The sequence below is a fragment of the Aquarana catesbeiana genome, linkage group LG12 (genome assembly GCF_042186555.1).
Source record: "Aquarana catesbeiana isolate 2022-GZ linkage group LG12, ASM4218655v1, whole genome shotgun sequence".
Lineage (NCBI taxonomy): Eukaryota > Metazoa > Chordata > Amphibia > Anura > Ranidae > Aquarana > Aquarana catesbeiana.
The window spans coordinates 116,074,771-117,228,203 of record NC_133335.1 but is presented as its reverse complement, the minus strand read 5'-3'; the positions used below and the strand labels follow the sequence as shown (position 1 = coordinate 117,228,203).

General features: G+C 44.1%; 2 protein-coding genes across 3 annotated transcripts; one reads left to right on the top strand and one right to left on the bottom strand.

Moving 5' to 3' along the window:
• Positions 1 to 187,741: 187,741 nt before the first annotated feature.
• Positions 187,742 to 1,135,441, bottom strand: RETREG3 (reticulophagy regulator family member 3). Of its 2 annotated transcripts, none has more exons than XM_073608289.1 (10): positions 1,134,931 to 1,135,437; positions 1,042,232 to 1,042,338; positions 931,623 to 931,653; positions 732,548 to 732,674; positions 722,025 to 722,109; positions 652,870 to 653,007; positions 597,809 to 597,879; positions 565,963 to 566,095; positions 188,107 to 188,238; positions 187,742 to 188,017 (listed from the first exon to the last, which is right to left on the bottom strand). In XM_073608289.1, the coding sequence occupies exons 1-10, from the start codon at positions 1,135,161 to 1,135,163 to the stop codon at positions 187,854 to 187,856; spliced, it is 1,221 nt and encodes a 406-aa protein (XP_073464390.1). In that variant the 5' UTR covers positions 1,135,164 to 1,135,437; the 3' UTR covers positions 187,742 to 187,853. The 2 variants fall into 2 exon arrangements, with proteins under 2 accessions (XP_073464390.1, XP_073464388.1); XM_073608287.1 differs by lacking the exons at positions 187,742 to 188,017; positions 188,107 to 188,238 and adding an exon at positions 505,203 to 506,181 and having other exon boundaries at positions 1,134,931 to 1,135,198; positions 1,135,311 to 1,135,441.
• LOC141114538 (ras-GEF domain-containing family member 1B-like) lies at positions 354,352 to 358,704 on the top strand. The gene is given in 2 exon segments (XM_073608286.1): positions 354,352 to 355,650; positions 355,653 to 358,704. Coding segments are annotated over 2 exon segments (1,416 nt in total). The 5' UTR covers positions 354,352 to 354,635; the 3' UTR covers positions 356,054 to 358,704.
• Positions 1,135,442 to 1,153,433: the final 17,992 nt, after the last annotated feature.

Below are 1,153,433 nucleotides of genomic sequence, written 5' to 3'. Positions count from 1 at the left end.
TGTTGTCGGAAATTCCGACCGTGTGTGGGCTCCATTGGACATTTTCCATCGGATTTTCCGACACACAAAGTTGGAGAGCAGGAGATAAAATTTTCCGACAACAAAATCCGTTGTCGGAAATTCCGATCGTGTGTACACAAATCCGACGGACAAAGTGCCAGGCATGCTCAGAATAAATAAAGAGATAAAAGCTATTGGCCACTGCCCCGTTTATAGTCCCGACGTACGCGTTTTACGTCACCGCGTTCAGAACGATCGGATTTTCCGACAACTTTGTGTGACCGTGTGTATGCAAGACAAGTTTGAGGAAACATCCGTCGGAAAATATCCTAGGATTTTGTTGTCGGAATGTCCGAACAAAGTCCGACCGTGTGTACGGGGCATTAGTCTGGCTGGGAATAGCATAGCATATTTAAGGTGTAACACCTGCAGACGCTGTTTGACCTCTTGGAATTGGGATCGCTTTCGTTAGAGAAGTCAGGGAAAACCGCCACATGGCCGTTGCCCATTTGGATGTTGCCCTGGTCAGCCTTAGAATTTTAACTCTGTCCTTAACATTAAGGAACTTCGCAATAAAGGTGCAGGGGGGCTCTCCAGCTGGTGGGGGCTTTGCTGGAATGCGGTGTGCCCGCTCCGCCGCGAACATGACAGAAAAGGCCTCCCTGCCAAAAGTTTTGATCAGGAGGGATTCCATATATTCAGCTGGGTTGTTGCCTTCACTATTCTCCGGGAGCCCAATGAAATGGAAGTTGCAGCTTCTTAGCCGATTCTCCATGTCGTCTTGATGGGCATGTAGTTGGTACAGCTGCCTCTGTAAATCCTCCACAGTGTTTCGCAGGGGATTTAAAATGTCCTCCGCCGCTCTGATGCGAGTCTCTGCCTCAGTGACCCTGTCTTTGACTTTGGATAAGTCTTGGCGCAGTAGTGATATATCTATCTTTACCTCGTCTATTTTCGTGGTAAGTGTCCCTTGTAGAGTGGCTTTGGCTTCTAATACTTTAGCTGTATCCGCATGATGTTGCTCTGCCACTGAGCACATGTCGGCGCCATCTTGGGCCTGTTGTTCTTTCTCCTGATGACAATATTTTGCTAGTTTATCCATGGCATCCCTTGTCCGTTTAGGTGGGGACATGCTCTCGGTCTGTGCCCGAGCTCTATATGTGCCTGGTCGGTAAGTATTTCAGGCTGGTTCGCTTCCAGGATAGTAGCTAGGATTAGTCGGCAAGAGGAGCTCACTCTATCTGCGTCCTATTCCATTGCTGTTCAGGCCACGCCCGCCACTACAGTGCACTTTACAGACATCTGATGGGTTGATGCACAAGTGCCTGCTGAGTTTATTTGAAAGCATTTTTTCCAGTCTTTTGGAACAACTACTCTAATCTCCCAATGAATGTGGACTGTTAAGGGTCAGAGAGGCTTTTCTTGCTTCCTCCTTGATTATCCAGGATTTTTCAAGTTTTGCACTTTTCATCCCCTTCTTCCCCGGTGAATGATATACCTATATCTATGTACGTTATCAGGTATGTGGGCGGTGTATAACAATATTAAATCTATAATATGTGTCTATGGGATTTGTTCAATTCCTGGATACGTAATACAACTAATGTGTTGATCCTTACAGCCCACCCTCCGGCTATTGGTATTATTGAGAGTCCACCTCCTGTTATAAATGGTGATTTACTTCTGATCATCCGGGAGATTCCATGTGTAGACAACCGGTTATCTGTGGGGTAGCTATATGTGTGTATTATGCATAGGTCCTATGGATATAGCAAACAGCTCAAAAGTTTCATATTATGTGTTCTCTGTTTTGAAATGTCTGATCGATATGTTTTATCTTCATAGTGAGACCTGTTTTCTTTCAACCAAAACCCATGTGTCCTGAAGAAGCAGTAGCGAAATGCGTTGACGCACGGGGGCTCACTAGCATCTATTCGGTGTCAATTTTTTGTCAATATGTATTGTATGCTTTTAACTCTTTTCTATATATGACCTGTCTGTTGTAATCTTGTTGTTAATAAAATATTTGTTTTATTATACTTTTGTCCATTGCCTGAAAAGTCCGAACAAGGGCCTCTGCCCCTTTATTAATCTCCTCTTCTGAGTTAAACATTATACGGATGTGGCCTTAGGAGTGTTGTTTCAATCATTTACATAATATATTGTAACAATCGCCATTTTATTCCCTAGGGTCTCTGCTAAAACAAATATACTGTATATAATGTTTGGAGGTTCCAAGTAATTTTCTAGAAAAAATGCTGATTTTTAACTTTGTAAGAAACAAGTGTCAGAAAAAGGTTTAGTCTTTAAGTTTTTAAACTTCCCTCATCTTTCTCATCTCGTTCATTCCTTTGATCTAAGAACAAAAACAATGTTTATAGTTATCTACCAGCACGGACTAGGTTGTGATAAACTTGGCAGGCTGCCCCGTTTTTTTTCTTTTGACAACTGAGTGAGCAGAGAACTCTCTACCCTTGTTACTCTGTTTCCCCGAAAATAAGACCTAGCGTGATCGTCGCTGATGGCTGCAATATAAGCCCTAACCCCCAAATAAGCCCTACCCTGTTTCCCCAAAAATAAGCCCTACCCTGAAAATAAGACCTACAATGACTTTAACTAGGGGTTATTTGGGGGGTAGGGCTTATATTGCAGCCATCACCGACAATCATGCTAGGTCTTATTTTCGGGGAAACGGGGTACATGAAATAATCTGGAAATTCTGCATGGGGGGGGGGGTTGAATCGAGATCACTTTTTTTTTTTTTTAACAATTAATCGTGCAGCTCTACAGGGCAGTACAAAATCCCTCCAAATTACACCTTTTTTGGAAAGTAGACACCCCAAGGAATTTGCTGAGAGGCATGTTGAGCCTATTGAATATTGTATTTTTTGTCACAAGTGATTGAACATTGACAAAAAAATAAATAAAAATTTTTGACAAAAAAATGTATTTTCATTTTTAAATTTGTCACTGAAATGATATATTGCTCAGACATGCCATGGGTATATGTGGAATTACACCCCAAAATACATTCTGCTGCTTCTGAGTATGGGGCTACCATATGTGTTAGACTTTTTGGGAGCCTAGCCGTGTACAGGACCCCAAAAACCAATCACTTCAGGCTTTCCAAGGGCGTAAATTTTTGATTTCACTACTCACTATCTATCACAGTTTCGGAGGGCATGAAATGTCAAGATGGCACAAAACCTGCCCAAATGACCTCGTTTTGGAAAGTAGACACGTCAAGCTATTTGCTGAGAGGCAGGTTGAGTCCATGGAATATTTTATATTTTGCCACAAGTTTCGTAAAAATGACACGTTATTTATTTTGTTTGTTTGTTTTACACATAGTTGTCACTAAATTGCTCACACATGCCATTGAAATATGTGGAGTTACACCCCAAAATACATTCTGCTGCTCCTCCTGGGTATGGGGATACCACATGTGAGACTTTTTGGCAGTCTAGCCGCGTACAGGACCCCAAAAACCAATCACCGCCGTCAGGCTTTCTAAGGGCGTAAATTGTTGATTTAGGCCAAAAAGCAAACAAACAATGAGACTCTACACTCCCAACTGAGTTAACTACATATTACATGACTATACAAAATATGCTAGCAATAAGCGGATACCCCTACATTCCCCATAACCTCCCATAAAGACCCCCACCTAAACTCGCCCAAATACCTTGCCCTGAATGATGGGACAAAAATGCACCACCCCTCGTAGACCAAGTGAGGGGTGGAGGTTGCAGTCCCAACAGGTAGATGAGCACCCCCCCTAAAAATTAGCTCTAAGCCATGGGTGCAGTGCTCCACCTTAAAGCTACAATGGAAAAGATTGAAGAGGAGGAGGATGTGAGCAGCTGTGAGCACTCACAGCTGATTGAGCTCCGATGCCTGGCTGACTGATCATTGTTAGTGCTCCGTCCTCGTGTCTTACGCTGTGTTCCATCCCTGTAATACCTGCATAAAACGAGCATACCGAGTGCCATGTGCTGTCTGAGCCATACTAGGCCGTCTGAGGCATACTGAAGAGCAAAACCTAAAGGCTGACTGAGCTGCTGATCGAGCCGCTGTTTAAGCCGCTTATTTTGCTGCCTTGCCTACTGCACTGACGGAAAAGTAAAATTTTGGAAATGTGGCGCTCGCAAATGTTATTAACATGTGTGACGAAGTGTAGATGAGTGCATGAGTATATATAAAGCAAAAAACATATAAATAAAGTCCAAAAAAATGTGCTGAATGTTCTGATCCGCAATGGAAAAAAAACTTTTTAAGTGCAATGGACCACAGACGCTCCAGGACTTTTCAGGTGGAGAAACGCCACCCCCACATGTGTCCCTACTCACCAAATGGCGATGACCCCCAGCTTTGCAGTCTGGGGATTACTTCAAGCTTATGTGATGGTATCCAGAGAAGCTCAGGAGTGATGTTGTGCACATCAGATCAAAGAATTTCTTGTTGGAATTTCTCAGCAGAATCACCAGGCACCAAAAAAGGATAAAAAAATGGAACTAATAGTGAAAAGTACCATTTGGGAAAGAATTTATTCCATATACAAATGGGTACTTACAAAATGGCTGATAAAAACAGGCATGTAAAGGGATTAGAGATGGATCCGGACGCTGCTCACAGCGTGTGTTCAAGAAGCCAGGAAGTGCGTTCCAAGGAGTAGGAAATGACGTCAGTAGCAGCGGAATACGTCACCCAGTAGACCACAATTCATTTACACCAAGCCTTCTATGCTACGACTCAAGCTGGCACCTAATGTTGTTGACCCCCCAAAAAAGCTATGCACTTTTTCGGACCAGGTGGGTTTTTTCAGTTGTGGGAGATGTGTTATATGTAGACACAGGGTGAGGAAAACAACTGAGTTTACAGCACACTCCACTGGTCAATCCTTTAAAATAAAAAAATGTATTACATGTGGCACTACCCACGTTACCTACCGATTGTTCTGCCCATGTGGGTTACAATACGTAGGCAGGACTACTAGAGCATTGGGAGTGAGATTACATGAGCATGTTAATAGGATTAAAAAAGGTTACAAACACCACAGTTTATCCATTCATTTCAGACTATTTCACGGTAGGACCCCAATAGCCTCACCTTCTGTGGCATTGACAGAGTTGAGGGGCATTGGAGAGGAGGTAACCTCAAGCAAGCTATTTCTCATAATGAGACCCAGTGGATCCATCGTTTAAAAACAATGAGCCCCCGAGGATTAAACACTGAATTGGATCTGAACTGTTTCCTGTCAAATTTTTAGAATAAAATAGTGCTTTTTATCCATTGTATCTTACTTTTTTCTTTGTTTTCATTTTTTTTTATTTCTATTTTTCTTTATTTGTATTTTTAGTTTTATTTATTTTTATTCTTATTCTTATTTTTATATGTATTTTTATTTCATTTTCAATATTAGTTTTTCCTTTTTATATTTTAATTTTTTGGCTTATATGTACTGTATATTAATTTCATTTTGCATGTAAATTTGAGTGAGCTCCATGGTTTAGCCAGGACTGACGTCTCTAGTCCTTGGAATCGTTTTTGCAGATTGCTATTTGCACTTTTTTGGTCTCTCCCAGTGGCTGTGCTCTGCCTGTGGGGGTGACCTTTTTTCATTTCATCATCGGCATGGCTCCCATGTTGATGGTGATTAGTCCTCTGTGTGGGGGATGTTTCCTCCTTTCCTCTATTTAAGACGGTCGAGTGGGCCGGGAATTAGGTCTTTGATAACGCCCTGTAGGTTGGCGAAACATGTAAAATAAAAAGACCTATTTCATGGTGGCACTGACGTCATTTCCTGCTCCTTGGAACGCATTTCCTGGCTTCTTGAACGCACGCTGTGAGCAGCGTCCGGATCCATCTCTACTCCCTTTGCATGCCTGTTTTTATTATTATTATTATTATTTTTTATCAACCATGTTGTAAGTACCCATTTGTATATGGAATAAATCCCTTTCCAAACGGTACTTTTCACTATTAATTCCATTTTTTTTATCCTTTTTTGGTGCCTGGTGATTCTGCTGAGAAATTCCAACAAGAAATCCTTTGATTTGATGTGCACAACACGACTCCTGAGCTTCTCTGGATACCATCACATGAGCCTGAAGTGACCCCCAGACTGCAAAGCTGAGGTCCATCGCCATTTGGTGAGTGGGGACACATGTGGGGGTGGCATTTCTGCACCTGAAAAGTCCTGGAGCGTCTGTGGTCCATTGCACTTCAAAAGTTTTTTTCCATTGCGGATCAGAACATTCAGCACATTTATTTGGACTTTATTTATATGTTTTTTGCTTTATATATATTTGTTTTTTGCTTTATATATTCACATCTTGTCATGAAGATCCTGCCAGTAATCGGCGCTCCAGGCACACTGGAACACGGCCACAGGCACTACCATGCATGCGTGCGCGTTCACAGGTGCTGTCACGCACGGGCACGCGCGCGCACTCCCGCTGGCGTCAGGCGGGCTATTTAAACCTGGCTGTCACACTCAATCCCGCTGTCTGCTCTACAGCATTCCGTGTGCCAAACCTGATCTGGTCTGAACCCTTCTGTTATCTGACCCGGCTTCCTGTTGTGACTATCCAGCTATCTGCCTGCATCTGACTCCTTGGCTTGCTTGACCATTCTCCTGTTTGATCACTGGTACCTCTGCTGTCCGCCCAATATTGACCACCGGCTTGTTTGACCATTCCTCTGTCTAATACCAGTATCTAGTCTGTTACCTGCTACTTGTTCATGGTTCCAGTCCAGCACTCCAGTATCCAGTCTGTTACCTGCTGCTTGTCCCTGGTTCCAGTCCAGCGCTCCAGTATCCAGTCTGTTACCTGCTGCTTGTTCCTGGTTCCAGTCCAGCGCTCCAGTATCCAGTCTGTTACCTGCTGCTTGTTCCTGGTTCCAGTCCAGCGCTCCAGTATCCAGTCTGTTACCTGCTGCTTGTCCCTGGTTCCAGTCCAGCGCTCCAGTATCCAGTCTGTTACCTGCTGCTTGTTCCTGGTTCCAGTCCAGCGCTCCAGTATCCAGTCTGTTACCTGCTGTTTGTCCTGGTTCCAGTCTAGCACTCCAGTTCCTGCCTACTTACCTGCTGTGGTTCCTGGTTCAGTCTGCATTCCAGTCTCCAGTCTTCTCTTCAGTTCCTGGTTCCAGAGGTTTCCACCACTCCTGAACTTCTGGTGACTGTTGATCCTATCAGGCACCCATACCACTCCTTACTCCGGTGTCCTCTGTCTCCATTCCAGAGGAACGAGAGTGGGAGCCGTAGGGGAGGCGTCTCTCTGCACTTCAGGATCAAAACCTACCAGGTACGTGACAGTAGCAGACAGCCATGTCTGAGCCTGAGCAGGGAACCTCTCCCATGGAGGAACTATGTGCACACCTGGTAGGATTGACTGAAGCAGTCAAGAATCTGCAGCAAGGATACACCCGGCAGGAAGAATGGGTATTAACTCTGTCTAACCCTACCGGGGTCCAGGGAGTCCCTCCTGCTCCCGCTTCTTCAGTTGGGCCTTCCTCAACGGTGGTGATGCTCCCTCCAGATCCCAGAGTTCCGACACCTGAACGATTCTCCGGAGATCAACATAAATTCAGGTCCTTTCGCAATTCCTGTGAGCTATTCTTTGCTCTTCAGCCACGTACTTTTTCTCTGGAGGCCACCAAGGTGGGCTATGTGATTTCCCTACTTACAGGCGACCCCCAAACCTGGGCCCATCGCCTCTTGGAGCAAAAAGATTCATCCCTGATCAACCTCACCACCTTCTTCGACGCGTTGGCCCAGTTGTATGAAGACCCCCAGCTTTCTGTGACTGCAGAAACTGCTTTGCATACCCTTTAACAGGGTCGCAGGGCAGCAGAGGACTATGTGGCTGAATTCAGAAGGTGGAGTGCAGACACAAACTGGAATGATGCGGCTCTCCGCTATCGATTTCGAATGGGACTTTCCGATTCTTTAAAGGATGAGTTGGCCAGGGTTGGTATCCCACAGACTCTGAATGCTTTGATCGATCTAGCCATTCAGATCGATCAACGCTTAAGGGAACGTAGGGCAGAAAGAGCTATGGGACCTTCTCGCCCAACCTGGGTGCTTCCAAAAGTTTCTAACCATACTTCACCGACACCATCTACCTCCACGTTTAACCCACCTGAGCCTATGCAGTTGGGGGTCCTTCGGCCTTCTCTTACCCAAGAGGAGCGTCAATGTCATCGAATGAATAATTTGTGCCTGTACTGCGGGGAACCTGGACACTACGTCAGGAACTGCCCACTTAAGCACCGTAAGTGCCCATACCTGTCCACTGACTATGTTGCACCTCTGGCCAAGAACACTACTCACCTTGCTCTCTCTATCCTGTTACAGCTCCCAGCAGAGACTCTGCAAATAACTGCCATTATTGACTCTGGAGCTTGCAGCTGTTTCATGGACTCCCTTTTTGCTGCAAAACATCAGATTCCCTTGTTGCCTAAGGCCCATGGACTCTCCATTCATCTGGCTGATGGAACCGCCATCAAATCCGGACCTGTTACTCAAGAGACTGTTCCTATACCTGTTTCCATACTCAACTCTCATCAAGAGTTGCTACGCCTGGATATCATCGCTTCACCCTTGTTCCCCATAATCCTCGGCATGCCTTGGTTGCAAGCTCACAATCCTGACATCAACTGGGCCACAGGAGAGGTTACCTTTTCCTCTTCCTATTGTCAGCAGTTCTGCAGTTCTCAGGACGTTCTCAGGACGTTCAGGAGGCCTCTACCTTGCTCTGCCTAGACACCGATTCCAGCCTACATCAATCCATTCCCACAGCTTATCATGACTTCCTAGATGTGTTCAGTAAACAGGGGGCAGAGGCCTTACCTCCCCATCGGGCCTATGACTGTCCTATCGAATTACTTCCCGGAGCAGAGATTCCATTCGGAAGGATTTTTCCTTTGACTGAGGCAGAACAAGGGGCATTAAAGGAATATATCGATGAGAACTTAAAGAAGGGCTTCATTCGCCCGTCCACGCCTCCAGCATCTTCTTTGTACAGAAGAAGGATAATACTCTTAGGCCATGTGTGGATTACTGTGAACTAAATAAGATTATAGTAAAAAAACGTTATCCTCTCCCTCTGGTACCAGAATTATTCCAAAGACTTGGAACTGCCACTATATTTACTAAACTTGACCTCCGCGGAGCCTACAATTTGGTCCATATCAGGGGCGGAGACGAGTGGAAAACTGCTTTTCGTACCCGCTATGGGCATTTCGAATACCTGGTGATGCCCTTCAGACTGTGCAATGCCCCTGCTACGTTTCAATATTTCATCAATGATGTTTTGCGAGACTTTTTAGATCCGTTTGTTGTCGTCTATCTAGACGATATTAATCTTCTCTTTTTCCCTTGAATCTCATCGCAGGCATGTCAGAAGTGTGTTGGGCCGACTTCGTCAACATGGCTTATACGCAAAGGCAGAGAAGTGTGAATTTGAACAGGAAAGTATTCAATTTTTGGTGTTAATCATCTCTAGTAAGGGCATTAAGATGGACCCTCAAAAAATCGCTGCAATTCTAGATTGGCCAGTTCCAACAGACAAAAAGGGAATCCAACGATTCGTTGGAATTGCCAATTTTTACCGAAAATTTATTAAGGGGTTCTCAGCCATTATTACACCCATCACCCAGTTGACTAAACAGGGAACACGCTTCCACTGGTCTGCTGAAGCCCAAAAGGCTTTTGAGACCCTGAAGACCCTCTTTATTTCTGTTTTTATACTAAAACATCCAGATTCCTCCCTGCCGTTCGTACTTGAGGTAGACGCATCTGAAATTGCGATGGGGGCAGTGTTGTCCCAAAGACAGGGAACTAAGGCCCTGTTATATCCGGTGGCCTTCTTCTCTCGTAAGTTGTCCACGGCAGAGAGAAATTATGATGTGGGAGACAGAGGGCTATTGGCAATTAAGTCAGCGTTAGAGGAGTGGCGCTATCTTCTGGAAGGAGCCGCTCATCCAGTCTTAATTTTTACAGATCATAAGAACCTGGAGTATTTGAGATCTGCAAAGAGGTTGAAGCCATGACAGGCCAGGTGGGCTCTCTTTTTCTCCAGGTTCTCTTTTCATGTCACTTACCGCCCTGACTCCAAGAACACCAAACCCGATGCCCTATCCAGGATGTTCCACAAACCCCAAGAAGTTTCCCCTCCGGACACCATCCTGTCCCCGAGGAATTTTCTCCTGCTTCAGGGGAACCTGCTTTCTCAAATTAAGCCAGAACTCCAAGTTAAGGATGGGTTACTTTGGCACGAGAATAGGATTTTTATACCTGAAGCTCTACGAGTACCTATATTGGAGCTCTGTCATGATCATGCACTGGCTGGGCATTTTGGTGTAGCTAAGACCACTGATTTTGTACAGCGTACCTTCTGGTGGCCTCAGTTAAGTGAGGATTGTAAGAGATTTGTAGAATCCTGTACCACCTGTATTAGGAACAAAGGTTACAAAACCAAGGCATGGGGATTACTAAGACCATTGCCTGTCCCAGACAGGCCATGGAAAATGTTGTCTATAGACTTTATTGTTGAACTACCTCCGGCCGGGGGCTACACTACGATCTTTGTAATAGTGGATCGGCTATCAAAAATGGCCCACTTTGTCCCAATGAAGGGTACCCCCTCAGCTGCAGAAACAGCACAAATGTTCATTAAAGAAGTCATCAGACTCCACGGGGTGTCGGCCAATATTGTTTCAGATCGGGGGGTACAGTTTACCTCCTGATTCTGGAAGTCTCTATGCAAAACATTGAACATTGAACTTTCATTTTCATCTGCCTACCATCCCCAGACTAATGGGCAAACAGAGAGAACAAACCAAACTCTTGAACAATACTTACACTGTTTTTCTTCTTTTGCCCAAGATAATTGGATTTCTCTACTTCCATTGGCTGAATTTGCCTACAACAATTGTCAATCCATTTCCAGGTCGAAGTACGGATCCTCCTGATCCAGTTTTGGTAGATGGCGAGGAGGAATTCGAGGTGGAATCTATCTTGGACCATAGGAGAAGAGGTAATCGGAATCAATTCCTGATAAAATGGAAGGGGTTTGGTCCCGAAGAGAATTCTTGGGAACCTGAGGATAATATTCATGCTGAAGATCTGTTACAATCTTTTAAAAGGTCCCATCCAGAAAAATTCACTCGAAGGGGCTGCCCCTTGGGGGGGGGGGGGCAATGTCATGAAGATCCTGCCAGTAATCGGCGCTCCAGGCACACTGGAACACGGCCACGGGTACTACCGCGCATGCGCGCGCATTCACGGGTGCTGTCACGCACGGGCGCGCGCACTCCCGCTGGCGTCGGGCGGGCTATTTAAACCTGCCTGTCACACTCAATCCCCGCTGTCTGCTCTACAGCGTTCCATGTGCCAAACCTGATCTGATCTGAACCCTTCTGTTATCTGACCCGGCTTCCTGTTGTGACTATCCAGCTATCTGACCCCTTGGCTTGCTTGACCATTCTCCTGTTTGATCCCTGGTACCTCTGCTGTCCGCCCAATATTGACCACCAGCTTGTTTGACCATTCCTCTGCCTGATACCAGTATCCAGTCTGTTACCTGCTGCTTGTTCCTGGTTCCAGTCCAGCGCTTCAGTATCCAGTCTGTTACCTGCTGCTTGTTCCTGGTTCCAGTCCAGTGCTCCAGTATCCAGTCTGTTACCTGCTGCTTGTTCCTGGTTCCAGTCCAGCGCTCCAGTATCCAGTCTGTTACCTGCTGCTTGTTCCTGGTTCCAGTCCAGCGCTCCAGTATCCAGTCTGTTACCTGCTGTTTGTACTGGTTCCAGTCCAGCACTCCAGTTCCTGCCTACTTACCTGCTGTGGTTCCTGGTTCAGTCTGCATTCCAGTCTCCAGTCTTCTCTTCAGTTCCTGGTTCCAGAGGTTTCCACCACTCCTGAACTTCTGGTGACTGTTGATCCTGCCAGGCACCCATACCACTCCTTACTCCGGTGTCCTCTGTCTCCATTCCAGAGGAATGAGAGTGGGAGCCGTAGGGGAGGTCTCTCTCTGCACTTCAGGCTCAAAACCTACCAGGCACGTGACACATCTGCACTCATCTACACTTGTTAATAACTTTTGCGATCGCCACATTTCCATAATTTTACTTTTCTAGTGAGTAGCACTTTGTGTGTGGCAGCTGCTTTAGTTTTCTTTTTCACTGTTTTTTCACCATTCAGTGCGAGTTTAAATTTTATATTATTCACTACTGCACTGACTGGGCTGATGGGAGAAACAGGAGAGAGGCGTGGGGGGCTGTGATAAAGCTGTGACGAGGCAGTGTTCGTGTCCTCATTCTCATGTCCATCCCCACCGCATACCTGAACCTGCATGCCTGAACGGTTTGTCCTGGCTGTGTTTGCGCCACGCTGACTCCCTGTGCCTGCACTATCCCTGTGCCTCTTGTGCTGTTCTGGGGCTGCGAGTAATGGGCTGCTGGTTACTGGCTTTCTGCCTTATTGCTTGCCGGAGGGTCTCCAGAGGACTCGTGGATGATTATGACAGACGGTTCTCCCTCTTCAAACCATCTGCAGCCGTGAGGCTTGTGATTTTTGCTGAGAGATAGACATTGTGATAAATATCCTGCTGGACTGACTAGCTAGCTGGCTGGTTGGCTGGTCAGCTCTCACTTTTTCTCTCCCCCCCTTTTTTTTTTTTTCTCTCACCCCTTGTCTCCCCACCCCCAAGTTGTGGTTGCTAATTGGGTGCTGTGTTGGGGAGTCGGGTACTGTTCCATACTGAACCGATACCAAAGTCTATGAAGCAAAGTCGCAGAGAAACTGAGACCTAGAGATTGTATAAAATCCTTAAATTTTTTGGAGAGTAACTACCTGCTGGTGGGATATCTCCTATTCCTATCTCTGGTTCCTTTTTGTTTGTTTTTTTGTTTATTATGTCTTAAATTAAGGAGGGTCAAGGTATAACTATTACTACCTCTACTAAAGCTATGTCAAATTCTGGAGGACCAGCGAATGCTGGAGTGGTGTCTACCCCTGCTTCTCTTTCTAGAGCTACTACAAGAGCAGAAACTGTAAAAGGAATTACCACCCGCTATGATGGCACTAACGTAACGCCAGACCATCATGGACAACTAGAGGACTGCAGGGTGGTCACAGAAGCGCCCTCCTCACAAACCTCTAAGGTGGATACCCAGCATACATCGTATCCCTGTGGTGACATTGAATGGCCCCCCTTGAGTTAATTTTCTTCTACGCTCAAGGTGAGTATGAACACCAACTGTTTAACTGTTCAAACTGCTCAAACAGATTCCAGTCTGAAATCAATGGAAGGGGAGAGCACAGTTGGAAAGGCTTTTGAACCTAGACAAAGGGATGTTTATTCTTTGATTCTTTTGACAACACTGCTCTTCCTCCCTCTCTGTGCTCACTGGCCAGGTTCAGGCCATAAGGGAATATGTTGTTTTTATACGTGGGGACCTCCAAAAAGTACAAGAACACACTAAGATCCTAGAAAACATGGTTAGTGGCATAGAGGATACTTTATCTCCCATGGTAACAGAGATGAAGGAAGCTACCCGCAAGTTTAAATACCACTATCTCTAAAATTGAAGACATTGAGAATTGTTTACGCTCTAATAATGTCCGAGTGCTGGGCATACCAGAGAATGCTGAGGGTAATGACCCAGTTAGCTTTGCTGAACGAAGGCTCATTGAAATTTTTGGCAAGGAACGCTTCTCTTCACTACTTGTAATAGAACGTGCCCATCGGGTCCCTACCAATTTCCAGAAAATGGGAAAAACACCTCAACCTTTTTTAATACGTCTTCTAAATTATAGAGATAAAGAAAATATTCACGGATCCTAAATGATATTAAATATAATGGATCCAAAAGAGGTTCAGAAATGGAGGGCAAATTTTCAAGAAGTGAAGAAACGTTTGTTACTCCAAGGGCTTAAATATTCAACGCTATACCCTGCCATCTGCGAGTGAATTACGAAGGCAATGTACAAATATTCCAAACACCGCAGGATGCACAGGACTGGCTTGATGGTCAGGTTAAAACTTATTAGGCTAGGTTTACCCCGCTAGTAAATTTATATATGTATACAGTGGGAAATGACGGAGCATTGAGATATATATAGCCAGGCTGTCAGAGGCCTAATCAGCAATAGCCGCTGAATGTTTTTTTTTTTTTTCCCGCGAGGAACCGTGTGGTTTTTTTGGGTTCATTTTGGAGTATTTTCATGTTCAGCATTTATGTATCAGATTTTTTTGTACAGTACAGGTTGGTTGACTAGTGATGTTCTTATGCCATTGTACCTATGGTAAATCAATTAATTAGAATACTTTCTTGGAATGTTAGGGGTATGAATAATGCTTTAAAAAGACAATCTATATTTGACTATATTGCCTCTTTTCATCCTGCTCTTGTCTGTCTGCAGGAGACACATGCCACATCCAGCACGACCAGGTTTCTGAAGCGCCGATCGGTTAGAGAGGCATACCACTCATTATATACTTCTCATTCAAGGGGATTACAATCCTGGTCTATGCTGGTGTTGTATTCTCCTGCAGTAGGACTATGGTAGACAACAATGGCAAATATAATTTTTTACAATGCAAGCTGGATGATCTTGAACTGACTTTGCCGCTATATATATATATATGTCCCCCATATTATTCAGAAATAATTTGTCAGCTTATTTTCTTTGCAGGGGTCTCTCCTCAGATACCGTTATTGGTACTCTGAGATTTTAATAGTGTTGTCCATATGAGGTGGGACAGATGCCCAGCTTCAAGGTCAATGACCAGTGGGTGTCTCTCCCCCTTTGGACGACTGTCGGAAAGTAGGACTGTATGAAATGTGGAGGAAGTTACACCCTGAAGAAGGCCTATACATGCTATTCTAAAACACATAACACATTATCAAGAATAGATTTGAGAACCTTTTTTGGTCATGCTCATGCATGTTGATTCGAGTTGGTGAGGGTCTGCCAGATTAGATTCTGCTGGATGAACTCGGACATTCCCTGACTCCGAAACTGAAAGGTACAAGGAAGCCCGGGTTTTGTTTTATGATGCCCCTTAAGCTCCTCCCACTGTCAGAAGTTTGACCACACCCACATTTGCCGTGGCACGCTATGCAAGGTTACTTCCTTCCTCAAGTGTCCCTCATTCTGAAGTTCAAAAGTTGGGAGAATTATCCACCGTTAGCTGCTGTTCCGGTATTGTGCCTTTGGTTTTGGGGAGACTGATTTCCCTGAGTTGGGCGAGACTGCCCTAACAGCAGTCATCACCATCTGGTAAGCGGATTATAATGCTCACCTAGGGTGTGAAACTACACGGATGATTTCCTTTTCCTTTTTTCTGGTTTCTTACATCTTCACGGATGGGTGTTTTTTCCTTGTTCATTCATGGACTAATACTTTGATGGGACTTTTTCTTTTTGCATTTTTCACATTTTATATATGTCTTTTTATCATTGTTCATTAGATTATGCCTCATATGAATTTTTCACCATCGATCACATGCTGATATGCTTAAGAGACTCTGCCTTAGTTTTCTTCAGTCACAATTTTTTCACATATTTTTAGCGCTGCATCTTTTGTGTTTATATATGTACTTTTGGAGTTTGATACTAGACTTTCAGGTGCTGGCAGCTTTTATTTATTTATTTTGACACTTATTCACTATTTGTTACTTTTATTTTTTATTTCTAGCACAGCTTCAGCCTTTGGGCTTTTTGTTTTTTCTATTGGCTCAGATAGTAAGATCTCAATCTAACCCTTCGAATGTTTCAGCTTTAATGAGTGTAGAGGGGGAGGTTTGTAACCAGACCCATTCAATTATATCTATCTTTATATCTTATTATCAAGATTTATATACTTCCAGGGCGGATTTCACCCTTGCAGATCTATCTAGTTAATATTATAAAACGTGAGCAGCGCTAAAAATGAGTGCACAAGCATATAGAGTGATATATATGTAAACAAAAAAGCCCTGAAGAACTCGGAAATAGCATATATGAAACACAATTAAGGCGACAGAAAAAAAAAAAGGGGGAGGTAAAAATATGTTCAAATAGTGAAAAAATGTGAGTAAATGGATATTCAGTCCAGATAGAAGCCCTGAAGGACTCGGAAATAGCATATATGAAACACAATTAAGGTCACAGAAGAAAAACAAAAAAAGGGGGGGGGGGTAAAAATAAGTCCAAATAGTGAAAAAATGTGAGTAAATGGATATTCAATCCACCACCGTGTGTGTTATGCGCTTACCAGATGGCAAGCTTTAGTAAGCTTGTACAGCAACCTGATGGTCAATACAGGAACTTACTAAAGCTTGCCATCTGGTAAGCGCATAATACACATGGTGGTGGATCCCCTCACATGCTGGTGTTTTGTGATTGAATTATTTGTATCCGTACATCTTTGGTTGGACTCTTTTCCCCCTTCTATCTGGACTGAATATCCATTTACTCACATTTTTTCACTATTTGGACTTATTTTTACCCCCCTTTTTTTGTTTTTTTTTCTGTGACCTTAATTGTGTTTCATATATGCTATTTCCGAGTCCTTCAGGGCTTCTATCTGGACTGAATATCCATTTGCTCACATTTTTTCACTATTTGGACATGTTTTTACCGCCCTTTTTTTTCTGTGACCTTAATTGTGTTTTATATATGCTATTTCCAAGTTCTTCAGGGCTTTTTTGTTTACATATATATCACTCTATATGCTTGTTCACTTATTTTTAGCGCTGCTCACGTTTTATAATATTTACTGTTTTGTGTATATCCCACTTATTTTGAGCTGCTGCTTTATATTTCACCAGGTAGCGCGGTATAATATTTTTTATTTTCAGAGCTATCTAGTTACTTGGCCAGTATCGATCTCCTGACTATTTCAATAGAAGAGAGAGAAATTCTCAATGCTCCCATTTACTTTAACGGAAGTTGAAAATGCGGTGGCTAGTTTTCCCAATGCCAAGGCCCCAGGGACTGATGGTCTCCCTATCAAGACCTATAAAAAATATAATAAAGAATTGCTTCCCGCTCTTCTTAGCACACTAAATGAGGCTTTTCATATGGGTCGGCTCCCAGACTCTATAGGACAATCCGTAATAGTAGTCATACCCAAAAAGGATAAAAATTTGCTACACCCTGAATCTGTAGACCAATTCCTCTAATATCTACAGACGTTAACATTTTTGCAAAGATACTTGCAACTAGATTAAATAAGGTTATTAACAGTAGTATTCATCTAGATCAGGTACCCTGTTTCCCCGAAAATAAGACCTAGCGTGATTGTCAGTGATGGCTGCAATATAAGCCCTACCCTGTTTCCCCAAAAATAAGCCCTACCCTGAAAATAAGACCTACAAGGACTTTAAGTAGGGCTTATTTGGGGAGTAGGGCTTATATTGCAGCCATCACCGACAATCAAGCTAGGTCTTATTTTTGGGGAAACAGGGTAGGATTTGTCCAACAAATCAACTGCACTTAATATCAATCGTGCATATTTAAATATGCAGTTTACGGCCCCGGGCCATTCAAATCGTGCCTTTTTAGCATTAGACGCAATCAAGGTCTTTAAATGTGTCGAATGGCCATATCTGTGGGCCATTCTTCTTTTTTTTTTTTTACAAATAACATGGTTGGTGTTTTATTTGAAGAGTAAAGGCATACAAATTATATACAATAGCATTACAGTTGCGTTAAATTCAATAACAACGAAAGAGTCCGGATGAATGGCATGTTCGACAGGTCATGTGCATATAATACAATACAGAAGCTCAATTATTTGTGAACCACAGGAATATTAGAGGCCCAGACACCGGGTCTACAGTTAGGGGTATTCATGTCTATCATTTTGTAGAGAGAGAAAAGCAAAAACAAAAAAAAGAGGGGGAAAAAAAAGGGAGAAAATACATCGTTAGAGAGATCAATCGGGCATCACATTACATGTGGCTGCGTTTCCTAACCAGGTGTCCCAGATTTTGCCATATTTGGCTGGGCATCCCCTGTGGGCATAGATCTCCTTTTTGTGCGGTAAAACATTATTTATGGGGGGCGTGACTGGAAGCCGAGCTAGATGGCAGCCTAATCTCCTAGCTCCACGAGCCCGCAGCGTAAAAGGCGATTCTAGGGGCAATCCACCTTATCTTTATGGGCAAGTCCAGGACCACCCGCTCCTCTAAACCAAGGGGATCATCCCTACCCCCCCCAGGGGCGCCCACAGACCTCCGCTCGTTCTTTAAACAGCCCGGAATGTCTCAGGGCGAAGAGGCCAATATGGCGCCGGACACTCACGCGCCGCACAGCGGAGTCCCGCCTCCACGGCCAACTCCTGCCTGGCATCAGACCTCAGAGGGACCTCTGCAGGACGAAGCGGCCCCCCGAGAGCACATCCATGCCACAGAAGCGGTGAGTCCCCACCAACACTCGGACGCCCAGACCGAGCAGCCGCATGGATCCCCGCCCGCCTCCCCCTCGCACTATACGCAATGCTCGGCAGCATTTCCAAGGCTTTTGCGAACAGCCCCAGATCCTCTGTCACAGAACATGGAGCCTGCGTTCCCGGTCTCCTCGGATCTGTCTCAGGACTTTCCACCTCTGCCGTGCCCTGCAGGTCCCCATACTGAAACATATCGGTCCCTGGAGGGGATGAAAGAGGGGTCCTGGGCAATGAATGCTACATCTCCCCCTCCCAAAGCACAGAGATTGTCCCGCTCCAGAGACTCCGGTGCTTCTAGACAACACTCAGCATCTGTGCCCTCCTATGCATAGAAAGCAGGCACTCTATTCTCCCTCCCAGCAGAGCACTCCACTACAGGAACTCCCCTGCAGCCACAAACGGGGACATGGTCGGACTCATGGGACCCCCCAGCACCTGGAGTTCAATTACACCACGAAGAAGGCGCATTAACCCCACACACCCCACCACGTGGCCCAACCTCACCTCACCACCATTACCGTCCTGTGCAGGACCCACTCATGCCTCCTCAATGGCACTCTTATCTGCAAGCCATGCCCACAAAAGAGGACTTTAGACAATTAATCGAAGATGTTAAATCTACATGTCGCACAGAAACACCTGGCAGATAGAATGGAGATGGCTGAGGAGGAAATCCAGGAAACCAAACTGACGGTTCATAGGACACAACTCCAGGGCGCAGACCACAGAGTAATGTTGAGAGATATGCAAAGGCATATAGAAGATCTGGATAATAGGGGGTGCCGTAACAACATTCGGGTGAGAGGTATCCCGGAATCAGAGGGCACCGAGGATCTGCAAATGACTCTGCAATCCGTCTTCAACAATCTCATCGGGGAGCCATCTACAAAACACATAGAAATGGACAGAGCCCACCGGGCACTCCGCCCCAAAGGAGCTACCCCCAAACCCAGAGACATCATTTGCAGAATCAGCTCCTATCCTCTCAAAGCGGAAATCATGAGGCAGGCACACTTGGCACGCAAAGTAACTTTCGAGGACGTCCAGATACAACTGTATCCGGACCTTTTTATGGATCACTCTGCAAAAACGTAGACTCCTCCAACCTCTCCTGCAAAACCTACAGAAAGAAGCCATTACCTACCGATGGAGCTTTCCTTTTAGCCTCACCGCAAAGCACCAGGGCAAATCTGCTGTATTGCGGTACCCAGAGGATCTCCGCACGTTTTGCAACATTTTGGAAATCTCAGCTCCACAACTGCCAGACTGGGATATAGTTGCTACTCCCCCCGCCGCCACCCACTACCTGGCAGAGAGTGCCTGCCTTCAATCGGTCCAGGAACTCTGATACACAACGCAAGCCCACTAAGCACAAGGCCTGCTGAACCGCATATACTGCGATCTCAAGCAACTACAGGACTCGAGCACCTAGGCTCAGTAAATAGAACTGTCCAGACAGCAACGCTAGATTAGCATCCCTAAGCATGCCCCTACGCCACTCTTTAGCTTGCTATTACGGGCAAGTTCCGGATGAGCTCCGAGATGAAAGGCTTTGAATCCATCACCTACCACCCCCCCCCCTTTTTTCTAGTTAGATATACCCATATCTATACCATATCAGGCTGTGTATGGTTCACAGGTTATTGTTGATAGAATACAGACTCCCGGGGGTGCCTCTCTGCCCGTCCCACTTAGGATGGGGGTGGAGGCCCACGTGGGAATCCGTTCTGACCTCGGCCTGTTGGCCTTTCAAGGTTTGATAGGAAGGCTTATATTGTGTTATCATTGTGTATTAACTGAACTTTTCTCTCTCTCCCAGTCCCTCCTCTTTCTCTTTCTTTCTAGCCATCCTCCTGCATGCATAGATTTATGCACGGAACTTCCTGGTCTCCTCCCGGAGAGTGCCTACCCTGAACCTGAGATCTCAAAATTTAACAAGTCATAATTAGGTAAGCGCTTACCCCCGTACCCTCACCCGCCACCACTATGGCCAAGGTACTGTCACTAAACGTACATGGAATAAACTCCAATAGGAAAAGACATCTGGCACTGAGGGAGTTTAGACAGTCAGGAGCTGATATTATCATGGTCCAGGAGACCCATTATAATAAAGAGGGCTCATTCGCATTTGCATCCAGGTATTATTCCCAAATTTATATAGCATCGGGTGATCATAAAAAGGCTGGAGTGGCCATACTCATTAAGCACGGGGCTCCCTTTACCTGTGTGACCCAGCATTGTGATCCTCACGGCCACTTCATTATACTACGGGGACTGTGGCAAACACAAGAAGTGACGTTATGTGCACTATATGCCCCAAATACCAAACGACATAGTTTCTTATCCAGGGTATATGCCCGTATTTTTAGATCTACCCCTAAGGTCCTCATAGTGGAAGGCGATTTCAATCTCATTCAATCAGCTGCTGCGGATCGTCAGACGATAGCCCCCCAGGCTCCTTCACCTAGGGTCCATAGAGACTCGAGACTATTCCGACAAATCACTAGACGATATGCGCTCTTTGACGCATGGAGGGCTCTCTGTCCAGGCGATTGGCAGTACACATTTTATTCGGCCCCCCACCGCACCCACACACGTTTGACTACTTTGTCAAACACACGCAAGGCGCAATTACTTCCAATCTCATGGTCGGACCATGTTCGTAGACCTTATAACTGGAGGATGAATACCTTCCTCCTTCAACACCAACCGACCCTAGCAGAGTTAAATTCCACGCTTAAACTTTATTTTCTAGAGAACTCCAACCAGGAAGTCTCACTTCCCACGCTCTGGGAGGCCCACAAGGCGGTCCTTCGGGGTAAATGTATAGCGATCTCATCAGCGCTAAAAAAAGATGCCACAGCTGCAAAATTAACTGCGGAACGTGAACTTAGAGCTCTTGAACACAAGCTTCAAACCAGTCCCACAATACCTTTTCTAAGGAAAATAATTAACCTCCGCACAACCCTCCGTGATCTAGCCCTAGGACAGGTAGAAAAGGCCTTAACAAGACTGAAACAAATGTTTTATGACAAGGGAAATAAAGCGCATAGACATAGCCTGTACATTCGCAGACTTTTACAAAGAACTCTACAACAACCCTGACATACCCAGCAATCTGCCCTCTCCAGACCTGACCCATAAGATGCGACAATACCTGGAACAAAGTGAAATCCCCCATCTCCAACCATCAGATCTGATGACACTTAACGCGCAGATTACTGATGAGGAAATAGAACTCACTATCAAATCCCTGCCATCCCACAAAGCCCCGGGTCCAGACGGTTTCCCATATGAATATTATAAAACATTTCTCCCTCTTTTGCTCCCCTATCTCTGCAGATTGTTTACTGCTTTTCTTCAAGATACTCTCATCCCCCTGGAAATGCAGAAATCCTTTATCACCTTGATCCCCAAACCGGATAAAGGCCCCTCCCTTTGCGCGAATTATAAACCCATTGCATTACTAAACTCTGATTTAAAAATTTTTACTAAACTTCTATCCAATTGCCTGAACATGGTTCTTCCATCACTGATCCATAAAGACCAGGTAGGGTTTGTCTCCTTGCGGCAAGCAAGTGACAATACTAGGAGGGTGATTGATTTGGTGGAGGTGGCGAACAGGGAGTGCGCCCCCTCATTGCTACTTAGTTTAGATGCTGAGACAGCTTTTGATCGCTTGGGGTGGCCATTCCTGTTCGCCACGCTGGGCCACATGGGCTTCCAGGGTCCCTTTTTACGGGCGATCAAACACCTCTACTCCAGCCCTTCTTCTCAGGTCAGGACCCCCTTTGCACTCTCATCATCATTTACAGTATCGAACGGTAACAGACAGGGATGCCCGCTGTCACCCCTATTATTTGCAATATGTGTGGAACCCCTGGCGGCATCCATTAGGAATAACTCAGATATACGGGGGATTGCGGTTAGAGACAGAGAATTTAAAATTTCCCTCTTTGCCGATGATATTATTCTCACCCTGACTCGACCCCATATTACCCTCCCGAATCTACATGCATAATTAGACCAGTTCCGTGCCATCTCGGGATATAAAATCAATGCCTCAAAATCAGAAGCACTACCCATCAATATTCCTGTGGCTGAGATTACGCTTTTAAAATCTAACTTTCATTACCACTGGAAAACGACCGCTTTGAAGTACCTAGGGACCCATATTACCCCAAAATGTAACACATTATATCAAGAAAACTTCCCTCCCCTTTTTAGCACAATTAGATCCCTACTACTTCAGTGGAAAAAACATTGTATCTCCCTTCTAGGACGAATTGCCTCTATTAAAATGACCATCCTCCCGAAGCTCCTGTATCTTTTCCAAACACTCCCCATACCCATACCACTCAAACACCTGAAAAAGCTGCACAGGATCCCGAGATCGGTGCTGATGGCGTCACGCAGTGAGGGGGGCCTAGCTTTTCCGAATATCGTTAAATATTATCAAGCTGCACAACTAAGAGCTGTGGCTTCATGGTTTACTCAAAAATCATACAATAAGTGGACAGAGATCGAAAAATTATGGCTAGCTCCAATACACCCAAATATTCTGTTATGGAATGCGAATGCGGATGTGGCCCCCGACCGTCTGCTGGGCCCTATGTCCCTTCTACAGCGGACTTGGCGTATGCTGGCTCAATCCAATAAACTGATCTCGGAAAGATCGACCCTAACCTCCTTTGTTTGTAACCCTAAAGTGCCAGATAGCCTCACTCACCAGATGTCACACCCTTGGTCTTCTAAGAATTTATTTCACTTCGGGAGTATAGTAGATCCCAGAACCCGTAAATTATTGTCCTTCTCAGACTTACAGACCAAACAAGATTTGCCGAGACAAGCATTTTATGGGTACCTACAAATACGACGTTATGCATTAACCATAGCCCCGAACCTGCAATTCTCACCTCCATCCTCGTTTGAAACCATAATCCTAGCAGGCAACATCCAGAAGGGTCTCATATCAGGAATCTATAAGATTCTGAATGCCTTCCCAGGCGGCAAAGAGTTCAATGTGTACACTTTATAAAGAAAATTCATATAAAATTCTTTGCTTCTGGTACCTGACCCCAGATGTGCTTCACACAATCTTCCCTACTAGCTCAGATAAATGCTGGCGCTGCCAGGAAGCAAAAGGCACTTTTATACACACCTATTGGACTTGCCCATTACTTACCCCGTACTGGGAAATGGTTCGGGACCTCCTTTCTCGCATTTTGGAAGTTGAGGTTCAAGGGCTTATCACCACTAAAACTCTGCAAACCGTACAAGAAATTAGTGAGACATATACTCACTGCAGCACGCTGCCTCGTAGCCCTAAATTGGAAACGCCGTACTCCACCCTCTGCTGAAGATCTTTACTCTAGAATTAAAGATGTTGAACTGATGGAGAAAATGACGGCTAAAATACAGGACAGGCTGGAGGCTCACAACAGGGTCTGGGAGCTGTGGCACCTCCGGGAGGATCCACCATGACCAGGTAATAAACCTAACCAGATGGCTCACTTCCTCTTTTCTTCCCTTTCTCTTCTTTCCTCCTACCCCCCCCCCCAACCCATTATGCTACAGACTCTTATGACTTTTTCTTTTTTAGTCTGAGAGAATGTGATACAATTCAGTAACTGAATTAAGTTTCTATTTTCTTCTCTGTATACCAAAGGAACTATTAACAGCTAACCGTTTTGAATATAAGTTTAACACCACAAGTGGATATACTGGATAATGTTTGTGATTTTCCATGTTCCTTCATCTTGTATTACCAATACATGTAATAAAAATGTTATTTGAAAAAAAAAAAAAAAAAACATTATTTATTGCGGAAATCCACTCTGGGAGTGGCGGTGGTGCAACTTGTAGCCACTTTCTCGCTATTAGTAAACTAGCGATGAACAGTGTCTCTTGGAGGAATATTTTATGGAATTTATCCGAATCAGGATCTGGGAACACTCCCAGTAAGCATTGTTTAGGATATAGTGTCAGAGGAGATCCCATCTCATCATGGATGAATTTCACTACATGGGACCAGTAGTCTTGTATTGCTGGGCATGACACATGTACCTGCATTATCTCTAAACAGAATCTGGAAAGGGTGGGTGAGCTCGTGACTATGAGGGGAGCATGTCAGAGTCAAGTATCGGTCTTTGTCATGCTTGTCTAGATTAAAAAAGTGGGATAATTGCGCCGTCAGGTAGTAAAGATTAAAGTCAGGCAGTGCCACGCCCCCCAACTCAGTATGGTTTTTCAGCGTTTGCCAGAACAACTTATGCCGATTCGACCCCCAGACAAAAGAGGGCTTCAATAGATTTGAAGATTCTGAGAGGTAAGTAAACCGGGGCATGCCATAAAATATACAAAAATTTGGGGAGGAGAACCATCTTGATTAGGTTCACCCGGCCCATCACCCCGAGGGGTGGTTTAGCCCATGTCTGCGTTTTGGATTTTAAAGTCACTATCAGGGGTTCTATATTGAGTCTAGCAAGGTCTTCTGGCGAGCGGGTGATCACAATCCTGAGGTATGTCATGGAGCTAACTGTAAGGAGTGAGGAGGAGGCCTGTAGTTCTGTGGGGACACTTACGTCAATAGGGAGGATCTGGGATTTGTCCCAGTTATTCTTCAGGCCCGAATATCTACCGAAGTTTTGAATAACCTCAAGGGCTAGTTGTAGCGATAGGCCTGCATCTTCTAAATATAACAACATATCGTCTGCGTATAAACTGATTTTTTCCATCAAGTCCCTACGCCGCAGCCCAGAGATACCTGGATGTGTTCTGAGGGAGGAGGCAAGGGGTTCTACTGCTAGGGCATATAGTAGAGGGGATAGAGGACATCCCTGTCGCGTGCCCCTTGAAAGAGGGAAGTGGTCAGAGACTCTTCCATTGACCAAGATCTTGGCGCATGGACTCTGATACAGGAGTCAGATCCATTTGATGAAATTGGGTCCAAATCCAAATCGTGCAAGACATTCCCAGAGGTATTCTCACTCGACTGAGTCGAACGCCTTTGTGGCGTCAAGAGACACTACAACTCTAGAGCCCAGCTTGTCATGTTCAGCCTGTATATTCATGTGGAGTCTACGTAAATTGTATGCCGTATTTTGAGCTGGCATAAACCCAGTCTGGTCCGGGTGGATTAATGTGAGGATCACATTATTCAGGCGTATCGCCAGGACCTTGACCAGGATCTTAATATCTAATTGAAGGAGAGATATTGGGCGATAAGTTTCAGGGAGTTCTAGGTTTTAGCCAGGTTTGGGTATTAGTATGATATAGGCCTCGCTCATGGAGGAGGGTAAGGAGCCGGACTCAAATATATGGGAAAATAGCTCATGGAGTCTAGGGATCAGGGTCTCATTGTAGGTTGTGTAAAATTCAAGGGGAAGACCATTGGAGCCTGGCGCTTTAGATGGGTTGAGCAGGGATATTGCTTTTGTTACTTCGTCTTCAGTGATCGGAGCCATCTCAAACTGGGTTTGTGTAAGACTGGGTAATTCTATGCCCGCTAGAAGTGACCCTATCTCTTCCCTGGAATTGTTGGTAGCAGAGGAGTATAAAGATGTGAAAAAGGACCGAAACTCCCCGGCCACCTTATCGGGGTCGGTTAGCAGTGCACCGTCAGCGGTACGGAGGGAGACCACCGTAGGAGGTCTATGGTCCAGATGGGCTAGGTAGGCCAGGAGATGACCCGCCCGTTCTCCACACTCATATTGCCTCTGTTTGCTATAGTATATTTTACTCTTAGTGAAGGCTATTTACTACTCTTGCCTGTAATTTCAGCTGGTCTGCTGTAGATGGTGAAGGATTGTCAGTAAAATTTTTCTCTGCGTCCACAAGGGACTGTTCTGCTTGTCTAATCACTTGAGATGAGGTTTTCCGGTATCTAGATATACGCTGAGATAGGACCATACGGGCATGGGATTTAAAAGAATCCCATACAACATCAAATGGCGCAGTGTCCTTTTTAGTCTGTAAGAAGAAATCCCACTCAGTGCCAGCCTCTCCCAGTTTGGGGACAGCCGTCAACCACAAGGGGTTAAGTTTCCAGGTGTATGTCGTGGGGGGGGGAATCGAATCGAAGTTCAACCCAATATGGGGCATGATCAGATAGAACACGTGGGTTGAACCCTACCTCTCCTAGTATGGGAAGAAGCGTGCGGGATATTAGTATAAGGTCTATTCGTGACATAGTTATGTGTTGTTGAGAAGCATGAGAATGCCCTAGCTTGAGGATATCGGTGTCTCCATGTGTCTACAAGGGCGAGATCAGTAAGGAGTTTACCAAACCTGGTGTATGGGTGGGGGGGTTATCAGGGGGCATTAGTGACAGCCGGTCTAGGTCCCTATTCACAACATTGTTAAAATCTCCTAACCAAATCACGGGAACAGTGGGAAATTGGGACATAAATGCCAAATCTTCGGTTAAAACATTGAATTGGAAGGGGGGGGGGGTATATAGATTGCTAAGATCAGGAGCTCTAGGCCATTTATTTTAGCATGTAAAAATAAAAATCTGCCCTGGGGATCAGACCTGAGCGTCATTAGTACAAATTGCACTGTTTTGGCCACCAATATGGCAACACCTCTAGAGTTTGCAGAGTGGGGGGATTGATATAGCCATCCCACCCATGGCTTCTTAAGTGCCATCAGAAGTTGGCCTGTGAGATGCATTTCCACCAGCACTATAAGTTCTGCATGCTGTGCCTTAAGATATGACAAAACTGCATTTCGTTTAGACTTTGTTCTGAGGCCGCGTACATTCCATGTAATACATTTTACATTAAGCATGATAGCAAACGGTAGAATTCTATGTGCCTGACATCCAGGGCCTGCACTCCCGTGCCACTCCACAATTGGGAGGGTCCGTGGCACTGCCCGCAGAGCCCAGGGTGATCAGGACAGGACATCGTAATATAAGCCAATGCATTTCCAACAGTTTGTCAGCACATTAAGGACCCAATGCAATGTAGATTGACTGTGTCTTCAATTAAGCACCAGTGTCCAATAATCTTCTGCACATAATACATAAACTGAACATTAAGCCAACAATAACACTTTAAATAGAACTGAACCAACACACTAGCATGTCCTGGTAGGCAATGCACCAAGTATATATCAAGTGCAGCTTGCTGGGACCGGACAGGCCAGGGAAACCTTACTTGTGCTTTGCAGCAAACGTTACATTTGGTATGGAGAATAACGGGATCCCCGGGGACTCCCGCAACTAGGGAGGCAGTTATTTGCTGTAGAGTGAGCAGCAGCAGAAGGAGTGAGACTCATGGTTTGGAATCTCCAAGATGACATATGCGGGGGAAATTAAAGGATGTAGAGTTCTGAGTATTTGTTCCAGGTGTCATGGTGGGTGTTAGCTTGTTTTGAGAATCTAAAGTTCAGGGCTATAGTTCATGCCCACCCACAGGGAGCATGTGTAGGCCGGAGGGAGAAAGGTGGATGGGGGGCAGTGGGGGCATCATAAACATTTTACAGTCGGAGGGGTGAAAATCAGTCTAATCAGGGTGGGGAGTTCCCCCCATAGCAAAGCGAAAGGAGTTGTGGGCAAGGGAAAGGAAGAAGAAAAAAAAAAGACAGTACCTTCAAGAGGGATAGTCCCAGGTTCCTTGTAGATCGTGGAGTTGAGGTAGGACATGTCCCACGATGTGAGCCAGACGTCCATGAGCAGCAGTTTTAGGTCGGCTCCCGGCCTGGTGCCGCTTTGTTTTGCAGCCAGGCGAAGACAGCCTCCGGCGTGTCGAAGAAATGTGCCCTATCCTCTCCAGCGACACGCAGTCTGGCCGGGAAGAGCATAGTGGCGTAGTGGTAGATCCTTTAGCTTCCGTGAAGTGAGCTCTCTTCTTCTGGACCTCTGCCGAAAAGTCCGTGAATACCTTGACCTCGCTGTTTTGAAAGGGGATATTGCCCTTTAGTCTGGTAAGACGCAGGACAGCGTCTCGGTCACGAAAATTAAGCATTTTAGCAATGAATGTCTGAGGCGGTGCACCTTTGGGGGGAGGTTTGGCAGCCAGCCTGTGTGCCCTTTCCACCACAAAGGATGTGGAGAGCTCAGCCCTTCCAAAGGTAGTGACAAGTAGGTTCTCCAGGAATGAGGGGAGGTCAGAGCCCTCTGAGCCCTCAGGCAGGCCTACAAATTGCAAGTTACATCTCCTAAGGCGATTTTCCATATCATCCTGTTTAGCTAAAACCATGTTGAGCTGATGCTGTAGTCGTTCGGTATGAACTTGTAATGGCGGCACCTCATCCTCCACATGGCTGATGCGAGCTTCCGTCTCCGTGACCCGGTCTATACGTTTTTGCAGGTCCTGGCGGATTAATGAAACATCGATTTTCACCTCCTCAATCTTACTTGTCAGGGTACTTTTGCAGTCTGAAATAGCCTCCAGCACTCACGCAGTATCTTCTGCAGCTGAGTCTGTGGGGGAAGAGGAGCCAGCGCCATTTTCCTCCCGGGCCTCCTTGTCTGTGTGCCTGTATTTAGCCAGTTTTGTGGCCGAATCTGATGCTTTTTTCGGCGGCGACTTGGTCTCCGTGGGTAGGGGGTATCAGGGAATCCAGTAATGGGTGATTAAATGGCAAGTTTAGCCCCAGAATATGTAGGTTCGGATGTTAGGCAAGCGGAGCTCCCATTCTGCAATCCCTACACCATGCTGGTCCAGGCCATGCCCCCCATCTGTGGGCCATTCTTCATAAATTCAGACTTGGCTCTGGTTTTTGTAAGTGGGTCCGGTTGTTATATACTGCTCCGGGGGCATCGGTTAGGATGAATGGCTTTCAATCTCCTAGTTTTAGACTTTTCTGGGGCACTAGGCAGGGGTGTCCACTGTCACCCCTGCTTTTTGCCCTCGCCATAGAGCCTTTGGCATGTCTTATACGGGCCTCTCCTGATGTTACTGGTCTGATTAGGGGAGACATGGAGGAAAACATATAGCTATATGCGGATGATCTTCTCTTTTTCACGTCCAATGTCTGTTCATCCTTGCCGGTACTAATGGAATATGTTAAGGAGTTTGGAAGGCTTTCCGGTTTAGGCATAAACTGGGAAAAATCCATTTTGATGCCTTTTTAGACCCCTTTCCGGATCCATTGCCACCTATACGTTCTCATTTTAAGGTTGTATCTTCCATAAAATACTTGGGTATAACTATGTCGTACTCCCCACAGTCATATATTGTGGATAATATATTTCCATTACTTATTAGATTTTAAAACCAGAGTAAAACCTGGACTAAGCTCCCTTTATCGCTAATAGGTCATATCAATTTAATAAAAATGATATGGACGCCTCAGCTCCTCTATTTTTTATATAATGCCCTGATTGGGATACCTATCCGGATCTTTATTAAGATAAACACCATATTTAGGCGATTTAATATAGCGGAACAAAACCCCTCGTATCAAACTGGAGACTTTACAACATCCCACAAATGCCGGTGGGCTGGCAGTTCCTAATCCAAGGCTATATTTTCTCGCCTCCCAATTACAGCATCTTGCTGGATGGGAGTCTGAAAAGATATCCCTTCCTGCTCGACGATTATTCTCTTTTGCATTTAAGGGTCGGTTTCCCCACTTTTTTTCCTCCATGGTGCAAGAGGGGGTGTCTTGCTTGCTGATATGCCTACTTGTATGTTAATTTGTAAAGTATAGGATACAGTTAAAAAAATGCTGGGAGTCTCATATCCCACTCCCATACACTCCCATATGGGAAAATGATAGACTTTCTCAAATTTTGGCTCTCAGAGATGGGGAAAATTAGGAATAACTACTTTAGCTCAGCTATATCAGAATGGTTTACTTAAATCTTTTGAAGATCTGAGGGGAGAGTTCTCTGTAGAATCCAATTGGTTTTACCAATTCCTTCAATTAAGACATGCTCTACATGCCCAGTTTTCTTCTGCTAAGATATTTTTCCCCTCTATCCCTGTCTTAGATAAGGGTCTTACCTCGGTTACTTATAGGGTATTGTCAGATGGGTTCCTATTAAACTTCCCCATCCATTCTCGGGCTGGCTGGGAGAAAGATATTGGTCTCATCTCTGAGGAGATTTGGGACGATGTCCTCCGGTCCCTGTCCAGGGTGTCTCTTTCTCCATCACACAGACTGACCCAGATTTTTATTCTCCATAGGGTCTATAGAACTCCACAGTTTCTCTGTGCAATTGCACTGAAATTTGAGCCAGCCTGTGCTAGATGCGGTAACACAGGTACATTTATACATCTTTTGTGGCAATGTCCGAAACTCCAAAGATACTGGGTGGAGGTGATTGGTACCTTGAATAGGGTATTGGATATTAATATCCCGGTTGAACCGCTTATATGTATATTGGGTTACTGTGATATCTCTATCTACACCTCCCCTACTGGTAACACTATAAGGCGTGCACTTTTTGTTGCCTGTAGACAGATTGCTCTTAAGTGGACCTCTCCACATCCACCGACTGTGTCCGATTGGATTGTAGATCTCAATAGGATTATTCTCTTTGAAAAACATACATATTCCCTAAGGAACTCCCTGAATAAGTTTGATGTTATCTGGTCTAGATGGCTTTAATCTATGACTTAGGTATCATGTCAACCAATGGGTATTGTGTACTTTGTAATACTGGATATTGTTGTTTTTTTTTTTTTGTGTGTTATATTATTATTATATTATATTTTATATATATATATTCTGAGTGAGCTTGGGGTGGTCTGGGGTTTTTTGGGGGGGGGTTTTGGTTTGGTGTGATTTCTATTTTTAGGGTTTTGTCTGTATTGTGTTAATGTTGTTTTCATATAAAATAATAAAAAGGATTTGATTAAAAAAAAAAAAGCCACAATGGGCGTGTGATGCACTGCTCCATGATGGAACAAGGGTACAATGGCCCAGATGCACCGTACAACCTACTAAACATAAAGATACACACACAGTCATAGGTCAATGCAGAGCAAAGTAGTCGGTGGCTAAAATGAGCGCCCTGATATCCAAATAGACTCGCAAGTCCTCTGATGTCTGACTAATGAGCACTGGTAACACAGATGAGTAAATCAGACATATGAATAAACAGTCCCGACTGCTGTGACCTAATGCAGGCTGTCCATATGGGAATAAGGGAGAGATAGCGATGGTGCGGTGATATGTTAACTTGAGGATTGACTGTTGTGTGTAAATGGGATCTCTGTACACAACACCGAAAAGACTGCCACTCATACAATGTAGAGATATGTATCAGGACAGGGAGATTCCTGCAGCATGCAGGTAATCTCAACCTGTCACAAGTGTAACTGTGTACATTGAGTCTCCATTGTGATGATATCAGGTGTATCAGATGGTATTGGGTGTACTCACAGACCTCACAGGTCTCCGTTCACAATCCCCTCGCAAATAGTACTGATAAATACAGCTCTCCTGCAGGTGATATCCTCCGCTAGAGTGCACGTGTGTGTATGTGTGTGTGCTAATCAGCTGATGCAATCCTGTACAATCAGAGGTGGCTGATCTCCAGTCCAAATGAAAGGCAGATGGAATTAGAAGCCAAAAATGCAAACTTAGGGTTAGAGTCCCTGGAGCTCATGGTGGCTGGGCCAATGGGGGAGGCATGTGCCAGCATCTGCATGTTTCGTTCCTGTATACCAGAACTTCGGGAACTTCCTCAGGACACGTGGGATAGTCAGCTGTCACTCACTTAAATATAGGGGAGAAAGAAGGTTTTAGAGCTAGGTTGTTGAAAAATTAATTGTTATAGCGCCACATCCCTTGAACATGTATAGAATATAGAAAGGTTATTTTGGGATTTTTTAAGCGCATATGAGACAAAAATATAGAAAAAATATAAATTTAATAGATTAAAATTTTAGATTGAATACATAAATACATACATTCATATACGTATTGGATCAATGGAATATACAGACAAAGATGCACAAAGATGTTTCGCCTTTTGTTGCTTCTTCAGGAAGTCTTTTACAGCAGGCACTGTATATAAGATGATCACTACAATAGAAAATACATATTTCAAAAAATGACAATACAAGTAGAAAATACAAATTAATACAAAAATATTTATATGACATTGCAGACTTGAACAGAAAATAAAACACAATTAATGCACTGATCTGGACACTAACCTATGTATTCAATATATGAACTAACATCCTTAGTATGGATGGATATAATGGATCATTTGGGAGTATCATAGAGAGGGATAGAGAATGCTAGGAGGATATACCATGGGTCCATCTGTATAGATAAAGATGAAAATATCTGAAGAATAGTTCCTCTATGATTGGATGCGAGGGACATGGGTCTAGAAGGAATTGCCTACCTTAAACTGCCCAAACCGAATTCATGGAATAGAAGAATAACTTCAAATCCTTGTCAAAGAAAAGAGCCAACAGGAAGGAAGATATTCCCTGAAGGCCTTGGCACTGATATCCCGGGTTTTCTATAAATCAAATAAGCACAGATTCAAAAGTGTGTCTGAACAGAAAGCATAGGATAAAATTGATCGGTGATCCAAATACCTATTGGTCACACGAGCGCACCTCCAAGGTTCCTGTCCTCACGAGGACCAGACACTAAATGAGTGGTGAAAGCCTCCTTTTATTTCCCTCTCCAGTTCATCTGGCGTCAAAACGAACTGCGGACACCTTTTAAAGCTGAATGTCAGAACCCGCTGCACCAGAAGTGACGTCCGACGCCAGCAGGCGCACCAGAAGTGACGTGCGATGTCACCAGGCGCACCGGAAGTGACGTGGTGGCAGCCAATTGGCGCCGGAAATTAAGGAGAGATCTTACGATCATTCCCCTACACATTTCCTGCACGGATTTATAAACCTATGGTGGCCCATTGGTGGCAAAATTGTCACTCCGGTGCGGAGATGTGAAAATGATGGAGCAGAGGAATCTGCTCAAACACCTTTTACCTCTGTAGAGGAAATGGTTAGATAGAGGAACAGCTGGTATGGCACCACCTGTTGAAAGCCAACAAAGTAGGCGCCTTGGGTGTCCATATGATACATCCGATCCAAAACCATTCAATACAATGCTATATAAATCGTACAAAAATTGTTAGATTAAAAAATTCCTTTCACGAAAGAGAATCAATTTGATCATAACCAAAGGAATATACAGAAAATTAATGATGTATATTTACATTTTTTGTTGACCTAACACGGCTATGGTCCAGACCCTGGCACCAAGAGTATTAATAGAGTCCGTTAACAGTTATTATATTACAAATGTTTTAAAGTTTAGAAACACAATTTTAACTAGGAGAAAAAAGTCCCCATGAACAATGGCTGTATCACTATAGAAACGGCTTAAAGCTAAGAGATTCATTTAAGCCTGGATGGATAGTAGCAGATAAGGTATGTATCCATTTGGATTCACGTTGGAGGAGCATCAATATCTCCACCTCTATCAAAATCAGGTACATATTCTAGAGCAAAGAATTTCATTTTGGAAACATCAAAGGCATGAAACAGTCCCATATGCCTACTGATTGGTGTTTCCATTTTTTTTCTTGTTCAGAAGGGAGACATGATCTCTAATTCGGTGAAAAATGGGTCTTTCTGTTTTTTGTACATAAAATGCATCGCATTCACAATTCATATAGTAAACAGCACCCACTGTTTTGCACGTTGCATAAAAACTAGGTTTGTATACCTGACCATTAGGAAGAGCCACCGCTTGCAGTATTCATTAAGAGACTACAGAAGTCGCATCTTCCACACGGGTAAGTACCCTTGCGTGTTTGTTTTACTCTAGGACTTAGATGACTATGCACCAGTTGGTCTTTGAGGGACCTCGATTTACGGTAGGTAATCTGGGGGTAGGCCCCCATGTATCTAGACAGAACCTCATCTGTAGCAAGTAAATGCCAGTATTTTTGAACTATTCTATGAATCTTTTTATGTTCCTCTGCAAATCTTGTAATTAAACGCACATTTTGTTTGCTTTTGAAAGTTTTTTTTTGAGTGAATTAAGTTCCTTCTGTCTTTTTGTTTTGCTCTTTTGTAGGCTTTTTTAAGGCATGCCTTACTGTATCCTCTATTCAGGAGACGATTCTGGGGTGCTTTTTCCTCCTGTTTAAAATCTTCACCCCTGCTACAATTCCTCCTCAGTCGCAAGTATTGACTGTAGGGTGTGCTTTAAATCAGAGACTCAGGATGAGAGCTGGTTGCATGCAAGATTGTATTTCCTGCCAACGGTTTTCTGTAAAGAGATGAGCCAATAGTGCCATCTGAGTTTGCATATATTGTGATATCTAGGAAGTCAATTGACCTCTGATTAAAACAATAATGGCATAAAACAAGTAAAAATTTGCGCTGAACTGAAAAAAGCAAGCGGCCAGCAAAGTTCGTAGATAACAAACAAAAAGTCACATGCATAAAAGTTATTGCGGCGCTGAAAAGTTCAAAATGAAATTGAAGAGTGGGAGGAATCCAATCACCAAATATATTGTGCAGATGTAGAAAAAGTGACTCTTTCTACATCTGCACAATATATTTGGTGATTGGATTCCTCCCACTCTTCAATTTCATCTTGAACTTTTCAGCGCCGCAATCATTTTTATGCATGTGACCTCTGATTAAAAGCCAGAGTAAATTTTAAATTGTAGGAATTATTTTCCAATTTCTTAAAAAAGCAGTTAATTCATCCTTGGTTCCTATCCAGACAATAAAAATATCGTATATGAACTGTCTCCAGATTAGTACTTTATCAAAGCACTCAGCAAAACTATCTGAAGAAAAAATCTCACGCTCCCATCCCCCCAGGTACAGGTTGGCATACGATGGGGCACATTTAGTCCCCATCTCAACCCCCTGCATCTGGAGGTAGTGGGAGCGGTCAAAGGTAAAAATATTGTTGGTAAGAATAAAGAGCAGAAGCTCAGCAACAAAGTTGTTACATGCCCTTGCCTGGGGCCCCCGCTCAGATAGGAAGCCATCGACAACTCGAACCCCCAACTTGTGGGAAGTTGAGTTGTAGAGGGCCTCCACATCTATAGCGACCAACCAGGCTCCCTCCCGAATGGACAGCCCATCAAGAGATCGTAGAAGGTCCGCAGTGTCCTGAATATACAAACTCAAAGATTTTACATGTGGCCATAAATATTCATCAATTAGCTATATATAATATAATTAATATAATATATATATAGCCATGCAGCATTGACAAATTGCTGCGAGGTACACTCAATGAAAGACCTTACACATAAATCTTATTCCCAGAAAAAAAAGGAAAGGGGGTCAATCCAAGAATTGTAAAGAAAAAAAGACTATTTGAAAAATATATATAATGAACAGGGCAAAATATCTCTAGATAGATCACTACTTTATGCTAAGCCAGAGGGGATAAACGGAGGAGAGAAAAACAAATCTCATATTCAACCCCAATCAGCCAACAAAGAAAACAGAGAGACTTAATGAGAGAGACATCATAAAGAAAAGGTCATGCAAATACTGACCAAGTGCTCTGCTGGTGCAGCATGTCCCATGGAGAAATGGTGTGAACAGACACCCTACGGTTAGAGAGGGTGGATATCAAATGCAAGAAACAAACGGCTCCTTATATGTACCCGCAACTGGTTGGACAATCCCCGCATGGTGGCAAAGCGTGCGTTTCATCTGGACCCCGGGAGTGCGACGCGACCCTGTCTGAGAAGGGACGGGTCGACGTCCCGCATTAAATCCCCGCCAATTCATGGATGGGCGGAACCAGGACCAGGCGATCACGCACCACCAGGCTGACAGGCAGTCAAGGAGGGAAGAGATCAGGGTCGGGTATACAAGACCCAAGATGGAAAATAATGCCACCCTCTGCAGCCTTATGGGTGGCCTACGTGAACTGGGTGGGTATCAAGAAGACAAAGCACGGGCAAAAACGGAATGGCAAATGGGCACCACCAGATGGAGAAGGCTGGAATGTATAACATAATTATTAAACATCATTAATGACAGAAGTATGTACACAGAGGAATTGCCATATTACAGTACACAAAATAATTGCACGTCACATGTAAAATAAATATATTATCAGGGCCGATCCTGGGCGGGTGTTCTGGGTGCCCTGCACCCCGCCGCTGCAGAGGTGGGGGCGCCCAAGTGCCAGAATGCTCCCCTCCTTGTGTGTGACACACACACACACACACTGACCTGGACTGCGTCTGCTCTCCAACCCCACCAACTATGTCATCCTCAGTTGGTGAAGATGACGGAAAAGGAGGACAGAGGCGGAGATGTCCGTGTCCATCCACGGAGAGGAGGGGGAGGGGAGGGGACACACATGGTCATCAAATCATTCGGCTGGCTTGTGGAATATTTTTTCAACCTGGTGTTCTATCGATATCCCCTTGCTGACTGAACACTGAGGAGCGGTGGACGTCTGGAGAGGCACAAGCCCCGCCCCATGTATGTGATTGGAGCAGTCATCAGCCCCGCACCCTGTGTCTAATCACGGAGCGCTGAGTCTGATCCCAATATGCATTAAACACCAGTTTCCATGCTCGGGCGACATTTGATGAACAGGGGATTTGATTTAATGGGCAGGAGCTTACAGGGTCTGAGTTAGTCTGGAGGGACAGAAGTTGAGTGTAGGGGGCATTAGTATCTTGGGTAGTGTGGGTCTGTCAGTCTGGGGGGGTCAGTCTTGAATGGGGGTGGAGGGTCAGTCTGGGGTAGATGGGGTGGGGGGGTCATTCTGGGGTAGATGGGGTGGGGGGGTCAGTCTTGAGTGGATGGGCGTGGAGGGTCAGTCTGGGGTAGATGGGGGCGGGGGGGTCAGACTCGACATGCATGGCACACCTGTGTGTCCCATGTGCAGGTAACCACAGCCCTCCATGGGCATAGACTTTAGTATGCCCCTGTGAGCAAGGCCTAAGGCCTCCCAGCACACATCTTCCTGGAAGAAAAAGTTTGATCCGTATAGTGCATGTGTTTACTCCAATGTGTAGACATCCATGTTAGTATTAATGTGTCCAATTTCTCCACCTCCCATGTGGCTCTTTTGTATGAAAATCTTCAATTAATATTCTAATTGATAATCTTGTTGACTTTTCTTGCATTTTTTTTCAAGGTGGTTGTGCTTTGTGTGTACACATGTGTATGAGTAGTCATGAGTACCCATGAAAAATACTGACCAGGAATTATTTCATAAATTTTTTTACAGATCTGAATGCAGTGCTAGGAGCTAGAGATCTGCACACAGAGTATTTTCATATTAGCAAGCATGTAGTCACCCACTTGTTAATATCATCCAGATCTGCAGCTCCTCTCGCCCCTGCCCTGCTGATACGTCGGGGGGTTGAAAAGGACACACAGGCTGACTCCTTCCACTTCCACTGTGAGTAGAGAGAAATGGGGAGGGGGGGCATGACAGCAAGGGGCACTGTGATGGGGGGGTGGGTTGTGATTGCTAGGAGCACTGTACTGTAAAGGGGCACGTAATCATTACAGTGCAGTCCCCTTTTATAATACAGTGCAGAGGACTGATTCCACACTATCCCGTCACTAGCCATCCCCACAAACATCTGACCAACCCCCCTGGAAAAATTGGTTGCTCAATCTAAAATGCCCAGGCCCCAATTTTTGTCCCAGTCCGGACCTGCACACACCACCCAAGCTTTGGTCTGAAATGACTGGTGACGCTGTAACAAAGTCCTGCCTCCTAGACTAGCTCCTGTGAGATAGACAGACAGGACACTGATCCAATGCAGTGAAATTAGGAGCAGCGAGACGGTCTAGGAGGCGGGACTTTGTTACAATGGCTGCCCAGGTGATTCAAATCCAAGCTCCGTGGCAGTAGGAGATTATCGCCCCTCTGTGTGATCCAGGGGCACTGCAATTGGTGGGCCCTGGCAGGCTGCAGTTGGTGGGCCCTGGCAGGCTGCAGTTGGTGATCCCTGGCAGGCTGCAGTTGGTGATCCCTGGCAGGCTGCAGTTGGTGATCCCTGGCAGGCTGCAGTTGGGGATCCCTGGCAGGCTGCCGTTGGTGATCCCTGGCAGGCTGCCGTTGGTGGGAACTGGCAGGCTGCAGTTGGTGGGCACTGGTAGGCTGCAATTGGTGGGCACTGGTAGGCTGCAATTGGTGGGCACTGGTAGGCTGCATTTGGTGGGCACTGGTAGGCTGCATTTGGTGGGCACTGATAAGGCTGAATTTGATGCATTGATCTCTTATATCATTTCTGCAGTCTCTGACCATCTCTTGTATCATGTCTACAGTCTCTGACCATCTCTTTTAGCATGTCTGTAGTCTCTGACCAGCTCCTGTATTGTGTCTGTGGTCTCTGACCAGCTCCTGTATCATGTCTACAGTCTCTGACCATCTCCCGTAGCATGTCTACAGTCTCTGACCATCTCCCGTAGCATGTCTGCAGTCTCTGACCATCTCCCGTAGCATGTCTGCAGTCTCTGACCATCTCCTGTAGCATGTCTGCAGTCTCTGACCATCTATTGTAGCATGTCTGCAGTCTCTGACCAACTCCTGTATCATGTCTGCAGTCTCTGACCATCTCCTGTATCATGTCTGCAGTCTCTGACCAGCTCCTGTATTATGTCTGCAGTCTCTGACCAGCTCCTGTATCATGTCTGCAGTCTCTGACCAGCTCCTGTATCATGTCTGCAGTCTCTGTCCAGCTCCTGTATCATGTCTGCAGTCTCTGACCAGCTCTTGTAGTATGTCTGCAGTCTCTGACAATCTCCTGTAGTATGTCTGGGGGCTCCTTCTAACAGACTCTCTCTGTCCATTAGAGAAACTCCCCTCCAGGTCCCATTAGAGTACTCTGCTTCTCTTCCTGTATTTTGTTTATAGTTAAGAGATCATGGGAGGATCACGTGGTAACAAGAACTACTAAGGGGAGCATCTCTGTGTTTGAGTCGCTGCCATAGAAACATTTGTAAAGGGGAGGGGTTAGTAAGATGACCACGCCCACGTGTGGGCGCCAGAATTGTTTCTGCACCCAGGCTTCTGTGACCCTAGGATGGCCCCTGTATATTATCAAGGCTTAAAAACGTCCTAACAGATACTAAGGACATGATCAGTCAATAGGAACACTGGTTATTCACATAAGCACCCATTGTAGTTACATGTAGTGTAACCTGGCTGAAAAGGAGAAAGGATATTAAAAAAATCTAAAACGCCACAGAAGTAGAGATAGACTGAAAAAAGAGTGCCAGAAGGGAACAAAATTTGTATGCAGTGTATGTATATGCAATAAGGGGATTTGGTCTGACATTTTTTACTCATTTCTCCCACCCACCCGATGTGAAACCCTCTAGGAAGGGTTTAAAGTTGGTGGATTCATTTATCCCTGAGGGAGATGTGGCACCCAAGCAATAGATCCAACTTAATTCACATTGGGTTATCTTCTTATTCCAGCCACCTCCCTGGGGAGGGGGGTGTATTCTATCTAAAATAAATTGAATACGGGGTAAATGCCATTATGTACAGCTGTGACATGTCGTCCCCATGGCAAATCGGGATTACACGATTATAATAATTAGCATAAGCCCAACATGTGTCTGTATGCTCGTTTCCAAAATTCCTGAATCCTTTTACCCACATAAAAGCACCCACATTCACAGGTCAGAAGATTCACTACACCCACTGTTTTACAATTATCGAAATGGCGATGCTTGAAAATATTGCCATTAGGTAGGTGTACTCATTTTTCTGTCTGCATAAATTGAAAGTAGTTACAGCCACCGCAGCAGAAGGTGCCAGGATATTTATATGGATCCTTTTTTGCTCCCCCCTTCAATTCACTATGGACCAACTGGTCCTTTAGTGATTTTGCCCTCTTATATGTTTCTCTGAAACATGAGGGCCAATTTCAGGGTCCATGCCAATATTTATCCATAATCCCTCTGATCTGTGAATTTTAGCCACAGTAACTAGTTATGATGCGGGTGGTGGTATTAGCTTTCTGTTTCTTTGGGGCATAAAGTAGATTCTGTCTGGTAGGGGTTGTAGCATGTTTAAAAGCTCTTTAAGACAAGTTTTTGAATATCCTCTGGCTAAGAGTCTGTCACGTGAAGCAGCCGCTTCCGTTTTGAAGGAACTATCGCTAGAGCAGTTTCTACAGATCTGTAGATATTGACTATAGGGGATCGAGTTGACTAAGGCCCCTTTCACACTGGGGCGGTGGGGGCGTCGGCGGTACAACAGCGCTATTTTTAGCGCTGCTGTACCGTCGTTCTTGCAGCGGTCTTCGGCCGCTAGCGGTGCGGTTTTAACCCCCGCTGGCGGCCGAAAAAGGGTTAAAATCCCTCGTACAGCGCGGCTATAGCCGCGGTATAGCCGCGCTGTCCCATTGATTTCAATGGGCAGGAGCGGTTTAGGAGCGGTGAATACACAGCTCCTTCACCGCTCCAAAAAAGCGGTTTGCAGGACTTTTTTCACCGCCCTGCCTGCGCACCGCTTTAGTGTGAAAGCTCTCGGGCGTTCACACTGAACAAACAGCGGAGGCTGTTTAGGGGCGGTTTGCAGGCGGTATTTTTAGCGCAATACCGCCTGCAAACCGCCCCAGTGTGAAAGGGGTCTTAGGGTCTGAGATGAAAGCTGGAAAAATGTAAAATAGTGTTGCCTGCCGTGGGTTTCCGAAAGATGCTACTAGAAAGTGCCCCGTATGGCCCTTTTGTGATAGTAATGTCCAAAGAGGGTATAGAAGTTGGACTGAAATTCATTGTAAAAGACAAGTTGAATTAATTGGAGTTCATTGCTTGTAAGCAATGATGAAGGGTCTCTGCGGGTCCATCTCACACTAACAGGACATCATCAATATATCTGTACCATAAACTGATATAGCTGGAAAATTCCAGAAAATCATCAAAGAACAGAAAGTTACGCTCCCACTCCCCTAGGTAGAGGTTGGCATAAGAGGGGGCACAACATGTCCCCAGAGCCACACCCTGAACTAGAGGAAATACGAGCCTTGAAACGAGAAAACATTATTGGTGAGTATAAATTCAAGAGCTGACACTACAAACTCGTTAAGCTTCCACTCTGCTTGGTTTGTTGGAGCAGATGTCTGATGATAGGATGATGTCATGTGGGATGGAGCAGTAGGGACCCTCAACATCAACTGAAACCAATAAAGCAAGTTCAGATGTATGAAGACCATCAAGGATCTGGAGCAAATGAGGGGTGTTCCGAATGTAACTCGACTAATATTCTCTGTCAGAGAGCCATTGCCTGACACAATGGGTCTCCCTGGTAGATTATTTTTATTGTTATGCACTGTAGGAAGGGCATAAAAGGTGGGAACAACAGGAAAGGTGGTTCACACAAATTCCCAAATATGTTTGGGAATTATGTTATTGAGGTATGATAGATCAACCATCTCATAAAACCTAGTATTGCATTTGTTAATGAATGCTGCAGGGATTGGACGATACCAATCACGGTTACGAAGGATGTTCATACACATCCGTGTATATTGCTCGTTGTCCATAATTACTGTGTTTCCACCCTTATCAGATGGTTTCACAGTGATTTGCATCTGGTTTGTAAGGTCGATGAGGGCCTTTCTTTCCCCTGATGACAAATTGTCATTTTGAAAATTGTTGTAAAGTGCTGCATAAACTGTTGGCGTTATATAAATCCTGAATAATAATAATAATAATAATAATCTTGCGATTTTTGATTTTAAGGTTTTGAATGTCTCTACTTGTGAGTTTAAGAAAAGCCGCTAAATTGAAGTTGGAACTAGGGGCGGGATAGATATCTGACTTCCTTTTGAGAGATGATTTATGTACTGAAATTGCATGAGTTTCACAGAGGAGTGAGTCAAGGTCTATCCTATCAATGAGGTCAAGTGATTCACTGTCATCTACAAGACTTACAAGATTGTCGGGGGCCTCCTGCTCCACAGTAGAGGCTTGATTTTATCCAACAGTTTTGGAACCATACAAGGTTTTCAAAAGTAGCTTATGTCCAAATAATTGAAGATCCTTAATGGCTTCGAATTTTTCAATGTTATGTAGTCGACAAAAGTTCAACCCTCTTTGAAGGACCTTGACTTCCTCTGATGAAAGAACATGTTTTGATAAATTGATAACATTTAATTCCTGACCGGAAAGGGGTTCAATAGTAGAATTATCACAAGAAAGTTCATTATAGCTATCCAATGGGAGATTAGATACAGAAGAATGTCAAGAAAGGCCTATTGAATGTGAGAAGTGTCAGTAATAGTATTAGTGGACAGAGTGCGTGATTAAGTGTTGCTGACGCGAAGACCGCTGAAAGAAGGATTGTGATCACCCAGTGCATTACTTGAGGTTGAGTTAGCGAAAATCCCCAAAGGTGGTTTGACTTGAGATAGTGAAGTGAATGAAACCAGGTAAATCTACTGAATTTTTTTTGGTGACCGCGTGTAAGGCCCATCACCATGTGGACATTGTTTGTTTTTTCTGGATACTTTCTTTTTCCTAAAAGGTTGAGAAGAAACAGAAGCAGAAGACTTAGAGGAAACATCTGAAGTAGCAAAATCTTGATCATTATTAGGTTTCTGAAATTGTCGCCTTCTCATACTTGAAAAATCCTGGTTCTATCTATATGCTGTCCTTTCAAACCTACCTGATCCCGCAAATACTTTTTTCCCGGCACTTCCGGTCCCGGCCCTCGTTGAAGATGCCAGGACCAGGTAAATTAAAAAACCAGATGGCTTTGTCAGTACTTTGCTGCGTTCTCTGCTAAAGGAGGAGAGACCGACAGCCAAGGCGGAAGCAGGCGCCCCAAGCACCGGTCAGGCCCAGGCAAGAGGGGGACAGTGGTGCCTTTATTCTGATCCATATGGGCTTATGTTTTTACTGTTTGTTGATCCTCCCTGTGGGGAGCCTGTGGCTGCACAGTCAGAGGTTACTTCACTCAGACCCTGCAGCATGGACTGGGTATTTGCTGTTGAGATTACACTGCTCCTTTTTTGGTTTGGTGGTGCTTTAGCTGTGCACTAGGGGTTGGTAAATTACGTTAGGGGCCCTAGGTGAGTTTAATCTTTTCTCATTTCAGGAAAAAGAGTTAGGAAAGTCCAAGCATGCAAATCCACCAAGTCAAAGGAAATGTCCCTCCTGCAAGAACCGCCTTAGAGATTCATGGCAGAAGGCAATGTGCAGATCCTGTATTAAGGACCTGGTTGAAGAGGAAACGTCCCAGCAATACAAGGACTTGTTCTCTTCAGTATGGTAACTTACAAACTCACTGAGTTCTGTCAAGTCCATGCTGGTACAGAGCCCGGCAGTCCAAGTTGAGGCCCAGCATCCACCATCAAACCCGAGGGCATCCTATTCCAGAGCATTGGAGGCTGTGGACTCAGGTGATGAAGGGGGAAGTACTCTTCCCTCACTCAGGGATTCAGACGAGGAGGAAGACTATAGCCAAGCCTCTAGGTACAAGCTATCTTTGGAGGAAGTGAACGACCTTCTGAGAGCGATCTACACTACCCTCGAAATCCAGGAGGAGAAGGTGCAACTGTCAGTTCACGACAAAATGTACCAGGGGCTGGATGACACTAAACACAGAGTATTCCCAGTCCATAGAATCCTCTCGGAGACGGTAAAGAAGGAATGGAAGAACCCTGAGAGAGACCCTTTCTTTTCCAAGACCCTTAGGAGAAGGTTTCCCTTCGAAGATAAGGAGTCAGAGGTTTGGAATAAGAAACCACAGGTAGATGCTGCATTTTCGCAGGTTTCCAGACGCACAGGCCTAGCATTCGAGGACATGGGGGTGCTGAAGGATGCGATGGATAAAAGAGCAGACTCCCTCCTAGAAAAAAGCTTGGGATTCCATGTCAGTCAGCCTCAAACCCGCTATGGCTTCCACGGTTGTCGCAAGAAACCTTGAATGCTGGGTAGAGAAACTGAAAAGCCACGTAGAGGCAAGCACGTCATGGAAAGAACTTTTGGAGTCCTTTCCATTCATACTAAAAGCAGTAAAGTATATGGCTGATGCATCTGCTGAATCAGTTAAGTTGGCAGCAAGGTCGTCAGCGCTGGTGAATTCAGCCAGAAGTGCGGTATGGCTGAAAACCTGGTCTGGTGACACAGCTTCCAAGATCAAGCTGTGCGGCTTACCTTTCTCAGGTGATCTTCTTTTTGGTCCAGACCTTGAAACAGTCTTGGACAGGACAGCCGACAAGAAAAAGGCTTTCCCTTCCAAGAAAAAACAACCGATCAAAAATAATTTTTCGTGCTGTTCAACAGCCCCACAGAAATAGGGATCAAGACCACAAGAGCCGATGGGGTAAGGGAAGAGGAGGAGTTCTCTTCAGATCTCCCCCGGACCAGCCCCCTAAAAACAAATGACAGTCTAACCCCAGTAGGGGGAGGATTGTCTGCCTTTCACCTACAGTGGAACAAAACAACTACAAGCCTGTTTGTGAAAAGTGTAATCTCCCAGGGATACAGTCTGGAGTTTTCAGAGCCACCCCCGAGCAGATTCTATGTTACGGCCCTGCCAAGAGATCAGGAAAAAGCTTCTGCAATGATGAGCCTGCTGCAGGATCTGATTCAGCAAGTAGTGATTATCCAGGTCTCAAAAAGTCAGGAAGGCCAAGGCTTCTTATCCCATTTCTTCCTGGTGAAGAAGCCTTCGGGGAAGTATCGGTTGATTCTGAACTTAAAGATCCTGAACAGATCGATTCGCTACAAACATTTCAGGATGGTCACAATCTTTTCAATCATGAAATTACTGACTCCAGACTGTTTCATGGCATCCCTAGATCTAAGGGACGCCTATCTACATATCCCGATTACTCAGGCTTCTCAATGCTGTCTACGTCTGGCCCTAGATTTGGGGACCTCAGTCTGGCATCTCCAATTCAGAGCTCTGCCGTTTGGACTTTTATCCTCCCCCAGAATCTTTACAAAGATAATGGCAAAAGCTCTGGAACCTCTGAAGTTGAGAGGGATTTCAGTCATCCCTTATCTGGACGACCTGTTGTTTTTCACAGACTCCAAAGAACAAGTCTTGACAAATCTCCAGGTGTCTCAGGCTCACCTCAGGGGCTTAGGGTGGCTCTTGAATCTGGAAAAATCTAATCTGAAACCCTCGCAGGAGATGAGGTTCCTGGGCTATACTATAAACTCAGTGCTTCAAAAAGTTTTTCTGCCACAGGAGAAGAGCAAGAAGATCCAATCTGCGGTGAGACAGGTTCAGACCAACCTCTCAGTGTCAGTCAGATCAGCCATGGCAGTCTTAGGCCTTCTTACGGCATTGATTCCAAATATTCAGTGGGCCAGATTACATTACAGACCCCTCCAGATAAATATCTTACACAGTTGGTCACACCAGGAGCTGCTAGAGAAACAGATCCAACTTACCTCAAACATAAAGGGGGCACTCTGGTGGTGGAGGAATTTGACCAACCTGGCAAAAAGTCTTTCCTGGGTCTTTCCCCTACACAAACGTCTAACAGATGCGACTTCTTGGGGCTGGGGAGCCCATCTGGACGGTCAGACCTCTCAGGGGGCCTGGTCCAAAGCGAAAGCCCGAAAGTCCTCGAATTGACGGGAACTGAAGGTGATCTTTCTTGGTCTCCTAGCCTTTTAACAAGTAGTAAGGGGTCAACACGTTTAGGTTCTTTCAAACAATACAACTGCAGTAGCTTATGTGTTGAAACAAGGAGGAACCAGGAGCAGAGGGCTCCTAGAGGTGGCCAGTCAGCTACTTACCTGGCAGAACAGAATGTGGCCTCATTGTTAGCAATCCATTTGAAGGGATCCCAGAATCTGCTAGCAGACCAACTAAGCAGAAGAAGACTTAGGGCGCTTGCACGAAATAGGCCAGTAGCCCTCAAAGTTTTTCCCAGTTGGGATTTGTCTGTCGTTTCACAGGGTCTCACGGAAGCTTTGTTTGAACCCTTTCAAGAAGCATCCTTACAGAACTTAGTTCTTAAAACAAATTTTTCTGGTAGCCATCATGTCAGCAAGAAGAGTCAGCGAGCTCCAGGCCCTGGCAGTCACAGAACCTTTTCTGTTTGATCCTTTCAAACAGACCCAGCGTTCCTACCCAAGGTTTCTTTGACCTTTCACTGCTCACAGGAAATAGTCTTGCCCACTTTCTCTTCAGCTCCTGCCAATTCAGAAGAGGAAGCTTTTCACACACTGGATGTGAGGAGATATTTGAATATGAGTGACTCCCGCGCTGTCACAAAGGGCCTATACTAAGGGACACTGCTGCAACACCTCTGTAACTGATCCAAGCAGAAAAAAGTATAAACAAAAAGAAAGATGGTCGTTGCGCTGTGACACAAAGGGAAAGGGAAGTGGAATGTGGGAAGGACTAGGTGAAAAATAAATATAATGGAGAGGTGAAAGCACCCAAAGTGAATGCGACCACAGATACACTTAAAGGAAATACAATGTACAAAGTGATAAAACCAAGTGTGAAAAAATATGTAGCATATAACAAATGTGGCAAAAATATAAATGAATAGATAAAAAACAAACAGACATCAGTGAAAAACTCAACCAAGCGTCCAAATAAAAATGATCTAATCACAAAACTAGCACATAGTGACTGACATAAATCTGAAAGCTGAATGTAGTAAGTCCATATAGGTAAATATATAACAGTCCCACCACCAAGCAGCATAAAATTCCAGAAAAAAAGAGAGGGGGGGGAAGATCTTCAGTGTAAACACCTCCGTGTCTGTAAGCAGCTCACCTTACTGCTGTAAGGTATACAGCATATGCTTAGTTGCAGACCACGGGCAGACATGGATATCCCATCCGATGTCTGAAGCGGTTCCAATGATGGATATATAGAACGATATATGGAAAACAACATAAACAATAAATAAAGTATGATACCGTGACGACCAGAGTGAGAGGGGACGGACCAAAGGAAAGGGATGCACTCACTTTTTTAAATGAGTGTGAGCACCAATCCACGAACGCCGAGTTCGTATGCCTCAGTTGGTATCTTCAGTCAGTCCCGGCTCCACAATGCTCATCAAATATAGTGGGTGTATGTGGGGTATAAGGAGAGAATGTACATAGCATAATCCCATATGGTAAACTAATTTTATTGAAACAGTAAAGCAGACTCACATTTAAAAGCAGACTCACATTTAAAAAGCAGACTGCGGCACATAACATCCACGAGCGCCGAGCTTGTCTCCTGCCGTTAGATTGTGACAGTGTCCCGTGCTCCAATCCTGATGCGTATCGTCACGTCATGTGACTTTATCAGAGAATAACACAGGGTAAAGGTAAATGTCTTTAAATAGTCTGCACATGATGGACGCTTGGCGGCCATTTTCCCAAAGCCCATCATTATAATGAATGGCATCAGTATTGCACAGGTCCGTCGGCCATTTTGCTAGGGTCTCACACATAGACAGACAGTGTAAGGGAAGCTTATGGCCAATAGCATAATCCATGTGGAGCAAATTAGGAGGCACAGCAAAAGGCAATCACTAAAGAGCAATAAGACCCACTAGTGAGGAACATTGCCATGCACATTAAGGGTAAAAATGCACGAATTTGCATAGGGAAAAAGAGAGCATAGAAAACCATCTGAAATAACTATAAAAAAAAAATATAAATATATATATATATATATATATATATATATATATATATATATATATATATATATATATATATATATATATGGGGATAAAAATGAAAAAAATATATATAGGTAAAGATATACTGGGCATAGTCCACAGAAACGGGGGGGGGAGGGAACGGAGGGTCCCAGAGGGAAGAAGGAGCTCGGGGGACATCACAAACCAACTAGAAGGATATACAAATGCTCAAATAGATGCGTAAATACATGGAGACAGTAAGTGTCTGTGCAACAAGGCAAAACAAAAGGATAACACTATAAGTAAAAAAAACTCCAAAAAACAAACACACCTAGAGATAGACAAACTAAAGATGTGAATATTAGGGATGAGCCGAACACCCCCCGGTTCGGTTCGCACCAGAACCTGCGAACGGACCGAAAGTTCGCACGAACGTTAGAACCCCATTGACGTCTATGGGACTTGAACGTTCGAAATCAAAAGTGCTCATTTTAAAGGCTAATTTGCATGGTATTGTCCTAAAAAGGTTTTGGGGACCCGGGTCCTACCCCAGGGGACATGTATCAATGCAAAAAAAACTTTTAAAAACGGCCGTTTTTTCGGGAGCAGTGATTTTAATGATGCTTAAAGTAAAAAAAAAAAAGTGAAATATTCCTTTAAATATCGTACCTGGGGTGTGTCTATAGTAGGCCTGTAAAGTGGCTCGTGTTTCCCGTGTTTAGAACAGTCCCTGCACCAAATGTCATTTTTAAAGGAAAAAATCTCATTTAAAACTGCTTGCGGGTTTAATGTCATGTCGGGTCATGGCAATATGGATGAAAATCAGTGAGACAAACGGCATGGGTACCCCCCAGTCCATTACCAGGCCCTTTGGGTCTTGTATGGATATTAAGGGGAACCCCGCACCCAAATTAAAATAAGGAAAGGCCCTATATACTCTGAACAGCAGTATACAGGCGGTGCAAACAAGACAGGGACTGTAGGTTTGTTGTTAAGTAGAATCTCTTTGTAATTTTGAACGGGTAAATTTTTAAAGCGTTTAGCTCCAGCCAAAAAATCTTTTTTAAGCTTTTTGGAAAACATAGGGAAGGGTTATCACCCCTGTGACATTTGTTTTGCTGTCTTTCCTCCTCTTCAGAAGATTTCACCTCACTTTTTGTCCCAATGAAAAATGTTTTTTGAAAATTTGGGTTTTTTGTAGAACAAGGATTGGAAAGCATCAGTGGAAAGGAGAAATTGTTTTCCCATATTAACTCTTACAGGAGAGAATTTCCCTTCCTAGGGGTAGATTTCATCTCACTTCCTGTTGTCTCCTTCCGTTTGCAAGTAGGAGTCGTTTGTAAGTTAGATGTTTGAAAGTAGGGTCCTGCCCTATATACTCAGCAGAAATTTGGGCCTTAGGTGTTGCTGTGGCCACAACACTGTAAGCCCTCACAGGGCCCTGCTGTGAAATATTAGATCAAGAATTGTAATTACATGCCCCTGTTGAACAGGAGCTGAAAAATTAGGCCTTAGGCACTGGTGCTGGTGCCACAACACTGCAACCCCTTACAGACACTCTAGTTGGAACGCAGGAACGAGCCCTGCTGCAAAGTATTGCATCAAAAATTGTAATTACACGCCCCTGTTAGACAGGGGCAGAAAAATTGGGCCTTAGGCACTGGTGCTGGTGCCACAACACTGCAACCCCTCACAGACACTCTAGTTGGAATGCAGGAACGAGCCCTGCTGCAAAGTATTGCATCAAAAATTGTAATTACACGCCCCTGTTAGACAGGGGCAGAAAAATTGGGCCTTAGGCACTGGTGCTGGTGCCACAACACTGCAACCCCTCACAGACACTCTAGTTGGAATGCAGGAACGAGCCCTGCTGCAAAGTATTACATCAAAAATTGTAATTAACACGCCCCTGTTAAACAGGGGCTGAAAAATTGTGCCTTAGGCACTGGTGGTGGCGCCCAGAACCAAAAATGTTCTTACAAGCTATCAGCGTGATGATTGAGGAGGAAGAGGATAATTACTCAGGGATAGTCACTCAGCATCAGCATAGGCAGTCTTTGAAGGGATCTGAGATTTCAAAAAAAATTATTCGGTTACATCAGCATCAGGTGCTTGGTAGCTGGTGGTGATCCAAGACTCATTCATTTTTATGAAGGTCAGCCTATCGACCGAGTCGGTGGACAGACGCACCCTGTGATCGGTTACCACGCCTCCAGCAGCACTGAATGTGCGTTCCGAAAGAACGCTGGATGCAGGACAGGCCAGTAGCTCAATTGCATACTGTGCAAGCTCTGGCCAGTGATCCATCCTCAAGACCCAGTAACCCAGAGGATTTTCGGTGGGAAAGGTGTCCAAGTCTGATCTTGCCCCTAGGTATTCCTGCACCATGTAAAACAGACGCTGGCGATGGTTGCTGGAACCGATCATACCTTGGGGCTGCGGACCAAAAAATTGTCTGAACGCATCGGTCAGACGGCCACCTTCTCCACCGCTCCTTCTTTGACTGACCGAAGCCTCAGCAACACGTTGTCCAGAAACAGGAGTTTGTAACCTCCCAGTCTCTGGGAACGCATTGCACAGACCTTTCTGCAAGGCCTCCCGAAGATGTTTCATCCTCTGCTCCCTCTGCGATGGCAAGATAAGGTCCGCAACCTTACCCTTGTAACGTGGATCAAGGAGGGTTTCCAGCCAGTATTGGTCCTTCTCCTTGATACCACGAATACGAGGATCCTTACGCAGGCTTTGCAGGATCAGGGAGGCCATGCAGCGTAGGTTTGCTGAGGCATTCGGTCCGGAGTCCTCTGGGTCACTAAGGACGACAACGTCCGCAGCCACCTTCTCCCAGCCACGTACAAGTCCATGTGTTTCTTGGGACTGATCCCTTAAAGACTGCTGCTGATGCTGAGTGCCAGGCTCCACCTCCATACTGACAGAATCTTCCTCCTCCTCCTCGTCCTCTTCCTGTGTGATCGGCGGGCACGCAGGAATACTGTCTGGATAAAGGGGGCCTTGAGAGCTAAGGAAGTCCTCCTCTTCCTGCCTCTGTTCTGCCTCAAGTGCCCTGTCCATTATTCCACGCAGCGTGTGCTCCAACAGGTGGACAAGGGGGACAGTGTCACTGATGCATGCACTGTCACTGCTCACCATCCTCGTGGCCTCCTCGAATGGTGACAGGACAGTGCATGCATCCCTGATCATGGCCCACTGGCGTGGGGAAAAAAAACCAAGCTCCCCTGACCCTGTCCTGGTGCCATAGTCGCACAGGTACTCATTGATGGCCCTCTGCTGCGTGTGCAGCCGCTGCAGCATGGCCAATGTTGAGTTCCACCTGGTGGGCATGTCACAGATTAGGCGGTTCTTGGGCAGGTTAAACTCCTTTTGGAGGTCCGTCAGCCGAGCACTGGCATTATATGACCGGCGGAAATGCACACAGACTTTCCTGGCCTGCCTCAGGACATCCTGTAAGCCCGGGTACCTGCCCAAGAACCGCTGCACCACCAAGTTAAGGACGTGAGCCAAACAGGGCACATGGGTCATTTGTCCCTGTCGGAGGGCAGAGAGGAGGTTGGTGCCATTGTCGCAAACCACCATTCCTGCCTTAAGTTGGCGTGGCGTCAACCACCTCTGAACCTGCCCCTACAGAGCTGACAGAACCTCTGCCCCAGTCTGGCTCCTGTCCCCCAACCACACCAGCTCAAGCACCGCATGGCATCTTTTGGCCTGCGTACTTGCGTAGCCCCTTGAACGACTACGGAGCACCGCTGGTTCCGAGGAAGAGGCCATGGAGGAAGAAGAAGAGGAGGGGGTGGAGGAGAGAGGTGTGTCACAATCAGCATTTTGGAGGCGTGGTGGCGGAACAACCTCCAACACTACTGCACCTTGTCCTGCATCCTTCCCAGCTGCCAGCAGAGTCACCCAATGTGCCGTGAAACTTAGGTAACGTCCCTGTCCATGCCTGCTGGACCATGAGTCAGCGGTAATATGCACCTTACCGCTGACCGCCCTGTCCAGCGAGGCATGGACATTGCCTTCCACATGCTGGTAGAGAGCCGGAATCGCCTTCCGTGAGAAAAAGTGGCGTTTGGGTACCTGCCACTGAGGAACCGCACATTCCACAAACTCACGGAAGGGGGCAGAGTCTACCAACTGAAAAGGCAGCAGTTGAAGTGCTAGCAATTTTGCCAAGCTAGCATTCAACCGCTGGGCATGTAGATGGCTGGGAGCAAACTTCTTTCGGCGGTGCAGCAGCTGGGGCAGGGAAATTTGCCTGGTACAATCTGACGTCGGTGTACCAAAAGCAGATTGCCCACAAGTACTTGGCTGTGGCACACCTAATTCTACACCTTCATTCCTCTCACTGCAGGTCTCAGAGAGGACTGGAGGTCTAGTGGGGTTGGAAATCTCAGCTGATGAGGAGCAAGGAGAGATCCTCTTTGTTCTTTGGTGTGGGTCTTTTAGATACGCTTGCCAACGAACTGCATGGCAGGTCAACATATGTCTGGTCAAGCATGTGGTACCCAAGCGGGAGATGTTTTGGCCACGTGAGATACGCTTGAGACATATGTTGCAAATAGCAACGGTGCGATCTGATGCACTCGTCTCAAAAAAGGCCCACACCAAAGAACTTTTTGAATAACGCGCAGAGACTGCAGCGCCCTGCACATGTGGAGCTTTGGGGTGTGATGCAGTCAATGTGCTGCCCTTAGGCTGGCCCCTGGAGGGCATCCTGCCTCGTTGGTGATGTGCCGCCTCCTCCTCCTCCTCCTCCTCCTCCTCCTCTCTCCTATCAGGCACCCACGTTGAGTCAGTGACCTCATCATCCCCTCCCTCCTCATCACTGGAGCAAACCTGGCAGTATGCTGCAGCAGGGGGAGCATGACTGCCAGATTGCTGTCCTTCTTGGGCACCCCCTCTGTCCGTGCTCATGTTACTGCCTTCATCGAGCTCAGTATCATCATCAGAGCCTTCCAAACGCTGGGCATCCTCCTGGAGCATGTACCCAACACTGTGGTCAAACAGTTCGAGGGAATCCTCATGAGGACATGGTGGAGCTAGGGAAGGAGTCACTGATGACATTGAGCTGAGGGAAGAGGCCGCTGCTTTGCCAGACAAAGCACCCTGGGCATGGGTGAGAGAGGATGAGGAGGATGAGGACGGCTTGGTCATCCACTCGACCAAGTCTTCCGCATGTTGCGGCTCAACACGGCCAGCTGCCGAAAAAAAGGCCCAGCGTGTCCCATGGCCACGTGCTGATGAGGATGCACCGTCTCCACGACCAGCACTAGACACAGAGCCTGCTTGCCCTCTCTTATTGGCTTGTGACTGTCTGCCTCTCCTTCTTGGCCTTCCAGACATACTAATGGCCTGTAGCTGCACTAAGCTGGGATAGAACACCAGTAATTTTCTTCAGGTAGCTTTATATACTGTAACCAGACAAGCCTGCCTGTCAGTAGGAAGATAACAGGAACGGATCTAGCTGAACACTGTGAGCAGGACGCACTGTACTAAATGTAAATAGTCTAGCTGCCTGACCGTGGTACTAATAGGATCAAATAGAACACCAGTAATTTTCTTCAGGTAGCTTTATATACTGTAACCAGACAAGCCTGCCTGTCAGTAGGAAGATAACAGGAACGGATCTAGCTGAACACTGTGAGCAGGACGCACTGTACTAAATGTAAATAGTCTAGCTGCCTGACCGTGGTACTAATAGGATCAAATAGAACACCAGTAATTTTCTTCAGGTAGCTTTATATACTGTAACCAGACAAGCCTGCCTGTCAGTAGGAAGATAACAGGAACGGATCTAGCTGAACACTGTGAGCAGGACGCACTGTACTAAATGTAAATAGTCTAGCTGCCTGACCGTGGTACTAATAGGATCAAATAGAACACCAGTAATTTTCTTCAGGTAGCTTTATATACTGTAACCAGACAAGCCTGCCTGTCAGTAGGAAGATAACAGGAACGGATCTAGCTGAACACTGTGAGCAGGACGCACTGTACTAAATGTAAATAGTCTAGCTGCCTGACCGTGGTACTAATAGGATCAAATAGAACACCAGTAATTTTCTTCAGGTAGCTTTATATACTGTAACCAGACAAGCCTGCCTGTCAGTAGGAAGATAACAGGAACGGATCTAGCTGAACACTGTGAGCAGGACGCACTGCACTAAATGTAAATAGTCTAGAAGATAACAGGAACGGATCTAGCTAAACTGAATACAGTGTATATATATATATATATATATATATGCAACACCTGGGATACATATATATACACAATACACTGTAAGTGCAGCTAACTGACTGACTGTTCTGCCTAATCTATCTAACTCAAATCAAATGACACTGTCTGTCTCTCCCTCTCTCTCAATGAACGCCGGAACACACACTACACAGGGCCGCCGTGCAGGCGGCCTTATATAGTGTGGGGCGTGTACTAAATCCCCTGAGCCATAATTGGCCAAAGCCTCCTTGGCTTTGGCCAATTATGGCTCTCTGTTCAGGCGGCGCTGTGATTGGCCAAGCATGCGGGTCATAGTGCATGCTTGGCCAATCATCAGCAAGCAATGCACTGCCATGCCGCAGTGAATTATGGGCCGTGACGCGCCACTTGAATTTGGCGCGAACGGCCCATATCGTTCGCAATTCGGCGAACGGGCGAACACGACTCGAACACGAAGCTCATCCCTAGTGAATATATAGAATGTATGGAATATTAAAAATAGTATGGAATATAAAAATGTATGGAATTTAAAAATCACTGAGAAAGCAGTTTAAGTCGAACTCGATATTAAGCCCTTTAGGCGCAAGAGTGTCCATAGAGAATATCCATTTAGACTCAAGTTGGCTTAGAATCCTCACTTTGTCCCCCACGCCATGGTCTGGTATAGGGTACTATACCCCAAAACTTCAGATGGCTGGGGTTTTTATTATGATATTTCGCAAAATGCCTAGAGACACTGTGTTTGTCAAAGCCATTTTGAATGTTTTGGACATGCTCTTTAATCCGAATTCTTAGCAGCCTCTTTGTTCGGCCAATATATTGAAGGCCACAGCTGCACTCCAATACATAAACTGCTCCCTCAGTGTTACACCCAATGAACTCATTCATATCATATTTGGTGCCATTACTATTTGATTGAAAAGGGAACACTTTTTGGTCCGGACGTTTTGTGTGGGTACAGGCATAGCATCATCTGCAGGGGTAAAAGCCCTTGGGGGATCTATTACACTTTTAACTAGCCAGTCTCGAAGAGTGGGTGCTCTTTTATAAATAAATTGAGGTTTTTCTGGTAAAATTTCTTTGAGGCCTCTATCTGATTTAAGAATGTGCCAATGGCGGTATATGATACTTTCGATCTTTCTATATTGAATATTGTACTCCAAAACCAGAGGCACTTGATCCTGTTGACATATAGATTTTTTATCTTCAAGCAGCACTTGTCTTTGCATCCGTATAACTTCTACTTTTTCTTCAATAAAGTCTTAATTATAGCCTTTATCTATAAATCTTTTCCCAATCATATTGGCCTGCATACAGAAATCTTCTTTGTTGGTACAATTACATCTTAATCGCATAATCTGGCCTTTGGGGATGTTAAACAGCCAGTTTCTATGGTGGCAACTTCTAATGGGTAGATAACTATTACGATCGACAGTAGTAAATTGGTTGTTGATGTGTGAAATTTCTAAATCGAGGAACGGGATAGAGTGTTCCTCTATCTGCCAAGATAGTACGATGTTTTTATCATTGTTGTTCAATTTCACAAAAAATGAAGTTAAAAGATCACAATCGCCTTCCCAAATAATAAAAATGTCGTCAATTTATCTTTTAAACAAGAGTAGTTCTTTGGGTGAGTCCAAAAAAACCTCTTTCTCCTCCCATTGGGACATGAAAAGTCCTGCGACACTGGGGGCAAATTTAGCCGCCATAGCTACTCCTGTCTTCTGTTGATAAAATTGTTTGCAGTACCAAAAATGACTTTGTTTGAGGCAGAAATCAAGGCATTTGACAAGGAATTTCTTCTGTATGCAAGGGAGTTTGGTGTATTTCCTAAGGCCCCATATCATAGGCTCACATGCTGCATAATGGGGTATGATAGTATAAAGTGAGAACACGTCTGCTATTGCCATCAATACAGCCCCGGTGTCCAGGGCTGGACTGGGACAAAAATTTGGCCCTGGACTTCATCCAGACCGGCCCACTTTAATTTTGCAAACACACACAAAAACAGTATATAAACTATACGCAATTGCGCAAAAAAATAAGTAAAAACATTCCACTGTATGTATAAACAGCTTTTTTTTATTATCTAGAGAAAAAGATGCATTCCAACATTACAGACGCCTTTAGAATGAAATGTGTAAGTTACACTCCGTTCAATGGCAGGTGTCATAAATAAGGAAAACAGTTATAAATAACAACTTACGTTTGAATATAATATTAACAAGAAACAGTTCAAACAATAACTTGTGGGAATCACAAACATAAAAAGACAGGGAAAAATCCACTCTAACATACAATGCGAATTACCAAGGCAGTATAAACGGCTAACCATACAAAAAGGTCCAAAACCACTGTTAGGGCCTATAGAAGAAGCTTAGAAAACAATTCACTTTTCTCTGCAACTTTGTCAATGATCACTTCAGAGTCAAGAGAGCAGAGGATGTCCTTTTCTGTTGACATCAACATAAAAGCTTCCAGTTGCTCTTGTGACAGGTTGGTTCTGAGTCTGCTTTTGATGAACTTGAGTGTTGAAAATGTACGTTCACAAGCAACCTGAGTGATGGACAGGGTGAGTAGGAACTGGTATGCAAGACCTAGGAGGTGGTAGGCATTTGACATTAGATTGAACCTCCTGAGAATCTGGTAGCAACATAGCGGGCATTCTTTACATGAGGAACACTTTTTACACTGGATTTCAACCTGCTCATCTTCACTCTCATTCTCCAATGTTTTTACCTTGTATTCGTCCAGTGGAGACATTTTTAATCTTTCCCACTGAAGAGCAAAACTGCTTAATTCACACTGTATATTCTCAGGACTTGCTTCACTGTCAAACTTCAACAGACATTTGCTAAGTTCTTGGAACATCAGTGGTGAAAGAGACGAAGACCTTAACTGAGCGAAGTTTCTTGGGTCCAGAAATGCAAGGTCAGCATAGAGTGTGCCATGACTTAGGAACCTTCTGTGCAATGTCTCTGTAGCTGTGTCCATTATTTTATTATGAACTGTGACTTCATAAGCCTTTTCTGGACTTGTGATCGTTTCAGCATGAGCAATCTCTCCAGGCATGGTTTTTTTCTTCCTATTTCTTTGTGATGGCAATGTAGACTGAACTTCCAGTTCTATCTTTGTCCTGCTCCTGCAATTTTTCATTTGCCCACAGAACAAATTTCTCTGCAGCTGCGCTAACTGAGGCAAAATCTCTTGACATATTTTTAAGACTTTCATATGTTGCCAAAACCATTCTATGAGCAGACAGTATATCCATCCCCTGTGTTTGAAGGTATTTGGACAGTGGTGAAGTCTTCTCAAATATTCTAAGGAAGGTTTGTGCCGTCAGTATCATCTCATACTTCAGCAGAGCTTCAACAAATCCTCGTGCTTGAATGCGAGCAGTCGTTTTTAAGGTAATATCTTCTTGTATTGCTGTCAATGCAAGAATGACATCCACATAGAGACAATTGTCTGGATTTGCAAATGATCCAAACACTTTCCTGAGAGCGTTATCCTTGGCCCACCACCGTGTCTCTCCAATTAGTGAGAGTCGTCTCTGGTGCTTGTCTTGGAGCTCACTTTCCCACACATTCATCCTTTTATATGACTCACGAAAGAACACTGCGATGTCATTAAGCACTGCAAAAAGTGATCCACATTGAATTACTGTTTGGGTTGTGTCAGCCAAAACTAGGTTAAGAACATGGGCATAGCACCAAACATGCACTTGATTTGGTGAAAATTTGGACATGTGAGTAGAAAAGCCTTTGTAGCGGCCTTGCATGTTAGAGGCACCATCTGTAGCATGTCCAATGCACTTGCTCAAGTCCAAATTGATCTTCTCCGCAAGCTCAGAAACAATGTCCACAAAATATTGTCCAGTAGATTCTTTACACTTGACAATGCTAATAAGCCTTTCATGAATGGTGTCTGTAACATATCGCAAAACAATAGAACACTGGTCTTGTGAGGTGATGTCTTGTGTGGTGTCAATCTGCACAGAGAACATTACGGCATTCTTTATGTCTCTCACAATGGTCTCCTGTATAAGGTGCTGAATGGTGTCAATGACAGAATTGATGGTTCTTGCAGACAGAAACGTAACCAGGGAACCTCTGCCTTTTGCCCCAGTCTGATGTAACTTCGTAGATTTTTCAATGCATTCTTTTAAATGCTCTTTCAGACAGACATCATACTTGCTTAACAGGAGTATAATTTCTAAGAAGTTACCATGATCAATATTGCTGTCATCAAGCATGTATGCAGCCTCATTCTCTGACCTATAGCTAAGTCCTCTTTTGCCAATCAATTTTACAACATCAACTACACGCTCCAGTATTTGTCGCCTCTTTCTGATTTGTCCTCTGTGTGAGGACAGCTGACTTCCACTAAGTAAATGTTGAACATCTAATTTAGAGGCATTTAAGAAGTATGCTTCTGCACAGGTTTTGTGTGCCATGCTCTTTTTATGTTCCTCTATGCGCTGATGAACATGTTTCCAGTCTGTCATACCACTTATGAATGGAGATCTGTCAGCTAACTTGGCAAATGCTATGCAGACAGAGCAATGTAATGCATGGCGTTCTTGGCAGTAAGTAAGCCACCGTCTATTAGTGCCATCCTTGCACCAGAACACTCTCTGTACCAATGGATTTCTTGATGTTTGTTGCGGATGATAATTAAAAAATATCTTCAAGTTTTCCTGGTGGGGACGAATGTAATAATCAATGTTTTCCTCGGTGACTTCACTTTCCTCTGTGTATGCTGCCATTTCTACACTCTCTCCTTGGTTTACATCTCCTCTGTCATCTACTCTCTCATGCGTTATATCTTCTCCTCTCTCTAATCCTCTGTCTTTTTTCAAGCCTTCTCTCTCTTGTCTACACTCATGTTCCTGCTCATCTCCTCTATCGTCTTCACATTCATCGCCTGCCTTATGCTCTCTCTCCTCTCCACTCTCCTCTATTGTGGACCCAGCCTAAGAATGGACATATAGTAAGTCACAACTGTAGGCATAATATTATCCAAAAAGTCCACAAATCTTTATGTTTAAAAAGGAATAAAAAATTTATGTCTGACTTACCACAGCAGTCAGGCCAGCGCTGCTCTCAGCTTTTGCTGATGTTCCAGCAAATAATACGTCTAGTTTTACACATTTAGTGGCATCTGCCTCAAGTGCTTGCTTTTTTTTTTCTCTTAACTTCTCAGCTCCTCCTTTACGTTTAGTCTTGTGTTTTAACATGTTTGTTGTTGCACGTCACACCTAATGGGTTTAGTTAAAGTGTAATACAATATTTAAACATTTCTCTAGAATTTCAAAACTGCTTATATACTTCTGGAGTAAACTTCTATTAATCTTATGTTATTATCTATGGTATTAAGGTTTGAATAAGCAATACAGACACATAAATACCTGTCATGAATTGGCAAAAGAATTGCAAAATCTAGGACAGGGCAACTGATCTGGAAAAGATTGTTGCATTGCAGATTTTTGCATCTGCATTTTCCAAATACACCAATATGCCATTTGTAAAGTTTTCTTGGAAAAGTTTAATAGCGATTTTAATAGTCCAGCCTGAGCTCGTTTAGCTGGGCTTCTCCTGTGGATCACAGGAGTGTAATTCCTTTTACACTCCTGTGACCCATTTTCAGCAGAGAGTGGGCTGAAGTCTGCTCTCTACTGATGTCACCGAAATCAGTCCAGGCACCGCGTCATCATGACAATAAAGTCTGGACCTGCCAGGTGCTTGTCTTGATAGCCACCTCAGCCTCTCAGAGAGCCACTGAGAGTCTGAGACAGCCACTCCTCGCTCTTCCACAGCTCAGCACTCCAGTGAGCAAGGGGGGGGGGGCAGAGCAGAGAGCTGCTGATTGACAGGCAGCAGCTCTCTGCTCGGGGAGCTAAGAGAACCGACCCATCAGCGGTGTTTGATGGCTTGGTTCTCAGTGCATAGGCGCCGGGGGACAGATGCAGCATCCATCTAGGTAAGTATAAAACCGCAAAAATAAAAAAATAAAACATACTTCTCTTTTAATTAATAAAAACTTGGCTGATGGTTGTTGTCAGTTTATATTACGCAGAAACTAGCCTTTTACTCCATGATGCAGGAAGCTCCAAAGAGTGGCAGCAACAGCAATGGTAGCAGTGCCAGCTCCTTCTCCAGCCATACCCCAGCCAATATTAAAGAAGAGGACTGCAGCCCAGAGAAGGAGAGGCCTCCAGAAGTGTCCTGTTCACATATTTCTAGGGAGATATCAGCTCATTGGTGGATGAGCACTTCAGCAGAGCTCTCAGCCAACCCAGCAATGATTCCCCAAGCAGTGCTGCTGCCAAGAATGCCAGTACTGCCACTGGTCACTGATGAACTCATGTACTGCCACTGGTCACTGATTAATTGAATGTACTGCCACTGGTCACTGATGAATGAATGTACTGCCACTGGTCACTGATGAATTAATGTACTGCCACTGGTCACTGATGAATTAATGGCTGACCAGTGGTCAGTCATTATTTCATCAGTGACCAGTGGCAGTACATCCATTCATCATCAGTGATCATGACCAGCAGTGACAGTACATTAATTCATCAGTGACCATGACTACCAGTGGCAGTACATTAATTCATCAGTGACCATGACCAGTGGCCGCAAATTCATTCATCAGTGACCATGACCAGCAGTGGCAATAGTAAATTAATTCATCAGTGACCATGATCAGCAGTGGCACTAGTAAATTCATTCATCAGTTACCGTGACCAGTGGCAGTAAATTCATTCACCAGTGGCATTAAATTATTAATCATTTACCGAGACCAGTGGCATTAAATTAATCATTTACCGTGACCAGTGACATTAAATTATTAATCAGTTACCGTGACCAGTGACATTAAATTATTAATCAGTTACCATGACTAGTGATATTAAATTATTAATCAGTTACCATCACCAGTGACATAACATTACTAATCAGTTACCGCAGTTACCGTGACCAGTGGCATTAAATTATTCATCAATTACCATGACCAGTGACATTAAATTACTAATCAGTTATTTTGACCAGTGGCATTAAATTATTCATCAATTACCATGACCAGTGACAATAAATTATTCATCAATTACCGTGACCAGTGACATTAAATTATTCATCAATTACCATGACCAGTGACATTAAATTACTAATCAGTTATCGTGACCAATGGCATTAAATTATTCATCAATTACTGTGACCAGTGACATTAAATTATCCATCAATTACCATGACCAGTGACATTAAATTACTAATCAGTTATCGTGACCAGTGGCATTAAATTATTCATCAATTACCGTGACCAGTGACATTAAATTATCCATCAATTACCATGACCAGTGACATTAAATTACTAATCAGTTATCGTGACCAGTGGCATTAAATTATTCATCAATTACCGTGACATTAAATTATTCAGCAATTACCGTGACGTTAAATTATTCATCAATTACCATGACCAGTGGCATTAAATTATTCATCAATTACCGTGACCAGTGACATTAAATTATTCATCAATTACCATGACCAGTGACATTAAATTAATAATTGACCAGTGGCATTAAATTAATAATTGACCAGTGGCATTAAATTAATAATTGACCAGTGGCAATAAATTATTCATCAGTTACCGTGGTCAGCGGCATTAAATTAATAATTGACCAGTGGCATTAAATTAATATTAATGCCACTGTAGCATTAATATTAATTTAATGCCACTGGTCAATTATTAATTTAATGCCACTGGCCATGGTAACTGATGGATGAATAATTTAACCATGACTGGTGTCAGTACATTTACAGTACAGATTAACCCCTCCCCCCCTCCCCCCGCCATGCTGCATATTCAGTTACTTTATAATTTAACCATGACCAATGGCAGTACATTTACAATACAGATTTACCCCTCCCCCCTCCCCCCGCCATGCTGCATATTCAGTTACTTTACCAGCAGTGACCAGCAGTGGCAATAGTAAATTAATTCATCAGTGACCATGATCAGCAGTGGCACTAGTAAATTCATTCATCAGTTACCGTGACCAGTGGCAATAAATTAATTCACCAGTGGCATTAAATTATTATTAATTTACCGAGACCAGTGGCATTAAATTAATCATTTACCGTGACCAGTGACATTAAATTATTAATCAGTTACCGTGACCAGTGACATTAAATTATTATTAATGCCACTGTAGCATTAATATTAATTTAATGCCACTGGTCAATTATTAATTTAATGCCACTGGCCATGGTAACTGATGGATGAATAATTTAACCATGACCGGTGGCAGTACATTTACAGTACAGATTAACCCCTCCCCCCCTCCCCCCGCCATGCTGCATATTCAGTTACTTTATAATTTAACCATGACCAATGGCAGTACATTTACAATACAGATTTACCCCTCCCCCCCTCCCCCCGCCATGCTGCATATTCAGTTACTTTAAGTAACTGAATATGCAGCATGGCGGGGGGAGGGGGGAGGGGTAAATCTGTACTGTAAATGTACTGCCACTGGTCATGGTTAAATTATTCATCAGTTACCATGGCCAGTGGCATTAAATTAATAATTGACCAGTGGCATTAAATTAATATTAATGCCTCTGTGGCATTAATATTAATTTAATGCCACTGGTCAATTATTAATTTAATGCCACTGGCCATGGTAACTGATGAATAATTTAACCATGACCAGTGGCAGTACATTTATACAGTACAGATTTACCCCTCCCCCCCTCCATGCTGCATATTCAGTTACTTACTAATTACTATTATTATTAGAAAAGTTATTACTATAGTGCTGCACTGCTGCTTACTTGAATGATGACAGTGACACTATAGCCTTGGTCTCTCTGTCACTGTACTTGCTGGTGGTTCTGATCCGATTCCGAATTCTCCTCCTCGGCTTCGGCTCCTCTAGGTTGCAGACTTGCAGCCAGGCTTGCTTTGCTACGCCCTGGCTCCGCCTCCTATGTCCCTGGGCCGCCTCCGCCCTCCGTCCGTGAGTGACGTCACGGCGCCGGGACAAAGAGGCCGCCCAAATGGCTATATTGTTAGCTGTTAGGGGGCGTGCCTGGGGGAGTGTCAATGCCTGTTTTTTTGTGACGCCGGCGGCCGCCCCGCCTGCCGAGTGCAGGAGCGGAGCCGCCCGGCGACGCTCGGACGGAGAGAGACAGTGACACAGTCACTGTCTGACAGTCAGAGAGAGAGAGTCATTGGTGTAGTGGCCCGCTGCCAATCGGTCCACCGGGAATCTCCCGGTAGTCCCGATGGCCAGCACAGGCCTGCCGGTGTCCACTCTATTCTCAAGTATTTGAAGCATTTGTTTCGTGTCCCTCAGGTAAGCCTTAGTGCTTTGTACAGCAGGTTGAAAATATTTATCGATGTATTCGCCCATTTTTGCTGTAATTGATTCCTTTTTTTTTTTCAACAAATATAAATCAGCATAACAAAAGGTATAAGAAAAAATTATGACAGTTTAACATGGAAGCAATCAAAAGCTAAGTACAAACAGTGTAAATAAACTTGGTGGGGATATCTGTACAGATAGATGTCAGCTTCTTCCCGTATTGGGTCATACAAACAAAAAGGAAGTTCCATACAGTATCCATGCTTCTGTCTCAACTACATGTTCAAACATAAGGATGCTCAAGAAATAGTGCAAATTGGAATCAAAAAGGAGCAGAAATGAGAGAATCAGAAGAAAATATTGAATCATCCCAAGGTTTCCAGATTTTTTCAAATTGGGGAAGTTTACCTTCGATTTTTGCAGTTAAATGTTCCATTTTACGCATATCTGTGATAATGGAAAGAGCGTGGTGTAAAGTGGGAGCGGTGGTAGAGAGCCAAAGTCTAGGGATGGCTCTTTTTGCTGCCAGAAGTACAAAAGATCCTAGTCTCTGTAGTGATTTAGGAATACCCGGGAAAGGTAGGCCCAAAAGAAAGTGTATGGGGTTTAATGGGATAGATGTGGCAAAGAGTGATTGTAATAAATTTAGTATCTCGGTCCAATACGCACTTAAAATATTACAATCCCAGAAGATGTGAAGGTGCGTACCTACGGACTGTCCACACCTCCAGCACAGATCAGAGAGAGAGGGATTTTGGGCATGTAGCAACTCAGGAGTTTTGTACCAAAAAAATATTATCTTAATAGCGGTCTCCTTTTGTGCCACACATCTGGAAACTTTGAAAGCCGACTCCCAGATTTTACCTCAATCTAATAATGAGATTGATCTATTTAGCATTTTGGACCATTTTGTCATGTATTTATGTATGGAATCAGTTAAAGGGGGTATTGCCTGAAGTATTTTATATATGGATGAGATTAGTTTTGGTTCGTATGGGCCATTAGTACACAGTAGTTCAAAATCTGTGGGTTTTTCCAAGGATAATGAGGGGAAGTTGGATTGGGAAAAATGTTTAATTTGTAAGTAAAAGTATTCTGTAGAGTTCGGTAAAACGTGTTTTTCTTTGAGGACTGAGAAAGGTAAGAGCTTACGTGTTACTGGGTGAACCAAATGTCGCAGTTGAAATATACCTGCATGAGTCCACGGAATTGTTCGCAAATAAGATAGTCCATCCGAGATGTCTGGGTTGAAAAGGATATTCTGGAAAGGGGAGCAAGGTAAGGAAAGATGAAATTTATCCATACATCTTTTCCAGATAGATAGCGTAAAAAGCATCGGGGATAGACACAAAGACCTTAGTTGGGGTATGAATTTCTTTGAAGATGGCCATTAACATACAGCACGGGTGTACTGGGGCAGTAATCCGCATTTCAATTTCAGCCCATCTATTTGCAGCTTTTCTTGAGGTCCATGTAGTCAGTACCCTAAGATGAGAGGCATAATCGTATTTAATGAAATCGGGGGCGGCCAATCCGCCTTTAGCTCTAGGGAAAAGGACTACCGATTGAGCAATTCTATGGGATGCATTATTCCAAATAAAGTTAAGACACTTTCTCTGGAGATTTTTCAACTGCGACAAAGAGACTGAAACCGGGAGTGTTTCAAAGAGATACAATAATTTGGGCAGTACCGACATTTTAAGAACGTTAATCCTGCCAAGAAGGGAGATTGGGATGGAAGACCAATGTTGTAGGAGTTTTGCAATTTCTGCGAACAAAGGAGGGAAATTAGCTTGGTAAAGAGAGTGATATGAGGGGGTAAGATGAATTCCTAAATATTTTAGTGAGGTCTGGCACCATCTATACTTAAATCTGTTTTGTAAGGAGCTGAGCATATCTGAGGGTATATTGATGGGGAGAGCTTCTGTTTTGGTCTGATTAATACGAAAACCTGATAAGGACCCAAATGTGGAGAAAGTTTCATGTAAGGAGGGTAGAGAAGTATCGGGATGTGTGATGGTTAGTAAAATGTCGTCTGCGAAAAGAGAGAGTTTGTAGTCCTGGTGTCGCAGTGGGATTCCCCTGATATTAGGATGAGATCTAATAGCTGCTGCTAAAGGTTCTAGACTTAGTATAAATAATAGGGACGACAGAGGGCAGCCTTGTCTCGTGCCATTACTGAGAGTAAATCGTTGTGAGATATAGGAGGACAACTGGACTTGATACGTGGGGAGGGAATATAGGGTTTGTAGAGCTTGTATAAAGGGGCCTGAAAATCCGAATCGGGTTAAAACTGCGAACATGAAGGGCCAACGTAATCGATCGAAAGCTTTTTGAGCATCTAAGCTCAAGACTATGGTGGGACGTTTGGTTCTAGTTATTAGGTCTATCAAATGTATGGTTCTTCTTGTATTATCTCCAGCATGTCTCGTGGGCACAAATCCTACCTGGTCCCTATGGATCAGGGACGTTAATAGAGGGGATAATCTATTAGCTAATATCTTGGTAAAAATTTTGTAATCTGAATTTAATAGAGCGATTGGGCGGTAGTTGTCGGGCAATGCAGGGTCCTTACCTGGCTTAGGAATTACTGTTATGTTTGCATGTAAGAATTGTGAATGCGGGATGGATCTCCTGAAGAAAGAGGAGAATAGGGATTGTAGATAGGGGGTTAAAGTTTGTGCAAAAGTTTTATAATAAATGTAAGGGAGACCGTCAGGGCCCGGGGATTTGTGAATTGGAAGATTTTTAATCACCTCTCCTATTTCCTCCCCAGTAATCGGAGAGTTAAGAGAGGTTATATGATCGGCAGAGATTTTTGATAGCGGTAGGGAATCCATAAATTTATCAAACTCAGATTGTGAGAATTGAGGATGCGAATCAGGACCTAAGCAGTTATATAGCCGACTATAAAAGTCTCCAAAGACTTTTGACATAGCTTTCGGACAATATGTGGGGGTGCCATCCGATTGTATCAAGTGGTCGGGGATCGATAGAAAGGGCCGTGGTTTTAATTTGTTAACCAGCATCCTATGTGGTTTATTTGCGTAATCGTAAAATTTTTGCTTGGCCCACAACAAGGATTTGGAAATTTGGTTCATATCAAAAGATTTGATCTGATCCCGAATTGAGGTGACATTTCTCAATTTTTCCACCGTGGGGGAGGCCAGTAAGATTCTTTCAGCTATCTGCAGTTGAGTAATAAGGTCATTTTTGAGTTGTACAGAATCTTTTTTTAGGCGAGAGCCCATCGCTATGCATTCACCTCTAAAAAAGGCTTTGTGGGCCTCCCACAGGGTGGAAATCTCTGAAACAGAGCCATCATTAATCTGGAAAAATTCAGTTAGTTTCTGCTGTAGTTGGGTTTGAGATAAGGGGTTTTTAAGCAACGATTCATTGAGGCGCCAGTGGCAGGATTTAGTAAAAGACTTCGTCAACAGGACATTGAGTTCAATAGGTGCATGATCCGACCAGGTAATAGAATTTATTTCAGAAGAGACTACATAGGGAAGTAGAGGGCCTGTAACAAGGAAATAATCTAGTCTAGAATAAGACTTGTGAGGGTGAGAATAAAATGTATAATGTTTTTGGGTTGGGTGTTTTATCCTCCAGGAGTCAAAAAGATTATGGGATCTAACTAGTTTGCGAAAGGATGTTGATAATTTCTTGGAGGCAGATTGTGGAGTGGTTTGGAATAAAGTTTTCCTATCCCTGGTCGGGGACATGCACGCATTGAAGTCGCCTCCTATGATCATGAAAGGCTGGGAGAAGGGTTGTAATTTCTCAAAAACTTTTGCAAGGAAACCGATTTGTCCCACATTTGGTGCATAAATGTTTACCAAAGAAAAAGAGGTATTTAGGTGACTACATTTCAGGAATATGAACCTACCATGAGGGTCTAAGTAGGAAGAGAGAATCTTAATTGGGCATGAGCGTTTAATAAGAATTGCCACTCCCGCTTTTCCAGAGGGATCAGAAGCAGTATATGCTACGGGAAAGTGTCTAGAAGCAAATTTAAAGGAGCCCCCAGGTTTAAAATGGGTTTCCTGAACCATAATCTCCTCTGCTCTGGATGATTTAAATTCTTTTAAAGCCTGCCATCGTTTGCCTATAGAATTTAATCCTTTTACATTACAGGAATAAACCTTGAGGGCCATATTTGGTCATACAGAAAAATGCTAATATAGTATAAAAACTGAGAACATATAAATGAGCATCCTTAAAAAAGAACATTTGAAAACAAACATATCTTGCAGTTGGTATATTAATGTGAGTATAGCACTGAAAAAACATATAAAGGTCAAAAAAGAAAAAAAGACCTGCGCATGAAAACACCAAAGGAGGTAAAAAAAACAGGGAGAAAATGGAATGTGGAGAGAGCTGTAATTGATTCTATACCATTAACAATGGGTCTTAGAGGGGGATCCATTTTATCCCTATGGATTTTGGGTAATGCATAAATAATCGGGGTTCTGCAGGCTTCTGGAACCAGATATTTAGCTTCCTTTTTGTTCAATATACCTTTTTTAAGGCCCAGATGGACCACTTGTTCCAATTCTTTCTTCCATTTGAAGTATTATCCTTGGGTTTGGGATTAAAGGTTGATCTATTCCTAAGATTACTATGTATCACTAGGTCTTTTTGTGAAGTGCTGACATTGATAGGTTTTTCCAACAAGTATTTTTTAATATTTAATTTTCTTATATACTTTTGTATACTTATGTACGTGGCCCAGATGGACCACTTGTTCCAATTCTTTCTTCCATTTGAATATGGGATTACTAGATAGTGTGCAGTAAGTGTTATGACCTCCCAATAGCTTCATCATACCTTTTATGATATTGTTCGGTTGTTTGAATCACAATCCCGCCTCCTTTATCTGAAGGCCTATTGACAAGATTCTTTCTTTTAGTGACCTTCTGAATGCCAGTCTTGATAATTCTCGGTTCTTCTTTTTTCTTCACGATTACATTCTTGATTTCTTCTGTCACCAAGTTCTTGAAGACTTCGATATAAGTATTATCCTTGGGTTTGGGATTAAAGGTTGATCTATTCCTAAGATTACTATGTGTCACTAGGTCTTTTTGTGAAGTGCTGACATTGATAGGTTTTTCCAACAAGTATTTTTTAATATTTAATTTTCTTATATACTTTTGTATACTTATGTACGGCTCAAATGTATCTAAATTTTTACTGGTGCATATTTAAGTCCTTTGTCAAGCACTACTAATTCTTCTTGGGTGAGTGGTACATGTGTAAGGTTAAAGATACCTTCTCCTATGTCTCCCTTTTTCGTTTGTTTTCCCTTTCCTGCTCTGCAGCCTCTTTTCTTATAGGGCTTTTTCTCCTTGTTTCTCCTTTTCTCCTCGGGGGGTGGTATTCCGTTCCTCTCTCTAAAAAAGATCTGTTATGACCCTGTTCATGATGGTAATCGTATTGATATCTCGCGTCTCTATCGTTGTCATGGAGATCTCTCAAGGGAGCATAATAGTTGTATGTGTGAATGGGGCTACGTTCTCTTGGTCTATACGGTGCATTAGGTGGACCTCTTCCTTCTCTTGGTCCATAATGATGGTCCGGGCCAGGGCTTTTATCGCGTGGTCTGTAATAGTCATACTGTCCATTTGTGTTATCTCTCATCTCATAGTTAGTCTTGGGATAGGCTGGGTTTCTCTCTTGTCTGTATGGTTCATATGGTGGACCTCTTGCATCTCTTGGTGCATGGTTAGGTCGTTTCCAATACGGTCTTTTGTTATGGTTTCTCCAATGGTTGGCTTTTTTTGCACCCTTGTTGTGGAGTACGTTGTGGATAGGGGGGCTGTTTCCATGTGTTATATGGAGTATTATTATTAGGGTGTCTTTGTCTAGTGTCATTTTTCCAATATCTTGGGGAAACGTTCCTCGGTGTGTGATTACCCGGGTGTCTGCGAGGGACGTCGTCCCGGGGTGACCTGGGTATGGGTGATAATTCAGAATGGCAAGGATTAATCTTAACCGCCTTTTCCGGTGTGGAAAATGCGGAGATAGGGTCAATCTGCCCAATGTTATTCTGCCATTTAAATACCAGATCTTTCTTAAAATCATTGATATCCCTGGAGAATTTTTTACCGTTTCTCTGTTGGACTTCAGCGTCCTTTTTGGAAAGGTCTTCATTCAATTGTGCAATGAGGCGTTGAAACTCAGCTGTGTCTTTATGTGCCTCCAATTGCTCTTTCAATTCAACTATTATTTGATCAACTTTTCTGATTGTTTTCTGTTTCCTTTTTAGCAACAATTGTAATAATTCAATGTCTTTTTCATTAAAGAATCTAAACCACTCATCAATTGATTCTTGATCTATAAGGCCATCATTGAGAGGAACGTCCCACCTAAGACAGAGCAGCGCTACCCCCCAAAACTATGAGGATGATACAGTGAAGATCAAACAAAAATTATAAAAAATAATAATAATAAATGTGCCTGTCGTGCCCCAGACGATGTCATTATATGACGAAACGCGCGTCGGGAGGAGCTGACGTGCTGACATCTCGCGTGTTGTGTCCGAAGGGACGGGTGTTTGTACAAGCCGGCCGGCTGAACTGTTTTTATTGCTACAATACACTGTAAGTGGCTTTTCTTCTTTTAAAATAAATGATGCTTAAACTATGTTACGCTATGGTGATTCCTTTGTATTCTGGGAACATCTGATTATCACCATATCTGACCTGGTTACGGTCCTGGGCTGACGAGTTTGGCGATCCCCCCTGCTGACCTCCTAGATGGGCTCTCCCTGAGATTTTCTGTGTCCTGACTTTGGAGAAAGGCCCTGGCCGGGTATAGGCCGCAAGCATTATTTGCTTGCCATCTGGTAAGCGAGCATTCTTCTTATCACTGGAGGTGTGGTGGAGGTTGAATTCACTTACCGTGGACCACTATTTTTGTCATCCCTTTACACACAGTTATATTGCTTTTTTGTCATCAGTGACGCCTGTCACCTTGCTTTTTCACTGTGGAATTAAGAAGATGGACTTTTAGTGCTGATCTTGATCACAATTGATTTACTGAACGTTTAAATTTTTCATCATCATTTAATTTATTATTATTATTTTTTATAATTTTTGTTTGATCTTCACTGTATCATCCTCATAGTTTTGTGGGGTAGCGCTGCTCTGTATTGATTATTATTATTGTCGTGTGTATCTCACTTTAGCAGCTGCTTTTTGTTTTGGGTATTATTCTTTCTGGGTTTTTAATTTTAGCTATATCATTACAGCGCGGTAACTTCTTTATTTATTGTCCCACCTAAGATGCCTAGGCACAATGTTAGCTTTAATGTACCTATCAAAGGTGGTGACTAGGGATGAGCCGAACACCCCCCTGTTCGGTTTGCACCAGAACATGCGAACAGGAAAAAAGTTTGTTCGAACACGGTTAAAGTCTATGGGACACGAACATTAATAATCAAAAGTGCTAATTTTAAAGGCTTATATGCAAGTTATTGTCATAAAAAGTGTTTGGGGACCTGGGTCCTGCCTCAGGGGACATGGATCAATGCAAAAAAAGTTTTAAAAACGGCCGTTTTTTCGGGAGCAGTGATTTTAATAATGCTTAAAGTCAAACAATAAAAGTGTACCAATTTCTTGGCTAGGGGGTGTCTATAGTATACCTGTAAAGGGGCGCATGTTTCCCGTGTTTAGAACAGTCTGACAGCAAAATGACATTGCGAAGGAAAAAACCCATTTAAAACTACTCGCGGCTATTGCATTGCCGGTCCGACAATACACATAGAAGTTCATTAATAAAAACGGCATGGGAATTCCCCACAGGGGAACCCCGAACCAAAATTAAAAAAAAAAAAATGACGTGGGGGTCCCTCTAAATTCCATACCAGACCCTTCAGGTCTGGTACGGATTTTAAGGGAAACCCCGCGCCAAAAAAACCCAAAAACGGCGTGGGGTCCCCCCAAAGATCCATACCAGACCCTTATCCGAGCATGCAACCTGGCAGGCCGCAGGAAAAGAGGGGGGGACGAGAGAGCGCCCCCCCTGAACCGTACCAGGCCACATGCCCTCAACATTGGGAGGGTGCTTTGGGGTAGCCCCCCAAAACACCTTGTCCCCATGTTGATGAGGACAAGGGCCTCATCCCCACAACCCTGGCCGGTGGTTGTGGGGGTCTGCGGGCAGGGGGCTTATCGGAATCTGGAAGCCCCCTTTAACAAGGGGACCCCCAGATCCCAGCCCGCCGACCTGTGTGAAATGGTAAGGGGGTACTTACCCCTACCATTTCACTAAAAAACTGTCAAAAATGTTAAAAATGACAAGAGACAGTTTTTGACAATTCCTTTATTTAAATGCTTCTTCTTTCTTCTATCTTCCTTCATCTTCTTCTTCTTCTTCTGGTTCTTCTGGCTCTTCTGGTTCTTCCTCTGGTGTTCTCGTCCAGCATCTCCTCTGCGGCGTCTTCTATCTTCTTCTCCTCGGGCCGCTCCACACCCATGGCATGGGGGGAGGCTCCCGCTCTTCTCTTCATCTTCTTCATCTTCTTCTCTTCTTCTCTTCTTCTTTTCTTCTCTTCTTCTCTTCTTCATTTTCTTCTCCGGGCCGCTCTGCATCCATGCTGGCATGGAGGGAGGCTCCCGCTGTGTGACGGCGTCTCCTCGTCTGACGGTTCTTAAATAACGGGGGGGCGGGGCCACCCGGTGACCCCGCTGCCCTCTGACGCACGGTGACTTGACGGGACTTCCCTGTGACGTCACCGGGAATGCCACAGGGAAGTCCCATCATGTCCTGTGCATCAGAGGGGGGCGGGGTCACCGGGTGGCCCCTTCCCCCGTTATTTAAGAACCGTCAGACGAGGAGACGCCGTCACACAGCGGGAGCCTCCCTCCATGCCAGCATGGATGCGGAGCAGCCCGGAGAAGAAAATGAAGAAGAGAAGAAGAGAAGAAGATGAAGAGAAGAGCGGGAGCCTCCCCCCATGCCATGGGTGCGGAGCAGCCCGAGGAGAAGAAGATAGAAGACGCCGCGGAGGAGATGCTGGAGGAGAACGCCGGAGGAAGAACCAGAAGAAGAAGAAGATGAAAGAAGATAGAAGAAAGAAGAAGCATTTAAATAAAGGAATTGTCAAAAACTGTCTCTTGTCATTTTTAACATTTTTGACAGTTTTTTAGTGAAATGGTAGGGGTAAGTACCCCCTTACCATTTCACACGGGGGGGCCGGGATCTGGGGGTCCCCTTGTTAAAGGGGGCTTCCAGATTCCGATAAGCCCCCCACCCGCAGACCCCCACAACCACCGGCCAGGGTTGTGGGGATGAGACCCTTGTCCTCATCAACAAGGGGACAAGGTGTTTTGGGGGGCTACCCCAAAGTACCCTCCCAATGTTGAGGGCATGTAGCCTGGTACGGTTCAGGAGGGGGGCCGCACTCTCGTCCCCCCCTCTTTTCCTGCGGCCTGCCAGGTTGCGTGCTCGGATAAGGGTCTGGTATGGATTTTTGGGGGGACCCCACGCCGTTTTTTTTTTTTTTTTTGGCGCGGGGTTCCCCTTAAAATCCATACCAGACCTGAAGGGTCTGGTATGGAATTTAGGGGGACCCCCATGTCATTTTTTTTAAAATTTTGGCCGGGGTTCCCCTTAATATCCATACCAGACCTGAAGGGCCTGGTATGGAATTTAGGGGGACCCCCACGTCATTTTTTTTTTTCAATTTTGGTTCGGGGTTCCCCTGTGGGGAATTCCCATGCCATTTTTATCAATGAACTTCTATGTGTATTGTCGGAAAGGCAATGCAATAGCCGCGAGTAGTTTTAATTGGGTTTTTTCCTTCGAAATGTCATTTTGCTGTCAGACTGTTCTAAACACAAGAAACATGCACCGCTTCACAGGCATACTATAGACACTCCCCAGCTACGAAATTTAAAGGGATATTACACTTTTATTGTTTGACTTTAAGCATTATTAAAATCACTGCTCCCGAAAAAACGGCCGTTTTTAAAACTTTTTTTTGCATTGATACATGTCCCCTGGGGCAGGACCCAGGTCCCCAAACACTTTTTATGACAATAACTTGCATATAAGCCTTTAAAATTAGCACTTTTGATTTCTCCCATAGACTTTTAAAGAGTGTTCCGCGGCATTCGAATTTGCCGCGAACACCCCAAATTGTTCGCTGTTCGGCAAACTTGCGAACAGCCAATGTTCGAGTCGAACATGAGTTCGACTCGAACTCAAAGCTCATCCCTAGTGGTAACATCCCACCACATACTAATTTTTTTTTTTCTATGTTGTGGCCAAGCTTGCGTACTAGGCTCTCAATATTACTATCTGGTTTTTTATCTTCGCTGTTAAATACTGCATCTAGGTCAACCTCTCTACGTTCAATGAAAGTGAAAATATCCATGACTGCAGCAGGAGTAAAGGAAAGGATAAGTGAAAATACATAAATATGAGTGACTCCCGCGTTGTCACAAAGGGCCTATACTAAGGGACACTGCTGCAACACCTGTGTAACTGATCCAAGCAGAAAACAGTATAAACAAAAAGGAAAGATGGTGTTTGCGCTGTGACACAAAGGGAAAGGGAAGTGGAATGTGGGAGGGACTAGGTGAAAAATAAATATAATGGAGAGGTGAAAGTAGCCAAAGTGGATGCGACCACAGATACACTTAAAGGAGATACAATGTACAAAGTGATAAAACCAAGTGTGAAAAAATATGTAGCATATAACAAATGTGGCAAAAATTTAAATGAACACTTGGATAAAAACCAAACAGACATAAGTGAAAAACTCAACCAAGCGTCCAAATAAAAATGATCTAATCACAAAACTAGCACATAGTGACTGACATAAATCTGAAAGCTGAATGTAGTAAGTCCATATAGGTGAATATATAACAGTCCCACCACCAAGCAGCATAAAATTCCAGAAAAAAAGAGAGGGGGGGGAGATCTTCAGTGTAAACACCTCCGTGTCTGTAAGCAGCTCACCTTACTGCTGTAAGGTATACAGCATATGCTTAGTTGCAGACCACGGGCAGACATGGATATCCCATCCGATGTTTGAAGCGGTTCCAATGATGGATATATAGAACAATATATATGGAAAAGGACATAAACAATAAATAAAGTATGACACCATGATGACCAGAGTGAGAGGGGACGGACCAAAGGAAATGGATGCACTCACTTTTTTAAAATGCCTCAGTTGGTATCTTCAGTCAGTCCCGGCTCCACAATGCTCGTCAAATATAGTGGGTGTATGTGGGGTATAAGGAGAGAATGTACATAGCATAATCCCGTATGGTAAACTAATTTTATTGAAAAAGTAAAGCCGACTCATATTTAAAAGCAAACTGCGGCACATAACATCCACAAGCGCCAAGCTTGTCTTCTGCCGTTAGATTGTGACAGTGTCCCATGCTCCAATCCTGGCATGTATCGTCACGTGACTTCATCAGAGGATAACACAGGGTAAAGGTAAATGTCTTTAAATAGTCTGCACGTGAACGCCTGGAGGCCATTTTCCTGAAGCCCATCATTATAATGAATGGCATCAGTATTGCACAGGTCCGTCGGCCATTTTGCTGGGGTCTCACACATAGACAGACAGTGTAAGGGAAGCTGATGGGCAATAGCAAAACAGGAGGCACAGCAAAAGGTAATCACTAAAGAGCAATAAGACCCACTAGTGAGGAACATCGCCATGCATATTAAGGGTAAAAATGCACGAAAGTGCATAGGGAAAAAGAGAGCATAGAAAACCATCTGAAATAACTATAAAAAAAATATAAAAAAAAAAAAAAAAAAAAAAAATATATATATATATATAATAAAAAAAGGAGATAAAAAAGGATAAAAATGAAAAAAATATAGGTAAAAATATACTGGGCATAGTCTACCAAAACGGGGGGGGGGGGGGAGAAGGAGCTCGGGGGACATCACAAACCAACTAGAAGGATAAACCCAAAGAACTACTCTTGTTTAAAAGATATATCGACGACATTGTTATTATTTGGGAAGGCGATCGTGATCTTTTAACTTGATTTTTTGTGAAATTGAACAACAATGATAAAAACATCGTACTAGAGGAACACTCTATCCCGTTCCTCGATTTAGAAATTTCACGCATCAACAACCAATTTACTACTAAGACCTTTTTTAAAAATGTCGATCGTAATAGTTATCTACCCATGAGAAGTTGCCACCATAGAAACTGGCTATTTAACATCCCCAAAGGCCAGATTATGCGATTAAGACGTAATTGTACCAACGAAGAAGATTTCTGTATGCAGGCCATATGATTGGGAAAAGATTTATAGATAAAGGCTATAATCAAGACTTCATTGAAGAAAAAACCTTTAGGATATGTACATTCTCTCCTTATACCCCACATACACCCACTATATTTGAAGAGCATTGTGGAGCCAGGACTGACTGAAGATACCAACTGAGGTAGACGAACTCGGCGTTTGTGGATTGGTGCCCACACTCATTTTAAAAAAGTGAGTGCATCCATTTCCTTTGGTCCATCCCCTCTCACTCTGGTCGTCACGGTGTCATACTTTATTTATTGTTTATGTCCTTTTCCATATATCGTTCTATATATCCATCATTGGAACCACTTCAAACATCGGATGGGATATCCATGTCTGCCCGTGGTCTGCAACTAAGCATATGCTGTATACCTTACAGCAGTAAGGTGAGCTGCTTACAGACACGGAGGTGTTTACACTGAAGATCTTCCCCCCCTCTCTTTTTTTCTGGAATTTTATGCTGCTTGGTGGTGGGACTGTTATATATTCACCTATATGGACTTACTACATTCAGCTTTCAGATTTATGTCAGTCACTATGTGCTAGTTTTGTGATTAGATCATTTTTATTTGGACGCTTGGTTGAGTTTTTCACTTATGTCTGTCAACGTACTCTGCAACAAGGGTGGAAAAAAGCTAACCATCGCAGAAACCATAACAAAAGACCGTATTGGACATGGCCTAACCATGCACCAAGAGATGCAAGAGGTCCACCATATGAACTATACAGACAAGAGAGAAACCCAGCCTATCCCAAGACTAACTATGAGATGAGAGATAACAGAAATGGACAGTATGACTATTACAGACCACGCAATAGAAGCCCTGGCCCGGTCCATCATTATGGACCAAGAGAAGGAAGAGGTCCACCTAATGCACCGTATAGACCAAGAGAACGTAGCCCCATTCACACATACAACTATTATGCTCCCTTGAGAGATCTCCATGACAATGATAGAGACGCGAGATATCAATACGATTACCATCATGAACAGGGTCATAACAGATCTTTTTTAGAGAGAGGAACGGAACACCACCCCCCCCCGAGGAGAATAGGAGAAACAAGGAGAAAAAGCCCTATAAGAAAAGAGGCTGCAGAGCAGGAAAGTGAAAACAAACGAAAAAGGGAGACATAGGAGAAGGTATCTTTAACCTTATAGATGTACCACTCACCCAAGAAGAATTAGTAGTGCTTGACAAAGGATTTAAATATGCACCAGTAAAAAATTTAGATAAATTTGAGACGTACATAAGTATACAAAAGTATATAAGAAAATTAAATTTTAAAAAATACTTGTTGGAAAAACCTATCAATGTCAGCACTTCACAAAAAGACCTAATGACACATAGTAATCTTAGGAATAAATCAACCTTTAATCCCAAACCCAAGGATAATACTCATATCGAAGTCTTCAAGAACTTGGTGATGGAAGAAATCAAGAATGTAATCGTGAAGAAAAAAGAAGAACCGAGAATTATCAAGACTGGCATTCAGAAGCTCACTAAAAAGAAAGAATCCTGTCATTAGGCCTTCAGATAAAGGAGGCGGGATTGTGATTCAAACAACCGAACAATATCATAAAGGTATGATGAAGCTATTGGGAGATCATAACACTTACTGCACACTATCTAGTAATCCCATATTCAAATGGAAGAAAGAATTGGAAAAAGTGGTCCATCTGGGCCTTAAAAAAGGTATATTGAACAAAAAGGAAGCTAAATATCTGGTTCCAGAAGCCTGCAGAACCCCGATTATTTATGCATTACCCAAAATCCATAAGGATAAAACAGATCCCCCTCTAAGACCCATTGTTAATGGTATAGAATCAATTACAGCAAGAATGGGCGAATACATCGATAAATATCTTCAACCTGCTGTACAAAGCACTAAGGCCTACCTGAGGGACACGAAACAAATGTACTCGAGAATAGAGTGGACACCGGGGCTGTATTGATGGCAACAGCAGACGTGTCTTCACTTTATACAATCATACCCCATTATGCAGCATGTGAGGCTATGAAATGGGGCCTTAGGAAATACACCAAACTCCCTTGCATAAAGAAGAAGTTCCTTGTCAAATGCTTTGATTTCTGCCTCACAGTCATTTTTGGTACTGCAAACAATTTTATCAACAGAAAACAGGAGTAGCTATGGGGGCTAAATTTGCCCCCAGTGTCGCAGGACTTTTCATGTCCCAATGGGAGGAGAAAGAGGTTTTTTTGGACCCACCCAAAGAACTACTCTTGTTTAAAAGATATATCGACAACATTTTTTTTATTTGAGAAGGCGATCATGATCTTTTAACTTCATTTTTTGTGAAATTGAACAACAATGATAAAAACATCGTACTATCTTGGCAGATAGAGGAACACTCTATCCCGTTCCTCGATTTTAGAAATTTCACGCATCAACAACCAATTTACTACTAAGACCTTTTTTAAAAATGTCGATCGTAATAGTTGTCTACCCATGAGAAGTTGCCACCATAGAAACTGGCTATTTAACATCCCCAAAGGCCAGATTATGCGATTAAGATGTAATTGTACCAACAAAGAAGATTTCTGTATGCAGGCCAATTTGATTGGGAAAAGATTAATAGATAAAGGCTATAATCAAGACTTCATTGAAGAAAAAATAGAAGAAGTTAGACGGATGCAAAGACAAGTGCTGCTTGAAGATAAAAAATCTATATGTCAACAGGATCAAGTGCCTCTGGTTTTGGAGTACAATATTCAATATAGAAAGATCGAAAGTATCATATATCCCGCCATTGGCACATTCTTAAATCAGATAGAGGCCTCAAAGAAATTTTACCAGAAAAACCTAAATTTATTTATAAAAGAGCACCCACTCTTCGAGACCGGCTAGTTAAAAGTGCGATAGATCCCCCAAAAAAACAGTTTTCTTTCTTTACTGGCAAGGGCTTTTTTTTTTTTTTTAAATCTTGTATTTATTATTATTAAAAGGGCAAAAACACACGGAATACAGCATCCTTAATCATCAATAACGAAAGATACAATGGTGAAGGGTGAATTGAACAACTTAACATGGCGTAGACCTGGTGTCCAAGTACTCCTGGACCATAGAATATACCTATCTAAGGGATTATCATCTCCAGGCTTGAGAGATTTAGTAGATGCAACCACCCTCATCTTCTGCCAAAACAGAAAGTATCTTGCTTCTGCAATTCTTCCTTGGGATCCTGGATGGTTCCGTGAATCCCGCCCCATTTTCAATTGTAATAGAGGGGCAGAGTAGTGTAGGCCCACGGGGAAACCTATAAATCCCCTTATGCCTAGACATATAACAAAAGAATGAAAAAACGGGAGAAGGGAAAGATGAGAGAGGGGGGGAGAGAGATGAGAGAGGGGAGTAGGAGTGCAAAGGTGAGGGGGTATATCCTTCTAGTTGGTTTGTGATGTCCCCCAAGCTCCTTCTTCCCTCTGGGACCCTCCGTTACCTCCCCCCCCCCGTTTTGGTGGACTATGCCCAGTATAATTTTACATGTGTGTGTGTGTATATATATATATATATATATATATATATATATATATATATATATATATATAATTTATTTTTTTTTTTTTTCATTTTTATCCCCTTTTTTATATTATATGTTACATTTTTTTATATATATATTATAAAATATATATTTTTTATAGTTATTTCAGATGGTTTTCTATGCTCTCTTTTTCCCTATGCACTTTCGTGCATTTTTACCCTTAATATGCATGGCGATGTTCCTCACTAGTGGGTCTTATTGCTCTTTAGTGATTGCCTTTTGCTGTGCCTCCTATTTTGCTCCACATGGATCATGCTATTGGCCATCAGCTTCCCTTACACTGTCTGTCTATGTGTGAGACCCCAGCAAAATGGCCGACGGACCTGTGCAATACTGATGCCATTCATTATAATGATGGGCTTCACAGGAAAATGGCCGCCAGGCATCCATCATGTGCAGACTATTTAAAGACATTTACCTTTTACCCTGTGTTATCCTCTGATGAAGTCACATGATGTGACGATACGCGTCAGGATTTGCTGCACGGGACACTGTCACAATCTAACGGCAGGAGACGAGCTTGGCGCTCATGGATGTTATGTGCCGCAGTCTGCTTTTAAATGTGAGTCTGCTTTACTGTTTCAATAAAATTAGTTTACCATATGGGATTATGCTATGTACATTCTCTCCTTATACCCCACATACACCCACTATATTTGACGAGCATTGTGGAGCCGGGACTGACTGAAGATACCAACTGAGGCATACAAACTCGGCGTTCGTGGATTGGTGCCCACACTCATTTTAAAAAAGTGAGTGCATCCCATTCCTTTGGTCCGTCCCCTCTCACTCTGGTCATCACGGTGTCATACTTTATTTATTGTTTATGTTGTTTTCCATATATTGTTCTATATATCCATCATTGGAACCGCTTCAAACATCGGATGGGATATCCATGTCTTCCCGTGGTCTGCAACGAAGTATATGCTGTATACCTTATAGCAGTAAGGTGAGCTACTTACAGACACGGAAGATCTTCCCCCCTCTCTTTTTTTTCTTGAATTTTATGCTGCTTGGTGGTGGGACTGTTCTATTCACCTATATGGACTTACTACATTCAGCTTTCAGATTTATGTCAGTCACTATGTGCTAGTTTTGTGATTAGATCATTTTTATTTGGACACTTGGTTGAGTTTTTCACTTATGTCTGTTTGGTTTTTATCCATTGTTCATTTATATTTTTGCCATATTTGTTATATGCTACATATTTTTTCACACTTGGTTTTATCACTTTGTACATTGTATTTCCTTTAAGTGTATCTGTGGTCGCATCCAATTTGGCTGCTTTCACCTCTCCATTATATTTATTTTTCACCTAGTCCCTCCCACATTCCACTTCCCTTTCCTTTTGTGTCACAGCGCAACCACCATCTTTCTTTTTGTGAGGAGATATTTGTTACGCTTTCTTACAGTCACTATAGAATTCAGAAGGTCGAACGCTCTTTGTGATTTTCTCAGGCTCATGTAAAGGGGAGAAAGCTTCCAAAAGCCACCTGGGCAGATGGCTTAGATTGGCAATCACGGAGGCCTACAAGGCCAAAGGAAAAATACCTCCCTCAGGTATTGCTGCTCATTCTACTAGATCAAACTGCAGTTTCCTGGGCCAATAGGGCCGGTGCTACGGTTGAACAAATTTGCAAGACACTGTAGGTTGGAATTACTGTCCGCCACAGATCAAGCCTTCGGCAGGAAGGTACTGCAGGCAGTAGTTACACCCTAGGGTAAATTTCTTGGTTATCCTCTCCAAGGTTGTCCTGAAAGGCGAATTGAGAAATACTTGGTTAGACCTACCAGTGACGGTATTTCTAAGAGCCTTTCAGGACAACCACTACTTCCGTCCATTGTTTATTTTAGAAGTGGTTTTAAGTGTCTATCGTTGTTTGATGGCTTTCTGTGCTTTTGTAGTATGGGTCTATATTCATATATAACTTTAATTATTGAATTACAAGAAACTTAGTAATAGTTTTATAAGTAATCACTTCTATATTCTATCTATATACAACATGTTTAATGCATGAGACATTTGCTTCATTATGCTATGGGAAGTTGGGAACTGAGATATCTGCTTCATTATGCTATGGGAAGTTGGGAACCTTTGACCTTTTCTTTTCATCAGTTGTAGCTATTGTTTTCCCTACCATATAAATATGACTGAGAGATCAGTTCCAAGTTTGAGGTTTGATTCAGAACTAAAGAGAAGGTCTGAATCAAGTTGACTATCGTCTCCAGGTATCTCATTTCTGAGATTGTGACTCCCCTGGATTGAATATGCTGTATTTATCCTGTATCGTATCATCTGTAATACATCTTTAATCAAAGCTAAGTAAATTTCCTTTATTACATTCTTTGTGTGTGTTGGGTGTTTTAATCCTTGCATTTACTGACCACATATCTGAAAGGGTAAATATATGAATGAACCTATGAATAAATGTAACACAGAAGTTAACCCCTTGTTACAGCTTTGTTTTCCAGCATGTTGGAGACCACACAATAACTGAGGCCATGGTGGAAGAGGAGGGATTTAAAGGCTGCATGTGTTTCCTGAAAATGGGCGGAGCTGCGCCCTCCCCAAGGTTGTCCTGAAAGGCTCTTAGAAATACCATCACCGGTAAGTCTAACCAAGTCTTTTTCTTCCAGAAGGCAATTTGCAATGGTCCCCCGCTGGCCACCCGCATCGCGGGATGGCGGCGGTGCAAAGCTGAGCAGCCGCCATTGTTCTGGTGGCCAAGGAGTGTCCTCGGCCACGTTGTGTGCAGTGTAAAGGAAGAGGCAGCACTTCCGGGTCGTGCGCACAGGGTCATTTTTGGCCGCAAGTGCAAGGGAAGAGGGCAGGGTTACCTGGTGCCTTCTTAAACTTCCAGTTCTGGATCAGTGCGGCCGCGTTTTTGAATCCAGAAACCTGCTTCTCTGCAAACCACGTGACCACAGTGCACTCTGCTATGGAGGACAATGCAGTGGTTAAGGGGGCAAGCCAAGGCACCAGCAAGGCCAAGGTAAAGGACTGTGTCCTTTTATTACACTGGGCAGTTTTCTCCTGTGGGCTTTTTTTCACCCCACCCTTAGCCCCCACCCCCCCTCCAGTGAGAGCTCTCCCTGGGAATGTGTAGTGCAGTGGCTAGTGGGTTAGCATTTCTGCCTAGAAGTAGGGGACTCCACAAAAGGTGGTGGTGGTGGCTTGCTTGGGCACAAGAGAAGATTCCTGTTTGAGGAAAATCCTGACTCTATCTGGAACAAGGTTCCAAAACTGGACTCCGCTTTCTCACAGGTCTCAAAGTCAACTGACCCCACCTTTGAAGATATGGGCACACTAAAGGAGCCCTATGGATAAGAGGATGGACCTGCTTCTTAAAAGAGCCTGGCAATCAGTGATGAACAATCTGAAGCCAGCAATGGCAACAACATGCGTTGCTAGGAATTTAGAACACTGGATTAACCAGATGAAGGCCCGTGTTACTGCGGATTCCCCGAAACAGGAGATTTTTGGACTCCTTTACAGCTTTATCTGCAGCAGTATCGTATATTGCATATGTCTCAGCAGAATCTATACGCATTTCAGCCAGGTCCACAGCATTAAATAACTTTGCTAGGAGGGCCTTATGGCTAAAAACCTGGTACAGGGATGCTGCATCAAAAAACAGGCTGTGTAGCATTCCTTTTCTAGGGGATTTGCTGTTTGGTTCTGAACTAGAATCCCTAAGACCCCTAAGCATTTTTTTCATCCTCAAAAAGGACAGTAGGAAGGAAAAACGCAAAAGGAAGCCATGATCTTTTCAGAAGCCCAAAGGTAGGAGTGGAATGCTCTTCAATCCTTTTTTTTGCGACTTCCAGAAAGCCGCAGTGACTCCTCCCTCCCAGTCGGGGGAGGACTCCAGGAGTTTCTTCCACAGTGGAGAGGCATAACATCAAATCAGTTTATTGTAAGCATGCTCTCCCAGGGATACGTGATCGAATTCACGGAAGAACCCCCAAATGATTCTTGGTGACAAACGCCCCAAGGGATCCAGCCACGGCTCTCGCCATGAAGTCCCTAATCAAGGAACTGAAATTCCAGAGAGTCATTGTTCCGGTCTTTACAGGGGAGTTCTTCCAGCGTTTCTACTCACACATATTCCTTGTTCAGAAACCCTTAGGAAAGTTCCGTCTCATCCTAAATCTCAAGATGCTAAATCGATCAGTAGAGTACAGAAGATTTTGGATGGATTCCATTTTCTCAATAAAAAACCTCCTGAACCAAGGGTGCTACATGGCATCAATAGATTTACAGGATGCCTACCTCCACATACCCATTGGCGCCAGGTCCCAGAAATATCTGAGGTTGGCATTGAAAGTAGGGAAGAAGGTGGTACACCTGCAGTTCAGAGCACTCCAATTTGACCTGTCATCGTCCCCAAGAGTGTTCACAAAGGTAATGGCCGAAGCGTTGGCAGCTTTGCGTCTAGAAAGAATCTCAGTGATTCCTTATCTGGGCTACCTGCTGTTTTTCCAGAGAAAAAGAAACCAGAGAAGTGCTTCAGAAGAACTTGGTCAGAGCTCGTGCTCACCTAGAATCCATAAGATGGATCTTAAACCTCCAAAAGTCGAATCTGATTCCCTCGTAGGAGGTGTTATTCTTGGGTTTCCGTATCAACTCAGTGGAGCAAAAGTTTTTTTTTCCCAGAAGAAAAACAGAAAAAATTGGTGGAAGTGGTGTCATTGTTACAGTCCAGTCAGCTCCTGTCCATCAGGAAGATCATGTCAGCATTGGGAACCCTGACCTCTTCCATATGGGCAATTCAGTGGGCAATGCTCCACTTCAGACCTCTACAAAGTTTTTTGTTAAAAACCTGGGATCACCCCCAGCAAGATTCACTGGACTCGCTAGTGAAGGTCCCCACCACTGTGAAAAGGAGTGTAAGGTACCTGGTAGGAGAGCCTGACTGTAGGAGAAGACCTCTCATACAACGCTGGTTCGGGAGCCACTGGAGTGGGGACAGTGGTCTCCTGAGCGCAGTGGGGTAGGAGTGCCTGTATAGTCTCTGATGTGGAGGCAGAGATCCCTCCTGGGATGGCAGGGCTGCAGGTGAGTGGAGACTGGAACAGCAGTAGACTTGACACACTGGATGGCGGGGTTGCAGGTGAGAGGAGACTGGAACGGCAGCAGGCTTGACACACTGGATGGCTGGGTTGCAGGTGAGAGGAGGCTGGAACGGCAGCAGGCTTGACACACTGGAGGGAGAGATCGCTGAAGCTGAAGGTGCAACAGCAAGTGAACGGCAGGCACAAGCAGAATCAGACAGTCCGGGTCGGCAGGTAGCTGGCACAGATAATAACAGCAGGCAAGGCAGAGTCGGTGAACAGGCAAGGGTCGGCAACGGTAGTAGATACAGACAGAAGAGTAGTCAGGCAGGCCGGATCGGGGTTGGAGCAGGTCGGATGGTCAAACAAGCCGGGTCAAATCAGGTAGCAGACAATCAGGATACAGGTTCAAACAGGTTCACAGAGCTGAGACGAAGCAGCGATGTTCTCATGGAACAGGGGAACTTTTATGTGCTAAATGGCGCCAAACCGGCGCTAACGCGCCCGTGCGCGTGCACGCGTGAACGCGCGCACGCACCTGCGCGCGCCCGAGCGCCGCGCTGATGTACAGCAGCTTGATGCCGTGTCTGAACAGAAGCGCGCCGGCGCATAGGCGAATGCAAGTGCCCCGGTCTGCTGCTGGTAGATCCCTGACATTGCCCCCCCCCAAGGGGCAGCCTCCGGATGCCCAACAACCTCTTCTTCTCAGGATGAGTAGAAAAATAAGCGCGCACTAAACGCCTGGCATGCACATTACTGTCCTGTTCCCACGAGTTACTTTCTGGGCCATAGCCTTTCCACTTGATTAAGAATTGGTTTTGCCCTTGCCTTCTTCTACAATCAAGGATAGCCTCAACCTCAAATTCCTCGCTGCCATTAATTACAACAGGTTCAGGGGGTCTTGTGCCCCTAGCAGGAAAGGGATCAGGTACAGCAGGTTTGAGCAGAGATACCTGGAATACTGGATGAATTTTAAATGAATCAGGTAAAGTCAATTCATAAGATACTTCATTGATTTTCCTTCTGACTGGAAAGGGTCCCATGAATCTAGGTGCCAACTTCTTAGAAGGACATGCTAATTTGATATTAACAGTAGAAAGCCATACCTGGTCGCCAATTTGCAAGTTCAGCTCCCCCCTTCTTTTCCGGTCGAAGATTCTCTTACCATCTGCCTGAGCCTTGGACACCGTTTCCTGTAACAACCGGCTGTTGTGACTGAGGAACTCCACTGTACTTTGTACTGCTGGAACCGAAGACTCTGAAAGGAAATCAGGTAGAAAGGTTAGGTGAAAGCCATAATTGGCGAAAAAGGGAGATTGACCGGTGGCAGAATGTTTGGCATTATTGTAGGCAAATTCTGCTAAGGGTAGTAGAGATACCCAATCATCTTGTGTGAATGATGTGAAGCATCTGATGTATTGTTCCAGGGTCTGATTAGTCCTTTCTGTCTGACCGTTCGTTTGAGGATGATAGGCCGAGGATAAGGCCAATTCAATCTTTAGGGTTTCACACAGGGATCTCCAGAAACGTGAAGTGAATTGAACCCCTCTATCAGAAACTATGTTTACAGGTACTCCATGAAGTCTGATGATCTCCTTGATAAATATGCGAGCAGTTTCGGTGGCAGACGGGGTTCCCCTTAAAGGTAGAAAATTAGCCATTTTGGTTAGACGGTCCACAACTACAAAGATAGCTGAGCATCCTTCAGAACATGGAAGTTCCACAATAAAGTCCATAGAAATCATTTTCCATGGTCTGTCGGGTACAGGCAATGGTTTCAATAGGCCCCAAGCTCGATTCCTGGATGACTTATTCTGGATGCAGATGGGACAGGAACTAACATACTTTTCACAAAAGTCTTTCAGATTGGGCCACCAGAATGTACGCTGCACTAGTTCCAGGGTCTTGCGGACTCCAAAGTGGCCTGCCAATGGATGGTTGTGGAGAAGTGTTAAAACCTTGACCCGAATGTCTTCAGGAACAAAAATTTGGCTTCCTTTCCAGAACAGACCATCTCTACTTACTAAAGAAATTCCAGTAGGCCTGGCTGATTCAGAGGATGCTTCCTTAATCAGGGAAAATAAATCTTTTTGCAGCAGTAAAAAACTGTTTGCGGGTAAGATGGTGTCAGGAGTAGATAAGTCCTTAGGATTGTCATGCATACGTGATAATGCATCCGGTTTGATATTTTTAGAGCCTGGGCGGTACGTGATATGGAAGGAGAAACGTGAGAAAAACAGAGCCCAGCGGGCTTGTCGCGGCTTCAGTCGTTTGGCAGATCGTAAGTACTCTAGGTTTTTGTGGTCAGTATAAATTAGTACTGGATGCATAGCCCCTTCCAACAGGTACCTCCATTCTTCTAGAGCAGTTTTAATAGCGAGAAGCTCTCGGTCACCAACGTCATAATTCCTCTCCGCAGGGGAGAGTTTACGGGAGAAGAACCCTACAGGATGCATTATCTCTTTGCTACCTTTGCGCTGTGAAAGAATCGCACCTACCGCTATCTCGGAGGCATCAACCTCTAAAATAAACGGTAGGGATGGTTCAGGGTGACTGAGGATAGGTGCTGAAGTAAACATTCTTTTGAGATTTTCTAAGGCGTCTTGGGCAAGTTGGTTCCAGGAGAAACGGATATTCTGTTTGGTTAACTGCGTGATGGGTGCAATTATGGCTGAGAACCCCCTGATGAACTTTCTGTAGAAGTTTGCAAACCCCACAAACCGCTGAACTCCCTTCTTGTCCAAGGGTACCGGCCAGTCCAGAACAGCGGACACTTTTTGTGGGTCCATCTTGATGCCTGTTGCGGAGATGATTAACCCCAGGAATTGGATGCTCTGTTGTTCGAACTCACATTTCTCCGCTTTAGCGTACAGACTGTGTAAGCGGAGACGACCCAACACCCTGCGGACATGCTCCTGATGCAATTCACGGGATTCTGAAAAAATCAAGATATCGTCCAAGTATGCAATTACAAATACATCTAGAAAGTCCCTGAGGACGTCGTTAATCAGGTGTTGAAAGGTTGCAGGGGCGTTGCAGAGTCCAAAGGGCATGACCAGGTATTCATAATGCCCGAATCGGGTTCGGAATGCTGTCTTCCACTCATGTCCAGCCCGGATACGGATTAAATTATAAGCCCCTCTCAGGTCAAGTTTGGTGAAAATGACGGCAGTCCTTAATTTTTGAAAAAGTTCAGGTATCAAAGGTAGAGGATACCGATTTTTGACCGTGATCTTGTTTAGTTCACGATAGTCGATACACGGCCGGAGCGACTTGTCCTTTTTGGTGACAAAAAATACTCCGGCACCAGCTGGAGAGGTAGAGTGGCGTATAAAACCTTTGGCCAGGTTCTCATCTATATATGTTTTTAGTACTTCCTGTTCCTTCTCAGATAGTGGAAAAATGCGTCCGAATGGTATTTCGGATCCTGGCAGCAATTCAATGGGGCAATCGTAGGGGCGATGAGGTGGAAGAGAGTCTGCCCCCTTTTTTACTAAAAACATAGATGAATTCATGATATTGTTTAGGTATGACCTGGCAAAGTTTCTGGTCGGTGTCTAAACAAAGTAGGGTAGATGAGGAATCCGAATCTTTCTTAAAACAGTGTTCAAGACAGTAAGAAGATGAAAATTTCACTTCTCCAGATGTCCAATGAATGTATGGGTTGTGGGCCTGCAGCCAAGGAATGCCCAGGATGATGGGAAACATAGGGGAGGAGATGACATCAAGAACCAGTAGTTCCTTGTGTTGGGAGGAAGTAGAAGCAGGCAGAGGCAGGGTTTCTTGGGTTACCTGTCCCGATCTGATGCGGGAACCATCAGCTAGAAACACAGCGAGTCCATGGGTCTTGGTTCGTAATGGGATGTTATGCTGGCTGGCAAAGTTTGAGTCAATAAAGCAACTGCATGCTCCGGAATCAATGATGGCGTTGATCGGTATAGTCCCTTCTTGCAGCTGTAAAGACAGAGGAATGGCAATGTGGGTAGAGTTCGCAGACAGAGCAGAAAGACTGGTATACACAGAAGATGGGCACTTACTTAACTTGACTGGACAGTTCAGGACATAGTGCCCAGTCCCACCGCAGTAGAGGCACAGATTGAGTTGCCGGCGTCGGGCCCGTTCTTCAGGCGATAAGGCAGGTCGCATCAGTCCTAATTGCATAGGCTCTGCAGAGTCAGGCATAGCATTGGCTGGATTTGAACTGGATGGGGGTAAGTAGCGTGCTGTCGGGAGTGGTGCTCTGGCTGTCATCCACATCGGGCGGGATTGCAAAGCGGATCGTTCAGAACGACGTTCCCGGATTCGCCGGTCAATTTGAATAGTCAGATTAATTAATGCTTCAAGAGTGTTTGGTACACCCACTCGGGCAAGTTCGTCCTTTAAACCTTCAGACAGACCCAAGCGGAACTGATGACGCAGGGCCGCATCATTCCACTGAGTGTCCGCACTCCAACGTCTAAAGTCCATGATATAGTCTTCCGCAGGTCTGCGACCTTGCTGGAGCGTGAACAGTGCTGATTCAGCTGTTGCAGTCTGTTGAGGGTCCTCGTAAATTTGTGCCATGGCTTCAAAGAAAGATGATAAAGACTGGGTTAGTGCTGAGTCCCCCTCAAGTAGAAGATGAGCCCAGGTCTGAGGTTCCCCTTGTAAGAGGGAGATCACGAACCCCACTTTGGTGGCCTCCAGTGAAAAAGTTTGGGGCTGTAACGCGAAGAAGAGCTTGCAGGCGTTGCGAAAGGCCCGGAACTTGGACCGGTCTCCAGAGAATCTATCAGGAGTGGGAACCTTTGGTTCAGGTGGAAGCATTACAACAGAAGGACCAGGAGCCGTCTGAGCCGGGGTTGCGGCTGAAGAGGAGGCCAGGGGGTTAGGCCCTGCTAGGTTCTGGACTTGTCCCTCCAATCTGTTGTAGTTATCCTGGAGGGATTGTACGGCTTGAGTGAGGGCCGCAAGGTGGGTACATATTTCTTTCAAAGGAGAGGTATCTCCTGCAGGCTCAGTCATGGCTGCTTCGTACTGTAAGGTACCTGGTAGGAGAGCCTGACTGTAGGAGAAGACCTCTCATACAACGCTGGTTCGGGAGCCACTGGAGTGGGGACAGTGGTCTCCTGAGCGCAGTGGGGTAGGAGTGCCTGTATAGTCTCTGATGTGGAGGCAGAGATCCCTCCTGGGATGGCAGGGCTGCAGGTGAGTGGAGACTGGAACAGCAGTAGACTTGACACACTGGATGGCGGGGTTGCAGGTGAGAGGAGACTGGAACGGCAGCAGGCTTGACACACTGGATGGCTGGGTTGCAGGTGAGAGGAGGCTGGAACGGCAGCAGGCTTGACACACTGGAGGGAGAGATCGCTGAAGCTGAAGCTGAAGGTGCAACAGCAAGTGAACGGCAGGCACAAGCAGAGTCAGACAGTCCGGGTCGGCAGGTAGCTGGCACAGATAATAACAGCAGGCAAGGCAGAGTCGGTGAACAGGCAAGGGTCGGCAACGGTAGTAGATACAGACAGAAGAGTAGTCAGGCAGGCCGGATCGGGGTTGGAGCAGGTCGGATGGTCAAACAAGCCGGGTCAAATCAGGTAGCAGACAATCAGGATACAGGCTCAAACAGGTTCACAGAGCTGAGACGAAGCAGCGATGTTCTCATGGAACAGGGGAACTTTTATGTGCTAAATGGCGCCAAACCGGCGCTAACGCGAACGCGCGCCCGTGCGCGTGCACGCGCGCACGCACCCGCGCCGCGCGCCCGAGCGCCGCGCTGATGTACAGCAGCTTGATGCCGTGTCTGAACAGAAGCGCGCCGGCGCATAGGCGAATGCAAGTGCCCCGGTCTGGTGCTGGTAGATCCCTGACAAGGAGTCTTTGGTGGTGAAGGTATTCAGCAGGTCTATTATGGTCCTTCCCAATCCAAGTAAGATTAACGGATGCCAGCTCCTGGGGTTGGGGGGCTCACATAAGCGGTCGGTGGGCTCAGAGCTTGTGGTCCACAAGAGAAGTAGTAAGGTCCTCAAATTGGAAGGAACTAAAGGCAATAGAAATGGCCTTATGGACGTTTACCGAAGAAGTTCAGGGTCTGCATATACAGATCCTGTCTGATAACGAGGTGGCCTACATCAGGGGTCGCCAACCCCCGGGCTGTGGCCTTTCTGCAGCCGGGCCACGGGTGCGGGCGGCTGGCATGAGACACCCAGGCGGCCGGCATGACCGAGTCGGGAAGCCGACATATGAGAGCGATAGATGGGTGTATGGAAGAAGCAAGCGGGCAAGCAGAGATGACATCATCTCTCTCCTCCCTCTGCATCACCGCTATTCCGCCCTCACAGCCAGTGTCCTGTCAGCCTCAGTGTCGGAGGTATGGCAGGGAGCAGAGAGATGACATCCTCTCTCATTGCCCACCCCGTATCACCGCTCTCCTGCCTTCATTCGGAACCCACCCACTGCCTCTGTGCTAAATGGACCAGTACTGCCACTAATGCAATGGTGGCAGGCAGCGTGGCAAGTGACATTCCGCATCTGGTGACAGGCAACGTGGCAGGTGGTGTGGCAAGTGACATTCCGCATCTGGTGGCAGGCGGCGTGGCAAGTGACAGTCCGCATCTGGTGACGGATAATGTGGCAGGTGGTGTGGCAAGTAACATTCCGCATCTGGTGACAGGAACGTGGCAGGTGGCATGGCAAGTGACATTCGGCATCTGGTGACAGGCAACGTGGCAGGTAGCATGGCAAGTGACATTCGACATCTGGTGACAGGTAACATGGCAGGTGGCATGGCAAGTGACAATCCACATCTGGTGGCAGGCAGCGTGGCAAATGACATGTTCAGGGCTCCCACTGATTCTGCATTATGGTGAGTACTATTTCATTTATCACTACAATGTAATAATAGAAATAATGCGCTTCCATAACCTTGACACCATATCAAGCATGGTGCCATGATGATTGAAGCGCTAACACCAGCCATTGCCTACGAAAAATCGTTTACCACCGCGTGGTCCTTGGCACAATTTTCTTCCACGCAGCCAGTCTCCGTGCCAAAAAGGTTGGTGACCACTGGCCTACATAAACAGACGGGGCACCAGAAGCAGAGTTCTTCAGTGCCTAGCAGGAAGCATTCTATGATGGGCAGAGCTCAATATTTTATCCTTGTTCGTGGTCCACCTAAAGGGGACTCTAAACAGGGTAGCGGACTTCCTCAACAGAAACCAGGTATATGAAGCAGAGTTGCGATTTGAACCCAGATATCTTCCATGTGATCGTGAAGAAATGGGGGCGGCCAAGAGTGGATCTCTTTGCGACTCATAAAAATACACAGGTGTCTCTTCTCCCTGAACAGAAACAAATCTTCCGGGGGGGGTAGATGCTCTGGCGCACAGTTGGAAATTTCACCTCTCCTACACCTTTCCTCCTTTTCAGCTTATCCCTCAGGTCATAACAAAAATCCAGAAATGGGATTCGACAGTAATCCTCATGACTCCCTTCTGGCCCAAGAGGGCTTGGTTTTCATCGCTTCTACAGATGCAACTCGAACTGTATTGGCACCTTCCATTGAGACAAGACCTGATGATACAAGGTCCCCTGTTTCATCAAGAGGTAGCAAAGCTAAAACTTATGCCGCATACACACGGTCGGACTTTCTAGAAAGCTAGGTCCGACGTACTTGCCGCCAGACCCTGGCGGACTACCGCCGGACTTTCTGAACGGCCGGACTTGCCTACACACGGCCGGACTTTCCGGAATCCGGTCTTCCCGACGGACTTCCGCCGGACTTTCAGAATGAACGGACTTTCCCACACACGGACAAGTCCGTTCATTTTGAACGTGACTTGGGTACGACGGGACTAGAAAAGGAATTCAATCTCGCCGCTTTTTTTGGCGAGATTGAAACCTTGCGAGCCCCGTCGCAGGCCCTTAGGTCTGGTATGGAACTTTAAGGGGAACCCCCTACGCCGAAAAACCGGCGTGGGGGTCCCCCCAAAATCCATACCAGACCCCGATCCGAGTACGCAGCCCGGCCGGTCAGGAAAGAGGGTGGGGACGAGCGAGCGCCCCCCCCTCCTGAACCGTACCAGGCCGCATGCCCTCAACATGGGGGGGTGCTTTGGGGGAGGGGGCGCCTTGCGGTGCCCCCCCACCACAAAGCACCTTGTCCCCATGTTGATGAGGACAAGGGCCTCTTCCCGACAACCCTGGCCGTTGGTTGTCGGGGTCTGCGGGCGGGGGGCTTATCGGAATCCGGGAGCCCCCTATAATAAGAGGGCCCCCAGATCCCGGCCCCCCCACCCTATGTGAATGAGTATGGGGTACATGGTACCCCTACCCATTCACCTAGGTAAAAAGTGTCAAAAATAAAACACAACACAGGTTTTTAAAATAATTTATTAAACAGCTCCGGGGGGGTCTTCTTCCGTCTTCGGGGGTCCCTCTGGTTCATCTTCTCCCGGCGTCCGGTTGGTTCTTCTCCGCTCTCCGGCCTCTTCTCCCGGTGTCCCAGGTCTTCGGCCGGCCCCTCCGCTGTCTTCAGGTAGCTCTATTGCCAGCGGAGGTACGGACTTCTTGGCTTCTTGTGTTCTCTTCTCTTCTCTTCCCCCAGATGTTGACACGATGCTCTCTCCGGCTGGACTGGTCTCTGAGGGCTGCGTTGTGACTTATATAGGCGGAGACCCCGCCCCCATATGATGTCACAGTCCCTGGGCATGCTGGGACTGTGACGTTTTAGGGGGCGACCACGCCCCCTAAAACGTCACAGTCCCAGCATGCCCAGGGACTGTGACATCATATGGGGGCGGGGTCTCCGCCTATATAAGTCACAACGCAGCCCTCAGAGACCAGTCCAGCCGGAGAGAGCGTCGTGTCAACATCTGGGGGAAGAGAAGAGAAGAGAACACAAGAAGCCAAGAAGCCAAGAAGTCCGGACCTCCGCTGGCAATAGAGCTACCTGAAGACAGCGGAGGGGCCGGCCGAAGACCTGGGACACCGGGAGAAGAGGCCGGAGAGCGGAGAAGAACCAACCGGACGCCGGGAGAAGATGAACCAGAGGGACCCCCGAAGACGGAAGAAGACCCCCCCGGAGCTGTTTAATAAATTATTTTAAGAACCTGTGTTGTGTTTTATTATTGACACTTTTTACCTAGGTGAATGGGTAGGGGTACCATGTACCCCATACTCATTCACATAGGGTGGGGGGGCCGGGATCTGGGGGCCCTCTTATTATAGGGGGCTCCCGGATTCCGATAAGCCCCCCGCCCGCAGACCCCGACAACCAACGGCCAGGGTTGTCGGGAAGAGGCCCTTGTCCTCATCAACATGGGGACAAGGTGCTTTGTGGTGGGGGGGCACCGCAAGGCGCCCCCTCCCCCAAAGCACCCCCCCATGTTGAGGGCATGCGGCCTGGTACGGTTCAGGAGGGGGGGGCGCTCGCTCGTCCCCACCCCCTTTCCTGACCGGCCGGGCTGCGTGCTCGGATTGGGGTCTGGTATGGATTTTGGGGGGACCCCCACGCCGGTTTTTCGGCATAGGGGGTTCTCCTTAAAGTTCCATACCAGACCTAAGGGCCTGGGATGCCCCCCGCGCTCGCCGCAATGGGAAAATTAGTTTTTCCTATTGCAGCGAGCGCGAGATGCAGTAACCTGCTCCTCCGTCGTATCTGGTCCTTCGGACTAGCATACAGACGAATGGGCTTTCCGTCAGGAACTGAGTCCGGCGGAGGTACGACGTAAAGATTTGAAGCAGGCTTCAAATCTAAAGTACGTCGGATTTCCACCCGAAACGGTCCGTCGGAAGTCCGATGGAGACCACACACGGTCGGATTGTCCGTCGGACTTTTGCAGGTGAAAAGTCCGACCGTGTGTACGCGGCATTACAGCTTGGCTTCTGAGGAGCAACTTTTGAGGAGAAAGGGATTTTTGGATAGGAGGGTAGCAACCAACCTATCTAGCAGAAAGTGTTACCAGAGTAATTTATTCCAAAGTCTGGAAAGTTTTCAACTCCTGGTGCACAGCATCCTGGCAGATCCTTAAAAGAGATTTCTTCTATCCTGAAGTTCCTGCAAGAAGGAGCGGACAAGGGCCTAGCTGTCAGTACCCTCAAAGTTCAAGTTGCCACACTGGGGGTATTTTTGGAAAAATCTATCTCATCAGAAGCCTTAGTAATCAGATTCTTTAAAGCCCTCACCCGGTCCAGATCGGTAGTGATCTGTGTTGTAATATGTTCACCGATTTATGTGGGACATTATATTATTATATATATGTACACATACAGTACAATATTGACCTAGCAGAAACTCCCTCCCAGGGTACTAGTATATCAAAGGGGACTTGTTGATGTTAATATGCAAGAATACAGATTAGGAATGTAGGTGTTCAGGTGGTATATGTTAATCTAATTACACATATCAAAGGGGACTTGTTGATGTTGATATGCGGGAGTGCAAATTGGGGCGGTTTATGACTGCAGCTGTTCACGGCTGGGGGTTGTTGTCTGTCTGAAAGACTAAAGTATATCAAAGGCCTGAATGGAGACGGCCAATCAAATTGCCCAGCCATTCAATGTCTAGTGAATATAACATGGCGTTCAGTCTATAGTTTATATAGTCTTGTCTGTGTATGACTATGAAGGCGCAGACCTAGGAAAAAATAGGACTCTGAATTATATACTCTGTCAGATTTTTTGTCATCTGTGGACTTTGGACTTTGTTCTGTGTTGGAAGTCAATAAAGTCAATAAAGTGCATCTCTCTGGAAGAATTGGGTTGCTGCGGAAAAGTACTTACATCATCATTATAATAACTACTAATTAATGAATTATCCACCCTATATATTATAAATCACTACATGCTGATGGTGCTGTTCAAGTGACCAGAAGAGCATTTTCGGACTTAGTAACAGAAGTCGGTGGTGACAACAATCCTGTGAGGTGGACAGAAGTCTGATGAAGAACCAAGAGCTGTGCTGTGACTCTAATGTCTGGTTGTGACATAAGAGAGTCTGATTTACAAAATTAAACAGGTTGGGAACCCCAGAATTATTCTCTGGAGACTGGAAACAACAACAAAAAAAGGACTGTGTCGTGTACCAGAAGACCTGAACTGGAAGCTGAAGAGTAATTAATGTGGTGAGTAAAATATTTCCCTTTTTTTTAATTATTAGTAATATAGTCAAAATGCTTACTCAGTGTGAAGCTAGTGTCAGTTCTGATAAAGTTCACAGATGGGTATTAAAATGTATTAAGCGCCATGGCGGTCCTTATGAAATTCCAGAAAAATGTAAGCAGACGTTGACTATGATGAAGGAATTTTTAGAGAAAAATGTTTTTGATAGCAAAATTTCAGAAAGTAAAAGGAAAGGTTGTATTGTGCAGGGCTTGTTATCTTGCTGTTTAACAATGGAAAGTTCTTTAAAGGGTAAGGTTGAGGAAATTACCCAGTTACAGAAGGCAGTTGATAATAGCAACAATGTTTGTGAGAGGTTACAAAACCAATCAGACACCGAGACAGTAAATTTAAAATTGCATGCAGTTACCATTGGGGGAGCTTTGCTTGAGAAATCTAAACGTTGTGATGAATTATCAGAGGAAAATGAGAGATTAAAATTAAGAATTATGGAATTAGAGAAGAGATCTCTAGAATGTAGATATGCATCAAATCTTGGATTCTGCAATCTGCAGCAAAATACAGACACAAACTTTCTATCAAATGAAATAGAACCTCATATTAAATCTGATAATTCATTACCAGCTGCCCCCACTGTGACTACCACAGTTTATAACACTAATAATAATACAGGTGAAGTTCAGCTTGTAATGAAACCTTTGAAACCAAAAGAATTAGACGCAATTCTTAAAGAAATAGGAATGATTCCCTGCCATGATTTAAACAGATTTTTAAAATGGTTTTGTGATGTGCAGCAGGTCAGAGATATGTACAATCTCCACCCATCTGACTTAAAAGAGTTTTGCAACATTCTTTATGAAGTGGTCTTTGTATGAGAATTAAACAGATCTGTATTCAGTCTCTGTGGACAAGGGACATATTACTGGAATTATTATGTGTTTTGTATGGTGTACCTTCTGATGTTACTATTCATGGGAGGATCCAACAGATGCAAAATTAATCTCCCTATGAATTGTCACACAGGATAGCAACTATTATGGTCGGTAAAAATCTTGCATTTGAGCGTGGGGGCTTGATACATATGAGTATGTTTCTAGATGCGTTGCATGAAGATATCAAACAAAATATTTTATTAGTTACCCCAAATCCTCATGATTTAAAAGACATATTGTTGAGAGCAGACCATTTATGGAGAAAGTCAAATGAGCAGGCTGTCAAAATTGATTTAGCCACATTGTTTAGGACAAATACTGAACATAAAGATCAGAAGATAATATCCTATGATAACACCCAGAGAGGAGACACCGGGTCAAACATAGGTGATATTAATATGAAAAACAGAGCTGACCAAAATAATAATAAGAAAAGGTCCAAGAACTGGATACCATTTTCTCAGTTAAAACAGAAATATGACTACCTGAAGATTGAGTATGACAAGATGAGAGGGGAACGTGATAAATTATTAGAGCAGTTGAAGGGGGTACAAGATGTACATTCTCCAGATCTGTTTTTGAATGCAGATGACACTTCTCTAGCAGTGGGGGTAAATTAGCTTCAAACTGTAAATGTGTAAATAGTGCTTTGTTTTAACTTCAAACAACGTTTAAGGACCTTGCTAATGAGTTTTTGTTGGAGAGTTTTGTCTTTCAGGTACTGCCGGAGAAACTTGCTTGCATGTGAATAGCAGAAGCACAGTCTGAAATTGCTGGCTAGTGGGGGAGAATTAGGGGAGAAATGCTGAATAGACAACAAGGAATTATAAATGATTCATGGACTCTCTCAATATTCATCAAGCAATGGACCTTTTTTTCTTTTTTCTGCAACGCTCTAATTTTTAATTTTTCTCCCTTTTCCTGATATATTTTGCTTTTCATTTTTTATTTTCTTTGTTTTATTTCTTGAACTTTATCTTAAAACCAAAGAGAAGCATTTAAACCTAAAATAATTTTCAGAACATCTGTACATATTACATAATGCGTATTGATCAATATATTTGACATCTAAGGTGAGATGCTGCACAATGGCTTGGCATAGAATAAATTATAGTATGTTGGGTGGTTTTCCTAAATTTATAAGAGGGGTGAGTGAAATTCATCACTCTAGTCATGATTTGAAACTTTGTTGATTCAGTTGTTTATCATATGCTAAATGCTATGACATATATGAATGAAAAAGACCTTTCCACCTTTCATGGGGAGGATACTGGCAAGAATTTCCACTGCCGCTTTGTCTGGATAGAAGATCTGATAAACACTGATGTCAAGCTGATTCTATCTAAACCATCGTGTGGGGGTATATGTATATGTTGGTATACCATTTAGGTGTAATTATGGACTGCATGATCCAAGTAACTGCTCTATTGAAGGCAATGAGGGGTCGGCCTACAGCAAATTACAAAAGCAAATTGTGGCTGGCAATTGACAAATTCTGGTACTTGACAGGTACACAACCCATCATCATTGCTCAAATAGGAAATAAGCAGATGTGAATTGTAAAATGCTTGCAAGATGGACTCATGAATGTCAAGTGCAAGGAAATAGTTTGCAGTACAGTTTTTACTGCCATATCCAAACATTTTTGACCTTGAAAGTGAGTGCTGGTACATTGATCTTCTTACTATAAAGATGAAAGTAGAATGTTTGTGTAAAAGCATCTTTAAAAATGAAATGCTTGAGCCTAGAGATGAGAGAATCCTGGACTTATGTGGATTGGAGCTCCCAGAGCATACCAAGTTTACTTTCAGTGAGATGGTGAGAGATGTGATGAAGTCAGACCGAAGAATGGACTGTGACATCAGCTTGCGCAATATTCAAGATCTTGATGTGATATAAGGCCTAACAGCTATATGGGCCACTGATGTTTACCAAATCCTTTTCCAGTCATGGTCTAAAAGTTATATTATCTAATAACTGTTTCATGGGGATATTTTAGAGGCTGGTGAAGAGAGATGTAACCAGTTTCAAATTTATATGTTATATGAGCCATTGTAAAGCATCCAGTACCTCAAATCATAATGATATGTTGTTGCTTGATTTATGGGTCAGTTCTAGTAGTTATAACCGACCTGAGTGGGGGTATATGTTGTAATATGTTCACCGATTTATGTGGGACATTATATTATTATATATATGTACACATACAGTACAATATTGACCTAGCAGAAACTCCCTCCCAGGGTACTAGTATATCAAAGGGGACTTGTTGATGTTAATATGCAAGAATACAGATTAGGAATGTAGGTGTTCAGGTGGTATATGTTAATCTAATTACACATATCAAAGAGGACTTGTTGATGTTGATATGCGGGAGTGCAAATTGGGGCGGTTTATGACTGCAGCTGTTCACGGCTGGGGGTTGTCTGTCTGAAAGACTAAAGTATATCAAAGGCCTGAATGGAGACGGCCAATCAAATTGCTCAGCCATTCAATGTCTAGTGAATATAACATGGCGTTCGGTCTATAGTTTATATAGTCTTGTCTGTGTATGACTATGAAGGCGCAGACCTAGGAAAAAATAGGACTCTGACTTATATACTTTGTCAGATTTTTTGTCATCTGTGGACTTTGGACTTTGTTCTGTGTTGGAAGTCAATAAAGTGCATCTCTCTGGAAGAATTGGGTTGCTGCGGAAGAGTACTTACATCATCATTATAATAACCACTAATTAATTATCATACCCACGATACTACTATACTTCTCTATATCACTACAATCTAAAGCTGTCCAAAATGGGACTTATCAGTTGTTCTACAGGCCCCGACCAGGGAACCTTTCGAACCCATTAATTTAACCTCCCTGAAACTGATTACTTTGAAAACATTATTCTTTAGTGGCTATAACGACAGCTTGAAGAATTAGTAAACTGCAAGCCTTGTCAATCAAGGAGCCATTTTTTTTCTATTTTTTTTCAGACCAAACTGTTCTGAAGACAGATCCTAATTTTTTGCCGAAGGTCGCTTCGGTCCAAAATCAAGTTACCTGGAAGCCACTAAGGACTTTAGGCGTTCAGACGCATTATTTGTTTCATTTGCTGGTAGTAAAAAAGGAAGACAAGCTACCAGAGGAACCATTGCCAGATGTTTGAGAAGGCCTATTCCCTTACAGGCCAGGATAGTCCAGTTGGTATTAAGGCTGATTCTACAAGAGCTTTGGTGGTGAGTTGGGCAGAAAAAGCTGGTGCCACCCGAACAAATCTGTAAGGCAGCTACATGGACGAGTCTGACGACCTTTGCCCGTGATTATAGGTTAGACCTCCTGACGGCTGGGGACCAGGCTTTTGGAAGGAAAGTCTTACAGGCTGTTGTCCCACCCTAAATGGAGTAAGTCTTGATTATCCTCTTGGGTGCTGTCCTGAAAGACGTTTTGGGAAAATTCAAGTTACTTACTGGTAACTTGTTTTCCAAATAGCCCTTTTATTCTGTTGCTTATGTGTTGCAGCCGGGGCTGGAGGTTCTCTACAAACAACGTGGAGGCCTCCTGATAAGGATTTGATTGAGGTGTTGCCTGTGGGAGGAGGAGCCATGATCTCTCGGGTGCTGTCCTGAAAGACTATTGGAAAACAAGTTACCTGTAAGTCTAACTTCCATTATCCTTTTGAAGAAGAATGCCCTTGATGAATTTATCAAGATGTAATTTAAGGTTATTTTCTTGTTTGGTAAATGCTGAGGGCATCTGAAATCTCAGCAATTGGTTTTGTATTTTTTCAATTCCCTTATCTATTACAATCATGCGTTTATTATATTTGCCACTGAGGAGAGTGATCATGACTTTGGAGCATGCTTTTAAATTGTTCTCCCAGGGGCCATGTCTGGATGTGAGCCGAGGCGGACGTGCTAGAGAAGAGCTCCGTTCATCCTGCAGCAATCCATCGCTATCCTTCCTCCAGCGCACCCTGGTGAGCCTGCCTTGCAGCCCTGTTTGTCTCTGGACATCTCCTGCCTCTGCCCCAGCCTAAATTTCCGAGCCTGGCTGGCCGATTGTGCAGATATCCAGGCCACGGCCGGCTTCACACATCCGCGGCCCACCGCCATCTTGAGGTCTAGGGAGAGCCTATCTAGCAGCATTGTCTGTCCCCGGGCATCTCCTGCCATTCTTCCTCCAGCGCACTCTGGTGTGCCTGTCTTGCAGCCCTGTCTGTCCCCTGACATCTCCTGCCCCTGCCTAAATTTTCGAGCCCGGGAAGTGAGCCGCTGTGGACGTTTTGGCGAGGAGCTCTGGGCTATCCCGATTTTCACAAACATCCAAGTGCCTGCACACCTGGAGAGCAAACTACCTAGCCCAGCTTCTCCTATTCCCTTCCCTGCATCTTTCCCAGTGCTTATTTTCTGGCTGACCTGGCCCTCCGTTGTGCATCGCTGCTTTAGGCCTCATCCAGCGGCCTGCTGCCATCTTAGCAGAATCCGGAGCCATCCGCGAAAATAGACGACAAGCTCTCACACAATCCCCTCCTTCCCTGACGCCCTATCACCAGTTCGGGAAGAGTTGACTGTGCAGCGGCTTTGGCAGAGGCCGCTGCCTTCTTCCGTTGTGCATCGCTGCTTTAGGCCTCATCCAGCGGCCTGCTGCCATCTTAGCAGAATCCGGAGCCATCCGCGAAAATAGACGACAAGCTCTCACACAATCCCCTCCTTCCCTGACGCCCTACCACCAGTTCGGGAAGAGTTGACTGTGCAGCGGCTTTGGCAGAGGCCGCTGCCTTCTTCCGTTGTGCATCGCTGCTTTAGGCCTCATCCAGCGGCCTGCTGCCATCTTAGCAGAATCCGGAGCCATCCGCGAAAATAGACGACAAGCTCTCACACAATCCCCTCCTTCCCTGACGCCCTACCACCAGTTCGGGAAGAGTTGACTGTGCAGCAGCTTTGGCAGAGGCCGCTGCTTTCTTCATCCCCACAATTCGCCGCCATATTGTCCTCAAGGCTGGTCTTCCTTATGCGCTGCGGGACGGGGTGTGTGTGTTCTCTCCATCCTGCTGCTCTCCCAGCTTCCTCATTGACTCCCCACCTCCTGGGGATCTGAACTGCTCAGAAAGCCTTGCAAAGTATACAACCAGCACTCTCAGGCCTGCAGCCTGCCGTCCTCTTGGACCCCACAGCACCCTTGCAAGCGGCAGCTTTGGTAAGTGCGTCCCTCCGTGAGTGCATCCCCCTATTTGGCGATACTCCTGTCTGCTGTTTCCTGCTGTGTGGCCGCCCTGGGGTGCTCCTCAGTCCGGAAGGCTGCTAGTGACTGACGCTCACCAGCTATCTGACATTATCTGGACAGCACAGGTAATTACCTTTAGGTCTACAACCCTCAGACCAGCAGTATTTTATACACCCAGTTTCTGGCCCTGATGCCCTCTAAAGACTGTACTGCCAATGGGGGTGAGGCTTGGCGCATGGAGAGCTAAGGCATGTCTTGACACAGCCCCTGGTCCCTGAGACTCCCGCGGACTACTTCCCACCATTGGATTACCCCCTAATTTCACAGATAAAGAAAAAAGAGAAAGGTCTGGTGTCCCCAGTAACACACTTCCATCCCTATAACATATAGTAAAACGAAGGATTCGCCCTGGGACTTTAAATGAAGTGGGTACTATTTCCGCCAGTGAACATAATGCCCCATACACACGGTCGGATTTTCCGATGGAAAATGTCCGATCGGAACGTGTTGTAGGACATTCCGACCGTGTGTGGGCTCCATCGGACATTTTCCATCGGATTTTCCGACACACAAAGTTTGAGAGCAGTCTATAAAATTTTCCGACAACAAAATCCGATTGCGTCAATTCCAACCATGTGTGGCCAGTTCCGACGCACAAAGTGCCACGCATGCTCAGAAGAAATTCCGAGACGGAACAGCTCGGTCTGGTAAAATTAGCTTTCAGAATGGATAGAGCACTTTCGTCACGCTGCAATGTAAAAAATGGTTTAATACAGCGCACTCTCTTCTTCTTTATAATGTGAGAAGAATGAAGTAGTTTTGCTGCTTATATTCACACAGGCTTCTCACAAACTTCTTTCTTTATAATTTATTGTGATTCCCTCAATATATTTTTATTTGTCACATCTGACCAATTTTTTGTTTGTTTGTTTTTAATTGTAAAAAATTTTTTTTCAAGGCTGTTTTTTTTTTTTTTTTTGTAATTTTGTTTGCTTTTTAATCAAGAATATTTTTGTGTTTGTTTTGTGTGTCAAGTTACCACAACACCATTATTACCTTGTATTATTTAATCTCAATGAGATTGTTTGGTGTTGGTGTCTCTTGTTAATTTCACATTGTATTTTGAAATGTACCTGCCTCCTCACAAACAAACTGTTTTTTTTTTAAGGAAAACACACATAGGCGAGTATAATTGAAACACAAATTCCTTTATTAAGGGCTCGCAACCAAACAAAGAGGGAGGCAACACTGGAGAAACAGCTGAAATTGGCAAAGCCTTTGGCCCCCAGGGCACACATCAATTATTTTACTGGAAAATTGGTGGCCTGAGGAGTCCCTATCTAAGGGAGTGCAGTCTGGTCCAGAAGTAGCAGAGATCCTGAAAGCAGCAGATGACATCTGTGTCCCCAGGCTGTGGTCATACAAGAGGCTGCATCTTTTGTCAGACCAGACTGAACCCAGGTCATCACTCTCTGGTCTTCCTTCCACGCTTCCTTCCATGCTGTGACTGTGGTGGTGGAGTTGTGGCAGCAGGAGGAGGAGGAGGAGGAGGAGGATGGTCCAACTCAATCACGTCGTCTTGGGTGTGATTTCACCACTCACCCCCTTAGTTAGGACTTTATAAATAAGTTTCTCACACATGAGGCGTTGGCCCTCCTGCATGCCCTTCAGTTTGGTGGCAGCCATGCAGGCAAAGGCCTCTTCAGGAGTGGGTAAGGCTCTGAGTGATGCAGAAGCCTCCTGAATGAGCCTGAGCGCTGAATCCTGCACGTTACTCCCCTTCCTGGGTCTTTTGTATGGAAGGCGGAGGGGAGGAACCTGCGATTCGGTCAGGCTCCGACTGGTCCCAGGCTTCTCCTGGCTGCAACTTAGCCCCGCCTCCTCCTGGCTGCCACTAACCCCCCCTCCTCCTGGCTGCCACATTCCACAGCCTCCTCCTGTGTGCCACATTCCAGAGCCTCTTCCTGGCTGAGGTCTTCCTGTGTATGAAAAAGGGACATAGTTTGAGTTTTGATTCATCAATCACACACAATTGTCACCTCATGACTGTTGTAAATTGAATGTTAAGAAATATAACTGATGATCATTCTGAGCCCAGCATTTTTCATTCTTGTCCCAAATATTTTTGCCCACTACTGTCTATTGATATGTAAAACACTTTAATAAATCAGCAATTAGTGATCAATAATAACATCTTGTAAAGATCATTTATTTCTTGACCAGAAATCTGTAGAACAATGCTATACCTGACTCAAGCTGGGCTCCTCCACTTCTTCCTGGCTGGAAGTCCCAGGTTGGACATCGGAAGCCTCAGCTGGGGTGGAAGGAAGAGTGGAAGGAAGAGTGGAGAGGGATTCCCTGACTCCAGAGTGGTCTGACAGATATCGCAGTCTCTCATAGTACCACAGCCTGGGGACATAAACGCAGCTCCGGATCTCTGGGAATCCGTGACCTTCTTGCGCTCCCTAAGATAAGTGCTTCTCAGGCCACCAATTTTGGCTTTTAAATAGGGCATGGTTGCTGTGGGGACCACCGGCTTCACCAACTCCAGCAGTTTCTCCAGCGCTGCCTGTCTCTTTTGTTTATTATTATAATGTGGATGTTTCACCTGCCACAGACAGGGCAGCTCCCTGTACTTGTCTATGAACAGGGGGAGGAAGTTGTGGTCATTGAAGCCATCCATTTTATCTGCAAGACACAACACAAGACAAACCCTAATATCAGGCAAAACTCTCCTAATCTTGTTACAATATAGGCCTCAATCTAGAAGCAGTATAGGCCCAAGTTTAGATCTTACCTTTGTTATCACGATCTGCGCCTCTGATACTCCTTCCTCCGCTCACAGATCGTACGTACTACGCACGCGTGTTACGCTTTATACACACTGTGCATGCGTGTAACTCCGCCCGCCCCTGACGTTCTTTCTAGTCTATTCTCCACCCCTTTTCATTCGGGGCAGTCGGGGAAGAGCACATGGCGGAGACACAGCAGGTGCGTGCTAATTACAGCAACGAGGAGGAGGAAAGCCCGGAGCCGGAAACGTCTGGATCCAGAAGGAGAAGATTTAAGGCCTCAAATATGTCCTTTGGGGAGATGTTGGAGATGGTCGACATCCTGAAGAGGGCCGACTATGATGGAAAGTATGGACCTTACCCCAACCCCAATGTCAGAAAGGCCAAGATAATGGCGAAAGTGGTCAAAAGTCTGCACCAGAATTTCGGGGTACGACGATCGAAAGATCAGCTCAGGAAGCGGTGGTCGGACCTCAAATTAAGAGAACACAAGCAGTACAGAAACATCCGGAGAGTACTGCGAAAATGTAAGTAGTTGTGCTGTGTTCCTATTCTTTTTGTGTTTATTACGTTCGTGCTGCTCCATGTGCTTTTCTTAACTGTTGTACAGTTTAAAATGGCAACTTTCATGTTCATGGGCACATTATTCGTTCATATCAAACATTTTTCTTTCGGCCTATAAAACACCATTGTTCTGGCCATATGCATTTGACCACGTTTTTTAGGGCCTACTTGTATGAAAATAATTTGGTTGTGTAGATGGGTTTGTTACTAGAATGAAATGCAAACTCGATTCTGTGTAAGGAGAGGACACTCAGCAGCAGTTTTCACATCTGGACGCTGGAGCACTAGTGTGGGACACAAGAACACCCTTTTTATTGGGGGTCCCACACAGGTGCTCCAGTGTATACTATAGGGGTGTCTCCATCTGTGAAGCTTGGACAAAACAGGTAAAGTCAATACTTGTCAATATAAGCTTGACAAAGGACACTAAAAATTCTACATCTTGGAACTCTGCCAAAATAGACAATTGTACCCCATTTCCAAGCAATGTTTCATATTTATAGTTCTGCCATCAAATATCTGTGTGCTAAGTATACCATTTTTTTTTTACATAGGGGAGAAAAGACTTGGAGGATACCCCTCATCCGAGGAGACCACAGACCCCCCACCTCTGGAAGAAGGGGAAATCCCCCAAAGACAAGAAGAGGAAGAAGACGTGGTGGAACTAGTCACCAGAACAGGTGAGTGTCTGCGACCACAGGCTCAGGTAAGAGATGGATGCCGGCATATTTATAATACATGTTTTTTTTTTTGGTTTCTATCTTTTTAGGTGATCGTGATGTTGTGGATCCAGGGCATTTCACCTCAGAAAGTGCTCAGATCCTGATTGGGGAGATCATGGGGTGTAATGTTGCATTGGAAAACATCAAGAAAAACATCAATGATGTTATTCAAAAAAATAAGAAAACAAGAGTTTAAAACTCCAAATCCCTTTGTTTTATGGTGTGCTACAATTTTTACATTTTTTGTCGAATTGTAGAAAAGCCAAATTTTGAAGAGGCACACAGTGTGTCAACATGTGCTATCTGCCATCATGGGAGATCAATGGACGCATTTTGGGGGTGCAACCCCTTCCTCAATAAAGTAGCTGAGAGGAAGGGGTTGCTCCCCCAAAACACGTCCCTTAATCCCCCGTGATGGCAGGTAGCACATGTTGACATTCGTAAATTTGTGTGCATCTTCAAAATTTGGCTTTTCCTGGGGTGACTTTACCCCATCTGAATGCAATATCAAACACAGTTCCTAAATACTCATGTCTGATATTGCCTTCAAGTTCTACCAAATGTGAACTTTGTAAGTTCAAGATTTGTGTCTTTCTTGTTGGTTTGAAACATGCCTGTTTTATCTTAAATGGACATTTCTACTTTTTCTAAAGCCACCCCAAAAATTGTTATACAACAAACATGTTGGTTTGTTTTAAAAACCTTTTCTAAATGCACATGTGATTGTGCAGGTATTAAAAAGATTGTTAATCAAGAATGTATGGATAATTGTCTCAACGCTCCAACACTTTTGTGGTGCTCTAATTGCTGCTTTCTGTGGCAATGAGGGTTATTTCCTAAGGGCAAATCCACTTTGCACTACAAGTTCAGTTTCAAGTGCACTTGTAGTGCAAAGTGTCTTTGTCTTTAGTAAATAACACCCAACTTTGCTTTGTAATGTTACACAATCACGCCATTTTCAGGACTCCACACATTTATGTCAGGGTCAGCTAAAACAAACACAAGCAGTAAATGTCACCAAAGATTTGCTTAATGTTTTTTTTATTTGATAAAGGTTTCACACATTGTCTGGCATATTGATAGCCCCCCTACCCGCAAAGAATTCAAGGTATCTTAGCCGGACATCACGGGCACTCAGGGAGGGCAAGCCAGGACGGCCACTTTCAAGCGCCATCAGGGTTGGTTCATTTTTAATTCCGGCTTCAGGCCCAACTGAGCCAGCATAGTTGGCAAAATTTTGCCGAAAAAAGTTGTGTAGAACATAGCACGCCAGGATAATGTGATTCAGTTTGTACTCCGCCATATGTATGGGTGTAAGAAACAGGCGGAACCGGCTGGCCATGATTCCAAACGTGTTTTCCACCACTCTTCTGGCTCTGGCCAGCCGGTAATTAAAAACCCTCTGGTCCGGGGTGAGGGTCCTCATCGGGAATGGCCGCATAAGATGATCCCCCAGCGCAGAAGCTTCATCCGCAATGAAGACGAATGGGAGTCCTTCCACATTGTCTTCTGGAGGTGGCAAGTCCAAACTGCCATTCTGGAGACGCCTGTAGAACTCGGTCTGGGCGATGACTCCACCATCGGACATCCGGCCATTCTTCCCCACGTCCACATACAGGAACTCATAAGTAGCCGACACCACCGCCAACATCACAATACTATTGAACCCCTTATAATTATAATAGTACGACCCCGAGTTGGGTGGTGGGACGATGTGGACGTGTTTCCCATCAATTGCCCCTCTGCAGTTAGGAAAGTCCCACCGCTGGGCAAAGTGGGAGGCCACAGTCTGCCATTCCTGTGGCATGGAAGGAAACTGTTGAGGAAAACAAAAAAAATTAGGCTTTTTGCACATAAACATGGAAAGCAGATTAGACACAAACATTCTTGGCCAACATCAAGATAACATTGATTTATGGGAATTTTTAAAGACCAAAGTATAAGGTACACCTATCATCTCCCCCCCCCCCTCTCATGGGCCATTTCTAACATTATAGGGGGGGGGAGCTCTTGGACAGGTAACCCTCTCCACTTCATTGAGAGATGAATGCCTATATAATGTGTATTACTTGGAACAGCCCCTCCTTAGTTACACTATTGGCAGCCCACTGGACAGGTAAGAAGTGTCATAATACAAAGATATAAATACACACTGTACACATTTGAGCACATTTGGACATTCTGCTATTACCTATCAAGATAATAATAGGATACAAAAACTTAAAACAGTACCATTTGAAAGCATGCAGGCAGGCCCTTGCACTACATGCTTTGGGGAATTCATCCATACATCTGACCACAAAATAGATGGGTATAGTGTGTATGGGTTTGGCAAAGTCAGCAGATAGATAATTGAGGATAGATAGAGAATTGGTATCAGCTGACTTAGCAGTTGGGGGAGGGAGGGTTCCAAATGATTTGATTAGCGGCAGGAGACTATGCTGGGGAAGTAAGTGAAGGCAAATAAGTATGACGGACCAAAAAAAATTACATAAAAATCCAGAATGCATGAGGACAAAGGGGACATTCACAGCATATTACAATCATGGTAATTAGGGAATGAGGAAAGAAATACAATATATTAGTAAACATTATATACAATAAAATGTGATATTAAAGGATAAAAATCTTACCTTAATATACTCCTTCTGCAGGACCTGGATGATGGCAGGTCTCTGGGATAATGATCCCCAGAGCCTGGGGGGAGATGCCTGTTGAGAACTTCAAGTCCTGCAGGCTTCTCCCCGTTGCCAAGTACCGCAGGGTGGCAACGAGCCTCTGCTCCGGAGTGATGGCTTGCCTCATGCAGGTATCCTGCCTGCTGATATAGGGGGTCAGCAAAGCCAACAAACGGTGAAATACGGGGTCCGTCATCCGGAGAAAGTTCCTGAAATCATCAGGATTATTCTCACGGATCTCACGAAGCAAAGGCATATGACAGAACTGGTCACGCTGGAGCAACCAATTCTTGGTCCATGAACTCCTCCCCACCCTGTTCATGGACTGGACTTGTGTCAAGGTCAGGACCCCAACACCAAGCCCCCACACAGCACGAACTCTACGAGGAGTACGTATACACAACATGGCTAGAACACGGTCGGCTGCTCAGAACGATGTAACAGAACGCACTGAAGAACAGCAAGGCCTGTGAAGAGCGACCTGAAAAACAGTAACGAACGAACAAGAACACAATGACAAAGTCACGCGGAGTTTGCTTGCACGCACTGAAGAGCAGATACAAACCCACAAGCACAAACTGAACAGCAAAAAACGATCTGAAAACCACAAGTCTGAAAAAGCGCGAATCGTCTCTCACCAAACTTTTACTAACACGAGATTAGCAAAAGGAGCCCAAAGGGTGCCGCACTTGGTTCTGAACTGGCCTTTTCTAGTCTCGTCGTACGTGGTTTACGTCACTGCGTTCTTGGCGATCGGAAATTCTGACAACTTTGTGCGACCGTGTGTACGCAAAACAAGTTTGAGCCAACATCCGTCGGAAAAAAACCTAGGATTTTGTTGTCGCAATGTCCGATCAATGTCCGACCGTGTGTACGGGGCATTACAGTAATAAATACAGTATATTGTTTATTCAAGTAAAATTGTTTACATGCATAGATAACACCAACAGTTGCCAAAAAAAAGATATATAAACAAGAAATATTGGTACATGGATGTAATAGCAGTCATAGTACACGGGCATCATACTACCCGACTAGTTTCGTGAGATCCAGCTCGCTCTTCAGGGGTGGATGTGTGTAACATTGTACCTAAGATAAAAAAGTATATAGTTGGCAAAATGGCACTGTATTGGTTATAAAGGCACAGGGTAGGAGGGATTATGGGTCCCCATACTCACCACTGAGCTTGACCATGGCTTCAGGTGTGCAGGTCCAAGATAGCGGCAGCAGGTGCCTCACCAGGGAGCTGAGGGGGCAAAGTCAGATGGGGCCCCACCAGGGGCCAAACGGCGAGCAGGCATGGCATAGGTGTAGTAATGTAACCCTAGAGACCTCGTTAGTTCATAAAGAGTGTAGGCTGTAAACATAAGTATGTTTGTCAGGCATCTAAAGTCGTAAAGTAGAATGAATAAGTATTAGCATAAAGATATATATGCATGAAATGAGAGGCCTGGACCCAAAGATGGTAGGGAACATGGAGATGGTAAGAAACATAGGATAACAGAGGGATACTAACAGGTGAACAGATAGAAAAGAAAAAGAAGTGAAAGAGGTGGATTGTGATTGGGCAGCACAGTGGTGTAGTGGTTAGCACTCTCGCCTCGCAGCAATAGGCTCGCTGGTTCAAATCCCAACCACGACACTATCTGCCTGGAGTTTGCATGTTCTCCCTGTGCCTGTGTGGGTTTCCTCAGGGTACTCCGGTTTCCTCCCCCACTCCAAAGACATGCTGTTAGGTTTATTGGCTGCTGTCTAAAAATTGGCCCTGGTGTAAGGGTGTGAGTTGGGGACCTTGGATTGCAGACCCCTTGCGGGTGGGGACCGGTGTGGGTGCGGTGGAGCGCTGTGTAGATTGATGGCACTACATGGGTCCCTTAAATATATAAAAAATAATAATATAGTGGATGGGCAACTTGATGGAATGCAGTGTGCGGGGATGGGGACAATTGTGGGTGCTCACTCAGGTTGAACTGGATGGACTGGTGTCTTTATTCAACCTTACTAACTATGTAATAATAGTAGGGTAGTGATGTATCCCTAGAAACTTTGAGTTTCTATAAAGAGTATAGTTTGAGTATGTTTGTCAGGCATCTAAAGTAGTAAAGTAAAATCAATGAGTATTGGCATACAGATATGCATATATAAGTAAAAGGCCTTTGTCAAGGATGTTTCGTTACAACCAAATATTTGTTAGTAGTCTCATGTATGATGATACTATTCTATCACTCTGAAATTTATATTACAGATAAAGATTTGATCACCCAACTGTAAATCCCTTGATGAAGGAATAATACATACTCATTTCCGAAACATGTCGGGTCATGTGCTGTAAACTTCATCCGTTTGACCTTTTACCATTTAGGCTGCGGGTTGTAAGCACTGGGTTGTTATATCTATCTTGTATAATTGGATGTGTATTGTCACGGAACGTCCCACACTCCGCTTGAGTGCTTCCGTCATATACCACTTCCTCCCAGTCTGTATACAGATATCAGATATCCCAACCTCTCTGAGCACAAACAAGGCGACACTTGCTTGTTGCTACCAAGAACTGACTTTATTCAGAACCAGAATACAGTCTTATATACACAGGAGAAGATTACTCTAACAATACAAACGTAACCTAATTAACATGAGCTAATTATCTAATCCTTTATACAGCCTAGGTGACTGAGACATGACCTTTCGCCCAGACTTGTGGTCACCGAGCTTCACACAGCTATATCAACACAATGGCAGTCGTCCCGTCTCCTACATTGTATAGAGGACAATGTCATTAGCTCATTCAATTAACATAAACACAGGTTGATGACACCAGCATCTCCTCACAGGATGTGTCCCAACAGAATGAATCCATTGAAAATCCAGGGCCCATAATCAAAAGGCAACAGGCTTGCATACAGTCCTCTCCAACAGCCTCTGTCCCGGCTAGGTCTGTGACATTTCTCCCCTTTCGGCAGGAGACTAACACAGGAGGAGACCCCAGACGGGTTGACTCCGAAGTTAGTTCATAGTTCCAGTCCTCTACTGCCTGTACCCACACAGTACCCCAAACAAATTGTTCCAAACAGAGTATTACTCACCCAGCCAACCTCTGCCTCTCTCAGAGAACATATCTGCCGCTGGGGAGAGGCCTGGACTGGCTCTTCTCCCTGGAATCCTTTCTGCCGCTGGAGAGAAGACAGGGTGTCTGGGCTCACTCTGTCATGCTGTTGGGGATCGGGGCCCACTGCCCAGCATCCCTGGGGTATACAGGTGGAGACTGAAGTCCCATCCACCTTCACAGGAAATCCATCCTCTGTTAGTTGAGGGCAGAGTCCAGCAGTCCTCGGCCCTGTTGCCAGCCCTTCTGCTGGAAACCCCACACCATCTGTTCCGGCTAACTGTTGGAGAGGGAGGCCGACTGCCCCGCCTCCCTGGAACTCTGTAGTTGTTGCCGGTGCTGGGCAGAGGTTGGTAGCACTCTGCCCTGTTGCCAGCACTTCTGCTGGGGACTCCGCATCCTCTGCTCCGGCTAACTGTTGGGGCAGGAGGCTGGCTTCCGCCACTCCCAAACTGTGTAGCTGCCATTGGGGAGGTGAGCCGGCTGCTTCCTTTTCCATTCCCTCATCTGGCTGCTGGGACGACATGTCGATGGTACTGTCTCCCAGGTACACGGATCTTTGCTGGGGAGGAAAGCCCACTTCCTCCACCCTGGCCAACTGTTGGGGAGGGACAACACACACCTCCTCTCCCTTCTCCCCCTGTATCTGCTGCTGGGAAGTGATTGCCATCTTCTCAGCCTGAGCCTCCACAATTGCTGCAAGTGTGGGACAGAGGTCTTGGACCCTCTGTTCAGTTACCAGATCTTCAGCTGGAGAAGTTTGTTTTAACTCCATAGATGCTGCTGGCAGAAAATCACATGTCCCTGTCAGTGTTGTGGGAGAAAGGCCGACTACCTCTTCTCTCAGGAAGGCTGAAGCCACTGTTGGTGCTGGGCAGAACACAGTGAACTTTGGCCCTGATAGCAGCTCTTCTGCTGGAGGCTCATCAGGTTGTTCTTCCTCAGCAGAAAAGTCTATCAAATCCCATGTCTCTGCAACTGGTGTCTGGGGATGGAGGTTCACCATCTCCTGTCCATGGAACCCAGAAGATGTTATCAGTGCTGGGCAGAGGTTAGCAGAGCTCTGCCCTGTTGTCAGCACTTCAGCTTTGGGGATGGCAATCTCCAGATTTTCCACTGCAGATTCTCTGGCATGCTGCTGGACAGGCACATTCCTCCATCCAAGATCATCCCATGCAGAAACAGGATCATCAAGGTCAGTCAGCACTTGCTGCATCCACCATAAGACCTCCGCCTCCATAGCTGTGGAGGCAGGTTGGCAAAGCACACTATTGCTCTGCCACATTGCCGACTCTTCAGCCAGGATTTCAGGGTTGTCAGCTGGTATTTCCTGATAGTCCCAGGCAAAGGGAGCCCAGCCCTGGCACTGAGCAATGTCTAGCAGCCGTCTGTAGGCGATCTCTAGCTCCCATTCCTGAACGGCCAGAAACTCCAAATCTTCCTGTGCCCAGTGCACTTCCGAAATGTTCAGTAGCCCTTCTCTGAAATCCATGATTTCGTCCACCCGCCGCTCCAAATCACTCCCAAAGTTAGGGTCCCCTGTCAGCTTCACAAACAACAGTCCCAAGCCGCCGTAGCTTAAGCCTTCCGTTGGGCTGTCATCCGCTATCCAGGGACATGCTTGGGATACATGCCACCGGAGGGCTCTGTAGCTCTCATCCAGCTTTATCTCTGCCCAGACCAGCTTGCTTAATTCAGCTGTCTGCTTCTTGTGTGGTTTTTCTCCCAAAAACCGCATCCGCAGTCCGTACTGCGACCAGTACCTTTCCTCGATGGAGGGGAGAACTTTTCCCTGGTGTCGCTGCTCACGGGCTAGCGCTTCCTTCCAGAGTTTGCAGCGAATAGAATCACACCATCCCAGCAGGACCTGCTCCGATACTGGTCCTCTGTGCTGTATCTGCATCTCTCGCAACCTCCTTCTGAATTCCTCATCCATGGCGGCTGGTATCTGTACCTCTCCTCTCCTGCTATCTGGACCTTGGATCCAGATGGAAGTTTGGATGTCCCAGACTTCAGGAAGCTTTCCCGCTGCTTGCCACCAATGTCACGGAACGTCCCACACTCCGCTTGAGTGCTTCCGTCATATACCACTTCCTCCCAGTCTGTATACAGATATCAGATATCCCAACCTCTCTGAGCACAAACAAGGCGACACTTGCTTGTTGCTACCAAGAACTGACTTTATTCAGAACCAGAATACAGTCTTATATACACAGGAGAAGATTACTCTAACAATACAAACGTAACCTAATTAACATGAGCTAATTATCTAATCCTTTATACAGCCTAGGTGACTGAGACATGACCTTTTGCCCAGACTTGTGGTCACCGAGCTTCACACAGTTATATCAACACAATGGCAGTCATCCCGTCTCCTACATTGTATAGAGGACAATGTCATTAGCTCATTCAATTAACATAAACACAGGTTGATGACACCAGCATCTCCTCACAGGATGTGTCCCAACAGAATGAATCCATTGAAAATCCAGGGCCCATAATCAAAAGGCAACAGGCTTGCATACAGTCCTCTCCAACAGCCTCTGTCCCGGCTAGGTCTGTGACATGTATATTTTAAATGAACCTATATTTTGTATGATCATATTTGTATTGATATTTTTTCTACATTTTTTCTACAAATTAAATAAAATTGGCACTTATGTGCATTTTTTTTGCCAGTAAAATCCTAAGGGGTGACCCCTGTGTACCTACAGTGCACAGTCTTTTCTGTTCTATTTTGATTAACCACTTGAGCCCCGGACCATTATGCTGCCTAAGGACCAGAGGTCTTTTTCCAATTTGGCACTGCGTCGCTTTAACTGCTAATTGCGCGGTCATGCAATGCTGTACCTAAACGAAATTTGCGTCCTTTTCTTCCCATAAATAGAGCTTTCTTTTGATGGTATTTGATCACCTCTGCAGTTTTTATTTTTTGCGCTATAAACGGAAAAAGACCGAAAATTTTGAAAAAAAATGATATTTTCTACTTTTTGTTATAAAAAAAATCCAATAAACTAAATTTTAGTCATACATTTAGGCCAAAATGTATTCGGCCACATGTCTTTGGTAAAAAAAATGTCAATAAGCATATATTTATTGGTTTGCGCAAAAGTTATAGCGTCTACAAACTAGGGTACATTTTCTGTAATTTACACAGCTTTTAGTTTATGACTGCCTATGTCATTTCTTGAGGTGCTAAAATGGCAGGGCAGTACAAACCCCCCCCAAATGACCCCATTTTGGAAAGTAGACACCCCAAGGAAATTGCTGAGAGGCATGTTGAACCCATTGAATATTTATTTTTTTTGTCCCAAGTGATTGAATAATGACAAAAAAAAAATATTTACAAAAAGTTGTCACTAAATGATATATTGCTCACACAGGCCATGGGCCTATGTGGAATTGCACCCCAAAATACATTCAGCTGCTTCTCCTGAGTATGGGGTTACCACATGTGTGGGACTTTTTGGGAGCTTAGCCGCGTACGGGGCCCCGAAAACCAAGCACCGCCTTCAGGATTTCTAAGGGTGTAAATTTTTGATTTCACTCTTCACTGCCTATCACAGTTTCAGAGGCCATGGAATGCCCAGGTGGCACAAAACCCCCCCCAAATGACCCCATTTTGGAAAGTAGACACCCCATGCTATTTGCTGAGAGGCATATTGAGTCCATGGAATATTTTATATTTTGACACAAGTTGCGGGAAAGTGACACTTTTTTTTTTGCACAAAGTTGTCACTAAATGATATATTGCTCACACAGGGCATGGGCATATGTGGAATTGCACCCCAAAATACATTTAGCTGCTTCTCCTGAGTATGGGGATACCACATGTGTGGGACTTTTTGGGAGCCTAGCCGCGTACGGGGCCCCGAAAACCAAGCACCGCCTTCAGGATTTCCAAGGGTGAAAATTTTTGATTTCACTCTTCACTGCCTATCACAGTTTCGGAGGCCATGGAATGCCCAGGTGGCACAAACCCCCCCCCAAATGACCCCATTTTGGAAAGTAGACACCCCAAGCTATTTGCTGAGAGGCATGGTGAGTATTTTGCAGCTCTCATTTGTTTTTGAAAATGAAGAAAGACAAGAAAAAACTTTTTTTTTTTTTCTTTTTTCAATTTTCAAAACTTTGTGACAAAAAGTGAGGTCTGCAAAATACTCACTATACCTCTCAGCAAATAGCTTTGGGTGTCTACTTTCCAAAATGGGGTCATTTGGGGGGGTTTTGTGCCACCTGGGCTTTCCATGGCCTCCGAAACTGTGATAGGCAGTGAAGAGTGAAATCAAAAATTCACGCCCTTAGAAAGCCTGAAGGCGGTGCTTGGTTTTCGGGGTCCCGTACGCGGCTAGGCTCCCAAAAAGTCTCACACATGTGGTATCCCCGTACTCAGGAGAAGCAGCAGAATGTATTTTGGGGTGTAATTTCACATATTCCCATGGCATGTTTGAGCAATATATCATTTAGTGACAACTTTGTGCAAAAAAAAAAAAAAAAAATTTGTCTCTTTCCCGCAACTTGTGTCGCAATATAAAATATTCCATGGACTCGACATGCCTCTCAGCAAATAGCTTGGGGTGTCTACTTTCCAAAATGGGGTAATTTGGGGGGGTTTTGAACTGTCCTGGCATTTTATGCACAACATTTAGAAGCTTATGTCACACATCACCAACTCTTCTAACCACTTGAAGACAAAGCCCTTTCTGACACTCATTGTTTACATGAAAAAGTTATTTTTTTTTGCAAAAAAATTACTTTGAACCCCCAAACATTATATATTTTTTTAAAGCAAATGCCCTACAGATTAAAATGGTGGGTGTTTCATTTTTTTTTTTCACACAGTATTTGCGCAGCGATTTTTCAAACGCATTTTTTGGGGAAAAAACACACTTTTTTAAATTTTAATGCACTAAAACACACTATATTGCCCAAATGTTTGAAGAAATAAAAAAGATGATCTTAGGCCGAGTACATGGATACCAAACATGACATGCTTTAAAATTGCGCACAAACGTGCAGTGGCAACAAAATAAATGCATTTTTAAAAGCCTTTAAAAGCCTTTACAGGTTACCACTTTAGATTTACAGAGGAGGTCTACTGCAAAAATTACTGCCCTCGATCTGACCTTCGCGGCGATACCTCACATGCATGGTGCAATTGCTGTTTACATTTGACGACAGACCGCCGTTTGCGTTCGCCTTAGCGCGAGAGCAGGGGGCGACAGGGGTGCTTTTTTTTTTTTTTTTTTTTTTCTTTATTATTTTTTTGCTTTTTTATCTTATTTTTAAACTGTTCCTTTCATTTTTTTTTTTTTTTAATCATTTTTATTGTTATCTCGGGGAATGCAAATATCCCCTATGATAGCAATAGGTAGTGACAGGTACTCTTTTTTGAAAAAATTGGGGTCTATTAGACCCTAGATCTCTCCATTGCCCTCAAAGCATCTGATGACACCAAGATCGGTGTGATAAAATGCTTTCCCAATTTCCCAATGGTGCTATTTACATCCGGCAAAATCTAAGTCATAAAATGATCGTAGCTTCCGGTTTCTTAGGCCATAGAGATGTTTGGAGCCACTCTGGTCTCTTATCAGCTCTATGGTCAGCTGGCTGAATCACCGGCTGCATTCTCAGGTTCCCTGTTGAGACAAGAGAGCCAGAGAAAAACACGGAAGACGGTGTGGGGGGGGGGGGGCATTCCCTCCCACGGCTTGTAAAAGCAGTCTAGAGGCTAATTAGCCACTAGGATTGCTTTTACATGAAAGCCGACCGCTGGCTGAAAAGAATGATACCAAGATGATACCTAAACCTGCAGGCATCATTCTGGTATAACCATTCAAAGTCGTGAATGGCGTACCTGAAGACAAAAAAATGGTTAACAATGGTTAACAATAAAGCACAGTAAACAGTAAAGTATAAATAATTACATACCTGAAAAACAAACATGATAAAACATAATAATAACAATAACAATAAAACATTGCAGAATAGAATACAGTAAAAAAAGAGCAGAACAATAGAGAGAGAGAATAGAGAGAGAGAACAATAAAACAACAACTATTTTTTTTTATTTTATATATATATATATATATTTTTTTACACTTTTTTTGTAACTAACTTTTATAACTGTAACCGGTTCCAGGTTCGGGTCTCTCAAAATGCGATGGCATCTTGGGAGACCCTGTGAAAGTGTGCCTAGTCTGTGCAATGCTGTACCCTACGCTAATAACTAGTGCATGGTAGCGTTCAAAACATTCACCAATGCAAAGACCAGGATTGTCAGGACAGGAGGGACAATAATAGCGGGTGTCACGCCTATATCCGCGCTTGCTGCAGACACGACATCTTTTTGGGGGGGTTCGTTGGGTAGGGGTACTCGGGAGGACATAAAAATGCCTCTCATGCAGCCGACTGCATTTGGTTGGGGATGTGAATGGGGGAAGTACGGGCGCTGCAGAAGCGGTGTGTTCCCAATTAGGATTGGCGAATGCAGCAGGAAGGGCACTATAGGCATGACGGGCCTGTGTTTGTCTTTTTGGTGGCAGCGGGACACTACTTGTGCTTGCCACCTCACCAGCTTGAACTGCACTTATGGGACTCGCCAAGTCACCAAGTGTTACTGCAGCGCTGGTTTGACTACGACCGGGGTGTACTAGGCCGCTGGTGCTTGCCAGTTCAATAAAAAGCTTCCAAAAAAACTGTTAGCGATCGCAGGGATCAGGCCTGACTCTGCAAACGCTGCAGTTATGCGTTTAGTGTTTTGTAAGTGACAGTGATCGATCGATACTGCACTTGGGTGGGCTGGGCTGGGCCGGGCGGAGGGGCAAAACGCAGGTGCTAGCAGGTATCTGGGCTGATCCCGCTAACACTGCGTTTTTGGGAACCCTAAACTGCTGGGGACGCTAGTATAGATCTGATCGGATCAGATATTGATCCGTTCAGATACTATACCACTAAAGGAGGCGTATGCTGCATGCGTGGGTGTTAGCGGTACTGGCGCTAACCTGACGCTGCCTGGGGCCGGTGCTTGCTAGTTCACCAAAATGCTACCAAAAAAACTGTTAGCGATCGCAGGGATCAGGCCTGACTCTGCGAATGCTGCAGTTATGCGTTTAGTGCCTTGTAAGTGACAGTGATCGATCGATACTGCACTTGGGTGGACTGGGCTGGGCTGGGCCGGGCGGAGGGGCACAAGGCACAACGCAGGTGCTAGCAGGTATCTGGGCTGATCCCGCTAACACTGCGTTTTTGGGAACCCTAAACTGCTGGGGACGCTAGTATAGATCTGATCGGACCAGATATTGATCCGTTCAGATACTATACCACTAAGGGAGGTGTATGGTACGTGCGTGGGTGTCAGTGGTACTGGCGCTAATCTGGCGCAGCCTGGGGCTGGTGCTTGCCAGCTCACCAAAATGCTACCAAAAAAACTGTTAGCGATCGCAGGGATCAGGCCTGACTCTGCGAACGCTGCAGTTATGCGTTTAGTGTTTTGTAAGTGACAGTGATCGATCGATACTGCACTTGGGTGGGCCGGGCGGAGGGACAAAACGCAGGTGCTAGCAGGTATCTGGGCTGATCCCACTAACACTGCGTTTTTGGGAACCCTAAACTGCTGGGGACGCTAGTATAGATCTGATCAGATCAGATATTGATCCGTTCAGATACTATACCACTAAGGGAGGCGTATGCTGCGTGCGTGGGTGTTAGCGGTACTGGCGCTAATCTGACGCTGCCTGGGGCGACGCATATCACCGCCGGGCGACCGGTGGGCTAAACCTTTATTCGGTAATAAACGGCGGGTGCCCTGACACTATAAAAAATAAACAAACTAACCAGCGTCACCCGTAACAGTTATACGGTGATCAGTGGTGAAAGGGTTAACTAGGGGGCAATCAAGGGGTTAAAACATTTATTAGATAGTATATGGGGGTCCCTGTCGCTATAAAACGCTGACGGCGAACCTAAATATTTACCTCACTAACTAGCGTCACCAGCGACACTAATACAGCGATCAGAAAAATGATCGCTTAGCGACACTGGTGACGGGGGGGTGATCAAGGGGTTAAAACTTTATTAGGGGGGGTTAGGGGGGTATCCTAGACCTAAAGGGGGGTAACAGTAACTGTCCCAACACTGTAACTGTCACAAACTGACACCAATACAGTAATCAGAAAAAAAAACAAAAAAAACAAAATAACTGCTGGTGTCAGTTTGTGACAGGGGGGGGGGTGATTGGGGGGGGATCAGGGGGCGATCGGGGGGGGGATCGGGGTGTTTTGTGTGCCTGGCATGTTCTACTGTGTGTGTGTGTGTTGTGCACTCACTCACTTGTCTTCTCTCCTCGGGCCGGAACGGAAATTACCGAGCCGAGGAGAGATGACATCATTTCCTTTGCTGCTGTTTAGCATACAGCAGCAAAGGAATGTTCTCATTGGCCGGCGGCGATCGCGAGGGGGGCGGCCACGAACGGATGGCCTCCCCCTCATCTCCGATCGCCGTGGGAGAAAAGACGACCGCCTCGGGCACCAGGGGGGGTCCGATCGGACCCCCCACCCGCGGAAGGCAAATCACGTACATGTACGTGATTTTGCCTGTCCGTGCCACCTTGCCGACGTAAATCGGCGTGAGGCGGTCGTCAAGTGGTTAAGGATGTTGGCACCATTCTATACATACTCTAACTCTCATTTTACCTCTTATCTTTTAAGATTAGGTAGAAAATACCGGTGTAAGTCCCTCCTTTATAAGACTTGACGTATGTATATATATCCTAGGTTGTACTTCACTTTCTGGTTCATTCTTCTCCCTTTCCCCCTTCCCCAACTCCTCATGGCATCCTATCAGGGTAGTCACTGGACAGACTTTATGTCCAAACTACATGACCATTTTGAAAAGAAAGAATCTCTTGACTTTGAATTATCATCAACCTTCTCTAATTTAATTTAAGTCAAATGTTAGAGAAAAAATCTCTTTTGTATTGGCACATTAAGTCCTTTGAAGACTATATTACAGCAAATTTGAACCCTTTTGGACTTAGGGTACAAATTTTTCCCACATTTGATAACATAGATCCCAGGTTTAAAACTGCATGGGAAGACAATCTAAAAGAATGTTCAAAAAAGATGATGTTGTTATTAATTGATGAGTATCGTAAACGTATTACTGATATAGATGGAAAACTGGAAAAACTACAAAACCAAATGTCACTCTTAAGAACTCATGTGTCCTTTGCTGAGTCAGAAGATAGGCTAAAACGTCATTTAGAACAATTCAATAAAAATATCCTAATTAAAAAGGATAAAAAACTACAAAGAGACAGGAAGGCCTTTGAAGACGGCAGGGCTTATAAATGGCAATCTAATGCAAGTAACAATTTTTCTAAAATATCACAAAAAATCAAACATACAAATGCACATAAACCAACTGTACGTTCATCTATCTCCTCTTCCTTACAGCCTTCTGCCCAAAGCAAGGGTCAGCAACAATCCAAACGCCGTCGTCAGGGCAATTAATCATATGACGAGTCTCTACACAAGGAGAGTTCCCCCTCACAGGCAGGTAATGATATCCATCCACGTTACCATGCTAACAGTAACATATCAGATGTACAGACTCCGGTCAGTTGTTCCGGATCATCTCTAAATACGTCATCTAATACATCTATTACTCCACAATCACAATCTTTGCCCCTCTGAACTTTTTTAGATCAAATGAGGGGCCGTATACAGACCCATTAGAAGCAAGCAAAAATACACTCTTCCAAAACTCACAAGATCAGTCAACACCAACCACGCTAAATGTGGTCAATTTATCTTCATACTCACTTAATCAACATGAGATGGCTGTCCTAGGACGTGGCCTCACTTGCTGCCCAGACAGCCGTCTGGACAGATTAGGAGCCATTAAGGACATTCATCTATTTATCCGTAAGGTCTTACTCAAGAGTCTCTATGCCAAAAAACCCAATATAGAACCTGGGTTTACAAGTCAAGAAATTCAAGCTTTGGATAATCTTATTGCCCTATTAGAAGAGAATGAACCTGAGAGCCCCCCGGACTCCACTGACATTGAGGGCCCTGTTGTGGCCACGGATGATGCATCCACCTCGCATGCACATGTACACATCTCTGATCCCTCAATCAGAAACAAGTCCACCCTTTACCCCTCGCCCAGCTCCAACCCCAATGCATCAGCTTTTCTGAAATTGGTGTCAGCTGACATCAACAAGATGAAAAGCTTCTCCAACCCTCACACAAACCTCAATCGAGATGAGCGAACTGCATTGGAGGCGCTGTCTCATAACCACGGCATTGTCATTATTATTATTATTGTCATGGTTATGGACATCGCTCAATACACCGAGATGTGCATGGACATACTGCATAATTTAGAGTGGTATCGACCAATCTCTAAATCATTACTGGACAAGTTCACTTAAGATTTCTACTCGTTGGTTGATACTGCATTTCACCATAATGCAATACCAAGACAACTGTGGGACTTTATTAGGACCAGTCACCCCAGGGAGGCAACCTTCTATGCGCTACCGAAGCTGCATAAACAAAAGAAGAAACCACCAGGCAGACCCATCATCTCGGGTTCTGGTAGCTTAACGGAGAATCTCAGTCATGTAGTAGACGACCACCTTAAACCTCTAGTCACCTGTTTATCATCTTATGTACGTGATACCATTCACTTTTTACAGATCATCCAGGACCTACACATTGAGGATGGCACTCAATTGGTAGCCATTGATGTGGAATCTCTCTACTGTACCATCCCTGATGCCAAAGGCCTAGCGGCAACACGGCATGTTTTGTCACAATATAGTGAATCTGAACCCAAATATACCAAATTCATCCTGACTTCCCTTGAATTTATACTTCATCACAACTTTTTTTGCTTTGATGGTTCCCACTACCTCCAGGTACAGGGCGTTGCGATGGGGACATGTTGTGCCCCATCGTACGCCAACCTGTACCTGGGGGGAGTGGGAACATTCACTTCTTGTTCATGAATCACTATCTATGTATATGTGCCATGTTTTAACATGGCGACGATACACAGATGACATATTTCTTATTTGGGATGGGTCAATTGACCTATTACATCAATTCTTGGACTCAATTAATAGGAATGAGTTTAACTTAAAGTTTACGATGACTCATAGCCCTAGTGAAATCACGTTCCTAGATGTGCTTATAAAGAAATTACCCAGTGGGAACCTGTCTAGTGAACTTTATCGTAAGCCCACAGCAGGCAATTCCTTGCTCCATGCAACCAGCTTCCACCCTAGGCCTCTCCTTGCCTCCATACCTTATAGCCAGTATTTGAGAGCTCGCCATAACTGCTCTGATGACATTGGATTCAAAATTGAAGCCAACACCTTAAAAAATAGACTCCTCGAAAGAGGATACTCAAATACTTGCTTGAAAAAAGCATACAAACAAGCCCTCAATCAATCACGTCGTGACCTGCTAAACACACAAAAACAACCTTCCAATGATGAAACAACAAGAATTATTACAACATATTCATCACAACATAAGCAGGTCAAACGTATTCTAAACAAATACTGGCACCTATTAACAATGGACCAAACCTTGGCCCCTTTTGGTCCTAGTGCTCCAGCTGTCACCTTTAGGAGAGCACCATCTGTAGGTGACAAGCTGGTTAACAGTGAGTATGGACCCTTTAAAGGTGACCCATGTAAAACATTGGGGACTTTTATGTGTGGGGGGGTGTCAGTATTGCCAGTATATGGACAGACGAAAGAACATCATTTTACCCAATGGCCAACACTTCTCCCTGAAGCATTATGTAAATTGCAAAACTTCTGCAATAGTGTATTTGTTGACATGTGAATGTGGGTGCTATTATGTTGGCAAAACAATGAGTTCTGGAAAAGAATATACCAACATCTTGGCACTATACGCAAACGCGACCCTGATTTACCTATTGGTCGTCATATGGTCACAGTTCATCCTATATCTATCCCCAAAATTTATTTTCTAGTCCTTGACCGTATCCACTTCAGCCCTAGAGGCGGTGATTTCAACAAGCGCCTCTTCCAGTGTGAACTGAGGTGGATACATAATTTACGGGCCAACCATCCACCTGGCCTCAACGGGGCTTTCAACTTTAGACCATTTCTCCCCGGTTTTACATCAGGGGTGTGTGGGCTGAATCTATAGGGGCTCCTCTTTATGTCTATTTGCCTGTCCCTCTCTCCTTATATGTTACATGTGATGTGTAATTTATATACTAACTGTTTTAGGACAGGTATATTAATCCAAAGACTTTATTATTTTTGTACACTTATGGTATTCTCTCTGTATCTGTCAGACCCAAAATTGTAAATTACTGCCTTATATTTTGTATAATATTCAGTGTCACCATGATGTATAATGCCTTTCTTCTCTTTCTCCCCTCTATTTGTATACAACTTTGTACAACAGGCTAGCTATAACCCCTTTGTCCACTGGATGGCGCAATTCACGGTGTGTGGGCCGCTCGTCTGCTCACAGACACCCGGCGGGTAAGCTCCACTCGCACACGGCTGATGGGCAGTGCTTTGCTACCTGTCCTCTGTGCCCCTTGTGCGTGGAGGAGCTCCTTTTGTGACCCCGCATTTGCTTTGCTGTGTACGCGGGGATCTCATGCCCGCCGGTGACACATGACGTCATCACGCCCTTCGGGGCGTGACTGCGCCGCGCGCCTTGGTGTCAGGGAGACGCTCTGAGCTCCATTCACAGCTGCTCTACATGCAGCTGATTTATTGGAGAAGACGCTGATTGGCTGATGCCAAATCAGCTGTGCTATTTGAGATGCGGACACTCACAGAGCATCTGTCAGTTGTGGAACTGCTGCCTGGAGGTCTGCATCTCAAGAGATTATGTGAAAATTAAAAGGTAACTTAATTACTATTTATACTGAAGCAATGGGATATCTATATCCCTATATCCCTACACTGCAGTCTGGCAGTTTCTCTCTAGCTGCTAGGGATGAGCTTTGCGTTCGAGTCGAACTCATGTTCGACTCGAACATCGGCTGTTCGATCGTTCGCCGATATGCGAACGTTATGGGCCAGAGAAAACAGATTGTGTATAGCACACAGCAGCAATTCTTCAAAGAGGACAAACCGGTTATATAGCCATTAATCAATTTATTGATTATCCTAGTAACAGATCTTACCAAGTAAACTAATGAGTTCACAAAGTGTATCAGTACAAAAATATAAACGTACAAAACAAAATACCTCTAAATCCAAACCATATTAAAAAGACCTAATGTCTGAAGAGGAATAGCGGTGGCCACCTTTAAACATATTCACCTTGCATACCTCATTCTCACATGCACATATATGCACCAATCACAGTCGATCGATTGATCAAATGTGATTGCTGATCTAAATATCCTGGGATACCTGGAAAGACAAGTATGGGTAGTTGTTGTGTAGACTAGTACAGTCCATGTTGATTATTCAAGGTGATACTTGTCCTTAGTATTTGTAAATAGGGATGTTTAGTAATATTGTAGCAATGTGGAATGTTCCTCTTTTAATCCCTCTTAAACATCCTGTTGCAGAAACAGCTTCCGTTTTATAAAATATAGGTTGCTCAATGACACATATTATCTGTGTGGAGTGTAGCATAGAGTTGATTTAGTTGCTTATAACACAATGCATTTAAACCGCAAATGAGGAATTTGAAACTTCTCACCGTCTCTTATGCTTGTTAGATAATTCCCTCTGTTGGCATCTAGACAGGATCGCTGTGATCAGCTGTTTTCCGTCACCGCCGCTGCAGGGAATCCACACTTAATAGATGTGAGAGTCCACCATTCTGGGAGATATGCTTCTCTCTGTAGTGCTGTGTTTCCGCTGTTTGTTGCTACAGTGTCCGGTCTCCAAGTGGAGTTTAGGAGGGCAGAGGGATTGGAGGAGCAGAGGGAAGGGAAAAAGGGAAGCCGTATATGGCTGTGTAGACAGTCGGTGGTCCCGCTATCCCTCTTACGGCTACTACATAAACCTGATGCTTACATGTTTCGCTTTGGCAAGCTTCTTCAGAGCATGCGCATTGGTCTATCCTCATTATTTAAATAACTGATTTCATTAGTTCCTAATCGATTTCATCTGAGAGGTCTCTCCGTGCGCTATGGTTCCCTAGTAGTAACATTCATCACCCGTGCACAGACAAACAGACAACATTAAGGGGCAAACATGATTCCATTGAATGTGATTACTCACAAAAAGGATTTTTATATAATGAAAATAGTTTTTATATGTCCTAGTAAAGTAACCCTATAGTAAATTCAAAGAATATATTAGATAGATCTTTTAGTAAAGTAAACAAAGTTGAATCAAATTTGAAAAACAGATACAATTAAGCAACTTTGGCAGATAATGACAGTTTGGGGGGGGGGGGGGCGACCACCCCACCAAATAATTTTCCTTCCAGAGCTCCTCCCTCTTGTCCACAAAAACATAATTAAATTAAAATCCCGAGATGACAATAGTCTGGAATGTATTTACCAACTTGCAACAAATGGTGTAATTTCTCATGCATCTGTGGACAGGGCAGCTAGCAATTTGATACTGGGAACAGCTATTGTTCTAAAAAGATGGATAGATTGCATTCATTGTTGAGGCCTTTCGGCTGCATACAATTAAGTGTAAATATCCACATCTTTTCTTTTTGGTATAGTACCTTATCAAAATCTCCCCTGCGTGGGGGTAAATTTAACTTATAAATACCTTTACATTTGAGTCCACTTGGGTCTCCTCTATGTTTTTCCAAAAAGTGCAGTGATAGTGGCCTATCATCTTCCTTGTTCAATATACTCTGGACATGTTCACCAACTCTGATTTTGAGCTGTCTCTTGGTTTTACCCACATACATTAGTCCACAGGGACATGTTAGCATGTATATAACACGTGTGGATCTGCAGTTTATAAAATGATAGATTTTGAATCGTTTTGTACCATCAGAGTTGGTGAACATGTCCGTCTTGTCAACATATTTGCAGACATGACATCTACCGCATTGATACATGCCCTTCAAAGGGGGTAAGCTGGTGAGCCAGTTCCGTCCTATAGGTCTCGTGTATTCTGAGTGGACTAAATTATCTCTGAGATTGGTGGCTCTTCTCGCAGTTAGAAGGGGTCTGTTGCCCACTATCTTCCCCAAAACCGGGGATTCAGCTAGAATATGCCAGTGACGGTCTAGTATTCTTTTAACTTGTCCCCACTGTGCCCCGAATTTGGTAATAATTCTTATTGGGGCAACTGTGGTTCTCTCCAGTTGTTGTCCCATTTCACTACTGGCCAATAGAGTCTGTCTGTCTGTCTGTCTGTTAGGAGGGCCCGTTTTTTGGCCTTCCTAATGCACCCATGTGAATACCCTCGTTCTCGGAACCTACGGTACATTTCATGGATCTCCATTTGAAAGTCCTTGTCGTCTGAGCAGTTTCTCCTGGTGCGCAAGAACTGCCCAACAGGGATTCCGTGAATGAGCGATTTGGGGTGGTGACTTGAGGCCAAGAGTAGGGTGTTAGCTGCCGTCTCTTTCCTAAAGGTTTTGGTGGATATCTGGCCATCTCGGATCTCAATGGTGAGGTCTAGAAATGGCAGAGTCATCGGATCGGAGGAGAATGTGAGTTTGATATTCCTATTGTTCGTGTTGAGTTCATCAATAAAGGAGTTTAGTTCGAGGGGTGTACCCCCCCAAATCATGATCACATCATCAATGTACCTCAGCCACGTGCGACAGTGGCTGAGGTACAACGGTGAGGGAAACACACCCCTCGAACTAAACTCCTTTATTGATGAACTCAACACGAACAATAGGAATATCAAACTCACATTCTCCTCCGATCCGATGACTCTGCCATTTCTAGACCTCACCATTGAGATCCGAGATGGCCAGATATCCACCAAAACCTTTAGGAAAGAGACGGCAGCTAACACCCTACTCTTGGCCTCAAGTCACCACCCCAAATCGCTCATTCACGGAATCCCTGTTGGGCAGTTCTTGCGCACCAGGAGAAACTGCTCAGACGACAAGGACTTTCAAATGGAGATCCATGAAATGTACCGTAGGTTCCGAGAACGAGGGTATTCACATGGGTGCATTAGGAAGGCCAAAAAACGGGCCCTCCTAACAGACAGACAGACAGACAGACTCTATTGGCCAGTAGTGAAATGGGACAACAACTGGAGAGAACCACAGTTGCCCCAATAAGAATTATTACCAAATTCGGGGCACAGTGGGGACAAGTTAAAAGAATACTAGACCGTCACTGGCATATTCTAGCTGAATCCCCGGTTTTGGGGAAGATAGTGGGCAACAGACCCCTTCTAACTGCGAGAAGAGCCACCAATCTCAGAGATAATTTAGTCCACTCAGAATACACGAGACCTATAGGACGGAACTGGCTCACCAGCTTACCCCCTTTTGAAGGGCATGTATCAATGCGGTAGATGTCATGTCTGCAAATATGTTGACAAGACGGACATGTTCACCAACTCTGATGGTACAAAACGATTCAAAATCTATCATTTTATAAACTGCAGATCCACACGTGTTATATACATGCTAACATGTCCCTGTGGACTAATGTATGTGGGTAAAACCAAGAGACAGCTCAAAATCAGAGTTGGTGAACATGTCCAGAGTATATTGAACAAGGAAGATGATAGGCCACTATCACTGCACTTTTTGGAAAAACATAGAGGAGACCCAAGTGGACTCAAATGTAAAGGGATTTATAAGTTAAATTTACCCCCACGCAGGGGAGATTTTGATAAGGTACTATACCAAAAAGAAAAGATGTGGATATTTACACTTAATTGTATGCAGCCGAAAGGCCTCAACAATGAATGCAATCTATCCGTCTTTTTAGAACAATAGCTGTTCCCAGTATCAAATTGCTAGCTGCCCTGTCCACAGATGCATGAGAAATTACACCATTTGTTGCAAGTTGGTAAATACATTCCAGACTATTGTCATCTCGGGATTTTAATTTAATTATGTTTTTGTGGACAAGAGGGAGGAGCTCTGGAAGGAAAATTATTTGGTGGGGTGGTCGCCCCCCCCCCCCCCCCAAACTGTCATTATCTGCCAAAGTTGCTTAATTGTATCTGTTTTTCAAATTTGATTCAACTTTGTTTACTTTACTAAAAGATCTATCTAATATATTCTTTGAATTTACTATAGGGTTACTTTACTAGGACATATAAAAACTATTTTCATTATATAAAAATCCTTTTTGTGAGTAATCACATTCAATGGAATCATGTTTGCCCCTTAATGTTGTCTGTTTGTCTGTGCACAGGTGATGAATGTTACTACTAGGGAACCATAGCGCACGGAGAGACCTCTCAGATGAAATCGATTAGGAACTAATGAAATCAGTTATTTAAATAATGAGGATAGACCAATGCGCATGCTCTGAAGAAGCTTGCCAAAGCGAAACATGTAAGCATCAGGTTTATGTAGTAGCCGTAAGAGGGATAGCGGGACCACCGACTGTCTACACAGCCATATACGGCTTCCCTTTTTCCCTTCCCTCTGCTCCTCCAATCCCTCTGCCCTCCTAAACTCCACTTGGAGACCGGACACTGTAGCAACAAACAGCGGAAACACAGCACTACAGAGAGAAGCATATCTCCCAGAATGGTGGACTCTCACATCTATTAAGTGTGGATTCCCTGCAGCGGCGGTGACGGAAAACAGCTGATCACAGCGATCCTGTCTAGATGCCAACAGAGGGAATTATCTAACAAGCATAAGAGACGGTGAGAAGTTTCAAATTCCTCATTTGCGGTTTAAATGCATTGTGTTATAAGCAACTAAATCAACTCTATGCTACACTCCACACAGATAATATGTGTCATTGAGCAACCTATATTTTATAAAACGGAAGCTGTTTCTGCAACAGGATGTTTAAGAGGGATTAAAAGAGGAACATTCCACATTGCTACAATATTACTAAACATCCCTATTTACAAATACTAAGGACAAGTATCACCTTGAATAATCAACATGGACTGTACTAGTCTACACAACAACTACCCATACTTGTCTTTCCAGGTATCCCAGGATATTTAGATCAGCAATCACATTTGATCAATCGATCGACTGTGATTGGTGCATATATGTGCATGTGAGAATGAGGTATGCAAGGTGAATATGTTTAAAGGTGGCCACCGCTATTCCTCTTCAGACATTAGGTCTTTTTAATATGGTTTGGATTTAGAGGTATTTTGTTTTGTACGTTTATATTTTTGTACTGATACACTTTGTGAACTCATTAGTTTACTTGGTAAGATCTGTTACTAGGATAATCAATAAATTGATTAATGGCTATATAACCGGTTTGTCCTCTTTGAAGAATTGCTGCTGTGTGCTATACACAATCTGTTTTCTCTAGATTATAATTAATTCAGAGGACAATTAAAATTTGGGGGTCTCCAATAAGAATTCAGTTTTGGAAACACCCCAAACATACGGTGGAACTGGGTGAATCTCAGAAAGGCGGGACTGCAATACGGTCAATCTATGCCTAATTGAGAACACCAGGTGCTATTAAGAAAAAATTGCAAACCCTCTCCATTTTTTGTTTTCTATTGAACGTTATGGGCCGTTTGCACCAAATTCGCGTGGCGCGTCACGGCCCATAATTCACTGCGGCATCGCAGTGCATTGCTGGCTGATGATTGGCCAAGCATGCACTATGACCCGCATGCTTGGCCAATCACAGCGCCGTCAGTAGAGAGAGCTGTAATTGGCCAAAGCCAGGGTGGCTTTGGCCAATTATGGCTCAGGGGTTTTAGAACACGCCCCACACTATATAAAGCCACCTGCACGGTGGCCCTGTGTAGTGTGTTCCAGCGTGCTTAGATAGACAGAGAGACAATGTCATTTCATTTGAGTTAGCTTGATTAGGCAGGACAGTCAGTGAGTTAGCTGCACTTACACGCATCCCAGGTGTTGTGTGTGTGTGTGTGTGTGTGTGTGTGTGTGTATATATATGTGTATATATATATATATATATATATATATATATATATACACACACTGTATTCAGTTTAGCTAGATCCGTTCCTGTTATCTTCCTACTGACAGGCAGGCTTGTCTTGTTACAGTATTTACAGCTACCTGACGAAAATTGCTGGTGTTCTTTTGATCCTATTAGTACCACAGTCAGGCAGCTAGACTATTTACAGTTAGTGTAGTGCGTCCTCCTCACAGTGTTCAGTTAAAGCTACAAGTTAGTTTAGTGTGACCTCTGCACAGTGTTCAGCTAAAGCTACAAGTTAAGGTAGTGCATCCTCCTCACAGTGTTCAGCTAAAGCTATAAGTTGGTGTAGTGTGTCCTCCTCACAGTGTTCAGCTAAAACTACATGTTAGTGTAGTGCGACCTCTGCACAGTGTCCAGCTAAAGCTACAAGTTAATGTAGTGCGTCCTCCTCAGTGTTCAGCTAAAACTACAAGTTAGTGTAGTGCGACCTCTGCACAGTGTTCAGCTAAAGCTACAAGTTAGTGTAGTGCAACCTCTGCACAGTGTTCAGCTAAAGCTACAAGTTAGTGTAGTGCATCCTCCTCACAGTGTTCAGCTAAAACTACAAGTTAGTGTAGTGCGACCTCTGCACAGTGTTCAGCTAAAGCTACAAGTTGGTGTAGTGCGTCCTCCTCACAGTGTTCAGCTAAAGCTACAAGTTAGTTTAGTGTGACCTCTGCACAGTGTCCAGCTAAAGCTACAAGTTAGGGTGGTGCGTCCTCCTCACAGTGTTCAGCTAAAGCTACAAGTTAGTGTAGTGCGACCTGTGCACAATGTTCAGCTAAAGCTACAAGTTAGTGTAGTGCGTCATCCTCACAGTGTTTAGCTAAAACTACAAGTTAGTGTAGTGCGAGCTCTGCACAGTGTTCAGCTAAAGCTACCTGTAGAAGGTTGGTGGTGTTTTACTGATCCTATCACTACCGCAGGCAGCTAAATAAGTTACAAGTTTAGTTTTTTGCGAGCTCTGCACAGTGTTCACCTAAAGCTACCTGTAGAAGGTTGGTGGTGTTTTCCTGATCCTATCACTACCGCAGGCAGCTAAATAAGCGACAAGTTAGTTTTTTGCGAGCTCTGCAGAGTGTTCAGCTAAAGATACCTGTAGAAGGTTGGTGGTGTTCTCTTACTACAGGCAGGCAGTTGATTTTGCTAGCTGCAGTATCAGTATATATATTTATATATATATATATATATATATCCCAGCTACAGGCCATTAGTATGTCTGGAAGGCCAACAAGGGGAGGCAGACAGTCACAAGCCAATAAAAGAGGGCAAGCAGGCTCTGTGTCTAGAGGCAACAGTGCTGGTAGTGGAGACGGTGCATCCTCAGCATGTGGCCGTGGGACACGCTTGGCCTTTTTTTCCGCAGCTGGCCGTGTTGAGCCGCAACATGCGGAAGACTTGGTCGAGTGGATGACCAAGCTGTCCTCATCCTCCTCATCCTCTCTCACTCATGCTCAGGGTACTTTGGCAAAGCAGCTGCAAACGCGGCCTCTTCCCTCGGCTCAATGGCATCAGTGACTCCTTCCCTAGCCCCACCATGTCCTCCTGAGGAGTCCCTCAAACTGTTTGACCACAGTGTTGGGTACATGTTCCAGGAGGATGCCCAGCGTTTAGAAGGCTCTGATGATGATAGTGAGCTAGATGAAGGCAGTAACTTGAGCACAGACAGAGGGGGTGCCCAAGAAGGCCAGCAATCTGGCAGTCATGCTCCCTCTGCTGCAGCATACTGCCAGGTTTGCTCCAGTGATGAGGAGGGAGGGGATGATGAGGTTACTGACTCAATGTGGGTGCCTGATAGGAGAGAGGAGGAGGAGGCACATCACCAACGAGGCAGGATGCCCTCCAGGGGCCAGCCTAAGGGCAGCACACTGCATCACACCCCAAAGCTCTGCATGTGCAGGGCGCTGCTGTCTCTGCACATTATTCCAAAAGTTCTTTGGTGTGGGCCTTTTTTGAGACGAGTGCATCAGATCGCACTGCTGCTATTTGCAACATATGTCTCAAGCGTATCTCACGTGCCTAAGGCCCAATTTTTCAGCCCCTGTCTAACAGGGGCGTGTAATTACAATTTTTGATGCAATACTTTGCAGCAGGGCTCGTTCCTGCATTCCAACTAGAGTATCTGTGAGGGGTTGCAGTGTTGTGGCAGCAGCACCAGTGCCTAAGGCCCAATTTTTCAGCCCCTGTCTAAAAGGGGTGAGTAATTACAATTTTTGATGCAATACTTTGCAGCAGGGCTCGTTCCTGCGTTCCAACTAGAGTATCTGTGAGGGGTTGCAGTGTTGTGGCACCAGCACCAGTGCCCAAGGCCCAATTTTTCAGCCCCTGTTCAACAGGGGCATGTCATTACAATTCTTGATCTAATATTTCACAGCAGGGCCCGTTTCTGCGCCCACCAAGAGCGAGTGAGGACTTAGTGTTGTGGCACCAGCACCACCACCACCAAAGGCCCAATTTTTCTGTAATTACAATTCTTGATCTAATATTTCACAGCAGGGCTCTGTGAGGGCTTACAGTGTTGTGGCCACAACAACACCTAAGCCCCAAATTTCTGCTGAGTATATAGGACAGGCCCCTACTTTCAAACTTCCAACTTACAAACGACTCCTACTTGCAAACAGAAGGAGACAACAGGAAGTGAGATGAAATCTACCCCTAGGAAGGGAAATTCTCTCCTGTAAGAGTAAATATGGGAAAAACATTTCTCCTTTCCACTGATGCTTTATCACCAATCCTTGTTTCACAAAAAAACCCAAATTTTCAAAAAACATTTGTCATTGGGACAAAAAGTGGTGAAATCTTCTGAAGAGGAGCACAGGCAGCAAAACAAATGTCACAGGGGTGATAACCCTTCCCTATGTTTTCCAAAAAGCTTAAAATAGATTTTTTGGCTGGAGCTAAACATGTTAAAATGTACCAGTTCAAAATTACAAACAGATTCTACTTAACAACAAACCTACAGTCCCTATCTTGTTTGCACCGCCTGTATACTGCTGTTCAGAGTACAGAGCCTGTATACTGCTGTTTCCTTTTTTAATTTGGGTGCGGGGTTCCCCTTAATATCCATACAAGACCCAAAGGGCCTGGTAATGGACTGGGAGGTACCCATGCCGTTTGTCTCACTGATTTTCATCCATATTGCCAGGACCCGACATTACATTAAAGTCCCAAGCAGTTTTAAATGACTTTTTTTCCTTTAAAAATGACATTTTGTGCAGAGACTGTTCTAAGCATGGGAAACGCGTGCCACTTTACAGGCATACTATAGACACCCCCCAGGTACAATATTTAAAGGAATATTTCACTTTTTTTTTTTACTTTAAGCATCATTAAAATCACTGCTCCCGAAAAAACAGCCGTTTTTAAAAGTTTTTTTTGCATTGATACATGTCCCCTAGGGCAGGACCTGGGTCCCCAAACCCTTTTTGGGACAATTCCAAATCAAAAAAATTTATACTGCGCTATCCCTCAAATTAACCTTCAAAACAGTATGTCTGTGAAAAACAAAAACATATTTGTGCTGCTGCAACCACAAATATGAGACAACCCCCACCTCAAATAGCTAATATGGAATAGGCTGCGCTGCTTAATAAGTGAACGTGATCATGATAGACCAAACCAAGAACATTCCTAGTGATGAACAACACTAAAAATAAATTAATTTTTTTTTTTTTTTTAAACAAAACAGATAAGTGAATGCTATTAGAACAGTGTAGACTTGAGTCCACAGACAGCACGGTTCAAATATTGGATAAATGAACAAAAATAAAAAATGGAAGCTCAGAATCAAGGACCAAATATTGGTAGTAAGTCCATATGATCAACAAACAGTCCTTATGGGAAAATCAACTATTCTGGTGAAGGGAGAAAGCACCAATCTTGAAACAAAGTGAGGCATGCACAGAAATGTCTCCCTGGGGAGCGTGATGGTATAAGAAGTTCCTCCACCTCAGACAAAAACGCCCCTTACCGGATAGTTAGATCTCCTGTCACAGAGATCGTGCAAGCGAGTGGCTGTATCCCCCAGCCACTGGGTCTCTGTTGAGAAGTATCTCAAGGTCCCCGCTCAGGAGTTCCCCACTCAGGAGTTCCACAGGATTATGGTATTAATGCTCAGATCCCAAAAAATAGATGAAAACAGAGATGCTCCATAGCGTAATACAGTTGTGGTTTCCCTTTCATGACTAAGCCTATTTTTGAAATTTGGTGTTTACAAGTTAAAATCCGTATTTTTTGCTAGAAAATTACTTAGAACCCCCAAACATTATATATATTTTTTTAGAAGAGAGTCTAAAGAATAAAATGGCGATTGTTGCAATATTTTTTATCACACGGTATTTGTGCAGCGGTGTTTTAAACGCAAATTTTTGGAAAAGTGACACTTTCATGAATTTTAAAAAATCCAAACAGTAAAGTTACCCCAATTTTTTTGTATAATGTGAAAGATGATGTTACGCCGAGTAAATAGATACCAAACATGTCACCCTTTATAATTGCACGCACTCGTGGAATGGCGACGAACTACGGTACCTATGAATTTCCATAGGCGACGCTTTAAAATTTTTTTACGGTTACCAGGTTTGAGCTACAGAGGAGGTCTAGGGCTAGAATTATTGCTCTCGCTCTGACGATCGCGGCGATACCTCACATGTGTGGTTTGAACACCGTTTACATATGCGGGCGCGACTTCCGTATGCGTTTTCTTCGCTGCGCGAGCTCGCGGGGACGGGGGCGCTTTAAAAAAATTTTTATTTATTTATTTATTTATTTTATTTATTTTTGTACTTTTATAAATTGTGTTTAAATTTTTTTTTTTTTTTTTTTTACTTTTATTGCTGTCACAAGCAATGTAAACATCCCTTGTGACAGTAATATGTGGTGACAGGTACTCTTTATGGAGGGATGGGGGGTCTAAAAGACCCCCCATCCCTCCTTTACACTTCAAAGTATTCAGATCGCCGAAAACGGCGATTCTGAATACTGTGTACTTTTTTAAATTCGGCGACATTGGCAGCCGAGTAAACGGGAAGTGACGTCATGACGTCGCTTCCGCGTTTACAATTAGAAGGCTGGAACGAAGCCGCTCACAGCTTCGTTCCAGCCCGCCCCCAGCCGCCGGAGATTCCCGAATGGACACCGGGCCTCCCGATCGCACGGGAGGCCCGGTAACAGCGGCGGGAGGCGGCGGGAGGGGGGGGGATGTCCCCTCCCGCTCCTCCGGTATAACAGCCGAGCGGCTTTTAGCCGCATCGGTTGTTATATTCGGGTAGCCGATCGCCCGCTGAAAACAACGGTACCGGGATGATGCCTGCAGCTGCGGGCATCATCCCGGTATAACCCCGGAAAGCCGAGGACGCATATGTGCGTTCGGTCGGCGGGAAGGGGTTAAATTAAAAGATATAAGAAATGCACTTACAGTATAACAGGTAAGAAACGCCTTTAAAAACAATGTAAGCCGGCCGGCTCGCAGCTGCTGCCCGTGTCTTCCGGGATCAGCGTGGTGTGGTGGTGAGGTCAGCACGCCACTCCTCCCTACGCCGTTTTGACAAATCTGTCGTCTTCCTGGGGTACGGGCGGCGTGCTGACACACCACCTAAATAGGTCCAATACAAGGCAAAGGAGACGCCCCCTTCTGAGATCAAGACATCCGAAGCCGTCGCCGCCATATTTGAGTTGGGCGACCGGGACTTTTACTCAGTGATTGAGAATAGAAATTTCAGCCCGGATAAGGAGAATGTCTGTCTCATGACCCGAGCAGGAAAATCAATACTGCCATCCGCTTAGAAACTGGTATATCTGTCTTAAAAATCAATGATATTAAAAAACGGCCAGTCTTAATATGCCGCAGCTGGACATGCTGACAGCTTATATATCAAAGATATACACAAGTCTACAGATCAGATTTAAAGTCCATAAGAGTACCCTAATGACATATGGTGTCTCTAAAATGGAAAAGAAAAAAGTATTCATAGATGCTATGAGATTAGCAACCCTTTTTACATTAAAATAACCGGGTTTTATGGAGGGAAAAAAAAAAAAAAAACAATATGAGCACGGGGGTCACAGCACCCCTGCTGTCATTTCATAATGGATAGCTACCTGACTGGACAAAAAATACTAGATGCTGATATATAAAACAGTCAAAATGCATTATATATCAGCATCTAGTATTTTTTGTCCAGTCAGGTAGCTATCCATTATGAAATGACAGCAGGGGTGGTGTGACCCCGTGCTCATATTGTTTTTTTTTTTTTTTCCCTCCATAAAACCCGGTTATTTTAATGTAAAAAGGGTTGCTAATCTCATAGCATCTATGAATACTTTTTTCTTTTCCATTTTAGAGACACCATATGTCATTAGGGTACTCTTATGGACTTTAAATCTGATCTGTAGACTTGTGTATATCTTTGATATATAAGCTGTCATCATGTCCAGCTGCGGCATATTAAGACTGGCCGTTTTTTAATATCATTGATTTTTAAGACAGATATACCAGTTTCTAAGCAGATGGCAGTATTGATTTTCCTGCTCGGGTCATGAGACAGACATTCTCCTTATCCGGGCTGAAATTTCTATTCTCAATCACTGAGTAAAAGTCCCGGTCGCCCAACTCAAATATGGCGGCGACGGCTTCGGATGTCTTGATCTCAGAAGGGGGCGTCTCCTTTGCCTTGTATTGGACCTATTTAGGTGGTGTGTCAGCACGCCGCCCGTACCCCAGGAAGACGGCAGATTTGTCGAAACGGCGTAGGGAGGAGCAGCGTGCTGACGTCACCACCAACACCGATCCCGGAAGACACGGGCAGCAGCTGCGAGCCAGCCGGCTTACATTGTTTTTAAAGGTGTTTCTTACCTGTTATACTGTAAGTGCATTTCTTATATCTTTTAATTTAAATAAACCACAACTGTATTACGCTATGGAGCATCTCTGTTTTCATCTATTTTTGGGATCTGAGCATTAATACCATAATCCTGTGGAACTCCTGAGTGGGGAACTCCTGAGCGGGGACCTTGAGATACTTCTCAACAGAGACCCAGTGGCTGGGGGATACAGCCACTCGCTTGCACGATCTCTGTGACAGGAGATCTAACTATCTGGTAAGGGGCGTTTTTGTCTGAGTTGGAGGAACTTCTTATACCATCACGCTCCCCAGGGAGACATTTCTGTGCATGCCTCACTTTGTTTCAAGATTGGTGCTTTCTCCCTTCACCAGAATAGTTGATTTTCCCATAAGGACTGTTTGTTGATCATATGGACTTACTACCAATATTTGGTCCTTGATTCTGAGCTTCCGTTTTTTATTTTTGTTCATTTATCTAATATTTGAACCGTGCTGTCTGTGGACTCAAGTCTACACTGTTCTAATAGCATTCACTTATCTGTTTTGTTTAAAAAAAAAAAAAAAAATTTTTATTTATTTTTAGTGTTGTTCATCACTAGGAATGTTCTTGGCTTGGTCAAACTAATCTATCATAATCACGTTCATTTATTAAGCAGCGCAGCTTATTCCATATTAGCTTTTTAAGACAATACCATGCAAATTAGCCTTTAAAATGAGCACTTTTGATTTCGAACGTTCGAGTCCCATAGACCTCAATGGGGTTCTAACGTTCGTGCAAATGTTTTGTCCGTTCGCAGATTCTGGTGCGAACCGAACAGGGGGGTGTTCGGCTCATCCCTACTAGCTGCATATGGGATTAATTTACATGTTCATTTTTCTATTTACTATTTTTTGATCATACAGACTTTAATCAGGCGCCTCTTGTGAAAGTGCTGCAGCGTTCAGTCCCACACCTGGAGCTGCCTATCCTACATCTCTGTGGACTTTTTAGCCAGCCTGCTTTGTTTCTGGTTCCTGTTTTCGTTTTGTCATATTTTGTTTTTATGAATCTGATTGATGTAAGTATAACCAGTTTAAACACCTTATATCACTTTCGTTATAACCAAATATTTGTTAGTAGTCTCATGTATGGTGATACTATTCTATCACTCTGAAATTTATATTACAGATAAAGATTTGGTCACCCAACTGTAAATCCCTTGATGAAGCAATAATACATACTAATTTCCGAAACATGTCGGGTCATGTGCTGTAAACTTCATCCGTTTGACCTTTTACCATTTAGGCTGCGGTTTGTAAGCACTGGGTTGTTATATCTATCTTGTATAATTGGATGTGTATATTTTAAATGAACCTATATTTTGTATGATCGTATTTGTATTGATATTTTTTCTACAAATTAAATAAAATTGGCACTAATGTGCATTCTACATAATCTACTCTCTATACTCTCTCTCTCTCTCTCTCTCTCTCTCTCTCTATATAATATATATATATTTTTTTTTTTTGCCAGTAAAATCCTAAAGGGCGACCCCTGTGTACCTACAGTGCACAGTCTTTTCTGTTCTATTTTGATTAAGGATGTTGGCACCATTCTATACATACTCTAACTCTCATTTTACCCCTTATCTAATAGCAATCATAGTACACGGGCATCATACTACCTGACTAGTTTTGCGAGATCCAGCTCGCTCTACAGGGGTGGATGTGTGTAACATTGTACCTAAGATAAAAAAGTATATAGTTGGCAAAATGGCACAGTATTAGTTATAAAGGCACAGGGTAGGAGGGGTTATGGGTCCCTATACTCACCACTGAGCTTGACCATGGCTACAGGTGTGCGGCTCCAAGATAGCGGCAGCAGGTGCCTCACCAGGGAGCTGAGGGGGCGAAGTCAGATGGGGCCCCACCAGGGGCCAAACGGCGAGCAGGCATGGCATAGTTGTAGTGATGTAACCCTAGAGACCTCGTTAGTTCATAAAGAGTGTAGGCTGTAAACATACGTATGTTTGTCAGGTTTCTAGGGATACATCACTACCCTACTATTACACAATCACAGTCCACCTCTTTCAGTTCTTTTTCTTTTCTATCTTTTCACCTGTTAGTATCTTTCTGTTATCCTATGTTTCTTACCATCTCCATGTTCCCTACCATCTTTGGGTCCAGGCCTCTCATTTCATGCATATATATCTTTATGCTAATACTTATTCATTCTACTTTACTACTTTAGATGCCTGACAAACATACTTATGTTTACAGCCTACACTCTTTATGAACTAACGAGGTCTCTAGGGTTATATCACTACACCTATGCCATGCCTGCTCGCTGTTTGGCCCCTGGTGGGGCCCCATCTGACTTCGCCCCCTCAGCTCCCTGGTGAGGCACCTGCTGCTGCTATCTTGGAGCCGCACACCTGTAGCCATGGTCAAGCTCAGTGGTGAGTATGGGGACCCATAACCCCTCCTACCCTGTGCCTTTATAACTAATACTGTCCCATTTTGCCAACTATATACTTTTTTATCTTAGGTACAATGTTACACACATCCAACCCTGAAGAGCGAGCTGGATCTCGCGAAACTAGTCGGGTAGTATGTGTGATATCAAAAATCAAAAATAAATAAAAATAAGTGCTCAAAGAATAAATAAATAAAAAATAAATAAAATAAGATATCACACACGGCAGTGTACTACGACTGCTATTACATCCATGTACCAATATTTCTTGTTTATATATCTTTTTTTTGGCAACTGTTGGTGTTATCTATGCATGTAAACAATTTTACTTGAATAAACCATATACTGTATTTACTACTGTTATGTTCACTGGTGGAAACGGTACCCACTTCATTTAAAGTCCCAGGGCGAATCCTTCATTTTACTATATGTTATAGGGATGGAAGTGTGTTACTGGGGACACCAGACCTTTCTCTTTTTTTTCTTTATATTGAACCCGGGTGGAAGACACCCACTAGCCCAAACCTGGTCTGTTGTCCCCCCGCCAGTATATACATGTATAAACAACTTTTACACTTTGATGCTATACTAGCTACTCATCCTCCAACATATTTTTTATCCCAGTATTGTTCTATACCCTGGCTCCTTGTTGTGCGATTCTTTGGTTGGCGTTGGCATTTTTTGTCTAGCATTGGGGGCTGCGATGTGTACAAAGGGGGGCTTTTCCGTGCCTCCTGCCGTCCCCATCTGCTTTCGTGCGGATGGGGACACCTACACATAGGCACCATGTTCAGGCTCCGGAGGCGTGTCGTCTGCGATTTTGCGGACGTCAGCGCAGCTGGACGCACTATACCATCTGATGACTGGGGGATGTGTCTGCATTTGCGTGCCTCCCTATGACAGTGGGCGCCTCCTGTGCTCACATGTCAGCCATCCACATATGGTGTTGGGGGAGGAGCCTCCTGGGCTCTTCCGGGGTTAAATTTAAGGTCAGGCATGGCTTGCATTTCAATTTCACTCTTCATTGAGGACACACACAGCTGTGGAGGTTGCCTGCTGTGTCTCAGTACTCTTGTATTCAAGATATTCACCACACTCAGGTATTTACCATTTTCACCTTTTGATACTTGTTACATTTAGGCATACTTGCATACCTCATACATAGCTTTATTTATTTTATTTATTCATTTTTATTTATTTTTTATTTATTTATTCTTTGAGCACTTATTTTTATTTATTTTTGATTTTTGATATCACACATCTCACTACACCATAACAATCCACCCCTCTTTCCTCTCCATCTTTTTCATCTTGTCACTTGTTAGTATCCCTCTGCTATCCCATGTTTTCCACCATCTCCATGTCCTTGGCCCAGGCCTTTTACTTATATATACATATCTGTATGCCAATACTCATTGATTTTACTTTACTACTTTAGATGCCTGACAAACATACTCATGTTTATAGCTTATACTCTTTATGGACTAACGAGGTTTCTAGGGATACATCACTACCCTACTATTACACAATCACAGTCCACCTCTTTCACTTCTTTTTCTTTTCTATCTTTTCACCTGTTAGTATCCCTCTGTTATTCTATGTTTCTTACCATCTCCATGTTCCCTACCATCTTTGGGTCCAGGCCTCTCATTTCATGCATATATATCTTTATGCTAATACTTATTGATTCTACTTTACTACTTTAGATGCCTGACAAACATACTTATGTTTACAGCCTACACTCTTTATGAACTAACGAGGTCTCTAGGGTTACATCACTACACCTATGCCATGCCTGCTCGCTGTTTGGCCCCTGGTGGGGCCCCATCTGACTTCGCCCCCTCAGCTCCCTGGTGAGGCACCTGCTGCCGTTATCTTGGAGCCGCACACCTGTAGCCATGGTCAAGCTCAGTAGTGAGTATGGTGACCCATAACCCCTCCTACCCTGTGCCTTTATAACTAATACTGTGCCATTTTGCCAGCTATATACTTTTTCATCTTAGGTACAATGTTACACACATCCACCCCTGAAGAGAGAGCTGGATCTCGCGAAACTAGTCGGGTAGTATGATGCCCATGTACTATGACTGCTATTACATCGATGTACCAATATTTCTTGTTTATATATCTTTTTTTTTGGCAACTGTTGGTGTTATCTATGCATGTAAACAATTGTACTTGAATAAACCATATACTGTATTTACTACTGTTATGTTCACTGGTGGAAACGGTACCCACTTCATTTAAAGTCCCAGGGCGAGTCCTTTTACTAATTTCACAGATGGGTGGCAATAAGAACAAGGCTGCCACGAAGACCGGAGACGACCGCCAGCAGGGTGACCTGGGACAATTATTTACCTGTTCTTTGGCCGCCTTGCAGCACCAGCAGGCTTCCAAGATGGCGCCAGTGACACCTTCCCCAGCCAGGTCTGACTCAGGAATCCCCACACAGCTGAGCTCCCAAGTCACCAGGGGGCTCTGATCGCTTCGACAGATGCTCCCACAGTGCCTCACAAGCCTCCGTCTGCTCTGGGGATGGATGGGACATGGAGGTGCAAATGAGATAATTACATATTTACATCAGATCACTACCTACTAAAACTGACTTTGAACACTGTGTACCTCGCATTAAAAAAGACCTATGACTCAGAAATCAATGAGCTGGGCATCCGTATGGAGGACATTGAGCACACCACCAACCAACGGCCTTTGCAATGCTTTACAATCTCATGATGAAACCCTGAATTCCCATACAGTGCTGATTCAGCAACTTATGTATCAACAAGATGACATGGAAAATAGAAACAGACGTAAGGGGCAAAAAAAGGAAATCCTACGAGCCACAATGAACCTAGTGCTAAAAATAAGCACTACACAGCCGCATGCATGTATCACGCCTTGTACTGCGTGTGAAATATCAAATAAATAAAAATATGATGCGCTAGAGTGTGCTGAACGTGCCCCTATCACGGCAAAAAAAGATACAGTACATATACACCAAAGTGCAAAGGTATCTACCACACTATGTACTACACTATGTACTACATCCCATAAAGTAAACGAACATAATGTGCACAAATAAACCGTGCAATTAGCATATAAAATGATAATGGTAATATTAAAGTGGAGTTCCACCCAAAAGTGGAACTTCCACTCATCGGATTCCTCCCCCCCTCCTGTGTCACAGTTGGCACCTTTCATGGGGGAGGGGGGTGCAGATACCTGTATATTACAGGTATCTATACCCACTTCCGGCATAGATAGCCGCAGAATCTGCGGTTATTTACGCCACTTCCTGCTCCCTCCCCGCTGCCTGCTGGGAAACACATGGGTCTCAGAGACAGCAGGGACCATCTGTATTGCGCTGCGCGACTCGCGCATGCGCAGTAGGGAACCGGGAAGTGAAGCCGCACGGCTTCACTTCCTGATTCCCTTACCGAAGATGGAGGCGGCAGCACCCGAGGACCGAGAGACGGTTTGGCCTCGGGTGCCGACATCGCAGGCACCCCCTGGACAGGTAAGTGTCCATGTTTTAAAAGTCAGCAGCTGCAGTATTTGTAGCTGCTGACTTTAAAAAAAAAAAAAAAATTCGGCGGAGCTCCGCTTTAATAAATAAATTTGCTCCAAAATAAGTGCAAAACAGGTGCTAAAAAAGTGCAATTAACAAATAAAATAATGTTAGTATTAATAATAAATATTAAATAAATATAATTGCTTCAAAAATAATCCATACATGCAAACAAATACGGAAAAGTGACATGTGCCAATCAAAAAGTGTAAATTACATTCCCCCTGATGATGACACGTATGCCCTGTGTCGAAGACACGTAGGGGAGAGACCACGACGGAGTGTTAGGCAGCAGCAGCTGTTGGTGCTGGAACGGTCTCCATACCTCACTGTTACATCCATTACCTCACTGTTACATCCAGAATATATGCCTTTCAGAGCGGTGCACTGACGCACCCTCACAATGTGAGTTACCCCCTTTGGGGGAGAGCTTTTTGTCAGACCTTGGAATAAATATTTTAAACATTATCACACTATATGGTTCCTTTTCTTTTCTCCTTGCTTATTGTTTGAGCCTATGCTGGAGCCTGTTTTCCTGTGATCCATATAGAGCCCTGGGTGGCTCAAAAGCGTTTCCTGACTCTGTCTAGCGACTTAGTCACATTCTCTATAAGGTGAGCGCTTTACCTTGGGGGGGTCACCATTTAATTCACCATCGTGTGATCTGTGGCACATGGAATTTTAGCACGTTTGAATACATCACTACTGAAGATCATCTGTCATCACTTCTGTGAAGGACTTTTTATGTTCAATATATATCTAGTTCATGATGGACTATTAAGTATATGCATTGCGTGACACTTTGCACTTTTTGGTTGGCACATGTCACTTTTCAGTATTTGCATGTATGGATTATTTTTTAAGCAATTATATTTATTTAATATTTATTATTATTACTATCATTATTTTATTTTTTAATTGCACTTTTTTAGCACCTGTTTTGCACTTATTTATTTTATAGCAAATTTATTTATTAACATTACCATTATCATTTTCTATGCTCATTGCACGGTTTATTTGTGCACATTATGTTCGTTTACTTTATGGGATATAGTACATAGTGTTGTAGATACCTTTGCACTTTGGTGTATATGTACTGTATCTTTTTGTGCCATGATAGGGGCACGTTCAGTACACTCTAGCGCATCATATTTTTATTTATTAGACGTAAGGGGCATTCCTGAAACTGTTGAACATAAGGACCTTGCTGCGGCGGCCACCGCCATTTTCAACCAATCATTGCAGCAGCCAAAAGATGCACCCCTGGAACTGGACAGAGTACATAGGACCTAAGGTCCCTGATGCTCTGACTCCTCTTTCATCCGTGATACCTTATGCAGAGTGCACATTTACAAGATCAAGTAAAATATTATACAGGCTGACACCATCCTATTCAATGACACCCCTGTCATGCTTTTTATACTGTCAGACGGTTAGAAAGGGGCATATCTTGGAGATGTTTCGGAGGTGAAGTCTGGACGATTTGGACACTGATTGGATTTGGGGCTGAAAGGACAGGTCACCTACACCTAGTACCTTGGCATGAGGGGAGGGACTGATGGTTGTATTATTGATCTTCATGGAGAAGTCAGGGGGAGGGGCCTGGGCTGGAGGAAAAATTATGAGCTCAGTTTTAGAAAGATTGAGTTTGAGGAATTGGTGTGACATCCATGTTGATATGTCAGTTAGTAATGCAAGAGAAGACTGAAGGAGTGAGGTAAGGTGTAGAGAGAGATTTGTGTGTCACCAGCATAGAGGTGATACTGGAAGTCATGGGAGTTTATTAGCAGACCAAGGGAGGAGGTGTAAATGGAGAAGAGAAGGGTTCCTGAGGACAGAACCTTAAGGTACCTCTACAGAAAGAGGAAGTGGAGAGGAGGAAACAAAGTTATAGGTCACATTGAAGGAGCGCTGTGATAGGTAGGAGGAGACCCAGGAGAGAGCAGAGTCTTGAAAGCCAAGAGTGGAGATTTTTTGAGGAAGAGGGGATGGTCAACAGTATCAAAGGCTGCAGAGAGATCGAGTAGTATGAGTATGGAGTAGGGGCCATTGGTTTTAGCAGTTAGTAGGTCATTAGTGAGTTTCAGTAGAGCAGTTTCAGTGGAGTGTAGCATGCGGAAGCGGAAGGTTGTTGTTAGTGAGGTAGGAGCTAAGACGGTTGTAGACTAAGTGGTCCAAAAGTTTTGATGCAAACGGGAGCAAGGAGATGGGTCTTAAGTTGTTCAGGCTGGTGGGATCCAGTGAGGGCTTTTTAAGTACTGCCACCTAGTGGCCTGACATGTTTATATACCTGGTTGCTTTCCTCCCTGCCACATTCATAGGTTACATCTTATCATGCCTCCCCGCTTTCTCCTTTTCTTTCTCTTTTTCCTTTTTTTCTCCTGTCCCACTACTCTCCTCTTCCCTCTCTATTTTCTTGAGCTCTCTTGTGACCTTACTGACCATTTTGCTATGGTATTCCATTTTATGGTGGCTGCTCACCCCCACCCCCTTCCTCCAAGTGTTATGGCGGTTCCCAGTGGCGGCTGGTGCTCAAAAATTTTTGGGGGGCGCAAACAAACTGAAAACTTCTGAAAAATACTTAAAAAAACCCCATAAATTGCAACCTCACTGTGCCTATCAAATGCAGCCACTGTGCCTATCAAATGCAGCCACTGTGCCTATCAAATGCAGCCACTGTGCCATCAAATGCAGCCACTGTGCCCATCAAGTGCAGCCACTGTGCCCAGCATATTCAGCCATTGTGCCCAGCAAATACAGTCAATGTGCTCATCAAATGCAGCCCCTGTGCCCATCATATGCAGCCACTGTGCCCACCGACCCCCCCCCCCCCACTTGCAGCTCTGGCAGCACCCTCCACCCCCCCCCCCTGTGTATGGCTCTATCAACTTTATTTATTCTCTTTATTGTGTACAAATCCTACAAATCCATTATCCATGTATGTACATTAATTTTAATAAACATTTATACTGCTATTACTCTTGTTACTCAGTGGCTAACTGTGACTACCTTATTTAAAGTCCCAGGGCGACGCTCTTTTTTTGTATATGTATATTGATTGAGGTGTATTACTGGTGATTGCAGACCTTATATTTTATTTACTTCTACTGAACCCAGGTGGAAGACACCCATTTAGCCCAAAAACTGTCCTGCTGTCACCACCAGCCACTGTGTTTCACAAATACATTTCATATACATGTTTTTGCCTTTGACCTTGCCTCCAACAGTGGTGGTGTTCTCTGACCTTTGTGTCCTTTGCTGTCTCCTCTGGCGGTTGGCGGTTTTTTGTCTGGCATGGGAGCTGCGATTTGCTAAGGGAGATTCTTGTCTCCTGCTGTCCCCCCCCCCTCGTCCTATCGACTTTGTTGAGGGGCCACCGGCATATCAGTGCTATGCTCCTACACCCATTGGGTGGCATCTGCGGTTGTGCTGTCACCCAGAGGCAGTTCAGTTTGTCATCTTGGATGGATGGGAGTCCACTGCGCATGCGTACTCCCATTGGCAGCTGACGCCCCGGCGTCGGCGCACCAATCCATCCTCGCATGGCGTTGGGGGCGGAGCGGACCGGACCCTTTGGGGATATAAGTCAGGGGTGAGACATGGCTGAGATCACTTCCTTCACTCACCAATACTACCCTGTTGCCCCGAAAATAAGACCTAGCGTGATTGTCGGTGATGGCTGCAATAAAACCCCTACCACCCAAATAAGCCCTAGTTAAAGTCCTTGTAGGTCTTATTTTCAGGGTAGGGCTTATTTTCGGGGAAACAGGATAGGGCTTATTTGGGAGGTAGGGCTTATATTGCAGCCAACACCGATAATCATGCTAGGTCTTATTTTCGGGGAAACGGGGTATGCACACCACAGAGATTTCCATTGCTGTTCAGCTGTTTGTATATCAAGGTAAATACACTCTCCCCACCCTAGCACTCACCTGGTGCTTCATCTGCATTCCCTGCACTTTTTTGTTTAATTTTATAACACCGCTTTTCATACAATCTTTTCCTTTTTTCTTTCCCAGACAAACAAATTTTTTCAGGATTTACTTTCTTACCCATGGTCTCTATGTCTGCTCCATTATTGGATCAGGTTAGTCCACATATGTTTCTATACAAAATAATTGTACAACTTTTGTCTACTCTGCTTTTTTAGTAAGGCTTGACATATATACTTATACTAGAGTATACATGCTCTCATACAAAAATACTATTACATTATATAACTTGATGTTCATCGTACTAAATTTGGCAAATCGTTGAGACATATACATCTATGTTTACAGCTGATATCTATCAAGCTACATACTGAGACAATTAGGACCATTCACCTTCACCTATGCCATGCCTGCCGCCTGGCATTCCCCCTGGGGGTACCCGTGTCCGTCTTCTCCCCCTCAGCTCCTGTGCTATACTCTGGCTGCTGCCATCCATTTGGGGGTTCAGCAATGGAAATTCTGGTTTCGTTCATTGGTAAGTATTGGGCCGTTTTGCTCTAGCCCATTCTGCCATTGTTCATACATTTACCACTGTGACACATCTTTTTGTCTATTTAGATACATCTCATCCGCATCCACCCCTGATGAGCGAGCAATGATCTTGCGAAACGCGCGTTGGGTTTTCTGATGCGTGCATTGTATAACTTTTGTATCAACTTTATTTATTCTCTTTATTATGTGCAAATCCATTGGCTGAGCTAATATGCTATATTATCCATGTATGTACATTAATTTTAATAAACGTTGTTACTCAGTGGCTGTGACCACCTCATTTAAAGTCCCAGGGCGACTCTCTTTTTTTGTATATGCTTTCATAACTAAGGCTAATTTTCATAACTTTCATAACTTTCATTGTACTCCCAGCCCTCAGCCTCCGTGTTAGTTAATGGCTCCTCTTCTGAACCTTTTAATATCTCCAACGGAACGAGACAGGGCTGCCCCCTCTCCCCCCTGCTTTTTGTCATAGTGATAGGACCCCTAGCCACCGCTATTAGGCAAAATTACTCGATTGTAGGCGTTCAGACTCCGTCCTTACATCATAAACCTGTATGCTGACGACTTATTAGTGTATGTACAACAGCTCCACATATTCCTTCTGTCCTTTGCTACATGAATTCTGCCGATTTGGGGAACTTAGTAATTTTAAATTGAATATATTTAAAACAGAGGCCCTTAATATATCACTACCCGCTGCCACTATTTCCCAGCTCCGTTCTAATTTCTCTTTTCAATGGTCCACTAAAGGAAACTCATACTTAGGCTTCACCATTCCATCTAATCTCTCCAATCTAACTCGGATACGGAATGACTTGGATTCCTGGCGGTCTTCTTCCCTGCCTTGGTTTGGAAGCATAAACACCTTGAAAATGGACATGCTGCCAAAGCTGCTCTACCTCTTCCAGACCATTCCCATACTCCTCTATAGGGATGAGCTTCGAGTTCGAGTCGAACTCATGTTCGACTCGAACATTGGCTGTTCGCAAGTTCACCGAACAGCGAACAATTTGGGGTGTTCGCGGCAAATTCGAATGCCGCGGAACACCCTTTAAAAGTCTATGGGAGAAATCAAAAGTGCTAATTTTAAAGGCTAATATGCAAGTTATTGTCATAAAAAGTGTTTGGGGACCTGGGTCCTGCCCCAGGGGACATGGATCAATGCAAAAAAAAGTTTTAAAAACGGCCGTTTTTTCAGGAGCAGTGATTTTAATAATGCTTAAAGTCAATCAATAAAAGTGTAATATCCCTTTAAATTTCGTACCTGGGGGGTGTCTATAGTGTGCCTGTAAAGGGGCGCATGTTTCCTGTGTTTAGAACAGTCTGACAGCAAAATGACATTTTGAAGGAAAAAACTCATTTAAAACTACTCGCGGCTATTGCATTGCCGACAATACACATAGAAGTTCATTGATAAAAACGGTATGGGAATTCCCCAAAGGGGAACCCCGAACCAAAATTAAAAAAAAAAAATGACGTGGGAGTCCCCCTAAATTTCATACCAGGCCCTTCAGGTCTGGTATGGATATTAAGGGGAACCCCGGCCAAAATTAAAAAAAAAAAATGACGTGGGGTTCCCCCTAAATTCCATACCAGACCCTTCAGGTCTGGTATGGATTTTAAGGGGAACCCCGCGCCAAAAAAAAAAAAAAAAACGGCGTGGGGTCCCCCCAAAAATCCATACCAGACCCTTATCCGAGCACGCAACCTGGCAGGCCGCAGGAAAAGAGGGGGGGACGAGAGTGCGGCCCCCCCTCCCTCCTGAACCGTACCAGGCCACATGCCCTCAACATTGGGAGGGTGCTTTGGGGTAGCCCCCCAAAACACCTTGTCCCCATGTTGATGAGGACAAGGGCCTCATCCCCACAACCCTGGCCGGTGGTTGTGGGGGTCTGCGGGCGGAGGGCTTATCGGAATCTGGAAGCCCCCTTTAACAAGGTGACTCCCAGATCCCGGCCCCCCCCCTGTGTGAAATGGTAAGGGGGTACATAAGTACCCCTACCATTTCACGAAAAAAGTGTCAAAAATGTTAAAAATGACAAGAGACAGTTTTTGACAATTCCTTTATTTAAATGCTTCTTCTTTCTTCTATCTTCCTTCATCTTCTGGTTCTTCTGGCTCTTCTGGTTCTTCCTCCGGCGTTCTCGTCCAGCATCTCCTCCGCGGCGTCTTCTATCTTCTTCTCCTCGGGCCGCTCCGCACCCATGGCATGGGGGGGAGGCTCCCGCTCTTCTCTTCTTCTTTTCTTCTCTTCTTCTCTTCTTCTTTTCTTCTCCGGGCCGCTCCGCAATCCATGCTGGCATGGAGGGAGGCTCCCGCTGTGTGACGGCGCTCCTCGTCTGACAGTTCTTAAATAACGGGGGGGGCGGGGCCACCCGGTGACCCCGCCCCCCTCTGACGCACGGTGACTTGACGGGACTTCCCTGTGACGTCACGGGGAATGCCACAGGGAAGTCCCGTCAAGTCACCGTGCGTCAGAGGGGGGCGGGGTCACCGGGTGGCCCCCCCCCCCCGTTATTTAAGAACTGTCAGACGAGGAGCGCCGTCACACAGCGGGAGCCTCCCTCCATGCCAGCATGGATTGCGGAGCGGCCCGGAGAAGAAAAGAAGAAAAGAAGAAGAGAAGAAGAGAAGAAAAGAAGAAGAGAAGAGCGGGAGCCTCCCCCCCATGCCATGGGTGTGGAGCGGCCCGAGGAGAAGAAGATAGAAGACGCCGCGGAGGAGATGCTGGACGAGAACGCCGGAGGAAGAACCAGAAGAGCCAGAAGAACCAGAAGAACCAGAAGATGAAGGAAGATAGAAGAAAGAAGAAGCATTTAAATAAAGGAATTGTCAAAAACTGTCTCTTGTCATTTTTAACATTTTTGACACTTTCTTCGTGAAATGGTAGGGGTACCCCCTTACCATTTCACACAGGGGGGGGGCCGGGATCTGGGGGTCACCTTGTTAAAGGGGGCTTCCAGATTCCGATAAGCCCCCCGCCCGCAGACCCCCACAACCACCGGCCAGGGTTGTGGGGATGAGGCCCTTGTCCTCATCAACATGGGGACAAGGTGTTTTGGGGGGCTACCCCAAAGCACCCTCCCAATGTTGAGGGCATGTGGCCTGGTACGGTTCAGGAGGGAGGGGGGGCCGCACTCTCGTCCCCCCCTCTTTTCCTGCGGCCTGCCAGGTTGCGTGCTCGGATAAGGGTCTGGTATGGATTTTTGGGGGGACCCCACGCCGTTTTTTTTTTTTTTTTTTGGCGCGGGGTTCCCCTTAAAATCCATACCAGACCTGAAGGGTCTGGTATGGAATTTAGGGGGAACCCCACGTCATTTTTTTTTTTTAATTTTGGCCGGGGTTCCCCTTAATATCCATACCAGACCTGAAGGGCCTGGTATGGAATTTAGGAGGACTCCCACGTCATTTTTTTTTTAAAATTTTGGTACGGAGTTCCCCTTTGGGGAATTCCCATGCCGTTTTTATCAATGAACTTCTATGTGTATTGTCGGCAATGCAATAGCCGCGAGTAGTTTTAAATGAGTTTTTTCCTTCAAAATGTCATTTTGCTGTCAGACTGTTCTAAACACAGGAAACATGCGCCCCTTTACAGGCATACTATAGACACCCCCCAGCTACGAAATTTAAAGGGATATTACACTTTTATTGTTTGACTTTAAGCATTATTAAAATCACTGCTCCTGAAAAAACGTCCGTTTTTAAAACTTTTTTTTGCATTGATCCATGTTCCCTGGGGCAGGACCCAGGTCCCCAAACACTTTTTATGACAATAACTTTCATATAAGCCTTTAAAATTAGCACTTTTGATTATTCATGTTCGTGTCCCATAGACTTTAACGGTGTTCGCATGTTCGAACGAACTTTTTTCCTGTTCGCATGTTCTGGTGCGAACCGAACAGGGGGGTGTTCGGCTCATCCCTACTCCTCTAAACAGTTCGTCCTCTCTTTATGATCAATGCCTATTCGATTTATCTGGAATAGGTGTTTCTCTCCTATTCGCTACAGACTGCTTACCTTCCCCAGGCTACAGGGTGGAGTGGGACTTATGATTATGAACTATACCACAAATCTGCTATCTTGGCCAGGGTGCTTGAATGGTTCCCTCGCCCTTCACTAAATCATCCATCATGGTGGAACAAGATCTTTCTCCTCTGGATCTCAGATTGTGCACCAGACTACCGGGCAGCCTGTTATCCCAGGTTGTGCTGGCAATTGGATCACTGCCCTCCATCTCTCTACTTTCTGTGCGGGACTATTCCGCTCTACACAGGTTCACCGCCCCCCTTACTAAATATGAGCGACTGTGCTCCCTTTCTGAAACGCCCAGACATCTTTTATCAACTACTCCACGCATTGAGCAATAATGAGCTCCCTACTTACACAAGGATGTGGTCCGAGGACTTGGAAAGGGAGCTCACGACAGCCAACTTGAAGACCTTCTTCAACTTCACCCACAAATCCACTATTTCCTGCTATGCTCAGGTAAAAATCTTTAAGCTTATGTCTAGATGGTACAGAGATCCCTCTTCCTTACATAGAACATTCCCATTCACACCTGCCAACTATTGGAGATGTAGATCGGCAGAAGGGACCTACGTACACATCTGGTGGGAGTGCAGCAGGATACAACCCTTTTGGTCTCAAGTTTTCACTGTATATAATACAATATACAATGCTTCCCTACTGCCTTCACCTGAAATGGCATTGTTATTTGTACTCCCTGGCTCGATTGCCTCACAAAAGAAGAGCCTGCTTAGATTCTTCCTTTCAGCCGCAATACAATTGATTCCTTTACTCTTTTTTATTTTGGTAGTCAGACGTGCCTCCTTCTTTGGCTCTGTGGGTCTCCACAGTGAGTGGTATGATGCGGATGGAGGAGATGCTGGCAATGGATAATAACTACTTTGAGAAGTTCAAAGCTTTGTGGTATGTCTGGATTGATTTTTCCACTTCCGACGCCCTTAAAGCTCTGTTGTAAAATATAAATTATAACGGCTCTCCTTTTTTTTTTTTTTGCCCCCTAGCACAAATGTACACCTGCATGGCCACGAGAGATGCTCAAGACTTCTTTCTCTCCTTTTCTCTATTCTTCCCCCGGACTCATTCGGGGATGCTCTTCTCTCTTTATTTTCTTTCCTTTCCCTACCTCTTCTTTACTCCCTGCTGATTTACTAACACATGACTACCATTCGCTTTCTTTTGACCCTCTTATCTTACGAGCCTACATGCTGATTTGCTTTGAACTATGCGAGTGGAAATCACCCTTGAAGCACACCCGAGTCGGACAAGGGTGCAGGACTGCCACCTGAGAAAGAAAGTCCAGCCCGAGAGGGAGAGGCAACGGATCCCAAAAGCTGAGCTGGCACAGGAGGGGAAATCAAGGTTTGCTTCGGCCAGTAAGGAGCTACTGCCACCATTTTGACCGCTTCCACATGAGGTCTTCGAAAGAACATGAGGATTATTGGGAGCAGTGGAAAGGTGTATGCCCTCTTGAAACTCAATCGATCTGTCAGGGCATCCATTCTGGAGGCCTAGCTGCAACGACCCCGAGTGTAATACCTCACCAGCTTGAAGTTGCCTGGGAAGAGAATAGATCCACTTCGGGATTGACTCCCAGGGACAGAATCCACTTGAATGTCTACACATGAAGAGACCACTCGTTAATGTCTTAACCAAATGAGAAATCTGCCCGGACGTTCTGTACTCTGGGGAAGTAGGCCGATGAAATGTTGTCTGGGCCCAAGACATGATGGGCTCGACCTCCCGGAATAGTGTGGAGCTTTTGAGTGCCTCTATGACTCTTCACATAGGAGATCACCATTGCGTCGTCCATTCTTTTTTTTTTTTTTTGAAAATCTCTTTTGAGTATAAGACAAATACATACCTGCCACAGCATTGGGGTGTTGCCCATTCTTAATACTGACTCTCCCTTCTGGAGGTGGGAGAAGGACTGAAGGGCACACCAGGCTGCCCGAAATTCCAGGATGTTCTAGCCCGGATTGTGAAGACGCGTACCCTTTGAGCAAGATCTGATCTGCAGAGGGCTCCCCAACCGGTACCGCTGGCATCGGTTGTGACCTTGACCCATGAGATGGATGGGGCAATGAAGTGCAATTGGGCAGGTTTTGTACTGAAGCCACCAGAAGAGGCTGCTCCTCGTCGTTGATGACATGTGAATAGGTTGACTGTTGCCCCTTGATTTCCTTTGCTGCAGAAAACCTGACTGGAAAGGGTATAACCTCCTGGAGGGACCACTTGACCATAGGGGACACAGAGACCGACAAGCCGACAGTTTTAAGCACTATAAGGCCCTTAGCCGTGAAGAGATTAGAGACCACGAAATTCTCTCCTGGATGACCGTGATCTTCCCCACTGGGAGAGAGATGGTGCCTGTAATGAACTGGGCCCCAACGAACATCAGGCGCTGGACTAGTTCTAGTTGGCTTTTACCCAGATTTAGGAGCCACCCGAAGCTGGTCAAGGTGGAGATTACCTGTTCCCTGTGAACCAACAGCTGGACTTTGTCTTAGGACAGCAACAGGAGGTTGTTGAAATAGTGATAAAGACATACCCATCTCATTCTGATGAGGGCCATTGTGGCCAGAGGAATTTTTGCGAAGACTCGGGTGAGGTTGTCAGCCCGAAAGGGAGGTAGAAGAACTGTAGATGGTCTTGCCCAACTTGAAACCAGAGGTATTTGAGAAACTCCTTCGCCACCTGAACACGGGGGGAAAGCATCTTTAAGTCAATTGAGATTAGCCAATCGCCTGGCCGTACAGATGGCCGACAGAGCCTTCATTTGGATCTTTTCCGAATTTTATATACTTGTTTAGGTAAGCTAGATCCATCACTGGTTGCCATAAACCATTTTCTATTGTGCTAAGAAGAGGGGGAAGTATACCCCCTGGAATTTTTCGTCCCTCGGGAAATGTACCACTGCTCCCTGAGACTACAGCGAGTCCATGTAGGACAGTAACGTCTGCTTCTTCCCTTCCGACTGAGTTAGCAGAGTGGAATAGATCTGGGTGGAGGAGTATCAGCGAAGGACCATGTGTGGCTCGATCAACCATCTTGACGGCTCAGTAATCCATGATTGAGGCCACCCAGACGTGTCGGAAGAGGAGCAGACGAGCCTCCCCGCCGAACTGTCTGGGCGGGTGTAACCCAAAAGATTTAGCCGGTTCACAACCACCGGACACCTGGTCTTAGCAGGTTTTCATAAGTCCCGGCAGGCCTTTAAGAGCAAGCTTCTCTCGAGCGTTCAGCACCTTCTGTACTGGGGACTCTTCCGACTGAGCAGACGCCTATCCTGGGGAAGGCGTAACTATAAGGCCCGTTGAACCGCGACCGAGGACCATTTAGTCCAAGCCAACAGGAAGATCGGATTGATGCCAGCTCCAGCTCCTTAACTGCTGAACTTTTGGAGAACTCTTCCGAAACTCCCCTGAGTACAAAACGATGTTCTCTGTCCAGGCTTCCATAGCCCTAGACATGGCTACTAGAGCCAGGGCAGGTTTACAAGCCATGTCGGCAAACCCGTACGTTTCTCTTGAGGTCTTGATTTATTGTCTCTCAAGCCCGTCCAAAACGACACAGCATCTTTTAAAGATAGAGTAACCTGTTTTGCCAGACGCAACAATGCTGTATCAATGAGGGGAGTGTTTCCCAGACACTTCACTTCTTCTGCCTTGAAGGGATACAATCTGGAGGTTTTGCTTGACATAGACGTTTTCTTGTCCACCTTGCTCCACTCCTCATCCTTTAAATCCATAAGGAGCAAAAAGAGAGAGAGTGTTCTTTCCCCAGGTGCTTGAAGAACTACTTTGCTTAGCCGGGGGGATGGAAGGGTCTACCCACTTAAGGGCTTCCATAATCGCTTTGACTCGTGGAGGAACCCGAGAGATGTCAAGGCTTCCGACATATTCATCATCCTCAAACTCACTGACCGAGGAATCCAGAGAAGCAGCGTAGGGCTGGGAAGGACCCGAATTCTTTGGGCCACGTCAGCCAAGGAGCCAGGTAGGATATAAAACTGGCTCCATGTGTGGAATGTATCCCATTTCCTTAGGGATTGCTGCATCACACATTTCACGAGAAACTCCACATCCTTGTTATCCGTCTCTTTTTTCCCCAACCGCCCGGGCATAACACTGGTCACATAAAGACTTGTCCTCAGGGACTCGTGTCCTACATCTCCAGCAGGCTCTGCGATCCGAGCGACTGTCATGGCGGTGGGTGTGGTGACTGGAGGAGGAATGGAAACATCTCCTCTAGATGGAGGAGGAATGGTAACATCTCCTCTAGTTGGAGGAGGAATGGAAACATCTCCTCCTAGATGGAGGAGGAATGGTAACATCTCCTCTAGTTGGAGGAGGAATGGAAACATCTCCTCTTGTAAATGTTGTGGCCTGGCAAGGTCTCTGTCGTCCTGGACCACGACTTGCGGGTCCGATCTGGAAGGGCTGAAAAAGATGGGGGGAGGGGTGACATCAAACGCAATCTCAAACCTTTGAAACTGCAAACCTCGGCCCCTCCCCTCGCCTGCACGTACCTTGTGCATGAGGGCTGGCCGTATGAAGGCAGTGACCTGTCCATAACATCTGGACAGAACGTCAACAAACACGGACGGTCTGCAGATGACCCGAGCCGACCAGAAAGATTATATAATTATTAAATATATTATATTTTTTTTTTTGCATCATCAAATGGAGTATAGATATTATTAATATTTCTGTTGAATTACAGCATGATAAATCCAAATAATAAAAATGTATAGATATACTTGTTTATTTCTCTCTATATTATCATTATTTTATTTATTTCATTTTTGACTGTCTCCTTTAAGGGGAGAAGATTCAATCAGTCCCAGGACAAATGCAGAGCAGGCCGGGTGAGGCTGCCGCTCACCGTCTGCGGGAATTCCCGTTCCGACAGGAGATGGCAGACCTTCAAATCGCCCGCCTGAGTGACGTCACCGCCCCCCCACCTCGTGCCTGCACCGTGGGAGACAGCCATACGGTGCCTGTGCGGCCGCCTGACCATCCGACCCTCCGCGCACGAGCGAATCAGGCCTCGCGCATGCGCAGAATGACAGCGGCGGCCGCAAACGCAGAAGCGTTCCAAACGCCATGAGGGGGAACGGAGGTACCGGAGAGTACCGAGGAGTACCGGAAGGGACAAACAGATAATAGAGTGAAAAAACATGAACAAAGAGACGACTGCAATGGGAAGAAACAGAAAATTGCAGACCTTGCCAGCCATTGATGCGTCCACCTTCGGGCATACCGAAGCAACCTTCCCTCTACCACTGGGGTATCTAGTGCCATAATAAGCTACTCGCCCGCTTGTAGCTGGGCCCTGAGCTACAACGCATGAATGGTATGCTAGATTCTGGAAACATTCCGACCGGACGCCAACAGGAACAATCGTGATGTAGGTCCATGGAGGAGGACAAAAAAAGGAACGCAGTACCTAGCGGTGAGCTCTCATTTATGGGAATGGGATCCTATAGCATTGGAGAGGAGGCGGGGTTAACCCACACGTAGGCTGCCATGGAGTCTGTCAGGAAAGAGAAGATTTCCTTTCTAAACATTTTTTTTTTTTTTAAATGAAAAAAAGAGGGTAGTTCAGCATAAGGTTCTCCCATTCCTCACCCAAATAATTGGTCATGGTAATGTCTCTAAAAGGTGATAATAGGTGTGAAAACAATAATGTGCACTATAAAGACAATGATACTGAAACATACAGCAAAAAGATGTACAAAATGAAATAGACAATAAAAAACATTCAACCCCTCAACCAGGGCGGGAGAGGGGTATTTCCTACCCAAAATGTATAGATACGGAAAGGTTGAGGTAGGGTTGAACTAGGGCGGGCCCACATCCCAATGACATAAATCAAATGGAGAATTTGTTCCCCCTTTATGGGACTTAAATGGCCCTAGTGACTGAGAAATCAATCACAAATGTAATACACAAGGTATACAAGACGATTGGGGAAACAGAGGGGGGAAATTTAGGGACTTTTAGGAAGCCATGATCTGGTAAGATCAAGTATTTCCATCCCTAGGGACTTTATATGATGTCATGACCTGGTAAGGACATAGACATCCATCCCATCTATATTTAAAGAAAAAAGGGGGTATATAACCATATACCAGGAATGTGGGACTTTGTGTGAAGCATATGACAGCCCAAAGAATAATAGAGTGAATTTAAAGGAATTTTATTACACATTGCATAGTACATACATGATCAAAAATAGCAGAGGTAGATTAACATACATAGATGATAAGACTGTTGAACACAGTTCAAAGTATATATGCTGGTAGCAATAAAAATATGCATGACTCACATTAAATTGGTAAAACATGATAACATAAAATAAACATATTTGTATAGAAATATTTAAAAATTCCCAGGTTCACCACAGACTAAAGGTGTGTACTATTGATAAGAAAGAATATAACCTGCAGGACCTATGGCCTCGTTGGCCTGAGAAAGTACAGAACACATCATGACTTGAAGTTCTAATGACATTCGTGAAGACACGGCACATCAAGAGCTCTACGCGTTTCGTGGCTGAAGCCACTCATCAGGAGCAGGCACGTGTGATATCTATGGATTAGGAAAAAATTAAAAAATGAAAAACAAAAAGAATTGCAGGAACAAGGTTAGGGGTAAGATATCAAACCACCGTAACCAAGACTTACTTGCTCAAATTGGGCATGCTGAAGGTGCGATGACAAGGCCCCACAGACAGTCCGGGAAATAACTCCACACCGGGAGCTGAGGTGGGCAGCCCCACGGGTATGGGGAGGGCGACACTCACGACAGGCACGGCAGCCGAGGACATTCTGATAGTGAAGGGAAAATGGTGAACAAGGAGATGTGACAGACACAGGAGAGGAAAAAGGGAAAGAGAGAAAGGGGGGGGGGGAGGGAAGCAAGGAAAGAGGAAAAAGGGAGGGGGGGGGGAAAGAAAGGGAGGGGGAAAGAGGAAAAGGATGGGAGAGAAAAGAAGGGAGGAGAAACAGGGAGGGGGAAGAAGGGATTAGTAAGGGAGACAAAGAAAAAGAAAGAGAGGAAAAACAGGGGGAAAAGAACAGGAAAAGAGGGGGAAGGGAACTAAAAGAAGAGAAAAGAAAAAGAAAAAAAGGAAGGGAAAAGGGGGGGAAAAAAGGGAATTATGAAAGATAGGGGAAGGGAAGGAGGAAAAAGGGGGGGGGGGGAAAGGAAGAGGGGGGAGAGAGGGGGAAGGGGAATAAAGTGAGGACGAAAAAACAAGAAGGAAGGTACATGGGTGGGCGGGAGGGGGTATTGTGGATGAGTGAGAGGTAGACAAGTGAAGCCAGATAGATGTATACACAAGGTATAATGGAAGTTTTTTTTCTTAGAAAAATTATAATTTTATTAAATACATATATTATATTCTAAAAGCAGCAGGCAGAAGCAGAGTCCAATGGGAAGCCAGGATCAGAAACCGGTAGTCAGAGCAGGAACAGGATCCAGAAGCAGGGTCAAGGCAAGCCAGGTTCATCAACAGGTATCAAGCAGGATAATAGCAGGATTCAGATATCAGGGAATAGCTGAAGACCAGTCAGCAAAGGTCTGGGGTCAGAGCACTTCTTTAAATAGGTCGTCTGGCGCCAATTGGCGTTATGGGCGTGCTCCTGCACGTGCACGCAGTCTGCCGCGCATGTGCATTGATACGCACAGGCCAGCGTGACCAGGTAATGGAACTTTACCAAAAGAAGCAGGGACACAAAATTTGTGTTCTATGCGAAAAAAAGAGAAGGGGAATTGTATGAAGAAACAGAGGAAGTACAAAAAAAGTTCAAACTGTAGATAAATATATGTACTGTGTATGTGTAAATATATATATATATTTATAAATGAAATATATATTAGTCAGAGCCAAGCAGCATTGACAAATTGCTGCTAGGTACACTCAATGAAAGACCTTACACATAAATCTTATTCCCATGAAAAATAAAGAAAGGGGGTCAATCCCAAGAACTGTATAAAGAAGAAGAAAAAAAAAACATTTGAAAAATATATAATAATGAACAGGGCAACATATCGCTCGATAGATGCTAAGCCAGAGGGGATAAACGGGGGGAGAGAAAAAAATCTCATATTCAACCTCAATCAGCCAACAAAGAAAACAGAGACTTAATGAGAGGGACATCATAAAGAAAAGGTCATGCAAATACTGACCAAGTGCTCTGCTGGTGCGGGATGTCCCATGGAGAAGCGGTGTGAACAGACAAGCGTTTGTTCTACTTGGACCCTGGGAGTGCGGCGCGGCACGACCCCATCTGGGAAGGGGCAGGGCGACAACCAGCGTTTATCGGGCGGGTGGGAGAAATGAGTAAAAATTGTCAGACCAAATCCCCTTATTGCATATGTATGTACACTGCATACAAATTTTGTTCCGCTCTAACACTTTCTTTTCCGTCAGTCTATCTCTACTTCTGTGGTGGTATAGAAAAATCTAAATCTTTTCTCCTTTTTAGGTTACACTACATGTAACTACAATGGGCGTTTATGTGAATCACCAGTGTTCCTATTGACTGATCATGTCCTTTAGTATCTGTTAGGACGTTTCTAAGCCTTGATAATATATGTATTTTACATGTGATGTGCAATTATTTTGTGTACTGCAATTAAGGTTGCCACCTTTTCTTCAAGTCAAACCTGAACACTTTAGCGGCGTACAACAATTTTTTTTATAGTATAAACTATACATATATTTTGCTATTAAATAACATTTCTAATCATATGAAGTTAATAACAAGAGTTCCCCTTTTACATCAGAGTCCACAGAGTTCCCCTTCATAAGGGATGCTCTGGGAACCCTGAATTAAGGGGGAACACTGAGAACTCTGATGTACAGAGAGGACTTTGATGTAAGGGGAACACTGTGCCCTTTGGTGTAAAGGGGAACTCTGATCCAAGGGGTGCTCTGAGAACCCTGATTTACCTTATTGTACTCTGTCAGAGGCAGGAGAGAGAAGGGGGGAGACTTCTGTCAGAGACAGGGATAGATGGTGAGCTCACTCGCCCCTTGGCAGTCAGCACCTCTCATCCAGATGTATCTGAGGCTGCTGGACTTCAAATTTCCAGCCCCCCCCCGCTGAGGCACAGTGCCGGGGAATGGAGTGTGGGCAGAGACAGAGGGGTAGGGGCGGGAGTAAGAGGTGAAGATCGAGCCCTGTCTCCTCTCCCGTCTGTGTGTGTGTGTTTGGGGGGAATTGTTAGTGCTGGCTTTGGGCAGTGTGAAAGAGAGTGTAATGCCGTGTACACACAAGCGGACTTTACGGCAGACTTTGCCCGGCGGATGGGATTTCGTCAGACAATTCGATCGTGTGTGGGCTCCAGCGGACTTTGTTTGCTCAAAAGTTGGATGGACTTAGATTTGAAACATGTTTTAAATCTATCCGTCGAACTCGAGTCCGGTCGAAAAGTCCGCTCGTCTGTATGCTAGTTTGACGGACAAAAAGCCACGCTAGGGCAGCTATTGGCTACTGGCTATGAACTTCCTTGTTTTAGTCCGGTCGTACGTCATCACGTACGAATTCGACGGACTTTGGTGGATTGTGTGTAGGCAAGTCCGTTCATTCGGAAAGTCCGTCATAAAGTCAGTCGAAAAGTCCACCGGGCAAAGTCTGACGTAAAATCCGCTCGTGTGTACGCAGCATTACAGACACTCTCAGCTTGGACAACTGCAGCCAGCAACCCTGCTGGGAAGCCATAGTCCAATCTGAATAATGTGTCCAGATTTCAGGCAGTCTGAAACCCGGACGCATGGTTTCAAACCCGAACTGTCCAGGTGAATCCTGAACAGATGGCAACCCTAACTGCAATATGCAAATTCCTCTGTGTACATACTTCTGTCATTAATGATGTTTAATAATTATGTTGTTATACATTCCAGCATTCTCCATCAAGTGGTGCCTGTTTGCCATTCCGTTTTTGTCCGTCCTTTGTCTCCTTGATACCCACCCGGCACACGTAGGCCACCCATGCGGCTGCAGAGGGTGGCATTATTTTCCATCTTGGGCGTTGTATACCCGACCCTGATCTCTTCCCTCCTTGGCTGCCTGTCAGCCTGGTAGTGTGTGATCACCTGGTCGTGGTTCCGCCCATCCAATGCATCAGCGGAGATGTGATGCGGCCCGTCGCCCCGCCCCTTCCCAGATGGGGCCACGCCGCACTCCCGGGGTCCAGCACGCCGCCATGTGGGGATTGTTCATCCGGTTGTGGGTACATATCTAAGGAGCTGTTTCTTTCTTGTAGTTGATATCCATCCTTCCTAACCATAGGGTGTCTGTTCACACTGCTTCTCCATGCGACATGCAGCACCAGCAGAGCACTTGGTCGGTATTTGCATTACCTTTTCTTTACGATGTCTCTCTCATTAAGTTTCTCTGTTTTCTTTGTTGGCTGATTGGGGTTGAATATGAGATTTTTTCTCTCTCCCCTGTTTATCCCCTCTGGCTGAGCATAAAGTAGTGATCTAGCTAGAGATATATAGCCCTGTTCATGATGATATATTTATGAAATAGGTTTTTTTCTCCTTTCATCTTCCAGGACAGCCTCTGAGACATAGGGCTCCCCCCTCCGGGACAGGAAACACGTATACCAATTGGCTTAAAAGGTGGTCCTCCAGGCCTCCCGCTTCAGTTATTGTGTTTCCTGCCGGACGGGAAGGAGCACGCTAAAGAACCAAAGAAGCTCCATGTCTCAGGACTGTCCTGTGAAGAGCCCCTGGCGTTGACTCTCCTCTGCCTGGGCACCCCTCTGGCCTGCTGGGGAAGAGTAAGGTGCTAGTTCCACCGCAGCCGTTAGCTCGGAGAGAGCTGGACCTCTGGTGACCGCAGTCACGTCCACCTACAAGTGCTGTACCTGCCTGTGTTTCAGGTGATTCCGGGCCGGCGAGCGAGAGACGTCCACTCGGCCATACCGCTCTTCCGTTCGAAGGGTGAGGAGGAATCTCAGCGTGCGGTGTAGGGGGGCGGGGCTTCTGCGTTCCAACGATCGGAAGTGACAAAGAGTACTTCCGGCGGAACCGCGTCATCAGGGGGCGCTGTGAGACGTGGTTCTGGTCTCAAAAGCACAGCGGTGGATACACAGGCATCCAGAGTGGTGTGTAAGGCTCAGCAAGGCTGCGCAAGGCATCAGGAACATGGAGACAGTTGTTCAAGCAATAGACTCTGGTTCAGTTGGCTCCGGCACCTCTCAGGTAAGGTGGTGAGGGGGGACCATTTCTTACACTGGGGGGGCCAGGGTTCTTGGGACCCAAGTAACTAAAAGCCCTCCCTAGGTGGGTAACCTAAGGTGATGGGCTGGGCACTTCCTAGGCTGACCCTAGCACAGTGGTGGTGTGGGTCAGGGAGGCATTCTAACAGTAGTCTGTCCTCTTGTCTTTTTCTGTTTGGTTTCCAGGTTAAAGCCCAGGACAGATCGCAGACACAGCTACCTAGGAAGAAGTGTGCCGTATGTGGGACTAAGTTAGGTCCCAATTGGGAGAAACCACTTTGCCCCGAGTGTGTCAGTAGTCTCGTCAGGGATGATTCTGTGGCATCTTGTCATAACATTTTATCCTCAGTTAAAGACAAGCTTGCGTCCACCTTTCAATCATTCAAAGGAATGATGGATAGGATGCAGGGTCCCTCTCCATCCCTAGTCAGGGCAGCCAGTGTACCTTCCCTATCTGAGCCCAGTCAGGAGGCTGAGGAGGATAGGGTGAGGCCTAGATCTCTAGCCTCCTCGCAAGTGGATTCAGCATCCGACTCGGAGGGGGAGGATGATTTATCTAGAGTTTCCAGATACAGACTGTCTCTGGACGATGTGGGGGACTTGTTGAAAGCCATCTATGACACGCTAGAAATCCGGGAGGAGCAGGTTCAACTCTCAAGGCACGACCTGATGTACCAAGGGTCTAGTGTTCATAAAGCCAGGGTTTTTCCCGTGTACAAATCCTTGATTGAATCGATTTTGCTGGAGTGGGAACAGCCGGAAAAGAGGCCTTTTCTTTTCTGGTAGCCTCAAACTGAGGTTCCCTTTTGAAGCAGATGCTTCCCATCCATGGAATAAAATTCCTAAATTGGATGCTCCCTTAGCCAAGGTCTCAAAAAAGACAGACTTGGCTTTTGACGACTTGGGATGACTCAAGGATCCTATGGTTAAGAGGGGGGACATGCTGCTGAAGAGGGCTTGGGATGCCTCATCAATTGGGTTGAAACCAGACCTTGCAGCTACTTGTGTAGCCAGAAATCTGGAGTGCTGGCTATCACAATTACAGTCCCACATTTCAGCGGGTACCTCTAGGCAACAGCTCTTGAAATCTTTTCCCTTATTATTTAAGGCGGTTGGCTTTTTGGCAGACGCTTCCGTGGAATCGGTAAAGCTAGCCGCTAGGTCAGCCGCACTAGTAAATGCTGCTAGATGAGCTGTATGGTTAAAAGTCTGTACAGGCGATGTCGCTTCAAAGCTTAAGCTTTGTGGGTTACCTTTTTCAGGTGACCATCTGTTTGGGCCCGGCCTCCAGGAGGCGCTGGAACGTACTCAGGACAGAAAGAAAGCATTTCCTGAGAGAAAGAAGAAAAGTGAGGGCAAACGCTTTTTTCGAGGCCCCAGACAGGGCCAGCAAGAAAGAGATGGCCGCCCCAAGAAACATTGAACAGGCCATAAAGGACGTGGAAGAGGAGGAATCCTATTCAATCCTCCTCAAACCACCTCAAAACCTCAGTGACTCCTGTGTCCCAGTGGGAGGGAGACTGGGGGAGTTCCTCCCACAATGGACCAGCTCAACAATAAGTCCATTCATTTTAGACATCATAAGAAATGGTTACAGACTGGAGTTCAAATCTTTTCCCCCCTCAAGTTATCAGGTCACCCAATTACCCAAAGACCGGGAAAAAGCGAATGCTCTGGGCCTATTATTAGGGGACCTAGTGGATCAAAGAGTCCTTATACAGGTACCCAAGAAGGAGCAGGGTCAGGGTGTATACTCCCATGTGTTTGTGGTGAGAAAGCCCACAGGGAAGTTCAGGTTAATCCTGAACCTCCGTCCTCTGAACCAATTTGTAAAGTACAAGCGATTCAGGATGGAGTCGATATTTACCATAACCATCCTCCTCTTTCCAGGCTGATTTATGGCCACTGTAGACCTCAGGGATGCCTACCTGCATATTCCTATACATCAGGAATTTTAACAATATCTCAGGTTAGCAGTCAGAATAAATTCAGAGGTTCTGCACTTCCAGTTCCGGGCACTACCTTTCGGCCTGTCCTCTTCACCGAGGATCTTCACAAAGGTGCTAGCAGAGGCTTTAGCTCCGCTAAGAGTCAGGGCCATTACAGTGATCCCCTACCTGGATGATCTCCTGTTTGCGGCCCCCTCTTTCATCAGCTAGAGAAGGATCTGCAGGAGGCCCAGAGTTTCCTCCTATCTCTCGGGTGCTAGTCAACAGAGAAAAGTCCCAGCTAACCCCAGCACAGGAGGTCCTGTATTTGGGGTACAGGATATCTTCAGTGGAGACGAAAGTGTTCCTCCCCCAGGAGAAAATCCTGAAGGTGGATCAGGCAGTAGCCCAGCTTCAATCCAATCAGGTAGTCCCGGTCAGGGAGGTTATGAGAATTCTGGGTCTGATGACGTCTTGTTTCCCTGTGGTTCCTTGGGCAAGACTTCATCAGCGGCCTCTGCAGAATCTCATGCTGCGTTTCTGGGACGGCAGAAGACAAAGCCTAGATCTTCCCATACGCCTACCAGGTCAAAAGGTCAAAAGGACATTATGGTGGTGGCGGCGGACACATCACAATCTGGCAGTTGGTCTGTCATTGGCCCGTCCTGTAGCCATAGTGATGACTACCGACGCCAGTGCATGGGGATGGGGCGCCCACCTGGAGGGGTCCTTAGCCCAGGGATCTGGTTGCCAGTGGAGGCGATCCTCAAATCAGAGAGAGCTTCTGGCAATCCTAAAGGCTATAGAGGCCTTCCAGTCCCGGATAAGGGGATTGCACCTGCAAGTTCGGACGGACAATGCGGCAGCTGTCGCATACGTGAACAAGCAGGGAGGCACAAGGAGTCCTGCCCTACAGGACATAGCCAACAAAATTCTGTGTTGGGCCAAGATGAATCTGGCCTCATTGTCGGCCATTCACCTGAAAGGCTCTCAAAATTTGCTGGCGGATTTTCTCAGCCGCCAGCATGTGTATCAGGACAAATGGTCCCTCAACAAAGATGTTTTCAGGGAGATTGAACAGTGTTGGGGGCAACCGGAGGTGAACCTCTTTGCCTCGGAGACCAACAAGAAGGTTGCACAGTTCTTTTCGGTCCACCCACGGGATCAGGCCACAGGGATAGACGCCTTTGCCAACCCTTGGCAGTTCAACCTGTGTTATGCCTTTCCTCCAGTTTGGCTGATAGCTGCGGTCCTTCAAAGATTTCTGGTAGAATCGACGGATCTCATCCTAGTGGCGCCATTTTGGCCAAAAAAAGGCGCTGGTTTGCCATCCTGAAGAGACTGGCCATTTGTCCTCCTTTACCCCTTCCAGTCAGAGAGGATTTGATTTCCCAGGGACCGATTCTACATCCTCAGATAGAAAGTCTCAGACTATCAGCCTGGTATCTGAGGAACAGTTGTTGAGAGAGCAGGGGTTTTCAGAGAAAGTAGTTAGAACTCTTCTCGAGTGCCGTAAACCGATAACTAGGGCAATCTATGCCAAGGTATGGAAAAGATTTAATTCCTGGTTGGTAGAGCAAGGTCTGAGTCATCCTGGGATTCCGGCAGTCCTGGATTTTCTTGGGTAGAACTGGGCCTTTCGGTCAGTACACTGAAGGTTCAGACTGCGGCCTTGAGTATTTTCTTGCAGACCTCGCTTCAACAGAATCGATTCATTAAAAATTTCTTCAAAGCACTTTCGAGGTCCAGGCCAGTGAGGATTACAGCCTGCCCCACTTGGGATCTAGCATTGGTCCTCAGAGCACTTACTGGTAGTCCCTTTGAACGCTTGGGGAAATCTGGACCAAAATGGGTGGTACTCAAAACCGTTTTTCCGATAGCTATCACATCAGCCAGAAGGGTGAGTGATTTGCAGGCTCTCTCTATTAGAGAGCCATTTTTGTTGATTCGGGAGGACAGGGTCATTATGAAGACAGATCCCAGTTTTCTTCCCAAGGTAGCATCTACGTTCCATAGATCCCAGGACATTGTCCTGCCGACTTTTCGTTCCACCTCAGAGGCAGATGAGGAGGAATCTTTTAAGTTTATTAGACGTTAAGAGAAGCCTTTTAGTTTATTTAGAAGTCACTAGAGGTTTTAGGAACTCGGACTCTCTTTTTGTTAATTTTTCGGGGGCCTGCAAGGGTTGCAAGGCCTCTAAATCTTCCATCGCTAGATGGATAAGAATGGCAATAATAGAAGCCTATAAGTTGGAAGATAGACAAGCACCATTAGTTAAGGCACATTCCACCAGGGCAGTCTCGGTGTCATGGGCAAAGAGGGCCGGAGCCTCTCTGGAGGCCATCTGCAAGGCAGCAACATGGTCCAGCTACTCAACGTTTGCTAGGCACTACCGGCTGGATTTATTGTCTGACAAGGAGCAGACATTTGGACGAAAGGTCATCCAGGCAGTGGTCCCGCCCTGACAAAGTAAGTTTCTTGCTTATCATCTCAGAGGCTGTCCTGGAAGACGAAAGGAGAAAACCGGAATTAGACTTACCGGTAACTCTTTTTCTAGGAGTCTTCCAGGACAGCCTGGTTCCCACCTGGTGTTTATATTTAACTGTTGCAGTTATGTACTGACATGGTGTTAGTGTATTATGTTTTTCAGAGCCTTTCGGTAGTTCTTTGGTAAACTGAAGAGGGAGGCCTGGAGGACCACCTTTTAAAACAATTGGTATACGTGTTTCCTGTCCCGGAGGGAGGAGCCCTATGTCTCAGAGGCTGTCCTGGAAGACTCCTAGAAAAAGAGTTACCGGTAAGTCTAGACTCCGTTTTTTTTTCTTTATATAATTCTTGGATTGACCCCCTTTCCTTATTTTTCCTGGGAAAAAGATTTATGTGTAAGGTCTTTCATTGAGTGTACCTCGTAGCCATTTTGTCAATGCTGCTTGGCTCTGACTAGTGTGTGTGTGTGTGTGTGTGTGTGTGTGTGTGTGTGTGTGTGTGTGTGTAGAGAAAGAAAGTCTAGAGGGTGAGGTGCACGTCTGTCATTGTAACATGTGCAAAAGCAATCAAGCCTTCCCAAGGGCTTATAACTTATAACTACCACTATGGCTGCCTGTATACTTTGGCTGTTTTCATTTTTTCATTATAACACTTTTTTATGCAGCAATCCCTCTTGATTTTTTTCTATGTGTGTGTGTATGTATGTATGTATGTATATACTTACCCCCTGTCCGTATTTATTTATCTACAGTTTGAACTTTTTATGTACTTCCTCTGTTTGTTCATACAATTCTCCTTCTCTTTTTTTCGCATAAAACATAAACCGGGCATAATATATTCCTCCCTCCTTTTGTGTCCCTGCTTCTTTTGGTAAAGTTCCATTACCTGGTCATGTAGGTTCTTGAGGTGACTCCTTGGCTGCGGTAGGCGATCTTGGCTTCAGGGACCCCCGGATGGACTTGGTTGGTTGTTTTTGGCTCTATAAACTATTGTCAACATGTAAGTCTGCACAATAAGCAATGGTTGTTCCATATGTCTATGTGGCATATACTCTGTACTATTTTAATTTCTATTCATTTACATTATAGTGATATATACTCCTTCTACAATACACCCATGAAAGAAGGGATTGTGAAACGCGTTGACTGTGGTCCATGGACTCTGTCATCTATTACGGCAGTCTGGGACATTTTTGAGTATCCAAACAACACAAAACAATCTCCTGCGCTCAGGAGCTTAGTCCATATATAAGTGGTGTAGCCAACCCTTTGGATAGAATATGGAAAGTCAAAGGTCTTGCTGCCCTCCTCAGAACAATGGGTGTCCTGACTGGGGCAAGGCTTGAACATGGTTGACCTAGCCAAAAGGCCTGGTTTTTTGGTTTCTGTGGGCTGCCACTCTGGCTCTATAAACTATTGTCAACATATAAGTCTGCAAAATAAGCAATGGTTGTTCCATATGTCTATATGGCATATACTCTATACTATTTTAATTTCTATTCATTTACATTATAGTGATATATATACTCCTTATCCACGATACACCCCTGAAGAAAGAGGGGTTTCTGTAATGCGTTGGGTGTGGTCCCTGGACTCTGTCATTTCATCTATTTTGGCAGTCTAGAACTTTTTGAGTATAACATAGCCATTGCCATGCCATGTTGACTTGTATTTTGTTCAGCCACTTCTCTTGTACAAATATACAGATCTTGCTTTTAGAATGTAATATATGGATTTAATAAAAAAAAAAAAAAAAAAATCAATTTTACCTTGTGTATTACTGTCAGGGCTGGGCTCAGCCCTTCCTTCTCTGAGCTGGCCACTCAGCTGTCAGCTAATTGCCAGTTCCCATCTCTCTCCACAGTTACCCAGCTGTTCATTCTACTCATCAGTCCTGCCTACTTAAAGCTGTCCAGCTCACTTGATCTCTGCCTTCGCCTTGGCCACATCTCAAGAAACCATCTCCTGCGTTCCTGTTTAAAGATTGGCTTTGCTGACATCCCTTCTGGTTCTTTATCCTGCTTGCTGTTCCTCTACTTGGATCCCTGACTTCTGGCTGGGTAATTACCCGATCTGGTTACTGAACTCTGGCTTGGCTGATTACCTGATCTGGTTACTGAACTCTGGCTTGGCTGACTACCCAATCTGGTTACTGGACTCTGACTATGCTTTGACTACATTTACTCTATTTAACTTTTTGTTTTTTTTAATAAACAAGTGTGATTTTACTGTACTTCTGTCTCGGTCTGGTTCATGGTTTCTGACAGTAGGTGAAGGCGATGAATTCAGAAGATACAGTCAATCCACTTGTTGGTAATATTTTTTCCAGATTGGATGAGCAAGATCACCGCATGGATCAGTTTGCCATGGCGTTACAAACACTCCTGAGTCGCACGGCCCACCTGGAATCCCCCACTGTGGCTGCTCCGGTACAACCTGAGTTGCAGGCCGTCCCTGCTGCTGCGCCAGTCTCTGTGCAGGCACCCGCCTTGAGTATAACTTCTATAAGAGGTATGTCTGGTTCCGCCCCGCTTCTCCAGTGATTTGGGGGTGATCCAGTTCAATGCAGAGGGTTTCTCAACCAAGTTGAGATATACTTTGAGATGCTGCCCCAGGCGTTTCCCACTGACAGAAGGAAAGTAGGGTTCATGATATCTTTGCTTTCTGAGAGAGCCTTGGCCTGGGCTAAGCCTCTATGGGAGACGTAAAAACCTGTTGTCTTGAGTTACCCTGAGTTTGTGGCCTCCTTTAAAAGGGTATTTGACGTTCCCACACGCTCCGCTTCTGCTGCCAAGTGCCTCATGTCCATCAAACAGAGTACGAAAACTGTTGCTGACTGTGCCATTGAGTTCTGTACTCTGGCAGCAGAGGTTGCTTTGAACAATGAGGCCCTCGTGGCTGCTTTTTCTCATGGCCTCTCGGATTCCATCAAGGATGAGATAGCAGCCCGAGATATACCCACTGAGCTGGAGAGCTTGATCTTGTTTGCCATCCTCATTGACTCCAGACTCAGAGAAAAACTTTCTTTTAAGGAGCGCTTGAAAGGTTATGCTAGGCATCCATTTTGTTCTGTCAGCCATCTTAAATAATATGTACAGTTAGAATACCTCTTTAACTTCTCAAATATCTGTCTTAGCATGAGAGTCTTGTAAAATGAATTAGAAGGGGATATTTGCGCTAACCAATCAATATATACAAAAAATATGTGCACAAGTGATATAACTAAATAAAGTGTGATTAAATGCTGCACCTCTATAGGTCAAATACCACACCTAAAACCAATATTAAAAAAGAAAAAGATGCGCAAAGAAACCGCTACAAATAGCAATAAATATTGCTGTGAACAAATTCTCTAAAACATGATAATATGAAAAATTGAGTGGTGTATCAAAAAACAAATAGTCCATGTGACATAAAAAATAAATGAATAAAACCAAAAGTGAATTTATCAAAAACAGAATATCCCAAAATTAACCTTCAAAATGTAGGAGATGCAAAAGTTCGAAAAGCAGGACACATATTCATTCGAATCATCTGGAATAGGGAGCATAAAATGTATATATAAACTGCTTACCAGATCCGTTGGATCTCAAATGATAGAGATCAGAAGCGCTTGTGCATTAGCCTGCCGGCAGGTGAACTCGCAGTGATTGAAAGCAGAGAGGAATCCACCTGTTTATCCAGGAATCAGCAAGGACAAAGCTTCACTCTCTGGGATACTCTCATAAAAGCCAGGATCTGGGTATTCTCATGTAAGGAGGAATACAAGAATACGGAGATCATGCCTCATCCACTTTCAACGGTGCAAGATCATTAATCATATGTATAGAGTCTTTCAAAAAAGCTGGAGTTTTGGTGACTAATGGCTGTAGAAAAAAAGTCTATAAACTTGCTTATTCTAGAAGTGAGGGAATCAATCCCACTCACTATGGGCCTACCAGGTGGCATATGTGGTTTTTTGTGTACTTTGGGCAAGTAGTAAATAATAGGCATTTTTGGTGCTAGAGGGATTAAAAATTCTGCTTCTTTTTGAGTAATAATATTTTTCCTTCGTCCTTCCCCAACAAGTTCTTCCAACTTCTTATAACTGGCAGTAGGATCTTTTTTCAGAGTAGCATAAGTCTCTTTATCTGATAAGAGACGGTTCATCTCTGTCAGATAATGTATCTCTTTCCTAATTTTAGATATATTACAATCAGAGGAAAATATATATGTATATTTTTTATATGTGTACGTATGTATATATATGTTTTTCTATATATTCATATTTTTTCTAAATATTCATAATTTTAAAATTTGTTTTAGTTTTCTTCTGTGTTTAAGGTTTAAAATACCTATTATTAGTCCTAAGAATAGTTTCTATATTATTTTATATAAAATTTGCCTAATTTTTAATGATTAAACCAGTGACACAGGTTGTATCAGGCTAAATGCTTACTTCCTGTGTCTCTCCTGCCTGAACGGTATTTAAGTGTGGTGTGCTGATGTCCAGGCATGATCTCCGTTCCCAGTGGATGCCTGTTAAGGGGAAACATGTTGGGTGGAGCATGAGCCTGTGACATCACCACGCTGAACAGCTGACTGTTAGACACTGCGGCTGATTTAAAACGGCTTTTCTTACCTGCTTGAATTTATGGACTTTGTATGATTTGTTTTTTAAATAAATACCTTTGCTGGAACATACTGCACCATGAAGCCCTCTTGTATTCCTACTTACATGAGAATACCCAGATCCTGGCTTTTATGAGAGTATCCCAGAGAGTGAAGTTTTGTCCTTGCTGATTCCTGGATAAACAGGTGGATTCCTCTCTGCTTTCAAACACTGTGAGTTCACCTGCCGGCAGGCTAATGCACAAGCGCTTCTGATCTCTATCATTTGAGATCCAACGGATCTGGTAAGCAGTTTGTATTTGCATTTTATGCTCCGTATTCCAGATGATTCGAATGAATATGTGTTCTGCTTTTCGAGATTAAGTGAAGAACTTTTGCATCTCCTAAATTTTGAAGGATCATTTTGGGATATTCTGTTTTTGATAAATTCACTTTTGGTTTTATTCATTTATTTTTTATGTCACATGGACTATTTGTTTTTTGATACACCACTCAATTTTTCATATTATCATGTTTTAGAGAATTTGTTCACAGCAATATTTATTGTTATTAGTAGAGGTTTCTTTGCGCATCTTTTTCTTTTTTAATATTGTAAAATGAATTGTCTCAAGCTTTGTTATCTTGTTCTCACATTCCCTTGTATCTAGCAGCTGAGAAACAAAGAACAATGAGTATTTGTTTTAACTAGTTGGAACTGCATATGAAATTTAACATCTACTGCGCATGTTTCTTTTTAGTATTCTGTGTGAACTGTAATTTGCTATAAAGACACTGGGATGCAAATCAAATACAGCCATTTCCCAAGACATAATACCGTGTACGTCTCGTTTGTAATTTGGGACTTGGCTCTGGATATATCTGAAATGCATAATACATCGATCCGAGGTCTGAGAGGTTAAAAGGGACTCCCATAGACACAGGATTACTGGGGGGCTCAGTCTGGGATTGGAAGTCTACCCTTAACGGATTAACCCTTCGGTAAGTTAATCTTATTCTTATTGAGTGAAATTAACTTGCCAGGGGTCGGTGTGGCTGGGTTATAGAACCTCTCATAAGTATAGATAAAATTTGACCGGTCATATTAATAGTGTTTTGGGGACACTTGAAAAGGTTTTAGTGACCTTTGAAAAGGTTTGGTGACCTTAAGAGAATTTACAGAATACTCTAGAGTTTTTTCTGTTTGGTACAGAACAAGAGACTGACGATCGATGTATTGTGTAAACTGTGTATGATTGTATAACTGCTTTAACTGCTTTTAATTGCTTTAAAAGTATCATGCTGTCTGCATTGCACTGAGTGTATATGTGGACTGCTATTTTCTTTCAAGAACCACAGGGCATATTTGGTGAGTAATGTCCCGGGGGTTATATGAAGCAAGACAGCAGGTCCGTGAGCAAGGTTGTATATTTATTGTATGTCCAAAAACTTTTGAATTTGTTCCAAATTTATTCTGCTAAGGAAAATAAATTGGCGTAGTTGGCAAGATACTCTGAGGCTAACTTTTGATCAAAACATGCTATTTGAATAATTCTTTTTGCTACTGACATCTCTTGCACAAAAGTCAGGTGCAAAATTTGGATATTTGAGTTTCTGCCAACAGGGTTCAAGTGATAATATCTCCCTAACCATAATAGATAGTGGGGACTTGTTTGCGGCATTAGTACTACCGCAATTGAAGGCACTGTTTGAACCTGTTGGCAGTCTGCCAAAAAATTTGAAATATAAATAAAAATTGTTTGGTTATAAAGATAAGAAAAGTAATAACGTACAAAGCTTGCTTGTGATCAGGGGAACCTCTGACCATAAGGAGTGCTTATTGGAATTTTGCCAAAAAATAAAAAAATAAAAAAAAAGACTCAGAGTATCTACAAGAACCTAATCAGAAGTGTTTAGAAAGAAAAATAAAGACATAAATCCACCACTCTCGCCTACCTGAAAAGAGCTTGTAAAGGCAGAAACTACACACAGGAAGATATAAGGTTAATTATTGAGGGTGTTGTAGGGACAGGTACAGGTTGGGACTGGATCAAGGTCGGAACTATATCTACTGTAGAACCGGCGGGTACAGCTGCAACCGATTACAAGCTTAACACAGAACAAGGGAGAGATGTTATGTGGACTGAATTAACAATTCACATGTTAGAGGTTTTTAAACCAAAATCTTCATTGCCCACCGCCATAGCATGCAAACAAAAGACAGGAGAATCAGTTCTTGAATTTTGGAAAAGATTCAATGATGTGTGGACACAGGAAGCCGGTTTGGGTATTCAGCCAGATATGGATCCATTATTGATCCAGACTTTCCTGAGTAATCTCAAACCCCATTTAGTGGTCCCAGTCAAACAGATGGTTACTGAAGTTCCCTTTCTAGAACTGACTTTGGCAAAGCACTTTCACAGAAAGATGCAGCAGGTTGTTTTGATATACCAAAGCCATCACCTGTCTCCACACAATATTTCCAAGGAAATATGAAGGGAAACTTTAAAGGAAGCGGTAGAGGCGGTGTCAAGTCTGTAGTGTGAGGTCGGGTTGCTGAGAGGGCGCCCCTTGCGGCTGAGTGCAGCGTGTCCCTGGATTTGGGTACAGGGAATGCGATGCACAGAGGTGCACGGGTTGCCAGGAAAACTGCAAGCTGGCTGGTTGGCTGTAAGTAGCTAGAGTGCGTTGTGGCAGCCGTGCGGAGAGAAGTCTTGAACAGTAACAGCAGGGTAAACCAGGAACAGGGTCCGCAGCCAGGCCAGGGGTCAGATACCAAAAGACAGTCCGAGAGAGGTACAGGAACAAGCCGGGTCATACACAGAGAGTAGAAGATCGGAGAGTAGACAGCCAAGCCGGGGTCAGAGCGAGAAGATAAACAGGAACACAGGTCAAGCCGAGCAGAGTTCAAGCAGGGGTCTTCAGAGTATACAAGGCACAGGAACACAGGAGCTGTTTGATAATCCAGCAAACTGCAAGTGTCAGTGGCAGGTTTAAATAGGCAGGGGGGGTGTGCCCACAAGATCAGGGCGTGCTCACTAGAATCGCCTGCCACCATGACGGTTACTGGCGGAATTGCCCACAACACGGCCATTTCCCTGACAGTGCCCCCCCCCCAAGGGGCAACCTCTGCATGCCCAACCGGGCCCATCTTTCGGGGTAACAAACTCGGAATCTCTGCAAAAGTCTAGGAGCATGTATATTGGCTGCAGGTTCCCAAGAACTCTCTTCTGCTGGGTAACCCTTCCATTTTATAAGAAATTGAATGATCCTACCTCTCCGACGGCAGTCCAGGATGGCCTCAACTTCATACTCTGTTTCATCTCCCACAGAAACTGGAGGCGGAGGATTTTCTTTCCTTCCTGCAAAAGGACTAGAGATAACAGCTTTAAGTAAGGAGACATGAAACACAGGGTGCACTTTATAAGAACTCGGGAGTGACAGTTCAAAAGCTACTGGATTAATCTCCCGTCTAATCTTGAATGGGCCAATAAATCTTGGTCCCAATTTCCGGGAGGGACAAGGAAGTTTAAGATTTGCCGAGGAGAGCCAAACCTCATCTCCAACCTTAAAGCTAGGGCTCTCCCTCCTCTTTTTGTCATATTGTTCCTTGTAGTCCTCTTGTTAGTCTGAATGGATTTTATCCTGTCTTGAACTGCTGGAACTGAGGTTTCTGGAATGACATTAGGTAGAAATGACGGATGGAACCCATAGTTGGCCCAAAACGGTGATTGATCGGTGGTTGAGTGTACTGAGTTATTGTATGCAAACTCCGCACAGGGGAGTAACAAGGACCAGTCATCCTGGGAAGTGGAGCAAAAACAGCGTAAATATTGTTCTAAGGTCTGATTAGTCCTTTCAGTCTGACCGTTGCTCTGGGGGTGATAAGCAGAGGATAGGCAAACTTCAATAGACAAAACTTTGCAGAGCTCTTTCCAAAATCGGGAAGTAAATTGGACTCCTCTATCAGACACAATGCTGTCAGGAAGGCCGTGAAGTCTGACTATCTCTCTTATGAAGGCCTTTGCTGTGTCTGCAGTGGAAGGAGTACCTATCATAGGCACGAAGTGTGACATCTTAGACAGTCTACAACAACTAGAATCGTTGTGAATCTTTCAGAGGGAGCTCTACTATGAAGTCCATAGATATATTCCTCCATGGTTGTTCTGGTACCGGCAAAGGACGTAGCAGACCCCAAGACTTAATGTTGGACCCCTTGTTTCGCTGGCAGGTAGTGCAGGAGCTTACATACTTTTTTGCAACCAGTTTTCAAGGTAGGCCACCAAAAGGATCGCTGAGTAAGATCCATAGTTTTCCATACACCGAAGTGGCCAGCAAGTTGATGATCATGTAACATTTGTAAGACCTGGATTCTGGCTTGTTGTGGGACAAAGATCTTGTCCTGATACCAGAGATACCCCCCCTGGCTTCTTAAAGAGGAAGTCTCTGGTTCCTGGCATTGGAGGGAGGCCTGTTCAAGAGAAGACCTTAGATCAGGTTGAATCAAAAGAAAGTTCTGTGGAGACAAGATCGTACTGGATGTTGTTTCTTCTGGTGTATCAGGAAACATTCGGGATAAAGCATCTGCCTTGCCGTTCTTGGAGCCAGGGCGGTAGGTGATGTGAAAGTTGAATCGTGAAAAGAACAGAGCCCAGCGAGCTTGACGGGGTCTCAGGCGTTTGGCAGTGCGGAGGTACTCGAGGTTTCTGTGATCGGTGAATATCATTATTGGGTGCGTGGCTCCCTCAAGAAGGTATCTCCACTCTTCTAAGGCTGTCTTAATGGCCAGAAGCTCACGATCACCTACGTCTTAATTCCTCTCGGGCTGGCTCATTTTCCGGGAGGAGAAGGCCACAGGGTGAAGCAGAGACTTGAGTCCCAGGCGCTGTGAAAGTACTGCTCCTGTAGCTACCTCTGAGGCATCGACCTCTAAAATATAGGGCAGGGCAGTATCAGGGTGTCGAAGAATTGGTGCAGAAGTAAACAAAGACTTCAGTTTCTCAAAGGCAGATTGGGCTTCGGAGGTTACTTGGGTTATGGGCGAGATGATGGAAGAAAAGTTCCTTATAAACCTTCTATAGAAGTTTGCAAATCCTACAAACCTTTGTACACCCTTCTTGTCTGACGGAGTTGGCCAGTCTAGGATTGCCTGCACTTTCTGTGGATCCATAGCTACACCACCGGTAGAGATGATGAGCCCTAGGAATTGTATGGATTTCTTTTCAAAGTCACACTTTTCTGCTTTCGCGTAAAGTCCGTGTTTTCTTAGTGTGAGTAATACTGTCTTTACGTGAGTCAAATGGAGCTCCAAGGTGGTTGAGAAGATAAGGATGTCATCCAGATAGATGATGATGAAGTAGTCAAGATATTCCCGGAAGATGTTGTTTACGAAGTGCTGGAAGGTAGCCGGGGCATTACAGAGCCCAAACGGCATCACCAAATACTCAAAGTGCCCGAACCTCGTTCTGAATGCCGTCTTCCACTCATCGCCCTCACGGATGCGAACGAGGTTGTAGGCACCCCGGAGGTCGAATTTGGTGAACACTTGGGCTGAACGAAGTCTCTGGAAGAGTTTGGGGACCAGTGGGAGTGGATATCGGTTCTTTATGGTGATTTTATTTAATTCCCTATAGTCCACACATGGTCTTAGAGTCTTATCTTTTTTTTCAACAAAGAAAATGCCGGCACGGGCAGGAGAAGAAGAAGGACGGATGAAGCCCTTTGCCAAATTTTCATCTATGTACTGTCGTAGTGTCCCCAATTCCACTTCAGAGAGGGGGAATATACGTCCAAATGGAACTTCGGCCCCTGGAAGCAGCTCGATAGGACAATCATATGGCCGATGTGGTGGTAGAACATCGGCCTTTTTCTTATCAAAAACGTCCAGGAATTCATGGTACGCCCGGGGTACATCCTGGTTAGTGGAGGATACCGACTGGACTGTCGGACAACTGGTGGTATCTCTGGATTCAGGGATGAGGCAATGTTGTTGGCAATAGGGGGAAGTGAACAGGACTTCCTTCTTGATCCAATCGATCTGGGGGTTATGGGCTTGGAGCCAAGGGATACCCAAGATAATTGGAGACATAGGTGAACTCAAAACGTCAAAACGTATTAATTCCCGATAGCCATCGGGAGAGGTAATAAGGAGAGGAGAAGTCTCTTGAGTAACAAGGCCGGAGTTAGGTAGGGTGCCATCTGCTAAACGGATATCCAGGCCCCGTTTCTTGTAGAGGAGGGGCAACCTAAGGTTCCTTGCCAGGTTCAAGTCCATGAAGAAACTGCATGCTCCAGAGTCGATTATAGCCTGGAGCTGGATCTCTTCTTCTCCCAACTACAGTGAAATGGGAAGAACGAGTTGTGAGGGAGAAGTGCCGGAAACCTGGAAATATGCTGGAGAGTAGGTAGGTGGCTTCTTGTACTTCCTGGGACAGTTGCATAGAAAATGTCCATTTCCTCCACAATAGAGGCAAAGATTGGCTAGGATACGATGACGTCTTTCATCAGGAGGTAGTGCGGAACATAACAGGCCAATCTGCTTGGGAACTGATCCAAAGGTGGGTGTACTGGCGGGTCTGCAGGTTCGTGATCGTTCGGACTGTCTCTCCCGCAAACGTCAATCCAGTTGGATGGATAATTGGATGAGACCCTCGAGTTTAGTGGGAATCTCAATCCTGGCCAACTCGTCCTTGAGGGATTTGGAGAGTCCTAGGCGGAACTGGTGTAGTAAAGCTGCCTCATTCCAGGCTGTGTCTGCGGACCACCACCGGAAGTCCAGGATATAGTCCTCTACTGGTCGCCTACTCTGCTGCAGAGAGTGCAGAGCGGCTTAGGTGGTGGCAGTACGCTGGGGATCCTCGTAAAGTTGTGCCATAGCTGCCAGGAATGCGTCCACCGTGCAAATGACTGGACTCTTTTGTTCCCATAAGTTATGGGCCCAGGCCTGAGGTTCATCGGACAGCAAAGAGATGAGGAACCCGACTTTAACAGTCTCTAAAGCAAAAGTCCGGGGTTGCAGAGCTAGGTACAATAGGCAGGCAGTCTTGAAGGATCTGAACTTTTTCCGGTCTCCGGAGAATCGCTCCGGAACGGGAACTCGGGGTTCTGGAGGCGGGAACATCATCAAGGGAGCCGCAGAGGATTGTTTATGAGCAGATGACTCTGACAGGTGTTGCAACTTATGCGTTAGTTGCAGATAACCTTCCTGTAATTTCTGAACTGCTTGGGTCAGAGTGGTGGCTTGTTGGCACAAAGTCTCTAATGGGGACGCACCTCCGCCGGCCTCAGTCATGGCTGGATTATACTGTCAAGTCTGTAGTGTGGGGCTGGGTTGCTGAGAGGGCGCCCCTTGCGGCTGAGTGCAGCGTGTCCCTGGATTTGGGTACAGAGAATGCGATGCACAGAGGTAGGAATGCGATGCCAGGGATACTGCAAGCTGGCTGGTTGGCTGTAAGTAGCTAGCGTGCATTGTGGCAGCCGTGCGGAGAGAAGTCTTGAACGGTAACAGCAGGGTAAACCAGGAACAGGGTCCGCAGCCAGGCCAGGGGTCAGATACCAAAAGACAGTCCAAGAGGGGTACAGGAACAAGCCGGGTCATACACAGAGAGCAGAAGATCGGAGAGTAGACAGCCAAGCCAGGGTCAGAGCGAGAAGATAAACAGGAACACAGGTCAAGCCGAGCAGAGGTCAAGCAGGGGTCTTCAGATTATACAAGGCACAGGAACACAGGAGCTGCTTGATAATCCAGCAAACTGCAAGTGTCAGTGGCAGGTTTAAATAGGCCGGGGGGTGTGCCCACAAGATCAGGGCGTGCTCACTAGAATCGCCTGCCACCATGACGGTTACTGGCGGAATTGCCCACAACACGGCCATTTCCCTGACAGGCAAGTTTAGAGGCAGACATGGAAGAGGGATGAGTCGCCCTAGGAACAATGGATGTTTCAACTACGGTGCCGAGGATCACTGGGTGAATCAGTGTCCTCACCCCACCTCTTCTCAGACTTCCGACTCCAGCTCTGCCCCTAACCAGACACAACAACCACAGGCATCCACCCAACAAGATCCAACATTTCCAATCAAATGGGGAAATCAACAACAGTGATCGGGCCCGGAGGGTAGTGTCCCAGCTTTTCCTTTTGTCTAAAATGATTTCACTGACAGTCCAATGGTTGTTATTTCAGTAAATGGGAGACCCCTTCCCTATCTCGTTGATAGCAGGGCCACTAGGAGTACTATTTGTGAAGATCATTTCAAAGGCAAATGGGAACCAGCAGAACCCTCTTTGGGAATTAATGGGGTACTAACAAAAACATATAGGACCCCACCCCTACCAATAGAAGATGATGAAGGTTACACCATATGCACACGCTCTTTTAGGATAATACCAAGGTGCCCTGTAAATTTGATGGGAAGAGACTTGTTTGGGCCACTAGGAATCACAATTAATATCAACTCAGAAGGAGGTCTAGACATTTCCTCAGATAAAATCACTATAATAGCATGTAAATCATGTTTATTGATGCTGTCACAACAAAGTAGTGAAGATTTTGAAGATATAGACCCCCAGGTCTGGTCTACATCAGATCTGGATGTAGGACTTATTTCATGCACACCATACAAAGCCACTCTCAAAGAAGGTGTATTTCCTATCTGTCACAAACAATATCCACTCTCTAAGGAAAAGATGGATGTCATAGTGCCAATGGTGAAAAGGTTTCTTCATGGGATCCTGGAAGAAATTATTTCTCCATACAACATACCTGTTAACCCTATAAAGAAGCCGGATGGCTCCTTCAGGTTTGTACAGGACTTGAGGGCCATAAATGACCTCATAGTCCCAATAGCACCCATTGTACCTGATGTTCCATAACTCCTGTCCTCCATTCCAGCAACAGCCAAATGTTTTACTGTGATTGATTTAAAGAATGTTTTTTTTCTCCGTCCCTGTAGACGAAGAGACACGGCCACTCTTTGCTTTTACTGTGTCGATTGACCAACACAATCGCCAGTTTACCTGGTGTAGAATGCCCCAGGGTTACATAGACTCACCTGTGGTCTATTCTATAGTACTCCAAGCTACCCTTAGGCCTTGGACTGCCTCTCATGGTTCTGTACTGTTGCAATATGTTGATGATCTTTTGATTTGTAGTTCTTCAGAGGAGGGCTGCTGAGATGATAGCCTATCCTTATTGAAATGGTTACATGTATGTAGTCACAAAGTGTCTAAGAAAAAGTTACAATGGTGTAAACAGGAGGTTGAATACCTAGGGTTTGTGCTGTCTCCGGGAGTTAGGAAAGTCAGTCACAAAAGAGCTGCCGCTCTTGTGGGTCTGCCCCACCCACTTACCAAGAAGGACATGCTTACCTTTCTTGGAATGATTGGTTACTGCCGTCAATGGATACCTGACGGTTCTTTCTATGACAACATATTGAGACAAGGGACCCTCTCTGAAATGTATGATATTGTATAATGGTCTGATGAAATGTTAAATGCTTTTTGCCATGTTGAAATGTGCAATGGTTACCAGCGTGAGCCTTGACCTCCCCGAATTTGGCAAAATGTTTCACTTGTTTGCCAGGAAAAATTGCAGAACCATGGTGGGAGTACTGGCCCAGGAACATGGTGGGGGACTACGCCCTGTAGCTTTTTTCTCATAGGTGGTTTCAGTACAGGTGCAAGGCATGCCCGCGTGTCTCAGAGCGCTGGCTTCTTGTGCAATGGCTGTAGAGATGGCAACACCTTTTACCTTGGGTCATGACACTACCTTACATACTACACACAATGTCACCACACTCCTCAAAACTTTACATACTCAGCATATGTCAGCAAAAAGATTGAGTGGGTATGAAGTCATCCTCCTGTCCAATCCAAACCTGAAAATAAAAAGTTCAAACATAAACTCTGGCCCAGCTCCAATTTTGAATGCCTTATTAGGTCTTAAAGGAGAACAGGATAACTTACCACCACCTCATGACTGTACACAATCAATACATCAGGACACTTCACCTAGAGCAGATATGCTTTCAGGACCAATTCCTACTGCACAAACAGTCTTTGTTGATGGATCTTGCAGCAGACCAAGTGATAATGTCTATCATGCGGGATATGCTGTGGTCCAACTGCCGGATACTGTCCTCTATATTGCCCAAATGTTTGATGAAATAAAAAAGATGATCTTAGGCTGAGTACATGGATACCAAACATGACATGCTTTAAAATTGCGCATAAACGTGCGGTGGAGACAAACTAAATACATTTTTAAAAGCCTTTACAGGTTACCATTTACAGAGGAGGTCTACTGCTAAAATTACTGCCCTCGATATGACCTTTGCGGTAATACCTCACATGCATGGTGCAATTGTTGTTTACATTTGATGTCAGACCGATGCTTGCATTCGCCTTTGCGCGAGAGCAGGGGTGCTTTTTTTTTTTTTTTTTTTGCTTTTTTATCTTATTTTTAAACTGTTCATTTTTTTTTTTTTTTAATCATTTTTATTGTTGTCTTAGGGAATGTAAATATCCCCTATGATAGCAATAGGTAGTGACAGGTACTCTTTTTTGAAAAAAATGGGGTCTATTAGACCCTAGATCTCTCCTCTGCCCTCAAAGCATCTGACCACACCACGATCGGTCTAATAAAATGCTTTCCCAATTTCCCAATGGCGCTGTTTACATCCGGCGAAATCTAAGTCATGAAATGCTCGTAGCTTCCGGTTTCTTAGGCCATTGAGATGTTTGGAGCCATTCTGGTCTCTGATCAGCTCTTTGGTCAGCTGGCTGAATCACCGGCTGCATTCTCAGGTTCCCTGTAGGGACAGGAGAGCCAGAGAAAAACATGGAAGACGGCGGGGGGGCATTCCCTCCCACTGCTTGTAAAAGCAGTCTAGAGGCTAATTAGCCGCTAGGATTGCTTTTACATGAAAGCTGACCGCTGGCTGAAAAGAATAATACCAAGATGATACCTAAACCTGCAGGCATCATTCTGGTATAACCACTCAAATTCCAGCAACATACCAGGACGTTGCTGGTCCTTGTTGGGCATATATTGTAAACTTTTTTTTTCAGCTTGTGGGCTGAACGAAAAAAAGAGATTGATCGGTGGGTATGCCCACCATTAGAATACCTCCCTTCATCCACCCACTTCTAATGATGGGCATACATGCACCGTTTATATATGCCGAAGCATGGGGGCATCCGCCCCAAAAGGTAGGAGCAAATCACTCCTCCGCCCCTGCTGCCCCCATGCTTCGGCATATATGCTCTTTTTTTAACTGTGGTGGTGAAATCACCTCCTACAGCGCTAGAGTCATGGCTTTATGTATCGTGGGAGTAAACTCTGTTGATGTCAAGATAAATAAATCTGCGCTGCAACTGAATGGCGTACCTGCTAAGCAAATGATGGTTAACAATAAAACAAAGTAACATTACAGTATAACAGTAAGACTTACCATACCTGCAAAGCAAATACAAAAAAAATATAGAAAAAATAAAACATTTTTTAACGCAACCTGTGCCTAAAATATATATATGCCGAAGCATGGGGGCATCCATCCGCAAAAGGTAGGAGCAAATCGCTCCTCCGCCCCTGCTGCCCCCAAAAAGAGCAGAACAATAGAGAGAGAATAGAGCGGGAGCAATAAAATGACAACTATTTTTGTTTTTTTATTTTATATATTTTTTTGTGTGTGTTTTTTTTTTTTTTTTTTTTTTACCCTTTTTTTTGTAACTGTAACTTTTGTAACTGTAACCAGTTCCAGGTTCGGGTCTCTCAAAATGCGATGGCATCTTGGGAGACCCTGTGAATGTGTGCCTAGTCTGTGCAGTGCTGTACCCTACGCTAATACTCAACTAGTGTATGGTAGCATTAAAAACATTCACCAATGCAAAGACCAGGATTGTCAGGACAGGAGGGACAATAATAGCGGGTGTCACGCCTATATCCGCGCTTGCTGCAGACAGGATCTTTTTTGGGGGGCTCGTTGGGTAGGGGTACTCGGGAGGACATAAAGAAAATGCCTCTCATGCAGCCGGCTTACTGCATTTGGTTGGGGAAGGTGAGGTGGAGCACCGTCTGGAAACAGAAGGGCTCTGACGATCTCCTCCTGGAATTTAAGGAAGGATCCAGTCCATCCTGAAGCTCTGTATAGCACATAAGCGTTCAGCAAAGCCAATTGAAATAAATAAACAGACACTTTCTTGTACCAGGGCAATTAGGTACGGCGCCAACAACTGGTCGTTGAGGTCCACCCCTCCCATATTTTGGTTATATTCGTGGACACAGAGGGGTTTCTCCACAACACCAGTCGCCGTATTAATTTGGACCATCGTGTCTGCATGAAGGGAGGTAAGAACGAAAACATTCTTATTATCCCTCCACTTCATAGCAAGCAAATTATTACACTGCAAGCAGGCTCTCTCCCCCAGCCTAAGACGGGAATCTACAAGCCGCTGGGGAAAGCCCCGGCGATTAGGTCGCACGGTGCCACATGCTCCAATCTGCTGATCAAACAAGTGACTAAAAAGTGGCACGCTCGTGTAATAATTGTCCACATATAAGTGGTACCCCTTTCCAAATAAGGGTGATACCAAGTCCCACACAATCTTGCCAGCGTTTCCTATGTAGTCAGGGCAGTTTGTCGGCTCTATGTGGCTATCTTTTCCCTTGTAAACCATAAAACTACATGTATAGCCTGTGGCACTGTCACAGAGCTTATCCATCTTGACACCATATCTGGCACGCTTGCTGGGGAGGTACTGTTTGAATGACAAGCGGCCAGAAAACTTAATCAGGGACTCATCAACGCAGACAACTTGATGGAGAATAAACAAGTCTGCAAAACGTTGGTTGAAGTGGTTTACAAGGGCCAAATTTTGTAGAGCCGATCGTATCCAGGGTCTCCACGAGGACAACAGAGTTCATTGTCATTGAAGTGCATGAACCGCAAGATCTGCAGTTCGTACCCTGGTCATGGGGGCAGAGAACAAGGGCATATGGTGAATTGGGTCAGTGGACCAATATGACCACAACTCACTCTTTTTAGTTATGCCCATGTTGAGGGAAAGGCCCAGAAAGAGCTTAAATTCGGAGACCGTAATTGGTCTACAATCTCTGGCAAGGGAGGACTGGGGAATAGTGGCGATGTGTTGACCAGCATACAAATTGCTTTGGTCCACAATAGATCTATAGAGATCTTCAGTGAAAAACAGCGAATAAAAATCAAGTGACGTAAAATCAACGGTTTCCACCTGAATGCTGGGTTGGCCAGTGAATGGGGGAAGTACGGGTGCTGCAGAAGTGGTGGGTTCCCAATTCGGATTGGCGAATGCAGCAGGAAGGGCACTATGGGCACGACAGGCATGTGTTCATCTTCTTGGTGGCAGCGGGACACTACTTGTGCGCTTGCCACCTCACCAGCTTGAACTGCACTTATGGGACTCGCCACGTCACCAAGTGTTACTGCAGTGCTGGATTGACTACGACCAGGGTGTACTAGGCCGCTGGTGATTGCCAGTTCACCAGAAGGAATAGCGGCGCTAGCACTGCTCTGCTCCATACGAGGGACCTGCGGTTCTTGCACATCACTGACATAAGAAGAAGTTCGGGGTCTGGTACGCCTGACTTTGGCAGGGACCACAACTCCGTCGTCAGAGCCATCTGTCATGGAGCCGCTGTCTACAGGATCGTATTCTGAGCCTGAATCTGACAGATGAGTGACTTCCTCTTCACTATCTGTCATGCTCAGAAACGTGTAGGCCTCTTCACTAGTGTACCTACGATTTGCCATTTTGAGCTCTAAATTTAGTGGTACACTAGTGAGACTCGCAGGTAAAAAAGCTCCTGACTGTTAGCGACGGTATCAAAATGCTACCAAAAAAACTGTTATAGGGCGTACACACGGTCGGACTTTGTTCGGACATTCCGACAACAAAATCCTAGGATTTTTTCCGACGGATGTTGGCTCAAACTTGTTTTGCCTACACACGGTCGCACAAAGTTGTCGGAATTTCCGATCGACAACCACGCAGTCACGTACACCACGTACGACGAGACTAGAAAAGGCCGGTTCAGAACCAAGCGTGGCACCCTTTGGGCTCCTTTTGCTAATCTCGTGTTAGTAAAAATTTGGTGAGAGACGATTCGCGCGTTTTCAGACTCGTGGCTTTCAGATCGTTTTCTGCCGTTCAGTTTGTGCTTGTGGGTTTGTATCTGCTCTTCAGTGCGTGCAGTCAGTTCGTATCAGAGTTTTCTGTGTGATCTTGCCTGCTCGTTGCTGTTTTTCAGGTCGCTCTTCACAGGCCTTGCTGTTCTTCAGTGCGTTCTGTTACTTCGTTCTGAGCAGCCGACCGTTTTCTAGCCATGTTTCGTATGCGTACTCCTCGTAGAGTTCGTGCTGTGCGGGGGCTTGGTGTTGGGGTCCTGACCTTGACACAAGTCCAGTCCATGAACAGGGTGGGGAGGAGTTCATGGACCAAGAATTGGTTGCTTCAGCGTGACCAGTTCTCTCATATGCCTTTGCTCTGTGAGATCCGTGAGAATAATCCTGATGATTTCAGGAACTTTCTCAGGATGACGGACCCCGTGTTTCACAGTTTTTTGGCTTCGCTGACCCCCTATATCAGCAGGCAGGATACCTGCATGAGGCAAGCCATCACTCCGGAGCAGAGGTTGGTCGCTACCCTGCGGTATTTGGCCACAGGGAGAAGCCTGCAGGACCTCAAGTTCTCGACAGGCATCTCCCCCCAGGCTCTTCTTTGTGGACATTTACTGCTTGTGTTTGTTTGAGCTGACCCTGACAGAAATGTGTGGAGTGCAGAAAATATCGTGATTGTGTAACCTTATACAAAGCACTGTTGGCTGTTATTTACTAAATGCAAAGACACTTTTCACTACAAGTGCACTTGCAACTGCACTGAAACTGCACTTGTAGTGCAAAGTGGATTTGCCCTTAGGAAATAACCCTCATTTTCTCATAAAACAACAATTACATCACCCCAAAAGTGTTGTAGTGTTGAGACAATAATCCACACATTCTTGATGAACAATCTTTTTAATACCAGCACAATCACATGTGCATTTACCCAAGGTTTTTCTGACAAACCAACATGTTTGTTGTATACCAATTTTTGTGGTGTCATTATCCAAAATCAAAATGTGCATTTTATAGAAAACAGGCCTGTGTAAAACCCACAAGAAAGACACAAATCTTGATCTTACAAAGTTCACATTTGGTAGAACGTGAAGGCAATATCAGACATGAGTATTTAGGAACTGTGTTTGATATTGCGTTCAGATGGGGTGAAGTCACCCCAGGAAAAGCCAAATTTGGAAGATGCACACAAATTTCACAATGTCAACATGTGCTATCTGCCATCACGGGGGATCAAGGGACGTGTTTTGGGGGAGAAAGCCCTTCCTCACCGCTACTTTATTATTGAGGAAGGGGTTGCACCCCCAAAACGCGTCCATTGATCTCCCGTGATGGTAGATAGCACATGTTGACACACTGTGTGCATCCTCCAAATTTGGCTTTGGGAAAAAATCACAAAAACATTTAGCACATTGTAGCACACAAAAGAAGAAAGTGATTTGGAGGGATTTTAAACTCGCCCCAAAACATCAATGATGTTTTTATATTTTGGAATAACATCATTGATGTTTTGCTTGATGTTTTCCAATTGTAAATTACACCCCATGATCTCCCCGATCAGGATCTGGGCACTTTCGCATGTGAAAGGATCTTCATCCACAACCTCACGATCACCTAAAAAGAGAGGAAACCCAAAATAAATTAGGTCTAAAAAATATGCCGGCATCCATCTCTTATCTGAGCCTGTGGTCGCAGACACTCACCTGTTGTGACTAGTTCCACCACGTCTTCTTCCTCCTGCTCATCTTGTATTGGTGGGATTTCCCCTTCTTCCAGAGGGGGGGGGGGGGCTCTGGTCTCCTCAGATGAGGGGTGTCCTCCGAGTCTTTTCTCCCCTATGTAAAACAAAAATGGTATAATTAGCACACAGATATTTAATGTCAGAACTATAAAGATGAAACATTGCTTGGAAGTGGGGTACAATTGTCTATTTTAGCCGAGTTCCAAGATATAGCTTTTTTAGTGTCCTTTGTCAACCTGCAATACTTTACCTGTTTAGTACAAGCTTCACAGATGTAGCCCCCCCTATAGTATACACTGGAGCACCTGTGTGCCCCCCCCTAATAAAAATGGTGTTCTGGGGTCCCACACTAGTGCTCCAGTGTCCAGATGTGAAAACAGTTGCTGAGTGTCCTCTCCTTACACACAATCTAGTTTGCATTTCATTCTAGTAACAAAGCCATCTACACAACCCAATTCTTTGAAGACAAGTATAGGGCGTCAAAATGGTGGCCAAATGCATATGGCCTAAACAATGGTATTTTATCGTCCGAAATAAAAATGTGTGATCCGAACGAATAATGTGCCTTTGAACATGAAAGTTGACATTTTAAACTGTACAACAGTTCCTAAAAGCACATGGAGCAGCACGAACGTAATAAACACAAAAAAAATAGGAACACAGCACAACTACTTACTTTTTTGCAGCACTCTCCGGATCTTTCTGTACTGCTCATGTTCTCGTAATTTGAGGTCCGACCACCGCTTCCTGAGCTGATCTTTCGATCGTCGTAACCCGAATTTCCGGTGCAGACTCCTGACCACTTTCGCCATGATCTTGGCCTTTCGGACATTGGGGTTGGGGTAAGGCCCATACTTTCCATCATAGTCGGCCTTCTTCAGGATGTCCACCATCTCCAACATCTCCCCAAAGGACATATTTGAGTCCTTTAATCTCCTTCTGGATCGGGACGTTTCAGGCTCCGGCCTTTCCTCCTCCTCCTCCTCCTCGTTGCTGTAATTAGCACGATCCTGCTGTCTATCCGCCATGTACTCTTCCTCCACTGCGCCGAACGAAAAGGGGCGGGGAAAAGAAAGAACGTCAGGGGCGGGCGGAGTTATACGCATGTGCAGTGTGTATAAATCGTAACGCGCGCGTCTTACGTACGATCTGTGAGCGGAGGAAGGAGCATCGGAGACGCCGATCGTGCTAACGAAGGTAGGATCTAAACTTGGGCCTATACTGCTTCAAAATGGAAGCCTATATTGTAACAAGATTAGGGGAGTTTGGCCTGACATTAGGGTTTGTCTTGCAGAGAAAATGGATGGGTTCAACGATCACAATTTCCTGCCCCTGTTCATTGACAAGTACAGGGAGCTGCCCTGTCTGTGGCAAGTGAGACACCCCCACTATAATCACAAACAGAAGAGGCAGGCAGCGCTGGAGAAACTGCTGGAGTTGGTGACGCCGGTGGTTCCCACAGCAACCATCCCCTATTTAAAAGCCAAAATTGGTGGCCTGAGGAGCACTTATCTTAGGGAGCGCAAGAAAGTCACAGATTCCCAGAGGTCCGGAGCTGCAGCAGATGACGTTTATGTCCCCAGGCTGTGGTACTACGAGAGACTGCGATTTCTGTCAGACCACACTGAAGTCAGGGAATCACTCTCTACTCTTCCTTCCACTCTTCCTTCCACCCCAGCTGAGGCTTCCGATGTCCAACATGGGCCTTCCAGCCAGGAAGAAATGGAGGAGCCCAGCTGGAGTCAGGTATAGCATTCTTCTACAGATTTCTGGGCAATAAATAAATGATGTTTACTAGATGTTATTATTGATCATTAATTGCTGATTAAAAAAAGTGTTTTACATATCAATAGACAGTAGTGGGCACCCAAAATTGGGACAAGAATGCAAAATGCTGGGCTCAGAATGATAGTCTGTTATATTTGTTAACATTCAATTTGCAACAGTCAGGAGGTGAAAATTGTGTGTGATTGATGTAAAAAATACTAAAACTATGTCCCTTTTTCATACACAGGAAGACCTCAGCCAGGAGGAGGCTGTGGAATGTGGCAGTCAGGAGGAGGCGGGGATTAGTGTCAGCCAGGAGGAGGCGGGGCTAAGTGCCAGCCAAGAGAAGCCTGGGACAAGTCGCAGCCTGACTGGGTCTCAGGTCCCTCCCCTCCGCCTGCCACATAAACGAGCCAGGAAGATGACTCCCAGTCCTGTGCAGGATTCAGCATACAGGCTGATCCAGGAGGCTTCGGCGTCCCTCAGAGCCTTCCCCAGTCCTGAAGAGGCCTTTGCCTGCATGGCTGCCACCAAATTGCAGGGCATGCAGGAGGGCCAACGCAAGATCTCTGAGGACCTGATTTATAAAGTCCTACGTAAGGGGGAGACTGACACACAAGCGGATGTCATTGAGATCGACGATCCTCCTCCTCCTCCTGCTGCCACAACTCCACCACCACAGCCAAAGGCTGGAAGGAAGCGTGGAAGGAAGACCAAAGAGTGATTGCCCTGGGTTCAGTCTGGTCTAACAGAAGATGCAGTCTCTCGTATGACCACAGCCTGGGGACACAGATGTCATCTGCTGCTTTCCGGATCTCTGGGACTTCTGGACCAGACTGCCCTCCCTTAGATATGGACTCATCAGGCCACCAATTTTGCTTTTAAATAATTGATGTCTGCCCTGGGGGTCCAAGGCTTCACCCACTTCTGCAGTTTCTCCAGCGTTGCCTCCCTCTTTGTTTATAGTTGTGACCCCTTAATAAAATTTTTTAAGGTAAATTCTACTCTCCTGTGTGTGTTTTCATCCAAAAGGACAGTTTGTTGGTGACGATTCAGGTACATTTCTAAAGTACAATGTGAAATTAACAAGGGACAACAACACCAAACAATCTCCTACAGATTAAATAGAACAACATATCAATGGTGTTGTGGGAACTTGTCACAAAAAACACACAAACATTTTCGGGAGTACAAATCAAAATCTCCAAAAAACAAAATTAAAAAAGAGAAACACAAAAAAAGAATCTACATTAAAGTAAAAAAAAAAAAAAAAAAAATATGTTGTCAGATGTGAGAAATCAAAATATATTGAGGGAATCCCGATAAATAGTAACGAAATAAGTTTCTGAGAAGTGTGTGTGAATATGAGCATCAAAACTACTTAATTCTTGTCACATTATAAAGAAGAAGAGAGTGCGCTGTATTAAACCATTTTGAACATTGCAGCGTGACGAAAGTGCTGTATCCATTGCGAACGCTAAGTTTACCAGAACGAGCTGTCCCGTGTCGGAATTTCTTCTGAGCATGCGTGGCACTTTGTGCGTCGGAACAGGCCACACACGGTCGGAATTGACGCGATCGGATTTTGTTGGAAAATTTTATCTCCTGCTGTCCAACTTTGTGTGTCGGAAAATCCGATGGAAAATGTCCGATGGAGCCCACACACGGTCGGAATTTCCGACAACACGCTCCGATCGGACATTGTCCATCGGAAAATCCGACCATGTGTACGGGGCATTAGTGATCACAGGGATCAGGCCTGACTCTGCGAACGCTGCAGTTATGTGTGTTTAGTGTTTTGTAAGTGACAGTGATTGATCGATACTGCACTTGGGTGGGCTGGGCAGGGCTGGGCCGAGGGGCAAAATGCAGGTACTAGCAGGTATCTGGGCTGATCCCGCTAACACTGCATTTTTGGGAACCCTAAACTGCTGGGGACGCTAGTAGATATTGATCTGTTCAGATACTATACCACTAAGGGAGGTGTATGCTGCGTGCGTGGGTGTTAGCGGTACTGGCGCTAACCTGACGCTGCCTGGGGCGACGCAGACCTTATCTGACCCTAAAACCCAACTTATATCACCGCCGGGCGATCAGGGGGTTAAACCTTTATTAGGTAATAAACGGCGGGTGCCCTGAAACTATAAAAAACTAACCAGCGTCACCCGTAACAGTTATACGGCGATCACTGGTGAAAGGGTTAACTAGGGGGCAATCAGGGGGTTAAAACCTTTATTAGGTAGTATATGGGGGTCCCTGACGCTATAAAACGCTAACGGCAAACCTAAATACTTACCTCCCTAACTAGCGTCACCTGTGACACTAATACAGTGATCAGAAAAACGATCGCTTAGTGACACTGGCGACACGGGGTGATCAAGGGGTTAAAACTTTATTAGGGGGGGTATCCTAGACCTAAAGGGGGCTAACACTAACTGCCCTACCACTTATAACTGTCGCAAACTGACACCAATGCAATAATCAGTAAAAAAAAAAAAAAAATGCTATTGGTCACTGTGACGGGGGGGGGGGGGGGTACAGGGGAGTGATCGGGGAGTGATCGGGGGTGAAAAGTGTGCCTAGAGTGTTTTACTGTAAGTGTAGTGTTGGTGCACTTACTTGGATGTCTTCTCTCCTTGGCGGCGGAACGAAAAAGACCGACTCGAGGAGAGATGACATCACTTCCTCTGCCGCTGTTTACATTACAGAGGCAGAGGAAGATTGTCATTCGTTGGGAGCGATCGCGAGGGGGTGGCCACGAATGAGTGGCCTCCCCATCAGCATTGATCTCTCCCCTAACGATGCCGACCGCCAGGTACGTGATTTTGCCTGCCCGTGCCATTCTGCCGCAGTATCTGCGTTAGGCAGTCGGCAAGTGGTTAAGAATGTCTCAGAAGGATACTGCAATCAGAGTATTATGTTTTACACTTTAGGAAGGACACATGAACCCGAGTGTTGTATTCAGTTAGGCAATACATCTAAAGAACTAGGTATGTGTTCCAAGTCAGTATTCAACATTTCAAAGGGTATTCCCATCCACACTAGTAATTTTATACATACAGGTCAGTTGTGTAGTTACAAAAATCAATCCCTTAACAACACCGTTAGTAAACTTACTACATACAAGAATACAACCTCTGGGATACTTGTGGGTAGGGATGAGCCGAACACCCCCCGGTTCGGTTCGCACCAGAACCTGCGAACGGACCGAAAGTTCGCACGAACGTTAGAACCCCATTGACGTCTATGGGACTCGAACGTTTGAAATCAAAAGTGCTCATTTTAAAGGCTAATTTGCATGGTATTGTCCTAAAAAGGTTTTGGGGACCCGGGTCCTACCCCAGGGGACATGTATCAATGCAAAAAAAACTTTTAAAATTGGCCGTTTTTTCAGGAGCAGTGATTTTAATGATGCTTAAAGTAAAAAAAAAAAAAGTGAAATATTCCTTTAAATATCGTACCTGGGGTGTGTCTATAGTAGGCCTGTAAAGTGGCTCGTGTTTCCCGTGTTTAGAACAGTCCCTGCACCAAATGTCATTTTTAAAGGAAAAAATCTCATTTAAAACTGCTTGCGGGTTTAATGTCATGTCGGGTCATGGCAATATGGATGAAAATCAGTGAGACAAACAGCATGGGTACCCCCCAGTCCATTACCAGGCCCTTTGGGTCTTGTATGGATATTAAGGGGAACCCCGCACCCAAATTAAAATAAGGAAAGGCCCTATATACTCTGAACAGCAGTATACAGGCGGTGCAAACAAGACAGGGACTGTAGGTTTGTTGTTAAGTAGAATCTCTTTGTAATTTTGAACGGGTAAATTTTTAAAGCGTTTAGCTCCAGCCAAAAAATCTTTTTTAAGCTTTTTGGAAAACATAGGGAAGGATTATCACCCCTGTGACATTTGTTTTGCTGTCTTTCCTCCTCTTCAGAAAATTTCACCTCACTTTTTGTCCCAATGAAAAATGTTTTTTGAAAATTTGGGTTTTTTGTGGAACAAGGATTGGAAAGCATCAGTGGAAAGGAGAAATTGTTTTCCCATATTAACTCTTACAGGAGAGAATTTCCCTTCCTAGGGGTAGATTTCATCTCACTTCCTGTTGTCTCCTTCCGTTTGCAAGTAGGAGTCGTTTGTAAGTTAGATGTTTGAAAGTAGGGTCCTGCCCTATATACTCAGCAGAAATTTGGGCCTTAGGTGTTGCTGTGGCCACAACACTGTAAGCCCTCACAGGGCCCTGCTGTGAAATATTAGATCAAGAATTGTAATTACATGCCCCTGTTGAACAGGAGCTGAAAAATTAGGCCTTAGGCACTGGTGCTGGTGCCACAACACTGCAACCCCTTACAGACACTCTAGTTGGAACGCAGGAACGAGCCCTGCTGCAAAGTATTGCATCAAAAATTGTAATTACACGCCCCTGTTAGACAGGGGCAGAAAAATTGGGCCTTAGGCACTGGTGCTGGTGCCACAACACTGCAACCCCTCACAGACACTCTAGTTGGAACGCAGGAACGAGCCCTGCTGCAAAGTATTGCATCAAAAATTGTAATTACACGCCCCTGTTAGACAGGGGCAGAAAAATTGGGCCTTAGGCACTGGTGCTGGTGCCACAACACTGCAACCCCTCACAGACACTCTAGTTGGAACGCAGGAACGAGCCCTGCTGCAAAGTATTGCATCAAAAATTGTAATTACACGCCCCTGTTAGACAGGGGCAGAAAAATTGGGCCTTAGGCACTGGTGCTGGTGCCACAACACTGCAACCCCTCACAGACACTCTAGTTGGAATGCAGGAACGAGCCCTGCTGCAAAGTATTACATCAAAAATTGTAATTAACACGCCCCTGTTAAACAGGGGCTGAAAAATTGTGCCTTAGGCACTGGTGGTGGCGCCCAGAACCAAAAATGTTCTTACAAGCTATCAGCGTGATGATTGAGGAGGAAGAGGATAATTACTCAGGGATAGTCACTCAGCATCAGCATAGGCAGTCTTTGAAGGGATCTGAGATTTCAAAAAAAATTATTCGGTTACATCAGCATCAGGTGCTTGGTAGCTGGTGGTGATCCAAGACTCATTCATTTTTATGAAGGTCAGCCGATCGACCGAGTCGGTGGACAGACGCACCCTGTGATCGGTTACCACGCCTCCAGCAGCACTGAAAGTGCGTTCCGAAAGAACGCTGGATGCAGGACAGGCCAGTAGCTCAATTGCATACTGTGCAAGCTCTGGCCAGTGATCCATCCTCAAGACCCAGTAACCCAGAGGATTTTCGGTGGGAAAGGTGTCCAAGTCTGATCTTGCCCCTAGGTATTCTTGCACCATGTAAAACAGACGCTGGCGATGGTTGCTGGAACCGATCATACCTTGGGGCTGCGGACCAAAAAATTGTCTGAACGCATCGGTCAGACGGCCACCTTCTCCACCGCTCCTTCTTTGACTGACCGAAGCCTCAGCAACACGTTGTCCAGAAACAGGAGTTTGTAACCTCCCAGTCTCTGGGAACACATTGCACAGACCTTTCTGCAAGGCCTCCCGAAGATGTTTCATCCTCTGCTCCCTCTGCGATGGCAAGATAAGGTCCGCAACCTTACTCTTGTAACGTGGATCAAGGAGGGTTGCCAGCCAGTATTGGTCCTTCTCCTTGATACCACGAATACGAGGATCCTTACGCAGGCTTTGCAGGATCAGGGAGGCCATGCAGCGTAGGTTTGCTGAGGCATTCGGTCCGGAGTCCTCTGGGTCACTAAGGACGACAACGTCCGCAGCCACCTCCTCCCAGCCACGTACAAGTCCATGTGTTTCTGGGACTGATCCCTTAAAGACTGCTGCTGATGCTGAGTGCCAGGCTCCACCTCCATACTGACACAATCTTCCTCCTCCTCCTCGTCCTCTTCCTGTGTGATCGGCGGGCACGCAGGAACACTGTCTGGATAAAGGGGGCCTTGAGAGCTAAGGAAGTCCTCCTCTTCCTGCCTCTGTTCTGCCTCAAGTGCCCTGTCCATTATTCCACGCAGCGTGTGCTCCAACAGGTGGACAAGGGGGACAGTGTCACTGATGCATGCACTGTCACTGCTCACCATCTTCGTGGCCTCCTCGAATGGTGACAGGACAGTGCATGCATCCCTGATCATGGCCCACTGGCGTGGGGAAAAAAAAACAAGCTCCCCTGACCCTGTCCTGGTGCCATAGTCGCACAGGTACTCATTGATGGCCCTCTGCTGCGTGTGCAGCCGCTGCAGCATGGCCAACGTTGAGTTCCACCTGGTGGGCATGTCACAGATTAGGCGGTTCTTGGGCAGGTTAAACTCCTTTTGGAGGTCCGTCAGCCGAGCACTGGCATTATATGACCGGCGGAAATGCACACAGACTTTTCCTGGCCTGCCTCAGGACATCCTGTAAGCCCAGGTACCTGCCCAAGAACCGCTGCACCACCAAGTTAAGGACGTGAGCCAAACAGGGCACATGGGTCATTTGTCCCTGTCGGAGGGCAGAGAGGAGGTTGGTGCCATTGTCGCAAACCACCATTCCTGCCTTAAGTTGGCGTGGCGTCAACCACCTCTGAACCTGCCCCTGCAGAGCTGACAGAACCTCTGCCCCAGTGTGGCTCCTGTCCCCCAAGCACACCAGCTCAAGCACCGCATGGCATCTTTTGGCCTGCGTACTTGCGTAGCCCCTTGAACGACTACGGAGCACCGCTGGTTCCGAGGAAGAGGCCATGGAGGAAGAAGAAGAGGAGGGGGTGGAGGAGAGAGGTGTGTCACAATCAGCATTTTGGAGGCGTGGTGGCGGAACAACCTCCAACACTACTGCACCTTGTCCTGCATCCTTCCCAGCTGCCAGCAGAGTCACCCAATGTGCCATTAAACTTAGGTAACGTCCCTGTCCATGCCTGCTGGACCATGAGTCAGCGGTAATATGCACCTTACCGCTGACCGCCCTGTCCAGCGAGGCATGGACATTGCCTTCCACATGCCGGTAGAGAGCCGGAATCGCCTTCCGTGAGAAAAAGTGGCGTTTGGGTACCTGCCACTGAGGAACCGCACATTCCACAAACTCACGGAAGGGGGCAGAGTCTACCAACTGAAAAGGCAGCAGTTGAAGTGCTAGCAATTTTGCCAAGCTAGCATTCAACCGCTGGGCATGTGGATGGCTGGGAGCAAACTTCTTTCGGCGGTGCAGCAGCTGGGGCAGGGAAATTTGCCTGGTACAATCTGACGTCGGTGTACCAAAAGCAGATTGCCCACAAGTACTTGGCTGTGACACACCTAATTCTACACCTTCATTCCTCTCACTGCAGGTCTCAGAGAGGACTGGAGGTCTAGTGGGGTTGGAAATCTCAGCTGATGAGGAGCAAGGAGAGATCCTCTTTGTTCTTTGGTGTGGGTCTTTTAGATACGCTTGCCAACGAACTGCATGGCAGGTCAACATATGTCTGGTCAAGCATGTGGTACCCAAGCGGGAGATGTTTTGGCCACGTGAGATACGCTTGAGACATATGTTGCAAATAGCAGCGGTGCGATCTGATGCACTCGTCTCAAAAAAGGCCCACACCAAAGAACTTTTTGAATAACGCGCAGAGACTGCAGCGCCCTGCACATGTGGAGCTTTGGGGTGTGATGCAGTCAATGTGCTGCCCTTAAGCTGGCCCCTGGAGGGCATCCTGCCTCGTTGGTGATGTGCCGCCTCCTCCTCCTCCTCCTCCTCCTCTCTCCTATCAGGCACCCACGTTGAGTCAGTGACCTCATCATCCCCTCCCTCCTCATCACTGGAGCAAACCTGGCAGTATGCTGCAGCAGGGGGAGCATGACTGCCAGATTGCTGTCCTTCTTGGGCACCCCCTCTGTCCGTGCTCATGTTACTGCCTTCATCGAGCTCAGTATCATCATCAGAGCCTTCCAAACGCTGGGCATCCTCCTGGAGCATGTACCCAACACTGTGGTCAAACAGTTCGAGGGAATCCTCATGAGGACATGGTGGAGCTAGGGAAGGAGTCACTGATGACATTGAGCTGAGGGAAGAGGTCGCTGCTTTGCCAGACAAAGCACCCTGGGCATGGGTGAGAGAGGATGAGGAGGATGAGGACGGCTTGGTCATCCACTCGACCAAGTCTTCCGCATGTTGCGGCTCAACACGGCCAGCTGCCGAAAAAAAGGCCCAGCGTGTCCCATGGCCACGTGCTGATGAGGATGCACCGTCTCCACGACCAGCACTAGACACAGAGCCTGCTTGCCCTCTCTTATTGGCTTGTGACTGTCTGCCTCTCCTTCTTGGCCTTCCAGACATACTAATGGCCTGTAGCTGCACTAAGCTGGGATAGAACACCAGTAATTTTCTTCAGGTAGCTTTATATACTGTAACCAGACAAGCCTGCCTGTCAGTAGGAAGATAACAGGAACGGATCTAGCTGAACACTGTGAGCAGGACGCACTGTACTAAATGTAAATAGTCTAGCTGCCTGACCGTGGTACTAATAGGATCAAATAGAACACCAGTAATTTTCTTCAGGTAGCTTTATATACTGTAACCAGACAAGCCTGCCTGTCAGTAGGAAGATAACAGGAACGGATCTAGCTGAACACTGTGAGCAGGACGCACTGTACTAAATGTAAATAGTCTAGCTGCCTGACCGTGGTACTAATAGGATCAAATAGAACACCAGTAATTTTCTTCAGGTAGCTTTATATACTGTAACCAGACAAGCCTGCCTGTCAGTAGGAAGATAACAGGAAAGGATCTAGCTGAACACTGTGAGCAGGACGCACTGTACTAAATGTAAATAGTCTAGCTGCCTGACCGTGGTACTAATAGGATCAAATAGAACACCAGTAATTTTCTTCAGGTAGCTTTATATACTGTAACCAGACAAGCCTGCCTGTCAGTAGGAAGATAACAGGAACGGATCTAGCTGAACACTGTGAGCAGGACGCACTGTACTAAATGTAAATAGTCTAGCTGCCTGACCGTGGTACTAATAGGATCAAATAGAACACCAGTAATTTTCTTCAGGTAGCTTTATATACTGTAACCAGACAAGCCTGCCTGTCAGTAGGAAGATAACAGGAATGGATCTAGCTGAACACTGTGAGCAGGACGCACTGTACTAAATGTAAATAGTCTAGCTGCCTGACCGTGGTACTAATAGGATCAAATAGAACACCAGTAATTTTCTTCAGGTAGCTTTATATACTGTAACCAGACAAGCCTGCCTGTCAGTAGGAAGATAACAGGAACGGATCTAGCTGAACACTGTGAGCAGGACGCACTGTACTAAATGTAAATCGTCTAGAAGATAACAGGAACGGATCTAGCTAAACTGAATACAGTGTATATATATATATGCAACACCTGGGATGCATATATATACACAATACACTGTAAGTGCAGCTAACTGACTGACTGTTCTGCCTAATCTATCTAACTCAAATCAAATGACACTGTCTGTCTCTCTCCCTCTCTCAATGAACGCCGGAACACACACTACACAGGGCCGCCGTGCAGGCGGCCTTATATAGTGTGGGGCGTGTACTAAATCCCCTGAGCCATAATTGGCCAAAGCCTCCTTGGCTTTGGCCAATTATGGCTCTCTGTTCAGGCGGCGCTGTGATTGGCCAAGCATGCGGGTCATAGTGCATGCTTGGCCAATCATCAGCAAGCAATGCACTGCCATGCCGCAGTGAATTATGGGCCGTGACGCGCCACACGAATTTGGCGCGAACGGCCCATATCGTTCGCAATTCGGCGAACGGGCGAACAGCCGATGTTCGAGTCGAACATGGGTTCGACTCGAACACGAAGCTCATCCCTACTTGTGGGTAAACTTGTTGGTGCTGCGCTTGAGGCTGGAGCTGAACCCCAACGTAGTTCTCTAAGAAGTTTTTCATTGAGAAACAATACATACATATGCTGTAGTAAAATTTGTTACCCATGGATCCCCGCAGGAGTGAAAGGATGGTGTTATTTAGCACAGTTAGTCAGTGGTGTATCTAGGTTTTGTGCTGCCCTAGGCCTGACTAAGCTTGCGCACCCCCTAATTTAACTATGACCCACCCCTTCCTGTCAAGGCCACACCCCTTCCTTTTTAAGATCCGCCCTGTCATCTTCATGGGAGGACAGAGGGATGCCGCGGGAAGAGGACAAAGGGACACCACGGGAGGAGGACAGTGAGCGATACAGCATCTTTTCATTTGGGGGTAAGGGGATATGTGCTGGGTGCTTTGGGAGGCTCTTGCATTGAAGTAGTGTCCCTCCTCTGTGGCTCCTCCTCCTCCTGGCTGTGTACTGAGTGTGTGGCTGACAGTGGGGAGAGAGGTGTCGGCTGCTATGGAAAGCCCATTGCCGCTTGTGGGACTCCGGGCGGCAGATGTCCTGGGTGCCCACGCAACTCAGTGCCGTAACTTGTTGTGGGCTCCGGGACAGTGGCGTCACTAGGGTTGGCCTAGAGCAGGTGGCCTCAAACTGGTGGCCCTCCAGCTGTTGTGAAACTACAAGTCCCATGAGGCATTGCAAGGCTGACAGTTACAAGCATGACTCCCACAGGCAGAGGCATGATGGGACTTGTAGTTTCGCAACAGCTGGAGGGCCGCCAGTTTGAGACTCCTGGCCTAGAGGATATCAGGTTAGGCACTTCCTAATGGCTCAGTTCCTGGGAACAGTAATGGATAATGGCCAACAGGCTATCTTACCAGACCCGGTGAAACTGCAACAGTGATCCCTCCGGCTGGACGTTCGCTCACTCTGGGTTGCCCAGGCCAACTCTAGTCAGTAGTGTAGCATGTCTCTACCCTGGCAGTGGCTTCATCTTGACAAACAAGGATGCGCTGCGCTCAAGTATATATCATATAAACTATCCAGCGTGATTATAATACCAAAAAAAATGTATAAGAGAGAGAAACATATATATGTTTACACACAATTCCTCATAAGTGCAATGTGCATATAAATAATAAAAGAATATAAAAAATATATATTCCAACATGTAAATCAAGAAGTCAACACATACATATATTGTGCCTACAATGCATGTATAAATTGATAAAAAACGTGCAATAATTCATATAAAGTGCAACATGCATATACTCTGTTGTAATCAGGAAGTAAATACATTAAAGTGCCAAGTGAACCTTAAATAAACCAATTGAATCTGCAGAGGTCTCGCCCCAAACAAAGTGCATATAACAGTGTTCAAAATATCCAAAAGGTAATGTGTATATTAGTGTATATTAAATATCCAAATCATCCAGCGTGCTCAGTCCAAGTGTCACAAAACATGCCTCGGTGACCCCCCCCCCACAGTGATTGCGCTCACCTTAGAGCGTGTGACACAGTTTTTAGCTGCGTCAAAACACGCTGTGGAGCCACCCCCGGGCTCTGTATAGCAAGCTAGATGCAGTCTCTTCAAGTCCAGTACATTAGGTAATTATGGATGGAACCCCTTTTCTAGTTTAGGTTTAGGTGAAATGTTTTCATGGTTAAAGGACATAGTGATTATTGTTATCGTAGGATTGATAGGCTACCTGATTTTCAAACATATTTTGCTTTGTATTAGCAAATGTACTACACCAGACCAACCTTCTCACGCATATACACAATATCTACAGCTTTATGTAACTGAATACAACAAACGTAGAAAGAATCGTAGATTTCAGGAGGCTGCAGATCTGCAGAAAGTCATATTCATGACTTAAGAGGGGGTTGAAAGGTTATGCTAGGCATCCATTTTGTTCTGTCAGCTATTTTAAATAATATGTACAGTTAGAATACCTCTTTAACTTCTCAAATATCTGTCTGAGCATGAGAGTCTTGTAAAATGAATTGTCTCACGCTTTGTTATCTTGTTCTCACATTCCCTTGTATCTAGCAGCTGAGAAACAAAGAACAATGAGTATTTGTTTTAACTAGTTGGAACTGCATATGAAATTTAACATCTACTACGCATGTTTCTTTTTAGTATTCTGTGTGAACTGTAATTTGCTATAAAGACACTAGGATCCAAATCAAATACAGCCATTTCCCAAGACATAATACCGTGTGCATCTCGTTTGTAATTTGGGACTTGGCTCTGGATATATCTGAAATGTATAATACATCGTTCCGAGGTCTGAGAGGTTAAAAGGGACCCCCCCCGACACAGGATTAACCCTTTCAGCGCTTGTGGAAGCCTCCTGTACATTTGCCTCTGAGCTTTGCAGTCCCACCCATGCCTCCCTCACCTCCCATGCCTCCTGGTACCGAGTCGGTCAGTGAAGATAAACCCATGCACTTGGGCTTCATGCGTCTCTCTGCGGATGAGAGAGCCTTTAGGAGGAGGGAGAGATTGTGCCTTTATTGTGGCTAGGCGGGTCACTTTTGAAGTCTTGTCCTACCCGTCCTGGGAACACCCGAACCTTGAGGTCCTGTCATGGACAGACCTTAGGTGGCGTTGTGTCATCCCCAGTTATCCAGTAGGATAAGCCCCTGGTTTTGGTAACCCTTTCTTGGGCTAAGTCATCTATCGAGATACAGGCTCTAATCGACTCTGGGGCTGTAGGCCTGTTCATTGATGCTGGCTTTGTATCAAAGCACTCGATTCCACTGCAGCTGCGTGACACTCCACTTGCCATTGAGGCTCTTGATGGGAGACCTCTACAGCCTGCCCATGTGACTCATGAGACGGTTCCATTGTCCATGGCCGTAGGGGCTCTTCACCATGAGATAATCCAATACCAAGTGATTTCCTCTCCTAAGTTTCCGCTGGTTATTGGTTATCTTTGGTTACAGAGGCACAACCCTTCTTTTGATTGGCTCCGTGCTGAGGTTCTCTCCTGGTCACCACAATGCAGTGAAACATGCTTCCGGAAGGTAGCCAAGGTCCTGTGTATCTCTTCATTCTCCTCCCTGCCAGAGGAGTACCATGATTTTAGCGTCTTTTAGTGTCTTTGACTAAGGTCAAGCCGGTAGTTTGCCTCCACACTGGCCGTATGATTGCGCAATTGACCTTCAACCTGGTGCCACTCCCCTCGTGGCCAGGTTTACCCTTTGTCGGTCTTGGAGGATAAAGCCATGGATGAGTATGTTGCAGACGCACTTTCTCAGGGTTTCATCCGCAAATCCTCATCTCCTGCTGGTGCTGGTTTTTTCTTTGTGAAGAAGAAGAGCGGTGAACTGAGACCTTGTATTGATTATAGGGGTCTCAATCATTTCATGATTAAGAATGCCTATCCGATCCCGTTGATTACAGAGTTATTTGACCGCCTCAAGGGAGCAACGGTTTTCACTAAGCTTGATCTGAGAGGGGCTTACAATCTCGTGAGGACGAGTGGAAAACTGCATTTAATACCAGAACAGGCCATTATGAGTATCTCGTAATGCCTTTTGGCCTTTGTAACGCCCCGGCAGTTTTCCAGGAATTTATTAACGATGTCCTCCGAGATTTGTTGCAGTTATGCGTGGTGGTTTATCTCGATGATATCCTCATATTTTCCAAGTCCCTGATGAGCCACCACACAGATGTCTGACGTGTGCTTCAGAAATTAAGAGAAAACAATCTCTATTGTAAACTGGAGAAGTGTGAGTTCCATCGGGAACAGGTTAAATTCCTGGGCCATGTAATTTCCACTGCTGGTTTTTAGATGGTCCCAGTGAAACTTTTGGCAGTCCTACAGTGGCCTCGACCCATGGGGTTACATCCTCTGCAGCGTTTCCTGGGTTTTGCCAACTATTATCAGAAGTTTATTCGTAACTTCTCGTCTCTGGTCAAGCCCCTGACTGATATGACCAGAAAGAACGGTAACCCACAGAGTTGGTCTCCGGAGTCCATTAAGGCCTTTGAAAGTCTCAAGGCTGCCATTGTTTCTGCTCCTGTGTTGGGGCATCCTGATCCTACGTTACCTTTTATCCTTGAGGTTGATGCTTCTGAGACTGGTGTTGGCGCCCTTCTGTCTCAACGTCCTACCTGTGAGTGTGCTATGCATCCTTGTAGCTACTTTCCCAAGAAATTGTCACCTGCCGAGTGCAATTACGAGATTAGTGAGAGAGAGCTGTTGGCAATCATTTTAGCCCTGTACCTCCTTGAAGGTACCACTGTACCGGTTCTCATTCTTACCAACCATAAGAATCTCACATTCTTGCCTGAGGCTAAACGCCTCTCTCCCAGAAGCGCGCAATGGGCTCTTTTCTTGTCAAGTTTCAATTACATTGTCTCATTCTTACTCGGTACTAAGAATGTAAGGGCTGATGCCTTGTCACGACAATTTTCCTCCACTTCCAAGTTGGAGTCGGTTCTGGGACCTATGATTCCTCCTGATCGTATTCTGGCTACGGTTAGCACCAGTCTAACTTCTCCTTTGGGTGACAAAATTTTTGTTGCTCAGGTCGATACTCCTCCTGAGAAACCTTGTGACCGCTGCTTTGTCCCAGAGTGTCTCTATACTGCTGTGCTCCAGGCTTACCATTCTCCCAAGGCGGCTGGCCACCCTGGTAAGAATCAACTCATTTGGGTCATTTCCCAACAATTCTGGTGGCCTAGTCTAAGTGCTGATGTAGATACTAGAACAACTATGAAATCGACTTTATAGGCACACAGGCAGATTTTCTAAAAATGATAAAGTTGATTTATTTAGTACAAAATTCGTATAATAGAAACAACAAATACATGTAAAGGCATATAAAATTCAGTAAGATTAATAATATATATCCTGCACGCAACCTTAGCCCCACTTCATACAATACATAGAGCTGGAAGTATAATCAGCAGTATGGAAATTAAATTCCCGTAGTGGTGATTCTGTTGAAGGTGTGAGCAAGCAAACTTGCGGGTCAGGTTGTGAGTCCGGGTATACATGAACTTTTAGTTGCTCAACATATTGCGCGTAGGAGCATGCTTCCTCAGGAGCACATGAAATTCTAATACATGTATTTGAAAAAACAAAAACAAACATGAGTATACACAATTTAGCACCTTATAAAAGAGCATAAAAATATTACAGTTGATAGATATAGAACAGATTGGCCCAAACAGATCAGTTGGCCAAGTGCAAAACCACCCATGGGGGGGGGGGAGGGAGAGGGAAAAGGGGGGCCGGGGGAGGGGGGGGAAGGAAAGGGGAGAGGGGCAACCGCTAGACACCTGATGGCAGAAAGCAAAGCGGGGTAGTTGGGGCGTATATTGTAACACAAAGGTGGACACAGAGTATATGACAGTGTATATATAGTCAATAGAGCCTGGCAATAGCACCAGTCAACCCCCAGTGTATATACAACAGATAGTAGTGGGGTATTCTCAAAAATATATAAAAGATGACCATATGACATCTAAAGGGTCAGCGGCTTGAACAGAAAATAAAATTAAACATAGAATGGTATTGAGGATATATAAACCCAATAATTATCTAGGATATAAAAGGTTGGAAAATGGTATAAAAAGTACTATGAGTAGGGTGTATATATATATATATATATATATATATATATATATATCTATATATATAGATATATAGATATATCTATATATATAGATATATAGATATATAGATATATCTATATATATATCTTGTGACATTGGGGATTGTACAGCTCAAGTGGATAGATGCGTTTTGGTGCAGTGAGTCCACATCAGAGAGGCATTTATAGTTAAGGGCCTGGTAGCCCACGTTTATTAAAGGGAAAAACAAAACAAAAGTCCATTCAGGAATCCCACGCAGGGGTCCAAGCTTCAATTAAATATACACATTCCAAATGAAAATGCTAGCCCACCTGGCTACTCTTCAGCAGTAATGCTGCTATAGGTACAGGCCCCTCAAACGAGCTGCTTGGATGCACACAGTCTTAGGCTCCTTGGCTGCACACAGCTTCAAGCCCTTCAACGCACACAGCTTCGGGCTCTTTGGACGCACACAGCTTCAAGCCCTTCAAGTTCCTGCCAAACCCTGCTAACCAGTGTCACCAGCGAGGATCTCAGATGTGACGCACGCCCAGAAAAGGTCTAAAAGTGTAAGTAATATATAAAATTATATGCATAATGTAAATAAAAAACGTGTATCAAATGGGTAGCCATAGTAAAATGAGGACATATAAATGCACCTACCACATAGTGAAAGGGGATATAGGAGACAACAGGGAAGAAGTTAAGTAAGCTGCCATATGGGAAAAGGGGGATTCAATGAGGGCCCCTTATCCACAGAGTATGCCTGTAAATATAGCAGATGGAAGGTGAAGTTAGTGTATAGCAATCCAATGAGGGCCGATCATGTCCCCGGTAAAGCCATAAGTTACCTGTTTGTCTCCCAGGCCAAGCCGGCCGTATATAGCCCCTACAGTCACCACAGCTATAATGAGCGTGGCTCACCATCCTTGTGGCCTCCTCAAATGGTGACAGTACAGCGAATGCATCCCCTGAGCCTGTCCTTATGCCATGCTCACACAGGTACTCATTGATGGCCCTCTGCTGTGTGTGTAGCCGCTGCAGCATTTTGCAGCGTGTTGAGTGGGCAGGTTGAATTGCCGCTGAATGTCAGCCAGTTGAACACTGGTATTGTATGACCGCCAGAAATGGCCACAGACTTTTCTGGCCTGCCTCAGAAGATCTTGTAAGCCTGGGTACCTGTTCAAGAAATGCTCCACCACCAAATTCAGGACAGGTGCAAACCATGGAACATGTGTCAAGTGTCCCTGTCAGAGGGCGGAGAGAAGGTTGGTGCCATTGTCACATACAACCATTCTTGGCTCAAGCTGCCATGGCGTCAACCACCTCTGAGCCTGCCCCTGCAGAGCTGACAGAATTTCTGTCCTGGTGTGGCTCCTGTTCCCTAGACTGAAGCACCACATGGCATCTTTTAGCCTAACACCTTGCGTAACCCTTTGACCACTTGGGGAGCACTGCTGGTTCAGAGGACAATTCAGCAGAAGAGGCCATAGAGGAAGAAGAAGAGGAGAGGTGGAGCAGACAGATGTGGGAGAATCACCACCAGATTTTTGAAGATGTGGTGGCAGAACAAACTCCATCACTGAACCCTGCCCTGCATCCTTCCCAGCAGAGTTACCCAGTGTGCTGTGAAGGAAAGGTAACGTCCCTGACCATGCCTGCTGGACCATGAGTCAACAGTATTGTAAACCTTGCTGCTGACCACCTTGTCCAACAAGGCCAAAACATTGCCTTGCACAGGGCCGATCCTAGGGTCACCGGCGCCTGGGTGCAGAAATATTTTTGGCGCCCCCACATGGGCGTGGTCATCTTACCAACTCCTCCCCTTTACAAATGTTTCTATGGCAACGACTCAAACACAGAGATGCTCCCCTAAGAAGTCTTTGTTACCCTGGGATCCTCCTGTGATCTTTTAATAAAGAAAATACAGGAAGAGAGTACACTAATGAGACCTGGAGGGGGGTCTCTCTGATGCACACAGAGAGGGCTTCTGTTAGAGAGTCTGTTAGAAAGAGCCCCCAGACATAGTACAGGAGATGGTCAGAGACTGCAGACATAGTACAGGAGATGATCAGAGACTGCAGATATAATACAGGAGATGGTCAGAGACTGCAGACATAGTACAGGAGATGGTCAGAGACTGCAGACAAAGAACAGGAGATGATCAGAGACTGCAGACGGGATATAAGAGATGATCAGAGACTGCAGACATGGTACAGGAGATGGTCAGAGACTGCAGACATAATACAGGAGATGATCAGAGACTGGGGACATAGTACAGGAGATGATCAGAGACTGCAGACATAGTACAGGAGATGATCAGAGACTGCAGACATACTACAGGAGATGATCAGAGACTGCAGACATAGTACAGGAGATGGTCAGAGACTGCAGACAGGATATAAGAGATGATCAGAGACTGCAGACATAGTACAGGAGATGATCAGAGACTGCAGACATAGTACAGGAGATGATCAGAGACTGCAGACAGGATATAAGAGATGATCAGAGACTGCAGACATAGTACAGGAGATGGTCAGAGACTGCAGACATAGTACAGGAGATGATCAGAGACTGCAGACAGGATATAAGAGATGATCAGAGACTGCAGACATAATACAGGAGATGATCAGAGACTGCAGACATAGTACAGGAGATGATCAGAGACTGCAGACATAGTACAGGAGATGGTCAGAGACTGCAGACATAATACAGGAGATGATCAGAGACTGCAGACATAATACAGGAGATGATCAGAGACTGCAGACATAGTACAGGAGATGATCAGAGACTGCAGACATAGTACAGGAGATGATCAGAGACTGCAGACATAGTACAGGAGATGATCAGAGACTGCAGACATACTACAGGAGATGATCAGAGACTGCAGACATACTACAGGAGATGATCAGCGACTGCAGACATACTACAGGAGATGATCAGAGACTGCAGACAGGATATAAGAGATGATCAGAGACTGCAGACATAGTACAGGAGATGGTCAGAGACTGCAGACATAATACAAGAGATGATCAGAGGCTGCAGACATAGTACAGGAGATGATCAGAGACTGCAGACATAGTACAGGAGATGATCAGAGACTGCAGACATAGTACAGGAGATGATCAGAGACTGCAGACATAGTATAGGAGATGATCAGAGACTGCAGACATAGTACAGGAGATGATCAGAGACTGCAGACATAGTACAGGAGATGATCAGAGACTGCAGACATAGTACAGGAGATGATCAGAGACTGCAGACAGGATATAAGAGATGATCAAAGACTTCAGACATAGTACAGGAGATGATCAGAGACTGCAGACATAGTACAGGAGATGATCAGAGACTGCAGACATAATACAGGAGATGATCAGAGACTGCAGACATACTACAGGAGATGATCAGAGACTGCAGACATAGTACAGGAGATGGTCAGAGACTGCAGACAGGATATAAGAGATGATCAGAGACTGCAGACATAGTACAGGAGATGATCAGAGACTGCAGACATAGTACAGGAGATGATCAGAGACTGCAGACAGGATATAAGAGATGATCAGAGACTGCAGACATAGTACAGGAGATGGTCAGAGACTGCAGACATAGTACAGGAGATGATCAGAGACTGCAGACAGGATATAAGAGATGATCAGAGACTGCAGACATAATACAGGAGATGATCAGAGACTGCAGACATAGTACAGGAGATGATCAGAGACTGCAGACATAGTACAGGAGATGGTCAGAGACTGCAGACATAATACAGGAGATGATCAGAGACTGCAGACATAATACAGGAGATGATCAGAGACTGCAGACATAGTACAGGAGATGATCAGAGACTGCAGACATAGTACAGGAGATGATCAGAGACTGCAGACATAGTACAGGAGATGATCAGAGACTGCAGACATACTACAGGAGATGATCAGAGACTGCAGACATACTACAGGAGATGATCAGCGACTGCAGACATACTACAGGAGATGATCAGAGACTGCAGACAGGATATAAGAGATGATCAGAGACTGCAGACATAGTACAGGAGATGATCAGAGACTGCAGACATAGTACAGGAGGTGATCAGAGACTGCAGACATAATACAGGAGATGATCAGAGACTGCAGACACAGTACAGGAGATGATCAGAGACTGCAGACATACTGCAGGAGATGATCAGAGACTGCAGACATACTACAGGAGATGATCAGAGACTGCAGACATACTACAGGAGATGATCAGAGACTGCAGACAGGATATAAGAGATGATCAGAGACTGCAGATATAGTACAGGAGATGGTCAGAGACTGCATACATAATACAGGAGATGATCAGAGACTGCAGACATAGTACAGGAGATGGTCAGAGACTGCAGACATAGTACAGGAGATGATCAGAGACTGCAGACATAGTACATGAGATGATCAGAGACTGCAGACATAGTATAGGAGATGATCAGAGACTGCAGACATAGTACATGAGATGATCAGAGACTGCAGACATAGTTCATGAGATGATCAGAGACTGCAGACATAGTACATGAGATGATCAGAGACTGCAGACATAGTATAGGAGATGATCAGAGACTGCAGACATAGTACAGGAGATGATCAGAGACTGCAGACATAGTACAGGAGATGATCAGAGACTGCAGACATAGTACAGGAGATGATCAGAGACTGCAGACAGGATATAAGAGATGATCAAAGACTTCAGACATAGTACAGGAGATGATCAGAGACTGCAGACATAGTACAGGAGATGATCAGAGACTGCAGACATAATACAGGAGATGATCAGAGACTGCAGACAGAGTACAGGAGATGATCAGAGACTGCAGACAGGATATAAGAGATGATCAAAGACTTCAGACATAGTACAGGAGATGATCAGAGACTGCAGACATAATACAGGAGATGATCAGAGACTGCAGACATAGTACAGGAGATGATCAGAGACTGCAGACATAGTACAGGAGATGATCAGAGACTGCAGACATAATACAGGAGATGATCAGAGACTGCAGACATAGTACAGGAGATGATCAGAGACAGCAGACATACTACAGTAGATGATCAGAGACTGCAGACATAGTACAGGAGATGATCAGAGACTGCAGACATAGTACAGGAGATGGTCAGAGACTGCAGACAGGATATAAGAGATGATCAGAGACTGCAGACATAGTACAGGAGATGATCAGAGACTGTAGACATAGTACAGGAGATGATCAGAGACTGTAGACATAGTACAGGAGATGGTCAGAGACTGCAGACATAGTACAGGAGATGGTCAGAGACTGCAGACATAGTACAGGAGATGATCAGAGACTGCAGACATAGTACAGGAGATGATCAGAGACTGCAGACATAGTACAGGAGATGATCAGCGACTGCAGACATAGTACAGGAGATGGTCAGAGACTGCAGACAGGATATAAGAGATGATCAGAGACTGCAGACATAGTACAGGAGATGATCAGAGACTGCAGACATAGTACAGGAGATGATCAGAGACTGCAGACATAGTACAGGAGATGATCAGAGACTGCAGACATAGTACAGGAGATGGTCAGAGACTGCAGACATAGTACAGGAGATGATCAGAGACTGCAGACATACTACAGGAGATGATCAGAGACTGCAGACATACTACAGGAGATGATCAGAGACTGCAGACAGGATATAAGAGATGATCAGAGACTGCAGACACAGTACAGGAGATGATCAGAGACTGCAGACATAGTACAGGAGATGATCAGAGACTGCAGACATAATACAGGAGATGATCAGAGACTGCAGAAATAATACAGGAGATGATCAGAGACTGCAGACATACTACAGGAGATGATCAGAGACTGCAGACATAGTACAGGAGATGATCAGCGACTGCAGACATACTACAGGAGATGATCAGAGACTGCAGACAGGATATAAGAGATGATCAGAGACTGCAGACATAGTACAGGAGATGATCAGAGACTGCAGACATAGTACAGGAGATGGTCAGAGACTGCAGACATAGTACAGGAGATGATCAGAGACTGCAGACATAGCACAGGAGATGATCAGAGACTGCAGACATAATACAGGAGATGATCAGAGACTGCAGACATAGTACAGGAGATGATCAGAGACTGCAGACATAGTACAGGAGATGATCAGAGACTGCAGACATAGTACAGGAGATGATCAGAGACTGCAGACAGGATATAAGAGATGATCAAAGACTTCAGACATAGTACAGGAGATGATCAGAGACTGCAGACATAATACAGGAGATGATCAGAGACTGCAGACATAGTACAGGAGATGATCAGAGACTGCAGACATAGTACAGGAGGTGATCAGAGACTGCAGACATAATACAGGAGATGATCAGAGACTGCAGACACAGTACAGGAGATGATCAGAGACTGCAGACATACTGCAGGAGATGATCAGAGACTGCAGACATACTACAGGAGATGATCAGAGACTGCAGACATACTACAGGAGATGATCAGAGACTGCAGACATACTACAGGAGATGATCAGAGACTGCAGACATAGTACAGGAGGTGATCAGAGACTGCAGACATAATACAGGAGATGATCAGAGACTGCAGACACAGTACAGGAGATGATCAGAGACTGCAGACATACTGCAGGAGATGATCAGAGACTGCAGACATACTACAGGAGATGATCAGAGACTGCAGACATACTACAGGAGATGATCAGAGACTGCAGACAGGATATAAGAGATGATCAGAGACTGCAGATATAGTACAGGAGATGGTCAGAGACTGCATACATAATACAGGAGATGATCAGAGACTGCAGACATAGTACAGGAGATGGTCAGAGACTGCAGACATAGTACAGGAGATGATCAGAGACTGCAGACATAGTACATGAGATGATCAGAGACTGCAGACATAGTATAGGAGATGATCAGAGACTGCAGACATAGTACATGAGATGATCAGAGACTGCAGACATAGTTCATGAGATGATCAGAGACTGCAGACATAGTACATGAGATGATCAGAGACTGCAGACATAGTATAGGAGATGATCAGAGACTGCAGACATAGTACAGGAGATGATCAGAGACTGCAGACATAGTACATGAGATGATCAGAGACTGCAGACATAGTACAGGAGATGATCAGAGACTGCAGACATAGTACAGGAGATGGTCAGAGACTGCAGACAGGATATAAGAGATGATCAGAGACTGCAGACATAGTACAGGAGATGATCAGAGACTGCAGACATAGTACAGGAGATGATCAGAGACTGTAGACATAGTACAGGAGATGGTCAGAGACTGCAGACATAGTACAGGAGATGATCAGAGACTGCAGACATAGTACAGGAGATGATCAGAGACTGCAGACATAGTACAGGAGATGATCAGAGACTGCAGACAGGATATAAGAGATGATCAGAGACTGCAGACATAGTACAGGAGATGATCAGAGACTGTAGACATAGTACAGGAGATGGTCAGAGACTGCAGACATAGTACAGGAGATGATCAGAGACTGCAGACATAGTACAGGAGATGATCAGAGACTGCAGACATAGAACAGGAGATGATCAGAGACTGCAGACATAATACAGGTGATGGTCAGAGACTGCAGACATAGTACAGGAGATGGTCAGAGACTGCATTTCCTATGGACGTTGGTAAATAATGGCCAATCGACCCTCTCACCTGACCCAGCGATACAGCAACGGTTCCTCTGATCAGGAGTCAGCTCACTCTGAATTGCCCGTGGTGACTCCGCTGGATAGCACCCAGATCTGTATTCTGACAATGACTCCATTCCTTTCTCCACCAGGGATGGTGCTAGGTAGGGATGAGCTTCGTGTTCGAGTCGAACCCATGTTCGACTTGAACATCGGCTGTTCGATCGTTCGCCGAATTGCGAACGATATGGGCCGTTCGCGCCAAATTCGTGTGGCGCGTCACGGCCCATAATTCACTGCGGCATTGCAGTGCATTGCTTGCTGATGATTGGCCAAGCATGCACTATGACCCGCATGCTTGGCCAATCACAGCGCCGCCTTAACAGAGAGCCATAATTGGCCAAAGCCAAGGAGGCTTTGGCCAATTATGGCTCAGGGGATTTAGTACACGCCCCACACTATATAAGGCCGCCTGCACGGCGGCCCTGTGCAGTGTGTTCCGGTGTGCTTAGAGAGAAAGAGAGAGACAGTGTCATTTCATTTGAGTTAGCTAGATTAGGCAGGACAGTCAGTCAGTTAGCTGCACTTAAAGTGTATTGTGTATATATATGCATCCCAGGTGTTGCATATATATATATATATATACACTGTATTCAGTTTAGTTAGATCCGTTCCTGTTATCTTCTAGACTATTTACATTTAGTGCAGTGCGTCCTGCTCACAGTGTTCAGCTAGATCCGTTCCTGTTATATTCCTACTGACAGGCAGGCTTGTCTTGTTACAGTATTTTGAAGAAAATTACTGGTGTTCTTTTGATCCTATTAGTACCACAGTCAGGCAGCTAGACTATTTACATTTAGTGCAGTGCGTCCTGCTCACAGTGTTCAGCTAGATCCGTTCCTGTTATATTCCTACTGACAGGCAGGCTTGTCTTGTTACAGTATTTTAAAGAAAATTACTGGTGTTCTTTTGATCCTATTAGTACCACAGTCAGGCAGCTAGACTATTTACAGTTAGTGCAGTGCGTCCTGCCCACAGTGTTCTGCTAAACCTACAAGTAAGTGGGGTGCGTCCTGCTCACAGTGTTCAGCTAAACCTACAAGTTAGTGGGGTGCGTCCACCTCACAGTGTTCAGCTAAACCTACAAGCTAGTGGGGTGCGTCCTGCTCACAGTGTTCAGCTAGATCCGTTTCTGTTATCTTCTTACTAACAGGCAGGCTTGTCTTGTTACAGTAAATACAGCTACCTGAAGAAAATTGCTGGTGTTCTTTTGATCCTATTAGTACCACAGTCAGGCAGCTAGACTATTTACAGTTAGTGCAGTGCGTCCTGCTCACAGTGTTCTGCTAAACCTACAAGTTAGTGGGGTGCGTCCTGCTCACAGTGTTCAGCTAAACCTACAAGTTAGTGGGGTGCGTCCACCTCACAGTGTTCAGCTAAACCTACAAGCTAGTGGGGTGCGTCCTGCTCACAGTGTTCAGCTAGATCCGTTTCTGTTATCTTCTTACTGACAGGCAGGCTTGTCTTGTTACAGTAAATACAGCTACCTGAAGAAAATTGCTGGTGTCTTTTGATCCTATTAGTACCACAGTCAGGCAGCTAGACTATTTACAGTTAGTGCAGTGCGTCCTGCTCACAGTGTTCTGCTAAACCTACAAGTTAGTGGGGTGCGTCCTGCTCACAGTGTTCAGCTAAACCTACAAGTTAGTGGGGTGCGTCCACCTCACAGTGTTCAGCTAAACCTACAAGCTAGTGGGGTGCGTCCTGCTCACAGTGTTCAGCTAGATCCGTTCCTGTTATCTTCTTACTGACAGGCAGGCTTGTCTTGTTACAGTAAATACAGCTACCTGAAGAAAATTGCTGGTGTTCTTTTGATCCTATTAGTACCACAGTCAGGCAGCTAGACTATTTACAGTTAGTGCAGTGCGTCCTGCTCACAGTGTTCTGCTAAACCTACAAGTTAGTGGGGTGCGTCCACCTCACAGTGTTCAGCTAAACCTACAAGCTAGTGGGGTGCGTCCTGCTCACAGTGTTCAGCTAGATCCGTTTCTGTTATCTTCTTACTGACAGGCAGGCTTGTCTTGTTACAGTAAATACAGCTACCTGAAGAAAATTGCTGGTGTCTTTTGATCCTATTAGTACCACAGTCAGGCAGCTAGACTATTTACAGTTAGTGCAGTGCGTCCTGCTCACAGTGTTCTGCTAAACCTACAAGTTAGTGGGGTGCGTCCTGCTCACAGTGTTCAGCTAAACCTACAAGTTAGTGGGGTGCGTCCACCTCACAGTGTTCAGCTAAACCTACAAGCTAGTGGGGTGCGTCCTGCTCACAGTGTTCAGCTAGATCCGTTCCTGTTATCTTCTTACTGACAGGCAGGCTTGTCTTGTTACAGTAAATACAGCTACCTGAAGAAAATTGCTGGTGTTCTTTTGATCCTATTAGTACCACAGTCAGGCAGCTAGACTATTTACAGTTAGTGCAGTGCGTCCTGCTCACAGTGTTCTGCTAAACCTACAAGTTAGTGGGGTGCGCCCTGCTCACAGTGTTCAGCTAAACCTACAAGTTAGTGGGGTGCGTCCACCTCACAGTGTTCAGCTAAAGCTACCTGTAGAAGGTTGGTGGTGTTCTCATACTACAGGCAGGCAGTTGATTTTGCTAGCTGCAGTATCAGTACATATATATATATATATATATATATATATATATATATATATCCCAGCTTAGTGCAGCTACAGGCCATTAGTATGTCTGGAAGGCCAAGAAGGAGAGGCAGACAGTCACAAGCCAATAAGAGAGGGCAAGCAGGCTCTGTGTCTAGTGCTGGTCGTGGAGACGGTGCATCCTCATCAGCACGTGGCCATGGGACACGCTTGGCCTTTTTTTCGGCAGCTGGCCATGTTGAGCCGCAACATGCGGAAGACTTGGTCGAGTGGATGACCAAGCCGTGTCATCCTCCTCATCCTCTCTCACCCATGCCCAGGGTACTTTGTCTGGCAAAGCAGCGGCCTCTTCCCTTGGCTCAATGTCATCAGTGACTCCTTCCCTAGCCCCACCATGTCCTCCTGAGGAGTCCCTCGAACTGTTTGACCACAGTGTTGGGTACATGCTCCAGGAGGATGCCCAGCGTTTGGAAGGCTCTGATGATGATACTGAGCTCGATGAAGGCAGTAACACGAGCACGGACAGAGGGGGTGCCCAAGAAGGACAGCAATCTGGCAGTCATGCTCCCCCTGCTGCAGCATACTGCCAGGTTTGCTCCAGTGATGAGGAGGGAGGGGATGATGAGGTCACTGACTCAACGTGGGTGCCTGATAGGAGAGAGGAGGAGGAGGAGGAGGAGGAGGAGGCGGCACATCACCAACGAGGCAGGATGCCCTCCAGGGGCCAGCCTAAGGGCAGCACATTGACTGCATCACACCCCAAAGCTCCACATGTGCAGGGCGCTGCAGTCTCTGTGCGTTATTCAAAAAGTTCTTTGGTGTGGGCCTTTTTTGAGACGAGTGCATCAGATCGCACCGCTGCTATTTGCAACATATGTCTCAAGCGTATCTCGCGTGGCCAAAACATCTCCCGCTTGGGTACCACATGCTTGACCAGACATATGTTGACCTGCCATGCAGTTCGTTGGCAAGCGTATCTAAAAGACCCACACCAAAGAACAAAGAGGACCTCTGCTTGCTCCTCATCAGCTGAGATTTCCAACCCCACTAGACCTTCAGTCCTCTCTGAGACCTGCACTGAGAGGAATGAAGGTGTAGAATTAGGTGTGTCACAGCCACGTACTTGTGGGCAATCTGATTTTGGTACACCGACGTCAGATTGTACCAGGCAAATTTCCCTGCCCCAGCTGCTGCACCGCCGAAAGAAGTTTGCTCCCAGCCATCCACATGCCCAACGGTTGAATGCTAGCTTGGCAAAATTGCTAGCACTTCAACTGCTGCCTTTTCAGTTGGTAGACTCTGCCCCCTTCCGTGAGTTTGTGGAATGTGCGGTTCTTCAGTGGCAGGTACCCATACGCCACTTTTTCTCACGGAAGGCAATTCCGGCTCTCTACCAGCATGTGGAAGGCAATGTCCATGCCTCGCTGGACAGGGCGGTCAGCGGTAAGGTGCATATTACCGCTGACTCATGGTCCAGCAGGCATGGACAGGGACGTTACCTAAGTTTCACGGCGCATTGGGTGACTCTGCTGGCAGCTGGGAAGGATGCAGGACAAGGTGCAGTAGTGTTGGAGGTTGTTCCGCCACCACGCCTCCAAAATGCTAATGATTGTGACACACCTCTCTCCTCCACCCCCTCCTCTTCTTCTTCCTCCATGGCCTCTTCCTCGGAACCAGCGGTGCTCCGTAGTCGTTCAAGGGGCTACGCAAGTACGCAGGCCAAAAGATGCCATGCGGTGCTTGAGCTGGTGTGCTTGGGGGACAGGAGCCACACTGGGGCAGAGGTTCTGTCAGCTCTGCAGGGGCAGGTTCAGAGGTGGTTGACGCCACGCCAACTTAAGGCAGGAATGGTGGTTTGCGACAATATCACCAACCTCCTCTCTGCCCTCCGACAGGGACAAATGACCCATGTGCCCTGTTTGGCTCACGTCCTTAACTTGGTGGTGCAGCGGTTCTTGGGCAGGTACCCGGGCTTACAGGATGTCCTGAGGCAGGCCAGGAAAGTCTGTGTGCATTTCCGCCGGTCATATAATGCCAGTGCTCGGCTGACGGACCTCCAAAAGGAGTTTAACCTGCCCAAGAACCGCCTAATCTGTGACATGCCCACCAGGTGGAACTCAACGTTGGCCATGCTGCAGCGGCTGCACACGCAGCAGAGGGCCATCAATGAGTACCTGTGCGACTATGGCACCAGGACAGGGTCAGGGGAGCTTGGTTTTTTTTTCCCCACGCCAGTGGGCCATGATCAGGGATGCATGCACTGTCCTGTCACCATTTGAGGAGGCCACGAGGATGGTGAGCAGTGACAGTGCATGCATCAGTGACACTGTCCCCCTTGTCCACCTGTTGGAGCACACGCTGCGTGGAATAATGGACAGGGCACTTGAGGCAGAACAGAGGCAGGAAGAGGAGGACTTCCTTAGCTCTCAAGGCCCCCTTTATCCAGACAGTGTTCCTGCGTGCCCGCCGATCACACAGGAAGAGGACGAGGAGGAAGAGGAGGGGGAGGAGGAAGATTGTGTCAGTATGGAGGTGGAGCCTGGCACTCAGCATCAGCAGCAGTCTTTAAGGGATCAGTCCCAAAAAACACATGGACTTGTACGTGGCTGGGAGGAGGTGGCTGCGGACCATGTCGTCCTTAGTGACCCAGAGGACTCCGGACCGAATGCCTCAGCAAACCTACGCTGCATGGCCTCCCTGATCCTGCAAAGCCTGCGTAAGGATCCTCGTATTCGTGGTATCAAGGAGAAGGACCAATACTGGCTGGCAACCCTCCTTGATCCACGTTACAAGGGTAAGGTTGCGGACCTTATCTTGCCATCGCAGAGGGAGCAGAGGATGAAACATCTTCGGGAGGCCTTGCGGAAAGGTCTGTGCAACGCGTTCCCAGAGACTGGGAGGTTACAAACTCCTGTTTCTGGACAACGTGTTGCTGAGGCTTCGGTCAGTCAAAGAAGGAGCGGTGGAGAAGGTGGCCGTCTGACCGATGCGTTCAGACAATTTTTTGGTCCGCAGCCCCAAGGTATGATCGGTTCCAGCAACCATCGCCAGCGTCTGTTTTACATGGTGCAGGAATACCTAGGGGCAAGATCAGACTTGGACACCTTTCCCACCGAAAATCCTCTGGGTTACTGGGTCTTGAGGATGGATCACTGGCCAGAGCTTGCACAGTATGCAATTGAGCTACTGGCCTGTTCTGCATCCAGCGTTCTTTCGGAACGCACATTCAGTGCTGCTGGAGGCGTGGTAACCGATCACAGGGTGCGTCTGTCCACTGACTCGGTCGATCGACTGACCTTCATAAAAATGAATGAGTCTTGGATCACCACCAGCTACCAAGCACCTGATGCTGATGTAACCGAATAATTTTTTTTGAAATCTCAGATCCCTTCAAAGACTGCCTATGCTGATGCTGAGTGACTATCCCTGAGTAATTATCCTCTTCCTCCTCAATCATCACGCTGATAGCTTGTAAGAACATTTTTGGTTCTGGGTGCCACCACCAGTGCCTAAGGCACAATTTTTCAGCCCCTGTTTAACAGGGGCGTGTAATTACGATTTTTGATGTAATACTTTGCAGCAGGGCTCGTTCCTGCATTCCAACTAGAGTGTCTGTGAGGGGTTGCAGTGTTGTGGCACCAGCACCAGTGCCTAAGGCCCAATTTTTCAGCCCTTGTTTAACAGGGGGGTGTAATTACAATTTTTGATGCAATACTTTGCAGCAGGGCTCGTTCCTGCATTCCAACTAGAGTGTCTGTGAGGGGTTGCAGTGTTGTGGCACCAGCACCAGTGCCTAAGGCCTAATTTTTCAGCTCCTGTTCAACAGGGGCATGTAATTACAATTCTTGATCTAATATTTCACAGCAGAGCCCTGTGAGGGCTTACAGTGTTGTGGCCACAGCAACACCTAAGGCCCAAATTTCTGCTGAGTATATAGGGCAGGACCCTACTTTCAAACAACTAACTTACAAACGACTCCTACTTGCAAACGGAAGGAGACAACAGGAAGTGAAATAAATCTACCCCTAGGAAGGGAAATTCTCTCCTGTAAGAGTTAATATGGGAAAAACATTTCTCCTTTCCACTGATGCTTTCCAATCCATTGGGACAAAAAGTGAGGTGAAATCTTCTGAAGAGGAGGAAAGACAGCAAAACAAATGTCACAGGGGTGATAACCCTTCCCTATGTTTTCCAAAAAGCTTAAAAAAGATTTTTTGGCTGGAGCTAAACACGTTAAAAATGTACCCGTTCAAAATTACAAAGAGATTCTACTTAACAACAAACCTACAGCCTGTATACTGCTGTTCAGAGTATATAGGGCCTGGTGGCCCCACACCTTTCCTTATTTTAATTTGGGTGCGGGGTTCCCCTTAATATCCATACAAGACCCAAAGGGCCTGGTAATGGACTGGGGGGTACCCATGCCGTTTGTCTCACTGATTTTCATCCATATTGCCAGGACCCGACATTACATTAAACCCGCAAGCAGTTTTAAATGAGATTTTTTCCTTTAAAAATGACATTTGGTGCAGGGACTGTTCTAAACACGGGAAACACGCGTCACTTTACAGGCATACTATAGACACCCCTCAGGTACGATATTTAAAGGAATATTTCACTTTTTTTTTTTTTACTTTAAGCGTCATTAAAATCACTGCTCCCGAAAAAACGGCCGTTTTTAAAAGTTTTTTTTGCATTGATACATGTCCCCTGGGGTAGGACCCGGGTCCCCAAACCCTTTTTAGGACAATACCATGCAAATTAGCCTTTAAAATGAGCACTTTTGATTTCGAACGTTCAAGTCCCATAGACGTCAATGGGGTTCTAACGTTCGTGCGAACTTTCGGTCCGTTCGCAGGTTCTGGTGCGAACCGAACCGGGGGGTGTTCGGCTCATCCCTAGTGCTAGGCTGTGTGGCTTTCCCTCTGGTGGCGCAGGGCAGCGGGGTTCTCTCTCTGATGGGGTTCCCTCAGCAATGTCCTCTCCCTCTGGAGTCCTGGGTGTACTTCCCTGAAAACTTTCCCGGACTCCTGGCTCTCTCTCTCCCATTCAGCTGAGCATGCTAAGTGAGCTCCAGTTTCCGTGTTACAGTGGGGCTGCCAGTCCTCGGGACTACATGTCCCACAATCCTCTTCTCTGCTCCTTTTTCTATTCTGTTTCTTCCCTGGGCATATGAAGGCGGGGGAAGATACATAGTGGGCAGCTGTGCTGGCAAGCGCTGCTCACTAGTACAGCAGCGTGCGCGAGAGGGAGAGGGAGGGGGGAGAGGGAGGAGGGAGAGGGGAGAAAGAAGAGCCCGCAGCTGCATTGGCATCACTAGGGTTGGGGTCACTCCCCCTTCCACCAACTATAGTCGCCCCTCAGTACAGACCCCCCTCCACTAAGTATAGACCCCCTCCATCAGTGAAGAACCCGCACTAAGTATAAACCCCTCCCTCAGTACAGACCTTCCTCAGTACAGACCCCCCCCAGGAAACCCCCCCTCCATTAGTACAGACCCCCCCAGGACAGACCCCCCTGCATTAGTACAGACCCCCCCAGGACAGACCCCCCTCCATTAGTACAGACCCCCCTCCATTAGTACAGACCCCCCAGGACAGACCCCCCTCTATTAGTACAGACCCCCCATTAGTACAGACCCCCCAGGACAGACCCCCCTCAATTAGTACAGACCCCCCAGGACAGACCCCCCTCCATTAGTACAGACCCCCCTCCATTAGTACAGACCCCCCATTAGTACAGACCCCCCAAGACAGACCCCCCTCAATTAGTATAGACCCCCCAGGACAGACCCCCCTCCATTAGTACAGACCCCCCAGGACAGACCCCGCCTCCATTACTACAGACCCCCCAGGACAGACCCCCCTCCATTAGTATAGACCCCCCCAGGACAGACCCCCCTCCATTAGTACAGACCCCCCAGGACAGACCCCCCTCCATTAGTATAGACCCCCCCAGGACAGACACCCCTCCATTAGTACAGACCCCCCCTCCATTAGTACAGACCCCCCAGGACAGACCCCCCCTCCATTACTACAGACCCCCCAGGACAGACCCCCTCTCCATTACTACAGACCCCCCAGGACAGACCCCCTCTCCATTACTACAGACCCCCCAGGACAGACCCCCCTCCATTACTACAGACCCCCCAGGACAGACCCCCCCTCCATTACTACAGACCCCCAGGACAGACCCCCCCTCCATTACTACAGACCCCCCAGGACAGACCCTCCCTCCATTACTACAGACCCCCCAGGACAGACCCCCCCTCCATTACTACAGACCCCCCAGGACAGACCCTCCCTCCATTACTACAGACCCCCCAGGACAGACCCTCCCTCCATTAGTACAGACCCCCCTCTATTAGTAATGACCCCCCAGGGCAGACCCCCCTTCTCCATTAGTACAGACCCCCCCCCTCCATTAGGGTACAGTACATAAAAACACCCGGGCGGCAGCTGGAGAGGAGAGGACAGTGTGCAGCCGCGCCGCCCGGGTGGAGAACAAAAGTGTACACAGCAGGCAGCAGGAGTGAGAGACACAGAGAGGAGGAGAATGTGTCAGCACGGACCGCTCCTCCCCCCCTCCCCCCGCGCGCGACATCACTCACGGCTGGTCTCTCTCCACACAGAGACCAGCCGCTCTGCCTCCCTTCTCATCTCCGGCTTGAGCAGTTAATACAGCGGCGCCTTTCTTCTTAGAACACCGGCAGAGAGGCGCCGCTGGACACAAACAAGAGGAGGAGGGAGGGGAGCACTCTGGCGCTTCAGCGCCCCCACCTCTCTGGCGCTCGGGTGCACTGCACCCCATGCACCCCGTCTAGGACCGGCCCTGGCCTTGCATGTGATGGTACAGAGCTGGAATGACCTTACGTGAAAAGAAATTTCTTTTTGGAACCTGCCACTGTGATACAGCACATTCTTCAAATTCACAAAAGGGGGCAGAGTCTACCAGATGAAAAGGCAGCAGTTGTAGTGCTAGCAATTTTGCCAAGCTAGCGTTTAGAAGCTGAGCATGTGGATGGTTGGGACAGTATTTTTTTTTTACAGTTCAGCAACTAGGGTAGCGAAATTTGCCTGGTGAAATTAACAGCAGATTCCGTGCAAGTACCTGTGGCACCTATTCCTACCATCATTCCTCTCAGTGGAGGTTTTTGAGAAGAATTGAGGTATAGTAGGGGTAGAGATCCCAGATGAGGAGCAAGGAGAAGTCTGGATATTTTTTTCAATGATGTGGGTCATTCAGGTGCTGTTGCCAATGGACTGCATGGCAGGTCATTATATGTCTTGTCAAGCATGTGGTGCCCAAGCGGCTGGTGTTCTGGCCACGCTTGATCCGCTTTAGACAACGCTGTGGTGTGCTGCACATGTGTTGAAAAAAGCCCACACCAATGAAATTTTGGAAGTCAGTGGGGAGTCAGCAGCGCCTGTGGAGCTCTGTGGTGTGATGCAATAGAGTGGCTGCCCTTAAGCTGGCCCCTGGAGGACATCCTGCCTTGTTGGAGCTGTGCCTCCTCCTCTTAACTTTCCTCCTCTGTTCTCTCAGGCACCCAAGTACAGTCAATGACCTCCTCATCCTCTCCCTCCTCGTCACTGGAGCAAACTTGGCAGTATGCTGCAGCTGGGGGAACATGACTGCTAGTTTCTTGTCCGTCATTGGCATCCCCTCTCTCAGGGCTCACGTTACTCCCTTCCTAAACTTTGGAACCAACATTGGAGCATTCAAATTGCTGCACATCCTCCAGCAGCATGTAACTGACACTATGATCGAATAATTCAGGTGACTCCTCCGTGCATGATGGTGGGGCTACAGAAGGAGTAGCTGTGGACAAGGAGCATGTGGAATAGGCTGCTTTGGCAGCTGCGGTGAAAGGCAAACTAGTATGAGCCTGGGTGACAGAGGATGAGGAGGCTTGGTTATCCACTCCACCAATTCTTCTGCATGTTGTGACTCAATACCACGGGCCAGCATAGGAAAAAAAGGACAGGCGTGCCCCACCTGCAGAGGATGCACCATGTCCATAACCACCACTTTTCACTGTGCACACAGAGGCTACTTGCCCTCTTTTAGTGGCATGTGAGCTTCTGCCTCTCCTTGTTGGCCTTTTGGACATGATGGGGATTTTTTGGGGGGATATTTATAACTTTTTATTATAGAGTGTGGGATGGGAAAATGGTGCTTGGGTGCACTATAAACCATATATTTTAGTTTTTTGTTTGTTGTTTAATAAAGAAAATAAGGTTGCAGCAATTGTGGAGATTTTTTTTTTTTTACTGCTGCTGCAAAAAAAACCTAAAATAAAATAAATGTAAAAAGAAATTAACAAAGGCCCAAAAAAACCAAAAAACCTGTGGTGACACAGAAAGAAGACCACCTGCGACTCAAAAGAAGGAACAGCAATTATGGGGAAATTTTTTTCTTGCTGCTGGGTAAAAAAAAAATTCAAAAAGCCAAAAAAATAAGTAAAAAGGAAACCACTGCTGACGCTTAAAAAGGAACACCTGTGACGCAGAAGGGGGGACAGCAATTATGCCCTAAAGATTCTTAGTGTTGCTGCGCCAAAAATAAAATAAAAAAACAAAAAGGAAACCACTGCTGACGCAGAAAGAGGAACACCTGCGATGCAGAAAGAGGGACATATTCTTAGTGCTGCTGCGCCAAAAATAAAAAAATAAAAAACCCCACCCACCCCCAAAAAAAGGAAACCACTGTTGACACAATGCACTCACTGGCATAGTTGACGCAAAAAATTACAGCGATATTCCCGTGGCCATGTGGGGACCCCCCAAGGAACCAACAAAGGCTCATTTGTCAAGATGTGGGGACACACAGATGTTACTATAGGGGTTGTGAGAATGCGCCCACCAGCCGCGCATGCACACTGGGCTTCCGCAGGTCCTAGTGCTGAGTGCGGGCATCAGCAGTGGAGTATAGGGGCATCGAGGAAACCCTGGATAACCCCTGGCATGCCGAGGACAGCCAAGCTTAACTCCCCCACACAGGTGGTGTGAGCTGCCATGGTGGGCATAGGACGCAGCCTCCACGGCCTGGGCGGCTGCACATATGGCTATGCCCATTAGGGATACCCAGAGGAAGTACTCCAAATGGCCAGAGGAGGCACTGAAGCGCCCACTGATCCTGCAAGTGTGCTCCGGGGGTATTAAGCCATTGCCATTACACAATGTAAATTAGTATCGTACACAATAGAAATACACAAAATAGTAGCATAGGATAATTTCGTATATTATAATAGTTTCCTCCATATTGTTGAATGCAAATGAAACCACAAAAGAAAAGTGCATTACATTATCACAGTATTATCTCCAAATAGACCTAGCAAAGTATTGCCGTTAGACAACATACATACATACATATATATATATATATATATATATATACACTTTGTCGCCCAGTGGGGATATATCTCCTTTTTTTGTATTTTATTTTAAAGGAATGGTTTGTAAGATTGGATTTAGTTAATCCTTAAACTTTTAATCTCTCTGGGTCCCTGCAGTTTCTTTATGGCTCCAATACCTGTATAGGTCAGAGATTTGTTACTAAGGTATGTTCCTTCTCTATTTCAAGGTAGTTGGAGTTTATGTTGGCTTTAATATTCTAGTTACTGAGGTATATTACATATTTTACCCTGTTGGTCATGGCGGTTTCCCAGAGAAACAAATTTATCTGTACTGGTGGAATCCACAGTCTGTCCAAGAAGTGTTTTTAAGAATTCCTTCTACTTTTATGATTGTATTTTCTATACAATATTTTTAATGTAGATCAATAAATTGTTTACATTTTACATATCTATGTGCCTATAAGGTCCATTATTTATCCATTTGAGTTTCAAAATGCAGAAGGGGGGACAGCAATTATGCCCTAAATATTCTTAGCGCTGCTGTGCCAAAAAAAAAAATAAATAAAAATATATAAAAAAAGGAAACCACTGCTGATGCAGGAAGAGGAACACCTCCAACGCAGACGGGGGGACAGTAGTTATGCCCTAAATACTCTGCGACACAGAAGGGGGAGTACTAATAATGCAGCGACAGAACCTGATGCTGCAAAAAAAAAGTATATATTAATGAAACAAAAATGGGATCAGTGGTGATTAAGAACATCATGGGCCTGGTGCTGAGGATTATGGTGGGGCTTTTTATAAAAAATAAAAAAATAATAATAATAAAAAATGCAAACAATTTGTTGTTATAACAAATTAAATGAAATAGAGAGAGGGAGGATTAGAGAGAGAGGGGATGAGAAAGGGGTGAGGAGTAAGGGAGGGAGGATGAGAGAGAGAGAGAGAGAGAGAGGATGCGCACGCAAAATGTGCAGGGCTCAAAATTTCAAGTCCTGAGCTACTAGCATGTCCTCAAGGTTTACTCGTCACCAGTGCCCCACTCAATCCCTACCTTGCCCGGCCCAACCCTGCCCCACCCCTAAACATGCCCTCATAAGTTATCTCATGAAATGACACTTAAATGTTTTATGCAAAAAAAGTTACAAAAATAAATATTAACAAAAACTTTATCAGTGCAGCCTCACCTGTGCCCCTCAATGCAGCCTCACCTATACTCATCAATGCAGCCTCACCTGTGCTCATCAATGCAGCCACACTGTGCCCATTGCAGCCACACTGTGCCCCTTGCAGCCTCACTGTGCCCGTTGCAGCCTCACTGTGCCCGTTGCAGCCTCACTGTGCCCGTTGCAGCCTCACTGTGCCCGTTGCAGCCTCACTGTGCCCGTTGCAGCCTCACTGTGCCCGTTGCAGCCACACTGTGCCCATTGCAGCCACACTGTGCCCATTGCAGCCAGACTGTGCCCATATCAGCCTCACTGTGCCCACTTTTGCAGACACACTGTGCCCACTATTGCAGACACACTGTGCCCACCATTGCAGCCTCACTGTGCCCGTTGCAGCCTCACTGTGCCCATTGCAGCCACACTGTGCCCATTGCAGCCTCACTGTGCCCATATCAGCCTCACTGTGCCCATATCAGTCTCACTGTGCCCATTGCAACCACACTGTGCCCATTGCAGCCTCACTGTGCCCATTGCAGCCTCACTGTGCCCATTGCAGCCTCACTGAGCCCATTGCAGCCTCACTGTGCCCAATGCAGTCTTACGGTGCCCATTGCAGCCTCACTGTGCCCATTGCAGCCTCGCCTGGGCAGAGGAATGCATGGCTGGAGGAAGAGGAGAGCCGCGGGATAGCATGCTGTTACCGGCGCTTACATTATAATTGTCTCTGCTCTGCTTCGACACAGCCCCTGCCTCCTGACCTGTGCTTGTGATAGATAGAATGTATCCCAGCATTGGACCGGCATTCTGTCTATCACAGGCGCAGGTCAGGAGGAGGCAGGGCTGTGTCTAGCAGAGCGGAGACAATTATAATGTAAGCGCTGGTAACAGCATGCTATCCTGCGGCTCTCCTCTTCCTCCCCGGGGCGATCGTTGGGAGAATGGCGGTGCTCTCCCCCCCTCTCCCAGGCAGACAGCCCAGCTCGCAAGACCTCATTTTCCACTCACAAAATGCGAGTAGGCAAGTGGAAAATTTGAGGGCTGCGCATGTGCATGCGTGGAAGTGACAGCAACACAGCTCGGCCAAGGCAAGTGACTGAAGGCACAGAACCCGGAAGGAAGCCTGGGTGACAATGGAAGCGCCCGGGACCCACCGGATTGATCACAGTGCAGCACTGGAGGGCTCAGTCTGACAGGTAAGTGTACCCTAATGTGCTAATATGCTATGCATACTTGTACATTATGGCATAACCTACCTCAGGGCCTCTAAAAAGTAGTAATGTTAGCGAAGTTTACTACCGCTTTAATATCACAGGATCCCAGGAGCCTCTCATGGGGCCGCCTACTGACCCGGTGGCCCTTGGGCAGTGCCAACATTTCAAAAATATTTTCAGGGACACTTTGTTTTTCCAGTGGTATATTTAGAGTAGCATCAATGATATCCCCTATGTTCCTCTATACGTCACAGTAGTACCGGTAATCACAAAATTAAATGAGTACTAATAATGGGCAGAACAAATTTGAGGACTGTGAAGATTTCCTTTAGTTGAACTAACAAAAGTGTGCCCATTCTAGAGCTGGTAACATTGAGGATATTCAATATAATTTTAAAGAACTGTTTTTGTGGGTAAGAGGCATAGGGGAGGCGTATGGATGGTATAAAAGTGGGAAGTATGTGCATGTGAAGGAGAGGAATGTGGAGGGTATAACAGTGGGCACTGGGCACTGGGCACTATGTACAGGAGAGCAGTGGGGGGGGTATGACAGTGGGCAGTATGCACAGCAGAGGAGTGTGGGGGTTATGACAGTGGGCAGTATGCACAGCAGAGGAGTGTGGAGGGTATGGCAGTGGGCACTATGTACAGGAGAGGAGTGTGGGGGGTATGACAGTGGGGAGTATGCACAGCAGAGGAGTGTGGAGGGTTGACAGTGGACATTATGTACAGGAGAGGAGTGTGGAGGGTTTGCCAGTGGGCAGTATGTACAGGAGAGGAGTGTGGAGGGTATGATAGGGGCAGTATGTACAGGAGAGGAGTGTGGAAGGTATTATGAGGGCAGTATGTACAGGAGAAGAGTGTGGAGAGAAAGATAGTTGGCAGTATGTACAGGAGAGAAGTGTGGAGGGTATCACAGTGGAAGGTATGTACAGGAGAGGAGTGTGGACGGTATGATACTGAGCGGTATGTACAGGAGACGAGTGAGGAGGGTAAGACAGTGGGCAGTATGTACAGGAGAGGAGTGTGGAGGGTATGACAGTGGGCAGTATGTACAGGAGAGGAGTGTGGAGGGTATGACAGTGGGCACTATGTACAGGTGAGGAGGATGAAGGAATCTGGGAAGGAAAAATGTAAAGATTTGTGGGAGGATGTTTAGGGACTGCGTAGTGGTTAAGCGGGCCATATATGAATTGAAATTAGGCCAATTAAGCAGAGACCAGCCATAGTCGATCAATGTATGGGCTAGCTGGTTGTACACAAGTCAATCTATTAATCAACTTGAGTACAACCAGCCTGTCATGTTTTTCCCAAAACAATCAGTGCTGCCAGGTATCAGGTTAGGTTAGCAACACTAATCATTGTATTGTGTGGGTAGGGAAGGCTCCCCACTGGTAGAACACAATAACACTGCGGGAGTGATTCCGCCATCCACAGGTCAGCAGGTGAGAGGGTGTGTGGGGACAGGCTGGGGAGGGAGGTCTGGCAGCAGGGGGGTGTTAGGTGGTCATGGAGGGATATCAATCAGTGGGTGGGGGGAAAAACTGGGAGTGATATCTTTTGGAGCAGGGTCTGTCATCTGCAGGTTAGGAAATGGTCACCTGTGATATAAGTTGAAGGGAGATGGCTAACATGGGAGTGACTGGGGAGTGACCTGGTTGATGGGGAGTGTGAAATGGATGATGTGTTTCACGTTTCTTTCACATTTGCAAAAATGCTTACTGCCCTCTTAAGGCTATGTTTCCACTAGTGCGTCCCCAAAGTCGCGCGATTTTGCCGCGATTTTTTACCGCGATTTTACCGCGACTTTTTACCGCGATTTGAAGCAATGCCTGTATCTATGGACCTCAAGTCGCATCAAAGTGGGACCAAAGTAGTGCAGGGACTACTTTGAAGTCGCTGCGACTTGAAGTCGCACATATATGAACGGTACTCATTGGAAATCATTGGAAACAATTTGTCATGCGACTTTTCAGTCCCAAGTCGCATGAAAAGTCGCACTAGTGGAAACAGAGCCTAAAAGTGATCAGTGGTGTATTGCTTTTCAATGAGTGGCATAACAGCAGCTGACAGGCATTCATGAGATGCTACTGCCACCTCTTTTTTTCTTTACATTGCTGAATGGTAATTTTACATTGTTGGACTATGCTGCTACCGCGAGCGAGTTTGGCTTGCAGTTGCAGAGTGGTCCCATTGAAATCAATAGGCGAGTTTGACAGGCGGTGCTGCCTGTCAAACTCTGCAGGCTCCAAGCTGTCCATTGAGCTCAGTGCCTCTGACAAGAAGTGAGGAGAGGCACTGTGAGCTCATCATCTCAATCTACTGCAAACAGAGTGTGCCAGCTTGTATTTAAACTGGCCGCTCTGTATGTAGCTTCTGACAGGCTGCGCAAGGAGCCTCGTATCTCAAGGACCATAGGTGATAGGAGCCCCAAATTTTAATCAGTTGTGGGGTGGACCTTCAGCTACCTACCCCTCAAATTTCTCTATGTGGCCTCTGGTCGCTGAGCCACGACCCTCAAAGTCGATCTTTTTTTTTTTAATGGGCCTATCTTAAGGTAAGGGGCCTGGAGCTGCAGCTCCAATAGCCCCTATGTTAATATGGCCCTGCTGGTGACACAGAAGTGTTGTACACACACCAACTCTTTAATGGCACCACTACACTATGTTATTCACAACACTACACTACACTGTGTTATTAACTATACTACACTGACTACACTAAACTGACTGAACACACTATCCACTAGCTACCCTGCCTAATCTCCACTAACATGCTACACAAGGCTGCCATGTAAACAGCCTTATATAGTGTGGGGCGTGGACTTAGCCCCTGAGGCACCCTGCCTTTGGCCAATCATGGCTCTCACAGTACATTGTGCTGTGATTAGCCAAAGCACTCAGGTCAGGTGCATGCTTTGGCCAATCATCAACAATCAATGCACTGCGAGAGCGCAGTGCATTATGGGGTGCTCGGCAGCGGGCCAACTTCCCGCCAAACGCCCCATTTGTTGGTGTGTTCAGCACAAACCAGTGATGGGAGTAAGTCACACATGTGCAAGTCACAACCAAGTCTCAAGTCTTAACCTTCAAGTCACAAGCAAGTCCCAAGTTACTGTGGTGAAAAGCAAGCAAGTCAAGTCGAGTCCCTGCTAGAAGTCAAGCAAGTCAAGTCAAGTCATTTATTTTGGTCAAGTCACAAATTAAGTCAAAATACTGATCTACCCCGAAGCCGGGACTTGGGGGGAGCTTTCTTTTGTGGGGGGGGGGCGGCTTTTGCCTAGGCCAAGACACAGCACTGGTGGTGCCAAGTCATTGCAAGTCAAATAGCCCAAGTCAAAGTCAAGTCGCAAGTCATTAGTGACAAGTCAAAGTCAAGTCGAGTAATTTATTTAATTTTGTCAAGCAAGTCGCAAGTCCTCAAACAGGTGACTCGAGTCTGACTCGAGTCAAGTCATGTGACTCGAGTCCCCCACTTCTGGCACAAACACCTGATGTTCGAGTCAAACTTATGTTCAGTTTTACAGTTATGTACAGTCACAACCCTGTGTGATATAATATGACAAAATAGTAAAGGTCTTGCAAGCTACCAAATCAAAGTTCCCCTATCTTATATGATGACAGCTGCTAGCACTAATCACATCCCATACTAACGTGTGAGATTCAAAGATAAATAGATACCATAAATCATGTGCTGCGCTATCCCCTTAATGATCTGCTGAACATACACACACACACATCATAATATATAAATATTGATAGAAAAGTGGTCCATAAAGTGCTCAAGTGCATATAACTCTGTGATACTCTGACAACCCAGGGTCAGTTTTCAGTGTCCTTAATACAGAGATAATAAACGTGACTTGATAGGTGACTGCAGCAGTGATTACACTCAGGTGCTCCCCACCCCAAGGTAATGGCCGCTCACCTCAGAGCGTGTGACCTCGCAATTAAGTTTGGTCAGTACACGCTTTTGAATCATCAAAACGGATTGCAGGTCAGGTTGCAAGGTCCAAACACTGTTCAAAGATGTAGCATCCTCATATATAAATATAAAAAAGAAACTTCCATAGTGTGATACCGTTTTAAAAGATTTTATTTAATGCTAACAAAGCCCTATTATAGGGTACTCACATGGGTCTGGTGCGTTAGTGCACCGCTCTATAGCATGCCTTAATAGCACCAAGCCGTGGATGAGATTGTGTGCTCCAATAAACGATTGCCCTACCCATATAACAAAAATTTAATAATTCCTTTTAGGCATGTTAGGTACATATTCGTTATAGAATGTCCATATACTTGTGACTGGTGTCATTCTGGTGTATAATTAACCTCGCATCTCTGCCATTATCTGGGGAAAAGCTCAGTCAAAATTGGGTTCTTACTAGGGAGACGATTTTACCCTTCGAAACAATGGGGTTATTTACTCTGGCTTTCCTTTAACCACTTCAGCCCCGGAAGGATTTACCCCCTTCCTGACCAGAGCACTTTTTACAATTTGGCACTGCGTCGCTTTAACTGCTAATTGCGCGGTCATGCAATGCTGTACCCAAACAAAATTTGCGTCCTTTTCTTCCCACAAATAGAGCTTTCTTTTGATGGTATTTGATCACCTCTGCCGTTTTTATTTTTTGCGCTATACACGGAAAAAGACCGAAAATTTTGAAAAAAAATGATATTTTCTACTTTTTGTTATAAATAAAATCCAATAAACTCAATTTTAGTCATACATTTAGGCCAAAATGTATTCGGCCACATGTCTTTGGTAAAAAAAATGTCAATAAGTGTATATTTATTGGTTTGCGCAAAAGTTATAGTGCTTACAAACTAGGGTACATTTTCTGGAATTTACACAGCCTTTAATTCATGACTGCCTATGTCATTTCTTGAGGTGCTAAAATGGCAGGGCAGTACAAAACCCCCACAAATGACCCCATTTTGGAAAGTAGACACCCCAAGGAAATTGCTGAGAGGCATGTTGAGCCCATTGAATATTCATTTTTTTTGTCCCAAGTGATTGAATGACAAAAAAAAAAAATTACAAAAAGTCGTCACTAAATGATATATTGCTCACACGGCTAGGCTCCCAAAAAGTCCCACACATGTGGTATCCCCATACTCAGAAGCAACAGAATGTATTTTGGGGTGTAATTTCACATATTCCCATGGCATGTTTGAGCAATATATCATTTAGTGACAACTTTGTGCAAAAAAAAAAAAAAAAAATGTGTCTCTTTCCCGCAACTTGTGTCACAATATAAAATATTCCATGGACTCGACATGCCTCTCAGCAAATAGCTTGGGGTGTCTACTTTCCAAAATAGGGTACATTTTCTGGAATTTACACAGCCTTTAATTTATGACTGCCTATGTCATTTCTTGAGGTGCTAAAATGGCAGGGCAGTACAAAACCCCCACAAATGACCCCATTTTGGAAAGTAGACACCCCAAGGAAATTGCTGAGAGGCATGTTGAGCCCATTGAATATTCATTTTTTTTGTCCCAAGTGATTGAATAATGACAAAAAAAAAAAAATTTACAAAAAGTTGTCACTAAATGATATATTGCTCACACAGGGCATATGTGGAATTGCACCCCAAAATATATTCAGCTGCTTCTCCTGAGTATGGGGATACCATATGTGTGGGACTTTTTGGGAGCCTAGCCGCGTACGGGGCCCCGAAAACCAATCACTGCCTTCAGGATTTCTAAGGGTGTAAATTTTTGATTTTACTCCTCACTACCTATCACAGTTTTGAAGGCCATAAAATGCCCAGATTGCATAAACCCCCCCCCCCCAAATGACCCCATTTTGGAAAGTAGACACCCCAAGCTATTTGCTTTGAGGCATGTTGAGTCTATGGAATATTTTATATTTTGACACAAGTTGCGGGAAAGTGACAATTTTTTTTTTTTTTTTTCACAAAGTTGTCACTAAATGATATATTGCTCACACAGGCCATGGGCATATGTGGAATTGCACCCCAAAATACATTTAGCTGCTTCTCCTGAGTATGGGGATACCACATGTGTGGGACTTTTTAGGAGCCTAGCCACGTACGGGGCCCCGAAAACCAATCACCGCCTTCAGGATTTCTAAGGGTGTACATTTTTGATTTCACTCCTCACTGCCTATCACAGTTTCAGAGGCCATGGAATGCCCAGATGGCACAAACCCCCCCAAATGACCCCATTTTGGAAAGTAGACACCCCAAGATATTTGCTGAGAGGCATGGTGAGTATTTTGCAGCTCTCATTTGTTTTTGAAAATGAAGAAAGACAAGAAAAAAAATGTGTTCTTCTTTTTTCAATTTTCAAAACTTTATGACAAAAAGTGAGGTCTGCAAAATACTCACTATACCTCTCAGCAAATAGCTTGGGGTGTCTACTTTCCAAAATGGGGTCATTTGGGGGGGGGTTGCCACCTGGGCATTCCATGGCCTCCGAAACTGTAATAGGCAGTGAAGAGTGAAATCAAAAATTTACGCCCTTAGAAAGCCTGAAGGCGGTGCTTGGTTTTTGGGGTCCCGTGCGCGGCTAGGCTCCCAAAAAGTCCCACACATGTGGTATCCCCATACTCAGAAGCAACAGAATGTATTTTGGGATGTAATTTCACATATTCCCATGGCATGTTTGAGCAATATATCATTTAGTGACAACTTTGTGCAAAAAAAAAAAAAAAAAAATTTGTCTCTTTCCTGCAACTTGTGTCACAATATAAAATATTCCATGGACTCGACATGCCTCTCAGCAAATAGCTTGGGGTGTCTACTTTCCAAAATGGGGTCATTTGGGGGGGGTTTTGAACTGTCCTGGCATTTTATGCACAACATTTAGAAGCTTATGTCACACATCACCCACTCTTCTAACCACTTGAAGACAAAGCCCTTTCTGACACTTTTTGATTACATGAAAAAATTTTTTTTTTTTGCAAGAAAATTACTTTGAACCCCCAAACATTATATATTTTTTTAAAGCAAATGCCCTACAGATTAAAATGGTGGGTGTTTCATTTTTTTTTCACACAGTATTTGCGCAGCGATTTTTCAAATGCATTTTTTGGGGAAAAAACAAACTTTTTAAAATTTTAATGCACTAAAACACACTATATTGCCCAAATGTTTGATACCAAACATGACATGCTTTAAAATTGCGCACAAACGTGCAGTGGCCTTTAAAGGTTACCACTTTAGATTTACAGAGGAGGTTTACTGCTAAAATGACTGCCCTCGATCTGACCTTCGCGGTGATACCTCACATGCATGGTGCAATTGCTGTTTACATTTGACGCCAGACCTACGCTTACGTTCGCCTTAGCGCGAGAGCAGGGGGGACAGGGGTGCTTTTTTTTTTTTCTTTATTATTTTTTTGCTTTTTTATCTTATTTTTAAACTGTTCCTTTCATTTTTTTTTAATCATTTTTATTGTTATCTCAGGGAATGTAAATATCCCCTATGATAGCAATAGGTAGTGACAGGTACTCTTTATTGAAAAAATTGGGGTCTATTATTCCCTAGATTTCTCCTCTGCCCTCAAAGCATCTGACCACACCAAGATCGGTGTGATAAAATGCTTCCCCAATTTCCCAATGGCGTTGCTTACATCCGGTGAAATCTAAGTCATAAAATGCTCGTAGCTTCCGGTTTCTTAGGCCATAGAGATGTTTGGAGCCACTCTGGTCTCTGATCAGCTCTATGGTCAGCTGGCCTAATCACCGGCTGCATTCTCAGGTTCCCTGTTGAGACAGGAGAGCCAGAGAAAAACACGGAAGACGGTGGGGGGCATTCCCTCCCACTGCTTGTAAAAGCAATCTAGAGGCTAATTAGCCGGTAGGATTGCTTTTACATGAAAGCCGACCGCTGGCTGAAAAGAATGATACCAAGATGATACCTAAACCTGCAGGCATCATTCTGGTATAACCACTCAAAGTCGTGAATGGCGTACCTGAAGACAAAAAAATGGTTAACAATAAAGCACAGTAAACGGTAAAGTATAAAAAATTGCATAACTGAAAAGCAAACATGATAAAACATAATAACAATAAAACATTGCAGAATAGAATACAGTAAAAAAGAGCAGAACAATAGAGAGAGAATAGAGAGAGAGAGAACAATAAAACGACAACTATTTATTTTTTTTTAATATTTTTGTTTGTGTTTTTTTTTTTTTTTTTTTTTTACACTTTAACTAACTGTAACCAGTTCCAGGTTCGGGTCTCTTAAAATGCGATGGCATCTTGGGAGACCCTGTGAAAGTGTGCCTAGCCTGTGCAATGCTGTACCCTACGCTAATACGCAACTAGTGAATGGTAGCGTTCAAAACATTCACCAATGCAAAGACCAGGATTGTCAGGACAGGAGGGACAATAATAGCGGGTGTCACGCCTATATCCGCGCTTGCTGCAGACACAACATCTTTTTTGGGGGGGTTCGTTGGGTAGGGGTACTCGGGAGGACATAAAGAAAATGCCTCTCATGCAGCCGACTGCATTTGGTTGGGGATGTGAATGGGGGAAGTACGGGCGCTGCAGAAACGGTGGGTTTCCAATTAGGATTGGCGAATGCAGCAGGTAGGGCATTATGGGCACAACGGGCCTGTGTTTGTCTTTTTGGCGGCAGCGGGACACTACTTGTGCTTGCCACCCCACCAGCTTGAACTGCACCTATGGGACTCACCACGTCACCAAGTGTTACTGCAGTGCTGGTTTGACTAGGACCGGGGTGTACTAGGCCGCTGGCGCTTGCCAGTTCACCAAAACGCTACCAAAAAAACTGTTAGCGATCGCAGGGATCAGGCCTGACTCTGCGAACGTTGCAGTTATGCGTTTAGTGTTTTGTAAGTGACAGTGATCGATCGATACTGCACTTGGGTGGGCTGGGCTGGGCCGGGCGGAGGGGCAAAACGCAGGTGCTAGCAGGTATCTGGGCTGATCCCGCTAACACTGCGTTTTTGGGAACCCTAAACTGCTGGGGACACTAGTATAGATCTGATCGGATCAGATATTGATCGGTTCAGATACTATACCACTAAGGGAGGTGTATGCTGCGTGCGTGGGTGTTAGCGGTACTGGCGCTAATCTGACGCTGCCTGGGGCGACGCATATCACCGCCGGGCGATCAGGGGGCTAAACCTTTACTCGGTAATAAACGGCGGGTGCCCTGACACTATAAAAAATAAACGAACTAACCAGCGTCACCCATAGCAGTTATACGGAGATCAGTGGTGAAAGGGTTAACTAGGGGGCAATCAAGGGGTTAAAACCTTTATTAGGTAGTATATAGGGGTCCCTGATGGTAAGGAAAAAGTTTGCCATACTGACACCCCCCCGCCTTATACCCGGACATCCGCCGAGTTCTCCGCCCCTAGCGTCATGCGTCAGGCGGAGCAAAGGAGACCGCGACGCACCCGCCCTAAAAAGGCAGGCACTCGCGATCCCCAGCCACCGCCTGGATGACACATCCCGCCCAGCCTGAAGGGGGATACCGCTAAATTGCAGGCATCCCCAGGTGGGCGTGGAAAGGCATGACGCCAATGCACTGGTGGCCCCGCCCCTCCGGAGAAACCAGAGAGACGGGGACAGCTGGGGAAATGAATCCCCATTTATGCATCGCAGCTCCCGGAGGATAAACAGACCGCTAAACCCAAGCATGGGCGCAGTGAAGGAGCTGGGTCTGCAAGTACATAGTCAATTTCAAACGTAATGAAAGTAAGGGTATAATGACATCATCATTGAGGTTCGGTAACGGCCGAACCAGTGTAACCCATAAGATCTAGGATCAGCATCAGACGGGGCATTAGGTGTCTTCCACCTGGGTACAAATTACAAAGAAAATGTCTGGGAGCTGACCCCTAACATAAACCACCTCCATCCCTAATAACAGATACAGAAAAATACGAATGTCGCCCATGGGACTTTAAATGAGGTGTAAATGGTGATCAGAGGGTAAACAGATATAGAGGTACAAATGCATAAATGGGGATTCATTTCCCCAGCTGTCCCCGTCTCTCTGGTTTCACCGGAGGGGCGGGGCCACCAGTGCATCGGCGTCATGCCTTTCCACGCCCACCTGGGGATGCCTGCAATTTAGCGGTATCCCCCTTCAGGCTGGGCGGGATGTGTCATCCAGGTGGTGGCTGGGGATCGCGAGTGCCTGCCTTTTTAGGGCGGGTGCGTCGCGGTCTCCTTTGCTCCGCCTGACGCATGACGCTAGGGGCGGAGAACTCGGCGGATGTCCGGGTATAAGGCGGGGGGGTGTCAGTATGGCAAACTTTTTCCTTACCATCCTTCACCAACACCTAGTCGGGACGCTTCACTAGACTGGTAGGTATTTTATCTACATACTTCAACATTTATACTTGCATCCCACAGTGTACTTATCCGCACTTGCCATGTCTTATTGACTCTTCCCATTACACACTTTTCACTTCCTCCTTCCTTTCACATGTAAGTTCTTTTCCAGTTCATCACATCTTCTATATGTTTGTCCTTCCTCTCACTGCGCTCCATTTCCCCCCACTTTTCCCACTTTCTTTCTTTTCCCTTTCCCCTGGTCCTGCTCCCTTTTCCTTTCTTCTTCTTTTTCTTTTCCTCATTTCTGTCACTTTTCACTTCACCTCCCCTTGCTTTCTCCTTTTCTTCTCCCCCTTTTTCCTTCCCTTCTTTTTCATTCCTTCACTCTGTACCCTTCTTCTTCTCTCTGTTCTGCGGGACACCCTATGCATACTATGCAAGTAGCATATACTTTATACTTTTATGACAATACCATTGTTATTATCTTTGACCCTATTTACTAGCATACCTTGCATTTGATGCCATTATGTATATCCCATGCTTCCAAACCCTTTCATCTTATACTACTCTATATTTATATTTTTATTTTTATACAGTGAGTTGCCCTGCAGTACACTTGGGAACAATTGGGGTTCTTGTTCTCCTCTTTCTTTCTCCCACTTGCCTTGCTGCCCCCCCATGCCTGGCCTCGGTCCTCTGGTTGGGTCCTCGGCCTCTTCAGCTCCCGGGGGAGATGCCCTCCGCCGACCCCTGCCTGGGTTCTGTGTCAGTAGTCTTGGTCTCATTAGTAAGTATGGGATGATCGGTTCTGGCTTCTTGCTTTTAACCAATCATAACCGATACTCTAATTACTTTTATCTGTTTTTACAGACAGCAGTTATGCACATCAGCCCCTGATGAAGCGAGGAAAGCTCGCGAAACGCGTCGGGTTAGAGATGTACTATGCATACCTGTATTACATGTATTACTATTATATTATGGCTATGTTTTAAGATTACTATGCAATGTTGCTGTTTTATGAACCGGTTCACCCATGCTCATGTCCTATTATGGATTATACTGTTGTTTTCAATAAAATATTTGTACCTCTATATCTGTTTACCCTCTGATCACCATTTACACCTCATTTAAAGTCCCATGGGCGACATTTGTATTTTTCCACATTGACCAAATTATGGTACAAAAGGTGGTGCGGTACAAAAGGGTGACATTTTCGTGACCGTATTCGGTTTTGCCCTTAAAGGCAATCAGGACTAAGGGAAGCTTTACATCCCAGTCCTTGCCTCCAAAATTTCTTGGAGTATGTTTACAATTGTCTGATTGTACCGTTCTACTCCACCACTAGAGGCGGGCCGATAGACGATGTGTAATTTCCTTTTTACGCCCAATATTTTCCACAGTTTAGTCATTACTTCACTAGTGAAATGTGTACCCCTATAAGATTCTATTCTCTGGGGAAGGCCGAAGTGTGAAAAGATATTATTGATCAATAGAGCGGCACATGTGTCGGACCTGTTATTTGGTGCTGGAATACACTCAACATACTTGGTAAATAAACATGTCACGGTTAACATATATCGATTCCCTCGTGAAGATTTAGTTACAGGTCCAATGAAATCCATTTGAAGGCCTGACCAAGGCATGCAGATCCCCCTTTTCTGAAGGAGTGCCCTATTGGTGGGTGAAGCTGGTTGAAATTGAGGACATATTAACCACTTCAATACCAGGCACTTAGACACCTTCCCGCCCAGACCAATTTTCAGCTTTCAGCGCTGTCACAATTTAAAGGACAATTGCGCTGTCATACATCACTGTACCCAAACAAATTTTTTATCATTTTCTTCACACAAATAGAGCTTTCTTTTGGTGGTATTTAATCACCTCTGCGGTTTTTATTTTTTGCGCAACAAATAAAAAAAGACCGAAAATTTTGAAAAAAACCACGTTTTTCTTTGTTTCTGTTAAAAATTTTTGGAAATAAGTATGTTTTCTTCTTCAATGACGGGCACTGTTTTGGCTGCACTGACGGGCACTGATACGGCGGCACTGATGGGCACCGATGAGGTGGCACCAATGAGGTGGCACTGATGAGGTGGCACTGACGGGCACTGATGATGAGCACTGATAGGTGGCACTGATATGCAGCACCGATGGGCATTCATAGGCGGCACTGATGGGCATTTGTAGGTGGCATTGATGGGTACTTATGGGTGGCACTGATGGGTACTTATTGGTGGCACTGATAGGTGGCACGGATGGGCACTGACAGGTGGCACCGATGGACACTGATGGGTGGCACTGATGACACTGACTGATGGCACTGATGCCCCTAAGGGTGGCATTGCTGGGCATCAGTGCTATATAATGGTGCCAATCAGTGCCCATTTGTGGGCACTGATTGGCACAGATTGGGCACAGGTGGATGGCCATGGGGTACATACCTGGCCATCCACATGTTGCCCCTTCCCTGGTGGTCCTAGTGGCGATCCCTGGTGGTTCAGTGTGGTGATCTGAGGGGGGGTTGCGCTGATAAACAATCAGCGCAGGAGAGCCGCCGATCGGCTCTCCTATACTCACGTCTGTCAGACGCGAGTGAGGAAGAGCCGACCAATGGCTCTTCCTATTGACATCGAGATCAGCCGTGATTGGACACGGCTGATCACGTGGTAAAGAGCCTCCGCCGGAGGTTCTTTACCAAGATCGGTGTAGCGGTGTGTCAGACTGACACACCGATCCACTGATCGCCGTGATGCGCTCCCCCCCCGGGCACACGGCGGCATGTTATCCTGCTGGACGTCATATGACTGCTATGGGCCGGGCGGGAAGTGGTTAAGCAGCCTTGGCAGTATGCCTTCACATCACGCATCATATGAGGCCAGTAGGCATAATCCTTTGGGATCTCATAGGTGTTTTTTTTCTCTGCGGTGCCTGGACGTGGGGGGCATCATGGGCATGCTGTAGCATTAAAACCTCTGAATTTAAGTGGGACTACCCATTGTTGGATACCCCTTTTGAGTACGACGCTACCTCGTTCTGGACGCGTTGCGTCCCAGTGGGCGGGGACTTCATCAGCAGATGAAGTCCCTGCCCACTGGGACGCAACGCGTCCGAACGAGGTAGCGTCGTGACGTCACCCGCGGCCACTGCACATCTGCTCTGCTGTTCGGATGAACGGGAGATCGTTACCACTGCTTGTCTGTCTGTACCAAGCACATCTTTTGTGAGTGTTTTTATGATCTTTTACATTTAAATAAAGATTATTGCATACGGAAAGCACTATTTTTCGCCGCTTTTATTTCTTATATGGTCCTGTTGGAGTGTCCTGCACTGGGTCCTTGATGACGATTCATTTAAGCTGCATACCATTTGATTACATACCAAAGGCGCTTTCTGACCCTCTGTAATTAAAGGGTCCACAACATCAGGTGAGAGGCCATTTGTTACCGTGGTGGTGGGCTCCTGGAATCACCTTTTGCAAACATGCAGTCCTTTTCGTGTTGAAGATCTATTTGGACCTGATTTCATGGACTGTTTTGCCTACACACTGTGGTGGATTGTATTGTGTTCTACCTTGCTTCTTATATTTTTATTTAGCGCTGCACTGTCTTTTTATTGATGTTTATTGAGGGATTTGAATTTTGACCCTAGTGTCCAGCTGCTTCTCTTGTTGTACACCACTTCGCGCTGATTAATTTTTTTATTTGTATTTCAGTCATCCATAACAAAGGCCTTTGATAACGTCGATGACGAAACGCGTAAGCGGGGCTACGCACTTACGTCATTTCCGGGTACGGAGCGAGTGAGCTTGGAACGCAGCTGGACCGCACGCTGCGAGAAAACTCTTCCTGGTTTCGGCTTCACCCATGGTGTAGTGTTTGCGGTTTTTATTCTTGTTCCCAGTCGGGGATCAGTATATTTTAATAAAGCCTTTTAAATTATACTACACTATGAAGTGACATCTTTTCTTATGAGGATTTCTATGGCGATTCCCCTTCTTGGACGTGGTGGTGTAAGGTGTTATGGATGACTGACCTGGGAACTCTGGGACAGAGGATAAGCATATTTCAGCAACCACGGGATACCAACCAAGAGGACGGCATTGGAATCTTATAGTGTCTGTCACCCCTGCAGGGGTATTGGGAGCCGGTGAGTGGGGAGCCAAAAGGGGGAGCACAGAAGTCACGGATATCCTTCTCTGTGGGCACCACAGTCACCAATGCAGTTGGAACTTTGTTATCATATATATATTTTTGAATATATCACCTTTGATTAGACTTTGTGTATTTTACCCCATTTGGATTTTTTATCTCATTTTTTCCTTTTATATTTATTTCTCCTATTGGCTTGTATTTGTCATTTACTTTTGGGACACGTTGGAATAATACAGAGTCGCACATGCACTATATATATATTATTAGCACCTATAGGTTAGCACCTGCAACTGATTAATACTTTACACTTGCCCATTACATGTGAATGGGATGTTTTCATCATTTTTCATTTTTTCACTTTTTTCAATTTTTTTGATGGTATTAATCAATATATGAGCATCAAGATTTATTGCACTAATTTACTCTTTGTGTATGGTATTTACTATTCATTATAATATCTTTATTAGTAATCACTGTATTCACTTATATACCCCCCATAAGGGAGCGCCATAACCCCTATCTACACTCTGTTACATTCGTTAGCCCTTTGAGGACCTAACTAGGGGAGGCAGCACACCTTTTCCTTAGCCCTTCCTCCCTTTTCTTTAATATTTCTCCTCGCTGTCCTCTTCTCTTTATAGAGGGTTCTACTTTCCCTTCGCCTTGTTCCCTTCATCCCCACCATCCCCCCTCTCTTCTTTCCTTTTCTCTCTCTTTTTCTCTGTCCTAAGCGCAGAGATTTTGTGTTTTTTATGATAGCCTCCCATGGCTTCTAATACCCATGGCTTCCAATTTGACAACACCCAAATCTATTTCTCTACCCCTCAGCTCACTCCCTTTGTCTCCTCACGTATCACTAATTTACTATCAGATATATCGGTCTGGATGTCACACCACTTCCTCAAACTCAATCTATCCAAAACCGAACTTATCATTTTTCCTCCCCCATATGCCCCTTCCCCTGATCTCTCTGTCAAAATCGATGGCACTACTATAAGCCCATCCACACATGCCAAGGCTCTAGGTGTAGTCCTAGACTCTGAACTCTCCTTCAAGCAACACATCCAATCACTGTCCAAATCCTGCCGCCTCAACCTCCGCAACATCTCCAAAATCCGCCCCTTTCTAACCAATGACAACAAAACTCTTAATTCACTCGCTGGTCATTGTAATGGATGTGAATAAGGTGTTACTGGGTGAGGCATATTAAAATGGCTATTTCAAATGTAATATTGCAATCAGAGGTTTGAAATGTTAAAAACCTTAAGAATTTTCAGATATTTGCTAGTTCCTCTTTTTCAGTCTGAAGCCAAACCGCAATGACTTATTAAAAGACTGTTGCTTCCTGTCTCTTCCGAGAAATCGCACCGACAGTAGACACGACGTCAACATATAATAATAGTTATGATTTAATGCTGAAATCAGTGCTAAAACTGCTGACACCGTTAGAATCTTATGTATTGTCATAACAACATGTTTTGCATATACTCTATTCTTTGTTTAACAGCAAGGGTATAAAACTAATTAGGAAAGTGGAAATAAACTCAGAAGTCTTTCATTCTGAACTGAGTGTCAGAGCGTGATTACTTCATTGCATGCATGCTTTTTGATTTGGCAAAAGGGGTAGATATAATAATATCAGATTTTGTTCTGAATCCAAAACAGTCATCTCTCGCCTCGACTACTGCAACTCCCTTCTCATTGGCTTACCTCTACATAGTCTATCACCTCTTCAATCCATCATGAATGCCGCTGCCCAACTCATCCACCTTACCAATCATTCTGTGTCTGCCACTCCTCTCTGTTAATCCCTCCACTGGCTTCCGCTCGGTCAAAGAATTAAATTCAAAATTCTAACAACTACGTACAAAGCCATCCACAATTTCGCTCCCAGCTACATCACTAGCTTAGTCTCTAAATACCAACCTACTCGTTCTCTTTGTTCCTCTCAAGACCTCCTGCTCTCTAGCTCCCTCATCACCTCCCACGCTCGCCTCCAGGACTTTTCCAAAGCCTCTCCAATCCTATGGAATGCCCTACCCAAATCTGTCCGCTTATCTCCTACTCTATAAGATTTTAGACGATCCCTGAAAGCCCTTCTCTTCAGAGAAGCCTACCCTACCCACACCTAACAACTGTATTTTCATTTTTTCCATCAGCTCATCCCCCACAGTTATTACCTTTTGTTTCCACTTGACCACTTCTAGATTGTAAGCTCTAACAAGAAGGGCCCTCTGATCCCTCCTGTATTGGTTTGTACAGCGCAAACTGTTGGCGCTATATAAATCCTGTATAATAATAATAAAAATCGGTGATGATGGTGAATTCTTTAAGGCGGTAATCTATGGCCATCTCAACGGCTTTCAGGATTGCAGTGAGTTCAGCAACTTGGCTGCTTCTTGGCCCAAGCTTGTATCCCACCTTGGGTCCATATAATCCCGATACCAGCCACTAGTTTGAGCTGTTCTTTGTCCTTATGATGATAGGCACAGCCATCTACATATATACACGGCAACTGTTTACAGTATTCATAATCATAAACTTTGTAGGGAAACAACAGTTGTTCTTCTAAAAAAAGTCAGTGTCTGTGGTCCCTGCGCAGGGATCGAGGGCGGAACAATCATGCAGCTCAGCAAGGCCCTGGGCCACTGGACTCTTCTTGTTCTGTTTGTATCGACTTTCCAGGGGCCACCCTTGCAAGGACAAAGTCCAAGCAGTGGTGTGGCTATTAGATACATTTCCGTCCCTGATGCGTTCACTTTGTAAATACTGTAAAGGCTGGTGTGCGGTCTCAACAATAATTCTTTCACCTTGAATATAACTGCGGAAATTCTGTAATGCCCAGACAGTGGAAAATAAAGCTTTTTCACAGTCAGAAAACGTAATCTCTACTGAGGACAATGTTTTACTGGCGTAGGCGATAATCTTACTGACATTCTCTTGTTTTTGGTAAAGAACGGAACTCATACTCACCTGCGTGTACCCTGTCTCAAGAAAATAAGGTTTACCTCCTTCTGCATATGCAAGGCAGGGGGCTTGGGTGAGTAGTACCTTCAGTTCCTTCACAGCGTCTGCTTGTTCCTTGCCCCATTCAGTGTCTTTCTTCAGCAGATGAAGTAACGGTTTTCTAATCTTTGCGTAATTGTCGATTTAAACTTATGCGAATAATTAATAATTCCTAGAAACGATCTTAATTCTTTAAGATTAGTAGGGACCTTACAGTTGAGTACTGCCTCAATCTTTTTCTTCTGGGGATTTAAACCTTCTGAGGTAACATCATGGCCTAAGAATATTACCCGGGTGCGACACCACTGTGCTTTATGAATGGATAACTTCACTCCGGCCGTCCTTAACTGGCCCAAGATATGTTGGAGTTCTGTAAGGTGCTTGGTCATATCAGTACTTTTGATGATGATGTCATCGACATATGCCAATGTTCCTCGCTCTAAGGCATCTGGCATAGCCTTGTGCATGAAGACAGCAAATTCATGGCCGAAGGGCATACGCACCCAGCAGTACTGTTGATTCCCAAAACTGAAGGCTAGTTTATACTGATCTTCACTGACTTTTATGGTCCAGTACCCCTAGGCACATTCGTGGGCCGAGAATACCTGGGACCCTTGGAGTTGGGCAAGGCACTGGTCTATGTAGGGTACATACCATCCTGACCTGTAGACACGCCTGTAGAGTTGTCGGAGATCAGCGCACGAGCGCCACTGTCCATTGGCTTTCAAATTCCCCATGATGGGGTGATTGTACGAGCTGTGAATGGGCCTAAACCCTGTTCGTGTAACTTCCTAATGATCTCGGCAAGAGACTCATAGAAGGCTAGTGGAAGTCTATACTGCTTTACAAATACTGGTGGAGCCTGAGGGTCGGTCTGGATTCTGGCGATGTGGAGTTCAGTACTCCCACAATCGTAAGCAAAGATTTCCTGGAATTCAAAGAGAAGTTCGCGGAGCAATTGTCACTCGAGATCATTGGTGCATGCATCGGCTAGGGCTATGATCTCCTCAACTATCTCTAAATCTAGTAAAGCTCTCAGGTTGCCCTATCTCATAGGCCTCTTCAAGCCTGGTGGTCAGGTCACTGGTTATGAGATGCGTACATCTCTCCCAGTCAGGTCCCTTGGGGTACTCTTGTTCTTTGATTGGTACCATCCTTAGAATCAAAGGAGTAAATGGACTCTATGGTGAACATACTCTCAGGTAAAGAATTGAATGATTGTTCAATTAGTTTCTCCTCAGATCTGGTATGAGTCCAATCACCTGGTTGGTGACTCCAAAAGTATAATACACCATCTCTATCGCAAGGCCGATAACCTTGGTTAGGTTAAGGTCCTGATTCGAGAGGTTGTGGACGTAGATGGATATTATAGACTGATGTGTATTGATCAAAGGTGCGTGGGTAATTTTTATTCCCTCCTCCTGTATTCTCTGGGACAGGCATACTAATGCATCTGACCCCTTCAGTTTTTGTCCCTTTTTTACATTTATAGGGAGTAGGAAATTTTTTATGCCCCTGGGGATGATAATTTCTTGAGCTACCTGAATTTCGACAGCATACGGCATCTGTTGCTGGAATTTTAGGGCTGAGGTCATATCTTGGTATTCCTCGGGGCCCCCCCTTTAGTCGACGCCATAAGCAGTCATTTATCAGGTCAGTTTGGGTGGCAAAACAATGCAGTAATTCGTTGCTGAGGTATATTTGGGATTGGGGATTATCCAGCACTAAAACACGTGGGTGGTTGTCTTATTACCTAATAGTGATATTTAAAAGGCATCTAGCAATTGAGTTATGGTCCTCAAAGTCATCAAGGGCATCTGACATCCAATGTCACTGAGGAGAGGAAAAACGGATCATTTCCCTTTCCGAAAGGCGGCTAACAAGGCCATGGCTCACAAAGCTATGGTCTTGCTTTAAATCAATTTTGGCATATTTTGATCTATTAAGACCATTTATCTGGATAGGGATAAATAGGTTGTTGCTAACCCTTTCCACTTCTGTCAGGAACTGGGCGTGGTCTCCCCCTTTCTTAGTTTTATTTTCCTGATGGAAGGATATGGTCAGTACCTTATCCTGGAGGAGGATCTCTTTTATTTTATCATAGGGAATTTTAAAAATATGGTCTTCATCTCCTACTCCCAGGCCATGATTGTCAGGTTGGATAACCGCAACATCGAGGAACTGACTATTCCTGAAGTGGATTTCTAGGGAACCAGGTCTTTCTTCCACCAAGTGGCAGTGTCATCGAGAATGAGGAGTTTTAAGTCTTTCATATTTAATCTGGGAGTTGACTTGTGACAACATTACTTGATTCACGCAGTCAACAATTGTGTTGAGCCTTTTAAGGAGATCCATTCCAATAATCATGTGATGGTGTGGGAGATTTGCAATAATGGGTGCCTAATTTCCTTATTACCTAATTTGAGTTTAAGCCAGGCAGTATCCATGACTTCCAGTGGCTCTCCCCCCACCCCGATTAGTGAGCAATCAAAGCTCCTGTCAGGTCACCTTGAGGCTAGGTGACAGATGCACACCGTTGGGATCAGGAGTGCACCGCAAGGCAGTGGACCCTACGGCTGACTGCTGCGGATGGGAGTCCGGGTGTAAGGAAGGCAGGGCCACTGGAACACCAACACGGATCCCACCGGGGTTAGAGCATAGGATTCCCTGGGGCGCGGAGTCTAAGAGCCAGCAGGTGTTCACTAGAGCCTCTAGTGGTGAGAATGGACTGGGCTGCAACTGGCTCCAGGTCGCGACCCTCAGGGTCCCCCAGCTCACACCCACAGTAGGCAACAGGAGGATAGGAATAGTAAAGGAATAAGCCAAGGTCAGGGCCACAAGCAGACAAGGACAACAGAGTACACGCCAAGGTTCAGGGTCACAAGCAAACAGGGATAGTCGGGGACACGCCAAAGGCCAGGGTCACAAGCAGACAGGAATAGTAGAGAACACGCCAAGGTCGGTAACAGAAACAAACGTAGAGCACACGGCAGGCAGGAACAGGAAGCCAAACACACAAAGGTTGATCAGCAGGGCTGGTCTGCAGTGCAGAGGTTAATATAGAGTTCTCTGATAGGAGCTGGGGTGGAGCCATGCTAGAGAAGAGTTAATAAAAGCAGTCAGGTGAGAGACAGCTGGTCTTTAGAGATGAACACATGAAGACAGGTAAGTTGCAGACAAACTCTATTGCATAACCATGACAGTACCCCCCCTCTTACGAGGCCTCCCCCTTCCCCGCCTGGGACCAGGTTTAGAGGGGAACTTCAAATGAAACTTCCTCAACAGACGAGGTGCAAAGACCTCAGAAGCCTTGATCCATGATCTCTCCTCAGGACCAAACCCCTTCCAATGCACGAGGTACTGGAGAATGCCTACAGAGTCGGGAATCCAAAATTTGGCTAACCTCGTACTCCTGATTATCCTCAGAGACCGGCGCTGCGGTAGAGAGAGGATGAGAGAACTTATTGAGGACTAAAGGCTTCAGAAGGGCAACATGGAAGGAGTTAGAGATTTTGAGGCTTTTGGGAATCTGGAGCTTGAAACAAACCGGATTCAGTTTAGAAGTTATGGTGTACGGACGAATGAATCTTGGGGCAAATTTGAGAGAAGGAACCCGGAGTTTGATGTTCCTGGTGGAGAGCCAGACTTTGTCTCCTGGCTGAAGAGAAGACGGCTTACGCCTGCGACGGTCAGCAAAACTCTTGAATTTGTTGGCAGCTTTCTGGAGGGAATCATGATCGTCAGCCCACATGGAATTGAATGATTCCTGAACAGTAGCCAAGGCTGGAATGTCGGAAGAACAGGTCATAGGAAGAGGGAGTTGAGGATGTCTTCCATAAACAGTGATAAAGGGTGTTTTCTGAGAACTGATGTTGACATGATTATTGTGGGAGAACTCTGCCCACGGGAGTAGTGATGCCCAATCATCGTGATGAGCTGAGACCAAGGTACGGAGAAAGACCTCAAACTCCTGATTAACCCTCTAAGTCTGGCCATTGGATTGGGAATGGTAAGAAGAGGTAAAATCCAAGATAATGTTGAGGGATTTGCAAAAGGCTCTCCAAAAACGGGACGTAAACCCCTGTCCGAAACGACATGGGAAGGAACACCATGAAGGCGGAAAATCTCTCGTACAAAAATGGGAACCAAGGCAGAGGCAGAAGGGAGGCCAGGAAGAGGAACAAAACGAGCCATCTTGGAGAACCGATCGATTACCACCCAAATGGCTGTATTATTCTCCGACAGTGAAAGATCGGTGATAAAATCCATGGCGATGTGAGACCAGGGCTCCTTAGGAATGGGCAAGGGCATGAGAAAAAGCAGGGGCTTGTGTGGAAGATTTAGCCTGAGCACAGACATGACAAGCCTTAACGTAATCTTTAACATCCGAGCGGAGGTTAGGCCACCAGTAGAGACGACTGATGAGCAGGAAGGATCGGAGGAACCCAGCATGACCTGCCACCTTGGAATCATGTCCCCAACGAAGGATCTTAGCTCTTAGCTCCGTGGGAACAAAGGTCTTGCCAGGAGGAATTTTTGATTCCAGGGTGGTAGAATGGGCAACAATGCATGAGGTCGGAATGATCGGCTCAGGATCAGGGGTGGACTCCTCCTCCAAAGTGTCAAATGACCTAGAGAGCGCATCAGCCCGACCGTTGCAAGAACCAGGTTTGTACGTAATCGTGAATTTAAAACGAGAAAAGAAGAGACTCCACCTGGCCTGTCTGGGGTTCAGACGTTTAGCATTCTGTAGGTATTGTAGATTCTTGTGATCAGTAAAGATCGTAATGGAGTGAGGGGAACCCTCCAAGAGATGACGCCACTCTTCCAACTTCAATTTAATTGCGAGAAGTTTCCCGATCACCAATGGCATAATTTCTCTCTGCCTGAGAAATTTTTTTGGAGAAGAACGCACATGGTTGAGGTCTCTTCTCAAAGAACTGAAGAAGCACAGCTCCTACCTCCATCGAAGAAGCATCTACTTCAATAAAAAATGGTTCCCCAGGATTTTGTCTCCTCAAGAGAGGTCCAGAAATGAAGGCCTGTTTCAGATCGTGAAACGCAGAGACAGCCTCGGAAGGCCAGTCTTTGGCATTTGCACCCGTCTTGTTTAAAGCGATAATAGACGCGGCAATGGAAGAGTAATTCCTTATGAACTGCCTATAATAATTTGTGAAGCCAAGAAAGCATTGTGTGGCCTTGAGGCTAGCAGGAAGGGGCCAGTTGGTAATGGCTGAGACCTTTCCGGGATCCATGCGAAGACCCAAAATAGAAACAAAACATCCCAGAAACAGGACCTCAGGACATTCAAAGGAACATTTCTCCAGCTTGGCATAGAGATTATTCTAAGGCGCTGAAAACGGTGTGGACATGGTTTCTGTGAGCAAGCAGATTTTCGGAAAAGATGAGAATGTCATCCAGATAGATGACAACAAACTGATACAGTAGATCCCTGAATATTTAATTGACAAAGTTCTGGAACACAGCTGAAGCATTACACAAACCAAAAGGCATAACCAGGTATTCGTAATGCCCGTCCCTAGTGTTAAACGCAGTCTTCCATTCGTCACCTTCCCGTATTCTAATGAGATTGTATGCACCTCTGAGATCCAACTTGGTGAAAATGGAAGCCCCCTTCAACCTGTCGAATAGCTCAGATATTAGAGGTAAGGGGTATCGGTTTTTGATGGTCACTGCATTTAACCCTCGATAGTCGATGCAGGGTCTGAGGGTACCATCCTTTTTAGCAATGAAAAAGAACCCTGCTCCTGCAGGCGACGAGGATTTCCGGATAAAACCTCTCTCCAAATTCTCAGCGACATACTCAGACATGGCCTGGGTCTCTGGAATGGACAGAGGGTAGGTACGACCCCTGGGCAGAGTTGCTCCAGGGACAAGGTCAATGGCACGGTCAAAAGATCTGTAGGGAGGAAGCACCTCAGCAGACTTCTTACAGAACACATCCCGGTAATCGCTGTATGCCACGGGAAGAGCAGAAGATACAGATGTGGTAGCAATGGTAAGTCTCTCCTTGGGGACCACCTTGAGAAGACAGGATGAGAAACAAGGACCCCAAGCCAGGATCTGCCCAGAGACCCAGTCCACATGTGGAGAGTGGAGCTGTAGCCAAGGAAGGCCCAATACAATGGGGGTAGAGACCTTGGATAGAATGAGGAAGGAAATCCACTCCTGGTGGAGTATCCCTACCGAGATCCTAATAGGTAGCATCTGGAAACATATAGGGCCCCCTGGGAGCACAGTGCCATCAATTGCCGAGACTACCAGTGGTGTAGCGAGAGGAGAAAGGGTAAGCTTCATAAAAGAAGCAGTTCTCCAGTCCATAAAATTGCCGGCAGCCCCGGAGTCCAGATATGCTAGGACCGATTGGGGAGAAGGGCCTACATGGAGGAACACCGGAAGAAGAAGATGAGAAGGTGATGTTTCTGGGTCCAATACTCCACCTTCCAAATGTATTAGACCCGAGCGTTTCCCAGACGAAGCGAGCAGGAGTCACGAAAATGACCCTTGCCCCCACAATAAAGACACAAGCCCAGAGTTCTGCATCTAGCACGTTCTTCGAGGGTTAGTCTGGTCCGGCCCAGCTGAATAGGTTCCTCAGCAGGCAGAGGATGCTCCACAGAGCGACGAGGGAAGAATTCTGGCTGACTAAGACCTAGGGGGTGCTGGCGTCTTTTTTTCTAGGGACCTCTCCTGGAAACGAATGTCAATCTGATTGCACAACGAAATTACATCGTCCAGACCAGCGGGGATGGCTCTTCCTGCTAATTCGTCCTTCACTCGGTCAGAGAGGCCATGTAAAAAGGTTGCAACCAGGGCCTCATTGTTCCAGCTCAATTCAGCTGTGAGGATATGGAACTGAAGCGCATATTGTCCCACTGAACAAGATTCTTGGCAAAGGCATAAAAGTGCACTAGCCGCTGAAGAAACCCAAGCTGGCTCCTCGAAGATATTACGAAAAAGCTTCAAGAAGTCGGACAGGCTGGAAACCACCGGGTCATTCTTCTCCCACAGGGGGGCAGCCCAAGCTAAAACTTTGAGATAAGATAATCTGGTAAGAGTTTTTTACACACCACTTTCATCAAGATTCATACAGCCGTTGGATGTGGTTTTCCTGGGAGATTTAAGGATTTGCCTGTGTTTGAACATCTGCCGCTGTATACACTCATTCACCTTTATCAGTGGGACACTTTTCATACTTTTGTTGTCCATTTATTGGACTTTATTTATCTAAGTTGAGAGACTTATGAGTAAATTTGTTGATGTGGATATTATTTATCAATAATTCCCCCCCCCCTTTTTTTATGGTTTCTTCACAATTTATGCGCTACATTTCTTCTCACAGTATTTTTATGGTTCTTGTCACTCCTGTATGTAGCTGCTTCATTTTTTGTTATTAATCCACATTCTGTATAGCGCAGTGTATATATGTAATTTTTTTTGGCAAGCTAAAACTTCACCAGAGAGGAGGGAAATGATATAGGCTACCTTAGCCTGATCAGACAGAAAGTTTTGAGGCTGGAGCTCAAAATGAATGGTGCATTGGCTGAGGAAGCCCGTGCAGGCCTTGGAGTCCCCAGAGAAACGGGATGGAGCTGGCAGTAAATATGAATGTGTGGCTGCGACTGGTGCGATAGGTGCAGCTGCTGATTGTACTTGAGGCTGCAGGTTCGGGTTTCCCAAGGAGGCCTGGAGCTGCTCGAAGCGGGAAGCCAGATCCTTAAGGAATAGCATCACCTGAGTCTGATTAGATTCCTGGGTCTCGAGTCTGCGAACTATGCCCTGCAATGGATCAGCTGCCGGGTCCATGGCTGATCAAACTGTCAGGTCACCTTGAGGCTAGGTGACAGATGCACACCGTTGGGATCAGGAGTGCACCGCAAGGTAGTGGACCCTACGGCTGACTGCTGCGGATGGGAGTCCGGGTGTAAGGAAGGCAGGGCCGCTGGAACACCAACACGGATCCCACCGGGGTTAGAGGGTAGGATTCCCTGAGCGCGGAATCTAAGAGCCAGCAGGTGTTCACCAGAGCCTCTAGTGGTGAGAATGGACTGGGCTGCAACTGGCTCCAGGTCGCGACCCCCAGGGTCCCCCAGCTCACACCCACAGTAGGCAACAGGAGGATAGGGATAGTAAAGGAATAAGCCAAGGTCAGGGCCACAAGCAGACAAGGACAACAGAGTACACGCCAAGGTTCAGGGTCACAGGCAAACAGGGATAGTCGGGGACACGCCAAAGGTCAGGGTCATGAGCAGACAGGAATAGTAGAGAACACGCCAAGGTTGGAAACAGAAACAAACGTAGAGCACACGGCAGGCAGGAACAGGAAGCCAAACACACAAAGGTTGATCAGCAGGGCTGGCCTGCAGTGCAGAGGTTAATATAGAGTTCTCTGATAGGAGCTGGGGGGGAGCCATACTAGAGGAGAGTTAATAAAAGCAGTCAGGTGAGAGACAGCTGGTCTTTAGAGATGAACACATGGAGACAGGAAAGCTGCAGACAAACTCTATTGCATAACCATGACAGCTCCTAAGTTTTGGTTTGAATTTATTACTTCATTTAATTGGTCCTGCGACAGGATGGTGGCTTGGGCTCCCGTGTCAATTAAACCTGAAATGGGATGATTACCGGCCTCATGTACCTTTACTGTAGTTTTTGATTCCTGCGGGGCCTACTCGAGACGGAAGTACATGGAGTAGGAGGTATCCCGCTCCATTGGTCATTTACGACTCCCAGTGGCTCAGCTACATTAGAGGGGTTAGAAGGATACTGAAAAACAGGAGCAGAATTAACAATCCAACACTGATCCCCCCTGTTTAGGGGCATGTCAGGGGTATGGTGTGTGTCTCCTGTCATCGCACCCAGGGTTGTCCCCTGCTGAAGGACTGTCTGGGGTTTTACGCATTCTGTGACCCTGGGTCGGTCACAGGAGCGACCCCTAAAAAAGACGGGTTATCATATTGGCAGTTAATTAGGTGTGTCATTTGTTGGCACATTCGATTAATCTGGGTCTCTACCTGTTCAATCCGCCGTCCCTTTAGTGATTTGCCCTATTTAGCACTTTAGTGATTTGCCCTATTTCGCCTGACCCGGTTGCTTTCAGGACGGGACTGTAGAGATGCATCAGACTCATCACCACTCCTCTGGTCTTGATGCTGCGGCCTCTCGGTGGTTCCTGTGGTTCCCTTTGATTTTGGGGAATTAGGGGAGCTACACCAGGTTATTGATGTGTGCCTGATTGGGAGGTGACCTGCGATTATCAGGATTTTCATTAAAATTAGGGTCTCTTATGAAGTTGGGGTCTCGGTTAAAGCTGGGGTTTCTGTAATAACCAGGGTGCCCATGGAAGTTGGGGTTTCTGTTAAAGTGGGGGTACCCCTGAAAGTTGGGGTCTCTGTTAAAGCGTGGGTACCCTTGAAAGTTGGGGTCCCTGTTAAAATTAGGGTTTCTGTCAAAGTTAGGGTTCCTGTTAAAGTTAGGGTTCCTTTTAAAGTAGGGGTACCTATTAAAATTGGGATCTCTATTTAAATTTGAATGTTGGTTGTTCTGGGACCCCTGCAGATATCTCCTCTGGCTATTTTTGTGCCCAGGGCCCCTTTCACCCTCACTACTGTAACCTTGCAATCTTTGTCTGTCCTCCATCATCTGCTGTGGCTGGGGCGAAACTCCGGGAGGTCCCGTGGGTTTCCCATCTCGGACTGCCTCAGCATATGATTTTCTCTCTGTTTGCAGACCAAGAGGTTGAGGGGTCACAGTGGTGGCTGCTACGGTTTTAGGGTTGGGTTTGGCTTCTCTTTTCACCCCACCTTCGCTAAATTGCTGGATTGAGTACAGGTGATCACTCTCTCTGACTAACCAATCCAGGGAACGTCCTTTTTTAAAATCCCTTGCCAGCCCCAATTTTATACAAGCAGGTAATGCTTCATAAAATAGAGTCTGGAATTCTGTCTGGTCTGAATTGGGGTCCTTTTCAGCCAGAAAGTAAGCGCTGCTCAGTACAGCCAGAAATTCTGTGGGACTCTGATTAGGGCCACATTTTAAATTGTTTAAATCTCCCTCCATGACCGACCATACAGGGCCTATAATGAATCAAAGAATTGTCTGTATTTTTCTTCAAATACTCAAATTTGGTACAATCGTCCTGAATGTCTAAGATTTTTAAGGTACGTTCCTGATGGTCAGTGATGGTTGGGGATCCCTTCTTGGAAAAAACGGGAACAGTTTCTTTTAAGAATTTTATCATTTTGGGGGTGTCATACCTTTTAACTGGGGTCCTAGACTTCCTTTTCTGCCCATATGAAGCTCTTTCTACTTCCTCCTCTGTACACTCTGGGAATATTTTTGCATCTTAGGGGGTGACCTGTATTCTGACCCTGTCTCATTGTGATTCACCTGTGTCCCCTGGAAATATGAATATTTCCGTCTTTCTATTTCCAGTTCCTTTAAGCGGCTTCGGCTCATGGATTCATAGTCTAACTGGTACATTAATGTTTCTATCTGTCCTTCCATTGCTCTCTGCTCGGATTTGAGTCTCTCAATTTCTGCTTCACTCTCTTTATCTCCAGCAGCAGGGTTTGCTTCAATGGGGCCTTTTCTCTCTTGTTTGTAATGTTCTATTTCTTGTTTACTTTTTTGATATTTCTCTTGTAGTTTTTTAATAGGTGACAGGATTCTTCATATAAGGCCTGAGCATTTTGGATCTGGCCCACTAACTCTTCCTGACCTTCTCTAGATTGTCTGAGTCTACTCTCAGCCTGTTGGATCTCGATTGACAGGGATTCTATCCTCTCTGTTTTGTTATTTAAGGTGGTACGGGTTTCCAGCAATTCTTTCTTTAAGGCTGGCATTTTGGCAACTTCAATACACAAAAACCACAAGATCGTCCGGTCTTGGTTTTTTGTGTCTTTTGTGCTAGCAAAGCCATAATCAGTTGGTAAACCTGACCACCTTCAATAAAAAAATTATCACTTAACCTCTGGGCCTGTTCTTTCTCTTCTTTGATAAACTTCTCTAAATTGCCTCCTAGGTCTAATCTCTTATGAATGTATTGGGTTACACCATAGTCAAGGACTCCATTTAAGTTTTCCTGAGGCCCAGTAGCCTTTTCAGGTGTGAGGTAGCTACAGCTGGGGCGGTATTACCATCCCAGCTGTTTCTAGATGAATTTGATTCATTATCACTTCCTGCCATTTTACTATACAACAGATATCCTTCACAATGTATATGCAAATACAATCACCAGTATGTTCTGTAATGTGGTAAGATTTACCTCTTACAAAATATCTCAGCAGTGCTTGCCAATTTGGTGTCATGAGTGTGGTATGGAATCTTAATGACTTATGTTAAAATGTTGACTTATGTTGAAAATGTTAAAAATATTTGCGGTAATCGCGCCTTAAGTTTAAAAACACAATATCCCTTGTCGCTCGGGGAAACAATCCTCTGAATTTCTTGGCTGGAAGGAATACAAAGTATGTCTCGCGAAGTCAACAGATAGATATTGTCAATTTGAAGGAAATATTAATTTCCTAGATTGAATGAGCTACTAGATTGAATGGGGCGATAAATAATTTTCCTGGGACCACAGTAGCCAAATTTGTTGTAATACAGGTCTATACCTATATTCACCCAGGCACGGCTTCAACACACAGCCTAGTCAATTAATGTGGGAAAATGATTAATTATAAAACTACCCTACACACTGTACATAAGGTTAAAACATAAACCGTAAAATATAATCCCTACAATTTTGAGAGGAAAAGGTTCATTAATATCCGTATGGTCTGTATCTTACCACAGTTTAAAAGGGGAGATATCCGACAAATTACAAGTACATTCAAATAGTTCCAGTAGCAAAGTCCAGCGAGATGGGGAGTGGTCAATTATCAGCAGGCTTCTTGTTCATCTAGGCGTCTGGCGTGTGGATCTGTGGTCTTCTCTCTATGGCCCTCACATACTTTATACCATATACAATAAGCTCATACAATTATAATAAGCTCAGCCCAGAAGGTATGGCTTATTCTCCATTGGTTGGAAAAATCTAATGATTTCCTTGGTGAGTTCAGGTAATATCACCTTCATCCACTAGGTGTGTCTGAGGGCAGAAAAATGTGTTCTGAACTATCTGTTCAAAAGACATATGTTCTCTTTCATAATGGGTATCTGCCTGTATATTGGGGCTGATGAATATATATCTATATTATTCAGGGACTCCGGCAACCGGCACAATATACAATACACTCAGTAATTTTGTGCGATATTGATTAATCAAAATTATACTATCTATATGGATAAATGCATAACTCCTGCACATCCTATGAATACCTTGGAACAACATATGCTATATGTGTATTTTTATGCAGATGTAGTCACGATTTATATGTCTTTTATAACAATGATTGGTATCTTAACACAATTCTTACTTCTAATTTGTTCTACATCAAAATATTAAATTTTTACCTTATGACAGAATACTCATTGGGTCAGTAGACACTAAAATCATAATTGTTTCTATGACCTGGAATCTACTATAGAATTTGAATGCCTTATAATCACAAACGATTTCCCTACCCATATAACAAAAATGTAATCACAGGCGTGCACAGGGGGTGTGCCTGGGCACACCCTAATCACTGTGTGTGGTGCTGATCCCTCCTTATGCCTGGGCTCCCCCACCCCCCCCACTGTGTTGCGCTCCCAGGATGAAAATCCTTTTCTAAATTAACACACTCACTCACTGTGTTCATTTACAACTGATGCATATGAAAATGTGTTTACTATGCTTTCGTTTGTGAATGAACAAGAAGCCGCTCAGCACAGAGCACTTCCAAATCATTCACTGTCCCGTGCACCTGAGGCCGCAGAGAAAGGTGTGTTTGAGCTTTGGGGTGCACACCCTAATGCAATAGGCTGCGCACACCTATGAATGTAATAATTCCTTTTAGGCATGTTAGGCACATATTTATTTTAGAATGTCTATACTTGTGAATGGTGTCATTCTCTGCCATTGTCAGGGGAAAAACTGAGTCAACATTGGGTTCTTACTAGGGAGATGATCTCACCCTTTGATTAAAGGAAAGCCAGGGTAAATAACCCCATTGTTTCAAAGGCTTTGTTATCTCAAAACACAAATTTGACCAGCTCAAAACACAAATTTGACCAGCTGGTTTCGTGTAAAGTGGCACCATTGTTCAGATTACTCTGTTTCAACATAAGTTTTGTATCTTGACCTCAACTCTCCACTGGAGAGGATAATTTAATCAGCCTTTTCTATTTGGGGGCGGCGCTCTCCTAGAATGACAACTCCTTAGCTGAGGGTTACATGAATTATGAAAGTTTTGCTGTACCTCTGCCACGACAATATATACATACACACAATTTGTTATTTTACAGCCTTATTCCAAAATTGATTAAATTAATTATTTTGTTAAAAATTCTACAAACAATACCCCATAATGAAAGAAGTTTGTTTGAAATCTTTGCAAATTTATTAAATATCAAAAATGAAAAAAATCACATGTATTTACAGCCTTTGCTCAATACTTTGTTGAAGCACCTTTGGCACCAATTACAGTCTTTTTGAGTAAGATGCTACAAGCCTGGCATACTTATTTTTGGGCAGTTTCTCCCATTTTTCTTTGCAGAACCTCTCAAGCTCCATCAGGTTGGATGCAGAGCGTCGGTGCACAGCCATTTTCAGAGATGTTCAATTAGGTTCAAGTTTGGGCTCTGACTGAGCCACTCAAGGACATTCACAGAGTTGTCCCATAGCCACTCCTTTGTTGTCTTGGCTGTGGGTCATTGTCCTGTTGGAAAATGAACCTTCGCCCCAGTCTGAGGTCGAGAGCACTCAGGAGCAGGTTTTCATCAAGGATGTCTGTGTACATCGCTGCATTCATCTTTCCCTCGATCCTGACTAGTTCCTGCCACTGAAAAACATCCCCACAGCATGATGCTGCCACCACCATGCTTCACTGTAGGGACGGTATAGGCCAGGTGATGAGCAATGCCTGATTTCCGCCAGACTTGACGCTTGCTATTCAGGCCAAGTAATTCTATATTTGTTTCATCAGACCAGAGGATTTTTTTTTCTTGTGGTCTGAGAGTCCTTCAGGTGCCTTTTAGCAAACTCCAGGCGGACTGTCATGTGCCTTTTACTGAGGAGTGCTTTCCATCTGAGAAATGCTGGAGCTCTGTCAGAGTGACCATCTGGTTCTTGGTCACCACCCTGTCTAAGGCCCTTCTCCCCCGATCGCTCAGTTTGGCTGGACAGCCTGCTCCAGGAAGAGTCCTGGTGGTTCCAAACTTTTTCCATTTATGATGATGGAGCTGTGCTCATTGGGCCCTTCAATGATGCAGAAGTTTTTCTGTACCCTTCCCCAGATCTGTGCCTCAATATAATACTGTTTCGGAGGTTTACAGACAATTCCTTGGGCTTTATGGCTTGGTTTGTGCTCTGACATGCACTGTTAACTGTGGGACCTTGTATACACAGGTGTGTGCCTTTCCAAATCATGTCCAATTTACCACAGGTGGACTCCAATCAAGTTGTAGAAACATCTCAAGGATGATCAGTGGAAACAGGATGCACCTGAGCTAAATTTTGAGTGTCATGGCAAAGGCCCGGTTCACACTGGTGTGACCTACGCTCCGACTTTGGGAGCACGTCACATGACGTGTATAAATCAATGGTTCCCTATGAGAGCCCTCTTGACTGGTCCAACACAAGTCGGTCCGACTTTGAAAAAGGTTCCTGCACTACTTTGGTCCGTTTTCAGCCCATTCAATATCATTGAAGTTTGATCAAAGTTGAATCCTCGTCCTAACCATCTGATTTATGACATCCGACATGGTGTTATTTCACATCCCCTGCTCCAGTAGCTCCTCCTGTGGTGTGTTGTGGTGAAGAGGAAGCCATTTCAAGTGACCGTGTGTTGCCTGTGTGACCTGTATAATGGCACCCAGGAGGAACAGAGGGACCAGATCCAGGCTGGATAATGAGGAGCCTATTTGGCTGGTGTGGGCACGTCCAATGTTGTATGACACTCAGGATGTGAACTACAAGGACATGTCCAAGAAGGAGAGGGCCTGGCAGGAGATATGTGAGCTGTACCATGAGGACATGAATTCATGACCAGACAGCGTGCGTGTTGATTAAATGTAATTTTTAAAAATCTTTGGTGTGTCTGTTGCTATGTAAATTTTTTTTACACAGTGTGGGGTCCCCTCCAAAACTCTAAGGTCTGGCATGGATTTTAAGAGGAACCCCCATGGCAAAATTTTAACAAAAAAATGTGTGGGCTCCCTCCCAAAATCCATACCAGACCCTTATCCGAGCACGCAGCCTGGCAGGCCAGGAGGGGGAAGGAACGAGCGAGCGCCTTCCCCCCTGTACCATACCAGGCCACATGCTCTCAACATGGGGGGTGATGTTTGGGGCAGGGGGGCCCTGTGCCCCCCACCAGAAAAGCACCTTGTCCCCACAACCCTGGCCAGTGGTTGTGGGGTCTGCAGGCAGGGGGCTTATTGGAATTTGGAAGCCCCTTTTAACCGGGGGGCATAGGTGTGCGCAGCCCATTGCATTAGGGTGTGCACCCCAAAGCTCAAATACACATGCCTTTCTCTGCAGTCTCAGCTGCACAGGGCAGCAAATGAATGGGAAATGCTGTGTGCTGAGCGGCTTCCCATTCATTCACAAACTGAAGCATAGTAAACACAATTTACTATTCCTCAGTCATGAATGGACACAGTGAGCGAGTGCGTTCAGTGTATTCATTTAGAAAAGGAAGGGTCTAGGCAAATTACATATTTACTAGCCCCTTCCTCCACTCTCCATCCTGAAACATCCCCCACAGCAGCCAGGGGGAGAAAGGAGGAGGGAAGCCAGCAGTACTTCCGGAGGGGGGGGGCAGGGGCAACACGGGGGAAGACCAGGCAGTAGGGAAAACTGCACTGCATGTAGTGATTAGAGTGTGCCCAGGCACACCTGGCACACCCCCTGCGTACACCTATGCGGGGGGGCCCCAAGATTCCACCCCCCTATGCGAATGAGTATAGGGTAGATTGTAAAAAAAAAAAAGTGTCAAACAGTAATAAAAACACAGACAGTTTTTTACAATTCCTTTAAAAAAACTGAAGAATGTCCCGCTGTTGTAGCTCCAACGTCAATCACAATGTCTTTTTTTCTCTGCCGATGTCTCCGGTTCTTCACGTTGTCTTCTGTTTTCAGTTCCTCAATTGATGTCTCTGGTCTTTGGTTGCTCCACCTTTATCTCCGATCTCTTCTTCCTCTGCCGCTGCCCTCCGCTGTCCCGAGTAAAATTTAAAAAATGCTCCTTCACTGATACTGGCTGCTGCCGTTTTGTCATCTCCGGCTTCTGACAGTTCTTATCCCAGGATGTGTCGTGACCTTGCATTGACGTCACCTGACATGGTGTCACCTTGCCCCTTGTTACATCACGGACCCGGCCATTCAAGGGTGGTGGTAAGGCCCCCATAGCTATAAAAGAACTGACCCAGACCCAGGAGCTCACAGAACGGCAGCAGCTAGCATCAGTGAAGGAGTGATTTTTTTTTTTTTTTTTTTTATTTTCCTCGGAACAGCAGCGGGGGCAACGGTGGAGCAAGAAGACAGAGGGAGTAGAGAAAGAAGATAGAGGGAGTGGAGAAAGAAGATAGTGGAAGCGGAGATAGAAGATAACGGTGAAGCAACTGAAAAGCGGAGACATCGGTGGAGGAGCAGGAAGACATTGTGATTGACGTGGAGCAACAGCGGGGGACATTATTCATATTTAATAAAAGACTTATCAAAAACTGCATCCTGTTTTTTATGTATTTATTTTTTTCAATAAAATAATTTTTATTTATTTTTTTCATTGTACAACAAAAAACACATAAAACATTTCCATTCAATATCCCACCCAACATCAATACAATAACAAAAAAACAAAAAAGAGTGAAAAACTTGAAATTTGTGCTCACCAAACTATATTTCAATCATTACTCAGACCCCTCCAACACATTTATTACACCTGGATAGTAAATATGTTTAGTTATTTCACTCCAAGATTCTATCTCATTAGTAACTTTCCATATTTAAATATACTCACTCAGCTGGCTACTCAGGCAAATTGGAGACTAACCACCATTGCCAAATTTTCACAATTTTTTAGTTTAGTTATTTCACTCCAAGATTCTATCTCATTAGTAACTTTCCATATTTAAATATACTCACTCAGCTGGCTACTCAGGCAAATTGGAGACTAACCACCATTGCCAAATTTTCACAATTTTTTTTAGAACACCTCCTATGTTTATATGTCACTGGGGGACACCTGGTGTAAGGGGGGATCCACTGGGGGACACCTGATGTAAGGGGGACAACACTGCTGGGACATCTTATGTAAAGGGGGGCTCCACTGGGGGGGACATCTGATGTAAGGGGGGCTCGATTGGGGGACACCTGATGTAAGGGGGCTCCACTGGGGGACACCTGATCTAAGGGGGACACCTGATGTAAGGGGGCTCCACTGGGGACACCTGATGTAAGGGGGACACCTGATATAAGGGGGACGCCACTGGGAGACACCTGATGTAGGGAGGGGCTCCACTGGGGACACCAGATGTAAGGAGGGGCTCCACTGGGAACACCTGATGTAAGAAGGGACTCAGCGGGGACACCTGATGTAAGGAGGGACCCCGCTGGGGACACCTAATGTAAATGAAGACTGCATTTTTCTTTCCCCACTACGTCACACCTACAAATGAATGTCCCGCCCCTAATGATAAGACTCCGCCTACAGACAAAAAAGTGTCCCTATAAATTTTTTTTACAATGTTGGCAACTATGGATTAGAGAATGGCCTCATCAGGTGTACTCCCATGACAAATGCCTCATCTCCTACAAACACATATGAGAGAGGAGGCCCATTTGTTCCAGGTAATGGTGAATTTTAGGGGAGGTCCAGCTCATTGTTGTGCAACATTTGCCCAAAGGATGAGTGCATAAAGATGCTTAAGTCTGAACTGCTCCCATATGAGCCAATGTCGACATATGTGAAGCAGTAGTTGGCATCCGCTACTGCCCTAAGAACAAAAGAAAAGCATTTCTTTTAATTAAGCCACTTTTTCAACTAGATTTTGTTATTTAAAAAAAACAAACAAACTTGCTATTCATGTTGTGTTTTTTTTTGGTAAATGTAAGGCCCCTTTCACACGAGGCGGACTCCGCTTCCATGGAGTCCGCCTCTGTCCGCGGGCTCAGCGGGAGATCAGTCTGTTGATCTTCACTGAGCCGGTGGATGACAGATCCCTCTCTGCTCATTGAGCGGGGAGGGGCTTGTCAGGCGCCGCTGCCGCCTATGGAGGGATCGGATGAAAACGGACAGCATGTCTGTTTTCATCAGATCTCACCCGATCCGATCCGATCCGCCAGCGACGGACCTGGACGTAGGGCCATCCACCTGTTTTAGCGGGTCGGATGTCAGCGGACATGTCTCCGCTGACATCCGTCGCTCCATAAGCTAACATGGAGCGTCCGTACAAGTCCACCGTCAAAACTGACAGGCGGACCTGAACGGTCCGATCGTGTGAAAGGGGCCGAAGTGAGTTGACTTTTCTTTGTTTACAGAGTAGAAAGGGATAACACCGCAAAAATGTGTTAATAGTGACTGCATCCCCATTAAGATTCACCTTTTCTATTTGTCATTTTTACTATTATCATTGAAGACTGAAGTGACCAAAAATTTGAAAATAGAGTGAAATTATTCTGATTTGGGACACTAGTTCTGGTGATCATGTGTTCACAAAAGAATTATCTGTATTTCCTCATGCCTAGTGTGGATAGGAAGTGAAGGTAACTCTCCACAATGGGAGACAGATGTTGAAAAAAAAAGTGACAGTGGTTCTAACCCTCCCTACTCTATCTTTTGCCCTAACAATTCACATTTCTTACACTATAGTAAAGAGAGTCTAGCAAGGGTGCAATTTTTCTCAAAATGTCACAAAATAATTAAGCGAATATATGACTAGGTTACCTCAAGGTTATCAGTAGTTATTCAATGGGCGGAATACTAGCAAGTAAGGTCATGTTCTGATGCTCTAGGAGACTAAACTCAGCAATTCATCAAAGCTGTCCAAAAAAAAAAAAAGGCCATTAATTACAGTTAAATTTGAGATGACAGACTGCAAGAGTGGAATACTGTTAGAATATTTACGTTTATTTGAATAGTTCAAAAAAAATTTTTGGATGGGTGGGGACAAGGGCCTTTTTCCAACAACCCTGGCTGGTGGTTGTGGGGGTCTGCGGGTGGAGGGCTTATCGGGATCTGGAAACCAGATACCGGCCCTCCTATTTGAATGAGTATGGGGTACATAATACCCCTACCAAATCAACAAAAATGTATAAAAATAAATAAAAAGAGGAGGCAGTTTTTGACAAGTCCTTTATTAAATATGATTAATGTCCTCCGATGTTGCTCCAACGTCAATGCACAGCCACAACCCATCGTTAGATGAGAACTGTCAGAAGCCGGAGATGACAGAATGGCAGCAGCCAGCATCGGTGAAGGAGTGTCTTTTTTATTTTCCTTGGGACAGTGGCGCGAAGGAAGAAGACAAAGAAAGCGGAAACAGAAGATAACAGTGGAGCAACCGAAGACCTGTTGGGGAAATTGCATATTACATATTTCCTTATTAATAATGTGGTTCACTAATGCATTTAAAGCCTCCAAATCTTGGTTAAGGAGGCCATATAAGGACATAAGCATGGCTTTACCTTCCTACCAAAGTTATGTTATTGTTAACTGATGACCAAGTCCTTGAGGGGTCATATTGCAAAGGGAGTTGGCCAGGGGTGGCCTTTTCCTTACACACAAGTTCTACATTACCACAGCCAAATCCTATAAGGTCTTTGTCTCACATCAGAGCTGCCTCCATGAGGCATGTATCTGTGGTCACCTGTGCCATGTAGCGTATCAGCAAACGGCACCCATGGCGGAAACAGCATCTTTAGTCAAGTATTCTTGTTATATTTACTAATATTATCTGTATCTGTCATTATCTTTAACAAATGTTATACTTGTAAGTTTTTGTGTGATCTCTCTTTGCACATATTGAATAGAAACCCTAAAAGAACCTAAACTGTCACATAACTGTGATACAACCAATGGCAATGAGGATGAGATTTGATTTGTGTAAACAGCAGATACAAGTAATGATGCAGAATCGTGCTAGATTGTTTGTGCTGGGTTTAATGTTGTGTTCTTGCATTGTAAGCCATAGCACATTCAGAAAGCGTAGGAAATGTATCAGATACTTAGCTGGTTTAATTGAGATGCCTTTACGTGATCAGGTGCAAGCCATTTTTGTTTTGTTGCCCACGACTGGACATCAGCTTGCAATTTTGTTTTTGTTTGATAAATTGGGTGGGAGACTGGTATATTCAGGAAGCCTTAATATATGATAAAAGCATTGGTCTCTGGACTGTAGAAGTTTCAGAGCATTGAGACTTTTTTGAATTTCGAAAATGATGAGCTTGACGCTGAGATGGTTACTGCAGTAATGTAGGATGTGTGTGTATGTTCAAATTGTTCGTAGCTAGCTAATGTTGAAGACATGGTACTTGTATGTCAAAAAATAAGAAACTAACAGTGAAAAAATATTAATGAACAAAATAACCGTGATATGAGTCCTGCTGCTAAACACTATAACCCCGATACAAGGCAAAGATTGAATAGATAAAAATCAGTGTAGCGCTGGACATAGATCAAGGTGAATAGAAATAACAAATAGTGATAATAATACAAATTATTGACAACAAAAAAATGTAAAGTACTAGGAACGATCCATAATAGTAATGAGCCACCAGTGTGTAGACTCTCATCAATAAAAATGTGCTCAAAGGCATAAATAGTGAAAAAAATGTGAATTTTTTTTTTTTTTTGTGAAAAATATATTTTTTGGACTATTAAGTGCTGAATCACAATCCAATGATCCAATCGATAGTGCTGCCCACCACCGGAGAAAATGAAGGCTTACCGGAAAGCCTGCGACTGCCCTTATTCAGGGGGGTCAAAACAGGCACAGCAGGTCACCGTTGATATCCTGTTGGAACCGCAACCGATGTCCCTCTGATCACCTTTGATGTTAGCTTCCCAGCAGTAGCAGGAGACATTCAGGGGAAAACCATTGGTTCCAGGAAAACTCAAGTGGCCAGTAATCCAGCAAGGATAAACCATAGAAGAGAAAAAAGGGGGACTCCAATAGTGCAGAGAGCCAAAAACGTTTATTAAAAATTCCAAATGCACTACACAGGATCGCATGTAAAGTGCCAGCATACAATAGCAGTGAGACTTTAGTTTAAAAGCGCGCATGCGCGATGCAAGTTCACGTTGTGACCCTACGGCCGTTTCGTCACAACTGACGTCATCAGGGGTGACTTTACATTTTTTTGTTGTCAATAATTTTTATTATTATTATCACTATTTGTTATTTCTATTCACTTAGATCTATGTCCAGCGCTACACTGATTTTTATCTTTTTATCTATGGTACTTGTATGAAAAGATATTGAATGCATATTGTGTTATCTGTTAAATGACAATGGGGGTTACTTACTAAAAGGCAAATTCACTACAAGTACACTTGGAAGTAAAGTCGCTGTAGATCTGAGGGGTACATGCAAAAATAAAAAAAAACAGCATTTTAGCTTGCACATGATTGGATTATAAAATCAGCAGAGCTTCCCCTCATTTCAGATCTTCCCCTCAGATCTACAGCGACTGCACTTCCAAGTGCACTTGCAGTGCAAAGTGGATTTGCCTTTAGTACATAACCCCCAATGTTACCTGAATTAGGACAGAAAGGTAATGCTAAGTATGGCTGATTTGTAACATAAGTTTTGGTGAGTTTAACAGTGGGAGAGTTAAGTAATCAAATTAAAGTGAAAGTTTTGGAAAGTAATACTGTCTAAAAAAGGCTTAAATCTTTTTCGTATAAAGTCTTTGTATGTTTAACTAACAAATCATTTGTAGCAGAGAGGGACTTTTACATGTCGTGTGTTACTGTGTAAAAAGGATGAGACAGAATTCCAGCATCCCCCATTGACCCCCCTTAATTCTCCTCCTTCGATGGACATATCCTGTCTCAGAAAGTCTGCTTGGGTGAGGGACTTTACCCCTCCCTTCACATGCCTGTGTGTCTGTGTAAGAGAGGGACATACAGTTTGATATTCCCTAAAAGATTGTGCCTGGGTAAAGCCAGACAGTTCTGAACATCTAAGAAATTAGTAATATACTGTTAAATGTGATGTTCAAATGTAGGTGACTTGAATAACTTTGTAAGGTAAAGGAAATGTTTAATTATGTTGTTGCTGTTGTCATAGGCGTGCGCACAGGGTGTGCCAGGTGTGCCTGGGCACACACTAATCGCCTTGTGTGGTGCATATTCCCCCCTGTTTAGACCACTGATATTTCATCCCCCAAAAAAATGTTACAATAGAAAATAATTTTTTTTTTAAATAAAATAAACAAAATTACACTGTCCACTGCCCTACTGACACCATCAGTACATATACACATGCATATGTATTTGAGCTTTGGGGTGCACACCCTAATGCAGTGGTGTATTTAGGTTTTGTGCTGCCCTAGGCCTGACTAAGCTCGCGCACCCCCCTAATTTAACTATGACCCACCCCTTCCTGTCAAGGCCACACCCCTTCCTTTTTAAGATCCGCCCTGTCATCTTCATGGGAGGACAGAGGGACGCCACGGGAAGAGGACAAAGGGACGCCGCGGGAGGAGAACAGTGAGCGATACAGCATCTTTTCATTTGGGGGTAAGGGGATATGTGCTGGGTGCTTTGGGAGGTTCTTGCACTGAAGTCGTGTCCCTCCTCTGTGGCTCCTCCTCCTCCTGGCTGTGTACTGAGTGTGTGTGGCTGACAGTGGGGAGAGAGGTGTCGGCTGCTACTGAAAGCCCATCGCCGCTTGTGGGACTCCGGGCGGCAGATGTCCTGGGTGCCCACGCTGGCACATCCCTGTCTGGCCAGTTACTGAAACTCAGTGCCGTAACTTGTTTTGGGCTCTGGGACAGTGGCGTCACTAGGGTTGGCCTAGAGGATATCAGGTTAGGTACTTCCTAATGGCTCAGTTCCTGAGAACAGTAATGAATAATGGCCAACAGGCTCTCTTACCAGATCCGGTGAAACTGCAACAGTGATCCCTCCAGCTGGACGTTCACTCACTCTGGGTTGCCCAGGCCAACTCTAGTCAGTAGTGTAGCATCTCTACCCTGGCAGTGGCTTCATCTTTCTCCCCCTCTGTTGGTGCGGGTACAGCGTGGCTCTCTGGTGGTGCGGGTACAGCGTGGCTCTCTGGTGGTGCGGGTACAGCATGGCTCTCTGGTGGTGCGGGTACAGCGTGGCTCTCTGGTGGTGCGGGTACAGCGTGGCTCTCTGGTGGTGCGGGTACAGCGTGGCTCTCTGGTGGTGCGGGTACAGCGTGGTTCTGGTGTTGCGGGAACAACGTCTCTCTGGTGGTGCGGGAACAACGTGGCTCTCTCTCTGGTGGTGCGTGGCTCCCTCTCTGGTGGTGCGGGTACAGCGTGGCTCTCTGGTGGTGCGGGTACAGCGTGGCTCTGGTGGTGCGGGTACAGCGTGGCTCTGGTGGTGCGGGTACAGCGTGGCTCTGGTGGTGCGGGTACAGCGTGGCTCCCTATCTGGCTTCCCCCAGCACAGTACTCTCTTTTTCTCCTCCTGTAACCCCCCCCCCCCCAGCAGAGTGCATGCATGCTGGGGGCTGTAGCATGATGTCTGTGGACACACACAGGGCTGCCATTCTTCAGGGATTACTCTTCCCATGATGCCCCCAAAGTCTTCTGATTATCCCTCTGCTGTGGCCAATTATGGGGTGAGAAACAGCATTCAGGAAGCTGGGCAGCGGCACAGGGAAACCAATTAGAGCCGCTCTCTCTCTTCTCTCTTCGGCTGACAGAAAGAGGAGGGGGGGCGAGCGGGGGAGATACACAGACAGCCCTCATCTCTCCTCTCCCTGTCACAGCACTGCTCCATTTACCAGAGAACTCCCCCGCTCGCCCCCCCTCCCCTTTCTGTCAGCTGAACAGAGAAGAGAGAAGAAAGAGAGAGAGCGGCTCTAATTGGTTTTGTCATGCCGCCGCCCAGCTTCCTCCCTGCTGTTTCTCTCCCCATGATTGGCCACATCAGAGAGAGAGAATCACAGCTTTACAGGGGTGGCTTGACAGCTCCTGATTTAACTGCTTCCTGGCCCCATCTGCAGCCGCGAGGCCACTGCACTCTCAAGCTGTACTCCTGATGTGCCCTGCTGTGCGGGAGGAGAGCGGGTGCCGTTTTGGGGGGGGGGGGCGGCTTTTTGCCGCCCCCCACAAAGTGCCGCCCTAGGCCTGGGCCTTGTTGGCCTAGGCCAAAACACAGCACTGCCCTAATGCAAGAGGCTGCGCACACCTATTGCTGTTGTAGAAATGAAATCCTGGTTGAAATTGTTAGTTTTTGCTATGTAACTTTTAAACAAATGAAAGAAAATGTCTGATTGTGGCCGACACCCTTTACATTAAGAAAAGCTGCAATGATTACTAATTATTTAAATGTTTAGTTCTCCATGCCAGCCTACTGGGCGTGGGAAGGGAGAAGGCTCCACCCACCGATAAAAACCTGGCTGTTTCCTTAAAGCGGACCTTCAGTAATTTTTTCAACTTTCCACCTATTAAAGCTTCTGCCCTTGTTGCTTTAACTTTGGATAGTAAAACATTTTTTTTTCTGCCAGTAAATACCTGATACCCACTTCCTGTTTCTTGTCTGGTCATTAGCCTAGACTTATGATGTCATGCACAGTTCTCTCTTCTCACTTTTGTGAGAGTTTGCCAGGAAAGGAGGGGGGAGAGTCATAAGAGGGCCAATAAAAGCTGCAGGGCTGCAGAGCTGGAGGTGTGCCTCTGTGTAAATCCAGGAAGTGAACAAGCAGCAGCTTCAGCTGCTCAGTTAAAATGGCTGCAACCAGACTTAGCGGAGGGAGATTTCTGCAGCATATTTGGCAAGTACAGAATAACAGTATAAATAAAATAATATGCAAAGTGGTTGGAGGGAAGTTTCAGAATGGCAGACATTTTTATCATAAATTATGTGAGCAGACTGCAGTTCCTCTTTATTGCAAGTTGAACAAAATAGCAGACTAGACGAGTTCTGTATAACATGTTAAATGTATTACCAAGCTAAGAGTAACAGTATAAAATAGGACAATAATGAATGATCACTGGAGATAAATATGTATCTACTTTGTATTGTCCTTATTGGTGATTGTATTGATTATTATTATTATTATTATTATTATTATTGATGGGCGAGCGGTGCGGCCCAAGCATAAGTTCGGGCCGAACTTTGGTTGTTCGGATGTTCTGCGAACACCAAACAATATGCAGTGTTTGGGGCAAATTCGAAAGCCGCCGGAACACCGTTAGTCTATGGGACACTAACATGAAAAATAAGAAGTGTTCATTTTAAAGGCTTATATGCAAGTTATTGTCATAAAAAGTGTTTGGGGACCTGGGTCCTGCCTCAGGGGACATGTATCAATTTAATTTTTTTTTTTTTTTAAACGGAGATTTTTCCGGGAGCAGTGATTTTTTTTAATGCTTAAAGTGAAACAATAAAAATTAAATATTCCTTTAAATATTGTGCCTGGGGGGTGTCTATAGTATGCCTGTAAAGTGGTGCATTTTCCCGTGTTTAGAACAGTACCACAGCAAAATGACATTTCTAAAGGAAAAAATGTCATTTAAAATTGATCGCGGCTGTAATGAATTGTCGGGTCTCGGCAATATAGATAAAACTCATTGAAAAAAAGAGCATGGGATCCCCCCAGTCCATTACCAGGCCCTTTGGGTCTGGCATGAATATTAAGGGGAACCCCGAACCAAAATTCCAAAAAAAAAAAATTGCGTGGGGGGGGCAAAATTTATACCTGGCCCTTCGGGTCTGATATGGAAATTAAGGGGAACCCTGCACCAAATGAAAAAAAAAAATGGTGTAGGGGTATCCCCCAAAATCCATACCAGACCCTTATCTAAGCACGCAGGAAAAGAGGGGGGATGAGAGAGCGCCCCCCCTCCTGAACCGTACCAGGCCACGTGCCCTCAACATGGGGAGGGTGCTTTGGGGTAGCCCCCCAAAGCACCTTGTCGACATGTTGATGGGGACAAGGGCCTCATCCTCACAACCCTTGCCCGGTGGTTGTGGGGGTTTGCGAGCGGAGGGCTTATTGGAATCTGGAAGCCCCCTTTAACAAGTGGACCCCCAGATCCCTGCCTCCCCCCTGTGGGAAATGGTAATGGGGTACAAATGTACCCCTACCATTTCACAAAAAAAAAGTGTCAAAATGTTAAAAACGACAAGACACAGCTTGGGGACAAGTCCTTTACTAACTGCTTGCTGATCGCCGCCTGTACATTTACGTCGACAGAATGGCACGGCTGCGCAAATGGGCGCACCTGTACGAGCCTTTGAATTTGCCACCGTGCCATCGCGTGCGCGCCGAAAGCTCCGTGAGTAGGATCGCGGGTCCTGTGGACTCAATGTCCGCAGGGATACCCGCGATTGTCTCACGGAGAGAAAGAACGGGGAGATGTTAATGTAAACAAGCATCTCCCTGTTCTGCCTAGTGACACTGTCACTGATCACAGCTCCCTGTGATTGGGAGCGGTGATCAGTGACATGTCACTTGTAGCCACGCCCCCCACAGTTAGAATCATCCCTAGGACACTTAACCCCTTCCTAGCCAGCTAGTGGTTAACTGCGTTCACTGCCAGTGTTATTTTTACAGTAATCAGTGCAACTGATAGCTGTAAAAATGACAATGGTCCCAAAAATGTGTCAAAATTGTCCGCTGTGTCCGCCATAATGTTGCAGTCACGATAAAAATCGCAGATCGCCGCCATTACCAGTAAAAAAAAAAATAATAAAAATGCCATAAAACTATTCCCTATTTTGTAGACACTATAACTTTTGCACAAACCAAGCAATAAACGCTTATTGTGATTTTTTTTTTACCAAAAATATGTTGAAGAATACGCATCAGCCTTCCAGGCCCATACATACAATCGAACTTTTTGACAACAAAAAAGCAAATTACCTGTTTTTTAAGGCAACATCCGATTGTGTGTACGCTCCATCGGACAAACTTTTTTCGGTTTTCATTAGACAAATGTTGGCTGTGCAAACAGACAAACTTTCCTGCAACAACAGTCCTACGTCGGCTAGTCTGATCGTGTGTACACAAATCCACCAGAATTTAGTCCAAAGTACAAACACGCATGCTCAGAACCAATGCAAAAGATCAGACAACAATACAGAAGTTGACCAAAGGGTGGCAGTAAAGAGCTGAAAAAACACGTGATTTGGTGAAAGTTGGCTGAAAAAGTCCTGCCGTGTGTATGCATACCAAGTTTACGGCCAACGCCCTTTGGACAGAAATCCACAGACAAGTTTGTTTGAAGTCCGATCGTGTGTACGAGGCTAAACTGAGGAAAAAAAATGTTTTTATATATATTGTTTGGGGATATTTATTATAGCAAAAAGTAAAAAAATTATGCATTTTTTCAAAATTGCCACTATTTTTTTGTTTATAGCGCAAAAAATAAAAACCACAGAGGCAATCAAATACCACCAAAAGAAAGCTCTATTTGTGGGAAAAAAAAGGATGTCGATTTCATTTGGGAGCCATGTCGCATGACCGCGCAATTGTCAGTTAAGGCGACGCAGTGCCGAATCGCAAAACCCGCTCTGGTCTTTGTAAACAAAAATCCGGGAAAGGGAAGAGAGCAGGAAAGAAGCCCAAAGGGCTGGAGAAGGATTCTTCAGAGAGGAACACCCATATAATATTATAAACAGAATTCTTTATTTAGAAAAAACAAAAAATTACACCCACAATAAATATAATAGAATATCTCAATACCTCCACCACAAATTAAAATTAATGATAATGTTATCAAAAACAGGTGATCACCACGGACAAACACCCCTCAATCATACAATCATTCACCCACTAGTAGCAGCTAATACTACAAACTGAAGAAAAATAATAATGCAATAATAAGCTATGATAAGCTGAACAGTTAGAGAAAAAAATCTTCAGATCATAGAGAGCAATTTTGGTTTGTACATCAAATAGTGCAGGGAATGCCCTGATACAGTACCTCAAGGGGAGCAGATGAAAATATGAGCAGGGGGCTATGGAAGCAATCCAAGATAATAAGGATAGCGGTCCCCTAATGTACAAACAGTTATAAAGGGCGGAAAAACATAGTGTTGCAGCACTATTGAACGAGTGAGTTTAACTGATGAGGACAGCAGGTGAATAGGGGGGTAATACTCCTTCCCTTGCAACAGTCTATGTGAGGCAGCTTGAATAGGAGATTATTTCATATCATGGCTGAAGCACATACTCACAGATACAAGGGTGAAGGATATGTTAAACACCCACAGTTGGATATCCCTTATAGAGGTTCCAGTTAAGTGTTAAGTGTTCCAGCCAAATGGTCCGGGGCTTAAGTGGTTAAAAAATCCACGATGTCCATTCATCTTCTTCTATCTTGCAGTGACGGACCGAAAAATAAAATAAAAAATCCGCAACCGACCCGCCTCAATGGGAGGCTCCCGCGGTGTGACACTTCTCTGCCTTTGACAGTTCTTATAAAGCTGAGGGTGGGGTCACTCGTTTACGTAACCGGGTGGCCCCGCCCCCTCTGACGCCACGGGGAAGTTCCTGTGGTGTCAGAGGAGGCGGGGTCATCCGGGTACATCACCGGGTGGCCCTGCCCTCAGTTATATAAGAACTGTCAAAGGTGGAGAAGCGTCACATGGCGGGAGCCTCCCATGGAGGCGGGTCTGTTGCAGATTTTTTTTTTCTTTTTCGGTCTGTCGCGGTGAGATAGAAGAAGATGATTGGACATCATGGGACATTTTTATTTTTTAATAAAGGACTTGTCCCCAAGCTGTGTCTTGTCGTTTTTAACATTTTGACACTTTTTTGGTGAAATGGTAGGGGTACATTTGTACCCTGTTACCATTTCACACAGGGGGGAGGCCGGGATCTGGGGGTCCCCTTGTTAAAGGGGGCTTCCAGATTCCGATAAGCCCCCCGCCCGCAGATCCCCACAACCACCGGGCAAGGGTTGTGGGAATGAGGCCCTTGTCCTCATCAACATGGGGACAAGGTGCTTTGGGGGGCTACCCCAAAGCACCCTCCCCATGTTGAGGGCATGTGGCCTGGTACGGTTCAGGAGGGGGGCGCTCTCTCGTCCCCCCCCCTTTTACTGTGGCCTGCCAGGTTGCATGCTCAGATAAGGGTCTGGAATGGATTTTGGGGGTCCCCTACGCCATTTTTTTTTTACATTTTGGTTCGGACTTCCCCTTAATATTCATACCAGACCCAAAGGGCCTGGTAATGGACTGGGGGGGCCCATGCTCTTTTTTTTCAATGAGTTTTATCTAGATTGCCGAGACCCGACAATTCATTACAGTCGCAATCAGTTTTAAACAACAATTTTTCCTTTAGAAATGTCATTTTGCTGTGGTACTGTTGTAAACACGGGAAACATGTACCACTTTACAGGCATACTATAGACACCCCCCCAGGCACAATATTTAAAGGAATATTTCATTTTTATTGTTTCACTTTAAGCATTAAAAAAAAATCACTGGTCCCGAAAAAATTTTTTTTGCATTGATACATGTCCCCTGAGGCAGGACCCGGGTCCCCAAACACTTTTTATGACAATAACTTGCATATAAGCCTTTAAAATAGAAAAAGGGAAATCTGACAGGGTAACCTAGATAGGGGTGTGCCACATCCCAGAAAAACTAGAACCAGAAAAAAACCCTAAATATGGGACTTTAAAGGCAATACCACAAAGCAAAAAATGTAAGTATAAATAATTTATTTAAACAAACAATAGTATCAAAAAATAGAAAAATATAAAATATATGGATGCATGTGAACATGAATACAAAATTGAAGAAACCAATGAGATGGTGAATCAACATGACTCCTTGAACCGACGCGTTTCAGAAAAAACAGTTCCTTTGTCAGGGTTCTTTATGGAGAGATTCATATCTGGGGATACGTAAAGTATCAATAATTAATAGTCAATATAAATACAAAATGATTTCTATCCCAGATCAATTACATCAAAAAAAAGATCACTTACATTGTATTCCTAAGCATCCACAAAGTTAAAATGAGAGATATGCAACCTCACATCCTGCTCCCCGCATGCAATGCCCTGCTGGTTTAGCCCATAATGTGTATCAGTGACAGACACGACATGCCAAGGGGGGACAGAGAGGAGTCCCCTACTAGCATCCAAAGGAAGCCGCGTCCTGGCCTGGGCGCTGCTCCTGTATGTGAGCTGGGGTCCAAAGTGCAAACCTAAGAAAAGACACAAAAGCACAGGGCTGGAGCAAGGACAAAAGCAGTCCAAAAATTACTATGCAAAGGATAGCAACCTACCTATCAATAAACAAATCCGCATATACCAGCAGGTGGGATGGTTAGAATCGCTGACATAAATGATGTGAAGGAAATTTACCCCGACAGCACTGTGATATTCCCATCATTACACAGGGAGGCAGCAAAAATGTATATAAAGGAAAAAGAGGGGAAGACAAAACCAAGATCAGTATTTTAGTACAACGGTCAAAGGGATGTCCATAATGATTTCAGTAAAAAAGAAAAAGAAAAAAATGTAATTAACTTACTTTCTATACTCCAGCCAGGATTCCCTTAGACCATCATCACCAAAACCATGCTGGATAATGAAAGAGCAGGGCTATTTAAAGCCCTGCTCATTCAGCCCTGGCTGATTTCACATTGAAATCAGCTGGAAAAAGATGCCTAAGTCAGAGGTCCGCGATGGGCTCCCTGAGACTTGGCCGCACCCCGCCTCCACACAGCGCAGAAGTCGGCAACGTCCCGCGAATGCGCGAAAACCAGGCTGGAATGCACAGGGTGGGAACGTCATCCAGTCGCACCGCAGAGAGGCGTGCCGCAGACAGGTCCCACCGGCACGGCAAACCTGCCCTGGAGACAGTTGTGAAAACCGATCCAGGGCTGAAAGGGAGTGGATGCCAGCTGGACATGACAGCCCCTCACCGACTATCCTGACGGATGTCTTTGCCATGCTGGGCGCACAGACATTAATGGATGCTCCATTAGCACGTCTGTGAGAATGGAGGGGGGAGGGGGAACAAATGATTCTACAACAAAGGCAAAGGGAAAATTTGTGCAATAAAGTAAAAACCTCAATGTCACACATCTGATACAGGTAAAAAGAAAGGGGGGATAAAACAATAAATGATATCCCCCACTTATAGATACCCCCTGCTGGATATATATGATAACAACATCCCAACCACAACATTTTGGAAAATTTAGTATCTCCGAAGCAGGACAGTGCATGTAGGGAACAAGCGCGAGGAAGCATGTACAGGGGCAAAACATGGCAACACACATATACATTAAACAATGAAGCCTATATATATATATATACACATACACATACACACACATATACACACACACAATCCTACTACCTCCGATTTAAGGTGAAAATCTGGAGGAGATAAACACAGCAGGATTAGAAAAAGAAAGACAAAATGGTGTAAATAGGTAAAAAAAAAAAAAAAAATACAAAAGATGATGGAAATCTAGCACTGACTACACCCAAAAGGGACAGAGGCAGGGGGAATAAATCTATTTCTCCATGCCTCCTGAATTGAAAAAATTCGGTTTTGTCTTCCCCTCTTTTTCCTTTATATACATCTTTGCTGCCTCCCTGTGTAATGATGGGAATATCACAGCCTGGTTTTCGCGCATGCGCGGGACGTTGCCGGCTCCTGCCCCGTGTGGAGGCAGGGCGTGGCCAGGTCTCAGGGGGCCCCTCGCGGATCTCTGACTTAGGCATCTTTTTCCAGGTGATTTCAATGTGAAATCAACCAGGGCTGAATGAGCAGGGCTTTAAACAGCCCTGCTCTTTCATTATGCAGCATGGCTTCGGTGATGATGGTCTAAGGGAATCCTGGCTGGAGTATAGATCAAAGTAAGTTAATTACATTTTTTCTTTTTCTTTTTTTACTGAAATCATTATGGACATCCCTGTGACCATTGTACTAACATACTGGTCTTGGTTTTGTCTTCCCCTCTTTTTCCTTTATATACATTTTTGCTGCCTCCCTGTGTAATGATGGGAATATCACAGTGCTGTTGGGGTAAATTTCCTTCACATCATTCATGTCAGCGATTCTAACCATCCCACCTGCCGGTATATGCGGATTTGTTTATTCATAGGTAGGTTGCTATCCTTTGCATAGTAATTTTTGGACTGCTTTTGTCCTTGCTCCAGCCCTGTGCTTTTGTGCCTTTTCTTAGGTTTGCACTTTGGACCCCAGCTCACATACAGGAGCAGCGCCCAGGCCAGGATGCGGCTTCCTTTGGATGCTAGTAGGGGACTCCTCTCAGTCTCCCCTTGGCATGTCGTGTCTGTCACTGATACACATTATGGTCTAAACCAGCAGGGCATTGCATGCGGGGAGCAGGACGTGAGGTTGCATATCTCTCATTTTAACTTTGTGGATGCTTAGGAATACAATGTAAGTGATCTTTTTTGATGTAATTGATCTGGGATAGAAATCATTTTGTATTTATATTGACTATTAATTATTGATACTTTACGTATCCCCAGATATGAATCTCTCCATAAAGCACCCTGACGAAGGAACTGTTTTCTCTGAAACGCATTGGTTCAAGGAGTTATGTTGATTCACCATCTCATTGGTTTCTTCAATTTTGTATTCATGTTCACATGCGTCCATATATTTTATATTTTTCTATATTTTTATACTATTGTTTAAATAAATGATTTATACTTACATTTTTTGCTTTGTATTAGTGCCTTTAAAGTCCCATATTTAGGGTTTTTTTTTTCTGGTTATAAGCCTTTAAAATGAGCATGTTTGATTATTCATGTTCGTGTCCCATAGACGTTAACAGTGTTCGTGTCTTCTGCCAAATTTTTTGCCTGTTCGCATGTTCTGCTGCGAACCGAAAATATTAATTAATATTATTATTATTATTATTATTATTATTATAATACAGGATTTATATAGCGCCAACAGTTTACACAGCACTTTACAATATAAAAGGGAGACAATACAGTTATGATACAATAAAATACAAGAAGATTATGAGGGCCCTCCTCAGAAGAGCTTACAATCTAATAGGGTGGGGCAGGTGGTACAAAAGGTTGTAACTGTGGGGAATGAGCTGATGGAAGTGGTAAAAGATTAGTTGGAGATGTGATAGGTTTTCCTGAAGAGATGAGTTTTCAGGGATTGCCTGAAGGTAGCAAGAGTAGGGGATAGCCAGACAGGTTGAGGTAGCAAGTTCCAGAGGATGGGAGAGGCTCTGGAGAAATCCTGGAGATGAGCATGGGAGGAGGAGACAAGAGAGCTTGAGAGTAGGAGGTCTTGAGAAAAGCGGAGAGGACGATTTGGGTGATATTTGGGGACAAGATTGGTGATGTAGCTCGGGGCAGAGTTGTGAATGGCTTTGCATCTTGTGGTTAGTATTTTGAATTTAATTCACTGGGTGATTGGGAGCCAGTGTAGGGATTGGAGGAGAGGGTTGGCAGACACTGAACAGTTGGTAAGGTGTATAAGTCTGGCAGCAGCATTCATGATAGACTGAAGAGGGGATAGCCTATGGAGAGGCAGGCCAATGAGAAGGGAGTTTCAATAGTCAAGGCGAGAGATAACAAGGGAGTGAATGAGGAGCTTGGTGATTTCATTTGTTAAAAAGGGGCAAATTTTAGAGGTGTTATGGGGGTGAATTCTACAAACTTTTGACAACGATTGGACTTGAGGCTGGAATGACAAGTCAGAGTCTAGGATTACACCCAGTACCCTGGTGTGAGGGGAGGGACTGATAGTTCCATTGTTGATTTTGATAGAAAAGTCATGGGAGGGGGCACGGGTGTGGGGGGGGGTATTAATAGCTCAGTTTTAGAAAGATTTAGTTTAACCACTTGACGACCGCCTCACGCTGCTATACGTCAGCAGAATGGCACGGGCAGGCAAAATCACGTACCTGGTACGTGATTGCCTTTCCGCGGGCGGGGGGTCCGATCGGTGCCAGAGGCGGTCGCAATTTGTTCCCGGGCGATGAGAGGTGAGGGGGAGGCCATCCATTCGTGGCTACCCCCTCCCGATCGCTCCCGGCGAATGAAAATGCTTCCTCTCCCTCTGTAATGTGAACAGAGGGAGAGGAAGTGATGTCATCCCTCCTCGAGCCGGTCTTTTCGATCCGGCGCCGAAGAGAGAAGACATCAAGTAAGTGCACCAATACTACACATTCAGTAGAACACGCAGGCACACTTTTCACCCCCCGATCACCCCCCGATCACCCCCCGATCACCCCCCTGTACCCCCTGTCACAGTGACACCAATAGCAGTTTTTTTTTTTGCATTGGTGTCAGTTTGTGACAGTTATAAGTGTTAGGGCAGTTAGGGTTAGCCCCCTTTAGGTCTAGGGTACCCCCCTTTAGGTCCAGGGTACCCCCCTAACAAAGGTTAACCCCTTGATCACCCCCCGTCGCCAGTGTCGCTAAGCGATCGTTTTTCTGATCGCTGTATTAGTGACACAGGTGACGCTAGTTAGGAAGGTAAGTATATAGGTTCGCTGTCAGTGTTTTATAGCGACAGGGACCCCCATATACTACCTACTAAAGGTTTTAACCCCCTGATTGCCCCCTAGCTAACCCTTTCACCAGCGATCACTGTATAAGTGTTACGGGTGACGCTGGTTAGTTAGTTTGTTTTTTATAGTTTATTATAGTTTTAGGGCACCTGCCGTTTATTACCTTATAAAGGTTTAACCCCCTAATTACCCGGCGGTGATATTAGTTACGTTTTTAGGATCAGATAAGGTCTGCGTTGCCCCAGGCAGCGTCAGATTAGCGCCAGTACCGCTAACACCCACGCACGCAGCATACACCTCCCTTAGTGCTATAGTATCTGAACGGATCGATATCTTATCCGATCAGATCTATACTAGCGTCCCCAGCAGTTTAGGGTTCCCAAAAATGCAGTGTTAGCGGGATCAGCCCAGATACCTGCTAGCACCTGCGTTTTGCCCCTCGGCCCAGCCCAGCCCAGCCCACCCAAGTGCAGTATCGATCAATCACTGACACTTTCAAAACACTAAGCACACAACTGCAGCGTTCGCAGAGTCATGCCTGATCCCTGCGATCGCTAACAGTTTTTTGGTAGCGTTTTGATACAGTCGCTAACAGTCAGGAGCTTTTTTGCCTGTGAGTCTCACTAGTGTACCCCTAAATTTAGAGCCCAAAATGGCAAATCGAAGGTACACTAGTGAAGAGGCCTACACGTTTCTGAGCATGACAGATAGTGAAGAGGAAGTCACTCATCTGTCAGATTCAGGCTCAGAATACGATCCTGTAGAGGACAGCGGCTCCATGACAGATAGCTCTGACGACGGAGTTGTGGTCCCTGCTAAGGTCAGGCGTACCAGACCCCAAACTTCTTCTTCTGTCCTTGAAGTGCAAGAACCGCAGGTCCCTCGTATGGAGCAGAGAAGTACTAGTGCCGCTATTCCTTCTGGTGAACTGGCAAGCACCAGCGGCCTAGTACACCCTGGTCGTATATCCAGCACTGCAGTTTCACGTGGTGACGTGGCGAGTCCCATAAGTGCAGTTCAAGCTGGTGAGGTGGCAAGCACTAGTAGTGTCCCGCTGCCACCAAAAGACGAACACAGGCCCATCGTGCCCATAGTGCCCTTCCTGCTGCATTCGCCAATCCGAATTGGGAACCCACCACTTCTGCAGCACCCGTACTTCCCCCATTCACTGGCCAACCTGGAATTGAGGTGGAAACAGTTGATTTTACACCACTGGATTTTTATTCGCTGTTTTTCACCGAAGATCTCTATAGATCTATTGTGGACCAAAGCAATTTATATGCTGGTCAACACATCGCCGCTAATCCCTAGTCCTCCCTTGTCAGAGATTGGAGACTTACGGTCTCCGAATTTAAGCTCTTTCTGGGCCTTTCCCTCAATATGGGCTTGAATAAAAAGAGTAAGTTGCGGTCATATTGGTCCACTGACCCAATTTACCATGCGCCTGTGTTCTCTGCCTCCATGGCCAGGGCACGATACGAGCAGATTTTGCGGTTCATGCACTTCAACGACAATGAACTCTGTCGTCCTCGTGGAGACCCTGAATACGATCGGCTCTACAAAATTCAGCCCCTCGTAAACCACTTCAACCAACGTTTTGCAGACTTGTTTACTCCCCATCAAGTTGTCTGCGTTGATGAGTCCCTGATTAAATTTTCTGTCCGCTTGTCATTCAAACAGTACCTTCCCAGCAAGCGTGCCAGATACGGGGTCAAGATGTATAAGCTCTGTGACAGGGCCACAGGCTATACATGTAGTTTTATGGTTTACGAGGGCAAAGATAGTCACGTAGAGCCGACAAACTGCCCTGACTACATAGGAAGCGCTGGCAAGATAGTGTGGGACTTGGTGTCACCCTTATTCGGAAAGGGGTACCACTTGTACGTGGACAAATATTACACGAGCGTGCCACTTTTTAGTCACCTTTTTGATCAACAGATTGGAGCATGTGGCACCGTGCGATCTAATCGCCGGGGCTTTCCCCAGCGGCTTGTAGATTCCCGTCTTAGGCTGGGGGAGAGAGCCTGCTTGAAGTGTAATAACTTGCTTGCTATGAAGTGGAGGGACAATAAGAATGTTTTCGTTCTTACCTCCCTTCATGCAGACACGACGGTCCAAATTCATACGGCGACTGGTGTTGTGGAGAAACCCCTCTGTGTCCACGAATATAACCAAAATATGGGAGGGTTGGACCTTAACGACCAGTTGTTGGCACCGTACCTAGTTGCCCGTAAGGCCAGACGCTGGTACAAAAAAGTGTCTGTTTATTTATTTCAATTGGCTTTGCTGAACGCTCATGTGCTATACAGAGCTTCAGGACGGACTGGATCCTTCCTTAAATTCCAGGAAGACATCGTCAGAGCCCTTCTGTTTCCAGACGGTGCTCCACCTCACCTTCCCCAACCAAATGCAGTAAGCTGGCTGCATGAGAAGCATTTTCAATATGTCCTCCCGAGTACCCCTACCCAACGAGCCCCCCAAAAAAGATGTTGTGTCTGCAGCAAGCGCTGATTTAGGCATGACACCCGGTATTATTGTCCCTCCTGTCCTGACAATCCTGGTCTTTGCATGGGTGAATGTTTTGAACGCTACCATACACTAGTGGAGTATTAGCGTAGGGTACAGCACTGCACAGACTAGGACACGCTTTCACAGGGTCTCCCAAGATGCCATCGCATTTTGAGAGACCCAAACCTGGTACCAGTTAAAAAAGTTAAAGTTACAAAAAAAAGTGTAAAAAAAACAAAACACAAAAAAAATATAAAATAAAAAAAACAAAAATAGTGGTTTTATTGTTCTCTCTCTATTGTTCTGCTCTTATTTATTGTATTCTATACTGCAATGTTTTATTGTTATGTTTTTATCATGTTTGCTTTATAGGTATGCAATTTTTTTATACTTTGTTTTTTTTATTGTTAACCACTTTTTTGTTTTCAGGTACGCCATTCAGCTGCAGAGCGGATTTATTTATCTTGACAGCAACAGCGCTGTCGGAGGTGATTTCACCACCACAGTTACATACTTCAGCATATATGCCGAAGCCTTTTGCGGGAGGATGCCCCCATGCTTCGTCATATATAAACGGTGCATGTATGCCCATCATTAGAAGTGGGTGGATGAAGGGAGGTATTCTAATGGTGGGCATACCCACCGATCAATATCTTTTTTTTCGTTCAGCCCACAGGCTGCATGAAAAAAAAGTTTACAATATATGCCCAACAAGGACCAGCAACGTACTGGTATGTTGCTGGACTTTGAGTGGTTATACCAGAATGATGCCTGCAGGTTTAGGTATCATCTTGGTATCATTCTTTTCAGCCAGCGGTCGGCTTTCATGTAAAAGCAATCCTAGCAGCTAATTAGCCTCTAGACTGCTTTTACAAGCAGTGGGAGGGAATGCCCCCCCCCCCCACCGTCTTCTATGTTTTTCTCTGGCTCCCCTGTCCCAACAGGGAACCTGAAAATGCAGCCGGTGATTCAGCCAGCTGACCATAGAGCTGATCAGAGACCAGAATGGCTCCAAACATCTCTATGGCCTAAGAAACAGGAAGCTACGAGCATTTCATGACTTAGATTTCGCCGGATGTAAACAGCGCCATTGGGAAATTGGGAAAGCATTTTATCACACCGATCTTGGTGTGGTCAGATGCTTTGAGGGCAGAGGAGAGATCTAGGTACTAATTGACCCCAATTTTTTCAAAAAAGAGTACCTGTCGCTACCTATTGCTATCATAGGGGATATTTACATTCCCTGAGATAACAATAAAAATGATTTTAAAAAAATAAATGAAAGGAACAGTTTAAAAATAAGATAAAAAAGCAAAAAAATAATAAAGAAAAAAAAAAAGCACCCCTGTCCCCCCCTGCTCTCGCGCAAAGGCGAACGCAAGCGTCGGTCTGGCGTCAAATGTAAACAGCAATTGCACCATGCATGTGAGGTATCACTGCGAAGGTCAGATCAAGGGCAGTAATTTTAGCAGTAGACCTCCTCTGTAAATCTAAAGTGGTAACCTGTAAAGGCTTTTAAAGGCTTTTAAAGGCTTTTAAAAATGTATTTAGTTTGTCGCCACTGCACGTTTGTGCGCAATTTTAAAGCATGACATGTTTGGTATCCATGTACTCGGCCTAAGATCATCTTTTTTATTTCATCAAACATTTGGGCAATATAGTGTGTTTTAGTGCATTAAAATTTTAAAAAGTGTGTTTTTTCCCCCAAAAAATGCGTTTGAAAAATCGCTGCGCAAATACTATGTGAAAAAAAAATGAAACACCCACCATTTTAATCTGTAGGGCATTTGCTTTAAAAAAATATATAATGTTTGGGGGTTCAAAGTAATTTTCTTGCAAAAAAAAATAATTTTTTTATGTAAACAAAAAGTGTCAGAAAGGGCTTTGTCTTCAAGTGGTTAGAAGAGTGGGTGATGTGTGACATAAGCTTCTAAATGTTGTGCATAAAATGCCAGGACAGTTCAAAACCCCCCCAAATGACCCCATTTTGGAAAGTAGACACCCCAAGCTATTTGCTGAGAGGCATGTCGAGTCCATGGAATATTTTATATTGTGACACAAGTTGCGGGAAAAAGACAATTTTTTTTTTTTTTTGCGCAAAGTTGTCACTAAATGATATATTGCTCAAACATGCCACGGGAATATGTGAAATTACACCCCAAAATAAATTCTGTTGCTTCTCCTGAGTACGGGGATACCACATGTGTGAGACTTTTTGGGAGCCTAGCCGCGTATGGGACCCCGAAAACCAAGCACTGCCTTCAGGCTTTCTAAGGGCGTAAATTTTTGATTTCACTCTTCACTGCCTATCACAGGTTCGGAGGCCATGGAATGCCCAGATGGCACAACCCCCCCCCCCCCCCCCATGACCCCATTTTGGAAAATAGACACCCAAAGCTATTTGCTGAGAGGTATAGTGAGTATTTTGTTACAAACTTTTGAAAATTGAAAAAAGAAAAAAAAAGTACATTTTTCTTGCCTTTCTTCATTTTCAAAAACAAATGAGAGCTGCAAAATACTCACCATGCTTCTCAGCAAATAGCTTGGGGTGTCTACTTTCCAAAATGGGGTCATTTTGGGGGGTTTTGTGCTATCTTGGCATTTTATGGCCTTCGAAACGGTGATAGGTAGTGAGGAGTGAAATCAAAAATTTACACCCTTAGAAATCATGAAGGCGGTGCTTGGTTTTCGGGGCCCCGTACGCGGCTAGGCTCCCAAAAAGTCCCACACATGTGGTATCCCCATACTCAGTAGAAGCAGCTAAATGTATTTTGGGGTGCAATTCCACATATGTCCATGGCCTGTGTGAGCAATATATCATTTAGTGACAACTTTGTGCAAAAAAAAAAAAAAAAATTGTCACTTTCCCGCAATTTGTGTCAAAAAATAAAATATTCCATGGACTCAACATGCCTCTCAGCAAATAGCTTGGGGTGTCTACTTTCCAAAATGGGGTCATTTGGGGGGGTTTTGTGCCATCTGGGCATTTTATGGCCTTCAAAACTGTGATAGGTAGTGAGGAGTGAAATCAAAAATTTATGCCCTTAGAAATCCTGAAGGCAGTGATTGGTTTTTGGGGCCCTGTACGCGGCTAGGCTCCCAAAAAGTCCCACACATGTGGTATCCCCGTACTCAGGAGTAGCAGCTGAATGTATTTTGGGGTGCAATTCCACATAGACCCATGGCCTGTGTGAGCAATATATCATTTAGTGACAACTTTTTGTAAATATTTTTTTTTTTCTGTCATTATTCAATCACTTGGGACAAAAAAATAAATATTCAATGGGTTCAACATGCCTCTCAGCAATTTCCTTGGGGTGTCTACTTTCCAAAATGGGGTCATTTGGGGGGGTTTTCTACTGCCCAGCCATTTTAGCACCTCAAGAAATGACATAGGCAGTCATAAACTAAAAGCTGTGTAAATTCCAGAAAATGTACCCTAGTTTGTAGACACTATAACTTTTGCGCAAACCAATAAATATACGCTTATTGACATTTTTTTTACCAAAGACATGTGGCCGAATACATTTTGGCCTAAATGTATGACTAAAATTGAGTTTATTGTATTTTTTTTTATAACAAACAGTAGAAAATATAATTTTTTTTCAAAATTTTCGGTCTTTTTCCGTTTATAGCGCAAAAAATAAAAACGGCAGAGGTGATCAAATACCATTAAAAGAAAGCTCTATTTGTGGGAAGAAAAGGACGCAAATTTCGTTTGGGTACAGCATTGCATGACCGCGCAATTAGCAGTTAAAGCGACGCAGTGCCAAATTGGAAAAAGTCCTCTGGTCCTTAAGCAGCATATTGTTCCGGTCCTTAAGTGGTTAAGGAAGTGGTGATATGTCAGTTAGTATGTTAGTAATGTGAGAGGAGACTGAAGGAGTGAGGTGAGGAGTAGACAGATAGATTTGGGTGTCATCGACATATAAGTGGTATTGGAAGCCGTGGGTGGTTATCAAGTGACCAAGAGAGAAGGTGTAGCTAGAGGAGAGAAGGGGTCCAGGAATAGAGCCTTGGGGGACCCCCACAGAAAGGGGCAATGGAGAGGAGGAGACAGAGTTGTATGTGACACTGAAGGAGTGCTGTGATATATAGGCAGAGAACCGGGATAGAGCATAATCTTGGAGGCCAGGGGAATGTAGTTTATTGAGAAGGAGTGGGTGGTCAACAGTATCAAAGGCCGCAGAGAGGTCAAGTAGTAGGATTATGGAGTACTGGCTGTTAGTATTAGCAGTTAGTAAATCGTTAGTGAGTTTTAGTAAAGCAGTTTCCGTGGAGTGCTGTAAGCGAAAGCCAGACTGTAAGGGGTCAAGAAGGTTATTTTCACTGAGATAGGAGCTAAGACGGTTGTAGACTAAGCGTTCTAGAAGTTTAGAGGTGAATGTGAGCAATGAGATGGGTCTTAAGTTGTTTGATTGGTGGGGTCCAGTGAGGGCTTTTTAAGTATGGGAGTGATCTGTGCATGTTTTAGAGGGGAGAGGAAGGTGCCACTAGAGAGGGAGAGATTGAAGATGTGAGTAAGGGAGCATAGGATAGAAGAAGAGGGTGACCGTAGTAGTTGTGAGGGAACAGGATCCAAAGGAACAATTGGTTAGGTGGGCATCTGAGAAAAGTTTTGTAACCTCTTTAGTAGTAGCCAATTCAAAAGAAGAGAATGTTGAATGTGCTGTTAGGCAAAGTATGTGGGGTGGGGATGATGTATGCACAGTGGAGGTGTCCTCATGATTTGCGTCAATCTTGTCTTTGAAGTGATTGGCAATCTTTTGGGCAGTAAGAGGAGCCATCGGGGACTGGATGAGATGGGTCTTAAGTTGTTTGATTGGTGGGGTCCAGTGAGGGCTTTTTAAGTATGGGAGTGATCTGTGCATGTTTTAGAGGGGAGAGGGAGGTGCCACTAGAGAGGGAGAGATTGAAGATGTGAGTAAGGGAGCATAGGATAGAAGAAGAGGGTGACCGTAGTAGTTGTGAGGGAACAGGATCCAAAGGAACAATTGGTTAGGTGGGCATCTGAGAAGAGTTTTGTAACCTCTTTAGTAGTAGCCAATTCAAAAGAAGAGAATGTTGAAGGTGCTGTTAGGCAAAGTATGTTGGGTGGGGATGATGTACGCACAGTGGAGGTGTCCTCATGATTTGCGTCAATCTTGTCTTTGAAGTGATTGGCAATCTTTTGGGCAGTAAGAGGAGCCATCGGGGACTGGATGACAAGGTATTAATAAGAGAGACAGAAGTAGGCTCGTTTGGCAGCATGGAGGCAGGAATTGTATTTTAGAAGGGCAGATTTATATAGGGTGAAGTCTTGCAGGCATTTGGTTTTTGGCCACAGTCGTTCAAGAGCATGGCAATTGGCTAGTGTTGTCAGTTTTTGCCATGGTTGTAACAGTCAGGACCCAATTCTGTGTGTGGTTAGAGGAACAAATGCATCTAGTGATGATGAGAGTGAGCTGTTGTAGACAGAGGTGGCCAGGTCAGGACAGGACAGGGGAGAGATTATGTCATATAGGTGGTCAGTAGCAGAATAGAGAAGAGAAGGGTTAAAGTGGTGAAGGTTCCTACAAGTAATTGTTTGCTGCTTGGAGGTGGTTGGAGGCAAGGATAAAGTTAAACTAATGAGGTTGTGATCAGAGAGAGGAAAGGGGGGCCAGGGTTGCAGAGATGGAAGAATACAAGGTCAAGGGTATTACCATTGGAGTGAGGGGAAGTATGTGTCCATTGGGTTAGGTCAAAAGATGAGGTTAAGTTGAGAAGTTGAGCTGTAGTTGGGCTGTTAACATTGACAGGAATGTTGAAGTCACTAGGAATGACAGTGGGTATTTCAGAGGAGAGAAAGTAGGGTAGCCAGGCAGCAAAGTCATCAAGAAAGCGCGATACCAATCCAGGAGGCCGATAAATTGCTGTAATCCTCAGAGAAATGGGAGAAAACAGACAAATACAGTGCATCTCGAAATAAGAGAGGGAGGGATAGGAAGGACTTGGAAGTCGCTTTGTGGGGGGTAGAAGGAATCCAACTCCACCTCATTTCTGTCTGTTGGGTCTGGGGGATTAAGTCCAATGGAGGCCACCATGGGAGAGGGCAGCAGGAGAAGCTGAGTCAAAATTTTGAAGCCAGGTTTCGGTTATGGCAAGTATGTCAAAGCCATGAGAGATGAAGAGGTCATGTACAGATGTTAGCTTGTTAGAGATGGAGCGGGCGTTCCAAAGGGCACATGAGATTGGTGGGCTGCTTTGAGGAAGCAGGGGGATAGAAATTAAACTGAGTGGATTGTGATGGTTGTCAGAGGAGGAGGGGTACTGGATATGTGGTGTGCAGTTGGAAAATGGGTGACCAGGATTAGGAGAAATGTCACCTGAGACTAGGAGAAGGAGGAGGGCGAGAAAGGCAAGATGGGAGTGGGATGTGCATGAGCGCACGTGTCTAGTGGCCCTGGTGTTTATGTCAGCATGTGGGTGCAGCAAATGCAGAAGATGATGGGTGCAGTAGTAGGGAGGGGGTAGGAGTGAGGGTGATATGTGCATGCTGCACGGTAGAGTAAGGATAATTTGAGGATAGAAGACACCAATGTTAAAAGGAATAGAATGAGGTTCATGTTAGTGGATAGAGAGTGGGAATCTGACTTCATATAAATTAATGTCAAAAGCTGGATTATAAAATAAAAAGAGCAATCAGCGCAAACAATTGTCAAATAAATGGATAATGCAAGCTGAACACTAAAGGATTCACCAACCCAAAACAATATATTATGGAAGATAAGTGCAGCGCAATAAGAGAGTATGATCAGCATAAAGACATAAATGAAAAAAGTCCTTAATAATTCATAAATGGATTAAACTTCAACCCTCGATCAAAGAAGGATGTGTATATTCTTCTCCAAAACTCTTGCACACTAAATCTGTGGGAAAATGCGCTTACCAGAACTGTTGGACCTCTAAGTTATAGGAGGTCATATGGGCATGGTAACCAGAAACCATCAACAGAACGACTTGGATCACCTGGATAATTGTCCTCATCCACCATAGCCTTTTACAAGCTGGAGACCATGTAAATCATATTGCAGCAATCAAATTTTCCTCAGTCAGATCCTCAGTAAGTGTATATAAACACCATAGGTGAAAAAAGCCAAGAAGATAAAAGAAACAAAGTCCTCTAAGTGTAGACTGAATGCTACTTTATTTAAAAAAAAACAAAGATGTATATCCATAAAAAGCGCTAAGGAGCGCAGTATAAAAGCACATAAAAGTTCTAAATGTTGTTCCAATCACACTTGCAACTTTACCGCTGCGGTGCAGGGTAAAACCAGTGACAATGTTTTCCAAGCGAGAAAGACGCTCAGCTGTTCGCGTCCGAACATGCTGGATTGCTTGTCGTCTTGCAGAGTGGAGCAGAGTTCTTGTTGTATCTTCATCCAGCTTTAGTTATCCTGCTTTTGTTAAACTGCGGCGGTGAAACTGCGCATCACTCATGACAGAGCCACTCAGGAAAGAGCCGCGGTGTCTGCGCCTTGCCCCTGTCTGCACCACCCCATAATGCATATGCATATACTTATGTTAATATTTTAATTCAACATTATTTAGTCTATGCTTGACCACCTTCACTCACGTTCATTGATGTAAATCTATACTAAGCACATTAGGTGCTTACTTTCACCGGTTGTTTGGGATATTATTTAGTATATCGAGGGTAGTTATCTACCTTTCAGCCACTCATTACTCTAGTTTATTTGCTTTTATGCACTGGTGTGCACATAAGGATTAGCGCAGCACCATTCCCATTTGCAAACTTACGCCTGCTTCTAGGGCCAGACTGGACCCTATTCGGTGCAAGCTGCTTCTCCCCTATTACCAGTTTTTCCGCATGGTAGCGCAGGAATAAAATACTTAACATTTTTTTACCTTACCACCCCATAGGCTGCTTTAAATTTATAGGGAGACTGAGCAGGATGCAACATATTGGTGTGTGATACTATAGAATACAACACTAATGATTTGTTTTAGAAGTTTTTTTTGGTAATACAGAAGGAATCAGATCTGTTCCTAGGAGTTTCCAAGATCTGTATAGATGGGATTGAAAATCAGGCTAAGATCTTTAATCAATGTGGATTTGGTGATGTATAATCTTTGTGCACAATGTGATGAACACACTATAAATGTTATCGTGAATGTAATTTTACCCATGGTGAATTATTGACAACTTTTGATGGATGTCCTTTAATGAAAATTCATGTGGTGATAACTAATTAATTAATATGAGCTCATTTAATATGGGTAGAAAAGAGTGCACTCGTTTAAACAACATGGCAGAGGCGTAACTATAACCTTCAGGGCCCCAGTGCAAGAAACAATGAAGGGCCCCTGACCAGTAATATGATAGGGGGGGGGTATTGTGAAAGGATGGGGGGCAGTGTGAGGGGGTATTTTGACAGGAGGGGGGCAGTGTGACCAAAGCAGGGTATCTGGAAAGTGTGACCAGAGGGGGGAGTTTGATGAGAGGGGGCACTGTGAAAGAAGGGGGCAGTGTGACAAGGGTCAGTTTGATGGGGGCAGTGTGATAGGAGGGGGCAGTATGACAGGGGGGCAGTGTAATGGTGGGATATTGTGACAAGAGGGGGCAGTGTGACAGCAAAAGGATACCTGGGAAGCATGACAAAAGGGGGGCAGTGTAATGAGGGAGCACTGTGAAAGGAGGGGGGTAGTGTGACAGGAGAGGGGTAAATATGACAGGAGAGGGGTAAATATGACAGGAGAGGGGTAAAGATGACAGGAGGGGGGTAAAGATGACAGGAGGGGGGTAAAGATGACAGGAGGGGGCAGTATGACGAAGGGGCAGTATGACAGGAGGGTATTGTGCCAAGGGGCAGTGTGACGGGGATAGTGAGACAGTTGGGGGGCAGTGTGATGGGAAAATAGTATGACGCTGGCAGTGTGATAAAAGAGGGGCTATGTGGCAGGTGGGGGGGCAGTGTGACAGGTGATAGGTGGGGGGGCCAGTGTCACAGGTGACAGGTGGGGGAGCCAGTGTCACAGGAGACAGGTGGGGGAGCCAGTGTCACAGGAGACAGGTGGGGGGTCCAGTGTCACATGTGGGGGGGCCTGTGTCACAGGAGACAGGTGGGGGGTCCAGTGTCACAGGTGGGGTGGCCAGTGCCACAGGAGACAGGTGCGGGGGCCAGTGTCACAGGAGACAGGTGGGGGGGCCAGTGTCACAGGAGACAGGTGGGGGGGCCAGTGTCACAGGTGACAGGTGGGGGGGCAGTGTCACATGTGGGGGGGCCTGTGTCACAGGAGACAGGTGGGGGGTCCAGTGTCACAGGAGACAGGTGGGGGGTCCAGTGTCACAGGTGGGGTGGCCAGTGCCACAGGAGACAGGTGCGGGGGCCAGTGTCACAGGAGACAGGTGGGGGGGCCAGTGTCACAGGAGACAGGTGGGGGGGCCAGTGTCACAGGAGACAGGTGGGGGGGCCAGTGTCACAGGTGGGGGGGCCAGTGTCACAGGAGACAGGTGCGGGGGCCAGTGTCACAGGAGGCAGGTGGGGGGGCAGTGTCACAGGAGACAGGTGGGGGGGCCAGTGTCACAGGAGACAGGTGGGGGGCCAGTGTCACAGGAGACAGGTGGGGGGCCAGTGTCACAGGAGACAGGTGGGGGGGCCAGTGTCACAGGTGGGGGGGCCAGTGTCACAGGAGACAGGTGGGGGGCAGTGTCACAGGTGGGGGGGCCAGTGTCACAGGAGACAGGCGGGGGGCCAGTGTCACAGGAGACAGGCGGGGGGGCCAGTGTCACAGGAGACAGGTGGGGGGGCGGCCAGTGTCACAGGAGACAGGTGGGGGGGCGGCCAGTGTCACAGGAGACAGGTGGGGGGGCGGCCAGTGTCACAGGAGACAGGTGGGGGGCCAGTGTCACAGGAGACAGGTGGGGGGCCAGTGTCACAGGAGACAGGGGGGGGCCAATGTCACAGGAGACAGGTGGGGGGGCCAGTGTCACAGGAGACAGGTGGGGGGCAGTGTCACAGGAGACAGGTTGGGGGGCCAGTGTCACAGGAGACAGGTTGGGGGGCCAGTGTCACAGGAGACAGGTTGGGGGGCAAGTGTCACAGGAGACAGGTGCGGGAGCCAGTGTCACAGGAGGCAGGTGGGGGGGCAGTGTCACAGGAGACAGGTGGGGGGGCCAGTGTCACAGGAGACAGGTGGGGGGCCAGTGTCACAGGAGACAGGTGGGGGGGCCAGTGTCACAGGTGGGGGGGCCAGTGTCACAGGAGACAGGTGGGGGGCAGTGTCACAGGTGGGGGGGCCAGTGTCACAGGAGACAGGCGGGGGGCCAGTGTCACAGGAGACAGGCGGGGGGGCCAGTGTCACAGGAGACAGGCGGGGGGGCCAGTGTCACAGGAGACAGGTGGGGGGGCGGCCAGTGTCACAGGAGACAGGTGGGGGGGCGGCCAGTGTCACAGGAGACAGGTGGGGGGCCAGTGTCACAGGAGACAGGTGGGGGGCCAGTGTCACAGGAGACAGGGGGGGGCCAATGTCACAGGAGACAGGTGGGGGGGCCAGTGTCACAGGAGACAGGTGGGGGGGCCAGTGTCACAGGAGACAGGTGGGGGGGCAGTGTCACAGGAGACAGGTTGGGGGGCCAGTGTCACAGGAGACAGGTTGGGGGGCCAGTGTCACAGGAGACAGGTTGGGGGGCAAGTGTCACAGGAGACAGGTTGGGGGGGCAGTGTCACAGGTGGGGGGGCAGTGTGACAGGAGACAGGTGGGGGACCAGTGTCACAGGAGACAGGTGGGGGACCAGTGTCACAGGAGACAGGTGGGGGACCAGTGTCACAGGAGACAGGTGGGGGACCAGTGTCACAGGAGACAGGTGGGGGGCCAGCGTCACAGGAGACAGGTGGGGGGCCAGCGTCACAGGAGACAGGTGGGGGGCCAGTGTTGGGCTTACCTTACATGAGAAGCCCAAATGTAAGAAGCAGCATGCTTCCTTGTGAATCTGGTGCCTGCTCGGGTCAGAGGCCCCTCTCCATTGTATACACTGACACTCGGGAAGGGATCTGTGCTGGCTGGAGGGACATCCCGCAGACATCACATAGCTGCCGATCGCCCCCTCCTGCCCCCCTCCCCTGTATAGTTAGATGCCAGCTGGAGGTACAGGGGGAGCTGCAGGGTCTTGGTCCCCTCCCACACTGGCGAAATGCCAGGGCCCAGTCGCAAGTGCGACTGTTGTGGCCCTGGTAATTCCGCAATTGCAACATGGCCATGTGTTTTGCATTGTGTGATTAATGTGTTTGTTGCTAACCATTTGTTTATTTCTAGGTGGGAAATGTAAAGATAACCCACTAAGACCTGTCTTTTTGTTTAATTTCTTGATAGTACTAAACAGGATCAATCCACCTGTCTGATATATTTTGATGTCTAAGAACTACAGACAAAGATCACAGCATCCATTGACAACTTGTGTCATCTTAATTGTTGAGATTTTGTTTGTTTATATAAATGTAATGGCAGTTTGTGTTAAAACCGATTGTAAACAGAGCAGCTAATAATTTTAAAGCTGTGTGATGGGTATTCAAGTTTTTTTCTCTGATTAAGTTGAATCTGAATCAATAGAGAAAAATATTAGTGTATGATCGACAGTAATATTGTATTGTCAGAACTATTGGGGTTAAAAGGAATTCATTTCTAAGGCCTATGCATATCAGATATATATGGATTCATGAGCATCTTAGAAGCCATCTTGTTCGTCTGTAAAAAGGATGAATTTAAGTTCATATATTTTAAACAAGGATTCTTACAGAAAACTTTCAGAGCCTTATCGCCTATTTTCTCAGGTTGTAAATTGTGAATTCCAGACAGAAAGTGAACTGGCCGGTGTTTATGTTATGAGACTGATGACTCATGTTTCAAGGGAACAATGAACTGAGAGATGTATAGATTTTTTTTTTTACAAGACTAAGAAAAGAAAAAGGGGCTTATTCAAAAGCTGTTTTACGAACAAAAATTATTCACTACAAGTAATTATATTAGCAATACATTTTTGTTATATTATTACATTATATTGGAGCAATTATATCCATGTTTAAATGGCACAATGACATCTATTTGTGTTTATATACATATTTTTTTATAATATTTTTTATATATAATATTCATTATATTATTGTTTGTTTACATTTATATTAGTATATATTTATTAATATGTGGGGTATATGGTTAAAATACCAGAAATTAGATCATATGTATAGGTGTTCTGTTGACGGTAATGCTTATGAATAGCCAGTGTGCTTTTCATAACAATGATCTCTCAAGGTATGTGACAGTTGAGTTAATTATGTTAGTTAGACTTTCTCAAAGCAATATATCTGAGAATTAGACTCAAAGTCTGGCATATATGCCATGAAATAGACTCATCATATTTTATAGTTTTCTTCAAAGCTTATGTCAAGGGTTATGTGAAATATTATTTTGACATGCTAATTTACATTCCAAAATCATTTCTAATCCAATACTGCCATCTTCCGGTAATCGTGCGTAAAGGTTCAACACTTACCCTTTAGGTAACTAAGGGAAATTACATGTATTTGATCTCATTAATTACGTGAAAAGCAAATACACACCCACTTGCTGGGGGTTAAAGGTTGGATACACATGGCAGTAGGAGAAGGACGGAAGGAAAGGAGAACGAAAGGAAGGACAAGAGAACGAAAAGATCAAGAAAGGTACACAGCTGACATATCTCAGACAAAAATAGTTTAAGATATAAGGTAAGGTATAGATTCTATTTACATGTATGCAATTGACTGTTTGAATATACATCTGACTGGGCCATTATCTCAATCATATGTTTGCTAATTAATTGTAGCAAACATAAGATTGAGATAATTTTAACTTCAGTATAAGTTGTTTCTTTTTCTAGTAAAGAGAAAAATACACATATTGGTATATCTCATAAGGCTATTCTCAGTTTCTGGTAAACGGCTTTAAACATAAAATTCATTAGAATTTACTTTACCCTAAACATAAGTCTTGGTTAAATTAAATTTTAATAATAATAATAATATTACCAAGTATATATACATGGTATACAAATTGTAGTAAAAAACGCAATGGGTGGGGTCCTGATGACCAGTATCGTTGGTCAATTCAGGTAACAGGTTACCGGCTCACCTAATAGGGTGGTGTTCCTTGTCAGAACAGGAGAAGTAGTCAAAATAAAAGGGGAGTGGGAATAGGACCCAAGGTGTCCTTACCTTCAGTGAAGGAAAAGAAACAAACTGCGGTTTAACCTGATATAACTTTATTAGAACAATTAGTAGAAAAATATTTTAATCATTGAAAGGAAATCATAAACAATAGGAGATTGCGTAAGGTAAAAACTGACAACGTTGTCACCTAAAAACGCATGCCCATGAGCTCAGCCATATCCCAGTCATCCACACATGTCAATCATCTCAAGTCATTAAGTGTGACTTAATAAATAATGCTTACATGTGTTAAGGCGAGGTGAGTTCCGGGAAACCTTGGTAGCACAAGTCGCACCCATATTGTGCTTAACCATGGACCTCCAGAATCCCTATATGCCTATAGAGCTGCTGCATTAAGTCTTTACAATGTTGAAGAAAGCATTGGTTATCTCAGACAAATAAATGCAATTCTGGCTAGAAAGTATCCCTGATAGTTAGTGAACAAGACAGGTTTGATTTCTGGATCTAGCACGGTCAATCATAGAGATAAAAAAAATGCAGCACGCTGTGATGCAAGCATGCGACTTGAGTCAAGGAGAAATAATAGATCCACAACAAGCCTGTCAGTCATTCAGCACCATGTTTCCATGAAACATTAAAGATAGCACCGCATATAGGTTGGATAGGAAAATATAGTCAGCTGAGTCAAAACCCAGAGCCTCAAAAAAAAAGTTCTTGCTGTGATTGCTTGCTGGATATACCAGTTGAAAAGAGACTCACTGATATTAGATTGGTCCTCAATTGCAGCGGCAAGGTGGTGAATCCAGGGTCCTTTGCAGGGGTCCACTGGTGTGCAGGATGCAAATCTCTGTACTCCTAGTTCTGGTGACATGCACAGGATGTTATCCACTCAAAACCAGCATGAGGCCAACTGGCCATTTACTTCCAGTTTTCGGTTGTTTGTGGATTTCCAGTTTGCGGAGATAGGATGAGGGCTAAAGAGTGATGAAAAGCCCAAGTTGGCTATTCGGCAGAGGGCATGTGTAGGCACACACATCGACATGCTTCACCCACTTGTGACGTGGGTTTCTTCAGGGTGAAGTGTTTGCATGGACAGAATCCTTTTGTAGGCAGAGTGACACTCAGTGAATTACTTCCTGTTACATCACTTCCTGCCTAGACATGGTCATGTTAACCCCATAGGGGAATTCAGATTGCTGTAAGGAAAAAGTGTTTTTACACCGCTGCCATCTTGTGGCAGTATATGACTATTGCAGTTCATAGTATATAATCATTGATGTATAAGGTAAAATCGCCATTCACAAGTTGACATTATATGCTTTTAATCACATCTATTAAATTCAATAGTAGTTGTATTAAGATGTGAATGCAAAGCTAAATACAGATAGATACATTCATACAAACTGAGGCTTAGTATATTTTGACAATTGATTAATTCGGTGGAGATCAACTTACGGAGTCAGGAATACCTGTAAATTCAGCTTAGTGTTTAATCCATTTGGCGCGAGCGTCCCCAGCCGAAAAATCCACTCCTTTTCTTTTTGAAGTATCAGGTCAAAGTCACCTCTTCTTACTGGGAGTTTTAAGGCATAGAACCCCTTAATTATGAGTCCGTTTGTTTCCCTATTGTGATATTTTGAAAAGTGTTCTCCTATGGGGGTATCGTCATCTGGGGAACAAATAATTGAGAGATGTTCCCGTATACGGACCTTTAAAGGATGCTTTGTTTTGCCTATATAGAGTTTATGACAGGGACATTCCAGCATATACAGTACTCGTGTAGTATTGCAGTTAATGAAATGTTTAATTTGATACACCTTTCTTCCTGTTGCATCTGTAAATGAGTCAGATCTATCTACAAATCTACAAATATGGCATTTTCCACACGCATACATCCCTCGCAATGGAGGCAGGTCCGTGAGCCAATTGTGTAGATTGGGTCTGGTATATTCAGATCTGACGAGTTCATCAGTCAGATTTTTGGCTCTTCTTGCTACCATGAAGGGTTTAGGGTCAACTATAGAAGCCATCTGGGGAGCTTGAGTCAGTATGTGCCAATGTTTAGTCAAGATCATTCGCACATCTTCCCACTGTGTACCAAACGTGGTGATGATTTTCACTTGATCAGAAAAGCTCTTGTTGGCATCTTGGTCATTCTTTGGTATTATCAGTTCTTTCCAGTCAATTGTGGATGCTCGTTTTCTTGAGTTCTTTAAAGATCTATGCGGGTAACCCCTTTTTCTAACTCTTTTATAGAGTTGCTTTGATTCAGCCTGATAGTCTTGATCCAGTGAGCAGTTGTGTCTAATTCTCAGAAACTGCCCTGTTGGTATACCTCTGACCAAGGACCTAGGATGATGGCTGGTTGCCTCAAGAAGGGTGTTTGCTGCTGTTGCTTTACGAAACTTTTTCGTGGACAGATGGTCTCCATCAATCCTTATTAGGAGGTCCAGAAAATAAATTTTGTTCAAGCCATAGGTAAATGTTAGATGTATATTACGGCTGTTTTCACTCAGTTCGCTCAAGCACTCTTCAAGGGATTTGACAGACCCCTGCCAAAGCAGCAGGACATCATCGATAAATCTTAGCCACAATTTGGCATGGTCTAGAGAAGATTCAGAGCAATAAACAACTTCCTCTTCCCAATAACCAAGATGTAAACATGCGTAGGAAGGTGCCCAAGGGGCCCCCATGGAGGTGCCTTGTATTTGTCTATAATAAACCCCTAGGAATTCAAAGCAGTTGTTAGTCAGGGCAAACTGCAGCATCTCAAGGATTAACTCATTCTGAGGTCCCATACGTGGAAATTTCTGGTCAAGAAAGTGTGCCACTGCTGCCAAGCCCCATGCATGGGGTATAGATCTATAAAGAGACTCTACATCAATGCATACCAGGAGAGTTCCAGGAGATACAGTTACCTCTTCAATTTTTGCTAATACGGTATCTCTAATGTATGAGGGTAACTCAAAGACCATTTCTTTCAGTAGGGCATCTAAGAATCTTCCAATTTTCTCCAGAGGACCCTTCACCACTGAAACGATTGGCCTGCCTGGTGTGTTCGTCAGGGATTTATGGACTTTAGGAATGATGTAGATTGTAGGGGTGTTAAACTCCTTCACTTTCAGATACTCATACTCATTCCGAGACGAGAAGAGGCCAGCTTCCTGTGCAAACATAAGTTTAAAATTCAGTTCATTGATTATAGAGGTAAAGGGGTTAGCAGGAAGTTTTTCATAGGTGGATCGGTCATTTAACTGTCTTTTTATCTCATTTTCATAGTATTCTGTTGAAAGCAATACCACATTGCCCCCTTTGTCGCTTTTCTTTATCACCAAATTTGGTGCCTCCTTCAGCTCTCATAAGGCCCGGCGTTGTTCAGGATCCAGGTTGTCTTTTCTTCCTCTTTACCAATTCACCTTAGTAAGGTCATCTTGAACCAGGTCTAAGAAGACCCCCATTTTTGTTGATTTTATAAGTAGGTTGGCGTCTCGTTTCAATCGGCTAGAGGGAGTAGGGATGAATTGGTCATCATCCTTACTTTCCATTAATAAGGAGGTAAGTATATCTAGATCTTCATCATCTTGGGATTCAGTTGGGGGGGTTTTCATCTTCGTCTTGGGTAGGTCTTTGATGTAACTGTCTCAGATAGACTTTTCGTAAAAACAAAGTGATGTCTTTATATACCTCAAACTCGTTCATTGACCCAGTAGGTGAGTAAGAGAGTCCTTTTTCAAGCAATTTTCTATGCCTTTCTTCTAATTTAAATTCTGAGAGGTTAATAATAGTCTTGGAGTGTTGAGCAGGATGAGGGTTTAAGGAAGTGATGTCCAATGATAGTGGGGAGATTATTTCTGTCATCTCTGCTGGCTCCGGGTATTGGCCCTGGTCGTTTCTCCTCGTATGGGACCTCAAAATGAGTTCATCCTTGAGATGCTGCAGTTTGCCCTGACTACCAACTTCCTAGGGAATTCCTAGGGGTTTATTATAGACAAATACAAGGCACCTCCATGGGGGCCCCTTGGGCACCTTCCTGCGCATGTTTACATCTTGGTTATTGGGAAGAGGAAGTTGTTTATTGCTCTGAATCTTATCTAGACCATGCCAAATTGTGACTAAGATTTATCGATGATGTCCTGCTGCTTTGGCAGGGGTCTGTCGAATCCCTTGAAGAGTTCTTGAGCAAACTGAACGAAAACAGCCGTAATATACGCCTAACATTTACCTACGACTTGAACGAAATTTCTTTTCTGGACCTCCTAATAAGGATTGATGGATACCATCTGTCCACGAAAACATTTCGTAAATCAACAGCAGCAAACACCCTTCTTGAGGCAACCATCCATCATCCTAAGTCCTTGGTCAGAGGTATACCAACAGGGCAGTTTCTGAGAATTAGACGCAACTGCTCAGGGGATCAATACTATCAGGCTGAATCAAAGCAGCTCTATAAAAGATTTAGAGAAAGGGGTTACCCGCATAGATCTTTAAAGAATTCAAGAAAACGAGCATCCGCAATTGACCGGAAAGAACTGCTAATACCAAAGAATGACCAAGATGCCAATAAGAGCTTTTCTGATCAAGTGAAAATCATCACCACGTTTGGTACACAGTGGAAAGATGTGCAAACGATCTTGACTAAACATTGGCACATACTGACTTGAGCTCCCCAGATGGCTTCTATAGTTGGCCCAAAACCCTTCATGGTAGCAAGAAGAGCCAAAAATCTGACTGATGAACTCGTCAGATCTGAATATACCAGACCCAATCCACGCAATTGGCTCAGGGACCTGCCTCCATTGCGAGGGATGTATGCGTGTGGAAAATGCCATATTTGTATATTTGTAGATAGATCTGACTCATTTACAGATGCAACAGGAAGAAAGGTGTATCAAAGTAAACATTTCATTAACTGCAATACTACACGAGTACTTATATGCTGGAATGTCCCTGTCATAAACTGTATATAGGAAAAACAAAGCATCCTTTAAAGGTCCGTATACGGGAACATCTCTTAAGTATTCGTTCCCCAGATGACGATACCCCCATAGGAGAACACTTTTCAAAATATCACAATAGGGAAACAAACTCATAATTAAGGGGTTCTATGCCTTAAAACTCCCAGTAAGAGGTGACTTCGACCTGATACTTCTTCAAAAAGAAAATGAGTGCATTTTTCAGCTGGGGACACTCGTGCCGAATGGATTAAACACTGAGCTGAATTTACAGGTATTCCTGACTCCGTAAGTTGATCTCCACCGAATTAATCGATTGTCAAAATATCATACTAAGCCTCAGTTTGTACAAATGTATCTATCTGTATTTAGCTTTACATTCACATCTTAATACAACTACTAATAAATTTAATAGATGTGATTAAAAGCATACAATGTCAACTTGTGAATGGCGATTTTACCTCATACATCAATGATTATATACTATGAACTGCAATAATCATATACTGCCACAAGATGGCAGCGGTGTAAAAACACTTTTTCCTTACAGCAGTCTGAATTCCCCTATGGGGTTAACATGACCATGTCTAGGCAGGAAGTGATGTAACAGGAAGTAATTCACTGAGTGTCACTCTGCCTACAAAAGGATTCTGTCCATGCAAACACTTCACCCTGAAGAAACCCACGTCACAAGTGGGTGAAACATGTCGGTGTGTGTGCCTACACATGCCCTCTGCCGAATAGCCAACTTGGGCTTTTCATCACTCTTTAGCCCTCATCCTATCTCCGCAAACTGGAAATCCACAAACAACCGAAAACTGGAAGTAAATGGCCAGGCGGCCCCATGCTGGTTTTGAGTGGATAACGTCATGTGCGTGTCACCAGAACTAGGAATACAGAGATTCGCATCCTGAACACCTGTGGACCCCTGCAAAGGACTCTGGATTCACCACCTTGTCGCTGCAATTGAGGACCTAATATCGTCTAAACAGTGAGTCTCTTTTCAACTGGTATATCCAGCAAGCAATCACAGCCTGAACATTTTTTTTTTGAGGCTCTGTGTTTTGACTCAGCTGACTATATTTTCCTATCCAACCTATATGTGGTGCTATCTTTAATGTTTCATGGAAACATGGTGCTGAATGACTAACAGGCTTGTTGTGGATCTATTGTTTCTCCTTGACTCAAGTCACATGCTTGTATCACAGCGTGCTGCATTTTTTAATTATCTCTATGATTGACAGTGCTACATCCAGAAATCAAACCTGTCTTGTTCATCAACTATCAGGGATACTTTCTAGCCAGAATTGCATTTATTTGTCTGAGATAACCAATGCTTTCTTCAACATTGTAAAGACTTAATGCAGCAGCTTATAGGCACATAGGGAGTCTGGAGGTCCATGGTTAAGCACAATACGGGTACCGACTTGTGCTACCAAGGTTTCCCAGAACTCACCTTGCCTAAACACATGTAAGCATTATATATTAAGTCACACTTAATGACTTGAGATGATTGACACATGTGGATGACTGGGATATGGCTGAGCGCATGGGCATGCGTTTTTAAGTGACAACGTTGTCAGTTTTTACCTTATGCAATCTCCTATTGTTTATGCTTTCCTTTCAATTATTAAAATGTTTTTCTACTAATTGTTCTAATAAAGTTATATCAGGTTAAACCGCAGTTTGTTCCTTTTCCTTCACTGAAGGTAAGGACACCTTGGGTCCTATTCTCACTCCCCTTTTATTTTTATATACATGGTATAACATTTTTGTCCATGTGTTTTTAAAGAGTGATCTTGCATAGATCGGTTATCTGAGAGCGAGGTCACGTGTTCAAATCAACACCTTCTTATTTTCACAGTCTTTTGAACCATTGAGAGGTTATTTACAAAACAGTTAAAAGCGTTGATACATTGGTATTTTTGTAACAAGAACTTGTGGTTATATTCTCATCATTGGTATTATCCATATTATTGAAATGTTCATCCATATTCTTTGTTAATCACCAGTTATATTTTGATATTATTTTGCACTGAAATTTTAATAAATATATATATTTTTGCACATTATTGTATTCCTTTCTGTCTTCAAGTTAGCACTGATAAACAAATTTGAGATATTTTGTTGATTTTTGGAAATATGTGGGAATCTCCTTAATCACAGATACTTGTTTATTTCCATAAATATAAAACTGTTTAATATTTCAGTATGAACATCCTGACATATTATGGAGGCACTGCTGAGATCCACCTAAGTTTGAAACAAAGAATATAATTGTGCAAAATATATCTATTTTGTTGCCATTTTTTTATTGGTTATTGCCATTGTTGGTTGCAATATTGAAAATGTCTGATACTAAAAGTAGTCCAGAAGGTGCTGCAGAAATTGAGTCTGATATGCATAACAAAAAAGCTAGAGAAGTAATTACATTTCAGGTGATGTCTTATGTTAAAGAAAGATTGAATATTAAAAAGGATATCAATAATTGGGTAAGTTAAATAAAGAGTAGGATTGCAGATTATGTAAATGATATCTGGTCTGAAGAATCACATGTTGCAACTTATCTTCTTCTCATGGGCCAAGCTACTATGAAGAAAGATAAATATTTGCTAGTATTGAAATCTTGGTCAGAATTCCTTTATGTAATTTGGGAATTGACAGAACAATTAAACAAAGCAAAAAATGAAATCAGGCTAGAGGTTGATAATTTTGAAAATTTACAGAAGGAATTTCGTGAAATTGACATTCACTCTGTAAAGATGTCTGCTGAGAGGGAAACATTGTCTGCCCAAATCTTGGAGTACCGTGAAAAAGATAACCAGAATCTAGAAGTGATCAATTCTCTTAAGAAGAGTCTAGATCAAATTTCTAGAGAATTATCGGATTGTAAAAAGTTAAAAGAGATTCCAGAGGGAGAATATGAAAGGATGTACAAGGCTAATACAAGACTTCAGCAGGAGTTGGTTGAGCAAAGTTCAGGACATCTGCAGTCTCTGCAGGAAAAACATGCCAGCAGTGAAAAGGTTAGACCTTCCATTTGGGATAGAACAGATGTTATTGAAACTGTTAGCAGCTTATGCCCAGATATGTGGTCCGGGGAACCTGCTATTGTAAAACGAGATATCAGAGAAAACGTTTCAGGGGTAGTAAGTGATTATAAGTCTCCCCTCAGAGGAAGAGGAACATATGTTCACTAAGAATCGTTCTCTTCTTAATTTTAAGCCAATCTCACATCAAAAGCACTCAAACTATGTCCCATAGTTGTGAGAAAAGAGACCATCCGCCTGTACATGATACCACAAAAGTGATAACGTTTTTAAAAGAAACTGTGGGTCTATTTACTAAGAAAGGATTGCCTTGTATAATTAATCGCATAGAAACCTAGGAGGTGATGAGGACCCTTAAAAATGTGACAAACATGAAACCGATTTAATTTCATGGGTATTTGAACCAAGGCACAAGTATTTCTTTAATTCCCTACGAGACATGGGTAAAGATACCTGGTCTGAAAAGTCCTCTCAGAAATAAAAACAGAATTTGGTCCTTATCGGCCAGCTAATGCTGCAAGAAGGGCCATTTTTACTTTGAAATGTAGGTTGAATCACAGTCCCAGGTAATTTTTGACAGTTCTCAAAAATGCCTATATCTTGGCAAGAGAAAGATAATCTGACTGTTTAATGATGCCTTGCCAAATAACCTAAAAATAGATTAGGATAGATTTAAAAAGTCCGCTCAGGAAACAGCTGAGACTCATAAAAAGGATCAGGGACTTTGCTGAAGTTGCTAAAAGCTCCAGTCCTCCCAATCAGAGGAAAGCTAAATTCAATCCAGATGATAAAAGGTACCAGTTGTTTCTGATAATCCAAATAAAAAGAAACAGTTTGTAAAAAGGCAGTTCACTCATTATGGGAAAAATGAGAGAAATGATTACAGGGATAACCAAATTGATAAGAAAAAGGTTCAAAATAGTTCTGAATCAATGGGGTCTGAAAAGTCCCAAACTTCTAAATTCCAAAATCCACCCGCAAGGGTTCATTGGAAAAATAGAAGTAATTTATATGATCGGATGGATCAGATGCAGAATCAATTTGGGGTGTTGGCTGAACAGATGGAAAAACTTTCAAATTTCCTCACTATTAAATCCAAAATTACTTTTTTAGGAGAAGCAACCCCTGTCCAGAACCCTGATTAATGACAAACGATAAGCAGGTGGAAATATCAGATTATGCAAATGCCTGTATTTTACCAATAAGCAAAAGTGAGCAAATTTACCCAAATGTCTGTATGCCTGAAAAGAAAAGAACCCATCCAATGGCAAATGGCAAGAAGTAAAGCGCTGCGTAAATTGACGGCGCTATATAAGTAACTGAAATAAATAAAAAAAATAAATAAGTGCGTGTGGTTTTATCTTGCAGCCAGAAACCTTAGCCGAGAAGAACCTGACAAGCAGTATCAGGAATGTTGCCTGTGGAAAAAAGGAAGGGGGGCATCGTCTTTGGTGGGTAAGATACACAACAAGCCAAAAGCTAGTTTCATGTGTCTTCCAAAATATCTATTTTCCTTTAAAGGAGATAGATTGCAGGTATTTCAAGGAAGTGGAATTGCATAATAATTTATCACACATTATGGCTTTATTGGAAACAGGTAGCCAAGCAACTATTTTGTCTCAGAAATATTTTCAACAAATCCAGGATTTATCTTCTGAAAAGTACAAGTTAAAAAGTTTCACAGCTGACTTTGCAAGTGCACCACCCTAAAAGTCATATGAAAGGCCTGGCTGAACTTCAACTTGGACAATAAAGTAATTTGCCATCCCACACTTATAGTTGACTTGCCCTATGATCGATTAACCATTTCAGCCCCAGAAGATTTTACCCCCTTCCTGACCAGAGCATTTTTTATAATTTGGCACTGCGTCACTTTAACTGACAATTGCGCCGTCGTTCCATGTTGTACCCAAACTAAATTGGTGTCCTTTTTTTCCCACAAATAGAGCTTTTTTTGGTGGTAGTTGATCACCCCTGTGGTTTTTATTTTTTGTGCTATAAACAAAAATAGAGCGACAATTTTGAAAAAATAAAACAACATTTTTTACTTTTTGCTATAATAAATATCCCCCAAATTAAAAAAAAAATTTTCTTCATCAGTTTGGGCCAATATATATTTTTTTACATATTTTTGGTAAAAAAAAAAAAATCGCAATAAGCGTATATTGATTGGTTTGCGCAAAAGTTATAGCATCTACAAACTATGGGAAAGATTTATGGCATTTTTATTTATTTATTTATTACTAGTAATGGCGGTGATCTGCTATTTTTAGTGGTACTGCGACATTGCAATGGACAGATCGGAGACTTTTGATACATTTTTGGGACCATTGACAATTATACAGCGATCAGTGCTATAAAAATAGTGAAAACAGAAAAAATACCACGCTAAAGTGCATAGAAGAATAAAAATTTAGCAAAGCAGCTGCTAAAACTATGAGATACACATAGAAAAGATACAATAAAACAATGTAGCAGCGCTAATAATTGTGAAAAAATATATATTGAATAACTCCAAAAAAACAATATAATGTGTCTAAATCAGGGGTCTCAAACTCAAATTGCCTGAGGGCCACATGACAAGTTTTCATATCCCATGGGGGCCGCATGCAAACTTTCAAACTTCAAAAACAATAAACTATATACAGTTGCAGTTACTGCTTGCTACCAGTCACTGCTTACATGCTCGACAGTTAGGGATGAGCTTGGTGTTCGAATCGAACCCATGTTCGACTCGAACGTAGTGTGTTCAGCCGTTCGCGAATTACGAACGATATGGGCCGTTCGCGCCAAATTCGAGTGGCGCGTCATGGCCCATAATTTACTGCGGCATCGCAGTGCATTGCTGGCTGGTGATTGCACTATGACCCGCATGCTTGGCCAATCACAGCGCCGTCTGTATAGAGAGCTGTAATTGGCCAAAGCCAGGGTGGCTTTGGCCAATTATTGCTCAGGGGGTTTAGTACATGCCCCACACCATGAGGCCGCCTGCACGGCGGCCCTGTGTGGTGTGTTCCGGCGTTGAGAGAGAGATAGAGAGACAGTGTCATTTGATTTAAGTTAGATAGAGAGTAGGCAGGCGAGTCAGTTAGCTGCACTTACAGTGTATTGTGTATATACACAATATATACACATCCTACACTGTATTCAGTTTAGCTAGATCCGATCTTGTTATTCTCTTCCTACTACTGACAGGCAGGCAGGTGTTTTTACAGTATTTACAGCTACCTGAAGAAAATTGCTGGTGTTCTTCTGATCCTATTAGCTACAGTATTTACAGTTAGTGTAGGGCGTCCTCTGCACAGTGTGCACCTAAAGCTACCTGAAGAAAATTAGTGGTGTTCTTCTGATCCTATTGATACAGTACCGCAGACAGCTGCAGTATTTACAAGTTTGTGTAGTGCATCCTCTGCACAGTGTGCACCTAAAGCTACCTGAAGAAAATTAGTGGTGTTCTTCTGATCCTATTAGTACAGTACCGCAGGCAGCTGTAGTATTTACAAGTTAGTGTAGTACGTCCTCTGCACAGTGTGCACCTAAAGCTACCTGAAGAAAATTAGTGGTGTTCTTCTGATCCTATTAGTACAGTACCGCAGGCAGCTGTAGTATTTACAAGTTAGTGTAGTGCGTCTTCTGCGCAGTATGCACCTAAAGCTACCTGAAGAAAATTGGTGGTGTTCTGATCCTATTAGTATCGCAGGCAGCTGTAGTATTTACATGTTAGTGTAGTGCGTCCTCTGCACAGTGTGCACCTAAAGCTACCTGAAGAAAATTAGTGGTGTTCTTCTAAACCTATTAATACCACAGGCAGGCAGCTACAGTATTTAGTTAGTGTAGTGCGTCTTCTGCACAGTGTGCACCTAAAGTTACCTGGAGACAATTGCTGTTGTTCTGCTCCTATTAATACCACAGGCAGGCAGCTACAGTATTTACAGTTAGTGTACTGTGTCCTCTGCACAATGTGCACCTAAAGCTACCTGAATAAAATTGGTGGTGTTCTTCTGATCTTATATTAATACCACAGCCAGGCAGCTACAGTATTTACAGTTGGTGTACTGTGTCCTCTGCACAGTGTGCACCTAAAGCTACCTGAAGACAATTGCTGTTGTTCTGCTCCTATTAATACCACAGGCAGGCAGTTACAGTATTTATAGTTAGTGTACTGCGTCCTCTGCACAGTGTGCACCTAAAGCTACCTGAAGACAATTGCTGGTGTTCTCATACTAATAATACTACAGGCAGGCAGTTGATTCTGCTAGCTGCAGTATCAGTATATATATTGTAATAGTCCCTGTCACTGGGAAAAGGGATGGGATCTCTAACCCTGTGTCCATGTCTTATGGAGAGCCAGCAGGTTGTGTGCCCAGGTGCACACAGCCCATATAACGAGGGGCTAGTGAGAGCAGAGGGTGGAGGAAGGTGGAGTGTGTGTAGCTTGTTGCTACTGCTGTGTGAAGACAGACCTGTGTCTGGAGAGTGGTCTGCCCTGTGGGAGTCTGCAGCCTATGTAAAGGGGATTCTTTGCCCAGGGACTGGGAAAGGCTGGCCAGCCTTGAGAGTCGGGGAGACTGAGGAAGCCAGTGAGTCCAGGGGGCTGTAAAGAATTGGCAAATCTGTTGAGAGCAAGCAGAGGAACTGCTGACAAGAGAGCCAGGTGGCTTGGTATGTTTTCCTTATTTTTTTGGAGTGCTTAATGAAGTTAAACCTCTGCGTGGGAATCCTGAATGGACCTTTTTGCTTTTGTTTTTTCGGTTTAATAAACGTGGGCTACCAGGCCCTTAACTATAATGCCTGTCTGAGGTGGACTCACTGCACTAAAAACGCATTTATCGCTTGAGCTAAATACCCCAAACATTACAATATACATCCCAGCTTTGTGCAGCTACATCTCATTGCAGGTCATTAGTATGTCTGGAAGGCCAACAAGGAGAGGCAGACAGTCACAAGTCAATAAAAGAGGGCAAGCAGGCTCTGTGTCTAGAGGCAACAGTGCTGGTCGTGGAGACGGTGCATCTTCATCAGCACGTGGCTGTAGGACACGCTTGTCCTTTTTTTTGGCAGCTGGCCGTGTTGAGCCGCAACATGCGGAAGACTTGGTAGAGTTGATGACCAAGCCGTCCTCATCCTCCTCATCCTCTCTCACCCAGGCACAGGGTACTTTGGCAAAGCAGCTGCCTCTTCCCTCGGCTCAATGGCATCAGTCACTCCTTCTCTAGCCCCACCATGTCCTCCTGAGGAGTCCCCCAAACTGTTTGACCACAGTGTTGGGTACATGCTCCAGGAGGATGCCCAGCATTTTGAAGGCTCCGATGATGGTACCCAGCTAGAGGAAGGCAGTAACGTGAGCCCAGAGAGAAGGGGTGCCCAAGAAGGACAGCAATCTGGCAGTCATGTTCCCCCAGCTGCAGCATACTGCTAACTTTGCTCTAGTGATGAGGAGGGAGGGGATGATCAGGTCACTGACTCCACATGGGTGCCTGATAGGAGAGAGGAGGAGGAGGCACATCACCAACGAGGCAGGATGCCAGCTTAAGGGCAGCACACCAACTGCATCACACCACAGAGCTCCGCATGTGCAGGGCGCTGCTGTCACTGCACGTTATTCCAAAAGTTCTTTGGTGTGGGCCTTTTTTGAGATGAGTGCATCAGATTCCACCGCTGCTATTTGCAACATATGTCTCAAGCGTATCTCGCCTGGCCAAAACATCTCCTGCTTGGGCACCACATGCTTGACCAGACATATGTTGACCTGCCATGCAGTTCGTTGGCAAGCGTACCTAAAAGACCCACACCAAAGAACAAAGAGGACCTCTCCTTGCTCCTCATCAGCTGGGATCTCCAACCCCACTATACCTTCAGTCCTCTCTGAGACCTGCACTGAGAGGAATGAAGGTGTAGAATTAGGTGTGTCACAGCCAGGTACTTGGGGTCAATCTGATATCGGTACACCGATGTCAGATTGTACCAGACAAATTTCCCTGCCCCAGCTGCTGCACCGCCAAAAGAAGTTCGCTCCCAGCCATCCACATGCCCAGCGGTTGAATGCTAGCTTGGCTAAATTGCTAGCACTGCAACTGCTGCCTTTTCAGTTGATAGACTCTGCCCCCTTCCGTGAGTTTGTGGAATGTGCGGTTCCTCAGTGGCAGGTTCCCAAACGCCACTTTTTCTCACGGAAGGCGATTCCGGCTCTCTACCGGCATGTGGAAGGCAATGTCTTGGCCTCGCTGGACAGGGCGGTCAGTGGTAAAGTGCATATTACCGCTGACTCATGGTCCAGCAGGCATAGACAGGGATGTTACCTACCTTTCATCGCGCACTGGGTGACTCTTCTGGCAGCTGGGAAGGATGCAGGACAGGGTGCAGAAGTGTTGGAGGTTGTCCTGCCACCACGCCTCCAAAATACTACTAGTGGTGATTCTGCCACAGCTCTCTCCTTCACTCCCTCTTCTTCTTCTTCCTCCATGGCCTCTTCCTGTGCTGATTTGTCTTTGGAACCAGCAGTGCTCCGTAGGCGTTCAAGGGGCTACGCAAGCACGCAGGCCAAAAGATGCCATGCGGTGCTTGAGCTGGTGTGCTTGGGGGACAGGAGCCACACTGGGGCAGATATTCTGTCAGCTCTGCAGGGGCAGGTTCAGAGGTGGTTGACGCCATGCCAGCTTAAGGCAGGTATGGTGGTTTGCGACAATGGCACCAACCCCCCTCTCCGCCCTCTGACAGTGACAACTGACCCATGTGCCCTGTTTGGCTCATGTCCTTAACTTGGTGGTGCAGCGGTTCTTGGGCAGGTACCCGGGCTTACAGGATGTCCTGAGGCAGGCCAGGAAAGTCTGTGTGCATTTCCGCAGGTCATATAATGCCAGTGCTCGGCTGGCTGACCTCCAAAAGGAATTTAACCTGCCCAAGAACTGCCTAATCTGTGACATGCCTACCAGGTGGAACTCAATGTTGGCCATGCTGCAGCGGCTGCACACGCAGCAGAGGGCCATCAATGAGTACTTGTGCGACTATGACACCAGGACAGGGTCAGGGCAGCTTGGTTTTTTCCCCGCCAGTGGGCCATGATCAGGGATGCATGCACTGTCCTGTCACCATTTGAGGAGGCCACGAGGATGGTGAGCAGTGACAGTGCATGCATCAGTAACACTGTCCCCCTTGTCCACCTTGGAGCACACGCTGTGTGGAATAATGGACAGGGCACTTGAGGCAGAACAGAGGCAGGAAGAGGAGGACTTCCTTAGCTCTCAAGGCCCCCTTTATCCAGACAGTGTTCCTGCGTGCCCTCCGATCACACAGGAAGAGGAGGAGGAGGAGGAAGAGGAGGATTGTGTCAGCATGGAGGTGGAGTCTGGCACTCGGCATCAGCAGCAGTCTTTAAGGGATCATTTACAGTCCCAAGAAACCCATGGACTTGTACGTGGCTGGGAGGAGGTGGCTGAGGATCATGTCGTCCTTAGTGACCCAGAGGACTCCGGACCGAATGCCTCAGCAAACCTACGCTGCATGGCCTCCCTGATCCTGCAAAGCCTGCGGAAGGATCCTCGTATTCACGGTATCAAGTAGAGGGATCAATACTGGCTGGCAACCCTCCTTGATCCACGTTACAAGGGTAAGGTTGCGGACCTTATCTTGCCATCGCAGAGGATGAAACATCTTCGGGAGGCCTTGCAGAAAGGTCTGTGCAACGCTTTCCCAGAGACTGGGAGGTTACAAACTCCTGTTCCTGGACAACGTGTTGCTGAGGCTTCGGTCAGTCAAAGAAGCGGTGGAGAAGGTGGCCGTCTGACCGATGCGTTCAGACAATTTTTAAGTCTGCAGTTCATTTTTGGTTCTGGGCGCCGCCACCAGTGGCTAAGGCCTAATTTTTCAGCCCCTGTTTAACAGGGGCGTGTAATTACAATTTTTGATGCAATATTTTGCAGGAGGGCTCATTCTTGTGCTCCAAATAGAGTATCAGTGAGGGGTTGCAGTGTTGTGGCACCAGTGCCTAAGGCCCAATTTTTCTGCCCCTGTTCAACAGGTGCATGTAATTACAATTCTTGATCTAATATTTCACAGCAGGGCCCGTTCCAGCGCCCACCAAGAGTAACTGTGATGACTTACAGTGTTGTGGCACCAGCACCACCACCACCAAAGGCCCAGTTTTTCTGACCCTGTTCAACAGGGGCATGTAATTACAACTCTTGATCTAATATTTCACAGCAGACCCCGTTCCTGCGCCCACCAAGAGTAACTGTGAGGGCTTACAGTGTTGTGGCAACACCTAAGGCCACAATTTCTGCAGAGTATATAGGGCAGGCCCCTACTTTCAAACATCCAACTTACAAACGACTCCTACTTGCACACGGAAGGAGACAACAGGAAGTTGAGATGAAATCTACCCCTAGGAAGGGAAATTCTCTCCTGTAAGAGTTAATATGGGAAAAACATGTCTCCTCTCCACTGATGCTTTATCACCAATTCTTGTTTCACTAAAACCCCCAAATTGTCAAAAATCATTTTGTCACTGGGACAGAAAGTGAGGTGAAATCTTCTGAAGAGGTGCACAGACAGCAAAACAAATGTCACAGGGGTGATAACCCTTCCCTATGTTTTCCAAAAAGCTTAAAAATAGATTTTTTGGCTGGAGCTACACTTTAAAAATGTACCAGTTCAAAATTACAAACAGATTCTACTTAACAACAAACCTACAGTCTTGTTTGCACCGCCTGTATACTGCTGTTCAGAGGGCCTGGGGCCCCACGCCTTTCCTTTTTTAATTTGGGTGCGGGGTTCCCCTTAATATCCATACAAGACCCAAAGGGCCTGGTAATGGACGGGGGGGTACCCATGCCCTTTGTCTCACTGATTTTCATCCATATTACCGGGACCGGACATTACATTAAAGCCGTAAGCAGTTTTAAATGACTTTTATTACTTTAACAATTTCATTTTGTGCAGGAACTGTCCTAAGCACGAGAAACACGCGCCACTTTACAGTCATACTATAGACACCCCCCAAGTACGATATTTAAAAGAATATTTCACCTTTTTTTCACTTTAAGCATCATTAAAATCACTGCTCCCGAAAAAACGTCCGTTTTTAAAACTTTTTTTTGCATTGATACATGTCCCCTGGGGCAGGACCCGGGTCCCCAAACCCTTTTTAGGACAATACCATGCAAATTAGCCTTTAAATTTAGCACTTTTGATTTTAGACTTCAATGGGGTTCTAAAGTTTGCGCAAATGTTCGGTCTGTTCGCAGGTTCTGGTGCGAACTGAGCCGGGGGGTGTTCGGCTCATCCCTATTGGCAGTGTTTGCAGCAGACGCATTATTAAACCCAGCACTGATGTCAGCAAAATGCATTATTAAACCCAGCACTGATGTCACCAAAATGCATTATTAAACCCAGCACTGATGTCAGCAAAACGCATTATTAAACCCACCCCAAACCCTTTCCACCCCCTTCCTTTTCTTTCTTCTCCTTCCTATTTCCCCCTTTTTCTGTTTTTTCTATTCTTCCCACTCTTTTCTCCTCTCCTTGCTTTCCTTCTTTTCCTTTCCTTTTCTCCTCCCCCCTTCCCTCCCCCCCCCCTTTGCTTCCTTGATTCCTTCACATTTCTCTTTTCATCACCATCCCATTCATATTATTCTTTTTACGGCAGACACGGTCCCACTGCCCCTTTTGGGCCCACCCAGGCCAAATTTTTCCAGTACAGCGCAATGTCTGTCCTCCTCCTATTCCTGGTTTCATCATTATAACAGGTAACTATTAATCAGTTGGCAGTCAAACAACATAGCTTTGGACAGTCACTAACATCTCTTTTTCCCTTTGATTATATATTTCTAGTTAATTCTTGATGGCTTCTAATTACATGTTCATTCTCTCCAGAGATATATCCAGCTTGGTCCCTCAACACATATCCCCTGAGGAAGCCCCAATGGGCAAAACATGTCGGGACTATAGTGCTGAGTGACCCCTTATTTTATATGTTGTCATATATCACTGTTAGTTCTATATTATGCATAACTAGCATCATTTTTTAAACTTTGTTTATGTTCAATAAAATGTCATTTATATTTTTTTACTGTGATGTCTGTTTAAAATTATTTATCTGGCACCTAAAAAATCCCACCAAATTCTCTCTCTGTTTGCATATATTAGTAAACCCAGCACTGATGTCAGCAAAATGCATTATTAAACCCAGCGCTGATGTCAGCAAAACGCATTATTAAACCCAGTATTGGTCTCAGCAAAACGCATTATTAAACCCAGAACTGATGTCAGCAAAACGCATTATTAAACCCAGCACTGAGGTCAGCAAAACGCATTATTAAACCCAGCACTGATGTCAGCAAAACACAATATTAAACCAAGCATTGGTCTCAGCAAAACGCATTTTTAAACCCAGCACTGATGTCAGCAAAATGCATTATTAAACCCAGCATTGGTCTCAGTAAAACGCATTATTAAACCCAGCCCTGATGTCAGCAAAACGCATTATTAAACCCAGCACTGATGTCAGCAAAACGCATTATTAAACCCAGCACTGATGTCAGCAAAACGCATTATTAAACCCAGCACTGATGTCAGCAAAACGCATTATTAAACCAAGCACTGATGTCAGCAAAACGCATTATTAAACCCAGCACTGATGTCAGCAAAACGCATTATTAAACCAAGCATTGGTCTCAGCAAAACGCATTATTAAACCCAGCACCGATGTCAGCAAAATGCATTATTAAACCCAGCACTGATGTCAGCAAAACGCATTATTAAACCCATAAAAATCAATTATTCCGCGCTTAGGAAGAAAAAAGGAACTGCAGCCCCCCCGACACAGAATATCACCTTGGTGAAATTCAAAAAACGAGATCCTATAATGGGGGAATTGGCGCTGTTCAAACAGGTGTACAATAAATATTAAATAATATGTGATGGAAAAAATGAATAAAATAAATGAAAATAGATGAATAAATAATATGAGAAGCATATAATCTGGGTGAGAATGTATCAAAATATTATACTGTACTGTGAAAGTACAAAGTGCTAAAAATATGTGATCTGGAATGTATCAATGGAATATAATACACAAAGAATTATTATTAATAAAGAATAAAATTTTAACTATCAGTGGTATAAAACACCAAATGACATGTTGTAAAAAAATCGTCTAAAACCACAATAAACCACTGTGAAAAAGTAACAAACACACCAAAATAATGAAAAAATACTAGGTGTAAAAAGTGATAATAAAAATGATAGTAAAAATTCAGTGTCCTGAAACAGATTTAATAAAGTCTAAGAAAAACTGTAATGTATCAATCCGATAAGAAAATTCTTGTTGTAGTGATATAGCAAGTGCTCCCCCTTTTCCGCTGCACCCCCAATCGTGCCCTCACTCACCAGAGCGCCTAACCCCTGCAGGGGTAATAGGCATGTAGGTTAGGATCCAGCAATGGTGTTCCTTGGGATTTAATGATCCTCAGCACGGGTGCCGTTTTCTCCTTTTTCCAATATGCCAATGATGTCCTCAGTTCTTAAATGTGATGGCTGTATTAGTTTCCTTTTTTTAGGATTTCTTTCTTCTTTTTACTGTAGCTAGTCGTTGTTCTTCATAGCACAAACTCTCCAGCAGAATGTATCAGTTTACTAAGATGAAAATGAACTGCCTTTTTTACTCATGTAAAACGTTTATCCTTAGTTCTCCTAGTACTCCAAACTCATTTGGCTGTTGCGACTCTCTCAGTCCTGTGGGTAAGGAATCTTTCCTCCAACATGGAGTGCTCAAAAAACGAGCTAACGGAAGTTATTTCAGTCAGAGGCACCATTGTACCCTGCACTGTCTCCTAATCTACCTTAGAACCATAGCTTGCTGCAGCCATCATTTACTTTTAAGGCTGCCTCTGGTTAACTACTTGTGGAGCTTGGAGCCATCCTGGTGCTTCTGACACATCCCAGATACAAAATCAGCCTCTGTTTGCAATCTGTTGATTGCCTGCTCTACTACCAACATCACTGCAAAAACAAATGCTTATTACCTAATTATAGATGAACCACCTCTAGCTCCTGAAGAAGCGTTCCATAACGTGAAACATGTTGAGCATATAGAGAGCACTCAAAGTGGACCACCATACTTGCAATCCAACCCAACTTAATTCTCACATTCATAATTACCACCTCTTGGGGAAGGTTCTTTTCCTTTTTCAATTGAATGTTGGATTATATGTACTATGAGCAAGGGTTCTTAATGTTAAATGCAGGATAGGATCCACTATATATATGTAATAAGGTTGTTACATGCAGTTGTATTGTTTTTAAACCAATATGTCTTTTTGTAAAATTAATAAAATTTTAAAAACAATTTTACTGTTTCATAGTTTAAATATCTATCTATCTATCTATCTATATCTAATTTAAATATCATACACAACTCCTAGCAGGGATTGAAAAGGTGAATGATAATGACCTGGAGAACTCTAAAAGGGCTAAACTGGATCTACGCCAGGAAAAGTATGAATCTACTAGAACAGTTGGTCAATTCTAAAGTAATTGGGTATCCAAACCCTCAAGATAACTGGATCCATGATCCAATAGCCATAATATATTTGCTAAATGCATGTTATCCACTTCTATTGGGGGGTAAAACGGACAATCATTTATTCCTGGTAATTAATGAGCCACCGTATCCTATTTACATTGGCAACGATATATTACATCGTTTTGCTATACATGTGGATCTGCTAAATTCCACATTGTGGTTTGGATTAAAAGGGAATCCATGTAAATGAACATAAAGCCCTCAAATCATCCCAGATACTGCCGTAAGTATATCAGTACAACGTGATATTATCATCCCTCCAGGTACCAATCATTTTCTGTTACCTATCCAGGTACCAAAAGGCCATAAATTAAAGAATCCTGATGCATTAATATGCCTCTCAGACAGGATGCAACAACTGGGGATTTCAGTAAATCATACACCCATGGTAAACATCCATCTATTCAAAATCCAAGTAATTTTTAATACTAGAACTCCAAATGAGGTCTTTGTCTAAAGACACCATAATTGGTCTGGCCTTAGATTCAGATTATTATACTTTTTGGGTTTCATAATGCAATTATTGGTGCCAAAATCTTTACTATGCTGGATTGTGCTCAAGGATATTGGACTGTTAAGGTAAGTCCTGAAGACCAATATAAACTGGCATTTACGTTTGGTTAAGGAACAGTACACCTGAAACAGAATGCCGTTTGGTTATATAAAGTCAGGTCATGAATTTGCCGTTTTTTTATAAAGCTATGCCTGATGCAACTGAAAGAGGAAATTTGACATTTGTGGATGATATTTTGATAAAAAGTACCTCGTTTGAAAAACATATCCAAGAGATTAGTGTGTGCTTAGTCAGTTAAGAGAGGCAGGTGTTAAAATCTCTTTACAGGAAAGCCCAATGGTGTCGTTCCAAAGTTAATTTCCTAGGACATGAGGTTACTTCCAAAGGCTTAAAGCCCCAAAAGAAGAAAGTGGAGGCTGTGATGCAGTCAAAGCACCTACCAATATCAGTGAACTGAGTTATTTTTTGGGTATGAATTATTCACAGAAGTTTATTGATAATTATGCAGAAATCAGTAAATCACTGTTAGCATTACTCAAGAAGGATGTACCATGGACATAGGGAGAAGATCAAGAACAGGCCATGATAGAGCTTAAAAGAAAACTCACCTAAGCCCTATATTTGATCTATCCAGAGGGGGGTAAACCCTTTTATCTGGAAACTGGATAAAAGGGTTTACCCTTTTGAACAAAGTCATCGCATATTCAAGTAAGTCCTTGTCACCTGTAGAGGTAAAATTTAGAAGAGTGAGAAGGCGTTATTGGCCACAGTCTGGGCCCTTCAAAACTTTAGAAGTTACATTCAGGGTGAGAAAATCATCATTGAAACGGCACATCAACCTCTACAATATTTACAAAGTGACAAAATCAGGGATGGTAATTTGTCAAACAGCAGAATAACTGCTTGGATGTTATTTCTACAAGGATGGCCATTGGAAGTCCGGTATAAATAAAATAAAAAGTGTCCAATAGCTCAAGGACTTGCCGAACTTCATGATTGTGCAGCTCATTCTCATAAAGAAGTGCTGTTAGATGATTTCTTAGAGGAACAAATCTCTTTCCCTTACAAAGCATATGATGAGGATTACTGTCCTCTACTCCCATGTGTATACGTTGATGGTTGTGCTTATCACACCATCGTAGGGGATGAGAAAGAACTAGTGGTAGGTATTGGAATCACTTGGACAAGTGAATTTCCAAATGTAACAGTAGGATACAGTATTGGTGCTTAGAGTAGCCAAGTGGCATTAGCAGCTGTATACAAGACTGTTCAAATTGTTATAGAGCATATTACCGAATATAAAATATATATATAAATTATAGTCACAGATTCCAATTATGTACGCAACAGTTTTGTCGAGTATCTGCCTACTTGGAAGAGAAACAACATGCTACGTTCTAATAACAAACCTGTTAAACATGCCAAATTGTTTTGCACCATAGATGAATTAGTCAGTAATAATGGATTAACCATTTATTGGAAGAAAGCAAAAGGTCATTCTAAAACATGGACAAGGAAGGTAATGATCTAGCTGGCCAACTTGCTAAACAAAACAAAATGTATACATAGATCATTTACACGGAATGATTCACATTGAAGCTGTCACTAGACACTGATCTAAATTACAGGCTGTAAATAATGTGGCACAATGGAGTCAAGAATCCACAAATGAGGATCTAATTAAAAGCCAAAAGGAAGATCTTATACTTGGGATCTTATATAAACACATTGAAGATTCTAGTAACAATCCCATTTCGGAGAATTATTATTCCCAAAAAGAAGACCTCCAATTATTAATAAAAACCAAATCTCAATTCAGCATTCAAGGTGGTTTACTAATGAGTACATCCAAGAATGGTATTCAACGGGGTAGTTCCTACTGTGTTTAGAGGCCTAATGTTAAAACATGCTCATGATGCACCTACAGCAGGTCACCGAGGTGAGATTACCTATGAATTACTACGCGATTATGCCTATTGGCCTCACATGTTGAAAGATGTCCAGATCTATTGTCAGGGTTGTCTAGTTTGTGCTCAATTCCAACCTCAAAGGTCCCACACATCAGAGAAAGGGGTTCTCATTTCCATGGTCCAACATACAGATTGACTTTACAGGTCCTGTCACAAAGTCATCCAGAGGAAACAAATACATGTTAACGATTGTGTATTTGTGTATACTTGTGTATTCACCAAGTGGCTAGAGTGTTTACCAGTTCATAATAACACTGTTGAAACATGTGCCCATTTGCTTATTAACCATGTATTTTTCAGATTTGGTCTGTCGTTAAGGATTGATTCGGATCAGGGTCAGCATTTTACAAGTGAGATAATGTCTAAAATGTGGAAAATCTTGGGTGTCAAATGGAAATTACATATTGCCTATTGTCCAGCATCCAGTGGATCAGTAGAGTGCTATAACCAGTCTATTGTCAACGTCCTAAAGAAGTTTGTTAAATAATCAGGTAAAGACTGGGACATGAAGTTGCTTTCAGTGCTCATGGCTATCAGAGCTACACCAAGTGCTGCCACTAAGATGTCACCCTTTGAGTTGATGACAGGTAGGAAAATAGTACTTCCACAACATCTGTTGTATCTCATCAGATCATAACCTGATCAATGCAGCCACGACACATAAGTACGTGGAAAACCTTCGTCAGCATCTTCAATACGCTTTTGCTTTTGCACAGAAGAATCTTGAGAAAGCAGCAATAAGTAATAAACTTTTTTACGATCTCAAAACCACCAAGAAAAAGGATGAAACAGGTGATAAAGTATATCTGTACAATTTTGCTCGGAACCAAGTAAAAGAAAAGAAGTTTCTTCCATCATGGAAAAGTCCATACAATATCATTGACAAGATCTCATCTGTGGTTTACAAAATAAGAATTATCAAAAATGATGGTTTTGTGGAAAAATGGGTTCATGTCAATCAAATATGTGATTGTCATCCTAGGTCCCAACTGAGAATGCTGGAATGTAATGTAGAGGAAGAGACTTAATAAGTATCTCAAGAGAATGTAAATGCAATGATTTGACATAATCAATTCTCTCTCAACTTACAGATCTTCATATCTTGAGCCTCTAACACATTATTATTTGGTCCTGCCAATCAGGGCAGAATACCAAAATCATAAATCATTGAATAATTTTAGCTATCTGAAGAATAATGAACCAGTCGCTATATCATATATATAGCATAGCTAGAAAATAGATGAAAATAGAGAAACGTCCTTCAATTAAAAAAAAAAAAAAATGGTCACATCTTTTTAGCAACTATGATATTTCTTATGACCCGTTTCCCTATATTGTTCACCTGAATGCCAGGGGAAACAAGGGGGGCATTTGTCAGATATAATTTCTAAGGCCTATGCATATCAGATATACTGTATATAGATTAATGAGCATCTTAGAAGTCATCTTGTTCATCTGTAAAAAGGGTGAATTTAAGTTCATATATTTTAAACAAGGATCCTTACAGAAAACTTTTAAAGCCTTATCGCCTATTTTATCAGGTTGTAAATTGTGAATTCTAGACAGATAAGGAACTGGCCATGGGACCAGTGTTTATGTTATAATGAGACTGATGACTCATGTTTCAAGGGAACAATAAACTGAGAGACGTATATTTTTTTTTTTCTTACATGACTAAGAAAAGAAAAAGGGGCTGATTCAAAAGATGTTTTACGAACAAAAATTATTCACTACAAGTAATTATATTAGCAATCATTTTTGTTATATTATTATTATATTATATTGGAGCAGTTATATGCATGTTTAATATATTTAAATATATTAATAATTAAAGTGGTGTTCCACCAAAAAAAAAAAAAAAATGCATGAAAATTCCTAAAAAAAAAAAATACAAAAAAACATTTGGAAATTTTCTTTTTTTTACTCACCTCTAAATGCCTGTTGCTAGGGGGTCCCTCATAGTCTGCCTCTTTCAGTGCCTGGGCTGGTGACATCACTTCCCCCTCAGCACAGGAAGGGCCCAGCTCTGCTCCCTCCCTCTTGTCAATCATCTGGGACCCATTACAGGTCCCAGGTGACTGAGCGGCCACAGTCGGGCACCCACAGCCGGGCACCCACAGTTGTAATGCCGGCGCCGCTGAACGGAGGGGGAGACGAGCGGGTCTTCGATCCCCCACATCGCTGGACCCTGGGACAGGTAAGTGTCCAATTAAAAGTCAGCAGCTGCAGTATTTGTTTATACCCATTCAAATATATTACTATATATTTAATAATATGAGGGGTATATGATTAAAATGAGATTAAAGGAGATTGTATGTATAGGAGTTCTGTTGATGTTAATACTTATGAATAGCCAGTGGGCTTTTCGTAACAATGATCTAACTCTCAAGTGAGAATTTAGTTAATTATGTTGGATAGACTTTCTCAAAGCAATATATCTGAGAATTAGACTCAAAGTCTGACATATATGCCATGAAATAGACTTTTTATCATATATTTTATAGTTTTCTTCAAAGCTTATGTGAAGGGTCATGTGAAGTGATATTTTGACATGTTAATTAACATTCCAAAATCATTTCTAATCCAATGCTGCCATCTTCTGGTAATTGTGCCTAAAGGAGGGGACATGGCTACGGCATGCTCCCTGAGCTCCGTGAGACCCGTGCCTTCACCAGCCTAAACGGCGGCTTCCCAGGGGGGACGGAGACCCGGAAAGAATGCCACCAAAGCGCAAGACTTCCCCACAGGCCCAGCGGACACCCCGGAACCGCTCGGAATCCCTGGATAATTTCTTTGGGGCCTGCGGGGACAAGGCAAGTACAGCCAAGATGGCCCCTGGAACACATGCGGCCAGAGCTGCTTCCCCCATCAGCTCACCACACATGCCAGTACTGACCCTGCCTCCCCCCTCCTCTCCCTCCGGTTCTGACAGCAATGAGGGGCGCATGAATGGAGGCGACCCTTGGGGGGACACAGATATCAGATCCCATATTCTATCTCTCCCCACCAAGCTGATCTAGAGCTGTTTGCTCACAGAGTGGAGTAGGCCCTGAGACAGGACATAGAAGATTTACAAACTGACACAGCACATTTAGGGGGCAGAGTGGAAACCCTGGAGGCACAATGGGATGAGACTACTCCTACCTTGCAGGCTTTAACAGACCACTGCAAAATGCAAGATCGCAGGATTGAGGCCCTGCTAGATCAAATGGACGATGTTGAAAATAGAAGCTGCAGGGTCAACATTCGTATTAGAGGCCTCCCTGAAGCCACAGGACCGAGAGATATTATACCCACCCTGCAAGGGGTATTTAAGCAAATACTGGGTCGACAGGCTCCTGAGTACATTGAAATTGATCGAGCTCACAGAGCTTTGCGGCCTCCTTCGGAAGACCCAGACAGGCCGAGAGACATTATTTGCAAGTTACATAAGTACTCGCTTAAGGAACGCATCCTGAATCAAGTCAGGGGACTCAAACATGTGGATTTTGATGGCGCCAAACTAACTTTCTTTCCGGACCTGTCTAGACGCACGTTGATACAGTGTCGTGCACTTAAACCATTGCTGGCGGCCTTGCAAGATGCTCAACTGCCCTACAGATGGGGCTTTCCGTTTAGCCTTTCTGCGACTAAAGATGGCAAACAATTTACCTTGCTGAACAAGGCTGATTTGCCCCACTTTCTACAATCCCTTGGACTGCCTCAGGTGGACATTCTGGATTGGAGGGCATCACTGGACATACCCCTTCCTGCACGTCCTGAACTGTGGCAATCAAGCCGTCGCAGATGCAGACATGGATCCAGGAGAGGTCCCCCTAGACATACGCCACCCCTTCAATCTCCACAAGAGGAGACCTGAATAACTGTCTTTTCTTCCACAGGCTCTTGAAATGCTAACAATCATTCTCTGATCCCCCCCTAGCAGCTGCCGTATTATTATTTCTCTGCTCATGTTTAGGAGTAGATTGAACACTTAACATTGGCCGCGGGTCCCTTAGCGGACTTGCTCCTGGTGCCTTCCACTTTCCCCCAATAGGACAACTCATTGGAGTTATGCTCCCTCTTTTGGGAATCGCCTCTGCTCGCTGGCCTTCGCCGTCTCCCCATTGTGGAGTCTCTCGACCAGTGGGGAAGTTACACTATGTTGTGCCCCTCGGGCCTTTTGTTTTCTTGTTTTTCTTTTCTGATTTTTTGCATCTGCTACAACTATGGTTTTTCTTTTAGGCTCCTATCCCTGCTCAGTGTGTTCCCTGTGCTCCTTATGGTGTGCTTGACGTGCTGCTGGTCCCCTCTCCACCATGCCACACTCAGGTGGCTCCAAAGAGTGATCTACTAATATGGCAGGCTTGAAGGTCGTATCCTATATCGTGCGTGGTCTGGGATCCCTGTTGAAATGCAGTAAGTTGTGGCTTGAGATGAAACGTCTGGGGGCACATGTTTTCTTGCAGAAAACGCACTTTCACACTGACTCAGTCCCCCGCCTCCCTACACATCTGTACACATCATGGTATCTCAGCAATTCCCCTCGCCCTAAGTCAGGAGGTGTGGCCATAGCGGTCCACAAGCACTGTCCACTTGTAATGACGGACCAAGTGCTTGACCCTGGGGGTCGCTTTGTTTTCATTAAAGGTACCATTTATGGTCATAGATTTACTTTTGCAGCTGTGTACGCCCCGAATAGTGGACAACTTACCTTCCTAGACTCAGTCTTAGAATCCCTATCTACCTTCCGAGAAGGCCTGCTCATCCTGGGTGGGGATTTTAATGTTTGCCCTGATCCACTCGTAGACACATCCTCAGGTGGCTCAACCCACTCATTTGCCTTCCTGAAGCATTTTAGGAAATCCCTATAGACGTACCATTTGGTCGACTTCTGGAGATTAATGCATCCTACGGATAGGGACTGCAGTTATTTCTCAGCCACTCATAATGTCTATACTCATATAGACCTTTTGATGATGGATCAATATTCCCTGGATTTACTAGTCAGCGCCTCCATTGGCTCGATCACTATTTCAGATCACGCTCCGGTCTGCATCTTCTTGCGACCCTTGTCTGTGGTGGCACGGACGTGGAGCTGGCGTTTAAATGATAACATCTTAGATGATGCAGTGGCTGTGAAACAGGTGTTGGATACTATTTCCCTGTATGTGGAGAATAAGCCGGGTGAAGTGAGCATGAGTTCCGTATGGGAAGGTCACAAAGCAGTGGTTCAGGGAGAGCTGATATCCCAGGGGGCGAGACTGAAAAAGGCCAGGGAAGGTGAACTGCAGACTCTCTTAACTAAAATACAAAAGGCAGAAGTCATTCATAAAAAATATGTAACTCCCGCAATGGCATGGAAATACATTCTCTTAGACGGGAATTAGCTACACTTCTAGATGCCAAAATTAAAGCTTGTTCACGTCACTTAGCACATAAGTTCTATGAGTTTTGTAATAAATGTGGGCGGTTGCTGGCAAGAGCTCTGAGACGTCAACGTGCCACGGGCCATGTGCATAACCTTATTTCCACTAAAGGTGAATCAGTGGTCCACTCTTCCAAAATAGCCGACATGTTCAGGGAATATTATGCACAGCTATATCACCTCCCCGATACCTTGCCAGACTCTTCGTTATCCCAACGGGTCGATCGAATTCTCCAATACCTTACAGGGGCCCAATTTCCACAGCTGGAAGCATCGATTGGTGAGCAACTGGATGCTCCCATCTCCGTGTCGGAGATACAGGCTGTGATAAAAGACCTCCCTAATGGGAAAAGTCCCGGCCCGGATGGTTATACTAATACATATTATAAGAAATACTCTGAGGTGCTTTCCAGCCCCCTGTGTACTTACTTTACGGCCTTGGCCTCCGGGACGGCAATGCCCTCTGAGGCACTCATGGCACATATTACAGTACTCCCTAAAGAGGGGAAAGATCATACTTTAACAGGAAACTACAGGCCTATATCGCTTTTAAATACTGACATTAAGATTTTGGCCAAAATATTGGCCAATAGGCTTAAGTCGATCCTCCCGACAGTGATTCACTACCGACCAATGCACTACTTGTGAGTACATCCACCAATATGCCTCACGCAAAGTCCCGCTTCTATCCTCTTACTTTTTTTTTTACCTATTGGGATGGAGGCATGTTGGTGCATCCCTTTAAAAGTGAGTGGACAGGTCACAACCCCATTTTTTGATATACAAATACTAGGGTGGCAGACACCCGTTTCCTGTGACCTGATCAATCCACCTATTAAGTCCACACATACCAACTGCAATCTACCCTTTATTTATTTCATGTAACCTAATTTCTATACTTTATTCTATTTTTCACTCTCTCATATATTTTTTATTCTTATTTTTTGTTTTTTTCTTTTTCTATAGTATTTTATACTCGATAGAGACCTACGGTCCTCCTCTTGTCCATTGATCAACTTCAATGCAAGGGTCGCATATTTATCTCATATTTTTTGTTTATTAAAAAACTGTTTTTGCATATTGATTCAATTCAGTGCAAAGAATTAGAACAACCTTCCATTCTCTAATTTTTCTATATTTTTTTCCCATATATTTTCTTTGTTACACACTGATTCAATTCAGTGCAAAGTAACTCTGTTTTCTTTTTAAACGCTATATAGGATTTTCATCACTATAGCCAATTTAATTTTATGTATACCAACTATATATAAAATCTCTCTAGCCTTTTCTGTTTCTGTTGTTTCCCTTTAGTCAAACAAACACTGATTCAATTCAGGGCTAAATCTTTTGTTTTTTTTGTTTCCCTTTAGTCAGACAAACAATTATTCAATTCAGGGCTAAAGTTTTTGTTTTTGTTTTTTCTTTTTTTGCTTCCCTTTAGTCAGACAAATACTGATTCAATTCAGGGCTAAAGTCTTTTACATTAATTAAATTCAATTTATATTGATTAAATTCAGTGCAGAGAGTGAGTGTGTATTCTGCTACTTTCTTTGCTAAATATTGGCAAATAATTTTTTCTTTCCTATCTCTTGTCTAGTTTTCTCTTTTCCCCTTTTCCTAAATTTCGCTCTCTTACGAATTTGTTTTTTCATTACAGTCCATACATCTTTACCCAATTACTCCCAAGATGCAGTTGGTGCTGGGATCAATCGAATCTATTTCCCGGGGTTGCGATGCGCCCAGTTTATGACCCGTCACCCGTCCTGTCACATGACGGGGGCGGGCGCTGACCATGGCGTATCGGCGTCATGGTTTCCACGCCCCACTTGCGGCGCCGTTGGGCGCCGCTTTACGGGATCCTTAGTGGTTTACCATCTCTGGGCTCAGGCGCTGCGGAGATGGGAAGTGGCCGCACACGTGTCTTGGCTGTCCCCCCCTCCCCGTCGCGTCATCACGCCCGTACATGACGTTGGCGTGAGCACGCCCCCGGCCCACGGCATATAACGGCGGTCTTTGGCCGGGTGCCTTGAGGTCTCGCCACGGTTTTGGAGCATCTGGCCTGGCCCGGCAATTTCACCATACAGGTAACTCTCCTGCACACCTCCACTCTGGTCTATTGACAACAGCAGTGGCCTCCAAGTCGCACATACACTCTATCTTACTCATACCTCAACACTCCTCTTATGTTTTCTGGCTCCTCTCTATACACTGACACCCACTCACCTCTTGATTTTCTGCTGAGGTTTTCACCCTTCCTATTCACTTTTAACCCTTCACATTCCGTCCCAAGCTCACATACCTCCTTTCATTTTCTCCACAGTCATCCCAGTTTTTTGTGGCCTCGCTGTCTGTCCCCGCCTGGCGGCCCCTTATGGGTTCTTTGGCCAATTTGGTAGCCGTGGCCGACGGTTTCTTGGGGCGAGCTCTCTGCCTCAACCCCGGGGGAGACTTTGTAGACCCAGACCAATGCAGAATTCTAGTATATAGGTCACTACCGACCAATGCACTACTTGTGAGTACCTTAGAAATTTACATTTCCATTGTATCTTTTCCCTACATATCTGTCCGTATACTAACAGGTGTTTCATTGTTTCAATGCAGCCAAATTGCATCGGACTCCTGATGATTGGTTATAAGCCAAGAAACGCGTTGAGTTAATAACTATTGATGCACACATTTATTTACTGTACAATGTATTCTCTCTTGCAACTGTACAATCAGCATTGAAATTATACCTTTCAATATACTGTCTATAACATGCTCAATTGTGGCCTAAGATGTGTCCATTCATGATTGTATTTGGCTCTATGATCTATGTTTATTAAACTTTTATACCATTATTATCTTACAAACTCTCTGTGGATATTATTATTATGTACAGGATCTACCCCAGATATCATATCGTAGCACATACTATTGAGCTGACACATCCATCAACATGCCTCACGCAAAGTCCCGCTTCTATCCTCTTACTTTTTTTTGTACCTATTGGGATGGAGGCATGTTGGTGCATCCCTTTAAAAGTGAGTGGACAGGTCAAAACCCCATTTTCTGATCAGATGGGGTTTATTACGGGCAGGGAGGCTATAGAAAATTCTAATAGGGCACTCCAGCTGAGAAGCCAAGAAGGCATTTGATAGGGTGGACTGGACATACATGTGAAGGGTCCTCACCAGGCTTGGTTTGGGCCCTAACATGTTAACCTGGATATCCTCCCTGTACAGCTCTCCGACGGCCAGAGTGAAGGTGAATGGACTATTGTCTGACATCTTCCCGATCAGTAACGGGACACGCCAGGGATGCCCACTGTCTCCTCTCCTCTTTGCCCTAACCCTCGAGCCACTGCTTAATAGAATTCGCCTTAATGATATTAGGGGCTCTAGGGTGGGTCCGATGGAACACAAGCTGTCTGCTTATGCAGATGACGTTTTGTTTTACGTCTCCGACCCCCTGATATCATTGCCTAATATCATGGCAGGGCTAAAGGAATTCAACTTGCTGTACAATTTTAAAATAAATTACAATAAGTCGGAGATCCTGTCACTGAATGTCCCCTTTGAGCTACGTACACAGCTGCAATCTGCCTTTTCATTTACTTGGTGCATGACCTACCTGAAATATTTAGGGGTATATCTACCCATGAGATGCTCCCTGCTATACCAGTGTAATTACACTCCTTTTCTCTCCGCGATTAGACTGGATTTGGGGTCAATAAGACCCAACATCTCACCTCTAGGCTGGGAAGCCTGAAATTATAAAAAAAATTTAAAAACGTTCTCGGCTTCCCAGCCAAGGCGGCGCCGTTTGTTTGAATGCAGAGGCTGGGCATGACAACATAACATTGCGCCCAGCCTCCGAACGATCATAGAGACTCTGGCGACCATCTGGTCCACCGGAAATCTCTATGGTAAATATTCGGGGCCGGCGGATCCTTTCTCCGACTCACTGATGGAAGCGGTGAGTCGGAAGAGAAGTATAAAAAAAAAAAGCGCTGAAATGGGTATAGGACAAATAGTGATACAAACAAATAATTGGTGGTTGAAATAAATAATATGTGATTGAAAAAATAAATTAAGCTGCTTAATCATAAGAATGGTCAGAATCCATACTAAAAGGTGTAAAAAATATATAAATATTGATCCTTGAGAAAGTCACGTGGTCTGTGACGTAACGCGTGGGAGGAGCCAGTGACGTTCACTGTTGTCTGACACATCAGGTTAACAGCAGCGGCTCTCTGAATGAGCCTCGTCCACAGCGGCTGACTGCAATCTGTATGCCTCTATGCCTTGACTAACCTGGCGCTCGTGAGTGTATCACTGTGCTGTTTTGCCTTTGTCCTTATCTCTTTAGTTCATTGCGCAATGATATGCTTTCTTGTTTGTTTTGCATAATCCATCACATGCTGAGACTACAAAGTGAAACTAAGAGCAAGTTACCAATATTGTTTCGTTTGGAATAAGAGCCTGTTGATGATAAAGCTATGAATAGGATTGACAATTAATATAGTAGTTAACCCTCCAACTTCAAATGATGGATAGGATAATTATACTATCATCCTTAATTTTTGGACTATTATTTTTCCTCTTTTTCTGTATTTCTACACCCTTTGAAGTGCACTGTCCATATGTATTAGCTGATTTTAGAACGGCACTTATTGTATTATCTCATTTTGTAATTTTATGCTTGACAGCTACACTTCATATTATTGATTACTACTGGGATTGGCTTTAATTAATTTATTAGCACTAGTGCACTAAGCAGATTATAGGGAATTTAGATGCATATATGCACTTTATTTATAGCATTTTCTATTTTATTTTTATTTATTGAGTGAACCCAAGCACAGAACATTTTTATTGATCAGATCCTGTATCTGCACATGGTGAGTCGGTAGAAGCACCAGAGGGCGGAGGGGGGAAACAGTGGAACAGCCGCTATGATCATTCTTATGGTGTAGGGAAAAGCCGGCTGAAAAAGCCGATATCTGAATGATGTCTGTAGCTGCAGGCGTCATTCAGATATACCTGCACATTGTCAAGGAGGTCATATAACTACCGGCGGGTGGGAAGTGGTTAAAGAGTAATTTGAGCTTGCATAGATCTGTTATCTGATAACACCTTGTTATTTTCAGTCTGTTGAACCATTGAGAGGTTAAAACAGTTAAAAGTGTTGATACATTTTTGTAACAAGAACTTATATTCTCATCAGTGGTATTATCCATATTATTGAAATGTTTATCCATATTCTTTGTTTATCACCAGTTATATTTTGATATTATTTTGCACTGAATTTTTAGTAAATAAATATATATATTTGCAAATTATTGTATTCCTTTCTGTCTTCAAGGTAGTGCGGATAAACAAATTTGAGATTTTTTTTGATTTGTGGAGATATGTGGGAATCTCCTTGATCACAGATACTTGCTAATTTCCATGAATATAAAACTGTTTAATATTTCAGAGTAAACATCCTGGCAGTATTACATTTGGGATGGTTTAGGTATTTCTAATGCTTCAAAAGGGTGTAAGAAAACCCAAAGAATTACACTAAATGTGGTTGTATATCTTCCTATGCTGTTCCGGTTTCTTGTGTTCAAGCTTGATTACAGTAGCATGTACTATCATTATTATTACTATTACAGTAGCATGTATATTCTGCCATAATCATTGTAGTGGCCTGTAAGGCATAACCATTGTTGGAGTGTGCATAAAACACAATGTACAGGATGTGCTCAGTACAGGAAGAAAAAAGGGTGATACTAAAAGTTAAAGGTTTTACTGGGGTTTTACTTACAACTGGTATCTGCTTTAAAGTATATTTTTCTACATGAATGACAGTTTTAATTGAAGCCAGTCATATCATTCATTATGGAAAAGGTAATTTTATGTCTACTCATAATTGTTGGTGTCAGTCAAAGATAATCATGATTACTGCATTGATTACAAATTTTAAAGCAATAAGTAATAAGTGATAAAACGCACTCTACCTACGCAAATGGTTAACAAACGAATAACACAAAATACAAGAAAAAAAGGAGCAGCTCGTTGTAAACAAGTGTAAATATGAAAGAAATGAAGAACAGTTATTAATCAAACCGCACTCTCTACAAATATTAAAGTACAAAATACATAAAAATTGTGCTAAAAAACAATGAAAAAAACGAGAAAAAAAAAACTAGATGATAAAACAGTAGAAATAAAGTTCATTCAATATTCAATAATCCTGTGCTGTATTCCGGGTCTTGGTTAAATTATTCCACCACCATCAACACCTGTCACACATCCTACTCACCGAAATCCCATGACACTCATTACAGGTAGTCATCTAGGCATAAAACAACAATCCAAACCGGCCTCACCAATGGTTATCGCAGTCAGGGTTCGATCGGCGAAAATCATCGGATGTTTAAAAGGGTAGGCTCCAATTGAAGTGATTTTCCATACCCACGGCAGCAATCCAAAATTTAGTGGGGACATGTCGCCTCCGTTCTTAAGACCATCACATCAATTAAGGATATCCCATCCAAATCAATCCTTGCTCGGAAAGCTAAAAATCAAAATTACACTATAATGTAATGAAGAAAAATGCCAAAAGTAAATTATCTAGAGGTAAATCTTTTAGAAAAATCATATATTATTTTAATATTAATTGTTGTTTCCATGTTAGTCCAAAAATGCTACCATCTTGTGGACAAAACCCAATATTACATTGTGTCAAAAATACTGCCATCTTATGGGCAAAGACCCAAAAATTAAGCTGTGCTGTGCTGTGCTGAAGGCACTGCCATCTTGTGGACAAAATGCAAAAAACATGAAATGAATTAAGAAATATAATAAATAATATAATGAATGAATGTTTTAAATTAAAAAATATAGTACATAATAAGGGGAGGGAAAGGAGGGAAAGTATTAATTTCAATTGGATGTTCCTTTTACAAAAAACAGTGCCGTAAAGCCCTAATAATTAGATAAATAACAGTTTAAGTCGATATCTACATTGATTCCTGCAGGTGTGAGTGTATGCAATTTATAAATCCATTTGGTTTCATTTTTTGAAATTCTGTGGATCATATCCATATCTATTTTATCGATACCAAAGAACCTAACCAAACTGGGGTCCTTATTGTGATAAATCCTGAAGTGTTTTGAAAGGCTATGCTTAGGGAATGCATTTTTAATGTTATTGAGGTGTTCATTAATGCGGGTTTGTTAAAATATTAAAAATAAAGAAACATTTTGCTGAAAAACCCACTGAAGAAGCCCAAGTCACGGAACATGTATACCAGCACAGCGGGTTGAGAAACCAGTCTGTATTTAATCCCAAGAAATCATCCAATCAATTCTTGGAGTCATTTAAAATCATGGTAGAACAAGATTATCAGACTTATTAAGAATAGAAGCGCTTGAGAAAAAGAAAAATAGTAATTCCTCTAGCTGACAAAAGGGGTATTGTGGTTTTAAGAAAAGAGGACTACACTAGAGAATTAAACAGGTTGGTAGGTGACACAAATACATATAAAAAGATAAAAGGTGACCCGACCAAAAAACTTAAAACTGTTCTAAAAGACATTGTGCAAAAAGGAAAAGAAATAGAGATTGTTACCAAAAAAGAAGCCAGATACCTTGTTACAGATGTCCCAAGACTTCCTGTCATCTATCAGTTACCAAAAATACATAAAAACCCTGAACACCCACCGGGTAGACCTATTAGTGGTATTAATTCCATCTTTTCCAGAATAGGTGAATATGTGGTCATTATTTACAACCGATTTTTCAAACCTACCCCTTGTATTTGAGGTATGGTAAGCATCTCAGGAACCTTCTCAAAGATGTCCCTATACTTGACAGTACATATATTGTGACCATGGACGTTGAATCACTTTATACAAATTTGATACAACAGGATGTTCTAGCAACCACTAAAAAAGCCCTAGATTCAAAATCATGGCTCAAAAAGGAAAAACAAAAGTTCCTGATTGAAGTCTTAGAAATTGCAATGTCTAATAATTAATTCTGGCACAAGGGATCATGCTATAAACAGTTCAGGGGAGTAGCCATGGGAGCCAAGTATGCTCCCAGTGTGGCAAATATACTCATGAGCCAATGGGAAGGGCATAGTATTTTTGGTGTCCCCATACCTGAAATATCTTTGTAAAAGAGGTACATTGATGATATTATTATCCTTTGGAATGGCACAATGGAAGCAATTGAAACCTTTCTAAATAACCTGAATAACAATATATATGGACTAAAATTCACAGGTAGTTGGGATCTACATCAAATCAGTTTTCTTGATCTGGTCCTGGAAAAGGCAAATGGTTGTATCCAGACAAAGACCTATTTCAAGGGAACTGATAGAAATAGTTATATCCCTACAGCCAGCTGTCACCACCCCAAGTGGCTGGGAGGGATCCCTAAGGGACAACTGATGAGGATCAGGTGAAATTGCCACAACCTATCTGACTATTTACAGCAATCAGATGTTGTGGTTGAGAAGTTCAAAGAGAAGGGCTACAGAGACCATGACCTCAGGCACATTCAAAATGAGGTTATGAAGATGGATAGGAATACTCTATTGGAGGATAAACCAAAAAAGAAATTGGATTCAGGATTTATACCTTTCTTGACTGATTTCAACAGAGACTACAAGAGTCTGGAGAAAATCATGAAACATTGGCCACTCTTGTTAAGAGACAGAACTTTATCAAAACTTCCGCCTAGTCGCCCTAAGTTTATATATCGACGGGCACCCAACCTTAGGAACAGACTGGCTCCCAACGTTCTGAACCCCTCCAAAAAAGTTGGAACATTTTTGGATCTGAAAGGGTTTTACTATTGCAAAAAGTGCTAAGCGTGTAAATTAACAAGAAAAAATGACAGGAAAGTACTAACATTCACATCGTTCAGCACAGGGAGCTAATTATAAAATTGAGAAGTTCATTACTTGCAAATCCATTTATGTTACTTACCTTATTATTTGTCCTTGCGGGCTTCAATATGTAGGGAGAACAAAAAGAAATGTATGCACCGCATTAATGAACACTTCAATAACATTAAAAATGGATTCCATAAGCATATAGTCTTTCAAATCACTTCAGGATTTATCACAATATTCATTTCATGTTTTTTGCATTTTGTCCACAAGATGGCAGTGCCTTCAGCACAGCCTAATTTTTGGGTCTTTGCCCATAAGATGGCAGTATTTTTGACACAATGTAATATTGGGTTTTGTCCACAAAATGGCAGCATTTTTGGACTAACATTGAAACAACAATTAATATTAAAATAATATATGATTTTTCTAAAAGATTTACCTCTAGATAATTTACTTTTGGCATTTTTCTTCATTACATTATAGTGTAATTTTGATTTTTAGCTTTCCGAGCAAGGATTGCTTTGGATTGGATATATTCTTAATTGATGTGATGGTCTTAATTAAGAATGGAGGCGACGTGTCCGATCACATGACCCCTGATGACATCGGAGCGTACTGATGAAACATGTTGGGTGTACTGAACGTGACACAACCCCTCCGTTTGATTGCTAATGCAGTCTGGAACGCTGACAGCATTTTTTCAAACACGTGTAAGCGTCAGCTGCAAGAGGAAAACTTTTTGGTTTTAAAACCTTCTTTTTACTTCTTTTTTACTTGGTTTTAATGAATTTTTTGGAATAAATTACAACTTACTTCACTATGGAAGTTCCATTTTTTCTTTTTTCCCCACTAAATTTTGGATTGCTGCTGTGGGTATGGAAAATCACTTCAATTTCAAACATCCAATGATTGGCGCCGATCGAACCCTGACTGCGATAACCATTGTCGAGGCCAGTTTGGATTGTCGTTTTATGCCTATATGACTACCTGTAATGGGTGTCATGGGATCTCGGTGAGAAGGATGTGTGGCAGGTGTTGATGGGGTGGAATAATTTAACCAAGACCCGGAATACAGCACAGGATTATTGAACACATATTATATATAGATATATAGATATATCTATATATAGATATAGATCTATATCTATATCTATAGATATAGATATAGATATATATATATATATATATATATATATATATATATATATATATATATATATATATATATAAATATATCTATATATATAGTTTGTTTTTTTTTTTATTTTATTTCTACTGTTTTATACTTGGTCAACATCACTATCTGTTTATCTATCTATCTACCTTCAATTTTTCACTCTTTGTTATATTGCACCCATTTTCTAAAATCATTTAAGTTCATTTTTTTCCTCATTAATGTACACACAGCACCCCATATTGACAGAAAAACACAGAATTGTTGACATTTTTGCAGATTTATTAAAAAAGAAAAAATGAAATATCACATGGTCCTAAGTATTCAGACCCTTTGCCCAGTATTTAGTAGAAGCACCCTTTTGATCTAATACAGCCATGAGTCTTTTTGAGGAAGATGCAACAAGTTTTTCACACCTGGATTTGGGGATACTCTGCCATTCCTCCTTGCAGATCCTCTCCAGTTCTGTCTGGTTTGGATGGTAAACATTGGTGGACAGCCATTTTTAGGTCTCTCCAGAAATGCTCAATTGGGTTTAAGTCAGGGCTCTGGCTGGGCCATTCAAGAACAGTCACGGAGTTGTTGTGAAGCCACTCCTTCGTTATTTTAGCTGTGTGCTTAGGGTCATTGTCTTTTTTCTGTGTTTTTCTGTCAATATGGGGTGCTGTGTGTACATTAATGAGGAAAAAAATGAACTTAAATGATTTTAGCAAATGGCTGCAATATAACAAAGAGTGAAAAATGTAAGGGGGTCTGAATACTTTCCATCCCCACTGTGTGTGTGTGTATATGTATATATGTGTGTGTGTGTGTGTGTGTGTGTGTGTATGTATGTATGTATATATATATATATATATATATATATATATACACACACACACAAGAGTTTACTTACACACTTTTCTCCATCTAGAGTTTTTTTTCACGTTTTTTTCATTGTTTTTTAGCACAATTTTTGTGCATTTTGTACGTTAATACTTGTAGAGAGCGCAGTTTGATTAATAACTATTATTAATTTCTTTCAAATTTGAAAGCAAGACCTTCCAAATAAGATGCTGTAAATATTGATATATAAATTGTTATATCTTGCACTAAGTAATCCTTTGGCCACCACGTTTAATAGACTTGATTTGAATTTTCTTTGTAAATGATTATAAAATAAGATAGGTTCCCAGGTTTGCTTCTCCTCAATCCTCCCCAATTGTGTGTGGGACTAGCATGTAGAGTATGGTGATAGATTATGTATGGGTAATATATATATATATATATACACATACTGGGGTCAGTGTAGACAAGAGCCAGTTAGCCTGCCAAAATATCTAGAGTGTGGGGGGAGACCGGAGTACACAGAGGAAAAGCACACATTAAGTAGGTTTGAAGTTGGGCCTATGGTTGGACATTGTTTAGTTTAGATATAAATGTAGAGTTCAGGTAGGAGATGGTTGGTGTTCCTGTACCACCCTTAAGGAAAAAGCTGAGTGTTTCTTTTAGTGTTAGACCAGGTCATTAAGGCTTGTGGATTTAAATGTTCAGAAATCTATGAGGGGCTATATAGGGATTGTTGTTAGTTATGGAAATGGTCGTCTTGGCGACACACCTACCTTGACGGCAACCACAAGCATTTTGGAGAAAGGAGACACACGCTTTTGACAGCAGAAAGATTCTATAAAGACTTTGCCACTGATCAGTAGCTGAATTGTTTTTGCAAGTTCCACCTGCTCTGGCAGTCAATTACCTGAACTGTTCTATCCACTATCATGGTCAATTGCCTGAACTGTCTGTAAAGTTCCACCTACCATGTGGTTATGTGCCTGCAAATCTATGACTTGTGAGGGAAGTGTTGCAGAAAGCCTATTCCCGTTATAAATGAGGTGTGGTTTAGAGATGGAAGCTGCCGTTCCTTTGAGAGAAGGATGTCCGGGTGCGGGATGCAGAGTTTCCTGATGGTTCTTCTACACTATATAAATGTGTTTTAAACGTTATCACGCTATGTGAGTTTCTTTAATCCTCGCATGGCATGTGAATTATTCGTTTGGCCTGTGTCGGATTGCCTATGCATGTGAAAGCTGTGATGTCACCTCCCCTTCCCACTGTATGCTGACGACATCTGACCAATTATATTGTTCTGACCAGGTGGTCAACAAGCCTTTTTTTTGACTTGTATGCCATATGTCATTTCAGGTCATTTATTTCCGGTAAGCCTCTTGCTGTTCTTGGTGATGGCCCCGGCACCGATCTAGATCTTCCGTTCACTTGTGGTTTCCCAGTATTGACTTACCGTTAGATCCTGGAACCAATCATCCACTCACCTGTGAACCTGGGAGTCACTTGTTCATCTTTTGCTACGTGCAACCTCCATAGACTTTTGGTGGTGTTTTCTCACAAATCTTTTTACAAAACTATATTATGGACTGTCACGTTTTAAGTTCTTTTTAATTAATTTAGGACTTTTTGGAGCTGTCACTGTTTCCATCTTCAGTCACTGTTTTTGCAAATCAGGTTTATTATTTATTGTTTCACTTATTTTTTTGCAGGTTAACACTGCACATTCATATTGTGTAATTCATATTTATGGTCATACTTAGTTCATTCTAGGTTTATTCATTGTGTGTATGCACTTAATTTTTATGTTTGTCAGTTTGTAGCGCTACACTTTTTAATATTTTTATGACTTGTGAGCTGCAATAGTCCGGAGGATATGGACTTTGTATTCTACAATTCTTTCAGTTCTACAGCGTTGCAATTGTTGTGCTGCAGCTGCGGTGTGATCACCGGATGTCTAAGACTCTGCTGTCAATCACTAGATATAAAGGACTTTGACAAGCTCCTATGCTTTTAAACTCTTGGAAAGGAAAGCTTGATGTTCATACCCGCTCCTGTGCATTCAAAAGGAATAGTTTGGTGTTCTTCTGTTAGTCCACCATATAGTCTTTTAAAATATTTTTTTAACTTTGGATATTTTTATATTTTTCCGCCCTAATATAGCTGAAAGAGATTTCCTGTGCAGATAAACCAGACAGGGAAAGGAAAAAAAGAAGGTATCTACACTTTAAATTAGATACAGTAGACTTTAGATCCCCCATTTTTCATATAAGGTAAACTGGGGGTGAGAGAATTATTCTTTTTGTTTACAATCATCAGGTGCTTTCCTTCCAATGCTGATATGTTGCCTTTATCAAAAGTTGGAGACATTATACGATTTGTGAGCCAGGGGGTGGAGTGTTGGGGAAATTGCATATTACATATTTCCTTATTAACAATGTGGCTCACTAATGCATTTAAAGCCTCCAAATCTTGGTTAAGGAGGCCATATAAGGACATAAGCATGGCGTTACATTCCTACCAAAGGAATTTTATTGTTAAGGGATGACCAAGTCCTTGAGGGGTCATATTGCAAAGGGAGTTGGTCTTTTCCTTACACACAAGTTCTATATTACCACAGCCAAATCCTATAAGGTCTTTGTCTCACATAAGAGCTGCCTCCATGAGGCATATGTCTGTGGTCACCTGTGCCATGTTGTGTAACAACAAATGGGACCTATGGCGGAAACAGCATCTTTAGTTAATCTCTTGTTACATTTTCTAATATTATCTGTAATAAATGTTATACTTGTAAGTATTTATGTGATCTCTCTTTGCACACATCAGATAAAAACCCTTAAAGAACTTAAACTATCACGTGACTGTGATACAACAAGACCAGAGACATAGGTTGAGGAACCGGAGAAAAAAGACAATGGCTGAAGAACCAGAAGACATTAGTGGAGAAAGAAGACATCGAGATTGACGTTGGGGGACATTCTTCAGTTTTATTAATAGTCAATTGTCAAAAACTGTCTGTGTTTTCATTACTGTTTGACACTTTTTTGGTGAATAGGTGGGGGTACAATTTACCCCATACTCATTCACATAAGGGGATCTGGGGGCCCCCTTGTTAAAGGGGGCTTCCAAATTCCAATAGGCCCCCTACCCGCAGAGCTCCAAAACCACTGGCCAGGGTTTTGGGGATGAGGCCCTTGCCCCCACCAACATGGGGACAAGGTGCTTTGGGGTGGGGGCGCAGAGCGCAAAGCGCCACCCCCCCATGTTGAGGGCATGTGGCCTGGTATTGTTCAGGGTGGGGGCGTTCGCTCGTCCCCCCCTTTCCTGACCTGCCGGGCTGCATGCTCGGATAAGGGTCTGGTATGGATTTTGGGGGACCCCACGCCATTTTTTTTTTTAAATTTTGGCTTGGGTTTCCCTTAAAATCCATACCAGACCTAAGGGCCTGGTATGGATTTGGGGGGGACCCCATGCCTTTTTTTATTTTGGCATGGGGTTCCCATCAATATCCGTACCAGGCCCTTTCAATCGGGGACCCCATGTCGTTTTTTTTTTTTTTAATTAAAACAAATGCTCTTGCCTAGCTATGGACATGTGTGCATAATTGAGGAACTTGTCCTCATGTGCACGGAGGTCCTCATAGATGACCCAGAACTGTCCTCTTTGTTCTTGGTTTGCACTCACGGGATGGAGCCAATATCGACGCCTCCTCTTCCCCCTTCGCTCTTCCTGCTGTTGCGCTTCCATCAATGCTGCCACACCTGATGTAACGAAAGCTGATACTGTAATTGCCAGAGAGGACATAATGGCTGACTAACACACATCAACACACAGGAAAGGAGAAGGGATTACAGCAGCAGGAAAACGGAAAATTGTATACTCACCTTTCCGTAATTTCCCTTTCCTGTCGTATCTTCATGGCAGCATACACTTCTCTTCTCACTTTGGGTTGTGACTCCGCCCCCACAACCTGATAGGACTACATAGCTATAAATTGTAGAGATGGCCCCTGCCCAGTATTCTCCGTATATATATCACCTTAGACGGGTGGGAGATTGTATGCTGCCATGAAGATACGACAGGAAAGGAAAATTACGGAAAGGTGAGTATACAATTTTCCGTTTTCCTGTCGCATCATGGCAGCATACACTTTGGGGAGTAACTCGCAAAGACTGGGTGGGAATTCAAACTAAGTTTATTAATCAAATAATAGAGGAATTGGCCTGGATAACGGATCTTCCGAAATCCACCGTGGATAAGCAGGCGGAATCCACCTTGTAATGAGACATGAAGGTGTTCCTGGAGGACCATGTAGCCGCTCTGCAAATCGTCTCTGCCGAGACTCTACAGTATGCCGCCCAGGAGGTTGCCACTGCCCTGGTGGAGTGTGCCCTTAAGCCCTCAGGTACTTGATGGTTACCCAGTGAGTAAGATCTCTTGATGGTCTTTACTAGCCATGAAGCAATGGTACGTGAGGATGCCGCTTGACCTCTCCTGAAACCATGTGGGATAATTAGGAGGCTCTCCGACTTTCTGATGGATTTTGTTGCCGAGAGACGGTACCTTTAACATCTAGTGGATGAGGATCTCCCTGATCCGTGCTGAGTGGTGGAAGATTAATCTCCTGGTTAAAATGGAAAGATGAGGATACCTTGGGGATGAATCGATCCGAAGGTCTTAGGACTAGCCTGTCTGGAAGAACAACCAAATATGGTTCGCTAACCATTAGAGCTTGCATCTCTGACACTCGCTTCGCCGATGTTATGGCTATCAAAAATGAAACTTTCAGCGTTAGATCCCAGAGGGATATGCTCTGCGTTGGAAAAAAGGGTTCCTTGGATAATGCCTCCAGAACAATTGAGAGATCCCAGACCGGGAATGACGGTTTCCTGGGGGGCCTCAGCTTCAGACAGGCCCTCTGAAACTGAATCACCAGAGGCTCTTGCGCCCATTTAACTCCTGTCAAGGCGGACAGGGCCGATACCTGGACCTTCAGGGTGCTTGACCTAAGGCCTTTTTCTAGGCCTAATTGAAGGAATTCCAAGATCTGAGACACCGACGGGGAGGACGAGTCCCAACCTTGCTGTTGGGAGAAGGAGACAAATTTTTCCCAAACTCTTCTGTACGTGATGTTGGTAGTAGGCCTTCTGGCCTGGAGTAAGGTATCCACCACCTTCTGGGAACAGCCCTGCCCTAGGTACCTAGCCCTTTCAGTCTCCAGGCCATCAAGTGTAGCTTCCCTGGGTCCGGGTGAAGAAGATGCCCCTGGGAGAGTAGGTCTGTCGTCAATGGGAGAGGCAGAGGCTCTGCCGTGTTCAGCTGCATGAGGGTAGTAAACCATGGCCTCCTCGGCCAGAAAGGGATCACTGCTACCACCAATGCTGTTGACTTCTTGAGCCTCAGGAGGAATCTCGCTATGAGAGGCGTCGGGGGGAAAATGTACCCCAAGTGAAAGTTCCAGGGGTGTTGGAGGCAGTCCGTCCCCTCTGCCGAAGAAAACGGTATCCTTGATAGGAATCTCTGGCATTTTGTGTTCTCCGGAGTTGCTGCTAGGTCTATCTCTGGGGAGCCCCAGGTTCGAGATATGAGAGCATAGGCTTGTGGACTCAGAGACCATTCGTTGTTGGAGGGAAAATTTCTGCTCAGCGAGTCGGCTAAGGTGTTCTGGACTCCCGGAACATAAACCGCCCTTAGGTCCAGTAGATTCAGCTGTGCCCATTCCAGAACAGGACGGACCTCCTGCAACATGGACCTGCTTCTGGTGCCCCCCTGCCTGTTGATGTAGGCAACAGCCACCTTGTTGTCCATCCTTAGGAGAACGTGCTTCCCCCTCAAGTGAAAACTGAAGGCCAGGAGAGCCTGGAACGCTGCTCTCATCTCCAGAATATTCGACACTGTATCCTGTGCCCTGAAAGGCCAACGACCCTGAGCCGCAAGGTCCTGATAGTGAGCTCCCCATCCCTGTAGACTGGCATCTGAGGTCACAATTTCTTGATAGGGAGTGATTATATGCCTGCATCTTCCCAAGTTGTGAGGTCGTACCCACCACTTCAATGATTGCTTTACCTCCTGGGAGATGAAGATTGGTTGGGACATTGATGTGCCCTTCCACTGACGCAGGAAGGAGATCTGGAGAGGCCTCGAGTTCCACTGTGCCCATTGGACCATGGGAATGGTGGAAGCTAGAGAGCCCAGGATACTGAGACATGTCCTGGCCGGGAGCATTGTAGCAGAGATTGCCCTTTTCACCTTTTGAATTAGAGGAGGGATTTTTTCCCCCGGAAGTTCCACTGTGTTCTCCCTTGTGTCCAGTTCAGCTCCCAGAAAGACCATTCTCTGTGTGGGATGGATGTTGCTCTTCTTCCAATTTATCAGCCACCCTAACGTGTAACGTGGAGACCAGGATTTCCCTGTGAAGGACGAGAGAGTCCTGGCTGTCTGAGGGAAGTAGGATGTCGTCCAGATAATGGTGGACCCTCAGCCCGCCTTCTCTCAGGTGGGCTATTACAGGTAATAGGACCCTTGTAAACGTCCTGGGTGCGGTAGAGATCCCGAACGGGAGGCTTCGGAATTGGAAGTGCCGATGGTCTAGGGTAAACCGGAGAAACTTTTGGAACTCGGAATGGATAGGGATATGCAAGTACGCGTCCTGGAGGTCGATTGACAGCATCCAATCTCCCAAGTTTATTGCTTGGAGGATTGATTGAAGGCTTTCCATCTTGAATGTTTCTATCTGTATCGACCGGTTGAGGTTTTTTAGATCCAAGACTGGACGAAGGTCCCCTGATTTCTTTTTCACTAAGAAAAGTGGGGAATAGAAGCCTTTGCCTCTTTGAGATAGCGGTATCTCCACTATTGCTTGTTTTTGGAGCAACTCCTGGATATACTGGACTAGGGATAGTCTTTTCTCTTGAGAAGGAGGAAGTCTGGTTGAGCAGAATTGGTCTCTTGGAGGACGACCTCTGAATGCCCACCTGTGTCCGAAATGAATGGTGGACACCGTCCATGGGTCCTTTATCATTCCCGCCCAGACCAACTTGAACTTTGTGAGTCTGGCACCCACTACCGCTGGTTGAGCGGGCGAACCTTCAAAAGGACTTCTGGTCATTGGAGGCAGGGGTCTTGGGTTTCGGAATTTGAGGAAGGACGTCTGGGGGTTCTTCCAGCTCCTTCTATATTCCTTCCCGGGTCTATAGGATTTTGCATCCCTGTATCTCTCCGGAAGATTACGTTTAAAGGGAGGTGGCCTTTGTTGTTTCGGCCTTCTGTCCGATGGTATGAGACCCGACTTCCCGCCTGTCACCTTAGAGATTGCGGTATCCAGCTTCGCCCCAAAGAGGTTCGCCCCGTCATACGGAATCCTGCACCAGTTTGATTTCGAGGCGGGGTCAGCCGACCAAGGTTTAGCGCCCTTCTGGCCATTACAGAGGCTAACATGGACCTTGATGTGGATCTGATAGTATCTACGGAAGCTTCCGCCACGAAATCTCCCGCAAGGCTAAGTTCTTGTAAGGCCTTGGTGATCTGCTCTTGATCTGCGCCCTCAGTGACGAGTCTCGCTGTAGCTGATGACCAGCTGGAGATAGCTTTTCCAACCGCCGCTAATGCCACCGCTGGCCTGCAGGCACCTCCTGCGAACAGGTAAGCTCTCTTAAGGTCTGTATCCACCTTCCTGTCAAGCACGTCTCTGAACGTTACTGCATCTTCGATGGGGAGCGTCACGTGCCTGGCTAGACGCATCAAAGATGCGTCCACCACTGGAGGAGAAAGTAAAGGGGATACTTTGGGTTCCTTGAGTGGGTACAGTTTGGTAAGTCTGTTGGACAGACTGAACTTCTTTTCTGGATTCTGCCACTCCTCCTTGATCAGCTCATCTAATTCGTCGATGAATGGGAAAGCCTCCGGAACCTTCTTGAGGTTTGGGAAATACTTTCTCTGTTTTGGCTGTATCTCCTCAAGCTCCTCCCAGTTAATCGCTTCCTTGACCGATCTGATGAACGGTTCTATGAGCGCAAAATCAAAGCCAGCTGATGCTTCCAGCTCCTCATCATCCGACGGGAGTTCTTGATCTCTTGATGCACTGGGAATGGTGGGTGAGGTGCTATAGGTCGTAAACTCCACATCAGGAGTTGAGACCTGGGGAGTAGAGACTCCAGTGGGTTCTATGGAATCCGGCTCTTTCTCCCTGGTGGCTTCATCTATGCACTTGCGGCAGGCTAGTTTGTCTGGGAGGGCCGTGGCCCCACATACCCAGCAAGCGTTCCCGGCTGGGCGGGAAGGGTGCGTAGAGGATTGGTGTCCTCGTGCAGGGGATCTTCTGTGGTAGGAACGGCTATGTCTTGAATGGGATCGACTCCGTCTACGACTCCCCTTGCGGCCTGAGCGACTTCTTCCGCGTGAGCGGCTGCGCCTATGGCCGGAGCGGCTTCTCCTGTGCGAAGATTCTCTTCGTCCTAACTTGGATGATCTTGCGGACCTGACAGGGCTGACCAATTAGGTAGCGTTAGTACGGTCCTGCTCTCTTTTTCAATCTTCTCTACTTACCACTGGAATCCCCCCCCCCTTACCTATTAGGCTGGTGGTGATCTGCTGGGGCAGCGGCCTCCATAGGAGAGGAAGATGAATACCTGAGAAGGGTATAGGAAGGTAAGATCATGCAACAGGCCCCAAAAAGACAGTGCATAAGTATTAGACACTTACCCAGAGGAGGGGGGTACTTTAAGAATGCAGTAAGTCAAAACACAGCAGTCAGAAGTCTTCCAGAAGCGAGGAGAGCTCAGAAATGACAAACAGGGCTTTTAAAATTGCCGCCATGGCCGCCGAGGTCACGACCCGCCTGCGCATGCGCAGTAGCGGCGCGAGGCGCCCGGCGCCATCTTGGAAGCTGGCAAAATCAAAAGGACGATTTAGTATTGGTTTGGGAGGGAGACCATTCTAGTCTGGCTACCTTTGTGAAAACTTTAGACGCTAACACCAAAAATATTAAACTAACTTGGAATTTTAGTGAGGACAAATTAGTGTTCCTTGATTTGGAGATTCGGAGGGAAGAGAATAAATTCACGTTATGTAATTATCGAAAACCCACCGACCGAAACTCTTTCATTCCATTAGAGAGTTGCCATCACAAATCCTGGCTATGTAACATCCCTAAGGGACAATTTGTGAGGCTCAGACGAAACTGTACAGATGTCAGTGAATATGTCTCTCAGTCCATGGCACTTTCTTCTAAATTTCAGGAAAAGGGCTATGACCAAATAGCCCTAAAGAGTGACATGGAAAAAGTTTTAGCCATGGATAGGCCAGAATTGATCTCCAATAAAGCTAGAGATACCAGCATCAATGCCCCTAATTTCAAAATGTTATTGAACTATAATGTTCAGTTTAAACAGTTTGAAAAGCTGGTTGCTAAAAACTGGCCAATTCTGAAACAAGATCGAGTGCTGGGTCCCCTACTGCCACCACGTCCGTCTTTCATTTACAAGAAAGCCCCGTCTTTAAGAGACCGTTTAGCACCTGGAGTGGTAGATCCCCCCATACATACAGAAAATAGATTATTCTCCTTCCTCTCTGGTTTCTATGCGTGCGGGCGTTGTACAGCCTGCAGACACTCTAAGTGTAACGACAAAAAACGCAAACAATTTGTTGCCACCTCTACTGGCAGGGAATATAAAATTGATCAATTGATCACCTGCAAGACAGTTGGAGTGGTGTATATGTTGGAATGTGGATGTGGCCTCCAATATATTGGAAGGACCTCCAGGCCCCTGCATGTGCGTTTAGGAGAGCACGTTAATAATATTAAAAAGGGATTAAAAACCCACAATGTTTCGAAACATTTTAAAATGGTGCATGCCCAAAACCCCAGAGGACTAAAATTCTGGGGGATTGAAAGAGTTAACAAGCACTGGAGGGGGGGTAACTTTCTTCGCCAGCTCAGCCGCAGGGAATCCCACTGGATACATGAAACCAAGGTTCTCCTGCCGAGAGGCTTAAACGTCGAGTTTGACGTAAATTGTTTTATTTCTGATCGGTAATTTCTTATGATGGTTTTTATATAATGTTTTATATGAATTTTTTACTGTTTTTGGAATATATGAATATCGTTCATGAACAGGATGTTCCACGAAATTGAGCAAACACATGGGTCGTCACATAAGTCTTATACCTTAAATAGGGGGCTCGTCACGTTTTTATTAGCTACACTTAGTAGCATTTTAGTTATCCTCTAGGGTTCAACCACATTGCTTTATTATTATTGCAGTGAATTTTTCCATGGCTCCAGCATGAGAGCTGATTCTTCCGTGTTTGGTAACCGTCGCCATGGCAATTTGTATACAAGTTGTTTCATTGGCTGCGGCGATCAGCTGAGTTATTTAAAAGCGGGTGCACCACGTCATGCCGTCGCCGCTGAAGAAGTCCCGCCCACCACAAGGGACGTAACGCGTACGGATCATCACCACGTGACTCGTGACGTCACCCGCATCTTGCTCATTCATTTTCGTGGAGTATCCTACATGCCTGCATCCTTCGCACTGGGGTACAGTGCCAGCTTTGTAAGTTGTTCTACGTTTTAATAAATACATTTTAGCTTGAGACAGAGAGCACTAGATTTTATTCATTCTATTACATGTGATCGTTCCTTGAGACTGCAAGCTACCTGGTTCCAGTTACCTGCCCCTATACATCTCCCACTGCGGGAAAGGCTGTTTTGAGACCTCATTGAGGTGAGAGGCTAGCGATACTGGTGGTGGATTGTTATCACTTTATCAGTCACTTATCATTATTGGATATCACTTGCACATTGGGATCTTCATCTGGAACTCCCCTTTCTCTTTATGGACATTATATTTATGGACATTTATGTTTATTGATTATCTTTAGGGACATTGTCAGCGCTGTACTGCTTTTTTCATTTGTCTGGTTGGATTTGATAGATTTTATCCTCAGTATTCAGCTGCTTTTAGTATTTTGCATTAGTGATCAGCGCTGGTTGATTTTTATTATTTCAAAATCAAAAGGACGCCCTGATGGTGCGCACTGCGCATGCGCGGAAGCGCCGAGACGCTCAGGAAGCCTGTAGGGAGGCACAGAGGGACCACAGAGCCCAGCAAGGGAGGAGAAAAAACACCAGTGAAGCAAAGTAGCATGGAGACCGCTGCACAACAACTAAGCCTGTTTAAGGCTTATAATGTAGCCACAACATACCCCCGAGATCACCAGAGCGGGGCTCCTTCCATCTAGCTCGTTTAGAGGCTGTACAGGTAAGGACTTCCACCCAGGAGAGGCTAGAACCTGGCTGGGGCGAATTCGGTAAGGGGGTGCTTCTGATATGTTCAGTCCTTCAGGTGAGGAAAAATAAGAGAATACTGGGCAGGGGCCATCTCTACAATTTATAGCTATGTAGTCCTATCAGGTTGTGGGGGCGGAGTCACAACCCAAAGTGAGAAGAGAAGTGTATGCTGCCATGATGCGACAGGAAAAGAAATTTATGTCATGCTGGGATTGTTTTGATTGGTCAAAGGACAAGTCGGACTATTACAAAGTCGGAGCAAAATCGTATTCCGTTCTTTCAAGTCGGATGGAAGTTGGACAGATGTCTGACCAAAGCCGCAGGGCAAAGTCGGATCGACAGTCGCGTCGTACCAGTGTGAACCAGGCCAAAGGCTGTGAATACTTATGTACCTGTGATTTTTCTGGTTTTTTTATTTTTAATAAATTTGCAAAGATTTCAAACAAACTTCTTTCAAGTTGGCATTATGGGGTATTGTTTGTAGAAGTTTGAGGAAAATAATGAATTTTATTCCATTTTGGAATAGGGCTGTAACATGACAAAATGGAAAAGTGGAAAAAGTGGAGTGCTGTGAATACTTTCTGGATGCTCTGTACCTGAAAAAATTACTATAAACATCAGGGACATATTCATATGATTGTAAATCATAACACAGTATTACAAAATACGTTGAAAATATGTTCCATCACTGGAAAAAGGGTGTTAATATGACCACAGTCCATTTATTTATGTAGAAATATGAACTACAACCGTAAAGTACAGTGATCATCTGGTATTTCCATGCATCGCATGTCACTCTAGTGATCAGTGTTCTCCAGTGACATCATATTTGTGAGTCAAACAAAAGGGATTGTGGGATGAGTAGTTCCGCAGACTGATAATTTCTTCACATGATTATGTGCCTGGACTACATATACCAGGGATCGTTTTCCAAGGACTACATGAAGAGGTCTGAAAATCAGAAAAAATAGCTGGGAGTAGCTATAAAAGATGCAAAAGCCCGCACGGAGCCCTCTTCCTCCTGGGCCTGACATGAGACGGACATGGAGAGAGGGGTCGCAGCCTACCACGCATTATCACACACTCCAACCCGGACTAGAGGGGCCCAGCTCTGCTGCTTGTCATCTGATGTCCATCCAGCACCACTCCGGTCACCTGCCAGTCAGTGTACCAAGGTTCACATCGGGAGATCAAGACGGCAGATCCGCTATACAAGATACTGTCCAGAAGACATCATATCGGCCTGGTCGTTGGTGAGAGGGCAAGCTTTACCTAACCTTTATCACGGTTTCACTGGGAAGTTTTGCATAGACATCTTTAACGTAGCAATACTTTACTGAACCTATTTTGAACACTGTGCTTAGACATATTTAGCCTTCGTCACTACAAGAAACCTATTGCTTCCCACTGCACCTTATAGGATTACAGTTAATGAGCTCCTACATATGGTGAAGACCATCAGGTCTGCAACTGGGACACTACTGCTATTCCCGATACTAGGGCCATTATACTATTACTTCTAAGCCTGATCTCTTATTAGGGTAACCGTTATGGGCCGGCCAGGTTCCATCTTCTACAGTGTATCAGTATAATATGTTAGCTGTATTTATCACTTCAGGGGCTACCATTATTTCTTTGAGGAAGTGTATATAACATACTGTTTATTTTCTAATATCTTGTCTTGTGTCATTCAGAGGAACTCCTTTGCTGAGTTGGCACTTTTGCCTAAAACTCAGCAGATCTATTACCTCCTCTTTGTGACAAGATCCCTTTTATTAGGTTCAAGTAAATATTAACAGAACACAAGTACACAGAGTTGTCTGATTTATTACTTTACAAGGATGTCGAAACCCAGAGTGTCAGGTGGGTTGGAATGTTCACCAGGTCATATCAGTGCAGATGAGCAGGTAATTTCAAGCAGTCCCTTAGGGGGTCGTGCTACTTTTGGGGATGCTATCTGCAGCTGGCCCTAGCCGACCTAGACAAGAGCCACAATCTGCTTGGGAGGCTGCCTCAATAGCCATGGTTGCTTGGGGCAGAAGTCATGGAGCTCTAAAAGAGAAAAGCACTGTTCTGGAGATCTTGGGAAATGAGCACACAGAGAGAGAGATCAGAAGGTGGCTGAGAGCCCTGGCACCAGGACACCGGGCCTATATTGTGGAAATAGAAGCCACAGAGTAGTTGGAGCAAGTTAGGGCACTAATAAAATGGCAGGAGGAGGTGCCTGGGTGTTTTCAGGAGGAAGAGCTATGTCTGATTGAATGAGTGACTGCAAGAGTGTTCCCACTCAAGATGGAAAGAAAACAGACCGAGAAGAAGCCCTCGACAAAAACTCAAGAGAAGGGTCCTGTACCTGTGGGAGCCAACTCACAAGGGGCCAGCGCCCCTCCCCTCTCTTTCTGCACTGATATGAGCCGATTAGTAGATAGCTTGGTGAAGAATGGATCTGGAAATGCCAATCAGAGCTATCGAAGAAGGTTTTTTTCAGAGCAATTGCCAACCTCCATGGGAGCAGATGAGTTTAACAAATGGATGATTCAGGCTCTGCAGGCCATGGAAGAGTGGAGTGTTCCAGAGGCTGTGCAACAACGGCTTAGCGAGAGCCTTCGAGGTCCAGCAGCTGATGTGATCCGTAATCTGAGGATGGGCAAGAAAACTTGCGTTGCCATGGACTACATAGATACCCTGTATGCTGTAGTTGGGAGGGTTGAAACTACTGCTGACCTGATGTATAAATTCAACCACAGTAACCAACAGAAGGGAGAGAGTCTGTCCGAATACATCTCCCGAGTAGACAGGATGCTGCATCAAATTATCCTCAAGAGGGGTATTGACCCTAAAGATGTTGACCAGGCTCGCTTGAACCGGGTTCTGCACAAATCACCCCATCGTATTGAAGTTATTGCTGAAGAGAACTCAAGTGGTACCCACATATCCTGAATTGATAAGGTAAGCACAAGAGGAGGAGGCTCTGTTAGAAGAGAAAAGCCCAAGATCGAGAGAATTGAACTCTATTGCTGGGAACAAAGAGAAAGTGGTGGCTCGAGCTGTTCATGGAGAAATGGATTTCTCCAACAGAGTCTGAACCAGTGGCGTTGCCCCTTCCTGACATCAATAAACCCATTGCGGAACTCGGACCCACCGAATTGATGGCCCAGGTAGCCCCGGCCCAAACTCAAATGTATCATCCTCTGATGCAGCAGAGGTCTGTCAACGAGTTTCTGTGCGAGTATGGCACGACAGGCTCAGGCCGGCTCGGCTGTTTTTCCTCACGCCAAAGGCTGCTCATAAAGGATGCATGCACTGTGTCACCATTTGAGGAGGCCACAAGGATGGTGAGCCATGACAATGCATGCATCAGTGACATTGTGTTCCTGCTGGAGCAGACTCTGCGTGGCATTATGGACAGGTCACTTGAGGCAGAGCAGCGGGACGAAGAGGACTTCCTTTCTTCTCAAGGCCCACTTTATGCAGACACCATTGTTCCTATGCCACAGAACACACAAGATGAGAGAGAGGAGGAGGATGATTCTGGCAGTTTCTGAGGCATTGAAGCAGAGGAAGACATACAGTGGGGACGGAAAGTATTCAGACCCCCTTAAATTTTTCACTCTTTGTTATATTGCAGCCATTTGCTAAAATCATTTAAGTTCATTTTTTTTCCTCATTACACACAGCACCCCATATTGACATAGAAACACAGAATTGTTGACATTTTTGCAGATTTATTAAAAAAGAAAAACTGAAGTATCACATGGTCCTAAGTATTCAGACCCTTTGCTGTGACACTCATATATTTAACTCAGGTGCTGTCAATTTCTTCTGATCATCCTTGAGATGGTTCTACACCTTCATTTGAGTCTAGCTGTGTTTGATTATACTGATTGGACTTTATTAGGAAAGCCACACACCTGTCAATATAAGACCTTTCAGCTCACAGTGCATGTCAGAGCAAATAAGAATCATGAGGTCAAAGGAACTGCCTGAAGAGCTCGGAGACAGAATTGTGGCAAGGAACAGATCTGGCCAAGGTTACCAAAAACTTTCTGTTGCACTTAAGGCTCCTAAGAGCACAGTGGCCTCCATAATCCTTAAATGGAAGACGTTTGGGATGACCAGAACCCTTCCTAGAGCTGGCCGTCCGGCCAACCTGAGCTATCGGGGGAGAAAAGCCTTAGCGAGAGAGGTAAAGAAGAACCCAAAGATCACTGTGGCTGAGCTCCAGAGATGCAGGCGGGAGATGGGAGAAAGTTGTAGAAAGTCAACCAATCACTGCAGCCCTCCACCAGTCGGGGCTTTATGGCAGAGTGGCCCAACAGAAGCCTCTCCTCAGTGCAAGACACATGAAAGCCCGCATGGAGTTTGTTAAAAAAAAAAACACCTGAAGGACTCCAAGATGGTGAGAAATAAGATTCTTTGGTCTGATGAGACCAAGATAGAACTTTTTGGCCGTAATTCTAAGCGGTATGTGTGGAGAAAACCAGGCACTGCTCATCACCTGTCCAATACAGTCCCAACAGTGAAGCATGGTGGTGGCAGCATCATGCTGTGGGGGAGTTTTTCCAGCTGAAGGGGACAAGACGACTGGTTGCAATAGAGGGAAAGATGAATATGGCCAAGTACAGGGATATCCTGGACAAAAATCTTCTTTAGAGTGCTCAGGACCTCAGACTGGGCCGAAGGTTTACCTTCCAACAAGATAATGACCCTAAGCTCACAGCTGAAATAACAAAGGAGTGGCTTCACAACATCTCTGTGACTGTTCTTGAATGGCCCAGCCAGAGCCCTGACCTAAACCCAATTGAGCATCTCTGGAGAGACCTAAAAATGGCTGTCCACCAACGTTTACCATCCAACCTGACAGAACTGTAGAGGATCTGCAAGGAGGAATGGCAGAGGATCCCCAAATCCAGGTGTGAAAAACTTATTGCATCTTTCCCAAAAAGACTCATGGCTGTATTAGATCAAAAGGGTGCTTCTACTAAATACTGAGCAAAGGTTCTGAATACTTAGGACCATGTGATATTTCAGTTTTTCTTTTTTAATAAATCTGCAAAAATGTCAACAATTCTGTGTTTTTCTGTCAATATGAAGGGGTGCTGTGTGTATATTAATGAGGAAAAAAATGAACTTAAATGATTTTAGCAAATGGCTGCAATATAACAAAGAATGAAAAATTTAAGGGGGTCTGAATACTTTCCGTCCCCACTGTACATCAAACAGTAAGAGATGGTTTTCCATCCGCAGAACCCTTGGGAGTAGTACGTGGCTGGGAGGAGGCAGTTCCAGATACTATAATCCTCTGCTTCTCATGCCGCCGCAAATTTGCAGTGCATGGGCTCCCTAAAGCTTCAAAGCCTGCAAAAGGACTCAAGAATACGTGGCATAAAGGATACGGATCACTAGTGGTTGGCAACCCTCCTTGACCACCGTTACAAGGGGAAAGTCTCAGAACTCTTTCTGTCAGAGAGTGCAAAAGATTAAATTTCTTGAGGACACCTTAAAGAGAAGTTTATCAAACACTTTTCCCTGACTCTGGTAGGTTACTACTTTTGAGGCTTCTGTTGGTCAAGAGAGGAGCGATGGAGAAGGAGGCCACCTAAATGATGCATTTCTGAATCTTTTTAGTCCTCGCCCCCTGGGCTGTCAGCTTCCACATCCCATCAGCAGTGTCTGCCTCACATGGTGGACAATTATCTAGGAGCGAAAACAGAGATGGAGAGCTTTCCAGTCGACGATCCACTGGCTTACTGAGTCATGAAAATAGACCACTGCCAGAACTTTTCCAAGTATGCTATAGAGCTGCTGGGCTGCCCTGCATCCAGCGTGATTTCCGAACGGAAAGTGCTGCTGTAGGTTTTGTTACTGATCATAGAACACGTCTGTCCACAGACTCCGTGTACCGTCTGACTTTTATCAAAATGAATCAATCCTGGATTACCAGCAGCTATGAAGTCCCTGATGACGATGTTGCCGTTTTTAAATGTTTTTGAGATGTCTGTAGGACTTCATAAAATGAATAAGAATTTTTTTTTTTTTTTTTAAAGTGCCCCATCCCTCTGTGCTCGCGCTCCAAAATAAACGCATACATAAGTCGCGCCCGCAAATGTAAACAGTGTTCAAACCACACTTGCGTTATTGTCGCAATCAGAGCCAGAGCAATAATTCTAGCACAAGACCTCCTCTGTAATGCTAAATGGGTAATCGTTAAAAATGTTTAAAGCTTATCCTATGGAGATTTTTAAGTACCGTAGTTTGTCGTGATTCCACGAGTGTGCGCTATATCAAAGCATGAAATGTTAGGTATCTATTTACTCTGCGTAACATCATCTTTCACATTATACAATTAGGCTAACTTTACTGTTTAGTTTTTTTTATTCATTGAAGTGGTATTTTTTCCCAAAAAAATGCGATGAAAGACTGCTGCGCAAATACAGTGTGACATAAAATATTGCAACAACCACCATTTTATTCTTTAGGGTTTTGAGAGGGGGGGATGGGGCGGAGCGTCACTACGTAGGAGCGCTCCGTAGACGGCCTGGTGCCGCTGTCCTCCCGCACGCTCGCTCAGCTCGCAGCAGTGAGGAGGAGGCGCTGGGGACGCTGGCGCCGTGAGGTGATGTCGGTGCGGCCTGGAGAGTGGTAAGAGATGAAGCCGCCTATCTCTAGCAGCTGCGGGGGTCGGCCCACACCTCTCCCACTGGCGCTCGGAGCCTGGAAAGCGTCAGGAGCCTGGAAGCATCGGACGGAGAAGTAGCCCAGAGCGGGTCCGTATGACGCAGGTCGGGGAATCCCAACAAGGTAAAGCTGCAGCTGGAGGGGGGTGAGTCGCTACAAGGCTCCATTGAAACAGGAGCAGGAAGAGGAGAGAGGAGGTGAGAGCGCCCGTATATGCCTGCATTCCCCCTGCATCCTTTCTGAACCTCCTCTGAAACGGGAGTAACAGGAAATCAGGGGAAAGACGGTAAATTATTTATGCATGTCCCTAGGAGAATGTCACTGTTGCTTGCTAATGAAATACCTGGATTTAAAATTTAAAGATTCAACTACATGTGTTACAGGATTGTAGAGACAATTCTCACAATAACAAATAATCAAAGGAGATGTGTTTGCCTGATTGCAGATGAACTGTGCAGATGAACTGTTTACATTTTTCCTCATAGTAACTTATCTTTTAGAATCCTCTCTGACTCCCATGATTTATATAGGCTTGGAGGCTCCAATTAATAGTTCTTTTTGGTCATACTATTGGGATAGAGGGGTAGAGAGGTAGGTGCGAGATAAGCCTAAGAAGAGCTGAGTACTCTAAGCTTGGGTTTGGTTGTTAACACGGGCTCAGTAATAGCCACCTATGAGGCATTTCCCTCTCAACAAACGACCAGTCAATATCTGGGCTTGCAAAGGTACATCTACTACCTCAAGACTCAGGGTGTAAAGGAACTAGGCAGCAGTCCTGCTGCAGTACTAAGTAGTAAGCAGTACTGATTAGACAGGCTCTCCCCGCGGACTTCCCCGAGTCCTTGGGGAGTCCCTGCGGAGCCGACACGGGAGCCCGCGCCTAGGTGGATACGGGTGGTGCAACCAGTTGCATACGAGTAAAAAGAGGGGGACCTGAAGGAGCTGGCTGTTATCCCTCCCACACATAATCTTTTTATGACCCTCAGGATACCCTCATAGGTTTGAATTAACACACCTGGGTAGTGTGGAGAGCCCCGAGGGCTGGACAGATGAGGGGAAAGGCAACTAAAGGCAATAAGGGAGCTACAGCCGCACCGAGCCCAGGCGGGATCCAGCGATACATGTCGGCTGAACCGAGCATACTGGAAGAATCACAGGGAAGCCCCAGATCAGGAGCATCTTCACGCCCAGGAACAAACAGACAGAAAGGGGTAGTAGAGGAGAATAAAGGTAAAACCGCAAGACCAAGGACCAGCGGAAGCCATCAGATGAACGGCTCTGAGGCCCAGGAATGGGGATGAAGAACATTCAGCAGGAAAAAGACCCCCACTGCAGCTTGCACAGGAGGAAGCCCCACACATCAAAGAAATGCTCGCTGAGATGCTACTGAAAATGGAGATCTCTTTGAAAAAAGATATTGCGGCTGTAAGAACAGATATCGGGCACGTGCTTAAAAGGGTGGAGGAGACGGAGGATAGATTAGGTGAACACGAGCAAAGGCTAGAGGGCATGAGTAAGCAAATAAGAGACCTACAAAAGGCCAACAGAAGTCTCCTTTATAAATTAAAAGACCAGGAGAATCGCAGCCGACGCAGAAATCTACGAATCAAGGGCCTTCCGGAGAAATACGGGAAGGAAGACTTGGTGCCAGTATTACAGCAGCTGCTAAACCCATTATTGGACAGAGAAACAACAGTCCCCCTGAACGATTTGAAACCAAGAAACAAGTGCACATGAAAACACAACAGCGTAGTCTATGCCAGATCTCAGCGTGCTTTTCGCTCTGCTCACCGGGAACTACATACGAGGATAATGATCGTATTTAAAGGACAGTCCTGCTAGACTTTCTCAGCTTTCCCATTCTAAATCGTATCCTCTGATCTGCGAAATTATCGGATGTGTGCCCTGATCGGACCCCCTACAACCCGGATCGTAACCTTGGAGGGGAGAAGTGCAGCATATCAGCATTGATTGACTGATCATCAAGCTGAATTTACAGGAGAGAATGCCACAAACCCCTTCTCTGGTAGCCATGTTTGACAGCAGTACTTATAACCGTAATGTGTATCAGTCCAAAGAAGAGAGTTCTGCTGACTTGTATTACCAAGAGAACAACTTGCTATCTGGCTCTCTTGAAGCACTCATCCAGCACTTGGTGCCCAGCGTTGATTACTATCCAGATCGAACGTACATCTTCACGTTCCTTCTCAGCTCTCGACTCTTCCTTCATCCCTTTGAATTAATGGCTAAAGTCTGCCATGTTTGTATTGAACAGCAGCGACTAAATGAGCCAGGCACTGATAAGAGCCACATCAGAAAAATTGCACCTAAAATCCTTCAGCTGCTGACAGAATGGACCGAGACCTTCCCTTACGACTTCAGAGATGAGAGAATGATGAGAAACTTAAAGGACACAGCTCACCGCATCACTCATGGAGATGAGATGTACAGAAAAACTGTTCAGCAAATTATTCAAAACCTTATACGGAAATTAGCTGCTTTGAGCCAGTATGAAGAACTTATTGCCAAAATTAATGCCCAGTCTGCTGATCGTATGGCCATCTTAAAGAGCAAACCACAGTCCATACAGAGGGATATCATCAGTGTCTGTAGCGACCCCTATACTTTAGCTCAGCAGCTAACTCATATAGAGCTTGAGAGGCTAAGTTACATTGGGCCAGAAGAGTTTGTTCAAGCTTTTGTGCAGAAGGACCCATTAGACAACAATGAGAGTTGTTACAGCGACCGAAAAAAGGCTCGGAATTTGGAAGCCTATGTAGAGTGGTTCAATCGGCTAAGTTACCTTGTTGCAACAGAAATCTGCATGCCTGTTAAGAAGAAGCACAGAGCCAGGATAATTGAGTTCTTCATTGATGTTGCTCGGGAATGTTTCAACATTGGAAATTTCAACTCTCTTATGGCAATAATTTCGGGCATGAACATGAGCCCTGTGTCTCGGCTAAAGAAAACTTGGGCAAAAGTCAAGACGGCAAAGTTTGATATTCTTGAGCATCAAATGGATCTTCCAGCAACTTTTACAATTACAGAACAGCTCTGCTTGGGGCAGCTCAAAGGTCTCTAACTGCCCACAGCAACAGGGAGAAGATTGTGATCCCATTCTTCAGCCTTCTGATTAAGGACATATACTTTCTGAATGAGGGCTGCACCAGCTGTCTCCCTAATGGACATGTCAATTTTGAGAAATTCTGGGAGTTGGCAAAGCAAGTCAGCGAGTTCATGGCTTGGAAACAAGTTGAATGTCCTTTTGAAAAAGATCGGAAGATCTTACATTATGTCCTGACTGCTCCAATATTCAGCGAAGATGGACTGTATCTGGCATCCTATGAGAATGAGAGTCCTGAGAATCACATTGAAAAGGACAGATGGAAAAGTTTGAGGTCAGCACTTTTGGGCAGAGTCTAATGTATGAAGTGGCTGCTGTAGAATGGCCATTATTTATGGACACATTTGCACTGAGTGGGATTTGACTGATTGGAGCATGTCAGGCAGCTGAGTCGTTTCTCCAGCACAGCAAACGTGAATCACTGCAGCTCGAGGGCAGACGGGCAAATGAAATGAATTTCCAGTGACTGGGCTCTGGTGCCTGTTTAGGACAAACAATTATGGCTATTTCACAGTCTTCCCTGTGCTCTGCTTTACATCTTCAGTTGCATATAGATGCTTTGCTGGATTTCACCTTCTGCTTATCAAACCAACCCAGCTGTCACCCAGTGTGCTGCAGAAGACCAGAGTACTTCAAGGAGAAAACAACAAAGAGAACCCAAGACAAAAAAAAAAAACAATCTCTCTCGCTGGCGTGAGTCCTCACCCATCAATGCTGAACAGATTTGTTTCTAAACTAGTTTACTGCTGGATAGTAAACTGTTAACTATTGGAAACTGTTAATAAATATTACATAAATACATTTGCCATCATTCCAGATCTAAAACCCAAATTTGGAATGTAAGCAAAAATATATAGCACAGTACATGTGTGATTAGACTGTTACCATGTTAATCTGTTTACAGTCTTATTTACCTTTTCTTTGTATTGTCGTTTATTTTTTTGTCATATCCATGCCTGTTGTGTTACTTATGACTATACATTTATTTATTACACCCCGCTCTGTCCAACAAAGCTCAGAGCAAACTGTGCACTGAACAGAATACTGAAGCAAACTTATCTTTCCCTGTCCTCCTTCACCTGGTATCAGTATACATTTAGAAGTACTGTAGGCCAAAATGCCCTTTCTTCATATTCTTCTACGTACAACCTATAGGTGTAAACCTTGTCCTGCAGATCAGTTGTATAGGAGCAGCAATGTGACACTGTGCGTTTTAAAAAAGAAAAAAAAAAATGCATATGCATAAATTCCTAAATAAGCGCCGGAGTCAAAACTGCTCAACCGCTTTAGATCATATTTATGATGAAGTTAAAGTCTATATTACTATAGACTGAAAAAGCTGTGAGAGAATAACAATGTTGCTCAGACCCATAATCTGTATTACTTCTTTTTTTTTTTTTTTTTTTTTTATATTATGTAATGGTCTTCCTCATCCTACTTTCACTAACTCAAGAGGAAAATAGAGCAATTTACCTCATGTTCTTCCCCTTGAGCTACAATTAACTGTACAGAGGAAAACTAGTGCTTGGCTTTGTTCAAAATCCATGCTAGATGTTCCAGTGGACTGATGGAGGGCTTATTTGTGCATGTACTGTATAGGAATATTTTGGAAGGTGAATGTGCTAGTGAAAATAGGCAGGTGTGATACGTACTCTACTGTATTTTCCATGGGTATTAAAGGTCACGCAGGTGTTTAAAGACTGTAAAGACATATAAATGTGTATGACACAGTAGGTGCTTACTTTTCCATATGAAATGTGGCAGCATTCCTAATAATTGCAGCTAACAGCTTTCTAAGCTTAATAAGGTAGGGTTAGGGGATTAAATATATGCTTAGAGACCCGATTAGGGAGAAATTTATTATTATTATTATTGGATCCTCCTAGTTTCAAATGATTGATTCAAAGTAGTTCGCCAATTCTGAGCATGGAAGGGAGCAGCCAAGCCCTAGAAAGGTATTGTTACACCCTTGTACAGATCAGTCACTCCCTAAAGTAGTGGGAAAATACTTCCAACTGACCTGCGTGATTTATATGTCAGATTTTTTTGTTTCTACTAAGTAGCCAGTCCATGAAATGATGGCTCGTGGTTCTTATTCATGTAGTAATCTTTTGCTCAGAAGTTTTTTTTTTTGATGGATTAAAATTTTGTGTCTCTGAAGCTACAGATGTTAATAAATACTAAAATTTTCAGGTGTTCTAAAATGAGCCAACATTATGCGAACAAAGACCAAATATAATTCTCTGTTCCTGTAAACCTCCTTATACGTAGAACAAAGGCAAACAACACAAAAAGTAATATATAAGCTTTGACATAATACTGAACAATTTGTGTATGCTCTGTTATATTACAATATTTCTTTATAGAATTAAACTAGACTGTTGTTATTTTTATTTTTTTTGATAGCCTATAATTTTATTTAAACATTGGTGTATATATGCAGGAAAAATAACATGATGGCCAATCACCCATGTAACATGTTTTTGTGAAGCATTTAAAAGGAGATTAACATACTCAATTAGTGCCAAATCCAGTGACTTCCATAGCTAGAAAATGATATGCTCATTGCTATTCCTAAGACATTTGTCAGAATTTCCATAATCAATTTTGGAGACATTTTCACACACATGAAAACTGCAGGGAAATGAATATTCTGACAAGCAGCTGTTCCGACAAGACATTAGACACCTCCCCACTACTTTGCATGAATACATTTAGCAGATCCCTTGAGGAGAAGGACATTCTGTGTCCTAAATTGAAGAGCAAAAGAGCATTCCATTTCTAGTATCACTCACTGTTGGTTGGTTATACAGTTGTGCAGCCAATTTGCATAAAGCGCTACAAAGTCTAAATCTTAAAAAAAAAAAAAAAAAAAAAAATATTGGTCACCAAGGAGCACTGTGTGCAAAGGTGTTCGTGTAAATATATAGCACTTTCCACCTATAGCAAATCAAGAGATATGTTTAATTATAACCCTAAAGTAAACCTCCAACAATGCAGTATGTTTTTTTCAGATTAGAAGCATGCTGGCTTTACATGGGAAGAGAAAGAAAGATTTTGAAGCTGTGTATGACTATTATGCCCTGTACACATGATCAGAAATTCTGCCAGCAAAGGTCAGATGTGAGCTTTTGGTCAGAAATTCCGACCATGTGTATGCTCCATCGGACTTTTGCTGGCAGAATTCCAGCCAGCAAAAGATTGAGAGCAGGTTTTCTATTTTTCGGTCGGAAAAAGTTCCTATCCAAAAATGCGTTAGTCTGTATGCAATTCGGACGCGCAAAAAAATCACGTATGCTCGGAAACAATACGATGCATGCTCGGAAGCATTGAACTTAATTTTCTTGGCTTGATGTAGTGTTGTATGTCACTGCGTTCTTGACGGTCGAAAGTTCAGAGAACTTTTGTGTGACCGTTTGTATGCAAGGCAAGCTTGAGCGGAATTCCGCCTGAAAAACCATCCGAGTTTTTTCTGACGGAATTTCTGATCGTGTGTATGGGGGCATTAGGCATGAGTATGATGTGTGAATGACTAACATGGACACTTGCAGAGAAAATCCTTTTTTAATTTTATATAAAATAAGGGCATAAAATGGCATTCATTAATATTTATAATTTTCAAAAAACACAGGTGCCATACATTTATAACCATTCCATTACTCAAAGCTTCCAGAGCCAGTTATTGTTAGGGAGAAGCCTATACAGTAAAAGATGTATATTTTTTTAAATAATGGTAGCAAACCATAGGGCATGGAAACATTGTTTTCTTATTTTCTTTAAAGTATGTCCAGTTAATCTGATAAACAGGTACTGTAGTAAAGGGGCATTCCACGAGTATGGAAAGCTAACCTCTACTTAAGTCTGAAGTGTGTATATATGACTGTGATGTATTTTGACTTGCTTATAAGATGCATTTCTAATTTATGTAGTTGAAATTAAACTGTACATACGAGTAAACAGCATTGTGTAAAAAAAAAAAAAAAAAAAAAAAAAAAAAAAAAAAAAAAAAAAAAAAAAACAGTCCCCCTGAAGCTAGATAGAGCCCACAGGATCGCACGATATCTCCGAAACACATCAGAGAACCCAAGAGATGTAATAATAAAGTTTTATCATGAAGAAGAAAAAGATAAAATTATGGGGAAACTGCGACAGCGGCCAGGCTTAACCTTTTGAAGGGGTAGAACTACAGGTTTATTCAGACCTGTCAGCAGAGACCCTCGCAAGAAGGAGGCTGTTGAAACCGCTGACAAGCCTACTGAAAATGACAGAAATATTCTATCAATGGGGGTTTCCAGCCTGCTTGATCGGGAAAAGGAACAGGCGAACGGCAGTGCTAAGATTCCCAGAGGACCTAGAGGACTTTTGCCGCAAGTTGGATATTGCCCCCCCCCCACCGATTCCTGGTTGGGGTGTCGAGGAGAGTGTAGTACCAAAGCGAAATACAATAGGGTGGAGAGGTGGAAGGGGCATAACGGATAATCCAAGCCAGTATCCATGAAGCATAGCCGGGAGAAGCAGCCTAGTTCTGATGTGAGCTGGGTGGGAGGCGGGGGGGCACCAGGGTGGATTGGGGGGCATCCGTGACATGAGCCCAATAGGGAATATGGGTGCAGGGTGGCACCAGATTGAGGGAGACTACCCGACCCATATAATGAACAGAGGGGTCTGCCCAGCCATAATAGGCGACCTGTTCCAGACTTGGGGGGAGGGGGGTTGGAGGGAAGGGGGGCAGGGAGGAAGGGTGGGTTCGAGGGTTGGGTTTGGGCGTTTTTTTTTTGTTTTTTTTTTCCTCCCTCTCTCTCTCCTGCTGTGCCTGATGGGTCCAGCCAGACGCTCCATCCTTGGGTGAAATATGGGAGTAGTAAACTTTGTCACGTATAATGTAAGGGGACTAAATACAGAAAAAAAAAAGTATAAAATCAACCAGGAATTGCAGTTTTTGGGAGCAAATGTGGTGTTTTTACAAGAAACCTATATTACGCACTCAGGAAGGGGACTGGCATCGCATTTGTTCCCAAAGTGGATCTATGGGGATGCAGGATCAATACACTCAGGGGGAGTGGCCATTGGGTTCGATAGAACAACGATATTTGCAGAAGAGGAGCGACTGGCCGACCCAGGGGGCAGGTTCCTTTTTGTGAAGGGGAAATCATTTGACACCTGGTTCACAGTGGCGAATATCTATGCCCCTAACAGAAACCCGGAGAACTTCCTAAGGAGAGTTTTGTTGAAACTTGAGACCTTTAAAAAAGGCAAACTAATAGTCGCAGGGGACTTAAACTTGAGCATGGACCCCGAGATGGACACATCAAGGGGTGGGACAAAATCTGTCACACAAAGTGGGACACTCAAAAAAAATGCTAACGCGCCTTCAGTTAATGGATGCGTGGAGGATAAGTCATCTAAAGGAACGTGATTATACTTTTCATTCTTTTGCGCATAGATCATTCTCGAGGATAGATTATATTTTAATAGAACATCCGTTGGTCCCGTATTTGAAGGCAGCAGAAATCAAAGCTATCACCCTGTCCGATCACGCACCGGTGAAAATCCAAGTAGAGATCGCTGGTGTGGTTCGGCCTAGGATGAACTGGAAACGTAACGATTCCCTTATCCAAGACCCGGACGCAGTCGTGAAAATAGAGCAGGAATTGAAAAACTACTTTGAGATAAATGATACAGAGGACATATCCAGAGCCACCCTTTGGGAAGCGCACAAAACCTATATAAGAGGGATTTGGATTGCTATTGGAGCAGGGAAAAAAAAAGAGAGGGGGGAAAAGTTGACAGGTTTATATAGGGAGATCCAGGAATTAGAACAAAGTACAAGACCTAGGGGGCTCCCGGAAAAGCAAGAGCTAATAAAGAAAAGAAGAGATCTGGACGAGTTACTGGATAAGGAAAGGAAGTGTGCTTTCGATACGATAAATAGAGACATGTATCAAGAGGGTAATAAATCAGGAAAGTGGATGGCAAGAAGGATTAAAGAAAAAAAGAATAGGACCTTCATACCTAAAATGAGAGATGAAGAGGGGAATTTAGAATTTTCTACTCCTAAGATTGCTAGAATATTCCACTCCTATTACAGTGCCCTATATAAGGTAGGCCGGAATGAGGGGTCAAGTGAAAATAAGAAGGAAAGGATAAGGGAGTACCTACGGGGACTAGACCTTCCCAGGGCAGCAAGGGAAGAGGTCGAACGGCTCAATACCCCTATATCTCAGGAGGAGGTAGAAAAAGCGATAAAGAACACTGCCCTGGGAAAGAGCCCGGGCCCCGACGGATACTCCATAGCTTACTACAAAAAATTTTCTGAAACCCTAGCACCCAAACTGTGTAACTATTTGAATGCCCTAGGTGAGAATGAAGAGTCCCGAGAAGAGTCCCTGTTAGCCTATATTACCATTATTTTGAAAGAAGGAATGGACCCTGCATCTCCCGGAAGCTACAGACCAATCTCGCTGTTAAACGCAGATACAAAAATCTGCTAAAATACTCGCAGATAGGTTGAAAGCCGGCTTGAAACAGTGGATACATAATGAAACATACCAGGTGGGATTCGTTCCCGGAAGGGAGGGGAGAGACAATTCTCTGAAAACAATTTTTCTAATGCAGGAAGCGATTAGGAGCGATATCCCAGCGGCCTTATTATTAATCAATGCCGAAAAGGCATTGGATAGAGTGGATTGGGGATTTATGGCTGAAACCTTGAAGCATCTAGGAATTGGGGAGAGGATGATGAGATGGATCCTGTCACTATACAGGCATCCCAAGGCTAGAATTCGAGTAAACGGGACCCTGTCTTCTCCCCTTTAATTATTTAATGGGACAAGACAGGGCTGCCCCCTCTCCCCGATTTTGTTTATTATAACCTTGGAGCCACTTTTAGCGGCATTTCGCAGGAATGTAGACATTAAGGGAATAAGGGTTGGAGCAGGGGAGCATAAAGTAGCAGCATTTGCCCATGATTTACTGTGCTACATCACTTGTCCTAGAACAACAATTCCCATGGCGCTCAAGGAATTTGAGCGCTATGGTAGACTGACAAACTTTAAAATAAATATGAGTAAGTCTGAGCTCCTAAATATTTCAATCCCTAAGCGGGAGCAGAGAGCATTTCTATCTGGTCTCTCATTCGCATGGTGTGAGAGGGAATTGGAGTATTTGGGCATAAAATTACTACCCACACCGGGGGACTTGTTTGCAGCTAATTATATTCCCCTGCTCAACAAAATCAAAGACCTACTTGGTAGGATGAGATACAGAGCTTTGTCGTGGATCGGTAGGATAAACGCGATAAAAATGTTTGTGTTGCCCATGGTAATATATATTTTCCAAATGATTCCAATAGCTACCCCCCCTATGTTTTTTGTTAAATTACAGTCTATAATTTTAAAATTTATTTGGGCACGCAGGCGCCCCAGGATAGCATATGACATTTTGGTGAAGGATAAAAAACAGGGGGGGTTAGGTGCACCGGATTTTAAAAAGTATTACAGTATTATCCAGTATTACCATTGTTATCTCTAGGATAACTGATTGATTGGTTGTATAGTAAACATGAGAAAAGCTGGGTGAATATAGAAATAGCACTGAGTGGGGAGGACATAGAAAAACTGATATGGATCCCTCCACAACATAGGGAGTTGGGAAACAGAGTTAATTTTTTGACTAGGAACACATTTAGAATTTGGGATGGGGTAAGCAAGAGATGCCACTGGGAATTTAACTCACCACTGATATCACTATTGAACACGGATTATTTTTTACCAGGGAAGGGGGAGCACTTATATTTCACGAGACGGGCAAAAAAAGATGCAATACAATTACAGGATGTGATGAGAGGAAACAGATTGTACACTGAAATTACATGGGCTTGGGGGAACAAACCATTGGATAAATGGAGGTACGCCCAGATACAGCACTTTGCACGGTCACTGCCACAACCACTGAGAGGAAGAGACCAACTAAGGGTCATAGAAAAGTTATTAAGCACCCCCACTAGTGTGAAAGGAAGCATTTCTAAATTGTATAGAGTACTAAGGAGGGAAGCGAGTAAAGGGCACCCCACTTTTCTGGAGAAGTGGGAAAGGGAAATAGGAGGATTAGAAGATGAGGCACATAGATGTAAAGATGGTATACCTAGCGGCAAAAGACTCTAGGACACACGAAATGGCTTATAAGGCAATAGCGAGGTGGCATAGGACGCCCCAGAATGTGCATGAATACGATGCTGAAACTCCCCCAACTTGCTGGAGAGGATGTGGAAAAATTGGCACCCTTACGCATCTTTGGTGGGAGTGCCCTAAAATCCAGGCGTATTGGGAGGAAATTTTGGGTGAAATACAGCATATAATGGGGGAGCAGGTCAACAAGAACCCATGGACGTGTCTGTTTCATGACACGGAGAAAGAGATACCCCAGTATTGTAAGTCAGCAGTCCCATATCTCCTAAACGCGGCTAAAGCACTGATCCCGTGTTGTTGGAAGGGGGCGGAAGCCCCAAGGTTAAGGGAGTGGATAACAAGGGTGGAATGGGCAAGAGGAATGGAAGAATCAATTCATTCGATGGAGGGTCTACGAGATAAATACCTTAGGACTTGGGCAAGATGGCTTGAGTATAGGAACACGGAGAGGTATATGACAATTATGGATCCCTGAGGACTGACTGGGGGGGGTGGGAGAGGGAGAGGGGGGAGAAAGAGGGAGAGGGGGGAGAAAGAGGGAGAGGGGGGAGAAAGAGGGAGAGGGGGGAGGGCCCTTTTTTTTTTTTTGGGTTGGGGGGGAGAAAAACAAATAAATAAATATTTGTATCTTCGGCACATAAAAATTAAAAAAGAAAAAAAAAGAAAAAACCTTTTTAAAGTTTTGTATTAATAAGAAAAAGGGAAAATAAATATTTTTGCTTTTATGCCACAATGATGCGAAAATTAGAGGGGGCGCAGTTCAATGACTCAGCTGAGTTAAAATCTCTCTTAAGTCCTGCTGACGTGGCAGGAAAAAAAAAAATTATTCTCTAGGGTTTCTGCTAAAAAATACATATATATAATGTTTGGGGGATCTAAGTAATTTTCTAGCAAAAAATACTGATTTTAACTTGTAAGCAAGAAATATTAGAAATAGGCCTGGTCTTCAAGTGGTTAATGAATATTATTTTTATGGAGTCATGGATTGCACTTTAACTCAGGCACTGGCACTTTTTGGCACATTTTACTTGAATATTTGTATCAAACATTTTATTTATTTAATACCTGCATTTCTTATTTAGGCTCCTTTGTTTTTAGATATATCCAGCACATGTAGATGTAAAAAAGAGTAGCGCACTTTATACCATTATCTGAGCTAAAGGAGGGGGTTCAAGCTCACCTGATTTTGCAGCATCTAGAGCAGGTTCTACATTAAAGTGGAGCTCCACCCGATTTTTCTACACTAGCTGCAGCTGATTACCGCAATGTTCTAATGACAAAACGGCACTTTTTTTTTTTTTTCTGGCTGTACCTTTCTTGTAGAAGATCTCTTTTTTTGCAGGAAGCACAGGCTGCGGTTAGGGGCGTGTTTAGAGCGGCTAATTAGTCACTTCCTCTTAGCCGCACTGGCTCCTGGGAGCTTGTGTCATTGTTCCCAGGAGTCAGTGCGGCGGCCTGTTACAAGAGTCATCTCGAGATTTCCATAGTGGGAGTGACGTCAACAGCTCCGTTGCCATCACAACGGGGCGGGACCTCTTACGACGCTGCTCGTTGTGATGGCAAACAGAGCTGTTGGCGGCGCTCCGATTTCTGTTTAATGCGCATACGCGAGATCAGGAAAAGAACGGGCGGTGCATGCTGGTCGATCAGCAGCACCGTATCCCGGAAGAGGATGCCTGTGGGCTTCACATGCCCACAGGCAAGATGACAACCATGTAGATTTAATTATCTAAGTTCATTTATTAGGCAGACAGCAATGTCACTGAAAAATGGAATGGAGTTCCCTATTGCTATATCGCAGTCATTTGGCCAAAAAAAAAAATTGATCGGAGGGAGTGGAACCCCGCTTTAAGTACAGGATCATGGTGAGAGCCAGGGGTTTTCAGGTGCAGTGGAGTGGAACAAATCATCCTGTGTGCCCTGCAGCTGCCGAGGGAAGGAGGTCGCTGGCACCATCTTTTCCTTAAAGAATTTGTCCAGCTTTCTGGCCAATGTGGGCGCTTTATTTTGGCCAATTTTGACCATGCTGCTCAGGAGAAGCACAGAGTTCTGAGGAGGCTGGCAATGTCACTTGGTAGTGGATCGGTGCCATGCCCTTATTTACATTTGTTAATAATTTTTTTTTTGGGGGGGGGGATTGTTTTCTCCATTAAGCCCAGAGTGTGGGTAATTTTTTGATTTTCCTCTAATACTGCCTCAATGTCCTTCTCCTCACCTCCCGTGTCAGCCTTGTGAAGGCAGGCATATTGGCATCTGAAAGGAAAGTTGGAGAAGAACTGTGGTATTTTTGAACCCTGGATGATTGTATTAAACCTATTTGTCAGGGGAGGGGCATGGCCAGATGGTGGTCTGAGAAGACGTGCATGTGAAGAGCTCCTGCCATCCTGAAACCCATCCTTGGCTTTTCTTCTCCAGCAGGCCTGCCTTGCTTTCTCCACAGACCTCAGAGTTCCCCAGACTGTCAGCGTGCAGCCTGAGGCATGCTTCTCCAGGAAAGTTGGAGAAGAACTGTGGTATTTTTGAACCCTGGATGGTTGTATTAAACCTATTTGTCAGGGGAGGGGCGTGGCCGGATGGTGGTCTGAGAAGACGTGCATGTGACGAGCTCCTGCCATCCTGAAACCCATCCTTGGCTTTTCTTCTCCAGCAGGCCTGCCTTGCTTTCTCCACAGACCTCAGAGTTCCCCAGACTGTCAGTGTGCCGCCTGAGGCCATTATCGCAACGCTCCTCTGTGTTGTAGCCACCTGAGGGACAGACCGCAGCTCCGGCCTCAGCTTGGGGAGTAGTAGCCATCTTGCTCCACCTGGTTACTGTGCCAGCACTGCCTTGCCCGACTCTCTCCTCGCACAGTCAATGGAGCTAACCAGCCTGCCAATCGCTGCCTGTAGCCCTCATAGTGACAATCCTGTATGCCAGCCTGAAGGTGAATCAATGAAACAACAGAAAAGATCAGGTGCCTGCTAGGGAGACCTGTGCCAGGGGATTGGTGAAAGTCCTGTGAGTCTTAGCTGCTGGTAATAACTCCTGGGAGGGAGAGTATTGAGAGCTGCAACAAAAATTTCCATATAGCGCTTAGACTCTGGGATATCGCCAGGCCTGTGCTGGCCATCGGGACTACCGGGAGATTCCCGGTGGGCCGATTGGCAGCGGGCCACTACAATGACTCAGATGTCAGACAGTGACTGTGTCACTGTCTCTCTCCGTCTGAGCGTCGCCTGGCGCCGGGCGGCTCCGCTCCTGCACTCGGCGGGCGGGCCGGCCGCCGGCGTCACAAAAGAACAGGCAGGCATTGACACTCCCCCAGGCACTCCCCCTAACAGCTATCAATATAGCTATTTGGGCGGCCTCTTTGTCCCGGCGCCGTGACGTCACTCACGGACGGAGGGCGGAGGCGGCCCGGGGACATAGGAGGAGGCGGAGCCAGGGCGTAGCAAAGCAAGCCTGGCTGCAAGTCTGCAACCTAGAGGAGCCGAAGCCAAGGAGGAGAATTCGGAATCGGATCAGAAGTTCTGAACCACCACCAGCAACAAGTACAGAGAGACCAAGGCTATAGTGTCACTGAGTCTGTCATCATTCAAGTAAGCAGCAGTGCAGCACTATAGTAATAATAACTTTTCTAATAATAATAGTAATTACTAGTAAGTAACTGAATATACAGCATGGAGGGGGGGAGGGGTAAATCTGTACTGTATAAATGTACTGCCTCTGGTCATGGTTAAATTATTCATCAGTTACCATGGCCAGTGGCATTAAATTAATAATTGACCAGTGGCATTAAATTAATATTAATGCCAGGCATTAATATTAATTTAATGCCACTGGTCAATTATTAATTTAATGCCACTGGCCATGGTAACTGATGAATAATTTAACCATGACCAGTGGCAGTACATTTATACAGTACAGATTTACCCCCCCCCCCTCCCCCCGCCATGCTGCATATTCAGTTACTAAAAGTAACTGAATATGCAGCATGGCGGGGGGAGGGGGGGGGGGTAAATCTGTATTGTAAATGTACTGCCATTGGTGATGGTTAAATTATAAAGTAACTGAATATGCAGCATGGTGGGGGGAGGGGGGGAGGGGTTAATCTGTACTGTAAATGTACTGCCACTGGACATGGTTAAATTATTCATCCATCAGTTACCATGGCCAGTGGCATTAAATTAATAATTGATCAGTGGCATTAAATTAATATTAACCACTTACCAACCGGCCCATAGCCGAATGACGGCTGCAGGGCGGTTGGATAACTCTGGGAGGACGTACTATGACGTCCTCCCAGAATTCCCCTCTCGCGCGCCCCCTGGGGCGCACACCCGAACACATCCGTGACCACGCATCACGGATCCTGGTAAATGACCGCTGATCGCGGCCGTTTACCATGTGATCTCGCCGTCAAATGACGCCGTCTGATGACGCCGGTTCCTCTCCTCCCCTCCTGTGTACTGATCGGTACACAGTGAGCGGGAAGGGGGATGGATGGATGTCTGCAGCGCTGTGGGCTGTATGTGTAGTGCCCACAGCGCTGCACAGAGACATCCATCCATCCATGCTCAGCCATCCCTCACTACTATGCAATGCTGTGCAATACTCTGCAATACCCCCACACTACTCTGCAATACTCTGCAATGCCACCACAATACTCTGCAATGCTGTGCAATACTCTGCAATGCCCCCACAATACTCTGCAATGCTGTGCAATACTCTGCAATGCCCCCACAATACTCTGCAATGCTGTGCAATACTCTGTAATGCCCCCACAATACTCTGCAATGCTGTGCAATACTCTGCAATACCCCCACAATACTCTGCAATGCTGTGCAATACTCTGCAATGCCCCCACAATACTCTGCAATGCTGTGCAATACTCTGCAATGCCCCCACAATACTCTGCAATGCTGTGCAATACTCTGCAATGCCCCCACAATATTCTGCAATGCTGTGCAATACTCTGCAATGCTGTGCAATACTCTGCAATGCTGTGCAATACTCTGCAATGCCCCCACAATACTCTGCAATGCTGTGCAATACAACAGTTTATATACTGTTTTTGTGTGTGTTTGAAAAATTAAAGTGGGCCGGTCTGGATGAAGTCCAGGGCCAAATTTTTGTCCCAGTCCAGCCCTGGATATCGCTCAATGTAGATGTCAGATAAGGATCAGTCTCTCAATATTGCATATAGGAATTAACCTCTATAACCTCTATGAGTTCAACAGATAAAATAGTTTATTGAAAAAGCATATAAAAAAACTTACTGACTGCCAGCCCAGAAGGCCAATTGTTTTACCACTGATCTCAGTGGCCATGAGACCAGGTCCCTTTTGAAGTGTCTGATTGGCTGATTGTTTTGTTATCCCTGTTCAGCCCTATAAATAAATGGGACCCGCTCTAGTTCAGTAGGACTTTTATGCCCCAACGTGATAACAGCTTCTGTGTCTGTGTTACTTGGCTTTATGCAAGCACGCGCTATAACTGCTTATTAGCACAACAGAATTATTTGGTTTTAGGCAAAGCTCATCATTTCCACAATGCTAATGTGGAAAACTAAAAAAGGTTTTTTTTTTTTTGTTTTAGAAATAAAAATGAAAAAACAAGTGAAAGAAATGAATAGATGTCCTTACACTTAAACTAGTTATAGAGGGACAGCTATTTGCCCATCATTTGTGGTTCAGGGATCTGTCAGTGACCATTATGTGAGTTTTCCAAGAAATGGCATGGTTAAGCGATGGAGGCATGAGGACGGAGACTTCAGGAGCTCCACAACCGCTGCTACAAAGCGAGGGATTCGAATGACACCAACCTGCTCCATGCCAAAATGGGGATCTGAGAAGGCGGACCTCGGACCTCAGAGTCTTGCCCTTCATAAATCATTAGCCCATCAGGTTCTGGATGTTTGTGTGGACCGGGGGGGGGGTAGATATTGGTTTCTGAAACTCACTTTCAGTGGCAAAACATGTATGTTCCCAACCAAGATCAGGTCCAATTATTCACTATCATATATATTAATGGGGGGGGGGGTAGATATTGGTTTCTGAAACTCACTTTCAGTGGCAAAACATGTATGTTCCCAACCAAGATCAGGTCCAATTATTCACTATCATATATATTAATGGGCTTTGCAGAGGGTGTTATTCTATTAGTGGGAGAATTAATTTGTGTTATTAACCATTTCAGCCCCAGAGGATTTGGTTGCTCAATGACCAGAGCACTTTTTACAATTTGGCATTGCACTGCTTTAACTGGTAATTGCACAATCATGCAATGCTGTAGCCAAACAAAATTTGAGTCCTTTTTCCCCACAAACAGAGCTTTCTTTTGATGATATTTGATTGCCTCTGTGATTTTTTTTTTTTTTTTTTTGCGATATAAATGGAAAAAGACCGAAAATTTTGAAAAAAATGATATTTTCTAATTTTTGTTATAAACAAATTTAATAAACTCAATTTCAGTCATATATTTAGGCCAAAATGTATTCAGCCATGTCTTTGGTACAAAAAATGTCAATAAGCGTATATTTATTGGTTTGCGCAAAAGTTATAGCGTCTACAAACTAGGGTACATTTTATGGAATTTACGCAGATTTTAGTTTATGATTACCTATCTCATTGCTTGAGGTGCTAAAATGGAAGGGCATTACAACCCCCCCCCCCCCCCCCCCCCCCAAATTACCCCATTTTGGAAAGTAGATGCCCCAAGGAAATTGCTGAGAGGCATGTTGAGCCCATTGAATATTTTATTTTTTGTCACAACAAGTGATTGAAAAATGACAACAAAAAAATAGGATTTTTAAAACAGCTTACCTGTAAAATCCTTTTCTTGGAGTACATCATAGGACACAGAGCCTCAAGTAATTACTTGGTGGGTTATGGGCCTACCTTCAGGTGTTGACACTGGTATAACCAATACAGGAAGTTGACTCCCCTATATAACCCCTCCTCCTTCCAGGAGGCCTCAGTTTTTGTAGCCAAGCAATATAAGCAATATACTCTCACCCCATAAAACAGAGGGGTGGGAGCTCTGTGTCCTATGATGTACTCCCAAGAAAAGGATTTTACAGGTAAGCTGTTTTAAAAATCCTATTTTCTTTATCGTACATCATAGGACACAGAGCCTCAAGTAATTACTTGGTGGGATGTCCCATAGCAATGCTACTTGAGGGGAGGAAGACACAACCCGTAGGGCACCCCCAGACCTTGAGGAATTATACTGCTGCTTACTGAAGGCGATATCCTCATTGCATTTTACATCTACTTGATAACATTTTGTAAATGTATGCACTGAAGACCAAGTCGTGGCCTTGCAGAACTGTAACATGGAGGCCTGGTGACGCACTGCCCAAGAAGCACCAACCGCTCTAGTAGAGTGCGCCTAACTTGAAAAGGGGGAATCTTTCCCTTTAAATCATAAGTTCGAATTATAACTTGCCGAATCCACTTAGCCACAGTGGATTTTGACGCTGCCTGCCCTTTTTTAGGACCCTCTGGCAGAATAAATAAGACATCAGTCTTATGAATCTGAGCAGTTTTCTTTAAATAGATCTTCTCTGCTCTCACCACATCAAGACTTTGACTTTTCTTCTTTGGAACATGGTTTTGGAAAAAACGATGTCAGGACAATATCTTCATTCAGCCTGAAAGCCTGAAACCACCTTTGGCAAAAAGCCTGGACGAGGGCGTAACACCACTCTGTCCTCATCAATAACCAACATGGTTTTGGAAAAAACAGCAGGACAATATCTTGTTCAGGTGATAACCTGAGACCACTTTTGGCAAAAAACCTGGACGAGGGCCCAACACCACTCTGTCCTCATGAATAACCAAAGAGCAGTCAATTCTGAAACCCTCCTTGCTGAGGATATAGCAACCAAAAATATCAGCTTATTAGTCAGGACTAAGGGAACATGCTGTAATGGTTCGAATGGCGGTTTTTGTAACACTGACAAAACTAAATTCTAGTCCCAAGGGCTTAAGGGTGATTTAACGGTCGGATTAATCCGCATCACTCCTCGCATGAAACCCCGGACTAAAGAATGCGTAGCAAGTGGTCTTTGAAATAAAATTGATAAGGCTGAGACTTGGCTCTTAATAGTACTCAGGGCCAACTTCATCTCTACGCCTACTTGTAGAAAGGCAAGAATTCTGCCTCTAATATATCTCCGAGGGTGCCAACCCTTGGATTCACACCAGGAAACATAAGCTTTCCAGACTCTATATAATATATAGCTCTAGAAGCTGGCTTCCTAGCATTAATTAAAGTAGAAATAACTGCCCTGGAAAGCCCACGTCTTTTCAGAATGTGGGTCTCAATAGCCAGGCCGTTAAATTTAGCATTTAGGAATATCGGCCCCTGTGAGAGCAGGTCGGGCCTTAGTGGAAGGGATCACAGATCCTCCACTGCCATCTTTACGACCTCTGCATACCATGACCTTCTGGGCCATGCTGGTGCACCGGTTTTCTTTCCAGCTTGATACTGCAAAGAAGTCAAGGCAGCAACTGAATAGGGGGAAATGCATAGATCAGTAAAAGCTGATCCCACAGTATCATCAACATATCTGTTCTGCATGCGAATGGATCCCTTGTTGTGGACACAAAGTTGACTAACTTTATGTTGCACTGGATGCTAGAAGATCTACATCCGGAGTCCCCCATCCTTGACAAACAGCCCGAAACATGTCGGGGTGAATAGACCATTCCCCTGGGAATAATCTGCTGGTGGCACATGTAGTGCGCGTGCCAATTCTCTATTCCCGGAATGAAGACTGACGATGGGCACGGAATATTTCTTTCTGCCCAAGTTAGAATATAGTTCACTTCTCTCTGCACTGAGAGATTCTTGGTGCCCCCTTTTGGTGATTGATATAGGCCACAGCCGTGGCATTGACGGATTGGATCCTGTCGGGACAATCCCTTAACCTGGAAGTCCAGGCTTTTAGAGCCAGACGCACTGCCCGAATCTCTAGGATGTTGATGGGCAAGGCTCTTCCGGTTCTTGGACACTGTCCTTGGACAGTTGTCTTCTCTGTCATTACCACTTACCAGAAAAGTGGTTTGAAGTATTTACCCTTTAGGACATTCTTTAGTAATCAACAATTGAGGCTTTGGGACACCCTTGGGGACAGCTGCATTGGCAAGTCCAAAGCTTGGATTGTTTTGTTCCAAGAAAATAGAATATTGTTTTGCAACAGTCTCGAATGGAACTGGGCAAAGGGAACTGCTTCGAATGAAGCCACCATCCTTTCTAACAGCCTCATACAAAGGTGAATGGAGGGACCTCCTTTTGACCTGACCATCCGCACCAACTCTTTTATAGAATGGTGTTTATTTTTATTTTTATTTTTTTTTTCTGGGCAAGAAGACCCTTTTTCTGGGCTGCATCTATGATCAGACCCAAATACTGCAGCCCTTTTTTAGCGATTTTAATTGAGACTTTACTAGGCTGAGAATGCAACCCAGACCTTTCCTTTCCAGGTAACTGGTTGTAATGCGTACACCTTACTCCGAACAGCGATTGGTCTACTAGCAATAGATCGTCTAGGTATACCAAGACTGTTTAAGCCCTGTGCCCTTGACCTGGCTACAGGTGTGGCTAGCACCCTTGTGAACACTCGAGGTGCTGTAGCTAGCCCAAAGAGCAAGGCTATAAACTGAAATGCTGCTTGGTGAGCGAGAAATATATGGACATGCAGATATGCATCCCTGATGCCGATAGGCGCCAGAAGTTTTCCTCCTTGCAGGAGAGAAACTACTGACTTGATCAACGCCATAGAAAGGAGCAGATCTCCAGGAACAGATTTAGATTCTTTAAGATCTAGAATGGATCTGTTGAATTTCTGCATGGCTCTGTACATGTACAGGAAATGCATGAAAAAGGCAGTGAAGGTTCCAAGGAACCTAAGAAAAAAAAAGAACTATCAGCTGACTCTACTGGAGGTAGCTTGAAAGAAGCACAAATCATCTCTGTAAGAGGTTTGTACCAGCGATTTCTCAGATTGCGAGGCTGAAAAAAAGTTCAACTCTAGTTGTCTCCTCTGCAGAGGAGTACTCGGTTTGCCTTTCTTCCCGATTACCTGAGGGTAAGCCTTCATCCTCTACCCACTGTTCCCTTGATAAGGGATCTCAGGTGGGGGAGGGGGGTCTAACACGCTTCTCATCCTTGGATAGCGGATGCGATTAAAGTCGCTAATTTTCCTTCTAGGCCCTGCAGGACGGAGGAAAAATGCATCTTCAATCATGTATACAGGGGCTGAATATTTTCTCCTCTTAGGCTCAGTTGCCACTATTGCAACCCCAAAGTTGCGTGAATTTACTGTGATCCTTTGCCGCCGAGAATACGTCGGGGCACGATTTTGATGCGACAGGAAACAATGCCTGTGTATTCTAGAGGTTTATGGACCTCAAGTCGCATCAAAGTGGTACCAAAGTAGTGCAGGGACTACCTTGAAGTCGCACAGATCTGAACAGTATTTCTTGGAAATCATGCCCTAGAGTCTGACGGTGGAGGCCGTCACCGCTGCCTAGAGGCAGCTGCCCCTGCGCAGGGGAAGGAATCTGTTTAAGTGACTTGTCCAAGGTCACAAGGAGCCAACGTGAGGACGAGGTCCCATGTCTTTCAGGAAGCCTCCCATGGCTACGCTGGCCGTCAGAGTAGTTAACCTGTGAGGAGTGGCTCCTTCACTAGTGAACGCCGACATGTGGATCTGAACCCATGTCTGTCAGGAAGTCTCCCATGGCTGCACTGGCCGTCAGAGTACTCAACCTGTGAGCTGTTGTGGCTTCACTTTAAATAAAAGGACATTTATACCTTCTACTGGACAAAAGAGCTTTACTGCTAGAAATCATTTGGATGTATTTCACCAAACCTTCCCCAATGAAAAGGGAATCTAGTTAGACACCCCTTTTTTGCAAGATGCTTCGGCTGACCAACCCTTTTAACCACAGGGTCCTAAGCATGTGTTTTAGCACAAGCGCAAGTCGAGACGCCTGGTGGATAGGGTCTTTTATGGCATCTATGGCGAAACAACATAGCGCCATTGGTAGGAGGATTTTAACAAAAAAATTCCAACTCCTTATCTGTTGGATGCTTAAGCAATTATGCATCTTTATTGATGCTGAAAATCGCAGCGTCCACTGCTGGTACTTTCCAACCTTTGTGAATTTTTCCTCCAAGATAGAGAGCTGAGAAACTCTTTGGAGGGAAAAAAAATGCTTATCCAGATGATCCCATTCAGCATAAATTAGCGCTGTAAAAGGTTTTGTTTTTTTTTTTTTTAAAAACCAAAGTAGGGACCTAGACTTTCAGCTTACTCTGTTAGGAGTAGTATAAAAAGTGGAATGAACCATCTCTGTAAGAGTTTGTACCATCAATCTGTCAGATTGTGAGGTTGCATAAGGTTCATCAACTGTTTCCTCCGCAGAGGAAAATTTGGCTTGTTTTTCCCCGTGATCACATGAGGATAACACCTCACCCTGTGCCCACTGTTCCCTTGGAAAAGGGGTTTGAGGTGGGGGAGGGGGATCTAGCATGCTTCCTATCCTCTTGGATGGAGAATGCGATTAAAGCCGCTAATCTTCCTTCTAAGCCCAACAGGGCAGAGGAGAATGCATCTTCAGTCACATACACAGGGGCTGAAGTGTGAGAAGCAGTTGCACCACCAATTGCTTCCAATGACTCACCCTGGCTTGCCATGTCAGGTATCTCCGGAGAGGATGACAGTGTGGAGGCATGACTGGAGTTCCCAGCGCCTGGGGGTGGAATCCTTGGTACCTTTGTGGTACACTGGTAATCAAATGTGCTAAGCACAGCACCAGAGGCAATTTAACAACTTATGGTATTTGCTGAACAATAGTTTTAGCAAAAGAAAACAATGTCACCATAAGGATCAGCCTCTGATGCTGCGTACCATAATATTTCCTGTGCTGGAAATGCCTGTTTACACACCTTTACATGCCCAGCACTCCTGTGTCTCTTAGTGTGACAGACTTCTGTCTTCAGCATATGAACTGAGAGTGTCTGTGTTAAGCCTCAGCTGAGAACCTGATTACACATAAGTGTCAGCTGTTACCGCACCTCTCCAGGAGGAGAGGGGAGGGGAATTTTTATCAGCAGTGTTTGTTAAGCTCCTAGTTTTAACCACTTGCCGCCCGCCCTATTACCAAATGACGGCGGCAAAGTGGTTTGATATTCCTGACCGGACGTCATATGACGTGATCAGGAATATCGAGCTGCTGCGCGCCCCCGCGGGCGCGCATCGCGGCGATCGTTGTTGCGGGGTGTCAGTCTGACACCCTGCAACACCGATCTAAGTAAAGAGTCTCCGACGGAGACTCTTTACCACGTGATCAGCCGTGTCCAATCACGGCTGATCACGATGTAAATAGAAAGAGCCGGTGATCGGCTTTTCCTCACTCGTGTCTGACAGTCGATCGGCTGCTCTCCTGACAGGGGGGGTCTGTGCTGATTGTTTATCAGCACAGCCCCCCCTCGGATCCTACCCAGGACCACCAGGGAAGCCGCCCAGGACCACCAGGTATGCCCCTAGACCCCCAGGGAAATGCCACTGTGTGCCCAGGCAGCTGCCAATCTGTGCCCAGGCAGCTGCCAATCAGTGCCCACTTCAATGCCTACCACTGCCAGTGCCACTAGGGATGCCCATCAGTGCCTCATATCAGTGCCGCGTATCAGTGCCCATCAGTGCCACGTATCAGTGCCCATCAGTGCCGCCTATCAGTGCCACCCTATCAGTGCCCAGCAGTGCCGCCTTTCATTGCCCATCAGTGACGCCCATCAGTGCCCCTCAGTGCCAACCAATGCCACCCAGTGCCACCCATCAGTGCACCTATCAATGCCCATCAGTGCTGCATATGAGTGCCACCCATCAGTGCCGCCTACCAGTGCCCATCAGTGCCGCATATCAGTGCCCATCGTCAGTGCCCGCTCATTGGTGCCACCTCATCGGTGCCACCGTATCAGTGCCTGTCAGTGCCGCCTTATCAGTGCCCATCAGTGAAAGAGAAAACGTACTTATTTACAATTTTTTTTTAACAGAAACAAAAGCAAAACTTTTATTTTTTTCAAAATTTTCGGTCTTTTTTTATTTGTTTAGCAAAAAATAAAAAACGCAGAGGTGATCAAATACCACCAAAAGAAAGCTCTATTTGTGGGAACAAAATGATAAAAATTTAGTTTGGGTAGTTTTGGGTGTTTGGGTAGTTTTGGGTGTTGTATGATCGCGCAATTGTCATTTAAACTGCAACAGCGCTGAAAGCTGAAAATTGGTCTGGGCAGGAAGGTGTCTAAGTGTCCTGTATTGAAGTGGTTAAAGGAAGACTTCACTTTATACAAAAAAAATGCAAATGGCTGGTTTTGTATGTTCATAAACTACTGCTGTAACCCCTTTAGATCCCTCAGAAGAGGAACACCATCTGTTCAATTAAGAACTCCCCTCTGGCTGCAGGGACCACACCCGCTGCTATAGCCAGACACAGAGCTGCTGAAAAAAGCATTGTACTAGGTAAGTGTAATATACTCCCTTCAGAGGAGACATTTTAAGGCATACAGTTATACATTATATATATATATATATATATATATATGTATTTTTTGGAGAAAAAGGCACAGGTGGACTTTTTACAGTTCCTAGGCTTCTCCCCTTACCCTCGCTGCAGGATACTGCTGATTTAATAGACAGATCCAACTTTCACCCATCACGGCGGGCAGCGTAGTTAAACCTTCAAAGACTGGGGCCCTTTTTAAAGGGGTTCCGCTCCTTTGGACCTGTATAGCACCCTCAGGAACAACTTTAGGTAATATGAAAAACCAAAAATAGTCCTGGTTCCTAGGGTCCAGCTCTCAAAGAGAAGCTTACAGGCAAAACCTCGTTCTTAAATGCGAGGCCCAGGTACCATCCTATGCCCTCAGTGGCGAGGATGGATCCGGTTGTGGAGGTTTTTTAAATCCAGCATGGATCCCTCCCTGGAGCTCCTCAGAGCACATCTTCACTCGTGACCAACACCTTAGACACTGGCAAAAAAACTGAGGACTCCTGGAAGGAGGAGGGGTTATATAGGGGAGTCAACTTCCTGTATTGGTTATACCAGTGTCAACACCTGAAGGTAGGCCCATAACCCACCAAGTAATTACTTGAGGCCCTGTGTCCTATGATGTACGATAAAGGAATTACACAAAGTTGTCACTAAATGATATATTGTTCACACATGCCATGGTTATATGTGTAATTACAGCCTAAAATACATTCTGCTGCTTCTCCTGAGTATGGGGATACCTCATGTGTGAGACTTTTTCGGGGTCCTGTATGCGGCTAGGCTCCCAAAACCAAGCACCGTCTTCAGGATTTCTAAGGGTGTCAATTTTTAAATTCACTCCTCACTACCTATCACAGTTTTGAAGGCCATAAAATGGCAAGATAGCACAAAACCCCCCTCCAAATAACCCAATTTTGGAAAGTAGACACCCCAAGCTATTTGCTTATAGGTATGTTGAGTCCATGGAATATTTTATATTTTGCCACAAGTTTCGGGAAAATTATTATTTTTTATTTTTGGAATGGCATGATTATATGTGGAATTACACCCCAAAATACATTCTGCTGCTTCTCCTGAGTATGGGGATACCACGTGTGGAACTTTTTGGCAGTCTAACCGCTTACAAAACCCTGAAAACTAATCACCGCCTTCAGGCTTTCTAAAGGCGTACATTTTTGATTTCACTCCTCACTGCCTATCACAGTTTCGGAGGCCATGAAATGCCCAGATAGCACAAACCCCCCTAAATGACCCTATTTTGGAAAGTAGACACCCAAAGCTATTTGCTGAGAGGCATGTTGAGTATTTTGCAGATCTCACTTTTTGTCACAAAGTTATGAAAATTGAAAAAAGAAAAAAAAATTTTTTTCTTTTCTTTCTTCATTTTCAAAAATAAAAGAGACCTGCAAAATACTCACCATGCCTCTTAGCAAATACCTTGGAGTGTCTACTTTCCACAATGGGATCATTTGGGGGGTGGGGTTGTGCTATCTGGACATTTCAGGGCCTCCGTAACTGTGATAGGTAGTGAAGAGTAAAATCACAATTTTAAGCCTTTAGAAAGCCTGAAGGCGGTGCTTGGTTTTTGGGGTCCTGTATGTGGCTAGGCTCGCAAAAAGTCTCACACATGTGGTATCCCCATACACAGGAGAAGCAGCAGAATGTATTTTGGGGTGTAATTCCACATATAACCATGCCATGTTTGAACAATATTCAAAAATAAAAAAAACCAATATTCAATACAAAAAAAATTATAATTTTCCAGAAACTTGTGGCAAAATATCAAATATTCCATAGACACAACATGCCTCTCAGCAAAAAGCTTGAGGTGTCTTCTTTCCAAAATGGGGTCATTTGTGGGGGTTTTGTGCTATCTTGACATTTCAGGGCCTCCGAAACTGTGATAGGTAGTGAGGAAGTGAAATCACCCTTTTATTGCCTTAGAAAGCCTGAAGGCAGTGATTGGTTTTCGGGGTCCTGTACACGACTAGGCTCCCAAAAAGTCTCACACATGTGGTATCTCTGTACTCAGAAGAAGCAGCAGAATGTATTTTGTGGTATAATTTCACAAATTCCCATGGCATGTTTGAGCAATAGATCATTTAGTGACAACTTTGTGCAAAATAAAAAAAAAAAATTGTCATTTTCCCGCAACTTGTGGCAAAATATGAAAAAAAAAAAAAAAAATATATATATATATATATATATATATATAATTTTTTTTTTTTTTGTATTTTTATTGGGTTATAAAAGAACATAAATGAAATTGTTACATAATGTACAATATATTAATAATGTTTCAAATGAACAATATCCAAACAATACAGAGCACAGGGGTAATCTGTATATCTAATCAAGAATCTATAAGAGAAACAGCTCATAGGTAAACAATGGAACATAAAACCAGAGAGCAATCAAACAGATACAAAAACGAAGAGTACTGTGGAGAGTATATGGTATGTGGTAGAGAAAAAAAAATGTTCTAAAAAGGTACCAAGTAGTTTACGTAGGAAAGGAGAGGGGGGTGGGAATAGAGACAAAATTGATGTAATGTCACTAAAAATCAAGAGGTGGCAGTTAGCATAGGGGTCCCATATTCCGATCTATCCCAAGGTTCCCAAACTTTATCAAAATGGGAGATAGAATCATGCACTGAGGCTGTCAAAAACTCCATCCTCCGAATTTCCACCACCAGATGGAGGAATCTGGACCACGGGGGAGGCGCAGCAGACAGCCAACACAATGGGATAAGTCTTTTGGCTGCTAATAAAATGTAAGAGATCAGCCGATTGTCCCTTTTGGTTAAGCCTGAAAAAGGGAGACCCAACAAACAATTCAAGGGTCTAGCGGGAGGGACACATCCACCACCTTCTGTATTAGTAGCATCACATCATGCCAAAGGTTGAATCAGGGAGCAGTGCCAAAAAATATGGAACAAAGAACCTATATCAGTTTTGCAGCACCAACAGCACGCCGAAACTGAGGGATTGTATTTGTGAATGATGTCAGGAATCTCGTACCAAAACATAAGGATCTTAATGGACGTTTCCCTTTGGGTTACACATTTAGAGGACTTAAAGATAGAGGACCAAATCCTATCCCACATTTGAACCGTGACAGGTCAAGACAATAAATGGGACCATCTCCTCATATAATGGTGTGTGGTCTCAGTAAGAGGGGTCGACTCATGGAGGATACGATGGATAGAGGATATCAAATGTAGTTGATGAGGGCCCTGAGTGCATAAATATTCAAAGGTGGTCGGCTTATCAAGAGTCAAGGTCGGAAACTTGGAGAAAAAGAAATGTCTAACCTGTAGATAGAAATGGAAAAGATGGGAAGGTATATCAAATTTCTCACATAAGGTATCAAAAGTATGTAGTCGCCATGTGATTGGATGGACCAAATTCTGGAGCTGAAAAAGAGAGGTTAACCCCATGGAAAAACCCTGCCCAGGGACATACTCTCTGGTATGATTGGGATAAACAGCACATTCATAAGGGGAGGGCAAGGCGAGGCAAGAGTAAAGTTTTTTAGACATTTACGCCATATGGATAAAGTCATTGGAGCAGTACATTGAAGTTTAAATAAAGGGTCCAGGGAGGGGAGGGTACCCCAAACTAAAGAGCATGGGTGAACTGGGTATAATACTCCCTTTTCAATTGCAGACCACTGGTTTGGAGCATGTAATGAGGACCATGAAACAATAGCCCTCAAGTGTGAAGCATAATAATACTTAATAGTGTCCGGGGCTCCCAGTCCCCCCTTGGATCTTAGGGAAAAAAAACACTGAGCTCGCTATGCGGTGAGCCCTGCCGCCCCATATGAACTTTAGAAAACTCTTCTGAAGTGCTTTTAGTTGAGAGTAAGGTATGGCAACTGGCAATGTTTCAAAGTGGTAGAGTAATCTAGGTAAAATAGACATTTTTAGGACATTGATTCTACCTAATAAGGATAGGGGATATTTTGTCCATGACGACAGGGATTTGTTAATGTCTAGAATTAGAGGGGGGAAATTAGCAGAATAGAGGGAGGAATAAGAGGGTGTAAGAAGAAGACCTAAGTATTTGAGGGAACTATTACACCATTTATAGGGGTATGATTCTCTAAGCTGGGATAATAGGGATAGCGGAATGTGTATGGGAAGTGCTTCAGTTTTGGAGATGTTGACCTTATAACCAGAAATGGCACTAAAGGAAGATTATAATTTATGCAGCGAGGGAAGAGATATCAGTGGGTTAGTAATGGTAAGCAGAATGTCATCTGCAAAGAGCGATAATTTATATTCCCCCGTCGCATCACCACCCCACGAATATCCGGGTTAATGCGGATAGACTCGGCTAGGGGTTCTAAGCATAAGATAAAAAGTAAAGGTGATAGGGGACACCCCCTGCCGAGTTCTGTTTATCATGGGGAAGCCAGGCGACAAGAAGGACGACATCTGCACCTGAGCTGTGACAGTCGAATAAAGGGCCTCTGTGGCTTTTAGAAAAGGACCATTAAAACCGTAAGCTTTTAAGGTGGCAAACATGTAGGGCCAACTCAGCCTGTCAAAGGCCTTTTGTGCATCCAAACTTAGGATCAATTCCGAGCGAGAAGACCTATCCAAAAGATCTATCAGGTCTATTGTACGCCGGGTGTTCTCCCCTGCATGTCTGCCAGGGACAAAGCCCACTTGGTCTCTATGGATCAATTTTGGAATAAGCCTGGATAATCTGGTTGGGAGGATTTTGGTAAATATTTTATAATCAGAATTTAAAAGAGCTATGGGCCTATAGTTATCTGGAATAAAGGGATCCTTACCAGGTTTTGGAATTACTGAAATGTATGCATGAGTAAAATAGGGGTGTGGAGATGTACCTTTAAGCAGGGAGTCATACAAAAAACATATTTTGGAAGCTTTATATTAGAAAAGAAAGTCTCAAATTTTACCTGGGCAAAATTAAAGTGGTTTTCCAGGGTCAAACAGTTATACAATTCACTGTAGAATTTTCCAAAAATGTTTTGACATCTCACAGGGGCAATGTACTCTAGATCCGTCCGCTGCTGAAGGTAGTCAGGAAACGAGTTGAAAGGGTGTGGGTGTAGTTTATTGACTAACATTCTATAGGGTTTATTAGAATATTCGTAAAACTTCTGTTTCATCCAGAGCAAAGATCTGGCTGCCCTACCTAGCTGTATTGATTTGATCTGTTCCCTAGGGGAGGAGACCTTACGCAGTTTCGTCACTGAGGGGTCGCACAGCAGCCTCCGCTCTGCTGCTACCAGAGCGGATGTTAAGGACTTTATAAGTCCATCTCTATCTCTCTTCAACCGGGAGCCTTCAGCTATGCAAGCTCCACGGAACACAGCCTTGTTCGCCTCCCACAGCATAGAAAATTCAGACACCGATCCCATGTTAAATTGAAAGCATTCTTCTAAATTTTTGGCTAGGATAGAATGAGAAACCTTGGACTGCAAGAGGTGGTCATTAAGACACCAGTGACATGATCTGGTGTAGGCCTGAGAAAGCATAAGATCCAGCATAATGGGTGCATGATCCGACCATGTAATGGGGGATATGTCAGACTCGACCGCATATGGGATAAGTGGGGCTGAGATGAAAAAATGGTCGAGGCGTGAGTACATTTTATGAGCTGGAGAATAAAACGTAAACTGTTTAGCAGAGGGATGTTTTATCCTCCATGAGTCGAAAAGCTGATGGGATCTAATACATTTATGGAATGCCGTAGCTTGGGACATAATCTTTTTAGACGGAACATTATTAAGGAGAGTTTGTCTATCTCTAATGGGTGACATAACCAGATTGAAATCCCCACCAATGATCATGAAAGGTTGCGAACAATATTGAGGGGCAAAAGTTTGTTGAGGAAGTCAATCTGGCCTGTATTCGGAGCATAGAGATTTACAAGAGTGAAAGGAAAAGACGTATATTCGCAATCTAAAATGAGGAATCTCCCATGAGGATCAGCATGGGAGTTTTTAACCTTAACTGGGCATGATTTTTTGATCAGAATTGCCACTTGTCCGTGGAGTCAGAGGCAAGGTAAGAAGTGGGGAAAATCTTCGAGGCAAATTTAAATGACCCTCCTGCCCGGAAATGAGTCTCTTGGATCAACACCACGTCTGTGCCTGAGGCCCTGAAATCCTTCAGGGCTATCCAGCGTTTACGGATGGAGCCCAGACCTTTGACATAATATGACAAAACCCTTAAAGCCATGTATAAAATGTATTCAGGTAGGCTCGTGTGGGAGTAGTAAGGGAGAGGAACGACAAAATATAGACAGCATAAAGAGAAATGCTTAACCGTTTATAAACAATACTGGTAACAATATCTCCTTGGTACCTGAGTATTAACCAGTAGACCCTGTAAGGGAGCCACAGTGCGTTAGGGACATAAAAACAATGCTTTGTCAACCCATAAAGCTGAATCATAAACATGGACATGAAAGTGGTACTAACAAACATAAAAAAAGAAAAAAACAAAAAAAACAAACTGAGATTTTTGAAGACCTGAGAGGCGGGTGCGTCTCAGAAGGTCCTGGACAAAGACCAGGGCCCAGTAGGGGTGTGCACGAATTTCCATCAGGAGACTCTGGGTGAAGAAATGGGAAAGGTTGTCTGCTCAACTTATGAGTTCGATAGCATTTATAGTAAGTCAGACAGTAGAAGTCCTGTTAATAGTGGCAAAAGATAGTCATCAGGTAAGCAGGAACAACTGTCAATTGAAATATGTAAAACATTAACAATAATAGTAAGACCCCATGGGATGGGAAGGAACTCTACCCCAAATAGAAAACAGGGTAGACATAACACTTTTGTGGACCAGAGCAGTAAACTTTGTTTCCTTTTCTCTTAATCTTAAAAAAGAAAAAGAAGAAAAACAAAAGAAAAATATTTCTCAAGGAGAAGGAGGTTGTTTGGAGATACGTGGACGTTGGGGTGTAGAAAGATGCTTCTTGGATCTACCCCTCACGGGAGTCCAGATGCGGCTGGGAATGGTAGGAGGTGGGCGAACCTGGACCAGAGAGGGAAATGAATCTCCGGTAGAGGATGCAGGCCAAGATTCTTCAGGAAAGCCTCTCCCTCCTGTAGTTCTCGCAAGGTATATTGGACTTTTTGGAAATCCCCAATAGTATGGTGTCTTGTGGTGTTGTAGATGTAAGGTAATTGGACGCAGGTTTCTACGTTTGGTAAGGGCGATGGGGGGAGGTCACTGAAAATCTGCAGTTTTGCCCCCTTGTACATAATTTGATATTTATTCCATGTAGCCAAGGATAGTGCCTCTTTGCTTTCAAAAAAGCGAAACCTCACTATGAGATCCCTAGGCCTGGCTCCAGCCGGAGGTTTAGGGCCTAGAGACCGGTGTGCCCTATCCAGGCGCCAGTCTATATCTCTACCGGAGACTCATATATCTCTACCGGAGATTCATTTCCCTCTCTGGTCCAGGTTCGCCCACCTCCTACCACTCCCAGCCGTATCTGGACTCCCGTGAGGGGTAGATCCAAGAAGCATCTTTCTACACCCCAACGTCCACGTATCTCCAAACAACCTCCTTCTCCTTGAGAAATATTTTTCTTTTGTTTTTCTTCTTTTTCTTTTTTAAGGTTAAGAGCAAAGGAAACAAAGTTTACTGCTCTGGTCCACGAAAGTGTTATGTCTACCCTGTTTTCTGTTTGGGGTAGAGTTCCTTCCCATCCCATGGGGTCTTACTATTATTGTTAATGTTTTACATATTTCAATTGACAGTTATTCCTGTTTACCTGATGACTATCTTTTGCCACTATTAACAGGACTCCTACTGTCTGACTGTGGGGGCCAGAGTGTTGAAAATGCCCAGGAGGTATGTGTGCAGGTCAGGGTCCCCCACTGTTTCCGGGATACCCCTGAAGCGCAAATTTTGTCTTCTTTCCCCTTCCAAGTCCTCCTGCTGTATTTGTAGTTGGGAAATTGAAAAACGTAGGTTATGGTTTTCCTCCTCAATAGCCTGTACATAGTTAATCATATCATCAAATTTATTTTCAAGGGTGTCTGTACGCTCTCCAATTTGGTTCATCTCTCCTCTCAGCTCTGCTGCCAATTTACTCACCTCCGCCGAGACATTGCTTGTGATTCGTTGGAGTAGGAGCTGCAACTTAGCATCCAACTTAGCATCCAGGATGTCAGGGGGTGAGGATCTCATGTGGAGAGGATGGTTCAGAGTCTGGAGTCTGGTGGCAAGTGGGGAAGTTAAAGCATTCTCCGTTCTCAGGTCTGGATCCATTGAGGCAAAAGGGTCTGCGGGGTGATTCGAGGTCGCAGATTGCGACCTGGTGAGAAAGCGTTCCATATTTAGTCCCTGAGAGGCCCGAACAAAGGCTTATAATATCTCTGCTGCAAGATGGCCACCGACTTCTGAGGGTAGGCCGAAGCCGCGGACTTTCCTGGGACTGGCGGCCGGCCTAGTGAAATCCACTCCGTGTAGGCCCCGAGTTTCTCCGACCGGATCAGGGGGCGGAACCCCACCGATGCATAGTCACATCCAGGGAATCGATTAAGTGGCCAGCAGGCCTACTACTCACTGTGTCGGGAGATGTGAAGGGCCGGGGCAACAGGCTGCAAGATGGTGTCAAGCCGCGGGAGCCCGGAGCTCAGAACAAGGGATCCACTGGAACTAATCCTCTACCTGGCGGCCGTCTTACACTCTCCGAAGTAGCAGCAGCTGATGTGCCAGATATAGTTTGTTGGCTCCCAGACCCATGGGAGCAGAGAGCGGAGGGCTCCGAGCGATCCGCCGGTTCCAAGATGGCGATAGGCCTATGCAGTGCGGGCCTAGCTATAGGCCTAAAAACTGGTGGAGCCGGCCAGGCTCCGCAAATAATCGGCTGAGACAGCAGCTGGGGAAGCCTGGAGGCTATTTCTGATGAAATGGAGTATCCCCAGATGAGGTTTGGCAAGGATGGCTGCGGATTTTCAGCTGATTGTGTGGAGCTCAGCACCCACACGTCCTCCCTGCTTCACGTTCGGACATGCCCCCCCCCCCAAAAAAAAAAAATAAAATATTTGATGGACTCAACATGCCTCTCAAAGAGCTGGAGGTGTCTACTTTCCAAAATGGGGTAATTTGGGGGGGGGGGGGTGCTATCTTGGCATTTTATGGCCTTCAAAACTGTGATAGGTAGTGAGGAGTGAAATTAAAAATTTACACCCTTAGAAATCCTGAAGGTGGTGCTTGGATTTTGGGGTCCTGTACGCGGCTAGGCTCCCAAAAAATCTCACAGATGAGGTATCCCCGTACTCAGGAGAAGCAGCAGAATGTATTTTGGGGTGTAATTCCACATATAAACATTCCATGTTTGAACAATATATCATTTAGTGACAACTTTGTGCAAAAAAAAAAAAATGTAATTTTCCTGAAACTTGTGGCAAAGTATAAAATATTCCATGGACATACTGTATAATATTATAAGACACTACTCCCAATTTTAGGCCCATGCATGATTAATCTTTTTAATGCGAGCTATGTCGGCTCTTCTTTTGCCAAAGACACATTGGGAGCTCATATCTCCGTTATCCACAAAGAAGGAAAAGACCCTACAGCATGTAGCAGCTACAGGCCTATATCATTGTTAAATGTAGATCTCAAACTATACACTAAAATCCTGGCTACCCGGCTGGCACAGCACCTACAAAAACTCATCCACCTAGATCAGGTTGGATTTATCCCCACATGAGAGGCAAGAGACAGCACCCCTAAAGTGCTGAATCTACTACATGTGACACAATCCACAAAGACCCCCTGTGTTTACTTAAATACTGATGCAGAAAAGGCATTTGACCGGGTAAACTGGTCATTTATGTTTTCTGTCCTCAGGCATATTGGACAAGGAGAGGTGATGTTGAGCCAGATAGCCAGAGTATACTCCAACCCGACTGCACAAGTTAAGTTGAACGGGGTACTCTCAAAACCCTTTCCAATCAAGAACGGAACTAGGCAGGGTTGCCCTCTATCCCCCCTCTTGTTTGCCCTTTCTCTAGAACCCTTCCTCTCTACAATCAGGTTAGATCCTGACATACAAGGGGTAACGATCGATAAAACACAACATAAGGTCTTGGCTTATGCCGACGATATGCTATTTTCCCTGACAAATACTGTGGTTTCATGACCAAATTTCCTCAAACAATTCGATATTTATGGCACACTATCCAACCTGAAAATACATTTTACCAAGTCAGAAGCGATGGGAATTGCACTGCCATCACAAACCCTTACAACAGTGCAGTCTGGCTTCCGCTTCAAGTGGACACCACTGAACTATTTAGGCACGAACATCCCTGCAGATCTCTCCCGTATCTATGAACTCAATTTCCCTCTATTAACAAAAACCAAACTATTACTAGAGAAATGGCATATGGACCTTCATTCATGGTTCGGTAGGAGTAATTTAATATAAATGTTCATCTTGCCAAAATTCTGTTTCAAGCTCTATCGGTCAAGATACTGTCCTCATACTTCAAACAGATACAGGCCTTATTCACCCACTTCATCTGGGTTCATAAGAAACCACGCATACCCCGTACCCAGCTAACTTTGCCAAAGCAGTATGCAGGACTGGCGCTGCCAGAAGTCCGGCGATATTATCAAGCAGTGCACCTTGGCAGAGTCATTGATTGGCAACGCCACAGTGAACTGAAACTATAGGCACAAATAGAACAGAGTCAATCTCCCATACCCTTGAGGAGGGCATTGTGGTGTTAGGACTCCATATCAACAGCCCTCGAATCGCATCCTCTGATGAGACAATGTGCACAAGCCACCTTACAAACATCCAAGACTTCACCTCTAACACCGATTATTGGTAACCCCAAATTCCCCCCGGGTATACAACCCACACAATTTTTGACTTTATGTGACACAGACAGAATCACTACCTCTCAGTTCGTGATGGGAGGTAAGTGGCCTACCATTGAGGAGCTGATGGACCCATTGAGCCCCTATCAGCTGACATTCTGGAACGCAGCGCAAATACACCACTTCCTTCAGACTTTAAATGACCCCCAGACATACACTAGGCAGCTAACCACATTTGAGGAGTATTTCTCTAGCACAGAACCAATGCCCCAAGTCCTCTCCAAAACATACACCTTGCTTAACACCCCTCAGGAACAAACAACAATAGACTTCATACCAGGGCTGGTACATTGGGTGGGGGGGGGGGGGGGCGGGAGGGGCGGCTGCCCTGGGCGGAGTGTGGAAGGGGCGCCGGGTTGCCAGTAATAATAATCACAGAATAGTCAGGCTTTCACACCGCTCTATGCTGCATACTCTGTTGCTGCTACAGTCTGCCCAGAAGCGGGGATGACGATGCACCCACACCCATTGGCTGCCTCCTCTGTACAGTGACATCCATGTCCTATCTCAAAAGCTATAGGGATGCTCTCTCCCAGGCCGGGCTCAAGTTCCTCTCAGTCTGGCCAACTCCATCTGGGCTGTCACAGGAAGAGCTTCTCTACAGGGGGCGGAGCAAGAAGATAACACTACACTGCAGCCCCGATCACTGCTTCCCGCCCAGCACTGCAGACATCAGACCTCAGCACAGGGCAGAGTGAAGATGTGAGCGGATGGATGGATAGTTTCTGTCTTCTGCAACTGTGAGTCTTTTTTTTTTTTTTTTTTGAAAATTTTTGTTTATTAACATTTTAACCACTCATACAGTACTGTACAACATGTACCAAAATCCCCCCCCCCCCTCTCCCTCCCTTCCCTCCCCCCTAACCCTTACCCTTGTGCAGCCCTTCACTGTTGCCGAATCTCCTGTACAACCTTTGAATATTGCTTTCACTATGGTTAAATCACATTCCATACTCATAAAATATTTCGTTTGCTAGAGATCAATGGTACACACAATCCTCGCTCAGTCAAATAATTATCTAATCAGGATTACATCATCATTTTACCCAATACTTAGAGTGCTTGCTAAGACTCTCCCCCAACACAGCAGATCAATTCAAAGTGTCCTTGTCATCTAGCCAACATTGCCATACTTTTTCGAATTTTTTTGGACAACCCCTGCTTAAGTATGTTGCTTTGTAAAAAGGTAATGCTTTATTGATTATGCCTTTCCAATAAGACACTGTGGGCGGTTCAGGTTTTTTCCAACACAATAAAATAGCTTTACGTGCATAAAAAAGGGAGAGAGAGATCATAGTTCTTTGTGCCCTCCGGGGCGCCAACTCCTCCACTAGACCCAGCAAACAGACTGCGATCGTTACAGGAATCGGTACCGAAAGCACCTTCTGTATGGTGTGTGACACCCCCTTCCAGAACTCCTTTATCGGCTGACACTGCCAAAATATGTGGTCAAAATCAGCATGGCTAACTGTGCATCGCCAGCATTCTGTTGCACCTGTACCATATATCCGGGCAATCCTTACAGGAGTATAATACACCCTGTGAAGTATTTTAAATTGAATGAGCCTATCCCTGGCCGACACCAGAGTCCGGAACGGGTGATCCCACATGTCATCCCAATCTTCCCCCCCAAAATCTGTTACTAATGCACTCCATGTGTTTTTACATTTGTTAAGCATTTTGGGTCTTTCCACAAATAGTTCTTTGTAGACTGTTGATAGCGGTTTCTGTAGGTCCTCGGCCCCGAGCATGTTCTCCAATGGGGATGTGCCCAGCTCTAGTGTGTCAGAATTGAATTGAGTGAGAAACGCATGTCTCAACTGGAGGTATCTAAATAGATACCAGTTTGGAAGATTATATTCATCTTTCAGTCGGTCAAATGTGAGTAATTTTTTCCCCCCCACTATGTGCTTCAGTTGTTTAATGCCAACCCTGGCCCAAATCACCGGGTCAGGGATCGCACCAAAGTGTGATAGTCTGGGGTTAAACCATAGGGGGGTGTCCCGTGACCAGCTCCCATCTTCAACTTTCATCAAAACTTGTGCCCTGTCCCATGCGCGGACAGTGACACGCATTGAGGCAGTCAGAGATGGGGAGGCTTGGGGTCCCCTGTAAACTAAGTAAGATAGGCTCTCATACGATCCCATGAGAGCTGCCTCTAATACTGTTGCTGAGTCCCCATCGTCCCTCATCAACCAGCGCCTGGCAAACACCATCTGTCCGGCTATAAAGTATTTGAAAAGATCTGGCATTGCCAGTCCACCTTGACCCCATGGCTCCTGTAAAGTACGGATGCAACTGTGAGTCTTGATCTATTCTGAAATCTAAACTCTATCTGGCTGTGCTGTAAACCTGCTGTACTCTGCACTAAACGTAAAAAAGAAAAAAAAAAGTAAACCTGTTTAATAAGGTGTGATATGCAGGGAGTTTTCCGTGTTCTACAAAGTGTGGAGTGTGCAGAAACTCCATTCCATGCCTTTGCTGCATCTGTGACTGAAGTGTGGTATGGTGGATCCTGTTTTCCATAGGCTTGTGATAAACAGTATGTTCTAAATTGGCCTAGGAGCTACCAGGAATATAGTAACAGAGAGAACTGTCAGAATTACCTAACTCTGAGTCCTAGCAAACCAGACTTGAAGTACATTATGTCACAATTATGATCCAGTTGTTGGTGTCAACTAGCCAGCAGGGTAGCAATGTCAGGTGATGACTTTCTCTGCTCTCAATCGCAAACCTGTCACCAGCAACATGGTCACAAGTGTGGAATATACATTAAAGTGGCATTAAAGCCACAAAAAAACATTTAATATATTGCAGGTTACCAATTCCTAGAGGTGATGGCTGCATTTGTTTTCTTTTTTAGGCTTTCTTTCTTTTGTTTTTATCTGGTGATCCAGCTAGCAAGTCGTTATTGTTTTTCAAAAGAACAAGCTCACTTGCAGATACAGAGATGAGACAAACCATTTACCACTGACAGGGGGGTACTTACAATGGTCAGCATATATTTAAGTAACATCGTTTTACTAAAAAAGGGGAAAAAATATGTTACAGTAAATTATAAAGTGTGAACTGGAGTTTTACTTCAATTTGTTAGTGTATCTAAATCTGTTAGATAAATTAACATCCCCCCCCCCCCCCCCCGACTGATAGTGCTTCTGTCTGCTGTGCCCCCTGTGCTCCTTTATCCAGAGTGGGAGCCTAAAGCCTAAAAAAAGAAAACAAATGCAGCCACCACATCTAATGATTGGTAAGCTGCAATATATTACATTTTTGTTTTTCAAGTTAATATTTCTGAACCACTCCTCAGTTCATGCACACTATAGTATTGTAGATATTCTGAACAAAAACAGTAAAAGAACTTTAAAGTACACCCTCCCAATCCTAAAATCATTTGGATCTTCTGAATGCCCCCTTCCACAGTCATAAAGGTCTGAACTCTGCATCACTACTGACCCCTGAAATCTGCATCACTTGCTACTGAACCCTTGCACTGCACATGCCTTTAAGCCTCACCCAATAGCCAGCACAGTGAAAGCCGCATCCTCTAGAAGCAGGGCCCAATTTATTATTTTAAAAATTACCCTGTTTCTGACTCCTGCACTCACATTTCTTTTTGCACCTTGCACTTTGTAATTTATCCAATACTGACTTCTGCACTCCAATTATAGGTATAATGATCATGTGTAGGCAAGATGATTGGGGGGAGGCGCAGTTTGAAAAGTTCGCCCTGGGTGCTGGGGGACCTTGTCCCGGCACTGCTTCATACTATTTTCCCAGACACACCAGAACAATGTTGGAGATGTGGTACAGATAGAGGAACGATCTTACACATATTCTGGACATGCCCTAAGACTAATGACTTTTTGGACGACGGTCAGTACCATATCCCAAAAATTCACTGATTTTAATATTCAAAATGATCCAGCATTTTTTCTACTCCATGTATCCACAATGTCGATCAGAACCTACAAGAGATCCATATTACGTCATTTATTGAACGCAGCCAAATCCTGCATTCCCTTATTCTGGAAACAGCAGAACCCACAGACGACAGCATTATGGCTGAAAAAGGTGGAAGACATAAGAAAGATTGAGGACTTGATACTGACGGCAAACGACAGATGAGAGACATACCAAAAAACATGGACTCTTTGGAGTTTATTCATCTACTCGGAAGAGGGTAATTCCCTGCTCGAGACATGAACGATATGATAGGTGCAGGATGAGAGAAATCTTGCATGCATAATATTTTCTTACTACTCTCCTTCCCAACCCCCCTTTGCTTTCCTCTCTCCACTAGCTTTTCTTACGTTATCCGTCTTTGCTATATATTAATTTGTATAGTTAGGACTATGCGGAATGAAACAGGATCGATTTGAAGCGTAGATAGACCGGGGGTGGAAATCTCAAGACACCACAACCCTGCAGCACTGAAATAAAGGGGCACTTCAACTGTTGAGTCATGAAGTTCTTGATCACTTAATGCAATGTAATTTCTTATTTCATGTTTGTCAACACTAAGAGGCTGTTATAAGATATGGTCACTTTATATAAACCTTGTTCATTCCTAAAAAAATTAATAAAAATCATATTTACAAAAAAAAATATTCCGTGGACTCAACATGCCTATCAGCAAATAGCTTGGAGTGTCTACTTTCCAAAAGGGGTCATTTGGGGGGGTGGGGGTGGAGTTGAACTGTCCTGGCATTTTATGCACATTTGGAAGCTTATGTCACACATCACCCACTATTTTAACCACTTGAAGACAAAGCCCTGACACTTTTTGTTTACATGTGTCACCTGGTAACTCTTTTTCTAAGAAGTCTTCCAGGGCAGCATCCAAGAGATAGGCTCCTCCTCCCTAAAACAGGAAACACATTAGTCCACCATTATAAATTTCAGTGTCTTACCTGCGTGCCTCAGTTGTATTAAAGCACCGAAGGAATTCCCAGTAAGTTCAAATGCTCCCCCGCTGTACCTGGTATTTGTCATTTCAAGGGTGGGAACTAGTGCTGCCCTGGAAGACTTCTTAGAAAAAGAGTTACCAGGTACCTAACTCTGTTTTCTCGAATCGTCTTCCAGGGCAGCATCCGAAAGGATGTATCAAGCAATACTTACTAGGGTGGGGATATAGACTGGAGCACCTTGCGACCAAATGCCTGGTCTTGGTCAGACAGCTGGTTTATACGGTAGGGCTTTGCGAAGGTACTGAAACTCGACCATGTCGCTGCCCTGCAGATCTGCTCTGGAGTTGCCCCTGCTTTCTCTGCGACCGAGGTTGCCCAGGCTCTGGTTGCGTGTGCTCTGATTCAGTTTGGCGGAGTGAGGTCCTGTGCCTCATAGGTTGTCTGTATGGCCATTCTTATCCATCTGCTGATTGTATTCTTGGAAGCCTGTTTCCCTTTGTTGACTCCTGCATAAAGGACAAAAGGGGAGGTCGTTCTTCGCCAATCTTTCGTTCTTTCGAGGTATGTTATGAGTGTGTTTCTTACATCTAGTTTGTTGTAAGTGTCTCTTTTTCTGCTATTCATAGTTTTTGGAATTGAACGTATGACGATATTTTGGGTTCTATGGAACGTTGAAGAAACCTTGGGTAGAAAGGCAGGATCTGGAGAGAGAATTATTTTGTCAAAATGTATTAGGCAGTATGGTTCCATTATAGACAGAGCTTAGATTTCTCTTACTCTTCTGGCGGATACCAGGGCCAGAAGGAGTGCAGTCTTTAAAGTGAGGTTTATGTCTGAGCTATTTTCCATCGGTTCAAATGGAGGGGAAAGATAACCTTTAAGTACTGTGGCCATGTCCCAAGTTGGAGTTCTATACATTTTGGCTGGTCTAGCTCTTTTAAGCGATATTAGGAATTGCTTTATCAGCGGATCCTCTGCTAGTCTGGTGTCCATGACCGAGGAGAGTGCTGCAACTTGTACCTTCAATGTGCCTGGAGAAATATTTTTGTCTGCTCCAACTTGTAGGAAATCCAAAATTGTGGGGAATATCCCTCTGTTGGAAATCGGTTTGTTTCTGTTCCAGGAGACAAACTTTTTCCTTACTTTCTCGTAGATAGCCCTAGTTACAGGCTTCCGGCTGTTTAAGATGGTATTGATCACGGGGGGGGGGGGGGGGGGGGGGGGCGTGGCCAGCATAGGAAGTGGATGGTCGCACTATAGGAGAGCTCTGAGAACCGAGTCTCCCTGAAGCAGCCCAACGCTATTTATAGCCTACCTGATAACACAGCATAGCAGGGGAGATACCGAGGAAGCAGCTGGTGATGTCAGGGAAAAGAAAAAACAAAGTTAAGCCCCATAAGTTAAGCACATTTAACAACCTGGCTGGGACTCCAGAGAAGCAGCATGGTGCCAGCCCCTCCCACTCACAGCACAGCATAGGAATGCAGGCTGATCACTGTGAAGGAGGAGGGAGGGGGGAGAGCAGCATAACAGCTCTGACCCAGCTAATGCAGATATCAACAGCCCACTGAGGCAAAAAAGAAGAATTTCTGATGCTGAAAGTTATGCAAGCGACTCTCACCCTAATGTAAATGCTACATTCACAAACAGCCCTTATAATGAAAAGCTTAATGCATTCCCAACTTCTGGCCAGCCCATAGTTAGCACAGATCTTAAGGAAATGCTACTATCCTTAAGGGGAGCTCTTCTGCAAGATATGCTATCCTTTATGCAAAAATCCAAGATGGAAATGGATGCTTTGGGAGAAAGGGTAGACTATATTGAGCACAAAATGAATGATTTTACTGAAGCCCACAATGACTTAGTGGATTCACACATAGATCTGGAGGATGAAATTAAACATCTAAAGTTGAAAGTTTCGGATTTAGAGGACAGATCCAGACGGAACAATATGAAATTTAGAGGAATCCCTGAAAATATAAAAAATTCAGATTTGAAACTATTTTTATGCCGAATGATGTCTGATCTGATACCTACAATATCTCCCCAAGAGCTGGTAATAGATAGAGCGCACAGGCTGCCTAAGCCCTCTCACATACCATAAAAGTTGCCCAGGGATGTAATTGCGAAAATACATTTTTACCATGTGAAAGACTATTTGATGCAACTTGCGAGACAACGTTCTCCACTACCAGATCCTTATGCGGGCATTCAGCTATACTCGGATTTGTCACAAGCAACCATTTTGGCCCCAAAAAATTTGAATCCAATAACCAAAATCCTCCGCAACCATAACATTGTGTATAAATGGGGGTTTCCCACTAAACTGCTCATAGAGAGGGATAGCATCTCCTACTCTATTTACACGCTAGAAGACGGGCTGAAGTACCTCAAATGATGGGGATTATTACCAAAAGAAGGTGATCTTAATTTGGAGGAAACCCCCTCTGGGGAAAATAGCACCACAATGGCAAACTAGCCATGGATAGAGGGCACCTATTCTCTCATGCTCCTAACCTGACTAACTTCATAGCCAATATGGAGTACATTACCATTATGTCCTCAGGTATATCATTTCTTCAGGGAACTCGTTATAATCGTATCCCAAAGATTTACTTTTCCCCCAACTGCAAGTACTAACATAATAGTACACAGGAGTTGTTCACAGCTCCTCCTTTTTTTTTTACAGTTTTTTGTTTTTTACAGTTTTTCTACAGTTTTTCTTCAGTTGTGTTAAGTTGGTTTTGCTTTACCTTAACGGAAAGCTCTATGGACTGACGCCTTAAAGTTTGGAAGTGACATAGTATGCGTCCAGGAATCACATTTTGCTAAAAACAATTCACCGAAGTTCACTCACAACAGATATCCACATATTTTCCACTCAGACAATCACAAAAAGAAACAAGGAGTAATTATTGCAGTAAGAGACACCGTAACATTTAAGATGCTGGATTTACAAACAGACGACCACGGAAGATTTATTATATTAGTGGCTACCATAGACAACATAACATATACAATTGCCAATGTCTATGCACCCAACACACATCCTCACCGATTCTTGCGGAAGATATTGAAAAGAATCCGTAAAATCCAAAAAGGTAACATTATCATTTGTGGTGACTTTAATGCCCCTATGGAACCAAATATTGATACGACCAAGAAGAACCACACCATCAGATTGGGACTAAGTGATCTTTTTTTTCAAGAAGACCTGTATGACCCCTGGAGGTGTCTTCCCTCCACCGAAAGGGATTATACATTCTTTTCCAATGCACATAAAACCTCAAGAATAGATTTTTTCATCACAGACAAAACTCTCTTACAAAAAACAATAGACGCCAAAATTCATAACATTACCTGGTCAGACCATGCACCAATTACATTAGAAATACAGGTGGACCAGCAATGCAACAACACATTTCTATGGAGAAATAATACTTATATTTTATCACAAGAGAAGCACATGTCTGTGATGAAAGAAAAGCTACAGGAGTTCTTTATGGTAAATGATAATGATTCTGTGTCGAGCACTACTCTTTGGTGTGCCCACAAAGCCTACATTAGAGGTTTGCTAATTCAACTAGCCTCTAGGGAGAAAAAGAGGAAATCTACCACTATAGATAAACTAATGAGGGACATTTAAAACCCTAGAAAAAGACCATAAAAAGCGACCTAATGACCCACAGTTGTTACACCAACTTAATAACTGTAGAAACGAATTAAGAGATACTTTAGTAACTAACCACGATAAATATTTTAAGAAACTAAAACTTAACTTTTATTCACAAGGTAACAGAGCAGAGCAAGTTGTTAGCCTCCCAACTTCGAAAACAACAAATCAAAAGGTAGAATTCACAAAATGGTCCATCATGACAATGGAAGGGTCATTTACAATCCCCAAGATATAGTGGACAATTTCTCAGATTATTATGGACTATAATCTAAAGGAGGATAAAAATACTCCCCAACCTTCACCGGAGAACATAACAAAATTTCTAGATAATATCAAGCTTCCAAAGATTGATGCTGCTACCCTTGATAATCTAAATAAGCCAATTACAGAACAGGAAATATCAAAGGCCATTAAAGACATCCCAATTAATAAGGCACCGGGTGTCGACGGCCTCTCTGGCGAATATTATAAAAGATTTGTCACTACTTTAGTACCCCATCTGACTAAATTGTACAATTTTACAGCCTCCAGTAGTAATAATTTCCCAAAGGAAATGTTGGAAGCTTTTATAATAACAATACCGAAACCTGGGAAAGATACTACTTCACCGGCCAGTTATAGGCCAATATCATTGTTAAACTCCGACATTAAAATTTATGCTAAAATACTAGCTAGTAGACTGTTGGAAATTACTCCCTATCTTATCAGATTGGATCAAGTGGGCTTTGTTAAAGGTCTGCAGGCCCCTGATGGAACAAGGCGTATGATTAATTTGATTCAACAAGTGGAGAATAGTGGAGTGCCTTCTGTGCTTCTTGCTTTAGATGCAGAGAAGGCATTCGATAGAGTTCATTGGGGCTATCTATCGGCAACACTTATGAAGTTCGGATTTACAGGTTTCATTCATTCAGCCATAATGTCCCTCTATACGAAGCCCTCTGCTAAAGTATTCACTTCAGGAAACGTGTCCAAAAGCTTTGATCTTTCTAATGGCACAAGACAGGGCTGCCCTCTTTCGCCTATAATATTTTCGTTGGCAATAGAACCTTTGGCAGAACTAATCCGTTCTAATGAATCAAATACAGGTATTAAAGTGGGCAATATTGAACACAAATTAGGATTATTCGCCGATGATATAATACTTTCCTTATCCAATCCTGAAACCTCTCTCACCAATGTGCAAAATATATTAGAATCCTTTGGGAAAATCTCATACTACAAAATTAATAGCAACAAATGTCATATCCTGCCTATGAATATATCCCAAAAAAGCTACATGACCCTTAAAAATAAAATGAATTACAATTGGGACCAGCCCTCCATTCCTTATTTGGGGATCCAAATTACCTATCCAACAGCTAAATTATATGAAGTAAATTTCCCTAAACTACTAGAAAATATAAATAAGGATCTCCAATCTTTCCATAAAACACAACTCTCCTGGGTAGGGAAAATAGCGGCTTTTAAAATGCAGACCCTTCCTAAAATTCTATATTATTTCTGCTCGCTCCCCATCCAGGTGAACAATAGATTTTTCAACCAGGTGAATCTAAAGCTTAAAAAATTTATTTGGATTGATAAAAAACCTAGAGTAGCCTTCTCAATTCTTACCACTACTAAGAATAAAGGTGGAATGGGTCTCCCAGATATTCGACATTACTACTATGTGTCACTCCTTGATCAAATTAAATTTTGGTTTTCTAATTCAGACGAGAAACTTTGGGTAAATATTGAAAAAGAAGTCACCAAGGGCAATGACATGTGTGCATTAGCTATAGCGTATGCTTTGTTTCCTAAAGTCGTAATACCAAAACTCATCACTGTTAAATCCACGTTGATAGCTTGGAAACACATATTATCTAAATCAAAAGAACTAGGTGAACTAATTAAAATCCCTGTGCCCTTAAGAGTGCTGGAATACTGTAGAGCCTGTATCTCAGTGAATAATAGAATTTCACAGGGGTTTAATTACTATGTCAACCAGGGGCGTAACTAGAAATAGCAGGGCCCCATAGCAAAATGTTGTATGGGGCCCCCTGCAAACAGCCCCCCCCCCCCCCCACAGCTGCCCTAGTGTCAATGCAGCATGAGCTGTGCCACATACAGCATGACCTGTGCCCCATGCAGCGTGACCTGTGCCCCATGCAGCGTGACCTGTGCCCCATGCAGCGTGACCTGTGCCCCATGCAGCGTGACCTGTGCCCCATGCAGCGTGAAGCGTGACCTGTGCCCAATGCAGCGTGACCTGTGCCCCATACAGCATGACCTGTGCCCCATACAGCCTGGTCTGCCTGTGCCCCATACAGCCTCACCTATGCAGAGGAAGAGGCAAGCCACCCGGATCAGCAGAGAGCGGGATTGCCCGCTGTAATAGCTTTCATTTAAATTTCCCGTCTTCCCGGGGCTCATCGTCACATAGGCCCACCTCTTGGCCTGACGCCTTTGATGATGTTACATGTCCCGCATTGGATCGGCGTTCTGTCTATCAAAGGCGCCGGGCCAAGAGGTGGAGCTATGTGACGTGAGCCCCGGGAACACTGGAAGTTCTAATGAAAGCTATTACATCGGGCAATTCAGCTCTCTGCTGATACGGACAGCTCGCCTCTTTCTCTCCTCTCTCTTCCCCTGGCTGGGAGACTGTGCCGGCGGTGCTCTCATCCTCACTGGGCCCCACTCGGCTGCGGGCCCCATAGCGCTTGCATGGGTCGCTATGGTGGTAGTTACGCCCCTGATGTCAACCTACCCCTAGACTATAAAGAGATGGTTTTAAAAAAACTTAGACATTTTGAAAGATTAAAGAAACTTGTCCCAGAATCGAGCATGAATATCCCATCAATAATCTGGAAGTTCCTACTGAACAAGCACACTTGTGATAAGAAAGGAATATCCTTATTTTACAAACTTTTCTCAGAATTCCCTAAATCTGTTAAAACCAATAATATGCTGAAATGGGAAAAGGATCTTTCCTTATCTATTTCTTGGCAAAAGTGGAATAAGGCCATAATTCTGAGCACTAAGGCATCATCCTGCGTTGAACATTGGGATAATGCCCAAAAGATATTAAACAGATGGTACCTTACACCATATAAACTTTCCAAAATCTACCCATCACTCTCCCCAACTTGTTGGCGATGCAATGAACAAACTGGTTCCCTTTATCATATTTTATGGAATTGCAAAAATCTTAGTAGTTTTTGGAAATCAGTTTCGACATTTATTGCTAACCTCACTGGTAATTTACTTCCCCTTACTCCCGCAATGGCCCTTTTAGGAATAAATCTGGATCTTTACTTTGTAGAATATAGAACAGTAGTAGCAAATGTATTAATAGCAGCAAGGCTGACTATAACAAAACTATGGAAATCTAACGAAGCACCAAATTTATCTGATGTTGTTATAAGGTTGAATACACAAGCTCAATATGAGTTAATGTTGGCATATAAAAATTACAACACAGTCAAGTTTGAGAAATTGAGGCAAATATGGATCAGTCACCCTAGAGCTTCTATCTCACTCAAAAACATGAGCTGCAGTTCTTAAACCATATTTCAGTATTATTCCATGAGTAATGTCAAGGCTTCACAGTTCTCTCTTTCTAATTTCTTGAATTGTCCATGATAATGTTGTCATTATATTAGTTAGCGCCTGTTTACAGTTAGAACCCAATGGGGTAAACAGGAGTGTTACTATACTGTTTATGTATGCTTTAATTAATCATTTGTATGACTATTGTCCATTACTTTGATTAAGATTAGGATGTAAATGTTTTACTGCTGTACCTGATTGTTATATACCAAAACCAGCTGCCTTTAATTTTTCTGTTATTTGTATGGAAATTTCAATAAAAATTCTTTAATGATAAAAAAAAAAAAAAAAAAAGATGGTATTGATCACTTTGTCTGACAGCCCTTTGTTCTGAAGTCTTACCCTTTCAGTAACCAAGCCGAAAGCTTCAGGATTCTGTGATTCGAGTGGTTGATTGGGCCCTGTGACAGGAGATGCGGCTGGTCTGTCAGTGTCAGCTGAGGTTGTATGCTGAGGTTTTTCAAGTGACTGAACCATGCTCTCTGGGGCCATTGTGGTGCTATTAGTATCACCGTTGCTTTCTCTGCCTTTATTTTTTGAACCACCCTTGGAATTATGGCAGTTTTGGTTGAAAGCATCTACTCCGCTGTTGCCATCTGTGGGGTCCAGAGAGAAGAATATTGGTGATTTTGCATTTGCTTTGGAGGCGAATAGATCTACCTCGGGTACCCCCCATTTTTGAGTGATTTGTGCTAAGGTTGTTTGGTTCAGTGACCACTCTGTCTGTTTTATGGTCTTCCGGCTCAGGAAGTCTGCCAGCGTATTGTCTGTTCCTCTCAGATGAATACCTGATATTGACTTTATGTTCGATTCTGCGCATAGTAGGATTGTCTCCGTCAGCCTCATCAAGTTTTGGGACTTCATCCCACCTTGCCTGTTTAGATATGCCACAGTCGTGGCGTTGTCTGATTGCACGTCTCTCCCCTGTATCGCTGGCTTGAACGATTTTAGCTCTCTCAAGTTGAGGAGGCTTGGGACCATTTGGAGGTCCATTTTACTTGTGAGCAGAGCCCCTCCATGTGTGCCCCCCAGCCTAGGGCGCTGGCATCGGTGGTGATCCTGATTGCTTCGGATTGAGCCCATCTGCGCCCTTCAATGTGTCGCAGTGGATTGAGCCACCATTGGAGTGTTTGCTTGACTGTGGTTGGGACAGGAATGGACTTGTCTAGGGATGAGTGGCTGCCATCCCACTGAGACAGAATGTCGTTCTGTAGAGGTCTCATGTGAATCTGTGCCCAGGTAATGGCTGGAATTGAAGACATCATCAGTCCTAGTATGGTCATTCCTTGTCTGATTGTTATGGCATTGGTCCCTCTTAGGGAGGTTATTGCCTGTGTGATTTTTTCGTTCTTTTCTTCAGTTAGGAAAGTTTTTGATAGTCTGGAGTCCAGCACATATCCCAAATATACCACTCTCTGGCTTGGAGTCATTTAAGATTTTTCTGCATTCACTATCCATCCCAGGTTTTGCAGATAGGGCATACTTGTGCGCAGATTGTTCTCTAGGATTTCTGCCGATTCCACAAAGAACAGTAGGTCGTCTAAGTACGGTATTATGCCAAAACCTTGTTGCCTTAGACCTTTTAATGCTTCCGCCATTATCTTTGAGAAGATTCTTGGTGCCGAAGAGATGCCGAAAGGGAGAGCTGCATATTGTAGGTGTAAAGTAGTTGCTGGCCCTTGTATTGCAAACCTCAGGAATTTTTGATGATCCTCCCTTATGGTAGGTAGGCATCCCGTAGGTCTAGTGTCGCCATGAATGTCTCCTTTGGTAGGATGTTCCTGATTGAGTAAATAGACTCCATTCTGAATTTCTTGTATTTTATCCCTCAGTTGAGTGGTTTGAGGTTCAGTATAAGTCTTAGCTTGCCTGACGTGTTCCTTCTTGCAAAGATATGGGAGTAAAAGCCCCTTTGTTCCTCTTCTTGAGGTACATGGCGAATCACCTTCTGATCCAGTAGTTTCTGCAGGGATTCTAAAAAGGCCTTTGCTCGATCGTTGTCCCTTGGCAGCTGGTTGCTAGGTACTTGGTTGGGGGGTGGGTGGAGAATTCTATTGCGTAGCCGTCCGTTATGGTGCGCAAAATGAACTTGTTTTTTGTTGCTTCCTCCCATTGGTGGTAAAAGGCCGCAAGTCTGCCCCTCACCTGGTGGCAGTCATCGTTTATTGTTCTTTTGGTTAGGAGGCTTGAGGATGAATTCACCCTTGCCTTTTTTGTTTTGCTGTCCCCAGCGCTTTTTTGCTCCCGGCTTGTTGAATTTTTTTTAATTGCCGAAAGGGCGCCTTCCCTTGCTTCTTTTTGGTTTGGGGGTAGCCCTTGTTCTTTGCTGCAGTCCTGTCTAGGACTGTTTTTAGTTCAGGCACGAAAAGGTCTCCAGTGAATGGAATCCCGCCTAGTCTGTTCTTGGAAGAGATGTCACCTCCCCAAGACTTCAACCACAGGGCTCTTCGGGCTGAGTTGAGTAGTGCTGTGGCCCTTGAAGATATCCTGACAGTTTCAGCTGAGGCATCAGCTAGAAAAGCTGCCGCTCTGGTTAGTGTAGGGATGGATTTTATTAATTCTTCCCTAGGTGTGTCATTCTCCAGTAGTTCTTGAAGCTGGTTTTTTTTGACTATGTCTTTGAGGGTTTGGTGTACAGGGAATGTTCTGGGTTTTCTGGGTTGTAGCCCTTTGTACATCTTGTCATGCATTGTGAGCTCTGCGTTTTTTTGTTCTTTATTGCCTAGCGTGTCAGCTATGGCTTTAAGAAGACTATCTGTATCCTCTGAGGGAAATAGGTTGCCCTCTGCAGTGTCATCTTCCTCATCAGAGTCTGAGCAAAGTCCGTCCTTCGATTCAGATTGTTCAGATTCATCCGAATCCTCTTCTTGCTCTGTCTGTTCCCTGTTACCTGCAGGAATGCATGTCCCGCTGGTAGATGGGATACTGGTCTGACCAATATTTGATGGCACTTCCAATTTTTCAATAACTGAGCGTAGTGGCGCCATGGTGCTCTGAATTTCTTTCTTGAAAGAACTGAGCAGCTCTTTTAAATACCCCTGCGATTCTTTGGTCACCATTTTGTCTATACATTTCTGACAGGGGTTTTTTCCATTCAGGGGAAAGCCGGTGGCTGCATGAAGCACATGTTTTGCCTTTCACTTTCCTTTCCTTTGCCTAAAATCAAGCATAGTAAAAAAGGTCCCCGTGAGGTAGGCGGTTAAAAGCTGCCTGTAAGTAGGCAGTTTTATAGTAAGGTTAAGACAGAGGTGACTCTGGAGTATTCTGGCTTACCTTGGAGCTGTCCTGGCTCGCAGGATCTGCAGGGCAGGGTGGAGAAGCATCAGACATGGTCAGCCACCAGGATCCTCTGCTTAGAGGGGCCTTTTTAACTGATTCCTGCTTAAGCTCCGGCCCTGCCCCCAGCTGACCCCGTGCAGGTTGGTGAATATATCTGCACATGTCGCTGCCGTAGGTGTCCTCCTTTCCAGGTGTACAAAACCAATAGGGAGGGAGACACTGTATATAAATAATATTATTATATTTTTTCTTTCTTTTTTAAAAAAAAAATTATATATATATATATATATTTTTTTTTTATTTCCCACCCCCGGAAGTCCGCAAGTGTCCCGCCCTGCATCTTCCCGGAGACAGGCTCCGGGAAAATGGCCACCACCCGGAACCGGAAATGCATCACTCGGCGCCATCTTGGTACACCCCGCAGAGCCTCCACGAGGAGAGGCTTGTACTGCGGTGTGCTGAGGATGCCATCCGCGGCGAAAAACAGCGGATAGAGGGTGGGCGGCGAGCGCGGACACACCAGGGACCAAAGGGGAAGAAAGTGAAAGTAACGATGTACATACCCGACCGGCACGGCGGCGGCCTGTGGCAGGGGGTAAGGTACCATCCCCCTCCTTTGTACACTTATAGAGACTGGAGGAGATTCCAGACTGACAAAAAACTGCGGCAGGCCCTAGTTCAGCGGCATGGGGGAGATGACAGTGCCTTCTTGCAGCTTGAGGGGATGATTGCAGACCCCTCAGTAGGGGCGAAATTTCAGGCAGAGCAATACTGCTCAGATTTGCTTCTCCTGCTCGCCCTCCTAAGGCCCGCTGGGCTGCATGGCATGCTGGCAGGGGGTCTCCTGCAACAAGCACAGAGACAGAAGTAAAAATATCAAACGTTTCTTGCAGCTCCTGTGGGTCCGGAGGAAACACAAAACAACTGAGGCACGCAGGTAAGACTGTGAAATTTATAATGGTGGACTAATGTATTTCCTGTTTTAGGGAGGAGGAGCCTATCTCTCTAAATCGAGAAAATATTTTTTTGCAAGAAAATTACTTTGAACCTCCAAACATTATATATTTTTTTAAACCAAAGGCCCTACAGATTAAAATGGTGGGTGTTGCAATTTTTTTTTCACACAGTATTCACGCATCGATTTTTCAAACGCAATTTTTTTTTGAAAAAACACTTTTTCTAATTTCAATGCACTAAAACACACTATATTGCCCAAATGTTTGATGAAATAAAAAAGATGATCTTATGCCAAGTACATGGATACCAAACATGAAATGCTTTAAAATTGGGCACAAGCGTGCAGCGGCAACAAACTACATACATTTTTAAAAGCCTTTAAAAGTCTTACAGGTTACTGTTTTAGATTTACAGAGGATGTCTACTGCTAAAATGACTGCTCTCGATCTGACCTTGGCGGTGATACCTCACAAGCATGGTGCAATTGCTGTTTACATATGACACCAGACCGCGCATGAGCATGGGGGGGGGGGGGAAGAGGTGCTTTTTTTTATTATTATTTATTTTGCTTTTTTAACCACTTCAATACCAGGCACTTAGACACCTTCCCGCCCAGCCCAATTTTCACCTTTCAGCGCTGTTGCAATTTGAATGACAATTGCGCGATCATGCTACACTGTACCCAAACAAATTTTTTATCATTTTGTTCCCACAAATAGAGCTTTCTTTTGGTGGTATTTGATCACCTCTGCGGTTTTTATTTTTTGCGCAACAAATAAAAAAAGACCGAAAATTTCGAAAAAAAACAAGTTTTTCTTTGTTTCTGTTAAATTTTTTTGTAAATAAGTACGCTTTCTCCTTCAATAATGGGCACTGATATGGCTGCACTGATGGGCACTGATACGGCGGCACTGATGGGCACCGATGAGGTGGCACCAATGAGGTGGCACTGATGAGGTGGCACTAACGGGCACTGATGATGGGCACTGACAGGCGGCACTGATGGGCACTGATAGGTGGCACTGGTATGCGGCACTGATGGGCACTCATAGGTGGCACCGATGGGCACACATAGGCGGCACTGATGGGCACTCGTAGGTGGCATTGATTGGTATATATGGGTGGCACTGATGGGTACTTATGTGTGGCACTGATGTGTGGCACTCATGGGCACTGATAGGTGGGCACTGATGGGCACCGATGGGCAATTACAGGTGGCACAGATGGGCAATGACAGGTGGCACTGATAAAGCATTGCTGGGCAGATCTGGGCATTGCTGGGCAGATCATTGACATAATAGTGCCAATCAGTGCCCATTTGTGGGCACTGATTGGCACAGATTGGGCACATGTGGATGGCCATGGGGTACATACCTGGCCATCCACGTTGCCCCTTCCCTGGTGGTCCTAGTGGCATCCCTGGTAGTCCAGTGGGGTGATCTGAGGGGGGGCTGCGCTGATAAACAATCAGCGCAGACCCCTCCTGCCAGGAGAGCCGCCGATCGGCTCTCCTCTACTCGCGTCTGTCAGACGCGAGTGAGGAAGAGCCGATCAACGGCTCTTCCTATTGACAGCGTGATCAGCCGTGATTGGACACGGCTGATCACGTGGTAAAGAGCCTCAGCCGGAGGCTTTTTACCAAGATCAGTGTAGCGGTGTGTCAGACTGACACACCGCTCCACCGATCGCCGCGATGCGCGCCCCCGGGGGCGCACTGCGGCATGTTATCCTGCTGGACGTCATATGACGTCTAGTCAGGATAACAGAACCACTTCCCGGACGTCAATCCGCCATAGGGCGGGCGGGAAGTGGTTAATATATTTTTAAACTGTTCCTTTCATTATCATTTTTATTGTTATCTCAGGGAATGTAAATATCCCCTATGATAGCAATAGGTAGTGACAGGTATTCTTTTTTGAAAAAATTGGGGTCTATTAGACCCTATATCTCTCCTCTGCCCTCAAAGCATCTGACCACACCAAGATCGGTGTGATAAAATGCTTTGCCAATTTCCCAATGGCGCTGTTTATATTTGGCAAGTCATGAAATGCTCGTAGCTTCCGGTTTCTTAGGCCATAGAGATGATTGGAGCCATTCTGGTCTGTGATCAGCTCTATGGTCAGCTGGTGAAACCCCCAGCTGCATTTTCGGGTTCCCTGTTGGAACAGGAGAGCCCGAGAAAACCATGGAAGACAGTGGGAGGGGGGACGTTCCCTCCCACTGCTTGTAAAAGCAGTCTAGAGGCTAATTAGCCACTAGGATTGCTTTTACATGAAAGCCGACCGCTGGCTGAACAGAATGATACCAAGATGATCATTCTGCTATAACCACTCAAAGTCCAGCAACATACCAGTACGTTGCTGGTCCTTGTTGGGCATCTATTTTAATGTTCTTTTTTTCACGCAGCCTGTGGGCTGAACGAAAAAAAGAGATTGATCGGTGGGTATGCCCACCATTAGAATACCGCCCTTCATCCACCCACTTCTAATGATGGGCATACATGCACCATTTTTTTTTTTAACTGTGGGGGTGAAATCACCTCCTACAGCGCTGGAGTCGCTGATTTACATATCGTGGGAGCAAACGCTGTTGCAGTCAAGATAAATAAATCGGTGCTGCAGCTGAATGGTGTACCTGCTAAGCAAATGATGGTTAACAATAGAACAAAGTAACATTATAGTATAATGCCCCGTACACACGGTCGGACTTTGTTCGGACATTCCGACAATAAAATCCTAGGATTTTTTCCGATGGATGTTGGCTCAAACTTGTCTTGCATACACACGGTCACACAAAGTTGTCGGAAAATCCGATCGTTCTAAACGCGGTGACGTAAAACACGTACGTCGGGACTATAAACGGGGCAGTGGCCAATAGCTTTCATCTCTTTATTTATTCTGAGCATGCGTGGCACTTTGTCCGTCGGATTTGTGTACACACGATCGGAATTTCCGACAACGGATTTTGTTGTCGGAAAATTTTATCTCCTGCTCTCCAACTTTGTGTGTCGGAAAATCCGATGGAAAATGTCCGATGGAGCCCACACACGGTCGGAATTTCCGACAACACGCTCCGATCGGACATTTTCCATCGGAAAATCCGACCGTGTGTACGGGGCATAACAGTAAGACTTACCATACCCGCAAAGCAAATACAATAAAACATAGTAAAAATAAAACATTTTTTAATGCAATCTGTACCTAAAAAATATATGCTGAAGCATGGGGGCAATCCGCCCCTAATGTAAGGAACAAATCGCTCCTCCACCCCTGCCCCCATGCTTCAGCATATATGCTCTATTTTTTTAACTGTGGTGGTGAAATCACCTGGTACAGTGCTGGAGTCACGGCTTTATGTATTGTGGGAGCAAACACTGTTGCTGTCAGAATAAATAAACCTGTGCTGCAGCTGAATGGCGTACCTGCTAAGCAAATGATGGTTAATAATACGGTATAACAGTAAGACATACCATACCTGCAAAGCAAATACAACAAAACATAATAAAAATAAAACATTACAGTTCTAAAATACAGTAACAAAAGAGAGAGAATAGAGCAGACAATAGAGAGCGAACATAAGAGAGAGAACAATAGAGAGAAGAAAAATAAAACCACAACTATTTTTAGCTTTTTTATTTTTTTTGCACTTTTATATAAACTGTAAACGTTCCAGATTAGGGTCTCTCAAAATGTGATGGCCATCTCATCTTTCGAGGCACTGTGTTAGTATACCTAGGACTGTGCAATGCTGTACCCTACTCTAATACTCCACTAGTATGTGGTAGCGTTCGAAACAGTCACCAATGCAAAGACCAGGTTGGTCAGGACAGGAGGGACAATAAAAGCGGGTGTCACGCCTATATGTGTGCTTTCTACAGACACATCTTCTTTGGGGGTTTCTTTGGGTAGGGGTACCAGAGAGGACATGTGGAAAATGCCTCTCATGCAGCTGGCTCACTGCATTTGGATTGGGAAGTTGGGCCACAGCACCATCTGGAAACAGAAGGGCTGTGATGATCTCTTCCTGGAATTTAAGGAAGGATCCAGTTCGTCTTTAAGCTTTGTATAGCACAAAAGCATTCACCAGAGCCAATTGAAATAAGTATACAGACACTTTTTGTACCAGCGTCTGGCCTTACGGGCAATTAGGTATGGCGCCAACAACTGGTCGTTGAGGTCCACCTCTCCCATATTAAGGTTATATTCGTGGACACACAGGGGTTTCTTCACAACACCAGTCGCCGTAGGAATTTGGACCGTCGTGTCTGCATGAAGGTAGGACAGAACGAAAACATTGTTATTATCCCTCCACTTCACAGCGCGCAAATTATTACAATTCAAGCAGGCTCTCTCCCCCAGCCTAAGATGGGAATCTACAAGCCGCTGGGGTGCCACATGTGCCAATTCCGTGATCAAACAAATGACTAAAAAGTGGCACGCTCGGGGGGGGGCGTGACCGGATGCTGGAGTGAGAGGAGGTGCGAGTGAACTTCCCCCAGCCCGATGCCTCTGTGTTCATCTGAACCAACCCGGCGATTTGACCTGGCTGGATGAGCTTTCTCCCCCTGCAGAACTTGGCGTCTGCTCAGCTGCCTGGCTCCCCTGACTCTGCCTGTGCCAGAGTGTGATGCCGGAACATCAACGCAACCGCCCGGGAGAGGACGTAGATCAGAGCCCTCGGAGCAGAGAGGAGGAGGTCGGGTTACCTGCTTGGAACGGTTACCTGGGCAACGGCTTCGGCACTAGCTGGAAGAGGCGGCGGAGAGGGCGTGTGCTAACAGCAAAAGGAGCCATCATTAGGAGCGTCCCTGTGCTGCCCAGGTAGCCGGCAGCATTAAGGTACCAACTACTGTGGTTATTTTAAAAGCGGATTGTCTCTCCCCTCTCCCCAAGGGTCGGATTACCGCCACGGACGAGGGGGGGCGGAGGCTCAGGCAGGCTCAGGCAGCCTGACATATTGCTATATAGCGACCTGTCTCTATTAGGGAGAAGATACTTCCTGACGTCTGGTGGAGGGCTGTATGAATAAGATAGATGCTAACCTATTGCCATAATATAAAATCTTAATAGTGCTGAAATACCTGTTATATTAGGCTGGACAATTATCCTAGCGGCAGCTGCAAATTAGAAGGACACTACTGGGTCTGAGATAATACTGAGGGAAGAGAAGGCGGGAAGAGGAGAAAGGGAAGAGAGAAAAAAAAAAAGAGGCAGAGCATCAACTCCACGAGTGGTTAAACCCTTTTACACACTCCTCTGGCTCATACAATAAGTCATGACTAGGAAAAAGGGAGACGAGTTGCAACAACAGAAGAATACTAGCTCCCAAATGACCCGTACTTCAAAAGAGAAGGGGAACCAGGCAGCAGCTGCAGCAGCGGCCAAACTGGAAAAATTTGCGCACCCCTCTACCTCATCACCATCTAAAAGCACTCAGCAGCAGGACAGATCGCACGTGGGGGGTTCAGGGGACAGGAAGAGTCTAGGAAAAGGACAGGCGGCAATGCACACCATAAAAACGGCAATATACTTGACAATATACTTGATGCCTACTCTATCCATTGTACCTTGATGCCATCATTGTCCAATTTTATGGATACACTATTCCTTTATGCAACTTTATCATCAGTTACCGGACATGCCACCATTGGCACCTATAGGCTATATGCTATTTTCTATCAATACCATTTTGACCACCATTTACTCTGTGGAATCATGTATTCAACTATGTGTACTTGCCCATCGATTATGCCTATATTTTTGTGCCAATTATTTGTATATGTGTATATATATGAAATTCTTTTACTATATTTACTATGATTAATAAATTTACAATTTTAACCCTCCGCATTTCAACTGCTTCATTTTAAAGTCCCAAATCCCTTTCTATATATACCTGTCGGTAAATACCGGGATGGAGGCGACTAGTGCGCCTCATTTAAAGTCCCAACTCCCCTTCCATTGTACAAATTATAAACCGGGATGGAAGCATTTGGAAAAGTTGGATTAGCAGTGTTCCCCTGCTATCTACGCGAGAGGTTTAATACATGCCCTATGTGGGGCTAAATTTCTGGAATGGTTATATATTCTGTACATATTATACATGTTTCCATCTATTCTACATAATGTTATTATTGATGGCATTTCCGGCACTGGTTGCTATATATATAATATTTTTTTCTTTGTTATTAACAAATTTTTCTTTGTCATCTACCTAATCCTTATCGCTCTGCCAATGACCCGCATTTACATGTGCACTTGGTGTGGTTCTGTGTTGGGGTTTGTCCTTCCTCGACGCGGGAGCTGCGATGCGCTCTGTGGATCCTCCCTTCCCTCCCCCTCAGGAGGCCTGGGCGGATACCCCTCGGCGCATCGGCGCCACGTTCCCTACGTCATGCGCGGGACGTTGAACTCGACGTCACCGCGCTGATGCCTGGAGTCCCATCTGCGTTATTGCCATGGGGGAGGGCCGTTTCTGGCGCCATACACCGAGCGATCATCTAGCTCAGGTGTGGACGCCGCTCCCCTCCTCCCGCAGGCCTCACGCACGTGGCGTTGGCGGCATGTACTTATAGGTCCCCCAGTTGGAGCGGGCTGCTTACATGGCCTGTCTCCTCTGTTGGTTTCTGCACACTAGCTGTTTTCACCTTGCTAGTTGTGCATGATATGTAGCATCAGGTAAGCTCTCTGTGTTTACACTCACCTTCACTGTTATGCTCTTACTCTGCTACATTTTTTTTTTGCACCAGTTTTTTACAATCCTTCACACTACCCCCACTTAACAATTCACTCACACATTTAGATTCTTCACTAGTTATTTCTTCAATTAGATTCCCCTTACCACACGTTCTCCACTACATCACTCACCAACACTCTACATATATAGGCATTCCTGGATATATCATTTATATTTTATTCAATGTAATCCTTTCATTTTAATTAACATACACTCACACATTATTTTTAGTATTCGTTCCCAGATACCCCCCCTCCTTTTTCTGACAAGCCATGTTACATTATACTTCTTCAATCAGACTCTCTTCACTATATAATTTTCATTATACTACTTACCAGTACTCTCCATATACGAGTATCTCTGGGTATACTATTTACATATTACTTAACGTAATCTAATTTACTTTATATTTATTTTTAATAATATATATTGATATATTATTTTCTAATATCCATTCCCAGATTCTCTCTCTTTCTGACAATTTACGTTTCATCAATGGAGACCACCCCATTACTCATATATTGTCACCCCACTACCTGATGCCATTCAGACACCACATGCTGCCTCAGCTCCCGCCGCGAGGCTTGCTGCCCCCGACCTACTCCATGCCATCTGCCATGCGCTGCGCTCGATGTCAGGGTTGGTAAGTGTATTTTTTGGCCAAACTTTTCCAACATTTTTTTCAATTTCTCCTTATATGGATTGAGGTTGATTATATGTACATATCTTACAGGATTATTATGCATCAGTTCCTGATGAGTGGATAAAATCACCCACGAAACGCGTCGAGCTATACTTGATGCCTACTCTATCCATTGTACCTTGATGCCATCATTGTCCAATTTTATGGATACACTATTCCTTTATGCAACTTTATCATCAGTTACCGGACATGCCACCATTGGCACCTATAGGCTATATGCTATTTTCTATCAATACCATTTTGACCACCATTTACTCTGTGGAATCATGTATTCAACTATGTGTACTTGCCCATCGATTATGCCCATATTTTAGTGCCACTTATTTGTATGAGCTATACTTGATGCCTACTCTATCCATTGTACCTTGATGCCATCATTGTCCAATTTTATGGATACACTATTCCATTTTAAAGTCCCAAATCCCTTTCTATATATACCTGTCGGTAAATACCGGGATGGAGGCGACTAGTGCGCCTCATTTAAAGTCCCAACTCCCCTTCCATTGTACACCATAAAAACGGCGAGCAGTAAAAGCTCTGCGGGTGAGCCCGCGGGATTAGCAACTAACAACGCCGCTGAGCAAAACGCATCAGTAGAAGCTGAACCTACACTGAAAGATGTTCTATGTGCTGTCAATTCCTGTAAGGCCTCCCTAAGCGATCTGTGCGACCAGCTGACAGGGCTAAAGGAAGAGCTAATCATAGTAAGCCAAGAACTGCAAAGGACTATTGCTAGAACAACTACACTGGAGGAGAGAGTGAGTCAGGTTGAGGACGATTTAACCCTACTGAAGCAAGAGCTTAAGCCAATAAAAACGCAGATGGGTCTACATAAAGCTAAAATGGAGGAAATGGAAAACAGGTCCCGCAGGAACAACGTGAGGGTGGTAGGCCTACCAGAGCGGTGTGAGGGTCCCCACCCCGAGGAGTTCTTGGAGAAGTGGCTCAGGGGAATATTCGGGACGGAAGCCTTCTCTCACCTTTTTGCCATTGAAAGAGCCCACAGAGTGCCAACTAGGGCCCCACCATCAGGGGGGTATCCCAGACCAATAATTATGAAGCGTTTTAACTATAGAGATAAGGTAACATTTATGCGTAGGGCCAGAGAGCTGGGGGATATCCTGCACAACGGAGCCAAGATCTTATTTTTCCCCGACTACTCCCCAGACCTCCAGAAATGAAGGGCTGAATTTAGGGACATTAAGCGTAACCTACGGAACTATAAAATAGAATATGCCCTGCTGTATCCTGCACGGCTACGTATCACTGCCCTAGGGACTACCCATTTTTTCGACACAACAGCAGGGGCAACAAAATGGCTGGAAGATAACAAAATGGACCTGCAGAGCTAGGGGTTGAATAAGGCTAGTTAAATCTGGAAAGGAAAGGAGGAAAATGTATCTTTTTTTATCTTTTTTTATTTTCTTTATCTATTTATTTATTTTAATTTTTTTTTCCTGTTGTTTTCCTCACAGCAATTAGCAGATGACACGGGGGAGGGGGGAAGGGGGGCGTGTGATAGATGGAAGCACGGATAAAGGATGCGATTTCACCAGTTATGTATGTTCTAAGTGTTGCTTTGAGGGTTTGGAAGAGGGTTGTGGGAGGGGGGGAGGGGGGGAGGGGGGGAAGAGTGTGGTAGCGAGTCACAATGTATTTTTTCAGTATATGAGTGGGGAGTTCTTTTTGGAATGGTTGGGAGGGAGGAAAAAGGTCACAAGTGCAGCCCCTAGGGCTAGCCTAACTAGGCAGGAGGGGGGGTCATGAAAAAGGGTGGTGAGAAGGGGGACGAATAAAGTTGAAGGTGGGGGGGGAGGGGGGTCTACAGTGAGATATAGGGTTAGGCAATGGGGCGAACGTAAGGCACACACAGTTAGGAGGGGGGGTTTATAAAAGTAAAGTATATTGGCACATGCGGTTTGTATTTGCAGCTAGGAAATGCAGGGGGGAGGGAGTGGTCCCTGGATGTGGGGGCCCCTTGCCCTTCCCCACTCTTTCTCTTTTTCTTTCTTGGTTAACACAACCACAGAGTTGACGACAAGTTTTGTATTCACAAATGCACGAATGAATTGCCCCTCCTTTATGGGCATTTTTTTTTCTTTCTTTGTTATTTTTTGTTTTTCTTTTTTTCTTCTTCTCTTTTATCTTTCATTTCCTTTAGATGCCTTTTAAAACGCTAAAGATAGGTTCCTGGAATATTAGGGGCATGGGCGATCCTGCCAAAAGGGCAGCAGTGTTCTTGGCGATGGAAGCTTATGGCATTGAACTGGCTTGTCTGCAGGAAACTCATCTCACTAATGATACCAAATTACACGTTCGGAACCACAAATTCCAAGAACAGTATCACTCAGTCCACATCTCGTATTCAAGAGGGGTGAGCATATTGGTGGGGAGAGGCATCTCATTTTCCTGCAGGGAAGCCAGAATAGATGCGCTGGGACGCTATGTCTTCTTGAGTTGCGTTGTGGAAAATAAGCCTCTGGTGATAGCAAATATTTACATCCCTCCTCCGTTTAAAACAGAGACCATCTTGGATCTGTTGGAGTTTGTGGACAGTAAGGTAGATGTACCGATAATATTGGTGGGGGATTTTAATGCAGTTTTGGACAATAAAATGGATCAGTTTCCGCCTGTGAACCGGGCGGAAAGGTTATCAGAGGGGCGCCTAGGTCAACTTCTGGAAGAAGTTGGGTGGTGCAACCTATGGAGATCTCACAATCCAAACACCTGGCAGTACTCCTGTTATTCAGGGTCATATTCTACTCTCTCGCGCATAGATATGGCAGTAGGTAACAGTGAAGCTCTGCAATTATTAGGAAACAGAGTATAAGCCGAGGGGAATTTCAGATCACTCTCCCTTGACCTTGACTCTGAACCTAAACACTAGACCTAGCCAGAAAAGGTGGACAATAAAACCACTATGGTTGGTTTTGATAAGCAGCCCAGCAGAAGTAACCTCTAAACTAAAAGAGTTTGTAACATTCAACTCAGGCACAGCACCTGCGGGGGCAGTGTGGGATACCTTAAAAGCGTTCCTTAGGGGACTATTACACCAGCAGGTTGTCATAGTAAAGAAAACGTCAAGGAAATGGGAGGTGAGGGCTAGTAGGGAAGCCATGGAATCAGAAGCGCAATACGTGGTGGACCCAACCCCTGAAAAACAGGAGATTTGGCTCAACAGACAACAAGAGTATAGAGAAGTAATTAACAGAAGAGTAGAGAACAAAAGACTTTTCCAGAAACAAAATTATTTTGGCGAAGGGGAGAAAGTAGGCCGGATGCTTGCACTTATAACTAAGTCTAATCTATCCCCATCTGCGATTTTCTCAATTAAGACACCGGCTGGAGAGATTACTTCCGATCCCGCCGAGGTCCTAGAGACTTTCTCTACGTTCTACAGGGACCTGTACAGGTCGCGTCGGGGGTCGGACCGGCGCAATATGGACGGGTTTCTAGAAGGGGTAGATCTGCCCGTACTCTCGGAAAGGGACAGGAGCGAGATGGAGTCTCCTCTGACCTTGGAGGAGTTGCAAAAGGCTGTCACGGAGCTGTCAGGCCAGAAATCTCCAGGCCATTGGAGATTTATAGAAAGTACGGGGAGGTTCTGCTCCCGGAGCTTTTAAAAGTACTGGAGCAGACGACCAAGGATGGAAGGCTACCCTCATCAATGTCGGAGGCTGATATAATAGTGATACCAAAGGAGGGGAAAGACCAACTGGAAGTCACCTCATATAGACCGATATCATTACTGTGTTCAGATGCCAAGATTGTTGCAAGGGTGCTGGCATCCAGATTAAATAAATGTATTGCAAAACTTGTGCATCCAGACCAATCGGGGTTTATCCCCGGTCGGTCTACCAGTACTAATATCAGAAGGGCCTACTTGAACCTCCAGGTACCAACAGAGAATGTAGGGTCTAGAGCTATACTGTCTTTGGATACCGCCAAGGCCTTCGATAGCCTGGAGTGGGAATATCTCTGGTGGGTGCTAGAGAGGTTTGGATTTGGCCCTGTATTTATCAGCTGGTTAAAAAACCTATATAATCATCCAAGGGCAAGACTCAAGATAAATAACGATTATTCAGAAAGCTTCCCCCTCGAAAGAGGGACGAGACAGGGGTGTCCCTTGTCTCCTTTGCTGTTTGTTTTGGCCATGGAGCCACTGGCGGGAGCGGTGAGATCAGCATCCGAACTGCAGGGATTTCACAGAAAAGGGGAGGAAGAGAGAATAGCGATTTTTGCGGACGATGTCCTATTTTTCCTGGGGGACAAGTCTTCTTCATTGGAGAAAGTAATGCATCTAGTGGAGGACTTTGGAAAGTTCTCAGGATTGACTATCAACTGAGAGAAATCATCGCTCCTGCCGGTTGATCAATTGTCCAATCCTATCTCGATGAGCTTGCCCCAACTGAAAGTCATGGGGAAAATGAAGTATCTCTGCGTTGTGTTATCCAAGGACCCCGGTGCATTCATTGAGGACAACTGGGTCCCTCTCCTATCAAAATTTTTAAAAAAATGCGATATCTGGAGCAGACTCCCCTTATCTGTGGCGGGTCGGGCCAACCTGATTAAAATGGTATGGTTGCCTCAGTTGTTATACCTGCTCCACAACTCCCCAGTTTGGATTGGGGAGAAGTGGTTTCAAAGAATCCAATCCCTTTTTAGGGAATTAACATGGAAAAAAGGGCAGGCCAGGATTGGTCTACAAAAACTGCAGTGCCCCGTCACAGAGGGGGGACTGGGGGTTTCCCATCCGTCTACCTATTTCCTGGCAGCCCAGTTACAACAACTTGGTGGATGCGCCATTGATGGAGGGGGAAGCAAGAGTGTCCAAATTATCTTACAGGGAAACCCACATTCACTAGTGGAAGCACTGGAGGCAGATTCACTACAAGGAGAGATCCCGACACTTAAAATGATTACCAGGGTTTGGCAGACAACTAAGCGAATAATGGGGTATAAAGGAACCTCAGAATACTTGCCAATCTGGAACAACAAGAACTTGCAGGAACTACTATCTGTCGATAGGAACAAGTTGTGGGGAAAGTTACGGGATAAGCCGGCTGATACAGTTATATGAGGGGGATACCCTGAAATCCTTTGAGGAACTGAGGCATGAGTACGGGTTGCCAAATCGCGTATTCTATAGCTATCTACAGATTAGGCATGCCTTGAGCAAGCAGCTTGGTAGGCAACCCCCCACATGGTGCAGGATCCCACTATTACAAACAATAATTAAATCAGAGACCTCTAAGGGGTTAATCACACCCAATTAATAAAGAGAATAAACATGCAGGTAGGCTTTCCCGGGGGCAGGGACAGATGGGCGGCTGATGTGGGGGAGATAACGGATACACAGTGGAAAAGGATCCTGGAATTTGGACCAGAGGTGTCGGTCTCTCCCTCACAAAAAGCCTCCCACCTGATGCTGCTGCACAGATCTTACTGCACACCAAAAAGGCTTTTTATATTTGGTCGCAGAACCAATGATGAGTGCCCTAGATGCAGAAGAACAGGCGATTTAATTCATATGGTCTGGAGGTGTCCAAAACTAGTCAGGTACTGGTCCGAGATTTTAAAGAAAATAAACACCACGTTTAAAATTAACTTAGAGCTCGATCCTAAGACCTGTGTGCTGGGACATGTTAATAATGGGCTGAGAGACAGGAGCACAGCGGTAGCGGTAGCAAGATGCCTGTTTCAAGCCAGAAAACTAATAGCACAGTCTTGGCAATCAAGAACGCCCCCGACCCCGGAAGATTGGATTGGAACTGTCAACTTCACAGTGTGGAGTGAAAGGACATTCTACACTAGGTCAGGCAACTATAATAAGTTTGTGAGATTGTGGAACCTGTGGGTCCAAGCAATGCCATGCCTGCTACCAGTGCTACTCTAGCGTTGAGAATATCTGCCTTCCTACTAATGGGGTGAGGCTGAGTTAGGAGCAGCTTAGAGTTCAGAGCCAAGAGAGAACAATGCACAGAACCAATGCTGGCTACTGGGTGTGCCTTGGAATTATGGAGGTCTAACAAGGGAGGGTCACAGGGGGGTGGGGGGGGGGGTGGGCCCACTAGAGAGAAAAGTAATAATATATAAATATGTATAATAGCAATAAGAGGATATGTGGTCAACTGGTTTTGAGGTAAAAAAAAAAAAAAAAAAAGTGGCACGCTCGTGTAATATTTGTCCACATATAAGTGGTACCTCTTTCCAAATAAGGGTGACACCAAGTCCCACACAATCTTACCAGCTCTCCCTACGTAGTCTGGGCAGTTCTCCAGCTCTACCTAATTATCTCTTCCCTCGTAAACCATAAAACTATATGTATAGCCTGTGGTCCTGTCACAGACCTTATACATCTTGACCCCATATCTGGCACACTTGCTGGGAAGATACTGTTTGAATGACAAGCGGTCAGAAAAAGTAATCAAGTACTTATCAACGCAGACAACTTGATTGGGAGTAAACAATGCTGCAAACTGTTGGTTGAAGTGGTTTACGAGGGGCCGAATTTTGTAGAGCTGATCAAATCCAGGGTCACCCCGAGGACGACAGAGTTCATTATCATTGAAGTGCATGAACCGCAAGATCTGCTTGTATCGTGTCCTGGTCATGGAGGCAGAGAACATGGGCATATGGTGAATTGGGTCAGTGGACCAATATGACCGCAACTCACTCTTTTTAGTTATGCCCATGAGGAGGGATGGGAGAAAGGTCTTAAATTCGGAAACCATAATAGGTTTCCAATCTCTGGCAAGCGTCACCTGGGGATTAGCAGCGATGAATTGACCAGCATATAAATTGCTTTGGTCCACAACAGATCTATGGAGATCTTCCGTGAAAAACAGCAAATAAAAATCAAGTGACATAAAATCAACTGTTTCCACCTGAATTCCGGGTTGGCCAGTGAATGGGGGAAGTATGGGTGCTGCAAAAGTGGTGGGCTCGCAATTAGGATTGGCAAATGCAGCAGGAAGGGCACTATGGGCTCGACGGGCCTGTCTTTGTCTTCTTGGTGGCTGCGGGACTTTACTCGTGCTAGCCACCTCGCCAGCTTGAACTGCACTTATGGGACTCGCCATGTCACCACGTGATGCTGCAGTGCTGGATGTACGACCAGGATGTACTAGGCTGCTGGTGCTTGCCAGTTCACCAGAAGGATGAGCGGCACTAATACTGGATCTTTGCTCCATACGAGAGCCCTGCAGTACTTGCACCTCAATGACAGCAGAAGAACGGGGTTTGTAACACCTGACCTTGGCAGGGACCACAACTCCGTCTTCAGAGCAATCTATCAGGATGCTGCTGCTGTCTACCGGTTCGTATTCTGACCCTGAATCTGACAGATGAGTGACTTCCTCTTCACTATCTGTCATGCTCAGAAATATGTAGGCCTCTTCACTACTGTACCTTCAATTTGACATTTTGATCTCTAAATTCACTGATACAGTAGTGAGACTTACAGGAAAAAGAGCTCCTGTCAGCGACTGCTTCAAACACTACCAAAAAAACTGTTAGCATTCGCAGGGATCTGGCCTGACTCTGCAAATGCTGCAGTTATGTGTGTTGTGTTTTTGTAAGTGACAGTGATCGATTGATCCTGCACTTGGGTGGACTGGGCTGGGCGGAGGGGCTCGAAGCAGGTGCTAGCAGGTATCTGGGCTGATTCCACTAATGCTGCGTTTTTGGGAACCCTAAACTGCTGGGGCGCTAATATAGTTCTGATCATTTTTTTTTTTTTTAATAGGAAAAGTATAGGCTGTATGGGAAGTGTTGAGCGGTGTGGAAGGAGGCGGAGGAAGGAAGGGAGAGGGAGGGGGCTTGTTTTTTTTTTTTTTCCCTTCTTACCCTTTTTGTTTTCTTATTTGTTTTGTCTGGTTTTTGTTTTGTTATGAATGGTTTTGTGTAGGTAATTCTACTTGTGGTAAGTCACTGCTGGGGATTCATGGAAGTAAGAAATTAGAATTTAAAAAAAAAGTCATCAGCTGCAGTATTTGTAGCTGCTGACTTTTATTTTTTTTTTTTAAGCGGAACTCCGCTTTAAGAATGCTCAGTAACGTTTGCTCAGGACCGTGCGGTGTATATAGTTCAACTGGAGAATGTTTACACTGGTCATGCTATAAACTGCTAGAACAATAAACCCCTAATAAAGAAAAAAATATGACCGACCATTCATACGAAACATTTGTTTCCAATAGCGAGATGCCTTAGATAGTAGACTTTTAGAAGATCCATTCTGCACTTGTCTCCTGCAGTCTTACATGTGGGACGGCTGGGCTGGAAGCTTCTTAAAAAGATAGAATTTGGTCAAGGATAAAAGGAGCTGCCTGTGACAGGGTGATCAAGGGGTTAAACCTTTATTAGGGGGGTTTAGGGGGGGTCCCTAGACCTATCTGGGCCTATCACCCTCGGCGGCCCTTCATAAATCATTAGCCCAACAGGTTCTGGATGTTTGTGTGGACCGGGGGGAGGGGGGGTAGATATTGGTTTCTGAAACTCACTTTCAGTGGCAAAACATGTATGTTCCCAACCAAGATTAGGTCTAATCATTCACTATCATATATCTTAATGGGCTTTGCAGAGGGAGTTATTCTATTGGTGAGAGAATTAAATTGTGTTCTTAACCCAGACTGGACCAGAGTCCTTTTTCCTATTCACAACCTAACAGACTGAAAAAACTTTTGCTGCAACCTAGTATTGGGCATGTGTGGCAGATTGCCCATCCTGCAGATAGATTATTCCTTCTTTTCCGCTGCCCATGAATCATATTCATGGATTAATTTTTTTCTGGTTAATCCATATGTCTTGACACTTCACCCACAGTGTGACATCGGCAATATCTTGTGGTTAGATCACACCCCAGTATTCTTGTCCCAGTCTCTCCTGGGCTTATCTCAACAAGATTGGGCGTGGAAGTTAAACGACTCTTTACTTGTAAATGACCAATGTCTAGCTGACAGAGAGGCTATTTCTCATTTCGTGACTGACCATCAAAAGGACAATAAACCCCTTCCTACCCATTGGGAGACGCTAAAATATGTCCTGACTCCTGAGAAGCGCGTTTATTAAACACGAGTCTAGACTTAAAAGAGACCGCCTAGCCAAAATACGTGATCTTACTGCCTGTATAACCTGACTGGAGAAATCCCACAAAACATCAGTCCCAGGCGGTTATGCTTCAACTCCCTGAAACTAGGCTTAAACTTCTCCAACATTTGGATCATAAAACCGTGTCAATTAAAGGGCAGGTTTCAAAAACGTTTCTATGCTGTCGGCAATAAACCAGGAAAACTGGAGTTAGACTTACCGGTAACTCCTTTTCCAGTGGTCTTCCAGAACAGCCCTTGAGAGATGGAGTCCCTCCCATCGACCCAGGAAACACATTGCCAAAACAGTTCAAAAGGCGGTCCCTCAGGTCCCTGGCCAGTCATTTACCAAGAACCGAAGGATGGAACTGCAAAAACATAACCATAACAGGTAATAATGTTAGTACATTCACATAATCAAAAAAGGGTGGGATCGTGCTGTCCTGGAAGACCACTGGAAAAGGAGTTACCGTAAGTCTAACTCCAGTTTTCCCCAGTTGTCTTCCAGGACAGCCCTTGAGAGGATGCCCAAGTACTCACCAGATTAGGGGGGACCACGGCTTGGAGAACTTTTCTCCCAAAAGCCTGATCCTGACTGGACATTAAGTCTAGTCGATAATGCCTTGTAAAGGTGGAAAAGCTTGACCACGTGGCTGCTCTACATATTTGCTCCGGGGTGGCACCAGCTCTTTCTGCCCAGGATGCTGATAATGCCCTTGTGGAGTGGGCTTTAACCTCTTCCCGCCGACTGTACGCAGATATGCGTACTCGGCTTTCCGGGGTTATACCGGGATGATGCCCGCAGCTGCAAGCATTATCCCGGTACCGTTGTTTACAGCGGACGATCGGCTACCCGAATATAACAACTGATGCGGCTAAAAGCCGCTCGGTTGTTATACCGGTGGAGCGGGAGGGGACATCCCCCCCTCCCGCCGCCTCCCGCCGCTGTTACCGGGCCTCCCGTGCGATCGGGAGGCCCGGTGTCTAATCGTGTGCCTTCGGCGGCTGGGGGCGGGCTGGAACGAAGCTGTGGGCTGTGGGCGTTTCAGCCTCCTCATTGTAAATGCGGAAGCGACGTCACTTCACGTTTACTCGGCTGCCAATGGTGCCGAATTTAAAAAAGTACACAGTATTCAGAATCGCCGTTTTCGGCGATCTGAATACTTTGAAGTGCAGAGGAGGGATCGGGGGTCTTTTAGACCCCCGATCCCTCCATAAAGAGTACATGTCACCACCTATTACTGTCACAAGGGATGTTTACATTCCTTGTGACAGCAATAAAAGTAAAAAAAAAAAATTTTTTTTTTAAAACACAATTTATAAAGTAAAAAAATAAATTAAATTAAAAAAAAAAAATTTTTTAAAGTGCCCCTGTCCCCGCGAGCTCGCGCAGTGAAGAAAACGCATACGAAAGTCGCGCCCGCATATGTAAACGGTGCTCAAATCACACATGTGAGGTATCGCCGCGATCGTCAGAGCGAGAGCAATAATTCTAGCCCTAGACCTCCTCTGTATCTCAAACCTGGTAACCGTAAAAAAATTTTAAAGTGTTGCCTTTGGAAATTTATAGGTACCTTAGTTTGTCGCCATTCCACGAGTGCGTGCAATTATAAAGGGTGACATGTTTGGTATCTATTTACTCGGCGTAACATCATCTTTCACATTATACAAAAAAATTGGGGTAACTTTACTGTTTGGATTTTTTAAAATTCATGAAAGTGTCCCTTTTCCAAAAATTTGCGTTTAAAACACCGCTGCACAAATACCGTGTGATAAAAAATATTGCAACAATCGCCATTTTATTCTCTAGATTCTCTGCTAAAAAAATATATATAATGTTTGGGAACTCTAAGTAATTTTCTAGCAAAAAATATGGATTTTAACTTGTAAACACCAAATTTCAAAAATAGGCTTAGTCATGAAAGGGTTAATACCCCCAGGAGGATCTTTGTTTACTGTCTTATAGCCCTCTGCTATAGCTAGCCTAATCCACCTAGCTATGGTGACTTTAGAAGTTTTTTGCCCCTTACGTTGTCCGGAAAAAAGAACAAAAAGTGAATCTGAGATTCTGAATGGATTGGTTACCCTAAGATACTCTAGGATACACCTCCTCACATCTAATAAATGAAAACGCTTTTCTTTCTCGTTTGAAGCCTTCTGACAGAAAGAAGGGAGGACAATATCTTGTGACCTATGGAAATTAGATGCCACCTTTGGTAAGAACCCAGGGTCTGTTTTTAGGATGACTCTGTCTTCTAGAATTTGGAGGAATGGCTCTCTGACAGATAGAGCTTGGATTTCACTAACTCTGCGTGCTGAAGTGATTGCCACAAGTAGTACTGTCTTGAAAGTGACCAGTCTCAGAGAGGCCTCTGAGATAGGTTCAAAAGGCGACCCCAAAAATGCCTTTAGAACGATTGATAGATCCCATGATGGGGTGATGTTAACTCTAACTGGTTTGCGTCTGGAGATTGCTTTACAGAACCTAGCAATGAAAGGATCTTCTTGCAACCTTTTCTCTAAGTACACACTTAAGGCCGCTATCTGGACCTTAATAGTACTAGGAGTTAGCCCTTTGTCTGTCCCCTCCTGGAGAAACTGTAGGATATTTGCTGTATCCATGTTTACCTCACCTCGGCTGTTCAACCAGCTATTACATTTTCTCCAGACCTTCCTGTAAATGGCTTGAGTGACAGGTTTTCTACTCTGTAGCAGGGTCTGAATCACTCTATCAGTCAGGCCCTTGCTCCTCAATATTTCCTCCTCAGTAACCATGCTGAGAGGTTCAGCATGGATACTTGTGGATGAAAGAGGTCCCTGCGACAGAAGGTCTGGTCTGCAGGGAAGCCTCAGAGGAGGTTGGTCTGCCAACCGTAGCAACGTTGTAAACCATGGTCTCTTGGGCCAAAACAGTGCCACTAAGATTAAACACGTTTCCTCCACTAGAAACTTCGCTAAAACCCTCGGGATGAGGTGAAGCGGAGGAAACGCATACGCTAAGCTGAAGGTCCATGGGGTCTGTAAGGCGTCTACTGCCCAGGGCTGATCTCCTGGGTGTAGCAAGCAAAAATTTGGAACTTTTGCATTCTCCTTGTTTGCAAACAGGTCCACTACTGGTTTTCCCCAGTAAGCTATGTAGTTGAACACTTCCGGGTGTAGAGACCATTCTTGATTCGACACTCGTTGTCGACTCAAATCGGCAGTGTTGTTGAGCTCCCCTTTCAGTTGAACTGCAGAGATGGATGCCAGATTGGATTCTGCCCATTGAAACAGGCGACTGGCCATCAGCATTAGTCGATGACTTTTGGTGCCTCCTTGCTTGTTTATATAAGCTACAGCTGTGATATTGTCTGAACGGACCTGTAGATGATGACCTTGTATTGTATTCTGAAAGAATAACAGAGCCCTGAGGACAGCTGTTAGCTCCTTCCAATTGGACGAGAGAAGCTTCTCCTCTGACGTCCACCTGCCTTGTGCCCAGTCTGAGTTGAGGTGGGCTCCCCAGCCCCAGCTGCTCGCATCCGTAGTTAGTATGGATGTGACAGGAGAGATCCAGAGAACCCCTTTGTTCAAATTCTCTGTCTCTTTCCACCACCAGTGGGAGCCCTTTACTCTGGTGGGGATTGAAATCTCTTCTTCCAGATCCCTGTCTTTTAATTGTTCCAACAGAAACCTCTGAAGGTTTCTTTGGTGGAACCTGGCCCATTGTACAGCTGGAATGGCTCCTGTCATCAGTCCTAAGACCGACATCACCTCCCTCACTGTACACGTGGCGCTGCTTTGAAGAAAAGACATTCTCTGGCGCAGATTCAATATTTTTTCCTCCGGCAGGACTATCCTCTGCTCTACTGACAGGATCTTGTACCCCAAGTACAAAATTTCCTGTGTTGGGGTAGTCTTGGATTTTTCCAGACTGACTATCCACCCCAACTGCCTCAGGCTGAGCTGTGTCAACTCTAGGTCCCAAAGAAGTTGTTTCTCCGAATGGGCCGTGAGGAGTAAGTCGTCTAGATATGGAATAATCGTGACTGACTGTAGTCTTAACGGAACTAATGCCTCCCCGAGAACCTTGGTAAAGATTCTCGGGGAGGACGACAGTCCGAAAGGAAGTGCTCTGGCATTCCTTCCTTATTGGGATATGCAAAAAACAAGTAAAAATTTGCGCTGAACTGGAAAAAGCAAGCGGCCAGCAAAGTTCGTAGATAACAAACAAAAAGTCACATGCATAAAAATTATTGCGGCGCTGAAAAGTTCAAAATGAAATTGAAGAGTGGGAGGAATCCAATCACCAAATATATTGTGCAGATGTAGAAAGAGTCACTCGTCACCACGTGGTAATGTAGTCTGCTTACCAGAAGGTGTTAAGGATTAGGCATAGATGATAAATTCTCAATAGCATCCAGCAAATCCAGCCCACTGGAACCCCTCATCAGACCACAACATCCGTGGGATTTCCTTCACATATAAACATCTCCCAATGGTCACTTCAGAATTAGGCATTCAGGCATGTAGTCATCATATATGCGAGAAAAGAAAATGAAGGACCCATAGTGAAGCCCGTAATGATAGATAAAAAAACTTTTATTGTAGTAACTTACAGTTGAAGCTTAAAACAGCATGCATCAATGATAGGAAAAAACGGCTGCAGCAATCAGCGTACGGATGTCAGCCTGCCTGACATGTTTCATCATAACAGATGTCTTCAGAGATGCCTCTGAAGACATCTGTTATGATGAAACGTGCCTACATCTGCGATTAACTCACGGAGAGATTTAAAGGTTGATGCCATCTCATCCTTAAAGGAGCCAAGGAATTTTGCCAAGGGAGAGTCTGCCTCTGTTTTAAGTAAGCCTGCAATACACTGCTTGCATAAGGCTTTGTTAGAGCCTGAGGACAACTTATTTCCACAATTAGGGTACTTTTTGCGGCCTGACTTGTCTTCCCTTGGGGCCTTCTTAGCCTGCAATAAAGAATAAACAATCTTTAGCATCAAAATCCCTCTAACTTTTAGTAGAAAACACCCGTGCTGCCACCACTGCTGCATAAACCCGGGACTTTGAGATAACTACCACCATGGGGTACTACCAATCCCAGCCTTACAGCAAAACCCCAGAATAAACACAGAGGGCTTGCCCAGCAGCCTACCTGTGTTTGGCTGGTGCCTGCATCCACCGGAGTGTCCTGGGGATTAGCCTCCATGGTCCCCCTCTCGAGCTCCGGATCCCGCCGCTAGTCTGGTATGGCTGGACGCTGGTCGGGATTTGTAGGCCCAGCGTGGGCTTTCCCTTCCTCTTTGTGCCTTCAGATACCCGGAACCGGAAGTCTCGGCACACAGCGATGACGAGGTTCCCCTGGAAATGACGCTCAGCGTCTCCGACCCCACCGCCCTTACAGCGCAGAGCTGAGATGGAAGAAACCATCTACACAGCTCCTGGGGGGAACAAGCATCAACCTGCCACTGGCCACCTCGGCACCGGAAAGAGGGGGGTAACGGGTCTGCTCCTGTCAGCTGGACGATACCTGAGCCCAGAAAAAAGGAGGTAGGACTAGTCTGGAGCTGCTGGATAGGACCCGGTCCCCCTGTGCAGCTCCGCTCCCCTCAGGCAGCCCCTGAGAGATAGAGTCCTTCTGACCTGGTTCCTGGCAACATGTTCCTTGTTAGCATAGGGCCCTACACATTAGAAATGGCTTCACCACTATCCAAAACTAAAGGACCCACATGGAACAGTCACCACCCTAAGACCATTAACCTCACTGGCGGTATGACTATTTCAGATTTTTGCGTCTCAAAGCGGTACAATTATTTTGCATAGAAATTTGGCGTTTTATATTGTAGGTCTGTAATTCTTAGCAATAACACACTTATATCTGTCCACCAAGAGTCTAGTAGATATCCCGGGTATGATGATGTTTGAAACACAAAATCATAAATTATAATGTAATAATATAAATAATTCAAAAAAATAATAATTATATAATAATAATAAAATACATTTCCCAACGATTCACTATCGCTCAATTCTGCAAGTGTTCTAATTTACTATCGCTGTTTTCTAGCTGGTCTAAAGCCACTTTTTGGTTGCTATGGACAATCTCAAGTTTTCAGGCAGAAAGAACAGTATATATAATATAAAACTGCATGCAGGGCATGGGCCAAAGCACTGGGGACAAAAGGGAAGTGAAATGATTTCATACAGTACTGTATGTGTTATGATTTTGACTTTTTTTGAATTTGCCGCCAGGCTCTGCCCCCGTACATCGCGACCCTCACAGGGAATGGAGCCCAGCACAGAGAGGTTTCGGGCAGAGGACGGAGCCCGCAGACAGCGCGGGGGGACATCGCAGGATCCTGGGGACATAGTAAGTATACCACACCAGGATCTTGAGATGCAATCCCGAGTGTGACCCGGGGTTACCGCTAATGGTGCTGAAATTTAACCCCGAGCCACACTCGGGAATACCGTCAGGGAGGTTAACAAGCTATTTCACTCCTTCTACAATACTCTGTGCAACTTTCCCACTTGTCCCCCTAACATCCACCGAGATGATTTTCTTACTAAAACTGTGGCCTATATAGCTAAACATCCTTACCGACCTTACTGACTTTCTCCCCCCCGGCACATATAGAGGAGTTAGAAAAGCTTTTTTCTGAGGAAGAGGTAGCACAAGTCATCATCGCCTTGAAACTTAATAAAAGCCCAAGCCTGGATGGTTAAACGGCACGTCTTTCTTTCCAGGACGCTCTTCTCTTAATTTTGGTTCGGGGCATTTAACACAATCCCGTCAGACTGCCCTTTCCTACCTCAGGCTCTGGCAGTGCACATTAACGTCCTGCCTAATCCAGGAAAGAATGCATACTTGTGTGGTAGCTCTCTCACCAATATTGATATTCACAAAGCATAGCAAATCATATGACACCACTAATACCTGACTTTATCCATCTCGGTTATACTCAGGGACTATACTACTAAGGGATAACACCCTTAAAACTATCGAATGGAATATGCCCATAAATGCCACATATGGACCTGTTTAATCTCAGTGGATGCTGAAAAGGTGTTTGACTGGGTTCATTGGTATTTTCTTAAACTTACTCTCCAACAGATAGGCCTTGGGCCAAATTTTCGATACAAAATCCTCTCTTTATATAGCTGCCCGTCAGCAAGGATCAATGGTGTTCTTTCAGAACCTCTTTGGATCCAAAACAGTACAGGGATGTCTGTTATGCCCCTATTATATATTCTCACCACTGTTGTGGAAAATTTTATAAATGAATGTTGTCAAATGTCCCCCAGTGTCAGTTTTGCTGTAATACACCCATGTGAGCGTATTCACACATACAGACGTTGGTGGAAGACCATTGGCTGCGAAAACCTTCCTGTGGACATGGCAGATCTGTTGCTCTTTTAGGGATGTTAGTTTATGCCTCATCAAGAGATTGGCCACCTCATGGCGACTGCATTAATGACTCCGAGCATACATGTCTGCGTACATGGGAACTATAGCATAACTATATGAAAATTATGGCTCACTGAGCCATAATTTTGTATGGTTCGCATCACTGGTAACTAGTGGGAGTGTGCACACGGTCGTGTTCAAAGCCATGTGCTTGCCGCATGTTTTTGCACACCACCGTCTGCACACGTCACTACTGTATTTCTATTTGAATGTATACATGTCTCTGATTGGTTCTGTATTTAACCTTGTTGGAAGGGCTTCTGTATTCTCACATCCTGTTACATCCTTATATGGTAATTTCCTCTGTATTGGTCATTTCCTGTGATGTCACTTGCCATGTAAGAAGTGATTGGCTGTTGGAACCATCACGTCCTGTTTGTGAAAGCTTTTGTGTTAATAAAAGCAGTCTCAGGGCGGAGGGAGGCAGTCATGCTGAGCTGAAAATGTAAGAAGGAGCTGATGTCTGTTTACTGGGGAATGGGGAACCAGAGGGGAGGCATACGATCAAAAGGTGCGTTATATCATTAAAACGGAGATGGGTGCTTATTAGCACAGGAGAAATGGCTATGTGCATAGCATACAGCCATCTTTCTACGACACCACGGAGCACTTGGTTGTGACCCTACGGCAAAATGCTGATATCCAGGGTATCACAGTATGTCAACATCAATATCTGCTATCCCTCAACATGGATGAATTACTTCTGTAGGTTCCCTTCCATCATGAGGTAATTTGACCAACTGAGTAATTTCAAGGTAAATTATGACAAAACTAAGGCTCTGAACATCTCATCATCACACAATACACTTTAACAGCTGCACTCAATTTTTTCTTTTAAATGGCAAAAGACAGCTATTACATATTTATGGATCCAAATTCCATCCTTACTGGTTACTTTAGCGGAAATCAATTATAATCCTTTACTTCTAATGGTACTCATATGCCTCAAAGCCTACAATAAAACAATGCACGCACTATTTGGGTGCTCTGCTTTTCCACTGACTCTTCATAGAACATGTTTTCTCACATTGTCTAGTAAGGATAATCCAAGGCTAAACCAAAATTTACTTAGAGGCAAGCTAAGGCCTCTGGTTAGGATACTCCCTGACTGCCAAAACCCCTCTTAATGCCTGTATTGAAAATACGCAGTTACAACATTATTTGAGGTCCTTTACACCCTAAGGACTCAGTGACCAGATGGAGTCATTACTTTCCTAGTCCACCAGACCTGAACATACTCTCTCCCTGGTAAATCAAATTATACTGAGAGAATCTTCCCCACATTCTTCACCATTTATAGTCAAATAGGAGAGAGAGTTTAATTTGTCTCTTGAGGACACAGACTGGGACAAAATACTTGCCCTCTCATACAAAACGTTGGTATCCTCAGTGTCCCAGGATTTTTTTATTTTTAATCAGAAATAGCGTTTATTGAAGCAAGCATATCTCACAAATACAACCATAAAACATATTACTATCATTTGTATTCCAGGACAATCAGGTACATAAGTCGGTACACTACCTCAAGCACAGTCAAAGCACAATTCTCTACAGTAATATTAGAGATTACTTTAAACAGGGCATGGGCTACTTATACAATGCAACATAGTACTGGTTAGCCCAAGATCCTATCCATTACTAATTCAGTGGGAGCTAGCCAATCACCCCAGATTCTATCAAACTTGTTGGAGCTCCCTCTATGTTGAAAAATTATTTTCTCCAGTTGGAGTGTGGCCCATATTGCATAACCACTCCCTATGAATGGGTACTCTGTTCGTCTTCCACAATTGCAGAATAAGTTTGCGAGCCTGAAATAAGGCTCTGTTAACTGATATCAGCTGCGATTTTGTTAGCTGAAGATCATTTAGGATACCTAGAATACATTTGGTGGGTTCAAGAGGAACTGTAATGTCAAATATGGAGTTGATTGTATTAGTCACTGCCACCCAGTACCGATGTAGCTTGGGGCACCTCCACAACAGATGGATAAGGTCCCCAGCCACAGCGGCACACCTAGCACATAGAGAGGTCTGCAGAATATCCATGCGGTGTAGTTTCAAAGAGGTGTAATGAACTCTAAGCACAATGAAAAGTTGCAAAAGTCTCAGGCGGTATTAAGGGAGCTATGTAGAACAGAATCTAGGGCATTGTCCCAAAGTTTGTCTTCTATGGGCCCACATCTTGCTCCCACTTATCATTGGGATAGGGTAGGTTTCCAAATAAGACGGCAATAGCATGCCATAGCAGGTGGAAAATAGGATTTTTACGTCATACTTACCTGTAAAATCCTTTTCTTTGAGTATATCATGGGACACAGAGTCAGGCTGATATTCATTACCTGCTGGGTTATACTCCCTCATTAGGTGAAGGGACACTGGTAGACCAAAGGTCTTCAGACAGGAAGTGATCCCCTATATAACCGCTCCCATACAGGAAGCACTTTAGTTTTGTAGCAAGCACTAAATCCTCAAAAAAGAGGGGAGGGATCTCTGTGTCCCATGACGTACTCAAAGAAAAGGATTTTACAGGTAAGTATGGCGTAAAAATCCTATTTTCTTTTTCATATATCATGGGACACAGAGTCAGGCTAATATTCATTACCTGCTGGGACGTCCCAGAGCAATAGCCTTGATGGGAGGGAGACACCCTGCCAAACAATAGCCATCAGAACTTATACGGCAGCTAATGGAATTTCATTAATAGGTTCAAATGGTTGTTTCTGTAACACAGACAGCATCAAGTCCCAAGGATACATAGGTGACCTAATGGGCAGCCCGCAGTACACTGCGGCCGAAAGCCGAATCCTCGGCTGATCGAACATCCACTTGATAAAATTTTGTGAACGTATGCACTGAAGACCGGGTAGCAGCCTTACAAATCTGAGCCACAAATACCTGATGGCGTATAGCCCAAGAGGTTCCTACACCCCTAGTAGAATGAGCTCTCACCCTAAAGGGAGGAGCTTTATGTTTCAGACCGTAGGCCTGAATGACCAAGTGACGGACCCAATTGGCAATGGAAGCTTTGGAAGCTGCCTGCCCCTTCTTGGGTCCTTTTGGTAAAACAAAAAAAAGAGTCTGATCCTCGGATCTCTGCAGATCTAGACCGATAAACCTTGACTGTCTGGACAACTTCCAAAGAATGCAGTCGTCTCTCTTCCGCCAAACGAGGCTGAGAGAAAAAAGAAGGCAAAATAATGTCCCGATTTAAATGAAAGGCTGACACCACCTTTAGCAAAATGGATGGAACAGGTCATAACACGAAACTCTGTCATGGTGAAGGATCAAGTACGGTTCCCTGCATGAAAGGGCTGCCAACTCCGACATCCTTCTAGCCGAGGTGATAGCCATCAGGAAGGCTAGCTTGCGTGACAGCAAGCTAATGGAATTTCATTAATAGGTTCAAATGGTTGTTTCTGTAACACAAGACAGCACCAAGTCCCAAGGATACATAGGTGACCTAATGGGGAGGAAGCAAGCAAGTTGCATAAAGGTTCGGATCAGTGAATGGGAGTCTAAAGGCCTTTGGAAAAATACTGATAGGGCCAAAACCTGACTTCTGATTGTATTTTGATTTCCACAGCTGACTATAGAAAAAAAGAGAATTCTCCCAATCACATATTTCTGAGGATGCAATTTTCTGGCTTTACACCAAGCAATAGAAGTCTTCCAGACCTTATGATAAGACATCCTAGTGACAGCTTTTCTGGTCCCGAGATTCCAAGGACTGTTAATTAGGGTGGAATATAGGACCTTGAGACAGTAGATTGGGGCGACGTGGAAGCGTCCGTGGCCCGTCTATCGTCAGTTTCACAATCTCTGGGTACCAGGGCCTTCTGGGCCAGGCTGGTGCCACCAGCATGACTGGAACCCCCTCTCTCTGAATCCTGTGCAACAAATGTGGAAGGAGAGGGATCGGAGGGAAAGCATAAACCAGGGAGCACTGGCTCCATGGAACTATCAGAGCATCTGCTCCAATAGCCAGAGGATCTCTTGTTCGAGACACAAACTGCTGTAGCTTGTTGTTGAACCTGGATGCCAGTAGGTCGACCTTTGGCCATCCTCAACGTTGGCAAATTTCCTGGAACACCTCTGGGTGTAGGGACCATTCCACCCGGCAGATCTGCTGGTGGTTGAGATAATCTGCCTTCTAGTTCTCTACTCCCGGGATATGGACTGCCAATATCATTAGCACATGTCCCTCTGCCCAGGCTAGTAAGTAGTTCACCTCCTTCCGAGCTGAACGACTCCTGGTACCGCCTTGGTGCTTTATATAGGCCCCAGCCGTGGCTCTGTCGGATTGAACCCTGATGGGGCAGTCCTGAAGATCCACCGTCCAGGACCGCAGAGCCAGACTCTGTCCCTGACCATTTCCCCTGAGCTGTGAGCCTGTCTAGTGTTGCTCCCCAGCCTGAGAGACTGGCATCTGTAGTCAGTACTCTCCAAGTTACCAGGAGAAAGAATTTTCCCTTTTGCAGGTTCTGATCCTGCAACCACCAGTTTAGTCTTAAGCATGCCTGAGGAGATAAGCACATTGGATAATCCAGGGCTTTTCTTCATCTGTTATAAGCCAACAAGATGTCTTGTTGTAAAGACCTGGAATGGAACTGGGCCTAGGGCACTGCCTCGAAGGAGGATACCATCCTCCCAAGAAGACTCAGACAGAGCCGAATGGAGGGTTGTCTGGTGCCCCTTATCTGACGCACCTGATCCTTCAGGGCACAAATCCTTACGGGCAGGGTTTTTTTTTCCTTGGAGAATAGGTGCAGGAACTCCCCCTTGTCTGAGTCACCCCCTTGTCTCTGCCCCCTACCCACCTCTAACCACCATCCCTTGATTCCGCCCCCTACCCATCTCTAACCACCATCCCTTGATTCCGCCCCCTACCCACCTCTAACCACCATCCCTTGATTCCACCCCCTACCCACCTACCAGTACTGCCCCTTTTAGAGAATACAGAACCAATTATCATTTTGTGGTGCTAAATCATTTGTATGGAACATGTTAATGATAAAAAGAAAAGCAGTAAAATAGATCCCCTGCAGCCAGGAACAATAGAATCCCAGTAATAGATCCCCACACGATAATAGACTCCCCCAGCAACAATGGGCTCCACTCCAACAACAATAGATTCCCTGCAGCAACAGTGAACCACCCATAACAAAATATCACACCCAGTAACAAAATATCCACTAAAGCAACATTAGACGCCCCCCCCCCCCCCCAGCAGCAACAACAGATCTCCCAGCAGCCAGCATCAATAGATTCTCCAGCAGCCAGTAAAAATAGACCTCTCCCTCAACAGTAGATCCCTTCCAGCAACATAAGACCCCCCCAGCAACAATAGATTCTCCATCAGCAACAATAGACCCTCACACAAAATCAGATCCCCACCAGTGACAACAAATCCCCCAGCAGCCAACATCAATAGACCCTCCAGCACACTCCACACCCCATGCTATTACATACATTCAGTGCTGGAGGTGCCGGAACTGCGTTCCCCCGCGTTCCCGCTGAAAAAAAGCCCTGCTTATAGGTGGCAAGGATACTCTTGCTTGCACTGTGTTTAGAATCAGACCTAAATATCTTAGACTTTGAGCTGGTCTCAAGGCTGATTTTTCGGTATTTATGATCCAGCCTAAGCTTTTCAAATACCTCACTATGTATATTATGCTCTGTTCTAGAGCCTGTACTGGTGCTAGGAGCTTTGTGAACACCCGGGGAGCTGTAGCAAGCACGAAGGGTAGAGCCATAAACTGAAAATGACGTTCCTCTACTACAAAACATAGCAAAATCTGATGAGGCTGAAAGATAGGTACGTGTAAGTACGCGTCCTTTATATTGATGGAGGCTAAAAAGTCTCCCCTCTGGAGTGAGGTTACTACTGAGCGGACAGACTCCATCCGAAAGGATTTTATCAATAGATACTTGTTCAGGGACTTTAGGTCCAAAATGGGCCATGTGTCCCCATTTGGTTTCTGAACCGTAAACAGGTTTGAGTTAAACCCTTTTCCCCCTTTCAAATACAGAAACCTCTACAATCACTCCTTGATGCACTAGATGATGTAGTGCCTGAAGCAATACGTTATTTGAAGGATCCGAGGGAACGCTGGATCTTAGAAACCTCTGAGGGGGAACCCCCCGTAACTCCAGCTTGTAACCGCGAGATACAATTAAGGTGACCCACTCGTCCTGAATTGTTGTTTTCCAAATGTCCGCAAAGTGCAGCAGCTTTACCCCCACCCGATGGAGTGGGGGCGTACCCTCAAAAAGAGGGCTTGGTGCTGGACCTGGCCTTGCGGCTTGCCCCTGGCGCCCTGTTGGCGGCGGAACCACCCTGACGCTGAGACATTTGAGGAAGCAGTCCCTGAGTTTTTAAATGAGGGATGTTTGGTGCTTTTCTTTACAGGAAGTAGAGAACTCTTCCCTTGGAAATCTTTTGGATATATTTGTCCAAGTGATCATGGAATAAACTTCCCCATGAAATGGGAAACCTGCCAATAACTTTTTACAAGGAAGCTCGGCTGACCAGTTCTTAAGCCATAAAAGTCTGTGCATATGTACAGACAAGAGAGCCAGACAAGAAACCTGCTGTATTGAATCCTTTAACCACTTTAATACCGGGCTATAATCATATGACATCCGCAGATGGAATCTCCCATCCTGGACAGGCGTCATATGACGTCCTCGGCTCCTCGCCGCTCCTGCAGGCCCCCAGTGCAGTGATTGTAGATGAGGTGTGCCCCTCGCACACAGCCCATCCCAGATCCCTGTAAAGAGCCAATAAAAAAAAATGACTCTCTACCACATGACCGGCTGTGTCCAATCACAGCCGGTCACATGTACTGTCTACATGCATGGCGCTCGTGCACGCCCCTAGGGCGTGTGCAGAGCGGCGATCGGGGATGAGGCTTGTCACCCTGACACAGCCCAACCCCATTCGCAGTAAAGAGCCAATGAAATTGCCTCTTTACCACGTGACCGGCTGTGTCCAATCACAACCGGTCACAGAATGTTGACAAACCACGGTAACGAGATGTTACCGGGTTCTCCTCCTCACACACCGATCGTGTGTGAGAAGCAGATTGCAGTAACATCTCCTTACCGCTTAGTGTACACCAACCACACTGATTACCCCCCTAATAAAGAGGACCTGTCACCAGCTATCAAAGTACCTGTCATCACCCATCAAAATACCCGAGTACCTATCACAGTCCATCCGAGTACCTGTCACAGTCCATCTGAGTACCCGAGTACCTGTCACAGTCCATCTGAGTACCCGAGTACCTGTCACAGTCCATCTGAGTACCCGAGTACCTGTCACAGTCCATCTGAGTACCCGAGTACCTGTCACAGATCATCTGAGTACCCGTCACAGTCCATCTGAGTACCCAAGTACCTGTCACCAGGCCATCAGAGTACCCAAGTACCTGTCACTAGGCCATCAGAGTACCCGAGTACCTGTCACCAGCCCATCAGAGTAACCCGAGTACCTGTCACTAGGCCATCAGAGTACCCGAGTACCTGTCACCAGGCCATCAGAGTACCCGAATACCTGTCACCAGCCCATCAGAGTAACCGAGTACCTGTCTCCAGCCCATCAGAGTACCCGAGTACCTATCTGCAGCCCATCAGAGTACCTGAGTACCTATCTGCAGCCCATGCCTCATAGAATATGCGTTGGGGTGTTTGCTTTCCAAAATGGGGTCATTTTGTGGGTAATTCCATTGTCCTGGTGCTTAAGGACCTTCAAAAGTGTGATAGGTAGGAATGAAATGAGTAATGTGTAATTTTTTGCTCCTAGAACACCTGAAGGTACTACTTCAATGTTGGTCCTCTGTATTTTGCCAGGCTGTGTAAAAGTCTCACACATGTGGTATCGCCATATTCAGGAGTAGCAGAATGTGTTTTGGGGTGTAATTTTTGCTATATACATGCTATGTGTTAGAAATATCTTATAAATTGACAACTTTGTGTAAAAAAAAAAAATTTTCATTTTCTTTCCACATTTTCTGAAGACTTGTGTAAAAAATTAACCGTTCAAAAGACTCATAATGCTTCATAGAATATACGTTGGGGTGTTTGTTTTCCAAAATGGGGTCATTTTGTGGGTAATTCCATTGTCCTGGTGCTCCAGGGCCTTCAAAAGTGTAATAGGTCGTAATAGGGAAATTAGAGGTGTAATTTATGCTCCTAGAACGCCTGACGGTGCTCCCTGCATATTGGGCCTTTGTATGTGGCCAGGCTGTGTAAAAGTCTCACACACGTGGTATCGCCATACTCAGGAGTAGCAGAATGTGTTTTGGGGTGTCATTTTTGCTATATACATGCTTTGAGTTTTAATTTCCTTTCCACGTTTTCCGAAGACTTGTGGAATAAAATCAACTGTTCAAAAGACTCATTGTGCCTCATAGAATAGACGTTGGTATGTTTGCTTTCCAAAAGTGGTAATTTTGTGGGTAATTCCACTGTCGTGGTGCTCCAGGGCCATCACAAATGTAATAGGTCGTAAGGAAATTAGAGGTGTAATTTATGCTCCTAGAACCTGAAGAAGGCTGTGTAAAAGTCCCACACATGTGGTATCGCTATACTCGGGGGGGGAGTAGTAAAATGTATTTTAGGGTGTAATTGGAAGTATGCATATGCTGTGTGTGTGAGAAATAACTTGTTATGACAATTTTGTGAAAAAAAAAAAATCTTAATTTTCCCAAGAATTGTGGGAAAAAATTACAACCTCAAAAAACTCACCATGCCTCTTACTAAATACCTTTGACTGTTTACTTTTCAAAAAAGGGTCAGTTGGGGGGTATTTGTACTTTCCTGACATTTCAGAGCCTCAAGAAATGAGATAGGCCATCAGTGCATCAGGTATGATCAGATGTGATCAATTTTCAATGATTTGCACCGTAGCTTGTAGACTCTATAACTTTCACAGAACCTTAATAATATCCACTAATTTGGGTCAGTTTAACAAAGAGATATAGCAGTATAAATTTTGGCCCAAATTTATGAACAAATATGACTTATTTGCAAAATTTTATCATAGAAACTAAAAAAATTTTCGCTCTTTTTTCACTTATGTCGCAAAAATAAAAACCCAGTTATGATTAAATACCACCAAAAGAAAGCTCTATTTGTATGAAAAAAATGATAAAAAATTTATTTGGGTACAGTGTTGCATGACTGAGTAATTGGCACTCAAAGTGTAAGAGCTCTGAAAGCTAAAAATTGGTCTGGGAAGGAAGGGTGTATAAATGCCCTGTATTGAAGTGGTTAACCGATTGCCGACCATCGGCCGCAGTTGTACTGTGGCAGAATAGCACAGGCAGGCAAATCGCTGTTATGCTACGTCGGGCGCGCGCCTCCGCCGGCTGCGACGATCTGATTCAATCAGGAACCGATCAATCCCCATGCCCAGGCCAATGAAATCTGGCCTGGACCTGGTGATCGCTCCTGACAAATGATATCCTTCCCCTGTCTGTGTAACTGTAAACACTGACAGGGGAAGTGATGTCATCTCTCCTCGTGACGGTCTTTTCGTTCCAGACCGAGAGGAGAGAGCATCAGAACAGTGAGTTGCACAACGCTACACTGACACCAGGTCACGTAGGCACACATTTCCCCCCCCTGATTACCCTCCAATTAACCCCTTCACCACCTGTCACTGTGTCACCCAGTACAGCAATCAGATTTTTTTTTTATCACTGTACTAGTGTCATTAGTGACACTAATCAGTGTTAGGGTAATTAGTATTAGGCTCAGATAGGTATAGGGACCCCCCCCTAACCCCCCCAATAAAGGTTTAACCCCTTGATTACCCCCGTCACCTGTGATCACGGTAGTGTCACGGGTGATGCAGTTTAGCTAGATTTATTTTTATAGCATCAGGGCACCCGCCGTATTTTACCCAATAAAGGTTTAACCCCCTGATCACCCGGTGGGTGATCAAAGTTAGGTTTTAGCATCAGATAGGGTCTGTGTCGCCCCAGGTAGCATCAGATCAGAACCAGTACCGCTAACACCCACGCATGCACCATACGCCTCCCTTAGTAGTATAGTGTCTGAATGGATCGATATCTGATCAGAACTATATTAGTGTCCCCAGCAGTTTAGGGTTCCCAAAAATGCAGTGTTAATGGGATCAGCCCAGATACCTGCTAGCACCTGCGTTTAGCCCCTCCACCTAGCCCAGCCCACCCAAGCGCAGTATCAATCGATCACTGTCACTTACAAAACACAACAAACATAACTGCAGCGTTCGCAGTCAGGCCTGTTCCCTGCGAATGCTAACAGTTTTTTTGGTAGCGTTTGAATCAGTCGCTAACAGTCAGGAGCTTTTTTACCTGTGAGTCTCACTACTGTACCAGTAAATTTAGAGACCAAAATGTCAAATCGAAGGCACAGTAGTGAAGAGGCCTACATGTTTCTGAGCATGACAGATAGTGAAGAGGAAGTCACTCATCTGTCAGATTAAGGCTCAGAATACGAACCTGTAGACAGCAGCGGCACCCTGACAGATAGCTCTGACGATGGAATTGTGGTCCTTGCCAAGGTCAGACATACCAGACCCCGATCTTCTTCTGCTGTCGTTAAGGTGCAAGAACCACAGGTCCCTCGTATGGCGCAGAGAGCCAGTACTAGCGCCCTTCCTGGGCCTATCCCTCCTCATGGGCATAACTAAAAAGAGTGAGTTGCGGTCATATTGGTCCACTGACCCAATTCACCATATGCCAGTGTTCTCTGCCTCCATGACCAGGACATGATACAAGCAGATCTTGAGGTTCATGCACTTCAGTGACAATGAACTTTGTGGTCCTCGGGGTGACCCTGAATTTGATCGGCTCTACAAAATTCGGCCCCTCGTAAACCACTTCAACCAACATCTAGGCACTCCTGTTTGGACTTACTCGATATCAGGTACACATTTCCCTCCTACCACAATTTTTGACTTTCAAATTTAGTCCCATTTCCCCTTCACCACTTTCTTGGTTTTCATTTCTTCCCTTTTCCTTTTCTCACACCTGCCTTCCTTTTTCTCCCTTTCTCCCCCCTCTTGTTCCCCACTATTTGTTTCTCTCGAATTACCCAGCTAATTTTTTCCTCTCTCTCTTTCCTTTTCAGTCTCCTTATTCCCTTCACCCCTTTACATTTTCACTCCTTTTTTCCATTCACACTAATTTTCTTCACTCTTTCTTATTCCCTTCCCTTGTTCTATATCTTTCACTCTCTATTTTATTTCTTTTCACTTTTTGTCTTTGTCCACTCAACAGCAACATATCTCTCTTTTCCTTTCTAGATTTGGTTCCATTGTTCCACCACTTTCTACACTGTTACTCCTGCGGTGCGTCGTTCATTTTTGTGTTTTGCCCGCCGCGGCATGTCCCCATAGCTCCCGTGCGGGACATATTTGGTTTGGTCTGGGGATTTCATGGCCGCGCCACCACTGTGTGGACCACCATGTAAGTGTACAGGCAGTTCGGGTCCATCAGGGAGGACCCTTCCTGCCTGTTTTGTGTTTTTTTCGTTTTTTTCTTTCTTTTTCCTTTTCCTTCTTTTCTTTTTCTTTTTAATAAAATATTTTTCCTTTATATATTTATTTTTTAGATTATCACTATGGTTCCTTGCTCCTGATGATAGGTTAAATACCTTGAAACGCGTAGAGCCAACAACAACCTAGTGTATACAATGATGCATCTGATCAGGCCGTTCCATATTAATTGGTTTTCTTCCTCCTAAAAACCCCCCCCTTTTTTTTTTTTTTGTTTTTCATATATGATTATTTTCTCCATTTAATCATGCAATCATGCTCTAAATGTTTTCATATTATATATCATGTATTGATTCCTTGTTGGAATATGTATGTATGTATATCTTTTCTGGCTCCAATGAATTGTAGTAGATGTACGAATAGTTCTATATAGCATCATGCATTGAATTATTTGAATACAAAAACTCTATGACCATTTGAATCCATTAAAAGCTATCAATTTTATTCTTGCTCCCGTGTGTTTATATAAAGTCCCGCTACTTTTTTTTTATTTTTTATTTTTCAATATTTTCATCCAATCGGGATGGAGGGGGGGACCTGAGCGGCACCCCTATACCTCATATAAAGTCCCACTAATTCCTTCCTTATATATTATCAACCAATTAGGGATGATAAGCACACGGCTGCATTAACCATAAAATTAAAAAAAAAATTTTCTTGACTCCCATCTCTGCTTGTCAGAGGTTTAACTGCTTTTTCAATTAATATATTACTTCTTTATCCAATATTAAATTTTTGTCTGTTGTGACATTTTCAGTTTTTTCTTTTTCGATTTTCTTTTTTTTTGGTTTCATTTTTTAGCTATTTACTTTTTAATTTTGGTTTCTTCCTTACATGCACGCAGTGGTGCGTGCGTCTGTGGTTTGGCCGGGCCTGCCTCTCTGTCCCGTTCGAGAGCTGCGACGCTCACTGCGGACCCCCCCTCCACCCTGTTGTGACGGAGGGTGGGAGGGGCTTGTGCTCACTGCGCGTCGACGTCACACATCCCGGCCGGACACGCTGGCGCCTTATTAGCGCGGCGTCTGCCGACCGTGTGATTACTATCTGCTGGCCCATTGGGGGGTTGACTTGGTTGACGCCGCCGCCTGTGGGACCATGAATGGTTTGGTTCCTGGGCTGTCGGCGTTCTCCCCTTCTCTCCCTATTCGTGGGCCAGCGTCTGACGTTGGGGATATGGTTGCGGGGGCTTGGCAGCTATGGACCTCATCCCCGCATGGATTTCACACCCCGCTCTGTACACACCTGCATTTACCCACCACCTATGCATCTAGGCACTCCTGTTTGGACTTACTCGATATCAGGTACACATTTCTCTCCTACCACAATTTTTGACTTTCAAATTTAGTCCCATTTCCCCTTCACCACTTTCTTGGTTTTCATTTCTTCCCTTTTCCTTTTCTCACACCTGCCTTCCTTTTTCTCCCTTTCTCCCCCCTCTTGTTCCCCACTATTTGTTTCTCTCGAATTACCCAGCTAATTTTTTCCTCTCTCTCTTTCCTTTTCAGTCTCCTTATTCCCTTCACCCCTTTACATTTTCACTCCTTTTTTCCATTCACACTAATTTTCTTCACTCTTTCTTATTCCCTTCCCTTGTTCTATATCTTTCACTCTCTATTTTATTTCTTTTCACTTTTTGTCTTCGTCCACTCCACAGCAACATATCTCTCTTTTCCTTTCTAGATTTGGTTCCATTGTTCCACCACTTTCTACACTGTTACTCCTGCGGTGCGTAGTTCATTTTTGTGTTTTGCCCGCCGCGGCATGTCCCCTCAGCTCCCGTGCGGGACATATTTGGTTTGGTCTGGGGATTTCATGGCCGCGCCACCACTGTGTGGACCACCATGTAAGTGTACGGGCAGTTCGGGTCCATCAGGGAGGACCCTTCCTGCCTGTTTTGTGTTTTTTTCGTTTTTTTCTTTCTTTTTCCTTTTTTTCTCCTTTTCCTTCTTTTCTTTTTCTTTTTAATAAAATATTTTTCCTTTATATATTTATTTTTTAGATTATCACTATGGTTCCTTGCTCCTGATGATAGGTTAAATACCTTGAAACGCGTAGAGCCAACAACAACCTAGTGTATACAATGATGCATCTGATCAGGCCGTTCCATATTAATTGGTTTTCTTCCTTCTAAAACCCCCCCCTTTTTTTTTTTTTTTTTGTTTTTCATATATGATTATTTTCTTCATTTAATCATGCAATCATGCTCTAAATGTTTTCATATTATATATCATGTATTGATTCCTTGTTGGAATATGTATGTATGTATATCTTTTCTGGCTCCAATGAATTGTAGTAGTTGTACGAATAGTTCTATATAGCATCATGCATTGAATTATTTGAATACAAAAACTCTATGACCATTTGAATCCATTAAAAGCTATCAATTTTATTCTTGCTCCCGTGTGTTTATATAAAGTCCCGCTACTTTTTTTTTATTTTTTATTTTTCATTATTTTCATCCAATCGGGATGGAGGGGGGGACTTGAGCGGCACCCCTATACCTCATATAAAGTCCCACTAATTCCTTCCTTATATATTATCAACACTTCAACCAACGTTTTGCAGCCTTGTTTACTCCCCATCAAGTTGTCTGCGTTGATGAGTCCCTGATTAAGTTTTCTGGCTGTTTGTCTTTCAAACAGTATCTTCCCAGCAAGCGTGCCAGATACGGGGTCAAGATGTATAAGCTCTGTGACAGGGCCACAGGCTATACATATATTTTTATGGTTTACAAGGGAAGAGATAGTTACGTAGAGCCAGAGAACTGCCCTGACTACATAGGGAGCGCTGGTAAGATTGTATGGGACTTGGTGTCACCCTTATTTGGAAAGGGGTACCACTTGTATGTGGACCATTATTACACAAGCATGCCACTTTTTAGTCACTTGTTTGATCATCAAATTGGCGCATGTGGAACCGTGCGATCTAATCGCTTAACCCAGCCGCTTGTAGAGTCCCGTCTTAGGCTGGGCGAGAGAGCCTGCTTGAGATGTAATAATTTGCTCGCTGTGAAGTGGAGAGATAACAAGAATGTTTTTGTTCTTTCCTCCCTTTACGCAGACACGACTGTCCAAATTACTACGGCGACTGGTGTTGTGGAGAAACCCCTCGTGTCCACGAATATAACCTCAATATGGGAGGGGTGGACCTCAACGACCAGTTGTTGGCGCCATACCTAACTGCCCGTAAGGCCAGACGCTGCTATAAAAAAGTGTCTGTATACTTATTTCAATTGGCTTTGGTGAATGCTCATGTGCTATACAGAGCTTCAGGACGAACTGGATCCTTCCTTAAATTCCAGGAAGAGATCAGAGCCCTTCTGTTTGCAGACGGTGCTCTGGCCCAACTTCCCAACGCAAATGCAGTAAGCCGGCTGCATGAGAGGCATTTTCCGCATGTCCTCTCTGGTACCCCTACCCAAAAAAAACCCCAAAGAAGATGTCGTGTCTGTAGAAAGCGCGGATTTAGGCATGACACTGGCTTTTGTTGTCCCTCCTGTCCTGACCAACCTGATCTTTGCATTGGTGACTGTTTTGAACGCTATCACACACTAGTTGATTATTAGCGTAGGGTACAGCACCACACAGTCAAAGGCACGCGTACACAGGGTCTCGGGGTCTCAAAAGATGTGATGGCCATCACATTTTGAGAGACCCCAATCTGCAACGTTCAGTTTATAGTTTTTTTACAGTTTTTATAAAAGTGAAAAAAAAAACACACAAAAACACAAAAAAAAATAAAGCCGAAAAAAGTTGTGGTTGTATTTTTCTTCTCTCTCTATTGTTCTCACTCTTATGTTCGCTCTCTACTTTCCACTCTACTATTCGCTCACTATTGTTCTATATCTATCGTTCTCTCTCGGTTTTATTTTTACTATGTTTTATTGTATTTGCTTTGCAGGTATGGTATGTTATACTGTAATGTTTGTTTTATTGTTAACCATCATTTGCTTAGAGGGTACCCCATTCAGCTGCAGCGCGGATTTATTTATCTTGACAGCAACAGCGTTTGCTCCCACGATAGATAAAGCTGTAACTCCAGCGCTGTAGGAGGTGATTTCACCATCACAGTTAAAAAAAAAAAAAAAAAAAAAAAAAAAGGATATATGCCGAAGCATGGGGGCAGCATGGGTGGAGGAGCAATTTGCTCCTAACTTTAGGGGCGGATGCCCCCATGCTTCCACATATATATATATTTTAGGAACAGATTGCGTTAAAAAAATGTTTTATTTTTTACTTTTTTTTTTTTGTATTTGCTTTGCAGGTATGGTATGTCTTATGCCGCGTACACACGGTCGGACTTTTCAGCTACAAAAGTCCAACAGCCCATCCGACAGACTTTCGCCAGACTTTCAACGGACTTTTGGCGGACTTTCAACAGACTTTCTAACGACCGGACTTGCCTACACACGATCACACCAACGTCCGACGGATTCGTACGTGATGACGTACACTGGACTAAAATAAGGAAGTTGATAGCCAGTAGCCAATAGCTGCCCTAGCGTGGGTTTTTGTCCGTCGGACTAGCATACAGACGAGCGGATTTCTGGGTCCGGTGGAATTACGACGTAAAGATTTGAAGCATGTTCCAAATCTAAAGTTCATCAGATTTGCGACTGGAAAAGTCCGCTGAAGGTCCGTTGAAGCCCACACACGATCGGATTGTCCGCCGGATTTGGTCCGTCGGTGTCCGTCGGACAAGTCCGGTCAAAAAGTCCGATCGTGTGTACGCGGCATTACTGTTAGACTGTAATGTTGCTTTGTTTTATTGTTAACCATCATTTGCTTAGCAGGTATGCCATTCAGTTGCAGCGCGGATTTATTTATCTTGACAGCAACAGCGTTTGCTCCCACAATACATAAAGCCGTGACTCCAGTGCTGTAGGAGGCGATTTCACCACCACAGTTAAAAAAAAAAAAGAGCATATATGCCGAAGCATAGGGGCAGCAGGGGTGGAGGAGCGATTTGCTCCTAACTTTTGGGGCGGATGCCCCAATGCTTCAGCATATATTTTCTAGGCTATTCAGCTGCAGCACTGATTTATATTTGACAGCAACAGCGTTTGCTCCCACGATACATAAAGCTGTGACTCCAGCGCTGTAGGAGATGATGATTTCACCACCACAGTTAAAAACAAAATGGTGCATGTATGGCCATCATTAGAAGTGGGTGAATGATGGGAGGTATTCTAAAGTGCTAAAAATAGAGCCTGCAATGCGCCCTGAAAGAGCCACTTAATTCACTCCAATGTGAAAGCCCCAAGGGCTTTCACACTGGAGCGGTGCGCTTGCAGGACGGTCAAAAAAGTCCTGCAAGCCGCATCTTTGGATCGCTGTAGGAGCGGTGTATTCGTCTAGTGCCATCCTTGCCTTGATTCAGCTTTCCGAGGCGCCGTTTTTATTGCACTAACGCCTGGACCCCCGCTGTTGCAGCCTTGGCGAGGTTTCAGTGAAATTTGGCGGACTAGCCCTGTCTTGGGCCTGCTGCTCGGCCTGAACCACGGACGCCCGTCTCCATCTTGCGGCCTTCAGATCACCCAGGGGCCTTGGCTTCTCACCTCCGGAACCCGAGCACCCTGCCCCAGCTTGTCAGAGGCGGCAATCCCGGAGAAAATAGACCACGCCCTTAGAGTCGTCCGGAGATCCGTAACACCGGCCTCAGTCCCCCGCAGCCTGATGCCACATTGCAGCCTGCAGACCCGGCCTGTCTAATCCTCTGGACGCAGTGAGTAACTGGACAGCTGCCTGCCTCTCCCACTCCGATTACCCCCTGGCTGTGACTGTACACCGATATACCGTCAGGGGCCCGTTTTCTGCACCACATAGAACCTTTCTAGGCCTGCACAGTGCGGTGATCACCCGGCCGGCTACCTCAGGAAAGTTTGCGGCTTCGGCCTACACTGGAGACCGGTGGCCATCTTGCTGCTCCCATTATACCCTGGCTCTATCCAGCTCCACTTGTCACACAGCTGGCCTACTTCTGGAGGACGGCGGCCATCTTGGTACTCCAAGTACTCCCCATATCAATCTGCTCCACACTGATTGCACAGCTCCTGTTCCTCTAGGCCTGGTGCAAACTGAGTCTCCTAACTCTCTTTCACAGCTGCTAATAAGACCTTCTTCATAATTGCATAAGAATCTTAATGATTAATAACTGAATGAGGATGCATTTCTAAGGAGCTCCGGGCATTCCCCTGTTCTTCACGACCAGAAGACACTTACTCATTAATGCAAATGCGGCATGAACAACCCCAATCGCTATAGAACCAGATCGGCGACCTGTGGGAACCCCTCTAGGACCTTACAAACTGATATCCGGAGATTTCTCAGAAGTCCGATACAGGCCCCTACGGGGGCCATTACAAGATCCCCACGTGCACCTCCTATGGGGGTCAGGGTGCCTGCACAGCTTCCCTCCTCTGTCTCACTCATAGAGCCGGAATACCTTTCAGAGACTCCAGCAGCCTTTAGATCGGACATGGCTGGCCCCTCACAAATCCCGGGGCGCCTGGAGGAGGATCTTCGCAACATGCTACAGGCTCTCCCCATGAAGGCTGACATTGAAGCCCTGATTCTCCGCATCGAGGAGGCACATAGCAGAGATATCACTGAGGTGAGGTCAGACCTGCATTCTCTCACAGAACGAGTAGACACGGAAGAGGCTGCGATCTCCACTTTGGAACTCAGAGTGTCAGCTCTGGAACACTCACAGACCTCGCAAGCTACCTTGGCCGGGGAGATGCAGCTACACCTGGAGGAAATGGAGGACCGCAGTCGTCGAAACAACCTTCGGCTGCAGGGACTTCCAGAAGCGACAGGGACGGAAGATTTGCCGGCCACGGTTACTGCTATATTTCACATCATTCTAGAGGCCCCCCCACTGACGCTACAAATAGATCGGGTGCACAGAGCACTGGGACCCAAGTCTACAGATCCTGACAAGCCCCGAGACGTGCTGTGCAGACTGCACAGATACTCACAAAAGCACATCATCCTTCGCAAATCCTGGGATCATGACCCGATTGAATTCGATGGAGCTACTTTACAAATCCTCCCCGATATGTCGAGAGCGACACTGCAGAGAAGAGCCCTTTTGAAGCCTGTATTGGAATCAGCGAGAAGAAATGGCTTCACCTACAGATGGGGGTATCCCCTGGCAGTGACTTTCCGAAAGGCACAGGTGTCATTCACACTCCGCTCTCCTGCTGATCTGCCGGCACTCTTTACATTTATGAATGCTGAACCTGTGCAGGTACAAAATTGACTGCAGACCTTGCATCGATCAGCTGGCCGAACAGGTCTCCCGTCAGCGAACCGTCAATCACAGCCTGCCCGCTCTCAGAGATACAGGAGGCATTCGCGAGACCCGTCAGGAGAACGAGCACGTGAGTCTTAATCAACCCTCATCCCCTGAGCACAGACTTCCAACCCTCAGTTGACTGGTGCCTAACTTCCCCACTTCTTTCTCCTTCTCACAACACCGTTTATTACCCTACCAATGCCCACTTGCTGCCATGTGCAGAGGAATTTGTGACTACCCAGACACTCTGATGCCGAATCCAAACGGCACCTCTACCCCCCTGATTAGAGAAGTGATTCTCTCCATCCCTCTGGGGTGTTGCCCCCCCCCCCCCAGTTCGTATTGGAAGGAACTTTATGGCACTCGCAGAGCAACATCGAGGGTTCAGACAATTTCAGGAACTTCAGTGACCCTTCCTCCCTGGGAACAGGACTAGAAAAAGCTTATTCCATGAAGAAATAACAGACATAGGGAGAACGGAGACTATACCTCTGAGACAGGCAGAATGGGTGACGCTGCATAGAAACATTAGATGCATAACACGCTCAATGTTCTCTAACTAATGCTGCATTCCTTTTCAGATTTGCGTTGATACGTATACTATTCCCTTATTGACAACATATCGAGGTGTCTTAGTGTCCTAATTTTTTCTCTCCCTGTGCTGGCATATTTCGGGGGAGGGGGTGGATCGGGGGGTATATTGCCCTTTAAGTTTGGGGAAACAATCCAGCAGTTGCAGCAAGGGGGGCTGATGACCCCAGTCCCCCCCCAAGAGGGAATGGGTCTTGGGAAACCCACATATACGCATGTAGCAATAACTCTCGACGGAGCTGCTGGTTTAAGCAGGCTTGTTACCTTCACTCTCCTTCCCTCTGTTTCACCAGCACCGGGTCTAGGGTTCCGTTGAGTTCACCTCCGGACGATAATAGCATCAACACTTGAGTACATTTTCAATGCTTTATTGAACAATTAACGAAGGAAGTAGCAGGAAAGAGGCAGAAGGGAAACTGCAGGGAAAGCTCAAATACCTTTCTGTAGGATTCTTGACAAATGTCCTTTAGAGTTGAATATTACAGTAGAATGCGCTCCCCTCGTGGGACACACTCTTTGCTCGCCTGGATAGGCCTCTCTCACTTGCCTAACAGCCAGTACGTAGCACGAACAAAAGTCTCTGCCACAGACTTTCTTGGGATGAACCTGTACGATCCTCTGCCACAGGATATATTGGTTTTGTGGTGAATGTCAGTCACAGTGCTTGAACCTTTAAGCCAAACCCGGCAACACTATGCTGTAAAGTTATTTTAGGATACATCCTCCAACCGAGTCACCAGGCCCCTCTCCAGACCAACACTCTGCATGATCCTTCCATGACGGTCCTCCCCTGGGATCTCCTCGGTTGTCTAGCTTCTTCACTCTGGATAGACAGCTCAGGACCATTCCTCGGCTGCTGTGGTAGGCCCCAGACAAGCTTCTGGGCCCACCCATGCGCCGCAGCGACGTGGGCCTCCGGGAACGGAGGACCACGAGATAGCACTCTAACACATACCTGTCGGCCAGGAGGGCCAGCAGGTGGCTGTAAAACGAACCCCAAAATATGGCGTCTGTCCTATAAATACCCTCTCCCAGAATGCAACTCGGAGGACCACCTCCACCGAGTCATCTCCGGGACAGAGGAGCACCCATACGCTTTGACACGTTGCCTTTCCAACATTAGCCAGTGGTAACAGCGACACCCACCGGCTCAGTATGGAAACACACTCAACGTCAGCCAAGCTGGAACAGAGGCAAATCTAACTTCCCTAACGAACAAGTTACTAAAATTTACCTATCAGATGGTAGATCACCAATCTATCAGCGCTACACGCACATCTTCTCCAGCAGACAAATGTGGAGCTTTAATGCCCCTATGGGTCTGCTGTGGATTGATCCGAGGGGTGACGATGGGCTAGCAGGCATGGTTTCTCCCCCCCCCCCCTAGTCTTTCCCAAGGTGGGGGAGACGCAGAAGCGGAGGTAACAAAGGTTTGCTGTAATGAGACAACAGGGATCGGTAATATACATTCCTTTGGAGGGGGAAGTAACTGGTGAGAGGGTGATTGGGTTAAGGACTTCGCATTGATTTTTCCTTCAAAATGAATATGTACGGTATAGGTACTCAGGGAAACATTTGCATTCTATGATCACATGCTACTGATTAATGATTAATGTATAGATGTTAACATTGTTTGTTCATTTACGCATGTACTATCTGAAGATGTGCAGTTTAGCATTGCTAGCTTAAGTCCACATGCTCTGGATAAATATATGAAGGCTAGTGTAATTTGCTCAGGTTTACATGTTCTAGATTAATATTTGCAGGTTAGTGATGTTTGATTAGGCTTAGATGATATGGACAATAACAGATAGGGGGGCAATGGTTGTTCATATACTCATACTGTAGATGATCTCATGAAGGTTAGCATTGTTTGCTCATGTTCAGATAAATACGTGAAACTTAGCACTGTTTGCTCACATTTATATTGTTCATGCCCGCAAGAGATTTACCTATTTTGGTCGGGGGGTCTGGGGGGGCCGGCTAGCTGCCTTTCGGCCTCCACTAAACACACTCCCAAATAGCTAACGCTTACCCCCAGTCTGTAGGTGGGAAGCGTTTAAGCAGTATTTTTGCTGCATTTAGTTTACCTTTTTTTTCTTTTTTTTATTATCTTTTCTTTCTCTTCAGAGGCAGGGTTGCCCAGTTTTTAAGGCAACAGCCGCCTTTCAGCACTCTCTCCACAGAGGTGCTTTTTCCCTTTCTTCTTAGTTTTTTTTTTTTTTTTCCCCTTTCTCTTTTCTCCTACTTACTTCCTTCCTCTCCCCATTTCCCCTACTCCCCCCCCCCCCCCCCCCCATCCTCTCCCATGGAGGTTCTGAATGTAACCTCGCTTAACGCCAAGGACCTTAACACACCTGAGAAAAGACGGATGCTTTTACATGATTTGTACCATCCTAAATCCGATGTGGCCTTTATACAAGAGACACACTTTAGGGATGACAAATTACCCATCCTTAAAAACAAGTCATTCCCGCTGGTATATCATTCTACCAACCGGACAGCTAAATCAAGGGGGATTTCTATTCTCCTCTCCAGAAGAGTGCCATGGCTGCTTATAGACTCCATTACTGATCCAGGAGGTCGCTACCTATTTGTGAAGGGCATGACTGGAAATATCAAAGTCACATTTGCTAATTTATAAGCCCCAAATGAACAAGAAACTTTTCTAGGTAGGACACTAGCGAAGCTGACCAATTTCACGGAGGGCCAGCTGGTTGTAGGAGGTGACTTACACGCCCCACTAATTCCAGCAGAAGACACATCCTCGGGCCTCTCATCTATCTCCCAAGGTTCTCGTAAACGTATTACCCACTCACTTCATAATAGCCAACTAATTGACGTATGGCGTCTCCTCCACCCCACAGAGAGGGATTTCACCTTTCATTCCTCCCCTCACAAGACGTATTCGCGCATTGACTATTTCCTCATCCCCCATGCTCAGCTACACGCAGTTCGCACCTCCTCCATAGGCTCCATCACCTGGTCCGATCACGCTCCTATTTTCCTGTCTTATGCACTTCAGGACTCCATGACCACCAAAACTAACCAATGGAGACTAAATGAAAGTCTCTTGCAAGACAAGGACATTCTGGAAGATGTCACTAAAGAACTGAACTACTACTTTACCACTAACGATACCCCAGATTGCGATCCAGGCAATATATGGGAGGCACACAAAGCGGTTATTCGCGGTGTGTTGATTAAACACGGGGCTAGGATCAAACGGAAACGTACCGAAAAACTTAAATCCCTACTTACGGATCTTGCCGTCCTGGAACTCCGTCATAAAAGAACACAACCCCATCTTTAGAGAGAGAACTCTGTGTTAAACGGACACAAATTACGGATATCTTACAATTCAAAGTCAAGGCAGCACTGCAGGTTTGTAGGAGATTTTCATATGAGTCCGGGAATAAATGTGGGAGGTTGTTAGCCAAAACTTTGCAAGACCAGAGACTAGTAACATATATCCCACATTTAGTACCCCCCAATAAACCAAAGGTTACTAAACCACATGAGATTACAAGAGAATTCCGGGAATTCTATACCACATTATATAATCTACCGACCAAAAACCCTTCTCGAGATCAGATAGCCTCCTATCTAACATCGTCACATATGCCTCAATTATCAGACGCAGACATAGCCATCCTTGAAGACCCCACCACCATAGAGGAACTCCAGGGGGCGGTCAGGGCCACTAAACAGGGGAAGGCACCGGGTCCAGACGGCCTTACAGCCCAATACTACAAAACCCTTCTTCCCTCTCTTGCCCCATACATGGTCAAGTTGTTCAATGCAGTGGGCTCAACTGTAACATTCGCTGCCGACACCTTACTCGCACACATCTCGGTGATCCCTAAAGAAGGAAAAAATCCAACCGCCTGTGGAAGCTACCGACCGATCTCACTCCTCAATCTGGATCTCAAACTCTTTACTAAGATACTTGCAAATAGGATTCAACACCTCATCCCAAGCCTGATACACTTAGACCAAGTGGGCTTTGTCCCTACCCGAGAAGCTAGGGATAACACCACAAAAGGTACTGAATCTGCTCCAGGCAGTAAACAATTCACAGACACAATGTATATTTCTTGGCACCGATGCGGAGGAGGCCTTTGACAGGGTGAACTGGAATTTCATGCTTGCTGTCTTACGATATGCTGGCTTTGGCACCAAAATGATGCAATGGATTTCAGCGATCTATTCCTGACCAGCAGCAAGAGTCCGGGCCAATGGTGTTTTATCAGACACCCTTGAAATCAACAACGGGACACGCCAGGGGTGCCCATTGTCGCCTCTCCTTTTCGCCCTGTCATTGGAACCATTTCTCTGCACGGTCCGAAATAACCCAGACATTGAGGGAGTTAAGACAGGGGATTCCCATCATAATGTTTAGGCATATGCCGATGACATGTTATTCTCCCTTATGAAACCCCTAATTTTGCTCCCTAACCTGATGAAGGAGTTTGAGAGATACGGAGACCTCTCAAATCTCCAGATTAACTTCTCCAAGTCTGAGGCAATGGGAGTTAATTTCCCACAAAAGTCAATTGTACAACTACAAAACAACTTTAAATTTAAATGGACTGATAAAGCACTAATGTATCTAGGAACATTGGTCCCCGCAAATTTAGCCAAAATCTTTGAGCTAAACTCCCCACCACTACTTCGGAGCGTCAAACAACTCCTAGACAAGTGGTCCACCGGTCTTCATTCTTGGATAGGACGTTGTAACATTATTAAAATGAGCATCCTCCCCAAGTTTCTATATCTCCTACAAGCACTCCCAATCCATATCCCGGCTAGTTATTTCAAACAAATATAATCGGTATTCTTTGATTTCATCTGGGCACATGGACGCCCACAATTACAGCATAAGCAGTTAATGCTACCCAAGCGATACAGGGGTTTAGCAGTGCCGGACATACGCAAGTATCACCAAGCTATACATCTGAGCAGGATGGTAGATTGGAACAGACATGCAGATTTCAAGTTATGGGTTCGTATTGAACAGGCCCAATCAGATGTTCCTCTTGGTGGGGCTTCGTGGCTTCATGCCTCCCTCTCACGGAAGATGAAAAATCAACCCCTAATAGGCAATACAGCTAAAATATGTTCAGTTCTACTTTCATCCCCCAATATCTCTTCAAGTACATCACCCCTATACCCAATTATGGGGAACCCCCTTTACCCTCCGGGAAGTGGTGGTCCCAACTTTCGAAACCTAAGGGACTTGGGCCTTACACAGGCTTCCAGATTTGTACAGGAGGGTGCGTGGCCGATGATCGCGAAGATGGTAGACCAGTCAGGTCCCTTCCGGCTGGATTTTTTGGGGTGCCCTTCAGCTCTCCCACTTTCTCAGAACTCTCCCGGCTCTGGGGTTGTTTGCCAGGCCCCTTGTCACGGAACGTCCCACACTCCGCTTGAGTGCTTCCGTCAGTATACCACTTCCTCCCAGTCTGGACACAGATATCAGATATTCCAACTGCTCCCAAGCATAAAACAAGGCGACACTTGTTTCACTGCTAACATGGACTATATTTTTATTAGAACCAGAATACAGTCTTATATACAGTAGAAGATGAGGTTCCCCCCTCCTGCTCATATTACTCTAACAATACACCTGTAACCTAATTAACCTAATTAACATGAGCTAGTTTACTAAATCATTTACCCAGACCAGATGACTCAGAGACATGACCTGTAGGACACAGACTTGTGGTCACCGAGCTTCACACAGTAGTATAAACACAATAGCAGGAGCTAATTACAATTAACAATACAAACAACAATCTCCCCCCTCCTCAGCCTAGTCATCAACAAACTATAGTAGGAATAGACTGTTCATCTCCTAGCCAGTCCTAGAGGCCAATGTGATCAGCTCACACAATTAACATGTTGAGTTCAGAATCAAACAAACCAATAATAGTCTCTACATACATCCTGGGAAATATTGTGGACAAATATTACTGTCCCATTTTAAGTAGTCCAAGATATATTTTCTCACTCACCCTGTGCCAGGATAGCACAGGGTGACTTAGACATAAGAGGTGTATGGGGAGCTGAAACAAGGGGATCCCCTACTTTCCAAGGGATTCTGAGTTTCACGGGCCCTCCCGTCACACCCCTTACCACCTTTGAGGAATTCTGCTCTGAGACGGGGACAATGCCCCACATACTTTCGGCTAACTACCAGTTGCTAACTACCCCTGCGGAACCGCACATGTTGAACTGCATACAAAATTGGGAGCGGGACCTAGGTAAAAATTATAGCACAACATATCCTAAGGTTTACATACAAATCCTCTATCTGCGCGAAAACACAGGAGACCAACTTCAAGATCCTAACCAGGTGGTACAGAACCCCAGTGAGGCTGAAAAAATTCTTTGCAGACACCTCTGATCAGTGCTGGAGATGCAGGGAGGACAAAGGCACCATCCTGCATATTTTTTGGACCTGCCCTAAATTACAATGCTTTTGGACGGGTGTCCAGAATGCGAAATACCCAATGACCCAGCATTCTTTCTCCTACACGTCACCAATATACCAGGGAAAATTTACAAAAGATCTATTATCCGGCACCTTCTTGATGCTGCTAAAGCATGCATCCCCCTTAAATGGAAATCGCCGCAACCCCCAACAGTAGGGATGTGGATTCGAAAGGTTAAAGAAATAAGCAGATTGGAAGATCTTGTTCTAACTGCACGACACCAGCAGGAGCGATACTCCAAGACTTGGTCACCAAGGCACGTCTTTATCTTCTCGGATGAGGGAAGAGACCCCCTCGACAGCGACTCGAATGACTAAATGTCACCATACTAACTAACTGACTAACTAAATATTGATCTCACCAGCTTCAGAAGATTCGGGTGTTCTACCGGATTACCCCCGCGGCCGGCAGGCTTACACAAAGATATCCTCCAGATTTCCTCCCCACTTCTCTTCCCTACCCCCCCCCCCCTTAACCCCTCTTCCCTATGTCTTCTCTCTATTTCCTCTTTTTCTTTCCTACATATTTGCTTACTATACTTCTCTCTATCATTTTTTCCCGGTTATATAGTCCTGAATTATTGGGACCTAAACTCTTTTAGTATATAAAACTTTAAAAAGAACTGGAACTGGTCGGAGACCGGACAAAGGGTAACACATCTGCACCATTATTATTGCTATCTAATGTACACCCAGAGGAAAGACGTCGCCTATAGCAACTGTCACATAATATGACAGAGACGTTTCAGATAGCAAAATGTCATATTGTCCTTAACAGGTAATAAAATGCTATGGTGTATAATATATATATGCAATGTGATGTAAGATAACACACTGTGATTGCCCAGATATCTGTGTTCGACTGTGTTCCTTGAATAAATAAAATCATTGTAAAATAAATAAATAAATGAAAATAAAACCACCCCGCTAGCTGCCAAATAACACATAGCGCCGCTTTACTGCCAGCGCCCACCCGCCTCAGTGTGAAAGTAGCCTAATGGTGGGCATACCCACCGATCAATCTCATTTTTTCATGTAGCCCACAGGCTGCGTGAAAAAAAAGATTACAATATATGCCCAACAAGGACCAGCAACATACTGGTATGTTGCTGGAATTTGAGTGTTTATACCAGAATGATGCCTGCGGGTTTAGGTATCATCTTGGTATCATTATTTTTAGCCAGCGGTCGGCTTTCATGTAAAAAGCAATCTTAGCAGCTAATTAGCCTCTAGACTGCTTTTACAAGCAGTGGGAGGGAATCCCCCCCCCCCCCACCATCTTCCATGGTTTTCTCTGGCTCTCCTGTCCCAACAGGGAACCTGAGAATGCAGCCGTTGGTTCCGCCAGCTGACCATAGAGCTGATCAGAGACCAGAATGGCTCCAATCATCTCTATGGCCTAAGAAACCGGAAGCTACAAGCATTTCATGACTTAGATTTCACCGGATGTAAACAGCGCCATTGGAAAATTGGGAAAGGAGAGATCTAGGGTGTTTCAAAAAAGAATACCTGTCACTACCTATTGCTATCATAGGGGATTTTCACATTCCCTGAGATAACAATAAAAATGATTAAAAAAAGCACCCCTGTCCCCCCCTGCTTTCGAGCAAAGGCAAACACAAGCGTCGGTCTGGCGTCAAATGTAAACAGCAATTGCACCATGCACCGCAAAGGTCAGATCGAGGGCAGTAATTTTAGCAGTAGACCTCCTCTGTAAATCTAAAGTGGTAACCTGTAAAGGCTTAAAAAGGCTTTTAAAAATGTATGTAGTTTGTCACCGCTGCACGTTTGTGTGCAATTTTAGAGCATGTCGTGTTTGGTATCCATGTACTCTGCCTAAGATCATATTTTTTATTTCATCAAACATTTGGGCAATATAGTGTGTTTTAGTTCATTAAAATTAAAAGAAGTGTGTTTTTTCCCCAAAAAATGTGTTTGAAAAATCGCTGGGCAAAAACTGTGTGAAAAAAAAATGAAACATCCACCATTTTAATCTGTAGGGCCTTTGCTTTAAAAAAAATATAATGTGTGGGGGTTCAAAGTAATTTTCTTGCAAAAAAAAAAAAATATTTTTTCATGTAAACAAAAAGTGTCAGAAAGGGCTTTGTCTTCAAGTGGTTAGAAGAGTGGGTGATGTGTGACATGAGCTTCTAAATGTTGTGCATAAAATGCCAGGACAGTTCAAAACCCCCTCAAATGACCCCATTTTTGGAAAGTAGACACCCCAAGCTATTTGCTGAGAGGCATGTCGAGTCCATTGAATATTTTAGATTTTGACACAAGTTGCGGGAAAAAGACTTTTTTTTTTTTGCACAAAGTTGTCACTTAATGATATATTGCTCAAACATGCCATGGACATATGTGGAATTACACCCCAAAATACATTCTGTTGCTTCTCCTGATTACGGGAATACCACATGTGTGAGACTTTTTGGGAGCCTATCCACGTAAGGGACCCCGAAAACTAAGCACTGCCTTCAGGCTTTCTAAGGGTGTAAATTTTTGATTTCACTCCTCACTGCCTATCACAGTTTCAGAGGCCATGGAATGCCCAGATGGCACAAACCCCCCTCAAATGACCCCATTTTGGAAAGTAGACACCCCAAGCTATTTGCTGAGAGGTATGGTGAGTATTTTGCAGACCTCGCTTTTTGTCACAAAGTTTTGAAAATTGAAAAAAGAAAAACAAAAAAAAAAAATACATCTTTCTTTTCTTTCTTCATTTTCAAAAACAAATGAGAGCTACAAAATACTCACCATGCCTCTCAGCAAATAGCTTGGGGTGTCTACTTTCCAAAATTGGGTCATGGGATGGGGGGGGGGTTGCCATCTTGGCATTTTATGGCCTTCAAAACTGTGATAGGTAGTGAGGAGTGAAATCAATTTCTTACGCCCTTAGAAATTCTGAAGGCGGTGCTTCGTTTTCGGGGCCCCGTACGTGGCTAGGCTCTCAAAAAGTCCAACACATGTGGTATCCCCGTACTCAGGAGAGGCAGCAGAATGTATTTTGGGGTGTAATTCCACATGGGGGACGGAAAGTATTCAGACCCACTTAAATTTTTCACTCTGTTATATTGCAGCCATTTGCTAAAATCATTTAAGTTAATTTTTTTCCTCATTAATGTACACACAGCACCCCATATTGACAAAAAAAACAAAAAATTGTTGACATTTTTGCAGATTTATTAAAAAAAACAAACTGAAATATCACATGGTCCTAAGTATTCAGACCCTTTGCTGTGACACTCATATATTTAACTCAGGTGCTGTCCATTTCTTCTGATCATCCTTGAGACGGTTCTACACCTTCATTTGAGTCCAGCTGTGTTTGATTATATTGATTGGACTTGATTAGGAAAGCCACACACCTGTCTATATAAGACCTAACAGCTCACAGTGCATGTCAGAGCAAATGAGAATCGTGAGGTCAAAGGAACTGCCTGAAGAGCTCAGAGACAGAATTGTGGCAAGGCACAGATCTGGCCAAAAAAATTTCTGCTGCACTTAAGGTTCCTAAGAGCACAGTGGCCTCCATAATCCTTAAATGGAAGACGTTTGGGATGACCAGAACCCTTCCTAGAGCTGGCCGTCCAGACAAAATGAGCTATCGGGGGAGAAGAGCCTTGCTGAGAGAGGTAAAGAAGAACCCAAAGATCACTGTGGCTGAGCTCCAGAGATGCAGTCGGGAGATGAAAGAAAGTTGTAGAAAGTCAACCATCACTGCAGCACTCCACCAGTCGGGGCTTTATGGCAGAGTGGCCCGACGGAAGCCTCTCCTCCATGCAAGACACATGAAAGCCCGCATGGAGTTTGCTAAAGAAAACACCTGAACTCCAAGATGGTGAGAAATAAGATTCTCTGGTCTGATGAGACCAAGATAGAACTTTTTGGCCTTAATTCTAAGCAGTATGTGTGGAGAAAACCAGGCAATGCTCATCACCTGTCCAATACAGTCCCAACAGTGAAGCATGGTGGTGGCAGCAGCATGCTGTGGTTGTGTTTTTCAGCTACAGGGACAGGACGACTGGTTGCAATCGAGGGAAAGATGAATACAGGTACAAGTACAGGGATATCCTGGACTAAAACCTTCTCCAGAGTGCTCAGGACCTCAGACTGGGCCGAAGGTTGACGTTCCAACAAGACAATGACCCTAAGCACACGGCTAAAATAATGAAGGAGTGGCTTCACAACAACTCTGTGACTGTTTTGAATGGCCCAGCCAGAGCCCTGACTTAAACCCAACTGAGCATCTCTGGAGAGACCTAAAAATGGCTGTCCACCAACGTTTACCATCCAACCTGACAGAACTGGAGAGGATCTGCAAGAAGGAATAGCAGAGGATCCCCAAATCCAGGTGTGAAAAACTTGTTGCATCTTTCCCAAAAAGACCCATGGCTGTATTAGATCAAAAGGGTGCTTCTACTAAATACTGAGCAAAAAGTCTGAATACTTAGGATCATGTGATATTTCAGTTTTTCTTTTTTAATAAATCTGCAAAAATGTCAACAATTCTGTGTTTTTCTGTCAATATGTAGTGCTGTGTGTACATTAATGAGGAAAAAAAATGAACTTAAATGATTTTAGCAAATGGCTGCAATATAACAAAGAGTTTAAAATTTAAGGGGGTCTGAATACTTTCCATTCCCACTGTATGCCCATAGCATGTGTGAGCAATATATCTTTTAGTGACAACTTTGTGCAAAATTTTTTTGTGTGTCATTATTCAATCACTTGGGACAAAAATAAATAAATATTCAATGGGCTCAACATACCTCTCAGCAATTTCCTTGGGGTGTCTACTTTCCAAAATGGGGTCATTTGGAAGGGGGGGGGGGTTTGTACTGCCCTGCCATTTTAGCACCTCAAGAAATGAGATAGGCAGTCATAAACTAAAAGCTGTGTAAATTCCAGAAAATGTACTCTAGTTTGTAGACGCTATAACTTTTGCGCAGACCAATAAATATACGCTTATTTACATTTTTTTACCAAAGACTTGTGGCTGAATACATTTTTGGCCTAAATGTATGACTAAAATTGAGTTTATTGGAATTTGGATATTGGACAAGTTAAGTTTTTGTTTAAGGAATGGCATGCTCCATTTTTTAACAAACTTTTCATCCTTGGGATATAAAAGGGAAAACCTTTTAGGAGGCAAAAAAGTCCAGATGTTCCCTATCAGCATACACCGCCTGTTCTAACAGGGGGTGTAGTGGGAAAGTCTGTGCGACCTGAAAAGGCCTCAGAGATCCCAAAGAGTACCAGGGGGGGTCAGTCACCTCTGCAAGAGGCAACTTAAAGGCAGAATGAACCATTTCGGTCAGAGTCAGGATCAAAAGTCTCTGCGACTGAGAGGCAGACATCGACTGGATATCTTCTTGTCCAGATTGCTCGGAAGCAGACTCATCTGCCGGGCACTTCATCGAATCCTGAGCCTTCAGCTCTTCCCTATCCTCAACCCATTCCTGCTCCAGACTAGGAGACTCCGGAGAGGGGGGATCTGTCATGCTTCCTGCCACCCTGCGGGATGGAGGCAATCATGCCGGCAATCCTGTGCTCTAACCTGGCGAGGGCTGAGGACAGTTCATCCTTAGTGATAAAGGGTGAAGCAGCAGCGTTGACTGTAGGCACAATACCAGATAGGCGCAGCAGCTCAGATTGCCCAGGAGCCTCTGGTATTTCAGGGGATACAACACTAGGGATATGACTAGGTTCATCAGGAACTACTGATGACATAGGTGTGCCCTTCCCTATGGTGTTAGTCCCACTCCTCTTTTTGGAAGACATTCAATGCCACAAACAAAAAGTACTTGGGTGTAGTTAAAACACCTTAGAAGGGAGACCCTTTAATAGGGCTCATCAAATCCCTATGCAACAATCCTGCTAAGCCCCTCTAGCCTGCCAAGCAAACCTGGTGACTCACGTGAACCAGGTAGGGAAAAATTAACCACTGCAAGGGTCTGTTCAGAGCCTCCCCTGTGTCCTACGGCTGTCTTCTGGAAGCACCACATGCTTGGCCTGCACAGCATGTGCGCCAGAGTGTCCTATGCGTGTGTGCGCACGCATGTGAGCGGTCCCAGCGATAAATCGTAACTGTATTTGCGTATGACGTGAATCTTCGTGCTCCCAGATAAAGGCTGCGGCGCATGTGTGGTGAAGCCGCGTGCACCATGACGCCAAACAAACTGATGAGCCCAGCGGCGCTCTTGCAAACACACGTGCGCCATGGCGAACCAAGGCGAAATGGCGCACCGTTGGTAAAGAAGGTAAAGGTATATAGGTAAAAAACAGCCAGACACAAGGAAAAATGGTACATTTTGCAAAAACCCCCAGCTAGCCCAGAACTCCCCGTATGGTCACTGCAAACAGGTGTCCAGCCTTTAGCTAGCTTGACTGATTGTTACGATCACTGGGACACCCCACATTAATAAAATAAAGGGGTTTCACTTAGCCGTCCAGACGCAGGGCCACTTAGAAGCTAAGGGCCCAATCTTCACCCTTCACGACGGGTTCCTGTCACTTGGACCTTCAAGGACTGGGTACCCTTTCATGTTTAGGGTCCACTTCCTTGGACCTGTACAGCACCCTGCAGGAAATGCCTTAGCGCTGTAGTGTCCAGGATTTCCACTCTGCAGGGTCCAGCACCCGGAGGCCACATTACAGGCAAAACCTTGCAGGTTCTTTAGTCTTCTTTGCGAGGCTCGGGTACCATTTATCTAAGCATAAATGCCTGTGTCAAATGGATCCGATCGGTCAATCCCTTGATCCATTTTTGGAACCATTTGCGGGACTAGAGACCTGGAGCTCAGAGAGCTCAAACAAACCGTGCTATCCACTTTGCAGATACTGGTAAAAAACTAAAGTAAACAAAAAATATGTGAAAGGTTGCGCTACAAGGGAGTCAAAGTGAAATCGAGTACAAATCAGCAGCTAGCATCAACATAATAAGTTGCTTAAGAAGAAAAAGGAAATATAAAATGCAGCGCTTTTGGAACCTCGGCCCCCCAGGATCACCTATGGGAGTGGACGTTCAACTAGTGAGTCAAAAATGGTGAAAATAGTGGTATGCAAATAAACACTGAGAGTAATATGTGCATACAGACAAGAAGACTCATGTGTGTAACATAAACGCATGAGAAAATCACATGTGCAAGTGGTAATACAAACTAAGAATAAAAATGATAATAAATCTACGGTAAACATAGAGCACATCTAAGAGCGCCTCTGTGTGGTGCTGTATAGTCTATTCAGAAAAAATATTTTGAAAGATGTTTCTTCTGGTGTTGACAAATATGAGGAAGCAGACTTCTCCATGCAGTAACCACAGGTGTGTATATGGGACAATAGAGGGAATGGATACTCTTACCCTAAAGTGTGGACACAAATGCCGTACGGCAGTGGGTCAAACAGGCATCAAACAGTCGCCTACAATGGACTCTCCAACTGGGACCTTCGTGGTACAATGGTGTGTACCTGCATCCACATCAGACAGGATGGATTATAGATACCTCACCCTGGGGACAACTGCTGGCAGGTATCCTCAAAAATTAGGCTGACAAGAGTTTGTGTTCCTCACACAGACATCTAATCAGCAGCATAAATCATGAAAAAAAAGATGGAAAGAAAAGGGCCTCCACATAGTGCAGATGAATCCAAGGTAAAAAAATGTATTTAATCGATAAAATAGCAAAAAACGGGGCGTGGCCCGGACATGGACAGGTGAGGACACGCTTGGATAGAGCTCCGGGGCTCGTATGTCCGTTCAGATAATGCCTATGGACTAGAGGCTGACAGTGCGGGATGAATACAGGCAACAGGTATCAGACACGCTCCGCAAAAGAGAGAGTGCATCCCCGTATTGTCCAGGGGGATATTCAGCAATATTTTACTATACCTCCACGTACTCCTCCTGGTACCGTATCAGATACACTACAGGATCGAGGTCAGAGTGACGGTGTGAAGATGCCGGCAGCGTCAGCTGTCTTATCTCGCGTAACAAATCCGGAGATAGACTCGGCAATGAAGAACCCGGCGTCCCTGCTCGTGAACCCCGCCCGTGAACCTGCATGTGAAACGGCTTTTGCTGGGTTGCTGAGAGAGGGAGGAGGTTTAGAGGGAGACATCCGCGGCATCCGAGCATTGTTAAGTACTTTACCTACCTGCCGAGATATTGAAGCACTGATAATCAGAGTAGAGGAGACACACCGTCAAGACATCCAAGCGGTAAGATCTGAATTAACCACTTTGACAGAGAGAACTAAAGTGGGAGAGGAAACGGTGTCCCTAGTGGAACAAAGAGTGGAAACATTAGAAAAGACGTTGACCACCCAGACATCTATGATGGTGGACCTTCAGCTCCACACTGAGGAACTTGAAGACAGAAGTCGCAGAAACAATCTGTGGCTTCGGGGTCTTCCAGAGACACGGGGAACTGAGGATCTCCAGGCAACAGTCATTGTGGTTTTTCAGATAATATTGAAATCCCCTGAGAAGGTGGTAGATATAGACAGAGTGCATAGAGCTGCAGGTCCTAGACTAAAAGACTCAGAGAAATCTAGAGACATTGTTTGCCAGGTCCACAGCTACCAAGAGAAGGAGAGAATACTCAGAGCAGCGTGGGGGGCAGGAGATATCGATTTCAACGGGACCCCTATTAAGATCTTACCAGATATATGCCGAGCAACCCTTCAGCGTAGAGCCTGTTTACGCCCTATCCTGGAATTAGCTAAAAAACGGGGGTGCACCTATAGATGGGGTTACCCGTTGGCGGTGAGATTCCGTAGCATAAACAGCTTCATTTTCTGTTTATGCGCCTTAAGACCTCCCGGGACTATTTACTTTTCTAGATGTGGCCCCTATTCAGATTCCCAATTGGCTTACATATATCCCTCATATGGGGGGGCGGTTAGACCCCTTGAACAGACAAAGACAGCGGATAGACTCTCAAAGAAACCAACGGTTACCTCAAGGGGGACCCTAAAAGGATATGGGGGACTAGTGATGAACATTGCATAAATTAAAAGGGAGAGGGGGGTAGATGAGATAGATTTGGGATGAAGTAGATCAAGAGGTAAAAGTTAAAGGGAATCAATGGACCCTAATTGAACTTAAGTTTATGATTGAATATAATAACAGCCACATTTACTTAGAGAGATAGGGGATTATATTAATATGTTTTTTGTTTTTTAATTTCCTCTCTTTTTTTTTTTTTTTTTTTAGTATGAATATAATACAAGAGTACCTACTTATTATAGAATATAGATCTTTTTGGCTTTGGCTGTATCTCCAAGTTTATGGTTTTAGGGGGAGGGAAGCAGGAAAAGAAGGGACCTGGTTGAGATTGTATAGAGATACAGTAGAGCACGTGACACTCGATTGACAAATATATTAGCACAGGCACGTTGATTGCCACACGTTAAATAATATTATTGAGAGGTGGATGTAGTTTTGGCAATCCATATGGTGGGGAGGGGGGTGGGGGACTGGGTTCCCTCTCTCTTCTCCTCCTTTTAACCCCCCGTCCCTCCCTCTGATAATGATTATCTTCACAAATGTTATAATTTTTCTTTTTTTGGTCACTTAATTTTCACCTCTTACTTATTTATTTATTTATCCTTTGTTTTTGTTTTTTTGGCCGTACTAGATATGTACTATACATTTTCTTTCCTATCCCTGTAGGAGCTTTATATCTAGGGACAGTAATATATGGTATAAAGTGAAGTGTCGAAAATATAAGTCCCTCTTTCCACCCCCCCCCCCCTTTTTTTTTTTCATATAATATAAGAGTATTTACTTGTTATAGATCTTAGATTTTTTTTGTCTTGGCTGTATCTTCAAGTTTTATGGCTTGAGGGATGGGAGGGAGAGAGAAGAAGGGAAGAAGGGGGATAGAATGGTAGAAGGAGGGAAAGTAAATGACCTTTGAGGGTTTGCGTTTGGATTATGTGTCTTATTTTTACTTACCTATTAATTTATTTGGCTTTTTTTTTTCTTTTTTTAAGATTTGTTGTGACTGTTTAGAGACACAGTAGGTGACACTCGACTGACAATTAAATCAGCACAATTAAAAAGGCATGTTGGTTGCCACATGTTAAATAATTATTGAGAGGTGGTTGTAGTCTTGGTAATCCATATGGATTGGGAGAGGTGGGGAGAGGGAGGAGAGGGAGGATTATGTCTCCTCTCTCTTCCTAATTTGAACTCCCCACCTCTCCCTTTGACAATGATTACCGCCATGGAAAAAAAAAAAAAAAAGAGAAAATGTTTGGTGGCCCTGGAGCTCTTCATCCGACCATCTCTGTCCACAACCCCAGATAAGCTGACGCTCAGATACCGAATTTAAGCGGTGAGCGTTTATCTAGCAATATATTTCTCTTTTTTCGTCGTTTTTTTTTTTTTTTTTTCAGAGTCATTCCATGGAGATTTTAAAAATCATATCATTGAATACCAAGGGCCTGAACACCCCAGAAAAAAGGCGGATACTTTTACATGACTTGCGGCGTTATGGATCAGACGTGGTTTTTATACAGGAGACCCATTTTAGACAGGATAAAGTACCTACTTTAAAAAGTCGGGTATTTCCGTCAGTCTATCACGCCGCAAATCAAAATGCAAAATCAAAGGGAGTCTCTATCCTCCTTTCAAATAGACTACCTTGGTTCTTTACGGATATGATTAACGACCCTGAAGGACGTTTCCTGTTTGTAAAGGGCAGGGTAGGTGATGTTTGTATCACATTGGCAACATTGTATGCCCCCAATGAACATCAAGAGACTTTCTTGGGTAAGGCGCTTAAGCAACTGATTACATTTACAGAGGGTCAGCTGATCATTGGGGGAGATTTAAATGTTTCATTGAACCCAGCTGAAGATACCTCCTCCGGAGTATCATCTATTTCTTATAATGCTCGTAATCGCATAGCTCAAATTTTAAACAAAAGTCAACTGATTGATATATGGCGTTTATTCCACCCCACAGAAAAAGACTACACCTTTTTTTCATCGCCCCATAAGTCCTATTCTCGCATAGATTATTTTCTCGTTCCACATGCCCAACTACACGTGAGGTCAATACTGGCTTGATTACTTGGTCAGACCACGCACCTATTTTTATGACATATGATTTACAGGATACTCGGAATAGGAGATCAACTCAGTGGAGACTGAATGAAAGTCTCTTACAGGACCAAGAAGTCTTAGAAGATGTAATTAAAGAACTAGATTTCTATTTTTCTACTAATGACATCCCAGATTGCGATCCAGGAATTATATGGGAGGCACACAAAGCAGTCATTAGAGGGGTATTAATCAAACATGGGGCTAGGATTAAACGAAAGCGGGGGGAACAATTAAAATTATTACTAGAAGAATTAGCTAAGCTAGAAACCTGTCATAAACTGACTTTGTCCCCGTTGTTGGGGAGGGAGCTCCATGTCAAGAGAACACAAATCTTAGACCTTCTGTATTACAGGGCCAAAGCGGCATTACAGGTTTGCAGGAAATTCTCCTATGAGTCTGGCGACAAATGCGGAAGTTTCCTAGCTAAAACACTACGAGAACAGAAACGGATGAATTATATACCACATCTTCTCTCAGCTAATAAGGATAGGATCACAAAGCCATATGATATAGTGGGGGAATTCCAGGAATACTATAAGTCATTATATAACCTACAGACTAGGCCACCTTCCCAAGCTCAAATAGACATGTATCTGTCTCGGTCATTAATGCCCCGGCTGGCAGAGACAGATAGAGATAAACTGGAAAAACCTATTACAATGGAAGAACTTCAGAGAGCAGTAAAGATAACAAAATTGAATAAGGCTCCGGGTCCCGATGGGCTGACGGCCCAATATTACAAGACCTTGCTCCCCTCATTAGCCCCATATATGGTCAAATTATTTAACGCTCTTGGATCATCAGCAACATTTATAAGGGATACAATGCTAGCACACATTTCGGTAATACCGAAAGAGGGAAAAGACCCGACTTCCAGTGGAAGCTACCGCCCAATCTCTTTACTTAATGTAGATTTTAAGCTTTTCACAAAAATTTTGGCAAATAGAATTCAACAATACATTCCAAATTTGATACATCTGGACCAAGTGGGATTCGTTCCAACACGCGAAGCAAAAGATAACACAACAAAAGTTCTTAATCTTCTGCATGTAGTGAAAAATTCTCAGATCCAGTGTGTGTTTTTGAACACAGATGCGGAGAAAGCCTTCGACAGGGTAAATTGGAATTTCATGTTATCAGTTTTGCGATATGGAGGTTTCGGGAATAAAATGCTGCAATGGATTGCTTCTATCCATTCTTGTCCGACAGCTCGTGTTCAGGCAAATGGAGTACTATCAGAAACCTTCCAGATCGCAAATGGGACACGTCAGGGATGTCCCCTTTCACCACTCCTTTTTGCCCTGTCGTTGGAACCATTTCTCTGCACTATACGTTTAAATCAAGATATTACAGGAGTAAAGGTAGGAGAAGCGCAATACAAGATCTCGGCTTACGCAGATGATATGATGTTTTCCTTGACGAACCCCCTAGTTACAATCCCTAACTTAATGAAGGAGTTTGAGAAATACAGCCAATTATCCAACCTTCGTATTAACTTTACTAAATCGGAGGCAATGGGGGTTAATTTCCCTCAAACGTCAATTGAACAATTTAAAAAAAGATTTAAATTTAAGTGGACGGATAAAGCACTTACATATTTGGGCACGTTGCTGGTACCCAATATTGATAAGATCTTTGGGTTAAATTTCCCCCCACTGCTGCAAAGAGTGAAGATATTACTAGATAAATGGAAATTGGGTTTACACTCATGGATAGGACGCTGTAACATTGTTAAGATGAGTGTTCTTCCCAAATTTCTTTATCTTTTACAAGCACTACCAATACGGATCCCAGCTACTTATTTTAAACAGTGTCAGAAGTTGATCTTTGATTTCATATGGGCGGATAAGCAACCACGACAGCGTTGTAACCAATTAACTCTTCCGAGGAAACGGGGGGGACTGGCGGTACCAGATATACGCAGATATCATCGGGCTATACATCTTAGCAGAGTAGTTGACTGGAACAGACATAGAGCTCTTAAACTTTGGGTACAGATAGAATATGCCCAGTCGCCTGTCTTATTAGGAAGAGTTTCCTGGTGCTCCGCATATGCCCCCAAAGAGCTTATCAAACATCCCCTGATAGGAAATACGTTTCCTATTGTTGGTGTAATACCCGAGACATCCCCCTTATATCCAATAATCGGGAACCCCGTTTCCCCCTGGGAATAAAGATAAAGCGTTTAAACATTTACCAAATATGGGGGGTACACAAGTGTCTACTTATATAAAAGGGGGGACTTGGTTAACAGTTACAGAGATGATGAAGTTATTTAGACTAAGATTCTGGAGTGCTCTCCAGATTACCCACTTTCTTAGCTCCCTCTCAGACCCGAGGAAGTTTGAAAGGCCTCTTGGTAGCTTTGAGAAGATGTGTTCAGAGAGGGGAGCGAAATCGCACACCCTATCAGCGAATTATGAGATATTAAATGTAGCGAGGGAAACCGACTCCTTGAACTGTATCCGGGATTGGGAACGAGAGTTGGGAAGGAACTTTAGTACAAAGCAGTTGCGACAAATTATTAGGTTTACACACTAATCTTCTATTTGTGTGGAAACCCAGGAGACTAACTTTAAAATCTTGACTCGATGGTACAGGACACCAGAGAGATTGAAGAAGTTTTTTCCCAACTCTTCAGACCTTTGCTGGAGATGTCACGTGGATAGAGGCACGTTGTTGCATATTTTTTGGGATTGTCCTAAACTGAAGAATTTTTGGGCAGAGATTAGACATATTCTCCAGACTGTCACTAACTGTAGGATACCAGAAGACCCAGTCTTTTTCCTTCTTCATGGGTCTCAGATACCAGAAAAGGTATATAAGAAATCCGTGATACGACACCTCTTAGACGCCGCTAAGGCCTGTGTTCCCTTGACGTGGAGATCGACGTCACCACCGATGATACAGATGTGGTTGCGTAAAGTGAGAGAGATTAATAAATTGGAGGATCTGGTTCTCTCTGCGCGAAATCAACAGGAAAGATATTCCGAGACTTGGTCTCCTTGGAACTCTTTCCTGGCCTCGGAAGAGGGAAGGACCCTCCATGAGGGTAAAAGAAATGGTTAAAGTAGTTATTTAGGGAACTTACCCAGATCTACCTGGATTCTCTTTTGCGGGATGTAAAGGCCCTTGAGAGATATTCCCATGGATTGGCTCCTTTTTTTTTTTTTGGTTGTGTCTGTTTGTTTTGTTAATATATGGATATAAAAATGACTGGGACCGGCTCGACACTATAAAGGAGGCAGGGAAATGGTTGAGTAGGAGTTATTTTGGACATAGATTCAACTTACTGTTAGATGATACGAAATTGTGTTTTAAGTATGCCTAAAAATGTTAATGTTTGTGACTCTCTTATTTTTTTTCCTCTCTTTGTATGTATGTTCTCGAGCATGTCCTATATTTAAAAATAAATAAAGTGAAAAAAAATAGCAAAAAACAAAAAATAAAAACGTACAGACCATCATTAACCGCTTCCCGACCGGCTCCTGTAGATATACGTTGGCAGAATGGCACAGCTGCGCAAAGTAACGTACCCGTACGTTACTTTGAATTTGCCGCCGTGTGCGCGCGCACCTGGCGCGAGCTCCTTGAGTTGGGTCGCAGGACCCGCGGACTCTATCACTGCAGGGATACCCGCGATCGCCTCACGGAGAGGACGAACAGGGAGATGCTGATGTAAACAAGCATCTCCCCGTTCTACCTAGTGACAGTGTCACTGATCTCTGCTCCCTGTCATCGGGAGCAGAGATCAGTGACATGTCACACACAGCCCATCCCTCCTACAGTTAGAACACATCCCTAGTACTGCCTTAACCCCTCCTCACCCCCTAGTGGTTAACCCCTTCACTGCCAGTGTCATTTACACAGGAATCAGTGCATTTTTATAGCACTGATTGCTATATAAAATGACAATGGTCCCAAAAATGTGTCAAAAATGTCCGACATGTCCACCATAATGTCGCAGTCACAAAAAAAATCGCGGATCGCCGCCATTAGTAGTAAAAAAAAAAAAAATTAATAAATATGCCATAAAACTATCCCCTATTTTGTAAACGCTATAACTTTTGCGCAAACCAATCAAACGCTTATTGCGATTTTTTTTAACCAAAAGTATGTAGAAGAATACGTATCGGCCTAAACTGAGAAAAAAAAATGTTTTTTAAAATATTTTTTGGGGGTATTTATTATAGCAAAAAGTAAAAAATAATGTGTTTTTTTCAAAATTGTCGCTATTTTTTGTTTATAGCGCAAAAATAAAAACCACAGAGGTGATCAAATACCACCAAAAGAAAGCTCTATTTGTGGGAAAAAAAAGGACGTCAAATTTGTTTGGGAGCCACGTCGCACGACTGTGCAATTGTCAGTTAAAGTGACGCAGTGCCGAATCGCAAAAAACGCACTGGTCAGGAAGGGGGTAAATTCTTCCGGGGCTGAAGTGGTTAACGATGCGTACATGGAGTGATCACAAAATATAAAAAGAACAGTGTGGTATAAAAAGCACAACAGGCTATAAACCCGACATGTTTCGAATGAGAGTTCTTCTACTGGGGCATAAGGCCTGCTACTGAATACCACGCTAATATAAGGAGTAGTATGCCTCAAATGTCACTTAAAACATATCAGCTGGTGCTCACTGACACTGAGAGCTCCAATGTCCGATTGTAAGTCCTCAGTGAGCATCAGCCCCTCCTCACCATGTCATGTGTTGGTCCATTCAGAACATGGCAGCCAATCGGGGGCTGTTCGGCATGCTATAGCCAATCGGGGTCCGTTCGGAACACTGCAACCAATCAAAGTCCGTTCGAGACATTGTGGCCAGAAGGGAGCCCAGGGAGCTGCTGTCACATGGTCACGTCCACACGCTGCCGCCATATGACGTCATCGCACACCCCTATGGCCGGTGTTTGTGCTCCAAGTCTCAGGCTGCCTCCTAAACCAGGAAGCAACCTGCAGGATGGCTGGGCAGCGGCAGAGTACTGACCAATCGCCGGGCTCATACCAAATGTTAAACATCACATGATGATAAAGTCACCAATGGCCATGTCTAATTAAGACATCAAAAAAATTCCAGCTAGCATGAGTTTCGCAAGAATATGAACCCACATAACATAGTGAGGAAGTTAACCACAACAAATGCTAGTGGAAAACTATCTGTACAAAAAATGCATATAAAATAAACACTAGCATAAAACATCTTATAAAAGATGCATAAAACGCATGTATAAAAATGAAAACATCAAACATCTGAAAAATGCAATTGTAATGCGAGGACAGATGTTAAGGGTAAGGGGTGACACCAGAGAGTATGGGGATGGACTAATTACATGGAACCCAATAACCCCACAGCACACCAAAGGATCTATACCCAAGTGGCGCAACAAGTTAGTTACCTCCCAATGTTGGTGTCCCCAAAGGGACCCCAAACCATCTATCAACAGATGTTACTTGACACATAACAAACATGGAAAGGGTGGTAGCAACATGTCAAAACAAAAAATGCATGAGAATTGAACTTATATTAGGTACTCACCCAAAAAAAAAAAAAAAAAAAATAAAAAAGGTGATTGGATGCTAATTCAAGATTTGTTAACCAGTTGCCGACCGCCGCACGCCGATGTACGTCGGCACAATGGCACGGGCAGGCATAAGGGCTTACCTGTACGTCCCTGCTTGCCCAGGGGCAGGGGGTCTGATCGGACCCCCCCCCCGGTGCCTGCGGCAGTCGGATTACCGTTCGGAGTGATCCGAGGTGAGGGGGAGGCCACTGATTCATGGCCACCCCCTCACGACCGCTCCTGGCGAATGAGAATCTTCTTTTGTTGCTGTAATGTAAACAGCGGCAGAGGAAGTGATGTCATCACTCCTTGTGAAGCCTTTTCGCTTTGGCTTCCGAGGAGGGAAGACATCAAGTAAGTTTGCACCAACACTACACTCACAGTGACACCAATAGCAGTTTTTTTTTTTCTGATTATTGCATTGGTGTCATTTTGTGACAGTTATAAGTGGTAGGGCAATTAGTGTTAGGCCCCTTTAGGTCTAGGGTACCCCCCTAAAAAAGTTTTAACCCCTTGATCACCCCCCGTCGCCAGTGTCACTAAGCAATCGTTTATCTGATCGCTGTATTAGTGTAACAGGTGAAGCTAGTTAGGCAGGTAAGTATTTAGGTTCGCCGCCAGCGTTTTATAGTGTCAGGGACCCCCATATACTACCTAGTAAAGGTTTTAACCCCCTGATTGCCCCCTAGTTAATCCTTTCACCAGTGATCACCGTATAACTGTTACTGGTGACGCTGGTTAGTTAGTTTTTGATAGGTAATAAACGGTGGGTGCCCTGACACTAGTAAAAATTTAACCCCCTAGTCACCCGGCGGGTGATATAAGTTGGGTTTTAGGGTCAGATAGGGTCTGCGTCGCCCCAGGCAGCGTCAGGTTAGTGCCAGTACCGCTAACACCCACGCACGCAGCATACACCTCCCTTAGTGGTAAAGTATCTGAACGGATCAATATCTGATCCGATCAGATCTATACTGGCCTCCCCAGCATTTTAGGGTTCCCAAAAACGCAGTGGTAGCGGGATCAGCCCACATACCTGCTAGCACCTGCATTTTGCCCCTCCGCCCAGCCCAGCCCAGCCCAGCCCACCCAAGTGCAGTATCGCGCGATCACTGTCACTTACAAAACACTAAACACACATAACTGCAGCGTTCGCAGAGTCAGGCCTAATCCCTGCGATCGCTAACAGGTTTTTGGTAGCGTTTTGATACAGTCACTAACAGTCAGCAGCTTTTTTGCCTGTAAGTCTCACTAGTGTACAATTAAATTTAGAGCCCAAAATGGCAAATTGAAGGTACACTAGTGAAGAGGCCTACACGTTTCTGAGCATGACAGATAGTGAAGAGGAAGTCACTCATTTGTCAGATTCAGGCTCAGAATACGAACCTGTAGACAGCAGCGGCTCCATGACAGATAGCTCTATAGACGGAGCCCCTGCCCCTGACGGAGTCCCTGCCAAGGTCAGGCGTACCAGACCCCAATCTTCTTCTGCTGCTGAGGTGCAAGAACCGCAGGGCTCTCGTATGGAGCAGAGAAGTACTAGCACCGCTATTCCTTCTGGTGAACTGGCAAGAACCAGCGACCTAGTACACCCTGGTCATACATCCAGCACTGCAGTAACACTCGGTGACGTGGCGAGTCCCATAAGTGCAGTTCAAGCTGGCGAGGTGGCAAGCACAAGTAGTGTCCCGCTGCCGCCAAGAAGACGAACACAGGCCCGTCGTGCCCATAGTGCCCTTCCTGCTGCATTCGCCAATCCTAATTGGGAACCAACCACTTCTGCAGCACCCGTACTTCCCCCATTCACTGGCCAACCTGGCTTTCATGCTATTTTTTACCAAAGATCTCTATAGATCTATTGTGGACCAAAGCAATTTGTACGCTGGTCAACACATTGCCACTATTCCCCAGTCCTCCCTTGCCAGAGATTGGAAACCAATTACGGTTTCTGAATTTAAGATCTTTCTGGGTCTATCCCTCCTCATGGACATAACCAGAAAGTGTGAGTTGCGGTCATATTGGTCCACTGACCTAATTCACCATATGCCCGTGTTCTCTGCTTCCATGGCCAGGGCACGATACGACTGCAGACTTGTTTACTCCTCATCAAGTTGTCTGCATTAATGAGTCCCTGATTACGTTTTCTGGCCGCTTGTCATTCAAACAGTACCTTCCCAGCAAGCGTGCCAGATACGGCGTCAAGATGTATAAGCTCTGTGACAGGGCCACAGGCTATACATGTCGTTTTATGGTTTACGAGGGAAGAGATAGTCACGTAGAGCCGACAAACTGCCCTGACTACATAGGAAGCGCTGGCAAGATTGTGTGGGACTTGGTGTCACCCTTATTCAGAAAGGGGTACCATTTGTATGTGGACAATTATTACACAAGCCACTTTTTAGTCACCTGTTTGATCATCAGATTGGAGCATGCGGCACCGTGCGATCTAATCGCTGGGGCTTTCCCCAGCGGCTTGTAGATTCCCATCTTAGGCTGGGGGAGAGAGCCTGCTTGAAGTGTAATACCTTGATCGCTATGAAGTGGAGGGATAACAAGAATGTTTTTGTTCTTACCTCCCTTCATGCAGACACAACTGTCCAAATTACTACGGCAACTGGTGTTGTGGAGAAACCCCTCTGTGTCCACGAATATAACCAAAATATGGGAGGAGTGGACCTCAACGACCAGTTGTTGGTGCCGTAGCTAGTTGCCCGTAAGGCCAGACGCTGGTATAAAAAAGTGTCTGTATACTTATTTCAATTGGCTTTGCTGAACGCTTATGTGCTATACAGAGCTTCAGGACAGACTGGATCCTTCCTTAAATTCCAGGAAGAGATCGTCAGAGCCCTTCTGTTTCCAGACGGTGCTCCACCTCACCTTCCCCAACCAAATGCAGTAAGCCGGCTGCATGAGAGGCATTTTCCTTATGTCCTCCCGAGTACCCCTACCCAACGAGCCCCCCAAAGAAAATGTTGTGTCTGTAGAAAGCGCGGATATAGGGTACAGCATTGCACAGACTAGGCACACTTTCACAGGGTCTCCCAAGATGCCATCGCATTTTGAGAGACCCGAACCTGGAATTGGTTACAGTTACAAAAGTTACAGTTATAAAAAAAAAATGTAAAAAAAAAAAATAAAAAAAATATATATATATATAAAATAAAAAAAAACAAAAATAGTTGTCATTTTATTGTTCTCTCTCTCTATTGTTCTGGTCTTTTTTACTGTATTCTATTCTGCAATGTTTTATTATCATTATGTTTTATCAAGTTTGCTTTTTAGGTATGTAATTTTTTTATACTTTACTGTTTACTGTGTTTTATTGTTAACCATTTTGTTGTTTTCAGGTACGCCATTCAGCTGCAGTGCGGATTTATTTATCTTGACAGCAACAGCGTTTGCTCCCACCATACATAAAGCCGTGACTCCAGCGCTGTCGGAGGTGATTTTACCATCACATTTACAAAAAAGAGCATATATGCTGAAGCATGGGGGCAGCAGGGGCGGAGGAGCGATTTGCTCCTACCTTTTGCGGGTGGATGCCCCCATCCTTCGGCATATATATATTTTAGGCACAGGTTGCCTTAAAAAATGTTTTGTTTTTTACTATTTGTTTTTGTATATGCTTTGCAGGTATGGTAAGTCTTACTGTTATACTGTAATGTTACTTTGTTTTATTGTTAACCATCATTTGTAGTCAGTCTTCACTTGGAAATGCGATAACCCTAACTACCAAGACCTGAGGTGTGTCTTGGCCTGGCTGGTCAGTATGCCTAAAAGAGGGCATACCCTAAATGAATATGTATGAAATGTAAATGAAATGATGAAAGTATGGGGGGACGGGTGGGAACCCAGAAATGAGCCGACGAAGGATCTGAAGGAGAAGGAGAGGATGCATGGGGAGAGGGAGAAAGAGCAGACCCAAGGAATGTTGCGGAGAAGGACAAATACTTTAAACCAACATCGTTACTGTGATACAGTAATATAACCATAAACCCCTGGCTTATCCATCTATTCTAATGAAGGGGAAGTTGCAAGCATGGTAAAAGAGAACTGTCTAGAGCACTAACTGGGAACTGCGCCAAGGGTAGGATATAGGAAGACTGAAACACCACGAAAACCTGGCGGGTAACTGGTAGCCGTGCCAAAGAGAACATCCCTGACTTCCCTGAATACCCTTGATGGCTTAGAGAGGGTGAGCTGCAAAAAATGGACAGACTGACAGCAGTTTGTAGGTCCTGAAATGCTGGTCACCTGATAGATACTGGATAGTGTTGGTAGATGAGGCCAAATTGCCGAGGCAATATGCAGCGAAAGTCGGAGACAGGAACCTATGAAACCTTCACACCCTTGGTAGAAGCCCTCGGAATACTCTGGATAAAGAACCACTGCCCAGATCGATCACCTATAACCAAGCTTGCCCCTAGTTCTACATGCCACTGTAAAGAAATTCCAACAACACCTGCAGGCGTACTGAGAAGAGCAGGAGCCGCAGCTGACACCTATGCGCAAGCCAAGCGGGCTATGATCCCCTCCATTCTGTCTAACAATTGTAACATAGACGTAAGAGCGCATTGAGTACCTCATGAAACTGGGTTGAAGAATCATGCATAGAAACATGTGGTGCGCTGGTGGATAGAAGAGGTTGGGATGGAGTGGGGACTAACCACCTGAAATACTGCCCCCCCCAGCTGAGGCCGGGAAAGGGGTACACCAGCGATAAAACTCAGCTATGAGTTTGGTATGGTCGCACCGCTTAATGACGGAGTGCCACCATGCACTGAACCCCCATGCGGCGGTGGAGGGATGAATGTGAATTGGCCGCTTCCGAAATGCACGACATGCCCTGATCTAAGAAAACACAACTAGAGAAATGAGACCAGACAACCAACCCACATAACACCACCCCTACGTACCTAACAAGTATGAGGATGTAGGTGCAGAAGTGACAACACCAACAATGCGTGAATGTGAACTTAATGCTGACACAACCCTAGTGTATGTAGTGAGTGAGCCCGAGCAACCTGCAGTGCCAAGACAGGTAATTAAAAACGAACACTCAGGGCTGAGGTACCCACAGACCGTGGTGGGTAGTAGTAGAGGTGTAATGGTGAACGTGCACGTATGACGTATGGTATACGGGCGAAAAGATTGTGGGACGACAATCAATTAAAAACGAAACCTCAGCCCGTATGGGTCCGTAGATGTGACAGACCCTGGATGTGAGCCCTAGCTAACAGACATGCTACAAACGAAAGGCTATGACAGAACAACAGAGACAGTAACAAACAAACCTTCAGGGCTAGTGTAATGAAATAAGCGTGCATTGTATGATGTATGTTATACGGGTGAGAAGATTGTGGGACGACAATCAATGAAAACTAAATCTCAGCCCGTATGGGTCTGAAGGCGTGACAGACCCTGGATGTGAGCCCTGGCTAACAGAAATGCTACGAACGAAATGCAACGACAGAAAACAGACAGGTAGCAAACAAACCCTCAGGGCTAGTGTACCCACAGACCGTGGTTGGTAGAAGTACAAGTGTAATGAAATGAGCGTGCATCGTATGACGTATGTTATAGGGGTGAGAAGATTGTGGGACGACAATCAAATAAACCGAAACCTCAGCCCGTATGGATCAGTGGACGTGACAGATCCTAGATGTGAGCACTAGCTAACAGAAATGCTACATCCGGAAAGCTACAAATGAAGTACTACAAATTAAATACTACAAATGAAATGCTACAAATGAAAATGGCTATGACAGGAAACTTACGACAGAATACTACGAACGAAAAGCTACGACAGGGAAATGCTGCGACAGGAAAAATGCTATGAATGAAATGCTATGACAGGAAAATGCTACGAATGAAATGCTATGACAGGGAAATGCTACGACAGGAAGAAAAACGCTACAACCGGAAAATGCTATGAATGAAATGCTACAACAGGAAAATGCTGCGACAAGGAAAACACTACAACCGGAAACGCTACAAATGAAATGCCACAACAGGAAAATGCTACAAATGAAATGCTATGACAGGGAAATGCTGCGACAGGGAAAGCGCTACAACCGGAAAATGCTACGAATGAAATGCTACGACAGGGAAATGCTACGACAGGGGAATGCGAAAGCTATGATAGAACATGCTACCGACAGACCCGTTATGACGGAACACGCTGCTTGACCGAGCTGTTGCCAGAACACGCTAATGACAGAACTGCTATGACAGGAACACGCTGACAACAGAAACCGCTATGGCAGAAACTACTATGCTAGAAACTGCTATGACTGAAACCACTATGACAGAACATGCTGCTGACCAAGCTGTTGTGACAGAACATGCCAATGACAGAAACTATGACAAACACGCTAATGACAGAAACCGCTACTGATGGAACATGAAATGAGAGAAACACTAATGACAGAGCCGCTACCGTAGAACACGCTACTGACAGAAACACGCTATGAAAAACATGCTGCTGACAGAACCACTACAACAGAAACAAAACATGTCATGTGAACATAGACAAGGAGTGGGTTATGCCACACAAAGACCTGGTATTCCTGTTTACTTGGACTAATTACATTGTGAAATCTAGGTAAGCACTGCCCCTACCCTGCTGTGCAAAATAGGGGAGCTGGTGGGCGGTCAAGTCACCACCCCCCTGGCGGGAACACCGGGAGAAGCGGGCAGCCCCCCCCGTGGAGCCAGATCTGCACAGGTCAGGTGAGCCAGCGGACAAATCCCCCCTCCCCCGGTGAAATACCGGGAGAAGCGGGCAGCCTCCCGTGGAGCCAAACCTGCACAAGAGAGGAGCTGGCGGGCGGCCGAATCACCCCACCCCCCGGCGTGAACATCGGGCAGGAGGCCCCCTCGTGGAATGGGGTGAAGGGAAGGTGGGCGGGCAGATTCCGGGTGGATGCCACCATGTTTCGGCATATATAAATGGTGCATGTATGCCCATCATTAGAAGTGGTGGATGAAGGGAGGTATTCTAATGGTGGGCATACCCACCGATCAATCTCTTTTTTTCGTTCAGCCCACAGGCTGCTTGAAAAAAAAAAAAAAAAAGATTACAATATATGCCCAACAAGGACCAGCAACATACTGGTATGTTGCTGGACTTTGAGTGGTTATACCAGAATGATGCCTGCAAGTTTAGGTATCATTCTTTTCAGCCAGTGGTCGGCTTTCATGTAAAAGCAATTCTAGCAGCTAATTAGCCTCTAGACTGCTTTTGCAAGCAGTGGGAGGGAATGTTCCCCCCCCACCGTCTTCCATAGTTTTCTCTGGCTCTCCTGTCCCAACAGGGAACCCGAGAATGCAGCCGGTGATTCGGCCAGCTGACCATAGAGCTGATCAGAGACCAGAATGGCTCCAATCAACTCTATGGTCTAAGAAATCGGAAGCTACGAGCATTTCATGACTTAGATTTTGCCGGAAGTAAACAGCGCCATTGGGAAATTGGGAAAGCATTTTATCACACCGATCTTTTCCCAAAAAAAAGCGTTTGAAAAATCGCTGCGCAAATACTGTGTGGAAAAAAAATTTAAAAAAACACCCACCATTTTAATCTGTAGGGCCTTTGCTTTAAAAAAATATATAATGTTTGGGGGTCAAAGTAATTTTCTTGCAAAAAAAAAATGTTTTCATGTAAACAAAAAGTGTCAGAAAGGGCTTTGTCTTCAAGTGGTTGGAAGAGTGGGTGATGTGTGACATAAGCTTCTAAATGTTGTGCATAAATGCCAGGACAGTTCAAAACCCTCCCAAATGACCCCATTTTGGAAAGTAGATACCCTAAGCTATTTTCTGAGAGGCATGTTAAGTCCATGGAATATTTTATATTGTGACACAAGTTGCGGGAAAAAGACAATTTTTTTTTTTTTTTTGCACAAAGTTGTCACTAAATGATATATTGCTCAAACATGCCATGGGCATATGTGAAATTACACCCCAAAATACATTCTGTTGCTTCTCCTGAGTACAGGGATACCACATGTGTGAGACTTTTTGGGAGCCTAGCCGTGTACGGGACCCCGAAAACCAATCACAGTTTTGGAGGCCATGGAATGCCCAGATTGCACAAACCCCCCCAAATGACCCCATTTTGGAAAGTAGACACTCCAAGCTATTTGCTGAGAGATATGGTGAGTATTTTGCAGACCTCGCTTTTTGTCACAAAGTTTTGAAAATTGAAAAAAGAAAAAAAAAATGTTTTCTTTTCTTTCTTCATTTTCAAAAACAAATGAGAGCTGCAAAATACTCACCATGCCTCTCAGCAAATAGCTTGGCATGTCTACTTTCCAAAATAGGGTCATTTGTGCCATCTTAGCATTTTATGGCCTTCAAAACTGTGATAGGTAGTGAGAAGTGAAATAAAAAATTTACGCCCTTAGAAATCCGGTGCTTGGTTTTCGGGGCCCCGTACGCGGCTAGGCTCCCAAGAAGTCCCACACATGTGGTATCCCTGTACTCAGAAGAAGCAGCAGAATGTATTTTGGCATGCAATTACACATATGCCCATGCCATGTTTGAGCAATATATCATTTAGTGACAACTTTGTGCAAAAAAAAAAAAAAAAAAAAAAAAAAAAGTTTGTCATTTTCCTGCAACTTGTGGCAAAATATAAAATATTCCATGGATTCAACATGCCTCTCAGCAAATAGCTTGGGGTGTCTACTTTCCAAAATGGGGTCATTTGGGGGGGTTTTGTGACATGGCATTTTATTAAACCAATAAATATACGCTTATTAACATTTTTTTTTACCAAAGACATGTGGCTGAATAAATTTTGGCCTAAATGTATGACTAAAATTGAGTTTATTGAATTTTGTTTATAACAAAAAGTAGAAAATATAATTTTTTCAAAATTTTCGGTCTTTTTCAGTCTATAGCGCAAAAAATAAAAACCACAGGGGTGATCAAATACCATCAAAAGAATGCTCTATTTGTGGGAAAAAAAGGACGCAAATTTCATTTGGGTACAACATTGCATGACCGCGCAATTAGCAGTTAAAATGACGCAGTGCCAAATTGTAAAACGTGCTCTGGTCAGGAAGGGGGTAAAACCTTCCGGGGCTGAAGTGGTTAATGAACGCATTAATGTCCCATTCAATATTTAACACGTGGGGGGACTAGCACGAGCTGGTATATCCAGAAGGTCTCTAATTTGGAGACCCCCCGATACGTGATCCACCCCTCCAGTGTGGGTATGAAACTTAGTGCCCATGGGATTCTGGTTGTGGAACTGCAAATAGTGCCTAGGGACACAGATTAGTGAGGCCTTGTTTAATAGAGGCAATGTGTTCATTAACTCTGAGAATGATCTGATTGTACGTCCCACATACTGCTTTTTACATGGGCATGTAATCAAGTAAACAATGTAGCGTGTAGCACATGTGGTGAAGTGCTTTATTTGATAAACAGTAGAGGTGGTAGTAGACTCAAAACATTCTGATTTTCTTCGTCCACAGATGTAATGCACGCAGACATTGCATTTCCTGCATGGGTAATATCCTTTGGAATCTTGAAAAAAGGTAGGTTTCTTTGGAGGGTTGATCACATTATGTTTTTTTCTTTTTTTATCGATTAAATACATTTTTTTTACCTTGGATTCATCTTGCACTGTGGAGGCCCTTTTCTTTCCATCTTTTTTTTTTCATGATTTATGCTGCTGATTAGATGTCGGTGTGATGTCGATGTGAGGACTACAAACTCTTGTCAGCCTAATCCAGTTTGAAGATACCTGCTAGCGGTTGTCCCCAGGGTGAGGTATCCACCATCCATCCTGTCTGATGTGGATGCAGGTCCACACCATTGTACCACAAAGGTCCCGGTTGGAGAGTCCGTTGGAGGCGACTGTTTGATGCCTGTTTGACCCTCCGCTGTACAGCATGTGTGTCCACACTTTAGGGTAAGAGTATCCATTCACTCTATTGTCCCGTATACACACCTGTGGTTACTGCATGGAAAAGTCTGCTTCCTCATATTTGTCAACACCAGAAGAAACATCTTTCAAAATATTTTTTCTGAATAGACTATACAGCATCACACAGAGGAGCTCTTAGATGTGCTCTTTGTTTACCATAGATTTATTATCATTTTTATTCTTAGTTTGTATAACTACTTGCACATGTGATTTTTCTCATGCGTTTATGTTACACACGAGTCTTCTTGTCAGTATTTATGCACATATTACTCTCAGTGTTTATTTGCATACCATTTTTTCACCATTTTTGACTCACTAGTTGAACGTCCACTCCCATAGGTGATCCTGGGGGGCCGAGGTACCAAAAGCGCTGCATTTTATATTTCCTTTTTCTTCTTAAAAAACTAAAGTACTTCCTGTATGTGAGGGGTTATATAGGGGATCGCTTTCTGTCTGAAGACCTTTGCTCTACCAGTGTCCATTCACCTAATGATGGAGTATAACCCAGCAGGTAATGAATATTAGCCTGACTCTGTGTCCCATGATGTATGAAAAAGAAAAAGTATTTTGTGTCCATTACTGATTGAACATACCTAAACACAGGCGTGGGAGACAGTCCAGTCCGTGGCCAAACCCCAAGCATGAACTGCGTTTCTGAGTTGAAAGTAATAAAAGTGCATCGTGGAGGGGAGGTGGAAGTTGGTTTGCAGGTCCTCAAATTAACAGAGCCTACCACTTTGAAAGACCTGCCATAGGCGAGTAATTCCCCAGTGCTTCCACAATCCCGCACACGGAAGTTTCACCAATTCCTCATACCCAGAGTTGTGCCAAAGCGGACTATAATTCGTGAAGCCTGTGACTCCCTGCAATAAGCGTACTTTCAACCATATCTTCTGCATCAAAGAATATGTTGGGTAAAGCCTATTTAAGAAATCAAAACACGCAGACTCCAGTCCTCCAGATATGTCCTGAGTTCCCATATGATGCTTCATAATGGAATAATGGCAGAGGCGGACATAGAATTGCCAGCATTAGGACCGCTCTCAAATGCCCCAATAAAATGTTGCCTCTGAGATTGCCAAATAGTATAGCAATGCAACCCCCGTCTTTAGCATGCTGGAGCTGTTCTAGTCTGATGCTCTAGGACTTATCCTTCCGCAACAGGGTACAGAAAATTATGTTAACCAATCTAAAAATGTATAGGGGTATCACTACCGGGGAATTATGTAGCAAATAAATGAGCTGGGGCATGAGGATCATTTTTATAAAATTGGCTCTCTCAGTTAATGACAGCCATAGTTTATTCCAAACAACAATTTTAGCTTTGAATCTATGCAGAAGTGGCATAATGTTAAGTTTATAGTATTCAGTTATGTTAGGAGCGATATACACCCCTAAGTATTTAAATGATTGGACTACGGGTACAGGGCAAAGTGAGGGTAGAGACGGAGAGACTTCAGCATCAAGGGGCATAAGGTTCAACTTAGCCCAGTTAATCGTTAAGCCTGAGTGTAGGCCAAAAGTGGTTATCACCTCCATTAGCTTTTTGACGGAAGTTTCTGTGTCCCCTAGAAAGAACAACATGTCATCTGCGTAAATTGTAATTTTTTCTCGCAACTCTTTATATTCAAAGTCCTTTATCTCGTCGTCCTCACGTATCATGGCTGCTAGTGGCTCAATAGCTAGTGCAAATAGCAGCAGAGACAGAGGGCATCCCTGCCTCGTTCCCCACCCTAACCTGAATGCCGGTAAAAGCCTGCCTCCCTCCCTAATTGACACCATAGGTGCGTGATAGAGTAACTGGACCCAGGAGATAAAGACATCACCAAAGTCGAAGTGTCTTAGCGTCTGCTATAAATAAGGCCATTCCACACCGTCGAATGCCTTGTTAGCATCCAGTGACAGCAATGCATGGTGTCCAGCATTATCTGTGGTCATCTGCATATTAAGATAGACTCTTCTAATATTAAGAGCTGTGAATTTTAGTGGCATAAAGCCGGACTGGTCAGGGTGTATAATTGTGGTGATATTTTTGTTCAGTTGTAAAGCTAGACATTTGGCCAGGATTTTAACATCAACTGGAAGTAAGTATATGGTCTATATGCGGTTGGGGTCAGTGAGCGGTTTACCATGCTTTTGGATCAATACTATGTGCGCAATAGACATTGAGTCCAGCAGGCATCCCCTCCGCTGTGCCATCCTGTAGACTTTTAGTAATTGGGGTTTTAAGGCAGCCGAATAAAGCTTGTACACCTCAAAGTGAGCATGTATTTGAAACTATTCAGTGATACGGCATGCTATGGACAGGTTATCAGAAAACAGATTAAGCCAGAAGGGATTAAGTTTCCTTGGTGCTTTTGGAAGAGTGGTAGAAGGTCGAGCAGTGAGCCACACGACCACGTGGGAATGATCAGACACCGTCCTATTGGCGTATTGCATTTTAGGTATATGCATGACACAATTTGGGGTCACAAAACAAAGATATATCCTTGAAAGAGACATGCAATTGACGCTCTGTAGGGTTCTTACATCTCCAAGGGTCTGTCCATCCTATTTTCCCCACAAATCTTTGAGCATTGTGCCCTTAAACTGGGGACTGACCCGAATAGGTGGATGTTTATCCAGGTTAGGGCACATGTAACCGTTAAAGTCCCCCAATAGCAGAAGTGGCACAGCTGGCTTATCAATGAGAGAGGAAAATAATTGTCTAAGAACCACCATGGAGAAGTAGGGTGGAATATAGACAATTGCCAAGATACATACAAAATGTAATATCATACAGTGCATAATGATATATCTGCCATCACCATCCACCTCATGTGACAGAACATCAAAAACTATTTGATGGTGTACTAGGAGACTGACTCCACGTGAAAATGAGGTATGGACTGATTGGCAAGTATACCCAATGATAGCGCAAACAAGTTAAAGCATCAGCAGTCATAGGAGTCTCCTGTAAGCACACAATGGCTGGCTGGTATTTCTTGAGAACTGAGGTCACCATTGTGCGTTTAGGTGGGTCCCTCAGACCTCTTACGTTCCACGAGACTCTTGGGTCATCTGCCATGAGGAAGAGATGGTATAGTAACTTAGCGGAAGACCACTGTCAGGGTAAAGCAAGAGAGACTGTAGTGCTACCATCCAGGAGCTAAGGCACCAGGGGATTGTATAACAGGACGTGTACTTGAGAGAGGGCACTGATCAGTACATGGGGCAACAAAGTCTGGAATCCTGGAAGTAACAGAGCGCAACTGCGCCAAAACAAATAAAAAAATGAACAGGAAAGCGGAAAACTCCTCCCTCTATAGGTCTATGGAAAACTCTTGTCAATAATGTGATACCCCTATACAAAGATACCTATATTCATATAGAGGCTGTCCGAAAAAATATGACAGGGTCTGGTCTACATGGTTGGCGGAACCCTCCACTGCTGCTGTCAGGAAGATCCTGCCAGTAATCGGCGTTCCAGGCTCACTGGAGCGCGACCGCTACCGCGCGCGCACACTGGCGCCACCGCGCACGGGCGCGCCCCCGTTGGCGCCAGGCAGGCTATTTAAACCTGCCTGTCACACTCAGTCCCCGCTGTCTGCTCTACAGCGTTCCGTGTGCCAAAACCTGATCTGATCTGAAACCTTCTGTTATTTGACCCGGCTTCCTGTTTGACTATCCAGCTATCTGCCTGCATCTGACCCTTTGGCTTGCTTAGACCATTCTCCTGTCTGATACCGACCACCGGCCTGTCTGACTATCCTCCTGCTTGATACCTGCTATCAGCCTGCTATCTGCTGTTGTTCCTGGTTCCGGTCCAGCGCTCCAGTATCCAGTCTGCTACCTACTGTTGTTCCTGGTTCCAGTCCAGCCTTCCAGTACCCAGCCTGCCACTTGCTGTTGTTCCTGGTTCCGGTCCAGCATTCCAGTATCCAGTCTGCTATCTCCTGTTGTTCCTGGTTCCAGTCCAGCATTCCAGTACCCAGCCTGCTACTTTCTGTTCTTCCTGGTTCCAGTCCAGCATTAAGCCTGCTACTTGCTGTTGTTCCTGGTTCCGGTCCAGCGCTCCAGTATCCAGTCTGCTATCTCCTGTTGTTCCTGGTTCCAGTCCAGCATTCCAGTACCCAGCCTGCTACCTGCTGTTGTTCCTGGTTCCAATCCAACATGCCAGTATCCAGTCTGCTACCTGCTGTGGTTCCTGGTTCCAGTCCAGCATGCCAGTATCCAGTCTGCTACCTGCTGTGGTTCCTGGTTCCAGTCTAGCACTCCAGTTCTCTGCCTACTTACCTGCTGCTGTTCCTGGCTCCAGTCTGCGTTTCAGTCTCCAGTCTTCTCGTCAGTTCCTGGTTTCTGAGTTTTCATCACTCCAGGACTTCTGGGTGACTGTTGATCCTGCCAGGCACCCATACCACTCCTTACTCCTGTGTCCTCTGTCCCCATTCCAGAGGGCCGAGAGTGGGAGCAGTAGGGGAAGTCTCTCTCTGCACTTCAGGCTCAAAACCTACCAAGTACGTGACAGCTGCAGCAGACTAGAAGGTCTCTCGTTATCCGATGACCTCCCTTGAAGTCTTGATAAACCGACGCTTGCCAGCACAATAACTTAGGTGAGCTAGTTAATTATCAACCTTTCCTTGGAGCATGAGCCAGGCCAACACATGGATGATGGTACATTATGGTGGTCGCAAATAATCTAACGTTTCTTGGTTCTGTTATGCTGACTTGCGACTCCTGCGCGGGTCCCGCCCCTGATGTTAGCCAGATGTTGGCTGTACTGTTGTTTGTTTGTTTTGTCTATGTGTTTGCTAACAACAAAATAAAAAGATAAAAAAAAAAAAAAAATGAACAGGAACCTCTTTGAACAGTGAGAGATGTCCATCCTTCCAGTGTACAGGCCAAGGGCAAGGAGGGGCTCAAAGTCTTGTCTCCCAGTGGTGCACAAAGCACTATAAACCTCAGCAACAGAGCTGCAAGTCAAACCTCTGGGAGCATCATTAGATGACAATGTGGTAGCAACGTGTGGTAGTTTTTTCCTCCAAGGTTTTAAAAGTAAATTGTACTAGCACTAAGTAAAGAACAGTAGGAAAAAAAAGTAGAAAAACTTCACATGGGTACAGTGTTGCATGACCGCGCAATTGTCGTTCAAAGTGTAACAGAGCTGAAAGCTGAAAAATGGCCTGGGCAGGAAGGGAGTGTAAGTGCCCTGTATTGAAGTAGTTAAAGGGCAAGTTCACCTTTACAGAAAAATCTGTAAGGTGAACTTACACAGGACCCCCTCCTCATCCCCCCATGTCTCGCTGACCTGGAGCCCGGCGATCTCTGGTTCTGAGACCTGCTATAGCTGTGTCATGGATCCGGGGCTTAGAAATCCCCGCAGCTAAATCTCCAAAACGTACCCCATCAGGCGGTACGTTTAGGCGCATTGTAATTGGGCAGCACTGACCAATCAGAACCCGCGTAGCCTGTCCTGTCAGCAGGGAAGAAGAGTGAAAGCAGAGAGGATTTCTAAGCCCCCGACCCATGACGCAGCTATAATGGGGCTCAGAACGTGAGATTTCCGTGCTCCAGGTTGGGGGGACAGGGGGTGAGGAGGGGGTCCTCCTGTGTAAGTTCACCTTACAGATTTTTCTGAAAAGGTTAACTTACACTTTAATCAGTGTAACATATATTTTAAAATGATTGTTATCAATCTCCTGATTGAGGAAGCCCTAGCTTGGGCCTCCCCTTATGGAGACTAAGATAGCGCCAGTCTGAATAATTTTGATATTCAGGTTTTTGATCATCTCAACCCTTGCGCTACTGCCAAAGCAAAGTTGCAAAGTTTGCAGCAGGGTAGACACTCTGTTGCTGAGTACACAGCTCAGTTCTGACATTGGGTCTCAGATACCACCTAGAACCCAGCAGTACAAGAGTGAGAGAACCCAGTATCGCAAGAGAGCACAGGAGAAACAGAAAAGGTGTTCAGAGAACTTATGTCTCTATTGTGGGGGCTCAGGGCATTACACATTTAATTGTCCCAACAAAGTCAAAAGAACAATTGTTGTGACTGATTTATAGTGCCTAAACAAATAAAATCCATTACCCAGTCTATCTTCCCATTGAGCCATGAAAAAAATAAAGTAAATTCTCTACTTTCCCATTTTGTCATCCCTATTAAACTGATCATTGAGGGTCGTGAAATTCCTTGTTCTGCTATGTTGGACACTGGGCCCGGAGGGGACTTTATGGACAGAGTTTGCCCAAAGCAATATTCAAATTGAAAATAAAGGACATCTGCCCCTATTGATTTGGAGACAGTTGATGGTTCACCTTTATTGTTAAGACCTGTTACCCATGAAATGTTTTCCCTGGTACTCCAATTTGAGGCTGTCCATCATGAAACCATCAGCTTTCAGCTTATTATATTATCAAAGTTCCCATCTCCCTGGGTATTCCTTGGTTTTCTATCCATAATCCCGCCAGGGAGCACGGACCATAGATTTTATGCAGTCGTCCCTGATCCCCCCCCCCCCCCCATTGCGAGGAACATTGTAGAAAACCTTGTTGAACAAGTTCTCCACCGATCAGGAAATCACAAGTTGATGTTGTAAGGACAACCTGCCTGCCTCCTCCTGCCTGCCTCCTTGAATGCTGATCAATTAACTCTTTTCTGCCCATATGACTGTCCTATTAAACTGATCCCAGAGGCAGAAATACCTTTTGGTCTTTTCAATCTGTCTGGACCTGAATTAAAGATGCTCAGGGAGTGGCGCGATGAGAATTTGGAGAAGGGCTTTTTATTAGACACTCAACGTCTCCTGCAGGGGCGGCCCTGTTCTTTATCGAAAAAAAATGACTCCACATTGCGCCCACGTATCGATTTCAGGGATTTTAATGAAATCACCATTAAAAACCGTTATCCACTTCCCTTGATCTCTGAAATGTTGGAAAGACTCCGTTCTGCCAAAGTCTTTACAAAAGTAGACTTACAGGGGGAATATAACCTTGTTTGCATTCATCAAGGAAACAAATGGAAAACCGCCTTTAGAACCAAACATGGGCCTTTTGGTGTCTTTGGTTATGTCTTTTGGCCTTTGTAATGCTCCCGCAATTTTTCATCAATGATGTTTTTTGATTTCAGTTGGACCAGTTTGCTGTTGCTTATCTGGATGATATTCTCATGTTTTCTCATAACCTGGAGGAGCATTGCAAGCATGTTTGCACTGTCTTTGAAAGAGAAGGGAGGATTGATTACATCAGACTGGAGAAATGTAAGCTTGAAAGAACCCAGATCCAATTTTTGGGGTATATTATTTCGCGAGAAGGACTGAGCATGGATCCTGAGATTAAAGCAGTGGTTGATTGGTCTACCCTTAAAAACGTTAATGAAGTACAACGATTTATTAGATTTGCCAATGTCTACACCTCCTGGTGGGGCAATCCTGAGGACTGTAAACTGCCACTAGCACACAGCAAAACCCATCTCCACCATCAGGAGCGCTGGTGAACACCGGTATTTTAGACCTTGCATCTCAGGTGAGCCCGCGTCATCCACCAGGGTAGCCTGCTTGTTCACTTATCCAGCTGGTCAGTGGGAGCCTCTCTACTGCTACAGCTACTGGTCTCTGGGCCTAACCCCTGACTGTGGCAACAAACATGCATCAGTGTTCTTGCCCCACTGCTTAACTGGCTGCAATCCGGGCCTAGGCAATTACAGTGTGATAGCTTAAACAACCACAGTTCATATCAGCCGCACAGAAATCAGCAGTCTTAAAAAGGATTTATTTTGGGGGGGGGGAGGGGGGGTAAATGGCTGCATATGCAAAACTGACTCACTGGTAATGTTCTCTAAATAAACCATTTATACAAATAAAGAACTATGGACTATCATAGTGGGGGACATTTATCAATAAACTGCAACTCTTAAATCTGTTAATGTACTGCAGTTTTTAAAGGTCATAGAAATGCAACATATTTTTGCAAAGTGTCACATTTGATGTAGTAAATGTATGATATCACTGTGTGCGTCTTTTGTTAGAAAGGCATATTTGCCAACATGTCGCAATTTGCCCAAAACAGGTTTAACTACTTCCTGCCCGGCCTAAAGCAGAATGATGGCCGGGTGGTGGTTGCGTTATCCTGACTGGGCGTCATATGAGTCCAGCAGGATAATCCCTAGCACGTGCCCACAGGGCGCGCAGAGTGGCGATTGGGGGAGGCACGTGTCCCTTGGGTGGATTTAAACGATCAGATTGCTACAACCCTATTTGTCAACCAGAAAGTCTCGTTATTGGTATAAGAAAGTTGCATTTTCACCTGTTTCATATGGCCCTGTTTAATTAGTTTGTCTGCTACCAAAAAGCAACTCAAAACCAACAAATCACCTACATTAAGTACAGTATATTGAAGACATGGAGGAAGCATTCGCTCTGATAGTGTGAGTCGACTTCACGAGCAACATTTTCCCTATAACATTCCCCCCACAGAATCTGGAACAAGACGCCAAAAGAAATGCCGTGTATGCAGAAGAGGAGTTGAAAGAGATACCAGCTATTATTGTCCCCAATGTCCCTCCCAACCTGGCCTGTGCATCGGAGATTGCTTCAAAAATTATTACACATCCATCATCATCCATTAGTTCTCATTATTAACAGACTGCCATTTCCCCATTTCAAATACCTGTGTGGATCATTTGCCTGCTACCATGTTTCTACCTTCCATGTTAACCACTTCCAAGACCGCCCACCGTCGTTATACGTCGGTACTTTGAAGAGGAATATCGTTGTTATGGCAGCAGCTAGCTGCCATATTTCAGCGGGCGGTCCGCTTCAAGAAAAAAAGTGGTCTCTGCGTCGGATTCACCACAAGATCACTTTTATCGGCGGTGGGAGAGGGCCCCCCCCTCACACTGCGCTCCGGTACCCTCCGCTGCTTACCGGAGCCGTCAGCAGCGGCGGAGGCAATCGGGTCCGTTCCCTAGTCTGACATGGAGACGAGTGAAAGATTTTTTTTTTATTGCATTTTAGTGTAAATATGAGATCTGAGGTCTTTTTGACCCCAGATATCATATTTAAGAGGTCCTGTCATGCTTTTTTTCTATTACAAGGGATGTTTACATTGTAATAGGAATAAAAGTGACAATTTTTTTTTAAAAAGAACAGTAAAAATAAAAGGTAAAATAAATAAGAAAAACGGTGTAGCACCCGCATATGAAAATGGTGTCCAAACCTCACATGTGAGGTATCGCCGCGATCGGTAGAGCAAGAGCAATAATTATAGTCCTAGACCTCCTCTAACTCAGAAAATGCAACCAGTAGAATTTCTTAAAAAACACAAAGAATCCTGCGAGCCACCACTGACCAGATGCCCATTAAATGTATAGAGAAAGAAAAAGCTGCTGGCGTTAAACACGTCTCACAATTCGTCCAAGCATAAGTGTAAGGCTGACCGCAGGTCAGCCTGTAATTGTAGGAGGAGTCAGGCTGCATAAAGCCTGACCTCCTTTGCCTCCTTCTCTGTGGTCTTTGGATCCCGTGTAGGCACGTAATTTCCAGGCGACTCTGATGTCACTTCCGGGTTCGGATCTCCTGCGGTGCCTCGCTTCTGCTGTCCCCTCCTGCTTCTCGGCTTCTTCATTGACAGCGCTTGTCTGCAGCTTCTGGCACGGCAGAGGCGCTGGTCAGAGGAGTGACGGCTTCCCTACTTTGTCACCTCGCTCCGGGTTCAGCTTGATATGTGGGGGTGCGTGGGGGGACGGAGTGTTGAGGGGTCATATGTGGTTCTGTCAGGGGACATCAGATCCTTACTGAGGGCCCAGGAGCAGGCTGGAGGGGGTCTCTGGTGGATAGAGGGGCAGCTCAATCAGGGACCCCCGGCCTCGGCTCAGCTCCGTGGCATCATAACATTCTTGCCAGCCGCTATTCTCTGGTATCCTGGGCATGTCGCGTCAAGTATTTCTGGTCAAAGAAGGTAAATGTTTTTTTTTTAAAGAACCCTCACGTTCCTGTTTGTTTCCTTCTATAGTGGTTTTCCACTTTGCAGCAGGGTGCTCAGGATTCTGTTTGGTGGTTCCCTAGCAGTTCAGGTATGTATTGTAGGTTTTGTTTATGTTTGACACTTTTCTCACGCATTAGGGACGTCCACATCCTTCCACTGCTAAACAAATGAAAAAAAAAATAAATAAATAAAACGTTCTCCTGCAATTTACGTTTTCAGACAATTTACGGTTTCTCATGCATTTTACAGTTTTCATGCGATTTACTGTTTCTCATGCAATTTACTGTTTCTCATGCAATTTACGGTTTCTCGTGCATTTTTACGTTTTTTCATGCATTCTACGGTTTTCATGCGATTTACGGTTTCTCATGCACTTTACGGTTTCTCATGCATTTTACGTTTTTTTCATGCATTTTACGATTTTCATGCGATTTACAGTTTCTCATGCATTTTACGTTTTTTTTCATGCGATTTACGGTTTCTCATGTAGTTTAAGGTTTCTCATGCATTTTACGGTTTCTCATGCATTTTACGATTTTCATGCGATTTACGGTTTCTCATGCATGTTACGGTTTGTCATGCATTTTACAGTTTTCGTACAATTTACGATCTCTCATGCATGTTTATGGTTTCTCATGCATTTTACGGTTTTCATACAATTTACGATCTCTCTTGCATTTTTACGGTTTCTCCTGCATTTTAAGGTTTCTCATGCATTTTATGGTTTCTCATGAAATGTACGGTTTCTCATGCAATTTGTCACTTCTTATGCCTATTCATGTTTTTCTTACATTTCCCATGTTTCTCACGTTTTCCCATGGTTTTCCATGTTTCTCATGTCTTCCCTTGTTTCTTACGTTTCTCACGGTTTCCCATGCTTCTCACGGTTTCCCATGCTTCTCACGGTTTCCCATGCTTCTCATGTCTTCCCATGCTTCTCACGTTTTTCCATGTTTCTTACGTTTCTCACGTTTTCCCATGCTTCTCACGTTTTCCCATGCTTCTCACGTTTTCCCATGCTTCTCACGTTTTTCCATGTTTCTCATGTCTTCCCATGTTTCTCCATGTTTCTCTCGTTTTCCCATGCTTTCTTACGTTTTCCCATGCTTTCTCACGTTTCATGTCATATGCTTTTTTATGTCACGGCCTTTCGTTCGCTGCATTTCCGTTAGCTAGTGCTCACATCCAGGGTCTGTGACGTCTACAGATCCATACGGGCTGAGGTTTCGTTTTAATTGATTGTGGTCCCACAATCTTCCCGCCTGTTTTCCATACATCATAAGTGCACGTTCACCATTACACCTTTACTACTACCCACCACGGTCTGTGGGTACCTTAGCTCTGAGTGTTAGTTTTAATTTCCTGTCCTGACGCTGCAGGTTGCTCTGGCTCACTTACTGCATACAGTAGGGTGGGGGTCGTCATTAGGTTCACATTCTTGCGCTCTTGGTTTTGTCATTTCTGCACCCACATTATCATACTTGTCAGGTACCAGGGGTGTTATGTCATGGGCTGGTTGTCTGTAATGTTATCTGGTTGCTTTTACACAGCTGGGTTGTCCATGTTCTGCCACTGCAGGTTACCCATCACGTCTATGGGTTTAACAGATTGAGGTGATCGTTTTTAACTGGTTTGTTCGGTGGCAAGTCTCCTCATCTGTTCTTACGCTGCTTATGTATTTCATGCAATTTACGTTTCTCATGCAATTTACGTTTCTCATGCAATTTACATTTTCTCATGCAATTTTACGTTTTCTCATGCAATTTACGTTTTCTTATGCAATTTTCATTTTCTCATGCAATTTGTTGTTTCTATGCTAAACTCACATTTTTCATGTTTCTCTCGTTTTCCCAGGTTTCTCATGTTTTCCCAATGTTACTCTTGTTTCTCATGTTTCTCACGTTGTTCATCAATTCACGTTCTCGTGCTACCGGCGTTTCTCGTAGTTTGCGGTTTTCTTGCAGCCTCGGTTCTCGTGCTGCTCACGTTTTCGTCAGCTCGCGCTATACATGGGTTTCATTCCTTCACGCAGCTTACGTTCCTGTCACAGGTTTCTCAGTCTGCTCACGTTTCTCTCGCAGTTCATGTTGCTGACCCAGTGGTGTGTCATTTCCACTCAGTTCATGGTTACTATTTTCATCTTTTGCGGAGTACCGTTCATATGTTTTGTCCTCTCGGTTGAGTTGGTCAGTTTTATTTGGCGTGGGCAGCAGCAATTCTTCTCATCCAGGTTACATTCTTATCTTCTGTTTTATAAATTTACATCTTACCACTTACTTCAGCACCTGGATACGTTTTCAGGTTGCAAATTCCGGTTTGCAGGACATGTCTCAAGCAGCGGATATTGGGGACTTCGCTTCTATCTCTCCTTCTCCAGCTGGTTGGAGTACAGGAGCACAGTAGCTCACCCTCTCTCGGAATCTGGTCCGTCCCAAGGCTTAATTTTTTCACACTCGGCTAGCTTCAATCCTTGACCCGATGGCAGTATTCCTACGCGGTGGATTGCTTTCCCGGCTTCGGCGCGGAAAGCCCAGCTTTTTAAGTTACTGTTCCCTTGCTCGTCGAGTGCAAGTGCGGAGCAGGTTACCCAGCGGACTGTGGTTTCTTCCCTGTCCCAAATGCACACTACCTTTTATTTCCTAGCTACGTCCGGCCAGGATTGGCAAAAGTATGGAACTATTGGTAAGTCAGCCTATGGCAGCTCCAGCAGCCTCTACGGGCTCAGGGGCTTTAGTGGATTCCGGTACCTTCTCAGTGCCTAGGCAAGTACTAGTAGGCTCAGGTCTCGGATGTAGATGCTGGCGTCACGCCTTCTCTTCGGTTTCCAGCATTTGTGATAGATTGGGTTTCTATTTGGCTGACGCAGCAGCCTTGATCGTCAAGTCTTATTTTGAATACCAGGAAGGCTCATGACACTGCTTGGGATGTTTTCCAGTCAAAATTTTCCCAGTCCCGACGGTTAACATCCAGTTCCTACTTGATTTTTGTTTTTTGCCTCTTTTAACTCATATCGGCCTACAGCACTATCGGGGCGTATCTGGCTGGGACTCAGCATTTCATGTTGTTGGTAGACCCCAACGGGCCTTTCTTTATTTTCTGCACACTCTATTTAAGCCGTCCTCAGGGATCCTGAAGAGTAGCCCTCCTGCTGTGCTCAGCAGACTTCTCATCATGGGTCATATTTTCGTGTCGTATCTATCATGCTCTTAAGGTCTCCTTTGCATTGGGTACCAGCTTGGTGCTCAAGGCAGCGCTGTACCCAGCCTTTTGGGGGTCCTGAGGCCAGGGGAGTTGCTCTTCTGGCCCAGGGTCTCACTTACTTTTGGCCAAATCAACAGGTTTTGCACCCCGGCCTTTTCTGTTTACATCTGCATGCTCGCAAGACGTAGCAATCAGGTGGCGGCTCTGTCATCAGGTTTTGGAGCCTGGCAAGGCGTGGTGCCCGGTGTTGGTTTAAACCAGCTCAGCAGTGCTACATCCGATAAACCCAGGGATGGTCCTCAGTTGCCTTTTCCTAGCGCTCCCTTCTCCGTAACTCAATGCATACTTCATTGCCGCCCCTTTTTTTTGGCCAATCGGGGTCTGGACCCCAAGGCATACTTTGGCATTCATTCAAGATAGGTGCAGCTTCTCTGAATTTGCGCCAGGGGGCCCCGGCCCTTATTTGGTATTTGGGGTAGGTGGAGGTCGTCTTGTTTCTCTGTTTGGAGAGACCACAAGCGGTTGTCAATTTGGCAGATTATATGTTAATTCTGGCTGTTAAAGCTTTCATCCTACTGGGTTTATTTTTGCCCCCTTTTAGGCATACTGACCACGTGACCCAGGCACACTTCAGGTCTATGTTCTCTGTTGCTCTTTGTTTCTTTCCTACACTATCCACAGATTGACTCCGAGTACAAATGAGTAAATACTACTCCGTGCATTAAATATGATCTCATCAAAAAATTATAAAAGGTAATAGGATCAATATAAGAAACAGCAGCTAAAATCAGAACAAATTGTAAAATAAATGAATTGAAAAGTGCTGTACTATATAATATGCACTATACACCCAATGATTGGATCCCAAATGTATATATAACATAGAAACACACAAATATTGACCAATGGTGAAGTGCCAGTAAATAATAAATAAATAAAAAAAATAAAAAAATAAGGGAGTGGAAACTCAAATGCACAGTATATATATAGTGCTCATGTGAAAAAAAAAAAATAGATTCGTAAAATTCATAACGTTTTTTTGAAGCATGACATGTTAGGTATCAATTTACTCGGCGTAACATTATCTTTCACAATAAAAAAATTGGGCTAACTTTACTGTTTACTTATTTTTTAATTAAAAAAAGTGCCCTTGTAGGACCGCTGCGCAAATACGGTGTGACAGAAAGTATTGCAACGACCGCCATTTTATTCTCTAGGGTGTTTCGAAAAAAATGTATAATGTTTGTGGGTTCTAAGTAATTTTCTACCAAAAAAAATTGTTTTTAACTTGTAAACAACAAATCTCAGAAAGAGGCTCGGTCCTTAAAGTGGAGGGCCACCCTAAAAAAAATCGCCAAAAATCCTAAAAAAAAAAATAAAAAAAAAACATTTGAAAAAAAATAAAAATTTTAAACTTACCTAAACCCTTGTTGCTAGGCAGTCTTCCTAATCTGCCTCTTCCTTTTCCGCGGCATGTTCTGCTCCTCGGTGAGCGGCCCTGTTGTCTTCTGGGAACTCTGTGTGTTCCCAGAACACCACAGGGCCATTCACAGAGCGCCGCGTTGCTCGCGCGTGCGCAGTAGGAAACTGGCAGTGAAGCCGCAAGGCTCCACTGCCTGTTTCCCTTATCTAGGATGGTGGTGCCAGGACTGGAGAGCCGAGGGACGTGTCAGCCTCGGGCGGCGGACATCGCGGGCACCCAGGACAGTGTTTGTAGCTGCTGACTTTTAATTTTTTTTTTTAAGGCTGGAATCCTGCTTTAAGTGGTTAATTAACTGACTCTGGCCTGTTTAACGATGATGTCTTTGCCTGCTGATTTAAACCACGTTTCTGACTTCCACGTGCACCAACCTCAGCCTGTTTACCAACGATGCCTCTGCCTGCCGTTTTAAACCACGTTTCTGACTTCCACATGCACCGACCTCGGCCTGTTAATCGACCATGTTTTTGCCTGCCACTTGGACTAAATCTTTTGTCCTTCTACTTTAGTACACAGGGGTCTCACATATGTGAGGGGCTTCAGAATAGCGTCCCGAGTTGAGAAAAACAGTTTTTCGTTTTCTGTGCTCCCAGAACAGGATCTGGTAGCCTGGAGGCTTCAAAGAGATTTGGGAGGGAGTAGCCTCTACCCCTGTCCCCAAGCTTGATGGTTCTTCCTGCTGCCTGGACCAATACTTTGGCTGTGTTGACCATATATCTGCCTGCTGCCTCTACTGACTATGGACAGTATTTCTGCCTGGACACCTCTGCCTGCTACCTGGACCAATGCTTTGGCTGTGCTGACAGTATCTCTGACTGTATGAACTATGGACTATCTGCTGCCTGGATGACTGCTTTTGCTGTCGCTGACCACATCCCTGCCTGCTGCCTGGACCGACGCTCTCCTCTGTGGACCAATGCACTTCTAAAACCCCAGGTAATCTTTTGTTATTTGGTATGTACTTGCTATGTGTTAGAAATATGAAGGGCCTTCAAAAATGTGATAGTAGTCAGAAAAAATGTGGTAGTCAGAAAATTATATGTGTAATTTATGCTGCTAGGATGCCTGGAGGTGCTACTTGGATGTTGGGCCTCTGTATGTGGCCAGGCTGTGTAAAAGTCTCACACATGTGGTATTGCCATACTCAGGAGGAGTAGTAGAATGTGTTTTGGGGTGTAATTTTTGCTATATACATGCTATGTGTTAGAAATATCTTATAAATGGACAACTTTGTGTAAAAAAAAAAAATTGTTTATTTTTTTCCCACATTTTCCAAAAAAATGAACCGTTCGAAAGACTCATTATGCCTCATAGATTATACGTTGGGATGTATGCTTTCTAAAATGGGGTCATTTTGTGGGAAATTTACTTGTCCTGGTGCTCCAGGGCCTTCAAAAGTGTAATAGGTGGTTGAGAAATGAGATGTGCAATTTATGCTCATAGAACGCCTGAAGGTGGTACTTCAATGTTAGGCCTCTGTATTTGGGCAGGCTGTGTAAAAGTCTCACACATGTGGTATCGCCATACTCAGGAGTAGCAGAATGTATTTTGAGGTGTAGTTGCAATTATGCATATGCTGTGTGAGAGAAATAACCTGTTTATATGACAAGTTTGTGTAAAAAAAAAAAAAACAAAAAAAAAAAATGTCTTCATTTTTCCAAGAATTGAGGGAAAAGATTACAACTTCAAAAAACTCACCATGCCTCTTAGTTAAATACCTTGGACTGTCTACTTTCCAAAAAGGGGTCATTTGGGGGGTATTTGTACTTTCCTGGCGTGTTAGGGTCTCAAGAGATGAGGCTGTCAGTACATCAGGTGTGATTAGATGTGATCAATTTTCAGTGATTGGCGCCATAGCTTGTAGATTCTATAACTTTCACACAGACTAAATAATATCTACTAATTTGGGTTATTTTTACCAAAGATATGTAGCAGTATACATTTTGGCCCAAATTTATGAAGAAAAATGACTTATTTGCAAAATTTTACAATAGAAACTAAAAAAAATTTTGTAAAATTTTTCGCAGTTTTTTCCGCTTGTATCGCAAAAAAAAAACCCAGTGGTGAATACATATCACCAAAAGAAAGCTCTATTTGTGAGAAAAAAAAATGTTTGGATACAGTGTAGCATGACTGAGTATTTGTCATTCAAAACGTGAGAGCGCTGAAAGCTGAAAATTGGTCTGGACGGGAAGGTGCATAAGTGCATGGTATTGAAGTGGTTAAAAAAAAACATTTAAAAGTAATTTTATATATCTGCACCTATTGGTCCACATCACTTCCTAATTATGCGACAGAGTGGTGTGTCATTTCTGCCACAAACCAGTTGGTTGGTCACAGACATTCACAAAACAGGAAGTTGAATAGCTCTTGGTTTCAGCAACAAAAGGTAGAATATGAACTGCAAATGATTTTCACACATTCACATGGTACAACATTTGAAAAAAGAGTGCAACTTTGTTCAAAAAACGCATACTGTATATCTAAAGAAGACAGAAAGGGGGAAAAATGGGATCTATCAACTCTATATTGTCAATGATTCAACAAAATGTTAACGATACTGTATATACACTTTATGAAAGACTGCATTGCTTCATAAACGGTTTACTGAATAAACCCCTCTAATGTGTAAAAACCCTGCAATGATGCTGCTCCTTTTAGTGTTTATCCTATTATGATACTATAAAAGCTGGCAAGTTACCAGTCTGATGCTTTTGGTTAGCGACGTCCACTTCTTGCATTAGAAGCACTCTCTTTCACTTCCCAAGTGCATTAGCAAATTAGCAAAATGAATTGCTCAGGAGACTTTAGCACTTACCTTTCTGGCAAAGTGATCAGCTGTGGACCACCACTAGGCAAGCAAACACTGCCATGTGGAATAAGGATCAGATTGGCGCTGTGATTATAGTGGACAGTTCAAAGATAAAAGTAATATGTTAAAGCGATTGTAAAGTCTCTTTCTCTTATAACAAACATGTTATACTTACCTGCTCTGTGCAGTGGATTTGCACAAGGCAGCCTGAATCTTTCTCTTCTCGGGTCCCTCTTCGCTGCTCCAAGCCCCTCCCTCCTGTCAAGTTCCCCCACAGCAAGCTGCTTGCTATGGGGCACCCGAGCTGCAGCTCTGTGTGTCCATTCAGACATGGAGCTGCCGTTAGGGCCCACCCCCTTTCTCCTGATTGGCTGACTTTGATTGACATCTGTGGGAGCCAATGGCGCCGCTGCTTTGTCTCAGCCAATCAGGAGGGAGAGTCCTGGATAGCAAAGGGACTCGTGGACATTGCTGGAGAGAGAAGGGGCTCAGGGAAGTATTAGGGGGCTGCTACACACAGAAAGCTTTTTATCTTAATGCATAGAATGCATTAAGATAAAAAACCTTCTGCCTTTACAACTCCTTTAAGGTTCTACCTAGTCTTCCCATATATAACAAAAAATAAAAAGCAAAATGTATTAATATTTAAAAGTGCTTGGGGGGTGTGGCTGGACGCTGAGCGGTATGGCAGCCTGAATCCTTGCTCTCCTCGGACATGCTGCTCATCGACCTCACACAGGGACACAGCCATATACTGATGGGCAGAAACCACACCACCCGCTCACAGAAACGGGGAAACCTCGGGATATCATCCGCCGGGTCCCCCGATCCACTCCTACTTCACACAGCCACCAGGGGCCGTCATGCCGGAGGCTGAGAACATGGCGCCGCAGCGTGCCACACAGGCATCCTCTCCCCCTGCTCCAGATGACTCCCGAGGTCTCCAGGAACTGCACTCTGGACGGCGGGCCGCCCCGCAGCACAGCCATCGGTTCCATTCTCTACCCACCAAGGAAGGTTTTAAGATCCTAATCTCAGAGGTTAAAGAGGCCTGCCGCAGTGAGATCAAAACCCTGCAAGCGGACTTTCATCACCTGGCTACTCAGGTGGAGGACCTGGAAGAAGACCTCCAAACTACTAAGCTTGCCGTTCACCGCGTTCGGTCTCAACAGACGATCGCTTTATGCTTGTGACATGCAATGCCATTTAGAGGATCTCGACAATCGCAACGGGCGCAACAATATCAGGGTTCGGGGCCTCCCGGAATCCAATAGCCTGGAGGATCTGAGAACAATCCTCCAGACTATTTTCAACAATCTACTGGGAGCCCCAACCTCCATGCATATGGAAATGGATAGGGTCCCAGAGCCTTGAAGCCCAAAGATCAAGCATCCAAACCCAGAAGTGTTATCTGCAGAGTGCACTCGTTCACTTTAAGAGGACATTATGCGCAAAGCACGGGTGATGAAACTGATAATTGTTGATGGCACGCCAGTACAACCATTTCCTGACCTATCCTGGATTACCCTCCAGAAGCGCAGACTGCTTCAACCGCTTCTCCACTCTATGCATAACAGCAACATTACCTACCTTTGGAGGTTCCCCTTTAGTCTGACGGCCATGCATAACGGAAAGACAGCAACTCTTCGGGTCCCCGAGGATATCCGCTTCTTTTGCGAGACATTGAACATCCCCAACCCAGACCTAACAGGTTGGGACATCACCCCCCCACCCCCTCCTCCTCTGACCACAGGCTGGCAGAGTGTCCCTCTAAAGAAGAGGGGGCTGACCCCCGATTCCCCACGCAAGAATCCCAAGCACCGAACAGCCTGACGAATTATCATGGCTGACATTGCACTCTAGCCCTTTCAGCTTTTTAAAAGGCGACAGACCGGACTGCGGGAGAATGCTTTGCCCTTTACATTTGAACTAAAGTTGAAATTTCAGTTCCAATACTTATTGGTTAATATGTTTTCCCCTCCAGGTTGTGGTTCTTCTCCAGCGGGGGCAAGGCCTCGCCCTCCCAAGCGGCTGTTTTTCTGGGGGTCCTGCCGCGGCCTGGCCCGGGTGATTACACCCTGGCCGTCCAAACTGGACGTGGGATCGCCCGCCCAGACCGTGGTATTTAGCCCACAAAGTTACAACTTACATATGTCCGTTTTACACTTGACTAGTATTGTCCCCCAGCCATTTAAACTCTAACCAAATTTTCTTTTTATCAGGTCCTAAATTTTAAATAGCAGTTGGCACTTGGTGTCTGACACTAACCCCCCTTAGTTTGTATTGTGATTTGAAGTTCCTTATTTGATGTTTTTTACCCCTAGTCACCCTCTCTGGATGATGGGGGTATTACGGAACGATTTGTTCTAAGATGTGTGTTTTATTTCTCCTTGTTTTTCTTCTCTTTTCCCTCCCCTACACGGCTCGTCACTTCTGGGTCCATGACTCCACACACATGCGATGAATTCCACCTGTGGCACAGAGAACCACCTCTCCAGGCTTCTGGGCTAGATAAGTATGATGCACCTCAACACACACCTACACAATATTACCCATTCACACCACGGCCCTCTCATGATACAGATTTACACAAATAATGTTAATGGCCTTAACTCAAATTTCAGGCACCAGCTGGCATTGAGGAGCTTCAGAGATTCAGGGGCAGAGGTAATATTCGTCCAAGAAACACACTTTGACAAAAGAGGCTCCCTGGCATTTACTTCTAGATCCTTCCCAACAGGGTACTTCGCATCCGTCATTAAAAATAAATCAGCGGTAGCTATTCTGATCAAAAGGGGCTCCCCATTCACACCCATATCCTCCTCCTCTCGCCCATTCTGCACGCATGTGTGCCTAGACTATTTCTTGCTAAATGCTCCCGCCCTGCGGGCGCTCGCTACAATAGACAACTTACCTATGTCATGGTCAGACCACGCCCCAATACTTCTAAAGCTTAAACTAGATACCTCTAAGGTTAAACTATGCCACTGGTGACTTAATGACTTTCTCCTGAAAGATGACACAGCCAGGATGAACTTAGAAACAGCCTTAAAACTGTACTTTATCGAAAATAGTGCCCCAGAGATTTTCACGGGGACCCTCTGGGAGGCACATAAGACGGTAATACGTGGACACTGTATAGCCATCTCCACTGCTTGGAAAAAGAATACCAAACAAATGAGACAGCAGACTGTACAGAGACTCCGAGGCCTAGAATCAAGACTTACACCTTCATTCTCCATTCGTCTCCTCAGAGAAATCATACCCCTATGGGCGGTCCTTAATCCTTAAGAGCATATATATATAGGTAGGGTCAAAAAAGCCCTTCAAAAACGATGCCAACTTTATTACAATAAGGGCAACAAAGCCCATACTCTCCTGGCCCGCAAATGCCGGGAGCAGACGCACACGTCGGCCCCCCAGGCCCTACAAGACTCTCCATTACCACCCTGACACCCGTATAGCCCAATTACTCTGACTACTTCTCGGACCTCTACAACAACTCCTCCATACCGCACATCCCAACCCCAGGCAGCTTCATGGACCGCGTTCGAACCTACCTGACGAAAAGCGGAGTAGCCACCCTTCCTGCAGAAGCATTACAGTCACTCAACTCTCCGATAACCGAGGAGGAGATTTCTGAGAGACTGAAACTCCTACCAAAAGGTAAGGCCCCAGGCCCTGATGGTCTTCCTTACGAATATTACAAGACATTCCTACCCAACCTACTGTCACACATGACCCGCTTATTTAATGGATTTCTGAGCAGAGACGATATCCCAAGAGACACGCAGGCTTCTCATTTGACATTAATACCCAAACCTGATAAGGATCACACACTGCGTGGGAACTATAGACCCATAGCTCTGTTGAATTCAGACTTAAATGTTTTTACAAAACTACTCTCCCTTTGTTTAAACTTAGTGCTTCCCTCCGTAGTCCATAAAGATCAGGTGGGCTTTGTCCCAGGACGTCAGGCGGGAGACAACACTAGGAGAGTCATCAACCTAATTGACATCATTAACAGACAAGATACTGAAGCGCTCCTGCTAAGTTTAGATGCAGAGAAAGCCTTTGATATGCTCAGCTGGCCATTCTTGTTCTCAACTCTTGAATATCTGGGCTTCAGGGGGTCGTTTCCCCGGGCGATTAGACACCTCTACGCCATTCCATCCGCCTCTATCAAAACGCCTTTTGTGGTGTCTCCTCCTTTCCCCATTTCAAACGGGACGAGACAGGGGTGCCCACTCTCCCCATTGCTCTTCACCCTGTGCATCAAACCCCTGGCAGCCCAGATCAGACAGGACACAAACATTAGTGGGATTATGGTTAGGGGATGCACGACCCTCCCCAATCTCCATAGGCTCCTGGAGAAATTTGGTTCCCTGTCGGGATATAAAATAAATGCCGCTAAATAGGAAGCCCTGCCAATTAACATCCCCCCACTGGAAGTGCATCATCTCTCTGAAAATATTCATTATGCCTGGAAGACCTATGCCATTAAGTATCTTGGAGTATACCTCACTCCCCGATATGAGTCTTTATACGATGCAAACGTCAGACCCCTGTTCACCCAAATTAGGTCTCTCCTGTCTAAATGAAGACACTATCCAATATCTTGGTTTGGACACATAGCCTCGATCAAAATGACCATACTACCCAAAATACTGTATTGCTTTATGACCCTCCTAGTGCCCATCCCATTGGTACAGTTTAGAAAGCTCCAGACAAAACGTTTAAATTTTACATGGAACTACAAGCAGCTCGCTCAATACTTCATGCCTCCTGGAACGAGGGGGGTTTAGCTCTCCCAAACCTCCTCCACTACTACCATGCTACCCAGTTGAGAGCAATTGCATCCTGGATTACCCTCCCGGCCTATAAACGATGGACCCAAATGGACAAATTATGGACAGCCCCCATCCACCCGAACTATTCATTTGCACTTCCCTATTACATACTATGAACCTGCTGTGTTCCATATGGAAACAATTGAATCATAGCAACCCCCTCCACTCTGAGGCCTCCTTATAGTCACAGCCTTTCTCTATAACCCTAAGTTACCCATTAGTCTAACCCATCGAATGATCTCACCCTGGTTACAGAAGAAACTCCACTACGGACACCTAGTGAACCTGGTAACTAGGGTACTACTACCCTTCGACGAACTCAGAGCCAAACACAACCTCCCCGCACGGCTTTCTTCGGGTACCTCCAGATACGACACTACGCTTTTACAATCACCCCGAACCTACAGTTCTCAATACCCTCCCCATTTGAAAGAGTGGTCCTATCAGGCCACTCACAGAGAGGACTGACCTTGGACATATATAAAATTCTAAACTCAGTTAACAGACTCTCATACATGCGTAAATGGGAAGAAAATCTTGGGGAGGAATTGTCTCCTGAACAATGGAGAACTGTATGGTCTTGTGCAGCTAAAAGCTCTATATGTACACTTTATAAATAAAACACTCATAAGGTGCTCTTAGGCTGGTACCTAACACCATCTCACTTATGTGCCATATATCCATCACCCTCGGATTGCTGCTGGAGAGGTCTTCAAGACCGGGGCACGCTATTCCATATTTATTGGAACTGCCCAGCTCTTCAGCCCTACTGTCGTTCGGTACTGGGTCTTCTCCATCAGCTGTTTGAGGTAGATGTCCCCCTCTCCCCAAGCTGTTCCTACTCGGTCTTTTCCCTCCTAAACTTCCCGGATTAACAAAAAAACTTGCCACACACATACTCACAGCGGCAAGGTGCTTAGTGGCGTTGCACTGGAAAAACCGACATCCCCCAACACTTTCGGACCTCTATGCCAGAATTAAAGACGTAGGAGTCTATGTCGGCCCACTTAGAAGATTGTATAGCTAGACATATGGCAATATGGGGGCCTGGTACCTCCGGGTGGAACCCCCTTAATTGCTGGGACACCTCCCGCCATGTGGAATGAGTCTGCACAGGATCCTCGAGTGACGAGTCTAGCTGGTTGGAATTACTCTCCTATACACTTTTCTTCCTCCCTCTCCCCCCCCCTTCTTTTTTTTTCTCCCTTTTTGGAAACGCAGACCAAGCAATAATAGGATCATTTTCATCCTGATAGAATGTTTAACTGTTGATCGAGACCTGCCTATAGGCTTATAGGTATTACTACTGTGTTATGTTCACACTCTTCTAGAGCTGTATCTCAACCTCCTTTTATTAAGCAACTTTGCCTCATGTTTGATAATTGCAGGATGCATCCACGCCTTCTACAGAAGTCTGTTGATTCATCATAATTTTCCATTTCCCTCCCCCTCGGTATCTGTTTTATTTTATAACCCCCACTTGTGCCTTATATTTTTGTATTGAAACAATGAAAATTTAATAAAAACTGTCAATTATAAATAATAAAAAAAGAAATTTAAAAGTGCTTTTTGTCTAGGAAGAGAGGAAGGACAGCATCTGGTTTCCATTATTAAGGAAATGGTTTACTATATGACAGAATGAAGCCCCACCGTAGACAGAAGAAAAATTAAAATGCACAGACTGTGAGGACACTTCTCTATGAATCAATAATGTTAACAATCCACTTCAAACTTCAGCATCTCTTAAGTGCTCGGTCCAGATCCTATTCCCATGATTGGGGAAAGAACGACCACATGGTATGAATTAATACACCTAAATGTAAAACGTGTCCCTGCTGCTAAATCACCAAATATTAAAAAACCTCCACATTAATAACAAACATAGGTGTTCTCTAGCCCGAGCCTGAGGTAGGGCATTTATGAGAAAAATTAAACCAATTGCACAGTCCATCATCCAGCAGGAATTTCAGATATAAAACACTGCAGCTTTCATTCTAGACTGACTAATCTATTGGTACTGGTTCACAGTGGTAAAGTAGCAGGCTGGCAAACCTGCATTAAGAAACGAAAACTTCACACAGATACAGGTTTACAATGAAAAATGTTAAAGTTCACAAGAGGCTGGCACCTTCCTAGTAAATTACTGTTGGCCACGTAGATTGGTTGGATCCATCTGGTTTAGCTCGGATTGGTCCAGCAACTCAAAGTCATCAGCTTCTGCATCAGTGTCCATTTCAGAGCTTGAGTTTCTCTGATATGTTTTGGGTCTTGTGTTTTCCAAAAACCCAGAGGCTTGCTGGGTGACTCCTGCCAATGCCATTTCTATCATCCCTCTTGTGACTAGGTTGGTAAGGTTGTCTTTGATTTGCTGAGCACCAAATGCAAGTGGTATTTCAGACTCTGATGACTCCTGCTCATCATACAGCTGGCCAGAGCACATATGATGATGACTGGCTGAAAGAGGCAGCCCAATGCTGGTATCATCTTCATCATCTATTCCCACTGTCTCTGGATTGATGGAAGGAAAATCAGGGAGATCTCGAGCAAAAGATTCTTCTGGATCACTGTGGCGGTCCAGATCTATAGAGAGAGTAAAAATATCAATGAGTCATACACATATAGTCTACTGGATTTGCAAATCATATAGATGGAAAAGCGCCTGCTACTGAGGGCTAGTATTTTGTTTGATCATCCATATGGAACAGACCTATCTGCACTGTTCATCTACTTATAAAGACAAATGGGGAAGCACTGATCCAAAGGATGATGAACAATAAACCATGATGGAAATCCCATATATGATAAAGGTTCTTTATTGGCAAGAAAAAAAAATGATTGTAGCTGCCAGGAGATGCATATAGATCCAGAACAATAATCAGTAAAAAAATAAAAATACAAGCGACTGCATTGACATTCACAAGAACTTACAAGGACTGCAGGAACACTCAGGAGCTAGGAGAGGTGGAAAGGAGACTATCCCACCTCCAAAAAGGTGGAATAAACCGCCGGTGGTGGAGAGGAGCCTGTGGGGTGCTCAGGGAAGTGACAAATCGACAAGAGTGCTAGAGGCGAGGGACTGTCCACAAGCCCCAAGCCTCACAGCACAGACCACCTGAAGAGGAACGATGAGGGCCAGTTGTGTAACCAGGAGATCCAGGAGAGGAGAGCCGCAGCATGGGTACCACTAGAGTGAATCAGGGAGAGCAGTGATAAACTCTCACGGCTCGACTTTCGGGTTTCAGATGCTGCGATCAGCTCACTGCGTCAAACCTCCATGCAATGACAGGCCTCAGTGGGCTGCAAAACGTCCCACGGTCAAAAACAAAAAGGGTGAAATTGTCCAGGAAATTAACCAGGAAAAGTTGCCGAGATCTTGAACAGTGCAGACACTACGTTTCGGGGATTAACCCCTTCCTCAGGTCACGTGTTCAAGAGCTGGCGAGAAGCAAACTTTTAAATAACAAGCATAGTCCTGCTCTGCATGACGAGGTGTGGTTTTTTTTTTTTTTATTTCTCTTTTTGTACCATAAAAAAAAATAGAAATTTGCGAAAAAAAAAAAAACAACAAGCATAGGGGCAGGGAAGCCATCCTATCCACCTCCCCAGGAATAAAATTACAACATGAAACAAAGCACCAATAAATATCTTCATAAGAAATTCATAAAAAAATCAATAAATGTCAATAAATAAATATGAAGGAGATATACAACAAATGTATATACATATATAAATAACAAATATATATTAAAAAAATGGGATTTTTGTACTCACCGTAAAATACATATCTCTGAGTTCATTGACGGACACAGCACCTCCCTAATCTGGACCATTGGGTTATATCGCCTCTGCAGGAGGAGGACTAGGCAGAACAGAAAACACCCGGCTATGCCCATGGGCTGTCCTCAGTCAGTATATAACCCCTCCCTGCTCTAGGTATTCAGTTTAGTAGCAAGCAGTAATAGAAGTATCAAAAACTCCATAGAGGGATGGGTGCTGTGTCCGTTGATGAACTCAGAGAGATGGATTTTACGGCGAGTACAAAAATCCCATTTTCTCTTTCGTTCATTGACGGACACAGCGCCTCCTTAATCTTGACCACCAAGAATGCCACCTTCTGGGACAACTTAGGTAAGGGAATCTCCTTAATATTCTCCAATGGAGGTTTCTGGAGAACCGATAGCACAAAGTTTAAATCCCGTGGCGGCAAAAGAGACAGTACCGGCGGAGCCACATGCCGGACTGCTTGAATGAAGGTACAAACTAAAGAGTGAGTGGCTAGGGGTCGCTGAAAGAAGACTGCTAAGGCAGACACCTGTCCCTTGATGGTGCTCAAAGCCAACTTCTGTTCAACGCCCTGTTGAAGAAAAGCTAAGAACCGAGCCACAGAAAAGTATAGAGGATGAACGCCAATCCACTCACACCAAGAAATGTACGCTTTCCATGTACGATGGTATATCTTATTAGATGTCGACTTCCTTGTCTTCACCATAGTAGAGATCACTGATCCCGACAAACCTCCATCTCTCAGTACCTGGCTTTCAATGGCTAGGCCATTAAAACCAGTTACTGTAAAGCAGGATGGAAGCTCAGCCCTCGGTAAGACTGGTCCTTAGTGGTAGTTTCCAAATGACGTTTACGTCCACCGGAAGCCTTTCGCCCTCGGTCCCTTGTAGGCACCACAGAAGAGGAAGGCGTTGGCCCCACAGTGAAACTAGGACGACTGTGGCGTCTACCAGAGGAACTTGCGAGATTGCTACGAGCCTCAGTTACTTCCCGTTGAACTGAACCTGCTGAAGGGGCCGACGTTTGAGAAGAAAAACTACTAACCTGGGGGACCCTTGGGTAGTTCGGACATCACCCGAACCTTTACAGGAATTATACCCACACAAGGAGACACAGGGCTCCCCGAAGTGGACAAATTCTGTTCTCCTTCTTTGGTACCCCCAAAAGGTTCAATCTGTGGACCCCCTTGATGATCGCGACGGAGGTTCATGAAACTGGAAACCAGCGAAGATGTCCCCCCAACCCAGCAATGAGTGAGGACAGACCTTCACGCTGAAGGAGTCTTGTCAGAGGATCCGGAGAAGCCTGCTCTAGGCTTACCAGCCCAAAATTGCTTGGAACTTCCCGGGGAAGACTTGAGAGATCTGTTTCCTTTATCTGCAGTCCCAGGAGCCTGGAAGAATATCTTATCTGAAAAAGAAAGCTTGGACAGCACAGGAGCTACATCCAAGGCTGCATCGCAAATATACTGTAGCCCATGGACCAACTGGTCCGCTAAATCAACATAAGCAGTGGGAACCTGCTCACTATCCAGACCCTGGCGCAAAAGCTTGGCCCATTTAGTTAGGGTCTGTGACACCAGGGTCGAGGCCAAGACTGGATGCAATGGCGACCCAGCCATAATAAACATGCTGTGTGCCACAGCTTCCGCATTCCTGTCAGCCGGGTCCTTAACAGACGGGGATTCCTCTACTGGAATCATGGTTGCTTTATTCAACCTGGAAACAGGAGGGTCCACCACTGGTGGGGTAGTCCACTTTTTTTAAAAGTGATTCTTTAAAGGGGTAGCGTACTGAGAAATGTATGGGGACCACAAAGGGTGATTTTGGTTGTTCCCATTTCTTATAGGTAAACCTATCAAAATAAGGCTGATAAGGAAACACCCTTGGTGTGTGAGGTGACTTATGCATACAATAGGACACAGCCACGACTGTGGCCCTGTCAGCCACATCCCCTATCTTTAGTCTCCCACACCTCAGTAACAAGTGTGTCTGCCAGCGCTTTTTCACTCGCTGCTGAGCCCGCAGAGGACTCATCCTCACTATCGGACGGGTCAGGGGGCAAGATATTAAACCACCCTGGACGGGCCACGTCCCCGGTGGCATCAGGCTCAGAATCACATATGTTTCATGGGAGTCATTGTTGCTAAATCACCCTTACGAGCTAGGGTTTGCATATAGTGGTGTATTTGAGTAAATCTATAGTGTTCAGTATTTGGCATTTGATATTTTTCTACCAGGGATCTTTTGGTTAGCATACCCTTGTGGTCACAGAGGTCTGCTATCCGTATTAGGCCCTTGTTGGTCCACCATTCGAATGCGGGGGGTGAGGCCCGGGGTGAAGTCTCTATTTCTCAATAGAGTTGTTGGCGGATTATGGGGTGACTTGAATTTCTGAGTCCTTGAGAGTCTATCCCAGATCTCTAGCAAGAAGGAAAGGGTAGGACATAATACGATCGGTCTTTCTTTCGTTGGTAGCCACATAATATATGAAATTGGGTTAGGATGACAGGAATAAGATTCCATTGTCATCCATATTGCTTGGGGTTGTTGGGAGTGAAATTTAGTAAGTTGGGCCATCTGGGCCGCATTAAAGTATTTCAGTAAATCTGGTAGGCCAAGTCCCCCTTTCTGTTTTGGAGTGTACATTGTGCCTTTGTACACCCTGGGCCTCTTGTCTCCCCATATAAACTGGAGAATCTTTTTTTGGAATGTCTGCAGGTCAGGGCAGGCTAGTTACACAGGTATAGTACGAAACAGATATAAAACCTTCGGTAACACATTCATTTTTATCGAGTGTAGTCTGCCAAACCACGATGGGGGGTGTATCTGCCATCTGGCTAGGTTTTCTGTCAGTCTTTCACACAGAACAGGGTCATTTTGTTTATATAAGAATTGTATAGATGAGGTCAATCGTATTCCTAAATACGAAAGAGCGTCTGGCTCCCATATAAATTGGTGGGATTGTTCAAGCGCAGTCTGGGTGGAACTCTGCAGAGAGAGGTTCAGTGCCCTGGATTTACTGTGATTGATTGATTTTAAGGCCCGAAATTTCCGAGAACGGTTGTAGAATAGCATATGGGTTGGGAAGGGAGATGATAGGTGATGACAGGGCTAACAAGAGGTCATCAGCGAAAAGTAAGCGCTTGTGCTTTTACTCATCCTAAATACTACACCATTGGAGGCTTTCTTTTTCTCCCTCTCTTCTCCACCGGGCTGTCCGAGCCTTGGCGGTATTTGCTCTAATAGGCATGTCTATTGTATGAAGAGCGGAAAGGAAAGGAACTAAGCCATAACAAACAGATGGGAACGTCTGTACATCACTGAGATGCAATATATAGCTCCAACAAAGAGACACCTAATGATGCCTGATTTAATCTGTAATAAGGTGAAAGTTCTGAGAGCCTAATGCTATCTGAATATTTTTCATGAGGACCTGCATGAACTTTGACCTATCCATAAATTAATTCAACTCCAGTCTTTTTATTAAGCTTCACAGCCGAGATTCAGTTTTTCACCTGTTCACTTTATGAACTTTATCCTAGATACACAGACACTAAGCACTTTTCACTTTGGCTTTGCATTTTTATATATATTGATTATTGTGATATTGTATGTTTATTTTATCCACAGGATTTTCACTATTTATTTCATTCTATTAGTCATTTTATATTATGTGTGATTAGATTTTATGCGCGAGATCCTTTTACTTTAACTATTCCATTGAAGTGTAATGTGAACACTTTTGATGTTGCTGCTGTCATCGTAAGACATCATCACACATCAATATTTGTAGCTACTACACATTTTCACTTTTTATGTCATTTTGTACCAATTTTCACTATTACTCATTAACAGCGCGAAGGACACTTCTACTTGCACTTGTATAATAATTGTAAAATAACTGTATAATAATTTAACCACTTCCCGACCAGCCGCCGCAGTTTTACTGCAGCAGAATGGCACGGGTGGGCGAACTGACGTTATGTTACGGCGGCCACGGCGATCAAATTCGTTGTAGAACTGATCAGTCTCCAGGCCCAGGCCAATGATTTATGGCCTAGACCTGCTGATCGGTCCTGACAAATGAGTGATGTCATCTCTCCTCGTGGAATCCTTTTCGTTCCAGAGAGAGGAGATAACATCTAATTGTGAGTTGCACCAACACTACACTAACATCAGTACACATAGGCACATATTTCACCCCCCGATCACCCCCCAGTTAACCCCTTCACCCCCTATCACTGTGTCACCCAGTGCAGTGTTCATATTTTTCTTTGATCACTGTACTGGTGTCATTAGTGACACTAATCAGCATTAGGGTAATTAGTATTAGGCCCAGATAGGTCTAGGGACCCCCCCAATAAAGGTTTAACCCCTCGATCACCCCGTCATCAGTGATCACCGTATTAGTGTCACGGGTGACGCTGCTTAGTTAGATTTTTTTATAGCATCAGGGCACCCACCGTATATTACCCAATAAAGGTTTAACATCCTTATCACCCGGCAGGTGACATCAGTTAGGTTTTAGTGTCAGTCAGGGTCTGCATCGCCCCAGGCAGCGTCAGACTAGTGCCAGTAGTGCTAACACCTACGCACACACCATACACCTCCCTTAGTAGTATAGTGTGTGAACGGATCAATATCTGATCTGATCAGAACTAGATTAACGTCCCCAGCAATTTAGGGTTCAGCAGGATCAGCCCAGATACCTGCTAGCACCTGCATTTAGCCCCTCCGCCCAGCCCACCCAAGTGCAGTATCAATCGATCACTGTCACTTACAAAAACACAACACACATAACTGCAGCGTTCTCTAAATCAGGCCTGATCCCTGCGAACACTAACAGTTTTTTTGGTAGCTTTGAAGCAGTCGCTGACAGTCAGGAGCTCTTTTTCCTGTGAGTCTCACCACTGTACCAGTAAATTTAGAGAGCAAAATGTCAAATCGAAGGTATAGTATTGAAGAGGTCTACACGTTTCTGAGCATGACAGATAGTGAAGAGGAAGTCAACCATCTGTCAGATTCAGGCTCAAAATACGAACCAGTAGACAGCAGCGGCACCCTGACAGATAGCTCTGAAGACGGAGTTGTGGTCCCTGCCAAGGTCAGGCGTACCCGACCCCATTCTGCTGTTGTTGAGGTGCAAGAACCACAGGGCTCTTGTATGGAGCAGAGAGCCAGTACTAGTGCCGCTCATCCTTCTGGTGAACTGGCAAGCACCAGTGGCCTAGTACATCCTGGTCGTACATCCAGCACTGCAGTATCACGTGGTAATGTGGCGAGTCCCATAAGTGCAGGTCAAGCTGGTGAGGTGGACAGCACGAGTAGAGTCCCTCAGCCACCAAGAAGACGAAGACAGGCCCCGTCAAGCCCATAGTGCCCTTCCTGCTGCATATGCCAATCCTAATTGGAAGCTCACCACTTCTGCAACACCCGTACTTCCCCCATTCACTGGCCAATCTGGAATTCAGGTGGAAACAGTTGATTTTATGTCACTTGATTTTTATTCGCTGTTTTTCACGCAAGATCTCTATAGATCTATTGTGGACCAAAGCAATTTGTATGCTGGTAAATTCATCGCCACTAATCCCCATTTGACCCTTGCCAGAGATTGGAAACCTATTATGGTTTCGGAATTTAAGACCTTTCTGGGCCTATCCCTCCTCATGGGCATAACTAAAAAGAGTGAGTTGCGGTTATATTGGTCCACTAACTCAATTCACCATATGCCCATGTTCTTTGCTTCCATGGCCAGGGCACGATACGAGCAGAACTTGCGGTTCATGCACTTCAATGACAATGAACTCTGTCGTCCTTGGGGTGACCCTGGATACGATCGGCTCTACAAAATTCGGCCCCTCGTTAACCACTTCAACCAACAGTTTGCAGCCTTGTTTACTCCCCATCAAGTTGTCTGCATTGATGACTCCCTGATTAAGTTTTCTGGCTGCTTGTCTTTCAGTTTCCTCCCAGCAAGCGTGCCAGATATGGGGTCAAGATGTATAAGCTCTGTGACAGGGCCACAGGCTATACATATAGTTTTATGGTTTACGAGGAAGCTGGAGAACTGCCCAGACTACATAGGGAGCGCTGGTAAGATTGTATGGGACTTGGTGTCGCCCTTATTTGGAAAGGGGTACCACTTATATGTGGACAAATATTACACGAGCGTGCCACTTTTTAGTCACTTGTTCGATCACGGAATTGGCGCATTTGGCACCGTGCAATCTAATCGCCGGGGCTTACACCAGCGGCTTGTAGATTCCCGTCTTAGGCTGGGGAGAGAGCCTGCTTGAAGTGTAATAATTTGCTCGCTGTGAAGTGGAGGGATAATCGGAATGTTTTCTTTCTTCCCTTACGCAGACGGTCCAAATTCCTACGGCGACTGGTGTTGTGAAGAAACCGCTCTATGTCCACGAATATAACCTTAATATGGGAGGGGTGGACCTCAAAGACCAGTTGTTAGCACTGTACCTAGTCGCCCGTAAGGCCAGACGCTGGTACAAAAAATTGTCTGTATACTTATTGCAATTGGCTCTGCTGAATGCTTATGTGCTATACAAAGCTTCAGGAGGAACTGGATCCTTCCTTAAATTCCAGGAAGAGATCATCACAGCCCTTCTGTTTCCAGACGGTGCTGTGGCCCAACTTCCCAATCCCCAAATGCAGTAAGCTGGCTGCATGAGAGGCATTTTCCGTATGTCCTCCCTGATACCCCTACCCAACGAGCCCCCCAAAGAAAATGTTGTGTCTGTAGAAAGCACAGATATAGTCGTGCCACCCGCTATTATTGTCCCTCCTGACCTGACCATCCTGGTCTTTGTATTGGTGAATGTTTTGAACGCTACCACACACTAGTGGAGTATTAGAGTAGGATACAGCGCTGCACAGACTAGGACATACATTCACAGGGTCTCCAAAGATGCCATCGCATTTTGTGAAACCCGAACCTGGAACCGAACCGTTACAGTTACATAAAAGTGTAAAAAAATATAGAAAATAAAAAAAAAGTGTTGTTTTATTGTTCTCTCTCTCTATATTGTTCTGCTCTTTTTTACTGTATTCTACAATGTAGTGTTTTGTTACTATGTTTTATCATGTTTGCTTTTCAGGTATGTAATTCTTTTATACTTTACTGTTTACTGTGTTTTATTATCAACCATTTTTTTGTGTTCAGGTACGCCATTCAGCTGCAGCACTGATTTATTTATCTTGACAGCATTTGCTCCCACGATACATACATCAGCGACTCCAGCGCTGTAGAAGGTGATTTCACCATCACAGTTAAAAAAAAAAAAAAAAAAAAAAAGAGCATATATGCCAAAGCATGGGTGGGGGCAGGGGTGGAGGAGCGATTTGCTTCTAACAGGGCGGATTGCCCCCATGCTTCGGCATATATTTTTTAGGCACAGATTGTGTTAAAAAAGGTTTTATTTTTACTATGTTTTACTGTATTTGTTTTGCAGGTATGGTAGGTGTTACTGTTATGCCCCATACACACGGTCGGATTTTCCGATGGACATTGTCCGATCGGAGCGTGTTGTCGGAAATTCCGACCGTGTGTGGGCGCCATCGGACATTTTCCATCGGATTTTCCGACACACAAAGTTGGACAGCAGGAGATAAAATTTTCCGACAACAAAATCCAATCGCGTCAATTCCGACCGTGTGTGGCCTGTTCCGACGCACAAAGTGCCACGCATGCTCAGAAGAAATTCCGACACGGGACAGCTCGTTCTGGTAAACTTAGCGTTCGCAATGGATACAGCACTTTCGTCACGCTGCAATGTTAAAAATGGTTAATGGTAATACAGCGCACTCTCTTCTTCTTTATAATGTGACAAGAATTAAGTCGTTTTGCTGCTCATATTCACACACACTTCTCACAAACTTTTATTTGTGTTTTTTTAGTGGGATTCCCTCAATATATTGTTATTAGTTGTCACATCTGACAGTTTTATATTTTTTATGTTTTTTTTTTTGTTTTTAAGCCTTTTTTTTTCTTTAATGTTTGAATTTTTTCCAAGGCTGATCTTTGTTCAATGTTATTTTTATTTTTACTCCAGAATATTTTTGTGTGTGTTTTGTGTGTCAAGTTACCCCAACACCATTGATATCTTTTATTATTTAATCTCCAGGAGATTTTTTGTTGTTGGTGTCCCTTGTTCATTTCACATTGTATATTAGAAATTGTCATTTTTGAAGTAAAACACATAGGAGAGTATAATTCAAAACAAAAATCCTTTATTAAGGGTTCAGAACCAAACAAAGAGGAAGGCAACACTGGATCAACAGCAGAAATTAGTGAAGCCTGGGACCCCCACGGCAGACATCAATTCTTAAACATCAAAATTGGTGGCCTGAGGAGTCCATATGTAAGGGAGGCCAGTCTGGTCCGGGATTCACAGAGACTCGGATAGCAGCAGATGACATCTGTGTCCCCAGGCTGTGGTACCACAAGAGGCTGCATCTTTTGGCCGACCAGACTGGATCCAGGGCAATCACTGTCTGGTCTTCCTTCCACACTTCCTTCCGGGCTGTGGCTGTGCTGTTGGAGATGTGGCAGGATGAGGAGTAGGACCTGGAGGAGGAGGAGGACTGGGAGGACCTGGAGGAGGACTGGGAGGACCTGGAGGAGAGGGAGGAGGAGGAGGAGGAGGACCTGCAGGAGGAGGAGGAGGACCATCCCAAAGCTGTGTGTGAGGTGTAATTTGGCCCCTCATACCTTTCTCCAGAGCCTCTGATATGAGGGCCTGACACATGGCTTTTTGGCCCTCCTCCATCCTCTGCATTTTATATGCTATGAATGCAGCAATGTTCTCCTGCCTGGTCTGTGGTGCTCCCAGGACCTCTGTAGCCCTCCAAAAGAATCTGATAGCCGCCTCCTCTAGGGCACTCGTCCTACTGCCACTTTCTGTTTTCAGGGGGGGTGGAGGGACCTGCAGATCAGCCAGCCGGCTCGGCCCGGCCACCTCCTGGCTGAGACTTCCCTGTGTATGAAAAAAGGACATGGTTGTAATGTTTTGCATCATCAATCACAATCATAAATTAGTACTCCCAACTAACATATAGTTCACATCATTGATTGGACAAGCAGAAATATTTAGAGGAATGCTATACCTGGCTCAATCTGGGCTCCTCCGCATGTTGCCTGGAAGGCCCAGGTTGGGCGTCAGAAGCCTCAGCCGGGGGGGAAGGAAGCGTGGAAGGAAGACTGGAGAGGGATGGCCTGGGTTCAGTCTGGCCTGCCAGAAAATGCAGCCTGTCGTAGTACAACATCCTGGGGACATAGATGTCATCTGCTGCTCCGGATCTCTGTGAATCCAGGACTTTCTTGCGCTCCCTCAGATATGTGCTCCTCAGGCCACCAATTAATATCTTTAAATAAGTGATGTCTGCCATGGGGATCACCTGCTTCACAATTTCACACAATTGCTCCAGTGCTGCCTTCCTCTTTGCTTGGTTCTTGAAATGGGGGTGGGTAATCTCCCACAGACAGGGCAGCTCCCTTAGCATATCAATGAATAGTGACATGAAGTCAGTATCTCTCATTAAGATATCCATGTTCACTGCAAGACACAACACAAGACAAAGCCTAATGTCAGACCAAACTCTCCTAATCTTGTTACAATATAGGCCTCAATCTAGAAGCAGTATAGGCCCAAGTTTGTCTCTTACCTTCGTTCTTACGATCGGCGCGTCCAATGCTCCTTCCTCCGCTCACAGATCGTACGTAATACGCACGCGTGTTACGCTTTATACACACTGCGCATGCGTGTAACTCCGCCCGCCCCTGACGTTCTTTCTAGTCTATTCCCCGCCCCTTTTCGTTCGGCGCAGTGGGGGAAGAGCATGATGGCGGAGTTACAACAGGTGCGTGATAATTCTAACAACGAGGAGGAGGAGGAGGAAAGCCCGGATCCAGGCACGTCCCGATCCAGAAGGAGACGTTTTAAGGCCACAAATATGTCGTTTGGGGAGATGTTGGAGATGGTAGACATCATGAGGAAGTCCGACTATGATGGAAAATATGGGCCTTACCCCCACCCCAACATCAGAAAGGCCAAAATCATTGGTAAAGTGGTCAGGAGTCTTGAGCGGAATTTCGGGGTACGAAGGTCTAAAGATCAGCTCAGGAAGCGGTGGTCGGACCTGAAGTTGAGAGAGCCAGAGCAGTACCGAAAGATCCGGAGAGTGCTGCAAAAAAGTAAGTAGTTGTGCTGTGTTCATATTCTTTCTGTCTTTATTCCGTTCGTTCTGCTCCATATGCTTTTAGTAATTGTAACGTTTAAAAAGGTCAACTTTAATGTTCATGGGCCCATTATTCGTTCGTATCAAACATTTTTCTTTCGGCCTCTAGAACACCATTGTTTAGGCCATATGCATTTTCCAACATTTTTTTTGGGCCTACTTGGATGCCAAATATTTTTTTGTGTAGATGGGTTTGTTACTAGAATGAAATGCAAACTAGATTGTGTGTAAGGAGAGGACACTGAGCAGCTGTTTTCACATCTGGACACTGGAGCACTAGTGTGGGACACAAGAACACCTTTTTTATTAGGGGGGGCACACAGGTGCTCCAGTGTATACTATAGGGGGTGCTACATCTGTGAAGCTTGTACTAAACAGGTAAAGTATTGCAGCTTGACAAAGGACAATAAAAAAAAGACATCTTTGAACTCGGCTAAAATAGAAAATTGTACCCCACTTCCAAGCAATGTTTCCTATTTCTAGTTCTGCCATCAAATATCTGTGTGCTAATTATACCATTTTTGTTTTACATAGGGGAGAAAAGACTCGGAGGACACTCCTCATCCCAGGAGACCAGAGACCCCCCCCCCCTCTGGAAGAAGGGGAAATACCAACCCAAGAAGCTGAGCAGGAGGAAGAAGATGATGTGGTGGAGATTGGCACCACAACAGGTGAGTGTCTGCGACCACAGGCTCAGGTAAAAGAGATGGATGGTGGCAGATTTTTGAGACCTGTTTTTTTTGTTCTTTATCTCTTTTTAGGTGATCGTGATCCAGAACGCTTTACATCTGAAAGTGCCCAGATACTGATCGGGGAGATCATGGGGTGTAATCTCCAATTGCAAAACATCCAGCAACAAATCAGTGATGTTATTAAAAAAAATAATAACATCATTGATGTTTTGGGGCGAATTTAAACCCCACAAAATCACCTGTTTTATCTTACAAAAATTTTTACAATGTTTAGAAAAGCCAAATTTGGAGGATGCACACAGTGTGCCAACATGTGCTATCTGCCATCACGGGAGATCAATGGACGCGTTTTGGGGGTGCAACCCCTTCCTCAATTATAAAGTCCCTTGATCCCCCCTGATGGCAGATAGCACATGTTGACATTGGTAAATTTGTGTGCATCTTCCAAATTTGGCTTTTCCAGGGGTGATTTCCCCCCATCTGAACGCTATATCAAACCCAGTTCCTAAATACTGATGTCTGATATAGCCTTCAGGTTTTACCTAATGTGAACTTTGTAAGTTCAAGTTTTTTGGCTTTCTTGTTGGTTTTACACAGGCCTGTTTTATCTGAAATGGATATTTCGATTATGCCCCCCCAAAAATTGTTATACAACAAACATGTTGTTTTGTTTTAAAAACCTTTGCTAAATGCACATGTGATTGTGCAGGTATAAAAAAGTGCCTTACTCAAGAATGTGTGGATTATTGTCTCAACACTACAACACTTTTGGGGTGATGTAATTGCTGTTTTATGCAAAAATGGGGGTTATTTCCTAAGGGCAAATACACTTTGCACTACAAGTGCAAGTTCAGTGCAGTTGCAAGTGCACTTGTAGTGAAATGTGTTTTTGCATTTAGGAAGTACCAGCCAACACTATTCTTTATAAGGTTACCCAATCACGACATTTTCTGCACTCAACACATTTCTGTCAGGGTCAGCTCAAACAAACACAAGCAGTAAATGTCCACCAAGAATTGCTTTTGGTTGTTTTTTATTTGAAAAAGGTGTCACAGATTGTCTGGCATATTGATAGCCCCCCTACCCGCAAAGAACTCCAAATGTGTTCTCCACCACTCTTCGGGCTCTGGCCAGCCGGTAATTAAAAACCCTCTGTTCCGGGGTGAGGGTCCTCATCGGGAATGGCCGCATCAGGTGGTCCCCCAGCGCAAACGCTTCATCAGCAACGAACACAAATGGGAGACCTTCAACATTGTCCTCTGGAGGTGGCAAGTCCAAGCTGCCATTCTGGAGACGCCTGTAGAACTCCGTCTGGGCGATCACTCCACCATCGGACATCCGGCCATTCTTCCCCACGTCCACATACAAGAAGTCGTAATTAGCCGACACCACCGCCAACATCTCTATACTATTAAACCACTTGTAATTATAATAGTACGACCCCGAGTTGGGTGGTGGGACGATGTGGACGTGTTTCCCATCAATTGCCCCTCCGCAGTTAGGAAAGTCCCACCGCTGGGCAAAGTGGGAGGCCACAGTCTGCCATTCCTGTGGCGTGGAAGGAAACTGTTGAGGAAAAAACAATAAACATTACTATTTTTTCACAGAAACATGGCAAGCAGATTAGACACAAACATTATGGGTCAACCTCCAGATAGCATTTACTAAGGGGAATTTTACAACAACAAAGTATAAGGTACACCTATCATATTCCCCCTCCCCCCCTCTCATGGTCCATTTCTAACATTATAGGGGGGGGGAACTCTTGGACAGGTAACCCTCTTCACTTCATTGAGAGATGAATGCCTAAATACAGGGTATTACTTGGAACAGCCCCTCCTTAGTTACACTATTGGCAGACCACTGGACAGGTAAGAAGTGTCATAATACAAAGATATAAATACACACTGTACACATTTGAGGACATTTGATCATTCTGCTATTACCTATCAAGTTAATAATAGGATACAAGAACTTTAAACAGTACCATTGGAAAGTAGACAGGCAGGCCCTTGCACTACATGCTTTGGGGAATTCATCCATAAATCTGACCAGTAAAGAGATGGGTATAGTGTGTATGGGTTTGGCAAAGTCAGCAGATAGATGATTGAGGATAATGAATTGGGATCAGCTGACTTAGCAGTTGGGGGGGGGGGGGTTACAAAAAATTTGGGGACACCACAAAAAAAGCCTCTGGCCCTCTGCCTGAATTTAAATCAAAAATAAAATTCCCAAACATTTTAGGGGGTGTTTGGGGTAAAGCACTACTATGGAGCTGATAAAATACATTGTTAAGTGACTACATGAGGTGAATATAGGGCAGGAGACACCATGCTGGGGAGGTTATTGAAGGGCAAATATGTATGAAGGACCTAAAATAATAATGACATAAAAATCCAGCATGCATGAGGACAAAGGGGACATTCACAGCATATTACAATCATGGTAATTAGGGAATGAGGAAAGAAATACAATATATTATCAAACATTTAATACAATAAAATGTGATATAAAAGGATAAAAATCTTACCTTCATATACTCCTTCTGCAGGACCTGGATGATGGCAGAACAGGTCTCTGGGATAATGATCCCCAGAGCCTGGGGGGAGATGCCTGTCGAGAACTTCAAGTCCTGCAGACTTCTCCCTGTGGCCAAATACCGCAAGGTAGCGACCAACCTCTGCTCCGGAGTGATGGCTTGCCTCATGCAGGTATCCTGCCTGCTGATATAGGGGGTCAGTGAAGCCAACAAACGGTGAAACACGGGGTCCGTCATCTTGAGAAAGTTCCTGAAATCATCAGGATTATTCTCACGGATCTCACGGAGCAAAGGCATATGACAGAACTGGTCACGCTGAAGCAACCAATTCTTGGTCCATGAACTCCTCCCCACCCTGTTCATGGACTGGACTTGTGTCAAGGTCAGGACCCCAACACCAAGCCCCCGCACAGCACGAACTCTACAAAGAGTACGCATACGAAACATGGCTAGAAAACGGTCGGCTGCTCAGAACGAAGTAAAAGAACGCACTGAAGAACAGCAAGGCCTGTGAAGAGCGACCTGAAAAACAGCAACGAGCAGGCAAGATCACACAGAAAACTCCGATACGAACTGACTGCACGCACTGAAGAGCAGATACAAACCCACAAGCACAAACTGAACGTCAGAAAACGATCTGAAAGCCACGAGTCTGAAAAAGCGCGAATCGTCTCTCACCAAACTTTTACTAACACGAGATTAGCAAAAGGAGCCCAAAGGGTGCCGCGCTTGGTTCTGAACCGGCCTTTTCTAGTCTCGTCGTACGTGGTGTACGTCACCGCATTGTTGTCGATCGGAAATTCCGACAACTTTGTGCGACCGTGTGTAGGCAAAACAAGTTTGAGCCAACATCCGTCGGAAAAAATCCTAGGATTTTGTTGTCGGAATGTCCGAACAAAGTCCGACCGTGTGTACGCCCTATTATACTGTAATGTTACTTTATTTTATTGTTAACCATCATTTGCTTAGCAGGTACGCTATTCAGCTGCAGTACTAATTTATTTATCTTGACAACAGTGTTTGCTCCCACTATACGTAAATCAGCGACTCCAGCGCTGTAGGAGGCGATTTCACCACCACAGTTAAAAAAAAAAAAAAAAAAGGTGCATGTATGCAGGGCGGTATTCTAATGGTGGGCATACCCACCGATTAATCTCTTTTTTTCGTTCAGCCCACAGGCTGCATGAAAAAAAGAACATTACAATGTATGCCCAACAAGGACCAGCAACGTACTGGTATGTTGCTGGACTTTGAGTGGTTATACCAGGATGATGCCTGCAGGTTTAGATATTATCTTGGTATCATTCTTTTCAGCCAGCAGTCAGCTTTCAAGTAAAAGCAATCCTAGCGGCTAATTAGCCTCTAGACTGCTTTTACAAACAGTGGGAGGGAACGCCCCCCCCACCATCTTCCATGGTTTTCTCGGGCTCTCCTGTCCCAACAGGGAACCTGAGAATGCAGCCAGTGGTTCCGCAACCTGACCATAGAGCTGATCAGAGACCAGAATGGCTCCAATCATCTCTATGGCCTAAGAAACCAGAATCTATGAATATTTCATGACTTAGGTTTCGCCGGATATAAACAGCGCCATTGGGAAATTGGCAAAGCATTTTTTCACACCGATCTTGGTGTGGTCAGATGGCTTGAAAGCAGGAGAGATCTAGGGTTTAATAGACCCCAATTTTTTCAAAAAAAGAGAACCTGTCACTACAGTTTAAAATTATAATAAAAAAAGCAAAATCAATAATTAAAAAGAAAAAATAAAGCACCCCTGCCCCCCCGTGCAAAGGTGAACAGAAGCGTCGCTCTGGTGTCATAAGTAAACAGCAATTGCACCATGCATGTGAGGTATCACCGCGAAGGTCAGATTGAGGGCAATAATTTTAGCAGTAGACCTCCTCTGTAAAGGCTTTTAAAAATGTATGTAGTTTGTCACCGCTGCACGTTTGTGCGCAATTTTAAAAGCATGTCGTGTTTGGTATCCATGTACTCGGCATAAGATCATCTTTTTTATTTCATCAAACATTTGGGCAATATAGTGTGTTTAAGTGCATTAAAATTAAGAAAAGTTTGTTTTTTTCAAAAAAATTGCGTTTGAAAAATCGATGTGCAAATACTGTGTGGAAAAAAATGCCAGGACAGTTAAGACCCCCCAAATGACCCTTTTTTGAAAAATAGACACCCCAAGCTATTTGATGAGAGGCATGTTAAGTTCATGGAATATTTTATATTTTGCCACAAGTTGCGGGAAAATACATTTTTTTTTTTACACAAAGTTGTCAATAAATGATCTATTGCTCAAACATGCCATGGGCATATGTGAACTGACACCCCAAAATACATTCTGCTGCTTCTCCTGAGTATGGGGATACCACATGTGTGAAACTTTTTTGAAGCCTAGCCGTGTACAGGCCCCCGAAAACCAATCACCGCCTTCAGGCTTTCTAAGAGCGTAAAATGGTGATTTCACTTCCTCAGTACCCATCAGTTTCGGAGGCCCTGAAATGTCAAGATAGCACAAAACCCCCACAAAATGACCCCATTTTGGAAAGAAGTCACTTCAAGATTTTTGCTGAGAGGCATGTTGTGTCCATGGAATGTTTGATATTTTGCCACAGGTTTCGGGAAAATTATTATTATTATTTTTTTTTTTTTTACACAAAGTTGTCACTAAATTATATCTTGTTCAAACATGGCATGGTTATATGTGGAATTACACCCCAAAATGCATTCTGCTGCTTCTCCTGTGTATGGGGATACCACATGTGAGACTTTTTGGGAGCCTAGCCGCGTACAGGACCCCAAAAACCAAGCACCGCCTTCAGGCGTAAAATTGTGATTTTACTCCTCACCACCTATCACAGTTACGGAGGCCCTGAAATGTCCAGATAGCACAACCCCCCCCCCCCCCCCAAATGACCCCATTTTGGAAAGCAGACACCCCAAGGTATTTGCTAAGAGGCATGGTGAGTATTTTACAGATCTCATTTTTTTTTGAGAAGATGAATGCGGCCAAGTACAGGCATATCCTGGACGAAAACCTTCATTTTGGAGAAGGTTTTCGTCCAGGATATGCCTGTACTTGGCCGCATTCATCTTTCCCACGATTGCAACCAGTTGTCCTGTCCCTGCAGCTGAAAAACACCCCCACAGCATGATGTTGCCACCACCATGCTTCACAGTTGGGACTGCATTGGACAGGTGATGAGCAGTGCCTGGTTTTCTCCACACATACCGCTTAGAATTAAGGCCAAAAAGTTCTATCTTGGTCTCATCAAACCAGAGAATCTTATTTCTCACCATCTTGGAGTCCTTCAGGTGTTTATTTAGCAAACTCCATGCAGGCTTTCATGTGGCTTTCATCCCCCGATAGCTCAGTTTGGCCAGACGGCGAGCTCTAGGAAGGGTCCTGGTCATCCCAAACACAGTTACAAAGTTAGTAAGGTTGAATAAAGACACCAGTCCATCCAGTTCAACCTGAGTGAGTGTGCGTGTTTACAATTATCCCTATCCCTGTACATTGCATCTCACTAAGATGCTCATCTATTGTATTATTATTTTATTTAAGGTACCCATGTAGCGCTGCCAATTTACACATACATCGCACACTCACATCGGTCCCTACCCTCAAGGAGCCCACAATCCAGAGTCCCCAACTCGCATTCATATACTAGGGCCATTTTTGGACAGAAGCCAATTAACCTACCAGCATGTCTTTGGAGTGTGGGAGGAAACCGGAGTACCCGGAGGAAACCCACGCAGGCACAGGGAGAACATGCAAACTCCAGGCAGGTAGTGTCGTGGCTGGGATGCGAACCAGTGACCCTTTTTACTGCTAGGTGAGAGTGCTACCCACTACACCACTGTGCCGCCACAAACGTCTTCCATTTAAGGATTATGGAGGCCACTGTGCTCTTAGGAACCTTAAGTGCAGCAGAATTTTTTTTGTAACCTTGGCCAGATCTGTGCCTTGCCACAATTCTGTCTCTAAGCTCTTCAGGCAGTTCCTTTGACCTCATGATTCTCATTTGCTCTGACATGCACTGCGAGCTGTAAGGTCTTATATAGACAGGTGTGTGGCTTTCTTAATCAAGGCCCAATCGGTATAATCAAACACAGCTGGACTCAAATAAAGGTGTAGAACCATCTCAAGGATGATCAGAAGAAATGGGCAGCACCTGAGTTAAATATATGAGTGTCACATCAAAGGGTCTGAATACTTAGGACCATGTGATATTTCAGTTTTTCTTTTTTAATCAATCTGCAAAAATGTCAACAATTCTGTGTATTTCTGTCAATATGGGGTGCTGTGTGTAAATTAATGAGGAAAAAAATGAACTTAAATGATTTTAGCAAATGGCTGCAATAGAACAAAGAGTGAAAAATTTAAGGGGGTCTGAATACTTTCCGTTCCCACTCTACTTTCCAAAATGGGGTCATTTGGGGGGGGTTGTGCTACCTGAAGGCGGTGATTGGTTTTCGGGGTCCTGTACGTGGATAGACTGCCAAAAAGTCCCACACATGTGGTATCTCCATACTCAGGAGAAACAGCAGAATGTATTTTGGGGTGTAATTCCACATATAACCATGCCATGTTTGAACAATATATCATTTGGGGACAAGTTTGTGTAAAAAAAAAAATAAAAAACAATTTTTAAAAAATTTTCCCGAAACTTGTGGCAAAATATAAAATATTCCATGGACTCAACATGCCTCTCAGCGAAAAGCTTAAAGTGTCTTCTTTCCAAAATGGGGTCATTTGGGGGGGTTTTGTGCTATCTTGTCATTTTATGGCCTCCGAAACTGTGATAGGTAGTGAGGAAGTGAAATCACCATTTTACGCCCATAGAAAGCCTGAAGGCGGTGCTTGGTTTTCGGGGTCCTGTACAGGGCTAGGCTCGCAAAAAGTCTCACAAATGTGGTATCCCCGTACTCAGGAGAAGCAGAAGAATGTATTTTAGGGTGTCATTTCATATATGCTCATGGCATGTGTGAGCAATATATCATTTAGTGACAACTTTGTGTAATTTTTTTTTTTTGTCATTTTTCAATGACTTGTGACAAAAAAATTACATTTTTTAATGGTCTCAACATGCATCTCAGCAATTTCCTTGGGCTGTCGACTTTCCAAATTGGGGTCATTTGGGGGGTGGGGGGGGGGATTGTACTGCCCTGCCATTTTAGCAACTTAAGAAATGAGATAGGTAATCATAAACTAAAAGCTGCGTAAATTCCAGAAAATGTACCCTAGCTTGTAGACGCTATAACTTTTGCACAAACCAATAAATATACGCTTATTGACATTTTTTTTTACCAAAGACATGTGGCTGAATACATTTTGGCCTAAATGTATGACTAAAATTTATTAAAAAAAAATTTTAACAAAAAGTAGAAAATATCATTTTTTTTTTCAAAATTTTCGGTCTTTTTCCGTTTATATATATATATAAAAAACAAAAAAAATCGCAGAGGCAATCAAATGCCATCAAAAGAAAGCTCTCTTTGTGGGAAAAAAAGGACACATATTTTGTTTGGGTACAGCATTGCATGACCGCGCAATTACCAGTTAAAGCAGCGCAGTGCCAAATTGTAAAAAGTGCTCTGGTCATCGAGCAGCCAAATCCTCCAGGGCTGAAGTGGTTAATCACTTCCTGCCCGGCCTATAGCAAAATGACGGCCAGGCGGTGGTTCAGTTATCCTGACTAGGCGTCATATGATGTCCAGCAGCATAACAGCCGCCGCGCGCCCATGGGGGCGCTCATCGCGGCGATGCAGTGTGTCGGTCTGATTGCCGGCTCTCCTGACAGGGGGGTCTGCGCTGATTGTTTATCAGTGCAGCCCCCTCTCGGATGCCCACACTGGACCACCAGGGAAGCCCCCAACATGTGGATGGCCAGGTACGTACCCCATAGCCATCCACATATACAGTGGAAAAACATAGAATTGCGCTAAACATATGAAAAAAAATTTTGCATAGAGTGAGTGTACTCTCATACACCAACCCGATATCTAAATGGTCATATGTCCACATATGTGCAACCATATAAATAGTGAAAGAAAACCTAAATATCAAATTGGCATGACGCCTGAAAAAAAAATAAATTAAAGTTACGTACCGGTAACGTCTTTTCCAGTAGTCTTTCAGGACAGCCACCATGAGAGATAGTCTCCTCCTCTTCCTCCAGGAAACACTGCGCCAGCCCATAAATTCTTACTTCCCCCCGCCAGACCTCAGTATATTCCAAGATTACCTCCGGTCAGCTGGGGAGACACAAGAACACATTAATAACATACTATTCCATATCATTATCATGCTGCATTCTGGTCTTTTATAAGACACCCCAAAATTTCGGGTGGGTAACTAGGGCTGTCCTGAAAGACTACTGGAAAAGACGTTACCGGTACGTAACTTTAATTTTCCCCCTTCGTCTTTCAGGACAGCCACCATGAGAGGATGAACGAGCACTTACCAGTTAGGGTGGGACTACAGCTTGCAATACCTTTCGCCCAAAGGTTTGCTCACTAGCCGACACCAGGTCCACTCTGTAGTGCTTTACGAAAGTGGAATAGCTGGACCATGTTGCAGCCCTGCATATTTGCTCTGGCGTTGCTCCAGCCCTTTCTGCCTGAGAAGCTGCCATAGCTCTGGTAGAGTGTGCCCTTATACCCATTGGGATTTCTTTCCCTGCTAATGTATAGGCCTGGCCAATGGTTACTCTGAGCCATCTGGCAATAGTGCGTCGAGACGCTCTGCATCCTTTTCTGGCCCCAGAACACAAAACAAATAAAGAGTCTGACTTTCTAAACCTCCTGGTCAGCTCTAGGTACTGAAGGATACATCTCCTTACGTCCAAAGAATGAAATTTTAATTCCCTTTCCCCCCAGGGGTTGGGACAAAATGAGGGTAGAACTACCTCCTGACTTCTGTGGAAACCAGAAGCCACCTTAGGTAAAACTGCTGGATCAGTCTTGAAGATGATCCGATCTGGGAAAATAACGCAAAAAGGAGGTCTAACCGATAAGGCCTCAACCTCACTGACTCTCCTGGCAGTTGTCACTGCTACCAAAAAAACTGTTTTTAACGTAAGATCCTTTAGTAGACATTCTTCTAAAGGTTCAAAGGGGGTTCCCGTCAGGCCCTGTAAAACTAACGATAGGTCCCACTTGGGAAAGGGAGGGCCTTGAACCGGTCTTTGTCTAGACAGAGCCTTAAAGAATCTGACCACCCAAGGGTTGGTGGCCAGATGCTTTTCTAAATAAGCACTGAGTGCTGACACCTGACCTTTAAGGGTACTTATGGATAAACCCCTGTCTGCCCCGCACTGAAGGAATTCCAACACAGCTGTGGGACTATGTACCGCAAAGGAGCCTTCTGCACACCATTCATTGAAACGTACCCAGACTTTTTTATAAATCTGGCGTGTTTCCTTCTTCCTGCTGTTGAGGAGGGTGGAGATTAATTTCTCAGAAAAACCCCAAGCTCTTAGCATACCCTCCTCAGTAGCCAGGCCGCTAACTGCCAATGGTGAACCTGTGGACAGAGGACTGGGCCCTGTGAGAGGAGATCCTCTCGAGGTGGCAGGAATAAGGGAGGTTCGACCGCTAGCTGCTTGAGTACTGAGAACCAAGCCCTCTTTGGCCAATGTGGTGCTACTAGAATCAGGGACGTGTTTTCCATCTGGAACTTCCTGAGAACTGCTGGTAATAACGCTGGGGGCGGGAAGGCATAGCAGATTCTGAAATGCCAGTTCTGGATCAATGCGTCGACCCCTCGCGCTCCCTCCCCTCTGTTTAGGGAGAAAAAACAAGGGGCTTTCGCGTTGCTTCTTGACGCGAACAGATCTACTTCTGGAGGACCCCATTTCTCTGAAATGAGATTGAAAACCTCCTGGTTGAGGATCCAATCGCCCTCTCTCAGTTTGGTTCGGCTGAGAAAATCTGCTATCACATTCTTTTCTCCTCTCAGGAAGACTGCTGAGAGTGAGAGAGTGTGAGTCTCGGCCCAGTTCAGAATGTCTGATGCTAAGGCCAACAGGACTCCGCTTTTCGTGGCGCCCTGTTTGTTTACATAGGCCACGGCGGACGAGTTGTCCGACTGCACCTGAACATGGTGGCCCGGTAGCTCCTCTTTGAAGAACCTGAGTGCTAGCCCGATTGCCCTCAGCTCCTTCCAATTGGACGACCTTCTTAGTTCGTTGCCCTCCCTGGTGCCCTGTGCTAAAAGGGAACCCAGATGCGCCCCCCAACCTTTGCCGCTTGCGTCTGTGGTTACCACCTGAGAAACTGGGATGAACCACAGACGACCCTGCGACAAGTTTGAGACCCTCCTCCACCACCAGAGGGATCTCTTTACTTGGGGTGGAACCTGTACCAAGGTGTCCAGATCTTCCTGACTGTGATCCCACACCCTTAGGACAAAGGACTGTAAGGGACGAAAGTGCAGACCTGCCCATTGCACTGCTGGGAGGGTAGCGGTTAATAGTCCCAGGGCCGACATCAGAACTCTTATGGAGACCTGACTGCTGCACTGGAGAACAGCCACTGCCCTGTCCAGTTTTTGTACTTTTTCTGCTGGAAGAAACACTCTCAGTAGCGTTGAGTCCAACAGATAGCCCAAGTACGTAATGCGCTGAGAGGGAATCAAACTGGATTTCTCCAAGTTCATTAGCCACCCTAGATCTGTAAGAACCCTCCTTGTTAGTTCTAGATCTCTGACTAACTGCAGTGGACATGCTGCAAACAGGAGCAGGTCGTCCAGGTATGCTATCACTGATATTCCCTGGAGCCGAAGAAAGGCCATCACCTCCGCCAAAACCTTGGTGAAAATGCGGGGCGAGGAGGATAGCCCGAAAGGCAGCGCCTGAAACTGTAGATGTACCGTTGTTCCACCTACATCTACCGCTAGCCGAAGAAACCTCTGCGAGGCTTCTGTTATAGGAACGTGTAGATACGCGTCCCTTAGATCCAGAGATACCATAAAGCAGTTGCGGGGCAACAGGGCTCTGACTGTGAAAATTGTTTCCATACGGAATCTCCTGTACGTCACTGACCTGTTCAGGGGCTTTAAATTCAGAATCAGTCTGAATTTCCCTGTGGGTTTCTTCACTACAAAGATGTGTGAATATAAACCCTCTCTCTCCTCGGCCTTTGGAACTCTGAGAACCACATTTTGATCTACCAGATCTCTTAATGCTTCCAACAGAGCCTCGGCTTTTGCCGTACACCTGGGTAGGTGCATGACAAGAAATCTCCGTGGAGGAGGATTTGTGAATTCGATATGGTACCCCCTTCTTATAATCCCTAGGATAAAGCGATTGGGGGATATTGCCTCCCACTGTGGGAGGAAGGACCCCAGTCTTCCCCCCACCCTGGTTGGGGAGTCATTGGCTTTTACGGGGCTGTTCAGGAGGGCGAAAAATCGCCCCTCCCCTGCCCTTGCCCTTCTGACCCCAAAATTTCTTTTGCCCTTCCGGCTTTGGAGTTTCTTTACGCTTTTGCGGACGAAACCCATTCTTTGTCTGTGTAGGGGTTTTCCGCTTAACTGGGAAGGATTTCTTCCTGTCTGCTGTGCGGTCCAAGACGGTCTCTAACCCTGGGCCGAAGAGAAGGTCTCCCGTTAACGGTATGCCACACAACTTGACCTTAGAGGCGCTATCGCCCGGCCAAGTTTTTAGCCAGAGGGCTCTCCTGGCCGAATTGGCCAGAGCCGCTGATCTGGCCGACATAGGACTGATTCTGCCGAGGCATCAGCTATGTAGGCGATACCCCGCAGAATCGTAGGGAAAGAAGATAGAATGGTTTCTTTTGCCGTTCCAGCTTCAATATGCTCTTGAATCTTAGAGAGCCAGTGCTCCAGATTGCAAGCCACTACTGTGATAGCCAACTCAGGTTTTAAGTTACCAATTGTTGAATCCCAAGTCTTTTTGAGGAGAGAGTCTATTCTCTTATCCATGACATCCACCAGGGCCCCCATGTCCTCAAAAGCCAGGTCTGTGTGTCTGGAAACCTGGGAGAAGGCGGCATCTAACTTGGGATTTTTATTCCAGATAGATGTAGGATCATCCGAGAATGGAAATCTCCTCTTTAAGGATCTAGAAAAAAAGGGTTTCCTTTCGGGATCCTGCCACTCCTTTTTAATAGTTTCAACCAGTACCTCATGTACTGGAAAACTTTCCTCCTTTGTTCCCCTAAGCCCTTGTACATTTGGTCATGAAGGGTCAGGGGTTTCCTGTCTTCCTGAATACCGAGGGTTGTATAAATAGCCCCCAAGAGGTACTCTACCTCTTCCAGGGATAATTTATATCTGGAGGATTTCCTGGACTCCCCGTCCTGGTCCTCCCCCTCTGAACCATCCTGGGAATCGGAGGAGGAACTGTCTGGTTGTCTTTGTTCCACTCCGGAGGGCCCTGGAGCTTCCACTGCCCTAACTGAAGTTGCAGGTTGGGCAGGAGCAGAGCCCTGAGCCTGAGGCGGGGTTGTATCCTGGGGAGCTGGACTAATGGGAGGCTGAAACCTTTCAAATAAGGCTTTAAATGAAGAGAAGGTGGACAAAAGCTCCTTAACCGAGGCTGCAAGTCCTGACTCCTGTTCAGAGTCCCTTTCCTTAACAAGGGAGTCTATGCACTCCCTACACAAGACCTTTGTCCATGCTTCCCCTAATGTGTCCCTGCAAGAGGCACACCTCTTCTTAGAGCTATGTGTAGACCTAGACTTCTCTGTAGCTTTCTGAAATACATGAAAAGAAAAAACATTTTGTCACTTTTTTTTTTTTTTTTTAAAAACAAGGATACAACCCTGGGAGTGCCCCAGGGTTGACCCTCCCCCTCCCTCCCCCTGACCACCCAGGGTGTCTGCCCCCCCATGACAGGAACTATACATGGAGGAACAATCCTAGATAAAGAGTACTCTTCCCCAGGGCACTCTTACCTTAGGAAGGCTGGAGGTAGTGTCCGTTGGCTGAGCATCTGCTTCCGACATGACTTGCAGGTGGTTGCTACTACCGAGTCCCACGCTGCCTGTGCGTGTCCCAGACTCGTCTCCAGCCTGTGCCTGGCTTCCCTATCAGCGCCGCGACCCGGAACCGCAAGCCGCGGGTCAAAGGCAAGCATTCGCCCTTCCGCCGGAAATGACGTCGCCCGTCGTCCGGCCCGCCTAGTTCCAAAAGAAAAAAAGAGAGCGGTCTGTATAGTATACAGGAAGGGCGAACGCTTGCCTGCTGCAGCCCTGTAGCCGCGATAGGGAGCCCCCACAGCCTGAAGCCGTGCTCGGTTAGGAAGTGGTGGCAACAGAACGAGGGGTAAGTCCCCCCCATGCACCTAGGAAGCCCCTGCTCCCATTACAGGCTCCAAAAAATATAAACAGCCGCAGTCACCCTGACTGAGTGGCCTGGTTCCTTGCACAGTGTCTCCCCACCGGAGGAAACACTAATACTGAGGTCTGGCAGGGGGAAGTAAGAATTTATGGGCTGGCGCAGTGTTTCCTGGAGGAAGAGGAGGAGACTATCTCTCATGGTGGCTGTCCTGAAAGACGAAGGGGGAAAATATATATATTGCCCAAAAGTAATTGCGTGACAAAGACAATTGGCCAAATAAAAATTAGTACAAAAAGCCTACACAGCAGTATCACCCGTGTACTGTAAATAATGATATAATAGAATGTCCATCCATAAATAGTGGAATCTTCGGAGTTAAATGAAAAACTAGTGCAAAAGTCCACCACCATTAAGTAGAGGGTTACTGCTTACCGGAAGCCCATGATCCTCTGCTACAGAGGATCAAGGGAAGCCTGTATAGAGAAAAGCCCTCCAGGGCATATCAGATACATCTAATATCCTCGATAAGTTAGGGATGATAATGCGGTCTCCAGAGACACCAAACGGAACTCATGACACTCCGAATCTCCTCATTTCGTTTCCAACGCTGTGACAGATATGAGCGGGTTGCCCTTCTGGAAGCTCACATTAGAGATCTGGAGGAGCAACACTGAGCAGAAAGGACAATCTTGAAAGGGGTCCTCTGCTCACTGAGCAGGTGGTCAATTGAGAGTACACTCACTCTATGCATAAAAATGTTTCATATGTTTAGCGCGATTCTATGTTTTTCCATTTTTGATTACTGTATTTATGTTGTGCAGGAGAATTGCTGCTGTACTAATTTTTCACATGTTATTCCACTGTTAATCTTTGGGATTGGGTATATGTGTTCAACTTTTACTGACCTTAGTGCAGTTTTCATTTTCTTTCTTCATCCACATATACAAAAATATGCTAAATATATGCCAATCAGTTCCCTCAAATGGGCACTGACTGGCAACATTATGCAGATTAGACAAATGATGCCCAGCAATGAAAGCCATCAGTGCGACCTGTAGAATGAAGAAAATGAACAAGCCGCTCAGAGGATAACCACTTTTAAGTAATAGGAAAAGTCCTCCCACAGCCTCACAAGTGCTGGCTCTGCACGATGAATAGAGAGCAAAATAGAAGAGTCTGGATGGCTGCACTTTCTTGAAAAAAGCACCTTTATTGTGATAAAAGACCCAGGTCACATGAAAAATGGATACACAGGACAACTGCTAGCTAACGCGTTTCACATCAACGGATGCTTACTCATCGCTATGAGTAAGCATCCGTTCATGTGAAACGCGTTAGCTAGCACTTGTCCTGTGTATCCATTTTTCATGTGACCTGGGTCTTTTATCACAATAAAGGTGCTTTTTTCAAGAAAGTGCGGCCATCCAGACTCTTCTATTTTGCTCTCTATCCATCAGTGCCACCTCTCGGTGGCCATCCATGCCTATCAGTGCACACCTATCAGTGACCATCAGTGCCACCCATAAGTACCCATCAGTGCCACCCATAAGTACCCATCAGTGACAACTATGAGTGCCCATCAGTGACAACTATGAGTGCCCATCAGTGCTGCATACCAGTACCGCCTATCAGTGCCACCTATCAGTGCCTATCATCAGTGCCACCTCATCGGTACCCATCGGTGCCGCCTTATCAGTGCCCGTCATTGAAGGAGAAAACTTACTTATTTACAACATTTTTTAACAGAAGAAAAACTTTATTATTTTCAAAATTTTCAGTTTTTTTTTAATTTGTTGCGCAAAAAATAAAAATCGCAGAGGTGATCAAATACCACCAAAAGAAAGCTCTATTTGTGGGAACTAAATGATAAAAAATGTGTTTGGGTACAGTGTAGCATGACCGTGCAATTGTCATTCAAATTGCAACAGAGCTGAAAGCTGAAAATTGGCTTGGGCAGGAAGGTGTATAAGTACCTGGTATTGAAGTGGTTAAGTGGTTAAGGACTCATTCCCTGCTCCTTTTGAACAACTGCACTTTTTAGGAGCGGGGGGCGGGATACCCGACTGACAGGTACCCGCTTCCCACCTCCCTTCTGATCGGCGTGGCGCTCAGAAACTGAGGTTCTCCTTCCTCTCTTCCCCCCGCGGTCTTCTGGGACACTGTCAGGTCCCAGAAGACTGCATCCACCATTCACGATGTGCAGCACGACTCTCATGTGTGCAGTGGGCATCTGGCTGTGAAGCCGCAAGCTGTCACAGCCGGGTGCCTATAGTGAAGATCCTGGTGACGGGGACTGAAGATAGCGGGTGAGACCAACTGGGGTGAGCACACCGCTGGAACGTAGGACAGGTGAGTGGCTGTTTTTTAAAAGTCAGCAGCTACAGTTTTTGTAGCTGCCGACTTATTTTTTCCCACTGGTGACTGGAACTCCGCTTTAAGACCCCTTTCACACTGAGGCGCTACAGCGCTAAAAATAGCGCCTGCATAGCACCTGTAAAGCGCCTCTCCTGTATCTCCAGTGTAAAAGCCGGAGGGCTTTCACACTGGAGCAGTGCGCTGGCAGGATGCTTAAAAAAGTCTTGCAAGCATCTTTGGAGCGGTGAAGGAGCGGTGTATACATCGCTCCTGCCCATTGAACTGAATGGGCACCACTGCAGAACCTTTGCAGGTCGTTTTAACCCTTTTTAGGGTGCTAGCGGGGGTTAAACCTGCCTCGCTAGCGACCAAAAACCCCGCAAAAACGACGGTAAAGCGTCACTGAAAATAGCAGCGCTTTACCGCCAACGGCCCCGCCGCCCCAGCGTGAAAAGGGTCTTAGTAACGCCCTTTTATAATCAACTGTCCGCTGGACACCTGTTTAATGAATAATTAGACTCACTCATAGGCGTGCGCAGGGGGTGTGCTGGGTGTGCCAGGGCACACCCTAATCACCTAGTGTGGCACAGATTTCCCCTGCTGATAGTTCACCAAAGCCCCTAAACAGGGCTCCTAAAAAGATCTGTAAAAAAATAAAAAAAAATTAAAAAAAATAAAAACCTACTGACACCATCCACTGCCCTACTGAAACCAACCTCTGCCCTACTGACAAGTCCCCTGCTCTACTAACACTGTCCATGTTTTATTACATATGAGGTGCACACCCTAATGCAATAGGCTGCGCACACCTATGGACTCACCTGTAGTTGAATTTTTCTTAATTAGGATTTTGTTGTCTAAAATTTAGCTTTGCTCCTAAGACTTTTATTGGGGTGTATTCATCTATGCAACATGGTCTTGAATAAATTTGTTAGGAAAAATACTTTGTGTGCACAAATGAACAAGTCTTGGTTGCAATCAATGGCCCGCATTCATGGGAGTATTATGTAGTATAGTGTCCAATAGAAAATGTTGATTCTGAAAGGAAAGTAAAGGTTTCCTGACAAATCTCACTAGTGCACTTTTTAAGGTTCAGTTATGCAGTCTTTTTTTTTTTTTTTATACACGCATTTTTATATATATATATATATATATATATATATATATATATATATATATATATATACACACATACATACACATATACATACACATATACACACACACATGTATTTTATATGTTCTTTCTATATATTCTTCATATTAGTTTGGGTATAGCCTCTTTTTTTCTGTTATCAATTGGTTACAAGTGTCGTCGGTCGGCTGGGCTCAGTAGTTCCACAGCACCACCGTGGCATTTTATGCAGGAGATGTGGTTTTATGTTTGTCTTTTCCTTTGCTCTGTTTCCACCTTTGCACTGCCTCTTTATTGCTTGAGTGTTTTGTGATTGGCTGGGCCTGGGATACCCACTCCCAACCCCATCACTTAAAAAGAGCTTGCCTGTCTATGATTTTCAATGGTTTGAGAAAGGAGCCAATAGGAGTTCCAAAATGCGTTACCAAAGCAACCAGCCAGCCCCAGGTGTGACATCACATCCTGCCTTGTGTCCCACAGTGGCTCTCCTCACCTCCTGGAACATTGGACTTGGTTTCTCCACTTACTACATGCTGTTTGCTATCACAAGCGGCTCTTCTGGTGGACTGCTTCCATCCAATCTGGCATGGCTGAAGATAAGCCATGGGGGATGCCCCAGAGTTATTACCTTTTATATCACTTGACCCTTCCTTTTACATTGTAAGGTTGTGTGGAAATGCATACTTTTAAAACTAAAAATGTGCGCTAATTCATGAATGTTGCAGTTGGCTTATCTTGAAGATTTCCAGATTTACCTAACACAGATGTTTAAAAAGCTTTAGGCACCAACTTGCTGGGCTTTGTCTGCTTTTCATGTTATTCACGTGCATTGCTTCATGACTGCTGTTGCTGGCTGCCACTTCTAAATACTATTCTTCAGACAGCTAATCCTCATAGTCTGCTTTTTACTAAACTGCAATTGCTTATGCATGCTATCTTCCGCTCCACCATATCTTTATCCACAGATTTAATCTGATTCAGGAGACAGTTTATGTTTACCCACAGTTGCGGGACCAAACGATAACTACGGTATTTTTTAGACAAGGACATTGTCTAACCCGTTTTATAATTTGATTCAAAAAACTGTCATACTGTCATTTTATGTCATTCACCATGCTGCACAGGTTACTGAGATCAGTAATAATGGTTAACTAACTTTTTTTTAAGTCCGCCGATACTTTTTAGGCAGACCTCCGCTTTAACCTCCTCCCGCCCACGCTATAGCTAAATGACAGCTACAGAGTGGGCCTTAATTGCCGGGAGGACATCAATAGACGTCCTTTAGTGCATGAGCTGCCTGCACCCCCTGCTTGGAGCGCTCTGTGATCAGCCGAGTCAGGGACTCGGCTGATCACAGATCGAAGTAAGGAGCCGATCCAGGGCCTCTTACGACGTGATCAGCTGTCAGCCAATGACAGCTGATCACGTGATGTAAAAAAAAAAAAAAAAAAAAGATCAGTAATCAGCTTTTCTTTCCCCCTCATGTTGTAAAAAAAAAACAGAACACCTGCTTCTGACAGACGGACATCGGTCCCGAACAGGGAGAGGCACTGCTGCTATGCAGTGCCCTCCAGTGCCACCTACAGGTGCATATCAGTGCCGCCTACCAGTGCCACCTATCAGTGCCTCATCATCAGTGGCACCTATTAGTGCAGCCTATATTTTATAACAAGCTATGAAACTGTTATTTTTCAAAATTTTCTGTTTTTTTCCCATTTTTTTAGCAAAAAATAAAAAAAATCACTGATTAAATACCACCAAAAGAAGGCTCTATTTGTGTGAAAAAAATGATAAAAATTGAATTTGGGTACAGTGTAATATGACCGCACGATTGTCATTCACAGTGTGACAGCGCTGAAAGCTGAAAAATGGCCTGGGCAGGAAGGGGGTTTAAGTGCCCAGTAAACAAGTAGTTAAAAATCTCTATAGGCGACACTTTACAGTTTTTTTACAGGTGACCTGTTTAGAGTTAAGGTTCTAGTGCTAGAATTATTGGTCTTGTTCTAATGTTGGCGCCGATACCTCACAAGTGTGGTGCGAACACCGTTTACATATACGTGCGTGACTTTTTTTCTTATTTATTTTATTTCTTATTTTTAAACTGTCCCTTTATTTATTTTTGTTGATCACTTTTATTCTTATTTCAAGGTAAACACCCCTTGTAATAGATGTAAGGATGACAGGTCCTCTTTATGGAGAGATCTGGGGACAAAAAAAGACCCCAAATCTTTCCTTTACCTTCAAAAGCAAAAATACAATTTTTTTTTACTGGACTCTGCCTCTGTGACCAGCCAGGTGCACTGTCAGATCGTTTCTCGGGTGTGCCGGAACGCCTCTCCTGCCGCTTCTGAAAGCAATCCAGTGGCTAATGAGCTGTGTTAAGTGACATATTGCATTTAATTTTGCTCTAAGACCACATCTTTTTTTATTGGTGGAAGAGGGGTATGTGCGTTTACTGAATTTTAATACCATTTATTATTTATTATTAATAAAGATATTACTGCAATTTCTTTTGTAGGGGGGTCGAAAGTTTTTACCTTGGTCACCTTTTTTCTTTAACACTCAAGGAGAGCAGTCTAATGAAGAAGAGGGAAACAAATCCCTCTAAGTTCAAGAACACTGATAATAGAGCTTGGTATATTCCTGGGCTCATGCCACCTGATCTGTACCCAAGAGTCTTCAGGAACTGGGGGGGGGGGCAATGGCTATGGGGGAGCTAACAGGCAACACAGAGAGGGTCTGAAAGGGAAAAGTTTCAGGCTACCCTGCAACCAGCACAAGAGAGGAGGGGGTCCCTTTCAACAGAGTGCCTGGCTCCCTTTAACATACCACTGATTGGTCAGTGAAGTGAAGTGAAGACAGGAAAGCTCACCCCCAGCAGGGAACACTCACTTTCCAGTTGCAACCCTAGTAGACAAGAGCAGTGGTGAACTCAGCTCCAGGTCAGGCTGTGTAAGACTGCCGCTCCATAGCCCCAAAATGCAGAGTTCCTGGTTACCACAGTGAGGGCAAACCCTCAAGCAATATCACTGCCACAGCAAAAGGGTCCCACACAGAAGTCAGTGTGGGTCTTAACAGCATCATCTAGTAGCCACTGCACTTGAACTTTAGCAGATTTCCCTAAATTGACAAAATTACCCGTGATTGAAAAGGCGTGAATCGCTGTGATGTGGGGGATGTGTGGGGTTGATCACCCTCCAAAAAGAGGAGGCGATAGCAGGGTGATGCACCATTCCCAGGGAGAAACACACTCCCATAGCCATGCTGATAAATGTAGTTCCACAGAATCTTCTGATGGCTGATGTCCCCAAGGATATACAAATGCCTTCTGATGTTGATTTGGGCATCACATGCCTGACTGTGGTGCCACAACAGAACAAGGCTCGATCTGTCATATGCGTCTACTGAGGGTAGGGACCTTCTGAGCACTCCACTCCATGCAGAGTTGTTGCAGCCGAGCCCACCAGAACAAGGAACTACATGCATTCAGAGGTAGTGTTGGAGGGACTACCAGGATCTATATAACCTGGCTTGTCACCCAACTCTGCAGTTGACTGAAGTAAAAAGATATTGATATGAACAAAAATTAAATTAAAATAGGAGGAAGAAAATTTTTTAGGTTAGATTTTCTAGGTAGGCAAAAAACGGAATGTATGTTGCAGATGGGTGGTTTGGCCACAATAGGGGTCAACCCTGGGTTGTGCTGTAATCTTTTGGTTCTACCTAGCGTCCTACTCCCACAGGTGGTGCAATATCCCAATTGGTCCCGATCTACGGTTTTGGCTGTGTCCTTTAGTGAACGAAAGAAAGAATTCTTCATCTACATTTGTTTTGGGTCAATGACTTCATAAAGTCCATGGATGGCAACTCAAATATTTCTCCCATGACTGGTTTCCCTTAATCATTACCATATATACCACCATACTACACCGCTTTAATTGCCCCAGCTATTACTCCAGTCTGGATCAGGATGTTGCCCACAAACTTGCTGTCCTTGGTACATTTTCTTTGTTCCTCCAGTGCACCATTTTCTGGCCAACAAGGTCTTCTCTGAGAAAGAAAAGATATGCTGTCACTCTGTTCATTAAGGGCAAAGTGACAGTGTCTGCAGATGACCCTCCCCCAGCTTCCCCAGGCAAGTCACACCCTTCTCACTCCAACTTCCTGTACTGTCAGAACCCTAGCTAATGAAGTCAGATTTTCGGGTACAAGATAAAATTTTACTGCAGGATCATTAAAAAAAAAAAAAATTAAGAAAATTGTCTTAAAGTTGAATTCCAGCCTTAACCTCACTAGTCCTAAAAAACATTCCCTCCCCTCTCCTAACACCTATACTGACTAATGTGTTGAAAAAAGATACTTACCAATTTTAAGCTAGTTCTGGTCATGTGATGTGGCTCCCCTGTGTCAGCCAACAGCGGCTGCAAGGGAGAGGAGGGAATGCTGACAACTGCTGGGATTTGGGAGCCTATGGGTGACATCACCACTCCTGGATGTTGTCGAGTGCTATCTCTCCTCTCCCTTGCAGCCACTGACTGACACTGGATCACATGACCGAACAAGAGGCTGAAAATAGGCAAGTATATACATCTTTTTTACACAGGTTAGTAAAGTCACGTTATTAGTGACGATGCGCACGTAGGAGGGGGGGCGTCAGAGCCGGGTGACGTCAGCATTACAGACTGGAGGTTCGGCAGCAGTGTGATCTTGGTCTGACCCAATTACAATGAGGTTAAAGTGAATGTAAACCCAAATCATTAAATTTGAGCTGGGCACATATCTGTAGTGTTTTTTCTTTTGTTTTTTTTTAATCACTCTTCAAAGCACTGTGTCCCGTAGATGTCTCCTGCTCAGTTCCTCTTATCAGCCTGATAACTTTTGACAAGTCCTCCGACAGGAGATAGAAGTTTGTGTCGGGGAGGTTGCTATAGATTAGCACACAGCTTGCCGTCTAAGAACAGAGCTATGCACATTCTTTTGCCAATGAAGAGAGGGGGTGTGTGCCTTTCCTCCAATCAGCTGTCTTGGCGGTATGCCCAGGCTTCACTGCAGTGTTAAAGAGGAAGGGAAAATCTTTTAACACTAAGAGCACTTTCTAAAGGATACAGTTGTGCTCATAAGTTTACATACCCTGGCAGAATTTGATTTCTTGGCCATTTTTCAGAGAATATGAATGATAACACAAAAACTTGTTTTACTCATGGTTAGTGTTTGGCTGAAGCAATTTATTATCAATCAACTGTGTTTACTCTTTTTAAATCATAATCACAACAGAAACTACCCAAATAACCCCGATCAAAAGTTTACATACCCCAGTTCTTAATACCTTGTATTGCCCCCTTTAACATCAATCACAGCTTGAAGTCTTTTGTGGTATTTGTGGATGAGGATTTTTATCTTCTCAGATGGTAAAGCTGCCCATTCCTCTTGGCAAAAAACTCCAGCTCCTGTAAATTCTTGGGCTGTCTTGCATGAACTGCACGTTTGAGATCTCCCCAGAGTGGCTCAATGATATTGAGTTCAGGAAACTGAGATGGCCACTCCAGAACCTTCACTTTATTCTGCTGTAGCCAATGACAGATCGACTTGGCCTTGTGTTTCGGATCATTGTCATGTTGGAATGTCTAAGTACGAACCATGCGCAGCTTCCTGGCTGATGAATGCAAATGTCCCTCCAGTAGTTTTTGATAACTTACTGCATTCATCTTGTCATCAATTATGACCAAATATCCTGTGCCTTTGTAGCGTACACATCCCCAATACATGGTGAACCTTTCATCATAGGCCTTGTTGACTCCTCTCCAAATGTAGGATTTATGGTTGTGGCCAAAAAGCTCAATTTTGGTCCCATCATTCCAAATGACTGTGCCAGAAAGTTTGAGGCGTGTCTCTGTGCTGTTTGGCGTATTGTATTGCGGCATACTTTGTGGCATTTGCGTAGTAATGGCTTTCTTCTGGCGACTCGACCATGCAGCCCATCTTTCTTCAAGTGCCTCCTTATTATGCATCTTGAAACAGCCACACAACACATTTTCAGAGAGTCCTGTATTTCACCTGAAGTTATTTGTGGGTTTTTCTTTGCATCCCGAACAATTTTCCTAGCAGTTGTGGCTGAAATTTTAGTTGGTCAGGTGACCATGGTTTGGTTTCAACAGAACCCCTCATTTTCCACTTCTTGATTAGAGTTTGAACACTGCTGATTGGCATTCTCAATTCCTTGATCATATTTGTATATCCCTTTTCTGTTTTACACCATTTCCTGCAGATCCTTTCACAATTCTTTTGCTTTCCCCATTACTCAGAATCCAGAAACATCAGTGCAGCACTGGATGAAAGATGCAAGGGTCTATCAGGAGTTCAGAAACGCATTGTACCTTTTATACACACACACTAATTACAAGCAAACAGATCACAGGTGAGGACGGTTACCTTTAATAGCCATTCAAACCCCTTTGTGTCAACTTGTGTGCATGTTATCGGGCTAAAATCACCAGGGTATGTAAACTTTTGATCAGGGTCATTTGGGTAGTTTCTTTTGTGATTATGATTTAAAAAGAGTAAACAGTTGATTGATAATAAATGGCTTCAGCCAAACACTAACCATGAGAGAAAGAAATGTTTTTGTGTTATTCATATTCTCTGAAAAATGGCCAAGAAATCAAATTCTGCCAGGGTATGTAAACTCACGAGCACAACTGTATATAAAGATGAAGACAGCAGGGGCGTGGCCTAGCGATGGCGGAGTGAGGACGGGTTTCCAAAGAGCTCCTGACCATCCCCTCTCCCACTCACGATCCTAACGGCTTCTGTAATCTATGAAGGAGGAATGTTAACCCCCAAAAGGTACAGAACAAGATCTGCTACAAACGGAGACCAGATAGCCACCCCACGGAGCAGTATTCGGAGATACTTCCGCGGACAGCAGAGGAGATCGCCAGGCGCCATAGTTGCAGCGTCACGTGGACACTATATGGCAGACTCGGACGTGCTAGCCTCTCCTCTGTCTCCGACCTCGTCTGTGTCCTCAGACTGCCTGTCAGAAACACCAGCGATTCTCGGCTCTAATATGGCAGGCACATCACAGAGACACTCTGGAATCCCGGAGGAGCTCCATGCTATCCTGCGTGCCCTTCCTACCAAGGCAGACATTGAGGCCTTGCCCACCAGATCAGATATCGAGACCCTCATATCCCGGGTGGAGGAGGCACACACCCGTGATGTGCAAGAACTCAAAGCGGAGCTCCAGACAATTGCAGAGAGGGTAGATTCGGGGGAAACCTCTCTAACTGCTCTTGCACAACGTGTTGCGACCTTGGAGCATTCACAAGAGTCACAAGCAGCTACAGCAGTGGACTTTCAATTACGGCTGGAAGAAATGGAGGACCGCAGCCGTCGCAATAATCTGCGGCTGCGGGGACTTCCTGAGGCTACAGGAGCGGAGGACCTAGAAGCGTCTGTAGTCGCCATTTTTCATCAGGTCCTGGGAGCCCCCCCGGCGTCACTGGAGTTAGACCGTGTTCACAGGTCATTGGGGCCCAGATCAACAGATTCGGACAGACCGAGGGATGTGATCTGCAGGATCCACCGTTACACACAGAAGGAGCTTATTCTGCGAAAGGCTTGGGACCAAGGAACGGTAGAGTTTGACGGAGCGACGATCAAGATCCTGCCAGACCTCTTGAGAGCGACTCTACAGAGAAGGGCACAACTGAAACCCATCTTAGACATGGCTCGTCGGCAAGGATGCACGTACCGCTGGGGATACCCCTTAGCGGTGAATCTTCGTAAAGGGTCCAGCACCTTTAGCCTGCGTTCTCCCCAAGACCTGCCGGACTTCTTTACTTTCCTAGAAGCTGAGCCGATTCCAGTTCCTAACTGGCTGGCTCTACTCCCCCAAAGAACGGATCGCCCAAGTCCCTCCTTCCAACGGAACCTTCAGCAGCCGCGCCAACAGCGATCCAGGAGACGGCACCGGGCGAGGGAGGTCGATGAGTTCCATTCTGACTATCGCTTCCCACACCTCCAATTAGGATTACGCTCGTTTATCAGCAGTTGTCTGGTGAGCGTATTAACACTAGTGTGCTACCTCTTTAGACTGATATTACTGCACCTAAGAGTGCAAGCTTGATATCTTTTTTCTCTTTTTTCTATTTCTCACTTTGTTTCTACTCTTTCTCTATCTTTCTCTCCCTTCTTCCACCCCGCCCCCCCCTTCCCCCACCCCTAATTCCCAAACCCACATATCTCTCCATTTTTGATTTATAACCCTTGGCTAGGGACATGGAGACGGTGAATGTGTTTTCACTAAATGTGAAGGGCCTCAATGTGCCTGAGAAAAGGAGGGTGTTGATCAATGATCTTCGCCGACACAAAGTTGACGTGGCGTTCCTACAGGAAACTCACTTTAAAAGGGACAACCTCCCGATCCTGAAAAACAAATTATACCCGTGGGCCTATCACTCCGCTTTTGCGGATGCTAAATCACGAGGAGTTTCCATCCTCATCTCCCGCTCTGTCCCATGGACATGCGCGGCAGCGAAAATTGATCCAGAGGGACGTTATCTGTTCCTCAGAGGAAATATAGGTGGAATAGAAGTAACATTGGCCACTTTGTATGCACCTAATAGTCAACAAGACTCTTTCATAAGCAAGACAATAGATGCTTTGATGGGGTTTCAGAGGGGTCAGCTGATCCTGGGTGGGGACTTCAACGTTCCGTTGAACCCCACAGAGGATACCTCTTCAGGTCACTCATCGATCACACCAGCTACCCGGAAGCGCATTGCACGCTCTCTGCACAAAGCCCAAATGATTGATGTTTGGAGACTTCTTCACCCAACGGAGAGAGACTACACTTTCTACTCCTCTCCACATAAAATATACTCCCGAATAGACTACTTCCTAATCCCTCACGCCCAACTACACGCTGTCCGCAGTTCCTCGATTGATTCCATTACATGGTCAGACCACGCCCCAATAATGTTGACATATGCCCTGACTGACAATTTTACCTCCAAAACTCGGACATGGAGACTTAATGAGAGTCTTCTTCAGGATGAAGAAATTTGTAAGCATGTCATTAGGGAATTAGACTTTTATTTTAAGACCAACATTACCCCAAACAGCGACCCCGGAATAATTTGGGAGGCACACAAGGCGGTAATCCGGGGCGTCCTAATCAAACACGGGGCAAGGATTAAAAGACAACGCACGTCACAAATGAAATTTCTTCTAGATGAGTTACAAGCAGTTGAAGCTAGACACAAACATGCCCAAACACCTTCTAATGAGGCGGAAATCCTACTCTTGCGTAATAAGATTACGGATCTAATGTTATTCCGGGCCAAAGCGGCGATCCAGATCTGCCGACGCAAGAGTTACGAGTCAGGTAACAAGTGCGGCAAACTCCTAGCTAACTCTCTAAAGGAACAGGTCCTAGCGAATTACATTCCCCACGTCATGTCACCCTCAGGCCAGAAAGTTACGCTACCCCAAAATATCGCTAAGGAATTTAGAGATTTCTATGCATCACTGTACAATTTACAACGACCTCCTTCCCCACAAGACCAAATTGACGCATACCTCCACAGATCAGATCTACCCACACTTCCCTTTGAAACTAGGGAGTCCCTGGAGGAACCGATAACCACGGAAGAACTTAAAATAGCAGTGGGTGTGAGTAAATCAGGCAAAGCCCCGGGACCTGATGGGTTAACGGTGCAATACTACAAAATCCTGCTCCAATCCCTGGAAGAACCAATGCTTAATTTTTTTAATTCTTTAGGCTCAGACACGACCATCCCAAGGGACACCCTAGCTGCTCATATTGCAGTGATACCCAAGGAAGGGAAAGATCCTTCGGCCTGTGGTAGTTATAGGCCGATTTCCCTCCTTAACATAGATCTAAAAATCTTCACTAAAATTCTGGCCAACAAGATTCAAAAACACCTCCCGGATTTGATCCATTTGGATCAAGTTGGATTCATCCCAACCAGGGAAGCAAGGGACAACACGATCAAAGTGTTGAACCTTATCCACATAGTTAGTAAAAATGAGACCCCATGTGTTCTTTTAAGCATAGACGCAGAGAAGGCCTTTGACAGGGTGAACTGGCACTACATGACCTCCGTTTTGGGCTATGTGGGCTTGGGCAACAAAATGCTCAACTGGATAAACTCACTCTACTCAGACCCTACAGCCCGGGTTCGAGCTAATGGGATTTTGTCCGACTCGTTTCCGATCAGAAATGGAACCCATCAGGGGTGCCCGTTATCCCCTCTTCTTTTCGCCCTGTCATTTGAGCCCTTCCTGTGCACTATAAGAGCCAATCAAGACATAAACGGGGTTGAGATAGGTAATTCGCAACAGAAGGTAGCCGCTTACGCGGATGACATGTTGTTCTCAATTACTAACCCGCTGGTATCCCTCCCAAACCTCCTGCAGGAATTTAAGGAATATAGTGCTATATCTAACCTGAAAATTAACCTTACCAAATCCGAAGCTATGGGCATAGGACTACATCCTCGACTACTTACGTCCCTTAGAGGAAGCTTCAATTTCAAATGGACAACTAAAGCACTAAAATATTTAGGTACTTACATCCCCTCCAAATTGTCCCAGGTATTTGCACTTAATTTCCCCCCGCTATTAAATACAATCCGGTCCTTATTGACCAAATGGCAGACAGGTCTACACTCATGGTTCGGTAGATGCAATATTCTCAAGATGAGTATACTCCCCAAATTTTTATATTTGCTACAGGCCCTACCGATCCAGATCCCTTCATCATATTTTGCCCAGACTAATAAATTATTCTTTGACTTCATTTGGGCTAATAAAAAGCCCAGACTCTCCAGAAAGCTACTTACCTTACCTAAACTTTACGGGGGTTTGGCAGTACCAGACCTTCGTAAATATTATTACGCAACTCATCTGGTCAGACTTATAGACTGGAATCGACATTATTCTACTAAACTTTGGACCAGACTGGAACAATTACAATGTGACATACCCCTCAACAGAGTGCCATGGTGCTATGACTTACTGCCAAGTCACATGAAAAGACATCCCCTTATAGGGGTGACCACGCGCATATGCTCGACCATGTTCATACGGTTCCACCTTACATCATCAACATCCCCGATCCATCCGATATTGGGTACGCCAGAGTTCACTCCAGGGTACACAGATCCATTGTTTATATCCCTAAAGAGGTCTAATCACTTCCAAGCCTCTCACTTCCTCCTGAACGGAAGTTGGCCTACTATAGCGGAACTTAGGAACCCAGCCGGCCCGTTTCAGTTAGACTTTTTGAGGGCCCTCCAAATCGATCATTTTTTCAAAACGCTACCACCCCCCAAATTGCTTTAGCCAGCCTCTGACGACATATGAATTATACTGTACGGAAGAAGATTCCATGCCACACGCCTTGTCAGCCTCATACCAACTGTTAATTACCCCCCCAGACAACTTTAGCTTACAAAACCTAGAGTCCTGGGAACAGGACTTACAATGTAAATTTACGACACGTCAAAAACAGAATATAATTCATTTCACATATAGATCCTCGATCTGCACAAAAATGCAGGAGACTAATTACAAACTGATCACTAGGTGGTACAACACTCCTGTAAAATTACATAAGATGTTCCCTCTCACATCGGATAGGTGCTGGAGATGCCATAGTGACCGTGGCACCATCCTCCACATTTTCTGGACGTGCCCAGTGTTGGAACGGTTCTGGAAAACCATCCAAAACATTATACAGAAGTTCACCAAACGAACAATGTCAAACGATCCTGCCCTCTTTCTACTCCACGCCACCACCTCGGCTAGTAAAGTGTATAAAAAGTCACTGATCCGACATTTACTTGATGCTGCCAAGGCGTGCATTCCCTTGTTTTGGAAATCTACGCAGCCCCCTTCAGTTGGTGTGTGGATCAGAAAGGTAGAAGACATTAAGAGAATGGAAGATCTGACTCTGACCGCTAGAAATCAAAGCGAATTGTTCACCAGGACTTGGTCCGGGTGGAACATGTTTATCTTTTCGGCTGAAGGACAGGTACTTCTGGAGGGGAACTCATCTGTTTAGTGGAGGCCACCTATGATTTGCTTTTGTCCATGTACAGCAAACAGTGCTAATTCTTCCTGAATCTGCAAGACGACACGCGCAGTAGCCGTCTCCTTGTCCCCCCCCTCCCCCTTCCTTTACCCCAAACCCGCCACCCCCCCCCCCCCCCCCGATTCCCAAGCCATTTCTCTTTCCTTATTTCCTATCTTCTATCTCCTTGGTTTTTTTTATTTATTTAGGCTATCCTTTCTTTCTATAATTGTAACAGGATTAGGTAAATGAAAATGGAAATGGAGAGGGTTGGTTCCACTCACATATCTTTTCTTAGTCATACATATAAAGCTTACACAATGGTTTACCTATAAAGAAGTAATCACTACTGTATCTATATAAGGCGATTTTGTACCACTGGAGGCTGCGCCCTCAAAAAGGAATGTTTTGTACATGCCTTGTGTTACTATGTTGGACCTACGCCCTCTCTTGGTCTTTAATAAACATATTATTTGAAAAAAAAAAAAAAAGATGAAGACAGCGATGCAGATCTGCTGTCTTCATCTTTATATATCCTTTAAAAAGTGCTCTTCATGTTAGGAGATTTTCTCTTCCTGTTTAACACTGCAGTGAAATCTGGGCATACAGCCAAGACAGCTGATTGGAGGAAAGGCACACACCCCCTCTCTTCATTGGCAAACTTATATAGGGAGATTTGTTTCATCACCGTGTATCATCTGAGGCTGTTCATTTCACAGGGTATATGTGAGAGTTTACATCCACTTTAATGCCATTACAGTGCCTTGCAAAAGTATTCACCCTCCTTGGGTTTTTACCTATTTTGTAACATTACAGCCTTTAGTTTAATGTTTTTTTTAAATCTGAATTATATGTGATCAATCAGAACACAATAGTCTAAGTTGGTGGAGTAAAATTAGGAAAATATATGCATAAAACTATTTTTCAGAAATAAAAAAAATGATAATGGGCATGTGCGTATGTATTCACCCCCTTTATGAAGCCCATAAAAAGCTCTGGTGCAACCAATTACCTACAGAAGTCACATAATTAGTGAAATGATGTCCACCTGTGTGCAATCTAAGTGTCACATAATCGGTCATTATATATACACACCTTTTTGAAAGGCCCCAGAGGCTGCAACACCTAAGCAAGAGGCACCACTAACCAAACACTGCCATGAAGACCAAGAAACTCTCCAAACAAGTAAGGGACAACGTTGTTGAGAAGTACAAGTCAGGGTTAGGTTATTAAAAAAATATCCAAATCTTTGATGATCCCTAGGAGCACCATCAAATCTATCATAACCAAATGGAAAGAACATGGCACAACAGCAAACCTGCCACAAGACAGCCACACACCATAACTCACGGATCGGGCAAGGAGGGCATTAATCAGAGAGGCAGCACAGAGCCCTAAGGTAACCCTGGAGGAGCTGCAGAGTTCCACAACAGAGACTAGAGTATCTGCACATAGGACGACAATAAGCCATATGCTCCATAGAGTTGGGCTTTATGGCAGAGTGGCCAGAAGAAAGCCATTACTTTCAGCAAAAAACAAAACGGCATGTTTTGAGTTTGCGAAAAGGACACCTTCCATCATGCTGTGGGGATGTTTTTCAGCAGTCGGGACTGATAAACTGGTCAGGGTTGAGGGAATGATGGATGGTGCCTAAATACAGGGATATTCTTGGGCAAAACTTGCACCACTCGCTGTGTGATTTGAGGCTAGGATGGAGGTTCACTTTCCAGCTGGACAATGCCCCCAAACACACGGCTAAAGCAACAATTGAGTGGTTTAAGGGGAAACGTGTAAATGTGTTGGAATGGCCTTGTCAAAGCCCAGACCTCAATCCAATAGAAAATCTGTGGTCAGACTTAAAGATTGCTGTTCACAAGCGCAAAACCATCCAACTTGAAGGAGCTGGAGCAGTTTTGCAAGGAGGAATGGGCAAAAATCCCAGTGATAAGATGTGGCAAGCTCATAGAGACTTATCCAAAGCGACTTGATAGCTGTGATAACCGCAAAAGGTGGCTCTACAAAGTATTGACTTTAGGGGGTGAATAGTTATGCACATTGACTTTTTCTGTTATTTTGTCCTATTTGTTGTTTGCTTCACAATAATAAAAAAACATCTTCAAAGTTGTGGGCATGTTCTGTAAATTAAATGATGCAAATCCTCAAACAATCCATGTTAATTCCAGGTTGTGAGGCAACAAAACACGAAAAATGCCAAGGGGGGGAATACTTTTGCAAGGCACTGTACATTCGTGGAAGTTTTAAGTGTACTTTAATATACTACACTATGGCAATATCCTTTTTAGAAACCAGCCTGTGGAGGATTGAATCTTTAAAGGCAAAGCTACTTCTGCAAACCCTGAATGGGTGAACTGATGTCCATGTGAATTGGAAGTCTACCATTATATTAACTGAGTAGGGGGAGGCACAGAATGAACTATATGTTTGAAAACAAGGTTAGGGTACACTCATCCACATTGAAGATCATAGTTCACAGTGTGAAGAGCACTGACAGCACAGGGATTTGAGATCAGTACCTGAATAGCGATGGTGCACTGAGTGGAAATTGTTATAGCATTGGGTCTTGGAAACTATTCTTTGAGTAAGGGGAGGCGTAAAATGACCTATATTTATAGGCTTAAAATTGAGGTGTGGGCACACCAATTTATATTCAAGGTGGCGTTCCACAGAGTGGGGCGCATTTGCAGCACCAGGGATTTTTAGATCAGCATTTAGAAAGTGGCAGTGCACTGAGTTGTTATTCATTACAGCACTGAGGTTCTGGAAGCAAATTCTATTTGGTGAAGGAAGATTATTAGGCCTCTTGGACATGATACACCTGTTTGAGCATCTATTTTTTAAGGCAGTTTTTTTTTGTATATATTTGCGCACATGAGGTATAAATTACTGACCAAAAAAACTAATTTTTAAATTTTTTTTTACTGAAGAATGCACACCGCTTGTTTAACCACTTGCCAACTGCCATAGCCAAATGACGGCTGCAGGGGGGCTGGATAACTCACGGGAACATCCGTGACCCCGGCGCATCATGGATCATGGTAAACGCCCGCTGATTGCGGCCATTTACCATGTGATCGCTCCGTCAAATGACGGAGCGATCACATGTAAACAAAAAGGGCGTCATGTCATGACGCCGATTCCTCCCTCCCCTCTCTGTACCGATTGGTACAGAGGGGGAGAGATCGGATGGGAGCCGCGCTGTGGGCTAGATGTGTAGTGCCCACAGCGCAGCTCAGTGACATGTACAGTCACATCCATCCCTCCATGCTCTGCAATGACCCTGTGCAACGCTCTGCAATGACCCTGTGCAACGCTCTGCAATGACCCTGTGCAACGCTCTGCAATGACCCTGTGCAACGCTCCGCAATGACCCTGTGCAACGCTCCGCAATAGTCTGCAATGCTCCGCAATAGTCTGCAATGCTCCGCAATAGTCTGCAATGCTCCGCAATAGTCTGCAATGCTCCGCAATAGTCTGCAATACTCCGCCATACTCGGTGATACCCAGCCATACTTTGCCATGCTCAGCCATACTCAGCTATACTCAGCCATACTCGGCTGTACTTGGCCCCTGTATGTGGCCAGGCTGTGGAAGTCTCACACATGTGGTATAGCTGTACTCAGGAGAAGTAGGAGAATCTATTTTGGGGTGTCATTTTTGATATGTACATGCTATGTGTTAGAAATATTGTATAAATGGACAACTTTGTGTTAAAAAAAAATGTGTTTTAACCACTTCCCGCCCGCCGGCCATCATACGACGTCCTTGACTTTGTGCGGGGATATCTGAATGATGCCTGCAGCTATAGGCATCATTCAGATATCATCTTTTTCAGCCGGCGATTCCCTACACCATAGGAATGATCATAGCGGCTGTTCCACTGCTTGATCATTCTTACGGGAGGCAAGAGGGGATGCCCCCCCCTCTCGCCGCCCTCAGGTGCTTCTACCGACTCACCGCTACGATCGAACCCAGGATAATTTTTTAATTTTTTTTATTTCAGGCTTCCCAGCCTAGAGGTGAGATGTGGGGTCTTATTGACCCCATATCTCACTGTAAAGAGGACCTGTCATGTCATATTCCTATTACAGGGGATGTTTACATTCCTTGTAATAGAAATAAAAGTGATCAAAAAATTTATTTTTTGGAAAAAAGTTTCAAACTAAAATAAAAAAAGTAAAATGAACAATAAAAAAAAAAAAAAAAATTTTCCCCGTGTCCCCGTGTGCTCGCATGCAGAAGCGAACGCATACGTAAGTTGCGCCCACATATGAAAATGGTGTTCAAACCACACATGTGAGGTATCGCTGAGATCGGTAGAGCAAGAGCAATAATTTTGGCCCTAGACCTCCTCTGTAACTCACAACATGTAACCAGTAAAAAATGTTAAAGCGTCTCCTATGGGGATTTTTAAGTAGTGAAGTTTGGTGCCATTCCACGAGCGTGTGCAATTTTGAAGGGTGACATGTTAGGTATCTATTTACTCAGCATAACTTCATTATTCACATTATGTAAAAACATTGGGCTAACTTTACTGTTTTGTTTTTTTGAAAGCACAAAACATTTTTTTTTTAAAAGAAAAACGTGTTCGAAAAATTGCTGCGCAAATACCGTGCGAGATAAAAAGTTGCAACGACCGCCATTGTATTCTCTAGGGTCTTTGCTAAAAAAATATATATAATGTTTTGGGGTTCTATGTAATTTTCTAGCAAATAAATTATGATTTTTACATGTAGGAGAGAAATGTCAGAATTGGCCTGGGCACTCCAGAACGCCTGAAGGTGCTCCCCTGCATGTTGGGCCTCTGTATGTGGCCAGGCTGTGTAAAAGTCTCACACATGTGGTATCACCGTACTCGGGAGTAATAGCAGAATGTGTTTTGGGGTGTAATTTGTGGTATGCATATGCTGTGTGTGAGAAATAACCTGCTAATATGACAATTTTGTGAAAAAAAAAAAGAAAAAAAAAATCTTGATTTTGCAAAGTATTGTGGGAAAAAATGACAACTTCAAAAAACTCATCATGCATCTTTCTAAATACCTTGGAATGTCTTCTTTCCAAAAAGGGGTCATTTGGGGGGTATTTGTACTTTTCTGGCATGTTAGGGTCTCAAGAAATGAGATAGACCGTCAGTACTTCAGGTATGATCAGTTTTCAGAGATTGGCACCATAGCTTGTGGACTCTATAACTTTCACAAAGACCAAATAATATACACCGATTTGGGTTATTTTTACCAAAGATATGTAGTGGTATAAATTTTGGCCAAAATATATGAAGAAAAAATTACTAATTTGCAAAATTTTATAACAGAAACGAAGAAAAATGCATTTTTTTACAGAATTTTCAGTCTTTTTTCTTTTATAGCGCAAAAAATAAAGAACCCAGCGGTGATTAAATACCACCAAAAGAAAGCTCTATTTGTGTGAAAAAAAGGACAAAAATTTCATTTGGGTACAGTGTTGCATGACTGAGTAATTGTCATTCAAAGTGTGAGAGCACCGAAAGCTGAAAATTGGTCTGGTTATTAAGGGGGTTTAAGTGCCCAGTGGTCAAGTGGTTAAGCGGATGTGTACATAGGACATTACAATTAAAGGGTTGCATTTTTTGTTCAAATATTTGTTATTGGTAACATATCAAAAAGCATCAAGATGTATTCATTGGAAGACATTGAAAATTACAGTAAATACAGCGATCAAAAAATACAAAGAGAAAAGTATTGGTTATAAGGGCACAGAGCGATACAGGGTTACATCAAAAGTATGCAAACTGAAGGCCTCCAAGGTGTACAGAGACGCTGAAGGCAAAAGCATATTAAAGTAAATGCAAGAGAAAAGTATCCTTTTGTTGGAAGCGGGGTAACGAGGAGAAATTCTACATCAATAGATTGTGCTACCAATGGTGTGCATTGGGTAGGAAGGTGAGAAAGAGAGAAGAGGAAAAGAACAGATAAGAAAGGGAGGAAAGAGAAGAGGAGCAAGAGCTGTGAGGAAGGGAGGTCGGGGGCACCACATAGGTCCAAGTCTCGGAGTATTATAATCATGGGGGGCTAAGGTTCTAAGAGGGATTTGTCGAAATCCAAAGGTAGGAATTGATCCATCAAAAGTTGCCAAATTTTAAGGTGCTGGACAACTCTATCTAGAATAGTGGCCTCAATTTTACTATGTATCATGGCTTGAGTGTTTCTTTTTTTAACCTTAATGTTTAATTTCTGGGTTTTCCAGGCTCTAGCTACCGTTTGTTTGGATGCAGTCATGAGCTGCAGAAGGAGGCGGAGCTGAGGTTTAGTGCAGTCTAAGGTGACATGGTTCAGTGCAAGGGATGGATCTGGGTCTAAAGGAACACGGAGCAAAGTAGAAGCCAAACGGAAGATTTTCATCCAAAATTGTTGTACGACAGGGCGCGTCCACCAAATATGTGTGTGCGTGCCCTTCCCACTACTACCTCGGATGCACACCGAGGGGGTAACCCGGGAAAAAATTTGTAAATCCTTGCCGGGACTAGATACCACCTCATGAGGACTTTGTAGTTTGCTTCGAGTGCAACAATGTTTTGGGAGGAAGTTTTTGTGTTGGCACATATACCTTCTCAATCCCCTATATCCAGGTCGGTTTCTAGGCCATTAGACCACTGTGCAGCGTAAAGTGGTAGACTAGATGGAGGGGATGTGAGATGACTGTATAAGCGAGATATGATACCTGGGGCGTGCGGGTCCAAATCGCATATACCCTCATATAGTGATAAGCAATCTAGTGATGAGTGTGTGCATATGATTGTTTGAGCAAAATTGGCCATCTAGAGGTACCGAAAAAACTCAGGGATGGAGCTGTGCTTGCTCTTGTAAGGCAGGGAATGTTTTCAGGTTGTTGCTGGAGACAAGGTCTCGTATGCGAATCAGTCCCGATAGGGACCAGGCTTGAGAAGAGGCTGGTTCGGTAAAGGCAGGGTAGAAGTTTGGGTGGTTGGAAAAGGAGAGAAGTGGTGAGTGAGGGGACGCCAGTTTAAAAGGGCCCCGTAATTTATCACAAAGTCGAAGGGAGTGTTGAGTTATAGGGTTGGTTACAGTGCCACGATCAGAGCTGGACATCCACAGCAAGTTAGTCACTGCTAGGGGGTGAAGATCAATCGCTTCCAAACTCACCCACAGTGGTATTTTGTTTTTTGCGTGATACAATGTGAGCTGGGCTAGTTGGGCAGCATGGTAGTAACATATTAAGTTAGGGACCCCTAGGCCCCCACTGAGCCTACTGCGTAGCAATATGGTTCGTGACACTCTAGGTTTCGTAGGGCCCCATATATATATTTGTATACACAATTTTGTATAACTCGAAAAAAGATAAGAGGGGATTGCGACCAGAAGGACTCTATAAAAGGTATAGAAGTTTAGGTAATAAAGACATCTTAACAGCCGCAACGCGTCCGAGCCAGGAAACGCATAGTGGCTGCCAAGTAGCCAGCCAAGAACATAGATAACATAGGGAGGTAATTTGCCAGGAAAAGGTGGGTTGTGTTGCTAGTCAACTTTATTCCTAGGTATGGGATTGATGACGAGGACCATGAGATTTGAAAATTATCCCGCAGGTGATTGAACTCAGCCTGTGGAAGGGACACATTGAGGGCCCTGGATTTGGACAGGTTGACCTCTAGACCTGATACTACTGCAAATTTATCTAACGTATGGATAAGATTTGGGTGTGTTGTATGAGGGGAAGTAATGAATAATAAAGCGTCGTTGGCGAACAGGCATAGTTTATGAGTCATGGAAGCAAGTTCCAGACCTTTAATATTTGGGTTTGTTCTTATCAGGGCTGCCAGGGGTTCAATTGCTAGGACGAAGTTTAGGGGAGAGAGTGGGCAACCCTGCCTGGTTCCCCGTTGAATAGGGAAGCAGTCAGAATGAAACCCAGAATACTTAACATATGCTTGTGGTTGATTATACAGAGGAGCCTATCCACTGTAAAAAGTTAGGGCTGAAGCCCCAACGTTGGAGTATAAAGTGTAGGTAAGACCGCTTTCCCAATATCAAGGGACAGGAGGTGCATGTGTATCTTACGGGATCTAGCTAGGTGTTGTAGCAGGATTAAGCGTCAGATGTTGTCGCTAGCTTGGCGTCACGTTATGAAACCCACTTGATCTTTGTGGATTAGCCCCCAATGATCAGGTTGAGTCTAAGTGCTAATATTTTGGCTAGGATTTTGATGTCCAAGTTGAGCAGGGAGATGGGCCTATAATTGGACCAGAGGGTGTTATCAGTATGGGGTTTGGGTATCATGGAGATGATGGCTGTCAACGTGTTCCGGCCAAAGGTGTGTTGCTTGAGCAGAGCATTGAAGGAGTTTGAGAGGAGTGGGGCTAGTGTGTCGGCAAATTTTTTAAAGTACGTACTTGAGAGGCCGTCAGGTCCAGGACATTTATGGGGTTTAAGTGACTTGATTGCTATGAGGACTTCTTCGGTCGTAACAGGGGACTCCATGGACTCACGATTGGTGTTGGATAACTTATGTATAGGTATATCCTGGAATAGTGTCTCTGCCTGATTTAAAGGGAAAGAAGCCTTCGCTTCGTATAATTGTGCCAATCTCTTGCAGAATTCGGAGAGCACTTTAACAGGATTACTTGAGTGGACATCTTTAGCCAACTTGAGTCTTATAGGATTGCAAACCCGTTCTGGGCGACGAAGACGCAGAGCCAAGAAGGTGTCTGGTTTGTTGGCCTTAGTGTAAATCATGTGGTTGGATCTACGAATGGCCTTGTCTGCCGATTCGGCTAGGAATAAGTCCAATTCAACCTTTTTTTTTTTCTAGATGGAGTCTTTTGGGCTCAGTAGGGGAGGATTGAAATTGGAGGAAGTGGTGGTGGTACTCTGATTCGAGTTGCTGTAATTAAAATTTTTGATCGCAGCAAAGGTGGAGACCGAGATACAGGTACCTTGGATCACGGTTTATGCGCTTCCCATAAAAGGTCTGGAGAAATATCCGGTGTTGCGTTATGCAAGAGGTATTCCTTAAGGGCGAGCTGGATATCAAAGCAATAGGATTTGTTGGTTAGGTGTGCATCATTCATACACCAGGTGTGATCCCTGGATTGGGGAATCAAAGATAAGACAGTAGTGATAACTGCACAGTGGTCCGACCATGGGATAGGGTGTATACAGGAGTTCAACAAAATCGGCGAGGACGCCACAGGGACAAAAATGTGGTCTATCCTAGAGAAGGATTTGTGTGGGTAGGAGTAAAACGTGTAATTCTGTTTTGAGGGGTTACATTCTCTCCAGGAGTCAAGCAGGGAAGCCTGCAAAGGCTGTTTGCGGAACTGTAGGAGAGGAGAATGTGACTCCGGGACATACAGAGATTTATCGAGGTGCCAATGGAGTACTAGGTTTGAGTCGCCTCACATGAATAAAGTTCCCTTACAATGAGTTTGTATAACCTGTAGGAGGTGAGAGAAAAATGGATTGGGATTGTTGTTAGGGGCATAATATGAGACAAATGTTGTTTCAATGTCCTGTAGTAGACACACAAGGACAATGTAGCGGCTCTCAGGGTGTCTAATCTCGGCAAGGGAGGTAAATGGTAGGGTGTGATGGAAGGCTAGCAGTACCCCTGTTTGTTTTGTACTGGCAGAAGCAGTAAATACTTGGGGATAGCGGGAGCTAAAGAACTTTGGAGCACTGCGAGCCACAAAGTGTGTCTCCTGGAGGGCTACTACTCCAGCTTTCAGAGACGCAAATGACTGGAAGGCCATCTTTAGTCTTGACTAAAGATGACAATGTCATCAAGGTAGGCTCCTGAGAATTCCTTATGAGGTTTCAGGACAAAGTCCACGGCCCTCTGGAAAGTGGCTGGGGCCCCATGTAACCCAAACGGCATTCGGGCATATTGCCATAACCCCTCTGGTGTGGCAAATGCATTTTTTTCTTTAGCCTCTGGAGAAAGCAGGATCTGCCAGTATCTCCGGTCCTAATCTCTCGATTAACTCATCCACCTGGGGCATGGGATACGCGTCTGGCTTGGAGACTTAATTTAACTTGCGAAAGTCATTGCAGAACCGCCAGGTTCCATTCAGGTTGGGTACAAGGACTATAGGGCTGGACCAGCTACTTGAAGACTCCTCAATGATCCCAAGGTCTAACATACTCTTAAACACGGCTGAGACAATATTCCGGCGAGCTTCGGGTATGTGGTAGGGTTTGAGGTTTACTCGAACGCCAGGGTCTGTGATGACATTATGTTCAATCACCGAGGTTAAGCCCGGGAGGTTTGAAAAAATGTCTAGATTCCTCTGCAAAAAATCCCACTTCTGTTTTTGAGAAGGGGAGAGAGCCTCTGCAATCCCTACCTTCTTAATCTGAGCATCAGGATCTTCCAGGACCTTCAGACTCACTGCCAAAACCTGTATATCTTTCCATGGTTTGATCAAGTTAACGTAGTAAATCTAGCAGGGTTTACGTGGGCTGATGGACTTTATAGTTGACCTTGCCCACCACCCTCTCAACTATCTTAAAGGGTCCTTGCCACTTGGTGAGAAACTTACCCTCCACGGTAGGCACTAACATCAGCACCCGATCCCCAAGTTTAAACTCTCTAACCTTGGCAGATTGGTTGTACACACGACTCTGGGCGTTTTGCGCAGCCCAGCCTGCAAATGTTCTGGTACTATGGGCATAACTTGTTATTCGGTCCTGCATTTGAGAGACGTGTTCTACCACACTCCGATACGGGGAAGCTTCTTGTTCCCACGTCGCTTTCATTATGTCTAGTAGTTCACGAGGGGTGTCTCCCATAAACCAACTCAAAGGGGGAGATTCCTGTGAAATCCTGGAGTACCTCTCTTATGGCAAACAACAAGGGAGGCAACAAGCAATTCCAATCCCGACCACTCTCCTCAACTGCTTTCCCTAGCATTACCTTTAAGGTTTTGTTGAACCGCTCCACTAACCCGTCAGTTTGTGGGTGATACACTGAAGTCCACAAGTGCTTAATCTTAAACAGTTTACTGAGTTCCTTCATCACTTTTGACATGAATGGGGTACCTTGGTCTGTCAAGATCTCAGATTGGAGCCATGTTCTCATGAACATCTGAAACAACTCCCTTGCAATGACTTTGGATGAGCAATTTCTTAAAGGGACCGCTTCCGGATACCTGGTGGCATAGTCAAGGACAACTAAAATGTATTGGTGTCCCCTAGCTGACTTGGGTAGAGGGGCCCACCAAGTCCATGGCTATGCGATCAAAGGGAACCTCGATAATTGGAAGTGGTACCAGCAGACTGCGAAAATGGGGTGTTGGAGCGGTTCTTTGACAGGTGGGGCAGAACTCACAGTAGTCCTTAATTTCTCGATATATACTCCGGGCCAATAAAAATGCTGTAAAACCTGTTCCTGAGTTTTATCCGCTCCAAGGTGACCCCCAAAATACATGACTATGAGCCAAATGTAACACCCTAGACCAGGGATATGCAATTAGCAGATCTCCAGCTGTTGCAGAACTACAAGTCCCATGAGGCATAGCAAGACTGACAGCCACAAGCATGACACCCAGAGGCAGAGGCATGATGGGACTTGTAGTTTTGCAACAGCTGATGGTCCGTTAATTGCATATCCCTGCCCTAGACCTACTAAGACCTTTTGCCTTCCAAAAGTATTCACCCCCCTTGGCATTTTTCGTGTTTTGTTGCCTCATAACCTGGAATTAACATGGATTGTTTGAGGATTTGCATCATTTAATTTACAGAACATGCCCACAACTTTGAAGATGTTTTTTTATTATTATGAAGCAAACAACAAATAGGACAAAATAACAGAAAAAGTCAATGTGCATAACTATTCACCCCCCTAAAGTCAATACTTTGTAGAGCCACCTTTTGCAGCTATCACAGCTCAAAGTCGCTTTGGATAAGTCTCTATGAGCTTGCCACATCTTACCACCTTTTGCCCATTCCTCCTTGCAAAACTGCTCCAGCTCCTTCAAGTTGGATGGTTTTGCGCCTGTGAACAGCAATCTTTAAGTCTGACCACAGATTTTCTATTGGATTGAGGTCTGGGCTTTGACAAGGCCATTCCAACACATTTACACGTTTCCCCTTAAACCACTCAAGTGTTGCTTTAGCCGTGTGCTTGGGGTCATTGTCCTGCTGGAAGGTGAACCTCCGTCCTAGCCTCAAATCACACAGCGAGTGGTGCAAGTTTTGCCCAAGAATATCCCTGTATTTAGGCACCATCCCTCACTCCCTCAACCCTGACCAGTTTATCAGTCCCGACTGCTGAAAAACATTCCCACAGCATGATGGACGGTGTCCTTTTCGCAAACTCAAAACATGCCGTTTTGTTTTTTGCTGAAAGTAATGGCTTTCTTCTGGCCACTCTGCCATAAAGCCCAACTCTATGGAGCATATGGCTTATTGTCGTCCTATGTACAGATACTCCAGTCTCTGTTGTGGAACTCTGCAGCTCCTCCAGGGTTACCTTAGGTCTCTGTGCTGCCTCTCTGATTAATGCCTTCCTTGCCCGATCCGTGAGTTATGGTGTGTGGCCGTCTTGTGGCAGGTTTGCTGTTGTGCCATGTTCTTTCCATTTGGTTATGGTAGATTTGATGGTGCTCCTAGGGATCATCAAAGATTTGGATATTTTTTTTTATAACCTAACCCTGACTTGTACTTCTCAACAACATTGTCCCTTACTTGTTTGGAGAGTTCCTTGGTCTTCATGGCACTGTTTGGCTAGTGGTGCCTCTTGCTTAGGTGTTGCAGCCTCTGGGGCCTTTCAAATAGGTGTGTATTATATGTAATGACCGATCATGTGACACTTAGATTGCACACAGGTGGACATCATTTCACTAATTATGTGACTTCTGTAGGTAATTGGTTGCACCTGAGCTTTTTATGGGCTTCATAAAGGGAGTGAATACATACGCACATGCCAATTAGTTTTTTTATTTCTGAAAAATAGTTTTATGTATATATTTTTCTAATTTTACTTAACCAACTTAGATTATTGTGTTCTGATCCATCACATATAATTAAAATTTAAAAAAACATTGAACTAAAGGCTGTAATGTAATAAAATAGGTAAAAAGCCAAGGGGGGGGGGGGGGGGTGAATACTTTTGCAAGACACTGTAAAAGGTTTGGGTACCAACAGTTGTTACAACACTTCTTTATCGACTTTAGTTACTCGGTACACGAAGTCATGATTCACAGCAAAATGGGGGAACTGCACATCCGCCCCAGGGTGCTGTGGTTCACTGTTTAAGACTGTGACCTGTTCCCTGGCGGGTGTCCCTCATCTGAGCACTAAGGAAATCTTCCCCGGAGCCCTGAGATCTGACTCAGAGGAGGTACTTTCCGCTTCCAATCCCGCAAACACCTCCAGGGGACCGTGCTCACTTCCTGCAGGTTCAGCAACCTGGTACTGATCCTCAGTAACAACCTCCTGCAACACAGTATTATTTACCACCTCTGTGGGTTCTTGCTTTTTGGGGGAAACCCCCGAACCTTTGCTCATACAAGTCCCAAAACATGGGGCAGCCTCGCCCGATTAGTAAGTCATGAGGTAATCCTGGGACCACCCAAACTTTTAGTGTAGCAGTTCCTGCTGGTGTACACAGGGTCACACAAGCCACCGGATAGTTTTTAACATCACCATTCACTCAGATGACTCTGACCTGTTCCTTTGGTACCAGCTTTCTTTGCAACCCGTCCGCTCGGAGCAGGGTAACAACACTGCCAGAGTCAAGGAGCGCTACCACCCCATCCATTGACCCGCACCACACAATCATTCAGGCTGGTTGCAGCACATAATGCATGGGCATACATGGAGCGACGGTGACCCATGTCACACTCCATTAGTTCTTCCTTGGGCACTGGACCGCCAGATGACCCAGTTGATGGCAGGACCAACAGCGAACCTCACGGGGTTCCCCCTGTCGGTTCTCTGGAAGCTTAGGTCCTAGCGTGCTCCTGGCAGTTGTATTATGCCCCAAGCAGCCACCATGCAATCAACGGGTGTCACCCTGGTGCTGGAACGCACTAATTTGAAACGGGCCAGCTCTCTTGTGACAGAGGGGCTCTCCTGGAACTTTTCCACACAACTGTAGCGCTCAACAGCAGCAGCCATCTCATCCAGGGACTGAGGCTCGGATTGAGCCACTCATCGGTGGAGCTCCCTGGGCAGTTCATGCAAAAAACGGTCCAGTGCGACTCTTTCCACAATCTGAGTGGGTGTCATTTCCTCAGGTTTCAGCCAGTCTTGGAACACGTGCATCAGGTGGTAGAGCTGAGCACGGGCAGGCTTAGCCTTGTCAAAGCGCCAGTCATGGATTCGGTTCGCCCTTTAAGCAACAGTCACTCCCAGCCTTGCTAGGATTTCTGCTTTCAGGAGCTTATAATCCCGTGCCGATCAGGGGCCAAGTCGCAGTACGCTTGTTGGGGGTCTGTGGTCAGGAAATGAACCAGTACATCTGCCCAGTCTTTATCAGGCAGACCTTCCCTGGCTGCAACCCACTCAAACATCACTAGGTATGCTTCCACGTTGTCTGAGGCTGTCATCTTTTGCAGGGTCCGCTGCACTGCCTTCCGGGGTCACTCTTTACAGCGGGATCACCTTTCCTCATTTCAGCCTGCTGGGTCACCGCCTTTTGCAGTCCTTCTAGCTGTTCAAACAGTAAGTTTCCCGTTGCACAGTGACTGCCTGGGCATTAGCCATTGCTAATTGTTTAATTAGCTCCTCCATGGCTTGTTCTGAAGACTTCACAGCTGTGCAGCTTTCACCCAGGACATGGGATTGGCCTGTACCCCTCAAACTGCCCAATGCATACCTCCACCAATTTGTAGGGGATCAGAGGGGTGAACAGTCGGCTCATAGACAGTCTAGTAAAATAAAAATGGCTTTATTTAGCAAAAATAAACAAACAGGCTTGTCTTGTCACACAGTTGTGCACACAGGTACAGCTTTTCACACAGCGTGCTGTGGCAACATACAGGCTTACAGGCAATAGTTCATGGCTCTAATCAGAGCTACAGTCTTTTATGTGGTTAAGCTCACCCAGCAAGTACACAATCCAGCAATGTATCTTTTCACACAGCGTGCTGCTGTGTCTCTCTCCCTCTTCTACACAAACAGCTCCTCTCTGACACTTTCAGCCCATCTGGCAATAAGCAGGTCTGAAGAGAAAGTACCTGCCCTCTTCAATTAACCCTTTCTTAACCCTGACCCAGGCTGACCCTCTACAAAGTGAGAATAGGGGAGCACCTTAAAGACATTAGGAAGGAAAAAGAGAGAAACCGGTGGCCAAACATTTTGCCCAATACCATCAAGGCAAAACTGATGGGCTAAAAGTAAATGGGATATATGTCCTAAAATTACCTACAAGGGGGGGGATTTCAACCGTATCCTACTGCAAAAGGAGAAGCGGTGGATATTTACATTGAAATCCCTCGCTCCCCTGGGTATGAACTCCGAATTAAACTTGCAGCCATTTTAGGATCAATAAAGGCGGTTTTATGCTCACTGTTGGAATATATGAGTGTGCTTCTTATTCTTGTCTTGTATGGTTCTTTCCACAAAGCCTCTTTTTCCGTTTACCCTTCTCCCTTTCTCCCCCCCTTCCCCTTACCTACTCTGGTGTTTACATGTATGGGGTAACATCTACATCCACATTGATGCCGATTGGACGGTGGATGTCTAATGAATGACGGCCTTTCCTGTTATTATAGCGGGAACGCCGGTCATCCATGGCACCACCGTCTTGCCCTCATATTATGCCCCCTGTTATATTTATTTTTATTTTCATATTTATTTTTACTTAACTGGATGTGATTGCAAATAAGACTGCATGTGTAGTGGTGCAGTTCCATACGTATACCAAAGATGGACTGTCAATATGCATCAATTACCTTTATTAGGAAGACATAGATTGACAACAAACACATAGAAGATGAACATCTGAGCTTCTTTTTAGCTTGTCCCTGTCTACTATCTTTCGAAGAAATCAGTATTTGGAGGGGAGGCCTCACCTCGATGGAATAAAAGGGAGAGGTGTACCCCTGTCCCCTCCCCATCCAGATGAAGCTACGCGACACGCCGTTGCGAAACGCATTGATGTCATCACGGCCTGGAGACGCCGCCTGAGTGATCCCCCGTCTAAACGCGATGTGGAGAGTCGCGAACTGAGTGCTGGGTGCACACATACTTTGCTGACACTTCCCTGGCCATACCGCTGAAACACTGCTGAAGTCCTGGAGTATACAGCATAGTATACCACACAGCGTCCTGATCAAATTTTCGATCTATCTTTGGACGCAGATCTGTATATGAGAAGCAAGGACGCGGCTGAGTAATCCTGCCCACCGGTGACACAGGAAATATTGGTCAGCACTATCACTATCATGCAAACATATGTCATCTGACTTGCTATTGCTCTATATGAACTGCATGATTGATGTGCTGATCTAATTCATGGACAGCCAAGTGTGTATGATACAAGGCTGCTGATGGCATTGTATAAACGATAGCTATGGTAAAGAGGTTTAACCTTAAACTACGTAGAGGGTTCTTTACTGTAAGGGCGGCAAGGATGTGGAATTCACTTCCACAGGCGGTGGTCTCAGCGGGGAGCATTGATAGCTTCAAGAAACTATTAGATAATCACCTGAATGACTGCAACATACAGGGATATACAATGTAATACTGACATATAATCACACACATAGGTTGGACTTGATGGACTTGTGTCTTTTTTCAACCTCACCTACTATGTAAATATGTAAATGAACAATAGCATCTGCACTATCAATAAAACCTTCATCAAGGATATATAACTAACCAGCTATCAGCAAACTACTTATCAGTGGCTGCTTCACATTTGAATCTGGTCTTCCTTAGATGTCCAGACCAAGCTTCAGCAGCAACATATCATCCAGGAACTGCTATCTCACAATAGACGAAGCGATTCCTGCATATGTACTTGATCATATATGTTCCATTTATTTAGAACAGCAAAGGATGAACTAATTGCTCTTTAGTTTGGAAACCACCTGGGACATCAGGAAATTAGTCAGTTATGCACTTTAGTATCTGTAATCCTTCCACACCCCTGGGGGCCACACATGCACTGATTCCCCTCATATCTAGCAATATTATTTAAATTTTCTAATTGGCGGCTTGATCGCAGGGTCTCTTTGCATGTGTGGTGATTTGGGCGCCTGGACCGTTTCTGTTATTTGTTTGTTAATTGTTTGTTCTTGTCTATGTGTTTGGTTGTTTTGTGCACCTCATGTCTTGATGTATTTATGGTGTTAAGCTATCTGATACCCAGCAAGACCAGCTTTTCACAGCTTCTACTTGCTGAGTAATTCTTTCTAAACTGCCTAGTTTTGATACATAATAAAATATTAGTAAATTTTATCATTTTATTGATCCTTAATTGCCCGTTACAGCCATAGTAGCCGTCTTTGTTTCTTTGGGAGGTCTTGTCTTTTGTGACCCTCCTTATAAAATAATTTGTTTATGCTGTTTTTTGGTCTTGGCAGTAGCATTGGATCGGTAATCATTACTATACAGGGGGGTACATAGTTAGAGTTTGGCATACATTTTTTGTATGACCCTCTACAATATATATATATATATATATATATATATATATTTTTTTTTTTTAAATTAAAGACACATATTGCCGGTTGAGTATAAATATTTGTGAATCTCAGCAGTGCAACACGATTTGTTTTTAATTTATTTTTATTAGCAAGCATAAGGCCTCTTTCACATGGGCGCTCTGATCAGGTCCACCTGTCAGCTTTTCAGGTGGACCTGATTGGACGCTCCATTTACTTCTATGGAGCGGCAGATGTCAGCGGTGACATGTCCGCTGACATCCACCGATATCCGATTCGATCCTGTCTGTGAAATACAGGCGGATCAAAACCCTATTTTCCATCCGTCTGGAGGATCGGATCAGATGAAACCAGACTGGTAGTTCGTTTTCATCTAATCTCCAATAGAGGTGACCGGGGCTCTGCACAGTGAGCCTGCTTAGCGTCAATGTTACGAGGGGGCACTGTTAGGACTAGTAAGGTTTAGGCTGGAATTCAGCTTTATGTCAAAGTGTGTGTGTATATAAAACACTAGATAAAACATTTCACATTTGTGTTTATCTGGTTATCCCTGAGATTAGATTAGTTTACCTTCTGATCCTTCTGTTAGAGGGGTCTGGCCCCTGGATAAATTAAATGTCCCATTTTCTGTGCAGGAAACATCTACGTCCGAATGCTCAGAGTCAGATATAGTGAGTTCTTTTGCAACCGCAGAGTCATCCAGCTGTGGAAGAAATTCACATTAGGTGAGTGTGCAGGCAGAAAGCTGTAAGTATTCATATGCATGGCTGTGTAAGCCCCAAGTTGCTCTCTTCGGAGTGTGCGCAGGGGCTGAGGACTCTCTCCCCCCACCTCTACATAACAGCACTGGGTCACCATCATTAACCACCAGCAGTGTAAATGAGAAGAAAAGGAGCAAATCATGTGTTTCCTCATATAGATGTATCTAGGTATTTCTCCACTCTGGAGATAGAATCCCTTGTCAGGTTTATACTGCTTTTTGGGGCTGTGTTACAGAGATTTACCCTTACAACCCACTTATCCTGCTGAAGTTTTCCCAGGCAAGAAGTTAGAACAACTCCCCAACAGCAACAAAACAGAAATAAAGTAGGATACTTAACATGAAGTCTTGGGGTTTATTAAGGACACAGGGTTGTAAAACAATTGGTTTATACTGCAGCCTACATAAATTTAGCAACTGGCAACAAAAAATAGTGACCAGTCTGATATAACCCCTCCCAGTCCCAGAATGCTTCAGTTTTGTGGAAAGAAAAAAAGCAGTACTAGGAATAAAATCACAAACAGAGGGATGTAAACAGTGCCCCTTAATGAACTCCACGAAACTGATTTTAAAGTGTCAATAAACCCAGATTATGAAAAACTCTCATTACTATCTATATAACAGTGTGCACATACTCACAAACTCACTAAAGCATTTCGTTTTGTGTAGAGTGAAATATACCTTGTTGATCCTACCTTCAGCTGTCCCTCATCTTCTCTTTGTCCCAACTGCAGCCTGAGATTGTGTAGATCAGTTACTGTCACCTACTAAGCATGTTCCAGTTTCAGTTCCCTTCAAAGCTCTTCATTAGAGTACTGGGGGACATGCATCAATGCATTTTTTTTTAAAAGACAGTTTTTAGAGGAGCAGTGATTTTAATAATGCATAAAATGAAACAGTAAAAATGAAAAATTCCTTTAAATCTTGTGCCTAGGGGGTCCCTTTATTCTGCCTGTAAAGTAGAGCATCTGTACTGTGAATAGAACCTGCTGCAGCAAAACTGACATTTATAAAGAAAAAAAAAAATGACATTTAAATTGTCGGCAATACAATACCATTGCCGTCAATATAATACCATTGCCAGCAATACAAAACTGTAAAAACGGCGTGGGGGTTCCCCCTTCCTGAACCATTCCAGGTCCTCAATATGAGGGGGTGCTTTGGGACAGGGGAGATAGCAGATAGCTGCCATAACCCCAGTATCCTCTTAAACGGCGGGCGGCTGGCTTTCAGATAAAAGTGGTCTCTGCGGCGGCGGAGATGATCATGAGACTGGACGTCGAGTGAGGGAAAGATGGCCCCCACTCGGCTCCATAACATTGGATGACGGAAGTGACATCAAATGTCACTTCCGCCCAATGCTCTTAAAGGGGATTTTTTTTCTTTTTTTCAAAAGACATTTATTATTGCATTTAAGTCTAAATGTGAGATCTGAGGTCTTTTTGACCCCAGATCTCACATTAAAGAGGTCCTGTCATGCTTTATTTTCTATTCAAAGGGATGTTTACATTCCTTGTAATAGGAATAAAAGTGACGCAAAAGTTATTTTTAAAAGGACAGAGTAAAAATAAAAAGTAAAATAAATAATAAATAAATACATAAAAAGAAAAAAAATTTAAAGTGCCCCGTCCCGCTGAGCTCGCTCAAGCAAACGCATACGCAAGTCGAGCCCGCATATGAAAACAGTGTTCAAACAACACATGTGAGGTATTGCCGCAATTGTTGGAGCGAGAGCAATAATTCCAGCACTAGACCATCTCTGTAACTTAAAACTGGTAACCTGTATACATGTTTAAATGTCGCCAATAGAGATTTTTAAGTGCCAAAGTTTGTCGCCATTCCACGAGCAGGCGCAATTTTAAAGCATGATATTTTGGGTATCAATTTACTGGGCGTAACATTATCTTTCACAATATAGAAAAAAAAAAAAAAAATCAGGCTACCTTTACTGTTGTATTTTTTCCCAAAAAATTGCGCTTGTGAGACCGCTGCGTAATACGGTGTGACAAAGTATTGCAACGACCGCCATTTTATTCTCTAGGGTGTCTGGGAAAGAAAAAATATATAATGTTTGGGGGTTCCAAGTAATTTTCTAGCAAAAAAAAAACCAACAGATTTTAACTTGTAAACAATAAATCTCAAAAAGAGGCCTGGTCCAGAAGTGGTTAAAGTGGAACATCACTCTACAAATCAACACTGATCTTTAACCACTTCCTGCTGGAAGGCAGTCATATGAAGTCCTTAGGTTGAAGTGGTGATATCTGGATGATGCCTGCAGCTACAGGCCTCATCCAAATATTTTTGTTTTCAGACGGCAATTGCCTCTCTTGTTAAAGCCATCCTAGCCGCCGATTAGATGCTGGATTGCTTTTATAGGCAGCGGGATGGGACATTCCATCCCCCCCTTCCGCCACCCAATGGCACCTCCCTTCCGTGTGATCAGGGACCCAGAGACCCTATCCGGCGGTGCTGCCGGATTACCATAGAGCTGGCCATGTCCCGGATGGTCCCCGGCCAACTTTATCATCCAGGGAGGCCGGAAGCAAAATCATTTTTTTTCCCCTGGAAAGCAGAGATTTTTTTTTTTTTGATCTCATGCTTTCCAGGGTAGAGGAGATATCTGGGGTCTTACTGACCCCAGATGTCTCCAAAAGAGGACCTGTCATGCCTTATTCCTATTACAAGGGATGTAAGCAAACGCATACCTAGGCCGTGTCCACATATGGAAACGAAGTTTGCACCATCACTGCAAAAGGTATAGCGAGAGCAATAATGCTAGCTCTAGACTGTAAACTCTAAACTGGTAACCTGTATAATTTTTTTAAAGATTCGCCTATGGAGATTTTTAAGTACTGTAGTTTCGTACCATTCCACTTCTAAAGCGGGACACGTTAGGTATCTATTTACTCGGTGTAACCTCATCTTTTACCAAAAAAACTGGGTTATAGATTGTGTTTTTTTTATTAAAATTCATTAAAGTGTATTTTTTCCAAATAAATTGCCTTTGAAAAATTGCTGCACAAATATCATGTGGCATAAAAAAAAAAAAAATATTGCAACAACCGTGATTTTATTCTCTGCTAAAAAAAAAAAAAAAAAAAAGATATATGTACAGTATCTCACAAAAGTGAGTAGAGTACACCCCTCACATTTTTGTAAATACAGTCAGGTCCATAAATGTTGGGACATCGACACAATTCTAATCTTTTTGGCTCTATACAACACCACAATGGATTTGAAATGAAACAAACAAGATGTGCTTTAACTGCAGACTTTCAGCTTTAATTTGAGGGGATTTACATCCAAATCAAGTGAACGGTGTAGGAATTACAACAGTTTGTATATGGCCTCCCACTTTTTACGGGACCAAAAGCAATGAGACAATTGGCTCCTCAGCTGTTCCATGGCCAGGTGTGTGTTATTCCCTCATTATCCCATTTACAAGGAGCAGATAAAAGGTCCAGAGTTCATTTCAAGTGTGCTATTTGCATTTGGAATCTGTTGCTGTCAACTTTCAATATGAGATCCAAAGAGCTGTCACTATCAGTATAGCAAGCCATCATTAGGCTGAAAAAACAAAACAAACCCATCAGAGAGATAGCAAAAACATTAGGTGTGGCCAAATCAACTGTTTGGAACATCTTTAAAAAGAAAGAATGCACCAGTGAGCTTAGCAACACCAAAAGTACCGGAAGACCACGAAAAACAATTGTGGTGGATGACCGAAGAATTCTTTCCCTGGTGAAGAAAACACCCTTCACAACAGTTGGCCAGATCAAGAACACTCTCCAGGAGGTAGGTGTATGTGTGTCAAAGTCAACAATCAAGAGAAGACTTCACCAGAGTGAATACAGAGGGTTCACCACAAGATGTAAACCATTGGTGAGCCTCAAAAACAGGAAGGCCAGATTAGAGTTTGCCAAACAACATCTAAAAAACCTTCACAGTTCTGGAACATCATCCTATGGACAGATGACCAAGATCAACTTGTACCAGAGTGATGGGAAGAGAAGAGTATGGAGAAGGAAAGGAACTGCTCATGATCCAAAGCATACCACCTCATCAGTGAAGCATGGTGGTGGTAGTGTCATGGTGTGGGCATGTATGGCTGCCAATGGAACTGGTTCTGTTGTATTTATTGATGTGACTGCTGACAAAAGCAGCAGGATGAATTCTGAAGTGTTTCGGGCAACATTATCTGCTCATATTCAGCAAAATGCTTCAGAACTCATTGGAAGGAGCTTCACAGTGCAGATGGACAATGACCCGAAGCATACTGCGAAAGCAACGAAATACTTTTTTAAGGGAAAGAAGTGGAATGTTATGCAATGGCCAAGTCAATCACCTGACCTGAATCCGATTGAGCATGCATTTCACTTGCTGAAGACAAAACTGAAGGGAAAATGCCCCAAGAATAAGCAGGAACTGAAGACAGTTGCAGTAGAGGCCTGGCAGAGCATCACCAGGGATGAAACCCAGCATCTGGTGATGTCTAGGCGTTCCAGACTTCAGGCTGTAATTGACTGCAAAGAATTTGCAACCAAGTATTAAAAAATGAAAGTTTGATGGATGATTGTTAATCTGTCCCATTACTTTTGGTACCTTAAAAAGTGGGAGGCACATATACAAACTGTTGTAATGCCTACACCATTCACCTGATTTGGATGTAAATCCCTTCAAATTAAAGCTGAAAGTCTGCAGCTAAAGCACATCTTGTTTGTTTCATTTCAAATCCACTGTGGTGGTGTATAGAGCCAAAAAGATTAGAATTGTGTCGATATCCCAATATTTATGGACCTGAATGTATATCACCCCCTCGATATAGCCAATGCATTTTGCACATATTACAAACAGCTATACAATTTAAAATCAGATCCCTCAACACCTCAACCCACCGATATAGAGATCAACAATTTTCTTCGCTCAATCAGTCTTCCCTTCATAGCTACTAAGGAATTGCAAAACTTAAACTCTGCTATATCAGACAGAGAAATTATCCAAGCCATTCACTCTCTACCTACCAGTAAATCTCCGGGTGCTGATGGCTTCTCGGCTGAGTACTACAAAACCTTTCAAAACATACTAGTGCCATATATTAGCAAGCTCTTTCAGAAGCTACGACTTTTACCTCATTCCCGGAAGAGATGCTCCAAGCAGTTATAGTGGCCCTTGCAAAACCAGGGAAAAAGCCAGATGTTCCTCAAAATTTCCACCCTATTTCCCTTCTCAACACGGACTTGAAGGTATACTCAAAAATTTAAGCTAATCGCTTAGCAGAAGTCACTCCCCAATTAATTAAAGCAGACCAGGTGGGATTTGTGAAGTGCAGACGAGCTCCAGATGGCACCCGTAGGATGTATAATCTACTCAAAATTGTGGATACTCGGAAAGTGCCCACAGTGTTCCTGACACTCTATGCTGAAAAAGCGTTCGATCCGGTTAACTGGGGGTACCTAAGGGCGACACTCAACAAGTTTGGCTTGATGGGTCCTATCTGTTTGGCTATTTCAGCGCTATATACTGTCCCAACAGCGTGGGTATATACCGCCAATGCCATGTCGGACAAATTCTATATTACAAATGGGACCCGCAGGGGATGCCCTCTGTCCCTTTTGATTTTTTTCACTGGTGATGAAGCCCCTGGCGGAAGCAATTAGGCAAGACACTTTAAGGGCTTCCGAATAGCTGACACAGACCACAAAATTGGCTTATTTGCGGATGATGTGGTACTGACCCTAACCTCACCGGCAAATTCCCTTGACAGGACTCAAAATCTACTTAATCACTTTGGGAGAGTATCATACTACAAACTTAATGTTAATAAATCCTCTATCCTTCCCATGCATATACTCGCCCCAAATCTATTAAATAAATTAAACTCAAAATTTCCTTTCCAATGGGCTACAAAAAGTCTGCAATATCTAGGGATTAAACTCTCTTATCCCTCCAAATCTCTATATGAATATAACTACCCTGCCCTTCTATATACAATTAAACGCGACCTAGCACATATCTCTTTGCATGAACTTAATTGGTTAGGGAAAATAGCCGCTTTAAAAATGACACTATTGCCAAAAATAATCTATTATTTTCGCATCATCCCCATCTGTTTACCTGAATCTTTTTTCACTACTGTCGACAAGATGTTTAGGAAATTCACATGGGTGGGTAAATTAGCAAGGCTCTCCTACCCCATACTACTTAACCACTTCCCGCCCGCCCTATAGCAGATTGACGTCCGGGAAGTGGTTCTGTTATCCTGACTGGGCGTCATATGACGTCCAGCAGGATAACATGCCGCAGCGCGCCCCCAGGGGCGCGCATCGCGGCGATCGGTGGAGCGGTGTGTCAGCCTGACACACCGCTACACCGATCTTGGTAAAGAGCCTCCGGCAGAGGCTCTTTACCACGTGATCAGCCGTGTCCAATCACGGCTGATCACGCTGTCAATGGGAAGAGCCGTTGATCGGCTCTTCCTCACTCGCATCTGACAGACGCGAGTAGCGGAGAGCCGGTCGGCGGCTCTCCTGGCAGAGGGGGTCTGCGCTGATTGTTTTTCAGCGCAGCCCCCCCTCAGATCACCACACTGGACCACCAGGGATGCCACTAGGACCACCAGGGAAGGGGCAACATGTGGATGGCCAGGTATGTACCCCATGGCCATCCACATGTGCCCAATCTGTGCCAATCAGTGCCCACAAATGGGCACTGATTGGCACCATTATGTCCCAGATCTGCCCAGCAATGCCCCCAAAGTTTTATCAGTGCCACCTGTCATGGCCCATCGGTGCCACCTGTCAGTGCCCATCAGTGCCCACCTATCAGTGCCCATCAGTGCCACACATCAGTGCCACCCATAAGTACCCATCAGTGCCATCCATATGTACCAATCAATGCTACCTACGAGTGCCCATCGGTGCCACCTATGAGTGCCCATCAGTGCCGCATACCAGTGCCACCTATCAGTGCCACCTATCAGTGCCCATTAGTGCCACCTCATCAGTGCCACCTCATTGGTGCCACCTCATCGGTGCCCATCAGTGCCGCCGTATCAGTGCCCGTCAGTGCAGCCATATCAGTGCCCATCATTGAAGGAGAAAACGTACTTATTTACAAAAAATTTTAACAGAAACAAAGAAAAACTTGTTTTTTTTTCGAAATTTTCGGTCTTTTTTTATTTGTTGCGCAAAAAATAAAAACCGCAGAGGTGATCAATACCCACCTTGCTTTTGAAAGCTCTATTTGTGGGAACAAAATGATAAAAAATTTGTTTGGGTACAGTGTAGCATGACCGCGCAATTGTCATTCAAATTGCGATAGCACTGAAAGGTGAAAATTGGCCTGGGCGGGAAGGTGTCTAAGTGCCTGGTATTGAAGTGGTTAAACAAAGACAGAAAGGGGGAACAGGATTTCCTAACCTGTAAATTTTATTATGCAGCGTTATTGGACCAAGCCAAGTCGTGGTTTGATAGCGAAATTGATAAACTATGGGTGCAAATAGAGCGGGCAATAGTCGCACAAAGATCTACCCTCACTTTTACTGGCAACATTAAGGCCCCTTTCACACTGGGGCGGTAGGGGGCGTCGGCGGTAAAACAGCGCTATATTTAGCGCTGTTTTACCGCGGTATTCGGCCACTAGTGGTGCGGTTTTATCCCCCCGCTGGTGGCCGAAAAAGGGTTAAAACCCCTCGTATAGCGCAGCTATTACCGCGGTATAGCCGCGCTGTCCCATTGCTTACTCCAAAGAAGCGGCTGACAGGAGATTTTTTCTTCTCCTGCCAGCGCACCGCTTCAGTGTGAAAGCCCTGAGGCTTTCACACTGAACAAACAGCGGAGGCTGTTTAGGGGCGGTTTGCAGGCGCTATTTTTAGCGCAATAACGCCTGCAAACCGCCCCAGTGTGAAAGGGGTCTAACACAAAGACCACTATACTACCCCAAGTTTCCTTCCATTGTTGCAACGTTAAGGGCTCTAAATGGACAAATTGATAATAGTAAATCCCTACATAGGAAAGATATCACCTTGGGCATGTACGAATACCTTATCCCTTCTTTGAAAATAACTGACGGATCCTTCTCAAAAGAAACCACATACATACAATTTGTATCCAAACGCCTCTTTAAAACGTCATATGCAGACATCCAATTACACCATTACCACATTAAGAACCCACGTTCCCTCCTTACATTGTGACCAGACATATGGGTGTACCTGACCACCTCATTCCACAAACCTAAAAGATCTCTCCTGGTTCTACCAAAAACGACATGACCAGTGTAGATCAGATGTTACCAACCTTCTATGTTTGCTCAACCACCATACTCAGCTTACCCCTTAATATTAATTCCAATTAATGAGACTACACCTGGAATGGAGTACAATGGCCATAGCAGCCTTCTTTATTAACCAAAACCATTATTATTTCACATAAACATCTGAAACATAACAATTTTCTGCCTGATTGGTCTTTTGACGGTACCCAGAATCCAAATACTATTCCACTCCTGCACTGCAGGCCCTTTTACCATAATAGGCCTCCAGCCGTGAAAAACACCAGCTCGGAGACAACCGCCACTACCCGCAGTGCAACCATTACCATCTTCCAGTTAACCTATTTAACTGGAATACACCAGAGGGGATCATACCACCTATGAGTCCTCCACACTTCCATCTCCAAAGTATTTCCTTACACTGTCAAAAGACCAACCACCGCCACCGCCCAAAAGGGTGACACCTTACCCTTGCGGGCCCCTCCACACCCTTTTATTTCCATCCTGCACCCCAGGGGCCAAAAATTGAATCCCGCTGCAGAATAAATGGACTCCGTTCTTTCCCAGGTACAACCCAGTGTCAAATTTTTAATACCAAACGGCGGATAACATGCCACCATTCCGAATAAAAGCGCCCCACCACCTTATGAACCATTATGCGTGTCTTGTTGATCGTCCAAGCCACGCAACTTACACTACCCTTCAACCTGCTGAACCCAACACTTCGTAAAAGAAACATTTCACCCCCACCCTGTAACTTAAAGAAAATTTGCCATAACTGCCAATGTTTATTTAATTATTTATTTATTTAATGATTATTTTTTATTTTTTTTTAATAATTAATAATTATAATAATAATTTAATAATAATAATAATTTTAATAATTAAAAAATTGATGTTATATTTGATTTCTTTATTGTTAAAATTAGAGTGAAAAGGCTAAAGAATAAAAATGTAATAATCAGAAATAAAGCAGTTAAGATCAAATTCCACATTGTGTCCTAATGGCGTTAAAGTACGGAGCTCATAGATCCAGCGAGATTCTGACTGGCTAAGTTTTATTACTTTGTTGTCACCCCTCCAATGGGGTTTATATCTATCAATTCCCCATACTTTCAATGAGGAAGGATCTCTATTGTGAAATTGATCATAATGTCTTGACAGACTATGTTTTGGGTAACCATTCTTTCTATTTTGGGTGTGTTCCCTCAATCTTTTCCACATTTCTCTTTTTGTTCGTCCAACGTACTGGATCTGGCATGGACATTCTATAAGGTACACTACTCCCTCTCTTCTGCAAGATATAAATTCTTCTATCTGGTACTCTTTATTAGTAACTGTAGATCTAAAGCTCCATTTTTTCTTCTTTGTTTCTTCTGTGTGTCTACATGTGTAACAAGTCTTGCAGGGATAATATCCTTTCCCATCAAAGAAGGAAAACTTTTTTTGAGAGGGAGGATCTTTTTTTAATTCAAAAATAACTTTTATTGAGCATAATAGAAAGTTTATAAACACACGGGTGAATAGTGCAACATTATTATTATTATTATTATTATTATTCAGGATTTATATAGCGCCAACAGTTTACGCAGCGCTTTACAATATAAAAGGGAGACAATACAGTTATAATATAATACAATACAATAGGATTAAGAGGGCCCTGCTCAGAAGAGCTTACAATCTAATAGGGTGGGGCAGGTGGTACAAAAGGTTGTAACTGTGGGGAATGAGCTGGTGGAAGTGGTAGGAGATTAGTTGGAGACGTGATAGGCTTTCCTGAAGAGATGAGTTTTCAGGGATTGCCTGAAGGTAGCAAGAGTAGGGGATAGCCGGATAGATGGAGGTAGCGAGTTCCAGAGGATGGGAGAGGCTCTGGAGAAATCCTGGAGACGAGCATGGGAGGAGGAGATGAGAGAGCTTGAAAGCAGGAGGTCTTGAGAAGAGCGGAGAGGACGATTTGGGTGATATTTGGAGACAAGATTAGTGATGTAGCTTGGGGCAGAGTTGTGAATGGCTTTGTATGTTGTGGTTAGAATTTTGAATTTAATTCGCTGGGTGATTGGGAGCCAGTGTAGGGATTGAAGTAGAGGGTTGGCAGACACTGAGCGGTTGGTAAGGTGGATAAGTCTGGCAGCAGCATTCATGATAGACTGAAGAGGGGATAGCCTATGGAGCGGTAGGCCAATGAGAAGGGAGTTGCAATAGTCAAGGCGAGAGATAACAAGGGAGTGAATGAGGAGCTTGGTGGTTTAATTTGTTAAAAAAGGGCGAATTTTAGAGATGTTACGGAGGTGAATTCTACAAACTTTTGACAAAGATTGGATTTGAGGCTGAAATGACAAGTCGGAGTCTAGGATTACACCTAGTACCCTGGCGTGAGGGGAGGGACTGATGGTTGCATTGTTGATTTTGATGGAAAAGTCATGGAGGGGGGCACGGGCGGGGGGGAATATTAATAGCTCAGTTTTAGAGAGATTTAGTTTAAGGAAGTGGTGCACTATATTTACGAATCAATCCAATTGACATGCACATATGGTGTTACATTTATGACATTACACAGCTGACATTTGCAGTATAGTGATGCAGGAGTTGGAAAGGAGGCATTTATATATTGGAGCATAACATAGCTGGGTTGTTTGAATACAAGGGGGGGGGGGAACCAGTAAGGGAGTCCTGAGGGCATCATGCAATTTCTCCCCCTCCTTTATATAAAGAAAGATAGTAGGCTTAATCACTTGTATCACAGGTGGAGGTATTCTCGAGCCATCTATCCCAGATTTTGTAGTATTTATCAGGGCAGCCCCTATGGATATACAGCACCTTTTTGTAGGGGAGAGTAATATTAACAGCTCTGATCCATTTCTGCAGTGTAGGGGGGTCCCCCTCAGCCATGTTCTAGCGATCTGCAACCTGGCAAGGAACAGTGTCTCTCTGAGAGTGAAAGGAGACCTAGTACACACTGACGGGGGCAGAGAGACAGCGTGGAGCCCATGCGGTCGTGTAGAAATCTCACCACCTGTGTCCAAAACCCCTGTATGGATGGGCAGGCCCATATAAGTGAAAAAAGGAGGCCCTGTGGTGGCCACAGTCTGGGCAGTTGGGGTTACAGTCATGTTTGTATTTGGATATGCGAAGCGGAGTCAAATATGATCTGTGAAGGACATATAAATGGGATAAGCGGTCAGAGAGTTTTGGGGAGACAATCTTGCAGTTGCCAAGGGCCTCCTCCCAGTCCTCGTCCGTCAACTCGCCAAGGTCCGATTCCTGTCGCGACCTCAGCTGTTGTGTAATGGTATCGGCTGCATGAGGTATGTGTATATTTGGGAAATCAGTTTCTTGGGGTCTTCTCCCAGGACTATGTCTACTAGTAGTGGGACCTCAAGGGCGGGTATAGGGTTACCGAGCTGTGTATTGAGTGCGTGCCGGAGTTGGAGGTAGCGGAAGAACATGTGATTTTGTAAAGCGAAGTTTTCTTTAAGGGTTTGAAATGACTTAACCACCCCATTGGCTACAACTTGTGAAAGGTAAATAACACCCCTAACAACCCATAAACCATGATCAGGAATATTGGCAAGTTCAGGCAAAATGTGGTTATCCCATGTGGGAGTGAGGGGAGGGTGCTCGGCCCAGTCGCATGTCAGTTTGCCAAATCTTGCAATGATGTGACAGCATGTGCCTCCCGTCACTACCATGGGACAACCCCCGGGGTAGGCAGAATAGGAGTTGGAAGGGGTGAGACATCTGGCCGTGAAGTTGTGAGCAGACCATGTGGGAGTAGCGTTCTGTCGGTATGGTTGAAGTGGAAGAAGTGAGAGAGTTGGGATGCTATGTAATACGTGAGTAGATCAGGGAGCGCTGTGCCTCCTAGTTCAGTTGGACATTTTAGGACCTTCATCGATAGTTTATGTCGGGAGGAGCCCCATATGAAAGAGTTAAGGATAGATTCCATTGATTTGAATATGTGCACAGGGAGAGGTACTGGGGCTTGCCAAAAAATATATAGTAACTTGGGAAGAAGGATCATTTTCACCAGGCTAATTTGGCCCATAACCCCTAGGGGGAGTCTGGACCAAATCTGTGTTTTGATTTTTAGTGTATTGAACAGTGGTTCAATGTTAAGGGTAATAAAATCCGGGAGAGATCGGGAGATGTGGATACCCAAATATTTAATGGTACTTGCCCTAACCAGGGGAAGAGTGGCTTGGTCGGCCGTAGGGGCACCCATATCTAGTGGGAGGATTTGGGACTTAGTCCAGTTTATTTGAAGCCCAGAAAACGCCTCAAAGTCGGTGATAATACGAAGAGCGGTCTGGAGTGAGGGGCCTGGGTCGGAAAGGTAGAGGAGCATGTCATCGGCGTAAAGGCTTATTACCTCCGTTATCTGACCACAGCGAAGGTCTTTAATGTCAGGATGACATCGAAGGGCTATTACGGGGGGTTCTACAGCGAGAGCATAGAGCATAGGTGAGATTGGGCAGCCCTGGCGCGTACCGCGAGATAGTGGGAAGGAGGGGGAGATCCTGCCATTGACCTGTATGCGCGCTGTGGGGGCCTGTTAGAGGAGTTGGAGCCATTTTATGAATTTTGGGCCGAAGCTAAATCGTTTGAGGCATTCCCATAAATAGCTCCACTCTACAGAGTCGAAACTTTAGCAGCGTCCAAGCTGACCACTACTCTGGTGCCTATTTCTGTGTGTTGAGCTTGGAGATTCGTGTGTAGTTGTCTCAGATTAAATGCTGTATTTTTATCTGGCATGAAGCCAGTTTGATCAGGGTGCACTAGGCTGGAAATTACTTTAAGATGCAAGGCCAAAATTTTTGCCAGTACCTTAAAGTCTAGTTGGAGAAGAGATATAGGTCTGTATGATTCGGGAAGAGTGGATCTTTGCCCGGTTTAGGTATAAGGACAATAAGGGCTTCGCTCATGGAAGTTGGAAGAGTATTTGTATCAAAGATATGGGCATATAGTTTACAAAGCTTGGGAGTTAAGATCTCACTAAATTGTTTGTAGAACTCGAGGGGGAGCCCGTCAGAGCCGGGTGCTTTGGATGTGGGGAGTAAAGCAAGAGCTTCTGAAATACATTCTGTGGTAATTGGTGCTTCCAGTTGGGCGATCTGCGGGAGTGACAGTGTAGGGAAGTCTATATCTTGTAGGAAGTCTGTGAGTTCAGCCGGGGAATGTTGGGAAGTGGAAGAATAGAGAGCGGAGTAAAAGGACCTAAACTCCTCAGCCACCTGGTCAGGATCTGAGATCCTGGTCCCGGAGGACGACTGAAGAGATATCACTACCGGGGGTTTATGATCTAAGTGGGCCATGTATGCGAGGAGCTTGCCAGCTCGCTGGCCATGTTCGAAGACACGTTGTTTGCTGAAGAAGATACCTTGTTTGGCCTTTCCGAAGTGTAGCTGATTCGTGAGTCTGGAGTGCATGTGTACAAGAGAGGCATTGGCAGCAGTTGGGTTATCCTGAAAAGCTTGCTCTAAGGTGTTAAGGTGGTCCTCTGCTTGGCAAAGCATCTGCTTGGAAGTGGCCTTATGATGATTGATACGCGAGGAAAGGATCATACGGGCGTGTATTTTGAAGGCCTCCCATATGGATCAAACCTGGGCAGTACCGTCATTGATACGAAAATAGTGTCCCCATTCACGCTGGATACCATCCAGGTCGGAGAGGATGGTTAGCCAAAATGGGTTCAGCCTCCATATCCTAGCAGTGGGGGGAGACAGCAGCCGAAGTTTGATCCAATATGGGGAGTGGTCAGAGAGCACTCTGGCATCAAAGCCCACATCTAGGAGGTAAGGGAGAAGAGGGGGGGGGCAAGAAGAATAAAATCTATACGGAACATGGATGATCGTGAGGGTGTGAAACAGGAGAAGCATGATGTTGACGGGTGTATATGTCTCCAGGTGTCGGTGAGGGCAAATTCTGTGAGGAATTTACCAAATCTGGTGGTGTTGGGTGTAGAAGGGGGGGATCAGCGGGACTTAGTCTATCTAGATGTGGGGTTATGACCGTGTTGAAGTCCCTCGCCCAGACTGCTGGCACCAAGGGGTGATGAGACATGAAGGCAACACCCTGCTGTAACATGGCAAATTGAAATGGAGGGGGGATGTAAAAGGCCATAAGAAGGATCTCCAGGCCCCCTATTGTAGCATGCAAAAACAATGTCCGGCCCTGAGGGTCCGACTGCAGGTTGTGGAGCTGGAATTGCACCGTTTTAGCAATAAGGATTGCAATCCCACGGGAGTTGGATGTGTGCGGGGCCTGGTATAGCCAGCCTGCCCATGGCTTTTTGAGGCAAAGTTGTTTTTGACCTGTGAGATGAGTTTCAACCAGGATAGAAATATCTGCTCACTGGGATTTTAGGTGTGAAAGTACCGCGGTTCGTTTGGCCCTCTCACCGAGGCCCCGAACATTCCAGGTTAAAATTTTAAGTGAAGCCATGTCATGTAGGGGTGGGCTAGTAGGTGCAGTCGGACTCTCAGGGAGCGGAAAACAGTGCAAAGCAGGACACATATCTTAACACAGTTTCTAACATAATATACAGGTGCAATGAATAACCAAGGGCTGTAGGATTCAAAGGGGGAGTCCCATACCTGCAACTGGGTACAACAAAGAGTACATAGTAACCATACCCTGCTCAGGGGTGTTGTATGCCTGAGAGAATGAACCAGTGCTGTCAGTGCCAGCTGTTTAAATAAATTAGGGCTGTGCGTACGGCATGTCAATATGAAAATAAAAAAAACAAAAATAACATTGCATGAAAAAACTAAAATCAAACTAACTGCATAAACTCTGTACCAGCAAGGCAGATTCAACGCACTGCCGTCCATCACAATGAAGGGGGCAGAGGCTGGACAGGGAAACAATTGCGAGTTGGTGACAATTAGTGGTGGCAAGTGGGCCACAGTCTCAAGGTGACCAACAAGATCAGGGGGGCGATCAAGCTGAAAAGTGCACGGCAAAACGGGAGAGGCAGTCAGTCTCCTGGATTGCGGATGCGAGTAAGTCGCCCGAGACCAATAAAGTATACATAGTGGCGGGGAACATCAATGTCAGTTGGTGCGGAGATCTAAGGAGCAAGAGGGGCCATAAACTTCAGATGGGGATGTTGAGTAGAGCAAAGTAGAGTACTTCAGTGTAAAGAGCCCCAACTCACGGTTACCGTAGGCAGCAAGGTATGTCAGGCAGATTGAATGTAGCAGTCGGTAAGCTTCAGGCAGCCGGAGGCTGCGATGCATGTAAGATGCGGGATTATGCTGGGCCTGGGTTGGGCGCTTCATGCCGCTCCAACCAGGAGAGAACAGCCTGCGGGTCTTCGAAGAATTGCGCCTTACCATCGCTCACCACATGAAGGCGTGCTGGGAAAAGCATTGCGTAGGTCAGATGATGGATACGGATCGGTCGTTTCACCTCTGTAAAGCGCGCTCTTTTCTTTTGAACCTCGGCGGAGAAATCCGGGTAAACCGCCACAGTCAAGTTGCCCAGGGGGATATTTCCTCTCTCACGTGTTAACCGAAGGATCGCATCCCGATCCCAGTAGTTCAAGAACTTGGCAATAAAAGTTCTTGGCGGGGCACCTACAGGTGGAGGTTTTGCAGCAAGGCGGTGGGCGTGCTCCACAATGAATGTGGAGGAGAAGGCCTCTTTGCCAAAAGTCTTAACGAGCAGGTTTTCCAAATAGGTGGGGGGTCGGCACCCTCAGCCCTCTCAGGGAGTACCACAAAACGGAGGTTACATCTCCTGAGGTGGTTCTCCATGTCGTCTTGTTTGGAGAGAACCATATTCAATTGATGCTGTAGCTGTTCGGTGGTGATCTGTAATGGATGCAGGCCCTCCTCCACATGGCCAACGCAGCGTTCTGTCTCGGTCACCCTCTCACGGAGCTTGTGGACGTCCTGTCGGATCAAAGAGATGTCGATCTTCACCTCCTCAATCCTGGAGGTGAGGGAGAATTGGCAGAGAGCTATAGCCTCTAGCACTCTGGCTGTGTCTCCGGAGGTCTGGTCGTCAGGTGCAGGAGACTGTGCGGCATCATCTTCCTCTCCCGGGTCCCGCTCGTCATGGCGGTATTGAGCCAATTTTGCTGCAGCTCCAGATCTTTTTGGAGGGGACATGTCGGCCACAAAATAGGCAGGTGAGCTGGGTCTTGTAGGTGTCTTTCAACGGGGAATACAGCCCCAAGAATCGTTGTTAAGGATGGGTCTCGAGCGGAGCACTCACACCGCGCGTCTTACCCCATGCAGCTCCAGACCACGCCCCTGAGAGGGAGGATCTAATACATTTTTCGCAACCAGATCCCTCAACGCTGGCGCTCTTCGATAGGTAAATTTTGTTTTTTCCGGTAATATTGTTCCCAAATGTCGATCTGCTTTCACAATATTCCATAAATATTTTTTCTATTCGTTTGTGCTGCATGCTGTAATCCATAACAAGTGGTATATGGTTTGTAAAATCATTATCTTTCCTTGAATCCTCTATCAATTTTCTTCTATCCACAGCTTCTACATCTTTAATTTTTTCTTTTACGAAGCTAGAGCGATATCCCTTTTGGACAAACCTTTCACCAATAAACTCTGCTTGTTTTACAAACACTTCTTGTTTAGTGCAATTTCTTTTCAACCTAATAAATTGGCCTTTAGGTATATTATTTAGCCAGGGGATATAATGGCAGCTATCCAGAGGTAGGTAGCTATTCCTATTGACCGGTTTAAAAATGTTTGTGTGATTAATTTTCCATCTTCTTTAAAAATTTCTAAATCTAAAAATTGCATCTTCTCATCATTAATCTCCCATGCCAACTTGATGTTCTTGCTGTTCAAGTTTAGATTAAAACCAAAGTCCATCAAGCTTTCTCTGTCCCCGGCCCAGATAATGATAATATCATCAATGAATCTCTTAAAAAGAAGTTGTTGTGGTTTGTTCTTATATACAGCTTCTTCTTCCCACTCAGCCATGTAGAGGTTGGCTACACTAGGTGCGTATTTAGCACCCATTGCTATTCTGCAAATCTGTTTAAAAAAATTGTTTTCATACCAGAAGTAATTGTGATCCAGACTATATCTCAGACAATCCAATAAAAACTTCCTTTGCACCGCTTTCAAATCGCTGAATTCTTTCAAGGCTCATTTGGTTGCTTGTATTGCCTCATCATGATTAATTATAATTGCAAGGTACACTGGTCTATCCCCAAATGAGATAGTCTCAAATAATTGTAACAAGTGTTTTGTGTCTCTTAGATAAGATTTGGTTTTTCTTACTAATGGTTGTAAAAACCAGTCTATATACTCTCCTATTCTTGCTCCCACCGAATTTATTCCATTTACTATTGGTCTCCCGGGTGGTTTTTCTTTATTTTTATGAATATTAGGGAGAGTATATATCACTGGGATACGACATCCATGTGGCTGTAGATACTTTGCTTCTTTTTTATTTAATAAACCTTTTGACTTTCCTCTTTCTACCAAATAGGCCAAATCATCTTTGTACCTTACTATTGGGTTCCCAGACAGTTTTTGGTAAGTACTGGCATCACTCAATTGTCTGTTTAGTTCCTCCTAGTAATCCTTCTTTGATTAAATGACTATCGCACCCCCTTTATCGGCTTGTCTTACCACAATGTCTCTCCTTTCTTAAAGTTTTTTGATGCCATTCTTGACATCCACCGGGTCATTTGTTTTTTTGATCTTTGAATCCTGCAAGTCTTTTAAAACCATTTTTCGAAATACCTCGATGTTTCCCTCTGTTCCTAGTGGGGGATTTAATAATGATTTATTCTTCAAATCACTGAATTTGATTCCATTTTCCACAGTGTTATTCCTTATCACGTTCTCTCCTATCTTGCTCAACATATATTTCTTAATATGGAGACTCCTAACAAATTTGTTGATGTCTACATATGTGTTGAATTTATTCAAGTTCTTTTTTGGTGCAAATTTAAGGCCTTTATCTAATACTCTAATTTCATCTTTGGTTAGTTCAACTCCACTGATATTTATTATCCCTTCTCCTATTAGTTTCTTTTTCTGTTTTCTCGCTCCTGCTCTACATCCGCGTTTTGTTTTTCGTTTCTTCCAGATGGTTTTTCTGAACCTCTCCTTGGAGATCTCTTTGCTCTTTCCTCCCGATCCACATCTCTCTGATGATCCTGATTTCTTTCTCCCCTTCTTGTTTCTTTCCTCAATGTGTGGTCTGGGCTCCTTCTCTGAACAGAGGGAGTAGTGTACCTTTTAGAATGTCCATGCCAGATCCAGTACGTTGGACGAACAAAAAGAGAAATGTGGAAAAGATTGAGGGACCACACCCAAAATATAAAGAATGGTTACCCAAAACATAGTCTGTCAAGACATTATGATCAATTTCACAATAGAGATCCTTCCTCATTGAAAGTATGGGGAATTGATAAGATTATAAACCCCATTGGAGGGGTGACAACAAAGTAATAAAACTTAGCCAGTCAGAATCTCGCTGGATCTATGAGCTCCGTACTTTAACGCCATTAGGACACAATGTGGAATTTGATCTTAACTGCTTTATTTCTGATTATTACATTTTTATTCTTTAGCCTTTTCACTCTAATTTTAACAATGAAGAAATCAAATATAACATCAGTTTTTTAATTCTCCCCTTCTATTCTTTAAAATGTTTTTAAATGAATTTTTTTATATAATATTTTTAACATTAATTCCAATTCAGTTATTCATTAGCTGTCTATTGAAAATTGGACATTGAGAGATATTGCTATGTACTATGCACTTTGGTCCACTCTCAGGAAAACTAATCCCCTGAAGGCTATTACCCTATATAATGTATTTTATTTTGGAATGGTGTAATGATTTTCATGGGTTATTATTTACCTGTTTTGGTATTTGGTTTTTTATGCTTGTACTGCTAATTGATTTTAATTATGTTATGTGGTTATGCGATTTGATAATATATTAATAATTATGATCTTTCCTCTCTATATTTATAATGTGCATTGGACTATTTAAACTGTCCACTAGATGGCAACCTGATTTGGTTAGATTGTCACTTGTTAAATTATTATTGCCCACTAGAGGGTGTTCGCTATTTATGTATTGGTCCTAGATACGGATTAATTAATTTACAATTCATTAATGAAAGGAGAGAACATTATAAATTTAACATGTATTTCAATTGTTTGACCACTAAAAAAATGCTCCTGAAGAGAAATCATTATTTGCCTTGATTCGTGGTGAGCAGGGGTAACTATGGTTGCCTGCCTCTATACCCTTTGATAAAGTGATGAGACGGTCACGCAACGCGTCCGGGAAGAGAGGCGGGCTTCATTCGGCTCCCCGATCACGGCCGGATCTGGTAGCAGTCTATTGTGCTCTGGCGTTTTTTAAATCCTTTACATGTAAGTGCAATACTTGGAATAAAAACTCATGTTTTAAACTACTACACTATGGAGTATCTCCCCCTGTGTTTTATATTGCTGGGCTTGCTGACTGAGTGACCTGAGAGCGGAGGGCGGTCCATGTTAGGAGATCCCTAGGGGAACCAGCATTGGGGGGATCGTGAAACTGCTGAAATCACCTGTAATTGATGAATGGGCTGTTATCGCTCAGCCTTAAGGTGAGAGGCTGGGGGAACCACAATTCTACACACACTTGTGATTGATTGTCGGAACTGGGCACTTTGTGATCAGCTATTTCTTCACAATACTTCAATCGGGATTGGCACGATTTGGATTGGATCGTATATGGGCTGTGTCTATTGAAGAGTCTGTGTGCTTTCTATTTAAGACTTTTAGTGTTTTTTTGGACTTTATTTCTAGTCTGTTCACATACTGTTGTTGGAATTTCAGTTGTACCTATAATTATTACGCATTTTATGAGACGTTTGCATGTCACAAAGAATTTCTTTGATTTATTTGTTTACCAGATGTTTGCACAGATTATATTTGTATTTATTATTATTTATTAGCATGATGTATTACACTTAACAATAATGCACTTTTCTGCACTTTGCACTTTTATATATGACATAGTGTTCACATATTTTTGTGCTCTGTTGAGCATTTATTTATAAATTTATTTTGAGGAACTTTTACCCCCCTTTTTTTCACCTTGTATTTTTCCCTCCTGGATTAAAACACAATTTTTCAGTTTTGAGTAAAAACTCCAATATTCATTTCTTTGATGTAACAATGGCTCTATATAACCTTTAGTTACACATTATTATGGAAGATCAAAATTAAACAATTATTATTTGGATTTTCTGTTATGAATCTCCTGAATAATTTATTGCTTTACAAGTTTAGTTTTATTTAGTATTTGATTTTAGGAAGCGCCGCATAAATTATTTTTCTTTAATTCCCAGTTTATACTTTATTTTCTTTACTCACTTTATTATTTTACTAAATTGCTCCTTATTCTCATACTTTGTTTTGAAGTACAATAACACATATAGATACCGTAATGCATAAACAACAAATAATGAGCGATGATGGGTAACTGTCCTGTTTCATGCGCATAGGTGAACTATAGGAGAGGTAGTTTTGTCTTCCCCCCAGGCACAGTTTGTTCCCAAATAGGGTGCTTGGACATGGGGGGACATCACTCTCTACTCTACAATTGATAATATAATATGTTCTCTTCACCTAGGTATCTTTGTTTACTATGTCATACATTTCTCTTCAAAGAACTCTGAGAAACATGTTCGACTGTATGACAATCATGTCTAAATGTACTTTCTATTGGTGTATGTGAAAACTTTAATAAACAATTGAAAGAAAAATGGCCAAGAAATCATAAATTCTGCCAGGGTATGTACACTTATGAGCACAACTGTACATATCTATTCATATGATATGTAACATGATTTTGATTGTATTCTAGAGATGTGAATGGAAATCCTTAACACTCTGAAGAAGGAGCTCTTTTGTCTCTGAAACACGTAGGGTGGAATTGGACATATCACATAAGTTTGCAGCCTCTATGATATTATTCTTGGACATTTTAATATTTCTAAAAAGTTGTATTAGTGTTTTTATAATATCCTCTAACAATTTGTGCTATATAATGCCTATATAAGTCACATTCAGGGGATACCTTTTGCTGCCATCTACATGAGTCACATCTGACAAGTTTTACTGTCACCAACAGAAAAAAGGTGACAGGGGAGTAATCTCCAGCACACAGGCTGCGATTGTCAGCCCTGAGGCTGCACTACAGAGCTCAGTGAGGAGAGTTGAGAGCTGATTGGCAGGAGGGACACACACTCCCTACACATAGCACACAGGAGCATATTCAGATATGTTCCTGTGTGCTATGTGTAGGGCGTGTGTGTCCCTTCCTGCCAATCTGCTTTCAGCTCTCCTCACTGAGCTCTGCAGTGTGTAATTTCAGCTCTCGGCCCCCTGTTTTCTGACACATCTCAAACAAGTTTTTCTAATTCTGGACTTTGAACCGATGTAGAGGGGAGAAGTCTACAGATAACCAGGTACAACTTATGTAGGAGGATTTGTTTCATGTCTGTGTATCACCTGAGGCCAGTCACTTCACTGGTTATATGTAAGGGTTTACAACCACTTGAGCTCTAGAAGGTTTACCCCCCTTCATGACCAGGCCATTTTTTGTGATACGGCACTGCGTTAATTTAACTGACAATTGCGTGGACGTGCAACGCTGTACCCAAACGAAATGTATGTCCTTTTTTCCCCCCACAAATAGAGATTTCATTTAGTGGTATTTGATCACGCTGCACACAAAAAACAAAACAAAACAGAATTTTGAAAAAAAAAACAATTTTTTTACTTTCTGCTGTAAAACATACCCAATAAAGAAAAATGTAAAATAATCAACTTTCATCACCAATTTATGCCAATATGTATTCTGCTACATATTTTTGGTAAGAAAAAAAAATTCCCAATACGTGTATACTGAATGGTTTGCGCAAAAGTTACAGCATCTACAAACTATGGTATCATTTTTTTTTTTTACGAGTAATGGCGGCAATCAGCAACTTATAGCGGGACTGCTATATTGCGGCCGACAAATTAGACACCTGACACTTTTTGGGCACCAGTGACACTAATACAGTGATCAGTGCTAAAAAAAATATGCACGGTTACTGTACTAATGACACTGGCAGGGAAGAAGTTATCAGGGGTGATCAAAGGGTTAAATATGTTCCCTGGGTGGCCTTTATAACTTTGGTGGGGGGGGTGCTTAGCAGGAACACAGGATAAGCACATTCCTCTCCACAGAACGCCGATCTGCCTTGTTTTCATAGGCAGACTGTTGTTCTGCCTTTCTCCTGAATGATCAGTGGGTCTCGGCGGACATTGTGTCCCCCAGACCGCTGATTGGCTCCCACTGTGTCCGATCACAGCAGGAGTGGGTCGCCGGCGGCGCAAGTGTCCCAGACCCAGAAGTGTCAGATCACATACCACAGGGCTCAAAATTTCAAGTCCTGAGCTACTGGCCAGGCCTTAAGGGTTACCCCCCCCATCACCCAACCCCTACCATGCCCGCTCCTACTACCGTTCTCTAAACACACCCTCATAAATTATCTCATGAAATGACACTTAAAATAATTTATGCAGAATTAAGTTACAAAAATAAATAACAACAACAACTTTATTGGTGCCCATCAATGCAGCATAACCTGTGCCCATCAATGCAGCGTAATCAGTGCCCATCGATACAGCCTCACCTGTGCTCATCAATGCAGCGTAACCTGTGCCCATCAATACAGCCTCACCTGTGCAGAGGAAGAGGCAAGCCATTCAGGTCATCAGAAACAGGGTTTGCATGCTGTAACAGCTTTCATTTGAACTGCCCGGTGTTCCCGGAGCTCACCGTCACATGGTCTTGACTACTGGCCCGGCATTGATGAAGTCACACATCCTGGCATTGGACCGGTGTTCTGAGCTCAGGGCATTGAGGTAGGCAGACCTAGAGAACATTCTTCTGAAGGACTCCTCTCCCCTTCAACAGTCTGCAAAATGTACAACTATTCAGATGCATCTGGGATTCAGTTAGATATTCAACTTTCGAAAGTCTGCTCCAATCTTCCCTTCACCTAGAATACTTAGGCCTTATTCTGGACACAGTCTAGACCAAAGTCTTTCTTCCATAAAACAAAACTCTCTAAGATCTCATGTTTGAAACTTAAGATCAAAAGAGCATCCCTCGATGAGATTCTCTATGAGAGTCTGGGTGTCATGGTAGCCACATCTGAGGCTGTACCCTTTGCTCAATTCCATTCAAGGCCTCTCCATCCAACACAACATTTTGTTGGCCTGAAACAGGTATGCTTCTTCTCTCAACCTCGCTATGTGCCTCTCCAGCCAAGCAATGAACTCCCTAGCTTGGTGGATTTCCAAAATAGCCTTGACAATGGGGAAGTCGTTTCCATCACACCCATGGTGGTGATAATAAATGGTAGCCTCACAGGTTGGGGTGAGTGTTCTAATCTCTCACATTTCAGGGAATGTGATCACCCAAGGAAATCAAACTTCCGATCAACATCCTGGAGCTTGCAGTGATATGTACAGCAACATGTTACCCTTGTTTGTAGTCAGGACCAAGGATCCTCCAACACTGGCATTTGATACTCTGAAAATTCACTGGACCCGTTCAACTTCATACAGTATATATGCCTTTATTCCAGTGCAAATTCTGCCTTGACTGCTCCACAAATACCAGCAAGAGAAGAAATTGGTGACTCATTGCACTAAACAGAACCAGGAGAACTTGGTAAACAGACACACTCATAGGAGATAATCCCTGGCCTCTTCCAAACAGGCCAGAAATTCTATCTCAGGGGTCCCTGTTCCATCCTAATTCCCAATCACTAGCTTTAACAGCTTGGCTGTTGAAACTCAGGTCTTGAAGGACAGAAGTGTCCCTGATCTGGTCATTCCCACATTGCTCAAAGCCAGAAAAGCTACTTCTAGAAAAACGTACTATAGTACCTGTAAATCTGTTTGCCAGATGTAAACACAGGCATTTCAGTCTCAGATTCCTCCTTGCCTGACATTTTGGCCTTCCTACAATCAGCACTTGACCAGAATTTGGCCTTAAAGCAGAACTAAAGTCTCAATTTAAAAACTGAGAGGAAGCAGACTCTTTATTGCCAAAGAGACATGCAATGTCTAATCTGCAATAAAATAAACCTACTTGCATGTTCACAGCCTTCTTTGGAATGGAGAAGGAGAGTTTTAGAGAGTTTAAAGGAGAGTTAAAGCAGAGCTCCACCCAAAAGGGGAAGCTCCGCTTAATTGCTTGCTACACCCCTCTGGTGCCACATTTGGCACCTTTTGGGAGGGAGGGGGAACAGGTACCTGGTTTTGACAGGTACCCATCCCCACTTCCAGGAAACCTGGCTGCAGCAAGATGTGGCCCCCCTCCTCGATCCCCTGCTTCTGGACCATTCACAAAGCGCAGCACACTTTGCGCATGCGCAGTGGGGAGCCCGTTTCCCTTACAGACAATGGCGGTGGCAGCACCCATCGGCTGAGGTGCCGACATCACTGGATTCCAGGAAAGGTAAGTGTCCTAATTTTAAAAGTCAGCAACTACAGTATTTGAAGACCTTGTCCTGTTCCTAATCACCTCTATGTGATTGCTCTTCATTCTCTGGATACTGTCACAGCTTTCAGACTTTATTTAAAAGCCATGGCTTTGCCAGAAATACTGAAACATAACATTATTTATTATATACATTCCACTTCAACAGACACGAGGACAAAAGAAATAAATTATAAACTATTAAAGGGGTTGTAAAGGTACAAATATTTTAGCACATATATGATATATATGCTGCAAACATCTGTGATCTATATTTATTTTCTGCCCAAATTTTTATTTCCCCTGTTTTCTACTTACCTAATTTCTGCACTTCCTCCTTTATTGTCCCCTTTACATTGCCACAACTTCCGGGTCTTGTAGCGAGCTCCCGGTCGCTATGTCAGATGTGATTAGGGCTGAAACAACTAATCGATTAATCGACAACTAATCGATTATGAAATTAATCGATTACTATTTTCATAATCGATTAATCGGCCAGTAACATAATGGGGTTAAAAAAACTAAAATGAGCCCTTTATAGTTCAAAAAGAGCAAATAATCGCTACTGTAAATATTACTTTCATAGTTCTACAGTAAAAAAAAAAATGAACCCCTTACAGTAGTGATTATCTGCTTTTTTTGTACTATAAAGGGCTAATTTTCATTTTTTTAACCCCATTAAGTTACTAAACGTAAAAGAAAACTGCATAGGTATACCGAGCCTTATGCTGGCCACACGGATCAATTTTCAGACAAGAATATTCAGACAAAAATACTTTGTACATTCACTGAATGAAAGAATGTTGTTCGAAATTTTCACTTGTTTTTAACATTCTGTTTTTAAAATGAATGTAATTTCTGAACGAAAACCACATACACTGCCTGAAAATTCCTTTGACCAAGAAGTTTTCTATTTCTAAATTTTCCCGTCACTGTGGTTGAAAACGAACGTCGATTTGACCCCACTAACGATTAGAAAATTGAATGAACGTTCTTAAAATTACATTTTTTTTGAAGGAAGACATTGTTTGTTTTTTGATAAAAAAAATTTGATCTCTGATGATATTTACCAGATTCACCCTCTAATAGTATATACAGTATATCTCTCCTCTAATAGTTTATACAGTATATCTCTTCTGTCTGTTATTCTCAGAGTGGATTCGATATTTTGCTCCATAACCACATAGTTGGTTATTTATATTTACCATTGCATAGTGATATTTGAGAATAAATTTTAAAATTTTACATATTAACTAAATTATACACCACACTTTTAAGGTTATTAACCGATTAATCGACACAATAATCGGCCAACTAATTGATTATGAAAATAATCGTTAGTTGCAGCCCTAGATCTGATTGTGAACTACAATTCCCTTCATGCTTAGCGGCATCGCGCATGCGCATTACCGCTTTTTCCGTCTGCTTGAATGAAAACGAGCATTGTTCTCATTCAAGGCGGGGCCTGCGGTGATGAGCTCCTGATTCCCATGCCAATCAAATGGCATGGGAGGCGGAGATACAGCGTCTTACACGGCCACGGCTAGCGTGCCTGTGAGCGCAGACAGCGTCTCCCCGCAGGGATGCAGTCCCAGGGGAGGGAGCGCGCACGCACGGGACACCCCCATAGGAACGGCTCTGCAGAAGGGGCAACCATCTGGCAGAAGTACAGGAAGTGGGGAAAACAAACCCCCCCAAAAAAAACATTTAGAAATGAAAATGAAGGAAAAGCTAAGTGAAAACACACTACACTACCTAAAAAAAAAAGCAGGATTAGCAGAAAAAAGGCAAGGGTTTAGTATCACTTTAACCAAGTGGTATTATGTTCCTTTAATGACTAATGTTTCGCCTCTGTGCTGGAGGGAATGTGGGGACGTGGGAACCCATGCTCATATATGGTTGCAATGCCCATTGATCCAGCCATATTGGGAGGAAGTATTATACTTAATTAAGAAGATCGGTAGGGCTGAAATTGGGCAATGTCTGTTCCATGCAATGGGTGACTCAAAACTATAGAGCAGAAATCACTCCATTCTTGTTAAATGCAGCAAAGGCATTAATCCCAAAGGAATGGAAATCAAAGAAAATACAGACAATAAAGGATTGGTTTCGGGAAGTGGATAAAACTAGGCTAAAGGAAGAACTAATATATTTTTAAAATGATTCTGAAGTAAGATTCTATAGGACCTGGAAGAGTTGGTTGGAATTCAAACAATCCTTGATTTACTTGAGTTACATGGGTAATGAGTGAGTTATCTAGAGGCCCTGCCTCTGTTCCCTCCTCCTCCCCTCCACCCCCTTTTTTTTGGGGGTTGGTTCTAGGTTGGAATCTAGGGGGAGGGGAGCTATAAGTAGTTATCCTACCCTAGATCCACCCTCTTAAAATTAAATTATATTAACATTTTTGATACACGCAGTAATTCACGGTTTAGTAAGGGAGATTGGGAATAGAAAATTTGGTAGGGGTATTCAATAACTTGGGAAGGAATAAGGGGAAATGGGGGTAGAGCAGGGGTCTCAAACTGGCAGCCTTCCAGCTGTTGGGAAACTGCAAGTCCCATCATGCCTCTGCCTGTGGGAGTCATACTTGTAACTGTCAGCCTTGCAATGCCTCATGAGACTTGTAGTTTCGCAACAGCTGGAGGGCCACCAGTTTGAAACCCCTGGGGTAGAGGGTTGTGACTCTCCCCACAAGTTATCCTACCCTAGGATCCACCCTCTTAAAATAAAAATAAATAAATTATGTTAAACTTTTCACACACACAGCAATTCACGGTTTAGTAAGGGAGAAAGGGAGAAAGGGAGAAAGGGAGAATGGGAATAGAAAATTTGGCAGGGATAGTCAATAACCTGGGAGGGAATAAGGGGAATGATTCACTATAAACAATATTACAAAAAAAAAATTTCTTCTCACGTTATGTAATAGGGAGTGGTGATTTTGTATAGGGGGTGTGGGTGAGATGTGCGGGGGGGGGGGGGGGGGGGGAGCAGAGTGAGTCAATGGAATATGGTCCCTTTTTTTTTTTTTACTTTTTCTAAGGACTTTGAAAGCTTTGAGGAAGATATATTCTAGGAGAGAGCCATTCTTGCGTTTTTGTGCTTTGCTTTTGAATGACTTGTATATATGTTTTTGGAATGACATGTAAGGTTTTATATTTGTATAATAATTTAATAAAAATAATTGGAAATAAAAGCCATGGCTTTTATAAGACAGATTCTTGTCAGGGCCTTGCAAAGGACATCCTGCCTCAAAATCCACTATTGCCAGGTGGATAGGATAACTCATCTAAAGAGCATACACAAGGATAAGAGACTCTAATGCCCTGTACACACGGTCAGACATTGATCGGACATTCCGACATCAAAATCCATGGATTTTGTCCGACGGATGTTGGCTCAAACTTGTCTTGCATACACACGGTCACACAAAGTTGTCGGAAAATCCGATCGTTCTGAACGTGGTGACGTATAACACGTACGTTGGGACTATAAACGGGGCAGTAGCCAATAGCTTTCCTCTCTTAATTTATTCTGCGCATGCGTGGCACTTTGTGCGTAGGATTTGTGTACACACGATTGGAATTTCCGACAACGGATTTTGTTGTCGGAAAATTTTATAGCAAGCTCTCAAACTTTGTGTGTCGGAAATTCCTAAGGAAAATGTGTGATGGAGCCTACACACGGTCGGAATTTCCGACAACAAGGTCCTATCACACATTTTCCATTGGAAAATCCGACCGTGTGTACAGGGCATTATTGTACATAGTCAATCCACCAGAACGATGTGTGCTTTCTGGGCCTTCTGACATCAAGCCTCTGTTGCCCATCTCTGCAAGGCCGCTACCTGGTCTTCTCTATTTATACCTTTCTCCAAGACCTACCAGGTGGATGTCCTAACATCTGCAGTTGCAGCATGTGGCCATCAGGTTCTTGCAGGAGTACTCTGAGTTGGGTCTGTTGACCCTCGTTATTGTTGGGCTTGTTGGCACAGTTCTGTTTGCCTTGTTGCTGCCCACCCTTCCTATAATATGCTTGAGAATCTCTAAGGGTTTATGAATATCCAGCTTGCATCCTGTGCTGTATGATTAAGACAAGAGGAATTTTGACTTGCCTGTAAATTCTATGTGTTAGAGTACAGTACAGGACACAGGCCAAATTTCTCTCCGTTCCTGTTTTATTCTGCATTGCTTGTTAAAAATCTGAACTTTCAGTGGTGTAGGGTTATGTCCAGCAAAGCTTTCCTAGAGTCCAATCATCTGAGTGTACCAGTCTATAACCCAGGGTTTATGAATATCCAGCCTGTGTCCTGTATTGTACTCCAAAATCTTGAATTTACAGGTAAGGCCCCTTTTCACACTTATACGACTTGTCCCACGATTTTGTACTGCAAAATCGTATCACAAGTCATTCTCCATGATTTTCAATGACTACCATTCATATTGGCATGACTTTAAGTCGTGCCGACTTGAAAGTAGTCCCTGCACTACTTTGGTCCAACTTCTATGCGAGTTGTACTCCATAGACCTCAATGTTAAACCCTGAAGTAGCATGCAAATCGTGCCTGAATAATATAGACACGATTTCAGTACGACTTTGTAAGCACAAGCCTGGCTCGCTGATCGGGAAAGGAAAACTTTTTTTTCCTTTCCCGATGAGCGACAGGCAGTGCTGACAGCTGTCTGGTATGAATCCTGAGGGGGAACGCCGCGCCAAGTTTTAAATGAAAAAACCGGCGTGGGTTCCCCCCCAGGGGCATACCAGGCCCTTAGGTCTGGTATGGATCTAAGGGGAACCCCCTATGCCGAAAAATCGGCGTGGGGTCCCCCCCAAAATCTATACCAGACCCTTATCTGAGCACGCAGCCCAGCCGGTCAGGAATGGGGGTGGGGACGAGCGAGCGCCCCCCCTCCTGGACCGTACCAGGCCTCATGCCCTCAACATGGGGGGGTGGGTGCTTTGGGGCATGGGGGGCACCCTGCGGGGCCCCCCACCCCAAAGCACCTTGTCCCCATGTTGATGAGGACAAGGGCCTCTTCCCGACAACCCTGGCCGTTGGTTGTCGGGGTCGGCGGGCGGGGGGCTTATCGGAATCCGGGAGCCCCCTTTAATAAGGGGGCCCCCAGATCCCGGCCCCCCACCCTATGTGAATGAGTATGGGGTACATGGTACCCCTACCCATTCACCTAGGGAAAAAAGTGTCAATAAAAAACACAGTACACAGGTTTTTAAAGTAATTTATTAGGCAGCTCCGGGGTCTTCTTCTGACTTCGGGGGTCCTCTTCCGACTTCGGGGGTCTCTCCGGCGTCTCCTCCCGGTGTCCTGATCTTCTGCCGGCTCCTCCGCTATCTTCTGCAGCTCAATTGCTAGCAGTGGCCCGGACTTCTGCCTTCTTCTTTTCTTCCAGAGATGTTGACACGACGCTCTCTCCAGCTGGAATGGTCTCTGAACGCTCCGCAATGGACTTATATAGGCGGTGACCCCGCCCCCTTATGAGGTCACTGTTCCGGGGCATGCTGGGACTGTGCCATCATAAGGGGGCGTGGTCATCACCCGGTGACCACGCCTCCTAAAACGTCACAGTTCCAGCATGCCCAGGGACTGTGACGGCATAAGGGGGCGGGGTCACCGCCTATATAAGTCCGTTGCAGAGCGTTCAGAGACCATTGCAGCTGGAGAGAGCGTCGTGTCAACATCTCTGGAAGAGAAGAGGGAAGAAGACGATCCAGAAGTCCGGGCCACCGCTGGCAAAAGAGTGGCAGAAGATAGCGGTGGAGCCGGCAGAAGATGCGGACACCGGGAGAAGACGCTGGAGAGACCCCCGAAGTCGGAAGAGGGCCCCCAAAGTCGGAAGAGGACCCCCAAAGTCGGAAGAGGACCCCCGAAGTCGGAAGAAGACCCTGGAGCTGCCTAATAAATTACTTTAAAACCTGTGCACTGTATTTTTTGACACTTTTTTCCCTAGGTGAATGGGTAGGGGTACCATGTACCCCATACTCATTCACATAGGGTGGGGGGCCGGGATCTGGGGGCCCCCTTATTAAAGGGGGCTCCCGGATTCCGATAAGCCCCCCGCCCGCAGACCCTGACAACCAATGGCCAGGGTTGTCGGGAAAAGGCCCTTGTCCTCATCAACATGGGGACAAGGGGCTTTGGGGTGGGGGGGCCGCAGGGCGCTCCCCCATGCCCCAAAGCATCCACCCCCATGTTGAGGGCATGCGGCCTGGTACGGTCCGGGGGGGGGGGGGGGGGCGCTCGCTCGTCCCCACACCCATTCCTGACCGGCCAGGCTGCGTGCTCGATAAGGGTCTGGTATGGATTTTGGGGGGACCCCCACGCCGATTTTTCGGCGTAGGGGGTTCCCCTTACAATTCATACCAGACCTAAGGGCCTGGTATGCCCCTGGGGGGAGACCCACGCCAGTTTTTTCATTTAAAACTTGGCGTGGAGTTCCCCCTTTGGCAAAGTCGTACAAAGTAGTACTGCTCCCAAATCGCGGTGAAATCGCGACAAAATCGAGGTAAAATCGCGCAACTTTGAAGTCGTATAAGTGTGAAAGGGGCCTAAGTAAAACTTCCTTTTTGTATTCCCCTAGACTTGTATGGGGAGAGAAGCAGTTCTGACCCAAACAAAAGCTAGAATAAATTGGCCCTTAGAGCAGATCAGCACACCAATATTTGGACATGAATGTGATTGGAAATGGGTGTGGTTATACATTTCCCCTGCTTTATATTGGATACCAAACTTTCCAATTTGATTTGCGTGGCTACGATTCTATAAACAATATTTGGAACTGGACCAAATTATTCTAAATTAAATGTCATTTTGTGTAAGCTGCGAACTTACCATAGGACAAAATGCAGCCAGCTCTTCTTCACTATCGCTTTCTTCACTGGGAGGAAGAGCACGACCATGCACTAATCACAGGGAGATACAAAGTTACTATTGCTTGATCAAAAATGTATCTTCTTACATACAGCAGATTACTTCTAACTACCAGTACAACATAATGTACCTAGTACAGATAGTTAATAAGCTAACAAGAAACTAATTTAGTGACAAAGATTTAAAACCGTATACTAGTATGCTACAAGCAGCAACTGGAAGTGACACTTTAATTTAAAGAATATACATATACGTATACAGGAACCACAACAATTGCCCATGTTGGAACTCCGGGAAAATCTCTAAATTAAACAAAGTTAAATACATAGATGTCTTTTTTTTTACGTCAAACAATTTGTAATCCTGTACAGCTGTTCTTGTGATTTAGACACATCAGCCATACTCTGCACAGCCTGGAAGATGACTCTACTACTTCCTGGTTCACCTCCCTACAAAACTAAATAGAGCTTATGATGCAGCCACATCTGCACGTTTGCAGATAGGGTTCTTTCTCAAAGTGGGGGTATTGCTATAAGTGGAAGCACTTCTGACTCTGCACTTCAGCGAATGCACAAAGCCAATGAACACAAGAAAATATTTTGAAAAAAAAACGACTACAGGTGACCTTGTTTACACCTTCAGCTCTTTTTCCCCCTTTTAAAATGAACTACCATTCCTTCTGATGGCGGTGTTCTCAATCCTTAAAGTAACTCTCCTGCACACCTCTTCTCCACCCCACACCTTATATATTTCATCCTCATTTCTGTTCTCACCAACTCCTGCTAATTCTAAATCCACATGCACAAAAAAAACACCAGTACACTGGGGCATGTCCCGTCATATAAATCACACTCACATTACCTCCCTCACCCTTCTGCTTCTCCTAACCTCTGGTGATGTATCCCCAAACCCTGAGCCTCCCTCATTTAACTGTACTCAACGCATTCATTACCCTACATCCTCTGGTTGTACCCGCAATGCACACAATCTGGTTTCCATTTCTCTTCTTCCCTTGACAAGACTCACTTTTTCTTGCGCCCTTTGGAATGCCTGCTCTGTCTGTAACAAACTTACCTCTCTTCATGATCTCTTTATCGCCAACTCATTTAATCAACTCGCCATTACCGAAACCTGGCTTCATGAATCTGACATGGCGCCTTCTGCTGCCCTATCCCACAGTGGTCTTCTATGGACTCACTCCCCCAGACCCAGTGCACGCAAAGGAGGGGGTGTTGGAATCCTTCTAGCCACACATAGCACCTTTCGTGTACTTCACCCACCTCCCTCTCTGCTACTCTCCTCATTTAAGGCACACTGCATTCGTCTCTTCTCCCCAGTTTCTCTTATGCCCTGTACACACGATAGGATTTTCCGACAACAAAATCCATGGGATTTTTTCCGACGGATGTTGGAACTTGTCTTGCATACACACGATCACACAAAGTTGTCGGAAAATCCAATCGTTCTGAACGCGGTGACGTAAAACACGTATGTCGGGACTATAAACGGGGCAGTAGCCAATAGCTTTCCTCTCTTAATTTATTCTGAGCATGCGTGGCACTTTGTGCATCGGATTTGTGTACACATGATCGGAATTTCCGACAACGGATTTTGTTGTCGGAAAATTTTATAGCAAGCTCTCAAACTTTGTGTGTCGGAAATTCCTATGGAAAATGTGTGATGGAGCCTACACTGTCGGAATTTCCGACAACAAGGTCCTATCACACATTTTCCATCGGAAAATCCTATCGTGTGTACAGGGCATTAGGATAGCTGTGATCTACCGGCCCAGTATCAACTTATCTTGATGACTTCTCTGCCTGGCTACCCTACTTTCTCTCTTCTGAAATCAGCACTATCATTCTCGAGGACTTCAACATCCCTACTAATACTAACACTCCTGCTACTTCCAAACTTCTCAGCCTAACCTGCACTTTTGACCTGAAGCAATGGATACATGCTTCTACTCAATCTGAAGGCAATACCCTTGACCTTATTTTCTCCCACCTATGCACTCCGTGCAACCTCTCCAACTATCCTTACCCTCTTCTCTGATTACTACCTTATTAGTTTCACTCTCTCCCTCTCCTCCACCTCCTCTCCCTCCAACAGTGTAACAGTTACCCGTATAAATCTACACCATCTCAACCCTTCTCTACTCAACTACTGACCACCTCTATGAAAAAATCACACCCGTCCTGCACCAACGTAGCCAATTCTGTCTACAACATTTCACTTCTAGCTTCACTGGACACACTGGCTCCCCCACTACACAAAGAATCAGGCCCCGTCCTGTACAACCTTGGCAAACAGATGACACTAGAAGTCTGAAAAAACACAGCCGTGCTCTTGAGTGCCTGTTGCGTAAGACAAAGTCTCGGAAAGATTTCAACCAGTATAAATCTGCCCACCAAAAATACAATTCCTGCCTCCTCACTGCCAAGTAGACCTATTTTATCTCTCTCATTAACACCTTATCATTCCGACCCCATCAACTCTTCTCTACCTTCAACTCTCTACTTCTTCCTCCACCCACCAACTCACTCACTGCCCAGGAGATGGCCAATCACTTCAAACAGAAGATTGATACAATTCGCAAGGAGATCTCTACTGTTCAGATATCCTCCACACTATACACTTCATGTCCACAAGTACAATCGTTACTTCCCTCTTTCAACCCCACCACTATAGACGAGGTTGCTAAACTACTTGCGAACGTCCATCTTACCACCTGCCTTCTGGATCCTGTTCCCTCGCAAATGCTACGTTCACCCTCTGGCTCTATTCTACACTCTCTAATCCACATCTTCAATCTCTCCCTCTCTTCTGGCATCTTTCCCAACTATCCAAAACATGCACTTGTCAGCCCCATACTTAAAAAGCCCTCACTGGACCTACACCTTACACCCCATCTCCTTGCTCCCCTTTTTATCCAAACTCCTTGAACGTCTGGTCTACAACCGACTGAATGGCCACCTTGCTGATAATAGCCTTCTTGATCCCCTTCAGTCTGGATTTCGTTCTCAAAACTCCACAGAAACTGCTCTCCTAAAACTAACAATCTACTAATGGCCAAAACCAATGGACACTATTCTCTACTCCTACTCCTGGATCTCTCTGCTGCCTTTGATACGGTTGACCACCCCCTCCTCAAAAAAAAAACTCCATGCCTTTGGTCTCTGTGACTGTACTCTTCGCTGGTTCTCTTCCTACTTATCTAACTGCACCTTTAGCGTTACTTATAATTCTACTTCCTCCTCTCCTCTTCCTTTCTCTGTTGAGGTCCCCCAAGGTTCTGTTCTTGGACCTCTTCTATTTTCAATCTACACCTCCTCCCTGGGTCAGCTGATAGACTTCCATGGCTTCCAATACCACCTCTATGCTGATGACACCCAAATCTATTTCTCTACCCCTCAGCTCACTCCTTAAGTCTCCTCACGTATCACTAATTTACTATCAGATATATCAGTCTGGATGTCACACCACTTTCTCAAACTTAATCTATCCAAAACCAAATATATTATAGTCTATCCCCCTTTCAATCCATCATGAATGCTTCTGCCAGACTCATCCACCTTACCAACCGCTCTGTGTCTGCTACTCCTCTCTGTCAATCCCTCCACTGGCTTCTGCTCACACAACAAATTAAATTCAAAATATTAACAACTACTTACAAAGCCATCCACAAATCTGCCCCAGCTACATCCCTGACCTAGTCTCAAAATACCAAACCAAATTATTCTATTCTAGACCTCCTGCTCTCTAGCTTCCCAATCCCTCCAGGACTTTTCCAGAGCCTCTCAAATCATATGGAACTCCTTACCCCAATCTGTCCGATTATCTCCTACTTTATTAGCTTTTAGATGATCCCTGAAAACCCTCCTCTTCAGAGAAGCCTATCCTACCCACACCTAACAACTGTATTTTAATTTTCTCCATCTGATCATCCCCCATAGCTATTACCTTTGGTTCCACTTGACCCTCCCTTCTAGATTGTAAGCTCTAATGAGCAGGGCCCCCCCATCTCTCCTGTATTGAATTGTATTGTAACTGTACTGTCTGTCAGCATGTTGTAAAGTGCTGCACAAACTGTTGGTGCTATATAAATCCTGTATAATAATAATAATGAAGAATCTGGAGTGGAAAATGTAACATAGGAAGCTGCATTTCTGGACCAGAAAATGGGTATGATACACGCCTGGTTGTGCAGTGTGGCAGAGGCAGTATCTCAAATGTATACTGAGCTTTATTTTTTGTCTACTGAGCTTTTAATTTTGTGTCAAGGCAAAATAAATTAAAAAAAACAAATATCTGCATTACAGGCACTTTTACCCATACCTTTTCCTTTTAATCACTTCAGTACTAGCCTGTAATGCCTCTTCATTACCAGGTCATTTTTCAGGTTATAGTGATGTGATAGTTTACTGTCAATTACTTGGTCATGCAACACTGTATTCAAATTAAACCTGCTTCCCGTAAGTCACTGGACTTTCGTGGTTATACCAGGATGATGCGCACTAGTTGCTCGATTGCTATTACAAGTAGAGGGAGTACTCCCCCCCCCCCCCCCGGTGCCTTCTGCGGCTCTCACAGGCTCTCCCATCTCACAGGGAGACCTGAGTGACCAGCCGGAACATCAGCCGGCTGGCCAGACAGCCAAACAAAGCCGGAATCAGCTGTTCGTAATAGTAACCCGAAGCAATGACATGACATCACTTCCGGTTCACTTGGAAACCATCGGTGCCTTTTTTTTTAAAAGCATTCAGAATCACAGATCTTCGTGTTTTGAATGCTTTTAAGTGCAGAGGAGGGATTTAGGGTCACATGCTTATTGCTGTCAAAAAGATGTTTACAGTGTAAAAAAATAAAATAAAAATAATAATTAAAAAAAAAAAATAGTGCCCCCGTCCTCCCGTGCTTGCGCACAAAGGCGAACGTGCGCTTTGATACTGCACGCAAACAGCAATCGTCCCACACATGAAGTGTCACCGCGAATGTCAGATTATGGGCAGTAATTCTAGCACTAGACCTCCTCTATAAATCTACAGTGGTAACCTGTAAAAGCTTTTAAATCGTTGCCTATGGATAGAAAAACATACAGTATGTTGCCGTTGCACGGGTGTGCTCAATTTTAAAGCATGACATGTTTGGTATCTATTTATTTGGGTTGTGTATTGTGCTTTTTTGCAGTAAAATAAAAAATATATATTTTTCCCAAAAAAATTGCGTTTGAAAAAACGCCGTGCAAATACCATGTGACAAAAAATAGCAAAACTCACCAATTTATTCTCTAGGACCTCAGCTTTAAAAAATATATAATGTTTGGGGGTTCTAAGTAATTTTCTAGCAAAAAATACTGATTGTTAAATGTGAACAAAAAGTGCAGAGACTGTGTGGTTCATTTTGTTTTTTTTGAAGACAGATAGAGCTTTGCTTGTATTTAATACCCATTATTCTTTTTAAACAAAACAATTACAAAAAAAGGAATTTGGACTTACCTGTAAGTTCTATATCTTGGAGCACAGTACAGGACGCAGGCTGCATATTCATAGACCCTGGGTTATAGGCTGGTACCTTCAGGTGACTGGACACTGACAAAGCTTTGCTTAACACACTCCCCTGGCCATACCCCTAAAACCCCTCCACACTCCATGAGACCTCAGTATTTTAGCAAGCAATGCAGAGTAACACAAAAACAAAAGGGAGGTTGGCCCATGTAATGTTCTGTAATGCAAGATGTGGAATTTACAGGTAAAAATGCCTTACATTGATCGTACAGTGGATCTTCATAGATACTGGGATGTCCCGAAGCAAAGAATGAGAAGGGTGGACAAGAATGAGGCAAACGTAACTCTGCGAACAGGCCTAACAACAACAACAAGGGTCAACAGACCCCACTAAGAATGCTGTTGCAAAAATCCTTGCAACTAAAAGCTACATCTGCACAAGTGTGGATGTCTACCTGGTAGAACTCGGAGAAGGTACGAACTAGACCAGGCACAGGAATGTCATGCTGACAAGGAGGAATCCACATACAATCTTTCCACAGTGGAACGTGGCAAGAGCAGCTGATTCCCCTGCCCTTTCCCTACACAAGCATCCTTCTGCAAAAACGCATCACTGGGCTGACATCACAGACACTCAGGCACAGCTGCAGGCAGAACACACAGCTTCTCTAGCAGCATTTCCTGCTTCCGATGCCCCGTCACTGAGAACACACTCAAGGCCATGCTTCTCTCCCTTCAAACTGGCCTGCAAAGTGAACTGCACTCCTCAATTTCCCAGCTCACCGATAGATTAGGCTATATGGAAGACTGCACTGAGCAACTAGAGAATCAGATTACTGAAGTGGTCAAAGCGTATGATGAGATGGTTGATGCGCACAAAGAACAAGCTGAAGAGATCTTCAAACTTCAGTTGAAAGTGGAGGACTCGAGGACTGCTTCTAGCATAATAATATCAAGATCCGGGGGAACCCTGAAGCGGTTAAACCAAACAATCTGATCCCTTACTTGCAATAGCTCTTCCTGAAGTTCATTCCTGACCTGACACCCAGGGATATTCTTCTGGATAGGGCACACAGGATCCCTAAACCAGCACACATTCCTAAAACTGTCTCTAGAGATGTCCTGACAAGGATCCATTTTTACCACACTAAGGAGCGTCTCCTTCATGCGGCCAGATCTGCCCACTCACTCCCTCATCCGTATGCAGGAGTAAGAAAAAAATTTGTGACCATTACCGCAACCCTGAGAGACCGCAATGTTATCTACCGCTGGGGTTTCCCCACAAAACTCTTAGTCACCCATCAAAACCAACAGGTTACTATACCCACTCCAAAATTTGGCTACAAAAAGCTACACAACTGGGGCCTATCCCCGTCCCCACCACCCAATCCGACAAGGAACAACTCAACTCAGAATTCCTGAACACATCAGCATCTCAACAAGTTCATGATCGAATGACAGTCCGGTCAGTTTTGTTTGCCATTCTGTCCTTTATTTCAGCAAATTGGCTAGTTGACATTTGTTCTGTTAAATGAGATCTCCAAACAACAGAGATTAGTGAGTCAAAAAGTAATGATTGCAATTCTTAACGCTGTCTCCTTTCAACTCCAGATGGTATGTTTGACAACACTAAATGAATATAGATAAGTATGTGGCACTAACTAACATAAAAGTTAAAATGACACACAAAAAACGAACAAGTATGTGTCGCAACAATATGACCAATCTACAACAGTGAAAAATGCAATAATAATAACAAGGTGAAGGAAAATGTAAAGACAGATTCTTGGGGCTGTCCTTAACTGCCAAAGAAATGTGTTGCAATAATGAAACCACTGTATAGTGCAAATCTTCAGTGCTGCTATAAAGTGCTAAGGCAATAATATAAACTGCAATATATATCAAAAGTGGAGATGAATAGCACAACTGGGTAAATAAAGAATAGTAAAAATCCAAATATCTAATAAAATGCATACGAAAAAATAAAGTGCAATGTGATCCAACTCCAATGGATTAAGAAACACCCAGATCTTCATATAACAGTTCAGATACATAGAAAAGTGCATGTGCAAAAAAATAATCTGTGTCCACTTCATCCAATCCCTATCACCATCCAAAGTGCGCCACTCGTTTCCTCCAAAGGGCGACTAGTGATCACCCTTTAATGAAGTCACGTGAGCAGTGACACAACGCGTCAGCAGGAGCCAGGTGTTGTCACTTCTGTTCGCAGCTGAGACCGGAAGCACCTGTTCTACAGCCGTTTTCTGTGAATTTTAATGTAAGTTACTACTTGTGTGTTTTGAATAAACTGTTTTTAAACTACTACACAATGGAGTCATCCCTCTTCTTTACTACATGCCCTCACTCCATCTGCTGAGCCTGGAGATTAAAACCATCCTCTAAAAATATCCTGGTATTGCTGAGATGATTGCTGGAGGTCGATTGACTGTGGGGAATCTGCTTCTACCGCTTATCCAAGCTCAACTTGACCCGTAGGGGTCTGTACTAGAGGTGAGAGGCTGGGGGAAACGAGTGGCGCACTTCGGATGGTGATAGGGATTGGATGAAGTGGACACTGATTGTTTTTTTGCACATGCACTTTTCTATGTATATGAACTGTTATATGAAGATCTGGGTGTTTCTTATTCCATTGGAGTTGGATCACATTGCTTTTTGGACATTGCACTTTATTTTTTTCGTATGCACTTTATTAGATATTTGGATATTTAATATTATTTATTTACCTAATTGTGCTATTCATCTGAACTTTTGATATATATTGCACTTTATATTATTGCATTAGCACTTTATAGTAGCACTGAAGATTTGCGCTATACAGTGGTTTCATTATTGCAACACATTTCTTTGGCAGTTAAGGACAGCCCCAAGAATCTGTCTTTACATTTTCCTTCACCTTGCTATATTATTATTGCATTTTTCACTATAGTGTAGATATATTGTTGCGACACATACTTGTTAGTTTTTTGTGTGTCGTTTTTCCTTTTATGTTAATTAGCGCCACATACTTATCTATTTTCATTTATTTTTGGCTGTGTGGGAGCACTTATATATGTTGGCTGCTTTCTACACTTGATTTATTTATTATTGTTAGTCTTTTTTGGTTCTGCGCATTAGTTTACCCCCTTCTTTCACTTAATATTTGACAACAGACTTTACCCCCCTCTTTCACTTAATATTTGACAACACACTGGTGTTAGTCAACATTTAATCACCTAATACTCATCACAAAAGCTTTTTTAAACAAATTATTAGCACTACCCATGTAGGGATTTTAATGATGTAGCAGACCAATCCATTGACTCCTCTGGAACTCTTAAGAATGGCCCCCACAGCCCTATCCTTCCATATGCTACTGGAGGACCTATTTGACCCCAGCAATGCTTACATAAAGCGGAAAGGGATTACACATTTTACTAGGCAGCCCAAAAGTCATACTCTAGGATTACAAAGTTACATAGTTGCATAGTAGGTGAGGTTGAAAAAAAAAACACAAGTCCATCAAGTCCAACCTATGTGTGTGATTATATGTAAGTATTACATTGAATATCCCTGTATGTTGCGGTCGTTCGGGTGCTTATCTAATAGTTTTTTGAAACCATTGAGGCTCCCTGCTGAGACCACTGCCTGTGGAAGGGAATTCCACATCCTTGCGGCTCTTACAGTAAAGAACCCTTTACGTAGTTTAAGGTTTAACCTCTTTTCTTCTAATTTTAATGAGTTGCCACGTGTCTTGTTAAATTTCCTCAAAAAAGTTTTATCCCTTTTGTGGGGTCAGCAGTACGGTATTTATAAATTGAAATCTTATCCCCTCTCAAGCATCTCTTCTCCAGAGAGAATAAGTTCAGTGATCGCAACCTTTCCTCATAACCAATATCCCTCCAGACACTTTATTAGCTTAGTTGCCCTTCTTTGTACTTGCTCCATTTCCACTACATCCTTCCCGAGGACTGGTGCCCAAAACTGGACAGCGTACTCCAGGTGCGGCTGGACCAGAGTCTTGTAGAGCGGGAGAGTTATCATTTTAGCTCTGGATGTGATCCCCTTTTTAATGCATGCCAATATTCTGTTTGCTTTGTTAGCAGCAGCTTGGCATTGCATGCCATTGCTGAGCCTATCATCTACTAGGACCCCCATGTCCTTTTCCATCCTAGATTCCACCAGAGGTTTTCCCCCCAGTGTATAGAGTGCATTCATATTTTTGCCACCCAAATGCGATATTTTACATTTTTCTACATTAAACCTCATTTGCCATGTAGTTGCCCACTCCATTAATTTGTTCAGATCTGTTTGCGAAGATTTCCACATCCTGCGGAGAAGTTATTGCCCTGCTTAGCTTAGTATCGTCCGCAAATACAGAGATTGAACAATTTACCCAATGCTCCAGGTCGTTTATGAAAAAAATAAATAGGATTGGTCCCAACACAGAACCCTGGGGGACCCCACTACTCACCTCTGATCATTCCGAGTACTCCCTATTTATCACCACCCTCTGAACTCGCCCTTGTAGCCAGTTTTCAATCCATATACTCACCCTATGGTCCATGCCAAGGGACCTTATTTTGTACAGTAAACGTTTATGGGGAACTGTGTCAAATGTTATTGCAAAATCCAGATACACCACGTCTATGGGCCTTCCTTTATCTAGATGGCAACTCACCTCCACATAGAAGGTTAATAGATTGGTTTGGCAAGAACGATTCTTCATGAATCCATGCTGATTACTGCTAATGATACCGTTCTAGTTACCAAAATCTTGTATATAGTCCCTTATCATCCCCTCCAAGAGCTTGCATGCTATTGATGTTAGGCTAACTGGTCTGTAATTCCCAGGGATGTATTTTGGGCCCTTTTTAAATATTGGTGCTACATTGGCTCTTCTCCAATCACCTGGTACCATTCCAGTCAGTAGACTGTCAGTAAAAATTAGGAACAATGGTCTGGCAATTACTTGACTGAGTTCCCCAAGTACCCGCAGATGCAAGCCATCTGGTCCTGGTGATTTATTAATGTTAAGTTTTCCAAGTCTAATTTTAATGCTGTCCTCTGTTAACCATGGAGGTGCTTCCTCTGATGTGTCATAAGGATAAACACTGCAGTTTTGGTTACTGAAGCCCCCTGATTCCCTCGTGAAGACTGAGGAGAAGAATAAATTCAATACCTTTGCCATCTCCCCATCCTCTGTAACTAGATGTCCTTCCTCATTCTTTATGGGGCCAATATGGCCTGTCCTCCCTTTTTTACTGTTTACATACTTAACTAATTTCTTGGGATGTTTTTTTTGCTCTCCTCCGCTATGTGTCTTTCGTGTTCTATCTTAGCCGCCCTAATTGCACCCTTACATTTCTTGTTGCATTCTTTATAAAGTCTGAATGCTGATGATGATCCCTTAGCCTTGAATTTTTTGAAGGCCTTCTCCTTTGCTTTTATATGCATTTTTACATTGGAGTTAAGTCAACCAGGACTTCTGTTCGCTCTTTTAAATTTATTACCCAATGGGAGGATTGATCTCTTCCTGACACACAAAACTACTCTGCAATCCATTACTGGCATACAGTAAGGGAAAAAAGTATTTGATTACCTGCTGATTTTGTAAGTTTGCCCACTGACAAAGAAATGATCAGTCTATCATTTGAACTTGTTCAGATCCGCGATATAGCTGAATGATGGCTACAGCGTGGATCTACTTTTCCGGGAGTACGTCTATTGACGTCCTCCCCTTTCAAAGCTGGGTGTGCACTGTGATCACCCGAGTCAATGAGACTCGGTTGATCACAGATCCGAGTAAGGGGCCGATCCCGGTTTGGTCCCGAAGAGGAAGAGGCAAAGCTGCCTCATATGTGCCCACAAGCACTGCCTGCCAGTGCCACAAATCAATGCCCACAGTACCCCAAATCAGTGCCCACAGTAGTAAGTGCCAGCAATCAGTGCCACCTATTAGTGCCCACAAGTGCCACCTATCAATGCCCACCAGTGGTGGCAATCAGTGCCACCTAGCAGTGCTGCCTATCAGTGTCACCTACCAGTGCCGATCGGTGCCCATCACTGCCACCCATCAGTGCCCATCACTGCCACCCATCAGTGCCAGCTATCAGTGCCAGCTATCAGTGCCACCTATTAGTGCCCATCAGTGCCACCTATCAGTGCCACCTATAAGTGCCCTTCAGTGCAGGCTATAAGTGCCCATCAGTGCAACCTATAAGTGCCCATCAGTGCAACCTATAAGTGCCCATCAGTGCAGCCTATAAGTGCCCATCAGTGCAGCCTATAAATGCCCATCAGTGCAGCCTATAAGTGCCCATCAGTGCAGCCTCAGCAGCGTACATCAATGAAGGAGAAAAATTACCTGTTTGCAAAATGTATTAACAAAATATAAATATATGATCAAATACCACCAAAAGAAAGCTCTGTTGGTGGGGAAAAAAAGAGAAAAATTTGGGTACAGTAATGTATGACCGCGCAATTGTCGTTCAAAGAGTGACAGGGCTAAAAGCTGAAAACTGGTCTGGGCAGGAGGGGGGTTTAGGTGCCCAGTAGGCAAGTGGTTAATAGTAGGTTTATTTCAACAGTGAGAGACAGAATAACAAAAATATCCAGAAAAATTTGATTTTTGTACTCACCATAAAATACATTTCTAAGTTCGACGGACACAGCGCCTCCTTTATCTTGACCATTGAGTTATATCACCTCTGCAGGAGTAGGACGAGGCAGAACAAAAAACACCTGGCTACGCCCATGGGCTGTCCTCACTCAGTATATAACCCCCTCCCTGCTCTAGGTATTCAGTTTAGTAGCAAGCAGTAATAGAAGTATGAAAAACTCCATAGAGGGGTGGGTGCTGTGTCCGTCGATGAACTCAGAGAAATGGATTTTACGCAAAGACAAAAATATAATTTTCTCTTTCATTCCTCGACGGACACAGCGCCTTCTTAATCTTTACCATTGGGACACCCAAAAGCAGTGCCGAAGAAAAATGAGGGGTGGGCAAAATTACCCAAGGCTAACCACAAGAGCCCTAACCAGGACACAGGAGCCTTAACCGGGTCACAGGAGCCCCATCTGAAAATAAAAAATGTTTAAAGAAAAAACACCCCTCAAGATGGAACCCCCCTCTTAAATAGCAGCCTGCAAATCCTTGCGGCCAAAAGAAGCATCCACAGATGCCAAAATATCTACTTTATAGAATTTAGTGAAGGTATGCACGGACGATCAAGTGGCCGCCATGCAAACCTGTGATATTGACCCTTGATAGCAGAAGGCCCAAGAAGTACTAAGCGCCTGAGTAGAATGCGCCGTCGAATCGCACAAACCACATCCAAGGTATGCAAAGCAAATTCCTTGGGATGAGCCAGCTTGGGACACAAGGATGGCAACACAATGTCCTCATTCAAATGGAAGTCAGAGACAACCTTGGGCAGAAATGATGGACAGAGACGAAGAACGACTTTATCCCTATGGAGTACTAAATAGGGACTACGACAGGATAATGCCGCCAACTCCTAAACCCTGCGGGCCGAGGTAATAGCCACCAGGAATGCCACCTTCTGGACAACGTAGGTAAGGGAATCTCCCGAATATTCTCCAATGGAGGTTTCTGGAGAACCGATAGCACCAAGTTTAAATCCCATGGCAGAAAAAGAGACGGTACAGGAGAAGCCACATGCCGGACTCCTTGAATGAAGGTACGAACTAAAGAGTGAGTGGCTAGGGGTCCCTGAAAGAAGACTGCTAAGGCAGACACCTTGCCCTTGATGGTGCTCAAAGCCAATTTCTGCTCAATGCCCTGTTGAAGAAAAGCTAAGATCCAAGCCACAAAAAAGGATCGAGGATGAACACCAATCGACTCACACCAAGAAATGTACGCTTTCCACGTACAATGGTATATCTTACTAGAGGTCGACTTTCTCGCTTCACCAGAGTAGGGATCACTGATCCCGACAGACCACTATCAAGGAGACACAGGATCCCCCCAAAGTGGACAAATTCTGTCCCCCTTCTTTGGTACCTCCAAAAGGTTTAATTCATGGACCCCCCTGACGCTCACGAAGGAGGTCCATGAATCTGGAAACCAGCGACGATTTCCCCCCACCCCAGCAATGGGTGAAGGCAGACCTTCATGCTGAAGGAGTCTTGTCAGTAGATCCGGAGAAGCCTGCTCTAGGCTTACCAGACCAAGATTACTTGGAACTTCCCAGGGAAGACTTGAGAGATCTGTTTCCTTTATCTGCAGTCCCGGGAGCCTGGAAGAATTGGGCTGTTCTCAGAGAGGCTCGAAGAGGCTCCTTCCCTTTCCTAGATTGAGGCAGGAAGGTACTCTTTCCCCCTGTGACACCCTTAAATGAGGTCATCCAGGGTAGCCCCAAACAGGCGGTCGCCTTGAAAGGGCAGATCAATGAGAGCTTTTTTTTAGAGGCTTGGTCTGCCGACCAATTCTTAAGCCTCAGCACACGTCTAATCACCACTGCTGAAACAGAAAGCTTGGACAGCACAGGAGCTGCATCCAAGGCTGCATCACAAATATACTGCAGCCCATGGACCAACTGGTCCGTTAAATCAACATAATCAACAGCCTTGAGGGGAGGGAGACACCCTGCCAAACAATAGCCATCAGACATTATACGGCAGTCCGCAGTACACTGTGGCCCAAAGCCGAATCCTTGGCTGCTCGGACATCCACTTGATAAAATTTTGTGAACCTATGCATTGAAGGACCCGGTAGCAGCCTTACAAATATGAGCCACAGATACCTGATGGCTAAAAGCCCAGGAGGTTCCAACACCCCTGGTAAAATGAGCCCTCACCCTGAAGGGAGGAGCTTTATGTTTCAGACCATAGGCCTGAATGACCAATTGACGGACCCAATGGGCAATGAAAGTCTTGGAAGCTGCCTACCCCTTCTTGGGTGCTTCTGGTAAAACAAAAAAGGAGTCTGACTCTCGAATCTCTGCAGATCTAGACAAATAAACTCTGACTGCTCGCACTACATCCAAGGAGTGCAGTCGTCTCTCTTCCACCGAACAAGGCTGAGGCAAAAAAGAAGGCAAAATAATGTCCCGATTCAAATGAAAGGCCGACACCACTTTGGGCAAAAAGGATGAAACAGGTCATGCAGGGAATCATACTTGAAGGATCAAGTATGGTTTCCTGCACGAAAAGGCTGCCAACTATGACACCCTTCTAACCGAGGTGATGTCCATCTGAAAGTCTAGCTTGCGTGACAGCAAGACTGATGCAATTTACCTGGTAGGCTCAAACGGATGTTTCTGTAACACAGACCGCACTGGGTTTAAGTCCCAAGGACACATAAGTGACCTAATGGGGGGAAGCAAACGAGTTACCCCCTGCATAAGTGTTTGGATCAGTGAATGGGAGGCTAAGGGCCTTTGGAAGAATACTGACAAGGCCGAAATATGATCCAAAGTCAATCTGATTTCCACAGCCGACTGCAGAAAAGAGAGCATTCTCCCAATCACGTATTTCTGAGGATGCCATTTTCTGGCTTCACACCAAGTAATATAGGCTTTCCAGATCCTATAATAGATCTTCCTAGTGATTGTTTTTCTGGCATTCACTAGGGTAGACACCTCCGGTCCCGAGATGCCACAATCCTTTAACACCCTGCCTTCAAAAGCCATGCCGTCAAATTTAGAGACTGTAAATTGGGACCTTGAGACAGTAGATCGGGGCGGTAGAAGCCTCCATGACCCGTCTATTGCCAATCTCACGATATCTGGGAACCAGGGCCTTCTGGGCCAGGCTGGTGCCACCAGGATGACTGGAACCCCCTCTCTCCGAATCCTGCGTAACAAATGTGGAAGGAGAGGGATTGGGCGGAAAGCATAAACCAGGGAGAACTGGTTCCATGGAACTACTAGAGCATTTGCTCCGATTGCCAGGGGATCCCTTGTTCGGGACACCAACTGCTATAGCTTGTTGTTCAACCTGGATGCCAATAGATCAATCTCTAACCCCCACCCCAACACTGGCAGATTTGCAGAAACATGTTCGTGTGTAGGGACCATTCCCCTGGGCAGATCTGCTGGCGGCTGAGATAATCTGCCTTCCAGTCCTCTACTCCCGGGATATGGACTGCCGCCACATGTCCCTGTGCCCAGGTTAATATATGGGTCACCTCCTACTGAGTTGAACAGCTCCAGCCTGGTTGATAAAGGCCACTGCAGTGGCATTGTCGGACTGAACCCTGATGGGGCAGTGCTGAAGCTCCACCATCCAGGACCGTAAAGCTAGACGTACGGACCGTAAAGCCAGACGTACCCCAGCCCGTAACTCCAGGATGTTGATGGGCAGGCTCTGCTCTGCCCTTGACCAACTCCCCTGAGCTGTGAGCTCCTCTAGCATCGCTCCACAGCCTAAGAGACTGGCGTCTGTGGTCAGTACTCTCCAAGACACCAGGAGGAAGGATCCACCCTTTTGCAGGTTCCGATTCCGCAACTACCAGCTTAGGCTTAAGCGTGCCCGGGGAGATAAGGACATGGTAATCCAGGGCTTGCGCTCTCCTGTTCCAAGCCGACAAGATGTCTTGTTGTATAGGCCTGGAATGGAATTGAGCGAAGGGAACTGCCTCAAAGGAGGACACCATCCTTCCCAGAAGACTCATACAGAGCCAAACGAAGAGTTGCCTGGTGCCCCTTACCTGACGCACCTGATCCTTCAGGGCAAGGATTTTTATGGGTGGCAGCAATAACTTTGCCTGGACCGTATCCAGGATCAGAGCTAGATACTTGAGACTCTGAGCTGGTCTCAAGGCAGACTTTTCGGTATTTATGACCCAGCCCAGGTTTTCTAAATACTGCACTGTGCAGGCTACACTGTGTTCCAGGACCTGTAGTGAGTGATTTCTGAGCAAGAGGTCGTCCAAGTATCCAAGCACCAAGATCCCCTGGGCCCTTAAAAAGACCCAGTACAGGTGCTAGGATCTTTGTAAACACCAGAGGTGCTGTGGCAAGCCCAAAGGGCAGTGCCACAAACTGTAAATTACGTTCCTCTACTGCAAATCGCAGGCACCCCTGATGAGGCTGAAAGATAGGTACGTGTAAATACGCATCCTTGATATCGATGGAAGCTAAGAAGTCTCCCATCTGGAGCGAGGCTACTACCGAGCGGACTGACTCCATCCTGAAGTATTGGATTAACAGATGTTGGTTCAGGGATCTTAGATCCAAGATTGGCCTTATGTCCCCATTTGGTTTTAAAACCGTGAACAGGTTTGAAAAAAAACCCTGTGCCTCTTTCAGACACCGGAACCTGTATAATCACTCCCTGATGCATTAACTGCACGAAACAAGTTTATTTTTGGAGGACCTGCAGGAACTTTGGATTTTAGAAACCTCTGAGTAGGAAACCTCCATAATTCCAGCTTGTAAACATGGGACACTGTTGAGGTGACCCACTCGTCCTGCACCACTGTTCTCTAAATGTCCGCAAATTGAAGCAGCCTCCCCCCTACCCGATAGAATGAGGGTGTTCCCTCAAAAGGAGGGCTTGGTGCCGGGTTCTGGACACAGTTTTTTTTATGGCCCTGCGGCCTGTCCCTGGCTCTAGCGCCCTGTTGGTGGCGGGACTGCCTTGGCTCTGAAATACCTGAGGAAGTCCCCGAGGTTTTAAACAAGTGACGCTTGGTCCTTCTCTTTACAGGAAGTGAAGAACTCTTTCCTCTGGATATCTTTTGGATATCCAGATCATCCCCAAACGTTCCCCATGGAATGGGAATCCTGCCAATAATGACTTACAGGGAAGCTCGGCTGACCAGTTCTTAAGCTACACAAGCACACACAAGCCGCGCATGTGTACAGGTAGGAGAGCCGAATGAGAATCCAGCTGTATAGAATCCCTAAAGGCATCTACAGCAAAACACAGCGCTCAAGGAATATCTGCCCTGTTTTCAGCAAGATCATCCTCCTGGTTAGGACTGTCAGGCCGTCTGACCTGAGCCTTTAACCGGTTCCCGACTGGCGCACGCCGATGTACGTCAGCAGAATGGCACGGCTGGGCAAATGGGCGTACCTGTACGTCCATTTGAATTCCCCGCCGTGCCATTGCATGCGCGCCGCCGGCGGCTCCAGCCGGGAGCTCCGCGAGTCGGGTTGCGGGTCCCGCGGACTCTATCGCCGCGGGGATACCCGCGATCGCCTCACGGAGAGGACGAACGGGGAGATGCTGATGTAAACAGCATCTCCTCGTTCTGCCTAGTGACAAGTGTCACTGATCACAGCTCCCTGTCATTGGGAGCTGTGATCAGAGTAATGACACTGCTAGCCCATCCCCCTACAGTTAGAAATCACTCCCCTAGGACACACTTAACCCCTCCCCGCCCCCTAGTGGTTAACCCCTTCACTGCCAGTGTCATTTACACAGTAATCAGTGCATTTTTAATCGCACTGATCGCTGCATAAATGACAATGGTCCCAAAAATGTGTCAAAAATGTCCGACATGTCCGCCATAACGTCGCAGTCACAATAAAAATCGCTGATTGCCGCCATTACTAGTAAAAAAAAAAAATTATTAATAAAAATGCTATAAAACTATCCCCTATTTAGTAAACGCTATAACTTTTGTGTAAACCAATCAATAAACGCTTATTGCGATTTTTTTTTTACCAAAAATATGTAGAAGAATACGATCGGCCTAAACTGAGGAAAAAAAATGTTTTTTTTATATATTTTTGGGGGATATTTATTATAGCAAAATGTAAAAAATAATGCGTTTTTTTCAAAATTGTCGCTCTTATTTTGTTTATAGCGCAAAAAATACAAATCACAGAGGCGATCAAATACCACCAAAAGAAAGCTCTATTTATGGGAAAAAAAGGACGTCAATTTTGTTTGGGAGCCACGTCGCACGACCGCGCAATTGTCAGTTAAAGCGACGCAGTGCCGAATCGCAAAAAAAGCTCTGGTCAGGAAGGGGGTAAAATCTTCCGGGGCTGAAGCGGTTAAAGACTGGCAGACCCCATTGCTGCGACAGCTGGCTTAATAGCTGAACTGGCCAAAGAAAAGGAAGCTTTTAAGCACTTCAATACAGGACACTGATACACCCTTCCTGCCCAGACCAATTTTCAGCTTTCAGTGCTCTCGCATTTTGAACGCCAATTAGTCATGCAACACTGTACCCAAAACATTTTTTTTTGGTACATAAGTGAAAAAAAGCGAAAATTTTGAGAATAAAAAACACTTTTTTTTTTTAGTTACAATTTTGCAAATAAGTAATTTTTTCTTCATAAATTTGGACCAAAATTTATACTGCTACATATCTTTGGTAAAAATAACCCAAATAAGTGTATATTATTTGGTCTTTGTGAAAGTTATAGAGTCTACAAGCTATGGTGCAAATCATTAAAAATTGATAACATCTGATGAACTGATGCCCTATCTTATCTCTTGAGGCCCTGAAATGTCAGGAAAGTACAAATACCCCCCAAATGACCCCTTTTTGGAAAGTAGACATTCTAAGGTATTTAGTAAGAGCCATGGTGAGTTTTTTGAAGTTGTAATTTTTTCCCACAATTCTTGGGAATGTGAAGAAATTATTATTATTATTTTTTACACAAAATTGTCATAAAATATTTCTCACACACTGCATATGCCTACTTCCAATTACACCCCAAAATACTTTCTGCTACTCCTCCCGAGTATGGCTATACCACATGTAAGACTTTTACACAGCCCAGCCACATAGAGAGGTCCAACATATAGGGAGCACTGTCAGGCTTTCTAGGAGTATAAATTGCACATAAAATTTCCTAACGACCTATCACACTTTTGAAGGCCCTGGAGCACCAGGACAATGGAATTACCCCCCAAAATGAAACCATTTTGGAAAGGAAACACCCCAAGGTATATTCTATGAGGCATAATGAGTCTTTTGAATGTTTTTTTTTTTTCTTCGAAAAACGTGGAAAGAAAATGTATTTTTTTTTTTTTTTTTTTTTTACAGAAAGTCGTCAATGTATAAGATTTTTCTAACACAAAGCATGTACATAGCAAAAATTACACCCCAAAATACACAAGTATGGCGATACCACATGTGTGAGACTTTTACACAGCCTGGCCACATAGAGAGGTCTAACATTGAAGTAGTACCTTCAGGCGTTCTAGGAGCATAAATTGCACATCTAATTCCTTCCTATCACACTTTTCAAGATCCTGGAGCACCAGGACAATGGAATTACCCACAAAATCACCCCATTTTGGAAAGCAAACACCCCAAGGTATATTCTATGAGGCATGGGCTGCAGATAGGTACTCGGGTACTCTAATGGGCTGGTGACAGGTACTGGGGTACTCTGGTGGGCTGGTGACAGGTACTCGGGTACTCTGGTGGGCTGGTGACAGGTACTTGGGTACTCTGGTGGGCTGGTGACAGGTACTCGGGTACTCTGGTGGGCTGGTGACAGGTACTCTGGTGGGCTGGTGACAGGTACTCGGGTACTCTGGTGGGCTGGTGACAGGTACCATAGGTGTGCGCAGCCTAATGCATTAGGGTGTGCACCCTTAAGCTCAAACATACATGCATGTGTATGTATTTACATATATATGACCCCGTCACATTGATCTCCCTGCTGGCACAGTAAAAGAGAAAAAGGATAAACACTTCTCTTATGGCAGAGTCGGTAAGAGGGAGATCTTTCCCATGTGCCTGTTGCTACACAGAACGATAACAATAATGCGCATGGGGGGGATTAGGGTGTGCCTGGGCACACCCGGCACACCCTGTGCGCACGCCTATGACAGGTACCCAGTAAGTATTGAATAATAGCCTCACTCTGTTTCCCGTGATGTATGAAAAAGAAAAAACGGTTTGCTGTAACTGCTTATGAAGTGTTAGCTAGAGCTTGGCTTCAATTTGTTAGCGTATTTAAATCTGCTAGTACATCTTACACTCCCTTTCCCCCACACTGACAATGTTGCTGTCCAATGGTGCCCCTGTGCTCATTCATCCCGAGTAGGGGCACTCTTAATACAGGAGGTATATTACTGGCCAGATCACCAGGTGAAAACAGGGAAAAAAGCCTAAGAAAAGAAAATGATTGGTAAGTTACAATACATTACGATTTGGGTTTAACCACTTGTCCTCTGCAAGATTTACCACTTTTATGACCAGGCCATTTTTTGCATTTTGGCAGTGTGTTACTTTAACTGACAATTGTTACTTTAACTGACAATTGATCAGCAATTTCATTTTGATATATCAAATAACTGAAGGACACAGTAATATTTCAGTAGTGAAATGAGGTTTATTGGATTAACAGAAAATGCGCAATATGCATCAAAATGAAATTAGACAGGTGCATAAATTTGGGCACCCTTGTCATTTTGTTGATTTGAATACCTATAACTACTTAGCACTGATTAATTGGAACACACAATTGGTTTGGTGAGCTCATGAAGCCTTGAACTTCATAGACAGGTACATCCAATCATGAGAAAAGGTATTCAAGGTGGCCAATTGCAAGTTGTTGTTTTCTTTGACTCTCCTCTGAAGAGTGGCAACATGGGGGCCTCAAAACAACTCTCAAATGACCTGAAAACAAAGATTGTTCTACATTATGTTTTAGGGGAAGGCTACAAAAAGTTATCGCAGAGATATAAGCTGTCAGTGTCCACTGTGAGGAACATAATGAGGAAATGGAAGACCACGGGCACAGTTCTTGTTAAGGCCAGAAGTGGCAGGACATATAAAATATTGGAGAGGCGAAGGATTGTGAGAATGGTCAAAAACAGCCCACGGACCGCCTCTAAAGACCTACAACATTAACTTGCTGCAGATGGTGTCACTGTGCATCCTTCAACAATTCAGCGCACTTTGCACAGGGAGAAGTTGTACAGGAGAGTGATGCGAAAGAAGCCTTTTCTGCACACACGCCACAAACGGAGTCGCTTGAGGTATGCAAACGCACATTTGGATAAGCCAGCTTCATTTTGGAATAAGGTGCTGTGGACTGATGAAACAAAGATTGAGTTATTTGGTCATAACAACGGACATTATGCATGGTGGCAAAAGAACACACCATTCCAAGAAAAACACTTGCTACCCACAGTAAAATTTGGTGGAGGTTCCATCATGCTGTGGGCCTGTGTGGCCAGTGCCCATACTGGGAATCTGGTTAATGTTGAGGGTCGCATGGATTCCACTCAATATCAGCAGATTCTTGAGAATAATGTTGAGGAATCGGTCACAAAGTTGAAGTTACGCCGGGGCTGGATATTTCAACAAGACCAAAACACTGCTCAAAGTCTACTCGGGCATTTATGCAGAAGAACAAGTACAATGTTCTGGAATGGCCATCCCAGTCCCCATACCTGAATATCATTGAACATCTGTGGGATGATTTGAAGCAGGCTGTCCATGTTCGGCAACCATCAAACCTAACAGAACTGGAGATGTTTTGTAAGGAGGAATGGTCCAAAATACATTCATCCAGAATGCAGACACTCATTACAGGCTATAGGAAGTGTCTAGAGACTGTTATTTCTGCTAAAGGAGGCTCTACTAAATATTGATGTGATTTTTCTGTTGGGGTGCCTAAATTTATGCACCTGTCTTATTTTGTTTTGATGCATATTGCGCATTTTCTGTTAATCCAATAAACCTCATTTCACAACTGAAATATTACTGTGTCCTTCAATTATTTGATAGATCAAAATTAAATTGCTGATCCAAACACCAAAATATTTATAAATGACAATCATGAAAATTGTCAGGGGTTCCTAAACTTTTGCATACAACTGTGTGTGTGTGTGTATATATATATATATATATATATATATATTTATTTATTATATACACACACACACACACATATATACAGTGGATATAAAATGTCTACACACCCCTGTTAAAATGACAGGTTTCTGTGATGTAAAAAATGAAACCAATAAATAATTTCAGAACTTTTTCCACCTTTAATGTGACCTATAAACTGTACAACTCAGTTGAACAACAAACTGAAATCTTTTAGGTGGAGGGAAGTAAAAATATAAAACTAAAATATGGTTGCATAAGTGTGCACACCCTTAAACTAATACTTCGTTAAAGCACCTTTTGATTTTATTACAGCCAAAGGCGTAGCTTGAAGCTTGTGGGCCCCGATGCAAAAGTTGACCTGCCCCCCCCCCCCACTACTTCCAACGTGCGTGCAGATAAATCCACCGCACGCCAATTTACTCAAAGTGGCTTAAGAGTTTTGAGTTCCCAAAATTCCTCTTTGCATCAGAGGACAGGGATTACCGCTGGAGAATCAGAGGACAGGGACCCCTGGCAGAGCTCCTTTCCCATCCCAGCACTGTATACAGCACCCCCCTCCCCACACACTACACAGTAGAGCTGCACGATTCTGGCTAAAATGAGAATCACAATTTTTTTGCTTAGAAGATAGATCACGATTCTCGCAGCGTAATATCATCTTTCACATTAAAACAAAAAAAATTTGGCTAACTTTTACTGTTTGTTTTTTTTTTTATTCATTGAAGTGTATTTTTTCCCAAACAACTGCATCTGAAAGACCGCTGGGCAAATACAGTGTGACATATGAAATATTGCAGCAATTGCCATTTTATTCCCTAGGGTCTCTCCTAAAATATATATAATATAATGTTTGGGGTTCCAAGTAATTTTCTAGCAAAAAATATTGATTTTAACTTAAGGAAGAAGTGTCAGAAAAAGATTTAGACTTTAAGTGGTTAAACTTCCTGCATTTACATGTTGTTGAAAACTTGGCAGACTGCCTGGATTATTTATTTACACAGAAGTTTTCTCCCTTTGATCTAAGAAGGAAGCTTAGTTAAAATGTATCAAGTTAAAAGACTTGGAAGAATGCCCAGATGCTTTCTTTTGACAGCTGAGTGAGCACATAGTCTCTCCACTTGTTTATATGAAAGAATCGTCAAACTTTGCAGGAGAGATCTCAGAGGGGGTGAATCGAGATCACGATTTTTTAACGATTAATTGTGCAGCTCTACTACACAGGGCTGAAATCACATTCCTTTACACACAGTTTATCAGTCTTCTGTATCTGGCTTTTATGTTTCCCTTCTGACCTGTGAAATTCTCTGGTCGGAACGGCAGTGTAGTTGCAGTAGGCAGATAAACCCTGTGCAGATCATGGCTAACTGGCTGTGTTGTAAAATAATGTGATTTCAGCCCTGCGGAGGAGGAACAGTATAGAGTGCTCTAATGGAAAAGAAGCTCAGCAGCTGGACACAGCATGCAGGGTGGAGGGGGTGGTCAGGGGGCTTTGGGGTGGCAACTTAGATCTGGGAGGGCAAAGCCATGTGACACAAAATCTGGAGCCTGCAGCCCTTCAGGGGCCCCCCCGAGGAGGTGTTAAGGGATTTGTTTTAACAATTTCTGAAGGTTTCTCTGTCAGTGTTGGCAGGTGTTGGTGGAAGGTCTACTCCCTGAGGTGTGCGTCTTTTCCCTAGTTGTCAGGGAAGTGGGGTAAGTAGACATGCCCAGGTGGGGGGGTACAAAGAATCCCAGCTGGTGACTAGGAGACACTGAGCAGTGTCATACCTCACCAGTGACATTGGTCCCATCGTGGCTACAGGACGGCACTCTCCTCATCTTGCCTCGCTGAGCTTGGTTATCATTCCATGTTGCCAGCACACAGCACAGACACTTCCCCATCCTGGGCTGTTCTCACCTCGTGCTCCTCTTCATTCAGGAAATGGCTCCCAGCTTCTCCCCAGCCAATGGGAAAGACGGGTGTGGACTGTGGAAGGCAAAGTAGAAGCCCAGTATTGGAGCATGGCTGTGGGGCCCTAGGGCAGATAGGAGCTGGATTTTATGGAGGATATGCTAATATGACAGGGAGGCTGCAGGGGCCCCCTGGAGCTAGGGGCGGGGTTGCGATTGTGTCCCCTGCAACCCCTTATGCTACGTCCATGATTACAGCACTCAGTATTTTTGGGTATGAGTCTATCAGCACTGCACATCTTGACTTGGCATAATTTGCCCACTCTTCTTTGCAAAAACACTCCAAATCTGTCAGATTGCGAGGGCATCTCCTGTGCACATCCCTCTTCAGATCACCCCACAGAATTTCAATCGGATTCAGGTCTGGGCTCTGGCTGGGCAATTCCAAAACTTGAATCTTCTTCTGGAGAAGCCATTCCTTGATTTGGATGTACTGTATTGCTTTAGGTCTTTGCCATGCTGAAAGATGAAGTTCCTCTTCGTGTTTAACTTTCTAGCAGAGGCCTGAAGGTTTTGTGCCAATATTGACTGGTATTTGAAACTGTTCATAATTCCCTCTACCTTGACTAAGGTCCCTGTTCCAGCTGAAGAAAAATAGCCCCAAAGCATGATGCTGCCATGATGGTATTTGAAACTGTTCATAATTCCCTCTACCTTGACTAAGGTCCCTGTTCCAGCTGAAGAAAAATAGCCCCAAAGCATGATGCTGCCACCATCATGCTTCACTGTGGGAGTGGTGTTCTTTTGGTGACGTGCACTGTTGTTTTTGCACCAAACATATCTTTTGGAATTATGGCCAAAAAGTTCAACCTTTCATCAGACCATAACACATTTTTCCCGCATGCTTTCGGGATATTTCAGATTTGTTTTTGTAAAATCTAGCCGGGTTTGGACGCTTTTCTTCTTAAGAAAAGGCTTCCGTCTTGCCACTCTACCCCATAGCCCAGACATATGAAGAATACAGGAGATAGTAGTCACATGTACCCATCTGTGCCACCTCAACAGTGCCCATCTGTGCAATCAGTGCACATCTGTGCTGCCTCATTAGTGCCCATCTGTGCAATCAGTGCCCATCTGTGCTGCCTCATCAGTGCCCATCTGTGCCACCTCATCAGTGCACATCTGTGCTGCCTCATTAGTGCACATCTGTGCTGCCTCATTAGTGTACATATCTGCCCATCTGTGCCAACTCATCTGTGCCCATCTGTGCCAAATCATCAGTGCCCATTTGTGCCACCTCATCAGTGCCGCCTCATCAGTGCACATCTGTGTGATCAATCAGTGCTTATCTGTGCCGCCTCATCAGTGCACATCCGTGTGATCAATCAGTACCCACCTGTGCCGCCTCATCAGTGCACATCTGTGCTCATCAGTGCCCATCAGTACAGGCTTAGTACACACCTGTGCAGTCTCATCACCACCAGCACCCATATCCAAAAGATGCTTTTTTGCCGGTGTACCAAATACTTCCCACGGCCGACGAGAGCAACGAAGAGCTCTCTTTTTTGGATTCCCTTTCAAATTCAGATTTTGAGCCTGACGTAAATGATGAGCCAGTCCTCAGTAGTGGAACACTGACAGCAGAGGCGGCTCTCTAATTAGGCGAAATAGGCGGTGGCCTCAGGCCTCGCAGTCATAGGGGCCTCGCACAGCTGGCTCGTTTACCTAATTAGAGAGCCGCCTCATTCAGCAGCAGAGATCTCCGTCCCGAGTCCCCTCGCCCTGCTACAGGGAGAGATAACAGGCTGCGAGTGAGACGTGTGATCAGAGCTCACAGACATCTCCGGATCACAGGCAGGGAGGGAGAGCCGCTCAGTGTACAGCCTGCTCTGACAGATCTCCCCCCTCCCCCTTCTGCCCGCACAGCCAGACAGAAGAGGAGAGAGAGCTTATGCTCCTCCTCCTCCCCCCTCTCCTCCTGTGTCTGCCCCGCCCACTCTCCTCGGCAGTGTTCTCTGCTCTGCCTCACAGAAGGAGATGTGTGGGCGGGAAGATTCAAACTGAAGCCCAGGAAAAGGAAAAGGGGAGTCTGATCCATCCATCCATCCATCCAGTCCCTCCTGCCTCCCAGTGAGTACACTGATGTAGGGGATGCTCTTCCTTCCCTTCTTCCTCCACCCCCTCTCTTACTTTCCATTCTTTTTGTCTCTTTATTTCTCTTTCCTTCATTCTTTCTTTCTTTCTTCCTTTATTTCCATTCTTTTTGTCATTCTTTCTTTTTCTCTTTCCTTCCTTCTTCCTCCATCCCCCTCTCTTTCTTTCTTTCTTTCTTTCTTTCTTTCTTTCCTTCCATCTATCTTTCTTTCTCTTTCTTTCCTGTCCATCTCTTTCCTTCCTTCTTCCTCCACCCCCCTCTCTTTCTTTCTCTTTCTTTCTCTTTCCTTCCATCTGTCTTTCTCTTTCTTTCCTTCCATCTTTTTTTTCTCTTTCTTTCTTTCTTTCCTTCTTTCTTTCCTTCCATCTGTCTTTCTTTCTCTTTCTTTCCTGTCCATCTTTCTTTCTTTTTCTTTCTTTCTTTCTTTCTTTCCTTCTTTCTTTCCTTCCATCTGTCTTTCTTTTTTTCTCTTTCTTTCCTTCCATCTGTCTTTCTTCCTCTTTCCTGTCCATCTGTCTTTCTTTCTTTCTTTCTTTCCTTCTTTCTTTCCTTCCATCTGTCTTTCTTTCTTTCTTTCCTTCCATCTGTCTTTCTTTCTCTTTCTTTCCTTCCATCTGTCTTTCTTTCTCTTTCCTGTCCATCTGTCTTTCTTTCTCTTTCTTTCCTGTCCATCTTTCTTTTTTTTTTCTCTCTCTTTCTTTCCTGTCCATCTCTTTCCTTCCTTCTTCCTCCATCCCCCTCTCTTTCTTTCTCTTTCTTTCTTTCTCTTTCCTTCCATCTGTCTTTCTTTCATCTCTTTCCTTCCTTCTTCCTCCATCCCCCTCTCTTTCTTTCTTTCTCTTTCCTTCCATCTGTCTTTCTTTCTCTTTCTTTCCTTCCATCTTTTTTTTTCTCTTTCTTTCTTTCCTTCTTTCTTTCCTTCCATCTGTCTTTCTTTCTTTCCTTCCATCTGTCTTTCTTTCCTTCTTTCCTTCCATCTGTCTTTCTTTCTCTTTCTTTCCTGTCCATCTCTTTCCTTCCTTCTTCCTCCATCCCCCTCTCTTTCTTTTTCTTTCTTTCTTTCTCTTTCTTTCCTTCCATCTTTTTTTTTCTCTCTTTCTTTCTTTCCTTCTTTCTTTCCTTCCATCTGTCTTTCTTTCTCTTTCTTTCCTGTCCATCTTTCTTTCTTTTTCTCTTTCTTTCTTTCCTTCTTTTTCTTTCTTTCCTTCTTTCTTTCTTTCCATCTGTCTTTCTTTCCTTCTTTCTTTCCTTCCATCTGTCTTTCTTTCTTTCTTTCCTTCCATCTGTCTTTCTTTCTTTCCTTCTTTCTTTCCTTCCATCTGTCTTTCTTTCTTTCTTTCCTTCCATCTGTCTTTCTTTCTTTCTTTCCTTCTTTCTTTCCTTCCATCTTTCTTTCTTTTTTTCTCTCTTTCCTTCCATCTGTCTTTCTTTCTCTTTCTTTCCTGTCCATCTTTCTTTTTTTTTTTTTCTTTCTCTTTCTTTCCTGTCCATCTCTTTCCTTCCTTCTTCCTCCATCCCCCTCTCTTTCTTTCTTTCTCTTTCTTTCCTTCCATCTTTTTTTTTTCTCTTTCTTTCTTTCTTTCTCTTTCTTTCTTTCTTTCTTTCTTTCCTTCTTTCTTTCCTTCCATCTGTCTTTCTTTCTTTCCTTCTTTCTTTCCTTCCATCTGTCTTTCTTTCTCTTTCTTTCCTGTCCATCTGTCTTTCTTTCTTTCTTTCTTTCTTTCCTTCCTTCCATCTGTCTTTCTTTCTTTCTTTCTCTTTCCTTCTTTCTTTCCTTCCATCTGTCTTTCTTTCTTTCTTTCCTTCTTTCTTTCCTTCCATCTGTCTTTCTTTCTCTTTCTTTCCTGTCCATCTTTCTTTCTTTCTTTCCTTCTTTCTTTCTGTCTGTCTGTCTGTCTTTCTTTCTCCACCCATCCCCCTTTATTTCTCTCTTTGTGACAGCCTACCAGAATAGGTAGGATCTGTGAGAGCAGTTTCCCTGTGCAGCTCTGCTTGAGGAAAATATATCTTTATTATGCCCACTTACCTACCCCCTGTACTGTCCACTCCCCTATACTGTACCCTCCTAATACAGTTCATAATACAGTGGGGCCTCATGTCTAAGTTTTGCCTAAGGCCTCACAAAGTCTAGAGCCGCTTCTGACTGACAGACTCAGAGAAGGAAGATATTCTGTCCGCCAAACAAAGGCGTTCTTGTGAGGAGGCAGTGGCATCCAAGAGCACGACAGTGCCATCCACCAGCACCGCAGTGCCTCGGCAAGAAAGGCCGAGTACCAGTGGAGTGTCACCTCAGCCCCAAAGGGTGAGGACCATGCCAGCCTTCCCTATGCCCTTCAGAACCCATGTGGCTTCCTCCTAATTTCTTTCTTTCTTTCTTTCTTTCTTTCCTTCTTTCTTTCCTTCCATCTGTCTTTCTTTCTTTCCTTCTTTCTTTCCTTCCATCTGTCTTTCTTTCTTTCTTTCCTTCTTTCTTTCCTTCCATCTTTCTTTCTTTCTTTCTTTCTATTTTTCTCTCTTTCCTTCCATCTGTCTTTCTTTCTCTTTCTTTCCTGTCCATCTTTCTTTTTTTTTTTTCTTTCTCTTTCTTTCCTGTCCATCTCTTTCCTTCTTCCTCCATCCCCCTCTCTTTCTTTCTTTCTCTTTCCTTCCATGTGTCTTTCTTTCTCTTTCTTTCCTTCCATCTTTTTTTCTTTCTTTCTTTCCTTCCATCTGTCTTTCTTTCTTTCCTTCCATCTGTCTTTCTTTCTTTCTTTCCTTCTTTCTTTCCTGTCCATCTTTCTTTCTTTCTTTCTTTCCTTCCTTCCATCTGTCTTTCTTTCTCTTTCTTTCTTTCTTTCCTTCTTTCTTTCCTTCCATCTTTCTTTCTCTTTCCTTCTTTCTTTCCTTCCATCTGTCTTTCTTTCTTTCTTTCCTTCTTTCTTTCCTTCCATCTGTCTTTCTTTCTTTCTTTCTTTCCTTCTTTCTTTCCTTCCATCTGTCTTTCTTTCTCTTTCTTTCCTGTCCATCTTTCTTTCTTTCTTTCCTTCCATCTTTCTTTCTTTCTGTCTGTCTGTCTGTCTGTCTTTCTCCACCCATCCCCCTTTATTTCTCTCTTTGTGACAGCCTACCAGAATAGGTAGGATCTGTGAGAGCAGTTTCCCTGTGCAGCTCTGCTTGAGGAAAATATATCTTTATTATGCCCACATACCTACCCCCTGTACTGTCCACTCCCCTATACTGTACCCTCCTAATACAGTTCATAATACAGTGGGGCCTCATGTCTAAGTTTTGCCTAAGGCCTCACAAAGTCTAGAGCCGCTTCTGACTGACAGACTCAGAGAAGGAAGATATTCTGTCCGCCAAACAAAGGCGTTCTGGTGAGGAGGCAGTGGCATCCAAGAGCACGACAGTGCCATCCACCAGCACCGCAGTGCCTCGGCAAGAAAGGCCGAGTACCAGTGGAGTGTCACCTCAGCCCCAAAGGGTGAGGACCATGCCAGCCTTCCCTATGCCCTTCAGAACCCATGTGGCTTCCTCCTAATTCAGGAGAAGCTAACATTCCCCCTTTCACTGCCCAGCCAGGAGTCTAGGTGGACATGGAGAATTTTCCCCCAATCAATTTCTTTTATTTAATTTTTACGGAGGACATGCTAGCATCAATTGTGGCCCAGTGAAACCTGTATGCACAACAATTTATTTTGAATAATCCAACATCCTATTATGCCTGTCCCTACGAGTGGAGAGACCTAACAGTGGAGGAGTTGAAGGTTTTTTTGGGCCTCACATTTTGTATGGGACTCACCAAAAAAAATGTATTGCGTTCCTTTTCGTCAACCCACCCCATACACCACATGCCGATCTTCTTCGCGGTAATGCCCAGAACTCATGATCATGAGGTTCCTACATTTCAATGATAATACTCAGTGCCCTCCCCGAAATTACCCAAATTATGACAGGCTTTACAAAATTCGGCCACTACTAAATTAATTTTCAGAAATATTCCCCCAGGTGTTTACCCCGGACCAACACATGTGTGGATGAGTCCCTTGTTAAATTTAGTGGCAGGCTTAACATCAATTTATCACCAGCAAAAGGGCCCACTATGGGGTGAAGGTGCACAAATCATGTCACATATGCCTTCATAGTGTACGAAGGGAAGGACACCCAGCTGTACCCCCCAATTGCCCAGACTACTTGGGATTAAGCGGGAAAGTTGTTTGGGACCTCATATACCCCCTACTCGAGAAAGGATACCACTTGTATGTAGACAACTTCTACACAAGTCTGCCCCTGTTCCACATCCTTCACCGGAAGAAGACGCCAGCATGTGGCACCGTTATAAAGAACCGGAAAGGCTTTCCTCAAAGACTTGTCAATATGAATTTGAGAAGAGGAGAGACGGCAAGTCTGCAAAACAAGGAGATTCTGGCAGTGAAGTGGAGGGACAGAAGCGATGTCTACATGTTGTCTTCAATCCACAATACCACCTTTGTGGAAATCCCCAGAAGGAATGGCCCCATCCAAAAGTCAACATGCGTCCATGAATACAATTTGTTCATGGGGGGGAGTCGACTTCAATGACCAAATGCTCGAACCATACCTTGCCACAAGACGGACATACCATAAAAAAGTAGCAATTTCATTTGGCCATATATAACTCCTATATAATTTACCGCAAATCCATCCAAAACCCCCAACCCTTCCTTGGCTACCAGGAGGAAATTTTCACTGCCCTTATATTGCCGAATGGCCCACCAGAAAACATCCGATCAGATGTTCTTAGTCGACTCTCCGAACGCCACTTTCCCGATGAAATCCCTCCCAAACCAACAGGCCAAAGACGTCAAAAAAAATGTGAGGTGTGTAATAGAGGAGGAGTCAGAAGAGACACATCTTATTATTGTCCCTATTGTCCTTCCCAACCAGGCCTCTGCATAGGTGACTGTTTTCGCCGTTACCATACTTCAGTAAATTATTAGTGAAGTATGGTAAAAGTATATCTCAGTTCCTGCCATTTACCTTCACACCCCTTATGCCACTGCCTGCTCTGTAACTGACCCTGGCTTGTTATTCAACCACGCTTCTGCCTGCCGATTCTGTACATACCTCTGCCTGATCTGGAACTGACCCTAGACTGTTATTTGACCATGCTTCTGCCTAATGATTCTGTACATACCTCTGCCTGATCTGGAACTGACCTTGGACTTTTTGACCATGTTTTTTGCCTGCCTCTTGGACTGATCTTGTACCCCACTACTGGACTAGTGGGATTCAACACAGGGGTCTCACATATGGACCATGTTCCTGCCTACTACCAGGACCAATATTTTTGGCACTGCTGACAATATCTCTGCCTGAACTGTATATGGACAGTATCCCTGCCTGCTGCCTAGACAATTGTGTTATCAAGTGTTATCCTCCTATGGACAACTGCGCTACTAAAACCACAGGTAATCTTTTGTTTACCCTTTACTCAGCATAATGTATTTTGGGGTGTAATTCTTGGTATGTGCATGCTGTGTGTCGCTGGAACACCTGACGGTGTTCCTTGCATGTTGGATCTCTGTATGTGGCCAGGCTGTGCACAAGTCTCACACATTTGCTATCGCCATACTCAAAAGTGGCAGAATGTATTTTGGGGTGTCATTTTTGCTATGTAAATTCTAGGTGTTGGAATTATCTTATAAACGGACAACTTTGAATAAAAAAAATGCTTTTTCATTTTTTCCCCAAATTTTCCAAAAACTTATGGAAAAAAATGAACCGTTCAAAAGATTCATTATGCCTCATAAATTATACATTGGGGTTTTAGCTTTCCAAAATGGGGTCATTTTGTGGGCGTTTCCATTGTCCTGGTGCTCCAGGGCCTTCAAAAGTGTAATAGGTGGTTGAGAAATGAGATGTGTAATTTATGCTCCTAGAACGCCTGAAGGTGTTACTTCAATGTTGGGCCTCTGTATGTGACCAGGCTGTGTAAATCTCACACATGTGGTAGCGTTATACTCAGGAGGAGTAACAGAATGTATTTTGGGGTGTCATTTTTGCTATGTAAATGCTTTGTGTTGGAAATATCTTATAAACGGACAACTTTGTGTAAAAAAAAAAAAAATGTGTTTTCATCTTTTTCCAAAAACTTCTGGAAAAAAATGAACCGTTCAAAAGACTCATTATGCCTCATAGATTATACGTTGGGGTGTTAGCTTTCTAAAATGGGGTCATTTTGTGGGCGTTTCCATTGTCCTGGTGCTCTAGGGCCTTCAAAAGTGTAATAGGTAGTCAAGTTAGATGTGTAATTTATCCTCCTTGAACACCTGATGGTGCTCCCTGCATGTTGGGCCTCTGTGGCCAGGCAGTTAAAAAGTCCCAGACATGTGGTATTCTAATAATCAGCAAGAGTAACAGAATGTATTTTGGGGTGTCATTTGTGGTATGCACATTCCATGTGAGAAAAATAAGCTATTACAATGACAATTTTGTGAAAAAAAATAAAAAATAAATGAAAATCTTAATTTTGCAAAGAATTGTGGGAAAAAAGACAACTTCAAATAACTAACTATGCCTCTTACTAAATACATTGGAATGTCTAATTTCCAATTAGGGGTCATTTCGGGGGCATTTGTACTTTGCTGGCTTGTTAGGGTCTCAAGAAATGAGACGCCACCAGTACATCAGATGTGATCAATTTTTTATGATTTGTACCATAGCTTGTAGACTATAACTTTCACACAGACCACAAAATATCCACTAATTTGGGTTATTTTTACCAAAGATATGTAGCAGTATAAAATGGCCAACATTTATGAAGAAAAATTACTAATTTGCAAAAATTTATCACAGAAATTAAGAAAAATTCTTTTTTTTTTCAAAATTTTCAGTCTTTTTTCATTTATAGCGCAAAAAATAAAAAACCCAGAGGTGATCAAATACCACCAAATGAAAGCTCTATTTGTATGAAAAAAAAGGACAAAAAATAATTTGGGTACAGTGTTGCATGACTGAGTAATTGTCAAAGTGTGAGAGCACTGAAAGTTGAAAATTGGTCTGGGCAGGAGGGGGGTTTAAGTGCCCAGTAAGCAAGTGGTTAAATAGAATCCTTTGAACCTGTTCTTCAGAGGAAAAGAATAACCACTCCCTGGGACAAGAGAAGGTTCTGGGGAGTCTTCAGATCTGACAGTCTTTGAGAAGAGTTTGGTTGGTCAGAGAGGAAAACAATGAGGGGGTAGAGTTTTAGACTCAATTTCCTACCACTTTGAAACCACCTATTGAACCCACCGGTCTGAGAAGTCTCTGACCCAGAAACAGGCAAAGTGTTTCTTTTACTCATTAAGTAACACAGGATTCTGAGACAACTGAGTTATGCTGCGGCCTACAGGAGGATTTGGACATTTGAAACAAAACAATTACCAGCCTGGTATAACCCCTCTCGCATGCTTAGGTTTTTTCCTCCGAGGACCATTGCTTAACTCTATCCAATGATACACGAGTTCACTAAAACGTGGACTGTCAAAAAGGTAGATCTTGTTATCTCAGTCTTAAACAAAAATGTTACTGTTTCTATAAAATATGCTCCTTCAGTTAAATATTCCTAGGATATAAACTGCAAGATGCTTTTAAAGGCTCTCTTTAACCTCACAGGCCCAACTCTGCAACTATTGCTGCAATTTCTGTTTGCTCGACTGCAACTATTTGGACTACAGCAATATATACCCAGCAGCATCCTGTCTTTAAGAATCGATCTATGGCAAAGCATTTGCAGACCCTAGCTTCCGCCCTACTCTTCATAATCATAACACAGATTTACAGAATGGTTCCCATGTCTATCCATATGTGCAGAATTTTATGGCTGAAAGCCTGGGCAGTTCATATGTTCTTTTGAAGGAGGATGTCTATTTAGTGAGACATTAGACAAAATCATCAAGATGTCACCAGACAAAAAGTACTTCTTACACAGCTAAAGATTCCCAAGCCCCCTTCCTCATTTCTCAAAATGAGAGCCTCATTGCTCTTCGCAGGCTTCATCTTCAAAGTCAAAATTCAGTCCTTCCTTTCAGCGTAAGACTTGGAGCACGAAGCCTACTAAATTCACCCCAACAAGGGGCGCCCTCACGTCTAAGAATGGAAGGGAAGTCCGATTACAGTGATCAGTGCTAAAAATATGCATGGACACTGTATAAATGACACTGGCAGGGAAGGGGTTAACATCAAGGGTGATCACAGGGTTAACAGTGTTTCTAACTGTGTGGGGGGGATGGGCTCACTGCATGGACACTCTGATCCATGTTCCTGATTAGCAGGAACGCTAGATCAGAGTGTCCATGCTTGATAGCACGGCGGTCTGCTTGTTTACATCGCAGTTCTGTCTCTGCTGGGAGCGATCGTGGGTGGCCGGTGGACATCACATCTGCCGGGCCCGCTGATGGGCTCCCCCTCTGGCCAATTGGCACGCAATCGCAGCTCCAGCGGCACGTGCCCGCCCCCCAGTGGCTATTAGCAAGATCACGTACAGGTCAGGGTCATGACTGCTGCCGCAGTCATGACCCTGGTATGGTTTTTTCAGCCAGTGGTGCTCTATAAAGAAAAAGGGATCCAAGCAGCTATACAGCCACTGGATCACAACCCCCACCCCTCTCAATTTGATCAGATGCTTTTGACAGCAGAGGAGAGAACCCAGATGTCCCAGTAAAAAAATACCTGTCACTGCCCATCCTATCACAAGGGTCATCCCTTTTGATAGCAATAAAGTTGATCACAAAAAAAATCTAAACAGTGTGAGGGGGGCGTGTCAAGGATGGCGACGGGGGAGAGGACGCTCAGTAACCGAGCTCCTGGAGTCCCGCCACTAATCCTGCTTTTTTCCCAGTGCCTGGGCTGCAAACTGCGGTGGAAACACTCCGGGGACACAGAGGGGACTCCAGGCCATGCCCAGTGGTAAATCCCGGAGGTCAAAGTCAGCAGCGGCTCCACTGGACAGGGCCAAGACCAGAGGCCAGGCCACCATCACTGCCCACATGGTGTCTTAGACAGAGATGGCGGACTTCCCTCCTGCAATGGCGGTAGACCTTGCGACCGCCATGCAAACAATCGCCAAAGGCCAAGCAGCGCTGATGGACAAGATCGATCACCTGCAAACAAATTTGGACTTCACCTGCCGAGTGGCGGAGGTGGAGCAGCGGGTGTCGGCAACGGAGGTACAGTGCGGGAGCACACTGGAGACCTGCATACATTGAAGGCCAGAGTGAAGGCCCTGGAGAGCCGTGCGGAGGACGCCAAGAACCACAATCGGCACAATAATCTGCGCATCGTCAGCCTCCCAGAGGGGTCAAAAGGTATCGACCCCACTGCTTTCACTGAGCGCGCCTTCTTAAAGAGCTGCTGCTGAGGGCGCGCTTCTCCCCCTTCTTCACCATTGAGAGGGCCACCGCATGCCAGCTACACATGGGCCACAGGGCACCCCCCCCACACATTTATCTTCAAGCTCCTGCACTTTAAAGACAGGGACATGGAGCTGAGGGAGGCCAGGGCACTACAGGAGCTGAAGTTTGAAAATGCGAGGCTGATGATATTCCCAGACTATTCTATGGAGACCCAGCGCCAGTCGTTTGATGCGGTGCGCGCCAAATTGCGGGCTAAGGGGCTCAAATACAGCATGCTCTTTCCAGCAATGACTGCGGGTGGAAGATGGGGAAACTACCTGCTTTTTCAATTCACTCGCGGAGGCCTCATCCTGGATTGAAATGATAGGCAACACTAAGATGAATTTTTTTTCACTCTTTTCACTGATGCAATGAATACCGTATATACTCGAGTATAAGTCAAGATTTTCAGCCCTTTTTTTTGGCTGAAAGTCCCCCCCCCCCCCGACTTATATTCGAGTCACCGCCGTCTGTCTGCATGATCAGCGTGTCATGCAGGCAGACGGCGGCCAGCGTGTGCTATTACTATTCGGTGGCCAATTACTGTTCAAAAGCCGCGCCTCCTCGTCTGTGATAGGCAGTCACTGTATAGCCTATCACAGACATTCTCTCATCCTCATCCGTGGTATGAGGATGAGAGAATGTCCGTGATAGGCTGACCGCTGACTGCTGGGAAATGGAGTTTTCTGCCTATCATGCACGAGGAGGAGGTGCGGCTTTTGAACAGTGAATGGCCGCCGAATAGTAAATAGCACACGCTGATCGGTGCAGAGCGGAACACGGAGGCATGCACAGGACACAGGTAGGATGCACACATGCACAGGACACAGGTACATATACACAGGCACATATACACAGGACACAGGTACAGGACACATGTACATGACACATGCACATATACACAGGACACAGGTACATGACACATGCACATATACACAGGACACAGGTACAGGACACATGCACATATACACAGGACACAGGTACAGGACACATGCACATATGCACATGACACATATGCACATGACACATGCACAGGACACAGGGAGGTATACAGCTGCAGATGGGCATTGTTGACCCACTTTTTCCACTTACAGTAGCTGCTGCATTTCTCACCCTCGTCTTATACTCGGGTCAATAAGTTTTTCCCATTTTTTTTTGTGGTAAATTAGGGCCTTGACTTATACTCAGATCGACCTATACTCGAGTATATATGGTACCTTATTGGGATGACACAAATGCCTGCCTGCAATATGGGAGAGTTTATACCTTGTGGTGTGCAGTGGTACATACTTCTGTATTTGCACCCTGAAGATATTCCATGCACTGGGTAGCTGAGCCAGTCTTCTTCACCTGCGGGCCTCCTGACAAGGGCTCCAACATGGGATCCCCCTCCTACCCTCCCCATCCCTCTCCTAGTAAGGTCCAGGTTACTTCACCACTGACATTGCAGGGGATGCAGGGGGTAAGAGATGCTCTGACTGACTTTATGGCCTTGCAATATCTCACTGGTGGCTGTGGACTCCCCCCTCCCCTTCCCCTCCTGGTTTACGTTGCCCAGCTGAACTACAATGTGTCCATGCACATATATGCCTACCTCACAGGGCACTTCACCCTGAGATACAGCTGGGGCAGGGAGGATGTTCCTACTTTGTTGGCAGGTTGCCCCCGGAACACTCAAGTTAAGTTTGTAACCTCTCGTTTGTTGCCCCCAGGCTGGGAGACTGCACTGATTCTGATTGCCGGACTCCGTTACCCGGTCCTTGTACTGTATTCCAGAGGGGACGAGACTCGGGTGACTTCTTGCACATTGCACCCCCACAGGGGCCTGTTGCCCCTCTATGTTTTGGGAAAAAGGCCCCCTCCGGTTTGGGTGGGGGGGTGTTTGGGTTTTTGTTTGGTTTGTTCAAATCACTGCTTATCTGAGTCAGTTTGCTTTATGTACTAAATGTTTGACGCTTTGCACAGGGATCACTTTACAGGTGTTTGATTATGGTGGGCATCCAGTATGCCCCCGGGGTGTCCCTCCCTCCTTTAGAGTGGTTTATGAGGCTCTATGTCTGTGTGTAAAATTATGTCCTGGAACACCAGGGGGCCTGTGGCGGCTCTTTAGGTTCTGGCTGTCCGATTCGAGGGTGGACATCCCGGGTAAGGCTGACATGAAAGCCTTTTGGAACTTGCGCGATAGATCTGTCCCTATCCCTGACATATGGGATTCCTTTAAAGTCTGCATGAGGGGTAGTTTCCAGGCGCACATTGGAAGCGTCCATAAGGGAGCCCGTATGGAATTACAGGAAGCTGAGGCACTGGAGTCTGCCTTCGTTAGGGATCGTTCCCCTCACATAGTCATTACTTAGGGAAGCCCTGAGAGATGTGTCCCTTATCCTCATTTCCACTACAAAAATTCATCTGCTCCATCAGAGCCAGAGGATTTTTAAGCAAGGTGAGCAGAGTGGCTGCCTGCTGGCCTGGTTGTCACGGGAACACTCCTCCCCATATCCATATCCTGGATTCAGTCATCAAGTGGGGAGGTCCTGAATGACTCTTCCCAAACTAATGCTTGGTTTGCCGCTTACTATCAGGAACTTTATAGCCCCAGGGTACAGTTCACATTACAGGAGATGCGCGAATATCTGGAATGGGTGGATTTACCATACCTTACAGATGCCGCCAGGGAGAAGTTGGATAGCCCCCTGACCCATAAAGAGATCCAAGTGGCGGTAAAATCTCTGCAAAGTGGGAAGACGCCAGGCCCGGATGGGTACCCGGCGGAGTTCTATAAACAGTATGCGGACGATCTCCTCCCCACATATCGTGAGCTCCTTGTAATGGCACTCGAGGGTGGTACTTTGCCTCCCTCTATGTCGGAGGCGGTGATTGTTTTCCTCCCTAAGCCTGGCAAGAACCCTGAACTGTGTTCCTCCTATCGGCCAATATCACTTTTAAATGTCGACTTAAAAATACTTGCTAAAGTACTGGCGGGCCGATTGAATTCAGTAATTACAGCTCTAATACATCCAGACCAATCTGGGTTCATGCTGGGTAGAGGGACAGACATCAACATACGTAGACTGCTGACACATATGGATAAAGCTCCGGAGGATAGCCTGGGGGTGGTGGTGTCTTTGGATGCCGAAAAAGCTTTTGATTCGGTTGAATGGGAATACCTCTGGACTGTCCTCTGGAAATTTGGGTTTGGACCAAAGTTTATTAAATGGCTGCGCATGATGTATGCCTTTCCAAGAGCTCGGGTGCGTACTAACAACTCTCTCTCACAGGCTTTCCCACTGGGTAGGGGTACCAGACAGGGGTGCCCGCTCTCGCCTGGACTGTTTGCGTTGGCAGTGAAACCCTTGGCTTTGCGGATTCGTGATGAGTCTGCGGTCTGGGGAATCCAGGTGGGAGTGGTGGAGGAGAAAATATCTTTATATGCAGACGATACTATCCTGTATTTGAATGATGTCTCCTCCTTGCTCCCAGCAGCCTTGCAACTAGTCAATGAGTTTGGATCGTACTCGGAAGTTAGAGTAAACTGGGATAAATCACTAATCTACCCCTTGAACCCCGCCAGACCTAAGCCACCCATGCAGAGTCCACTTGTTTGGGTGGACAGCTTCAAATATTTGGGGATATGTATGGGTAGGCCAGTAGCCAGGTATATGGATCTTAATCTGATGCCCCTGCTAGCACAATTCTCAAAGTTATGCACAGATTGGAGGTCACCACCCCTCACCCTGGTAGATAGAGTAAATCTAGTAAAGATGGTCTTCCTCCCAAAATTTTTGTACCTTTTTAGAAATAGTCCACTCCTGATCCCGGCGTCTTACTTCAATAAATTGAAATCCATGGTCTCCTCCATTCTATGGTTGGGCAAGGTGCCAAGACTGGCATTGTCCACACTGCAGTCATCATTGGGTCAGGGCGGGTCGGCTCTTCCCAACTTCCAGCTGTACTACTGGGCGGCCATATTAGTGACAGCCCGCTGGTGGTTTTCACTACCCAGAGACAACCCGGCAGTGACCTTGGAAGCAGCGATCCTGGGATCGTATGCTGCACTCAGTAACCTAGTGTTCCGTGGAGTTAGGGCTCACCCCAACCTGACAACCCTAATGCGCACAACTATTATGGTTTGGCATCGAGCCAGGGCAACTTAGCATTCCCCGGGCACTATCCTTCCTCATGTGCACCTATGGGGCAATACTAATCTCCCCCATTTCCGTAGTGTCCCAGATCCGCAGGTGTGGGCCAATAGAGGTGTAGTGGGCATAAAGCATCTTGTGACAGAGGGTAGATTCTTAGAACTTAAAACAAAATACAACCTACGAAATTGGATGTTTTTCAGTTTTCTGTAGGTGAGGCATGCCTTCCAGCATCAGTTTCCTGGTGGTGTTACCCTCGAGTCGGACCCAGTGGAGCAGTTGCTAACCACCAAGGTCCTAACTGCCCCCCTGTCAGCGATATACTTCCACATATCAGCTTCCATACCCACTACAATAACCAAAATATATGCAAGATGGAAAAGGGATTTGCCATCTCTTGAGGAGGAGGAATGGGAGACTTGTGTCTCCACATATGTCTCGGTCATGATTTCAGCTAGGGACCGCTTCCTACAGTTAAAGTTCTTACACCGGGCCTATTACACACCTCGGAGGTTGGCTGTTATCTACCCAGACAGGTCCCTAACTTGTCCTAGATGTGGAGATACAGAGGCCTCCTTTATACATATGACATGGTCATATCCCTTATTACAGAGGTTCTGGGAACAGGTCCTGGCAGATGTTAATCAGGCAGCAGAAACCTCTATCCCACTGAAACCGGAAACTATGTTGTTAAATGTGATTAATAATCCTAGTGTGAGAAAATACAAGAAATTGTTCATAGCATATGCCACCTACTATGCCCGTAAGGAGATTTTGTTGAGATGGAAATCTGAGATCCCGCCCACCATCACCACCTGGAGGAATACCCTGAATGCTGTACTGCCACTATACAAAATAACGTATATCAATAGAAACTGTCTGAGTTCGTTCGACAAAATATGGTCCTCCTGAATAGACTCCTGGAAATCCTTGCCACTGGAGATATCTCCTTTTAGCCCAGATGCAGACCCCTAATCTGGCAGGGCGGATTATGCACTAGGAACCATTTGCACATGCTTTCCCTTCCCTCACGCCTCCCCTTCCCTCCCCCCTTCCTCTCCCTTATGCCTCCCCTTTCCCTCTTATCCTGTCCCCCCCCCCTTCCCTCCTGGTAACCCCCCCTCTTTTTTATACCGCGATTATTTAGGACTCAATTAGCCATTTTCCCTCCCTGGTGTCATGTGACTCGTTAGTATTACAAGGTCTCAGGTGTGAATGGGGAACAGGTGTGTTAAATTTGGTGTTATCGCTCTCACCCTCTCATACTGGTCACTGGAAGTTCAACATGGCACCTCATGGCAAAGAACTCTGAGGATCTGAAAAAAAGAATGGTTGCTCTATATAAAGATGGCCTAGGCTATAAGAAGATTGCCAAGACCCTGAAACTGATCTGCAGCATGGTGGCCAAGACCATACAGGGGTTTAACAGGACAGGTTCCACTCAGAACAGGCCTCGCCATGGTGGACCAAAGAGGTTGAGTGCATGTGCTCAGCGTCATATCCAGAGGTTGCCTTTGGGAAATAGATGTATGAGTGCTGCCAGAATTGCTGCCAAAGTTGAAGGGGTGGGGGGTCAGCCTGTCAGTGCTCAGACCATATGCCGCACACAGCATCAAATTGGTCTGCATGGCTGTCATCCCAGAAGGAAGTCTCTTCTAAAGATGATGCACAAGAAAGCCCGCAAACAGTTTGCTGAAGACAAGTAGGACATGGATTACTGGAACCATGTTCTGTGGTCTGATGAGAACAAGATAAACGTATTTGGTTCAGATGGTGTCAAGCGTGTTTGGCGGCAACCAGGTGAGGAGTACAAAGACAAGTGTGTCTTGCCTACAGTCAAGCATGGTGGTGGGAGTGTCATGGTCTGTGGCTGCATGAGTGCTGCCGACACTGGGAAGCTACAGTTCATTGAAGGAACCATAAATGCCAACATGTACTGTGACATACTGGGCTGCAGGGGAGTATTCCAACATGATTACGACCACTACCTTGCTAAAGAAGCTGAGGGTAAAGGTGATGGACTGGCCAAGCATGTTTCCAGAACCTAAACCCTAGTGAGCATCGGTGGGGCATCCTCGACCAGCTCCGTGATGTCATCATGGAGGAGTGGAAGAGGATTCCAGTGGCAATCTGTGAAGCTCTGGTGAACTCCATGCCCAAGAGGGTTAAGGCAGTGCTGTAAAATAATGGTGGCCATACAAAATATTGACACTTTGGGCCCAATTTCGACATTTTCACTTAGGGGTGCACTCACTTTTGTTGCCAGCGGTTTAGACATTAATGGCTGTGTGTTGAGTTTGTTATACAAGCTGTACACTCACTCCTTTCTTCAGTGTTTTCACATGAAAAGATATGATAAAATATTTACAAACATGTGAGGGGTGTACTTACTTTTGTGAGATACTGTATACCAGCTAGAATGGCCCATAGACGTAGCCAAGTTGTTTTTTCTGCCTTGTCTCATACTCCTGTAGGGGGTGATATAACCCCATGGGTCTGAATATGGTGCGCTGTGTCCATCAATGAACGAAAGAGAATTTTTTTTCTTTTCAACATTTTTGACCTTCTTTCATTTATTTAGCAACCCCCGCCCCCCAAAAAAAAAAAAAAAAAACAGTGGTGATTAAAATATCACCAAAAGAAAGCTCTACTTGTGTGAAAAAAAAAATCATATGGGTACAGTGTTGCATGAACGCATAATTGTCATTCAAATTGCGACAGTGCTGGAAGCTGAAAATTGGCCTGGGCAGGAAGGGGGTAAAAGTGCCCAGTATTGAACTAGTTAAAACATGGAGACTCTTCCACCAGTATCACGGTCGCTTTATTTAACCTGTAAATAGGAGGGGCCACGTCAGATGGCATAGTCCACATCTTCAGAAAAGATTCCTTGAAGAGATACCGTACAGCAAACCGTTTCGGAACCCCAAAAGGGTCTCTTAGGACGTTCCCAGTCCTTTGTCAAAACAGAGAGTCAGAGAAAGAGAGAGAAAGGCAGAGAAAGAGAGAAAGAGACAGAGAGGCAGAGAAAAGAGGCAGAGAAAAGAGACAGAGAGGCAGAGAAAAGAGACAGAGAGGCAGGAAAAAAGAGACAGAGAGGCAGGAAAAAAGAGACAGAGAGGCAGGAAAAAAGAGACAGAGAGGCAGGAAAAAAGAGACAGAGAGGCAGGAAAAAAGAGACAGAGAGGCAGAGAAAGAGACAGAGTGGCAGAGAGAGACAGACAGAGAAAAAGACAGGCAGAGAAAGAGACAGGCAGAGAAAGAGACAGGCAGAGAAAGAGACAGGCAGAGAAAGAGACAGAGAAAAATCCTTACATTAAAAAAAAAATATCTTCCCTGTTCACATTCTTAGGATTAGTTACCTGCTATGTTAGTGCTAAATCATTGGCTCCGATTTTCCTCCCAGCACTGCTCCTTTTCCCCCCTCCGCCAGGCAGGTCGGCATCTTCAGCAGCCCATCTCTGATCTCCTCCTCTCAATCAAACATGGCGGGCTCTGGAAGGGGGCGAGTTACAGCAGCGCCCATTGGCTCTGGAGGCAGTGGGAGGAGGATCTTCTGAAGTAGTCTAAGTTAACCCCTCGGTTTCCTAGTGCTGCTGCCTGACTGCTGTACCATTTTGGGCTGATTCCTCCCTGCCACTTCTATTGCCAGACTCTGGAGAATGAAAGGATAGGCTGTGGACAGACGGTGTCACTGACACTATGTAAGCCCCAAGTACTGCTGCTGCTGCCTCCTGCCTGGATCACAAGTTCAGCATCAGGGTGGCCGAATCTAGCTCCCCAGGCCATCAGGTCAGGACCGATCCCGGCTCCCCCTGCCCTGCAATCAGTAGAAGTGCAGTGCGGGCTCGGAGGCTCGCTGTTACAGATCATGCAGCCGCCCACCTGGTGCGCTCTTCAGGTGCAGACAGCAGCGGTTAGTGAGAGTCAGTGACAACCAGCCATATCCCCGCTAGTGTAAGCTAAGCTAGTTGGCAGCTGCCAAGTGCCAACAGACATCTAATCTATCTTTCAATGTTATTCCCAGAGCGAGCGGTGCTCCCCCCCCTATTTTTGGCCCTGGGTAGAAGGGAGGTTGCAGTGTGGCTACAAGAAAATTGCAAGCGTATCCCCGCCCACCTAATGTCCAAGCCACCAATAGTCGTGCAGAACAAAAAACCTGGCTGCTGCTGGGCTGTAACACAAGCTGCCAATAGAGGAGGAAGCCGGACCCCAAAACAATGGCTACCCATAGCCCAGCCCCCTGAAGCCCAGGCACAGAAAAGCCCATACAATAGGCTGCAGTCTACAGGAAAATGGCAGCAAAGACCTCAAGGGAGATGGCTGCTATGCACAGAAGACAAAAAGCGCACCGAACCAGCTGCAGGGGCCGCCAGGCAGCAGCATCACATAACGCCCGCCAGCCCAGAAAACAGATCCGGCCAGCACAGGGAGAGGACAGCAAGGCCACAATCCTAAGGTACAGCACCCAGAAAGGAGCCCAGAGGGATGAGTACTCAGAATGGGGGTGGGAACTCAGGGACAAAGCCGGCAAAGCAAAGGGTCTGGTAGGGAGGAGGGAGCAATGAAGGGCTGACCAACCTGAGAAGCACCCACACTCTGCACCTCACCCCGAAGGGAGGGGAAAAAAACTACTTACCAATCCAGGGAAGCTGCGGGAACACTCCAGAGACAAAACCACCTCTCCACTGAAGTGAGGGAAGTGACAGTCGGCAAAGGAAGCCCTGTGACGCGAATGTCCCAAGTTCAGTCGAATGTGCCCCCAAGAGACGTTTAACTCGCTGGCTGCCCCAATCCATGATGAGGCACGTTGTGGCCTACCCAGCGTTTGACTAGGGTAGCCTGGGGTGACCACTGGATCTATATTATCCAGACCCTCTATTGATTGAAGGTCCCAGCAGGGAGCTAGGTCACTTCTCCTGAACACTAGGCAGAAAGAACTGGATTGCCTATGCAGAGAGGACTGCCCATAGTCAGTACCTAGTTTCTTTTTCTGCCTAGTGTCCTACTCCTGTAGGTGGTGATATAACCCTATGGCCGAGAATATAACATACACTGTGTCCGTCAATGAATGTAAGAGAAACTGTTTTTTTGGGGGGGTACCTAGTTTTGGCAGTTCAGGAGTAGAAATTGAGCCCCCCACCCCATCCCTGCCCGCAACTTTCTGGGAAATGTCACAGGTGCCAGGAGGCTGCGGGACCATTCACAGGGCGCAACATGGAATCACAGTTGGCTGCCCACAGTTAACATGCTGGCGACAGGAGCTGGATCCCTGGACAGGTGAATTTCTGCTTATTAAAAGTGTTTGTAAACCCTGTACAACCACTTTTTCCTACAGATAAGCCTATAATAAGGCTTACCTGTAGGTACTGGAAATATCTCCTAAACCATACAAGGTTTAGGAGAAATTCACCATATACACTTGCTCCAACTTCATCGGCGCATGCGTACTGAAGAAAGGGCACAATCAGCCCGTTTCTATAGTACCCGTGTCGTGACCGTTGGCGCATGTGAGGGAGTGATGTCACGCGACTCCGCTGCAGACATGATTTTTGGGAACCTGGCTGAAGCTCCTCTTGCTTCTACTTCCATAGGATACAAGGCAGCAAAAAATGCCAGGAGGAGCACATAACCTCTCAGTTGGCTTGAACAAAAATAGAGAAATTCTTCTTTGCCTTCTTTTTCATGCCTATTGAAATATGTGGAGAAACCATGGGGGTTGATTTACTAAAATCTGGCGCAGCTCTCTATAGAAACCAATCAGCTTCCATTTTTTTTTTTGTCAAAGCTTAACTGAACAAGCTGAAGTTAGAAGCCAACTGGCTACTATGCACAGCTGCACAAGAATTTGCACTCTATAGTTTAGTAAATCAACCCCAATGAGTCCACTGTAGCCAGCATCTGGTGAGAAGCTGAAAAGTTTGGTGGAAAATCTTCAGCAACCTCCACAATTATGCCAGAGTCCACATAGGCAGGGGAAGGACAGGCAGAAGAGTGTTTATGACTGTTGGCAGCCACAGTTTCCAGAAGTGGAGATAGCCTTTGGAATAGTGGCAGCGAATTCTGCTTTAGTCAGGCAGTCAAATGTGGATTTGATTTAGGGGATGAAGCAGTGTCAATGTAAGACGCTGCTCCAGGATAAGGGAACAGCTATTAGAGAGGAACTTTCCTCTGCATGCAGCAGAATTCTTGCTAGTTATCCCATGTGCTCCAGCTCCCAAGCGCTGTAATCATAAAAGCAGAAAAGGAATAGATGAGGACTGGGTGGGTTCAGCATGTCCAGTATGAAGGAATCGCAATAACTCAGGTGCTAACTGAATTACTGTGGTAGGGTTTATTAGGCATCGGGCAACAGGTGACACAGAAAATCATCAGCTTGCATCGTCGGCGGACTGCGGTGTATGTTGTAGGATAAAAGGATAGAATGCACCTCTCTGAAAAAAGTTTTTTAATGTTTGGGAATCATTCATACAAACCTTGTCCCTAGATAATAAACAATCAACAGCACAATGTTTTTATATACCCAGTGGTGTATAAACATATTCCTTAAAAATAAACCAACCGGGGGCGTGGCCCGTGACTGGCATGGTGTGAGGAGTACTGATCGGGAGCTCCGCTTGCCCAAACTCCGTTTCTACTAATCCTGGGGCTAACATTGCTGTTTACGCCACCTATCAAAGCCTGCTAACAGCGTGCACACACAGAGAGCATGTCTCCACCGAAAAAAAACAATGGACACGGCTCAAAATTGGCAAAATATCACCTTCAGGACAAGGGGGCCGTGGAGGAAAATGGCGCCGACCCACCCTCTCCAGTGGATTCAGCAGCGGATGACACTGCTCGCATGTTGGCGGCTATATCGGACTGTAAAAGTACCCTTACCTGCAGAATCGAGGAGGTAAAGTTGACGTGTCTCTGATTCGCCAAGACCTCCAGAAACTAAGAGACCGGGTCACTGAGACGGAGACCCGCATCAGCCGGGTAGAAGATGAAATACCGCTATTGCAAGTCACGACCGAACGGCTGCAGCACCAGCTAAATGCGGTGCTTGCCAAGCAAGACGATATGGAAAACAGGTTGAGGAGGTGTAATCTTCGTTTTGTGGGGATGCCTGAGGGTGTGGAGGGCTCCAACCCCTCTTCATTTTTGGAAAACCTGCTTATATCCACATTCGGGCGGGCTGAGTTCTCCACCTCATTTGTTGAGTAGAGAGCCCACAGGCTGCCGGCCAGACCCCCTCCCCAAGGTGCACCTCCCAGAACATTTATTGCAAAAATGCTGAATTTCCGTGACCGAAATGCTGAATTTCCGTGACCGAGATGCTGTTCTCCGCCTCACCAGGCTGAAGGGTAATGTTCCCTTCAAGAATGGCGAGATTAAAGTCTTCCGACTTTTCGGCAGAAGTCCAGAAAAAGCACGCACAATTTACAGAAGCCAAGCGACAACTGAGGATCTGACACTACTCCTATGCGATGCTCTTTCCTGCCAGACTCCGGGTGGTTGGAGAAGACAGAGCCCATTTTTTCGACACGCCTGAAGCAGTCTTTGCGTGGTTGGAGGACAGAGCAGCGCCTGACCGAGCACCCTCCTAAAATCATAATCGACCGCAACCGATATGTGCCAACTCCTACCTGCGTGATTACCAAGCTACACAATTAATACAACGGGGTGCAATGAACCATGACTCACTAAGGTACTGTGATATATAATCCTGGCCCAAAGCCAACTCTGCGTTACCAAAGGGCGAACTTCTAACTAAAACTACTCTTATGCAGCATCCCCCCTTTTGGTTATATCTATAGCCCCCCTCCAATGCCTAATCCTTCTCTTGCAGGTATTCCCGTGTCCCCTGAAATAACTACCATTTACAGCCCCCTCACAAATAGCTAATGTTAGTGGAAGGCCGCCACCCACCATGACTCCCGGAAAACAACCTCATGTTTTCGTCTCCGTTTGTTCCCCACATGTATGTTATCCTGGAGGACACAGACTGGGAGTCTCACTCATCATGCTGCTGCTCACTCTGCAGCGAATGATTGTCCCCCTAGTTACGGGAACACTAACAGGTCCCGCTTTTTTAATGTTTTAAATGTAACGTTCGCCATTTGGCGCAAGCATTGTTTCCCTGGACTGTCCGGCTGCGGCGACTTACCCCCAAGGTATTTTGGGGGCATGTCTGCCTGGACAGGCCAGAGTGTTGGTATCTAACCCACAAAAGTCCTACTGTTTATGTATTTTAATACAATTTCCTAAAGATGAGAGGAGCTCTGTTTGCAGGCATTTGTTTGGTATACAGTTATATGTGCGATGTCCTGGGACCCTACATGTGGATATGTTACTTGGACCCTGGGGGATTGAGTTTAAATATCCTGCTCTTACTGCCCTGGTCTTTTTGGGCGATGCTGCAGGCCATGGTCCTGGTTGAGACCCACCTCACGGGGCCATTACTGCTATCACTGAAAAAACCCTGGGTGGGCTGGTTATATCAAGCCCCCCACACCGCCAATTCCAGAGGAGTCATGGTTCTGGTGGCCAAAACGGCTCAGTTCACCTTATTGACACTTAGATCCGACCCCCAGGGTAGGTTCCTATTTCTACACGCTAGAATAAATGGGCTTGAGCTTCTACTGATGGCAGTTTATATACCTCCCCCCTTTTCAGTTCAATGTATTGACAGAGGGTCTCTCTTTCATGTCCCAATTTCCCACTGTTCCAGCGCTTTGGTTGGGGGATTTTAATAATGTGGTGGATAGGGAACTTGACAGAATGACGTTGACATCTCCTGACACTATCTCTCACCAACACACGAGATTTGGTAGATTCCTTAACGAGCTAGCCCTAATAGACACCTGGAGACACTGCCAGTCACAAGACAAGGCATTCTCTTGTTTTTCGGCAACGCATAATTCGATGTCAAGGATAGATCATATTTTAATATCTCGCTCCCTCCTCCCTATACTTGGAGAAGTAGGGTTTAGTCCTCGTATATTGTCAGATCAGGCCCCATACTGGGCTGAGCTCAAACTCGACTCCCCACCCACCACATATACATGGAAGCTTAACCCTTTTTGGTTATCGGTAGTTCTGAAAATAGGTGAGATCGGGGTAGAGTGGGATATCTTCTTTCAAATTAATAGGAACTCAGCGCCCTTCGATGTGGTGTGGGACTCCTTTAAATCTCACACCCGTATGACACTCGCCCTATGTATAGCCAGATATAAGAAAAACCTCCTCTCAAGTGGTCAGGCAAGCAGAACAAGCCTTAGTAGATATAGAGAAAGAGTTTTCTACCAACCGCTTACCTTCCACAGCTGACCAATTAAAACAACAAGCCCGTGTGGTGACTGGCCTGCACTTCGAAAAAGCAAAGAGGAAAATATTCTATAGTAAACAAAGGATATATGAGTGTGGGGAGCGGGCGGGACGTCTCCTTGCCTACTTAGCCCATATGGATCTTAGACCGCCTACAGTGGTCTCCCTTCGGGGCGCCAATGGTGAGCTGATCACTGAGCCCGATAGGGTGGCTGGGGAGTTCCGCTCTTCCTTAACATCCTTGTATTCTTCAACTGTTAACAACCCCAGGGAGGAGACAGGAGCACTCCTAGCTAACATAGAACTGCCCACTTTCCCAATCTCATATTGAAATGTTGGAGGCCCCTATTACCATGGATAACATTGTTGAGGCAATATCCCACCTTAAACCATCGAAAGCACCCAGATCAGACGGTCTCCCCCTTGAATTTTATGCGACATACACCGAAACCGTGGTCCCTAGATTACACAAACTATTCTCCCACATATTTTAAATCTGGATCCCTACCCAACACTATGTGTGAGATTTATACAGTACTCATACCTAAACCTGGCAAAAATGTAGAACTTCCTGAATCATATCACCCAATATCCCTTCTTCAACTAGATATTAAAATCTTGGCCAAGGTCCTGGCGCTGTGTCTGAACAAAGTAATTCTTACCCTGATCCACGCGGATCAGACTGGGTTTATGCCAGCTAAAAATACGGCATACAACCTCCGCAGGCTATTTATGAACCTTCAAGCTGAGCATGACCAGTTGGGATCCAGAGTCATGGTGTCTTTGGACGCCGCAAAGGCGTTCAACTCTGTAGAGTGGGACTACCTCTGGCATTGCCTGGCACGGTTCGGATTTGGACCCAACTTAATCAGATAGATACAATTAATGTATCAGGACCCTAGCGCCAGGATATTGGTTAACGGGAGAGTTTCTGACGCCCTTTCCCCTTTCAAGAGGCACGCGTCAGGGGTGACCCCTATCCCCCTTGCTTTATGCCCTGGCGGTGGAACCCCTTGCGGCTTCATTGAGCTCACACCCGGGAATCATAGGTCTGAGGAGTGGGAGTCTGGTGGAGACAATCAGCCTATACGCTGATGACATGCTGTTGTATCTGAAGCTGGCCCCTCTCTGAAGACAGCACTAGTAACAATACAAACATTTGGTAGTTACTCAGGTTTAAAAATAAATTGGGACAAATCCCAATTCCTCCCTATCGATATAGGTGTCCCCACACAAATCCAAGCCTCTTCCCCTCTTATTATTGTCAGCTCCATGAAATACCTAGGCATAACCATCACCCGAGCCCTTGAAGAATACTCTAAATTAAATATAGAACCTCTGATTACAACCCTGAAAACTAAGACACAGACATGGGCCAAACTTCCCCTGGGTGTAATGGGCCGTGTGAACCTTATAAAAATGGTTATACTCCCCAAGTTCCTATATGTCCTGTGGCATGCTCCGATATATCTACCTCTCAGAATCTTTAAAACAATTGAAGCAATCCTTAACTCCTTTGTGTGGGGGAAAGCCCGACACAATCTATCTTGGCAAGTGCTGAAGAACCCCACTGATTTAGGGGGCACAGCACTACCTGACTTCAATCTCTATTACCTGGCAGCGCAACTATCGCACTTCTATTACTTAGATAAATGCGATAAAGACCGCTATCTGATCCTGATATGCTCCCCACATACCCATCTATACACTCACCCATTTCACATTATTCTCAGAGACCCTGCGGACCCCTGGGTGATGGGAAGTTGCAAGGGCTTATTATTTACTCATTGCAAAATCTGGGCAGTGGCGAGACGCAGACTGAATACGCCATCCACACATTTGCACACACCACTCTGGGACAACCCAGGTTTAAAGGAATTGTTATCCATACCAGACCATAACTTGTGGATCGTCCGAGGTGTGAGAAATTTGTCAGATGTCTATCATGACAATACTCTGAAATCCTTTCAACAGCTTAAGGATGAATTTAATCTCCCTAATTCCATGCATTTTCGGTATCTCCAGCTCCGTCATGCTCTCCAGGCCCAGTTTCATGATAATCCACCTAACCTAGAGCAATTGGATATTCTCAACATAATAAGGGGACAAGACCCCTCCAAACTCATTTAAATTTTTTATAATTCTATCCTTCGCCCCACAGCTACGATACTTGCTTACGGGTTAAAAAAAATCGAATGGCTGGCGAAGTGGGGGAGCTGGAGGATGATGAGTGAGAGGACGTGCTAGACAACTGCAAAACAGTCTCTACTAGGCTTTCCGATCGCCACACACAATTATATAATTTTACATAGATCATACCTGACCCCCCTTCGGCTGGCTAGATTCAGACCTTATCACAAACCCTTATGCCCCAGATGGGACAGTCCCTCTGGCACCTTCTTTCACCTTATTCGGTCGTGCCCGGTAATACACGACTATTGATCTCACATAGTGCAATTCATACACGATGAAATGGGATCTCCCCTGAAGTTGTGCCCCAAACAATGTTTACTGGGAATTTTCCCAGACCCAGACTCAGACAAATTCCATATCATATTCCTACGGGAATCATGGTTTATAGCTAGGCTGCTCATAGCAAGGAAATGGTTAAGGGTAGATCCACCGACACTTCAGGAATGGATAGTTGGTGTCAATAATGTCTTGCCCTATAAAAAAGAAACATATGCCCATAGGGGCTGCCCCACCAAATATGGGAAAATATGGGACTCTTGGTTGGGAAATGCGGCCACGTGCAATGCAGCAACTGAAAATACCCCAGAGTGTTAAACACTCAACCTATTGGGTAATATATCTACAAAAAAACAACCAGTAATTGTATTTAACTATATGAATTTAAAAAAAAAAAATTGTTTATATGTGCAATGTGCAAAAAGAATGTGAATGTCAAACTGAATATACTGTCGACTTTGTCAATCATACTATTTTCATGCATATGTCACCAAAGCTTATGCCCTGTAAATGTGTACTCTTCTCAAATAAACAACCACGTTATTTGTAAAAAAAATAAAAATAAACCCCCCCATTACTGCCCCCCTTTGGCGCATTTTTAACAATGAAAACTTCTTCTGTCTGAGGACCCTGGTCACTGAGAGGGAAGAGGTGTGTGACCAACCCACTGCCCACCCTTGGCTTAGAATAAAGATCACGATTCGCGCACGATTTTTTCGGCATAACATAATCTTTCACATTATACAAAAAAATTGGGCTACCTTTACGGTTTAGTTTTTTTTTAAAATTTATTAAAGTGTATTTTTTCCGCAAAAATTGCGTTTGAAAGACTGCTGCGCAAATACAGTGAGACATAATATATTGCAACAACCGCCATTTTATTCTATAGGGCCTCTGCTAAAAAAATATATACAATGTTTGGAGGTTCTAAGTAATTTTCTAGCAAAAAAATATTTTTTTAACTTGTAAGCAACAAGTGTCAGAAAAAGGCTTAGTCTTTGAAGAGGAACTGCATAATAAAAACATCTTTGCCATTCTGAAGCTTCCCTCCAACCACTTTGCATATTATTTTATACTGTATATACTGTGATTCTGTACTTGCCAATTATGCTGCAAAAATCTCCCTCCACTAAGTCTGGCTGCATGCATTTTAACTGTGGGCAGCTGAAGCTGCTGCCTGTTCACTTCCTGGATTTACACAGACAAACAGAGGCACACCTCCAGCTCTGCAGCTCTCATTGGCCCCTTCCAGGCAAACTCTCATGAGAGTTAGAGAGAGAGCTGTGCATGATGTCATAAGCCTAGGCTAATGACCAGACAAGAAACAGGAAGTGGGCTGTATAAGGTATTTACTGGCAGAAAAAATTTTTTACCATCCAAAGTTAAAACAACAAGGACAGAAGATTAAATAGATGGAAAGATGAAAAAATGACTGAAGGTCCACTTTAATGCAGAGGTCCGTCCACCCCCGCTAAAATTCAAAGCCAGCAGCTACACATACTGCAACTGCTGACTTTTAATAGGACCACCACCTGTCCTGGAGTCCAGCGATGCCGGCACTGCAGCTGATGTTTCCATCAGCTGTCGGGTGCTGCCGCCGCCATTGCCGGTAAGGGAACACGGCAGTGAAGCATTACGGCTTCACGTCGGGTCCCTACTGCGCATTCACGAGGCACTGCTGCGCTCTCCTACTGGCTCAGCGGCGTGGGAAGGAGGAGGGAAATGAGCTGCTGACGTAATTCGCAGTGGCCTGGTCTCCAGGAAGTGGGGACAGGGTACCCATCAAAGACAGGTATCCGCTCCGCCCTCCCCCCGGAAAGGTGCCAAATGTTGCACTGGAGGGGGAGAGGAGACGAGACAAATGAGTGGAAGTTCGACTGTTGGGTGGAACTCCACTTTAAGTGGTTAAACTGACCTCATTTACAGACCGAAGTTCATTCCTTTGATCTAAAAGAACTAAATGATACTTTGGTTATAGTTATCTCTCAGTGCTGACAATGTTGCAATAAACTTGGAAGGCTGCCTGTTTTTTTTTTTTTTTTTACAGCTGTCGGCTGTGAGCAGAGGACTTTCTGAACTGAATCAAGGAAATACAGGATGAAGACCGCGAAGGGAGTTGAATCGAGGTCGTGACTTTTTAAGGATCTCGCAGCTCTACTACCATTTAACAGATCGTGCTACTCCAATTACTAACTAAAAGCAAAAAAAAAAAAAAAAAAGATATGAAGTAGTGTGAACTACAGATCTAAGTAATGATACAGCAAGATATGTATAGGCAGGAACAAATATGTACTGTACAGGTACATGGGAAGCCTGCCCACGTTGCTGGTCCTGTCCAGGATCTAGGCTTCACCCAGTACTGTTTATACTATCCCTAAGTTGTCTTCAGGGTCTGGGTACTATAGGAACTGTCAATGGCCTGGGACCTGTATGTAATGTATATCATACTGCAGCTAATTCACTCATTGCACCACATGCCAAGGTGAGCGCTCAACACATGGTCCAGTACCTAAAGAAAACATTAAAGCTCAGCCCAGCCGTCATGGGGTCCAGGCACACATCAAGGGTAACCGAACCAGAAACTGCTAGTGCGCCATAAGGAAATAAGGAAAGGGACCTTGATAGAATGAAAGGAAAACTGGTGGAAAAAATCTTCTCCAAGAGGAGAAGGGAGAACATCACTTAAAAACACTAACAACCAACTGGAGCCTCACTGAGTAGGTGGGGATATATGGGTACACTGGGGGGGTGGAGGTAGAGGCATGTAACCAAGGGTCTATGAATCAATTCCTGCGTCCTCTACTGTATGATTGGGATAAAAAAATTTTGGGCCAATTGCTGGGTACACTTCCTCTATTCAGAAAATCTTGTATTCTTCTTCTCACTGAATGAAAGTCTTTTGTGACTGAAAGAGACGAGATGGTAACGTCCATGTACCTCTGTCCAAAAGAATACAAGGCTTTTTCTAAATGTACGAAGCGCACAATGCGTGACTTACTATAATCAGTGCACTGCAGCTGAAACTTCATGTCTGTGTCTTGCATTTGATGCTTAAACTACAGTGGGGGCTGAATGAAGGTAATAACGGCTTTGAATGGAGCAGCAGGCATACATGGGACACTGATTAGAGGGAATATATTTTTACACGCAAATGGCCTAAAAAACGTTTTTTCTCCAGAAGTTAAGCTTTAAGAGTCAAATAATTATTTTTGTTTATATGGATCTCTAAAAAATTTGCATTTTTAGAATGCAGGACTTTATACATACAACATTTTTACTTTGCACATGAAATCAATTTACAACAATTATCTAGGAGAACATAGAGATGGGAAAATCATAATAGATATCGCAGTTTGCTTCATAATATTTAGCAACACTTACACTGTCTCTCATTCTGCTTAGACATCATGTATCCACGGACACTAAAGTCCAATCGCTGCAGGGTTGGCTCCAGTTTCTGGTACACACGCTGTCCCATACGGTGATATAATGCCAGAGGCCAGAGCAAGATACAAAGAACTGTAAGAAAAAAAAAAACAGGTGTCAGGAATGCATCAAATGTCCTTCAGAGGTAAACCAAGCCCAGACTACGGCCAAATAAAGCAACATACACCAGAGCAATAACGTCCTGGAAAAGATGCATAGTATACCATTAACTGACATATCAGCATGGACATCACACCACTTCCTCAAACTCAATCTTTCTAAAACTGAGCTCATAGATTTTCCTCCAGCTCATGCACCCTTCCCTGACTGCCCCATCAGTCCCTTCCCTCATGCCAAGGTACTAGGTGTAATACAAGACTCTGACCTGTCCTTTCAGCCCCAAATCCAATCACTGTCCAAATCGTGCAGACTTGACCTCCAGAACATCTCCAAAATGCGCCCGTTTCTAACCGTTGACATCACTAAGCAACTTATACACACCCTTGTTATCGCTCGCCTTGACTATAGTATTTCCCTCCTCATTGGCCTACCATTCCACAAGCTATCCCCTCTTCAGTCTATCATGAATGCCGCTGCCAGACTCATCCACCTTACCATCTGTTCAGTGTCCGCCACTTCTCTCTGCCAATCCCTCCACTGGCTTCCCTTTGCCCAACGAAAAAAATTCAAAACACTAACAATAACATACAAAGCCATTTACAATTCTGCTCCGAGCTACATCACCAATCTCATCTCCAAATATCACCCAAACCGTCCTCTCCGCTCCTCCCAAGACCTAATCCTCGCTAGCTCCCTTGTCTCCTCCTCCCATGCTCATCTCCAGGACTTTACCAAAGCCTCTCCCATCCTCTGGAACTCATTACCCCAATCTGTCCGGTTATCTCCTACTCTGTCCACTTTTAGGCGATCCCTGAAAACTCATCTCTTCAGGGAGGCCTATCCTGCTAACAATCAAATCTTCTACTCCCCTCATCAGTTCATTCATCACAGTCCCTACCTTTTGTTTCACCAGCCCCTCCCTCTTAGATTGTAAACTCCCAGAAGTAGGCCCCTCCAACCCTCTTGTTTTGAATTGTACTGTTGGTGTATTGTCTCCCTTTATATTGTAAAGCGCTGAGTAAACTGTTGGTGCTCTATAAATCCTGAATAATAATAATAATTCAATTAAGTAAAGGAATGAAAGGTAAGAGACCCTCAAAAATATGAACTGCCAACACTGAGCCCCTAGATAAATGATTAAAGTGAACAGGGATCTTCAATAGGTAACAGGGTTACTAAGTCCAAAGGGACTAAGAATTATGCAGATGAAACTGCTATCTATTTGAGCAAGATGAATCATGGGTGACAGACAAAATAATACTAGATATAAAGGTAAATTTTGATGTTTAGTTGTGGAATGAATTTAGAGTGAGGCACCACAACTAGTTCATTGTAAATCATTTGAAAAGTCAAAACTGAGAAATTTGAGTCAAATTGTATAGGAATAACACTTTTTGGCGCTGGCCCAAATAAAATAATAATGAGTTAATCGTGCATGAATGGGTATGTTGTGTGAATGGGTATGCTGGGGCTTTTAGCCCTACTTCTGTTCTGTAGCTCTGTACAGATGTGCCCCCCCCCCCACATTCTGTTTCTATGAGGCACATTCCTCAGGGTGCTTACCGGGTTTGGGCACCAACACCACCACCGCCTCGGACATAGAGTCCAGAAGTGAACCAAGAGTAGAGAATTGTGAGAGGTGGGAGGTTAATCTGGGGGCCAACAGCTCATGATGCACCGAGTAAAACTATATGGGTATACACCATCCGGACCATGGGCCTTTCCCGACTGCATGCAACCCATGGCCGTCTGAATCTCCTCCAGTGTTATGTCCTCTTCCAATGCTTTGCTTTGGTCTGGGTCAAGTGTAGGAAACGGTATCAGGTCTAGGTAATCAGACAGGTCAGTAACAGTATAATTCACCTTAGAGGAGTACAGTTCTTGGTAAAACTATAAAAACCTACTGCTTATTGTCTCAGGGGTGGTCAAGAGTGTGCCGTACGTGTCCTTAAGCCTACCCACATGAGTCATTGCATATTGTTCTTTAGCTAACCAGGCTAGAAGCCTGACATTTTTGTCCCCATACTCGAATACCCTCTGGGCGCTGGCTAACATGGATTTCTTAAGTAAGGTCCACTCCCAGCAGTGATAGTTCCTTGATAGTGTATTGCCTGGAGACATAGTTATCCGAGTTCGGGGTTCCGACATATAATTGTTGCTTTTCCTGGACCTGTTCCTCTAACTGCCTAAGAGACTGCATAGATGCCCTCTTTTTGTTTGCAATCTTTCTGATATACTCGCCCCTCAACCAGGCCTTAAATGCATCCCATACTATTAGTGGCCCAGAGGAGTCTGCATTGCTCAGCCAAAAAGTTGCATAATTTAGGCATCTCCTCCTGGATCTCTGTATCCATAATCCAGTATTTGGATAGTCTCCACAACCTCTGGCCCCCAGGTGGAGCCGCCTGAACTGTGACCATTAGTGGAGCATGATCTGAGATGCCGTGGGAGAGAATCTCAGTGGATACTGTCTCCCGCAGCAGGTGAGGGGAGACAAAAGCCATGTCTATGCGGGACAGCGTCCGATAAATGGTGGAGAGGCAGGTGAACTGGGCATCAGAGGGGTGGAAATGGCACCAGAGATCCGTCAGTGAAAAGAGGATGCCCATTGGGATAGGTCGGTGGTGGCAGAGGGAGAGGGCCGGAGTCTATCCCACTCGTTAGACATGACCAAATTAAAATCCACCACAAGCAGTACCCTACTCACATCATGTTGTATAAGAGTTTGCATCAGCGTATGAAGTAAGGTAGTATCAGCAGGGGGAGGCAAGTATATTCCTACTATTACATATGGAGATCCTGCTATTAGTGCATGCACAAGAACATATCTGCCCCCGGGATCAGTTCTGACTACCACCAGTTGGAAAGCCACGGATCTATGCACCAGAACACTTATCCCTCTAGCGTAATTGGAGGAGGAAGCATGGTAATGGGCACAAACCCAGGCTCTTTTTAAAGAAAAGTAAATGATCGCGCTTAGGGGTCCGTCTAGGTATGCTGCCTCCCCTAATATAGCTCCCCAGAGGGGTCTATAAACACAAACAATACAAAAAAGGGGGGGGGATAGTGGCGCTTCCTAGTTTGGGTAAGGGTGCCAGATGATAGTATCACTAACCTTAACGGTGAAAAAAATAATAACTTTTGTATAAAAAATAATGCTCAGTGAGCTGTCAGTGCGTGACTGGTAAATAGGCTATTATTCACTTAGCGAGACGATCCTGCCAAAAACATGACTCATCTTCACTAAGTGAGTGTTTCCCACTAGTAAATATACCCTGATGTGTCAATCTCTAAGTGCATACTAGGTAGCTATTGCTCCATATTGCCAATCCTATATATTAGTAAAACCATAAGTGAATGTGTAAGATGATGCACACTTGTATAGACCTTATTAAAGCACATAACCTCAATTATAAACCATATAAGAAAATATACAATGAAAAATATATACAGTAAAAAATATATAATAAAAAATATGTATATATATAGGTGCACAAAAACTTAGTGATAGTCCATAGATATATGTAGAACCCCACTCGGGGTTAGCACCCCAATTAGTAAATACGAGTGTTCCAACAGGTCTTGGTGCACCTGTGTGTAGCTAATAGTCCATCAGGTAAATTAAATCTCCATTCATAATACTTGACATAAAAACGGTGACTGTGAGTGTTCAAAGATTCCACTTGTGACTTCGTGCTCCCCCTCAAGCATCCCCACTCACCAGATCCCCTCACCCCCACGGGGGTAATGCGCTTATCTTTAGGCCCACCATGGTTGCTCCACCGGTCTCATCCAAAGGTCTGGGATATTTCACCTTCCTGTAGATGTTATCTCTGTGGTTGGCTCCTCATAGAGGAAAAAAGATATAGGCTCCCATAGTGTAGTAAAAAACGCTGGGTTTTATTTGAAAAACAACAACTTGATCCAAACAATAACAACTTAAAAAAATATATGTATAAAAAATATATTTGTAAAATTCCTGGATAGACCAAAAATATCCCACAAGCTGCACACAGTGCCGTTTGTAATAATAGGCAGCTGGTGTAGGATGTGTCGGCTAGCACAGCAGGGGACGCTGGGCATATGATGTGGAATAAGCAGTAGCGCGCTGCGTTCCACCTGCGCTCCAGCTGTCTCTACCAGGAAGTGACGTAGCGTGCGTGGCGCCATCATACGCGTTTCGTCATTAACGCTGAGAACGTCAATGACGAAACGCGTACGGTGGCGCCACGCACGCTACGTCACTTCCTGGTAGAGACAGCTGGAACGCAGCGCGCTGCTGCTGATTCCACATCATACACCCAGCGACCCCTGCTGTGCTAGCCGACACATCCTACACCAGCTGCCCATTATTACAAACGGCACTGTGTGCAGCTTGTGGGAAATTTTTGGGCTATCCAGGAATTTTACAAATATATTTTTTATACATATATTTTTTAAGTTGTTATTGTTTGGATCAAGTTGTTGTTTCTCAAATAAAACCCAGCGTTTTTTACTACACTATGGGAGCCTATATCTTTTTTCCTCTATGAGGAGCCAACCACAAAGATAACATCTACAGGAAGGTGAAATATCCCAGACCTTTGGATGAGACTGGTGGAGCAACCGTGGTGGGCCTAAAGATAAGCGCATTACCCCCGTGGGGGTGAGGGGATCTGGTGAGTGGGGATGCTTGAGGGGGAGCCAAAGTCACAAGTGGAATCTTTGAACACTCACAGTCACCGTTTTTATGTCAAGTATTATGAATGGAGATTTAATTTACCTGATGGACTATTAGCTACACACAGGTGCACCAAGACCTGTTGGAACACTCGTATTTACTAATTGGGGTGCTAACCCCGAGTGGGGTTCTACATATATCTACGGACTATCACTAAGTTTTTGTGCACCTATATATATATACATATTTTTTATTATATATTTTTTACTGTATATATTTTTCATTGTATATTTTCTTATATGGTTTATAAATTGAGGTTACGTGCTTTAATAAGCTCTATACAAGTGTGCATCATCTTACACATTCACTTATGGTTTTACTAATATATAGGATTGGCAATATGGAGCAATAGCAACCTAGTATGCACTTAGAGATTTACACATCAGGGTATATTTACTAGTGGGAAACACTCACTTAGTGAAGATGAGTCATGTTTTTGGCAGGATCGTCTCGCTAAGTGAATAATAGCCTATTTACCAGTCATGCACTGACAGCTCACTGAGCATTATCTTTTATACAAAAGTTATTATTTTTTTCACAGTTAAGGTTAGTTATACCATCATCTGGCACCCTTACCCAAACCAGGCTCTTTTTAACCCCAGGATCCTGGCACCCATTAAGTAGGTTTCTTGTAAAATGCATATCTTGGGATTATGCTTTTGTATGTATTTAAGTACTAGGGACCATTTTATTGCAGAGTTAAGGCCTCTAACATTCCAAGACAGCACTGTAAAATTAGCCATACTCCTTACATAACTATAAATAAAAAGGATACCAGTTTGCCGAGATACTCTGGGCTCATCCGCAGGTGCGCAGCCCCCCACCATCCTTCGCGATTTAAAGCCCGCCATCCTTTGATCACATGGCGACTGGTTTGTGTTGCTGGAGAACCAAAAACTTGGAGAGTCAGAACATGTCTAAGACAGACATCTGGGTCATGTCAGAGTACTTACATAGAATCGGTTACACCGGGACTTCATCTCAGGGTAGGATCCAAGGTAGATCCGAGGACGGGGTCACTTAAGCCTCAATGCCGAGGGGAAATTTCAGCTTTTTGCCCCGTTTCGGGCCTCCAGGGGTTCTAGAAGGCATGCAGGGGCTGTCAGTCCACTAAACTACAATTTTGTCCCAGAAACGGATTCCTCTCCAGCAGAGCTCAGAAGGCACATCTGCTCAGTCCACCATCCCGGCTACACCCCCCCCCCCCCCAATTTTTTTTTTCTTTATAGACAGAACATTATGTGCCAGTTTAATCAAACTGATCAATGTGACCACATTTATTTTGAATCTTTTTTCCAATCATGGTAAAATGAAGGTTACATTTAAAAGTACACATGGTATAAAATAACACAAAATAACCACTTGACTTCCGGGAGGAGGAGCTGGTGGGTGTGACCAAGGGGATATTCACCCCTTATATTTCATGGCCCCTCCCCCTTCTCCTTAATAGCCAAGTCGACTAGAACCTGGTGGATGGGATCTGTGGGAGACTCTATGCCACAATGCTTTTTCCTCTCTTTTAATCTTTATGGATGCTCAAATTTACTTGCTAAGTGATTATGATGTAAGTAATGCCATGCCTGTATTATTCCATGACTATGTAGCATTATATGTTAGGGTTTGTTGGAGGACTACTTTGCATTGAAATTTCATAGATACTGTACTCCCTGTGAAAACCCCTGATGAAGGAGACAACAATTCATCTCTGAAACGCCGTTGGGTTCAGGAAGTTGTATCATTTCTCAGTGCTATTCTTTGCACATTATATTGCATCCTTGGTCATGTGTTATATATGTTTTTTACATGTACAATAAAATTAATATATTTTTTCTACAACTTTGATGTGGTAGTGCCTCTAAAGTCCCACCCCTAGGGGGTTCCTCCTTTTCTATTTACCCCCTTAAAATGGTTGTAAACCCTCACATATACCCAGTGAAGTGAACAGCCTCAGATGATACACAGAGATTAAACAAATCCTCCTACAGAAGTTTTACTTGTTTAGCCCTCTCTAACCTACACCCCTCCAAAAGGGCAGAATCATGTGAAAATCCTTCTGCATCTATCAGGAGCAGAGAGGAAACAGGGAGGCTGCAGTTACAGTGAGAGCTGATTGGAAAAAAGGAACACACCCCCTCCTTACAGCAACACAACTGTGTTGTGAATAGACAAGCTGTGTGCTGAGCTCCCTTCCCTGACACAAATTTATCTTGTGTGTTGGGAAAACTAGTCAGAAGTGACTCATGCTGATAACAGCATAATGAAGCACCATAAAGAAACAACACTTACATCTTTGGAGAGAGAAAGGAAAACTTGGGCTGCAACTAATGATTATTATCATAATCGATTGCGGTAATTGGCCGATTATTGTTTTGATTAATCGGACAAAAACCTAAAAAAAAGTGAGGAGTATAATTTAGTTAATATGTATAGTTTTAAAAAAAGACAATTTATTCTTAAATGCCTATATGCAGTGGTAAATATAAATAACCAGCTATATGGTTAGGAAACAAAATATCTAATCCATAACAGACAGAAAGCGATATATAGAGTTAAAATGTCAGGTTTCTGTGATGTAAAAAAACGAGACAAAGATGAATCATTTCAGAACTTTTCCCACCTTTAATGTCACCTATAAACTGTACAACTCAGTTGATCAACAAACTGAAATCTTTTAGGTGGAGGGAAGCAAAAATAAAAAACTAAAATAATATGGTTGCATAACTGTGCACACCCTTAAATTAATACTTTGTTGAAGCACCTTTTGATCTTATTAGAGCACTCAGTCTTTTTGGGGTTAGGAGTCAGCATGGCATATCTTGACTTGGCAATATTTGCCCACTCTTCTTTGCTAAAACAAATCTGTCAGATTGCATCTCCTGTGCACAGCCCTCTTCAGATCACCCACAGATTTTCAAATCGGATTCAGGTCTGGGCTCTGGCTGGGCCATTAGAAAACTTTAATCCACTGGTGAAGCCATTTCTTTGTTGATTTGGATGTATGCTTTGGGTCATTGTCATGTTGAAAGATGAAGATACTCTTCATGTTCAGCTTTCTAGCAGAAGCCTGAAGGTTTTGTGCCAATATTGACTGGTATTTGGAACTGTTAATAATTCCCTCTACTTGACTAAGGCCCCTGTTCCAGATGAAGAAAAATAGCCCCAAAGCATGATGCTGCCACCACCATGCTTCACTGTGGGTATGGTGTTCTTTTGGTGATGTGCAGTGTTGTTTTTGCGCCAAAAAAATCTTTTGGAATTATGGCCAAAAAGTACAATCCTTGGTTTCATCAGACCATAAACACATTTTCCCACATGATTTTGGGAGACTTCAGATTTGTTTTTGCAAAATGTAGCCGGGCTTGGATGTTTTTCTTTGTAAGAAATGGCTTCCGTCTTGCCACTCTATGCCATAGCCCAGACATAAGAAGAATACGGGAGATTGTTGTCACATGTACCACACAGCCAGTACTTGCCAGATATTCCTGCAGCTCCTTTAATGTTGCTGTAGGCCTCGTCAGTCTCGCTGACCAGTTGTCTTCTCGTCTTTTCAAATATTCAAATATAATATTTTTTGAACTCCAAGAAATGGCAAAACCCAGATGTTACAGTACTAACATACAAAGAAGTGAGACTATAATCACGTATCATCAGATCACAATAAATCGGGATGTACAATAAATGATTACTATGTACATTGAAAAACATCATATAAAGATTTGTGATTAGCTTGCACATTAGTGTCTCATGCAATAATGCCCTGTACACACGGTCGGACATTGATCGGACATTCAGACAACAAAATCCATGGATTTTTTCCGACGGATGTTGGCTTAAACTTGTCTTGCATACACACAGTCACATAAAGTTGTCGGAAAATCCGATCGTTCTGAACGTGGTGGCGTAAAACACGTACGTCGGGACTACAAACGGGGCAGTAGCCAATAGCTTTCGTCTCTTAATTTATTCTGAGCATGCGTGGCACTTTGTGCGTCGGATTTGTGTACACACAATCGGAATTTCCGACAACGGATTTTGTTGTCGGAAAATTTTATAGCCTGCTCTCAAACTTTGTGTGTCGGAAATTCCGATGAAAAATGTGTGATGGAGCCCACACACGGTCGGAATTTCCAACAACAAGGTCCTATCACACATTTTCAGTTGGAAAATCCGACCGCGTGTACAGGGCATAACAGTGTCTAAGGTATAGTTACTAAATAGGGAAACAGGGCTGCCCAATCTGCATTTCCACTTTTCCTTAAATAAAAACAGAGAGAGAGAAATAAAGAAGTAGGGTAAAAATGGTCACAGGAGAGGGGAAGAAAAAAAAGGGGGGGGGGGGGGGAGGGAAATAGGTAACAGGACGACGATGGCTCAGGTCAACAGAGAAAAGTAGCTACGTGATTCTATCGAGAAACATATGTTCCGACGAGGGCTTTCCCCTCATCCAAGAGCGTAAACATGTTCCAGAGACTCCAGGTCTTTGTGTATATCTCACGTTTATTTTGCGCTGTAAGAATTAAATCTTCCATCCTATTTATATCCTCCACCTTCTGTAGCCGATTCGCCATGGTCGGCGGATATTGTTGTTCCCAGAGAAGAGGAATGCAGGATTTAGCGACATTTAGTAAATGACGTATAATGGACTTCTTATAGGCTTTAGCGGGCATATTTGATGTATGTAGCAGAAACAATGCTGGGTCATTAGGTATTTTGTATTCTGTGAATTTCTGAGTAACGGTGTGGACAGCTGTCCAGAAATTCATCAGTTTAGGGCAGGACCAAAAGATATGCAAGTTTGTCCCTCTGTCCTCCTGGCATCTCCAGCAACGGTCCGATGTGCCAGGGAAGAAGTCTACTGGGCATGAGGTACCATCTAGTTAGTATTTTGAAATTAGTTTCTTGTATTTTAGTGCATAAAAACGATTTGAGGGAAAATCTGACAATATTTTGTTTTTGTGATAAAGTGAAAGTGTGGTGAAGATCTGTCTCCCATCTTACTAGACAGGGTAAGTGTGGTTGTTCCGAGGGTGTGTTCAGAAGTGAATATGTTTTGAAGAGGACCTGGGGTAGAGGATCGGGTCCAGAGCAATATCCCTCAAAGGTAGTTAACTGACGAGTGAAGCTCTGGGGGTTGGGGATAGTGTGAAGGAAATGGTGTAGTTACGCTGCACTCCAAAATGGCAGTTGAAAGGGGCCTGAGGTATTCATTAAATCAAGCATAGAAAGCCATAGCTTCGCAACTACGAATTTAGAGGCGTGTTCACAGCCCGAGTTCTGTAGAGTTTTGAATTCTGTAGGTGGGAGACCTTGTGGAAATTGAAGGTGTCCTAGGATTGGAGAAAATGGTGAATCTTTTGTCCTAAGAGAAGCCAAAAGACTGGCTTGGGAACTCTGCAGTAATATGGTCCCTATAAGTGGGTGAGACTTTAGCTCCTGAGGTAGGGAATCGTAGCACCATAGTGCACTCTTCAGGGGAATATTAGTTTGGCTTTGTTCTAGCTGTATCCAGAGTTTGAACACAGAGTGGCACCACCAATTGATGACCCTGCCAAGATGGATTGCTTGGTAATACTTTCAAATATCAGGTAATGCCAGACCACCAAATTATTTCAGGAGAGACAATTGAGTACGTTGGAGGCAGGGTTTTTTATGAGCCCAGACAAAACAGGTGAAAAGAGCTTGGACTTGATTAAAATAAGAAGGATATATTCTAAAAGGTAGAGCTTGGAAAAGGTACAGGTACAGTGGGGACAGAAAGTATTCAGACCCCCTTACATTTTTCACTCTTTGTTATATTGCAGCCATTTGCTAAAATCATTTAGGTTCATTTTTTTCCTCATTAACCGCTTCCCGACCGGCTCACGCCGTTATACGTCGGCAGAATGGCACGGCTGGGCAAAAGGACGTACCTGTACGTCCTTTTGAATTTCCCGGCGTGCCATTGCGTGCGCGCGGCGGCTGGGAGCTCCGTGAGTCGGGCTGTGGGTCCCACGGACTCGATCGCCGCGGGGATACCCGCGATCGTCTCACGGAGAGCAGGAACGGGGAGATGCTGATGTAAACGGCATCTCCCCGTTCTGCCTATTGACAGTGTCACTCGATCTCTGCTCCCTGTCATCGGGAGCAGAGATCAGTGTACTGACACACACAGCCCAACCCCCCTACAGTTAGAAACACCTCCCTAGTACTGATTTAACCCCTCCCCGCCCCCTAGTGGTTAACCCCTTCACTGCCATTGTCATTTACACAGGAATCAATGCATTTTAATAGCACTGATTGCTGTATAAATGACAATGGTCCCAAAAATTTTTCAAAAATGTCTGAGGTGTCCGCCATAATGTCGCAGTCACAATAAAAATCGCTGATTGCCGCCAAAACTAGTAAAAAAAATTATTAATAAAAATGCCATAAAACTATCCTCTATTTTGTAAACGCTATAACTTTTGCGCAAACCAATCAATAAACGCTTATTGCGATTTTTTTTTTACCAAAAATATGTAGAAGAATACGTATCGGCCTAAACTGAGGAAAAAAAATGTTTTTTTATATATTTTTGGGGGATATTTATTATAGCAAAAAGTAAAAAATAATGCGTTTTTTTCAAAATTGTCGATCTTATTGCAGATCTTATCGCAAAGGTGATCAAATACCACCAAAAGAAAGCTCTATTTGTGGGAAAAAAAGGACGTCAATTTTGTTTGAGAGCCACGTAACATGGCCGTCGCATGACCGTCAGGCCACTCTGCCATAAAGCCCCGACTGGTGGAGGGCTGCAGTGATGGTTGACTTTCTACAACTTTCTCCCATCTCCCGACTGCATCTCTGGAGCTCAGCCACAGTGATCTTTTGGTTCTTCTTTACCTCTCTCACCAAGGATCTTCTCTCCTGATAGCTCAGTTTGGCCGGACGGCCAGCTCTAGGAAGAGCTCGTCATCCCAAACGTCTTCCATTTAAGGATTATGGAGGCCACTGTGCTCTTAGGAACCTTAAGTGCAGCAGAAATTTTTTTGGAACCTTGGCCAGATTTGTGCCTTGCCACAATTCTGTCTCTGAGCTCTTCAGTCAGTTCCTTTGACCTCATGATTCTCTGACATGCACTGTGAGCTGTACGGTCTTATATAGACAGGTGTGTGGCTTTCCTAATCAAGTCCAATCAGTATAATCAAACACAGCTCGACTCAAATGAAGATGTAGAAACATCTCAAGGATGATCAGAAGAAATGGACAGCACCTGAGTTAAATATATGAGTGTCACGGCAAAGGGTCTGAATACTTAGGACCATGTGATATATCAGTTTTTCTTTTTTAATAAATCTGCAAAAATGTCAACAATTCTGTGTTTTTCTGTCAATATAGGGTGCTGTTTGTACATTAATGAGGAAAAAAAATTAACTTAAATGATTTTAGCAAATGGCTGCAATATAAGAAAGAGTGAAAAATTTAAGGGGGTCTGAATACTTTCCGTCCTCACTGTATTTTGGTAAGATGCTCATTTTTTTCATTAGATTGCAACTACCAAACCAGGAGTGTAGGCCTTTATGTCATTTGTCTAATAGGATACGGGTCTTGGCTAGTAAAAGGTGGGTAGCTGTGCTCATAGATACGGGAAAAGTTGGACGGGATGTATGTACCCAGGTATTTCAATGTAAACTTCGTCCATTTGAAGCGGAAATTATATTGTAGAGTTGGCAGGGTGTGTGGGGACAGTGCCACTCCCATTGCTTCGGATTTGGGAAAATTTATTTTTAGGTTAGAAAGTGTTCCGTATGAATCAAATTCTCGAAGAAGGTTTGGTAGCGATATCACAGGGTTCGTAAGCGAGAAGAACAAGTCATCTGCATAAGCTGAGATCTTATGTTGGGTGCCGTCGACCGACAAGCCCTCTATGTCTGGGAGCAATCTGATTTTACAGAGGGATCAGAGAGGATTCTATTTCCCTTCACCTGGGCTGTCGGATTGGAATAGATCTTGGCTATCCATCTGAGCATCGTCTCACCTAGGCCAATATGCCGAAGCACTGAGAACATAAAGGTCCAATTCACTCGGTCAAATGCCTTCTTGGCATCGGTGTTCAGGAAAACACATGGGGTGTTTGTAGCGTTTACTATTTGAAGGAGGTTCAGTACTTTGGTTGCGTTAAAGAATTTAACCATGTGTGGGCCTAAGATCGGGAGGAGTGTTTTGTAATACTGTATTGCATAGCCATCTGGGCCTGGGGCTTTACCTGGTTTCATTGCACCCATGGCTTGCTGGAGCCATGGGTGCAATGTTAAAGCAAATGTTAAAGCTAAAGTTATTGGGGAATCCAATTCTTCCCGAATCTCAGGTGAAAGGGAAGGGAGTTGGGAGGACGCTATATAGTCTTCTATAGTAGCTTGAGGTGGTGGCCTATTTGGTAGTTTATAAAGAGTGGAATAGAAATCTCTATATTCCTGTGTAATTTGCGTACAGCTTTTTGGCCTCTAGAGGTTATTTGGGGGATATACGTAGAAAGCTTGTGTTCCCTGATCATTTTCGCTAACAGCTTCCCGCATTTGTCTCCCGACTCATAGCTTATTTTACGGCAAAATTGTAATGTCGCTTTAGCCTTGTAGTGCAATAGGTCGGTCATCTGTTTGAGTAGCAACCCAAGTTCTATCTCCAAAGTAGGAGAGGGAGCGTGTTTGTGGCGAGACTCGGCGGCAATTTGTTAAAAAGTTGAGAGAGTTGTTCATTATGTTCTCGTTTGATTTGTGAACCATGCTTAATGAGTACACCTCTAAGGACTGTTTTGTGAACTTCCCATAGGGACCCTGGGTCACAATCTAAGTGATCATTTGTTTAGAAATAAAAATGTAATTCCTTGGATACATCTGCTAACACCTCAGGCACCTGTAGGAGGCTCTCGTTCAGGCGCCAGAAGCGGTGTCTGGGGGAGGACGCTACGGAAAGTGTATATGTCAGGGAGATAGGTGCGTGGTCAGACCATGTTATATGGCCGATTGAAGAGTCACTCACAGCGTGGAGCTGAGCGTGAGGGATCAAAAAGTAGTCTATCCTAGTTTAAATTTTGTGTGCGGAAGTGTACAACGTGTAGTCACGTTCTCCTGAATGCTGTAGCCAAACATCAATCAGTTGGGTGCTATGAATAGAGTTAGCCATCCGTTTCAGGGGGCCCGGTGGGACTGAGGAAGAGCCCAAGGAGGTGTCCACCGAGGGGAACAAAGGGACATTAAAGTCCCCACCAAGTAGCAACTGTCCTCCTGTAAATTCCATAAGCTTTTCTAGGGTATGATGAAGAAGAAAGGCATCCTGGCGTTCATTGGGGGGATATATAAAAAAATCACCTGCTCATCACCTAAAAGTCCTTTAAGGAAAACATAGCGTCCTGCGTGGTCCTTAAAGCGGGGGTCCACCTATCTATCGTTTTTTTTTTTTTTTTTTTGAGTTCATTCACAAACTTTTCTTCTCAGCATTACATACTCACATATTGTGTGTAATATGTCAGCCTGTGTCAGATTTCGTCGGAAAGAATAACTTATATTATTCACTGCAGGCGGTTTCCATCTTCATTGTGGGCATTTGAAGCCCACAAGCATTTATTTCCTGGATGTGGTGAATGCTGTGCTCCCAGCATTCACCGCTCATTCCCGCACATGCTCAGTGGCATCCTGGGAAGCCTGAGACTAGCTCCCAGGAGTCTGGGAGAGGCTAGAAACACGCCTACTCCCACGGGAGGAGAACCAGGAAGTGCAAAGAAGAATAGAAAAATAAAAGGTAATTACGGCGATTTAAATTTTTTTAAATGGCATGTCAGCATCTAGGCAAGGAAGAGAATACATACAGATATTGTTCAAAATTTGGGTGGAACCCCGCTTTAATAGAATCCTGGTATTTCCAGGGAATTTTACTGGCCGACAATATGGAGGCCCCTTTTGACTTGGCTGTCGGGTTAATAGAGTGATAAAATCTATTTTGGTGGATTGGAAGTTTGTCATATTTAACCACTTGCCGACCGCCTAACGCAGATATACTGCGGCAGAATGGCACGGGCAGGCAAAATCACGTACCTGTTACGTGATTTGCATCCTGCGGGCGGGGGGCGCATCGGGTTAGGGGTGCGATCCAAGGTGAGGGGGAAGCCACTCATTTGTGGCCACCCACTCGCGATCGCTCCCAACGAATGACAATCTTCCTCTGCCTCTGTAATGTAAACAGCGGCAGGGGAAGTGATGTCATCTCTCCTCGAAGCGGTCTTTTTCGTTCGGGCGCCGAGGAGAGAAGACATCAAGTAAGTGCACCAAACACCACACGTACAGTAGAACACTCTAGGCACACTTTTCACCCCCCATCACCCCCCTGTACCCCCTGTCACAATGACAGGTAGGGCAGTTATTGTTAGCCCCCTTTAGGTCTAGGATACCCCCCTAACTCCCCCCCAATAAAGGTTTAAACCAGTGATCATCCCCCGTCGCCAGTGTCACTAAGCGATCGTTTTTCTGATCGCTGTATTAGTGTCACAGGTGACGCTAGTTAGGGAGGTAAGTATTTAGGTTCGCTGTCAGCATTTTATAGCGTCAGGGACCCCCATATACTACCTAATAAAGGTTTTAACCCCCTGATTGCCCCATAGTTAACCCTTTCACCAGTGATCACCGTATAACTGTTACGGGTGACGCTGGTTAGTTTTTTATAGTTTCAGGGCACCCCCCATTTATTACCTAGTAAAGGTTTAACCCCCTGATCGCCCGGCGGTGATATAAGTTAGGTTTTAGGGTCAGATAGGGTCTGCGTTGCCACAGGCAGCGTCAGGTTAGCGCAAGTACCGCTAACACCCACGCACAAAGCCTACACCTCCCTTAGTGGTATAGTATCTGAACGGATCAATATCTGATCTGATCAGATCTATACTAGCGTCCCCAGCAGTTTAGGGTTCCCAAAAATGCAGTGTTAGCAGGATCAGCCAAGATACCTGCTAGCACCTGCGTTTTGCCCCTCGGCCCAGCCCTGCCCAGCCCACCCAAGTGCAGTATCGATCGATCACTGTCACTTACAAAACACTAAACACACATAACTGCAGCGTTCGCAGAGTCAGGCCTGATCTCTGCGATCGCTAACAGTTTTGTTTTTTTGGTAGCGCTTTGATACAGTCGCTAACAGTCAGGAGCTTTTTTACCTGTGAGTCTCACTAGTGTACCACTAAATTTAGAGCCCAAAATGGCAAATCGAAGGTACACTAGTGAAGAGGCCTACACATTCCTGAGCATGACAGATAGTGAAGAGGAAGTCAGTCATCTGTCAGATTCAGAATACGATCTTGTAGACGACAGCGGCTCCATGACAGATAGTCCTGACAACGGAGTTGTGGTCCCTGCCAAGGTCAGGCGTACCAGACCCCGAACTTCTTCTGTCATTGATGTGCAAGAACCGCAGGTCCCTCGTATGGAGCAGAGCAGTACTAGCGCCGCTATTCCTTCTGGTGAACTGGCAAGCACCAGCGGCCTAGTACACCCTGGTCGTACATCCAGCACTGCAGTAACACCTGGTGACGTGGCGAGTCCCATAAGTGCAGTTCAAGCTGGTGAGGTGGCAAGCACAAGTAGTGTCCCGCTGCCACCAAGAAGACAAACACAGGCCTGTCGTGCCCATAGTGCCCTTCCTGCTGCATTCGCCAATCCTAATTGGGAACCCACCACTTCTGCAGCACTCGTACTTCCCCCATTCACTGGCCAACCCAGCATTCAGGTGGAAACAGTTGATTTTACGTCACTTGATTTTTATTTGCTGATTTTCACCGAAGATCTCTATAGATCTATTGTGGACCAAAGCAATTTGTACGCTGGTCAACACATTGCCACTATTCCCCAGTCCTCCCTTGCCAGAGACTGGAGACCAATTACGGTTTCCGAATTTAAGTTTTTTCTGGGCCTTTCCCTCAACATGGGTATAACTAAAAAAAGAGTGAGTTGCGGTCATATTGGTCCACTGACCCAATTCACCATATGCCCTTGCTCTCTGTCTCCATGACCAGGGCACGATATGAGCAGATCTTGCGGTTCATGCACTTCAATGACAATGAACTCTGTCGTCCTCGTGGAGACCCTGGATACAATGGGCTCTACAAAATTCGGCTCCTCGTAAACCACTTCAACCAACGTTTTGCAGACTTGTTTACTCCCCATCAAGTTGTCTGCATTGATGAGTCCCTGATTAAGTTTTCTGGCCGCTTGTCATTCAAACAGTACCTTCCCAGCAAGCGTGCCAGATACGGGGTCAAGATGTATAAGCTCTGTGACAGGGCCACAGGCTATACATGTATTTTTATGGTTTACGAGGGAAAAGATAGCCACGTAGAGCTGACAAACTGCCCTGACTACATAGGAAGCGCTGGCAAGATTGTGTGGGACTTGGTGTCACCCTTATTCGGAAAGGGGTACCACTTATATGTGGACAATTATTACACAAGCATGCCACTTTTTAGTCACTTGTTTGATCAGCAGATTGGAGCATGTGGCACCGTGCGACCTAATCCCCGGGGCTTTCCCCAGCGGCTTGTAGATTCCCATCTTAGGCTGGGGGAGAGAGCCTGCTTGCAGGGTAATAATTTGCTCGCTATGAAGTAAAGGGATAATAAGAATGTTTTCATTCTTACCTCCCTTCGTGCAGACACGACGGTCCAAATTACTATGGCGACTGATGTTGTGGAGAAACCCCTTCTGTGTTCACGAATATAACCAAAATATGGGAGGGGTGAACCTCAACGACCAGTTGTTGGCGCCGTACCCAATTGCCCGTAAGGCCAGACCGTTACGGGCAAGAAAATGTCTGTTTATTTATTTCAATTAGCTTTGCTGAACGCTTATGTGCTATACAGAGCTTCAGGACGGACTGGATCCTTCCTTAAATTCCAGGAAGAGATCGTCAGAACCCTTCCGTTTCCAGAAGGTGCTCCACCTCACCTTCCCAAACCAAATGCAGTAAGCCGGCTGCATGAGAGGCATTTTCTGTATGTCCTCTCGAGTACCCCTACCCAACGAGCCCCCATAAAAAGATGTCGTGTTTGCAGCAAGCGCGGATATAGGCGTGACACCCGCTATTATTGTCCCTCCTGTCCTGACAATCCTGGTCTTTGCATTGGTGAATGTTTTGAACACTACCATACACTAGTTGAGTATTAGCGTAGGGTACAGCACTGCACAGACTAGGCACACTTTCACAGGGTCTCCCAAGATGACATCGCATTTTGATAGATCCGAACCTGGAACCGGTTACAGTTACAAAAGTTACAGTTACAAAAAAAAGTGTAAAAAAACAATAAAAAACAAAAAAAAAAAATAAAATAAAAAAAACAAAAATAGTTGTCGTTTTATTGTTCTCTCTCTATTGTTCTGCTCTTTTTTACTGTATTCTATTCTGCAATGTTTTATTGTTATTATGTTTTATCATGTTTGCTTTATAGGTATGCAATTTTTTTATACTTTACTGTTTACTGTGTTTTATTAACCATTTTTTTGTTTTCATGTACGCCATTCAGCTACAGAGCGGATTTATTTATCTTGACAGCAACATCGTTTGCTCCCACGATACATAAAGCCGTGACTCCAGCGCTGTGGGAGTTGATCTCACCACCACAGTTAAAAAAAGAGCATATATGCCGAAGCATGGAGGCAGCAGGGGTGGAGGAGCGATTTGCTCCTACCTTTTGCAGGTGGATGCCCCCATGCTTCGGCATATATATATATTTTAGGCACAGGTTGCAATAAAAAATGTTTGATTTTTTACCATTTTTTTTTGTATTTGCTTTGCAGGTATGGTAAGTCTTACTGTTATACTGTAATGTTACTTTGTTTTATTGTTAACCATCATTTGCTTAAGAGGTACGCCATTCAGTTGCAGCGCGGATTTATTTATCTTGACAGCAACAGCGTTTGCTCCCACGATACATAAAGCCGTGACTCCAGCGCTGTAGGAGGTGATTTCACCACCACAGTTAAAAAACAAAACATATATGCCGAAGCATGGGGGCAGCCGGGGCGGAGGAGCGATTTGCTCCTACCTTTTGGGGCGGGTGCCCCCATGCTTCGGCATATATAAACGGTGCATGTATGTCCATCATTAGAAGTGGGTGGATGAAGGGAGGTATTCTAATGGTGGGCATACCCACCGATCAATCTCTTTTTTTCGTTCAGCCCACAGGCTGCATGAAAAAAAGTTTACAATATATGCCCAACAAGGACCAGCAACGTCCTGGAATGTTGCTGGACTTTGAGTGGTTATACCAGAATGATGCCTGCAGGTTTAGGTATCATCTTGGTATCATTCTTTTCAGCCAGTGGTCGGCTTTCATGTAAAAGCAATCCTAGTGGCTAATTAGCCTCTAGACTGCTTTTACAAGCAGTGGGAGGGAATGCCCCCCCACTGTCTTCCATGTTTTTCTCTGATTCAGCCAGCTGACCATAGAGCTGATCAGAGACTAGAATGGCTCCAAACATCTCTATGGCCTATGAAACCGGAAGCTACGAGCATTTCATGACTTAGATTTCGCCGGATGTAAACAGCACCATTGGGAAATTGGGAAAGCATTTCACACCGATCTTGGTGTGGTCAGATGCTTTGAGGGCAGAGGAGAGATCTAGGGTCTAATAGACCCCAATTTTTTCAAAAACCTGTCACTACCTATTGCTATCATAGGGGATATTTACATTCCCTGAGATAACAATAAAAATGATTTTTAAAAAAAAAATGAAAGGAACAGTTTAAAAATAAGATAAAAAAAAAAAAGCACCCCTGTCCCTCCCTGCTCTCGCGCAAAGGCGAACGCAAGCGTCGGTCTGGCGTCAAATGTAAACAGCAATCGCACCATGCATGTGAGGTATCACCGCGAAGGTCAGATCGAGGGCAGTAATTTTAGCAGTAGACCGCCTCTGTAAATTTAAAGTGTTAACCTGTAAAGGCTTTTAAAAATGTATTTAGTTTGTCGCAACTGCACGTTTGTTCACAATTTTAAAGCATGTCGTGTTTGGTATCCATGTACTCGGCCCAAGATCATCTTTTTTATTTCATCAAACATTTGGGCAATATAGTGTGTTTTAGTGCATTAAAATTCAAAAAAGTGTGTTTTTTCCCAAAAAAATGCGTTTGAAAAATCGCTGAGCAAATACTGTGTGAAAATAAAAATGAAGCACCCACCATTTTAATCTGTAGGGAATTTGCTTTAAAAAAATATAATGTATGGGGGTTCAAAGTAATTATCTTGCAAAAAAAAAAAATGTTTTTCATGTAAACAAAAAGTGTCAGAAAGGGCTTGGTCTTCAAGTGGTTAGAAGAGTGGGTGATGTGTGACATAAGCTTTTAAATGTTGTGCATAAAATGCTAGGACAGTTCAAAGCCCCCACAAATGACCCCATTTTGGAAAGTAGACAACCCAAGCTATTTGCTGAGAGGCCTGTCGTGTCCATAGAATATCTTATATTGTGACACAAGTTGCGGGAAAGAGACAATTTTTTTTTTTTTTGCACAAAGTTGTCACTAAATGATATATTGCTCAAACATGCCATGGGAATATGTGAAATTACACCCCAAAATACTCACCATGCCTCTCAGCAAATAGTTGGGGGCGTCTACTTTCCAAAATGGGGTCATTTGGGGGGATTTTGTGCCGTCTTGGCAATTTATGGCCTTCAAAACTGTGATAGGTAGTGAGGAGTGAAATCAAAAATTTACGCCCTTAGAAATCCTGAAGGCGGTGCTTGGTTTCGGGGCCCCGTACGTGGCTAGGCTCCCAAAAAGTCCCACACATGTGGTATCCCCGTACTCAGGAGAAGCAGCAGAATGTATTTTGGAGTGTAATTCCACATATGCCCATGGCATGTTTGAGCAATATATCATTTAGTGACAACTTTGTGCAAAAAAAAAAAAAAGTTTGTAATTTTCCGCAACTTGTGTCAAAATATAAAATATTCCATGGACTCAACATGCCTCTGAGCAAATAGCTTGGGGTGTCTACTTTCCAAAATGGGGTCATTTGGGGGGGGGGGGTTGTGCTATCTTGGCATTTTATGGCCTTCAAAACTGTAAAAGGGAGTGAGGAGTGAAATCAAAAATGTACGTCCTTAGAAATCCTGAAGGCGGTGCTTGGTTTTCGGGGCCCCATACGCAGCTAGGCTCCCAAATAGTCCCACACATTTGGTATCCCCATACTCAGGAGAAGCAGCTAAATGTATTTTGGGGTGCAATTTTACATATAATCATGGCATGTGTGAGCAATATATCATTTAGTGACAATTCTGAATAATGATAAAAAAAAAAAAATAAAAATTACTAAATCACTTGGGACAAAAAAATGTAATATTTATTGGGCTCAACATGCCTCTCAGCAATTTCCTTGGGGTGTCTATTATCCAAAATAGGGTCATTTGGGGGGGGGGGGGGGGGGTTGTACTGCCCTGCCATTTTAGCACCTCAAGAAATGACATAGGCAGTTATAAACTAAAAGCCGTGTAAATTCCAGAAAATGTACCCTAGTTTGTAGACGCTATAACTTTTGCGCAAACCAATAAATATACGCTTATTGACTTTTTTTTTATCAAAGACATGTGGCCGAATACATTTTGGCCTAAATGTATGACTAGAATTGAGTTCATTGGATTTTTTTATAACAAAAAGTTGAAAATATTTTTTTTCAAAATTTTCGGTCTTTTTCCGTTTATAGCGCAAAAAATAAAAACCGCAGAGGTGATCAAATACCAACAAAAGAAAGCTCTATTTGTGGGGAAAAAAGGACACAAATTTTGTTTGGGTACAGCACTGCATGACCGCGCAATTAGCAGTTAAAACGACGCAGTACCAAATTGTAAAAAGTGCTCTGGTCAGGAAGGGGGTAAATCCTTCCAGTGCTGAAGTGGTTAAAGTGAGTCTCCTGTATGAAAGCCACATCCACAAGGGATCACTTTAAATCATTCGGCAGCATGCGACTTTTCTTGGGTATGTTGAGGCCCTTCGCGTTCAACGATATCACTCTAATGCTGTACATCACCATGTCGGGGGGGGGGGGGTAGAAGGGAAGAGGAGGGGGAAGGAAGAGAGGGTAGGGAGAAGGGGTTGAGTGAGAGAAGATGGAAGAGTGAAAGTAAAAAAAAAAAAGGGGGGGGATTAGGTAGGAAGAAAAGAAAAGGAAGAACAGAGAGTTTCAAAAGCTTTGCTAGAAGTGCACAGCTTCTCTAGTTATACTAGCAACAATAAATTTACTAAGGCGCACATCGACTCCCTATCGGATATGTGTGCGCTGGGCTAAATGGGGGATCGGTTAGAGCAAACACAGAGAGAATGGCTCCAACTCCCCCCACCCATCTCGTGTAAGCGGAGAGAAATATACAAAAAGAAAAAAACAAGAACAATAAACAATATACATGAAGTCCAGCGTAGTTATTTAAAACATTAATATCAATGAGTTAACCAGAAACAACGTTCTTGCAAGTGATGATCTCTAAGAAACCCACAGACGAATATGACGTTGCCTATGAGCCACCAAGCGCTCGGCGGAGGTCCTTTCCCCCACTGTAGAGTCCCAGTGAGGTAAAGTTCAATCCTTTCCTGCAGCGCGCTCGGTAGCAGTTAGCATGTCATGTTAGGGAGAATGGTTGAACATACCTGCAACAATATGTTCAGCTAACAAGGAAGTGGTCATTCCCAGATCCAGTCATCAAGAGCTCAGTAGCATAGCCCTTTCATTGTGTATGTGGGTAAACAGGGGTCTAGAAGCTCCGGGTGATGGCGAGGGACGGAGGACACAACAGCCCCTTTGGCAGAGAAGATGCTCCGCATCCCAGGCCAACTGGTCACAGAGGAATGTCTCCTGCAATCCCAAACCCCTCTGCAAGGATAGTCACATGGAGGGTGCCATAGAGGCGTTGTAGTTGCTGTTCTCCATCCAGTGCACAGAAAGATTCCCACAGGTAAACCTTATACGGACAGTCCTGGTAGTGAATAACGAGAGCTCATGTGTTAACCCACTTATCTCAAATGTGGTATTACCCTAGGGGATAGTAAAGAGCCAGGACCTTGTAGATGGGGATCCCGCTGGAGAGCGGGTTCCCTTGTACTGGCTGACACACGAGTAAATAGCAGGGTAAAGGTCACCACTCAAGACACTCACCAGAGCCACACCAGCAAAGCTCCTGCTTCCACAAAGGGGTAGAGACGTGGATGTAAAAATTATAGGGGTTCTCACTACAGCCACCATTGCCCCACCCACCAGATCCCGTATGCTTAAAAAAAGTCCCCCACTGATCAGAGGGTCGCTCCCTTTCTCTCATACCGTCAGGGGGTGGCAAGGATGTCCAAATGTGGGAGGCCTTAATGAAGGGTTCCCTAAAGGTGGTTTAGATACTTTCTTCTCACTAACATATATATATGTATATACAAGCAAGAAACACCCATATAGCAAATAACCATAGCGGAACATCAACAGAGGAGTTACCAGCTAAAAGAAATCAATCTACCGAGTAGCATCTCTACCATCACCTGTAGAGCAAGACAGTAGGAAAGAAAAAACATTGAGGCACTTAGTCCTTGCAGGTAGGGATCTTGACTCACAGTATTTTGTGGGAGTGGGAAACTGAAGTACCGTCCATCATACAGGAGGTGGGACATATCAGCAGTCCAAAATTTAGGTTGGGGGGTAGTGCAATGATGTGGGGGCATCATTATCAGGGATAGATGAGGTGCAAACCAACTGTCCCGTAAGCCCTTACAGGGTAAAAACAGTGCGACTATCACTGCCAGAGTTAGACAGTTCTGCCGGGTGTGAGAGCAAACGAATATACCTACAGTTAAGAAATCTTGTACCTTCAGGTTGATATGAAATCCTTGAGAAGGGCAGGAAAGTATATTGCATAGCTGCATAAGTCCTGGAAAGGGAAAGATTAAGATCACCAGATCCCAGCATGTTGCAGGTACAGGTCAGCTAAGGCTCCCACAGCTCCTCTGAGGATCGAGGGTTTCTCCATGCAGAAGACGTTCTCGGGCGGCCCGCCAGCCGCGGATGAAGTTGAAGCCAATTAGGAAGCTGAACCGGATTGGTCTCCAAGAAGGTAGAGTGGGGAGGTCACCAGGTGTGTGAAATATGAAGGAGCATGATCCCCTACGGAATGTAGTGGAGAGGGGGTAGCCCCAACTGTAGGTGAAACCCAGCTGGAGAGCCTGCTCCAAGACGGGACGTAGCAGAGCCCAGCGTTGTAGAGTTGCCCTTGAGAGGTCTGGGAGAATCCTAACAGCCGCTCCATCAAAGTCAATATTACCCGCTTCCCATGCACTGTGGAGGATGTTTTCTTTGTGGGTATAATGGTGCAGCCTGCAGATAACATCCCGTGGTCTATCAGGGTCTGATGAGCGGGGACCCACAGCTCTATGTATCCTAAGTCCAGGTTTGCAGGAGGCGAATCCCCCAGGATTTTATGAAAAATGGCAACTGCCGTTGCATGTTTACATCCCTTGTAATAGGAATAAAAGTGATCAAGATTTTTTTTAAAGGGACAGTGTAAAAAAAAAAAATTAAAGCACCTCCTCCCTCTGAGCGCAGAAGCGAACGCATACGCAAGTCACACCCATATATTTAAACGATGCTCAAACCACACATGTGAGGTATCACCACTATCATTAATTCAAGAGCTATAATTCTAGCCCAATACCTCCTCTGTAACTCAAAACTGGTAAGCTGTAGGAATTTTTAAACATCGCCTATGGAAACTTTTAAGTACCAAAGTTTGTCGCCATTCCACAAGCGGGCGTAATTTTGAAGCATGACATGTCTGGTATCAATTTACTCGGCGTAACATTATCTTTCACATTATAGAAAAAAATTTGGCCAACTTTCCTGTGTTTAATTGAAAAAAGTGTACTTTTACCCAAAAAATTGGGTTTGTAAGACTGCTGCGCAATTCAGTGAGACAAAGTATTGCAACGATCTCCATTTTATTCTCTAGGGTCTCTGCTAAAAAAAAAAATATATGTGTTTGGGGGTTCTAATTTTCTAGCAAAAAATACTGATTTTAACTTGTAAACAACAAGGGTCAGAAATAGGCTTGGTCCTTAAGTGGTTAACATGAGTTTGAATGTGATTGCTTAACCACTTATGGACCGGACCATTATGCTGCCCAAGGACCAGAGGACTTTTTCCAATTTGGCACTGCGTCGCTTTAACTGCTAATTGCGCGGTCATGCAATGCTGTACCCAAACGAAATTTGCGTCCTTTTCTTCCCACAAATAGAGCTTTCTTTTGATGGTATTTGATCACCTCTGCCGTTTTTATTTTTTGCGCTATAAAAGGAAAAAGACCGCAAATTTTTAAAAAAAATGATATTTTCTACTGTTTGTTATAAAAAAAAATCCAATAATTCAATTTTAGTCATACATTTAGGCCAAAATGTATTCGGCCACATGTCTTTGGTAAAAAAAATGTCAATAAGCGTATATTTATTGGTTTGCGCAAAAGTTATAGCGTCTACAAACTAGGGTACATTTTCTGGAATTTACACAGCTTTTAGTTTATGACTGCCTATGTCATTTCTTGAGGTGCTAAAATGGCAGGGCAGTACAAACCCCCCCAAATGACCCCATTTTGGAAAGTAGACACCCCAAGGAAATTGCTGAGAGGCATGTTGAACCCATTGAATATTTATTTTTTTGTCCCAAGTGATTGAATAATGACAAAAAAAAAAATATATATATTTACAAAAAGTTGTCACTAAATGATATATTGCTCACACAGGCCATGGGCCTATGTGGAATTGCACCCCAAAATACATTCAGCTGCTTCTCCTGAGTACGGGGACTTTTTGGGAGCCTAGCCACGTACTGGGCCCCGAAAACCAATCACCGCCTTCAGGATTTCTAAGGGCGTAAATTTTTGATTTCACTCCTCACTACCTATCACAGTTTTGAAGGCCATAAAATGCCCAGATGGCACAACCCCCCCCCCCAAATGACCCCATTTTGAAAAGTAGATACCCCAAGCTATTTGCTGAGAGGCATGTTGAGTCCATGGAATATTTTATATTTTGACACAAATTGCGGGAAAGTGACCAATTTTTTTTTTTTTTTTTGCACAAAGTTGTCACTAAATGATATATTGCTCACACAGGCCATGGGCATATGTGGATTTGCACCCCAAAATACATTTAGGTGCTTCTACTGAGTATGGGGATACCACGTGTGGGACTTTTTGGGAGCCTAGCCGCGTACGGGGCCCCGAAAACCAAGCACCGCCTTCAGGATTTCTAAGGGCATAAAATTTTGATTTCACTCCTCACTATCTATCACAGTTTTGAAGGCCATAAAATGCCAAGATGGCACAAACCCCCCCAAACGACCCCATTTTGGAAAGTAGACACCCCAAGCTATTTGCTGAGAGGCATGTTGAGTCCATGGAATATTTTATATTTTGACACAAGTTGCGGGAAAGTGACAATTTTTTTTTTTTTGCACAAAGTTGTCACTAAATGATATATTGCTCAAACATGCCATGGGCATATGTGGAATTACACCCCAAAATATATTCTGCTGCTTCTCCTGAGTACGGGGATACCACATGTGTGGGACTTTTTGGGAGCCTAGCTTCATACGGGGCCCCGAAATCCAATCACCGCCTTCAGGATTTCTAAGGGCGTAAATTTTTGATTTCACTCCTCATTACCTATCACAGGTTTCGAAGGCCATAAAATGCCAAGATAGCACAAAACCCCCCAAAATGACCCAATTTTGGAAAGTAGACACCCCAAGCTATTTGCTGAGAGGCATGGTGAGTATTTTGCAGCTCTCATTTGTTTTTGAAAATGAAGAAAGACAAGAAAAATTTTTTTTTTTTTTCTTTTTTCAATTTTCAAAAGTTTGTGACAAAAAGTGAGGTCTGCAAAATACTCACTATACCTCTCAGCAAATAGCTTGGGGTGTTTATTTTTCAAAATAGGATCATTGGGGGGGGGGGGGGGGGGGTTGTGCCATCTGGGCATTCCATGGCCTCCGAAACTGTGATAGGCAGTGAAGAGTGAAATCAAAAATTTACGCCCTTAGAAAGCCTGAAGGCGGTGCTTGGTTGTCGGGGTCCTGTACGCGGCTAGGCTCCCAAAAAGTCTCACACATGTGGTATCCCCGTACTCAGGAGAAGCAACAGAATTTATTTTGGGGTGTAATTTCACATATTGCCATGGCATGTTTGAGCAATATATCATTTAGTGACAACTTTGTGCATAAAAAAAAAAAAAAAAAAAAAAATTGTCTTTTTCCCGCAACTTGTGTCACAATATAAAATATTCCATGGACTCGACATGCCTCTCAGCAAATAGCTTGGGGTGTCTACTTTCCAAAATGGGGTCATTTGGGGGGGGGGGGGGTTTGAACTGTCCTGGCATTTTATGCACAACATTTAGCTTATGTCACACATCACCCACTCTTCTAACCACTTGAAGACAAAGCCCTTTCTGACACTTTTTGTTTACATGAAAAAATTATTTTTTTTTTGCAAGAAAATTACTTTGAACCCCCAAACATTATATATTTTTTTAAAGCGAATGCCCTACAGATTAAAATGGTGGGTGTTTCATTTTTTTTTTCACACAGTAATTGCGCAGCGATTTTTCAAACGCATTTTTTGGGGAAAAAACACACTTTTTCTTTATTATTTTTTCATCTTATTTTTAAACTGTTCCTTTCATTTTTATGTTTTTTAATCATTTTTATTGTTATCTCAGGGAATGTAAATATCCCCTATGATAGCAATAGGTAGTGACAGGTACTCTTTTTTTTTTAAATTGGGGTCTATTAGACCCTAGATCTCTCCTCTGCCCTCAAAGCATCTGACCACACCAAGATCGGTGTGATAAAATGCTTTCCCAATTTCCCAATGGCGCTGTTTACATCCGGCGAAATCTAAGTCATGAAATGCTTGTAGCTTCCGCTTTCTTAGGCCATAGAGATGTTTGGAGCCATTCCGGTCTCTGATCAGCTCTATGGTCAGCTGGCTGAATCACCGGCTGCATTTTCAGGTTCCCTGTTGGGACAGGAGAGCCAGAGAAAAACATGGAAGACGGTGGGGGGGGGGGGGGGGGCATTATCTCCCACTGCTTATAAAAGCCGCTAGGATTGCTTTTACATGAAAGCCGACCCCTGGCTGAAAAGAATGATACCAAGATGATACCTAAACCTGCAGGCATCATTCTGGTATAACCACTCAAAGTCCAGCAACATACCAGTACGTTGCTGGTCCTTGTTGGGCACATATTGTAAACTTTTTTTTCATGCAGCCTGTGGGGCTGAACGAAAAAAAGATATTGATCGGTGGGTATGCCCACCATTAGAATACCTCCCTTCATCCACCCACTTCTAATGATGGGCATACATGCACCGTTTATATATGCCGAAGCATGGGGGCATCCTCCCGCAAAAGGCAGGAGCAAATCGCTCCTCCACCCACTGCTGTCCCCACGCTTCGGCATATATGCTGAAGTATGTAACTGTGGTGGTGAAATTACCTCCGACAGCGCTGGAGTCACGGCTTTATATATCGTGGGAGCAAATGCTGTTGCTGTCAAGATAAATAAATCCGCGCTGCAGCTGAATGGCGTACCTGAAAACAAAAAAATGGTTAAAACACAGTAAACTATAAAAAAATTACATACCTGAAAAGCAAACATGATAAAACGTAACAACAATAAAACATTGCAGAATAGAATACAGTAAAAAAGAGCAGAACAATAGAGAGAAAATAGAGAGAGAGAGAACAATAAAACAACAACTATTTTTGTTTTTTTTATTTTATAATTTTTTTGTGTATTTTTTTTTTTTTTACATTTTTTTTTTAATAACTGTAACTTTTAAAACTGTAACGGTTCCAGGTTTGGGTCTCTCAAAATGCGATGGCATCTTGGGAGACCCTGTGAAAGTGTGTCCTAGTCTGTGCAATGCTGTACCCTACGCTAAAACTCAACTAGTGTATGGTAGCGCTCAAAACATTCACCAATGCAAAGACCAGGATTGCCAGGATAGGAGGGACAATAATACCGGGTGTCACGCCTAAATCCGCGCTTTCTGCAGACACAACATTTTCTTTGGGGGGCTCGTTGGGTAGGGGTACTCGGGAGGACATATTGAAAATGCCTCTCATGCAGCCGGCTTACTGCAATTGGTTGGGGAAGGTGAGGTGGAGCACCGTCTGGAAACAGAAGGGCTCTGACGATCTCTTCCTGGAATGTAAGGAAGGATCCAGTCCGTCCTGAAGCTCTGTATAGCACATGAGCGTTCAGCAAAGCAAATTGAAATAAATAAACAGACACTTTTTTGTACCAGCGTCTGGCCTTACGGGCAACTAATTACGGCGCCAACAACTGGTCGTTGAGGTCCACCCCTCCCATATTTTGGTTATATTCGTGGACACAGAGGGGTTTCTCCACAGCACCAGTCGCCGTAGTAATTTGGGCCGTTGTGTCTGCATGAAGGGAGGTGAGAACGAAAACATTCTTCTTATCCCTCCACTTCATAGCGAGCAAATTATTACACTGCAAGCAGGCTCTCTCCCCCAGCCTAAGAGGGAAATCTACAAGCCGCTGGGGAAAGCCCCGGCGATTAGGTCACACGGTGCCACATGCTCCAATCTGCTGATCAAACAAGTGACTAAAAAGTGGCACGCTCGTGTAATAATTGTCCACATATAAATGGTACCCCTTTCTGAATAAGGGTGACACCAAGTCCCACACTATCTTGCCAGCACTTCCTATGTAGTCAGGGCAGTTTGTCGGCTCTACGTGACTATCTTTGCCCTCGTAAACCATAAAACTACATGTATAGCCTATGGCCCTGTCACAGAGCTTATACATCTTGACCCCGTATCTGGCACGCTTGCTGGGAGGGTACTGTTTGAATGACAAGCGGCCAGAAAATTTAATCAGGGACTCATCAATGCAGACAACTTAATGGGGAGAAAACAAGTCTGCAAAACGTTGGTTAAGTGGTTTACGAGGGGCTGAATTTTGTAGAGCCGATCGTATTCAGGGTCTCCACGAGGACGACAGAGTTCATTGTCATTGAAGTGCATGAACCGCAAAATCTGCTCGTATCGTGCCCTGGCCATGGAGGCAGAGAACACGGGCGCGTGGTAAATTGGGTCAGTGGACCAATATGACCGCAACTTACTCTTTTTATTCAAGCCCATGTTGAGGGAAAGGCCCAGAAAGAGCTTAAATTCGGAGACCGTAATTGGTCTCCAATCTCTGGCAAGGGAGGACTGGGGATTAGCGGGGATGTGTTGACCAGCGTATAAATTGCTTTGGTCCACAATAGATCTATAGAGATCTTCGGTGAAAAACAGTGAATAAAAATCCAGTGGCGTAAAATCAACTGTTTCCACCTGAATTCCGGGTTGGCCAGTGAATGGGGGAAGTACGGGTGCTGCAGAAGTGGTGGGTACCCAATTCGGATTGGCGAATGCAGCAGGAAGGGCACTATGGGCACGATGGGCCTGTCTTTGTCTTCTTGGTGGCAGCGGGACACTACTTGTGCTTGCCACCTCGCCAGCTTGAACTGCACTTATGGGACTCGCCACGTCACCACGTGATACTGCACTGCTGGATATACGACCAGGGTGTACTAGGCCGCTGGTGCTTGCCAGTTCACCAGAAGGAATAGCGGCACTAGTACTTCTCTGCTCCATACTATAGCCCTGCGGTTCTTGCACTTCAAGGACAGAAGAAGATTGGGGTCTGGTACGCTTGACCTTTGCAGGGACCACAACTCCGTCGTCAGAGCTATCTGTCATGGAGCCGCTGTCCTCTACAGGATCGTATTCTGAGCCTGAATCTGACAGATGAGTGACTTCCTCTTCACTATCTGTCATGCTCAGAAACCTGTAGGCCTCTTCACTAGTGTACCTTCGATTTGCCATTTTGGGCTCTAAATTTACGGGTACACTAGTGAGACTCACAGGCAAAAAAGCTCCTGACTGTCAGCGACTGTATCAAAACGCTACCAAAAAACTGTTAGCGATCGCAGGGATCAGGCCTGACTCTGCAAAAGCTGCAGTTATGTGTGCTTAGTGTTTTGTAAGTGTCAGTGATCGATCGATCGATACTGCACTTGGGTGGGCTGGGCAGGGCTGGGCCGAGGGGCAAAACGCAGGTGGTAGCAGGTATCTGGGCTGATCCCGCTAACACTGCATTTATGGGAACCCTAAACTACTGGGGACGCTAGTATAGATCTGATCAGATATCGATCCACTCAGATACTATAGCACTAAGGGAGGTGTATGCTGCGTGCGTGGGTGTTAGCGGTACTGGCGCTAACCTGACGCTGCCTGGGGCGACGCAGACCTTATCTGACCCTAAAAACTTAACTTATATCACCGCCGGGCAATTAGGGGGTTAAACCTTTATTAGGTAATAAACGGCGGGTGCCCTAAAACTATAAAAAACAAACTAACTAACTAGCGTCACCCGTAACACTTATACGGTGATCAGTGGTGAAAGGGTTAATTAGGGGGCAATCAGGGGGTTAAAACCTTTAGTAGGTAGTATATGGGGGTCCCTGTCGCTATAAAACACTGACAGCGAACCTATATACTTACCTCCCTAACTAGCGTCACCTGTGTCACTAATACAGCGATCAGAAAAACGATCGCTTAGCGACACTGGCGACGGGGGGTGATCAAGGGGTTAACCTTTATTAGGGGGGGTTAGGGGGGTACCTTGGACCTAAAGGGGGGTACCCCAGACCTAAAGGGGGCTAACCTAACTGCCCTAACACTTATAACTGTCACAAACTGACACCAATGCAAAAAAAAAAAAAAAAAAACTGCTATTGGTGTCAATGTGACAGGGGGTACAGGGGGGGGGATCGGGGGTGAAAAGTGTGCCTGGCGTGTTCTACTGTTAGTGTAGTGTTTGTGTAACTTACATTGATGTCTTCTCTCCTCGGCGCCGGAACGAAAAGACCGGCTCGAGGAGAGATGACATCACTTCCTCTCCTTCTGTTTACATTACAGAGGGAGAGGAAGTCTGTCATTGGCCAGGAGCGATCGCGAGGGGGGAGCCACGAATGAGTGGCCTCCCCCTCACCTTTGATCGCCCCTGACCTCAATCCGACCGCCGCAGGCACCGGGGGGGGGGGGGGGTCCGATCGGACCCCCCACTCGCGGGAAGGCGAGGACGTACATGTATGTCCTTTTGCCTGCCCATGCCGCTCTGCCGACGTACATCGTCGTGCGGCGGTCGCCAAGTGGTTAATTCTGGACACATTGCAAAGATATAGATAATATGACTTTTTATACCCCTCCAGTGAACACAAAAGAATAAAAAAGAATGTTCAAACTTTAGTGCTAAGGTCGACACATTTCACGGGAGTTCCCGCTTTCTCAGGTCCTCCTATCTCTTGAACAAGAGTGAACAATTAACAGGAAAATTTGTCTTGTTTTACAAACGACATGTCTACCAAATATGAAGTTTGGTTATGCCGGGTCAGATATAGTAATACAAAAACAAAGGAGAAGGGGTTGTAACCCCAAGTGGTGTAGTCCTGTTAGTCAGTTGTGGTACTTATAGGTTATAAAGTGTTTAAGCACACAATGTTGATATTAAAGGGGTTGTAAACCCTTGTGTTTTTTCACCTAATGCATTAAGGTGAAAAAACACCTGGCAGTGACCGCCCCCCAGCCCCCCCTGTTATTACTTACCTGAGCCCTGGAATGTCATCCGGCGGGGATGCGCTCTTCCTCTGCCCGGGGTTCTCGGCTCTTGATTGGATAGATTGATAGCAGCACAACCATTGGCTCCCACTGCTGTCATTCAAATCCAATGAGGCGGGCGCTGGGGGGCGGGGTTGAGTCATACATTCGGCGGCTATGGACTCCGAATGATGGACTCGGGAGCGCGCCTGCAAGGTAACCCCTCGGGAGAGCGCTTCTCCTAGGGGGTTATCTGGCGTGGGGAGGACCCGCGAGAGCCGCTGAGGGACCCCAGAAGACGGTTTTCGGGGCCACTCTGCAAAATGAGCTGGCACAGTGAAGGTAAGTATGACATGTTTGTTAATTAAAAAAAATAAATAACAAAGCTTTAAATCACTTTAACCGGTTCAATACAGGGCATTTTCACCCCCTTCCTTCCCTGGCCAATTTTTAGTTTTCAGCGCTGTCGCACTTTAAACGACAATTGCGCGGTCGTGCAACGTTGTACCCAAAAAAAATTGACGTCCTTTTTTCCCCACAAATAGAGCTTTCTTTTGGTGGTATTTGATCGCCTCTGCGGTTTTTATTTTTTGCGCTATAAACAAAAGAAGAGCGACAATTTAAATATCCCATTTTTTTTTTTAAAAAACAAATTTTTTCCTCAGTTTCGGCCGATACGTATTCTTCTACATATTTTTGGTAAAAAAAAAAAAATCGCAATAAGCGTATATTGATTGTTTTGCGCAAAAGTTATAGCGTCTACAAAATACGGGATAGATTTATGGCATTTTTTTAAAAAAAATATTTATTTATTTTTTTAGCGGCGATCGCGAAATTTTTTTTTCGTGACTGCAACATTATGGCGGACACTTTTGACACATTTTTGGGACCATTCACATTTATACAGCGATCAATGCTATAAAATTGCATTGATTACTGTGTAAATGTGACAGGCAGTGAAGGGGTTAACCACTAGGGGGCGGGGAGGGGTTAATATGTTTCCTAGGGAATGCTTCTAACTGTAGGGGGAGGGGACGTACAAGGGGAGGGGACCGATCAGTGTTCCTCCGTTCTGGGAACACAGATCGGTCTCCTCTAACCTGACAGGCTGTGGATCTGTGTGTTTACACACACAGATCCACGGTCCGGCCCGGTTAACGGGCAATCGCGTGTGCCCGGCGGACAGCGCCCCCTAGACGGCCGGGAATCCCAGGATGTCATATGACGTCCACCCAGGATGGGAGATCCCACCCCAGGACGTCATATGACTATGGCTGGGTAGGGAAGTGGTTAAGCAATACATTTAAACAAAGGATGATACCCTCCACTGACACTTGCTTTAAATTAAAACCTCCTCCACACATCTACCTAGTTTTTTATTTTAATTCTCAATATAGCTACATTCCCAATTATAAGAGGGTACACACCTACGCAACCACATTATTTTAGTTATTCGTTTTTACTCCCCCCTTAAAGATTTCAGTTTGTTTTTTAATTGAGTTGTACAGTTTATAAGTCACATTAACGGTGGAAAAAGTTATGAAATTATTTAACTTTGTCTAATTTTTTTATATCACAGAAATCTGACATTTTAAAAGAGGTAGGGGTGTGTAGACTTTTTATATCCACTGTACATACTATTAGAGGTTGAATCTGATACATTTCATCAGACTCCAAAATCAAAATTTTTATTTATAAACAAAAAACAATTAAAAAAAAAAATACCTAAAATGCTGTTTTGCAGATCTTCAGACAGGACTGTAATATAATATTATGGAAGACAGACTACCTTGTCATAGGCAGGTAGCCTGATACAAGCTACCTGCTCCTGTTGTCACTTATAATGGCCATACACAAATGAACAGTTCCTTCGAAAACTTTCATTTTAGGAACGTTTGTTTGATTTTCTAATAGTGGGGTCAAATTGAGGTTAGTTTTCGACCGCAGTGATGGAAAAATGTGAAGTAGCAGAACATTCACCTTTTTCTCCTTTAACCACTGTGTGGTAATTCTTGCTGTTTATATATACGTGATCCAGCGCACAGCTGTTGCCCTATAGCAGTAAAACTACTATGGGGTGGACAGCAAGGGGTTAAACACACCTTGCATGGCTTAGTCAGAGCCCAGACTTAAACCCCATTGAAAATCTGTGGAATGGCTTGAAGACTACAGTCCAAAAACAGGCACCATCAAATTCAACTGAACTTGAGCAGTTCTGCAAAGAAGATTGAGCAAATATTGCAGTCTAGATGTGCAAAGTTAGTAGAGATATATCCCATCAGCCTAAAGGCTGTAAATAATGCAAAAGGTGGTTCAACTAAATACTGACATGGGGGTGATCCTTTTTCCAATGTCACACGTCCACTCTCCTCCCCATCTTGTTCCTGACCCAGAAACTATGTGTATGACTTCAATTCCGGGTCCCCATTGTCCGTGTTTCTGGCCATTGAGGCTGGAAAAGAATGAAATTCAGAGCAATCTGTCCTGTATTACATTCAGTGGAGCACAGGGGAGACATCCAGGGTCAAGACCCTAGATATCTCATTTACCACTAGCCGACCAGCGCATGACAATGTACGTCGGCACAATGGCACGGCTGGGCAAATGGGAGTACTGGTACGTCCCCTTTAAATCGCGGAATTGTGGGCGTGCGCGCCCACCGCATACTCCGTGACCGCGGGTCCCGCCGACTATGTCGGCCGGGGGCCCGCGATCGTGTTACGGAACGGGGAGATGCCTTTCTAAACAAGGCATTTCCCTGTTCTGCCTAGTGACATGAAAGGGATCCACTGCTCCCTGTGATCGGGAGCAGTGATCGCTGTCATGTCAGTGGTAGCCCATCCCCCCACAGTTAGAACAACTCCCTAGGACACACTTAACCCCTTGATCGCCCCCTAGTGTTTAACCCCTTCCCTGCCAGTGTCATTTACACAGTAATAAATAACAATGGTCCCAAAATGGTGTCAAAAGTATCCAATGTGTCCGCCATAATGTTGCAGTCACGATAAAAATCGCAGATCGCCGCCATTACTACTAAAAAACAAAATTCATAATAAAAATGCCATAAATCTATCTCCTATTTTGTAGACGCTATAACTATTGCGCAAACCAATCAATATACGCTTATTGCGATTTTTTTGCCACACACCGGCACCCCCCCCAGCAGACTTCTGCCTTTGAAATCATTTCCTCCTTCTGCCCAAGGACTACATGTCCCACGAGGCATTGCTCCTCACACATTTAGAAGTTCTCAGGCACTTACTGACATGTATGGACAGCGTACTGAGCTGTATGTGTGCTGCACTGTATATTCTGATATGTAAACAAATATTGCATTCTGTTTGTAGGCCAATTAACCGGCTGACCAATTAATCGATAACTGTTTTCATAATCGATTATGTCGATTAGTTGTTTTAGCACTAAAGTAAAGTATACACTACAGATATATGTGCTTCACTCAGATTTTGTGACTGAGGTTTACAACCACTTTAACCGCTTGCCGACCAGCCGCCGTCATTATACGGCGGCAGGTCGGCACAATCCCGCAAACCTTCATAGCTGTACGTCGGCTTGAATATGGCTATAGAAGGCACGTTCCGCTGCACAGCGGGGGTGCTGATGCTCATGGCCAATGGTGGCGATGACCGCCGGCCACGAGCGATCGCGAGCACGAGGGATTAAACACAGAAGTGTGTGTGTGTAAACACAAATCCGTGTTTTGTTCTGAGAGGAGTAACAGATCGTGTGTTCCTATTAGCTAGGAACCACGATCTGTCACTTCCTCTAGTCAGTCCACTCCCTCTTCAGTTAGACCTCTTTCACACTGGAGCACTTTGCAGGCGCTACAGCGCTAAAAGTAGCGCCTGCAAAGCGTCGCTCCTGTCTCTTCAGTGTGAAAGCCCGAGGGCTTTCACACTGGAGCGGTGCACTGGCAGGACGCTAAAGAAAGTACTGCTAGCAGCATCTTTGGAGCGGTGAACGAGCGGTGTGTATACCGCTCCTCCCAATTGAAATGAATGGGCAGCGCAGCTATATCGCCGGCAAAGCACTGCTGCAGCAGCGCTTTGCGGGTGGTTTTAACCCTATCTCGGCCACTAGCAGGGGGTAAAAACGCCCCGCTAGCGGCCGAATAACGGCGCTTTACCGCCGACACACCCTCCGCCCCAGTGTAAAGGGGCCTAAGAATCACCTCCCAGGGAACACAGTTAACCCCTAGATCGCCCCCTAGTGTTAACCCCTTCACTGCCAGTGACATTTTTAGAGTAATCAATGCATTTTTATAGCACTGAAGGTTGTATTAATGCCAATGGTCCCAAAAATGTGTCAAAATTGTCCAATGTGTCCGCCATAATGTCGCAGCCACGATAAAAATCACAGATCACTGCCATTACTAGTAAAAAAAAAAATTTTCACAATCAATATATGCTTATTGCGATTTTTTTTTTACCAAAAATATGTAGAAGAATACATATCGGCCTAAACTGAGAAAAAAATTGATTTTAAAAACAGCTTACCTGTAAAATCCTTTTCTTGGAGTACATCAGGGGACACAGAGCACCATAGTACTGACTATCTGGGTTTCTATGCTACCTTTAGGTGATTGGACACTGGCAACCAATAGTAAGAAGGTTCCTCCCATATAACCCCTCCCATACAGGAAGTACCTTTAGTTTTTTGTCAGTGTCTTGAAGGTGATGGTCAAGGCTGTGTCTAGGAAAATTTACAAGAGAGTCTGGAAGTTGTACATCTCATGGTGTGAGAAGAGAAGATGGCACCCTCGCAAGTATACAATTGGGAGGGTCCTTGCCTTTCTACAAGCAGGAATTGACTTAAACTTATCCTTAGGAACCATTAAGGGACAAATTTCGGCCTTATCGTTTTTTTCCAGAGGCCAATCGCATCTCATTCTTTAGTACGAACCTTTGTCAAGGGAGTACTACATTTAAGGCCCCAATTAAACCGCCCTTATGCCCGTGGGACTTGAACTTGGTGCTTTCAGCTCTACAGAGTCAACCCTTTGAGCCTATTAGGCGTATTTCTTTGACCCTATTAACTAGGAAATTGGTCTTTTTGGTGGCTATAACCTCAGCAAGAAGGGTCTCTGAATTGGCCGCCCTTTTTTGTGAGAAACCCTTTCTGTTTGTTCATCAGGACAAGGTGGTAATGCGGCCCCGTCCGGATTTTTTACCCAAAGGGGTTTCCAGTTTTCATTTAAATCAGGATATCGTTTTTCCTTCCTTCTTTCCTAACCCTAAATCTAAGGAGGAAAGATTGCTCCATTCACTGGATGTGGTGAGAGCTGTCAAGGTTTACCTGGATATGCCAGCCCCTTTTCGGAAGTCTGACTCACTTTTTGTTCTGCCTGAGGGTCCTAAAAGAGGACAGGCAGCAACTAGTTCTACAATCTCTAGGTGGATTCGTCAGGTCATTATCCAGGCCTATGAGTGGAAACACAAGGTTCCACCTCGATATCTCAAGGCTCACTCTACCAGAGGAGTTAGTACGTCATGGGCAGTGCGCCAACAAGTGTCTATCGCTCAGGTTTGCAAAGCGGCCGCTTGGTCTTCGGTTCATACATTCACCAGGTTTTACCGACTGGATGTTACATCTCAAAGGGAGACTGTTTTTGGCCAGAGTGTGCTGCAAGCAACTTTATAATTTGGAGCCTAAAAAAAAGGGGCATTTAGGAATGTTCCCTCCCCTCAAAGGCATTGCTTTAGGACATCCCAGATAGTCATTACTATGGTGCTCTGTGTCCCGTGATGTACGATAAAGAAAAATGGATTTTTAAAACAGCTTACCTGTAAAATCCTTTTCTTGGAGTACATCACGGGAGACACAGAGGTCCCTCCCCTCTTTTTCTGGGATCTTCATTGCTTGCTAAAAAACTAAAGGTACTTCCTGTATGGGAGGGGTTATATGGGAGGAACCTTCTTACTATTGGTTGCCAGTGTCCAGCAGGGCCTGAGATAGGCCCAATCTTCCCCCATCACCACGGGTAACACCACTGAGGACCTTCAGGGACCGGGTCCCCTTTTGTTTAGGGGTCCACACCCCTGGACCTGTAAAGCACCCTTTAGGTTTCCTTGGGCAAATAAAAGACCAGGAATACCATATCACAAGGGTCCAGTTCCATAAGGAAACTTTACAGGCAAGACCCTGTTCTTGAACCAGGGCTCGGGTACCATCCACTTTGGCATGATATGCCAACCGAATGGATCCGATTTAGAACATCCTCACTGGGACATTATTCTGAAGAAAGAGCTTTCACAGCCATGACCATCAACTTCAAGACATTGACAAAAAACTAAAGGTACTTCCTGTATGGGAGGGGTTATATGGGAGGAACCTTGTTACTATTGGTTGCCAGTGTCCAATCACCTAAAGGTAGCATATAAACCCAGATAGTCATTACTATGGTGCTCTGTGTCCCGTGATGTACGATAAAGAAAATTTGTTTTTGTTTTTTCTTAAATGGGAATATTCATTACAGCATAAAGTACAAAGTAGTGTTTTTTTTTCAAAATTGTCACTTTTATTTGTTTATAGTACAAAAAAATAAAAACCGCAGAGGTGATCAAATACCACCAAAAGAAAGCTCTATTTGTGGGAAAAAAAAGGACATCAATTTTGTTTGGGTGCAGTGTCGCACGACCGCGCAATTGTCAGTTAAAGTGACGCAGTGCCGAATCGCAAAAAGTGCTCTGGTCAGGAAGGGGGTAAATTCTTCCGGGGCTGAAGTGGTTAAGGTCTTCCCACCCGGCCACTCTATATAAACGCGTAAAGGGTGCTTTGTCCTTCTGTGTGGACGTTCAGGAGCCTCCTGCACATCTTGACCACGCAGCTGTGCAGTCCCGGTGTGCCTGTGTTCCCTGGACACAGCGCATCACCGCTCGGCAGGAGGGCTCTGTGATTGGCTCTCCTGATCACATAACTGTCCAATCACAGCTATCATGCAATGTAAATAGAGCCGGTTGTCAGGCGATCAGCTCTGCTTCTCCTCACACAAAGCCCGTCAGTGAGAAGGAGAGACGATCTGTGCTGCCAGCCAGGGATAAGAGAGTTTGGAGCCTTTTTTTTTACAGCTTTTTACAGTAATCGTCTGCCCACATCTGTCCCAGTGATCGTCTGCCCACATCTGTCCCAGTGATCGTCTGCCCACATCTGTCCCAGTGATCGTCTGCCCACATCTGTCCCAGTGATCGTCTGCCCACATCTGTCCCAGTGATCATCTGCCCCAGTGATCATCTGTGCACATCTGTTACACAGTAAAAAAATATGTCCCAGTGACATCAGTGAATATCGGCAGCATCAACATGGTTAAAAAAATTATTCAGCAGTGAGGAGGCTTTCCAGATACTCCAAATTATGTCAGATGAGAATAGCGGGGAACTCTCTTTGTCAGACTCAGATAGCAAGTAGAAAGCAGTGGCTCAGAAATGAAAACTTAGGAGAACAGAATCCAAACAAAGAGGCTCAGGAGATTTGAGGAGGCGCAGGCATCCACCGGCAGTGCAATAAATCCTGTGGCAAGTACCAGCAGCGCAGCACTCCAAGATAATAGGCAGGCATCCACCAGTAGTTCTGCAAGTCCTTGTGCAGTGACATACACAAGCAGGGAAACATTCCGAGATATACCAAGTGCTAGTAACGGGCCCTCCCATCCACAACGAGGCAGGGCCCATACTAGCCTCTCAGACGTACTATTAAATCCTACATGTCTGCCACCTACTTCGGCAGAATCGGTAATTCCCCCTTTTACAGCGCAGCCAAGCCCACAGATACAAAGAAAATGTTACCCAATTAATTTTTTCTATTTATTTTTCACAGATGATCTGCTGAATTACATTGTGGAGTATTGTAATCTGTACGCCAGCCAACAAATTGCCAGCAATCCTGATTCTTCCTATGCCCGCCCAATTATGTGGAAACCACTCACCGCTAAAGAATTAAAAATTTTCCTTGGACTAACCCTGAACATGGGACTGACAAAAAAAAAAATGAAGTCCATGCCTACTGGTCTACCCAACCTATCATGATATACCAGTCTACTCTTTGATGCCAAACAATGAGATTCTTACATTTCAATAATAATGCCCAGTGCCTCCTTCAAAATCATCCTGATTATGACAAATCATTCAAAATTCTGCCACTAATCAATTTATTTTTGCTCTAGCTTCAAGTCCACTTCACCAGAAGACATTAAAAATAGTGGTGATGTGATGAACAAAATAAAATGAAAAAATTTGTGTCCTTTTTTTCCCACAAACAGAGCTTTCTTTCGGTGGTATTTGATCACCTCTGCGGTTTTTATTTTTTGTGCTATAAACAAAAAAAAGAGTGACAATTTTGGAAAAAAAAACAATATTTTTTACTTTTTGCTATAATAAATATTCCCCAAATTTTTTTTCAAAACAAATTTCTTCATCAGTTTAGGCCAATATGTATTCTTCTACATATTTTTAGAAAAAAAAAATCGCAATAAGCGTATATTGATTGGTTTGCGCAAAAGTTATAGTGTTTACAAACTATGGGAAAGATTTATGGCATTTTAATTTTTTTACTAGTAATGGCGGTGATCTGCGATTTTTAGCGGTATTGCGACAGACAGATCGGAGACTTTTCTCACATTTTTGGGACCATTGACATTTATAGAAGATCAGTGCTATAAATATGCACTGATTACAGTATAAATGTCACTGACAGGGAAGGGGGTAACACTAGGGGGCGATCAAGGGGTTAACTGGGTGTTCCCTCACTGAGTTCTAACTGTGTGGGGATGGGACTAACTAGGAGAGATGACAGATCGCTGTCCCTACTTTGTAGGAACACACGATCTGTCTTCTCTCCTCTGACAGCACAGGAATTTGTGTGTTTACACACACAAATCCCCGTGCTGGCTCTCGTGGGCAAAGCTGTATATATACGGGATTTCCTCCAGTATATCTGCGTGAGCCGGTCGAGAACCGGTTAATAAAACCCACTTAAAAAGGGAACAAAAAGAATTTGACTGATACACTTTGACTAGCCATGGGTGGCAATTATTTTTGGCATGAAAAACTGTTTTATGTAAAAAATAGGGGCGTGGCAATGGGGGGGCCCAAGTATGCCCCAGCGGTTGCCAACATTTTCATGAACAAATGGGAAAATGAGATTTATGGAAAAAACAGACAGGATTTGAAAGCATATTATAGATACACTGATGATGACCCCGGGAGGGGACAGAGTAGTCTAAAGATTTTTGGAGGACATAAATCAAAATAAATATAATATAATCTTCACGGCCAATCATAATAAGAAAAAGGTTCAATATTTGGATCTAGAGATATTTCATTGGGGAGAGAGGTTGGGTACTAGAACCCATTTTAATAAAACTGATCGCAATGGATACATACCGACAAGTAGTGGACACCATCCTAGGTGGTTGGAGGCTATACCAAAAAGCCAATTAAATCAGAATTAAACGGAACGGCGAGCTAGATAATGATTATGAAATCAAAGCGACACTATCCTAAATCGTTTCATAGAAAAAGGATACAAAGCACAGAAACTGGGAAAATTAAAACAAGTAAAAAATATGGATAGGGAGCAACTACTTCAACCTAAACAGAAACAAAGATTATAGTATAGCTTTTAATTGGCCAATATTGTGTAGAGACCCAACATTACAAAAGATTCTCCCCAAATGTCCCAAATCTATCTATAAAAGACCACCCATTTTGAAAAATAGATTAGTAAAAAGTATCTCAGACCCACCACGAAAAAAAAAAAAACAGTCACATTCTTGGACCAAATTGGCTTTTATATATTTCAAAGATACAGAAAGTGGGACTTTTAAGGTGCCAATTGAATAAACAATTTATTTTAAAAAATACATTCAATAATCAATTGTATAAATTTGATACACCATTGCAGCCACTTGTACTCAACATGTTTCGCTCTAAAAGAGCTTCTTCAGGAGATTTATAGTGCTGCATGAAGTTTAATACTACAAAGAGAATACATGATATTAACACCATTGATAACATTGAAATATTACAATATAGTTACAGTAGTTATTAATTTTTACATTTCAAAAGAATTTCACAGGTAAATTATTATCAGGCTGAGAGGAAAACCTACCAATCTAAAATCAATTCTTGAGAGGATTGAACAAATTTTCCAAAACCTGGGCCAAGACTAAATAAAAGAGGAGGGGATAATGACAGGTTGATGCAGATGGAAGCCCGCTGGATTCACAGCTTATCAGCCTTGAAATCCCCTGGATTAAATGATGCCTTCAGTTACAAGCCATTTTTATAAATGGCTGTTTTCTGATTCCTCTTAGTCCCCTTCGCTTGATCTATTCCATTAGACAGATTCAAATCTGTTTAGGCTAAATGGGTACAAAAACAGTTGATGTCATTTTAAGCATTATTAAATATATTGACTCTTGTACTACTTTTAATTGTATTTTATGTACATTTCAGGAGGAGACGAAAATTCCTTCCTTTTAACAAATCTAAGATTGGACCCTGTATGGAGTCCTATGCAACTGTTTAGAAACGATATGTAAAGACAAGTTTAAGCTGCTGGGTCTTGGCGTTAGTAACCATACGGATGCCTCAGGCACTTGTTTGCAACGTGTTTGACCAATCACCTTTGTTAAACCTTGAGCCCTTTTAAGCGTCATCTGATGCCTGCTTGGGGGGAAATCTTTCTCCATATTGTTTTTTTCCCTTCCCGTCCTGTGGCGCTGAGGGGCAGACCGGAAATCCTTTGGTCCGTCCCCTATGTGTCATATGGGCAGTGGACTTTTCAAAATGGTGATGTATGTCTTTGCAATGTGCGTATGACATCACATCCGCCATCTTGGATTCACGCATGCGCAGTGACGCGATCAATACATCCGCGCCCCGCCGATAACGTCAGACGCCGGGGAAGGATTAAATTAATGGCACTTTGTCATAATTTCTGATGGAGGATCTGTGAGAGAGAGGTTGTTAGCCTCTTCTCTCCCTCCCTATCGTTTCTTCAAACTTTTTTTTCTGCTTCCAGTCTTGGACTTTCAAGTATAAAACATTTAAAGAATTCATTGCCTAACTATGGGGACTAACTATGGACAAACAGGCCGTTATCAGTTTGAGGGGGCTGTATTTGCTAGCAACGGCAGGCTTTTTGTTGCTCCTGGGGGAGGATGGATTGTTTGCCTGGCCCTTCTTTTTGAGTAATCTGTGGCTTGCTTATGCCTTATGAAATGGATTATCTCTATGAGATACTATATAATACACACATTATATACAATTCTTTTTCTGCTTTCCCTTTGTAGGACTGCTTTCCTGGAAGGTTGCTTTAAGAGCATTTAAATTTATGCAATAGTGGGATTTCCCACTGCTGGATACTTTTCCCTCCTTTGTGGGCGGCTCCCTGAAATTCAGGAAAATACAACTTCTGACTGTCTCTCACGCATTCCAGTAGTTATTGACTTGTTTCTAATGAAATGAGGAAATCCATTGGTCAGATCTAAATATCCAAATGAATAAGGTAATTTTCTACATTTGGACAAAAGTGATGTGTTTATATTAGGTATTAGCGACAGCTCATCTAACGTTATTTAAAATACTTCCTTTATATAGCTTCTCCTTTATATAGTCTTCTCTCCCTATAGTTGCAACATTTTGCCTTGACCCAGGTTTTGGAATATTTGTCCGATCGTCTCAAGAATTGATTTTAGATTGATTGGTAGGTTTTCCTCTCGGCCTGATAATAATTTACATGTGAAATTCTTTTGAAAAATTAATAACTACTGTAACTGTATTGTAATAATATTTCAATGTTATCAAAGATGTTAATATCATACATTCTCTTTGCAGTATTAAACTTCATGCAGCACTATAAATCTCCTGAAGAAGCTCTTTCAGAGCGAAACATGTTAAGTATAAGTGGCTGCAATGGTGTATGAAATGTATACAATTGATTATTGAATTTTTTTAAAAATATATTGTTATTCAAATAAAATTTATATTTTTTTAAATATTGTTTATTCAATTGGCACCTTAAAAGTCCCACTTTCTGTATCCTTGAAATTCTCTTTTTCCAGGGATGTGGTGCCTATTTTCGTTTTTTTCACTACCCAAAATCTTTTCTTCTGTATTTTATAAATGTGGGAGATGCATGACATGTAGGACATGCAAAAGCAGTAAAAAAAAAAAAATCACATAATTTCAATCTAATGATACAGGGGAAACATTTAATATCAAGAAATTCATTACATGCTGCACCACGCATGTCACCTATCCTTTAGAATATACGTGCAGGTTGCAGTATGTGGGTAGGACTACCCGGGAGCTAAGAATTAGACTACGAGCACATATAAATAATATTTAGAAGGGTTTTAAACATCACAGCCTATTGGAACACTTTAGAAGGTACCATAATAGGGATCCCACACAAATGAAGATATGTTCAATAGACAAAATTGAGAATCATTGGCGGGGTACACACAAAAAACAGGCAGTTTCACAGAATGAAACCTTCTGGGTTCATAGATTAAATACTATTACCACTGCCTGCTGGCTTAAATGTTTGAAATAGATATTGTTTTGTTCATTTTTTTTTTTTTTTTAATCCAAAAAAATAAATAAATATGTGAATCAGCCCTCATTCTCACGAGCCGGATCCTCTTCCACGGAGTCCACCTCGGTCCGCCGGCTCAGCGGGAGATCTCTCCGCTGAGCTGGCGGATGACAGGTCCCTCTCTGCTCACTGAGCGAGAGGGGCTTGTTAAGCGCCGCTGGTTTCTATGGAGAGATCAGACGAAAACAGACAGCATGTCCATTTTCATCAGATCTCACCCAATCCGATAGTGACGGATCTGAACATAGAGGAATCCGTCTGCTTTTAGCTGATCGGACCGGGTCGGATGTCAGCGGACATGTCACTGCTGACATCTGTCGCTCCATAGACTAGCATGGAGCGCCCGTTCAGGTACCCCGTCAAAACTGACAGGCGGACCTGAACGATCCAACCGTGTGAAAGGGGCCTAAGTGATAATTTACTATATTATTTAAATTAATTTTTAATTTATATTTATTTTTATTATTGTTATTTTTATTTTCATATTTATTTTCATTATAATAGACTTTCCATCTATGGCATATGCAATAAAGTATAGTAAAACTATCTATGTATATGAAATAGAAAAAAAATAGGATTTTCTGTCATATTTACCTGTAAAATCCTTTTGAGTACATCATGGGACACAGAGTTAGGCTAATATTCATTACCTACTGGGTTATACTTCATCTCCAGGTGAATGGACACTGGTAGACCAAAGGTCTTTAGACAGGAATGATCCCCTATATAACCCCTCCCATACAGGAAGTACTTTAGTTTTTTAGCAAGCATCTAGCAGTCAAAAAGAGAGGAGGGACCTCTGTGTCCCGTGATGTACTCAAAGTAAAGGATTTTACGCGTATTAAGAAAAAATCCTATTTTCTTTATCATACATCATGGGACAGAGAGTTAAGCTAATATTCATTACCTACTGGGACGTCCCAGAGCAATAGCCTTGAGGGGAGGGAGACACCCTGCCAAACAATAGCCATCAGACCTATTACGGCAGCCCGCAGTACACTGTGGTCAAAAGCCGAATCCTCGGCTACACAAACATCCACCTGATAAAATTTTGTGAACGTATGCACTAAAGACTAGGTAGCAGTCTAACAAATCTGAGTCACAGATACCTGAGGACGAAAAGCCCAGGAGGTTCCTAAACCCCTGGTAGACTGAGCTCTCACCCTAAAGCAGGGGTCTCAAACTGGCGGCCCTCCAGCTGTTGCAAAACTACAAGTCCCATGAGGCATTGCATTGCTGACAGTTACAAGCATGAATCCCACAGGCAGAGGCATGATGGGACTTGTAGTTTTGGAACAGCTGGAGGGCCGCCAATTGGCGATGGAAGCTTTGGAAGCTGCCTGCCCCTTCTGGTAAAACAAAAAAGGAGTCTGATCCTTGGATCGCCGCAGTTCTAGACAAATAAACTCTAACTGCCTGGATGACTTCCAAGGAATGTAGTCGTCTCTCTTCCACCGAATGAGGCTGAGAGAAAAAAGACAAGGCAAAACAAATGTCTAGGTGATGGCCATCAGGAAGGCTAGCTTGCGTGATAGCAAGACTAATAGAATTTCCTTGATAGGCTCAAATGGTTGTTTCTGTAACACAGACGGAACCAAATTCAAGTCCCAAGGACACATAGGTGACATAATGGGGGGAAGCAAACTAATTACCCCCTGCATAAAGGTTCAGATCAGTGAATGGGAGGCTAAGGGCCTTTGTAAGAATACTGACAATGCCGAAATCTGACCCCTGATTGTACTCAAAGCCAATCTGATTTCCACAACCGACTGTAGAAAGGAGAGAATTCTCCCAATCACGTATTTCAGAGGATGCCATTTTTTGGCCTCACACCAAGCAATATAAGTCACCCAGACCTTATAATAGATCTTCCTAGTGACCATTTTTCTGCCATTTACTTGGGTAGACACCACCGGTCCCGGGATGCCACGATCCTTTAACACCCTGGCTTCAATAGCCATGCCGTTAAATTTGGAGACTGTAAATTGGGGTGGAATATAGGACCTTGAGACTGTAGATTGGGGTGGCGTGGAAGCGTCCATGGTCCGTCTATTGCCAATCTCACGATCTCTGGAAACCAGGGCCTTCTGGGCCAGGCTGGTGCCACTAGGATGACTAGAACTCCCTCTCTCTGAATCCTGCGCAACATCCTGCTCTGCCCTTCTAGGGCTCCTCTAGGGTCGCTCCACAGCCTGAGAGACTGGCGTCTGTGGTCAGTATTCTCCAAGACACCGGGAGGAAGGATCCTCCCTTTTGCAGGTTCCAATCCTGCAACTACCAGCTTAAGCATGCCCGGGGAGATAAGGACATGGGGTAATCCAGGGCGTGCGGTCTCCTGTTCCAAGCCGACAAGATGTCTTGTTGTATAGGCTTGGAATGGAATTGAGCGTAGGGAACTGCCTCGAAGGAGGACACCATCCTTCCCAGAAGACTCATACAGAGCCGAATGGAGGGTTGCCTGGTGCCCCTTACCCGATGCACCTGATCCTTCAGTGCACAGATCTTTAGGGGTGGCAAAAAAATATCTTTGCCTGGACTGTACTCAGGATCAGACCTGGATACTTGAGACTCTGAGCTGGTCTCCAGGCTAACTTTTTGATATTTAGACCCAGTCTAGGTTTTCGAAACACCACACTGTGCAGGCTGTTAGAGATTGAGTTTATTATTTTAACTGATAAAAGTTTCTTAAATATATATAAAATACATAATAATGTTGTAATGATGTTAGTTTTGAATGTTACTTCAATATGTCTTTGACAAAGGACATAGAGAAAAGTAATCTTGTTGTGTATGTATTTATAGTCTGAGTGGGGTTTCAGTACGTTGGGTGGAGTTATCTTAACTATAGACTGAAACCATATATGCAGAAATGGGTGTTACAAAATAGTATAAAGATAGAGTTTTGAATGGATAGTTAGAAAGAGCTTGGGAAGAAAGGAACCTACACTCTGGAAGAATGTAACATCTGATATATATCTTTCTCCTTCTAATGTCTGAAGCCATACCATATGTTACCACATGTCACTACGCGAGTCTTGTCTTGCTTATCTTTCTGAAGTAAAAATAAAGTTTTTCTTAAGTATCCTACGACCTAAGGATTCTTCAATTCTGCTATGAAACAAAGATCTAACATATTCTACACTGTGTTCCAGGGCCTGTAGTGAGTGATCTCTGAGCAGGAGGTCGTCCAAGTATTCAAGCACCAAGATTCCCTGGGCCCTTAAAAGACCCAGTACAGGTGCTAGGATCTTTGTAATCAATATCGATGGAAGCCAAGAAGTCTCCCATCTGGAGCGAGGCTACTATCGAGCGGACTGACTCCATTCTGAAGGATTGGATTAACAGATGTTGGTTCAGGGATCTTAGATATAAGATTGGCCTTATGTCCCCATTTGGTTTTAGAACCGTGAACAGGTTTGAATAAAACCCTGTGCCTCTTTCGGACACCAGAACCTGTATGATCACTCCCTGTTACACTAACTGCTCTAGTGCTTGAAGCAATAAGTATTGTTTTGGAGGATCCGCAGGAACGTTGGATCTTAAAAACCTTTGAGGAGGAAACCTCCATAATTCCAGCTTGTAACTGCGGTACACTGTTGAGGTGACCCACTCGTTCTGCATCACTGTTCTCCAAATGTCCGCAAATTGGAGCAGACTTCCCCTCACCCGATAGAGTGGGGGCGTCCCCTCAAAAGGAGAGCTTGTGCAGAGTTTAGAAGAGTTCTGGATCCAGGTTTTTTTCTGGCCCTGCAGCTTGCCCCTGGCTTTAGCGCCCTGTTGGCGGCGGAACTGCCTTGGTGCTGAAATACCTGAGGAAGTCCCCAATGGTTTTAAACAAGGGACGCCTGGTCCTCCTTACAGGGAGTAAAGAACTCTTAGCTCCGGAAATCTTTTGGATGTATTTGTCCTGATCACCACCAAACAAGCGTTCCACATGGAAGGGGAAACAACAAGGAGAGGGGCGCCTCTGAGTATAAATCATAAATACATTTTATTAAAACAACAATATCCACTCACATAAAAGTTGGAACAGTTGCATTCGGGTCAGTTGGCTGGGCTGGAGAGATGCGGTGGAACTACAGGTCACAGCGGTTCCTGCAGGGCATGCCAGGTCCAGAGAGGATTAATTCTTGCAGCCGGGTGCAGTCTCTTTCAGCAAACAGTCCAACGCAAATCCTGCTGAGTTGGGAGCCAGATTATATCCCAGATGCAAGGATAAGGGTTCCAGGGACGGGAGAGAGAGATATGTGGGACGCCAGAGCATCCGTTCAGCCGTGCTGCTGCTCACTAGTTGGATGATGAAGAGCCTCTAGGAAGGAACACGGCCGGCCGAGCTGGGAATCACAAACGAGGCTTGGGGAGCAAATACAGCGTGGCGCCCGGTGATGACGTCACACGTATGCGACGCGTTTCAGAATAGGCTTGCCATTGGTGGACGAATGGCCGCATTCCTTTCTCAAGCATAGGGAGGGGAGGACACAGTGGGCTTAAATAGACTGAAGGAGGCGGGGCCGGAAAGTCCTTGGTATATATAAAAAATAAGCAATGGGCGGCATAGAACGGCAGGGGGGATAAAGACAGAGGACCTTACAATAACATATTTTTTGCACTATGTATATACTTTTACAGCAGGGCTCCAATTAAGACAAAATATTGTTAATAAAACCATGTAAGGTAAGATAAATTAAAAACAAGCATTTTAAAACGTCATAGGGGAATAAATCATAAAGTACAGTACAATAGAAATAATCAACATAAATGTAAATATACAGTAAATACAAAAGGCTGCCATAAGAGGTTATATATTGAGAATGGGAGGTGACTATCAGGGATAGAGGATTCACAATATAGTCTGCACCGTCTTGCGTGCGATATAGAATAAAACAATAAGTAAAGGGAGAAAGGGGAGGGGGGGGAGAAAGGGGAGGGGGGGGAGAAAGGGGAGGGGGGGGGGAAGGGGAAGGGGGGAGGGAGGGGAAGGGAAAAGGGACCACTTTAATAGCACCGATACTCACTAGAAAACGAGCCCACCACCCCCATGTTTAGAAAAAAGAGAGACATAGGACCTGTGGTAAACAAATGATGACAAGGGTTAAATAAAGCATTTGAAGAGATACATATACATATATACATACAGAGTCAAATTGTAAATATGATAAATATAATCCTATATATACGGTATATGAACATGTAAGCGCACATATGGAGAGCTGCATATACATGCACACAGACCTGCAAATAAGACAAGATTTCATGATAGCTCTAAAAAATATATATAAAAAATAGTAGTAGAGGAGAGCTTGTTATAGAACCATGGATATCTCTATTCCTTCATTAAGGCCGCCAGGAGAGAGTACATCTAAGCAGTATATCCAGAAAGTCTCTCTGGCGCAAAGCTTTTTAAAAAGTTCAGCTTCTGACATGTGTTTAGGAATTTGTTCAATGACCCAAACTGACAGACCAGTGGTCGATTTGTTGTGAAACTCGGCAAAGTGCCGAGGGACACTGTGTTTGTCCTTTCCACCCTCAATGAGTCGTCGATGCTGGCCGAACCGCTGCCTAAGTGGGCAGATAGTTCGCCCAACATAGATTAACCCACAAGGGCACGTGAGGCCATACACTACAAAATTGGACGAGCAGTTATAGAATTGTTAAAATGTGTAAATTCTGCCTTTGGATAGAAAAGATTTTTTGCCATGTTCCACAAACATACAAGTCTTGCAGCGGGCTTTCTTACACTGATACATGCCGACTAATGGTATGAGGGTGGTGGAGTTAGAAGTGGGCGTGTCCATGGGCAATTTGCTTGGGGCAATCTTATTTTTGAGACTCGGAGCCTTTCGGTACGTGATTCTGGGTATGGATGGAAGGGAGGTTTTCAGAAGTGGATCTTGTAGCAAAATGGACCAGTGCTTCTTTAGTATATTTTCCATTTTTTTATACTGGAAATTGAAAGTAGTGATAAACCTGGTGGAATGATCTGTTATCTCTTTTTCTTTTTTAGTAGGTTTTCCTTTAGCGTAATAGTTACATGCTTGGTCAACTAGATCTTTAGGATAGTCTTTATCAGCAAACTTCTTTTTAAGTTGTATGCTCATGGTGTCATAGTCACTGTCTAGGGTGCAGTTTTGTCGTAGGCGGCAGAACTGACCTTTAGGTATGTTTTGTGTCCATTTTGGATAGTGGCAACTCCTATAGTGCAAATAGGAGTTGCCAGCGGTAGGTTTGATGTGATTTTTGGCGATAATCATGTTGTCTAAATGACCCAAATCTAGATCTAAAAAGGCCAGATTAGTAGGATCGGAAACGTGGGTGAAAGACAAGCTGTATGGGTTGGAGTTGCAATGTTCGACAAAAAGGGAAACTAGGTCACCAGCAAAAAAGAATGGGAAACCATATCTGAATTTTGCACATCCAAATGGATGGAAATACTCATTGAGCATAGATTACATCTCTTCGAATACTATAGCTACAGAGATTACAGACCGTAGGGTCACAGTCCCACTCTCCTGGCTTGACGTCCTCAAGAAAAACACCAAATCTGATGAGGACTATATGATTCAAACAAAATTAGGAAAATTCAAAAGAGATCTAGACGATTTTAATTTGAATAGAATTTTCAACTGGAAATCTAAATCTCAACAACCCCCCTCATCTGACACCAGATTACCCCGTCCCCCTCCCCCTCTTCTCCCCCCTGCGTCCACCTCCAACCACCCACCTTTTGTACCCTCTTCCTCCCATCCCCCCTTGTCCCTCTCTTCCCACAGACTCACTCGTCCGCCCATTACTTCCCACCACACCCCTGCCCAAAAATCATCCGCCTCCAGCCCTTATGAGCATTTCTATTCCCCATAGAAATCCTTCACTTGGTTCTGTTCCTATGACTCATATTAGTCACCTAACCAACAGAATTCCAACAACCAAATCCAGAAAACTGCTTAGTGATCTTAATAATTTTTACAACAGACCCTCCCATGCAGGAAGGGGACACGATAACATCACAAATGACATTACCTCTGTGTCTAACCCTGTCTCCAAAATTATGTCTACATCTACCCAATCAGGAAATCACAAGATTCAGCTATGGATGTTCAATCCGCTACCAACACCCCCACTGTTACCATTGAACCTTCGACTGAAGGTCTTATACCTCACACATCAGGTTGCCCTACCACCACAGACTCCAACACTTTTTTAGTCCTCAGTCCTCCTCGAACCAACCAGAGAAAACGAAAACTCACTGGAGAGGCTGCAGAGGAGGACGAAAAAAGTCCCGAAACAAATACACCGAAGCTCCGCAAACTGTAAAAATCTTTAATTTATCATCTCTCGAACTCTCCTCCGCAGACATTAGCCTACTCAGTAGAGGCCTTAATTTTGCCCCTATTAATAAGCCTAATCCCTTCCTTTTATTTAAAGATTTAAACAGATACATTCGTAACCTGACCCTCAAAAGGTTTTTCCATGCCAAACTACACAAACCTACTGAAGTGTGCCCGGACCCTCTTCCCACCAGTCCTTCCACAGATATGTTTGAATATGATGGCGACATCATAGACATATTAGACACCATAACCAATGAAGGAGACACTCTTAGTCTCTTTACTCAACACCTTGCTACGTCACCACCTATTATACACTCATCACTGAAACCCAAATCTATCTTTTATCCTGCCCAGTCTAAAGGTCCCTACCTGGAAAGTTTTTACAGGGTAGTATATGCTGACTTCCTGAAACTTTGCCAGACCTCTACCACGATACCTTCTCATATACATAACCTTTCCGCTTCTGAAATTCAGGCTCTAGATTCCCTAATACATTCGGGTGACATTATCATCAAATCAGCGGATAAAGGGGAAGGTATTGACCTGCAAAATAAGGCAGATTACATTAACGAAGCCCTCAGACTCCTTTCAGACGAGACTACATATAATAAACTCTCCAAGGACCCCACCATTGAATTTGCTGCTGAAGTTAACGTTTTGGTAAAGTCAGCTCTTGATGGCGGAGTGATTGACAAAACGGAAGCTTCTTTTTTCATCAAAAACTTTTACCAGATCCCATACTTCTATCACTTACCGAAAATCCACACGAGTCTCACTTCTCCCCCTGGCAGGCCCATTGTGGCTGCCGTGGAGAGTGTTACTACCGGTTTTAGTCAATACATTGATCTGTATCTCCAACCCATTGTTAAACAATTACCGTCCTATATCAGAGATGGTTCACACTTGTTGGAACTACTCGCACCTTACAAATGGGAACCATCTTATCTCTGGTTATCTCTGGACGTCACATCACTTTACACTTCAATTCCACACTCATTTGGTCTACTTGTGCTAGAATTTTTTCTCGCACAAGATCCCTTTATTAACCCTAGACAAGCTGCATTCATCTTGGAGGCAACTCATTTTTGCCTCACCCATAACTATTTCGATTTCAATGGCGATTTCTACTTACAAACTAAGGGAACTGCGATGGGAGCGAATTTCGCCCCCTCCTACGCCAATCTGGCCATGGGCTATTGGGAAAAGAATTTCATCACACAAAATAACCCCTACTGTGCCAATATTGTATTTTTTGGCCGCTATATTGATGACATAATCATCATTTGGGATGGCCCTGCCGACCTAGTTTCCCTTTTTGTCGAACATTGCAACTCCAACCCATACAGCTTGTCTTTCACCCACGTTTCCGATCCTACTGGCCTTTTTAGATCTAGATTTGGGTAATTTAGACAACATGATTATTGCCAAAAATCACATCAAACCTACCGCTGGCAACTCCTATTTGCACTATAGGAGTTGCCACTATCCAAAATGGACACAAAACATACCTAAAGGTCAGTTCTGCCGCCTACGACAAAACTGCACCCTAGACAGTGACTATGACACCATGAGCATACAATTTAAAAAGAAGTTTGCTGATAAAGACTATCCTAAAGATCTAGTTGACCAAGCTTGTAACTATTACGCTTAAGGCAAACCTGCTAAAAAAGAAAAAGAGATAACAGATCATTCCACCAGGTTTATCACTACTTTCAATTTCCAGTATAAAAAAATGGAAAATATACTAAAGAAGCACTGGTCCATTTTGCTACCAGATCCACTTCTGAAAACCTCCCTTCCGTCCATACCCAGAATAACGTACCCATGGACACACCCACTTCTAACTCCACCACCCTCATACCATTAGTCGGCATGTATCAGTGTAAGAAAGCCCGCTGCAAGACTTGTATGTTTGTGGAACATGGCAAAACATCTTTTCTATCCAAAGGCAGAATTTACACATTGGAACAATTCTATAACTGCTCGTCCAATTTTGTAGTGAATGGCCTCACATGCCCTTGTGGGTTAATCTATGTTGGGCGAACTATCTGTCCACTTAGCCAGCGGTTCGGCCAGCATCGACGACTCATTGAGGGTGGAAAGGGCAAACACAGTGTCCCTCGGCACTTTGCCGAGTTTCACAACAAATCTACCACTGGTCTGTCAGTTTGGGTCATTGAACAAATTCCTAAACACATGTCAGAAACTGAACGTTTTAAAAAGCTTTGCGCCAGAGAGAGTTTCTGGATATACTGCTTAGATGTACTCTCTCCTGGTGGCCTTAATGAAGGAATAGAGATATCCACGGTCCTATAACAACCTCTCCTCTACTACTATTTTTTATATATATTTTTTAGAGCTATCATGAAATCTTGTCTTATTTGCAGGTCTGTGTGCATGTATATGCAGCTCTCCATATGTGCGCTTACATGTTCATATTTATATAGGATTATATTTATCATATTTACAATTTGACTCTGTATGTATGTATGTATGTATGTATGTATGTATGTATGTATATATATATATATATATATATATATATATATATATATATATATATATATATATGTGTGTGTGTGTGTCTCTTCAAATGCTTTATTTAACCCTTGTCATCATTTGTTTACCACAGGTCCTATGTCTCTCTTTTTTCTAAACATGGGGGTGGTGGGCTCCTTTTCTAGTAAGTATCGGTGCTATTAAAGTGGTCCCTTTTCCCTTCCCCTCCCTCCCCCCTTTTTTCCCCCCTCCCCTTTCTCCCTCCCACCTCTTTCTTTCCCCCCCCCTCCCCATGTGGATCATTACATTTTTTTTTTCCCTTCTCTTTTTCCTCCCCCTTCCCTCCCTCCTCCCCTCCTTTATAGTTGGTGCACACATATACAATCAGTACCATATAACCTATCCTTAATGTTTCCCCCAGTTGTGGCTATGCGTGTGCGTACACGCAAGAATGTGGATGCATATTATATATATATATATATATATATATATATATATATATTTTTTTTTTTTTCCCCTTATTCTGAAATATCAAAAATCCATCAGTTCTTATATATAATTCCCTCTATTTAATAGTCTATTCCCATATTTTCTGCAAATCATAGCCTCGGGATCAATCTATTATTTTATTTAATTTTATATTGTTTTATTCTATATCGCACGCAAGACGGTGCAGACTATAATTGTGAATCCTCTATCCCTGATAGTCACCTCCCATTCTCAATACATAACCTCTTATGGCAGCCTTTTGTATTTACTGTATATTTATTTATATTTATGTTGATTATCTCTATTGTACTGTACTTTATGATTTATTCCCCTATGATGTTTTAAAATGCTTGTTTTTAATTTATCTTACCTTACATGGTTTTATTAACAATATTTTGTCTTAATTGGAGCCCTGCTGTAAAAGTATATACATATTTTTTGCACTATGTTATTGTGAGGTCCTCTGTCTTTATCCCCCCTGCCGTTCTATGCCGCCCATTACTTATTTTTTATGTATACCACGGACTTTCCGGCCCCGCCCCCCTTCAGTCTATTTAAGCCCACTGTGTCCTCCCCTCCCTATGCTTGAGAAAGGAATGCGGCCATTCGTCCACCAATGGCAAGCCTATTCTGAAATGCGTCGCATACGTGTGACGTCATCACCGGGCGCCACGCTGTATTTGCTCCCCAAGCCTCGTTTGTGATTCCCGACTCGGCCGGCCGTGTTCCTTCCTAGAGGCTCTTCATCATCCAACTAGTGAGCAGCAGCACGGCTGAACGGATGCTCTGGCGTCCCACATATCTCTCTCTCCCCCTCCCTGGAACCCTTATCCTTGCATCTGGGATATAATCTGGTTCCCAACTCAGCAGGATTTGCGTTGGACTGTTTGCTGAAAGAGACTGCACCCGGCTGCAAGAACTAATCCTCTCTGGACCTGGCATGCCCTGCAGGAACCGCTGTGACCTGTAGTTCCACCGCATCTCTCCAGCCCAGCCAACTGACCCGAATGCAACTGTTCCAACTTTTATGTGAGTGGATATTGTTGTTTTAATAAAATGTATTTATGATTTATACTCAGAGACACCCCTCTCCTTGTTGTTGTTTTACCTTGCTGGACCCTGCTTTTGGCTCCTTTGGTGGCCGCCCTGACTGACCTCTCGTATATACTCCCAGTATATATGCATGAACCTATACATGCATTTTTACAGTTTTCAGTTCCTGGACTAATCTGTTGTACTTCTAAGGTAACTGTGCTTTGCGCCTTTTTACTTGTATTATCACATGGAAGGGGAACCCTGCTAATAACTTCTTACAGGGAAGCTCGGCTGACCAGTTCTTAAGCCACACAAGTCTGCGCATGTGTACAGACAGGAGAGCCAGATGAGAGACTTGCTGTATAGAATCCTTTAACTACTTCAGCCCCGGAAGGATTTACTCCCTTCCTGACCAGAGCACTTTTTACGATTCGGCACTGTGTCCTTTAACTGACAATTGCGCGGTCGTGCGACATTGCACCCAAACAAAATTGACGTCCTTTTTTTCCCAAAAAATAGAGCTTTCTTTTGGTGGTATTTGATTGCCTCTGCAGTTTTTATTTTTTTGCGCTATAAACAAAAAAAAGCCACAATTTAGAAAAAAAACACAATATTTTGTACTTTTTGCTATAATAAACATCCCCATTTTTTTTTTTAAAAAGCTATTTTTTTCTCAGTTTAGGCTGATATGTATTCTTCTATATATTTTTTGGTAAAAAAAAATGCAATAAGCGTATATTGATTGGTTTGCATAGCGTCTACATAATAGAGGATAGATTGTCACTGGTGGTGAAGGGGTTAACACTAGGGGGCAATCAAGGGGTTAACTATGTTCCCTGGGAGGTGATTCTAACTGAAGGGGGAGTGGACTAACTAGAGGAAGTGACAGATCGTGGATCCTAGCTAATAGGAACACACAATCTGTCACTCCTCTCCGAACAGGACACAGATTTGTTGAACACTTCCGTGTTCTGTCCCTCTTGCTCGCGATTGCTCGTGGCCAGCGGTCATCGTGATAGTCGGCCACGAGCATCGGCACCCCCGCTGTGCAGCGGGCATGCACACCTGCTATCCCGACCCTGCGAGCCGACGTATAGCTACGATGGCTCATGTAGGGGAGCCAACCTGCTGCAGTATAATTGCAGCAGCTGGTTGGGAAGCGGTTAAAGGCATCTACAGCAAAACACAGCACTCGAGGAATATCTGCCCTATTTTCAGCAAGATCATCCTTCTGGTTAGGCCTATCAGGCCGTCTGACCTGATCCTTTAAGGACTGGCAGACTCCATTTCTGCGACAGCTCGCTGAATAGCTGAAATGGCCAATAATGACTCCAGTTTCTTGTCAACAGGGTCTTTCAAGACCTGTGTGTTATTCACTGGACAAGTTAAGTTCTTATTTAAAGGAAGAGACTACCGCATCTACAGCTGGCATGCTCCATTTCTTAACAAACTTTTCCTCCATGGGATAAAAAAGGGAAAACCTCTTAGGAGGAACAAAAATCCTGTCAGGATGTTCCCAATCAGCATACACCGCCTGATCCAACAGTGGGTGCAAGGGGAAAGCCTGTGCAGCCTGGGGAGGCTTTAGGGACCCCAAAGAGAACAAGGGAGGCTCAGAAACCTCTGCAGGAGGTAACTTAAAGGAAAAACAAACCATCTCGTTAAGAGTCTGGATCAAAAGCCTCTGTGACTGAGAGGCTGATACCAACATCTTCTGGCCCAGATTCCTCAGAAGCAGACTCATCTGCCAGGCCCTCCACACTATCCCTGGCATTTAGCTCCTCCCTATCCTCAACCCATTCCTACTCCAAATTAGGAGGCCCAGGGGATCTGCCACTCTTCTTGCCACCCTGCGGGATGGAGGCAATCATGCCAGCAATCCTGTGCTCTAACCCGGCTAGGGATGAGAACACTTCAATCTGGTGATAAAGGCTGAAGCAGTAGGCACAATACCAGACAGGCGCAGCGGCTCAGATTGTCCGGAAGCCTCTGGTCTCTCAGGGGATACAACACTAGGGTTTTGACTAGGCTCCTCAGGAGCTACTAACGACATAGGTGTGCCCTTTCATGTAATGTTAGCCCAGCTCCTCTTTTTTGAAGACATTGCAAGCCACAAAAAGGGAGTTTAGTATTTTACCCCAGAAGGGAGACCCTCTGCCCACCAACACCTGGTGACTCACATGACCCGGTTAAGGAGGAATGAACTGTTGAAAGTGAAAAGGTTTTCAGAGCCTGCTCTGTGTCCCACAACTGTCCCTTGGAAGCGCCATATGTCACTCTCAGCTTAAATAAGATGGCTGTGCACCTGCGCACAATTCCGTGCATGCAACAAATTTTCGTGCACGGACCATCCACAAAAGGCAAGACAGCAAAAGAAAAGAAAGCTTACTCTTTCCAACAGTCAGCCCAAGAACTCCCCCCTGCAGTCACTGCTACACAGGTGTCCAGCCTTAGCTAGGATTGACAGATCGTTACACACATGGGGCACCCCACAATAAGTATATAAGGGGGGATTTCACTTACCTGTCAAGGCGCAACCTTAAAAACTAAGAGCCCAATCTTCCCCCATTACGGCGGGTTCCGGTCACTTGAAGACCTTCAAGGACTGGGTACCCTTTTCATGTTTTAGTGTCCACTCCCTTGGACCTGTACAGCACCCTACAGAAATGCCTTAGCTATGTGGTGTCCAGGATTCCACTACGCAGGGTCCAGCATTAGGTCGCATTAGAGGCAAAACCTCACAGGATCCTTGCGTCTTCTTTGCGAGGCTCGGGTACCATCTATCTTAGCATATAAGCTTGTTTCAAATGGATCCGATCAGTAAATCCCATGATTCATTTTAGAACCATGCTGAGACTTCAAGGCCTGGAGCTCGAGAGAGCTTAAACAAACGTGCCCATCCACCTTGCAGACACTAGTAAAAAACTGAAGTACTTCCTGTATGGGAGGGGTTATATAAGGGATCACTTCCTGTCTAAAGACCTTTAGTCTACCAGTGTCCATTCACCTGGAGATGAAGTATAACCCAGTAGGTAATGAATATTAGCCTAACTCTGTATCCCATGATGTATGATAAAGAAATTGTTTTAATAGCATTATTTACTAGAAAATACATTTGGAGAAAATGGGTGGGAATGCTGAATAGCTGAACTGCTAAAGCTAACCGGATGAATAGCTTAAATCCATAAGAAAATGTTGAAGTGAGAATAGTTGGAAAAGTAGGAATGGTTTTAAAATAAACATGAATTTCATTAAAAAAAGTTTAACACCACCACTAATGTATGAAAGATGTGGAATATTTAAAGGTTTTTTTTAAAGCTTTTTGATCATTAATCCCCACACCTAATGAGTGAGAGACAGTGTGAGAGAACCCTTCAAACAAGCCTTAATAAATCCACAACAGTACATGCTATCGAAACAGCGACTTCACCGTTACACACGGCCTTTGTGAACGTATCGGTATAAAATTTATGTTGATAAACTTAAAAATGTGGGCATGTCAGCAATTTAAAAAAGAAGTTGGCTGTAAATATCTACGTTTTGATGTATAATTTGTGTATGACAAGTAGACCTTGAGGGCATGAGAGCAATTTATAGAGCAGGAACTAAGATAATTTTTTTTAAGGCTCTGTGCTCTAACTATGACATCATCCACTCTAAGCAGCCCAATACACACTCTGTTTAAATCGATAAAATTTTGTGAAATGATCACTAAACTTAAACAGCTTTTTCACAAAAACTGTAAAGGATATCAAACTGAAAAGATATAGCCAGATAGCTGAATATTTTGTGAACATTTTAAAGTTTGTTTTTGGCGTCTGTAGGTGAAAGTATGAAGGAGCTGAAACTTTTGGGAGCGGAAGAAGATTTTAAGGATCTGAAGCATGCTCCCATTGACTTCAATGTTAAAAAAAGCGTTAAAAGCTTAATATTTTAAAAAGTTTAAATAGTAGAAAAAAAGTTGAAAAAGTCCCATCAGCTGAAAGGGACGAACATTTTAATAGTTGAATGGTTTTAATAGCTGAAAGTATGCAGAAGTTACGCAGAGCCAAAAAACGTACGGAATAATAAATCATAAATAAAATTAAAAATAAATAAAAAAAACGAACAACAATAGTGGGACTGCTAAAGCAGTCCCACTAAATAATAATAAAAATAAATAAAATCGAATAACAATAGTGGGACTGCTAAAGCATTCCCACTAATACTAGAAAATGCATTTCCTGGGGAAAATGCGTGGGAATGCTGAATAGCTGCATTGGTAAAACGGCCCCCATCAAAACTTCCCCCATCAAAACTGCCCCATCAAAATTGTCCCCATCAAAACTGCCCCATCATAATTGCCCCATCATAATTGCCCCATCAGAATTGCTCCACCAAAACTGCCCTATCATATTGCCACCATCAAAACTGCCCTATCATATTGCCACCATCAAAACTGTCCCCATCATATCTCCATCAAAACTGCCCCATCAGAATTGCCCCATCAAAACTGTCCCATCATATCGCCACCATCAAAACTGCCCCATCAGAATTTCCCCATCAAAACTGCCCCATCATATTGCCACCATCAAAACTGCCCCATCAGAATTTCCCCATCAAAACTGCCCCATCATATTGCCACCATAAAAACTGCCCCATCATATTGCCACCATCAAAACTGCCCCATCAGAATTGTCCCATCAAAACTGCCCCATCATATTCCTCTATTATAAATCAGTACATGGTGTGTCTGTCCCCTCCCCCGGGCTCTGTAATCAGAGATGAGATGCTCCAGCCACCTCCCCCCGTGTATAATAGAGGCTTTGGTAACCATGGCAACAAAAGCAACACAGTACACTCTGTTTAAAAGCTAAAATTTCCTGAAATGACCACTAAACAGCTTTTTCACAAAAACTGAAAAGATATCAAACTGAAAAGATATAGCCAGATAGCTATATATTTTGTGAACATTTTAAAGTTTGTTTGGTGTCTGTAGGTGAAAGTATGAAGGAGATGAAACTTTTGGGAGCAGAAGATTTTAAGGATTTGAAGTATGCTCTCATTGACTTCAATGTTAAAAAAAAAGTGTTAAAAAGCTAAATATCTTAAAAAGTATAAATAGTAGAAAAAAAGTTGAAAAAGTCCCATCATCAGCCTGAAAGAGATGGACATTTTAATAGTTGAATTGTTTTAATAGCTGAAAGTATGCAGAAGTTACGCAGAGCCAAAAAACGTACGGAATAAAATTAAATTTAAAAAAAAAAAACATACGGAATAATAAAATTAAAAAGAAATTAAAACGAATAACAATAGTGGGACTGCTAAACCATTCCCACTAATTAAAACTAGAAAATGCATTTCCTGGAGAAAATGCGTGAGAAAGCTAAATAGCTGAACTGCTAAAACGGCTCCCATCAAACCTGCCCCATCATATTGCCACCATCAAAACTGCCCCATCATATTGCCACCATCATATTGCCACCATCAAAACTGCCCCATCATATTGCCACCATCAGAATTGTCCCATCATATTCCTCTATTATAAATCAGTACATGGTGTGTCTATCCCCTTCCCCGGGCTCTGTAATCAGAGCTGAGATGCTCCAGCCGCCTCCCCCACCGTTCACCACTGTGTATAACAGAAGCTTTGGTAACCATGGCAACAAAAGCAGCCCAGTACACTTTGTTTAATCGATGAATTTTCCTAAAATGCTCACTAAACAAGCAGCTTTTTCACAAAACTGTAAAAGATATCAAACTGAAAAGATATAGCCAGATAGCTGAATATTTAGTGAACATTTTAAAGTTTGTTTGGCTTCTGTAGGTAAAAGTATGAAGGAGCTGAAACTTTTGGGAGCAGAAGAAGATTTGAAGGATTTGAAGCATGCTTTCATTGACTTCAATGTTAAAAAAAAGCGTTAAAAAGCTTCATATTTTAAAAAGTATAAATAGTAGAAAAAAAAGTTGAAAAAGTCCCATCATTAGCTGAAAGAGCTGAATATTTTAAAAGTTTAATGGCTTTAATAGCTGAAAGTATGCAGAAGTTATGCAGAGCCAAAAAACGTACGGAATAAAATGAAAATTAAAAATAAATAAAAACGAACAACAATAGTGGGACTGCTGAAGCATTCCCACTAATTAATAAAAATAAATAAAAACGAATAACAATAGTGGGACTGCTGAAGCATTCCCACTAATAATTGGGAATTAGTAAAAAGAGATATTGAGAGAAAAAACAACAAGTGTCACTGAAGATTTCTAAGGATGTAGTCACATTGTGTGGGGTAGATATGATGTCACGGGGTGGAGGTGTAGTAGGAGGAACAGGAAGGAATAGAAGTGGTAGTAGAAGGAGTTACCACTATAAGTGGCGATTGTTTCACCGGATTCCCTAGCCTCTGATGACGCTTCCTGGGCGGAGCTAAATGCATAAGGCAGGCAGGAACTTCAAGTGACGTCACGTCCGGCATTTGGAGCCAAAAACCACAGAAATTTAGTTCCAAAGCGGTGTTATACATGCTTGTATTCAAGAGGAGTAAGTAAGTGTGCAATTTTTTTTAAACTAACTTTCAAAATAAAATGGATTTACACTATGGATCTCTCCTGGTTATCTCTCCATAAAACAACATGCACAAGGAATCTGTCTAACCTGTTGGGTGAACAAGAAGGAGAAACATACCACTCATCCTAAATATTCTGAGGATTACTAGTTCCCTCACAGGCGCAATATGCATTGAAAGTTGGTGAGTGAGGGCACAGAAGGAGGGGAGCACTACACCCAATAATATCACTGGCACGTTTTAAGGATATATATATATATATATATATATATATATATATATATATATATATATATATATACACACACACATACATATACATACATACAAACAAACACACACACACAGTTGTGCTCATAAGTTTACATACCCTGGCAGAATTTATGATTTCTTGGCCATTTTTCAGAGAATATGTATGATAACATAAAAACTTTTCTTTCACTCATGGTTAGTGTTTGGCTGAAGCCATTTATTATCAATCAATTGTGTTTACTCTTTTTAAATCATAATGACACCAGAAACTACCCAAATTACCCTAATCAAAAGTTTACATACCCTGGTGATTTTGGCCTGATAACATGCACACAAGTTGACACATAGTAGCTTTAATGGCTTTTAAAAGGTAACCATCCTCGCCTGGGATCTGTTTGCTTGTAATTAGTGTGTGTATAAAAGTTCAATGAGTTTCTGGATTCCTGACAGACCCTTGCATCTTTCATCCAGTGCTGCACTGACGTTTCTGGATTCTGAGTCATGGGGAAAGTAAAAAAAATTGTCAAATGATCGGAAAAGATAGAAAAGGTAGTTAAACTGTATAAAATAGGAAAGGGATATAAAAAGATATCCAAGGAATTGACAATGCCAATCAGCAGTGTTCAAACTCTAATCAAGAAGTGGAAAATGAGGGGTTCTATTGAAACCAAACCACGGTCAGGCAGACCAACTAAAATTTCAGCCACAACTGCCAAGAAAATTGTTTGGGATGCAACAAAAAAAACACAAATAACTTCAGGTGAAATACAGGACTCTCTGAAAACATGTGGTGTGGCTGTTTCAAGATGCACAATAAGGAAGTCACTTGGAGTGATGAGACCAATATTTAGCTTTTTGGCCACAACCATAAATGCCACATTTGGAGAGGAGTCAACGAGGCCTATGATAAAAGGTACACCATTCCTACTGTGAAACACGGAGGTGGATCGTTGATGCTTTGGGGATGTGTGAGCTACAAAGGCGCAGAAAATTTTGTCAAAATTGATGGCAAGATGAATGCAGTATGTTATCAAAAAATACTAGAAGAGAATTTGCATTCATCAGCCAGGAAGCTGCGTATGGGAAGTACTTGGACATTCCAACATGACAATGATCCGAAACACAAGGTCAAGTTGACATGTCATTGGCTACAGCAAAATAAAGTGAAGGTTCTGGAGTGGCATCTCAGTCTCCTGACCTCAATATCATTGAGCCACTCTGGAGAGATCTCAAACGTGCAGTTCATGCAAGACAGCCCAATAATTTACAGAACCTGGAGGCTTTTTGCCAAGAGGAATGGGCAGCTTTACCATCTGAGAAGATAAAGAGCCTCACCCACAAATACCACAAAAGACTTCAAGCTGTCATTGATGTTAAAGAGGGCAATACACGGTATTAAGAACTGGGGTATGTAAACTTTTGATCAGGGTCATCTGGGTAGTTTCTGTTGCCATTATGATTTAAAAAGAGTATACACAGTTGATTGATAATAAATGGCTTCAGCCAAACACTAACCATGAGTGAAAGAAAAGTTTTTGTGTTATCATTCATATTCTCTGAAAAATGGCCAAGAAATCATAAATTCTGCCAGGGTATATAAACTTATGGAGCACAAATGTATATATGGACTAAATTTGGTGACACTGTATGCACATTGCACTTTCTTTTCAATTGATCTCACGTAAATTGAGAGGTTTTGATATACATCTTGCAGGATTGATATAAGGACCAATATTAGTGCCACTTCTTTTTATTTTTTTTAACAGTTTGTTTTGTTTGCAAAGGAAATTTTTTTTGGTATATTTTTACCTTGTATTTGGGATTTTTAACCACAAAAAAAAAAAAAAAAAAAAAAAAAAACAACGCATTTTCTGCACTTTTGTCATTTTGAGTAGAAAAGCATTTTTCTTTTTTGTTGTATGGTCTAAAACTGTTTTCAACTCAGGCCTAAACAGCAACTCCGAAAACGGGATGCCACAAAAGGCAAAACTTAGACGCTGGATCGCTCACCCACAAAGCCCTGCAGGAGGAATTAATAAGTGTTGCAAACCTTGATGATAGTTTGACAGATTCAGTTGATTTGCCTGCCATTAATCCTGCTGCCTTGAATAATTTGAGAAAGACTTCAGGATTTGTTGCTTGGGGGTACCCATTTCCAGATAAGACTGCATTTGGGAAAGCCAAAGTTCCAGGTTACAAGCAAAACATGCTGTAGCCATAGCTGGCTTGAGATTGGTGACAGCTGAATCCCAAGCACATTAAAGCAGGATATCTGTTCTTTTGTGCATGGGATATTTAAGAATACTTGTCTTCAAATAACAAATCTGTAGATTTAGACACTTGAGAAAATGCTGCATGTAGTTTTGGCATTGTTATAAAGGAGGAGCAGAATCTTCATCTAAATTAAAACTGCATTTTTTCATTAAGACCCCTTTCACACCGGAGCGTTTTGCAGGCGCTATAGCGTTAAAAATAGCGCCTGCAAACTGCCCTAAAACAGCTGCTCCATTCACTCCAGTGTGAAAGATTTCACACTGGAGTAGTGCGCTGGCAGGGCGTCAGAAAAAGTCCTTAGAAAAGTAGCTTTTTTCTTAGGATTATGCTATTCTTTCCTGACTTAGTAAGAGCACTGTGGACAGGAAAAACACACCCTTTGGCCTCTTTAAGGCTGCGTTCACATATATGCGAATTGGATGCATGCCTGTGCTTTTTCTGATCAGTTTTGCACACAAATTCGATCAGAATAAAAAAACAGCATCTAGTACGGATTTAAGGGAAACCCCACACCAAAATAAAAATTAAAAAAAAAACAGCCTGGGGTCTCTTTTGAGGGGAACCCTCATGCCAAGATATTTTTTAAAATGGCGCGGGGTCCCCCTCAAAATCCATACCAGAGCCTTATCCGAGCATGCAGCCTGGCAGGCCAGGAAAGGGAGGGGAGCGAATGTACCCCCCCACCCCAAAGCACCTTGTTGATGGGGACAAAGACCTCTTCCCCACAATCCTGGCCAGTGGTTGTGGGGTCTGCGGGCTTATCGAAATCTGGAAGCGAACGTACTCCCCCTCTCATTCCACAAAAAAACGTAAACGTAAAAGAAGATATAAAAAACAGACAGTTTTTGACAACTCCTTTATTAAAAAAACAATGTCCCCCAGTGTAGATCCATTGTCAATCACAATGCCTGCCAACTCCACCACCAGGGCCACTTGGGGATGTCACACGGTGGCACCGCCCCCTTGTGACATCATTGACCGCGCTTCATGCTGGGTCGGTGATGTCACAAGGAGAGGTGCCACTAGGTGACACTGCCTGGTGGCCCCTTAGCTATTTAGGAAATGTCAGACAGCGAAGCAGGCAGATGGTGGGAGCCTGCGTCATGAGTTGAGCTTCTACTCATTAATATTTGGGGGGGCAGGGCGGGCAGGATCTGGGGGGCTTTTGTTAAAGATTAAAACCCCTACAACCACCGGCTAGGGTTGTCGAGAAGAGGCCCTTGTCCCCATCAGCACCCCTCCATGTTGTGGGCATGTGGCCTTGTATGTTCAGGAAGGGGAGGGCGTGTTCTCTTGCTCGCCCCCCCCCCCTTCCTGGCCTGCCAGCCTGCATGCTTGGATAAGGGTCTAACTTTTTTTTCATGCTTTGTTGTTGCCGGCAATGTTTTTATTTTTTTTTACATTCAGCTGTCAGCGGGTTCATCATTGTTAAGGATGTGCCGGCTTCCCGGCCCACTCCTTAACCAGCTAATTTTAAAGACGCCGCTGGCTCCAAAAATTTGCATCTAAATTGCAGCTGAGCTGCTTTGGAAATTTGCAGTGAAAAACAGACATCTTCTCCTCCTGGGTTTCTAAAGTCTTATAAATTGCTTTTAACAAATAACCCACATCCAGAGAAAGCTTAGATCTAGAGATTTTAGGGTTCCAATCTTGCATCCAGTCCTTCCTCGAGGATGTAGTGTCCCAAAAGGAATCCGCTTCCTCCACCTCTGTTTCCGAGTTCCTTTCAGACTACCCTGGAACAGAAGCAGTCGGCAACAACCTGAACGACCGCAACATATAGAGATATACAATGTAATACTGACATATAATCACACACATAGGTTGGACTTGATGGACTTGTGTCTTTTTTCGACCTAACCTACTATGTAACATTGATGACTGGTTTGGGGTCTAGGATTGGAAACATGGATTGAAAATCTGAAAAGTGGAATATATTTTTTCCTTTATAACACCCCAGTGTACAGGAAAAAAAGAGCCAACTCCGAGTTCCACAAACTAAAACTTGTAGTCTGACTCCATCCCTACTAAAGGTGGTGCCCGACGCTGCTGGTCAAGGGATTAGGCTACTAAACTGGATGGATCATGGAACTATGATTGCACCACATATGTGAGGTATCACCATGAATGTCAGAGTAATAATTCGAGCAGCAGACGACCTGTGTAGCTCTTAACTGGTAAACTGTAAAGGCCTTTAAAACGTTGCCTATGTAGATTTTTTTATTACTGTAGTTTGTCACCATTCCACGGGTGTGTGCAATTTTAAAACATGACAGGTTAAGTATCTATTTACTCAGTGTAGCATCATCATTTTACCAAACAATTTGTGTGCAAACAGTCAAGAAAGTATATTTTTTCCCAAAAAATTTGTTTGAAAATCCGCTGTGCAAATATCATGGGAAAGTGAAAATTGCAACAACATGCATTTTTTTCTCCAGGGCCTTTGCTTTCAGATAATATATAATATTTGGGGGTTCCAAGTAATTATCTGGTAAAAAAAAATGAAGAGTTTTCCACGCGCTTTTGCGCCCGCTGCATATTCCTATTTGCAAAGAGGGGTGGAGAGTTCGACGCTGCAGGTATATGTACAGTCTGCCTGCACCTTATATCTGCAAACATTTTTGTTATATTTACAGGTGCCTTTAAAGAATCAATTCACCTGAAAGTAATATTTTAGTTACAGATTGATTCTGGTGGGCTACGTAACATTCTAGCTCATATTTCTTGTGTAATTTTTCTAAGCCGGTGACTGCCCATCTTGAAGTCCTGAGTATTCCCACAACCCTCTGCTGCATTCTAAATAAAAGCCAAAAATCATTACGTTTAATTGCTTTCAAGTAAAATTATCAAAATGTTTAGCTTCATATGTTATCCAGTAAAATGAGGGAAAGGTTATAAAGGTAAATACTTGAAAGACCAGTTATCTATCACTCCAATGGGAGTTTGTCTCTGCTTGAGTTCCCATTAAATGTCCTTTCTCCACAAAGTAAAATAAACAAAACATCTAAAGCATCATGCACACTGGACGTTTTTACAGCTGCTGTTTTTGGCTTCAGACGTTTTCTTCTACAGTGAAACTCTCCATGTTTTCCTGTGTGTCCATGCACACAAGCTGTTATAAACGGTTTTTGGCTGGGGCGTTTTTTGGCTGTAAAAAAAACCCCAAAACTAGTGGGTTCTGAGAGGAGTTTTTCAGCTGTAAAAATGCAGATAAACACTCAAAAACACAGTTCACCAGCGTTTAATGTTTTTGATCCATTGAAAGAAAAAAAATGCTAGAGAACGTTAATGCTGAAAAACGCTATTGCAAAAACTCACTGCAAAGCTACTGGCGTTTTGAAAACGTTAATATAACTTCCAGTGTGCATGAGGCCTAATAAGCACAGGGACACATACTCACAATATCCATAGTTGGCTAACCTGTAACCTAAACGCGAATTTTGTCACCAGAGACCCTGATCACTACAAAAAGCAGCTGAACTTACCCATGATGAGGCCCAATTAAGCAAAAATGATTTTACATAATTTTAAAACTATAAAAAGGTGGACTCACACAGCACATAGGAGAGTAAAATACCAGGAATGTATCCACCCAGGACAGCCAGGAAGGTTAGGAATCCACAGACCAAGAGACAGAACTAAAAGTGCAAATTAAATGAAGGTTAATATGTTGTATGCAAATACGTTTTTATTGCAATTTCTTTACTGTTCAATTTTCCTTCTTTGAATACAGGAATACACCAAAAATGCTTCATCTTAATGAAAATAATTTGTCCACCCTCATCCTCCAATTAAGCATATAACCTGTGCAATCCTTTAAAGTTCAGTAGGCAATATTACATTTATATAGATTATGAACATTGGGCATTGACTTTATTTTTAAAAAAAAAGTATGGTCAAAGCTTTTTTTGGCCATATTTCTCTTCTGGGTCACAGCAGTAGACTTAGTTTCTCAGATTCAGCTGACAGTGGGCTAAAGCCGCTGTCAGCTGCCGTCACAAAGCTGATCCAGGCTCTGCAAGGATCCATGCAGATGCCTGTGTCTCAGCCTCTCATCGTGGTGCTGAGAGCCTAAGCCAGCAGCACCCGCTCTTCCCATAGCCTAGTGCTCTCCAGTGAGCACTGGAGGGCAGGGACGGACTGGCCTACCGGATAACAGGAAATGTCCTGGTAGGCCGCCTGCCCTGGGGCCGCTTTGAGCTGCCCAGGGCCAATCCAAATGCAGAGTCCTCCTCTCCTTCCCTCGCTCCATTTGTGTAATCAAAAACAGCGGGTGTCTCCCAGCCTGCCGTGTCATGCAGCTCCAGTCTTAACTGTTCAGCGGCCGTCCATTGTAACAAAGCCCTGCCTCCTCAGCCCTGATAGACGGAACACTGATTCAATTTCCCAGCATTGTATCAGTGTTCAGTTAACCGTCTATCACGGATGAGGAGGCGGGGCTTTGTTACAGTGGACGGCCGCAGAACCGTTCAGACCGCAGCTGCATGACACAGCGGGAGACATCCGTTTTGTGTAATCAAGGTACTGGCGAGGCTGCAGATGGGTATAGTCACAGTAAGGCTGCAGCTGGGCACTGATGAGGATACAGATGGGCACAGTGAGGCTGCAGATGGGCACAATGAGGCTGCAGATGGGTACAGTGAGGCTGCATTGTTGACACTGAGGCTGCAGATGGGCACTGATGATTCAGATGGGCACAGTGAGGCTGCAGATAAGCACAGTGAGGCTGCATTGTTGGCACAGTGAGGCTGCATTGTTGGCACAGTGAGGCTGCATTGTTGGCACAGTGAGGCTGCAGATGGGCACAGTCGAGGCTGCATTGATGGGCACAGACGAGGCTGCATTGATGGACACAGACGAGGCTGCATTGATGGGCACAGACGAGGCTGCATTGATGGGCACAGACGAGGCAGCATTCTTCTCCGGCACCATCTTGATGCCTGCCTTCCCAGAATGATGGGTCTCCAGGAAGAATGAGTCCAGCGGGCCTTGCTTTGCCCGGTCCGTCCTCAGTGGCTGGGAAGCTGCCCTCAATCGCTGGGTCATGATTTGAGCCATTCCCGGTCGAGTAAGCCCCTGTTATGGCTGAAGTTAGCTGCGGTGAGAGCAGAGCTGAGGGCAGACACGTCCTCACTCCTCCATCGCTTGGCCATGCCCCCACTTTTAATCGGAATTTGAGAGATATATATATATATTTATGTGTTTTAAAAATGCATGGTTTTCCATTTTATGAACAAGAAAATAATGACGTTATGCTGTTGGGCTGGTAGAAAAATGTTTTTCCAGGGTTGGTTTTTATTCCTAGTCCGGCCCTGCTGGAGGGGCAGAGCAAAAAGCAGTAATTGACAGTCACTGCTCCGCTAAGTGAAGACCCAGAACTGAGCAATCAGTGGTCATGTGATTCCTCAGCCCTTGGTCTGGCGGGGGACCAAAGCTGCAACCAAACAGGTGAGTATATGTATGTTTGTTTTTTACTTTCTCTACTTCTCCTTTAATTTCTTAAGGGGTTAAAGGGCAGTTTTGAATAAAGTTTTGAATAAACTGGAAAGTTAGAACCCCTGCTGGATTTAATTGCTTGCCTGGGCTCCATTAGAAAAAATTTCCCTTACTTTCTGTTCCTTTGGGCATTTCTCCAGACAGAAAGCAAAAGAAAATCTGTAACAGAAAAACAGCAGTCAATAAAAAGCTAACAGAGGTTCCAGTGTTTTCATACGAACTGTGTATAGTTCGAGAGATTTCCCCTCTTTCTGTCTTGGGGACAACCTTGTTTCCAGACAGGAAGTGAAGGAATCTCTCCAACAGAACCTTGTACAGCAAAATAAGCTAAAAGTGTTCTAATCTTTCCCAAATATGCAAAAAAAATTAGATTTGCTAGAGATGTACGTTAACTGCTCACCGTCAGACACGCCTATTTACAGAATACAAGTACAATCCAATACTTGCCTGCATGGTCAACCATTAGATTTCTTTCAGTAGTAGCAAAAGGGTCTGTTAACTGATCTATTTTTTCAACACCAATAACATCTCTGCTTTTTTTGAAGGACACAACTGAATCTTTAGATCACAACCAATAGTCATTAAGCCACCTACAAGAGTAGGGAGCTAGGAAAAACCAAAAGAACCACAACCATAACCTAGGGTGCCCCTTGCTGGTGGCCAAACCTGTCCCCGCAACACACATTTTCACTTAGAAGCTAGAAGTAAATAGGAACAACATAACCCAGGGGTATTGAATTCAAATTTATGGGGGTTCTCCTGGCAGAGGTCCGAATCTGAGGTTTGTGCTATAAGACATTAAAGTAACCATGTTCAGCAGTGTCTTCAGCCTACCTTTCAGATCATAGTCCCCTTTAGACATGTGCAATTTGTTTAGTTCCGAATTAGTTTTTTGACAAATTCGTTGGAAATTCGGAATTTGGAAATTCGGAATTTGGAAATCCGAATTTTCGGATTTCCGAAAAAAGCAAAAAAAACCTAATGAAACGAAAACTAACACATTTTTTGTCAGTGCACATGTCTAGTCCACTTTACATCAGTAAAGAAAATAAATATACCGCGCTAAGTGCCAAAAATGTTGAATAAATATCACATTTGGAACCGATGCGACTTTGAAAAAAAAAAAAAACGCTAAAAAGTCCCATGCAGATAATTTGTTGCAAACATCAATAACCTTGAAGCAATAAAAGTTCCAAATCCCAAGAAAGTGCTCGTGCTCTACAAAGTGGATACAAATCCGTGCTTGATAAGTGCTCACAATACAGTGCCCCCACGTAGATGTGAACTCACCCCTCCAAATAGACCAACTATTTCTAGTTTGGTCAAACATGCATGTGGGGTAGTCCCCGTGGATTTTCTGTGGGCTGATGTTGTTTAAGATAGTTGTTTCCTCATATGAATAGACGTAATAAGGAGTGCCTCATTCCTCTATGTACTAGCTTTGTTTGGGGCAGATGTTCCTTATAAAAATGACAGAAAAAGCCTCGTTGCTGGGGTACCATCTTGTGAGCACATATCAAGCACTTATTAAGCACAGATCCGTATCCACTTTGTAGAGCACGAGCACCTTACTTGGGATTTGGAACTTCTATTGCTTCAAGGTTATTGATGTTTGCAACAAAATATCTGCATGGGACTTTTTGTGATTTTTTTTCAAAGTCGCATCGGTTCCAAATGTGATATTTATTTAAAATTTTTGGCACTTAGCGCGGTATATTTATTTTCTTTACTAGTATCATTTTGCACTTGCAAAGTTTTATTCACTGCAGCTGTCAATTGTCAATTTTCATGTTATCACTTACTCATATCAATATTTAGATTTTTTGTCGCTTTGTTTTTTTCTTTTTTCCCTTCACATCAGTGTCCTCAGTCCCACCTCTGTCCCGATCTGCAGCTCCTCCCACCCTCTGCCTTGCTGTGAGGATAACAGCAGCAGCCAAGCGGGAGACACCCAGCTGCTAAGTGGCATTGGCCGCGCTCCAGACAGAACGGTTACCCCTGTGCATAATTTAGGAATCCATAACCTAAACAAAAAACTTACTGAAGCAGGGCAGGTGATGTATCCTTCAAAGAATGCAGAGAAAGGGATCACACCAAGCGAAACTCAAACGGCAGTCTGCAAAACCAAAACTACCATCCACAGGCAATGTCAACTTTGTATATTTTAGGAAAGGTGGGAACTGATGACCACACAGCTGTCTTGCAAACCTGAGAAACTGAGGCACAGAAATGAAAGGCCCAAGACATGCTCAGAGTCCCAGGAGAGGGAGCAGTAACAGGAAACAAAGGTTCCTTAACAGATAAGATAAGCCTGAACCACAGTATGGCAGGGCCACCAAGAAATGGTGGATGGTAAGGGCACCTTCGCTTTTCTAGGATTATCTATGACTATGAACAGGGATTCCATATCCGAAATGGAGGCTGTAGAATTCCAGACATCTAGTACCCACCTTATTTCTATGTAGCATCAAAAATGGTTGCTCACCAAAAAACTGTCAGCTCAGGCACTCTGCTTGCAAAAGTGATGTTCACCAAGAAGGCCACCTTTTGTGAAAGAATCAATATGGGAACTTCCTGAACATTTTTTAATTGAGACTTGCAGAGCTGACAGACCCAAATTATGATCCCACAGCGTCAGCAGAGGTCTTGTTAGTGGAAAAACCTGCATAACCATCTGGATGAAAATATGAACAAGGGAATGGGAAGCCAAGGGGCATTGGAAAAGTACGGCTTAGAGGGAAACCTGACCCTTCACAGTACTCAGGGACATCTGTCAGTTCACACCCTGTTAAAGGAAGGCCAAAGTATAAGCAACTAGGGCTGCAACTAATGATTATTTTCAGTTGGCCGATTATTATTTCAATTAATCGGATAATAACCTTACAAAAAAGTGTGGTGTATAATTTATAGTTAATATGTAAAAATGAAAGGCAATTTATCCTTAAATATCTATATGCAGTGGTAAATATAAATAACCAAAAATATGGTTCTCTGGAGCAAAATCTCTAATCCACTCTGAGAATAACAGACAGAAGAGATATACTGTATATACTATTAGAGGTTGAATCTGGTAAATGTCATCAGACTCTGAGATCAAATGTTTTATTTAACCACTTTTGACACTTTTTTGGCATCACTGACATTTATACAGCGATCAGAGCTAAAAATAGCCACCGATTACTGTATAAATGTCACTGGCAGGGAATGGGTTAACACTAGGGGGCGATCAAAGGGTTAAGTGTTCCCTAGGGAGGTGTTTCCAACTGTGGGGGCAGTGTACTGACTGGAAGAAAGAGATCGCTGGTTCCTGATCACTAGGAACAGCAGATCTCTCTCTACTCCCCTGTCAGAATGGGGATCTGTTTGTTTACATACACAGATCCGTTCTGGCTCCCTGTGGAGTGATCGCAAGTGGCCGGACATCGTGGCCGCCAGCCATTGCGCATCAGCTCTGGCGTAGTGTGACATACATTTACGGTGATTCGCGCAGCCATGCCAACCTGCCACAGTATAATGACAGCGGCTGGTCGGTAAGCAGTTAAAGAAAAAATAAATAGTTAAAGTAAATAGTTGCGGATTATCAGACATAACTGTTATATATTATGTATGACAGACGCCCTTGTCATAGGCAGGTGGCTTGATAAAAGCTACCTGTGCCTGCTGTCATTTATGCTGGTCATACAAAACAAGGTTTTCCTTCAAAAAAAAAAAAAAATTGTAAGAACATTCGTTGATTTTCTAATTGTTAGCGGGTCATCAAATTGACGTTCGTTTTTGACCACAGTGATGGGAAAATTTGAAGAAGCAGAATGGAAAACTTCTTGGTCAAAGGAATTTTCAGACAGTGTGTGTGGTTTTCGTTTAGAAATCACATTCATTTTAAAACTGAATGTTAAAAGCAAGTGAGATTTTCAAAACGTCATTCTTTCATTCAGCGAATGTACAACGATTTTTCGTAATGAATATTCTCGTCCGAAAATCGATACGCGTATGGCCAGCATAAGGCTAGGTTCACACCGATGCAGTTTGCTTTTGATCTGTTTCTGCACTACATGCTGTTCTGTAGCTTCTCCATTAAAGCCTATTGAACCAAAAAAAAAAAAAAAAAAAAAAAAAAAAAGAAAAAGCACCGTTTTGCATTGAAAAAAGTCCTTTCCAAATACGCAGTGGCTGAAAAAAAGCATAGATGTGAACATGTCCCATAGGATGCCATGTTGAATGAACTGTAGTGCGTTTCTGCAAAAAGACCAAAAAAGGCGTAGGTGTGAACCAGGCCTAAGACGTCTAGTAGCAGCAGCATGCTTTTTTTTTTATCACCAGTCATCATGGGGTTAAAAAAACTAAAACTAGCCCTTTCTATTACAAAAAGAGCAGATAATCGCTATACATAGTATTCCACAAAAGTGAGTACACACCTCACATTTTTGTAAATATTTTATTATAATCTTTTCATGTGACAACACTGAAGAAATGAAACTTTGCTACAATGTAAAGCAGTAAGTGTACAGCTTGTATAACAGTGTAAATTTGCTGTCCCCTCAAAATGACTAAACACACAACCATTAACCGCTTCCCGCCGACCTTACGCAGATCTGCATACTCGTCTTTCTGGGGTTATACCGGGATGATGCCCGCAGCTGCAGGCATCATTCCGGTACCGTTGTTTCGAGTCGGCGATTGGCTATCCGTGTATAACAACCGATGCGGCTAAAAGCCGCTCGGCTGTTATACCGGAGGAGCGGGAGGGGACGCCCCCCCTCCCGCCGCTCTTACCGGGCCTCCCGTGCGATCGGGAGGCCCGGTGTCCAATCGGATGCCTCCGGTGGCTGGGGGCGGGCTGGAACAAAGCCATGAATGGCTTTGTTCCAGCCTTCTAATTGTAAACGCGGAAGCGACGTCATGACGTCACTTCCCGTTTACTCGGCTGCCAATGGCGCCGAATTAAAAAAAATACACAGTATTCAGAATCGCCGTTTTCGACGATCTGAAAACTTTGAAGTGCAAAGGAGGGATCGGGGGTCTTTTAGCCCCCGATCCCTCCATAAAGAGTACCTGTCACCACCTATTACTGTCACAAGGGATGTTTACATTCCTTGTGACAGCAATAAAAGTAAAAAAAAAAAAAAAAAAAATTTTTTTTTTAAACACAATTTATAAGTATAAAAATAAGTAAAATAAATAATTTAAAAAAAAAATTTAAAGCGCCCCTGTCCCCGCGAGCTCGTGTAGTGAAGAAAACGCATACGGAAGTCACGCCCGCATATGTAAACGGTGTTCAAATCACACATGTGAGGTATCGCCGCGATCATCAGAGCGAGAGCAATAATTCTAGCGCTAGGCCTCCTCTGTAACTCTAACCTGGTAACCGTAAAAAAAAAATTTAAAGCGTCTCCTATGGAAATTCATATGGATTGTAGGCAAGACACACTTGTCTTTGTACTTCTCACTTGGTTGCTGCCACACACATTGACACCATCTGAACTAAATAAGTTCATCTTGGACTGATCAGACCACACGACATGGTTCCAGTAATCCATGTCCTTAGTCTGCTTGTCTTCAGCAAATTTTTTGCGGACTATCTTGTGCATCAGCTTTAGAAGAGGGTTCCTTCTGGGACGACAGCCATGCAGACCAAATTGATGCACTGTGCGGCGTATGTTTTGAGCATTGACAGGCTGACCCCCCACCCCTTCAACTTGTGTAGCAATGCTGGCAGCACTCATACGGTCTATTTCCCAAAGGCAACCTCTGGATAGAACGCTGAGCACGTGCACTCAACTTCTTTGGTTGACCATGGCGAGGCCTGTTCTGAGTGGAACCTGTCCTGTTAAACCACTGTATGGTCTTGGCCACCGTGCTGCAGCTCAGTTCCAGGGTCTTGGCAACCTTCTTATAGCCTAGGTCATCTTTATGAAGAGCAACAATTCTTTTTTTCAGATCTTCAGTGAGTTGTTTGCGTGCCATGATGAACTTCCAGTGACCGTATGAGAGCGTGAGAGCGACAACACCAAATTTAACACACCTGCTCCCCATTCACACCCGAGACCTTGTAACACTAACGAGTCACATGACACCGGGAAGGAAAAATGGCTAATTGGGTCCAATTTGAACATTTTTACTTAGGGGTGTACTCACTTTTGTTGCCAGCGGTTTAGACATTAATGGCTGTGTGTTGCGTTATTTTGTGGGGACAGAAAATTTACACTGTTATACAAGCTGTACGCTCACTACTTTACATTGTAGCAAAGTGTCATTTCTTCAGTGTTGTCACATGAAAAGATAATAAAATTACCATATTTATCGGCGTATAACACGCACCCCAAGTTTAGGAGGGAATTTTAAGGAAAAAAACTTTCATTTAAATGTCCATCAATGCAGCCTTATCAGTGTCCATCTACAGCCTTGTCCATCGTTGCAGAATGATCAGAGCCCATCTGCAGCCTTGTCCACCATTGCAGAATGATCTGTGTCCATCTGCAGCCTTCTTCATCATTGCAGAATGATCAGTGTCCACCTGCAGCCTTGTCCATCATTGCAGAATGATCATTGTCCATCTGCAGCCTTGCCCAGTGTCATTTGCAGCCTTGCCCAGTCTCACTGCAGTATGATCGTTTAAAATTACCGCTGCCGAGATAGACAGAGCCGGATGTCCTGTGTACTCTGCTCCTCTCGCAGTCCCGCCCCTTGGCTTGGCTCCTATGATGAACATAGCACAGGCCAATGGCAGGACTGGGCGTGACATATACACATACACAGTGCTCAGCATAAATGAGCACACCCTTTTGAAAAGTAAGATTTTAATCAATTTCTCAATGAACACAAGAACAACTCCCAAAATTTTGACAAACAGTTATATAGAACATTTGTTTAGCTCATTACATTAAAGGTTAATGATATCAAACTAAGATTACAAAATCTTCACCCCACAACAAAAACTACTACATCTAGTATTTTGTATGACCTCTATGTTTTATAAGGACAGAACCAAGTGGAATGGAATGACCAAGTTGGCGACATATTGCAACATCTATCTTACTCCATTCTTCAAGAATGACCTCTATAAGAGCCTGGATGCTGGAAGGAGAGTATGTCTCTTCAGAATTCCCCATAGGTGTTCGATTGGGTTCAGATCAGGAGACATACTTGGCCACTGAATCACTTTCACCCTGTTCTTCTTCAGAAATGTAACATTGGCCTTAGATGTGTGTTTTGGATCATTGTCATGTTGGAAAAGTGCACAACGACCAAGGGCACGGAGTGATGGTAGCATCTTGTCTTTCAATATAGAGCAGTACCATCTGTAAATTCAAGATACCATCAATGAAATGCAGCTCCCCGACACCAGCAGCACTCATGCAGCCCCACAGAAGGACATTGCCACCACCATATTTCACAGTAGGTACCATTCATTTTTCCTTGTACTTCTCACCTTTGTGACACCATACAGTTTTAAAGCCATTAGTTCCAAAAACATTTATCTTGGTCTCATCATTCCAAGCACATAGTCCCTGCAGTCTTCTTCTTTTTCAGCATGGACCCTGGCAAATTCTAGGCAGGGTTTTTGTATGCATGGGCTTTAGGAGAGGCTTCCTTCGTGGGCGACACGCATGCATGCCATTCCTCTGCAGTGTACACCGTATTGTTTCAAGAAAAACAATCACCCCAGTTTGGCTTCCCATTTCTTTAGCTAACTGCAGTGAACTTGCATGGCGATTTTTTTCAACCCTTCACATCAGAAGGCACACCTGTCGAGGAGTTAACTTCTGTGGATGGCCTGGACATCTTTGTGAGATGATTGCAGTTCCGTCTTTGTTAAATGTTTGCATCACTTTTGCTACAGTATTCTGACTGATGAGTAAAGCTTTGCTGATCTTATTGTAGCCTTCACCTTTTTTGTGTCAAGAAATTATTTTCTCTCAGGCCTTGTGACATTTCTCTTCCATGTACAAAAGAACAATATCCAAAATTTTGACAGAACTATTTTATAGAAAATTTGTTTAGCTCATTACATGACAGCCATATGAAATGGGAAGGGGTTTTCTTTGTTAAGTAACCCACTTTTATAATCAGCTGTCTGCTGAACACCTGTTTAATGAATAATTACCGAATTCTTGGTAATTAGGATTTTGTCAAAAATTTAGCTTTGCTCCTAAGACTTTTATTGGGGTGTATTTATTTTTGCAACATGGTCTTGAATGAATTTGTTAGGAAAAATACTTTGTGTGTGCAAATTAACAAATCTTTGTTGCAATCAATGGTCCGCATTTGTTGGAGAATTTTGTAGTATAATGTCCCATATAAAATATTGATTCTGAAAGGAAAGTAAAGGTTTTCTGATGCTGAGCACTGTATGTATGTATATGTATATGTATATATATATATATATATATATATATATATGTATATATATATATATATATATATATAAATATTTTAAAAATGCCTTGGAGGAGAGGCTGGTGAACTGACTTATCATATTTGTCAAAATGTGCACACTACATCCTAAATTTGACATTAATCTAGTCAATCCAGTACTGTGCTCCAGCATGTTCATGAAAACGCTAAAAACATACTTCTTACCTTCCCTGGATTTTCAGCCTTAAAAAGCAGGAGGTTCCTTCTGAAAATTGTTAGATTGACCCAGATTTCAGCTGCATGATGACATAACTCAGGAACGCTAAGCAACCTCGGATGCACATAACCCCAGCTGCAAGACATTCACAAAGCATCATGGATAAAAGACTTAACATTTTAAGTAGACTGATTAGGTGAAAAATACAAAAAAAAGAGCCAACTATGCAAAAGGGAAAAGATTATGTGATTATGGTGATGCCAATCTGAGAGGCCTCCAATATACAAGCAATGTAAAAAAAATAAAGCCATTCTATAAAACATTAAGGTACTTTGTATCTGGCCTTGATCTTCCCTACACAGCTCAGTATTTCAGTAGAAAACGACTACCTGAAGTTAACCATACACTAGTAGATTTTTAAAGGAATGATGTTAGTACAAATATTTATATGAACATATATATGAAAATTCTCAGTCAGTCAATTTTATAACAAAAATGTTGCTTGAAAGGATTAAAAAAAATTTGATTTTAATGCGGAGATGCTACAAAATTCTGTGCATGTGAATGAAGATTAGGGACATTATGGGAACTTATGTGACATGTTTTAGGACATCCTCACAAAACAGCAGGGAAGATAATTGCTGTAACTTCTCCCTTAACGCATGGTCTAATAATACAGGACTCTTTTAGTTGTTTGCTTACTGTCATAGTTCAGTTAACTGCTGTTTGACATAAGTCTTGTTCACACGGGGAATTTTAATCTGTGCCCCGTGCAGGGCTGAGCTATACCAGCACAGGGGCACAAGTGTTGCATAAATCCTTGTGCTGGCAGTCACATTGCTGTCTACTGGGACACAGCTGCTGCTCTCAATTGGACACGTGTGTGGGTGCATGTCCCATTGGCTGTGTCCAAACAGTCACTGCATCCCAGTGGATAGTTACGGAACTACCGGCACAGAGACGCACGCAACTCCTGGCATCCTTGTACCAGTAAACGCACTTCTGCACAGGGCACAGATTAAAACAACCAGTGTGATCCAGGGCATACTAAAATTGCAGCAACAACTGGTTGCAGGGCTGTAAAGAGCCTTCAGAAGCATCTTAAACTTTATATCTGCAGAATCTTTGAATGACGGAAAGTCTTTAAGTGGTGCACTGAGATGTTTAAGACTGAGACTGGAGGATCAACTAAGAAAAAAAAACACTTTTTAGAGGACTTTTTCCAATAGATAGAATAAAGCTTTTCTGTAGTGATCTAAGCATTATAGATTTCCCATTATTTATTCATGAACAGGGCTTAGACTTAGCAGGTCAATTTGTACCCAAAGTGGCCTACTGAGACAGAGGAGAATCAAGAAGTACAATTTGCAAATGGCAGCAGTTGCATGAAGCTTCCACTTCAAGTGTAAAAGTGTGGGGGGAGAAAAATTGTCTGCAGGCTCCTCTAACACTGAATCTTTGTAACTCAATGAATTTCTTTAATTAAAAAGATATAGCAAACATACACCAGATATTTGTTCCAAAAAAGGTACATCCATACATGTATGACATTCCTATATCCCATTATCGTCACAAAAGCCTGTATGAAAAGACCAATCTCTGTTTTCTTTTGCTCCCTACTGTAACCACATTCACATCAAGCCAAGATGACCAAACCGCTTGATATTTATGTGGGCACCCTCTGTGTTGGAATATGTACCTTTCTAGGCGTAGTATACCCCCCCTAGGTTTGGGATCCCGTCTATTAGTGACTTGGAATACCCTATTAAGGGTATCTAGCACTTTTCCCCAGTCCAGTAGAGATAGAACTTAGGGCATCACCATAGTAGCTGAATTTTAAACCCCCCTGCTCCCTGGCACATATGGAATCCTCTCTCACTCTCATTTTAAAAAGCCTCACTGGCGTAGGTGGGCCCTAAGAAAGATGTACAACTGATAGTCTCTGTGTAGCATTGAGAGAACACATCTGTATAGCCTGTAATGCTTTCTCCCATTGCTCCTCTTCAAATGTCCCCACATCATGCTCCCATCTAGCCTCCGTTCGCGAAGGCAATTCCTTCAAAAAAATAATCAACAGCATATAGTAGCATCGAGATTGTAGATTTCTACAATCTTGTAGAGTTCTACCTTGGCCATATAATTTAAGATAGGTGTCAAATGATTGCACCCAATTATCAGCACCAGTTTGCGCTCTAACAGCCTGTTGTAACTGTAAATAAAAATACATATTTTGTGGAAGCTGAAATTTTCATTGCAAAGTTGGGAAAGAGCACAATTTGCCATTTTCAAAGATGCGGGACGACTGTGTGTTACCATAATGTTGTCACTTGACTCCATATTGCAACGATTTCAAATTGTCATATGCGTTACCCCATATCGGACTATACTTAGTAAAACCCACCACCTCCTGCATTTGTCTTGCTTCCAGACCTTCTGCACGTGGGGAAAAGTTAACCGGACTTTCTATATATATTAAACCTTCCAATCCCATAGCGACATCTATCACCCCTGTCACATGATGCAGTATAAGATTGGCTGCACTAAAACCTTCATTGGCCTGGGACATGGCTCTAGAAATGTGTTTTAACTGGGCTGCTAAATAATATAGCTTATAGGCAATGCTAGGCCACCACTCTCTTTCGGTCTTTGAAGTTGTTCAAGTTTAATTCTTGGGGGTTTAGGATGCCATATGAGTGAGCGAAAGATGGAGTTAAAAACTCGAAACATCTTAAGAGGAATAACCATAGATGAATTGTGTAGGATGTAGTAGAGGAGCTGTGGCATGAAGATCATTTTTAAAAGGTTAATCCTCCCTACCACAGAGAGCCTAAGTCTAGTCCATATTTTAACTTTGTCCCGCATATGGGTAAGCAGAGGTGACAAATTCAAAAAAATATAGTCCAGAGGCTGCGGCGTGATATATATACATAGTTACATAGTAGGTGAGGTTGAAAAAAGACACAAGTCCATCAAGTCCAACCTATGTGTGTGATTATGTGTCAGTATTGCATTGTATATCCCTGTATGTTGTGGTCATTCAGGTGCTTATCTAATAGTTTCTTGAAGCTATCAATGCTCCCCGCTGAGACCACCGCCTGTGGAAGGGAATTCCACATCCTTGCCGCTCTTACAGTAAAGAACCCTCTACGTAGGGACTTAAAGTTGTGAGAATTTGAAGGGCTGTGTTGGAGCCACCCAGGTCTGCATCTAAAAGTATCATGGCAGATTTTGTCCAATTTATGAGAAGGCCAGAGTATTTCCCAAAGTTAGTGTTGGATAGCAACATGGTTTAATATCTTACTTCTAGTATTTCACTTCCTGGTTGACATAGCCAGGTAGACTCAGTTGGAATGAAACACATCAAAGCTTTGTAAATCAGAAGAAGAATGGCTTGGCTCAAGCCCACCTGCTGTGATATGTGTGATTACAGGCTTCAAAGAGAATAAGAGCTAGCTAAGACAGCCCAAGGCTGACAGAGACGCTGCCCCTAGTGGAGAATACATCATGCTTCCTGAAGAATGGGCAGACATTTGAAGGATTACCTCTTGGCGATATCTATTGGATGGAAGGCAAATGTGGGTGGCTACGAGTGGGTATGTATGTTTGAATGAAATGAGCACACACAGGCATTTTCTGTCTCTCTGCTGATGCTGGTCTTTGCAAGCCTCATGGCCCAGCCATCTTGAGGCCTTGCTCTGGGTGCTGGTTTGGGCCTAAACTCCATGCGACACAGAGCTCTCTCTTTCAACAGCGCGAGACCAGCCAAGGATGTGATGAGTATATTTTGGTATTGTGTTCTGATAGTAAGCTATGTAACATTGTAATACCTTTTTAATACTTTTATGTTAGTTTCCTAATTCCTTGGGAAATAAATAAGATTTGATTACTTACTAAGCAGATGTGTTTGTTATATCATTGTGCTTATCAGACTCTTATATATTAGCAATTATAGGGACTAGACAAATGAATACATGTACGCAATAGTTATATAGGATATATTAGATTGTATATTATTGCATCGATTCCTTCAGTTAGTAATAACTGACATGGCTTCCCGTAAGGATACACTGATGTCTCCCAAAAGAAACATAGTATTACCAGCGTTTAGCACGATCCTATCTTGTATATCCCCATATTGAAAGCCACGAATAACTGGATTAGAGTGGATCATAGCCGCTAGAGGCTCAATGGCTATAGCAAATAGGAGAGGCGACAACAGACACCCCTGCTGAGTACCCCTACCTAAGGAAAAACTAGGTGAAAGTTGTCCTGCTACTCTTATTGCCGCTTGGGGACAACTATATAGCAGGCGGACCCAGGATAAGAATTTTGCTTTAAAGCCAAACTTCTCCATGGTATCTCTAACAAAACATCCCACGCTCCGCTTGAGTGCTTTTGTCATATACCACTTCCTCCAGTCTGAATATAGATTACAACCAGGAACAAGGCAGGACTCGTTTGGCTGCAAGCTGGAACATGAACTGTTTATTGAAACATCGTACAGAGAGGTAACACTCAGGGACAACCCCTCCCCCTCCCTTTGCATTCAGGGTGGGGTTAACTGTCTAATAACAATAGACACACAGGTCAGGTGTACTCAGTAAACAGTCTTATCAGCAGGGAGGGGCTGCTGGAGGATCCCCCCCCCCCTTTCCACATAGACATACATCCCTTAATATACTTTTCTCTCAAGGCAGAAAGACACAATAGAACAATGGAATACAACACCCCAAATGACCTAGCAAAGGACACAACAAAATGAGACAATATACAATATATCTATATATACACACACACAACATTCCAGTGTGGTTTGTACAGTGAGTCCGATTAGTTCAGATCAGACTGGATGTATCGGTCACCCTGTGCCCCTATTAGAGACACAGGGTGACTTAGATATAGGAGATGCATGGGGAGCTGAAACAAGGGTTTCCCAACCTACCCAGGGGATTCTGGGTTCCACGGGCCCCCCGCCCAAAGTGACTCCCATCACAGTGTCCCATAAGTAACGCCACTCAATGCTGTCGAAGACCTTATGGGCATCAAATGACAGCAAGGCCCTGTCCCCATATTATCCGCATTAGACTGAAGGTTGAGAAATAGCCTGTGTAAATTAATTGCTGTGGATTTTTAACGTATAAATACTGACTGGCCTGAGTGAATAATGGTTGTAATAACAGTATTCAACCTCAGAGATAATACCTTTGCCAAAATGCTTATATCTTTTTGCAACTGGGATATAGGCCTATAAGAACCTCGGTCCATTAGGTCTTTACCAGGTTTCAATAATAATAGATTTGCTTTTTTCCTGTAAGCCATGTGTACATTATTTTGTGGCCACTCACTGTTCTGATTGACTCTATTGTGTATGTCATTCTTTTTCAATAAAGACCAACCTTGTTGTTAAAAAAAAAAAAATAATAGATTTGCTTTAGTCATGGACAATGGCAATGTTGTCATCTAGCAGCATCAAACACTAAGTGAATAAAGGAGGACATCTTACCCGTACCGCTTATATATTTTCATGGGAAAGCAATCATCCCCTGGTGCCTTGGAGTTCATTAACAAACTAGCCGTCATCTGTAATTCTTTCAACGTTAACGGGGAGTCCAAAAAGCATTGGAGTATCTGACAAGCAGGGCAGGTCCACCCCTTGCAAAAAAATGTTTAAAGCATCCATAGAGTACTGTTGTTTAGACTGATATAAACTTGAAAAGAACTCTACTAGTTTATTCATAATTTGACCTGGAGAATTGACCACGGTCCCATTCCTTGTGCGTAGGGCACTTATGGACAAGGAGGCCCGATGAGATTGAACAATCTTGGCTAAAAGGCGACCAATCTGCTCCCTCTCCTCGTAAAATGCCAGTTTACTAAAGAACCTTTATATATCTGCAGCTGAAGTGTTAATACAGACCATAGCTTCCTAGGCAGAAATCCATGCCTCTCTAGTGAAGTCAGATTGATTAGCAATAAAGTCCGTCTCCAATCGACTCTGTGCAGCCATTTCTTTTTGGGAGTTAGTCACCTTTTTAAGATTTGTAAATTCAGATATGAACACAACCCGCTGAAAGGTAAAGTAAATTCCGGTGTGCGGAATGAGTGTACCAAAATACGACTATTTGGGCCTTAATAGCAGAATGAGAGGGGGTGAGGTACAACCAGAAAGCATTGAGCTTCCACGGAGCCTTAGGTAGAGTTGTGTGACGTTTAGGTAAACTAGTAAAGGTGAATGGTCTGGTATTCCTCTTGGATCATATGTGATATCCTGAATAATGTATGAGGCAGCTGAGGTACAGAGACATAGATCAATAGTGAGCAATACGTTTTAGAAAAAGCACGAAAAATAGGATTTTTAAAACAGCTTACCTGTAAAATCCTTTTCTTGGAGTACATCATAGGACACAGAGGCGCAAGTATTTACTTAGTGGGTTATGGGCCTAACCAATACAGGAAGTTTACTCCCCCTATATAACCCCTCCTCCTTCCAGGAGTACCTCAGTTTTTGTAGCCAAGCAATATACTCTCACCCCATAAAACAGAGGGGCAGGAGCTCTGTGTCCTATGATGTACTCCAAGAAAAGGATTTTACAGGTAAGCTGTTTTAGAAATCATATTTTTTTATCGTACATCATGGGGCACAGAGGCTCAAGTATTTACTTAGTGGGACATCCCATAGCAATGCTACTTGAGGGGAGGGAGACACAACCCGTAGGGCAACCCCCCAGACCTGAGGACTTTATATACTGCTGCCTGCAGCACACTGCGCCCGAAGGCGATATCCTCATTCCATCTTACATCCACTTGATAAAATTTTGTAAATGTATGTACTTAAGACCAAGTCACGACCTTGCAGATCTGAGACATGGAGCCCTGATGATGCACTGCCCAAGAAGCACCAACCGCTCTGGTAGAGTGCGCCTTAACTTGAAAAGGGGGAATCTTTCCCTTTAAATCATAAGTTTGAATTATAACTTGTCAAATCCACTTAGCGACAGTGGATTTTGACACTGCCTGTCATTTTTTAGGACCCTCTGGCAGAATAAATAAGACATCAGTCTTACGAATTTGAGCAGTTTTCTTTAAATAGATTTTCACTGCTCTCACCACATCAAGTCAATGTATTGACTTTTCTTCCCTGGAACATGGTTTTGGGAAAAACAATGGCAGGACAATATCCTCATTCAGATGAAAGCCTGAAACCACTTTTGGCAAAAATCCTGGACGAGGTCTTCATAAATAACCAAATATGGCTCTTTACAGGAAAGAGCAGCCAATTCTGAAACCCTCCTTGCTGAGGATATAGCAACCGAAAATACCAGCTTCCTTGTCAAAAGGACTAAAGGAATATGCTGTATCGGTTCAAATGGCTGTTTTTTTAACACCGACAAAACTAAATTCAAGTTCCAAGGGCTTAAGGGTGATTTAACTGGCAGATTAATCCGCACCACTCCTTGCATGAAACCCCGGACTAAAGAATGTGTAGCAAGCGGTTTGAAATAAAATTGATAAGGCTGAGACTTGGCCCTTAATAGTACTCAGAGCCAACTTCATCTCTACACCTAATTGTAGAAAGGCAAGAATTCGGTCTATAATATAGCTCAGAGGGTGCCAACCCTTGGATTCACACCAGGAAACATAAGCTTTCCAGACTAATATATAGCTCTAGAAGCTGGCTTCCTAGTATTAATCAAAGTAGAGATAACTGACCTGGAAAGCCCATGTTTCTTCAGAATGTGGGTCTCCATAGCCAGGCCTTTAAATTTAGCATTCGTAAAGTAGGATGGAATATCCGCCCCGTGATAGCAGGTCTGGCCTTAGTGGGAGGAGCCATGGATCCTCCACTGCCATCTTTACGATCTCTGCGTACCATGACCTTCTGGACCATGCTGGTGCCACCAGTATTACCGACTTTCTTTCCAGTCTGATCCTGCAAAGTTGTTGAGGCAGCAACTGAATCAGGGGAAATGAATAGATCAGTGAGAACTGATCCCATGGGGTCACCAACGCATCTGTTCCGTATGCGAGTGGGTCCCTTGTCTTGGACACAAAGTTGACTAGCTTCGTTTTGAACCTGGACGCTAGAAGGTCTACGTTCGGAGTTCCCCATCTTTGGCAAACAGCCTGAAAAATCTCAGGATGAAGAGACCATTCCACTGGGAATAACTGCTGGCGACTTAAGTAGCCCCCCTGCCAATTCTCTACTCCTGGAATGAAAACTGCCGATAGGCATGGGACATTCTTTTCTGCCCAAGTTAGAATCTGGTTCACCTCTCTCTGAGCTGAGAGACTTTTGGTGCCCCCTTGGTGATTGATATATGCCACAGCCGTGGCATTGTCGGATTGGATCCTGACAGGACAATTCTTTAACCTGGAGGTCCAGGTTCTCAGAGCCAGATACACTGCCTGAATCTCTAGGATGTTGATGGGCAAGGCTCTTTCGGTTCTTGACCACTGTCCCTGGACAGTCGTCATCTCTAGCACTGCTCCCCAGCCTGAAAGGCTGGCATCTGTCGTTACTACTTTCCAGATAATCAGTCTGAAGGACTTCCCCTTCAGCAGGTTCCGATTTAGTAACCAACTGAGGCTTTGGGACACTCTTGGGGACAGCCGCATTGGTAAATCCAAAGCCTGTATCGTCTTGTTCTAAGCAGACAGGATACTGTTTTGAAACAGTCTCGAATGGAATTGGGCATAGGGAACTGCTTTGAATGAAGCTACCATCTTTCCTAACAACCTCATGCAAAGGCAATTGAGGGATTTCTCTTTAACCTGACCATCCGAACCAGCTCTTGTATGGAGCTGATCCTTGTGGGAGGCAAGAACACCCTATCCTGGGCTGTGTCTATGATCAGGCCCAGATACTCCAGCCTTTTTAGTGGCTTTAACCTCCCTGACGGTATTCCCGAGTGTGGCTCGGGGTTAAATTTCAGCACCATTAGCGGTAACCACGAGCCACACTCAGGATTACATTGCAGGATCCTGGTTCAGTGTTACTTACCTTGTCCCCAGGATCCTGCGATGTCCCCCCGCTGTCTGCGGGCTCTGTCCTCCTCCGAAGCCTCTCTGTGCCAGGCTCCGTTCCCTGCGAGCATCGCGACGCACGGGGGGCCGAAGCCTGGCGGCAAATGCAAAAAAAAAAAAGTAAAAATCATAACACATACAGTACTGTAATTTTACAGATTACAGTACTGTATGAAATTATTTCACATCCCTTTTGTCCCCAGTGCTTTGTCCAATGCCCTGCATGCAGTTTTATATTATATATACTGTTCTTTCTGCCTGGAAACTGGAGATTATAGATAGCAACCAAAAAGTGTCCCTCTACGTCAAAAGTGGCTTTAGACCAGCTAGAAAACAGCGATAGTAAATTAGAACACTTGCAGAATTAAGCGATAGTGAATAGTGGGGAAATTTATTTTATTATTATTTTTAATTATTTATATTTATTATATTATAATTTATGTTTTTGTGTTTCAACCTTCATCATACCTGGGATATCTACTAGACTCTTGGTGGACAGATTTAAGTGTGTTATTGTTAAGAATTACAGGCCTACAATATAAAACGCCAAATTTCCATACAAAATAATTGTACCGTTTTCAGCACCTAAAATCCGAAATAATCATACGGCCAGGGAGGTTAAGGAGGATTTCTTCAAGTTGAGAATCCAACCCAGACTCTCCAGGTAACTGCTTGTAATGGCTACATCTTGCTTCAAGTGAGCCACCGACTGGTCTATTAACAATAGATCGTCTAAGTAAGCCAAGACAGTTATGCCCTGTGCCCTTAACCTGGCTAGAGATGGGGCTAGTACTCTTGTGAATACCCGGGGTGCTGTAGCAAGCAAACGGAAAGTGCTTTTGTTCTACTTCGAACCGCAGAAACCTCTGGTGAAGAGGAAATATAGGGACATGCAGATATGCATCTCTGATGTCGATGGATGCCAGAAGTTCTCCTCCTTTTGTAGGATGGAAACGACTGACTTGATTGACTCCATGCGAAAGGAGCGGATCTTCAGGAACTGATTTGGATTCCGTAGATCTAGAATTGGTCTGATAGCCCCATTTGGCTTTGGTACCGTAAACAGGTTTCAGTAAAACCCCAAACCTTGCTCTTATATGGGAATCTGTATTTTCACCCCTTGAGCCAATAATCGGTCTAATGCTTGCAACAGGGATTGCTTTTTCCCTGTATCCTTGGGAAAGTTTGATCTCAGAAAACGAGACGGTGGAAACTCTCGAAACTCTAGCTTCTATCCTAGAGAGACTGTGGAGAGAGTCCATTTGTCCTGAATTTGCCTTTGCCAGGCTTCTGAGTACCTCAGAAGTCTTCCCCCCACTTTGGTGAGGGGAGATGCCTCTTCATGACAAGGCCTTGGTATTCTGCTTTGCAGACTTGCGGCCCCAGGTCTTCCTTTGTGTCTGGGTTTGACCCTTGAGGTCTTCCTCTAGAGTCTGACGGTGGAGGCCGTCTCCCCTGCCTAGAGGTGGATGCACCTGGCACGGGAAAAAAAGTGCGTTTAAATGAAGGACGTTTATATTTTCTTTTTACTAGCAAAAGAGTACTCTTTCTGCTAGAAATTGTTTGGATATATTTATATATCAAATAGTCATTCTCCATTAAAAGGGAAAACTAGTTAAAAGGTTCTTGCAAGGCACTTGAGCTGACCAACCCTTTAACCAAAGGGTCCTTCACATGTGTACTAGTACAAGCGCAAGGCGAGAAGGCCTGATGAATAGAATTCTTCATAGCATCTATGGCAAAGCATAATTCTTTTGGTAGTTTGGCCAACTCCCGGGCCTGTTGTGCAGGGAGCTCGTTAAGAGCATCTGTGAACTGGTCCTTTAACCACTTGCCGACCGCCCAGATATACTGCGGCAGAATGGCAAGGGCAGCCAAAATCACGTACCTGGTACATGATTTGCCTCCCACGGGCGGGGGCGCGTCGTGCCCCCCTGGAGCCCGAGGCGGGCGGCATCGTTAGGGGAGCGATCCTTGCTGAGGGGGAGGCCACTCATTCGTGGCCACCCCCTCGCGATCGCTCCCAATGAATGACAATCTTCCTCTGCTGCTGTAATGTAAACAGCGGCAGAGGAAGTGATGTCATCTCTCCTCGTGTCGGTCTTTTCGTTCCAGGGCTAAGGCGAGAAGACATCTAAGCAAGTCTGCACAACATTACACTAATAGTAGAACACTCTACACCCCCCGATCATCCCCCTGTACCGCCTGTCACAGTGACACCATTAGCAGTTTTTTTTTTTCTGACTATTGCATTGGTGTCATTTTGTGACAGTTATAAATGGTAGGGCAGTTAGTATTAGGCCCCTTTAGGTCTAGGGTACCCCCCCTAACCCCACCTAAAAAAGTTTTAACCCCTTGATCACCCCCCGTCGCCAGTGTCACTAAGCGATCTGTTTTCTGATCGCTGTATTAGTGTCACAGGTGACACTAGTTAGGGAGGTAAGTATTTAGGTTCGCTGTCAGTGTTTTATAGTAAAGGTTTTAACCCCCTGATTGCCCCCTAGTTAACCCTTTCACCAGAGATCACTGTATAACTGTTACGGGTGACGCTGGTTAGTTAGTTTGTTTTTTTATAGTTTCAGGGCACCCGCCGTTTATTACCTAATAAAGGTTTAACCCCCTGATCGGCCCGCGGTAATATAAGGTAAGTTTTAGGGTCAGATAGGGTCTACGTCGCCACAGGCAGCATCAGGTTAGTGCCAGTACCGCTAACACCCACGCATGCAGCATACACCTCCCTTAGTGGTATAGTATCTGAATGGATCAATATCTGATCCGATCAGATCTATACTAGCGTCCCCAGCAGTTTAGGGTTCCCAAAAACGCAGTGTTAGCGGGATCAGCCCAGATACCGGCTAGCACCTGCGTTTAGCCCCTCCGCCCAGCCCAGCCCACCCAAGTGCAGTATCGATCGATCACTGTCACTTACAAAACACTAAACACACATAACTGCAGCGTTCGCAGAGTCAGGCCTGATCCCTGCGATCGCTAACAGTTTTTTTGGTAGCGTTTTGATACAGTCGCTAACAGTCAGGAGCTTTTTTTTATCTGTGAGTCTCACTAGTGTACCACTAAATTTAGAGCCCAAAATGGCAAATAGAAGGTACACTAGTGAAGAGGATGACGTTTCTGAGCATGACAAATAGTGAAGAGGAAGTCACTCATCTGTCAGATTCAGGCTCAGGCTGTAGAGGACAGTGGCTCCATGACAGATAGCTCTGATGACGGAGTTGTGGTCCCTGCCAAGGTCAGGCGTACCAGACCCCAATCTTCTTCTGTCGATGTGCAAGAACCGCAGGTCCCTCATATGGAGCAGAGCAGTACTAGCGCCGCTATTCCTTCTGGTGAACTGGCAAGCATCAGCGGCCTAGTACACCCTGGTCGTAGTCAATCCAGCACTGCAGTATCACGTGGTGACGTGGCGAGTCCTATAAGTGCAGTTCAAGCTGGTGAGGTGGCAAGCATAAGTAGTGTCCCGCTGCCACCAAGAAGACGAACACAGGCCCATCGTGCCCATAGTGCCCTTCCTGCTGCATTCGCCAATCCTAATTGGGAACCCAAAATTTCTGCAGCACCCGTACTTCCCCCATTCACTGGCTAACCCGGCATTCAGGTGGAAACAGTTGATTTTACGTCACTTAATTTTTATTCGCTGTTTTTCACCAAACATCTCTATAGATCTATTGTGGACCAAAGCAATTTGTACACTGGTCAACACATCGCCACTATTCCCCTGTCCTCCCTTACCAGAGATTGGAGACCAATTACGGTTTCCAAATTTAAGCTCTTTCTGGGCGTTTCCCTCAACATGGGCATAACTAAAAAGAGTGAGTTGCGGTCATATTGGTCCACTGACCCAATTTACCATATGAACTTGTTCTCTGCCTCCATGACCAGGGCACAATATGAGCAGATCTTGCGGTTCATGCACTTCAATGACAATGAACTCTGTCATCCTCGTGGAGACCCTGGATACGAACGGCTCTACAAAATTCGCCCCCTCGTAAACCACTTCAACCAATGTTTTGCAGACTTGTTTACTCCCCATCAAGTTGTCTGCATTGATGAGTCCCTGATTAAGTTTATTGGGCGCTTGTCATTCAAACAGTACCTTCCCATCAAGCGTGCCAGATACGGGGTCAAGATGTATAAGCTCTGTGACAGGGCCACAGGCTATACATGTAGTTTTATGGTTTACGAGGGAAAAGATAGCCACGTAGAGCTGACAAACTGCCCTGACTACATAGGAAGCGCTGGCAAGATTGTGTGGGACTTGGTGTCACCCTTATTCAGAAAGGGGTACCACTTATATGTGGACAATTATTACACGAGCGTGCCACTTTTTAGTCACTTGTTTTATCAGCAGATTGGAGCATGTGGCACCGTGCGACCTAATCGCCGGGGCTTTCCCCAGCGGCTTGTAGATTTCCGTCTTAGGCTGGGGGAGAGAGCCTGCTTGCAATGTAATAATTTGCTCGCTATGAAGTGGAGGGATAATAAGAATGTTTTCGTTCTTACCTCCCTTTATGCACACACGACGGTCCAAATTACTACGGCGACTGGTGTTGTGGAGAAACCCCTCTGTGTTCACGAATATAACCAAAATATTAGAGGGGTGGACCTCAACGACCAGTTGTTGGCGCTGTACCTAATTGCCCGTAAGGCCAGACGCTGGTACAAGAAACTGTCTGTTTATTTATTTCAATTGGCTTTGCTGAACGCTTATGTGCTATACAGAGCTTCAGGACGGACTGGATCCTTCCTTAAATTCCAGGAAGAGATTGTCAGAGCCCTTCTATTTCCAGACGGTGCTCCACCTCACTTCCCCAACCAAATGCAGTAAGCCGGCTGCATGAGAGGCATTTTCTTTATGTCCTCCCGAGTATCCCTACCCAACGAGCCCCCCCAAAAAGATGTCGTGCCTGCAGCAAGCGCGGATATAGGCATGACACCCGCTATTATTGTCCCTCCTGTCCTGACAATCCTGGTCTTTGCATTGGTCAATGTTTTGAACGCTACCATACACTAGTTGAGTATTAGCGTAGGGTGCAGCACTGCACAGACTAGGCACACATTCACAGGGTCTCCCAAGATGCCATCGCATTTTGAGAGACCCGAATCTGGAACCGGTTACAGTTAAAAAAGTTACAGTTACAAAAAAAAAAGCGTAACAAAAAAATATATAAAATAAAAAAAAACAAAAATAGTTGTTGTTTTATTGTTCTCTCTCTATTGTTCTGCTCTTTTTTACTGTATTCTATTCTGCAATGTTTTATTGTTATTATGTTTTATCATGTTTGCTTTATAGTTATGCAATTTTTTTTATACTTTACTGTTTACTGTGTTTTATTGTTAACCATTTTTTTGTTTTCAGGTATGCCATTCAGCTGCAGAGCGGATTTATTTATCTTGACAGCAACAGCGCTTGCTCCCACAATACATAAAGCCATGACTCCAGCGCTGTTGGAGGTGATTTCACCACCACAGTTAAAAAAAAAAAAAGAGCATATATGCCGAAGCATGGGGGCAGCAGGGGCGGAGGAACGATTTGCTCCTACCTTTTGCCAGCGGATGTCCCCATGCTTCAGCATATATATATTTTAGGCACAGGTTGCGCTAAAAAAGGTTTTATTTTTTACTATGTTTTTTTTGTATTTGCTTTGCAGGTATGGTAAGTCTTACTGTTATACTGTAACGTTACTTTGTTTTATTGTTAACCATCATTTGCTTAGCAGGTACGCCATTCAGTTGCAGCGCAGATTTATCTATCTTGACAGCAACAGCGTTTGCTCCCACGATACATAAAGCCGTGACTCCAGCGCTGTAGGTGGTGATTTCTCCACCACAGTTAAAAAAAAAAAGAGCATATATGCCGAAGCATGGGGGGAGCAGGGGCGGAAGAGCGATTTGCTCCTACCTTTTGGGGCAGATGCCCCCATGCTTCGGCATATATAAACGGTGCATGTATGCCCATCATTAGAAGTGGGTGGATGAAGGGAGGTATTCTAATGGTGGGCATAACCACCGATCAATCTCTTTTTTGTTCAGCCCACAGGCTGCATGAAAAAAAGTTTACAATATATGCCCAACAAGGACCAGCAACGTACTGGTATGTTGCTGGACTTTGAGTGGTTATACCAGAATGATGCCTGCAGGTTTAGGTATCATCTTGTTATCGTCTTTTCAGCCAGCGGTAGGCTTTCATCTAAAAGCAATCCTAGTGGCTAATTAGCCTCTAGACTGCTTTTACAAGCAGTGGGAGGGAATGACCCCCCCCCCCACCGTCTTCCATGTTTTTCTCTGGCTCTCCTGTCCCAACAGGGAACCTGAGAATGCAGCCGGTGATTCGGCCAGCTGACCATAGAGCTGATCAGAGACCAGAATGGCTCCAAACATCTCTATGGCCTAAGAAACCGGAAGCTACGAGCATTTTATGACTTAGATTTCGCCGGATGTAAACAGCGCCATTGGGAAATTGGGAAAGCATTTATTTTATCACACCGATCTTGGTGTGGTCAGATGCTTTGAGGGCAGAGGAGAGATCTAGGGTCTAATAGACCCCAATTTTTTCAAAAAAAAAAAAAAAAAAAAAGAGTACCTGTCACTACCTACTACCTACCCATCATAGGGGATATTTACATTCCCTGAGATAATAAAAATGATTAAAAAAAAAAATTAAAGGAACAGTTTAAAAAAAAAAAAAAAAAAAAAGAAAGCACCCCTGTCCCCCCCTGCTCTCGCGCAAAGGCGAACGCAAGCATGGGTCTGGAGTCAAATGTAAACAGTAATTGCACCATGCATGTCAGGTATCACCCCGAAGGTCAGATCGAGGGCAGTAATTTTAGCAGTAGACCTCCTCTGTAAGTCTAAAGTGGTAACTTGTAAAGGCTTTTAAAGGCTTTTAAAAATGTATTCAGTTTGTCAGCACTGCACGTTTGTGCGCAATTTTAAAGCGGTGTTTGGTATCCATGTACTCGGCCTAAGATCATCTTTTTTATTTCATCAAACATTTGGGCAATATAATGTGTTTTAGTGCATTAAAATTTAAAAAAGTGTGTTTTTTCCCCAAAAAATGCGCTTGAAAAAAATCGCTGCGCAAATACTGTGTAAAAAAAAAAAAAAAAACCTGAAACTCCCACCATTTTATTCTGTAGGGCATTTGCTTTAAAAAATATATAATGTTTGGGGATTCAAAGTAATTTTCTTGCAAAAAAAAAAAATGTTTTCATGTAAACAAAAAGTGTCAGAAAGGGCTTTGTGTGACATAAGCTTCTAAATGTTGTGCATAAAATGCCAGGACAGTTCAAAACCCCCCCAAATGACCCCATTTTGGAAAGTAGACACCCCAAGCTATTTGCTGAGAGGCATGTTGAGTCCATGGAATATTTTATATTGTGACACAAGTTGCGGGAAAAAGACAATTTTTTTTTTTTGCACAAAGTTGTCACTAAATGATATATTGCTCAAACATGCCATGGGAATATGTGAAATTACACCCCAAAATACATTCTGTTGCTTCTCCTGAGTACGGAGATACCACATGTGAGACTTTTTGGGAGCCTGAAAACCAAGCACCGCCTTCAGGCTTTCTAAGGGTGTAAATTTTCAATTTCACTCTTCACGGCCTATCACAGTTTTGGAGCCCATGGAATGCCCAGGTGGCACAAACCCCCCCAAATGACCCCATTTTGGAAAGTAGACACCCCAAGCTATTTGCTGAGAGGTATAGTGAGTATTTTGCAGACCTCACTTTTTGTCACAAAGTTTTGAAAATTGAAAAAAGAAAAAAAAATACATTTTCAAAAACAAATGAGAGCTGCAAAATACTCACCATGCCTCTCAGCAAATAGCTTGGGGTGTCTACTTTCCAAAATGGGGTTATTTGGGGGGGGGGGGGGGGGGTTGTGCCATCTGGGCATTTTATGGCCTTCAAAACTGTGATAGGTAGTGAGGAGTGAAATCAAAAATGTACGCCCTTAGAAATACTGAAGGCGGTGCTTGGTTTTCAGGGCCCCGTACGCCGCTAGGCTCCCAAAAAGTCATGTGGTATCCCCGTACTCAGGAGAATCAGCATAATGTATTTTGGGGTGCAATTCCACATATGCCCATGGCCTGTGTGAGCAATAAATCATTTAGTGACAACTTTTTGTAAATTTTTTTTTTATCATTATTCAATCACTTGGGACAAAAAAATGTAATATTTAATGGGCTCAACATGCCTCTCAGGAGTTTCCTTGGGGTGTCTACTTTCCAAAATGGGGTCATTTGGGGGGGGGTTGTACTGCCCTGCCATTTTAGCACCTCAAGAAATTATATAGGCAGCCATAAACTAAAAGCTGTGTAAATTCCAGAAAATGTACCCTAGTTTGTAGACGCTATAACTTTTGCGCAAACCAATAAATATACGCTTATTGACATTTTTTTTTACAAAAGACATGTGGCCAAATACATTTTGGCCTAAATGTATGACTAAAATTGAGTTTATTGGATCTACAAAAAGTAGAAAATATCATGTTTTTTCAAAATTTTCGGTCTTTTTCCGTTTATAGCGCAAAAAAAAAAAAAAACGCAGAGGTGATCAAATACCATCAAAAGAAAGCTCTATTTGTGGGGAAAAAAGGATGCAAATTTCGTTTGGGTACAGCATTGCATGACCGCGCAATTAGCAGTTAAAGCGTCGCAGTGCCAAATTGTAAAAAGTGCTCTGGTCAGGAAGGGGGTAAATCCTACCAGGGCTGAAGTGGTTAAGGATTAACAGATGCCTATAGCTGCAATTGCAGGCTGATTTACGGTCCCTGCTAAGTAAAAAGAGGATTTTAACAGACCTTCCAACTTCTTATCTGTTGGATCTTTAAGCATATACGCATTGTCCACTGAACAAGTTAAACTTTTATTCACATTGGAAATCGCAGTGTCAACTGCTGGAACTTTCCATCTTTTTGTGAATTTTTCCTCCATAGGATAGAGAATTGAGAATCTCTTCAGAGGGGAAAAATGCTTATCCGGATGATCCTATTCGGTATAAATAAGCTTTTCTAGTAATACATGGATGGGAAACGCATGCAAAGGCTGTAAACGTTTCAGGGAACCCAGGGAGGAGACCGGACCTGTGGCCGTAGGCTGTAACAGACTTTTTTCAGTTTAGCTTTGCATACTGAGAGCGTTTTTGTTACAAGCATCAGGTGAAAACTTGATTGGCATCCTCAGCACCGTGTGTTTCCAGACTGTTAAGGTGTGTGGACGTTTTTAGGTCCCACACATGGCGCCGCCCGACTGTAGGAACACGCCCCTTAGCAAACCCGTCCCCTCCTCCTTAGCATAACATAGTCTGTGCACGTGCTTACGCTATTTCTTATCTAAAACACAGACACGTGAGGAGGAGTCGGCGTTGCCGACGAGCCAGAAATGCCGCTGTACCTTTTCTCCACTTGAAAGTACTGTCTGTAACAACAGGCTGGGGAATCTTAAATAAAAAACCAGCAAAGCTAAGTACACAAGGGCACGTATTTATATATAAAAAACTGGAAGTGGTCACCGCGCCTCCTGGTGGAGGGGAATTTTATCAGCAGATATATAGTCTTTATAATAGTAGCTATCTATATATTCATAAAATGTTTTATATGAAGCAGAACTCAAGAGTGGCTTGTGGAAAAAATCCCATGCCTGTCAGGAAGTCTCCTAAGGCTGCATAGCTGCCAGAGTACTTTAACCTGTGCAATGCTGCTTCTGTAACTGCTGTATCCCCTAGATTCCTCTAGAAGAGGCCGTTTGTTCACTGAGAACCGCCCCCCCCCCGGCTACTGGGACCACACATGGGCTGTTTATAGCCAGACACAGAGCTGCTGAAGCATCGCATTAAGGTATGTGTAACTTACTCCTTATAGAGGAGACATTTTGAAGGCATACAGTTTGTAAATGTATGGAAGGAAAGCATAGGCACCTTTTTACAGTTCCTAGCCTCTACCCTTACCTTTTCCTCGCTGCAGGACACTGCTGATTTACAGACAGATCCAAACACCCATCACGGCGGGCAGCCTAGTTAAACCTTCAAAGACCGGGTCCCTTTTAATAGGGGTTCCACTTCTTTGGACCTGTATAGCACCCCTCAGGAACAGCTTTAGGTAATGTAGCAAGACCAAAAAGAGTCCTGGTTCCTAGGGTCCAGCTCTCAGAGAAGCATTACAGGCAAAACCTCGTTCTTGAATCAAGGTCCAGGTACCATCCTATGGCCTCGGTGGTGAGGATGGATCAGGTTGTGGAGGTTTTTTAAATCCAGCATGGATCCCTCGCTGGAGCTCCTCAGAAAACATCTTCACTCGTGACCAACATCTTTAGACACTGGCGAAAAAACTGAGGTACTCCTGGAAGGAGGAGGGGTTATATAGGGGAGTCAACTTCCTGTATTGGTTATACCAGTGTCAACATCTGAAGGTAGGCCCGTAACCCACTAAGTAAATACTTAAGGCTCTGTGTTTACATTTAACCTGGAAAAGACGGCAAAGCAATATCGCATTGCGTCCTTCAGTATCCACTTGTTTGTCATACACCTGAAAGTCTAGGGTGCATTGGACCAGTACACTAGCCCCCTAGAATAGAAAGTGTGAGTGGAGTGAAACGCCCACCCAACCCATGAGTAACCCAAGTACGACAACGTATCTGTCGTAAGGTGCGTCTCCTGAAGGACACAAATAGCAGGAAGGTACTTCCGCATTAATGTAAAAATGAACTGTTTAAGTGGATTGTGGAGCCCCCTGACATTCCAGGAGATAATAGGTACTGCAGTCATCATGAAGCAATATAGTTATTATTGGCAAGGTGTGGAAAAACAGGCATCCATAGCCCGTAGACGCTGTCCCTATGTGGGAGTAAGAAATCAGGCAGTGTGACCAGTTTTAGGTTTACAAGATACCAGGGCAGGGAAGTTAAATATAGCTTTTTCAGATAAGGGACATGGTGGACTTCTCTGGAACAGAAAACAGAAAAAACAAAAAAAAAAAAAAAAAAAACAGGTGTTGTTTGCAATAACCAGGTAGTATGATCAGTGATACTGGTAACAGGCAGGGGCCATTGCGGTACTATTGTCACAGCACCAGAGGCCCATATTGCACAGCATTTTATAGGGCAGTATATTCACAATGAAAGTTATAACAAGCTGTAATAGCAACTGGGAAGACCACACGTCTCTCTAGTCAGAAAACCTGTGGCCAGACACCATCAGGACTAGTTTGTAGCACAGAGCAAAAGAAAAAAAAGCTCTTGTAAGAGTGAATCTCTTAAATTCACTCTCTATAAAACTAGGGTATGCTCGTCTCCCAGCCTTAACAGCATTGCAATAGAAAACTTTTAATAAGACCACCTGTCTTTATGAAGAATAAACAGGATGTCAGTCGACTTCCGCCTCATCTCTCTGGCCTGACGAAAGGTATTCTCATTGACATCCAGCCATTTTGACGCATCCACTGCAGATTCAAAGAAGAGTATTTGCCCTTGAGCTGTGACACAAATCTTGGCTGGAAAAAGCATTGCATAGGTCACCTGTAGGCATTGGAGTAGCTTAACATCAGCAAAGCGTGCTCTGCTTCTCTACACCTCCGCTGAGAAATCCAGATAAAGGGATAGTTTACCGCCATTATACTGTATATTGCGGTTCTCTCTCGCCTTATGAAGGATAATTTCTTTATCTTTGTAGTTCAGCAGGCATGCCAGTACAGCACGCAGTGGACGACCCAGAGGGAGAGGTCTCTGCGGTACCCTGTGTGCCCTTTCCACTGAATATAGCGAAGGCCTCCTTATCAAATATCTCTAGGAGACATTGTTCCACAAATTCTGTGGGGTCCCTCCCTTCCACCCTCTCAGGGAGCCCCACAAATCTCACATTGCTGCACCGCAGACGGTTCTCCATATCCTCAGCTCGCAACTCTGTGGCATTTGCCAGCCTTGCTGTGGATTGGGTATCTTTGATAAGGGGGTTCAATTTATCTTCTATATCGCTTATCCTGCTCTCAGCTACAGTGGTATGCTCTCTCATCTTTTGTAAGTCCTGGCGGATCAGGCCCACTTCGTCCAAAAGTGTTAACAGACGCTGTGCACTTATGTACTGCACGTATTATTTCAGACAGAGAGGGTTGCTCTCCACCCTCCTCAGTGTATGTATGGAGATGATCTGTGCCATCAATGGAGGCCTGCACTGACTGGTCATTCTCAGACCCAGTATGAAAGATAGCTGGTGAGGCTGCTAAATCATCTCCTGTAGCCTGTCCCATGGGGCCCAACAGCCTCTGGGCATAGTATAACATGTCCTTGGGTTTTTTCCCCCATGCTGCTTAAGTGCTTTGAAGGATTTACTCACTGTGTCCTTCACTCTGTCTGCTCCACGTGGGCCGCGCTGGGAGAGGGCCACCACACCATGTTGGAGGTCGGGATGAGCTCCGTCCTCTTTGCCTCCTTTACTGGTCCTGGTCAGCATGATGAGCACAGTAGGTATCGGGAGCCGCGGCTGTTGCAGGGAGAGGTACAGGCGAGTTGTGAAGCCGGATTGGCCACCCAACACAATCTTGGGCCAAGTTCAGGTCCTCTTACAGTTGTCCAGCAAGATTTCACATTTCTGATGATTCCCTGAACAGCATCCAAGAGAGCCATATTTGTTGACATTGTTCATAGGTTTCCAACTCACGTACCAAATGGGACTACATCCTCTCAAAGTAATCCATCTCTACAACCCACTCAATTAGAATGGGAGCATGTGCCGTTTGCCAATGGCACGGTATAACCAATCTTGCTGCTGTCAGCCAATGTCTAAGGAGGCCTTTTTTTTAAAAGCATTTAAAAAAAAACAGGGTAAAATGGATAACAAAGTAATATATGGCGTTGCCCCAATAACAGTAGTATAAAACCACAAAATCAAATCCCAAAAATCTTGAATAGGTGGCTATTCCCACCAGGGGTGGACTGACCATTTGGGCACTCGGGCACTGCCTGAGGGCCCCATGCCATTAAGGGGCCCCATCAGGGTTGTCAGCCTCAATAAAACCAGGGACAGTATGTAAAAAGATTATAACTGCCCCACCTCTCCAGTACCTTTTCAGTGTGTGTGTGTGTATTCTGTGTGTGTATATTGTGTGTCTGTGTGTGTATACTGTATGTGTGTGTATATACTGTGTGTGTATACTGTGTGTGTATACTGTGTTTGTATACTGTATGTGTGTGTGTATATACTGTGTGTGTATACTGTGTGTGTGTGTATATACTGTGTTTGTATACTGTATGTGTGTGTGTGTGTGTGTATATACTGTGTGTATATACTGTGTGTGTATACTGTATGTGTGTGTGTATATACTGTGTGTGTGTGTATACTGTGTGTGTATACTGTATGTGTGTGTGTATATACTGTGTGTGTATACTGTATGTGTGTGTGTATATACTGTGTGTGTATACTGTATGTGTGTGTGTATATACTGTGTGTATACTGTGTGTGTATACTGTATGTGTGTGTGTATACTGTGTGTGTATATTGTGTGTGTATACTGTATGTGTGTGTATATTGTGTGTGTGTGTGTATGTGTATACTGTATGTGTGTGTGTGTGTGTATGTGTATACTGTGCGTGTATATTGTGTGTGTGTATACTATGTGTGTGTATACTGTATGTGTGTGTGTATATACTGTGTGTGTATATTGTGTGTCTGTGTGTGTATACTGTATGTGTGTGTGTATATACTGTGTGTGTATATTGTGTGTTTGTGTATGTATACTGTATGTGTGTGTATACTGTGTGTGTATATTGTGTGTCTGTGTGTGTATACTGTATGTGTGTGTGTGTGTATACTGTGTGGCCCCATAATCTATTGCCTGGGGGCCCCATAATCTCCTATTGCCCGGGGGCCCCATGAGTTGTCAGTCCGCCCCTGATTCCCACCAAATATGCAAGAGGGAGCCCTTGGCAGAATGACAGCACCAGCATGTATCCAAGGTGTCTGGATTTATCGGAAAAACGAACGTTTAAAAATTGTCTCCTGCGCCTTAGTCGCCATTAACAGTGGATAAGGGAAACGATTTTATCCATTCCTCTGTTGTAATTTGTGTATTCAAATCTAATGCCCATTTGACTGTATTTCTGGAAAATCTGCAAGTTTCATGAGGACCTTATATACCACTGAAAGGACATGTCATCAGGCGTAGAGCAAAAGTAGAGACTAAAATGTATCTGGTTCCCTAGTAAATAATTCTGTTGACGAAAAAGAGGAAGAAAATGACAGTAACTGCTGATATTCCAACCAATACTTAATGGAGTGCTCCTGTATAGGAATCAGAAGTGACATTCCTGGCAGAGAATTTTGGATAATCGGCAGTGCGACTCCTTATTCCAAAACAAAAAGCGTGTCCAAGCCCCCGCGGGGGGGAAATGCGGATTACCTAACAAGGGAGTCATCGGACCCATTTTGGGAGAGAGTGGCAATCGTAATTGCAATTTATCCCAAACACGCAATAGATGAGATGTAAGGAAAAGTAAAGAAGAGGGTTTACCACAAAAAGATAAACCTATTCAAGAGAGTGCCTGAAGATCATAAGGAGCAAATCGATTGCTCTATAAAAACCCATTACTTGGAACTGGAGTGGTGAAACCAATTCACCAGCCTAGTTAAAGCGGAGGTTCACTCACCCCTGCAAAAATTAAAAGCCAGCAGCTACAATTACTGCAGCTGATGAATTTTAATAATAGGACACTTACCTCTCCTGGAGTCCAGCGATGTCGGCAATGTAGCTGATGTTTCCATGAGCTGTCGGGTGCTGCTGCCGCCATTGCCGGTAAGGAAACCCAGTAGTGAAGCAATGCGGCTTCATGCTGGGTCCCTACTGCGCATGCGAGGCACTGCTGTGCTCTCCTTCTGGTCTTGTGGTGGGCGAAGGAGGAGGAAGCCGAGCTGCTGATGTAATGTGCCGCGGCCCGGTCTCCTGGAAGTGGGGATAGGGTATCTGTTAAAGACAGGTATCCGCTCCTCCCCGAAAGGTGCCAAATGTGGCACTGGAGGGGGGGGGGGAGACAAATTAGCAGAATTTCCACTTTTGGGTGGAACTCTGCTTTAAGACTGCTGCAGTGTGGTAATAAAGGTTTTGTTTAGGGAGGGAGATAGTTGTTCTAGGTAATCTCGGTCTATTACCTCCCCAAATAAACTGTGTAAAAGCAGATTGTAGAGTAACAAAAAAAGAACTGGCAAAACTCCAATAGGTATAGTTTGAAAGCGATAAAGAAAAAAAAGGTACATGTCAATTTTTAGGATATTGATCCTCCCAAACCACAAATATAGGGCACAGTCATACTTTTTAAGATCTTGTAATGTACGCTGCATAAGAGGGTAATAATTTTCCGGGTATGAATGAGTGAGATCAGATGGGATTCTGACGGTCAAAAATCTGAGAGCAGAAGAGCATTATTTAAATGGAAAATGACTCCTAAGGACCTGAACTTAATGTGGTGAAACAGACACATTGAAAATTTCTGATTTAGATTAGAGGTTTATCTTTTAGTTGCTCAAGGATACAAAACGCTGGAACTCAAGCAAAAAACAGAGGGAATAGACATACAGTGGGGACGGAAAGTATTCAGACCCCCTTAAATTTTTCACTCTTTGTTATATTGCAGCCATTTGCTAAAATCATGTGATATTTCAGTTTTTCTTTTTTAATAAATCTGCAAAAATGTCAACAATTCTGTGTTTTTCTGTCAATATGGGGTGCTGTGTGTACATTAATGAGGAAAAAAATGAACTTAAATGATTTTAGCAAATGGCTGGAATAATACAAATAGTGAAAAATTTAAGGGGGTCTGAATACTTTCTGTCCCTACTGTATGTGAATTGATGACAAAAAGTAGCAAATCATCAGCAAATACTGCTAATTTCACCTCCTGTTTGTCTATTTGTATACCAGTAATAGAAGGGTTTTGTCTAAGGGCTGTTGCCAAGTGCTCCATTACTAAAGACAAACAGGAGGGGAGATAATGGACATCCCTGACGGGCACCATTTTGGATTGAAAAACTTGGGGTCAGAAATCCACCTATTTGTATTTCGGCACTAGGTTTAGAATAGAGTGCTAGAATTTTATGCAACAGAATTGGGCCAAGCCCTACTTGCACCAACGATTGCTCAAAGAAAGGCCAACCAATGTGATCAAAAGCCTTTTCTGCATCAGAGAGGGCAGGCTGGGATTTTTGCTGTTTGGGCATAACTGATGAGCAACAGGGATTTAACCACTTAAAGCGGAGTTCTGCTTAAAAAAAAAAAAAAAAAACTAAAGTCAGCAGCTACAAATACTGCAGCTGCTGACTTCTTTTAATAATCGGACACTTACCTGTCCCAGGGTCCAACGATGTGGGCGCTCGAAGCCCCGCTCGTCTTCCCCCTCCTCTCCACGGCACCGGCATTCTTACTGTGGGCACCCGGCTGTGGCTTCACAGCCGGGCACCCACTGCGCATGCGCGAGCCGCACGCCGTGACTGGCCGGGCAATCATCTGGGACCTGTGATGTGTCCCGGGTGATTGCCCAGAAGGAGGGGGGAGAGGTGGACTGACTTCCGGCTCCGCGGAGCCCAGGCAGAAAGTGTGAGCTGGGACCCTCATTTTTGAGGGTTTCCGCTCCCCCCCAAACAAATTACATGCCAAATATTGCATGTCAGGGGGTCACCTACCTTAAAGTGGAAGTTCCATTTTTAAGTGTTTACAAGGTAAAATCAGTTTTGTTTTTTGCTAGAAAATTACTTAGAACCCCCAAACGTTGTATATATTTTTTCAGACACCCTAGAGCATAAAATGGTGGTTGTTGCAATACTTTATGTCACAACGCATTTGCACAGCGGTTTTACAAACGCTATTTTTTGGGGGGAAAATACACTTTTTTGAAATAAAAAATAAGAAGACAGTAAAGTTAGCCCATTTTTTTTTTATATTGTGAAAGATAATGTTATGCCGAGTAAATTGATACCAAATGTCATGCTTTAAAACTGTGCCAGCTCTTGGAATGGCGACAAACTTTGACAATTAAAAATCTCCATAGGCGATGTTTAACAATTTCTACAGGTTACCAGTTTTGAGTTACAGGGAAGGTCTTTTGCTAGCATTATTGCTCTCGCTCTAATGATCGTGGCGATACCTCACATGTGTTTTTTTACAAAATTGTTTTTTTATTTGTTTTGATAGAAAGTAGTTTTACAGGTTCAGATAGTACAAATGCATCCATAAACAAATCTCTTTTACAAAATATAAAAGAAAGTACAATAGCCCAACGGGGGCCAACTGTTATAGTTATACATCATATTTACCAAATTCCTCAACGGAGGAATGAAGTATACCACTGGTCACATAAGGGTAATGAGTGTGGACCTCGTAGGGCACCACAACCTAAAATCACAATGCTATATACAGCAGGGATATTTCCATGAACACAACATCCACACCATACATGCACCCATCTATACTCATTCACACAAAAAGGCAAACCTTGTCCCACCCCGCCTCCACCACACCGTCCCTCCAGGTACACAAACAATCCACCATCCAAAGGTTACAGCCTTCCCTAGACGTCAAAACAAAAAAAAAAACAAAAACAAAAAAAAAAAAAAAAAAAAAAAAAAAGAAAACCCATCAAGGGGAGGCCGGATATAGTTATTGTTGTGAGAGCGGAGTGTCCTTCCAAAAGGAGTCTGCTATATCAAGCCAGGGCTGCCAGATCTTAGCAAATTTTTTTGGGCAGGCCCTACCCTTATAAACCAGTTTAAAAATTGGTATAACTTTATTCATCATACGACACAAAACTTGAATATCTGGGGCAGTTGCATTCTTCCATTGCATCAAAATTAATTTTTTGGCATAAAACAGTATTATACGGACAAGAGTTTGAGTATGAGTCCTGTGTATGAAATCATTCAGCACACCCAATAGTCCAACCTCCGGGGTGCAGGGCACCTTTATTTGTAGTGTGTTTTCAAAAAAGGAAAATAAGTCCCTCCAAAAGGTGGACATAACAGGGCAGGACCAAAACATATGCATGTATCCAGCTTCTGAGAAGCCACACCTAACACAGGAGGCTGCAGAGTCATATCCCATACGGGCCAGCCTAGCAGGAGTGTAATGCATCTGATGTATAAATTTATATTGTACATATTGGTCATTTGAGCCAATAAGGTCCAGAAAGCACACCTCTGAGGCCTCCTCCTACCCCTCCTCTGACAACCCGGGAATTTCCTTTTCCCATTTCCGCTGAGCAATCTGAAAGGGTTTAACGCCCGCCACCTGAAGGCGAGAATATATAGTAGTAACAATTTTCCCAATATCGGGATATGACAATAGCACCTCTAGAGGTGATTCAGTGAGCTCCAGGGACAAACCAGAAAATTGTGCCCTGATGGCATGGCGCAGTGAAAGATACCTAAAATAAAACCAGTTTGTTACACCACACTTAGCCTACAGATCCGCAAATGAGAAAAAAAAGTCGTTTGAGTAGATCTGAGAGACATGGGTAATACCAAGTCTTATCCACCACTGAGAATCTGGATGGCCCAGGAGCTCTGGAAAGTTAGGATTATGCCATAGAGGAGCATTGGAGGACACCCCTATCTGGTTAATGATTACTTTATTGCCCTCATGCCAGGCCAGCCAGCCCACCTCAATCGGCGAGCCCCTAGAACAACGTCGAGGCATGGACCTGTGTAATGTGTCCACTAGTGAGGCCCTGGGGCCGTTAAGAGCGTTCAATAGAGCGGTGGAGCAGGAAGAGGAGGCCTCCAGAAACCAGTCATAGACATAAGCCAGCTGTGATGCTATAAAATAGTGCCTTAAATTAGGGCAGGCCAAACCTCCATCCAGTTTAGCAGCCTGGAGTGAGGCCCTAGCGATTCTCGGGTTCAAGCCCTGCCAAAGGAAGGAGGATACGAGTGAGTTAATTTTGATAAAAAGTTTCTTAAATAAAAATATTGGGGAAGCCCGAAAAACAGAGAAATTTAGGTAAAAATATAATTTTGAAAATATTCACGCGTCCAATTAAATTTAGTGGCAATGAGGCCCAGGAGCGTAACCTGGTCTCCATTTGAGTTATGATCGGGGTGATATTAAGGGTCTGGAAACTAGATAGATTATTATGAATATGTATTTCTAGATATTTAAATGTATGATGTATAGTCAACTTGGACTGGGCTAGGTAAGCATAATCCCTGTCAGGGCCTATGGGGAATGCCACAGACTTTTCCCAGCCAACTCTCAGTCCGGTAGCCCTCCCAAACTCGTCCACAACCTCCATCAAAGAGACAAAGGCCTGTTCTGAGCCATCTAAGTAAATCAAGGCGTCATCCGCATATAGAGAGATCCTCTCAGACAGTTCGCCATAGCAGATGCCCCCCCACTGTCTCCGTTTGACGCACTGCCAGAGCAAGTGGCTCAATGGCTAGTGCGAACAAAAGTGGAGAAAGCGGACAGCCCTGCCTGGTTCCCCTCTGCAAACTAAACATATCCGATATATCTTTGTTGGTACATATTCTTGCCCTGGGGTTAGTATAAAGCAACCTGACCCATTTAATAAATTGGACGCTGAAACCCATACAATGCATAGTTTCCCAAAGGAAGGACCAGCTAACCGTATCAAATGCTTTCATCACGTCAAGTGATCGTACCAGTCCGCTTCTTCTGTCCGTGGCAGCCCTGTGAATATGTATATAAAGGCGACGAATGTTGTCATATGTACTCTTACCAGGCATGAACCCTGTCTGGTCCCTGTGAATAAGGTGAAGAATGACCTTTTGTAATCTCAAGGCTAGGACCTTCGCTAGTACTTTAACATAGCTGTTTAGTAGCGAGATTGGACGGTATGACCCACACAGCAGTTTGTTTTTGTCAGGCTTGGGTAGCACAACAATGAGGGCTTCATTCATGGAGGGGGGAAGTTCTCCCTCATCCATTGCCCAATTAAAGAGAGATAAAAGTTTCTGTGCCAATTCCACAGCATAGGTTTTGTACCATTCTGCAGGCAAACCGTCCAACCCAGGGGTTTTATTGGGGGGTAAAGAGCAAATAGCCTCAGTGATCTCTTCGATTGTCAAGGGAGTGTCTAAGATGGAGCTGTGGGAGTCGTCCAATACAGGAAATTGAAGGGAGTCAAAAAACCCCAATGTCTCCAATTCATCTGGGGGGTGGGGGGCTTCATATAGGGTCTCATAGAAGGACTTGAACGTCCGATTTATGGTCAATGGGTCTGAGGTGATTGAGCCATCAGGCAATTGAATCTGTGATATGGTCCTGTCAATGTATTCTGTGCGAGAAAGAAAGGCTAACATTTTACTATTCTTCCCACTATATTCATGTAGTCTGGCAGCCAGATATAACTGCCGAGTCCGCGTTGCGTCCACCCTATGGAGATCCGGGGCCCTGTGCGCCCCCACCAAGACTCCATGAGAATCCGGGCTGGGGAGCGCAGAGTACTGGGCCCTAGCAGCCTCCAGAGAGGACTCCAAGGCCAGAAGAGCAGCACGGGAGGATCTCCTATGTTTAGCAATGTTTGAGATATATGAGCCCCGTACAGACGCCTTAAAGGCATCCCATGTGGGGCCAAAAGAAGCCGATCCAGCGTTGTCCCCCCAATATAGGGACATGTCCTGCCGGACCGGCTCTTCAAATTCAGGGGTGGAGACCCAGAGGGGATTGAGCCTCCACAACCGAAAAGAGGGTCTGTGACCGAGTATTAATTCAACACACAGGGCGGAGTGGTCAGAAATTGTCTGAGATATATAGTATATTGTCCGGGTATATGAGGTCAGGTCAGAAGTCCCAAGGGCGTAGTCCAGCCTGGAAAGAGTACGATAAGACCGGGACTGACAAGAGTATTCCCTAGCCAATGGGTTTTGTTGTTGCCATAGGTCAATGTATCCAAAGGAAGCACACCACTGACAAAACAGCTTAGATTCATACTGAATGGGTTTCAGTCTATCCAAATTAGGGTCCATAAAATCCCCCACAATAAGGGTGGCTAATGTAGGCAGATCCGAGAGCCTTGTGCACAGATCTGTAAAGAGTGCAGCCGTGACAGGAGGGGGAGCATACACAACCACCAGAAGTAATGGGGTGGCATGTATCTTACATTGGAGGAAAATATACCGCCCATTAGGGTCTAAAATCACTGTATCACATGAAAAGGGGAGGCCCTTCCTTAGGAGGACAGACACACCCCTGGCGTAATTAGAAAATGTGGAATGATATCCATGCACGACCCAGTGTTTTTTTAAAGCAAGCACCTTAGACCCCATAAGGTGTGTCTCCTGCAGGCACAGTATATGAGGCTTATGAGCCTTGAGAAATTCAAACAGGGAAGCCCTTTTAAATTTGGAATTTAAACCCAGGACATTCCAGGAGATACATTTGACTAAAGACATATGAAGTTAGTGAAAATCAGCAGATCAAGGGTATCGTCACGGCTGCAATCCCAGAGGGAGGACAAAGCAGGACAAAAATCACACACACACTTACACACCACAATCATCCATTCACACAACATTCCTGTGATCAGTAACAACACAGTGAAAACTGGCAGTAGCACATAGTTAACCCCTGCCTTACCCCAAAAAGAAAAAACAGGAGCAGGCTTAGATCCCAAACTGCTAGTAAATACTAGAAACATGGCCAATACAGGCACATCAGCAAACAAAAAACTTAAAGAAAATCAGATGTCAACCAAATATGCATACAATTAGCAGCATAGATCCCAGATTGAGATCTTGTCCTCATGTGAAAACAGGTATCTTGAATCACCTGCCACAGATAAAGGCACACAGGCCGGGGAAAAAGAAAAGGGAAGGAGAAATTTAACAACCAGTAACCAGTTCAGGTGTCCAGGGCCCGGCCAGACATTCGACCCGGTTGATGCAAGGACTCAAACCAGGAAAGAGCATTTGCAGGGGTTTGGAAAAAATGCACCTGGCCCTGGTGCACCACTCGCAGCGTGGCAGGAAACAGCATAGAATATTGGATGGTCTTCTCCCTCAATTTCAGCTTAATGTGTTGGTACTTGGCTCTTGAGGCACGGACCGCTGGGGAATAATCAGGAAACAATGACACAGATGCGTTGTTGATCTTTAGGCTCCCTTTTATGCGGGCAGCTTGCAGGATGCAGCTTGCAGGATAGCGTCCCTATCACGATAATTGAGGAGACGGATTACCATAGTGCGTGGAGGGTTGCCTGCAGGAAGCGGCCTGCCAGGCACTCTATGTGCACGCTCCAGGACAAAACATGGGGAAAGGCAGTCTTTACCAAATTCTTGGGTAAACCAACTTTCCAGGAAGGAGACCGGGTCAGCGCCCTCAACCCGCTCGGGGAGGCCCACTAGTCGCAGGTTGTTTCTGCGCAGACGGTTCTCCAAATCGTCGACCTTGTCCTCCAGAGAGAGAATTTTAGTGCCATGCGTTTTTTGAGTAGCTTGGACCAGGCCGACAGCATCCTCCAAATCGCTAATACGGCGTTCAGTCTCAGAAACCCGGCCCCTCATTTTATGCATGTCCTGGCGCATAATTGTTATGTCCAGTTTAAGTTCCTCCACTTTCCCCATGATATCAGAGTGATTTACCTTGATCAGTTTGAGGACATCCAGCAGGGTGGGTTCCGGTTCTGGACCATCCTCAAGGCCATCATCACTGTGGGGAGGGATGACCGATAGCGCCGGGGGAGCTGAGGTCCCTGGAGAAGGTGGTAGCAAAGGATCTGGCTCCTCATCAAAAAGATCCAGCGTGGATGCCAGGGACGAGTGTGGGATGGTGGAGCAGCGGCCATCTTGGCCAGAACGTGTGGTAATACTCATCCTTGCCGGGGGCTGTTTCCTTCGTTTTCCCATCCACCAGAATCCCCCACGAATGTTACAAAGTCTTCCCCAAGCGTACAGGAGAAATTTCAGCCGAGTTTGTGTGGCAGGTGAGCAGGATTACACAGGATTGTGCAGAGGGATCAGAGAGCTGCTGAGAAAGTTGTCTGCTCACATGCTGCGTCAGGCCACGCCCCGATACCTCACATGTGTGGTTTGAACACCGTTTACATATGCGGGCACGACCTACGTATGCGTTCGCTTCTGCGCGCTAGCACGGCTGGACGGGGCGCTTTAATTTTTTTTTTTCTTATTTATTTTACTTTCTATATTTTTTATTTTTACATTGTCCCTTTTTTGGATAACTTTTATTCCTATTACAAGGAATGTAAACATCCCTTGTAAAAATAAATATTAACAAAAACGTTATCCGTGCCCAACAATGCAGCATGCCCATGTCCGCCAATGCAGCCTAAATGTGCAGGGGAAGAGAGGAGAGGAATTGCCGGCCGGATGATGAGTGTCGTGGAACATCACGGCTTTCATTTTAATTGCTGTGTTCCCACAGCGCGCCGTCACATACAGCCCCTCCTCCTGGCCAGGGAACTTTAATAGACTTCACATGTCCCGGGATAGGACAGTTGATCTATCAAAGTCCCGGACAAGGAGGAGGGGCTGTGACAGCGAGTGCAGGGAACACACAGCAATTGAAATGAAAGCCGCTAGTGATGTTGCCCACGCTCTGGCTCTCCTCTATTCCCCTCCACGATCGTTTCCATACAACCCCAATGCTCCCCTCCCACCCCACCCACTCCCAGGCAGCCATAGCTCGCAGCCCTCAAATTTCACTTGGAAAATGCAAGCAGACGAGTGGAATTTTTGAGGGCTGATATAAGTAATATACATTATTAGTTTCACTGTTTCACACTATAAAAGAACCCCTTATAGTAGCGATTATCTGCTCTTTTTGTACTATAAAGGGCTCACTTTAGTTTTTTTTTAACCCCATTATGACAGGTGATACAAATAAAAGCGTGCTGCTGCTACTAAATGTCTTAGGCCTGGTTCACACGTGTCACACATGTCTCTTTTGGAGTTTTTTGCAGAAACGCACTACAGTTAAAGAGTTCCACACATTTTTTTTTTATCTTTGGCTGTGCTGCATGCCCTTAGCTCATAGTTTTCAAAATGGGCAATGTTTTTTTCTTTTGCTGCTAAACACCTTTCTTTTGTATTTCTACATTACTAATTCCTTTCCTCCGCCTAGACGATTGCGTCACTAGGCGATTCGCAAGGGTTCCTGGGATAGTGGCATCATGTATCCCATGACTCCTTGCGAATATCGCCTACTGCCGAAATCTCACAGTTCATCGGTGATGTCGGGGGTGGGCGGGACCGAGCAGCTATTGAACACCAGCTAATTATTGGGCTTCTTAAAACAAGGGGCGAGGCTGCAAACACATAGTGGCCCGCCCTGACCCCATTCTATTGGCTCGTGTTCGATAGCTGCTCGGTCCCCCCCACCCCCGACATAACCAATGACAGCTGCTCTCTCTCCCTGCACACAGTTACATTACAAGACAAAGTCACACACAACGGATCTTACAAGCACCAATATCTACTCAATGTTAAACGGTCTCAGCGCGGGCTACACATTGCTTGATATAGTGACAGGGGAGACTCAGGGAGTAGTCAATGAAGGGAAATAACAGCCAGGCACGTCCGTTGCCATAGCAACCTGTTGGGAAGGACGGCCTCCCTGAGGCATTACTAAGTATGTGCGAGATTTGGTGGTGCATGATGGGTAGACAGCTGCACAGAAATCCAGGAAATTAACATTAGAGGGCTTTGGATGCCCACAACTAAAATGCCTGCTTCCGAGATCAGTAACTATTTTCAAAGAAAGAGGTATAGGGGGGGGAGGTGCTGCGCTAACCAGAAGAAAGCTGTAAATCTCTGTCTGTGGTCAATTAATAAAATGACATAAAATCGCATAATAAATCGCATAAATCGCATAAATAAGTGTTGACACTAAAAACATTCAAGTCTTAATAATCAGCATCATGTGTATGTGAAAAAAAGTGCAAAAAAAAAATCGAATGTAAAATCGCATAAATGAGTGTTGACACTAAAAACATATAAATCTAGATAATCATGTGTAGGTGCACAAAGGGACATAAACACTACTTCATGTGAATAATTCTAAATAAAAATACATAGAATAAATCAGTAATAACCATCAAAAACATATCCTTATAAATGGTGCAAAACGTACAAAGTGCCAGTGCTTAAAGGTGTTCTAGATATCGCAAATAAAACACATCAATCCAACGCAATATGGATAATAAATAATATAAATAAATGTCCCAATAATAGTGATATAAAATATATTGTGCTGGCCTGCGAAACAAATGACCAATGACATGCCAGTAAGTGCAGCAAACTTAAAGTGCCAGTGTAAAAGTCATTGAAGGTGCAAAAGCAAGTTCTGGTGTATTCAACAAAACAACAGTGGGGTGTCTGGGATACAATTCACTCAGTGTCCTCTTCGTGCATAAAACACTAATGTAAGCAGTGGCCCCTTACCTAGCGGTGCTAGGTCAACCGCATGAATTGTAGCTAAAACGCCAAGTCCTGAGCCTCCATCGCGTCCCTATATCCACGCTTGCCGGTGTTGGGTTATCCTAATGGCAGCTGATTACAAGTGGCTATGGTCCTATCAGGGGTCCTGGACCAGCGCGGATCCTAGCTCAGCCTCCACATCTCAGGTATGTATGTACAGGAATATGCAGGACAAAGGTACTTGATAGTGAAGTATGTCTTAACCAGGTAATGCTTTATTAAAAAACTTTAAGTACTCACATAAAAACAATGCAGAGCAAACCTCTCTCCTACGAGCAGCAAACTCGTTCTGTGTCTAGCAATGTGAAACAGCCTATTCCGTCCCTACGCGTGTCATCACCGATCACGTGACTTCTTCAGGGGATGAGCAAAATAGGCTTATTGTGGTCTTAAATAGTCTCTCCCATAGTGATTAATGGGCGGCCATTTTCTCGTAGCCACGCCGGCCATTACTGGGTCTCACATGGGCACGGCCATTTTGTAGGTTAGAAACGACACATGGGTCTCACATGGGCGCGGCCATTTTGTAGGTTAGAAACGACTACCTGATCTTAACAAAGCTAATAACTAGGTGTCTGATGGGCGCGGCCATTTTATAGGTTAGAGAAGACTTTATACTCATACCAAGGCAAATAGATACCGAATTGGCTGTATGTCTATGTAACGATATATTGCGTTGCTCATAAATATGGCTTAATGATATACAGAGGGGCTAATTGGCCAGAGACGGACGCATAGGTGGGCATATATTAAAAAAGAGAGAGATCCCGCTGTATTGGAAGCTAAAAAATGCCAAATGGTCGGAGGCTACCACTAAAAGTGCATACATGGAAATTTTTATTCGTAAAATATATTGAAAGGTAATAAAAAGGCTAAAATTAAATTATTTAATAAAATATTATTAAAATATATGCGGGGTTAAGGTGCAAATAGCTGGAATATCCAGTAAAATTCAAATTAAAATAGCTGCGGAGGGATGATGGAATGGGCTATTTCATATCATGTATACTCGTATAAATATCACATGGAATACCTACAATCTCAACTACAGTGCAATCATAAGGAAAAGGAGGGGAGGCAAACCGGGGGGGGGGGGGGGGGGGGGGAAGAGGTGGTGGGGGGAGAGGGGGGACAGGGAAGGGAGGGGGAAAAGGAGGGGGGGAGACATAAGGAGGTAACGTAAGGAGGGGGGGCGGCAAATCTATAATGATAAATCACAACATGTACTAATAATAACAATATCCAAGGGCATAAGAAGAGGGAGAGGGAGGGCCAAACATATTCTTAAAATACTGGTGAGAAAAAAAAAGAGCTGGTAATGTACACTCCTATTAAAAATCGCTTAAAAAGCAGTTCAAATCAAATTCGATGTTCAAACCTCTGGGTGCAAAAGTATCTAGGGTGAAAATCCACTTAGATTCAAGCTGGCTGAGGGTCCTAACCTTATGTCCCCCCCACCAGTGTCTGACATATGGTTCAATTCCCCAAAATTTTAATTGTGTGGGGTCTTTGTTGTGACACAGCAGGAAGTGTTTAGAAACACTATGTTTGTCATACCCATTCAAAATATTCTTCACGTGTTCTTTGATCCTCGAAGGGGTCTTTTTGTGCGGCCTATATACTGTAGGCCGCAACTGCATTCTAGGGCGTATACCGCTCCTTCCGTGTTACAACAGATAAATTCTTTTATTTCATATGTCTCCCCTGTACTAGTCGACGTAAAGTAGGACTTCTTCTCATTGGGGCGCCTAGTTCTCAAACATGCAAAGCACCTTTTGCAAGGGCAGAAACCATTCCGGGTAAAGAAGGAGATTACTTTCTTTGGTGGATCAATTATGTTTTTCTCCTTCTTTACCCGGAATGGTTTCTTCCCTTGCAAAAGGTGCTTTGCATGTTTGAGAACTAGGCACCCCAATGAGAAGAAGTCCTACTTTACGTCGACTAGTACAGGGGAGACATATGAAATTTATCTGTTGTAACATGGAAGGAGCGGTATACGCCCTAGAATGCAGTTGCGGCCTACAGTATATAGGCCGCACAAAAAGACCCCTTCGAGTTAGGTTCAAAGAACACGTGAAGAATATTTTGAACGGGTATGACAAACATAGTGTTTCTAAACACTTCCTGCTGTGTCACAACAAAGACCCCACACAATAAAAATTTTGGGGAATTGAACCATATGTCAGACACTGGCGGGGGGGACATAAGGTTAGGACCCTCAGCCAGCTCGAATCTAAGTGGATTTTCACCCTAGATACTTTTGCACCCAGAGGTTTGAACATCGAATTTGATTTGAACTGCTTTTTAAGCGATTTTTAATAGGAGTGTACATTACCAGCTCTTTTTTCTCTCACCAGTATTTTAAGAATATGTTTGGCCCTCCCTCTCCCTCTTCTTATGCCCTTGGATATTGTTATTATTAGTACATGTTGTGATTTATCATTATAGATTTATTTGCCGCCCCCCCCTCCTTACATTACCTCCTTACGTCTCCCCCCTCCTTTTCCCCCTCCCTTCCCCGTCCCCCCTCTCCCTTTCCCCTCTCCCCCCACCACCTCTTCCCTCCCCCCCTGGTTTGCCTCCCCTCCTTTTCCTTATGATTGCACTGTAGTTGAGATTGTAGGTATTCCATGTGATATTTATACGAGTATACATGATATGAAATAGCCCATTCCATCATCCCTCCGCAGCTATTTTAATTTGAATTTTACTGGATATTCCAGCTATTTGCACCTTAACCCCGCATATATTTTAATCATATTTTATTAAATAATTTAATTTTAGCCTTTTTATTACCTTTCAATATATTTTACGAATTAAAATTTCCATGTATGCACTTTTAGTGGTAGCCTCCGACCATTTGGCATTTTTTAGCTTCCAATACAGCGGGATCTCTCTCTTTAATATATGCCCACCTATGCGTCCGTCTCTGGCCAATTAGCCCCTCTGTATATCATTAAGCCATATTTATGAGCAACGCAATATATCGTTACATAGACATACAGCCAATTCGGTATCTATTTGCCTTGGTATGAGTATAAAGTCTTCTCTAACCTATAAAATGGCCGCGCCCATCAGACACCTAGTTATTAGCTTTGTTAAGATCAGGTAGTCGTTTCTAACCTACAAAATGGCCGCGCCCATGTGAGACCCATGTGTCGTTTCTAACCTACAAAATGGCCGCGCCCATGTGAGACCCAGTAATGGCCGGCGTGGCTACGAGAAAATGGCCGCCCATTAATCACTATGGGAGAGACTATTTAAGACCACAATAAGCCTATTTTGCTCATCCCCTGAAGAAGTCACGTGATCGGTGATGACACGCGTAGGGACGGAATTTCACATTGCTAGACACAGAACGAGTTTGCTGCTCGTAGGAGAGAGGTTTGCTCTGCATTGTTTTTATGTGAGTACATCTACTTAAAGTTTTTTTTTTTTTTTTTTCAAAAAGTTTCAAAAAGTTTTTGTAACAAATATATATCAACATAACAAAAAGTCATGACAGTTTGCATAGAAACAATCACAATATAAGTAGTGCAAACATTGTAAAAAAAAAAAAAAAAAAAAAAGAAGAAACATGGTGAGGATATCTGTATAGGTGGAAGTCAGCTTCTTCCTGAATTGGGGCATTTATAATAAGAAAAAAGTACATCCATACAGTATCTATATTGCTATCGCAGTAACATGTTCAAAACACAAGGATGCTCAAGAGGACATGTAATTTGGAATCAAAAAGGAGCAGAAATGGAAGGTACTGAGCAATATTTTGAATCATCCCAAGGTTTCCAAATTTTTTCGAATTGGGGAATTTTACCTTCAATTTTTGCTGTTAAATGTTCCATTTTACGTATATCTGCAACAATGGCAAGAGCATGGTGTAAAGTCGGAACGTTGGTAGAGAGCCAAAGTCTAGGGATGGCTCTTTTTGCTGCCAAAAGTACAAAGGACCCTAGTCTCTGTAGTGATTTAGGGATATCCGGGAAGGGTAGACCTAGTAAGAAATGTATGGGATTCAATTGAATAGGCGTGGCGAAAAGTGATTGCAATATATTTTGTATCTCAATCCAATATGCACCTAGGACGTGACAATCCCAGAAAATGTGAAGATGTGTACCTACGGACTGCCCACATCTCCAGCACAAATCAGAAAGAGACGCATTTTGGGCATGTAGCAACTCAGGAGTTTTGTACCAAAGAAATATTATCTTAATAGCGGTCTCCTTTTGTGCCACACATCTGGAGACTTTAAAAGCCGACTCCCAGATTTTACCCCAATCTAATAGTGAAATTGATCTGTTTAGCATCTTGGACCATTTAGTCATGTATCTGTGTATGGAGTCATTTAAGGGGGGTGTTGTCTGGAGTATTTTATATATGGATGAGATTAGGTTTGGTTCGTAAGGACCATTTGTACATAGTAATTCAAAAGCAGTAGGATTTTCTAAGGATAAGGAGGGGAAGCAAGATTGGAAAAAGTGTTTAACTTGTAGGTAAAAGCATTCTGTAGATTTCGGTAGGGCGTGTTTTTCTTTAAGGATTGAGAAAGGTAACAGTTTGTGTGTTACTGGGTGAACTAAATGTCGCAGCTGAAACATCTCCGCGTGTGTCCACGAAATTGTTCGCAGGTATGATAATCCGTCCGGGATTTCTGGGTTAAAAAGGAAATTCTGGAGAGGGGAACAGGGTGAGGATAGATTAAATTTGTCCCTGCACCTTTTCCAGATTGAAAGCGTAAAAAGCATCGGGGAGAGGCACAGAGACCGTAGTTGGGGTATGAATTTCTGAGAGGAAGGCCATAATAGATAGCATAAATGTACAGGGGCAGTAATCCCCATTTCAATTTCGGCCCATCTATTTGCAGCCTTCCTTGAGGTCCATGTTGTCAGTACTCTAAGATGAGAGGCATAGTAATATTTAATAAAATCGGGGGAGGCTAGTCCTCCTCTTGTTCTAGGAGAAAGGACTACCGATTGAGCAATTCTATGGGATGCATTGTTCCAAACAAAGTTAAGGCACTTTCTCTGGAGATTTCTCAGCTGCGACATAGGGACCGGGACTGGAAGTGTTTCAAAAAGGTACAGTAATTTGGGCAAGACCGACATTTTGAGAACGTTAATCCTACCAAGAAGGAAAATTGGGATGGAAGACCAATGTTGTAGGAGTTTAGCAATTTCTACGAACATAGGGGGAAAATTGGCTTGATAAAGAGAGTGATATGAAGGAGTAAGATGAATTCCTAAATATTTTAGTGAAGTCTGGCACCATCTGTATTTAAACTTGTTTTGTAAGGAGCTGAGTATATCTGAGGGTATATTGATGGGGAGGGCTTCTGTTTTGGTCTGGTTAATACAAAATCCTGATAAGGACCCAAATGTGGAGAGGGTTTCGTGTAAGAAGGGTAATGAAATCTCGGGGTGTGTGATGGTTAGCAGAATGTCGTCTGCAAAAAGAGAAAGTTTGTAGTCCTGATGTCGTAGTGGGATTCCTCTGATATTAGGATGGGATCTGATTGCCGCTGGTAAAGGTTCTAGGCTTAATATAAATAATAGGGGCGACAAAGGGCAGCCTTGTCTCGTACCATTACTGAGAGTAAATCGTTGCGAGGTATAAGAGGACAGCTGGACTTGAGACGTGGGGATGGAGTATAGGGTATGTAGGGCTCGTATAAAGGGGCCTGAGAATCCAAATCGGGTTAAGACTGCGAACATGAAGGGCCAGCTTAACCGATCGAAAGCTTTTTGAGCATCTAAGCTCAGGACTATAGTGGGGCGTTTAGTTCTAGTTACTAGGTCTATCAGATCTATGGTTCTTCTTGTATTATCTCCAGCATGTCTCGAGGGAACAAATCCCACTTGGTCTCTGTGGATCAGGGACGTTAATAGTGGGGATAATCTATTGGCTAGTATCTTGGTGAAGATTTTGTAGTCTGAGTTTAATAAAGCAATTGGGCGGTAGTTGTCGGGTAGTGCAGGATCCTTACCTGGTTTAGGGATTACCGTTATATTGGCATGTAAGAATTGTGAATGTGGGATGGATCCCTGAAAAAAGGAGGAGAATAGGGATTGTAGATAGGGGGTTAAAATATGTGTAAAGGTTTTATAGTAGATGTAAGGGAGACCGTCAGGGCCCGGAGATTTGTGGGTTGGAAGATTTTTAATCACCTCTCCTATTTCCTCTCCAGGAGCGTTAAGAGAGGATAGATGATCAGCAGATATCTTCGGTAGTGGGAAGGAATTTATAAATTTATCAAACTCTGATTGTGAGAATTGAGGATGTGAATCGGGGCCTAAACAGTTATAAAGTTGCTTATAAAAATCACCAAAGACCTTTGACATAGTTTTCGGACAGTATGTGGGGGTGCCATCGGATCTAACTAGTTTGCGAAAGGATGTTGATAATTTCTTAGAGGAAGATTGTGAGGCGGTTTGAAATAGAGTTTTCCTGTCCCTGGTCGGGGACATGCACACATTGAAGTCGCCTCCCATAATCATGAACGGCTGGGAGAAGGGTTGTAATTTCTCAAAAACTTTTTCAAGGAAACCGGTCTGTCCTACATTTGGTGCATAAATGTTAATTAAGGAAAAAGAGGTAGATAGGTGACTACACTTCAGGAATATGAACCTACCGTGAGGGTCTAGGTAGGAGGAAAGTATTTTTATTGGGCTTGTGCGTTTAAAAAGGATTGCCACTCCCGCTTTTCCAGAGGGGTCAGAGGCAGTATATGCTATGGGAAAGTGTCTAGAGGCGAACTTGAAGGAGCCACTGGGCTTGAAATGGGTTTCCTGAACCATAATCACCTCTGCTTTGGATGATTTAAATTCTTTTAAGGCCTGCCACCTTTTGCCCATGGAATTTAATCCCTTAACATTACAAGAATAGATTTTAAGGGCCATATTCGGTTAAACAAAAGAGAGCTAATGCAGTATAAAGACTGGGAACATGTATCTGAGCATCCTTAAAAAGGAACATTTGAAAACAAACATTTCTTACATTTGATATAATAATGTAAGTGCAACCTTGAAGAAACATATATAGGTCAGAAGGAAAAAAAAAGAAAAAAGACCTGCATATGGAAACTCCAAAGGAGACAAAAAAATTAGGAACTAAATTGCATTGGAAGACAAAAAAAGTTAAAAAAGGAAAAAAAGAAAAAATAATTTTTGAAAAGCCTGAGGAAAAATTTCAGGCTGCCCAGGCAGAAGCCTTGGGTCATGAGGGGGGGCATGTTAGCCTGCAGGGATTATTAGAGGAGGAGGGGAGGTGTGTAGATCCCCGTCTCTGATTTTGTAAAACCAAAAAAGAGCAAACAGACAGGAGAAGCAAGGGTGTTTGGCATGGTACTATAAACATGTAGATAAATCTTAAGACAAACTGGTATGTGACATAGAGGTAGATATCAATAAGAGGTGTGACCTCTCAAAGTGACCTAAGCACTATGAGGTCACTGGGATATCCATGGTAAATATTTCCTGGCAATGGAAAAAAGAGCAAAAATATTGAGAAAAAAGAAAGTAGGAAACAGAAAAATAATAAGTCACGTCAGGTTGGATATCTGTGACGATTGGCTCATTGTGGGGTAGAAGAGTTCTTCTGGGATCTTCGTTGGACTGGGGTCCAAATTTTGGCTGGTGTGGTAAGTGGTCTGAGGCTTGGAGCTTGGGGTATAGAGTCTTCTTCAGGCAGTGGGGGAAGACCTAGGTTACGGATAAAGGCTTCACTTTCGTAAAGATCTCTCAAGGAATGTTGAACACCATCTTTGGAAACGGTTAGACGGAAGGGGAATCCCCAGCGGTAGGGAACTTGATGGTTTTGTAGGTGGGTAGTGACAGGATGGAAACTGCGTCTTTTGGCCAGAGTGATTGGAGACAGATCGTTAAATATCTGGATTTTGTGTTGTTTATAGTCAATCCGTGACTTGTTACGCGTTGCAAGTGTGAGGGCCTCTTTGCTCTCGTAGAAGTGGAAGCGGACAATAATATCTCTGGGGTTGGCAGTAGGAGGAGGTTTTGGAGCCAGAGATCTATGCGCCCTGTCCATACGCCAGTCTATGTCCGGTATATGTTGGGCTAAAGTGACGAATAGGCCTAGAAGGTAGGGACGCATTTCCTTGTCACTCACCGTCTCAGGGACTCCCCTTATCCTCAGATTCTGGCGTCTTTCACGATTTTCCAGGTCTTCCTGTTGGAGTTGAAGTAGGGAGACTGTATGTTTCAGGTTGGAATTGTCCTCTTCGAGAACATGTACATATTGGGATTTGTTCTCCAGTGTGTTGGTGCGTTCACCTAATTGGTCGATTTCACCCCGTAACTCATGTGCTATTTTGCTCACTTCTTTAGCGATGCTGCGGGTTAATTCGTGTAGTAATGAGTTCAACTTTGTGTCTAGAACAGCTACTGTCACCACATCCACGGGTTGATCGGGTGGAAGAGAATGCATAGAGGATTGAGATCTGTTATCATCTTGGGTCATGCCTTCCGGCAGAAAATGTGGGTCAGCAGTGTCCGAGGATCTCGGTTGTTCACTGGAGGTTGGGGATCTCTGTTTATATAAGAAGCGCTCCATGATATTAGGGGTCTGCGACGATGGCGGTGGGATAAAACCTCTGTATATTGCCTTCTGGAAACCAATCTTCCCCATGCAGTGTTTGGGAGGGTCTGATGTCTTGTTATGATATGATATTGCTCCTGCGATTAATGGGGGACTGTTAGCTTTGTAGGAGCATCTCTTAAAGAGACGGGGATCAAAGGACTCCTCTTACATGTCTGCTTCCCTGCACGCCAGTCTGGAGGTGGTCACATTAAGAATCAGGGGGAGTTGAGGTGGCAGCTGTAAGGTTTGCAGGTGTGAGGCAGGATATAGTGTCTACAGGCAGTCAATAGGTGATTCAATTGCAGGAAATGTGCTGTGGGGGTACTAGGAGCACCAAGATGGCCGCCAACCTCCAGGACTAGGCCGAAGCCGCGGCCTGTCCTGAAGGCTGAGACCGGCCTGGGGGGGTCCCCCCTCGGGCCCGGACCGGGGCTCTAAAAGCTCAAAAAACGGGAACTTTGGGGCCAGATACTGCAGAGCAGGGACAGGAGAAGGCTCGGGCAGCAGCCCAGGTACTCACAGAGTCCAGGATGGCCGGTGGATAGGCCCAGGAGTGGCGTCAGACTGCGGGAGGACCCGGGATGGAGAGGGAGGGTCCCGCTCGGTTCTCTCTTACGTTGCCGGTATCAGTCTCCTCGCTGTGGTGGTTCGGATGTCCCGGTCGGAAAGTCCCAAGAGAAGGACCCGATCGTCCCTCGCTCCGCAGCACAGGTGAGCGTCAGGCTCCGGGCAGGTCGTAGGCCTCAATATGGCGGCGGTAGTTGGTAGGCCAGGGCAGTCAGGAGGCCTAAAGAGGCTCAGATGAGCCGGGTTTCAGGCAAGATCCAGCCGGATCTGTAGCGGGGAAGGTTGGGGTCGGTCTCAGCGGTGGATGAGCTTTATCCCAGGGAAAATAAGGCAGGGATGGCAATGGATGTAATATGCCTGGACGGAGCACAGCATTCACACGTCCTCCCTGTATCACGTCCGGCCACGCCCCTACTTAAAGTTTTTTAATAAAGCATTACCTGGTTAAGACATACTTCACTATCAAGTACCTTTGTCCTGCATATTCCTGTACATACATACCTGAGATGTGGAGGCTGAGCTAGGATCCGCGCTGGTCCAGGACCCCTGATAGGACCACAGCCACTTGTAATCAGCTGCCATTAGGATAACCCTACACCGGCAAGCGTGGATATAGGGACGCGATGGAGGCTCAGGACCTGGCGTTTTAGCTACAATTCATGCGGTTGACCTAGCACCGCTAGGTAAGGAACCACTGCTTACATTAGTGTTTTATGCACGAAGAGGACACTGAGTGAATTGCATCCCAGACACCCCACTGTTGTTTTGTTGAATACACCAGAACTTGCTTTTGCACCTTTAATGACTTTTACACTGGCACTTTAAGTTTGCTGCACTTACTGGCATGTCATTGGTCATTTGTTTCGCAGGCCAGCACAATATATTTTATATCACTATTATTGGGACATTTATTTATATTATTTATTATCCATATTGCGTTGGATTGATGTGTTTTATTTGCGATATCTAGATCACCTTTAAGCACTGGCACTTTGTACGTTTTGCACCATTTATAAGGATATGTTTTTGATGGTTATTTCTGATTTATTCTATGTATTTTTATTTAGAATTATTCACATGAAGTAGTGTTTATGTCCCTTTGTGCACCTACACATGATTATCTAGATTTATATGTTTTTAGTGTCAACACTCATTTATGCGATTTTACATGCGATTTTTTTTGTCATTTAGTATATACCAACTGAAAAGGTTTTTTATGCACTTTTTTTCACATACACATGATGCTGATTATTAAGACTTGAATGTTTTTAGTGTCAACACTTATTTATGCGCTTTATTATGCGATTTTATGTCATTTTATTAATTGACCACAGACAGAGATTTACAGCTTTCTTCTGGTTAGCGCAGCACCTCCCCCCCATACCTCAGTTTGATTTTGGGCTTATGTCTGACCCTTGCTTCGGTGCATGCAGCTGTCCAGTCGCATACGTGCATTTTTACTATTTTTCTGAGTTCTTGTTTTCTTTTCTTTTTCCAATTGGGTAGCGCAGGAATATTCTTATTACATTATATTTTCAAAGAAAGTAAAATTGTAAAAAAATATGACATGTTACAAATGTTAATTTACAGGTTGAGACAGTTACAGAGCAGTCTTTAAAAAAAAAAAATGTTTGGGAGACTGGAACTCCACTTTAATTTAACCACATGCCGACCGGGCCATAGCCGAAAGACGGCTACAGTGCGGTCAGCTTGTTCTGGGCGGGCGTCCATGGACGTCCTCCGGAACTCTCGCTCCGCGCGCCCCCTGTGGGGCGTGCGCACTGAATTGTCCACGCTCGCCGGGTTCACGGGACCCGGCGCAACACGGATCACGGTAAAGGGCCAATGACAGCGGCCCTTTACCACGTGATCGCTCCCTCCAATGAGGGAGCGATCACAATGTAAACAAACTGGGGTCAGGCAAAGGTGCCAGCTCTCTTCTCTCCTCACACCGATACAGCGTGAGAGGAGAGAAGAGCGATCGAGTGAAAAACCGTGAGTGAAAGGTACAACAGTGCCCAGCAGTGCCATACACGTGCCACTACACTGCTAATCTGTGCCCCACAGTGCCACCAGTGCCACTACACTACCCATCAGTGCCACTACAGTACCCATCTGTGCCACTAAAGTACCCATCAGTGCCACTAAAGTGTCCATCAGTGCCACTACAGTGCTCATCTGTGCCATCAGTGCCACTATAGTGCCACCAGTGCCCATCAGTGCCACCTCTGCCACTTCAGTGCCCATCTGTGCCACCAGTGCCACGTCAGTGCTCCGTTAGTGCCACACCAGTGCCACTACAGTGCTCATCTGTGCCACCAGTGCCCATCAGTGCCACTACAGTGCCCATTGGTGCCACCAGTGCCACTACAGTGCCCATTGGTGCCACTAGTGCCACTAGAGTGCCACGTCAGTGCTCCATCAGTGTCACGTCAGAGCTCCATCAGTGCCATGCCAGGCCACTACAGTGCTTATAAGTGCCACATTATTGCCAATACAGTGCGCATTTGTGCCATCAGTACCAAATCAGCGTCACTAGAGTGCTCATCTGCACCACTACAGCGCTCATCTGCGCCACTACAGCGCTCATCAGTGCCACTACAGTGCTCATCGGTGCCACTACAGTACCCAATAGTGCATATTAGTGCCCATAAGTGAGTGCTCATCAGTGCTACCTTATCAGTGCACATCAGTGCCAAATAATCAGTGCATCCTCAGTGTAGTGCATTAGTGTTCATCAGTGCACCCTCATCAGTAGCCAGCAGTGCATCCTCATCAGTAGCCAGCAGTGCACCCTCATCAGTAGCCAGCAGTGCACCCTCATCAGTAGCCAGCAGTGCAGCCTTTTCAGCACCCAGCAGTGCAGCCTCATTAGACCAGCCTCATCAGCACCCATCAGTGCAGCCATATCTGTCCAAGTGTCCCTACCACAGCAGTTTGTCACCACAGCCCACAGTCACCAGTATGGCAAAAAAAAGTTTTTTCCGCTGAGGAGGCATACCAACTGCTTACCTTGACTGACGAGAGCAGCGGGGAGCTGTCTGTGTCTGATTCTGGTTCAGAATATGAACCCGTTGTAAGCAGTGGGTCTGATACAGAATCGGAGGAAGAGCAAAGTGTGCCAGTCAAACGAAGGCGCTCTGGCATGGAGGAGCAGGCTACCACAAGTAGTGCTGTGGCATCAACCAGCAGCTCCGTGCCATCCACCAGAAATGCAGTGGCATCAACTAGCAGCTCAGTGCCACCCACCAGTAGCACAGTGCCATCCAGAAGTAATGAAATACCACTGCAGCAAAGGCCAAGAACTAGCGGGGTGTCATCTCGGCCCCAAAGCGTTAACAAGCAACCCTGGTTCAAGTTATGCCCGTCCCCATGAGTGGAGACCATTGACAGTGGAGGAATTTTAATTATTTTTAGGTCTAACATTTAATATGGGACTCACAAAAAAAATGATTTATACTCCTATTAGTCCACCAAGCCCATCCACCATATGCCAATCTATTCGTCCATTATGCGAAGATCAAGATACCTCATGATAATGCGTTTCCTCCATTACAATGACAACACCCAGTGCCCTCCCCGAAATGACCCATCACATGACAAATTATTTAAAATTCGGCCACTTCTAAATTTTTTCTCTGAGAAATTCCCCCAGTTATTCATCCCCGACCAAAATATCTCCGTGGATGAGTCATTGGTCCATTTCACAGGTAGGCTTGGGTTCAAGCAGTTTATCCCCAGCAAAAGGGCCCGATATGGGGTTAAGCTCTACAAGCTATCTGACCGAGAAACGGGGTATATCTACGCCTTCCGGGTGTACGAAGGGAAGGACACCCAACTGCATCCCCCTGAATGTCCGGAGTACATAGGAGTCAGCGGAAAGGTTGTTTGGGAGCTTGTATATCCACTACTTGGAAAGGGTTACCACCTTTATGTGGATAACTACTATACAAGCTTGCTCCTCTTCCGCAATCTTTACCGCAAGGACACAGCGTGTGGTACAGTGCGAGCCAATAGGAAGGGATTCCCGCAAAGACTCATTACTGAAAGACTACGACAAGGGGAGACGGCGTCTTTACGGAATGAAGAGATATTGGCTCTTAGGTGGAGGGACAGACGAAACGTCCACATGCTCACAACTATCCACAACGACACCTACGTCCATGACTATAATTTGTTTATGGGGGGTGTCGACTTCAATGATCAGATGATCGAACCCTACCTTCCCACAAGAAAAAGCCGCTTTTGGTATAAAAAAGTCTCTATATATCTTTTCAGTTTGGCCATTTACAATAGTTTTGTTATTTACCGTAAATCTACAGAGAGCCCCGTATCTTATCTTCAGTACCAAGAAGAAATTATCTCCACCCTTTTGTACCCTGAAGGTGCACCAGAAAGCATTCGCTCGGATTCAGTGAGCAGACTCCACGAACACCACTTTCCTAGAAGACTCCCCCATCATGAAACAGGCCAGAAACGTCAGAAGAAATGCCGGGTGTGCACCAAAGGAGGAACTAGAAGAGACTCTGTGTATTATTGTCCTGATTGTCCTTCCCAACCAGGCCTTTGTATTGATGAATGTTTCCACCGTTACCATACTTCTCTACATTATTAGGGAAGTATGGTAAACGTAATTGTCATTTACCGCCACACCCCTTTATGCCACTGTACATACCCCTGCCTTCTCCGGAACTGACCCTGGCTTGCTAAACGACCACGCTTCTGTTTAACGCTAAACTGTACCTACCTCCGCCTGCTCTGGAACTGACCCTGGCCTGTTACATGACCACGCTTCTGCCTAACGCTAAACTGTACCTACCTCTGCCTGCTCTGGAACTGACCCTGGACTGTTTGACCACGTTTTTTGCCTGCCTCTTGGATTGATCTTTTACCCTGCTATGCTAGTGGGAACACAGGGGTCTCACATATGTGAGGGGCTCCAGAATTGTTTTTCCGGATGAAGAAACCAAATTTTTTAGTTTTCTCATTCCCGATTAGGGTCTGGAGACTCAGAGGCTTCAAAGAGATTTGGGTGGGAGAAGCCTCTACCCCTGTCCCCATTCTTTCCTGGCACTGCTGGCAATGTCTCTACTTGCACTGACCCTGGACTGTATATGGACAGTATCCCTGCCTGTACTGATTATGGACAGTATTCCTGCCTGCTGCCTTGGACTATTCCATTCACTGTCGCTGACCACGTCCCGCCTGCTGCCTGGATCAGGGTTTTCCTCCTGTCACAACTGTACTACTAAAACCACAGGTAATCTTTTGTTTACCCTTTGCTCAGAAGAATGTATTTTAGGGTGTAATTCTTGGTATGTTCATGCTATTTGTTAGAAATATGAAGGGCCTTCAAAATTGTGATAGATTGTAAGGAAATTAGATGTTTAATTTATGGAAAAAAATAAACCGTTCAAAAGACTCATTATGCCTCATAGATTATACTTTGGGGTGTTTGCTTTCCAAAATGGGGTCACTTTGTGGGCGTTTCCATTGTCCTGGTGCTCCAGGGCCTTCAAAAATGTAATAGGTGGTTGAGAGATTAGATATGTAATTTATGCTCCTAGAACACCTGAATGTGCTACTTCAATGTCGGGCCTCTGTATGTGGCCAGGCTGTGTAAAAGTCTCACACATGTAGTATCGCCATACTCAGGAGGAGTAGCAGAAAATATTTTGGGGTGTCATTTTTGCTATGTACATGCTATGTGTTGGAAATATCTTGGACAACTTTGTGTAAAAAAAAAAGCGTTTTCATTTTTTTTTCCACATTTTCCAAAAACGTCTGGAAAAAAAATGAACCGTTCAAAAGACTCATTATGCCTCATAGATTATACGTTGGGGTGTTTGCTTTCCAAAATGGGGTCACTTTGTGGGCGTTTCCATTGTCCTGGTGCTCCAGGGCCTTCAAAAATGTAATAGGTGGTTGAGAGATTAGATATGTAATTTATGCTCCTAGAATGCCTGAATGTGCTACTTCAATGTCGGGCCTCTGTATGTGGCCAGGCTGTGTAAGGGTCTCACACATGTGGTATCGCCATACTCAGGAGTAGTAGAATATATTTTGGGGTGTCATTTGTGGAATGTACATGCCATGTAAAAGAAATAACCTGTTATATTGACAATTTGGTGTGAAAAAAAAAAAAAATCGTAATTTTGCAAAGAATTGTGGGAAAAAATGACAACTTCAAAAAACTCACCATGCCTCTTACTAAATACCTTGGAATGTCTACTTTCCAAAAAGGGGTCATTTTGTGGGTATTTGTACTTTCCTGGTTTGTTAGGGTCTCAAGAAATGAGATAGGCCTCAGTACATCAGGTGTGATCAATTTTCAGTGATTGGCACCATAGCTTGTAGACTCTAAGAGCCCATTCACACAGGGACGACTTGTCAGGCGACCTAGTCGCCTGACAAGTCGCCTCCCGTTCTGTGCTATGGAACCGTTCTAAGGGGAGCGACACAAGTCGCTCCGACTTAGAAAAAGGTTCCTGTACGACTTCGGGGGCGACTTGGGGCGACTTGCATAGACTTCTATACAGAAGTCGTTTTGCAAGTTGCCCGGGCAGTCGTTTGCAGGTCGCCTCGCTGAGGCGACCTGCAAACGACAGCCCGGGCGACTTGCAAGACGACTTCTGTATAGAAGTCTATGCAAGTCGCCCCCGAAGTCGTACAGGAACCTTTTTCTAAGTCGGAGCGACTTGCGGTTCCAGAACGGTTCCATAGCACAGAACGGGAGGCGACTTGTCAGGCGACTAGGTCGCCTGACAAGTCGTCCCTGTGTGAATGGGCTCTAACTTTCACACAGACTAAATAATATCTACTAATTTGGGTTATTTTTACCAAAGATATGTAGCAGTATAAATTTTGGCCCAAATGTATTTAGAAAAATTACTTATTTGCAAAATTTTATAATAGAAAGGAAGAAAAATTCATTTTTTTTTACAAAATTTTCGGTCTTTTTTCATTTATAGCACAGAAAATAAAAACCCCAGAGGTGATCAAATACCACCAAAAGAAAGCTCTATTTGTGTGAAAAAAAGGATGAAAATTTCATATGGGTACAGTGTTGCATGACTGAGTAATTGTCATTCAAAGTGTGAGAGCACCGAAAGCTGAAAATTGGTCTGGTTAGGAAGGGGGTTTAAGTGCCCAGTGGTCAAGTGGTTAACATGGTTTCCAAGTAGACACGATCACATCTATGCTTTTTTCAGCAGCTGAGTATTTGGAAAGCGTCAAGGACTTTTTTCAATGCAAGACGTTAAGTGCTTTTTTTTTGCTTTTTTGGTTCAATAGACTCCAATGGAGAATTGGAATAAAAAATGCAAATCGCAGCAAAATCACTTGTGCAAAAATGCACAGCACACTGCAGAAACCGATCAAAAGCAAACTGCACAGGGGTAAACTAGGGTTGCACCGATACCAGTTTAAGACCGAGTACAAGTACCAATACTTTTTTTCAAGTACTCGCCGATACCGATACATTTTTTTTAATGTCATGTGACAGTAGCACTAATATGCAGCACTGATGACGCGTGGACTGTGTCAGTAGTTTTATTTTACAGTTTTATTTTTTACTATTTTTTTTATTTACAATGCTTTATTTATTTATTTTTTTTTTGGGGGAGGGGGGGAGTAAACTCACTGTGTGTTTTTCTTTATTTTATTTTTTATTATTTTTACAATTTAACCTTTTCAATATTTATTTATTACAATTCTTTTTTTAGCCCTGTTGGGGGGTGGCTTTGGTAAGATTTAAGGGGTCTTAATAGACCCCTGACATCTCCCTTTTGAGACAGGGAAAGGGACTGAGGACACAGATCCCCCAGTCCCTTTCTTTGCAGCCTCAGCTGCACTGAAGATGAATGGACAGGAGACAGCGGCTCCACTCCATTCATAAACTGAATAGAGAGGTTTAAACTGAATGCTCAGTGACAGTTATGAATGAACAGAGAGTCAGTGATCACTGACTGTGCATTCGGAAAAGGAAGGAGCCGGTAAATGACATTTACCGCCTCCTTGCTCCACTTTCCATCCTGACAGATCGAGGACAGAGGGGGCTGAGGAGCACAGAGGGGGGTCGGAGGAGCACAGAGGGGAATCGGAGGAACATGGAGGGGGACTGGAGGAGGATATGGGGGACAGTCAGGGACAATCAATGCGGTGCTAGGGGGGTGGGGTGGAATCACTGATCTAGCCGTATAGATTTTAATAAGGCAGCTGAAAGCTGCGCAGGAGGGGGGGGAGGAGGAGAGGAGGCTGTCAGCTGCTTTATTGAAATCTATACAGGGAGATCGGTGATTGTAACTCCCCCCAGCGCCGCACCGATCGTCACTGACTGTCTAGGTATCGAATTAGGCATCGGAGCATTTGCCTGAGTACAAGTACAAATGCTCGGTATCAGTACTGATACTAGTATCGGTGCAACCCTAGTGTGAACCGAGCCTTATGCTGGCCATACACGTATGGATTTTCAGACGAGAATATTCATTACGAAAAATCTTTTTACATTCACTGAATGAAAACATGTCATTTGAAAATTTCTCTTGCTTTTAATAGTCAGTTTTAAAATTTATGTAATTTCTGAACAAAAACCACAAACACTGTCTGAAAATGTATTTGACCAAGACGTTTTCTGTTCTGCTCCTTTGAATTTTCCTGTGACTGTGGTCGAAAACGAACATCGATTTGACCCCACTAAGTATTAAAAATTCGAACGAACGTTCTTAAAATTACATTTTTTTTTACTTTAGACATGCTATTTGTATGGCCAGCATAAGTGACAGCAGGCATAGGGAGCTTTTATCAAGCCACCCGCCTATGACAAGGTAGTCTGTCACACATAAATATTACAGTTCTGTCTGAAAATCTGCAAAACAGTCTTTAACCACTTGACCACTGGGCACTTAAACCCCCTTAATAACCAGACCAATTTTCAGCTTTCAGTGCTCTCACATTTTGAATGACAATTACTCAGTCATGCAACACTGTACCTATATGAAATTTTTGTCCTTTTTTCACACAAATAGAGCTTTCTTTTGGTGGTATTTAATCACCTCTGGGTTCTTTATTTTTTTATAAAAGAAAAAAGATTGAAAATTCTGTAAAAAAATGCATTTTTCTGTTTCTGTCCTAAAATTTTGCAAATTAGTAATTTTTCTTCATATATTTTGGCCAAAATTTATACCGCTACATATCTTTGGTAAAAATAATCCAAATCAGTGTATATTATTTGGTCTTTGTGAAAGTTATAGAGTCCAAAAGCTGTGGTGCCAATATCTGAAAAAATTGATCACACCTGAAGTACTGACTAATTTCTTGAGACCCTAACATGCCAAAAAAGTACAAATACCCCCCAAAATGACCCCTTTTTGGAAAGAAGACATTCCAAGGTATTTAGAAAGATGCACGATGAGTTTGTGGAAGTTGACATTTTTTCCCAAAATTCTTTGCAAAAATCAAGATTTTTTTTTTACACAAAATTGTCATATTAGCAGGTTATTTCTCACACACAGTAAATGCATACCACAAATTACACCCCAAAACACATTCTACTATTACTCCCGAGTATGGCAATATCACATGTGTGAGACTTTTACGCAGCGTGGCCACATACAGAGGCCCAACACGCACGGAGCACCTTCAGGCATTCTGGAGCACCCAGGCCAATTCTGACATTTCTCTCCTACATGTAAAAATCATCATTTGCTAGAAAATTACATAGAACCCCAAAACATTATATATGTTTTTTTTTTAGCAAAAACCCTAGAGAATACAATGGCGGTCGTTGCAACTTGTTATCTCGCACGGTATTTGCGCAGCAATTTTTCAAACGTGTTTTTTTTGGAAAAAAAACTGTTTTGTGCTTTAAAAAAAAACCAAAACAGTAAAGTTAGCCCAATGTTTTTGCATAATGTGAAAGATGAAGTTATGCCGAGTAAATAGATATCTAACATGTCACCCTTCAAAATTGTACACGGTCGTGGAATGGCGCCAAACTTCGCTACTTAAAAATCCCCCATAGGCAACGCTTTAAAATTGTTTACTGGTTACATGTTTTGAGTTACAGAGGAGGTCTAGGGCCAAAATTATTGCTCTTGCTCTTGCTCTACCAATCGCAGTGATACCTCACATGTGTGGTTTGAACACCATTTTCATATGTGGGCGGGACTTACGTATGCCTTCGCTTCTGCATGCGAGCACACGGAGACAAAATTTTTTTTAATTTATTGTTCATTTTACTTTATTTTAGTTTGACTTTTTTTTCCAAATACATTTTTTGATCACTTTTATTCCTATTACAAGGAATGTAAACATTCCTTGCAATAGGAATAATAAACAAGATCTGTTGCACTTAATATGATGTAAAATAAAAGCGGACACAAAAAATTGCTGGGTACAATTAAGGAGATATTAGGAGGAGTGGTGCAGCGCTAGAAAATAAGTCTACATTTCCCCATAAAGGTAGAAATAAATAACAATAGCTGAACAAAGTCCTCTTCATCAGAAGGAAGTGGTGACACTCTGTTTAGCGGGATCCATAATGAAAGGACACTCAGAAGGGAGATGTAAACACCATCACCAACACCCAAACAAACTGACCCTTACCATCAGGGTTATACACGTGTGTAGAAAACAGATAGCGAGAGGCAATCTTCCTGGGATAGACCAACAGTCCTCCAGTGGAGTAGCATAAACATATTCCTTTCCCTCTAAACTAAATGGAAGGCTTTAGGTCTCCTTGTGACAGGATTAAGAACCAGGTATAGTCCAGTGGGTATATGTGCCTCAAGAATCGTGGTATATAGGGAGTAAAGAGAAAACGCTCATTGCGCAAATTCCATCAAAAAGGATAATTTATTGTATAAAAAGTAAAAGCCACTCACATTTCGTAAGAAGGTACAGAGCAGTATGAAGCGTCCAGCGCTTCTAACCACAAAGATGGCCGCCGTGTCACCGTCCAACTGCGTCCTGCGTCACCAGTCTCTTGACGCCCAACGTTTCGTCATCAACATGCGTCATCAGGGGTGTGGTTATGATTCAAACGGACGTATATTTATAGGAGCAGGAAAATGTCCGCCTGTCTGTCTGGCAGGGTATAGCAGGGTATGGCAGAGTATGGCAGGGTGTTGCAGAGTATGGCAGGGTATTGCAGAGTATGGCAGGGTATTGCAGAGTATGGCAGGGTATTGCAGAGTATGGCAGGGTATTGCAGAGTATGGCACGGTGTTGCAGGGTATGGCGGGGTATTGCAAAGTATTGCAGGGTACTGCAGAGTAGTTCAGGGTATTGTGGAGTATTACAGAGTATTGCAGAGTATTGCAGAGTATGGCAGGGTATGGCAGGGTATTGCTTAGCATGGAGGAATGGCTAAGCATGGATGGATGGATGGATGGATGGATGGATATGACTGCATTTGGCACTACAGATCCAGCCCACGGCGCTGCTGCCATCCGATCCCTCCCCCTCTGTACGGATCGGTACACAGAGGGGAGAGAGGAACCGGCGTCATGACGCCGGTTTGTTTACATGTGATCAATCCGTCATTTGACAGAGCGATCACATGGAAAACGGCCACGATTAGCCGGCGGTCACGGATGGACCCGGCGGTCATGGATGTTCTCGGGTGCATGCCCCAGGGGGCGCACGAGGGCGGGATTCTGGGAGGACGTCACTGTACGCCCTCCCAGAGTTAAGCAACCGCCCTGTAGCCGTCATTCAGCTATGGGCCGGTTGCTAAGTGGTTAATTTTTTTCTCTTTAAATACAAAATTTGATCTCTGAGTCTGATGTTTACCAGATTCAACCTCTAATGGTTTATACAGTATCTATCTCCTATCTATTAGAGGATTAGAGATTTTGCTCCCTAACCATATGGTAGGTTATTTATATTTACCACTGCATAGATATTTAAGAATAAATGGCCTTTTATTTTAAACTTTACATATTAACTAAATTATACACCACCAGTGTTGGAATAGCAGTTTCCTGTACGCGATGGGTAAGAGATTCTGAGTCCTCACAAGATATTGATGGAGCAAGGTAGTATAAAGCTGAGAAGTAATCATAGAAAACCTGTTGAAGGGAAAGAGCATCAAATGTGATTTAGCTCGATGACAACTTAATACTAGGTATAAAAGTCTGAGAAAAAATGAACGGGCCAGTAGTCTCCCAAACTTGTTTCCATATCGGTACCTACCTTGGGCATGTCTATGTTGATAGGTGTATTGATAGACCTCTAAAAGCTGCAATAAAGATAACCTTGTAGACAATATATATCATCCAACAACTGGGATGGAGAGGCTTTATGTGAAGTTTCTAAAGAACAAAGCTACCCCAGAGTGTTTTGAATTGCAGCTGATCTTGGAGAAATGAATTTGAAGGTTGGATAATGTTTTGTAGTGTAATACTGTATATGTGAAAAATCAACGCTAGGTTACAAAAAATATAAATGTATGTACTAAGCAGCTAGCTAAAAACTGCGATACCAATTGGTGTTAATTATAAACCAAAAAGCAGCGCTATACATATAAATCAACTTTAACAAAAGTGTATATAATCAAAAGTTTACAAAGGTACTACCAATGAAAACAACGACGAATAATTTACAGAATACATAATTCATCAATGTTACCGATCAAAGTGTAAAGGTGCAATTAAAGGCAACTGATTACCAATATGTAGTTGTGAGGCTAGTGAGTTGTAGGCTGATAAAAATGGAGTAGAAAGTAACCCAGCCAAAGTTTTATAATATGCCGCTGGTAGACTGTCGGGTCATGGGCTCTTCCCGATCTAACTGTTTGATGGATAGTTCTAGTTCTTCCATAATGACTGGGAGATCCAATTTCTTAGAGTCAGTGTTCAAAAGGGGTTTCAGGATATGTTGGGTGAGGAAGTCAGCAATAAGTTAAAGAAGTTCTGTGGGTTGGGGACGTTTGGGGTGAGGCATCTGTTTGTATATTGTATAGGTCTATGTAGTAATGAATGAACTGTAAAGCGATGTCATCAGTGCAAGTTAGAAGGCGACTGTCTGAAGATCTAATATTATGAATTGTGGTGACTGCGCAATTTGCTTGCAGGGCTCCCGTAAGTCCATGTGCCAGAGGTTGGAGCTGGGTTTAATTTCTGGATAGGATAGGGTCATCGTGATCAGGTTATGGTCGGACATGATCGTGGGTTCAATTGTAGCCCCTGAAAGCGTGGAGAGGTCAGGTTGAGATAGAAAAAGTATTAGAGTCTATATGTGTAAAAAAGAAATTATATCAATCAGCGCAGAGAACAATCATCATTAAGTGTATATGCTATTAGTCCCACCAACCACTGGAAAAGTGATTTCACAACACCTCAAAAAAAAAAAAAAAAATATATATATATATATATATATATATATATATATATATATATATATATATATATATATATATATATAAATCAGTGTAGCGCAGCAAAGATCAACATTGGATCAAAGCAAATAAAATATATTAATAAAAGTCTCTGTAAACAAATTCCTCTGTGAAAAGTTCAACAGTGTACCTTGTAACCAGTGTAGGAAAAACAATGTGTCAATGCTCTATCAGATAAATTGCCTGCTCACCTCCCTATAAAAGATAAAAAAGCCAATATCTTCTCACATCCAGATCAAACAGCTCCACTTCTTATCCTCTCATTGAATGGATCTCTCCCTTTCCTCAACTCCACATGGAAACAGGAGGTAGCAGGCTGGTGTCTCACCAAAAACAAATGGCTCCCATCCTTATCTCACGTTGTATGCAGTGAATAATCTGATGCTCACAACTTTCATCAGATAATATTTAAAGCAAAAAAGTGTAACAGTACTGTAACAAGCATATAACAGGATACAGCTCACCACCTCAACAGGCGAGACTCAGATGCTCGTCACTATGCTCCACTAATATGCAATACCAACATGAAAAATGAAAAATTAATCTTAACAAGTTTTAATAATCAAGTATATTAGTTAAAAAAACAACAATGTGCCCCATTTAAAAAAAGATGTACCCCAAATTAATGGTACACTGAGTTTTGCATAAAAATACAAATTTGTTAAAATTGATAAATTATGTTAAAAATTATTATAACACCCCCCTGGGAGGGTCAATCCCATAGACCCAATATATTACCATGTAACCAAATATAGAAGACAGGTGAAGTACTAAAAAGGAGGAAAATCAGTAATCTAGTATAGCATTCGCTACCCATATATAGAGTGCAATAAACCCCCTTAGTATAGAACACTATACATATAATAGGAAATCAACTCATCAGAAAATTTCTCCTTCTAATAATTACTCAGAAAACACTGGAGGTCAAATTCTTTGTTTAGGCCCCCCGGCAATAAAGATCCTAGTTGGTGTATCCACCAGGATTCACATTTGCTCATTTCCCTAATATAGTTACATCCTCTCCAGTGATATTTGGGGGCCTCTATCAAATCCACTTCTTATATTTCTTATGTGTTCTTCCATTCTGACCTTGAGAGCTGTCTTTGTTCTACCGACATAAATTAAGTTGCAGGGACACTTAACCACTTCAGCCCCGGACCATTATGCTGCCTAAGGACAAGAGGACTTTTTCCAATTTGGCACTGCGTCACTTTAACTGCTAATTGCGCGGTCATGCAATGCTGTACCCAAACGAAATTTGCGTCCTTTTCTTCCCAAAAATAGATGGTATTTGATCACCTCTGCAGTTTTTATTTTTTGCGCTATAAACGGAAAAAGACCGAAAATTTTGAAAAAAAATTATATTTTCTACGTTATAAAAAAAATCTAATAAACTCAATTTTAGTCATACATTTAGGCCAAAATGTATTCGGCCACATGTCTTTGGAAAAAAAAAGTTAATAAGCGTATATTTATTGGTTCGCGCAAAAGTTATAGCGTCTACAAACTAGGGTACATTTTCTGGAATTTACACAGCTTTTAGTTTATGACTGCCTATGTCATTTCTTGAAGTGCTAAAATGGCAGGGCAGTACAACCCCCCCCCCCCAAATGATCCCATTTTGGAAAGTAGACACCCCAAGAAAATTGCTGAGAGGCATGTTGAACCCATTGAATATTTATTTTTTTTGTCCCAAGTGATTGAATAATGACAAAAAAAAACAAAAAAAAAAATTTACAAAAAGTTGTCACTAAATGATATATTGCTCACACAGGCCATGGGCCTATGTGGAATTGCACCCCAAAAAACATGTGGTATCCCCATACTCAGGTGAAGCAGCTAAATGTATTTTGGGGTGCAATTCCACATATGCCCATGGCCTGTGTGAGCAATATATCATTTAGTGACAACTTTGTGCAAAAAAAAAACAATTGTCACTTTCCCGCAACTTGTGTCAAAATATAAAATATTCCATGGACTCAACATGCCTCTCAGCAAAATAGCTTGGGGTGTCTACTTTCCAAAATGGGGTCATTTGGGGGGGTTTTGTGCCATCTGGGCATTTTATGGCCTTCAAAACTGTGATAGGTAGTGAGGAGTGAAATCAAAAATTTACGCTCTTAGAAATCCTGAAGGCGGTGCTTGGTTTTCGGGGTCCCGTACGCGGCTAGGCTCCCAAAAAGTCTCACACATGTGGTATCCCCATACTCAGGAGAAGCAGCTGAATGTATTTTGGGGTGTAATTTCACATATTCCCATGGCATGTTTGAGCAATATATCATTTAGTGACAACTTTGTGCAAAAAAAAAAAAACTTTGTCTCTTTCCCGCAACTTGTGTCACAATATAAAATATTCCATGGACTCGACATGACTCTCAGCAAATAGCTTGGGGTGTCTACGTTCCAAAATGGGGTCATTTGTGGGGGTTTTGAACTGTCCTGGCATTTTATGCACAACATTTAGAAGCTTATGTCACACATCACCCACTCTTCTAACCACTTGAAGACAAAGCCCTTTCTGACACTTTTTGTTTACATGAAAAAAAATTTTTTTGCAAGAAAATTACTTTGAACCCCCAAACATTATATATTTTTTTTAAAGCAAATGCCCTACAGATTAAAATGGTGGGTGTTTCATTTTTTTTTCACACAATATTTGCGCAGCGATTTTTCAAACGCATTTTTTGGGGAAAAAACACACTTTTTAAAATTTGAATGCACTAAAACACACTATATTGCCCAAATGTTTGATGAAATAAAAAAGATGATCTTAGGCAGAGTACATGGATACCAAACATGACATGCTTTAAAATTGCGCACAAACTTGCAGTGGCGACAAACTAAATACATTTTTAAAAGCCTTTACAGGTTACCACTTTAGATTTACAGAGGAGGTCTACTGCTAAAATTACTGCCCCCTTACTGACGTTCGCGGTGACACCTCACATGCATGGTGCAATTGCTGTTTACATTTGACGCCAGACCGACGCTTGCGTTCGCCTTTACGCGAGAGCAGGGGGGGATAGGGGTGCTTTTTTTTTTTTTTTTAATTTTATTTTTTTTTTGCTTTTTTATCTTATTTTTAAACTGTTCCTTTCATTTTTTTTTTAATCATTTTTATTGTTATCTCAGGGAATGTAAATATCCCCTATGATAGCAATAGGTAGTGACAGGTACTCTTTTTTGAAAAAATTGGGGTCTATTAGACCCTAGATCTCTCCTCTGCCCTCAAAGCATCTGACCACACCAAGATCGGTGTGATAAAATGCTTTCCCAATTTCCCAATGGCGCTGTTTACATCCGGTGAAATCTAAGTCATGAAATGCTCCTAGCTTCCGGTTTCTTAGGCCATAGAGATGTTTGAAGCCACTCTGGTCTCTGATCAGCTCTATGGTCAGCTGGCTGAATCACCGGCTGCATTCTCAGGTTCCCCGTTGAGACAGGAGAGCCAGAGAAAAACACGGAAGGCGGTGGGGGGGGGGGCATTCCCTCCCACTGCTTGTAATGCAGTCTAGAGGCCAATTAGCCGCTAGGATTGCTTTTACATGAAAGCCGACCGCTGGCTGAAAAGAACGATACCAAGATGAACCTAAACCTGCAGGCATCATTCTGGTATAACCACTCAAAGTCGTGAATGGCGTACCTGAAGACAAAAAAATGGTTAACAATAAAACACATTAAACGGTAAAGTATAAAAAATTACATACCTGAAAAGCAAACATGATAAAACATAATAACAATAAAACATTGCAGAATAGAATACAGTAAAAAAAGAGCAGAACAATAGAGAGAGAATAGAGAGAGAGAGAAAAACGACAACTATTTTTTTTTATTATATATATATATATATATATATATATATATATATTTTTTTTTTTTACACTTTTTTTTGTAACTAACTTTTATAACTGTAACCGGTTCCAGGTTCGGGTCTCTCAAAATGCGATGGCATCTTGGGAGACCCTGTAAAAGTGTGTCCTAGTCTGTGCAATGCTGTACCCTACGCTAATACTCAACTAGTGAATGGTAGCGTTCAAAACATTCACCAATGCAAAGACCAGGATTGTCAGGACAGGAGGGACAATAATAGCGGTTGTCACGCCTATATCCGCGCTTGCTGCAGACACTACATCTTTTTTGGGGGGGTTCGCTGGGTAGGGGTACTCGGGAGGACATAAAAATGCCTCTCATGCAGCCGACTGCATTTGGTTGGGGATGTGAATGGGGGAAGTACGGGCGCTGCAGAAGTGGTGGGTTCCCAATTAGGATTGGCGAATGCAGCAGGAAGGGCACTATGGGCACGACGGCCTGTGTTTGTCTTCTTCTTGGTGGCAGCGGGACACTACTTGTGCTTGCCACCTCACCAGCTTGAACTGCACTTATGGGACTCGCCACATCACCAAGTGTTACTGCAGTGCTGGTTTGACTACGACCGGGGTGTACTAGGTCACTGGTGCTTGCCAGTTCACCAAAACGCTACAAAAAAAACTGTTAGCGATCGCAGGGATCAGGCCTGACTCTGCTAAACGCTGCAGTTATGCGTTTAGTGTAAGTGACAGTGATCGATCGATACTGCACTTGGGTGGGCTGGGCTGGGCAGAGGGGCAAAACGCAGGTGCTAGCAGGTATCTGGGCTGATCCCGCTAACACTGCGTTTTTGGGAACCCTAAACTGCTGGGGATGCTAGTATAGATCTGATCGGATCAGATATTGATCCGTTCAGATACTATACCACTAAGGGAGGCGTATGCTGCGTGCGTGGGTGTTAGCAGTACTGGCGCTAATCTGACGCTGCCTGGGGCGACGCATATCACCGCCGGGCGATCAGGGGGCTAAACCTTTATTCGGTAATAAACGGCGGGTGCCCTGACACTATAAAAAATAAACGAACTAACCAGCGTCACCCGTAACAGTTATACGGTGATCAGTGGTGAAAGGGTTAACTAGGGGGCAATCAAGGGGTTAAAACATTTATTAGGTAGTATATGGGGGTCCCTGTTGCTATAAAACGCCGACGGCAAACCTAAATATTTACCTCCCTAACTAGCGTCACCAGTGACACTAACACAGCGATCAGAAAAATGATCGCTTAGTGACACTGGCGAAAGGGGGTGATCAAGGGGTTACAACTTTATTAGGGGGGTTAGGGGGGTACCCTAGACCTAAAGGGGGCTAACACTAACTGCCCTAACACAGTAACTGTCACAAACTGACACCATGCAGTAATCAGAAAAAAAAAAAAAAAATAAAAAAACTGCTTGATGTCAGTGTGACGGGGGGGGGGGGGGAATCGGGGGGTAAAGGGGGGTGTTTTGTGTGCCTGGCATGTTCTACTGAGTGTGTAGTGTTGTGCACTCACATTTCAGTCTTCTCTCCTCGGCGCCGGAACGGAAAATACCAAGCTGAGGAGAGATGACATAATTTCCTTTGCTGCTGTTTAGCATACAGCAGCAAAGGAATGATTTGATTGGCCGGACGGTGATCGCAAGGGGGGGGCCACGAACGGATGGTCTCCCCCTCATCTGATCGCCGCTGGTCAGAAGCGGACCGCCTCGGGCACCGGGGGGGGGGTCCGATCGGACCCCCCCTCCCGTGGGAGGCAGATCACGTATATGTACGTGATTCTGCCTGCCCGTGCCACCTTGCCGACGTATATCGGCGTGAGGCGGTCCTTAAGTGGTTAATGGCATACAGAAAACAAAAAGAGTTCTGAAGCGCTAAAACTGGCAGTCATTAGAAACTTTTGTCATGTCATAACAATTATGCAAGGAATAGCTGGACACCAGTGCAGCTGCAAACTTCTGGAAGAAAAGTAGACAACAAAAATAATCAAAAATGCAGCGCTTAATGGGACCAGTAGTAAATAACTATTGCTGATGGTATAATCAATAAAGTTCATTTATTGGAATCATGCTGAGATTTGAAATAAAAAAACTGTCAATGAAAAAATGAGATGATAAAATTAGACTTCATAAAACTCATTATCATGGTTGAAGTAATCCGGAAATTAGTTTAGACGATGCCACCATGACTTCCAGATGACAAGGGGTTAATGTTAGCAAGTGTGCTCCAAGCTCCGATCCCAATTGTCAGACCCAATGATTTAATGTGCAGGGAGAAAAATAGAGGTGGAGAGACACCGCTCTCTAAGGTGCACTTAGTGGCTGTATTCCGGATATCAGACTCGCTGTGAACCAGGAGGTGTATTGTAGATTGCACCTTTGAACGACCTCGGTCAAGCTGGCTGATCAGGCTGGCTGGAGTGTGCTTAAGGGTGCTCTGGATGGCGCGCACTGAATCTGGAAGCCGGGAGGCAGGGTCAGGGCCGGAAACGAGGAGTACCAGGAAGCTAGGCGGATCGCAAGCTCAAAGTCACGGTTGCCACGGCTACTTTGAGCTTGCGATCCGCCTAGCTTCCTGGTACTCCTCGTTTCCAGCCCTGACCAAGCCTGCCAGCTTCCAGATTCAGTGCGCGCCCTCCAGTGCGCCAGGTTCCAGCCAGCCTGATCAGCCAGCTTGACCGAAGTCGTTCAGAGGCGCGAAATACAATACACCTCCTGGATCACAGCGAGTCTGATATCTGGAATACAGCCACTAAGTGCACCTTAGAGAGCGGTGTCTCTCCACCTCTATTTTTCTCCCTGCACATTGAGCCATTGGGTCTGACAGTTAGGATCGGCGCTTGAAGCAAACTTGCTGACATTAACCCCTTGTCATCTGGAAGTCATGGTGGTATCATCTATACTAATTTTTGGATTACTTCAACCATGATAATGAGTTGTGCTTATGAAGTCTAATAATTTTATCATCTAATTTTTTCATTGACAGTATTTTTATTTCAAATCTCAGCATGATTCCAATAAATGAACTTTATTGATTATACCATCAGCAATAGTTCTTTACTACTGGTCCCATTGAGCGCTGCATTTTTGTTCATTTTTGTTGTACGCTTGATGGCATAGACTACCTCCTTAGTTTCACAAGAAACAAAGTCCCTGATATTATTATTATTTTATATATATATATATATATATATATATATATATATATATATATATATATATATATATATATATATATATATATATATATATACATATATGATTATTTTTGGGATTAGTGAAAGTTTTTATTTTCCTAGTGTTGTTTGGGACTCTAACGCAGCTATAACAATGGCCACATCCATGAAAGCCCTTAGACCCCTTTCACACTGTGCTGCCACCGTCGTCAGCGGTAAAGCGGCGCTATTTTTAGTGCCGCTTTAGCGTCATTTTAGTGCCACTATTCGGCTGCTAGCAGAGCGGTTTTAAACCCCCCCTAGCAGCCAAAAAGGGGTTAAATCTGCCCCCAAAATGCAACGGAGCGGCGTTTTGCCTGCGGTATCGCAGCGCTGCCCCATTGATTTCAATGGGGAGCAGCAGTGGAGGAGCGGTGAGTTCACCACTCCTTCACGGCTCCAAAGAAGCTGCTGGCAGGGCTTTTTCTGATGACCTGCCAGCGCACCGTTCCAGTATGAAAGCCCTTGGGCTTTCACACTGGAGTGAATGGAGCAGCTGTTTTAGGGCAGTTTGCAGGCGCTATTATAGCGCCTGCAAAACGCTCCAGTGTGAAAGGGGTCTTAATGTCCCAAAACATCAACGGTCTGGATGATGGAGGTTCTATCACATTATGTACAATTCTATCCCTTAGGTTAGGGGACCTTTTATAAACAATTTTAGGTTTATCAGGTATAGAATCGCATAATGATGTGCCCTGCTTTAACACAAGCCAATATTTGGAAATAATCCCTTCTATATCCTTGTTCTGTAAATTATAAATCCAAAACTACACAAATCTCATTACCTAAACTATTTGTACTACCTCTAGGGCACTCTATCTCTAATAAATCACATTACGTGGCCTTGAGTGTTGAGCGATACTAGTTTTAGTGTTTTAGTGTCATTTCCCAAGTAACCGTCCAGGCAGCCCTCAAAAAATCCACTCGCCTGCTCGCATTTTGCGAGTGGATTTTGAGGGCTGGTGAGGAAGGGCTGCCTGGGAGCGGGGACGAGCCGGCAGCCTGTGTGGAATGGGAGTCCTTCTTCCAGCAATCACAGAGGGGAAGAGAGAGAGAGCCGCCCAGGTGTTCAGAGCGCAGCGCGGGGAACACCGTGATAACAGCTTTCATTTCAATAGCCATGTTCCCCGCAGCTCGCTGTCAGATACAGCCCCTCCTCCTGGTCCCGGGACTTCGATAGACAGATCACCCATCCAATCCCAGTGACGGGTGATCTGTCAATCAAAGTTCCCTGGCCAGGGGCGGGGCTTTATATGACGTTGCGCGGCGGGAGCGCTCTGAACACCTGGGCGGCTCTCCTGTTCCTCTCCTCCACTGCACAGGTAGGCTGCATGGTGGACAAAAGACTGCATTGGTGGGCACAAGGCTACATTGGTGGGCACAAGACTGCATTGGTGGGCACAAGGCTGCATAGTGGACACAAAGCTGCATTGGTGGGCACAAGGCTGCATGGTGGGCACTGGGCACAAGGCTGCATGTTGAGCACAAGGCAGCATTGGTGGGCACAAGGCTGCATTGGTGGCACAAGGCTGCATTGGTGGGCACAAGGCTGCATTGGTGGGCACTGGGCTGCATTGGTGGGCACTGGGCTGCATTGGTGGGCACTGGGCTGCATTGGTGGGCACTGGGCACAAGGCTGCATGGTGGACATAAAGCTGCATTGGTTGGCACAAGACTGTATGGGGGACACATGCAGCCTGCATTGGTGGGCACGAATACAGTTAATATTTATTTTTATAACTTAATTCTGCATAATACATTTACGTGTCATTTCATGAGATAATTTATGAGGGAGTGTTTAGGGGTGGAATAAGGGGCGGGGCGGGCTGGGAGGGGCAACTGGTGGCGAGTAACCCTTGAGGCCTGGCTGGTAGCTCAGGACTTGACATTTTTAGCCCTGGTTCAGGCATTGTTGTGTGGAGTAATTAGTATGGTTTAATATGTTGTGAAATAAGGACAATTTATATTAATACTGGAGGTGTTGTAGATGGGATGGGAGCCGGAGAGGAGTGTTAAGAGAAGGAAGAGAAAAGGGATCAGGAGAGGAGGAGCGTGAAGGGGGGCAGCCCTCAAATGGGAGAAAGGTAGGGGAGGGGTGTCTGAAGTGTCAGGTGGGGGGGGGTCAGGTCAGGGGGTAATGGGAAGGGTATAAATACGTACGGCAGGAAAGAGCCAGCTACCCTGCCATGTTTAATATTTGGGAAGTCCCAGGGAGGTTCTATGCTATATAAAGTGAGTTAGCGTTGAATACCAGGGTATGCCGCTGTAGGGGGGGGGGGGGTGGATGCAGACATTTAGAACATTAATAGCTTGAGGCCTTAGAAAGGGTAATAAGGCATTCTGCATGTGACCCTAACATTAAAGTTACAAGTGGCATATTCGTATATAAGGGGATTTAAACATGTACATGGATAAATGGGTGTGGCGTGGGGAGAGGTTGTACTAGACCATGGGCATACAAGTCTAATTGTTTTGAGTCATTGGGAATAAGAGATGGCGGGTACTCATCTTCAAACACCTTCAGGTTCTCAGCTAGCATCTAAAGTATTCTATATGACAGGTGTCTTATGTATGTGCGTATATTTTCTTTAGATTACGCGAGAAATCATGAAATCAATAAATAAAACCACTAGAAGGGTCTATAAGGGTAGCTGTAGAACAAAAAAATCGACTTTGAATGAGGTGATCACTGTTTTGCCATGTCATGTGTCCTCTATGAGAAAAGGCACTGAAGTACACGCCATGTCGGCCCTCCGATACATACCCCCCCCAGGAGACCCCGCAAGGCTCTGCCCCCAACGCCATGAGTGGATAACTGACGTACGAGCGCAGGAGGCACCCAAGGTTACTGGGGGGTGTACAGTGGACACTCCCCCGAAATATCCAGATGACGCACTGCATCCATCCACGCAGACATCGCAAAATCGCAGACGTCACACGGCCGGTGAATAAGCATGGTGCCGAGATGTAGGTGCTGGAGACAAGAAATCTCCCTTTATACATCTCACAGCTCCCAGGCAGAACAAAAGTGCCGCCACCAAAAAGGAACCGCACAACAGGTGGGCCTAAGGGGATGCCAGTGCTGGATATACAAACTGATCACTGGTAAAACAACAGCTGGTGCGGAATCAAGATATAAATATATCTGAATGAATGTGTATAATGGCAAGGGTGGCAACAGACCAGATTTGGGCTGATGGGTGTCTTCCACCCGGGAACAGTAACAAAAGGAAAGAGAAAGGTCTGGTGTCACCGGTGACACACCTCCATCCCTAAAATATGCAATAGAACAAAAAATTTGCCCTGGGACTTTGAATGAGGTGATCACTGTTTTGCCAATATACGCAGTAACATTAAGTACAATAGAAATATGAAATATAAGGATTTATTTAAGTATACAGTCATCATGCATAATTGATGTCACCAACAATGGCCAATTAGGACGTACATTAAAATGGAAGATTGGTACATATACATATATAATCAAAATCATATGGTGTACAGGCATCTAATATACCCGTGTTTCGCGAGACCTAGTTCGCTCATCAGGGGTGGATAGGTGTAAAAATGTACCTAGGATAAAAGAACATATTTATATCTTGATTCCGCACCAGCTGTTTTAGCAGTGAACAGTTTGCATATCCAGCATTGGCACCCACTTAGGCCTACCTGTTGTGTGGTTCCTGTTTGATTGCGGCGCTTTTGTTCTGCCTGGGAGCTGCGAGGTGCATAAAAGGAGATTTCTTGTCTCCAGCTGTCCCCGCGGTGTCTTGCCGAGAAAGTTCCCTCGGCGGATAAGTTCCCCCCCTGTACTGCGCAGTACGAACTACTATCAGCTGCCGGAGATAGCCGAAGCACAAAATCTACAATCAGCTGTACACGGCGCCTGCGCCCTAGGTCCAGGTTCCTTCCCCACCATCCAAGTGGACTTAGAGGGGGAATAAAAAAGAGCCGAGCGAAGCGAGGCCGTGCCCGAAGCGTGGCGAGCAAAGCGAGCCCGCGAGGGGCCCTCTTACAGGCGCCATGTACAGCTGATTTTCCCCTATTCATCTTCGGCCATTTCCGCCGGATCCTACTGCGCAGTAGAGGGAGGTCCTTATCCGCCGAGCAGAACTTTCTCGGCAGAACACCGGCCGTGTGACGTCTGCGATTTTGCGACGTCGGCGTGGCTGGATGCAGTGCGTCATCTGAATATTTCGGAGGAGTGTTCGCTGCACACCCCTCAGTGACGTTGGGTTCCTCCTGCGCTCGTATGTCAGTTATGGGGACGGAGCCTCGCAGGGTCTCCTGGGGGTATATATCGCAGGGCCGACATGGCGTGTACTTCAGTGCCTTTTCTCACAGAGGACACATACACTTGCGGGAGCTGCCTGTTGAGATTTATCACTCTCATATCTATACACTGGCAATAACATCAGGTATACTTGAATGTTTTCACATGGCTCATTTCAAGCAGTTACCTTATGTTTTGCTTCCAGACATTACAGATACCAGCACAGATTTGTACCTTGCTTCTCCCCTTTCTTTCTCTCCTTCCTTGTTCTCTGTCTTATCTTCCACACCTCTCTACCCGTTGGCATCTCTTTGCCATTCCTTCTTTTTTCCCCCTATAGTCTACATGTTCCTACTATCCTCGGCTTAGGCTCTCTACTCATAAAGTGACATATACATGGCATTACCATTTATTTTACGGATTACCTGATAAATTTATTTATGCCTACAGCCTCTATGACATATGGACATATTGAGACCTCTGGGGACACACTCTCACATCTATGCCGTGCCTTCCCTCTGTTTTGCCCTTATTGTGGTCCCGTTGGGCTCCGCCTCCTCGCTCCCGGGTGAGACACCTGCTGGCCTTGCTTCAGTGGCGGGTATGGGGTCTCGTATTATGGCTCCCATACCCTGTTGCCTATATAACCTACATTATATTACAAACTTATCTTATGTTCTTATATCTTTTTATACATGTGACCCTGGTGGTATGGACATGTCATTGCCGTCATCCCATATAAAATTGTGAAATATTATATATAACCTCTAACGGGATTTTTAAGGCAATGAGAAATTAGATTTGCTAAAATCAATTTTATTATAAATCAAGAAAAGTTATTCGTATACAATCAAATAAATAGAAAATTCATATTGCTGATATTGCATAGTTATTAAAACCAATTTGGAAGAAAGGGTGATACAGCACACCACTCAATACAGTCACCACAGATGGAAGCCGTGGCGTTGAGTGGTGAATTTCCAACGCGTTTCAACCTGTACATTTTAAGTCTTCTTCAGGGAAATGCATCACATTCTAAAAAATCAAAAGCGTCATATTACTATTTATATTATTCTCAGTCAATGTATGCAATGTGCAAAGCTCTGTTACTTACATCCTTCCAGAATATCTCATGGGCAAACAGAGGTTCCCAACAGGGGTGGTAAGCACCAAGTCTCCAAGGATTAGATATCCTATATCTCCTACAAGACGGCTGGAAATAAGCATTGGTTCCAAATATTTGGCGTATTCAACATAATGATAGCTGTGTGAAAAAAGGGGGCATAGTTAAAGGAGGCCAAAAAATGAAAAAAATGGGGAGGGGAAAGGACAGAGATGGAGGGGGAAAGGAGAGGGAGGGGAAAAGGAAAAATATGAGAGGGGGGGCCTATATAGACCATCCACTCACACATCTCATCCCCCTTCCTCTGTGCATCCGCACAAAATCCCTCAAACATCCTCCAAATCCCCAATCTACCTCCCTGAAGCAAAAGAAGAGTTTGCAAAATTCCCATTCGAAAAAATCAATGAAGTAAGTAAAACACTTACTATTGCCCAGTGTCAAGCAAGAAGTACTCCGAGGATGGTATGAAAGATGGGGCCACACGTATGCCCTGACGTCCCTCGGTGGTTCCCGAAGGGGGAATGACGCCATATTGCCGTCTCTGGCGTCCTTTATGTGGTATGGGCGGGGGCTAATTGCTACTACGTCTGATCCGTGGCGACGCAAAGCGTCACCATGGAAACAGACGGCGCTGGAAGGCAGCGCACGCACATGCGCATGAGCCCGCTAAGCGTCACCACGGAGACGGACATCGCTGCAGGGCAACCCATGCGTGCCAGGGAGCCTGTATTGCATCCCGCACGCATCTCGCAGCGTGAACCGTCAATCCGCTGCCAAAAAAGCCGATACCTGTGTGGGGTTTTCTCCAGGAAGTGTCCCCACAAGTAAAAAGAGCAGGGTTACTCACAAAATATCCCTTACATGTACCCTTGTGCAGAAGACACTATTACATTGTCTTCACCCTCCCTTTTAATCCGCAAAATGAGGAGAAGGGGAGGGGAGAGAAAAGGGGGTGGAATGGGGGAAGAAAAAGAGGAGGGATAACGGTGATATTGGGCTAAGTTTCATAATGTAGGAGTTGTATATACAAAAGACCACACAAGTCTCCACATGCACTGAAGCTGGAAAACAGGCAAATGGGGGACTAGGAATAATAACCACCCACACAAAAAGCTCCCTGTCTGAGAAGTACCCAGGCAGGAATTTGAGGGCCCTCGTGTATATCTAACACAGGGGCACCCCTGTGCCGGGTAGGGTATAGGATACAGGGGATATAAAGGGACCCCTGTCTAACTAGATCCAAGGAGACTGGTTCCCCCTATCAAGTAAAACCCCGAGATATCCCAGAAGGAGAGCGGGGTGCAGAACCTAAATAGGAACTGCCCCTGATAGTTGATAATGCATAGGACAAAGAAGTAATCATCACATAAATAACATTTGAAAGGGCTTAATGCCCATATCAGGTGATAGCAATACCTCCACTCAAGGAGAGGACAAAATTGCATAAAAAATTATACAGAGTAACCAAAGGAGGAACATTCAGATCATATTATTAGTTCCTACTAATATTTAATGTAAACGAAAAAAACCCCTTAGGAGAAAAATATCTATCTGATGCCTATACACACATCAGGGTCACTTAAGGGGAGTAACCCACATAAAGAAGGATGGGAGCATGACCCATCTAGAGGGCTAAATGACCGTTAGGAAGGATAATGGGGAAGCATCTTAATTGGTTTTGCCTGACCCAAAGCCCTCCAGAAAGGGCCTGAAACTCTCCGTCTCATTCAAACCAGGGGGGGTGGTGGCCCTAAGACGCCTGATCCAGCGCATTTCACGCTGGAGCAGGATCTTGTTCCAATCACCCCCCCTGGCCGGTATATGGAGTCTATCCAAAACTGTGAAGTTAACCTTGGGCATCCTATAGTTATGTTGTTTAGCTACATGCCTGCCCAGAGGTAGGTAGAGATTACCTATGCCCATACTATGTACATGTTTTTCCACTCTTTTGGCAAATTCCTGTCAAGTCTTGCCAACATAAAAGGCCCCACATCGACATTGCATTAAGTAGACTACTCCCTGTGTTTTGCAGTTAGCAAAATGTCGCAACTGGAAAGTCTCCCCATTAGGTAGGATTATCTTAGTTCTTTTTCCTATGACTCCACATTGTGCGCACGATCCACATGGGTATGTACCCCAAGTTTTACAGGGGTCTCTTCTCGCACTTCCTTTGTATTCACTTTGTGTGAGTGTGTCACCTATGGAGCCAGTTTTCCTATAGGTAATTTGGGGTCTTGATGTTACTAAACTACCCAGAATTGGATCTTCCATGAGAATTGACCAGTGTTTCGAAATTATTTTCTTTATTTGTTTGTGTTCATTTGAAAATTTCAAAATGATTCTGGTCGTAGTATCTGCCTTTAAGTTCTTTTTCTTTTTGAAGATCATGTCCTGTCTCTCTGTATTTTTCACACGATTATACGCTTTCTTGAGAGCCGTTTTGGTGTATCCTCTTTCCATTAATCTGGAGGTTAATTCATTGGATTCTTGTTGAAAATCTTCCTGTGTACTACAGTTCCTTTTTAATCTTAAGAATTGACTGAATGGAATGGATTTCTTCAATGGCTCCGGATGGAAACTGTCTGCGTGTAGCAGTGTGTTGCCAGCTGTCCCTTTTCTATACAGCTTGCTTGAGAGTCCTCCAAACTGGTCTTTGAAGATGGTAATATCCAAGAAGTTGACTTCCTCAGGGTCATAAGACATGGTGAAGAAAAGGTTAAGGCTATTTTTATTCATAGAGTTCAGGCAGTTTCTAAGTGCATCTTCGGAGCCATCCCAGATGATGAAAATGTCGTCTATGTACCTCTGCCACATGCATATGTGGTCAGAGTACACAGACGACCCCTCCCCCAGGTACAGGTTGGCATATGAGGGTGCGCAGCACGTCCCCATAGCCACTCCCTGCACCTGGAGGTAGTGGGAGCCCTTGAACGAAAAGGTGTTGTGTTGTAAAATAAATTCAAGCATCTGAAGTATAAAGGCGTTGAACTTCCAATCAGTGGTGGCTCGTTGCCTTAGGACACATTCAATGGCTGCCACTCCAGCGTCATGGGGGATACTGTTGTATAACGATTCCATGTTGATGGTAACTAGGAGGGCCGAGTCTGGGATGACTAGGTTGTCCAAGATTTGCAGTAAATGGATTGTGTCTTTGGTGTAGGAGGGTAAGTCCATGACATGTGGTCTGAGATGATGACCTATAACCTGGCTGATACACTCCGTGATGGAGCCATTGCCCGAAATAATGGGCCTACCGGGTGGATCATCCAATTTTTTATGCACCTTGGGTAGGGCATAAAATGTAGGCGTCCGGGGGTGCTTAATCCGTATGAATTCCCACATTTCTCGATCGATGATCCCCTCATTGAAGGCCTCGTCGACCAAGTCTAGGAATTCCTGGTTGAATCTTTCCACAGTAGCCAGGGAGACTTTCTTGTAACATTTAATGTTGTTAAGTATGTTAAGGCACATCCTTTCATAATTTTCGTTGTCCATCAGGACGATGTTGCCTCCTTTATCAGATGCCTTAATTGTAATATTCATATCATTCTTGAGTGTATTGAGTGCATGTTGAAGTTCTGGACTGAGGTTGTTTGTAGTTGTATGTCTCTCCAGTTTCTCGATTTCTCTAGTTGTCTGCTTGACAAACAGTGCTATCGCTGGATTGAGGTTAAGAGGTGGAAATTTATGTGATTTTCTTTTTAAATTTTTTATCTGTATTTTTGTACGCTCTCAAATCATCTTCATCTGATTGCTCATCATCACTCCCCCCGCTTCTTAGTTCCTCATCCCATTCATCTTCCAAGGCATTGTTCTCCTGTAGTAATAGATTTAGGTCTCTTAGGGCTTTGAAATCTGCCGTTTTCAAATTCGGTGCTATTTCTGAATTTGTGGTTGTCTGTTTGGTATATAGACTTTTAAGCAACAGCTTCCTAGCAAAGAGGTGGATATCTTTGGTAACTTCAAAGGCATCCATGCTTCGGTTGGGACAAAAAGAGAGACCCAGGGATAATACTCTTTGTTTCGCTGTGGTCAAAACATGGGAGGAAAGATTAATCACATTTAATTCCCCTTTGGAGTTTGGGGAATCATGGGAATCATAGTTAGTTGTGTGAGAGGCACCGGATTGATTGGCAGTGCACTGTTCTTGTCTAAAAAACTATCGAGTTGCGTTTGTTGAGTCTTAGGGATAGCTCCCTGATCTCTCTTACTTCCTTTCCCTGTCATGGGAGAGGCGCCTCGTGTATTTCCCTGGGTTCTACCTTTGTTAGTGTTGGATCCACTTCCTCGTTGTGTTTCCATTGTTTCATGATCAGTAGTGCGTTTTTTATTTGTTTGTGTAATTTCCCCCTCTGTTTCATGTTGTCTTCCCCGTGGTCCCTTTCTTTTGCCACGGAATTGACCTACGTGTGAGGATGCTGATGAGGAAGAGTTAGAGGGTGTGTCTGATGAATAATCATTGGATCTGTTGGTATTGTCCTGGTGTGGAGTTTTTTGCTTCCTTTTTTTAATTCTTTTGTTATTTTCTGTGTTCCATCTATAGGCCCTGCCCTCTCTAAAGGCATTTTTGTCTCTCCAATATTTCTTCTCTTTCTTAATGAGAATGGATTTGCCAAAGGTCTCTAGATGATCCTTCAATCTTTTTTCATAGGTTGCATATTCTTCATGCTTTTTTAATGGGGAGAGTCGATCATAGAGTATTTGAATTTCTACGTTCATACTCTCAAGTTGTTGTCTATATTCACTCTGTAGTAACAGCATGAGGTTCATGGAGCAATCATTAAGTTTGCTCTCCCAGTTCTTTTTAAGTTCTTTAGAGATATTTTCTAAGATTGGAAATATTTGGATCCTAAGGCCTATCGGATTGATGCCTTCTCTAATGTATCTCCCCAGGGACTCGATATGCCAATGTAAGGCTGATTTTTTTTCCAAGATTTTAATTAGACTATAAAAAAGTGAGGATAGGTCCGATGTAACCTGCTCCTTCCCTTCATAGCTGTTTTGAATGTTGGCCATGAACTCCTCCCATTCCCCTCCCTGTAAGTCCCCCATAGTTTACCCACAGTATGGACAAGCAGTCAAGATAGAAATATAGATGTATAGGTATAGACGTGAAGAGCAAAGAAAGGCTCTCCTGGTTAAAGTGCATGAATCTCCCCAGATATTATTTCCCTGGGGAGAAGAGATAAGTGAACTTTATAATAATTCCATCCGGAGCCATTGAAGAAATCCATTCCATTCAGTCAATTCTTAAGATTAAAAAGGAACTGTAGTACACAGGAAGATTTTCAACGAGAATCCAATGAATTAACCTCCAGATTAATGGAAAGAGGATACACCAAAACGGCTCTCAAGAAAGCGTATAATCGTGTGAAAAATACAGAGAGACAGGACATGATCTTCAAAAAGAAAAAGAACTTAAAGGCAGATACTACGACCAGAATCATTTTGAAATTTTCAAATGAACACAAACAAATAAAGAAAATAATTTCGAAACACTGGTCAATTCTCATGGAAGATCCAATTCTGGGTAGTTTAGTAACATCAAGACCCCAAATTACCTATAGGAAAACTGGCTCCATAGGTGACACACTCACACAAAGTGAATACAAAGGAAGTGCGAGAAGAGACCCCTGTAAAACTTGGGGTACATACCCATGTGGATCGTGCGCACAATGTGGAGTCATAGGAAAAAGAACTAAGATAATCCTACCTAATGGGGAGACTTTCCAGTTGCGACATTTTGCTAACTGCAAAACACAGGGAGTAGTCTACTTAATGCAATGTCGATGTGGGGCCTTTTATGTTGGCAAGACCTGACAGGAATTTGCCAAAAGAGTGGAAAAACATGTACATAGTATGGGCATAGGTAATCTCTACCTACCTCTGGGCAGGCATGTAGCTAAACAACATAACTATAGGATGCCCAAGGTTAACTTCACAGTTTTGGATAGACTCCATATACCGGCCAGGGGGGGTGATTGGAACAAGATCCTGCTCCAGCGTGAAATGCGCTGGATCAGGCGTCTTAGGGCCACCACCCCCCCTGGTTTGAATGAGACGGAGAGTTTCAGGCCCTTTCTGGAGGGCTTTGGGTCAGGCAAAACCAATTAAGATGCTTCCCCATTATCCTTCCTAACGGTCATTTAGCCCTCTAGATGGGTCATGCTCCCATCCTTCTTTATGTGGGTTACTCCCCTTAAGTGACCCTGATGTGTGTATAGGCATCAGATAGATATTTTTCTCCTAAGGGTTTTTTTTTCGTTTACATTAAATATTAGTAGGAACTAATAATATGATCTGAATGTTCCTCCTTTGGTTACTCTGTATAATTTTTTATGCAATTTTGTCCTCTCCTTGAGTGGAGGTATTGCTATCACCTGATATGGGCATTAAGCCCTTTCAAATGTTATTTATGTGATGATTACTTCTTTGTCTTATGCATTATCAACTATCAGGGGCAGTTCCTATTTAGGTTCTGCACCCCGCTCTCCTTCTGGGATATCTCGGGGTTTTACTTGGTAGGGGGAACCAGTCTCCTTGGATCTAGTTAGACAGGGGTCCCTTTATATCCCCTGTATCCTATACCCTACCCGGCACAGGGGGGCCCCTGTGTTAGATATACACGAGGGCCCTCAAATTCCTGCCTGGGTACTTCTCAGACAGGGAGCTTCTCGTGTCGGTGGTTATTAGTCCTAGTCCCCCATTTGCCTGTTTTCCAGCTTCAGTGCATGTGGAGACTTGTGTGGTCTTTTGTATATACAACTCCTACATTATGAAACTTAGCCCAATATCACCGTTATCCCTCCTCTTTTTCTTCCTCCATTCCACCCCCTTTTCTCTCCCCTCCCCTTCTCCTCATTTTGCGGATTAAAAGGGAGGGTGAAGACAATGTAATAGTGTCTTCTGCACAAGGGTACATGTAGGGGATATTTTGTGAGTAACCCTGCTCTTTTTACTTGTGGGGACACTTCCTGGAGAAAACCCCACACAGGTATGGGCTTTTTTAGAAGCGGATTGACGGTTCACGCTGCGAGATGCGTGTGGGATGCAATACAGGCTCCCTGGCACGCATGGGTTGCCCTGCAGCGTTGTCCGTCTCCGTGGTGACGCTTAGCGGGCTCATGCGCATGCGCGTGCGCTGCCTTCCAGCGCCGTCTGTCTCCATGGTGACGCTTTGCGTCGCCACGGATCGGACGTAGTAGCGCGCATGCGCGGCATGCGGGGTCATCGGTTTCCGTGGTGACGTTTACCGTCACCACGCTGAGGCATTCCAAGGGGCGGTTAGGGCTTGTGAGCCGCGCCATTGGCTGGCGCGGCAATTAGCCCCCGCCCATACCACATAAAGGACGCCAGAGACGGCAATATGGCGTCATTCCCCCTTCGGGAACCACCGAGGGACGTCAGGGCATACGTGTGGCCCCATCTTTCATACCATCCTCGGAGTACTTCTTGCTTGACACTGGGCAATAGTAAGTGTTTTACTTACTTCATTGATTTTTCCGAATGGGAATTTTGCAAACTCTTCTTTTGCTTCAGGGAGGTAGATTGGGGATTTGGAGGATGTTTGAGGGATTTTGTGCGGATGCACAGAGGAAGGGGGATGAGATGTGTGAGTGGATGGTCTATATAGGCCCCCCCTCGCATATTTTTCCTTTTCCCCTCCCTCTCCTTTCCCCCTCCATCTCTGTCCTTTCCCCTCCCCGTTTTTTTCATTTTTTGGCCTCCTTTAACTATGCCCCCTTTTTTCACACAGCTATCATTATGTTGAATACGCCAAATATTTGGAACCAATGCTTATTTCCAGCCGTCTTGTAGGAGATATAGGATATCTAATCCTTGGAGACTTGGTGCTTACCACCCCTGTTGGGAACCTCTGTTTGCCCATGAGATATTCTGGAAGGATGTAAGTAACAGAGCTTTGCACATTGCATACATTGACTGAGAATAATATAAATAGTAATATGACGCTTTTGATTTTTTAGAATGTGATGCATTTCCCTGAAGAAGACTTAAAATATACAGGTTGAAACGCATTGGAAATTCACCACTCAAAGCCACGGCTTCCATCTATGGTGACTGTATTGAGTGGTGTGCTGTATCACCCTTTCTTCCAAATTGGTTTTAATAACTATGCAATATCAGCAATATGAATTTTCTATTTATTTGATTGTATAACTTTTCTTGATTTATAATAAAATTGATTTTAGCAAATCTAATTTCTCATTGCCTTAAAAATCCCGTTAGAGGTTATATATAATATTTCACAATGTTCTTATATCCTAGGTACATTTATTACTCACATCCACCCCTGATGAGCGAGCTGGGTCTCGCAAAACGCGTTGGGTATATTAGATGGTTGTACACCATATGATTTGATTATATGTATATGTACCCATCTTCCATTTTAATGTATGTCCAAACTGGCCACTGTTGGTGACATCAATTATGCATGAATGTGTACTTGAATAAATCCTTATATTTCATATTTCTATTGTACTTACTGTTACTATGTATATTGGCAAAACAGTGATCACCTCATTCAAAGTCCCAGGGTGAATTTTCTGTTCTATTGCATATTTTAGGGATGGAGGTGTGTCACCGGTGACACCAGACCTTTCTCTTTCCTTTTACAAAAGTAGCTGGGTGGTGGGAGGGACCTTGTGAGATTGTCTTGATCTATGATGACATTTAAAAAGGGAATCAAGACTTTCCAGGAGCTAGAGGGGATATCAGATAGGTGCAGGGCTTATTAGACTTTAAGGTTTTACCTATAGGTAGTGTAAATATCTGCTAAACATGCACTGTTTAGGAGATACTTACTGTCCTACTAGCCAGTTACGTCAATGGTGCATGCGCTCTGAACATTTAAAGAAGGAAACCATCCAAGTAGAGCATACAAGTTGCCACCATCCCTAGGTACAGAGAATAAAAAAAAAAAAAAAAGTTAAATGGAACTTTGAAGGCAACAGAGGAGTTACAAAAAAGGATAATTTATTAATAATAACTTCTATTAATAAATTATCCTTTTTTGTAACTACTCTGTTGCGCCATTTACCTTTTTGGGCTTTTTTTATTCTCTATGCGCCCTGAACAGCCACCTGTGCCGTTTCTTCAGAACAGTGTGTCCCGTGATCAGTGGCTCCTGCGCATGCATGGGAGTGACGTCATCGTGGCTCCGGTCAGTCACAGCAATCAAGTCTGAGTGGTCAGCTTGGATTCAGGTGCAAGGGATGCCGCTGCCAAATCAGTATTAAAAATTATGGACATACTCCCCTATAGGGATTAGGGTAAAGTGAGTCTGGCATGATATGCTGCTAGATAAAAGAGTGTGGGTTCTTTAAGCACATATTGAGATGGGTAATTGTTTTTTTTGCGTTAATTTGAGGGTGAAGGGGGCTTAAGGAAGTCCGTCCTTGTGTTAGGTGTCGTCTGCAACCCTTGCTATTTTATCCGAGCCGGCCCAAGCAATCTTTATGACAGGTTCTGCTCGAGAAACATGCAGTAAGACAAACTTCGGAGGACGTCATAGTGTGTAGCCCTACCCCCTACATAAAATTAGAAGGAATTATGAGCAGGGAATCAAAATTTTAAGCTTAGCCCTGTGTGACATTAAGACCCTTTGGAGGTCTGGAGTCACACTCTAGTCATCAGCACTGCTGTTGTGAGTGGGAAAGGTTATCTCAGAGTTAGTACAGGCTTAGTGGTTGGGGGGTTTGGCTATTGACCCATAGGATATGTTCCATGCTGGTAACAATCTGCATAATGGTAGACCGCTAAGAAGGGGTGTGTGTCTTGAAGGGTAAGTATGCAGCGTACTATCATAAGGTTTAACTTTCACTATAGGCTCAAGTTGTGAAAAAAGAGGACCTGAAAGGAGTCAACGGTAAAGGCATTAGCAGAATTGTTCGGATTGCTGCTGCGGTCTGTAGCAGTCGGGGAGAGTATAGTGATCGAGCTGTAAGCGTTTATGTTCCCACCTGCTTGTCCAGTGTACATCAAAATAATGGGAAGTTGCTTTTAGCTATGGTATAAAGAAATTTTGGGTAAGAGAGACTTATTCAAGCAAAACTCGCATTAGGTAAGCAAACCATAACCTATAGAAAGTAAGAACAAAAAAAAAACTCTTAGGGAACCTGGCTAATGTATGGAACCGGTGATAATAGAAGTAAATTAAAATGAAAACTGATCAGACTTTGGTAAAAGGTAGCAGACTAATCTGTTAACCGAGTCTCTGCAAGGAAGTGGCATTCAGATGTCTTGTCTCGATCTCTGGTGAGTAGGAGAATTTGTTGGGCTGTGCCCCAGAAGTGATCTGCGGGCGTCAGGTGGTGGTGAGCCTGGGTGCGGTGATCTGAGACTAATCTGCAGTTGGTGCTGCACCTCCATCCTGTCATCCCGAGGAGGTGACTTCATGGTGGAGGGCCAATGGAAATCACTATACCATTCAGGTACTAGGACCAGAGGAATATCCAGGATATTGCATTAGCGTGGTAGGTCTTGAGGGACTTGTAGAGCTATCCGTCCCAATGTAGAGGCTGAAAGACAAAATTGAAACTTCCACCTGAAGTGAATGTCACAAGATCGCAGTTCATCCAGCAGGGGACATAGTTCTATTTCAGTGTTGTAGGGTAATGTTGGAGAGATCGTGATAGATTTTTATTTCCGCACTATTGCAAGTGATCTGGATACAATTTTGGGCTTTTCGGAGAATCTCTTCCTTTAAGCGGAAGCTATTTAGGTAACATACCACATCTCTTGGTGGGTCTGTGTCCCTGCCTCTGGGTCGCAGGGCACGGTGTAGGTGTTCCATTTCTATCACAGTAACCTGCAGTCTGTCGAGCAACTCATTTAAGATGGAAGTGATGGTGGGTAGTAGCTGATCCTGTTCAATTGACTCTGGGAGGCCATGGAAGTTATGTCTGCTCCCACAGTTGCTATTTTTCAAATAAAGATGCCTTTTCTATGGAGTGCGGCAGTCCAGGACCTTCCTGTTTCTGCTCCCACAGTTGCCTGTGGAGCTCCCGCAGCTGAAGTGTGTGGGCCCCACTGTAGCATAATAAAGCTTGTGAATGGGAGACTATTGGTGTGTGGTAATCTTCTCTACCTTGTGTACTCTATCTGCTTTAGCTTGGATACCATGCCAGAGATCTGACATTGCTTATCAAGCATATCTTTGATGTCAACAGCTATAATGTGCAAGTCACTGAGGCTGGGGGAGAGCTGTGCAGCAGCAGATGGTGGGAGGGAGCTCTGGGAATACTCAGCTGGTGTCTGGCTCTGTGCATGGGCTGTGTGAGAGAGGGTCTGAGGAAGCCGACGAGGCCGCCATGCTGCTGGTTTGGGTCCAGAATATCTCCAGTATCTGGCTGCTAAGTTGGGTGCAGGAATCCTGTGGCGAGCACAGTGTAGTGCTGCTGCCGGATGTTTTCCCAATGAGTAAGCTTGTTCGGGTCACTGCTAGTAAAGAGATTAATCCCTTTGTTGACTGGAGCTCAGGGTTAAAGCAGCCATCTTGGTCCAAGGTCAGGCCTTGCCCCCCGCAAAGAGTGATTTTTCATAAGGAAGAAAAGGTCCATCATTAGGGTGGCGTAGAGTTATAGAGGAGGTGCCTTAGAGACATGTCCTTGAATGTTTTGCCAGTATCCAATCACATGAAGATACGACCCTACAACCCAGGGTCTATGAATAGTTGGTGTGTTGGCACTGTACGATTACGCAGCACTTCCATTTTGCATTTATCACCAAAGGCCCAATTTGTTTAGTATAATTCATCTGGGTACAGTAGATGCAAAGATATGTACAGTTTTACCAACACATTACAATTTTGCAAAAACGACATTCGGGCATTAAAGTGTTTCTAAAGGCTCAAGGTTTTATACCTTCATGCATTCTATGCATGATGGTAAAAAAACAAAACAAAACAAAAAAAAAAAACATCTCCGCAACAGCCCCCCTTCTTACCTGAGCCCGACCTTCCTCCACCGATGTGCAGGAAAGCCTCAGCTCTACGGCGTCTCTCCCTCCTCATTGGCTGAGACAGCAGCAGATGACAGTGGCAATCACAGCCAGTGGAGAGAGAGAGACACTGGGCAAGCCGCGGCTGTATGTGAACAGACATGCTCATGAACAAGCCTGCTTGGGTGACCCCCTTTGTACATTCGCTGAATAAAAGAATGTCGTTTGAAAATGTCTCTTGCTTTTAACATTCAGTTTTAAAATAATTGTAATTTCTGAACAAAAACTGCATACAGTAAATACCTCGTTTTGCGAGCATAATTCGTTCCAGAAGCATGCTTGTAATCCAAAGCACTCTTACAGTATATGAAAGCAAATTTTCCCATAAGAAATAATGGAAACTCAGATAATTTGTTACACAACCATTTATTCATATAAAAATATGAGCAAAAGCTTATATTAATATTGTACAGTACTGTAGTAGGAATACTGTACCTCTGTGTTGAAAAAAAAAAAAAGAATTACTCTCACATTGTTAAGGAGTGTGGAGCTCATTCATGTAAAGCCGCTGTATATATTACAGCAAGGCCGCTGATATGCAGTATACAGCGCTGTATGTGGCCAGAGGTTCGGGGGCGATGGTGGCTCCCAGCTCTTCCCAGAGAACTTGGAGACACTGGGGAAATGTTGACATCACTTCCAGGTGCTCAGAAAGCACGTTACGTCCTCCCCACCCAGCTAGGAGTGTCTCTGGGTGTCTCAGACAGCTTTACTGTACATATAGACAGCAGCTTTACATGGATGAACACCAGACTCCTTAACATTGTGAGTGTAATGCTTTTGTTTTTACAGTAAATCTACTGCTTGTATACCAAGACCAAATTTAAAAAAAAAAAAAAATGTTGCTCGTCTTTCAAAAGGCTTGTATACCACGTTACTCATAAACCAAGGTATTACTGTATTCTGCTACTTCAAATTTTGCAGTCACCATGGTCCAAAACGAACATCGATTTGAGCCCACTAATGATTAGAAAAATAAAGGTTCTAAAAAAAAAAAATAATAATTTATTTTTACGTCATACTTACCTGTAAAATCTTTTCTTTGAGTACATCATTGGACAAAAAGCCAGGCTAATATTCATTACTTGCTGGTATGTCCCAGAGCAACAGCTTCGAGGGGAGGGAAACACCCTGCAAAACAATAGCCATAAAGCAAAAAGCCTAGGAGGTTCCTACACCCCTGGTAGAATGAGCTCTCATCCTAAAGGGAGGAGCTTTATGTTTCAGACCGTAGGCCTGAATGACCAATTGACGGACCCAATTGGCAATGGAAGCTTTAGAAGCTGCCTGCCCCTTCTTGGGTCCTTTTGGTAAAACAAAAAAAACTGATTTTCAAAAACAGCTTACCTGTAAAATCCTTTTTTTGGAGTACATCGCGGGACACAGAGCACCATAATAATGACTATCTGGGTTATATGCTACCTTTAGGTGATTGGACACTGGCAACCAATAGTAAGAAGGTTCCTCCCATATAACCCCTCCCATACAGGAAGTACCTTTAGTTTTGTAGCAAGCAATGAAGATCCCAGAAAAGAAGGGAGGGACCTCTGTGTCCCGTGATGTACTCCAAGAAAAGGATTTTACAGGTAAGCTGTTTTCAAAATCCATTTTTCTTTATCGTACATCACGGGATACAGAGCACCATAATAATGACTATCTGGGATGTCCTAAAGCAATGCATTTGAGGGTAGGGAGCATAGTATTCCTAAATCCCCTTCAGGCCCAGGACTTATAAAGCCGCTTGCAGCACGCTGTGGCCAAAAATAGTCTCCTTTTGAGATCTAACGTCCAGCAGGTAAAACCTGGTGAACGTATGAACTGAAGACCAAGCGGCCGCTTTGCAAACCTGAGCCATAGACACCTGTTGGCGCACTGCCCATGATGTACTAACTCCTCTAGTAGAGTGAGCTTTGAAATATCGAGGTGGAACCCTGCGTTTCAACTCATAAGCCTGGATAATGAGTTGGCAAATCCACCTAGAGATAGCTGAACTAGTTGCTGCCTGTCCCCTCTTAGGACCCTCTGGCAGGACAAAAAGGGAGTCAGTCTTCCGAAAAGGAGCTGACATGCTTAAGTAAACCTTGACTGCTCTCACCACATCCAGTGAGTGAAGCGACTTTTCCTCTTTAGACTTAGGATTGGGAAAAAAGGAAGGTAAAATGATATCCTGACTGAAATGAAAATTGGAAACCACCTTAGGTAAAAAATCTGGATGGGGGCGCATCGCCATCGTTCTGATGTAAAAATAGAAAAGGTTTTTTACAAGAAAGGGTGGCCAATTCAGACACCCTTCTAGCCGAAGTTATGGCCACCAAAAAAAAACAATTTCCTAGTCAAAAGAATTAAAGGAATATGCCTAATCGGTTCAAAGGGTTGAACCTGTAGAGCTGATAGCACCAAGTTCAAGTCCCAGGGACATAAGGGTGGCTTAACCGGCGGTCTTAAGTGCAGTACCCACTTGACGAAGGTTCGCACTAAAGAATGAGATGCAATTGGTCTCTGGAAAAAAACTGATAAGGCCGAAATTTGTCCTTTAATGGTCCTTAAAGTTTAAATCAATTCCTGTTTGAAGAAAGGCAAGGATCCTCCCAATCATATACTTGTGAGGGTGCCATCTTCTCCTCTCGCACCAGGAAATGTATGATTTCCAGACCCTATGGTAAATACTTCTAGAAACTGGCTTTCTAGCATTTATGAGAGTAGATAAGACTGAACCTCTGATACCACGGTCTTTCAGTACCCTGGTCTCAATAGCCATGCCATCAAATTCAGCGACCGTAAAGAAGGATGGTATATGGGACCTTGAGACAAGAGGTCTGGATGGTATGGGAGGCACAACAGGTCCTCCACCGCCATCCTCACAATCTCTGAGTACCAGGACCTCCTGGGGCCACCAGAATCACTGTTTTCTGCTCCTCCTGTATACTGCGTAACAGGTGCCGCAGCATCTGGATCGGAGCAAAAGCATAAATTAGGGAATACCGATCCCAGGGAATCACCAATGCATCCATTCCGACGGCGAGCGGATCCCTGGTCCTGGATACAAACCTGTCCACCTTGGCATTAAAATCTGGATGCCAGAAGATCCACATCTGGCATCCCCCAGTGCTGGCAGATTTGAAGGAAAACTTCGGGGTGAAGAGACCACTCCCCCGGTAACAGTTGCTGATGACTTAGGTAGTCTGCCAGCCAATTGTCCACCCCTGGAATAAAGACTGCTGACAGAAACGGCACATGTCTCTCTGCCCAAGTTAATATGTGATTTACTTCTTAGGGCCGCCCGGCTCCGGGTGCCCCCTTGGTGGTTGATGTATGCCACCACCGTGGAGTTGTCGGACTGGATTTGTACAGGAAAACCCCGCAGTCTGGACGTCCAAAATAGGAGAGCCAAGCGAGCTGCCCGAATTTCCAGCAGATTGATGGGCAAGGTCTTCTCTACTTGGGACCATAATCCCTTGATGGAAGCCTCTTCCAGGACCGCTCCCCAGCCTAGACGACTGGCGTCCATAGTTACTACCTTCCAGGTTACAGGTGGAAAGGATTTTCCGCCCTTCAAGTTGCTGGTCTTTGACCACCAAGAGAGGTCCCATTTTACCTGTAAGGATAGAGACATTGGATAATCCAAGGTTTGAACCGACTTGTCCCAAGCCTCCAGGATAGTTCTCTGGAACATTCTGGAGTGAAACTGCGCTGAAAGATGACACCATCTTGCCCAACAGCCTCATGCACAGTCGAATCGAAGGACTTTCTACCCCCTTGACCTCTCGAACCAGCTCCATTATGGAGCGGACCTTTAAGGGAGGTAAAATTACCCTTTCTTGGGTTGTGTCCAAGATCAGGCCCAGATGTGTCAAGACCTGAGCTGGACGAAGGGCCGATTTGTCCATATTTAGAATCCAGCCTAAGAACCTCAGGAAACGAACCGTAGTTGTAACGTTTTCTACTAAGGTGGAGTAAGCTTGGTCCCTTAACAGAAGGTCGTCCAGATATCCTACCACCGAGATCTTTTGGGACCTTAGGAATGCCAACACTGGAGCCAGAACCTTTGTGAAGATCCGAGGGACCGTGGCTAGACCAAATGGAAGTGCCACAAACTGGAAATGATACCCTTCGACTGCGAAGCGCAAGAATCTTTGATGTGGACCGAAAATCAGTACATGCAGGTATGCGTCTTTGATGTCTATGGACGCTAAAAAATCTCCTTTTCTCAAGGATGCGATTACTGAACGAACCAACTCCATACGGAAGGTTCAGACGTTTAGAAAAGAATTGAGGGATTTGAGGTCCAGGATGGGCCTTACTTCTCCGTTCAGCTTTGGCACTGTAAACAGGTTCGAGTAGAACCCCTTGAATCTTTCTTTGTGCGGAACCTCGATAATTACCTTCTGCCTTTCCAGCTGTTCTAAAGCCAGGAACAGGCCCTTCTTTTTCCCCGGGTCTGATGGGACTCTGGATACCAACTCTATTTTGTAACCTTGAGTTATAGTGGAAATGACCCACCTGTCCTGAACCAATTTCCTCCAAGCATCTGCGAACCGCCGCAGTCTGCCCCCCACCTGCAAGAGTGGGGGCGCCCCTTCACAAGGAAGACTTGGAATTGGTTTTGACTGATTTCTGGGTCCAGGGTCTTTTTTGACCTTGAGGCTTCTTAAAAGTAGGTGGCTGAGGCCGTCGATACCTCTTGGGAGAAGAGGCACTTGGCCCAGGAGCGTTAGGAATCTTAAAGGAAGGCTGCTTACTCCTTCTTTTAACCGGAAGCAAGGAGCTTTTCCCTCCTGAGATCTTTTGGATATATTCATCCAGATCTTCCCCAAATAGACGCTCACCGAGAAAAGGAAAAACCGCGAGTAGCCTCTTGCATGGCGTCTCGGCTGACCAGTTCTTCAACCACAGTACTCTGCGCATATGGATTGAGAGTAGCGCAAAACGAGACATCTGCTGGATCGAGTCCTTTAATACGTCTACCGCAAAACAAAGTGCGAGGAAGCTCTGACAATTCGTCAGAAAATTCCTCTTGAACAGGCAGGTTCCTGACCAACTTCTTAAAACGGTCCTTTAACACCTGACAAATACCGATAGCCGCAACTGCCGTTTGTACTGCTGACCCAGCCACCGCAAAGGAAGCTTTTAGTAAGGATTCCAGTTTTTTACCTGCCGGATCCTTAAACCCCTGGGCATTATCCACTGGACAGGTTAGGCAGCATCAACCAAAGGTGTATCCCACTTCTTCCTGAATTTTTCCTCCATAGGATATAAAAAAGAAAACCTTTTTGGAGGCCAGTATGTCCTGTCCGGGTGGTCCCAGTCAGCTTAAATTACCTGTTCCAATAAAGGGTGCAAAGGGAACGCCTGGGAACCTGGCTGAGGACGCAGGGATCCCAACGTAGAACAGGAGAGTCCTGGTCCCTGTACCGGGGGTAAGTTAAATCCAGCTCTCACCATTTCAGCCAAGGACTGGATAAACAATTTCTGGGATTGGCCTGAAATTGGTTCCTCAGAACCTGAGTCCTCTGCCGAGGACTCTTCAGCCTCTCCTTCCTCCTTGTCTTTAATGGCCTCCTCCTCCAAATCCTCTGCCCATTCTGGACCCAGATCACAAGGACCCATGTGGCTAAAAGAGTCCTGGTGCTCAAGTGACTCTCCACTGGGACCGGCTCAGGAGAGGGAGATCTATTATGTTTCTTCCCTCCCTGTGTTACTGTGGCAATCATACCAGCAATCTTGCCTTCAAGGCCAGCTAGGGCTGATGCTAAGTCATCCTTAGTAACATAAGCCGATGCAGGGATATTGGTAGTTGCCACTACGCCTGACAACTGCAATGGCTCAGCCAGGCCAAATGCCGCAGGTCTTTCAGGAGAGACTGATGCTGCAGTAACTTGAGGTTGATCTCCTGTTTTTGAAGGAGTCCCTTTAACCCCTGGGACTTGCCCTGTTCCACGTACCTCGTTTCCTGGAAGACATTGCTTACAAGTTTTGAGGGAAAAAAAAGCACTCCCTCTGAGTTATATGGCCGGATCCAGCGTATAGCCGCTACCACAGCCTTTACCAGCCTTCAACCTGTTGCAACTGTCCAACTCACGTGCCCAGACCTCTGTGTCCCACCGCGCACTAGGCTCCTGTGACCCTGACCGACAAGCAGCATTGTACATGCAGGCGCGTGACCCCCCCTCTATACTCGCGCGCCGCCACGTGACCAACGCACGCCCCTGCCCTACTGCACGCGGCGCGCACACAGGCATGCCGTGATGCACGTGGCGACTGCCACCCGCGCACATGGATGAGTACAGCGCACAAGCACGCGACGCACGCGCACACTCCCTGCGCATGCGCGCGCCTGGCACACACTGCCCACGTGCGGGAGACACCCGCATGAGTGCATCTGCCAGCTTTCGTCTGTAACCTCTGCTACCACAGCCTACAGTGGGGACACAAGGCAAGCAATTTAAAACATATCATGTTAGCAACAATAGTAGTACTTTTAGGCCTCCCAGAGGGAGTACTCACCGGTCCTCGCTGCAGGGCCTGATACAGGCCCAATCTTCCTCCATCACGGCGGGTAGCACCACTGAGGACCTTCAAGGACCGGGTCCCCCTTTGTACGGGGTCCACATCCTTGGACCTGTAAAGCACCCTTCTTGTTCCCTTGGGCAAGTGAAGACCAGGAATACCATATAACAAGGGTCCAGTGCCATACATTACAGGCAAAACCTTGTTCTTGAACCGAGGCTCGGGTACCATCCACTTTAGCTTTTTATGCCATCCGAATGGATCCGATTATAACATCCTCACTGGGACATTATTGAATACATTTGAAGAGCTTCCACAGCCATGACCATCACCTTCAAGACACTGGCAAAAAAAAGTCCTGTTGGGATGTTCCCAATCAGCATATACTGCCTGTTCCAACAGGGGGTGTAGCGGGAAAGTCTGTGCGACCTGAAAAGGTCTCAGAGATCCCAAAGAGGACGAGGGGGGCTCAGTCACCTCTGCAAGAGGCAACTTAAAGGCAGAATGAACCATTTCGGTCAGAGTCAGGATCAAAAGCCTCTGCAACTGAGAGGCAGACATCGACTGGATATCTTCTTGTCCAGATTGCTCGGAAGCAGACTCATCTGCTGGGCACTCAACCGAATCCTGAGCTTTCAGCTCTTCCCCATCCTCAACCCATTCCTGCTCCAGACTAGGAGACTCCGGGGAGGGGGATCTGTTACGCTTCCTGCCACCCTGCGGGATGGAGGCAATCATGGCGGCAATCCTGTGCTCCAACCCGGCTAGGGCTAAGGACAGTTCATCCTTAGTGATAAAGGGTGAAGCAGCAGCGTTGACTGTAGGCACAATACCAGATAGGCGCAGCGGCTCAGATTGCCCAGGAGCCTCTGGTCTTTCAGGGGATACAACACTAGGGATACAACTAGGTTCATCAGGAACTACTGATGACATAGGTGTGCCCTTCCCTATGGTGTTAGTCCCACTCCTCTTTTTGGAAGACATTCAATGCTGCAAACAAAGAGTACTTGAGTGTAGTTAAAACACCTCAGAAGGGAGACCCTTTAATAGGGCTCACCAAGCTTCTATGCAACAATCCTGCTAAGAACCTTTAGCCTGCCAAGTATCACCTAGTGACTCAGGTAAGGAAAAATGAACCACTGCAAGTGTCTATTCAGAGCCTGCTCGGTGTCCCACAGCTGCCTTCTGGAAGCACCACATGTTTGGTTTGCACAGCTTAAATAAGCTGGGTGTGTGCGCACGCATGTGCGCAGTCCCAGCGAGCGGGCGTGACTGTATTCTCGTACAATGCGAATCTTCGTGTGCCCAGATACAGGCTACGGTGCATGTGTGGCGAAGCTGCTTGCGCCATGGCCGCCAAACTGCTGAGCCCAGCGGCGCTCATGCAAATGCACGTGCACCATGGTGAAATGGCACACAGTCGTGCGCCATCATACAGATAAGAAACTGGCAGACACAAGCAAAAAAGATACACTTTGCAAACACTCACAGCTAGCCCAGAACTCCCCCATATGGTCATGGCACACAGGTGCCCAGCCTTTAGCTAGCTTGACTGATTGTTACAAATCACTGGGACACCCCACAATGATAAAATAAAAGGGGTTTCACTTATCCGTCCAGGCACAGGGCCACTTAGAAGCTAAGGGCCTTAACTTCACCCTTCACGGCAGGTTCCTGTCACTTGGACCTTCAAGGACTGGGTACCCTTTCATGTTAAGGATCCACTCCCTTGGACCTGTACAGCACTCTGCAGGAAATGCCTTAGCGCTGTAGTGTCCAGGATTTCCACTCCGCAGGGTCCAGCGCCCGGAGGCCACGTTACAGGCAAAACCTTGCAGGATCTTGAGTCTTCTTTGCGAGGCTCGGGTACCATTTATCTAAGCATAAAACATGTGTCAAATGAATCCGATTGGTCAATCCCTTGATTCATTTTTGGAACCGTTTGTGGGACTAGAGAGCTGGAGCTCAGAGAGCTCAAACTGTGCCATCCACCTTACAGACACTGGTAAAAAACTAAAGTACGTCCTGTATGGGAGGGGTTATATAGGGAATCACTTCCTGTCTGAAGACCTTTGGTCTACCAGTGTCCATTCACCTAATGATGGAGTATAACCCAGCAGGTAATGAATATTAACCTGACTCTGTGTCCCATGATGTATGAAAAAGATATTACATTTTTTTTTTTTTTTTTAAGGAAGAGATGGTTTTTATATGGCCAGCATAAATGACCGCAGGCAGCTTTTATCAAGCCACCTGTCTTTTTCCTTTTCTTTTACCATATAGTTGTTTATATTTACCACTGGATATAGATATTTAAGAATAAATTGCCTTTTATTTTAAACTTTACATATTAACTAAATTATACACCACATTTTTGTTAATATCCGATTAATCAAAATAATAATTGGCCAACTAATCAATTATGAAAATAATCGTTAGTTGCAGCCCTAGTGTGTGTGTATATATATATATATATATATATATATATTACAGACAGAGTATTTGTTCACAAACAGACATTCTTGGACATGCAAGTGACAAGTCCAATTAACACATCAGAAGGATGTTAATGTTATGCAAGTTGACCTAGGTATGTAAGGAATACATGCGTCAATCTAACTGAACATTTAAAAGGGTACATTGTTTACATACTTAACCGCTTGCCGACCGCCGCATGTACATATACTTTGGCAGAATGGCACGGCTGCGCAAATGGGCATACCTGTACGTCTCTTTGAATTTGCCGCTGTGTGGTTGCGTGCGCGCCCTGCCGCAAGCTCCATGAGTGTAATCGCGGGTCCCGCGGACTCGATTTCTGCGGGGATACCCACGATCGTCTCACGGAGCTAAAGAATGGGAAATGCTAATGTAAACAAGCATTTCCCCGTTCTGCCTAGTGACACTGTCACTGATCACAGCTCCCTGTAATCGGGAGCGGTGATCAATGTAGTGTCACACTTAGCCCCTCCTCCCCCCCTCCTGGTTAACCCCTTCACTGCCAGTCGCATTTACACAGTAACCAATGGATTTTTAATCACAGTGATCGCTGTATAAATGTGAATGGTCCCAAAATAGCGCCAAGTGTCTGATCTGTCCGCCATGTCGCAGTCACGTTAAAAATTGCTGATCGCCGCCATTACTAGTAAAAAAAAATTAATAATAAAAATGCCATAAAACCATCCCCTATTTTGTAGACGCTATAATTTTTTGCGCAAAGAAATCAATAGACACTTATTGCAAATTTTTGTACCAAAAATATGTAGAAGACTACGTATCAGCTTAAACTGAGGAAAAAAATGTTTTTTTTTTATATATTTTTTGGGGATATTTATTATAGCAAAAAGTAAAAAATTGTTTTTTTTTTTTCAAAATTGTCGCTTTTTTTGTTTATAGCGCAAAAAATAAAAACCGCAGAGGTGATCAAATACCACCAAAAGAAAGCTATATTTGTGGGGAAAAAAAGGACGTCAGTTTTGCTTGGGAGCCACACGACCGCGCAATTGTCAGTTAAAGCGACACAGTGCCAAATCGCAAAAAGTGCTCTGGTCTTTGGCCAGCCAAATGGTCAGGGGCTTAAGTGGTTAAGGATAAAGAACCATAGAACAAGTATTTATTGATAGTAATTGGACGTGAAGGTTATTAATGGGAAATGGTGATATACTGGCCTAGTAAACAGTTTGGAGACCTTAACCACTTCCTTTCCACGGTACGTACCTTTACATCCGTGGGTTTCAGAGGTAATCTGTAAATGGAAGAAGTGTGGAACCACCAGGACTGCCGGACCAAACTGAGTGATTAGGGAAGAAGGGCCTTAGTCAGGGAGGTAACCAAGAACCCAATGGTCACACTGACAGAGCTCTAGCATTTCTCTGTGGAGAGAGCAGAGCCTTCCAGAAGAACAACCATCTTTGCCGCACTCCACCAATCAGGTCTGTATGGTAGTGTGGCCAGACAGAAGCAACTCCTCAGTAAAAGGCACATGACAGCCTGCCTGGAGTTTGCCAAAAGGCACCTGAAAGACTCTCAGACCATGAGAAACAAAAATCTCTGGTCTGATCAAACAAAGATTGAACTCTTTGGTCTGAATGGCAAGCCTGTCTGGAGGAAACCAGGCACCGCTCATCACCTTGCCAATACCATCCCTACAGTGAAGTTTGGTGGTGGCAGCATCATGCTGTGGGGATGTTTTTCAGCAGCAGGGAAGACTAGTCAGGATTGAGGGAAAGATGAATGCAGCAATGTACAAAGACACACTTGTAAAACCTGCTCCAGAGCACTCTGGACCTTAGACTGGCATGAAGGTTCATCTTCCAACAGGACAACAATCCTAAGCACACAGTCAAGATAACAAAGGAATGGCTACGGGACAACTCTGAATGTCCTTGAGTGGCCCAGCCAGAGCCCAGACTTGAACCCGATTGAACATCTCTGGGGGGAACTGAAAATGGCTTTGCACTGGCGCTCCCCATCCAACCTGATAGAGCTTGAGAGGTCTTGCAAAGAAGAATGGGAAAAACTGCCCAAAAATAGGTGTGCCAAACTTGTATCATCATACTCAAAAGTACTTGAGGCTGTAATTGGTGCTAAAGGTGCTTTAACAAAGTATTGACCAAAGGCTGTGAATACTTATGTACATGTAATTTTTTTTTCGTTTTTATTTTTAATAAATTTGCAAAGATTTCAAACTTCTTTCACATTATCATTATTAAGAAAAAGAGAAGAACTCCGCACCAAATAAGGTAAGTAATGTCTAAAAAGAATAAATGACCAAACCAAGCTGCTGCCCAACTTGAACATATAATGATCAGACTGTAAGTGAATAAATAAGGGGGCGCTAATGACTAGATTAGGTGAAAAATAATAAAAACTAATGTGATAGGAAAAAGGAAATTATTAGCTAGGACTTCTCACAAAAAATTGAGAAGTAAAGAGTGAAAACCAATAATAGTAAATATGTAGCAACATCACATAATATAAAGTGACACACAATGATCAGTGACAATGACACAGCAGTCTCAGCAGTGGACTATCTTGATAGAGAGTGGCACACAGGAAAATAAGTTTCTTCTAAATTAGATTGATTTCTTGATGTTAACAAATAAAGATACCTTCACCAAGAGATAAAGATAGTACACCTTGCGGTAGGAAAATGATATCTGCTTACCAGATACCAATGACTCCTTTACTTAAAAAGAGAGTCATTAGTGCTTGTGCAGGAATGTGCCTGCTCACATAGGACGACTGGATGCTGGGTGGTACTTAGGCAAAAAGACCCTTCCGGCCCCGATAGTTCAGGCATGGGATATGTGGAAAACAGTAATAGCTTCCATAGTGTAAAACCATTTATTAAAATGTTAAGAAAAACAGATAAAAGGCCAAATGGCCGCTTACATTTGTGGGTGCCTACCCGGCACTGGGGCTGCTCGCTTGTCTAGGGAGGATTAGGATCCCGTCGCATAGCCTCGAGGTTCGGCGTGCGTTCCACCCGGCGTTGAGTAGCAAACCAGAGAACTGGACGTAGGTGGAGATCACGTGACCACGTACCGCTCCGACGTACGTTTCGTAAGAACGTCTTCAGGGAATTTTGCAAAGAATTGTGGGAAAAAACGAAAACTTAAAAAAAAAAAAAAACTCACCATGCCTCTTGCTAAATACATTGGAATGTCTAATTTCCAAAAAGGGGTCATTTGGGGGGTATTTGTACTTTCCTGGCTTGTTAGTGTCTCAAGAAATGAGATGTCAGTACATCAGGTGTGATCAATTTTCAATGATTGCCACCATAGCGTGTACTCTATAACCTTCACAAAGACCAAATTATATACACTAATTAGGGTTATATTTACCAAAGATATGTAGCAGTATAACTTTTGGCCAAAATTTATGAAGAAAAATGACTAATTTGCAAAATAAAATAGAAACAAAGAAAAAATTTTTTTTTTTTTTTTTACAAAATGTTTGGGCTTTTTTCATTTATAGTGCAAAAAAAAAAGTGGTGATTAAATACCACCAAAAGAAACCTACTTGCGTGAGAAAAAGGACAACATTTTCATATAGGTATAGTGTTGCATGACTGAGTACTGTAATTATTCAAAATGTGAGAGCATTGAAAGCTGAAAATTGGCCTGGTTAGGATGGGGGTTTAAGTGCCCAGTGGGCAAGTGGTTAAAGACAAAAACAAACATAGCCTATAATCACCTTAACCCCTTCAAGCTGACCATACGCAAATATGCCTTCTGAGATTGAAGGGGTTATACTGCACGCATCACCCGATACTGTTTTTTGCAGCCAGTGGTTGGTTTTTTAGTGATGACAACTAATGCGGTTGAAAGCTGCTCGGCTGTTATCCTTAAAGGAGTGGGAGGGGATGTCCCCCCCCCCACAGCTCTTCCCGGGCCTCCCGTCCCACCAGGAGACCCGAGCCACCATTTGGCGTGTCTGCCACCTAGACAGACCCGAAAGAAGCCGGATTTGGCTTAGATCGGGTCTCCAATGTAAAATCCCAGAAGTGACGTCGCGTCACTTCCACTTTACTCGGCTGCCAATGACGTCAATTTTGGATTTTGGCAATCTGAATACTTTGAAGTGCAAAGGAGAGATTTGGGGTCTCTTAGACCCCCAATCCTTTCATAAAGAGATGCTGTCACCACCTATTACTGTCACAAGGGATGTTTACACTCCTTGTGACGGCAATAAAAGTGATCAGATTTTATTTATTTTTTTTTTTAAAAGGTACAATGTTAAAAAAAAATAAAAAAAAATAAAATAAAATTTTAAAGCGCCCCCGTCCCCGCGTGCTCACGCAGCAAAGAAAACGCATACGTAAGTTGTGCCCGCAAATGTAAACGTAAAGTGTAACACTAACCTAGCAACCATTAATTTTTTTTAAAGCGTCAAATTATGGAGATTTTTAAGTACTGTAGTTTGTCGCCATTCCACGAATTTCAGAGCTAGGTATCGATTTACTCGGCGTAACATCTTTCACACTATACAAAAAAATGTAACGTTACTGTTTTGGTTTTTTTAAATTCATAAAAAATTGTATTTTTCCCAAAAAATTGCATTTGAAAGACCGTTATGCAAATACCGCGCGACATAAAAAAAATTGCAACAATCGCCATTTTGTTCTCTAGGGTCTCTGCTAAAAAAATATATATAATGCTTGGGGGTTCAAAGTAATTTTATAGCAAAAAATACAAACTTTAACTTGTAAGCAACAAATGTCAGAAATAGGCTTAGCCATGAAAGGGATAATATTCGTAATAAGCTTGGTCACTGAGTTAATCAATGCATATACATAGTAATTCTTCCAATGTACTGCATGCATTAATGAGTATTGATTAACCACTTGAAGACTGCCACATTAAGCCTAGGCTTAAATTGGTAAGATTTGGCATGTCAAATCGGCGGCAATTGCCGGAAATAGCACCGTCCGAATTGGTGCGACACAGATTCCCAAAAGTAGTTCCTCCACTACTTTTGGCGACTTCAGGTGCGATTCCAACAGACATCTGTGCATGAACCCGCAAAGATGTCTGGCAAATCGCCCCCCTCAGATGAACTTACACGATTTCTAACCCGCAGCAATGTGAACCCTGGCTAAATCCCACTGTTCAAGCCATTGTTTGGTTTTCAGTACTGTGGTATTTTGACAATTACAATGTCATGCAACACTGTGCCCAAATGATTTTTATATATTTTGTTTTTTTTTTGTGACAGATAGAACTTTCTTTTGGTTTTATTCAATCACCATTGGGTCTTTTTTCCATTTCTTACTATATAAAAGGAAAAAAGACTGAAAAAATAAAAAAAAAAGTTTTCATTAGTGTGTCTATATGTCAAAAATGATGCAAGGGTGGTAGAGAAGAATGACATTATGTACGGGACTAAGGGGGAGGTAGAATCAGTGTGGGTAAAACTTAAAAGAGAAGTGGGAAATGAATAGTGGGGGTATGTTATAGGCCATCCAACATTAAGGAGGAGGAGGAGCTGGAATTGCTATCTCAGTTAGAATTGGCAGGGAAACAGGGAAATGTGATCTTAATAGGGGACTTCAATTACCCGGATATTGACTGGGCAGAGGGAACAGCTCACTCATTAAAGGCCCGTCATTTCATGAATGTTTTACAGGACAACTTCATGTCTCAATTGGTGGATTCCCCAACTAGAAAGAATGCCCTGTAAGAACTAATTATTATGAACAGGTCTGATCTCAGATGTGAAGATGTGTGCGACAACTTGGGATCTAGCGATCATAGGATGATCACTTTTAGCATAAATCACAGGAAAAGGAGGCATATGGGTAGTACAAAAACACTAAATTTCAAACAAGTCCATTTTCCTGAACAAAGGCCATTGCTACATGCCATTAATTGGGACTAAATTCTGGAAACATTAAACACAGAATAGAAATGGGAATGCTTTTAGAGCATATTAAACAAGGGTATCAAACAGTGCATTCCAATGGCCAATAAATATAGAAGAGCGAAAATTAAACCTGGGTGGCTAAACCATAATGTGAATAGCCTCATCAAGGAGAAAAGTACGGCCTTTTAAAAATATAAAAGGGAATGGGTCACCGTCACCATTCCAGCACAACAAGGAATGCAATAAGAAATGTAAAATCGCAATCAAGGCGGCTAAAAAAAAAAAAAAGATTACGAGAGACACATAGCGGAAGAGAGTAAAAATAACCCAAACATTTTTTTTTAGATATATTAACAGTAAAAAGACAAAATCGGAGCACATTGTGCGATCAGAGTTTGTTGTCGGAAACTCCGACTGTGTGGGCTCCATCGGACTTTTTCCATCGGATTTTCCCGCACACAGTTTGAGAGCAGGCTATAAAATTTTCCGACAACAAAATCCGTCAAGTCCGACCGTGTGTGGACAATTCCGACACACAAAGTGCCACGCATGCTCAGAATAAATTCCGAGACGGAACTGCTCGGTCTGGTAAAATTAGCGTTCGGAATGGATAGTAGCACTTTCGTCAGGCTGCAATGTTTTAAATTGTTTAATGCAGCGCACTCTCTTCTGTATAATGCTAGAATGAAGTCGTTTTGCTGCTCATATTCACACAGACTTCTCACAAACTTCTTTCTTTATTATTTCTCGTGATTTCATCAATATAATATTTTTATTTGTCACATCTCCCCAAAAAATAATATTTTTGGGATTTTTTAGATTACATTTTTTTTTTTTTGGATTTTTTAAAATCCTGATCTTGTGTTTTATTCTTAATTTTTATTTTATTTTTTGCTCCAGAATAGTTTGGTGTGTGTTTTGTGTGTCAAGTTACCACAACACCATTATTAACTATTATTTAATCGCAAGGAGATTGCTTGGTGTTGGTGTCTTGTTAATTTCACATTGTATTTTTGAAATGTACCTGCCCCCTCATAAACAAACTGTGCTTTTTGAAGGAAAACACACATAGGCGGGTATAATAAATCAAACCAAAAATTTATTAAGGGCTCATAACCAAAGAAAGAGGGAGGCAACGCTGGAGAAACAGCAGAAATTGGCAAAGCCTTTGGCCCCCAGGGCACACATCAATTATTTCCAGGCAAAATTGGTGGCCTGAGGAGTCCTTATCTAAGGGAGTTCGATCTGATCCAGAAGTCCAAGAGAATCATGAACAGCAGCAGATGAGATATCTGTCCCCAGGCTGTGGTCATACAAGAGCCTTCATCTTTTGTCAGACCAGACTGAACTCAGGTCATCACTCTCTGGTCTTCCTTCCACGCTGTGTCTGTGGTGGTGGAGTTGTGGCAAAAGGAGGAGGATGATGATGCAACTCACTCAGGTGGGTATTGGGTGTGATTTCGCCCCTCAACCCCTTATTTAATGTTTGATAAATGAGTTCCTCACACATGAGGCGTTGGCCCTCCTGCATGTCCTGCAGTTTGGTGGCAGCCATGGTGGCAAAGGCCTCTTCACGAGTGGGGGTGGCTCTCAGGGACGCAGAAGCCTCCTGAATCAACCTGAGCACTGAATCCTGCACGTTACTCCCCTTCCTGGGTCTATTGTTTGGAAGGTGGAGGGGAGGGACCTGCGATTCTGTCAGGCTCCTACTGGGCCCGGCCTTCTCCTGGCTGCCACTTAGCCCCGCCTCCTCCTGGCTGCCACTAACCCCACGCCTCCTCCTGTGTGCCACATTCCACAGCCTCCTCCTGGCTGCCACATTCCACAGCCTCCTCCTGGCTGAGGTCTTCCTGTGTATGAAAAAAGGACATAGTTTTAGTTTTTTCTTCATCAATCACACACAATTTTCACCTCATGACTGTTGCAAATTGAATGTTAACAAATATAACAGACTATCATTCTAAACCCAGCATTTTTCATTCTTGTCCCAATTATTTTTGCCCAATACTGTCTATTGATATGTAAAACACTTTATTAAATCAGAAATTAGTGATCAATAATAACATCTAGTAAACATAATTTATTTATTGACCAGAAATCTGTAGAACAATGCTATACCTGGCTCCAGCTGGGCTCCTCCACTTCTTCCTGTCTGGAAGTCCCAGGTTGGACATCGGAAGCCTCAGCTGGGGTGGAAGATAGGGTGGAAGGAAGAGTGGGAGGAAGGGTTGAGAGGGATTCCCTGACTTAAGTCTGGTCTGACAGAAAATTAAGTATCTCATAGTACCACAGCCTGGGGACATAAACGTCATCTGCTGCAGCTCTGGATCTCTGGGAATCCTGGACCCTCTCGCACTCCCTAAGATAAGTGCTCCTCAGGCCACCAATTTTGGCTTTTAAATAGGGGATGGTTGCTGTGGGGACCACCGGCTTCACCAACTCCAGCAGTTTCTCCAGCGCTGCCTGCCTCTTTTGTTTATGATTATAATGTGGATGTTTCACCTGCCACAGACAGGGCAGCTCCCTGTACTTGTCTATGAACAGGGGGAGTTGTGGTCATTGAAGCCATCCATTTTATCTACAATACACAAGACAAACCCAAATGTCAGGCTAAAGTCTCCTAATCTTATCCCAATATAGGCCTCAATCTATAAGCAGTATAGGCCCAAGTTTAAATGTTACCTTCATTATCACGATCAGCGCTTCCGATACTCCTTCCTCCGCTCACAGATTGTGCGTGTTACGCTTTATATACACTGCGCATGTGTGAAACTCTGCCCGCCCCTGACGCTCCTTCTAGTCTATTCCCCGCCCCTTCTCATTCGGCGCAGTGGGGAAGAGCACATGACGGAGACAGAGCAGGTGCATGCTAATTACAACAACGAGGAGGAGGAGGAAAGCCCGGAACCAGAAACGTCAGGATCCCGGAGGAAACGATTTAAGGCCTCAAATATGTCCTTTGTGGAGATGGTGGACATCTTGAAAAGGGCCGACTATGACGGGAAGTATGGACCTTACCCAAACCCCAATGTCAGAAAGGCCAAGATCATGGCGAAAGTTGTGAAGAGTCTGCACAGAAATTTTGGGGTACGACGATCCAAGGATCAACTCAGGAAGCGGTGGTCAGACCTCAAATTAAGGGAGCACGATCAGTATAGAAGGATCAGGAGAGTGCTGCAAAAAAGTAAGTAGTTGTCCTGTGTTCCTATTCTTTATTTTTATTTCGTTCGTGCTGCTCCATGAGCTTTTCTTTACTGTTGTACAGTTTAAAATGGCAACTTTCATGTTCATGGACACATTATTCGTTCATAAAAAACCTTGTTCGTTCGGCCTATAAAACACCATGTTTTGTCCAGATGCAGTTCAATACATTTTTTCTGGCCTACTTCTCTTAAAATAATTTTGGTGACTAGATGGGTTTGTAACTAGAATGAAATGCAAACTAGATTCTGGACGCTGTACCACTAGTGTGGGACAAAAGAACACCCTTTTTATTAGGGGGGCCACACAGGTGCTCCAGTGTATACTATAGGGGTGTCTCCATCTGTGAATCTTGTACAAAACAGGTAAGTTTTCAAGCTTGACAAAGAAAAACAATATTTCTTCATCTTGGAACTCTGCCAAAATAGACAATTGTACCCCACTTCCAAGCAAGGTTTCATATTCCTATTTCTGCCATCAAATATCTGTGTACTAAATATACCTATTTTTTTTTTTACATAGGGGGAAAAGACTCGGAGGACATCACTCATCAGAGGAGACCACAGACCCCCCACCTCAGGAAGAAGGGGAAATCCCGCAAAGCCAAGCAGAGGAGGAGGAGGAGGGAGATGTGGTGGAAATTGTCACCACAACAGGTGAGTGTCTGTGACCACAGGCTCAGGTAAGAGATGGATACCTGCATATTTATAATACATGGTGTGTTTTTTTTCTATATTTTTTTTTAGGTGATCCTGATGTTGTGGAAGAAGGTCATTTCACCAAAAGTGCCCAGATCCTGATCGGGGAGATCATGGAGTGTAATAGGGACTTGGAAAACATCAAGCAAAGCATCAATGATGTTCAAAACAAAATGAAGAACATCATTGATGTTTTAGGGAGAATTTAAAACCCCTCGAAATCCCAAATTATTTCAGTTTTTTTGTCCGGAAAATTTTTTGAAATTTTTTTGACATATTCTCGAAAAGCCAAATTTTGAAGATGCACACAGTGTGTCAACATGTGCTATCTGCCATCACGGGAGATCAATGTATGCGTTTTGGGGGTGCAGCCCCTTCCTCAATAATAAAGTAGCTGAGAGGAAGGGGTTGCACCCACAAAACACGTCCCTTGATCCCCCATGATGGCAGCTAGCACATGTTGCCATTCAGCAATTTGTGTGCATCTTCAAAATTTGGCTTTTCCAGGGGTGACATCACCCCATCTGAACGCAATATCATACACAGTTGGTAAATACTCATGTCTGATATTGCCTTCAATTTCTATAAAAGTTGAACTTTGTAAGTTCCAGATTTGTGTATTTCTTGTTGGTTTTAAACATGCCTGTTTTGCCTTAAAAGGACATTTCTACTTTTATTAATGTGACCAAAAAAATTGTTATTCAACAAACATGTTGGTTTGTGTTACAAACCTTTTATAAATGCACATGTGATTGTGCTTGCATTAAAAAGATTGATAATCAACAACGTGTGGCTTCTTCTTTCAATGCTCAAACATTTTTTGTGGTAAAATTGGCGTTTTCAGTGACAATGGAGGTTATTTCCTAAGGGCAAATCCACTTTGCACTACAAGTGCAGTCTCAACTGCACTTGTAGTGCAAAGTGTCTTTGCCTTTAGTAAATAACACCCAACAGTGCTTTATAATTTTACAGAATCACGCCATTTTCACGACTCCCCAAATTTCAGTCATGGTCAGCTAAATGAAAAACAAGCAGTAAATGTAAGCAAATATTTGTTCAGTTTAAAATTTTTTTTAATTTAAAAAAATGTCTCAGACATTGTCTGGCATATTGATGGCCCCCCTACCCGCAAAGTATTCCATGTATCTTATACGGACCTCACGGGCACTCAGGGGTGGCAAGCCAGGACGGCCAGCTTCAAGCCCCCTCAGGGTTGGTTCATTGAGATTAATTCCCGCTTCAGGCCCAACTGAGCCAGCATAGTTCACAGAATTTCTCCTTAAAAAGTTGTGGAGAACACAGCAAGCCAGGATGATGTGGTTGCGTTTATACTCCACCATGTGTAAGAAATAGGCGGAACCGGCTGGCCATTATTCCAAACGTGTTCTCCACCACTCTTCTGGCTCTGGCCAGCCCGTAATTAAAAACCCTCTGGTCCGGGGTGAGGGTCCTCATAGGGAATGGCCGCATAAGATGGTCCCCCAGCGCAAACGCTTTATCCGCAACAAAGACGAATGGGAGTCCTTCCGCATTGTCTTCTGGAGGTGGCAAGTCCAAGCTGCCATTTTGGAGACGCCTGTAGAACTACGTGTGGCTGATGGTCAGATGGTGGCGATGACTCCACCATCTGACATCCGGCCATTCTTCCCCATGTCCACATACAGGAACTCGTAAGTAGCCGAAACCACCGCCAACATCACAATACTATTGAACCCCTTGTAGTTGTAATACTATGACCCCGAGTTGGGTGGTGGGACGATGTGGACGTGTTTCCCATCAATTGCCCCACCGCATTTAGGAAAGTCCCACCGCTGGGCAAAGTGGGAGGCCACAGTCTGCCATTCCTGTGGGTTGGAAGGAAACTGTGGAGTCAAACAAGAAAAAAAATTAATCATTTTGCACATAAACATGGAAAGCAGATTAGACACAAACCTTCTTGGCCAACATCAGTATTACATTTTTTTTAGGGAGTATTTAAAGACAAAAAGGTATAAGGTCCACCTATCAGATCCCCCCCCCCCCCCTCTCGTGGGCCATTTAAATAAATGTATTGGGGGGGGATGTTTTGGACAGGTAACCTGGTGTACGTGACCGCGTTCTTGGCGTTCGGAAATTCGGACAACTTTGTGCGACTGCGTGTATGCAAAACAAGTTTGAGCCAACATCCGTTGGAAAAAATCCATGGATTTTGTTGTCGGGATGTCCGATCAATGTCCGACCGTGTGTACAGGGCATTAGGGTCCTCTGGCAGCACAACAAACTTCAGATTCCCGTATCTGAAACATTCAGATATACCTTTAACCACTCACACTATATTGAGAGGAATAACTTTCCATCTGCAGAACAAGATTCTGGTAAAAAGGAAGGTAAGAAACGTGTTGATTCAAATGACAGCTAGATCCTTTTAGGAAAAAAGAAAAAAGGCTGGGTGAGGATTTAATATCACCCCATCCCTAAGAATAATTAAGTATGGCACTATACAAAAGAAAGCTGCCAACACTGAAACTCTCTTGTGGAGGCTACCGTAACGGAGAACACCAATTCCCCCGTTAGGAGGATCAAAGGAATAGACCCAAGGAGCTGTCCTTGTACACCGACAAAACTAAACTCAACCCTATGGGCACAAGTGCGACCTAACTAGCGGATTTATACACGTTGTCCCTTGTATAAAAGGCCCAGATCAAAGAATGCGAAGCAAGCGGCCTTTGAAAAACAATGACAAAGGCCGAGATCTGACCCTTGATGGTATACAAGGCTAGCTTCATTTTTACCCCCAACTGTAGGAAGGCAAGAATTCTACCTATGACATACCTCCGAGGATGCCATCTTTTGGTTTCACACCAGGAAACATAGGCCCTCCAGACCCTATAATAAATGGTCCTAGAGGCCCGCTTTCTTGCATTAATCAGGGCAGTTACCACTGAACCTGAAAGCCCTGATTCTTTAAACATGTGGGTTTTAATTGACAGACCGTTAAATTTAGCGATTGTAAGGACGGATGGAATACCGGATCTTTGCAAAAGCAAGTCTGGACTAGATGGAAGAGTCCACGGTTTCCCTACTGCCAACCTTACGATCCCTGCATACCAGGATCTTCTGGGCCATGCCGGGCTAGTAGTATTACCGGCTTCCCTTTCACTTTGATCCTGCGTAGAAGCTGCGGAAGCAGCTGAACTGGAGAGAACATATAAATCAGTAAAAAACTGATCTGACGGGGTCACTAATGCATCTGTCCCATATGCGAGTTGATCCCTAGCCCTTGACACAAAGCTGTCCAACTTCTTGTTGAACCTGGACTCCCAAAATTCTTATCTGGTCAGAAAAAAGTCAGGGTGCAGAGGCCATTCTCCCGGGAACAACGGTTGACGGCTCCAGAGAGCCGCCTGTCAATTCTCCATTTCACGATATGAAGATTGTCGATAGGTAAGGTACAAGCTCCTCTGCCCAAACCAGAACATGGCCCACTTCCCTCTGGCTGCGTGACTTCTAGTGCCTCCTTGCTAAATTAAGTAAATCACTGATGTGGCATTGTCGGATTGTACCTTGACAAAACAATCCTGCAATCTAAATGCCCAGGCCATTAAGCCAGACGTGCCATTGGAAACTCTAGAATGTCGACAGTCAAGGCTCTCTGAGCTTGACCACTTCCCCTAGGCAGTGGTCTCCTTCAGGACTGGTCTCCATCCCTAGCGGCTAGCCTTTGTAGCCACCACCTCCCAGTTAATCGGCATGAAGGATCTTCCTTTCTGCCTTCCTGCTGAAGTTCCGGCATATCCCTGGGACCAGACCTTTTGGATAATGCCTAGGTTAGGATCTACTTGTTCCAGGCAGACAGAATAATGTTTATAGCAGCCTTAAACGAAACTGAGAATAGGGAACCGCTTTGAATGAAGCCATCTTCCCTTGCACCTTAGCAAAGGTAAATGTAAGGGACTCTTCCTTGCCTTGACCCCTTTTTGGGCTGAGTCCCAAACACTCCAAACTCCATACCAACCGTAAGAAAGTACCTTTAGACTGGGATCCCAACCCAGGAGTTTCAGATACTTGACCACCTAGGTCTAGCCATGCTACTGACTGATCTATCAGCAGCAGATTGCCACGGTATGCCATTATTGCTATACCCTGGGCCTTTACCCCGGGCACGGTGGCTAACCCGAAGGGCCAGACCACCAACCGAAAGAGGTGCTGTTCCCCTGCGAAGCGCAGACAACCTCTGTAGCCCATGCAAATAAACATATATGCAAACGGCCCGTATGTGTATGAGGTAACTATTAATGCCATATGCCTCTATGGAAGCATGCGTTCATGGAAGCATAAATTAATTCAAATATGTTTTAGGCAAGAACAGGAAAAGTTTGCGCTGTAGACACGCATACATATAACATGTGTGCTATGGAACAGGCATCTTGCAAGCAAGCATGCGTTTTATGAACGTGTTATGCAACATTACACAACATGTATCCACGCAGACACGTATTCCTATGTGAACATAAGGAATCCTGTATATTTAAGGAAAACTTAAATTAACATGCCTCGTTATGCAACCATGCCAATCTAGGCGATCATGCAACTTTAGGCGATCATGCACCCTTATGCAATTCTGCATTTTTTATATGATCAAACATTTTATGCATTATAAGCACTACTGTGCAGACAAGTACCCTTGTGTGACCAAGAACTCTTGTGTGATCAAGCACCCTTGTGCGAGCCAGCATCTTTATGCAATCCAGCATTTTTATGCGATTTTAGGCATTTCTGTGCAAACAAGCACTTTAAGGTGACCCAGCGCCCTCATGTGACTATGTAAAACACATGTAAATCCATACAAACAGAAAACATGCATCTTTATGTGATCAGCAAGAACATGTTCTGTTACTTGTTTTACCCACATGATGTACATTCCAAACTCATGTATTTTATGCAAGCATGTGTACTAGTAAAGAGGAAGTTATCCTCCGCCAACGTGCGTCTCCGCAATCATGCAATTTAACTGTTTGTGCGTTAGCAACAATGCACACCAGCAACAGTGCATCCCAGCAGTTGTGCATTTGGCTAGCTTGTAAGCAAGCACCTGCATGAGGATCCTGTGGAGGTTTTCTAGCCTGATGATCAAATATCTTTATGCGATCAAGCCTTTCTGCATGACCATGCGTCTAGAAGAAAAAAAACTATGCATATCTACACAAACATAAACATGCATCTTTATGTGACCGTGTATCTTTAAGCAATCCTGTCACCTTATGTGATCAAAAAATAAGCATGTTTTGTGTGTTATTTTTATTTTTTTTAACACAACCATGTCCAAACATGCATTTTGTACACACATGACCATGTATCTTTATGCAACCTGTTTGTTTAAGCAGCAACCTTGTGTTTAAGCAGCACTTGTGCGTTTCAGCAGCAACTGTGTGTTCTAGCACCGTGCGATCCAGCCACTATGTATTTCAGCATCTGTCCATTTTAAGCAACTGTGCGACCTTAGCCACTGTGCAATTCAGCATCTGTGTATGTTAGCAACTGTGCGATTTTAGCAACTGTACATATCAGCATCTGTGCGCACTAACAACTGTGCATATCAGCATCTGTGTGTATTTAGCAACTGTGCGATTTTAGCAAGCCTGTAAGCAGGCACCTGCTCAACTGCAGTTGGTCCTATACTTATACCTGTAGGATACCAAGCACATATGCACTATGCTCAAACCTTTCAAACGTAATATAACAACAACATGCATTTCAAAACTGCAAGCACGTATATTATGCTGTTCCTGCCCACAAGCAGAAAATGATACTTTTAAAGTGAACTGCTAATCATCCAGGGGTGTATCTACTAGACATGTGCATTCGTTTTCGTCCGAATGCATTTTCATCCGAATTTCAGGTATTTTCATTATCGTTTTAACAAACGATAACGAAAGTGCAGAATCCGAAAAACGAAAGATCCGACATTAACAAATGCTTTATTTTTGTTTTCGTTGCTATAACAGTTCGAATGTGGTCGAATGTGCCTAACTTTAACTCTATTAGTCCAAGATTATTCTACATAGAGAGAAAAGATTCGACGTAGGGGAGAAAAGATTCGACGTAGGGGAGAAAAGATTCGACGTAGGGGAGAAAAGATTCGACGTAGGGGAGAAAAGATTCGACGTAGGGGAGAAAAGATTCGACGTAGGGGAGAAAAGATTCGACGTAGGGGAGAAAAGATTCGACGTAGGGGAGAAAAGATTCGACGTAGGGGAGAAAAGATTCGACGTAGGGGAGAAAAGATTCGACGTAGGGGAGAAAAGATTCGACGTAGGGGAGAAAAGATTCGACGTAGGGGAGAAAAGATTCGACGTAGGGGAGAAAAGATAAATAAAAATAATGATGATGATGAATGTTATTGGCTGATTGTAACCAAAGAGGAGCAGTAAAATAGCTAGAACTAAGTACACACGTACTTTGGCTTATGGTGTCTGTTGAAAGTTCTAAGAAGATTCGACGGAGCAGGTAAACTATACGGCGTCGTACAGTTTAGCTGCTCTGTCGAATCTTCTTTGAACATTCGACAGACACCATAAGCCTTCAATGACAGATTCAACCTCAATTTGGATTTTCGGACGAATGCAATTTTTAACAAAAAACTAAATAAAAACGAATTTCGGGAGTAACTAAATAAATTTATTTTTTGGACGAAAACTAAATTCCAAAACGAAATATTTCAGTGTGCACATGTCTAGTATCTACTACTTACAGCTTGTACATGCCCCATGGATAGGCAGAAAATATACAGCATGTAATCATGACTTGTCTGTACCTGTTTCCAAGCTGGTACTCACACACTCACGGCCCACTGTTCTGTCTCCAAGGCCGTCCGACCTGTCAGCACATGGTAATGGCTGCCCTTCCTTTTCCTGCCTACAATAACAATAGGCTAGGAGCAAATCTGCGCCCTCTAGTGGCTGGGGAAAAAACAGCATCCTGCCTGAGCCAGAGTACAAGCATGATATAACAGCACACTGCTCCCAGTGGCCACTGGGAAACAGACAGTCAGATCACTCTCTTAATAGAGACACTACAAACAAATGCAGACTCACCATTCCTCGCTGCAGGGTACTGCTGGAATATCACAGCGACCCAATCTTCACCCATCACGGCGGGTTGGTGTCATGCCAGACCTTCAAGGACGGGTCCCCTCTGTACGTAGGGTCAAATGCCTTGGGCCTTGTATAGTGCCCTGCCAGAGCAAACCTATGGTATAGCAATGTGACCAAGGTCCTGGATCTCAGGGCCCAGCTCTCCTAAAAGAAGCGTTACAGGCAAAACCTTGTTCTTCGGTATCGAGGCATCGGGTACCAGCCACTTTAGCTTTTGTTTTGGCTCTTTGAATGGATCCGATAACGTAGCTCACAGGCCATTTAGAAGCACTCATTAACCGTGACCAACACCTTAGACACTGGCGAAAAAACTGAGGTACTCCCTGTAGGAGAGGGGTTGTATAGGGAGGAAGCTTCCTGTCTAATTGATTACACCAGTGTCCAGCACCTGAAGGTGAGATATAAACCCACTTAGTAATTACTATGAGCCTCTTTGTCCCGTGATGTACAATAAAGAAAGAAGGGTTTACTGACAACGACTGTAGTGTTAGTGACACAACACATGACATACCCACATGGCTAACTGAGGCCAGAGTCAACAAAAGACTCAATAAACTTAACACAAATAAATCACCAGGACCAGATGGCTTACACCTGAGAGTCTTCAAAGAACTCAGTCAAGTTATAGCCAGGCCATTATTCCTGAACTTTGTGGACAGCACGACAGGATTAGTACCAGTTGATTTGAGAAAAGCCAGCGTGGTACCAATATTCAAAAAAGGGCAGACACAAATTCCTGGGAATTACAGGCCAGTCAACCTAACATCAAAAGTGGGTCAATTATTGGAGGGGATGATTAGGCACTATATCCAAAGATTTACTGAGGAAAAGAATATCATTAGTGGTAATCAGCATTGGATTATGAGAGGACTTTCCTGCCAGACCAATCTACTAACATTCTACGAGGCAGTGCGCTACCATCTAGATAGGGGAGGCCTGTGGATGTGGTGTATCTGGACTTTGCAAAAGCATTTGATACAGCCCCCCCCATAAACGCTTAATTTACAAGCTGAGGTATGCAGGCTTGGACCATAGGGTCTGTGCTTGGGTAAAAAACTTGTTACAGCGACGGGTCCAAAGGGTGGTAATAAAAAACATGTACTCAGACAGGTCTGGAGTGGTGAGTGGGGTACCCCAAGGTTCTGTCTTGGGACCAATTCTATTCAATATATTCATAAATTATATGGAGTATGAGATAACAGAGCAATAGACTCAGGACATAGAAATTTTGCAGAGTGACCTGAATAAGATAAAGGAGTGGGCAGACAAATGGTAAATGAGGTTTAATGTGGAGAAATGTAAAGTAATGCACTTGGGGGCAAAAAACATAAATGCAAAATATGCTCTAGGTGGAGATCCTCTGGGAGAATCAAGGATGGAAAAGGATCTAGGGGTGCTAATAGATGACAGATTGAGCAACAGCATGCAGTGTCAAGCTGCAGCTACCAAAGCAGGCAGAATGTTAGCATGCATAAAAAATATCTCAATGGGGATCCCAGCATAAGAAATAAACTATTCAGTCCCAGGGAGTGTAAGGCTCCATTCACACTAGCGCGTTTTTTGATGCATTTTGCAGAAATGCATGGGAATTTTTTAACATGGGTTCCTATGGAACATGTTCACATCAATGCCTTTTTGTACCTCTGCATTTTTGGAAAGGGTCAGGGACTTTTTTTCATGCAAAATGCAGCGTTTTGCATTTAACAGAATTCAATGGACCAGCATCAAAAACGCAAGTGCAGCGTTTTTACAGCGTTTTAGGCGTTTTTTTTTAGACTGTATACAGTCTAAAAAAAACTGTAAAAAAAAAAAAAAAAAAAGCCGCAAAAACGCTGTAAAAACGCTACAAAAACGCTACAAAAACGCTGCTCAAAAACGTGGCAAGCATCACAGAAAAAACCTCCAAAAACGCTCAAAAGCAACATGCATAGATGTGAATCGAGCCAAAAAGGACATGGGTGCACACAATGAGACTGGAGGAGAAGCGGTTTAACCTTAAAGTGCGTAAGGGGTTCCTCACTGTTAGGGCTATACGGATGTGGATCTCTCTCCCACAGTTGGTGGTGGCTGCGGGGAGTATGGTTATTTTTTTTTTAAGACTCTTAGATGTACATCTTAAAGGACACAACATACAGGGATATGGGAAATCATTATAAACATCGATACACATACCCCTACACCGGTTAAACTGGATGGACTATTGTCTTTTTTTAGCCTTACCGACTATGTAACAATGTAAATAAGAGTAAAACCTTGGTTTGAGAGTGAGAGCGTTTTGCAAGACAGGCAAAATTTTAAAATACATTTTGACTTGATAAACCAGCAGCGTCATGTCACAACTGAGTATAAAAGAGGAGAGAGGTGCCTCTAAGTGAAGCAATATGGTTACATTTATTGGAGGTACAACATTTAGCAACTCACATGGTTGATGATTAAAACAGGCACATCTTAGTATGCAGGAATCTTGGGTAAAGCTGTCCACATAGACCATCCTCCGCACTGCCATCAATGTCATCCCTTTTACGCTGCACTCCACAAGCAATTAAAGCCTCACTTTCAGGGTAGTCTTCTCGATCATGATTGCAGACTGACAGCGGTGAGAGTCGGCAGTGCAGAGGACGGTCTATGTGGACAGCTTTACCCCGGATGCCTGCATACTTAAATGTGCCTGTTTTAATCATCAATCATGTGAGTTGCTAAATGTTGTAACTTGATTAAATATGGTAACCATATTGCTACACTTAGAGACATCTCTCTTCTCTTTTATATTCTGTAGCTCCTGCTGGATTTTGTTTCTAATCCCCTTGTGGAGGCTGCCATTTGTGAATGGTCATTTTATGATTACACGACCTATCACATTGCTATAATCTATTTATATGGACTATAAACTGAAAGACCTCTGAATAAATGGTTGTGGAATGAATCATGTGAGTTTCCATTATTTCTTATTGCGAAATTACCTTTGATACAAGCGCTTTGGATTACAAGCATGTTTCTGGAACGAACTATGCTTGCAGTCCAAGGATTTACTGTACTTTGACTGTGTGGAAGCTCTAGAGTCTACAAATTATGGTATACATATCAGGAGAAAATAACATAGAAAGTTACAGTACATGATTTATTTATTACAATCTAGAATACATATCAGATATTTTGTATCAAATAGATAGGTAGTCACAAGACTTACACTAAATATGCTGCTCATAGCATGCAATACAGATAAAAAATAGACATGGCAAATATACATGGTATAATAAATCGATTGAAAAACATATGTAAGAGAGACAAGTAACTGTTGGCATCTAGTGGCACTCAACGCGTTTCCTGGCATTACAGCCATTCAACGGGAGTGTTGTGAAGCAATATACTGGGAAGGAAATGAACAGGGGTTAATGAGAATGCCCTTAGAATAAGGGAGGACAGAGGGATTATATCCCAACAAGGTGGAGATAGATTGGGATACTTACTACACAGCCTCAAGGCCAGGTCTGGTATCAGCCAAGGAAGACGGGGGTAACAGGCATGATGTCTCCCCCGGGGTTGAGACGGGGGAACCCTCCAAGGATGGAGAACAGCGCCCAGAGCCCAACACAGTGGTCACAGCATGATCAAATAGACTATGTGTGCACGAAAAGTGCATAGTGTTCCTAGAAAAAATGTGTCAAAAAGGGATTAATTAAATGTGTAAAAGTGTATAGATAATGTGGCAAAATGTCTGTGTGTTCCCAAAAGGGGACTACATGAGGGGGTGTATGTGAAATAAAACCAAGAGCAGAAAAAAAAACATACCAAAAGAGGATGGCTGATCTCCCAGCAAAGAGGGTAACCTGTGTGTGGGATCAGTGTGTGCTTCCTTGTGATTGTGTCAAGCAAATGAACCATTGGCTGGTCCAAGGCTACTATATACTCCCATTCCCAGGGAGGGGCCCCGTCAACGCCATGCCTGATTGGCCAATCTGCACAAGAGAGGTGGGGAGGGGATTCCTAGCTGCATGTGGAGAAGTCATCAGCAGTGGGTCTCCACCCATCTCGTGCGTGGCTAAGGATGGAAAAAAGACGTTAAATCAAAGTTGATGACACCACAGTTTGCGGCGTAGAAGCACAACGCCGATGAGCAGGAGGCCAAGCCACGCTCCGCCCCCACCAAGAGGTGGGGGGAGGGATAAGCTGCTGCACATCGCAACCCCAGAGACGGAGAAAACACCCGACCCCACTCAAACCCAAGCTGAACCGGACAAGGGGTTGGGAAGTGGTCTGGAAAGGATAATGAGTCGAAGATAATACATAGGGAAATAATGGCATGGGGATCTATGGGAAATAGGGAATTAATCTAATAACAAATTGCTGAACACTGTTATGGCCCAGAATTGGGCGATGAACGGAAGTTGATAAAGTATGTTAGGTGTGACAGGTCACTGTAAACGGGTGTCTTCCACCCAGATAATAATTAATAATATTAACCCCTGTTCATTTCCTTCCCAGTATATTACTTCACAACACACCTGATGAATGGCTGTAATGCCAGGAAACGCGTTGAGTGCCACTAGATGCCAACAGTTACTTGTCTCTATTACATATGTTTTTCAATCAATTTATTATACCATGTATATTTGCCAAGTCTATTTTTTTTTATCTGTATTGCATGCTATGAGCAGTGTAAGTCTTGTGACTACCTATTTGATACAAAATATTTGATATGTATTCTAGATTGTAATAAATAAATCATGTACTGTAACTTCATTTCTATGTTGTTATTTTCTTCTGACATGGCGTTCCCTCATTTAAAGTCCCACAAACTCTTCCTTTCTACCTACCAAATCAGAGATGGAGGCCGCCATGTGTTTTATATAGTGTGTGTCAGGTCACATCCATTTACTGTATATGGCAGGGATCCTCAAACTACGTCCCTCCAGCTGTTGCAGAACTACACATCCCATGAGGCATTGTAAAACAATGACATTCACAGACATGACTAGGCATGATGGGAATTGTAGTTCCTGAACACCTGGAGGGCCGCAGTTTGAAGACCCCTGGTATATGGTATACATATATGAGTTGGGATCACTCTTCAGAGGGCATATGACAGGCAGTGAGAAGATGTTATATCGCCTCCTCATCGCCCGTTTTAACTCCCTAAATACCGGACTACAGCGCTGTAAAAATACTGTGGGGTTCCCCTTTATTATTCATAATAGACTCTCATCCATCAGTAAGAGTCTGATATGAATATAAAAGGGAAAATCCTCAGGTAAAAAAATAAATAAATAAAAAAACACACTTTGAAAAAAAGGGTGGTTTCCCCCTCAATCCCGGACACTTTCACCCCCCCTTCCTGCCGAGACCATTTTTTAGATTAGAGCGCATTACTCAGTCATACAATACTGATATTACAAATATTTAAAATTTGAGACAGATAAATCTTTCTTTTGGTGGTATTTAACCCGTTCCAGACCACCCACCACACCTTTACTGCGGCAGAGCGGCCAGCTGCGAGCAACAATGTACCTGTATGTCACTCTCGTCTGCCGACCCGGAGGTGATCAAGTTTGTTTCAGAACCAATCTACAGGGTCAGGCCAATGATTTATGGCTTGGATCTGCTGATCGGTTCTGACGAATCACAGAACATCCTGTGCCTGTGTAATGTAAACACAGGCACAGGAAATGATGCAATCTCCTCTCCTGGAGCCTTTTTCGGTTCCAGCGTGAGAGTAGAGAAACTACCATGAATAAAGCACTACAATGACACCAGTACAAACAGTTTGGCACATTTAACCCCCTGATCGCCGTCCCACCCCCAGTTAGCCCTTTTACTCCCTGTCACTAGGTACAGTGTACTGATCATTGCATTAGTGTCAATGGTGATGCCAGTTAGCGTTAGCATCAGTCCCAGATAGGGAATATATGGAGAGTACCCTCAGCCTATCTGGGACTGATGCCAATTTAACAGGGAGTGAAAGGGTTAACTGGGGGTGATCAGGGGGTTAAAACTATTAGGGAATATATGGCGGGTACCCTGAGCCTCAAAGTTTTAACCCCCTGATCACCCCGTTAATGACACTGCGACAGGGCAGTGAAAGGGTTAAGTACAGTGTTCAGACCTTATTTCTGACCACTGTATTAGTTTGAGGGGGCGACGCCAGCTAGCGTAAGCGTCAGTCTTCTATAGTGTCAGGGCCCTGCCACATATTCACTAATAAATAACCCTTTAATTGCCAGTAACACACACACCTGCATTACTAGTATAGTGGCTGAACGGATCAATATCTGATCAGAACTATACTAGCATCCCCAATAGTATAATGTTCCCAAAACGCAGCATTAGCAAGATCAGCCCCGACATCTGCCAGCACTAGAGATGTGAAGGCCCAGAAAAATTTGGAAAAAAAATGTTTTTTTTCCCTTTTTTTCCTGAAGGCTTTTTTGTTTTTTTCCAAAAAATTGGAGAAATTGAAAAAAAAAATTGTGGAATTTTATTTTAACATGATGAATAAAATATTTTAAGACAGGGTGTTCACCTTAAGTTTTTAGAAGTTCCTAATTGTGATGACAGGCAAAAAATAGTAGCTGCAGAAGCAGAGACGGATACTGACAATTTCAGCTCAGAAAATGATTCTGATTAAATGTCCATTGAAACTTAGTCCCTCTCTCTTCTTAACACTTCCCCCATCTTCAATTCTTTTTATGAGAATGGAGTTTTTATTTTTATTTATTACTGTGGAGAGGAAATATGAAAAAATTTTGGTTTTGTGGAGGCTTTTTGGCTGTTCCACATAAACTAGTAAGTAGTTCAGGAGATTGTTGCTCCCTTTGTTACAAATAAATATTATAAAAAAGTAAATTTTGTTTGTGATAATTGTTTGGCTACACTATATTTTTAATATGCTAGTTGTGATAATTTTATGCCAAGTTAAATTGTCCATAGTCATATTTTATGTTCCCAAAGTAACATCACTTTCAATTTTAAAAAGACAAAAAAGTGCAAATGTAGCATTTTTTCAATTTTTCCAAAAATTTCACCCCCCCCCAAAAAAAAAATGGAAAAAAAAAATGGGTTTTTTTCCGAGCTTCAAAATTTCCGGAAATTTTACATCTCTAGCCAGCACCTGCATTTAGCTCCCTCACCCCACCCAAACAAGTGCAGTGTCAGTAGATCACTGTCACTTCCGATAAACAGCACACAAAAATGCAGCATTAGCAGAGTCAGGCCTAATCTCTGCTAGAGCTAGCAGTTCATTTTTTTGTAGCGGTTGGTGAGTCCTCACTGTCAGAATAAGGCTCAGTATACGAACCTGTGGAGAGCAGCAGCACCCTGACAGATAGCTATGACGACAGAGTAGAGAGTAGAGGTCTGTCATGGTTATGCAATACAGTTTTCTGTCGGCTTACCTGTCTCCATGTGTTCATCTCTAAAGACCAGCTGCCTCTCACCTGACTGGTTTTATAACCTCTCCTCTAAACATGGCCCCATCCCAGGCCCTATCAGGGAACCCTATATTAACCTGTGCACTGCAAGCCAGCAGTGCTGATCAACCATTGTGTGTTAGCCTCCGTGTGTACTTGCTGTGTTACCTACGTCTGATTCCTGTTACCGACTTTGGCCTGTTCTCGACTCTCCCTGTCTGCTTGTTACCCTGACCTTTGGCGTGTTATGTTTGTCCTTGTCTACTAGTCGCCCTGACCTTTGGCTTACCCCTTATTTCCCTGTCATTCCAGCCTGCTGCCTCCTTCCTCTTCTCCTGTAGTCAACGGTAAGCGTGAGCTGTGAGACCCCGGGGGCCGCGACCTGGAGCCAGACTGCAGCGCAGTCCATCCTCACCACTAGAGGCTCTGGTGAACACCCGCTGGCTCTTAGACTTCGCTCCCTGGGGAATCTATGCTCTAACTCCCACTGGGATCCATGTTAGTTATCCTGTAGACCTTCTTCCTGAACCTTCCAGGGTTCAATCCGCAGCAGTCAGTCCTAGGGTCCACTACCTTATCAGTGCACTTCCGACTCCTACAGAGTGCATCTGTCACCTGGTCTCAGGTGACCTGACAAGGTCCCTGATAAGGTCAGGCGTACCCGACCCCTTTCCTCTGTTGCTGAGGTGCTACAACTGCATTATTCTCGCATGCAGCAAAGTGTTGGTACTAGTGTCGCTCTACCTTCTGGTGAACTAGCAAGCACCAGCGGTCTAGTACATCCTGGTCGTAGACAAAACAGCACTGCAGTAACACCTGGTGACGTGGCGAGTCCCATAAGTGCAGTTCAAGCTAGTGTGGTGGCTAGCACAAGTAGCGTCCCGCAGCCACCAAGAATTCAAACACATGCCCGTAGAGCCCATAGTGCCCTTCCTGATTCACTTGCAAATCCTGATTGGCACCACGCGGACTCTGCAGCACCCATACTTCCCCCATTTACTGGACAAACCCAGAATTCAGGTGGAAACAGCAGATTTAATGCCCCTTGGTTTATATGAGCTGTTTTTCACAGAAAATCTGTACAGATCTATTGTGGACCAAAGCAATTTATACGCTAATCAATTTATCGGCGCAAAACCCAAATTTGACCCTTGCAGTCAATTTGCATGGAAACGTATCACGGTTTCCGAATTTAGAACCTTTCTGGGCTATCCCTCATCATGGGCATTACTAAAAAGAGTGATTTGCGGTCATATTGGTCCACTGACCCAATTGATCATATGTCCCTGTTCTCTGCTGCCATGGCAAGGGCTAGACATGAGCAAATATTGCGGTTCATGCTCTTACCCGGCAATGAACTCTGTCATCCTCGGGGTGACCCTGGATATGATCGGCTCGACAAAATTCGGACCCTCATAAATCACTTGAACCAAAAATTTGCAGCCTTGTATATCCCCCGACAAGATGTCTGCGTAGATGAGTCTCAGATTAAGTTTCCTGTCCGCCTTGTTTTCAAACAGTTTCTCCCCAGCAAGCATGCCAGATACAGGGTAAAAATGCATAAGCTCTGAGACAGGGCAACAAGCTATACATAGAGTTTGCTGATTTACAAGAGAAAAAATAGCAGCATGGAGCCCCCCGACTGCCCAGACTACATAGGGAGCAGCAGCAAGATTGTTTGGGATTTGGTGTCACCCTTATTTTGAAAGGGGCATCACTTGTACGTGAACAACTTTTATACAAGCGTGCCACTTTTTAGACACCTGTTTGAGTTAGGCATTGGTGCATGTGGCACAGTGCGATCTTATCGCTGGGGCTTCCCCCAGCGACTTGTAAAAGCCCCACTCAGGGGGAGAGAGCCTGCTTGAGGTGCAATAAATTGCTTGCAGTGAGGTTGAAGGACAAACATTCACGCGGATACAGCAGTCCAAATTACAACAGCGACTGGTGTTGAGAAGCCCCTCTGTGACCACGACTACAACCATAAAATGGGAGGGGTGGACTTCAACGACCAGATGATGGAGCCGTAGTTAGTTGCCTGTAAGGCCAGACACTGGGAGAAGGAAAGGTCTGTATATTTATTGCAATTGGCTCTGTTCAACGCTCATGTACTATACAAAGCGTCAGGAAGAAGTGGATCCTTCCTAAATTTCCAGGAAGAGATCACAGCCCTTTTGTATCCTGAAGGTGCTGTGGCCCAATTTCCCAATCCAAATGTAGTGAGCCGGCTGCATGAGAGACTTTTTCTGGATGTCCTCCCTGGTAACCCTATCCAAAGAGCACCCCCAAAGAAGATGTTGCGTCTGTGGAAAATGCGGCCATACTCTATTTTTGTATCTCTTGTCCTGGCCAACCTGGTCTCTACATCGGGGACTGTTTCTGTCACTACCACACACTAGTGGATTATTAGTACAAGGTACAGCATGGCAGAGTCTAGGGCACACTTTCACACAGAGTCTCGAAAGATGTTAGATGGTCATGGCATTTTGAGAGATCATAGCTTGGAAGTTCAAAGTTTTTTTACAGTTACAAAAAGTGTAAAAAAAAAAAAAAAATGTTTTGTTCTTACTGTACCTTATACTATACTGTAATGGTTTATTGTTACTATTTTTTTTTTGTTAACGATTGTTTGCTTTGTGGATATGCCATTCTAAGGTTTTACTGTACTGTATACTATTATATTGTAATGTTTTATTGTTACTGTGTTTTATTGTTAACCATGGTCTGCTTTGCAGGTACGCCATTCAGCTGCAGCACTGATTTATTTATTTTGACAGCAACATGATTTGCTCTCACCATACGTAAATCAGTGAATCAGCGCTGTAGGAAGAGATTTCACCACTGCAGTTGAGAAAAAAAAAAAAAAAAAAAAGCATATACAGTATCTGACATTTTTGTAAATATTTTATTATATCTTTTCATGTGACAACACTGAAGAAATGACACTTTGCTACAATGTAAAGTAGCGAGTGTGCAGCTTGTATAACAGTGTAAATTTGCAGTCCCCTCGAAATAACTCAACACACAGCCATTAATGTCTAAACCGCTGGCAACAAAAGTGATTACACCCCTAAAGTAAAAATGTCAAAATTGGGCCCAATTAGCCATTTTCCCTCCCCGATGTCATGTGACTCGTTCGTGTTATAAGGTCTCAGGTGTGAACGGGGAGCAGGTGTATTAAATTTGGTGTTATCGCTCTCAATCTCTTATACTGGTCACTGGAAGTTTAACATGGCACCTTACGAGAAAGAACTCTCTGAGGATTTGAAAAAAAGAATTGTTGCTTTACATAAAGATAGACTAGGCTATAAGAAGATTGCCAAGACCCTGAAACTGAGCTGCAGCACGGTGGACAAGACCATACAGTTTTACCGGACAGGTTCCACTCAGAACAGACCTCGCCATGGTCGACCAAAGAAGTTGAGTGCACATGCTCAGCGTCATATCCAGAGGTTGTCTTTGGGAAATAGACGTTTCAGTGCTGCCAGCATTGCTGCAGTGGTTCAATGCTTAGACCATACGCCGCACACTACATGAAATTGGTCTGCATAACTGTAATAAGGAAGCCTCTTCTAAAGATGATGCACAAGAAAGCTCGCAAACAGTTTGCTGAAGACAAGCAGACTAAGGTCATGGATTACTGGAACCATGTCCTGTGGTCTGATGAGACCAAGATAAACTTATTTGGTTCAGATGGTGTCAAGTATGTGACGGCAACCAGGTGAGGAGCACAAAGACAAGTGTGTCTTCCCTACAGTCAAGCATGGTGGTGGTAGTGTCATGATCTGGGGCTGCATGAGTGTTGCTGGCACTGGGGAGCTACAGTTCAATGAGGGACCATGAATGCCAACATGTACTGTGACATACTGAAGCAGAGCAAAGAACATTACAATATATGCCCAACAAGGACCAGCAACATACTTGTATATTGCTAGACTCTGAGTGGTTATACCGGAATGATGTCTGCAGGTCTAGGCATCATCTTGGTATTGTTTTTATTTTCAGCCGGCTGTCAGCTTTCATGTAAAAGCAATCCTAGCAGCCAATTAGCCGCTAGATGGCTCTTACAAGCAGTGGGAGGGGATGTCCCCCCACCTCCCATGGTTTTCTCGGGCTTTCCCGTCCCACCAGGGAACCAGAGAATGCAACCGGTAATTCCGCCAGCTGACCTTAGAGCTGATCGGAGACCAAAATGGCTCCATCCAATCATCTCTATTGCCTAAGAAACCAGAAGCTATGAGCATTTCATCACTTTGGTTTCGCCAAATATAAACAGTGCCAATTTTAAATTGGGTGTGCTCAGATGCTTTAAGGGCAGAGAAGAGAGACCAAAAAAAAAAAAGGAGTACCTGTCACTATCTATTGCTATCATAGGGGATAGTTACATTCCGTGTGATAACAAAAGTGATTTAAAAAAAAAAAAAATTAAAGCACGAACACGAAGCATCGGTCTGGTGTCATATGTAAACAGCAATTGCACCATGCGTGTGAGCTATCACCGCGAACATCAGATCAAGGGCAGTAACTCTAGCAGTAGAGTAGCCCTTTTCTGTAAATCTAAAGTGGTAACCTGTAAAGGCTTTTAAAAATGTGCAATTTTAAAGCATGGTATCTATGTACTCGGCATAATAACATCTTTTATTTTTTACCAAACATTTGGGCAATATGGTGCGTTTTTGTGCTTTACAATTCAAAAAAGTGTTTTTTTTAACCCAACAAATAGTGTTTGGAAAAATTGTGTTTGGGGTTCAAAGTAATTTTCTAGCAAAACAAAGTGTTTCAAGTGGGTGATGTGTGGCATAAGCTTCTAATGTTAGGAATACAGTGAGGGGAAAAAAGTATTTGATCCCCTGCTGATTTTGTACATTTGCCCACTGACAAAGAAATAATCAGGCTACCATTTTAATGGTAGGTTTAACAGTGAGAGACAGAAGAACAAAAAAAAAAATATCCAGAAAAATGCATTTCAAAAAAGGAAAAAATTGATTTGCATTTTAATGAGGGAAATAAGTATTTGATCCCCTATCATTCAGCAAGATTTCTGGCTTCCAGGTGTTTTCTATACAGGTAACGAGCTGAGATTAGGAGCACTCTCTTAAAGGGAGTGCTCCTAATCTCAGCTTGTTACCTGTATAAAAGTCACCTATCCACAGAAGCAATCAAATCAGATTCCAATCTCTCCACCATGGCCGAGACCAAAGAGCTGTCCAAGGATGTAAGGGACACGACTGTAGACCTACACAAAGCTGGAATGGGCTACAAGACCATTGCCAAGAAGCTTGGTGAAAGGGTGACAACAGTTGGAGAGATTATTTGCAAATGAAGAAACACAAAATAACTGACAATCTCCCTCGGTCTGGGGCTCCATGCAAGATCTCACCTTGTGGAGTTTCAATGATCATGATAACGGTGAGGAATCAGCCCAGAACTACACGGGAGAATCTGGTCAATGATCTCAAGGCAGCTGGGACCATAGTCACTAAGAAAACAACTGGTAACACGCGACGCCTCGAAGAACTGAAATCCTGCAGCGCCCGCAAGGTCCCCCTGCTCAAGAAAGCACATGTACAGGCCCGTCAGAAGATTGCTAATGATTAGAGGAGAACTGGGTGAAATATGGTTGTCAGATGAGACCAAAATCGAGCTCTTTGGCATCAACTCAACTCGCCGTGTTTGGAGGAGGAGGAATACTGCCTATGACCCCAAGAACACCATCCCCACCGTTAAACATGGAGATGGAAACATTATGCTTTGGGGGAAGGACAACTTCACCGCATTAACGGGACGATGGATGGAGCCATGTACAGTCAAATCTGTACATGTTTGTTTGGATGCATTCTATTGGGATTCTAGAGTGAGGCTTGGTTCTGATCTACGGTCCACGAGTTCTCTGAATTCCAATATGGCGCTGGATTGACAATGAGGCTTCGTTTCTAACACAGCCAATATGGCACTAGGCTGAAATCGTGGCTTGGTTCCTGTAAGATACTATTTGAGTGATGTGTCAGCACGTCGCCCATGCCCCAGGAAGACGCAAGGTATTGCGAAACATGTAGGACGGTGCGTTGTGCTGACGCAATCATGTCACATGTTACCCAGTACACAGGTGATCTTTATCTGTTTGTTTTTTGTTTAGCTAGCCGGCTTTTATTCATCTATGCAATTTTAAGTTTATGTTTGTACCTGTTACCCCACGAGCATATGCTCGTTTTTATTAGTATTAAAGACCTATTGTTTAAACCTACTACACGATCGGAGTCCCTCTCTGTCTGCTCACTCGTGGCTTTGAGCCCGAGTGTGTTTCTCTTTCAGATTGAGGGATCCAGCTGATAAGCATTTATTGCTACACGGCAACATCATCCACTGAGGATTTCAGCTGACAAGCATTCATTGCTATACGGCGACTCCCCGCACTGAACACCTGAGACAACCTAAGACTGGAGATACTGGAGGATCCTATGTCCCTGCAGAGGGCTATTTCTGCCTGCTCATCTGACCCTGCTATTTAGGGGGTCCATCATCTCTGGTAAGAGTCATCATATACAGAGTCGCACACCTGAGTTGCCTTTCGTTTGTTTACACTGAAGTACAGAGTTCATCATCAAGATTTTGCTATTGTGGACTTTATTACACATATATGTTTATACACTAGCCCTTCTCATCTAAGGGAAGACACGCTTTCATTGCATTACTTTATGGACACTTTGAATGATTATTGAGGTTTTGATTTTCCTTATTTGATTTTTTGTCACCTGTATTCACTTTTTATTGATTCCTAGTTCCCTTATAGGTGTTCACGTGTATCAATGTAAGATTTTATATGCCAGTCATTTTTGCATGGTATTAATTTAGCGCAAGTTTTTTATTTTATTTTTGACTACTACCGTTAGATATTAGATGGTTTATTGTTGCGGCTTTGGTTTTTAGGAGTTAGAGTCTGAGCGCGGTATTCCTACTTATTTAATACAGTCAAATCTCCGGTGAGAACCTCCTTCCCTTAGCCAGGGCATTGAAAATGGGTCATGGATTGGTATTCCAGCAGGACAATGACCCAAAACACACAGCCAAGGCAACAAAGGAGTGGCTCAAGACGAAGCACATTAAGGTCCTGGAGTGGCCTAGCAAGTCTCCAGACAATGTTTTTTCCCTATTAATAGTATGTTAAATATTACTATCTTTGATATTATTAATTTTCTGTCTGGCTGATTATTTAGCTTAGAAAGTCTCATCTAAGCCAGACAATCAGCTACTTCCTGTTCTTCACCGACAACGCTATCTCCCTTTATCTGAATTAGCTAAGCTGTCTTTCACTTCCTGAAAAGGTTGTTGGTCGTTCTTAGACAGGCATGCCTAGACCTGCCTAGCCCCACCCCCATCCCTCCTATCCTTTAGGCTGGATTCACACATATGCATTTTTAGTGCTTTTTGCATTTTGCAGATTTGCACTACAGAACGTGTTCCATAGGAAACCATTTTAACCACTTGACGACCGCCTCACGCCGATGTACGTCGGCAAGCCGGCACGGACAGGCAAAATCACGTACATGTACGTGACTTGCCTTCCGCGGGTGGGGGGTCCGATCGGACCCCCCCGGTGCCCGAGGCGGTCGTCTTTTGTTCCCCGGCGATCGGAGATGAGGGGGAGGCCATCCGTTCGTGGCCCCCCCCTCGCGATCGCCGCCGGCCAATGGGAACATTCCTTTGCTGCTGTATGCTAAACAGCAGCAAAGGAAATTATGTCATCTCTCCTCGGCTCGGTAGTTTCCGTTCCAGCGCCGAGGGGAGAAGACATCACTGTGAGTGAAAACACACTACACAACACAGTAGAACATGCCAGGCACACAAAACACCCCGATCCCCCCCCCGATCGCCCCCCAATCACCCCCCCGTCACAAACTGACACCAAGCAGGTTTTTTTTTTTTTTTTTCTGATTACTGTATTGGTGTCAGTTTGTGACAGTTACAGTGTTAGGGCAGTTAGTGTTAGCCCCCTTTAGGTCTAGGGTACCCCCCTAACACCCCCTAATAAAGTTTTAACCCCTTGATCACCCCCAGTCACCAGTGTCGCTAAGCGATCATTTTTCTGATCGCTGTATTAGTGTCGTTGGTGACGCTAGTTAGGGACGTAAATATTTAGGTTCGCCGTCAGCGTTTTATAGTGACAGGGACCCCCATATACTACCTAATAAAGGTTTTAACCCCTTGATTGCCCCCTAGTTAACCCTTTCACCACTGATCACCGTATAAGTGTTACGGTTGATGCTGGTTAGTTCGTTTATTTTTTATAGTGTCAGGGCACCCGCCGTTTATTACCGAATAAAGGTTTAGCCCCCTGATCGCCCGGCGGTGATATGCGTCGCCCCAGGCAGCATCAGATTAGCGCCAGTACCGCTAACACCCATGCACGCAGCATACGCCTCCCTTAGTGGTATAGTATCTGATCGGATCAATATCTGATTCGATCAGATGTATACTAGCGTCCCCAGCAGTTTAGGGTTCCCAAAAACGCAGTGTTAGTGGGATCAGCCCAGATACCTGCTAGCACCTGCGTTTTGCCCCTCCGCCCGGCCCAGCCCAGCCCACCCAATTGCAGTATCGATCGATCACTGTCACTTACAAAACACTAAACGCATAACTGCAGCGTTCGCAGAGTCAGGCCTGATCCCTGCGATCGCTAACAGTTTTTTTGGTAGCATTTTGGTGAACTGGCAAGCACCAGCCCCAGGCGTCAGGTTAGCGCCAGTAGCGCTAACACCCACGCACGCACCGTATCCTCCCTTAGTGGTATAGTATCTGATCGGATCAATATCTGATCCGATCAGATCTATACTAGCGTCCCCAGCAGTTTAGGGTTCCCAAAAACGCAGTGTTAGCGGGATCAGCCCAGATACCTGCTAGCACCTGCGTTTTGCCCCTCCGCCCGGCCCAGCCCAGCCCACCTAAGTGCAGTATTGATCGATCACTGACACTTACAAAACACTAAATGCATAACTGCAGCGTTCGCAGAGTCAGGCCTGATCCCTGCGATCGCTAACAGTTTTTTTGGTAGTATTTTGGTGAACTGGCAAGCACCAGCCCCAAGCAGCGTCAGAATAGCGCCAGTACCGCTAACACCCACGCACGCAGCATATGCCTCCCTTAGTGGTATAGTATCTGAACGGATCAATATCTGATCCGATCAGATCTATACTGGCGTCCCCAGCAGTTTAGGGTTCCCAAAAACGCAGTGTTAGCGGGATCAGCCCAGATACCTGCTAGCACCTGCATTTTGCCCCTCCGCCCGGCCCAGCTCAGCCCACCCAAGTGCAGTATCGATCGATCACTGTCACTTACAAAACACTTAACGCATAACTGCAGCGTTCGCAGAGTCAGGCCTGATCCCTGCGATCGCTAACAGTTTTTTTGGTAGCTTTTTATTGAACTGGCAAGCGCCAGCGGCCTAGTACACCCCGGTCGTAGTCAAACCAGCACTGCAGTAACACTTGGTGACGTGGCGAGTCCCATAAGTGCAGTTCAAGCTGGTGAGGTGGCAAGCACAAGTAGTGTCGCGCTGCCACCAAGAAGACAAACACAGGCCCATCGTGCCCATAGTGCCCTTCCTGCTGCATTCGCCAATCCTAATTGGGAACCCACCGCTTCTGCAGCGCCCGTACTTCCCCCATTCACATCCCCAACCAAATGCAGTCAGCTGCATGAGAGGCATTTTCTTTATGTCCTCCCGAGTACCCCTACCCAACGAACCCCCCCAAAAAAGATGTTGTGTCTGCAACAAGCGCGGATATAGGCGTGACACCCGCTATTATTGTCCCTCCTGTCCTGACAATCCTGGTCTTTGCATTGGTGAATGTTTTGAATGCTACCATTCACTAGTTGAGTATTAGCATAGGGTACAGCATTGCACAGACTAGGCACACTTTCACAGGGTCTCCCAAGATGCCATCGCATTTTGAGAGACCCGAACCTGGAACCGGTTACCGTTATAAAAGTTAGTTACAAAAAAAGTGTAAAAAAAAAAAATATATATATATAAAATTAAAAAAAATAGTTGTCGTTTCATTGTTCTCTCTCTCTCTATTCTCTCTCTCTATTGTTCTGCTCTTTTTTACTGTATTCTATGCTGCAATGTTTTATTGTTATTATGTTTTATCATGTTTGCTTTTCAGGTATGCAATTTTTTATACTTTACCGTTTACTGTGCTTTATTGTTAACCATTTTTTTGTCTTCAGGTACGCCATTCACGACTTTGAATAGTTATACCAGAATGATGCCTGCAGGTTTAGGTATCATCTTGGTATCATTCTTTTCAGCCAGCGGTCGGCTTTCATGTAAAAGCAATCCTAGCGGCTAATTAGCCTCTAGACTGCTTTTACAAGCCGTGGGAGGGAATGCCCCCCTCCACCGTCTTCCGTGTTTTTCTCTGGCTCTCCTGTCTCAACAGGGAACCTGAGAATGCAGCCGGTGATTCAGCCAGCTGACCATAGAGCTGATCAGAGACCAGAGTGGCTCCAAACATCTCTATGGCCTAAGAAACCGGAAGCTACGAGCATTTTATGACTTAGATTTCGCCGGATGTAAATAGCGCCATTGGGAAATTGGGGAAGCATTTTATCACACCGATCTTGGTGTCGTCAGATGCTTTGAGGGCAGAGGAGAGATCTAGGGTCTAATAGACCCCAATTTTTTCAAAAAAGAGTACCTGTCACTACCTATTGCTATCATAGGGGATATTTACATTCCCCGAGATAACAATAAAAATGATTAAAAAAAAAAAATGAAAGGAACAGTTTAAAAATAAGATAAAAAAGCAAAAAAAATAAAGAAAAAAAAAAAAAAAGCACCCCTGTCGCCCCCTGCTTTCGCGCTAAGGCGAACGCAAGCGGCGGTCTGTCGTCAAACGTAAACAGCAATTGCACCATGCATGTGAGGTATCGCCGCGAAGGTCAGATCGAGGGCAGTAATTTTTGCAGTAGACCTCCTCTGTAAATCTAAAGTGGTAACCTGTAAAGGCTTTTAAAGGCTTTTAAAAATGTATTTATTTTGTTGCCACTGCACGTTTGTGCGCAATTTTAAAGCATGTCATGTTTGGTATCCATGTACTCGGCCTAAGATCATCTTTTTTATTTCATCAAACATTTGGGCAATATAGTGTGTTTTAGTGCATTAAAATTTAAAAAAGTGTGTTTTTCCCCCAAAAAATGCGTTTGAAAAATCGCTGCGCAAATACTGTGTGAAAAAAAAAATGAAACACCCACCATTTTAATCTGTAGGGCATTTGCTTTAAAAAAATATATAATGTTTGGGGGTTCAAAGTAATTTTTTTGCAAAAAAAAATAACTTTTTCATGTAAACAATGAGTGTCAGAAAGGGCTTTTTCTTCAAGTGGTTAGAAGAGTGAGTGATGTGTGACATAAGCTTCTAAATGTTGTGCATAAAATGCCAGGACAGTTCAAAACCCCCCCAAATGACCCCATTTTGGAAAGTAGACACCCCAAGCTATTTGCTGAGAGGCATGTCGAGTCCATGGAATATTTTATATTGCGACACAAGTTGCGGGAAAGAGACAAATTTTTTTTTTTTTTTTTTTTTTTTTTACACAAAGTTGTCACTAAATGATATATTGCTCAAACATGCCATGGGAATATGTGAAATTACACCCCAAAATACATTCTGCTGCTTCTCCTGAGTACGGGGATACCACATGTGTGAGACTTTTTGGGAGCCTAGCCGCGTACGGGACCCCGAAAACCAAGCACCACCTTCAGGCTTTCTAAGGGCGTGAATTTTTTATTTCACTCTTCACTGCCTATCACAGTTTCGGAGGCCATGGAAAGCCCAGGTGGCACAAAACCCCCCCAAATGACCCCATTTTGGAAAGTAGACACCCAAAGCTATTTGCTGAAAGGTATAGTGAGTATTTTGCAGACCTCACTTTTTGTCACAAAGTTTTGAAAATTGAAAAAAGAAAAAAAAAATGTTTTTTCTTGTCTTTCTTCATTTTCAAAAACAAATGAGAGCTGCAAAATACTCACCAAACGTATGACTAAAATTTAGTTTTTTGGATTTTTTTTATAACAAAAAGTAGAAAATATCATTTTTTTTTCAAAATTTTCGGTCTTTTTCCGTTTATAGCGCAAAAAATAAAAACTGCAGAGGTGATCAAATACCATCAAAAGAAAGCTCTATTTGTGGGAAGAAAAGGACGCAAATTTCGTTTGGGTACAGCATTGCATGACCGCGCAATTAGCAGTTAAAGCGACGCAGTGCCAAATTGGAAAAAGACCTCTGGTCCTTAGGCAGCATAATGGTCCGGGGTTCAAGTGGTTAAACGGACTGTAGTGCAAATCTGCAAAATGCAAAAGGCACCAAAAATGCATAGGTGTGAATCCAGCCTACAGGAGATGATCTCCTCCTGTCCTCATAGCCTTGTTTTGGCTAGCAGCTTCTCCTGAGAGAGAAAGGGAGAGGGCAGGCTTTGGAAGTATGTTATGTTTGTTATAAACTGTAAGAAAGATTACAATGTAACATGATACAGATTTTCTAAAGTACGTGGTTATTTCTGTATGGCACTGTGTGCATGGTGTAGCGCACCCAGCTTCTGTGAACGGCGGAGGGAGCTGGGGAAGAAATATGAAAGAAATGGGTTACAAAGGAACATTTTTGAAAGTGAGTAATGAGTTTAAGGCTCCATACTCACTAGTGCAACTTGTCATGCGACTTTGGACACAAAGTTGCATGACAAGTCACAGCCCATTGATTTCGAAGGCAAACGTTCCCATCTATGCGACTTTAAAAATCAGTGACTTTGAAAAGGTGCCTCCACTACTTTGATGCAACTTTGATCCAGAGTGTAAACTTGGATCAAAGCTGCATTCAAAGTCGCACAGCTTTGGAGTCACATTAGTGGAAACTTAGCCTAAGGCTAGACTGTGACTCTGATGCGACTGAGTGCAGCTTTGATCCAATTTTACACTCTCTGAATCAAATTCACATCAAAAGTTGCATCCAAGTAGTGCAGGTACCTTTTCAAAGTCGCATAGATGGGGACGGGTGCCATTGAAATAAATGGGCTGTGACTTGTCATGCAACTTTGTGTCCAAAGTCACATGACAAGTCATACTAGAGGAAACGGAGCCTTATGCTACGTACACACGGTCAGACTTTCCAGCGGACTTGGTCCGGCACACTTTCTGACGGACTTTGTCCGCCAGGTGCGCCGGACTTTAAAACGGACGGACTTGCCCACACACGACCGGACTTTTCCGGCGGGCTAAGTCCGCCCGTCTTTCCGACGGACTTTCGCCGGAGGTACGGCGGACTTTCAGAATGAACGGACTTGCCCACACACGGACAAGTCCGTTCATTTTGAACATGACTCATGTGCGACGGGACTAGAAAAGGAAATCAATCTTGCCGCTTTTATCGGCAAGATTGACACCTTGCGAGCCCCGTCGCGGGGCATACCAGGCCCTTAGGTCTGGTATAGATTATAAAGGGGAACCCCCTACGCCGAAAAAAACGGCGTGGGGTTCCCCCAAAGATCCATACCAGACCCCGATCCGAGCATGCAGCCCGGCCGGTCAGGAAAGGGGGTGGGGACGAGCGAGCGCCCCCCCCTCCTAAACCGTACCAGGCCGCATGCCCTCAACATGGGGGGGTGCTTTGAGGGAGGGGGGCGCCCTGCGGGGCCCCCCACCCTAAAGCACCTTGTCCCCATGTTGATGAGGACAAGGGCCTCTTCCCGACAACCCTGGCCGTTGGTTGTCGGGGTCTGCGGGCGGGGGGCTTATCGGAATCCGGGAGCCCCCTTTAATAAGAGGGCCCCCAGATCCCGCCCCCCCACCCTATGTGAATGAGTATGGGGTTCCTCCGGTTCCTCTTCTCCCGGCGTCCGGTTGGTTCTTCTCCGCTCTCTTCTCCCGGTGTTCCAGTTCTTCGGCCGGCTCCTCTGCTGTCTTCAGGTAGCTCTCTTGCCAGCAGAGGTCCGGGCTTCTGGGCTTCTGGGCTTCTTCCCTCTTCTCTTCTCCAGATGTTGACACGACGCTCTCTCTGGCTGGACTGCTCTCTGAGGGCTCCGTTGTGACTTATATAGGCGGAGACCCCGCCCCCTAATGATGTCACAGTCCCTGGGCATGCTGGGACTGTGACGTTTTAGGGGGCGTGGTCAATATCGCCCGGTGACCACGCCCCCTAAAACGGGGGCGGGGTCTCCGCCTATATAAGTCACAACGGAGCCCTCAGAGAGCAGTCCAGCCGGAGAGAGCGTCGTGTCAACATCTGGAGAAGAGAAGAGGGAAGAAGCCAAGAAGCCCAGAAGCCCAGAAGCCCGGACCTCTGCTGGCAAGAGAGCTACCTGAAGACAGCAGAGGAGCCGGCCGAAGAACTGGAACACCGGGAGAAGAGAGCGGAGAAGAGGAACCGGAGGAACCCCCGAAGCTGGAGGAAGACCCCCCCGGAGCTGTTTAATAAATTAATTTAAAAACCTGTGTAGTGTGTTTTATTATTGACACTTTTTCCCTAGGTGAATGGGTAGGGGTACCATGTACCCCATACTCATTCACATAGGGTGGGGGGGCGGGATCTGGGGGCCCTCTTATTAAAGGGGGCTCCCGGATTCCGATAAGCCCCCCGCCCGCAGACCCCGACAACCAACGACCAGGGTTGTCGGGAAGAGGCCCTTGTCCTCATCAACATGGGGACAAGGTGCTTTGGGGTGGGGGGCCCCGCAGGGCGCCCCCCACCCCCAAAGCATCCCCCTATGTTGAGGGCATGCGGCCTGGTACGGTTTAGGAGGGGGGGGCGCTCGCTCGTCCCCACCCCCTTTCCTGACCGGCCGGGCTGCGTGCTCGGATTGGGGTCTGGTATGGATTTTAGGGGGGACCCCACGCCGTTTTTTCGGCGTAGGGGGTTCCCCTTTATAATCCATACCAGACTTAAGGGTCTGGTATGCCCCGCGCTCACCGCAATAGGAAAATCTGTTTTTCCTATTGCAGCGAGCGCGAGATGCAATACCCTGCCCTCGCGTCGTATCTGGTCCGTCGGACCAGCATACACACGAGCGGACTTTCCGTCGGACCAGCACACAGACGAGCGGACTTTCCGCCCGAAACTGAGTCCGGCGGATAAATTTAAAACAGGTTTCAAATCTTGGTCCGGCGGACTTTGGGGAAAAAGTCCGCCGGAAAAGTCCGCTGGCGCCTACACACGGGCGGATTGTCCGGCACACTCTGGTCCGCCGGACCAAGTCCGCCGGAAAGTCCGACCGTGTGTACGCGGCATTAGTGTGGTTGCCTGTACTGTTCCTTTAGTGATCATTGTAGACTGAGCTGAGACCTCAGAGCACTTCCAGCTACACTGACAGTTCCGCGTGCATTGAGCTTCCTTCTCCTGTGCTAGTCTTGATTCAAAAGCCCGCACAGCTATACTGTATATGTGCACTGCACCTGGTGGCCAACTATAAGAAACATTTGACCTCTGTGATTGCTAACAAGTGTTTTGCCAACAAGTACTAAGTCATGTTTTGCGAAGGGGTCAAATACTTATTCAATTTCTAACATTTTTGAAATGTGTTTTTCTGGATATTTTTGTTATTCTGTCACTCATTGTTAAAATAAACCTACCATTAAAATTATAGACTGATCATTTCTTTGTCAGTGGGCAAACGTACAAAATCAGCAGGGGACAAGTACTTTTTTCCCCTCACTGTAAAATGCCAGGACAATTCAAACCCCCCACCCCAAATGACCCCTTTTTGGAAAGGAAAGTAGACACCCAAGCTATTTGCTGAGAGGCATGTTGAGTCAATGGAATATTTAGTGTAGTAAAACCGCTGAACCCCCCCCCCCCCTGCAAGACAATGGCATAATTTGCTAGTATGCATCGTATACTAGCACATCATGAAATACTTACCTTAGAACGAAGCCCCCACAGCCCGGTCACCGCTGTGGGGGCTGACATGCCCCCCCCCCCCCCCCGTGTTTCTTTCGGTTCTACAATGAAGTCAATCGTCACTGTGTGGGCATTCCGGCAAGGAGCTCTGAAGTTTCGGCACGATACGCCGGACCTTCAGAGCGTATCGTGCCACTGATGTCAGCGGCTGCATATCTTCAAAACCATGCAGGTTTAGGAGATATTCATTTTACATACAGGTAAGCCTCATTATAGGCTTTACCTGTATGTAAAAATCACCAAGCAGTGTATACAACTGCATTAAATATTATATTGCTCAAACATGCCATGGGTATATGTAGAATTACACCCCAAAATGCATTTTGCGGCTTCTCCTGAGTACGGGGATACCATGTGTGAGACTTTTTGGGAGCCTAGCCTTATACAGGACCCCGAAAACCAATCACCGCCTTCAGGCTTTTTAAGGGCATAAATTGCTTATTTCACTTCCTAGACTGCCAAAAAGTCTCTCACATGTTACCACATACTCCGGAGAAGCAGCATGTATTTAGGGGTGTAATTTCACATATATCCAAAAGGGGGTAATTTGGGGGGGGGGGTTTGTATATACTATAGTTTGTAGATAACTTTTGCGCAAACTAATAAATGTACACTTACTGAGTTTTTTTTAACCCAAGACGTGTAGCTGAATACATTTTGGCCTAAATTATGACAAAATTTGAGTTTAGTGGATATTTTTTTGTAACAAAAAGTAGAAAACATAATTGTTTTTAAATTTTCGGTCTTTTTTCATCTATATCACAAAAAATAAAAATCCCAGTGGTGATCAAATACCACCAAAAGAAAGCTCTATTTGTGGAAAAAAAGACACAAATTTTCGATTGGGTAATTTTGGCGCAATGCCAAATTGCAAAAAGTTCTCTGGTCAGAAAGGGAGTAAAACCTTTCGGGGCTAAAATGGTTAATCGCCAGTGGGTTTTTTATTTTTACTAAATAAATGAACAAAGATCAAACACTGTGAGAGAAAAAAAAACAGCGTTTTTGTTAAAAAATTTGGCTAATACAGTATCTCACAAAAGTGAGTACACCCCTCATATTTTTGTAAATATTTCACTTTTCATGTGATAGCACTGAAGAAATTGCTTGATAAAATGAATTGGACTTGATAGAGACACCCGTAGAAATAATTTAGAATAATATATTTTAATTGAATAATGTTCCAAACTCTAACGCACGGCATGCAGTAACACGTGCTGGAGCTAGCTCCGCTGTGAATCCTGCCTAATCCTGCTCAAAGCACTGCCATCCTTCACTGCTTTTACCCGGAACACCCCTCATCTGCTGCCGCAGCTACACCACTGCAACCGGCTGGGCATATTGCCGCGCTGCCATGGTTAAACAGAGGACAGGATCCCGGATTCCACCCAACACCCCCCCGGCCATGATGGCGGCCTCCCGCCCCATTCAGCAAAAGAGGCAGTTCAACGGCTGTTTGCCAAGAATCTCTCCCTGAAGACCCTTCCATCGCACCAGTTAACTGATCATGGAGAAGGGCTCCTGGAGGCTGATCTGGGAATTCTTGGGTGGCGTCCCTCCGCCTCCTGGATGACACGCAGTCCTCATCACATGTGTGTATTGGGCCTCATGTTTCAATATGGCAGCAGCGTCCCAGCAAGATAGCGCTGACCCTGATCCCACATTAAGGGACATTCTTACTGCAGTGACCACCTGCAGCTCTTCTATTGCTGACCTAACAAGGGAGGTGATGGGCATGAAGGTTGAAATCTCTCTAATCAGGCATGACATGCAAACATTGCAGGAGCGCACCTCTGCACCGGAAGGACGCCTTGGTACTTTAGAGGATGAGTGGCAACATCTGAAGAGAGATGTCAGATACGTGCAATCAGTGGCCTCTGCAAATGCGTCCAGGCTGGAGTACATGGAAAATTGCTTACGCCGGAATAATGTGTGGGCAGTGGGAATCCCCGAACGGGCTGAGGGTAAAAATCCAGTGGCCTTCATTGAGGCCTGGCTCATTGCTACCTTTGGCCAAGAGGTATTTTCGCCCATATTTGCTGTGGAGAGAGCACACAGGGTCCCAGCAGGGGCCGCCACAACAGGGGGCTCCACCTCGCCCCTTTTCGCTCCGTCTCTTGAAATTTAAAGATTGTGATGCCATACCGAAAAAAGCTCGATTGGCTGGAATCCTCAAAGTGGACAACGCTAAAGTATCCCTATTTCCAGATTTTTCAGCGGAGGTACAGAGGCAGAAATCCAAATTTATGGATATAAAGAAAAGGTTACATGCCCTCAACTTTCAATACTAGATGTTGTATCCTGCAGTTGAAGTTGAAGATCATGGCCAATGGCACCTCGCACTTCTTTGATAATCCTGCGGCTGCAGTGCACTGGCTACACACAGAGGAACAGCACCTGGCACAACACCCTCCCTAGGAACAGTCTCTGATACTTTTCTTTGTTTCATGGGTGCTTTGTTGTTATTTAGCAATCCAACAGGGACAGCTCTAGCAGTTTGGTTTCCCCACATCGCACAAAGTAACTATTCTTCTACTTCAGTTCTGGTTGTATAGCACGAACTGGTGGGGACTCTTTCCCCCATATGTTTGGGGATGGTTTTGGTTTTATAGGGGCCAATTGGCCAAAAACTGTACTAACTTTGATCTTATACATGTGGTTCTCCCTTTTTTCTCCCCTCTACCCCTTTCTCTTCACGTGGGACTTTTCTATGTATCTATATCACTAACTGTGACCCAAGCATCCATTAGGTGGCGCACTACTCTCATCTTTGATCTCTTGGTGAATTTGGTATGTTCAGGTCTATATTGTATGTACTTCAGCCTAATGCTGGATTTGGGTAATGTGGCAGTTATATCCTGTGGTGGAGGGAGCCCTTAGGTCTTTCCAACTGTACTCGCAATGTCACATAACACTATCAAGGGTTTGTTACTTCTGTCATGGAATGTAAGAGGCATGGGAGATAAAATTTCAAATATTTCAGTAGAATGCAGCCTCATTTGATCTGTAATCAGGAGACGCATCTGCAACCAGACTCTGTCCATCTGCTGCGTTCTCGTAAATTCCCAACACAGTTCCACTCCATGCACTCCTCTTATTCCAGAGGAGTTAGTGTGTTCATATTGAACACCATTTCATTTGAGTGTATTCAGCAGCAGATTGACAGGGAGGGCAGATTTGTCTTTTTACTATGCAAGCTCAATGGTTTTATATGTATTATTGCAGCCCTATATCACTCCACCTTTCTCAGTGGACTCTCTTAAGAAGCTAGCTCAATTTATGGCTGTGCATCCTGATGTGCCAGTGATGGTTTTGGGCGATTTTAACAACACCTTGGATCCACACTTAGTGCCAAGTCCGCCACTGGTAAAACCATTTTTGCCTCCCTACTCTCCCAGCTGGGACTTCATGATGTGTGGCGGGAGAGGCACGCTACTGCTAGGTGTTATTCTTTCTACTCACACATAACTCTTTCTACTCACACATAACGGACTCTCCTGTATTGACCTAGGTCTGGGTAATGTGGTGCTTTTGCAGTGTGTGCCGGAATCAGAGTATGAACCTGATCTCTGATCATTCCCCCTTCTGGGTATGGCTAGATGTTATGGTATCACTGAGTCGGCCACTATGGAGAGTGAACCCCTTTTGGTTGACATTGTTCCCATCCCCCGACGGCATATCGGGTGCATTGACAGAGTTCCTCCAATTCAACAGACGATCCACTAGCGCGGCTGTGAAGTGGGACTCTCTCAAGGTATTCCTGAGGGGCTGCCTTATTCGAGAAATTACAGGCATCAAAAGGCGGTTGGGGGAGTGGGAGGATAGTATACGTGGTGAGCTGCAGCGCAGAGAACAGGTAATGGTAACCGATCCTACTCAATCTAATCATGAGGCTTGGATCGAGGCTCAATCCCTGTATAATTCCATTATAATGTCCGCAGCAGAGAAGAGGAAATACTTCCTTCAGCAGGGCTATTTTGAGGAGGGTGAAAACACTGGTCATCTTTTGGCTCTAATGGTTAGGGAGGGATTCCTTCACAATTCATCCACCGGGACCAATCTGGGTTTATTCCCACTCGATCCACTGCCGATAATATTCTGCGATTATTCATGAACTTGCAGATACCAGTGGATAATCCTGGAGTTAGGGCCACCGTTAAGGCTTTTGATAGTGTTGAATGGAAATTCTGGCCAGGTTTGGCCTAGGGATCATTTTATTAATTGGGTTTGAGTTCTCTATTCAGTACCCAGGGCCAGACTCCGCATTAATAACACTCTTTCCCCCCTTTTTTCTATGCATTTGGGCACTCATCAGGGATGTCCGCTAGCCCCATAATTTTTTGCTCTGGCGGTGGAGCCTCTGGCAATACTGATTCGTAACACACCTGGGATCGTTGGGGTTCTGCAGGGGTCCCTTGGAAGAAAAGGTGTTTCTCTATGCGGACTATGCACTACTTTATCTAGGGGACACTGCAACCTCATTGCAAACATTGATGGGGATCATCACTGACTTTGGTGAGATCTCGGGCTTTACCATTAATTGGTCCAAGTCAATTCTTATGCCCTTTGACCCATTGGCAGCACCCCTACCTGAGGGAGCAGGCCAAGTTACCATTGCAAATTCCTTTAGATATCTGGGAGTGATGGTGTCCCCAGACCCTACTGATTACCTTTGGTTAAATATAGGCCCACTACTGGATAGACAACATGAAAAATGAATTAGCTGTTGTAAGCTCCCCCTCTAGGTGGTGGGAAGGGTGAACCTAATAAAAATGGTATGGGCACCACAGCTCTTATACATATTCCACAACTCACCCATGTGGATTTCTAACAAATGGTTCAAGAGCATTGACTCCCAGATGTGTGATCTCATCTGGAAGCGGAAGAAGGCTAGGATCAGCTTGTTTACCTTACAGTATGGGAAAAAAATCGGGGAGGACTTGCAGTTCCGCATCCTAAAATGTACTTTCTAGCCTCCCAAATACAAAAATTGGCGGGGTGGGGTCACGATGCAAGCGGGGATCCCGTAGTCAAATTGGTGACTCTATCCAACCCTGCATTGAAAGCTCCCTCCCATATGGAGATGGATCTACCGAGTATGCCCTCCTCTTCCCGACAGCAGATCTTTTTAAGAAAGTATGGAGGGCATTTAGAGAAGCTCTATCGAAGGCCCGCTAGCGTTTACCCCTCTGTGGAATAATTCAAAATACCCGGAACTGCATAAATTACAGGGATTCTCTACTTGGAGACAAAAGAGGATTAGGTTTTTCCCACAGATTTATATAAGCACCATTTTAAAATCTTATGAACAATTGTATAAAGGATTCCTGCTACCTTCAAAAGGTTTCTACAACTACCTTCAACTCAGACACGCTCTGCAGACTCAACAACAAAAACATCCTTTAGCTGTGTTGGCCTTTTCTCTGCTGATGGACGTCCTTCAGGAGGGGCCTGATATCTAAAGTGTACTCGGCATTGCTGTCCTCCATTCAGGATCACGCCTCCCTAAAATGTAGAGCCCGGTGAGTGAATGACATTGGAGACCTAGATGGGGAACAATGGGACATGGCCTTAGAGTGGATACCTGCAGTTTCTATTTTGGCCTCCCATAAGCTCACGCAACTCTGTTCATTCTACACAGAGCCTATCAGACGCCTGTGCAGCTACATGGTTGGGGGCGGAGGGATTCTACCCCGTGCCAAAAATGTAGGGTGCATCAGGGCAATTTCATACATATGATTTGGAGATGCCCAAAACTCCACCGGTACTGGGCTGAGGTATCCCACTATAACTTCAAACTAGTCCAGGTACCTGTATCTTTGACTCCCTTAGTGTGCCTACTACGGGCAATTGATGTAGAGATGTACCCGAAAAGAATGTTTTACATAATCACCAGACTGTTATATCTGGCTAGAAAGCTCATAGCCCGATACTGTATACTGGATTTAGAGTCCCCACTGGGAAACAATGAATCACTTATGTCAACTCCCTTCTCCTTAGGGAACAATTGGCCTACCATCGCAGGAGTGCTGCACAAAGGTTCAACCTTTTCTGGCAACCTTGGCTGAATGATCCCAGTCTTGACCCACCGCAGTTGGTGAGGGACAGGCACCTGGGGTAGTAACCCACTCAGAATCATAGGTGACGAGAGAGGGGAGGGGGAGGTGGAGGGGAGAGGGAGGGGGAGAAGGGAAACACTGGTTTAGGGAAAAAAAGATGTTCTTTTTCTTAAGGTTTATGTTGTAGAGCTCTAGATTCCACATAATCCTCTGACTGACAAAGTGTTTAATACTGATGTTCCACATTCTGTTTTGAGTGCTAGTTGTTGGTTTAGAAAAACATTGCAATATCTGTACTGTCACCTGTAATTGCTCACTCCTTATGTATGATTGGTATAATCTGCCATTTATGTTGCATTTACTTATTTGATACAGTCAATGTATGTACTAACAGAGCAACCTAACAATAAAAAAGTTTTGAGTAAAAAAAAAAAAAAAAAAAAAAGAATAATGTTAAAAACGGCATGTATATACAATAAAAAATTTAAAAACATACCAATGCTTGACCTAGATAGCACTCATACCACCGATAACAATAACCAAGTATATATGAATACAATTGTTCAATTAGATATTAAGTATTCCACAAATTGGTATGAACGTGTGGTTGAGGTGTTTTAGAGGATCGCTGATAGGGGAATACAATTGTTCAATTAGATATTAGGTATTCCACAAATTGGTACGAACGTGTGGTTGAGATGTTTTAGAGGTCGCTCTACATGTTGTGCGTGTCAGCGCTTCTTCAGAAGCTTGAGAATAGTGCTGTGAAGATAATGATATCAGAATATAAAGGTAAATGTCATCATATTAATGGATAATGGTCCTGCGGCCATCCCAATATCTCAACAGTAAATGAAAAGATTATACAGTTGTGCTCATAAGTTTACATACCCTGGCAGAATTTATGATTTTTTGGCTAAAACCAAACTACGGTCAGGTAGACCAACTAAAAATTCAGCCACAACTGCCAGGAAAATTGTTCGGGATGCAAAGAAAAACCCACAAATAACTTCAGGTGAAATACAGGACTCTCTGAAAAAAATGTGGTGTGGCTGTTTCAAGATACACAATAAGAAAGATGAAGACAGATCGCCTGCATGGTCGACTCGCCAGAAGAAAGCCATTACTATGCAAATTCCACAAAGTATCCCGCTTACAATACACCAAACACACAGAGACAAGCCTCAAATCTTCTGTCACAAAGTCATTTGGAGGGATGAGACCGAAATTGAGATTTTTGGCCAAAACCATAAACGCTACATTTGGAGAGGAGTCAACAAGGCTTGTGATGAAAGGTACGGAGGTGGATCGCTGATGTTTTGGGGATGTGTGAGCTGCAAAGGCACAGGAAATTTGGTCAAAATTGTTGGCAAGATGAATGCAGTAGGTTATCAAAAAATACTGGAGGAACATTTGCATTCATCAGCTAGGAAGCTGCACATAGGACGTACTTGTACATTCCAACATGACAATGATCCAAAACACAAGGCCAAATCGACTTGTCATTGGCTACAGCAGAATAAAGTAAAGGTTCTGGAGTGGCCATCTCAGTCTCCTGAGCTCAATATCATTGAGCCACTCTGGGGAGATCTCAAACGTGCAGTTCATGCAAGACAACCCAAGAATTTACAGGAACTGGAGGCTTTTTGCCAAGAGGAATGGGCAGCTTTACCATCTGAGAAGATAAAGAGCCTCATCCACAAATACCACAAAAGACTTCAAGCTGTCATTGATGTGAAAGGAGGCAATACACGGTATTAAGAACTGGGGTATGTAAAACTTTTGATCAGGGTCATTTGGGTAATTTCTGTTGCCATTATGATTTAAAAAGAGTAAACACAGTTGATTGATAATAAATGGCTTCAGCCAAACACTAACCATGAGTGAAAGAAAAAGTTTTTGTTTTATCATTAGTATTCTTGAAAAATGGCAAAGAAAGCATAAATTCTGCTAGGGTAGGTAAACTTATGAGCACAACTGTATATATCATTAGCTCTGCATACAAGTCGCAGAATAGCTGACTACTACACTTAGCTATGAAAGCGGTGATGATACTACAGCCACCCAGATGACCACAATGATGCACTGAAGCACTTCAGGTAGAGATCATCCATAAAGTATTTAGGGTAAGCAGATATCCAAATGGCCTAAAGAGGTCACTAGTTTTTACCCTAAATACTTTATGGATGATCTCTACCTGAAGTGCTTCAGTGCATGATTTTGGTCATCTGGGTGGCTGTAGTATCATCACTGCTTTCAAGGCTAAGTGTAGTAGTCAGCTATTCTGCGATTTGTATGCAGAGCTAATGATTATATATATTTTTTTTTAATCTATTGGGATGGCTGTGGGGCCATTATCCATTAATTAGTGGGACTGCTTTAGCAGTCCCACTATTGTTATTCGTTTTTTTATTTATTAGTGGGAATGCTTTAGCAGTCCCACTATTGTTATTCAATTTTATTTATTTTTAATTCTAATTTTATTCCGTACGTTTTTTGGTTCTGCGTAACTTCTGCATACTTTCAGCTATTAAAACCATTCAACTATTAAAATGTTCATCTCTCTTAGCTGAGGTGTGCTCTTTTTCAACTTTTTTTCTACCATTTATACTTTTTAAAATATTAAGCTTTTTAACACTTTTTTTAACATTGAAGTCAATGGGAGCATGCTTGAAATCCTTAAATTCTTCTTCCGCTCCCAAAAGTTTCAGCTCCTTCATACTTTCACCTAGAGACACCAAACAAACTTTAAAATGTTCACAAAATATTCAGCTATCTGGCTATATCTTTTGATATCTTTTACAGTTTTTGAGAAAAAGCTTTTTGTTTAGAGGTCATTTCAGGAAATTTTAGCCATTAATCAGAGTGTACTGTGTTTGTTTTGTTGCCATGGTTACCAAAGCTTCTGTTATACACAGGGGGGGAGGTGGCTGGAGCATCTCAGCTCTGATTACAGAGCCCGGGGGAGGGGACAGACACACCATGTACTGATTTATAATAGAGGAATATGATGGGGCAGTTTTGATGGGGTAACTCTGATGGGGCAGTTTTGATGGTGGCAATAATGATGGGGCAGTTTTGATGGGGCAATTCTGATGGGGCAGTTTTGATGGTGGCAATATGATGGGGCAGTTTTGATGGGGACAATTTTTATGGAGCAGTTTTAAAGGTGGCAATATGATGGGGCAGTTTAGATGGGGGCAGTTTAGATGGTGGCAATATGATGGGGCAGTTTTAATGGGGACAATTTTGATGGGGCAGTTTTGATGGCGGTCGTTTTAGCAATTTAGCTATTCAGCAATTATTTTTGAAAAAAAAAATTATTTTTGAAAAAAAAAAAAAAAATCATTTTTGAAAAAAAAAAATTTTTGAAAAAAAAAAATTATTTTTGAAAAAAAAAAAAATTTTTGAAAAAAAAAATATTTTTGAAAAAAAAAAATTTTTGAAAAAAAAAATTATTTTTGAAAAAAAAAAAAATTTTTGAAAAAAAAAATATTTTTGAAAAAAAAAATATTTTTGAAGAAAAAATATTTTTGAAAAAAAAAAATTATTTTTGAAAAAAAAAAAATATTTTTGAAAAAAAAATTCATTTTTGAAAAAAAAAATTACTTTTGAAAAAAAAATTACTTTTAGTTTTGATGGGGCAATTCTGATGGGGCAGTTTTGATGGGGACAATTTTGATGGGGCAATTCTAATGGGGCAGTTTTGATGGCAATATGATGGGGGCAGTTTTGATGGTGGCAATATGATGGGGCAGTTTTGATGGTGGTAATATGATGGGGCAATTCTGATGGGGCAGTTTTGATGGTGGCAATATGATGGGGCAGTTTTGATGGGGCAATTCTGATGGTGGCAATATGATGGGACAATTTTGATGGAGCAATTCTGATGGGGCAGTTTTAATGGGGACAATTTTGATGGGGCAGTTTTGATGGGGCAATTCTGATGGGGCAGTTTTGATGGTGGCAATATGATGGGGCAGTTTTGATGGGGCAATTCTGATGGGACAGTTTTGATGGTGGCAATATGATGGGGCAGTTTTGATGGGGCAATTTTGATGGGACAGTTTTGATGGGGCAATTCTGATTGGGCAGTTTTGATGGCAATATGATGGAGGCAGTTTTGATGGTGGCAACATGATGGGGCAGTTTTGATGGTGGCAATATGATGGGGCAGTTTTGATGGGGCAGTTTTGATGGTGTCAATATGAAGGGGCAGTTTTGATGGGGACAATTTTGATGGGGCAATTCTGATGGGGCAGTTTTGATGGTGGCAATATGATGGGGCAGTTTTGATGGTGGCAATATGATGGGGCAGTTTTGATGGGGACAATTTTTATGGAGCAGTTTTAAAGGTGGCAATATGATGGGGCAGTTTTGCTGGGGGCAGTTTTGATAGTGGCAATATGATGGGGCAGTTTTGATAGGGCAATTCTGATGGGGCAGTTTTCATGGTGGCAATATGATGGGGCAGTTTTGATGGGGACAATTTTAATGGAGCAGTTTTAAAGGTGGCAATATGATGGGGCAGTTTTGATGGTGGCAATATGATGGGGCAGTTTTGATGGGGCAATTCTGATGGGGCAGTTTTGATGGTGGCAATATGATGGGGCAGTTTTATTGGGGACAATTTTGATGGGGTAATTCTAATGGGCCAGTTTTGATGGCAGTATGATGGGGCAGTTTTGATGGCGGCCATTTTAGCAATTTAGCTATTCAGCATTCCCACGCATTTTCCCCAGGAAATGCATTTTCTAGTTAAGTGTTCTTGCATAGCAAGACCACTTACTGTTATCTCACATATATATTATTCTTATTATTATAGCCAAATTTACCACCCTAACTCCTCCCACAGTTTTTACACTACATAGACAAGTAATATACCGAAACGTGCGGATTGTTCCCGAATGGTGTGCTATTACTTTGTGGAACGTTTCGCCGAATGGTTCACGAAATATTGTCGTTTTTGCGGCGAAATTGGTCCCATAGGAATGAATGGGGAAACTAGAGTGGGAGATGACAAAAGCTGGAAAATCAGAACATGATTTCTAAACTGCCGCCACTCCCTCATTTTCAAGCCCACCTACACAAATCTTATATCAAAACGTTCAGCTATCCCTGCTGCCACTAAACATGTCCACGGCTAAGCCATAGTCCTGATAGTTTTCACAATATGACCATTTGTTTGCAACTCACGCCGTCCATTGACATTCATTGAAACTACACTCTAGCCCCCTCCAAATTTGAAGGGCAATTTCTAAACTGCGACCGTGCCTTCAATTTTAATATTTCAGAGACATACTATACATCAAAATCTAGGTCTGGGTCTTGTGATTCTCACAATATAAAGATCTTCGCTGTAGGATGTATAGTTTTTAAAATACGGCCATTTGTTTAGAGGTCATTTCAGGAAATTTTAGCCATTAATCAGAGTGTACTGTTAGTGTTTGTTTTGTTGCCATGGTTACCAAAGCTTCTGTTATACACAGGGGGGGAGGTGGCTGGAGCATCTCAGCTGATTACAGAGCCCGGGGGAGGGGACAGACACACCATGTACTGATTTATAATAGAGGAATATGATGGGGCAGTTTTGATGGGGTAATTCTGATGGGGCAGTTTTGATGAAGTAGTATTTGGGAAGCATAAACAGGGCATGAGCGTTGCTAGGAAACAGTGGTTGTAAACACAAGATGCTGAGACACCCCAAATGCATGTGACTTCATCTGCTAGACTTGATAATGCTTGTAGACTCCTCCCACAGTTTTTACACTACAGAGACAAGTAATATACCGAAACGTGCGGATTGTTCCCGATTGGTGTGTTATTACTTTGTGGAATGTTTTGCCGAATGGTCCACGAAATGACGTTTTTGCGGCAAAATTGGTCCCATAGGAATGAATGGCGAAATGTTCAAAACTAGAGTGGGAAGTGACAAAAGCTGACAACCCCATGATCAGCCAAAACATTATGACCGCCCCATGTAAAAAAAAAAAATATTTTTGAAAAAAAAAAATTATTTTTGAAAAAAAAAATATTTTTGAAAAAAAAATTTCTTTTAAAAAAAAAATTATTTTTGAAAAAAAAATATATTTGAAAAAAAAAATATTTTTGAAAAAAAAAAATTATTTTTGAAAAAAAAAATTACTTTAAAAAAAATAATAATTTCGAAAAAAAAATTATTTTTGAAATAAAAAAAATTCATTTTTGAAAAAAAAAATTACCTTTGAAAAAAAAAATTACTTTTGAAAAAAAAAATCATTTTTGAAGAAAAAAAAATCATTTTTGATTAAAAAAAATTCATTTTTGAAAAAAAAAATTACTTTTGAAAAAAATGTTCAGCTCTTTCAGCGAATGATGGAACTTTTTTACTACTATTTATACTTTTTAAAATATTAAGCTTTTTAACACTTTTCACAGTTACTCAAGCCACTCCACCCCACCCAGTTACTCCGCCCACTCCAGTTGTAGAGGCAAGAACACTTTCACAATTTCCCCAGAAATTGTACCTTTTCTAGTTATTATTATTATTATAGCCAAATTTACCACCCTAACTCCTCCCACAGTTTTTACACTACATAGACAAGTAATATACCGAAACGTGCGGATTGTTCCCGAATGGTGTGCTATTATTTTGTGGAACGTTTCGCCGAATGGTTCACGAAATATTGTCGTTTTTGCGGCGAAATTGGTCCCATAGGAATGAATGGGGAAACTAGAGTGGGAGGTGACAAAAGCTGAAAAATCAGAACATGATTTCTAAACTGCCACCACTCCCTCATTTTCAAGCCCACCTACACAAATCTTATATCAAAACGTTCAGCTATCCCTGCTGCCACTAAACATGTCCACGGCTAAGCAATAGTCCTGATAGTTTTCACAATATGACCATTTGTTTGCAACTCACGCCGTCCATTGACATTCATTGAAACTACACTCTAGCCCCTTCAAATTTGAAGGGCAATTTCTAAACTGCGACTGTGCCTCCATTTTTAATATGTCAGAGACATACTATACATCAAAATCTAGGTCTGGGTCTGGGTCTTGTGATTCTTCACTGTAGGATTTATAGTTTTTGGGAAAAAGCTTTTTGTTTAGAGGTCATTTCAGGAAATTTTAGCCATTAATCAGAGTGTACTGTGTTTGTTTTGTTGCCATGGTTACCAAAGCTTCTGTTATACTCAGGGGGGGAGGTGGCTGGAGCATCTCAGCTCTGATTACAGAGCCCGGGGGAGGGGACAGACACACCATGTACTGATTTATAATAGAGGAATATGATGGAGCAGTTTTGATAGGGCAATTCTGATGGGGCAGTTTTAACCAGTTGCCGACCGCCGCACGACTATATACGTCGACAGAGCGGCACGGGCAGGCAAAAGGACTTACAGGTACGTCCTTGCCTGCCCGCGGGTGGGGGGTCCGATCGGACCCCCCCCCGGTGCCAGCGGCGGTCGGATCGAGGTCAGGGTCGATCAAAGGTGAGGGGGAGGCCACTCATTCGTGGCCCCCCCCTCGCGATCGCTCATGGCCAATGACAAGCTTCCTCGGCTTCTGTGAATGTAAACAGAAGCGGAGGAAGTGATGTCATCTCTCCTCGAGTCGGTCTTTTCGTCCTGCGCCGAGGAGAGAAGACATCCAAGTAAGTGCACCAACACTACACATACAGTAGAACACGCAGGCACACTTGTCACCCCCCTGTCACCCCCTGATCACCCCCTGATCACCCCCCTGTACCCCCTGTCACTCTGACACCAATAGCAGGTTTTTTTTTTTTCTGATTTATTGCATTGGTGTCAGTTTGTGTCAGTTACAAGTGTTAGGGCAGTTAGGTTAGCCCCCTTTAGGTCTAGGGTACCCCCCTTTAGGTCCAGGGTACCCCCCTAACCCCCCTAATAAAGTTTTAACCCCGTGATCACCCCCCGTCGCCAGTGTCACTAAGCGATCGTTTTTCTGATCGCTGTATTAGTGACACAGGTGACGCTAGTTAGGGAGGTAAGTATATAGGTTCGCTGTCAGTGTTTTATAGCGACAGGGACCCCCATATACTACCTACTAAAGGTTTTAACCCCTTGATTGCCCCCTAGTTAACCCTTTCACCAGCGATCACCATATAATTGTTACAGGTGACGCTGGTTAGTTGGTTTGTTTTTTGTAGTTTATTGTAGTTTATTACAGTTTTAGGGCACCCGCCGTTTATTACCCTATAAAGGTTTAACCCCCTAATTGCCCGGCGGTGATAGAAGTTAAGTTTTTAGGATCAGATAAGGTCTGCGTCGCCCCAGGCAGCGTCAGGTTAGCGCCAGTACCGCTAAAACCCACGCACGCAGCATACACCTCCCTTAGTGCTATAGTATCTGAACGGATCGATATCTGATCCGATCAGATCTATACTCCCCAGCAGTTTAGGGTCCCCCAAAAAAACGCAGTGTTAGCGGGATCAGCCCAGATACCTGCTAGCACCTGCGTTTTGCTCCTCGGCCCAGCCCAGCCCAGCCCACCCAAGTGCAGTATCGATCGATAACTGTCACAAAACACTAAGCACACATAACTGTAGCGTTCGCAGAGTCAGGCCTGCTCCCTGCGATCGCTAACAGTTTTTTGGTAGCGCTTTGAATCAGTCGCTGACAGTCAGGAGCTTTTTTGCCTGCGAGTCTCACTAGTGTACCCCTAAATTTAGAGGCCAAAATGGCAAATCGAAGGTACACTAGTGAAGAGGCCTACACGTTTCTGAGTATGACAGATAGTGAAGAGGAAGTCACTCATCTGTCAAGTTCAGGCTCAGAATACGAACCTGTAGAGGACAGCGGCTCCATGACAGATAGCTCTGACGACGGAGTTGTGGTCCCTGCTAGGGTCAGGCGTACCAGACCCCGATCTTCTTCTTCTGTCCTTGAAGTGCAAGAACCTCAGGGCTCTCGTAGGGAGCAGAGAGGTACTAGTGCCGCTACTCCTTCTGGTGAACTGGCAAGCACCAGCGGCCTAGTACACCCTGGTCGTACATCCAGCACTGCAGTATCACGTGGTGACGTGGCGAGTCCCATAAGTGCAGTTCAAGCTGGCGAGGTGGCAAGCACAACTAGTGTCCCGCTGCCACCAATAAGACAAAGACAGGCCCGTCGTGCCCATAGTGCCCTTCCTGCTGCATTCGCCAATCCGAATTGGGTACCCACCACTTCTGCAGCACCCGTACTTCCCCCTTTCACTGGCCAACCCGGAATTCAGGTGGAAACAGTTGACTTTATGCCACTGGATTTTTATTCACTGTTTTTCACCGAAGATCTCTATAGATCTATTGTGGACCAAAGCAATTTGTACGCTGGTCAACACATCGCCGCTAATCCCCAGTCCTCCCTTGCCAGAGATTGGAGACCAATTACGGTCTCCGAATTTAAGATCTTTCTGGGCCTTTCCCTCAACATGGGCATAACCAAAAAGAGTGAGTTGCGGTCATATTGGTCCACTGACCCAATTCACCATATGCCCGTGTTCTCTGCCTCCATGACCAGGGCACGATACGAGCAGATTTTGTGGTTCATGCACTTCAACGACAATGAACTCTGTCGTCCTCGTGGAGACCCTGCATACGATCGGCTCTACAAAATTCGGCCCCTCGTAAACCACTTCAACCAACGTTTTGCAGACTTGTTTACCCCCCATCAAGCTGTCTGCGTTGATGAGTCCCTGATTAAGTTTTCTGGCCGCTTGTCCTTCAAACAGTACCTTCCCAGCAAGCGTGCCAGATACGGGGTCAAGATGTATAAGCTCTGTGACAGGGCCACAGGCTATACATGTAGATTTATGGTTTACGAGGGCAAAGATAGTCACGTAGAGCCGATCAACTGCCCTGACTACATAGGAAGCGCTGGCAAGATAGTGTGGGACTTGGTGTCACCCTTATTCAGAAAGGGGTACCACTTGTACGTGGACAATTATTATACGAGCGTGCCACTTTTTAGTCACTTGTTTGATCAGCAGATTGGAGCATGTGGCACCGTGCGATCTAATCGCCGGGGCTTTCCCCAGCGGCTTGTAGAGTCCCATCTTAGGCTGGGGGAGAGAGCCTGCTTGAAGTATAATAATTTGCTCGCTATGAAGTGGAGGGATAAGAAGAATGTTTTCGTTCTCACCTCCCTTCATGCAGACACGACGACCCAAATTACTACGGCGACTGGTGTTGTGGAGAAACCCCTCTGTGTCCACGAATACAACCTTAATATGGGAGGGGTGGACCTCAACGACCAGTTGTTGGCGCCGTACCTAATTGCCCGTAAGGCCAGACGCTGGTACAAAAAAGTGTCTGTTTATTTATTTCAATTGGCTTTGCTGAACGCTCATGTGCTATACAGAGCTTCAGGACGGACTGGATCCTTCCTTAAATTCCAGGAAGAGATCGTCAGAGCCCTTCTGTTTCCAGACGGTGCTCCACCTCACCTTCCCAATCCAAATGCAGTAGGCCGGCTGCATGAGAGGCATTTTCCTTATGTCCTCGAGAGTACCCCTACCCAACGAGCCCCCCAAAGAAAATGTCGTGTCTGCAGAAAGCGCGGATTTAGGCGTGACACCCGGTATTATTGTCCCTCCTGTCCTGGCAATCCTGGTCTTTGCATTGGTGAATGTTTTGAACGCTACCATACACTAGTTGAGTATTAGCATAGGGTACAGCACTGCACAGACTAGGACACACTTCCACAGGGTCTCCCAAGATGCCATCGCATTTTGAGAGACCCAAACCTGGAACCGTTACAGTTTTAAAAGTTACAGTTATAAAAAAAAAAGTAAAAAAAAAAAAAAATACACAAAAAAAATATAAAATAAAAAAACCAAAAATAGTTGTCGTTTTATTGTTCTCTCTCTCTCTATTTTCTCTCTATTGTTCTGCTCTTTTTTACTGTATTCTATTCTGCATTGTTTTATTGTTATGTTTTATCATGTTTGCTTTTCAGGTATGTAATTTTTTTATAGTTTACTGTGTTTTAAACATTTTTTTGTTTTCAGGTACGCCATTCAGCTGCAGCGCGGATTTATTTATCTTGACAGCAACAGCGTTTGCTCCCACGATACATAAAGCCGTGACTCCAGCGCTGTCGGAGGTGATTTCACCACCACAGTTACATACTTCAGCATATATGCCGAAGCGTGGGGGCAGAAGTGGGTGGAGGAGCGATTTGCTCCTGCCTTTTGCGGGAGGATGCCCCCATGCTTCGGCATATATATATTTTAGGTAGGCACAGGTTGCGTTAAATGTTTTATTTTTTACTATGGTTTTTTTTTGTATTTGCTTTGCAGGTATGGTAAGTATTACTGTTATACTGTAATGTTACTTTGTTTTTTGTTAACCATCATTTGCTTAGCAGGTACGCCATTCAGTTGCAGCGCGGATTTATTTATCTTGACAGCAACAGCGTTTGCTCCCACGATACATAAAGCCGTGACTCCAGCGCTGTCGGAGGTGATTTCACCACCACAGTTACATACTTCAGCATATATGCCGAAGCGTGGGGGCAGTGGGTGGAGGAGCAATTTGCTCCTGCCTTTTGCGGGAGGATGCCCCCATGCTTCGGCATATATAAATGGTGCATGTATGCCCATCATTAGAAGTGGGTGGATGAAGGGAGGTATTCTAATGGTGGGCATACCCACCGATCAATATCTTTTTTTCGTTCAGCCCACAGGCTGCATGAAAAAAAAGTTTACAATATATGCCCAACAAGGACCAGCAACGTACTGGTATGTTGCTGGACTTTGAGTGGTTATACCAGAATGATGCCTGCAGGTTTAGGTATCATCTTGGTATCATTCTTTTCAGCCAGCGGTCGGCTTTCATGTAAAAGCAATCCTAGCGGCTAATTAGCCTCTAGACTGCTTTTACAAGCAGTGGGAGGAAATGCCCCCCCCCCCAACAGTCTTCCATGTTTTTCTCTGGCTCTCCTGTCCCAACAGGGAACCTGAGAATGCAGCCAGTGATTCGGCCAGCTGACCATAGAGCTGATCAGAGACCAGAATGGCTCCAAACATCTCTATGGCCTAAGAATCCGGAAGCTACGAGCATTTCATTACTTAGATTTCGCCAGATGTAAACAGCGCCATTGGGAAATTGGGAAAGCATTTTATCACACCGATCTTGGTGTGGTCAGATGCTTTGAGGGCAGAGGAGAGATCTAGGGTCTAATAGACCCCAATTTTTTCAAAAAAGAGTACCTGTCACTACCTATTGCTATCATAGGGGATATTTACATTCCCTGAGATAACAATAAAAATGATTTAAAAAAAGGAACAGTTTAAAAATAAGATAAAAAATCAAAAAATTAATTAAAAAAAAAAAAAAAAAAAAAAAAAGCACCCCTGTCCCTCCCTGCTCTCGCGCAAAGGCGAACGCAAGCGTTGGTCTGGCGTCAAATGTAAACAGCAATTGCACCATGCATGTGAGGTATCACCGCGAAGGTCAGATCGAGGGCAGTAATTTTAGCAGTAGACCTCCTCTGTAAATCTAAAGTGGTAACCTGTAAAGGCTTTTAAAGGCTTTTAAAAATGTATTTAGTTTGTCGCCACTGCACGTTTGTGCGCAATTTTAAAACATGTCATGTTTGGTATCCATGTACTCGGCCTAAGATCATCTTTTTTATTTCATCAAACATTTGGGCAATATAGTGTGTTTTAGTGCATTAAAATTTTAAAAAGTGTGTTTTTTCCCCAAAAAATGCGTTTGAAAAATCGCTGCGCAAATACTGTGTGAAAAAAAAAAATGAAACACCCACCATTTTAATCTGTAGGGCATTTGCTTTAAAAAAATATATAATGTTTGGGGGTTCAAAGTAATTTTCTTGCAAAAAAAAATAATTTTTTCATGTAAACAAAAAGTGTCAGAAAGGGCTTTGTCTTCCAGTGGTTAGAAGAGTGGGTGATGTGTGACATAAGCTTCTAAATGTTGTGCATAAAATGCCAGGACAGTTCAAAACCCCCCCCAAATGACCCCATTTTGGAAAGTAGACACCCCAAGCTATTTGCTGAGAGGCATGTCGAGTCCATGGAATATTTTATATTGTGACACAAGTTGCGGGAAAAAGACAAATTATTATTATTTATTTTTTTTTTTTTGCACAAAGTTGTCACTAAATGATATATTGCTCAAACATGCCATGGGAATATGTGAAATTACACCCCAAAATACATTCTGTTGCCTCTCCTGAGTACGGGGATACCACATGTGTGAGACTTTTTGGGAGCCTAACCGCATAGGGGACCCCGAAAACCAAGCACCGCCTTCAGGCTTTCTAATGGCGTAAATTTTTGATTTCACTCTTCACTGCCTATCACAGTTTCGGAGGCCATGTAATGCCCAGATGGCACAAACCCCCCCCCCCAAATGACCCCATTTTGGAAAATAGACACCCAAAGCTATTTGCTGAGAGGTATAGTGAGTATTTTGCAGACCTCACTTTTTGTCACAAACTTTTGAAAATTGAAAAAAGAAAAAAAAAAAACGTTTTTCTTGTCTTTCTTCATTTTCAAAAACAAATAAGAGCTGCAAAATACTCACCATGCCTCTCAGCAAATAGCTTGGGGTGTCTACTTTCCAAAATGGGGTCATTTTGGGGCAGTTTTGTGCTATCTTGGCATTTTATGGCCTTCAAAACTGTGATGGGTAGTAAGGAGTGAAATCAAAAATTAACGCTCTTAGAAATCCTGAAGGCGGTGATTGGATTTCGGGGCCCCGTATGAAGCTAGGCTCCCAAAAAGTGCCACTCATGTGGTATCCCCGTACTCAGGAGAAGCAGCAGAATGTATTTTGGGGTGTAATTCCACATATGCCCATGGCATGTTTGAGCAATATATCATTTAGTGACAACTTTGTGCAAAAAAAAAAAAAAAAAAAATTGTCACTTTCCCGCAACTTGTGTCAAAATATAAAATATTCCATGTACTCATCATGCCTCTCAGCAAATAGCTTGGGGTGTCTTCTTTCCAAAATGGGGTCATTTGGGGGGGTTTTGTGCCATCTGGGCATTTTATGGCCTTCAAAAATGTGATAGGTAGTGAGGAGTGAAATCACAACTTTACGCCCTTAGAAATCCTGAAGGCGGTGCTGGGTTTTCGGGGCCCCGTACGCGGCTAGGCTCCCAAAAAGTCCCACACATGTGGTATCCCCATACTCAGGAGAAGCAGCAGAATGTATTTTGGGGTGTAATTCCACATATGCCCATAGCCTGTGTGAGCAATATATCATTTAGTGACAACTTTGTGCAAAAAAAAAAAAACATTGTCACTTTCCCGCAACTTGTGTCAAAAAATAAAATATTCCATGGACTCAACATGCCTCTCAGCAAATAGCTTGGGGTGTCTACTTTCCAAAATGGGGTCATTTGGGGGGGGTTTGTGCCATCCTGGCATTTTATGGCCTTCAAAACTGTGATAGGTAGTGAGGAGTAAAATCAAAAATGTATGCCCTTTGAAATCCTGAAGGCGGTGCTTGGTTTTCGGGGCCCCGTATGCGGCTGGGCTCCCAAAAAGTCCCACACATTTGGTATCCCCGTACTCAGGAGAAGCAGCTGAATGTATTTTGGGGTGCAATTCCACATATGCCCATGGCCTGTGTGAGCAATATATCATTTAGTGACAACTTTTTGTAATTTTTTTTTTTTTTTTTTGTCATTATTCAATCACTTGGGACAAAAAAAAAAAATATTCAATGGGTTCAACATGCCTCTCAGCAATTTCCTTGGGGTGTCTACTTTCCAAAATGGGGTCATTTGGGGGGGTTTTGTACTGCCCTGCCATTTTAGCACCTCATGAAATGACATAGACAGTCATAAACTAAAAGCTGTGTAAATTCCAGAAAATGTACCCTAGTTTGTAGGCGCTATAACTTTTGCGCAAACCAATAAATATACGCTTATTGACATTTTTTTTACCAAAGACATGTGGCCGAATACATTTTGGCCTAAATGTATGACTAAAATTGATTTTAATGGATTTTTTTTATAACAAAAAGTAGAAAATATCATTTTTTTTCAAAATTTTCGGTCTTTTTCCGTTTATAGCGCAAAAAATAAAAGCGGCAGAGGTGATCAAATACCATCAAAATAAAGCTCTATTTGTGGGAAGAAAAGGACGCAAATTTCGTTTGGGTACAGCATTGCATGACCGCGCAATTAGCAGTTAAAGCGACGCAGTGCCAAATTGTAAAAAGTGCTCTGGTCAGGAAGGGGGTAAATCCTTCCGGGGCTGAAGTGGTTAATGGTGCAATTATGATGGGGCAGTTTTGATGGTGGCAATATGATGGGGCAGTTTTGGTGGGGCAATTATGATGGGGCAGTTTTGATGGTGGCAATATGATGGGGCAGTTTTGATAGGGCAATTCTGATGGGGCAGTTTTGATGGTGGCAAAATGATGGGGCAGTTTTGATGGTGGCAAAATGATGGGGCAGTTTTGATGGTGGCAAAATGATGGGGCAGTTTTGATGGGGCAGTTTTGATGGTGGCAATATGATGGGACAATTCTGATGGGGCAGTTTTGATGGTGGCAATATGATGGGGCAGTTTTGATAGGGCAATTCTGATGGGGCAGTTTTGATGGGGCAATTCTGATGGGGCAGTTTTGATGGTGGCAATATGATGGGGCAGTTTTGATGGTGGCAATATGATGGGGCAGTTTTGATGGGGACAATTTTGATGGGGCAATTCTAATGGGGCAGTTTTGATGGCAATATGATGGGGGCAGTTTTGATGGTGGCAATATGATGGGGCAGTTTTGATGGTGGTAATATGATGGGGCAATTCTGATGGGGCAGTTTTGATGGTGGCAATATGATGGGGCAGTTTTGATGGAGCAATTCTGATGGGGCAGTTTTGATGGTGGCAATATGATGGGGCAGTTTTAATGGGGACAATTTTGATGGGGCAGTTTTGATGGCAGTATGATGGGGCAGCTTTGATGGCGGCCGTTTTAGCAATTTTGCTATTCAGCATTCCCACGCATTTTCCCCAGGAAATGCATTTTCTAGTTTTTCTTCTTATTACTATTCCGTACGTTTTTTGGCTCTGCGTAACTTCTGCATACTTTCAGCTATTAAAACCATTCAACTATTAAAATGTTCGTCTCTTTTAGCTGATGTGTGCTCTTCTTCAACTTTTTTTCTACCATTTATACTTTTTGAAATATTAAGGTTTTTAACACTTTTTTAACATTGAAGTCAATGGGAGCATGCTTCAGATGCTTAAAATCTTCTTCCGCTCCCAAAAGTTTCAGCTCCTTCATACTTTCACCTACAGACGCCAAACAAACTTTAAAATGTTCACAAAATATTCAGCTATCTGGCTATATCTTTTCAGTTTGATATCTTTTACAGTTTTTGAGAAAAAGCTTTTTGTTTAGAGGTCATTTCAAGAAATTTTAGCCATTAATCAGAGTGTACTGTGTTTGTTTTGTTGCCATGCTTACCAAAGCTTCTGTTATACACAGGGGGGAGGTGGCTGGAGCATCTCAGCTTTGATTACAGAGCCCGGGGGAGGGGACAGACACACCATGTACTGATTTATAATAGAGGAATATGATGGGGCAGTTTTGATAGGGCAATTCTGATGGGGCAGTTTTGATGGGGCAATTATGATGGGGCAGTTTTGATGGTGGCAATATGATGGGGCAGTTTTGATGGGACAATTCTGATGGGGCAGTTTCATGGTGGCAATATGATGGGGCAGTTTTGATGGGGCAGTTTTGATGGTGGCAATTCTGATGGGGCAGTTTTGATGGGGCAATTCTGATGGGGCAGTTTTGATGGGGCAATTCTGATGGGGCAGTTTTGATGGTGGCAATATGATGGGGCAGTTTTGATGGGGCAATTTTGATGGGGCAATTCTGATAGGGCAGTTTTGATGGTGGCAATATGATGGGGCAGTTTTGATGGGGCATTTCTGATGGGGCAGTTTTGATGGGGCAATTCTGATGGGGCAGTTTTGATGGGGCAATTCTGATGGGGCAGTTTTGATGGGGCAATTCTGATGGGGCAGTTTTGATGGCAATATGATGGGGGCAGTTTTGCTGGGGGCCATTTTAGCAATTCAGCATTCCCACGCATTTTCCCCAGGAAATGCATTTTCTAGTATGACATTTACCTTTATATTCTGATATTATCGCAGCACTATTCTCAAGCTCCTGAAAAAAGCGTTGACACACGCAACATGTAGAGCAACCCCTATGAGTAACCTCTAAAATGCCTCAACCACATATTCGTACCAATTTGTGGAATACCTAATTGAACAATTGTATTCAAATATACTTATTGTTATTATCGGTGGTATGAGTGTTATCTAGGTCAAACATTAGTATGTTTTTTTTTCATTTTAGGTGTATACATGCCCTTTTTTTTTCCCAAAAGATTTTATTGAATGTAAGGAAACATTACAGAAATACAGATACATCAATGATAGGTAGGTATAATACAATTACAAGAGTATATAACCAGGGCTTAATGAATAAACCAACAGCAAACTATTAATCTAATCCAAGACTAGTTTAACACTGATGATGACATAGTGTAAAAGAGTTGTGTGTAGGGAATATTAGTCTGATATTTGTGCTGGGAGGGGGGGGAATTATGTTTTACAGCTTAGGAGCTTGTAGCGGGAGGAGTGTTAACAATGTTGACTTTACTTTCTGTGATATCAAATTGGTGGTGATTGCCTAACAATTGTGATATTGGTTAGTTTAGGGAGTTAAATTCTCTTGTGTATTTGTTGGTTCATACGTACATGTGTGTGTCCAGCACACTCTGTACGTTTAGCCTGGTCTATGAGTTAGTTGGGGGGGGTGAGATAGGGTAACGGGAGGTGAGAAGGTATAGGGTTCGTATTATTGCCAGAAGTCACTGGGGGAGTGTTTTGGTTTTTATTTGTAACTGTTAATTCTTATTTATGTGTATTTTATAATAATTTTTATGTATTTTATGTAATTTTATAGGGAGAGTGTTAGAATATCAGAATTTTATTATTATTATTATTATACAGTATTTATATAGCGCCAACAGTTTACGTAGCGCTTTACAACTTGAGGGTAGACAGTACAAGTACAATACAATTTGATACAGTAGGAATCAGAGGGCCCTGCTCCTTAGAGCTTACAATCTAAGAGGATTTATGAATGGTTGAGTTCTCATGATAATTGAATTATATATATAAATATATATATATATATATATCTTCTATGTTGGGAAAAGGTGAAGTTATATAGGTCTTTATACTCATGAAAGTTTATGCTGGTATAGGCTTCGTATGCATTTCTTGGGAGAGATTCATCTCACATATGGATACAATTTAGTGTCGACCATTTCACCTCCCCCATCGTAAGAGATAAGATTACAGTCTTTTCCAAAGACACAAAGTTCCAGTATGTTAAGACTAAGCCGTTTCTTTACATTACTATATTTCTTGATTAGGATATTAATAAGAACACTGCATTTTAAATATATGTAGGATTTTATAAGCCCCACCCTTAGGAATGTTGGGAGTAATTCAAATTTCCCGGTCTTTTCTATGGGACTATAACGAACCTTTTTTAAGCCAGCCTCTATGGAAAAAGGTGGGGGTTAATTGTAGGAGTTCAGACAGACTGTGGGGGAGGACACATGCTTTTCAGCTCTCCATGAAGACACACACACAGACACACACACACAGATCTCAAGACATTGAAGCTTTTACACACAGACATATCTGATTTAAACTTCATTTTAAGAATAATCTATTTTTGTATTCTACATTTTGACATTGTTTTTGTAACATTTTGCTAATTGATCATTAAATCAATTTTGGAGTTTTTACACGAGAACTTAATAGATTTTTCTTGGAACTTTTCTCATCAATATGAATTATTGAAATATAGTTATTAATACAGTAACAACTCGAATTCTACAGAGAGCCAGTGAGTTTCCTCATGTGAGGATTAGGCGTATCGTAGACGTCTTCAGCACTTTGGCCGGTTTGAGCGTGGCAAGTTGTTTTTGGTATAGATTTATGGCTTAGTGTCCCTCGTATGTAAAGGGTCAGATGTTTAAGCATGCATCTTTTGCAGGTATTCTGTAGTTGATTTAAAGTAGGTCCAGCAGGCCCAGAGCGTAGTGAACTTATGTGGTAGGTTTCGGGATATTGCAATAAGTTCTTCCATTTCTGCGATTTTATTTATTCTTATGAACCAGTCTGATATGGAGGGTATTTTAGGAATGCCCCGATAGCGGTGGGATGCACATTTTTGCTGCGTTTACTAGCATCATAGCTAATGATCTAAAATATGGTATATCATCTGGTTGTTGAAGGTGTAGAAGGAACTGTGCAGGTGAGTAGTCTAGCTTATATGTAGTAATTTTTTCAATTAGATTGTGGACTTGATACCAGAAAACCTGGATTCTAGGGCAAGTCCACCAAATGTGTAGGAGGTCACCTAATTCATTCTGACATCTCCAGCACTTATTTGATTGGGATATATAAATCCTGTGTAAGATAGAAGGGCTACGATACCAACGTGAGATTACTTTGTAATTTGCCTCTTGGGTAGAGACATTTATAGAGCCTTTATGTGCATTTTGGTATATTGTGTCCCAAGAACTATCTGAAATTTCTATATTTAGATCATTGTTCCAGGCTTTGCAGGCTGTTCCCTCATCCATCTGGGTATTGTTCCAGAACATGTTATGTATCAGGGAGATGGTATGGCGTTGTGGTGTGTCGCTAAGGCATATTCTTTCAAATTCAGTAAAGGTTTTGGACAAGTCCGTCTTACTTTTTATACTGTCTACAAAATGCATGAGTTGCCCGTAGTTTAGTATGCTTAGTTTGTGCGTGGTCCAGGTCGTATCTATTTGTTCTTGAGTTAGTAACTTGCCTTCATGTATGACGTGATATATACATAAGCCTATGTCTGGTTGTATGCGGGATAGTGGATGATGTTCCATCCCAGGGGCAAATTGTGGGTTGAACAAGATTGGCGTGAGGGGGTCTGGAGTTTTGGTAAGCTTGAATATGCGTTTGGACTGCGCAAAGCATTCCAACGTGGGGCCTATCGTTGGGTGATTCATAATGGTTTTTGGTAGAAGGTTGCGTTTGGTCCATGGGGTCCCGGTAATGGGGTGAGGGGAGAAAGAGTTTTCTAATGCCACCCAGTCTTTTGTCTTTTGATGTGTGTGCCAGTCGACAATCCGCTGTATGTATGTGACATGTCCAATAGTATTGTTGTATGTCAGGTAGGCCTATTCCCCCTTTGGCTTTGGGTTTTATTAGTTGGCTGTATCTAATTCTGGGGTGTTTTTGGTTCCAAATGAAATTTCTAATAATTTTGGAGATCGATCGCAGGAAAGTGTTAGGAAGTTTGATGGGGATAGTTTGAAGAAGGTAAAGTACACGTGGCAGAGTATTCATCTTGATTATGGCCGTTCTTCCGAACCAAGAAAAATGCGATTTATTCCATTTTTTTAGGTCATCCGTGATGGTTTTGAGCAGAGGAAGGAAATTTTTAAGAAAGAGATCTGGTAGGTTTGCAGGAAGTTGAATTCCCAAGTATGTCAGTGCCTCTGATTTCCAGATGAATGGAAAGTTTTGTTTGCATTATGACAGCTGTTGTTCTGTTAGGGTTATGCTGAGAGCGTGTGATTTCGAAAAGTTTATTTTGAAGTGGGCTAAGTATTGGAATAATTTGAAATCTTTAAGGTTAGGGATGGTTACAAGGGGGTTGGATAGAAATAGGAGAATATCATCTCCTATCAAACAATATCAATATCAAACGCAGCTAATTTGTAATTTTTCTCCTCTATAGTAAGCCCATGGATGTCTGAGTTTTCCCGTAGTCTACGTAGGAAGGGCTCGAGTGTGAGAACAAACAGGATGGGGGAAAGAGGACAACCTTGACGTGTGCCATTTTTGATTTGGAAGGCCCTTGACAGGAGTCCATTTACTTGGACTTTCACTCTTGGATTCGAGTATAAGGATGTTATGAAGTTTACCAAGCTTTCACCAAAGCCGAGATTCCGTAGTACCGATATGAGGTAGTCCCAGGCTAGCCTGTCAAGGGCCTTCTCAGCGTCTAACGATAGGAAGAAGCCAGGGACTTTATTGGTGGATGTTTATGGCTTTAAGGGTGTTGTCCCTGGCCTCCCTTCCTGGAATAAACCCCACCTGGTCTATCGATATGAGATTTGGGATTAGAGGAAGTATGCAATTGGCTATGATTTTTGCAAAAATTTTTAGGTCGGAGTTTAGTAGGGAGATAGGTCGGTAGTTTGAGGCTAATTTGCTGTCTTTGCCAGGTTTGGGAATTACACATATATGTGCTTCGAATAGGGTGTTGGATGTTGTACTGGGTTGGGATAGTAGGTTAAAGGCTCTTAAGAAGGGGGCCGTTAATAAATTTGAGAAAGTTTTATAATACGTCATACAAAACCCATCTGGGCCAGGACTTCTACCTGGTTTCATTTGTTTTATAGCTGAGAGGAATTCTTCTCCTGTTATGGGACCATCTATTAATTTTGCTTGCTTCGGGGAAATAGGACTAGGGCCGTTTTGTGTGAGGAATTCTGTGATGATATCTTCGTGTGACCTATTGTCCGAGTGTGCTTTTTGTTCGGGGGGGGAAGGTTATATAAATCTGAATAGTATTGGGCAAAGTGGTTTGCGATGTCGTCGCTTTTGGATAATGTTGTGGTAGAGGACGATCTGATTTTGTGTATTGTGATGTTTGCTTTTGTGGCTTGCAAGGCTCTGGCTAGAAGGTTTCCATTTTTATTACTGTGCTCATAAAAGAGTTTTTGGGACAGGATAAAGTTTTTCCTGGTCTTTTTCCCTAGTTCTTCTTTGAGGTGATTTAGTGCTTGTTCCAGTTCCTGTAGGGTGGAACGGGCCTTAGTTTGTGTGTGTGTTCCAATTTCCGTATTTTGTTTAGTAAGGCGTTAGTTGCTTCCTGTTGGAAATGTTTACGCATGGCTGCAAGTTTGATTAGTGCTCCCCTGACCACGCACTTGTGGGCTTCCCATTGGGTCATGTGGGACGTGTCGGGAGTGTCGTTTAATATAAAGAAGTCTTTGACGGTTGCCGTAATGTCGGCCATATACGAAGGGTTTGTGAGTAGTGATGCGTCTAATCTCCAGATGTTGGTGCGTTGCGTTTGTTCCGGAAATGTTAAAGTTGCTGTGATGGGGTTATGATCGGATAAAAACGTAGGTTCGATGGTTGCTTCTGACAAGAGTGGCAGATCTTTTTGTGTGACAAACAGGTCATGCGGTCTGGAGTAGAAAGTAAAGTCTCTGTCACTAGGATGTAGGGTAAGCCAGGAGTCGTGTAGGAGTAAGTCTTGTAGTTGGGCTTTAATTTGTTTAAGAGCTTTGAATGTAAGGGAGGATGTTCCAGAGGACGTATCTTCGAGCGGATTCAGAGCGACGTTAAAGTCTCCTCCGAGTAAGAGGATGCCTTACTGGAAAGAGATTAGGGCCAGTGCTGTCTCGCGGAAAAAGCTCACTTGACTCGAGTTAGGACTATATATATTAGCAATCGTGATGGGTCTATTCCATATTGTGCCTTTGATAAACGCATATTGGCCGGAACCATCTATTTGTGAGTCCGTCACTACTAAAGGTACATGTTTGGATATTAAGATTGATACTCCTTTTGTTTTAGCTGACGGATTGGTAGCGTGAAAGGTGTTTGGAAAATTTTTGTTTGAAAGTCTAGGTATTTGGTCAGTTCTGAAGTGCGTTTCCTGGAGTAGGACTATATCAGCTTTGATTTTTCTCATATATAGTAGGAGTTGTGCTCTTTTTTCGGGGACATTAAGCCCTTCCTGAGTCTAGCTTGTCTCATGATTTCTTCTTTTAACCTGAAGTTTGTGAGACAGCCTATGACGTCTCTTGGGGGGTCTGTATCTCTGCCCCTGGGACGGAGTGCACGGTGTAGACATTCCAAGTCCACAGGTGTTTCGGGTGGGCGTCCTAGGAGGTCATTAAAAACGTTTGTCACTGCTTGAAGAAGGTGATCTGGTTCAATCGATTCCGGGAGTCCTCTAATTCTAATGTTATGACGGCGACCCCTGTTATCTAAATCTTCTACGTGCCTCTGTAGGTCCTGTAATTGTGTGGCATGCGTACTCAGAGAGCGTTGTGCGGCATTAATGGCAATCTCATGGCGGTCAGTGATGTCTTCTACTTCCTCCAGGTGACCTGCCACAGCTTGCATATCTAATCTGAGTTCTGATATAGCTGCAGACAGTGTTCCTAATGTCTGCAGCTACAGTTCTGAGGTCCTCTAGGCTGAGGCTGCTCACGGCTGGGGGATGTGATTCTCTGGTGTGTGTTCCTGGCTGCCTCGTGGGGCTGTAGCTTACCTCCCTGGAGGCCTGTGATGGCGGGGCCGACTCTCACGCTCGGGATCTGAATATCTTCGGAATATTGCCAGATAGCTGCGTGTCTTGATCCCGTGGCGATAGGGAGCGGGTGGCCGACGGATCCCTGTCAGTTTTGCCCATGATATTGCAGGATGTTCTCCTTCTTTGCTTAAAAGATGACCGAGAAGTAACGGAGTAAGAATTAAGCAGCCATCTTCAGCCACGTCCAGCCCACTCCCGCCCTTTTTAACATAATTCAATTAAAATATATTTTTCTAAATAATTTGTACGGGTGTGCAGGTCCAATTAATTTTATTGAGCAATTTCCAATATATCTAGAACGTTGGCACACAATTATCTGTGTATCCACAGCACCATCCTGTCCATACCATACACCATATCTGTCTTTTCTAACACTGAAGAAATGACACTTTGCTACAATGTAAAGTAGTGAGTGTGCAGCTTGTATAACAGTGTAAATTTGCTGTCCCCCCAAAATAACGCAATACACAGCCATTACTGTCTAAACCGCTGGCAACAAAAGTGATTACACTCCTAAGTGAAAATGTCCAAATTGGGCACAATTAGCCATTTTCCCTCCCCGGTGTCATGCGACTCATTAGTGTTACAAGGTCTCACGTGTGAATGGGGAGCAGGTTTGTTAAATTTGGTGTCATCGCTCTCACTCTCTCATACTGGTCACTAAAAGTTCAACATTGCACCTTCATGGCAAAGAACTCTGGAGGATCAGAAAAAAAGAATTGTTGCTCTACATAAAGATGGCCTAGGCTATAAGAAAGTTTGCCAAGAGCCTGGAACGGAGCTGCAGCACGGTGGCCAAGACCATACATCGGTTTAACAGGACAGATTCCACTCAGAACAGGCCTCGCCATGGTTGACCAAAGGAGTTGAGTGCACAAGCTCAGCATCACATCCAGAGGTTGTCTTTGGGAAATAGACGTTTGAGTGCTACCTGCCTTGCTGCAGAGGTTGAAGGGGTTGGGGGTCAGCCTGTCAGTGCTCAGACCATATTATTAAAATATTTTTTAATTTCTGTTATAAAACATACCCAACAAAAAATATGTCAAAAAAATTGAATTTCTTCATCAATTCAGGCCAATATGTATTCTGCTACATATTTTTGGTAAAAAAAATCCCAATAAGCATATACTAATTGGTCTGCGCAAAAGTCATAGTGTCTACAAACTATGGGATATTTTTACTTTTTTATTTTACTAGTAATGGCAGTGATCAGCGACTTATAGCAGGACTGCGATATTGGGGTGGGCAAATCAGACACCTGACACTTTTTGTGGGCCAGTGACACTAATAGCGATCAGTGATAAAAAATATGCATGGTCACTGTACTAATAACACTGGCAAAGTAGGGGTTAACCATCAGGGGTGATCAAAGGGTTTTGCGTGTTCCCTGGGGGTGCTTACTGTGGGGGCGGTGCTTTGACTGGGGGAAGGTAAAGATCTGTACATTACCCTCTCAAAGAACGGCGGTCTGCCTTGTTTACATAGCCATACATACATCTGCCTGTCTCCCAGACGATCAGCGGGTCCCAGCGGATATCTCGTCTGCTGGACCCCCCCCACTGGACACAGCAAGAGCCAATCACAGCGGGAGTAGGTCGCCGGTGGTGCAAGAACATGCCCCAGACCCGGAAGTGTCAGATTACGTACTAGGTATGTGATCTGGCACAGAGCGGCCGCCCTGTCACAGTATATGTGTGTGGGGCGGTCTGCAAGCGGTTAAGAATAAGTCTATACACTCAAAAAACAAGCTACTACTTAGTCTAGTATATAGAGGACAGGAACAGTTTTCCCTGAAGCACCACATCCCAAATAGAGAATATATGTAAGGACATGGAAATGGGGCAATTGTATCCCCGGGATTTTGACGGTGCTCGAAATAATTGAGGGTAACAAATACTACAAAGAATGTATGCAACTATACAAATATAAATATAAAACCACAATTTTTATTTTGAAAAATACATAATTTCATATAGTTAAAAGAGATCCACTTTTTGAGAAGGCACACAAGGCCCATCATTTTATGAATACCAATTTGCGACTCAACATGTTTCGCTCAACTTCTTGAGCTTCATCAGGAGTTTATGGTACATAAATGGTCTCAACTGCGGATGACAAAAATATAGGTATAAACCAACAGAGTAAAGTAAGTACAAACCATGCTATCAGTGCATGGGTAAAACACAATAGTTGCATATGGTTATTACACAAATTATATCAATGTTGTTGATGGATACTCATAAGGGTTATTACATTATGACAATCATGTCTCAATGTCTAGACATAGTATCAAAAAACACATGAATTCACAAGAATGTAAAAACAGCTATCTTACCAAGCCTGTTTAAAAGAAAAAGCACTGTGCATTGTTAGTGGATATAGGAACGCAGAATATCGCATTTCCAATATTAAGCGGGTCTCAGATACCGATACCTCCCAAGTATAGTGGTCACAGAGGGACTAGTGTAAAGAGTAGTAGTAACACACTGAAATAAATGTAAATATAGACTCCCTATATGTGATTATGTATTTTTCAAAATAAAAATTGTGGTTTTATATTTATATTTGTATAGTTGCATACATTCTTTGTAGTATTTGTTACCCTCAATTATTTTGAGCACCGTCAAAATCCCGGGGATACAATTGCCCCATTTCCATGTCCTTACATATAAGCTACTACTTAGGCTCAAGGCCCAGACCCATCTTGTGGAGGTATCACTATAGCAGCCAGGGAACATAAGATGCTTTAGTGATACCTCCACAGGATGGGTCTGGGCCTTGAGCTCAAGTAGTAGTTTGTTTGAGTGTAGAATTGTATTCTCAATCTCGACTTTTTAAACTTTTTTCTATGCGACATATATACACACCATATTGTCAAAAGTATTGGGATACATGCTTTAACACGCACATAAACGTTAATGACATACCAGTCTTATTCAATAGGATTCAATATCGAGTTGGCCCACCCTTTGCAGCTTTAACAGCTTCAACTCTTCTGGGAAGGCTGTCCATAAGGTTTAGGTGTGTGTCTATAGGAATGTTTGACCATTCTTCCAGAAGCGCATTTGTGAGGACAGGCACTGATGTTGGACGAGAAGGCCTGGCTCGCAGTATCTGCTCTACTTTATCCCAGAGGTGTTTATCGGGTTGAGGTCAGGACTCTGTGCAGGCCAGTCAAGTTTCTCCATCCCAAACTCACTCATCCATGTCTTTATGGACCTTGTTTGTGCACAGTCATGTTGGAGTAGGAAGGGGCCATCCTTAAACTATTCCCACAAAGTTGGATGCGTGAAATTGTCCAAAATGTTTTGGTATGCTGACGCCTTAAGAGTTCCCTTCACTGGAACTAAGGGACCAAGCCCAAACCCAGAAAACCAAAAAGGTGTTCTATCAGGTTGAGGTCAGGACTGCGCAAGCCAACAAAGTGAAGTAACACATGGACTGTGCAAGCCAGTCAAGTTCCTCCACCCTGAACTCGCTCAAGGTCTTTATGGACGTTGCTTTGTGCAATGGTCTAAATCATTTGGTGGAGGGGGTTCTTGATGACTTCCCTTTTAATCAGTTAAATGCTTTGGACGTACGTGAACCTTTAACCTTAAGCTGATGGCTGCAGATTTTGTTTAGCCAGCTTGAAAGTGAAAGTGATGCAGCAGCTCTATAGCTGGTGATCACATGCTTGCCCCCTCTTCCGCCGGCGGCCCCCCTCCTCGTGGTTCCCGGGCTCTCCTGTTCTTACCGGAGTTCGGAAACACAACCGCTGGCTAGGCGAGGAAGAGCATTCTGAGACTGAGGCAAATCCATGCCTCCATCTCACATGCAAACAATGAAACTGGAAGTGATGCCAGTACAGCCAAAGGACACATAACCAAGCGGATCTGTGCTTGGTTAGATGGTGTGAAGGGCAGGGGAGACATTGGGATCTATTAGACACCTAATGTCTCCATAAAGAGTACCTGTCACCTGCCCAATACTATATCACATAGGGGTTTCTTAACCTCTTGTGATAGTGATCAAGTAAAAAAAAATAAAAAAAATAAAACAATTATAATAAAATATATTAAGAAAAAAAAAATGGAGTTACACTTACCAGAAACATCCTTTTCCAGGAGTCTTTCAGGACAGCCACCATAGAGAGACCTTGGCTCCTCCCTTCTCAGGAAACACCACCTTATACTGCAAGATTTAAGCCTCACCGTCCCACCGGCCCCTCAGTTCTTCAAGAGTACCTTGGGCCAGCTGGGGAGACACAAGAATAAGTCATGCTAACCTTTATCTTACCTGATGGTCTCAAGTGATGAGCTCTCAGAGATAGTTCACAATTTGGGTGGGTACCGGTGCTGTCCTGAAAGACTCCTGGAAAAGCATGTTACCAGTAAGTGTAACTCTGTTTTTCCCCTGTTCGTCTTTCAGCACAGACACCAAAGAGAGGATAAGCAAGCACCTTACCTGAGGGTGGGACTACTACCTGCAGCACTTTACGCCCAAAGGCCTGGTCTTTGGCAGACAGCAGGTCCAACTTGTATTGCTTCACAAAAGGTGGACCACGTTGCAGCCCTACAGATCTTCTCTGGAGAAGCACCAGCCAACTCTGCTTGAGAAGTCGCCATTGCCCTGGTGGAATGTGCCTTAATAACCCCCCGACCGCATAAACCTGAAAAATGGCTAACCTCAACCATCTGGCTATTGCACTTCTAGAGGCTCTGGACCCTTTCCTAGTCCCTGAAAATAACACAAAAAAAAAAGAATCAGATTTCCTAAACTGTTTTGTACTAAGTACTGAAGGACGCACTGTCTAACGTCCAATTTATGAAAAATATGTTCCTGTTCTCTCACAGGACTCAAACAGAAGGTAGGCAAACTAATTTCCTGGCCTCTATGAAACTTAAAGACTACCTTTGGCAAAAAGGCCGGATCCATTTAAAAAAAAAAATCACATGGTCCGGGAAAACCTGACAAAAAAGGTGCCCTAATAGTGAGAGCTTTGGGTTCACTAACCCTCCTTGCCGTGGTGATCGCCACTAAAAACTCTGTCTTAAGGGTGACCAATTTTAACAGGACCCCAGCGGCTCAAATGGCTCCCCAGTGAGGGCCTGTAATATTAAGGAGAGACCCCACACGGGGAAGGGGGGATTCTGACTGGTCTTTGTCTGCCTAAGGCTTTAAAAAAAACCTGGCGGTCCATGGATCTGTTGCTAACCGATTTTCCAAGAATACGCTCGAGGCGGATACTTGCCCTTTCAAAGTGCTAAGGGCTAACCCTTTCTCCACTCCTGACTGCAGAAATTCTAACACTGCTACTGAGCTGCGTACGTCGAAGGAGCTTTCTGTGCACCAGCTATTAAAGCGTCTCCACACCTTTAGGTAGATAGGGGAGTCTATCAATATACCCTTAGTCTCACTCATGTAACAAGAGTACATTTCCATATTTAAGGTAGCACATCACACATGTTTAGGGGTAAATAAATGGATTTTTAATACAGCTGACCTGTAAAATCCTTTTCTTGGAGTACATCACAGGACACAGAGAACCATAATAATGACTATCTGGGTTATACACTACCTTTAGGTGATTGGACACTGGCAACCAATAGTAAGAAAGTTCCCCCCATAAAACCCCTCCCATACAGGAAGTACTTCAGTTTTTGTAGCAAGCAATGAAGATCACAGAAAGTGGGGAGGGGCCTCTGTCCCGTGATGTACTCCAAGAAAAGGATTTTACAGGTAAGTAAAGTAAGTAGTTAAAAATCCATTTTTCTTTACCGTACATCACGGGACACAGAGCACCATAATAATGACTATCTGGGATGTCCTAAAACAATGCCCCTGAGGGGAGGGAGACACTATTATAGAAACTGCCACCAAAGGAGGACCTACTCCGTTATTTGTGATACGCTGAGGCCAAAGGCAGTATTTTCGACGTGATTGACATCGACCTGGTAAAAACCCTGTAGATGTATAAACCAAAGACCAAATAGTAGTCTTGTACCCCTGGGCCACCGACATCTGATGATGGATAGCCCAAGATACTCCCACACCTGGTAGAGAATCTCTCCTCAGAAAAAAATAAGTTTTTTTCCATTAAACTTCAGGCCTCAGGCATCATTGATAAACTGGCAGATCCACTGCTAAATATTCGACCTGGATGCCGCCTGCCCTCCCTGGGCTCTTCTGGCAGCACAACCAGGATTCCTGACTTGTGACGACAACTCAAGTAGACCCTGAGCATCTGAACTACCTCTAGAGTAGGTTAGGAGAAATATAAAAGGCAACACACTGTTCACAAGTGAAATACATATGTGTGACCTTTCTTTGCAGACAATTACTAATTTTGCACAGTCTGTTTTATTATCTGTGAAAAACTAGAAACCACTTTAAGCAAGAAAAATGGATGGGGACACAACATCACCTTGTGATATGAGACCAAGAATAGCTCCTTGCATGAAACAGCCACCAACACTGACACTCCAATTTGTGAAGTGATAGAAACCAAAGAAGCCACCTTCTGCGATAAAAGGACCAACAGAATCCCCTGATTGGTTCAAACAGTGGCCTCTGCAAGGACAGTCAAGACCAATTAAAGTCCCAAGGACACAAGAATGGCCTGACAGGCGGGACTGTCCAAGTTACATACTGTATGAGGTATGAAAAAAGGAGTGAGAAACAACAACCCCTGGAAGAAAATGGATAGGGAAGAACCCCGACCCTTAACGGTACTTAAGGCTAAACTAGTTTCTTTTACCGATTGAAGAAAGAAAGAGAAATCCTTCCACCCATATATTTCTGCGGGTGCCACTTCCTGGCTTCATGCCAGGCAAAAAAAATATTTTCAAGTGCTGTAATTGAAGTTCCCCAAAGCTGGCTTCCAGGGGCTCAACAGTGTTGAGATACAGGACTCAAGACCATCAGGTCCCGCTGGACTGGGAGTGTTCAAAGGTGTAACCCCCGCAAGACCCGCTATGTCTGTGTAGCAAGCCCCCCTGGGCTAATTCGGCCAACACTAATATCAGTGTTACCACCTTACAGATTTTTCACAACAGATGTGGCAGAATCCTAAACAGGGAAAAAAAAAGAGTCAAATAAGGGAGAATCAGACCTTAAGGTATTACCAGTGTATGTACCACCATTGGCAGTGGGACTCTTGTTGTGGACACACCTGTCCCAACTGTTGTAGAACTTGGAATCTAGTAGATTCCCCTGGCCACTGTCCTATACCTGGAATACCTATCGGCGATGGAGACAGCACATGTACTGTCCCAGACAGAATGTGGTACACCTCCCTGAGTCGCTTGACCACTGGTACTGCCCTGGTGGTTTATATATATATATATATATATATATATATATATATATATATATATATATATATATATATATATACCTGCAAAGGCATTTCCAGATTGAACCTACAACAGGTTTGTCCTATAATCCAGAGCAAGGCATACGGCCAAAAAATTACCAGCTATTGGACAGTATTTTCTCCTGTGGAGATCAAGCCTACTGACCTGTAGCCAGCCTCAAGTCAACCTAGAGGCATCAGTGGTTATCTTCCAAATTCCTGAAAAGAAAGAATATCAAGCACCAATCTTTGCTCTGCAACACCCCAGAAACAGAGCCTTCCAGCAAAGCAATACCTGGATACTCAAGTTCCCGACAGGGAATGAACCTCTACCAAGACCTGGAGTAGGGCTGTATGTAGAGAACGTGCTTTGACCCAAACACAGCTTCCTTCTGTAGAAATATATGGAAGGAACCCCTGGAATTGACTGTTTCTTGAGCAAAGATTGAGGTAAAGAGTATTGAGGTGTCTTCAGCAAGCCCAGCACTGGGGCTAAATGCTTTGAGAATTCTCCTGAGCTGTGGCCAACCCAAAGGGAAGATTCACAAAAAACGGGCTTCCACTGCAATTACAGAAATCCTTTATGAGCCTGGAAACAAACCGCCACATAAAACCTACCTCTTGCAGAGAGGTCATCACTGAACCGTCTAACCTATCTGAAAACAGAAAGATGTTCAGTAAGTTGAGATCTTAAGACAGACCTCATGTTCCTACTGCCACAATTTAATTGTCTCACAATAATGAGCCCATAACTTCTGCTCTAAGAGCAAATGAAAGGCAAAGACTGACGACTCCGTGACAGACCCCCATCCAAGAGGTGCCCTTAACCTACCAGGTTACTGCTGGCAAAACTGTAGTCCTAAGTCGTACTGGCCTGAGATACTCTCAAAAAACCCAGCAGCCTCAGATGCCTCCCTCACCCCGGTGGGGAATAGCTTACAGCATCTGGTATGCCCGTGCAGTCTTCCATCTGTATACTAACCCAGCTTGATCTGGCCAAGATCAGGCATGAACAAGGTGATGTTCAGTCTGATGAAAAATGAATTAGCCAGGACACCCTGTAATGCCAAACACCACAGTGGTTAAGATGCATCCAAAACCTCTGTCCATCAGGGGATTTGGATACCTGCCAGATCACAGAACCTGAGAGCGGCGCTCCTGCTTCCCCCGAATACCTCTTTTCTTTGGAACCATTTAACTGGTATAATGGGTATCGCAATAAACAGTCCTCCAAGGATGCAGGCCTAAACCAATGTTGATTTACCTATACAGAAGCCCTTAGGTATGCAAGTACCTAGGCATGCAAACAGGTACACAAGTGCTCTTGCCATTCATGTATGCAGCACAGGGTCAATACGCTCATACGGACATACCCTCAGGCAAAGAAGTATCCCGGCAAAAAGGCCCATATGCATGTAGTCCTATGTAAATAAGTGAATAGGCAAAAAGTCCCGGAAAAAACAAGTACATATGTATACAGCTTAATGTAATAAACATGTGTATGCAGTACAAATGAAAACATGCCAGCATGCGTTTAAGCAATATGCTTCTATGGAAGCATGTGTTCATGAAAATATGCATTTGGGTACCATCCATTTAAGCCTTCATGCCATCCGAATGGATCCGATAACGCCCTTTACTGGCACATCATTAATTTTTGAGGAGCTTCAAACAGCCATGACCATCACCTTCAAGTCACTGGCGAAAAAACTGAGGTACTTCCTGTATGGGAGGGGTTATATGAGGTGAACTTTCTTACTATTGTTTGCCAGTGTCCAATCACCTAAAGGTAGCGTATAACCCAGATAGTCATTATTATGGTGCTCTGTGTCCCCTAATGTATGATAAAGAAAATGTGCTTTTGTTCACCCTAGGCCTCTTGTCTCCCCAGAAAAAAAGAAATGACTTTCCATTGGAAAGCTACCAAGTCAGATTGAACTAGTGTCACTGGGATGGTACGGAACAAGTATAATATGCTCAGAAGGACATTTATCTTCAGGGAATGTAGTCTGCCCAACCACGACTGAAGGTGAAGTTGCCCTACTAGCCATATCAATGTTTGTAAAGAACAGGACCATTTCTGGAGTAGAGGGTGTGCAAGGAGGGCGTAATATTCATTCCTAAGTATGGGAGAGCCTGGGGTTGCCAGTGGAATCTATAGGACTGCTTGAGGGTCACGACTGTGCTTTCCAGTAATGATATATAAACCGCCTGAGACTTATCATGGTTTATATTGAGATTGGAGATTATCAAGACAGGTTGAAGTATGGCGTACAGGTTCAGTAGAGAAGTCATGGAGGATGAATTGAACAGCATGATGTAATCTGCGAAAAGGGCACATTTGTGTTCCCTATCTCCACTCAATCCCCTTAACATCTATGCAGTTTGGAATTTTGATAGCAAGCGGTTCCAGAGCCAGGACCAAGTACAGTGGGGACAGAGGACATCACTGCTGAGATCCTTTATGAATTTCGAGGGGGTTTGATGAATAGCCCTTTACCATTACCAGATGTGGTTGGTGAGCTGTATAATATTTGTAGCGTCAACGGGAATCGTGGTCCAAAGCCATAACGAGATAGAACATGGAACAGATTGTCCCAAGACAGTGTGTCGAAAGCTTTATTGACATCTAAAGATAGTAACATGCCCCATCAAAGCCCCTTTGCATCCCAGTTGGAATGAATTGCTATGATAACTATCACCCTCCTAGTTTGGTCAGAAGCTTGGCGATTCACAACAAATCCCACCTGCTCAGGATGCATTTACTGGCCAAGGAACAAATCTAGTCTTGTCACAAGTATTTTGGAGATTATTTTAAGGTCTATGTTTAACAGAGAAATGGGTAGATAGTTTGCGCAGTCCCCGTGGTCCTTTTCCGGTTTCGGTATGACATGCAAATATACAGCATTTCACGTGCTGAAAGATGGGTCCCTTGCCGAAGTTTGTTAAAAAATGAGCAGAGGTGTGGAATTTTGTGAAGATTTCATGGTACCTCCTAGGGATGTTTGCTTTTTCAAATTAATTCCATATTCACCATGTTGACCATCATCAATATAGAGGGTGGACTCTTAGCGAAATTAGCATTCTCTATTACAGAGTCAATTTAGCTTGAAACAAATATCCTGTCATAAAATGCTAGGCCCATATGGTTTGATCAGATCCTCATGGTGTCTCCGATTCTCCAGTGGCATGTTAGATATACATGACAACAATAACAATGCAAGATTCCACCATAAAATCAAAACAGAAATGCCCACATAGTGTGAATTTAAAAAAACATATTAAAAATAAAACGTAAAACTACTCACAAGTGAATCATAAAAACAGCGCTGTATAAATGACATTCCCAAATGATGTGACCGATACTTCCAGATAGTACAAACAATGCATAGGAGGTGTGGCGACAACTGACATAATTGGAAGCATAAACATACTCCCCCACGCCATATAAATATCCATCCAGCAGCAGAGGTGTCACCCTAATTGGCAATCATTTAATCTCCAATCTATCCCCAAAGATGGCTGCCTGAAACTACCAAGTATCATTCTCAAACAAAGATGGCCGAACGGCGGGAGATGTCACGGCCTAATTTTCTTTTCTTAACATGGCTGACAGGTCTGTATCTAAGCCTCATTATTGTTTCAAAGATGGCCGACCGGCATTCAAGCCTTAATATAGATCTCGGCCACTCACAAATCCTAGCTGTGCCCAGTACCCCGCAGACAATTCCTCAGACTATGTTTCAACTGTAGGGAAGCCGTGGACTATGAGAATCAGGTATTATTACTAAAAAATAGTTTTCTCCAGAAGGGCTATACCCAACAACAATCGGATGAGGAGATTGAACGAGTTAGAAACATCAATAGGGAGGAGTTACTTAATGATAGAGTTACTAATACCACAAATTCTGATACATTCAGATGGTCCCTTATCTGTACAACATAAACAGATTAAAACGATCATGAATAAATATTGGGCGGTACTCAAAAAGGATAAAACTCAGGGTCCTCTCTTGCCTAGAAAACCAAAATGTTGTATATTGAGGGGTTCTTTCTTAACAACTAAAAAATAGCCCCAAATGTTTTGGATCCTCCTAATAAACCCTCCTATTTCCACGATCTCATGGGGTATTTCCCATGTAGAAAATAGCCAGTTTGCAAATCAATAAATTTAAGGGTAGAAGGATAAATAAATTTCAATGGCCACTTCTAAATCATACATCATTCATTATCTGTACCTCCGAAAATATTGTATATCTCATTTGTTGTCCTTGTGGCAAACGATATACATATATACATCTCTCTCTCTCTCTCTATATATATATATATATATATATATATATATATATATATATATACACTGTTTGTTCTCTGTGCATGTTAATGAACACATTAAAAATATTCATAAAGATATGAGAGAACACAGTGTTCCTAAGCACTATGCTTGTTGCCATAACAGGGATCCGAAAGGTACCCGTTTGCAGCCAAAGCATCTTGGAGAGTGGGCACAGCAAAAAAAGGGTGGGGTCTCACAATTAGAAATCAGATGGATTCATGAGTTGAAAACGTATAGCCCATATGGTATGGATGTCGAATGGGATATCTATACGTTTATTAATAACGCATGAAAGATCATTGTGTTTCGGCCATTTCCTATTAGAATATGTATTTTTTATCTTTTAACTTTTAGGTTTTATGGGTCAACTTTGATTCATATTGAGGCTTATAGCAATCTTTGTGTACCTTATGTACTCCACGCAGCAGGGAATTGAGGATATATGTTATTTGATTTTTAGATATTTTTGTCCCCCCTTCCATCCTAGGATTTAAGTATCCTGTTGCAATACTAATCATAACACACATGTTATTTACCATATACTTTTATTTTTCACTAATAATGTTGGTGTGATACATTGGAGTCCCTTATGTTATCACCCCTTATTTATGTTACTTTGGTTAGTCACAATGTGGATATGTTTATTAATTAAAGTATTTTTTTGTCTATAAAGTATTTTGTTTGTCTATTTTAGTCTTAGGGATACCATTGTGTCCCGCTGCTCCGTTTACTATCCAACCTCTTGTCTACAACTGATTTATAAATTATCTGTCTGTGCTTTTATGCCGGACCTGTATATTGAATGTTTCACTATAGGACGGCCCATTCCATTGACCTATCAGGGTCAATTTTTTCACTGAGTATCCGAGATCTATATTAAGACTTGAATGCAGGTCTGCCATATTTGTAACAATAGTGAGGCTTGGATACAGGTCGGCCATGTTTGCAAATGAAAATGAGGCCGTGACATCTTCCAGCTATTTGACCATCTTTGTTTGAAAATGAGGCTTACTAGTCTCAGGCAGCCATCTTTAGGGACAGTTTGGAGATTAAATGATTGTCCAGTATTATATACTTATATGGTGTGGGGACTCAATGTGTGTTTATGCATGGGCCAACCTGGGCACTGCCTATGGGGGCGGGATCTGTAGTGCTCCAATAACAGAGCATGGAGAGGAGAGCTGGCAGGGATCGGAGCAGTAGACATCCCTCCAGCACAAGTAGCATTAGTAAGATCATGCCCGGACCTAGAGGGTATTGGGGAGGAATGGGCTCCCCTTTCCAAGCCCTCCACCACCCCTGACACTTGCCGGCAGTTTTCCATCCCCGCAAGGCACACATCTTGAGCACAGCACTAGAAGCTGCTCCTCCCCATCCTATTCCCTTACAGCTACGATGTGCACAGTGTATAGCTAGCTACTGCAACTACGTTCCTACCATGGAATGTCACAGGGCAGAACTACAACCAGTAGCTAACGATACACTGTGCACATTGTAGCTGTAAGGGAAAACCCCGTTAAGACTTTTTTTTTTATGTTTTTATTGTGCACAGTAGAAGTATACATACAACACATAGTACATATATTACATCAACATACATATCACCAGAAACATAGCAATAATAGTGCAAATAGCTCTGTAACTAGAATATGGTGTTCTGATCACCGAACCTGCCCTATGTTGGAATAGACATGTGCATTTTTTATTTAGAAATTTATTATAACATATTAATTCAGAACAGCAAAGAAAGAAAGAAACCCCCCTCCCCCCCGGGATGTCAACATTTCAGTGTTCCTGTCCAATCATGAGACGGTAATACCTGGCCTGTCCATAGGAAAGGGAGCAGAGCAAGCAATATCCATCCGCCATGTTTTGGCAATAGCACTAGATCCCACTCGTCTAATAGACTAGGGCCCTTCCTCATCCAATTTATTCTCAGAGTCTACACACAGGAACCAAACCTTCCTAAACTTCTTGGTAGCCCCTCTAGCTTCATAAGTCATTTTATACATCATCAAATCTGCATTATTTTAATCCACATCCCCAGCGTTAGTTGTTCCTCATGTATCCATCTTCTCGCAATGAGCTTTTTTACTCCAAAGTACAAGATCTGTAGGAACAATTTAGTGTGTGCATTCATCTCCTCCTGGTCAAAAATCCCAAGCAAACAACGTAAGAGCAAATATTTGGTAAAGCAAACTTATCCGATATAAATTCAGTGACCTGAGACCTTAATGGTCTCACCTTTATGCACTCCCACACATGTACAAAAGTGCCCTCCTCTTTCCCACATTTATGGCAAGTAGCAGAATCTCTCCTATGCATTCGATGCAGTCTAGCCGGTGTATAATACTGTTGGTGCAGATATCAATACTGAATCCTTCTATCCGTAGAGGAGATAACGGACACCAAGTATGTGTCCAATACCTCCTGCCACAGTTCCTCCAACAACTCCAGGACAATCATCTCCCATCTCTCCCTGGCTCTTGAAGTTAAGGTCACCTTCCCCGGGCCCACCTCCCCATAGTATCTGGAAACCCGCTTGGACGTATCCGGGTCAATCAGAACCCTTTCTAGGTCAGTGTTCTGTACCCGAATCTCAGACCCACCAAACTGGGTATATGCTGCATGTCTTAGTTGTGCATATTGGAAGAGCCAAGTCCTGGGCACTCCAAATTGCTCTCTCAACTGGGCAAAAGTACACAGACGGCCATCCCTACAAATGTGGTGCAAATATTTAATGCCATATTTCGCCCAGGTCACTGGACCATCAGAGAGTTTCATAAACTCCCCCAATGAGCGGTTGCACCATAAAGGACTGTTAGGAGATAGTCACAAGGGATCGTCCCCTCGCCGTTGAGAACACAGATGAAAGACCTTCCCTGGTAACGACATTACCGAACCCACCTTTCTCTCTGGAATCCCCTTCCTATATAGTATGTTCTGAAGGGTTTCCTGTGAAGTGGAAATGGCAGCCTCCAACAAGGTAGTGGAATTGGGTGTCTGTGGAGTCAGCCGCCAGTGCAGAAAAGAGAGCTGTGAGGCCAAAAAATAGGAGCGCAAATCTGGAAGGGCCATCCCTCCCAATGTAACTGGTAATTTCAAGATCACTAGAGACACCCTGGGAGCTTTAGAGCCCCAAAAAAACCTACAATAATGGAATCAATATGCCTAAAGACCCGTAATGTCACAAAAACTGGGGAGTTTGAGAGGATATAGAGAAACTTGGGTAGGAAAATCATCTTAAACAGATTTATCCGTCCCATCAAGGTAATCGGTAAGTTCTGCAATCTTTGAACCTTCTCCCGAAACTTTCCCACAATCGGTGACAAACTGGTCTCCAGGAACTTAGAAATGGGAAGTTGAATCTCAATTCCCAAATATCTGAAAAATGTAGATAGCGGATTGGGGCACTCCGGTGGGACGCTCACCGCCTCATCAATGGGGAAAAGGGAGGACTAATTTCCAATTTATATGGAATCCAGAGTAATCTCCAAACTCCTGGATCAGTCAGAAAGCTTCCAGAAGCGAGTGCCCAGGAGCAACATGTCATCTGCATAGAGTGACACTCGCTCCTCGAATTCCCGTAGCCTCTAACCCGTCAGTTGTGGACTTGACCTTGGTTGGACTGCTAAAGGCTCTATAGCCAGGGCAAACAGGAGGGGTGAAAGTGGACACCCCTGCCTGGTGCCCCTAAATATAGGGAAGGGGTCCGAGATAATACCATTAACCCTTATTCTGATCAGTGGATCTGTATACAACAGCCGTACCCAGGAAATGAAAACAGGGCCAAAGCCATAGGACTCCAATAAGTGAAACAAATACGGCCACTCCACCGAGTCGAAGGCCTTTTTTGTATCCAAAGAGGCCACCACTCTAGTCCCGGAGTTGTTGTGAAAAGCCTGGGAGATTCAGAAAAAGCCTCCTGATATTCATTTGAGTGCACCTAACCTGGATAAATCCTGTTTGATCTGCATCTACCAGTTTGGGGATGACTGACTGCAGCTTACCTGCAATTATTTTGGCCAATATTTTTGTATCAACTTCATCAACGAGATCGGACGGTAAGAGTCACACTCTCAGGGATCCTTCCCCCCTTTAGGGATCAGAACAACCAAGGCTTCCCTCATAGGAGGAGGTAACCCACCATTCCGACCTGGTCGCATTAAACACTCTAAGCAAACGGGGAGCTAGGCCATATCGAAAGGCACAGTACCACTCCGATGGAAGACCGTCTGATCCAGGGGATTTTCTAGGAGGAAAGGAGGCAATCGCCTCCACCTCCTCTACTGTAATGCCAGCCTCCAGAGCAGCGGTGTCATCGTCAGTCAATCTAGGGAGATCAATGTCATCTATGTATGTTTCCATTGCTTCTGTCCCCAGGGGAGCACAAGACTTATATAGATCTTTATAAAAAAGAACAAAAGTATTTAAGATATCCGCCCAGTCACAGACTTCCAACTTGCAGTCCTCAAAGACCAATTTAATATGGACTGAGACATATTCCGGCTGGGCCAAGTATGCCAGTAATCTGCCATTCTTGTCGCCAAATTCAAATATACACCTGCGCTGGGCCAGGCTAAGCTTCGTGGTATGGTCTGTTAGTGCTGTCTTGTACTCCCTGGTTCTCATCCGCAATGTCAGCAATCTCTCCTCAGTGGGGTTCCTAACATATTCTGCCTCCGCCAGGGAAACCTCTGTTTCCTTATGTTGCATTGTGGAAGCTAACTGTTTAAAGCCCGTAGCGTGGCTTTAAAGGCTTCCCATTGAAGAAGAAAGGACCCAAAGCCGGCATTGTCAACCCAATAATGTTTAATAGCCTCTGTGCACTTGATTTTTACATACTCTTCCTGAAGCCAGCTAGCTTCCATCTGCCAGAGGCGCAACCCAGGTTTCGGTCCCAGATTAAGCTCCAACAGCATAGGGGAGTGATCAGACAGTGCTCTGGGTAAGTAAGACACCTTCTTAACTAATGTCATTCCCTCCCCCTCAGTCAGGATAGTGTCTATTCTGGAGAGTGTCTTGTGCGTTTCCGAATAGCAGGAATATTCCCTAACATCAGGATGATGAAAACGCCAGACGTCTCTAAAGCCATGAGTAGACATCCACCCCGCCAGGGGGGCAGGGATGCCAATTGTCTCCCCCAACCTATCCAAAACTGAATCAAAGACGGAATTAAAATCACCCAAAATGAAAATCCTCCCCTCCGCTACCTCATATGTATCCTTCACCAAATCATCCAGATGAGTTAGCGCAAAGGGAGGAGGAACATACAAATTCACAAATGTTAGTAACTTATTCATTACCTGCAAAACCAGTATAACACACCGCCCTTTAATGTCAGTTCGTACCGTTTGAATGGATATGGGCATTGCCTTGGTGACCAAAGTGGAGACTCCCCTCGCATATGAGGAATAGCTGGAATGATAAGCCCCAGCAATGTGAGCCCGTTTTAGGGCAGAAGCCTGGAGCCCTGAAGGTGAGTCTCCTGGAACAGTATTAGGTGAGGTTTGTATTTTTTAATATAATCAAATATCAGAGAGCATTTAAATTTAGCGTTTAGGCCTCTGACATTCCAGGCCAAAACCTTAAAATTTACCTCCATGACAGGTCCGTAGAAAGAAAAGAATTGAGTGGAGGTGTTCCCTCCTCCATTGGGTGTGGTCAGCTATAGAGTTGGGTCTCCAGGCTCCTCCCCCCACACACAAGACATAGCACTTTAGGCCTTGGGTAATACCTAATGCAAAAACACAGAATGAAGACAATTCCATCTGTATGCCAACATAGAACCCTTGCCCCAAAAAACACCCCAACTTCCCCCACCCAGCCCCAACTTGCCAGGCACTTTTCCCATAACCTGAGTTTGAGTAGGTAACAGAGGTGCGACTTAGAACTGAGAACGGTCACATGAGACCGGTCACCAAAAGGAGGCCGTCTCTTACCGTATATTCAACAACTGTTCTCCTGTTAATAGACAAGGGATGGAAGAAAAGAAAACAGGGAAACAAATTATTTGCCTTTGCCTCCCCTTTCTCTCACCCTGTGACTTTCAAAGAAATAATAAATAAGGTTCAACACTAGGTAAATTGTAGTGCCTAGAGCATTTTGCAGACTTAGCATATATTACTGGCAAGTGACATAAACAGTCCCAATATCAGCAAAAAATAATAAAAGAATGAGAAAAATGAAACAAAAAAAAACTGTTCTTTTCCTCAGGTTGTTTGTCCCATGGGAGGATCATCAAACTTGTATATCCGTACAGGTTTAGGTACATAGTCTAGAACTGCACATTGTCAAGAACAGCTCTAAATTCCAGCACAGAAAGATAAGGCAGAAAAAAAATGGAACAACTCAAATCAAATCGCCCCCCTCCGGGCATATAAGGGAAACATTCTTTATGAGGAACCAGGATATCATCGAAGAATAATCATCAAAAAAAACACAAAAAAAACAATCAAAAAATTCTTGCTGAAATTTCTTCTTTTGTCCCCCCATCCTGTGCTTCCTCCATATGACCCAATCATGGCGGGCGGGGAGAAACCATGTTTCGCTGGCGACCACGTGTATCCAACCACTCCAAGGCTTTAGTAGGGTTATTGAAAAAATATGTTTTCCCATTATACACTACCCGCAGCTTGGCAGGGTAAAGCATACCTGTAAATCAGGCTAAGGTCTCTCAATCTCTTCTTTACAGGTTGAAAAAAGAGGCCTTCTGCTTCTAGGTAGCTGCAGAGAAGTCGGGGTATATTGATATACGACATCCGTCGAACATTATATCACGGCCCGTCCGGGCTCCTCTCAGGATATTTTCTCGATCCCGGAAGTGCAGTACTTTTGCTATCATGGATCTGGGGGGGGGGGCTCCCTTCGGAGGAGCCCGTCCTGGGATGCGGTGTGCCCTTTCAATGGCAAACATACTTGTAAAGGTGTTAGGAGGCATATGTTCCATCACCCATTTCTCAAGGAACTCTTCAGGATGCCTCCCCTCCACCCCCTCCGGGAACCCCACCAGCCTAATATTGTTCCTTCTCATACGATCTTCCATGTCAGCCATCTTTAATGTATGTTCAGACAGTGTCTACTTAGTCACCTGTGCTGCTGTATCCAAGGGTCTGATTATATCTTCCAGGGAAGTGATGCGACGGTCAGTGAGTTGTGCTTTCTCCCATAGTTTTTGCATGTCATGTTTCATGAAGGAGAATTCCACCTTCAGCTCCTCAAAGTGATCTATCAGCTTGTTCTGACATCCCTGTATGGCAGCCATGATCTGAGTTAGGGACGGCTCCTCTCCCCCCCTCCACAGTCCTGTCAGCACTGGCCCTGCAGTCTCTCAGCCTGTCTAAAGATCCCCCCTCGTCAGCACATCAGCTCTCTGGGGTTTAGGACTCATCCTGTCCAGCGGAGGTGACGCCTGCTGCGGCCTATCCTCGGGTCTGTGGAGCGGCGGCCATTCATCCTCCTCCTCCTGTGTGCCGGCGCCATTTTGGGAGCCCCAGGCATATTTCGCCAGCCATTCTCCGGTCGATTTTGGCCAGGGGGGGCCGTACTTCACCATCCTTGGAGGTTCCCGGGGGGTCCCTGTACTCATCCCCCACACTCCTGAGAAGAAAGTGGGTGTCTATTGCCCAGGATTACCGCAGGATCTACTGTCTGCTTATGGAGCTCCGTTCCCAAGCTCCTCACATGCCGCTCGCTGGCTCCGCCCCCCCTGCTATCTCACCACCGTTAAGACTTACCGGTAACGGTATTTCCAGGAACCTTCCAGGACAGCTACTTGAGATGATTGGCTCCTCCCTCTACAGGAAACACAAATCAGATTTAATTCAAAAGGCCCCTCCCTTTCCTCTGACCCTCAGTTGTTTAGAAGATTAAGTAACCTCCACCAAAGGTGCACTCGGCAGAGGAAAAAAACATAAAAACATAAAAACACACCACCACCAGGTAAACAAGGTCGACCAGTGAAAAAATAGAATAGGGTGGGAATATAGACGCTGTCCTGGAAGGTTCCTGGAATAACAGTTACCAGTAAGTCTAACGGGGGTTTTCCCCCCTTACCTTCTAGGACAGCTACTTAAGAGGATAAGCAAGATTATATACCTTAGGGAGGGACGACAGCCTGAAGCACTTTCCTACCAAAGGAGAGGTCCTGGCTGGAAAGCATCTGAACTCTATAATGTTTGACAAATGCATGAGAGGAGGACCAGACGGCAGCTTTAGAGATTTCTTCCCATGAAGCCCCCGCTCTTTCTGCCCATGATGTGGCCATGGATCTCGTCGAATGGGCCCTAATTCTAGAAGGAGGGGTGCGACCTGACGCTTTGTATACCTCATAGATAGCTCCCCTAATCCACCTAGCAATAGAACTTTTAGACGCTTTGGACCCTTACTTGGGGCCACTGAACAAAGCCAACAGTTGGGAGGAACTCCTAAAACCACTGGACTTCTCTAGATAAAGCAGAAGACATCTCTTTACGTCTAAAAGACTACACCTTTCCTCTTCCGCATTCTTGGGAGAGGTGCAGAAACTAGGAAGGACTATCTCCTGGGACCTATGAAAGTTGGAAGAAACTTTGGGTAAATAGAAAGGATCAGGTCTAAATCACTACCCTGTCCTCTAAAATCCTCAAGAAGGGGTCTTTACAGGAAAGAGACTCTAGATCAGAAATCCTTCTCCCTGACGTAATAGCTAATAGTAAGGATAACTTCAAAGAGATCATTTTCAGGGAAGCCTCATGCAAAGGCTCAAAAGGAGCCCTTGTTAGTGCATTTAACACTAAAGACAGATCCCAGGGCTATCCAGGATAGTTTGGATAACTTTCTGGTGATGCAACACCAGTCCCTGATGGAGCAGATCCTTCCGAACTGGTAGGGGCCAGGGAGGATACACAGATAGGGCCTTCAGAGAGGAGAACCAACTCCTCCTGGGCCACCAGGGGGCAATCAGAACCACTTCTGCTGGTCCTGAATAATTTTCCGAACCACTAGGGGTAAGAGGGGAAAGGAGGGAAGGCGTAAGCCAGAGTGAAATCCCACGGGAAGGAGAGAGCATCCGTCCCCAAGGACTCTGTCTCTCTCTCCAGAGAGAAGAAGAACGCCGGCAGTTTTCTGTTGAGACTGGAGGCAAAAGGATCCACTGTGGGAAGACCCCATCTTAGCACCACCTCCTGGAACGTGCCTTGATGCAGTTCCCAATCGCTGGAACTGATGCTCACCCTGCTCAATTAGTCCGCCAGCACATTTTCTGACCCCTTGATGTGGGCTGCCCTTACTGAAGTGACACTGATCTCTGCCCAGGACAGAATCTGCTGTGTTAATGACAGAAGCGACTCTGAGCGAGTGCCACCATGCTTGTTCAGGTACGCCACCGTTGTGGCATTGTCTGAAAAAATTAATAGGTTTTTTGAATATACCCTCTCTTCCAGAGACACAAGTGCTTCCCCCACAGCTAGAAGTTCTCTGAAATTTGATGAGCGGCCTGCCTCCTTTGCCAACCAGGCTCCCTGGGCCTGCCACTCCTGTGAGTGAGCACCCCAACCCCACAGACTGGCGTCTGTGGTACTTTTAGCCGGGGAATGTTGTGCCCAATCCTTCCCTCTCTGCAGATGTTCTCGCTGCTACCACCAGGCTAGATTGAGAAAATTCCCTTCTGGTAGTTTTACCAGCTGATCCAGAGAATCCTTCCTGCGATCCCAATGGAGTAAAAGAAAAGCCTGAAGGGGTCTGGAGTGCAATTGGGCTCAAGGAACCCCTGGAATGGCTGCAGTCATCAAACCCAGCAACTGCATGATCCGCCGAAGGAAGGTCTGAGGGAGCAACTTGAAGGCCTGCACGGAGAGAAGAATTTTCAAAATCTTCTCCTCGGGAAGAAAAATCTTTTGGACAACAGAGTCTATTAGATAACCCAGAAAAAGTATGCTCTGGGAGGGTACAAGGCAAGACTTCTGCTGGTTGACCTTCCACCCCAATTTCTGAAACGTCCGCAAAACCAATTGCAGATCTTAAACAAGGGACTCTTTGTCCCGAGCAAAAATCAAAAAATCCTCTAGATATGGCATGATCGATACACTTTGAATCCTGAAAAAAGCCATGACTTCAGCCATGATTTTTGTAAAAATTCTCGGTGCTGCCGAGAGACAAAAAGGAAGGGCATTGAACTGCCAGTGAGATGGCTCATTTCCTATGAGAAATGCAAACCTTCGGTGACTCTGGCAGATTGGTACATGAAGATAAGCGTCCTGAAGATCCAGGGTCACCATGAAGACCCTTGGCAACAACAGATTCTTCACCGAATAAATGTTCTCCATTCGGAAACATCTGTAAACTATGTATTTGTTCAGGACGCTTAAATTTATGACCATACGAAAGCCGCCAGAAGCTTTCTTGACCAGAAAGACTTGAGAATAAAATCCCCAGAACTTCTGAATTTCTGGGACAGGAGAAATAACTCCCTCTGTTTCCCATACAGCAATCAGATTTATCATGGCTTGCCGTCTCTCTTGGTCTCTCGGCAGGTGGGTAAGAAAAAAACCTCTGAGGAGGAAGACTTTTGAATTCCAACCTGTAACCCTTTTTCACTGTTTGAAGAATAAAGGAATTGTCAGAAATCTCTGCCCATTCCTTGATGAAATGGCACAATCTTCCATCTACCCCTAACCTGGGGTCACTGGGGATTTTTGGAAGGGGCTGAAGGAGCAAAGAGAGTCCCCGCTTTTTTGCTGGTCTTTGTTAAAAGACCATTTCTTTTTTGTCTGTTGCCTGTTGGCTTTAAAATTAGTCCTGTTTTGGAAGCCACGAAAAGGCCTCTTATTTTGGGGTTTATTCTTCTGGGAAGAAGGGAATTGTTTACTATTTTGAGAGGAACGAGCTAGGACCTCCTCTAAGGAGGAACCGAACAAGAGCTTGCCTTCGAAGGGAATGCCACAGAGCTTATTCTTGGATGTAAGATCACCTTCCCAACATTTAAGCCAGATAGCTCGCCTAGCTGAATTAATGAGAGCAGAAGCCCTGGCTGCAGATTTCACTTAATCTGCTGCTGCATCAGCTAAGAAGGCAACTGACTTAGCAATGAGTGGGAGGGACTCCCTAATCTCTTCTTTGCGGGTGAAACCAGATGCCAGAAAGAAGATCATCCAGACGCTGAACCCATACGTCTAAGTTTCTAGTCACACAGGTGGATGCTACCGCTGGACCCAAAGAAAAAGCTGAAGCATTCCAGGCCTTACGTAGCAATGAGTCAACCTTTCTATCCATTTGATCTTTAAGGACCCCAGAATCTTCAAAAGAAAAATCTGACCTTTTGGACACCTGCGACATCTAATCTAAGACACTTAAAGAAAACCTCCTCAAACTCAGACTGAAAAGGAAATCTCCTTTTGTGTCCTCTGGACTGGAACAACCTTTTTTCAGGTTCTCTCCACTCCGACAGAATCATGTCCCTAAGTGACTTGTGTACTGGAAAAGCTTTTGATTTACGCACCTGTAGACCCCTAAACATTTTATCCTGTAAAGATAGGGCTTGCTGTGGCATCTCAATCTGCTCCGAGGTATATATTGCCTTTAGTAGTTTGTCGATATCCTCAAGTGGAAAAAGATATTTAGATGAGCTACCTGTATCCTCCTCTGATGCAGACTCTTCATCAGATAAAGAAACTGGATTCTCACCTTCCTCCTGATCAGAAGTATTTTGTGAACTAACGGTCTCATACTAACAAGGGTAGGGACCTAACAGAGGTTGAAGGCTCTAGAGCTATGGGTCTGGATGAGGAAGACCCTAGACTAGAAACCCGGTCATTAAGTGACCGAAAGGAGTCCCTCCTTCATAGAAGACATTAACTCTTTAAAAGAGGAAGACTCTGAACTAGCTTTGGGTGGAATACAATCTTCACAAAATAGTTTTTTAACCCTATCAGAAAGCCTGGCCCTACAGTTCCCACGTTTCTTCTTCACCGGTTTGGCCTAGAAAAAAAGCAGAAACAAGGACCATAAATAAAAGGTTTCATACAAAAAGTCCCTTGATGTAGAGCTATCCACAGACAAGGGCTTAACTTGGGGGCAGTATGGGACCCGGATGCTGCTGCTGGTTCAATACGAGTGGATGCTACATCCTCAGACCTGTCCTCAAGCTCCATGAAGCAAGCGGAGATCAGCCGTAGAGAAGACTGCTGCTGTACCGCAAAAAAATGCACTCAGAACGGCATTTAGCAGACTATCCCCTCAGTGTCTCCATGCCATGCTTCCTTATGAAAAAAACACGGCATCTGGAAGTGTGTCATGTGACTTCCGGCCCTCTTGCCGCTTCACCGGAAGTCCTCCGACGCCATCTTGGTACACTGCAATGAAGCCCTATGAGGACACAGTTCCACACAGCAGAGCTGGGGAGAAAATGGAAGGGAGTTGCCACTACTCACATCACCAGGTAGGCAAGTAACCCTTAGAAATAGGGAACCCTTCTGGTAAAGTACAGACTATCACCCAGGACTTGGCCAACTAGTCCTGGATGAAACCAGAGAGTCCACCAACCACAGTTACCTTAAGAAAACAAAAAACGTGTTGGTGCTCCTGGAAACACAAAACAACTGAGGGTCAGAGGAAAGGGAGGGGCCTTTTACATTGTTACCTGATTTGTGTTTCCTGTAGAGGGCGTAGCCAATCATTTCTCAAGTAGCTGTCCTGGAAGGTGAGAGGGGGAAATCAGATTTCAGCTCCAGTGTGTGCTGTGTGGGGAGCAGGAGCTCTGCCTGTGTTGAATGCAGGGATGAGAAACAGAGTTCTGCCTATTGCACTGCCAGCAGTGACCCCTGTACCCTGCCCCCCTACCCACCTTACTGTGCCCTCCCAACCCCCTGTACTGTGTCCTCCTGCCCACCCTGTGTTTCGTCCTCCTGCTCTCAACCCGCTGTCACTTTTGCCCCCATGACTCCCAATACCAATAACCCTCCTATCCCTATGCCCCCCCCCCAGCAATCAGAGCCTTTTCCATCCCAACTCTACTACTCCACAATCCCTATTTCACCCCACCCTCATTTACTCCTCCCCTTCCCACCCACCTCCCAAACCACACCTCTACCTACTCTTTCTAAGCGATAGGTATAGGCCAGGGGTCTCTAAACTTTGGCCCTCCAGTTGTTCAGGAACTACAACTCCCATCATGTCCAGTCATGTCTGTGAATGTAAGAGTTTTACAATGCCTCATGGGACGTGTAGTTCTGCAACAGCTGAAGGGCCATAGTTGGGAGGTCCCTGGTATAGGTGATGGGTAGCCGCAAAAAAGTATTGGTACGCGTACTAGGTGTTAAAAAATGGTATCGGTGCATCCCTATTATCATATATATCTAACATGCTAATGAGGAATTGGAGACACCATGAAGATCTGATCAAACCATACGGGCCTAGCATCTTAGGACAGGATACTTGTTTCAGGCTAAATTGACTCGGTAATAGAGTCTGCTCATTCTGGTAGGAGTCCACCCCCTATATTGGTGATGGTCCACATGGTGAATCTGGAATTTCTTTGAATACAAACATCCTCCATTACACAGTGGTGTATGCATTATTGGGACTGGTACTCTTACCACATACACTGAAATTTTACTGTTATTTATTTTTACCTTTATTTTTCATTTATACTTTTGTACTGAACAAGTGAATACTATTAAAATGATTTCATGCATCAAATCTATCACCTAAAAAGTGCAAAAGTAACTAACATATAATATATACCATTTCATATAAGTGCAAAAATAGAAAATGATGTACAAATTATTTCCTTTTTTATCCACCCAAAAATGGCCGCCATCTGAGTGGGTTCACCACCATAAAGATGGCTACATGAATACATACCAACTAACCACAAGAAAATGGCTGCTATATTACAACACCCACTATACACCATTTACGGGTTGAGAATCACATGTTTATAAGTACAAACTTTATTACTGCTATATACACAGATTATTAATTAAACTATACCAGAGAAATTTTAGAAATTGGTTATAACCATATGGGTATTTTTACTTGATCCTGCAAAGAATGGCCGCGGTCCGTACAAAATGCCACCTGTAAGATGGCTGCAATGTTACAGATAGACTGACCACAACCAAAACGGCCACCGCACTATTTCCGGTTAGATAATATAAATGACATCCCTCTCGGGCCAATCCGGTTCCCCAGATGAAGTCACGAGTGGTGACGTAACGCGTAGGGCGTGGCAGAGAGCAGACGTAACCGGAAGTCACATAAGGAGGCGCCTCAGACGCCGTTCCTTCTGTCATATGCTGTTTTTAACTATTTTAAATGTACGAGACCACTTTGTAGACTTTAATAAATAATTTTATTCAACATACTACACTATTGGAGGCTTTTTCTCTCTCCTCCCTCCTCTTTTTACCCCACCAGGCTGGTGGAGCCTGGGCAGGCAACCATTCCTCCTCCCCGCTTTCCTTCCCCCTTTTTTATCTATAGGCTATCCTCTTACTGAGAAGACACTCAGCCAACATTTGATGTCTTTTTTGGACAACCATTACGCTGAATATTAAAATAAATTTTGCGCAATATTAACAATCGGTATACGTGAAATACTGTGTAAATAAATAGTGACTATAATGGATAATAAATGCTGCAATGATGTTCGCTAGATTCTGCGATCTGACTTTGCGATTTCCAAGGTCAGTAGTCTCTATGTTGCAGCCTATAATAAATATTACTAACTTGTGATAAAGTGCTGGTGCTATATTAAAAAGGTGAAAAAACGTCTATATGACTAATAAATTATTGTGAAAAAGACATCCGTGAATAGAAAGCATGCTAAAATCTAATAAACACATTCACGTCCATAAAGGCTAAAAGTAAAAAATCTTCCTGTGAAATAAATGATATATATAAGTAAAATAACCGTGAGGAAAAATATATATCAATAAAAAATATTTTTTGAAAAATTCTATCTGTGAAATAAATATATATAACCTGTGAATAAAAATCTTTCTGTGAAATATATATGCAACCAATCAAAGATGATCCTAAACAGTAGAAAGTGCCAACAATAATTTTCAGTGATTGTGTCTTTAAGCAGTGGAAGCAGTATCAGGAAGTCTCACTTTCTTTGCTGTTAACTCTCCATGGTTTCTTCTATGTCACTCCGCTCTAATAAACTCAGTAAATAAAATGAGGGAGGAGGGGAGAGAGAAAGGAGGCTCCACTAGTGTATTAACGTTTTAAAACCAACAGGGGGATATTTAAGTATTGCTCTTACATTTGTTACATTAAAAATAGGCAGAGTAAAATAGGTAAATGGTGTGGCGTTCTCAGCGCCCTCTCACTTGTGCTTCAGTCTGTATGTGCCGCTCCAGCCAATCCCTACGTGTTAGGACACCGTCACGTGTCTTCATCTGGGGAACAGGATTGGCTGTTCTATGTTCGCTTATGTATAGTCAAACCGAAGTTCCAAAACCGCCATTTTACTTGTGGTTGTATTCGTTTTACTCGGCGGACTGTGTACTGAAAACGGAAGTACTAAATCCGCCATTTTACTTAGGGTCATATTCGTTTTTACTCGGCGGCCATTTTTCTTTGGATTTTAGGAAGTTAGTACTCCTTCATTTTATTGTAGGTATTTGTGATATAATACTACTCTATATGTTGTAATTCTATGTGGACAGCCATTTTTTTGGTGGGATTAAAATTACATATTACGTCCTATTGTGATTGGCATCTATCACAACGGGAGTTATATTGTAGAAATTCTAGAGGGTAATACAACAGGTTCCTTTGTTGTATTCACTACTATGTTTAAGGAAGTCCTTCTACAATAAAGATATGTATAAAATATAATCTGTGTATTTGCAACGTCTTCATATTTGGAGATATATTATAAATAAATTGCATATTGCTATTGTTTTAATATATGAATGAAGCATATATGAGAGTGCCTTGATAGGTCAACCAACTAGTCTGTATACATATTATTAAAACCATTAATTAAAATTCATATAAAAAACAATTCTCATCAAATACTAATAATGATAATAATACAAAAAAAATCTATAAATATTTTGATAATAGATAATCGATATTGGTGACAATGATAAATAATTGTAATATCCTCTAAAATACATAATCGTATAAAAGTAAATTATATAATGGGACAATCACCAGCAATAGGGAGAAAATAAATTAAAATTATATATAAAATAATATGTTGGAGATATTTTAATTTTCAAATGATATTTCAAGTATTAAATATTTTATTTAACGCTAAACATTATTAAAAGTAAGAAATTAAAAATTATTTAAAAAACAGTTTAAGTCGAATTCCACGTTTAAACCCCCAGGTACTAAGGTGCGTAGAGTATGAATCCATCTGGATTCTTTACGGCTGATATCACGAACCAAATGGCTTCCTCTCCATGTTGGTTTATGTTTTTCAATTCCCCAAAATTGGAGTTGTGAGGGGTCTTTGTTGTGTACTAGTGCAAAGTGTTTTGATACACTGTGTTTGGGGAAGCCAGATTTTATATTTTGTACATGCCATTACACGCCGTTCCTTCTGTCATATGCTGTTTTTAACTATTTTAAATGTACAAGACCACTTTGTAGACTTTAATAAATAATTTTATTCAACATACTACACTATTGGAGGCTTTTTCTCTCTCCTCGCTCCTCTTTTTACCCCACCGGGCTGGTGGAGCCTGGGCAGGCAACCATTCCTCCTCCCCGCTTTCCTTCCCCCTTTTTTTATCTATAGGCTATCCTCTTACTGAGAAGACACTCAGCCAACATTTGATGTCTTTTTTGGACAACCATTACGCTACCACGTTTAGCATCTATTTAAAGAAACCCATTGATGCCTGAATTTACTCCTCTTAAGGTGAGAGTTCTGAGAGCCTAATTAGATCGGTACTCTACACAAGAAGATCAATAACATTATCTACATCATAGTCCCAGTGGAGGATATTCACTATTTATGAACTTTTTCACTGCAATTTTTGCAACCTAGCACACCATTCATTATTTTTATAATTTGTACATCACTTTCTATTTTTGCACTTATATGAAATGGTATATATTATATGTTAGTTACTTTTGCACTTTTTAGGTGATAGATTTGATGCGCGAAATCCTTTTATTTTCATAGTCATTTGAGTGTAATGTGAACACTTTTTGATTTTGCTGCAGTCACATTAGACATCATCACAGTCATTTAGTGTATTTTGTTGTTTTGTTGTCACCACGTTTCTTTTTCTCATATTAGCGCGAAGAACATTATCACTTTCATTTTGTCACTACACATACACCTACCTTTGCAGATAACATGGATATATTTCAATTCATGGAGAATAGGAATGTTAATTTGGATGATATTTTTAAAACACAAACCAACACACGTAACACAGATTTAGAAGGTTTATTAAGAAAACTGGGACACCACATGGAGAAAAAAGTTTTCCTATGGTGGGACACCAATACATTTGAAAAATACATCAGAGAGAACATTGTACCCAGAAGGTTACGGTGGGAACTGCCACCCAATGATGGCTTGATAGACAAAGAATCAATGGAGGAATGGTTCGAATTTTTCAATAGCAAAAGCATAGAAGGTCTCAAATTCCTATTAGAAAGGAAACATAAAAAAACAAGAATATTGGAACAACAAATAGCAGAGATCAAGCAGAAATTAGAATCCTACAAAGAATCTTCTGATTTCAAAAAACTGGCCACACAATTGAATAAAGATCTAATCAGCAAAGATCTTGAGGTACAACAACGTAAGATGAAAAAATACCATCGAGACATAGAAGATTATAAAACAGAATAAGTCTTCAAGTGGCAAAAGAAAATAGACCCAATCATACCGAGTTCAACGTATTCAACACCAGAAAGAGAAGTGAGAATACAAGATCCAACCACAGCCTATGCACAGAATCCCCCAAGATGGAAGGATAGAGAAGCATACAATGATAGTAGACCACAACAGGGAACTAGAACACCGCAACACGAACAATGACAGTATAACAATTACACACAACGTACTCCCAAACAACAATGGAAGAAACCTTTTAAAAAAACGTTCAAGAAACCCTACAATCATCGATCAAATAATGAGAGAAACCAAAAAGATTATAACAGACCACCTTATGTTCAAGATACGTATAGAAAACCAGAAAGAACTCCGATACCAACCTATAATAGGTTTGAACCCATCAGGAACTATCAAGAACAATACCAATATGACTTTAGACAATATCAAAAGGATTATGAATATAACTCACAGCGACATTTTTTAGAGAGAGAGAGAAGGGACCACTCTCCACGAAGACAGCCGCAGGATCCTTACCCCTCACCCAGAAGAAGAACACAGGAAGACAGAACAAGAAGTATCAGATCCTGTACACATTAAGAAAGGCATCAAATCTTTGAAAGAAAGAAAGGACATTATAGTCCGTCCAGCTGATAAAGGAGGAGCAACTGTGATACAATCAAGGGAACAATATCTTAATGAACTACAGAGACAACTACAGGATGACAAAACATGCATCAAACTATTGAGCAACCCTACGAATAAATACAGAAAGGAGCTAGAACATCTAATACAGTTGGGAACGAAAAAAGAAATATTGAACAAGAAAGAATCGAAGTATCTCATCCCGGAAGCTTGTAGGATACCAGTCATCTACACTGTCCCAAAAATTCACAAATCATTGGAGAATCCACCGGGTAGACCAATCGTGAATGGGATTGATTCCCTCACGTCTCGAGTAGGACAATATCTGGACCAATTCATTCAACCAGCAGTACAGCAGACACCAGCTTATTTGCAAGACACGAAGCATGTGTTACAACTTTTAAACACACTACCAGTATTAGAAGGAAGAACAATAATAGCCACGGCAGACATAAGCTCGTTATATACTATAGTACAACATCACGATGCATGCTCAGCAACCAAGTGGCTTCTTAGAAATTACAGCAATCTTATTTGCAAACAAAGGTAATATCACATAAAATGCTTAGATGTGTGCTTAAAGTGTAATTACTTTTGGCATGACCAGGCATATTACAAACAAGCCATCGGCATTGCAATGGGTGCGAAGTTTGCACCGAGTGTGGCCAATGCCTTTATGGCTCTGTGGGAAGACCAATCTATTTATGAAGATACCCCAGCAGAGCTCACCCTATACAAAAGGTACATCGATGATGTAATCATAGTGTGGAACGGCAAGAGAGAAACACTGGAACAGTTTTTAAACAAACTGAACACAAATGAAAAGAATATTCATCTATCGTGGAATATTAATGAAAAAACAGTAGAATTTCTAGACTTAAAAATCAGTCTGGAAGGAGACAAATTGGTCACCAAAACCTTCTTTAAAAATGTAGATGCCAACAGCTATCTCTCTACAGACAGCTGCCATCACAAATCATGGCTGTATAATATACCAAAGGGACAATTTGTCCGAATCAAAAGAAACTACACGAAAGAAGAAGATTACAAAGAACAGGCTCAATTAATTGGATCCAGATTTAGAGAAAAAGGATATGAACACACATGGATCGACAAACAAATTGAAGAAGTGAACAATATGGATAGGGACAAAATGCTGGAAACACATCCCAAGAAAATGCTCCAACAGGAAACACCTAGTCTAATTTTGGACTATAGTATACAACATAAGCAAATATCAAAAATTATCCAACGACACTGGCATATCCTAAAAAATGATAAGGACCTTAGCAAAATACTACCAGAAATGCTGAATATTATATATAAGAAAGCTCCGACCATTAGAAATATGGTGGTAAAATCAGTTATTGAACCTCCACAACAAGCACCATATTCCTTCTTCCCAGGAAAAGGTTTCTTTCCATGTAGAAACTGCTATGCATGCCAACATGCGCAGAAATTTCAGGGTAAAAGGATGGAATTCACAGCCACCACTACAAAAGAAACATATAAAATTAGCGATTTCATAGGATGTCACACTGAGGGAGTGGTATATGTGCTTCAATGCAGTTGTAAACTACAATATGTAGGACGTACCAAGAGAGCCCTCAAAGTTAGGATTAAAGAACACATCCAAAACATTAAAAAGGGTAACCCTAAACATAACGTATCAAAACACTTTGCAACAGTACATAATAAAGATCCTGTACACCTTCAATTTTGGGGGATAGAAAGATACAAAGGTTCATGGAGAGGGAGTCACAAGATCAGAAGTATAAGTCAAAGAGAGTCATACTGGATACATACCATGCGTACATTAACCCCCAGAGGTATGAACGTGGAATTTGACCTAAACTGTTTTTTAAGTAATTTTTAAACATTTTATATATAATTTGATCTATGACAAAATTCATTTTAGTAAGGAGATATATGCTTATTGGCCATTACTGTTATTTAATTATATTTTAGACTGATATTTCAATAACATAATATACATTTGTATACTTTGTATGTTTTTATATGTTTTTACTATGTTTTTAATATGTTTTGGGATACTGGTAACATTACCATACATATATGTAAGAGGCATCTCCTTAGGTACCAAGGTGTACGACTGACCTGCCTATTATAAATTCTATAGCCTATTTTAATTTTAGTCCTGCACTTCCCTGTTATACATTGATAAATTACATTACAAATGTTTTCCCCTCATTGCGTACAGTTGTACGCCATATTTTACTTTTTTATCCACCCAAAAATGGCTGCCATCCGAGTGGGTTCACCACCATAAAGATGGCTACATGAATACATACCAACTAACCACAAGAAAATGGCTGCTATATTACAACACCCACTATACACCATTTACGGGTTGAGAATCACATGTTTATAAGTACAAACTTTATTACTGCTATATACACAGATTATTAATTAAACTACACCAGAGAAATTTTAGAAACTGGGTATAACCATATGGGTATTTTTACTTGATCCTGCAAAGAATGGCCGCGGTCTGTACAAAACGCCACCTGTAAGATGGCTGCAATGTTACAGATAGACTGACCACAACCAAAATTTGTGCCTTCGTCATACAAATTTTTGCCTTCGTCATACAAATTTCTTTTCTAGCAACGCCGCCTTCTGCATCATGTGCAACTTCAAGTACACAGCAGACACCCTCCACAGGCTAAGAAACACGGCCGCAACTTTACCGACCACCACGCAAAAAAGACTAAAAAAAGAACAATTACTAAGGACCAACCCACAATCAACCATCAAAGGCAGGGAGACACCGATCCAACCGCAACAACTAGCATGCGCCCTGATCAACACCAGATCTGCAGTCAAGCACAGGCTGGAAATCCGCGATTTCATCATCGAAAACAACATAGACTGCCTCTTCATTACAGAAAGCTGGCTAACTTCCGACTGTAACACCATCCTAACTGAATTGGTGCCCAAGAACTACAGTATCCTATCTGAGCATAGAATAGGAAAAAAAGGAGGAGGTCTAGCAGTGATTTTCAAATCGCACCTGGGGCTCACCAAACCAAACTTACAGAACTCAGTGCCTTTCATGGAAACACTCTCACTGCATCTTCAAACAACACCTCAAGACACCATTCACATACTACTATGCTACAGACCACCAGGACCAAAGACCAATCTCCTCACACCGCTCACTGAATTCTTCTCAATGCACACCTTGAAAACCAAAAACCTTCTGGTACTTGGGGATTTCAATCTGTGGGCAAACTCCGCCCAAGACCCTATTGCAACCGCCTGCGTTAACCAAATGGAAGAACTTGGCCTGCAACAACTGATAAATGCTCCTACGCATGGTTCAGGACACACTTTAGATCTCATCTTCAAACAGAATATGGACATCGACGTATTGAACAACACCCCACTACCATGGACGGACCACCATGCTATCAAATTTAAAATCACCACTAACACCACCCTCCAAAAACAGAAACGGGCAATAGCAACACACTGGAATAGATCTCAGAAGAAACTACACTCTGAACTCTTCAAAACTACATTGTCGAGCAAAATTCTTCTGCTAAACCCAAACCTCTCAACGGAACAAACACTCAACTCCCTAAACAATGTTTTACTACAAACAGCAGACTCCGTGGCGCCAAAACGCAGAACACCCGTCCGCACAAAAAACTCGAGTTGGTTTAATGGCACTCTCACCCTACTCAAGCAAGAACGCAGAAGAGCTGAGAGAACTTGGAGAAGAAATCCCACCAAGGAAAACCATGCTAACTACAAAGCACTCACGGTGAAATACCACAAGGCAATCTTCAAAGCCAAAAAAGAACATTTTGCAGACACCATCTCATCCGCCTTAAACCGCCCACGGGAACTTTTCAAAATAGTTGCTCAATCAATGAACCCGACCTGCCTAGAACCCCCTGAAAACGATACTCAAGAATTCTGCAATGAGTTATCAGATTTCTTCATCGACAAAATCGACAACATTCGGAAAGCAATTCATCAGAAAATAACAACCAACCTCACCCAACCAATGCAAAAAGAGGATATCGACACGAACATCACTCAACCACCGAAGTTCTTTTTGTCCCCAATCACCACGGACACGACTAAAAACATCATCGGAAGCCTTCGCGACAGCACATCACCGAACGACATCATCCCCACCAAATTGTTCAAAGAATGTTCCGACATCCTGGCCCCCACCCTAACACATCTCATAAATCAATCATTCAAAGAAGGGACTGTGCCAACCTCCCTCAAGCAAGGCATCGTCAAACCCCTGCTAAAGAAACCTAATCTCGACCCTAAAGACCCTAACTGCCGCAGACCAATAACAAGCCTCAACACCATCTCCAAGATTATAGAGAAAGCAGTAGTACAGCAGCTACAACACCACCTGGAGACACACCACCTCCTGGACCCTCTGCAATCAGGCTTCCGCCCAGGCCATGGCACAGAAACAGCACTTCTCAAAATATGGGACGACGCCCTCGAAGCAGCAGATGACGGGGAACCGAGTCTCCTGGTACTGTTAGACCTCAGCGCAGCATTCGATACAGTGGACCACAATACTTTACTTGTCCGCCTCTCAGAAGTTGCAGGAGCCACAGATTCTGCCCTAAAATGGTTTACATCCTTCTTAGAGAATCGCTCTCAGACAGTGAAACTGGGAACATTCACCTCGGAATCTCGGGCAGTCTCCTGTTGAGTCCCTCAGGGCTCACCCTTGTCACCAGTGCTATTTAACATCTACATCCGCCCGCTTCTCAATATCATCAGGAAAACGGACCTCTGCTTCCACTCATACGCAGACGACACCCAACTCTACCTTCGCATTAATGGACAAAAAGATCATCATCAGCAACTACAGAAATGCCTCACTTTAATCAATGACTGGATGACCGCTAGCTCCCTCAAACTTAACGAATCAAAAACAGAACTTCTTCTCCTGCAAGCCAACAAAAATTCCAAAATTAAGACTCCGTGGACACCACCCTCCATCCTCGGACAGACCATCTCCCCCAGCACCAAAGTCAAGAGTCTCGGAGTCATCTTTGACTCAGGAATGACAATGGATGCACAAATAGGATCAGTGGTGAGCAGATCCCACCACCTCCTCCGCCTGCTTCGCAGACACATCCCCTTCATCCCAGAAGAGGACAAAGCGGCAGTTGTGGGAACGATCATCAATTCCCGACTCGACTACGCAAATTCCCTCTACGTAGGTCTACCCCAATATCAGCTTGCACGCTTGCAACTCATGCAAAATACGGCGGCAAGACTGTTAACAGGAAAAAAGCCCTGGGAATCCATCTCCCCATCCCTAAAAAGCCTACATTGGCTAACTGTGAAGAATCGGATCATATTCAAGACCCTCTGCCTCACCCATAAATGCATACAAGGAAACGCTCCGCAATATCTCCGGGAAAAAATAAAACACTACACACCGAATCGCAGTCTTCGATCAGCTAACCAAAACCTCCTCCTCATTCCCAAATACCGCTACAAAGCAAAGGGAGAACGTAGATTTGCAGTCCAAGGACCTCGACTATGGAATGCTCTCCCAACCAACCTCCGCATGGAAGAAAACCACCAGGCTTTCAGGAAAAAACTAAAGACCTTCCTTTTCTAGAAGCTGGCTACAGAGAACACATCTAGCGCCTTGAGGCGATTCAGTTCGCAATTGCAGCGCTTTACAAATCATTCATTCATTCATTCATTCAAAATGGCCGCCGCACTATTTCCGGTTAGATAATATAAATGACATCCCTCTCGGGTCAATCCGGTTCCCCAGATGAAGTCAAGAGCGGTGACGTAATGCGTAGGGCGTGGCAGAGAGCAGACGTAACCGGAAGTCACGTAAGGAGGCGCCTCAGACGCCGTTCCTTCTGTCATATGCTGTTTTTAACTATTTTAAATGTACGAGACCACTTTGTAGACTTTAATAAATAATTTTATTCAACATACTACACTATTGGAGGCTTTTTTTCTCTCCTCGCTCCTCTTTTTACCCCACCGGGCTGGTGGAGCCTGGACAGGCAACCATTCCTCCTCCCCGCTTTCCTTCCCCCTTTTTTTATCTATAGGCGATCCTCTTACTGAGAAGACACTCAGCCAACATTTGATGTCTTTTTTGGACAACCATTACGCTACCACGTTTAGCATCTATTTAAAGAAACCCATCGATGCCTGAATTTACTCCTCTTAAGGTGAGTGTTCTGAGAGCCTAATTAGATCGGTACTCTACACAAGAAGATCAATAACATTTTCTACATCATAGTCCCAGTGGAGGATATTCACTATTTATGAACTTTTTCACTGCAATTTTTGCAACCTAGCACACCATTCATTATTTTTATAATTTGTACATCACTTTCTATTTTTGCACTTATATGAAATGGTATATATTATATGTTAGTTACTTTTGCACTTTTTAGGTGATAGATTTGATGCGCGAAATCCTTTTATTTTCATACTCATTTGAGTGTAATGTGAACACTTTTTGATTTCGCTGCAGTCACATTAGACATCATCACAGTCATTTAGTGTATTTTGTTGTCACCACGTTTCTTTTTCTCATATTAGCGCGAAGGACATTATCACTTTCAAGTGAATACTATTACTGCGGCAAAAATTATGTTTTTATGTTTGATTGTACAGCATACCTGACTATTTTTTTTATTTATTTGATTTATTTATCTCCCTCGGTCTGAGGCTCCATGCAAGATCTCACCACGTGGCGTTACAATGATTATGAGAACCGTGAGGAATCAGCCCAGAACTACACGGAATAATTTTGTCAATGATCTCAAGGTAGCTGGGATCATAGTCACCAAGAAAACAATTGGTAACACTACGCCGTGAAGGACTGAAATCCTGCAGCGCTCCCGAAAAGTCCCCCTGCTCAAGAAAGCACATGTACATGCCTGTCTGAAGATTGCTAATGAACAGCTGAACGATGCAGAGAACTGGGTTAAAGTGTTGTGGTCAGATTAGACCAAAATCTAGGCATCAACTCAACTCGCCGTGTTTGGAGGAGGAATGCTGCCTATGACCCCAAAAACACCATCCCCTGTCAAACATGGATGTGGAAACATTATTTTTAGAGGCGTTTTTCTGCTAATGGGACAGGACAACTTCACTGCATCAAAGGGATGATGGACAGGGCCATGTACCGTCAAATCTTGGGTGAGAACCTCCTTCCCTCAGCCAGGGTATTGAAAATGGGTCGTGGATGGGTATTCCCGCATGACAATGACCCAAAACACACAGGCAAGGCAACAAAGGAGTGGCTCAAGAAGAAGCACATTAAGGTCCTGGAGTGGCCTAGCCAGTCTCCAGACCTTAATCCCATAGAAACTATGTAGAGGGAGCTGAAGGTTCGAGTTACCAAACGTCAGCCTCAAAACCTGACTTGGAGAGGATCTGCAAAAAGGAGTGGGACAAAATCCCTCCCAAGATGTGTGCAAACCTGGTGGCCAACTACAAGAAATGTCTGACCTCTGATTGCCACCAAGTACTAAATCATGTTTTGTGAAGGGGGTCAAATAATTATTTCACTCATTAAAATGCAATTCACTCATTAAAATGCAAATCAATTTAGAACGATTTTAAACTGCGTTTTTCTGGATATTTTTGTTGTTATTCTGTCTCACTGTAAAAATAAAACTGCCATTAAAATGATAGACTGATCATTTCTTTGTCAGTGGGCAAACGTACAAAATCAGCAGGGGATCAAATACCTTTTTCCCTCACTGTACTAGGACCCCCAGATTGTGACATAGTTGCAGAGAAGTCTGCCTTAGGGTACTTGCAGATGGTACTGATGCTTGAACATCAGTATTCCTGAACAAAATTTCTTGTGTTTATTTTATGCATGCATGAGTAATATAATATAGATTATAGCTCTCAGAATGGCATTTTAACTGCTTCAATTTAAAACTTTTCATACATACCCATGTACTGGCGCACATACGGACGTAAACTACTGATTGGCAACTCGGCTTTATGAATTTTTTCTACTCATCTATACGCTTCGCATGTTTACGCACCTGTGTGTACAGGCACATTTAAATCAATGGGCTGCATTTAGATTAGTAAAAAAAAAAATGCCTGTATGCCTAAAAGTACTGAGTTTGTAGGCAGCAGTATGCAAGAGGCCTTAGTCTGGTGGGCCACTTGTGTCAAGGAAAATAGGAAGCAAAGCGCAATGTTAAAAAAAATAATTTAAAAAAAATTGGGTCCTACTCTGAGGCAAGGGAAAGCATCAGCTTTTGCTCTGGCCCAATCAGGGAAGCACCTCTGAGACTATCACCATTAAGAATAAAGGCCAACACCAACAGTAATCAAGGGGAAATCTTCCATTGTGGACACTAGTCCTGGTGACAACCAGAAATTCGATGGTTTTGGGGAGATTTCATCTTGCTTCCTATTATGGGACAGATGGCAAAAAAATCTTACAGGGGTTATAGCCCTCCCATCCAAAATTAAAAGGAAAAAAAAAGGTTTTGCCTTTGGTTCTACTTTAACTTTACAGCAGAACACAAATTTCATTCTAGGTGCAGCCATTCTGAATAATCCTATGTAGGGTTCACATGCAGACAAGTCTCCAACTCTATGACTTCAATCCACTTAAACAATGTCTGATTTTCCACTGCCGACTACTAAGTAGGGTAGCATAGATTTAAAAAGTTACATATATCTACACGGTCTCTAAACTTAAGTGCAATTATTATGCTTCATATGTATTCCCTTATCTTATTTCCTTACCTGTCGTTGTCCAGCTCGTTGGATCTTGCAGCTTTAATGTGGGAAACAAAATAAAACAAGTTTCAGTAAACATGCTAAGTTCTGTAACAAATGAATGGTAGTAATAAAACTATCAGGGTAGAGTTTGTCTAAACTATTTTAGGTCACCTTTTAAGACTGCAGTAAAAAGACTTTAGTATATTTAATACTTTTAGACCAAGATCTGTAATTCATTTTGACAGTGTGTGTTAATTAATCCCTTCTTGCTGACTGTACACACATAAGCGGTCTGAGATAATCTTTATCTGTGGCACCACATAAATGCATACCTGCACCTCACAGAGTGCTGGGTCTCATACTAGCAATGGAGATCAGGAAGTCCTGGTTCCCAATCACCTGATCGCTGTGAATGCCTCTGAATGGCTATCATAGTGATCGGTTACTGTACAGCCCACCCCTTTGTTTTTTTTTTCCCCTCTACATTTTTTCTCTCTCTCTCTTTGCTAGAGGAGAAAAATGTAAAAAAAAAAAAGTGTGCGCTTAAATAACTAAAACAAAGAAAAAGGAAAATAGGTAGAACAGGGTTTGATCTAGGTCAGTGTCAGGGTTAGGGCCATAGGTCATGGGCAGACTCAAGGATCAGTTTATTTTAGGTAGGATTAACAAAACCTTTTATTTTATAATTAGAATCAATGTCAATTATTGACTTTTAGAAATAAGGAGATATTCATTATCATTTACAACCAAATGAGTGTCTGCACAAAAAAAACAAAAAACAAAAACTTAACATGTATGAATATGTACAGTTTTACTGTACATGTCCAAGTTGCAAAATTGGATTCAGGCTTTAGGATTGCTTTTACCTTCTTCATGAAGGGGTTAAAGCAGAATTAAACTCATTGTTTATTTATGCAAACTGGCCTCTTATGACAGACTCACCAGTCAAAGGATGTCAGCTCATGTGCTTCCATCTTCTCCCGGTCTTCCTTCCAAGTTCACTTTGTTCAACTGCTTGAATGGCCAGACCATGAGGATGTCAAGTGCACAGGAGACACTTCATTAGGGCACAGAGTGGATGCCGTAAAAGTACTCTGAGCTGAACGTGCACAGCTCAATTTTAACTATAGCTGACAGGCAGGGGAAAGCTTTCATGGCAAAAATAAACCATTAGAATCTCTTCTGTCATAAAAACCCTACCTGCCAAGTATTTTTTTTTATTTTGAGTTGAATACCACTTTAACCACTTAAGAACTGGGCCTATTTTTCTTTTTTTTAATTCTTTTTATTTCATAAAAGGAAAGGAAAAGTTATATAACAGAGCCTCTGGGCATTCCCCGGCTCACAGTGCACAAAAAACAGTAGGCAAGGCCTATCATATCTTAACTACTGGCCTAAACCAGTTAACCACTTCAGCCCCGGAAGGATTTACCCCCTTCCTGACCAGAGCACTTTTTACAATTCGGCACTGCGTCGCTTTAACTGCTAATTGCGCGGTCATGCAATGCTCTACCCAAACGAAATTTGCGTCCTTTTCTTCCCACAAATAGAGCTTTCTTTTGATGGTATTTGATCACCTCTGCCGTTTTTATTTTTTGCGCTATAAACGGAAAAAGACTGAAAATTTTGAAAAAAAATGATATTTTCTACTTTTTGTTATAAAAAAAATCCAATAAACTAAATTTTAGTCATACATTTAGGCCAAAATGTATTCGGCCACATGTCTTTGGTAAAAAAAATGTCAATAAGCGTATATTTATTGGTTTGCGCAAAAGTTATAGCGTCTACAAACTAGGGTACATTTTCTGGAATTTACACAGCTTTTAGTTTATGACTGCCTATGTCATTTCTTGAGGTGCTAAAATGGCAGGGCAGTACAAACCCCCCCCAAATGACCCCATTTTGGAAAGTAGACACCCCAAGGAAATTGCTGAGAGGCATGTTGAGCCCATTGAATATTTATTTTTTTTGTCCCAAGTGATTGAATAATGACAAAAAAAAAAAAAAAAATTTACAAAAAGTTGTCACTAAATGATATATTGCTCACATAGGCCATGGGCTATGTGGAATTGCACCCCAAAATACATTCAGCTGCTTCTCCTGAGTACGGGGATACCACATGTGTGGCACTTTTTGGGAGCCTAGCCGCGTACGGGGCCCCGAAAACCCAGCACCACCTTCAGGATTTCTAAGGGCATACAATTTTGATTTCACTCCTCACTACCTATCACAGTTTTGAAGGCCATAAAATGCCAAGATGGCACAACCCCCCCCCAAATGACCCCATTTTGGAAAGTAGACACCCCAAGCTATTTGCTGAGAGGCATGGTGAGTATTTTGCAGCTCTCATTTGTTTTTGAAAATGAAGAAAGACCAGAAAAAAAAATTTTTTTTTTTCTTTTTTCAATTTTCAAAACCTTGTGACAAAAAGTGAGGTCTGCAAAATACTCACTATACCTCTCAGCAAATAGCTTGGGGTGTCTACTTTCCAAAATTGGGTCATTTGGGGGGGTTTTGTGCCACCTGGGCTTTCCATGGCCTCCGAAACTGTGATAGACAGTGAAGAGTGAAATCAAAAATTTACGGCCTTAGAAAGCCTGAAGGCGGTTCTTGGTTTTCGGGGTCCCGTACGCGGCTAGGCTCCCAAAAAGTCCCACACATGTGGTATCCCCGTACTCAGGAGAAGCAACAGAATTTATTTTGGGGTGTAATTTCACAAATCCCCATGGCATGTTTGAGCAATATAACATTTAGTGACAACTTTGTGCAAAAAAAAAAAAAAAAAAATTTGTCTCTTTCCCGCAACTTGTGTCACAATATAAAATATTCCATGGACTCGACATGCCTCTCAGCAAATAGCTTGGGGTGTCTACTTTCCAAAATGGGGTCATTTGGGGGGGTTTGAACTGTCCTGGCATTTTATGCACAACATTTAGAAGCTTACGTCACACATCACCCACTCTTCTAACCACTTGAAGACAAAGCCCTTTCTGACACTTTTTGATTACATGAAAAAATTATTTTTTTTTGCAAGAAAATTACTTTGAACCCCCAAACATTATATATTATTTTAAAGCAAATGCCCTACAGATTAAAATGGTGGGTGTTTCATTTTTTTTTTTCACACAGTAATTGCGCAGCGATTTTTCAAACGCATTTTTTGTGGAAAAAACACACTTTTTTAAATTTTAATGCACTAAAACACACTATATTGCCCAAATGTTTGATGAAATAAAAAAGATGATCTTAGGCCGAGTACATGGATACCAAACATGACATGCTTTAAAATTGCGCACAAACGTGCAGTGGCAACAAAATTAATACATTTTTAAAAGCCTTTAAAAGCCTTTACAGGTTACCACTTTAGATTTACAGAGGAGGTCTACTGCTAAAATTACTGCCCTCGATCTGACCTTCGCGGTGATACCTCACATGCATGGTGCAATTGCTGTTTACATTTGACGCCAGACCGACGCTTGCGTTCGCCTTAGCGCGAGAGCAGGGGGGACAGGGGTGCTTTTTTTTTTTTTTTTTTCTTTATTATTTTTTTGCTTTTTTATCTTATTTTTAAACTGTTCCTTTCATATTTTTTTTAAAATCATTTTTATTGTTATCTCAGGGAATGTAAATATCCCCTATGATAGCAATAGGTAGTGACAGGTACTCTTTTTTGAAAAAATTGGGGTCTATTAGACCCTAGATTTCTCCTCTGCCCTCAAAGCATCTGACCACACCAAGATCGGTGTGATAAAATGCTTTCCCAATTTCCCAATGGCGCTGTTTACATCCGGCGAAATCTAAGTCATAAAATGCTCGTAGCTTCCGGTTTCTTAGGCCATAGAGATGTTTGGAGCCACTCTGGTCTCTGATCAGCTCTATGGTCAGCTGGCTGAATCACCGGCTGCATTCTCAGGTTCAGACAGGAGAGCCAGAGAAAAACACGGAAGACGGTGGGGGGGGGGGCATTCCCTCCCACTGCTTGTAAAAGCAGTCTAGAGGCTAATTAGCCGCTAGGATTGCTTTTACATGAAAGCCGACCGCTGGCTGAAAAGAATGATACCAAGATGATACCTAAACCTGCAGGCATCATTCTGGTATAACCACTCAAGGTCGTGAATGGCGTACCTGAAGACAAAAAAATGGTTAACAATAAAGCACAGTAAACGGTAAAGTATAAAAAATTGCATACCTGAAAAGCAAACATGATAAAACATAATAACAATAAAACATTGCAGAATAGAATACAGTAAAAAAGAGCAGAACACCAGAGAGAGAATAGAGAGAGAGAGAACAATAAAACGACAACTATTTTTTTATATTTTTGTTTGTGTTTTTTTTTTTTACACTTTTTTTTTGTAACTGTAACTTTTATAACTGTAACCGGTTCCAGGTTCGGGTCTCTCAAAATGCGATGGCATCTTGGGAGACCCTGTGAAAGTGTGCCTAGTCTGTGCAATGCTGTACCCTACGCTAATACTCAACTAGTGAATGGTAGCGTTCAAAACATTCACCAATGCAAAGACCAGGATTATCAGGACAGGAGGGACAATAATAGCGGGTGTCACGTCTATATCCGCGCTTGCTGCAGACACATCTTTTTTGGGGGGGTTCGTTGGGTAGGGGTACTCGGGAGGACATATAAATGCCTCTCATGCAGCCGACTGCATTTGGTTGGGGATGTGAATGGGGAAATACGGGCGCTGCAGAAGTGGTGGGTTCCCAATTAGGATTGGCGAATGCAGCAGGAAGGGCATTATGGGCACGACGGGCCTGTGTTTGTCTTTTTGGTGGCAGCGGGACACTACTTGTGCTTGCCACCTCACCAGCTTGAACTGCACTTATGGGACTCGCCACATCACCAAGTGTTACTGCAGTGCTGGTATGACTACGACCGGGGTGTACTAGGCCGCTGGCGCTTGCCAGTTCACCAAAACGCTACAAAAAAAAAGTGACAGTGATCGATCGATACTGCACTTGGGTGGGCTGGGCTGGGCCGGGCGGAGGGGCAAAACGCAGGTGCTAGCAGGTATCTGGGCTGATCCCACTAACACTGCGTTTTTGGGAACCCTAAACTGCTGGGGACGCTAGTATAGATCTGATCGGATCAGATATTGATCAGATCAGATACTATACCACTAAGGGAGGTGTACGGTGCGTGCGTGGGTGTTAGTGGTACTGGCGCTAATCTGACGCTGCTTGGGGCTGGTGCTTGCCAGTTCACCAAAATGCTACCAAAAAAACTGTTAGCGATCGCAGGGATCAGGCCTGACTCTGCGAACGCTGCAGTTATGCGTTTAGTGTTTTGTAAGTGACAGTGATCGATCGATACTGCACTTGGGTGGGCTGGGCGGAGGGGCAAAACGCAGGTGCTAGCAGGTATCTGGGCTGATCCCGCTAACACTGCGTTTTTGGGAACCCTAAACTGCTGGGGACATTAGTATAGATCTGATCGGATCAGATATTGATGCGTTCAGATACTATACCACTAAGGGAGGTGTACGGTGCGTGTACGGTGCGTGCGTGGGTGTTCGCGGTACTGGCGCTAATCTGCCGCTGCCTGGGGCGACGCATATCACCGCCGGGCGATCAGGGGGCTAAACCTTTATTCGGTAATAAACGGCGGGTGCCCTGACACTAAAAAAAATAAACGAACTAACCAGCGTCACCCGTAACAGTTATACGGTGATCAGTGGTGAAAGGGTTAACTAGGGGGCAATCAAGGGGTTAAAACATTTATTAGGTAGTATATGGGGGTCCCTGTCGCTATAAAACGCTGACAGCGAACCTAAATATTTACGTTCCTAACTAGCGTCACCAGCGACACTAATACAGCGATCAGAAAAATGATCGCTTAGTGACACTGGTGACAGGGGGTGATCAAGGGGTTAAAACTTTATTAGGGGGGGTTAGGGGGGTACCCTAGACCTACAGGGGGCTAATACTAACTGTCTTACCACTGCTAACTGTCACAAACTGACACTATGCAGTAATCAGGAAAAAAACAAAACAAAACAAAAAAACCTGCTTGGTGTCAGTTTGTGACAGGGGGGGGGGTGATTGGGGGGGGATCGGGGGGCGATCGGGGGTGTTTAGTGTGCCTGGCATGTTCTACTGTGTTGTGTGTGAGTGTTGGTGCACTTACATGTCTTCTCTCCTCGGTGCTGGAACGGAAACTGGCCAGCCGAGGAGAGATGACATCACATCCTCTGCCTCTGTGTACTATACAGAGGCAGGGGATGTTTCTCATTGGCTGGGAGCGATCGCGAGGGGGGGGCCACGATCGGATGGCCTCCCCCTCGTCTCTCAACTCTCCCAGCCAAACGCCGACCGCCGATGGCACCGGGGGGGGGTCCGATCGGACCACCCGCCCGCAGGAAGGCAATCACGTACCAGGTACGTGATTTTGCCTGCCCGTGCCGCTCTGCTCACGTATATATGCGTGAGGCGGTCGGCAAGTGGTTAAACAAAAAAAAAAAACAAAAAACAAAAAAAACAACAACCCCATAGCTTGCTGCTAAGAAAAACAGGATAAGTGCAACGATTAGCAATTTCCATAGAAATGTGAAATGCGACAGGCATCACCCAAGGAAGTGTCCACAACAGGTGGGTGGCCATAGGCGTGCAGCCAGTCAGAGCGTACCCCTGAGGGGGAGCTATCAGAGGAACCACCACCCCACATATGAACTCAGATCAGACCGACAGCCCTACAGGGTCTTCTTGTTCTACAGTTGTTGTTTCAGACTCTAGCCATATGTTCCAGACCTTTTGAAACTTTAGGGGGCAACCTCTATTAGAGTATGTTTCTTTATATAAGGGCACTGCAAGGTTGACTAGTGATTTCCATGCATTTAGGGTAAGGGCAGACGTGGGAGTCCTCCACTTAAGTATGATGAGTTTCCTAGCATAGAAGAGGAGCAATCCCAGTAATGTACGAACTGCCCTCGAAGGGGCAAGAGCATCCACCAAGCCAAGCAGGCAAATCTCTATCTTGTGGCGTGTAGGAATTGTGATCAATTCAGTGATAAAAGTTGTAATTAATGACCAGTAATGCTGTACATCTGGGCATGACCAAATCATGTGTAAGAAACCCGCAGAGTCAGCTTGACAGCGCCAACACTGCGACGTGCAGTCAGGGTATATTTTGTGAAGTCTATATGGAGTGTAATAAAACTTGTGTAATATTTTAAACTGGGTCAACCGATCTCTAGAAGAAACCAGGTGTCCAAAGGGGGAGTCCCAGATATCCTCCCAGTCCTCCCCATCCAACTCCGGCAGCTCCAACACCCAAAAGTCACGAAGTCTCTCTAAACCGTGATGTATGGTAGGCTGCAAAGCCTTGTAAATTGTGGATAAAGGTTTATTTAATGTCTCTTGACGTAGAAGCGACTCCATGTTTGACTGGTAAAGGGTCAGGGGAGAGTCCCCGAACTGTGCCCTGTAGGCGTGGCGGAGCTGCAGGAACCAGAAGAAGTACACATAAGGTAAGTTGAATCTAGCTTTAAGTTGGTCAAATGTCAGTAGTGCACCATTCTCACAAATATTATGTAGATATTGAATACCCCGTGACGCCCATAGTACCGGGTCCGGAATGGAGTAAAATTCAGGTAAAGAGGGATTAATCCATAGCGGAGTATTTGGGGAACACACCTGGGGATCGGCTACCCGAGGGCCAGCCGCCCCAGACCATGTTCTAAGCACTGTTTTCATTGAGGTAGTTAGGGGATGTGGAGCCCCAGTACCCCGAAATAAAACATTCTGCAGTGCTTCATATGACCCCACGACGGCAGCCTCCAAGGCAACTGCTGCATTGGTGGCATCCGACATGAGCCAGTTGTGAGCATGGGTAAGCATCGCTGAAATAAAATAAAGGAAAATATCAGGGCAGGCAAGTCCCCCCTGGGTCCATGGTCTTTGGAGAATGGACAATCGGAAACTAGGTGGGCCAGAGCCCCACAAAAAACTGGGTATGTGAGAATTTAGCCGCTTAAAAAGTGCCTTGGGTATCCACATTGGAGAATGGTGCGCTACATATAAAAGAGGAGGTAGTAATTTCATTTTAATTAAATTGATCCTTCTAATGTGAGGGGGAGGTTGGCCCACGCCTTCAACCTATTCTGGAATTTTTGTAGGAGAGGGAGAAGGTTAAGCCTGCAGAAGTCCTGCACTCTGGGGGAAATATGGATACCAAGATATTTTATACTCTCAGTCCATTTAAGTGGAAGTGACTGATCCGCCAGCTGTGTAGCACCCGGATCCACTGGGAGGACCTGGGACTTGTCCCAGTTGACTCTCAGTCCTGACAGGTCAGCAAAATGTGAGAGGAGCCCCAACGCCGCCCGGAGGGAGGGCCCTGGTTTCTAGAGGAAAAGGATAATATCATCGGCATAAAGTGCTATCTTTTCCTCCAGGGATCCGACCCGCTCCCCCCCGACAGCATCCGAGGACCGTAGCGCAACAGCCAGGGGCTCGACCATCAGGGAGAAAAGGGCGGGGGATAGAGAACACCCCTGTCGGGTGCCTCGCTCCACCCCTCCAAGTTTGATCTGTGCTGTCGGTTTCTGATATAGGAGCTGAATCCATTTTCTCAAAGTGGGGCCAAAACCATATATCTTGAGTACCTCCTCCACGTAGGGCCAGGCAACAGAATCGAATGCCTTTTCAAGGTCCAAGGCAACCAAGACTCTGGTACTCTGTTCTGTAGGAGGAATTTGTAAGTGGGTGAACACCCTACGAATATTAACATCCGTTGACTTCCCTGGCATAAAACCAGTTTGGTCCATATTTACTAAGAACGGGAGGATCCCCATCAGTCTGGTGGCTAGCACTTTTGTTAATATCTTTAAGTCATAATTTAGGAGAGATATGGGTCGATATGCTAAACAGTATGAGGCATCCTTCCCTGGCTTTTGTATCAGGACAATGTGAGCTTGCGACATTGAGTCAGGTAGGCTTCCTGCTTCTAAACTAAGGGCATACAATTTTTGAAGACGCGGGGCTAAGTCACCTATGTACATTTTGTACCAGTCTCCCGGGAGCCCATCAGGGCCTGGCGTTTTGTTAGGGCGAAGTGAATGAATTGCCGTTTCAATTTCGGTCACCGAGATCTCCGCCTCTAGGGAGGCAACGTCTTCCTCCGTCAGGGCTGCCAGAGTCAGTTTACGGAGATACAAAAGGTGATCAGGGGATATCTGTGGGGTGGTAGAGTTATATAACGAGGCGTAAAAATCTTTTTTTTTTAATTAAATATTCTTTATTAGCAATATATAGTAAAAGACAAACATACCGTTGCCAACATTTTTACATAAGTTATTTAAGTTAATAACCAATAAGTCCTTGCAACAGACAACTAAAGAGGCAGTTTACATTTACTTTTTCTCCCCTTTCTTGTTTCCCTATCCCTTCTCTTTCCCGCATTGCGTCTACCCACCCCCTCCCTCCCCCAGCCCTCCAGAGGTTCCCCCCCCACCCGTCCCAATCAACATTCTTAGAAAAGAGTACTTTTAAACTAACTAATATAGTATCCAAAATCCATTTACTAAACAGGGTTACCCTAATTTCCCTCCGCCACCCCTCTGTGTTCCCAGGTTCTCTTCTACTTAATTTTTTCTATTGGGTTCATATGCAACTCAGAGGGAGACACCCAACCAATATAGCCAGGGTCTCCATATCTTTATAAACTAGGGGCGTGACCGGATGCGGAGGTGTGTGAGTTCCCTCCTCGCTTTGGCTCCTTGCTGCTACCCCTAATGAATTGACCCAGCTATACGTATCTAGCTATCCCTTTTCGCCTGACCTGATCCTTCCTGCCCGGCTTGCCGTTTAAGACCCCCGAGGCGAGCGGACTGGCTGGCCGGAGAATGTGGAGTGTGCGTGGAAGACCGACGCCGGAGGAGGCTGGACGCTTGGCTCCCTGGTGGCGGCGTCCTGGGCTGCTCGTGCCGACTGGTCGCTCGGCAACGGCTCTGCACTCTCGCAAGAGCTGAGAGAACCCTGTAAGAGTTGGAGGAGAAAGCGGTGTCTGGACGGATAGACACTCCTTGTGACGGACGCTACAGGACTGGAGGACCAAGACCTGGATCCAGGAACGGTGAAAGACCCGCTGTGAGGGTTTTGTTCAGGCCGTCTGATAGCCACCTAATAGCGCCAAAAGGTAACTGCAGTGGGACTGGTATATTTTACATTGTACGGCATTAAGCAATGGAGGACATGTATACTCCTTAGAGAAGCCGGGGGAGTGCAGGTGCTTGGTGTGCAGTAACATCTTATCTTACTAAAGGAACTTTCGTACCCCCCCCTTATTATTATTATTTTTTCTCTTTTTTTTTCCCCTGCCTACTTGACACCTTATCTTTGCACAGTTGCATTATGACCAGAAAAAAGGGGGAGGAACAGGCTCAGCATACCCAGGAAAGTTCAATGGCCCAGTCTACCCGCTCACTCAAAGAGAAGGGGAATCAGGCATCATCTGCAATGGCAGCGGCGGCCAAACCAGAGAAATATGCACATACCCCCTCACATTCCCCAGCTAAGGGCAACCAGCCATCCCACGAGAAGACACAGCCAGGAGGTACGGGAGACAGGAAAAGTATAAGTAAAACTTCATCTACATCATTAGTCCCTGCTAAAATGGCAAACAAAAAAAGTCCTGAGAGGGATCTTTCGGAGAATGCGCCAGAAGTTACTCTTGATATTAGTGAACCTGGCGAACCTGAGCCTACATTAAAAGAGGTACTAAATGCAGTTAACTCCTGCAGGGGATCACTGAGTAACCTATGTGACCAGTTAAGGGGCCTTAAGGAAGAGCTAAGCTCTATGAGCCAGGAACTACAAAAAGCTGTGGAAAGGACCTCCATTCTGGAGGAGAGGCTAAGTCAAGTTGAAGATGTCTTATACCCAATGGGACAAGAATTTAAAGTAATGCAAACCCAGTTAGATACATACAAGTTTAAAATGGATGAAATGGAGAACAGATTACGGAGACATAATGTGAGGGTAATAGGCCTCCCAGAGAAAAGCGAGGGTTCCTGTCCTGAAGAATTCTTGGAAGGGTGGCTCAGGGAGGTCTTTGGAGCTGAGACATTCTCGCTTTTTTTTGCTATTAAGAGGGCGCATAAAGGACCAACTAGGATTACTTCACCAGGCACTCGCCCTAGACCACTGATTATGAAACTGTTTAATTATAAAGATAAGGTGGCACTGATGCAGAAATCCAGATAGAGGAGGAATATCTTTTATAATGGCGCCCGAATTTCATTCTACCCAGACTAATCCCCGGATCTATAGAAGAAAAGGGCAGGATTTGCGGATATTAAGCGCAGTTTGCGGACTTTTAAAATATCATATGCCTTGCTGTACCTGGCGCGTTTGCGCATTGAAGCCCTATGGGCAACACAATTTTTTGACTCTGCTGACAGGGCCGCAAAGTGGCTCGAAGACAATAGGAAGAACTTTTAGAGCTGGAATATAATGAGTGAAAATTATTTTTTTTGATGTCTGATGAGGGTTCCTTTTTGTTTTTTTTTTTGCAGCAAGGGCTGGAGGGGGAGGGGATGGTTGATGAAGGTGTTTAATGAGAGATGGAAATGGGTGGTGGGTTGATTTTTTTTTTTATAACATTGCTGTATGAAATTTGGGTTAAGGGAAGGGAGGGAATTAGGGGAAGGCAAGTAAGGACAAGTAAAGGAGTATATTTTGACTGGGGGAAGGAGTGTTGGAAAGAGTATGGTGTTGGGGTTAGAAGGGTCACAAAGTATGTCCCTAGGGTTTGCCAAGTTAGGCTTGGGGGGAGGAGGGCGGGTTCACAAGAGGGTAAAGAAGCACAGGAAGTTCAATCAATAAAAAAGGGTTACACCGCACTAGATCAAAAGCTGGGGATAGAAAAGGTCAAAAGGGCACACAGATTGTTGAGATACTCACGCACAGTTAAGAAAAGTAAAGCAAGGTTAGTAATGGTGCCGCGTGTGGAGTTGAGTGTGGCAGGGAAAGGCATACAAAAAGATAGGTACTCTAGACAGGGTGGTTATGGTAGTAGGGTTATGAGTGTTTTCAGTCACTTAAGACAGTTTCTTTTCTCTCGGCCCCCTGCTTGCAAGGGTTGTATTTTTTTTTTTAATGATTATTTTGTTTTTCTGCCAATGCTGTCTAGAACAGTAGGAATAAGCTCATGGAAAATCAGGGGAATGGGCGACCCTATTAAGAGGGCCACTGTATTTTCGGAGTTGGAGTCCCATGGCTCGGGATTGATGTGCCTGCAGGAGACATACCTGACCAATGAGTCCAAGATATTGATCAGGAATAAGAAATTCCAAGCTCAGTTTCACTCAGTGTACTTGTCTTACTCAAGGGGAGTTAGTATACTGGTCAAAAAAGGTCTGGCGTTCTCCTGCAGGGATGTCAAGATTGATGCACTGGGCTGCTATGTTTTTTTACATTGTTTCATAGAGGGTAATCCTTTTATTATAGCAAACTTGTATATTCCTTCCCCCTTTAAGATGGAGATTCTGTACTGCTTATTGGAGTATGTGGATACTGGGGGGTGATTCGCTTCCCTAGGTTAAAATCGACAGTGCCACATCCAGTAAAACATTCATATACAAAAAAGAGATTTCCCCTGAATGGACTTTAAAGTCACTTGCTCACAAGTATTTAGGTACCAAGTATATATGACAGAGTATAAAGAGTAAACAAATTTTTATTTCAACAAAGTATAGGTTAAAAACATGCTGTATCATACATTCAATGGAGCATATTACAAAATTAATAGTTTTTTGTTGGTATTGAACATGAATTATACGAAGACTCTTTTTCTCACAACTGACGCGTTTCGGAATAAACAATGTTTTTATGTCCTTCTTCAGGGATGTAGTAGAAAAGAGCAATTCATCTAGAATAATTATAATATATACACATGAGTGGGTTATCATAAAATGTACACATGGATATAGTAATCCAATATATAGTTAAACAATAAATCACTCACTTTTAAAATATTTCAACGAACCATGTTATAACTCCAAAATTGGAAAAGCGTAGGGCGTTATTGCTGGTAAGGTTGTTTACATTGGAACACTTGTGGTTAATACTAAGCACATTTACTTAATAATGGTCCCATTGTATGGGGCAAGGTGTCTCACCTACCCCCGTCCCTCCCGGATGCGTGCAGGCCGGAGCGATATACTGAGGCTAAATGTAAGGGGACCCCTAAAAATCAAAGAGTGTGTAACAGGAGGGTAAGTATTTAATGAGCATGAGTATGGAAATTGAACATGTCCAGTATTCTATATAACGAAAAGAGTACTAAATAAATAACATAAAAATAAAAAAGAGAATAAACAAAGCATGATTAGATCTAAATACTTTGATTACTGCATATAAACAGTTCAGTGGGAACCTGAAGGGCCACTGAACATTTTATTTATGTATTTTTTATGTGTGTTTAATATAATTATATGAGAGAGATGCATGGCTACTCTCTGAATTTAAATTTATGTGCGACAATATAGTACTGCAGCACATTTTTTGTTATTATTACAAATGGTTATAAATTATTTAGTTACGTGAACTTTATATTTAACCCGAGTATAATTGGTCAATGGTAATGGTGTAAGTATGTAAGAAACAATGAGGGAAAGTTCTGATATATTAGCTCGGTTGTAAAAAGATCTTATGAGTAAAGGTTCTATATATTCAAATAAACTATATAAGTTTAATATTAAAGCAGTGCCTAGTAGCATCAAGAGATAAATAATCATAAGATAGCTAGCAGAGAATTAATTGAAAAATCATTTGAGTGGTCCTGGGTAGATTATAGTACATATTACAAGATGATTTATTTACCTGTTTGTGTGCAGTTTCAGATATGCCAGCCACGCATCCCAGCATCAAGCTTGTGTAACGTCTGAGCTGGGAATGGGAGGATCTGGCCTTATATGTTAGTGAACACACAGTCAGCTGGCGCTGATGATTGCGCTCAGCTGATCTGTGCAGTTCTGAATGGGGAAGACCTCATGTACGCCCCCTGGGAGGTGTGTGCGCGGCGCCGCCCATACCGCGCATGCGGGAACGCACTTACGTTGGGGCAGCGTCACGCACACCCATCCCACCGACACGGAAAAGCTACGCCGGCGGACTGCGCATGTCCGCCGGAGTAGCAAGATGGAGGACGTGGGCGATGATGTTAACGTCCACCTGACCTCCTTAAATGCCGCCCAGATGAAGTATCTGGGCGGCTTTCCGTGCTGGGCAACCGCTTCGGCTGATCGCATCGGGGAGAGACTAGGGGGGAGGGAACATCCAATAATTGAAGACAAAGAGCGGTGTCCAATGATCAACCTATATTAGGACAAGGGAAACAACAAGGATGAAAGATACAAGAATATACATGGAGGCATACATGTAAAAAATGATGAGTACAGACATGTATATTTCAAGACTGATTCACAGTACATGACATCGACTAATTATTGTTGTATAACTGCTGATCAATCAATACAAATCTATTTCATCTATGTTTAGCAGTGTTTAAATAGGATGGCTGGTAATACTTATGTTAGAGAATGAAAAATAATACCAAGAAAAAGGCAATAATATATGCTGAATACCTATTCATATATACTCAAAGGTAATCCGTTTAAAAGCAACATAAAAGCAACTGCAGGAACACTAGAGCAGATAAACAACTCCAGTGGTCCTTTGGATGCTTTTATCCAAAGCATTTCGCCAACTGCAGGACCACTGGAGTTGTTTATCTGCTCCAGTGTTCCTGCAGTTGCTTTTATGTAGGCAAAACTAAGCTAGAGTTTTGGATTAGAGCCTACAGGCACATACTCTCCATGCAAACATGCGACCCTGATCTCCCTTTAGGTCGCCATGTCTCATTAGTACATGGAGGAATTTTTCAGAAGATCAAATTCTTGATACTAGATCGTATATATCCTAGCCCTAGGGGGAGGTGACTGGAATAAAATCCTCCTTCAGAGAGAATTACGGTGGATTTATTAAAGGCCACGTTGCCTCCAGGCCTAAATGAAGCGGTATGTTTCAAACCATTCCTCGAGGGCTTTTGCTCTGGGGGAATGGAGAAATAATTAAAACACCCGCTCCCCCTTCCCCCCCCCAGGGCTCTGGAATTTCTTTTTGACAATTTTTTACTTTAACTCCATGTACCACCAATGTGAAGATATGGATTTTTCCTCCTTTATTATACTTGTATCAAACTCTTTATGATGCATAAATAAAAACTGAATATAATATATGCTGAATACCTATTCATATATACTCAAAGGTAATTCGTTTTGAATTTGCTGCTAATTTTTGATATACAGAACTGTAGTAGGACATAATGTACGACATGCAGGTATGCAGCAACACGCATCTGTAGATATAGTTTTTATTGTATAGATTCAATTATGATTTTTTTTTTTTTTTTTTACACCAAATAATCTATAAATATCTGCAAAAAAAAATACAATAATATCAGACGTCATGCACACTATATTAATTGTACTCAGACTCTGCATGCCGTGCATGTCGTGCGTTTTGTTAATATGGATGTATAATATTCTATATGCTTGCGTACAGTACGACTCTTGACCATGATGAAAGTGGCAAGTAATCTTTGTTGATATCCAATTCTGCCAACTATTATTGTATCAACTGAAATATACTCTGTCTATTACACTATTAATGTGAAGCCACTCAAATGTTTTGACATTGTTGCCTTTTTCTTGGTATTATTTTTCATTCTCTAACATAATAAGTATTACCAGCCATCCTATTTAAACACTGCTAAACATAGATGAAATAGATTTGTATTGATTGATCAAGCAGTTATACAACAATAATTAGTCGATGTCATGTACTGTGAATCAGTCTTGAAATATACATGTCTGTACTCATCATTTTTTACATGTATGCCTCCATGTATATTCTTGTATCTTTCATCCTTGTTGTTTCCCTTGTCCTAATATAGGTTGATCATTGGACACCGCTCTTTGTCTTCAATTATTGGATGTTCCCTCCCCCCTAGTCTCTCCCCGATGCGATCAGCCGAATCGGTTGCCCGGCACGGAAAGCCGCCCAGATACTTCATCTGGGCGGCATTTAAGGAGGTCAGGTGGACGTTAACATCATCGCCCACGTCCTCCATCTTGCTACTCCGGCGGACATGCGCAGTCCGCCGGCGTAGCTTTTCCGTGTCGGTGGGATGGGTGTGCGTGACGCTGCCCCAACGTAAGTGCATTCGCGCATGCGCGGTAGGGGCGGCGCCGCGCATACACCTCCCAGGGGGCGTACATGAGGTCTTCCCTATTCAGAACTGCACAGATCAGCTGAGCGCAATCATCAGCGCCAGCTGACTGTGTGTTCACTAACATATAAGGCCAGATCCTCCCATTCCCAGCTCAGGCGTTACACAAGCTTGATGCTGGGATGCGTGGCTGGCATATCTGAAACTGCACACAAACAGGTAAATAAATCATCTTGTAATATGTACTATAATCTACCCAGGACCACTCAAATGATTTTTCAATGATTTCTCTGCTAGCTATCTTATGATTATTTATCTCTAGATGCTACTAGGCACTGCTTTAATATTAAACTTATATAGTTTATTTGAATATATAGAACCTTTACTCATGAGATCTTTTTACAACCGAGCTAATATATCAGAACTTTCCCTCATTGTTTCTTACATACTTACACCATTACCATTGACCAATCATACTCGGGTTAAATATAAAGTTCACATAACTAAATAATTTATAACCATTTGTAATAATAACAAAAAATGTGCTGCAGTACTATATTGTCGCACATAAATTTAAATTCAGAGAGTAGCCATGCATCTCTCTCATATAATTATATTAAACACACATAAAAAATACATATATAAAATGTTCAGTTGCCCTTCAGGTTCCCACTGAACTGTTTATATGCAGTAATCAAAGTATTTAGATCTAATCATGCTTTTTTTATTCTCTTTTTTATTTTTATGTTATTTATTTAGTACTCTTTTCGTTATATAGAATACTGGACATGTTCAATTTCCATACTCATGCTCATTAAATACTTACCCTCCTGTTACACACTCTTTGATTTTTAGGGGTCCCCTCACATTCAGCCTCAGTATATCGCTCCGGCCTGCACGCATCCGGGAGGGACGGGGGTAGGTGGGACACCTTGCCCCATACAATGGGACCATTATTAAGTAAATGTGCTTAGTATTAACCACGAGTGTTCCAATGTAAACAACCTTACCAGCAATAACGCCCTACACTTTTCCAACTTTGGAGTTTTACAATATTTTAACGAACCATGTTATAAGTGAGTGATTTATTGTTTAACTATATATTGGATTACTATATTCATGTGTGCATTTTATGATAACCCACTCATGTGTATAGATTATAATTATTCTAGATGAATTGCTCTTTTCTACTATATCCCTGAAGAAGGACATAAAAACATTGTTTATTCCGAAACGCGTCAGTTGTGAGAAAAAGAGCCTTCGTATAATTCATGTTCAATACCAACAAAAAACTATTAATTTTGTAATATGCTCCGTTGAATGTATGATACAGCATGTTTTTAACCTATACTTTGTAGAAATAAAAATTTGTTTACTCTTTATACTCTGTCATATATACTTGGTACCTAAATACTTGTGAGCAAGTGCCTTTAAAGTCCATTCAGGGGAAATCTCTTTTTTGTATTGGAGTATGTGGAGGATAAAGCCGATATCCCGATCATAGCGGTGGGTGATTTCAACATCGTCCTTGACAACTGCCTGGATAGGTTTCCACCTGGGGCCAGGGCGGAAAGGGCATCTAGGGGGCGGCTTGCCCAGTTCTTTGAGGAGGTTGGGTGGTGCGACCTCTGGAGAACTCGAAACCCAAAGGACCGGCGGTATTCTTGTTTCTCGGGGTCGCACCGTACACTCTCTCGCATTGACTTGGCGATAGGTAATGGGGTGGCACAGTCCCTTGTAAGCAAGATAGAATATCGTCTGAAGGGGATTTCGGATCACTCTCCTCTGACGCTGGTGGTAAAGGTTCACGATAGATATATTCAGAGATTATGGGCGTTAAACCCGGTGTGGCTGGAGATTATAGGGGGTACAGAAGACATATCTGTAAAATTAGAAGAGTATATAGAAAATAATCTGGGAACAGTGTCGGAGGGGGTGGTCTGGGATTCCCTAAAAGCATTTCTTAGGGGGATTTTCATGCAACAGGTAATAAGGGTTAAGAAACAATCAAAGGCAAGGGGTGAGCAGATTAGAAAAGAGGTGTTGGATCTGGAGAGGCAATATGTGGAAGATCCAAGTCTAAAAAATCAGGAGTTATGGTTGAAAAAGCAACAGGAGTATAAGATTGATATAACCAGAAATGCTGAGAACAGGAGACTTTTTCAGAGACAGAAGTGCTTTGGAGAGGGGGAAAGAGTGGGTCGAATGTTGGCATTGCTGGTTAACACCAACTCTCCCTCCTCATCGATGGCTATGATTAGGACTCCTAGTGGGGAAATTTCATCCGATCCCCTGAAAGTCAAGGAAATATTCTTCGAATTTTATAAAGAGTTATATAAGTCACAGTATCGGTTAGATCTGAGAGAGATTGAAAGTTTCCTATCGGGTGTCAGTTTGCCGACTCTTTCTGATGCAGACAGGGCCGGATTGGAATCTCCCATAACTCTTGAAGAACTAAAACAAGCGGTAGCAGATATGCCCAATCAAAAATTCCCAGGTCCGGACGGACTGCCCTTGGAAACCTATAAGCATTTCGGGCCGGTGTTGCTTCCACTACTTTTGAAAACATTGAACTGGGCGGCTATAGAGGGTAGGCTGCCCTCTTCAATGTCAGAGACCAACATAATATTGATACCGAAAGAGGGGAAAGATTATCTTGATGTATCTTCATATAGACCAATCTCACTGCTATGTTCTGATATCAAAATTTTGGCAAAAGTAATGGCAATTAGGCTAAATAAATGTATCTCTGGATTAGTACACCTGGACCAGGCAGGATTTAGTCCTAATAGGTCCGGCAGTGTAAACATTAGACGGATGTACTTGAATCTCCAGTCCCCGACAGGGGGTAAGGTTTCCAGGGCGATTTTGTCCTTGGATATTGCCAAGGCATTTGACAGCATGGAATGGGGATATCTCTGGTGGGTACTGGAGGGACTCGGGTTTGGTCCTATGTTTATTAGATGGGTGAAAATTCTATACTCTCACCCAAGTGCCAGATTAAAGATAAACAATGAATACTCAGAATGGCTGCCTCTTGAGAGAGGGACGAGGCAGGGGTGTCCATTGTCACCCCTGCTGTTCGCTCTAGCAATGGAGCCACTAGCAGAAGTAATGAAAACATCGAATGGTGTGCAAGGATTCAGGAGGAGTGTTGGGGATGATACGGGACCATCACTAGAAAAAGTGATACAGCTTGTGGAGAGGTTTGGGAGATTATCAGGACTGATAGTTAACTGGGGTAAATCTACGCTTCTACCGATAGATTCAACTATTAATGCTCCTACTGGCCATATATCTCGGTTAAGGGTAACAGAGAAGATGAGGTACCTGGGCATAGTTGTCTCTAATGACCCCTATCAATATATTGGAGATAACCTAGTCCCCCTCTTGGCAAAATTCAAAAGGAAAAGTGACATCTGGTGCAAACTCCCTCTATCTATGGCAGGTAGAATCAACCTAGTCAAAATGATATGGATGCCACAACTATTGTATGTGCTCCATAATTCCCCAGTCTGGACTGGGAAGAATTGGTTTCTAAAAATAAACATCTTATTTAGAGAATTAATATGGAGGAAAGGGCAGGCAGGGATTAGCTTACAAACTTTACAGCGACCTACTAGGGAGGGGGGAATGGCAGTGCCCCAACCATACAGCTATTTTCTTGCTGCTCAGTTGCAGCACATAGGGGGATGCGAGACCCGGTATGAGGGACATTAGTGGTAAAATCATGCTGCAGGGCAACCCACATAATTCCCTGGTAGAGGCATTGGAGGCTGGTTCATTACAGGACGGGCTTCCAACATACAGGTTAGTTAACAAACTCTGGCAGACTGTTAAGAGGATTATGGGCTATAGGGGCTTCACCGAATTCTCACCCATATGGCATAACAAATCTTTACAAGAATTGTTAGCCTTGGGAAAAAACAGGATATGGGAACATTATGGAATAAGCAGGTTGGTCCAGCTATATGAAGATAATACCTTAAAATCCTTTACTGAGCAGAGGCGAGAATACGGAATCCCAAATAAAACATTCTATTGCTATCTGCAGACCAGGCATGCCTTGGATAGTCAATTTAGGAACTGCCCACTTGTATGGTGCAAAGCCCCACTCCTTGATAGAATAACTAGAACAAACAATACTAAAGGCCTGATAGCAATGACATACGGACAATTGGCTGAAAAGCTATTTGCCCCGCAAGCGACTATGGGAGTTACGGCGAGATGGGAGGTAGATGTGGGGGAGATTACGGATTACCAGTGGAAAAAGATTTTGGAGTCTGGCCTCCTGCTACACAGAACCTATTATACCCCAAAGAGACTATTTAGATTTGGTAATAGACTGGATGATAAATGCCCCAGGTGCCTGGATACAGGAGATCTTATCCATATGATGTGGAGATGCCCAAATATAGTAAGATATTGAAGAGAGATAGTAAAGATTATAGAAACTAGGTTTAAAATTAAATTGGCCCTTGAGGCCAAGGTATGTATTCTTGGCCTGTCAGGAGAGAATATAGGGAATAATAGTACTAACACTGCCATTGTGAGGTGCCTCTATCGGGCAAGGAAACTTATAGCCCAGTCCTGGCTTTCTGCCACACCCCCAACCCCGGAAGAATGGGTCGCTGTAATGGATAAGCTGGTGTGGACAGAAAATACTAGGAGGAGTAGCTATGGTAAATTTAAAAATCTTTAAATTCATTGAGTATGTCTGACGGGTTTGAAGTGACCCCCCCCCGCAGCAGTATGTTTGGGGGTACAACTGTTTGAAATTTGGGGTCAGCCACCAGACTAGCCAGAAGCCTCCTGTTCTTGTCCCCAGACTCAAAGATTCTGTCTCTGAGCAACAGCTCTGATGTGGCAGTCGAGCCAGAAAGGTGTCCTTCGAGCTTCTACCAGGGAGGAATATCTGACAAGAACACCTCCTCTGCCGCACTCACGCGAGACTCGAGTTCTTTAGTCTCAGAGGCACAGTCCACCCTGGCAGCTTTAATTGCAGATATATAGTCCCCTCTTATAGTTGCCTTAAAAGGCATCCCAGGTCACCTGTGCATTTGTCACATTGTCATTACAGTCCCAATATTGGGAAGTTTTTTCCCTTGCATATTCTCCTCTACTTTCTCGTCCCATATCCAACGCGATGCCAGTCGCCAGCAACCTCTGCGCTCCCCCCCTCCAAGCCGCAGAATGACCTCTAGGGGAGAATGGTCTGAAATCCCCGCCGGCAGGTAGGCTGCTGAGGCCACATACGGGAGTGTAGCTGGAGAGCAAAAAGCCAGGTCAATTCTGGAGCCCGAGAGGTGGACCGCAGATAAGTGGGAGTAGTGCTGCGTTTGTGGATTTTTCCATCTCCAGACCTCTGTAAGCTGCAGGGCCGAGGCCCATTGCCCCAATTCGGGATCCAGCAGCCTGGTTGGATTAGAGGTGTCCAAAGTCCGGTCCAGAATGCCATTAAAATCCCCTGCTATGATGAGTCTAGTGATCATATAGGGAGCCAGTCTGTCATACACCGTGTAGAGTATAGACGTGGAAAAAGGGGGCGGAACATATATGTTCACAAAGGCAGACATCTGGGCCTCTATGGATAACAGTAATATGACAAACTGTCCCCCAGGGTCTGAAATAACATGTTCTACCTGGCAATTCAAAGATCTGTTCAGGAGAATGGACACCCCTCTGGCATAGTTAAGAGTAGGAGGCATGGAAAGACTGTCTCACCCATCTCCTACGGAGGGCCAAATGTCTACTGCCCATCAGGTGGGTCTCCTGGAGAAATAGGATATGTGGCTTATGTGCCTCTATATACTTAAACATGAGTGCTCTTTTGAAGCGACTGTTTAAACAACGATTGCTTCTTACTGGAGTTTGAGGCCGCGGTTTTCCCCTTTGCTGGCATGGATGGAGGTGCAATGACAAGTACTGTCCTTTCGGGGCACCAAGGGCCACCCGAGCAGAGTCCCGTTAGCTTGGGGAAGGGTGGTGGTGTTTTAGGATGACAGGAGCTCCTCTCGATGCAGCCTTCCCCCCGCCACACAGATGTATTTCCAAAAGGCAGCCAGCTGCAACCCAAGCTGGCCGCAGATCTCCAGCCCCTGACGGGTACACTTTGTTCAGTCAATGATCCCCAGCAGCCTTTCCCTTCACATCAACAGACAGGCAGAGGCAAGGTAGTAAGGATGTTGTGCCAGGGGTGCTAGATTGCAGAAGGCCCAGAGCAGTGTGACAGAGGCAGCAGCCAATAGGGCACATCAAGCTACCCAAAACCCCCACTCAGTCAGGCAGTCTTTGTCAGCAGCCCAGGCCTTGGCAGGGACCCGGGGGATGGATGGGACAGATGTAGAGAGGAGGCCTGCACTTGGATGTGGGCCAGACCGGCCGCGATGACTCTCGGCGGGGAAGCAGCCTCAGGAAACAGCGGGGATCCACAGGCCTCACTAGGCTGCACTAGGCCGGACTAGGCCGCAGCAGAGAAGCAGCAGAGAAAACAACTCAAGGATCCAGACATAACCGACATTTCAGAAAGAATCTGTGGATGACAGAGAGGAAGAACCAGTAATTGAACCCAGACAAAAAAAACAGCTGCCAACCAAAGGAGAGATGGTGGAAATGTTTGCAAAATTAGAATCATCTATTAAGGGGGAAATGACCACTTTACATGAGGATTTAAACCATATTTTAAGAAGGGTTGAAGGCACAGAAGAGCAACTGGATTTACAAGCTGCAACAATAAAGGAACAAAGAGAAAATCCTGCGAGCCACAATGATCTTATGCGTAAAAAAGTATCCCCACCTAGCTGCATGCATAGACCACGTCTCAAATATCGTGCACTCAATCCAATACAGAAAAAATTATGCTGCGCTAAAGTGTGATGTGTCAATCGATAAGCAAATTTAACATTAAAGTGTAAACCCAAAATATCATAAAAAGATATTATAAGGCAGAAGAAATACCATGCCTACTATGCTAAATAACCCTATTTGGGTAAACTGCTAATGATGTATCACCACTAATCAATCCATCAATATATATAAATAATCAGAATCCACCCTGATGAAGACACGTGATCCCTGTGTCGAACATGCATAGGGGAGGGGCCTGGAGCAAGGAGCAGAGAGCTCTAGTCGGAATGAGACGCATACCTTACCCTCACTATCGCTGTACTATTTGAAGTCCGTGTATAGATTGGTGCACTGACGCACCTTAAAATTTGTGGGGAGCGTTTTTTATTTTGTAAACTTTTTAGACGTTATCAAACCATTGAGTTTTCTCTTTATCGTATATACGTTTGTGGAACTGCATTGGAGCCGTGCATCTGGTGATCAGCATTGAGCCGTGGGAAGGCTCCAAAGCGTGATTTGACTTAGTGTAACAGCTGGGTCACACGCTCTGAGGTGAGCGCAATTCCTGAGGGGTCACTGGATAGCACCGGAGCATGATTTTGCAGCACAAAGGAACACTAATAGCATGCTGGATTTGCATCTTTGGACACTTATCATATACACCTATGTGATTTGATTTACAGGATTGCACTGATCACTCTGCAGCATTCCTTAAATGATTGTTGATCACGCTAAATGCGGGACACTGAGCACCTTTTGTAGTTTGTATGCACTTTAATATATTTGTATATATTTGCATTATTGTTTATGCACCTTGCACTTTATTGTATATTTGTTGTCTTTATTAATATATATTGATGGATTAGTGGTGATACATCATTAGCACTTTACCCAAATAGGGTTATTTAACATAGTAGGCATGGTATTTCTTCTGCCTTATAATATCTTTTTATGATATTTTGCTTATTGATTGACACATCACACTTTAGCGCAGCATAATTTTTTCTGTATTGCAACAATAAAGGACTTGAAAGCTCATATGGTAGGACTACAAAAAGAGATCAGAGAGACACATTGTATCGGCTGGAAGATCAGGAAAACTGGAATAGAAGGAAAAATCTTCGAATAAGGGGAGTCCCAGATATGCAAGTAAAAATGGATAAAATATTTGGGCATATGCTGGGACTAACAGAGACTGAAAAAATAAAGTTTGAAAGGGTTCATCGGGTAAGAAAGCCAGCTAATCTGGCAGCAGAAATACCAAGAGACATAAAAGCAAGATTTCATTATTTCCAGGATAAGGAACAGATCTGGCCTAAAAAATAAACAGCAGATTAAATACGAAGAGTTCACCCTGCAGATATTTCCTGACCTATCAGCCGAGACCCTGGCCAGAAGAAGAACACTGAAACCCTTACTGGAGCATTTGAAACTTACTAATACCTGTATACAGTATTCCTGGGGTTTTCCAGCATGCCTAATAGGGAGAAAAGAGGGACGGGTCAGCTACCCTGAGATACCCTGAAGACACGGCCATTTTTTGTGATAGACTGGATATACCACTGGTCGAAATACCAGGCTTGTGGGAAGCACAAAACAACACCCCAACTATGGAGGAACAGAGTTGGCAGCCGATTACAAGGAAAAACTGGGCCCTATTAAAAAAGAAGAACTGAGAAACAAAGAACTGGAGGTTGAGGGGAGGACTGGGAGGGGGAGGAGGGAGAAGGTAGAATAAGAGAATGAGTAAAATGTTTCGGGGGGGGGGGGGGTTCATCCCTACTTTGGGTGGCAGCGTGTCTGACAGGACCCATAGGCAGAGTCTAACCTCCGGGGGGAAACCAAAGGGCCAGGAGGTGGAGGGCCTTGTATCCACGGGCCACGGGAGGGCCAACTACCCCAAAGGAGGGAGGGGGGAGTGTAGAAGGGAGAGGGTGAAAAAAAGAGGGGATTTCTCCTAGGATTTGCTCTGGAAAGGATCAAGATAGAGATGAGGGGAGTCTCTGCCCACGGTGCTCCTGGAGAGGGAGAAGGGTAGAGAAGTCCCAGAGCACGGTGTGCAGAGATGACCACCCTTAACTTTATGACTTACAATGTATGGGGTTTAAATGCTCCTATAAAAAGAAATAACGTAATAAGAGAAATCAAACACTACAAAGCGGACGTAGTTCTATTACAAGAGACACACATATCACATGACTCCAATTTAAAAATTATTTCAAGAGACTACCCAGTCTGGTACTATAGGGACTACCCAAAAAAAGGACCGAAGGGATTGCTATAGGATTTGCCAGAGGAGTAAGGTTTGCCCTAGAGGGCAGAATTACTGACCAGGAAGGGAGATATCTTTTCTTGAAGGGTAAAATTAATGAGGAAGAATACTCTCTGGCAAATATCTATTGCCCCAAAAGTAATCCAATAAAATATACAATTAACATCATAAAAAAGTTCATGGACTTTAACCACTTCCCGCCCGGCCTATAGCAAAATGACGGCCGGGCGGTGGGTCAGTTATCCTGACTGGGCGTCATATGACGTCCTTTAGGATAACAGCCGCCACGCGCCCGTGGGGGTGTGCATCGTGGCGATTGGTGGAGCGGTGTGTCAGTCTGACACACTGCTCCACCGATCTCGGTAGAGCCTCTGGCGCAGGCTCTTTACCACGTGATCAGCCGTGTCCAATCACAATGTAAATAGGAAGAGCCGTTGATCGGCTTTTCCTCACTCGTGTCTGACAGACGCGAGTAGAGGAGAGCCGATCGGCGGCTCTCCTGATGGGGGGGTTTGCGCTGATTGTTTATCAGCGCAGCCCCCCCCTCAGATGACCACACTGGACCACCAGGGACACCACTAGGACCACCAGGGAAGGGGGCAACATGTGGATGGCCAGGTATGTACTCCATGGCCATCCACATGTTCAAATGAATGCCCAATCTGTGCCAATCAGTGCCCACAAATGGGCACTGATTGGCACCAGTATGTACTAACACATCAGTGATGCCTGGCAATGCCACCCATCAGTATCATCAGTGCCACCCCCATCAGTGACATCAGTGCAACCCATCAGTGCCCATCCATGCCCACCTTCAGTGCCACCCATAAGTACCCATCAGTGCTGCCTACAAGTGCCCATTAGTGCCGCCTACAAGTGCCCATCAGTGCCACCTATGAGTGCACATTAGTGCCGCATACCAGTGCCACCTATTAGTGCCCATCAGTGCCGCCTATCAGTGCCCGTCATCAATGCCACCTCATCAGTGCCACCTCATTGGTGCCCATCAGTGAAGGAGAAAACATACTTATTTACAAAAAAATTTAACAGAAACAAAGCAAAACTTATTTTTTTCAAAATTTTCGGTCTTTTTTTATTTGGTGCGCAAAAACTAAAAATCCCAGAGGTGATTAAATACCACCAAAAGAAAGCTCTATTTGTGGGAACAAAATGATAAAAAAATTTGTTTGGGTACAGTGTAGCATGACCACGCAATTGTCATTCAAATTGCGACAGCGCTGAAAGGTGAAAATTGGCTTGGGCAGGAAGGTGTCTAAGTGCCTGGTATTGAAGTGGTTAAGAAAGGGTACACTATTATAGGTGGAGATTTTAATTTTTGTATGACACCAGGGATCGATAGTACGTCAAGTGCACAGAGGACTGGGAATGTACTGCGGAAGGCTTTAAAAAAAGATCCTAAAACAGAATCAGCTGATAGAAGTGTGGCGAACGCAAAATGCTAACCGCTGAGACTACACATTCCACTCCCCTGTGCATGGGACGTACTCAAGAATAGATTTCTTTTTGGTAGATCATAGATTGACAACTGTCTCGAGCAAGGTCGATATCAAAATAGCTACTTTTTCGGACCATGCGCTGGTAATCATGGGAATTAAGAACATGGAGAAGCCAAATAGAACAACTCCCTGGAGATTAAATGAAGAGTTACTACAGGATGAAGAGGCAGAAGAGAGGATCAGGCAGGAATTAGAGTGGTACTTTAAAACTAATGACACGGAAGAAATATCAGAAGCCACATTGTGGGAAGCCCACAAGGCTTATGTTAGAGGTATACTGATTCAACTAGGAACAGAAAGAAAAAAAGCGGGAATAAGGAGAAAGAACACTCCGATAAAAGATATCACTGGGTTAGAACAGCAACATAAAAAAACAGGAAAAAGTAAGACCTTGGCGACTCTTATTTGTAAAAGTGAAAAATTTAAAGAACTAGTCGAGCAAGACACATGGTCGGCCTACAATAAGATTAAAAAGGAAAGGTATCTGTGGGAAGATAAAATAGGAAGACCCCTGGCAAGGATATTAAAAAAGAAAATAGCAGTAAATTATATAGAAAAAATACAAGATAATACAGGAACAATGGTCTATAACACATCAGGGATAGCTAAAATTTTTCAAGAATACTATGCTAAACTGTACGCTATTAATAAGAACGAAACACCCGAGCAAAAAAATTAAAAAGGATCAAATCAGGGATTACTTAGATGAGATAGATCTAACTAAAATCTCAGAGGAACAAAGGGTTGGGTTGGAAGAACCTGTAACAGAGGAAGAGATAAGGAAAATACTAAGAGAGACTCCTTTGGATAAGAGCCCAGACGGCCTGAAAATGCTATATTATAGAAAGTTTGGCGATATTCTGGTCTCTAAACTATGCTCATACGTAAACGGGATAGGAACGAAGTGGGCAATAAGGAAAGAGGCTTTAGAGGCGGCCATAACTAATACCAAAGAGGGAAAAGACGCTTCACTTTGTACGAGCTATAGGCCAATAACTTTGTTGAATGACAACATCAAGTTGTTCACAAAGGTAATGGTGGGACGGCTGAAACCATTAATGAGCGAACTAGTACATACCGACCAGGCAGGCTTTGTACCCAGAAACAAGAAGGGGCGGCAGGAGACACAAGAACTCCAAACAACACGCATTACAGCCTACGACGCAAAATGAAGAAATGAGTTTCAGCGTACTCAACATTTCAAAGAGACCGTTAAAGGAAGAGGAGATTGGTCTTCTATCAAAAGGCTTAAACTTCTGTCCAAATAGACATTTTGATCTATTTAATACTATCCTGGACGTTAATAGATTCTCCCGCACCTTAACACTCAAAAAGCATTTCAGTTCTTTCGGGGAAGAAGAAATTGCTGTGGGCATAGATGAGACAGGCGAGTCTCCCCTTCACCCATTTCCTTTAATGATGTTTGTGCTTTGTATGATTTAATAGAACTAGCTGACGAATCAGATCCACCCCCTGTTGATCCCACTGATTCTAAAGATAAATTAACGATCTTTTCTAGATCTGATTTTTATCCAGTGGCATCCAGAGACAAGGATCTTGATTTGTTTCAGAAGTTGGTGGAGGGGGATTTGACTCGTTTGGCTCACAATTGCCACAAAAAACTCATTAAGGATAATTTAACACAAAATGAGAGACCAGCCCTGAAAACTTTAACAGCAGATACTAGTATTGCTATCAGGAATGCAGATAAGGGAGGAATAGTTGTTGTCTTAGACACTGAAACTTACACACAAGAAGCTTTACGTCAGCTATCTGATACACAAACCTATCAATTACTTCCATCCAATCCAACACTCCCCTTCAAAAATAAACTTTCTGCCCTCATAGATAGAGCGATACTAGTAGGCATTTTTTCACACAAAGATAAAGAAAAACTTATCCCTGAACATCCAGTCATGCCCATATTCCATCATTTACCTAAGGTCCACAAAGGACTTCACCCCTTAACAGGTCGACCTATTGTAGCAGGCATTGGTTCATTGAATGAACGCCTAGCTGAATGGGTGGATTCCCAACTACAGCCCTTGGCAACCAGCCTGCCTGGTTATTTGAGAGATACCAAGCAATTGCTCAATAAATTACAACATCTTCGATGGGAGAATCATTTTAGGTGGATCAGTTGCGATGTCACCAGTCTTTACTCTAGTATCCCACACCACTTAGGTCTCCAGGCGGTTGCTTGGGCTCTCAGAAAATCTGGCAGATTTTCACTTATCCTACAAGATTTTATTTTACAGGCGTTGGAGTATTTACTTACACACAATTTTTTCATGTTTGACGGTGGCTATTATCTCCAGAGATGCGGGGCCTCTATGGGCGCCAAATTTTCGCCCTCCCTCGCCAACATCTTCATGGGTTGGTGGGAGAGGTCCCGCATCTTTGGACATGATAGCCCCCGCAGACTAGATACGGTTTTTTACTGTCGTTTTATTGATGACCTCCTGTTTATTACATCGGATGCAGACGCAGACTTGGAAGCTTGGCTTACATACTTCAACAATAATAACCTTAATTTAAGGTTTACAGGTACCTTACAACCTTATAGCATCGACTTCCTTGATGTAAAACTCACAGGTGCAGGCAATACTATCCACACTACCCTATATAGAAAACCTACTGCGGGTAATACCCTCCTCAGAGCAGATTCAGCACATCCCAAACACACTATACGAGGTGTACCATATGGACAATTTCTGAGGCTTAAACGCCTGTGCAGTACTCCTGAAAGTTACCATATGGAAGCTAATAAAATGGCTCAACGGTTTAGAGATCAGGGATATGGCACACCACTAGTTAACAGAGCACTCACTACAGCGAGTGCGATTCCCAGACATACACTTTTACAAGAAAAATCTTGTTCCAGTCCCCCCTCAATTATTACCCCGGTATTTTCTACACCATATAGCGCTGAATTCAATCAGATAAGAAAGATAGTTACCAAATACCTTCCTATCTTATACAATGACACTGCATACAAGAACATCCTCTCTAGAGGCATTAAAGTGGTCTCCCGCAGGGCACCTACCTTGGGGAGCTCTCTTTCGCCCAGTCTGGTGAGATCTGAACAAACCAAATTCAACTGGTTGAGTTTCAAGGGCAACTATAAATGTGGTAAAAAGGGATGTAATTATTGTGGTCACATAAAAATGGGCAAGCAAGTTCAATCTTGCACGAATGGCAAAGTGTTTAATATCACTTCATTTATAAACTGCAACACCCAGTTTATTATATATGTGATCACTTGTGACATATGCCACATTTAGTATGTCGGGCGAACAACACGCCGCCTCAGGGATTGTTTATATGACCACCTACATGACATTGAAAAAGACAGATTAACCAATGTGGCAAAGCATTGGATCTTTGTGCACCAGAAAGATGTTTCAAGCCTTTTTATTCAGGGCATAGAAAAGGTTGTAACACCTGCCAGAGGAGGCGACAGGTTCCAATTACTTTGTAAACACGAAGTATATTGGATATTCTCTTTAAACACGAGAATTCCTCTAGGTTTGAATTTTGAGTGGGATGTCTCCTATTATTACGACTGATTGTCTCAATTCACCTCTCAAAATAGAGTCACATCCCAAAACCAATTAGGATCTCTCAACTTCCATATTACTTTAATCCTCTTCTTCCCTCTCTCTTTCCCCCCCTCCTCCCCCTTTCCTCCATCATACACTCCAGTCACATGGTGTCATTACATGGGTTCTCTCACTTCCACTGACCATAATTGGTCCATACACGGACATAGTTTATTTTACATACTGATATGAGCAATATATTTACAGTTAATTTAATCTATATGTTTTGCATGGACCCCCTTTTTGACATATTTACCATATCTAATATGATAAATTAGGAGTCTTCAATACATTGTGGCCAGTGGAAATTGTACGAGTACCCTTTAATCATATAATGCTGTTCTGCGACATCCAATTTGTTTAAACACAATACATATCTCATCACATTTTTGTGTTGATTTTTCTTTTTTTTTTTTTTGGATGCACGCACAACAGCTTTAACATAAAGAATTTTACCTTTTCACATTTTTGTGTTTTTGATTACTTTTATGATATTCATATTCATTTCATTGATATTCACCACTTTATTTTTAATCTCCGTTTTCATTTTTGTTGTTTTTTTCTTATTTTTACCTTTTTAGCTTTGAAAAAATTAGAAAAAAGTGATTTAATTTATATATATGTCTCATGTAGACCCTTTTCTACATTCTCGAGCAAATTTATGTTTAACTTTATAAGAGTGTTTTTGGGACCATCATTTAGCTATACGGAACATGTATCTATACATACGAAAAAAAAAAAAAAAAGATTCTCTTTACATGTTATGGTTCGCGTGTTATGTCCGTTTGACTTGTTTAGTGCTAGAACATGATGCAACTTGTTTTATTATGATACTTAATATAATGACATATCCTTTACTATTTTTATAGATTGGATCTGCTCCGACCTCTTGTGTACCTGTTTGTGTATCAAATCATTTTATTTGTTGGTATTATCATATTAACATCGCACTAGTGAGTTTATTATTACCTCTATTTAATGTCAGCATTAAAATTGTTAGTTGTATAGTGGCTTTGGCATCTGCTGATGTCTATATTTGAAGAATGTACTTTTATACAGAGCACCACTACTCATTGTCTCACCCAATGCTTATCAGTAGCTTTGCTTTATCTCTCTCTTTTGATCAGTAGAGCTCTGCACACTCCCTAGTGTTCTATTTTTAAACTATTTGCCGGCTTTTTGCACACATCATTATTACATCCACAGGTTAATTAGATCACACTGTGGTGCATTGGGCTGGCGAGATCTTTTTGTTCTTGACGTCACTGTTTATCTTTATTATTAAAAAACATTAAAAACCTTAATATATACTTTAATTGTAGTCTTACAACCACGCTTTACACACAACTTCATGCTACATCATTAAAGATTTCTCTCTCTCTCACTTTGAACATTCCTGCATACCCATACACAAAACGATCTCGTTTCACAATCATCCATTGTGGTCGGCTAAAACTAGCATCATAGCATAGCATTTTTTTGCTATCCAGCTGATCCCAATTCCATTTGTTCACATACCCTTTGAACATTCCGCTGCAACATATATTTTGAATACATATACACGCAGTTTTTTTAAACACATTTGTGATACATTATATCGTTGTTTATGTTACAGCAATTAACAACATTTACACCACTTTTGTCTGCAAATCCTATTTAACTTTTGTCTCCACTTTACATCCCTTGCTCTTTATCATACTCATATTGCCACAACACTCACTTTATTATTATTTTTTTTTTTTTTATATATAGCACATACATATTTATACGTAGTACATATATATCATTATGTCTACACATATATTTTTATTTATTTATTTATCATTTTGATTCACATTTTATTTTTACATTCACATCACATCCCCTTCACGTTTTATTACATATATATTGATAAACACATACAAAACAACAATATAATATATATATATATATATATATATATATATTTTTTTTTTTTTTTTTTTGTTTACACACATACGGTTATATAATTACGTTTATTTTTACGTTTTTTCATTCCTACTGACTTAGGTCATTTTTAGTGACTTAAATATCACTTTTTTAGAGTCTCTTTTATTGGAAAACATACTAACTTGTCAGCAGATGCCAAGACTCCACAAAACCGGTTTCCAGCTGTTACCCATTTTTTCATCTAATTATGTGATCACATGATGTCTTTCTTAGGGTATATAAATGTTAGTCATTCCAATAATTGCCAGCTATGAGTAAGCACTCAGTTTCGAGTGTGAAACGCGTCAGTGATCCTGTACATCCTGCATGATTGTCTTGTACTTTTGATGGTCCTATCTCTACAATAAAGACAAGTTTTCTACTTTATCCAGTGTGCGGCATCCAGATCTTTCTATCCAATACCAGGCTTTGTACCCAGTAGAGAATGCCGAGATAATGGATTCAGGACACTGTTGGTGGTGCATGAAATAAAGGAATCCTGTCAATTGATGCTGAAAAAGCTTTTGACAGGGTAGACTGGGGGTTCATGCGAGATGCCCTAGCAGGGATGGGCATAGGTAATAGATATATGCAGTGGATAGGAGCGCTATACAACTGTCCCACAGCAAGGGTGAAGGTAAACGGCTCTGTTTCAGGACCCTTTGAAATGCACAATGGCACTAGACAAAAGGGTGCCCCCTGTCCCCCCTACTGTTTCTTCTGTCACTTGAACCGTTGTTGGCAAAAATACGACAGGACATAGACATTAGGGGGATCAGGTCAGGAGAAGCAAAACATAAGATGGCCGCATACGCTAATGATATACTGTTCTTCGTAACCTGTCCCAGATAACTCTTCCCAATTTGATGAAAGAACTGGAACAGTACGGAGAATGCTCGAATTTTAAAATAAATCCAGTCAAATCGGAGATCCTGAATATAAGTGTCCCTCTAGAAGAGGCACTTGTATATCAGGAGGAGTTCCCATTTATTTGGAGAGAGAAAGAGCTAAAATATTTAGGGGTTAAAATTACAACGTCTACGGACACGCTTTACCAATCGAACTTTCTGCCCTTGCTGAATTAAATTAAAAAGGACTTAAGCAAGATAGCATCAAGACACGTGTCTTGGCTGGGGAGAATTCATATATTTAAAATGAGTCTACTGCCAAAGATTATGTATCAACTTCAGATGCTGCCGATCCCTCTCCCACAAGTGTATTTTAAAATATGGAAAACAATACTAATTAGATTTATCTGGAAAGGGAAAAAGCCGAGAATAAGCTTACAAGTACTAACTAAAGACAGAAAGCAGGGGGGCCTGGGAATCCCAGATTTAAAGAACTATTATAAAGCGGTTTCCCTCACTCAGGTTATCGACTGGGCAAAAAAATAATAAAAATAAAAGATGGGTGGAACTGGAAAATACAATTAGTAAGACAGAGTTGGGGAAAATGATTTGGGTGTCTGCACATTTGAGGAACTTAGGAGAGAAATCACATAAGATTGGGCGGCACAGTGGTGCAGTGGGCGGCACAGTGGTGCAGTGGGCGGCACAGTGGTGCAGTGGTAGCACTCTCACCTAGCAGTAAGAAGGGTCACTGGTTCGAATCCCAACCACGACACTACCTGCTTGGAGTTTGCATGTTCTCCCTGTGCCTGCGTGGGTTTCCTCCGGGTACTCCGGTTTCCTCCCACACTCCAAAGACATGCTGGTAGGTTAATTGGATCCTGTCTAAATTGTCCCTAGTATGTATGAATGTGAGTTAGGGACCTTAGATTGTAAGCCCCTTGAGGGTAGGGACTGATGTGACTGTACAATGTATATGTAAAGCGCTGCGTAAATTGACGGCGCTATATAAGTACCTGAAATAAATAAATAATAACACTTAAAACACTAGAGATGTGGGACATGATACACAAAAAAGAAAAATGGAGATATAACTCCCCTTGTATTGCACTGAAGGACACTGAGTATTTTCCACTGGGGAAAGGTACCGTACTTATCGGCGTATAACACGCACCCCAAGTTTAGGAGGGCATTTTAAGGAAAAAAACTTACATTTAAATGCCAATCAATGCAGCCTCATCAGTGTCCATCTGCAGCCTTGTCCATCATTGCAGAATGATCAGTGTCCATTTGCAGCCTTGCCCAGTGCAGTTTGCAGCCTTGCTAAGTGCCATTTGTAGCCTTGCCCATTGTCATATGCGGCTTTGCCCAGTGCAGCCTTGCCCATTGTCATATGCAGCCTTGCCCATTGTCATATGCAGCCTTGCCCAGTGCCATGTGCCGTTAGCAGAATTTAATTGTTTAAATTTGCCGCTGAGATAGACAGAGCCTGTGTACTCGGCTCGTCACGCCGCCCCACCTCCCTGCTATCTCTGAGAGGATGAGGAGCGAGCACTGCCGAAAAAGATCGAGCCGAGTGTACTGTGTACTCGGCTCGCAGTCCCGCCATTGGACGGAGTGTTATGTCCATCATAGGAGCTGGGCGGGCCTGCGAGCGGAACCGAGCACTCAGCTCGGTCTTTTTCGGCGGCCCTCGTTTTTTTTCGGCGGCCCTCGCTCTTTTTTGGCACACAGACAGTGGGAATCGGCGTATAACACGCACCCACAATTTTCCCCTGATTTTAAGGGGGAAAAAAGTGTGTGTTATATGCCGATAAATACGGTAATTTGTTTGGAAATTGGATCAAAAAACAGAATGCACAATTAAAAGATGTTATGGTGAGGGGAAGGTTTTGCACAATTCAAGAGTTAAAACAAAAAAATGACTTGATGGTGATAGATGAATGGCGGTATTCCCATCTAAAACATTTTTTTGATTCCCTCCCTCAACCAGTGAGGTCAGCAGATAACCTGCTACCGATGGAGAAATTATGTACGGAGGTAGAAAAAAAAGAGGAGGATATCGGTAATATATAAAATTCTAATAGAAGGGACTGGGATGGGTAAGCCGTCATACATCAGTAAGTGGGAGGAGGAACTAGAGTCACGGGTGAATGAGTTGGAGATGAAAAATTAGTTTGGTTTTTGTAACATCACAGGCCAGTAAAATGATAGAAATTAGTTTTAAAAGCTTAGCACAGTGGTATATAACTCCAGATAAGGCCCACAAATATCAAACGGAGACTTCGCAATGCTGCTGGAGGGGGTGTGGAGAACGGGGAACCATATCTCATATCTGGTGGACGTGTCCCAAAATTAGACAATTCTGGAGATAAATAATACAGAAAATAAAAGAGATAACAAAAGAGGAAGTCCAAGAGGACCCGTGGGAGTGTCTATTCCACCGGACAAAAACACCAGTTAACCAATATATGAAAACCCTGGTCCCAAACTCCTGAACGCAGCCAAAAGTCTAATTCCTAAACATTGGCAAGACCCAGAGAGTCCTACGCTGAGGAGCTGGAATAATAGAGTAGATGATATCTATAACCTGGAGTATTTGAGATTTAGTGGAGAAGAGGGACGGGCGGGATTTGAGAGAAAAAGGAAGGACTGGCATATATTTAGCCACACAATGAAGTTTGCAGAAATGTTAGGAGCCTGATCAGATTAGGAGTTGGTATAGTAAAAGATGTAAGTGACATAAAAAAAAAAACAGATCCAGAGCAGGGGATGGGAGGGGGGGATAGAAGGGGGAGGGGTCTTAGAAGCCTAGAGGAAATTATTATCTAGCTGTAGAGAAGGAATTTGTGTGTTGGAACGTATGTTTTTAAACTTTACTGAATTTTTGTATTTGCTATAAAGAAAAAATAATAATAAAAGATATTGACTAAAGAAAAAAAAATTACAGCCTGAAGTCTGGAACGCATAAACATCACCAGACGCTGGGTTTCATCCCTGGTGATGCTCTGCCAGGCCTCTACTGCAACTGTCTTCAGTTCCTGCTTGTTCTTGGGGCATTTTCCTTTCAGTTTTGTCTTCAGCAAGTGAAATGCATGCTCAATCGGATTCAGGTCAGGTGATTGACTTGGCCATTGCATAACATTCCACTTCTTTCCTGTAACCACTTCAATACCAGGCACTTAGGCACCTTCCCGCCCAGGCCAATTTTCAGCTTTCAGTGCTGTCGCAATTTGAATGTCAATTGCGCGGTCATACTACACTGTACTCAAACAATTTTTTTTATCATTTTGTTCCCACAAATAGAGCTTTCTTTTGGTGGTATTTGATCACCTCTGTGGTTTTTATTTTTTGCGCAACAAATAAAAAAGGACTGAAAATTTTGAAAAAGAAAACAAGTTTTTCTTTGTAGAAGAAACGTTTTCTTCTTCAATGACGGGCACTGATATGGCTGCACTGATGGGCAATGATATGGCGGCACTAATGGGCACCAATGAGGTGGCACTGATGAGGTGGAACTGACGGGCAGTGATGATGGGCACTGATAGGCGGCACTGATGGGAACTCATAGGTGGCACCTATGGGCATTCATAGGCGGCACAGATGGGTACTTATGGGTAGCACTGATGGTACTTATGGGTGGCAATGATTGGCACTGACTGGGCACATGTGGATGGCCATGGGGTACATACCTGGCCATCCACATGTTGCCCCCTTCCCTGGTGGTCCTAGTGGCGCTCCCTGGTTGTCCAGCAGTGTGGTCATCTGAGGGGGGGCTGCGCTGATAAACATTCAGTGCAGACCCCCCGCCAGGAGAGCTGCCGACCGGCGCTCCTCTACTCGCATCTGTCAGACGCAAGTGAGGAAAAGCCGAACGGCTCTTCCTATTGACATCGTGATCAGCCGTGATTGGACACGGCTGATCACGTGGTAAAGAGATTCCGCCGGAGTCTCTTTACCAAGATCGGTGGAGCGGTGTGTCAGACTGACACACTGCTCTACCGATCGCCGCGGGCGCGCGACTGCATGTTATCCTGCTGGACGTCATATGACGCCCAGTCAGGATAACTGAACCACCGCCCGGCCATCATCTGCTATGGGCTGGGCGGGAAGTGGTTAAAAAGCTCTTTGGTTGCTTTCGCAGTATGCTTCGGGTCATTGTCCATCTGCACTGTGAAGCGCCGTCCAATGAGTTCTGAAGCATTTTGCTGAATATGAGAAGATAATATTGCCCAAAACACTTCAGAATTCATCCTGCTGCTTTTGTCAGCAGTCACATCATCAATAAATACAAGAGAACCAGTTCCATTGGCAGCCATACATGCCCACACCATGACACTACCACCACCATGCTTCACTGATGAGGTGGTATGCTTTGGATCATGAGCAGTTCCTTTCCTTCTCCAAACTCTTCTCTTCCCATCACTCTGGTACAAGTTGATCTTGGTCTCATCTGTCCATAGGATGTTGTTCCAGAACTGTGAAGGCTTCTTTAGATGTTGTTTGGCAAACTCTAATCTGGCCTTCTTGTTTTTGAGGCTCACCAATGGTTTACATCTTGTGGTGAACCCTTTGTATTCACTCTGGTGAAGTCTTCTCTTGATTGTTGACTTTGACACACATACACCTACCTCCTGGAGAGTGTCCTTGATCTGGCCAACTGTTGTGAAGGGTGTTTTCTTACCAGGGAAAGAATACTTCGGTCATCCACCACAGTTGTTTTCCGTGGTCTTCCAGGTCTTTTGGTGTTACTGAGCTCAACGGTGCGTTCTTTCTTTTTAAGGATGTTCCAAACAGTTGATTTGGCCACACCTAATGTTTTTGCTATCTCCCTGGTGGCTTTGTTTTGTTTTTTCAGCCTAATGATGGCTTGCTTCACTGGTAGTGACAGCTCTTTGGATCTCATATTGAGAGTAACATATTGGAGCAACAGACTCCTAATGCAAATAGCACACTTGAAATGAACTCTGGACCTTTTATCTGCTCCTTGTAAATGGGATAATGAGGGAATAACACACACCTGGCCATGGAACAGCTGAGCAGCCAATTGTCCCATTACTTTTGGTCCCTTAAAAAGTGGGAGGCACTTATACAAACTGTTTTAATTCCTACATCGTTCACCTGATTTGGATGTAAATACCCTCAAATTAAAGCTGAAAGTCTGCAATTAAATCACATCTTGTTTGTTTCATTTCAAATCCATTGTGGTGGTGTATAGGGCCAAAAAGATTAGAATTGTGTCAATGTCCCAATATTTATGGACCTGACTGTATGTTGCTTTGTAGAGGGGTATCATTGTATTAATATTTTTTTCCATGATGACAGTAGGTATGGGGATTGGCTGTCTTCCATCTTAGTACTATGGCTTTCCTCGCATAAAATAATAGGATACTAATTAGAGTGTGGGTTGCTTTAGCCAACGCCAATTGTTCCACAAGGCCGAGGAGACAGACACTGATTGTAAGGTATGGTAGTTAACCCATGGATAAATTGAGTTACCTCCCTCCAATAATCTTGAACCTGTGGGCAATCCCACAATATATGTAGAAAGCCTGCAGAGAATATAGCCTGCAGGGAATATACTATACGTACCAGAGCATCTCCAGCAAGCAGCTGATGAGGTTGGGTATATGCGGTGAAGGCGTTGGGGCATATAGTATATTCTGTAAAGGATTTTGAATTGGATTAACTTGTCCCTAGTTGCAACTAGTGGCTGAAGCGGGTAATCTCACATGTCTTCCCAGTCTTCACTGTCCAGCTCTTGCACCTCCGTCCGCTACAGATCACGCAACCCATCCAATCCAACCTGAATGTACGGCAGCAGTGCTCGGTATATTTGAGATAATGGCTTTGAGAGTTCAACATCGTTTAGCTGAGTTTCGAGATCATCATGCCCTATCCGGAGCTGGACTGATTTAAATTGTGAGTCAAAAGGGTGACAGTGTTGCAGGAACCACCCCTTCCTGCCGAGCGTACGCAGATGTGCGCACTCGGCTTTCGGGGGTTATACCGGGATGATGCCCGCAGCTGCAGGCATCATCCCGGTACTGTTTTTTTAGAGCCGGCGATCGGCTTTCCAGGTATAACAACCGATGCGGCTAAAAGCCACTCAGCTGTTATACTGGAGGAGCAGGAGGGGATGTCCCCCCTCCCGCCGCCTCCCGTTCCACCAGGAGGCCAGATCAACAACCCGCCTCCTCCGGCGGCTGGTGACAGTCTGGAACAAAGCCGTAAGAGGCTTCGTTCCAGTATCCTGCATGTAAACACAGAAGCGACGTCATGACGTCACTTCCCGTTTACTCGGCTGCCAATGGCGCTGGTTTTAAAAAAAAATATAGTGTTCAGAATCGCCGAAAACGGCGATCTGAATACTTTGAAGTGAAAAGGAGGGATCGGGGGTCTTTTAGACCCCCGATCCCTCCATAAAGAGTACCTGTCACCACCTATTACTGTCACAAGGGATGTTTACATTCCTTGTAACAGCAATAAAAGTGATCCAAATTTTTTTTAATTTATTAATATAAAAATAAATAAAATAAGAAAAATTTTTTTAAAGCGCCCCTGCCGCTGCGAGCTCGCGCAGCAAAGAAAACGCATACCGAAGTCGCGCCCGCATAAAACAGTGTTCAAATCACACGTGAGGTATCGCCGCGATCGTCAGAGCGAGAGCAATAATTCTAGCACTAGACCTCCTCTAACTGTACCCTGGTAACCGTAAAAAAATTTGAAGCGTCACCTATGGAGATTTTTAGGTACCGTAGTTTGTCGCCATTCCATGAGTGCATGCAATTCTAAAGCGTGACATGTTTGGTATTTATTTACTCGGCGTAACATCATCTTTCACATTATACAAAAAATTGGGCTAACTTTACTGTTTGGTTTTTTTAAAATTCATGAAAGTGTCATTTTTCCCAAAAAGTTGCTTTAAAACACCGCTGCACAAATACCGTGTGAGATAAAATATTGCAACAATTGCCATTTTATTCTCTAGATTCTCTGCTAAAAATATATATAATGTTTGGGGGCTCTAAGTAATTTTCTAGCAAAAAATACGGATTTTAACTTTTGAACAACAAATGTCAAAAACAGGCTTAGTCATGAAAGGGTTAAGAAAGAAAGAATTCGGAAGTTGGAATTTGTTTTTCAATCTGTCAAACGTGAACAACCCAGAACCATTACAAATATTCTTCAAGCATTTGATGCCCCTGCCTTCCCAAAGTCTGGGGTCTTGCAGAGAGTGAAATTCCCTCAGTCTGGGATTACACCAGAGCAGTGTACTTGGGGAACATATGGCTTTCTCCAGGTTAGGTTGTATTATCATCGTGTGCCAAGCCCTGATAACCGCGTTCATAGCCTGTGTTAAACGTATCGGAGAACCCCCCCCCCCCCATCCCCCTATAAAGGGCGTTACAAAGGGCCTCATAAGATCCCAAATGTGCCGCCTCTAGGGCTACTGACACACTGGTATCGTTCAAGACCAGCCAATTGTGCGCATTAGTGAGCATTGCTGCCTAGTAGTACGTGTGGAAGTCGGGGCAGGCAAGTCCCCCCTGTGTCCAGGGCCTGCATAGAATTTTCCTGCTAATTCTTGCTGGATGCAATTTCCACAAGAGGGAAGCTACTAGGGAATCTAATTGTTGGAAGAGGGTTTTAAGTATCCAGACCGGGAATGCCTTAAAATATACAATAGAACTGGGAGCAGTTTCATTTTAATTAAAATAATTTTTCCTATAAGACTGGGAAATTTGACCAGGCCTTTAACTTAGATTTAGAACATTGCAGCACTAGGGACAAATTAAGTTTACTGAAATACTGTGTGTTGTGAGAGATATTGATCCCTAGGTATCTAATGGTACTTGCCCATTGCAGAGGTAAATTAGGATTACTCAGCTGCTTCGCCCCTGGATCTATGGGAAGAATGAGTGACTTACTCCAGTTGGTTTGGAGGCCAGAAAAAGTTGCAAAGCGATCCAAAATCTGGAGCGCTGTGGAAAGTGAGGGGCCAGGGTCCTGTAAAAAGAGGATTAGATCGTCAAAATATAGTGCTAGTTTCTCAACTATTGAGCCGACCTGGATCCCAGACACCTCATCTGATTTCCACAGGGCCTCCGCCAAAGGCTCCATCACCATGGCAAACAGTGCAGGGGAGAAAGGACATCCCTGCCTCGTCCCCCCTCCTAATCAAGAAGGGGGGGCAAAAGTTTGCTGTTCAATTTAATATAGGCCATAGGGGACTTGTAGAGTAAACCGATCCATTTCTGGAAGGTTGGGCCAAAGCCGAAACCCTCGAGAACCTGCATCATATATGACCATCTGACTGTGTCAAAGGCCTTCTCTATGTGGAGGGCTACCAAGACCCGAGAGAAGTTCTAGAGATGGGTGAAGACTCGTCTGAGATTTATGTCCGTAGACTGACCAGGCATAAAGCCGGTCTGGTCTATATTGACATAGGACGGTAACATCTGCATAATCCTATTGGCTAGCACCTTGGTAAGTATCTTAAGGTCATAATTCAGTAACGATATGGGCCTATAGGATGAACAACAAAGGGGGTCCCTTCCCTGGTTTCGGTAGCAGTACAATGTGTGTCTGGTACATACTGTCCAGGATTCCAGGCACTCTGCAAAGAGTTGAGTTAGCCTGGGGACCAGAAGAGTCGCGTGGGTTTTATACCATTCCCCAGGTAGTCCATCCAGTCTCTGGGATTTGTTGTTGGGTAAGGAGTAGATTGCATTTTCTATCTCTTGGAGCGTTAAGAGCTTATCTAGTGTGTCCCTGTCCTCCTCAGAAAGAGAAGGCAAGGTGATTCCCCCCAATTCCTCAAGTATGGCTTCAACCGGGGTAGGGTTTGGTTCGTCATATAATTTACTATAGAAAAAATGAAATTCTTTCAGTATACCCTCAGGGTCTGTAATTTGACCACCCATGGAAGTCTGGATCCTAGGAATTACTGTTTGGAGTGAGGGTTCCGCCACCAGTTTACCATTCTTGTCCCCCGATTCGAAAAGTTTGTCAGCAAACTTCCGTGTATCAGATTGCACCAGCTCTTCTTGCTTGGGCTAGGGAGGATCGTGAAGAGCATCAATGCCATTTGTTTTTTGTCTTGTTCCAATTGAGTGGTTTGTGATGTGTGCAAAACCGGATCTCACTGCCTTAAGAGCGGAGACATATATCCCTCGGGCATGAGCCTTGCCTGCCTCCCAAACCACATCAAGGGAAGCTAGACCCTCGTTGAACGTCCAGTATTCTGCAAGTTTGGGCCCACCACCTCCTGGATTTGATTATCTATCCAATGTGACGCCAACCTCCAGCATCCCAGCTCACGGGAGGAGCCAAGGGTCAAGCATAACTTCAACAGGGAGTGATCTGAAAGGCCTGCCGAGAGGTAGGAGGCCGCCCCATCATGTGACAGAGTTGAAGCAGACCCAAACAACAAATCTATGCGTGATCCTGATTTATGTGTAGCTGAGATATGCGAATAAGTCCTGTCCTCCAGATGCCTCCACTGCCAAAGCTCTTGAAGACCAAGAGTGTCTCTGCCCATAGTACTAGTTCAGGTTGGGCAGATCTAAGAGGGTTAGAAGCGGAACACATAGCTTTCTTATAGGTGCTCCAGAATGCCAGTTTCTTTCTGTTTTGGGCAATCTTTTCACCAACTGCTTCAATTAATTTGCCAGAAACCTTTACAAATTTTGAAAAGAAGTTCCATTATGAAAAAGGTTCAGATGTTTTAAAGCAGAGTTGCACCCAAAAATGGAACTTCCGATTATCTGGTTCATCCCCCCCTCTGGTGTCACATTTGGCACCTTTCAGGGGGATGCAGATCTAATACAGGCATTTGCTCCCACTTCCAGCGATAGATAGCCGCAGAACCTGTGGTGATCTACGCCATGTCTGGCCCCTCCTCCACCTCCCCCGCTGTCTTCTGGGAGACACACAGGTCCCAGAAGATAGCAGGGACCAGTCAGGATGCGTAGAATGACTTGCGCATGAGCAGTAGGGAACCAGGATGTGACACCGTAAGGGCTCACTTCTTGATTCCCTTACTGAAGATGCCGGCGCCTGCAGCTGGGAGCTGAAGGACAGGTCGTCTTCGGGTGAGGACATCGTGGGTGCCCTAGACAGGCAAGTGTCCTTTTTTTAATAAGTCAGCAACTGCAGTATTTGTAGTTGCTGACTTTTAATTTTATTTTTTTGGCGGAACTCCGCTAAATATAAGACACCTTATGTTATGTGTACCAGTATCTGCACACTGCAAAATAATTATATCTGTGGCCTGATCCCCCTCCCATAACTTCCTTAAAATAGAAGTACGTACAGTGAGGGGGGGTTTGGAGGTCACACACTGGAACTGGACTGAACTGGACTCAAGAAGCGAGAATCTCCTCTGGAATAATGCAGGAGACAAAATGTCAATACACTGGATAATCACCGACTCATACCCTAAACAGTTTACATGACCAATTTATCCTACACTAAGGACATGCTTTTTTCCAAAGTTCAAGGGAAGACTTGATATCCTTGGACTGTCCTATGCACGTTAAATGCACAAAAAAGTGCTCAATGATTTAAAAAAAAAATAATAATTGTATTCGTTATTTCTGTATAGGAAGCGACAATGCAATATACCCAAAAGGTTACAGAGTCTCAAATGTTAGCTCGCAGTGGTATACAACATGGTTCAAAAATCTAGCTTAAAGATGTAAAATGTATCGCATCTGTACATCAAGATAATAGAACTGTTCAACATATAACAGATTTTTGCACTATATAGTTTAACACCTTAGCAATTGCCGTTTCCAGGAATCATGATTTTCATAGGTTTTTCAGAAGACAGAAACAGAAGCAATATGAGATTGAAAAGAGCGGAGAGGGAGAAGAGAGAGAGAGGGGAAGTAAAAGAGAATGAAAACACAAAGGGGGGGCTGGCAGGACAGGGGAATTAAGAATCAAAGAGTGAAGGGAAAGGAAAGTGATCGGGGGGGATGCCCCTCCTTACCTGACCACCAATCACAAGTCCCAAAGGACAAGGTAAAAAATCATGACAAAAAGGGCCATGCCTTAAAGGGCCACGTTTGAAACGCATTGTCATGACCATGGCCTGCTAACAGCTTTCCATCTGTTCTACCATCACATCTGCGTTCCCTCTCAAGCCTTGTTGTATTGAGTCGGTCCGACATCACTCTGTGTTGGTGACGTCACATCCAGCGCACCACCTGACTACATCATTGGGCGGTTTTGAGTCCTCTATCTGGTCCATTGGGGGCCTCTCCACATCACGGACCCTTACTGGTTCAACCAGTGGTCATTCATCCCTTCCATTTGGTGGATGCGACATCTGGCGCCTACACACCTTTTGGTCACCCCAGCACTGGTCTTGATATGCCTGAGTCAGCCTGCTGAGGTTTGGGTGAGATTGAGGTTCATAATCAAGCATGTTTTTTTTTTTATTATTATTCTCTCTTATTATATAAACAAAAATACTCAAATACAAGTAATAAAACTCAAATTCCAATGTCATCGTTCCTCATTACATAAATTAATTACAATATACAGTTATTCTCCCTATTTCCCCAACCCCAAACTAAAAAAAAAAAAAAAAATGTGTGTTCCAATATGTCTCCAATGAATCCTCTACTCTCTGAATTGTTTCCTCTATGGCTCTCACCATTTCCACTCTTGCAACCCACTCCTTCATATTCGCCGCTTCTTCATAGGCTCGGGATCAAACCTTTAGCTGCATTTAGGAGGTATGGGACAAAGGTATTCCCGTATTGGGGAACTGTCTTTCTTGTATCATGAAAAAGACATTCCCAGGGATCATTCTGAATACGTTCTCCCGTTATTTGATGGATCGCTACTATAATTCTACCCCAGTAAGGTTGTATCTTTGTACATTCCCACCAAAGGTGTGCAAAGGTCCCCAGGGCATCACATCCCCTCCATCAAGTTGGGGGCTTTCTGCCCCGAGCCTGTGCACCCTCTGAGGGGTCACGTACCATCTCACCAGAAGTTTATAAACACATTTCCACTGTCCTTATGTTGCTTGATGAGAAACAGGAAACTGTTCTAAAGATTTTCCTTTTATGTTCCTCATCCCTAAGAAAACCCATCACCTCTTCCCATTTTCCTAAATAGGGGGGAATTCAGGTTCTACTTTGATCAAAATTTTATAAATTTTAGATATACTTTGATTTAAACTAGCAGGGGAGCAAAATAATTTCACTATTAACCTCACGTGTCCTTTTCCAGCTTGGTAATAACAGTTTTAATCTTTCTGCTAATATTTTAGCAAAAATCTTTATATCTTTTTTTAACAGGGATATTGGCCTATAACTCGCTGGTAAAGCTGGATCCTTCCCCTCTTTTGGAATAGGAGTTATATAGGCCAATAGTGATTCCTCCCGCAGAGTCTCTCCTTCTGCTAAAGTAATTGGATATTCACATATTTTAGGGATGAAAAAAATTTAGAAATCTTTTATAGTACAAAATAAAGTACCCATCGGGGTCTGGTCTCTTTCCCAGGGCCATATTCTTTATTGCTCTTGCTACCTCTTCCTGGGTAATCGGAGCTTCGAGTTGTTCAAGCTCCTCCTTAGGCACCATGGGAAGGTCTAGGCCCCGCAGGTACTCATAAATGTCTGCATCTTGCTTCTCTTCATCTTCCCCTCTCTGCTTCACCTTATATAAGCACTATAATATGCATGGAATACCTTTGCTATTACAGGAGATGAATGTACCATCTCCCCCATATTGTTCTTAATTTTAGGGATGAAGGATGAACTTTTTTTTCCGTTTACTACTCTGGCCAGCCATTTCCCTGATTTATTACCCCATTGATACATCTCTTTGTTTACTATATGAAAAGCAAAATTGCATCCTGTTCTAACAGTTGTACTAATTGCTGTCTTTTTGCTATTAATTTTTGTCTCTCTGGAATGCCTTGGGGTCTTGTCGTTAGTTCTAAATCATATATCTCTCTATACAAGGTACTGGAGTTTCTCTCCCCTCTCTCTCCTTTTCCCTGCTCCAACCCCTATAAATATTCCCCTTATTAAGGCTTTATGTGCTTCCCACAAAGTTGACTTGGGAATTTCTAGTGTATCCTTTACAGCGAAGAAATTTTCCAGCTCTTGCTCGATCGTCTTAATTGTCACCGGATCCTGAATAAGAGAGTTATTTAATCTCCAGTTCCTTCCCCCCCTAAAGTCAAGTGAGATTTCTAATTTAATTACTACTGGGGCATGATCAGAGAGAGAGTTATTGCTTTAATCTCCACATTTTTAAGAGATGGTAATAATTGATGTTCTATAAGGACATACATAGTCGATCCTTGAAAATGACTGGGGAATAAAAAGTATAGCCCTTTTCCTTGGGTGCCTGACCCTCCATGCATCTACCAACTGGCACTCTAATACATTTTTTTAACCACCTTTTGTCTTTCAAGTGTATAGCGAGAGGGGCCCCCCATGGTATCTACCCGAGGGTCTATACTCAGGTTTAAGTCTTCTGCTATTATAAGTTTGCCTTCCTTAAATACCTCAAGTTTTTTAAAGACTTACTTTAAAAATTTATATGGCACCTTATTTGGGGAGTAAATGTTCACCAGCGTACATTCCATATTACACAGTCTCCATTAAATAAAAAGGAACCTACCCTCAGGGTCTGCCAGCTGCTCCTTTACAACAAATATAATACCTGATTCTTATCTAAACCTATGGCCACCCCTCGAGAATGGCTGAATACTGAATCTCCATAAAACCACACGGGGAACAAATGCGAGGACAATCTGTGCCCATGTGCAATGTGTGTTTCTTGGAGACAGACCACGTTTTTCCCAATAAAGTGCAACTCTTTATTTATTTTATATCTTTTACTTGGAGTGTTCAGTCCTCTCACATTATAAGTAACTACATCTATTGTAGTCAAAGCTCATTATAGGGAGCACCTGGCAGGCCGAGGAAGGTGCGGGAGGGGTAAAAAAATGGATTTTTAATACAGCTTACCTGTAAAATCCTTTTCTTGAAGTACATCACGGGACACAGAGCACCATAATAATGACTAATTGGGTTATACACTACCTTTAGGTGATTGGACACTGGCAACCAATAGAAAAGACAGTTTCTCCCATATAACCCCTCCTATAGAGGAAATACCTCAGTTTGTAGCAAGCAATGATGATCCCAGAAAAGAGGGGAGGGACCTCTGTGTCCCGTGATGTACTTCAAGAAAAGGATTTTACAGGTAAGCTGTATTAAAAATCCAATTTTCTTTATCGTACATCACGGGACACAGAGCACTATAATAATGACTAATTGGGATGTCCTAAAGCAATGCACCTGAGGGGGGGGACACAATATCCCTAAGCCCAACGTGCCCGAGACTATAAAGCTGCCCGCAACAGGCTGTGGCCAAAAACAGTCTCTTTTTGAGATCCAACATCCACCTGGTAAAACCTGGTGAACCTATGAACTGAAGACCAAGCGGCCGCTTTGCAAACCTGAGCCATAGATACCTGTTGGCGTACTGCCCATGATGCACTAACCCCTCTAATGGAGTGTGCTTTTAAATCCCAAGGTAGAACCTTGGGAATCCACCTAGATATAGTTGAACTTGTTGCCGGCTGTCCTTTTCTAGGACCTTCCGGCAGGACAAAAAGGCAGTCAGTCTTCCGAAAAGAAGCTGACACATCTTTAAGTAAACCTTGATCGCCCTCACCACATCAAGCGAGTGAAGCGACCTTTCCTCCCTAGTTTTAGGGTTTGGAAAAAAGGAAGGTAGAATGATATCATGATTCAAATGAAATGTGGAAACTACCTTTGGTAAAAAATCCGGACAAGGGCGCATGACCACTCTGTCCTGATGAAGAATCAAAAAAGGTTCTTTGCAAGAAAGGGCGGCCAATTCTGACACCCTTCTAGCTGACATTATAGCCACCAAAAAAAACAATTTCCTGGTTAATAGGACAAACGGAATATGTCCTATAGGTTCAAACGGTTGACTCTGTAAGGCTGACAGGACCAAATTTAGGTCCCGGAGACATAAAGGCGGCTTAAGCGGTGGCCTCAGGTGCGTTACTCCCTTGAGTAACCAAAGTATGGGATGCAATTGGTCTTTGGAAAAATACCGATAAGGCCGAAATCTGTCCTTTAATTGTCCCTAAAGCCAGCTTCAAGTCTACTCCTGCTTGAAGAAAGGCCAGAACTCTTCCAATCGTATACCTACGAGGGTTCCACTTCCTTCCCTCACACCAAGAAATGTAGGACTTCCAGACTCTATAATAGATAGCTCTAGAAACGGACTTTCTAGCGTTTATCAGAGTAGACAAGACTGAACCCATAATACCACGGTCTTTCAATATTATGGTCTCAATAGCCATGCCATCAAATTCAGCAACCGTAAAGAAGGATGGAATATGGGTCCTTGAGACAACAGGTCTGGACGGCACGGAAGGACCAATGGGTCCCCCCACTGCCAACTTCACAATCTCCGAATACCAGGATCTCCGAGGCCACACTGGGGCCACTAGGATTGCTGGCTTCCGTTCCTCCTGTATTCTGCGTAGTAAGTGCGGCAGAATTTGGATCAGAGGGAAGGCATATATCAGAGAATACTGATCCCAAGGAACTACTAATGCGTCTATCCCGACAGCAAGCGGATCCTTGGTCCTGGATACAAACCTGTCCAGCTTGGCATTGAATCTGGATGCCAGCAGATCCATATCTGGGGTCCCCCAGTGTTGGCAGATCTGTAGAAAAACCTCGGTATGCAGGGACCATTCCCCTGGCAACAATTTTTGGCGACTTAGGAAGTCTGCCTACCAATTGTCCACCCCCGGTATAAACACTGCTGAAAGAAACAGCATATGCTTTTCTGCCCAAGTCAATATGTAATTTACTTCTCTTTGGGCTGCCCGACTCTTGGTACCTCCCTCATGGTTGATATATGCCACTACCGTGGAGTTGTCGGAGTGGACTCGGACGGGGAGACCCCGTAACCTGGACGTCCAGAAGCGCAGAGCCAGACGAGCTGCCCGAATCTCCAATAGATTGATGAGCAGGGACTTTTCTGCCTGGGACCATATTCCCTGGACAGAGGCAGAACTGCTCCCAGAACTGCTCCCCAGCCTAGATGACAGGCGTCTGTAGTTACCACTCTCCAAGCTGTTGGAGGAAAGGATTTTCCTTTTCTCAAAATGCTGGTTTTTAACCACTAAGAAAGGTTCCATTGTACCTGTGGGGACAGAACTTTAGGATGATCTAAGGTTCAAGCAGACCTGTCCCAGGCTTCCAGAATACTGTTCTGATGATCTAAGGTTCGAGCAGACCTGTCCCAGGCTTCCAGAATACTGTTCTGTACTGTTTCCAGAATACTGTTCTGAAACACCCTGGAGTGTAACTGTGCATATGAATTGCGTTGAAGGATGACACCATTTTGCCCAGCAACCTCATGCACAGCCGAATAGAAGGTCTTGGTTCTTTTTTCACCTTCTGGACGAGTTCCATTATGGAAATGACCTTAAAGGGGGGTAAAAACACCCTTTCTTGGGCGGTGTGTTTAAGACCAGACCCAGATACACCCAGATACACCATAGCTTGGGACGGACAAGGGGCTGACTTGTCCACATTTAGAATCTACCCTAGGCGTTGTAAAACCCGCACTGTTGACACGTTTTGGATCAGGATGGGGCAAGAGCAATCCCTCAGAAGATCGTCCAGATATCCTACCACAGAGATCTTCTGGGACCTTAGGGATGCCAACACTGGGGCCAGAATCTTTGTGAAAACCCTGGGGGCTGTGGCTAGACCAAATGGCAGTGCCACGAATTGAAAATGACGGTCTTCTACTGCGAAACGCAGAAACCTTCGATGTGATCCGAAGATTGGTACATGAAGGTATGCGTCCTTGATATCTATGGATGCTAAATAATCTCCCTTTCTCAGAGATTTTATTATTGAAAGAACCGACTCCATACGGAGGGACCGGACGTTTACAAAGAGGTTGAGAGCTTTGAGGTCCAAAATGGGCCTTACTTCCCCATTTGGTTTCGGCCTGGTAAAAAGGTTTGAGTAAAACCCCTCAAATCTTTCTTCGTGTGGAACTTTGACAATTACCCCTTGCTTCAGCAGACGCTGCTAAGCTAGGAATAGGCATTTCCTTTTCTCTGGATCCGACTGGACCCTTGAGTATAGAAAACGGTTTGGAGGTATTTCCCGGAACTCTATTCTGTAACCCTGTGTTATAGTGAAAATGACCCATCTGTCTTGGACCAGATCTTCCCATGCATCCAAAAACAGCCAAAGCCTGCCCCCCATCCGTGAGAGCGGGGGCGTCCCTTCACAAGGTTGACTTGGAGTTGGGCTTGGCTGGCTTTTGATTCCAGGGCTTCCTCTGACCCTGAGGCTTTTTAAAACCAGACGGTTGAGGCCGTCGATACCGCTTGGAGGAAGAAGCACTAGGTCCTGGAGCATTGGGAATTTTATAAGAGGGTTGCTTACCTCTCTTTTTAGTAGGGAGAAGGGCACTTTTTCCTCCAGAGATCTTTTGGATATATTTATCCAGATCTTCACCAAACAAGCGTTCTCAATGGAAAGGAAAAGCTGCAAGTAGCCTCTTGCATGGCATCTCAGCAGACCAGTTCTTTAGCCACTAAACCCTGTGCATATGTATGGACAGTGACGCAAAACAAGACATTTGCTGGATTGAGTCTTTCAATGTGTCCACTGCAAAACAGAGCATGAGGAAGCTCTGACAATTCCTCGGTAGGTTCCTCCTGACAAGGCAGGTTTTTTATTACCTTTTACAACGGTCCTTTAGGGATTGGCAAATCCCAATAGCTGCAACTGCTGGCTGAACTGCTGCACCAGCCACTGCAAAAGAGGCTTTTAATAAGGACTCTAGCTTTTTATCAGCAGGATCCTTAAATACCTGGGCATTATCCACTGGGCAGGTTAAATTCTTATTCACTGAAGAAATGGCGGCATCCACCAAAGGTGTACTCCATCTCTTCCTGAACTTTTCCTCCATAGGATATAAGATAGAAAACCTCTTTGGAGGTAAGTATATCCTGTCAGGATGATCCCAGTCTGCGTAAACCACCTGCTTCAATAATGGATGCAAAGGGAACGCTTGGGAACCTTGCTGAAGTCGCAAGGATCCCAAAGTAGAACATGAGAGTCCAGGCTCCTGAACTGGGGGTAACTTAAACCCAACTCGTACCATCTCAGTCAGAGATTAGATAAACAATTTCTGGGAATGGGAGGCTGAAATTGGCTCCTCTGAACCTGAGTCCTTAGCTGAGGATTCTTCAGCCTCTCCTTCCTCCTGGTCCTTTATGGCCACCTCCTCCAAATCCTCTGCCCACTCTGGTTCCAGATCACCTGGACCCATCTGGCTATAAGAGTCCTGGTGCTCTAGTGATTCTCCACTTGGCCCGGGCTCAGGGGAGGGAGATCTATTACGCTTCTTCCCTCCCTGCATTACAGAAGCAATCATGCCAGCTATTTTGCCTTCCACGCCCGCTAATGCAGATGCCAAATCATCCTTAGTAACATAAGCTGAGGCAGGAATATTGGTAGTGGCCACTGTGACAGACCTAGCCGGGACAGAGGCTGTTAGAGAGGAATGGGTGCGAGCCTCTTGCCTTTTGATTATGGGCCCTAGATTTTCAATGGAACGGTGCTCTTTGTGGGGTGAATTGGAGGTCCGGTCTGAACTGTACTAATCGGACTCAGTCGTGTATATATGTATATATTGTATGTTGTTTGATTCTGTTGGGGACTCCTTGCTGTGGTCATCTGGGATTTGTGTCCCTGAAGAGGGAGGGGGGATTCCTCCAGCAGCCCCCTGCAGATAAGACAGATTCATTCTGTTGGGACACATCCTGTGAGGAGATGCTGGTGTCATCAACTCCAACTACCTGTGTTTACGTTAATTGAATGAGCTGATCACATTGTCCTCTATACAATGTAGGAGACGGGACGACTCCTATTGGAGCTGCTGCTATTGTGAGGAAATGTCCTGTGATAATTAACTCAGTCTGGGCAATAGGTCATGTCTCAGTCACCTAGGCTGTATAAAGGATTAGTTAATTAGCTCATGTTAATTAGGTTAAATAGGTTATAGTTGTATTGTTAGAGGAGGTTCCAACGGCATATAAAGTCTTGTAATTTTGATTCTAAATAAAGTGAGTTCATGTTAGCAACAAGCAAGTGTCGCCTTGTTTTGTGCTCAGAGAGGTTGGAATATCTGATATCTGTATACAGACTGGGAGGAAGTGGTATATGATGGAAGCACTCAAGCGGAGTGTGGGACGTTCCGTGACAGCTATTATGCCTGACAAATGCAATGGCTCAGCCAGGCCAGATGCCGCAGGTCTTTCAGGGGAGACTGAGGCTGCATCAGCATTGGGCTGGTCTCCTGCTTTCAAGGGAGTTACTCTTACCCCTGTGCCTGCCCTGCTCCCTGTACCTCGTTTTCTGGAAGACATTGCTTACATACGAGGAAAAAAAAAGTACTCCCCACAAGCTGTAACCAGCGTTTAACCTGTCGCAACTGTGTCCAAAAACCTCCAGACTCACATGCCCAAGTATCGCTCTGTGCTGTCCCAGCACATGCCAGGAGCTCCAGCTCCTTATAAAGCATAACCTGGCAGTGTACTGAGCGCATGCGTGCGCCCACGCGACCAGCGGCATGCACGCCGCATCTGTGACATGAACAGCAGCGGCACACGAGCACACCGATGGCGTGCACGCCAGGGGCGCACGTGCACACCGGTGCCGAGCACATCTGCGCACGCCCGCCAAAATTGCACGCCAAACCGGTCATCTTTAACTTTCCAGACACAAGCATAAGGTTAACAGAGGGAATATGTATAAAAAAAATTCCCAAAGGGAGTACTCGCCGTCCCAAGCACCAGGGCCTGTTTTACCAGGCCCAATCTTCCCCCATCATGGCGGGTAGCGCCTCAGAGGACCTTCAAGGACCGGGTCCCCCATTCTTTGGGGTCCACACCCTTGGACCTGTAAGGCACCCTTCTGGTTTACCATTCCAAGTTAGGACCAGAAATACCAACTTTAACAAGGGTCCAGCGCCATGTAGGACACATTACAAGCAAAACCTTACTCTTGAACCGAGGCTTGGGTAACATCCACTTTAGCTTTCTTATGCCATCCGAATGGATCTGATTATAACATCCTCACTGGGAAATTTATTTGAAGAATTTTGAAGAGCTTCAACAGCCATGACCATCACCTTCAAGACACTGGCGAAAAAAACTGAGGTATTTCCTGTATAGGAGGGGTTATATAGGAGGAACCATCTTTCTATTGGTTGCCAGTGTCCAATCACCTAAAGGTAGCGTATAACCCAATTAGTCATTATTATGGTGCTCTGTGTCCCGTGATGTACGAAAAAGGAAAAAAAAAAAAAACAGCATAGGGTTGAACAGTTCCTGCATCAGTGAAAAAAAGAGATGATTAATGCGCTACCCAAAAAGTTGGGAAAACAAAGCTGCTACAAAACGTGACAAAAATGTGAACCAATATAATAGATAAATTGTAGCGCTAAAAAAGGAAGAAAGAACACCATGTATAGTATAAAGTAAATGTCTCTGTAAACAAAAAATAAAAATATGTCCCAGTGGTGACGTATTGTCAAAAAGGAGAAGTGATAGTCCACGACAAATTGGTGCAATCAGTGTGGAAGTTCCTTCAGCTTTCCAAATATCTGCTTAGATGTCATCAAAGTAATAAGTGGATAAGGTACGCTTACCAGAACTGTTGGACTCTACTGCCATCAGCATAGAGTCAATCGAGCTGTATGCCACCAAGGGCAGATGTATGGAGTGGTCAAGGACGGATGGAGCGTCTGCAAGCCAAGATATCGCCTCTGGATCCACATGCCCCTGTTGAAGGTCTATTGATCGAAACGCGTAGGGCGGCTTTTTACCTTGTACACTGCCTGTCTGTTTTACTTGTGATCACTTTTATGTATTACGGTTTTTTAGTAATAAATAACCCTGATTTACACTATGTGGAGGCATCCCCCTTTTTTTCCATATACCTCCGGGATCTGAGAAACAGTTTGAACCTTGCAACCAGTCCTGGCTCTCTTCCTGTGGATCCAGAGGCGATATCTTGGCTTGCAGACGCTCCATCTGTCCTTGACCACTCCATACATCTGCCCTTGGTGGCATACAGCTCGATTGACCCTATGCTGATGGCAGTAGAGTCCAACAGTTCTGGTAAGCGTACCTTATCCACTTATTACTTTGATGACATCTAAGCAGATATTTGGAAAGCTGAAGGAACTTCCACACTGATTGCACCAATTTGTCGTGGACTATCACTTCTCCTTTTTGACAATACGTCACCACTGGGACATATTTTTATTTTATGTTTACAGAGACATTAACTTTATACTATACATGGTGTTCTTTCTTCCTTTTTTAGTGCTACAATTTATCTATTATATTAGTTTCTGCATCACCTTTGTTAATTCTTCAAACTTAAATTTCTCTTATAATCCTTATCCATGTGAGAGGTATAGTTGTGGGATTCTGATCAGTTTACGTATTTATTTAAGTGGCAGCTTTTTTCACTGTACACTGTGTATGTACACACATTTTGTATTCATTTACACATCTTTTATATAGCTTTGCACTTTTCTTTGGCGCAGTGGAGTAAGAGAGATTCAGGGGCGGTTTATTTGTATATCTCTTGCTACAAACCATAATCCTTATCTGTAGATTTTTTCGTCAGCTTTGATTTTCTTGGTCTTCCATTTTATACAACAGCGATCTGTTTGCTCTTTGAAGAGCCTTCATCTATTCATTCATTTCCTTAAGCCTTTAATCACACATGTTCATTCTTTCCTCCATTTCTTCTACTCGGCCTAAAACCTGCCCAATATCCGCTCTAACTGCCACAATATCTGTTTTTAATGATATTTCAACTTTAGCCAGCATCTCTGCCAACATCTCTTTAATTTGAGGTATGCCTGCTTGAACTTCCTCTGGTCCTAAATCCTCCTCCATCTCCGGATCCACACCTCCTTTTCTTCTGGCCTCCACTTTGTACTTTGGAGTTTCCTTGGGAAATATTCCCAGCATTTTTTGTCCACACCACAGATGTATCATTCATCTTTCCTACTTTAGTATCCTCTAATGTCATTTTTTGTTTACCTGCCCCAGTTAGTGCTGAAACTATCTGCCTAGGACTGCCGTGCCCATCTTCTGTTATGCTTGTCTCTGCTGACATGTAGCGCTGAATACATCCTGGGCTCACAGCGGGTGATGCCCCTCTACCCGCTTTACCTACCTTTCCTCTCATGTTGCTTATTTACTTTATTATTAACATACACACCAAGTCAATGAATATTATCAGGTATTTGTATATATCTGATATGTCTACAAGCTTTATGTAATAGGTGTCCTTCAGCAGATATCCTCTGGTAATAGAAAAAAAAAAAAAACACAGAAACTGTCAGCAGACAAGACAGTCTCCAGCCAGTAGTAATTACTATCTACAGATAGTGGCTACAGCTCTTTTCAGTTTAAAGCTATACAGGAGGAGAAAGAAAAGAGAGGAAAAAAAAGAAAAAAAGGCTTTATAGTGTTCTCAATGCTATTTTAAATGCAATGAACAGTTATTTTTACAAATAGCATTTCTTCCTCTCTAGGGTACATAGGAGCTGTTTAGATGGATGAGAAGCTTTATAGTGCTCTCGCTAGTAATTTAATATGCAATCAGTTCCTTTTTTCAGCAGCCATAAACCGTTGTCAGCAAATAGCAGCCTTCCTCAGTAATAGCCCCTCCTGTTATGGAATGAAATAATGTATAAGAAGAAGCTCAATCGCTTTGCGGGTTTCAGCAACTATCAGCAAATAGTGGCAGTTATCAAAAAACAGCAGGAACCATCAGCAGAAATGAATTCCGCAGATAACAGCGACAGCACTTTTCAGCATTTGATTGACAAACCATAGCGATTATCAACAGTTCTCTGCAATTTAACAGCCAATATCAGTAGTTACCGGTAAGCCTTCATTTCTGCCTGTCTGGGGTCCAAAAAAGCTATATCAGTGAATAAAAGAACTTTATAGTGCTCTTAGTGCTATTTTAAATGCAATGGACAGTTCCCCCTTCACACAGCATTCTCTCCTCTCTAGAGTATATAGAAGCTGTTTAGACGAATAAAACGCCTTATAGTGCTCTCAGTAGTTATTTAAACACTTTAATACTCAGCCATAGTCAAATGACGCCCACAGATTGGATCTCCTATCCTGGGTGGGCGTCATATGATGTCCTCGGCTTTCCGCCGATACTGCGGGCCCCCGGAGGCCACAGAGCGGCGATCGGGGATCCGGCGTGTCCCGAGGGACACAGCCGTTCCTCGATGGGGGTATTGGAGCGGCAGCGGAGCTTCTAGAGCATCGTGACCGGCTTGGTCACTAGGCAGAGCTGCTTGTGTAGTGGCGTGCACGGCGCCCGCGCGCGCCCCTGGGGGCAGACAGAGCAGCGATCGGGGCTGAGGCTTTTCTCTTGGATACAGCCCAGCCCCGATCAGTGTAAAGGGCCAATGAAATTGGCTCTCTAGTGACCTGCTGTGTCCAATGACAGCCGGGCACTAAATGTAAACAAACATCTGTGTGTAACTGCTGTTGCTGGGTTCTCCTCTTCATACACCAATCCAGTGTGAGGAGGAGATCAGCTAACAGTGAGTTACATATTGCATTACTATATATGAACTACTGTGCCCAGATTGCCCCCCTAAATAAAGAGGACCTGTCATCTACTACCTGTCATCAGGAGTACCTGTCATCTACTACCTGTCATCAGGAGTACCTGTCATCTAGTACCTGTCCATCAGGAGTACCCGCCACCTCACCAGAGTACCTGTCACCTCACCAGACTACCCGCCACCTCACCAGAGTACCCGCCACCAGAGTACCCGCCACCTCACCACCTGCCACCAGAGTACCTGCCATCAGAGTACCTGCCACCTCACCACTTACCACCAGAGTACCTGCCACCAGAGTACCCGCCACCTCACCAGAATACCTGCCACCAGAGTACCCGCCACCTCACCACCTGCCACCAGAGTACCCGCCACCAGAATACCCAGCACCAGAGTACCCACCACCTGCCACCAGAGTATCTGCCACCAGAGTACCCGCCACCTCACCAGAATACCCGCCACCTCACCACCTGCCACCAGAGTACCTACAGCCACTATGTCCAGAAAGGTGTACACCCCAGAAGAGGCATACAAAATACTCAGTCTGACCGATGAGAGCAACGGGGAGCTCTCACCACTCAGTTCTGATTCTGGTTCGGAATATGAGCCCCCCGAAAGCAGCACATCAGGATCCAAATCAGAGGAGGAAGCAGTCCGTCCAAAAAGAAGATGGTCTGAACACCAGGCAGCTACCAGCAGTGCCAACGGCGGTAGACCCCAGGAGGAGGGGCCCAGTACAAGCGCTGCTAGACCCCAGGAGGAAAGGCCCAGTACAAGTGCACGCCAAAGAATTAGGTCCCGGTCCAGGTCCCGATACGAAATTATAATGCGCTTCCTGCATTTCAGTGACAACTCTCAGTGCCCTCCCCCGCCCCCCGAAATCACCCAAACTTTGATAAAAGGGGGGAATCGGCAAGCTTGAGGAACGAGGAAGTGTTGGGTGTGAAGTGGAGGGATAGGAAAGAAGTATACATTATGTCCACCATCCACAATGATATCTCTGTGTAACTTTGCAGGAGAAGCGGTCCCGTTCGCAAGCCTTCCTGTATCAACGAGTACAATAAATTCATGGGGGGGGGGGGGGGGGTGGATTTAAACAATCAAATGTTGCAGCCCCATCTTTCAAGACGAAAATCCCTCTTCTGGTACAAAAAAGTCGCAATTTACTTTTTTCATTTGGCCCTTTTAAATTCTTTCATCATCTACCAAAAATCAACGGAAACACCCACCACCTTCATAAAGTTTATTGAAGACATTGTCACTGCCCTGATATACCAACAAGGATGCCCCCCAGAAAGCATTTACTCAGATTGTGTCAGCAGACTTCATGAGCGCCATTTTCCGGACTATATTCCAATATCAGGATCCGGAAGACGACGCCAAAAAAAATGTCGGGTGTGCACCAAAAGAGGAATTAGGAAAGACACCAGCTTCCGTTGTCCCGACTGTCCCTCTCAACCTGGCCTTTGCATCGGAGAATGCTTCAAGCGATATCACACTCTGGAAAACTATTAGCCCATATTTCTAATACTGCAATTTCCCTGTTTTCAATTTCTGTCCTGAATATTTACCTGCCTCAACCAACCATATAATTGTCTGCCATGTGAACTGACCCTGGACTGTTTCTCGACTATGCCTCTGCCTACCGTCTGCATTGTTTATCCGCCATGTTTCTGCCTTTCACGTGAACTGACCCTGGACTGTATCGACTATGCCTCTACCTACCGTCTATTTCTGCCTTTTACCTGCACTGACCTTGGCCTGTTGACCATGTTTTTGCCTGCACCTTGGATTGATCTTTCACCCTGCTACACAGGGGTCTCACATATGTGAGGGGCTCCAGAATAGTGTTCTGAGTTCAGAAAACCAGTTTTTGGTTTTCTGTGTTCCCAGAACAGGGTCTGGTTGTCCGGAGGCTTCAAAGCGATTTGGGTGGGAGAAGCCTCTACCCCCTGTCCCCATTCTTTCCTGACTGATGCCCTAAGCTTGATGGTCCTGCCTGCTCCCTGGAGAATCTGGCTGTGCTGACCATACCTCTGCCTGCTGCATGTACTAACTATTTACAGTATTCCTGCCTGCTGCATGGATGATCCTTTGATCCTTTTGCTGTCGCTGTCCACGTTCCTGCCTGCTGCCTGGACTGATGCTCTCCTCTGATGACCACTGCACTACTAAAACCGCAGGTAATCTTTTCTTTACCCTTTGCTCAGTAGAATGTATTTTGGTTTGTAATTGGTATGTACAGTACATGCTATGTGTTAGAAATATGTAGGGCCTTCAACAATGTGATAGGTTGGCAGGAATTTATGTGTGTAATTTATGCTCCTAGAACACCTGACAGTGCTACTGATGGATGATGGGCCTTTGTATGTGGCCAGGCTGTGTAAAAGTCTCACACATGTAGTATCGCCATACTCAGGAGTAGCAGAATGTATTTTGGGGTGTCCTTTTTGCTATATACATGCTATGTGTTGGAAATCTCTTATAAATGAACAACATTGTGTAAAAAAAAAAAAGTTTATTTTTTTCCACATTTTCCAAAAACTTCTGGAAAAAAATGAACCGTTCAAAAGACCCATTATGCCTCATGGATTATACGTTGGGGTGTTAGCTTTCAAAAATGGGGTCATTTTGTGGGCGTTTCCATTATCCTGGTGCTCCAGGGTCTTCAAAACTGTAATAGGTGGTTGAGAAATGAGATGTGTAACTTATGCATGTAGAACGCCTGACGGTGCTACTTCAATGTTGGGCCTCTGTATGTGGCCAGGCTGTGTAAAAGTCTCACACATGTGGTATCGCCATACTCGGGAGGAGTAGCAGAATGTATTTTAGGGTGTCAGTTTTGCTATGTACATGCTATGTGTTGGAAATATCTTATAAATGGACAACATTGTGTAAAAGAAAAAGCGTTTTCATTTTTTTCCCACATATTCCAAAAACTTCTGGAAAAAAATGAACCGTTCAAAAGACTCATTATGCCTCATAGATTATACGTTGGGGTGTTAGCTTTCCAAAACGGGGTCATTTTGTGGGCGTTTCCATTGACCTGGTGCTCCAGGGCCTTCAAAAGTGTGATAGGTTGTCATCAAATGAGATGTGCCATTTATGCTCGTAGAACGCCTGATGGTGCTACTTGGATGTTAGACCTCTGTATGTGGCCAGGCTGTGTAAAAGTCTCACACATGTGGTATCACTATGCTCAGGAGGAGTAGCAGAATGTATTTTGGGGTGTCATTGCAAGTATGCATGTGCTGTGTGAGATAAATAACTTGTTATTATGATAATTTTGTGCAAAAAAAATATTTTCCCAAGAATTGTGGGAAAAAAAAAATTACAACTTCAAAAAAAACTCACCATGCCTCTTACTACAAACCTTGGAATGTTTGCTTTCAAAAAGGGGTAATTTGGGGGGCATTTGTACTTTCCTGGCTTGTTAGGGTCTCAAGAAATGAGATAGACCTTCAGTACTTTCGGTGTGATCAGATGTGATCGTTTTTCAATGATTTACACCATTGCTTGAAGACTCTATAACTTTCACATAATAATATACACTAATTTGGGTTATTTTTACTAAAGATATGTAGCAGTATACATTTTGGCCCAAATTTATGAAGAAAAATGACTTATTTGCTAAATTTTACAATAGAAACTAAAAAAAAAAGTTTTTAAAAAAATGTAGCTTTTTTTTGCTTATATTGCAAAAAATAAAAAACCCAGCGGTGATTAAATACCACCAAAAGAAAGCTCTGTTTGTGAGAAAAAATTATAAAAATTTGGTTTGGGTACAGTGTAGCATGACTGAGTAATTGTCATTCAAATTGTGAGAGCGCTGAAAGCTAAAAATTGGTCTGGGAAGGAAGGGTGTAATAAAAGCCCTGTATTGAAGTGGTTAATATGCAATCAGTCCCTTTTCCAGTAACAATATGCAGTTATCAACAGGTAACAACCCTCCTTAGTCAACAGCCCCTCCTGTTGCGGGAGAAAATAATATATTAAGAGAGGCTCAGTTGCACCGCAAGTTTCAGCGACTATCGGCAAGTTGAAACAAACAGTGGCAATTATCTTAACCTCCCTGGCAGTTTTCCCAAGTGTGGCTCGAGGTTAAAAATCAGGACCATTAGCGGTAACCCCGAGCCACACTCGGGATTACATCGCAGGATCCTGGTGTGGCTTTACTTACCTTGTCCCTGGGATCCTGCGATGTCCCCCCGCAGTGTCCGTGGGCTCTGTCCTTGTCCGAAGCCTCTCCTTGCCAGGCTCCGTTCCCTGCGAGCGGCGCAACGCACGGGGGCGGAGCCTGGCGGCAAATTAAAAAAAATGTCAAAATCATAACACATACAGTACTGTAATCTTACAGGTTACAGTACTGTATGAAATGATTTCACATCCCTTTTGTCCCCAGTGCTTTGGCCCATGCCCTGTATGCAGTTTTATGTGATATATACTGTTCTTTCTGCCTGGAAACTGGAGATTGTCCATAGCAACCAAAAAGTGTCCCTTTACGTCAAAAGTGGCTGTAGACCATCTAGAAAACAGCGATAGTAAATTAGAACACTTGCAGAATTGAGCGATAGTGAATCGTAGGGAAATTTATTTTATTACTATTTTTTTTTTTTTTTTTTTAATTATTTATTTTTATTTATTATATTATAATTTATGTTTTTGTGTTTCAAACTTTATCATACCCGGGATATCTACTAGACTCTTGTTTGGACAGATTTAAGTGTGTTATTGTTAAGAATTACAGACCTACAATATAAAACGCCAAATTTCCATGCAAAATAATTGTACCGCTTTCAGCACCTAAAATCCGAAATAATCATACCGCCAGGGAGGTTAAAAAAGAAACAGCAGGGACTCATCAGCAGACAAGATAATCCTCTGCCAGTAGCAGATAGCAATAACAGCACTTTTCAGCATTTGATTAACAAACAACGGCACTTGTCAACAGTTCTCTGGGGTTTAACAGCTAATATCAGTGGTTACCAACAGTCTGCCACAGTTGTACTGCGGCAGAATGGCACAGGCAGGCGAATCGCCGTTATACTATGTCGGGCGTGTGGCCGGCTGGGGGGCGCGTGCGCGCACGCCCCCCCGACGGCCGCGACGATCGGATTCTTTCAGGAACCGATCAATCCCCAGGCTCAGACCAATGAAATCTGGTCTGGACCTGGTGATCGCTCCCGACGAATGATATCCTTCCCCTGTCTGTGTAACTGTAAACACTGTCAGGGGAAGTGATGTCATCTCCCTTGTGTCGGTCTTTTCCGTTCCAGACCGAGAGGAGAGAGCATCAGAAAAGTGAGTTGCACAACACTACACTGACACCAGGTCACGTAGGCACATAATTCACCCCCGATCACCACCAGTCACTTTGTCAACCAGTACAGCAATCAGATTTTTTTTTGATTGCTGTACTAGTGTCATTAGTGACACTAATCAGTGTTAGGGTAATAAGTCTTAGGCCCAGATAGGTCTAGGGACCCCCCTAACCCCCCCAATAAAGGTTTAACCCCTTGATTACCCCGTCACCTGTGATCACAGTATAAGTGTCACGGGTGACGCAGTTTAGCTAGATTTATTTTTTATAGCATCAGCGCACCTGCCGTATTTTACCCAATAAAGGTTTAACCCCCTGATCACCCGGCGGGTGATCAAAGTTAGGTTTTAGCGTCAGATAGGGTCTGCGTTGCCCCAGGCGGTGTCAGATCAGTGCCAGTACCGCTAACACCCACGTACGCACCATACGCCTCCCTTAGTAGTATAGTGTCTGAACAGATCAATATCTGATATGATCAGAACTATATTAGCGTCCCCAACAGTTTAGGGTTTCCAAAAACACAGTGTTAGCGGGATCAGCCCAGATACCTGCTAGCACCTGCGTTTTGCCCCTTCGCCCAGCCAAGTGCAGTATCGATCGATCACTGTCACTTACAAAACACTAAACACACATAACTGCAGCGTTCAGAGTCAGCCTTGATCCCTGCGATCGCTAACAGTTTTTTGGTAGCGTTTTGATACAGTCGCTAACAGTCAGGAGCTTTTTTGCCTGTGAGTCTCACTAGTGTACCACTAAATTTAGAAACCAAAATAGCAAATCGAAGGTACACTAGTGAAGAGGCCTACACGTTTCTGAGCATGACAGATAGTGAAGAGGAAGTCACTCATCTGTCAGATTCAGGCTCAGAATACGAACCTGTAGACAGCAGCGGCTCCATGACAGATAGCTCTGACGACGGAGTTGTGGTCCCTGCCAAGGTCAGGCGTACCAGACCCCAATCATCTTCTTCTGCTTTTGAGGTGCAAGAACCGCAGGGCTCTCGTATGGAGCAGAGAAGTACTAGCGCTGCTATTCCTTCTGGTGAACTGGCAAGCACCAGCGGCCTAGTACACCCTGCACTGCAGTAACACCTGGTGACGTGGCAAGTCCCATAAGTGCAGTTCAAGCTGGCAAGGTGGCAAACACAAGTAGTGTCCCGCTGCCACCAAGAAGACGAACACAGGCCCGTCATGCCCATAGTGCCCTTCCTGCTGCATTCGCCAATCCTAATTGGGAACCCACCACTTCTGCAGCGCCCGTACTTCCCCCATTCACTGGCCAACCCGGCATTCATGTGGAAACAGTTGATTTTACATCACTTGATTTTTATTTTCTGATTTTCACCGAAGACCCCTATAGATCTTTTGTGGACCAAAGCAATTTGTACGCTGGTCAACATATCGCCACTATTCCCCAGTCCTCCCTTGCCAGAGATTAGAAACCAATTACGGTTTCCGAATTTAAGATCTTTCTGGGCCTTTCCCTCCTCATGGGCATAACCAAAAAGAGTGAGTTGCGGTCATATTGGTCCACTGACCCAATTCACCATATGCCCGTGTTCTCTGCTTCCATGGCCAGGGCAAGATACGAGCAGATTTTGCGGTTCATGCACTTCAACAACAATGAACTCTGTCGTCCTCGTGGAGACCCTGGATACGATCGGCTCTACAAAATTTGGCCCCTCGTAAACCACTTCAACCAACGTTTTGCAGACTTGTTTACTCCCCATCAAGTTGTCTGCGTTGATGAGTTTTCTGGCCGCTTGTCATTCAAACAGTACCTTCCCAGCAAGCGTGCCAGATACGGGGCTGTTGCCTTATGAGTTTATGTGAAAGCTCCATTAATAGCTGTAAAATATTGCAATTAGAAATATATTTTTGTTAGAGGGAAATATATTTAAAGTATTGAGTGTTGTGTTGGTGTTACTGTTCAACTTCAAAGCTTGGCCTTTTGTTTTCCCTGATAACATCTCATCTGGGTAGTAAACAACAGCCTTCTTTGACTCATCCAATCAGGCTGTGCCCAATATAGATTTACTAGGTACAGTAACCAATGAGGGAGAATTTTATTAGCCATACTACAGAAAGGAGGGGGAGCGATATAATGCTTTGTGACCAAGCTAACTCACTTTTTGGTGTGGGAACAGACAGCAGTCACCATGGGCTGACCTGAAGTTAACAGGTAATCTAATATACTTGTATTTTATATTGTACTGTAAATATGGGCGTTGTGGGTAACTTGTAAATACCATGTAAGCCAGGAGACCTACACTGTACATTGTGTTGTAAATACTGTCTGGTGTGTAATTTGTATACATTATGTAACTTTATTAACAAATGCGTATTGCGAATGGAACTACCTCTTTGTTGTAAGATCTCTCAGATCTAGATATGTATATGTCCATACTATTACAATGATTGAGGTGTATGCACGAAATACAGAACTAGTCAACAAATGGCGACAGACCAAGGGACGGAAAAATTTGGTGGTCTCTTTCAGCAATATCTCAAGGGGTTGCAATATCTACAAAAGTCATACTTTGAAAGGGTTTTTCATTTGAATGCAAAAAATGAACATTGGGTGCTCTATGTGTTCGATATAGAAATGGGCTATAAGAAATAGCAGCGTTGTGCAGTGTGTAATTAATAGAGAGCCTACTGTTAGTATACTGAGGAACACATAACTTATGTTAAAAGCTAAATATAATATAGAATTGATATATATAAAACACAAAGCGCTGTGATGCTAAATAGCTGATAATTACACATAAAACCAAGTGAGGCTGCTATCAAAAGAGAGTGTTTTCAGAGTCACTTAAAAAGAATAAATAATGATATTTGAAGCGCTTCACAATGTGCATGAAAATGAATATATAAGAATAAATATAAATAGTCAAATAAATCCAGCGGTGAGTAAAAATTCCTAAAAAATCCAGCAATCAAAATAGTGTAAAATTATAAAAAATTAGTGACACCAAATGTGTAAAAAAATTCACATAAAAAATCCACATAAAAAAAAATATATAGGGATGTATTCAGAAGGTTCAATTATACAGGTGTAGAATCCTGATTGGTATAGAGCTTTTGATCACTAGCAAAGCTGTTTAAAAACACTTGCTTAATTAAGGTGCTCATTGATAGTACCAATGTGTTTTTTGCTTCTATTCACAACCAATGTGAGAATCATAAACAGGCAGATAAGAGAAAAAAACAATCATTGTGCAATAGTTAGGATACCAAGGTACACAGGCAAACTTCAATCCACTCACGTGTGCCTTATAATGATAAGGCATATGCAGGTTTTACTATAGCAGTCAGCCGCCTTAGACAGGAGCAGATTCACTGCAGTACACTGTGTGATACTGCTGATCTGCACAGAGCGTCCTTGGCTCCTCCCACGCGTTACATCACAGTCACGTGACTTTTTCAAGGATAATTAAAATGATAAAGTGATTTCGCGCTTCAAATCTATCACATTCAAAATTACATGTGTATACATCTGTATAAATAAATCATATCTTACAGGCATAAAATAGTAGTGCAAAAACAGTAAAGTGCTCCGTATAGGGAAGTGATCATCCAAAGTGCTGATGTGCTTAAATAAATCAAAAGTTTATAAAGTGCTTCTTCACTGGGACCATATAGTGGAGGGAAGAGGTGATGGTGATGTTGAAAATTGAAGGGATCCGGTGGAACCAGGCTCTCTAGACTCTCACCTTAAATAAGGTAAATAAAGGCATCAATCAGGCTCTTAATTAGATGTTGTATGGTGCCGTTCAGGTGGGGACCTCTCTGGTGGTGCAGCGGTATTCTCAATATAGAGCACCTAACAGATGGAAAAAACGGGGGGGGGGAGGGGGGAAGAGGGGGATTGCCCACCTGGGCTCCACCACTCGGGAGGAATAAAAAGGAAGGGGAGAGAAAGAGACCTCCAATGGTGTAGTATATTGAGTAGGAATGTTGTTTATTCAAAATAAGAAATGGACTCTTACATTTAAAAAGGTTAAAAACAGCATGAAAGCATAAACAAGCTGAGGAGCGGCGTCTGAGGCGCCTCCTTACTGACTTCCGGTTTCGTCTGCTCTCTGCCACGCCCTACGCGTTACGTCACCGCTCGTGACTTCAACTGGGGAACCGGATTGGCCCGAGAGGGATGTCTTTTATGTGATGGCACCGGAAGTTGTATAGCGGCCATTTTTGTTGTGGTAAAGTGTACTTGTCATGTTATGGTCATCATAGCGGCCATTTTGGTGGTGGTAAAGTGTACTTCTGTTGTCGCGGCCATCTTACAGGTGGCAACTTGTGTAAGATAGCGGTCATGTAGAAGAGAATCCAAACAAGTGTGTTACGTTCATTTGTGCACACTGTGTCTATATTAGCTCCTTCAATAATTGAATGGAAGCTGGTGTTCGAATGAAAGGGAGATATATGTAGTGTACAGTGTTGTTCCATTGCTAGTGTGAAGCATTTAGGGGAAGATCGTATTAAATGTCGGCCATTTTCCTGTAGCCTGTAATGTCATAGGTATCAATAGGACCATATACAGGGGGACATTTTTGAATGGTTGGTAATGCTGTTATCGGCCGTATTAATGTACGCAATGGAAGAATTTATATTATGTGAGGGAAGGTTGTGGAACGGGGCCGTCAGTCGTGACCTGAGTCCCTAAGGAGATGTCTCGGCACTCATTCCATAATTATAATGCATACACTACTAAATTGAAATACATTCTTATTATAACAAAAATCAATACATTGTCTCAGGATCTTAATGCAAATAAATGGCTTGTTAAAATGTACTGATATGTAAATCTAGTGTGTAGAGTACGATAAAAAAATTAAATAAACTAAAATAAAAATATGACCCATACAATGATTATTAAAATCAATATCCAAAAATATTAAAATCAATAGAATATGATCTAGAACTGGTTATTGGAGTTAAAAATTGCTTAAAAAGCAGTTTAAGTCAAACTCTACGTTCATGCCCCTGGGTGTTAATGTACGTAAAGTGTGTATCCAGTATGACTCTCTTTGACTTATGCTTCTAATTTTGTGACTGCCTCTCCATGCACCTTTATATTTCTCAATACCCCAAAATTGAAGTTGTGAAGGATCTCGGTTGTGTGCTATCGCAAAGTGTTTTGATACATTGTGTTTAGGATTCCCTTTTAGAATATTTTGGATATGTTCCTTGATTCTTACTTTAAGGGCTCTTTTGGTTCGTCCTACATACTGTAGTTGACAACTGCACTGGAGAACATAAACTACCCCTTCTGTGTGGCATCCTACAAAGTCTTTAATTTTATATATTTCCTGTGTTGTAGTGCATGTGAATTCTTGTCTTTTGCCTTGGAATTTCTTTGCATGGCTACATGCATAGCAGTTTCTACACGGGTAAAATCCTTTGCCTGAGAAAAAGGAATATGTTGCTTGTTGTGGAGGTTCTATAACTGATTTGACTACCATATTTCTCACAGTTGGTGCTTTCTTGTATATAATATTAGGTTTTGTTGGTAGTATTTTGTTCAAATCTTTATCATTCTGGAGAATATGCCAATGTCGTTGGATTATGCGTGATACCTGTTTATATTGTACACTGTAATCAAAGATTAGGCTTGGTGCTTCTTGATGGAATGTTTCTCTAGAGTTCTTTTCCAACATTTTGGTCCTATCCATCTTGTTTACTTCTTCTATCTGTTGTTGTATCCAAGTGGGTTCATATCCTTTCTCTGTGAACCTGGATCCTATGGTTTCAGCCTGTTCTTTGTAGTCTTTTTCACTCGTGCAATTCCTTTTAATCCGAACCAGTTGTCCCCTGGGTATGTTGTATAGCCACGTTTTGTGGTGGCAGCTATTTACGGATAAATAGCTGTTGGTGTCTACTTGTTTAAAAAACGTTTTGGTAACCAGTTTGTCTTCTTCTAGACTGATTTTTAAATCTAGGAATTCCACAGTTTTTTCATTGATGTTCCACGATAAGTGTATGTTCTTTTCATTTCGATTCAGTTTTTCTAAAAATTGTTCTAATGCTTCTCTTTTGCCATTCCACACTATAATTACATCGTCGATGTATCTTCTGTATAGCGTGAGTTCTGGTGGGGTCTCTGTATAGATAGATTGTTCCTCCCACTGGGCCATAAACGCGTTGGCCACGCTTGGTGCAAACTTAGCACCCATTGCTATACCTGTAGTTTGTTTATAATAGGCTTGATTATACCAAAAATAATTACATTTCAGGCAGGTGTCTAAGCATTTAATGAGGAATTTTCTCTGTTGGTAGGCCAAATTGCTATATTTCCTGAGAAGCCACTTAGTCGCTGAACATGCATCATGATGTTGCACTATGGTGTATAACGAACTTACGTCCGCCGTGGCTAATATTGTTCTTCGTTATACACCATAGTGCAACATCATGATGCATGTTCAGCGACTAAGTGGCTTTTCAGGAAATATAGCAATTTGGCCTACCAACAGAGAAAATTCCTCATTAAATGCTTAGACACCTGCCTGAAATGTAATTATTTTTGGCATAATCAAGCCTATTATAAACAAACTACAGGTATAGCAATGGGTGCTAAGTTTGCACCAAGCGTGGCCAACGCGTTTATGGCCCAGTGGGAGGAACAATCTATCTATACAGAGACCCCACCAGAACTCACGCTATACAGAAGATACATCGACGATGTAATTATAGTGTGGAATGGCAAAAGAGAAGCATTAGAACAATTTTTAGAAAAACTGAATCGAAATGAAAAGAACATACACTTATCGTGGAACATCAATGAAAAAACTGTGGAATTCCTAGATTTAAAAATCAGTCTAGAAGAAGACAAACTGGTTACCAAAACGTTTTTTAAACAAGTAGACACCAACAGCTATTTATCCGTAAATAGCTGCCACCACAAAACGTGGCTATACAACATACCCAGGGGACAACTGGTTCGGATTAAAAGGAATTGCACGAGTGAAAAAGACTACAAAGAACAGGCTGAAACCATAGGATCCAGGTTCACAGAGAAAGGATATGAACCCACTTGGATACAACAACAGATAGAAGAAGTAAACAAGATGGATAGGACCAAAATGTTGGAAAAGAACTCTAGAGAAACATTCCATCAAGAAGCACCAAGCCTAATCTTTGATTACAGTGTACAATATAAACAGGTATCACGCATTATACAACGACATTGGCATATTCTCCAGAATGATAAAGATTTGAACAAAATACTACCAACAAAACCTAATATTATATACAAGAAAGCACCAACTGTGAGAAATATGGTAGTCAAATCAGTTATAGAACCTCCACAACAAGCAACATATTCCTTTTTCTCAGGCAAAGGATTTTACCCGTGTAGAAACTGCTATGCATGTAGCCATGCAAAGAAATTCCAAGGCAAAAGACAAGAATTTACATGCACTACAACACAGGAAATATATAAAATTAAAGACTTTGTAGGATGCCACACAGAAGGGGTAGTTTATGTTCTCCAGTGCAGTTGTCAACTACAGTATGTAGGACGAACCAAAAGAGCCCTTAAAGTAAGAATCAAGGAACATATCCAAAATATTCTAAAAGGGAATCCTAAACACAATGTATCAAAACACTTTGCGATAGCACACAACCGAGATCCTTCACAACTTCAATTTTGGGGTATTGAGAAATATAAAGGTGCATGGAGAGGCAGTCACAAAATTAGAAGCATAAGTCAAAGAGAGTCATACTGGATACACACTTTACGTACATTAACACCCAGGGGCATGAACGTAGAGTTTGACTTAAACTGCTTTTTAAGCAATTTTTAACTCCAATAACCAGTTCTAGATCATATTCTATTGATTTTAATATTTTTGGATATTGATTTTAATAATCATTGTATGGGTCATATTTTTATTTTAGTTTATTTAATTTTTTTATCGTACTCTACACACTAGATTTACATATCAGTACATTTTAACAAGCCATTTATTTGCATTAAGATCCTGAGACAATGTATTGATTTTTGTTATAATAAGAATGTATTTCAATTTAGTAGTGTATGCATTATAATTATGGAATGAGTGCCGAGACATCTCCTTAGGGACTCAGGTCACGACTGACGGCCCCGTTCCACAACCTTCCCTCACATAATATAAATTCTTCCATTGCGTACATTAATACGGCCGATAACAGCATTACCAACCACTCAAAAATGTCCCCCTGTATATGGTCCTATTGATACCTATGACATTACAGGCTACAGGAAAATGGCCGACATTTAATACGATCTTCCCCTAAATGCTTCACACTAGCAATGGAACAACACTGTACACTACATATATCTCCCTTTCATTCGAACACCAGCTTCCATTCAATTATTGAAGGAGCTAATATAGACACAGTGTGCACAAATGAACGTAACACACTTGTTTGGATTCTCTTCTACATGACCGCTATCTTACACAAGTTGCCACCTGTAAGATGGCCGCGACAACAGAAGTACACTTTACCACCACCAAAATGGCAGCTATGATGACCATAACATGACAAGTACACTTTACCACAACAAAAATGGCCGCTATACAACTTCCGGTGCCATCACATAAAAGACATCCCTCTCGGGCCAATCCGGTTCCCCAGTTGAAGTCACGAGCGGTGACGTAACGCGTAGGGCGTGGCAGAGAGCAGACGAAACCGGAAGTCAGTAAGGAGGCGCCTCAGACGCCGCTCCTCAGCTTGTTTATGCTTTCATGCTGTTTTTAACCTTTTTAAATGTAAGAGTCCATTTCTTATTTTGAATAAACAACATTCCTACTCAATATACTACACCATTGGAGGTCTCTTTCTCTCCCCTTCCTTTTTATTCCTCCCGAGTGGTGGAGCCCAGGTGGGCAACCCCCCTCTTCCCCCCTCCCCCCCCCCCTGTTTTTTCCATCTGTTAGGTGCTCTATATTGAGAATACCGCTGCACCACCAGAGAGGTCCCCACCTGAACGGCACCATACAACATCTAATTAAGAGCCTGATTGATGCCTTTATTTACCTTATTTAAGGTGAGAGTCTAGAGAGCCCGGTTCCACCGGATCCCTTCAATTTTCAACATCACCATCACCTCTTCCCTCCACTATATGGTCCCAGTGAAGAAGCACTTTATAAACTTTTGATTTATTTAACCACATCAGCACTTTGGATGATCACTTCCCTATACGGAGCACTTTACTGTTTTTGCACTACTATTTTATGCCTGTAAGATATGATTTATTTATACAGATGTATACACATGTAATTTTGAATGTGATAGATTTGAAGCGCGAAATCACTTTATCATTTTAATTTTGCTAAGTGTAAGTGAACACTTCAGATTTTGCTGCAGTCCACAGAGACATCATCACTATTCATATGTTTTTCACCATTTGTATTATTTTCTATTTCAAGTCATCTTATATTGATTTAGTACGGTACTCATTTTAGCGCGAGGGACTACACCACATACTTTTTCAAGGATAATACAAGCTCTGACGGACTCAGCTTTATACCACAACAGCAGAGTGGTAGCCATGGCTACAGCATGAGTTTGTCATCATTCTGCTTCCTGCATAAACTTCAATCCTGTTAAAACCTACTTTTATTAGACATGTAATTCATATGAATATCGTTGGTTTATCAAAACCACGATTCAATGTGTAAAAAAACGCAGTGTGTAAAAAGTAAAAAATATATATATTGATATCTCTAATCACGTTTACTTCTCAACTCCCTCCAGTGGTCACAATTGGTATAACATCTCACAGAGGGAGTATATGGCAAAGCATTGTCTCTAATGGTTTTGATAATTGACCAGTGCCCCATGATATCACAAAAATGGGGTATCCACATGCTCTGCTCATAAATGTATGGAAAACGGAGTAAACAAGATGACATGATATATATATAAAATATACATATATAAAATTAAAATAAGATATGATATAAGAAATAGGGAAATAATATTAAAATATAAAATTAAAATCTAAAAATTCCATGATAGAATATTGCAAAAATGGATGATGACCATTATTTATAGGCTAGAACTGAACCAAATATTGCCACTCAGAAAAAACTGGTATTGGACAAATAATGAGAATATTGGACCAAAAAATAAATAAAAATAAAAAATAAAAAATAAATAAAAATAAAATATATACCATAAAAAAAAAAAAAAAAAATTATATATATATATATATATATATATATATATATATATTATATATATATATATATATATATATATAAAAATCTAAAAAACCTCTAAAAATCAGAAATAAAACAATTCAGGTCGAATTCAATGTTCAAACCATGGGGTTCTAATGTACCCATCTGGAATATCCATTTGGATTCATTCTTGCTGAGTTCCCTCACTTTATGGGAACCCCTCCAATGAGCCTTATACTTTTGAATAGCCCAGAATTGGAGACCCCTAGGGTCTCTGTTATGATACCTATCAAAATGTTTTGAAACACTGTGTTTTGGATAGCCTTTTCTAATGTTCTGGATATGCTCTCTTATTCTCTTCCACATTGGTCGCTTCGTTCTGCCAATGTATTGGAGGGAGCAGGAGCACTGTAAAGCACATACCACCCCCTCAGTCCTACAAGATATAAAATCCTTTATTTCAAATTCTTGTCCAGTATTTGTTGAAGAAAATTTCTGACATTTGTATCCATTTTGATTAGTATTTATGCAGGCATAACACCTTTTACAGGGATAGAATCCTTTACCCTGAAAAAAGGTTAAATCAGTTATTCTCTTGGGTGGGTTGGGTACATTTTTAGCTATGATGTCCCTTAGAGTTGGAGCTCGTCTATAAATGAATCTCGGTTTTTCTCGGAGTATATTTGCCAAAGTAGTATCAGTTTTTAAAATAGACCAATGTCTTTTTATAATCCTCTCCATCCTCCTGTGTTGTACACTGAAGTCCATTATCAGAGGTATGTCATCTGTTTTGTCATTTACCTTGATTTTATCTTGGATCAGCGCTTCTCTTGAGGTTTGATTGACTTCTGTTATTTTTTCTTCTATAAAATATTTACTGTACCCTTTTTCTTCAAACCTCTTACCTATCCACTGAGCTTGTTTAAGATAGTCAATATTTTCTGAACAATTTCTCCGTAAGCGAATAAACTGGCCCTTCGGAATGTTGATTAACCATGGCTCATAGTGGCAACTCGTTACTGATATATAGCTGTTCCTTTCCACCGGTTTGAAGAAAGTTTTTGTGCTGATGATATTGGCTGTTAGTTCTATTTCAAGATCAAGGAACTGGATTTTAGTCTCACTAATTTGATGTTCAAGTTTAATATTTTTTTGGTTCATATTCAAACGTTGGAAAAAGGATCTTAAACTCAGTTCATCACCCTTCCAAATAAAAATACAATCGTCTATGAATCTTTTATATAGAACCAGTTCCTTTGGAGTATTTTAAAAAGATGGCATCCTCCTCCCATTTTGCCATGAATATGTTGGCTACACTTGGGGCATATTTAGCTCCCATCCCAATACCCGTTAGTTGTCGAAAATAATTGTCATTATACCAGAAGTAGTTATGTTGAATACCAAAGGCCAGGCTTCTAAGAAGAAATCTTTTCTGTTTAGAAATGAGATGGCTGAATGAATCCATAGCCCATTTAGATGCTTCTATTGCATCGCTATGTTCAATTATTGTGTACAGTGAAGCAACATCAGCAGTTGCTAACAGATATCTTCCATTAGGGTCCAGGGTCAGAGATTTTAATATTTGTAATAAATGTTTGGTATCACGTAGATAAGCTTTAGTGTTAGGTACTAGGGGTTGCAAGAATTTGTCCACATATTCCCCTAGTCTTGCATTGATCGATTGAATCCCATTAATGATGGGTCTTCCTGGTGGTGCCTCAGCATTCTTATGGATCTTCGGGATGGTGTAAATGATTGGAACTCTACATGTATCCGGTACTAAATATCTAGATTCTTTTTTGGATAGAATATTTTTGTTGATTCCTTTTTGAATCAAAGAGGACAGATCTCGTTTGTATTCTCTAGTAGGATTGCTACTGAGTTTCAGATATGTGTTATTATCGTTAAGTTGTCCCATCAGTTCCTGGTGGTAGTATTCCTTTGTTAGTACTACAATGGCGCCCCCTTTGTCGGCCGGTCTAATTATAATATCTTTATTTGCTTCCAATTGTTTTATACCTTGTTGTATATGCTGGGATTCCGAGATTCTACTGAACTTGAGTTGTTCCAGGTCTTTGATCACCATTTTTTTAAACACCTCAATATGTTCATTATTTGTAGAGGGTGGATTGAATAGTGACTTATTTCTTAAATCACTATGCTGTACTCCTCTGCCAAGTTCCACTCCTTTGTTCAATGTAGATGGTGGTCTGGATAATAAGTATTTCTTGATATTCAATTTCCTGGTGTATTTTTGTATGTCAATATACATCTGGAATTTGTCCAGATTCTTTTTTGGTGCATATTTAAGGCCTTTGTCCAGTGTGATTAATTCCGCTCGTGTGAGCTCTTTGCCGCTGAGGTTGTAGATGCCTTCCCCTAGTACTCTCTTTTTCTTTTGGGTTTGCCATCCTGCTCTGCATCCCCTTTTATGGTGTTTGGACTTCTTTCTCTGTTTGTATATTCCTGTAGGGGTGGGGGATCTTCGTTTCTGCGGAAATCTAAAAAAGATCTTGACTGTTCTTCCTCTATGTAATTTCTAAGAGGCACATATCTATTAGTGGTAGGCAATGGGCTCCTCCTATCAGGATATCTGTATTGGTCGTATTCTCTGGTCCCATTCCTATTACCATTGGACTGGTGGTCTCGAGATTCACCATTGCTCTGTTGATAGTCCCTATGATCTCTCCTATCCTGATCATACCGATAATCCTTTGGCTGATCCCTATGAGGTTGTTGGTAGGAGTTTCTGGGGTCATTTCTGGAATTATATTGATTTTCTCTTGGTTCAGTTCTAGTTGAATGTTGATAGTATCCTTGTTCCCCATACCTGGGGTACCTGCCATTTTCCACCTGATCATATTGCGATTCATTACCTGATTGGTGCGATCTTGATTGATTGTAGGGTGGATAGTGGGGTTTGTTTGGTCTTTTATTGGCATTATTTTTCCAGTAAGGTCTTCTTGGTGATTTATTTTTTGTTTTGTTCCTCCACCAAGGTTTTGGTGTTCTTGATCCATTGTCATGTGTGTTACTTTGTTCCCATTGTTTCTGTTGGTTATATCTTGGGGTTTCTGGTGTCCTGGATCTCCTTTCTGGAGTCCTATAATATGTATTTCTCCTGGGGCTAACTATCCTCACCTCTCTATCTGGTGATGAGGCTATAGACCCAGTTTTACCTTGTTTGGCATTGATTTGCCAATTGAAAACCTGTTCTAACTGATAATCATTGGTATCTCTGAGGTATTTTCTCTTTTTCCTTTGTTTCAATTCAACATCTTTCTGTTCTAACACTTTATTCAGTTGTTGAGTTAGTGATGAAAAAGGTGCTGTCTCTTTAAAAGGGTCCAGTATGGTTTTGCATTCAGCAATTTGCTGGTTAATCATGTTTAATTTCCTTTGTTTCCTTTTTAAGGCAAAATGTACTAGATCCAGACCTTTATCGTTAAAAAATTTATACCACTCATTAGTTGCGTCTTGATCTGTCAAACCATCACAGATAGGTACATCCCATCTCAATCTTCTCGGGACAATTTTATCTTTAATGCATTGTTCATGAGCAGCTATGTCCCACCATAGGCTCACCTTTTTTTTTTCCATTTTCCATTCCATTTTTTTCCATTTTTAGATTTTAATTTTATATTTTAATATTATTTCCCTATTTCTTATATCATATCTTATTTTAATTTTATATATGTATATTTTATATATATATCATATCATCTTGTTTACTCCGTTTTCCATACATTTATGAGCAGAGCATGTGGATACCCCATTTTTGTGATATCATGGGGCACTGGTCAATTATCAAAACCATTAGAGACAATGCTTTGCCATATACTCCCTCTGTGAGATGTTATACCAATTGTGACCACTGGAGGGAGTTGAAGAAGTAAACGTGATTAGAGATATCAATATATATATTTTTTACTTTTTACACACTGCGTTTTTTACACATTGAATCGTGGTTTTGATAAACCAACGATATTCATATGAATTACATGTCTAATAAAAGTAGGTTTTAACAGGATTGAAGTTTATGCAGGAAGCAGAATGATGACAAACTCATGCTGTAGCCATGGCAACCACTCTGCTGTTGTGCTATAAAGCTGAGTCCGTCAGAGCTTGTATTATCCTTGAAAAAGTCACGTGACTGTGATGTAACGCGTGGGAGGAGCCAAGGACGCTCAGATCAGCAGTATCACACAGTGTACTGCAGTGAATCTGCTCCTGTCTAAGGTGGCTGACTGCTATAGTAAAACCTGCATATGCCTTATCATTATAAGGCACACGTGAGTGGATTGAAGTTTGCCTGTGTACCTTGGTATCCTAACTATTGCACAATGATTGTTTTTTTTCTCTTATCTGCCTGTTTATGATTCTCACATTGGTTGTGAATAGAAGCAAAAAACACATTGGTACTATCAATGAGCACCTTAATTAAGCAAGTGTTTTTAAACAGCTTTGCTAGTGATCAAAAGCTCTATACCAATCAGGATTCTACACCTGTATAATTGAACCTTCTGAATACATCCCTATATATTTATTTTTATGTGGATTTTTTATGTGAATTTTTTTACACATTTGGTGTCACTAATTTTTTATAATTTTACACTATTTTGATTGCTGGATTTTTTAGGAATTTTTACTCACCGCTGGATTTATTTGACTATTTATATTTATTCTTATATATTCATTTTCATGCACATTGTGAAGCGCTTCAAATATCATTATTTATAATATAGAATTGGTACATGAAGAGTCCAGATGCATTAGAAGATGAAAAGAGCTGTTGCCCAATGTTTCTATGCATGAAGATTCAGTCTATTTAAAAAATTTTGAAAGATGTTTCCTGCATGTATGCATATCAACAGGAATTAAGAGCACAGCACAAAAGATGGATAGGGAGGACAGACAGTCTTTAGAAAATGTGCTACTTGTAGCTAACCATATTGGCAAACTATTGCCAGGAGTGCACATAACATTTCATGCAGATAATGTCTTGCAACGATGTAAATTGCTGGGAGTTGCCAACTCCAGAGATCAGGTTAAAGTTTTACTATTAACAGTTAACTTAGAAACATGGTCTTCCCTACCAGACCATGTTAAAGAAGGAAGAGCAGATTACAATGAAACTGTAGATGAACTGCTAAAAATAATATATCCCTTTGACCTAGGCTTAATAGCAGCGTATAGAACAAAACAGGAAAATAATGAGAATCCATTTCTTTATGCAAACAGGCTATGGTCAGCTTACTATGTAGGCAAACGGTGAAATGGACACAGAGAGGACCCAGAGTACAAAACCCTCCTAATAGCTAATGCTCATCCAAAATTTAAAATTAAATATGGATTTTTTATAAATCCTCTTAAAGATTCAGATCAATGCATCATGGACTGTATGCACAATTATTTCCATGTAGCCAGAAGGTCTAATTCTGTAAAATCAAAGCTATATCACCAGAGGACAAACAACACCTGTTTAGCAAGTCACACTACAGGAGAATTGGCCACCTTTTCAAACAGAAAGAGGCACCATTACAATTACAATGCCTCCAAAGATAAGATCTATAGGCATGGCCCCGCAGTGACTAGTCAAAGGCAAATAGCCTCATGCTCCCCTTTGAATGTAAATTCCATGGAAAGCGATTACAGCACAGGAGATCAGTTCTGAAAGAACTTAAGTTAATTAGCACAAATACCTCTCTTGAAAATGAGATTGAACTACTGAAGTCGCATATTCATAATTGGGAAAATACCATAAAATAATGGAAACATCACAACATGTTCTTAAGGTAAAATATGAAGCATTCCGTGCAGATGTGGTACAGTGTAGGAAAGAACTGAAAGAAATAAAACAATCTTTTGATCAAATTGTTAAAGCAGTTGTATACCCGCAAAATTTTTATTTTTTTTACCCCTGTAAAGCAAAAGGCATAATGAGCTAGTATGCACCGCATACTAGCTCATTATGAAATACTTACCTTAGAACGAGGCATCGGTATCTTACCTGGTCCACGCCGAGGGAGCTGTCATGTTGCCTCGGCGTGTCTTCCAGGTATCGCGGTTCCAGCGCTGTGAGTGGCTGAAGCCGCGATGTCATCACTCCCGCGCATGCGCGTGGGAGATTTCTTACCCGGCAAGGTCCGGCAGTTGCCGGGCCTTCAGCCGAGAATCCCCTGTGCGCATGTGCCGCTGCAGTCAGCGGCTCATAGCGAGGGGAATATCTCCTAAACCGTACAGGTTTAGGAAATATTTTTTTTACCTACAGTTAAGCCTTATTATAGGCTTACCTGTAGGTAAAAGTTACAAAAAACACTATACAACCACTTTAAGGTCCCACAGAAAACCATCTGTTTCATTCAAACAGAAAATACAGGAGGGAGGCCTGACCTATCTATGTTATCTGCTAGGACTTCACCTTACTGGTAACAAACCTTAAATATAAGCAATGTAGAAACAGTGAAAGAAATACCATATCTAGTGTTTCATTCAGATGTCTATGATCTGAGTAATTTATTTTCACCAGAAGTGTGAATGGCAGTGACCATATACCAATGTAAATATGTAAATGTAACAATGTGGCAGTGTTTGCTTTCTTTGTGTCAAAGAAAGGGAAAAGGGTAATAACTTTTGTCTAAGTTATATTTTCCAGGTGCAGGGAGCGCATGAAAAAAGTATTTACATATTAAGCAGGTGTATCAATATAGATGTACATATACATAAATACATACACCTAAGGTAATGTATATTAGGCTAGGTATTCAAACATGGTTATTAGTAATACAGGTGTTTATCTTCCCCAAAGGATCAGAAAACTGCCATAAATATTCAAAGGTATAGGGTACAAGTATTGCTTAGTACAGAAGCTTACTCTTGCTTCATTTTATTTATTTTTTGTTTGTGGTTAGTGTTCTAAGATTTTTTTTTCCTTTCTCCTGTTTGCGTAAACACATAACCATTCATTTGCAATTAACAGAGCTCTATCCAGAATGTAGGGGATTCAATCGAAATGAATGTGGGTGTCTGAGTGCTGCAATGCATGGGTATGAACTGTCCAGGTGTAAACAAAGATTTTTTTTTTTTTTTTTTTTCAGGGGTGTACTCACCATTGTTTTTATGGCTATCAATAAGTGTGATCACACTAATGCGCATGCTTTGTACTGTTTATGATTATTTTATTCTCGTTTGTAATGAGCTCAGTACTGGTACCAGTTTAAATTAATACCCTTTTTTTAAGTTTACACGTATTCGCGAATAAATAACCTGTGCACAGATACGAGATCTCGATCCCTATAACTCAGAGAAACTGTAGGGATTTTGTTTTTTTTTCCCTTTCCTGTGGCTTAGAGTGAAGTTTAATTCACTCTGACACTCAGAAAATACATAACAATACATTACTTTGCACCTTGTGGCATCTTATAGATTCAGTAGGTCTTGTGTTTTGTTTTTCCTTCAAAATTGACGCATGTGCTCCTAATATGTGTAAAGGTTTTATGTCTACATGTTGTCTTCTTAGACTTTAACCACTTGCCGACCGCCTCACGCAGATATACTGAATGGCACGGGCCTGTACGTGATCTGCCTCCCCCGGGCGGGGCGTCCGATCGGACCCCCCCCCAGGTGCCCGAGGCGGTCAGCTTGTGTCTGGGAGCGATGAGAGGTGAGGGGGAGACCATCTATTCGTGCCCCCCCCCTCGCGAATGCCCCCAGCCAATCAGGTACTTCCTCTGCTGCTGTATGCTAAACAGCAGCAAAGGAAATGATGTCATCTCTCCTCGGCTCGGTATTTTCCATTCCGGCGTCGAGGAGAGAAGACTTCACTGTGAGTGCACAACACATACACACACAGTAGAACATGCCAGGCACACAATACACCCCCGATTCCCCCCCCCCGATCACCCCCCCCCCCGTCACACTGACACCAAGCAGTTTTTTTTTTTCTGATTACTGCATTGGTGTCAGTTTGTGACAGTTAGTTTGGTAGGGCAGTTAGTGTTAGCCCCCTTCAGGTCTAGGATTCCCCCCTAAAAAAGTTTTAACCCCTTGATCACCCCCCGTTGCCAGTGTCACTAAGCGATCATTTTTCTGATCGCTGTATTAGTGTCACTGGTGACGCTAGTTAGGGAGGTAAATATTTAGGTTCGCCGTCAGCGTTTTATAACGACAGGGACCCCCATATACTGTCTAATAAATGTTTAAACCCCTTGATTGCCCCCTAGTTAACCCTTTCCCCAGTGATCACCGTATAACCGTTACGGGTGACGCTGGTTAGTTTGTTTATTTTTTATAGTGTCAGGGCACCCGCCGTTTATTACCTAATAAAGGTTTAGCTCCCTGATCGCCCGGCGGTGATATGCGTCGCCCCAGGCAGCATCAGATTAGCGCCAGTACCGCTAACACCCACGCACGCAGCATATGCCTCCCTTAGTGGTATAGTATCTGAACGGATCAATATCTGATCCGATCAGATCTATACTAGCGTCCCCAGCAGTTTAGGGTTCCCAAAAATGCAGTGTTAGTGGGATCAGCCCAGATACCTGCTAGCACCTGCGTTTTGCCCCTCCACCCGGCCCAGCCCAGCCAAGTGCGGTATCGATCGATCACTGTCACTTACAAAACACTAAACGCATAACTGCAGCGTTCGTAGAGTCAGGCCTGATCCCTGCGATCGCTAACAGTTTTTTTGGTAGCGTTTTGGTGAACTGGCAAGCACTAGCCCCAAGCAGCTTCAGGTTAGTGCCAGTACCGCTAACACCCACGCACGCACCGTACACCTCCCTTAGTGGTATAGTATCTGAACGGATCAATATCTGATCCGATCAGATCTATACTAGGGTCCCCAGCAGTTTAGGGTTCCCAAAAACGCAGTGTTAGCGGGATCAGCCCAGATACCTGCTAGCACCTGCGTTTTGCCCCTCCGCCCGGCCCAGCCCACCCAAGTGCAGTATCGATCGATCACTGTCACTTACAAAACACAAAACGCATAACAGCAGCGTTCGTAGAGTCAGGCCTGATCCCTGCGATTGCTAACAGTTTTTTTTTGGTAGCGTTTTGGTGAAGTGGCAAGCACCAGCGGCCTAGTACACCCCGGTCGTAGTCAAACCAGCACTGCAGTAACACTTGGTGACGTGGCGAGTCCCATAAGTGCAGTTCAAGCTGGTGAGGTGGCAAGCACAAGTAGTGTCCCACTGCCACCAAGAAGACAAACACAGGCCCGTCGTGCCCATAGTGCCTGCTGCATTCACCAATCCTAATTGGGAACCCACCACTTCTGCAGCACCCGTACTTCCCCCATTCACATCCCCAACCAAATGCAGTTGGCTGCATGAGAGGCATTTTTATGTCCTTCCGAGTACCCCTACCCAACGAACCCCCACAAAAAAGATGTCGTGTCTGCAGCAAGCGCTATTATTGTCCCTCCTGTCCTGACAATCCTGGTCTTTGCATTGGTAAATGTTTTGAATGCTACCATACAATAGTTGAGTATTAGCGTAGGGTACAGCATTGCACAGACTGGACACACTTTCACAGGGTTTCCCAAGATGCCATCGCATTTTGAGAGACCCGAACCTGGAACCGGTTACTGTTATAAAAGTTACAGTTACAAAAAAAAGTGTAAAAAAAAAAAAAAAAAACACAAAAAAATATACAAAATTTAAAAAAATAGTTGTCGTTTCATTGTTCTCTCTCTCTATTCTCTATTGTTCTGCTCTTTTTTACTGTATTCTATTCTGCAATGTTTTATTGTTATTATGTTTTATCATGTTTGCTTTTCAGGTATGCAATTTTTTATACTTTACCGTTTACTGTGTTTTATTGTTAACCATTTTTTTGTCTTCAGGTACGCAATTCACGACTTTGAGTGGTTATACCAGAATGATGCCTGCAGGTTTAGGTATCATCTTGGTATTCTTTTCAGCCAGCGGTCGGCTTTCATGTAAAAGCAATCCTAGCGGCTAATTAGCCTCTAGACTGCTTTTACAAGCAGTGGGAGGGAATGCCCCCCCCCCCCTTTTCCGTGTTTTTCTCTGGCTCTCCTGTCTCAACAGGGAACCTGAGAATGCAGCCGGTGATTCAGCCAGCTGACCATAGAGCTGATCAGAGACCAGAGTGGCTCCAAACATCTCTATGGCCTAAGAAACCAGAAGCTACGAGCATTTCATGACTTAGATTTCGCCGGATGTAAACAGCGCCATTGGGAAATTGGGAAAGCATTTTATCACACCGATCTTGCTGTGGTCAGATGCTTTAAAGGCAGAGGAGAGATCTAGGGTCTAATAGACCCCAATTTTTTTCAAAAAAGAGTACCTGTCACTACCTATTGCTATCATAGGGGATATTTACATTCCCTGAGATAACAATAAAAATGATTAAAAAAAAAAAAAAATGAAAGGTTTAAAAATAAGATAAAAAAGCAAAAAAAAAAAAGGAAAAAAAAAAAAAAGCACCCGACCCCCCTGCTCTCGCGCTAAGGCGTCAAATGTAAACAGCAATTGCACCATGCATGTGAGGTATCACCGCGAAGGTCAGATCGAGGGTAGTAATTTTAGCAGTAGATCTCCTCTGTAAATCTAAAGTGGTAACCTGTAAAGGATTTTAAAGGCTTTTAAAAATGTATTTATTTTGTTGCCACTGCACGTTTGTGCGCAATTTTAAAGCATGTCATGTTTGGTATCCATGTACTCGGCCTAAGATCATCTTTTTTATTTCATCAAACATTTGGGCAATATAGTGTGTTTTAGTGCATTAAAATTTAAAAAAGTGTGTTTTTTCCCTAAAAAATGCGTTTGAAAAATCGCTGCGCAAATACTGTGTGGAAAAAAAAAAAAAGAAACACCCACCATTTTAATCTGTAGGGCATTTGCTTTAAAAAAATATATAATGTTTGGGGGTTCAAAGTAATTTTCTTGCAAAAAAAATAATTTTTTCACGTAAACAAAAAGTGTCGGAAAGGGCTTTGTCTTCAAGTGGTTAGAAGAGTGGGTGGTGTGTGACATAAGCTTCTAAATGTTGTGCATAAAATGCCAGGACAGTTCAAAATGACCCCATTTTGGAAAGTAGACACCCCAAGCTATTTGCTGAGAGGCATGTCGAGTCCATGGAATATTTTATATTGTGACACAAGTTGCGGGAAAAAGACAAATTGTTTTTTTTTTTTGCACAAAGTTGTCACTAAATGATATATTGCTCAAACATGCCATGGGAATATGTGAAATTACACCCCAAAATACATTCTGTTGCTTCTCCTGAGTACGGGGATACCACATGTGTGAGACTTTTTGGGAGCCTAGCCGCGCACGGGACCCCGAAAACCAAGCACCGCCTTCAGGCTTTATAAGGGCGTATATTTTTGATTTCACTTTTCACTACCTATCACAGTTTTGGAGGCCATGGAATGCCCAGGTGGCACAACCCCCCCCCCCCGCCCAAATGACCCTATTTTGGAAAGTAGACACCCCAAGCTATTTGCTGAGAGGTATAGTGAGTATTTTGCAGACCTCACTTTTTGTCACAAAGTTTTGAAAATTGAAAAAAGAAAAAAAAAAAATTTTTTCCGGTCTTTCTTCATTTTCAAAACAAATGAGAGCTGCAAAATACTCACCATGCCTCTCAAATAGCTTGGGGTGTCTACTTTCCAAAATGGGTCATTTGGGGGGGGGTTTGTGCCACCTGGGCATTCCATGGCCTCTGAAACTGTGATAGGCAGTGAAGAGTGAAATCAAAAATTTACACCCTTAGAAATCCTGAAGGCGGTGATTGGTTTTAGGGGTCCCGTACGCGGTTAGGCTCCCAAAAAGTCCCACACATGTGGTATCCCCATACTCAGGAGAAGCAGCTAAATGTATTTTGGGGTGCAATTCCACATATGCCCATGGCCTGTGTGAGCAATATATCATTTAGTGACAACTTTTTGTAATTTTTTTTTTTTTTGTCATTATTCAATCAAAATTTTATTCAATCAAAAATTAATGGGCTCAACATACCTCTTAGCAATTTCCTTGGGGTGTCTACTTTCCAAAATGGGGTCATGGGGGGGGGGGGGTTGTACTGCCCTGCCATTTTAGCACCTCAAGAAATGACATAGGCACTCAAACTAAAAGCTGTGTAAATTCCAGAAAATGTACCCTAGTTTGTAGACGCTATAACTTTTGCGCAAATAAATATACACTTATTGACATTTTTTTACCAAAGACATGTGGCCGACTACATTTTGGCCTAAATGTATGACTAAAATTGAGTTTATTGGATATTTTTTATATCAAAAAGTAGAAAATGTCATTTTTTTCAAAATTTTCTGTCTTTTTCTGTTTATAGCGCAAAAAATAAAAACCGCAGAGGTGATCAAATAACATCAAAAGAAAGCTCTATTTGTGGGAAGAAAAGGAATGTTGTAAATTTTTGATTTCACTCCTCACTACCTATCACAGTTTTGAAGGCCATAAAATGCCCAGATGGCACAAAACCCCCCCAAATAACCCCATTTTGGAAAGTAGACACCCCAAGCTATTTGCTGAGAGGCATGGTGAGTATTTTGCAGCTCTCATTTGTTTTTGAAAATGAAGAAAGACAAGAAAAAACTTTTTTTTTTTTCAATTTTCAAAACCTTGTGACAAAAAGAGAGGTCTGCAAAATACTCACTATACCTCTCAGCAAATAGCTTGGGGTGTCTACTTTCCAAAATGGGGTAATTTGGGGGGGTTTTGTGCCACCTGGGCATTCCATGGCCTCCGAAACTGTGATAATAGGCAGTGAAGAGTGAAATCAAAAATTTACGCCCTTAGAAAGCCTGAAGGCAGTGCTTGGTTTTCGGGGTCCCGTACGCGGCTAGGCTCCCAAAAAGTCTAACACATGTGGTATCCCCATACTCAGGAGAAGAAGCAGAATGTATTTTGGGGTGTAATTTCACATATTCCCATGGCATGTTTGAGCAATATATCATTTAGTTACAACTTTGTGCAAAAAAAAAAATAAAAATTGTCTCTTTCCCGCAACTTGTGTCACAACATAAAATATTCCATGGACTCGACATGACTCTCAGCAAATAGCTTGGGGTGTCTATTTTCCAAAATGGGGTCATTTTGGGAGGGGGGGTTTGAACTGTCCTGGCATTTTATGCACAACATTTAGAAGCTTATGTCACACATCACCCACTCTTCTAACCACTTGAAGACAAAACCCTGACACTTTTTGTTTACATGAAAAAATTATTTTTTTTTGCAAGAAAATTACTTTGAACCCCAAAACATTATATATTTTTTTTAAAGCAAATGCCCTACAGATTAAAATGGTGGGTGTTTTTTTTTTTTTTCACACAGTATTTGCGCATCGATTTTTCAAACGCATTTTTTGGGGAAAAAACACACTTTTTTAAATTTTAATGCACTAAAACACACTATATTGCCCAAATGTTTGATGCAATAAAAAAGATGATCTTAGGCCGAGTACATGGATACCAAACATGACATGCTTTACAATTGCGCACAAACGTGCAGTGGCAACAAAATAAATACATTTTTAAAAGCCTTTAAAAGCCTTTACAGGTTACCACTTTAGATTTACAGAGGAGGTCTACTGCTAAAATTACTGCCCTCGATCTGACCTTCGTGGTGATACCTCACATGCATGGTGCAATTGCTGTTTACGTTTGACGACAGACTGCCACTTGCGCTCGCCTTAGCACGAGAGCAGGGGGCGACAGGGGTGCTTTTTTTTTTTTTTTCTTTATTATTTTTTTGCTTTTTTTTCTTATTTTTAAACTGTTGCTTTCATTTTTTTTTTTTTAATCATTTTTATTGTTATCTCAGGGAATGTAAATATCCCCTATGATAGCAATAGGTAGTGACAGGTACTCTTTTTTTGAAAAAATTGGGGTCTATTAGACCCTAGATCTCTCCTCTGTCCTCAAAGCATCTGACCACACCAAGATCGGTGTGATAAAATGCTTTCCCAATTTCCCAATGGCGCTGTTTACATCCGGCGAAATCTAAGTCATGAAATGCTTGTAGCTTCCAGTTTCTTAGGCCATAGAGATGTTTGGAGCCACTCTGGTCTCTGATCAGCTCTATGGTCAGCTGGCTGAATCACCGGCTGCATTCTCAGGTTCCCTGTTGAGACAGGAGAGCCAGAGAAAAACACGGAAGACGCTGGGGGGCATTCCCTCCCACTGCTTGTAAAAGTAGTCTAGAGGCTAATTAGCCGCTAGGATTGCTTTTACATGAAAGCCGACCGCTGGCTGAAAAGAATGATACCAAGATGATACCTAAACCTGCAGGCATCATTCTGGTATAACCACTCAAAGTCGTGAATGGCGTACCTGAAGACAAAAAATGGTTAACAATAAAACACAGTAAACGGTAAAGTATAAAAAATTGCATACCTGAAAAGCTAACATGATAAAACATAATAACAATAAAACGTTGCAGAATAGAATGCAGTAAAAAAGAACAGAACAATAGAGAGAGAGAATAGAGAGAGAGAGAACAATAAAACGACAACTATTTTTTTTTTATTTTATATATTTTTTTTTTTTTTTACACTTTTTTTTGTAACTAACTTTTATAACTGTAACCGGTTCCAGGTTCGGGTCTCTCAAAATGCGTTGGCATCTTGGGAGACCCTGTGAAAGTTTGCCTAGTCTGTGCAATGCTGTACCCTACGCTAATACTCAACTAGTGCATGGTAGCATTCAAAACATTCACCAATGCAAAAACCAGGTTTGTCAGGACAGGAGGGACAATAATAGCGGGTGTCCTGCCTATATCTGCGCTTGCTGCAGACACAACATCTTTTTGGGGGGGGTTCGTTGGATAGGGGTACTCGGGAGGACATAAAGAAAATGCCTCTCATGCAGCCGACTGCATTTGGTTGGGGATGTGAATGGGGGAAGTACGGGCGCTGCAGAAGTAGTGGGTTCCCAATTATTAGGATTGGCAAATGCAGCAGGAAGGGCATTATGGGCACAACAGGCCTGTGTTTGTCTTCTTCTTGGTGGCAGCGGGACACTACTTGTGCTTGCCACCTCACCAGCTTGAACTGCACTTATGGGACTCGCCACATCACCAAGTGTTACCGCAGTGCTGGTTTGACTACGACCGGGGTGTACTAGGCCGCTGGTGCTTGCCAGTTCACCAAAACGCTACCAAAAAAACAGTTAGCGATCGCAGGGATCAGGCCTGACGGCGAACGCTGCAGTTATGCGTTTAGTGTTTTGTAAGTGACAGTGATCGATCGATACTGCACTTGGGTGGGCTGGGCTGGGCGGAGGGGCAAAACGCAGGTGCTAGCAGGTATCTGGGCTGATCCCGCTAACACTGCGTTTTTGGGAACCATAAACTGCTGGGGACGCTAGTATAGATCTGATCCGCTCAGATACTATACCACTAAGGGAGGCGTATGCTGAGTGCGTGGGTGTTAGCGGTACTGGCGCTAAACTGACCCTGCCTGGGGGACGCATATCACCGTCGGGCGATCAAGGGGCTAAACTTTTATTCGGTAATAAACGGCGGGTGCCCTGACACTATAAAAAATAAACGAACTAACCAGCGTCACCCGTAGTAGTTATACGGTGATCAGTGGTGAAAGGGTTAACTAGGGGGCAATCAAGGGGTTAAAACATTTATTAGGTAGTATATGGGGGTCCCCGTCGCCACGAACGGATGGTCTCCCCCTCATCTCCGATCGTCGCTGGACAATAGCCGACTGCCTCGGGCACCGGGGGGGGGGTCTGATCGGACCCCCGCCCGCGGGAAGCAGATCACGTATACGTACGTGATTCTGCCTGCCTGTGCCACCTTGCCGACGTAATAAGAATGCCATAAAACTATCCCCTATTTTATAAACGCTATAACTTTTGTGCAAACCGATCAATAATCGCTGTTTGCAATTTTTTTTACCAAAAATATGTAGAAGTATACGTATCGGCCTAAACTGAGGAAAAACATTTTTTTTATATATATTTTTAGGGGATACTTATTATAGCAAAAAGTAAAAAATAATGCTTTTTTTTCAAAATTGTCGCTCTATTTTTGTTTATAGCGCAAAAAATAAAAACCGCAGAGGCGATCAAATACCACCAAAAGAAAGCTCTATTTGTGGGAAAAAAAAGGACGTCAATTTTGTTTGGGAGCCACGTCGCACGACCACGCAATTGTCAGTTAAAGCGACGCAGTGCCGAATCGCAAAAAGTGCTCTGTCAGGAAGGGGGTAAATTCTTCCGGGGCTGAAGTGGTTAAGGAGTTGATTTTTGCCTGAGGCAAGAACACCTTTTTCTGGGCTGTGTCTATGATCAGGATCAAGTACTCCAGCCTTTTTAGCGGTTTTAAGGAAGACTTCTTTAGGTTGAGAATCCAACCTAGACTTTCCAGGTAATGCCCTGTTATGCCCTGTGCCCTTAACCTGGCTAGAGGTGGGGCCAGCACTTTTGTGAACACCCGGGTGCTGTAGATAGCCCAAAGGGCAAGGCTACAAACTGAAAATGCTGCTGTTCTACCTCGAACCGCAGAAACCTTTGGCGAGCGGGAAATGTAGGGACATGCATCCCTGATGTCGATAGAAGCCAGAAGTTTTCTTCCTTGTAGGATAGAAACTACTGACCTGATCGACTCCATGCGAAAGGAGCGGATCTTCAGGAACCAATTTAGATTCTTTAGATCTAGGATGGGTCTGACATCTCCATTCGGATTCGGTACCGTAAAGAGGTTTGAATAAAACCTCCAACCTTGCTCTTCTCTGGGGATTTGTATCCTTTTCCCTGGACCTTTGGGAAGGTTTGATCTCAGAAAACGAGATGGTGGAAACTCCCGAAATTCTAGTTTGTATCCTAGAGACACCGTGGAGATGACCCATCTGTCCTGAATTTCCTCTTGCCAGACTTCTGAGTATTTCAGAAGTCTTCCCCCTACTTTGGCGAGGGGAGGGCACCTCTTCATAATGAGGCTTTGGAATTCAGCTTTGCACGTTGCAGGCTTTGCAGGTTTCTGGCCCCAGGCCTTCTTCTGTGCCTGACCCTGAGGTTTTCCTCTAGAGTCTGACAGCGGAGGCTGTCGCCACTGCCTAGAGGCGGATGCCCCTGGCACAGGGGAAAGAGTCCGCTTAAATGAAGGGCATTTATGCTTTCTTTCGACTGGCAATTGAGTACATTTTCCCACTAGAAATCATTTGGATGTATTTGTCCAAATCATCCCCAAATAGCTGATCCCCATGAAAAGGAAAACCAGTGAGGAGCCTTTTGTAAGGTGCTTCGGCTGACCAATTTAGCAAGGCGGGAGATCTGGTGAATGGAGTCTTTCATGGCGTCTAAGGCAAAACATAATACTTTTGGTAGTTCGGCCAAATCCTGGGCTTGTTGTGCAGGGACCTCCTTAAGGGCCTGTCTAAACTGGTCCTTTAGGGACTGACAAATGCCTACTGCAGCGACTGCAGGCTGAGGCCAAGGAAAAAAAAAGAGGATTTTAACAGGAATTCCAACCTTTTATCTGTTGGATCCTTAAGCATTTGTGCATTGTCTACAGGACAAGTTACTTTTATTCACACTGGAAATTGCAGCGTCAACTGCAGTGTCAACTGCTGGTACGTTCCATTTTTTGGTGAATTTCTCCTCCATGGGATAGAGGACTGAGAATCTCTTTGGAGGGAGGAAAATTTTTGTGTGATCCCATTCAGCAAAAATAATCTTTTCTAGTAATGCATGGACAGGAAATGCATGAAAAGGCTGTGAAGGTTTCAAGGAACCCAAAGAAGAAACTGAACTCTCAGCTGACTCCGTTAGGGGTAACATCAAAACGAACCATCTCCGTAAGAGATTGTACCAGCCATTTCTCAGATTGCTGAGCTGAAAAGGGTTCATCTATCGTTGTTTCCTCTGCAGAGGAGTAATCAGTTTGTTTGTCCTCCTGATCGCCTGAGGTAACACCATATCCTGTACCCACTGTTCCCTTGGTAAAGGGTCTGAGGTGGGGGAGGGGGATCCAACACGCTTCCTATTCTTTTGGATGGAGGATGCGATTAAAGCCACTAATCTTCCTTTTAGGCCCTGCAGGGTAGAGGAAAATGCATCTTCATTCACGTATACAGGGGCTGAGATGTGAGAAGCAGCTGCACCACCAATTGGTTCCAATGACTCACCCTGGCTTGCCATATCTGGTATTTCCGGAGAGGATGACAGTGTGGAGGCACGACTGGAGTACCCAGCGCCTGGGGGTGGAATAATTAGTACCTTATTGTGGTGTCTTTTTTGGAAGTCATAGTGCTAAGCACAAACGCAGAGGCAATAAGTAAATGCACTATTCGCTGAGCAATAGTCTAGCAATACAATGCCGCTACATAGAGTTCAGCTTGGTGCTGAGTAAAAATGTATCTCCTGTACTAGAAATGCCTGCATGCATTCCTTATGTGCCCCAGTGCTCCTGTGTCCTGTGTGTCAGACTTCCATCTCTTCAGTTGAATCTGATAGAGATCTTCTGTTGATGCGAAGTGTCTATTAAAAGGCCTCAGGTGCGAGCTCTGCTCGCATCACCAGCGCCTGCGCCGTGTGCTCCTCCTGGAAATTACGTCCCACAGACGGCGCCGCACCTAAGCCACACCCCCTCTCCACTAACCCGCCCCGTTTCAAATTAACAGCTGTCTTGCACGCGCGGGGCCTGCATGCGGGTCTGCCAGTGCAGACCCGTAGGCGGGGAGGCTCTGTCCTCGTAAAACCAATATGGACAAGGGCTGGGGAGAAAAATAAAGCTTTATGCTATTGTGGGGAATCAAGCTTGAATTGTTTTTTCAACTGACTCCGTTGGATACAAAAAAGTTCAGTACAGGTGGGCGGAGCAGGAAGAGATGATCACAGTGGAGTAACAGCACTGCTTCCTGCCAAAGTACACAGCACAACTTTCCTTGGGGCCGACTGAAGATCTCAGAGGAAGGATGGATGGCAGCCTGCATCTTCTCCACATGAGAGTCCTGACCTTCTCTGCCTTCTATACAATGCTGTGCTGTAACCCTGCCCTGCACCTTGCAGGGATCATTTACTGAAAGGAAAGTAACTTTCTTTTATTAGGATATGAATTACTGGGACTTCTGTTACATAGATATATTCAACATTCACACTATATCTTATTAAAATCATTCTTTTTTAATAAGATATAGTATATATGTGGAATACATTTATGTAACACCTCAGAAGTCCTGTCAAAAAATGTTAGCATAAACAGCAAGGAATGTGATTTTATAATACAGCCCCAACTTCAGGAAAGTGAATGTTCATTCACGCAGTGTAAGGGGAGGAGGGGATATCCTTTTTCACTTAGGGCACTTTCACACTGAGGCGCTGGTTGCGTTAGTGGCAAAGTGCCACTGGTTTTAGCAGCACTTTTCGGCCGCTAGCGGGGCGCTTTTAACCCCCGCTAGCAGTCAAAAAAGGGTTAAAAGTGCCCCTGCCGAATCGCTTTGCAGGTGCTTCAGCAGCGTTGGCTATTGATTTCAATGGCAGGGGCATTTTGGGAGCAGTGTATTCACTGCTCCTAAATTGCCCCAAAGATGCTGCTTGCAGGACTTTTTCTAACGTCCTGCAAGCGCACCGCTCCAGTGTGAAAACATTACGGCTTTCACAATGGAGTGACAGGAGAGGCGCTTTACAGGCGCTAGTTTTAGTGCTAAAACGCCTGTAAAGCGTCTCAGTGTGAAAGTGGTCTTACCTGATTCCAAGCTGTCTTCCTTCACCCAACGCCTTGACATCATCTCATACCATACAGGGACATTAACCCTGTATAGTATGATGGGAGGGCGGGAGTGTGACCACAACCAGTTATTTACATAGGAGCTGAAGGGGACAAGACACAGCTGTGGAGGACTCCTGCTGGAGAAAGCAAAGCTGGGTACAGATTGAGATTTGTCAAGTTCAACAGGAACTGGCTAAATTTAAATGTATCCCTGTAAGACAGAGGCCAATCATTAGATCAGCTTCTCTTAAACAGGACTGCTTAGCGCTGGGTTCACACTATTGTCGCATGCGGCTCACAGCAGGGGTCCGGTGCATCTCCATTCACTGTTCCAGGTCCAATTTCAGCCCAAATTTTTAGGCTGAATTCAGACCTGAAATGGACTAAAAGATGCACAGGACCCTTGTGCAATTTGCACCGGAGCCACAGCAGAGATATGTGAACTGGCTCCATAGAGAGCGGGTCACAATCTCCTACCATGCAAATTTGATGTGGGGAATCCTGCATCCAATTCACATAAATTGTGAACCCAGCCTGAAACCTTGTTCAATTAGCAGCTTGCAGCAAATCGACTGCAGCACTAATCAGTGTATACCGATAGTGGAGAGTCCCCGCTGTCAGAATACAATGCCCCCCAAGGGGGATCCTTGCATCCACATCGCTTGTATAGATGCAATAACCTGTCAGCTAGCAAACTGAACAAAAAAACCTGTGCACATGTGCACATACATGTGTGTTTGAGCTTTGGTGTGCACACCCTAATGTAATAGGCTGTGCACACCTATGCTTTAGGTAATGTGGTCATGCCCAAAAAGCCCTGGGGTATAGCCCTGCAAGGAGAGGCGTTACAGGCAAAACCTCATGCTTCGTATACGAGGCCCGGGTACCATCCACCTTGGCCGCAGTGGCACTTTGGATGGATCCGGTCTATGGAGGCTGTTTAAATCCAGCAAGGATCCCTCCAGTTTGGAGATCTTCAGAGCACAACTTCACTCGTGACCAACACCTTAGACACTGGCGAAAAAAGGTACTCCTGGTAGGAGGGGTTATATAAGGAGTGAACTTCCTGTATTGGGTATACCAATGTCCATCACCTGAAGGTGCCTATATACCCACATAGTGATTACTATGGTGTCCTGTGTCCCGTGATGTACGATAAAGAAAAATATATTAAAAAAAAAATATTTTTTTGACTTTGCTTTAATAAATATCCCCTAAAAATTTTTAAAAACACAAATTTATTCATCAGTTTAGGCCAATATGTATTCTTCTACATATTTTTGGATTTTGTTTTTTTTTTCTTTTTATAAATTTCAATACTTTTTATTGTTTTCAACATTGACATTAGAGCTCATTCACATATACAATTAAAATCAAGTATCAAACATTCCTTAACCATAATCGTTTATATATGCATTACGGATATTTTCCCTTTTTGTTGTTTACTTATTGCCCCTTTCCCTCCCCCCACCCTTCTCAATGGACTGTATATGGAGTAATAGGGCGTACACACGGTCGGACTTTGTTCGGACATTCCGACAACAAAATCCTAGGATTTTTTCCGACGGATGTTGGTTCAAACTTGTTTTGCCTACACACGGTCGCACAAAGTTGTCGGAATTTCCGATCGACAACCACGCAGTCACGTACACCACGTACGACGAGACTAGAAAAGGCCGGTTCAGAACCAAGCGCGGCACCCTTTGGGCTCCTTTTGCTAATCTCGTGTTAGTAAAAGTTTGGTGAGAGACGATTCGCGCTTTTTCAGACTCGTGGCTTTCAGATTGTTTTCTGCCGTTCAGTTTGTGCTTGTGGGTTTGTATCTGCTCTTCAGTGCGTGCAGCAAGTTCCGCGTGACTTTAGGTAGTCATTGTATTCTTGTTCGTTCGTTACGGTTTTTCAGGTCGCTCTTCACAGGCCTTGCTGTTCTTCAGTGCATTCTGTTACTTCGTTCTGAGCAGCCGACCGTTTTCTAGCCATGTTTCGTATGCGTACTCCTCGTAGAGTTCGTGCTGTGCGGGGGCTTGGTGTTGGGGTCCTGACCTTGACACAAGTCCAGTCCATGAACAGGGTGGGGAGGAGTTCATGGACCAAGAATTGGTTGCTTCAGCGTGACCAGTTCTCTCATATGTCTTTGCTCCGTGAGATCAGTGAGAATAATCCTGATGATTTCAGGAACTTTCTCAGGATGACGGACCCCGTGTTTCACCGTTTGTTGGCTTCGCTGACCCCCTATATCAGCAGGCAGGATACCTGCATGAGGCAAGCCATCACTCCGGAGCAAAGGTTGGTCGCTACCTTGCGGTATTTGGCCACAGGGAGAAGCCTGTAGGACTTGAAGTTCTCGACAGGCATCTCCCCCCAGGCTCTGGGGATCATTATCCCAGAGACCTGTTCTGCCATCATCCAGGTCCTGCAGAAGGAGTATATGAAGGTAAGATTTTTATCCTTTAATATCACATTTTATTGTATTGAATGTTTGATAATATCTTGTATTTCTTTCCTCATTCCCTAATTACCATGATTGTAATATGCTGTGAATGTCCCCTTTGTTCTCATGCATGCTGGATTTTTATGTAATTATTATTTTAGGTCCTTCATACATATTTGCCCTTCAATAACCTCCCCAGCATGGTGTCTCCTGCATTATATTCACCTCATGTAGTCACTTAACAATGTATTTTATCAGCTCCATAGTAGTGCTTTACCCCAAACACCCCCTAAAATGTTTGGAAATGTTTTTTCTTTAAATTCAGGCAGAGTGCCAGAGGCTTTTTTTTGTGGTGTCCCCAAATAATTTTTAGTAACCCTCCCTCCCCCAACTGCTAAGTCAGCTGATCCCAATTCTCTATCCATCCTCAATCATCTATCTGCTGACTTTGCCAAACCCATACACACTATACCCACCTCTTTACTGGTCAGATTTATGGATGAATTACCCAAAGCATGTAGTGCAAGGGCCTGCCTGTATACTTTCCAATGGTACTGTTTAAAGTTTTTGTATCCTATTATTATCTTGATAGGTAATAGCAGAATGTCCAAATGTCCTCAAATGTGTACAGTGTGTATTTATATCTTTGTATTCAGACCCTTCTTACCTGTCCAGTGGTCTGCCAATAGTGTAACTAAGGAGGGGCTGTTCCAAGTAATCCCCATTATTTAGGCATTCATCTCTCAATGAAGTGAAGAGGGTTACCTGTCCAAGATTTCCACACACCCCCTATAATGTTAGAAATGGCCCATGAGAGGGGGGGGGAGGGGGAATATGATAGGTGTACCTTATACTTTGATGTTGTTAAATTCCCCTTAATAAATGCTATCTGGAGGTTGCCCCATAATGTTTGTGTCTAATCTGCTTGCCATGTTTCAGAGTAAAAATAGTAATGTTTATTGTTTTTTCCTCAACAGTTTCCTTCCACGCCACAGGAATGACAGACTGTGGCCTCCCACTTTGCCGAGCGGTGGGACTTTCCTAACTGCGGAGGGGCAATTGATGGGAAACACGTCCACATCGTCCCACCACCCAACTCGGGGTCGTACTATTATAATTACAAGGGGTTTAATAGTATAGTGATGTTGGCGGTGGTGTCGGCTAATTACGACTTCTTGTATGTGGACGTGGGGAAGAATGGCCGGATGTCCGATGGTGGAGTCATCGCCCAGACGGAGTTCTACAGGCATCTCCAGAATGGCAGCTTGGACTTGCCAGCTCCAGAGGACAATGTGGAAGGACTCCCATTTGTGTTCATTGCTGATGAAGCATTTGCGCTGGGGGACCACCTAAAGCGGCCATTCCCAATGAGGACCCTCACCCCGGAACAGAGGGTTTTTAATTACCGGCTGGCCAGAGCCCGAAGAGTGGTGGAGAACACATTTGGAATCCTGGCCAGCCGGTTCCGCCTATTTCTGACACCTATCCATATGGCGGAGTATACACTGAACCATATAATACTTGCGTGCTGTGTTCTCCATAACTTTTTACGGAAACATTCGGCCAACTATGCTGGCTCAGTTGGGCCTGAGGCCGGAATCCTACATCAAACCACACTGACGGCGCTTGAAAGTGGCCGTCCTGGCTTGCCCTCCCTGAGTGCCCGTGATGTCCGGTTAGGCTACCTGGAGTTCTTTGCGGGTAGGGGGGCTATCAATATGCCAGACAATATGTGAAGCCTTTTTATAATAAAAAAAAAAAAGAAATTCTTTGTGGACATTTACTGCTTGTGTTTGTTTTAGCTGACCCTGACATAAATGTTTTGAGTGCAGAAAATGTTGTGATTGGGTAACCTTATACAAAGCACTGTTGGCTGGTATTTCCTAAATGCAAAAACACATTTCACTACAAGTGCACCTGCAACTGCACTGAAACTGCACTTGTAGTGCAAAGAGGATTTGCCCTTAGGAAATAACCCCCATTTTTGCATAAAACAGCTATTACATCACCCCAAAAGTGTTGTAGTGTTGAGACAATAATCCACACATTCTTGAGTAAGCCACTTTTTTATACCTGCACAATCACATGTGCATTTACCAAAGGTTTTTAAAACAAACCAACATGTTTGTTGTATAACAATTTTTGCAGTAGCATTAGCAAAATTCAAAATGTCCATTTCAGATAAAACAGGCCTGTGTAAAACCAATAAGAAAGCCAAAAAACTTGAACTTACAAAGTTCACATTAGGTAAAACCTGAAGGCTATATCAGACAACAGTATTTAGGAACTGGGTTTGATATAGCGTTCAGATGGGGGGAAATCACCCCTGGAAAAGCCAAATTTGGAAGATGCACACCAATTTACGAATGTCAACATGTGCTATCTGCCATCAGGGGGGATCAAGGGACATGTTTTGGGGGAGCAAGTCCTTCCTCAACGCGACTTTATAATTGAGGAAGGGGTTGCACCCCCAAAACGCGTCCATTGATCTCCCGTGATGGCAGATAGCACATGTTGGCACACTGTGTGCATCCTCCAAATTTGGCTTTTCAAAACATTGCAAAAAAATTTAAAAGATTGGACCACAATCCAAAAAGTGATTTTGTGGGGTTTTAAATTCGCCCCAAAACATCAATGATGTTATTATTTTTTTTAATAACATCATTGATTTTTTGCTGCATGTTTTGCAGTTCGGCATTACACCCCATGATCTCCCCGATCAGGATCTGGGCACTTTCTGAAGTAAAGCGTTCTCTATCCCTCACATCACGATCACCTAAAGAGAGAAAGAAAAAAAAAAATCAGGTCTCAAAAATCTGCCACCATCCATCTCTTTTACCTGAGCCTGTGGTCGCAGACACTCACCTGTTGTGGTGCCAATCTCCACCACATCTTCTTCTTCCTCCTGCTCTTCTTCGTTTGGCGGTATTTCACCTTCTTCCAGGTGGGGGGTCTCTGGTCTCCTCGGATGAGGGGTGTCCTCCGAGTCTTTTCTCCCCTATGTAAAACAAAAATGGTATAATTAGCACACAGATATTTGATGGCAGAACTAGAAATAGGAAACATTGCTTGGAAGTGGGGTACAATTGTCTATTTTAGCCGAGTTCAAAGATGTCTTTTTTTTTTTTGCCCTTTGTCAAGCTGCAATACTTTACCTGTTTAGTACAAGCTTCACAGATGGAGACCCCCCTATAGTATACACTGGAGCACCTGTGTGGCCCCCTAATAAAAATGGTGTTCTGGGGTCCCACACTAGTGCTCCAGTGTCCAGATGTGAAAACAGCTGCTCAGTGTCCTCTCCTTACACACAATCTAGTTGGCATTTCATTCTAGTAACAAACCCATCTACACAAATATTTGGCAAGTAGGCCCAAAAAAAAGTAGGAAAATGCATATGGCCTAAACAATGGTGTTCTAGAGGCCGAAAGAAAAATGTTTGATAGGAACGAATAATGGGCCCATGAACATTAAAGTTGCCCTTTTAAACGTTACAATTAATAAAAGCACATGGAGCAGCACGAACGTAATAAAGACAAAAAGAATAGGAACACAGCACAACTACTTACTTTTTTGCAGCACTCTCCGGATCTTTCGGTACTGCTCTGGCTCTCTCAACTTCAGGTCCGACCACCGCTTCCTGAGCTGATCTTTCGATCTTCGTACCCCGAAATTCCTGTGAAGGCTTTTGACCACTTTCGCCATGATCTTGGCCTTCCTGATGTTGGGGTTGGGGTAAGGCCCATACTTTCCGTCATAGTCGGACTTCCTCATGATGTCCACCATCTCCAACATCTCCCCAAAGGACATATTAGTGGCCTTAAAACGTCTCCTTCTTGATCGGGACGTGTCCGGATCCGGGCTTTCCTCCTCCTCCTCCTCGTTGCTATAATTAGCACACACCTGCTCTAACTCCGCCATCATGCTCTTCACCCACTGCGCCGAACGAAAAGGGGCGGGGAATAGACTAGAAAGAACGTCAGGGGCGGGCGGAGTTACACGCATGCGCAGTGTGTATAAAGCGTAACACGCGTGCGTATTACGTACGATCTGTGAGCGGAGGAAGGAGCATTGGACGCGCCGATCGTAAGAACGAAGGTAAGAGACAAACTTGTGCCTATACTGCTTCTAGATTGAGGCCATATTGTAACAAGATAAGGAGAGTTTTGTCTGACATTAGGCTTTGTCTTGTGTTGTGTCTTGCAGTGAACATGGATATGCTACTCAAAGATAATGACTTCATGTCAGTATTCCTAGAGATGCTAAGGGAGCTGCCCTGTCTGTGGGAGATTAAACACCCCCATTTCAAGAACCAAGCAAAGAGGAAGGCAGCACTGGAGCAATTGTGTGAAATTGTGAAGCAGGTGATCCCCACGGCAGACATCACCTATTTAAAGATATTAATTGGTTGCCTGAGGAGCACATATCTAAGGGAGCGCAAGAAGGTCCTGGATTCACAGAGATCCGGAGCAGCAGATGACATCTATGTCCCCAGGATGTTTTACTACGACAGGCTACATTTTCTGGCAGGCCAGACTGAACCCAGGTCATCCCTCTCCAGTCTTCCTTTCACGCTTCCTTCCCCCCCGGCTGAGGCTTCTGACGCCCAACCTGGGCCTTCCAGGCCACATGTGGAGGAGCCCAGATTGAGCCAGGTATAGCATTCCTCTAAATATTTCTGCTTGTCCAATCAATGATGTTAACTAGATGTTAGTTGGGAGTACTAATTTAGGATTGGGATTGATGATGCAAAACATTACAACCATGTCCCTTTTTCATACACAGGGAAGTCTCAGCCAGGAGGTGGCCGGGCCGAGCCGGCTGGCTGATCTGCAGGTCCCTCCACCCCCCCTGAAAAGAGAAAGTGGCAGTAGGAGGAGTGCCCTAGAGGAGGCTGCTATAGGATTCTTTTGGAGGGCTACAGAGGTCCTGGGAGCACCCCACACCATGGAGGAGAACATTGCTGCCTTCATTGCATATAAAATGCAGAGGATGGAGGAGGGCCAACAAGTCATGTGTGAGGCCCTCATATTGGAGGCTCTTGAGAAAGGTATGAGGGGCCAAATGACACCTCAGACACACCTTTGGGATGGTCCTCCTCCTGCAGGTCCTCCTACTCGTCCCCCCTCTCCTCCAGGTCCTCCCAGTCCTCCTCCTCCTCCAGGTCCTACTCCTCCTCCTGCCACATCTCCAACTGCACAGCCACAGCCCGGAAGGAAGCGTGGAAGGAAGACCAGACAGTGATTGCCCTGAGTTCAGTCTGGTCGGCCAAAAAAATGCAGCCTCTTGTGGTACCACAGCCTGGGGACACAGATGTCATCTGCTGCTATCCGGATCTCTGCGAATTCTGGACCAGACTGCCCTCCCTTACATATGGACTCCTCAGGCCACCAATTTTGATGTTGAAGAATTGATGTCTGCCGTGGGGGTCCCAGGCTTTGCTAATTTCTCCTGTTGATCCAGTGTTGCCTTCCTCTTTGTTTGGTTCTGATCCCTTAATAAAGGATTTTTGTTTTGAATTCTACTCTCCTATGTGTTTTACTTCAAAAAGGACAGTTTGTTTGTGAGGATTCAGGTACATTTCAAATATACAATGTGAAATGAACAAGGGACACCAACACCAAACAATCTCCTTGAGATTAAATAATACAAGATATCAACGGTGTTGGGGTAACTTGACACACAAAACACACACAAAAATATTCTGGAGTAAAAATAAAAAAAAAAAAACAAAGATCAGCCTTGGAAAAAATACAAACATTAAAGAAAAAAAAGGCTGAAAATCCAAAAAAATAAAAAATAAATAAATAATATAAAACTGTCAGATGTGACAACTAATAACAATATATTCAGGGAATCCCACTAAAAAAAACACAAATAAAACTTTGTGAGAAGTGTGTGTGAATATGAGCAGCAAAACTACTTCATTCTTGTCACATTATAAAGAAGAAGAGAGTGCGCTGTATTAAACCATTTTTAACATTGCAGCGTGACGAAAGTGCTGTATCCATTGCGAACGCTAAGTTTACCAGAATGAGCTGTCCCGTCTCGGAATTTCTTCTGAGCATGCGTGGCACTTTGTACGTCGGAACAGGCCACACACGGTCAGAATTGACGCGATCGGATTTTGTTGTCGGAAAATTTTATCTCCTGCTGTCCAACTTTGTGTGTCGGAAAATCCGATGGAAAATGTCCGATGGAGCCCACACACGGTCGGAATTTCCGACAACACGCTCCGATCGGACATTTTCCATCGGAAAATCCGACCGTGTGTACGGGGCATAAGACTGATTTATATTATGCCTTAGTTACAACAGTTGTTCGAGGCTATTTTACATTTCTTTCCTTTCTTCCTTCCCCGTGTTTCTCTTGATTTAGCTAAACCTTCCTCCTAGTAAGCTCTGTGTAGCAGCAAGAGATGTGAAGCTTATTGCGATGGAGAGACCGACACCAGTGGAACGAATTCCAGAATCCTTTTCCACTGATCCTCTGCTATCTCCCCCACATCAGCCTCCCATCTTTCCCTGGTACCAGAGGATGTTTCCAGCGTATTAATTCTGTCTGTTATTTGCCCATATGTCGCCGCTATTAAACCTTTGTTGATGTCTGCCCTACTTATTTTATTAAGAAGCGGTATCTTGCACCATTCCAATGGACAGTCCCTGAACTGACTGTCCAAGGAGTGTCTGATCTGTAAGTAGCAGTAGAATGTTTTGTTTGGGATTCCATATTCTTGTCTCAACTCAGCAAAAAGATTTTAAATTATTGCCGTCGAACAGATGGATTAACCTGTATATTCCATGGCTTTCCCATGTCTTATTTTTTCTATAGTTAATAGTTCCTGCAGATGCTTATTATGCCAGATGGGTGAAAATTCGGTAACTCCCCTATACCCGATAGTTCTCTTAACTGACTGCCAAACTTTAGTAACTAATTTATATGTTGGCAGCTAGCACTGAAGCGAACCTGCCTCTAATGCTTCCACTAGAGATTTATGTGGATTGCCCTGTAACATAATTTTACCACTGGCATTCGCCCCTCCCGGGATCCCCCATCCCCTATTTGCTGCAATTGAGCAGCCAGATAGTAACTATATGGGTGGGGGACGGCCATTCCCCCTTCTCTAGTGGATCGCTGCAAGGTTTGTAAACTGATCCTGGCCTGCCCTTTCTTCTATATTAACTCCCTAAAGAGGGTGTGTACTCTTAGGAACCATTTCCTCCCAATCCAAACTGGGGAGTTGTGAAGTATGTACAGTAACTGTGGCATCCATATCATTTTGACCAAGTTGACTCGCCCCGCCACAGACAGAGGAAGTCGACACCAGATGTCACTTTTCCTTTTAAATTTTGCTAGAAGTGGGACTAAATTATCCCCAATATATTGGTTAGGATCATTTGACAAAACTATATCAAGATATTTAATCTTCTCTGTTACTTTTAGCCTGGATATTCCACTTGAGGGGGTGCTAGTAATTGAGTCAATCGGCAGTAGCATTGACTTCTCCCAGTTGATTACCAGGCCCGAAAACCTCCCGAACCCCTCCACCAACTGCATCGCTTTTTCTAAAGAAGGCCCCGTGTCACCCAGAAAACATAGAACATCATCAGCATATAATGCTATCCTTTCTTCCCCGCATTTTCTCTTGAATCCCTGCAGTCCGGTCAAACATCTCACTGCTTCTGCAAATGGCTCCATTGCCAGGGCGAACAACAGGGGTGATAACGGACACCCCTGCCTCGTCCCTCTCTCAAGAGGAAGCCTTTCTGAGTATTCATTGTTGATTTTTAATCTAGCACTTGGGTGATTGTAAAATGTTTTCAACCATCCAATAAATGAAGGGCCAAAACCAAATCTCTCCAGTACCCACCAGAGATACCCCCATTCTAGGCTGTCAAATGCCTTGGCTGTGTCCAAGGACAAAACAGCCCTAGAACCCTTATTCTCTACTGGGGCCTGGAGGTTCATATATGCCCTTCTGATGTTTACGCTGGTAAACCCGTTAGGGATAAACCCTGACTGGTCCGGGTGTACAAGTTTTGAAATACATTTATTTAACCTAATTGCCAATACTTTGGTAAAATTTTGATGTCAGAGCATAACAATGATATCGGTCTGTAGGAGGATGTGTCAAGTTGGTCTTTCCCTTCTTTCTGTATTAATACTTAGTTGGTTTCTAACATAGAAGAGGGCAATCTACCCCCTGGGAGTAGCACCTCCCCATAGTATTTGTAGGTTTCTAAGGGCAACCCATCTGGGCCCGGGGATTTCTGATTGGACATATCCGCCACTGCTTGCTTCAGTTCCTCCAAGGCTATGGGGGATTCCAACCTGTTTCTATCATTTGCCGAAAGAGTCGGCAGTTCAGCACCCTCTAGAAATCTATCCATCTCTCCCCATTCTGAACGCCGTTGTGACTTATATAGCTCACTATAAAATTCAAAAAATGTCTCCGTAATCATGAGAGGATCAGACGAGATTTCGCCGCTTGATGTCCTGATCATAGAAATTGTTGAAGAGGGAGAATTAGTCTTGGCTAAAAGTGCCAACATACAACCCACTTTTTTCCCTTCTCCAAAGCACTTTTGCCTCTGGAAGAGTCTCCTATTTTAGTTTTTCCAAATTATTTCCATTTTATACTCCTGTTGCTTCTTAAACCATATCTCCTGCTTCTCTGGACTTGGGTCTGTCACGTATTGTCTCTCTGACTCGATCACCTCTTTTCTAATGTGCTCTTCCTGTGCCCTTGATTTCTTTTTTGCCTTTGTTACCTGTTGGATTAAGAGCCCCCTTAGGAATGCTTTTAAGGAGTCCCAAACCACCCCCTCCGACAGTGATCCTGTATTATGTTCTACAAACTCCTTTAATCTTACAGTTATTTCTCCTGTGTCCCCTATTATCTCCATCCATATTGGGTTTATTGTCCACATTCTCTGGATATGTCTGTCATGTACGTTTACTGTTAATGTCAGGGGCGAGTGATCTGATATCCCTCTTGGCCGGTACTTTATTTATTAGGCATTGTGCTTCGCTATTGCCTATGGCCATATCGATGTGAGAGAGTTTATGGTGTGACCCCGAAAAGCAAGAATATTGCCGGTCATTTGGATTACGGGATCTCCATAAGTCACACCATCCAATCACCTCGAGGAACTGGACTAACCGTCCTTCTGGCGCCCTTTCCGCCCGAGCCCCTGGTGGAAACCTATCCAGACTATTATTGAGCACCGCGTTAAAATCCCCCACCACTATAACCGGGGTATTAGCTTTGTCCTCCACAAACTCTAACAATCGATACAAAATCTCCATCTTAAATGGGGGAGGAATATACAAGTTTGCTATCACGAGTGGTTTACCCTCTATTAAACAATGCAAAAAGATATACCAACCTAATGTGTCTATTCTAACATCCCTGCAGGAAAATAATACCCCTTTCTTAACCGATATGCTCACTCCCCTAGAATAGGAGGTGTAAACTGAATGAAATTTTGTGTGAAATTTCTTGTTCTGGATTAGTGATTTAGAATCATTGGTTAAATGTGTTTCCTGCAGGCATATCAGTTCGGCACCATAGGATTCTAGTTCCAAAAATACAGTAGCTTTTTTGATGGGATCACCCATTCCCCTAATGTTCCATAAGCTTATTCCCAAGGTTCTAAACGACATTTGAAAGGAAAAAAAAACAAATAAGAAGAGAAAAAAAAAACCACAGCACAAAAAAAAAAAAGAAAGAATTAGAACTGAAAGAGGAGGTGGCCTAAAGGCAGCAACAATAAGTAACAGTAAATAAAACAAACCCTTTTGCCAAACCCAGCCTATCGAGTGTTCCTGTCCTTCTACCAGACAGCGTGTCATTTGTTTTAATTCAGCTGTGACCTCCAAAACTACAATCAATGATAATGTTGTGAAAAAAAGGGAGAGCAAGAAAAGAAAACCCTTGTTTCCTGTTCCCTGTCCTCCAACTCCTTTTGAAATTTCTTTTCTCTTCTTTAATAAGGGTGAGTGACTTAAACGTGTGTGCTCTATTTTTTTTTCCTCTCCCCACCCCTTGCTTTTGTGCAATGTGACACATACCTACCCTTCCCCTACTGCTCGCTTTTGCCTCCTTACCACTCTATCCTACTGTTCATTGAGCCTCAATTACTTCCTTACCCTTAAATAACCCCTCCACCCTCCCCATTTGCCTAACTAGGCTAGCCCTGGGGGCATACAGTGTGACCTTTCTTACCCCTTCAACCCAATACTCCACCACCCAGCGTAATTGTGAGTAATCTTCCTTATCCTTTATTACTTGCCCTACCCTCCCTCCTTTCCCTTTACCCAATTGTATCAATGTTGCCAGAAAAACGTTAACATACAACCATATCCCATCTCTCATTAATGTCTTTCACCAACCATCCCCCCCCCCCCCCCCCAGCTACCATCCTCAAATAAAAAAAAAAAATAGTTCAACCAATGCTTTAAAAAAAAAAAAAAAAAAAAAACACATTTAACATTGGTTATTTAACTTCTTCATGCTCTAGCTCTATAATTTCTTTTTGTTATCTTCGAGCCACTTTGTAACCCCTCCAACAGAATAAAAAAAATGGGTTGCCCCTAAAACCACTATACGCAGACGCGCTGGATACAGCAATGCGTATGGAATTTTATAGTTCCGTAGGCTGTGCTTAATGTCCATGAATCCTGCCCTTCGCTTTTGTAAGTCCGGAGAATAATCTGGGTACAGTGAAATTCTGACTCCATTGTAAAAAAATGTCCCCCATTTCTCTGGATTTTTGCATCAATGTCACCTTATCCTTGTAGCTGAACAATTTCATAATCATTGGTCTAGGGCAACCTCCTGATAGAGTAGCTCTGGTAGGCACTCTATGAGCCCTCTCGATGGCAAAGAGATGGGAAAAAGTCTCTGCCCCAAAATCTTCCTTGAGCTACTTCTCCATAAACTCTACAGGGCAGGAGCCCTCGCTTCTCTCCGGGAGGCCCAATACCCTCACATTGTGTCTGCGCGTCTATTTTCCATTTCATCCATTTTAGATTTATATGTGCCCAACTGGGCTTGCAGTGTTTTAAACTCTTGCCTCATTGGGTGTAAAATATCTTCGACTTGGCTTAGCCTCTCCTCCAGGATAGTTGTTCTCTCAACTGTTTTTTGAAGTTCTTGGCTCATAATGCATAGCTCTTCCTTGAGGCCCCTTATCTGATCACACAGATTACTCAATGATCCCTTACAAGAATTTACTGCACTTAGTACATCTTTTAACGTGGGCTCTAGTTCACTGGTTATACTTAAATCAGGGGTGACTTTGGTAGCTTTTCCCAGGAGATCTCTCTCTGGGCTTTTTTTGCGCACTATTTTAGTATTGGCGGGCAGTGTTGCTGACATTTTACCTAGACTCTTTCTGTCCCCGGTACCTCCCGTCTGTGTTTTCTCTTGGGGTTGCTGATTACCCTTAGCTGGAGATGGTGTAGGGGTATGTGCGTACCTTTCCAACTTAGCTGCAGCTGCTGTTGCTAGTGCCGCTTGGTTCCCCTTCTCCTTTGATGAACGAGTGGTCTGAGAGATATTTTTGGATTTACGCAAAAGTTAAAGCGTCTACAAAATAGGGGATAGGTTTATGCCATTTTTTTTTTACTAGTAATTGCGACGATCTGCGATTTTTAGCGGGACTGCGGCATTGCAGCGGACAGATCGGACACTTTTTTGGGACCACTGACATTTATACAGTGATTACAGCTAAAAATAGCCACTGATTACTGTATAAATGTAACTGGCAGGAAAGGGGTTAACACTAGGGGGTGATCAAGGGGTTAAGTGTGTCCAAGGGAGGTGTTTCTAACTATGGGGGCAATGTAGTGACTGGGAGTAGAGAGACATGGCTGTTTCTAATCACTAGAAACAGCAGATCTCTCTCCTCTCACTGACAGAATGGGGATCTGTCTGTTTACATTGATAGATCCACCCGTTCTCTCTCTCTCGGAAGTGATCGCATTTGCGCGGCGGACATTGCGGCCGCCAGGCACATGCATCAGCTCCTACGTCACGTGGAAGCGCGCGCCTGCTAAGGCCGTTTAAAGGGCCGCCGTACAGCCAATCTGCCGCCGTATAATGACGGCAGCTGGTCGGCTAGTGGTTACAATAAAAAAAGTTCTTGAATCGTGAGGTAATTGTGATCTTTATTCTTAGCAAAAAAAAAAATTATGATTCTTATTTTATCCAGAATCGTACAGCACTACAAGAAAGCCGACCGTCGGCTCTAAAAAACGATACCGGGGTACAACTACTTGAAGTAGAAGGCTGCATATATGCGTTACGTTGGCGTGAAGGGGTTAAAGTACTTTGTATTGTGTGACATTTTTCTTCTATGCTTTATTCTATAGTAGGGGTAGGCAACCCCTGGCACTGTTGCCACAAGCGGCACGTGAAGCCTCTTTTGCCGGCACTTGACTCCCTCCCCTTTAACAGAGCAGCGCAGGGAAGTGTCAGTGAAACACTAATGCATTCCAATATCAGAATTCCCCATGCCACACCCGTTCTGAGGGGGAGGCACTGTGCCCCCCACACATTGTAAAAGATGGGAAACATTGTTTGGTTCTCTAACTTTGCTGTAGCTACATAGTTTCATAGTCAGGTTGAAAAAAGACACAAGTCCATCCAGTTCAACCTTAAACCCTACGATTGTCAGCTTTTGTGATGGGGAAGAGATCGGGTGAAGTTCTGCTGGGGGGCAGTCCCTGTTTCCAGGAGGAGGAGGGCTATTGTCTTGGCCACTGCTAAAGCCCCGCCCACCATCTGGAGGAAGATGACTCGCTTGGTTGCCACTACCAATTTCAGAAAGAAGGGATTTCACTGTGATTGAGAAAACCACAATCAGGTGATAGTTTGTGGAATTACTGTTGAGCTTCTGGGAACTTTGTTGAAATTATTCCTGAACCTTTGTGTCACTTACTACTGAACCCCTGCACTCTGTGTCCCTTTAAGCCACAGCCAGTATTCAGCGCAATGAAAATCACACCCAACCACTTTTTCTCAGCTGCGGGGGCCCAACTAATCATCCTGCTCACAGGCCCACTGCATTCAGAAAATGCCCCCTGAACTGAGGTCATTATTGCGCATCCATTCCATATGCTTGTATGTGACATCACATACAAGCACATGGGGTGGATGCGAGAGGTGGATCAGCAGGATGAGAGTGCCAGGACAGGTAGATGTGTCACCTCTGCTTCCTTTCACCACTCTGCATATGACGCATATCATAGATGAGAAGAGGATACAGTGGTGGAGCAGATGAGCAGTGGGGAACAGTGGTTAGGGAAAATGAGCAGGAGGGTACAGCAGTGGGACAGATGTGTAGGGAGGTACAGTGGTGAAAGATGAGAGGGAGGGTTCAAAACAGTGGGACAGAAGAGCAGGGGGAGGGGGGTTCAGTGTTGGGCCAGATGAGCAGGGGGGTTCAGTATTGGGCCAGATGAGCAGGGGGGTTCAGTATTGGCCCAGATGAGCAGGGGGGTTCAGTGTTGGGCCAGATGAGCAGGGGGGTTCAGTGTTGGGCCAGATGAGCAGGGGGGTTCAGTGTTGGGCCAGATGAGCAGGGGGGTAGAGCAGTGGGGTAGATGTGAAAGGTGGTGTATTGGCGGGGCAGATGAGCAGGGGATTACAGTGGTGGGGCAGAAGAGCCGAGGTGAGACAGATGTGCAGGAGGCACGTTGGTGGCGTAGATGAGAAAGCAGGTTACAGTGGTGCGGTAGATGAGCAGATGGGTTCAGTGTTAGGACAGATGCAAAGGTGATTCAGTAGTGAGACAGAAGAGCATGGGGATACGGCGGTGGAGCAGATGTGCAGGGAGGTACAGTGGTGGGGCAGATGATAAAAGGGGTACATTGATGGGGCAAGGGGGTTACAGTGGTGGGAAAGATGAGCGGGGGGGTTCAGTGTTGGGGCAGAGGAGAAAGGAGGTACATTGGTGGAGCACATGAGCAGGGGGTTAGAGTGATGGGGCAGAAGAGCAGGGGTAACAGAGGTGGTACAAGTGTGCAGGAGGAAAAGTCGTGGGGCAGATGAGAAAGGCGGAACATTGGTGGGGCAGATGAGAAAGGCGGAACATTGGTGGGGCAGATGAGCAGGGGGTTACAGTGGTGGGACAAAAGAGCAGGGTGGTACAGTGGTGGGGCAGATGTACATGGGGCTACAGTGGTGGGACAGATGAGCAGGGGGGTACAGAGGTGAAGCAGATGTGCAGGGTAGTACAGAGGTGGGGCAGATGTGCAGGGTGTTGCAGTGGTGAGGCAGATGAGTAAGTGGGTACAGTGGTGGTTGCAGATGTACAGGGGGTTACAGTGGTGGGGCAGATGAGCAGGGAGGTAAAGTGGTGAAACAGATTTGCAGGGGGGCACAATGATCTGAGGTGTGAAGGTGCATGAATTGGGGCTCATCTGAGGTGTGGAGTTGCAGGCATTGGGGCTGATCTGAGGCGCAAGAGTGCAGGATGTTAATTTCTTACTAAAGTAGTTTACAGCATTTACTTTATAAAACATCCTGTGATTGAGAGTGTAAAGTTGACTTTTTTTGGTATAAAATCGGCACGCTCAATTACTTTGAAAACATTTTTCGGCACACTGTGCTCAAAAGGTTGCCTAACCCTCTTCTATAGTGTAGTTTGTGCTCTCACCTCAATTTTTTGACCTTACAATTAAAGTGTTTGTTACCCCAACATTTCATATTCCTGATATGTATCTGCTGTACCATGTACTTTTTAAGAAAGCTGGTTCACACCACAAAAACGCACTCCAGATCCATTCCGGAAGAGTTTCTGCATGCACGTTTTTAATGCGTTTTTGAAGCATTCCAGGTGCTTTTTTATTTTACTATACTAGGGTCCGATGCACTCCCATGCATTCCAGTGCGTTTTTGATGCATTTTACTGTGTTCCAGTGCAGGAAAAACGCAGCATGTTTTACTTTTTTTTTCTGGAACTGAAAAGCCCTGAAACTGACCACACTGGTGTGAACTATGCCATTGGAAACAAAATAACCTATTTTCCATGCGTTTTTGATGCAGAACAAAAATGCACTGGATTGCATGTGTTGTGAACTGGCCCTGAAAAAGTATCCTATTATCTTTGTATAGCTTCCTTTGTGTGAAAACCCATGCCATTCCCTTAGCTTTCCTACTAAAAACTGACCACGCTAAGGCTTCATATACACATAGCCTACTTTGACAGCCGGCTGCGGGATAACGTAATAATGCAGCAAAATTTTCCCGCAATTTTACCACGATTTGCTGCCAGCGGTCAAAACGATTCTTTTGCGTGCAGTAGAGGGAGACTGAACCTCACCTAACCGCAGCAGCTCCTAAACTCAGGTAAAAGCCTATGTGTGCATTGACACAAAGGCTTTTAAAAAGTTGCGTTTAGCAGCTTTGGCCAAAAAAAAAAAGCCAAAAGCTCCTAAACTAGAGTTTAGAAGCTATAGCGTACATGAACCCTTAGGCAGCATTCACAACTGAGCGTAGCATCGGAGCGTTTTTTTTCTTGCGCGGTTTTATACAGCGTTTTTGAGCTTTGACATTTTTTTTCATATCCAATAGAGAAGACTTATCTGTTGCTAGGTTTTTCAGCTTTTAGTTTTTCCATTAGCTTTTTATTTTTTCATTATTATTAATTTTTTTATTTTATTTTTTCCGTTAGGGTAAGGGGTTAAATTTAAGGTTAGGTTAGGGTTAGGATTAGGGGTTAGAGTTATTTGTATCTATGGTGTACCAAGCTAGACTTTTCCTGGCTACCTCTCACTCTGCTACACACCATATTTTTTTTTATTTTCTCAAATTTAACTGGAGCTACTGAGGAGATTGGGAAGAGAACAAATAGGCTTTGCTGCACCATATATTGTTGTATAGATACAAACATTGGAAATAACAAAATTACATTTTTTATAACCTTTAGAAAACCTTTACAGAAAGCACAGCAATGCTGCATCAATCTTCTCAATGTCTCACCTCCCAATTTAGGCCAGATTCTGTTCTTCCATTGATCCGCACAGATAAGGATCATCAGACCAAATGCTGCCAAAAATACAACTCTGAGTGATGTCAAAGCAAAGAACCTGCAAAACAAGTATTTACACTTAGATTGTAAGCTCCTTGAGGGCAGGGACTGATGTGAATGTACAAAATTAATGTAAAGCACTGCATAAAATTGGCATTATACAAGTACCTGAAATAAATAAAAATACACTGAATGCTGGTTTACCCATGTGAATATTGCAGCTATTTGCAAAGGAAGTACACAGTGTACAACAAAACAACAGGGATGGTTCACAATACAAGTAATCAACTGCACTGATTCCCAACTTTTGAAAATCTGTAGTTAGGACTTTTTAGGAAATATATAGCAAAATTTTAAGTTTTACCTAAATTAAAATATTAAGCCTTCCAGATTCTAAGCATGCATTTTGTGCTCTTCTATAACAAGAGGGATCTAACACTTATATGACCAGACATCCCTGATGCCTAGTTGTCCAGGCCAAATATAGCAGCATCAGCATGGGTTAATTTGACAATACTTGGAGTCATCCTAGACCTGTGCTGATCAACCCAGTAAATACAAAAGGGCCTCAAGTTTGGCCCCTGACATGTCCAAACAGAATTAGTTCTCCACAAGAATTGCTCATCTGTCAGGATCAGGGATCAGGCTGAAGACCAATTAGTTACACAGAAGTGTAGTCGAGGAACAAGCGAAGGGTCGATAACGAGTGGTAGTAAAATATTGACGGCAGCAGGAGCGAGATACTGACTGGAGAGAGCACAATAATCTGGCAAACAGGGAGTGCAGAGACATGGCTTAAATCAGGAAGTTCATAAGAGGAGCAAAGAGTTCAAGGTTCAGCAGAAGTCAAGGCCCAAGGCAGGGTTGCCCAATGGATCAGACAGGGCACTGTCCAGCATCTGAGGTAGCTCAGCGAGAAGAGTCATTGTCAGACACAGCAGAGTTCCCAGGTTCAAGTCCAGGACCTGACATCATACCTGAGAGATCTCTGTGGATGCTGCAAATTACTGTAGTAATCGGCACTGCTACAATTATTGATTTACTAGGCCTCGCACATGCAGTATGCTTGTGAAGGTGTTTACTCACATGAGGATGCATAGGTTTTTCCATGCAAGCAGTCCCACTGATTTCAATTAGGCTGCACAGAGGGCTGCAGTGTCTCAATAGGACATCCATGTGGGTGCAGCTATGTGGTCCCAAACGCAGACAGGCACCCACACGGATTTCATATTGGTCATGAATTTACATCAATGGGACAGGCAGCTAAACATGGCCCTGATTGGATGAGGTGGAGATTGTGACCTTACTACCAAGAAACTCCACCCCACCCAAAGAATGCATCAGTATCTATTAAGAAAAAAAATATACAAGATATTCAGTGATTATGCGGCAGTGCAGAGCAAATGGATAAATAATGAAGAAACTCCTGCACTGTCAGAAATACCTATGCTAAGGGGCACTGCTGCAACACCTAAATGGCTGATCCAAACAGACAAAAGTGGTGTGAATAAAGTAAGTGGTGATTGCGCTGTGATAAAAAGGGGGAAGGAAGGAAGAGGAAGGGGAAGGGGCTAGCTCAAATGTATAGAGAGGTGAATGAAAAATGAAAAAATTATACAAAATATAAAGGTATAATGAGCATGAGGGCTAGTATCATACTAGCACATAAAAATTATTGTAAATACTAAAACAGAAGAAAAGAAAAATCTCAGTGCAAAAGGGCTAGTATCATACTAACACATATGTGGTAACTCAGCAATTGCATATCAAAAGAAAAATCTCAGTGCAAAAGGGCTAGTATCATACTAGCACATATGTGGTAACTCAGCAAATACTTAATGGTGACTCCAAGTAAATAAATAAATGGTGAACAGTCCCACCGCCTTGTAGTACAAAGTGCTCAAACAATGAGTCATCAATTCCAAAAGGCAAAATGAAAAAATGATACAAAATATAAAAGTATAAATAAAGTGCAATCTCATGAGCACTAAATCCGAATAAACTGAAGAAACAAAATTGCCTAAAACGTATAAAAAAACTATGAAATGAGTGACAAATACAGTGTGGGTACAAAAAAATAATGGAACCAAATAAAAATATATAAATCAAACAAAGTCCATGTGCATGAGGGCTAGTATCATACTAGCACATAAAAAATATGTATAAATCAAACAAAGTCCATGTGCATGAGGGCTAGTATCATATTAGCACATAAAAAATACTCAGCAAATTCTTATTAGTGACTCCAAGAAAATAAATAAATGGTGAACAGTCCCACCACCTTGTAGTACAAAGTGCTCAAACAATGAGTCATCAGTTCCAAAAAGGCAAGTCCACAAGCCACAGGGAAGGGAAAAAGGTCTTCAGTGGGGACACCTCTGTGCTCGCAAGCAGCTCCCCTACTGCTGCAAGACAACAGCTTGTAATCCAGTAACAAATCACCAGCAGGCAAGGGTCCCATCCAGTAGTTCAGGCGATTCGGGTGGTGGGTGTGCAGGATGGTATATACCAACAAACGCAGAATTCGTATACCTCAAATGTCTTCAAACTGTCCCCGTTTCCTCAATGCTCGTCACGATGGGATGAATATATGTGGAGTTTTGGAAGAGAGTGCACATAGCGTGATCCCGTATATAAATCAGTTTATTAGGTTAAAGACAACATGGTACACTTGCATTTACCAGAAGGCTATAGTAAAAAAAACATCCACGAGCGCCAAGCTCGTATCCTATCGTCAGTCTGTGACAGTTCCTGTGCTCCAATCCTGGCGCGTATCGTCACGTCACGTGACTTCATCAGAGGAGAGCAAGCAACCCCTGTGGTTACTATGCAGAAGGGAAGCCGCACGACACCAGACCTAGAAGATTCTATCACTGAAGTAGTGTTGATTACCAAGAGTAATCCTGAGATATGCATACATACATAACAGCAAAGGGGGTCCCCTAGTGGTGGACTTTCAAGCACATGTAGCAATTATAAAAGAGGTATACTTGGTACAAATATAATTTATTCAATTAACATAATAAAATATAACAACTATAACATCTATTGTTTAGGAATGTAAATCCATCAGTATTACAATCGTGTATATACAGAGTTTTGAAGCAGTACTTTTTCAACCGACGCATTTTGGAGTCAATTAAACTCCTTCCTCAGGGGTAGTGTATGCTTTAAATAGTTATTAAACACTGTATTGGCTGACTTGACATTGCATAAAAATTGTGATTGAAAACAGCGAAAATGACAAAGTCTGTCTGCCCAGTATGCTCTTGATTCCAAATTGAACAAACATCTATGTGTTGGAGATGATGTAAACAGGTAGAAGTGGGTTTTTGTACTCCAAGAGTATATATATGTTGTTCTCTTCAAAAAGAAAAGAAAAGCCCAGGAAATGTGGGCGTAAACCAAATGCTTGAGGCTCCACTGAGGCCGAGAGGCAAATCCTGAAGAAGGCTCAAAAGTTGATGTTCATAGGTGTATATATTGATAGATGACATGAGAGTGAATCGGATCAAGTAGCTGTTCAGGCCGGTAACATCCAAGCTGGGCTTTTCTTTTCTTTTTGAAGAGAACAACATATATATATGCTCTTGGTGGAGTAAAAAAAAAACACTTCTACCTGTTTATATCATCTCCAACACATAGGTGTTTGTTCAATTTGGAATCAAGAGCATACTGGGCAGACAGACTTTGTCATTTTCGCTGTTTTCAATCACAATTTTTATGCAATGTCAAGTCAGCCAATACAGTGTTTAATAACTATTTAAAGCATACACTACCCCTGAGGAAGGAGTTTAATTGACTCCAAAATGCGTCGGTTGAAAAGGTACTGCTTCAAAACTCTGTATATACACGATTGTAATACTGATGGATTTACATTCCTAAACAATAGATGTTTAGAACAATAGAACAATCAAGTCCTATGATGGAAGAGTGGGGACAAAGCTTCGATGTATGTCAATGGAGCGAGTACGCACAACTAACACCCCCTAGCAAGCGGCTTGCAAGGGGGTGGTCAGAAAGCAGGAGGAGCAAGGAGTGCCAGCAGGGGACCCCAGAAGAGAAGGATTGGGCTGCTCTGCGCAAAACCATTGCACAGAGGAGGATAGGTTTGTTATTTTTCATTATATTTTTAAATTTAAATGTTTATAAATCACTTTAAAGTAGAATTCCATTTAAAAATCAAAATCTGCTCTTGCTTAGTAAAGTACAATAAATACAACTTTTAAATCATGCATTATCTTAAATTTTAAATTACAGATTGTCTAGATTAGAAACAACAGTCTCATCTCCTGAGCCTAACCTACAATGGTGTGCCTGTGCAGCCGAAAGTGGCTGCTCACAGGCATTTTTCTAAACTGTTGCCTGTGTATAGTAACTACAGCACAGCCCACTTAGCACTGACTCTCTCCTGCCTGGCCCCGTCTCTGCCCCTAATGTCTCTGTCCCGCCCAGTTTAGCACCATCTGTGATGTCATTAGGACACAGACCCTCCCAGCAGCTGCTCGGCTTGAATAGTTAGAAGCTTTGCAGTCACATAAGCAGGAGTCGTTTCAATGCAAATAAGGTAGAAAAAAAAAAAAACCTCAAAAGTAGAACTATAGGCAAAACTTTTTTTTCCCCCATTTTTAGCCAAACAGGAAGTGAGAGGAAATCCCTGAAATTAAGAGAATTTGCTTGGGGACCCCCAGGTCATCAGAACTAGTGTCCCCATTGGAAGATTACCCCTCTATTATTTTTCTGGGGACAACACAAAATTTGAGATTTTCTTTTACTTTCAATGATGATGGTAAAAAGGACAAAAAGTAGAGAGCAGACAGTGAAAAAAAAAAAAAAAAAAAAAAAAAAAAAAACCCTGACAGGAGTTATAATCCCTCCCCACTCTATCCACAATGAAAAAAGGCCAATGTTAAGGTTTCAGCACCGTTACACTGAGTGACAATTACTAATTGTAATTTTTTTGAAACAGAGCTTTCTTTTGCAGGTAATCACCACTTTATTTTTTTCATTTATATAGCAAAAAATAAAAACCAAGTATTAAAAAAAACCACTTTTCTTAGTTTTTCTTCATAAAAATAGGCCAAAATCTGCTACAAAAATACAAAAAGTAAAAATAACCCAAGACTGTGTGTATTTAGTCTGTGTGAAAGCAATAGAATCGGGGAAGACGGGGGAATGGCCTGATGCCAATGTGAGCGAGCGTGTATAGCTCACCTGTGCTCCTCCATCCTGGAGTACCTGAGGTATACCAAAGTGTCCAGGAAGAGGTCCAAGAGTAGAGTGTCGTGGCCGGCACGAGGCAGGTGGAGGAACAGAGGCTTGGTGTTCCTTGTTGCTGAAATAGGCAGCGGGGGCGGCGGCTTCAGGCCCCCCTCGGATCTGCCTGATAGGCAGCAACGTATCAGGAAACCTCCAGATGCCTACTTGGGTCCACTCGTGTCTGCTCGGGTGAAGGTGGAGTGACAAGAGCTGGAGGACTATAGATTGGAGAGTTTCAGGAGGACTCACGATGCCGAGACAGCTACTCTGCGGCTTGAATAAGCCTGTAACGGCTCTGTTCGGTTGCTGCCGGTCCTGATCGGCCTTTCCCACCCCCTATCGGCTTTTCTCAGCTTTCTATTAGACTCTGTCATCTAGTTGGCTACTACTGACATCTGCTGGGATGAATTGGAGGTTCGCTGGCGGGATTAGCTCATATCGGCTTGAAGAATTCTTGTGGGCTGGTCGACACTAGCTTTGGCAAAATTAAAGTGGCTCGCTTTTGCCATTTAAGATCTGCTCCACATATCCTCAGCCTGTTCCTTTAACCACTTGCCGCCCGCCCTATTACCAAATGACGGCGGCAAAGTGGTTTGATATTCCTGACCGGACGTCATATGACGTGATCAGGAATATCGAGCCGCTGCGCACCCCCAGGGTGACACCCTGCAACACCGATCTAGGTAAAGAGTCTCCAACGGAGACTCTTTACCACGTGATCAGCCGTGTCCAATCATGGCTGATCACGATGTAAATAGAAAGAGCCGGTGATCGGCTTTTCCTCACTCGCGTCTGACAGACGCGAGTAGAGGAGAGCCGATCGGCTGCTCTCCTGACAGGGGGGTCTGTGCTGATTGTTTACCAGCAAAGCCCCCCTTGGATCCTACCCAGGACCACCAGGGAAGCCGCCCAGGACCACCAGGGAAGCCATCCACACTGGACCACCAGGTATGCCCCTAGACCCCCAGGGAAATGCCACTGTGTGCCCAGGCAGCTGCCAATCTGTGCCCAGGCATCTGCCAATCAGTGCCCACTTCAATGCCTACCACTGCCAGTGCCACCAGGGATGCCCATCAGTGCCTATCAGTGCCACGTATCAGTGCCGCCTATCAGTGCCCATCAGTGGCGCCTATCAGTGCCACCTATCAGCGCCACCCTATCAGTGCGCAGCAGTGCCCAGCAGTGCCGCCTTTCATTGCCCATCAGTGCCAACCAGTGCCACCCATCAGTGCCGCCTATCAATGCTGCATGAGTGCCACCCATCAGTGCCACTTACCAGTGCCTATCAGTGCCTGTCAGTGCCGCCTTATCAGTGCCCATCAGTGAAAGAGAAAACTTACTTATTTACAATTTTTTTTTAACAGAAACAAAAGCAAAACTTTTTTTTTTTTTTTGCAAAATTTTCGGTCTTTTATTCGTTTAGCAAAAAATAAAAACCGAAGAGGTGATCAAATACCACCAAAAGAAAGGTCTATTTGTGGGAACAAAATGATAAAAATTTAGTTTGGGTACAGTGTTGTATGATCGAGCAATTGTCATTCAAACTGCAACAGCGCTGAAAGCTGAAAATTGGTCTGGGCAGGAAGGTGTCTAAGTGCCCTGTATTGAAGTGGTTAAAGTGGGGAAAATCATCCAGCACGTTCTCTTTGGTTACCGCTCTGTCTGATTGTCTGGCTCACTGGCGGCTTATGAACTTCAGTGGATCAGTAAAAATAGGATTTTTGCATCATGCTTACCTTTAAAATCCTTTTCTTTGAGTACATCGTGGGACACAGAGTTAGGCTAATATTCATTACCTACTGGGACGTCCCAGAGAAATAGCCTTGAGGGGAGGGAGACACCCTGCCAAACGGCAGCCTGCAGTACACTGCAGAAGAAGGCTGAATCCTCGGCTACTGGAACATCAACTTGATAAAATTTTGTGTACATATGCACTGAAGAGCAGGTAGCAGCCTTACTAATCTGAGCCACAGATACTTGATGGTGAAAAGCCTAGGAGGTTCCTACACCCCTGGTAGAATGAGCTCTCACCCTAAAGGGAGGAGCTTTATGTTTCAGGCCGTAGGCCTAAATGACCAATTGACGGACCCAATTGGCAATGGAAGCCTTGGAAGCTGCCTGCCCCTTCTTGGGTCCTTATGGTAAAACAAAAAAGAAATCTTTGCAGATCTAGACAAATAAACCTTGACTGCCCGGACAACGTCCAAGGAATGGAGTCTTCTCTCTTCCGCCGAACGAGGCTGAGAGAAAAAAAGAAGGCAAAATAATGTCCCAATTTAAATGAAAGGCTGACACCACTTTTGGCAAAAAGGACAGAACAGGTCGTAACATGACCCTGTCATGGTGAAGGATCTAGTATGGTTCCCTGCACAAAAGGGCCGCCAACTCCGACACCCTTCCAGCCGAGGTGATGGCCATCAGGAAGGCTAGCTTCCGTGACAGCAAGTCTAATGGAAGTTCCTTCATAGGCTCAAATGGTTGTTTCTGCAACACAGACAGCATAAAGTTCAAGTCCCAAGGACAGATAGGTGACCTAAGGGTGGGGAAGAAAACAAGTTGTCCCCTTCATAAAAGGTTCCGAACAGCGAATGGGAGGCTAAAGGCCTTTGGAAGAATACTGACAGGGCCGAAATCTGACCTCTGATTGTACTCAAATCCAATCTGGTTTCCACAGCCGACTGTAGAAAAGAGGATTCTCCCAATCACGTATTTCCTTACATGCCATTTTTTGGCTTCACACCAAGCAATATAAGTCTTCCAGACCTCATGATAGATCTTCTTAGTGACAGCTTTTCTAGCATTCACTAGGGTAGACACCACTGGTCCTAGAGATGCCACGGTCCTTTAATACCCTGGCTTCAATAGCCATGCCGTAAAATTTAGAGACTGTAAATTGGGGTGGAAAATAGGACCTTGAGACAGTAGACCAGGGCAACGTTGAAGCGTCAATGGCCCGTCTATTGTCAGTCTCACAATCCCCAGGAACCAGGGCCTTCTGGGCCAGGCTGGTGCCACCAGAATGACTGGAAACTACTCTCTCCGAATCCTGCGCAACAAATGTGGAAGGAGAGGGATCGGAGGGAAAGCATAAACCAGGGAGTACTGGCTCCATGGTACTACCAGAGCATCTGCTCCAATTGCCAGAGAATCCCTCGTTCGGAACACAAACTGCTATAGCTTGTTGTTGAACCTGGGTGCCAATAGGTCGACCTCTGACCACCCCCAGTGCTGGCAAATTTTCTGGAATACCCCTGGGTGTAGGGACCATTCCCCTGGGCAGATCTGCTGGCGGCTGAGATAATCTGCCTTCCAGTTCTCTACTCCCGGGATATGGACTGCCGATAGAATTGGCCTATGTCCCTCTGCCCAGGGTAGTATGTGGTTCACCTCCTTCAGAGGTTAACAAGTCCTGGTACCACCTTGGTGGTTTATATAGGCCACTGCAGTGGCATTGTCGGAATGAACCCTGATAGGGCAGTCCTGAAGCCAGATGTACTGCCCATAATTCAAGGACGCTGATGGGCAGGATCTGTTCTGTCCTCGACCATTTCCCCTGAGCTGTGAGCACCTCCAGGGTCGCTCCCCAGCCTGAGAGACTGGCATCTGTAGTCACTACTCTCCAAGTTACCGGAAGGATTTTCCCTTTCGCAGGTTCTGATCCTGCAACCACCAGTTTAGGCTTAAGCATGCCTGAGGAGATAAGCACATTGGATAATCCAGGGCTTGTCCTCTTCTGTTCCAAGCCAACAAGAGGTCTTGTTGTATAGGCCTGGAATGGAACTGGGCATAGCCTCGAAGGAGAAGACCATCCTCCCTAGAAGACTCATACAGAGCCGAATGGAGGGTTGTCTGGTGCCCCTTATCAGATGCACCTGATCCTTGAGGGATCCTTGCGGGTGGCAAGAATACCCTTGCTTGGACCGTATCTAAATACTTTAAACTTTGAGCTGGTTTCAAGGCTGACTTTTCGGTATTTATGATCCAGCCTAAGCGTTTCAAATACCGCACTGTGCATGTTATGCTCTGTTCTAGAGCCTATAATGAGTGATCTCTGAGCAGGTCATCCAGATACCCCAGCACCAAGTACTGGTGCTACATATATACATAGGGTTCACCTTGGGACTTTGAGTGAGCTGAATATGGTTAGCCAAAATACATATCTTAATTGTATAAAAGGTAGATTTATTGCATTTTGTTGCGCATATAAAACACAACAGCAATAAATGCTGGCCGATAAAAAATGCATACAATTTGAAAAGAAAACAATCCACATACATGGTTAACAGTATATAAACAATATGCAGACATCAGAAAAATGTACAAGCATCAGTAGTAACCGACAACGTTTCAGGAGACCATGCTCGCTCTTCAGGGGTAAATGCTTTACTATTTCTGTAATACAAGTAGTAAATCGAATGAGTGTGTGTTGCATAAGATTTACAGGGAGGCGAGTAATTATCGGGGTCAGAGTATTATTATTATTATACAGGATTTATATAGCGCCAACAGTTTGTGCAGCGCTTTACAATATGGGGGCAGACAGTACACTTACAATACAAATCAATACAGGAGGGATCAGAGGGCCCTGCTCGTTAGAGCTTACAATCTAGAAGGGAGGGTCAAGTGGAAACAAAAAGGTAATAACTGTGGGGGATGAACTGATGGAAAAAATGAAAATACAGTTGTTAGGTGTGGGTAGGATAGGCTTCTCTGAAGAGAAGGGTTTTCAGGGATCGTCTGAAAGATAACAAAGTAGGAGATAAGCGGACAGATTGGGGTAGGGCATTCCATAGGATTGGAGAGGCTTTGGAAAAGGCCTGGAGGTGAGCATGGGAGGAGGTGACAAGGGAGCTAGAGAGCAGGAGGTCTTGAGAGGAATGAAGAGAGCGAGTAGGTTGGTATTTAGAGACTAAGCTAGTGATGTAGCTGGGGGCGAAATTGTGGATAGCTTTGTACGTAGTTGTTAGAATTTTGAATTTAATTCTTTGGCTGAGCGGAAGCCAGTGGAGGGATTGACAGAGAGGAGTGGCAGACACAGAGCGATTGGTAAGGTGGATGAGTCTGGCAGCGGCATTCATAATGGATTGAAGAGGTGATAGACTATGTAGAGGTAAGCCAATGAGAAGGGAGTTGCAGCAGTCGAGGCGAGAGATGACCAGCGAGTGAATTAAGAGCTTTGTTGTGTCATTGGTTAGAAAGGGGCGTATTTTGGAGATGTTGCAGAGGTTGAGGCGGCAGGATTTGGACAGTGATTGGATGTGTTGCTTGAAGGAGAGTTCAGAGTCTAGGACTACACCTAGAACCTTGGCATGTGGGGATGGGCTTATAGTTGTGCCATCGATTTTGACAGAGAGATCAGGGGAAGAGGCATATGGGGGAGGAAAAATTATAAGTTCGGTTTTGGCTAGATTGAGTTTGAGGAAGTGGTGTGACATCCAGACTGATATATCGGAGAGTAAATTAGTGATACGTGAGGAGACAGAGGGAGTGAGCTGAGGGGTAGAGAAGTAGATTTGGGTGTCGTCAGCGTAGAGGTGGTATTGGAAGCCATGGGAGGTTATCAGTTGACCCAGGGAGGCGGTGTAGATTGAAAATAGTAGAGGTCCAAGAACAGAACCCTGAGGGACCCCAACAGAGAAAGGAAGAGGTGAGGAGGAGGTAGAGTTATAAGAAACGCTAAAGGTGCGGTTGGATAAGTAGGAAGAGAACCAGCTAAGTGTACAGTCACGGAGACCAAAGGCGTGTAGTTTTTTGAGGAGGAGGGGGTGGTCAACCGTATCAAAGGCAGCAGAGTGGTCCAGGAGTAGGAGTACAGAATAGTGTCGATTGGTTTTGACCATTAGTAGATCGTTTGTTAGTTTTAGGAGAGCAGTTTCTGTGGAGTGTTGAGGACGAAATCCAGACTGAAGGGGATCAAGAAGGCCATTATCAGCGAGGTGGACGCTCAGTCGGTTGTAGACCAGACGTTCGAGGAGTTTGGATAAGAAGGGGAGCAAGGAGATGGGGCATAGGTTGTTAAGATTGGATGGGTCCAATGAGGGCTTTCTAAGTATGGGTCTGACAAGTGCATGTTTTAGAGAGTTAGGGAAGATGCCAGAAGAGAGGGAGAGATTGAAGATGTGGGTTAGAGAGTGTAGCATAGGGCCAGAGGGTGAACGTAGCATTTGTGAGGGAACAGGACCCAGAGGGCAGGTGGTATGGTGGACATTAGCAAGTAAGTTTAGCAACTTCGTCTGTAGTGGTGGGGTTGAAAGAGGGAAAGAATGATTGTGCCTGTGGGTATAAAGTGTAAAGCGTGGAGGGTGTCGGCACAGTAGAGATCTCCACGCAAATAGTTTCAATCTCCTGTTTGAAGTGATTGGCGATCTCCTGGGCAGTGAGTGAGTTGGTGGGTGGAGGACGAAGTAGAGAGTTGAAGGTGGAGAAGAGTTGACGGGGACAGGATGATAAGTTGCTAATGAGAGTGGTAAAATAGGTCTGCCTGGCAGAGAGGAGGCTGGAATTGTACTTTTGGAGGGCAGATTTATATTGGTTGAAATCTCTCTGGGAATTAGTCTTATGCCACAGGCGCTCAAGAGCACGACTACGTTTTTTCAGACTTCTAGTATCATCTGTTTGCCAAGGTTGAAGGGGTCTGGGCTTGATTCTGTGTGTAGTGAGGGGGGCCAGTGAGTTCAGTGAGGCTAGAAGTGAAGCGTTGTACACATAAGTGGCTAGGTTGGTGCAGGATAGGGGTGAGATTTTGTCGTAGAGGTTGTCGACAGCAGAGTAGAGAAGAGAAGGGTTAAAATGACGTAGGTTTCTGCGGGTAACTTTAAGGTGGTTGGAGGGAGAGGAGGTGAAGGAAAGGGAGAGAGTGAAACTAATAAGGTGGTGATCAGAGAGAGGCAATGGATAGTTAGAGAGGTTGCATGGAGTGCAAAGGTGAGAGAACACGAGGTCAAGGATATTGCCTTCTGAGTGAGTTGGAGCATGTATCCACTGCTTCAGGTCAAAGGAGGATGTTAGGCTGAGAAGTTTGGAAGTGGAAGGAGTGTTAGTATTAATAGGGATGTTGACGTCCCCGAGAATGATTGTGGGGATTTCAGAAGAAAGAAAGTAGGGTAGCCAGGCAGAGAAGTCTTCAAGAAAGGTTGATACTGGTCCAGGGGGCCTGTAGATCACAGCTATCCTTAGAGAAATTGGAGTGAAAAGACGAATGCAGTGTGCTTCGAAATAGGAGAGTGACAGAGAAGGAGGTGGCTGAAGTACCGGAAAGGTGCTATGTGGGGCTAGATGAATTCCGACACCTCCTCCCTTACGTCCGCTGGATCTGGGGGAGTGAGTCCAGAGAAGACCACCATGGGATAGGGCAGCAGAAGATGCAGTGTCGGATTCGTGGAGCCAGGTTTAGGTAATGGCGAGTAGGTTAAATGCGTTGGCAATAAAGAGGTCATGGAGAGAGATGAGTTTGTTGCAGACAGAGCGGGAGTTCTAAAGGGCACAAGAGAAAGGGAGTCTGGTCTTGGGAAGAATAGAAATGGGAACTAAATTGTGTTGATTGCGGCTGCTGCCAGAGGGTGCAGGGTGATGGGGATATATCTCCAGAGGTTAGGAGAAGCAAGAGGGTGAGGGAGGTAATATGGGAGTGGGATTTATATGAAGGGACATGCCCCAGGGTCTTGGAGATTTTTAGTGTGTGTGGATTTAGAATTAGCAGGAGCTGGTGGGTGCAGTAATAAGGACAGGACAGAAGTGAGGGTGATATATATATGCTGTGGGGGGGAGAAGAGAGGTGAAGGAGTGATAGTTTTAGGATGGAGGACAGAGTTGTCAAAAGCAGTGGTAGAGAAAGCATGTTACAAGGAAAAAGTGCTAAAGGAGTAAACAAGTTCACCTGATGTCTGTGTGCTGTTTTTCAAAGTGTTTATCTTGTGTCCCTTCGCTTTGTGCATTTGCTGAAGTGCAGAGTCAGAAATGCATTCCACTTCTAGAAATTGCCACTTTGAGAAAGAGCCAAGTTGCAAATGTGTACCCCCTGCAAATGCTTCCCCCAAGAGAAGCTTATATATATATACTGATAGGGGTAGGGTGTGGGTGGATTTCAATTAGCAATCAAGAGGTTATAAAGCTTGGCTGGTTAACAGGGCAAAATTCTTAAGTCAGAAACAGACTAGCAAGAGGGCGCTAAAGTTAAACGGGCCGTAATTTTGGGTAAGACAAGGGAGATAATAAAGCATTGTAATGTGGACAGGTCTACAGACAGTTAAGTAAAATAACATACCAGCATTATTAGAGACACATAAGAAAAAAGATAGCAGTGTTTCAGTATTTGGGTGGAGTTGCAGCAGTAGGAACATACCAGAGTTAAGAGACATAGGAGACAGTTTTCACTAATGTGATTCTAGCTTGAGTTGCAGCAGTAGGAGCATACAAGAGTTAAGAGACATAGGAGACAGTTTTCACTAATGCGATTCCAGCTGGAGTTGCAGCAGTAGGAGCATACCAAAGTTAAGAGACATAGGAGACAGTTTTCACTAATGCGATTCTAGCTGGAGTTGCAGCAGTAGGAGCATACCTGTGGGAGAACAAAGAGGATATTTTCAGATCAGTCAGATGATGAGTGACCCCATACTCACCAATGGGCTGGGCCAGGTGACCAGTTGCTGATCCCAACTGGCGGCGGCAGCGACAAACATCCAACACACGAACTGAGGAGGCTGAGCAAAAGGTAACCCCAACGGGGGAACAAACAAAGCACCGACATGGCTTTGGTGGGTGCAAGTGCAAATGTCCCTAGAGGTCTCACCTTGTCCATGATAATTAACTGCAAATAATAATAAAAAAAGTATACCTGTATACCAGAAGGATCCTGCAAACACAGGTGAACTTCGTGCAGTATTTAATATGCATGAGAATATATAAGGACCAGCATGAAGTAAGTGCTGGAATGCGTGGGGGACTGAAAGGACAATGAGAGTTGATAGAGATATATATATATATATATATATATATATATATATATATATATATATATATATATATATATATCTAGCTATCCACCTATCTATTTGTAGTCAGAGTCTTCGAGTGAGAAAGTGATGCTCCTAAGCACCAAGGCCTGAGGTGTGCCTTGGCCTGGCTGGTCAGTATGCCTGAAAAGAGGGCAAAAAGACACAAATTTAGGTGAAGAAGGGAAGGTAACAATCCATCAAGTGGAGTAGCATGTGCCCGGATGGCAACAGTATATGTCCGATAAGTGTCCACTATGACAGGAGAAATCCCCCCCAACTCCTGACTTGGTGATGAGACAGAACCCCCTATAGAACCTACGAAGCTACCCAGAACCCAACTAAACATCCCGTGAACGACTGGATAGAGCCTGAAGCCCGAGACGACTCAGACATGAAAATGAACTGCTTGTGAATGAAAGGATGCGTGGGGGAAGGGGAGCAATGGCCGTCCCGAGGAGCCCCTGCAAAATGATAGCCGAGAAGATCGAAACTTCAACCAGACACCAGTGAAGTGCTCAGTGAACCCCCCCGCCTACCCATACTGGTATGGAGAAGTGCTAGGGTGAGTGCCAAAGGACAACTGGCAGGAGAGTTCAAAATGCTAAATACCTGAAGGATGTGATGGAGTAGGTGGATGAGACCCATGCATTATGGCAATAAGCATTGTCAACATGGAGAAACCATGCCAGACACAGAATACTGCTCCTACCTGATCCGATCGGGTCGTGCTTCAGCCTGTGACCTGGCAACCGAGTCTGAATCCTGAACCGAGGAAGGAGGGCCAGACTCCACCCCGGGGAAATAAGTCCCATTGCATGAAACAGACATACATGAAGTGACTGTAACCCCCCTACCTGGGAATGGAAAAGATGACTGCACTGACGTCCCTGAGCAGTCTTCCAGGCCACATCCTAGACAAGAGATCAGAGCCGAGAGTGGAATCCAGAATCATGGCGACGTTTGCCCAAAGCTACCACTTAAGGACCAAGAAGGGGATGATGGATGCCAATACAGCCCAACCTGAACACGAACAAGAGAAATGACAGACAACAAGACATGAGAACAACAACGCCCCTCTGTGCCTACCTAAGTATGAGAACATGAGCAGAAATGTCAAGACCACTGCGCGTGAATGAACCTGATGACAGACCCCCCCCCCACGTGTAAATGGTAAGTGAGCCCGAGTAACCTGCAGCGTAGAGACAGGTAATTAAACTAAAAAACTCAGGGCTGGTGTACCCACAGACCGTGGTGGGTTACTGTACAGGTGTGGTGAATGAACATGCATCGTATGACATATGGTATACGGGCGAGAAGATTGTGGACAATAATCATTAACAAACGAAACCTCAGCCCGTATGGATCTGTAGATGTGACAGATCCTGACATGTGAGCCCTAGCCAACTGACCCAGGTACAAACTTGAACAAAGATACGATGAGACATGACAAACAACGGAGATAAAAACAACTACTGGAGTATGCCGTGAGTGAACAACGCCCCTCTGAGAAACGGTGAAGGCTGAAACACCGAGCCTGAAACGCTATGACAGAAATGCTGAGACTGAACGCTGAGGCCGAAACGCTAAAATCCTGGGGCAGAAACGCAGGGACAGGAATGCTATAACAGCAACGCTATGACAGCAATGCTGAAACTGAACGCTGAGGCAGAAATGAAATGACGGAAATCCTGGGGCAGAAACGCTATGACAGAAATCCTGGGGCAGAAACGCAACGACAGAATGCCGAGGCAGAAAAGCAAAGCCAGAATCCTGGGCCAGAAGTGCTATGAAAGAAAGTCTATGAAAGAAATGCAGAGACTGAAATGCTGGGGCAGAACACTATGCCAGAAAAACTGGGGCAGAAACGCTATGACGGAAATCCTGGGGCAGAAACGCTATGACGGAAATCGTGGGGCAGAAACGCTATGACGGAAATCCTGGGGCAGAAACGCTGTGACAGAAATCCTGGGGCAGAAAACCCTGTGACAGATATCCTGGGACAGAAAACACTGTGACAGATATCCTGGGACAGAAAACGCTGTGACAGATATCCTGGGGCAGAAACGCTATGACAAAATGCCAAAACTGTACACCGAGACAGAAATGCTGGGGCAGGATGCTGTGACAGAAATGCTGGGGCAGAGCGCTGTGAAAGAAATGCTGGGGCAGAGCGCTGTGAAAGAAATGCTGGGGCAGAGCGCTGTGACAGAAATGCTGGGGCAGAGCGCTGTGACAGAAATGCTGGGGCAGAGCGCTGCGACAGAAATGCTGGGGCAGAGCGATGCGACAGAAATGCTGGGGCAGAGCACTGCGACAGAAACCCTGAGGCAGAAAAGGCTATGACAGAAACCCTGAGACAGAAATGCTGTGACAGAACTGGGGCAGAAATGCTATGACAAAAACCCTGGGGGAGAAACGCCATGACAGAAATTCTGGGGCAGAACGGCAAGACAGGAACCCTGGGGCAGAAAACGCTATGACAGAAACCCTGGGGCAGACAAACGCTATGACAGAAACGCTATGACAGGAACCCTGGGGCAGACCAGAAAATGCTGTGAAAGAAATGCTGGTGCAGAACGCTATGACAGAAACGCCGGGCCAGAACGCTATGACAGAGACGCCAGGGCAGAACGCTATGACAAACGCCGGGGCAGAACGCTATGACAAACGCCGGGGCATTTGTCAAGTAAAATCAGCAATGTATGTTTATTACATCCTACCCGTCTTGCCAAGCCCTGCTGACAATGAATGAGTCCTTATGTAAGCTTGGGAATGACATGCGACTGAAACCATAATGAAAATTGATAATAATGAATGATAAACAATCCAGCATGGCACATCTACTGCATATCTACTACCAATTGTAGGGAGAGAGAGGAGTGAAGCCGCATGAGAGGAGCAGGCGGCCGGCTGGTCACCCCCCTCGTAAACTCCCGGAGAAGTGGGAGAGCAGCTCCCATGGCGCAAGATGTACATGGGGAGAAAGGAGCGGTGGGGGGGTGGGGGGGGTTGGGCGGACGATCACTACCCCCGGCGGCCGGCTCTGCATGAGGAACGAGGAGCGGACGATCACTGCCCCCCCCGCGGAGCTGGATCTGCCCGCGGAGAGAGGAGCTGGGGGGGCGGACGATTACTACCCCCCCCCCACTCGTGGAGCTGGATCTCCAGCCGCATGAGAGGAGCAGGCAGCCGGATGGTCACCCCCCCTCGTAAATTCCCGGAGAAGCGGGAGAGCAGCTCCCATGGCGCAAGATGTGCATGGGGAAAGAGGAGCTGCGGGGGGGTTGGGTGGACGATCACTACCCCCCGGCGGCCGGCTCTGCATGGGGAGAGAGGAGCGGGGGGGGCGGACGATCACTACCCCCCACGGAGCTGGATCCTGGATCTGCCCGCAGAGAGAGGAGGTGGTTGGGGCGGACAATCACTACCCCCCCGCTCGTGGAGCTGGATCTCCATGGGGAGAGAGGAGCCGGCGGGCGCCCGACAACCCCCGCCCGGCGGGAACGCCGGGAAAAGCGGCGAGAACACTGTGGGAAGTGGGCTTGATGCTGCATCTGCCCAAGTAAAAAGTAGCTGGTGAGCAGCCAATCGCCCTGCCCCCACCCGGCGGGCGGCTTCCTCGTGGAGCTGGATGTGTACGGGGAGAGGAGGTGGGCGGCGATCACCCCCGCAAATACCCGGAGAAGCTGGTGGCTCCCACATGAAGCAGATGATCATGTGGAGAGAGGAGCTGGCGGCCGATCATCCCCCCCGGCGGGCGGCTCCCTCGTGGAGCTAGATGTGACACGGAGAGGAGGCGGGCGGGGGAGAGAAGGCGAGAGGCGGGCAGAGAACACCCCCCCAAACACCAGGAAAAGCGGGCAGGACCAACCCAGGAAGAATGAAGGAACTGTGGTCTGCCAAAAACACCGGGAAAAGTGTGGGGGGATGTAGCCAGAGGTAACAAGGTGGGTGGCAGGCGGAATCCCCGGTGTGGGTGTGAGCACAGAGAGGTACCGCCATCATAGTTGCAGCCGACTGTGGCTCAGCAATGATCCGGAAGTGACGTGACGGCTCCACCCCCTTCTTGAACCCAGAAACGCAGACAAGCCCTGGCCTGACAGAGGAGGAGGCTTAAAGAGCCCTCTCAGACTCCTCCCACAAATACAGGCTAGCCTCCGTCTAGTATGTAGTAGTATGTGGAGTGCAATGTATATGAGATAAAGTGAGGGTTGAAGGAAAAAAACAAATGTGCTGGAATGTCAAAAAAGCAACAAATGACCAGAGTGTAATGTGAGACCTTCCCATCGTGGAGGTGCAGCTGGTGTGTGCATAGTCATGATGTGAACGTGAAAAGCAGCCATGTCAGGCTCCACTTATACCCCCGGGGGTGGGGGAAGGACCAAATGCACAGCCCCCAACGTCATGTGTTAAGGGGGTCTGCCTGATCTCCTGCTGTACCCTCTCGCCGTTGTGTTGGGCAGGGCCACCCACACGTCAACATCATGTTTTCCACGCCCATCGTCATGCCTGGGCTGTGTGGAACATCTCGAACAAGGGGGGGATACTGCGGTTATGCGGAGATGAGTGTCTCCAGCACTCGCACATGACGTTGGGGGCGGTGCATTTGGTCGTCCCCCCCGGGGGTATAATTGGAGCCCGACATGGCTGCTTTTCTTATTCACATCATGACTATGCACACACCAGCTGTACCTCCACATGGGGAAGGTCTCACATTACACTCAGATAATTTATGTTGCTTTTTTGACACTCCAGCACATTTGTTTGTCTTTTCCGTCAACCCCCACTTTATCTAATTTACAGTGCACTCCACATACTACTTGCCAATATTATATTATAATATACACACATACACAGTGGGGGACGGAAACTATTCAGACCCCCTTAAATTTTTCAATGTTATATTGCAGCCATTTGCTAAAGTCATTTAAGTTCATTTTTTTTCATCATTAATGTACACACAGCACCCCATATTGACAGAAAAACACAGAATTGTTGACATTTTTGCAGATTTATTAAAAAAGAAAAAACTGAAATATCACATGGTCCTAAGTATTCAGACCCTTTGCTGTGACACTCATATTTAACTCAGGTGCTGTCCATTTCTTCTGATAATCCTTGAGATGGTTCTACACCTTCATTTGAGTCCAGCTGTGTTTGATTATACTGATTTGACTTGTTTAGGAAAGCCACACACCTGGCCAAGGTTACAAAAACATTTCTGCTGCACTTAAGGTTCCTAAGAGCACAGTGGCCTCCATAATCCTTAAATGGATGACATTTGGGAAAACCAGAACCCTTCCTAGGGCTGGCCGTCCGGCCAAACTAAGCTATCGGGGGAGAAGAGCCTTGGTGAGAGAGGTAAAGAAGAACCCAAAGATCAGAGATGCAGTCGGGAGTTGGGAGAAAGTTGTAGAAAGTCAACCATCACTGCAGCCCTCCACCAGTTGGGGCTTTATGGCAGAGTGGCCCAACGGAAGCCTCTCCTCAGTGCAAGACACATGAAATCCCGCATGGAGTTTGCTAAAAAAAAAACACCTGAAGGACTCCAAGATGGTGAGAAATAAAATTCTTTGGTCTGATGAGACCTAGATAGAACTTTTTGGCCTTAATTATATGCGGTACAGTGGGGCAAAAAAGTATTTAGTCAGCCACCAATTGTGCAAGTTCTCCCACTTAAAAAGATGAGAGAGACATGTAATTGTCATCATAGGTATACCTCAACTATAAGAGACAAAATGTGGAAACAAATCCAGACAATCACATTGTCTGATTTTTGAAAGAATTTATTTGCAAATAATGGTGGAAAATAAGTATTTGGTCAATAGCAAAAGTTCATCTCAATACTTTGTTATATATCCTTTTTGGCAATGGCAATGACAGAGGTCAAACGTTTTCTGTAAGTCTTCACAAGGTTGTCACACACTGTTTGCTGGTATGTTGGCCCATTCCTCCATGCAGATCTCTAGAGCAGTGATGTTTTGGGGCTGTCGCTGGGCAACACAGACTTTCAACTCCCTCCAAAGGTTTTCTATGCGGTTGAGATCTGGAGACTGGCTAGGCCACTCCAGGACCTTGAAATGCTTCTTACGAAGCCACTCCTTCGTTGCCCGGGCAGTGTGTTTGGGATCACTGTCATCCTGAAAGACCCAGTCACGTTTCATCTTCAATGCCCTTGCTGATGGGAGGAGGTTTGCACTCAAAATCTCATGATACATGGCCCCATTCATTCTTTCATGTACACGGATCAGTCGTCCTGTTCCCTTTGCAGAGAAACAACCCCAAAGCATGATGTTGCCACCCCCACAGTAGGTGTGGTGTTCTTTGGTTGCAACTCAGCATTCGCTCTCCTCCAAACACGGTGAGTTGTGTTTCTACCAAACAGTTCTACTTTGGTTTCATCTGACCATATGACATTCTCCCAATCCTCTTCTGGATCATCCAAATGCTCTCTACCAAACCTCAGACGGGCCTGGACATGTACTGGCTTAAGCAGGGGGACACGTCTGGCACTGCAGGATCTGAGTCCCTGGCGGCGTAGTGTTACTGATGGTAGCCTTTGTTATGTTGGTCCCAGCTCTCTGCAGGTAATTCACTAGGTACCCCCCGTGTGGTTCTGGGATTTTTGCTCACCGTTCTTGTGATCATTTTGACCCAACGGGGCGAGATCTTGCGTGGAGCCCCAGATCGAGGGAGATTATCAGTGGTCTTGTATGTCTTCCATTTTCTAATTATTGCTCCCACAGTTGATTTCTTCACACCAAGCTAGAGCTGCACGATTAATCGTATAGAGAATCGTGATCTTGATTCACCCCCTTACGATCTCCAGCCAGGATTACCGTGATTCTTGCCGGTGTCCCCGTGATGTAGCCTGGCTGCCGGAACCAGCGTGGAACGCAAATGGCGCCGATACTGGAACTGACATCAGCAACAGGAACTGACGTCAGCAGAGCAGACAGCGTGATGCATCCACCGCGCCGGAGACCCGGGCCGGGAAACACTGCGCACTTGTGTTCCATTCATAGAAGCTGGAGGTTGCAAGAAAAACTTTTTAGGCAAGGAAATCATCCTGAAGGTAACCCAAATATTTGTGGCGTGATGAGTAACAGATTGGCAGTTTGATGGTGTAATATTTGATTTGACACTGACAGTTGGCGTTTTCATTCCAGGAGCTGAAACATGAAAATATTGCCGCCTTATATGATTTCCAGGTAAATGACTAAACACATCTTTTTTTAGTATCAATATAATAAAACAATCTATTGATTTCACTGACTTCTGGCAAACTGGTGTCCTCTGTATTAGATCGGCCCCTCTTTGATGTGTGGAGTGTGCGCACCAGCATTGATCCGATGGCCCATCATCATCATGGCATGCTTTTTCCAACACAAATGTGAGCTTATAATTATTAATATATTATGACTGCTTGCTGAGATAGATAGATAGATAGATATCTATATCTATCTATAGATATATATCTCTCTCTCTCTCTATTATATATATATATATATATATATATATATATATATATATATATATATATATATATATATATATATAGATAGATAGATAGATATATACATCTATCTATCTATATACACACACACACGCATATATATATATAAGAAATGTATATCAAATTATCCATCTATATTATATGTATCAGGGCTTGACAAACCCCAGGTCGCAGAGTAGAAAATGGAGCCTGGTGCCTGGGCTGTTGTCAGACTCAGTGACTAGCCTGAAGGGGCGCAACATTGCCAAGCAGGTGTCCCAATGTTTTCTAATGCCATGGCCTGGGAGGGGCAGCATCATCAGTGCGCTGCGCAGTCTCGTAAGTGGCGTATCAGTGCAGCGGCCTCGCTAGTGTCCCACCAAATTTCACACAATAAAAATCTCAAAGTTACAAAATCAATAAATCCACATTAAGTCCACAAGAAAAAGGCGAAGAGTCATATAACGTGCTGCTGAAAATCACCCTTCACTTACAGGAGCATGTTGTATTGGACTGTATCACCTTTTACTTTTTCTTATAGATGTAATGTAGATTTATGGATTTTGTTTTTTTTTAGATTCTTGTATGAAATTTGGTTACATCTAAGAGGATTTATAGGTTGTGCTGAGCCTTTTATACATATTTTGCAATATTCTTTTATGGTAATTTTCCCAGCATTTTTAGCCCATTAGTCCTCCAGCGCCAGGTTTGTGTGACTTAAAAAAAAAAAACAAAAAAAAAAAAAAACACACTTTGATTTGTTGCTTTTTAAATGTCAGTGCATTAGCTGCAAGTGTTTTTAAACTAAGGCGGATGACAGTGTGTGCTCTTGTTTTGTTTTCTCTATAGGTAGCATACAACATGTGTCCAGTCCACCACACCCAGTTGAATATTAAGAGAAAGAGGCAGCTGCAGCAGCACCTTAGCGATTGGAGAATATACACAGTCACACAGGACTCTTTACCCCAGCTGGGGTCTTCTGTATCAGCACAATCACTGGTGCCTGCCTGCAGTGCCTGGTGGTTGTTTCTGTTGGACTTTCTAATTGAGATTCAGATAATTATATTTTCAATAGGGCTGGGAGATTTTCCTTACCCGCAGCTCTTCAGGCCCGGCGCGGTGTCAGCGCCGGCCCGGAGGCGCTGCGGGCATGAGTTTTTAGGCGAGGCCGCGGCTTCAGCCTAGTCCGCGGCGTCCGGCCATAGCCGCGGCCTCGCCTAAAAACTCATGCCCGCAGCGCCTCGGGACCGGCGTGGTGAAAAAAAAAAAAAAAATCTCAAAAAAATCGATTCGCCTAAATTTTGAATCGATTTGACCTCTCAACTGGATTCAAGATTTAAATTGATTTTTTTCCCAGCCCTAATTTTCAAGGACACTTAGTCACAGGCAGAGGCGTCGCCAGGGGGTGGCTATGGAGGCTGGATCCCCAAATGTGGAGCCCATAGCCCCGAGTCTCAGCGGCGGGTGTGGAGGAGAAACTAGCGGGCGGGTCGCGGCTGCGGCGGGCGGCATTGGAGGTGGAGGAGAGACGAGCAGGCATGTACAGGCACTGAGCCATCGGACCGCCACCTCCCTCACCCCTTCTCCCTGCTTAGTTATGCAGCGCAGCTGCATACAGACATGATCATCAGCTGTCCTGTGACCAGTGGCCCCGGCCGCAAGATCGAGAGCGGCGCATCCCGATTCTCATGCCCAATGACATCTGTGTTACATTCTGTCACATACAAGGGCTGGGCAGCGGGCGCTCTGTGATTGGCTGTGCAGGCGGCGGACATGTCTGATTGGCCCGGTGGAGGTGGTAAATGGTCACATGTGGAGGCCGGGCTGGGCTGGACTGTGGGTGATCTTGGCCGCCCGGAGTCCCGCCTCCCTGCCTGGCACGCGATGTGTCTCCTTTTTACTGAGGTCTGTTATCTGGCCTTCCTCCAGCCTGTCAGCGTACCCCTCTCTGTAAGCCACCCCCCTCTGTCATCCTGCCCCTTTCTGTCAGCACCCCCTCTCTGTTAGCCCACCCCGCTCTGTGTCAGCCCACTCCTCTGTGTCAGCCCAACCCCCCTGTCAGCCCACCCCCCCAGTCAGCACCCCTCCTCTCTGTCAGCACCCCCCCCTCTGTCAGCACCCCCCCCTCTCTGTCAGCCCACCCCCCAGTCAGCACCCCCCTCTCTGTCAGCCCACCCCCCCAGTCAGCACCCCCCTCTCTGTCAGCCCACCCCCCAGTCAGCACCCCCCTCTCTGTCAGCCCACCCCCCAGTCAGCACCCCCCTCTCTGTCAGCCCACCCCCTTGTCAGCACCCCCCTCTCTGCCAGCACCCCCCTCTCTGTCAGCCGAACCCCCTGTCAGCATCCCCCTCTCTGTCAGCACCCCCTCTCTGTCAGCCCACCCCCCTCTCTGTCAGCCCATACCCTCTCTGTCAGCGCCCCCCCTCTGTCAGCCCTCCCCCTCCTCTGTGTCAGCACCCCCCCCCTCTCTCCTGCCTCCTCCTCTCTCACCTCCCTCCTCCCACCTCTTTTCCCCCCTCAGGGGGTAGAGCCCCCATAATTCTTAACAGCAGCCCTGTGAGTGAGTGTACCAGGTCAAATGTGTCCTGCCGACACAGTGGGCACAGCGATGCAGCATCTGCCTCTACTTTGCCTTCTCCCCAAGCCCCCCCACACAATGGAAGGAAGGAAAATGGCACTAAAGAAGAGCAGCTTCGCTCCGCCCCAAACTCCGGCACCCACACTTCCTGACTCTAAATGGCTCTCGGTAAGGAAGTCTAATGGGGGTCTTTAGGGGCAGGGGACACTGATGGGGAGAGGGGTCACTGATCTATTAGAGATATCTAAAGGGGGTGCTGATATAAGGGGACTCTGAGCTAATGTAGAGGGGGTGCTGACTGCTGGTGACCCATTAGATCAGCAGTCAGCACCCGCCATTAGATCAGCACCCCCACCTTCCCTCCCTAGAGACCTCTACTAAATAAGGGAAACTCTCCTTATATCAGCACGCACATTAGATCAGTTTGTCCTTATATTACCTACCCCTCCCTCTCCTCAGAGAAACCCATTATATTACAGTCCCCTTATATCAGCACCCCCCTTAGAGACTGACGGTTTGTCTCTAAAGAGAATCAGATATAGGGGACTCAGCTAAAAAAACAAAAAAAACACCTAGAATAAAACTAAAACTCCTTGAAAAAAAAACTATGCAAAAATAAATTAAAATGCAGTGCAACCTCCCCCTATAATTATATTAATTTAAATGTGAACAAATAATTGTGAATGATGGTGGAAACCCCCAAGGGTAATCCAAGTATTAATACACTCCAAACTTATTTAAACATATACTGTGCAATCGCCACACACATATAATAATGTATGAATAGAGGTGTAAATCCATTCCAAAATGTGTTTTGCTAATATCCGAAAAAGTAAATTGGATATTAGCACATTTTGGAATGAATTGGAGGTTTACACCTCTATTCATACATTATTATATGTGTGTGGAGATTGAACAGTATATGTTTAAATAAGATTGGAGTGTATTAGTACTTGGATTATCCTTGGGGGTTTCCACCATCATTTACAACTATTTTTTCATATATGAATATAATTATAGTGGGAGGTTGTGCTGCATTTTTTCCATTTTAATTTTTTTGGGTCTCTAAGAGGAGCACTGATATAAGGGGACTCTGATCTAATGGAGGTCCTCTATGGGGAGCCCCTAAATTATAGAGGGGTAACACTGACCCCTGTATTATGGGGGGTAACACTCACCAATAAAGCGTCCTGCATTATTGCTCTCCTTAGTGCACCCAAAGGCGTCCCAGCTCTTTACAATCCTATAGTGTATATTAATTTAAATGTGAAAAAAGAATTGTGAATGATGGTGGAAACCACAAAGGATAAAGTATTAATACACTCCAATCTTATTTAACCATATACTGTGCAGTCGCCATACACATAATAATGTATGAATAGAGGTGTAAATCCATTCCAAAATGTGTTGTGCTAATATTTGCCATGCAGCTTTTTTTCCAAAATGTTTTGCCATGCACCTCTAAAGTGTACAAGTTTGGCTTAAAGAAAAGGGGCAACCCTATCCTGCAGTGAAGAGAAAGGGAGAGAAAATAAGTTAGACAGCAGCGGCGGCAGCCGCAATCTACCTGTGTGATTTGGCCGTTGCTTGTAAAATTTAGCGTTTACGGGAAACTGTATCAAATTCTTTTGCAAGATACAGGTACACTAAATTCATAGGCCTTCCTCTGTCTAGATGGCAGCTCACTTCCTCGTAGAATGTTAGCAGATTGGTCTGGCAAGAACTGCCTTTCGAAAAACCATGCTGATTACTACTAATACTACTTTTTAGACAAATTTTTGAGTATAGAATCATATATTAATAATTGATATAAAGTATGAACGTACCATCATCCAAGTTGATATATGAAAAATTGGAAGGGTGGAAATATGGGGGCAGTTGCTGACCAATACACATGACCACCTATAGTGGTTAATGGACTATCCCGGTACTGATACAATGACAAATTGTGATAAAAACCAAACTTTCCATGCGGACTGTGAGACTCAAGGAGTTATTTACCTAATGACCTGCAAATGTAAAGCCTTTTATGTGGGTAAAACCATTAGACATTTTTGATCTTGTATCAAAGATCATGTCTACTACTCTGCAGGTGGTAAGATGGTCACCTCAGTGAGTAGACATCTTGACCTTTACCACAAATCTGACACTTCGGTGGTCTCCTTTATTGCCCTTGCAGTTATCCTCAAAGCCCCACGCGGGGGTGACTGGGACAAACAGATACTTAGAAAGGAGACTTTATGGATAGAGCGTTTGGATGCTACACACACTCCTGGTATTAACGAGGCCCAGTCTTACAAACCATTTTTGTAGTGATTTTTCTCAGACAATTAACCTCCATTTTGAGAATTCTCTTCTATCCTTTATCTAAACTTATTGGGTCCCACATTGTATATACACCGATTGTCTCTCTGATTTGTTGTTCCTAGTCCTACGCTGTGATCTTTCAATCTCGTTTAAAAATAATCGTAGTTTGCATCATTTATACTATACCTGAATATCCTGCCTATTATGTTACCAGTTTCGGTTCCCAAATTAGGCAACCACTGTTATGGCTATTTGAAACTATTGATGAATTTATTATTATTTACACATATATTTTTCTGTTACTATAATATATCTTTTTTGTTTTATAGAAAGGAAAAAGATTTCCGCGCTCACAGACCAAGGCTTGCAGCCTCCCCTTACTAACCCCCACAGGGATGAGGTAGGTAAGAAAGCTATATGTGAATAGGGGCAAGTGGCGCTACCTATGTTGGATACGTACCCGTTGTGTGTTAGCTGTACAGCTATGTATTAACTGTGTACTCTCCTAAAAATGAGCTAAAAAATGCACTTATTCAAAAAAATATTATAAGTGTATATGTGCCCAATGGGATTAATATCCCATACCAGAGGGTGCACACAAATATATACAGGTATAGCAAAGAGAAATATAATATATACAGGTATAACTAAAAAATCATCAGTGGTGGTGACGATAATTATAAAAAATAAGTGTAGCAGTACACAGCCCCCTACTGATGTATAAGGGGTTAACCATATAATAACCAAAACGTCCTTCCGGCTGTTGCACTAGCTAGTAATGAGTCTATAATCAGTCCACAGTCAGTACCATATACTGGTTGGGTATTACCACAATATCTCCACTGTGCACAAATAACATGTTATGCTGGTGAAACAATCACAGCCCCCTTCTTCACCATGGGGAACAAACAATATTAATAGGGACCAGGTGTAGAATGTGACAAAAAATATATATATATATATATATATATATATATATATATAACAAAAATAAAAAATGAAAAAATCGAATGTGCCAGAAATATACCAAATATGACAAAAATATAAAAAACAAAAAAATATAGTTAATAAAAATCAGTATTGTGAAAGTCCTAACTTGAAGACAATTCATTCAAGAGTTCCTGCGTGAAGTGACTTTAGTGATGGCAGCAATTGATATCCAGTGACTTAGGTGCTCCCCCTCAAGGGTCCCCACTCACCAGCTCCCTGCACCCCTGCAGGGGTAATAGGCTTCTGATATCCTCGATGTTATCTTGGAATCCAATGGGGTCGTCCCTAGGGGGCTTCCGCTCCAGGTGTAAATATCCTTCAGGGTCACGCTTTATCCTCCTCCAAAATGATCTTCATTAAAACCAGTTCACTTGTCCTCATCAATGTTTCCAAATGTATACATTTGGAATTACCTATTGCCTATTACCCCTGCAGGGGTGCAGGGAGCTGGTGAGTGGGGACCCTTGAGGGGGAGCACCTAAGTCACTGGATATCAATTGCTGCCATCACTAAAGTCACTTCACGCAGGAACTCTTGAATGAATTGTCTTCAAGTTAGGACTTTCACAATACTGATTTTTATTAACTATATTTTTTTGTTTTTTATATTTTTGTCATATTTGGTATATTTCTGGCACATTCGATTTTTTCATTTTTTATTTTTGTTATATATATATATTTTTTGTCACATTCTACACCTGGTCCCTATTAATATTGTTTGTTCCCCATGGTGAAGAAGGGGGCTGTGATTGTTTCACCAGCATAACATGTTATTTGTGCACAGTGGAGATATTGTGGTAATACCCAACCAGTATATGGTACTGACTGTGGACTGATTATAGACTCATTACTAGCTAGTGCAACAGCCGGAAGGACGTTTTGGTTATTATATGGTTAACCCCTTATACATCAGTAGGGGGCTGTGTACTGCTACACTTATTTTTTATAATTATCGTCACCACCACTGATGATTTTTTGGTTATACCTGTATATATTATATTTCTCTTTGCTATACCTGTATATATTTGTTTGCACCCTCTGTTATGGGATATTAATCCCATTGGGCACATATATACACTTTATAAGATTCACATATTTGTGTGCACCCTCTGGTATGGGATATTAATCCCATTGGGCACATATACACTTATAATATTTTTTTGAATAAGTGCATTTTTTTTAGCTCATTTTTAGGAGAGTACACAGTTAATACATAGCTGTACAGCTAACACACAACGGGTACGTATCCAACATAGGTAGCGCCACTTGCCCCTATTCACATATAGCTTTTTTGTTTTATAGTCTAGCAGCTTGTCCCCTCAATTGTCAGACTGAGCAGTTGGGGTGGGTGCCCTCTGGGGGCGGAATCTGGTCACCACGGGGCCGCCCAGCGTCACATCACATATCCACCTTGTTGTGACACAGGCTCTGGCCAGCAGGGGGAGCTCTTTGCTTTCCCAATTGCTGACCATTGCCAGTTCACCTTGCGTGTGTCCTTTTCCGCCGGGCTCTGTCATCATGTTCGGATGATGAGCTCGCTGATTGGGCGCATGCGCAGTGAACATTTTCGGCCGGTCCGGATGACGTCACATCGGCTACGCCGATTGGTGACGACGGATGGGGCATGCATTCAAAAGAGGACAGGGCTGTGGCATTTTCCAGCAGTGGATACCACTGACGGTCGCCGGGTTCGTCCAGCTCGCTTTGTCCATTGTTTCAAGGTATGATCCATCTACCCTTATGGGCCTACCCCATTCATCACTCATCCCTGTCCTAAAAACAATTCCTAATTGCTTACTTTGTTCTATTTTCGTTTACCTTATAGGACACTCATTTATTCCCCCTCCCTCTCCCCATTCCCCTCCCCCATCGTCCCGGCTTATCCTCTGGAAGATTCTTTTTACGTGCATATGCTAAATACCTCTCTGGATTCTTACATAATGGATCTCTATTACCGAATAGTACCCCATTCAAGACTTCTTTGTCCCCATTAACCCCAGCCTTCCAGCATATTTTTCAAACTTCACCTTCCAATTGGTGAGTTGTTTTGCAGATCATTCTACGAATCACTTGAGCTATGGTCTTTTTTTTTTTTTTTTTAGTAATATCTCAATACCCTATATTTTTCTGTAGGCAAGTGGCATATTAATGCCAACTTTGGACTCCGCGCTTTTTTCCACTACAATCCCAGACCGTCCCCTGTCTTAATAACTGTATTTTAAACAATCTTTGTATCCTAAGCTACATTATATAGTAAGTATTATTCGTCTTGTATCAGAATTCCATTTGGAGTCACTACCATTGATCAATTATATCGATTTAACATGCACCGTTACTATTATGGGATACTAAACTTTTTTGGTTATCTACCCCTAAAAATCCTTTTTCATTATCTTATACTGTTTGATAATGTTTTGTACTCCCTCGTGGTGACTGTTTGTTCTGCCCCCCCCCCCCCCCCCCATCTCGCTCATTTTATGCTGATACAGTCTGTCTTTTTTGTGGGCTTCATAGCTGTTTTGACTGATGATATATCTTATCTGTTTACTAGATTATTGTATATTGATTGTATGCTTTTATTTATCCACAATAATCTTTGCTCGTGAAGGCACTGGCAACATGTTGAGCACAGTCTCTAGTTGAAATATTTATCGTATGTCCACTGCCCAACCATACCCTCGGATCTCTACATATCTTGGATTGATGTCCAGATTTCCGGGTTCTGTATATATTTGTATGGCTCTGTACAACAGCAACTTTATTAAATATTTATGCATCTAGATTGCTTTGTGGTTTTTAATAATTGCATTTTAAATGTTTTTTCAATTAATAAATTTTTTTTTTGTAATTTATTTTGTGTTACTGTGCCTAAAAAGTCCAAAGTCCCTCCCCTTGATTTCTATGTATTATTTATAGGACGTGGCATTTCTCTACTGGTTATGTATCCACAGTACCAGTGTTTTGATACATCCTTATGTTCAATGAATACGTTTTTTCTGCAAGAGGTGGCGTGGTAAAGTGGTAGAGGAACCAAAACAAAACCAGTGCCGCTGTGAAGCCGAATAAGGGGGGTAAAAGGAGGGGGGGAAGAGGGGGAAAGGGTGGGAAAAGGGGGAATAAGAGGGGGGTTGGAAAGAGGAAGGGAAAAGGGGAAAGCGAGACAAGGGAACAGAGGGGAAAGAGAAGGGGAGGAAAAGGAAGAAGGGGGTGGGAGGGGTAATGGAGTACCTAGTTGAAGAACAGAGGATTCATCCTCGGTCAACTGGTAAGGGGTGAGATTTATAATTTTAAAGTTGGTGTCATGCTGGGAGTGTTGGGTAGAGGTTGTGTGGGTTTTAACACCCAAGTGTCTAGATTCCCCTGCTGTTTCTTGAGGTCTAAAAAAATTAAATCTTCATTGACCTTAGTGTATTTATTGGTCATAGGTGCTGAATTAAGGACTTTGGGGATAGTGCCGTGTAAGGTAGAGTGACCTACGGCCCCTACCATCGGGGTAGTAGTGTCTGTAGTTGAGTGTGTGGGAGGTGCACGTGCAATTTTGGAAGTTTTAGGGCCTTTTTTGTCTTTCTTGGGGTTGGCTGGTGGGGTACCACCACCATAACGTAGTCTTTTCCATGAGGAGTTGGTTGCCGGCGTAATCGTCGGACGTAAATTACTTCGTAAAGAGAAAGTTGACGATAAGGATGAGTCGGATTCGGCTTCAGTGGTGGCGTTTCTCGTAGCATTGGCCCGAGAAAAACCCCTCCTACCGGAATTTCTTCCTGACCATCGATAGGCATAGCCCTCAGCAAAGGCTGATCTGTCCTTACTGAAATTGCTTTGCTTCTTAACGACGATGTCCCTATTCATTGTCTGCAATCGGTCTTTGAGTTCTTTCTATTTAGCATTAAAAGTCGTATTATCGGCTAGGTAGGAATATTTAGAATTCAATCGTTCGATCTCACTGTCGAGTATAGTCATATCATGGGTGTATTGTGTAATTATCATTAGATCAAGACTACAATTAGTCAATATATTTTCCCACAATTTATTAAACTCAACAGATGGGTCTCTTATAGTAGGAAAGATTTGACCTCTTAGGCCGATTGAACAATCTCTAATTTAAAAGGTAATGATAGAGGTTAAAATATGAATGTTTTCTACAAGAGATCGGCCATTAACCACTATAGGTGGTCATGTGTATTGGTCAGCGTCAGCAGCTGCCCCCACATTTCCATCTTTCCAATTTTTGAGTACATTTTTGGATATAGTCCCTTATCCCCTCCAATAATTTACCTACTATTGATGTTAGGCTGACAGGCCTGTAGTTTCCAGGGAATTGTCTCTTTTTTGAATATTGGTACCGCATTGGTTTTTCTCCAATCAGTGGGTACAAATCCTGTCAGTAAGTTGTCCGCAAAGCTTAGGAACAATGGTCTGGCTATAACCTGACAGAGTTCTTTGAGGACTCTCGTGTGTAAGCCATCCAGTCCTTGCAATTTATTTGTATTAAGTTTATCTAGTCTTTTCTTGACTTCGGAATCTGTTAGTCACAAGGGTATGAACAAAAAGATCCTGAAAAAGGTCAGGTCAGCAAGTGTGCATGGAGCCTAATACCAACTTAATTGTATTTTTATTTATTACAGACACTTATGTACTGCCACTAATTTACAGAGAGAGATATACTGTGTGTGCGTCAGGAAAGGGTCCGTCCGCTGGTAAGATCTATCATTTGGCATGCAGTACTGAGGTCCACCAGCAGGTGTCTGGCAGTTTGGAACTGTCAGGGGAGTCTTTCCCTGCTGGTGTTATGTCATTGTTGGGCCACAGTACTGACGTCCACCAGCGTATGGATCCTGGCAGTAATGGAGCAGACAACACTTCCTGCAGCTCAGGTGTTACGTGAGGACAATTACTGGCAGTCTCATAAATACCCAGCAAGCCCTCACATGTTTGCCTTGGTATCTTTCCCTGTGCCCTGACCTCGCTGCCTGTAATCCTGACCTTGAGCCTGCATCTGACCTGATCCAATTCCTAGCTCATCCTGGACCTGTCCCTCCTGTCCCCTGATTACCTTGGATCCCTGCCCTGCAGCCTATCCATCCATCCTCTCCCTGTCCTGTTGGTTTCCCGTCCTTACCCATCTGCTGACCTCCCTGTGTATGACCTCAGCCTGGCTTTTGTTTACGATTCCGGTATCTCCCATTTATTTGTATATACTATTTGTTGTTTGTGCACTGTTTATATTCACTTACTTGTCACCTATTTAAACACCATTATCATTCACTTACATGCGTTTCTGGTTTCCTCTGTGCAGTCCACACAGTCTGGTCTACTAATTCCCTGATAGTATACCAAGGCCATCCCTGACCAAACGTGGCTGCACTGAGGAATCATCCTCAGATGGATTTTAATGAAATTATTCTCTGCTGGCGGAAGAGGATGGTGAATATTGCAGCCAGACTTTAAAAGATTGGACCAGTGACCAGCTGCTGGAAACAATCTGATCAGCTCATTCCCTAGTGGATCAGGGTTATATGTCATTTGAAGATGTTCAGCCTCTGATCCAGTTATGTGCAAAACCAGCCCTGTCATGCATTCTCAAAGGAAGTGACAATTTTTCTCCCCCCTTCAATTATGGCCAAGTTGAATCTCTGGTATGGTTGTTAGAGGATGATCCAGCCTCTTTCATGGAACGTTATTCCTCTTGTTCCCAGCAGGTGTTGTCTGATTGCATCCATTCAGTGCAATCCCTGGTTAGTCAGGCTGTATGTGAATCAATGTTTTTTCAACCTGTGCTACAGGTATGGTCAGATCTCCTATATTTAGCCAAGCCACAACATTCCAGCCCTGCCATTAATCACCTGCCTTCCCAAGAATCTATCTCCCCATCGCCTATGACAACCTCAGCTACAGCCCAGTTTACACAGCTTCCTACCAAATACTATTACCCAGTCTCCAATTTTTGCACCTATCCTGCCTTCAATCCACCTGCCTCTTCTCCTCCACCTGTATCAATCTCACAAAACCCTCCTCCAGCCACTGTTCCCTGGTCTTCCTTTTGCCCAACTACATCCTTTTCTTACATCCCCGCTGTTACCTACAAATTTGCAGTGGCCAAGCCAAAAAAGAAATGAAAGTTCTTTCCGACCCTGGCATCAGGAGGAGGAGCCTGTGACGTTTCCAGCAGTGTGTGTGTGTGTGTACACTGGTGGTGGATGAGGAGTCTCCAGCGTTAAGCTGTTTTCAGCTGATCATTTATATATGCGATCATACTGACGGGGAAACGTGAGTGGGGTTATCCTAACCTTATAGGGATCACTTTGTCACGTTACCTGCACAATGGTTTTGTTTTCCTTTTTGTTTTACATGGCTTGGAAGTCTGCGGAAAGCTGGGATTTTTTCATTTTTAACTACCGGCAGTGGATTAGTCTAACAGGAACAGTTACCACACATTCAGGCTTGATTATCTGGTCTTGCAATACATTGCAGAGGATTTTTTTTTTTTTTTTTTGGTGTGCACTTGATGGATGGTGGATTTGTGTGGAAGCAATGAATTCATTAACTTTTTCACCTAAGGACTTTTTATCACTATTTTCTTTTGTATTTTGTAATATTTACAGATCACTTTTTATGGTATCTATTTATTTGATGGTACACGGTGCAATATTATTAGGTTAATATCAGCGCAATTCATTTATTTTAACTCTTTCCGACCCACACCATCCTGCCAGTAACCCAACCTGCCTCCACACCAACCAACCTATTCCAGCCTGCGTTCATGCCAGTTGGACCTGATGACCCACCTAAATCTGCCAACCCAGTACCTGCTACCCAGTCTGAAGTCCCAGTGCCTGCTATCCAGTCTGATGTCCACGCTTTCCAGTCCGATGTGCCTGCCTTCCAGTCCGATGTGGATGGGTGGAGGTGTGGGTAAACGATACCCTTGCAAACATCCCGGCACCTTCCGCTGCGGCGGATGCCCATATTGTCAATTTATGAATACCAAGCCAAACATTAAATTACCCAATGGTCACAAGTATGCACCGAAACACTTCGCCAATTGTAGAACAATTGGCGTGGTATATTTACTAATCTGCGATTGCGCATGCTACTATGTTGGCAAAACTAATCAGGAGTTTTGGCGGCGAGCATAACGCCACATAGCCTCAATGAAATCCTGCAACCCCAGCTTGCCACTGGGTAGACATGTTTCCGCGTTCCACGCGGGAAACTTCCCTAAAGTGTCCTTTTTGATCCTGGACCGTGTTCATCCAGGGTTGCGCGGTGGGGATTGGAACAAAATTCTGTTGCAAAAAGAACAGAAGTGGATTTATCGCCTCCAGGCTACCGGGCTTGAATGATGCTATCTCATTTCGACCATTTCTGGAGGGTTGCACCTCTGGGGGCCCCGAGTGGGATTATGTATGGATATGATTATCCCTATAGACCATATGCATATGTTTTGGCCATATACTATATTGATTAGTATGAACAGCTGTATTGGCCTACACTGCCTGTATCTATGTTGATGCCACTTTTCTCATGTATAGTATTCTCTCTCCCCTTAGGGGTTACTGTCTCTGTCACTGTTCCTTTCTTTCCCTGTTCCCTCTGCCGTTCTTGCCTCCTTACCTCTTCCCTTCTTTCTTTCCTTGTTCTTTACCCCCTTCTGTGCATCCTTTTTCCCTTGAGTTCCTGACATGAATGCTTTTTGCTGCTGTGGTTTTGGTTCCTGGGCCGGTGCTTAGTTGGAGGATCGGCCGGTCTGTGCCCGGACAGTCCACTCGGCGCACGGGGGCCAATGTGTCATATTTTAATTGGCAATTCTGGCCTCCTCTTCATGATCATACATGGCCGGGATGATTATATTCCGCTGTCATGGTGATCAGCGCGCCGCGGGTCCCTGACGCGGACGCCAGTTCCCTCCCAGCATGTGTCAGCTGGTTCTCGAGTGTGATGCCGCCTCCCCCTTGATGCTGATACGTGTGTGGGATAATGGGGGCGGGCCTGCGCGCTGAGGACTCGGAGGGCGATCTCTCCCACTGCCTGACGCTCACCTGTTTTTCAGCCAGCTGGGAGCAGTATCTTCCCTAATTAGCAATACTATGTAAGCTGCACTTCTAGATGGCCAGTCCCATGCCGGTACAGGCGTCGGACTGGTCGTGCAGCTTTGTCATTTCTAAGGTAACACTGTTCTATCCCTATGCTTCATACAACCACACGTTGAACTTTTGTTATATTACACTCTGCATTGTGCAATAGGCTTATAAATGTAGACCCACCTACACACTGCATTGCAATGTGGATTGCATGAGTAGGACACCACTTGCTGCAGTGTTGGGGTATACACTATTGCTACCTGGTTATTTCAATCAATCCTACAGAGCTGTCTTTCTCCTTTTTCAGCTATCGCATGCAGATGTGTCCAGTCTTCCTTCGGTGTGCGACTTTGTCACACTAAAGGATTTAACGTTCAGTTCTAACTAGACAGTGCCTTAGGTGACCCTACCCTAGGAGTGATTTACTGCCTACACCACTTACAGGTACATGTGGGATATACAGATATCCCTACTACATCAACTCACAGTAGTGGCAAGCCTATTTTAGCCTTACTCCTTTATTTATACCCAGGGGATGGGCCTTACTATATTGTCCCTTCTCGTTTTTTAGGCGATAGTCACAATCCATGACAGCTGATATCAGTGGTGTCACCCTGCAAGTGGTAGGACGCCCTTTGTGTTCTGTTTTTGGGCTGTGGACCTATGCGGATCTTTTTGATGACAGCATTGGCTCACGTGACCGATCCCTGCTGGCAAATCATTCTGCCCCATTTTCTCTCAAAGTTGGATGCGATCCAATGTTGGCTTAGGAGTAACATGGTGAGAATATCCTCCAAATGTACTAATTAATTGTGACTTTCATGCTCTATGTTTCATGTTTATATGTGAACACTATACCATGTCTGTCACCTAGATACTTTGCCTAATGTGTTTTTTTTCTTTGCAAAATGTTTAGATAAACACTTACCTCACCATCAGCCCCTGAAGAAGAGGCTCCAACTTTCATAGCCTCGAAGCGCGTCGGGCTTCTGTTGTGCAGCCTTGCTGAAACAATCTATGTGGGGTTATTTGTTGTGTTACTGTAAACAGATATGTATTTTCTACTGTATAGCCTTCCAGTCCGATGTGCCCGTCTTCCAGTCCAATGTGCCCGCCTTCCAGTAAGACATGCCCGCTTTCCAGTCTGATGTCCTGGTCCCTGCCTTCCAGCCTGATGTCTCAGGGCCTGCCTTATGTCTTGATGCCTGCCTTCCAGCCTGATGTCTCGGTGCCTGCCTTCCAGCCTGATGTCTCGGTGCCCGCTTTCCAGCCTGATGTCTCGGTGCCTGCCTTCCAGCCTGAAGTCTTGATATTGGTGTCCCAGTCTGTTAAACCGATGCCCGTTACTCTGCTTGCCGAGCCAGTGCCTGTTACACAACTTGCCAGAAGGGAGCCTGCTGCCCAGCTCAATGACCCTGGGCCCGCTGTCTGCCCGGATGTGCCTGATGACCAGCCTGAAGAACTCTCTTCCACCGTTCTGCTCGATACCATAGACTATGGACAATTAAAACTAGTTGGAGCGTCAGGAGGCCGCTCGTTTAAGGGGGGGTACTGTCAAGAAAGGGTCCGTCCACTGGTAAGATCTATCATTTGACGTGCAGTACTGAGGTCCACCAGGTGTCTCCTGGCAGTTTGGAACTGTCAGGGGAGTCTTTTCCTGCTGGTGTTATGTCATCGTTGGGCCGCAGTACTGAAGTCCACCAGCGGATGGATCCTGGCAGTATGGAACAGACAACACTTCCTGCGCTCAGGTGTTACGTGAGGACAATTACTGGCAGTCTCAAATACCCGGCAAGCCCTCACATGCTTGCCTTGGTATCTCTCTCCCTGTGCCCTGACCTCGCTGCCTGTAATCCTGACCTTGTGAAAAGAAAAGGGGGGAAGGACACCTTAAAGTCGTCCAATAGTAGGTTCTGGGGTGACAAACGGGGGAAGGGGAATTCCCTCCCACTGTGGTAATTAATCAAATTAATATGTCTCTCATGTCACCCGTATCATTAATCATATAACTCAGTGGTATGTAGCTGACTAGCTGTCAAACGGTTGTTCAATGGACCATAAAGCATATATAAGAAAGGGAAGGAAGGGGTCAAGAGGAGATCCCCCCCAAAAAAAAAAAAAAAAAAAAAAGATGGTCCGCTCAAGAACAAACAGTTGAACCTACAAAAACTTTATTGTGTCACAATATGTAGAAACATAATCCAACAACCATGTGTATTTAAAAATAGGGCAGATAAAAGTCCTATTGTGTGCTGGTGGCCACCACAGACATTACACATATATCTCATGCATTCATGCACTCACACTCATCAATTAAAGTCACTAGAGACCCGGGTCTATACTATTTCACTGGAATTCCAGAGCTGGATTGGCTACATAAGTGGGTAGACTAGGTCCTTGTAGGTAAAGTGCAAGTGCTAATACACAACAAAAGTCCCCTCGGATGTGAACCAATGGCTGGTTAGACATATGTATGTGTCAATCAACCAGAGCCAAGGAAGGAAACGGTGTCCTGATTGTGTGGTGAACAATTGCAACTCAAGCAACCTCACATAGAGGGCTTTTAAGGATGGACGGAAAATGGCCATAAACAAAATGCCTCATGAATGTGAGGGTACATTTTAGCTCACCGTCTGACGTCTTCAATGAAGAAGGAGTAGAGCCCAAAGGAGTTGCTGATGGCCGCGTTCGTGTGGGTTTGAAAACACGTTCATGCGGTATTAGCTTGTTGTGGGCATGAGCGGGTTACTTCCGGGTATCCTCCAGCAGAAGGTAAGGTGAGTCACAAGGGTCAAGATTGTTAGTGTCTCATATCCAATGGTATAAGCAATCCGGAGAGACGCTCGGCGTCCTTGTTCACCGCAGAGGTTTCACCTGATATCCCAAATCTTGATTGATCCGATCAGGATCGTTAGAGATGTTCACATCCAATTTGGAAGGATATTGTAGTTAGAGTGTGAGAGTCTGTGTGCCACCTGCACATGGGTCAAATGCTGAGCGCTTTCGCTTGTTGCCAAGCTTCCTCAGAGCTAATGTGGTATCAGTAGCTGGATGTTTAAATAGCCAGAGGGCTAGTGTTCAATTTCCTGTCTTCTTAATTAACACCTGAATACCATAGCTTGACCATAATTGCAATCACCAAGAATGTGCCAATCACACCCATACATACATCTATTTAGACAAAACCATTGAGGGTAATGGATACATAGAGATTCAATCTGATTGACTTGTGTATGTGGTCAGATTTGAATATTGCATCTCTTACCATCATGAAATAACGGAAAAAGGCTTGTCAAGCAACTGCTATCAATACATAAAAGCCAATTGAGGAATGCTGCATTTCCAAAAACAAACCGTGCATATATAACCATATACTAAATAATAATAATAATAATCCTGACCTTGTGCCTGCATCTGACCTGATCTGATCCCTATCCCTAGCTCATCCTGGACCTGTCCCTCCTGTTACCCGATTACCTTGGATCCCTGCCCTGCAGCCTATCCATCCATCCTCTCCCTGTCCTGTTGTTTCCTGTCTTTACCCATCTGCTGACCTCCCTGTGTATGACCTCAGCCTGGCTTTTGTTTACGATTCCGGTATCTCCCATTTATTTGTATATACTATTTGTTGTTTGTGGGTCTGTGGTTGGTTGTGCACTGTTTATATTCACTTACTTGTCACCTATTTAAACACCATCATCATTCACTTACATGCGTTTCTGGTTTCCTCTGTGCAGTCCACACAGTCTGGTCTACTAATTCCTTGATAGTGTGTGTGTGGGTGTGTGTGTGTACACACACACCCACACACACCCCCCACACACAGGGTAAAATAAGTATTGAACACATCACCATTTTTCTAGTTAAATATATTTCTAAATGTGCTATTCACATGAAATGTTCACCACATGTTGGTAACAACCCATGCAATACATACAAAGAAACCATAATACATTCAGAAATTAAGTTGTGTAATAAAAATGGAATGACACAGGGAAAAATTGAACACGCTTTTTAGTCTACACAGGAAGGAAACTGCCGGCAATACTCTTTTACATGACGACAGCTTCAATCCTGAGCCTCTTAAAAAGTCCATACCTTTCAGCCAATTCCTACGTCTAAAACGTAACTGTACCACCTTGGAAGCCTTTCAATATGAAGCGGATGAATTAAGTAAGAGATTACTTCTAAGGGGATATACGAAATACTCTCTTAAAAAAGCCTTTAATCATGTAAAGGATAGAGATAGACATGATTTAATCTTTAAAACTAAAAGGAAAGAAAAAAAGATGATACAACAAGGATTATCAAACGATACTCCAATGAACACAACATTGTGAGAAAAATTCTCACAAAAAAACATTGGTCTATTCTTAATGAGGACCCCACTCTGTGGACTAGTTACTCCAAAATCCACAGATTACTTTCAGAAGAGCAGGATGCTCACTTAAAGTGAATATAAAGGTAACCAGAGACAAGATCCTTGCAAAGTCTGGGGTACTTACCCTTGTGGGTCCTGCTCCTTATGTGAAGTAATTGGTATGAGAACTTCTTTCCAATTGCCCAATGGGGAACGTTTCTGCATGAAACATTTCGCTAACTGCAAAACCCAGGGAGTTGTCTATCTCCTATAGTGCCAATGTGGTGCCTTTTATGTCGGGAAAACTCGACAAGAGTCAGTAAACACTCACACAGTATGCAAATTGGTAATTTGCATCTCCCTCTTGGTAGACATGGGGCCAAGAGACATGGGTATAGAATGCCATCTGTCAACTTCACAGTCTTGGACCGAGTACATATTCCAACTAGAGGGGGGGGGATTAGAACAAAATCTTGTTACAACGTGAAATGCGGTGCATTAGACATTTGGACGCCATCACCCCACCTGGCCTGAATGAGGCGGAGAGTTTTAGGCTCTTTTTGGAGGGCTTTAGCTCGGGTAAAACAGACTAAGACACCGATACCATCAGGGTAAGAATTGTTATTTGGTTGGTATACTTGTTATCTCTTATACCATCTAAATATGGCCTTTCAATGAATTTTTAGATATGCTTTCCAGGATCTTTGTGATGAGCTTGTACATACATATTTCCAGTTTCTCTCTTATGCTGCTGTTCTTACTCTGTTTCTCTGCTTTTGGGGTTGTCAGCATGGCATTATCTATTTGGGGTTTCAATACTTGTTTGTTATTAACATTGTGGTGTTTAGGGGCAGCCTTTGATGTTTCACCAATTCATCGCAATGTTTGTTATGTTTATGATGTTTTCTTCATGTTAATTTTATTATGTAATTGAGAAAAACTTCCTTCCTCGGTTCCCTCTCTCATCCTCTTGAAAAGCTTGTTGCCATCATCATACACCCAGCACACCCAGGCCTCCATACAGCATTTTGTCTGAGGGCCATTTTTCAAGTTTTGATGCTTTCTAGCACTATCCTGGCAGTGTTAGGAAGGTATTTCTGTGTCGGGGGTTTTAGTCCTTCCTTATGGGGATCATATTCCCCAATTGGAGATGCAGTATTCCCTTTGGGACCTTTTCTTTTTAGGTGACCTTTTCTTTTTGCCTGTTTTTTCGATTGGGTTGGTTCTCCTTTGCTGTCCGAACCTTTTGGCTTGGACATATTTCGATCTCCCCAGTTTGGTAACTTGGGTAGCTGAGGAAAATTTTCCTTTGGGGTCCCATTACCAGAATTGGTTGCCCTGGCGATGTTTGGTTTGACATTGGTCGGGTGTCTATCCTCCTTTTTTGGAAGGCGGCATTACATCTGACCAATGACGTTTTCTCCATCTTCCCTCCCACTAGTTGTCTCTGCCTTGATGGATTCGGCCTGATATTCAAGTACACGTTGTAGCTCCGCCTTTGGTTTGCGTAGCTCCACGTGTTTTGTCGCCACTTCGGGGCTCTTGCCATCCCAAGTGGTACATGGCAGCGTCTATCCCCGTGTGATGACGCGGCCACGTGCACTTTCTTGGATGGCGAAAGCGCATCCGCCCATCGGGTGGCGTGGCTGCGTCATCATGTTACGTCAAGGTCGTACGTTGCGGCCGTTAGTGAGGGGACACCTATTCGCCGATGGGTCCTCTTGCTGAGCGGCCATATCAGGTGATGACGTCACGGCTTTGGCGCCATGAGACGTCATCCCCAGGCGCTCCATGAGACTCATTTGGTATCCCTTCAGGGGCTTTATAAGGAGGACACCAGGAACCGTAGGGGCGCCATCTTCCTTCCATGCTATCTGTGTTTGGATCTCATCTGATATAAGTTAGTTTCTCCAAAGGATAAGAGGATATTCTCTGTCCATCTGTTTGGGCAGGTGTTACGGCCGTTTGGATGCCTGTTGTTGGGACCCTATCCATGTCTCCTGCATATCCCCAACATAAACAGGCATGACCACAGCTTACGTCCTCATCTCAGCACGACTGCCCCCCACGAGCACCGCACTGGGTCCTTTATTCAAAAACAACAAAAGCAATGACAAACAGGAAGCGATCGCCCTAACAGCCAATCGCTTCCTCCACAATATATGACCTCACAGAATATGAATGTCAGCACAGGAAATCCTTCCAAAGGATGAGTTTATACAAAATAATGGTTAGGGGAGTCTTATGGGCGTGTCTGGGCAGGGACAGTGTGTATGTTTTACCTGGAAGCCATGCTCTTCAACCAAAGGAAGCCGCATGGCTAACAAACATGAACTTTGTCCCTGACCATAACAATCCAAAAGCTCCCGTTTTTAGTGAATTCTTATTCTGCTTTGTTCAGAGAACAAAGCATACCCGGACTATACTACCATCCACTGTGGATGAGAGATTATCTGCAGGTGCACGCCATGGCACCCCAAATATGTTGATCAGACACACAGGGGTGACACGAGCGCTAAACCGATAATGTCTTTGCAGAGCGAACACATCCCCCCAGACGATCGTTCAGTGCATCGCACAGGGGCCCTTCGCTAGCGGACATATCCCCACTCAGCAAGCACTTTTCTACATCCCCAAGGAGCTTTTCACAGCCAAACGTATCTCAACCAGTGACAGTCTGCTCCAGTCAGCTCTTTAGAGCGGGTTGCGGGAGAACACTGGGAGACACTATGACAATACATATTAAAATACATCTTCATAAAATTTCCACAACACTATGAACTCTGATCTTTAGTTCTTTCCATAGTTTTTCTATTGAATTTAAAGTCAGGTGAATGGCTGGACCATTCTAGTAGCTTCATTTTATTTCTTTGAAAATAATTGAGAGATTTCCTTGGCTTTGTCTTTATGAAATGTCCACACTTGTTTCATCTTCATCATCCTGATAGATGGCAGCAGACTGTTATCAAGAATGTCTTGGTACATCTTTCCATCCATCCTGCCTTCAATGATATGACGTTTTTCCAGTACCGTATGGTGAAAAACAGCCCCATACCATGATGTTCCCACCTCAAAACATGACTGTTGGTATGGTGTTTTTTGGGGAGATCTGCAGTGAAATTCGACCTCCAAACATGCATGTTGTGTATTATAGCATCCAAAGAGTTCAATTTTGGTCTCATCTGACCAGACTATTTTCTCCCAGTATTTCACAGGCTTGACTAAATGTTGTGCAGCAAACTTAAACCAAGCTTTACCATGTTTTTTTTTTCTTCAGCTATGGAGTCTTGCGTGGTGAGCGTGCATATAGGCTATGGCGGTTGGGTGCATTACTTATTGTTTTCTTTGAAACTATTGTACCTGCTAATTCCAGGTCTTTCTGAACCTCTCTGCAAGTGGTCCTTGGCTCTTGGATAATTCTTTTGATAATTATTCCTCCTCTGTCAGAAATATTGTGACGAGCACCTGGCCAGTTTATTGTGAAATTTGTTTTTTCCACTTCCAGATTATGCCAACAGTGCTGGCACATTCAGAAGTTTAGAAATCCTTCTCTAACCAAGGCCATAAGTATGTTTTGCAACAATAAGGTTGCAAAGGTCTTGAGAGCTCTTTGCTCTTTATCCATCATGAGATGTTTCTTGTGTGACACCATGGTAAAGACACGCCTTTTTATAAGCCATCAGTTGAGACTGAACCAGCTGATTAATTTGCACTGATAAGGGGCAGGATTGCTTTCTAATTACTAACAGATTTAAGCTGGTGTCTTGGCTTTCCATGCCTTTTTTGCACCTCCCTTTCTTCATGTGTTTAATAATATTTCCCCTATGTTATTCCATTTTATTACATATAACTTAATTTCTGAACTTATTTGTTTTGGTGTCGTTGTATGTATGAATTGCATGACCTGTGGTGAAACATATATAATTAATGTGTGTGTGTCTATATATATCCATCTGTATTCTCAAACTCACTTTTAACACAAACACATTCTAGGGGCAATTTAGACAGGAGCCAATTAACCTATCAGCATGTCTTTGCAGTGTAGGAGGAAACCAGAGTACCCGAAGAAATCCACGCAGGCACAGGCGGGATTTGAATCAACAATCCTATTGCTATCTAAAAATAGAACACAATTGTCAGTGTCAAAGATAATGCCGTAGTGGACAAAAACCTAATAAGATGGTCAAGTAAAAACAACCCAAAAAACGGGCAGAAATTAGCGGCAGTGTTGAGCAAGCAAAATTTTGGTCCTTTTTTTCAGGGCATCACAATGCACAGTGAAGATGTTGGAGTACAGTAACCCCAGCATTGTTATTGATGTCAGTAATTACCCCCATCATTGGTGTCAGTGAATGCAAGATCCTGACATCTCAAGCCTGTGTGCCTGTGCTCCATATCACTCAGGGGTGATCCGCTGTGGCCTGCCTCTAGCATCCAGGTGTGTGCTGTCCTAATTACCGCTGATCCAGTTCCAAGCCCACCTGCTGTCCTGACTTCTCATCTTACTGGTCCTCATCCCTGTGGCATCAGGAACTCTGAAGCAGCTCCTCTGACAACCAACCTGCCAGGCACTCATACCACTCTGCACTCTCCGGTCTCCTGTCTGCTCTATCAGGAGCCGCAAGTCAGATACATAAAGGAGATACATAAAGGGAGGCCTTTCTCTGCATTATCGGGCTGATCTACAAGGTACGTGAGAACGTGACACATACCTGCACATGCCACTTCCTCCCCAGCATTCCATTAGGGAGGGAGGCCTTTAAGCACTTTGTCATTATCTTCCTCTCTCACTTTTTTTTTTTTAAAAACAATTCATGCCCCGCCGCCCAGAAGTGATCCACTCTAGTGGTTGACTAGTAAGCTTCCTGCCTCCACCAAGATGGCCACTGACCAGAAATTACACGTCTGGAGTCATCTTGTTACACCTCCAGGGACCGGCCACACGCTTGCGGCTGGGGAAGTCTGCAGTATGCGGCTGGGCCTCTGCCAGTGAGGGAGCGCTTCTCTGGGGGAAGAGCCCATTGCCATCCAGCGCAATTGAAGTGCAGGATTCTGCCGGATGGGCCTCCACCAGTGTGGAAGCGGTATCTGTGGGGGAATGTCAGCAGCATGTAGTGCAGCTTGGGGGGATAGTTGAATACCCCTCTGTAGGGGCGAAACCTCAGGCAGAGCCTTAGGCTCAGGTTGCTGCCTCTGGCTCACCCTCCCAAGGCCTGGGGGGCTGAATGGGATGCTGGCCAGGGAGTCCCCTGCAGAAAGCACAGAGACTGGATAAAATAAAACATTTGCAGCTCCAGGAGGTCCAGAGGAAACACAAAAACCACTGAGGGACACAGGTAGGACTAACAAACATATAATGGTGGACTATTGTGTTTCCTGTTGCAGGAAGGAGGAGCCTATCACTCGGATGCTGCCCTGGGAGACAATTGGAGAAAAATATCAGTTTTGAACACACTAAGAAAAAAAAGAGGTGGTGCAAAAGGCATGGAAAGCCAAGGTACCAGCTGAAATTGATCAGTAATTAGAAAGCAATCCCGCCCCTTGTCAGTGCAAATATCAGCTGGTTCAGTCTCAACTTATGGCCCGTACACACAATCCGAAAACGGGATGAAAAATACAGCTTTCAAATTGTTTGTACGATAATTGGATCGTTAGTACAGAGCTTTCGAGAGCCGATCATGACCGTTCATCCGGTCAGACAAGCACAAAAACTTTTCTCGTATGATGTACGATTTTAATTTAATCAGTACAATTGTCGTCCGAAAATACAATACAAATACAATACAACACATTACATGACTTCCGATTTTTTATCCTGTCGTACGAGAACTATGGTAACTGGTTTTCCAATAGTCTTTAAGGACAGCACCCTAGAGATCATGACTCGTCCCACAACAGGAAACACCTCATCACCCAAAGCTTTAATAGGAGGCCTCCACGCAGTTTTCTTCAGTTGTTTGTAGCGAACCCTCAGCCGAAACACATAAGCAACAGCTATATCATAGTATACAGCAACAAAAGGGCAGGTTATTGCTGTCCTGAAAGACTATTAGAAAACAAGTTACCAGAAAAGTCTAACTTGAATTTTCCCAAAACGTCTTTCAGGACAGCACCGAGAGCATAATCGAGACTTACCCCCATTAGGGTGGGATAACAGCCTGTAAGACTTTCCTACCGAAAGCCTGGTCCCTTGCCGTCAGGAGGTCCAACCCTGAGGAAGAACACAAGGTTGCGGCATATGCGGACAATATTTTGTTCTTTATCACCAACCCCAGAACAACACTCTCAAATTTAATAAAATACCTGAAGAAATACGGGGGTGGGGTGTGGACACGACTCTCAAACCTAAAAAATCAACCCAATAAAAACCGGAAATATACAATATAAATTTAAGAAAAAGGAGGAAATTGCATTACAGAGGGAATTCCCATTCACCGGGGGGGGGGGAACTAAAATATCTTGGAATAAAACGAACAACTACACTGGGGGGGGGGAACAAACAACAAAAAAAACAAGAATACAGTTTTCACTATTGAGCAGAGATAAGATACATGGGGGTTAGCAGCACCCGACATAAAAGCTGAGTTAGACTTACCGGTAACTCCTTTTCTGAGAGTCTTCCAGGACAGCCCATGAGACCTTGGGCTCCTCCTACCAGGACAGGAAACACGTTACCCCCACCAGATAAAAGGGCGGTCCTCCAGACCCCATGTCAGTCTTTCAAGAACCGTAGGACGTCCGTGCAAAACATATGCACAATACACATAACTTCAGACAACACCGGGTGGGAATCCGGCTGTCCTGGAAGACTCTCAGAAAAGGAGTTACCGATAAGTCTAACTCAGCTTTTCTCCAAGCGTCTTCCAGGACAGCCCATGAGACGATGAGCCAGAACTTACCAGTCTAGGGAGGGACAACTGCCTAAAGGACCTTACGACCAAAACGCCTGCACCTGAACTGATAGGAGATCCAGGCGATAATGTTTAATGAAGGTCGAGTAACTGGACCAGTTGGCAGCCCTGCAAATTTGTTCTGGTGAAGCACCAGCCCTCTCAGCCCAAGACTTAGACAAGGCTCTAGTTGAGTGCGCAGTAACAAAAGGTGGAGAAACTTCCCTAATTTTGTAAGTTTCAGAGATAGCTTGCGTTATTCATCTAGCCAGTGTGGCTTTAGATGCACCATTTCCCTTGTGAACTCCAGAAAAGAGGACAAACAAGGCAACAGTTTTTCTAAAGGTCTTGGTGACCTCAAGATAGACAAGGAGAAGCCTTCTCATGTCTAAAAAAAACAAAACTTTTTTACTAGGTCGCCTTGTGGCGAAATACAAAAGGTTGGCAGTACAATGTCCTGGGATCGGTGGAATGTACTGGCCACCTTGGGCAAAAAACCTGGATTGGTTCTTAAAACAACTGAATCCTCAAAAAATCGTGAGGAAAGGCTCCCTCGCTGATAGGGCCTGCAACTCACTTACCCTACGAGCTGAGGTAACAGCTACAAGAAAAACAGTTTTTAATGTGAGTAACTGAACTGAAATATCCTCAAGAGGCTCAAAAGGAAATTCAACCAGAGTTTGAAGTACTAGGGACAGATCCCAAGTTGGACAACTTCTCACCACTACTGGTCTGGCCCTAGAGATTTATTTGAAAAATCTGGCTACAGCGGGATTTTCCAGGAGTGAAAACTGGAGGAACACACCGATAGCTGCCACCGGTACCTTTAAAGTACTAACCGAAAGACCTTTGTCGACACCTTCTTGAAAAAAATTCAAAATTGAAGGAATATCATGAGTTAATCTTTGATTTTCAGATAACCATGAGTTATATATTCCAAGGTTTGGAAAAGATTTGGCTCTATTGACTGGTTTTCTGCAATTTATTAGTCTTGACTACCTTGTCAGAGAACCCTTAGTATCTTTTCTTCAGATACCAAGCCGTCAAGTTTAAGGAAACCACCTGTGGGTGTGACACTGGACCCTGCAATAGTAAGTCTTCTCTCTTCGGAAGACTCAGTGGGGGCTCCGAGACCAGAGTCTGTAGCAGGGAAACCCATGGCCTCTTGGGCCAGAAAGGGGCGATTAGGATAAGATCTGTTTCTTCTAGAAGAAAGTTACGGAGGACCTCCGGAATAAGTCTGATTGGCGGGAAGGCATAACAGAGGCCAAATGGCCACGGATTTGCCAGAGCATCGATCCCCAATGATTGATCTGCTGGGTTCAAGGAAAAGAACCCGTCTTGTGGTTGTTCTGATTAGCGAACAGGTCCACTTCGGGACATCCCCATCTGTTGGTGAGATCCACAAAAACTTCGGGATGAAGGGACCAGTTATCCCGATTTACCCGGAAGCGACTGAAATTATCTGCCAGACAATTTTGTGTCCCCTTCAGGTGCACGGCTGTAAATGAAGCTAGGTTCCCTTCTGCCCAAGATAAAATCTCCTGGGCAATAGCTTGAAGTATCCGGCTTCTCGTGCCTCCCTGTTTGTTGAGGTACACGACTGTCGCGATATTGCTGGAAAGAATTTGGAGATTGTGACCCTTGATTTCTGTGTGAAATGGCTGCAGGGCTCTCAGAACTGCTAACAGCTCTCCCTGATTGGATGAAGCACTTGCTTCCCTCGAGGACCGCTCTCCTTGTGCCACTGCATTGCTGAGGTGAGCTCCCCATCCCCAGGGTCTGGCATCCGTAGTGATCCTCGGGGATATAGGAATGGACCATGGGAGAGCTCGTTAGGTGCAGGTTTGTCCTCCACCACCACAAGCTTCTCTTTACCCTGGCGGGTAACCAGACCCTTGACTCCAAGGACCCTGCGTCTCCGTCCCAGTTCCTTAATAGAAACAGTTGCAATAGACGTTGATGAAATCTCGCCCATGGTACTGCAGGAAAGCATGAGGTCATCAGACCCACTGCTCTCGATACCTGTCTCAGTGAGACCGACTGGTTGGTCTGTAATGCTGACATAGCTTGGATCATTTTTGTAATTTTCTCCTGCGGAAGAAAAACTTCTTGGTCTACTGAGCAAAAGTCGTATCCCAGATATGTCACTTTCTGGGCCAGAATTAAGGACGACTTCTCTACGTTTATTAACCAGCCTAGGGACTGTAGGAAGTCTTGTACCATCTGGAGGTCTGCTAACAACCTTTGGTATGATTCTGCCACTACAAGAAGGTCGTCCAGGTAAGGGATAATAGTTATCGCCTTCAGCCTTAGCGGAGCCAGTGCCTCCCCCAACACCTTTGTAAAAATGCGTGGGGCTGAGGACAGACTGAAGGGGAGGGCTTGAAATTTAAAGTGCCGATTCTCTGTTCCCATCTTGACTGCTAATCTCAAGAATCTCTGGAAAGATGAATGGATAGGGATGTGAAGGTAAGCATCCCTCAAATCCAAAGTGGCCATGAAGCAGTTTGGGTAAAGCAGATTTTTGATAGTGAATACCGTCTCCATACGGAAATGCATGTATCTGATTGAATGGTTTAAAGACCAGTGGTTCAGGATAAGCCGATACTTCCCTGATGGCTTTTTGATGACACATACTGTATATGGGAATAAAATCCCTTGCCCCGGTCTGGCCGGGGAACAGGGATCAGGACTCTTTGATCTAATAAGTCTCCAATTTGGAGACTCAGAGCCTTTGCTTTCTCTCGATCTCGGGGAGGAAAGGGGACCAAAAACTGCTCCGGTGATTGGCAAGAAAACTTCAGCCTGTACACATTGGTCACTAGGTCCAGGATGAAGGGACTTGAGGTGACTGTCGCCCATTGTGGGAGAAAGGCCCTCAATCTTCCTCCCACTGGGGGACATGAGTCACTGTGGCTTGGCGAGTTGTTGAGGAGGATTAAACAAGAACCCCCCCTTTACCCCTACCTTTGTGCTCCGTCCAATGTTTTTTGGGCCTGTTGTCAATTTCTCTAGGACCTTGCTGCCTACCTTGGCCACGAAAAAAAAACTTTCTGGCTGTTGGGTTTTTCTTTTTCTCTGGAAACGCCTTTCCTAACAGCTGTGCGTTCCAGTGCCTCCTGCAGTCCTGGGCCAAAAAGATGATCACCCGTAAGGGGAAGACCACAAAGGCGCAACTTGGAGGCTGAATCACCTGACCAGGTTTTAAGCCATAGGCTTCTTCTGGCCGAATTCACTAAGGCCGAAGTCCTGGCTGTGATTCTTACTGACTCATCGGAAGAATCAGCCAAAAATCCTACTGCCCTAAAAAGGAGAGGGAAGGACTTCAAAATCTGCTCTCTAGAAGTACCAGCCGACAAATGTGTTTGAATCTGAGTCAACCATACCCCCAGATTTCTGGCTACACATGTGGAGGCCAGAGCGGGATTGAGATTCCCAATAGCAGAATCCCAGGCTCTGTGGAGAAGGATATCCCCTCTTTTGTCCATCGGATCCCTAAGCGCGCCCATATCATCAAATGCTAGGTCCGAGTTTTTTTAAACCTTTGAAAGAGGTGCGTCCAACTTAGGATTTTTGTTCCACGGCTGTGCTGAGTCCTCATCAAAAGGAAACCTCCTTTTTAGGTTACCAGAAAAGAAAGTTTTTTCTCTGGATTTTCCCACTCCAGTTTGATAGTATCAATTAGGGAACTATGTACTGGAAAAACTCTAGACTTCTTCTTATGCAAACCCTTATACACAAGATCATGTTTAGATAATTGAACCTCCTCTTCTTTTAATTCAAGAGTAGTATAGATAGCCTTTAACAAGTCATCAACATCCTCTAAAGATAACTTTGTCTTATAGAATAGCAGTGCTAAGGAGGGGGGAGAATAAGCAACTTTTTCAGAGACAACGGGTCTTTGGGGAAGGAGAAAGTGTGGGACGTATGTTTGCCTATTTAGTGAAAACCAACTCCTCCTCGTCGACAATTCCTGCAATTAGGACCCCAAATGGCGAGATCTCTTCTCAGAGTTCAGAGATTACGGACACATTTGGGAAGTACTATGAAAACCTGTATAGGTCGCAGGGGATTGTCGGAGAGGAGGATATGGATACATTTTTCAAGGATATACTGGTCCCTACCATTACAGGAGAGGACAGAGAGGGACTAGACGCGCTAATAACATTAGCTGAATTACGACAAGCAGTGAATGGAATGGCAAACCAAAAATCCCCAGGGCCAGATGGTCTCCCGGCTGAGACTTAAGCAATATGGGAAAATCCTGTTACCAGAATTACTCAAAACACTGAATTGGGCACTACAGGCAGGGAGGTTGCCTGACTCTATGACTGAAACTAATATTATCCTGCTTCATAAAGAAGGGGGGGGCCCGCTGGAACCGTCGGCATATAGGCCAATATCTTTGCTATGTACGGACGCCAAGATTCTGGCAAGGGTGCTGGCGTCCAGACTCAATAAAATTATTTATAATCTCATACACTCTGACCAAACGGGATTTATCCCCCACAGGACCACGAGCATGAATATAAGGAGGGTATACTTGAATCTCCAGACCCCGACAGAGAATATGGGGTCAAGAGCCGTGGTGTCTTTAGACATAACTAAGGCCTTTGACAGTGGGGTTATCTCTGGCGGGTTCTGGAAGAATTCGGCCTAGGTCCCGTTTTTATAAAATGGATAAAAATACTGTATAAAGGGCCCGAGCGCGAGGATTAAGGTTAATAACGAAAGCTCAGAAAAAATTTGTTTAGAAAGAGGGACAAGGCAGGGGTTCCCTCTGTCCCCCTTGCTTTTCGCCCTCGCCATGGAGCCACTAGCAATCTATATCAGGTCCTGTTCAAAGATGAAGGGGTTCATAAGAAGAACAGGAGAGGAGAGGATTGTCCTATATGCCGACGATGTCCTGTTTCTTGGAGATATGGAGGGCTCCCTTAGGCAGGTATTGGACATGATGGAGAGGTTCGGTAACCTGTCAGGATTAGTGGTGAACTTGAGGAAATTGGCACTCTTGCCAATAGATACCCCTAATAATCCTTTGACATTGGGAATCCCCCAATTAAAAGAATGGGAGAGATGGGGCATAAATAGATTAACCCAGCTATATAAAGGGAACGTATTAAAATCCTTTGGGGAACTTCAAACTGAAAATGGAATCCCGACACAAACTTTCTTTAGATGCCTACAAATGAGAGCTGCTTTGAATGCTCAGTTTAGGACACGCCCCTTAGTGTGGACCGATACAGCATTGCTTCAGAAAGTGGTTAAATCTGGGAAAATAAAGGGCTTTATCTCAGGAATATATGCAAAATTGTGTAATAAAAGTACCATAAGGCCAGAACACCTTGGTTGTAGGGAAGGATGGGAGGCGGATGTTGGGAAATTAACAGATGTACAATGGAGAAGAATTCTGGAGGTCACAGTATGCCCCGCACAGAGAGTTTCTCACTTAATGCTGGTACATAGAGCATATTATACCCCAAAAAACTATTTAGATTTGGTTTAAGATTAGATGCCAAATGCCCCAGGTGTGGTGAGGAGGGTGATCTGATACATATGGTCTGGAGATGTCCCAAGCTAGTCCGATATTGGATGGGGGTAGTAGGAGCCATTAGCGGCAAGTGGGGCATATCTTTGGAAACAGATGTCAGATTATGCATCCTTGGATATAGAGTATGGGGTCCGGAGGAGGTAACGCTAAAAACAGCAGTTTTGAGGTGTCTGTATCAAGCCCGGAAGTTGATCATGCAAAGACGGCAAACAGTCTCGCCCCCAACGGTTGAGGAGTGGGCAAAAATAGCAAATGAGATAATTTGGAAGGAGAGAGTCCTATATATTAGAAGAGGGAACCTCAAAAAATTTGAAAAGATGTGGAACCCCTGGCTGATAAGCATTGGATGTAAGGATTAACTGAATGAATTTGGGATCCTGGTTGGGGTGGGAGGTGTTAGGAGGGAGGGGTAGGGTAAACAGTTATTTGTTGTTTAAACACAGGGAACTTAGTGTCAATTTGTGGATAGAGCAGGCTTGTTGTTATGGAAGTATAGTATGTACAGATGTGGGGTATGCTGTCCTCTCCCTAGCGAATTTTGTTTACATGAACCTGGTGTTGTCATAACATGTCTGTTGGAAGGTATGTAAATTTTAAGAAATGTTAATAAAGAATATTTAAGGAAAAAAAAACAAAAAAAAAAAAAAAAACAACAGATAACTTTGAACCCCTTGTGGATTTTCTATCCCTGGGCTCCCTTATCTGACCCTGATTCTTTTGGAGAAGAATGGGTAGATCTGACTTTAGCTTCAGAGTCTTCACTCTCCACCTGCTGTGGAGTGCTACTGACTGAAGCTCAAATTGAAGACAGACCCTCAGCTGGCGTCTGAAGCTTGCCAATTAGCATTTTAAATGAGCTGAAGGTAGACGCAAGCTCATCTCTGACAGAAGTCAGCATTTTCTGACAGGAGGCTAGCGGGTCATCCCTTTACTAGGCCTTCTATACAGGTGCGACAAACTGCTTTGCTCCATGAGGAGCTCAATTTGTTTGCGCAAACCGCACATTTCCTTTTTGGTGGCTGCGCTTGGGCCTTGCCCTGAGTCTTGGTCTGCAAGACAAAATAAATGACCCCCAATGTAATTAAAAGCCACCCAATCACTCCGTAACACCACATGCAGGAGGGAGGAAGTGACCCTCTCCAGGCACTTCCTGTGGGCCAGCTTGGAGCGCAGTAGCTCTGCCCCCTCGAGCGCCGTGGCTTCCTCTTTCCCCTGCACAGATCAGCCACACTGTTGGCAGGGAAAGGACACCGCCGCTCTGCTGAGCTCTAGTGCAATGCACTACGCTTGGGGCCCAACATCACATCGGGCCTGACCCTCTCCAGGCACTGAGGACAGGGAACAGCAGCACCGCCAACTTCCCCAGCAGAGATGCTGCATCTGGCAGAGGAAAAGGTTAGTGATATGCCCCTAAAATAGCCATAGCCATAAAATAGCCCTACAGAGCCCCTGCTCATGAGACCTAGGGGACCAGGTTCCAGGAACATGTTACACGTCCAGAGGAAACACAAATAACTAATATGGGGCCTGGAGGACCGCTCTTTCATCTGGTGGGGGTAACGTGTTTCCTGTCCTGGTAGGAGGAGCCCAAGGTCTCATGGGCTGTCCTGGAAGACGCTTGGAAAAAAAAGATATTACAATGCAGTAATAATAGCACAAATGAATGGACCAACAAAAAAAGTGAAAAAAGATGGGTTAGGTTGGAAAACACAATAAGTAAGGCAGTGTTCCGGCCGAAATGTTACTTTTTAGATAAAAATACCCCTATAATCCTCATACTTAATGTATTCTAATAAAGGTATGCTGTAAACTAAGGTCCGTTTTGTATTTTTGTAGCATTGTTTTCTTACTTTTGTAAGTCCCAGCAGACCGTGGCCATCTCATGTGTGGGCATCTGAAGACAGACTGTATCTCTTCCTGTATTCCAGCATACTGGTTACCAAGCATGCACCACCAGATCTCGCACATGCTCAGAGCAGCACGAGCAGTGTAATTGGTTTTAGGTCCAGTTTCCATAGCAACAGCAGTGTCAGAGGAAGTTGCCGCTACATTTACAAAGATTATAAATCTAGAAATACATAACTCTTGCAAAATGTAATTACTTTTTAAAATATGCTAATTGTAAATGTTATCCCTTGTTTCTGTGCAGAGATAAATATATTAGGAAGTGCACCGAAATATCGGGCGAAAAAAAAAAAAAAAAAAACATACCAAAAGGGGACGTGGTCCACCCGGGTGCCACCCATTGCGGGAGTGTCATCCTGGCGCGTCCAGTCCTTCACTCCCTCCTCCCCCACTCCCTCCGCGATCTCCGTGTGTCAGGGAGCTGAATTGCCTGGGCAATGTCCCGCCTCCTGTGATAGACGGCACACTGACCCAATGGCGGGACACTGCATCAGTGTGGGCTTAGCAGTCAATACCCTCAAAGTTCAGGTTGCCACGCTGGGGGTATTTTTGGGAACTAGGGCTGCAACTAAGGATTATTTTCATAATCGATTAGTTGGTTGATTATTGTTTCGATTAATCGATTAATCAGTTAATAACCTTAAAAAAAGCGTGGTGTATAATTTAGTTAATATGTAAAGTTTAAAAAAAAAGGCAATTTATTCTTAAATATCTCTATGCAGTGGTAATTATAAAACAACCAACTATATGGTTAGGGACCAAAATATCGAATCCACTCTGAGAATAACAGACAGAAGAGATATACTGTATATACTATTAGAGGAGATATACTGTATATACTATTAGAAGAGACATACTGTTTTTTGGCCAATTTGTTGTTGGGCAGACTAAAGATAATGTGATAAAATTCAGCGCTGACTAATATAACAATATAAATGCAAGCAGGCACTAAGGTCAACTCAAAAAATACCTCAAAGACATGTATATAAATAGAAAGTGCTGCGCAAATAAAGTTCATAGACAACTAATAAAATTGTAGTGTGGTAGCAGTATAGAAGAGCAGGAACCACCGGTGACAATAAATATCTGAATGGTGACTTTATCCCTCCACCGCTCTTAGATGGCCCCTCACCTCAGATATTCGACCTGAAACAGGTCACACCGCTTATAGGATTGAATGGATAAATCTGTAAGATACTCCTTCACTTCCTTCAGCTCACAATGCAGTCATTAGATGTGGTGGCTGCATTCATTTTTATTTCTTCATTACTTCATTTTCAGGAAGTATAGAAAACACCTGCTGATCCTGCCAATAATGCAGTGTCTTTGTCACTTCCTGTGAGCTGAGTGCCTCGAAAAAATGTCTTCCTAGATGCGTGAGCTCTCAGCGGAAGACATTTTTTCGAGGCACTCAGCTCACAGGAAGTGACAAAGACACTGCATTATTGGCTGGGCAGACTAAAAACACAAATTGCTGCAAAAACGTTTTACACGCTTTTCTGCAGCTTCTCCATTGAAGTATATTGAACCAAAAAAGCACCGCTTCGCGTTAAAAAAAAAAAAAAAGTCCCTGACCCTTTCCAAATACGCAGCGGCTGAAAAAAAAAAATCACAGATGTGAATGTGTCCCATAGGAAACCATGTTAAAAGAACTGTAGTGTGTTTCTGCTAAAAGCACCAAAAAACACATAGATGTGAACCAGGTCTAAGACGTTTAGTAACATAATGGGGTGAGCCCTTTATAGTACAAAAAAAAAAGCAAATAATCTCTACTGTAAGGGGTTCATTCTTTTACTGTAGAACTGTGAAAGTAATATTTACAGTAACGATTATTTGCTCTTTTTGTACTATAAAGGGCTCATTTTATTTTTTTTTAACCCTATTATGTTACTGGGCGATTAATCGATTATGAAAATAGTAATCGACTAATTTCATAATTGATTAGTTGTTTCAGCCCTAATTGGAACCCTTAGTGATCCGATTCTTCAAGGCCCTCACTCAGTTCAGACTAGTAGCGATCAGAGGCTGTCCAAAGTAGGACTTAAGTGTTGTTCTACAGGCCCTGGCCAGAGAACCCTTTGAACTAGGCGTGCACCGAATGGAAATTTTGGTGCCGAAACCAAAAATGAAGGATGCACTAGGCCGAAAAGCGAAACTGATACAGAAAATGACAGTTTTAAAAAAATATTTATATTTTTATATTTAACATTGTATTATAGTCAACTTTTTAATTATCATCAGATTAAATTAATATGAATTTATTACTGGCACCTTTAGTGCAAGAAAGGTAAAAAAAAATGCAGTCTGCAGTCTCTAACCATCTCTTGTATGTATCATGTCCTCAGTTTCTAACCATCTCTTGTATCATGTCTGCAATCTCTTCCTTAACCACTAGCCCACCGTCATATGACGGCGGGACGGTAAGCCTCTTGTTCTGGGCGGACGTCATATGATGTGAGCCCGTTTAAACAGGGCATGCACATGATCGTGAGCGCACAGCCCTGTACTGTTGGTGGCGACGTGTCACCGAGACACTGCTCGTCACCGACAGGGGTGAACAGCCACTGGGCATGGCTGTTTACCACGTGATCGGCCGTGAGGAAGTCACGGCCGATCACTAATGGTACATCCCCGCATTGCATGGCGCATGCGTGCGATCGTGAGCGCGCTGCGCGTGCACGTCGGTGGCGGCGTGTTCCCCAGGAACACTGCTCGTCACCAACGATAGTTTACAGCCATTGGCCAGGGCTGTGTACCATGTGATCGGCTGTGATCCGTTCACAGCCGATCACTAATTGTAAACAAAGAGCTGTCACTAGCTGTTACTAGCCCTTCTCTCCTCACACACCGTTTCCAGTGTAAGGAGAGAAGAGCCAGGAGCAGTGAGTTACAGATCTATGTACTGTAGTGTCTGCGCACCAACACCACTTCTGTCCCATCGCCCACCCCAATTGTCATCTGTCACCCAACAGTCACCCCATAAAAAGTGCACCTGTCACATAGAGACTGCCATCAATGACCATCAGCGGTGCCACCGCCACCCATCAGTGACCTGCTCTGTCACCCACCAGTGACCGTGCCCTGTCACCCGTCACCCATCAGTGACCTGCCCTGTCACCCGTCACCCATCAGTAACCTGCCCTGTCACCCGTCACCCACCAGTGACCGTGCCCTGTCACCCATCAGTGACCATCAGCGGTGCACCCGTCACCCATCAGTGACCTGCCCTGTTACCCATCAGTGACCATCAGCGGTGCACCTGTCACCCATCAGTGACCTGCCCTGTCACCCGTCACCCACCAGTGACCCTGCCCTGTCACCCATCAGTGACCATCAGCGGTGCACCCGTCACCCATCAGTGACCGTCGCCTGTCAACAATCTGTGACTATCACCTGTCACCGTCCGTGGCCTGTCACCCATCAGTGACTGTGCCCTGCCACCCATCAGTGACCATCAGCGGTGCACCTGTCACTCATCAGTGACCATCGCCTGTCAACTATCTGTGACCATCGCCCATCACACCATCACCTCTCTGTGAACGTCACCTGCCACCCATCGCACAGCCCATCAGTGACCGTCACCTGCCACCCATCTGTCACCCGTTGCACAGCGACCCACCACACAGCCATGTCCAAAAGAGTTTATACTAGTGAGGAGGCGTTCCAGATGCTCTCTATGACTGATGAGAGCACCGGGGAGTTCTCATCAGAGTCCAATTCTGATTCCGAATCAAATTCGGCATTTGAACTGATCGAGAGTAGAAAGGGCACGACACTCTGGAAACCAGGAAGCCGCCAGCAACCAGGATTATATTCCCAGGCCCAGTACCAGCTCTGCCGCCAGAAATAGGCCCCAGGAAGAAAGGCCCAGTACCAGTGCTGCCACCAGAGATAGGCCCCGGGCACAAATGCCCAGTACCAGTGCTGCCACATCACACCTGAGTTCCAGCACAGGAAATTCAACTTCCCCAACTACTGGAGTGTCACGTCCCCCAAGAGCCAGGGCCGCTACATACATGCCAGATGGTCTTGCCAACCCAACATGGCTGCCTTCCAACTCGGGATCACCAAATATTCCCCCTTTCACAGCACAGCCAGGTGTGCAGGCCAACACCCAAAATTTTACAGAGATCAATTTTTTTCACCTGTTTTTGCCCGATACTTTGCTGCAGTTCATTGTGGACCAGACAAATTTGTATGCCCAGCAGTATATTGCCAGCAACCCCCAATCATCTTATGCCCGTCCGTTTGAGTGGAGAGATTTAAATTTGGAGGAGTTCAAATTGTTTTTGGGCCTCACCCTAAATATGGGGCTTACAAAAAAAAAAAAATGAACTGGAAAAATCGTATGGGACCTGGCTTACCCACTTCTGAAAAAAGGCTATCATATATACCTGGACAACTTTTATACCAGCCTGCCCCTTTTCAGACACCTATATATTGAAAAAACCCTGGCCTGCGGAACCTCAAGAAAAAATAGGAAGGGCTTCCCACAATCCATAGTGAACAAAAGGCTGCAAAGGGGGGAAAGAGCAACACTGAGATGTAATGAAGTGCTGGCCTTGAGGTGGAAGGATAACAGGAACGTGCACATGATGTCCACCATTCATGATGACACTACAGTTGTAGTTCAGCGAAGACGAGGTCCCATTGAAAAACCGACATGTGTCCAAGACTATAATCTCTACATGGGGGGGGTGGATTTCAATGACCAAATGATTCAGCCCTATTTGTCAATAAGGAGGTCCCGATTCTGGTACAAGAAGGTAGCAATATATCTAATCCATTTGGCCATTTACAATTCCTACATAATCTACACAAAATCCACAGAAAGCCCCGCCCCCTTCCTAAAATTCATATTAGTAGTAGTCACGTCCCTCATCTATCAACAAAGACACCTCCCAGAAGGACTTCGTTCTGATGCTGTTAGCCGACTTCATGAACGCCACTTCCCGTACAACATTCTACCATCGGAAGCAGGCCGAAGACGGCAAAAAAGATGTTGCGTGTGCAGCAGAAGAGGTTTTCGAAAAGATACCAGCTTCCATTGTCCCCAGTGTCCCTCCCAACCTGGCCTTTGCATTGGTGAATGCTTCGAACTGTATCATACATCCCTAAGTTATTAGCCCATATTTTCCCCATTTTTGCTGATCATTTTCCATGCTTCCCCAAATAACCATGCCACTGCCTTCAATGTGAACTGACCCTGGCCTGCCTTTTGACTATGCCTCTGCCTACCGTTTGGACTGCTCCCACATGAACTGACCCTGGCCTGTTTTGACTATGCCTCTGCCCACCGTTTGGACTGCTTGCTAGTGAACTGACCCTGGCCTGTTTTGTGACTACGCTTCTGCCTACCGCTTGGACTGCTTGCACGTTAACGGACCCTGGCCTGTTTAATGGACTATGCTTTTGCCTACCGCTTGGACTGATCTGTTGCCCTGCTACTATAGTAAACAGGGGTCTCACATATGTGAGGGGCTCCAGAATAGTTTTTCCGGATGGAGATAACAATTTTTTTGGTTTTCTCACGGTTTTGTAATTTCCAGATTAGGGTCTGGAGTCCGGAGGCTTCATAGAGATTTGGGTGGGTCGAAGCCTCTACCCCTGTGCACAGCTCTTACCCGATTGCGGCTCTCATCCTTCTGCTGACTTACTGCCATCATGCCTTTGCCTGCCGCATGAACGGACCACACCTCTGCCTGCTACCTGGACTATGCAAATAATTCGCTGTAGCAAGAGGCAGTATGTTTATGAAGGGCTGGAGAGCGGTAAAATAATGAGTGTCTGCAGGTAACAGTGTACCAGGACCAATATTATGGCTGTGCTGGCTGTCTCTGCCTGGACAATTCCTATGGACTGTGCTGTGCCAACTATAGACAATATTCCTGCCTGCTGCCTGGATAGTTATTATTGCTGTCGCTAAGCACATCCCTGACTGCTGCCTGGACCAGTGCTCTCTTCTGTGGACACTACTAAAAGCACAGGTAATACTTTTTTTTAATCCTTTCCGCAATAGAATTTATTTTGGATTGTAATTCTTGGTATGTACATGCTATGTGTTAGAAATATTAAGGGCCTTCAAAAATAATAGGTTGCCAGGAAATTATCTATGTAATGTATGCTCCTAGAACGCCTGATGGTGCTACTTGGATGTTGGGCCTCTGTATGTGGCCAAGCTGTGTAAAAGTCTCACACATGTGGTATCCCCATACTCAGGGGAGTAGCAGAATGTATTTTGGGGTGTAATTTTTGCTATGTGTTGGAAATATCTTATAAATGGACAACTTTGTGTAAAAAAAAAAGCGTTTATTTTTTTTCCACATTTTCCAAAAACTTCTGGAAAAAAAATAACCGTTCAAAAGACTCATTATGCCTCAGATTATACGTTGGGGTGTTTGCTTTCCAAAATGGGGTCATTTTGTGGGCAATTCCTTTGTCCTGGTGCTCCAGGGCCTTCAAAAGTGTAATAGGTGGTTGAGAAATGAGATGTGCAATTTATGCTCGTAGATCGCCTGATGGTGCGACTTCAACGTTGGGCCTTTGTATGTGGCCAGGCTGTGTAAAAGTCCCACACATGTGGTATCCCCATACTCGGTAAGAGTAGCAGAATGTATTTTGGGGTATAATTTGTTGTATGCATATGCTCTGTGAGAGAAATAACCAGTTAATATGAAAATTAAAAAAAAAAAAAAAAAAAAAAAAAACTTCCTTTTGCAAAGAATTGTGGGAAAAAATTACAACTTAAAAAAAACTCACCATGCTACTTACTTAATACCTTGGGATGTCTACTTTCTAAAAAGAGGTCATTTGGGGGGTATTTGTACTTTTCTGACTTGTTAGTACCTCAAGAAATGAGATTCACCTGATGTACTGAAGGCCTGATCAGATGTTTTCAATTTTCAGTGATTGGCACCATAGTTTGTAGACTCTATAACTTTCACAAAGACCAAATAATATACTAATTTGGGTTATTTTTACCAAAGATATATAGCAGTATAAATTTTGGCCAAAATTTATGAAGAAAAATTACTAAATTTGCTAAATTTTATGACAAAAACAAAGAAAAAGGCAATCTTTCACAAAATTTATGGTCTTTTTTTATTTATAGCACAAAAAATAAAAAACCCATTAGTGATTAAATACCACCAAAAGAAAGCTCTATTTGTGTGAAAAAAAGGACACAAATTTAATTTGGGTACAGTGTTGCATGACTGAGTAATGGTCATTCAAAGTGTGAGAGCACCGAAAGCTGAAAATTGGTCTGGGCAGGAAGGGGGTTTAAGTGCCCTGTATTGAGGTGGTTAAACACACTGCTAATAGTATTGGCAAAATTTCCATTTGGTGCACCTCTAGCAGACATGATACAAGAAATCAACGCCGCCTCACCAGTTGCCGTCACATGCAGTCTCACCAGTGCCCGTCACATGCAGCCTGCCTGTGCCCAGCTGCCTCACCAGTTCCCGTCATATGCAGCCTTGCCAGTGCCCATCACATGTATCCTCACCAGTGCCCGTCACATGCAGCCTGCCTGTGCCCAGCAGTCTCACCAGTGCCCATCATATGCAGCCTGCCAGTGCCCAGCAGCCCCACCAGTGCCAGTCATATGCAGCCTGCCAGTGCCCAGCGGGCCCACCAGTGCCCGTCATATGCAGCATGCCAGTGCCCAGCAGCCCCACCAGTACCCGCCATATGCAACCTGCCAGCGCCCAGCCGCCTCACCACTGCCTGTCATATGCAGCTTGCTAGTGCCCAGCAGCCCCGCCAGTGCCCATCATATGCAGCTTGCCAGTGCCCAGCAGCTTTACGAGTGTCCATCATATGCAGCCTGCCTGTGCCGGCATCAGCGGCGATCTCAGTGTGTCACGGAGCTGAATTTGAATTGCCCAACCGTTGTAACAGTGTCCCGCCTCCTGTAATCACGTCACGCTGATTAAATGTTAAGAGCAGTCTTAAGTTACTTTCCTGTCGCATCATGGCAGCATACACTTTGGGTTGTGACTCCGCCCCCACAACCTGATAGGACTACATAGCTATAAGTTGTAGAGATGGCCCCTGCCCAGTATTCTCTTATTTTTCCTCACCTGAAGGACTGAACATATCAGAAGCACCCCCTTACCGAATTCGCCCCAGCCAGGTTCTAGCCTCTCCTGGGTGGAAGTCCTTACCTGTACAGCCTCTAAACGAGCTAGATGGAAGGAGCCCCGCTCTGGTGATCTCGGGGGTATGTTGCGGTCCAGTATAAGCCTTAAACAGGCTTAGTTGTTGTGCAGCGGTCGCCATGCCTCTTTCTTCACTTTTTGTCTTTCTCCCTCTTTGCTGGGCTCTGTGGTCCCTCTGTGCCTCCCTACAGGCTTTCCGGGAGTCTCGGCGCTTCCGCGCATGCGCGGTGCGCGCCGTCAGGGCGTCCTTTCGATTTTGCCAGTTTCCAAGATGGCGCCGCGCGCCTCGCGCCGCTACTGCGCATGCGCGAGCGGGTCGTGACCTCGGCGGCCATGGCGGCAAATTTAAAAGCCCTGTTTGTCATTTCTGAGCTCTCCTTGCCTCCTGGAAGACTTCTGACTGCTGTGTTTTGACCTTCTGCATTCCTAAAGCTACCTCTCTCTCTGGGTAAGTGTCTAATACTTATGCACTGTTTTTTGGGGCCTGGTTGCATGTTCTTACCTTGCTATACCCTTCTCAGGTACTCACCTTCCTCTCCTATGGAGGCCGCTGCCCCAGCAGATCACCACCAGCCTAATAGGTAAGGGGGGGGGGATTCCAGCGGTAAGTAGAGAAGATTGAAAAAGAGAGCAGGACCGTACTAATGCTACCTAATTGGTCAGCCCTGTCAGGTCCGCAAGATCATCTAAATCACGAAGAGAATCTTCACACAGGAGAAGCCGCTCCGGCCATAGACGCAGCCGCTCACGCGGAAGAAGTCGCTCAGGCCGCAAGGGGAGTCGTAGACGGAGTCGATCCCATTCAAGACATAGCCGTTCCTACCGCAGAAGATCCCCTGCACGAGGACACCAATCCTCTACGCACCCTTCCCGCCCAGCCGGGAACGCCTGCTGGGTATGTGGGGCCACGGCCCTCCCAGACAAACTAGCCTGCCGCAAGTGCATAGATGAAGCCATCAGGGAGAAAGAGCCGGATCCCATAGAACCCACTGGAGTCTCTACTCCCCAGGTCTCAACTCCTGATGTGGAGTTTACGGCCTATAGCACCTCACCCACCATTCCCAGTGCATCAAGAGAGCAAGAACTCCTGTCGGATGATGAAGAGCCGGAAGCATCAGCTGGCTTTGATTTTGCGCTCATAGAACCGTTCATCAGATCGGTTAAGGAAGCGATTAACTGGGAGGAGCTTGAGGAGACACAGCCTAAACAGAGAAAGTATTTCCCAAACCTCAAGAAGGTTCCGGAGGCTTTCCCATTCATCGACGAATTAGATGAGCTCATTAAGGAGGAGTGGCAGAATCCGGAAAAGAAGTTCAGTCTGTCCAACAGACTTACCAAACTGTACCCACTCAAGCAACCCAAAGTATCTCCCTTACTTTCTCCTCCAGTAGTGGATGCATCTTTGATGCGTCTAGCCAGGCACGTGACGCTCCCCATTGAAGATGCAGTAACGTTCAGAGACGTGCTTGACAGGAAGGTGGATACAGACCTTAAGAGAGCTTACCTGTTCGCAGGAGGTGCCTGCAGGCCAGCGGTGGCATTAGCGGCGGTTGGGAAAGCTATCTCCAGCAGGTCCTCAGCTACAGCGAGGCTCGTCACTGAGGGCGCAGATCAAGAACAGATCACTAAGGCCTTACAAGAACTTAGCCTTGCGGGAGATTTCGTGGCGGAGGCTTCCGTAGATACTATCAGATCCACATCAAGGTCCATGTTAGCCTCTGTAATGGCCAGAAGGGCGCTATGGCTTAAACCTTGGTCGGCTGACCCCGCCTCGAAATCAAACTGGTGCAGGATTCCGTATGACGGGGTGAACCTCTTTGGAGCAAAGCTGGATACCGCAATCTCTAAAGTAACAGGCGGGAAGTCGGGTCTCATACCATCGGACAGAAGGCCGAAACAACAAAGGCCACCTCCCTTTAAACGTAATCTTCCGGAAAGATATAGGGATGCGAAATCCTATAGACCCGGGAAGGAATACAGGAGCTGGAAGAACCCCCAGACGTCCTTCCTCAAGTTCCAGAAACCCAAGACCCCTGCCTCCAATGACCAGAAGTCCTTTTGAAGGTTCGCCCGCCCAACCAGCGGTAGTGGGTGCCAGACTCACAAAGTTCAAGTTGGTCTGGGCGGGAATGATAAAAGACCCATGGACGGTGTCCACCATTCATTTCGGACAAAGGTGGGCATTCAGAGGTCGTCCTCCAAGAGACCAATTCTGCTCAACCAGACTTCCTCCTTCTCAAGAGAAAAGACTATCCCTAGTCCAGTATATCCAAGAGTTGCTCCAGAAACAAGCAATAGTGGAGGTACCGCCATCCCAAAGAGGCAAAGGTTTCTACTCCCCACTTTTCTTAGTGAAAAAGAAATCAGGGGACCTTCGTCCAGTCTTGGACCTAAAAAACCTCAACCGGTCGATACGGTTAGAAACATTCAAGATGGAAAGCCTTCAATCAATCCTCCAAGCAATAAACTTGGGAGATTGGATGCTGTCAATCGACCTCCAGGACGCGTATTTGCATATCCCTATCCATTCCGAGTTCCAAAAATTTCTCCGGTTTACCCTAAATCATCGGCACTTCCAATTCCGAAGCCTTCCGTTCGGGATCTCTACTGCACCCAGGACATTTACAAAAGTCCTATTACCTGTAATAGCCCACCTGAGAGAAAACGGGCTGAGGGTCCACCATTATCTGGACGACATCCTACTTCTCTCAGACAGCCAGGACTCTCTTGTCCTTCACAGGGAAATCCTGGTCTCCACGTTACAGTACCTAGGGTGGCTGATAAATTGGAAGAAGAGCAACATCCATCCCACACAGAGAATGGTCTTTCTGGGAGCCGAATTGGACACAAGGGAGAATACAGTGGAACTTCCGGGGGAAAAAGTCCCTCCTCTAATTCAAAAGGTGAAAAGGGCAATCTCCGCTACAATGCTCCCGGCCAGGACGTGTCTCAGTATCCTGGGCTCCCTAGCTTCCACCATTCCAATGGTCCAATGGGCGCAATGGAATTCGAGGCCTCTCCAGATCTCCTTCCTACGTCAGTGGAAGGGCACATCAATGTCCCAACCAATCCTCATCTCCCAGGAGGTAAAGCAATCATTGATGTGGTGGGTACGACCTCACAACTTGAGAAGATGCAGGCATATAATCACTCCCTATCAAGAAACCGTGACCTCAGATGCCAGTCTACAGGGATGGGGAGCTCACTATCAGGACCTTGCGGCTCAGGGTCGTTGGCCTTTCAGGGCACAGGATACAGTGTCGAACGTTCTGGAGATGAGAGCAGCGTTCCAGGCTCTCCTGGCCTTCAGTTTTTACTTGAGGGGGAAGCACGTCCTCCTGAGGATGGACAACAAGGTGGCTGTTGCCTACATCAACAGGCAGGGGGGCACCAGAAGCAGGTCCATGTTGCAGGAGGTCCGTCCTGTTCTGGAATGGGCGCAGCTGAATCTACTGGATCTAAGGGCGGTTTATGTCCCGGGAGTCCAGAACACCTTAGCCGACTCGCTGAGCAGAAATTTCCACTCCAACAACGAATGGTCTCTGAGTCCACAAGCCTATGCTCTCATATCCCGAACCTGGGGCCCTCCAGAGATAGACCTAGCAGCAACTCCGGAGAACACAAAGTGTCAGAGATTCCTATCAAGGATACCGTTTCCTTCGGCAGAGGGGACGGACTGCCTCCAACACCCCTGGAACTTTCACCTGGGGTACATCTTCCCCCCGACGCCTCTCATAGCGAGATTCCTCCTGAGGCTCAAGAAGTCAACAGCATTGGTGGTAGCAGTGATCCCTTTCTGGCCGAGGAGGCCATGGTTTACTACCCTCATGCAGCTGAACACGGCAGAGCCTCTGCCTCTCCCATTGACGACAGACCTACTCTCCCAGGGACATCTTCTTCACCCGAACCCGGGGAAGCTACACTTGATGGCCTGGAGACTGAAAGGGCTAGGTACCTAGAGCAGGGCTGTTCCCAGAAGGTGGTGGATACCTTACTCCAGGCCAGAAGGCCTACTACCAACATCACGTACAGAAGAGTTTGGGAAAAATTTGTCTCCTTCTCCCAACAGCAAGGTTGGGACTCGTCCTCCCCGTCGGTGTCTCAGATCTTGGAATTCCTTCAATTAGGCCTAGAGAAAGGCCTTAGGTCAAGCACCCTGAAGGTCCAGGTATCGGCCCTGTCCGCCTTGACAGGAGTTAAATGGGCGCAAGAGCCTATGGTGGTTCAGTTTCAGAGGGCCTGTCTAAAGCTGAGGCCCCCCAGAAAACCGTCATTCCCGGTCTGGGATCTCTCAATTGTTCTAGAGGCATTATCCAAGGAACCCTTTTTTCCAACGCAGAGCATATCCCTCTGGGATCGAACGCTGAAGGTTTCATTTTTAATAGCCATAACATCGGCGAAGCGAGTGTCAGAGATGCAAGCTCTAATGGTTAGCGAACCATATTTGGTTGTTCTTCCAGACAGGCTAGTCCTAAGGCCTTCGGATCGATTCATCCCCAAGGTGTCCTCATCTTTCCATTTTAACCAGGAGATTAATCTTCCAGCACTCAGCACGGATCAGGGAGACCCTCATCCGCTAGATGTTAAGGGTACCGTTATGGAATATCTCTCAGCAACAAAATCCATCAGAAAGTCGGAGAACCTCCTAATTATCCCACATGGTTTCAGGAGAGGTCAAGCGGCATCCTCACGCACCATTGCTTCATGGCTAGTAAAGACCATCAAGAGATCTTACTCACTGAGTAACCATCAAGTACCTGAGGGCTTAAGGGCACACTCCACCAGGGCAGTGGCAACCTCCTGGGCGGCATATTGTAGAGTCTCGGCGGAGACGATTTGCAGAGCGGCTACCTGGTCCTCCAGGAACACCTTCATGTCTCATTACAAGGTGGATTCCGCCTGCTTATCCACGGTGGATTTCGGAAGATCCGTTATCCAGGCCAATTCCTCTATTATTTGATTAATAAACTTAGTTTGAATTCCCACCCAGTCTTTGCGAGTTACTCCCCAAAGTGTATGCTGCCATGATGCGACAGGAAAACGGAAAATTGTATACTCACCTTTCCGTAATTTTCCTTTCCTGTCGTATCTTCATGGCAGCATACAATCTCCCACCCGTCTAAGGTGAGATATATATACGGAGAATACTGGGCAGGGGCCATCTCTACAACTTATAGCTATGTAGTCCTATCAGGTTGTGGGGGCGGAGTCACAACCCAAAGTGTATGCTGCCATGAAGATACGACAGGAAAGGAAAATTACGGAAAGGTGAGTATACAATTTTCCGTTTTGAAGCCACTAAGGACTTTAGGCGTTCAGATGCATTATGCTGGCAGCATGAAATAAAGACAAGCTACCAGAGGAAACATTGCCAGATGAGAATGGCTATCACCGAAGCCTATTCCCTTTAGGCCAAAAGAGTCCATTTGTTATTTGGGTTCATTCTACAAGAGCTTTGGCGGTGATTTGGGCAGAAAAAGCTGGTGTCACCCCGAACAGATCTGTAAAGCAGCTACGTGGACTAGTCTAAGGACCTTTGCCCGTCACTATAGGTTAGACCTCGCCAACCCCCCCCCCCCCTTTTTATTTTTTATATTAAAACTTTATTTGGTTTTTCTACAATTTAAATGCCAACATATGTATACTTTAACCACTTCAGCCCTGGAAGAATTTACCCCCTGGCCATTTTTTGCGATACAGCTCTGCGCCACTTTAACTGACAATTGTGCGACGCTGTACTCAAACAAAATTGACATCCTTTTTTTCCCACAAATAGAGCTTTCTTTTGGTGGTATTTGATCACGTCTGCGTTTTTTTTTTTTTTTGCGCTATAAACAAAAAACAAAAAAAAAGGACTTTTGATAAAGAGCAATATTTTTTACCTTTGGCTATAATAAATATCCCCCCAAAAATATATATATATATATATATATATATATATATATATATATATATATATATATATATATATATATATATATATATATATATATATATATATATATATATATATATATATATATATATATAAAAAAATAAAACTAATTTCTTCCTCAGTTTAGACAGATTTATTGTTCTACATATTTTTGGTAAAAATCGCAATAAGTGTATATTAATTGGTTTGCGCAAATGTTTATAGCGTCTACAAAATAGAAGATAGATTAATGGCATTTTTATATTATTTTTTCATAGTAAAAGGCGGCGATCTGCGATTTTTATCAGAACTGCGACATTACGGCGGACAGATCGGACACTTTTTAAACTATTTTGGGACCACTGACATTTATACAGTGATCAGTGCTATAAATAGCCACTGATCACTGTATAAATGTCATTGGCAGGGAAGGGGTCAACACTAGGAGGCGATCAAGGGGTTAATTGTGTTACCTAGGGAGTGATTCTAACTGTGCACAAGCTTCTAGTTTAAGCCACACGCGCGCCCTATATTCCTTAAAGCGCCCACCGCGAAGCTACAGCGTTTCGCGCAGGAGTGCCATTCTGCCACCATCATCGACCGTTGGCGGTTGGCAAGCACTTAAGAGATACAATAATATTAATCACAAACATTTATACCCAATCTCTACCCTCTTCCTTTTTTTCCTCTTGATCTCCATTTCGCCCCTATTCTATCAGTTTCTCTGTATACTTTCAGGTTTTCTTATATTCTCTCCATTTTTCCCAAATGCTATCGAATCTTTCTGCTTGGCCCGCCTCCCTACTACTAAGTAGTTTTCATTTTGAATATATGGTCTATTCTTTCGTGTCACTCCTTTTTTATAGTGGGTTTTTCCAGGTCTAGCCATTTTTTTTTAGGTATTGTCCCTTTTGCTGCATGCAGTAGATATGGGGTCAGGGTTCTCTTATATTTTTTCTTTGTAATATTTGTATTATGGAATAAGCACGTTCATGGGTCATTTGGGATTTTCTCTCCTGTAATTTACCCTTTATACAACATTGTATACTTTATCTTTGTACATTCCTACCAGATGTGGGTCATGGTACCCTTCTGGTTGCAGCCTCTCCAAACATAGAGATTTACTTTACTAGCTATCACCAGAGTTATATACAGTGGGGACTGAAAGTATTCAGACCCCCTTAAATTTTTCACTCTGTTATATTGCAGCCATTTGCTAAAATCATTTAAGTTCATTTTTTTCCCTAGATAATGTACACATAGCACCCCATATTGACAGAAAAACACAGAATTGTTGACATTTTTGCAAATTTATTAAAAAAGAAAAACTGAAATATCATATGGTCCTAAGTATTCAGACCCTTTGCTCAGTATTTAGTAGAAGCATCCTTTTGATCTAATACAGCCATGAGTCTTTTTGGGAAAGATGCAACAAGTATTTCACACTTGGATTTGGGGATCCTCTGCCATTCCTCCTTGCGGATCCTCTCCCGTTCTGTCAGGTTGGATGGTAAACGTCGGTGGACAGCCATTTTTAGGTCTCTCCAGAGATGCTCAATTGGGTTTAAGTCAGGACTCTGGCTGGGCCATTCAAGAACAGTCACGGAGTCGATGTGAAGCCACTCCTTCGTTATTTTAGCTATGTGCTTAGGGTCATGATCTTGTTGGAAGGTAAACCTTCGGCCCAGTCTGAGGTCCTGAGCACTCTGGAGAAGGCTTTCGTCCAGCATATCCCTGTACTTGGCCGCATTCATCTTTCCCTCAATTGCAACCAGTTGCCCTGTCCCTGCAGCTGAAAAACACCCCCACAACATGATGCTGCCACCACTATGCTTCCCTGTTGGGACTGTATTGGACAGGTGATGAGCAGTGCCTGGTTTTCTCCACACATACCGCTTAGAAGTAAGGCCAAAAAGTTCTATCTTGGTCTCATCAGACCAAAGAATCTAATTTCTCACCATCTTGGAGTCCTTCAGGTGTTTTTTTTAGCAAACTCCATGCGGGCTTTCATGTGTCTTGCACTGAGAGGCTTCCGTCGGGCCACTCTATCATAAAGCCCCGACTGGTGGAGGGCTGCAGTGATGGTTGTCTTTGTACAACTTTCTCCCATCTCCCGACTGCATCTCTGGAGCTCAGCCACAGTGATCTTTGGGTTCTTCTTTACCCCTCTCACCAAGGCTCTTCTCCCCCGATAGCTCAGTTTGACCAGACGGCCAGCTCTAGTCATCCCAAACATCTTCCATTTAAGGATTATGGAGGCCACTGTGCTCTTAGGAACCTTAAGTGCAGCAGAAAATTTTTTGTAACCTTGGCCAGATATGTGCCTTGCCACAATTCTGTCTCTGAGCTCTTTAGGCAGTTCCTTTGACCTCATGATTCTCATTTGCTCTGACATGCACTGTGAGCTGCAAGGTCTTATATAGACAGGTGTGTGGCTTTCCTAATAAAGTCCAATCAGTATAATCAAATACAGCTGGACTCAAATGAAGTTGTAGAACCATCTCAAGGATGATCAGAAGAAATGGACAGCACCTGAGTTAAATATATGAGTGTCACAGCAAAGGATCTGAATACTTAGGACCATATAATATTTCAGTTAGGGCTCTTTCACACGGACGTTCCGTATGTCCGTTTTTCATCCTTCCGTTTTCGGATGAAAAACGGACATACATGTATCCCTATGGAATAGCGGATGTCAGCGGATGAACGTCCGCTGACATCCGTCTCCGCTATGATCCGTTTATCATAACGGAGGAAAACCCTACTTTTCCTTCCGTATGAAAAACGGAACGGACGTAAAACTGATGTCAGCGGATGATCCGATTTACATCCGATCCGCTGACATCCGATTTTTACCTAAATATGTTTTTTTTTTTTAATATTGCACTAAAAAACTAACCTATGACCCAGGTAGTGGTCTCAAAGGAAGTGACATGCTGCCCATGAGCCCAGTGTGGTGAGAGAGAGAGTTGAGAGAGAGTTGAGAGAGAGAGAGAGAGAGAGAGTTGAGAGAGAGAGAGAGAGTGAGAGAGAGAGAGAGAGAGAGAGTTGAGAGAGTGTAGAGAGAGAGAGAGTGTTGAGAGGAGAGGAGAGAGAGGAGAAGAGAGGAGAAGAGAGGAGAAGAGAGGAGAAGAGAGGAGAAGAGAGGAGAAGAGAGGAGAAGAGAGGAGAGGGAGAGAGAGGAGAGGGAGAGAGAGGAGAGGGAGAGAGAGGGAGAGAGAGGGAGAGGAGGAGGGAGGGAGGGAGGGAGGGAGGGAGGGGGAGAGAGAGAGAGAGAGAGAGAGAGAGAGAGAGAGAGAGAGAGAGAGAGAGAGAGAGAGAGAGAGAGAGAGAGAAGAGAGAGAGAGAGAGAGAGAGAGAGAGAGAGAGAGAGAGGAGAGAGAGAGATAAAGAAAGAGATGGCTAAAGATGTTTCACATGAGCGCCTCATTAACCTGGTGCATGCCAGGCCAGCAATTTGGGACAAAAAATCCATCCAGTACAGTGACCGAATTACAAAAGGAAGGATTTGGGAAGAAATTTTCCAAGATGTCACACCTAACTGGACATCAATGAATTAAAAGCAGCGCAAGATACGTGGTAAGTAGTTTGTGGGGATGGGGGTGGGGTGCCTTGGTGAGACTTGAAGTACACCCATATGCATGTACAGTACCTGTCAGTGCCACCTGTCCCCAGTGCCATCTATCAGTGCCAACTGTCCCAAGTGCCACGTATAAGTGCCATCTGTTATCAGTGTCACATGCCATCAATGCCACATCAGTGCAATCTGCCATCAGTGCCACGTATTAGTGCCATCAGTGCCACGTATTAGTGCCATCTGCCATCAGTGCCACGTATTAGTGCCATCTGCCATCAGTGCCACGTATTAGTGCCATCTGCCATCAGTGCCACGTATTAGTGCCATCTGCCATCAGTGCCACGTATTAGTGCCATCTGCCATCAGTGCCACGTATTAGTGCCATCTGCCAACAGTGCCACATATTAATGCAATCTGCCAACAGTGCCACGTATTAATGCAATCTGCCATCAGTGACATGTATTAGTGCCATCTGCCATCAATGCCACGTATTAGTGCCATCTGCCATCAGTGCCACGTATTAGTGCCATCTGCCATCAGTGCCACGTATTAGTGCCATCTGCCATCAATGCCACGTATTAGTGCCATCTGTCATCAGTGTCACGTGTCATTGTCCTGGTGCTCCAGGGCCTTCATAGGATAGTCCACAAGTTTGCTTTACAGCATCTTTACAGCTGAAAACATATGGGTTAAAAATAGTATACCTAATATTTTATGTTATGTTAATTTTGTATACTTTTCATATGCAGGCAAAAAAATCATCACGCGCTGGACATCAATTAGGGATCTAGAAAATCGTTTTAGGGATCGTTTTAGAAGAGAATTAAATGAAGAAGCAGAGCAGAGTAGAAGTGGTGCAGGAACGTCCCAAAAAAGAAGAAGCCCATTTTTCGAAATGTTGGGGTTTTTAAGAAGTGTTATGGACTTAAGATCGTAAGTACATAACTAAATAGTTTTTGCACCACAAAATTGCCAACCGCTGCACGAACATTGACATTGGCAGAATGGCACGTACAGGCAAATGGGCATACAGGTACCTCCATTTAAATTTGCCGCCGTGTGGTTGCGCGCGCGACTCTGCAACGAAATCCATGAGTGTGATTGCGGGTCGCGCTGACTCAATGTCCGTGGGGATACCCGCGATCGTCTCACGGTGAGGAAGAACGGGAAAAATGCTGTTGTAAACAAGCATTTCCCCATTCTGCCTAGTGACACTGACACTGATTACCACTCCCTGTGATCAGTGTCGTGACACACGTAGCCCACCCCCACCCCCCCCCACCCCAAAGTTAGAACACATCCCTAGGACACACTGCAGTGCCCCCTCCTGGTCAACCCCTTCACTGCCAGTCACATTTACACAGTAATCAATGCATTTTTAATCGCACTGATTGCTGTATATTTTGTGTTTATAATTTTTATTGCAATAAGAACAAAATCATGCTTTTTTTATTTCAAAATTGTTGCTCTTTATTTGTTTACAGTGCAAAAATAAAAACCGCAGAGGTGATCAAATCACATCAAAAGAAAGCTCTATTTGTGGGGAAAAAAATACGTTGCACGACCGCGCAACTGTCTGTAAGTGACGCAGTGCCGAATCGCAAAAAAGTGCTATGGTCTGTGGCCAGCCAAATGGTCCTGGGCTTAAGTTGTTAGTCGACTCAAATCATAGACCCATTTAGAACACATGGATTATGTATTGTAATAAATCTACTGTGCTGTCCTTTAATCTATCAATCAAAATATCTTTACAGTACAAGTACCAACATTTCGGAAACGGAAGAGGAGGAGGGGGATTCCGAATCAGGAGCTGTAATCCAAACACCCGAAAGTGTACAAGACCAAATATCATCAGAGCAAGGTGCCGAACCACTGGTTTCATCTGAACCATCGACTAATCCTGTTGCATGTAGAACAACTGCCCAGGAAAGACAAGAAAGACAACGTGTGCCTGTAAGAATCCCATGCAAAATGACCCATTCTAAAATGTTTACATTGATAAATGTTCTAAAAAATTTCTCCCTCAACAGAATCGTTCTGTACGTGCCACAACAAGTCGGCAACGCGGAGGGCAATCCAGGCCAGATATAGAGGGTGCGATGATACAATTCATGGAAGACATGAGGGAAAGGAGGAGAGCTGAGACAAGAGATCCTTTTTCTGACCCTGCAAATCAGGATGCAGTGTACCTGAGAAGTCTGTACCACCAACTGGCACAGGTCCCCATGCACAGGAAAATGGAGGTTCACATGTCACTTTTTAATTTTACTGGGGTGTGTTTAAGGGCTGCAATTGCTGGTGACCCTATGCCGCCGCTCATAAATGAGCAACAACGCCTCTACCAACACCCCTATGCCTTGGACCCTGCTCCTCTAAATTTAACTTCACAGCAGATGTACCACCATCAATACCCTACCCCCCATCAACCAACTACGAGTGTACACAATGCAGTGACCCCACCTCAAGTTGCGCCTTATTACCAGGATCTGTAAATTAGTCCTTTTTTGTGCATGTGAGGTAATACCCTGTTCACCCGAAAATAAGACCTAGCGTATTTGTTGGCGATGGCTGCAATATAAGCCCTACCCCCCAAATATGCCCTAGTTTAAGTCCTTGTAGGTCTTATTTTCAGGGTAGGGCTTATTGTTTTGGCTAAAATGATAGGGCTTATTTGGGGGGTAGGGCTTATATTGTAGCTATCACCGACAATCACGCTACAAATTATTTTCTGGGAAAACTTTTTATTGAGCTGTGAGATCACCTAAGTGTCACAGGTTGCCACTGGAGTCCTCTTGCACTCCTCCATGACCACATCACAGAGCTGGATGTTATATTCTCCGCTCTCCACCTTCCCTTTCAGGATGCCCCACAGATGAGCAATAGGGTTTAGGTCTGGAGTTATGCTTGGCCAGTCCATCACCTTTACCCTCAGCTTCTTTAGCAAAGCAGTGGTTGTCTTGGAGGTGTGTTTGGGGTTGTCATGTTTGAATACTGCCCTGCGGTCCAGTATCCAAAGGGAGGGGATCATGCTGTGCTGCTTCAGTATGTCACAGTACATGTTGGCATTCATGGTTCTCTCAATGATCTGTAGCTCCCCAGTGCCGGCAGCACTCATGCAGCTCCAGACCATGACACTCCCACCACCATGCTTGACTGTAGGAGAGACACACTTGTCTTTGTACTCCTCATCTGGTTGCCGTCACTCATGCTTGACACCATTTGAGCCAAATAGGTTTATCTTGGTCACATCAAAAATTTGAAAAATATTTCCCCAGGCGGGGTTTTTAGGCAGCAGGGTTGGAGATATTAGACCAATGTTGTATAAAAAGATTTTTATACAACATTGGTCTAAATATCTCCAACCCTGCTGCCTAAAAACCCTGCATGGGGAAAAATTTTCCTATTTTTTGCTTCCATTGTTAGGGGTGAGCAGCATTCTCTTCTCCCTCCCTCAATTGTGTCTGTCCTTTCTTGGTCACATCAGACCACAGGACATGGTTACAATAATTCATGTTTATAGTTCATAGTATTTTTGTTAATACAATGTGAGGTGTTTACTCACTTTTTGGTAATATTCGTAAAAATATGTTTGTTATTTTATTCTGGTTATAAAATATATATTTTTATATATATATTTGGAGTTATCTGTACTGTGGTCAATAAGTTTATATGACATGAATAAAACTATTTGACTGCATGGAAAACTGCATTTTAATTTTGTACTCTCTATACACACATACATAATATTTAAAAATAAAAAAAGATGATAGATTACATAGGCAAAGAAGAGAAATGTTGGCACTGCTTAAACATGATTATACTGCCATGGAACCTCTCCATCAGGGGACATAAAATGGTCTGCAAACTGGTCACGCTGAGCAAGAACAGAATAGCTTGGACGCGGTCCACAAAGATTGACAGAGGGGAAATGGATTTCATCTTCATCTTCCATGCTGATGCCTTCCTTCTCACGAATTATGTTGTGCAGCACACAGCATGCTTGAATAACACCTTCAGCATTGGTCAGTTTCAGTTGCATGGCACTGTGAAATATGCGCCATTTGCTACTTAGTATGCCAAATGTGCATTCGATGTACCTCCTTGCTCTACTAAGTCGGTAGTTGAAGATTCTCTTTTTGTTGTTTAAATTATGTTTTGCATATGGCCTTAAAATGTGCTTTGAGAGCGCAAAAGCCTCATCAGCCACGAGGACATGAGGCATATCAGGTCCAGATGTTCCAGGAAGTGGTTTGTCAGGTGGTAAATTCATCCTGCCCTCTAGAAGCCTTCTCCCCATTCTGGATGCCCTAAACACTCGGGAGTCAGCTGTGCTGCCATATGCACCAATATCCACAGTGACAAATTTATAGTTGCTATCACAGATTGCCATCAGAACCACGGAAAAATATTTTTTGTAGTTGTAATAGCTGGAGCCAGATCCAGGAGGCATTGTAATCCGAATGTGTTTGCCATCCAAGGCTCCAAAGCAGTTTGGGAATTGCGTGTTCTTCAGGAATCCATCTGCGATTTTTGACCACATTTGTACGTCAGGAACTGGCATCACAAGCGGACTTAGCTCCTCCCATATAGCCTTGCAGGTGTCATGAACAATATCTGATATTGTTGATATACCCAGCAGAAAATAGTGGTTCAAACTAGTGAAGGTTTGACCCGTGGCAAGAAACCTAAGATGAATATAAACGAATGTTACACTACACTGTACACAATAGTATATGTGCATGAGCTCTATACATCCAATACCAGAGGAGTGGGAGAGGAGCGAGTTGTCGGGCAGACGCATCGCTAGACTGTGGGATAGGTAAGTGGCTGTTTATTCAAAGTCAGCAGCTACACCTTTTGTAGCCAATGGCTTTTAATAGGGTGGTATTCAGCTTTAAGGGGTGGTTAGGTGGCAGTTGAGAGGGGTCTGGGTGAGTGGGGGGAGGGGGGGGGAGTTATGTACATGCATTGTCAAATATCTAGGGGTTTGACTATTGGCTCAGGGGAGTAGGGGGGCTCATAATCTAAAATAAACAACAGCATAAGCCTGGTGTACCTGAGAGTAAGTAGGAGACGTTCCTGGGGGGGCACGCAGCGTCTCATGTTAGTGTCCAAACGATGCAGACGTGGTTGAAGTTTATCTAGGACGAAATCAAACGTGGGTATAGTCATCCTGGTAAAACTGAAGAATTTTGTTGGGTATCTTCGCAAATCGCCATAATGCAGAGCAACAAAACCCTCATAGGGCCTCTTCAGCAGCATGGGATGTGTCCAATAGGTGCGACGTTTTAGCCGCAATCTTCTCCTCCTCCGACTCTCCACTCTCCTCACATACTCCATAAGGACAACACATGTCACGTCGTCCCAAAGTTGGGTAGAAAACATAGCTAAAAATACTACAAACACACAGAGACAGGTAACGAGACAAAATAATGTCTGCACAATATCACTGGGACCACAAAGCAGCATGGGAAACACAATGCATGCTGGGGAAGAGTGAAGTCTCACGGGAGATTAGATTAAAAAAAGGATCAAAAACGGATGAGAAACTGAAGAAAAAGCAATGAAAAACGAAAGTCCATTAAAAAAAACGGATGTCTGCGGATGTAAAACGGATGTTAGCGGACCTAAAACGGACGTTCGCGGACATGAAAACGGATGTCAGAATTGACATCCGCATCCGTTTTTCAACACAAAAAAAAAAACTGAACTTAACTGAACGAACATAAAAAAAGGAACGTCCGTGTGAAAGAGCCCTTATTCTTTTTTAATAACTCTGCAAAAATGTCAACAATTCTGTGTTTTTCTGTCAATATGGGGTGCTGTGTGTACATTAATGAGGGAAAAAAAAAAAAATATGAACTTAAAGCGGTAGTAAACCTGCTGACATTTTTTTTCCCCTACACCTGTAAGGGAAAAGGCATAATGAGCTAGTATGCACCGCATACTAGCTCCTTATGAGATACTTACCTTAGAACGAGGTGCCGGCATCTCACCCGGTCCATGCCGAGGGAGCCGACATTTCCCTTCGGCGTGTCTTCCGGGTATCGCGGCTCCGGTGCTGTGAGTGGCGATGTTGTCGCGTCCGTGCGGGAGACTTTTTTTCCGGCAAGGTCCGGCGGCTGCCGGGCTTTCAGCCGAGAATCCCCTGTGCGCATGCGCCGCCGCAGTCAGCGGCTCATTGCGAGGGGAATATCCCCTAAACCGTACAGGGGGTAAAAGTTAAAAAAATAGGTATACAACCGCTTTAAATGATTTTAGCAAATGGCTGCAATGTAACAAAGGGTGAAAAATTTAAGGGGGTCTGAACACTTTCCGTCCCCACTGTGCACAATCTCGCTAGACATTTATAGTTGAATTGTTTTGTATTTATGTCAGTCGCGTAATCATGTACTTTGGTCACTTGTTCTTCCAGTCGTATACCCAATTCCTCCTCCCATTTTCCAATGAATGGAGGCACTCCCAACTCCCCCGATCTCCGTGAGTATTCCATAGATCTGGGATATTCCATGTTTTATTGCTAGCTGTGAATTACATTGTTTGTTTTCTATTGGATTCAAACTTACCTCCGATCTAATTGGTTGTGGTAGAGAGATCACAAAGTGTTTTAGCTGAGAGTACCTCCACCCATTTACCTTTTATAGCTTAATTTTTGAGTTTTATTTCCTGTATAGATCTAATTTTCCCTTTATTCACTACGTCTTAATTGTATATCCCCAATCCAATTTTCAAAAAAGTGCCCTTTTACCAGGTAAAAAAAAAAAAAAATGTCTCTAATAAGTCTATTAGTGGTGAGGTATAATCCCATTTTTCTTGCTTGCGAATTAAATCCCATACTTTAAAAACATGCTTTGTTAAATGTGTGTGTGTGCGTGTCAAGCGTTCTATACTCTGGTGGGACCCACATATTTTTACTTAAAGCAGCATTCCACCCACTTTTACTACTCCTCAGCATCCCTCACTAATCTGTGCAGTATAAACAAATTGGCTATTTTTTTTCTGCACTACTTATTAATCCATTCTTCATTTTTCACTTCCTCTTGTCGGCCGTGGCCCTGCACATAATTTCCGGTCTGCAATGCATCCTGGGGAGATGTGTCTCATCAATCCCAGAAGGCAATAGGCATCGCTGGGCCGAAGCATTGCGTTATTTGCAAACCAGAAATGATGCGATGCAAGGCGGCGACCAGCGCCATTTTTAAAAAGGGTAACCAGGCTTTTGTTGTCATTGTTACCAAAGCTTCTTATACACAGTGATGGGTGGTGGGGGAGGCGGCTGGAGCATCTCATCTCTGATTACAGAGCCCGGGGGGCAGAACATCCACACCATTACTAATGATTTATAAAAGAGTACTATGATGGGGGCAATATTTATGGTGGTAATATGATGGGGGCAGTTTTGATGGGGCAACTGTGATGGTGGCAGTGTGATGCGGGTAGTGTGATGGGGCAATTGTGATGGTGGCAGTGTGATGGGGCAGTTTTGATGATGCCAGTAACAGAGGTGAAACTTCCAACTGTGCGTCAGAGCATCTAACCCCAGGGATGGCTTGGCTCGGTTTGGTCAGGGAGGAGAGAGACACCTGTGCATTTTACTGAGTCGCAAAGAGATCTACTTTTGGTTGCCATTTCTTAAAAGATCATATGGAAAAGTTCTGGGTTCAAATCGCCATTCTGCTTCATATACCTGGTCTCTGCTGAGGAAGCCTGCTATCTTGTTTAGATGGACTGTAGACTAGGTTAGAATATGGAGCTCTGCCCATCTTAGAATACTTCCTGCTAGGCACTGAAGAACTCTGCTTCTGTGTCCCCATCTGTTTATGTAGGTCACCGCAGAGGCGTTGTCCGACAGGACCTGTATGTGAAATCCTTGCACTTCTCCAGCAAACGTCAGCAAGGCCATTTCTATTGCTTTTAGTTCCCTCCAATTCGAGGATCTTACTGCTTCTCTTGTGGACCACGAGCCCAGAGCCCATTGACCGCTCATGTGAGCTCCCCAACCCCAGGAGCTGGCATCCATTGTTAACCTTAGGAAAGCATTCCGGATGGCTACACTTCCAAAAATCATTTTATTGAAGCTTCATATGACAAGTGGTTGACAGATGGAGCAGGGGATAAAAAGGTGGACACGTTTTGCGCAAATGTTAATGCTTAGTCATTAGAGGGTAATGACTAAGCATTAACATTTACGTGAAACACGTCTACCTTTTTGTCCCCTGCTCCATCTGTCAAGAACTTGTCATATGAAGGTTCAATAAAAGGATTTTTGGAAGTGCAGCCGTCCGGAATTATTTCCTTATGTTACACAGCATGCGAGCTGGGCTAGCACCTGACTAGTGTGTGTGGGGATTAACCAGAGGCTCACTCACCTGGAGCGGCTTTTCTTGTTTCTTTGTTAACCTTACTTGGACCGGGAAGGACCATAACAGACCTGCTGAAAACCTTGTCTGGTTCTTCCACCACCAAAGACTTCACTAGAGAGTCCAGAGAATTTACTGGTGATATCAGACTTTTAACAAGAACATTTAACAAGAAGCTTTACAGGGGTGAAGTCTTGCCCACTGAATTGCAGGTATGGAAGAGGTTAGGGTTCCCAATGCCGATGTGATCTTCCTGATGGACAGGAGCTGACTGGACTGCAACAACTAATTCCACCAGCTTTTTCTCCTTTTCTTCTTGGTTCAGGAGGTTGACTGAGAAGATGGAATCCATCAGAAATCTTCTGTACTCTACCGAGCGATTTAGCACCTGTCAGGAATGCTCTGTCAGAAGACAGAATGATAGCCACAGAAGAATCCCTGTTTGCCTGGAAGAAGAGAAGTGTTAGCGCAAGCCAACGCATATGCGCAGAAAAGTGAACATGCACAGCGCATTCTGTGACAGATAAGGGCAGTAAATGGGCTATTAAAGCTGGATCAGCACTCAGGATCACTGCTGTCTCGTATACAGCATTCTGTGGTTGTCCCGTTTCCGGTTACCTGCATCTGCTCTTCAATTATTGACCGTCTTGTTCCTGACTATTCCCGTTTTCCAACTGCATCGACCCCGGCTTGTTCTTTGACCATTCTCCTGCCTCCGCATCTGTATTTCATCTTTTCGCTAAGTATATGACCCGGCTTGTTTGACTCTGCTTATGTTCCAGCCCCTCCAGAGTTACCAAGTTGCTAGCACCTGTCCAGCTACCTCTGGGACCTGCTCTTCGGCTAAGTACCAGCCTGTTCCTGCCGACGGAGATCCACTGCTAACAGGCGGAGTACTGGATCAGCAGTCCAACAGCAAGCACGTCTACTGGCACTTGTGCGACTCTGCACTCCTGCGCCACCTGTATACTCTACCAGGGGCCCAGAGTCAGAGTTGCAAGAGAGAGGCCTTCCTCTGCATAAACCAGGCTCTACCCACCAGGTATGTGACAGTACACTGAGATTTAGGATGAGACAGAACTTTCCTGAGGGCTTCTGAATGAGGAATACATCAGAATAGAAACCCTGGAAGAACTCCCTTGTAGGGACCAGAACAATGACTCTGATCTCAGTTCCTGAATTAGGGACTTCGTGGCAAGAGCCTTGGCTGGATCCCTAGGGGTGTTTATCACCAAAAAACTTCTTGGAGGCCCTTCCGTCAATTTGATTACATAACACATGTTGTTGCCATTGCTGGCTTCAGATTGATCATAACCAACTGCGAGGCTCTTTTAAGGAGTAGGTCTATCCTCTTATCCATGGGCTCCTTTAGCGTGAGTATATATTCAAAAGGAAGGTCGGTTGACTTTGAAACCTGCAACAAAGCGGAACACAGTTTTGGGACCTTGTTCCAGATGGAGTCAGGATTTTCCTCAAACGGGAATCTTCTTTTGTAGGCCCGAGAAAAGAATGGTTTCCTCTCCGGCTACAGTCATTATTTTTTAATCAGGTCTTTGATTATTCAATAGACCGGAAAAGTGAGGCCTTTGGAGTCTCCTAGACCTGCATACATGCAGTCGTGCAGAGAGCGCTCCTTCTCTATCCCCAAGGTAGCATGGATTACTTCCAGGAGTTCTCCTACCTCTTCCAGGGACATATTTTACTTAGGAGGCGGCATCTGCCTCATTTTCCTCTTCCTCAGAATCTGTCCCCTCTTGAGTGGGGGAAACAGGTTCTTGAGCAGTATCCTGGGAGGGCGGATCTCCCATCTGTATCAGAGAAGCCCTCTGAGACTCCGATATCAGCTGCGATGCCCTGGGTTCCCCTGAGAGTCCTGGCATTTCTCTGAGGTTTGACATGAAAGCTTGAAAAGGTGGCCCAGAGCTCATCCTTAATGGCGGTAACCAGATCACCACAAATGGATGGAGACTCCTCCTTGACTAAATCCGAGATGCAATCCGCACAAAGAGGCTTTGTCCAGGATTCACTTAACTTCTCTTTGCAAACAGGACACCTTCTCTTTACTGGTTGAACAGAGCTCTTAACCTGGACGAACAGAAGAAAAAAAAGAATAGAAACCACGCTGAAATGCTGCTGCACAGCAGGCACAAATCAAAAAAACACCCAGGTGCACAAGGAAGGGACCTCTTACTTCCCTGTGCCCAAGCAAGCCCCACCACCACAACCTTGGGGAGTCCCCTACTGCTAGGCAGAACTGCTAACCCTCTAGCCACTGCATTGTCACATTCACCAGGTAGAACTCTTTCCTAGGTGGAGGGGGGTGGGGCAAGAGCCCATAGGAGAAACGGCCACAGTAAGAAAGGAACACCACCTCTTCATAGGAAAGCATCTCCATACTTAATAATAGCAGACTGTCTGAGTGAGTATCCCCCTGTTTGTTGAGGTAAGCCACTGTCGTGGCATCGTCCGAAAATAAAATAAACAGGTCCCTCGCACAAACCCTTGTTTTTGAAGCGAATAAAGCCTTTCCTAGCGCTAACAGCTCCCTATTTGAAGGCTGGGCTGCCTCCTCTGGCTGCCAGGCTCCCTGAGCCTGCCAGTCTTCTGATTGAGCACCCCAACCCCACAGGCTGGCTACTGTAATAATATTTATTGGGGAATGCTGGGCCCAAGCCTTCCCTACCTGCCGATGTTCCGGCCATTCCCGTCAGGACAGATTGAGGAAAACATCTCCTGGAAGATGTATGACCTGATCCAAAGAGGCTTTTATGCGATCCCAATAACACAGAAGAAATGCCTGAAGGGACCTGGAATGCAATTGGGCCCAGGGCACTCCCAGGATTGCTGCAGTCATCATGCCCAACAGCTGCATTACTTGATGAAGGGAGGCCTGGGGAAGGCACCTGAAACTCTGCACGGAGATTAGGATCTTCGAGACCTTCTCCTCTGGTAGAAAAATCTTTTTGGCGACTAAGTCTATCAAGCAGCCCAAAAAGACGGCTCTGGGAGGGAACCAGAGCAGAATTCTGCAGATTGACTTGCCAACCCAATCTCTGAAAGGTCTGCAGAACTACTTGTAGATCGAAAGGCCCCTGAACTGCCAATGACGTGGGCCGTTTCACGAGAAAATCGCAAACCTCAAGAATCTCTGATGATCCTGGCATATTGGTACATGAAGGTAAGATCCAAAAGGTTACCATGAATACTTCTGGCAACAACAGATTTCTGAGTGAGTAAACGTTTTCCATCATGAAACACCTGTAAATTAAGAATCTGTTTAGGAGGCTTAGTTTGATGACCATCCGAAATCCTCCAGATTCCTTTTATACCAGGAAAACATGAGTAAAACCCGTGGAATTTCTGATCCTCCGAAACAGGGGAAATAACCCCTTCTGATTCTCAAAGGAAAATCAGATCTAACATGCCCTGCCGTCTCTCTTGGTCTCTGGGCAGCCAAGCGAGAAAAAAACCTCTGGGGAGGAGGTTGAACTCCAACCTGTATCCCTCTTCTATGATCTTGAGAATAGAAGGATGTTTTGTAAACTCTGCCCATTCCTTGATGAAATGGGTCAACCTTCCCCCTACCCCTGACCTGGCGTCACTGAGAGTTCTTGGTCAGGGCTGAAGGAGCAAAGAGTGCCCCTTTAGCTTTGTCTTTGCTAAATGTCCACTTTTTCTTGGCCTGCTTACCACATGCCTTGAAATTAGCTTTGTTTCTAAAGGGCCTCTTACTTTGGGGCTTAGCCTTCTGAGACAGAAACGTTTACCCTTTTCTTAAGAACGAGCTAGTACTTCCTCTAAAGCCGAACCAAATAAAAGTTTACCTTCAAAGCTTATTTTTGGAGGTCAGATCGTCTAGAGCAATCAGTGCTAAAGTTTTGGCCACCGACCTAACCGAGTCTGCCGCTGCTTCTGCCAGAAAAGCCACTGATTTGGCAATCAGGGGGAGAGATTCCCTGACCTCCTCCACTGGTGTGTTGGAGGAGAGGTGGTCATCTAGCCTATGGACCCATACATACATCTAGGGCTGCAACTAACGATTATTTTCATAATCGATTAGTTGGCCGATTGTTGTTTCGATTAATAACCTTTCAAAAAAGCATGGTGTATAACTTAGTCAATATGTAAAGTTTAAAATAAAGGCAATTTATTCTTAAATATCAATATTAGAGCTGCACAATTAATCGTCAAGAATCATTATCGCGATCTTGACTAAAGTGTTTCACAATTCTTTCTATGCAAAGAATTCTCTCTGAAGCCACAGCCCTCAAAAGAAAGGAAGAGAAAAACCGGGCGGTCTGCCAAGAACCTAAACATTCTTTATCATTTGAACTTAAGTATAAACATTGTAACAATTTGTCAATGGAATAGACTTCTTGTGTAAGTGAAAAAAGTTTAACCACTAAAACCTTTTTCTGACATTTGTTGGTTTCAGTTAAAATCATTTCTATTTGCTAGAAAATTACTTAGAACCCCCAAACATTATATACATTTTTTTGGTAGACACCCTGGAGAATAAAATGGTGGTTGTTGCAATATTTTATGTCACACTGTATTTGCGCAGCGGCCTTTTAAATGCCAATTTAAAAAAAAAAAAAAATTACTTTAATAAATTAAAAAAAAAAAAAACTGACCAGTAAAAGCCCATTTTTTTTTTTTTGCATAATGTGAAAGATTTTACATCACGAGAATCGTGATCTTGTTATTCTAAGCAAAAAAATTGTGATTCTCATTTTGGTCAGAATTGTGCAGCTCTAATGTATATGCAGTGGTAACTATAAATAACCAACTATATGGTTAGGGAGCAAAATATCTAATCCACTCTGAGAATAAGACAGAAGAGATATACTGTATATACTATTAGAGGAGATAAACTGTATATACTATTAAAGGGTGAATCTGGTAAATATCAGACTCGGAGATCAAATTTTTGTATAAAAAAAAAAAAAAAAAAAAAAAAAAAAAAAAAAAAAAAAACACAAACACAACGTCTTCCTTAAAAAAAAAAAAAAAAATGTCATTTTAAGAACGTCCGTTCGATTTTATAATCGTTAGTGGGGTCAAATTGACGTTCATTACCACCCACAGTGACGGGAAAATTTTGAAATAGAAAACTTCTTAGGCAAAGAACGGGGGTTAGGAGCATGTGACGTCACCCGCGGTCATCTGACAGACGCGATCACAAGCCTGCTGGCCGGCACTCGGATCGGAGTGCCGGTGATATGTGAGTGTTTTCGAAGTGCCGTTTTGATGTGCTTTGTTTTAGCCTATATTTATTTTAATAAATTATACACGGAGAACACTATGGTTTGTTGTTTTATATTTTATATTCAACATCTGCCATATACTGAGTACTGTGAATTGAGCCTGTGAATTGGAGGAGGTGAAGGAGTATCTTATTGACTGATCCATCCAATCCTCTAAGCGGTGTGACCTGTTTCAGGTCGAATAACTGAGGTGAGGGGCCATCTAAGAACGGTGGAGGGATCAAGTCACCATCTTGTTACTTACTGTCACCGGTGGTTCCTGTTTCTCTATTTTCAATTTTACCAGTTGTTTATGGACTTTTATTTGCGCAGCACTTTTTTATATATTTATGCTTTTGAGGTATTTTTTTGAATTGACCTTAGTGTCTGCTTGCATTTAATTTATCGGTCAGCGCTGAATTTAATTTCATTATTTCAAAGAAATTTTCAGACAGTGTATGTGGTTTTCATTCAGAAATTACATTCATTTTAAAAACAGAATGTTAAAAACAAGTGAAAATTTCAAACAACATTCTTTCATTCAGCGAATGTACAAAGATTTTTTGTCTGAATATTCTGATCTGAAAATTGATCCATGTGGCCAGCATAAGGCTAGGTACACACCTATGCAGTTTGCTTTTGATCTGTTTTTGCAGTGTGTTTTGGTTTTTGTGCACGTGATTTTGCTGTGATTTGCATTTTTTTGGCCAATTTGTTGTTGGGCAGATTAAAAAACACAAAATCCTGCAAAAACGCATTGCATACTTTTCTGCAGCTTCTCCGCTGAAGTATATTGAACCAAAAAAGCACAGTTTTGCGTAAAAAAAAAAAAAAAGTCCCTGACCCTTTCCAAATATGCAGCGGGTGAAAAAAGCATAGACGTGAACGTGTCCCATAGGAAACCATGTAAATGAACTGTAGTGCGTTTCTGCAAAAAGCACCAAAAAACACATAGATGTGAACCAGGTCTAAGACGTTTAGTAACATAATGGGGTTACAAAAAAACTAAAAGCAGATAATCACTACTGTAAGAAGTTCATTTTTTTGTAGAACTGTGAAAGTAATATTTACAGCAGCGATTACTTGCTGTTTTTGTACTATAAAGGGCTCATTTTAGTTTTTTTACCCTCATTATGTTAATGGCTAATTAATTGATTATGAAAATAGTAACTGATTAGTTGTCCATTAATCGATTAGTTGTTTCAGCCCTTCATACATCCTAGCTATACATGTGGATGCCAGGGCTGGACCAAGAAAGAAGGATGAAGCCTCCCAGGCTTTACGGAGTAAAGCGTCAGCTTTCCTATCCATCTGATCCTTAAAGTGGTTGTAAACCCTTTACAACCACTTTAAAACTACAGGCAAGCCTATAATTAGGCTTACCTGTAGCTGCACTGGATAACTCCTAAACCTGCACAGTTTAGGGGATATCCCTGTATTTGCATGTGCCAACGTCATCGGCACATGCGCACTTATGCCAACTGAAGCAATGGCATGTACGTGCCGTTGCTTCAGTTGTACTGTGCCGTTCCCGGCAGCTCCGGCCAATCACAGTGCCAGAGCCGCCATACCCGGAAGTAACCCCCTGGGAGAGATGTCGCCGCCCGGAGGGGGAGACGAGGATGGCTGCGGGGGCTTCGTTCTTGGGTTATTCATAATGAGCTAATATGCTATGCATACCAGCTCATTATGCCTCTGTCTTGCAGGGTTTTATTTTGGTTTACCCGAATTTACAACCACTTTAAGCACACCAGTCTTCAAATGAGAGATCTGATTTTTTTTTTTTTTTTTTTTTAGACACCCCTGACATAGGAGCATCCAGCCTAGGACATTTGAAAAACATTTCCTCAAAATCCGACTGAAAGGGAAACCTCCTCTTATGCCCTCTGGACTGGAACAAACTTCTCTCAGATTCTTTCCATTCAGAAATGGAACTGGTGTACAGGAAAACACTAATGCCGCGTAGACACAAGTGGACTGAACTCCGAAGGACTTTGCAATAGAGTCCCGGCGAAACGGACTTGCCTACACATGATCCCACCAAAACATGTTCTATTGCTAAGGTCCGTCAGATTTTGACAGAAAAGGTCCGATGAATCACACACACGATCGGAATGTCCGACGGATTTGTTTTGTCTGACCTTTTCTGACGGAAAGTCCGGTTGGGTGTACGCGGCATTAGGCTTACGCCCCTAAAGACCCCTGTACATTCTATCATGAACCGACTAAGTCTGCTTGGGAATAGATATCTGGCCGTGTTAACAGTCTCCTCAATTTCTGATGTGGACTCCTCGTCAGATGTAGAAACTGAGTTCTTCCCATCCTCCGGGTCAGAGACCGCCGTGAACTCACGGTCTCTAACACTAAGGGAGGTAGAGACCTCACTGAGACCGAATGGACCTGGGACACTGTCACAGCTGTTGAAGTGGAAGGACCTAACCCTGCTTATCTATCATTAAAAGGACTGGAGGGAAGAAACCACTTCTTTCATGGAAACCATTAATTCCTTTAGAGTAGAAGCAGAATCAGCCCCTGCCACTGAAGAAATACAAGTATCACACAATAATTTTCTACAGCTATCAGGAAGCTCAAATCTACAGTTCCCACATTTTCTATTAACAGGCTTGTTAACCTAGGAGAAAAAAAAAACAAAATAGGAAAGGCATATAAACTGACACTTTCTCTATCCACCCCTGGCCCTAATAGTTAATCAATTAACTGTAGGAGAGGTAATAATCTTGGGGGTAGTACTGGACCCAGATGCAGCCGCGGGTGCTCCATCCTCAGGGATGTCCTCAGTCTCCATGACATGGAGGACTTGAGCCAGGCAGGAAAGCAATCTGTAGCTGCTGAACGCTATCCGCTTGTAGTGCTGCAATCCTAGCAGCACATCCCCAGCAGCATGACATACCGAGTCGGTCTTTTAAATGAAAAAGACTCGGCGACCGGAAGTGCGTCACGCATCTTACGATTCCAGCGCCATCTTGTTGCGTCACCAGAAGTGCGTCATCCGACGCCATCTTGGTACACCCCAAAGGAGAAAATACACAAGGAAGCGCTCCTCCACTCCCCCAGGTACTCAGACGCTGGACAACCATGCTGGGGGGGTGGCAGTTGCAAATGTCCCCACAAAGGCAAGTAACCACAAAAGAGGGGGCCCTTTTCAGACTGCAAAAGCAGCAAATGCTGCAGACATGGCCACAACCGGTCTGAGGATTACTGAAAAAAGGGGGGTCCACTAACCACAGACACCAGACCTAAAGAAAAAAAACAAACAAAATGGTGTGTACTCCTGGAGGTCTGGAAACACAAAACAACTGAGGGTCAGAGGAGAGGTAGGGGCCTTTTAAATTGTGTCTGGTTTGTGTTTCCTGTACAAGGCGGAGACAATCATCTCTCAAGTAGCTGTCCTGGAAGATGAAGGAGGAAATACAGTATCTCTCTTCTGTCTGTTATTCTTAAAGGGGTTGTAAACCTACGTGTTTCTGTGTGAAAGTGTATAATAATACAGGGTATAAGGGTAATGCGTTTGTATGCACAGTATCCTGTGATAAAATCAACGGTGTTAAAAGTGAATATTTGTCCTATATCTGATATAAGAACAAACACGGCCCAGTGTGTGTAGGGGACAAATATAGATAATCCTCATACATGTAACATGTGCAAATAAACCTTAAAGTGCTAAAGTGTCATTGTGCAACTCATATGGATAAAATTGCATATAAAAGATGAAGGGTATGCGGGTAATGCGTCTGTATGCACAGTATCCTGTGATAAATCCAAAAAATGGATATTTATCCTTCAACTGATATAAAACGGCACAGTGTGTGTAGGGAATGAATAACAATAATCTACATATACACCTAGTGCTTGTGTAGCATGTGCAGATAAACCTAAAAGTGCTATAGTGTCCTTATATAACCTTTATAGGTAAAATTGTATATATAAGCCAATAAAATTACTTGCAACCAATATCACAAAACATAGCATGTGCAAACAGTATGGACAAAAGGGTGCACTGTGAAACAAAAATCATATGTAGAAAAAATGTAAACTATACAAAAATAAATATTGTACAAAGCACATTAGTGCAAAAAACAAGCCACAGAGAATATATTATTGCGTGAAGCTCAAACTTGTAAAATGCATCAAACATAAGTGCCAAAAAATGTTCAGTGATCCTTTAGCAATCCCCCTTACCTTGCGGCATCCTTATATTCTTTCATATGCTGGCCTTGCTACCACTGATGCTGCTATTGAGAGATTAAAGCACAGGGACTACCAGCTCCGGTCCAGGGACCCCCAAAGAGAGATCATCTCCTCCATTTACCTTCTATGCGGTTGTCCCATTGCCGCAAGGTAAGGGGCCATTACTTATCTGTGTGTGTGTTTGAGCACGAAGAGGATATATATATTTTTTACCCTCTCTCTTTCGGCACCCCACTGGTCACCGGTTGCACATTTTGGATTGCTAAAGGATCACTGAACATTTTTTGGCACTTATGTTTGATGCATTTTACAAGTTTGAGCTTCACGCAATAATATATTCTCTGTGGCTATCTTTTTATAGATAGATGCCATACACTTGTTTTTTGCACAATATTTATTTTTGTATAGTTTACATTTTTTCTACATATGATTTTTGTTTCGCATTGCACCCTTTTGTCCATACTGTTTGCACATGGTATGTTTTGTGATATTGGTTGCAAGTAATTTTATTGGCTTATATATACAATTTTACCTATAAAGGTTATATAAGGACACTATAGCACTTTTAGATTTATCTGCACATGCTACACAAGCACTAGGTGTATATGTGGATTATTGTTATTCATTCCCTACACACACTGTGCCGTTTTATATCAGTTGAAGGATAAATATCCATTTTTTGGATTTATCACAGGATACTGTGCATACAGACGCATTACCCGCATACCCTTCATCTTTTATATGCAATTTTATCCATACGAGTTGCACAATGACACTTTAGCACTTTAAGGTTTATTTGCACATGTTACACTAGCACTAGGGGTGTATGAGGATTATCTATATTTGTCCCCTACACACACTGGGCCGTGTTTGTTCTTATATCAGATATAGGACAAATATTCACTTTTAACACCGTTGATTTTATCACAGGATACTGTGCATACAAACGCATTACCCTTATACCCTGTATTATTATATACTTTCACACAGATACATGTTTTTGGACGAGCGCAGCACTTATTATTTATGTTTATAATTTTTTTGGGCTTGGTCTGATCCCATTCAGTGTTTGCAGCTGTCCATATGCACCATTTTTCCAAGGTAGCGCAGGAATAACTTATATAAATACTTTTCAAACCTACGTGCTTATTTCACCTTAATGCATCCTATGCATTAACATTAAAAAAAACACCTGGCTGTGGCCGGCCCCCCAGCCCCCCTGTTTTACTTACCTGAGCCCTGGAACTTGACCCACAGGGACACGCTGTCTCTCTGAGTGGGGTTCTCGGCTCTTGATTGGATAGATTGATAGCAGCGCAGCCATTGGCTCCCGCTGCTATCAAATCCAATGAATCCGGTGCCGGGTGGCAGTTCCTAGTCCTGCATTCGGCCATTGACGCTGAATGCTGGACTCGGGAGAGCACCTGCAAGGTAATCCCCCGGGAGAGCGCTTCTCCCATCACTTTAAGAGTGGATTAGAGATTATGTTCCCTAACCATATAGTTGGTTATTTGTATTTAACACTGCATATAGATATTTAAGAATAAATTGAAAATTTTATTTTTACATATTAACTAAATTATACACCACACTTTTTTTAAGGTTATTATCCGATTAATCAAAACAATAATCAGCCAACTAATCCATTATTAAAATAATTGTTAGTTGCAGCCCTAGGTTATTAATTTATGTCTTACCAACTTAATGTCCAGGCTATAGCTGAAAGATGGCTACAGCGCGGACTTAATTAGCCGGGAGGGCATACATTGACATCCTCCCGCAGCCCTTGTGGTGCTTGGGCGGTGCGCGCTGTGAGAGTCCTTGGGACTCGACCCTTTACAACGTGATCAACTGTCAGCCAATAACAGCTGAAGACATGATATAAACAGAACCCGGTAAAATGTTTTTTGTTTTTTTTTGCCTTGCACTGACAGCATGAGAAGAAAAAAAATAAGCAGATTACCGGCTTGTGTAAATAGGACAACGGTCCCACACACTGCTAAGCAGTGCCCACCAGTCCCACTTATCGGTGCCACTAATCAGTGCAGCCTGCCTCATCAGGGCACATAAATGAAGGAGAATAATTACCTGTTGGCCACATTTTAGAGCAAATTATGAAAAAGTTTTTTGTTTTTTTTTTCAGTTTTCAGTCTATTTCTGTTTGTTTAGCAAAAAATAAAAACAGATAGTGATTAAATACCACCATAAGAAATCTCTATTTGTGTGGGAAAAAAAAATTCATATGGGTACAGTGTAGCATGACTGCACAATTGTCATTCAAAGACTGAAAATTAGCCTGGGCAAGAAGAGGTTAAAAGTGGCCAGTAAGCAAGTGGTGAACACAGAAACTAAGAAAAGTGTTTTTTCTTTCAAAACGGTTGGTATTTTTTACTTTATCACATGCAGGGTTTTTTTTTTTTTATTGACTTTTACTAATGCGTTATGCGGCATTTACCAAACATTGTTGCTTTATGCAGTAAATAAAGCAGTAGTGAATTGACATTTTCAGGATCACAGTTGATATTTGGGAAAACACCTAAATACAGCATGCGATCTGGTTCTGTGAATGGAGCCCATAGCCCCAATGGAATACATGGAATATGCCTCCCCATAGAATACAGTACGTATTATATTTAATACAGCTCCCAAAAATACCCCACAGATATATGGATTATAGCTCCCTGAGAATACAGTACATGAAGTATATAGCTGCAATATAATACAGTATACGTATGGAATGCATGTATAGGGTGGTCAGGGTCCTGTCTCACCAGAACGTAGCGTTGAGACTGAGGTGGAGCAGTGCGCTGTGCCGAGGTCTTTCCCAGACCAGTACGGCCTGCAGGTATGTGACGAGCGGTTCGTAGCTCCGCAGGGTCCCTAGCAAGATTTCATTCACAGCTCGGATCTGTTCTTCTCTGTGCTGTGCAGCTAAGCCCCGTCTCCCGCCAGTCCTCGTTCTCGATAGTCCCGAGCATTCAGCCTCCGCCGCTCTCTGCGCCATCTTGAATTCACCGGGTTGTCAACATTGACGTCACTCTTGGTGTCCGACGTTAGAGAATAAGGAGAAGTTCACACTTATTATTTGGGCCACAAAAATCGATTATGAAAACAATAACACGTCTGAGTTACGTTAAAAAAAAAAAACTACCAGTATATCAACAGGTCAGAAGATGCCAACCCACCACCGTTGTGAGACTCAAGCGCCTGCGCAAACCTATCGCCCACCGCATAACATGGCGGTGTTTCGGCAGATTAGGCGACTCGTCAGATTTAGTAACGGAAGTGACGTTCCGTCTCAGTGTATCCTTACTGTGTATGAGTGCGGGGTGTAGCAAGATGGCGGCGACGGAACGTCACTTTCGTTACAAATTCTGACGGGTCGCTTAATCTGACGAAACACCGCCATCTTCGAAACAGCTGCTTCCACCCACAGCATAGTAACATTTTCATTCCGTGAATTTTTCCGTACGGGGTCCTGCAACATCAACCTTGCTTTATTCAATCCAGGACGGGCTTTCTTGTTTCGTTTCTCTTAGCGAGAAGCGCACTTCCGTACAGTGACGTCACCATCACGGAAAAGCTCGAGCGCGACAAGGTTTAGCTTTTCTGGCTTTGTTGTTCCGTACAATGACATAAAGTCACAGTTGGAGGAGCAGAGCGCGGGTGGCGGAGCGGGATAGCTCAGAGTCGTGTAAGGAATTATGCCTCGGGAGATCATCACGCTGCAGCTTGGCCAGTGCGGGAATCAGAGTCAGTATCGCGTTCTGTTATTCAATTTTATGTCGCGCTACTTACATTTTTTTTTTTTTTTTTAAATCATGTCAGGTTGTCGTCCTATGAGGTTCTTTGTGATTATCTACTAGGTTTTGGCGAACATTCAAGTGCGTGAGCCTTTTTTTCTTTTTCTTTTAAGCTAGGGAAACTGGCTTTATGTAGAACGGGATTTAGAAGATTTAGCATAGTACAAATAACTACATGCCATTTCAATAATGGTAGGTTTTCTGTATGATGAAGGTTTGTTCGTACATTCAGATATCTCAACCTCCAAAAACTCATTTCAGGGAGATGCCACTTCGTGCCAATGCTGACCCCCCCCCCCCCCCCCCCCATAGAATGCAACCTGGTCAGTGCCAATTAAATGCAACTATACCAGTGCCCATGAAGGCACAAACTAATTTCAGGGAGCACCCCAGGCGCCCCCCCCCCCCCAATTTAACACAACTATAGAAGATCAAGTGAGATGGAATCAGTATACAGAGGTTTATTTCTGAGAGATATTAATGGAACACTAAGCACTATGACCACTTCAGTGATTTGAAGTGGTCATGGTGGTAGGAGTATGTACTGTGTTTCTACTTGAAACAGGTAGGGGGGGCTGAGAGAGAGGGTGGCGGACAGAGAGGGAGGGGGGCTGACACTTTCCACCCGCAGCCTGACTCCAGATGCAGTCTGTCAGGGCATACCTGTTTCATGGTTTGCACATTGCTGCTCTTTACAAACCTGGAGGAAGATGGGGCAGTGAATCCTTAATAAGCCCAATTTCTCACAGTCAGGACATTGCTACATGAAAAAAGGAGATACCATGTTTTTCATCTAACCGATTTTCGATCTAGTAGCACTGTCCTGATTGTGAGTAATTACGAGGTGCAGTTTAAACCCCAATTTCTCACAGTTCACTGCTGTGCTGCATAAAAAAGGAGATACTGGCATTTGTAGACTTGTTTACTTCTAGCAGTGAGTTATGGCAATGATCTGCAGTGAGTCACATCCTGAAAATGATTTACATGAGATCCTGCTGCCACAGAACTTACCTCCATGTTGCTCTCACACATGCACCAGCAGTAGAAGGTGGGCTGGGCCTGGGAGTGATCATCTCCAAGGTAACGCTCACTCTCTCACCCCATCAAAATGCATGACAAAGCCTCGCAGGCTCCATCTCTGGGATGTTCAATACGGAGTGAGACTCCAATGAGAGCATCTCTTCAGCTGCTGAGGGTGGGGTCTGTCCTGACAATGTTCCTTGTCTTGTGTGGGCACAGCACCCCGACTAGCAGCACACCACCTCACTGAAAAATGCATGCTTCCCCTGTTGCTACGCGGTGCTCCTGTAGAGAGCACTGGGCGTGGAGGAGGAGCTTTGAATGTAGCTGTGATGTCATTGGTTGCTAGGCCAGGCAGCCGGGATATCGCACGGCGCTTGTGGGTGTCCGGGAGCCGCATCCGAAATGCGGGAGGCTCAGGACCTCGCAGGAGACTTGGGATGTCTGTGCATTTGACAAGGTCTTCCACACGAAAGTCTTTAAGAGCGTTTGTAAACCTAAAGATGCTTGTGCTGTGTCATTTGGCCCTTTCGGTCCCCTGAGAAACCTGGCTGATCCTGCCAGTCTCTGCCCCCCCCCCCCCCCCCCGTCCACAAAAAAACTGGCCAAGGTGTATTATGGCTGCTGAGACCTGACACAATGTTCTCATCTGTCCTCTCTCCTCTCCCTGCCTGTCAGCTTGTGTGTGAGCTGTGTCCTCCCTGCTGCTGCCATACAATGTTAAGTTTATTTATTAACTAGAATCCCCTCTGTTATTGCAGGTAAAATTGCAATAACAATCTGTGGCGCAATACCTTATGCAAGACCACCGCAGTGCGGTCACGTGACCACCCAAGGCCCTCCTCCCAGTGAAGTCAGAGGGAACCTCAGCCTCTCCCTCTGTAGACCTCAGGGCAGGGAAAGATATCTTCGGGCTATCAGCTGACAGCGGCAGTCTTACATAAGGTATTGCACCACATCATTTTTAAAAAAGAGAGGCACTGAGCGATTTAACCTGCAATAACATAGGGAATTCTACTTAGTAGAGAAAGTGACTTAACAACCACTTTAACCACTTGAGCTCCGGAAGATTTTCCCTTTCTTGTGTGTTTTTTTTTTTTTTGTTTTTTTTTTACCAAAAATTTGTAGCAGACTACATATTGGGCTAAATTCATGAAGAATTTTTTTTATTTGTTTTGTTAATGTTTTATTCGATATGTTTTATAGCACAAAGTAAAACTTCTCCCCCCCTTCCAGGACAGCTACTTGAGAGATGATTGGCTCCACCCTCTACAGGAAACACACATCAGATACAATTTAAAAGGCCCCTACCTTTCCTCTGACCCTCAGTTGTTTTGTGTTTCCAGATCCTCCAGGAGCACCGACAAGTTTTTTTTGTTTTTTCTTAAAGCTGGAGTCCCGCGAAAAATTTTTTTTTAGATGTCAGCAGCTGCAAATACTGCAGCTGCTGACTTTTAAAATAAGGTCACTCACCTGTCCCAGGGTCCAGCGATGTCGGCACCCGAGACCGAACCGTCCCTCGGTCCTCAGGTGCTGCCGCCGCCATTCTCAGTGAGGGAATCAGGAAGTGAAGCGTTGCGGCTTCACTTCCCGGTTCCCTACTGCGCATGCGTGAGTCGCGCTGTGCTTTCTCAATGGTCCCCGCTATCTCCTGGGACCTGTGTCTTTCCCAGGAGACAGCGGGGGAGTGCGGGAGGGGAGTGACTCCCATGGGAGTCTATTCCCGGAAGTGGGTGCAGATACCTGACTTAGACAGGTATCTGCACCCCCCTTCCCCCTGAAAGGTGCCAACTGTGACACCAGAGGGGGGGGGGGGAATCCGATGAGCGGAAGTTCCACTTTTGGGTGGAACTCCGCTTTAAGATCTGGTAACTGTGGTTGGTGGACCCTCCTAATCTGGTTTCATCCAGGACTAGATGTGGCCAAGTCCTGGATGATAGTCTGTACCAGAAGGGTTCCCTGTTTCTAAGGTGATGGGAGTAGTGGCAACTCCCTTCCATTTTTTTCCCCAGCTCTGCTGTGTGGAACTGTGGTCCTTCTAAATGCTTCATTTCGGTGTACCAAGAAGGCCTCAGGAGGACTTCCGGTGACGCGGCAAGATGGCGCCAGAACCGGAAGTCACATGACGTACTTCCGGACGCCGATTATTTTTTTTTTTTTTTTTCTAAAGCATGGCGTGGAGACACTGAGGACATGCTGCAGGGGAATAGTCTGCTAAAAACTCCAATCTGAGTGCAGTTTTTCAGTACAGCAGCAGTCTTCTCTACGGCCGATCTCCGCTTGCTACATGGAGCTTGAGGTCAGGTCTGAGGATGGAGCATCCACTCCTATTGAACCAGCGGCAGCATCCGGTTCCCATACTGCCCCTAAGGTAAGCCCTTGTCTGTGGATAGCTCTACAGCAAGGGACTTTTTTGTATGGAACCTTTTTATTTATGGTCCTTGTTTCTGCTTTTTTCTAGGTCAAACTGGTGAAGAAATGTGGAAACTGTAAGGCCAGGCTTTCTGATAGTTATAAAAAGTTATTTTGTGAGGATTGTATTCCACCCAGAGCTAGTTCAGAGTCTACCTCTTTTAAAGAGTTAGTGACTTCTATGAAGGAGGTAGTAGACTCCTTTCGTTCACTTAATGACAGGGTTACTAGTCTAGGCTCTTCCTCATCTAGACCCATAGTTCAAGACCCTTGAACCTCTGCAGGTCCCTTCCCTTGTTAGTATCTGAGACTATTAGTTCACGCAATATCTCTGATCTGGAAGAGGGTGAGAATCCAGTTTCTTCATCTGATGAAAAGTATGCATCAGAGGAGGATGCAGGTAGCTCATTTAAGTATCTTTTTCCAGTTGAGGATATCGAACTACTAAAAGCAATATATACCTATACTGATATTGAGATGCCACAACAAGCCCAATCTGTACAGGATAAAATGTATAGGGGCCTACAGGGACAGAAATCAAAAACTTTTCCAGTACATCAGTCACTTAGGGACACGATTCTGTCTGAATGGAGAGAACCTGAAAAAAGGTTGTTCCAATCCAGGGGACACAAGATTTCCTTTTCAGTCTGAATTTGAGGATGTTTTTTTAAGTGTCCTAGATTAGATGCCCCTATGTCGCAGGTGTCCAAAAGATCAGATCTTTCTTTTGAAGATTCTGGGGTCCTTCAAGATCAAATTGATAGAAAGGCCGACTCATTGCTACATAAGACCTGGGATGATTCAGCTTTTTCTTCAGACCCGGCGGTAGCATCCACCTGTGTGGCTAGAAATTTCGATGTATGGGTTCAGCGTCTGGATTATCTTTTTGCATCTGACACCCCCGAAGAAGAGATTAGGGAGTCCCTCCCACTCCTTGCCAAGTCAGTCGCCTTCTTAGCTGACGCAGCAGCAGATTTGGTGAAATCCGCAGCCAGAGCTTCTGCTCTCATTAATTCAGCTAGGCGAGCTATCTGGCTTAAATCTTGGGAAGGTGATCTTACATCCAAGAATAAGCTCTGTGGCATTCCCTTCAAAGTCAAGCTCTTGTTCGGTTCCTCCTTAGAAGAGGTCTTGGCTTGTTCCTCTGAGAAGAGTAAACGATTCCCTTCCTACCAAAGGAATAAGCCCCAGAATAAGAGGCCTTTTTGTGGCTTCCAAAACAAGGCTAATTTTAAAGCCAACAGACTAAAAAGAAATGGTCCTTTAACAAAGACAAACAAAAAGGGGGGCTCCCTTTGCTCCTTCAGCCCCTTCCAAAAATACCCAGTGACACCAGGGTAGGGGGAAGATTGTGCCATTTCATCAAGGAATAGGTAGAGAATTCCAACTATTCCTTTATCCTTCGAACATTGGAAAAGGGTTACAGGTTGGAATTCAAAAGTCTTCCTCCCCAGAGGTTTTTTCTTACCCACCTACCGAGAGACTGCAAGCCATGATAAATTTGATTCCTGTATGGGAAACAGAGGGAGTTATTTCTCCTGTCCCAGAAATTCAGAAGTTCCGGGGATTTTATTCTCACGTCTTTCTGGTCAAGAAAGCTTCGGGCGGCTTTCGTATGGTCATAAATGTAAGTGTCCTGAACAAATGCATCGTTTACAGACGTTTCCAAATGGAAAACATTTATTCAGTAAGGAATCTGTTGTTGCCAAAGGTCTTCATGGTGACCCTGGACCTCCAGGACGCTTATCTTCATGTACCAATCTGCCAGAGCCACCGAAGGTTCCTCAGGTTTGCAGTTCTCGTGGGAAACGAGCCATCTCACTGGCAGTTCAATGCCCTTCCTTTTGGTCTCTCGGCAGCACCGAGGATTTTTACAAAAATCATGGCTGAAGTCATGTTTTTTTTTTTTTTTTTTTTGGGATTCAAAGTGTATCGATCGTCCCATATCTAGACGGTTTTTTGATTTTTTTTTTTGCTTGGGACAAGGAGTCCCTTTTTAAAGACCTGCAGTTGGTTTTGCGGACCTTTCAAAAATTAGGGTGGAAGGTCAACCAGCAGAAGTCTTGCCTGGTACCCTCACAGAGCATATTTTTCCTGGGTTATCTAATAGACTCTTTCCCTAAAGATTTTTCTTCCCGAAGAGATTTTGAAAATTCTCTCTGTGCAGGCCTTCAAGCTGCTCCCTCAGACCTCCCTTCGGCGGATCATGCAGTTGCTGGGTCTGATGACTGTGGCCATTCCAGGGGTGCCTTGGGCCCAATTGCACTCCAGACCCCTTCAGGCTTTTCTTTTACTCCATTGGGATCGCAGGAAGGATTCTCTGGATCAGCTGGTAAAACTACCAGAAGGGAATTTTCTCGATCTCGCCTGGTGGGAGCAGCGAGAACATCTGCAGAGAGGGAAGGATTGGACACAACATTCCCCAGTCAAAATTACCACAGATGCCAGTCTGTACGGTTGGGGTGCTCACTCACAGGACTGGCAAGCACAGGGAGCCTGGTTGCCAGAGGAAGCAGGTCGCTCCTCAAATTTCAGAGAACTTCTGTCTGTGAGGAAAGCACTTATATCTCTGGAAGAGAGGGTCTATTCAAAAGACCTATTAATTTTTTCAGACAATGCCACAACAGTGGCGTACCTGAACAAGCAAGGGGGCACTCGCTCAGAATCGCTTCTGTTATTAACACAGCAGATTCTGTCCTGGGCGGAGATCTTTGTCACTTCAGTAAGGGCAGTCCACATCCAGGGGTCAGAAAATGTGCTGGCGGACTATTTGAGCAGGGTGAGTATCAGTTCGAACGGTTGGTAACTACATCAAGGCACGTTCCAGGAGGTGGTGCTAATATGGTGTCTCCCCACAGTGGGTCTTTTTGCCTCCAGTCTCAACAGGAAACTACCGGCGTTCTTCTCTCTGGAGAGAGAGACAGAGTCCTTGGGGACGGATGCTCTGTCCTTCCTGTGGGACTTCACTCTGGCTTTTGCCTTCCCTCCTTTTCCCCTTTTACCCCTAGTGGTTTGGAAAATTATTCAGGACCGGCAGAAGTTGTTCTGATTTCCTCCTGGTGGCCCAGGAGGAGTTGGTTCTCCTCTCTGAAGGCCCTATCTGTGTATCCTCCCTGGCCCCTACCAGTTTGGAAGGATCTGCTCCATCAGGGACCGGTGTTACACCCAAACCCGGCACATCCTACAGTTAAAGGTGTGTTTAGAGAGGATTATTCAAACTATCCTGGACAGCCGTAAGTTGGTCACAAGAAGAATCTATGGGAAAGTTTGCAAAACTTTTATTTCCTGGCAAAGGAAAGCTATTAGATTCTTTTTCCACTTCCTGTATATTGGATTTTTTGCAGGGAGGGAGTGTAAAAGGGGCTCTGTCAGCACCCTTAGGGTTCAGATTGCTGCCCTATCTTTGTTTACAGAGAGAAGATTAGCGGAAGATCCCTTAGTCAAGAGGTTCCTTTCAGCCAGATCTAGACATGTTCCTCCCTGGGATCTGCCGTTGGTATTAAATGCACTAACAAGGGCTCCTTTTGAGCCTTTGCATGAGGCTTCCCTGAAAATTATTTCTTTGAAGTTATCCTACCTTTTGGCTATTACGTCAGGGAGAAGGATTTCTGATCTTGAGACTCGTTCCTGTAAAGACCCCTTCCTGAGGATTCTAAGAGGATAGGGTAGTGATTAGACCTGATCCTTTCTATTTACCCAAGGTTTCTTCCAACTTTCATAGGTCCCAGGAGATGGTCCTTCCTAGTTTCTGCACCTCACAAAAATGCGGAAGAGGAAAGGTTTGGCCTCTGCTTTATCTAGAAAAGACCGGTGGTTTTAGGCGTCCCCCCCAACTGTTGGTTTTGTTCAGTGGCCCCAAGAAAGTGTCCAAAGCATCTAAAAGTTCTATTGCTAGGTGGATTAGGGGAGCTATCTGTGAGGCATATAAAGCATCAGGTTGCACTCCTTTTGCTAGAATTAGGGCCCATTCAACGAGATCCATGGCCACATCATGGGCAGAAAGAGCGGGGGCTTCATGGGAAGAAATCTCTAAAGCTGCCATCTGGTCCTCCTCTCATGCATTTGTCAAGTATTATAGAGTTCAGATGCTTTCCAGCCAGGACCTTTCCTTTTGGTAGGAAAGTGCTTCAGGCTGTCGTCCCTCCCTAAGGTATAGAATCTTGCTTATCCTCTCAAGTAGCTGTCCTGGAAGGTTGAGGGGGGAGCCTTCATTATCCGTTGGGGACTGTAAGTTTAAGAAGGCCCTTCTAATATTCAAGCTTGTGGATCTATTGGCAATAAAACCCGCTTGATCTATATGGACCAGCTTAGAGAACTTTATTTAGTCTAGATGCCAAAACCTTAGCTAAGATCTTGGCATCAGAGCACAAAAGAGAAATTGGCCTATAGGCAGACACATTAAGGGGATCCTTCCCCTCTTTCTGAATTACTATGATAGTTGCCTCCAACATTGACACTGGCAAGTAGCCCCACCCAGAGCTTTTAGCAGCTCTGGGATTAATACTTCACCATACTGTTTATAGGCCTCAATTGGGAGCCCATCAGGGCCAGGGGATTTTTGGTTTGCCATACTAGCTATTGCTTGCTGAAGTTCTACTAGTGTAATTGGCATTTCCAATAAATCCCTTTCTGCTTGCGAGATGATCGGTATTGCCAGGCCCTCCAAAAACTTCTCCATCACCCCCTCTATACCTATTTAGGGGGTGTAGAAGAATAAAGAATAGAGTAGAATAAAGATTTCTATAGTAATCCCTGAATACTTGCACTATCTTTTGAAGTCTTTGCTAATATATCTTCACCTGGGGACCTAACGGCAAGAACAGTCGACGGGGCAGAGTTGAGCTTTCCCACTCTTTCTCCCTCAACCCAAGAGACCTGTCGCTGTAGAAGGCACCTAGTCTCCGCCTTTCTGCATGACAGCTACCTTGTAGTCTTGCTGTTTGTCTAGCCATATTTTTTCCCTCTCAGGGGTCAGATCCATTATATAATTGCTTTCTGCCTCAAACACCACCTCCTGAATTTTTTCTTCCCCGTTCATAGCCTCTTTATTAAATTTAGCCACCTGCTGAATTAGTACCCTCCTAAGGAAGGCCTTCAGGGTGTCCCACAGCACTATCAGTGACACTGTTCCTTCATTGATTTCTATAAAATCCCTCAATTTAGGGAGAACCCCGTTCGTTTCTTTGATTAATTCAAACCAGTACCTCTTGGCAAATATGAAATTCTATCGGTGATCTGTAATGCTCCTATTATTTCCCAGAACCAGGTCTATTCTAGATAGCACTGAGTGCGAGGCAGAATAGCATGAATATTGCAAGGCTTCCGGGTTCCTCACCCTCCACAGGTCTACGAACCCCACTTCATCCAGGAATTACCGCAAGCGGCTCTTCACATTAGGCTCAATAAGAGACCGTACGGGAAATCTATCCAGCCTTCTATCCAGTATCTCATTGAAATCGCCCACTACTATAATCGGCACCCCTTCTTTATCCAGCAGAAAATCATTCAATCTAAACAATACATCCAAATTAAAAGGGGGAGGAATATATATATATTTGCCACTACGTACATACTACCATCAATTGAACAATAAAGAAAAATATAACGGCCCAATTCGTCAATACAGAGCTGCCTGCAGGAAAAGTTCATCCCTGTTTTCACCATAATGCTTACCCCCCTACTATAGGAGGAGTGAACCGCGTGAAACTGACAGTGATATTTCTTTGACTTTAATTGGTGAAGTGAGTTTTTAGTTAAATGAGTTTCCTGCAGGCAGATCAATTCCACGCCATAGCTCTCCATTGTGGACAGAACTGCCATCTTTTTGAGCGGAGTCCCTAATCCCCTGACATTCCAGGATCCTATTTTTAACATTTTAGCTTGCATCTAAATACCAGAGGAAAACAAGTACTAATCTAAAAGGTATATCCATCAAAAAATAAAGACCAAATTCATTAAAAATATAATACCTTAACACCCCTCTACTATGCGATATTTTGACACGTGAATTCCAAATCACTTCTCCTACTAAAAACCGTGGTGGCTTTAAATAGTGTGGGCAAATTAATACCCCTTTTCTATATAATATTTTAAATTGGGCATTCCCTGGCCCCCCTATTTCCAATATCAAAAATAATTTTAAATAGTGTGCCCAACGTAACCAGTGTAGATTTCAAATATTTTCCTATGATCCTGAGTTTGTGTATACTCCTAGAACCAACAAAGGTGATCCTCCTTCAGTGTTCTAATATTCCTACTTGTGAGTACTTTTAATTCAACCTTCCCTATTATCAGAGACTCAGCAATGCCTATAGTGTCTCCCTCCTCCCCACCCCCATCCCAATTCCCCTCACCTAACCGAAACCCCCCCCCCCCTCCCATCCTCCCTCCTCCCCTCCCCCCGCCTAACCAGGTAAACCCCTGGGGTTTTTAAAGTGACCAGATCCCATCCTACCTGTTCCACACTGTCAGAATGTTTATACTGAAATAATAAAATAGTATTGTAATCATGAAAATATGCAAATCTTTAATTTGGGAGATTTACAATTTTCTACCAATACCAACAAGAAATTCAAGTTTGTTTATCCGTGCTATTTTGAAGACAAGTGATACAAATGATGTTGCTTAAAAATATATATTTATTAACTAAAAATACAGTGCAAAATAATATCAGGTATATTTCGTGATAAAACAAATAAATGGATATACTTCTACATATCAAAGATAAATGATGGTTCAGATAATATTCACAGTTCTCTTATTCAATTTCTTATAACAAAATACCACATTTCAATACTTAAATGATACTTGTACATTTTAAACCTGGTAACTTGTGAATAGCCTTCCGTGACTTCACGGACTTGTGTAAACAAATATTGTTTACCTTAATACTATGATGTGATCTCTTCTCAAAACCAACAGACCTTCTTATTACACTCTTAAATGCACAAACAAAATTGTTATATTGTGCACAGCTTGATAATTTGATCAAAGCTTATATTTTAGATTTAGAATGAATCAATGGTTTAACACGTACTATAACCAATCCAATTCCAAAACTTTGAAGTCAGTATTATGAGATATAACAATATATATGTATCTCCCTTGGTTTAGAAGCAAAACAAATTCATACTGCAGTTAGAATTCACTTCACTCCAAAGCAGAACTAACAATGGATTGGATTAGTCAAGAATATGCTCAACCAAACTTCAATTACCTAAAAAGGTATACAGTAGAAAGATTAATACTTTACCAGGTCTTTAAGAATTCTGTCAGTTTGAGAAGCAAAGTCCCAAAAGAGACTTCTTTCCACCTTAGAGACAGACCTGTTCAGTCCTCCTCGGAGCTCCTCCAGATCTTCCCATAGCTCCCCCTCTCCGGCTATCTCTCTCCTTTTTATCTCACCCCAAAAATGGGTGTGGGTCTCATTACTATGTAATGGATGATGTCATATGACGATGGAGTTTATATGTTACCTTGACAACCAAGACCAATGCCATTTTGAATAATTAACAATTTCAGCCTCTTAAGGGCGGTGTTGGATCAGAAATTACTTTAAATGTGATTGACATGACCTTCTGACCTTGGCTTAGCAAAACACCACTAATTGTCTAATGGTTGACAATCAAGTGTCAATATCCCCAGCCATCCTGGCGCTTCTTAAAATATGTGTGTATGAGAAAATATACCCCACACAATTAACTGGGGCTGTAAATGCCATGAAAGTGAAGTCAGGATTCTTACGATCAGCCTAACAATTGTTCATGAATGGTTTCCTAAATAAGATACCATATTTGCAACCTTATAATAATAATATATATGTAGTTAACAGGTATATATATAATGTTACCTAATAAAAATACATTGTAAAGATGTATAAAAGAAACATTATTATTTAAAATATATCATTTGTGGATAAGCCCTTTTTGTTATGTGGTTTGTTCTTGAAAATACTATTTAGTTTTGCAGGCTGTGTAAGTTTGTACCAACTCCCCTTATCTATAAGTGTCAAAGACAAAAGATATATAACCTGGGATACTGGTACTTTTACACAGTCTCAAGACATAAAGCAACTTTTGCAACAATGCCTATTCATGGGCTATGAACTCTGATTCAACTTTAGAGCCAAAATGGCTCCTCTCATGTTCATTTGAAAAATATACAATATATATGGGGGAGCAGGAGGCGGCGCCTAGCGGAGCAGACATGCATTGTTAGAGCTCCACACCGCTGAGGAGAGAAGAGAAGGACAAAGCGGAGCCTGCAGGCTCAAAAGGTATCCATTTGAACCTTTTTGCCCCAGGGAACAAACTGTGAAAGTTTGGGCAGGAAATATGGTACTGGGAGGAAACCGTGGCAGAAATAAAAATCACCTCACAAAGAGCTCACAGGCACTCACTGCAGCTGAAGCAGCTCCAGTCACCTCACAAGATACAGCATCAGGGCGCTCTCACAGACAGAAAATGTCACAGCAAGACTCTCCATTTGAGTCAGATACAGAACAAATCCTCTCACAAACTTCTCCACAAGCCTCCTCAGTATCCCCAGTAATATTATTACAATTTGAAAAGATGCTTCATAAGGCTTTAAAACAAACCTCAGACCAAATAACAAAAAGCCTAACCAAAGAAATAAGAGAGCTGGGAAACCGCACCGCAGCCTTAGAAATAAAAATGGATGAAATTGAAATTACAACCCAAGAAAATATAACAGAATTGGAACAATTAAAAAAAGAGAATTTAATACTTCAAACTAAGCTCGAAGATTAGGAAAATAGAGCCAGACGTTCAAACTTGCGCATAAGGGGAATACCTGAAACTGTGACAGACCTGCAATCTACTATTACTGCTCTATTACAAGAACTAAAGCCAGATATCCCTATTGAACGTTTAGAACTGGACAGAGTACACAGAGCCCTCACAGCCAAAAAGAAAGATGGACCCCCACGTGATATAATCACAAAATTTCATTATTACAGAACGAAAGAACAAATACTAATTGCTGCAAGAGAAAAAAAGAACTTAATTTTCAAGGACACAATTATCAAATTTTTGCTGACCTATCCCAACTTACTATTACTAAAAGACGATCCATGAAACCCCAACTAATGGAACTGCAACGCCACAACATTATGTATCAATGGGGCTTCCCCTTTTCAGTCAGATTTAACTACCAAGGTACAATTTACAGAAGCAGATCAGCAGATGAACTACAACAAACCCTTTTAAGATTAAATCTGACAGAACCCACAAGCAGCAACACTCCCACAAGCAGAAGAATGGCGTCATCTTCACCTTCAGGCAGCACCCAGAAAATTTCAGAACAAAATGGGAATCATCATTCTCACAAAAGAGGCCGTTATGCCACATCATCCATGGACCAAGAAGATTCAATGGACTGACATCCTAATTCCTGATATCTCTTCATTTATTATACTAAGAGATGGTTCTCTATAAAAAACCTATATTTATAACTGAATGTAACTGCATTCTGATAGTCACACACTGTGTGGGATCATGTTATATTTCTAATTACTTCTGATTCATATAGCCTTAGAATATATAAGTGAAATAAGGAAATTCTTGTTCAGTTATATATTATCAGGTAATAACAATAGATTTATTACTTTTTAGGACAAATATGTTCAATAATCCAGAAGTAATGGAAGCTTTTTCTTTCTTTTCTTGAAACGGATATATTATTGCCTAACAACTAGTTCCTAGAGTTATGTTTTTGTTTATTCTGATCTGAGGCAGTGCAACCTCAATTTTATGAGTTAACATATCTAAACAGTTACATATGAGTAAAATATGTAATTGTTTACTCTAAAAGGGTTAAAATCCCAAAATAATTCAAACTATCTTCATCAATACCAAAGTTATCAACAGTACCTTTCTAACTGAATTATTTAGCCTAGGGCAAGACTAACCATATACAACCACCCTGGAATAAATAATTTCAACAAAAACTATTCTGCACTCCAATTAATGAAACATCATTTTGATGTCTTTTGACATAGCACTTCTCTCCTGTAAGCGGAAGATCCGTGTACCCCCATTAGCCCTCCTCATTCTCCCAACCATATTATGTGGGAGTGTGACGAAGGCACTTATTCCCCTGAGAGAGATATTTATTCTCTTTCACGGGTAAATTGTGATTACTTGCAAAAAATAATTTATACAATGTATCATCTAATCTCATATGTTTTTTGTTTACTCTTTACTCCAGAATTCACTGGTTTCTTTTCTATCTATTCATCTCTTCAGTCCACACAGGTTGATCTGCGCAGTCAGCTCTACATAACAAAAAGTAAGTCAAAACTATTTGATCTATTGCCATGGCACCACTGAATATACTTTCCCTGAATGTTCAGGGAATAAATGTCCCTCAAAAAAGGACCAAAGCCTTCCGTACTTTCCATAACAAGAAGGCTCACATAGTATGCCTCCAAGAAACACACTTCACAAAAGATTCTACTCCAAAATATATTTCTCCTTTTTATCAACAAATTTACACGGCTTCTGCCTGTACCAAGCAAAGGGGAACTCTAATTGCATTTCACCGATCCACACCATTCACCTTATCATCAGAAATTAAAGACCCAGAAGGTAGATACCTGATACTCATGGGTTATATAATGGATACAGCAATCACGGTGCTTTCCTACTACGCTCTTAACAAACAACCTACACCATTCCTCTCACATATATTACAAGTGATTAATACACACAAAATAGGAACAGTGATAATGTGTGGGGATTCGAACCAGGTCCTCCTCCCATTTCTAGATAAATCACCTTTTACACCATCCAAAATAACCTCTAGATGACCTTTTTCTCAACTTCTTTCCAAATACAATCTGGTAGATTCGTGGAGAGAAAGTAACCCAATGAAAAAGAAATTCACTTATTTCTCGCACCCTCATCAAACCTTCACCAGAATAGATCATATTTTTCTAACAATAGGAATGATACCAGAAATTATTGCATCAGATATAATTCCGATTCCGTGGTCTGACCATAATGCAGTATACACTACTATAGCCTCAGCCATACCAAAAGCGCATGACCCAACGTGGTACTTACCGGACATAATGCTCAAACACCCACTACATCAGATGGCCATTGAACAAGCTTTAAAGGAATACATATCAATTAATAATACAACAGACATCTCCCCAATAACACTGTGGGAAGCTCATAAGCCTGTCTTGCGTGGTACAATACAAAGACAAATGGCACTATTTAAACGGGAACGCAAAAATCTAGCAAAAAAACTAGAACTCAGTTTTAATGCAGCCTACATATCATTTCAAGATAATCCATCTCAGAGTACAAAATCTCATCTGGAAAAATCTAGATTGGAATACGATCTATTTCTCACTGAGTCAGTTGATAAATCCCTCAAACGCTCCAAACACAATTTCTACGTGAATACAAACAAACCAGGTACATATTTGGCTCGGGCATTAAATTCAACTAACAAATCTTTCAAACCAATACGTTTGAAATTATCAAAAAATGTTTACACTTGTAATCCAGTTAAAATAGTCCATAAATTTCACTCACATCTCGCAACTTTATACAAGACAAACAATGAATTTAATCCTACAGAGGCTGAATCCTTCTTCTCAAAAATAACCTTACCTGAGTTATCTCAGAATCAAAAAAGCAGTTTGGATGAGCCTATAACTATAGATGAAGTTGCTAACGCCATAAAAGACTTAAAACTTAACAAATGACCAGGCCCAGACGGCTACTCGGCTTTATACTATAAAACATTCTCAGAAATACTCTCTCCCATTCTCACTGAAACTTTTAACAAACTTCTAGATGGACATTCTTTTCGGCAAGAAACACTAATGGCAATTGTTTGTATGATCCCAAAACCCCTTTCTGATGATACTTCCTGTGTGAATTATCGGCCTATCTCTCTGTTAAACCTCGATATTAAATTATTAGCAAAAATAATAGCAAAACGCCTCAATAGCATTATAGGAAAATTAATACATAGAGATCAAGTAGGCTTCATGCCAAATAGACAGGTAGGCGATAATATACGCAGGGCAGTGTTATTGGCACATATTGCTAAAAAACGGAAAATCCCTTTGTTTTCTATCTCTCGATATTAAGAGGGCATTTGACACAGTATCCTGGCAATATATGCAATATTCATTACAAAAATGGGGTTTTGGACCCCACTTTTTAACATGGATCAAAGCATTATATAATAAACCCAAAGCCTATATAAAATATGCTGGATACAAATCTGAAGCCTTTAATATCGAAAGAGGTACCCGACAGGGTTGCCCATTATCTCCCTTTATTATTTGCCCTTATACTCGAACCCATGGCCCAATACATCAGAACAAACCAAACTATAACTGGCATTGAAGTAGGAGGTATTACACACAAATTATGTATATTTGCAGACGATATATTACTTTTTCTATCATCACCACAGGTCTCTGGTCCTAACTTAATACCAGCTCTTGATGGATTTGCAGCCCTATCCGGCCTTATGATTAATCCTAAGAAATGCCTAGTGCTTAATATTTCACTCACAAACATGGAATTGATCCCAGCTAGGGCTGCACTCCCATTCACATGGGCAGAAAAATCAATCCCATATCTTGGAATTCATTTAACAGCATCTCATTCTGACTTATTCTCAACCAATTATCCTCCTGTATTAAGACAGATCACAAATCTAATAAAACAATGGTCGCAACTTCCTTTATCCTGGATAGGGAAGATTAATGCAATCAAAATGACTATTCTACCCAAATTGCTTTATCTATTCAGAGTCCTCCCTATTCCAATTCCTTCCTATTTTTTGAGAATAGTACAAAAAAGAGCAACTTCGTTTATATGGGGCTCTTCTAAACCACGTATACCTATACACACACTACATCTTCCCAAAAATAAAGGAGGCCTGGGATACCTTAATTTTACTAACTACTACAGAGCAGCACATTTGGCCAGTCTGTCCAAATACCATGCAAAACAGGAAATCCCATTATGGTTATTTATAGAGGCTTCAGAAAATGACCCTCTATTAATATCAAATTTATTATGGCTTGATCCTAAAGACCGCTTTAAAATTCATAATCCCATAACTAAAAACTTCTTATCTCTCTGGGATAAACTAAAAACCAAATATCAGTTACAATCTCCACACAATCTTCTCCTTTCTTTTATCAGAAATCCGGCCTTTTATCCGGCATGGATCTACCCAAATTCTTTTAAAGCTTGGACAACATCAGGCATTCAGACACTAAATGACTTCATAGCATCTAAATCATTCCTTTCATTCCCATCGCTTAGAGAAAAATATGATCTACCAAACTCTGAGATATTTAGATATCTCCAAATCAAAAATTTCTATACACCATTCCTAAAGGGGGATACACCATTATCCCAATTATCCATTTTTGAATCAATCTGTACAAAAGATCCATTTGCTAAAGGTACAATTTCATCACTTTATAATCAATTTTATGGAGTAGTAAATCTTAATAGACCCTCTTACGTTCAGAGGTGGGAGGAGGACCTGGGACGAACTTTAGAAGACACGGACTGGTCTAACATATGGCTCACATCTAAGTCATCTTCACTCAACATCTTAGCACTGGAGACAGATTATAAAGTCCTAACTCGCTGGTACCTTGTACCCGCTAGAGTGGCAAAATATTCACCTAATACCGCAACTCTTTGTTTTCGAGGATGCCCAGAAATAGGCACATATTTACACATATGGTGGACGTGCCCAGTAATCCAAACCTTCTGGAAGGAAGTCTTCGTGATTGCATCTAAAATATTTAAAAAAATAATACAACCAGATCCATATTTAACTTTACTTAATCTAAAACCGGAATGGTTAACACTCTCTCAATTCAAACTTATGATCCAACTAATAACGGCTGCAAAACAAACAGTGGCCAAGGCATGGAAATCTCCTACATTGGTACTAGCAGAAACAATTCACAGAATGAATAATACAATGTCCCATGCTAAGATGGTAGCCATCGATCAAAATCA

Coding starts and splice junctions, on each gene's coding strand:
- RETREG3 (XM_073608287.1), bottom strand. CDS start 1,135,163: ATGGCGCAGAGAGCGGCGGAGGCTGAATGCTCGGGACTATCGAGAACG. Junction 1,042,339..1,134,930: donor AGTCTCAACGCTACGTTCTG/GTGAGACAGGAC, acceptor CTTGTTTTGCAG/GTTCTTTGCTTTGACATCAC. Junction 506,182..565,962: donor TCTAACAGAAGGATCAGAAG/GTAAACTAATCT, acceptor CTCTCTCTATAG/ATCTGGACCGCCACAGTGAT.